The following is a 929,737-nucleotide window of genomic DNA, read 5'->3' as shown; positions in this document are numbered from 1 at the left end:
AGCGGGGTAAGTCAGAACAAGTTACATTTTATTCCATTGTGCGAAAGCTACTGCGACAATCGCGCTCAAATTTTTACCATAGGTTAAGAACCCTTATGGGAACCCACATAACAAATTTGAGCCATATTGGTTAATTAGTTCTAGAGTAAGATCTGATCAAAGTTGAAATTGTGAAAAAACGTTCTGACTTCCCCCGTGCATCTTACTTATTAGGTAAGTAATTATTAAATCATGAATGTAAATAATACCTAACACAGGCCTAACATTAATGATCCATTATACTGTTTTTCAGATATGTTGACCGTGTGAATCAACCAACAACCGTGCTCAGATTCAGTAAGAATTCAGTAAGAATCGTAGTTAAGAAAGCGCGCTTCTGTATAAGTAGTTATAATATAATTTTCATAAGCATGCTTTCAGGGGTGCTTTTGAAGAGTTTTTTTTTTTAAATTGCTTTCGGGCTTTCTGCTTCATAAATTATTATATTGGGTAGATTTTAAATTTAAATAAAGCATAATTCAATCACGGTTTGTTTCAATTTACTTACATCAATCAATATGAACAAAATCCATTTTTATTCAAGTAGGTAAATTCAATGTTTTTTCAATTTCAGCTAGACAAGTAACGATCGCTTTCCTGTAGAGTTCTAAAAAACCGTACAAAATTTGAAATTAATTTTACACTTCACAACATCAAAATTTTGAATCACACTTTCATCTATGGGTTTCCCGTATCCGGTACTTGGTGCGTTTTTCACCTCACTTCATTTCATTTTCGGACATTCCCTTGTACATAGTTGTTTCGTGAATATTTTCTATATGAAATTTTAATTTTACCGTTGAAAAAAATAAAAATAATGATTAAAGAAAGCGAAGAAATCATTGTGGACGAAGACCAGTTTTTCTTTACCTTTGTGTTGAGTTTTTTACTTTTGTGTTTTGTGTTAAGTTTTCAATTTTTCTATTGATATTGTTATTTACACTTGACAGTAGTGTTATCTCAAATACTTGCGCTCTTCACAAATTTTGTTACTTCTGTGCTGACTGTTTTATGATTAAAGTTTTCATTTTTTACACGTTTCTGCTTCATTATTTGGATTTTATTTGACTTGTGAAATGCATTAACGTCAGTGACGTGGCGAGGGGGCGAGTCGAGTCCCCCCCGTCAAAAATTCAGTCGTCCAAGTCGTCCTGTTCGTCTCAATCGTCCAAGTCGAATCCGTGTTGTCGGAATTCGTCGGCAAAACCGTTTATTTGCCGAGTAAATCAGTAATCTGTCTATTTTCAAAATTGTTATTTTTTCAAAAGCTTTTGCCCTTGCTTCGCTCGGACTAATTTGTTGTTTTCTATTTCACAAATTATTCATAATTGTGCTTGGAAAGTATTTTTGTTCCAAGTTTTAAAAATGTCAGTGGTGGAAAAGCTGACTTTTCGGCTTTCACATCGAAATTACTGCTGCTTTGCTTCTTGAAACTATAAATTTTGAAAAACTTTTGCCCTCGCTTCGCTCGGCCAATTTGATTCACTTCCTTTCACTTGAAATCTCAAGAAACCATTAATAAGAATGAGAAAAAAATCAGGTCAGAAAAACCGAATTGTTACATTAAAATTGATGTTTTTCCACTTTTCAAATCACAAATTTTCCAAAACTTTTACCAGAGCGAAGCTTTTGAAAATGTCAAGAAATATGAAAATTAAACAGAAAAATTCACTCAAAGCGTATGAAAAATGTCAATTTGGTTCGCTTCTACAGAGTTACAATATCGAGAAAATTATGATAAATTTGAAAATTGTTGAGATCCGAAAACGGAATTTTTTCATTAAAATTTTTGTTGTTTTCTACTGTTCAAATCGCAAATTTTTCAAAGCTTTTGCCCTCGTTTTGTTCGGGCCATTCATGATCCTGCTTTTACAAATGTTAAGAATATAAAAATCAAACAGAAACATTCCAAAAATACTCATAATACTCGAAGCGTATGAAAAATGAAAGTTTTTCATTTTTTCGGAACAGAACCATTGGATTTTTAATTTTTATGATACCACAGTGCTCAGCACGTTAAAATTATGATTATTGGGGCAAAATTACAATTTTTTGTCGGCAAAAAGACGATGCACCCAGCCTCTCAAATAGCATATGTATTTGTCTTTTCTTCGCCCTTCCCCCTCAGGTGACAGATTTTCTTCTGGGCAGCCCTGATTTTCCATATTTCAGTCGTCTAATTCGTGTACTCGCCCCCCCCCCACCTAGAGAACCCCATTCGCGACGTCACTGATCATAAGTTATGAACGATCCGAAAAATTGAAAAAATGCACTCAAATTTAAAAATTATTGAAGTTTTTAATGAATTTGTGATAAGGTAAAGTGGGGTAATTCCGATATGGGGTAATTCCGATAGCAAGCTCTAGCTTTGTTGCAAAACACATTTTAGCACAAATGATGAAGAAAATAGTTTTAGTGCCAACCTAGACCCATTATTGATCAGATGGTCCATCTGCTTCGTTTTGTCAAGTCTGTGCAATGTTCAAAATCTGAATGCCCAAAACCTTTGCAGCAAAAAACAGTGCATTTTTGAAACTCGTTTTTATCGTTCAAAACTTGTTGAAAAATTCTGTTTAGAAGATGAAATTTGATGGATATGTGTTAAACTGTCAGTACCTCTTTTGATTTTGCTTTTATAATTATTTGTTTGGTGGTGTTGAATTATCAAACATGTCGATCATTTTTCATGCAGTGGGGTAATTCCGATAGCTCTAGCAAAATTGCCCAGTAATGTTGTTTTCTCAGTTTTGATGTAGTATTTTCTTGGGGGGTCGAAATTATCAAAGAAAAACCTCAAAAGGAGGCTTTTTTCTCTAGTTAGTCTGGTTTTCAAAAATTATGCCTCAAAAATGCATATTTGTAAACAAAATTTAATTTTTGTTCTAATGATTCAATTTACATGAAATAAAAACCTAAGTATGCAATAAATGGTATATTTCAACATTACTGGATCGGAATTACCTCAGAAGAATTACTTTCCTTATAAACCTTCTTATCGGAATTACCCCATTTTTGGGGTAATTCCGATAGCCCAACCTACCAAAATGTTTTTTCAATTACATGTATGAAGCCTCCGCACAAATCACTCTTCAATATAGTCAATGTGCAGCTGAAGGACGTAGGAATAAAGTTGTTTTATCGTTTTTGCCTCAAAATGTACAGGAAACCCAAAAAATGAGAAATTGCTAAAATTTTGAATTTTGCCATCGGAATTACCCCACTTTACCTTAAGTAAAAAAAATGTTTTTTATAAAAATTCCATTTAAGTAGTATTATAAAAAACAAGAGAGCGTGACAAAACCCAAGAGCATGGTTTTTCTCCAACTCAATTTTTTTTTAAATTTGATAAATCTTCCAGAGAAACAAGATGAGGTGAAGGGGTGGAGGAAAAGGGTAATGTCGTCAGCTCAATCGATTATTAATGATCCAAATAAATCAAAAAAAAAAACTACTCCTACCTAATTGTAAAAAAAAACTTTTAAAATTGTCTATACGTCTTTTATAATAAAAATGCTTAGATATTTTGTCGAACTTTTGTCTTTCGGGAAAATGATGTTCGGGTATATTGATTCGGGAAAATATTTTTTGGGTGTTCGGCAGGCGGAATTTTAGTTTTTGGGTTGATGGATTTGGGGAAATGGATGATACCTAACCAGAAATTTAACTAACAAAATCTTCTTTTATAAACATAAAAGGGTTTTATTTTTAAAGTGGGTAGAGCCCAGATGCAAGCATCTGAGATGATATTGCTTAATCCCAAAATTAAAAATATCGAAAAAAAAAATAAAAGAAATAAAAGATTGAATATTTTTTGAGATAAATCTGGATCAAGATAAATATTTTTTTATTAAATCTAATTCGGAACCATGATAGGTTATTTGAGGAGCTTGGAATCAAAACTCACTTTTGCCATCGGACAAAGTTTCGAGAAAATCGACAATAACTGATTTCGCCTAGTGCGTTGATGAAAAAAACGCCGCAAAGTGTGTCGAGCTCTTAAGTAAGACTACTTAATAGGATTCCATGAGAAAATTTTTTTTTTCAAGTTGTCATATGGTTGCGGTACGGCTATCAAGTTTGGCAAAAGTGAGTTTTGATTCCAAGGTGGGGTAATTTTACTTTCTTTTGCAAATATATCGAAAAATAAGCCTCCTAGAAGAAAACTAACGACATTGTGTCGATTGGAAATTTAATTCTCTACAATTTTCCTCGATTTAATTTTTCCGTTGAATGCTTCGTTCCGCCTCCAGACAGCTTTAAAAGTTTTGAGCGCTGAATTTTTTCAAAAGTTATACTTTCTTTTGCAAATATATCGAAAACTAAGCACCCTAGAAAAAAACTAACGACATTGTGTCGATTGGAAATTTAATTCTCTACAATTTTCCTCGACTTCATTTTTCTGTAGAGTATTTTGTTCCGCTTCCAGAGAGCTTTAAAAGTTTTGAGCGCTCAATACATTCATATTTTTACCTCTTCAGTTGCATAACTTCCAAATTCAAAACGACCGTTTTCGCTATTTTCACTATCAAAAAATGCTTCCGAAGTTGCAATTGAATTATTTTGGCTTTGTAGACTACCATGCGACCTTGAAAAATGAAAATACAATCTTTTTTATAGCTTGGAGTCAAAACTCACTTTTGCCAGTGGCAAAAGTGAGTTTTGATTCCAAGGGCACTTTTTAGCACAAAATTGTGAAGAACTGGGGCCGAATTCGGAAAAATGGATTCTGTAGGGTGATAGAGAAATTGAAGAAGTATCCGAATCCGCAAAAAAACGCATAGGTATCGATTTTTGGTGTCAAAAGTGAGTTTTGATTCCAAGCTCCTCATTTCATATAGGTAAAGACATAAATTATAAATCATTATCATTATAATTATAGATTATTTACACACATGAAAAAATCTTCAATTGGAGTATGTGGAAGACAACCAGCCCTTGGCAGATAGGGATATGTACAGAGGAATCGTCTGGAGGGTAACTTCATAGGGCAAAGGGGGAGAAAACGCTGATGGATGATGCCGAAGATCGAGACGGTCGTGGCTACGAGAGAATGATTCAAATAATCAAATATGATTTATTTTTGAAAGAGTGAAATAAGTAAACTTTCATTTTATCTTTACAAAAAAAAATTATCATTGGTTAAAATTCGTTTTTTTTTCTTATGTAACCGATAGCAATTTAATGTAAAGTAATTGGCAACATTGTATTTTTTCAAATCATATTTTGTGTTTCAATTTAATCTAATTTCAACGTATGTAATTATGTTCCTGTTACATATGTATTTCTGGAATTTTGGTCAACTTTTGTAAATTAAATTAATGTGAGTAAAATATTTTGTTTTTTATCAGTTTATTTTTGATTAAATGATTAATATAAACTCGGTTTTATCTATTTATTTTTTTAATCCTTTTCTGATTATCTGATTCCAATAATTATTATTTTTTTCATCAAGTGTTATTGTGAGAAATGTGAACTGATTTTTCTCTTGATTTGTTACGAGTATAATTTGTGTGGAAGTTTCTTTGTTTTTATCAAACGCAACAACCTTGTGTTCGATAAAATTAAATTAAGTACCTATGTCGTAAAAATGTGCTTGAGTACCTAGCTACCTAGTAAGTATTTTTATTTAGGTTGATTCGGATTAGTTTCTCCCCAAATGTATTCCTCCAAAGGCAGTTTGAGCCTACCTTCACTCATAGCTGGTATCCGCCTGCATTTTGAAGATTTATTAGAATTTCCAAGTATCCAGTACATCGCTTGTAGAGTTTCTGAACTCCGAAGCAATCACCGGCAATATTACCTTTACCTAATTTATGTAGCTATGAAAAATTTGTCATCAAACAATTTTGTCGTATCATGATATTCATTGAGAAGACTGTTACCAATCAGTTAATAACATTCATCGATTATTCCAGTTGAACGTCAGTGGCTGATGAAAACCGTTTATCCAATCATCATATTGAATAAAATGAAATGAAGACGTCGTCGTAGAATAAAATCTAGCGTAAAGTAGGTATATTCTACCAATCCCAATGAAGAAAGTTCCAATCCTTCATAAGTTAATGATTCGTCTGATAATGTGAACGAGAGAATCAAATTAATCTGGCCATTGTAGCGAAATCAATCCAAACAACACTAGCTATACCTACAAGAGCTTGAGAGTGAAACAGTAACTGAAAATTGAACCTCCGAAAACTATGATCAATTAAACTGTCACTCTTCGATCCCTTAAAAAGTAAGTAATCTTCCTTTCCTGCATTGCACCATGGTTTTAGAATATTCTGACATAGAAATTGGAGATCATTTTCACGACCTTGATTTATTCTACATACTCAATTACTCATTGTTAAGAAAATTCAACTGGGAGCTCCATTTAAGGGTACCAAAGTTGGTTGAATAGACCAAGGAAGGTGAATAAAAAACCGCGAAAAAAATGTCAAAAGTAGGTATAAAATAAGAGCCACCTTGATCTACGAATGCGGACGAATTGCTCGTGAAATCCTTTAGATAGTGCCTATTGATTTGGTGGTGAATTTCGCCTCGTGTTGTGAAATAAATTCGAATTGCGAGTAAACGCAGCCAGATGAAAATAAATTAACGATTTCGTTAAATATAAAAACACCGCAGCAGCCTGCGAAACGATATATAGCGAGTTGGTTGGTTGCGGCAAATACCTACCTACTATAAATTTGTAAAAAATAAAAAAGCAATTTTAAAATCGTTAATTTCGGAGTAATTTAATAAAAAGGTGAAAAAGTTTCGAGAGAAATGCAAAGGAAAAAGCGCTTAAGCGCGGTTTTAATTTTATCATACCTTTATTTATCGCTCCTAAAGGAGAGCGAAAAGTTATTTCTTATTTATCTCTTTCGTTATCTTGTTTTAACTCTTTCAATTTACTCGGATGCGACGCTGCGCTGTAGCTAATACAAGCAGAGAGCTTTTGACGACATTCTCGTTTCGAATTGCTAAAAAGTTTTTCATATTTTATTATACTACGAGTTAGGTTAGGTACCAGTTTATACTGCAGTGAGGGAGAGAGTAGGTTTTCCCAGACCAGAAAGCAACACTTTTTTTTTACGCCGGTGCTGGTGAGGTGGTGAGGGTGAAGGCGAAGGAAATTTACAAAAATATGCTAATCGAAATTAGATGGTTTGATTTGAAAAATGAATTGTTACCGGAATAAATAAACAAGCGGATTACCCCAGCTCGTTTCTTACCCCGCCGCGCCGCGTCACCCAGCCGGGTGCCGAATACGAAAATAGGGAGTGTGCCGTGTAATCAAAATGAGGGGTGCTGAATCAAAACATTGTAAGTACTATTCACAACAATGGCACCTACAACTTTCGGTTTAACACCCTTCGTACATATTGTGCTGTGCTTTCGCATTCCGCTGTATTGCCCGAGATTAAATCTTTACTCTTAGAGTGGCGTATTTGCCCCGTCCTCTCTCTGCCCTGCACACAGCCACTGGTATACTCCCTGTAGAGTACAAGTGGTGCGGGGGTTACGAATAGATTTTTTATTAGATATTACGGCGGTGTTTTTGGTATATTGAGTGGAGTACCAATCGTCGCTTTAGAGTCTGTACCGTACATCTTTGTGGAGTTTCAAATTTCAGCTTAACCAACGATATGTTGACACAAGAATAGTTCGATGGGAGATTGGGGGTGTAATTTTCTACGAGTGAGTGGATAATGAAGTCCGTTCTTCAATGGGTGGAGTTTTCATTTTAATTGTACCTACCTAAAGGTGAAGAGCATGATGGAATTTCAGTGATCGAATAAAATAGAAGGGGTTGAAATGAATTCTAATTGACTAGATACGTCTTCTTAGTGATTGCGATTTACTGCTTATTGTATTGAAAAACATTTGCTGTAAACGATTGGCAATTGACTAATTGAAATTTTGTTTTGTTTGTTTGTTTGTTTTAGGTGAGTACATTCATGTAGTTGCTGATTTTACCTGCGTACAGTATGTAATGATTTTCAACGTCTGAAACTTGAGGTTAAAGGTAAAATATAATATTGAAGCGTGTATTATTGGGGATTGGGTGCTCCTGACAGGAATTTAGGTCAATTAAAAACCCATTGTATCATTCTGAGCGATTTCTAACTCTGTCTTTCGTTTCACTTGATTTTTCAAGTAACAAAAACGCTACTTAATAACTAACAAAACCACAATCACTATGCATTGTAAGTAGTTACTTCACTTTAGTATGTACTTGCGAAAAATATATTATGCGTAGGCCTATTATCAACAGGGCCGTGAAATTTCAGATTTTGTGTTTCGGTTTTTTGGTTTTTAAGTGTCGTTCATTCTTTTCCAAATGTTGGTTTTTTAGTTTTTTTTATTTTGTTGTTCTTTTTTGTTTTTGAGCATTTTTTTTCAGTTTCCGTTTCTCTAAATTTCGCTTTCGACATTGTTTTCCACTTTTTTTACTTTGTTTTGTAATTAAATTAAGTTTCTTGATTTTCAATTTTCATTTTGGGTTTTAGTTTTCAATTTTTATTTTTAGGATTTCCCCACCAAGGGGAACCCTATTAAAATCGCTATGGAGAATTCAATGCGCCAAGTTATTTAGAAAGGTATCTTATGTGTTGCGTATTACGCTACACATAAGACACCTTTGCGTTTGCCAAGTCATTTTCTTCAACTTCAGATTGCTAAGCATTTTCAACTTTGTTTTTATCAGCCAACAATTTTTACTGTTTATGCAATAAATTTTTCTATTAACCGCACATTCCAATTCTACATTTAAAAATTTTTTTAAATTGAAAGATAAAAGTGTTTAAAATGAGAAAAAATTTCAAAAATTTGTAAATATGTAAATGGATGAGTTGTTGTTGATAAATGACATTTTCAAGCTGACAGCTTTTCAAAATTAGTATCTAGGTCCGCTGTTGTTGCCAAAAATTTGTGATTTTTCTGTGTTGGGTATTGTGGAGAGCGAGACACCTTTTTACTTCTCATATTCAGCAAAACTGAAAATAATTTTCAGTTTTGCTGAAAATTGAGAGCGCTCAAATGAACCTAATACATAATATAATGTCCAAGTGTAATGAAAAGAATAACCAAATCGTCATTACTATACGAAGTAGAACAAACATATACCTAATCCAAGCTTACATGAACGTAATTTGTGATTCCCAAATAGTTACTTCTGTTTGATTATGAAAATTGAAAAAGAGAAATTCTTTATTCAAAGATGGGGAACCTGTTGCCAGGTCCCGAGGACCACGCTTGTTTTAAAATTTTGTTCTTATGCTACTTTATGTTTTTTTTTCAGTTTGTTTTTCTTTTTGATTTTACGTTTTGGTTTTTTGGCTTTTGTTTTACTTTTTCTGCTTTTTGTTTAGTTTTTAGGATTTTCTGTAGATGGGGGGGGGGGGGAGATTGGCTTTTCATTTTTGTTTTCAGCTTTCGATTTTCAAAAAATTCATTTTTACGTCATTTTTCATTTTTTTCATTTTGGTTTTCTAAATTTTAAATTTTGGTTTCCCCAAAACTTTGTTTTTTGTCATTTGTTTTCTGTTTTTTGTGCTGATTTTTCTGAAATTTCGTTTCCAACGTTATTTTTGATTCTGTTTTTCAGTTTTTCTTGTTCGGTTTTTGCTTTTGTTTGTTTTTTTTTCTCTATAATTCCATTTTAAACGTTTTTTCCCACTTTTTCCAATTCGCCTTCTGGTTTCCAGTTTTTGTTTCCTCCGTATTTTTTAGTTACTATTTTTCATTTTCATTTTTTTGTCAAGTTTTGTTTTCCAAAATTTATTTTCAGCATTATATTATGTATTCTGTTTTCTTGTTTTTGTTTTTCGTTTTCATATTCAACTTTTTTGATTTTCAGGTGTCATGTTTGGAGTTTTTTGGAGGAGGTTTCAATTTTTAATGTTTTCGCTTTTCATACAAACTTTATTTTTTCCAAAATGTTGATTTTTTGGTATCTACCCCTCTTTAAGGGTATGCTGTAAGTGGCTAGGTTAATTTTCGTGTTCCAAAATTACTTTTTGTTTTTTTTTTCTTTCAAAAATTGATTTATTTTTATTCTTAGTACAGGATGCGAGCTTTAATGCTATTTTTTTTTTTTTTACAAAAAACGAGACTTGGGCAATTTTAGCAAAAGGCAGGGTTTTTAAAACCGTAACGCTAAAAATGTGCTAAATCTTCAAAATGCATGAAAAAATTGAATTCACTTTTCTAGACTGGTACCTCTGCCGGATACCTCTTAAATATCGATTTTTTTTCACTACAACTTTACCTCTGGCTATCCGTAGTTGGATCCTTATTTTGGTCTTTTTGGCGTACCTAGACTAAATTTGGACACTAACATACAAGTTTTGGTCTTAGGTTTTTCAATTTTTAGTTTTATTCTTTGTTTTTCTTTCTTTTGATTTTCACATTTTCGTTTCCGATTTCGTTTTTGGTTTTCCAGTTTCAGTTTTTGATTTCATTTTCTTGCAGAGCTCGTTGTTTTCATTTTTGCTTTAACCTTGAAAAACGTGATAATGAGCGAGGAAAGAAAACATAGGTACTCGTAGATAACCTAGCTTTATTCAATATTCTTGAATGCTTATACGAATCGTTTCAGAGGTTCGAGGATCGTATGGTAGAACGAAATCAATTTTGAACACAATGCAGCAACATTTTCGAACTTTATTTTATAAACTTTACGCCATAATACAGACGTTTTAAAAAACTTATAAACTACAAACGATAGAAAATTTAGAGAGCTAAAAGCTTCGAGAAAAGGAACTTCAGTCAATTAAACGAAATTGAATCTAACCTTGTACATAATTATGTACATACATATGTCCAGAACAATTGTACTTGAAGTAAAAAATCTCGTGCACTAATATCTCTTGTAAGTGGGTACTTCACTTTATATGTACTTGCTGAAAATACGTTGGTACGCATATTAGGCCTACTATCAACAGTGTCGTGGAAACTATTAGGTATGCTTTTTCAGGTTTTCTGTTCAGGTTTCTTGGTTTTTAATTTTCATTTATTGTTTTCAAATGTTTTGTTTTTTAGTTATTGTATTTTGTTGTTTTTTAGTGTGCGTAGCACACTATTGGTTTCGCTTTGAGAATTGAAATTTCATTTGAAATGAATGTTCTCTTAAACTATCCAACCATTTTTTGTACGTATTGGACGGAATGTGAGAATCATTAAGGCGGAGGGGATAGATTAATTTTCATTCAATTCGAATGGGTAATTGCTGAGTAATTGCAATTTTAGTTCATTATTTTAATGCATTAAATCCTAAAAAAGGGTAAAGGGGACTTGTATAACACCTGCCGCTCATTGTACCCTGCTATACCCCTGTCCTATTCCAACATCACCAGCTGTGTTTCATGTACCCTGCTATACCCCCAGTCTGCCGGCTGTGTATTTCAAGTGAGAGTGGTTTGGTGGGGCGTTTACTGAACAATAGATACATATATTCTTTTAATGCCCTAACCCTCCATGTGAACTCATGGCCGAGTGGCGAGTGGTTAGGGCATTTAGGTAGGAAATAGGAATAGGAATATTGTAGTGACCCAGGTTCGAATTCCCATGAGGTAGGTAGGTAGGTAGGTAGAGGATTTTTCATTGGAAATATTGGCTAGACACATGCTTCGGAGTGAGTGCATGATGATGGTGCAAAAAAAAGAAAATTGATCCCTCTCTTACCCACTCATTTTAATTTTTTTAAATTGAGTTATGAAAATATGACAATATCATTGCCTATAATCATTTTGTGGTATCCATCTGAGTATCTACAAAGAAAACAAAGGCTATAATCGTATTCATGTGATTGAGGGTAAAATGGGCAATCAGCCGTAGTTATTATCGCATTTGAGGGTTCTACGAAATAAAGAAAGACATGCCCACCGGCTCCTACCGTACGCTCAGATCGCCGCAATACTTAAACATAAACAATTTCATTCATTCTCATGCATTGTAAGTAGGTATTTCACTCTAGTATGTACTTGCTGAAAATAAACATAAATTATTATAATGTGTAGCTCTACTATCAAATACAGCCGTGAAAACTATTATGGGTTTTCAGGTTTTCTATTCGAGTTTTTTGGTTTTCAAGTTTCGTTTATTCTTTTCAAATTTTTTGTTCTGTTCTTTTTTGTTTTTGGACATTTTTTTTTCAATTTCCGTTTCTCTAAAATTTCATTTCCAACGTTGTTTTCTACTTTTTCACTTTGTTTTGTAATTAAGTTTTTTGATTTTCAATTTACATTTTGGATTTTATATTTATGTACTTTTTAATTTTAATTTTTTCAAAATTTGATTCTCATGCTACTTTATGGTTTTTCTTCAGTTTGGTTTTTGGTTTCAAATTTTGTTGATTCTCCGTTTTGTTTTTTTTTTTGCTTTTGTTTTACTTTTCGGCTTTTTGTTTCGTTTTTAGGTTTTTTAAAGAGGAATTGGTATTTCATTTTCGTTTCCAGCTTTCGCTTTTCAAAAATTTAATTTTGAACGTCATTTTTCATTTTTTTTTTTTTGGTTTTGGTCCTATGGTTCTTGGTTTTTTAAATTTCAAATTTTGGTTTCTCCAAAACTTTGGTTTTTTTTCGTCTTTTTGTCATTTGTTCTTTGTTTTTATGTTGATTTTTCTGCAATTTCGTTTCCAACGTTATTTTTTATTCTGTTTTTCAGTTGTTTTTTTTGTGTTCACTTTTTGCTTTTGTTTTGCTTTTTGTTTATGGTTTTTTTTCAATTTTCGTTTCTCTAGAATTCCATTTTAAACGTTATTTTCCGTTTTTTTTTTCGATTCGCTTCCTGTTTTCCAGTTTTTTGTTTCCTCAGTATCTTTTAGTTACTAGTTATTTTTCATTTTTATTTTTATGTTTTACAAAGTTTTGTTTTTCAAAATTTGTTTTCAACGTTATAATTCTGTTTTCTTGTTTTCGTTTTCATATTTAAGTTTTTTGATTGTCAGGTGTCACTTTTTGAGTTTTTTTAGGGAGAATTTTCAATTTTTGATATTTTTGTGTTTTTTTTCTATTGGTCTGTGTTTTTTAGATCCCGTTTTTCATTTATACTTGAACATTGGTTTTTCCAATACATTCAATTGCTTAAAACATTATTCGTGTTTATATTTTTGCTACCCCTCTTCAAGGGTATGTTGTAGGTGGTTAGGTTAATTTATGTGAGCTAGGAAGGTCGTAACCTTTTTCTATCAGCTATTCTGAAATTATTTTTCATTTTTGTTTTTCAAAAATTGGTTCATTTTTAGTCTTAGTAAAGGATGCGAGCTTTTATGCTATTTTGGCAAAAAACGAGACTTGGATAATTTTAGCAAACGGCAAGGTTTTTTAATCGAAACGCTAAAAATGTGCCAAATCTTCAAAATGCATGAAAAAATTGAATTCATTTTTCTAGACAGGTACCTCTACCTCTATCCTCTAGTACCTACTTATTTAATATCGAATTTTTTTTACTCCAACTCTACCTCTGGCTACCTGGAGTTGGATCCTTATTTTGGTCTTTTTGGCGTAGACTAAATTTGTATGCTATCAAGTTTTGGTCGTGGGTTTTTCAATTTTTAGTTTTAGTTTTACTTTGTTGTTTTTCTTTTTTTTGATTTTCAGTTCCAGTCTTCGTTGTATGACTTTGCATTTTCTTTTCGATTTCGTTTTTGGTTTTCCAGTTTCAGTTTTCGATTTCATTTTCTTGCAGAGCTGGTTGTTTTCCGTTTTGCTGTAGCCTTGAAAGACATGAAAATTATTGAACATACATGTACCTAACCATTGCTCAACATTAAAAAAATCTCGTGCACTAATGTATCTTTTGTAAGTGGGTACTTCAATTTAGTATGTACTTGCTGAAAATACATATAGGTACATATCAACAGTGTCGTGGAAAGTACATAAGTTATTAATATGCTTTTTCAGGTTTTCTGTTCAGTTTTTTTGGTTTTTAATTTTCGTTTTTTCTTTTCAAATGTTTTGTTTTTAAGTTTTTGTAAGTATTTTTTTGTTCTTTCTTATTGTTTTGGACATTTTTATTTCAGTTTCAGTTTCCCTGACATTTCATTTTTAAAGTTGTTTTCCATCATTTTTTTACTTTGTTTTGTAACTATTTATTCAATTTTAAATTTTCATTTTGGTATTTAGTTTTTAATGTTTATTTTTCCAAAATTTCGTTCTCATGCCTAATTGTTTTTTTTTCAGTTTGTTTTTTGGTTTTGAATTTTTTTAATTCTCCGTTTTCGTTGTTTGGTTTTTGTTTTCATTGGTCTGAAACTTCGTTTCAAACCTTTTCTGTTTTTTTGTTTCGTTTTGATGTTTTTTGAATGTAGGAAGAGGGGAAGGGGAGATTTGCATTTGATTGCCGTTTTCAGCTTTCGTTTTTCAAAAATTTTATTATAAACGTCATTTTTCGTCTTTTTGTGTTGTTTTTATGGTTTTTGGTTTTTTAAATTTCTGATTTCTGTTTTTGTGTTGAATTTTCTGAAATTTCGTTTCCAACGTTAGTTTTTTTTTATTCTGTTTTTCAGTTGTTTTTTTTCAATTTTTGTTTCTCTAGAATTCCATTTTACACGTTATTTTTCGGTTTCTTCGATTCGCTTTCTGGTTTCCAGTTTCTGTTTCCTCCGTACTTTTTTAGTTTTAATTACTAATTTTCCATTTTCAATTTTTTTTAAAATTTTGTTATCCAAAATTTGTTTTTAACGTTATATTTTTTCATTTTCACTGTAAGTACGTGGGGATCACTTTGGGCATAGCATCTGCAAAGTGCGAAATGACCAACGTGCAAAATTTTTTCCGACAAAAATGAAGCGAATTGTTGATTTACCCTATATGGGAGAAAAGCTTGTTAGGTATTGAATGAATTGAAAAGGTCTACTTCTAATGTACCGACGAGAAGTCGTTTTTTTTTCATTTTGCAGTGCATACTCCAAAATCATCAGATGACACCATTTTCACAAACTTGAAAATTTAGGTACAGTCAAGTCATTTTGTGGGTACTATTTAAAAATTTGAAAAATCAAAAAATTCGAAATCTAATTTTGAAACTTTACTTATGAAATACAATATTAAAATTTTTGGAAATATTCATCTCAAATTTTTTTTTACTGCTTATTTTTTCAAAAGTTTCAAATTTTTTTTAAATTTTATATTTTGAAAATCCAATTTTATGATTTTTTAAAATACTCGTAGGTACCAATGATATTTTTAAATTGTCAATACCCTAAAATAAATATTTTAGGTAAACAAGAATTAACGGTAAAATGTTTTTTCACTGGTTATTTTTTTTAAATTGTAAAAATTTGTTTTTACAATTAGATTTGAAAAAATGTTATACTTACCAGTAAAAAAAGAATGTTCACTAGGTACACATTTCTCTAAGGATGTCCCAAAGTTTCCTTGAAAAATACATATCTACTGTTTCCAGCTCTTTCAATTATGTAGCAATTACGAAGCTATATCGCGAATAATAACACATCCTTGTTGTAAGCGAGTATTTTTGACCTCATTGGGTTGTGTATTGTATATGTATAAGTACCTACTGTTACATTTGTGGATTCGAATCCGAATCCACAAATTAATTACTTCTGTTTTTTTGGATTCGAATCGGATTCGAATAATTGGGTCTGATCTGTGGACCATGAATCCAGATTTTTTCAATAAAAAATGGTTCTAAGTACATGAATATTCAAATTAAGTATCAGATCCCAATTTTAGTCATTTTCAAACTTTCAATGATAACATTACCATTTGATGAAATATCCCAGAGATTTTGTAGATTAGAATACGGATTCGAATCCACAAATCCGGATTTTTTTTTCAATAAATAACAGTTCATTTCAATTATTTGAATTATTACTTGTAAGACACCAATTCAGCCGTTTTCATTGATTATAACGTGTTAAAATATCACGAAAATGCGATCTAAAACGAAAATTGAAAATTTTTTGGATTCATCCATCAAAGAAACTCTAATCATTTCAATTATTATTAAATGATTACGATTAATTTGTAAAAAAGTAAGTAAAATCTTTCAAATTGTGATTCATTTTCATTCAAAAATTCGCCTTTTGTTTAAAAAAAAAACAAATAAACAAACAAACCCCCGTTGCAATTTTTTTTATTTTCGGTTTTTTATAAATGAGAGGGGTTTTGCGATAAGGTCCCTTGTTGTGATATTTCCATTTTTTCAGGAGAGAGAAAACATCGAATCGCTTCGATTTTTTCGATTTTCGGGTGCAGTGTTGTCTTGCGCATAGGTTGGATGGGAAATTTTGACGAAATTCGTTCATCATCGCCTGATATTCATGATTTAAAAAAGGGACCTTGCGGTGAACAGACGAATTTACATAACGTTACAGACTACCCCGCAAAAAAATACCGAGAAATTCGGATTCGCCATGAAATTTTACATAGGCAACAACAATAAAATAATCTTTTCATCGACATTTTTAAATTTTTTTTTAAAAATCAAAAACAAAAAAAAATTTTGTTTTTGATTTCCCAAAAATGTGAGTTTTTGAGTATTCATATTCAAATAATTTTTAAAACGAGAAGTTGATGAGATAGGCGAAATCTGATTGCGCCACTCGTATTATGCTTTTTCAGGTTTTCTGTTCAGGTTTTTTGGTTTTTAATTTTCGTTTATTGTTTTTTAGTTTTTGTATTTTGTTGTTCTTTTTTATTGTTTTTGGAGATGTTTTTCAGTTTCCGTTTCTCTGAAATTTCATTTTTAACTTTGTTTTCCACTTTTTTACTTTGTTTTGTAATTAGTTTTTTAGTATTCAATTTTCATTTTGGTATTTAGTTTTCAATTTATGTTTTTTTTAGGTTCGTTTCTTGGTTTTGAATTTTTTTAATTCTCCGTTTTCGTTGTTTGGTTTTTGTTTCTATTGGTCTGAAATTTCGTTTCAAACCTTTTTTGTTTTTTGTTTCGTTTTTAGGTTTTTTGAGGGTAGCGGGAGGGGGGAGAGATTTGCATTTGATTGTCGTTTTCGGTTTTTGGCTTTCGTTTTTTAAAAATCTCATTAAACGTAATTTTTCATATTTTTGTTTTCTTTTTATTTGATCAAGTTAATCCACGGACCAGGCTTGACAATGAGAGGAAAACAATTATCAACCAAAATTGACCCATTATGAAGGGACAAATCATTTGAAAACTCGATTTTTTAGCACTTTTGAAGATCCTTTACCCATACTACATTATTCTGAAAAAAAAGTATACGTAGTGTATCTTATCTATAGAATGATATAGATGTGATAAACGTAGGTACCTATCATTTTATTTACAAGTATAATTGCACATTTTTTTCGGGTCAGAATTTTCCTATTTTCAAAGAGAACTAGAAAAAATGAATAGAAAAGGAAATCGAGAGAAAAAATATAAAATTACGCAGATTGATTTTAAAAATGGAAAAAGCCGCACTTTTGAGACAAATTCTGACAACGCTAGGACTTTTTGACAATTTTTTTCAAAAACTGTACTTTCAATCTCGTATTTTTGCTAACAACAATATTTTATTAACCATTTTGGCATAAAATAGAATTTTTTGGATAATTCATCAGAAAAAGGCCTTTGCCCACAATATTTTGTCAAAAAAGTGGAACTTGCAGACAATTTTGCCCAAAAGCACGAGTTTTGAAAATGTTGGCCAAAAGCAGAAGTTTTTTTTTAGAATACCTACGACCTGCGTATGTAATTTACCTATTTATTTTGAAATAACTAAGAAAAAATTAAATTATGACAAAGATTTGGCAAAAAACAGGACTTTTTTTCGGATAATATTGGGAACATCAAGAATTCTTGCCAATTTAGGCAACAACACTTTTTGAACATTTCGGCAAAAAGCAGGAGGTTTTTTTTGGCAATTTTTACCAAAGTTAGGAGTTTTTTTATAATTTTGAGAAAAAAGGAACTTATTTACGATTCTGACACAAACGATATTTTTTTGACAATTTTGGCAAAAACAGAACTTTGCAGACAATTCTGACAAAAAACATAACACGGACTTCTTAGGATCATTTTGGCAAAAGCAAGAAATTTTGTAATTTTCGCAACTAACAAAGTTTTTTGGTCATTTCTGCAAAAAATATTAGGACATTCTTGATAACGTCAAAAAAAAAGGTATTTTTCAACAATTTCGGCAAAAAACGAGACTTTTTTGGAAATTTTGACAAAAGTTGGGATTTTTTTAATAATTTTTTTTTTTACAATTTCGGCGAAAATGAAACATTTTTTACAATTATTCTGGCGATAAGATTTCTTGAACATTTTGGCATAAAATATTATGTGCTTTTTTGGCAATTTTTACAAAAAGTCAAGATTTTTTGATAATAATTATGGCAAAAAATGGGAATTTTTGAAATTTTGGCCAACAACAGGTTTTTTTGTTCATTTTTACAAAAAATATTAGGATTTTTTGATAATGTCATTTAGAAGAAAATGTATTTTTCGACAATTATAACCAAATTCATTCTCATGCATTGTAAGTAGGTATTTCACTTTAGTATGTACTTGCTGAAAATAAACATATTACATATTATGCGTAGCTCTACTATCAATAGAGCCGTGAAAACTATTATGCTTTTTCAGGTTTTGTATTCGAGTTTTTTAGTTTTCAAGTTTCGTTTATTCTTTTCAAATTTTTTGTTTTTTTATTATTTTTATTTTGCTGTTCTTTTTTGTTTTTGGGCAGTTTTTTTCAATTTCCGTTTCTCTAAAATTTCATTTCCAACGTTGTTTTCTACTTTTTCACTTTGTTTTGTAATTAAGTTTTTTGATTTTCAATTTTCATTTTTGGTTTTATATAGCCTATTATGTACTTTTTAATTTTTTCAAAATTTGATTCTCGTGCTACTCTATGGTTTTTCTTCAGTTTGTTTTTTGGTTTCAAAATTTGTCGATTCTCCGTTTTGGTTTTTTGGCTTTCGTTTCGTTTTTAGGTTTTTTGAAGCGGGAGGGGGAAGGAGATTTGGTTTTTCTTTTTCGTTTACAGCTTTCGCTTTTCAAAAATTTTATTTTAAACATCATTTTTCATTTTTTTTTGTTTTGTTCTTATGGTTTTTGGTTTTTTAAATTTCAAATTTCGGTTTCTCCAAAACTTTGTTTTTTGTCATTTGTTCTTTGTTTTTGTCTTGATTTTTCTGCAATTTCGTTTTCAACGTTACTTTTTATTCTGTTTTTCAGTTGTTTTTTTTGTGTGCAATTTTTGCTTTTGTTTTGATTTTTGTTTATGTTTTTTTTTCAATTTTCGTTTCTCTAGAATTCCATTTTAAACGTTATTTTCCGTTTTTTTTTCGATTCGCTTCCTGTTTTCCAGTTTTTTGTTTCCTCCGTATCTTTTAGTTACTATTTTTCATTTTTTTTTTTTTTTTTTACAAGTTTTGTTTTTCAAAATTTGTTTTCAACGTTATAATTCTGTTTTCTTGTTTTCGTTTTCATATTTATAAGTTTTTTGATTGTCAGGTGTCACTTTTATTGAGTTTTTTTTGGGGGGAATTTTCAATTTTTAATATTTTTCTTTTTTTTTATTGTTTTGTGTTTTTTAGATCCCGTTTTTCATTTATACTTGAACATTGGTTTTTCCAAAATATTCAATGTTTAATAGATCTTTCGTGTTTATATTTTTGGTACCCCTCTTCAAGGGTATGTTGTAGGTGGTTAGGTTAATTTATGTGAGCTAGGAAGCGTAACCTTTTTGTATCATATTCTGAAATTACTTTTAGTTTTTGTCTTTCAGAAATTGATTCATTTTTATTCTTTTAGTAAAGGATGCGAGCTTTAATGCTATTTTTTTGCATTAAAAGAGACTTTTGGGGCAATTTTAGCAAAAGGCAGGGTTTTTTAACCGTAACGCTAAAAATGTGCCAAATCTTCAAAATGCATGAAAAAATTGAATTCATTTTTCTAGACAGGTACCTCTACCTCTAGTACCTATTTAATATTGATTTTTTTTTTACTTCAACTCCTCTACCTATGGCTATCTGGAGTTGGATCCTTATTTTGGTCTTTTTGGGGTAAACTTAATTTGGATACTACAAGTTTTGGTCTTGGGTTTTTCGATTTTTGGTTTTATTATTTTTTATTTTGATTTTCAGTTCCACTCTTCATTGTATGGCTTCGCATTTTCGTTTCCAATTTCGTTTTTGGTTTTCCAGTTTCAGTTTTTGATTTCATTTTCTTGCAGAGCTGGTTGTTTTCATTGTTGCTTTAACCTTGAAAAACATGATAATGAATGAGGAAAGAAAACATAGATACCTACTCGTAGATTCAATATTCTTGAATGCTTTCACAAATCGTTTCAGAGGTTCGAGGATTGTATGGTAGAACGAAATCAATTTTGAACACGATGCAGCAACATTTTCGAACTTTATTTCATAAACTTTAAGCCATAATACAGACGTTTTAAAAAACTTGAAAACTAGAAACGATAGAAAATTTAGAGAGCTAAAAGCTTCAAGAAAAAGAACATTCGCTCTTGTAGGTAAGTAGGTACTTCACTTTATACTTGCTAAAAATATAGTTACGCATATTAGGCCGACTATCAACGGTTTCGTGGACGCTATTATGTTTTTTCAGGTTTTATATTCAGGTTTTTGGGTTTTTAATTTTCGTTTATTCTTTTCAAATGTTTTGTTTTTTAGTTTTTGTATTTTGTTGTTCGTTTTTATTGTTTTTGGGCATTTTTTTCAGTTTCCGTTTCGCTGAAATTTCATTTTTAAAGTTGTTTTTCACTTTTTTACTTTGTTTTGTAATTATTTATTTAATTTTCAATTTTTATTTTGGTATTTAGCTTTGAATTTATTCTTCCAAAATTTCGTTCTCGTGCTACTTTATGTTTTTTTCCGGTTTGTTTTTTGGTTTTGAATTTTTTTAATTCTTCGTTTTCGTTGTTTGGTTTTTGTTTTCATTGGTCTGAAATTTCGTTTTAAACCTTGTCTGTTTTTTTGTTTCGTTTTTAGGGTTTTTGAAGGTAGGGAGAGGGGGAGAGATTTGCATTTGATTGTCGTTTTCAGCTTTCGTTTTTTAGAAATTCTATTTTAAACGTCATTTTTTATCTTTTTGTGTTGTTTTTATGGTTTTTGTTTTTTTTTAATTTCTGCTTTGTGTTTTTGTGTTGACTTTTCTGAAATTTCGCTTCCAACGTTATTTTTTATTCTGTTTTTCAGTTGTTTTTTTGTGTTCAATTTTAGCTTTTGTTTTGTTTTTTGTTTTTTTTTCAATTTTTGTTTCTCTAGAATGTCATTTTAAATGTTATTTTTGTTTCCTCCATATTTTTTAGTTATTTACTAATTTTCATTTTCAGTTCGTTTTTTTCAATTAATTTTGTTTTCTAAAATTTGTTTTTAACGTTATATTCTGTTTTCGTATTTTTGTTTTCCGTTTTCATATTCAAGTTTTTTGATTTTCAGGGGTCACTTTTGGAGTTTTTTTTTGGGGGAAAGGGTTTTAATTTTCAATCTTTTTGTTTTGTTTTTTTTTTTTTTGTTGGTAATTTCATGTTTTTTAGATCACCTTTTTTTTCATTTCTCTGTGCGTGGTACACTTTGGGCATAGCATCTGCGAAGTGCGAAGTGATCAACGTGCAACATTTATTCCGGCAAAAATGAAGTGAATTGTTGCTTTATGGGAGAAAAGCGTGTTAGGTATTCAAATGAATTGAGAAGGTCTACTTCTAATGTACCGACGAGAAGGCGTTTTTTTTTCATTTTGCAGTGCCTAGGTACATACTCCAAAATCATTAGATGATACCATTTTCTCAAACATTGAAAATTTAAGCACAGTGAAGTTATTTTGTGAATGCACGTAATCTATCTACTAACTACTTATATAAGATAAGATAGGTACTTCAAATCTAATGTGCGTAGGTAAGCAATTCTGAGTACTGGCATAATGAGTAAATTCAGTAATAATTTGGTGTTGTTATTTTTCATTTAAACAATACTTACAATTGATGATTTATTTTAATTTGTCATTCTGATTGTTTTGAAAATAATTATTTTTAAAAAAATTCTAAACATAGCTAAAAAATTTGGTTCTTCTTCAGTTTCTACAATTCATCTTACGCTAAGGAACGAGGATTGGACGTTGAATTTGTTTTTATTTTGGTATTTATTTTTTTAACATTTCGAAAATACAATTTAAAAAATTTTCAAAATATGATTTGTTTTCAAAATTTTCTAAAAAACTTGAATGTATACCCATCTGATTTTTAACTGACGTCATGTTTAGAATTTTTCAAAGTGTAATTTTCAAAGTACATACTCATTAGAAAATTCGTCCTGGATACGCTAAATAAAGTAGAATTAACGTTAAAATTTTTTTCATTGCTCATTTTTTCAAATTTTTTAAAATCCATTTAAAATGTGATTCATTTTTGAAAATTTGAAAAAATTCGAAATCTAATTTTGAAACTTTACTTATGTAGGTGTCTTTGCAAACTCATCATTTAGAAAATTCAATATTAAAATTTTTGGAAATATCGAATATTTTTCAAAATGCTTTTTTTATTTTAAAAATTTTGAAAAAGTTTGAATTTTATTTTTCAAACTTGAGGGCATTTTGAAAATCCAATTTCACAATTTTTCAATAAGGTAGAGTGGGGTAATTGCAAAGCACTATTTGATTAGTGACACTTTGAGAGGGCACTGTGAGAAGACTATTGCACGGATGAAGCTGAAATTTGTACCACTTATACTTCAGGGGGTTCTCTATCAATGGTAAAATTTTGATACAATTTGGTCCACAAATCGTGGAGAAAATTGCAATTTGAAAATTTGAAATAGTATATTACTATACAAGAGAAAAAATTTACTGAATTGGTCAGTAAAAATGATTTTTACTGATCAATTCACTGCTTTTAAGAAGCCAAAATGTCGTGACTGCTAAGCAGTGAAATTTCACTGTTTCAAATTTAGAGAGTAGGTATCGCGAAGGCGAAATAACACCTTGTTGTAAGCGAGTATTTGTGGCCTCCATGGGTTGTGTATATTATGGTACTGTTTACAGGGTTGTAACGAATCCACGAATCACTTGTTTTTTGATTCGAATCGGATTCGAATAATTGAGTCTTATCTGTGGACCACGAATCCAGATTTTTTTCAATAAAAATTGGTTTTATATGAATATTTAAACTATCAGATCCTTATTTTAGTCATTTTCAAATTTTCAATGATAACATTACACATTTTTGATGATTTATATCCCAAAGATTTTGTACATTCGAATCCACAAATCCGGATTTTTTTCCCAATAAATAACGGTTTATTTCAATTATTCAAATTACGAAAGACACCAATTCAGCCATTTTCATTGATTAGTATAACGTGTTAAAATATCCCGAAAATGCATTCTGAAACGAAAATTGAAAATTTATGGATTCATTCATTCGTCATCAAAACAATTCTAATCATTTCACGAATTCCTCTTAATTTAACCAACTAACCACTATTAAATGATTACGATTAATTTGTAAAAAAGTAAGTAAGTAACATTTTTCAAATTGTGATTCATTTTCATTCAAAAATTCGACTTTTGTTTAAAAAATTCACGTTGCATTTTTAAATTTTTTTTTAATTTTTTGGGGTGTTTGTGATTACTTCATTATTACACCCGTCGCGTCGTGTTTTTCACATAAATATATGTTGAAAATTTGTTTTTTCAATTTAAAAATTTTTCAAAATTTGATTCGAGTTTTTTCAGAATTTTGAAAAAATTTGAAACAATTTCCAATCTAACATTGAGTATTTGATAATCTAATATTTTAATCAAAATTGTGACGTTGAAATGTTTCTTTCATCTCCTTCTCCCCCTTCAGATCCTCAATTTGCTTATTTGAATCGTTTCCAATTGCTTCTTCTTCCGTTTACGTTCGAATTGTTTGAATTTTTTATGAAATTTAGGATCAGAAATCAGAATTTCTGAAATGAAACAGATTTGTTTTGAATTTAGGTAGGTGTCCTGATTCAACAAAATTGCTCTGGAATTTGGTGGGTGGAGTTACATATGTACTTCGAAAGGTGAAAGTTTGATCTTTAATTGGCACGAAACACGTGGAAATTGTCAGATCATTGTCGCTCTTTTCTGAGCGATAAGAATCAGGGAGGTATTGATGAGCATATAAAAATGAATAGGCACATTTACATAAGAGTTGACCTGCTATCAATTGAATATCAATATATTATTAAGTCGTATATGTATATTTATGTGAAAGAGCCTGTCGTAGAGGAAGCCAGGCACACTCGTACGATATATATTAGAAAAACAAAATAGATGTCTCCGCGAACCACCATCGCCAGATGGACTGGATATAGAAAACTGAGAAAATAAATAAAATAAATAAGACATCTCGTTGCGCGTAATTATTAATGGACGCTTAATTCATTTAGCGATACGACATACGTAACTAACTATAATATAATAAATATTAAACATGTATGAAGAATGTGCTGGTAATTAAAACATCAAGTTTTTCTCGGGAAGATGGCGAAAAAAAAAATGAGAAGAAAAGAAATATTAACTAGGAACAAACACGCGAACATAATTTTTATATTTTATTGCCGGTCAGCACGACAGTACCTAACAAGAACCCAGCGATCAGTGCAAATGGAAATATTCAAAGAGATGCTAACCATAAATATAAGCCGAACTAAATGAGCCACAAAGAAGGCTAATTCTATTAAAACGATCGTATGTATACTGACAAAGGATGGATAAAAGAAACAATACCAATTACTCCAAGTAGGTACCGCGTACGGTATATAAAGATTTTTCGTTGTAAATATTATCGGTCGAGATTTATCTAAATTGAAAATCAAATAAGTATACTCGTATGTAGGAAGAATATATGGCGAGTGTGTGAGAAAAGAAGGACGTACGTTTATACTACGTATGTATGCCGATGATGAGAGGGGACGATGGGGGTGAAGTATTGCGGATTAATTAGTCACAGTATAGACTGCACTTTTTTGTGTTTTTCTTCGGCAGTTGTTTTATTATTCTAATGTGTGTAGCCTATATTATATATATAGGGGTGTATGGGAGAATGGGACTGGGAGGTTGACGACGACGACGTCGACGTCAGTATATACGAGTAGCCTTGCCATAGCTAGAGAGAGATTCGCATCGCGTAATATTTAACATTATACACGTGCTTACCGTTTACATTATAACGCGATGATCAGAAGAGTGTGCGCAATATCCATAAATATGCTTCTTAGATTCGTGTCGCATATAAATGATACATTAATAACCTTTAGATACCGCTAAGTTATCTGATGCTGGAGACACGCCTCCGGTGTCACGTGGCTTTTTTTTTCTGAGGGTACCACGTTTACCCTCCGGAGTTTAATTTAAAATCAGTTAAAAGCTGTTACGCTATCAAAATTCTATTCTTCGGGATGTCGAGTTCAGAGTACCACATACGTACATACTCGTATGCGAGAAGTAGACTGTCAGAGATACCCTTGCCCTCTGTACCAGTGCGACTGCGACGTTGGCCGGGTCGTATGTGCTGGAGCTGGATATTTAAATAAGGATGATACGCGAAATTAACACGCCTCGAACTCTTGTTTTCTTTTTTAAATAATGCGAACCTTATGGTTATTGGGGATTGGGGTGTTCCTTTTACTTGTATGTTGGTTTTTTTCGAACACTATTGAATAGAAATGAAAACTTGACCCTTTGAGACTCGAGAAGAATCTGACGGATAAAAATTGAAAAATTTCATGATATGGGAAAGAAGGTGATCTGGAAAATATGCAACAACATAATATGGCGCAAAAGAGAATGACCAGAAGATTGGTGCAAATCAGTGTTAATTCTGCTACTTACCACTGGCGACGCCAGCCTGTGTGCCCAGTGTGCACGGGCACACCTGTTTATTTTCCAAAAAGAAAAAAAAAGGTACTTTTACTTGACTTTTACAAATTATTTATAAAATTCCTTGTCAAAAACTAATTTTTGTTAAACAAAAAGTTATTCTTAAATAATTTTAAGTTTATTTTTTGATGCATCAACATCATATTTTTCTTACTTCAATTCAATTTTTAAAACGTTGTTGGATCAGAATGAGAATTTTGGAAGAAAGGGGGGGATTTTACAACTTGGTTTTATAATTTTGAAAATTGGCACACCTGTTCAAATTGTCTGGCGTCGCCACTGCTACTTACACAAGAAAGGTGATATGAAAAATTGCGCTAAGTATCGCACAATAAGGGTAAGGGTACCAAATATTGACCCTCTCCTTAAATCTGATCCCCCCTCCAACTCGCCTGATAATGCCACAAAATTTTTGAAAAGACATTTTTCATGTTTCTTTTTCACAGAAAAAGCGAATGAGACCAAAATCACCGCTGTAAAGCCAAATGGTGAGAAATGACAAGCAAAAAACAAAAATCAGAGATGAGAGAGTCAACATTAAATTTTAAATTTTGTTCGAAGTGAGCTTGTGAAAATAGTTTTTGGCGGATAAATTTTGTGTTAATTTTTATTTAAAGTTGACACTTGAACGAATAATTAGTGCTGACTACTTTTTGGATAATTTCAAAGGCGAGTTTTCAAATTTATGGTCAAAGTTACTTTAATGAAGTGCCCTAAATCCGACTTCCCATTGTTTTGGCAATTTCAAGACTTTATTTCTTGCTACAGACATGCCAAAAGATGAACCAAAATTGTAAGAAATGGGTCGAAGTTTTCGTTAAAATGTTCTAAGGTACTTTTATGTTGATATGTCAATGTCAAATATTACATATCTGTTTTAACATCTTCAGACTTTGATTTTGGTGTTTTTTGCTCATTTTAAAATTTTAACAAGTTTTTTGATGTGGTTGATAGTATGGTTAATTTTTTTTGGTAGTTGACCAATTTTCATAATTTGTAAAAGTGTAATAAATACTTTATATTCAGGTATTGAGTAATAAACATTTGTTTTAATGCCTTCAGACTTTGATTTCGGTGTTTTTTTTACTCATTTTTAACACATTCTTATAGGGGGTTGATATTTGGGTCCTTTTTTGTTGTTGAATTTTCAACTTTTTTGGAAAATGTAAAAAAAAGATAGTAAGTAAATGAAAATGTTGGGTCTTGGGGCTTTGGGATGTTGAAGTGGACATGTCAAGCTATCGTTTAAGCCATCGTGGACATTTCCAGCTCAATTTGGCTCCTAGAAATTCAAAAAATAAACTAGGGGTCGATAATTGGTACCTTTACTCTTACCCCTGATTCCACATGCCAGTAAAGCAGGGTTGCCTTCGATATTAAGTATCACGATATTGAATTGATTGATTGAATAAATGAGCTATTGTGATTATTGTGATGTCACGATACTAACAACTTGCAATCTATTCCTCAAGAATCGCTAAAGTGAATGCGAAAAATCGGGCACTGCGCATGTCAAAATTGTGGGTGGAGTTTACTTCCGAAAGTCAACAACCTTTAAGGGTAAAAGAGCGTAAATTTCTTGTTGCACACTAGCGATCCTTGCAGAAAATATTGCAAGTTGTTGGTATTGTGATATCACAATAATCACAATAATGAGGGAAAGTTAATCGATTAGCAATCGATAGTATAGTATCGGTGGCATCCCTGCAGTAAAGTGATGCTCCAAATAATCAACAACAGGATCAAGGCATACTTACATAGGCAGATTCCACCTGAACAGGCAGGTTTTATGCCTGGAAAGGCTGGAAGAGGTACAAGAGAGCAGATTTTGACCATCAGACAAATAATTGAAAAATTATGTGAATTCAACATCCCTGCGATACTATGTGAGCCTTTGACTGTGTCAATTGGACAAAGCTATATGTCGATGGCTTGGTATAAATACCACGTAAGTCCAAAATCCTAAATTTTTCAGGAGAACACAAAAAACGTTTAAAACATTCATATTTCGTTATTTGCAGTTTTAGATTGCATTATTATGTTTTAGAGGTCTTAATGGTATGGCCTGATGATATTTTATAGGTTGATAAAATATAATGGGAAATATTTAATCGAACGACAAAAAAGGTGGTCTGAACGACAGGCAAGTCTTACGACAATAAGAGGGTTATTAACGACAAATTAGGTACTGAAAACAGAAGTTTTTAAACGACTAAACAGGTCGTCATCACAACTATTTTTGTTTATGAATCACGACTAATTCTCCCAACAGATATGAGTGTTAGAACGACAAAGTATGATCTTCAGCGACAACTACATCTGTACTTGGGTATAGTGTTTGAACTGCACATACTTAATTGGTACAATGGAATATGATAAAGTTGTAATTCAAAACTGTCTACATTTGGCCAATTCTCCAGATGCTCAAAACAAAAAAGTGATTCAAATTCCAGGCGATTCCAGCGCTGCTTCCTTTTTTTTCACCACCTCCAGCACAGCCAAACACTCAATTACTCCCAAATTGATCGAAATCTTCAAATCTGCAGACAAACATTGGAGAACTTTTGACGAATTCCTCAAACTCACGCATGGAATTTGGAAAATTAGCATTGTATCGAACAATTTGGAATTATCAACTTGCTCATGACCTTATTTCATGAAAAGAACAACATGTAAACATGTACTTGGAATGCAAAGTTGTCAGAAATGGGGTCAGGCTCCCCCCCCCCGAGGCGAAATCCATTTCCTTCGGTCAAAAACGCAAGCGTGGGAGGCCATCTAAATCCAAAAGGGCACTATTGGTGCAATAAAACTTTTTTTTTCTATCAATTTGCAAATGTGTGGTCTGTGTAGTCTCTTTTTCATTGTATAAATTGTCGTTTTTTTAATCATAAAATTAGTCGTTCCTAGATACTATTGTGTCGTGAATTTCGCTTATCTGGTTGTCGTGTAAAATAATTATTTGTCGTTGAATGCATTTTTTTACCGTGCAATATAAAATGCCTGTCGTTGAAGTAATTTTTTTGTCGTGTTTTTTGTGAGCCGTGGTATTTATTTTTTCTGTCGCTTAAACCCCTTATTTTTGTCGTGCATTCCCCCTTTTTTGTCGTAACGATAAATCATACCCAAATATAATTAGTTGATTAAAGTGCTTTGGAAGGACATACGAGGTTTCTAGAGATGACATACGAGATTTTCATCGTACTTACATACAACTTACGTGGTTTTTAACAAGGACTTACGAGGTTTTCAAATTTACAGTTGTTGAAATTCATGTACTTACCTTGTAAGTCGGACTTACGTTTTTTTAATGTTGGATTTTCGTCGATTAGAGCACTAGGATGCGTTTTAGACTTACGAGGTTTTTAAATTCGGATTCCTCGTGGTTTTTTACTAAAGAAACCACAAAAAAAGCATTTTCGAAAAAATCTGGACTTACGAGGTTTTTATACCAAGCCATCGATGTGAGATTACGCAAGATGAGAAGAGTTCCAGTCTTCCAGAGCACCTAATTGAGCTGATCAAATCACTGTATGACAAGAACGAGATGATGGTGAGAGTAGGCAGAAAAGAGTTGAATCCCTTTCAGCCAGAATGGGGAGTAAGGCAGGGCTGCATACTCTCTCCTCTGCTGTTCAACATCTATGGAGAGTATATCATGCGAAAAGCCTTGGATAACTGGGAAGGCGGTGTTAAGATAGGAGGAAGAAGAATCTCCAATCTCCATTATGCTGATGATACCACCTTAATAGCCCCAAATGTAAAGGAACTGGCAGAACTGATCAGGTGGGTCAGGATGGTCAGTGAGGACATTGGACTTCTCATAAATGTGGGGAAAACCAAGGCCATGGTTGTTGATAGAGCTGGATACCAGTGTCCTGCACGATGCCGAGTAATACACTCATATTATTACTCGGCATCGCATCATTATGTTGAGATGCTAAGTATATTCGTTGATTACTCGGCATTCAGACTGGACACTCACATAGGGGCGCTAGTGAGCTGGCCAGAATGTTTACATTTTTCAGATGGGGCTTTCTTATCAGCGTATACAAAAGCATTAATTTCAAGGGTTAAAACTGAAAAATTAATTCGATGTACATTATTTTTACGATTATTATTGCATATTAATCATAACCGAATCATATTTTCATTTTTAACTCATAAATCCAATGTTTTGGTAAAATATGACTGATAAGAAAGGGTTAAGAAAAAAGCCCCGTCTGAACTCTACAACAATGGGCACACTAGCGCCATCTACATACATGAGAGTCTGGTCCGAATTGTGACAAAGCAGCAGCTGATGGGAGGATCAGCCAAGGAAATTAAAAGAAGAATAGCTCTTGGAAAAGCAGAGATTTTTCGGTTGAGAAAAGTCACCACCAACTAGAAAATCTCCATAAAACGAGGAAGAGACTAATCAGGACGCTAGTTTTTCCAGTTTTCTTATATGGAGCAGAGACCTGGACATTGAAGCAAGATGATCAAAGAAGAATTGATGCCTTTGAAATGCGGGTATGACGCAGGATGTTGAAGATACCATACACTGCGCATCGAACAAATGCATCAATTGTGGAACAACTGCAAGAACCATCCAGGCCAAATAAAATATGTGAAACTAGGATAATGAGTTATTTTGGATACGTAGCCAGAAAAGGACTGGAAAACATCAAAAAAGGGATTCTCTTTGGCAAGGTCTCTGGAACACAAGGGAGAGGAAGATCTCCACAAGGTGGACTGATACAGTCAGGAAAATAGTTGGCTCAGTTACGACTGTGGCCACACTAGCTCAAGACAGAGAGGAGTGGTGGTTGGTATTGGGGGCAAACTAGTCGCTTGCGACAACTGTGACGATGATGATTGAATGTATTATTTAAAATTTTCTGATTTTTGTGTTAGTAAGTATAACCTAGAGAAATTTTTCGTATCCGTATATCGAAAATTTATTTTCGAAATTGATGTAGAAAAAGTGCCCATTTTGAGCATTTCGTCAAATTCCAAAATGAAATTTTGAGTAAACCTCAATTTTTTTTTTAAAAATCTGCTCAACGAAGTTGTACCTACCTACTCCTTCGTATGTAATGAAAATTTTCAATTTCCATCCGTCAGATGCTTTTCCTCGGGTCTCAAGGGTTAATGTATCACCTATTGGGTAAGGATACCGCGCGATATGAGCTAATGAACTGATCTACGTACGTATGTATTAGCCTATAGTCCTAGTATAAGTTTACGAGTACATCGTACGATATTGTTGTTGTATCGATTTCGGTGTAAACATTCATGATTTTTAAAACGTGTGAAGAAAACGTGCTTAATAGATTTTGCCTTTAGTGTTTACAAACGTGGCGATGACGATGACGACGACGACTAGATGAACTGCTATGGTATTCTATGGTCAACGTAAACTGTAATTATCAACACTATAAGCCTCATTGTTATGGTTATTGCGGCGAGATGTAATACGTTTCGAGTTTTTTGTTTCGGGAATTTTTCATTTTAACCACGATTTTTCGACTAATTGCTAAGTAGGTGGAGGTTGATTGGTGAAAAATGTCCACAGTTAGGAGAGCAGTTCAGTGCGTAAGTTTCTTTCAATATTAATGTACCTGTCGATTGTTAGGGAACATTTTCAGGGTTCTAATTTTGCGACAAAATTTGGTTGAAGAGGATTCAAAAAGAATGAACACTGAACAGTTGGTTGTGTGATTAGTTACTTTGAATGGGCTTTTTAAAGGAATGAAAGCATTGATAGAAATCAGAGTTGTCTTATTAAAATCCTGTTTATTCAATTTTCTCTGCTTTTATCATGTGTTCTGTCGAAACCCCCCCCCCCCCCCCCAAAAAAAAGTAGATACTACTTTTTCGCCAAACTTCTAAAAAAGTTGTGATTTAAAAAAAATGATCTATGACAACCTTGTCAAAAAATACCGTTTTTTTATGTTGAAAAAAAGGTTTGCTTTTTTGTCAAAATTGTTAAATACTTAAAAGTCCTGCTTTTTGTCAAAATAACCAAGAAGTTCCGTTTGTCAAGAAACGTGCAAATTTTGTCTGTTTTTTCTGTCTAAATTGTTTAAAAAATTGCTATTTGCCAAAAATTTTCAGAAAGATCTACCATTTCTGGATATTTTGCAATTCGAAATAATTGTCAAAAATTTTACTGTTTTCTGAAATACTTGGGAAAATTATATTTTCTTGCTAAAATAAGAAGTATTGATATTTTATGTGGGTACAATACCTACCTAATTTTTGAAAAGTATCCGATTTTTTTTGCAAAAATTATCGAAAAATTATACTGTGTTGTCAAAATAATCAATTGTCTCGATTTTTTTCTATGATTTTATGTAAAGTGCTAATTTTTTGCCATAATTGTTACAAAATACCAATTTCTCTGCAAGAATTGTCATAAAAGTCTCAAATTTTTTGCTAATAGTCAGATAATTTTGATTCACGCCCAAAATTGTCACAAAATTCAGCTTTGTGGCTACAATTTTGAAAAAAGACATAATTTTTTCAAAAATTTTTTAGTTGTTGGAAAATTTTGATTTTCTGTTTGAATCAAAAAGAAGTGCCGAGTTTAAAAACCCCGGTTTTTTTCGTCAAAATGTTCGAAAAATTCTAATTTTTTGTTTAAATTCTCACCTATTGCCAATAAAGCCGGACTCAGAAATTTTTTAATTGAGAAAAAGGGAGTCAAAAATAATTTTTTTTAAAAAGTAACGTACCTACTCGTATTAGAAATAACTTGCTTATTTTACGAGTAAGTAGTCATCCATTCGCAATTCCACATGCTAGATTATGAACGCGATGATGTGAATTCACATCACATAAGTATCTCATATCGAAAAATCATTTCAACTAATCTTTTCTTCAAAATGTGCTTGCCCCTTCTTTTTTTAAGATAGGCAGCCTGTTCATCAACAATTCTTTGAATCGCATAATACACATGTTTTATGTTTAAGTGTCTGAATCAAATTACTCTGGTTTATAAAAAATACATCAACCAGCAATAAAAATGTTGAAAAGTTACTCATTCAGGCAGACATATCTGATTCAGATTGACACGTATAGAAAATCATAATAATTTTTCATTTGACGTCCAACTGGCTACATAACATACAACATAATAAGTATAGTAGATACTATACCTGTATCTATTTTTTTTCTCCACGCTTACGAAGCATCCCCTATAAAAACGCCACTTTCCAATTAAAGCCAAATTGACCGTAAATTCTGATCAAATTTCAAGTTAATAAATATTCAAATCACGGTTTCCGTTACGCCGCCGTTTATTTCACTGCTTGAAATTTATTTTTATGCTGGTGTAGCTTCGGGGCGAATCTCGTAAAATGGAAATTAACCGAAATGAATAAAAAAAAAAAATTCATTACTTTTGCTCTCGTAAAACAAAATTATATACGTGGGGAAATTTACAACTCGTGTAAAAAGATACCTACCTATACTTACATAATATAATAATGCTGGGTCACAATTTAGTTTATAAAAATGCAATAAATTGCATGTCTTATCCGATGAGATTGCAGAAGATACGTAACTATACCTATCGATATAAAACCAAACGGATAAAACAAGCGTTTTGTGGTCGGCGGTTTGGCGGTATGCAAAAATTCGATTTATTGGCAATTTTTTCCATCACCTTCGAACAGTAAGTTATTAATTTTTCAAACTTTGAAATGTTGCAAAACGTTGTCATGAAAATAGTTTTTGAAAATCAGTTCGTTTTCCATTGAGTTTGTTGGTAAAAATTCGTTTTACTCGTGGTCAGATGGTAAATATTCATTTTAACTTTTTTCCTATTCTCTTTCAAAGATAGGCAACCAATCACACTCTCTTATATGAACGATGTCAACCTAGATCGAAAAACCATGTACGAATACATGTAGTAAAACCCTTGTAAGTAAAATTTCAAGTGCTGAAGTTCATTTTTAGATTTTTGAAAATTTTTAAAATTCGAAAAATCTGTTTTGAAGACGATTTTTCAATGCGAGTTCAAAAGGTTCCTGCGTAGGTAATATCCGAATTTCTCGCCTCGAAGGTCCACAGACGTGCCGAACTGGTTGGGGCGCGTGGTGGGGGTGTTTCATTTCCACAGACTGAAAAATTAAGGCGGAAAGTTGGGATTTTTTGGGAAAAATTGAGTGGATCGAGTTGGAAAAAATTTGGAAATTTGGGAAAGTTGAGAAGAAAATACTTAATTAAAGTTAGAGAGTAGAAAAATTGGCTTCTCACTTTAAAAACGATGTTGTTTTACTTGAAATTTTCCACAAAAAATCTCTCCAATGCATTCTAGTCAAAACTGCCGAAAAGTCCCAACTTCTGCGAAAGTATAAAAAAATGTATTATTTTTAGCCGAAAATTCGGAAACAATAATTTTCTAATTTTTGATAATAATATGAAAATTACACCCTGAAAAAAAAAAATGAACGAGGGTAATAATCATACAATTACAAACACCAAAAAAAAAAAACAAAAACATTTCTCAGGACTTTTTTCTTTCTGACTTTGGCTTTTGCAGTTTGGATTTTTAATTTTTGAAGAAATTCAACTGGGGTTTAAAGTTTTTCTCTAATATCTACTAAAGGGTATTCTCGTGTTCAGGGGGTTCGATTCATATGAAAACGACACCCATATTGCCAACATTTTTCAGACCCAAAATTGGGTGGGGAGGTGCCCATAGGCTCAAAATGAGCTTTTTGAGGAATTGTTGCATCTTCCACAGTTTTTCAAGGTTCACGTGCAAAGCTTCAGAACTTCACTACGAGTATTTTTTCTAATTGGCGGCGCTATGACACAAAAAACATATTTTGAAGATTTTTTTGAGTTTTTAAAAATGACCCACCTGGAGAAAAAATTTGAAAAAGTAGTACTTACTAATAGGACATGTTCTCAGAAGAAAAAAAATTCTGGGTGCAAGAATTAGGTTCGGAGATACGGCGGTTTCAAATTTTCTTTTGTCAATATTTCCCCCCGAAAAATTTCGAAAAAATTTATGTGGATAGCCCCATGCTTCCTGTACTTACATATTTTGGGTAAAATCAAAACTTTTTATTCAAAACTCGTTGAAGTGCGATTTTCCCCCCGAAAAAAACGTTTTTTCGTCATTGTGGACAAGGGGGGTGGGGTGGGGGACAAATTTTTGGGTCTGTAATTTTTTTTAGTGGTACCCAACAATGTTCAATCAAAAAATCAAAAATCCGAGGGCAGGGGCATTTCACCTATCTTATCCGGGAATACCCTTTCTGAAAAATGTTGCTTTTTTTACCAAAAAAAAAAAAAGTCAAAAATTGCCAAAAAGTCTCACTTGTTTGATAATAATATGCTGAAATGTTTCATTTTTTTGCCCAAAAATACTGAAAATTGTAAATTTTTTGCGAAAAAATCCCAAAAGGCCCCAGAGACATGTCAAATGAGTAAGTACAAAAAAATTCCCAAAAATTGCTTAGAAGTCTCGCTTTTTTTGCTAAACTTGTCAAAATGTTGCTTTTCAGACAAATGATGAAATCTAGAGAATTCATGACTCATGTTTGGGTTCAACATTCTTCAGAAGTGCTCAAAAAAGGTTGTGATGAGAATTTATTTTAGTTTCTGCTGAAATTAAACCCCATTTTGATCGATTGCAAAACACCATTTTTAAAAATCCCAAAAATCAAAATGCAGTCTTAGGGTCAAAATTACATACTTAATAGTGCAAAAATAAAATGTTGATGAAAATGTCTGATTTTTGTAGCAAGTTTATTATAGAATTTGAAATATTCAAGAAACTGGAAACGTTAAAAATATCGTTTAAATGGTGCTTGAAAAAATCTTGATAGGAATTTTTGATTTTCTGTCAAAATTCCAACTGTTTTTGATAGGTGCGTAGTAGAGTGATCCTTAGCTACATGGCAGAAAAAATGTGCGATTTTTTCCGCTCCCACCCCCCTCTGGTGAGAAAATAATTCCCTATTTTTTATTTTTTCCATTTTTGAAAAATTCGGGCTGAGGTGAGCCCCTCAATTTTCAAAAGTTTGAAAAAAACCTAATTCAAAGAAAAATTTTCAAAATTTCGAGTTCCATCATCTCTAGAAGGTCCTTTTTGAGTAAAAAAGACTCTCATGGCGATTTTAGCCCCCTCCCATGAAAACCAAGCTGACCCCCCCCCCCCTCACGGCCCCCAGAACAGCTGAAATTTGTAAGTATGTGGGATGTCCTAAAATGAGTTGTTTTTGGTCTTTCCTCCTCCCAACCCACAAAGTGGTGTTCTTTGGTGAGAAAATAATTCCCTATTTTTTATTTTTTCCATTTTCGAAAAATTCGGGTTGCGGTGGGCCCCTCAATTTTTAAAATTTAAAAAAAAACAATTCAAAGAAAAATTGTTAAAATTTCAAAATTTCGAGTTCCATCATCTCTAAAAGGTCCCTTTTGAGTAAAACAGACTCTCATGACGATTTTAGCCCCCTCCCATGAAAACCAAGCTGACCCACCCAGAATAGCTAAAATACAAAATATTATCGTCGATATATTTGTAGTTCGAATTTTTTTCCCCTAAATTTCACTCATTTTTATGGGTTGCAAGGTTATTTTTGAATAGTGCTACATACATACAAAAAAGCGTTGTTAAGGCATAATTACTTATTATTGGGTCATTCCTCATCAATTGGACCAAGAAGTGGTAGGTGGGTTCGGCGATTTTTTTGAAATTTTTCCTGTGGAAAGACCTTCCGAAGGGATGACCAATGGCGCAAATCGCAGCCCTCTAGCCCATTTTTAAAGGCAGCCAGGGGGTGTCAAAGTTTTTAGTGAACCTAAAATATCATCCATTTCAGCAGCGGATTACTCGATAACCGCGATACTTACCAAAATGAAACATTTTCCCATAGTTAGGGGGTTTGAAAGGCTTTTTGGTGATATCATAAAAATCAGTGTTGCCACTTTTTTTCGTACCAAAAATTAGCTCAAAAAGTTTCAAAACGTAGTTTTCATATCGTTCCGACTCTCAAAAATTCTGAAAAAAATATATTACGGACAACTCTTCATGCTGAACAACATATTAAAAAATTGGGATGGTAACATGTTGCAAAGTTGATTTTTAATAATTTAAGGTTTGAGAAAAAATGCGATTTTTTGATTTAAAACATGAAAAAAAGTTCTGATAGGTAAAGTTGACCCATTTGACTCTTATTTTTACGTATCTGTTGAAAAAGTTGAAAAAACCCTTTCACCCGATGAAATAAACTCTTAACTCTTCACAAAAAAATCAAAATTCGAAAAGATTCAAAAAATGAACGAATTTCATTTTTTTGTTGCGAGTGTAATTTTTATCAACTTTTTCATGAAATACGTCAGAAAGAGGTCAAAATAAGACAACTGAATGAATTTGAGCTTTTTTTAATGTTTGAAATCGAAAATTGAATTTTTTCGAATTTTGATTTTTTTGTGAGGAGTTTATTTCATCGAGTGTAAGGGTGTTTAAAAACTTTTTCAACAGATACGTAAAAATAGGAGTCAAATGGGTCAATTTTACCTATCAGAACTTTTTTTCATGCTTTAAATCAAAAAATCGATTTTTTTTGCAAACTTTCAATTTTTTTAAATCGACTTTGCAACATGTTACCATCACAATTTTTTAATATGTTGTTCAGCATGAAAAGTTGTCCATAATATATTTTTTTCAGAATTTTTGAGAGTCGGAACTATATGAAAACTACGTTTTGAAACTTTTTGAGCTAATTTTTGGTACGAAAAAAAGTGGCAACACTGATTTTTATGATATCACCAAAAGGCCTTTCAAACCCCCTAACTATGGGAAAATGTTTCATTTCGGTAGGTATCGCGGTTATCGAGTAATCCACTGCTGAAATGGATGGTATTTTAGGTTCACTGAAAACTTTGGTACCCCCTGGCTGCCTTCAAAAATGGGCTAGAGGGATGCGATTTGCGCCATTGGTTAACCCTACGGAAGGTCTTTCCACAGGAAAAATTTTAAAGAAATCGCCGAACCCACCTACCACTTCTTGGTCCAATGGACGTGGAATGACCCTATTAATTTAATGGCATAATATCGTTTATTCATTCAATTTTCAATTTTTATTTTTTTTTCTGTTAAAATGCACGTGTTGACAGATTTTGAAAAAAATGAAAGCATATGTGTTAACAGATAATATAGGTATCTGTTGTGATTTTTTTTTTTTTTGTAATTGTGGTAAAAATAATTTAACTGTCGTTCAATTTTTTATTAGTTGTGAAGATGTTTGATCTGTCGTGCAAATATATATTTTGTCATTTAATTTATTTTTCTGTTGGTCAATTTCTTTTTTTGTCGAAACAATAAATCATACCTACCTTGAAAATAACCCGAAAAAATTGTGAATTTTGATTTCAATATCACCCTTTGCAATGGAACAATCCAAATTTTTTGTCAAGTATGAAAGCATCGTTTTCGAACATTTAAAATTACTCAACGTTTTTGTTTCCAACTCACCCTTTCAAAATTTGCTCGACCCACATCTGCCTAATTATCATGAAAAATAATGGAGGGAGGTGAAGGTAAGAAGGGGGGGGGTCTGGTGTAGAAATTTGGGGAAATCTGGCGAAAAAAGTTGGGAAAATTTCCCTGCGTGAGCCTCTCTTCGTACATCCTGTACAATCTAGGAGTGCAATGTACCCCTTTATGGAGGAGAATATTGTTGGTTAGAGTAACCTACGTGCTACTCAGGTTTATTACTTACAACAACAGGCCGAGGATGAAAGATGTGCGAATAATTATACTCTCGTCAGTTAACGTGTAGGTATAAGTAGGTACCATTTATACGACGTCTGTGTTGGATAGACGTCGAAGTGTATACGTACAAGTCGAGTATACATATAGAAACAAAAGCTGTTATTGGAAATATCGTCGACGATGTTGGAGGGAGGGGGATGCGAGACTGCGAGTACAGGTTACGGGGTTGGTTTACGATAGAATTAGGGGTTGATATGGTTAGTTACGACGATAACTAGTTAATTATGATAAGGGAACGATATATAGAGAATCGGGCGCTACAGGGATGAAAAATCAAGGTTGGTACAATAAATCAAACGTTGCCTGCTAGGGTGTATAGATATCCACTCAATTTGCCGCTACTGGGTACGAGTTCCCAGTGGAGCCGTTAGTTTGTTGTTTGGCCGACAGATGGCAAAGCGGTGTTGGAACACGTGACTCGCAGCTAATGAGCCGGAAGGCAAGTTTTACCGTGTGCTGGCGTGTACCCTCAGCCCCTTTTTTACTAGCCCAGTGTACGACTTTCGCCTCGCCGCCGCCCTTCTTCGCGCATTTCTAGTGCTAGGCTATACTCTATACATATACTATACGACGAGTAAGTATTATAGTTTCCATAAACTAGGCACGTAGCAAATTGTATTTAAAATACCTTCCTATTAACGCGGCTGCGGCTGCCGCCACCGACGACGCTGCTTCAGCGCCGCACCACGTCGTAATATTTTAATTTGTTTGGCATCATTTGCTGTACATATATATACGTTTCTCGTTACCAATTTTCGCGGTATACGATATGTGTCTGTGCACAGTGCACACTGCACACGCTTTAAATGCTGTCACGGTAATTGACTAACGTGTGTTGAGCACCAGAACTCCAGGAGGAAAAAAAAGACGTGCTTTACGATATCATTTGGGCATCGCTAGCGCCGACGGTGGTACCGTGGCGCGATTTATTTATACACATTTAATCGCCCTATGCAGGGCTGGTTCTCGGGTCCGTGATAAATTCATTATATTTTTTTGATTGATTTTTTCCCATAGAATTGGCGATCAGTCGAATTAGCTTCGGATCTTGAATCGATGCTTGGAAATCTATTTTTTACTTTGTTTGTAGAACGTTCCTTCTAAATAACGTACTAAAAGGTGCGCCTCCTCGATGGTAAAAGATCCTCGTTCCCTCTTTCTCCCTCGATGAACGCGATTGATATGTGAGAAAAACGATTTTCGACCATACTTATGTATTTAGGCTACCGCTATACAGAATCATGGAGGTGGAGGTGATGGCAATACGTAGAACCACATACCGCACCTCGGGAGTAATAAGGTCACATCTCAAAAAAAATCTATTTTGATGTTTTTGCATTTTTGGGGTTTGCATGACCCCCTGCAACCATAAATAACACTTTGAGTCGGGTATGCTGCTTAGATCATGTAAAAAATGCAAAGGGCCTAACTCAAAATTTCTACAACATTGCAAGTTGTTTGCAGTTATAAGGTCACATCTCAAAAAACTCCTCTTTCTTTGAGTAAAATTCACACATACAAAGTGTCAGAAAACAGTTTTGATAGTTTTGAACATTTGTAAGATGTAAAATAATCACAATGAGTGTATTTTTGGTAGGTTTGTTCCAAAACAAAAAATTTTTAAAATAGAACATTTTTCAGGAAAATTAATTTGCATATATATTGAAATTTTAGTTTTTTGAGAAAAACTCAAAAACTAAGCACTCCAGAAAAAAACTAACGACCTTATGTCGATTGGAAATTTAATTCTCTACAATTTTGTTAACATGAAATTTTGTTTGGACGCTTTTTTCCGCCTCCAGATCACTTTTTATGAAAGGTTATAACTCAAAATGTTTTCCAAACATTGAAATATTTCCTCTTTAAGAGTTTATTTTTCAAAATATTCTTATGCTAAATGAAGGTAGGATACCCAATCTTCAAAATGACATGCTATTCATTCCTCACAATTGATTATAAGTTGATGAAAATAATGAATCAAGTTTTAAAAAAAAAAGAAAATCACTCTCCTGTAAAATTTCACTTTTTTGAGATGTGACCTTATTACTCCCGAGGTGCGATACTATCTACACATTAATAAAATTGAAAAATTCAACCATCATAACAGATATTATTGGTAGCCATATATTAATAATAATCACAAATGAGAACAATTCATTTTTCAATGATGATATTTCATTGGATCTACATATGATAGTTGTCATTTAGAATTTTTCATCTGAGCTCACTATAACATATTATACTGGCGAATAGATACCAGTAAGTAATTGCTTTCTGTTCTTGCATTCCAAAATTGAAATTTTTGGAAAATTATTAGTTCAAAAAAATGTCCAAGTCCAAATCTAGCAAGGACGGAACTTGGGGTAGTATGGCGGATCATCTCCCCCCTCGCCTCCCCTCGATTCTGAGTTCAAGTTCGAAATCGCAGGATTCAAACTTTGAGAATCGGCAAAATAACTGATTAACAGATTTTTTTGGAACTTGAATCACACATTTTCAAAAGATTGAGGCCTCGTTCACTCGTGCTTCTTCATTTTTTCCAAATTGAAGTGAAAAAAAAATATTTATATTAAAATTTGAGAAATTTGATACTTAAAGCTTATAAAAATTCAAAAGTAAAGTGAAAAAATGATTTTTAAATACCTACGAACATGTCATGATTAATTGAAATTACGTAGTATTTTCTCTCATATCAATCGGTAAATTTTTTGTTTAAACTCTCGTATAGAATACCACATGGTTTCGTTCTTGAAAGCTAGAAAAGCCAAACTAAAATAATCTGCTTCTTTTCTAGAATCAAAAACTGTTGATGGTTTTTGGGCTTGGCCTCGCTTCGCTCGGGCCAATGTTGCTTCCCTATTTCGAAATCAAAACTTTTCGAGACCGAGCGAGGCCAGAAAAAAGATTTTTTCTCTCTGGAAGTGTAAATTTTCGGGAATTTTGGCCTTCGTTTTGCTCGAACCAATAGGTAAGGTATTGCTTCCCTATTCCAAGATTGATTTTTTTTTTTTGAAACAAAGACCAAAAGAAAGATTTTTGATTTTTGTAATTATAAATTTTCATTTTTCGAGAGCTTTTGCCCTCATTTCGCGCGAGTTGATTTGCTTTTTGTTTTGGAAAGTCGAGTTTTTTTTTTGGAAAATTGACAACTATAACAATTGAAGAATATCAAAGCCAGCGAAATCGATTAACTTATTTTCACGTAAAAAATAATGCTGTTCAATCCCTTGAATTATGAATTTTCGAAGGTTGTTGTCCTCGTTTTGCTCGAGCGACTGGCTCTTTTTTACTGAACTAAAATTTGAAAAGAAAATGGGGGGGAGGGTGGAAATTTAATTTCAAGGCGACTATAAGTTGACATTTTGGCCTAAAAAATATTTTTAAAATGTCAAAAGTCGGCTAATGAAATTTTCATACCTAGAAGTCGCTCGAAAGCTACTACCAAAAATCGACGTGATTTCACTGATAATAAAGTCATCACCTAGGAAATTGTAAAAAATCCTGACGTGATGGAATTTTTTCATTATTTTTCGAGTGATCAGCGTGAAAAAATTTTATAAAAATCACTCATCAATGTTAAATTTTAAACCTATCCTACGTGATTTTAAAAAAGATCGTTCAAAAAAGTACAAATTTGGTCATCGTTTTTCATTTTTTTTTTTTTTTTTTTTTCAAAGATACCTCGATGAAAGGAAAGATAACTCAAAACATTTGAAAACAGCGAGCATTCGACCCTGGTTGAACACAATAAAAAAAATGTAAACCCGATAATTATGTAGGTAGGGCCTATTTCAATCAAGTTTGAGGTCACAAGGTTTTACAATGGACTCAGAAGAAGGGAGTCGAATGCTATAAAAGTTTGAAAATGAATATTTAGGTTTGGATTTTCAAACATTTTATTACAGAGTTTAATTTTTCAACTCTCAAACTTTAAACTAGGGTTGTGTGTTCGAAATTTTTGAAATTACGAAAATTCGCCTCAATTGAAAACCTTTGAATTTAAATACCTACTCGTAGATACTCTGATTAGATGCATCAGATACTTGGAGTGGAGTAAGCATGAGAAAGAGGATTTGAACGAATAAAACGCTCTCAAAAAAGCTAAAATTTCAGGCGTTATGAAGTGAATTTTCGTAATTAAAATTCTACCAACTAGACGTAGAAAGCTGAAATTTGGTAGTAAATTTTTTTAGTTTAGTTTATTTTTTTTGTTGATTATTCTAGTTGAATTTTTATTTTATTGATTTTAAATATTTTTTATATTATTTTTTTATTTAATATCGAATATTTGAATAAAAACTATTCATTTTATTCATTTTTATGTGGCGTTCCGTTAGCACAGAGCGAATTTGGTCGATCCCAAATTAAGGCGAGAAAAACGTATTTTCAGGAAATAAAATCAAAAGTCGCCCATTTTTTTTCCTTTTTTCAACTTTTGCACAAGGTTACAGGTATACATTTTAAGGGGTGTGCAATATTGAATAATGTTTGTTTTCATTTTTTCGAATAAACCATGCATTTATTCAGTTGTAAGAAGTATGACGGTCGCATCAAGTAACACATTGTGTATGTAAGTATATTCAATTTCAAGTCTCAACAGTAGGTAATGTTTTTTTTCTTGAATTATCAAAAGTTTTTGCACGTAATTCTTGAAAGTCACTTAGAAACAATTTCACCTTCGGAGGTGCCCGATATGCCTAAAAAAAAGGGTCCTCAAAAATCGAGCATTTTTCAAAAATAAAGGGTGGGTTTTTCGCTTTGCTCTTACCCGACCCGTTGGGGGAAAATAGCCCAGTTCCAAACGATATAGTACATACTTGTACCTATCTTCTGAGCGACTGAAAATTAGAATTTGCTCACTGCTATAAATTAGGGATGAGTTTGTACTTTCAAAATATTTTCTACTCGAATACTTCGCATCATTTGTACCTTTGCAACTAACATGCAAAAAATATTTCTGAAGCTAGCGTAGGTAATACAAGCCAAAAAAATCGCTCAAGTTTTCAGTTTTTCAACACTTCGATAGCAACGCTATCTGGTGCCGCGTAAAGATAATTGGGTCATTCCATGTCAATTCAACTAAAAAAAGACGATTTTGAAAGTCAAATGTCTTTCGATTTCGCTCAAATTTTTTTTACAATATTATATACCCACCCAGTAAGTAAGAACTCCGTAATTAGTTTGGTCCCAGCCCCCTCAGGGGCGGGTGGGGGGGGCTACCATTATTTTCATATTGTCTCGAGGTACTCAACTTCAGCAGCACATTCCTCCAAAACTATTATACTTTGATCATAACTGATTTCACAGTTCGAAAGAGCATTGCATTTAGAACTTTTTAAGCATATTGGAAATTTCCAAAAGTTGAAAGTTGAACTTTCAAATTGAAAGTTGAACTTTCAAATTGAAAGTTAAAATTTCAAAATGACGCTGTAAGTGGGAGCTACCATTTAAAACTTTGAAAAAATTTCCATAGACGTACCTTTTGATGCTTTTTCGAAGTATTCAAGTTTCGAGATGGGATCTCTCAATGGAGGGGGAGCACCCCCACCCCCAATTTTGGGCGAAACTTTCGAAAGAAAATCTGGGGCATGTGATATATCGAATTCTATGTTTTTGGTGACACTGAACACGAATATGACGTCAGATTTTTGATAGGACCTCATCCACGGCCCCCAGCACCTCTCCAAAGGGGGTAAAAGTTCAAAAAAGCGTTTTGTTCGTGTGACACATGGAATAGTATGTTTTTGGTGGCCCTGAACACGAATATAACGTCAGATTTGTAATTGGACCTCATCCAAGGCCCCCAGCACCTCCCCAAAGAGGGTGACCCCCCTCAAAAAAATGGTTACATTCGTGTGACACATGAAATAGTATATGTTTTCGATATCGCTGAACACGAATATTGTCTTAGTTTTTCAAATCGACTTCACCCGTGGCCCCCAGATCCCCCCAATAGGTAAAATACGTACAAAAAATGGTTGGATAGTTTAAGAGAACATTCATGTATAATGAAATTTCAATTCTCAAAGCGAAACCAATAGTGTGCTACAAAAACTACTAATTTCAAAGTAACAATTTTAAATTTTTTTCAAAACTTTATGGGTTCATATGAAAATATGGATATTTAATTCATAAATGAGATGTTTTGATCCAAAAATATATAAAATTTTATGACATACAGTGAAAAAAATTTAGTATGAGCCCCGCTGTAATTCACATTTGGATCATTCTGTATCAAATCAGTCACGTTTTGGGTCCAATTCCTCCAATTTGGCTCGAATTCTTTTTGGTAGATTCCTTGTAACGATTAGAAAATAATTGAAATTATCATTATTGGCCACCAACCCATCACTAGTGCCAGTGACAATGTATAGGAAATTTTAATATCGATGTTATTTTGATTAATCGTTTTTTTTTGTTTAAACTCATTTTATTGTACCTTTTATTTTAATAATAATTATAGTAAGTAATCCATATTGTTATCCTTCATTTGAATAAATCTTCTAATCCTTTAGGAATAAAAAATAATTTATGTTTAAATTTTCACTGCTTAGCAATCACGACATTTTGCCTTTTTAAAAGCAGTAGTTTTTTACTGCACAATAGTAAAAAGAACTACTGCTTTTAAAAAAGCAAAATGTCGTGACTGCTAAGCAGTAAAATTTTACTGCTTCAAATTTAGAATGTACACACTAATGCTGATAATTATGTAACTTCTGCCACACTACAGATAAGTAAGTGATTGCTTTCTATTCTTGCATTCCAAAATTAAAATTGAAAAAAAATTATTGATTCAAAATAATTCGGCAAGTTCGGTAACTAGCGAGGACGAAACTCAATTCAGTAGGTAATTTTCATCTGATGTTTTGGGATGTAACATGACAAAATGCGCTGGAAAATTACCAGACAGGGTGTGCATAATGCTAACTGTAGTCGGATACAGACAGTTTGATAACTGATTATATTTTTTGTAGCCGATGTTTTGTTTCTTGGATTTACTGTTTTGATTTGCGACTGGTTTATGCGTTCAAAAGTCTTTCAGACGACATGGAGATTCACCGATTTTTGTGCCAAAAGCGTTAGACATGTGCACAGGTCAAAACTCAAAGAGCTTCACTTATACCACCATATATGGGACCACATCGCGTAATTTGTCGTAAGGACAAAGCGATTGAAGTAGAGGTCAATGGAAAAGCTGTTTTAGTATCAGTAGATTGCCTAAAACCGGCATACTTGGCGCCTGTAGCAGACATCAATAAATCAAGAAGTCAAATAGAGCATACTGTGAAGCCTGAGCCTACTCAGAGGCCTGAAGGTGAAAAGCAGCGTCCGAAGCGGAAAGTGCGTTTCAAAGGCGTTTATACGCAGTAGATGTCATCGAGTTTTGCGATTATTTATTCGAACATATATTCTAGTCATATTTTTGTAAATCGTGTTTTTTTTAATCTTTTTTTTCAATTTTTTTTACAATTTTTTTATTTTTTTACCTTTGTGTGTTTTTTTTTTAATGTACATACTTTAGCATATTAGCTTATTTTTCTCGCGAGTCCCTAGCTTAGGGGGGAGTAGTGTGGCGTAGGGGTTGCGCTTCATGTGCCTTAAATTACATAGCCACTTAGCGGTGTTATTACATACGCAACATCGCGCCGAATTCGCGGGTCGCTTGTACAGAGCACCGTATGTAGCTCTGTAGGTTATACATCTAAGTAGTTTAATTTTAATCTGTTTTTATCTCTCTCTCACTTGCGTCGAATATGTATATCTCCGTGTGAATAAATACGTTACTTTTTCATGTCAATTATTGATCATTCTTTTCCAAACTCAAACTACATAGATAGAATGGGTAAAAATCCCAAAGTAAGCAAGATTGTTTTTTTTTCAAATTTCCTCTTTTGCGATTAGAATTTTTATTTTTTGATATTTTTTTTCTGTTTTGTAACCTCAGAAGCATATGTACATTGTGACAAAAGCATGAGATTTATAACTTTGGTACTTGAGAACCTTGTCGAACTCAAAATGGTCAAGTTGAATTTTTATTCATTTATTTTATTTATATAATGAGCCATATACAGCAACTTATCGGCTAGAGGCTCGTATTTATGAGTGAAAAGCTTAAGATTAGGTTATATAGGAAATAAAGTTAAGTAAGGTAAAGTGGGGTAATTCCAATAGCAAGCCCTAGCTTTGTTGCAAAAAACATTTTGGCACAAATGATGAAGAAAGTAGGTAGTTTTAGTGCTAACCTACACCCATTAATGATCAGATGGTTCATCTGCTCTGTTTTGTCAAGTCTGTGCAGTGTTCATAATCTGAATGCCCAAATCCTTTGCCGCAAAAAACAGTGCACTTTTGAAACTCATTTTTATCGTTCAAAACTTGTTGAAAAATTCTGTTTAGAAGCTGATATTTGATGAATACGTGTTAAAGTGTCAGTACCTCTTTTGATTTTGCTTTTATAATTATTTTTTTGGTGGCATTGAATTATTAAACATGTCGATCATTTTTCATGCTGCGGGGTAATTCTGATAGCCCCAGCAAAATTGTCCTGCAATGTTTTTTTCTCTGTTTTGATGTATTATAGTTTTAGGGGGTCAAAATTATCAAAGAAAATCCTCAAAACGGGGCATTTTTCTCTAGTTGGTCTAGTTTTCAAAAATTATGCCTAAAAAATGCAAAAAAAATTCAATAAAAATGGACAAAGTGCGTTTTGGAACACTTTTTATTTTTAAAAACGCAATTCAAAAAAAATGGACTAAGGGCGTTTTGGAATATCGCTCCTCATTTGTAAAAAAAATTAAATTTTTGTTCTAATGATTTAATTTACATGAAATAAAAACCTAAATATGCAATAAATGGTATATTTCAACATTACTGGCTCGGAATTACCCTGGGAGAATTCCTTTCCTTATAAAACTCAGTATTGGAACTACCCCATTTTTAGGGTAATTCTGATAACTCAACCTTCCAAAATGTTTTTTCAATTATATGTATGAAGCCTTCACACAAATCACTCTTCAATATAGTCAATGTGTAGCTGAAGGACGCAGGAATAAAGTTGTTACATCATTTTTGCCCCAAAATGTACAGGAAATCCAAAAAATGAGAAATTGCTAAAATTTTGAATTTTGCCATCGGAATTACCCCACTTTACCTTAAGTACCTGCATACAATTTTAAATTTTTTTATTTAATTTTGTTGAGATGAGAAATTTAATAACTTTGTCTGTGTGAGAAGGATTGTCAGAAAGGAGGACCTGGAGTTAGTTAGAACTTAGGTGTCTGGAGCGTTCATTCTGGTAGGAAGGGCAGTCTATTAGTAAATGAGCAATGTTTAGCGGGATGTTGTGGCATTCTGGGCATAATGGTGGAGGCTGTTTAAGGAATATGAATTGGCGAGTGAGAAGGGAGTGGCCAGACAAAAAAGCTATCGGTGCATAAGAGGGGTGAAATGGCCGCCAAGAGCGTTCCGGTTGATACTAGCATGGAAGGTGGGTACCATCAAGAAATTACCGCGTGAAAAATTTCAGATCCACACTACCTCCCCTTTCTGGGAAACCCCCCTTTTCTGAAATTTCAATAACACTTTTCTCAGCCCCATTTCAACCGATTTTGAAAATTTTTCAGTATGTGATGTATATCCTTAGTAGGTATCCCCACAAAAATTTTCAACATTCTCCCCTCATATTTACCCCTCAAAACTGTGTAAAATGTGTCTTAGCGAGGGTTGGGGGTAAAGTGGGAATTTTGGGGAAAATAACTACGTATCATTGAGTAGGGTGTCATTTTCTTATGATTTGATACTGCTGAGCACGAATATGACGTCAGATTTTTTGCCACACTCATCTAGACCTTCCCAGAGCACTTGGGCCCCTCAATTTTCACTATTGTTAAAAAACATAAAATGAGTTGAAAAACACTATTTTGAGGGGTAAATATGAGAGGAGGGGGTTGAAAATTTTTGTGGGGATACTTACTAAGGATATACATCACATACTGAAAAATTTTCAAAATCGGTTGAAATGGGGCTGAGAAAAGTGTTGCTGAAATTTCAGAAAAGGGGGGTTCCCCAAAAAGGGGAGGTGGTGTCCTCAGAGTTGGAGATACAAGTTTTTGCAACTAAGGCGACGATATATGTGACTGTCCACAATAAAACCGACCATCCATCGCAAAAATCAAAAAATGTTTTTTCACCTATTTTTGGGCCCTAAATGGTTCAGGGGACAAAAATTCGCGAAAAAAAATTGTCGATTTCTTGTGACGGGTGGTCAGTTTTATCACTGATGGTCACATATGACTGAATTCTTCATACTTGTCAAGAAGGAGAAGAAAATGTCTTTTAAGTATGATGGAGTTGGTGTGATGTTTGTTAAATTCTGTCAAGGATAGGTCAATAATAGGGTTAAAAGATTGCCAAGGTGGGATAGGGTTTACTAAAAAGTGGTGTATTTTAATGTTATTTTCTTCAATTTGTCGGAGAAACGATTGGAATTTTACTGATAGTGAATGTATAGGAGTTATACATATATTCTAACTTTATGTTGAAGTCAGGGTTTGATTTTATGCTGAAGTAAGTTGATGTGGAAATAAACTGTCTGTGTATGTCAAGTGGATATGCAGAAGCATCATTAAGAAGGCTTATAGTGGGGGTAGTTCTAAAGGCTCCAGTGGAAATTCATACTGCTGTATTTTTAATAGTGTTTAGCCTGCAGAGGCAACTATCTGGTGCATAAGACGTATAGACAGAACATCCATAATCTAAAACTGGTCTGATGAGTGTCAGAGTGTGCAGTATAGTTTGAGTAAGGTACGACGATCAGAAACATAAGAAGTGTGTGAAAGTTTCTTGAGTAGATTTATTTTTTTGAAGCATTTGGATCTGATTTCTTCTATATGAGAGGACCAGGAAAGGTTGTTGTCAAAGATGATACCTAAGTATTTAACAAAGGGAAGGGTTGGAAATGTTGGAATTGGAGTATTGTTGAAGTATACCTATGTTTATTTCATAGGCACATTTATTTCGTTTGCAAATATGCAGGGTAGCAGATTTAGAGTGAGAAACTAGACCGGTTCATGGTGAGATATTCGGTTTTAATAAGCATACGGGTACGACGTGAATTTAACTAATATTTCGTAGTCGAAGGTTTCTTTTCTTTTGTTGTGCCAGTGAACACCGTTCACCGGGACAACTTTTGCATAAGAAAAACAATGCTTAGACACCCACTATATTCACACAACACTCGTACGCGAACGGGTCTATTTCAAACCATTTTGTTGTGACCTTGATAGCAGCTGGTCTGTGGCTTGTTGTAGTAGAGATTCTCCAAGTTCTATGTCATTACAAGATAGAGAAATGTTGAGGTCATCAGCAAATAAAGCTTTTTTGATTGGAGGGGGAATTGCTTCAGTGAGGTCATTAATTCCTACAATGAATAGAGTTGCGCTTAAAACAGCACCCTGAGGAACTCCATTGACTAGAGAATATTCATCAGAGATTTCACTTGAAATTTTAACTCTGAAGTGTCTATCTTTTAAAAAGTTGGCTATAAAGTGCAGTAGGTTACCTTGGATGTTCCATGAGTGTAAAGTTTTGATAATTTTAAAATTTCTTAGCACAGGGTACATTTGATGGACGTCACAACTTAAGGAGAAAAACGCATTTTCAGAAAATGAATCAGAAATCGCCCAATATTTTCCCTCTTTTTTCAATTCACTGTACTGTCTAACCATCACAGGTTACATGTTGTACACCAGGGGGCACATTTTAAGAGGGGGGTGCAATATTAAATCTAATGTTTTTTTCTTTTTTCTTGCAACTAATTAAATGATTGTTATTTTGTATCGGTCAGATCAAAAATAAAGTAGGTAATGTTTTTTTTCTTGAATTATCAAAAGTTTTTGCACTTGAATAATTCGCTCATGCCAACTTATTTTTTCTTCTCGGGTCGCCCAAAAAAAAATGTCGCAGGATGCTCGGTTACTTATTTGGGTGAGTTCTTGTTTTAAAAATATTTTCAACTTAAATATTTCGCATCAATTGTGCCTCAACAGTCAACTATTTCTGAAGCTAGGAAATGCAGTGGTGCCAATTTTTTGATCCATTTCCAATTTCAAAAATTAAAAAAATACTCAAAAACGTGAATTTTTTCAGTTTTTTGAGCTTTAATGACCTGAAAATTGGCATTACTGTATTTCAAAATATTTTTCCAATTTCAAAAAATTATGATTTTCAATATTTTAGTACATACCTAATCAACGCGAAATCCTGGGTAGAAAAGTGATAAGTCAGTACATATTTTCAAAATAGATACGAATGTAACACCTCCTCGAAAAAAAAAACAGCTATTTGGAAATTTTCAGTCACTCAGTGGAACTTTTGGTTGAAGTAATTCATAATCAAGAAGTAAAACCCCAAACGTGATCTTGGTTACGTCGACACAGAATCTTAAATACTGTTTCTTTTAGAACTGGGCAGTTTTTTCCAAAACGGATTGTGTAAGGGGTAAAGAGAAGATACCAGGATTTTTTTTTCGAATGTCCTCTCTGTGAGGACCTACGAGTATCATCTCCTTTTCAAGGACACCTCCTGAGGTTGAATTATCTACGAGTGACTTTCAACTCAAAATGAATGTCTCTACTGAATTTTTTTTTAGAGATTGATTTTGCAAGGGAACATATATCATTGTATCGTTGAATTTTGTATCGATCTTAGAATTAGATGCGGATAAATCGATAGATAATCGTATTCCAACGATCATGTGTGTACCGAAGACTTACCATGTACTTAGATACCTTGCCTACATGTATAAAAAGTAGCTATATAAACCTACTGTGCAGTGTACCTATATTTTGAAAAGCTCGACACGTTTGAGTTAAACTGTTAAACAAGACGACTTTTTTCCCCGTTTCGTTTCGTTTCGTTTCGTTTTAAATCCGCGAATAAAATGAATAAATCATTGGAATATTCTGCGTTTTTTTAGCAGCTTTTTCTTTCCACTTTTAAAGGCACGAGAATATAACCTTCATTTAGGTTACCACGGAAACGGTAATTCTTCATTCTTATAGGCTAGCAGCATTCGCTTATATATATACGTATACAGCGGGGGAATAAAAAGAAGAGGAAAAAAATAGAAAGAGAAAGAGAGAGAAAAAAAAGATTCAACAAAGTTTTACAAGTATTTGCTACGAAGCTTAGTATTTTTTAAACGACAACGCACAGCGCCTCCGATGAAAAGGGGAAACGTGAAATTTAAAGCGAACTGCGAACAAAGCAAGATGATAAAACTTTTTTCATTGGTGATTCAGTCGTACTTACAAATAATCCACGTGGAATTAATCAGTAAACAAGAATTTTATAGCGAAACTTTTTCGTTTTTTCTCAATTTTAAACAGGACGTTTATCGTTATTTTAAGTTCATTTTAATCTGCTTAACTTTTCTATTTTTATTTTCCTCCTTTTTCTTTTACGTATATACCCGTATGCCGACGGTACACGGTGTTTGGAAAGGCGCGTTCTGCTGGATTGTGCGATGCGAGGTGAGGTGAGGTTTGAGACTGATGATGGGGTGAGATTTTTTGGAGGAGGGTTTTATAATCTTATGTGAGCGTCGATGTTTCACTGTATGAAATCATCTATGTGATACAAATCGACATCAATTGAGGTGATGAAATTATAAATGGGTCCTTCTATGTATATGGTCAAAATGTTGAGGGTTTGGTAGGTTAATTGAGATTTGGAGTGGGTGGGAAAGGTTGGTGGATGTGGTGGATGCATTTGAGATGAAATTTGTTTGTTATGTGTGTTTTTCTAAAATCTGGGGGTAATTCTGCTGCTTCACAATAAATGCTATCTATTGGAGAGGAATAGAGGGCTCCTATACAGATCCTCAGGGCTGAATTTTGAATTGTTTTTAGGATATTTGAAGTTTTATTTGAGATATTTGCACAGCATGGGCTTCCATACTCAATTTTAATGCGAATCAGAGATTTATACAAGTGAAGTAGGAGTTTGCAAGATGGATTATACTTAGTAGGTACATATTTTTGATTATTTTCAACAGATTTAGGCGTTTCATGAGATCTGATTTTACTTTTAGGAAATGAGGAGTCCAATTTAATTTTCTATCGAAAGTTAAGCCAAGAAATTTAGTAGTGGTTTTGAATTCCAAAGAGTGTCCTTTGAAGTTGAGAATGAGATCTGGAGGAATCTTTTTTTTTTTTGGTGAAAAGTATACAGTGGGTTTTTGACTCTGAGAAGGTTAGACCATTAGAACCTGCCCATGATTCAATTTTTTCAGGGGTTTCTTGGATTACGTGAAGAGCTAGTTGAATATTATTTGAACAAAAGGAAATGTTTATTTCATCAGCAAAGATTCTCAGAGAAATGGGTCTAGAAACAACATTGGAAATGTCATCAATCAAAAGTATAATTAAGACTGTGCTAACATAAGAACTGAACCTTGGGGGACTCCATTTTCAATTTCAAAAATTCTGAGTATGTATTGTTAACTCTCACTCTAAAAGTATGGTTTGTTAAGAAATTCTGAATAAAGTAGGCCAAATGTCCTCTAATTCCAATGGAATGTAATTTTTGGAGAATTTTATAACACCAGGCTTTATCAAATGCCTTTTAAAGATCAAAAAAGACTGAAAGAACACTTTCTTTGTTCAGGAAGGCAGAACTAATTTCTTTTTGGAGACTAAAGAGGTGGTCTAAGGTAGATCTTTTCTTTCTGAAACCACACTGATAAATGCTAAGAGAGTTTGAGGAATCAATATACCAATTAAGACGTTTAATAACAATTTTCTCGAGTATTTTGCAAGGAACTGAAGTTGAAGAGAGGCGCGATAACTAGATGCCAGATTTGGGTTTTTATCAGGTTTTAATATTGGAATGATTGTTGCAGTTTTCCACAATTTTGGGAAGGAATCAGAAGTCCAAATTTTGTTATATAACTGAAGTAAATCTTCTTTGCCAGTGTCTGAAAGGTACTTTAACATGTGAGGGTGAATTTCATCAGGTCCAGGGGACGAATCTTCAATGTTGTAGTTTAGACAATGATTTAGTTCTTCAAGAGAGAAAAGAGAGTTGTATGGTTCTAGATTTTGAGATGAAAAGTCTGAGGGGGTGGATTCTATTTGTGTTTTTTGTGTTTGGAAAGCAGAGCTATAAGAGGCAGTTGCAGAAGCTTTTGTAAAGGATCTAGCTAAGGTGTTTGCAATGTCATCTATCGAGTTTATTTCAGTGTTGCCATCTACTGTAGGGTATTTCAGTAGGTATATAACTTCCTTTAGGATTTGAACTTTTTTCCACATTTCTTTTGTAGATGTGCTTTGGGTGATGCTCAACATGAAATTATTCCAACTTTCTCTTCGTTTAGATAAGTTGATTTGTCGAGCAATAGCTCTTTTTTTATTGAAATCAATGAGGTTGTCAAGAGTGCGATTTTTTGGTACTTTTTTAATGATCTTTTTCTCTCTTGGATTGCAGTTTTTAGGATTCTGTTTTTTTTTGCCAAAATTATCTAAAAAGTCCGATTTTAGCTGAAATGGCGAAAAATTTCTGCTTCTTACCTAATGCCAAAAAAGTCCAATTTTTTGTTAAAATGCTCAAAAAGTCCAAGTTTTTGTAAAAATTTGAAGAAATTTCAAGTTTTGTCAAAATTTCAAAAATTTATGTTTTTGTCAAAATTAGATATTAAAAGACGTATTTTTTTTTCGTAATGGTGAAAAAGTCTCATTTTCGAAAAAAATTATTAAAAAGTTTCAATTTTTGTCAAAATTGCCTAAAAAGACCTGCATGTTTTTTTTACCAATGTGGTGTAATTTTTTTTTCAAAATTGTCTAAAAAGTCCTATTTTAGCCAAAATTTCCAGATTGCCAAAAATTTATGTTTTTTTTTTCCAAAACGTTCGAAAGGATTGATTTTTTGTTGACTGTCTAAAAAGCCCTGTTTTTATCAGTGTTTTCCATGAGGCCTCAAAAAAAAATCCTGCTTTCTGACCACGATTTCCAAAATTGAAAAAAGTTCCAGTATTCTGCCAAAATTGACATTTTGACTTTCTCTGTTTTTATGCCAATTCCGAAAAAAATCTGGTTTTTCTCATGTAAAGAGCTCCGCTTTTCTACAGAACTCTATAAAATTGACTTTTTTGCCAAAACTGTAGAAAAAAGTCCTTTTTCATGCCAAAATTGTCAAAAAGTCTAATTTTTTGCCAAAAATTTCATAGAACATGAATTTTTTTCTGCAGTTGCTAATAAGGACTATTTTCTCCAAAATTATCATAGATTAAAATCTCATTTTTCAAACAAAACCACCGAAAAAGCCTCATTTTCCTCAAAGATGTCACAAAGCTCTAATTTTTCAGTTTTTTTTTTGTCATAATTGGCAAAAGCTTAGTTTTCTGCTTGGACTGTTCGTATTGCTTAGGAAATATTTTGAGCTAAAAAATTCTCGCTCGAATTTTGAACTTTTTTCGTTGCCTAAATTGAAACAATACGTCATTGTAAAAATATCCTGCCAATTAAGTCCTGTTTTTTTCCTGCTTGAGCATGTTACGAATTGGATGGGATAAATTTGTTTTTTCGTGTTCTTCTTATGACCTTGAAAAACGTTGGTTTACGCTTTCACCCCCCCCCCCTCCCTAATTGATTCGAAGATGTGCCTTTTGAAAGGTGGTTTGATTTTATGTCATCGTTGAAGGCTTTAAAGTTTCAAATTTACTTAGGAAAGTGAAATTTGGTATGTACATATTTGTTCATTCGGAGCATACCTTGAATGTTTTTGGGAGTTGTGACTTTATCAGCCACTCCTCGCCTTTCTACAGCTATGGCTAACGTGTTTCAATTGATCGTGGTGGAGGGAAAATTGAATGGGAGAGGGGGAGGGTTCAACCTCGTACGCCTGGACGCTCTGTAAAGTGGAGTTTTTTGTGAACATTTTCAGGGCTTCAATATTTCGTTGTTCATTTTTTGTTCTTTGAAAAAAAAAAATGATTTACCGAATGAAATTTTTTTTTGCGGTGGAAATTTTCTGCTTCAATTTAACTAATAAGAAAACTTTTTGTAAGCTTAAGCCTAAGGTATAAAATCTATTTGCCTTTTGATGACACTTCTGTGTACGTTACAATTAGGCTATATCTACATACGTATAACTTAAAAAATAAAACTCCTGCAAATCTTCAAAACGACTGCTAGGTCAATTTTAATGTTATGATCTTGATTAGTGTGTGTATTGACTACCCCTGCCATCGTTCTACGTTTCATTTCGCGGAAACGTGGGATATTTCTGATGTAGAATTTACTTCGCAATGATACGTAAAATGAAACATTATTATCAAAAATCTTGAATTTGTTCGAAAATGAGGAGAAATTGTTACCAGAATCCTCCCGATGAATTGTTTCTGCCGAAATTTGTTCAAGTGCTGGAGCTCTTTTTGGTATTTTGAAAGTAACAAGTACTTCGCAAACTATCGTTAAAATGAATCGCAATTTAATGTAAGATTTCACAGGATGGCTCGAAATATATTTTAATCGGTAGAATAGAAAGATATTACTCGACATTGGTCGTAGGTATATGCGATGTTGAGATTGAATTTCTCACGTCGAGCCAGCCATTTACAACATCTATGTATAACCACCAAAAGTGTGTAAAAAATGTACAACCTATCGTTGCTCAACTTTTGAAGCAACTCTATCTGCCTCTTCATCCAGGTGCATTTGTAACAAAGCTTCAAAGTTTTCATGATTGTTCGCTTCCGGTAGAACTATTGCTTCGGGATCTGTAGCTCCTGGGATGCAAGTTCCGTGGAATTGCATGTAATTTATAACACAGTGTTCGTTAGGTTTGCATTCGTTTTCAGCGAGGCAAATTTGACGAGTGACTGGTTGCTGCAAGATTTCGCTGGCTGGTTGACCCGATTCGATGAACGCGCAATGAGTATTGATCGTGATTAAAGTCACCATCAGTAACAGTTTGTTTGAACGCATGATACTTGGAAAAAATACCGATCGAAATTCGTCATTAAAAAATTACGAGTACCTGCTGGGTAATTATTTGACGAGTGTAAAGTAAAAATTATAAACGTTCGAATTGAAAAACATGTCACGCAAAACGGATCAAAATGTACTTATGAGATCGATACTGCTGAAGGTATTCGTACTTATATATAAGCCATATATAAGCGACTTATCGCGTTAGTAATCAGATGCATACTGTTGATCAAGTGTTGAGCTTGAGCCAGATCTGCTGTAAGCATAACTATGACAAAATCGACCAATGCTGGGAGCACATGTGTTGAACCAGGCTTTTCTTTTCACATACTCTCTGCTTGGGCCACCAGTTCTGTTAGAACATGCATCCGGTGTTACATGTCTTTATAATATACTTACTCATCCAGCTGTGTGTCGTTTGTAGATATTTTCAGTTCTTTTTCAGCTTCCACTGGTGAAGTGTAACGAAAAATAGAAATTCATGCAGCATAGATTATTTCAATACACGTGTTGCCAACTGGCGAGTAGAAAAAGTATGGAAATTGGAAATGTTCGAATATTTATTCGGTGAAATGAGAAATTAGAGGGGGGTTTCAATATCTACTCGACTTATTTATTCGAAAATGTTTATGAAATATGAAAGTTTTTTTAATCTTGGATGTTTGTGAAAAACTTCGATATAATCTCATAATACATATCTATCAATATTTTTAATTACGTAGGCAAAGATAACTATTTGGTAGATATGTACCCACGCTATATGTGCTTACACTTGTAAATACCTATACTATACCATTACAGGCCCTTACTTTCCTACTTACATCTGTGGATAGGTATAGTGTGTAGAAATAATGACAAAACTGACGCTTATGTAGTATGTACACATTACACAATTCACATGTGGCCAACTTGTCACTGAATTTGACGCTATTAACGTCCCATTCTACTACTGTTTGAATTATTATGAGATCGTTTACGATATACCAGACCATTTCTTAGGCCCATGTTGTTCCAGAATGCTGAGAAACTGTTGACATAAGCATCGTCATTGTACTCTATTCTTGGAAAATTCTCGACTGTATCAAAAAAGAAAAAAACACTCACGCATTTAGCGTGAGAAGACCGACTCTTCTTCAAAGAAAAATCTTTTACGAACGATTTTGATTCACTTTTTTTGAAACATTCGTACAGCAATAAATTGATCTGTTTCTGTATACAATCGAATCGAATAATTTATACGAACGAATGGCGATTAACTAAATTGAATGATTTCTTGGTGAATCATTTGCAAACGGATCAATTAATTTACGATTGATTCGGTTTTTGGTGAAACAATTATATTAGTCCAGCATATGACAATAGGAGTAATTGCACCCGCCCGCCCGCCCATCCTCCGGGACAACTTTTTTCTTAAAGGGGTTACATCCTAAGGAACATTTTAAAGCAAACTTGCCCAAAAAAAAGTTGGCCTGACTTACAAAATGGCGGCCATTTTGATTGACAGGTCAGCCGAAATCGCAGATTTTGCGTTTTAACATAGGACTCGCACGAAATTTTTCAAACTTTGTAAAGGTAGATCGAAAGATCATGCATAGATTTATCATTTGTCAAAATTTCAAGTGCTAAAGTGCGTTTTTCGATTTTTGGTGAATTTTTAAAAATCCAATTTAGGCCAAAAATGAGAGAAAAAATCAAAATTTTAACAAATTGACCAAGAAAGGTTAAATTTGGGATATACCCTATTTTCAACATGCTAAATCGATTGGAAACGGTTTCAACCCATTTTGAGCAGTTCTGGAGCCTCCAGCAGATCTTTGAAACTCGAAATTCTCACAAAATTCCATGAAATTGGAGTTGTAAAGCAGAAATATATTCTAAAAACTAAATTCAATACGCTACGAAGTCAACTGCAGGTGGATTTTATGTCGTTTTGGAGCCTTCAGAGATTTTTTGAAAATTACTGGAGCCTCCAGTAGATTTTTGAAACTTGAAATTTCCCCAAAATTTCATCAAACTGAGATATGGAGAGTCGATATTCATTCTGCAAACTAATTTCAATATGCTACGAAGTTGACTGCTGGTGGATTTCAAGTCGTTTTGGAGCCTCCAGCGACTTTTTGAAAATTCCTGAAGCCTCCAGCAGATTTTTGAAACATTAAATTTTCACAAAATTTCATCAAATGGAGATGGAAAGCTGAAATTCTACTCTACACTCCAATTTTAACCCCCTCTGAAGACGACTTCAGGTGGATTCAAGTCATTTTAGAGCCTCCAGCGACTTTTTTGAAAATTACTGGAGCCTCCAGTAGATTTTTGAAACTTGATGAAATTTCCCCAAAATTTCATCAAACTGAGATGGAGAGTCGAAATTTATTCTGCAAACTAATTTCAATACGCTGCGAAGTTGACTGCTGGTGAATTTCAACTCGTTTTGGAGCCTCCACCAACTTTTTGAAAGGTTGTATGGTGTTTTTTTGGAAAATCGAAATTTTCTCAAAGTATCTGGAAGCTTCAAAACCATTTGAAACCACCATGTAGATGTAGTCTGCGAAGTAAATTTCAGATTGCCAACTCCATTTGATAAATTAATGTTGCGGGAATTTCAAGTTTCAAAAATCTACTGGAGGCTCCAGTAATTTTCTAAAAAGTCGTTGGAGACTCTAAGATGACTTGAAACCACCTGAAGTCGTCTTCAGAGGGTGTTAAAATTGCAGTGTAGAGTAGAATTTCAGCTTTCCATCTCCATTTGATGAAATTTTGTGAAAATGTAAAGTTTCGAAAATCTGCTGGAGGCTTCAGGAATTTTCAAAAAGTCGCTGGAGGCTCCAAAACGACTTGAAAAGTTGAAATTCACCTGCAGTACTTCGTAGCGTATTGAAATCAGTTTTTATAGAATATATTTCTGCTTTAGAAATCCAATTTGATGGAATTTTGTGGGAATTTCAGTTTCAAAAATCTGCTAGAGGCTCCAAAACTGCTCAAAACGGGTTGAAACCGTTTCCAATCGATTTGGAATGTTAAAAATAGGGTATATCTCAAACTTCAGCTTTCTTGGTCAATTTGGTAAAATTTTGATTTTTTCCTCATTTTTGGCCTAAATTGGATTTTCAAAAATACACCAAAACCTTTTTAAAGTTTGAAAAATTTCGTGCAAGTTCTATGTTGAAACGCAAAATCTGCGATTTTGGCTGACCTGTCAATGAAAATGGCCGCCATTTTGTAAGTAAGGCCAACTTTTTTTGGGCAAGTTTGCTTTAAAATGTTCCTTAGGATGTCCCCTTTAAGAAAAAAGTCGTCCCGGAGGATCGGCCGGGGGGGGGGGGGTGCAATTACTCCTATTGTCATATGCCAGACTATATAAGAATTGATCTGTTGACTGTTTTCAAGCGAAGTGAATCAAATCGAATCGAATCATTCACAACCGATTGGCGATTGAACAAATTGATTGATTTCTAGGTGAATCATTCGCGAACGTGTCGATTTGTATAAGTGACTCGTTCGCAAGCAAATCAATTCATTTACTTAATTTTTGATGAATCATTTGCGAACGAATTGATTTGTATAAGTGACCCGTTCGTGAATGAATCGATTCGTTCAAGTGACTCGTTCGCGAACGAATAGATTCATTCACTCAATTTTTGATGAATCATTTGCGAACGAATTGATTCGTGTAAGTGACTCGTTCGCGAATGAATCGATTCATTCAAGTGACTCGTTCGTGAACGAATCGATTTATTTACTTAATTTTTGATGAATCATTCGCGAACAAATTGAATAATTTTTAGTTGATCATTCGCGAACGAATCGATTTATTTACTCAACTTTTGGTGAATCATTCACGAACGAATTGAATTATTTTTTGTGAGTCATTCGCGAACGAATTGATTCGTATAAGTGAATCGTTCGCGAACGAATCGATTCATTTACTCAATTTTTGATGAATCATTTGCGAACGAATCGATTTATTTACTCAATTTTTGGTGAATCATTCACGAACGAATTGAATCATGTTTTGTGAGTCATTCGCGAACGTATTAATTCGTATAAGTGACTCATTCGCGAACGAATTGATTCAATTATTTGTGGGGGGGGGGGAGGGATTTCAATTTGACAATTTTCATGATTTTTTCTGCAGTTTTGACAAATTATCATTTAATTTAGCGAATTTTGGATTAATTCTTGGTATTTTTCAATAATCTAAACACTTGAGCAGTCTGACTGTGCAAAATTTTACCCAAATGAGACATTTTCTGATAGTTGATCAATTTTTGATATTTGTGAGTGACTTTCACAATCAATTTTACAATTTTTACGATACTTGATTTGTGAATATTTATTTCTAGCTTTTTTATTAAACGTCGAGATTGTCAGAATTCTTATTTTGGCCTTCTACCATTACTATTTCATATTATATCATTTGTAGATTGATCAATAATTTTTCAACCAACTAATCCACCTTAATTTTTCTTTGTTTCAGGTGAGTACAAATTTCCTTTCAAAAATGATAGAATATGAACTCGCATATTATGAAAATAATTACCTAAGTAGTAAGTAATTTTGTAATCCTTATGAGAAAAGTTACGCAAGTCACTTTTACACCTGTGTCTTTTTTTTTGGATCGCGAAATTTCTATTTCAGCCACAATAATCGTTTGATTAGGAGACTTGAAAAAAACTGAAATTGAAAAGTTCAACTTTGGGGACCACTGGGAAGTTGAAGATCGCTGGATGAGAGAGTTTGGGGGTGGATATTTCAATAGTGGTTCGATATGAAAAATTTAAGACCACAACCACTTCCATACCCCTTTTCAGTCAGCACTCCTTGTCCATAACAGATGACAACCGAAGTGCTCAATTTTCACGATTTTGAGAACCTTTCTGAATCGTTTTTGTAATTCGATCTGAAAAATGTGATGATGCTAAAAAATTTGGAACATCAGAACCAAAAGGAACAGAGCTGTAGAGTCGCAAAATTGAGCCATTTTTGAAAAAAATAATAAGTAACAATTTTCGTTTGCAACATTTGGTGATATGTAAGTAGTTGACGATACAAATCAACCATCTTCATTGAAAAAAATTCAGCTGTTTTGCTCAAAAAAGCACCCACAACAAACGTCGTAGCCATTTTCGAAATATTTATTATTCAATTTCACACAATTTCACTAGCATTTGCTATCTTTGTGTATGCGATATTGTACGACTACTCCATCAAATTCAGCAGGACTGCGTTGGTATAGTTAGCATGAGTAATATTATTATTTAAAAATACTGATTTAATATGTACAAAGAAACTTCCATCAAAAATAATCTCACGTTTTTTTTTCACCACATTTTCCCATAAGCATGAATCTGTAAGGAGATCTGTAACATCGATGGTTTTCTTTTTCGCAACAAGAGTTGAAAAAACAAAGACCAACTTTTCTCGGTATACATTTTCCCACGAAGAGAAATTTATAAGGAGACCTGTAGCAAACTTGGTCAGATCTGCAGCCCAAACTAGTCATACACCAGCTGCCTTGTTTTTCTGAACTACCCATGATTGGTAACGTCGAACACGCAACGATGGAAACAATTAAAACCATACGTACTCGCAACATGGCGACCTATATAGCCTATAGGCGATAAAAATATGTACCATAAGTAATGATGAGAAGGTAAAGGTATTTTGTATGTAACAAAATAAAGTCAAATTTTAATCACATAAACATTCATTCGGTAAATCATACGAGTAATTTTGCAATCGAATACATACGCATGCCAATTCAATCAAAAATTATCTCAGTCGTATTCGATGGGTCTCGTCGCACAGATTCCGAAAATTGGCAAAATAAACGCGGGTCTGGAACAAAATTGGTTTTCTCCTTTACAACAAGCGTTCAAAATGCAAATATCGCCTCGTATTGGCGAATACTCGTACGCTTCTGGTTCTGGTTCTGGCTCTGGCTCTGGTTCTGCTGGATCTGGTTCTGGCTCTGGTTTTGAATCTGAACTGACGATTGATAACGTCGTCGAACACAGAATGATTAAGAGAATTGAAAATACCTTCACTCGCAACATTGAGATTGCGGCGAAAAAATAATTATGTACCTAACTATGAAATTGAAACAACAATATGGTCGAATTAGAATTACAAATATTCACTTGATCAACTTTGCAATCAAATGAAAATGAACACAATAATAATAATAATAAATAGACGCGTAAACTATTTTTCTTAGTACATATTTCAAGTAGGTATTTAATTAGAAAATCATCTATCGAGAACGTTCTACGGTCCGGTTAATTTTTCAAATCAGATGTTGGCTATCATTATAATTTCACGATTGAAGCAAATGTGGAGAACGGAGCTAAAGAGGGAGAATGAGGAGAGGTGAAATTTTAAGAGAAAATTGATACACGTATCGAAAACCATGATTTGATTTCTTTTTGCCCCTTTTCTATCGCTTCGCTTGGGCCACTTGGATTTTTTTTCAAATTTTTTGAAAAAATGATTCTTCAAAAAGAACGAGATGTTTTTACAAAATCTCGAGTTAGAAAAGAAATAAAAATTTGACCGGTCGGTCATTGCATCGTTTTTTTTTTTTTTTTTTTTTTTTTTAATTCAAAAAAGTAGTCCAAAAATTACAAAAAAGTCTTAATTTTGACTCACGATTTCAATAATCAACTATACAAACCTTGTTGTAGAGGTTTTGCTAGAATTTTTTTGACAGTTCTCTCCTTCTTTTGAATAAAATGATGAAAGGGGTAGAGAGAGGGGTGCAGAGAACGGGCTGAGTCTTGAAATCATATTAGTGGCATAGCCAAAGAGGGAGATTGAGGTAATTGCGGTCCCCTCTTGCGGATGAAAATTCAATATAAAACGTGCAAACATGCAAAAGTGGGTGTTTTTTCGTTTTTTGAACCAATTTTTTTGGAAAATTTTCTTGGAATAAGTAATCATACATTATGGAGAATTTTTGAAAATTTGCCCCAAATTTCGATTTTTTGTGCCTAAAAATTTGGGTTGCCCTCCCCCTCCACCGCTGGGTGAAATGCTGACTATGCCGCTGAATCTTCATGGAGAAAAATATCAAAAAAATCGTCCATTTGGAATACTTTAAAAAGTTGATGACACTTTTTCATTTTTGGGGGGGGAGGAGGGGGTGACTATGGGTTTATTTAAGGACATTGACGTGGTACGAAATTTTATCTTGGAAATACGAGAAAGGCTCGAATTTAGCTTTCTGGATTTTAGTGTAGCCTACACTCTGGCTTATATTTTTTGAATAAATTCGGGTTTTGAAAATTTTTTCTTCGCAAGTATTTTGCATTAATAATACTAAAATTTTGCCATATAAGTTCAAAAAAATGGTTAAAATATATCGATTTAGAGCGATCGACTTTACAGCTGTTACCTGTAGGTTGGTCACTGTGCCGTGTACAGCTACAAGGCTAGAGGCACGGGTCATTTTATGCTGTTACATTAATGGAAGGAGGTTGGACTTCTGGAGAAAGGAGAGTAAGACTGAAGGGTTATGAGCTATTTCAGGTAGAGTTTTAGGGAGGTTGAGTGAGTTTCTTAAACTGGTATGATCTTGACAGGTGAGTAAGATGTGGGAGATAGTGAGTTGGACTTCGCATGTAGAGCATATTGGAGGGGGTACTTTTTTGAACAGATGAGAGTGGGTGAGGAGGGTATGGCCTGTACATACATGGCATAAGGCAACGGCCTGCTTCCTGGATAAATCTTGAATGTTGGTGGTGTGGCTTTGACTGGGAATTAACCGTCCACATATGGCTTCCATCACATCAAGACACTGGAACAGGTATTTCTGGTACAGGTGAAATTCTTAGGGACTGCTTTGCTGCTAAGTCTGCTGTTTCATTTCCCAAAATTCCTGAGTGGGCTGAAATCCAGGCTATGGTAACATCCATGTAACATTGGAGAGATGAGATTTCTGAGGCAATTGGATGTTGCTTAGATTTAGATCTTTGTTGTGAGATGGAATTTAGTGAATCAGTGAAGATCACAACTTTGTTGAGTATGCTTTCAATTGCCATGTTTAAAGATGTAAGGATAGCATATATAGTTCACATGAAAGAATACTGAACAAGCGCGGAAGTGGAAATCTCGAAACCTCACAATCACGAAGGACCAAACAACCACAGTGATCCACGGATTTCGACCCATTGGTGTAAAACAAAATGAAATCATTATACTGAGCAATACAGTTATTGATGATTTGAGTATTTAGTTGAGTGTGTTTGAGCAATGATGTATCAAATGAGAGAATATTATACTTAGTTTTTATAGGATTTTCTGGATGGAATGGTGGGAGAGGATATATCGCAGCTCGGGAGTAATAAAGTCACATCTCAAAAAAAATTGATTTTGATGTTTTTGCATTTTTGGGGTTTGTATGACCCCCCTCAACCAAAAATAACACTTGGAGTTGGGTACATTATCTAGATCTTGTAAAAAATGCAAATGGCCTAACTCAAAATCTCAACAACATTGCAAATTGTTTGGAGTTATAAGGATACATCTCAAAAAACTCCACCTTTTTTGAGCAAATTTCATACATACAAAGTGTTAACAGTTTTGATTGTTTTGAATGTTTGTCAGTTAGAAATAGTCACAAGGAGTGCATTTGAAGAGCTCTATTCCAAAGTGGGTTAAGTCATCGATTTTTCAAAGTAAATTTTTCTACAAGTAATTGTTCTATGTCCAAAGAAAGGAAAGGTGCACCGACCTTTGAAAACAGAACAAATTTCAGCATCAAAAACTTTAAACGCATTTTTTGGAGGAAAAAATGACTTAACCCACTTTGGAATAGAGCTCTTCATTTTTTATTGGTTTGAACCAAATGGAAATTTTTTTTAAATTGATCATTTTTCAGAAAAATGAATTTGCACATATAATGAAATTTTAGTTTTTTGAGAAAAACTCAAAAACCAAGCACTCTAGAAAAAAACTAATAACATGTCGATTGGAAATTTAATTCTCTACAACTTTGTTGTCATGGAATTTTTTTGGACGCTTCCTTTTGCCTCCACATCAACTTTAATGAAAGGTTATAACTCAAAATGTTTTCCAAACATTGAAATATTTCCTCTTTAAGATTTTATTTTTCAAATTATTCTTATGGTAAATGAAGGTAAGATACCCAATCTTTAAAATGAGACGCTATTCATTCCTCACAATTAATTATAAGTTGATGAAAATAATGTATCAAGTTTTTTAAAAAAAGAAAATCGCTCTCCTGTGAAATTTCACTTTTTTGAGATGTGACCTTAAACCTTATTACTCCCAAGGTGCGATATCTGAATGGGGAGTTAAGAATGGAAGAAGCTTTACGGAGATATGAGTCATAAGCATATGGAAGATTGGGATCAATTTTTGAGTGTATGGTGAGAGAGAGACTGTTAATAGTTTGAAGGTGAATGAAAAATGTTGAAAGGATGAGTTTTGATCGTATAGAAGGGAGGATTTCAGATGCTTCCTGATATAATAACTGTATAGGAGTAGTTCTGAGGGCTCCAGTTGCCAGCAGAAGAGCTGTGTTGTGAATAGTGTTCAGTGATTTGAGTGTTGACTGTTTAGCTGATGAGTAAGTTGGCAACCCATAATCACATTTTGAGCGAATCAGAGCTCTATAAATTCTGAGAAGAGATCGAGTGTCTGCTCCATATGTTGTACTAGATAGTTTTCTCAATAGGTTTATTCTATTGTTACATGCTTGTTTTAGATGGTTGATGCGGTTTTTCCAGTTGAGTTTGTTGTCAAAGCATAGACCAAGATATGTGATTTGGCTTTTGCAAGGTAGTGGAGTATCCTATAATTCAATTGTGTTTTGGTGATTGCACCCTCTAACACGGTAAAAGTGAGCTACTGTAGATTTGCTCTCAGACAGCTGAAGCCCTTTGTCTATTGACCAAGTAACTATTTTATTTGTTGATTGTTAAAGAGCAGCTTCAGCCAGTGTTAGATTTTTGAGGATGCAATTATAGTAAAATCATCAGCAAATATCGAGAATTCAGCTGGGAAGTTACAGAGTTTATGCCAACACAGAATAGTGTGGGACTAATGACTTCACCTTGTGGGACTCCATTTTCAATTTCAACAATTTGTGAAACTATGTTTCCTAAACGGATATATGCAAGTCAGTGTATGAGGAAATTCTGGATGAAAGTTGTCATTTTCCCTTTTATATTCCATAAGAGGAGTTATTCAATAATATGCTGTCTTTTAATGGTGTCAAATGCCTTGGAAAAATCATAAAACACTGCTATTAGGTGTTCTCTTTTTGAAAATACTTGAAAAATTGAGTTTTGTAACTTGTAAGTGAATGAGGTTATCATTAGTTGATTTTGATGGACAAAAACCACACTGTTGTGATGTGAGTAGATTTTTATCTCGCATTTAGAGCATTTTGGAAGAAATTTTAAGTAATTTTTCTATCAAAATGGTGATTTTTTTTTGATCTTTTCGCAATTTGAAATTTTTGAATTGAATTTGTAAAAAAAGTTTCAGATTTTCAAAAATTTTCCAAAAATTGAAAAATTGACTTCGATGGGTTAAAATTTGGTTCTGAGGTGTGAGTAAATTGCTCTTATCATTGCTAAAACTGGGGAAATATTTTGGAACGCAGTGGTACCAATTTTTTAATCCTCATTGTCAATTTCAAAAAATTGAATTGGCTATTTTTCTCGATTATTTAAAGTTGGCAGTTGCAGTTTTTCAACAAAATTGTGGAAGTGCTACTTGCTCAGCGCTCTCTGTTACTTCTTTTTTGTGCTGTGAATTAATCAAAAAAAAATCCTATTGTTTAATTCGAATAAAATGAACAACAAATGCATTAGGTTTATTGAAATTTGCTTGTAAAACGTTTATTTAAATTCATCCTGTTGAGATTTGCGTATTTTTCAAGTCAATAAGTTTTGTTGTCCTGGGTACAATATTCCAATATTTTTCTTGTTGGGTGCCAAATTTTGTTTCTATAAGATATGCCCTGGTCTTGCTCATGAGGACATTGAAATCTTTTTTTCGCCATTGGGTCTGTCTCTGCACTTTGTCTATGTCGCTGAAAATTGAATGCGATTCCATTTCACTGATTTTCGCAGATTTCACTTTTCTGGTTGACTGGCGTGTCTTATTTGCAATATCCCCACCACCACAAAGTTTTGTATGATTTGACACATTTTTTACCGTAGTCGCAAACTAAATCGCAATGACAAACTTTATTGGGGTCTCTGGTAGGTCGTAAAGGGTCCACCCAAGTAATATACGGTTCTGTGTAGACTGTCTGTGTCCAACCTGTAAATTTTAAAACCGAAATTTATGATTATAAAAAATGACTGGATTGAGGAAATTTCCAATAGCTTAATTCAATATCCTCGCAAAAAGTTGAAAATTATGAATCGGTGCTTAGAAAGCTCCATGAGAACCTGGGTCAGGTGGCTGACATGTGGTTGACTTTGACTTGTGTGATCGGTGAATACTTTTTGGTTCTTTTGGTGTACTTAAACTTATCATAACTCACGTCAGATGAGGTATCAACCAACCTTCTTCATCTGGTACTGAACAAATGGCAAACGAAACGATGAAGAGTATACTCACGAAATGCATGCTAAAAAACTATAAACCACTCGAACAAAAAAAAAAAAATCGTGATACTTTATGTAGGATTAGTGTACGTACTCTGCTAAACATCAATATTGTCGAAAGGTAACTATTGCTTTGGGCGGGCAAGGAGGCTACGTAATGAAAGAAAAAAAGAGTCTGTTGATTCGGACTGAGATAATTTTTGATGGATTTTGATTTGTATCAAAACTACCTACTTTGATTTGAAATAATTATCAGTGAGATAATTATTACTACGTAGGCCTAATAATATTTGGTGGCGTGATTCGTGAAATATCACGTGGATGAAGATGAAAAAATGTTGATAAAATTGTGTGGAATTACGGAAGTATATACTTTGAAAAAGGGTTCAATAATACAGAACTCAGAGAGTCCCCCATCACTCCCCAAAATCGTACTCATCACTACCTTCGAGCTGAAATATTTCAGATTGATCTGAATTTAGGCTATTTCGTCGTAGCTGTCCCATTTTTGAACTCACTTCAAATTTAATCCCACGAGCCCAAACTGCTGGGACGATTGCGCTTAAAAATTTCGCCAAAGATTGAAAGCTCGTGGGAACATACAAAGAAAATTTGAGTCGTTTTTAGATATCTAAGGACCATTTGAAATGCTTTAATGATGCGGTATCGTACCTATGCGGAAATTCGCGAGTAAGAAGTTCACTGATCCACTGATGAATATTAATTTAATTAATTAGATGAGTCGACTTGAGATGAAAATTACAAATTCTAATACAAATTGACGAGGAAACGATTTACATGCTTAATAAATAACAATTGATCTAACAATACACATTTTTGGTCACTTAATAAATTAATAATAATCATACGTAGGAACTGAGGAAGGTACAAGTACGTATAATTGTACATATATCCGATTTTCTCGCTTGTCCAAAAAATGGGCACAACAATTGACACTATTTTATCAACGTTTTAGATCACCATCAAAGTACTATTTCAGTCAATTATACTGGCAAATTTTAGCAGACCTGAGCTGCGTAGTTGTGAATGATATTTGTAGTTCGCATACCAATATTATAATTCAAAAGTACCTATCTTCTAGTTTCAATACAAAGAAAAATCCATAAAAAATTATTTCAGTTTGCACCAACAGCAGCATCAGCAACGGCAGCATCACCAACGGCAGCATCTGTCGGAGGATCTTCTATTTCCGATCTGTCGTGACATCTTCCCATCAAAAAAAACGTTGATAAGTACCTGCGACAATATTGGTGAGGTTTACAACAAGTGTTCGTAAAGCAAGCGTGAGGCTTTTCAGGTGTAGGCGCAGGCGCGTTGTCACTGTCGACTGATAACGTAGAACACAGAACGATTGAAACGATTAAAATTACTTTTATTTGCCGCGACAACATTGCAATTTAGGCGAGAAAATAGTGGTAACTGTGTAGAAAATGAAGTTAAATTTACAATTACAAACATTCACTCTATCTACTTCGCGATCAAATGAGAGGTAAGCATATCGATATCGATACGCCAACTCTGTACTTCCTAGTTCCTAGTATTCCAAATGTATAGTTTCAATTATAGGAAACCTTGTAGAGAATGTTCCTCGTTGTGAGATGGGAAGAATATCAAATGATCTTGATAAGTGTTGTCGATATCTAAAAAAAATACTTGTATCAAAAAATGGATATCAAAAATCAGAAAATATCGATTTTTTTCTAGCAATCTTCAATGATTTTTTTGTAGTTGGTAATTTCGAATGAATATTTTTGCAATTGCATTGAATTGTGATTTCGTTAACCTTTATTTGAGATATGTGCGACAGCATTGCTGCCATTATATCACGTTGAACATTACATAGTTGGGGGAAACAAAATCTATAGAATACAAATTTCAGATTTAAATTGAATAAAAAGACATGATTAAAACATAAAAGATGAGGAGTTAAAAATATATATACCTAAAAATCTATACCGGGTTATTTCAAAAAATTTGAATGTTTATTGATCAGGGGAGGTGAGAGATATTCTTCCCTAGGGTATAATAAGCCCTAGTTATCATGCCGTTCTTTGAGGTCATTTTTGAATTTTTTTTGCAGTTGGCTAGTTTTTCACACTTCCTGGAATCTGATTGTATATTTTTGCTGCAGATGATACAGTACTACACTTGAGAAGTTTTGTGCGGTGGTGGGGAGTTCTAAGGTTACCTCAGGATCTGGTACTGTATGGATGGGTAAGGGTAATTTTTGGAAAGGTTATAAGGGCCTGAGTGTTTGTCTTAGAGGTAATTTATAAATTGTTCTTATCAGACTTTTTTGTAATGTGAGAATTTGCTTAACATAACATACATTACCTCCCCAAAAAACCACCCCATTGACCATTGTAGAGTGGAATAGTCCAAAATATGCAAGTCTGAGAGTTTTTTGATTTGTAATTTGGCGTAGCTGAAGTAGTAGAAAGTTTACCTGTAGATGACAAACGAGTGGTTAATTTATTGATGTATACATCACATTTTAAATTGCATTGAACGTCAATCCCTAAGAATTTTTGGAACACTGGAGACATTGGTAGAGTTGAGAGAGTTTCTGCTACCAGGTTTGCCTCCTTGGGGGTTACACTGAAAGGTACTGTTGATGTTTTTTCCAAGTTCAAGCTCGTGCCATTTGCATTAAACCAACAAATTAAGTTTTGGAGAACATGTTCTGTTTTTTTTTAAGCAGTGTGTCCCAAATTGTTAACATAATTATAGACATAGAGAATAAACATAACCCGCACAACAATTGTCGACGTTGACATTTGCATCGACTACGTTCTTTTCCATTATAATGATGGAAAAGTGATCAATTAATTATTTAGTAGGAATCTTCTGTCCATACAAAAGCCAGGTAAATGAAAAGTTTCAAGATTTTCTCATTATTTCTGATATCTTGACATGTAGACATAAAATTTGATGCTCGAAATTTACATCTTTACAACTGTGTCGACCAATTTTTCAGAATTAAAATTTATGTTTCAGTGTTTAAAAGTTTGGTAAACATTCAAAAATATGATCTTGTTCAATGAGGAAAACAAATTTTTTAGAGCATTGATGAAATTATTCACTTTTCTACATTTTGTAGTTGTAGATGATATGACCCGCACAACAATTATTGTCAACGTCGACATTTACATTGACTATGTTTTTTTCCAACATAATGCTGGAAAAGTGATCAATTAATTATTTAGTAGGAATCTTCTGTCCTTACAAAAGCCAGGTAAATGAAAAGTTTCGAAATTTTCTCATTATTTCTGATACCTCAACATGCCATATCGACATATAGATGTAAAATTTGATGCTCAAAATTTACATCTATAACTATGTTGACCAATTTTTTAGAATTAAAATTTCTGTTTTAGTGTTTAAAAGTTTAGTAAACATTCAAAAATATGATCTTGTTCAATGAGGAAAACAAATTTTTTAGAGCATTGATGAAATTATTCACTTTTCCACAGTTTGAAGTTGTAGATGATATGATGTTGATATTGTGGATGTATTTGCTGATGTCAAATTTCACATCAACATGTTGACATGAAAATGGATTAGTTTAGTACTCTTAGATAAAGTATTGCACCATATTTGATATAAGGAATTTCTGTTCAACTTTTTGATTATACAGACTTTTTGTCTGTACTTCTTCGGAAGTGGACTTTGCATCGATGCTATTTTCAGCATGAGCAATAGCCACATCAGAGGAAATCATTCTTGAGAAAAAAATTAAAATTTTTAAACTCAAATTTTATAACTTCACGAAGCAGGAGGTTGACATAAATTTCGATGTGAATGTTGATCCATCCACACCCGTCACTTTTGGATGCCCCATGTCGATGTGAATTTCGACCCTGTGTTGAGCCAATTGTCGACACAAATGCAGATCAACATCAGTCGACAATTACATTGACAATTAGCTCTACACAGGGTCGAAATTCACATCGACATGTGGCATCCAAAAGTGACGGATGTGGATGGGTCAACATTCACATTAAAATAGCATGGTCATTGTTGTATGGGCAATCAGCTTGTTTGATGAGGCCTACATCTAAACCACACTGTCTATCCCTTGAGTTAGAATTTTTGAGACCCTGTATGACAGCTGCAGTAGCTTCTAACACAAACATTGAGGTATCATTAGCTGGAATAAGGGATAATGGGTGCAATGTTGGAGAAGAATTAACTACAGTAAAAGCTCGTTATAACGCTCTTCAAGGGACCGGAGAAAAAGAGCGTTATAAGCCGAAGCGCGTTATAACCGAAAGTCTAGTTTTAACGCTGATTAGCGTTATACCGCGAATTCTCGTTTTAAAACAAAAAAAAACGTAATAAAAGGAAGTTCAAACGTAAATTTTATTTCAGATTTTGAATAACCAGCTGTATTATGTACTTATTTATAAGGTAAAAAAATCTGAAAGGGAACTATTGAAGTTTGATGTCAAAAAATCTATCTTTTTTTGGCCAAAATCAAAAATAATTCCAACTGTTGGAAGTTGAAAAAAAGTTTTTTTGGCAGAATGTTTCCCAAAAAGTTTTCAAACATTTTTTTCTAAATCAAAACTGTAAAAATTAAAAAAAATTGTTGCTGCGGCCAAAATTTTCTGAAAATTTTGCTTTTTTGTCGCAAAAAAGTGGTTTTTTGTTGTAAAAATTCTAAAAAAATCTGATTTTTCCTGAATTTTAGAGCGTTAAAACGCGATTTATAATCACTCATGAGCGTTATATCGCGATTAATTTTACATTGGTTTAAATGGGGTTGTCTAGGGACCAGAGGAAATCAGCGTTATAACGAAATCAGCGTTATAACGAAATCAGCGTTATAACCGAAAGCGTTATAACGAGCTTTTACTGTACCTTATTCCCAACAGTTGCAAAATGTTGGCTGAATAATTTTGCCATGTCAGCTGGGTTGGTATATTTGGTGTCTTGGAATATAACATGGAAGATATATCTTCCATATAATTTTGCAGATATTGTTTGAGACTGCAACTTTGTGAGAGTTTGATCCTATATTTGCCCAATTGATCAATTTTTTATATCCCTTTTAAAGGAGCTTGTATGCAATTTTTTCATCTTCAGACTCACCAAATTTCCAATCTGAGTAAGATTCTAATAGTCTAGTTTTTAGGGTGCGTATTTGGGTTCGAATACTACGGGGATCACATAACTGGTTAGGGTTATGATTTATGTAAGTTTGGAGTGGGAAAGATAAGTTGTAATGGTTCAAAAAAATATTTAAAAAATTAGAAAATCTTGAATTAATATCACCTGTTTTTAGTGCATCCCAATTTTCAGATTCCAGAGAGTGCAAAAAATTATCAAAATTTGTTCTAGAGAACATTGTATGTATGTTTTTTTAAAGGAGGTTGTTTTTCTGTATTCACAGGTTTTTTGACCAGTTTCAAGGATAGAAATACACAATTGTGATCTGATATATGTGGTACAGGGTGCCCAGAAATATCAAGTACCCCTAAAAAAGTTTTCTACTAAAATACTTCGGTTGGTCACAGTGAATGATAATAATGTTAGCACATGATTGGTTGTTGGACTGGAGAGATAACATTCCACCAATCATATGCATCTATTTCACGTTGCCAACCTATATTTTTAATGAAAAACTTTCTTAGGGGTACTCGATATTTCTGGGCACCCTGTATATCTATCTACCCTGGAAGAACACTCAGAATCCCTATTACAGATAGAATTATCAATAATTTTTTTTGCAGATTTAATCATTTAGGTAGAATAGAATGGGTATGATTGATTGAAAAGTATTGTAACATCATTAAGTGCTTCAAATATTTTTATGTTCATTACAATTTAATTTTTTGTAGTTACTCCAAAAATGAATTTTTCTGCAATGATTTCGAATGAATTTTTTGTGGTGGTTTAATTCTTTTCAACGGTGATCAGGCTAATTCAAAATCATATTTTTAATGGTGATTTAAAATTTGGACTTTTTTATAAAACGTTTATTTACAAGTAGATAAGTAACTATAGGTACATTTTCTCATTATCTTGTTTCAAGTAAATGAATCTTCGGCGTCAAAAGTACATACAATACTCCATTCTTAAATTTTTTTGTATAGTGTATCCAGTTTTGATTCTCTTGCTACTCGTTGATCTGAATGGACTTGAAATCATTCTTCGTTATTTTAGCTCTGTTTGACGACCTCTGTGTCCCAGTCTCTGGGTACACACTTTCCAAAAAACCATAAAGTTTTATATGATCTATCGACACATTTGAATGCGTAGCCGCAATTTTTATTACTCATGCACATCAAACCAGGTGGCGGGGTAGGTGCCGGAGGGATTATCGCACTCCACTCTGTAAATTTTAAAACTTTGGAATTATTACTTTTTTCGATTCGTTTCAAACGAAACTGACAGGTTTATTGAAAAAAGAAAACTGGTTGTGACGAGTGAGATATTAGAATGTCAGCAACCATCTGAACTACAGGGTGTTCCAGAATAACCTTTCACATTTGTTTTTTTTATTACTCTGAGAGAAAAATGTTTACAAAAATTCTTTTACAACCAAAATGAAGTAGAAATATGCCGTTTTTAGACCGTATATTTGAGTTTTCATTAAAAATGAAGTTTTAAAAATTTTCCCATCGAGATATTTTCCTTCATTTTTGACACATTCAACCGAACATTTTTTCAAATTATTGAACACTTCTCTTCCAATCAGTTGCGACTCGTGAACCTAGAAGCTGTTTCAGAGTCCTAGATTTATCTCGATACACTTTTGACTTGGAATAACTCCATAAAAAAAATCGCAGGCTGAAAAGTCAGGGGATCAAGGTGGCCATTAAATTTCTGGTTCAACACGTCGACCATAACAAAATTATTTGATGACTGAAGTGCTCACGCGCTAAACATATGTGTACATCCCTGGTAGTTCCAACATGTTGGAAGGAAGTAAGTAACTCTATTACGTCGCGTCTGTCTTTTAGTTCGGAACAAGAAACTCGTTTAACATTTTGCCTTACCCCTCACTGTTACTGTTTCATTAAACACACATGGTCCCACTATACCGAATTTAGCCACGCCCAACCAAACAGTCAACTTGGCGGAGGTTTAGATGTTTCTCAAGTATTATCAACTGATTCTTTGTACACTAGAAGCGCACATTCCAATTATTCACTTCACCATTTAGATAAAAATGAGCTTCGTTACTGATGAATAAGGAGTAAAGAGTTACAGGAACCTTTATTTTTAAAAAAGGCCTTCACAGTAAAAGCACACTGTACAGCCATCTACTTCTCCAGGGCAAAAAATAACTATTGAAACATAATTCGGCATGCTTTGGCTACCTAGAACCGCCTTTACCATTCCCCTAGCTCCACTTGAACACAGATCAGTGGTTACCAAAATGTGAAAGGTTATTCTGGAACACCCTGTACTTACTTGGATTTTTTTTCTTTTTGTTTTACTCTCACAGTATCTCAATACGTGCTTGGGTACCTCAGATTTTCTTTACAAAATTGTCGGATTCACGTGACTCAATTTCTTTGTTCATACTTAAATTGTTTAGTCTACTTTTCTCATTGTCAGCTTCGTCAAGTTTTAAAGTCAAGTATGTATTTATCACACTCAGACAATATGATGTCAACTCACCGTCTGGTACTATTTGACCGTATGTTATTTGATGTGCTGGACCCCGTGTCAATGGACGAATTTTTTGACCCCATTTTATTTTACCTGATGTTGAAGAAATGATGAACAAAACAACGATAAGTATACTCACGAAATTCATGCTGAAAAAACTATAAACCACTTCAGTGGAAAATAATCGAGATATTCCCGAGCACATTGGTGAACTTTAGACTAAGTAAATTATTCTTTTATCTTGTATATAACGATAGGCAATATCTGGCTCGAGAAATTTCTAATTAAATACTTTGAAATACTGTGTAGTGTGTATGGTACTTCCAATAATGATTTTTTTTATACCGAGTAATTTTGCTGAATTAGAATGGGATGATATCAAATTAATTTTTTTTCAATGGCGATTTGAAATAAGTTTTTTTAGGATACCTAATTAAAAATAGCAATCCCCATGTAAACCTCCTCACGAAGGGTATAAAAATCTATAGTAATTAAAAACACCAAAAAAATATATAAAATTTTTAATAATGATTTAGAATTTTTTCGTAATGATTTCGAATCGTTTTTTTTCGACTTCATTATTAATTTACTCTATTTTAAATTACTTACTCGAAAAACAATTTCATATTCTGATGAAAAAAATGGAAAACAAAATAATTTATTGTACATTTTGGTTCAGAAAAGCTTCAAAAGTCTCAAGTGAAAAAATCTAGATTTACAACATTTTCTGTTTTAATTGAAGCTTATTTATACATACAAAACGTTTATCGTTCAGATGTGTTTTCTCGTACTGTCGTTTTAAGTGAGTAAAATCTTCGTCGTCAAATGTCCATTACCTACTTATTCTAAAACTTTTTGTTCATGCTGTACCCAGTTTTGATTCTTCGATATGTATTGCTCATCGTTGGTTTCAGAAGGGCATTGAAATCTTTCTTCGTCCTTGAGTCTGTACTTTTTCCACCACTGGGGGATTCCATAAATTTAATCTTATTCATTTTGGTCGATTTTTTTCTCCAAGTTGACGGGTTGATTTTCGTCAATTTTTCTTTCCGAATTGACGGGTTCTTGGGCGATTTTTTGTTCCTGGTTGACGGGTGTGCAATGTCCCCACAAGGACATTTTTTTATACTCGACGACACATTTCTGACCTTGGTCGCAATTTCGATTAACAATACACACTCTACCTGGATCTTGGGTCGGTCCTGTAGGGCCCGGAATAGTATAACCTGCGAACTTCATAACTTTGAACATCCATTTTTTTTCGTATGGATGTGGCGTAACGGCTGGCGCAGTCCAACCTGCAAATTTTAAAACTTGACATTATTTTTTTTTTTCGTTTGGTTTCAAACGAAACTGACGGGTTTATTGAGAAAACTGATATAATAGAGAGAAGTGATATATTCAGTATCTCTACCTACATATTTTAATACTCGACTCAGTTTTTCTTCACAAAATTGTTCGGTTTACCTGGGTCAAACAAAAAATGAAAATGTGGGCTAATTTTGTGGGCAATGCGACAACATCGACGAATGACGAGCATCATTTTATGAAGGGTGGGGTCGAAGATATTACTATTAGCTGAATTCATACACTCTTACAGGAATTCAAAATTTCTTCCGAAATAATTGTTTGTCGTTCTTGCGCAGATATTTTTTACACATCGTTAATCAAATATTGAAATCTTTCGTCTTTGCTAATACATAATGCACTTTCTCCACCATTGTGAAGTTTAAAAGGAAAGGATTTATCACACTCAGACATGATGTCAACTAACCTTCTTGTGCGAGTTCTTGACCTGATGTTGAATAAATGGAAAACAAAACAATAAGAAGTGTAGTCGCGAAATGCATGCTGAAAACATGAACCACTTGAACGAGAAAAGATGGTTATCGTGAATCGAGATATCCACGAGGGTATTTATGAACTTGAGGCTTTTATTTCTTTATCTTGTGACGATAGCCAATATCAGACTTGAAAAAAGATATAGTTTTCTGATTAAATATTTGAAATAGAGTACATTCTCAGTAATCTATTCGGAAGTCAACGAGGTCTTTGATCTTTTATCCATCCCTTCTTCGATGAAATCCTGGTTAGGCTACCGACCGCACATTGGCGTATATTTGAATGATTTCTAGGTGCCCAAATTGCTTAGTCTCCGCACCTTTTGGACGAATTCAGAAATTTTGAAAAAATTTAAAATCGCGTTGGTGATTAGAAATTATGGGATTCGATTAAGATTTCGAAGTTGATATCAGATAGTTCCACGATTTTCATCATTTTCACTAAAAGAAAACCTTTGCAAAACTTGATCTACTGGAGGCTCCAGTAATTTCAAAATTTAATTTTTTTTTTCAAATGTGTACCTACTCATTGAGTAAAAATGATGAATATTAGTACTAAAATTTCGCATAATGTGAACTCCTCCGATCTAAATTTGACAATTTTTGACCATACCGCAGCATCCAAAGCAATTTTTGATTCATCCAGAATGTGTAAAGTTCTTTAGAAAGCGTAGAAATCAATTTGAATATCTGAAAATCGAAGTTGTACCTTATTCTCAGCTGATAAATGAGTTTATTCATATTTGCATCAATTTTCAGGCAAGCACCTATAAAAATGCTTTTTTTGATCAGAATTTTAAAAAAAATCAAAAATTTTCTAGAATTTGAATTTTTCCATTTCGAAGCTTTATTGAAGCCATCAGTGCGATGATTTTCGATTTCTCCAGAATTTTGAAAATTTCTGAAACCAACTTCCAAAATTCAAAGTTTTCCTTTTTTAGTAATACTGGAGCCTCCAGGATAATTTTATTTAAATTCCTTCAGAGTTTTAAATTTTTTTCCAAAAAAAGTGCAGTATGATAATTTGGGCAGCTGGAAATGGTGTTATGGCTATAGTCTGTTGAATGCATTTATTGACCAGCATAATTAATGAGGGGAAAAATTCACAAGATCGAAAATTTTCCGTTCGTTGGAGGGATTTGTAGATACGAATCACTGTAAGTACATAATTATCTTGTCGAAAATCCAGCCCTCGAATCTTACTTTTCCTATATGACTGGAAAATTCTGGATAAATCTAAAATCGCGCTAGAGGGTGAAATTCTGTTCGATGGATGGGGAGGGGGGTGAGCAGTTTTTCCAACGGCTTTGGCTATTTTTTGCGATTTTTCTAATACTCGAATGAATGAAAATTTGAACTATTGTTTCCATGGGTGGGGGAGGGGAGGGGAGAGGCGAGAGTTGATTTTTGTGCTATTTTCGTTGTATTTTAAGCAAATTTGAACCTTTGAAATACATATCGTTTCATTTCAAGATGTCTGTCATTCACTGTTGAAGATTTTTTTTGGAAAATTTTGATGTGTTATCTTTTCTGTTTGAGCTAATTAGTCCGGCATATGACAATAGGAGTAATTGCATCCCCCCCACCCCGCCGATCCACCAGGACAACTTTTTTCTTAAAGGGGACATCCCAAGGAACATTTTAAAGCAAACTTGCCAAAAAAAAAAAGTTGGCCTTACTTACAAAATGGCGGCCATTTTGATTGACAGGTCAACCGAAATCGCAGATTTTGCGTTCAACATAGGACTTGCACGAAATTTTTTAAACCTTACAAAGGTAGATCGAAAGATCATGCAAAAATTTATCACCTGTCAAAATTTCAAGTGCTAAAGTGGGTTTTTCGATTTTTGGTGAATTTTTGAAAATCCAATTCAGGCAGAAAATGAGGAAAAAAATCAAAATTTTACCGAATTGACCAAGAAAGCTGAAATTTGAGGTATCCCCTATTTTCGACATGCCAAATCGATTGGTAACGATTTCAACTCGTTTTGAGCAGTTCATGGAGCCTACAGCAGATTTTTGAAACTCGAAATTCTCACAAAATTCCTTTAAATTAGAGTTGTAAAGCTCAAATTTATTCTAAACACTAATTTCAATACGCTACGAAGTACTGCAGGTGAATTTCAAGTCGTTTTGGAGCCTCCAGCGACTTTTTGAAAAATCCTGAAGCCTCCAGCAGATTTTTGAAACTTTGAATTTTCACAACATTTCATCAAATGGAGATGGAAAGCTGAAATTTACTCTACATTCCAAATTTAACAACCTCTGAAGACGATTTCAGGTGGGTTCAAGTCATTTTAGAGCCTCCAGCGACTTTTTTGAAAATTACTGGAGCCTCCAGTAGATTTTTTAAACTTGAAATTTCTCCAAAATTTCATCAAATTGACATGGAGATTCGAAATTCATTCTGCAAACTGATTTCAATACGCTACGAAGTTGACTGCTGGTGGATTTAAAGTCATTTTAGACCCTCCAGCGGCTTTCTGAAAGGTTGTATGCTGTTTTTTTGGAAAATTGAAATTTCCTAAAAGTAGCTGGAAGCTTCAAAACCATTTGAAACCACCATGTAGTCTGCGAAGTAAATTTCAGCTTGCCAATTCCATTTGATAAATTAATGTTGCGAGAATTTCAAAATTTCAAGTTTCAAAAATCGACTGGAGGCTTCAGGAATTTTCAAAAAGTCGCTGGAGGCTCCAAAACGACTTGAAATTCACCCGCAGTACTTCGTAGCGTATTGAAATTAGTTTTTAGAATAAATTTCAGCTTTACAACTCCAATTTGATGGAATTTTGTAGAAATTTCGAGTTTCATAAATCTGCTGGAGGCTCCAGTAATTTTCAAAAAAGTCGCTGGAGGCTCTAAAATGACTTTAACCCTCCTGAAGTCGTCTTCAGAGGGTGTTAAAATTGGAATGTAGAGAAAATTTCAGGTTTCCATCTCCATTTGATAAAATGTTGTGAAAATTTAAAGCTTCAAAAATCTGCTGAAGGCTTCAGGAATTTTCAAAAAGTCACTGGAGGCTCCAAAACTACTTGAAATTCTCCTGGTACTTCGTAGCGTATTGAAATTAGTTTTTAGAATAAATTTTAGCTTTACAACTCCAATTTGATGGAATTTTGTGGGTATTTCGAGTTTCAAAAATCTGCTAGAGGCTCCAGAACTGCTCAAAACGAGTTGAAACCGTTTGCAATTGATTTGGCATGTCGAAAATAGGGTATATCTCAAATTTCAGCTTTCTTGGTCAATTTGGAAAAATTTTGATTTTTTCCCCTCATTTTTGGCCTAAATTAGATTTTCAAAAATTCACCAAAAATCGAAAAACCCACTTTAGCACTTGAAATTTTGACAGGTGATAAATTTTTGCATGATCTTTCGATCTACCTTTGTAATGTTTGAAAAATTTCGTGCAAGTCCTATGTTGAAACGCGAAATCTGCGATTTCGGCTGACCTGTCAATCAAAATGTCCGCCATTTTGTAAGTAAGGCCAACTGTTTTTAGCAAATTTGCTTTAAAATGTTCCTTAGGATGTCCTCTTTAAGAAAAAAGTTGTCCCGGTGGATCGGCCGGGGGGGGGGGGTTGCAATTACTCCTATTGTCATATGCCTGACTATGACTTGCTCTCTTTACTCGTGTAAAGTAACGAAATTTAGAAAAGCCTAAAACCTACAAAAACCTCTATATTGAAAAATTCTCTACAGCTTAAACAAAATAAAATCGCCAAATAATATTAAATATATAAAAAAAAAGAACAAAAAGAGACGTCAGGTGCGGGTGGTGGGTAGGACTTCAGCTTACGACGACGCATCTGTAATTAACAAGAAAAATGCGCATCTGAGTACCATCGTAAATCAACACGCAAAAATACCCCTTTTTCCACATTTTATTAATTAAAAAGCAGTCCATCTCGAGATCTGGATTCCCCGCGATCCCACTGCTGTTTAGGCTAGGCAGCTGACCCACCATGACAGCCAGTGTGGTTGTTGCATAGGGACACTGGACCCCGGCCCCCTGGACCAGCTACAGAGCTCCCTCGCCAGATACACGTTGTATCATCAGGCTGTGTGCCGCATCGTCGCCTGGGCCTAGGCCCTGCCTAGCGGACACACTACAACGACCCACGAGATGATAAAAGCGCACAAAATCAAGCAAATAATTACATACGTTGAAATAAACGTAAGTACACGAGGTACCCTGTGAGAAAACTTAATAACCAAGTTAAACTCACCCAATAATATTCCACAGAGGGGGCAGCTACCACAAATCGTCAGTGCACTGGTTCCGCAGATAACTTTCACAATACTGAGAAAGTTAGTATGCGAAACCAGTCACATCCCTAGCCAGCATCCCCTGTCCTTGCGGAGATGGACGGCGGATGCTGCTAGCTCGTGATTGGATAGCCAACCACCCTGCACACACGACGAAGGGGAGAGAGGGTCCATGTCTCGACGACGTCACCTTCTCTCTCACTCCAGCTCGTGTAAAAAAAAAAGAATACCTTACACACGCATGCAAATGAAGGGAGAAAGGCATCGAAAATATTTTACCTTTACACTCGTAACTTCGAGGCTAAGCAAATATGCACACATGAAGTTGTGGTGGGTTGCCTATGTTACTTGCTTGAGGAGATTATTCTGCGACGGTACACCCAGTGGCTGTATGTGTATAGCATCTATATGATGTATGATTTTGTATTTATTTGTACATATGTACATGTATTTTAAGTCACCATGTTAATAGGTTCAGCTTGGAGATTAAAATAATCATTCGTCATGCTCAGATATTTAGTGTAGTAATTAACTCGCAAGATAAACTACCACATGTACATATGTTTGTAAAATGTAATGTGTATGTCTATGTATTGTATGTAATACACTAATGTTCCTCTACCCGGCTCTCTGCCTACACCTCTACCTACTACCTGTACCTGCCACTAATGCACGTATTATCGGTGTAATCAGCATAATAGAAAGGTGACTAGAGCTGATAGTGAGCGATAAGAAGACGAATACCAAGATGAAGGGCTCATACAGATGGCAGCACAGTTCTATGTATAGTTTCTACAATAACGATGCTATGATTGAAAACACCATCGCTATCGCAGTATCGCAGCATAATACATTTACGTTGAATGAATAACGACAAACAAAGATAGAGTGAGAAAGAGTTGAATTACGCATAGATTCTCTGCATGTGTTTGCGAATGTGTATGTGTCTGTGTAGCCGGCCTGTGTATAGTGTGTGTGTGTGTGTTGTCGCATACCATATGCATATGGTTTGTTACGTTTATGTAGATATACTTTTCGTACAAATTTAAATTACAAGTACATACGAGCAGAACGTCGACGGTATCGGCACACCGGTCTTAAGTAGGTACATTCTACATGCGAGTACATAGCATGGCATAAAATAGTATTTTTATGTGTAGCTATTTCGCTAAATCGTAAACGTGTGTAAGTGTAAATTTAAACGATGACACGATTAATGTGTGTGGCACTGGCACCGGCAGTCCGAGTGCGAGGGTGTTTCGATTAGTTCGCGAAATGATGATCGTCTTCGTCTCGAACTCGAGTGTGATTTGTCGGTGATCGATGATCGCGGTATTGTGATATGTCTTCTTCGGCTTGGGATAAACTTCTGCGTTCGACCGGTGGTGCTGGGGTCGGGGGTGGCGGTGGCGGACGTATCGTCGCCGCAGTCGCGACCAAGGCAGAGTCGAGGAATTCGATCGTATCGAATTACAGCGAAAATAGCCTATCGACTGATCGACTCGCGTATCAAATTCGTCCAAAAGAAGACTCGAACGATGATAGCGATGTAGAACTAGAAGTGAATTATACGAACGGAGGTAAAATTCGGTATGCGAATGAGAACGCGAGTTTTTTCGGCACACTCAACAAGCACTTGTCTCAGCTGAGTAAATGGTCGCTGAGCAAGAACCATCATAAACCGAAAACTGTTTCAGCTCCGCCGTCGTTGTTCAGGTATATCCATATTGTCGTACCTATAATATAAGTATAGGTGTAGTGGTTCTCGAAAATACGTATTTAACCTTACTGGAATTCCCCTCGTGAATCGAGCCAGAACAAGCTACTGTAGTCTGATAGTGATGTGATTTGGGATACAGGGTGGACAGAAATATCGGGTACCCCTAAAAAAGTTTTCTGCTAAATACTTCGGTTGGTCACAGCGAATGATAATAATGGTAGCACATGATTGGTTGTTAGACTGGAGAGATAACATTTCACCAATCATATGCATCTATTTCACGTTGCCAACCTATATTTTTAATGAAAAACTTTCTTAGGGGTACCCGATATTTCTGTCCACCCTGTACATTTCAGGTTGGTAGGTGATCATTTTGGAGCAATGGTTAGAACATTGGCTGACATATTCAGTTGAGATGATCAAAATAAGTAGGTATATGTAGGTATATAGGTACCTACCTGAAACGTATTCCAAATGAAATCAGTATCCTGTTATTTTACTGCGATTATGACTACGAGTGAGCTGGGTAAACCTGCAGGTCTAGGACATTACATATCTCATGTGGGTTGATCTCGTGGATAATCTAATCATGATCAATTATTGATTTCGCGATTGCACCTAACAAGCTGCCAGCCGAGTCATTGCATTAGGTCGTTAAACTTGCTAAAAAGACTTCATCCTCGTAAGTCGTACGTGCTCATCTGTCTAAGTGATTATTAGATGAGATCATCATCATCGATGTGTATATTTTATTTGCGAACCTTATGATGTAATTCATTACGTTTAGTCCGGCATATGACAATAGGAGTAATTGCACCCCCCTCCCCCGCCGATCTTCCGAGACAAGTTTTTTCTTAAAGGGGACATCTTAAGGAACATTTTAAAGCAAACTTGTCAAAAAAAAATTGGACTTACAAAATGGCGGCCATTTTGATTGACAGGTCAGCCGAAATCGCAGATTTTGCGTTTTAACATAGGACTTGCACGAACTTTTTCAAACTTTACAAAAGTAGATCGAAAGATCATGCAAAAATTTATCACCTGTCGAAATTTCAAGTGCTAAAGTGCGTTTTTCGATTTTTGGTGAATTTTTGAAACTCGAATTTAGGCCAAAAATGAGTGAAAAAATCAAAATTTCACCAAATTGACCAAGAAAGCTGAAATTTGGGATGTACCCTATTTTCAACATGCCAAATCGATTGGAAACGGTTTCAACCCGTTTTGAGCAGTTCTGGAGCCTCCAGCAGATTTTTGAAACTCGAAATTCCCACAAAATTCCATCAAATTGGAGTTGTAAAGCTGAAATTTATTCTAAAACCTAATTTCAATACGCTACGAAGTATTGCAGGTGAATTTCAAGTCGTTTTGGAGCCTCCAGCGACTTTTTGAAAATTACTGGAGCCTCCAGCAGATTTTTGAAACTTTAAATTTTCACAAAATTTCATCAAATGGAGATGGGGAGCTGATATTCACTCTACACTCCAATTTTAACACCCTCTGAAAACGATTTCCGGTGGTTTCAAGTCATTTTAGGGCCTCCAGCGACTTTTTTTGAAAATTACTGGAGCCTCCAGTAGATTTTTGAAACTTGAAATTTCCCCACCATTAATTTATGAAATGGAGTTGGCAAGTTGAAATTTACTTATTCGCAGACTACATTTAGGAAATTTCAATTTTCCAAAAAAACGTCATACAACCTTTCAAATAGTTGCTGGAGGCGCCAAAACGACTTGAAATTCATCAGCAGCCAACTTCGTAGGGTATTGAAATTAGTTTGCAGAATGAATTTCGACTCTCCATCTTAGTTTGATGAAATTTTGTGAAAATTTAAAGTTTCAAAAATCTGCTGGAGGCTTCAGGAATTTTCAAAAAGTCGCTGGGGGATCCAAAACGACTTGAAATTCACCTGTAGTACTTCGTAGCGTATTGAAATTAGTTTTTAGAATAAATTTTAGCTTCACAACTCCAATTTGATGGAATTTTGTGGGAATTTCGAGTTTCAAAAATCTGCTGAAGTCTCCAGAACTGCTCAAAACGGGTTGAAACCGTTTCCAATCGATTTGGCATGTCGATAATAGGGTATATATCCCAAATTTCAGCTTTCTTGGTCAATTTGGTAAAATTTTGATTTTTTCCCTCATTTTTGGCCTAAATTTGACTTTCAAAAATTCACCAAAAATCGAAAAACGCACTTTAGCACTTGAAATTTTGACAGGGGATAAATTTTTGCATGATCTTTCGATCTACCTTTGTAAAGTTTGAAAAAATTCGTGCAAGTCCTATGTTAAAACGCAAAATCTGCGATTTCGGCTGAACTGTCAATCAAAATGGCCACCATTTTGTAAGTAAGGCCAATTTTTTTTTGGCAAGTTTGCTTTAAGATGTTCCTTAGGGTGTCCCCTTTAAGAAAAAAGTTGTCCCGGAGGACGGGCGGGGGGGGGGGAGTACTCCTATTGTCATGTGAGTACTTTAGAGTCAAACCCAGAATTCTCCACTTTTCACCATTTTGAGAAAAACGCAAAAAACTGATGAAAGGTGGGAATCAGTAGTAGCAGGTTTCTGATCTCGCCTATATATAGTGCTTCGGGTAACAATCGAATTCACAAAAAAAAAATTGTTTTCAAGTCTTTCTATAGCAGTAATTCACGATACCATTTCGGAGAATTCTGGTTTTGACTCCAAGTCTGTAAAAAATATCGAAAATACACGAAAATGCATGATAAAATGAGGAATAATTCTAGATTCAAGTCTGTTGAAAGTATCTCAAGGTTGTTTATAGTCGACTAGAATGAAAAAAAAATTTTTTTTGGAGTATTTTTTTCAAAGTTTGACTCGAACCCGGTACTTTGGACCCCCTAACCATCATGGTATCGAATGGGGTAAAATGTTGAATGGCAATTTATGCGTACCTACTAACTGTACCCAAAACGACCATAATCTCATTTTTGAAAATTTTGGACATTTTTCGGAATTTGACTCTGACCTGGTACTTTGGACCCCCCCTGACTGCGTCATTGTGTCAGATAGGTAAAAACGGAGAATGGCAATCGATGCGTACCTACTAACTGTACCCAAAACAATCATAACCTCATTTTTGAAAAATTTGGAGAATTCTGGGTTTGACTCTAAGGTACTCATGTGCCGGACTAAATGGGACAATATTTTTTTGAAGGAATAGACATCTGAAGGAACACTTTAAAGCAAATTTGCTAAAAAAAAAGTTGACCTCACCATCAAAATGATGGTCATTTTGATTGACAGGTCAGCCGAAATCGCAAACGCTAAAATTTTTTTAGTGGACAAAGTTAGATTGAAAGAGCATGTAAAATCTCATCTCCAGCCAAAATTTCAAATGCTAAAGTGCATTTTTCGATTTTGGGTGAATTTTTAAAAATCGAATTTAGGCCAAAAATTGAGAAAAAATCCAAATTTTACCAAACTGACCTAAAAAGCTGAAATTTTAGATATAAGTACTGTATTTTCAACCTGCCAAATCGATTGGAAACGATTCGATTTCAATTGTTTTGAGCAGTTTTGGAGCCTCCAGCGGATTTTTTGAATTTGAATTTTCCGCGGAATTTTGTCAAATGAAGTTGAGAATCCAAAATTCACGCTGAACTCCGACTTGAACACGCTATCAAATCGACCGCTGGTGGATTTAAGTCATTTTGGAGCCTCCAGAGACTTTTTGAAAATTCTGCGAGCCTCCGGTAGATTTTTGAAACTTGAAATTTCCACGAAATTTCATCAAATAATAATTCATTCTGTATACTAATTCATCAATACGCTCAAGTTCTGAATCTAGCATATTGTATGTACAATTGTACATATGTGCTTAAAATTTGATCGTGTGTGAGGTGAAGTTATATGAATGGTTCGAGATCTCATTCAGCGAATGCTGGGTTTATTTTTAAATCCAAGTTGCGTCGTCGTGCGATGTGTCGTATAAACTACATATGTACATAGACTTGATGGTCTTTTTAATAGTCTCTTCATCGTTTTACGATTTGATTATAATTATTGATTCTATGTAATATCCTCGAGGAATAAGTATGTATGATAACGTGTGTAGTGACAGACACAGAAACGTGTCTGGTCAAGATCACGACTGCGATGAAAGTTTTTTCACTTGAAAAATATGTTTCGTGTTGGTTTACTAATAACACACCCCCTACACAAATTAAACGAAGAAGAACGAGATGTTGAACACGCTTACCAACAGTCCAATTCGAGATATCTTCTGAGAATGCCTGACAGTTAATTGAAGTTCCTTACTAAAACGTAGGTAGTTTTTTTTTGTATCAATATACCTGTAAACCTGTACATGTTCATGCACAGAATTTTTGGAAGAGCAGGAGATGCCTCTATAAATACAAGTTCGTCTATTTCAAATCTATGGCCAATTGGCCAATAGGTAAACATTTGGATGATTCTTTTATACGTACGTCTTACTTGTGAATTTTTTATGCGAAAAAGCTCCAACCCCCCCCCCTTTTGGCCCCCTATTTCCATGAAAAGGATGAAAAAAATGTTAATTCATTCAATCATTTTCCATTTTTGCTTGGCATTAGGGACCTCTCTCTCTCTTTCTCTCGAGACCCTCCCAAAATTGAAAAACATTTTAAAAAATGAAAAATGAAGTCTGTAAAAATCTTTGAAAGTTTTCATTTTTAGTCTGAATGCATCTAAATGGTTCCCTTCGATGAAACGTATCTCTGGTCGAACACGTTCTGAACAACCCAATAGAATTTTTTACAGAAATGGCATTCCAAAAAAAATTGCTGAATTCAATTTTTAATTTATCTTAATTTTTTTTTAAACATTGAGGAGGTCCATGCTTCGGGGGGGGGGGGGGGTCGGGGTCATTTTAAAAATGCGATTACCCAAGAAAATTCGGATGCAGAAATAGGAAATTTTATTGGCTAAGTTGATTTTTTTTCGACTTGATTAGGAGGGGAGGGGGATTTTCGATTTCCGGCTCAACTTTTTTATGATTTTGGCGCGAATCAGAAAATTAGGGAATTATTTTCTCATGAAATCCAGGAAAATAAATAATACTTATTAAAGAAAAAATATGTAAATCTGAATTTGGTGGTACAGAAGTACGTAGACGTACACAATTATTGACGTTGAAGTTTTCATGAAAAATGGCAAACAATTTTTGAATAATATTATGGAATTGTGAAGCTGTTAATTGAAATATTGAAATTGACTAATTTATGTTGTATTTTTTATTTTTGTTTCAGGTGAGTACGATTTTCTTCCATATGATTGAGTTACGGAATTATGTAGATAGATATTATCATCGCATTTTAGAATCAGTAAGTCATTTTATGGTTTTAAGAATTGAAAAATTTTGTTTGAAAAATGTTAGGGACAATTTTAAAGCTTATTTTTCACTGGGTGGCCAATTCCTATTTTGAAAAAAAAAAAAAGAAATGTGAGAGAGTACATTTTCAGTTTTTTGTAAAAAATGTTCGAAGCTGCACAACTTGAAAAGTTGACGAGTCGATATTTTTACAATTTTTCTACTACCTCTCCTTCCCCATATCCGTATCTATCTATCAGGATCATAAATTGTACATATCACGTGTTTTTACAATTATGTGGATTCTCGTATTTTTCAAATAAAATATCGCTTTTTGGAATAAATCAATTATATGTAGTAATCTGGAATCCTGAGGAATAAAATTTCAGTCGCCCAAATTCATGGTTTAGTTGTTGAAAGTTTTGAAATCGTAGAATTCATTTTTTTAATAATGTATTTAGGTACTATAATTTGTTATCGACCTGGTATTGAAGTTCTTGAATGAAATTTTGTCATTTTTAGCCCAAGTGGAAATGTCCATTATTTTCTTTTTCCATGAAAATTGGACACGAAGGCGTAAAAATTTGATCAGAATAACGGTTTCTCCTGACCCTTCCGAATTGGGCAAGATTACTGATTCTTATTTAAAAATCGTATATATTTTGGTAGTCTCGAGCAGAATTTTTTCAAACTTGCGAGAATTCCACTTTCCAGACTCCATCGAGGGATGATTGGGAAATTTAAAAAAAAATTTCTAACGTGTCTTCATAATAAAATTTTTACAAAAAATTCAGTATAATATTATGAAAAGTCGTTTCAAATTACCTAAATACCTACGAGTTGAATTTGAACCGGTGATACGTACGTAAATTGATGTATGAAAAATTCGTTGAAATGACCTTATACAAAGTAAACATTATTACATGCGTATGTATAGATATCAGAAGTTAATAATAATTACTGTATTTTGAAAGATTACGATTTCGATTTCGTTCACGGAAGCTTACGAGAGGAAGATGAGATAAGAATGAGAACGAATGATGCTGTATGTTCAGATAGCAGATTGCTTGAACTTGTTGAGCTCCTAGCTGGTGAAATCCATCGTCCGTTCTTGTGCGATGGATTTTTTTGTAAATTAGTCACCTTGAGATTTCCGATCTTCCTCTTCGAGCAATCGAACCTATCACACATTAAAACATTCATATTAGGTTAATTATTTTAAAAAAACCATCTCACGTCAAGTACGTCAAGCTTTTACAAATTAACCATTTGACAATTCGTCAGACTTTTGAAAACTTGTAAAAATCCTTTGGGTTCGATTTTAGTACAATATTTTGTGTAAAAGCATCGAAAAAATTGCGACAAATTCTTGGTATTATGTCAAATTTATAAAAAAATATGAAAAAAATGATCAATTCACAAAATTTTTAGTTACGTTGAAAGAAAGTTTATGGATATGAAGTCTGACTTTAAAAAAAAAAAAAACTAACAAAAAAGCTGCATTGAATTCTCGACTTCTTGTCAGATTTTTGAACACTTGCAAAAAGTTCGAATATTATTGTTGTTACTAAGCCAGTAAAAAATCCAGGTAAAAAGTTAAACAATTTGGTCTGACTTTCAAGAACTTGGAAAATTAATTTCCAAGCACTAAAATGTATCTATAATTTTAAACTTTCGTTTAGGGACGGGTGAGTTTGAAAAAGTTGCCTCCCTCTCCTACCTTCATTTTATGTGTACCTAGGTATATCTAGTTGATTTTTGAAGGAAAAATTGGTCTGTAAAACCTTGGAAAGTCGGAGAATAGTTACCATTTCTCTGGATCACGACATCTCGTTCTGTGCGGTTCTTTTTCTCATGAGTCTGAACGTGGTTTTGTGGACTGTTTTTTATTAATGGAATAGTAAAGTCAGCGAACAATACGAGTATATTTGATCTCAGAGTATAACTGAAGTTCAATACATCGTACAGATGATATACCTATGTTATGCTGAGTTGTGGTACCTAGCTGCCTTTGCATCTACATATTTGCACCGATTCTTCTAGAACTGCAAATTCCAGCTGTACTTGATTTATGGGGGCTTGAGCCTAGTCGTATGGATTCCTACATACGGTAATATGGCGTATTAATTTTCAGCGAATTGTTTATTATCAATAGATGGCAACGTGAATTAGTTTTAAAAAATTGTTTATGATTTTTGAGACGTAAGTAGTAAGTATGTACTTACGGTTCGTTCGATACGCACCATCCGATCGGAGTAACCATACCGGGGAGATCGTCTCTGACACATGTTTCATCAGGATGACAGTGATAGGTGGAATAACATTGTCTGGGAGCCGCTCTCTCCCATTTACCTGTCGTTCCTTGTTCGACGTCATACCAGCTCCATTCCTTTGGATCAACCTCACCCTCAGCCCATTCTGGTTCTGGAGGAGGTGGGACTGGCGGGGGTTCCCATGGGTAGCAGTAGCAGACAAAGGTGGTAATACAAATTGAAATGAAGAATACTTCAACGCGCAGCATCGTACTTCACTGAAATCATAAAAATTATTACCAAATATTATGATAGCTAGGTAGAGGCACCTAATTTAAGTTGGAAAAAAAAATAGAGATTCAGTCGTGTTGGAATGTACGATTCTGAGCAAAGTTTGATATAAAAAATTCATCGTGTATCACGATCAGGGTTATCTATATACGGATTCGAATCACGAATATGAATCATTATCATCAACCCAAAATTCGAATCATTTACATTTTCCAATCACACCGAAATGATTCGTCTCGCGCATGGCGGCTTCTATTTCTAAGTGGAAAGATCTAGCGCGATGAATGAAGCGGCGTTGAGTAAGAAAAAATAAGGGCTTCCAAATAGTTGCGGCATATGACAATAGGAGTAATTGCACCTCTCCCTCCACCGATCATCCGGGACAACTTTTTCCTTAAAGGGGACATCCTAATGAACATTTTAAAACACAGGTCAGCCGAAATCGCAAATTTTGCGTTCCAAAATAGGACTTGCACGAAATTTTTCAAACCTTACAAAGGTAGATCGAAAGATCATGCAAAAATTTATCACCAGTCAAAATTTCAAGTGCTAAAGTGCGTTTTTCGATTTTTGGTGAATTTATGAAAATCAAATTCAGGCCAAAAATGAGGGAAAATATCAAAATTTTACCAAATTCACCAAGAAAGCTGAAACTTGGGATACCCTATTTTCGACATGTCAAATCGATTGGAAACGGTTGCAACCCGTTTTGAGCAGTTCTGGAGCCTCCAGCAGATTTTTGAAACTCGAAATACCAACAAAATTCCATCAAATTGGAGTTGTAAAGCTGAAATTTATTCTAAAAACTAATTTCAATGCGCTACGAAGTACTGCAGATGAATTTCAAGTCGTTTTAGAGCCTTCAGTGGCATTTTGAAAATTCGTGAAGCCTCCAACAGATTTTTGAAACTTAAAATTTTTACAAAAGTTCATCAAATGTAGATGGAATGCTAAAATTTACTCTACACTCCAATTTTAACCCCTTCTGAAGACGACTTCAGGTGGGTTCAAGTCATTTTAGAGCCTCCAGCAACTTTTTGGAAAATTACTGGAGCCTCCAAGAGATTTTTGAAACTTGAAATTTCCCCAAAATTTCATTGAATGTAGATGGAAACCTAAAATTTACTCTACACTCCAATTTTAACCTCTCCTGAAGACGACTTCAAGTGGGTTCAAGTCATTTTAGAGCCTCCAGCGACTTTATTAAAAATTACTGGAGCCTCCAGTAGATTTTTGGAACTTGAAATTTCCCAAAAATTTCATCAAATGTAGATGGAAAGCTAAAATTTACTCTACACTCCAATTTTAACCCCTTCTGAAGACGACTTCAGGTAGGTTCAAGTCATTTTTGAGCCTCCAGCGACTTTTTTGAAAATCACTGGAGCCTCCAGTAGATTTTTGAAACTTGAAATTTCTCCAAAATTTCATCAAACTGAGATGGAGAATCGAAATTTATTCTGCAAACTAATTTCAATACGCTACGAAGTTGACTGCTGGTGAATTTCAAGTCGTTTTGGAGCCTCCAGCGACTTTTTGAAAGGTTGTATGGCGTTTTTTTGGAAAACTGAAATTTCCTAAAAGCAGCTGGAAGCTTCAAAACCTTTTGAAACCACCATGTAGTCGGCAAAGTAGATTTCAGCTTGCCAACTCGATTTGATAAATTAATGTTGCGGAAATTTCAAGTTTCAAAAATCTACTGGAGGCTCCAGTAATTTTCAAAAAAGTCGCTGGAGGCCCTAAAATGACTTGAACCCACCTAAGTCGTCTTCAGAGGGTGTGAAAATTGGATTTTGGAGTAAATTTCAGCTTTCCATCTCCATTTGATGTAATTTTGTGAAAATTTAAAGTTTCGAAAATCTGCTGGAGGCTTCAGGAATTTTCAAAAAGTCGCTGGAGGCTCCAAAACGACCTGAAATTCACCTGCAGTACTTCGTAGCGTATTAAAATTACTTTTTAGAATAAATTTTAGCTTTACAACTCCAATTTGATGGAATTTTGTGGGTATTACGAGTTTCAAAAATCTGCTGGAGGCTCCAGAACTGCTCAAAACGGGTTGAAACCGTTTCCAATTGATTTGCCATGTCGAAAATAGGGTATATTCCAAATTCCAGCTTTCTTGGTCAATTTGGTAAAATTTTGATTTTTCCCCTCATTTTTGGCCTAAATTCGATTTTCAAAAACTCACCAAAAATCGAAAAACCCACTTTAGCACTTGAAATTTTGACAGGTGATAAATTTTTGCATGATCTTTCGATCTACCTTTGTATAGTTCGAAAAAGTTCGTGCAAGTCCTATGTTGAATCGCAAAATTTGCGATTTCGGCTGACCTGTTAATCAAAATGGCCGCCATTTTGTAAGTAAGTTCAACTTTTTTTTGGGCAAGTTTGCTTTTAAATGTTCCTTATGATGTCCCCTTTAAGAAAAAAGTTGTCCCGGAGGATCGTCGGGGGCCTTGAAAATTTCAGGCCCATGTACAGGGTGTCCACTGTCCACAAATTGAAAAACCGGTTTGGTCAAAAAATTCAAACTGGTTTTTATTCGCTCAATGTATTCTACACACTAAGGCGACAAAAACGTGATATGAATTTTTTGAAACCGGTTCATTAATTTGCAACCAGTTGACAAACAATTCCCAAAAATTGTAGATGGAGAAAAAAGCTCGGAACAGAAGTTGTAGAGCGTGAAAAATTACACAATTCTGTCTAATCACATTTTGAAACCGGTTCATTGGTTGGCATTTAGCAACCAGTTTTTGACAATCACCTGCAAATTGAAGAAAGAGAAAAAAGCTTGAAAAAAGTTTTAGAAAGTGAAAATTTGAACCAGTTTTGCTGGCAGGATTTAGAAAATAGGTTATTAATTTGCAACCAGGTAACTTTTGATGGCTTGCTGCGAATTAATTAACCGGTTTCAAAATCTGATTCAAGAAAATAGTTCAATTTTTCACACTCTACAACTTATGTTTCAAGCTTTATTTTTCTCCATCTCTAATTTTTAGGTAATTGTCAATAACACGGTGGCTAAATGCAAACCAGTGAACCGGTTTCAAAATTTGATTGAACAGAATTTTGTTATTCTTCGCACTCTACAACTTTTCTTTCGAGCTTATTTCACTATCGGCAATTTTTGGGTAATTTTCCACAACTAGCTGCGAATTAATTAACCGGTTTCAAAATCTGATTAGAGGAAAAAGTTCAATTTTTCACACTCTACAACTTTTGTTTCAAAAGCGTTTTTCTCTATCTTCAATTTTCGGGTGATTGTCAAAAACTGGTTGCGAAATGCGAACCAATGAACTGGTTTCAAAATTTGATTGAACAGAATTGTGTAATTTTTCACGCTCTACAACGTTTTTTTTATTGTTTCAAGCTTTTTTCTCCATCTCCAATTTTTAGGTGATTGTCAAAAACTGGTTGCTAAATACAAACCAATGAACCGGTTTCAAAATGTGATTAGACACAATTGTGTATTTTTTTACGCTTTACGACTTTTGTTTCGAGCTTTTTTCTCTATCTGCAATTTTTGGGTATTTTTTGTCAATTGGTTGCGAATTAATGAACCGGTTTCAAAAAATTCATATCACGTTTATGTCGTCTGTGTGTGTAGAATACATCGCGTCAATTAAAACCAGTTTCAATTTTTTGACCAACCCGGTTTTTCGATTTGTGGACACCCTGTGCATGAGCCTGAAATTTTCAAGGTCGCTTTTGGAAGCTGTTATTTTTTCTACTCAACGCCGGCGCTTCATTCGTCTCGCTAGCTTTCCATCTTGAGAATAAAAAAAGCCACCGAGCACTACTTTTGGGTCATACTGTATTATGTCTTATATGAACGCTTCGACGAAAAATCAAAATTGTATCTAATATGAAGGTATTCGTAAATATTTTCGTAGTTGGGAAAATAGAAAATTTGTGACGAAAAACATAGATTGACCAAATCTTTCCACGGATTATGTAAGTACGTAGAATATCATTTCATTATGACTTCACAAATTTCCAAGTACCTGTTCAATTTCTCGTCCCAAGATCATCATTTTATAGAATCATTAATTATCTATATCCTATATATCCAGGTAGGTATATAGCGTGTTGATTTTACCAAGATTATACTGCAAAAATGTGAAATGAAATTCTTCCAAGTGATCATCTGGTTTATAACCATTTCTCGAAAATTATGTCAGAATCGGTGACTTAATATTTCGTGGAGTTTCATTTCAGTGACGTATTCTGTAGTGAAAAATAAAAAACTGTAATCGATGATTGCGACTTTCAGAACAGTTATGAAAATTTAGTCAACACATCAGCTCATATCACGGATCAACTTTACTTTTCCTTTTTTTTGTGTGTAAATATGTGTATATAAAAACCATGTAAAATTTAAAATGTTACCTAATCGATGCCTTCAAAATTTCTCAGCATTCTGTTGGTATTGGTAAGTCGTTCAATTTTCTTACTTATTTACTTATAAACATTTTTGAATTGATCTAGCTGTAAAATTCACTCGTATTTAAACCATTTGATAGGTACCTATTAGAGCATAATTTCACTCAAAATTATCTGCCTAAAAAACACTAGGACTGTTTCAAAATGTTACTCATTTACAGAAAAAAAAAAAAAAAGGAAAACTAAAATAACAAACATTCCTACTTGTATGGTCATTTCCTAGCGGCTAGCACTTACGTTTCTGCGATACGATACGTTTATCTATGCCCTTTATTTTTTTCCCACTTTCAAGGTTTTTCAACTCGTATATCTACCAAACGAAACTTGTCAAATAGTTGCGATTAAATTGAATTTTTTTTTGTAAAACTAACCTTTTTTAGTTATTATCGTTCATTCATTTTTTTAACTGCACAGTGGGCAAATTCACAAGACGACGAATCGTTCACGTTCTCTCGGGTCTCGGGCTTATCACCGGTATTGATAACGCGTTATAATCAAAGTGGACGAATTCTTGGCAGTATTATCATTTATCAATCGACTGTGGAACTTATTGAACATCCGCGAACTCGACCGACCGCGATGATGTATGTACCTTCGAACGCGTTTTGCGATGAGCTAATGTGATTGGGATGCGAGATAAATGTGGTATTTTTTGCCTTTTAAACGACATCGGACATAAATCAAACGATTCTAATTTGTGAGGGACGGTTTTTTTTTCGCGAAAGGGTTCGTCGAATGAATAGCGTACTTATTATAGTCGCCAGTTCCTATAAATATAATTCGTATTGTGTATTTGTGGACTGTATTTCCCACGTCTATATCGGATGTGTGTATAAGTATATGGACGGAGAAAGGAACAGTTGAGGTATTTGTTGGTTAATTTGTATCAATTTGCGACGCGATCACGTGTATACGAATTTTTATCCCTGTTGTCACCAGAGTTATGATTGCAGTCGAGAGTGTATCGCAGATTTGTCGGGGTTTTGCTTTTGCACGAATTTCTTCTTGATATGGATGATGAATACGAAGATAAGTACGTGAACGTTTATGTTTTTGTTTTTATTTTTGTATCAATTTTTTGATTTATTAGCTCCGAGGAGTTGAGGTTTTAAAATAATGAACTCAGATTGCTTCTGTTTTGGTCTCAATGAATGCTACTTTACGATTACCTACCTGTTTGTAGAGTTATGGCTCAATCATTCTTCATCTCTCATTAGACCTGCAGTGGTCAATGGTCATGTGAAAAATGATTGTTTCATACGATGTAATTTACTTATAAAATTATTCGAATATTTGATTTATCCGGTTTGGTTGGATCAGGAAGATTTCAGCTTCTGAATCTCGAAGTTCAAGTTACTTATTACTAGAAACAGTGGGTGTCAGATCTGCTCGGAAAGGGAAGTTTTGAATCATGGATACCTACTTTTTTGTTCGCAAAATGTTGATGGAATTTTCGAATGTTGTTCATAAATATTTCAAATTTAGTTACTCTCGAAATAAGTTGAATTTTTTTCTATATTTTTAAAGTGTATACCTAGTTATGTATTTTATTGATTTTTTTCAATTTTTTTTTTTTTCATGTGAGACTTGAGTAGTACCTATTTGGAAATTTTTTGACAGAATACGAGTTGAAATGTGGGAAATTGATCAAAGTTGTTTTTTCGCCAAGTTTTGCAAAAATTGCTATAAAGTCTGTTATTTGTCAAAATTGCCAAGAAAGAGCTCAGCTTGACTACAAAAATTGTTGAAATGGTCCTGCTTTCCAAAAATTCTCGAAAAGTCCTTTTTTTTGCTAAAAATTTATTTGAAAAAGTCCCGAGACGTTTTTTTTTTTTTAAAAAAATAAAATTCCCAAAAGATACTGATTTTGGCCAAAATTAGGATGTCTCCCCTTTTTTTCCAAAATGACCTTTTTCAAATTTTCAATTTCTTCTCCTTTTTTCGGAATTTTGAACTTGTAGAAAAGGACTAATTTGTCGACTTTTTTAGAACTTGAATCACACATTTTTGTGAGCTTCTGCCCTCCCTTCGCTCGGGCTATTTGCTCGCCTTTTTCCAATTAAGTGACTTATTGTTTTAATTCAAGAAATGTTCAAAGTTTGAATCAGAAAAATAAACACCTCCTTTCTTACAGATTTTTTCACATGAAATTTTGAAAACTTTCAGCCTTGCTTCACTCGGGTTTGTTTGCTTTTCTTTTTCAAGTTTGAATTTTTTCTTTTCTTTTTTCTGAATTGGGGTGTTGAATCATGATTTAAATTTTAAGATTTTGTAGCAAAATATATAGGTAGCTTATTACACAAAAAAACATCGTTTTCATACCTCTCAAAATACTGAATTTCTAAAGCTTTTGCCCTCGCTTCGCTCGGGTCCATTGGCTTTTCTTTTTTCATTTTCAATAAAATCATTATTCGAATTTTAAAATTTTGAAGTAAAACTGTACACTTAGTAACTCATCACACAAGATAACATAATTTTTTATACCTCCCAAAATACCTTCTAATTTTTGAGAGCTTTCGCACTCGCTTCGCCAGGGCCAGTTTGTTTATCGTTTCCTTAATTAATAATAAATTCCGAACTTGAAGGAGAAATCTCGCCTACTCCCTCCCCCTCTTAGAAAATCCCAAGTGTTCAAAAACTGTCCTACGTTAAAAGTCCTGCTGAAATTCCTTTGGTTAAAAACTTGATTACAAATTTTGAACCTCCCACTTGGAAAAAAATGCTGATTCCCCCCTCCCCCACACCTCAAAAAATTCCATAAGTGCTCGAAAAATGACCTACTGCGAAAGTCCTTCTGAAAGTCCTTTTCAAGTCCTTTTTTTTCATTTTGAAATTTTGTTAGACACCCTGAATCAGAAAAATACTTCCTTACCTACTTACATAAAAACAAGTTTTTTTTACTTCTTGAAACATGAATGTTTGAAAGCTTTGTTGGCCTCGCTTCACTCGAGCTCGTTTTCTTTTTTTTCAAGCACGTTTTGAAATTTTGAAGCAAAAATAAGTAACAAACTTCATTCCTAACCCAAGAAAAAAACATTTTTATACCCCTCAAAATTCTAATTTTCGATAGCCCTTTCGAAAAATTGATATATTTTTTTTCAAATGTTGTTCTAATTTTCCATTAATTTTTTAAAAAATTTTCATTTTGAAAAAAGGTGTTTAATCTCCCAATTTCATAGCAGTAACAAAAACCATAAAGGTGAAAATAAAATAAAAAATTGAAATGACAAAATTATATTCTCGACATCCGCTTATTGCTTGAAAAAAATCTGGGAATGTTTGAAGACATTGTAAAAGCGAACAATTTTTATATAAAATTTCGCCTCGTCCGCCCCCTCCCCCTCTTGAAAAATCCCTAGTGTTTGAAAAATGTCCTGCTAAAGTCCTGCTTTTTCATTTTGAAATTTTGTTGGACTACACACCCTGAAAAATCACTGCTAAAAATTAAAAAAAAATCCTTCATCTTTCATATTTGAAAAAGTTTTATTCTCGAAATAGTTGATTTGTTAATTTTTTGAGTTCGCTCATTTTGTATTTTCAACGTGTACGATGAGTAGTCGAGTACCCATGTGAAATATTGTAAAAACTTGAATAAATGTAGCAATGGTTATAAAATCATTGAATTGATTTTAAATTGATGAAAACGTTTAGATACTAACTTACTCCAATGTAAAAAATTACATTGTTCAAACCAAAAAAAAAAAAAAAAAAAAAACAATGAAAAATCGTTCTTGTAGGGGGTGGGGGAGGAGGGGGGGGGGTTAAACATATTTTGGAAGGACGTGATTTTTTTTGAAAGGTAGTGAAAAAGGTAGTGATTTTCGGTCAAAAAATTCCGGTAGACACCTAAAAATCACTAAAAAGTTCTTTTTTTTACCAAAATTGCCATAAAAATATGTTTTTTTACCGACTTTGCCGTGAAACGGAAAAGTAAGGTATTGTATTTGTCATGATGGTTGAGGATTTGGGTGGGGGTGGGTTTTCTTGACGTTTTGGAGTGTGCTGATCACGATAAGACATATGGCGCAAAACGAGATAAGTTTATATATATATTTATTTATATATTTATTTATATATCAATTTATGTATAAATTTGTGTCACGCTGAACTCAAAAGCTCCGAACTTTAAGTCGAAACTGATGATGGCAAAATATTGCTTTGATACTGAACTAGAGAAATTTTTAATTTGGTCGAAATCGGTTCAGCCGTTTACGAGATATGAACGTTTAAGTGTGTTTCAACGTTATGGATAAGCAGAAATTTGTGTAAACCCTTATATCTCGCAAACGACTCACCCCCAACAAACAGATGGGGTGGTTAGGGTGTGTAAGTTGCAGGTTGGTACGCCGAAGGTCGGGTGTTCGAATCCCGCGCGAGTCAAGAGGAGAAAATTTTTTGTTGATTTTTTTGTTAATTTTTTTGTTAATTTTATCCGTCCAAAATTTTTTTGCTATAAAAAATCAAAATTTTTCAAAAATTTCTAGTGTAATTTTTGTTTTAACAAAAACCATTAAGTTTTTGGTAAATAGCCAGTAAATTTTGATTATTTTTTTTTTTTTGTTAATTAATAGTAATTTTTAGTAAATAAAATGATTAGTTATTTTTGGTGAATTACTCGTAATTAAAGTTGGTCGAAAATTTTGGTAAATTGCTTGGGTAATTTTTGGTAAATTGGTAAAAACCTTTGACAGTAAATTACTGGGGTAATTAAAATTCGGTAAAAAATTGGTAAATTAGTGAGGAAATGTCTCGTAAATTACTGAGGTGAATGTTGGTAAATTGCTGGGGTAATTTTTGGTAAAATGGAAAATTGGTAAATTAGTGGGTAATGTCTGGTAAATTACTGAGGTAAATGTTAGTAAATTGCTGGGGTAATTTTTGGTAAATTCGTAAATTTTGGTAAAGTCGTAAATTTTGGTAAATTAATAAATTTGGGTAAATTCGTAAATTTTGGTAAATCGGTAAATTTTGGTAAATTGGTAAATTTTAGTAAATTGGTAAATTTTGGTAAATTGGTAAATTTTAGTAAATTGGTAAATTTTGGTAAATTGGTAAATTTTGGTAAAATGGTAAATTTTGGTAAATTGATAAATTTTGATAAATTCTTAAATTTTAGTGAATCGGTAAATTTTGGTAAATCGGTAAATTTTGGTAAATCGGTAAATTTTGGTAAATTGGTAAATTTTGGTAGATTGATAAATTTTGGTAAATTGGTAAATTTTGGTAAATTGGTGAATTTTGGTAAATTGGTAAATGTTGGAAAATTGGCAAATTTCAGTAAATAGCTAAATTTCAATTCTGGATAAAAATTAAGCCATTAAAAACCTCTAAATTTTGGTAAATCGGTAAATTTAGGTAAATTGGTAAATTTTGGTAAATAGGTAAATTTTGGTAAATAGGTAAATTTTAGTAAATTGGTAAATTTTGGTAAATCAGTAAATTTTGGTAAATTGGTAAATTTTGGTAAATAGGTAAATTTTGGTAAATAGGTAAATTTTGGTAAATAGGTAAATTTTGGTAAATAGGTAAATTTTGGTAAATGGGTAAATTTTGGTAAATTGGTAAATTTTGGTAAATCAGTAAATTTTGGTAAATTGGTAAATTTTGGTAAATAGGTAAATTTTGGTAAATAGGTAAATTTCAGTAAATAGGTAAATTTCGGTAAATAGGTAAATTGGTAAATTTTGGTAAATTGGTAAATTTTGGTAAATAGCTAAATTTCGGTAATACGACTTCATGAGTACGCTAATTTTTATTTGAAAATCAATTTCATAAAAGTGTAATATGATGGCTACTTATGATTGACTATTTTATTTTGTCGATGTTTTCGACTTTTCGTATTCATTAAATCGGTAAATTTGGGTACTTCCGCGCATTTTGATAAATTGGTAAATTTTTAAGTAATGTCTGGTAAATTACTGAGATAAATGTTGGTAAATTACTGGTGGATATTTAGAGCAAAGTCGGTTGATCTTGCGAACTGCGCAAGATGTTTTTTTTTTGCAAAACTACAAAATATCACTATTTTGGTCCAAAAAAACTTCTTCTCTGCCAAAACTACCAAAATCTCCTAATTTTGGCCAAAAGTAATTGCAAAATAGGAGAGTCTCGCTAATCTACAAAGATTTTTGAACAGTTTCCTTTTTTTTTCAAATTTGAAAATTATCCCGTTTGTCGCTAAATTTTCCAAAATTCATTTATTCTTGGTTAAAATGTCAAAAACCCTCTTTTTTCCCAATTTGTCGAAGTCCTATAATTTTTGCTGAAATTCCCAAGATGTGTTTTTTTTTTTTTTTTTTGGTGGCATCATTGACAGCTTTAGTGTTAGTCCGGCATATGACAATAGGAGTAATTGCACCCCCCCCCCCCCCCGCCGATCATCCGGGACAACTTTTTTCTTAAAGGGGACATCCTAAGGAATATCTTAGAGCAAACTTGCGAAAAAAAAGTTGGCCTTACTTACAAAATGGCGGCCATTTTGATTAACAGGTCAGCCGAAATCGCAGATTTTGCGTTTTAACATAGGACTTGCACGAACTTTTTCAAACTTTACAAAGGTAGATCGAACGATCATGCAAAAATTCATCACCTGTCAAAATTTCAAGTGCTATAGTGGGTTTTTCGATTTTTGGTGAATTTTTGAATACCGAATTTAGACCAAAAATATGAGGGGAAAAAATCAAAATTTTACCAAATTGACCAAGAAAGCTGAAATTTGGGATATACCCTATTTTTGACATGCCAAATTGATTGGAAACGGTTTCAACCCATTTTGAGCAGTTCTGAAGCCTCCAGAAGATTTTTGAAACTCGAAATTCCACAAAATTCCATCAAATTAGAGTTGTAAAGCTGAAATTTATTCTAAAAACTAATTTCAATACGCTACAAAGTACTGCTGGTGAATTTCAAGTCGTTTGAGAGCCTTCAGTGGCATTTTGAAAATTCCTGAAGCCTCCAGCAGATTTTTGAAAGTTTAAATTTTCACAAAATTTCATCAAATGTAGATGGAAAGCTAAAATTTACTCTACACTCCAATTTTAACCCCTTTTGAAGACGACTTCAGGTGGGTTCAAGTCATTTTAGAGCCTCCAGCGACTTTTTTGAAAATTACTGTAGCCTCCAGTAGATTTTTGAAACTCGAAATACCCACAAAATTCCATCAAATTGGAGTTGTAAAGCTGAAATTTATTCTAAAAACTAATTTCAATACGCTACGAAGTACTGCAGGTGAATTTCAAGTCGTTTTGGAGCCACCAGCGACTTTTTGAAAATTCCTGAAGCCTCCAGAAGATGTTTGAAAATCTAAATTTTCACAAAATTTCATGAAATGGAGATGGAAAGCTGAAATTTACTATACATTCCTATTTTAACCCCTTCTGAAGACGACTTCAGGTGGGTTCAATCATCACCTGTCAAAATTTCAAGCGCTACAGTGGGTTTTTCGATTTTTGGTGAATTTTTGAAAATCGAATTTTGGCCAAAAATGAGGGAAAAATCAAAATTTTATCAAATTGACCAAGAAAGCTGAAATTTGGGATATACCCTATTTTCGACATGCCAAATCGATTGAAAACGGTTTCAACCCGTTTTGAGCAGTTCTGGAGCCTCCAGCAGATTTTTGAAGCTTTAAATTTTCACAAAATTTTATTAAACCAAGATGGAGAGTCGAAATTCATTCTAAAAACTAATTTCAATACGCTACGAAGGTGACTGCTGGTGAATTTCAAGTCGTTTTGGAGCCTCCACCAACTTTTTAAAAGGTTGTATGGCGTTTTTTTGAAAAATTGAAATTTTCTAAAAGTAGCTGGAAGCTTCAAAACAATTTGAAACCACCATGTAGTCTGCGAAGTAAATCTCAGCTTGCCAACTCCATTTTGATGTAAATTTATGTTGGGGAAATTTCAAGTTTCAAAAATCTACTGGAGGCTCCAGTAATTTTAAAAAAAGTCGCAGGAGGCCCTAAAATGGCTTGAACCCACCTGAAGTCGTCTTCAGAGGGTGTAAAATTGGAGTGTAGAGTAAATTTCAGCTTTCCATCTCCATTTGATGAAATTTTGTGAAAAATTAAGTTTCAATAATCTGCTGGAGGCTTCAGGAATTTTCAAAAAGTCGCTGGAGGCTCCAAAATAACTTAAAATTCACCTGCAGTACTTCGTAGCGTATTAAAATTAGTTTTTTAGAATAAATTTCAGCTTTACAACTCCAATTTGATGGAATTTTGTGGAATTTCGAGTTTCAAAAATCTGCTGGAGGCTCCAGAACTGCTCAAAACGGGTTGAAACTGTTTTCAATCGATTTGGTATGTCGAAAATAGGGTCTATTCCAAATTTCAGCTTTCTTGATCAATTTGGTAAAATTTTGATATTTTCCCTCATTTTTAGCCTGAATTTGATTTTCATAAATTCACCAAAAATCGAAAAACCCACTTTAGCATTTGAAATTTTGACAGGTGATGAATTTTTGCATGATCTTTCGACCTACCTTTGTAAAGTTTGAAAAAGTTCGTGCAAGTCCTATGTTGAAACGCAAAATCTGCGATTTCGGCTGACCTGTCAATCAAAATGGCCGCCATTTTGTAAGTAAGGGCAACTTTTTTTTTGGCAAGTTTGCTCTAAAATGTTCCTTAGGATGTCCCCTTTAAGAAAAAAGTTGTCTCGGAGGATCGGCGGGGGGAGGGGGGTGCAATTGCTCCTATTGTCATATGCCGGACTATAATATGTATTTATCTACTTTTCTGTCAAAATTGCCCAAAATCCAGCTTTTTCCAGAACTGTGAAGAGAAAATTCGTTAATTTTTTTGTCAAAATTACGATGTTCCTTTTTTTGCAAATTGTCAAAAAGTCTCGCTTTTTCCCGTTTTTTTAAACAAACTTTCTAAATTTTCCATTTGCTCTCTTCTTTCAGAATTTTGATGATTTTTTTTCAGGAATTCTGATTCTTTTTGAATAAGTTTTTTTTTGGCTTGGATGGATCCCTTGACCTCGCCTCGCCGTTCATAAAAATTTGACGACATTTTCTGCTAAAAGTCAGAGAAAACTGATTGTTGGAGAGGTTTCCTTGTTAGTTTATTTCGAAGAATATCGGTCTACCTTTGATGTTTTCTTTATTTATTTTTTTGTAACTGATAACACTGTTCTTAGCTAATTTTTTCCCCCGATTTTTTTCTTCGAAGACAACAGTTGAATAACACCATTACCGGGATTTTTATTTTTCAAGGCGAAGGCCTGAAATAAATAGACTCCCCCGTATGATTAATTTTTTTTAAAAACCACGCTGTGCCGTGTATCCCCTCCACTTCTCTGTTTCGTTTCAATATGTGCTGTTTTAAAAATTAAACGAAGACTTCCTGCGCAAAATATTCGAACTATTAAAAATAAAATAAAAATGCGTATTTTTGAAACGATGCAAAACGTAAAGGGGCTTTTCTAACGAGGTCTAATTTTTTTATTATTAGGTAAATGAAATAATTTTAGTACACATATTTTTTAGGTACATGCATTACCAATTGACAAAAATTAACGCAACGGCGTAATTCGGTATAAATTATTATCAATTTAATTCGAACTTACGAAACGATTACATATACGAGGCGTATACAAACACGTATCTATGACTATATTATGCAGTAATATTCCCTGCGGAAATATGATTATAAGTCCCGGGTATATTGTGAGGTCAGAACGGACGTATTCGTAGGTACCGGTAGAGTGAAAATAGAACTTTTGGAATTATGTATTTATTTCGAAGCGATAATTTGAGCTAGCATAGGTCACAGTCAAAAGTCTACTCCGGCGAATATATTGGACTAATTTTTATGACCCTAATCTATCTGATTATTTACCTTTTCGTTTGCACTTGTAGTTCTACATCGAATGAACAAATTCATCTTATATTATGTACGTACTACCATGTGATAAAAAAAAACCTCTTATCACAAACGCATGATACATAATACGATGATATACATACACACTTGTTAATAATAATAATCTCAAAACATCGTAATAAACCGCATCCCATAAATGAATGATGCGATGCGACCGAACAAGTTGGCCAAATGTAGTATAGACCTACACATGGGTATTTGGCTGACTCTGTGGTGGTCTCTACGTCATCACAACAACGCCACTCGCCACTTTATAGTCAAGTCCAAAATGAGAATTTGTATCAAAAATGGATAATTTTTTTTTACTTTATTCTATTCGTATATCGGCGCGACGGAGCGAGAGAGAGAGAGAGAGAGGACGAGCAAAACGTAGTAAACATATTGTAACTCTCGGAGCAGCAATTGTGTAATTGTAATAAATTATTACCTACACCTACCTCTCGCCTCTCTCGATACGGGCCAAAAAATTGGCTTGTTTGGCATTTTGCGATATAATTCGAAAATCATTTAAAATTAGATGAAACGATTGTTCGATGATATTAGTCCGACGAACGTGTACTCGTCTCATTTCGATTCGTATGTTGTATTATTTGATGACGTCACTGAAAAAATTGTAAGTATATCGGGGTTAAGCTTTTTATTCATCATAAAGGTATACGTGATGATGCGATGATTTGGTACATATTATTTTCTTTTCGCTCGTTATGTTTTCGTTTTTTTTTTTGTGCTTTCAATTGAAACGTCTGAGTTGACGTTGATTAAATGAATCGCCTTATTGAGAGCTTCCTCATGTCGTAAAATTACTATGTGCTGATATTTTACGTATACGTCTTGTCTCCGTTTCCCGGAGACGCTCGTTCTTTTTTTCGTTGTGCCTCTCGGTAATAACTATATTATGCGATGTTTCTAAGTGCAAAGTTGTAAATGACATTTTCATCTCGTCACAGGTATCGACAGACCAGATTCAGTTCGCGCAGAGTCCGCCGAAGAGTGGTTTTCAAGCATGGAGATTGTAACGTCGTGCAAGGAAATGTCGCCAAGAGAAGAAGAAGATATTTGCAGGTAAATACGAGTTTCGATATCTTTCTTAGAGTAGTTCGTGGGCTATCTGAGAATACTCCAAATTGCCGAAGCTGTGCAGAATTGCTATTGCTTGCTAGGTATTGGCTTTGCGTTGAATCATTAATGATCTGTTTTTTTTTCCTGAGTGGGTAAAAATACTTACAATTGTGATAGAATTGTACGTATTATGTGTTTTGATCGTAAATATACGAGTACTAGTCCGGCATATGACAATAGGAGTAATTGCACCCCCCCTGTCCATCTTCCGGGACAACTTTTTTCTTAAAGGAGACATCCTAAGGAACATTTTAAAGCAAACTTGCCCAAAAAAAAGTTGGCCTTACTTACAAAATAGCGGCCATTTTGATTGACAGGTCAGACGAAATCGCAGATTTTGCGTTTCAACATAGGACTTGCACGAAATTTTTCAAACCTTACAAAGGTAGATCGAAAGATCAAGCAAAAATTTATCACCTTTCAAAATTTCAAGTGCTCAAGTGCGTTTTTCGATTTTTGGTGAATTTTTGAAAATCGAATTCAGGCCAAAAATAAGGGAAAAAATCAAAATTTTACCAAATTGATCAAGAAAGCTGAAATTTTGGATATACCCTGTTTTCGACATGCCAAATCGATAGGAAACGGGTTCAACTCGTTTTGAGCAGTTCTGGAGTCTCCAGCAGATTTTTTAAACTCGAAATTCCCACAAAATTCCATCAAATTGGAGTTGTAGAGCTAAAATTTATTCTAAAAACTAATTTCAATACGCTACGAAGTACTGCAGGTGAATTTCAAGTCGTTTTCGAGCCTCCAGCGACTTTTTGAAAGGTTGTATGGCGTTTTTTTGGAAAACTGAAATTTCCTTAAAAAAGTTGGAAGCTTCAAAACCATTTGAAACCCCCATGTAGTCTGCCAAGTAAATTTCAGCTTGCCAGCTACATTTGATAAATTAATGTTGGGGAAATTTCAAGTTTCAAAAATCTACTGAAGGCTCCAGTAATTTTCAAAAAAGTCGCTGGAGGCTCTAATATGACTTGAACCCACCTGAAGTCGTCTTCAGAGGGTGTTAAAATTGGAGTGTAGAGTAAATTTCAGCTTTCCATCTCCATTTGATGAAATTTTGTGAAAATTTAAAGTTTCAAAATTCTGCTGGAGGCTCCAGTAATTTTCAAAAAAGTCGCTGAAGGATCTAAAATGACTTGAACCCAGCTGAAGTCGTCTTCAGAGGTTGTTAAAATTGGAATGTAGAGTAAATTTAAGCTTTCCATCTCCATTTGTTGAAATTTTGTGAAAATTTAAGTTTCAAAATTCTGCTGGAGGCTTTAGGAATTTTCAAAAAGTCGCTGGAGGCTCCAAAACGACTTGAAATTCACCTGCAGTACTTCGCAGCGTATTAAAATTAGTTTTTAGAATAAATTTTAGCTCTACAACTCCAATTTGATGGAATTTTGTGTTTCAAAAATCTGCTGGAGGCTCCAGAACTGCTCAAAACGGGCTGAAACCGTTTTCAATCGATTTGGCATGTCGAAAATAGGGTATATCCCGAATTTCAGCTTTCTTGGTCAATTTGGTAAAATTTTGATTTTTTCCCTCATTCTTGGCATAAAATGGAATTTCAAAAATTCACCAAAAATCGAAAAACGCACTTAAGCACTTGAAATTTTGACAGGTGATAAATTTTTGCTTGATCTTCCGATCTACCTTTGTAAGGTTTGAAAAATTTCGTGCAAGTCCTATGTTGGAACGCAAAATCTGCAATTTTGGCTGACCTGTCAATCAAAATGGCCGCCATTTTGTGAGTGAGGCCAAATTTTGTTGTTGGCAAGTTTGCTTTAAAATGTTCCTTAGGATGTCCCCTTAAAGAAAAAAGTTGTCCCGGAGGATCGGTGAGGGGGGGGGGGTTCAATTACTTCTGTTGTCATATGCCGGACTAAAAGTATAGTGCCAGTTGGCTTTTATTTCTAAGTGAAAAGAGCTAACGAGATGAATGAAGCTGCGTTGAGTAGAGAAAAATAAAGGCTTTCAAAAGTGACCTTGAAAATTTCAGGCCCATTCACAGGGTGTTCACAAATTGAAAAACCGGTTTTTATTCGCCCAATGTATTCTACACACTAAGGCGACAAAAACGTGATATGAATTTTTTGAAACCGGTTCATTAATTTGCAACCAGTTGACAAACAATACCCAATTGCAGATGGAGAAAAAAGCTTGAAACAAAAGTGTTGTAGAGCGTGAAAAATTACACAATTCTGTCTAATCACATTTTGAAACCGGTTCATTGGTTCGCATTTAGCAACCAGTTTTTGACAATCACCTAAAAATTGGGGATGGAGAAAAAAACTTGAAACAAAAGTTGTAGAGCGTGAAAAATTAAACCATTTTCGCTAATCGGATTTTGAAACCGATTCATTAATTTGCAACCAGTTATCGAAAATTATTCAAAAATTGTATCTACATAGTGAAAAAATCTTGAAACAAAAGTTGTAGAGTGTAAAAAATAACACATTTCAGTCTAATCACCTTTTGAAACCGGTTCATTGGTTTGCATTTGGCAACCAGTTATTGACAATCACCTAAAAATTGAAGATATGGAGAAAAAAGTTGAGATCGTGAAAAATTGAACCATTTTTGCTGATTGGATTTTGAAAATGGTTAATCATTTTGCAACATGGCAACTTTTGATGGCTTTCTGCGATTTAATGAACCGGTTTCAAAATCTGATCAGAAAAAAATGGTTCAATTTTTCTTACTCTACAACTTTTGTCTCAAGCTTTTTTCTCATCACCAATTTTTAGGTGATTGTCAAAAACTGGTTGCTAAATGGGAACCAACAAACCGGTGTGAAAATGTGAACCAATGAACCGGTTTCAAAATGTGATCAGGCAGAATTGTGTAATTTTTCACGCTCTACTTTTGTTTCAAGGTTTTTTTCTCTATCTACAATTTTTTGAGAATTTTTTGTAAACTGTTTGCAAATTAATAAACTGGTTTCAAAAATCCATATCACGTTTATGTCGCCCTAAAGTGTAGAATACATCGCGCCAATAAAAACCAGTTTCAATTTTTTTGACCAAACCGGTTTTTCAATTTGTGGACACCCTGTGCATGGGCCTGAAATTCTCTACTCAACGCCGCTTCATTCATCTCGCTAGCTCTTTTAACTTAGAAATAAAAACCACCGGGCACTACTTTTGTGTCATACTGTAATTATCAAATGTTGAAATCTTTTTAAAGTGAAATAGTGCGTATTTTTAGGGGCTAAACCCTCACACAAGATAGGATATGAAATTAACCTAATGACTCGATTTGGTTTCCAGGATATTTTTACGACGTTGGTAGACGCTCAGTGGCGTTGGACGTTACTCGTATTCGCGCTGAATTTCATCCTCAGTTGGCTGGCCTTCGCTGTGATCTGGTGGCTAATCGTCGTATCTCACGGTGACTTCGAGAGCCGTCCAGAAAATACCTCCAATAAAACCGAACAATCGCCTAAGCCTACTCCATGCGTCGAAGGCGTAACATCGTTCACATCGTTGTTCCTGTTTAGTGTAGAAACGCAGCATACTATTGGTCAGTACGATGAACGATGAGTATCGACATTTCAAACTGAACTGGCGAATGGCAATTTATTTTTGGGGCTATTTTGTTTTTAGTGTAAAGGATTTTTCTGTGTGTACAGGATATGGTGCTAAACATATCACCGAAGAATGTCCCGAAGCTATATTTTTACTCTGTTTGCAAAGCATTTTTGGAGTGATGATTCAAGCGTTCATGGTTGGCATCGTGTTCGCCAAATTATCCAGACCGAAAAAAAGAACCCAAACGTTGCTGTTCAGTCGGAACGCGGTCATTTGCCAGAGGAATGGTCAACTTTGTCTCATGTTCAGAGTTGGTGATATGAGGAAGTCTCATATTATCGAAGCTCACGTTAGAGCGCAGCTGATCAAGAAAAAAGTAAGATTTTTTTTGATGTGTTAATGATAGCGATTTTCCTCCTCCTGATGTGAGAGAAATAGGATGGGTCGTATTCAAACTTTTTTCAAATTTTGGTGGAGCCAGGAAAAATTGTGGCTAAAGGGCGAAGGATCTCGATAAGACGTAGGAAAAATTTTGAATTTTTTGGTCAACGTTTGATCGTTATTCGGCTCTGGCTCAAAGTTCTGAAAATTTTTCCCCTGTGTCGAAAAAATTGAATTGAGCTTACTAATAGAGAGGAAAACAATTTAAAAAAATTAAAGTATTTGCAATTTTCAACATTTTTAAAATGTTGAGCTCATAGTGGGTAAGGAGGAGGAGGAGAGGGGGGGGGTGAAACTTTGAACGAAAATGGAAAAAAAATGCGAAAAATCGGAGAGCACAAGCCCAAAATTGGTCTGATTTGACATGGAATGGTCCTCCTTCAGTTTTTTGGATCGGCAACTCAACTTGCTTCCGCACAGTTCTGGTTTCTGTACCAATAGGCAAAATATTCGACACCTGTCTCAGAATACCCCGAATCTTGAGCTGAACGATTTATTTATGGTAGAAGGAGGGAAGAGGGATTCGTTGGTCAAGGTTTCACGAAATATGCTGTTGTTTTTCGAAAATTTCCTCAGTGATAGGACGTTTCAATCGAAGGGTTTTAAATTCAATTTTTACTGTAATTTCGAAAGAGCTACTTGACAGTAATTTTTTTGAAAAGTAAAAAAGAATGAAAAAAGCATTTGTATGAAATTTTTTACTCCTTCCTGAAAAATTCATTATCTATAAAAAATCATTTTAAAAAATTCTTTAGGTATCGAAATACCTATATTAAAGTTGATAAAATTGGTCTAAAATGTTGAAATGAATTATTTTTCAAGATCCGAGCTAAAAATAAAGTTTTCCCCCCTCAATTTCAAGTCCATATTTTTAAACGAAAAATGAACAATTTTGATGAGATGAAGCTCTTATGGAAGTGCTCAGACTTGGAATTCTCGAGTTTTCATTACTCTTCTGCCTTTCAATAATGGAAACCCGAACTCGAAATGTCTCGGATCATTATTTTTTGACTACTAATTTAATCCCTTTCCTCCTCCTGAATAATGGGAACCAAAATTTTCCAAAAAAGTTCGTTTTTACTCGAAATTTCTAAAAAAAAAAAAAAAACAAGACAAATTGTTAGAGCGCCGGTGTTGAAATCCAAATCGCCAAAATAATAAATTGAAACTGAATCATTCGCGAACGAAATAATTGATTCCCCAGTAAACTGATTCGCAAATCACCGCTTGGTACTGTAAATAAATTCGAATAGTTTACGAATGATTTCTTTAATCAAAAATAAATCATTCGTGAAAGTAACAAAAGATTATCCTAAAAATTATCATTTGAATTATTTTGGATTGAAAAAATTTACAGTTGAACCGATTCGAGTAGTTCGTAAACGATTTTTTTAATTATTAAAAATGAATTATTCACGAACTAGCTAAACCACTATTTTCACAGTGATCCAAAAGTAATCACTGAGGGGAGGGAGGGGGACGAGTTTCAAAGAAAATGATGCATTCACAAAAAAGTTTTCAAGAGCCAAAAAAAGTGTACATATTTTTTCAATTATTGGAAGATATTTTTAGGTTCAAAAATTTTCAGGGTTTTCTTTTTCTTTATTTTTATTCTTGGTTTCGTTTTTTCGTTTGAAAGAAGAATTATTGAAAAAAATATTTTCATTTGTTCAATTTGTAACTTGTGTTGCATTTTTTTTTTTTTTTGGAAATTTCAAAAAGTCATTTTTTTATTGATTTTTCAATAAGTATTTTTAATTTTTTTGTTTGTAAATTGATATTTTTTAAAGCTGTTTCTTCAAATGTGTCAATTCTTTGGTTTTTTTAAAATCATTTTTTTACGTTTTTTTGCCATTTTGAACTTTTTGGCTATATTTTTTAATTTTTTCGAGCAATAAAACATGTTTGAAATCTTTGGCTTTGTTATGATCATAAATACATTTCGTATTTTTCTCGAGCTTCTTTGTTATTTTCTATGATTTTCGTCTCGTCTTCTCTCATCGATACCAGCAACAGCTTAATATTTTTTTGTACATGTAGGTTTTTTTGAGATGGTATTGCTCTGAAATTGCTCAATTTTTCTTATATTTCCATGAAATCAATATTTTCAATTTTATCTATTTATTTATTTTTTGTTTCTCAATGACTTTGTCTTTTTTTCCGAGCAATGCAAACCGAAAATTCGGTTTTTTTCCTAATTTTTTGGTTCATTTTTAAAGATATTATTTTTTTTTTGAAGTTCGGCTTTTTAAATTTTTTTGGTATGTTTTATAACGTTTCAAAATTTCAACATTTTAATAACACACGTGTCATGTTTATTTTTATGAACTTTTTTTGATATTATTTGTGTGAACTTTCCCCTCTCCCTCCCTTTTAGTCTATTTGACCTAACATTCATTCAGATCAATTTTTTGTTTTTTTTGACATTTTTTGTTTTTAAATAAAATTTTATTCTTTGTGTCTCAACAAAATATTTTGAATATTTTTGGTTTTCATTTCGATTGCTGGAAGCTTCCAAAGTCTTCATCAATTTTTAGAGAATATCAAAATATGTGAGCAATTTTTTATTCAATTTTTTCAATTTCATGTTCGAGTTTAAAATATTTTTCAGTTTAACATTTTTGGAATTGTTCTAACTTTTAAAAAAAGTGATTTTATTGTTTATTTCACGCCCTTGATGCATATTTACATATAATTTGATGCATCGACGTGAGATTGTTTGCGTATACTTACTTATCTGACAGTGAATCTTTAAAACATCCTACTGAGGAAGGGATCTGCAACTGTATAAATAATAGCGTACTCGCATAAGTCACACTCACGTGTGCGAAACCGATACCAGTTACCAGTCGTTAATCAAAACCTATGATCGATTCGCAGGTCACCAAAGAAGGAGAAATCCTTCCATTTTTCCAGCACGAAATGAAAGTAGGAGGAGACGGCGCCGAAGACCGTATATTTTTCATCTGGCCGACGACGATCGTTCATAAAATCACACCGTCATCGCCCCTATATAAATTATCGGCAGCCGATATGCTTCAAGATAGATTCGAAATAGTGGTCATTCTAGAAGGTAACGATGAGCTTATAGTATACACAGTGTATCTAAGAGTAGATGCAATTTGCGTTTTTGTTTTCTTGTTTTTTTTTTTTTTTTTTTATTTTTATTTTATTATGTACATATTAATTTATTTCGGCTAAATCAAATCCAACGGTATATTTTAATGCGGGTTTTGCGATGTCTGTCTGTCTGTCTGTGTACTCTGTAGGTGTAATCGAATCGACCGGAATGACTACTCAGGCTCGTTCATCGTACCTGCCGAATGAAATCTTGTGGGGCCATCGGTTCGCGAATCTAGTCTCATTCAAGAAAGAAACCGGTGAACATGAAGTCGACTATAGTCAGTTCAACAATACGTACGAAGTCGATACGCCATTATGCAGCGCTTACAGCCTAGATTTACTCCTCTCCGGCCAACAGTCGCTCGGTATGTATGGAATTACCTACTCGTACTCGCGTACTTTTACATATTGTGGAAATCAACTACGTCTACACCAGGCTAACTTATCAGCTGGTTATTTACAAGTAGCGGCTATTCGCTATATTTACATGTTTAATCAGCGCGTAATTTACTCATACGACTATTACGAAATCTTCGGTTCAGTTTTCTTATCACCTGTAGGTAGGTATATGAGCCATCGAGGCTCGAGGCTTGTGCAAAATATGTATATTTTTTCACGCAATGTTTACCCTTTGGTGTATTTATACGTAGCTTACAAGTATAAGTAGGTATGTATAGGTCTAGGTACGAGTATATTTTAAACATCTCGTGTGCTGCTCATATTTTGTGTATTTAATTACCAATATTATACTATACATCTACGATGCTTTGACACAAACAGATGGAAACAATTTGGACGTTCCTTCGACGGAGAGTGCTTGCTCCAACGAATGCCCCCCGCTCACTCCCAGTAACTCGGTCGAGCAGATCAAACTACCCAATGACAGTATTATTATAACGTTGCAACCAGCTTCCGAAGCTCTGATCAAGGATCCGGATATTATTCCTGGACCAGAATCGAATATTTAGTCGTAAATTGGTGAGTTTGTTTCATTTATGTACCTATCTGTGATGTGACATTGGTTGTTATTTTTTTCTCCCTACCTACATATTTCGTTATTGTGTAATATTCGTTTTTATACGTAGTTTTATCGATGACGTTTTAGAGTGAAGATACCTAGATAAATGCGTAGTTTTAATTGCTAGAAAAGTTAGGTGCGTCATTTAACATAGTACACTCTTTACATTTAAGGAATCTTATTAATGAGGGAGCCACTCGAGGTATTCGGTCACAATTTTTTTTTAATGTTGGATTTTTAGAAACAGCACGTCCCAAACGATTCAAAATTGATATTTATTCCTACTGTTAGAACGCTGAAATCTGGTCTGTACACTATTTTTTCATTACCTAAATTAACTGGGGATGGTTTCTTGCTGTTCTGGAGCCTCTATTTATGGTGGATTTGTCGAGTTCTCAGTTTTGAAAAAATTCTAATGAAAAGGGCTAAAATGAAATTCAGCACTTATAAACTCGAATACATCGTCTTTGTCACCCTTTAGACCGATTTTGATGCCTATTTCCAAAATTTTAACCAGGATTTGCAGATTTAAAAATTTTAATTTTTGAGAAAAAAAATGAAAAATTTTTTTTTTGACCGTTTAAATTGATTATCTTGGCGGTTTTTAGTTTTTCAGAAGTCTCCAGCTTATTTTTGTTTGTTCCAAAGCTGGAAAAATTTTTACAAAAATTTAAATAAGAAAAAAGTCGAGATATTCGTTGTTTACGAATGTATCAACTAGAACTACGGAAAATCTTAATCGAAAGAATTAGATGGTTTGAAGAGTGAAAAAAAAACAATTTTAATGACTGAAATTTCGATTTATCGAAGATATAAGAAGAACGGGTCAGATTGAGAGGGGGGGAGCAAACGTTTTAAAATGTTGAAAATATTGTGTTTTTTACATTTTTGATCATGTTATTAACACGTTGACTCTTGAACAACCTTAACAGGGTTACCAAGTTCTGGGCCCCATAATTTTCAAAAACTACGAAAATTCGCTCAATTTTATGAATTGAAATTGATACCAGAATTTGGGGCATGAGAGACTTGGAATGTGCTGGGGGTGGAGGGTTTGGAGAAGAGGGTTCAAGTGCTCTAGAATTTTTCTCTTTCTTGTCTCACCGTGACTTGGGTTCCAAATCTCCCTACTGTTTCTTGTAGATTATCATCTTGATTCGTTACTCGAAAAAATTTTACAATAAAAATTTAATTTGACAGAAATCTCCTTAAAAATAAAGTCTCGTGAAATCACCTTTTTTTTTTACCAAAATAGTCAATTTGTTGCCAAAACTGCGAAAAATTTTTGCTGAACCCTCCTCCTCTGGATTCGTAGCTACTGTCAAGATTCTGATCATCAGGGTGACTTTTATTTGCACTCGCGGATTTTTTTTTTGCTCCCACTCCACAAAATTGGTTAGTTCTTATGAGAAAGAAAATCCGTGAAATTTTTAGTCCCTCAACTAAAAATTTAATGAATTCCAATTTATCCAAAAATTTTACATTTTTGCAACCGAATTTCTCCGAATTTCTGTAATGATTTCCTTTTCAAGAGTAGGTAATCCTTCCTCGGTCCTTCATACAATACTTGTCCTCTTATAATAGAGGCCCTTTCTCTCCTATCTGGGAAAAAATAAAAAATAATTTGAAAAAGTGAGCTCTATGAAATCTGGACTCGAAGAGTTTCTTTCTGAAATGAAAAATTTTCAAAAATTGTTTACAGACATCAATTTTTTTTAAATTTCCAACTGGACTAGAGGCTGGAGCTTTATACTTACGAGAGATATTAAAATTGTTAGGGAAACCGAGGAAATAGTTTGAGGATTCTGATCAGAAATGATAAATTTCAAAAAACTTTAAACAGATTTCTGCTTTTCATTTTTTTTTCAAGTAAGTACCTAGATAGGAAATGAACTTTGACCGAAAAACGAAAAATGTTGCTCAAATTGTACTTTTTTAATTTTTATTGTTTTTTTTTTTTGTAACAGAGGGGTTGGCTCTTGATACGACTTTTTTCGCGGACTGAGAAGACAAATCAAAAAAATGAGTACCAGTACTTAGTTCTTTCCTCGTAAAATCTAATAACTTCAGAGAGAGTGGAAGCTTTGGGAGCGCGAAGTGGTGAAACTTCAAAGCAAGAATCACCTCAAGTCTTCACTCTTGAACATTAAATTTTTACTCGTAAATTTTTTTGAAATGAAACTATTTTACTGAAATGGGGGGGCGGGGAGGGAGTAATGGAATCCAAACTTTCCAAATTAGAGCCATCTTGACTCCCCAAATTTTACTTTCATGAGCACCTTATGTACCTCAATAATTGATTTAAATTTATGGGTTTTTCGTGTTTTGGAGGGAGGGGGGTTAAATATGCAGAGGCTTCAAAGTAGATTATCACGATGAGAAATCGATTTGGAAAGTCGAAAATAGATTTTGAACTCAGTTTTTGCGTTATAATACACTATGTTTTATCTAATTTTTGATAAATTTTTAAAAATTTGTTAGTTTTAAAAGTGAATTTGGGTATGTGCTTTCCCTTTCCGAAAATCATATATTTTTCCTTCTCTTGAAAAACCTTTCAATTAAAAGGAATGAAAAAGGAAAGAAAAAAAGAAAAGAAATGCGATTTTGAAATTATTGCAGTAGGTATTTTTTTGTAGAATTTTAAATATTTCATTGTTCGAATTGAAGGCTGCATTAATTAATTGTTTTTCACTACGAGTATGTTGAAAGGACGGGAGAGGGGGGTGGGGTTGGTTGACGATTTCGTTTTTCTGTAGCTTTTTTTCTTTCTATTTTTTTTTTTTTTTTTTTTTTTTTTCGTCTATTTGTTATCTACTACTTAATCTGAGTATTTGAGATTTTGTAGCATTGTCCATCTTATTGTTTTTTTTTGTTTTTTTTTCGTTTATTTTTTATCTACTTACTAATCTGAGTATTCGAGATTTTGTACCATTGTCCATTTTATTGCTTTTTTTATTGTTTTTTTTTTTAAATTATTTATAGGTAGCTCAAATTAAAACGTACTGCTCTCAATCCTAGAAGCTTTTTGATTTTTATAGGAGGAGTCATGAAAATATTTTTTTTTCTATTGTAAATGACATGTTAATCCAATGTACTCGTTTTAAATCTATTTTTTCAAAAATTGCTTTCAAAATTTATAAACTTCTTGTTCATTGAAGTATAAAATTTAGCATTGATACGTATAAAAAAATCGTTCGAAACATCTTTTTTTTCATCAGAATCACCTCTTGTCCCCTCTCCTTGAAATACCTACGAGATGATATAAATTCTCGAACACTCGAAAACCTACGCTTTCGTATCTAATCTCGCAGAAGTCCTCAACGAGAAGTGTATTAAACCTTCAGTCTCAGTCATATCATCGTAGGTAGGTATTCCGTTGACTATAATGAATGATTTGTAAACGTATAATTTTCACTTATTAACGAGCGGTGCGTGTATAAAGGAAATGTGTATGGCGAAACCAATTAAAAATTTCGTAGCTTCATTAGGAATTATGTATTACATACGTAGACGTACGCAGGTCAGCATCATCATCGTCGCGTTGTTGTGGTCGTACTATGTACAATATGCCTTCAGTTCTCACTGTCAGCAATACAGCGTACATTCTCGTATTCATTTTTAATATTGTATTCTTCCTATACCTCATTTGAAGATGGTCACGGTCGCGTTTGGATTTCCATAAAATTAGATACGTAAAATCGATGATGTGTGATTAGGAGATTATTTTGTTTTTTTTTTCAAAATGTGTCAAAATTTCGCGAGTATTGAGTAGGTATTCACGACGAGTGACGACGAGGTTTTTGATCGTGGTTTCGTGGTGTAAATTAGCGTCGATCGGTTAATTAATTGAGTAATGTAATTACTTACCCGAACTGCAGACCTACCTGAAACGTAATCGCAACTCGTAATACGTGTTTCTATACTGCTGAACTATATTTTAGGTTTAAAACAACTCCAACACTGGTTCAGTGATTGGTAAAGTTGGTCGATGTGGCGCCAACTGTGTGTTATACGTATACGAGTACCTTCGTAATGCCATATGCAGTGCTCGTACAGGTGGTTTTTATTTTACCTTTACTCGATTACCATAATATGGCGATTACCTACGTTAACGACCACTGATCGTTGGTCTCTCTGTCTGTCTGTCTCTGTAGTATTTATTTATGTATTCTAGGTTTAGGTATAGGTATAGGTACCTCACGTTATGTAGTATTTTCTGCTGTTTCCACCTACTTAATATGTATTCGCCGGTCATAACTCACATCCTGGCTAGTTGATGCGCATCGTAGTTAATCTTCGACGTGTGCTACGCTTACGTTCGGTTGTTGTAATACGATTGTAGTATAATGTAGTTAAATATGTGCAAGTGCATGTTTCACGTTACCTCTTTCAAGTCGCACACAGTTACCGTACCTGTGCCGCGTTTGTTATCAGTATCTTGATGAGTTGTGATAACGTGTTTATAAGTCGTTTCACCTGTGTTGGTGGGTGCTTTGTTCGCGAGTGAATCGATCATGATGATGATGATGGTGATGATGTATCTTTGAGGTGAGTTGATTGCGTCGTAGATGATAATGGTATGGTTGGATGACAATTTGTTCGATGAAATTTTGAAGGCGGTGGTCTCAGACTTTGTTTATTTCAATCAATTGTGCCCCCCCCCATCTCTTATTTATCAATTTTGATCGATGGAGAGCTTCAAATTTTTTTCTTGAAATATTGTCGAGAGTTTTTATTTTATTTTATTTTTCTGAATTGAGTGTGCTCGAATTTGTGCATACTTGATAAGGGTATACCTTAATTGCACAAATTTTGATTTTTACTAAAAATTGACATTTTGGCCATAAATTGCGAAAATTCTCACCAGGGTGTTGACCAGAAATCACTACCTTTTTACTACTTTTCAAAAAAAAATCACTCCCTTCCAACATATTTTCAACCCCCCCCCTCCCCTCCATCGCAGATCAATTTTGTGGCAAAAAGCGAATGATAATTTTAGCAAAAAACAGAACTTATTATTGACAAAAAACTGTACTTTTTCGCAATATTTGTCAGAAAAGGGAGTCAATGAGAGACTTTTTTCAATTTTTCGATTAAAAAGCGATACTTTTGGTTGTTTTTTTTAAAAATTGACTTTTTGAAATTTTTCGAGAACAACGACAATTTTAAGCAAGTAGCGAGACTACTTATTTGGCAATGGAAGTTCAAAGTTAAGCGTGTTTTGAAAGCTCAGTTTCAGAAACTTGCCAATTTTGAAGCATTAATAATTTGAAAATGGGGGGGGGGTCCAGAAAGCATACATTTTTATGCTATTGATAACTATGAACTTTTCGTGATGGAATTTGAAAAACCTTGAGGGGGGGAGGGCTCTTCCAAAACTCAAAATTTTAGTCGTGTGACAATTCGTTCGATATGTTTTCGAGAATTTCCAAATTCCAATACGAATATAGGCTCATTATTTCGATTTAACCCCTTAACATTTTTTTAGAAATTGAAAAAATCGCGTGACATAATTTTTGAGAGCTCTAAATATTCGTACAATTGTCAGCTGTTTTTCTTTTAAGCTTCCAGAAAATTTAAAAAATCGTGGGGCATGTTCTTGAGTTATTAAGATTTCAGTAAACTTACGAGAAAAAAAAATGGGTTAAATGGGAGCACTCGGCTCAAAACTAAGCTGATTTAACATGGAACTGTGGAAGGGAATTAGAGAGACTCTTAATTTAAAAGTTGGAAATTTCATCGTCCCAACAGTTAGTTAAATTGCTTCATTTTATTAGTTACCAGAATTTTTCATAGTAAGCAGATACTCCGATTGCTTCTGAAGTGTCAGGATCTCGAGACAGACTGATTGGGAGGGGTGAGGGGGAGAGAGAGGGGTGGTTCAATGGCCAAAAAACCAAAGATGTATATTTGTATTACAGTAGTTTTTGAATATTTTGACATCACACTGACTTCTTCGACAAAAGAAAACTGAAAAAAAAACTTCAATGAACAATTTTGACCTCAAAAGATCTAACAATAAGTAAGGTATTTGAGGGAAATTTGAAAGCATCAAAATTTTTAAGAACACCGAAAATTCACAATGATTCGACTATTAACCTCGACTGAAAAATAATGGAATAGATAATTTGACGACAGTGGCAACATTTGAGACTCACTGCGAGTTGAAAATTTAAGAAGCTTCCTTCGCGACAATATTGTTGAAGTGTTTTAAAAAAAAATCGGATCCGTTGGCCTTGATTTTTTTCAATTTCGTACCAAATTTCGAGTCAGTTTTATTTTATGTTTAGATTATTCTAAAAATCTAAAGAAATAGACTCCTGCAACAGAAATTTTGCCGGGCACATTTTGAGATTTGAGATTTTTTAAAAAAATATCATAAAAGTGACTCACTCAAGTCAGCACACACCATTTTTACAACGTCGATTTCTGGAATTTTTCTCCTGCAATTTCATAATTGAAAATTTGGAAAATAGACGGTTCTGAACGGCCAGAAATTGATTTTGAAACATAGGAGAGTAATTTCAGTCACATACACTGAACGCATTTCAAAGAGCTCAAGTTTATTTCGAGCGATTTTATTGAATTTTTGGAAAACTGGAATTTCCAAAATATCTGCAGGACTCAAGGACTGCCGGAGGCTCCAGAACTGCTCAAAACGGCTCGATTAATTTATAGAGTTAGAAATGGGCTTAACACCAAATTCCAATTTTTTAGGTCAATTAGATGAAATGTCGATTTTCTATCATTTTTGGTCTGAAAATATTTAATCCTTAAACATTTACTAAAAATCGAAAAATGCACACTTAAGCATTTAAAAATTTGACTGGTGATTGTATTTTTGCAAAATCTTTCGATTTAATACCTTCATCTTGGTTGAAAAAATTTTCTGAAGATTGGCTTACCCATCTTGAAAGGTCGGAAATCAATTTAAGCCTTGAATGTAAAAAAAAAATTCCTAAAATCCTCTCACTCATCAACCCCCTCCCTCCACACAGCATCCAGATCAATTTTCCAAACACGTATACTCGACATTCCGTGTATTAAATATTATAATTCCTCATTATTCATCAATTTACAGTTCACCAATTCCAATTACCGCTGTGAAATTCATTTATAATAATATGCAAATACCACGAAATCGAATCGAATCACCTTGCGTACAATGAAACCGCAGAATCGTCCGAATAGTCAACGTAAGAGGTGGGCAATCCCAACTATATACTCGTAGGTACCTACCTACGTAAGCGTATATATTTGTATGCGAAAATTTGCACGCCTTAATCATCCTCCTAGTACCCGTTTAGTTTAGTTTAGTTTAATCGGCGGCTAACTGGCTAGATTAATTCATTAACTTGCAGAATTACTAATGAAACCGAATAACTAAGGCCCTAAAAGCATATTGCAAATTAAATGATACCGACTATATACTCGTAACACGAGTACATCTAAATACGTACCAATGTAGGTATAAAATCGCCATAATAGCTCGCTTTAATTACGCGAATAAACTGAAGCTGCGTACACACAGAGACAGAGACATGAGGGAGTAGAGTGAGTAAGAGAGAGAGAGAGGAGGTGTAAGAAATTCGTATCACGAGATGAGAAACATACCTACTCGTGTATTCGCAGTTATACGTATCAATTCATCTGTAAGAAGGTAGGCTATAATTCTATAATAATAATAATTCAAGTTCCAAGAATATAGGACTTAAATCATCTCCCAGGGCTAAAATTTTTTCGCTGTTGGGTCGATGTTAGTTCGCACTTCGCACCATATGAGCTGTGTTTCGTTTCGTGATATCGACTAGTAAATCACAACACGTATCTACTCGTAGTACCATAGCTGAATATACCTACGAGTAGATAGATAGATATTTCGCTATAGGTTCCTGGTATTTGTCATTTTTATCGCATTTATTATATTCCTATGGGGCAAAATTTTCCACACTAATAAAATCGCAACTTAGGTGGTTCGCAATAGATTTACACTTGGACTACTTTATCAGTTGCGTGAACTTGGACTTATACTCGTATAATAGAAGATAAGGTAAACGACAACGTGTGATTTATGTAGGCGAAAATAATAAAAAAAAAAAAAAAGTACCAGGTGTACCTAGACCTATAATACTCAGAACTAATAAGTACATACATCGAAGTAAGTTCATAAAAAATAAGTCAGTACATTCGAACACCCAGTTGAATTCTTTTTTTTTATTTTTTTAAAAAAAGATATATCATTCGATTATATGAGGGGGGGGGGTACTCTGACATCACTAGATCGGAAGATCATGCAAAAATTTTGTTCAAAATCACTACTTTCACTACCTACATCCTGCTCACTTCTTTGCCAAAGAATTGCCCAAATGTTTTTAAGTAGTGCAACTTTTTGAAATGAGAAACAAACACATTTTCAAAAATATCTGTCTGTAATGTTTACATTTACATCCCTCCTCACCAGGACATAACAGAATATGAATTAGATCAACTTTTTGCCCAAATACCAAAACCTTATATTGTTGTAGGGGATTTTAATGCCCACTCCAAAACTTGGGGATCAAGTATCACAAATAATATAGAGGTAATGTAATTGACACATTTCTCCTGAAAAATGATACTTTCCTTCTGAATGAGTCAAAACACACTCACTTTAACATTTCTAATGGTACCTATTCAAACATTGATTTAGCTTTTTATTCCCCAAACATTTCCCATCTTTTGAACTGGAACCCTCATGATGACCTTTATTATAGTGACCACTTTCCAATTAGCATCAACATCCCTCTTCAAACTCAGAAACCCACCCATGAAAAATGTCCTAACCCGTGAGGCCTTGATACGCTGATATTACGCTGACGTACTTTACGCCTGAAATACGCCAAAATAACCATGGTAAAATTGTAGTATAATTGTCGTAAATATGAAAATTCTGCATACGCTCAAAATACTGCAATATTACAGTGGTATCTTTAGCGTAAATTTGCAGTTGGTACCATCAACGATGCATTTACCAACGTATATTCAGAGTACAAAAGCGAAATTTACGGGCAATAATACGCAGGTAAATTTGCAGTAAATTTACGTCAAATTTACCTGCGTATTATTGCCCGTAAATTTCGCTTTTGTACTCTGAATATACGTTGGTGAATGCATCGTTGATGGTAACAACTGCAAATTTACGCTAAAGATACCAATGTAATATTGCAGTATTTTGAGCGTATGCAGAATTTTCATATTTACGACAATTATACTACAATTTTACCATGGTTATTTTGGCGTATTTCAGGCGTAAAGTACATCAGCGTATTATCAGCGTATCAAGACCTCATGTGTGCCTCACGGGAAGTGGATTCTAAACAGGGTAAACTGGTCACATTTTAAAGAAAGTTCTCCCAATTGACTTTACACCAGATGATCCGGACACTAGGTATGGTTGCATATTTCACAACTTCTATTATTCAAGCAGCTGAAGAAACAATTCCAAAAACTTCTACCAAAGTCCCCAAAAAATCTGTCCCATGGTGGTGTCATGAACTAAAAACTGTAATCCAAGATAGAAAAAGATCATTAAAAAAGTACCAAAAAATTGCACTCTTGACAACCTCATTGATTTTAAGAAAAAAAGAGCTATTGCTTGTCAAATCAACTTATCTAAACCAAGAGAAAGTTGGAATAATTGAAGACGTCATAGCAAAAAGGACATATGTGTGAAAGTTGTATTTTGAGAAAAAACTGTTTGAAAGTTTGAGTGCTTAAGAAGTTAAGAAATGTGCATATTTGAACATGGTGACGATTTTATCTTATTTTGCCACTATCTAACTACAATGAAATGCTAGTAAGCGCTCAAACATTTTGAATTATATGTCCTTTTTGAAGCGAAAAATTGGCCAATTTTTTTTCGATTTAAAAATGATTTTGACCAAATTTTTGGATTTAAACCAGGTAAATAATGGTTGATAACACAAAATCGACCATGAGTAAGCCATTATCTCTGAAAAAAGATCGATATGTTGAGTGAAAAAAAAAACCACAAAAAAGACAAGTTTTTTTGGCCAATTTTTTTTTATTGATTTAAAAATGTTTTTGAGCAAATTTTTGGATTTAAACCAGGTAAATAATGGTTGACAACACAAAATCGACCATGAGTAACCCATTATCTCTGAAAAAGTAAATTTTTAATCAACTTCGCAGTTTTAACATGGCGATATCTCACTGGTTTTTCAACTTTGTGAAGTGGGGGTGGTCTCATATGAAAGAGGAAGGTCTGAAGAATAACAATATGGATTCCTCTCAAAAAGGACATATGTGTCATATATACCCCTTTTTGTTATGAGGTCTTCAATTTCATGTTGAGCATCACCCAAAGCACAACTACAAAAGAAATATGAAAAAAGTTCAAATCCTTAAAGGAAGTTATATACCTACTGAAATACCCTACTTAGGAGATGGCAACACTGAAATAAACTCAATAGATGACATTGCAAACACCTTGGCTAGATCCTTTGCAAAAGCTTCTACAACTGCCTCTTATAGCTCTGCTTTCCAAACACTAAAAACACAATTAGAATCCACCCCCCTTAGACTTTTCATCTCAAAATCTAGAACCATACAACTCTCTTTTTTCTCTTAAAGAGCTAAATCATTGTCTAAACTACAACATTAAAAAATCATCCCCTGGACCTGATGAAATTCACCCTCACATGTTAAAGTACTTGTCAGACACCAGAAAAGAAGACTTACTTCAGTTATATAACAAAAGAACTTTCGATTCCTTCTCAAAATTGTGGAAAACTGCAACAATCATTCCAATATCAAAACCTGATAAAAACCCAAATCTTGCATCTAGTTATCGCACTCTCTTAGCATTTATCAAAGTGGTTTCAGAAAGAAAAGATCTACCCTAGATCACCTCTTTAGTCTTCAAAAAGAAATTAGTTCGGCCTTCCAGAATAAAGAAAGTGTTCTTTCAGTATTTTTTGATCTTGAAAAGGCATTTGATAAAGCCTGGCATTATAAAATTCTCCAAAAATTACATTCCATTGGAATTAGAGGACTTTTGGCCTACTTTATTCAGAATTTCTTAACAAACCATACTTTTAGAATGAGAGTTAACAATACATACTCAGAATTTTTTGAAATTGAAAATAGAGTCCCTCAAGGTTCAGTTCTTAGCACAGTCATATTTATACTTTTGATTGATGACATTTCCTATGTTGTTTCTAGACCCATTTCTCTGAGAATCTTTGCTGATGATATACATACATAAACATTTCCTTTCGTTCAAATAATATTCACCTAGCTCTTCGAGTAATCCAAGAAACCCTTGAAAAAATTGAATCATGGGCAGATTCTAATGGTCTAACTTTCTCTGAGTCAAAAACCCACTGTATACTTTTCACCAAAAAAAATAAGATTCCTCCAGATCTCATTCTCAACTTCAAAGGACACTCTTTAGAATTCAAACCCACTACTAAATTTCTTGACTTGACTTTTGATAGAAAACTAAATTGGACTCCTCATTTCCTAAAAGTAAAATCAGATATCATGAAACGCCTAAATCTGTTGAAAATAATCAAAAATTCCAAGTATAATCCATCTCGCAAACTCCTACTTCACTTGTATAAATCTCTAATTCGCTGTAAAATTTAGTATGGAAGCCCATGTTTTGCAAATATCTCAAATAAAACTTCTAATATCCTAAAAACAATTCAAAATTCCGCCCTAAGGATCTGTTTAGGGAGCCCTCTATTCCTCTCCAATAGATAGCCTTTATTGTGAAGCAGCAGAATTACCCCCAGATTTTAGAAGAACTCTCATAACAAACAAATTCATCTCAAATGCATCCACCAACCCTTCCCATCCACTCCAAAACTCAATTAACCCACCCAACCCCCAACATTTTGATCATATACTAGAAGGACCCATTTCTAATTTCATCACAATGTTGAATGATCTTCAAATCAATCCTAAAACACTCATCCAACAACCAATATCATATCCCCCTTGGCTCCTCAGGCCTCCTCAAGTCAATACACAACTTATTAACTACCCAAAAAATAGCCACTCTCTACTAGTAATAAAACAAAACTATCTCGAACTCTTATCAGAATACAAAAAATTCAATCTCTGCTTTACAGATGGATCAAAAATACTAACACTTCATTCAGGGTATGCCTACTCTATTAATGATAAAATTTCAAATTTTAAAATCCATAACTGCTCTTCAATCTACACTGCCGAACTCGCAGCTATTTTCCACTGCCTCTGTGATATATTCACTTATGAATCAGAAAATGAGTCTTTCTTAATTCAGAGTGATTCCCTCAGCTCACTAACTGCTATCCAAAATCTATTTTCTGACCACCCACTAATTCAAAATATTCATAAAACTCTATTGGATTTACAAAATTTAAACTTCTCCATCCAGTTTATGTATGTACCCAGCCATGTTGGAATCACAGGAAATGAAATTGTAGATGAAAATGCAAAATCCACCACTACTCTTTCTCCTCTCACATTTTATCACAGCTGACGACCTTAAATCTATCTTCACCTAAAACACACTTGAGAAATGGCAAAACTTTTGGTCCCTCCAAACATCAAACAAGCTATTTCACCACAAAAAAACTACTCAGTCTTGGAAAAATCTATCTCAACTAAATAGACTTGAAGAAATCATTATAACCAGATTGAGAATTGGTCAAACAAAAATCACCCACAATCACTTCTATGAAAAGGCCCCAAAACCCACATGCCAGTTCTGCCTGTCAGAACTTATATCTGTCCAACACTTAGGTACTATTTCTCCCTCCGTACATCAGCACAGACTATCCCTACAAATAGATGAAAGATCCCTATTAATGTGCTTGTTTTTTTTTTGATCACTGTTAATAATAATTTTTTTTAAAGGAAAAAATTGAGTACAAAGCCTGCAATTCTTTACTGACGATGTTGAAAAAAATTATCCATCCATCCACGTTTTAACGCTGTCTTATGTGCAAAATGTACCTATTTGAATGGTCTTAAAAATTGAATAAATTGCTCCGGAAAATCTGAATGGAAGGAAATTATTTCTTTGAAGGATTAGACACCTTGAGATTGCTTTTTTGATGTTTTGATTTTGAAATATGAACTTGTCAAAATTTTATATACGTATCAATGTATCGAATTCCATTTTAATTTTTTTTCTAAATTCGATCACGCTTCCGTAACTGTAACACGATAACGTCGATCTGCCTGCGGAATTGTTGTCTGATCCATGAAAATATTTGCTGTATCACGATCACCCAGAGTAAATTGGCTACATACGATCATGTGGTTAGCGAGACGCGTCTACGTATATTAAAAGAGAGTCTCGAAGTGTATACAAATAAAACGTTATAGAATTTGGATACGTACACCTCTCTATGAATAGGTTTAATACGTAATTATGGATACTTACCTATAGGTGAAGATTTTAACCTTCATTGAGTTCATTCAAGGTCTCTTTTAAATACACTAAACATACCTGCGCCCATTTCAACTCGTACTCACCTATATTATCTCATATTTTTATATTATATTTTGTGTAAAGAATGCACTTTCGAAATTTAATATTCATATTACCTATTTGTTGTATGTACTTCTACTTACCTATAATTTTCTTCTTTATTTTTCAGATTCGATTGTTCGAACGAGAAAGCATACAGACTGTTCTTCTTTTTTTTTTGCCATAAATCATAAAGGCCTACCTATACACGTTTTATTTTATATATTTTTTTGTTATTGTTTTTTTCCTCTTTTTTTAAGCATTTCGTTTCGTTAACGCGTTATTATTGTACATAGTGAATATTGAAAAACATTTTGTATTTCTTTTTACGAAATATGCGGACGACTTTTAGTTATAATAATTATTGTTTTATCAAGTCACCGACTGGTTGACTTAGAGGTACCTATGCGTACTGTACGTATAACATTTACCTAGATATGTATGTAGAAAATGGTGCTAATGTGACAATTCGAGGTTATCGGTGATAGTTTTTATCTCACGAATAATAAAAATTGTGTACCATACTTCGCGATTCCACAATATTTCAAGCGAAAAAAAAAAAACACAACAGTGAGATACTCGGACGTATATTTTTAAATGTTTGGTTAAGTACCTAGTACATGCATACCTACCTACCTACACCTAGTACATAGTTATGTGATATTTGAAATAGTTTTAGGTATAAATGAATTGTTTAGTATGTTTTAATGTTCGCGTAAAATGACCAAGTTTAATTTATCGGCCAGCGCGCCGGATATACTCGGCGAAAACGAGTCGCAGAAGATTATCGGTAAGCGCAAAAACAGCGTTAGGATTACGTTAACTCCGACTAAAAAATCTGATGTCGCGTCCATAGCCGAAGCCGAAGATTTCGCCTTGACTGACGATTACGACGATGAAGAGCGGAATAACGAGAATGGAAGTTTTATTAATTTGGAATCGATCAAGACGCTAGTCAATTATTCGAACGATACGTCTTATTTGTCGCAGAACGAGAAAAATTCTAGGTAATTAATTTTTTTTTTCTTTTTTTCATTGTGTGGCTGATGAAGCATTTTTGAAGGAATTTTAAGACAGCGTTGCCTGCCAAGTTTTTCTAACTTCTGAAGTTCTGAGTAACTCTAGAGCATGAGCTCGGCAAGTGACTTGTAATTTTTTTTCCACCCGAGAGAAAGGTTTAAACTTGTGAAAAGGTCATCTGTGGCTCGTACACCATATTTGCCTTTCATTCGGACAAAAGCTCAGTTTTGAAAAAGCTCATATTTGCCCTTTCTAGCCATTTTAGCGTTTATTTGATGGAAAATCAGACCCATTTCATTAGGAGATTATAGAATATCAGGAGGTTCGATACCTACTCCTAATACTTGAACTTTCGAATCCATTTTTGTGAGCTTTAGAAAGCTCAAACTTTCCTGGAGAATGAAGCTTTTTTCCAAAAAGTTGAACATTCAGGCGTCAAAAAGCTCGATCAATTAAAATAGTCGAGCTTTTCGTGATCAGCGATGTTTAATTAGTGGTAATCGATCCATCGTACGCCGTATTGGTTTTTCATTGAAGCAAAAAGTTCAACTTTTAATATATGACTGTGGCGCTACCTGTAATGTAAAAAGTGAACCAACTAAAAAGAGAACAAATTTATTAAAAAATTATGCAGCGTTTCAGACGGCAGAAAATGAAACTTCTTTTGTTATCATCAGAAAGAAGTTGTGAATGAATTTTTCCATTTCTAAAATTTAATCTGAGTTGTTTTATTACAAAAAAAAGAAAAAAAATTACAAAAGAACTTCTCATTTTTGCCACCCAAAGCGCTACATCATAAATTTCAAACTTTTGAATGTATTTAGTGAGCTTTAGAAAGCTTTTCAGGATGTTCGAACTGTCGGGGGGAGGGGGAGGGGGAGGGGTTCGAACACAGAGAATCCATTTCTGGTGTCAGTTCTGCCAAAAAGCTCAAAGTTTCCTGGAAAAGAAAGCTTTTTCCAAAAAAGTTGAACTTTCAGGCACCAAAAAGCTCGATCGATAAAAATTATTGAGCTTGACGTGATCGGTGATCAGTCATGCTTAATTAGTGGTAATCGACTATTAGTACTCCCCATATGCCTTTTATTCGGGCAAAAAGCTCAATTTTGAAAAAAATGATGCAGCGCTTCAGACGGCAGAAAATGGAACTTCTTTTGTTATGGTCAAAATATGTTGTCGTGTGCAAATACATTTTTTTAAATCCAAAATCAAGATCACAAAAGAACTTCTCATTTTCACCGCCTGAAGCGCTGCATCACAAATATTGAACTTTCGAATCAATTTTGTGAGCTTTAGAGAGCTTTTTAGGTTGTAAAAACTGTCCAGGTAGTGGGGGGGGGGAGTTCTGAAACACTAAGAATCCATTTCCAGCGTTGGTTCTGCCAAAAAGCTCAAAGTTTCCTGGAAAAGGAAGCTTTCTTCCAAAAAATTTGAATTTTCAGACACAAAAAGCTCGATCGATTAAAATTGATGAGCTTGACATGATCAGTGATGCCTAATTAGTGGTAATCGACTATTAGTACACCCTATTTGCATTTCATTCGGGCATAAAGTTCAATTTCGAAAAAGCAGAGAAAAAAAATTGAAAAAAAAATCATGCAGCGCTTCAGGTGGCAGAAAATGGAACTTTTTTGTTATCGTCAAAAAGTAGTTGTCAATGCATATTTCTGTATCCCAAAATCAGGATTACAAAAGAGCTTCTCATGGTCACCGCCTGAAGCGCTGCATCATAAATTTTGAACTTTTGAATCAATTTTGTGAGCTTTAGAGAGCTTTTTAGGTTGTACAAATCGTCTGGTTGGGGGGTTCTGAAACACAAAGAATCCATTTCTAGCGTTGGTTCTGCCAAAAAGCTCAAAGCTTCTTGGAAAAGAGGGATTTTTTCAGAAAAGTTCAACTTTTAAGTTTAGAAAAGCTCGATCGATTAAAATTAACGAGATCGACGTGATCAGCGATGCTGAATTAGTAATAATCGGCTATTCGTACACGCTATTAGGCTTTCATTCGGCTAAAAAGCTCAATTCAGATGACAACAAATTTTGAAAAAAACGATGCAGCGCTTCAGGTGGCAGAAAATGGAACTTCTTTTGTTATCGTCAAAAAGTAGTTGTAAACGCATAGTATTTCAACATCCCAAAATCAGGATTACAAAAGAACTTCTCATTTTCACCACCTGGAGCGCTGCATCATAAATTTTGAACTTCCGAATCAAATTCGCGAGCTTTGGAGAGCTTTTTAGGCTGTACGAAGTGCACGAACAAGGGGGTTTTTGGGTACGGCGAATTCGTTTCCGGTGTCGGTTCTTCGAAAAAGCTCAAAGTTCCTCGCGAAACGAAGCTTTTTATCATGAAAGTTGAACTTTCAGGTTGAAAAAAGCTCGATCGACTGAAATAAACGTAATTGACGTGATCAGCGATGCTTAATTAGTGATAATCGACTATTCGTACGCCCTATTTGGCTTTCATTCGGCTAAAAAGCTTAATTTTGAAAAAACATTGATACTTCTAATACTTGAACTTTCCAATCAATTTTGCGAGCTTTAGAGAGCTTTTCTGGCTGTACGAACTGAACGAATGAGGGGGTTTTTGGGTAGGGTGAATTCTTTTCCGGTGTTGGTTCTTCCAAAAAGCTCAAAGTTCCCTCTGAAATGAAGTTTTTTTTCATAAAAGCTGAACTTTCAGGTAGAAAAAAGCTCGAACGACTGAAATAAACGAGCTTGACGTGATCAGCGATGCCGAATTAGTGATAATCGACTATTCGTACACTTTATTTGATGTTCATTCGGCTGAAAAGTTCAATTATGAAAAAGTACAAATTTTCCAATTTTGATGATTTTCGAGTATAAGAGATGCTAAATGAGACTGATTTTATTAGGAGAATATAGAGTATTAGGAGGTTCGATACTCCTAATACATGAACTTTTCAATCAATTTTCCGAGCTTTAGAGAGCTTTTTGGACTGTACGAATGGTGCGAATATGGGGGTTTTTGGGTACGGCGAATTCGTTTCCGGTGTTGGTTCTGCCAAAAAGCTCAAAGTTCCCTCTGAAATGAAGCTTTTTTTCATAAAATTTGAACTTCAAGGTAGAAGAAAGCTCGAAGGATAAAAGTAAACGAGCTTGACGTGATCAGCGATGCTGAATTAGTGATAATCGACTATTTGTACAGTTTATTTAATGTTCATTCAGCTAAAAAGCTCAACTTTGAAAAAATACAAATTCGCTAAATTTTGACATTTTTGAGTATTAGAGACGCTAAATGGGACCAATTTTATTAGGAGGATATAGAGTATTAGGAGGTTCGATACTCCTAATACTTGAACTTTCGAATCAAATTTGCGAGCTTTAGAGAGCTTTTTAGGGTGTACGAACCGTTCGAATAGGGGGGTTTTTGGGTACGGCGAATTCGTTTCCGGTGTTGGTTCTTCGAAAAAGCTCAAAGTTCCCTCTGAAATGAAGCTTTTTTTCATGAAAGTTGAATTTTCAGGTTGAAAAAAGCTCGATCGACTGAAATAAACGTAATTGACGTGATCAGCGATGCTTAATTAGTGATAATCGACTCTTCGTACGCCCTATTTGTCTTTTATTCGGCTAGAAAGCTCAATTTTGTAAAAACCTTGATACTCCTAATACTTTAACTTTCGAATCAATTTTGCTAGCTTCAGAGAGCTTTTCTGGCTGCACGAACCGAACGAATGAGGGGGTTTTTGAGTACGGCGAATTCGTTTCCGGTGTTGGTTCTTCGAAAAAGCTCAAAGTTCCCTCCGAAATGAAGCTTTTTTTCATAAAAGTTGAACTTTCAGGTAGGAAAAAGCTCGAACGATTGAAATAAACCAGCTTGACGTGATCAGCGATGCCGAATTAGTGATAATCGACTATTCGTACAGGCTATTTTGCTTTCATTCGGCTGAGAAGCTCAATTTTGAAAAAGTACAATTTTTCGAATTTTGATCATTTTTGAGTATTAGAGATGCTAAATGAGACCAATTTTATTAGGAGAATATAGAGTATTAGGAGGTTCGATACTCCTAATACTTGAACTTTCGAATCAAATTTGCGAGCTTTAGAGAGCTTTTTAGGGTGTACGAACCGTTCGAATAGGGGGGTTTTTGGGTACGGCGAATTCGTTTCCGGTGTTGGTTCTGCCAAAAAGCTCAAAGTTCCCTCTGAAATGTAGCTTTTTTTCATAAAATTTGAACTTTCCGGTAGAGAAAAGCTCGAACGATTAAAATAAACGAGCTTGACGTGATCAGCGATGCCGAATTAGTGATAATCGACTATTCGTATACTTTATTTGACGTTCATTCGGCTGAAAAGCTCAATTTTGAAAAATAGAAAATTTTCAATTTTGACAATTTTTGAATATAAAAGATGGTAAATGAGACCAATTTCATTAGGAGAATATAAAGTATTAGGTGGTTCGATACTCCTAATATTTGAACTTTCGAATTAATTTTGCGAGCTTTAGAGAGCTTTTTAGACTGTACGAACTCTACGAATAGGGGGTTTTGCGACGCGGGGAATCCGTTTCCGGTGTTGATTGATCAAAAAAGCTCAATGTTCCCAGCGAAATGAACGTTTTTTCCAAAAAAGTTGAACTTTCATGTGGAAAAAAGCTCGATCGATCAAAATAAACTGGATTGACGTGATCAGCGATGCTTAATTAGTGATTATCGACTATTCGTACATCCTATTTGGCTTTCATTTGACCAAAAAGCTCATGTTAGAAGACAACCAATTTTTGAAAAAAATGATACAGCGCTTCAGGTGGTAGAAAATGGAACTTCTTTTGCTATCGTCAAAAAGACGTTATAAATGCACTTTTCGATATCCCAAAATCAGGATTACAAAAGAACTTCCAGTTTTCACCGCCTGAAGCGCTGCATCATAAATTTTGAACTTTCGAATCAATTTTGAGAGCTTTAGAGAGCTTTTTAGACTGTACAAACAGTCGTAGTGGGGGGTTTTTGGGGACGGGGAATTCGTTTCCGGTGTTAGTTCTTCAAAAAAGTTCAAAGTTTCCTCGAAAATGAAGTTTTTTTCAAAAAAGTCGAACTTTTATGTAGAAAAAAGCTCGTTCGACAAAAATAAACGAGCTTGACGTGATCAGCGATGCTTACATAGTTAGTGACCCCTCAAAAATTTGATATAAAAATAACTCGTATTATTATCGAATATGTTTTGATTTTCAGATACCATACGCTCAGATCTGAATTAAATTCATTCCGCAAAGCTCGACGCCGAGCGATTTTACCAAACGGTGACTCGAACGTGATCCAGATACACATCTCGGAACGACGAAGACGTTACCTGCTGGATTTATTCACTACTTTGGTGGACGCTCAATGGCGATGGACTATTTTAGCCTTTGCGATGAGTTTCTTCTTAAGCTGGCTGGCGTTCGCTTTGCTGTGGTGGTTGATCGCCTACACGCACGGAGATCTGTTGCCGGAGAACCGTAATAACGCTTCTTGGACGCCTTGTGTTGGTAATGCTGACTCATTCTCGGCGATATTCTTGTTCAGTGTTGAGACCCAACACACTACCGGGTATGGATCCAGGACACCGACTGCCGAATGTACTGAGGCGATTTTATTATTGTGTATTCAGAGTATTATCGGCGTCATGATTCAGGTATGGAATACGTGTTTCAAATTTTTCATTAAAAAAAAATATATATATACTATCGGATTGTGAATAAATGATGAAATTTGATTTGTTGGTATAGGCTTTCATGGTCGGTATTGTGTTTGCAAAGATGGCTCGACCGAAACAACGCAAACAAACCATTTTGTTCAGCAAGAACTGCGTGATATGCCAAAGAGATGGTCAGCTCTGTTTGTTGTTCAGAGTAGGCGATATGAGAGAAAAGTCGCATTTAATCAATTCCAGCGTCCGATCTTACATTATTCATACCAAACATACACAAGAAGGTGAAGTTTTATCGCCTTATCTTCACGAACTTTCAGTAAGTTATGGTTTTATTTTTAAATATCTATAATAGTCCGGCATATGACAATAGGAGTAATTGCACCCCCGCCCCTCCCGCCGATCCTCTGGGACAACTTTTTTCTTAAAGGGGACATCCTAAGGAACATTTATGGCGGCCATTTTGATTGACAGGTCAGCCGAAATCGCAGATTTTGCGTTTCAACATAAGACTTGCACGAAATTTTTCAAACCTTACAAAGGTAGATCGAAAGATCATGCAAAAATTTATCACCTGTCAAAATTTCAAGTGCTAAAGTGCGTTTTTCGATTTTTGATGAATTTTTGAAAATCCAATTTAGGCCAAAAATTAAGGAAAAAATCTAAAATTTTACCAAATTGACCAAGGAAGCTGAAATTTGGGATATACCCTATATTCGACCTGCCAAATCGATTGGGAACTATTTCGAACCGTTTTGGTCAGTTCTGGAGCCTCCAGCAGATTTTTGAAACTCGAAATTCCCACAAAATTCCATCAAATTGGAGTTGTAAAGCTGAAATTTATTCTAAAAACTAATTTTAATACGCTACGAAGTACTGCAGGTGAATTTCAAGTCGTTTTGGAGCCTCCAGCGACTGTTTTGAAAATTATTGGAGCCTCCAGTACATTTTTGAAACTTTAAATTTTCACACAATTTCATCAAATGGATGGAAAGCCGAATTTTACTCTACACTCCAATTTTAACATCTTCTGAAGACGACTTCAGGTGGGTTCAAGTCATTTTAGAGCCTCCAGCGACTTTTTTGAAAATTACTGGAGCCTCCAGTAGATTATTGAAACTTGAAATTCCCGCAACATTAATCCAACAAATGGATTTGGCAAGCTGAAATTTACTTCGCAGACTACATGGTGGTTTCAAATGGTTTTGAAGCTTCCAGCTACTTTCAGGAAATTTCAATTTTCCAAAAAAACGCAGTACAACCTTTCAAAAAGTCGCTGGAGGCTCCATAACGACTTGAAATTCACCAGCAGTCAACTTCGTAGCGTATTGAAATTAGTTTGCAGAATGAATTTCGACTCTCCATCTCAGTTTGATGAAATTTTGGGAAATTTCAAGTTTCAAAAATCTACTGGAAGCTCCAGTAATTTTCAAAAAAGTCGCTGGAGGCTCTAAACTGATTTGAACCCACCTGAAGTCGTCTTTAGAGGGTGTTAAAATTGGAGTGTAGAGTAAAATTCAGCTTTCCATCTCCAATTTTGTGTAAATTTAAAGTTTCAAAAATTTGCTGGAGGCTCCAGGAATTTTTAAAAAAAGTCGCTGGAGGCTCTAAAATGACTTGAAACCACTTGAAGTCGTCTTCAGAGGCTGTTAAAATTGAAGTGTAGAGTAAAATTCAGCTTTCCATCCATTTGATGAAATTTTGTGAAAATTTAAAGTTTCAAAAATCTGCTGGAGGCTTCAGGAATTTTCAAAAAAGTCGCTGGAGGCTCTAAAACGACTTGAAATTCACCTGCAGTACTTCGTAGCGTATTGAAATTAGTTTTTAGAATAGATTTCAGCTTTACAACTCCAATTTGATGGAATTTTGTGGGAATTTCGAGTCTTAAAAATCTGCTGGAGGCTCCAGTACTGATCAAAACGGGTTGAAACCGTTTCCAATCGATTTGGCATGTCGAAAATAGCGTATATCCCTAATTTCAGCTTTCTCAGTCAATTTGGTAAAATTTTGATTTTTTCCCTCATTTTTGGCCTAAATTGGATTTTCAAAAATTCACCAAAAATCTAAAAAGGCACTTTAGCACTTGACATTTTGACAAGTGGTAATGAAAAATTTCCGTGTAAGTCCCATGTTGAAACACAAAATCTGCGATTTCGGCTGACCTGTCAATCAAAATGGCCGCCATTTTGTAAGTAAGGCCAACTTTTTTTGGGCAAGTTTGCTTTAAAATGTTCCTTAGGATGTCCCCTCTAAGAAAAAAGCTGTCCCGGAGGATCGGCGGGGGGGGTGCAATTACTCCTATTGTCATATGCCGGATTATAACCCATTTGTTATTAGACGATATTTTTTAAATTTAATTCTTTTTTTCATTTCCTTAGGTGCATATCGACGATTATAAAGACAACGTGTTGTTAATTTGGCCGATGACTATTGTCCACGTGATCGACGCCGATAGCCCGTTGTACGAAATGAGCGCAGCCGAACTGTTATACGAGAGATTCGAATTGCTCGTCGTGCTCGAAGGTACCACCGAATCTACCGGTCAGACTACTCAAGTCAGAACGTCGTATTTGTCCAGTGAAATTCTATGGGGACATAGATTCCAGCCTTTGGTTAAATATAATAAAGAAAAACTATCCTACGAAGTGGATTATAATCTGTTTCACGATACGTATCAAGTAGATACGCCCTTATGTAGCGCCGAAGAGTTGCAGCGATATTTGTTGAACCAAATAAATGCTATTTAAAATCAAGGAGTACGAATTTTTTTTGTTGCGAATTACATCTTTTTTATTATTAATTTAGACGCGTTGATTTTTTCAAAATTTGAAACAGGTATTAGTTGATTGGTAATTTGAGAAAATGGCTCGTAAATTCTTCAATAATTATGTGAAGTATTCTTGAAAACATTATTTTCCATTTCAGCTCTGAAAATTATGGAAAATTGATGCCAAATTTGAAATCAACGACATCGAAAACCTAACAATCGATATGTCATATACTTATATTGGTTTAATTTCAAATTCTCCCCTCCCCTCCACTCAAATCGAAAAATAGATGCCAAATTCGGAATCTACGACATCGAAAACCTAACAATCGATATGTCAGACACCCCTAGTTTCAAAATTCGCCCCTCGGAAAAAATATTACAGTTAAACGGACATGCAGCGCTATCTATCGAAATAAAACGGAACCTTCGTTCTGTTTTTAAAAAATCGAGGTTTAAAAAGTGGCGAAATAAGAGCTAGATATGCGCGTGGCACTATCTCTCGGAATATTACGGAACTACTTCAGAGAGAACATCGAAAACCGCGTTCTATCACTCGAATTTGAAGAAGTTCCGTAATATTCCGATAGATAGCGCCACGTGCATATCTAGCTCTTATTTCGCCAAATTTAAACCTAGTTTTTTTAAAAACAGAACGAAGCTTCTATTTTATTCCAATAGGTGGCGCTGTGTGCCCATCAAATGATTTTTTTTTCCAGGACGGTCGAATTGGTTGCCTGTTCCAATTTTTTGCAGGGGCACGATTAATTTTTCGCCCGCAATTCATCGAATACGCGTATTTTATTTTAAAAAATTAACGTATACTTACTAATTCGAGGTCGCTGATTACGATTTTGATATTATTTTTGCATTTTAATCATTGAAGTCTTATTCTGATTTGAGGACGCTAATCACGACATTTTAATGAGGCGCTTATTTGGAAAACGAACTTGCATGTTGTATGAGGTATCAACATGTATGTTTTTAGACCTCCTAAGTACGAACTTGATATTATTTCGGCGCTTAACTGAAACGAGCTTCAGGGGGAGGTGCCAAATTTTAAAAATGAGCTCAATCGTCGTGTGAGGTACCAAAATATATATGTTTCTGGGCCTCCTCAGCACGAATTTCGTATCGTTTCCGCGCTAAAATCAAAGGAGGGTCAAATTCGGAAAATGAGCCCAAAGGTTATGTGTAGTGTACCTAATTATATGTATTTGGACTACGTCAGAGCGAATTTTGATATTATTTCGGCGATAAAATCAAAATTAGCTTCAAGAGAGAGGATCCAAATTTAGAAAAATGAGCTAGATCACCCCAGTACGAATTTCCTATCATTTCGACGCTGAAATCAAAAAGAGCTTCAGAAAGAAGGGCCCAAATGCTCTAATGTTGTGTAGGAGTATCAAATTACATGTTTTTCGACTTCCTCCGTGCGAATTTGATGTTATTTCGGCGCTAAAATCAAAAAATGTCTGCTGTAAGTAAGAGGCAGGGTCCAAATTTAGAAAATGAGCTCGAACGTTGTGTGAGGTATCGAAACGCTCCTGAACACGAATTTGATTCATCATTCTGACGGATTTCGGAGGAAACCGCAAAAAGGGGCTTTTGAGGAGATGGTTCGAAATTCCAAAATTGGCCTGACTGTCAGTAGTCATTGTCATTAAATTCCAGCAATGACGAATCACGGTGGGGTTCATATCTACATGTTCATCGTGTCTTTTCAGAAAGTACGAGACAAGAACAGCGACATTTTATGAACCTCATTGGCAACGATGAAGTACTTTCATTACAATACATACATATCGGATACTATCAAACTAACATTCAGCATGTACATAGTATGTATTAGGTAACTCAGCCATAAAACTAGGTATACATATTAACGAATAAAAGAAAATATGAAATATAAAGAACACTCAAAGTAATTGTAAGAACGAAAGTTGAATAGCTGTTTTTCAAAATTCTGTTCTCTGCTGATCTGCGTAGCATTCCGCGATGTTGTTAATCATTATGAAAGTTCGATCTTCTCTTTATAGGTCAACGTGTAGGTAGCTTTGGAGTTGTGCAGCGAAATCAACTATTTTTCTTCACTGGAAGTCTTCCACATCGGTCACGCGTCAATTTTGGCCGACGAAATGAGCATGTTGTACATGAAACACAGCAAAATAAAATTATTAAAAATTTAATTCAACACGAATAAAGTACGGAATGGAAAAATTCTTCCTGCCTCATCCAAAGCAAAAAATGCTTGCTTTGGAAAACCCGTTCTCTTAGAATTATTATTTAAATCCAAAGTAGGAAATTCCCTCTAAGTATCTCAGCGAGTGTTCCTTCAAAAAATTCTTCTCTTTGAAATAATAAAAGCTCGAGTCGAAACAATAACAGTACATCGAAGTACATAAAATTTGATCCGGTTTCAAAATTACTCGTTTAATATAGGCTGAGGGGTGAGGAGGACGGAGAGGGAGAACTTGAAATTTCAAACAAAACTATGGAAACGTTATTAACAACAATAAACACTTGTGAGAGGTGAAACACAAAACCAGAAAACAATAATTTACTTCTGATCCAAATCAATTTAAAATTTCAGCTTCAAAATTATACCTACCTACTCTACAGGCGGGAAATACCGTGAGAATATTTTAATAATGCTTGCTCACATTAGGAAAGGGTATCACGATGACACGTGTTCTGAGGAATGAGCGCGAATCGAATGGGTAATTATTGAGATATGCGGGAGGGAGGATGAAAAAATTGCAAAAATTCCATATCTTGGGCTAGCATTCACCCACCATGCAATTGTAAAATAACTAATTACCCAACCTACGTATTTACTAAATAAAATCTAAATTAGGTACATATTCAACATAAAAACTGTACCGCATACCTCCAATCCCTTCCAAATATGCACTTCATAACATAACTGAAAATTGTACCCATCAATTCCAATGCAACTATAACATGATATTGTTTTGGTTAACAAATTATATAATATTCTACCTACTAATGAAAACTAAGCATCATACACCAAATCCCTTCCAAATTTGAACCTGAAAAGAATAAATTGTACCCACCAGCCCCAATCAGTTAACCTACCCTATATACCAAATTATTAACTAAATCACCTACCCATACCCCTAAGCCCCAATACTGCTACATTGTAATAGAGCATTCTGGGGAAAGTAAATAGTTGGTGGGGAAAAAATTGGACAATCCTGAGGCACAACTTCAGCAGCACTCTCCCAATGTAGGAATCTGCTGAACTACATAAATATCTAAATTAATCTGAATTACTTATATAAACACTAACCATCATATGCCAAATTCCTCTCAAATCAGCATCCTCAAATGGGAATAGTGTCCCTCCACCTCCACCACAACCATTTTATAATAACATAAATCTTGACAGAGAAGGGATTTATGGAAACAAATTTGGGCTATCTTGTAGCACCCACTTCATACCTGAAAATTGTACCCATCCATCACAATGCAACTGCAACACGATATTGTTGCAGTCATCAAATTATGTACTCTAAAGTACCTACCAATAAAAACTAACCATCATACCTCAAATCCCTTCCAAGATTGAACCTGAAAAGAAAAAATTGCACACATCTGCCCCAATCAGTTTACCCACTCTATAAGTATGTACATATACTAAATTACATCCACATAAGCTATGCATCATATCTACTACAAATCCCTTCCATATTTGAACCTAAAAACAGAAAATTGTACCCCTCAGCCCCAATGCTGCTACAATATAATAGCGCATTCTGGGGCGGAGGGGATCGTTTGGGGACAAGTTGGGCAATCTCCAGGCCAACCTCGGCAACAATCACCCAATGTACATATCTGCTAAACTACATAATATATCTAAATTAATCTAAATTACTAGTAAACACTAACCATCGTTCCCCCAAATCCCCTCCAAATTCGAACCTGAAAATGAAAAATCACACACATCAGCCCCAATCAGTTTACCCACTGTGTAATACATATACTGCATAAATTATTGACCAAATTACCCCTGTAAACTAAGCATCCTCACTCACCTGCCTGGCAAGTTGACAGATGCGACAAAACCAGGCAGCCACTGACATTTCTCTCTCACACAAAAACTCACATTTCACGCAAGCAAGTGTTGCAAAACCTAGAGTGCACCACTTACTGCATGTGGTTGGTTCGCAGGCAGATCTGGCAAACCAACCAGGCAGGTCTGATCCTCGACGGCTGAAATGGATATATCACGATTGTGATGGTGACATACACCATCCCAGCACACACCTTTGATCAACCGGAACTACGTGGGGTGTGGGAAACGCAAACGCTAATTCCTGTACCAGCCTATTACGACTACCCCTCGCTGGGGTGAGTGCCAGGTTTCCCTCGAATCGTTAGGAACGAATCTCAGCCCCTGACACCCTGTACAGTTTTCACCAGCCCTGCTGACTGATGGATCCTTGGGCGAGAGCCCATACCCACGGATGCGTTTTCCCAAGCTAACAGAAGACAAACTTTCAAGAAATTGTGAGACTCCAGGTTGTTGTGAAATTTTGGAAAATGTATGGTTGTGGGTTGATATACTACATAATAGATGACAAGGGACAAGCCACTTAACCCAAGAAGACAGCCCACAACTGTTCGATCCTATATATGTACATGCCTTAACACACTCACCACCAGCTCCACCTACACAACAGTGAAAACACAATCACAAAAAGGAAATAAAGCGTTCATCAAAATTTGAACTCGACAAATGAAAATTGTCCCACTCTAACTTACTGATGAAAACACAGCATCATACACTAAATCCCTTCCCAAATTCAACCTGAAAAGGAAATATACCGCACACATCAGCCCCAATCGGTTTTTACCCACTCTACATTATGTATACCAAATTAATAACTAAATTACCTGGATAAACTAAGCATCATTATACCACAAATTCCCTTCCAAATTTGAACCTGAAAACAGAAAATTGTACCCCTCAGCCTCCAATGCTGCTACATAATGATAGCGCATTCTGAGGGAAAGGGGATTGTTGGGGAAAAAATAGGGCAATCTCGAGGCCAACCTCGCCAGCAATCACCCAATGCAGGTATCTGCTGAACAACATAAATATCTAAATTAATCTAAATTACTCATTATAAACACTGAATCAGCATCCTCAAATGGGAATATTGTCCCTCCGCCTCCACCACAACTATTTTATAATAACATATCTTAACAGAGAAGGGATTTATGGGAACAAATTTGGGCTATCTTGTAGCACAACTTTGGCAGCAATTACCCAACCTACCTATGTACTACATAAAATCCAAACTAGGTACGTATTCACCATGAAAACTGAACCCCAGACCTCCAATCCCTTCCAAATGTGCACTTCATACCTGTAAATTGTACCCATCCATCAATCCATCCATCCATCCATCCATCCCAATGCAACTGCAACATGATATCGCTGCAGTCATCAAATTATGTAATCTAAAGTACCTACCAATAAAAACTAACCATCATACCCCAAATCCCTTCCAAGATTGAACCTGAAAAGAAAAAATTGCGCACATCTGCCCCAATCAGTTTACCCACTCTATAGGTAGATATGTACATATACTAAATTGATAACTAAATTACAACCACATAAACTACGCATCATACATTGGGCAATCTCAAGGCACGCATTCTGGGGGAAAGGGGATTGTTGAGGGAAAAATTGGGCAATCTCGAGGCACAACCTGAGCAGCAATCACCCAATGTATCTACTGAACTACATATATCTAAATTATACTAAATTACTTGTAAACACTAACCCCGCAAACCACAAATCCCCTCCAAATTTGAACAGGAAAAGGAAAAATTACACACATCAGCCCTAATCAGTTTACCCCCTCCATAAACTAAATTAATAACTAAATTACCCTCATAAACTAAGCATCATACTACAAATACCCCCAGTATGTGAACCTAAAAACAGGAAATTGTACCCCTCAGCCCCAATGCTGCTACAATATAATAGCACATTCTGGGGTGGAGGGGATCGTTTGGGGACAAGTTGGGCAATCTCGAGGCCAACCTCGGCAACAATCACCCAATGTACATCATATCTGCTAAACTACATAATATATCTAAATTAATCTAAATTACTAGTAAACACTAACCATCGTTCCCCCAAATCCCCTCCAAATTCGAACCTGAAAATGAAAAATCACACACATCAGCCCCAATCAGTTTACCCACTGTGTAATACATATACTGCATAAATTATTGACCGAATTACCCCTGTAAACTAAGCATCCTCCCTCACCTGCCTGGCAAGTTGACAGATGGGACAAAACCAGGCAGCCACTGACATTTCTCTCTCACACAAAAACTCACATTTCACGCAAGCAAGTGTTGCAAAACCTAGAGTGCACCACTTACTGCATGTGGTTGGTTCAAGGCAGATCTGGCAAACCAACCAGGCAGGTCTGATCCTCGACGGCTGAAATGGATATATCACGATTGTGATGGTGACATACACCATCCCAGCACACATCTTTGATCAACCGGAACTAGGGGCGTGCGAGACAGTCAGACCAGAAACCACTAGACGGAAACGCAAACGCTAATTCCTGCACCAGCCTATTACAACTACCCCTCGCTGGGGTGAGTGCCAGGTTTCCCTCGAATCGTTAGTAAGGAATCTCAGCCCCTGACACCCTGTACAGTTTTCACCAGCCCTGCTGACTGACGGATCCTTGGGCGAGAGCCCGTACCCGCGGATGCGTTTTCTTCAGCTAACAGAAGACAAACTATCAAGAAATTGTGAGACTCCAGGTTGTTGTGAAATTTTGGAAAATGTATGGTTGTGGGTTGATATACTACATAATAGATGACAAGGGACAAGCCACTTAACCCAAGAAGACTGCCCACAACCGTTCGATCCTATATACGAGTACATGCCTTAACACACTCACCACCAGCTCCACCTACACAACAGTGAAAATGAAAAAACCACACAATCACAAAAAGGAAATAAAGCGTTCATCAAAATTTGAACTTGACAAATGAAAAACTGTCGCACTCACTCCAATGTAACAACATAACAATGGCAGATTTCACTCAAACAGCAGATCATCTGATCAATACGTTGAGAATGATTAGGCCCGACTTTGCCAGCAATAACTCGATGCATGCATGTATCTACTAAATTATTTATCTAAATAATTACTAATAAAAACTCAGCATCATGCACTGAATCCCTTCCAAAATTGAACCTGAAAAGGAAAAATCGCACACATCGGCCCCAATCGGTTTACCCACTCTACGTTATGTGTACTGAATTGATAACTAAATTACCCGGATAAACTAAGCATATCATTATACCACAAATCCCTTCCAAATTTGAACCTGAAAACAGAAAATTGTACCCCTCAGCCCCAATGCTGCTACATAATGATAGCGCATTCTGGGGCAAAGGGGATTGTTGAGGGAAAAATTGGGCAATCTCCAGGCACAACCTGAGCAGCAATCACCCAATGTACCTACTGAACTACATATATCTAAATTATACTAAATTACTTGTAAACACTAACCCCGCATACCACAAATCCCCTCCAAATTTGAACAGAAAAAGGAAAAATTGCACACATCAGCCCCAATCAGTTTACCCACTCCATATACTAAATTAATAACTAAATTACTTCTGAAAACTAAGAATTTCACACCAAATCGCTTCCAAATTTGAACCTGAAAAGAAATAATTCCACCCATCTGCCCCAATCAGTTTACCCACTCCATATACTAAATTAATATCTAGATCATTATTAAAAACTGAGCCTCATACACTAAATCCCCTCCATGTTTGAATCTGAAACAAGATAATTGTACCCCTCAGCCCCAATGCAGCTACATAATAATAGCGCATTTTGGGGGAAGAGGGGATTGTTGGGGAAAAAATTGGGAAAACATGAGGCGTAACCTCAGCAGCAATCTCCCGATGAAAGTATCTATTAAACTATTTATCTAAATTAATCTAAATTACTCATAATCATTAACCATCATAGCCCAAATCCCTTCCAAATTTGAACATGAAATGAACAAATCACACCCATCAGCCCCAATCAGTTTACCCACTCCATATATGTACTAAATTAATAACTAAATTACTATTAAAAACTGAGCCTTATACATTAAATCCCTTCCATGTTTGAATCTGAAACAAGAAAATTGTACCCCTCAGCCCCAATGCAGCCACATAATAATAGCGCATTTTGGGGGAAGAGGGGATTGTTGGGGAAAAAATTGGGGAAAACATGAGGCATAACCTCAGCAGCAATCTCCCAATGTAAGTATCTATTGAACTATTTATCTAAATTAATCTAATTTACTCGTAATCACTAACCATCATAAACCCAATTCCCTTCTAAAATTGTGTCTGAAATGAAAAAATTTCACCCATCAGTCCCAATCTCTCTACTACATTATGTATAACTAAAATCACTCACACAAACTACACATCATGCGCTTGGATCGCAGGCAGATCTGGCGATCCTAGGGCGGCAGGTCTGATCCTCGATGGCAGGAATGGCAATGTTGCGATTCGTAGGGCTAACATTAACCACACCTGCTCCATATCTTTGATCAACCGGAACTAAGGTCGCAGAAAATAGTATTACACTATTAACTACTAGATGGAAAACGCATCCGGTACTCCATGTGCCAGCCTATCACGGCTACCCCTCTTTATGACTGAATGGGTGGTGTCGCAGGGATGAGTAGTACTCCGCACACTTTTCCCCAGCATGGCCAGGACAGAACAATCCGTGGATGCGTGTACTTGAGCTAACAGAATTCAATTTTTCAAGAAATCACAAGAATCCAGATGGTAGTAAAATTTTGATGATAGATGACGATGGACAGACACTTAACCTAACAAGGCTGCTCACAACCATTCATATCTAGTACACATGTATATGTCTACACACACACTCCTTGAAACACTCACCACCAGCCGTACAATTTGAACCTGGAAAATGAAAATTGACCCTCTCAGTCCAATGTAACAAAATATTACCATGGCACAATTCATGCAAACCGTAGATTATTGGACCAATAAGTTGAGAACGATCAGGCATGACTTTGCCAGCAATTACTCACTGTATGTAACTTATGTATCTACTAAACTATTTATCTAAATTATTCTAAATTACTCATAATCATTAACCATTATAATAGCACAAATCCCTTCCAAAATTGAACCTGAAATGGAAAAAATCACACCCATCAGCCCCAATCAGTTTACCCACTCCATATATGTACTAAATTAATAACTTAAATTACTTCTGAAAACTAAGAATCTCACACCAAATCCCTTCCAAATTTGAACCTGGAAAATGAAAATTGACCATCCCAGTCCAATGTAACAAAATATTACCATGGCACAATTCATGCAAACAGTAGATTATTGGACCAATAAGTTGAGAACGATCAGGCATGACTTTGCCAGCAATTACTCACTGTATGTATGTATGTATGTATCTACTAAACTATTTATCAAAATTAATCTAAATTACTCATAATCATTAACCATCATAGCCCAAATCCCTTCCAAATTTGAACATGAAATGAACAAATCACACCCATCAGCCCCAATCAGTTTACCCACTCCATATATGTACTAAATTAATAACTAAATTACTATTAAAAACTGAGCCTTATACATTAAATCCCTTCCATGTTTGAATCTGAAACAAGAAAATTGTACCCCTCAGCCCCAATGCAGCCACATAATAATAGCGCATTTTGGGGGAAGAGGGGATTGTTGGGGAAAAAATTGGGGAAAACATGAGGCATAACCTCAGCAGCAATCTCCCAATGTAAGTATCTATTGAACTATTTATCTAAATTAATCTAATTTACTCGTAATCACTAACCATCATAAACCCAATTCCCTTCTAAAATTGTGTCTGAAATGAAAAAATTTCACCCATCAGTCCCAATCTCTCTACTACATTATGTATAACTAAAATCACTCACACAAACTACACATCATGCGCTTGGATCGCAGGCAGATCTGGCGATCCTAGGGCGGCAGGTCTGATCCTCGATGGCAGGAATGGCAATGTTGCGATTCGTAGGGCTAACATTAACCACACCTGCTCCATATCTTTGATCAACCGGAACTAAGGTCGCAGAAAATAGTATTACACTATTAACTACTAGATGGAAAACGCATCCGGTACTCCATGTGCCAGCCTATCACGGCTACCCCTCTTTATGACTGAATGGGTGGTGTCGCAGGGATGAGTAGTACTCCGCACACTTTTCCCCAGCATGGCCAGGACAGAACAATCCGTGGATGCGTGTACTTGAGCTAACAGAATTCAATTTTTCAAGAAATCACAAGAATCCAGATGGTAGTAAAATTTTGATGATAGATGACGATGGACAGACACTTAACCTAACAAGGCTGCTCACAACCATTCATATCTAGTACACATGTATATGTCTACACACACACTCCTTGAAACACTCACCACCAGCCGTACAATTTGAACCTGGAAAATGAAAATTGACCCTCTCAGTCCAATGTAACAAAATATTACCATGGCACAATTCATGCAAACCGTAGATTATTGGACCAATAAGTTGAGAACGATCAGGCATGACTTTGCCAGCAATTACTCACTGTATGTAACTTATGTATCTACTAAACTATTTATCTAAATTATTCTAAATTACTCATAATCATTAACCATTATAATAGCACAAATCCCTTCCAAAATTGAACCTGAAATGGAAAAAATCACACCCATCAGCCCCAATCAGTTTACCCACTCCATATATGTACTAAATTAATAACTTAAATTACTTCTGAAAACTAAGAATCTCACACCAAATCCCTTCCAAATTTGAACCTGGAAAATGAAAATTGACCATCCCAGTCCAATGTAACAAAATATTACCATGGCACAATTCATGCAAACAGTAGATTATTGGACCAATAAGTTGAGAACGATCAGGCATGACTTTGCCAGCAATTACTCACTGTATGTATGTATGTATGTATCTACTAAACTATTTATCAAAATTAATCTAAATTACTCATAATCATTAACCATCATAGCCCAAATCCCTTCCAAATTTGAACATGAAATGAACAAATCACACCCATCAGCCCCAATCAGTTTACCCACTCCATATATGTACTAAATTAATAACTAAATTACTATTAAAAACTGAGCCTTATACATTAAATCCCTTCCATGTTTGAATCTGAAACAAGAAAATTGTACCCCTCAGCCCCAATGCAGCCACATAATAATAGCGCATTTTGGGGGAAGAGGGGATTGTTGGGGAAAAAATTGGGGAAAACATGAGGCATAACCTCAGCAGCAATCTCCCAATGTAAGTATCTATTGAACTATTTATCTAAATTAATCTAATTTACTCGTAATCACTAACCATCATAAACCCAATTCCCTTCTAAAATTGTGTCTGAAATGAAAAAATTTCACCCATCAGTCCCAATCTCTCTACTACATTATGTATAACTAAAATCACTCACACAAACTACACATCATGCGCTTGGATCGCAGGCAGATCTGGCGATCCTAGGGCGGCAGGTCTGATCCTCGATGGCAGGAATGGCAATGTTGCGATTCGTAGGGCTAACATTAACCACACCTGCTCCATATCTTTGATCAACCGGAACTAAGGTCGCAGAAAATAGTATTACACTATTAACTACTAGATGGAAAACGCATCCGGTACTCCATGTGCCAGCCTATCACGGCTACCCCTCTTTATGACTGAATGGGTGGTGTCGCAGGGATGAGTAGTACTCCGCACACTTTTCCCCAGCATGGCCAGGACAGAACAATCCGTGGATGCGTGTACTTGAGCTAACAGAATTCAATTTTTCAAGAAATCACAAGAATCCAGATGGTAGTAAAATTTTGATGATAGATGACGATGGACAGACACTTAACCTAACAAGGCTGCTCACAACCATTCATATCTAGTACACATGTATATGTCTACACACACACTCCTTGAAACACTCACCACCAGCCGTACAATTTGAACCTGGAAAATGAAAATTGACCCTCTCAGTCCAATGTAACAAAATATTACCATGGCACAATTCATGCAAACCGTAGATTATTGGACCAATAAGTTGAGAACGATCAGGCATGACTTTGCCAGCAATTACTCACTGTATGTAACTTATGTATCTACTAAACTATTTATCTAAATTATTCTAAATTACTCATAATCATTAACCATTATAATAGCACAAATCCCTTCCAAAATTGAACCTGAAATGGAAAAAATCACACCCATCAGCCCCAATCAGTTTACCCACTCCATATATGTACTAAATTAATAACTTAAATTACTTCTGAAAACTAAGAATCTCACACCAAATCCCTTCCAAATTTGAACCTGGAAAATGAAAATTGACCATCCCAGTCCAATGTAACAAAATATTACCATGGCACAATTCATGCAAACAGTAGATTATTGGACCAATAAGTTGAGAACGATCAGGCATGACTTTGCCAGCAATTACTCACTGTATGTATGTATGTATGTATGTATCTACTAAACTATTTATCAAAATTAATCTAAATTACTCATAATCATTAACCATCATAGCCCAAATCCCTTCCAAATTTGAACATGAAATGAACAAATCACACCCATCAGCCCCAATCAGTTTACCCACTCCATATATGTACTAAATTAATAACTAAATTACTATTAAAAACTGAGCCTTATACATTAAATCCCTTCCATGTTTGAATCTGAAACAAGAAAATTGTACCCCTCAGCCCCAATGCAGCCACATAATAATAGCGCATTTTGGGGGAAGAGGGGATTGTTGGGGAAAAAATTGGGGAAAACATGAGGCATAACCTCAGCAGCAATCTCCCAATGTAAGTATCTATTGAACTATTTATCTAAATTAATCTAATTTACTCGTAATCACTAACCATCATAAACCCAATTCCCTTCTAAAATTGTGTCTGAAATGAAAAAATTTCACCCATCAGTCCCAATCACTCTACTACATTATGTATAACTAAAATCACTCACACAAACTACACATCATGCGCTTGGATCGCAGGCAGATCTGGCGATCCTAGGGCGGCAGGTCTGATCCTCGATGGCAGGAATGGCAATGTTGCGATTCGTAGGGCTAACATTAACCACACCTGCTCCATATCTTTGATCAACCGGAACTAAGGTCGCAGAAAATAGTATTACACTATTAACTACTAGATGGAAAACGCATCCGGTACTCCATGTGCCAGCCTATCACGGCTACCCCTCTTTATGACTGAATGGGTGGTGTCGCAGGGATGAGTAGTACTCCGCACACTTTTCCCCAGCATGGCCAGGACAGAACAATCCGTGGATGCGTGTACTTGAGCTAACAGAATTCAATTTTTCAAGAAATCACAAGAATCCAGATGGTAGTAAAATTTTGATGATAGATGACGATGGACAGACACTTAACCTAACAAGGCTGCTCACAACCATTCATATCTAGTACACATGTATATGTCTACACACACACTCCTTGAAACACTCACCACCAGCCGTACAATTTGAACCTGGAAAATGAAAATTGACCCTCTCAGTCCAATGTAACAAAATATTACCATGGCACAATTCATGCAAACCGTAGATTATTGGACCAATAAGTTGAGAACGATCAGGCATGACTTTGCCAGCAATTACTCACTGTATGTAACTTATGTATCTACTAAACTATTTATCTAAATTATTCTAAATTACTCATAATCATTAACCATTATAATAGCACAAATCCCTTCCAAAATTGAACCTGAAATGGAAAAAATCACACCCATCAGCCCCAATCAGTTTACCCACTCCATATATGTACTAAATTAATAACTTAAATTACTTCTGAAAACTAAGAATCTCACACCAAATCCCTTCCAAATTTGAACCTGGAAAATGAAAATTGACCATCCCAGTCCAATGTAACAAAATATTACCATGGCACAATTCATGCAAACAGTAGATTATTGGACCAATAAGTTGAGAACGATCAGGCATGACTTTGCCAGCAATTACTCACTGTATGTATGTATGTATGTATCTACTAAACTATTTATCAAAATTAATCTAAATTACTCATAATCATTAACCATCATAGCCCAAATCCCTTCCAAATTTGAACATGAAATGAACAAATCACACCCATCAGCCCCAATCAGTTTACCCACTCCATATATGTACTAAATTAATAACTAAATTACTATTAAAAACTGAGCCTTATACATTAAATCCCTTCCATGTTTGAATCTGAAACAAGAAAATTGTACCCCTCAGCCCCAATGCAGCCACATAATAATAGCGCATTTTGGGGGAAGAGGGGATTGTTGGGGAAAAAATTGGGGAAAACATGAGGCATAACCTCAGCAGCAATCTCCCAATGTAAGTATCTATTGAACTATTTATCTAAATTAATCTAATTTACTCGTAATCACTAACCATCATAAACCCAATTCCCTTCTAAAATTGTGTCTGAAATGAAAAAATTTCACCCATCAGTCCCAATCTCTCTACTACATTATGTATAACTAAAATCACTCACACAAACTACACATCATGCGCTTGGATCGCAGGCAGATCTGGCGATCCTAGGGCGGCAGGTCTGATCCTCGATGGCAGGAATGGCAATGTTGCGATTCGTAGGGCTAACATTAACCACACCTGCTCCATATCTTTGATCAACCGGAACTAAGGTCGCAGAAAATAGTATTACACTATTAACTACTAGATGGAAAACGCATCCGGTACTCCATGTGCCAGCCTATCACGGCTACCCCTCTTTATGACTGAATGGGTGGTGTCGCAGGGATGAGTAGTACTCCGCACACTTTTCCCCAGCATGGCCAGGACAGAACAATCCGTGGATGCGTGTACTTGAGCTAACAGAATTCAATTTTTCAAGAAATCACAAGAATCCAGATGGTAGTAAAATTTTGATGATAGATGACGATGGACAGACACTTAACCTAACAAGGCTGCTCACAACCATTCATATCTAGTACACATGTATATGTCTACACACACACTCCTTGAAACACTCACCACCAGCCGTACAATTTGAACCTGGAAAATGAAAATTGACCCTCTCAGTCCAATGTAACAAAATATTACCATGGCACAATTCATGCAAACCGTAGATTATTGGACCAATAAGTTGAGAACGATCAGGCATGACTTTGCCAGCAATTACTCACTGTATGTAACTTATGTATCTACTAAACTATTTATCTAAATTATTCTAAATTACTCATAATCATTAACCATTATAATAGCACAAATCCCTTCCAAAATTGAACCTGAAATGGAAAAAATCACACCCATCAGCCCCAATCAGTTTACCCACTCCATATATGTACTAAATTAATAACTTAAATTACTTCTGAAAACTAAGAATCTCACACCAAATCCCTTCCAAATTTGAACCTGGAAAATGAAAATTGACCATCCCAGTCCAATGTAACAAAATATTACCATGGCACAATTCATGCAAACAGTAGATTATTGGACCAATAAGTTGAGAACGATCAGGCATGACTTTGCCAGCAATTACTCACTGTATGTATGTATGTATGTATGTATCTACTAAACTATTTATCAAAATTAATCTAAATTACTCATAATCATTAACCATCATAGCCCAAATCCCTTCCAAATTTGAACATGAAATGAACAAATCACACCCATCAGCCCCAATCAGTTTACCCACTCCATATATGTACTAAATTAATAACTAAATTACTATTAAAAACTGAGCCTTATACATTAAATCCCTTCCATGTTTGAATCTGAAACAAGAAAATTGTACCCCTCAGCCCCAATGCAGCCACATAATAATAGCGCATTTTGGGGGAAGAGGGGATTGTTGGGGAAAAAATTGGGGAAAACATGAGGCATAACCTCAGCAGCAATCTCCCAATGTAAGTATCTATTGAACTATTTATCTAAATTAATCTAATTTACTCGTAATCACTAACCATCATAAACCCAATTCCCTTCTAAAATTGTGTCTGAAATGAAAAAATTTCACCCATCAGTCCCAATCACTCTACTACATTATGTATAACTAAAATCACTCACACAAACTACACATCATGCGCTTGGATCGCAGGCAGATCTGGCGATCCTAGGGCGGCAGGTCTGATCCTCGATGGCAGGAATGGCAATGTTGCGATTCGTAGGGCTAACATTAACCACACCTGCTCCATATCTTTGATCAACCGGAACTAAGGTCGCAGAAAATAGTATTACACTATTAACTACTAGATGGAAAACGCATCCGGTACTCCATGTGCCAGCCTATCACGGCTACCCCTCTTTATGACTGAATGGGTGGTGTCGCAGGGATGAGTAGTACTCCGCACACTTTTCCCCAGCATGGCCAGGACAGAACAATCCGTGGATGCGTGTACTTGAGCTAACAGAATTCAATTTTTCAAGAAATCACAAGAATCCAGATGGTAGTAAAATTTTGATGATAGATGACGATGGACAGACACTTAACCTAACAAGGCTGCTCACAACCATTCATATCTAGTACACATGTATATGTCTACACACACACTCCTTGAAACACTCACCACCAGCCGTACAATTTGAACCTGGAAAATGAAAATTGACCCTCTCAGTCCAATGTAACAAAATATTACCATGGCACAATTCATGCAAACAGTAGATTATTGGACCAATAAGTTGAGAACGATCAGGCATGACTTTGCCAGCAATTACTCACTGTATGTAACTTATGTATCTACTAAACTATTTATCTAAATTATTCTAAATTACTCATAATCATTAACCATTATAATAGCACAAATCCCTTCCAAAATTGAACCTGAAATGGAAAAAATCACACCCATCAGCCCCAATCAGTTTACCCACTCCATATATGTACTAAATTAATAACTTAAATTACTTCTGAAAACTAAGAATCTCACACCAAATCCCTTCCAAATTTGAACCTGGAAAATGAAAATTGACCATCCCAGTCCAATGTAACAAAATATTACCATGGCACAATTCATGCAAACAGTAGATTATTGGACCAATAAGTTGAGAACGATCAGGCATGACTTTGCCAGCAATTACTCACTGTATGTATGTATGTATCTACTAAACTATTTATCTAAATTAATCTAAATTACTCATAATCATTAACCATCATAGCCCAAATCCCTTCCAAATTTGAACATGAAATGAACAAATCACACCCATCAGCCCCAATCAGTTTACCCACTCCATATATGTACTAAATTAATAACTAAATTACTATTAAAAACTTAGCCTTATACATTAAATCCCTTCCATGTTTGAATCTGAAACAAGAAAATTGTACCCCTCAGCCCCAATGCAGCCACATAATAATAGCGCATTTTGGGGGAAGAGGGGATTGTTGGGGAAAAAATTGGGGAAAACATGAGGCATAACCTCAGCAGCAATCTCCCAATGTAAGTATCTATTAAACTATTTATCTAAATTAATCTAATTTACTCGTAATCACTAACCATCATAAACCCAATTCCCTTCTAAAATTGTGTCTGAAATGAAAAAATTTCACCCATCAGTCCCAATCTCTCTACTACATTATGTATAACTAAAATCACTCACACAAACTACACATCATGCGCTTGGATCGCAGGCAGATCTGGCGATCCAAGGGTGGCAGGTATGATCCTCGATGGCAGGAATGGCAATGTTGCGATTCGTAGGGCTAACATTAACCACACCTGCTCCATTGAGAATGAAATGAAAAAATTGCACCCATCTGCCACAATCAGTTAATCCACTCCATAAACATATGTACTAAATTAATAACTAAATTACACCTAGAAACCAACCATATTCTAATGTGCATATAAATAAATTACTATAATTTATCCCATATAACTTATCCTAATTTCGGTACCATTTATTGTATTTAGAAATTTGCATCCCAATTCCCAAAAAATAAATATCAGACTACAAAGGATGTTGAAAAGTGAAATTCAATCAGTAGACTTGAAATGAAATGGCCGAAAACTTAATTCAGCAAAATATTTTAAATTAACTAACCATAAATACTAGCAACGTATAAAAAACCTGTGATACCAACATGTATGGGAGGAAGCATGGCCTAGCTGATGTTTGGAAAACGTTCACATTTCTTGCAAACTGGATTTTAAATAAGAATATGAACTTCAACTTGCATTTACAGACGTTCTTATAATTAAAAATAATGGAGATAGGTAGGTAAGTTCTTACGCTGAAACAACCAACAATTTGGATGATGGTTAAAAAGAAGATAGGTGGGTGTCCCATTTAAGGTCGCTGTTTACAAAAAGCAAGGAATACTGCGAGACAAAAAGGTGGGTGTCCCATTTAAGGTCGCTGTTTACAAAAAGCAAGGAATACTGCGAGACTATTCTTCAACCCATTACTCACACGGGAAAAGGAAAGGGGCAAGAAGCGCTCATTACAACTGGGCCTACTGGATTCGAATGAGAAGTGAAACAGCACTAGAACCACCTCAAATCGAATATGAGAACAGGGCTGGAGAAGCAAAGAAATTAAAAATCATCTACTTGTTAACCACCTGTAATTGTTTGTAAATTAACTCATTCAAATATAAATAAACCTAGATAGGATACTGAAACTATTTTTATTGAAAATGCAACACTTGCGAATTGTGAAGTACCTATCAGATGATATACATCAAGAGCCAATCAGTATTTTTACGAACATCGGTAAACTGGGTGGGTATGTGGGAGGGGGGGGGATGGATGGTGATGACAAAAACCGAAAAATATAATCTATAGTTATTTAACACGAACAACCACATATTTCAACTATTATATTAATATGTATGTAGGTACGAGTTGAAAAAATAAAGACATGTAGGTAGGTACTTGAAAAATGAAACAACATTACGAGGAGAACCATCATTCATTTACCTGACTACCTTTTTTCAAACCAAATTTATTTCACTACTTGTTAGATACTCGGCGCACGAAGTAATCAAATCAATTTATAGCATGTATTACATACTACCTACTTAATAAAACACAGGTTAAGCCAAGAACGATTTGAAAACTGCATGATTCGATTCTTTTTTCAAAGGGAATTAATATAATTACGAATCACTGATTCGTGAAACCTGACGAGTCGAATCACTTTTTTCACAAGCAAGTGATTCGTGATCTGCGCTTCGAATCATATTTTCGTAAGCCTAAAATTGAAAGTTTGCAACTCGAGTGTCATTTTTTGAAAAAATTGAGCATTTCAAATCACGATTTTTCCATTTTTTAGTTCTAAAAATCGAAATGATCGCACGAGATAGAATGATACACGAATAGTCTCGACTTAATATTCCATGGACTAATACTCGTACTATATTTATAAATAATAAAATGACTTACTCATTCTTATATACGCGAATACAATTATTCTAGTGTAATTATGGCGACAATTCGTACTCACCTAAAACAGAAAGAAATAAAATATTGCAGATTAGCTGATTTCAATCAAACATCTTATAAAATTAAATTCAACAGAACTTATCATTACATCTTAATAATGGAACTAATTTTTTCAGAGATTAATTTTAGATTTGAAGTCGAATGAGCATTAGAACAGAACGAGGTTCTGCTCCTTTAAAACGCCGATTTTCGTAACCCAGATTACATTTTTCAAAATTCTAGCACCAATCACTCTCAAGGGAGAGCTCAATTTCAGTTTTGGGGTTAAAAGATCATTGGAACGAGAATCAAGGTTTCTGAAAACCAGAATTTTGACAAATATTGCATTTTTGAAAATTGGGAGGGCACTTTCTTCCCCTCTGGAAGCTCAGTACAATTTACATGGTATCTAAAACGATTTTTGGTTGAAAAAAATGGCTAGTTTTTTACAACTTTGGTCACTACTGTTTTTCAACCAAATTTTCAGAAATCTCTACACTCGACCCCTCCCCTTCCTCCACACACACTAAAAAATTGATAAAATCAAATTTTTCGCAAATTTACTGGCTGAACTAACGTCACATAATCCAACACTATTTCCAATTTCATCAAAAATGAACGATGATTTGAACATTATTTTATTCTGTTGAGCGTTTAAATTTTTTCATTTTTTCACTTCCTTTTCGACAAGACTCGCTACATTTTCACTACTTTCACTACCTGTTAGATACCCCGTCATTGCTCACACACCTCGTGCAATTGAAAAAAAAAAAAAAAAAAATAGAAAAATAGGCACTTTAACAACGGTCAAAATACTTATGTGTCAACATATGTTTTCAATGATGGACTACATTAATGGTTAAAAAAAGGTAAAAAAATTGACCAACTGAAACTTTCAATTAGCTAGAATATACACTTAGATGTTGACAAAAAAACGAAACAGAATGGCGAAAATATGATTAGAAGCTCAGGAGTACAGGTAAGTCCTAAGCCGTTTACAAAAGCGCTGAAAACTCGACAAAATCGGAAAAAATATCTAGGTAGGTACATAGATCTTAATTCTGCGGATTCAGTGTCAACAAAATTACAGTAGATCCGACACCTCATTTCCACTCAGATTTGGTGGGTAAAATACTCGTAGGTATCCAACTAAACTTGAACTCAATAAATGAATAAAATCTCGTATAAAGTACCTAATATGTTCCACCTACTTGCAATGAAAATAATTTCAGCTATATTATACCTAAATCTGATAATAAAGATGGGGGAAGGACGTATTATTTCACGAAAACATTCCGGTACATAATTGGAAAGTTGGTAGATCACACGAGCACAAAAATATTGTCCTTGCAAGTGAAAATACTTCCAATATTCGCAAAAGGGTGCAATATTCAACTAATAATTATCCTTAAAGCTGCAAAAAAAGCACTCGAGGGTAGGGACACTGCTTTGTATTAACGCATACAAGGTAGCCATACCCAGTTAGCCACCTATTCAAAGTTCATCGATGTGCATTGTGCAGCTGCTATCAGAGAGGTACTCTGGCGAAGAGAAGATTTCATTGGTAAAATAATATTGATTTAAATAATAAGTCTATACCTGAACAAAATCGACATAGTTTGGGAATCACGAAGCTGCAGATACTTTCGGGAACTGGGAATTCAACGAACAACTACGAAGTTCAGCTTTCGAGCCTTTCGGCGTCACCATACAAACTCTTTATCGGTCAGCATTTCATCTACACGAAACGAAAATAACAAACAACCATTAGCAATCGAACACTGACAGTTTTTTTCTCAGAAATCAGAATACAATGTACCTAAACCATAATTTACCTAGAAACCTATAAAAAATATGCAATCGACACCAACATAATGAAGTTATAGTATAGTTACCAAAGGTCTGAATTCATCATGAATATCATCAATTAATCATCTTCATCTTCTTTTGTGTAGAAAGTATAGAAAAAAGAATCATAACGAAACTCCATTTGCATTCCAACTTCATTACAATTAAATTAAAATCAAATTGCTTACCGATTTTTCTTCCAGATGAAACAAACAGAACTTTCTAAATCAATGAAATAAACAATTAAATGGAAAAATGCTAACAGTCAAAGGAGAAGGACGCCAACTACCTACCAACGCTAAAATGGCCGCCACACAAAATGAATAAAATACAATAAATAATTCAATTCCAAATTTTCACAAATGGTCGTTTCCGTTTTCTCCCCCCACTCACCTGAAACTAAATAGCTGCAGAAAAAACATCTGTTTCACCCCGGAACGTCCAGAAAAAAATTGGTGGGGAGAATCCGAATTTGGATAACCAGCTGATTAAAATTATTATCATTAAGTAGATATATTCAATTTGCCCTTTTTTCGAAGAAATTAATTAATTCATGTTTTCAAATAGGTTTTTAATTTCTATGTACCTATTGTACAATAAGTAGATACCTATGATACAATAAATTTGCAGAGTTTCAGGATTCGTGCCCGAATATTTTTCAGTGGTAGTGTTTCAATTTTCGGAAACTGGATCTGGAAAGATTACAAACGAAGACAAAAGAGGAAAGAAGAGTATCTTAGGTAATCCGGTTCGTTTGAATGGAATTGATTTACCTATAAGTATGCGAATTTTGGATAATCTCTCTCAAAAAAGGTAAGTAATACCTATGAGTCGTGGGAATACTTTCCCTCAATGTATTTAGGTTTAGATTCCAAACTAGAATCTGTTATTCTGTTTCTCTAGATCAACTGCTGACTGAGGAGATTGTGTGATGAAACTAGATATACCTAGCTATCGTTTATATTCTGCTTCCGTTCAGCCAACGCTCTTTGCTGGTCATCGATTCACTCGCCTAGCTGTATCCTGGGCAGTTTTTTCTAAAGTAAGAACGTCGTTCTGCTGTTAAGGCAAGAAAACATCCACAAACATGGATTACAAAGTACGTTCATCTTCTACGTGAGCACTTATTTTTACTCGAAAATAGATGATAGTATTCAGCTTTGTTGAATGCTTACTCGAAGTATCTATGTACTCTAAAACCTGATTATTTATAGGTAAACCAAAGCTAGAAATACTCACCTAGGCCTACTACGACCGCCGGTATTTCGATTCAGCTTACCGGCACCGGAGGAAACTAACCATTCACTGCATTAGCCAGCTCTAGTATTAGATCAACAGAAACTTACCTACGATAACCGAACATTTTCTGCAAACAGAACAGTGAAGAAAGTCGTGTGCAAGTCGTTTCGCTGCAGCTGGGTCAACGTATTCAGTAATTTACTTTTATTCAAGTTCAGTAATCACAGATGTTCTCATAGAATTCAAAATTAGAAAGTTGTGATGTTGACTATACTGAAAATGCGGAGCTGGAGATGATAATTTTTACTCTTTTTTTTTGTGAATTTTAGTTGTAACCTAATGGTTAATCATTAATCAACTTACTGTTGTGCTTATACCTACTTTATGGCGATGTTTATAGTAAATCGTTGTTACTCTATGATCGTAATACTTTGTAACGTGTCATGGAACCTGCAGTATATTTTTTCTTTTTATAGGTAATTGTAATTACCTGTATCGATGATCACCTTTTTAAAATCCGATCTTTGAGGTAGGTGTTCTGAGCGTCATTCGTTTGCTACCGCAGATTTCGATCATTCTGCTTCTGGTAATTTTGAACTTGTTGTTTTTCGTGTTCCCTCAAGAACTTATTTATTGGTGATAATTTTTTGAACAAATAACTACTTCATGAAAGTTCTGGAGGAAAAAGATCCGCAGAGTTTTACTAGCATCAACCAGCTTGAGAAACGCTCCTCCTTTATTGCTTGCTTGTCTCCATGTTTTGCCAAAGGGTTTCATTCATTTCTAATGATTCCAAAGCTTCATGTAAACCATCGAATAATTTCCACCAACTTTTGATAGAGTGCACATTCCTTCATTAACAGTAACATACACAGAAATACACTCAGACAATTTATTTTTCTTCAAAAATGCTCAAAAAACATTTTCTTGAAAAGTATTTGGTTCTAACCTATTTTGATTGGTTGAATCACACTTTTCAAAAGGCTCAAGACAGTCAAGACTCATAACATGACCCAGTTTTAGGCTCGAAATTCTTCAAAACTTATCAAAAAAACATTTTCGTGGAAATATTTGAATTTTTTGTGAAATTTCAACTTATTTTGATCGATTGCAACATCACTTTTGAATAATTCTGCAATAGTTGCATTACTAACTCGAAATTGAAAAGAGTCCGCATTGTTTCTCTTCACTACAAATCTACGAGTAAAATTGACCGAAAAAATTATCAGTTCCTGTTTAATTCGTTATACTTTTAGAAGAAATCACAAAAGCACAGAAAATATATTGTACTTCTCAAAACAATTACGTACAAAAATATTAAAAACTTTACAATAAATTACCCAACGTAACAATGCGTATACAAAATGATAAATCTTTTTAAAAATTAAAAATTCTTCAATAACTTTACGTACACTTAAAGTCGTACACTTTCATCATTTTGCCCATGTAACGAGAAAAAACAGGAAAAACATAGGCACATCATCAAATTAAAAAATGAAAGAAAAGAAACTATGGTAACGTTATCGTCTGAAATTTTCAGATAACGTGTCGAAATCGAAAAAACCAATCGATTACATCGCACACAAAATATCATCTACGATAAAAAAAAAAAATAAGAGGTCACAACATTGAAGCATTCGAGAATGTTCATCAAATTCAATTTAGCATAATACAGAACAACGTATCACTTCTGTTCGCTTTTTTTGTTTTTTCAATACATTAAACAATAAAACATTGGAATTAGTAAATAATAATAAAGATATTATATAATCTCAAACAGTCATCAATTCGGAGGAGGCTCGATCTTCATCATCAACTATTTTCTAGTTTCTCCATCTGATCTAAATCGTACGGGTCGAGGAGTTTGATATTCACAGCTGTATAACGATAAAAAAATAACACGTAAATTCAATAATTTTTCGATTAACAGCGAGAAAAAGTAAACAAGGAAGTAACTCACAGAAATGTTCTTGTATCTGCTTCATGATTTTATAACACTCTTCACTGTCGATTAAATTAATTGATATTCCGGTCTTGCCGAATCTTCCGCATCGACCAATTCTATGCAGATAGGTTTCGCAATCAGCGTTACCAAATTTATCAACGGGTAGGTCGAAATTGACCACGAATGTCACCTGTTCGATATCAATACCTGTAACGAGAAGAAGTACGAGTTAATACGAGAAGACTCGAGAATTGAACACGTCTTTTCATCAGTTCATAGTAACTTTAAATACGAAAAATTCGACTCTCACCTCTGGCTAAAACATTGGTAGTAATTAAAACTTTATGTTTGCCTTCTCGGAAGCGATCTAAAATTGTGATTCTCTGTTCGACGGTTAAATCTCCCGTTAACAATGCAACACCGTGACCTTCTTTGGTCATTTCTTCGCACAACCAACCAGCGGTTTTTTTCGTCTAGAAAAGAAATAATTTTGAAATTAACAAAAAATTGAAAAAGGTTTATTAGGAGAAGAAAGGTCAATCATTGCGAACTCACTTGACAGAAAATCATAGCCTGATTGACGGTACAAATTCCATAGATGTTTTTCATAGCGAGATACTTTTCTTGAGGATTCTTACATTTCACGAAGTATTGTTTGATATTATCTAAAGATTCCTCTTCTCTGCGTAACTTGATGACGACAGCGTTAGGAACCATCATTTCAGCGAATTCCATTACTTCGTTATCGTAAGTGGCGGAAAACAGCATCATTTGACATTTTGGAGAAAGAAGTCTATAAACAAACACAAATTGATTGCGACATGAATTTTACAAATTACCTCATCGAAGTAAAATGAAAAAACAAAGATTAGAGCGAATAAACGTACTTTCTAATTCTTAAACTTTGATCTTGATGGCCTTGGGTGGCAATCATAACATCAGCTTCATCCAAAACGAAAACGCTCAATTTACGTAAATCTAAACACCTCATTTTCACTCCCCAATCGACCACTTTACCAGGGGTACCAATGATAATCTGTTCTTTACCAGTTGGTGCTATTCGAGAAAGAAAATCGACAAATTTCGCATTAACGAATAAATTCACAATCGCAAAACTAATTCAACGTAATACTTACGATCTTCTCCTCTGAGAGCAAATTTAATTATGATTTCCGGCAAATATGACGCCATTTTAGCAACTATTTCACCTGTTTGGACAGCTAATTCGTACGTTGGCGACAAACATAACGCCTATGGAAATAAATCAGATTTGAAATTCGAACAATGAAATTACACTCACGAAGTATACGAATAACCAACCTGAGGATGATTTAATGAAGGATTAACTCGACTCAACATGGCCAAAACGAATGCTGCGGTTTTACCGGTACCGGATTGAGACTGAGCTATCATATTTTGCGGTCTGAATCAAAATCAAACAAATTAACACATAAAAATATACAGTCGAGCGAAATACTTTGAAAAATACTAACGGATCGGCTAATAGAGTTGGTACAGCTGTTTCTTGGATTTTAGAAGGCGCATTGAATCCCATCAAATAAACACCTCTCAACAGTTCTGGTTTACTGCAATAAAAAAATTCAATCATAACGTCTGTCTATACATCACCCAGCATCGAGACAAGAAAACTTACAGGTGTAAAGCTTCGAAAGATTTCACAGAGTATAACGGAGAAGACGGATCTTTTCTCTTGATTTCCAAATCATATTTATTATTGATGAGCTTAGTTCTGATGATCTTTTGCATATACGATTTCTCAGCTACGGTAATAACGTCGTCGGATTCACCTTCCGAAGGTTGATTTACACTCGATGATGTGCTGGCCGAAGATGATGGCTGTTCGCCGCTACCACCGGCTTCGTTAGGGGTAGCGTTACTAGTCGACGCCGTCGATGTCGATGGAGTCGCTTCGCCATTCTGTTTCGATTCTGTAGAAGACTCCTTTTGCTGTTTACGTTCGTTGGCGAGTTTGATAGCGTTGACCTGAATCAGGATGAAAGAAGGCAGATTTATTACGACCGTTGCGTAGTAAATTGATGCAAATTTATGATAATCTTACTCGAGCGGTGATCTGATCGGCGTTGGCAGCAGATAATGGACGCGGTGCAGCGTTTTCCGATGCAGGAGCACTTTGAGACATATCTTATTTTACTAAACACTACATATATTCCGAAAAACTGATGATAATTAATTAATTAAAACGAAAATTAATCAGTTTTCTGATATTTATTCGTAGACAAATGAAATGAAATCGGATTTCCGAGAAAGAAAGAATGAAAAAAATTTTGAAAATATCTTTTTGGCTTACACAGCATTGTAATTTTTTGCCAGCATGGTTTTTCTCTTCATTACGGTAATTACTGAAAATTTCGCGTAATTTTCAAATGAATATTTTTATTTTTTTAAATTTTTTTTGCGAGAACTCAATTTTTCAAAAAAAATATAAATGCGAGAGCCTTTGAAAGTTTGAACTTTGAACTTGAAGGCACAATTTTAAACGTTCGTCAGTGCAGAAAAATTAAATTAAATTTGTTAGTATGATGGCATTGATGGCAAAGCAAAGCAAAACTTGCGGCTCAGTTTCAGTTTCAGTTCCATTGTTCCAACTTCCAACTTTGACAATCTTGAATCTATCAGGAGTAATTGCACGCCCCCCTCCCCGCCGACCTTCCAGCACAACTTTTTTCTTGAAGGGGACATCCTAAGTAACATTTTAAAGCAAACTTGCCAAAAAAAAGTTGGCCTTACTTACAAAATGGCGGTCATTTTGATTGACAGGTCAGCCAAAATCGCAGATTTTGCGTTTTAAATTTTAATATAGGACTTGCACGAACTTTTTTAAACTTTACAAAGGTAGATCGAAAGATCATGCAAAAATTTATCACGTGTCAGAATTTCAAGTGCTTAAGTGCGTTTTTCGATTTTTGGCGAATTTTTGAAAAATTCAATTTAGGCCAAAAATGAGGGAAAAAAATCAAAATTTTACCAAATTGACCAAGAAAGCTGAAATTTAGGATATACCCTATTTTCGACATGCCAAATCGACTGGAAACGGTTTCAACTCGTTTTGAGCAGTTCTGGAGCCTCCAGAAGATTTTTTAAACTCGAAATTCCCACAAAATTTCATCATTCTAAAAACTAATTTCAATACGCTACGAAGTACTGCAGGTGAATTTCAAGTCGTTTTGAAGTCTCCCGCGACATTTGAATATCCCTGAAGCCTCCAGCAGATTTTTGAAACTTCAAATTTTCACAAAATTTCATCAAAAATTGACATGGAAAGCTGAAATTTACTCAACACTCGAATTTTAACACCCTCTGAAGACGACTTCAGGTGGGTTCAAGTCATTTTAGGGCCTCTAGTGACTTTTTTTGAAAATTACTGGAGCCTCCAGCAGATTTTTGAAACTTTAAATTTTCACAAAATTTCATCAAATGGAGATGAAAAGCTGAAATTTATTCTACACTCGAATTTTAACACTCTCTGAAGACGACTTCAGGTGGGTGCATAATTTTAGGGCCTCCAGTGACTTTTTTTGAAAATTACTGGAGCCTCCAGCAGATTTTTGAAACTTTAAATTTTCACAAAATTTCATCAAATGAAGAGTGATATTCCAAAACTCGCTTTGTCCATTTTTATCAAAGTTGGGTTTTCAGTGGTACCTGGTAGATTAAGTATTAACTCACATTCCTACATCATCAACCTACCAAAATGAGGCGTTAAACTCACCTAAATAGCCAATTCACTAAAAATTTAAAAAAAAAATAATGTTCCAAAACGTGCTTTGTCCATTTTTATTGAAATTTTTTTCAGCAGTATTTAGTGGATGAAATGTATACCTACACTCCTACATCATAAATCCACCCAAATAAAGTGCTAAACTCGCCTAAAAAGCCAATTCACCCGTTTAAAGGGAAACTGTTTTTCCTCTCTCCTGAAAAGTTGTGAAAATGGACAAAGCGAGTTTTGGAATATCACTCTTCAAATGGAGATGAAAAGCTGAAATTTATTCTACACTCGAATTTTAACACTCTCTGAAGACGACTTCAGGTGGGTGCATCATTTTAGGGCCTCCAGCGACTTTTTTTGAAAATTACTGGAGCCTCCAGCAGATTTTTGAAACTTTAAATTTTCACAAAATTTCACGAAATGAAGATGGAAAGCTGAAATTTACTCTACACTCGAATTTTAACACCCTCTGAAGACGACTTCAGGTGGGTTCAAGTCATTTTAGGGCCTCTAGTGACTTTTTTTGAAAATTACTGGAGCCTCCAGCAGTCCAGCAGATTTTTGAAACTTTAAATTTTCACAAAATTTCATCAAATAGAGATGAAAAGCTGAAATTTATTCTACACTCGAATTTTAACACTCTCTGAAGACGACTTCAGGTGGGTGCATCATTTTAGGGCCTCCAGCGACTTTTTTTGAAAATTACTGGAGCCTCCAGCAGATTTTTGAAACTTTAAATTTTCACAAAATTTCATCAAATGAAGATGGAAAGCTGAAATTTACTCTACACTCGAATTTTAACACCCTCTGAAGACGACATCAGGCGGGTTCAAATCATTTTAGGGCCTCCAGCGACTTTTTTCGAAAATTACTGGAGCCTCCAGTAGATTTTTGTAACTTGAAATTTCCCCAACATCAATTTATCAAATGGAGTTGGCAAGCTGAAATTTACTGCGCAGACTACATGGTGGTTTGAAATGGTTTTGAATCTTGCAGCTACTTTTAGGAAATTTCAATTTTCCAAAAAAACATCATACAACCTTTCAAAAAGTTGCTGGAGGCTCCAAAACTACTTGAAATTCACTAGCTGTCAAGTTCGTAGCGTATTGAAATTAGTTTGCAGAATGAATTTCGACTCTCCATCTCAAGTGTTCAAGTTTCAAAAATCTACTGGAGGCTCCAGTAATTTTCAAAAAAGTCGTTGGAGGCTCTAAAATGACTTGAAATCCACCAGAAGTCGTCTTCAGAGGGTGTTAAAATTCGAGTGTAGGGTAAATTTCAGCTATCCATCTCCATTTGATGACATTTTGTGAAAATTTAAAGTTTCAAAAATCTGCTGGAGGCTTCAGAAATATTCAAAAAGTCGCTGGAGACTTCAAAACGACTTGGAATTCACCTGCAGTACTTCGTAGCGTATTGAAATTAGTTTTTAGAATAAATTTCAACTTTACAACTCCAATTCGATTGAATTTTGTGGGAATTTCGAGTTTCAAAAATCTGCTGGAGGCTCCAGAACTGCTCAAAACGGGTTGAAACCGATTCCAGTCGATTTGGCATGTCGAAAATAGGGTATATCCCAAATTTCAGCTTTCTTGGTCATTTTGGTAAAATTTTGATTTTTTCCCTCATTTTTGGCCTAAGTTGAATTTTCAAAAATTCACCAAAAATCGAAAAACGCACTTAAGAACTTGAAATTTTGACAGGTGATAAATTTTTGCATGATCTTTCGATCTACATTTGTAAAGTTTGAAAAAGTTCGTGCAAGCCCCATGTTAAAACGCAAAATCTGCGATTTCGGCTGACCTGTCAATTAAAATAGCCGCCATTTTGTAAGTAAGGCCAACTTTTTTTTTTGGCAAGTTTGCTTTAAAATGTTTCCTTTAAGAAAAAAGCTGTCCCGGAGGATCGGCGGGGGGGGGGGTGCAATTACTCCTATTGTCATACGCCGGACTATAAAGAAAGTTATCCATCACTGATATTCGTACTCATATTCAATGATGATAGGGGTGTTTGAGCGCTCTCCAGCAAGTTGCAGAAACCTCCAGCAATTAAAAATGTAAAAAAAATTTACAGTTTGCTGTAAAACTGCATTACAGCAGTCTGCAGTTCATTATTTATGATGTCATGATTGACTTATGAGCGCTCAAACACCCTAATTGCTGGAAAGCAACCACACATAAACACTGATAAAATTCTCAGAGAAGTTACAAGTTACAACACAAAAATACACATATTTATTAGTGAAGTATAATTTCACAATGAGAGAATATTTTTTTAAAAACAGATAAAATTGAAAATACAGCGTAGATAACAGAATCACAGTCAGAAAAAATGAACCTTTTTCGTCAAGTTTTCAATCTATACATGAAAATTATTCAGTCGCGATATTTCTACCATAATATTGTGCATCTATATATTACATAATTTTTCAGTTTTACGGTTTGAAGATGCGTAACGCATTATGAACGAAATTAATTTTCTCACCTTTGAATCCTGTTTCCGGAAATACGTCTATAACAAATATGAAACAAAAAATACAACAAATTAGAGCAGCCTGCGCATAATAATCGTATTGAAAAGATTCTTTGAAAATAGAATTAACTATTACGAGCGATGGTAATTATTTTTTTAACTACCTGTTGAAAATTAGAATAATAATTAATAGAATTCGGTAAAAAAAAAATCGACTCAACAAAATGATAACGTGAGTAATACCATAATATTAATACATTAACGATTACGGTAAAATAATATAATATAATATTTAAAATAAAGCTGTATAATAATCGTACGATGTAATATTAAATGTGTTCTAACAATATAAGAATAATCACGGAGCATTAAAAAAAGTCAACGAAATAAAAAAATAACCATACACCTTGAATAATAATGGTTTAATGCGAGATAACGTCTTTATCCATTAAAATAATATGTAATAATAATATTAGTGGAGAAAAAATAAATATACGTACGTAATGTATAAATCAGAAGTTATCCATATAATATACACATACACATAAGGCATAAATTTAAGACTGCGAATAAAATTATACATCTAAAAATTTCCTAGGTTTTTTTTTTTTTGTTAAGTGGTTATTCCGAAGTTGAACCCACTACTAACAAAATGGAGAAAAGTCGACTAAAATGGATGAAGAAATTTGTAAGAAATGTTTCATCATTCTTCTTTCCGTTGAATGAAAACGTGAGATTATTAATTATTTTAGCACCTTCAGTAATATCTTATGTACAACTCGACTGTTAAAAAAATACTATTTTTCTCACCATTTCATAAAAGAAGAACATTGTTAACGTTCTAATCGATGGTTCAGTTTAAATACGTCAACAAAGTAGTCTCTTTCAAGACAGTTGTATAAAAAGTAAACATATCTCCAACTTTTTTCCAAAAAAAAAAAAAAAAAAAAAAAAATGATGGGTAAGATTTGCCAAAAACAACTTCGCCTGAATAACTCAAATATTCAACAATAATCTAATATAAAATTAATTGCTATTATAATAACGTTAAATAAATTGTTCATGTTATAACCAAATCGTAAACCGGAGTCGAAGAAGGAAAAAAGGTAACTTTTGAAATTGACGCACGAAATTGGGGTGTGGGGATAAAAACACGCTGCATTCGAAGAGAGAAAAAAAAATTAAACTTACTGCTCAATATCACGACTTGGAAAATTTAAACGATTGAGATAATATCCGTAGGTAGGTAAAATGTATTAGTCTAAGGTTATTTTCCTATCGAATCTTGTTTCATTTTGGAATTCGTGTCGGGTATCCTTCGATCAAAGGTTTTGATTTTCGGGTCGTTCGTATTGCACACATCCGGAGGCTTGATGGTGGGTTTCATCGATACGTCTGCACCGTTCATATCGTTGATTTGGCGTTTGATAGGAAATCCGGGATTATTACCCGGCTTGAAGATAGGCAGCGGTTTCAGACCGAGTATTTCAGAATTTTCACGCCAAAACTCTTCGTTGGTCAAATCGATACATAATGGGAATACGACCTGGTGAAATTTACCGTCGCCTGGCATCGGGACTAGTTTTCTCACTAACGTGGTACCTTTACGAAACAGTATCGGCTCATTGTTATAGACTATACCGTAGTCTTTTAATATGAGTTCGTGTTTATGTGAGACGTACGCGATTGGTCGTAATTTATCTTCAGCCTGTAAATAAACGCATCAAATCAATACGACGATAAATCGATGAATAGCAGACAGAAGTGTGTCGATTTGGAGTATCAAAACTTACTTCTTTCGGAGATAATTTTCCTTTGAGGACCATCGCCCAAAATGCGCTACTGTATAAATTGTTGGCGTGTAATTCAGCTTGTCGCCAGCTTAGATAATCTTTCAAGTTCAACTCGGAAGGGAATAAATAAACGTGGCCTTCGAAAGCTGGCGGATACAGCATGTTGGCGAAACCGAAGAAATTCTTCCAATAAAATACGAACGCCGCTGCGAACAAGCTGTTGACTACGGTAAGGATTTTCTCAGTTCTTCTATTGAAAATGCTGGTATCTTTTCTGAACACAAAACTGTACTCGTCACTTTGGCCATAAGCTAATACGATTTCTCTAATTTCTTCCATCACAGCGGCCGCTGATCGGGACATTAATTCTAAGGAACGTTTGTCGTTGGGTTTCTCGAAGCCGTGCATTTCGGCGAATCTTTGAAAGCATTTACCGTCCAAGTTGACGACGATCCAACAGTTGGGCAAGCATCTGTCTTCCGATTCGAAGTTCTTCACGTATTCGTACTTGCTTTTAGCCATGGTTGTCGACGATGAGAAATACTTATAATGGTTTGTGCATATGTTAGGAAAAATACGCTTCACTGCCGTAACACATTTGTTCAACATTTAGTTCGCTTTTTTCATGGTATCTTAGATCGCAATGAGTATAGAATTATTTAAGCGTACCGCGTAACATTTTTATACTTAATTTTATATCGAATTATTTAATTAATTCTTACTCTATTTCACGTACTATTTACATGTACACGATTTTTATCAGGACGAGAAGGTTTTTTGTGGTGTTTTTGAAACGCCATCTATAAAAATTTTCAAATCAACGGAACTAAAATGTTTTCGGTTCTTTCAAGTTTCAAGTTTCAAGTTTCGGTTCAAGTTTTCGTTCAAGTTTACACCACACCACGAAATATGGCTGCTTCAAGAGTGCAAATTAGCGTTTCGTTTCATTCAAGTTTACACCTCAACACGAAATATGGCTGGATCAAGAGTTCAAATTAGCGTTTCGTTTTCGTTATGTTGTTTATGCGAATGTGGAATTTTATCAGGAGATTCGTGTCAAATCTTTGATTCTGATTCATTAGATCATAAAAATTGAATAATAATTATGAAAAAATCGTATAATTTACATCTCACCGGACCGTTTCGTTTTACGAAAATATAATGATTGAAATTTTGTAAAATGAGAAGAGATAGTTCCAAAGAAATGTTTATCGTTCGTGCATTGGAAAAAATCCTCAGTGATAAAGACATCAAAAAGTCGTATCATTCTCAACTGAAAAAAGTCTGCGAAGCTTCTCTCAGTAAGTAAATCATCAATTTGCATCGTACATCTGGGAACTCCGCCCATAAATCCGTTACATAGATAAATACTGCAATCTGCCCATACACTTTTTCGGTGTTAGGCAACAACGTATGGTTATTTCTAATATTTGCCTTTCTGCGTTAATTTTAGATGAAATTCAGAAGGAAATCAAGCAAGGTGGTCCATCCGAAGATACGTCTTCGGCACTCCCATTACCCAAGGATAGTTCCACCCTGATAGTAGCCGAAAAATATTTTCAACCTTTCGAATTAGCGTGTCAAAGTCGATCACCAAAAATTGTCATTACAGCTTTGGATTGTTTACAAGTATGACATTATCGAGCTCGGTGCTCTTCATCGTATTACTCGTAACTAATGTTGTACGATGTCATTTTCTAGAAATTAATCGCTTATGGGCACTTGACTGGTAATATCAAGGATCCGAATGGACCTCCTGGCAAATTACTTATCGATAAAATTGTCGAAACTATTTGCGATTGTTTTTCTGGCCCAACGACCGATGACGGAGTTCAACTACAAGTTATCAAGGTACTCGCAGCTACTCAGCTGTTTTGAAAAATATTTTTACCCGGTGCTTTCATCTCGTATCATGTTTCAGGCTGTTTTAACCGTCATGACGAGTCAACATGTCGAAGTACACGAAGGAACGGTATTGTTAGCCATAAAAACATGTTACAATATTTATCTGGCTAGCAAAAATCTCATCAATCAGACTACCGCCAGAGCCACCTTGACCCAAATGATAAACGTCACTTTTGCCAGGATGGAAAGCCAAGCTGTGAGTTTTTTTGTGAACTTGTACGTTTCAGAAACGATTTAAGCTCTACTTACGTGAATTTAATCATTGATTCGTAGGCCGAATCCCTAAATAGAGATCTCCCCACGACGCCTTCTAGTATAACAGAAGCAGACCGAAGCGATTCAACTTCCGATGTCGTTAGTGAAGTTTTAAACTCCATTGTTGACGCAGTGGTTCAAAGTGAGTCTTTTTGATATTTCAATTGGTAGCTTTTTAACCGAATACGATGGATAATTCGATCGATTTTACAGATACCCAAAGCGAATGCGTTTCTCCGGTCGTAGAAAACGGTTGTCCGGTTTTCATCGCCGATTCTCCTAGTAATGAAATGAATCGATCACAACAGGTTGATTTTATTTTAGAATTTATCATGTTTCGATTTCTCAAACTGACTTAGTTCTGTTTTCAGGACAATTTGCTTATCTCCAGTGAAACCGATGAGAAAGGAAGTGGTGCTCAGTTCGAACATATTTTACAGAAAGACGCTTTCTTAGTATTTAGAGCATTATGTAAATTATCAATGAAACCGTTACCAGAAGGAACACCCGATCCTAAGTAATTCCTTTTTGAAATCACGTAATAATTTTAAACTCGCTCTAAATAACAAATAGTGCTGCGAGTTCTTCAAATCGTTATTTATTTCTTCCCTCTACCATTTCAATAATTGGCTCCAAAGGGGTAAAAATACTTCGAGTTATTATTCTGCGTAATTTATATTGCGCAGTTTCTCGTTAATGAATAAAATATCGCAGTCGAGACCCAATTACAGGTCATATCAGCGTCAACTATGCATTTATCGACTGCTGAAATTAGTTTCAAATAACTTGGTCGTTTCGAGTTTCCATAACAACGAACAGCACATCCTGAAGTTGAGAAATTAATCATCAATTCATCGATTACGTCTAATCTTCTATCGACTGTTGCAGATCACACGAATTACGTTCGAAAATCCTGAGTTTACATTTACTGTTGTCAATTTTACAAAATCCTGGACCGGTGTTCCGTACAAATCCGGTGTTCGTATTGGCCATCAAGCATCACTTATGCGTCGCCTTATCCAATAACGGAGTCTCTCCAGTACCTGAAGTTTTCGAGCTTTCGCTAGCCATATTTTTAGCTTTACTTTCGCAATTCAAAGTGCATCTCAAGAAACAAATTGAGGTGGGTGTTTTTTTGCCTTTTTCACTCTCACCTCTATATCAAAGATTGGCTTTGAAAATATGTAAAAAATTACTCATTTACGAGTCTAATCGAATTAATAAAATATTGTCGTAATAATTTTAGGTATTTTTCAAAGAAATATTTCTCAACATCTTGGAAACAACTAGCTCATCATTTGAACACAAATGGATCGTTATTCAGGCACTAACTCGTATCTGTGCCGATGCTCAGAGTGTTGTAGATATGTATGTAAATTACGACTGTGATTTATCTGCTGCTAATTTATTCGAAAGGTGAACGTTTGATTTAATTTTCTGACAATGCGCAGACCAAAGCGAATATTACGAGCTAAAAAGTATTTTTTATTTTTACAGATTAGTCAACGATTTATCGAAAATTGCCCAAGGTCGACAAGCCGTCGAACTGGGCGCGACTCCGAATCAAGAGAAATGTATGAGGATCAGGGGACTCGAATGTCTAGTATCTTTATTGAAATGTATGGTAGACTGGAGTAAAGATTTATACGTAAATCCGAATTCGCAAACCAATCTCGGTAATTTATCTTCTTCGTCGTATTTTTTTTTTGTGTGAAAAATGAAGATTTCATTAAACTTGGACATATTGTACTTCTTCTCATTTAGGATCTGAAAGAAATGTACGTGAAAACGAAGCCAGTGACGTAACAGTATCGACTCCTGGAGATAGTCTGAGATCTTTCGGAGGCAGCGCCAGTAGCTTAAATTCTGCCAGCTCTGGTAATAAAGAAGCACCCGATACGCCCCATCATCTGCAAGTTTTAAAACACCAAAAAGAAGTCTGGGAGAATGGAATACTATTGTGAGTCATCGCAGTTGGACCATTTCACATAATTTCGAAGACGTGTCTTTCGATTTTGTTCTAATTTTTTTTTTTTTTTTTTTTTTTTACAAAAAATTACCATTTAAGTTGAGCCCAGCTTCTTTGGAGGAGGGAGGGCTGAAAGGCTCCATTTTTTATGAATTTTTAAAAATTCTAATTTGGCTCATATTTTGTAAAAAAAAATCAAATTTTGATCAAATTAACATGAAATGCTGAAATTTAGTTTGTATGCTATTTTCATCCTCCCAAGTCGATTGGTGATGGTTTTGAATCGTTGTGGAGCCTGCAGCGGACTTTGCGTTTCAACATAGGACTTGCACGGAATTTTTAAAACTTTACAAAGGTAGATCGAAAGATCATGCAAAAATTTATTACCTGTCAAAATTTCAAGTGCTAAAGTGCGTTTTTCGATTTTTGGTGAATTTTTGAAAATCCAATTTAGGCCAAAAATGAGGGAAAAAATCATAATTTTACCAAATTGACCAAGAAAGCTGAAATTTGGGATATACCCTATTTTCGACATGCCAAATCGATTGAAAACGGTTTCAACACGTTTTGAGCAGTTCTGGAGCCTCCAGCAGATTGTTGAAACTCGAAATTCCCACAAAATTCCATGAAATTAGAGTTGTAAAGCTGAAATTTATTCTAAAAACCAATTTCAATACGCTACGAAGTACTGCAGGTGAATTTCAAGTCGTTTTGGAGCCTCCAGCGACTTTTTGAAAATTCCTGAAGTCTCCAGCAGATTTTTGAAACTTAAAATTTTCACAAAATTTCATCAAATGGAGATGGAAAGCAGAAATTTACTCTACACTCCAATTTCAACTCCCTCTTAAAACGACATCAGGTTGGTTCAAGTTATTTTAGAGCCTCCAGCGACTTTTTTGAAAATTACTGGAGCTTCCAGTAGATTTTTGAAACTTGAAATTTCCCAAAAATTTCATCAAACTGAGGTGGAGAGTTGGAATTCATTCTTCAAACTAATTTCAATACGCTACGAAGTGGACTGCTGGTGGATTTCAAGTCGTTTTGGAGCCTCTAACGACTTTTTGAAAGGTTGTATGACGTTTTTTTTTGGAAAATTGAAATTTCTTGAAAGTAGCTGGAAGCTTCAAAACCATTTGAAACCACCATAAAGTCTGCGAAGTAAATTTCAGCTTGCCAACTCCATTTGATAAAGTGATGTTGGGATTGTTGGGGAAATTTCAAGTTTCAAAAATCTACTGGAGGCTCCAGTAATTTTCAAAAAAGTCGCTGGAGGCTCTAAAATGACTTACACCCACCTGAAGTCGTCTTCAGAAGGTGTTAAAATTGGAGTGTAGAGTAAATTGCAGCTTTCCATCTCCATTTGATGAAATTTTGTGAAAATTCAAAGTTTCAAAAATCTGCTGGAGGCTCCAGTATTTTCAAAAAAGTCGCTGAAGGCCCTGAAATGACTTGAACCCATCTGAAGTCGTCTTCAGAGGTTGTTAAAATTGGAGTGTAGAGTAAATTTCAGCTTTCCATCTACATTTGATGAAATTTTGTGACAATTCAAAGTTTCAAAAATCTACTGGAGGCTTCAGTATTTTCAAAAAAGTCGCTGGAGGCCCTAAAATGACTTGAACCCACCTGAAGTCGTCTTCAGAGGGTGTTAAGATTGGAGTGTAGAGTAAATCTCAGCTTTCCATCTCCATTTGATGAAATTTTGTGAAAATTTAAAGTTTCAAAAATCTGTTGGAGGCTTCAGGAATTTTCAAAAAGTCGCTGGAGGCTCCAAAACGACTTGAAATTTACCTGCAGTACTTCGTAGCGTATCGAAATCAGTTTTTAGAATAAATTTCAGCTTTACAACTCCAATTTGATGGAATTTTGTGGGAATCTCGAGTTTCAAAAATCTGCTGGAGGCTCCAAAACTGCTCAAAACAGGTTGAAACCGTTTTCAATCGATTTGGCATGTTGAAAATAGTGTATATCCCAAATTTCAGCTTTCTTGGTCAATTTGGTAAAATTTTGATTTTTTCCCTCATTTTTGGCCTAAATTCGATTTTCAAAAATTCACCAAAAATCGAAAAACGCACTTTAGCACTTGAAATTTTGACAGGTGATAAATTTTTGCATGATCTTTCAATCTATGTGTGTAAACGTGTAAAGTTTGAAAAATTTCGTGCAAATCCTATGTTGAAACGCAAAATCTGCGATTTCGGCTGACCTGTCAATCAAAATGGCCGCCATTTTGTAAGTAAGGCCAACTTTTTTTTGGGCAAATTTGCTTTTTGCTTTAAAATGTTCTTTAGGGTGTCCGCTTTGAGAAAAAAGTTGTCATGGAGGATCGGGGGGGGGGGTGCAATTACTCCTATTGTCATATGCCGGACTAAAAGAATGTTGTGAAAAGTATTGGAGCAAAATTGAAAGACATGAACTCGAAACGACGGAGAAAAGACCATCTAACTTTGTCATTTTCTTTTTAAATTTTCCACAGATTCAATCAGAAGCCCAAAAAAGGTATTCAGTTCTTGCAGGATCGAGAACTTCTCGGATCTACTCCTTCTGAGGTTGCCGAATGGCTACATACAGAAGAACGTTTGGATAAAACTGGTATAGGTGATTTTCTCGGAGAAAACGACGAATTTAGTCGTGAAGTAAGTTCCCTAGATACGAAAAAAATATTCGTACAATTTTTAGAAATTATTAATAAATTTTTTTTTTATAGGTTATGTACGCTTATGTGGATCAAATGGATTTCAACGGTCGCGATCTGGTTTCGGGACTGAGATTTTTCCTCGAAGGATTCCGACTTCCCGGCGAAGCTCAAAAAATTGACAGACTGATGGAAAAATTCGCCAGCAGATATTGCGAGTGTAATCCAAAGTACGAGTCAACATTCCATGAAAAACATTTCACCTTTTACCTTTTAATTTAACTTTTTATTTTTTAATTTTTCGCAGCAATGGCCTGTTCGCCAGCGCAGATTCGGCTTACGTGTTGGCGTATTCGATTATCATGTTGACTACTGATTTACATTCACCTCAAGTTAAACATAAGATGACCAAAGAACAGTATATAAAGCTAAATAGAGGCATATCGGATAATCAAGATTTGCCCGAAGAATATCTGAGTCAAATTTACGATGAAATCGCCGGCCACGAGATTAAAATAAAGGCCACCAATAAACCCGGCAAGCAAAGTAAATATTTCAGAATCGAATAATTAATAATTCACATCCGATATTTTTGCACTTCGTGTCTTTAATTTGAAATTTTTCCAGTTATATCGAATGAAAAACGACGTAAACTATTGTGGAATATGGAAATGGAGGCGATATCGGCGACAGCTAAGAACCTAATGGAGTCTGTCAGCCATGTTCAAGCACCATTCACATCAGCCAAACATTTGGAACACGTTAGACCGATGTTTAAAGTAAATACTGTTCTCCAAGTCGAATATTTTTACCAAAAGCAGCACGTTTTGTACATTAACTCATTTCAATTTTTTTCAAGATGGCATGGACACCATTTTTAGCAGCATTTAGCGTCGGATTACAAGACTGTGATGATCAAGAAGTCGCCTCTCTTTGTTTAGAGGGTATCAGATGTGCCATTAGAATCGCTTGTATATTCCATATGACGGTAAATTACCTTTTTACAAAATTAAAACATTGTTAAAAAAATTCGCTATTTCACGATTTATTTTTTTCTGTTGTTTTGCAGTTGGAAAGAGACGCGTATGTTCAGGCGTTAGCTCGATTTACTCTGTTAACAGCCAATTCGCCTATAATGGAGATGAAAGCGAAGAACATCGAAACCATTAAAACTCTAATAACGGTCGCTTATACCGATGGTAAAATTCAGTTAAAAAATAATAATATAGTCCTGAAAGATCTAGCCAATAAGATACTCGATCTATTCTAAACTCAACAACGTTTGTTTGTCAAAACAGGAAATTACTTGGGTAGCTCGTGGTTAGACATAGTAAAATGTATCTCGCAACTGGAACTAGCTCAAATGGTGGGCACCGGAGTCAGGCCGCAATTTTTATCTTTATCAAAGGCTTACCCTTCGGCTGAAACTTTATCCCTCAAGTTGAATATTTCTACTCTAGATCGTAAGTGATTTTTCTTCACATATTCTTCAATTTCGAGTATTTTTTTTTTGCTAATCCAAAATTTATGGTACGATTACAGCCAGCGTTAAAGAATCGATTGGAGAAACGAGTAGTCAAAGTGTAGTGGTGGCTGTTGATCGCATATTCACCGGATCTATCCGTTTGGATGGTGACGCAATCGTAGATTTCGTGACCGCTTTGTGTCAGGTAACGTAAAATATTCGAGCTGTTGAATATTCCTATTTATCGAAACTTTCTCCTCTTGTTTTTTTTTTTCGCTGAAATCCTTAAAAACTCTTTGCTTTGTTCCATTTTTTCCGATGGAACTTTTATTTTTTGCATTTACTTATTCTCTTCTTTTGGAATTTTTATTTTTTTAAAATTCTTTTTGAAAGTAGAACAATTTCAGTTAGAAAAAAAGTTTTTTTCTGTTTCCTTGACAGTTCTGAATTTTTGACATATTTGTTGTAGTTATTTTGAAAAATAAAATCCCTCCTCCCAAAATTGAAAAAAAATTTCAAAATTGTCTTGCTTTTTTTCATTTTTGCAGACAACCTTGGAAATTTCTCATTGGTGGGGGGGGGGGGGGGGATGAAAAAAAGTTAGCCTGAGAAAATTCGATCTGGAAAAATGTTGGTTCAACGTCCCCATTCAAACTTTTGAAATTTCCTGTCAAAAGTCTTACTTAATTTTTTTTTTTTTTATAAAACTAAAAAACTTTTGTTTTAAATAATTTTTGACCTAATTTCGCCCCTTTCCAACGAAAATTGAAGCATTTGAAAAAATTTTCTACCAAAAGTTCTGTGTTTTGCCTAAATTTTTCAAAAAATCTTTGCTTTTTCTGTCAATTTGTCCTATTTTTTTTATTTTTTTTTCAATACTTAAATCATGGAAATTTTGAGTTTTTTCAATATTTTTTTTTTGGAAATAAAAAAAGTTTTGATCCGGAAATTTCGTACTTGAATAATAAATTAGGAGTCCCCCCCCCTCCCTCATAATTTCTTAACGAATTTGAAACATTTAAACTTGCTGGAAGATTGGCTTTTCCTTTTTTTTTTTTGATAAAGTGAAATTTTGGCCCTAAATAACTTTTGATCCTCACCCCCTCAAAAAATTAAGTAACTTCCTGCCAAAAATACTGTTTTTTAAAATTAAAATTATCGAAAAAGTTTTGCTTTTTTACACATATGTCTTGTTTTTTTTATTTATAGGTACTTATTTAATCAGAAATTTTTTCTAGATTTTTTTTGCGTCAAAATTGTCAACCAACGTTTGTTTTTTTTGTCAAAATTTCTAAAAAATACAGTTTTTTTAGTTTTTAAGTCAATTTTTGAAATTTTAAATTTATTGTATTCATTAAAATGAATTTGAATTTAAAATCTTTAAAAATTCAGAATTTTCATTTTCTTTTCTTTTTGAAAATACGTATTTTGGCTCTGTAAATTTTTGACCTGACCCTTCTTTTTAGTCCTCCATCCCCTTGAAATGTTTGAAAACATTTTCTGCCGGAAGTCCTGCTTTTTTTATTTTCAAAATGAAGCTTCGAAATTTTAAATTCATCACGTCTTTTTTCAGAATTCTGCTTTCTTTAAATTCTTCTGAAGTCATTTGAAAAATTTTTTTGAATTGAATAATTTTTGATCTGGCCCTCCTTCACTTACTATTCCAAAATTTCAGGAAATTTCCTGCTTAAAGTTTTGTTTTTTGACCATTTAAGAAGTGTCCTGCTTTTTTCCATGCTCTAAAAAAATCAATACCTAATTACCTATCTATTAAAAATTTTCTATTTATTCTTTTCTTTTTTTTTGATTTTTTTTAGTACAAATTTTTACCCAAACTTATATTTTAAAACTATTTAAAAAAATTTCTAGCTTTTTCCCCTATAAAACTTTGAAATTTTCCATTTTCTTCTGTTTTTGAAGCCCCCCTCCCTTCCATCCAAACTGAAATATTTTTTGAAATTTGGGTAAAATTTCAAAATTGTCCTATTTTTATCATTTTTTCCATCCATTTTTGAATTTTTTTTCATTTTTTCCTTTCTTTGGAATTTTGAGTTGAGAAAATTTCCTGCTGAAAGCGTTGCTTTTGCTTTTTGTCTTTTTTAATACATAGATATCTTTATTTGATAGTGCTGTGCTACTTTATTAATCTTTTTTTTTTTGCTTTTTGTAAAGGTGTCTTTGGAAGAGCTCGCCAATGCCAACCACCCGCGTATGTTCAGTCTGCAAAAAATAGTCGAAATATCGTATTATAATATGGGACGTATTAGGCTACAGTGGTCTCGTATATGGCAAGTCCTCGGCGAATATTTCAATAAAGTGGGATGCAACACGAACGAAGATATCGCTATTTTTTCATTAGACTCGTTAAGACAGCTATCAATGAAATTCATCGAAAAAGGAGAATTTTCCAACTTCAAGTTCCAGAAAGATTTCCTCCGTCCGTTCGAACATATTATGAAAAAGAATAGGCGAGTGATCCATTCGCTCTTTTACGTTCAACCTAATACTGTATTCTTTTTCGAAAATGAATATTTTTTTGAAACGATTATTTTTATTAATTGTAATAGGTCACCGACGATTCGTGATATGGTTGTGAGATGTATCGCGCAGATGGTGAATTCGCAAGCTCGTAATGTTCGTTCTGGTTGGAAAAACATATTCAGTGTGTTTCATTTAGCGGCATCGGATCAAGACGAAGTCATCGTTGATTTAGCGTTTAAGACCACTCAGCATATTATCAGTGAGTTCTCGTATTCTCAAAATTGAAATCGAATTGAAATTTTACAAATAAAATCAAATTAAAACTACTTTCGTATTTTATTTGCAGATAATTTATACTCACAACATTTCCAAATCATGATCGATTCGTTCCAAGACGCTGTAAAATGTTTATCCGAATTCACGTGTAACGCTAGCTTCCCAGACACCAGCATGGAAGCGATCCGATTAATACGTACTTGCGCTCAATGCGTTCACGAGAAACCTCAGGTACTTCTTTTATACTTTCTTTCTCCATTGAACGAACATGAACCTCTCATCTCGCCTTAAATACTAAAAATTTTGAAATATTATCATCTGTTTAGCTGTTTGTCGAACATTGCGTCGATGACGTATCTGTAAACGAAGATGACAGGCCGTGGGTCCGAGGCTGGTTCCCTTTACTTTTCGAATTATCGTGTATCGTAAGCCGATGTAAATTAGACGTACGTACCAGAGCGTTGACCGTACTGTTTGAAATGATCAAAAATCACGGAGAAGCATTCAAAACTCATTGGTGGAAAGACTTATTCAACATCTTATTTAGAATATTCGATAACATGAAGTTACCAGAAATACAAACCGAGGTGAGGAATAAGCATCATAAATTGAGAAAATGCTGATATCGAGGTTCTGTGATGTTTTTTTTCATTAAAATGATGTCTGTAATGTTTTTGCAGAAAGCGGAATGGATGACCACGACTTGTAATCACGCTTTGTACGCCATCGTCGATGTGTTCACGCAGTATTTCGAAATTTTAGGACCGATGTTGTTGAAAGATTTGTATATTCAGTTGCATTGGTGTGTTTTGCAATGTAAGTGAAAGAAGATTTCAATTCTGAACAATTCATTGAAATAATGAAACGTTGAAAAATTAATTTCATTTTTTTCCCTATCAGGTAATGATCAATTGGCTCGATCTGGAACTAATTGCCTGGAAAATTTGGTCATCTCTTGCGGACATAAGTTCACTTATGAAATATGGGAAGACACGTGCCATTGTATAAGAGACATGTTCGACTGCACAATTCCTAATGAATTATTTACCAGTAATGTGATATCTCCGGTAATCATTTAGTTTCATTTTAGTCACAAAAGAGGGCCGAATCAAAAAATTCGAGTTAATATTTGTAGGGGTCAAATTTAAAAAAAAAAAATGAGTATGTATTTTGTATTCAGCGCTCTCGAAAACATATTACAGGATTATGTCACGTAATATTTGACGGTTTTTTTTGCATTTTGAACGAAATTTTTGGGCTTTGGTTTTCTCCTGCTGATTTTGCGATTCCCATCACAAAAATTGCATCTGATTCCTGGATTTTTGAATTTTTCTTTTAGGTTTTTCCTAATTAAACAAATATAACTTATTAATTTTTTATTTTCTCGGTGATTTTTGGTGGATTTTTTCATGTTTTAATTGACTTTTACATTTTGAACTTTGGCGATTTTTTTTCAAAGTAATTTTTGCGTGATTTTGTTCTGAATTTTTGATGATTTTTTTTGCCCGAATGTTTGTTGAATTTTATCACCTCGAGTTCTTGTGATTTTTTCATAAAAATTTTCCCTCAACTTTGTGTGATTTTATTGGTCGAATTTAGTCGGAATTTTTCCTTATTATAACCTTTTGAATTTTGTGAATTTTATTCCCCCCCCCCCGATTTTGGTGAGTTTTCTTTTGAATTTGTGTAGATTTTTCCCAATTTCATTTATTATTCTTTTGAATTTTCGCGAGGTCTCTTTTTTTTCGTTTTTCGATGATTTTCCCGGAATTTTCATTTTTTTCTCTTCAAATTTTAGCAAAGTTTTTTCACTTTTATCAGACTTTTTAGCTATGAATTTTCATGGTTTTAGTTTTGTTCTAAATTATGGTCATTTTTTGCCGAGTCTCGTGTTTAAAAAAAAACTATTGATTTTTTTCGCTTACATTTTTCTGGAATTGCGATTTTTCTTCGTCCAAAATTTATGATTTTCCTTTAAATTTTGACCATTTTTTTTAAGGAGGGAGGCAGTTTTTTCAAGATTTTTTGATGAGTTTGTTTTTTTCATTTACACCTTTTTTGGTGTATTTTTTTGCATTTATATGTACTTACTTCTAATTTATTCACACGAGTTCTCTGTTCTGAATTTTCAGTGATTTTTCCTGAACTGAATTTTCGAGGTTTTTTCATTTTCATCATTTTCACGATTTTGTGTTGATTTTGGAAAAATCTTTTTTCTTGAATTTTTGTGATTTTTATAAAATTTTCTTCTAATTTAGCTTCAAATTTTAGCAACTTTTCCGCTTAAATTTTTGCGGATTTTTTTGTGTTTTTGAGAGTTTGTTTTAAACTTTGAGACTTGATGGTTATATTTCGAATTTTTTTTTAGGGGTTTCTCGATTTTTTCACATTTTATTCTTTTGAATTCTCGTAGATTTTATCTTCCAATTTTTCGGCGATTTTCCCTAAATTTTCATGTTTATTTTTTTGCTTAAATTTTTGTGAAGTTTCTGCAATTTTATCGTGAATTTTCGTATTTTTTTTTTCAATTTTTATGATGTTTTTCTTACATTTTAGTGCTGCTTACTCAACTTTTTCGGAGGAAGTTTTCTACTTTCAATCGGATTTCTGGAATACTCATTTTTTTTCAACTTTTTTGAAATTTAGCAGAATTTCTTCAATTTTTGGGAAATTTTTCAGTTTGAATTTCGTTCTTGAGGTTTATTCTTAAGGACTTATGATTTTGATTTTAAAAGAAGATCGCTGGGAGGTTTTTCAACATTATTTTTTGACTATTTTAAGAAGATCGCTGGGAGGTTTTTCAACATTATTTTTTGACTATTTTTTTTCTCTCCAGATATTTTTTTTCCTCTCCAGATCTTTCTCTCAATTGCAATTATTTTGTTGCATTTTCTCCATTTTATTTTTTTCTAATGTGTGTCAATTTTTACCAAGTTTTGATGTATTTCTTGATCTGACACGTGCCACCTCGCCAATTTTTCGATTAGCCACAATTTTTCACGTTCAATTCAAAAAAATAAAAATAAAAATGTAAATTTTTACAGGAAAAAGAAAAGCAAAAAGAAAAAGACAAAGAATTAGAAAAAGAAAAAGACAGAGACGTAGAAGAAGAAACATTGAAGAATAAGCTTAAACGATCGAATAGTATTGTAAGCACCGCGAGCAATATATCTGGCACAAGTTTGGACGAATTCGGCTCCAGAGTAAGTAACCCAAAGACACGTAATAAGTCAGAATTTAGCAATTTTTTCAAAATTTCAACATTAACGAAATTTTTTCCACCCATTTCAGTGTAATTTAGCCGTGTCAGCTTTATCGATAAAAATAATCGTGCAGCTGGAACTAATCCAGACTATCGATAACATAGTGTTCTACCCAGCCACATCACGTAAAGAAGACCAAGAGAATTTAGCTCTGGCTCAAGTGAGTATTACCCAAACTAACGAGTTGAATCACTCAAAAATAAGAAATTTTAAAATTCTATCTCACTATGATTTCCTTCCAGGCTGATATATCTCAAGAACCTCCAATCCTCGATCAACAACGAGAAGAGCAAGGCATGTACAGGAATCTGAAAACCCAGCAGCTTTTCATGCTGACTGAATGCCTCATGAAATCGCACCGTTTCGCTAAATCGTTTCATTCGAACCTCGACCAAAATCCATTGCTTGGTAAATCAAGTAAGTTGGCCCCATACCCCGTATTTTTTCCCCACCGAGTAGCCCTGCTTATTTGACGATTTGCCCGCATTTAGGTATGAAAAATTCGTCTAAACCTAATCTACTGCTGCAAGAAACGCAAAGTTTGGCTTGTACGTTGAGAATATTGTTTAAAATGAGTAGCGACGAATCGCGTAGCGAAGATTGGCAGCTTATTCATCAAGAATTGGTCACCGTTTGTAAAGAAGCTTTGACTTATTTCTTGGAGTTGAAGTCGGAACTGCACAGGGAAGCTTGGACGTGTTTGCTGTTGCTGATGATTACTCGTATTTATAAAATGCCCGCAAATAAGGTAAATTCATTAATTTTTGACGAGATTAGGTTCCATAAGGATTTTAAAACTTTGACAAGTGAAGTTGTGAATTTGCAGTCTTCGATTTGAACGAAACCAAGATCGAAAGAGCACGTTCTAAAATTCGCATAATCCAAATTTGAAATGCTGAAGTAAATTTTCAAAAATTTTAAAAATTAAAAAAACTGTTTTAAAGTTTTTATTTTTGTGAAAAAGCTTTAGTCGGGGGGGGGCGCTTTATCGATTTTTGGTGAATTTTCAAAAATCATATTTTGGCCAAAATGCGAGAAAAAATCAAAATTTTACCAAATTGATCTAGAGAGCTGAAATTTGGAATAAACCCTATTTTCGACCTGCCAAATCGAATTGGAAACTGTTTCAAACCGTTTTGATCAGTTCTGGAGCCTCCAGCAGATTTTTGAAACCCGAAATTCTCACGAAATTTCATCAAATGGAGTTGGAAGCCGAAATTAATTCTGCAAACTAATTTCAATAAGCTATGAAGTCGACTGCAGGTAAATTTCAAGTCGTTTTAGAGCCTCCAGCAATTTTTTGAAAATTACTGGAGCCTCCAGTGAATTTTTGAAATTTGAAAATTCCCAGAAATTTCATCAAAATGGTGATGGAAAGCTGAAATGAACTATACACTCCAATTTTAACACCCCCTGAAGACGACTTCAGGAGGGTTCAAGTAATTTTGGAGCCTCCAGTGACTTTTTGAAAGGTTTCATGGCGTTTTCAGGAGAATAGAAATTTCCTAGAAGTAGCTGGAAGCTTCAAAACCACTTGAAACCACCATGCAGTCGATTTCATATTATTGTGTTGAAATTAGTTTGCAGAGTAAATTTCAGCTTGCTAACCCCATTTGATGAAATAAGTTTCAAAAATCTACTGGAGGGTCCAGTAATTCTCAAAAAATTGCTGGAGGCTCCAAAACAACTTGAAATTAGTTTGCAGAATTAATTCCGGCTTTCTAACCCCATTTGACGAAATTTTGTGGAAATTTCGAGTTTCGAAAATCTGCTGTAGGCTTCAGTAATTTTCAAAAAATTGCCGGAGGCTCCAGTAATTTTCAAAAAATTGCTGGAGGCTCCAAAACAACTTGAAATTAGTTTGCAGAATTAATTCCGGCTTTCTCACTCCATTTGATAAAATTTTGTGAAAATTTCGAGTTTCAAAAGTAATCTTCAAAAAATTGTTGGAAGCTCCAGTAATTTTCAAAAAATCGCTGGAGGCTCCAATACGACTTGAAATTGGTTTGCAGAAATAATTTCGGTTTTCCAACTCCATTTGATGAAATTTTGTGGAAATTTCGAGTTTCGAAAATCTGCTGGAGGCTCCAGAACTGATCAAAACGGTTTGAAACAGTTTCCAATCGATTTGGCAGGTCGAAAATAGGGTATATCTCAAATTTCAGTTTTCTAGGTTAATTTGGTAAAATTTTGATTTTTTCTCACATTTTGGCCAAGATTTGATTTTTGAAAATTCACCAAAAATCGAAAAAGTCACTTAAGCACTTGAAATTTTGACAGGTGATGAATTTTTGTCAGGTCTTTCGACCTACCTTTGTACGGTTTTAAAAATGGCATGCTAGTCCTATGTTGGAACGCAAAATCAGCGATTTATGCTGACCTGTCAATCAAAATGGCCGCCATTTTGTGAATAAGGGCCTCTAATGTCCCTTAGGACTCCTCCTTTAAGAAAAAAGTTGTCCCGGAGGTGATCCTTGTGCGGACCCCCCGACTACTTAAAATTCTTCATGGAACAGCTTTTTAAAAAAATTTTCAAAAATTCTGAATCTGATTTGAACGAAACCAAGATCGAAAGAGCACGTTCTAAACCCCTCATAATCCAAATTTGACATGCTGAAGTTCATTTTTGGATTTTTAGTAAATTTTTGAAAATTTTAAAAATTAAAAAAACTGTTTTGAAGTTTTCATTTTATGAAAAGCTTAAAAATTCTTCATGAAACAGCTTTTTCAAAAATTTTTCAAAAATTCTGAATCTGATTTGAACGAAACCAAGATCGAGAGAACACGTTTTGAAACCCTTATAATCCAAATTTGGCACGCTGGAGTTCATTTTTAGATTTTTAGTAAATTTTCAAAAATTGAAAAAAAACTCTTTTTTTAATTTTTAAAATTTTCAAAAATTCTCCAAAAATCCAAAAATGAACTTAGGATTTTAAAAATTAGGGTCACGGGAGTTTCTATCTAGTTTGGTTTCGTTTAAATCGAAGAGTGAAGGAAACAGAATGGTCTCTTCAATCTTTAATACATTATGTAGAATAGAATTCGGTTAGATTTGGATCTAATAAACATCTCATTATTTTTTTTTGTTTATGTTACAGTTCAAATCACACGCATCCAGTTTATACCCTCAGCTTTGCGAATTACTATATTTAGAACTAAAAGTCGAATTGAGATCTGTGCTACGAAGATTCTTTCAACGCATCGGAACAGTTTTCAGTATTACATAACACTAAAACAAGAACCGATAGACGAGTATCTCGTTTTATTCAAAATCAGCACTTTCGCTTCCTTGTAGTACAGTATTCAGTATTTTTTTTAAATTAGTCGATTCCAGTTTTTTTTATTCTATTAATCGTGTGGTACATTAATATGTGATATTAGAACGAATGTTTGAATATTTGTTCTACGTACTGCTCGATCGATGTTGGGTTTTCTTTTCTATTCTAATCGAATTATTTTGGACAAAAGAGGAAAATTATTTTAAAAATTTTAGTATTAATTTTCATGGTTACCATAGGTATTGTTCGAAGATGGTACAATGTGTATATGGTATGTGATGCGCTTTTAAATTATTTATTCGTGATTTTTTTTTTTTTTTTGTACGAAATTTCGAGTTATACGTTAATTTGTTTTTTTAAATTAATTTTTCGATAAATAATTATCGGCGTCGACGTTGTTGTTATTGAAGCCTTGTAAGTTATCTAGTCTGAAAAACACACACGCACGAATGTATTACATGCATCTTAAACCTAAATTTCGGCTACTTTTTACGTTAGTTGTATTATTACGGTTTTACGACGAACGCTTGACCTATATTTATGCTGAAAATTTGCATATTTTTTTCGCATTTCGTCGAGAGTTATAAGAATAAGAGTGTGCTTAAACCTACTTAATGAACATTCCGACATACTTGACCGATTACACGAACCAAATTTTTTCCCGAGAACAAAACCCACTGACGATGACGGTGCTTCTTTGTCTCTAAAAGTTGAAAAGAATTAATTATAAAATTCGTCAAAAAAATATAAATAAAAGTTTAGAAAGAAAAACATACATATGTTGGAACCGTCATCTTGGTCGCTGCTGAGGGTTCTCGAATTTGACACGATTGGCTTTTTTTTTCTTTTGATATACTTAAATCACGTTATTGTTATTTATTACTGTTATGATTATTGTTGTTGTTTTGTACGGAAAGAAAAGTATACCTATTGTACCTAATGTTTTTTTTCTCTCCTTTTCTTTTTATCACGTATCCTTTATTCGGCTGTTCTTTATTCGTTCTACGTACGTATGTTTAATTTTTAGTAACTTATGTTGCGCGTTTACCAGTCATTGTTTATTTTATTTAATTATTCATCGTGCATGTTCGCATTGTTAAATTAGTTTATTCGGGTTGTAAAATAAATATTTTTGTAGTGAGCCGATGAATTGGTGTTTTTATTATTCAAGAAGCGGTACCTATTCAATATGCATCTTTTTTTAAATCTCAGCTGCTCCACCAACAAAACATTTTTGGAACTGGACCACGCGAAAATTCATCAGGCACCTATGTAGTTCATTAGTTTGCAAAATTTCTGGCGCTAGAGTGCATTTTTTAATTTTTAGTGAATGGAAATTTTACAAATTGAAACAGTGTAGTTACAGTGAAACGTGATATTTATGCCTTACTTTCGATCCTCTGAATCGATTATTGAGCAGAGTTGTGGAGCGAAAATTTCCGCTAAATTTAAATCAATGAAAAAGGAAAGCTAAAATTTACAAACTAGGCACACATGTACTTGGAAAATTGATTGGTTAGGTAATCCAAAGCTCTCAACACATACTTTGCAGGAAAAATATAATGAAGGGCCAATTTGATTTTAAGGTCCCAGAATTTGGGAAAATGCATCCTAAGATCAGCATAAGACTTTTTTGGTAATATATTTATTGCATTTTAACCTCAAATCCGAAATGTGGACTGATTTGGTCTCATAGAGTACGAGATACGCTCCAATAACCAAATTTTCAGATTTCTGAACTCTCGCAACTTTTTTTTCAAAAACTGAAACACAACCACGACCTACTTTAGTAGATATTTTTGAGGTTAGATGTACCTAAAACGTGTAAGAATTCATGACAATTTTATTTAAAGTCAGTCAATTTTTTCCAGATTTTCAAAAGACGGGCTTGATAATAGCTAAACATCAACTTCAATGTTGGCTACCCAAAATGTCGGAGAGGTGAAATTTTTCTCAGTTTTTAACCGTCTAAAAATATCTAGACTTCATATCAATTGCTTCCGGTTCTTTCAAGTCAGAAAAAAACAAAGTTTGACATAATGCCAACATTTTCTGAAATGTTTTCCATGTTTTCAAAAGTCTGGTACATTACCAGAAATTCAGTAGGATTTTCCCAGCGTCGGATCTAAGAGAAAAGACCCACATGGTAAAACGCCTCAGAATGGCCCACTTCGGAAATTATGATTTTTATTCCCACCCTACCTGTTTGCTCTATCATTTCAAAAATTTGATTTTGAGGCAAACTATGGAAAGAAAAAAAAAACAGATCGATTTAGGGTTTGGGCGCAAAAAAAAACAGATTTTGTAGAAAATTTGACAAAACCTCGTTTTTTTTGGCAATTTGAACAAAAATGGGTCTTTTTTACAGTTTTTATAAGAGCTGTGACCCAAGTTAGCTAATCAAACTATCATCACAACTGATACCTAACGACGTGAAAAAAGTTTATCAAGTACATTACAGCGTACATAATCAAAAAATTACAAATATTAATTAACTTCATTTTCTAGCACATGCAATCGAAGAACTTTTAGGACATCTGCAAACTTTCTCTTCTAATAGGTACGGCTAATTATCACAAAATTTTGATTGAAATTCCTATTGTGATAAATGCCTAAGCATATTACTTGATACTACCTAGGTATAGGTAGGTACTTGTAGAAAATTAACCTACCGGGTGACCAAGAATAATGGATTTTGATGTTATCAAAAGGGAGAGAAAATTCCCACGATGAAAATTATAAAATTAAATAATCATGTAAGAAATGGGCGTTTCAGTGATTGTTTCAATGAAACACGAAATAATCTTTCATTTTGCATCGAAACAATAATTCGAAAGCACTTTTTCTCGATTGTTACTCCATTTTCCAATTTTTACTTAGGGAAATTTTTTTCCCTTTTTGACTTATCAGAACATTTCAAAACCCATTATTCTTGGTCACCCGGTACCTATGTCTATCAATTAGCCATGTGATAGTTCGCTGAAATACAAATAGGTGCTTATCACAACTGATAGGTAATCTAAAAAATTTCATTTTGATACTGGTAGAGAATAATCAAAAAATTTAAAGACATTATAGATTTTTATTTCTAATTATGGTCGCTGGTCAGTGGTATAAATTTTAAAAGATTGTAAGATTGGGTTATGAATTTCCCATCTTTCTAGTATTACAGTTCATCCTGCTATGAAAATGTTTGTTTTGTTTTTTTTTGGTAAGTACATACATACCTTATCAACCAATATATTGTAGTGCTGTGGGTAAAAAAATGAAGTTTGTGCGCACATGTGAAGAATTGGCCGAAAATCAATGGCCCATCTGGGCATATTGCACATTTATGCAATGCTTTCAGTTTTATTTTTTTCAGTTCAAGTTTTTAGTTTCAGTTTTCAGTTTTGATTTTTTCAGTTCAAGTTTTCATCATTTTTTTCTTGGGGTTCTGTCGTATGAAATAATAGGCTGGTTCTATCCAAAACGATGTATTCAGTATAATGTACAATATTCAACTCTTAAACTGTCTCAGTACATACTTATGGTCTAGCTGGCTATGTACTAAATTAATAAACGATATAGAATCGTCATGTTTGAGTGTCCTACTTTTCATTCTCTCACTCCTCAACCTATTCCTCGAATTCTGACTCATCCAACTAGCTCACTCTCTGTACGCACCTATTACTCATACAACATCTACCTCTTCCTTTAAAAAATAAGTGACCTCACTTATCAATACTTCTAAACATCTTATGCCAAGTTTTTACAAACAGTTTACATTTTTTTTTTTTTTTGATGCTTATGGGTAAAAAAAAATGCTTATAAAATGAAAACAAGAATATTTAAAATGAAACAGTGTTTTTCTGGTCAGTTTTTGAACATTATTGTTTACAAATAATGAGTAAATAAACTGAACTAAAAATTATAGGTTGAATAATTTCTCATGCTATTATAATTTACCAATTTATAAAATGTGACCAGTTTTTTTCCATAGAAATAACTATGTACAATGGATAGGTACTAAAAAATATAACTTAGTAACCATATGGGTATATTTACAACTTACAATCTGATTTCTGATCAGATGACCTTTGGGGATTGTGGTAATAGGGTACTCTACTTTTCCCCTAGTACCTCCCTTCTAGTTCATTCTGTCATGGTAGGGCCTCAGATAGTCCATACCATGTCCAAGTTTCTTGATAGGTATTTGTCATATTTGAGTAAATTTCTACACAAACTTATAGTAGGTATACTAAAGTTTCTAATAGGTAGGTATTCTAATTTTTTCTCTCTTTGTCATTTTTCTTTTTTCTTTTTGCTTTTTTCACCTATAAAGGTGGATAGCTTTTTCTCTCTAATTTTTTCTCTTATTTCTCTCTTTATTTCTCTCTTATTTCTCTCTTTATTTCTGTAGGCCTACATTTCTGCTGATTTTTCTTATTCTAATTTTTTATAATTTTAAAATTCTATTCCTATTGTAATTCTAGTCTACTTATTCTATCCACACTGCGCATTATGTGGAACCTTATAATAATATAAAATTAAAATTCTTAACCTATTTGTAATCCTATTCATTTCTTATCCTATTTTCTCAGCAGTTTTGATTTGGATTTCTCTGAATATATTTTTTCAATCTTCTTACATGTACTGTATCTTCTTTTCCATCAACTTCAATTTGGTAGTTTAATGGGGTTACTCTCTTCAGTACTTTATGAGGTCCTGTGTATTTTGTTTTCAATTTTCCCAAATGTTTCCATGGTTTTTCCAAGAGTACAAGATCACCAGGGTTGTATAAAACCTCCCTGTGTTTTTGGTCGTAACTCTTTTTGTATTCCTTCTGATTTTTCAAAATCAGTTCAGGAATTTCTTTTCTGATTTTTTGGATTTCATCTATCTGGGCTTGTCTGTCTTTTTTATCTTTTGTATTTAATCCAAGCTTGTTGTCAATTGGTAAATTGGGTTGTTGTCCATATAAAATGTAATATGGACTCAATCCATTAAATCTAGCTACTGGAGTGGTGTTGTAGGAAAACACAACAAATTTTATAAATTCACTCCAATTTGTACTATTTTCATTTACGTAATGTGAAAGGGAGCTACAAAGTGTGCCATTTTTCCTTTCTACTGATCCTTGGCTCTGAGCTGAATAACTAGAGCTATAAATTAACTCAATTCCTAATTTTTTGCACACTTCTTGAAATTTTGAATTTTTAAAGTGAGTTCCATTATCACAGGATATTTTTTTCGGGCATCCATAGATACTTATGAGCTCATATAAAAATTTTATCACACTCTCAGCTGAAGCACTGCATACAGGCTTTGCTATGGCAAATTTTGTAGCCTGGCAAGTACCTACTAAGATGTATTCATGACCTGAGCTTTTTGTGAGTGGGCCAACAAAGTCCAACTCCAGGTGTCCAAAAATTTCACAATTTTTCACTTCAATTGGTTTCAATAATCCTAGTTTTTTCCAGTGTTGTGCGTAACGATATTTTTTTTTGTTCCGTTATTTCGTTACGTTACAAAATTAGCATTTTTTTTGTTACGTTTTTTCGTTACAGTACTTGTAACGAAAAAAATGCTGTAACGGTATTTTTCGTTACACCGGTACTTGAACTTTTTCGTTACGTTATTTTCGTTATTTCCGTTACAATTTTTTCGTTACAGAAACGTTTTTTCAACGTAGAATTGATGATATTTTCAAAGAAAAATGCATTTGTAACGAAAAATTGTAACAGAAATGGCTAAAATAACGGAACCAAAAGGTTTAAATACCAGTGTCACGAAAAAAATACCGTTACATTTTTTCGTTACAGATATAATCATGATACAATTACGTTTATTAAAAAGGGAATTTTTGAAAAAGTCAAGCTTGGAAGGTAAAAAATCTCATTTTTTGACTCAACTTGAAAATATTGTAACTAAAAAAATAACAAAAAAGGTAACAGAATTTTTTCGTTTTTCGTTACGTTACATCAAGAAAAATATCGTTACGTTACGTTTCAGTTACACAACATCACATGATCAAAATAACGTTTTCGTTACAGTTCCGTTACCTGTAACGAAAAAAATTTTGTTATTTTCGTTTTTCGTTACAGTTACTGTTATGGGACGCCAACACTGGTTTTTCCCAGTATCTTTTTTCCTTAGCTGGCAGGAATGGCAGCTTTTGATGTAATTTTTTACATCTGATATTATTCCTGTCCAGTAGTACTTTTTCTGGATTTTTTCAACAGTTTTATTCATTCCATAATGACCTCCCCCAAATGGGTTATCATAGAGAGCCTCTAGTATTTTTGGAATTAATTTTCTTGGAATAACAATTGATTTAATTAGGCCATTTGGTGTTTTTTGGTGAAATACCAAAATTCCATCTTCATTTATGTCATATCTTCTACTGCCTCTCATGTATTTTTTGTAATCTGGATTTGAGCTTTTCAATTTCCCTAATTTGGCTTCCATTACATTTCTACAAAATTCATCATTTTCCTGCTCTGTTTTAAAATCAATTTTTTCTTGTTTTTCTTCATTTTTCACTTCCTGGATTACATTTTCTGTGGGTATTTCTTCTTCTTTCTCAGGTATTTCTACCCTACTTAGTATATCTGGGACCACATTCGTTTTTCCTGGTTTGTGTTTGATATCAAAATCAAATTCTGATAATTTGAGAATCATTCTAGCCATTCTAGCATTTGGTTCTTTGGCTTTTGTGTAGTAAATTAAAGCTGCATGGTCAGTAAACACTGTAAAATGAATTCCAAACAAATACTCTCAAAAATGTTGAATTGTCTCTGTCAGTGCTGTAAGTTCAAGGTAATAAGCACAGTATGTTTTCTGCCTAGGTTGGAGCTTTTTACTGAAGTAAGCAACTGGGTGCTTTTCTCCAGTTTTTTCATTAATTTGTGAAAGTACCCCTCCTATAGCTATGCTTGAAGCATCCAATTCTACAATCGTTTCTCTCTCTTCTTTATAAATTGCCAAAACTGGCTCACTTGTTAATAAGGTTTTCAGTTTTTGGAATGCTTCTTCATGTTCTTCTTTCCATTTGACCTTTGTGGTAGGTTTGACATCACCCTTGGTGAGTTCAGATAGGCAACTTGAAATTTTTGCAAAATTTTTGATAAACTTTCTGTAATGAGAGCACATTCCCACAAATGACATTACATTTCTCACTATGATTGGTCTGGGAAAATTCCGAATTGCTCTAGTATTTTTCTCAATAGGCTTGATTTTTTCTCCATTTACCTTATAGCCCAATAATTCAATTTCATCATAGAAAAACTTACATTTGGAAGTTTTGAGTTTAAGATTCAATTTGTCAAGTCTTTGGAGTGTCAGCTCGAGATTTTTTAAAGCCTCCTCAAAGGTTTTTCCATATGAGCAAATATCATCCATGTAAGCTACCACTCCATTATACAGTAAGTCAGCAAGCTCTGTACTTATGATTTTACTAAAGGCTGCTGGCGAATTCATAAGCCCTTGAGGTAGCCTACAATATTCAAAAATCTGGTTATCTACAATGATAGCTGTCAAATATCTGGATCCTTCTTTGATAGGTATTTGGTGAAAACCTGAATTACAATCTAAAATACAAAATTTTCTGGCTCCTTCAAGTGCCATGAAAATATTTCCCATTCTGGGAACAGAATTTCTATCTGGGATCAATTTTTTATTCAGCTCTTGAAAATTGCTGATAAATCTAAATTTCCCATTTTTCTTTACTAAGAAGGCTGGAGCACAGTAGTTGGATTTTGACCTTCTCAAAATGCCTGCTTTAACCATAGCATTTATTTGCCTCCAAATTTCTCTCCTCTCAACAGGAGCTAATTTGTATGATCTTGAGGCTACTGGCTCATCATCTCTCACTTTCAATTCATATTTGTCCACATTAGCCTTGCTAACCTCCAGTGAGTTCATAGTGAATAGGTGTTTGTATTTTTCAACTAGTTTGATTACTTTCAACCTATCTTCTGTCTTTAGATTTTTGGAAATATTGATAATATTTCCTTCATTATCTCTCACTTCATCATTTGCTGAAAATTCCTTTTCATTTGGTGTTGTTTTAATCACGTCAGTTTTCATTTCATATGCCTGCTTAATAATGTGAACTTGGCCTATTTGCTGTGTTGCATAAATTCGTTGAGGTATGTTGGTGTAATTGTGTAGTTCAAGTTTCCACTCCCCTATCTCTTCTTTGTTGGTAATTAGTCTTATTCCAGCTATGTTATGGAATGTCTGAGTTGGCAAAATTAAAATTGATTCATTTTCTGCCAGCTCAGCATTCATATCTAGATTAAATACTTTACGTTTGTTTGGTCCGATGATTATATCGTCTGTTGATATAATTTTATTGCTGACCATATTTATCAGTGGTCTATTGAAAAAATTAATCCACCTCTCGTCCATGGGTATATGAATGGCATTCCTTCCAGTTCCTATTTGTATAATCTTCTTGGAAAAATCAACTAAGTATAGCGGCATGTTCGAGTAGAAAATCTACACCTAGTATAATGTCTGAGCTTAAACCTCTCGTAACATTCATTTTTGCCGAGTATTTCTTTCTATTTAATGCAAATGTTTTCCTAATCATGCCTGTTACCACCATAGATGAGTCATTTGCACACTGTAGCTGTGTATTTGAACTGTTTAATTTTTCATGGTCACCTACTAACTTTTCATTTATCAATGTCAGGTTACTGCCAGTATCTACCACTGCTTTGTATTTTTTATTATCAATGTAGATAGGTATTTCCAAATTTGGTACTGGAATTGTGTTTGCTTTTTCAATGTGGTGAATTTTTACTCCAGAATTTTTTAGTTTTTTGTGAATAATTTTCTCCTTGTTCTGTTCTATGGTATTTTTAATTTGTTCATGTTCATCTTCGGAAAAATACCTCAATAAGGTGAATCTGTTGAAGTGTTCAGTTTTTGTAAAATGTTCAGTTGATTTTTCATTGTGTAGGTAAAATACTGGAGTTTTGGTAGGAACTGGATGCCTTTTCTTATCTAGTTTTTTGACTCATTTTTACAGTTATCTGTATCATGTCCAAGGCGATCACAAATTTCACAATATAATTTATTTCTGCAATTTTTCTCCACATGTCCCGTGCGATTACAGTATCTGCAATATGGTATATCTTTTCTTTGGTCATTTCTTTCATCATCTGAATTTTTATCATCCTGTCTATTTTGATTTCTGTAATTTTGATTTCTGTATGTCCTGTTATGGTATTTTCTATCTTGATTTCCTTGGTAATTATAGCCTCTTCTTTCACTCACCTTATTTACAGTCATTTCAATAATTTTTTCTAAACTAGTTTCTTCATTTTCGTAATTTGTTGTTTGTTTGATTTTATTCACAGTTTGATGAATTATTTTTTCTACTGGAGTATCACTTTTCTTTTCATTTTCCATGATTTTTGATTTTATTGTCTTGATTTCATTTACTAGTTTTTCAATTTTGTCTTCAGTTTCCTTTTTTTCTCCTATTAGTTGCAAGTTGGCTTCATATTTTTGGATATTTTCCCTCAATTGTTTCAAAGTTCCATTTTCTCTCATCCCAATTGCAGAAATTACCTCAGGTTTTAGGCCTTTTAGGATAAACCTACAAATTCTTCTTTCTTCCATTTTTTCTTCACAAATTTTGCACAATTTAATCACATCTGTCAAGTATTCCAAAATACTTTCATTTTCTCCTTGGCTTCTCTTCATTAATTTCATTTCAGCCAAATCTTTACTTGCACTGCCATTGAATTCTGATAAAAATTGTGCTTTTAAATTTTTCCAGTCTTTCACTTCATTTTTGTCCATGTTATAGTAAACATTTAATGCCAAATCTGTTAAATAGGCAGGAAAGTATTTGAATTTTTTCACATCATCCCAATCATTTATACTGGCATATAGTTCAAATTTTTGAATAAATTCATCTGCAGTATTTTTCAGGCCAGAAAATGAACCTGGATGGAAAATGAGTGTTTTGGTTGTAGTTGGTGTATCTCCTATCATTTTTTTAAAAAACTTGAGGTTTACTGGTCCTGGATTTTTGCTCAAAATTTCAGAAATGTCCTTGGTAGATTTCTTGAAAATTCACTTTTGGTGCTTTTTCTTCACTTATGATTTAAATAATAATAATTACGCGAATGGTGCAAATATAATCATAATACTCGATAATTAATTAATTCAACGAATTATTTACCATTATTCTCGGAGTATTTAGCTTGGTTCTTCCTTGTTGGGTGCCAATTCTGTCGTATGAAATAATAGGCTGGTTCTATCCAAAACGATGTATTCAGTATAATGTACAATATTCAACTCTTAAACTGTTTCAGTACATACTTATGGTCTAGCTGGCTATGTACTAAATTAATAAACGATATAGAATCGTCATGTTTGAGTGTCCTACTTTTCATTCTCTCACTCCTCAACCTATTCCTCGAATTCTGACTCATCCAACTAGCTCACTCTCTGTACGCACCTATTACTCATACAACAGGTTCAAAAAAATACATGAATTTTTTTTTCTTTTCTTTCATGAATTTGCATGACTAAGTTGCTATTCCTACTTGACTTGCCTTGCCAACATAAACTTCAAATTTCAAATTCAAACATTTCAAACTCAAAAATTGTGAAGAAATAATTATGCAGGGCTTGGGTTTGGGTTTCAGGGCACAGTGTCCAGGGCTTGAATGAAGCGTTCAGAGCTTTCCGGGGCGTTTTGGGGCTTGAAATTGTAATTTTATTGAAAAAAAAATTGCAGGGCAGATTCCCATTGGTTTTTTTTTCAAAATTATTTGAATGAAACTGTTTTTTTTTTCAATCAGAATTAAGTAAATTTTTTGGAATTTTTAATTACTGTCCAAATTTTTCGTATTTTCAAGTACATTTTTCAATGAACAATGAACTACGTACAGAATATAAATACCTACTGTAGGTACCTACTGTACCAAAAACCCCTTAAAATATCAAACTTTTTGCTGAAGTTCTGATTTTTTTTTTGTTGAAAATCATCTTTTTTGACTATTGAGAATTGAGATGCACTGAATGACAATTACAATAGAAATTTACAAAATTCACACAAGCCCCAAAAGCCCTGATCACAGTTTAGGTTTCGAGGCTCACATTCTGGGCTTGGGAATAAAATAATGTACCCAAAACCCCTTGAAAGTTAAAATATCAAACTTTTTGCTTACTTAAGCTGTAAATTTTTTTTGAAAATCATCTTTTTTGACTTTTGAGATGCACAGAACGGTAATTACAATAGAAATTTTCAAAATTTACAAGCCCCGAAAAGCCCCAAAAAGCCTTGATCACAGTTTGGGTTTCGGGGCTCATGTTCTGGGCTTGGTTTTCAGAGAAAAGGTTTCGAGCTTTGGGCCAGGGCTTTGTGGGTTAGGTTTCGAGTTTCGAGTCCTGGTCCTGGGCCGGGCCTCATCCCTGGCTCAGAACTAAGTACTTATTAGGTACTTATTCATTTTTCTATTTCCCCTGCCCCGCTCATGCAGCCCTCTCCAGGCATATCACATCAACATTTTGAACTGTTCCTTTCAAAATTGCTTCTCAACCTTCATTATTTTTTTAAAATCAACAAAATTATAAATGAGAAATATAGTTCTGAGAATGTCCACGTTTCTTGATTACAATTTTTTTGTAAAAACGTCAAAAACGCGATTTTGACTTTTTTTGGAAATGGTTTTTGGGAATTTGGGGCCCAAGGGCGGCGCCAAATGAAATTTTTGTTAGAACCAAAATGTAGAAAATTTTTCAAAAAACAACTTTTACTCTGTGATTTTTCTTGTTGGAACGATATTCAAGGTGGTAAGGGAGTTTTTAATGTGGGGGTGGGCACCCTCAGGAAAGGGGGGAGGGATAGAGATTGGGATACGAGCTAGATTCACATGTTTCAATGTGAAAACTAATAATCAATCATAAAATCGCGTTCGAAGTCTAAATCGACTGTATTTTCAATTAAAATGGCAAAAAAACGCTGATTCGCGACTTTTCAAACGAAATCGGGAGGGGTTAGCGGGGGTCAAATCAAAGAACCGATTACGCCATTCGATTCGTCATCTCAAATCGCATCTTTTGAGTCCTACCCGTTTCCAGAAAAAATGGGGACTGGTGCTTTAAAATCCAAAAAACAGCGTTTTTTTCCAAAATGACCCTACTTTGGGGGGCCACAGTTCCACCGCAGGGGCACGTGCGGGGCTGAAAATTTTTTGGGGTCATTTCAACTCAAAATCTCCAACATACTTCAATTTCAGCGAAATCGAAGACTATAAATTTTTTCCGCTCCACCCCAATGAGTAGTGCCCTAAATATTGTTACATGGAATGCCAATGGGTTGGCAAAGAGGAAATACGAACTGCAGACCTTCCTTGAGACTCATCGGATAGACATCGCGCTTTAATCTCCAAGACCCACTTCACTGAATGGTCATTTATGAGAATATATGGTTACTGTGTCTATACTTCAGCACACCCTAGCAATAACGCACGTGGCGGCACAGCTGTGATTATTCGTTCCAGCATTGCCCACTATGAAGCTGAAAAAACCTGTACTCCGTATATACAGGCTACCAGTGTCGTCATTGAAGACAGTCATCGGAAACTTACTGTGGCAGCTGTGTATTGCCTTCCAAGTGTAAAAACTACATATGAACATTTCACAAGGCTTTTGTCAGCTCTGGGTGATCACTTTGTCGTTGGTGGTGATTGGAATAGTAAGCACACTCTCTGGGCATCTTGACTAATGAACCCTAGAGGGCGTGAACTTTCAAAAACTGTTGATTCTCTCAATTTGAGGACCCTGGCACCAGATTCTCCAACATTCTGGCCCACTGATCCGAGCAAAATACCAGACATGCTCGATTTTTTTTGTTGTCAAGGGCATATCTCAGCTCTTCACTGATGTTAAAACAGTTGAGGACATTTCATCGGACCATCTGCCAGTTGTGCTCACAGTTAGCAATTGAGTAATTAGTAAATGTGGCAAGAGGCAGGCGCTAACTTCCAAGCAGACGGATTGGGACAGCTACAGGAGCATTATTGATGGAGAAGTTGACCTAAAAATCAGCCTAAAGAATGCGGACGACCTTGAGTGTGCAGTTGATCTCTTTACCAAGACAGTACAGTCAGCAGCTAGACAGGCAACCCCTGTGGCTTCCCACACCAGCCCAGGCACCATATATCCAGCCAAAGTTCGACAGCTGTTAAAGGAGAAGCGTGCAGCTCGGCGCAAATGGAATCCTACAAGATCCCCTACAGATAAAAAACACCTCAACTATCTGACTAGAAAACTTGACTGTATGCTATGCGAGGTTGATAATGAGTCCTTCTCTCGGTACCTGTAAAATCTGTCCCCAGGTGAGGACTCCAATTACTCATTGTGGAGGGCCACAAAGAAGCTGAAACGCCCACAAGCATCTGCACCCCCCATCAAAAGAGAGAATGGAGGTTGGGCTCGCTCTGACAAGGAAAGGGCTGAAACACTTGCGGATCATCTAGAGACGGTGTTCCAGCCACATGAAATGGACTCACCTCCCCTCCCATCACTCAACTTGGTAAGCCCAGCACAGGCACCTTTGCCTCTCTTCAGACCAATGCAGATTGCAAGCGCAATAGTTCAAGACCAAAGCTGTAGAAAAGCACCAGGTCCAGGTATTGATGGCATTAATGGTGCAATCCTGAAGGAACTACCGAAGAAGGGACTGGTGCTGTTGACGATCATTTTCAATACAATACTGAGGCTTGGCATTCTCCCTAAAATGTGGAAAAGGGCCAAAATCATAATGATATGTAAGCCTGGTAAGCCCCCTCAAAGTGCAAGCTCCTACAGGCCAATCTCGCTCCTCTCAGTGCCATCCAAATTGATCGAAAAGTTACTTCTGAGGAGATTGGCTCCAACTTTTGAGAGAGCAATACCAGAGTTCCAGTTTGGGTTCAGGTGCAAACACTCGACGGTGGACTAACTACACAGGGTGACCAATAGGGTGGTTCAAAAATCACTTTTTTTTTAATTTCAAGGCGAGCACCCCCTAATGTTGTTCCTTATGGTTAAAAAAAATACCATTTCAAGCATTTTTCGAAAAAATAATTTTTAGAGGTGGCGCATTGATGTTTTGTATTTGAAGGGCTAATTGTGAAAGTCACCTTAGTCATTTTTTTGTTCACACAACTTTAAACATTTTTTTTTCATATTTCATCAATTTTAAAGGGAAAAATGAGTATTGTAATGCATTCTGGGATAGTTGAAGATGTTTTTTTAATACTTGACCATGAAGCTTTTACATTATCACTGAAGCAGGACAACAATGTTTTCATTGATTTGTACAAAAAATCACTGCTGACTAAGGCGACTTTCACAATTAGCCCTTCATTTGTAACTCGGAGCGCGCGACGCTGGCGTTACTCCACAACTCACTCGTGGCACGGCATCTGTATTTGCCCCGGCGAACGCGTTTTGTATTTATACGTTCTTTGCATGGCGTTGGGATACAATTTTATTGAACGCAGTCATACTTTGGTGTAATCTTCTTCTCAGCAATGAATTTTAGGAATTTCGAAGTGCAAATTTTGCTTTTTGTTTGTATACAACGAAATGATGAAGCGAAACAGTGATGCATGGAAACTTACCGCGGTAACTTACCTGAGAACTTACCGGTAAGTTACCGGTAAGTTACCATGACATAAATTACCATAAGTTAGGTACCGTGGTAATTATAAATTTTCAACAAAAATGTTGACAAGGGTAATTTTTGATGTTTGCATGTACTGCTGTAGCTGTCCAGATACAACAAGTTACAATTTGTACTCTCTAAATTTTAAAAGAGTCAAATTTTACTGCATGGCACTTAACAGTAGGGTATGACAAAATTCTGGCTTCTTAAAAACCATAGTTTTTGACTGGATTTTCATTTTTCAGTGAATAAGTCAAACTACAAAAAATAACTCCTCATATCCAAATTAGTAAAATACCATAATTACCGTAAAATACCATATTTTACCGTATTTTACCGCCGTATTTTACCAGCGAATAAATTACGGTAATTTAACAGCCCTGGTCAAAACTTCAAAAGTGAATTATTTATTTACTGAACTGATCAGTCAAAAATGAATTATTTAGGTAGGTAGGTAGGTGCTGGTACTGTATTGATCAGTCAAAATTGTCAAAAACTACTGTGGTCAGCTTGGTCGGCAGTAAAAAATTTTAAATAACTGACTTTTGCAGTACTTTTTCTGTTTTCACTTTTTATTTCAGTGATGACATTTTGGATTTTGCCTTCTTAACAGGGAAATTTGACTGTTTCAAATTTAGAGAGTAGGTACATACTTCTTGTGAGAGGACCTATTATACGGCTATGAATAAATTGTGAAATCAAAAATGAATTGAATTGTGTGTAAATTTTAATTTTGTTGAACCTCTTGATACAAAGCACACTGTATTGTATTACTATCTTTGACTATATAATACTGGACTGCTAGCACCTAGTTAAATTACACGTGAATTTGATAACGTCACTAGGCCAACATGTATAACGTTATTCCGGTTTATAAGGCTCTGTTCGCACCCTCTCTTACCGCACTTCAGTGGAATCACCCAAGTGAGCGTAAACAACTAGGGCGAATTCCACTGAAGTGCGGTGAGAGAGGATGCAAACAGAGCCTTATAGAACGGACATGTTGGACCCGTCACGTTCATCACTGCTAGCAGTCCAGTATTATATAGTCAAAGATTACTATTTACTCAACTACTTTAATACGTAGATAGGTACCTAGTACCTATTACAAATCTTCGAAAGTGTTCATTTTTTTTGTGTTTGATTTGAATACTCTGTGGTTTGAACTTGAACTTGAGAAATGATTGGTGTTGAGATTGTGAAAATGTGTTTTTTTTTGCCTTAATTTCATTCTTGCAAAGTTGCAACTTGCAACTGGCTAATTCAGTTCTCTTCTCAGTTCTCTTTTTGTACTGTAATAGAAATTCATGAAAAACTGTGGATCCTTCAAAATTCAAATTTCAAGTTCTCACAGCAAGATTATTTTTATTTTTAAATTGAAAAGCAATTAAGCAAAATCAATAATCAAGTATTTTTTTACTTGTTTTTTAATAATTTTGAAGGAATTTTGAAAACATTTGAGAGATAAAAGTCCCTACCCAGTTCTGTTAGTTGTTGGATGTTTTGGATGATTTCAAGGTAACCTTCATCTCAATTCTGATGTTCAGAACAATTTTAGTGAAAATTTATAAGTTACTTAAATTACTGGTAACTTACCGGTAAGTTACTGGTAAGTTACCCAATTTTAAATTACCGGTAACTATGCATCACTGAAGCGAAACAAAAAGAATGAAATCATTTAAAGTCTCAGGTAAGCGAATCTGAGTAATGAAAGCTACTAACGAGTAGAAAGAACAGGAGTGATCTTACAATTATTCATTACCATTGTCTCTTACAAAAATACATCCCTGAATTCATTTCAAACAGAAAAATGAGCCCCACTTTCTCTCCTTTTGGAATTAAACTAACATTTGTCAAAAAAGAGCCAAACAAGTGGAAAACTATAATTTTTTTAATCTGTATAACACATTGTAAAGGAGAATACTGAACAGAAGCATGGCAGAAAACTAAGATCGTACACCAACTGCAATGCAACGAACATTTTATTGGAGTTGATTTGAAAACGCGTTCGCCGGGGCGAACACGGATGCCGCGCCACGAGTGAGTCGTGGAGTAACGCCAGCGTCGCGCGCTCCGAGTTACAAAATACAAAACATCGATGCGCCACCTCTAAAAATTAATTTTTTGAAAAATGCTTGAAATGGTATTTTTTTTAACCATAAGGAACAACATAAGGGGGTGCTCACCTTGAATTTATAAAAAAGTGATTTTTGAACCACCCTAGTGACCAATACTATCAGCTGTGCACCTGAAGAACATAAATTCTGTGCTGGTGTATTCATCGATGTTGCTCAGGCCTTTGACAGAGTTTGGCACCAGGGCCTAAAGCATAAAATTTGCAAGTGCCTGAATAACAAGTACAACATAATATGCTCGTACATCGAAGGCTGCTAGTTTAGTGTGGCTCAGGGAGATGCTCTGTCCTCCTGGAGAGACTGCAAAGCTGGGGTCCCGCAGGGAGGAGTCTTATCTCCGGTCCTTTATCTCCTCTTCATGGCAGATATTCCAGTCCCAGATGGAATAATAGCTGCACTATTTGCCGACAACAAGGCCATTCTCTCAGTAAATGAAGATTACGATGGGGCCATTACTTCATTACAAGCAGCAGTTGATAGAATTGCTGAGTGGATGAGGACGATTTACAACGCGTCAAATTCAGTTTTCGTGTAACAATTTTCACCCGTTTTCAATACCAGTAAATCCCAATTTTTTCAATGTTCTCAGTAATCAGCATTTTCTCCTCTTTACATTAATATAATCACCAGATTTTTAGCTGCAATACTCGCGGAGAAATTCGATTAAAAAGTTGTGAAATGCTGAAAGCGGGTGAAAGAAATTATCGAAATTCAATTTTTTTTACACCAAAAAATCGGAAATTAAATTCTCTGAAAATAATGTTTTATACATAATAGCAAAAAACCCTACCGTTTTTGCGTAAAAATTAAAAAACGTGATTTCTCTCTATGCTCTCTGTACAACTGGACCCGTTTTCAACTTTACGTTTCGGCGCGTAGCAGCGTGCTCTATGTATCCGTCGCACAGCCAATTGGTGATTTAGTGAAAAACGCTGATGGATGCCCAATGTGGCAGGGATCGCGGAATTTGAAAAAAAAATTGTGGCAAAATAACAATTTTTTGTCGGCAAAAGCATGATGCAATCTTTCTTGCAAGTATAGCATAACTTGTCTTTTCTTCAGCCCCCCAGGCCCGGATTTTCTCTGCACAGTCCTGCATATTTATTCAACATTTTTGAGTTTGAAATGTTTGAATTTGAAATTTGAAGTTTTTGTTGCCAAGTAGCAAATTAGATTAGTGTATGAAAAAATTCATGAAAGAAAATAATTTTCTTTTCATTTCCTTTTGAACTTCAAGTAGAGGTCTGCGCCGCCGCCGCCGATGAATTTCTGAGGGACTGACTCGCCGCCGCCGAAAAGAATTCATGATGGCGCGCCGCTGGCCGCCGCCGCCGCCGACGATTTTCCGGCGGCGTGAGTCGGCGTTGGGCTCTTTTCACGTCAATTTTAGTCCTTTTCATTGATTCTAGCCACTTTTTTGTATTTTGTAGAAAAATTAGAAATCAATATTTTCAGAAGAAGATTTCCTATCCTCAAAAAAATTCACTTTTTAGTGCTCACATAACAATAAACGAAGAAAATTCAGTGTTTTCATTTTTCAGCATGCTTTGAGGCTTGTTTCATCGGCGTAGTGGGCCACGCCGGCGCGCCGATTCACGCCGCCGCCGCCGCTGTTTTTCCGTCGGCGCAGACCTCTAACTTCAAGAAAAGTTTTGAAAACTGAAACTGAAATAGAAAACTGAAATGAAAACTTGAACTGAAAAAAGCAAAACTGAAAACTGAAACTAAAAACTTGAACTGAAAAAAGTAAAACTGAAACTACGAGTAAAAACTGAAAACTTGAACTGAAAAAAATGAAACTGAAACTAAAAACTGAAAACTTGAACTGAAAAAAATAAAACTGAAACTAAAAACTAAAAACTTGAACTGAATTTTGGTGAAACTCACAGGGTATATTTAGTACCCCCAAACAATGATTTTGGGCTCATAGCCCACCCCTCACCTCACCCCCCCCAGACAGGGGCCAAAAAAGGCGTTTATCAGGGGAAAAATTCTGCATCAACGCGTAATTGTGATAAATTTATTCTGTAAACGAATATAGTTAGAGTATACATGAGGGTACCTCCATGAATTCTTAAAGAAATTTTCATTGCACGGGGGGAGAAGGGGACAAAAGAAAACTTCGACATTACTCCGGAACGAAAAAACATACCAAAACGATTTTTTCGTCAAATATGTATCTTTAGGTCTACTTTCTACGGAGATCATCACCCGGCCATTCGGAATGGTGGGTCAAGCTCAAAAGCTCAAAAAACACTCAAGAAACCACGTTTTTTACGTTTTTCTCCAAAAATATGGACAAATGGCGGAAATCTACCGCGCCTAAAACTACATACACGCGCGGAAGTATTTTTTGCTCAAGTATCAAGGTAGCTGAAAGCGTATTCCTGGGTAAAATAGGTGAAATGTCCCTGTCCCCGGATTTCTGAAATTTTGATGAAACATTCTTGGGTACCATTAAAAAACATGTTGGAGCCAAAAAATTCCCCCACCCCACTTACCTTGCTCACAATAGCGAAAAAACGTCTTTTAATTTTCAGGGGGAAAAATCATGCTTCAAGGAGTTTTGAAAAAAAATCTGTATTGTTGAGCACCTTTAAGAGAAATGGTGGAGCCAAAAAAATTTCCCCCATCCCACCTACTTTGCTCACAATAGCGAAAAAACGTTTTCTTTTTTGGAGGAAAAAATCATGCTTCAAGGAGTTTTGAAAACAATCCATCTATATAAATCTCTCATACGCAGCAAAATTGACTATGGCAGTCCATGCTTTACAAAAATTTCCAATAAAACCGCCAATATCTTAAAAACTGTTCAAAATTCTTCTTTACGAATTTGCATTGGAGCTCTTTACTCCTCACCCATAGATAGCATCTACTGTGAAGCTGCAGAACTACCCTCAGATTTCAGAAAATCACTAGTAGCAAATAAATTCATTACATCAGCCTCAGCTAATCCATCACATCCCCTCCAAAATCTTATCTCAATATTCAGCTTACATCATTTCCAACAAAATGACAACCCACTTGCTAAGTTCATCTCTGAAATAAAAAACCTTGAAATTGATCTCAAAAATCTCATCCAAAAACCCATAACATACCCTCCTTGGCTATTAAAACCCTTACAAATTGATTTTCAACTGAGAAATTATCCAAAAAGAAACCATTCCCCATTAGAAATCAAAAGCCACTATCTTGAACTCATATCAAACTACACTGAATGCAATTTATGCTTTACTGATGGTTCCAAAATCTCTAACCTACATACAGGATATGCTTTTTCAATAAATGAAAAAATTTTCAATTTTAAAATTCATGAGGTCTCTTCAATATTTACTGCCGAACTTCTTGCAATTTACCATTGTCTTTTGAACATATCCACCACTCAGCTTGAAAACAAAAACTTTTTAATACTAAGTGACTCTCTTAGCTCCTTGATATCCATACAAAACATTTTTTCTGATCACCCTATTGTTCAAAATATTCACAAAATTCTGCTAGATCTCCAAAATTCAAACCACACCATCCACCTTATGTACACTCCTAGTCATGTCGGCATTGAAGGAAATGAAATTGTTGACACCTATGCAAAATCAGCCACTATCCCCCCTCCCTTCACCATTTTCACCCCTGACGATATAAAATCCTTCTTCAAACAAAATACTCACTCTAAATGGCAAAATTTCTGGTCATCACAGACATCAAACAAACTCTTTCAGCACAAAAAAACAATCTACCCCTGGAAAAACCTTAATCACCTAAACAGAAGAGAAGAAATAATTATAACCCGTCTAAGAATAGGTCACTCTAAAATCACACACAATCATCTCTATCAAAAAATTCCGAAACCCCCCTGTCAATTCTGTGAAAATGAACCTATATCCATCCAACATTTACTATTCACCTGTCCTAAATTACAGCAAACAAGACTATCTCTCCAAATAGACCCAAATTCAATGACCATTCCAGATAACCCTTCTGAAATCCAAAAATTTATAACCCTACTTAAAAGCACCAACCTAATAAACCAAATCTAAACCCTTCTAGCCACGGGTGTAATAATCGTGCAATTATAAACACCCAAAAAAAAAAAAAAAAAAAAAAATTCTGAATTCACTCAAAATGTATGGAGGAGGCAGTATAATGAAAGTACATATTTGAGATTCTGCGTCGATCTACTCACTAAATTTGACTGTTTTAAATTTAGAGAGTATGCTATTGCCGTCAAAATCCAAGGCCACTTTTAGGGCTCTACTGAGCGATTGAAAGTTTGCAGATTTTTTTTTTTTGGGGGGGGGGGGGGGGTGTTAGTAGTTGGTGTTTTGAAAATATTTTCTTCGCAAATGTTTCGCTACAATGACGAAAATTTTGAAAGATATATATCGGAAACTGGGAAATATTTTGGATCGCAGTGATGCTAATATTTTAGGTCTTAGAAAGGCGAGAAAAATTGCCAAACATTCCTAAATTTTTGGCGATTTTTCGAAATTGTCAATAACAATTAAAAACAATAGCATAGAATGAACGCAGAATCTCAAATAATTTCATTTGGGACTGGGTTGTCATTTTTCCAAAACAAATTTGGTACAGGGGCTACAGTGAAAAAACCTGGTTTTTAGAAAGTACCCCAACTTGGAGGGTCCATATTTTCCCTTTTGGCGCATTTCTGGAGCTAGAATTTTTCTGTACAACTATTAACTCAAAATGACAGTTTTTGCTGAAATTGGTAAAAATCCACAGTTTTTTTTCCTTTTTTCGCGATCCAACCAATCTACTACATAAAGTAGGTCTGGTAAGTACAACTATTATGTTTTCAATGTACTTGGTAACTCACATAAAAATTGAATGATCCACACCAAAAAGAAACCTTTCTGGTAGTTTTGAGTTAGATACAATGTACTTGAAAAGTACTTGTAATTCAAGAAAACCTTGCATGGCGTAAATAGTGCTCTAATGAAGCATTTAATCAAAAAATCTAATTTTTGGGCAATCCCCCCTCCCCAATATGACCGTTAGGAGGGTCCAACTGCAAATCAAACTTCATATTCGTGTTCAGCGAGTCCGATTCATATGATAACGATAGCCATATTGTCAATCTACTTTTGCCCCAAAATTGGAAGAGGGGGTGCCTATGGCCCCACAATTGGAGTTTCAAGAAGTTAGTTGGTTTTCTATTGTTTTTGGAGGCTAGCATGCAAATAAATTACAGATCACTTTTTTTGGTGGTGCTGTGACTCAAAAAACACAGTTTTGTGTGTTTTTTGAGTTGTCAAAGATGGCCCACCTGGAGGGAAAATTTGAAAAAATACAAATAGTACTCATGCAGATATATTTTTGACAACAAGAATTTCATGTGCTTGAATAAGGTTCGGAGATACGGTGGTGTCAAATTTTCTTTAGTCAATATCTCCCCCCCAGGGGCAACAATTTTTGAAAAAAATTCACGTTGCTACTTGTAGACTCATATTATTCTTCAAGTATTTTGAGTGAATACAGATTTTTTTTGCCTCCAACATTTCTCTTAAAGGTACTCAACAATACAGTTTTTTTCTCAAAACTCCTTGAAGCATGATTTTTTCTCCTGAAAAAAAAAAGTTTTTTCGCTATTGTGCGCAAAGGAGGTTGGGGGGGAGGATTTTTTGGCTCCAACATTTTTTTAAAGGTACCCAACAATGTTTCATCAAAATTTCAGAAACCGGAGGACAGGGACATTTCACCTATTTTACCCAGGAATACGCTTTCAGCTATACCTTGATAATAAGCAAAAAATGTTTCCGCGCCTGTAGTTTTAGGCGCGGTATAAATGAATTTTCAATTACACATTCTGAGGTAAAATTTCAAGCTGAACAACTTGGTTCTCTTTGATTTCCGCCATTTGTCCATGAAGGTACGATATACCTGATCTCAGAGGTGTAACGATTATAATCGATGCTGCATCAATTATTTCGTCCTAAAATAATCGGACTAATCGGAGGATAATCGATTAATCGCCTAATATTCGGCCAAAAAAATTTGCTGCTTCACGATTGGTTGGAATTGAGTGACGTCAGCCATCGCCATGAATGTTTTCTGAACCATTATCTGAACAATTTTCATTTTCATTTTTTTACTCAAAAAGCAATTGTAACGAAGGGTTTGAAGAGAAAATGAAAATATGAAACATCAATAATTAACAAATTAAAACCAAAAGGAAGACATAAAATCAAGATTTGGATCAATTAAAAAAATTAGCCAAAAGGTTCGATTAATCGGCGATTAATCGATTACGGACGATTGAAAATAATCGGCGATTATTAATCGGAGATGATCGATTATAATCGTAATCGTTATACCTCTGCCTGATCTTTAAAATGAGGTGCTATTCATTCCTCACAATTAATTATAAGTTGATGAAAATAATGAATCAAGTTTTTTTAAAAAAAAAAAAGAAAAACACTCTCCTAAAAAGTAAAAATTTCACTTTTTTGAGATGTAGGCTAACTTTATTACTCTCAAGGTGCGATTAAACAACGTTTATTTTTATAGTTTATTCACTTGCTGCCATAATAATATGCTGCCCTGTATCCAATGCAAACGCACAAATTAGCAGCGAAATCCCTGCTACCTCGTTTCCAACAAACATGGTAAGCGCATTACATTTAAAGTAGACTTTCGATTATCCGAAAGAAATCTTGATTAGGTATCCGACCATTACCCACTACAGATACAGCCTGGAAGTGCAATCTGGCAACGTTGCGCATCTAGTCCGGCTTTATCAATAATTGTTCTTTATGTAGTTATCGATGTGTAACCTTGAAATTCGGATTTTTCTCGGAACTGAAGGGGTTTAGGAGAATTTTTGTCTGAACATAAATTGAAGAGGATGACATTTCCTATTGATTGGTATATTTTTCTACGAATTTCGTACAGAAATGGCGATTTTTTAAAACATTTTTATGGACAGATTTTTTAAAATTTCAACTTGAAATTGAAATTACGCAAAATTTTAAGTGGATACATAGGTACTTTAATATACTAAAATGTTCAGAATTTCATAACCTTTCAAATGGTTTTTTATCGATAGCGCTAGTTGTTACCGTTCAAAAGTTTCTAAAGCTCAAAGCTTTGAACTTTCTCAACTTTTGATCGAAAAGCGCTAGAGCTCTGGTGGGAAAACGAGGTTGTAGAGGAGAAAGAGTAGATCATTTTTCATGTTTCAACACACCCATGTGCTCGATCAAATTTTCGATTTATTAAAGTTCAAAGTTTCAAGGTTGAAATTTTTTTGCATTTAAATTAAAATAAATCGAAATTTTGATCGATCACATAGGTGTTTGAAGAATGAAAAATGATCTATGTACTTTCTTTCCTCTACAAGCTGGTTTCTAATTCAAATCTGTAGCATTAACCATTCAAAAATTATTCAAGAAAAACTAAGAAATTGGGCAATATCCCATAAGACAATGCAGCTGTACAGGACTACATCGTATGGTTTCTGAGACGTTGCTGCTCTGCACTTCCAGGCTGTATCTGTAGTAGGTAATGACCCGACATATTCCGAGTTCAGATTAACCGACAAAAAAAAGTTGGTGATCCGACTGATGAAATCGATGTTACACTTGAGGAATTTCAGCACTTTTCAAAAATTTCTTTAATTTTTATTGAAAAGTTTTACAGTTTTGTTCATTTTCAATGATTTAAATCAGGGCTTCAAACCCTTACCCATACCTGTACCCGAATACCCGAATACCAAAATAAAAATCCATAAATTTCTGTACCCGAATCCGTACCCCTACCCGAAAAAATAAAACAAGGAATACCTGTACCCGAACCCGTACCCAATTAAACTATTTTGAACCCGAATACCCGATAGATCTTGTATCAAAAATGGCGAAAATTGAAGAAAATCCCATACCCATACCCAATACCCGTACCTGAAAAATTTTGGAATACCGTATCCGAAACTCTGAAACAATTTTCTGTACCCATACTCGAAAACGTTCGGGTTTAAAGCCCTGATTTGAATGTTTTTTACATCATTTTAACACATTTTTAACAGCCTTTTTCAGTCCTATTTTGGGGTAATTTTAGTATGTAGCTACCTGCTCAGTTTTCAGACAAGTCACAGGCATTTACTTAATTTATTTCAATTTATTATTGTTTTTTCATTATTTTTAGGAAGAAGTTCGTGTTAGAATGAGAAAATACATAAAAGAGACCTATAATGATTCATCTGAACAACTTACAGCAAGAGATGTAGCAGGAGATGTACACGAACGGTGGGGCTTTATGGCTGGAGTAGTCCAAGGTGTTCTGAATGAACAATTAGTAAGTTCCTACTATATATATTTTGTTTTTGGTGTCACTCAGTTCCATAATTATGCGAATTAGACACTCGGCCAGAGTGTGGCATGTGTTATCTTATCAGCCGCGCCTCTTATAAGTATAGACTGGCTTTCTTTTTAAAGAAATGCTGTGATCTGGAGAAATGTTAGCTATGGTCATTGTAATTAAATCAAGAGTGTTGGCTACTGTTCCAGGGTGCTCTTATACATAACTATTGTGTTAGGTTTTGCTATATAGTGACTAATCCTTATTATCTAAGGGAAAATGTTGCATCTTAGGGATGACAAAAAACTATACTAGAAAAAATATACACTAATGTTGACTCTACAGCAATTGTGGAGGGAGAAATATTTGGAAAAACCCAAAAACCATCATAGAAGAAAAAATAAAATTTTTCCTCTGAAGTTTTTGATTTTTCGCCAAGAGTCCAAAAATGGAAATTTTTGAATCTTGATTTCTTTGAAGATAAGAAAATATAGACTAATGTGACGGTAGGGGATGCGCCCACAGCTTCCACCTAGAGGGAAGATGTGTTCCTCCGGAGTGGCTGCACTGACTAAGTAGTGCACTCTGTCGGATTAGTTCGAGTATAGCCACTCCGCCATTAGAGACGTTACAAAACGTTGTGTATATTTTCACTGGTGTTCCGGTACGGATGCATTTCAGAGCTTCCACTTGCAATAGATATTGCAAGTGCCTTTTTTAATAATGTTTGTGCGTTTTATTTGTAATAATCTAAGTTGGGTTTATATCAGAGATGTTTACAATAAAACTTGTCACATCATTTGCGGTCTATGATCAATTCAGCGGTGTTTCGTCACCTTGTGCACATTGATATCTTTCGTAAGGATATCGGGCAAGACTAGGTTCCCTGGGCTTACTATATCGTGGTCTTGACTGAACTGTTCCCCTGAATACCAAGGACAGTCCCAGCCACCACATATTTGGCGCCCTAAACGTGGTAAAAACTGAACCCAGGGCTTTTAAGTACACGCATTTATTGTGTGAAAATTAGGGCAAAGTCACGAGGTATTGCGACCTGTAGCCTACTTTCTATTAGCTGCCATCGTAAGAGGCAAACTGTACCTAGTACAGCGGAATCGTGTATTCCAGCCTGGGTTTTACCTCATCAGAGTTATTACAAAATTCAGAATTCCAGTCAAAATTTGGTCAACCAGGCGACTACGGTGAAAATTGGCCAACCAGGCGACCACATTGTCCAACCATCGGTCAACTAGGCGACCGCAACGTTTATTAAAAAGGTACGTGAGATTTTATTCTCGAAAGAATCGCGAAAAAGTGCCGAAAAATCGCGTAATTAGAGCTTTCTTACCAAGTTCAACAAGCTTTGGTTTGGAAAATCCAAGCACAGTTGAACAAGCTCGTGTCAAAGCTCAAGGTCAAGCGTTGAAAGCTCGTTGCAAGCTTGTACCATACCACGTACCTAACAGAGATAACATAAAGCTGCGTTATGCCGATGCGTTTACCTGAATATTTATCAGAGGAATTTTTGGATCATTTACCTGATCGAATGCGACGATTATTTGAGATGACGGCGGATCGAAATTCTCTGAATCCTGGAATTGACACTGCACGTAGATCCAGCTTTCCATTGGTTAGTCAGGATGCATGTGTTACCAAATTGAGACCTGAAACAAATAACAGAGATTACGATAGCGATGGTTTTCAAAATCAGAGTATTTTAAAACATGAAAGCAGTAAAAATCAAGATGCTCACCATCAGCAGTTACGACGTTTGAGTAGAAATGCTGCAAAAGATGCTGATATTCGACGCCGAAACCAGTTAGGAATTCAAGCCACGCCAAAAATTAAGCCTAAAATGAAAGATCGAAAATTATTGCGCAGATTGCATGAGAATATTTTGGATCAGAGAAGAGAATGGCGCAGTGCTGAAATTAAAATTGATTCTCAAGAATATCAGGAAGCACTCGAAGAAGGCGATTTATTTTTCCTGACTAATGATCAAGATGAGATCAACACAAGCGGCGCTGATGAGGCGAAAGCCGGAAGCGGTGCACAACCATCAGGTGTAGAAATCCCTGAGGCATCGATTTTACAGTTTGAACCTGATTATGAACTTGAAGGTGAACTTTCCCGGTCGGATAAGTACATGAAAAATATAACAGAGCCCAAAATGGCCCAAATTTGCAATTTTGATCCGGTAAATTTCGATAAAAAAATTAAAATAAAAATTGAAAAAAGGCCAGAAGAATTATTTCCGAAAACTTTAACAGAGGAAGAATCGATTTTCCATAAATGGGCCTACTCATCTGCTGATAATCATGATAGCAACGATAAAGTGATTGCTCAACGCGTTATTGATTCTGAAAAAGCCATCTCAAAAACCAGAGAGGATGTAGGCAACCTATATCTTGAGCTGCGTGCTCAAATGGCGAATATGAAATCAGAGTTAAGGTGCGTTTATGATTGTCCGTAACTCTTACGGCCTGTTACAGAAAAGTAAAATTTTTTTTACTTTTCTGTAATTTTCTTTGTTCTTTTCTGTAAAACAAAAAGTTACGGTTACGGACAACGTGAACTACGCCATAAGAATTCTTGTATTTTACTTTTCCGTAACAGACCGTAACTTTTATTACGGTTAGTTACAGACAATCATGAACGCACCTTTAAAAAGGGAAAACGATAAAAAAATCGAAGATCTGAGATCAGAGATGAAATCAATTTTTAGAGCTTACAAAGAAACCACCGATAGAGTACTCACATCTCACGTCCTCATTATGAATAAAATGAAGGAAAGAAATATGTACCAAGGTGGCCTACTGTATCAGATGCAGTTGCAGTATGTTGAGTTCATTGAGAATATGGAAGAAGAACGTGCTGCATATTTTGAATGGAATGATCACGTGGATGGATTTATCGAAAATCTCCACGAACCGGATGAACCACCCTACCAGCCCCCTGTTGTGCCACCAGTTGTGCACAACGTGAACAGCAACACAGTTAGTAACACTGCCAATAGCAGCAGTGAAAATACCGGTAAAGGCGCGGGTCTCTTCCGAGGAAGGAGAGACTCAAGTGATCGATCTAGATCCCCCGCCCCCCACAGGGGCAACTCAAATTCAAACAACAACGTTAGACATCACACTCCGAGCAACGGTAATCAAAATAGATCATCATCGAGAGATTCTAGATCCTGTAGATCGCGTTCGCGAAGCAACACACCGCGACGCGACAGCTGAGGCAGCAGCAATCGACACGAAAGCAGAGACAGCCGCGATAGGCGAGGTGGCAACGGCAGCAGTAATCACGATGATCAACGCAACAGTCGTGATCAACTCGACAGCTATATTAGTCGCGATCGCGATAACAGAGATAACCGAAATAATCGAAGCAGCGATGATCGAAGAAGCAGCGATTATAACAACAACAGTAATCGCAATTACAATGCCAGTAACAACCATGGCAACAGAGAAAACCGAAACAATCGACGCAACGATGATCGAGAGCCTGAAATAGATCCAAGATGGCTTCAGGCTGAGCGCGAGCAGCAAAATCAACCCCCAGAGCGCAGGCTGAATTATCGAATTCAGTTTGGAGGTACTAATACCAACATTAGGCCAGATAGATTGCGCGAATTTGGTGTCAGTTATTCAGAAGAAAATAAGTATCAGGTGTACAATTTTATTCACCGTTTTGAGAGACGTATGCAGCCATATCAGGTATCTCAGAGTCAATACTGTGATGCTCTGATGGTGCTTATCGATGATAAGCTGATACATATGGCACCCTGGAAAGATCTTCAGGAAAACAGCACTGATTTTTACCAGCTCAGAAAGGATTTCATTGATTGCGCTTGGAGCCCTCAGAGGCAAAATGAGGCGAGAAATCACTTCAGAAATATGTCAGTGTGCAAAACGTCGTCAACCACTCAGTGTTCTGAGTTAATGATATGGTTGAAAGTTCTGAAAACCACCAACTCACCGTTCAAAGATATTATAATGATGATTTATTACAAGTTAACATCTAGTCTCAGACCTCGTTTCACCGAGATTGAATTACAAGACATCAACATCTTTGAAAAAAGGCTGAATGCGATGACTCGAGTTGAGGAGTTTGCTCAGAGACCAGCTGAACCTGAAAGACCTCCTCAGGCTCGAAATACCCAACAGAGATCTGAAAATCGTCGATCCAGTTTTGGTGGAAATGATAGGCGCTCTAATTCGTACAATTCTCTCAATAACAACAGTGAGAACAAAAATGAGCGCACAACTGATCAGCAGAAAAAATCGTATGACAAATATAAGAACCAGTCCAAATCAGAGACAACTAAAAATGGTCAGAAGGAGAAGAGAGATGAGTCTAGGTATAAAAAACCTAACAAAGAAAAGGCTCACCAAGTGAATTCAGTCACCTGAAAAGAAGAAACCCAATCAGAGACTGAAATTTCAGACGAACAGACCCCCCCTATGTCACCTGAGGGGTCTATTGATTCGACAGGACTGTCGTCGGGAAACGAGTAGCTGATGAGTGCAATTTAGCACAAGTGGAGAATTTCCATGAGCTACCCCAAGATGAATTTGAGCTAATAGGTGACTCACTCGCTGTATTTTTAGCGAACATAATACCTCGACAAAGGCCTGAGATTTCTCAGCCTTACCTCAAAGAACAGTTCAACATCAGTGATTTATTAAAAGCTGCCAAAGCTGCCAACTTTACGAAGAAAAAAGCTATTGTATCGTTGGCTCAGTATGAGCTCAATTACTCTGATATGAGTTCACAGGCAATGAAAAACTATGCGTCGCAAATATTAGAGATGTTAAAAAAGAAAGGCTTTACGAAGATCATTTTATTGTTTCCACTGGTTAAGCCAAAAGTTGCTGCGAGTCATCCAGTATCACTGGATAGATACTTTGCATACAGAAGAGCGCTGGAGTCACTAGAGGATGACATTGTGTCATTTTGGTGGACACCTGCTGCTGTATTTTTGGACTTAAAAAGAGACGAGCAAAATCAAGCTATGCATCAGTTCAGAGTGGATGATGATTCCAGTGATGCACAAATTCCATTTGAGTAAGAAAAATGGTAAATATTATCCGAGATTTGCACGCAAAACAGAGTTGATTCGGGAAATGGATAAAATGTACAATTAAGATTGGCATAAAAAGACACCTCCTGAAATCATCACTGAACAAGATGGCGATAAAACTCAGGAAAGCAGAGAAATTGTAACTGAAGAAGATGGACTGCAGTATGAAATCATCAGAAAAAAGACCCTGATAGAGAAGAAAAAAGCAGAGAATTCTAAAAACATTGAAAAAGAAGTCACTGATGCTGTTAAGAAAATAGAAAAGCTCAAAAAGTTCATCAAACCTCAGACTCTCCACAAGCTGCTCAACAGGATAGGAATCCCCTCCCCTCCTGGGGAGGAACAAAACTTATCAGAGACGCCAGAAACACCTGTAGGCCCTGCTGGGGCATCAGAGACGATTAAAATTAATATTAATTACGTGAATGGGGCAGATCATATGCCCAAAGATGCGCAGGGTGCGCAACCGACTCTCAAAAGTTCGTTGAACTCACTCAGAACACCCGTTACACCAAAACCACCACTGCGCAGAGAAGAAATCGAAGCTCGAGTCAGAGAGCAGATTCTCAGAGAAAAAGATAAGTTTGATACAGGTGTGGTGCCACTAACTGTAAATGGCACCGCTTATCCAGCTCAACTCGACACAGGTGCCACTCCCAACGTTGTATCAGAGGAAACAGCCAACATTCTACTTAGAGATCACTATGACAATGTCGAGTACATCATGCTGAAAAGACCTATAGTGTGTAACTTGGCAGATGATTCAAAAGTGGAGTCATATCGTTATGTCATTGTGTTGAAGCTCAAATTTGGAGATTGCGAGCTCAAAATCCCATTTTATATCTTGAAGGGATGTAATCAGATATTTATTATTGGCACAAAAACAATGAAAGTGCTGGGAATAAAGCCTGATGTGGAAAATCAACAAGCCACCTGCTGCCCTCTAGGAGAGGAGAAAACAGAGACGTTGAAATTTATGTCAGAGCAGGAGTACAGAGAAAAAATTACACTCAGGCGAATCAGAGTAAAGAAAAAGAATGTTGAGCAAATTGATCGCATCTCGAAAAAAGCCAACACTGCTGATAAGTACCAGGCAGAGGAGCCTGAGGATGTCGACGATGGTCCAGAAATATTTTTGGAAACACTGCGAGCAGATTTGGAGCAAGCTGTAAATGAAGAAACTATTACGAAGAAACAGGCTAAGAAAGCTTTTGATATTCTGAAAGAGTTTGCCTGTATATTCAGCAAGTACCCAGGAAAATGGGTAGGGCCACCTATGAAGCTGAGATTCAAGGATCCTAAAAACATCAAGAGATTTCACGGTCCTAAGTACACTCCTTCAAATAAACAGATGCCACTTGTGAGAGAAGCCCTCAGAGTGATGGTTGCAAAAAAGATTGTTGAACCATCTAGTTCACCATACATCAATGCATTGGTCGTCAATATAAAGAAAAATGGTGACGTGAGATTATGCCTCAATCCAATGGAATTAAATCCAATACTTGAAAATGATTACAATGAGGCTGGATTGCTTGATAGAATTATAACGACAGATGGACGTGCTAAGATCTACTGCTGTTTAGATTTCGTAGCAGGATTTTGGCAGATGGTGTTACATGAAGCATGTAGAAAGTATTGTGCTTTCATTGTAGATGGAGAAGTCCACCAATTTATCAGAGTGCCATATGGATTGAAGGTGTCATCTGCATTGTTTGTGAAAATGATGAACACAATTATGCCAGCTAAAAAAGGCAGAACTAAGTATGTTGACGATGTGCTACTTAAAGCTGCAACTTTCGAAGAGATGATGGAACTACTTGTTGATACACTCAAGATTATCAGAGATAATGGACTCAGGCTTAATCCAAGGAAGTCAAAGTTTTTCAAGAGTAAGATAAACCATCTGGGATTCCAGCTCCAACCTGGCAGAATTTTAAAGCAGAATAAAAAGATTGAAAAGCTTGAACAGTTTAAAGCCAAGCATACCAATAAGAAAGGTGAATTCAAACTCAAAAATGAAAAAGATGTTATGGCATTTTTGGGAATTGTTGGATTTTACAAACGCTTCATAGCTGATTACCAGCAGTTGGCAGTACCACTTTATGAAGTCATACAAAAAGAAAACTTCAAGTGGGGAGAAGATCAACAAATGGCATTAGAGAAGTTGGAAACTGAGTACCAAAAAAAATTTGAGCTGGCATCTCCGATCGAGGGGCAAGATTTTTATCTTGAGACCAGTTTTACACACGATGCTATGAATGCTGTAGTGTACCAAAAAGAAGAAGATGGTACAGATCGTGTAATTTTATTTGTGAGCAACACATTTAAAGACCACCAGAAGAAGTACACTATAATAGAGAAAGAAATGTACTCGCTTGCGAATGCATTAAAAAAACTCAAAATGTGGCTTCATGGTTACAAAGTGCATGTTAGAAAGGATATGTCAATCGTGCACAGATTTAACACCTTGGCACAAATACATCGCAAAGCAGCAGCATGGATTACGCATTTTAACTGCCATGGTTTGGTTTATGATTTGCCAAAAAGAGTTGGTAAATGGTGGGAAATGCAGGCACCTGAGCTGACTTTATATGAGACGAACTGGACCAGAATGGTACCACTTGGCGTTGTTTATAAAGACCTAGTAAAAGAACAGTTGGTTAATTGTCTGAAGAGGCTGGACTTGTACCAAAACAGAGATGAAAATTGGTCCAAGGTCATACGAAGACTTCAAGCTGTAGAACTGGACATGACTTCAAAGCAGAGAAAAGTGAAGAGACAGCTCGAGAAAAAATATGTCATTTTGGAAGAAGAAGAAGGTATCAGAGTACTTCATCAAATCAGAGAAGATGGCTCAAAAGTGCCATGTATGCCAGATGAGCTGTACAAAGATACCATAATATACCTACATGAGGAATATGGCCATGTAGGAGCTGCCAAAATTGATGCGATTTTTCGACGCATGTATTATTTGCCAAATGACCACAAGCGAATGCCTCGATTGTAAACATAATAAGAACTTTGGGCAGAAAAAGAAGCTGAGTATGCTCAAATTGAAGCTTATGGCATAGCAGATGTATTATCAGCTGATCTAATTGGACAAATTGCTAACAAGGCCAGTGATCCAAAATACATGTTAGTTGTGAAATGTGTATTCACTGCCAAAGTTTGGCTAAAAACCCTGATTGTGGCTACTAAAGAAGAGGGTTCTAAAGCAATGAAAGAAATACTCGAAGAAATCAAGAAACTGGGGCACAAAGTGAGCAAAGTCATTACTGATAATGGTACTCAATTTGTGAGCGATGCTTGGAACGACCTACTCAAATCCTACGGTGTAAAAGTTGGTCACACTACCAAATATAATCCACAATCAAGCTTAGTGGAAAGAACAATGAGAATAATTGGCGATAGACTGAGAGTCAAAATTAACCAGTCAGTAGAGAATTTTGACTACACTCATCATGGCTGGCATAAATATGCCAAGCAAGTTGAAAATGAGATCAACAATACGCCAACAGAGTTCGGAGTGAAGCCAAATGAAGTTTGGGGAATCAGAGATGATTTAGCTCAAGATTTGCCAGTGTCAGACGTTGGCATAAACGCCAAATTTGAGCTGAGAAAATTGAGAGAAGACTGAAGAGCAACGTGCCAACAATGTTCCATCTATAACATCAGAAGAGGCTCTTAAAATCAAAATGGACCCTAAAAAGCTCATTGTCAACAAGAAAGGATTTGTATGGGTAGCTGTGGATGGAGCTTGCTCCCAAAATGGCACCGATGAAGCGATCGCGGGTATCGGAATCAGTTGGACACCCAGTGGAGATTTCAATGTTTCCGAACAAGTCGTGCACCCTGATTATAAAAATTCCAACAATTTGGCTGAAATTATTGCGTTAATCAGAGCAATGGAAATTGCCTTAAAAAATGAAGTAGAGAAGCTCAAAATATTTTCCAATTCCAACTACTTGGTCACAGCTGTCAACCACAACTCGAAAAGATGGATTGAAAATAACTGGAAAAATTCCAACAAAAAACCAGTTCATCATAAAGCAGCTTTCCAGCAGGTCATTAAACTTTCGAAGAGATTCAAGGAGTTCGAGTTGAGACATGTCAGAGCGAGAAAATATGACCATAATAATTTTGTAGCAGACAAGCTGGCCAGAAAGGCAGTCTATACTCAAGAAGTCATTGAAGAAAATATTGACAATATGACTGACCAGCAAGCTTTGGTGAATTTTATTCGTGAAAAAAGAATGCAGCAGAGAATCAACAACGAAGTGGCATTCAATAAGTTACATGGGCCCCCCACTATTTTTGAAAATGGTGAATTGGTCATGTTGACTTCTCATCGCTTGTCATCACTCATCATATGAAAAAGGCTTGTCAAAGAAATTATTTCAAAAACGCTATGGTCCTTATACAGTTGAGCAGCACGTTGGTAGCAATTGCTACATGGTCAAAAATGTTGCTGATCCTACTGACAAGCAAATCGTCAACACTCGCCAGATGACGTCATATCTTAACAAAAACCAGCTGGAGGAGTTGAAAAATGATTTGAAGCAGAGATCGAAATTTGATAACAGAGATTTGGTGGAAAAAATCAGAGATTATTCGAGACAAAAAATCACCGAGCAAACAGAGAAGTTGGAAGAGGAAAGTGAGGATGAGGAGGAGGTCGATGACCCCAAGGATCCAGAGTATCTACCCAGAGGTTCGCGAAAACAGCCTGAAAAAACCCTGGAAAAAATTCGCCAAACTTGCCAATCAGAGATGCCTAAAAGAGAGATTTCAAAGCATGATGCAGAGTTCCGAGAAATAAAAAAGAGATTACGCAAAAAGCTCCCCCCTTCCAAAGAGCGAAAGCTCGAAGACTGCCTTGAATGAACGTTCCCTGATAAGAAAAAGTACAGGCAGAGGAGGGAAGAGGCGTGGGAGAGATACGAAACGCGTTCCAAAGCTAAGCAGGTACCTACCAACCTTAAAAGCTCAAACTTGCATACTCGGAATGCACCGGATGACCTTGGAAATCAGAGAAATAGAAAACACAAAAAGACCTTGAATTTCATACAGCTTGAAATGCTTGATGACTTCGAAAGAGCATATTTTGTTCAAGTTTTCAATAATTATCATTTCAAGGACGAAATAAATGCTATCCGAAGCGTTGAAAACTTTCAAGGCGAACCACTTTTAAATATAAGTTAGTTTAATTGTATTGTTACATCCGAGTGCAACGTTAAGAGATAAGAGTTTAATCTAGATAATATTCCTACGTAAAAGTTTATCTTTTAGTAATGCCATTTTGTTCAAAAACTTACCCATTGTTGTCGAGTGCAGTGCACAACTGTTAGAACTTTCAATTGTTGACTTGAAACTGTTGCGGTGCGTTGTTTCCTAGTGTAGCTAGCTTATGATATTAGATGGTAGTTTCTTTCGTATGAATTGTCTTTTTCGGTTAATTTATTCACTTGTTCCTGTAATAATATAAAATATTAATTAGTTCCAGAATGAGTAAGTTTAATTTAAATTTGTTTATACACGGATTATACTTAACCGAACTTTACACAGCTTAAACTTAGTCGCGAATACTAAGGGAACAGGTCCCAAATGTAGGTAAGGTTAGGTTTGGTTAACTTAACCTTTGCATGTTCAGACAAACCAAAGATCTCCAATGGTACTAGGTATCCACTGGGAGGATCGATGAGATCCCTATAAGGCTAACCAAAGATCTCAAATGGTACCGAAGCAGCCATAATGAGAATCAATGAAGTGCGGCCTACACATAAGTGAAGTTCTACACCTATGTTAAGGTAGGCCTCCCTAGCTCTTCTAGCTAAAGAAGATTAGACTTCAATAGCCAGAAGAGAACTGATTTTACCAGTGAGTTGGCTGAGTTTATATACTCTGAAAAAGGTGGTTGCACTAGCTTCTCAGCTGATGAGGAATCTATCTCAGCTGTTTGAGATTTGTATCAGCTGATTATGATTTATCTCAGCTGATTGAGTACATCATAAAAATGTATGGTTAAATAAGACCTGTCAGCTGATTGAGTATGCTCCTTGAAGGTAAAATAAAACAGCTGACTAAGCATATTGAAATTAGTTATAGTAGACTTCCCATAGGATCGCTAAGTAGATTAAATATCTGACAGTTTGTTTATTTTGATAAATCAGCTGATTGTTGTGATGAATAGTTTCATTAGATGTCCTATAGGATCGCTAATAGTATTATGAAGTGGAACAGCTGACTGTTTGAAAAATAGATTAGGTAGAATTTATATCTATAGGATCGCTAAAGTATTTATTTGGTTTTCTTCCACTACAGGGACCCACTGAATAAATACATAAAAATACAAGAAAAAAAATACAACACATTGAAATATAAAAAGAAAAAAAACATTGATAAGGTGAAAATAAAACACAAAATGCGAAGGGATGAAGAAATCGCACCTTGGGAGGAATAAGGTTACATCTCAAAAAAAATTGATTTTGATGTTTTTGCATTTTTGGGGTTCGTATGACCCCCCCCCCTCAACCAAAAATAACACTTTGAGTTGGGTACATTATCTAGATCTTGTAAAAAACGCAAACGGCCTAACTCAAAATCTCAACAACATTGCAAGTTGTTTGGAGTTATAAGGGTACATCTCAAAAAACTACCTTTTTTGACCAAATTTCATACATACAACGTGTTAACAAACAGTTTTGATTTTTTTGAATGTTTGTCAGTTAGAAATAGTCACAAGGGGTGCATTTTTTATTGGTTTGTACCAAATGGAAAAAAATTTAAATTGATCACTTTTCAGAAAAATGAATTTGCACAATTGATGAAATTTTAGTTTTTTGAGAAAAACTCAACAACTAAGTACTCTAGAAAAAAACTTATGACACTATGTCGATTGGAAATTGAATTCCCTACAACTTGATTGACATGACATTTTTTTTGGACACGTCCTTTCGCCTCCAGATCAATTTTAATGAAAGGTTATAACTCAAATTGTTTTTCAAACATTGAAATATTTCCTGTTTAAGATTTTATTTTTCAGTGTTCTTATGCTAAATGAAGGTAGGATACCGAGGTGCTATATTCATTCCTCACAATTAATTAGAAGTTGATAAAAATAATGAACCAAGTTTTAAAAAAAAAGAAAATCACTCTCCTGTAAAATTTCACTTTTTTTAGATGTAACCTCATTACTCCCTAGGTGTGATAATATGGGTACGTCTGTTTAGGCGCACATAGTGTATTTGCCGCATCGCAGATCACTTTTTTGATTTTCTTCACATACTCAGGTGCGTTTGTAATCTCCTGTGACAGTGTGAAAAAATCACCAGGTAAACAGAGCTCCGCACCATTAGTAAGCTGGGCTGTGGACACATCATTATCCTGTATGGTGGAGCGCAAACCCAGCAAAATCATTGGCAACACTTCGCTCCATCTGACTGTCTGTTGTGCCATTATTGACGCTTTCAAGCATCTGTGCCACCACTCAACTTTTCCATTTGCTTGAGGGTGATAGCGGGTTGTTCTCACTTTATGAATTCCCAGCAGATCAGAGAGCTTGCATATGAGGTCTGCCTCAAACTGACGACCTTGGTCAGTTGTGAGCGTGATTGGTGCCCCGAAACGTGGAACCCAATGGGTCGCGATTATTTCAGTGATCTTTTCTGCTGTGATTGACAGAGTTGGATATGCTTCCGGCTACCTAGACCTTCTGTCAATGTCAATTATTGTGACGACATACTAGTTGCCTTTGGATGGTGGTAGTGGGCCCACTATATCCATTTATGGATATGTTGAAAACGACCCACTGTCTCAAATTGGCCAAACCTCGATTTGGTATGTCGACAAATTCTGGCTAGGCCACAGCCGCGCTGGTGCACTCGCGAGTCCATCTCCGGCAATCTTGGTGCAGGCCTGGCCAAATGAAACGATTTGACAACTGTTTGGTTGTTGACCTCGCCCCCCCCCCCATGTGCCAACCGATGCACACTGTGAAATGCTGCTCTTGTATACTTCTGTGGTACCAATGGTCTTGGTTTACCAGTTGAAACATCACAGAATAAGGTCGCGTCGGACTGGGGCAGCTTTCTCAGTTCGATCCTTTATAGCCTTGTCTGTGGCTGCTGCAAGCTTATCAAGATCTGTAATTCCGCCTGCGGTGAGTACGACGCGAATCTGCTCAGGTAATGCGTTCAGACGATCACGGAGTGCATTGAACATACCAGCCTCCAGAGGTTCCATTATAATGTCCTGGACTTGGCTCGCTACTTCAGGTGACAATGCGCTAGCGGCCGCGTAAAAACGAGTCTCATCATTCGAATATCTGCCTAGCTTAGGCCTATACTCGACCTGCTTCCACCACAGCCGGATATTACCTGCGTTAAACGCTGGGAGCTCAATTCGCTGCACTGAGTGCATGGCCACTGGTTGCTCGGGCAGCTTGTCCTCTTTTTTATCCGTTGGTCTGGTCATAATTTCCGCCTAACGAACAAAACACACAGGTTGCGGAATGCACAAAACTTCGCCACAACCAAACTCGCCGCACTGTGCGGGTTTTTCTCGCAGTAGCCGGTGCAAGGGGCGTTGTTTAATTTGCACAGTTAGGTGATGGGTGCGTGCGTGGGTACCGCTTCCCGCTTCCCACGCCTACCTGACGTACGGATGTGCACAACATACGCCACACTTTTTTTTACAAATATTTTCAAAAAGATTTTAATTTTCCCCCAAAATTCGCTCTGTTTTTTGTATAAAATTCGTAAAACTCTCGCTTTTATTTTATTTTCAGAAAACGTACAGGAATGAAATCAAAATGCTGGAAATGAAAATTTCGTTACGAAATGCCTTAACCAATCTTTTAGATGCCACGTCACCGTATTGGCTCCGACAGTTGACGATTAAAAGAAAATTCAAATGGAACTTGGTCCTACAACTGGAGACCAATGCCTCTAGGACCTTAAAAAATATTTTAAAGGACATGGAAATATCTGTCCATGATTTTACGGAGGAGTTAGAGAAATTCTTTGAAGAGTCTTCTCGAGACATCCACCTGGCTAGATTACCTATGTTCGATGATGAAAACAAGATGAACGAAACCCTCCTGAACTTAGGATTTGAAATACCGAAGATGAGACAAACCGTTATTGCCCTTGCCTATAGACTACGCAGGGCAAATTACAATTTAGGAGGTGTGTATGTGCATACCTAAATTATTCTATTAGATAATGCAAAGATAATACATAGAGGAGAAGGTACAAATATGGACCGCCTCTAGCTTTTTGGCTTTAAAGAGTAGAAAAAATTATCAAATGTTTTTTTTTGAATATACCATTTGAAAGGCCAAAGACTCTAAGTAGTACAAATATATTGTGTAAAAAAAATTTTTTTTGTTGAAAACGCACGGAGAAATTTGAAATTTAGAAAAGTGACATAAAATGATACAAATATGGACCCCCTCAAAAAATGAATAAAAATTTCAGAAAATTGAACAAAAATTTATTTAAAGATGTTTTTTAATGCTTTGGACTTGTCTTCTTTATTAATAACACTTTTCTCGGTATTCTAAAAACCATTGAATCAATTATACCCATGAAAAAAATCGGCGCAGTTTATGAAAAATGAAAAAAATTATGAAAATCAGTTGAAGTACAGACAAATATGAAAGTATATTATTTTTGAAAGTACACATTGTAAGCTACTTACTTCGCTAATAATTTTTTTTCCAAACCTCATTTGAGTACCTTAGAGTCAAACGTACCCAGAATTCTCCACTTTTCATCATTTTGAGAAAAACGCAAAAAACTGATGAAAGGTGGGAATCAGTAGTAGCAGGTTCCTGATCTCGCCTATATATAGTGCTTCGGGTAACAATCGAATTGACAAAAAAAAAATTTTTTCAAGTCTTTACATAGCAGTAATTCACGATACCATTTTGGAGAATTCTGGTTTTGACTCCAAGTCTGTAAAAAATATCGAAAATACACGAAAATGCATGATAAAATGAGGGATAATTCTAGATTCAAGTCTGGTGAAAGTATCTCAAGGTTGTTTATAGTCGACTAGAATGAAAAAAAAATTTTTTTGAAGTATTTTTTTCAAAGTTTGACTCGAACCCGGGACTTTGGACCCCCTAACCATCATGGTATCGAATGGGGTAAAATGTTGAATGGCAATTGATGCGTACCTACTAACTGTACCCAAAACGACCATAATCTCATTTTTGAAAATTTTGGACATTTTTCGGAATTTGACTCTGACCCGGTACTTTGGACCCCCCTGACTACGTCATTGTGTCAGATAGGTAAAAACGGAGAATGGCAATCGATGCCTACCTACTAACTGTACCCAAAACGATCATAACCTCATTTTTGAAAAATTTGGAGAATTCTGGGTTTGACTCTAAGGTACTCATTTGAAGTTGATGAATTACCGAATGAAAAACTTGTAAAATTTTCCATTGGGAAGAAAATAATGCGCAAAAAAAAACAATTGCTGATGAGAGACACCCAAGTTTGCATGGATCCGAAATAAGTACATGGATCATCGATACTACACTACTAGTATAATTTTTAGTACCCAGCATGACCGTAGCGCTAGTGGTTGTACACTAACCCATGGGGGGGGGGGTCCATATTTGTACCTGGGTCCATAATTGTACCTTCTCCTCTACAAAAATTCCAACAATAAGTATTTTAGTTTCCGCGTATATCAAAGCAATCACAGCTGTTTCAAATCGTTTTGAGCAGATCTGGAACCCACTGCAAATTTTTGCAACTTGAAATTTCTAAAATTTTGCCGAATGAAATTCGAAAGCTGAAAACTTTTTTTATACTCAAATTTTAACATACCTATTATTGAGTTGACTGTAGGTAGTCTCAAGTATCTCTGGCTCCAACAAAAAAAGCACTGATAAATAGGTTGCTGACTTTTGGCCCTAAAAATAGGATTTTTGTTCAAAATATTTTTAAAAAAACACACATTTTCCGATTTTTTTTTGCAGAATTTTCTAGAAATGTTGATAATTTTAACATAAAATTCAGATTGGGAAGAATGTTGGATTATTCATGCAATTTCCAACATTTTTTACTTCAAAGGATGATGTTTTAGGTTTTTTTTTTTTTTTTGGTGTTTTCTGTGCTTGCTTGCGGGTTCTGACCGCACTGCCGAGTTCAGTGATTGTGTTGGGTATCCATTTAGTATAGAAACTTGATATGCAGGCAATTGAAATAATAGGGTATATTGTTAATTATTTTGTTACAGATTCTACTAACTTTTGTTTCCTACACTTCAAGAATTTAAAGAAAGGGGTCACGAAATACGAAGAAATTATAGCAGCTGTAAGTAAACGCAACTAATGCTTTATTTTTATTTGAAGCGTGGTTTTTTAAAACGTACATTAAGTCACAAAAGTAGGTTCCGAGAGAAAGCATAAGACATGCTCCCATTTCATTAGAGGGCTCATTTTGGGTATGCATTATGCGACCAATCCAACATTGAAGTTTAGGTATCACTTGATATGATCCAACACGCGGTGTTGAGTTGAATGTTGCACAAGCGATTACACAAGCGTTGACAAACATTGATTTAGTGCGTTTTGGAAAACCAATAGATGTTTTATGTTGAAAAACGAGCATTCATTCAGGGAAATTATGATATAATTATAAGATAGTTATAAAAATGAAAGTATGTACCATTTTGTAGAAAAATCAATTTCTAACAAAATGATTCTTACTACTTACTGTTTATTTTCAATCGCGCGAGCACAAATTGAAGAATTAAAAAAACACCACGCGAAAAGTACATTTTTTTGCCTTTCCAACTTGCATAATTATTACCATACAATTCAAAACTTCTTATCAAAAATTATCTTTTTATTTCATTTCTGAGGAATTGTGATTTTTTTGAAGGTTTTCGCCTTATATTTTCGAATTACGTTGATGATATTGATGTCGTTTTCTTATGATTCGATACCGCTGAGCGCAAAGTTCATAATGAAAAAGATTCCATATGTTGTAAAAGTACCTTGATTTTGAAAATAGTGGAAATTTAGGAGAGGGCTGAGGGCCTGGGAGGGGCTCAGTAAGTGGAGCAGAGCGGTATCGAATCATAAGAAAACGAAATCAAATTCATCAAACTAACTTTATTTCAAAATCAAAAATAGTGGAAATTCAGGAGGGGGCTGAGGGATCCGAAGGGACTGTATGAGTGTAGCAGAAAATTTGACGCCATATTCGCGCTCAGCGGTACCGAATTATAAGACAACGGACACCAATATCAAAAAATTATCTTCATTTCCAAAATAGTAAAAATTTAGGTGAGGGCTGAGGGCTCCGGAGGGGCTGTGTGAGTGTAAAACAAAATCTAACGTCATATTCGTGCTCAGCGGTATCGAATCATAAGAAAACGACACCCTACTCATTAATAGTAATTTTCCCCAAAATTCCCATTTCACCCCCCCCCCCAAACATACATTTTCCCAACTTTTCACCACGGCGCACCGTATTCTCTAGTCAATACAATGTTGAACGTGTTTCAGTTCTTGAATTTATATTTTCCGAATACGGTCCATGAAAATAATATCACGGTTATCGGCACGGAAAGAGATGAAGACGGAGGTAGGGGGCCTGATCATTGTGAAGCCTTTATTCGCTTTAAAAAAAGCCAAACTACGCTCAACATGCTGAACTTGATATGCGAAGAGTATGCCGTATTGGTAAGGATGTAATTAGTTTCTATATACCTATTGTACTCGTAGAAGACGTGCTTGTACGGTTATAATTGAACCTAATACTTACTAACTTTCAATTTTCTGAAACCGTACCGACCTTGGTGTTGGGGAATAGCTTTGTACAACTCTTTGAATCCGAGTATCTGGCTGATAGCACAAAATTATGATCGGTACCCTCCTAAAAAATGAACTTAAAGCTTCAAAGTACTACAGTTTCTTTTTATCAAGTTCTAGAAGTTGCATTTATCAACAAAATTCGTCTTGCTTAGGCTCATTAGAACCAAAATTCGAAAGCTTTTCAACGGTGTACTGGGAATCCAGTTTTCTTTGAAAAATTATGTACTTTTACATCGCTGCATTATAGCACTGATGTAGGTAAATAGGTACTTACCCATCCCCCTAATTCTTGATATGCCATGCATTCGCCTTTTCACATTTTCTCGTTTTTCCTACTGCGGATCATTAGGTAATCAACACCTTTGCCCCCTTCCCCCATTAACTTGACTCAAACATTGTTTGAGGAATAAAAATGAGAGAAAGAAGCAATTTTTTTACGTTTCTATAGAGAGATAATCCGCTGAATTATCTCTCGCTCGCTGTTTGCTCGCTGGACAAACTATAGTGATTCATTACCTGTCTATTAAATTTTGTTGGTTTGTTTTATTTTTTGTAGAAAACAAAAAAACCCACACAGCCGCCGTTAAAGACAAGCAGCTCTCCATCTTCAACAACAGCCAGATCCACTACAGATACCACAACTCATTCTTCTACTAATACTATTTATTCGTCCACGTTTGCCGAAATAGATTTCTTGCCGCCGCTTTGGGCTGGCTATTTAGAGAGGCAGTCTCAGCCGACGACAAAAAAAACGAAACACCATAAAGGAAGTTCCACACCGATTATTGCCAGTAAATCGGAGAAATCATCGTTCTTCGATAAATGTGAAAGTCCGCCTGAAATTCATGCTTAAGGTACTTAAATCACAAAACATTGACTTTTCCGGCAACTTTTTAATGATTTTCATTTTTCACAACAAAACTTTTATTAAAAAAATGGTGCAACTTTGATGACATTTTTCTTGTGGAAATATTGCTTTTTGACTTTTCCGGCAACTTTTTAATGATTTTCATTTTTCACAACAAAACTTTTATTAAAAAAATGGTGCAACTTTGATGACATTTTTCTTGTGGAAATATTGCTTTTTCTGCATACCTGAAGGTTTCTATCAATAGATTAGTGTAAACTTTCATTATAAAAAAAAAAAAAAAAAAAAAAAAAAAAAAAATAGGTGGTCCTCAGTTCTTTTTCTACAGCGCTTTGAAACAAAATTCACATCATCTGTCACAATAAAAAGGACATATACCTACAACTATCTTTTTTGCGAGCGTTGTGGTAAATACATACACAGTGTTCCGGAGTTGGTAACATTGGTTTTCGTTAGTTGAAGAGTTACTCTTTCAGTTGCAAGAAACTCCGATGGTAAAAAATTCCCTGCTTTATGGTGTAAAATAAAACTAAAACTTCAATTTAAGTTTTGAAAAAACTTTTTTTTTTATATGTGCTTTTTAATGTGACACATTCATGTAACAAGTATTTTTCAAACTGCTCTTTACCTCAGAAGAAATGATCAGTAAAAGTGATATCATAGGTGTTGGTATTCCTAATACAATAATGTAAAATTCCAAGTATTCAATTTTATTTAATTTTCAATTATTCATTATTTATAATGCTTGTTCTGACTTACCCCATTATATTAGTGCTATGGGGTAAGTCAGTACCGTGAACATTGAAGATTATAGGATTCGACCTTTTTCCTACATTATGGTGTAATATGTCGAATAATATGTTTTCGAGGTCATAGAATTCGAATCCGGAGTTTTTTTTTTTTGTAGAAGTGGCGGTGAGGCAACGAGAAAGAGGAAATTTCAAATTTTGCCTATATTATTGTGTAATAGGTGTGTTGATTGATATGTTATCAAGGCTGTAGAGTTCAAATCTCGAGTCATTTTTTGTGGTGAAGGTAGAAGGTGAGTCGTGGGTTCGTATGGGTGGGGGATTTAAAATTTTGCTTATGTTATGGTGTAATACGTCGATTGATGTTTTCGAGGTTGTAGAGTTTGAATTTGGAGTTTGTTTTTTGGTAGAATGAGGAAAGTAACAAATTCCAAATTTGGTTTTTAGGTATTTATGTCAATGTTTTCTTATACCATACCACTGATGTTCAAAGTTGACAGTTTTTTATATAAAATCAGAATTCAGAACATGTTTTTTAAAAAAATCCTATACAATCAGGCAACAATATCAGGTGTTCTTTTCTGCAGGGTGATGTCAGATGTACGTGTATTTTGGAGTGGTGTGTACTTTGATTTAGGGACTTTCGTTTTGTTTTCTCAGAAGATGATAATTAGGTATTTTTTTTTCTTACATGAGTTTTGTAATTTTTTACAAATACATTTTTGTACTCTACAATAAATTGTCAAATAAATTGTTTTTCTGAAGTTACCACAAAGACAGCAAAAATACCACTATGGAGGAATTAATAGGCAGGAGGGGGAGATTTTTACAAACCGTCATTTTCATACATATCCGTGTGTTTGAGCGGTAGGTATTTCAAGTAATCATTAGTCAGCTCATTTCATAACTGTTCCAACTTCCAAGAGGCACAGTGGGCCACAACCCCCTTTCCCCAAACGGTGATACTTAAATAGCATTCGACCCTAAAACTAACTCAAGATTCGAATTCTGGAGCCTTGAAAACATGTCGCACCTCGGGAGTAATAAGGTCACATCTCAAAAAAGTGAAATTTTACAGGAGAGTGATTTTCTTTTTTTTGAAAACTTGATTCATTATTTTATCAACTTATAATTAATTGTGAGGAATGAATAGCACCTCATTTTAAAGATCTGGTATCCTACCTTCATTTAGCATAAGAAGTTAAGAACACATTGAAAAATAAAATCTTAAAGAGGAAATATTTCAATGTTTGGAAAACATTTTGAGTTATAACCTTTCATTAAAGTTGATGTGGAGGAGAAAGGAAGCGTCCAAAAAAAATTTCATGATGACAAAGTTGTAGAGAATTAAATTTCTAATCGACAAAATGTCGTTAGTTTTTTTCTAGAGTGCTTAGTTTTTGAGTTTTTCTCAAAAAACTAAAATTTCATGATATGTGCAAATTCATTTTTCTGAAAAGTGATCAATTTAAAAAATTTTTTCCATTTGGTACAAACCAATAAAAAATGCACTCCTTGTGACTATTTCTAACTGACAAACATTCAAAACAATCAAAACTATTTGTTAATGAAGTATGTACAAAATTTGCTTAAAAAAGGTGGAGTTTTTTGAGATGTACCCTTATAACTCCAAACAACTTGCAATGTTGTTGAGATTTTGAGTTAGGCCATTTATGTTTTTACAAGATCCACATAATGTACCCAACTCAAAGTGTAATTTTTGGTTAAGGGAGGTCATACGAACCCCAAAAATGCAAAAACATCAAAATCAATTTTTTTTGAGATGTGACCTTATTACTACCGAGGTGCGATATCAATCGACATAAATTACACAATAATATAGGCAGAATTTGAAATTTCTCCTCTCCCCCTGCCTCGGCCCCCCACCCCTAGAAAAAATAACCCCAGATTCGAATTCTACGACCTCAAAAACGTATTAATCGATGTATTACACAATAATATAAGTAGGCAAAATTTGAAATTCCTTCTCTCCCCTTGCGTCACCTCCCATTCCTACAAAAAAAATAACTCCAGATTCAAATTCTACGACCTCGAAAATGGTTTTTCAACCAAAGCACGCAACCTAGCGTTTACTAAGTATTCAAAAGTTACTAAACCTCAAAGTTGTAAGAAATAGCCACGAGTGGTAAAAATCTAACTTCTTTGAAAACCTTTTCCCCACATAATTAACGTATCTGCTGATTTTTAATTAATTTTTTCTGATATCACAAGCTACGTAATTTTTTAGCCCAATTAAATTATTGAAATTTATCTCTCGAATTTTTTTCGCATTTTATTAGTCAAGGATAGAGAAGTACTCGTACATACGTATAAGTACATATGCATGTATTTAAAAGTTGACTCCAATCAAGATACTTATCACAACTGATAATGTGTAAAACTTGTATCCCATAGAGCATGGGCCTAATAAAAAATTCAAAGACATTATAACCTTTTTTTCTGTTCATGGTTGTTTGCGAGTAGCTCTACATTTGAAAAAATTTTTAAGATATTGGGTAATGAATTTCCCATCTTTCTAGTATTACAGTTCATCCTGCTGTGAAAATGTTTGTTCTGTTTTTTTTTGGTAAGTACGTATTTATCAACCAATATATTGTACTTAATGCTGTGGGTAAAAAGAAGTTTGTGCGCGTCTGTGAAAAATTGGCCGAGAATCAATGGCCCATTTGCGGACACTTGTCTAATAGTGCAAGTATTTGAATTTTCAAAAATTCGTCAAAACATCGAACAATGGAACTGAACGTCTAAAGTTTTGTGGATTGGTGTATTTTTGAACGCTCTTTCGATAAGAACCCGGCGGGCGAAAACAACAATTTCGCGAATACTTGATAGTATAGAGGTGTAAGGTCATATCGAGAACACAAAGTTGTCAAAAATTGCGAAACAACTGAATGAGTACCTAGTCCTTTTTTCTCTTACAGTTCAATTCATTCGCTTATTTTTAAATATTTTGATAGCCACTCATTCAAACTCTGAAAAATGAGGAAATGTGCGCGAGTCCCACATTTTTATAGACAGCTCATTCAGTAATCATGAAGGGGGAAAACAATGGCGGTGCGTAAACGGGTTATGGCACTTACATATGGGCCATGCTGTACCTTCCTCTAGGTACCTACTATTTTTAATAATGCGTGTTTTTATAGCTTATTCACTTGCTGCCACGTGCTGTTCTCTAGCCAATGCGAACACAGGACCTCGCAAAGAAAAAGTTGCATTTCCCGAACCAAGAAACATTGTACGTGATACATTACATTTATTTTAGATTGTAAATGAATTTATCTCACAACTTGAGCCTTCGGAGAAAGGTATTTCCGAAAGATCAGTTAAATGTTACAGCCTTGGCTACAATATTCAGAGTACAGGAATTTACTTTTTATCGATTATTATTTATTTATGAATTGCATTTAGGTATTTATTTTTTTTTTAGAATGAAGTCGAGGTACAAATGAAGAAATGCTTGGAAGAAAAGTACAATGATCCAACTGAGCATCTTATAGCAGAAGATCTTCACGCAAAATGGAGCTTTATGGCTGCACAAGCCCAAACTGCTTTGAATTCGGAATTAGTAAGTACCTACCTATAACGTAAAAAATTTAACTCTTATTCTACGTTAGGTACGGTAGGGAGTTTAATTCATTTTCCAAAGTATGAATTTGCTACCCCTCACTGCCCAAAGTTTACCCCTTAAAATTGTTTTTTCGGATGATAATAAACAGTGTTGTGGAGTTCGCAATATTTTAAGTAGGTACATATGCAATTATGCACACGTAGATACAATATACTTTGGTATACATAGACTGCTATCTAATTAATGCTTCGCCAGTGAATCCAAATTGGACAGGGTGCGAAAATCCCGAATCGAGGTTGGTAGGCTAACTAGTAGTAGGTAGCGTATGGATGCATACGTATCGGGTTATTTCAAGTTCACAGCTGTTTACCATGTTTTTTGCATAGTTTCTGGATATCGCTATTTATCATTCTAAAAGACTCTGGGATTATTCTCAAGATTTTTCGGAGCTAATACACAACTAGGATAATTTTCAATATCAAAATTCTCTCTCCCATCCCCATTTTTCCAACTCTTCCTATTTTTCATACACCCCCCTCGAGATGACTAGTCAAAGTTTGTCAAGAATTATAATAGGTACCTACTAATTTTACGTACATCAAATAAAAATGAAAATTTTCTAATAATGGGCCAACTGAAATGTTGCATCATAATTTTTGATCCTGGAAACGGAACATTTATACCGGTTTTTGTGCACATCAATACTTATGCCCATTGTTGAAAAATGGTATCTGAAAAATGCTGTAATGAATGGATCAACAAAAAAATCGTCGAGTGCTGAAATAAACTTTGAAAGCGAGGACTCGAGCATGATGCAAACATGTATCTATTTCTAGAGGCAGTAGGTACAGGCTGGAGGTGGACAAAAAAATACTTGAAAGAAAATGTGTACCTAACCTTATCGAAAACCAACCACCAGTTGAAAAAAATTTTGTTCAAAACAATAACGAACTATTTTGATGTTTGAAGTCATGATTTTTTCATCTTTTTTAAAAATCAAGTTCCTTTTGATAATGTTTAGGTCTTGTTTTTCATCTTTTTAGGATCATTATTACAACAGAAGTTGCTTATCTTTAAAATTTAAGGGGCAACCGAGCTTTGAAAAAAAAATTGAGAAAAGCGTATTTTTGACCTTGGGAATGGGTAGTAGGTACTCTAAATAAACAAATTTTGTCATTATGAATTTTTGCCTAACTTTGAAATTGAAGGGGTCAGAAATATATTAAAAGAAATTATTTTAATAGAAACAAATACCATTTCTAGCCCCATCAATTACAAAGTTAGACAAAAATTCATAATGACATTTGTTTATGTATTTTTCAAAGTACTACCCATTCCCAAGGTCAAAAATACGCTTTTCTCAATTTTCTTTCAAAGCTCGTTCGTCCCTTAAATTTTAAAGATAAGCATTTTGTCCATACAACGTTTTTTCAAGTAGTACCCTGTTATATCCAAGTCTGAAGTCTGTATAGAGGTTTTTTGAAGGGAGGCGACTGAAAATTCACCAACTGTTATGGGAGGGAGGGTGGGGTGAAATACCAATTTGGCCTATTCATATCACATGCGTAATTCTATATCGAAAGGGCTAATTTGTTCGGGTCAGGGAAGGGTAAAGATTTAATCTTACGAAAATTGAAAGAAACTTCCAAGTTCTCTAGTTAACCTCAACAGTGCGTGAACGTAAAGTTATCTTCCCTTTCTAGTATGTAACTCATTTTGTTTAAAATGTGATAAGATACTGTACTTATTTACCATCATTCACGTAAAAATTTTAATATCAGTTGAGAATCGCACCTCCCCCTGCGAGCAAAAATTTTTAGTGCAACAAAAAAATTAATTTTTTTGTGTAGGGACCCATTTTCTCAAAAAATTTTCACTCTTGCTTCGCTCGAGCAGTAACTTTGCCTTCATTCTCATTAAATCATCATGCATCACGAAAGGTTTTCATAAAATTACCTCTGATTTCGATTTTTCATGCCTAAAAATCTGGTTTTACCCCTTCTACACGTCGTCGTCGTCGTTGTTTTATTATAAGCGGTAGGCCTGTTGGTCTGTCTGCTACGGTGTGGAACCTGTTGTAGATGAGCCTGAGGTATCAGTGAGTTTCCTCCTTGGTCTCCCTCTGCTTCTCTTCCCAGGTGGTGTATATTGGAGGACCTGTTTTGGTGATCTTGTTTCCTCCATCCTTTTGACATGATTTCTCCAATCTTTCCTATAGGTACTGTTTTATCTTCTTCATGACTGGCTTCACTCCGAGATCTGCTGTTATTTTCTCAGATGGGACTCTGTCTCTGAGAGTCACCCCTGCCGTTATTCTTCTTTTATCAGATTTCTTCAGTGCCCATACCTCGCTTCCATAAGTCATCATTGGTATTGCTAGGGTATTGTACGCCTTTTCCTGTTGTTTGTGTATTTTGAGTAAGGTTGATTTTCGTCTAACTTGGTTACCAGCCATGCCAGATACATCACGGTGATAGGGCTACTATCTAGGCCTCCGCGCTTGCCTGGTCCTCTTTTAATCGCCTTTTACGACAGGCAGAGGGTACCATAAGGATATTCTTAACCCGTCCCCACACGGGGGGCCCCTTCTACACATATTATTTAAAAAACAAAATGAAAACTTTTTGAATATCTATAAAATTCTGTATGGCTAAAATGTTGTTACATTGAAGGAGCAAATCCTTAGGAGGGGGAGGTCTCTTTAGATTAGGGGGCCGTCCAAGATGAACCAGGAGAGCGCTTGTCTTAGACATTGGGGGATCACCGCACCCCTGTGAGCGTTGAAAAGCAGTTTTGATAGTTTTGAACATTTTTACTCTTATGATAGAAATAGTTACAAAACTTGTATGAATGTATTCTCTATTGGTTTGTACTAAAACAAAATGGAACACTTGAAAAAATGGAATTCGCACATATGTATCATGAAATATCAGTTTTTTGAGAAAAACTCGACTGTGCATTCTAGAAGAAAACTAACGACGTTATGGCGTTTGGAAATTTATTTCTCTATAACTTTGGTCGTATGTCAATGTCATATGTATTTTTTTTGTTGAACGCTTTGTTTTGCCTCTAGATCAATTTTCATGAAAACATACTAAGCACTCAAAATGTTTTCCAAACATTATGAAATGTTTTCCAAACATTATGAAATGTTTCCTCTCTCAGAACGTCTTATGTTCCCAAGTAAGTATTCTCATGCTAAAATGAAGGTAAGAGTAAGGGCACCAATTATGGACCAGTCCGCAATATGGACCAGTGCCTGCAGTTCTCGTCGGTAATTAGCGCAATCTGTCAGGAAAAAATGTTTTCCAATGTATTTTTCACCAAAAAAAAAAAAAAAAAAAAAACGAATGAGACAAAAATTACCTACAACAAACTGTTAAGTCAAAACTCACTGAGAAATTTACAAAAAACCATTTTGAGACACTGAAAATTTTTTTAGTGTGTTTTTCAACTTTTATTAAAATATAATTGTGGTGTAATTTTCTAAATGTTATTGACGTTTATAATATCAAAAAAAGGCGTAGTTTCTGCTGGAGTGATCAGTTTTTGCTAAAAATGAGGGTATGTACAGAAATTTCTGGAGCAAAGTTTTTTTTTATGGGGTGTGCTAATATGGACCACCTGTGATATTGAATTTTTTTACTCATTTTCATCATTTCTTACAGATGCTGAAAAGGGGAATGCTTGAAATACTTTTTTTCTTCATTTCTACAAATAAATATGACGTTTTGAAAAATGTAAAGGTATGTTTATTTTAAAATTTTATAGGTGGTCCATATTAGGCGTCCAAAATTTCGAACGGTCATTCTGACACTTGTCACTCAATAATAAAAAAAAACATACTTAAAGTTAACCTTCACCCCTGAAGTTTTGTACAGTGTTAGTGGAAGGATGGAACTTCATTTTAAGCCTTTGTAGAGGTTTCTATACACCCTATAGTTTTCAAGTGGCAATCCTCCAAAAAAAAGTGGTCCATATTTGGTGCCTCTACCCTTATGATATTCAATCTTTAATATTATAAGTCAACGAAGATAATGAATCAGTTGTTAAAAACAACCGCTCTCTTGTAAAATTTCACTTTTTTGAGATGCAACCTCAATGCTCCGAAGATGCGATATTAGATGACCTAGTATTTTTTAAATTCCAACTCACCCCCACAATAGGCACTAACTAGGGCGCTGCGCTTCCCCGGGCTGCTCTGCAGCCCCAACTCTCGGCTCACCCTCCCCCCCTAAAAAAGAATTGAAAATAGTTCCACCGAAAATTCATAATTGTTAAAGAATTCCCAATGATTTCACCAAGTGAAAATTCCCTTCATCTGAGTAGAAATCCCTGAACTTAAAAACCCTGGAATCCTGGAACTCCAGCCAAACTCACAATGGATGAATGGACAAACATGGTACCTACACATGTTCATTTGAAGCGCTTCAAAAATATCGTCTTTTTGATCTTTTGAACCTTTAATTTCAAACTCATTCAAATTTACATAAATATGTACCTACCATCAATGCTGATTTTTTTGTTATTTCAATTTATTTTTGTTATTTTAACATAATTTAAACATTTTTTAACCATTTTTATGCATTTTTGGTACATTTCATTGAAATTTTATCAATATCAATTTTGTTTCCAGAACTTTATGTTTTTATTTTTCAATTTTGTTGCAAGTTTTTGTTTGTAGAATTTTCATTGTTCATTTGGGGATTGTCAGGATGCCACTTTTTTGTGGTTTTCAATTTGAAGGTCGTTTTTGTGTACCTACCTATAGTTGGTTTCAGTTTACCTATATATGTAGGAATTGAGTTTGTTTCTAAAGTGTCAAGTACGTTTTTGTGTCTAAATTTCATTTTCCTACAATAATGTTTCCTGGTTTTGGTTTCAATATGATCTGATTTCTTTTGTTTCCATTCAATTTTTCAAGATTGATTTCATTTTTAGAATTTTAAGGTTTGTTTTTCCACCTCATTTTCTCATGTTCAATTTTGGTTCCTTTTCATTTTGAAGGTTTTTAATTTTCAATGTTTGTTTTTTTTTTTGTTGTTCTTTTGTAGTTGTTGTTGTTGTTGGTTTCTGTTTATATATATTTGATGTTTTCATTTTCAATTTTTTGTTTTAGGTTTTATTGGAGCAATTTTTCTTGCTTTTGGTTTTCGAATCAATTTCAATTTTTTTTTTACATCTTGAATTTCAATTTAGAATTTTTTCACGATTGATTTCTTTTTTAATTTCTTTTGTGCTTCAATTATTTTTTTGGTTTTCGTTTTGAGGTCTTTGAATTTTCTGTGTATGTTTTTAATATTATTTTTACTTATTTGATGATGAGGAAAATGCTTAGCAAATCGATGAGCAAATGGGAAATATTTGTCCTCAAATCCTCAAACAGAAATACCTGGCTGCAAGTTTGAATTTTTGTTTACCTACTATTTATGATAATAAGTAAAATGCTCTGCAAATGGGAAATATTTGGCCTAGAAATCAAAGCTAAAGATTATTGAACAATGCATTTTTAATTTTTTACGCTCTTAGACAATTTTTAATTTTAAATGTTTGATGGCACATCTACACGTCAAAAGAAAAAAAATTGAGCAAAATCGGTTAATATGGAAAGCCAGGGCTGGCGAGACAAACTTTTCACATGATTCTTTTAATATATATAGATAATAAATTTCCAATGAGGAATTGTGCCTTTGTTGTTAGCCTGATTTCTTCAGCAATAATTTATTGTACCCATTTGATACCTATTTAATCTTGAGAACCAGAATTTTCCACTTTTTTTCAGGAAAATGTGTTAAGAGAAACAAAGACGCTGAAGGTAAAATTATCTTTGCGGACTGAAGTATCCAAACTGTTCGAATATCTATCTCCTATATGGCTTAGGCAACTGACCTTGAAGGAAAGGTACAAATGGCGTCTGCTCCTACAGTTAGAAACAGAATCGACTGAGCTACTCAAACGTATTATCACGCAGCAAATGAATCTAACTGTGGACCAATTCTCTGAAGACATGGAAGAGTTAATGCAGATATCAGCTCGAGGTACCTACTCGGATTACCTTCCTCATTTGGAATGTGAGGAAGAGTTGGATGAAATACTTCGGTCGTTGGAATTCACGAAAGATAGTCTGAGGAAAAGCCTTATTGCAGTGATTTACCGATTCCAAAATGAAAAACACACTGTTGCCTTTGGATGTACGTGAATACTTCCTTGTTATACTACCTATGTATTTCTTCAGTATCTGTAAATGAATTGAATATTCTTGTAAGAAGGTACACACTTACTTACGAGTATATAAGTATTAAGTACCTACGTATTTTTTTTAAATTCACAGCTGGTTCTAAATACTGCTTCGTACATTTCCCGTCACTCAAACAAGAAACCACTGCAGAAGATATTGTTGATGTAAGTTGAAATACCTAATTTGTTTTTCATTTTTATTCTGCTTTCATCATGTGCTATGCAGCTCACACTCTCTGATTATTGAATGAAAACAATCTGGATCGAAAGAGTATGCTCTAAAACCGATGTAACCGAGATTTCAGTGGCTATAATTCATTTTTGAATTTTTTGGGCAACTTTTAAAAACTTAAAAAATACCTGCTTAGATAGGTACACGGAGAAAAATTTACGTAGTATAAAGTGCTATAGTTGTAGTAAATCACCTTCATTTTTGGCATCATAGTTAAAAGAACTATACTTGTAGTTCCTGAAGTACTATACATGATAGTAGGTACTCCCAAATCATTTATAGTATTATTTACTGTAAGTATATCATTTTTTACTACAAGTATAGTACTTTCAATCGCTACACTTATAGTAAGTTTGACTATAGTGTCACAAATGAAGGTAAATTGCTACAATCTGTGGTGCTTTGTACTACTTATTTTTCTCAGTGATACATAGTACATATGTACCTATGTGTATACCTTACCTAAGTACTTCAAAAGGTGACTTTAATATAGAGGCTATTTCTATTTTTCTAAACTTTACTTACCATGAAGTATGATTTTCTTGAGGTAACAAAGGAGCCTTTCGAGGTGTTCCGCCTCCGAATTAAGTGGTACCTTTATTTTCAAATAGAGCCTAAACTTCACCTAGGTGCTGAAGTTGATTTTACGATTTTTGGAGAAAATTTTAAAATCCAAATTTTGTATAATTCCGACGATTTGTGATTTTAAAAAACGAATACCTAATGTAAGTACCTATAAGATGCAACGCGGGGTAAATCTGAACAAGTTTTTCACAATTTCAACTTTGACCAGCTGTTACCTTTCCTACTAATGAACCAATGTGGATCAGATTTATTATGTAGGTTCCCATAAGAGTTCTTCACCAATGGTGAAAATTTGAGCGTGTTGTCACAGTAGCTTTCGCTCAATGGAATAAAATATAAAGCAAGTCGTTTTGAGTTACTTACCCCAATTCGGGGTAAGTTTAAACAGACCCGACTTCGCAGGGGTGTTGCTCAAAATCAGAACACCCTAGCAAAAAATTGCATTTAAACAGAATTACATGGTATGTAGAAAGACTTCAAAGCGGTAAATTTTGTACCAATACCAAAAAAGAATAACTCGCAAAAATGTTCTGAACATATAATAGAGCCACGCACTGAAGCTGCTACTCACCATCATCATAAATGTCAGAATTGAAAAGAAGGTACACACATGAAAATCTAAGGGAAACACTATATGCCTTTGTAGTGAAAAAGGGGGTAGTACCTTCGAGTCACGTCACTTGGTAACACTTCGGCACGTATAAACCTGTAGGCGCTAGAGCAGGAATTCAGACCTCCGCGCACCTCAACTCATTTATTTTACAAGAGATTAGTGAAAGTGAAATCACAGTGGTAGTTATGGGGTGGGCATTAAGGTGACTAGCGTGGCTAACGCGACTATAAACTTCAGGTTATATCTATCGCACCTTGGGAGTAATAAGGTCACATCTCAAAAAAATTGATTTTGATGTTTTTGCATTTTTGGGGTTTGTATGACCCCCCTCAACCAAAAATTACACTTTGAGTTGGGTACATTATGTGGATTTTGTAAAAAACATAAATGGCCTAACTTAAAATCTCAACAACATTGCAAGTTGTTTGGAGTTATAAGGCTACATCTCAAAAAACTCCACCTTTTTTGAGCAAATTTTGTACATACAAAGTGTTAACAAATAGTTTTGATTGTTTTGAATGTTTGTCAGTTAGAAATAGTCACAAGGAGTGCATTTTTTATTGGTTTGTACCAAATGGGAAAATTTTTTTAAATTGATCACTTTTTAGAAAAATGAATTTGCACATAATGAAATTTTAGTTTTTTGAGAAAAACTCAAAAACTAAGCACTCTAGAAAAAAACTAACAACATTATGTCGATTGGAAATTTAATTCTCTACAACTTTGTTAAAATGAATTTTTTTTTGGACGCTTCCTTTCGCCTCCACATCAACTTTAATGAAAGGTTATAACTCAAAATGTTTTCCAAACATTGAAATATTTCCTCTTTAAGATTTTATTTTTCAATGTATTCTTATGCTAAATGAAGGTAGGATACCAGATCTTTAAAATGAGGTGCTATTCATTCCTCACAAGTCACAATTAATAATTATAAGTTGATAAAAATAAAGAATCAAGTTTTCAAAAAAAAAAAATCACTCTCCTGTAAAATTTCACTTTTTTGAGATGTGACCTTATTACTCCCGAGGTGCGATATGTTTGTGTTTTCTCTAATTGCTAACCAGAAGCTACAAATTTCAAAAAATTTCCTTCAAACTGGAAATTTTTGATTTTTTCCTTTTTTATATTACGTATAGAAATTGTGGTCAAAAAACGCACCCAAAGTGTCCGTTTGGAAATCGGCCCAAATGTGGATGGAATCGTTAAAAAGATCGACAGCTCGATTTTCAGCAGCTCAAGTTCATTTTGGAGAAATGGAAAATCGCGCTGGAGGCTCCAAAATTGCTTCAAACAGTAAAATTTGAATTCTCGAAATGGATCACATTAATTTCAGCATATCTATTACAGTCAAACTTGGATAAGTGGAACTCATGTAAGTGGAATAAAATTTGTTTCCTCAGCACTTCCCTATCTAAACCTAGCCTACATAAGTAGATAATTATATTAAAGTCACCTCTATAAATGGAAACAGAACCTGTGTAAGTGGAGTTTTGTTTTGAATACCAGATGAACTTTTGGAACTGAAATGTTGCTTTCGTTTTACCTCTGTAGGTAAGTGAAATTCTTTTCCTTTTTACCTCTATAACTGAAACACTTATCATAACAGCACCTCCAGAAGTGGAATTCGTTTCAGTTATATATAGAGGTAAGAATGAAAGGAATTTCACTTATAGAGGAAAAATGAAAGCAACATTTCAGTTCCAAAAGTTCATCTGGTATTCAAAACAAAATACCACTTATGTATAGGACTTCAACATAGGTTGAGATAGGGAAGTGTTAGGGAAACGAAAAGCTCCATAACTGGAATTCCAATTTGTTCAACCTCTATACTTAACTGAAACCTACTTTAGTAGTGGAAAAAATCCGTTTCCCTTGCGATTCCACTTATCTAGGTTTGACTAAGTATTTTCATCATTTTGTCTGAATAAATAATTATGTGCAGGAAAATATATTATGATAATAAAGGTGGTTCGCATGATTGTGATTTGAACTATAAAAAGTGGTTTACTGTTAGGAACTCGATGGGTTGTGATGATTTTTTTTTGTTTTATCATTACGAAAAGCCGGTTCTCTCACGCTGTTTGCGTGAGTGTTTTTTAAATCATAAATCACACGAATTAGCCAATTTTGAAATTTGAAATTTTCACAATAGTTCTCCAAGACCCCAAAAGTAAACTTAAGTACCTATCTCTGATTAGGTACCGAGGTTATGGGAGATGCTCTCTCGATCTAGCTTAGCTTGGTTTCGTTGAAATCGGAGTGCATGATTTCAAAATATTCACTCGTAAGCAGGAACAACTTGCTCGAATTTCTGTTAAGGACAAATGCCTACTCTTATGTTTTCAGTTTTTAAATTTTTACTTTCCCAACACCGTTCACATTGATGATGTTACTATTTTTGAGGAGGAAACCGATGAAAAAGGAAGTTCTCTGAACAATGTACAGGCGTTTATACGATTAAATAAAACCATCCAAAATGATAGAAAGGAAGAAATCAACAAATTGAAAAATCTCGAACCAATGTGCGACGAAATCAAGGTAGGTACTGACAGTGAGTAGTGTAGACTGCTGAATTCTGTTTGACTTTGTGAGTGTGTGTGTGTGTGTTTTTGTTAATACGTATAAATAAGTATGCAAAACAGAGTTATCTTCTTACCTTAAACCCATTTCTTTCAGGAAATGACTCAGTCTTTTACACCGCAGATACCTGCACGGACTATAGAAGTGCCACCGAAAAAAACGCAGCTTGTGTACAAATTCTGTAATTCTAAACCACTGATTTTGGCGTGAAGGTGGAGAGCTGCAGTTGAAGTATTTTGAAAATGTAATGAAATTTTTCAATGCCAATTGATTTTTGAATTGAAAAACATTGCATATCAAGGTGATTTTTTTTTATTAGGCAAAAAAATGACGTTAAATGAGCAATACATATTTGTTAGGCTGTTAGGTAATAAGTATTTTATCCATTAAGAATCATCACAATTTCACTTAAGTATACTGAGAGGTACTCTTCTTGAATCTGATTCCACCTCCAGCGAAATTCTTTTCTCGCAACATATTAATGTACTCGCAGGTTCAAAGCATTTTTAGAACACACAACAAACTAATGTAGGTACCCATAATATAAGTGGACAGCGTGTTTTTTCGGCTGAGCATAACGCGCCTCCCAGCAAAATGGTTTTGGTGAAAATTTTATTGCATGGTCAGTTCATTTGCACCTCTACCAGGTTTTAGCAAAGTTTCAAACAAAAAGCTCCATTACATCGGCGGTAATCGAGCTTCAAAGTTGCAAAAATCGCCAAGTATCAGTTATTGTCAGTTTAAAACAGTACTGTATGTTTAAAACGTTTAAAACACTTTTTTTGCAATGAAACAATTTTTACAAAATTCAATTTAGTTCAAAAAGTTTTCAATTGTGAATGTGCAATTAGAATTGAGATTTGCGCGGTTAATTAAAACAGAAAATAAAAATGATTTTGATATAGTGACATCTAGCTGAAGTACTAATAATGATATAGTTGGGGAAAAAAACCATTGGGGGTTAAATTCAGAAATATTCCTTAGGCGGGGAATATTTGCCAATACCTACATAGATAGCTCAGAAGGGTGTAGTTTGACTAAACTCACTATACATCATTTAAAAGAATACATGTAATAAATACGAATCTGATTTACTTATGACATGTATTTACATATTTTACATAAATCCATCGAAATAGTCAATAATCTATAATTTTGACAGGTAGTAAGAAACCGATGAATTTAAACACAAGAATGACCTCTACATATTTACGAGATGTGGGTCATTAAGAAAGAGACACTAATCTAGAGCCCTGCGCCGCCGTGCCGCGCTGCCACCACCACCAAATTTTCACACATTTTTTGAGCTGCCGCCACCACTTTAAAAATTTTTGAAGCCGCCTTGCTCGGCTGAGCCGATTTAAATCACTCAAATGGCAAATTTCAGGGAAATTTTCCCCATATTTTGGATTTTTTCAAGTGGCTAAATTTTTCAATTTTGCCACGCACTACCTAGAATGATTTCTCATGCTAAATGCTTATTTGAGAAGCTGAATAATTTTCGCAAAAAATTTGTATTTTGAGGTAATTTTATGATTTACGGAAAATTACCTCAAAATTTCAACCTTTGTAGCCGGCTGAGCCGCAGCCGAGTAAAATTTTTGCCGCCGCCGAAAACGTCGGCTGGAATCGGCTACGCCGCCAGCCACAACACTACGCTCACCATAGCCGCCGCCGATCATTTTGTCGTTGGCGCAGGGCTCTACTAATATAATTACATATATTGAAATTTTAGTTTTTTGAGAAAAACTCAAAAACTAAGCACTCTAGAAAAAAACTAACGACAAGATGTCGATTGGAAATTCAATTCTCTACAATTTTGACATTATGAAATTTTTTTTGTGCGCTTTTTTTCGCCTCCAGATCACTTTTTATGAAAGGTTATAACTCAAAATGTTTTCCAAACATTGAAATATTTCCTCTTTAAGAGTTTATTTTTCAAAATAGGTATTCTTATGCTAAATGAAGTTAGGATACCCAATCTTCAAAATTCGGGCCGGGCATCCGCTTGGATCGCTAGTTGTCCTTGGACGAAAACGTGATAAAGTTGAAAACTGATGATCGGAAATAAGCACAATTTTCCGTTGTACTTGTGATTTTTCAGTTTCTTGATCGTGAAAACAACTTTAAAAATCAAAATCATCACTTCATTTCGATATTTCAGCATTTATTCAGTAATTCACCATTGCACCAAATTTCAAATCATCACGTTTTCGTCCAGCGATACTAGCGCTGCCCGGCCCGAATGACATGCTATTCATTCCTCACAATTGATTATAAGTTGATGAAAATAATGAATCAAGTTTTAAAAAAACAGAAAATCACTCTCCTGTAAAATTTCACTTTTTTGAGATGTGACCTTATTACTCCCGAGGTGCGAAATGTCAAAGGCTTGCGAACCCTTTATTTTAAGAAGGGTGCGCGGCCTTATATGCGCGAGCACATCGCAACTATATTTCTACTTAGCCTATTTCTAAAGTATTTCAAACGTTACCAATATTCTCAATATAAGGGGTTCATAATACATATCGCACCTTGGGAGTAATAAGCCCGGGGAAAAAAGTTCAAACTTGGCCATACATGATCATGTATGACGACTTCATACATGATCATACTAAAAAATTGTCCCCCACATGCTCATGTATGGATCATTTGTATGAAATTGCATGTTTTTGTATCATACATTTTATTCTATAATCTAGAAAAGTGTCTATAATCTGGAAAAATGTCTGAAATTCATTTATCCACATTTGTCTTGCATTCTTAGCACATCTTATGTACTTATACCATTCAGCAAATCATCCCATATATTTTATACTGACAATATTTTTATTAAAAAAATTCATACATTCTCGAATTTTAAGTATGATCATACATGTTCATGTTAAAAAAAATCCCCGCATTTACACATGATCATGGTTACACTAAATCATACTTGATCATACATGATCATATATGACATGTATGATCATGTGGGGGACAATTTTGTAACATGAGCATGTATGGAAACTTCGGTTTATGTATGATCATGTATGCTCGAGTTCATCCACCATACATGATCATGTATGGCCAAGTTTGAACTTTTTTCCCCGGGAAGGTCACATCTCAAAAAAAATTGATTTTGATGTTTTTGCATTTTTGGGGTTTGTATGAACCCCCTCAACCAAAAATTACACTTTGAGTTGGGTACATTATCTAGATCTTGTAAAAAACGCAAATCGCCTAACTCAAAATCTCAACAACATTGCAAGTTGTTTGGAGTTATAAGGGTACATCTCTAAAAACTCCACCTTTTTTGAGCAAATTTCGAACATACAAAGTGTTAACAAACAGTTTTGACTGTTTTGAATGTTTGTCAGTTAGAAATAGTCACAAGGAGTGCATTTTTTTATCGGTTTGTACCAAATGGAAAAATTTTTTTAAATTGATCACTTTTCAGAAAAATGAATTTGCACATATCATGAAATTTTAGTTTTTTGAGAAAAACTCAAAAACTAAGCACTCTAGAAAAAAACTAATGGCATTATGTCGATTGGAAATTTAATTCTCTACAACTTTGCTATGATGAAATTTTTTTTGCACGCTTCCTTTCGCCTCCACATCAACTTTAATGAAAGGTTATAACTCAAAATGTTTTCCAAACATTGAAATATTTCCTGTTTAAGATTTTATTTTTCAAAGTGTTCTTACCTATGCTAAACAAACGTAGGATACCAGATCTTTAAAATGAGGTGCTATTCATTCCTCACAATTAATTATAAGTTGATAAAAATAATGAATCAAGTTTTTTAAAAAAAGAAAATCACTCTCCTGTAAAATTTCACTTTTTTGAGATGTGACCTTATTACTCCCGAGGTGCGATATAAGCAGAAGCACTACCTTCGGTAGTGGGGCCGATCTGCCCTCTGTCAATTTTCAATATTTCAAAATTTTCTAAAATTTGCTCATAAATGCCTGTTGCAATGCCTATATATATAGATTTAAACTTAGCCATTGTGGTGCCCGTCTCAAGTACCTATATGAGAGGCGTTTTGCGATAAGGGCCCTTGTGGTGATATTTCGATTTTTTCAGGAGAGAGAAGACATCGAATCGCTTCAATTTTTTCGATTTTATTTTTTTTTTTGATTTTCGGGTGCAGTGTTGTCTTGCGCATAGGTTGGATGGGAAATTTTGATGAAATTCGTTCAACATCGCCTGATATCCGTGATTTAGAAAAGGGACCTTGTGGTGAACAGTCGAATTTACACAATGTTACAGACTACCCCGCAAAAAAATACCGAGAAATTCGGATTCCCCATGAAATTTTACATAGGTAACAACAATAAAATAATTTTTCCATCGACCTTTTTTTATTTTAAAAAAAAAAATCAAAAACAAACAAAAACTTTGTTTTTCAATTTCTCAAAAATGTGAGTTTTTGAGTATTCATGTTCAAGTAATTTTAAAACGAAAAGTTGATGAGATAGGCGAAATCTGATTGCACCATTCGATTTCTCGTGAAAAAGTAAGTTGGAATCGCCAATAAAAAAAAAAAACATCGAATCACCACAGGGACCCATATCGCAAAACGCCTCTCATATGTAGTCATTGTGGTGCCTGGTTTTGGGCCTGTGGTGCCCAACAAGGTATTTTTATATAAAACGATACAGAATCGAGTGAAATGCACTCTAAGGTGAAAAAAAATTTCGAGGCGGGCACCACAAGTACCTACCAAGTTTATATATTGGGCACCACTAGACTAACTATGATGAAAAATCCAAACTGCAGCAAAACACCTTTATCATACATTATGTGATCCTCTATGTACGCGAGCCCACAATAGACCCGTTCGCGTACGAGTGTTGTGTGAATATAGTGGGTGTCTAAGCATTGTTTTTCTATGCAAAAGTTGTCCTGGTGAACCGGGTGAACCCTCACACAACGAAAGAAAAAACGCTTCGACTACAAAATATTAGTTAAATTCACGCTGTACCCGTACGCTTATTAAAACCGAATATCTCACCATGAACCGGTCTATTACCATAAAAGACCCGGGCACCACAAGGTACTAGGTACGTGTATTCATATACAGTCGGCCCCGCTTATTATGGATCCGCTTAATAAAATCACCCGTTTAATGCAATCAAATGGCTTGGTCCCGATTTTTTGTACCTAATTACACAGAAAATCACTCGTTTAATGTAATCAAACTCCCCGCTTAGCAGAATCATTTTGGGAAAATATTGAGGTATTTTTGGGAAAATGGCTTGTTTTTTCATACTTTAAATGAAAAATTTTGGAATTTTTCACTTATTATTCGCTTATTTTTAAATTTTGATTTCTAACAAATTTCTCTCATAGTGATGATGAAGGGAAAAAGGTCTAAACATTTGAAAATTTGAAAAATAGATATGTTATGTACCTAAATTGCGAATTCGGGAGTTTCATCGTAATTTTAATCCATCTTTTTAGTATGCATGTACATTGTGAAGTTGTAGTAAATTTTTTTATGTGAAAATTGTGTTTTTTCAAAAGTTCGTTTTATAAAGTCACCCACTTAATAAAATCAATTTGCCTCGGACAAATGCGACCATAATAAGCGGGGCCGACTGTACATATAAAAACTGTCACACCAGGAATCGTCTAGTTTGAGCTCAAAACTTTGAGAACTATGAAAATTTTTGACCCTCAACCTTTTTATCCAAACTTGGGCCTACCGCAATAGCCATCTTTTTTTACAAAAATTTGGCTAAAAATGAGTTGATATTCGTATTCAGCGCTCCCAAAAACCTAAAAAGCATACCTATATGTCACATAATTTTTTTCAATGTTTTTGAAATTTGAGGGACCTCTGAGGGGCGCTCGAAGGGCACAATCAAAAAAATAAGTCGATATTCGTATTCAGCGCCCTCAAAAACATATGAAAACACATGCCACACAATATTTGCGATTTTTTTACATTTTGACCAAAATTTTGGAGAACCCTTTTTGAACTTTTGAAAGTTTTGATTAATATTTTTGAAACTACTCTTAAGCACCTTTAAAATACAGCAAACAAATTTTCTCCAAGTGCCAGCAGTCTCCAGCAACTACATCGCTCAGATGCTGAGCCGAAAACACAAATATTTTGATTTTGCCGCTGAGCCGTAAGCGGTTATGATTCCGTTCACCGCTCAGTGTCAGCAGTATGACCACTGCTATAAGAATGTGTATAGGTTCATTTTTCTGCACACCGCTTACCGCTCGTTGCGTGTCTCCAGCCTCAAACAAGGCTAATTATGCGTTTAATAACAAGTACAGTGGAAATCGCTTATAATGAGTTCAGTTAGTGCGAGATTTCGGATACAACGAGCAAAATGCTCGGTCCGGAGCACATTGGCGTTGTGCCCCTTATAACGAGGAATCCGGATAGTACGAGCTTTCATTCGTGAAAGGTTCATTTTGTTGATTTTTCTTTTCCTTATAACGAGTGTTCATGCAGAAAACATTCATTAAACCCTATAAATTTCAGCTTTATAATTTGATTTTGGTAAAATTTTGAAATTTGTACAGATTTTATGGAATTTTTTGAATAACAGAACTTTCTAAAAATCTGCTGGAGGCTCTAGAACTGCTCAGAACAGTTTCCAATCAATTTGACAAGTTGCAAATGATGATAAAATTTATGCACATATAGTGCATGTAGGTATGTAGCTAATGTACCATCCCGTTGACATTTTTTTGTTTGTTTTTTGCAACACTTATTACGAGTATCATTTATAACGAGAAGCTCTTCATATCCGGTTATTTCAAGATACTCGTTATGAATGCAATAATTTAGTACGAAAGATTGGATACGACGAGCAAAATGTCCGGTCTCTTCAATCTCGCTGTGAGCGATTTCTACTGTATAACAAATCGAAAGAAATGGACAATTTTTTTGAGTGCACAATCTTCAGCATCAAGCGCACAAACTATCTGTATGGTTTTCATTCCTCTCAAGCCCTTCCCATGAGCTCCCCTTATTAGCGTGTCCCCAGCCCCGACCATTTTAACTTTGTAGGGGAGCATGCACAAACGAAACCACGATTGACGCTAATTTCCACCCCTCCCCCTCGTGGTCGAAACTGCGCGTGTCCCCAGCCATGACCGAGGCCCCCTTCAAATACGCCATGAAGGGGATGAGCACCAACAAAAGCGCTGGCCATACAGAGCCGCTTATTAGAACAAGATTTGAATTTACATAGTGCACAAACGAAGCACAAACGATTGGCACTATTATCGACCTCCTCCCTCTCCGATGTTTGGGGCTGGCCAGACATAGAGCGAGATTTGAATTTCTTCCCTTTTGGTATTTGTTCATTCGAGACTTGTGCTCGGGAATCAACCATTTCAAGGTAGAATGAATAATTATGGAGATTTAAAATATTTGAAAGGAGTAATAACAAAAGCGAGAATGGAATGGAAGTTCGATTATAAATACGAGTATAACAAGCAGCATCAACAGCAAGGCCTCACATATTAGCGGGAAAATCAGCTTCAAATAAGAGAGCCGAGCTCGCACTTGAGTAGTCCGATTAAGACGTTCGACTAAACCATTATGCTCATGGCAGTTCTTGAATAGCTGGCATATCATTGCGTGGGACAATGATTCACTCTGTCCTCGATCTTCTTATTATGGTACATAATAAACCGTCTCGTCTTGTTCATTTACTAGTTTGCAGAATATATTAACGTGACCAAATATTCTCTTTAGCATCCTTTTTCACCCAAAACGCTTGCACTTAGTTACGTTACAGTTCAAAACTTGTTGATGCTCAAAGCCCTGAAAAGGTATCGCCCGCGGAGAAAATTCAACTTTGAAATGAAGTTACTCGAGATTTTTGGTGAATTCACCGGAATATTCGTAGCTATGGGTTCCCATAGCTACGAGTATTCTAAGTAAACCAAAATGTGTAGGTACGATTTCATCATCTTGAAAATGGTCTTTATTTCAAAGCTCCTAGGCCTATATACCTTTGCCATTCAAATGTTACTAAACCCCAAAAATTGTGAAAAATAGCCACACGTGGTAAAAATCAAACTTCTTCGAAAGTAGAATTACCTGTTAAACCTTTTTCCACGTACGTGTTTACTGGGTTTTAATTAATTTTTTCCAGATATCACAAGCTATAGGTAAGTAATTTTTTTAGCCCAATTAAATTTTTGATATTTATCTGTCTAATTTTTTCTACATTTTATCAATTAAGTGTAGATACGTAAGTAGGTAGGTACACACGTATAAGTACATATTTACTCTAATTAAACTACTTATCGCAACTGATAGTGTGTAAAAATTTCATCCCTGTAGATTAGGCATAGTAAAAAAATTTAAAGACATTATTGCATTTTTTTTCTGTTCATGGTTGTTTGCGAGTAGCTCTATATTTGAAAAAAAATTTAAGATATTGAGTAATGAATTTCCCATCTTTCTAGTATTACAGTTCATCCTGCTATGAAAATGTTTGTTCTGTTTGTTTTTGGTAAGTACCTATTTACCAACCAATATATTGTAGTGCTGTGGGTAAAAAGAAGTTTGTCCGCGTCTGTAAAAAATTAGCCGAGAATCAATGGCCCATTTGCAGACACTTGTCTAACAGTGTAAGTATTTGAATTTTCAAAAATTCGTCAAAACATCGAACAATGGAACTGAACGTCTAAAGTTTTGTGGGTTGGTGTATTTTTGAACGCCATTTCAATAAGAACTCGGCGCGGCGGGCGAAAACAGCAATTTCGCGAATAGGTACCTGATGGCATAGATGATGCAAGGTCATATCGAGAGCATAAAGTTGTCAAAAATTGCAAAACAATTAACTGAATAATTACCTTATTCTTTTTTTCTGTTCCGTGTTCAATTCATTTGATTTTTTTACCTATTTTGATAGCCACTCATATAAACTCTGAAAAATGAGGAAATGTGCGCAAACATCCCACATTTTTGGATAGCTCATATAGTCCAGTCAATAAGGAGTTTGACCCAAACAAAATTGCGACAAAAGATTTGTTTGCTTTAAAAGGTCTAGGATGATGTCCTAAACAACATATCCGGAGCCGCCCCCGATCCACCTGGTGCGTCCCCCCCCCACAGTGGATTTTAGCCCCCCAAAACACGTTTTTCGCCTTTTTCTCCCCCGCATTGCATTTTAGCGAAAAATGTGTGGTCAGATAAAAAAATCTACGTCAAATTCCCGATCTAACGATGTATCAACTTCCCTTGTAGGTAGAAGGGGGGTGGGACTATAACCATTTAAAGAAGGGGGTTTTCTGAAAAATGCATAAAGGCTATATAGCCGCCTAAGAGGGGTGAAATGGTCTCCGAGAGCGTTTGGATTGATATTATCATGGATGGTGGGTACCATTGAGAAACTTCCGCGTGGAAAATTTCAGATCCACAGTCCCTCCCCTTTTTGGGGAACCCCCTTTTTCTAAAATTTCAATACCATTTTTCTCAGCCCCATGTGAACCGATTTTTAAAATTTTTTAGTATGTTGTAGACATCATTAAGAGGTACACCCACAAAAGTTTTCAGCCCCCTCCCTTCATATTTACCCCTCAAAACGAGGTAAAATGTGTTGAAAGGGGGGTTGGGGTAAAATGGGAATTTTGTGGAAAATAACCAAGTATTACAGAATAGGGTGTCGTTTTCTTATGATTCGATACCGCTGAGCACGAATATGACGTCAGATTTTTTCCTCCCCTCATCTAGACCTCTCCAGAGCACTTAACCCCTTCAAATTTGACTATTGTTCTAAAGCATAAAATAAATTTAAAACACCATTTTGAGGGGTAAATATGAAGGGAGGGGGCTGAAAACTTTTGTGGGGGTACCTCTTAATGATGTCTACAACATACTAAAAAACATCTTGCGCAGTTCGCAGGATCAACCGACTTTGCTCTAAATAACCCCCAGCAATTTACCAACATTCACCTCAGTAATTTACCAGACATTACCTCAAAATTTACAAATTTACCAAAATTTACCAATTTACCAAAATTTACCAATTTACCAAAATTTACCAATTTACCAAAATTTACCAATTTACCAAAATTCACCAATTTACCAAAATTTACCAATTTACCTAAATTTACCAAAATTTACCAATTTACCAAAATTTACCAAAATTTACCAATTTACCAAAATTTACCAATTTACCGAAATTTACCAATTTACCAATTTACCAAAATTTATCAATTTACCAAAAATAACCCCCAGCAATTTACCAACATTTACCTCAGTAATTTACCAGACATTACCCCACTAATTTACCAATTTTTTATCACCCCAGTAATTTACTTCCAAAGGTTGACACAAATTCAACAAAATAAATTACCCCACTAATTTAATAATACTAAAAAATTACCACAGCAATTTACTAAAATTTACCAATTTACCAAAAATTACCCCAGTAATTTACCAAAATTTTCAACCAACTTTATTGAAAAACTGGAAATTACCCCAGCAATTTACGAAAATTTACCAATTGGAATACCAATTTACCAAAAATTACGCCATTAATTTACCAAAACAAAATTTACCCAAGCAATTTACCAAAATTTTCGACCAACTTTAATTACGAGTAATTCACCAAAAATAACTAATCATTTTATTTATCAAAAATTAATATTAATTCACCAAAAAAAAATTATCAAAAGTTACTGGATTATTTACCAAAAACTTGTTTTTTGTTAAAACAAAAATTACACTAAAAATTTTTGAAAAATTTTGATTTTTTGTGGCAAAAAAATTTTGGACGAATAAAATTAACAAAAAAATTGACAAAAAAATTTCACCTCTTGACTCGCGCGGGATTCGAACACCCGACCTCCGGCGCACCAATCCGCAACCTACACACCCTAACCACCCCGTCTGTTCGTTAGGGGTGAGCCGTTTGCGAGATATAAGGGTTTACACAAATTTCAGCTTATCCATAACGTTGAAACACACTTAAACGTTCATATCTCGTAAACGGCTGAATCGATTTCGACCAAATTAAAAATTTCTCTAGTTCAGTATCAAAGCAATATTTTGCCATCATCAGTTTCGACTTAAAGTTCGGAGCTTTTGAGTTCAGCGTGACACAAATTTATACATAAATTAATATATAAATACACGTACCTAGTACCTTGTGGTGCCCGGGTCTTTTATGGTAATTGTGGTGCCCGCGTACATAGAGGATCTTATATATATGTATGATAAAGGTGTTTTGAAGCAGTTTATTTTTTTGGGGGTTTTTAGTCATAGTGGTGCCCGTTATATAAACTTGGTACTTGTGGTGCCTGCCTCAAAAATTTTTTTTTCACCTTAGAGTGCATTTCATCAAATTCTACATCGTTTTATATAAAAAGACCTTGTGGTGCCCGATTTGGGCGCCACAAGCCCAAAACCGGGCACCTCAATGACTACGTATACTTAAAACGGGCACCACAATGACTAAGTTTAAATCTAGGTATATGTATGTATAGATTTAAACTTAGTCATTGTGGTGCCCGTTTTAAGTATACGTAGTCATTGAGGTGCCCGGTTTTGGGCTTGTGGCGCCCAAATCGGGCACCACAAGGTCTTTTTATATAAAACGATGTAGAATTTGATGAAATGCACTCTAAGGTGAAAAAAAAATTTTTGAGGCAGGCACCACAAGTACCAAGTTTATATAACGGGCACCACTATGACTAAAAACCCCCAAAAAAATAAACTGCTCTAAAACACCTTTATCATACATATATATATGATCCTCTATGTACGCGGGCACCACAATTACCATAAAAGACCCGGGCACCACAAGGTACTAGGTACGTGTATTCATATACATGTAAAAACCATACATTACGAGATCCATTTTATATGAGGAGCTCATTGCAAAAGTAGCCCTTGTCACATGAACTTTTAGACACGTTTTACTCGATTGCACCTATTGCCAACTGCGGAGATCATGTTGTAATGATGAAATGACCGTCAAGTTAGTCTACCCTGAGTAGCCCTGAGAGGAATTGCTTTATAGAGTTTACATTCATGATACTGGGTACGCTCAAGAGAGAGCTTTGGAGATTGCATAGGTTCATGTGACAAGGGCTACTTTTGCAATGAGCTCCTCATATAAAATCGGGCATTGCGAGATCCTGAGATCCTTTTGCCGGATCTCGCAAGTTCTCTCATATGCCATAGTACTCGTGAGATCCGGGGGACCCTGTACACACATTTTCAGCCGGATCTCGTTTTGCCTACTATTCATATACTTATATACAATTTTTGAAAATAGATAAACGACGCATCTTGCGAGATCCACCCCCAAATCAGGTTTAGGCCATTGGTGGATCTCGGTTTATGCGGATCGCGAAATTGATGGCGGCAATGCATAGAAAGGCACTGTTTACACACTGGAACATGCGTTCGAACGAAGTTGTAGGGTTATTATTTGAGTTTTTACTCTCTAAATTTAAAGCAGTCAAATTTTACTGCTTAGCAGTCACGACATTTTGCCTTTTTAAAGCAGTAGTTTTTTTTACTGCAAAACAGTGAAAAATTACTGAATTGGTCAGTCAAAATGATTTTTTACTGACCAATTCAGTAATTTTTCACTGTTTTGCAGTAAAAAAAACTACTGCTTTAAAAAGGCAAAATGTCGTGACTGCTAAGCAGTGAAATTGACTGTTTCAAATTTAGAGAGTAGCATTTTTCGAAATTTTTTGGGGTGGATCTCGCAATGCCTGTGTATACTTATGTCGGATCTCGCAATGTACTATAAGACAGTATATATATATATAAACTTATCTCGTTTTGCGCCATACGTCTTATCGTGATCAGCACACTCCAAAACGTCAAGAAAACCCACCCCCACCAAATTCTTGAACCATCATGACAAATACAATACCTTGACTTTCCGTTTCACGGCAAAGTCGGTAAAATTTTAAAAATCTGTTCACATGGGGCTGAGAAAAATGGTATTGAAATTTTAGAAAAGGGGGGTTCCCCAAAAAGGGGAGGGACTGTGGATCTGAAATTTTCCACGCGGAAGTTTCTCAATGGTACCCACCATCCATGATAATATCAATCCAAACGCTCTCGGAGACCATTTCACCCCTCTTAGGCGGCTATATAGCCTTTATGCATTTTTCAGAAAACCCCCTTCTTTAAATGGTTATAGTCCCACCCCCCTTTTACCTACAAGGGAAGTTGATACATCGTTAGATCGGGAATTTGACGTAGATTTTTTTATCTGACCACACATTTTTCGCTAAAATGCAATGCGGGGGAGAAAAAGGCGAAAAACGTGTTTTGGGGGGCTAAAATCCACTGTGGGGGGGACGCACCAGGTGGATCGGGGGCGGCTCCGGATATGTTGTTTAGGACATCATCCTAGACCTTTTAAAGCAAAAAAATCTTTTGTCGCAATTTTGTTTGGGTTTACCTCCAAAAAGTGCTTTATTGACTGGACTAATAAGGTAATCATGAAGGGGGGAGGCAATGGCTGTGCGCAAACGGGCAATGGCCTTCCCGTATCTATCTACCTACCTACCTACAGGGTGCCCAGAAATATCGGGTACCCCTACAAAAGTTTTCTGCTAAAATACTTTGGTTGGTCACAGTGAATGATAATAATGATAGGTAGCACATGATTGGTTGTTGGACTGGAGAGATAACATTCCACCAATCATATGCATCTATTTCACGTTGCCAACCTATATTTTTAATGAAAAACTTTCTTAGGGGTACCCGATATTTCTGGGCACCCTGTACCTACCTATCTACCTACCTACCTACCTACCTACCTGCCTAACTGCCTGCCTGCCTGCTTACTCTAGTGCCCCAGCTTACTCTACTTAACAACGCGTATTTTTACAGCTTATTCATTTGCAACTACCTGCAGCTCTCTCCCCAATACGAAAGTAGGAACTAGCAAAGAAAACCTTACAATTCTCGGACCAAGAAACATGGTAAGTGCATTACATTTACTTTAGATTGTAAATGAATTTCTCTCGCAGCTTGATCCTTCCGAGGAAGGTGAGTGTGTAGACCTATTTCAGAAATATCAGTTTAATGTTACATCTTTGGGTGCAATTGAAACTACAGGCATTTACTTACAGGGTGCCCAGAAATATCGAGTACCCCAAAGAAAGTTTTTCATTAAAAATATAAGTTGGCAACGTGAAATAGATTCATATGTACGTTAACAACGCGCATAAATGCGCTACGTTTGAACGGATTCAATGTTAGAATGGGGGAAGATACATAGAATTGGAAGGAACGATGTAAGAATATGGAGATGGTTGGTGACGGTATAGTTGTATCACAGCTTTTGGTTCATTCAATTTAATGATGAATGATTCAGGGCTCACCACGTAAAGGTAGCTGTGTTTTGAGCCCCAGAATTTCCTGTTTGCATTAGATTTAGTTGTAGTAGAATTTCCTGAGAAAGGAAGATTAGGTGTTGATTTTATTCAAGAATTATTATTTTAATCATACCTACCTTATTTTTCATCTCCCCTCCCCCCCAAAAAAAGTTCCATGTCGAATGAAACTACAATCAATCGATTTCAAAGGTTGAAAATGTCTACCAACGTCAGCTTTTTATGATGGAGATTGAAAATACATATAATCATTGATCAATTTCAAACTTTAACCATACCCTCCTTATTTTTCACCCCCCCCCCCAAAAAAAAGAAAGTTCATGTCGAATGAAAATAAAATCGATCGATTTCAAAGGTTGAAAATACTTATTTTTCATCCCAATCAAAAGAAAGTTCCAAACTACAATTTGTAAATTACATACTTTTTAGAATTACTTTAATCATACCTACGTCAGCTTTTTACAATGAGATTGAAAATACATATAATTGATCAATTTTGAACTCTAACCATACCCTCCTTATTTTTCACTCCCCCCCAAAAAAGTTCCATATCGAATTCAGAGGTTGGAAATCCTTATTTTTGATTTGATCCACCCCCCCCCCCTCCAAAGAAAGTTCCAAACTACAATTGTAAATTACACGATTTTAAAATTAATTCTGTCAAAAAAGAAATTTCAATTCTTAGCGAAGCATACGCCAAACAATTGTATAAACACCCCAACTCTCTTATGTTAGAAACGGTGAACTCTGTAGATACATATAGACTTAGCAGATATCATTGATCTAAAATTTAGATTTATATAATTTATTTAGTTTTTAGAGGTTTAAAGCCCTCTTCACCTGTGTTTTCTGAATGTTACTTAAGTAACAGATTGAATAAATATTACTACCACTACTACTTTAATCATTACCTTATTTTTCACTCTTCTCCCCCACTAAAGAAAAGTTCCATCTACAATTGACTGATTTCAAAGGTTGAAAAAGAGTGTACCAACGTCAGCTTTATACGATGGAGATTGAAACTACATACAATCGATTGATTTCAAAGGTTACCTTATTTTTCACCACCACCACCTCCCCCCCCCCACACACACAAAAGAAAAGTTCCATGTCGAATAAAACTGCAATCAATCGATTTCAAAGGTTGAAAAAGTGTACCAACGTCAGCTTTTTAAGCTTTTTACGATGGTGATTGAAACTAGGTACATAAAATCGATTGATATAAAAGGTTGAAGAGGTGTAGGTACAAATGTTTAGACTCAAAGCTTCCTTCAAAACTTGAACGGAAATCAATTAGTGAGCTTTTTGACGAATGTTGAGCTTTTTTGAGCTTTACAGCACAATTATTTTTGTCAACTTTTTTCTTCAACATTCCATTTCTTGTGATGCTCTTTCAAGATAATATACCTACTTCTTTGTGTACATGTCGAATGCGCTGTATATAGGTTGAAATCAATTATTGAGCTTTTTTGAGCTTATGGCGCAACTTTTTTGTAAACTTTTTTCTTCGACATTTGACTTCTTTCGGTGCTCTTCCAAGGTATAATATGTGTACTTCACTGTATATGTCAAATGCGCTACGTATAGGCAAAAACAATTATTGAGCTTTTTTGAGCCTTTACAGTGCAACTTTTAGAACTTTTATTAAAAACCTGCACATCTACGATCCAAAAGCAATTTTTTGAGAGGTCACTGAGCAAAATCGGTTCAGCCGTTGCTGAGATCTCAGAGTCAAAAGAATTTAGTCATGACAAATATTGAGCTTTTTTGAGCTTTACAGCTCAACTATTTTTGCTAAGTTTTTTGTTCAACATTCCACTTCTTTTGATGCTCTCTTAAGGTACGAGATAATATACGTACTTCTCTGTATACGAGGCACGGCTGATAAATAACGCACGCAGCACTCTGACGGAGAGCCTAATTCGCGTATGGAACTGAGTGAGCGCTCATTTTGTAGCCTAAAGTCTGAGGAACACGATGGTGTATTCATTTTTTCGATAGGACTCATAGAAAAATTTTGACGAAGCAGAAGTGATGGAGAAGAAACTTGCTTTGTCAATGAGGAGACAAACCAAACAACACAAGTATACTGCAAAGAGCGCCCCAGTGGCGGCATCAATCATTAAATTACATCGCAAATATACTCAATTTATAGCTTTAAGTCTCAGGAACACGGTGGTGTGCTTAGTTTTTCTGTATGATTCATAGAAAATTTTTCAGGAGGAATTTGAGTGGACCAAGAGGAATCCTTCATGGCCTGCTGGATAGGCTAGTGCAATTTACGCTCTGGCGGAGAGCCTAATTCACATATTGAACTGAGTGAGCACTTATTTTGTAGCCTGAAGTCTGAGGAACACGATCGTGTATTCAGTTTTCTTGTAAAACATGTTAGAAAAATTTTAGATGAACATGAAGTGACTGAGGAGCTTTTTGAGCGAAAATTCAACCTTCTTAAGCCACGCCATGATCACTTCGAATTCGTTTAAAACTTTTTGTACCAGTCAAACAAAAAAAGTGAATACACCACCGTGTTCCTCAGACTTTGGACTATAAAATGAGCGCAAATGTGGGTTGATACAAGAATTAGTCTTGCTACTAGACCCCAATGTACGAGCTCTATCCAGCGTTGACAGATAAAAAAATCACCTGACGCTTTGGATTCGTTCAAATTTTTTCTATGAGTCGTATCGAAAAACTGAATACAGCATCGTGTTCCTCAGACTTAAGGCTACAAAATGAGCGCTCACTCAGTTCCACACGCGAATTAGGCTCTCCGCCAGAGTGCCGCGTGCGTTATTTATCAGCCGTGCCTCGTACATCAAATGCGCTAGGTATAGGCAAAAATCAATTATTGAGCTTTTTTGAGCTTTATGGTGCAACTTTTAGAACTTTTGATAAAAACCTGCAAAGTTATTTTTTGAGAGGTCACTGAGCAAAATCGGGTTAGCCGTTGTTAAGATCTCGCAGTCAAAATAATTTGGTCTTACTATAAGCTTTTTGATGAATATTGAGCTTTTTTGAGCTTTACACCACAACTATTTTTGTTGACTTTTTTTTCAGCATCCCCCCCCCAATCAAAAAAAGTTCCATTTAGAATGAAACTACCATCCCTATTGACAAAAATTATGCGATAGCATGCTAAAACGCATGCTTTTATGCATAGCACAAGCATGCGTGAATTTGGACTTTTTTCAAAAAAAGCATGCGATTCTGCCTGCGATTATCATGCATAAAAGCAATGTTATAGCATGTCAAGTGAAATAAAAATTGTAAAAATTTTTTTACCCTGGGCGGGAATCAAACCCGGGACCCGCAGTATTATTTTATCCGCGTCGCCTAACCCACTCAGCCACTTCGCTGCTTGCAAAGAGTGGAGTTATTTCCCCATAAACGTTTGCACTTTTTGGACTTGAGAAAAATTTTAAAATTTATCAAGTTCACAATGCAGAAGCATTTATGTGGAAATAACTCGTCACTTCGCAAGCGGCGAAGTGGCCGAGTGGGTTAGGTAACGCGGAAAGTCGGAAACCATAGGTCCCAGATTCGATTCCCACCCAGGGCAGAGATTTTTTTCAATTTTTTTCAATTTTCCTGTTATTTTACATGCTGTAACATTACTTTTACGCATGCTATTTGCTTACTTTTACGCATGCTATTCGCAGGCTGAATTAGCTGAATTGCATGCGTTTTTTTTGGACTTTCACACATTACTCATCTACACGCCTGTTTTTATGCATAATTTTGTCAATAGGACATTGATTGATTTCAAAGTTTGAAAAAAATGTACCGTCAGCTTTTTACGATTGAGATTGAAACTACATACAATCAAAAATTAATTAATTGAGCTTTTTGATAAATATTGAGCTGTTTTGAGATTTACAGCACAACTATTTTTGTTAACTTTTTTCTTCAGCATTTCATTTCTTTTGATGCTCTTTCAAGATATAATTTATGTACTTCTTTGTACATGTCGAATGCGCTGTGTATAGGTTAAAATCAATTATTGAGCTTTTTTGAGCTTTACAGTGCAACTTTTAGAACTTTTCATTCCACTTCTTTTGATGCTCTATCAAGGTATAATATATGTACTTCTCTGTATACATTAAATGCGCTAGGTATAGGCAAAAATCAATCATTGAGCTTTTTTGAGCTTTACAGCTCAACTTTTTTGTAAACTTTTTTCTTCAACATTTGACTTCTTTTGGTGCTCTTTCAAGGCATAATATACGTACTTCTATGTATATATCAAATGCGCTAAGTATAGGTGAAAATCAATTGTTGAGCTTCTTTGAGCTTTATGGTGCAACTTTTAGAACTTTTGATAAAAACCTGCATATGTATGGTTCAGAAGTTGTTTTTTGAGAGGTCACTGAGCGAAATCGGTTCAGCCATTGTTACGATCTCGCAGTCAAAAGAATTCGGTCTGACTATAAGCTTTTTGATGAATATTGAGCTTTTTTGAGCTTTACGGCGCAACTTTTTTGTGAACTTTCTTCTTCAACATTTGACTTCTTTTGATGCTCTTTCAAGGTGTAATAAACGTACTACTGCATATACATCGAATGCGTTAGGTATAGGCTAAAATCAATTAATGAGCTTTTTCTGAGCTTTACGGCGCAACTTTTTTGTAAACTTTTTTCTTCAACATTTGACTTCTTTCAATGCTCTTTCAAGGTATAATATACGTATGTACTACTGTGTATACATCGAATCCGTTAGGTATAGGCTAAAATCAATTATTGAGCTTTTTTAAGCTTTACGGCGCAACTTTTTTAAAACTTTTTTCTTCAACATTTGACTTTTTTCAATGCTCTTTCAAGGTGTAATATATGTACTACTATGTATACATCGAATGTGCTACGTATAGGCTAAAATCAATTTTTGAGCTTTTTTGAGCTTTTTGGTGCAATTTTTCAAACTTTTGATCAAAACCTGCACATCTACGGGTCAAAACCTTTTTTTTGAGAGGTCACCGAGCAAAATCGGTTCAGCCGTTGCTGAGATCTCAGCGTCATAAGAATCCGGTCAACCAACCAAAGTATTTTAGTAGAAAACTTTTTTAGGGGTACTCGATATTTCTGGGCACCCTGCATACTTTATGTCAATTATTAGGTACGTACTACTTATTTATTTATTTACATATTTATTTTTTTTAGAATGAAGCAAGGGAACGAATAATAAAATACTTGAAAGAAAAGTACAATGATTCATCCGAGCAACTTATCGCAAGAGATTTTCATGCAGAATGGGGCTTTATGGCTGCACAAGTCCAAGGTGCTCTGAATGTAAAATTAGTAAGTAGGTACTTACCGTGAGAAATTGAAAAGTTATTATAAGGTACAGTATGCGGCTTACTTAGGGCTCATGCTATTTTGCAAAGTGTGAATTTCCTATTCCCTGTCGCGAATGCGAGAAATAGAATCATTTTGATATGATTCAGTTTATTTTGTATACTCGAAAGTAAAACATTAAAATGTACTTGCTATGAATCAAAGCTCATTTATACAGACATTTTAAACCCCCGAGCCGACCGACCAATGTTCACCCTCTAATGTTGTTACCTACTTCGAATGAGAGAATTGTTGTGTTGTTAGTGGACTGTATGAAAAATATGCAGTGTTGAGACATTTGCAATATTTTCGAACGCTGCCTTTGGTGGTCATACTTATTTTTATATCTTTGCGTTCGTTGAGTTAACTTTTGTTCAAAGGGTACCCCCCATTAAGATAGGCAAAATGCCCTCAACCTCGGATTTTGATAATGTTCAGTACCTCAAAAAATAATTCTGAGCCCAAAGCCCACCCCCCTCAGACAAGAGGGGCCAGTAATTTTTTTCAAGGGGAAAATTCTGCATCAGCGCGTGCTTGAGATATTTTTTTTTGTGAACGAATATAGTTAGAGGATACATGGGGGTACCTGCCTGAATTTTTTCAGAATTTTTCATAGTATGGTGGAAGAAGGGGAAACAAAAGAAAACTTTGAATCGACATTACCTACTCCGGAACGTAAAAACATACTTACCAAACGATTTTTTTCGTCAAATATGTAGCTTCAGATCTACTTTCTATAGAAATCATCACCCGGCCATTTGGAGTGGTGGGTCAAGCTCAAAAGCTCAAAATACTCTCAAACAACCACCTTTTTTATGTTTTTCTCCAAAATTATGGACAAATGGCGAAAATCGAGGGGAACTAAAATTGTTCAGCGTAAAATTTTACCTCAGAATGTGAAATTAAAAATTAATTTATACCGCGCGATCGTAAAACTATGCGTGCAGAATTTTTTTTACTTATATGTATCAAGGTAGTTGAAAAGGTGTTCCTCGGTAAAATAGGCGAAGTGCCCCAGTCCTCAGATTTTTGAAATTCTGATGAAACATTGTTGGGTACCTTTAAAGAAATGTTGGAGCAAAAAAATTTCTACCATCCCACCACCCTTGCTCACAATATCAAAAAAAAAAGTTTTTTTTTTCGGGGAAAAAATTATGCTTCAACGAGTTTTGAATCGCGAGTATAAAAATACTAGGAGGCTCCGCCCCCCGGCCGCTTCGCGGCCTCACCCCTGTACTCGTTCCTCGGGCTTCGCCCTCGGAACTCGCTCTTGGGGACTGCGCCCCCAAACCCCCCATCTCTCTCCCTTTTCTCTCTTAGAGCTCGCTTTTTCAAGGTTGCCCCCAAGCATCGACCTTTTATTCCCTATCTGGACAGCGATTCCAATCGGAATTCAAGCAAATATCTGCTGCAAACCTCCCAAATCGAGTTTGTAAAGAATGCCTCTGCGCATTGCGCGAACTCGTCTCTTACCTTACCCCACTCACCGCACGTACAGAGATGGAACGATTACCGATTATAATCGATTATAGTCGATTATAATCGGTCCGATTAAATAATCGGACAGCATCGATTAATCGGCCGATTAATCGAGTCTTGGCGCTACCTATATTGTACTAATATTTTAGGCTTTTTCATTGGTCAATGGTTAAGTTGCAGTGGGCCAAGGTACCGATCGTTCCGCATGACGTCATGTTTTGCTGTGTTTGGCCGTCGATTAATCGATTATTTCCGATTATTTTGAAGAAAATCATCGATGTAGCATCGATTATAATCGATTCTATCTCTGCGCACGTATGATCCTAATCCATCATGATCGCGTGTGGAAGGAGATAACCACCTTCCACACGCGATTATGATCGTACGCTAGGTAAGTGGGGTAAGGTAAGAGACGAGTTCGCGCAATGCGCAGAGGCATTCTTTACAAACTCGATTTGGGAGGTTTGCATCAAAATGAACTCTCCGAATCGCGGTCCAGATGAGGAGAATAAAAGGTCGATGCCCCCAAGTCCCTTTCCTTACAACAAACTAAGCAAAATGAGTAATTGAAAAGAGAAATACTCAGCTGAGAAGTATAAGTTGGATTTTTTGTTTACTATTATTTTGATGATAAATAAAATGCTTAGCAAATTGGAAATATTCGGCTGAGAAATTAAAGTTCAAAGTTATGATTATTCAAAATAATGCTTTTTTGATTTTTAATTTTTCATTTGAATTACAAATGTTTTATAACATATCTACACGTCATAAGGAATATTTTGAAAAAAAAAATGAGCAAAATCGGTTCAGTTTTCATAAATTTAGAGGAGGGGGCCCAAAAATTAGTTTTTGGGCCATTTCTCCCTCTGTATGGGACCAAATTGGTTCAAATTTTGGAATTGGTTTATAATGCAATTTGGAAGAAAACATACTTCCAAAATTTTTTTATGTTGAATTTAGCCCTCTTTTTCTTGAATTTGGGGCCCTAAAAATCAAAATTTGGGCTTCGCTATATTTTTCGCATCAAGTACTCATCGAGAGCTTTCTATTGAAAAAAAAATTAGCTTCCTAGGTATAATTGGAGCCAAATGAGAGCCTGCTGAACTTTTTTTGCTTGTAGCTGTATACTATAGATTACAAAGTCATCTTCGATGTTTATTGACTTAAAGAATACAATGTATCTCAATATTCAATGAATTACCAGTAAAAACGCCATGATAAATAATTATTGATAATGACGCGATTTTACATCATTTTTAACATTTGAGATTCAGGGTTGATCTAGGTTATTGTCATCAACATCAAAGGCCACTTTTAGGGTTCTATGTACTGAGTAATTATAAATCATTTTTTACAAAAATTTGGCTAAAAATATTTTGACATTTTTGCATTTTTAGAATTTGTATATGTGTGGCCCCAGCTCGGCCCTCCGCAACCCAAAATAACGTTTTGAGAAAAATAGTCACAAAAGTGTATTTTCTAGGTTTGTACCAAAACAATGTTCTCAATAATGTACATCAGCAAACTCATAAACTTTTTAGAAAATGACTTTTTGAAGAGGTGTCATATGAATCTACAAGGTGTGGGGAGTCTACTGACAAATGTTTAAGCAGTTAGCAGGGACGTGAGATTGCTGGATATGTATACTTTTATTTTTTCGTCAATACTCAAATAAGTTCATAGGCTATCCAGGGCATCCCAAAATTCAAGTCAAAGAATATAAGAAGGCCTAATTTAGTAAATGGATATTTATTCGGAATTCGCATCCGGGGTCCAACTTGAACTTGGAAACTCTGCAAACAGTGGCGGACTGGGTAGGTTAGGGGACCACTGGTGGGTGCATTGAATAGGATCCTTAAAAACCCCAGGATTGTGCCTTCCTAGTCCAGGAGAATTAGCTCAACAAATAGGGTCACAGGGAAAAGTTTGATAACAAGCTGGATTTTGGTATAGGGGGTTTTTTGATACGCTGAACACGAATTTTGGGTGTCCGGGTGAATCCGGTGTACGCTTCTTCCTTTTTTGTGGACTTTAAGCCCCCCAAATTTGGTTTTTGGCGTATTACTCCGAAAATATATTTCCAAAATATGTAATTGGGATGGTCCGTATTCCATTTTTTATGCATGAAAAATGTATTCCATAACGTCACGATCCTTAACACGGGTCAGTAGATACTCAACAAATTCCCCTCCCCGCCCCTGCCACCTCCTAGTCCAGCTTAATGAGTTTAACGGATAAGATTAAGATCATAAGAAAACATTTCACTTGAAGCTGAATTTTGGTATATGTTTTTTTTTTTGATACGCTGAACACGAATTTGAGGTGTCCGGATAAATCCAATGTACGCTCCCCCCTTTTTGTGGACCCTAAGTCCCCCAAATTTGGTTTTTTGCGTATTACTCCGAAAGTATGCATTTTTACGTAGAAATGCTTCGTATCGATTTTGTTCTCCTCTAAATTCCCCGTCGAATGAGGGGGTCAGCGAAGTTTTCAATCCCAAGGGGGGTGAACCCATGGTCACTCAAAGAAGTGTTTGGAGAAATTTCCAAAATACTTAAGTGAGATATTCCACTTTTCTTCAAAAAAAAAAAGATATTTTATTGTGTTGAGGAACCTTTTCAAGGGTCAGTAGGTACGTCTTCAGCGAGCACATTTCTCTTCCCACCCTTCCTCCCTCTTTATCGAAGTGGCTGAAAGTTCTGTTTTTTCTTTATAAATTACTACACTTTTCATAACAAAATCGAAATAAAGATGCTTTATTTACACGGTCATACAATAAAAATTTTATAGATTTATAGATTTTTTACTTGAATTATGTACTTATTTACATCATAACAATTAAACTTTATTCATTCTACCTCTATCATTCTTTCTTCATCATCTGAGGAGGAATCAATAGAACGGCAGTACTCCTCCTCACTCAAGTCCTCGTCATCACTCTCATACTCGTACGTTTCGTCTATGGATTCATTGTCAGTTAAGTCATTGTCAGTGGAGTCTTCCTCGTTTTCAGATATTAAGTGTTCCCTCAGTCGAGTCATACTCATTAGGTTCTTCAAGTAGGAAGCCGTTCTCACAATTGGTACATGAAAAATTACGAAAAGAACAAAATATATAAACGGATTTTTTCGTAAAAATGCATATTTTCGGAGTAATACTCCAAAAACCAAATTTGGGGGGCTTAAAGCCCACAGAAAAGGGAGAAGCGTACACCGGATTCACCCGGACACCGAAAATTCGCGTTCAGCGTATCAAAAAACTCCCGCAATACCAAAGTTCAACTTGTTATCAAACTTTTCCCTATGGAATGCTAATTCTCCTGGACTATCGTTGTTAGTTTGATAATTTCTTCAACATTTATTGCATGTACTTGATACCTATTCAATTTTGAGAACCAGAATTTTCCACTTTTTTTCAGGAAAATGTGTTAAGAGAAACAAAGACGCTGAAGGTAAAATTATCTTTGCGGACTGAAGTATCCAAACTGTTCGAATATCTATCTCCTATATGGCTTAGGCAACTGACCTTGAAGGAAAGGTACAAATGGCGTCTGCTCCTACAGTTAGAAACAGAATCGACTGAGCTACTCAAACGCATTATCACGCAGCAAATGAATCTAACTGTGGACCAATTCTCTGAAGACATGGAAGAGTTAATGCAGATATCAGCTCGAGGTACCTACTCGGATCACCTTCCTCATTTGGAATGTGAGGAAGAGTTGGATGAAATACTTCGGTCGTTGAAATTCACGAAAGATAGTCTGAGGAAAAGCCTTATTGCAGTGATTTACCGATTTCAAAATGAAAAACACACTGATGTCTGTGCCTGTACGTGAATGCTTATTTCTTGTTACCTACAGGGTGCCCAGAAATTTCGTGAACCCCTAAGAAAGTTTTTTTTTTTATCAAAAATATAGGTTGGCAATGCGAAATAGATGCATATGATTGGTGGAATGTTATCACCTCAGTCTAACAACCGATCATGCGCTATCATTATTTTTATTATCATTCACTGTGATCAACCGAAACATTTAGCAGAAAACTTTTTTAGGGGGTCACGATATTTCTGGGCACCCTGTATGTTATTTCTTTAGTACCATACTTACCTATGCATAAATGAGTTGAATATTTCAGTAAGCAGGTATATTTATGAGTACCTACGAACGTAATTTTTTTTATTATTCACAGCAGATTCTAAATACTGCTTCTTACATTTCCCATCACTCAAACGAGAAACCAGTGCACAAGATATTGTTGACGTAAGTTGAAATAATTTATTCTTCATTTTGATTCTGCTTTTGACAGGTGATATCGCACCTCGGGAGTAATAAGTTCACATCTCAAAAAAAAAAATCGATTTTGATGTTTTTGCATTTTTGGGGTTTGCATGACTCCCTGCAACCAAAAATAACACTTTGAGTCGGGTATGCTGCTTAGATCATGTAAAAAATGCAAAGGGCCTAACTCAAAATTTCTACAACATTGCAAGTTGTTTGGAGTTATAAGGTCACATCTCAAAAAACTCCACCTTTTTTGAGCAAATTTCGTACATACAAAGTGTCAGAAAACAGTTTCGATAGTTTTGAACGTTTTTAAGATGTAAAATAATCACAAGGAGTGTATTTTTTGTAGGTTTGTTCCAAAACAGAAAATTTTAAAAATGCTTAGAACATTTTTCAGAAAAATTAATTTGCATATATATTGAAATTTTAGTTTTTTGAGAAAAACTCAAAAACTAAGCACTCTAGAAAAAAACTAACGACATTATGTCGATTGGAAATTCAATTCTCTACAATTTTGACGTTATGAACTTTTTTTTGGGCGCTTCCGTTAGGATTGCTAGCATGTATACGCGCACGTACACACGTACGCGTATACAGAATACTTCCGTACAGTCGGCATTCCGCTTCCATTCACCTCCACGTCAACTTTAATCAAAGGTTATACTTAACTCAAAATGTTTTCCAAACATTGAAATATTTCCTCTTTAAGATTTTATTTTTCAAAGTATTCTTACGCTAAATGAAGGTAGGATACTCAATCTTCAAAATGAAATGCTATTCATTCCTCACAATTGATTATAGGTACAATAGGCGAATTCGTAGATGCGAATTAAAATATCTATTAAGTAGGTAGGCGAGAATATGGGCAAGACTGGATAGCTGGACAATTGAACTTCAGTAGTCTGGACCTGTAACAAAAATTACAGGTGCGTTTGAGTACAGCAGCTCAAAATACAAGCACAACAAAATACTCAGAACAAATACTCAAAACGAAATAATAAAACATAAAAAACATGCCATTCTCAGGTCCAGTATCTGACTGATACCTACTTACTAGAGTACCCAATCTAGTCCGCATATTAGCCTTTAGATTGTCTAGTAAGTGCTGGTCTGGAAAATGAGTCTGAGCACATCCCAGGGTACAACTGGGTGCTCTCTCTCCGATGGGCCCACATTTTAGTATGAGGTAGGGTAACGTCTACCATGCCTAGTAGGTAGCCATCCGGTACCTGAACTAGGTACCAACCAACAAGAATGCAAACAGCATTAAGCATAATAAGCACATATCAAAAATATATCAGAATAAAGATATCTAAAAGCACACGAAATAATAAAGCAGAATTAAAAGCTGTACTCACTCAGTGAAACACTCACCAATATAACAAATCTCCGGAGGCACAAATCAAAGCACAAGCAGCACAACGTTTACGTAATATTTAGGTACGTGAAATAAAAAGCCAATGTGCGGAGATGCGCGTCCGATGCCCAGCAACAAGCATAGGGGGTCGGGCCGCATGTACAGGCAACCAGTTCCAAAATAGAGAAGGTGTGAGAAAGAAAACAAGTAGCCAGCGAGAGAGAGAAAGAGTATGCGAGCGAGATTGAGAAAGACCAGGTGTGACAGTAAGTAAAATGTAACATCAAAGGGGGGGGGGGTATAGGGTATTCTATTCTTACTCATTGACGATGACAGTGACCTAGAAACAGAGTGAGAGAGACGATGGAGACACAAGACAGGCGAGCAAGACAGATGAGAGCAGGCACATGCATAAGTATTCGATTCATTCTCTATTTAAAATAAATTTTCCTTACAAATGCATAATTTTTGCAAGAAGTCATTTAGCACCTTTAATTTTCAATTTTGGGGGAAAATGTATCTATATGACCTTTCTTGTACATCTTTTCATAATGCCCAACAAGCAAGGTTCTGCGAATTTAAAAAATTCTAAGAATGCGTGACTCATGACGTGACTTTAGGGCCGTTGCGGCACGGGTTATAACTTGCTCCGATCGGGTTGGGAAAAGGTTTAAAATTCTTTTGGAGGTAAAACGAAAAAATTTAAAGGGTATGCGTTTCCGAATTTAAACTTTTGTTTTTCTTGGGACACCCTACCTCATAACTCCAAACAACTTGCAATGTTGTTGAGATTTTGAGTTAGGCCATTTGCGTTTTTTACAGGATCTAGATAATGTACCCAACTCAAAGTGTAATTTTTGGTTGAGGGGGGGGGGGGGTCATACAAACCCCAAAAGGCCAAAAACGCAAAAACATCAAAATCAATATTTTTTGAGATGTGACCTTATTACTCCCGACTTCCCGAGGTGCGACTTTAGGTATACTGTCCAACCTTGTACTTTTTTCAGTTTTTGCTTTTTTTTCAGAGAAACCCCTTAGTTGGGCATTTTTGTGCTATAATGAAAAACGAAACGAAATAACCGAAAAACAAAATGATGAAATAACGTTAAACGAAAAACATAACGTAACGGAATTATCAATGCAACGAAATAACGGAAAAATAACATAACGAAAAATTTCATTGAATCTGAAACGAAACAATAATATGTATAATGTAATGAAAAACAAATTGTGTTATGACAACACTGGTAGGCATTTGTCTTTAACAGAAATTCGAGCAAGTTGTTTCTACTTACGAGTGCACATTTTGAAATCATGCACTCCGATTTCAACGAAACCAAGCCAAGCTAGATCGAGAGAGCATCTCCCATAACCTCGGTACCTAATCAGAGATACTGAAGTTTACGTTTGGGGTCTTGGAGAACTACCTATTGCAAATTACACCCACAACGCCATGGACATATATACAAGAACGGAGTCCACGCTCCGAGGATAATGTAAAGGTTAGGAAGAGCGCCAATGTAATGGGATAGAGGATGATAAGTGTTTGTTACCAAACTCTGATGATAATGAATATGTACCTAGGGGGATGAAATGCCTTGATTGAGATAGCACCTAAAGACACTACCTCCGGATAGCTTTATTACTTGACAATTCCTAACGTTTAACAGCCTAAGGGTTATTTGTTCATACAAATGAAACAAATAACCTAATCTACACGATATAGGGGTTGACGATCGGAATAATTTTCCTATGGCGTTCGGACTGGTATAAATAAATTAAGACGACACAACACCTATTTCTATACTCCAGGGGTACATGATATTGACGCGTTCGCGACGAATACGAATCTTTACGGGTAGTATTGGCAATTAATCGAATTAAGACACACAAATAATCCTTTTTTAAGGGATTATTCGACAAGATACATCAAGCACACAATTTAAGACACGACCGGCGCTGGGTTTCCGCGAGTTGATCAGGCTCGACAAAGGTAATTAGTTATATTCGCCTAATTACACCCACGACGACATGGACATACACAAGTCCCCTAGCTTACGTTATGCTGCGGCGGTATTTGTTGACTTGTGTAGTGAAGTCAACCCATGACTTCTCAACTGTAGTTTGACGAGTCGGTCAGTCTAGTTACTTGTACCTATAGTAAAATTAACCCATTCATTAGTTGATAAGTCGAAATACGTATGCTAAGGTACCTACTTTTTAAATCATAAATCACACGAATTACCCAAATTTGAAATTTGAATTTTTTGCGATAGTTCTCCAAGACCCCAAACGTAAACTTCAGTATCTCTGATTAGGTACCGAGGTTATTGGAGATGCTCTCTCGATCTAGCTTGGCTTGGTTTCGTTGAAATCGGAGTGCAGAAACAACTTGCTCGAATTTCTGTTAAAGACAAATGCCTACCACGTGTTGTCATGATGAAATTTGTTTTTTGTTACGTTATATTGTTTCGTTTCAGATTCAATGAAATTTTTCGTTATGTTATTTTTCCGTTATTTCGTTGCATTGATAATTCCGTTACGTTATGTTTTTCGTTTAACGTTATTTCATCATTTTGTTTTTCGGTTATTTCGTTTCGTTTTTCATTATAGCACAAAAATGCCCAACAGGGGGTTTCTCTGAAAAAAGTAAAAACTGAAAAAAGTACAAGGTTGGACGCACAGTATACCTAAAGTCGCACCTCGGGAGTAATAAGGTCACATCTCAAAAAAAATTGATTTTGATGTTTTTGCATTTTTGGGGTTTGTATGACCCCCCTCAACCAAAAATTACACTTTGAGTTGGGTACATTATCTAGATCTTGTGAAAAACGCAAATGGCTTAACTCAAAATCTCAACAACATTGCAAGTTGGTTGGAGTTATAAGGATACATCTCAAAAAACTCCACCTTTTTTGAGCAAATTTCGTACATACAAAGTGTTAACAAATAGTTTTGATTGTTTTGAATGTTTGTCAGTTAGAAATAGTCACAAATGAATTCGCACATATCATGAAATTTTAGTTTTTTTAGAAAAACTCCAAAACTAAGCACTCTAGAAAAAACATCTTGCGCAGTTCGCAAGATCAACCGACTTTGCACTAAATAACCCCCAGCAATTTACCAACATTTACCTCAGTAATTTACCAGACATTACCTCAAAATTTACCAATTTACCAAAATTTACCAATTTACCAAAATTTACCAATTTACCAAAATTTACCAAAATTTACCAATTTACCAAAATTTACAAATTTACCCAAATTTACAAATTTACCCAAATTTACCAATTTACCCAAATTTACCCAAATTTACCAATTTACCAAAAATAACCCCAGCAATTTACCAACATTTACCTCCGTAATTTACCAGACATTACCTCAAAATTTACCAATTTACCAAAATTTACCAATTTACCAAAATTTACCAATTTACCAAAATTTACCAATTTACCAAAATTTACCAATTTACCAAAATTTACCAATTTACCAAAATTTACAAATTTACCCAAATTTACCAATTTACCCAAATTTACCCAAATTTACCAATTTACCAAAAATAACCCCAGCAATTTACCAACATTTACCTCCGTAATTTACCAGACATTACCTCAAAATTTACCAATTTACCAAAATTTACCAATTTACCAAAATTTACCAATTTACCAAAATTTACCAATTTACCAAAATTTACCAATTTACCAAAATTTACCAATTTACCAAAATTTACCAATTTACCCAAATTTACCCAAATTTACCAATTTACCAAAAATAACCCCAGCAATTTACCAACATTTACCTCCGTAATTTACCAGACATTACCTCAAAATTTACCAATTTACCAAAATTTACCAATTTACCAAAATTTACCAAAATTTACGGAACTACTGGAATTTGTACGGATATACGCTTGACACACGAACATATATATCCTGACTACGCGTACTAAACTTTAACTGACTTTAAACTTCAAATAAAAACTCAAACATGACAAACAAATAAATAGAAATTTATTTATAAGCTGCGGTTGTTGACCTAGGGTACAACGAACCATATACGTAAATAGAAACAAGCTTTAAAAGCTTAGACAACTTGATAGTTTAAAGGTTACATTCGTAATAACGCGTCGAACTTATGTACATAACGATTATACTTTGAAAAAACTCGAAAAAACAATAGCCATATATTTCCCATAACGTTTTGGGCTCCTGGCGCATTAACCATGTATTTCTTATATAACCGATCGACGAAATAAATAAAAACAAAAATTTAGATTTATAGTCTGTTCACCAAAAGAAGGGACCGAGTCTAAACAGAAAGTTCTGTATTTTCAGCCAAATATTCGCGTTGCAATTTTTAATGAAAACTGAGGGTACGCTTACTTTAAAGTACAAACAGTGGCGCCCAGAGGTTGCAAAAGTGCTATTGCAGAAATTTCATGAGGGCCCCAAAATTTTTTTCAGGAGGGCCTCCATTTTTTCAAAAAAAGCCTAATGATTGCCATGGGTATACTTAATTGTGCAATTTTTTTATGGGAAATTTGGATGAGTTGTATCTTGTCTAAAACTATCCCCTAAATGCAAATTTCTCAATTTCCATTCTTTTTTAGAGCCCTGTATTGATTTGGTTATATTTATTAAATTTTTGAAGTTGAATTTCCATTCTTGAAAATTTTTGAAAAGTTGTGTATGTAGGTACATAGCAGAACTTGAATTTGCGAGAGCAAAATGATGAGAAAATTGATTATTCAGAAAGTAAAATAACTGATGCAAAAAGTTGATTTTTGTAGCTTCAACATTTAAAAATTTCAACAATAGTTTTCAGGAAATTACAATATGTTCAAAAATAGAAATAAGTAAAGGCCCGAGCGAAGCGAGGGCAAAAGCTTTCGAAAATTGATAATTTTTAAAGTAAAACAACATCATTTTCGACGTGAGAAGTTAGGTTTTATACCCCCAACTTTTGTCGGGAGAAAAGAACAGGAAAATGTTGATTCGAAACGTGAATACCTAACATCATTCTTGAATATTCTTGATAATGCAAAAAAACTGGTTTTCATGACTTAGGCATTTTTAGTTTTCAGGAAATTATAATATTCTTAAAAATATGAATAAGACTCGAGCGAGGTGAGGACAAAAGCTATCGAAAATTCACAATTTTTTTTTCTGAGGACATAATTTTTACATGTTTATAAAGAATAAATTTTTAATTTTCGGCGAAAAATAGGACATTTTTTGACATTTTATCGAAATTTGGGACTTTCTGGAAGTTCTGATTGAAATACATTAGATTTTTTTTTGGAAAATTCCAAGTAAAACAACATTACTTTTGATGTGAGAAGTGAATATTTTCTTCTCTCAAACTTTGGTCAAAGAAAGGGAAAAAACGATCTGGCCCGAGTGAAGCGAGGCAAATGCCTTCGAAAATTAATAATTCAGGAAGTAAAAACCTATGGTTTTTGGTAATTCTTAGAACATCTGTGTTTCGAGATGAGGGTATAGGACAAGTCATGCTATTTGGGAGGGTGAGGGTGCATCGTTCTTTTGCCAACATAAAATTGTAATTTTGACGCAATATTCAAAATTTTAAAGTGCTGAGCACTGTGATATCAAACATTTTTGAAATGAAAAATTTGCATATGCTTTGAGTATTATGAGTATTTCTGGAATTTTTCCGTTTAATTTTCATAGGTATTCCTTAGGGTGTCCCAAGAAAAACAAAAGTTGAAATTCGGAAACGCATACCCTCTAAATTTTTTCGTTTTACCCCCAAAAGAATTTTAAGCCTTTTCCCAACCTGATCGGAGCACGTTAACCCATGCCGCAACGGCCTTGAAGTCACGTCATGAGTCACGTATTTTTAAGATTTTTTAAATTCGTTCAATTTTTGATTTAGGTGAAAAATGTATAGAACCTTTCTTGTTGGGCATTATAAGATGTACAACAAAGGTTATATAGGTACATTTCCCCCCAAAATTGAAAATTAAAGGCGCTAAATGACTTTGAAATCTTGCAAAAATCATGCATTTTTATGATTTTTTTTAGAGCGCTCCAACTCACTCAATTTTTGATTTAGCCGAAAAATGTATAGGACCTTCTTGTTGGGCGTTGAAAGATCTACAAGAAAGGTCATATACATTTCCCCCCCAAAATCGAAAATTAAAAGCCCAAAATCACTTTGAAATATTTGGAATATTGCAAAATCTTATAAATTTTTAAAGTATTAATTTAAATAATTGAAATGTAAAAATTACCTGTTTTGCTTCAAGATCCTGAAAAGAGTATAAAAATATTAATAAGTGAACCTCGAACAATACCTACCTAATACGAAAATTTTGATTTTCCTTTTTAATGTTTCCTTGTTGAGAGGGCGCGATGTTCTTTCGCACATTCTAACAAGTATTGTTCGTTGTTGGTAATTTTCCTGTGAAAATCAGACATCAATTTCACTGCAAAAGATGGACGAATATTTTTTTAGAATGCCCTTGTTCAATGAAGGAAACCAATCAGTCCTATATTTCCGCCAAAAACTTTGTGCATCATCTTCTAGCTGTAAATAATGTTGCAGAACGCGCAGTGAAATTACCTTATGTCTGATTTTCACAGAAAAATTACCAAAGTTGAAGAACAAAAACAATACTTGTTACAGGTGTGAATGAACATTGCACCCTCTTTGAAAACACTACGCAACAGTAAATTTGTGTTTTTGTTGAAAATTGGCTTAATCGATAGTTTACAACCCTAAAACAAAAATCGCAGTCTGGTTTTTCAATTTGTCTTGCTTTTGTGGTCATGAGAGGGGGGTAAAGTTGCAAAAATGTCCATATTTTTGCCCTACTTCAAGAATTCAAGCGACATCCGTATGGTTTTGCAACAAAAGCAAGGTCATTTTCAGATTCTATGCAAAGTTTTTAAAGTATAAACTAAGTAATTTCTCCGATTTAAAAAAAGTTCCAAAATTGTTCCCGGGGCGGGTGTTACTGCACTGCAGCTTATTTTTTCCCCACATTTACATAAAATATACTAGACATTAACAAGAATTGTCTGTATGTGTGTGAAACTTTGAAAATCAAAAATTAGGGAGATAAGTTCTCATAAAAAAGTTCATAGAATCCGAAAATGACCTTGTTTAATTTGCAAAACAATATATGGATGTCGCTTTAAAATTTTGAAATAAGACAAAATCGGACATTTTTGCAAATTTGGCGATCTATCCTGACCACAAAAACAGCTCACATTGAAAACCCCAACTCTGTTTTTTCTTTCCAGTGTCTAAGCTGTCAATTACGTCCATTTTCAACCCAAACACAAACGAATGTTCCAAATAGTTGCCCAGTGAAAGGCACCATCAAGAACATTTTCATCTTAGGTGTATTGTTCGAGGTTCACTTATTAATATTTTTATACTCTTTTCAGGATCTTGAAGCAAAACAGGTAATTTTTACATTTCAATTATTTAAATTAATACTTTAAAAATTTATAAGATTTTGCAATATTCCAAATATTTCAAAGTGATTTTGGGCTTTTAATTTTCGATTTTGGGGGGAAATGTATATGACCTTTCTTGTAGATCTTTCAACGCCCAACAAGAAGATCCTATACATTTTTCGGCTAAATCAAAAATTGAGTGAGTTGGAGCGCTCTAAAAAAATCATAAAAATGCATGATTTTTGCAAGATTTCAAAGTCATTTAGCGCCTTTAATTTTCAATTTTGGGGGGAAATGTACCTATATGACCTTTGTTGTACATCTTTTAATGCCCAACAAGAAAGGTTCTATACATTTTTCACCTAAATCGAAAATTGAGCGAATTTAAAAAATCTTAAAAATACGTGACTCATGACGTGACTTCAAGGCCGTTGCGGCATGGGTTAACGTGCTCCGATCAGGTTGGGAAAAGGCTTAAAATTCTTTTGGGGGTAAAACGAAAAAATTTAGAGGGTATGCGTTTCCGAATTTCAACTTTTGTTTTTCTTGGGACACCCTAGATTCCTACTATTATTGAAAGCAGTATCATAAATGACCCATTTTGGAACGTTTGTGATTTGAAAAGTAAAACATCATCAATTTTAATAAAAAAATTCGGTTTTTCTGATTTCAACATTTTTCAAATTCATTCATATAGGTTTCTTGAAATTGTAATTTTGCAGAAAAGAACTAAATTCGCCCGAGCGAAGCGAGGGCAAATGCTTTGGAGAATTTGTAGTTCAAAAAGTAGAACAACATCAATTTTGATGCAAGCATTCAGTTTTTTTGATCTCTTCTTTTTCTAAATTTTATCAATGATTTCTTGAAATTTTAAACGTAAAATGGAGAATCAAATTGACCCGAGTGAAACGATGGCAAAAGCTTTTCAAAATTTTATACTTTCAAGAAGCAAAACAGCAGTATAATTTTGAAGTGAAAAGTCAGTTTTTCCATTACTGGAATTTTTGAAAGTTTGAACAAAAATACATTCCGCAAGCACAATAATGAACAATTTCAAAAATAGAAAAAACAAATGAGCCCGAGCAAAGCGAGGGCAAAAGCTTTTGAAAAAAATTAGAATTTTGAGGATAGATTGCCTGGTGATTTATGTCGGTAAATCAACGATTTTGCCGGCAAATTCCAAATTTCCACAGATTATCAAAAGTGGTCAATTTTAAATTTTCAAAAAATCACAAAATCAGTATCAAACGCGTTACCGACGATATGCCTGCTTGGTTCACAAAAATTTACAGAGAAATCGGAAAAATTAGGGCCTGAAGGATCCATTTTTCTAATCTTGATTTACTATGTATTAAAAATTCATAGCTCAAAAGGGGGCCTCTTTTCACTAGAGGGCGCATTATCCACCCAGAGAACTTATTTATTTTGGGGCTCACTTGAGCATATAGCATCAGCAAACTCTGTTGAACGCATAGGCAAATACTCAACGAATAAAATATGTAGGTGTGTAGATGTACATATGAATAGTGTTGTAGTGTTGTATTAATTATGATACTCTACGACACTCATTGTGTTGTGGTTATTTCTTTTTTTTTTGCTCTAAATAGATTTTTTGTCTACCAAACTTTAACTTGAGGGGCCTCAAATTCTACTGGGGGCCCCAACATTGCAAGGGCCCCTATTGCGGCCGCAACAGCGCAATACCTACGTGGGCGCCACTGAGTACAAAACACATTATCATGCTACATAAATCGAAAAAGTATGTAGAATGAAGTACAAATTCTGATCTGGAATGAAATGAAATATTGAATAGAGGTATTTAGTTGAAATTAAATAGGAAAATTAACGTGGAAATGAAATTCAGTATTGAAAATTTGAATACTCTCTTGCTGTTTATTCTAAGCGTACCTCGAATTCTCAATGATGGCCTCAACCGCAGCGCAAATATTTGGCCGCAAACAGAAACTTTTTTGTTCAGCTCGGTCCCTTCTTTCGGTGAACAGACTATAGAATCTAAATAACACGTAGAGAAAAGTTACGCGTAGCGTTATACTGCAATTTTGCCAACAAAATTTACCAATTTACCAAAATTTACCAATTTACCAAGAATAACCCCAGCAATTAACAACATTTACCTCAGTAATTTACCAGACTACCAGACATTACCCATTAATTTACCAATTTTCCAATTTTCCAAAAATTACCCCAGCAATTTACCAACAATTACCTCAATAATTTACCAGACATTACCCCACTAATTTACCAATTTTTTACTACCCCAGTAATTTACTTCCAAAGGTTGACACAAATTCAACAAAATAAATTACCCCACTAATTTACAATACCAAAAATTACCACACCAATTTACTAAAATTTACCAATTAACCAAAAATTACCCCAGTAAGTAATTTAACAAAAATGACCTCAGTAATTTACCAAAATTTTCAACCAACTTTATTGAAAAACTGAAAATTACCCCAGCAATTTATGAAAATTTACCAATTGGAATACCAATTTACCAAAAATCACGCCATTAATTTACCAAAACAAATAAAATTACCCAAGCAATTTACCAAAATTTTCGACCAACTTTAATTACGAGTAATTCACCGAAAATAACTAATCATTTTATTTACTAAAAATTAATATTAATTCGCCAAAAACAAAATTATCAAAAGTCACTGGCTATTTACCAAAAACTTAATGTTTTTTGTTAAAACAAAAATTACACTAGAAATTTTTGAAAAATTTTGATTTTTTGTGACAAAAAAATTTTGGAAGAATAAAATTAACAAAAAAATCGACAAAAAATTTCGCCTCTTGACTCTGCGGGATTCGAACACCCGACCTCCGGCGCACCGATCCGCAACCTACACACCCTAACCACCCCGTCTGTTTGTTGGAGGTGAGCCGTTTGCGAGATATAAGGGTTTACACAAATTTCTGCTTATCCATAACGTTGAAACACACTTAAACGTTCATATCTCGTAAACGGCTGAATCGATTTCGACCAAATTTAAAATTTCTCTAGTTCAGTATCAAAGCAATATTTTGCCATCATCAGTTTCGACTTAAAGTTCGGAGCTTTTGAGTTCAGCGTGACACAAATTTATACATAAATTGATATATACATACATACATACATCAATACATACATACATACATACATACATACATACATATATATAGGCATCGCGGTAGGCTTATGAGCCAATTTTTCAAAATTTCAAAATTTTTAAAATCATTTTCAATTTCTGTTCTAATTAACTAATCGAAATTCTAATTGCACAGTCATTGAAATATATAATTTATCTGTATCAAGAAACAGAATAAAAAATTTAAAAATTTTTTGAACTATATTGAATTTTGTGAAAATTGCTTGGTTGTCAAAAAGTCTGAACCACATCAAAATTTTTGGTATCAACAGTATTCCCATAGAGCAATAAAATGCAGAAAAATCATTAGTCAAATTTATCATCGTGCATACCCAATTTCAACAGGGCTTTGGGTATGCCGACCAGTACTTCCTATTCTATAGGCCTCATGTTAGTACTACATCTAGCGAACATCTCTGAGAAACATATGGTACGCGCAGCTAACTTTGACAAAACTAGTTTGAAACAGGTGGCTCACTTGTTATGTAACTTTAGCCTTTACGAAGTGAGCCAGGCTGGTAAACCTACTGGTTCACTTCTTATGCAAGATTAACCCATACATTGGTTCATAAGTGTGCTGTTGTGAACATATATATATAAACTTATCTCGTTTTGCGTCATACGTCTTATCGTGATCAGCACACTTCAATTCGTCAAGAAAACCCACCGCCACCCAAATCCTCAACCATCATGACAAATACAATACCTCACTTTTCCGTTTCACGGCAAAGTCGGTAAAAAACTAACGACATCATGTCGATTGGAAATTTAATTCTCTGCAACTTTGAAAACATGAAATTTTTTTTGGACTCTTCCTTTCGCCTCCACATCAACTTTAATGAAAGGTTATAACTCAAAATGTTTCCCAAACATTGAAATATTTCCTCTTCAAGATTTTATTTTTCAATGTGTTGTTATGCTAAATGAAGGTAGGATACCAATCTTTAAAATGAGGTGCTATTCATTCCTCACAATTAATTATAAGTTGATAAAAATAATGAATCAAGTTTTTTAAAAAAAGAAAATCACTCTCCTGTAAAATTTCACTTTTTTGAGATGTGACCTTACCTACTCCGGAGGTAGGTGCGAAGTGTACCTATTTTTGCGCAATTTTTTTTAAATAGGTGAACTTTTATGTCAATTGAGCAACTTTATGCAGTTATTTTTATGAAATTTTTCCAATTGTCAGTACTTCTATTTTTTAGGGTATCTCACAAAATTATTTAAAAATGAAAGAATAGGACTTTAGTACGGCTTTCAGGCTTCAGCAGGTCATTTTTGAGCACTTGAGGAATTTTTTAAAGGGGGGGGGGGTGTCGAAATTTACGTTCAAGTTCTTAGCCACATTTTTGCTAAAAATGTGAAATTCAAATTTTATTCCAATTTTTCAATTTTAACAAAAAAAAAAAACAAAACATGAAGTTATTAGAGATGAATTTTTAAAAATTAACGATCAATTTTAAAATTGATGAATGAATATTACATCATGTTTGCTTAAAATCAAATTTAAGTCGAATTCTTCAATTTCGATTATAAATATTTCAAATTACTATTAGCTTTAAAATTTTGAAATTTGAATAGTCTTTTCTTGTTGAAAAAATGAAAATGGAAAAAGAAAGGCAAATAGGATCAAGTAAAGCGAGGGCAAAAGCTCTCATTAATGTGTGATTCAAAATCTAAAAAAGTCGAAAAATGAGCCCTTTTCTACAAAGTTTGTTCAAAATTCCGTTGAAAGGGAGAAAAATTTAAAATTTGAAAAAAAGTAGGTTTTTAGTAGGACTAATGGGACGAGTAGGACCTGTTAGACACCTTGCTCAATACATGCGTATTTATCTGCTCATAAACTTTAAAATCAATTTAATTTTCAATTTCAAGTACAGTATTTTTCAATTTTCGAACAAACTTTTTCAATTTTTTATTGATTAATGATTTTTTAATCATTTTGCCAAGAAAATGGAAAAAAAGCAAAAAAAAAAACGAAAAAATAACGGAATTTTTTTCGTTTTTCGTTTCGTTAGAGCATACAGATTTTTTGTAACGTTATAATTTCGTTATGGTTTCTTTTGTAGGAAATTCCGTTTTTGTTTATCGTTTCGTTATTGTAACGGAAAAACTTCCGGTTTTTTCGTTTTTCGTTACGTTATGAATAATAACCTTATGACAACACTGGTCTACTCTTATATTTTCAGTTTCTAAATATTTACATTCCCAACACCGTTCACATTGATGATGTTACTATTTTTGAGGAGGAAACCGATGAAGAAGGAAGTTCTCTGAACAATGTACAGGCGTTTATACGATTAAATAAAACCATCCAAAATGATAGAAAGGAAGAAATCAACAAATTGAAAAATCTCGAACCAATGTGCGACGAAATCAAGGTAGGTACTGACAGTGAGTAGTGTAGACTGCTGAATTCTGTTTGACTTTATGAGTGTGTGTGTGTGTGTGTTTTTTTTTTTCAGTTATAACGTGTATGCAAAACAGAGTTATCTTCTTACCTTAAACCCATTTCTTTCAGGAAATGACTCAGTCTTTCACACCGCAGATACCTACACGGACTATTGAAGTGCCACCGAAAAAAACGCAGCTTGTGTACAAATTCTGCAATTCTAAACCACTGATTTTGGCGTGAAGGTGGAGAGCTGCAGTTGAAGTATTTTGAAAATGTAATGAATTTTTTAATGCCAATTGATTTTTAAATTGAAAAACATTGCATACCAAGGTGATTTCTCTTTTTATTAGAAAAAAAATGACGTTAAATAAACAATACATATTTGTTAGGTTGTTAGGTAATATTTTATCAATTAAGAATCATCACAATTTTACTTATTCTGAGAGGCACTCTTCTTGAATCTGATTCCACCTCCAGCGACATTCTTTTCTCGCAACATATTAATGTATCCACTCGTAGGTTCAATGCATTTTTAGGACACACTACAAAGTAATGCACCCATAATATAGATGGACAGCGTGTTTTTTCGGCTGAGCAAAACGCGCCTCCCAGGAAAGTGGTTTTTGTGAAAATTGCATGGTCAGTTCATTTGCACCTCGACCAGGTTTTAGCAAAGTTTCAAACAAGAAGCTCCATTACTTCGGCGGTAATCGAGCTTCAAAAGTGCAAAAATCACTACATAGGCGTTGTGAGGTAATTTGTTTTGCAGACGCGGAGCAGCGAAGTACGTTTTCCTTTACATCCTGTTCGTGGAGTTCTTGACGTTTCGTTTATGGGGTTACCACCAATTGCCGCCTTTGAATGCTTGATACTTTTTTTTTTTACTTGATGATATCGCGGCAATAATGCATTTCTCTACTGCACAAGTAAATGTAGAATGCACCGACGTTGCAAGTGAAATTCAAATGTTTATACATATGTACATTTCAAATTCACAGCCAAAACAAAACAATCGCACTGCAATCTGTTCCACCTGCAAAATGAAAATCGAGAAGCTCGTATTACTCATGATCATGATCTAACAGACGATCGAATGGTCTGAAATGAAGAAGTAGGTATAGCGGTCGAAAATTCAATTTTAAAGGCAAATCCATAAAATTTTGGATATGGTTTTTTATTAGGTTGCTGAAGTCGATTTTGACATTTATATTCCCCCTTAATAACCTCGAAATAAGCTCCTGAGGGAGGAGGGCCTGCAAAACATGAAATTTTGAAAAAATCAACATTGTGTCGACGCATACGGAAAGGGGACACGCGCCCAAAAACAAGTTTTTGAGAAAAACGTGTTTAAAGTTTTTGAAGTTGTTTTTGAATTTTCCCGTTGTAATTTTAGAAGTATTAGGATGGTTACCGCTGGGTATGTTTAAGACACACTCTTGGTATTCTCTTTGTGGATTTTTCGGGATTATTCAGTTGATATTATCATCGATGATGGGGGAGGGTTCTCGAGTCGCTTAGTCGATTTTAGCATTCATATTCCCCTTAACCTCGAAATGAGTCCACAAGTAAAGGAAAAGGAGGGGGGGTGCAAAAACAGAGATTTTGAAAAATTCAACATGGGTACCCAAATAGAGGTTTTTAGGGTCGATGAAGTTGATTTTAGAATTCATATTCAGTGAAAATTCACTGTTTCAAATTTAGAGAGTGGTGACATGACGATAGAGAAATCTTTACATTCAACAACTTTATCATTCCAGAATGAGAAAATTAGTACATGCTGATATTTGAAAAAAAAACATCAATTTGAGTCATCACTCACACTAGAAATCACGCGAGGATTCCCTCAAGATGAGCAGGCATGTAATGAATTTCTAAAGCTGAATGGAAATGAAACAGGGCCAAAACGTAGTAGAGGTTTTCAATTTTGAAAAATTTCATTTTGGAATTTTCGGGAATCCAATTTAAATAAAATTTGGACTTGATCGCATGCGGCAAACAATGGAAGTACTCCAATCGATACAGAAATTTATGCAACGGAAAAATAGAAATAGAAAAAATACCCCAAAATACATCACCAGCCAAAATTTCAGGCACTGAAATTCATTTTTTGAACATTTCTGATGAATTATAATTGATACATGTAAGCCTCCTCCCTCCCCTCCGTTGACCTTATCACGAGATGTTGATCCTGAGTTTGATTTGATAATTAAGTATCTACCTACGCTAATTTCGTGTGAATAATAAATACAATTTCTTATGAAAAAATCTCCTATTTTCAGAATTTTTGAAAAAGTATCGAGTTTCAAATTAGGTATTTCGACGAAAATGTTTTTTGAGCATTTTTGAAGAATTTTTGTAACTGAAATTGGGTCTATTTTTGAAAACGGATCGCGTAACTTTTCAAAAAAATATTGAAAATTTGGAAGAAAATCAAAAGATGGTGAAGGGAATGAGGTCGGTCGCCTGAAGAGTTTTTTGATTATGATTTTCCATCGAAACTAACCTTTCGCCCACCCCTGATAATTAATGTGTTGAAATATCCGGATTCAGCTCACTATACGTAGGTTTACCTCATAAAGTGATGAAATTCAACATGAGGGTTACGAGATTTTTCATTTCAAAAATTAAATTCGAATGAAAATAATGTAATCGAGTTACAAATTTTTAAGATTCTTAGTTTTAAAAATGTATTTAGGTCGATTGAAATTTTCATAAGTTGAATTTCGTAGCTTCGTGTTTAATTTAAAAATTTGGTTTAACGGCGCTGATATCAGTAGATAACGCAGAAATGAAGATAATTTGTGAAAATTGATTATGATTATGTGGTAAGTATCTTGGTATAAATTGGATGTTCTGCCAGTCATCTTTTTGATATTCGACATTTGCGCAATTTGTTGGTGATCTGTTCTCTGTTCTGTGAGTAGAAATAATACTTACCTATCTATATGTAGGTATAGTCATTCTCATTGAATTGCATTACCCATAGCTTGCTTTTTACAGTCTGTAAATTTTTGTTGCAGAATGCAGAAAAGAACTACAGCAATGGATTGAAAATGAAATTATTGTATAGACAAAAGCGAAAGGAACCTCGCAAGCAAAATCAAAGGAAATTATTTTCTGGTAATACATATAAGAAGAACTCTGGAGGCGAATGCGACTGAGCAGGCCATCTGAAACATAATTGACTGAAAAAATAAATCCAACTATAGGTAGGTAGGTCACTCTCTCAAGAATCCTCCAAACGATTTAATGAAGCATATAATTATGTAAACGATGAACTAATTGCAACTTGACTTTCCACAGAAGGATTCGCTGTTGGAGCAGTGGAAGCTTGACATACAAACTAGATTCAACTATAGGTAAGCCTAAATTAAGTTTCACAGACTTGAAGGAATTTGTGTAGAAATCTGTCCTACTTTACCAAAAAAAAAAAAATTTGGTGATGATCGATTGTATTACCATCACTTTAAAAGCGAAATACATTTTTTTTGCAATGTTCTCACCTTTTTAAAGGTTTAAAAGTGTATCTACCTGGAATCTTTGAGAAAACTGTAAAATTTTAAAAACTGTTATAAGATCATAATCAATTAATAGATTATGACCATGCAAAAGCATTTCATTAAAAAATTCGACTTACTCATGACGAATCTTATACTGGGTTTCACGTCAGGAGCTCCAACTTTTTCCCACTGATTTTCGACATCATCCTACAATTTATTTTTATCCCAAATGGCAAAGATTTTACTGAAGCAGATGAAACTAAATTAAAAGATCATGCAAAAATACATCACCAGCCAAAATTTCAGAGGCTCGAGTGTATTTTTAGATTTTCAGTGAATTTTTGAAAAATCAAAGAACGAAAATGGGGGAAACAATCAAAATTTTACTCATTAAATTTAAAAAGATGAAATTTTGCACGTGCATTATTTTCGAGCCATCAAATAAATTGAAATTGATTTCGAACCTTTTTGAGCAGTTCTGAAGCCTCGAGGTAGATTTTTGAAAGTTGAAATTTCCACACAATTTTTCCAAAAAAAATTTTTTTCTGGGTGTTTTTAATTACAAGATTATTACACCCGTAAGGGGGGGGGGGTCAGATTTGGTTGTGAGGTTGATGTTTTTTATTAGGGAGATTAATTTTTGTATTTCAGGAGGTTCATCAGGGATGATAGGTGGGTTTTCTTTTATCTGTAGAGTAAGTCTGTTTTGTTTTAGTTGGGGACAGTTGAATGAGTATGTGTTGAATGGATGAGGGTTCGTTTCTGCAAAATTGACATGGGGGTTTTGGTTCTTTTTGGTATAAGCGGTTGTGAGTAATTTTTGTGTGGCCTATTCTTAGTCTAGTAATAAGGATTTCTTCTTTTCTGTTCAGGTGGCCAAGATTTTTCCAGGGGAGGGTTGTTTTTTTATTTTGGAAGAGTTTGTTTGAAGTTTGTTATGACCAAAAGTTCTACCAGTTGGTAAATGTGTTGCGGGTGATTAGAGATTTAATATCATCAGGAGTGAGAGAGGTAAGAGGGGAGGGGGCAGCGGCTGTTTTTGCTAATCTATCAACAGTTTCGTTTCCGGTGATACCTATGTGGCTGGGTACATACATGAAGCTAATTGAGTAATCATAATTTTGGAGGTTGAAAAGGAACTTATGTATGTCTTGGACTATGGGATGGTCAGAAAAAATGTTTTGAATGGATAGCAGTGAACTTCGTGAGTCGCTTTGGATTAAGAATTTTTTAATTTCTGATTGAATGGAAATTATATCTATTAGGCAATGTCTTATGGCAGTGAGTTCAGCAGTAAAAATTGAGGCACAGTTGTGAATTTTGAAACTGAGAACTTGGTCATTAATTGAGTAAGCATAACCAGTATGAATGTTAGAAATTTTTGAATCATTTGTGAAGCATAAGTTATATTCTGTATAGTTTGATAACAGTTCTAAGTAATGAATCTTGATTAATAGTGGGAAGTGATCATGTTTTGGGTAGTTTCTTAAGTAGAATTCCATCTGTATAGGTTTGAGAGACCAAGGGGGATGAGATATTGGTTTATGAATTAGGTTTTCTAGGTTAATTTGTAGGTTGTTCATATTTTTGATAAATTCTGGTATTGGACCTGAAATACTAGTATGGAGGTGTAGTGCATCGTCTATATGCGTTGCATGAGAGTAGTAAAAGCATTGTTTTACTACTTGTAGATAACTTGTGTACCCAGATACTACATAACCCAAAGGCCAAGACAATCCGAATCGAAGCTAACCATGTACTGTAAATACTTTTGCGTATAATACAGAACACATGAAACAACTCTGGTGTTTTTGTTGGCTAAAGTCTTCCCTCTTGATGCTTGGTTGATTGCGCCTTGCTCAGAGGGTTCTAGGTAGGCAAATAGAGCTGTACCACTCAGCTAATAGGGTTCAGTACGAGTCAGTACACATTAGTACACGTCCTCATAAGGTACACCACCATTACCTACAGAGGGAATGCTGAGAGCTGTAGACATTGAGTGATTTTCGAAGAGGGTGAGATGGATTATTTGCAACAGTTGCTGAGATTGAGAATTTGTTTGTCATGAGAATTTTCCTAAAATCAAAAGGAAGCTCTGCAGCTTCACAATATAAATGCTATTAATTGGAGACAAATAGAGAGCACCTATGCAGATGCGCAAGGAGGAATTTTGAACAGTTTTCAGAATGTTAGTATTGTTAGTACATAGTTTTATTTGAGAGGTTTGTAAAGAATGGACTTCCATATTCAATTTTACTACGTATCAGAGCTTTATACAAGTGGAGTAATAGTTGGCGAAATGGGTTATACTTTGGATTTTTAACAATTTTTAGTAAATTTAGACATTTGTCAAGTTGAGCTTTTATGTTGAGAAAATGAGGAGTCCAAGTAAGTTTTTTATTAAAAAGTAAGTCAGAGGAATTTGGTAGTTGGTTTAAAAACTAAAGGATGTCCTTTGAATTCAAGGATAGGTTCTGAGTAAGTTTTATTTCTCTTAGTTATAGACACTGGACCTGCATATAAGACAACCAACCGCAGGCAGAGGGGAATGGAAACGGTAAGGAAATCTTGAGTAACGCCAATTTATCCCACTGGGTGATCTTAGCAGCGCTGTACTTCAATTTTGCAGGCAACAGGGAAGAGGGAGGGTTGTGTAGTTCGCGAGGTACTCCTGACTGCGCGCGCAGCCAGGAGTTCCTTCCGGACTACACAACCCTCCCTCTTCCCTGTTGCCTGCAAAATTGAAGTACAGCGCTGCCAAGATCACCCAGCGGGATAAATTGGCGTTACTCAGGTTTTTTTGCCAAGATGGCTGCCAGTTGGTTGTCTTATACGCAGGTCCAGTGTCTATACTCTTAGTAAATAGTATACAGTGAGTTTTAGATTCAGAAAATGTTAGTCCATTTGATTCAGCCCATTTTTCAATACAATTGAGAGTTTTTTGGATCATTTCTGAGGCTAGTTTGATGTTATTTGAGCGTATTGAAATGTTTATATCATCTGCAAAAATTCTTAAGGAAACAGGTTGGGGAATAATTCTACAGATACAATTAGGAGTAAAAATAGGATGGTGCTAAGCACAGAGCCTTGATGGACTCCATTTTCAATATCAAAAAGTTCAGAGTATGTATTTTCAATTCTGACTGTAAAGGTATAATTTGATAAAAAGTTTTGAATAAAGTAAGCTAAATGCCCTCGAATTCCCATAGAATGTATTTTTTGAAGTATTCTGATTTCCATGCTTTGTCAAAAGCTTTTTCAACATCAAAGAAGACTGAGAGTACAAATTCTTTATTTTGAAAGGCAGTATTGATTTCCTGTGCAAGACTGAAAAGATGGTCCAGAGTAGATCTTTTTTTCTGAACGCCACTTTGAAAAGAACTGAGGGAATTTGTAGAGTCGATATACCAAGTGAGACGTTTCATAACCATTTTTTCTAGAATTTTACATGGGACACAAGTTAAGGAAATAGGCCTGTAATTGGAGGAAAGGTGAGCGTTTTTCTCAGGTTTAAGTATGGGAATGATCCAATAAAGTTAGGAAGCTAAAATTTTCTTTATACCCTAATTTTGGCGTGCAAAGTCGAATGGGCGTGGTCTCAAGCAGTTCTAAAGCTTATACATATAGTCATATTTCGGAAATTTTATATTTTCAGTGGAATGTGCTACATAAACCGCTCAAATCAACTTTGGAACATATTATATATGCCCAAATTCTTGGCATACGAAGTTAACTAAAACTGACTTTAGGGCATTTGGGATCCATTTTAGAAATTTAAGTAGATACATATGTATTTGAAAAGAGACTTTGAAAGGGTATTCGCAGGTAAAATAGTTGAAATGCCCCTGTCCTCGGATTTAGGTATGAAATTTTGATGGAACATTATCGTTAGGTACCTTTGAAGAAAATTTTGGAGCTGGAAAATTTTGTCCCACCCCACCTCTAAGTGGAAAGAGCTAGTGAGATGAATGAAGCGGCGTTGAGTAGGGAAAAATAAGGGCTTTCAAAAGCGATCTTGAAAATTTCAAGCCCATGCACAGGGTGTCCACAAATTGCATAACTGGTTTGGCTAAAAAATTCAAACTGGTTTTTACTGGCGCAATGTATTCTACACACTAACCTTATGGACAATTTCAAGTGGCAGAATGCTAGCAACAGTGCTATCGCTAGCATAATGCTAGAAAAATGCTGCTAGCGTGAGTCATGCTAGCATATTTCTAGCATATGCTGGCATACAATTGGCATAATTCTAGCAGGGGGACTAGCATTATGCTAGCGTCAGTTTGCCAGCAGATATGCTAGTGCAGGTGTTCAAAATGGTGCTACTGGTGCTAGCATGATCTTGCTAGTTTTTTGCTAGCATATGCTAGAATGTGTATAATATGCATAATGCTAGAAGTGCATTAATTTCCTTATAAAAGAATAGGGTATTTTTAATTATGGTACGTTTCCCAAAAATATCCAAAGATGGGCAATTGCCCTACAATGTTAGTTTGGAACTAGCATTGCACTAGCATCTTGTGGTAGTATAAACTGAGTGATTAGTTTGCCAACTTCACTCTTCTTAATTTAAACAGGAAACTGTATTGAGCTTATATTCGACTTGACTACATACTTCATCTAAGAGAAGTTAAGTGTATCATGATAAAGAACAACGCTAGTAATTTGCTAGCATTATGCTAGCACTTGACTGCTAGCACCTGGATAACAAGTCTTTTAACAAAAATCCAGCACCATGCTAGTACTTTGACTGCTAGCTTTACCAAGGTTAGAATAGCGCTAGCAGTAGACTAGTGCAAGTTTACCTGTGATTGTATTTCTAGCATGTAACTAGCAGATTGCTAGCATGTGTTTTGCTAGTTCACTTCATGCTAGCACCATTACAGGGTGCTAGCAATGCACTAGCAATATGCTAGTAGTGACTGCTAGCTTTACTCGGTGGTTATGCTGCTAGCATGTAACCAGCAAATTGCTGGCCTGTCGTTTGCTAGTTCACCCCATGCTAGCATTATACCAGTTCTATGCTAGGATGAATTTTCCAATAAAATGTCTGCTGGCAAAGTGCTAAGTACTAACACCATTCTAAGTGGCAATCTGCTAGTTGATTCCATGCTAGCACCATGCTAGTATTCTGCTACTAATGCTAGCATTCTGCTAGTGAAATTGTTGATAAAATAATATTCTGCTAGGATTAACTAGTGAATGGCTAGTGTACTTTTTACTAGCTCATATCATGCTAGCAACATGGTAGCTTTATGCTAGGAGAAAGTGCCAGCATCGCTTGGTAATTATGATGCTAGGATGTAACTAGCATGTTGCTAGCATACATTGTGCTAGCTCATCTCAGGCTAGTATTATGGTAGAATTTTGCTAGCAGGAGCTGCTGGGATCACTCGATAATTATGGTGCTGGGTTTTAACTAGCATATCCCTTGCATGCATTTTGCTAGATAATCTCACATTAGCAATATGATAGCATCATGCTAGCAGGGACAACTGGCATTACTAGGCAAATATGAGGCAAGGGTTTGACTAGCACATTGCTGGCATACATTTTGCTAGCTCACCCCATGCTAGTGATATGATAGCATTTTCTTCGTAATTAAGGGGCAAGGGTTTAACTAGCATATTGCTAGCATGCATTGTGCTAGCTCATCTCATACTAGATATATGATAGCATTTTGCTAGCGGGAAATGCTAGCTTCATTCGGTAGTTATGTTGCTAGCATGTAGCTAGCTCATTGCTAACATACTTCTTGCTAGTTTGTAACATGCTAGTAATAAGCTGGCATTTTGCTAGCATGTTATGCTAGTTCATTTCATGCTAGCATATAACGCTAGTATCATGCTAGTTTCCTGCTACTCATGCTAGGTGGGTGCTACTAATGCTAGCATTCTGCTAGTAAAATTGTCAATAGGGAAGGTGACAAAAACGTGATATGAATTTTTGACACCGGTTCATTAATTTGAAACCAGTTAACAAAAAATACCCAAAAATTGTTAATAAGTAGGGCTAGGATTTTTAAGCGCTATCAAACACGTTTTAAGCGCTATAAAAAAGCAATAAAAATGTAAGAAAAAAGCAAAAATAAGCGCTATCAAATCCTACCATGTTACGTATCAAAATGGTTTTTTCAAACCCAGCAAGATACCTCCCTTAAATATATGTACAACTTGAACCAAAATGAACGAAAAGAAGAAAATGAAAAAAAAAAGGAAAAAACTGAAACTAAAAATTAGAAAAAAAATAAATAAAATAAAAATTTAAAAATGAAAACTGAATCAGTTATTTTTTAGTTTTTCCTCCCTTTTTTTTGAACTGATCTTTTTTCAACAATTGTTATTTTTTTTCAAAAATGTGCAAAAAGTTGATAATTTTTTGTATTTTTGGAACTAATTTCTTCAATTTTACCAATTTTTTACCAAAAAAAGGGCTAACAACGAAAAAAAGCCCCAAAAAAGCAAAATTTCCGCCTTTTTGCCCAAAATAAGCATTTTAAAGCATTTACACCCAAAAAAAGCAAAAAAAAGCACTATCAACTTTCACCATTCGCCTCAGAATGGAATGAAACGCAAGGAAAATATATTCATGCCGTATAGGGTGTTGCTACAAAAAAAAAAGCATTATCATAAAAATCCTAGCCCTATTAATAAGGAAAAAAGCTTGGAACAGAAGTTGTAGAGCGGAAAAAATTACACAATTCTGTCTAATCACTTTCTGAAACCGGTTCATTGGTTCGCATTTAGCAACAAGTTTTTGACAATCGCCTAAAAATTGGAGATAGGTGTGGAAAATTGAACTATTTTCGCTAATCAGATTTTGAAACCGGTTCATTATGGCGGCTAGCCATCAAAAGGTACCTCGTTGCAACATAATGAGTCATTTTTAAAATCCGATCAGCAAAAATGGTTCCATTTTTCACGCTCTACAACTTTTGTTTCAAGCTTTTTTCTCTATCTTCGATTTTTAGGTACTTAATTGTTAAAAACTGGTTGCTAAAATGCGAACCAATGAACCGGTTTTAAAATGTGATAATTTTTCAAGCCCTACAACTCTTATTTCAAGCTTTTTTTTCGACCTCTAATTTTAGGTAATTTTTGATAACTGGTTGCAAATTAATGAACCGGTTTTAAAAAATGCATATCACGTACTTGTTGCCTATAAATACCAGTTTGAATTTTTTTGACCAAACCGGTTTTTCAATTTGTGGACACCCGGTGCATGGGCCTGAAATTCTCAAGGTCGCTTTTGAAACCCCTTATTTTTCCCTACTCAACGCCGCGCCGCTTCATCCATCTCGCTAGCTCTTTCCAAAAAAGTCACCGAGCATTACTTTTGTGTCATACTGTATAATAGTTACCTAGGTATATGTACTTACCACACTTATCATCTTACGTGTATTATTTGTTTCAGAACATGTATCGCAGTAGCGGCTGACTCTCTGCTCTCTGGCTTGCGAAATAAACGCCCATGGTATCGTAAGAGTATATCGGATTACGAATGACCACGTCTTAGGAATTTCGATCACCAAAATCAAGGAAGCCCTGAATAAAAGAATGAAGACAGTTGCACAATGTGCAATCAATTTCCGTATCCTGTACACCGAATTGACAAGTCAAAAAAAAATTGGATTTCAGCACAACGAGTCTGGGTAGGCAATGTCACATCTATATATAAACGTCTGCTTACAATAGACATTAATGCGTTGTGGAAAATCCAAACATGCGTTTTCTGATTAAGAGCCAAATCTGACAAAACTCCAGACAATATTCTCGAAATAACTTGGTTTGATGACAATGCAGAAATTGAAAAATTAGCACGGTCGTTGTTTCCCGAATTAAAGAAGAACAATTTCCGAATGATATGAACTGAAGAAAAACTGGACTGAAGTTACATTTGAGACGCGAGTGCAGAAGTTTTGCGACGCATTTTCTGCCTATGTATAACCTTATCAGTAAATAACGAATACATTCGTGCGCCGTGAAATATTGAGGGGGTCGATTGTAACCCAGACCCAACCCATTTGAGAAAACATTTTAAGCGGTTAAAAGCTCCCGAACACCACGTAGACGATTTTTTGTTCTATTGGTCATCAGTTAAACTCATCTTATAATACTTTTGTTTCGCGTCTTTTACTTCCTGTTCGGCAAACATCTAAAGGATTAGTAAGTATCAAGAGAAAATGAAAGTTTCGTGAAGGAAAATGGCGTAATAATATCTAGAGCTCATCACACTGATTATTGCGTATACAACTGACAATAAAAAGAATAAGATCTAAATGGACATTGGTATTCCAAATGGAGACAAATGCTACGGAGCATCTGAAAAATATTCTCAGAAAAACGGAGATTTCCTTTGGACAATTTTCGCAGTTCAAAAAGATAATTTTATCGAAGAATGTGCTCGTGACATGCACAAAATAGTTGATCAGTGTATTTTATTTACCGGAGTCAATTTAAAGATATCTCTTCGTACCATTCCGTTGCGTTGATGGTTGCAACGGAACTGTACAAAGTCTAAAACAGATATGAAGAATGTTTATGTGCCCGTGGCATACACAAAACTAAATTGTCCATTCTTCAAAATTAAGATGAAATGAATAATATTCTTATTAACTTAGGATTTGATATCGAGAAGATGAGAATGAGTGTAATTGCCCTAGCACACCTACAGATTCTTCACAAAAAACTACCATTTGGAACTTATATAGAAGGTATGTAAATGATTCCTTAGTTTTTCAGAATACCTACCATCAATTCAATATTATAGACCTATCCTAAAAATAGATCTCCCGAGTAAGAAATCTATAAAGCAAAACTCACTTTTGCTACCAAAATCAATTTCGTTTCATTTTTTTTTTCATAATCCATAACCAACTCTATGATAGGTACTCATTTCTTTGTTAATGCTTAGATTCCGGGTGAAAACGATTTTTTCTTTGTACGATTTTTATACATCTGACCGCGTATAAAAAAATGAGTGTACGTATCTAAATTTTGTTTTTGCAAAACTTGCAAGAAATAAGCACCTACATATGTAGTTAACTTATCCATTGGTTTACTTGCGTAATATATTTTATTTTCAATTAAGTATAGGTTTCTTACAGTAGGTAAATTTTTGTTGCAGCAAAGCATATTAGAACAACAAAGACTGAAAGTGAAAGATTGGAAGAACAATCCAAACGAATTAATGAACCATATAAACGACGAAGTATAATTGCAAATGGACTTCCCACAGAAGAATTCGCTGTTGGAGTTGCGAAAGCTCGTAGAATCCTGTCCTATACCTAAACACTTCACGAAGAAGAAGTGGATAGATACTTCACAAATCTGAGACTCACAAAAATTAAATTCAACTATAGGTGCGGCTACACATATTAAATTGTATATACTACTTGGAAGGAATTCACGGAAAAGGTTGGCCAGTTTTAACAACAAAAAAAAAACTTTTTGGTGATGGTCGATTAGATTCTACGTCACTTGTAAACCATTAAAAAAATTAGAAAATTGTAAAAATTGTTTTTTTGTTTTTACTTTTATTTCACTATAAGAATAAAAACAAAAAAACAATTTTTGCAATTTTCTAATTTTTTTAATGGTTTAGACGTGACGTAGAATCTATGAGAAAACTGTAAAATTGTAAAACTGTAATACTGATCATAATCAATTTAATAAATATAATTATGACCAATTGTTCATGAATTGATGCGAATCTTAGGAGCTCAGACCTTTTTCCTACTGATTTTCTACATCATCCTACAATTTATTTTATCCCAAATGGCAGACATTTTTTTGACGCAGATGAAACTATACCTACTTAAATTAAAAGAGCTTGCAAAAATACATCACCAGCCAAAATGTCATAGGCTCGAGTGTATTTTTAGATTTTTGGTGAATTTTTAAAAATCAAAGAGCGAAAATGAGGGAAAAAATCAAAATTTTACCAATTAAATTTAGAAAGATGAAGTATTAGCATGCGTACTAATTTCGACCCCTCAAATCAATTATTGAAAACTCTTTCGAACTTTCTTCAGCAGTTCTGAAGCCTCGAGTAGATTTTTGAAAAATGAAATTTTCACAAAATATTATCCTATGAAGTTGTTGAGAAGCTAAAATTTTCTTCATACCTAGGTACCGTAATTTTATCATGTAAAGTCGAGTGGTGGTGATTTATAGCTAATCAGAAGCGTATAGTCATATTTTGAAAATTCCAGATTTTCAGAATGTGCCAAAAAAACTCAATTAACTTTGCGTATAAACGGGATTATAACATTATAGTGTTTGTTAGCGATTCACTTGATTATGATACTTAGGTATAGAGGTGTAAGTAGTAAGTAAGTACGTACTTTTAAAATCGGTTTCTGTCGTTTCAGAACTGAATATTTCTCCACAGATTCCCTATTGACAATTTTACTAGCATAATGCTAGCATAACTAACATAAGAGCTGTTTGGTAGCACCTGTTCAAAATGGTGCAACCAATGTTAGCATTAATATGCTAGCATGTTGCTACAATAATTCTAGCAAGTGGGTGGTCATGAAAGTCATGAAAAGTCGTGAAAAAGTCAATGTCCTGAAGAATAGGTCATTTCCAAGTTCAACTTTAGAGAGGTCGAACTTAAATTTTTGGGCATTTCAATGCTAGAAAACGCTAGCATAATTCTAGTGACAAGCTAGCATAATACTAACAAAGAATGCTAGCATTATGCTAGCTTTGATTTGCTAGCACATTTGCTAGTAAGGTGTTCAAAATGGTGCTAGAGATGCTAGTAAAAATGCTAGAAACACTGCTAGCAAAATTCTACAAAATTTTGTCAATAGGGTTAGGTCTATACATAGCTGACATTTTGAAAAATTCATCGCATCCCTACAGTTAAAAAAAAAATGACATATCAAGTAACTGTAGACGATTTTAGGTCATTTTGAATCTTTCAGCAATATTTTGGAAATTCCAGTGTTTGAAAAAATACTTTGAAAAGGACAGGTGAAATAGGTGAAATGTCCCTGTCCTCGAATTTCTGAAGTTTCGATGTAACATTATTGTTGAGTATAGGTACCTTTAAAAAAAATGTTTATTGAGATGGTAATTTTCCCCATCCCACCTCCCTTGCCCACAATGGAGAAAAAATGTGTTTTTCGTGAAAAAAATCATACTATTCAACTGATTTTGAATAAAACATTTTGAAATTACCCAAATATACTATAAAAGAGACATGAGTCTAGCAACGCGAATTTTTCAAAAAATGTTTACCTCCCTCTAGGGGAAGATATTGACGAAAGAAAAGGAGGCGCGGCGTCCCGATAAGGCCATTTTTTGGCCCCACCTAATTTTCCACTCAATCACTCTAAAAATGTTGTAATAAATGTCCGAAATACGAATCGGTGGTTGGTTAACCCAAAATGACCATTTTTTGGGCTCCAGGGGTTCCCAAAGTTGTGATTACAAGAAGAATTTTAGGAACCACTGAATATTATTTTCAAAACCTTTTTTAGGGTAAAATATGTGTTTAAACTCGATAAACGAGATGATTTTCCTATTTTCGACCCTCGCGGGGTCAGAAATTGCATGGGGGGTTTTGATTTTTGGAAAATTTTGGAACTATACCATTTTGAACCTACCCCTTCGAGCCCCCCAAAAAGCTTTCTACAGTTTATTAGTATTTGAAAGACCTCCATCCTACCAAATTTTGAGCTCAATAAAATTTTCCGCTGGTACTCAAAAATCCAGTTTTCCATTTTTCGCAATTTCGAAATTTTGGGAACCCCTGGAAAACTAGAAACCTACGATTTGCGCCAAACGTAACGTTTTGAGGTATAGTATATTCAATTATCTTGATGAAAAAGTGTAATTAAGCTACCTGTATATTCGTAATTTTGAACCCTTTTTTAAAGATTCTTTTTGTCTCAATTTTTTGTAAGACCACCGAAAGGAAAATTTGGAGCTTCAAAACATAACATTTTATGGCTTTTTAAAAAGTAACTTCGACTGCTCACAAGAAAATGTTTTCACGTCATGAAATGGAAACGAAACATGGTCAAAATGTCGTAGAGGTTTTCGATTTTGAAAAAATATTTTGCTCGTTCGAGGCAAACAAAAAAAAAATATCCCAACCGATACCAAAATTTTTGCACAGGACACAGAGAAATCGAAAGAAGACTCCAAAATACACCACCAGTCAAAATTTCACATCCTGAAATTCATTTTTCAAATTTTTAAAAATTCAGATTTGTCCCATTTCTAATAAAAAATTTTTTTAAACCTGATCAAATTGACATATAATGTTGAAATTAGGTTTGCAACCTTTTTTTGGCTTCTCGAATTGATTGCTGATGGTTTTGAATAGTTCTGGAGCCTCCCCCCCACAATTTCACTGAAATCTGTTCATTAATTTTCCAATGTTAGTGTCAAAATAGGCGCACACATTTTTTCAACAATAGCCAAAAAATGTGCGCATGTATTTATTCTGATCAATTATTTTAAAGAGTTCGTCAATATGAAAAAACTAGGTATCATTTTTGCATTTTTGATCAGAAAGATGATAAATATGGATGGATAATACATATGTCTATATCATGGTATCATTGATGAATGAATATCACATCATGTTTGCTTAAAATCAAATTTATTAAAATCAAATTTAAGTCGAATTCTTCAATTTTGATTGTAAATATTTCATATTACTTTACCTAGCTTTAAAATTTTGAAATTTGAATAGTCTTTTTTTGTTGAAAAATTGAAAATGGAAAAAGAAAGGCAAATAGGACCGAGTAAAACAAGGGCAAAAGCTCTCAAAAATTAGTATTCCAAGAGGCATAAAAGCAATAGAATTTGATTGATTTTTTTTTTGAAAAATCCAAAATGAAAAGAGAAAAGCAAACAGCCCTGAGCGAACCATAGTGCAAAAGCTCTCAAAAATCAGTATTTTGAGAGGCATAAAAAAGACGTTTTTTTGTGTGAGCAGTTACTTATGAAAAGTTTATTATTTTGCTTCAAAATTTTAAAATTTGAATGATGATTTTTTTTAAAAAATTCGGACTCGAAAAAGAAAAGCAAACAAGCCCGAGTGAAGCGAGGCCAAAAGCTTTCAAAAATTTAATAATATTTTGAGAATTAAAAAAAAAAGGTTTCTATATGAAGGGAGGAGTTTATTTTTTCTGATTCAAACTCAAACTTTAAACATTTTTTGAATGTATAAACAATAAGTTTAAAACCAACTTTTTCAATTTTTTATTGATTAATGATTTTTTAATCATTTTTCCCAAAAAATTGAAGAAAAAAAGTAAAAAAAAAAAAACGAAAAAATAACGGAATTTTTTCCGTTTTCCGTTTCGTTATAGCATACCGATTTTTTGTAACGTTATAATTTCGTTATTGTTTCTTTTGTAGGAAATTCCGTTATCGTTTATCGTTTCGTTATTGTAACGGAAAAAATTCCGGTTTTTCCGTTTTTCGTTACGTTATGAATAACGTTATGACAACACTGCAGTCGCTCCGCCATTTGATGCGTTGGTTACTGGCCAATGCCGCGGCTCTTTCCAGCACGTTTCCGTGTATTTTTTATTGTTAGTAGTTTTGTAGCTGCTCTAGTTAGTAGTAGTAGTGTGTTTAGAATTATTACGATGCAAGCGGATGCAAGATGTAATTATCTGAATTATGTCGCGAATTTATACATATGATTAAAAGGTAAAAAATCGATCGTTTTGCGTTTTTTAATGCGTTTTCATACTTTCGGGGATTTCATACTCTTGAATTTAACACTTTAAAGGAATTCTATTCTCTTCACTGTTTGATACCTTCGTCGATACCTTCAAAGCAATCACCTCGTTGGACCGATTCGTTCGTGATTTAGTATTTAACATTGAAAGTACTGTTTTACTACACAGTTCTAATCATGGCGTTTAAAAAATTTATGATTGTTATTATTGCGTTTTCGTTATTGGTGACAACGGGAACAGAGGCCGGTCCAGCTGCTTCTGGAATATGTTATGCGGGATGCGCTGGCGTCGTTGTAGCATGTTTTGCGGCTGCTGGATTTACTTTTGGAACTGTACCCGGAGCGCAAATTGCAGCAGTACCAGCATTAGCCACCTGTAATACAGCATTCGGAGCTTGCGAAGCGGCGTGTATGGCTGCATTCTTTCTTCCTACTCCTTAGGTTCAGTTAGATGACACACAACATTATGTACCTACTCTCTAAATTTAACGTAATTTTTAATTTAAAATTGTGAACTCTACATATGTATATGGAATTTATCAATTAATGCCTACTCAATAAGCTGGCGGAGGAACCACCTGGTTGCATTCTTTATTCATATTTCTTAGGTTCAGTTAGATGGCACACAACATAGGTATGTCGAAAACAATTTAACGTAATTTTTTAATTTTGTAAATTCTACATGAAATTTATAAATTATATTTAATAAACTGGTGGAGGAACCATCTTTGTGAATTATTGCGTCGAATAGTTAAATAAATTAGGTAAATGCGTTCATTCGATATACGACGAAAACTTGTCTGATTCTTGTGCCATACACTCCTACAAACTAGAAACTAGACACACTGGTAATTCTGTTTTCGAAAAAATAAAAAGTTCACATGAGATAATCGTATTACTGCATTTTGCACATTTCAGAAATTTGTGTGACTTTGAGCGAACGAAATTAAATCATCGCTCATTTGAAGTTTCCAAAATCTCATAAGGTACCTAACAAATTAAACGATACTGGATCGTTTTCATAAATTTCGCAAAATTTTAGCTAGGCAATACTATCTATCGACAAATTGTGAATTTTAAGACATTCTTAGGTGGATAATTTTTTTTTTAATTTGAAAAAAAAATGAAAATTTTCCGCAGGCGGTGATCGATCCCTCGACTGTTGCGTTATTCGTGGTTCTATGTTCGCCGCTCAACTCACTCGGCCACCTCTCTGCTTATTAGATACGCCCTCATAGAAAATCACTACTAGCGACTTCAAAAAATTACTAACGTTTCTGAAAAAGTTACTAGTGATACCGAAAACGTTACTAACGCTTGTACTGACGCTACTAGCGACCAACTTGACGCTACTAGCGACTGACTGGGTGCTACTAGCGATCAGCTGGGCGCTACTAACGACTGTCTCAACATTACTAGTGAATGATTTAACGCTACTAATGACCAAGCCGACACTAGTAACGATTAAACTGACGCTACCAACAGCTAGGCACGTACCTACAATTGGTGAAAAATGAAAATTAAAGAATTCCCAAAAATCATGTTTTTTTTTGGAATTATGAATTATTGAAAAGTTTCCGCTTGGGCCAGATCATTTTCCTTTTTCTTTCTCCGACAAAAATTAGATAGTAGCAAAATTGACTTCTCACATCACAAATGCGACTTTTTTACTTGAAAATTTTTTGCATATAGAAATCATATCCTGAAGAAAATGAAGAATTGTCAATTGTCAAGAGCTTTTGTCATGGCTTGCTCAGTTGCTCGGCCCCATTTATATTTTTAAAATTCAGAGAGGGAGGGGAGGGGAGAGAAACGGAAAAAAGTCCATTTTTGCGAGTAAAGCCTAAATTCCAGTCAAAAAATGAAAAAAAATTCGAGGTACCAGCCCCCTCGGGTGGGGGAGAGGAACGGAAAAAAGTCCATTTTTGCGAATAAAGCCTAAATTCCAGTTGAAAAATGAAAAAACTGAGGTACCAGCCCCCTCGGAGGGGGGAACGAGGGTAAGGGGACGAGGAAGGGTCCATTTTCGCAAATAAATATCGAATACGAGTGTATGCTATCCATTTAATTTTTATCTAGAAAATATTAACACACCAAACACTCAGTTTTAATTTTGTAAAAAATCATCAAACTTGAAATTTTTTTAAAATCCAGAGTGCTAAAAAGTGCATATACCTAAATGTTTCAAACACCACATCTTCCAACTTCCTCAGTGGCCTAGTTGGTTAGGTAGGTGACTAGAGAGTGAGTAATTGCTGGTTCGAACCCCACCCCAGGCGTGAAATTTTTTTTGATTTTCAAAATTTTTTGGGGAGAATTTGTTGTTCTAAGAGGGTCTACGAGTAAATGGCTGCCATTAACATGTTTTTGTCATGATTTTCAGTGCAAAATGCGCAAATTTGCGCGTGTCACTACTATTGACAAACGTCACTAGTCATTAGTAACGTCTGTCAGTAGTAGTGACGCTACTTGTCGAAAAAGTTACTAGTGTTTTTTTTTTTTTTTTTTTTTTTAGTAATGACGCTAGTAGTGATTTTCTATGAGGGCGGGGTCAGGGTTGGACGAACTTTTGGAGCGGCCCGCGCGATTTTCAGTTTGACGGCTCACCCAAACAAAACAGAAAAAGAAAAAAGCTCAGTGAGAGATGACTTTAAAAATGTACCCGAATATAACATACTTTTTCAACAGTAACGATTTTTTTTAAAGCGGGGGGCAGAGATGAACTTGGCAGAAATCTCTCACTATAGGGGGCAAAAGGTGATAAATTCCTAACTGACTCGTCAAAAAATATCCATTACTGAAGTATCTACGTATCACAAAAAGTTTTCAAATGTTAGTATTTTTCTTGCGTCAATACCTAGATATTTTTCAGATTAGCATTTTCAAAATTGAAATTTTAGAAAAGAAAAGCAAATTTGGAGTCAAATGAAGCGAGGGCTTGCTCTTGAAAATTATAAAAATGAAACGACACATTATTTATTTAAAGTCTAAGTAAACAGTAAGTACATACAAGTGCATACATGCAGAAATTCTAGAAGTATGTGAGACAGTGCGTTAGTCATGGAGAAGACGTATCGAAGTGGAATTAACGAAAACAAAATAGATAAGTATAAAATTAATGCCAAAATTCGAGTAAGGAAAAGGTTTTTGTAAACTTTTCAGTTTTTAGGCACTTGTGTTAATAGAAATAAAACTTTTGAAATCATCGTTTCAATTTAAAAAAAAAAAAAAAATGTAAGGTACGTACTCGAATGTTGAATTACAAAATAGAAAATGTTTTTTTGGGTCAATTTCATTCGAAAAATTTTCGTACTTGACTGTTACTCAGATTTTAAATAAATATGTTGAATTTTTTGCTCAGTTTCATTCAGAAGCAGGTATGACTTATCAAAAAAGGTTTTGTGTTTTCAAGATATGTTATTCTGAATTGAATTTTTGAAAATTAAAAAAAAAACAATACTTATCTAACTATTAATACACAAAAGTTGGAGCCGTTTGGTACCTTTTGCGCCGTTTGTACGGCCGTTTTTGGTTTTTGCGAATTAATTTTGACGTTTAGAAACCTCCTTACCTGAGCGAATGCCTTCGAATGTTTTTGAAAATTTACATTTTCCAAAAAAAATGTGATTAAAAAATGTTTGGATTTTGGAAATATGAGAATGTTTTGGTTTTCGATCACGAAAATAGATCCGCACAACCTTAATTATTTTAAAACCTTGGTGACCAGTCATTGGTTTGCATTTTTTTTTTTTTTTTTGTAAACACAAGACAAGATGAAAATTGATAATGACAGATATGTGAAAAAATTGTAAATATAATTAAAGAATTTGTTCTACTATGAAACTATAAAATTAAAAATGAGAATATGATGAAGTTTCTTTTCATCATTATCGTTGTATTTAGTTTTAGTCAAACAATGCCTCGCCGGAGGTTGCTAACTATTCCAGGTCAGCGAGTGCGTCGTCAGAATGATGATTTTTCTCAATTAGCTTCTTCAGGTTTATACATTTTTATACATAATTTCAATTGTAAAATTAAATTGATTATATTGTAAATACATAATTGTTGTATTTGCGCTTTGTTTTGTTTTTAACATACTCTTCGAACCATAGATTCTGATACTGATACGGAAGTTGAAGAAATTGAGATACAGTTGAGTGATGAATGGGAGGATACTGTAGATGGAATGATAACAGGTTGTGAATTCATTCTTTGATCTTAAACATGAAAACATGAATAAAATGATTGGAAATATTTAATTATGTTTATTTGCTATCATCATAGATACTACCGAAGTTGATACAGGCCCGATAGCAGGGAGATTTTCAGGTGAAGATAATGTAATAAAATTGAACATCGGTAAGCTTAATATTCTTTGTCCCTATTGCGGCGCGAAGCATTTTAAAGGTGAAAATTTTAAGAACTGCTGTCACAATGGCAAGATAGACGCGAATGTTTGTCCAGATATTCGAGTTCCGGATTTTTTGAAAACTTTAATAACTACAGACAATGCTTTACAAAAGCATTATTTGGATTTCATCCGCCAGTATAATAATGCATTTGCGTTCGCGTCTATTGCCGTCAATAGACAAATTTTCAGTGGAAAAGGACCTTTTATTTTCAAAGTTCAGGGTCAGCTTTATCATTACGTAGGACCGTTGCATTCATCGAACGATGAAGGAGTAGCTCCGTCATTTGCAGCTTTATTTATGCTGGATATGAATACAGCTCACGAATATCGTTCGAATAATGAGAATTTAAATCGGGAGCTTTTATTACTTTTAGAAACTAATTTGAGATCTATAAACCCGTATTGTGAGCTGTTTCATACTATGCGAGAAGTTGAACAGCAGTTTGATGTTAGTGATTATAAGTTATTATTTACAACCGAGAATACATTTAATGATGTAAGACGTTATGCTTCTGCAACGAGTGACGAAATTGCTGCTGCGTTTGTTACAGACGCCGACGGATGTCCGTCACCTCAGTTTGATTTTTTCATTTATTCAAAAAAACAGAGCTTTGCAATTCATCGAATTCCTCACCTCAATCCTCATGTGGACCCTTTATCATATCCGCTTTTATTTCCTTATGGGGATCCAGGTTGGAAGCCAGGGATGAGTCATAATATGATATTTGCTAGTGACAAACGCGTTGTCACTACACAATTACAATTCTACTGCTATAGGTTTGCTATCAGAGATAAGTTCAGTTTACTCCATAGCAGTGGAAAATTGTTTCAGCAATATGTTGTCGACGCATATGTTAAGGTGGAAGGCAGTCGTTTGGCGTTCATTAGATCGCACCAAAAAGAGTTACGCAGCGAAAAATACAACGTTTTAATGGATTTTGCTATAACTACAACTAACGTATTAGGGATACCTGTAATATTGCCATCTACCTTTTTAGGGAGTCCTCGGTATATGAGTCAATGTTACCAAGATGCAATGAGTATTGTTGCAAAATTTGGAAAGCCGGATTTCTTTGTGACGTTTACAGCGAATCCTCATTGGATTGAAATTACTGAAAATATAAATTCTTGGGAAGTCGTTGCTAATCGTCCTGACATCGTTGCTAGGGTATTTCATTTGAAGCTTAAAGAATTATTAGATGATATTACAAAAAAAGAAATTTTTGGTAAAGTGCTCGCATATTTTTATGTTATCGAATTTCAAAAGCGTGGTTTACCGCATTCGCATATTTTAGTAATTTTGCATGAGGATTTTAAAATTCGAAATCCTCAAGAAATTGATAATTTTGTATCAGCTGAAATACCAAACAAGCAAGAAACGCCTACTTTGTACGATGTAGTAACAAAGTATATGTTACATTCACCATGTGGTGAACTTAACCAGAAAGCTCCCTGTATGGTTGATGGTGCGTGCATTCGAAATTTTCCTAAAGACTTTTGTGAGGAAACAACTGAATGTAATGGATTTCCATTGTATCGCAGACGTGAAAATGAGCCCGTATTAGTAAATAATCGTTTAATGGACAATCGTTGGGTTGTTCCTTACAATCCTTATTTAAGTGTACGTTATGACGCGCATATAAATGTTGAAGTTTGTGCTTCTATCAAGAGTGTGAAATATTTATTTAAATATGTGTATAAGGGGTATGATTGTGCTGCATTCTCAGTGACTTCTAAAGAAAGTGACGAAGTGAAAGCGTATTTAGATACACGGTATGTAAGTCCTCCCGAAGCGATATGGAGATTGTATGAATTTCCCTTGCAAGAAAGATCGCATTCTATCGATCGGTTGCCGATTCATTTGCCTGATGAACAATTTGTTTATTTTCAACAGGGTAGTGAGCAAGAAGCTTTACAGAATGCGAGTAAAAAAACAACAAAATTGGAAGCATGGTTTCTATTGAATAAGAGTGATGAGAGCGCGCGAAAATATAAATATGTTAACATTCCGGAACATTATTGGTTCCACAATAGTAAATGGATAAAACGTAAAAAAAAATCTAAAACTTTTGGTAGGATGTATATGGTTAGTATTCGTGATAGAGAAAGGTATTTTCTTCGAGTGTTGTTATTGCATTTAAATGGTGTGCAGTCTTATATTGATTTATTAACTGTCGATGGACAGCAATGTAATTCGTTTGAAGAAGCTGTAATTAAACGTAATTTATTAGCTACTGACCAGGAGTGGTATAATTGTATTCAGGAAGCAATGCTGTTTCAAATGCCACGCCAATTGCGGGCATTATTTGCTTTTATTTGTCTGTTTTCAGAAATTTTAAATCCGATCAATTTATGGGACACATTTAAAAATTCGTTTTGTGAAGATTATCTTCGTAATTTTGACGAAAATGTAGCCATTAATATGGCTCTATTCGATATTGAAAATATTTTTCTAACTCACGGTAAAACCTGTATTGATTTTCAATTGCCTACCCCAGAAATGATGGTTGAAACTGCTGTCGATATTGTTGATGATTCGATCCTTCATGATTATTATAATTCTATGAATAACGACCAAAAAAAAATTATTGATGAAATTATTTCCCGTATAGAATGTAATCGAGGTGGATTGATTTTTGTTGATGGACCAGGAGGAACAGGAAAAACCTTTTTATACACTTATTTGTGTTTATATTTTGCTGCTAAAAAAAAAATTGGTGCTACCAGTAGCATGGACAGGAATTGCTGCGACATTGCTTCCAAATGGTACTACTTCTCATTCGATTTTTAAATTTCCTGTTCCTTTGTTAAATGATAGTGTATGTAATGTTCGGTCGCATACTGCTTTGGCAAAGAAAATTATAGATACTGTGCTTATTATATGGGATGAGATTTCAATGGCACCTGCGTATGCTTTAGATGCCGTTGATAGATTGCTACAAGATTTAATGAATAGCAAAGAACCGTTCGGCAATAAATTAATTCTTTGTGGTGGTGATTTTCGTCAAATTTTACCTATTGTTGTTCGAGGTAGTCGAGTGGATATCGTTTTGCGTTGTGTAAAAAATTCCAAAGTTTGGAAATATTGTCAAACTCGTAAATTGTCCCAAAACATGCGGACAGGTACAGATGAAATTGAATTTGCCAATTGGTTAAAAAAGTTGGGTGATGGTGAATTGGAAATAAATTCTGATATTTCTCAATATGCTGTTCAAATTCCATCAGAATGTGTGCTTGGTGAAAATGACGATATTGTGAGTTTTGTTTATGGTAATGAAGCGTTGTCAACTGATAATATTAAAAAATTTATTAATTCTGTGATATTGTGTCCCAAGAATGATAGTTGTGCTGTAATTAATGGAAAAGTATTAGATAAGTTAGCAGGACAACTTAAATCATATTGTAGCGCAGATAGTATTATTCTGGAAGGTGATGAAAAAATTGAAGAATATTCTTTAGAATTTATCAATAGTTTAACTCCATCAGGTTTACCTCCTCATAATTTACTATTGAAGGAAGGTACGATTGTCATGTTAATACGTAACCTAAATGCAAGTCGCGGTTTAGTAAACGGTACTCGATTGATGATCAAACGAATGCACAATAATAGTTTATATTGCGAAGTGTTAACAGGGCAGCTGAGAGGAGAAACTTTATTGATACCTCGAATGGATTTGACCAGTTCAGATTCGAGTTTGCCTTTCATAATAAAAAGACGTCAGTTTCCTGTGAAAGTTGCCTTCGCCATTACTATTAATAAATGTCAAGGCCAAACCTTTGACAAAGTAGGGTTATATTTGCCTGACGTGGTGTTTTCACATGGACAACTGTACGTTGCATTTTCTCGAGTTCGTCGTAAGTGTGATATAAAAGTTAAAATATGTAAAACTAGAGTACAAGGAATATTTTCTGTTGATGATCAACCGAAGATATATACTTCTAACGTCGTTTTTAAAGAAGTATTGAATTAATCAAATGATCAATATTCGTTTCTTTTCTTTTCTTTTTTCAATTCTTTCCTTATTGAACCATTTTTTTATTTTGATTCTGATATACCAAAGTAACATGTTCAAACATCTCTTGCATATGATTTCAGTTCAGCATATTTCATTCGAGAAATTCATTACACCTTAAAATGATTTTTTTTAGCAAAAATTTGAAAACAGCAACTTTCTGTTCATAACCACGGCTGTTGAAACGAAAGAAATGAAATGATTACTTTCAGAGATGTTGAAACTTGAAACTGAAACGAAATTAATAAAAAAAAAAAATTGAACAAAACAAAACAAATCATTTTTGAATTTTTTTTGTTTCTTCAATTTTGGCTTTTTGTGGTAAGGTTTTTAGTAAATTTTGGCAAAATTTTGACAAATTTCACCCATCTGCAGTTTTTTTTCGGTATTTTTTAATAAAAAATGAAAACTCTGAAATCCAATTTGATTTCATTCAGAATGGAGAAGACACACAGAAGGTATAATCCTGAAATTGAAATCAATTAAAACCACTTTTCTCATAATTTTTTTGTTTTTTTCACTGCAATGAAATGCAATGAAATGAAACAAAACAAAACAACTTTTTCACAATGGAACAAAGTGGTATAACGAAACAGCTCAGTTCAAAGAACAAAATTAAACAGAACGTTTTTGCATCATTGCAAACAGCCCTGTTCATAACACATAAATACAACATAATCACGATGTTTTCAATTTTTTAATATCATGTCATTTCATTTTTATAAAAATTTCATTTACATCATACAAAATTACAAAAAAAAACCATAAAATTGAAAATTTGAAACTTTTGTATTTCAATTTTTTCTGAAAAGTTATGTTTATGATAAATTTTTCAGCAACATTGCAAAAATTTTTTTTTTAAAAACTGAATTTCATTATTGTTCAGTTATGTTTCGTTTATTCTTTCATTCACGGCTGTGCAAACAAAATGAAACGATTATTTTCAGGGATGTTCAAATGAAACCAAACCAAATGAAATGAATAAAAAAATTGAACGGAAGTTAATGTTATAACAAAACGAATCATTTACAATTTAAAGTTTAAAATTTTTTCAATTTTCTGATTTGCAATTTTCATGACACTTTCTTTGTAAATTTTTACCACATTTTCTCAAGTTTACTAAAATTTCATCCATATACACTATCTACAGGTTTTCTCTTTTGCATTTCTACAAGTTTTAATTTTAAATGATTCGTTTCATCATATTAACGTTTTAGTTCCTTCCGTTCAATTTTTTTATTCATTTTGTTTGGTTTAGTTTGGTTTCAACATTCCTGAAAATAATCGTTTCGTTTCGTTTCCACGCCTCTGAACCAAACAAACAATAAAACATAACTCAACAAAAATAAAATTCAATTTCTCCAAAAAAAAAAAATACACTTTTGCAATGTTGCTAAAAAATTTAATATTACACAATTTTTCAACAAAAATTAAAATACAAAAGTTTTATTTTTTTTTATCTTTTGTATGATGTAAATAGAATAATTCTTCTAAAAATGAAATAACATGATATTAAAAAATTGAAAACATTTGATCATGCTGCATTTATGTGTTATGAACAGTATGAACACAAACTTAAAATTTTTGCTGCTAAAAAAAAAAAAAAAAAAAAAAACATTTTGTGGGATAATGAATTTCACAGATGAAATATGCTGATCTGAAATCTTATGCATAATCCCAACAAACAAAAACAAAAAATATCATTTCCCATTTCCTTTTTTTTCAGCAGCCTTTTGTTCAACAAATTTAGCAAATCATATCAAATTTACATTTTTCCTCATAAATGGTGTACATTTTTATTTTCAAACTATAAAGTATAAATACGTTATTTTTTATTCAACTAAATATGGCGGTTGTTGTACAAATTTCAGAATTAAAAAAGAATTCAGTTGCGTGGAGTGTGACCGGCAAAGTTTCCGATTTCAAAGATACCACATATGGTACTGATGCTAAAAAGAAAATGTTTGCTTTCAAACTATACGATGCTGATAAAAATTATATTCGTGTGGTGGCCTTTGACTACATATATAAAAAATTTCGTCCGCTGGTATCGCAAGATGAAACTGTAACTGTAAAAGGAGGTAAGATCAGTGAAAGTAAATATTCCGCTGAATTGGAGATCTTACTTAATGGAACGGCAACCATTACTAAAGCGTCCGTCGAAATAAACATCCCTGATTATAAATTAGTGAACATTGAAGATATTCCGAAATCGATCAACAGTGTCATTGATGTGTTAGGGGTATGTATTTATGTGTCGGATATTTCTCAAACGAAGAAAGAAATAGACTATCAACTAATTACCATTTGCAATTCTATTGCACGGATCGATTGTAAGATATGGTACGCTGAGTTTTTTGCAAGTATTGATGTAGGAGATGTTCTGCTCATCAAAAATGTGAGCAGACACTCCTACGAAGGAAGCTTCGAGTTGAACATTAATCAAAACAGCATTATTGACTCAACTGCTGATTTACAACCTGTTACTGACCTTCGTGAATGGTATGTTTCAAATTTCACACAATCTGAAAGTACTTTGATTAATTTGAGTGAAGTTATAATGCAGTCTTCCTCTTCGTCTATGTCTCAGCCTATGTCTCAGTCTCAGCCTCAGTTCAATTCCTCGCATGTTGATGACGTTTTTTCTCCTTCAAATTTCGTTCATACTGAAATTTCAGTCTCAGAAATGTTGAGGCATGCTGAGACTGAGTACATGACGGTTTGTAGGGACGAATTCGACATCAAAATAAAAAAGGCTCGTCTATCCTCTGAGATAAGTGAACTAAAAAAAAAATTACAGCAATAATGCTTATTGCTTTCCTTCGTTTCTTTTGTTTTTCTATTTCTTTATTTTCATTTATTTCCTGATATTTCATATTCGTCCTGTGAAATTGATTCGTTGACATATTTTCAAGAAGCTCGTTTTTATTTTATTTGTATTTTAAACTTTACTTATTTGTGATATTTTTTGTGAAATTGATTCCTTGACAGTTGACATATTTTTTAAAAAATTCCTTTATATTTTATTTTTATTTTAAACTTCACTTATTTGTGATATTTTTGTGATTCATTGATTTTTTTTTTCAAGAAGCTCGTTTTTTTATTTTATTTGTATTTTAAACTTCACTTATTGTGATATTTTTTGTGAAATTGATTCGTTGACATATTTTTAAAAAGCTCGTTTTTATTTTATTTGTATTTTAAACGTCACTTATTTCTGATATTTTTGTGATTCATTGATTTTTTTTTAAAACTTCACTTATTTGTGATATTTTTGTGATTCACTGATTTTTTTTTTAAACTTCACTTATTTGTGATATTTTTTGTGATTCACTGACTCTCTGGTCTTTGTCTATGTTTAAATATTCTTATTATTTTTACTTCAATTCTTATTATAATGAAAATTACATTTCATTTCATCGATTTTAATTACTCTACCGTTTATTTTTGTATGGAAATGTTATTCAATTTTAAAATATATTATTCATTTTTTTATTTTCTTCTGTTTTCTTTTCATTTTGTTCAACGTTTTGCTGTAATTTTTTCATATTGTACATCAAATAACAGCATTTTGTTGCGGAATTTTCCGCAACTGGTCACCTTGTAGTTAGAAATGATCTAATGTTATTTTGAAATAGATTAATTTTCCTAAAATCAAGTACAAAACTCGAATCATGTACATTATCAGTGATCTATGGGCACACTGATGATTCTAAATTTAACCCTCCGAGTACACGTACAATATGTACTTCGGCATGTCCCCCTGAAAACACCATTCGCGCATAAAATCGCGGAAACGTTTTCATGACACCTAAAAATCGGCAATTTGCATACTTTCTAGGACTTGTAGGAGACGTAAGCGAACCTCGAAAAAAATATTCAACTCCACAGGGAGATTCAGTATCTCAAACTATACCGATTGAGTGCTAAGGCTAAAAATAAAAAATCGATTTTGGAGCTGTTAACCTAAAAAATGTGAATTTTTAGCTACTCGTAAAGTTACCCTACTTTGAGGCACCTCAACTCGAAAGGAACCACGCGTGAATTTCAGAAAATTCGTTGACCTACGTTTTTTTCCCTACCCGCCCTATATTGTATGTAGGTACTTGTACATATATTCTGCTTGTAAAAACGTCGGTCGTCGGTAGTCAGCGAGCATACCCTGTTTTCGCCTCTGTACATTAATATGGTACTCACAAATGAAATTATCAACTTTTATCACAAAACCTACCTATATTTAGTACCATTAAGTACATATTTGCAAACATACTTATCATATCTGTACGATAGGTAGGTACTTGAGTAACGTTTTCCGATACAAACCTATCTATCTGGTGCTTATTTCGTAGCCTCATAACAATCACGTTTATTGCATGCTTTGATCGTTCTTGAAGTGCTCCGATACAAATCGTGTTTCCACGAAAATAAATCGAAACTCGATGGTACCTACCTATGAATTTCAAAATACATATCAGAAATACCTACCAATAAAATTTCACACTTTTTACTTCTCTATATTAGAATTGAAAAAAAAAAGTCTTTAATCATACATGTCTGACTCTGGACAAAAGCCTTCAGCGAGGGTATTAATTTGATTTTTTTTCGCCATTTCAACTCAATGCCTCCCCCCCACCCAAAAAAAAGAAGCCAAGAGGAAATTTATGTTTTTTTTTTTTGCAGATTTTGAATTTTTGGCACTCACAGACCAACCTGGTAATTGGAACAGATAATCCAACTAATTGAGATCAATTTTAAAATTTCACGCCAATTTTCAGAAGTTCAAAAGTTGAGCTTTTTTGAAAATTGCGAAACTTCGGAGCTAAAATTAAAACATTTGAAAAATATTCTAAGAATTGTACAGGGTGGGTGGGTCATGGGACCCTGACACATTCATTTTGTCCAGAGCGTCAAGAGGAATGGTAGGAGGGACTTCCGCGACCCCGCGTCTGAAGCCGAGGTACACAAGGTCTAAACTAGGTGTACACTAGGGTGGAGCGGAAAAAATTCATAGTCTTCGATTTCGCTGAAATTGAAGTAAATATGTTGGAGATTTTGAGTTGAAATGACCACAAAAAATCTTAAGCCCTCCAGGTGCCCCTGCGGTGGAACTGTTGGCCCCCCAAAGTGGAGTTATTTTGGAAAAAACGCTGTATTTTAAATTTAAAAATACCAATACCCATTCTTTTCGAGAATGGGTAGCACTCAAAAGATGCGATTTGAGATGACGAATCGAAGGGCGTAATTCGGTTTTTCGATTTGACCCCGACCCCCCCCCCCCCTAACTTCACCAACAAGCGCTTGAAAGTCATGAATCAGCATTTTTTTGCCATTTTAATTGAATATACGGTTGATTTAGACGTCAAACGCAATTTTATGACTGATTATTACACTTTACATTGATACAAGTAAATTTAGTTCGTATTTCGATCCCTACTCCTATCCCTTTCTCGAGCTCTCCCCCCCACGATTGAAAACTCCCCTACCATCTTGAACATTGTTCCTACAAGAAAACTCATGAGATGAAAGTTGTTCCTTAAAAAATTTACTACATTTTGTTTCTTACAAAAAGTTTACTTGGTGCCCCCGCCCCCCCCCTAGGCCCCAAAATTCCCAAAAACTATTTCCTAAAAAGTCAAAATTGCATTTTCAACATTTTTACAAAAAATTTGCGACCAGGAAATGTGTTTAAAATTAATTATCATTCATTTTTCTTCCGTTCCTCTCCTGTGCTCATAGGAGTAGGGGTGGGTGGTACACAGTGAGACAATGGATATAACTTCTGGAGAAATTGATATTTCGGAATGGTGGTTACACTAGTAGGACTATCTTGTCATGGAGCTCCTATACATGACGAACAAAAAAGTTCTGAGTTGAGCAGAACTACCTTGAATTTTTGGTCTGTAGAGGAGGGTGGAGCAAAAGTTCGTGACGAGGCAAAAGTACTATCGCAGATAAAACCTGTGCAAAACAATTTTCATCGGAAACTTTTGCGTTTTAGTGTGTGGCAACACAGTCCACACTTCCAGAAAAAAATCAGCCTTCTTGCTATAGATGCAGCTGAGAAATTCAAAAAAAAGTAAAAATGTTGATGTTTTCAAAAAAACTTGTGCATAATGAAATTTCAATTACCGGCATAAATACCTAGGTACTTGATGAATTTCAAGTATCAAGAACTGATTTTGAATCATTGTTCAATAAGTAACAACTTCTGACATTTTGTTTTAGCCTAAATTCAATATATTTTCTTCAATTACGAGATTTCTACATCATATTTATCCGGGGCAAATGTCCTATGAGAGTGTGAGGCAAAAGTACCATCAAAATTACCACATAAGATGATATAAAACAATGATTCTAACACTTGATGCTGTTGTTCAATACTATTTTAGCAAAATTACATGACAAAAACAGTGTTAAGCTCATTGTTACCTCTAAGTATATCTTATTTTAATTACCTGTGTGATAAATTTGATAGTACTTTTGCCTCACATTCTGCATTGGGCGCAAATAAAATGTACAGATTTTAATTCTAAGGCCGAATTTTATGTTTATGATGATTGTAAATGTTGAAAACGATTTGTAGATCACGATTTTCATGCTAATAATTTACCTAGATACATTTTTTAATGATTTTTTGATCGTAGTATCTTTGCCTCACAAGAATAGTACTTTTGCCCCACCTAGTGAGGCAAAAGTACTACCTACATATTTGAAACTTTTTGTTAAAATCAATTTTCAGCAAAATTAAGAACTCAAAATGACGAATGAATAGTGATGTTAAAATGCGCGCATACGTATTCATTTGCCTGAGCGCAAGGTAGGCATTTGCGCGCATATGCGCGCATTTGCGCGCAAATTCCACAAATGAACGTTATTCTGCTTCTATTTGTGATTTTCAACATGAAAAGTTGTCCAAAAAACGAAAAAACATGTAAAATAGGACAATAAAAGCAAGACAATTTCTCATATTTTATTTTAAAGGAAGGGGGAGATATTCAACATTATTAGGTACATTCGATTTTTTTCACTACATACTTTAGAAAACATTTCGATTTTTTTTTTTCAATTCAAATTTTAAAATTTTAGATTTTTCCTTCGTAATTTATCAGTAAGTACTAGAGTGAAAATTCAAAATTTTTAGAAATTGAAATTTCCAAAATAAGGGAAGAATAAGTGGGAAATTGAAAAATTTTTTATTCAAAATATGAAAATACGGGCCATTTTTTCAAAACTACTTACCTCAATATTTTTCAGAAAGGGGAGGGGCCCCAAATTTTTGTTTTATGATTAAAAATAGTAAAAAAGACAAAGCAAGACAACTTCTCGAATTTTATTTGAATGGAAGGAGGAGGGATTCAATATTATTTTTTCACTACTTCAAAAAGCATTTCGATTTTTTTTTCAATTCAAAATTTTCAGATGCTTTGATGTCTTCTCCCCCCCCCCCCCCCCGAAATTTATTATCACTTGGTAGAAAATTTTTAGACATTCATATTTTCAACAAAAAAAAAAAAAAAGAAGAAGAAGAAAGAATAAATGGAAATAGCAAAAAAATTTCGTTATAATATGAAAATACAAGCCATTTTCTCCCAAAAATACTTCAATATTTTTCAGAAGGAAGAGTCTCAAAAGTTTTGTGTCATGATTTGAAAATGGAACAAGTGAGTACTGAGTAGGCTACAAAGTGTCAAACAAACAGAACATCATGAAAAAAAGAGGAAAACAGAAGAACTTTCTGAAGGACACGTTTTTCAAATATTTTAACCGTTGAGAATCAAATAAAACCAAAATTCATCACTCTTTACCGAGAAGTTGTTATGGAATCAAAGTAAAAACTGCTCAAATCATTTCATTTTTTGACTTAGGGGGACGAGAGTTAATTTCATAGCGTTTTTATTAGTTTATTCATTAATTAGTGACCTCTGGAGTGTATCTTGATATGTCACATGCTTTTTTCATCGCGCATATTTCACGCATTTGCTCAAAATTTTTGGGCGCAAATGCGCGCATATGCTCATAACATCACTACGAATGAAGCAGTTGAACATGTAGGAGATAGATGAAATTAGGTGTGTGCATAAAAAAAAATCGCTCAAAATCACTTCAGTAGGCGTTGATGTGACAGTTTTCAATGAGTGCGAACTGTTGCCCCTCCCTCCACCAAAAATTTTTATCAAAAGTAAATTTGTGTAATTTTTTCGTTTTTGTGTTGTGAGATTTTTTTCAACCCGTGTTGGGCTAAAATGCAAGTATGAAGCATGTACTTTCATAATACCTATGATGACATTTCCAAAAAATCTCACGTTCAAAGATTTTCACATCGCCTTGAAAATATTTACTAAATTGGTACACAGTGAGACACCAATTTAGTCTCTTTTTTATTGGTTTAGATGGTTCAAAAAAAAAAAGATCGAAAAATCTGAACTATTTCGGCAAAAGTCGTGTTCGAAATGTTAGATAAGGTAATAAAAAGTGAATTGCGAGTCTCCGGAAAGCAGCTCACACATATGGTACCTATACTCGTTTGCAGAGTTTCATTCAATTTCCCTTCAATTTTGACGATATAGATGTACAATACAATCATATTTTTAATGCACTAATTATGTATCTAAGGGTACAATAAATATTTTTCAAATGTATTTAATCATTTTACATTTAGAAAAGAAAGAAAAGTTCGCGTCTCAGTGTGTACCACGCCGAGTACACAGTGAGACATTTAAAAAAAAAAAAAATTATTTTGGCCATGGAAAAAAATTTTCAAGTCGATTTTTTAAAAAATCTTATCCCACTGGACCGATTTCGCCAATTTTTTTTTTAATGTTCCTTATGATGCATAGATAAGCCACCAAACATTTAGAATTCAAATTTTTTTAGTTTTAGCCCAAAAAATTAAAAATGCACAATTTTGGACAATTGTAACTTTAAGCTTTCATTTCGCGGCCGAATATATTTCATTTGCTAGGCATTTTCCTTATCATCAAATAGTAAACAAAACATCCAGCTTATACTTCGCAGCTGACTATTTCTCCTGTTAATCATACTAACTCACAAAAATTTATGATTTTTGAAGAAGTGAGGAAATCCTAATGAAATGAAACACCCAGTAAGCATTGCAATGTCACTATAACATCATGCAATATCACTGAGGAGATATGTAACATTGCATTGTGATGTTCTGTGACTTACAGGTGATATAAAATGTACCCAGCAAAATGGTCACCAAGACATCACTCACACCATCATAGGGACATTTTTGTGATTTTTTGCAATGTCACATACTTAAATATTACACTGAAATATTTGAAAAAAAAAAATTAAAATCATGAAGATGATAGGGTACCTTTTAGTTCAGCAAATTTAAAGTGATGTAATAGAGCTGTGTAAAAATGTTACAAATAGTATTCGCTGCGCCGTATGTCCATGTCAAATAAACATCAACAAACCACTTTGCCCTGCGCTGATTGAGTGGCAACAGTAGCACTCCAAGCGGGGCCGGACATCCGCTTGGAGTGCTACTAGCTGTCCTTTAGCCTCATGGTTTTGCAGGTTGAACGAACAGGTTTCTGTCTTAGATGGATTTGGGCTGAGGTGGTTGGCTTTATAGTATACATCAAGTTCTTCTATTACCTGATTCAATGAATCTTCCACCTCTAGAAATTTGTCACACTATGCTGTGAGCACCAAGTCATCTGTATAAAGGAAGCAACTTGCAGGACTTCCAATTGGTTGGTCATTGGTGTAGATATTGAAAAGGATGGGTGACAGGACACTTCCCTGCGGCAATCCGTCATTTTGCCTTGTCCAAGCGCTATTTTTTCCATCTAAAGTCACATAGAACCTCCAGTCTTTAAGCAGTGTCATGATGATTTATGTAAATTTGTGGACTCTGGTCAGTTCATAAATCTTGTACCACAGTATCCGATGACACACTGTGTCAAACGCTGCAGTGAGGTCCACAAACACAGCACCAGTGACCTTGCGCTGTTCAAAACCATCCTCTATGTGCTGTGTTAAACTCAGGACCTGACCAGTACAAGATTTCCTAGGTCTGAAACCTGCCTGCTAACTGATTAGGTTCTTGTCAATATGCTCAGCTACTTGATTTAGGACCACCAGCTCAAATATCTTATACAGATGGCATAGTAACAATATAGGGTGGTAACCTTGAGGGTCATCTGGGTCTTTGCCTGGCCTGTGGATAGCAATGACGTGGGCCTGCCTCCATGATCGTGGTATTTTTGATGTTTCTACACAGGTATTGTACAGTTCCTAGATCCATGTAACAGTTTTTGGCCCAAAGTGTTTTATCTGCTCCACATACATTTTATCAACACCTGATAGTTCTTCAACTGTTTATTATGACCAAAAGATCTCAATAAGGCCCCCAAGTCATAGGAAATATAGTTCAAAAGTTTTTTTCAAAACTATCACTTACTTAGGGTAAGGTTGCCAAAATCATATTGGTGTCCAAATCATACCACCCCCTCTATCACAGAAACTATCCGCAAATAGCACTTTCTGCTAATAAAATATGTTACTAGCTAGCATTCCAAAGTCCCTGATACCAATATGCCTATTATTGGGCAAATTAAATCATTGGTGTTTCTTTTATCACATTTTTTCAGAAAAATTGCATCTTCTGTGAAAAAAACTGACCTGTTAGGTATGTAACGTAATTGCGACAGAACAATTTTGAAAAGCTAAATTACGTAGGTATTATCCTCACAAAAGTAGGTATGTAATATTACCTACATTTAGAGATATTTATGAAAAAATTTCATCAACATCAACCTGAGTGAGAGAAGATTGATGTTTAAAAATGCGAGTTGCTCAAATCATGCTTGTTGATGGTTGCTCAAATCATACCATGATTTCAATACAGATGTGTAATGTCACAAACGTTGAGAAGAAAAAATATGGAATATGGTGGGCTCTTTGGAGGAATATGGTGAAAATGAAATTGGTTTGAACGAGTGCTGCTGTCAATATGAAATACCCAACCCCTCCTTTCTTTGACATTTTAGAGGCATTGTAAAAAGTCGATCAGATGAAGGAATGAAGGTCAAAGGGCGAGGGGAAACATTGTACAGCCACATAGGGAAAATAAAAATCTGATTTTGATGTGGTGGGAGGTCACAGAGCTTTATTTCTATCAATTTTATTCATGAGTACGATTTGAGCAACTACGTAGGTCCCAAAATCATACTTTTTTGAGACCTTTGCGCGGATTCAAATAGCGCCTTTGCCATTTGAGATGGAATTTTTGCTTTTGCCGTTTGCGCTCAAAGGTAGGCAAAAGACCAAGGTACAATTTGGTTCATGAATGGTTTCCAAAAAATAATTAGAGTGCAGTCCAGGTTGGAAAAACTAAAAAGTGGTACTATTTGGGCAACCTTACCCTACTGATATTTCATAAAATAATGAATCGGAGTCATCACGCATAGATATTAGGAATAATCCAAGGATTTCCTCAAAATGAGCAAGCATGCAATGAATTTTCAAAGCTGAATTCACAGTAAAATGTAGAGGAAAATAATACCTCAAATTGGTAGGTAAAAATTTACCAAAGAATTTCATCAGTAAAAAATGGTTTAGGTAGATTCTTCTTGTCTCAATTTTTTGTAAGACCCCTGAAAGGAAAATTTGGAGCACCAAAACATAACATTTTATGACTTTTTAAGAAGTACCTCACTTCGACTGCTCACAAGAAAAAGTTTTCACGTCAAGATGAAATGGAAACGAAACAGGGTCAAAATGTCGTTGAGGTTTTCGATTTTGAAAAAATATTTTGCTCGTTCGTGGCAAACAAAAAAAATATCCCAACCGATACCAAAATTTTTGCACAGGACACAGAGAAATCGAAAGAAGACTCCAAAATACACCACCAGACAAAATTTCATATTTAATTTTCAAATTTTTAAAAATTCAGATTTGTTCCATTCCTACCTAATAAAAAAATTTTAAACTTGATCAAATTGGCATAAAATGTTGAAATTTGGTTTGCAACCTTTTTTTGGCTTCCCGAATTGATTGCTGATGGTTTTGAATAGTTCTGGAGCCCCCAATTTCACTGAAATCTGCTCATTAATTTTCCAATGTTAGTGTCAAAATAGGCGCATACATTTTTTCAAAAATAGCCAAAAAATGTGAGCATGTATTTATTCTGATCAATTATTTTAAAGAGCTCGTCAATATGAAAAAACTAGGTATCATTTTTGCATTTTTGATCAGAAAGATAATAAATATGGATGGATAATATGTCTATATCATGGTATCAGTTCTTTAAATCAACATTATGATAAGATATGTAGACCTATCTACACTATGTGAACTTTTCTTGCGCATCTTAAATACTTAATTATAAAAACCTAAAACAAAAATGTATTGCGGAATAGGTAATCTGAAGACACTGACGTGAAATCCTGGCTACTGCTTCTCCATTACAGTGTTGCGAAAGTTACATGCAGATACGAGATTTAATGAAGAATGTTGAAAATTATAATGGATTTTTTAATGAGCTGTATACTTTTCAGTTTTCTTATACAGTGTTCTGATGAAAACACTGTCACTACTACTCCGTCACCTTTCGACCAGGTAAATACCAAACTTCAGTATGTTACATACATACCTACATAAGTAGGTATCAATTAAGTTAATCATTAACATCGGCCTAAAAAGGTACCTACCTGCTTAATTTCAAGGAGGCCGTCAAGCTTAACGAAGAGCTGGAATACATACGAAAACCAAACCTAACTCATCACTTATTTAAAAAGTTGTGTCGGGAACGCTTGGAGCATAAACAAGAATTGAAAACACTTCACGCGAAATATGAAGATGAATTACGAAAAGAACGTACGAAATATGAAGATGAACGTAGGCGAGCACAATTCCCAGAAAATGATATTATAAGTGTAAGTTCCTATTCAGAATAATTATTGAATACATGCAGGGAAGGAGTAAATGTGCCACATGGCCAACTGGGCCCAGGGCCGTACCAAAGTGGTTCTGGGTAGGGGGCGGGCGGGGGGCTTGAAAATGCCAACTGGTAAAATTCTTTTCCTTGAAATTTCCAAATCAAATTTTCTAAGACAGACTTTCAGCAGGACATTTTTTTAACAATTGGGGGATTTTTAAGGGGGGGCGGGAGTGGACGCGGAGAAATTTTCATATTCAACTTTTTCACTTTTCAATGTCTTCAAACATCCCCAGACTTTTTTCAAGAAAGCGGATGTCGAAAAGACATATGATTTTTAGCCCTGGCGAAGTCCGCAGCTAATACGTAATTTTGATTGTTTCAGTTGCTGTACCGAAATATATCGATGGATGCAATATGTGGTAGAAAATTCCTTTCTAGTTTAGAGGTATTTCCACTTTTTTATGCAGGAAATTCTGCTGTTCCGCCATTATCTGAAAATGCTAGGAATATTATCAAGTTATTAAAAAGAACAATAAACGATCGAGCGAACGAACTTTATTCAGTGGCCATTGCGTTAACATCGCTGTACGAGGAATACGCTATCATTAACGACACTCTAGCCTGGAATGCGAGAGTAGGAACTCAATATCAAACTCTGAAACGGGTATCTCTCATTACCATCTCTCAACAAGAGAGAGAGTTCCTATCGACTAATATAACGGAACACATGTTGGAATTTCGAAGTGCCTCTAGTGAACCTGAGGCGATAGAATTATTCAAGAAACAATGTCGTGGACGCTATTGGTGGAATGTTGAAATCAATTTGTTTGGCGACAACACCGAAATCGGAAGATTAGCGCTGTTATTTCCTGAAGAAGAAAAAATTAAATTAACCCAAGAACAACCGGGATGGGAGAAATTAGACTATCGTGAAATGGAATATGTCAATACTGTATTCGTGAAAAGTATGCACATGCTGACTGGCACATATCGGTATGAGAAATGTGTCCAAACATTTTACTTCGGCAACGGTTTACGATTAAAATATCCGCTCGATCAAATGAAGCTGAAGTGGCCGGAACACTCGCCTGAGACGCGAGTGCGATTGTTTTGTGATGCCTATTCTACATTACACAAACTATTCAGTAGTTTTGACATCCATGTGCCATTGTATATGGGAGTAGATTGCAAAATGGATTCAACCTATTTAGAAAACTATTTGAAGCGTATAAGTGCTCCCAAACACCGCATAAATGCTCCCGAACACAACATTGAAGATTTTTTGTTTGTAGGTAAGCTCATCTTACCTTAATTTGAGCCTACTTTGTGTAGTGAGAATTTGTGGGATTTGCGTGAGACGCTCTCTTTTGAGCAATTTTCAAACTCCTTATATTTCCGCTTTTCTTCTAGAATAAATTAATCATCTCGATTGCCTATTCGTTAACTTTCTAGCTTTTCTGCGATGGTCTTTGTAAATACTTTTTATTTTTGTATCTTCAGTTCGTGTTTAATAAAGGTGTAAATAATATAAGTATGTAGTCTTTTCTTTGAGTTTTATTACATGGTAGCGGCGCGGAGTTGTTGAGTTTTGAGATGTGCAGGGATGAAAAGTTGGCCGACAGCTTAAAGCCGAAAGCTAAAAGCCAGGCAGATTTTTGCACTGAGCCAAAATCTAAAAGTTTGCAAGTTTCATTTTTTCCAAGCCAAAAGTTTCATTTTTTTTGGCTCTTTCAAAGGCTTTTTTGCAGAATTAAATTCTCTAAATTCAGAATAAACAAAAAAATGAAAAAAATTTCATTCAATTTTATTTTAATGCGATTTAATGAAATGAAGAAATGTTTTACACTATCACAAATTTTGAAAGAAGGAGGGTCATTATGGGCATTTTCGTGCCCCTCGCTACTTCGAGACTTGAATGGCCTCTTCTTATAGGGGATGGTCCCTAGTATTAATATTAGGCGGTATTTTCCCAGAAAAGCCCATAGGGGGGGCTGTGGGGTGGCCCCAAGTCGAAAATTTCAAAAATTTTTAGAACCACTGCTCGAAAATGTAAAAAATTAAAAGTAGCGAATATATGTTGCTTTAAGGGTAGGCAATGCAGAACATAACGCTTTTTTCATTTTTGACCTTTTTGGGGGTTGTGGTGGGGGTATTTCTATTTTTGAAAATTTTGAAACCCCCTTTTTTGACCCTTCCCGTCGAGCCCCGCTAATGCCCTTTTCATGGTTTATTGCTACTAGTAGTAAGTTCAATTGATATCATTTGCAACCCCCTCACCAACTTGGCTCATATCGAAAAATTCAATTTTTGACTTTTTTTTGAGGTCCATATTTTGGGAAACCATGAAAAGCTATCGAGGTCCGGTTTGCGGCAAATATGTTGAATTTTACTTCTTAATCGACTGGCATGCTTGAATTTTTATTTCAAGTCAATTTTTGACCTCATTGTTGCAGATCACTTTTGGGGGTGGCGAACTTTGAGAACCCCTGAAAAAAGTTGTAAAGTGAATTTTTTCAAACTTTGAGCTGAAATGGTCTTAAATACATGTGTTTAACCAATATAATATGCGAATGCGATATTTTAATACAATTTAGTCATTTTGGGTGATTTTATCAAAAAAAGTAGTGTTTTAACAACAGGCATAGCTTTTCCGACAAAAGTTCTGAAATTTCAATAACACTTTTCTCAGCCCCATTCCAACCGATTTTGAAAATTTTTCAGTATGTTATGTATATCCTTATTAGGTATCCCCACAAAAATTTTCAACCCCCTCCCCTTATATTTACCCTTCAAAATGGCGTATTTCAACTAATATTATGCTTTTTCACAATAATAAAAATAAAAATTGAGGCGGCCAAGTGTTCTGTAGAGGGCTAGATGAGTGTAGCAAAAAATCTGACGTCATATTCGTGCTCAGTGGTATCGAATCATAAGAAAACTATACCCTACTCATTAATTCTTAGTTTTTTTCCCTAAAATACCAATTTTACTCCCAACCCTCCCTATGACACATTTTTACACCTGAATGGTAAATATGAGGGGAGGGGGTTAAAAATTTTTGTGGGGATACCTAATAAGGATATACATAACATACTGAAAAATTTTCAAAATCGGTTGGAATGGGGCTGAGAAAAGTGTTATTGAAGTTTCAGAAAAGGGGGGCTCTCCAAAAAGGGGAGGGGGTGTGGATCTGAAACTTTCCACGCGGAAGTTTCTCAATGGTACCTACCTCCCATGCTAATATCAACTCGAACGATTTCGATGACCATTTCACCCCTCTTAGGAGCCTATAGCGGCTATAGCCTTTATGTATTTTTCAGAGAACCCCTTCATTTGAATGGTTGCAGTTTCGCCCCTTTTGAACATACAAGGGAAGTTGATACATCATTACATCGGAAATTCGACATAGATTCTTTTATCTAGCCACATATTTTTCGCTAAAATGCAATGCGGGAGAGAAAATGGCGAAAAACTGATTTCGGGCGAGGTTCCACCCCCTTTGAGGGGGTTCCGGACCCCGTAGGGGCCAGGACTTTTAGTAGGTTGTTGAGGGGACCTCTGTGAACAATATCTGCGAAAGATCGGTTTGATATTAATTTTTCCTGCAAAAATGTCTTTAATGACTGGACTACCACGAATACATGTAGCTTAACTTTTGCCGGAAAGCTATGCCTGTTGTTAAAACACTACTTTTTTTGATAAAATCACCCAAAATGACTAAATTGTATTAAAATATCGCATTCGCATATTATATTGGTTAAACACATGTATTTAAGACCATTTCAGCTCAAAGTTTGAAAAAATTCACTTTACAACTTTTTTCAGGGGTTCTCAAAGTTCGCCACCCCCAAAAGTGATCTGCAACAATGAGGTCAAAAATTGACTTGAAATAAAAATTCAAGCATGCCAGTCGATTAAGAAGTAAAATTCAACATATTTGCCGCAAACCGGACCTCGATAGCTTTTCATGGTTTCCCAAAATATGGACCTCAAAAAAAAGTCAAAAATTGAATTTTTCGATATGAGCCAAGTTGGTGAGGGGGTTGCAAATGATATCAATTGAACTTACTACTAGTAGCAATAAACCATGAAAAGGGCATTAGCGGGGCTCGACGGGAAGGGTCAAAAAAGGGGGTTTCAAAATTTTCAAAAATAGAAATACCCCCACCACAACCCCCAAAAAGGTCAAAAATGAAAAAAGCGTTACGTTCTGCATTGCCTACCCTTAAAGCAACATATATTCGCTACTTTTAATTTTTTACATTTTCGAGCAGTGGTTCTAAAAATTTTTGAAATTTTCGACTTGGGGCCACCCCACAGCCCCCCCTATGGGCTTTTCTGGGAAAATACCGCCTAATATTAATACTAGGGACCATCCCCTATAAGAAGAGGTCATTCAAGTCTCGAAGTAGCGAGGGGCACGAAAATGCCCATAATGACCCTCCTTCTTTTTGTAAAATGATGAAGTTTCAGCTAAAAGTTTAAAGTCAAAAGCTCAAAGCCAAAAAAGCTTAATGAAATATAGCTGAAAGCTGTTAAATTGAAAATACATATTAAGGGAAAGCCATTGGAAGCCGAAAGTTCAGCTTAAGCAAGCCGTAAAAATCGAGATAGCTGAAAGCTAAAGCTAAAAGTTCTAATTTTGAAATTTCAAGCTAAAATCCAAAAGCTGAAGTTTCATTTTAAGGCTTTTCATCCCTGATTAAGTAGGTATGTGAAGTTTTTTTTTTTAAATGTCGTTTTCTAATTTGAGGATGGAATTTGGCCAAGACGAGTTTTCAAAATAATATTATCAACTAGTTTGACAGGAATAACTTCCAACAATGGAAGGTAAGAATTCTGGCTCTCTTAGAAGCAGTGCTGTGAGAACGAACGAAAACAGGAACGGGAACGCCTGAAGAACGCGATTTTTGAAAGGGTACCCCCGGATAAGATAGGCAAAATGCCCTTAACCTCAGATTTCGATAAAACTCACAGGGTATGTTAAGTACCCCCAAAAAATAATTTTGGGCCCATAACCCGCTCCCCACCCCACCCCCCTCAGAAAGGGGGGCCAAAAAACGCGTTTTTCAGGGGAAAAATTCTGCATCAGCGAGTAATTTAGATAAATTTATTCTGTAAACGAATATAGTTAGAGGATACATGGGGGTACCTCCCTGAATTTTTTCAGAATTTTTCATCGCATGGGGGGAGAAGGAGGGACAAAAGAAAACTTTAAATCGACATTACTCCGGAACGAAAAAACATACCAAAACGATTTTTTCGTCAAATATGTATTTTTAGGTCTACTTTCTATAGAAATAATCACCCGGCCATTTGGAGTGGTGGGTCAAGCTCAAAAGTTCAAAAAACTCTCAAAAAACCACGTTTTTTACGTTTTTCTCCAAAAATATGGACAAATGGCCGAAATCGAAGAGAACCAAGTTGTTCAGCGTGAAATTTTACCTCAGAATCTGTAATTGAAAATTCATTTATACCGCGCGATCGTACGGTAAAACTACACGCGCAGAAGTATTTTTGCTCATATGTATGTATCAAGGTAGCTGAAAGGGTATTCCTGAGTAAAATAGGTGAAATGCCCCTGTCCTCAGATTTCTGAAACTTTGATGAAACATCGTTGGGTACCTTTCAAAAAAATGTTGGAGCCAAAAAAATTCCCCCACCCCACTTCCCTTGCTCACAATAGCGAAAAAACGTTTTTTTTTGGGGGGGGAAGGATCATGCTTCAACGAGTTATGAAAAAAAAAAAGTTTTAAATTCACTCAAAATATATAGAGGAGACAGTATGATGAAAGACGAAAGTACATACATATTTGAGATTCTGCGTCGATCTATGCGATTGCCGTCAAAATCTAAGTGCACTTTTAGAGTTCTAGTGAGTGATTGAAAATTTCCAAATCGTTTTTTTGGGGGGGGGGGTAATAATAGTTGGTTTTGAAAATATTTTCTTCGCAAATGTTTCGCTATAATGAAGAAAAAACATTGAAAGATATATTTCTGAAACTGAGGAAATATTTTGGGACGTAGTGACGCCAATATTTTAGGTTTCAAAAAATCGAGAAAAATTGCAAAAAATTCCTAAATTGTGGGTAATTTTTCGAAATCAGCAATAACAAATTAAAAACAATAGCATAGAATGGACGCAGAATCTCAAATAATTTCATTTGAGACTGGGTCGTCATAAAACAAATTGGGTACAGGGGCTTCAGTGAAAAAACACGGTTTTTTTGAAAATACCCCCAACTTTGAGGGCCCATGTTTTCCTTTTAGGGGCACTTCTAGAGCTAGAATTTTTCTGTGCAACTTTCAACTCAAAATGACGGTTTTTGCTGTAATTGATAAAAATTCACAGTATTTTCCCCATTATTTCGTGATCCACCTATCTACTAGGTAGGTATACTTATTGTGTTTTCGATGTACTTGGTAGGTAACTCACATAAAAATTTAATGGTCGACACCAAAAAGAAACCTTTCTGATAGTTTTGAGTTAGATACTATGTACTTGAAAAATACTTGTGATTCAAGAAAATCTTGATTAAGAACTTGCATGGCGTTAATTGCGCTATAATGAAGCATTTTTCACAAAAAATCTAATTTTTGGGCAACCCCTTTCCCCAATGTGACCGTTAGAAGGATCCAACTGCAAATAAAATTTCATATTCGTGTTCAGCGAGTTCGATTCATATGATAACGATACCCATATTGTCAATCTACTTTCGCGCCAAAATTTGTGAGAGGGGGTGCCTATGGCCCCAAAATTGGAGTTTCAAGAAGTTGGTTGGTTTTCTATTGTTTTTGGAGGCCAGAAGGCAAAATTACAGATCGCTTTTTTTTGTGGTGCCGTGACCCAAGAAACACAATTTTGAGTGTTTTTTGAGTTTTTGAAGATGGCCCACCTGGGGGGAAAATTTGAAAAAAAATACCAATTATAGTACTCATGCTGATATGTTCCTGAAAAAAATTCATGTGTTTGAATTAGGTTTGAAGATACGGCAGCTTCAAAATTTTCTTTTGTCAATATCTTCCCCCTTGGGAGCCAACAATTTTTGAAAAAATTTAAGTTGCTAGAATCATTTCTTCTTCAAGTACATATTTTGAGTGAATACAGATTTTTTTTCAAAACTCGTTGAGGCATGATCCCTCCCCCCCCCCAAAAAAAAAAACGTTTTTTCGCTATTGTGAGCAAGGGAAGTGGGGTGGGGGAATTTTTTTGGCTCCAACATTTTTTTGAAAGGTACCCAACGATGTTTCATCAAAGTTTCAGAAATCTGAGGACAGGGGCATTTCACCTATTTTACTCAGGAATACCCTTTCAGCTACCTTGATACATACATATGAGCAAAAATACTTCTGCGCGTGTAGTTTTACCGTACGATCGCGCGGTATAAATGAATTTTCAATTACAGATTCTGAGGTAAAATTTCACGCTGAACAACTTGGTTCTCTTCGATTTCGGCCATTTGTCCATATTTTTGGAGAAAAACGTAAAAAACGTGGTTTTTTGAGAGTTTTTTGAACTTTTGAGCTTGACCCACCACTCCAAATGGCCGGGTGATTATTTCTATAGAAAGTAGACCTAAAAATACATATTTGACGAAAAAATCGTTTTGGTATGTTTTTTCGTTCCGGAGTAATGTCGATTTAAAGTTTTCTTTTGTCCCTCCTTCTCCCCCCATGCGATGAAAAATTCTGAAAAAATTCAGGGAGGTACCCCCATGTATCCTCTAACTATATTCGTTTACAGAATAAATTTATCTAAATTACTCGCTGATGCAGAATTTTTCCCCTGAAAAACGCGTTTTTTGGCCCCCCTGCCTGAGGGGGGTGGGGTGGGGAGCGGGTTATGGGCCCAAAATTATTTTTTGGGGGTACTAAACATACCCTGTGAGTTTTATCGAAATCTGAGGTTAAGGGCATTTTGCCTATCTTATCCGGGGGTACCCTTTCCTTCAAAGAACAAAGAACAAACCACACAAATCCGCTTGAAGAACGTTCTTACTCAAGAACAGGAACATTAAAATTGCGAGAATGAGAACGGGAACAAGAACGGGAATGGGAATGGGAACTGGAACGGAGTGCTAATTTGGCGTTCTCAGATCTTCTTTCGGGAAGTTCTTGGGTACAATTGAAAAAGTTCAGTGTATTTTTGCCAAAATTGTGGAAAATCCATCTTTTTTTTGGTCAAAGTTTCTAAAAAGTTTTGTATCTTTGCCAAAATTGCATAAAAAAATGTTGGCCAAACTTTCAAAATGACCAAAAAACAGTTGCTTTTTTGTACCAAATTACTTCGGGGGAAAAAAAATTCAACCCATATTTATGATTCTGCGTCCACCTAGGCCAATTCCATCAAATTTCAAGACTTCTTAGGCTCTTTTAAGGTTCTACTGAGCTGTTAAAAGTTTGCAAATTACTTCATTTTGGGAAAATTTGTGTTGAAAAAAAAAATCTTGTCAAATATTTCACATTAGTTATGCCAAAACATGGAAGAAACATATTGTATCTGACACCAATGAAATATTTTGGAATGCAGTGATGTAAACTTTTTACATATAGTCATTATTCCGAATTTCAAAAATCTGAAATTTTTTTCACGAAATCATATACAAATCGTTCGTGAATAATTCGCCGGATTCGCGAACGACTCGCTAGCGACCCGCAGGCGACTCGCTTATAATTATTTTTAAGGCATTTGCTGTACAATTTGCTACAAATGATTCAAATCAACTCGCAAATAAATCAATTGAATTCGTGATCGATTCACCAAAAATTACTCAAATGAGTCGAAATAGACTCGAACCAGTCTCTCATACGGATCAATTCGTTCGTGAATGATTCACCAAAAATTGATCAAACCAATCGACTCGTTCGCAAATGATGCACTTATATAAAATATAGTGTACAATTCGTTCGTGAATAATTCACCGAAAACTATTCGAATGAATCGCGAACGACTCGCTATATTCCGGCATATGACAATAGGAGTAATTGCACCCCCCCTCCACTCCGATCCTACGGAACAACTTTTTTCTTAAAGTGGACATCCTAAGGTACATTTTAAGGCAAACTTGCCAAAAAAAAGTTGGCCTCACTTACAAAATGGTGGCCATTTTGATTGACAGGTCAGCCGAACTTGCAGATTTTGCGTTTGAACATAGGACTTGCACGAAATTTTTCAAACCTTACAAAGGTAGATTGAAAGATCATGCGAAAATTTATCACCTGTCGAAATTTCAAGTGCTTAAGTGCGTTTTTCGATTTTTGGTGAATTTTTGAAAATCCCATTTAGGCCAAAAATGAGGAAAAAAATCAAAATTTTACCAAATTGACCAAGAAAGCTGAAATTTGGGATAGGCCCTATTTTCGACATGCCAAATCGATTGGAAACAGTTTCAACCCGTTTTGAGCAGTTCTGGAGCCTCCAGCAGATTTTTGAAACTCGAAATTCCCACAAAATTCCATCAAATTAGAGTTGTAAAGCTGAAATTTATTCTAAAAAATAATTTCAATACGCTACGAAGTACTGCAGGTGAATTTCAAGTCGTTTTGGAGCCTTCAGCGACTTTTTGAAAATTCCTGAAGTCTCCAGAAGGTTTTTGAACTTGAAATTTCAACAAAACTTCACCAAATGGGGATGGAAAGCTGAAATTTACTCTACACTCCAATTTTAACCCCCTCTGAAGACGACTTCAGGTGGTTTTGAGTTATTTTAGAGCCTCCAACTACTTTTTTGAAAATTACTGGAGCCTCCAGTAGATTTTTGAAACTTTAAATTTTAAAAAAAATTCATTAAATGGAGATGGAAAGCTGAAATTTACTCTACACCCTCTGAAGACGACTTCAGGTGGGTTCAAGTCATTTTAGAGCCTCCAGTGACTTTTTTGAAAATTACTGCAGCCTCCAATAGATTTTTGAAACTTTAAATTTTTACAAAATTTCATCAAACTGAGATGGAGAGTCGAAATTCATTCTGCAAACTAATTTCAATACGCTACGAAGTTTACTGCAGGTGGATTTCAAGTCGCTTCGGAGCCCCCAGCGACTTTTTGAAAGGTTGCATGGCGTTTTTTTGGAAAATTGAAATTTCCTAAAAGTAGCTGGAAGCTTTAAAACCATTTGAAACCACCATGTAGTCTGCGCAGTAATTTTCAGCTTGCCAACTCCATTTGATAAATTAATGTTGTGGGAATTTCAAGTATCAAAAATCTACTGGAGGCTCCAGTAATTTTCAAAAAAGTCACTGGAGGCTCTAAAATGACTTGAACCCACCTGAAGTCGTCTTCAGAGGGGGTTAAACTTAGAGTGTAGAGTAAATTTCAGCTTTTAATCTCCATTTGGTGATATTTCGTAAAAATTTAAAGTTTCAAAAATCTTGTGGAGGCTTCAGGAATTTTCGAAAAGTCGCTGAAGGCTCCAAAACGACTTGAAATTCACCTGCAGTACTTCGTAGCGTATTGAAATTTGTTTTTAGAATAAATTGCAGCTTTACAACAAACTCTAATTTGCTGGAATTTTGTGGGAATTTCGAGTTTCAAAAATCTGCTGGAGGCTCCAGAACTGCTCAAAACGAGTTGAAACCGTTTCCAATTGATTTGGATGTCAAAAATAGGGTATATCCCAAATTTTAATCTACCTTTGTAAGGTTTGAAAAATTTCATGCAAGTCCTGTGTTGAAACGCAAAATCTGCAATTTCGGCTGACCTGTCAATCAAAATGGCCACCATTTTGTAAGTAAGGCCAACTTCTTGCAAATACTTTTTTGTTGGTAATGAAGTCCTTCCATGAGATCTGTAGTAGTCTTTGATAGCACCACATCTCAAAAGCGGATACTTTATTCTCACATTCTGCACTCATGGTCCATGTTTTGCAAGAATACTTCAGAATGGTCCATACGTAGCATCGCATAATTCTCTTCCTCTGATCCATACTCATCGTTCAATGGTTGTTGAAAGCAGTTTAGCTGTTGATTTCCACTGTACTGCTTTCCGCTGTTGGCGCATAAACTTTAATTAAAACAATTGGTTTTGGCTTGACCTCCATCTCACGAGTAGTATCCTCTCTGATTTTGGAATTATGGCACTGATTTTATCGCTGATTATAGTGTATATTAATATATCCACACCTTGTTCGTGTGTGTCTTTCCCAGTGTTGATCATTTCATAGTCTTTATCTACCCGATTTCTACCATTTCCAGTCCGTCGGGTTTCGCTTATTCCTAATAAGTACGTCGATTTGCAATCTCCTGGCTTCTTTAATTACATTAGCAAGTTGTCCAATTTTATACAAAGTTCTTACATTCCAGGTTGTGACGTTGATGTTGTTCACCTTGTTTTGACTCCGCTTATTCTTAGCACCCTATCCAGCTGCCTTGGCGGATGAGGATCAGCCTGATGAAGACTTAGGGCCGTTGCTAAATTGATGTCTATATAATTCTAGGGAAATATAATGGTGTTGGTTTCCCGTTGCCTTCCACCATGATTTTCTGTTGGGGTTTACTCCCTTTGTCGAATTTGCCAGTTTTTAAGCGCTATTATTCGCCTACTCACCCTGAAGCTCTTGCGCTTCCTGGGGCTGGAACGAGTGAGTTGTTGGTGTTCTGCAGCTCTTATGCATTCTTGTTTGTAGTCCGTATTCATGTAGAGGCTTGGCCTTCGACTTGCCACTCCTCCCTAATGTTCCACCAACTGGGGAATTCTGCTTTAGCCATGTTTATCGATTCTGAGTCCATCGAACAGCAACATGTTACCACCCCGCACAACGTGGATGCGCAGAATACCCCTGGTGTAAATTTGAGCTGTGGTGGGCCCCTCAATTTTCCAAAATTAAAAAAAACCTAATTCAAAGAAAAATTTTTGAAATTTCAAAATTTTGAGTTCCATTATGTCTAGAAGGTCCTTTTTGAGTAAAAAAGCCTCTCATGGTGCCCAGAAAAGCAAAAACACAAATTTCAGCTATTCTGGTGGGGTCAGCTTGGTTTTCATGGGAGGGGGCTAAAATCGCCATGAGAGGCTTTTTTACTCAAAAAGGACCTTCTAGACATAATGGAACTCAAAATTTTGAAATTTCAAAAATTTTTCTTTGAATTATAGGCTATTTTTTTTCAAATTTTGGAAAATTGAGGGGCCCACCGCAGCCCGAATTTTTCGAAAATGGAAAAAATAAAAAATAGGGAATTATTTTCTCACCAAAGGACACCACTTTGTGGGGTTGGAAGGAGGAAAGACCAAAAGCAACCAATTTTAGGACATCTCACATAATATGTATACAAATTTCAGCCAATCTTGGGGGGGTCAGCTTGGTTTTCATGGGAGGGGGCTAAAATCGCCATGAGAGGCTTTTTTACTCAAAAAGGACCTTCTAGACATAATGGAACTCAAAATTTTGAAATTTCAAAAATTTTTCTTTGAATTATAGGCTATTTTTTTTCAAATTTTGGAAAATTGAGGGGCCCACCGCAGCCCGAATTTTTCGAAAATGGAAAAAATAAAAAATAGGGAATTATTTTCTCACCCGAGGTCGCCACTTTAGGGGGTGAGAGCGGAAAAAATCCTAACTTCAAAAATAAGGATCACCCTAATGCGGGTGTCTTATAAATTCATTGATTATAAATACGCCACTCTCTCTAAATTTGAAACAGTCAATTTCACTGCTTAGCAGTCACGACATTTTACCTTTTTAAAGCAGTAGTTTTTTTTTACTGCAAAACAGTGAAAAATTACTGAATTGGTCAGTAAAAAATCATTTTGACTGACCAATTCAGTAATTTTTCACTGTTTTGCAGTAAAAAAAAACTACTGCTTTAAAAAGGCAAAATGTCGTGACTGCTAAGCAGTGAAATTGACTGTTTCAAATTTAGAGAGCTAGTCCACGAATGAAGAAAAATAATCCGATAAAGACATTCCCTTTCGAAAAATACCCCATTACACGTTGCTGGTAAATATCACGACGACGTAATAATTCGTATCCGAATATTAGTTTATTCAAATTAAACGAGACTGTCTTTCGATATAAAAATGAACCCAGCAGTCGAGGCAATTAACGATGAGGATGCAGAACGAAAACGAATGCGCAAACCACCCCCTTAAACAATTAAATTTTCGTTCGTCTCGTCGTCAATTATCGGTGCCCATCGTCTGATTTCGGTCGTTGTATATAGAATTACCACCCCTAATTGTACCTACCCACTTACCCAGCCCAGTCGAGCCTTTGGGCAAAAGATAAAATCACACTCTCTGCGTGTGTCTCCGTCGCTGGTCGACGAGTTAAATTTCGCGTATAAAATAACTAAAGAGCTAGATGAAGAGACAGATACAATAAAGGAATCGGCTGATGCTGTTTAACGTTTCGCAATTCGTAAGGTTTCAAGTTTGGCGGGTACCAAAGGGAAGTGTAACGAGACGTTTGCAGGCGCAGTAACACCGTTCTAGCTGACACCTACACCACGCCACGCCACACCACGCCGACCTAGTTATAACGTCTTTTCCACCGAGCTGAATTTATTTTTCTTTTTCAGTATCAGTACGACTCACCGTACCGTGGTCTTTTCCATGCAATACCATAGTATTTTCCTACCATTCGTCCTTCGTATGATTTTCGTTTCGTCTTCTTCGTGTTCGTATTTTTTACATACGTGATTTTTTTATTTTTATAATTTATCTTTACGCGTCTTCGTCGATCTTGTGGTGGGAAATTTTTTGGGTTTTCTTTGCTTCTTTGTGCTGTTATTCAGGTTCACGTTAGGGGAACCGGACATCAGATTTGTATTACGAGAAGGTGGTAAGTTGATAATTTTTTTTCGAAAAATTTTTCGCTTTTTATGGAGACCATAATAAGTAGATGTTTTAGATGACGTGTTTACGACGTTAATTATAATTTCGCGTATATTTTATCGCCTCTTGGACGAATTTCGGCGCCGTTGTTTGAATATTTTAACAGGTCTGAAAAACGCTGCTGGCGGAATTACCGAACACGCGGTTTCCATTTTATATGGTTGTTAATGTTAATATCTTTTTTGACATTGTTTCGGCGATGTCAAATTAAACCGTGATTTATTAACGATCCCTTCCGTCTTCGACGCCGCGTTCTATCAAATTTTCAGCCGCGTTTGTCGACACATTTCGCACATTTTATATAAATCAACATCATCGTATACGTACCTACACCTATCGTCGTGCAGCAATTTTCCAAGTATTTCATTTACGTATCTATATCGAAGATGAGCTTACGTACGAATATTTAAACGAATTCGATCACATACACGATATGGAACTGGGAGAATTTCTTATTCGAATCTCACAAAGGAAAAAATGCCAAACGAGTGTTTTTTTTTGTCACATGTACCAAAGTTTGCATCATCGAAACATACAACGTGACAAATTTACAACGCCCTTTGCCTCTTTTATTATACGATGTAGTTCGGGGAAACCAGCGAAGAATTTATAAAATGTGTCAGAACTTCAAACTATCACCATTTACCTAGGAAAATATGGCGAAAACGACGTTGATTTGACACATCGCTCGTACCTATACTCTTGCTTATAAAACTCGATAGGCCGAAGATCATTTTTTATCTTTTTGTTTTTTTTTTTGCAAACGTGTTTATCTAGTGTAATTTTTCATGCCTCCTTTTTTTTTTGGAAGAGATTTTCATCTCGATAAATTAGCGTGTAACATTGGGTATAAACGAGACACCGGCGCTGTGCCATTTGTTGTCTGGGGCATGAGGCATGTGAAATTATGCGACCAAGATAATATCTTTACGGCGAGTAAAACGGTGGAAAATCTAAAATTTACAATTTAATTAGCTCGCAGTCGAGCGTTTACCACTCTATGAGTATACAACCAAAAGCCCCTTTTAATTTAAATAACATCCAAATCGTGATGAATTATTTACTTTGTGACTTATTTGGCCAGACGGCACAACGACGACGAGTGTTCTTTCTCTCTGCACCTATGAGGAAAACCTATACCTATACCTTTGTGTGTAGGTAGACTTACGTATGTGTAGTTGAGGCTGCAGGCAACCGCAATGTTCAACTCGACTATAGAAATGACCATTACAGATGACCTGTTTTCAAAACACAGACCTTTAAATTTTACTGCTCGTGTGAAGTAGCTTATATTATTGGGAAAGAGGTGCTCGAAATTATCGTATGGTCTGAATAAACATACGCACATGTTTACGAGCAAAAACGAAGAGCGATGAAAATATACTCCCTTTTTTATGCAATTATATTATTCGTGGCAGATCAATTTTTGGGCGATAATTTAAAATTTATTGAAAATAGAATGGAATTGGATTCGAGGATACTCGTTGATCAGGTATTGTGAAATGGAGTTTTCGAGTTCATTTAAATAAGGCTATTGTCAGCGATTTTTTCTTTTAGGTGTCTATCCACAATTTTTTAAAGTTTTCTGTGTGCTACAACTTTCGTATTCAGAACGTTTCTTGGAATATTAAAGGCGATTTCAAACTGCATACGAAATACTGGTATCTGGTTAGGCAGCTGTTCAGGAATCTCTTTTACGAACGGTTTGAATGGTTGATGGAAGACCTTGTAGATGTGACATTTTTGGATTTAAAATTTGTACCATCTCTATTTCATCAAATGAGAAGTTGACAGTAGAGAAATTGATCATGTTTTGAATGCGTGTAAATCCGTGTTTGGGAGTAGAGAATCTAAGAAAATGGTGAAAATCGTCGAAAATCACTAGTACTCCCTGGTTGAATAATTATATTTTTCGTTATGAGGGAAAAATCAGAAGCGAGAGCAAAAGTACATAGCACTTTTTCTCCCTAAATAACGAAAACATTGTTTAAACTCACAAGTGAACCTCTTGAGGTGTCACACTCCGATTTGAACGAGACCGCGATTTTCGGAAAGAGCATAGTCTAAAACCCCCAAAACCAAATTTTCAGCTGCCCAAGTTCATTTTTCGATTTTTGGCGAATTTTTGAAAATTCAAAATTGACTGTTTTTGGCAATTTATGTTTTTTTTTTTTTTTAAAAAGTACGTACTTGATCAATAAAAATGGTCAAAATGAGTCCCAAAATTAATATTAATTACCCAAATCAAAATTTCACAACTTCCAGCCATTCTGGAGCCTCCAGCGAGATTTTCCAATTTCTCCAGAACTTTGAATTTGCTCCAGAAGGCGTGAATATGAAGTTAGGCAGCTAAAAATCGAGTTGTATATTACACTCGACCTGTTTAACGAGTTTATCTACATTTGAGCCGATTTTGAGAGTGACACCTCAAAAGTGGATTTTTGAGGTGTCACTCTCGTTCCAAAACGGCTGGAAATGGTAGAATTTGCGCTCAGAGGGGGGGAGGGGTTAGTTCTTGAAGAAAAACAGTGATTTGCGTGAATTTCAAAAATTTCCTCACAAACGGTTATCTTTCGATTTTTAGGATTTTTTAATTTTGAAAAAAGCTGGTCAAAAAACCACTTTTGAGGTGTCACTCTCAGAATCGGTTCAAATGTGGATAAACTCGTTAAACAGGTCGAGTGTAATATACAACTCGATTTTTAGCTGCCTAACTTGATATTCACGCCATCTAGAGCAAATTCAAAATTCTGGAGAAATTGAAAAATCGCGCTGGAGGCTCCAGAATGGATGGAAATTGTGAAATTTAGATTTGGGGGGTTAGTTTTGGACAAAATACAGCGATTTACGTGAATTTCAAAAATTTCCACACAAACGGGAAACTTTTGATTTTTTAATTTTTTGAAAAAAGCTGGTCAAAAAACCATTTTTGAGGTGTCACTCTCAAAATCGGCTCAAATGCGGATAAATTCGTTAAACAGGGAGAGTATAACACACAACTCGATTTTTAGCTGCCCAACTTCATATTCACGCCTTCTGGAGCAAATTCAAAATTCTGGAGAAATTGAAAAATCGCGCTGGAGGCTCCAGAATGGTTGGAAATGGTGAAATTTGGATTTGGGTAATTAATATTAGTGTTGGGACTTATTTTGACCATTTTTATTGATCAAGTACGTACTTTTTAAAAAAAACAGCATAAACCGCCCAAAACAGTCAATTTTGAATTTTCAAAAATTCGCCAAAAATTGAAAAATTAAGTTGAGCATCTGAAAATTTGGTTTTGGGGGATTTATACTATGCTCTTTGCGAAAATCGCGGTCCCGTTCAAATCGGAGTATGACACCTCCAGAGGTTCCCTTGTTAGAAACTAACCGAGTACAATCCCTGCTCAACCATCAACTTCAAAAACTTGAAACTGGAAATTGAGAGTTTTCATGGTTTTTCAAATTTCACAGCTTTTCTTCTGGGCGCTTCTAAGTAATGAAAGGACTATTTGAACTGACACAATCAGATTTGATCGAACAAGCATGCTCAAAAATCCGAGGATCCAAAATTTCAAGTTCCAAAGTCATATTTCAATTTGTGACAAATTTTTGAAAAAGGCAATTAAGTATTAGGGTCGATTACGAGAAAAAAAGTCGACGGATTTTGACCAAATTCAGCAGAGAATTTTATTCTGAGGTGAAAGCAGCTCAAAACATTTTTTAGCGTCGGAGGTGCCTATAGAGGGGAGAAATGGGCTCTCAAGGAGGAGACATTTTCGAAAAGATCGTAGTTTCTTCACTGCTGTCACTATACCCAACTTGTTTCATTGGGAAAAATGGCTCAATTCCAAATGAAATTTCCGTCAAAATCCATAACCACTTTTGGGGTTTTATTGAGCGTTTGAAAATTTGTAGGTAAATCGTTTATTATTTTTGGATTAGGTAATTTGTATTTTGAAAATTTTTTCTTCGCAGATATTTCGCATTAATCACGTCGAAATATTGAAAGATATCATGGGAAAAATTTTGGAACAGAGTGATACCAATTTTTTGCTCATTATTGCTAAAAAATCCGATAAAAATTGCCAAAAATTTATGAATTTTTTTCAACTTTTTTCAATCGGCAAAAATTATTAAAAAATTGGCATCATTGGGTTCCAAAATATTTCCCTAGCTTTTGTAATGATATCTTTCAATATTTTAGCATATCAATGCGAAAATTTTGCAATGAAAATATTTTCAAAGCACGAATTTATTCAATAATAAGCGATTTGAAAATTTTCAACCACTCAGTAGAACCCTAAAAGATGTCTTGGATATTGGAGGAAATAGCATACTATGGATCGACGCAAATCTGAAATATTTTCATTAAGGACTCGAGTTGTTGTTTCCAAAACAGGTTGGATAAGTTTAGGAGCGAAACAACCACAATTTATGGAAAATGTTTTCTCTTTCAGAGCCTACTTCTTCCCTCCAGGAGCTTCCGCGATGCTAAAATTTTTCCCGAGTAATTTTCAACTCAAAATGAAGGTTTCTGGTGAATTTGGTAAAAATCTGACGACTTTTTTTTTGGTTGGGAGGAAGGGGGAATTTTCCATAGTAAATGTTCCTGCTCTCAAGATGATCGATTTGGCATTTTTCAGCTTTTAAAACGAAACTGAGCCCGGAGGGTCGAATAGAATAGGATAAAAACATGTCAAAATGATGACAAAACACGTACCTGAAAAAATATTAAAATCAATGAAATCTTACTTGATAAAAAAATGATATTTCAGAAAAATTTTAAAAAAATTGCATTGAAAAAAACATTTAAATAGGTATCTTAAAATTATACAAAACACACAAAAAACATTAAAACTTTGAAAATTGATGAAAATTATCAACAACAAAAAAAAAAATGACGAAGTTACAACAAAATTTACATGAGAATAAAGTGTTGAAAACAAGTGTTAAAAAACTATTAAAATTGATAAATATTATTGATGAAATTTCAGTGAAATTTGGCAAAAATTGCATGAAAAAGTATTGAAAATATGATACGAAGAAGCGAGGCACAGTTTGAAGACATTTTCATGCGCAGTGACCTCATTTTGGCTCAATTTTCCATTTCAAAATGAGTCATTTTAAACAGCAGAAAGGAGTACATAACTACATACCTACTGTGAAGGAAATCTGGCCCTGGAATTATAAAAACCTTTTATTTGAAATTTCCACTCAATTCGCAATCAAAAGTTTTTTCTCAAAAAAAAAAAAATCGTAAACCTACCTAAACGTTTTTAAATTTTTTGGATTTTTCTAATTTTCAACAAAAATAAAAAAAATACCCAGTAAAACCGAGTACAACGTGTTTTCCTAATAATTTCAAGTCTCTGAGTCTGAATCTGGTGTCTATTTGGGAACACTAGCTGCAATGGTCTTCTTTGAGAAAATTTCCATTTTTTTAAAAACTATGATTTCTGATCCCATATTTTAAAATTTTTTCTGAATTGCCACCCAAAAAATTCATTCGAAATCACCATGAAATGTCATTTAAAATCATTCGCAGAAACATTCATTTGGAATCAAGTATTTGGCAGGTACCTATATTCATTCAAAATCATCACGAAAAAATTCTAAACTGAGTGCAATGAAATTAAATTTTAAATCACCAGCACTCAACAAAAGTTAATTCAAAATTATTTAGGTATGTACCTACAAAAAAATTCGTTTGAAATCGTCACCAAAAAAATCACTTGAAATTACTAAGAAAAATTACTAATTTTGAAATTCATCGCGAAAAAACGTCAGTCACTTGGAATTACCACGAGAAGGTTTATTTTAAATCATCGCAAAATTCTGAACTAGGTACATAAATTAAAAAGAATCACCACCAAAAAATTTACTTATAGTCTAAATCAGACTGAAAAAAAATCACTGGAAATCCCCTGAAGAAAAAATGCATTTTGAAACATGCGTGAATGGTGAGGGTGGGAAGGTGGGGAGGGGGGTTGTTGGGTTATTAGTTAAATTCATAGGATCTCACAAGTAAGTAATTAGGAGTTCAGTTTTTCATTTTCTATTGCGATGAGGTATTACTCGTGTAAATTAATTACTTAGACTAAGTATAATATATTTCTAGTAGGTATAAATAAAACTGGCTGAAATTCATTATAAGACCTTTCTGAACCAATCAAAGTGGACTGAAGAAAGGTAACTTTCATGCTGGAAGCGTCAGGTGGGTTCGAAAATGATTGCATCGATTTGAAAAGTCCAAAGAATAGATACCAATTTTTATCTCTAGATTCACTGTCGTTAAAAAAATTTGATGTCAGTGAGTTATTTCTGTCATTCTTAAAAATTCACCAAAAATCAGAAAATCATCTCAGGCAGATCAAAAATTGGTTCTGAAGCTTGGATAACTTTTTAACTCGAAAGAATCAATCAGTTTTCAACTTTGATCTATCAAAATCTGCAATAAACTTTGGCAATAAATTTCGGTTATATTGCTCGTGTATTCAGGTATCTATCCCAAGAAGTTGTAAAAAATAGGAATGTAAAAAATTCATTTATGGCATCGACAAAAGCATTATTAGGTACCTACTCGTTACAAACATGTATTTTCTTTTTGTAAAACGCACACGACATCGTTTTCGCATTCACACATCTTATAGGCTTTATAATAATATGTATAGACAAAATTTCACGTGCTTTTAACGTACAGGGTGTGTCATAAGTAACGCAACCCATTTTTAAAAACGCAATTCTAATTCTACTAAAATCATTTAAATACATCGAAACATCAAAGTAAATGTTGGAAATGGCCTCCATCAGCTTGGATGCAACAGCATCATGAACTTGTTCAACGGCCTCATCCGTTGTTGCAGATTTTCTCCTTCCACTTCTTTGCACATCTTGAACATCTCCAATACCGTTGAATTTATTCACTAACCTCCGCATAGTCGAGTTAGCTGGCTCATCAACATCTGTAAACTGTGCTCTGAAACCTTCTTTTACAGTTTTGAATGATGTTGTGGAGAAATATTCGCGTAAAATAAAAATACGTTGCTCTAAAGTGAGTCGCGCCATGTTTTTGTTCAAAAGTAAAATTTGTCCGCTTGATAAACAAAATGCTACAGGTAGCCAACAATTAGTGGGAGGAGGAAAGTAACAAATGCTGGCGACTGTGTATGGATAAGTGTCGCCAGTGCCAGCGGAGTTAAATGTGCCGTGTCAGATAGGTTGCCTAAGTTGTGCCTCAAAATTAGGGTTGCGTTACTTATGAGACACTCTGTAGATACCCTATACACTAGGAGGCTCAGAAGCGAGGAGTTCATCTATGCATAGAAAATCAGATTTTCACTCAGCCAATTATCCAGTCGAGTTGATAAAATTGCGCACACTGAAACGCCGAAAGCGCGTCAAAAACAAATGATCGTTTGAAAGCGCAGGGTAGGTTCTTCGTAATTAAGATTAGCAACAGTAATTGATTCTTGCCACAATGTTAGACGCCAGATTATACCCTGATAATGAATAGGAGCACGAGTTTGTTGTCCTACATTATCTAATACTCAGTTACTTACTTATACCTACCTTTCTGCATACACCACTCGGTACATGCAGCTCTAAAATTATTCACCCATTTACACTTTACAGCCCTCGTTCCGATGCCATTTAAATTTACTAACAAGCGATGCTTCGAACAAAAGAAAGCTCGAACGATACGCCACTGTATGATAAATTGAATTCGGCTATATTAAATTTTCGTATTTTCTACCAACACCGGCGCGATGGTCGACGTGATTGATATTCACGTTGATTTTTTTTTTTTTTACTTATTATTTCTTTCATATTTCGCCAATTTATCATACGCAACGCCGCCTCATCATTGCCATAAAATAGTCGGTATTTTCGAAATATAATTTTTAATTAAGAAAAATCCGCTTAGATATACCCGAACCCAAGTCGAATACAACCGTAAAAATGTTTGTATAATAATCGAACAAATTATTCTCTCAATACACGAACTTGTCCGCGTACAACAGTTTTTAAGAATAGAGATGCAGAGAAAATAACAAGTTGAAATTAGAATTGTTTTTTTAAATCGAGACACGCGTACCCGGTTTGATTGGATATTCCGACTACCGGCCGTCGAACGCAATTTCCATTATCGAGTTTAACTAAATTAAGATTTGTGAAAGAAAGAAGTCGGTTTGTACGAAAGCCGAGACAAGGCTTTCGTTTCGTAAGATAAAATTCCGCCACGAAAAAACAATGAAGTCGTCGAGGCTTAAGACTCGAAACATAATTCGTCGGAACATTAATTGAGATAAAAGATATTTCGACGAGCTTCGCGTCGCCTCGCCTCTCCTCGCCTGCCCTTCAGCTTTATATAACGTTAAACCGTTCATGGAACTGCTCGTTCTTTATCCTTTTACGTTTACGCCGAGTTTGCAGTAAGTAACTATAAAATGAGAAACCAAAGTAAAATATCGTTCACGAGAATCGAATTTTAACGACAATGAAAAATCAGATGTCTTTGAAGCTATGATGTGAGCGAAGAGGAGGAGATAGGATGGTTTTGTCACGTTTTGAGAGGTTTAGGTAGGCTACCAATATTCCATAAGCTGTTTAATCGAAGTCGCACTTTTTTAGACTTTTACGAGAAGGGGGATTTCATCAAGAATAGTCCAACATGTGACAATAAGAATAGGTAGTTGCATACCCCACCCCCCTCATTTCCCAATAGGACCACTTTTTTCTGAAATGAGACAACCTAAGGAACATTTTAAACCAACTTTACTAAAAAAAAAAGTTGGCCTTATACCAACAAAATGGCGGCCATTTGATTGACAGGTAAACCGAAATCGCAAATTTTGCTTTCCAATATAGGACTCGCACGAAATTTGTTGAACTGGATTAAGCTAGATCGAAAGAGCATGCAAAATTTCATCACAAGCCAAAATTTCAAGTGCTCAAGCGTATTTTTTGATTTTTGGCAAATTTTTGAAAATCAGGCCAAAAATGAAAAAAAAAAATAAAAATTTTACCAAACTCACCTGGAAAGCTGAAATTATGGTTTTACCCTATTTTGGGCATGTCGAATCGATTGAAAACGGGTTCAAACCGTTTTGAGCAGTTCTGGAGCCTCCAGCAAATTTTTGAATGAAATCTCCACAAAACTTCATCAAATGCTGTTGGAATGCGAAAATTTTCTCTGTAAACTAATTTAAATACTCTTTGAATTCGACTTCAGGTAAATTTCAAGTAGTTTTGGAGCCTCCGGCAACTTTTTGGAAATTACTGGAGCCTCCAGCAACTTTTTGGAAATTACTAGAGCCTCCAGTGGATTTTTGAAACTTGAAATTTCTACAAAGTTTCATCAAATGGAGTCAAGACCCGGTGAAGTTAATTTGTACAGATTTCGTTGAATTTTTTTGTGAAACAGAAGTTTCTAAAAAACTACTGGAGACTCCAAAACCGATTGAGACTACCTGTAATCCACCTTGAAATCATGTAAAAAATGGAGACTCCAGTAATTTCCAAAAAGTCACTGCCGGCTCCATTTGATGAAGTTTTGCGGAAATTTGAATTTTCAAAAATCTACTGGAGGCTCCATGAATTTTCAAAGTCGCTGGAGGCTCCAAAACAACTTGAAACCCATTTGAAGTCGAATTCAAAGATTATTGAAATCATTTAACAGAATAAATTTCTGCATTTCAACAGCATTTGATGACATTTTCATGAAATTTGAAGTTTCAAAAATGTACTGGAGGCTTCAAGAATTTTCAAAAAGTTGCTGGAGGCTTCAAAACGACTTGAAATCCACCTTAAATCGAATTCAAAGGGTGTTGAAATTACAGTTTACAGTATATTTTTGCTTTGATGAAGTTTTGTGGAAATTTCAAATTACAAAAATATACTGGAGGCTCCAGTAATTTTCAAAAAGTCACTGGAGGCTTTAAAACGACTTGAAACCGCTTGTAGTCGAATTCGAAATGTGTTGAAATTAGTTTACAGAATCAATTTTCGTTTTGATGAAGTTTTGTGGAAATTTCTAGTTTCAAAACATTTACTGGAGGCACCAAGAATTTTCGAAAAGTCGCTGGAGCCTCCAGAACTGCTCAAAACGCTTTAAAACCGTTACCAATCGATTTGGCAGGTCAAAAATAGGGTATTTCTCAAATTTCAGGTTTCTAGTGTCAATTTGGAAAAATTTTGTTTTTTTCTCTCATTTTTGGCTAAAATTTGATTTTCAAAAATTTACAAAAAATCGAAAAATGTACTTAGCACTTGAAATTTTTGCTGGTGACGAATTTTTGCACACTTTTTCACGATCTAGTGTTGTCCAGTGGAAAAAATTTCCTGCGAGTTCTATGTTGGATTGGAAAGCAATATCTGCGATTTTGGCTGACCTGTCAATCAAAATGGCTACCATTTTGTTGGTGGGCCCAAATGTTTTTTCGACAAGATTGCTCCAAAGTGTTTTTGAGGATGTCCTCTTCAATAAAAAAAAAACGTGTGCCACAGGATCGGGGGGGGGGGGGGGGGGTTGCAATAATTCCTATTTCCATATTATGCCGGACTAACTGAAAACATACAAATTGAAAGAGCCTTCAAAAACTCACCCCAACAAATCAAAGGTGCTAAAAATCATTTTTTGATTTCCAAAGCGCTTTTAAAAACGCAAATGTTCAATTATTCATTAGAATAAAAATCAAAATTTCGTCAAATTACAATTCGTATAAAAAATTAAAAAGTAAATCCGGGTATAGCTGAGATTTGGGTCACGGGGTCTTTGAAATTTGAATATACGCTCCTTCTATTCCTTGATTAATGAGGTATTCAAGTTTTTGCTAAATTCATGCCACACTAATGCAAAAACATAACCGAGATCTTTCGTACTGCTCTGATACTCGTATTTAAAGCAAGAGGTTATATTTTCCAACTTTTCGCGTTCTGTACGTTGCTTCCTTCGAGAGGAAAATCTTCAGTAACGAGCTGGGTAAATCTTAAGCAAGCGTGAAATGCGGCGCGCCGAAAAATTTATGCCAAAGTTAAAGTCGACGACGTAAAGCAAGTAGGTATAATATTAAGTATATGCATATGCACCCTATACCATTATGTACCTAACACAGTACCTAGCTGTATAAAGGTGTAGGAATTTACTCGTACTTGGAGCATATACCTTCTCGTACGAACATTTCGTACACATACGTGTAAGAAATAAGCAGAGCATAACTCACGATACCCTTAATAAGTGCACAGCAAGAAAGAGAAATTAGCATGAAATATCATATTTACAGTCTTCTCTCGCTAATACGAGTACGAGAGAGAAAAACAGGTACACCTATAGGATGAAAATCTGATTATCTGGAGTCGGGAGTAATATCTACGTATACTAAATAAACTGAGTACCTATATAACTATATCTACGAATACATCTACATAATACGCAATACGGATTTTATAATAATATTTTCAAATCTCGACTTATGTACGCTACGAGTACCTACATTCTGACCTATTTTATATTATACGTCGTCGAAACAAACTCTATTAGCGAAGCGTTCGTTGCCAATGCACAGAGATGATAATTTCCAATATTGCCAATAAATACGGCACACGGAACAAGTTTCGCTTTAAGCTGCTGCACCATACTCGTATACCCTGCTCTTACGATTCCAGTAAAGAAGAAGAAAAACATCGAATCTAAATTCGATCTCGATGTATTTCTACCTACTACTACTCGAAGACGTCCGCGTTTGTTCGACTTCGAAGCAAAAAATTCGTTATTTATGAGTGTTGCGACCTTATACTTATTGATGAATTAAACGAATCGTTTATATACTAATAGAAAAGCCATTCGACGCGAGAAAGTTGTTTGAAAGTACGAATTGGCAATGTTGGCGAATTTTTTGAAAATCTTTCACAGTTCGAATAAGAATTTATAATGAAATCTGAGCCGCATTGCTTCAAAACCTCGAGTTGATTTCTGCGCCAGGAGCAAATTACTCGAATGAAATTTGTCACATTAGTGCTTCGATTTCTGTACTTTAATTCTGAATAAATTTTGTCAGCTTATTTCATCAAAATGTAACAGAATTTGGCAAAAATTACATTAAAACATCTTCAAAAATTATGTCAATTGAAATTTCTAAAATCCCCCTGTAGGGATGGGTTAAGAATATCCTTATGGTACCCTCTGCCTGTTGTAAAAGGCGACTAAGAGAGGACCGGGCAAGCGCTGTGGCCTAGATAGCAGCACTATCACCGTGATATATCTGGCATGGCTGGTAACCAAGTCAGACAAAAATCAATCTGACTCAAAATACACAAATAACAGGAAACGGATGGAACTATAGGATCCCAGGCGAAGGTGAACCCCTAGTTAAAATAAAAACACATGCTAATGAAAGGAAATGCAAATTTGGAAACTGGAATGTAAGAGGATATGCAGCTAAGGAAGCAGAAATAAACGGAATTCTAAGCAGCAGAAATATAGACTTTACCGTGATGTCTGAAACAAAGAAGAAAGGAAGTGGAACAATCGAATCTGGAAATTACATCGTTATCTACAGCGGAGTTGACAAGAAAACTAGAGCTGCAGGCGGAGTGATGTTACACATACATAATAAACACCGCGAAAACATTGACTCATACAACATATGGCATGAAAGAATTGTATCAGCAAGGATGAGATTGAAAAAAGACTTTCTTACTGTTACAATAATCGGAGTATATGCACCAGAAGAGGGAGGAGAGGAGCAAAGCGAAGAGTTCTACAAGCAACTGCAGAGGGCAGTACAAGAGGTAAATCCAGAAGATAAATGTTAATAGCAGGAGACTTGAATGCTCATGTAGGAGATAAGCGTTTAAAGACAGTAACTGGTATGTATGGAACAGAAGGAATGAACACAAATAGGAAGAGACTGATAGATTTTTGCACTTTCAATGGACTAAGAATCATGAATACATTCCACCAACCAGGGCTTCAAACCCGTACCCATACCCAAATACCCGAACGAAAATCCAACAATTTCTGTACCTGAACCCATACCCGTACCCAAAAAATGAAATGAGGAATACCCGAACCTGTACCCGAACCCGATAGAGACTATTTTGAACCCAAACACCCGAAAATACCCGATAGATCGGGTACAGTTTGGGTATTTCACCTAAAATACCCGAACCCGTACCTGTACCCAAACGTTTAAAATTTTCATACCCGTACCTGATACCCGTACCCGATTCTCTGAGAAATAAATCTGTACCCGTACCTGATACCCGTACCTGAAAACGTTCGGGTTTGAAGCCCTGCTACCAACACAAAAAAGATCACAAGGTGACACAGAGCAATACAAGAGGACAAAGCTCAATGATTGACCATTTTATAGCCAATGAAAACGCCGCAAAGAAATTCTTGGATGTAAGAACATACAGAGGTCTAGAAATAAGCACTGACCATCATTTTGTTCAAGGAGTAATGAGAATGGAAACAACAAGACGTTACCTTAATGCCAAATCCTTGTATGTCCATACAAAAAAAGTACGATTTTACGCATCACTAATAAGGTTCAGATATGCTCGGAAGGGTTTGTTGAGTTCTGATTGAACATCAGTCAGCTTCGTGCATCTTTGGTGGTGCATTTTAACTGTACTCAGATGCAAATTTTTCAATTCAGGGCTTCCCAGAGTCTTATCAGTGACGCAAAATGACGATGTTTTTTTGGAGCAAAATGATGATGTTTTTTTGGATGGACATACCCGGATTTGGCATTAAGGTAACGAAGAATACCAGCCAGGAAAATGAAAAGAAAATCAACACACGAGCCCTGGATGACCCAACCAACCAATGGCGGTACCAAAGACTGATGTACATCACAAGTGAAGAGATACCAAAAAGCCAGGACATAGAAGAAGAATGGAAAAATATCAAATCCATTGTGAAAAAGCGGCAAAAGAAAGCTTAGGAATGGTTCCATGCAGAATCGGGGCAAAGCAAATCGTTACCTTAATGCCAAATCCGAGTATGTCCATTCAAAAAACATCGTCATTTTGCGTCACTGATAAGACTCTAGGAAGCCCTGAATTGAAAAATTTGCATCTGAGTACAGTTAAAATGCACCACTGAAGATGCATGAAGCTGACCGATGTTTAATCAGAACTCAACGAACCCTTCCGAGCATATCCGAACCTTATCAGTGATGCGTAAAATCATACTTTTTTTGTATGGACATACTCGGATTTGGCATTAAGGTAACAAAATAAAGAATTGGGACAATGAAATCCAAGAACTCATACAAAAGAAAAGACAGACATTTAGAAAATCTATGAGTACAAAAAGTGAGGTTGATGGTGAAAAATATTGAAAACAGTCGGCAAAAGTCAAGAGAAAGTCTAGGAAATTACAGAGAGAGAGCTGGGAAAATTTCATCACATTCCTGGAACATGACACACACAAGTTACAGTCAAAGGTGTATAAGATTATAAGGAGAATTGACACAAATTTTAACGAAAGAGTAGGTTTACCAAAAATTAAAATAAATGATGCAAAGGAATACTTTGAGGAACTCTGGAGTGATGAAAATGCACAAGATACAAATGAAGAGTGATATTCCAAAACTCGCTTTGTCCATTTTTATCAAAGTTGGGTTTTCAGTGGTACTTGGTAGATGAAGTATTAACTCACATTCCTACATCATCAACTTACCAAAATGAGGTGTTAAACTCACCTAAATAGCCAATTCACTAAAAATTTTTTAAAAAATGACGTTCCAAAACGCGTTTTGTCCATTTTTATTGAAATTTTTTTCAGCAGTATTTAGTGGATGAAATGTATACCTACACTCCTACATCATAAATCCACCCAAATAAGGTGCTAAACTCGCCTAAAAAGCCAATTTACCCGTTTAAAGGGAAACTGTTTTTCCTCTCTCCTGAAAAGTTGTGAAAATGGACAAAGCGAGTTTTGGAATAGGTATCACTCTTCAAATATAGAAGATGACGCTTGCCTGTGCATAGGGGTGTCGTCAAATTGTGTAGTACCTAAGATGTATTGTACCAATAATGTTGAATAAATTATTATTATTATTATTATTATTATTTAAAAAAAAAAGAAAAAAAAAAAAAAAATTGGAGAAACAGAAGACAGAATTTCATTTAAAGAGCTACAAGAAGCTTTGAAAACAGCAAAAAAATGCAAAAGCTCTAGGAGAAGATGGCATACCAACAGAATTGTACAAATATGCAAGTGGTGAATTGAAAAGAAGACTGCTGGAATTCCTAAATAGGATGTACCAAGAAAAAAAGGTACCTGAAGAATTCAAAACAGCAATTCCCGTACGGAAAAATACTATGGTCAACTATAGTATTTTTGCGAACTATAGTTAACTATAGTAACCATGAATTTTTTTCAATATTTTGGACAATTTATTGCCTTATAATTCCTGAAAACACACAATTTATCATTGGACTGATAAATTGTGTGTTTTCAGGCATTGTAAACCAATAAATTGCCCAAAATATTGAAAAAAAAATTCATGGTTACTATAGTTGACTATAGTTCGCGAAAATACTATGGTTGACCATAGTATTTTTCCGTACGGGGTAATACCACTGTTCAAGAAAGGTGATATGTCAAACCTGAAAAACTACCGAGGAATAAGTCTGCTCAACACCGGCTACAAGATATATGCATAAATACTGGCGAAACAACAGGTAGATCATGCAGAAGAAAAGTTGTCAGAAAGTCAAAACGGATTTGGAAAAGGAAGATCATGCACTGACACTAGTTACACAGTAAAACTACTGATGGAAAAAAGGATTGAATACCACCTAGAAACACACATGTGCTTTATAGACCTGGAAAAGGCATATGATAGGGTCAATAGAAAAAAACTGTTTGAAGTCCTAAAAGAAGAAGAGATAATATATAAAATGTGATAGGTAATAAACAGCATATATAAGAACACTAGAATAAGAGTACAATTGGAAATAAACTCTCAGAACAAGCTGAAATAAAAATGGAGGAGTTTGCCAGGGATGCCCTCTGTCATGTGTTTTATTCAACATGTACATAGATCACATGGTAAAAGAATGGCAGAAAATGAAGCCAAAAGGAATCAAAACAGACAGAAGGCAGGAAATATCAACAGTGCTATTCGCGGATGATCAAGGAGTACTAGCCGAAGCAAAAGATTACCTACAGAGATCAATGTACAATCTAACAAAGACATCAGAAAAGTATGATATGAGAATATCATCAGAGAAAACAAAAACAATGGCCTTCAAAGGAAAGGAATCAGTAAGAAGCAAGATTGTAATTAATGTAAAAATCATCGAACAGGTCAATAATTTCAAATACCTGGGAAACAGGATATCATACCAGGGAGAAGTAGATGTTGGTGGAAAGATTGCAAAGTTCCTGAGAGTCACAGGACTGATAAATAGGACCTTGAGAAGCAGTAAGGTGTGAAAAGAAACAAGATTGAAGGTGTACAATACTCTAGCAATACCAATGATGACTTATGGAAGCGAGGTATGGGCACTGAAGAAATCTGATAAAAGAAGAATAACAGCAGCAGAGATGAAGTTCATGAGGAGAACGGCAGGGGTGACTCTCAGAGACAGAGTCCCATCTGAGAAAATAACAGCAGATCTCGGAGTGAAGCCAGTCATGAAGAAGATAAAACAGTATAGGAAAGATTGGAGAAATCATGTCAAAAGGATGGAGGAAACAAGATCACCAAAACAGGTCCTCCAATATACACCAACGGGGAGGAGAAGCAGAGGGAGACCAAGGAGGAAATTCGCTGATACCTCAGGCTCATCCTAAACAGGTTCCACACCATAGCAGACAGGCCAACAGGCTTACCGCTTATAAGGAAACGACGACGATGAAATTTCTGAAAACTGGTAAAAAAACATTACTGAAATGTTACAACAACTGCTAGTACAAGTAGTTAAAATAAACGGATTTGCGAAGAAATGTGTTGAAAGTGATTCGAATCACGTCTGAAAAAATTACCTATTTCGATTGCAGAAAATCCAAAGAAAAAAATCGTAAGTGGAAATCAGGTATTCCACACTACTCCAACCCCTTACTCATACTTTGATAAACGAACTTTCGAGCTTTCGCAAAATCGACCCAAAGTGGCGAATTCGTTTCAAATGACGTGACAGATATCACGTATGAATTAATGCGAACACATCCTCCTGCCATGCCGTCGATATACGACTGTAAGGTACTACGAGTAGGTAGGTATATAAGATTCGTATAGCAGCACGGTTACCTGGTTACATCGTAAACCAAATTTTACTACGTGTACACAGGCTACATACACACACACCACAAAATTACACGTACGAGTACACCCAGAAACATTTCCCAACAAACTCTAAAGCGTACCTATGAGATTTCGAGCAGTTTTCACTTATGCAAATTATCAATTCAGTAGTCGCTTTGTTCGAGGACTCGTAATTCGTATAGTCGTATAGGTAAGGTACTATATACGAGTACATCTGTAAATGCGATGGCGCGTGCGGTGTGACGCGACGCTGACGCTTGGCGTGATTTGAAAGCTGATGTCGTGTTTTTCGTACAAGTTACGAAAAGTTTGCAATCGCATCCTAACGATTTACTTGATCTGTTACCCATAAATTATTCTCCGGATTGCGCTTTTGCCTTTGTGCAGTGTCACTGAGTACCTAATATACTACGTACATATTTTCAAAGCGAAACCCCATCATATCGTAGGTAAGGTACGAAAGTGGTACAAGTACATTTCATAATATGTACTTTTGAACTTGGTTTAATGCAATGATGAGGTGAAATGCGATGCTCGCGAGCTTAGCAAATAAATATTTGGGGTTGGCATGGATTCGATCTCTCGGTGTCTTTTCAGCCATCCACATATTTTGAAAACAGTGTCTACGAGCTTGAAGCAATGATAGTTATCGAATCAAAAAAAATTCCCTTCTTTTCCTTGAAGCTGGTGGGATGGTCTTTTCAGCAGTTGAAATTTCTTGTCAAAACACACCCTTTTGGAGTTTCATTGCTCAGAACTGTTGAAACTCGAAGAAGGTCTGCTGGTGACATTACAAAAATAATAGACAGCAGTTCCAAAAATATTATCCAAAAGTTTCAAAAGTTCAAAGTCGAGCTTTTTTGAAATCTCAATTTTCAAAAGCTTGCACAATTTTAAAGCTTCTTACTTACCTATCGTAATTTGGAAATTCAAAAAAAAAATCCAGCAAACAAACATTTTTATGGTATTTACCTACGACCATGAATTCTTCGTGATGGGATTTTCAAAACCATGAGGGTACAAATGCCCTAAAATTTTGGTCATAACGTTTGAAAAAATATCAAATTTTTTTGTGATATATCATTTCATCTTACGTTTTTGAGAGCACCAAACATGAATTTTGACTCATTTCTTTGATTTGGCCTTTCCAACGACTCTCCTCATTGGTCTCGTAATTTCTAGAATCTTGGAAAAATCGTGTAACATTACCTTTAGTTGGTGGGCCCGCTTAAGGATAAATTGCACCCCCTCCCAATCCTCGGGGACAACTTTTTCTTAAAAGGCGAGTCCTAAGGAACGTTTCTAGCTCATCTGCTAAAAAAAAAATGGTCCTATATACACACAAAATGGCGGCCAAAATCGCAGACTTGGCGTTCCAACATAGGATTTGCACAAAATTTTTAAACCTTACAAAGGTAGATCGAAAGAGCAGGCCAAAATTCATCATCTGACGAAATTTCAAGTGCTAATGTGTCTTTTTCGATTTTTGGTGAATTTTTGAAAATCAAATAAGGGCCAAAAAATGAGACAAAAAATCAAAATCTTACCAAATTGATCTAGAAAGCTGAAATTTGGAATATACCCTGTTTTCGACCTGCCAAATTGATTGGAAACTGTTTCAGACCGTTTAGAGCAGTTCTGGAGCCCCATCAGAATTTTGAAACTTGGAATTCCTACAAAATTTCATCAAATTGAGTTGGAAAGACAAAATTCAGTCTGCAAACTAATTTCAGTAGGCTACGAAGCCGACTGCAGGTGGATTTCAAGTCGTTTTGGAGTCTCCAGCGACTTTTCAAAAATTCCTGGAGTCTCCAGCAGATTTTTGAAACTTGAAATTTCAACAAAATTTCATCAAATTGAGTTGGAAAGACAAAATTCAGTCTGCAAACTAATTTCAGTAGGCTACGAAGCCGACTGCAGGTGGATTTAAAGTCGTTTTGGAGTCTCCAGCGACTTTTCAAAAATTCCCGGAGTCTCCAGCAGATTTTTGAAACTTGAAATTTCAACAAAATTTCATCAAATTGAGTTGGAAAGACAAAATTCAGTCTGCAAACTAATTTCAGTAGGCTACGAAGCCGACTGCAGGTGGATTTAAAGTCGTTTTGGAGTCTCCAGCGACTTTTCAAAAATTCCCGGAGTCTCCAGCAGATTTTTGAAACTTGAAATTTCAACAAAATTTCATCAAATGAAGTTAGAAAACCGTTTACAGTGCATTTCAATTTTAAAACCTACCATTTCCTAAGACGGTGCATTTGATCTTATTTACAATTCTTGCGATTAAGGCAAGAGTTGAAACCAAATGGTCTAAAACTTTGGTGGTAAGTAGTAGATAGTCTGTATGACCTTCCATCAAATTTTTGTCCATTTTGGATGGACAGATTAGAAGTATCAGGCTCCGGAAAAAAGTGCAGCGTTTTAGGACAGGGTCCCCTAGTCCAGTTCGAAACATACTTATATTTTTTGTGCATCGATTTCATATCTACTTATTTGAAATTTAAAAAAATTCACCGTTTCGCCTACATTTTAGGTGGAAGGATAAGATTCAGTTGACACCCTATTTTCGGATTTTGAAGCCTCCTGCGCCTTTTTTGAAACTTGGTTTTTTTAAAAAAAATGCCAAAATCTTTTCGAATTAACTCTAGCACGTAATGTGCAGAGTGAATTTCAGCTTTCCAACTCCATCTGATGAAATTTTGTTGAAATTTTAAGTTCCAAAAATCTGCTGGAGACTCCTGAAATTTTCAAAAAAGTCGCTGGAGACTCGAAAACGACTTGAAATCCACCTACAGGTGACTTCGTAGCGTATTGAAATTAATTTGCAGAATGAATTTCGTCTTTCCAACTCCATTTGATGAAATTTTATGGGAATTTCAAGTTTCAGATATCTACTGGAGTCTCCAATAATTTTCAAAAAGTCGCTGGAGACTTCAGAACGGCTTGAAATCCATCCGTAGTCGACTTCGTAGGGTATTGAAATTAGTTTGCAGAATGAATTTTGTCTTTCCAACTCAATTTGATGTTTTATGGGAATTTCAAGTTTCAAAATTCTGCTGGAGGCTCCAGAACTACTCTAAACGGTCTGAAACAGTTTCCAATCGCTTTGGCAGGTCGAAAATAGGGTATCTTTCAAATCTCAGCTTTCTAGAACAATTTGATAAGATTTTGATGTTTTGCCTCATTTTTTGGCCTTAATTTGATTTTCAAAAATTCACCAAAAATCGAAAAAGACACTTTAGAACTTGAAATTTTGTTAGATGATAAATTTTTGTTTGCTCATTTGATCTACTTTCGTAAGGTTTAAAAATTTCGTGCAAGTCCTATGTTGGAACGCAAAATCTGCCATTTCGGATGAACTGTCAATCAAAATGGCCGCCATTTTGTGAATGCGACTATGTTTTTTTTTTAGGAATAGGACTATAAATGTTCATTAGCACTCCTCCTTCAAGAAAAAAGTTGTCCCAGAGGATCGGAAGGGGGTGCAATTGATCCTCATGCGCCCCCTCTACCTTACATATATGAGAACTTCATTGCAAATGAATTCCTCTCCAGACCGAAACTCTAATCACCATTTCTGTTGCGAAAAACCGAGTAGGTGTTCCTCTAACATAGATTTCCTCTATTTAGGATACATATTTACGCTGGTATATTTTGCGGAAAAATTACAACTCTACAAAGAAAGATCCTTAACTTAAAAACTTTTGTTTCTATGTTCCGGGCCATTAAATTGTATTTCTAATCGTTGCCAACTTCGAAACCCAACCATTTCCTGGACTGGTGTATTCCTTACCCGAGACTTTCCTTTATTAAAATATTATTCGCAACCCGCCTCGAAAGCTTCGAAAAAATCAATACCGCGGCATATGGCGCTGCCAAAAAAAAAAAAAAAATGAAACAGAAAAAAACATTTCCATATTTAACAAAGGTATAGTATAAAACACAAAAATAACACCAAAGAGGGAAGGAAAACACATCGAAACAATGATTTCAACTTACGATAATATTTCTGTACTTTTCTTTGTTTGTAAAAATAAATAACAACGGCGGAAAGAGCGCATTCCTTTGTAATGAAAAAAGATCCGACACCCCGAACAAGGCGCCGCAGAGATCGCGGAGAATGCAAAGAAAAATTCCAATGCACTGGTTAGGCTGGCGCGCTTGCTTAAAAATTTCATCATGAAAGCGACAACATGTCATAAGTAACAATGAAAGGATAAAATGATGATATCTCATTTCCTTATGAGACCTTTTCTCTTTTTTTCTGTCTCTCTCTCACTCACTCGACTCTCGGTGACACATACTTACGTTATGTTCCCCTCTGGTATAATGCCTACTCGTTGTGTGTACTTAGTTACCACTATTTTTTCTGCTAAAATGGGTAAGAATTCACTTTGATGTTTTGGAAGCTTTCATTTAGTACTGTAATGAACCACCTACGATCCTATGTACAATGTACATATTTCGTTGGTATTTGTATAAGTACTGTAGAAGGCAAAAAAGATTCTTTTTTTACTCTTTTGCTCGGAAGAAAGAAATATCCGAAGCGGAAAAATTTAAATTTATAACGCAATTTATTCGTATTTCGCGAGGCTTCGATTATTCGCTATGAATTTTTTTCACCTGCTCTGCGAATATTTAGTAGGTATAGGACTATAAGACGTAGGGGTATGTTGTAAACGATAAAGTTGGCAGAGAATTTGTAAAAAGCGTTGAAATTCTACGGATTCATTAATTTTAATAAAAACTTAGGTTGCTTTTTAAACCATTTCGTCTTCATCAATCAAGTAATTAAACGCCTAAAGAAACTCCGCTGTTCAACTCGGATGCTCATTTACATGGTATAATTTATTTTGTCAGCCTACTTTTTGTTTCCAGTATAGCTAAGTTTTTTCCCCCTTCTATAATCAGTTATTTTGGCGTAAAATTACTACCTTTTGAGTTCTCCATTCAAAATTCCATCGTCATGTTGCTAATTAATCTACTACGATCAAAAGTGAATTAAATGTAAAGAAATCCTATATTACGTAGGAATGAACTACGATTGGGAGGTTTAATAGATGCCCAAACTAATTTCCACGCTTTCTGAAGACATTTTAAAAGTATGGAGCGATCGAAAATTGTGCTGGAGGCTCCAGTAGGACTAAAAGGAATGAAATTCGGTTCGAGAGAGTTGATATTAGTTTTAAAGAGCAGGATTTTTTTCACTCTAGCCCTTACCCAACCTGTTTAGTGAAGATTCTGCGTTGATAGATTTTTTTTCAGACTCTACTATGAACTCTCATTCCAATTTACTTTAAAAAAATATCCCTATTTAGAAATTTTCCGACCACATTGATTATTGAACTGAAATAGTGAGTAATAAAAAATATAAATAAATTCCATTGAAAATACCTCATCCCCCTAAAAGTGAAACCGCTCATCAGATACCTTGGTAGGAACAGAGTAGATATAGGTATAGGTACCTACATCTTGCATTACGACACGACTCCACTCCAGCTCCACCCTGCAACAGAACGCGGATTTTTCGCCGTGACAATGAGAAATATCGTCATGCACTGGGTCAAGAATCGATTTTACGTGCGCCTTTGGAGCGTTTACCTACCCATTTTCGTACTACACGTAACCCAGCTTTTTCCCCCCAGCCACGCTTATCACTCCCCGACATACCCCTTCTCTACGACCACATTTACATAACGTTGTTTTAAAACAAAAGAATCCCTCTCGAATAGAGTTTCTTCCGAAGCTTAATTCGTTTAATCTGCGAAATTGGTTTCACATCCTGCCAAGCATGTAGAAGAGATTTTTAAACGAGAAAAACGTCGCTGTATTCGTCAAATATTGGTGAAAACGAAACCACACTAGCTTCTTTTTGCGCTTCAGCCTAATCGCGTTATTATATTTTAAATCCTTTAATGTGAAAAAAAACATGTACCTATAGGTTAGGTAAACATTTTGGCCTCTTTGCGAAGTCTCCAAAATACAAAAAAAAAAAAAAAATAATAATCAAGAAAATGGAGTGAAATTCGTTCAACTTTTTAAAAAAAATTTCACTTACGTTTTCAACTTTAAAATATTTTGAATTTTTAGCAAAAAATCGTGACATTTTTGAATTTTTGGCCAAAGTAAAAAATTGAGACTTTTAAAATTTCTGGCAAAAATCAAGATTTTATTGTACCCTACTTCTGAAAAAATCTGCATTTTTTTTGAATTTCTAAAAAAAAATTAGGGCTGGTCTACTATTTAAAAAAAAAAACAGTTTGCCTGTACAAAAGCCAGGTAAATGAAAATTTTCGAAATTTTCTCATTATTTCTGATACCTTGACATGCCATCTCGACATGTAGATGTAAAATTTGATGCTCGAAATTTACATCTACAACTATATCAACCAATTTTTCAGAATTAAAAGTTTTATTTTACTGTTTAAAAGTTTAGTAAACATTCAAAAATGTGATCTTGTTCAATGAGGAAAACAAATTTTTTAGGGAATTGATGAAATTATTCACTTTTCCACAGTTTGGAGTTGTAGATGATATGGTGTTGATATTGTGGATATATTTGTTGATGTTGAATTTCACATCAACATTAACATCGACATGTCGACATGAAAATGGATTAGTTTAGTACTCTTAGATAAAGTATTGCACCATCTTTGATATAAGGAATTTCTGTTCAACTTTTTGATTATACAGACTTTTTGTCTGTTCTTCTTTGGGAGTGGACTTTGCATTGATGCTGTTTTCAGCACGAGCAATAGCCACATCAAAGAAAATCATTTTTGGGAAAAAAATTTAAAATTTTTAAACTTAAATTTTATAACTTTAAGAAGCAAGAGGTCGACATAAATTTTGATGTGAATGTCGATCCATCCACATCCGTCACTTTTGGATGCCCCATGTCGATGTGAATTTTGACCCTGTGTTGAGCCAATTGTCGACACGAATGCAGATCAACATCAGTTGACAATTACACTGACAATTAGCTCGACACAGGGTCAAAATTCACATCGACATGTGGCATCCAAAAGTGACGGATGTGGATGGGTTGACATTCACATCGAAATTAGCATGGTCATTGTTGTACAGGTACTATTTTATTCAAGTTTCAACAGCATTCAGTGTATACATAATATACCAATATATAATTTGGGGAAAACTTTAATTGAATGACAGATTAAGGGAATTGCATGACAGGAGAATCCCATGACAAAATCATGTTTTTGAACGACAGCGATTCAACGACAGTTTTGGTCATTAGAACTACAGCATTGAACGACAGACCTCGAATGACAAGCATAGAAAATTCACGCCGCAAAAAAGGAAATGCACAACGAACATGGGAAAGCCCGACAAAATTATTTCAATTGCCCGACAACACAAATAATTCGAAAATGGGGCTCAACAGTAACGAAAATAAAATTTTTTCACACCTTTCAAGTTTGGATTCTCCAAAATTTTGGCCTTCACTCCGCTCTGACAAAATTGTCACTTTTTCCACAAGTATTTTATTCAACTTATTTGGCTAAATTTAGTGTAGGAGTAAGTACATTATTTTTCAGTTATAAAACTTGAACTTTTTCAAAATTTTGTTTATCCTCAGCATACAAATTCTAATTTAATTATTCAATTTCGTCAAATTGTTCAATTTTTAAAAAAATCGGCAACTTTTTGCTTTTTTTTTCTTTAAAAGTTGTCAAATTTGTAATTTTTATACCGCCCCCTGCCCCCTAATAATCAAATGACAACATTGGCTAAAATTGAAAGTAAAAACATTTTTTTTAAAAGTCGGTAAAAAGCACACATGATTTTTTCCTTCATTACCCTGTAAGGTGGCATTATGGCCTCGCTGTCCTCTCAGTGCATATTGTAATGATTCTTAAGTTGGTGAAGATCCTATAGGACTTGGTTAATTCCATCCTTTAGGTCTTGACAACTTAGGGATCGTTTGATTTATTAAGGTAAGATGTAGGTACTTGTGAATTCAAAGTATTATCGAATCCCAGCAGGGGGTCCGCGCTAATATTTATATGGGTGGGGAGTTCGCATTTACGTCATCGTAATATTATTGGTTATTATATTTCCCCCATTGTTTGGTAAAAGTAGCGCGAGCCTATCAGCTTTTGAGATCGATTTAAGAACTTTTAAGTGCTTTAGGTATAGCTTTAGCTAGGTTCGATCTCGAAATCACTTCTTGTTCGTTCATTGTGGTACTTAGATGTGTGAGTTTAGTACAGACCCATACTTAGGTGATCTATGAATTGGAGGACTTGAGCATTTAGTCTGTTTTCCTTCGACTTCATCGTTTAAAAACGTATTTTAAACCCTTCTTACTAGAGCCCTGCGCCGCCGCGCCGCGCCGCCGCCGCCACCGATTTTTCAAACATTTTTCAAGCCACCGCCGCCGTTTCAAAAATTACTTCAGCCGCCGCAGCCGCCGCCGAGTAATCTGCTCGGCTGAGCCGGCTCAACTCACTCAATCAGCAAATTTCAGGAGGATTTTTCGAATATTTTGACTTTTTCAAAAACAAAAATCAAAACTTTTCGTCATTAAAAACAGCCAATCTTTTCAGCTCGGAAAAAATTGGTATTTTCATTTGAGAAGTTGAATTTGATTTTGCTTTCCAATTTTTATTTTGGGGTAATTTTAAAATTTACGAAAAATTACCCCAAAATTTCAACTTTGTAGCCGGCTGAGCCGCCGCCGAGCAAAATTTTGGCAGCCGCCAAGACCTTCGGCTGGAATCGGCTCCGCCGCCAGCCACAGTGCTGCGCGTACTGTAGCCGCCGCCGATCATTTCGCTGTCGGCGCAGGGCTCTACTTCTTACCCTTTATAGGGATTGGTGAATTTGTATTTTCATTGGTGAATTTGAAGGTGATTAGGTGGTCGAGCATAGTGTCTCTGTTCTGATTACGCTATTTGGTGAATTTGTATATTGGTGAAATGTGTATATTTGAAGAAAACCTTATATTTAAGAGAATGTAATTTAATACAATGATTACATTGGAGGAACTAAGGAGTGTGTTATTATTTCACAAAAGTGAGCCTAATTGATACATTGGTTGGTTTTTATGTTGACGTATCCGACACTATAGTAGTAGCTGCAGAGCTAGCAAGGGGTAAGTGTAAATAGTTCCTTCTTGATATTACAAAGAGCTGTATAAGGCTACTGGTAATCTTTCACCTGCTGAGGAATATTTCTCATCCTCTATCCTATTACCATACGTGCTTGTATACAGTCTAACAACCCCCATCCCCCCACACACAATCATATCCACAAAAAAAAAACAAATCCCAGTAACTTTGAAAGTGCCCCATTCGCTCCTGTGTGCCAGTAGAAGCAAAACATGTGCCTCTAGTGCAGAAAAGGAAGAGGGGTAGGCCAAACAAGGCTAAAATGGCACTTCTCATATAATGATTTATACTGTTCTTATGTTACGTTAATATCTTTAATAATTAATTGTTTTTGGAAATTTTAATTTGGCAAAAAAATTTGTCGCTTTTATCATTATGTCGTCGTTCATTTACTAAAGTCGTCGATGCATTTGATTCAATTTGTGGGGCATACACTGGCGTTCACTTAATTTTTTTGGCATGCACTTGAATTTTTGTAGTTGTGCAATGGTTGAAAACTGTTTCTGTCCTTGAAAAAGTGGTTTTGGGACATTAGCATCTGTCGTGCAAAACACTTTTTTTTAACATTCAAATCATTTAATCTATTGTGTAGTGGTGTTAAGTATCGTCGAAAAAAGGTATCGATTAGTATCGAATGATTCTGCAAAAGTATCGATAAGTATCGATACTATCGATACCCCCAATTTTTCACATCTTTGCCGGTGTTTTTTTTTTACCATGGGCCATGGCCCAGAGGAAAAAACGAAAAATACAGTGACAATTTGACAACAGCTGGAATTTCACAAAAATTTGAACAGTTTTTGGTATTTTTGTTTTTTTCATGCTTTTACTCGCATTTTGAGGAAGTTTTAACCATATTTTGCACCATTTTTGCTAAATTTTAACAAAATTTTGTATTCGATACTCGCTCAAAAAGTATCGATAAGTATCGAATACAGCCAAGTATCGATACTATTGATACTATCGATATTTTTTGACACCACTATATAGCTGATAAATGGCACTCTATAATTTGTAACAAATGCTATCTGATTTATTAAATAAGATAGGTACCGAAGAAGGTACAAATCTCTGCAGATCATGGCAATTAACTGACATTGAAATCTTATCACAATATTATATTCCATTATATTTTCGATAAGTGAAATAGGTAATTACATTCAATCATAGAGGACTGTTGACCAATAATCAAGATAAAATGACATCATAAATTAACTATGATTAGGTTATAATTAATTAAGTGGAGACACCACCGTGTAAGCAACTACTTACTGAACACTGCTGACCATCTCACCATCTCTGTCCTTAGCCTACCCCAATAATAAGGGCTGTTGGTGGCTGCTTTACTTTGAAGAGGACTTGTAAACACACACACCAATTTGTGGATACCATGGATTATCCCAAATTAGCTGCAAAAGGTAAAATAATAACCAAACGTTGGATCATTCTTTTTCTTGATAATTCCAACTTAATAAGTAAATAAAACATGTCAGCACCAAGTGAGTAAGTATTGGGCCACTATGAAAAACAATGTGACTTGAGATAAATCCTTGTAGCATATCAATAAATAGAATTACCACCTAGTTGCATACTTTGACTAGGGAACTGTAACCCAGGTATGTCAGACGGCCATTTTGTTCCTGGTTTGACGAACTTAGCATTGCAGTATATGGGAATTCGGCAAACTTTAACCGCGTATATCTTCAAAACCGTGCACTTTTACAACTTTTTCATAATAACATTTTTGAAAGAGAATTGAACGAGCTTTCCAATGGTATGCTACATGTATCAATTGAAATACATTTAATTGTTGTGAATTTCTGTAATTTTTCAACACTTCATTTTTGGGTTAAAAATAGTTTGAAATTGTGTGAAATTCACAGCATGTGCTCTAATTCAATGATTACTTTCATTCTATGCCAGAAATTCCGTCATAAAAACCTTGAATCGAAAAATAACAATTTTTTTTCGTGAGGAACAAAATGGGAGTCTGACATACCCAGGTTACAGTACCTTACTTTGACGAGACTCCTGCCACCATGAATAGCTGAAATCAAGTGATCATACATACTTCTGGTCTTTGGCATGTAGCGTGGTAACCTTCAAGTACGTCTTCTATCACGCCCTATATAATTCCCCACCTTACCATGCATCTTCAGGTTATGGGATATAAATAGAATGACATAAGGATGCATTATTAGAATAACCACCTAAGCAGTGAAGGCCAGGTCTGTTAAATTACTGTAATTTATTCGCTGGTAAAATACGGTAAAATATGGTATTTTACGGTATTTATGGTATTTTACTAATTTGGATATGAAGAGTTATTTTTTGTAGTTTGACTTCAAAGTTCTGAACTTCTGACCTACCTCTGAAGTAAATTTTCATCTGTTTTAGGTGTTATTGAAGATTATAGAAAATTTTCCATGGACATTTTTTGGAAATTTATGGGGAAAATTTTTGGTAACTTTCAAATCATAAATTTCCATGGAAATTTGGAAATTTATGAAGGAAAGATGGAAAAAAAAGTGTTAATTTGGCTTTTTGGTAAATTATGGTAAAATACGGTAGTAAACTTTTGGTAAAATACTGTAAAATACCGCCGTAATTTACCAACATAAATTAGCTTACAGCCCTGGTGAAGGCATATTGCACCATACCAAACTATCAAATTTCTGACAATATTTGGAATTTTTTGAATTTTAGGAAGAAATTAAACCCTTTCCAACATCTTGATAAAAATTGAGACTCTTAAAAAAATGTTGGCAAAAAATCTGGATGGTTGGAAAATCGAGGCATTTTCGGATTACGGAATTTTTGATAAAAATTTGTAACTTGGATATTTTATTAAAATCTTGAAAAAAAATCAAAAGTTTTCGAACCTGTTGCTTATAAATTGAACTTTTTTTCAAATTGGCAAACATTGGGGACCTTTTTTTGTTGGAATTTTCTTTAAAAAAATCGGAATTCTTTTCAAATTTTGATAAAAATTAGACTAGATTGTTTCAAACCTCTGAGAAAAAACCAGGTTGATTTCAGAATCGAGACTTTTTTTAAATTCCTATTTAAAAAATAAGGACATTTTTTTAATATCTGACATGAACAAGGAACTTTTTAAAATTTCTGGCAAAAAATCGAGCCATTTTAGAATTTCTCGATTAAAAAGCAATATTTTTTCAAATTTTTGGCAAAAATTGAAATTAAAAAAAAAAATTTCTCGGCTGGAGTCAAGACTTCTATCAATTTCCAACAAAAAATTATGTTTTTTGGAAATTTCTGGTTAAAAAATCGAGACTTTCGCATTTCTGATAAAAATCAGTTTTTTTTTTTTGAAATCACGAGTTCATGACGTGAAAAAATTAAACCCCAGTGAAAAAATAATACCAAAATTAACTCGCGTTCACTTTTTTAAACAACGTACAAAAGGTTATCATAATTTTTGCATTTTTATTAAAAGTAAAATAATGTAAAAAAAAAAAAAAAAAGGTTAGCACAGTCGAGGCTCACATTATACACTCGCAATAGGTACGAATTATATAATGAATATAAATCTAACGAGTAATATGTATGACGCGTCAGTAACCGAGCTTTTACACCTTTTCGACGTACTGGAAGAAGAGGGTGGCAAAAAAATACAGCGATATAGACTCGTAGGTATACATGTACTTTGATGGTGGCGATGAAAAAGTAAAAAAAAAAAAAAATTGTTGCGTAGATAATTAAACAAGCTGCGCGAAAGCGAGATTTGAACCGAGGTGAATTTTTTATAAAGGTTTGAGGGATCGACATGGGCATGGCATGGCGTGTTGACGATGGCTCGCCTTCGGGGGAAAAACGAAACAGCAATTAAAATTCCATATCTAATAGCTTTATCAAAAGTGTATACTTTCAATTAAAAGTTATACAGGCGAGAATATGCGGTGGTAACGTAGGATAAATCTTCCCATCGAGTAATTAATTATTAATCAGTATTTACCGCAACAAAGCTATACGCTTTATATACGAGTAGCGTACAGTTTACAGTGTACATGTCGATGGGATGCCGTATGCGACCAGAAACGAATCGTTAATTCCTTCCAAACAACGGGTATGTTTTGCTGTTCTACGTACGTATATAAGTTGGTTGCGGTTGAAATTATATATTCTCATTTCTCACACGCGAATATTTTCTAGATTGTGTCTCGATAAAACAATCGTACCTAACTTTAATTGTGTCCTGAGTGTAGGAAAATGGATTTTTTCAACATTTTTTTGTAACTCAATCTTTTTTTTTTCAAACTGTTTCAAGTTCAACTAGTTTACAGAGTTTTGACTAGGGATGTCAAAGGCGTGGAAATTTTAAGCCCTCCTTCGTCTGGAGGATTAAGACGAACACTCTGGGAGACCACGAGTAGGAATTCGTAATTCCAGTTTATGTGGAATATCCATTTTGGAGACGAATTGATCTGGGTGTTAATAAAATTGCATACTCAGTTTGCCGTAAATATAGTGCAGTGCACCGTATTTACGGCAAACTGAGTATGCAATACATTTGACACTTATTGTACCTACATGTAGTTCGACCTTTTTTGACATATGGCATATATGGAGTAATTTCGCCCCCTCCCGGTCCTCCGGGACAACTTTTTTCTTAAAGGGGAAATTTTAAGGAACATTTTGAAGCAAACTTGCCCAAAAAAAAGTTGGCCCTACTAACAAAATGGCGACTATTTTGATTGACAGTTCAGCCGAAATCGCAGAATTTGCTTTTCAACATAGGACTCGCATAAATTTTTTTGAACTGGACAAAGCTGGATCGAAATAGCTTGCATTAGTTTATCACCAGCCCAAATTTCAAATGCTAAGGCGTATTTTTCGATTTTTGGAGAATTTTTAAAAATCAAATTTAAGCCAAAAATGAGAAAAAAAATCAAAATTTTACCAAATTGATCTAGAAAGCAGTTCGACCAACCAAATCGATTGGAAACGATTTCTCAAGCCATTTTGAGCAGTTCTGGAGCCTCCAGCAGATTTTCAAAACTTTAAAATGCAGTTGGAAAGCGGAAATTCATTCTGTAAGCTAATTTCAATACGCTATTACGTCGACTGCAGGTAAACTTCAGGTTTTTTTAGAGCCTCCAGCGACATTTTGGAAATGGGTATGATTTATCGTTACGACAAAAAAGGGGGAATGCACGACAAAAATAAGGGGTTTAAGCGACAGAAAAAATAAATACCACGGCCCACAAAAAACACGACAAAAAAAGTACTTCAACGACAGGCATTTTATACTGCACGGTAAAAAAATGCATTCAACGACAAATAATTATTCTACACGACAACCGGATAAGCGAAATTCACGACACAATAGTATCTAGGAACGACTAATTTTATGATCAAAAAACGGCAATTTATACAATTAAAAAGAGACTACAAAGACTACACATTTGCAACTTGATAGGAAAAAAAAGTTTCATTGCACCAATAGTGCCCTTTTGGATTTAGCTGGCCTCCCAAGTTTGCGTTTTTGGCCGAAGGAAATGGATTTCACCTCGGGGGGGGGGGGGGTCCCGAACCCATTTCTGACAACTTTGCATTCCAAGTACATGTTTACATGTTGTTCTTTTCATGAAATAAGGGCATGAGCAAGTTGATAATTTCAAATTGTTCGGTACAATGCTGATTTTCCAAATTACATGTGTGAGTTTGAGGAATTTGTCAAAAGTTTTCCAATGTTTGTCTGCAGATTTGAAGGTTTTGATCAATTTGGGAGTAATTGAGTGTTTGGCTATGCTGGAGATGGTGAAAAAAAAGGAAGCAGCGCTGGAATCGCCTGGAATTTGAATCACTTTTTTGTTTTGAGCAGCCCATTGATACCCAGAGATCCACTCCTTTAAAGACACATCTGGAGAAGTGGCAAAATGCAGACAGTTATGAATTACAACTTTAACATATTCCATTGAACCAATTATGTGCAGTTCAAACACTACACCCAAGTACAGAATGATGTAGTTGTCGCTGAAAATCATACTTTGTCGTTCTAACGCTCATATCTGTCGGGAGAAGTAGTCGTGATTCATAAACAAAAATAGTCGTGATGACTACCTGTTTAGTCGTTTAAAAGCTTCTGTTTTTAGCACCTAATTTGTCGTTAATACCCCTCTTATTGTCGTAAGACTTGCCTGTCGTTCAAACCACCTTTTTTGTCGTTCAATTAAATATTTCCCTTTGGAAATTACTGGAGCCTCTAGCAGGGGTTTCTATGCTCGAAATTTCCATAAAATTTTACCAAACACAGCTGACAATCACAGAATTCACTCTGCACCACAATTTTAACACGCTATCAAGTCAAAAGTGGACTTGACCACCTTTTTTCCGCGGACCCTTCATTGACCAAGAAAGCTGAAATTTGAGATATACTCTATTTTCGACCAGCCAAATCGGTTGGAAACCGTTTCAAACTGTTTTGAGCAGTTCTGGAGGCTCCAGCAGATTTTAGAAACTCGAAATTCCCACAAAATTTCATCAAATGCTGATGGAAAGCCGAAATTTACTCTGCAACTAATGTCTTTTGAAACTTCTCCAAAATTTCGTCAAACGGAGATGGAAAGCTGAAATTTCCTCTGCACTCGAATTTTAACACCATCTGAAAACGACTTCATGTGCGTTCAAGTGATTTTGAAGCCTCCAGCAATTTTTTGAAAATTCTTGGAGCCTCCAGTAAATGTTTGAAACTAGAAATTTCCACAAAACTTCGTCAAAACAAAAATGATTCTGTAAACTAATTTCAACACACTTTGAATTCGACTTCCAGCGGTTTCAAGTCGTTTTGGAGCCTCCAGCAACTTTTTGAAAATTTAAATTTTCAAAAAACTTCATCAAGTAAGACTTCTAGCAAATTTTTGGAAATTACTGAAGCCTCCAGTAGGTTCTTGAAAATTAAAATTTTCACAAAACTTCATCAAATGGAACCTCCAGCGAATTTTTGAAAATTACTGGAGCCTCCAGTATACTTTGTGATTTGAAATTTCCATAAAACTTCATCAAAGCGAAAATTTAATCTGTAAATTTTAATTTCAACACCCTTTGAATTCGATTTAAGGTGGATTTCAAGTCGTTTTGGAGCCTCCAGCAACTCTTTGAAAATTCTTGAAGCCTCCAGCAGATTTTTGAAAATTTAAATTTTCACAAAACTTCATCAAGTGAAAACTCTAGCAAATTTTTGGAAATTACTGAAGCCTCCAGTAGGTTTTTGAAAATCAAAATTTCCACAAAACTTCATTAAATGGAACCTCCAGCGAATTTTTGAAAAATTACTGGAGTCTCCAGTATATTTTTGTAATTTGAAATTTCCACAAAACTTCATCAAAGCGAAAATTTATTCTGTAAACTGTAATTTCAACACCCTTTGAATTCGATTAAAGGTGGATTTCAAGTCGTTTTGAAGCCTCCAGTAGAATTTTGAAAGTTCAAATTTCATGAAAATCTCATCAAATGCTGTTAAAAAGCAGAAATTTATTCTGTTAACTAATTTCAATATTCTTTGAATTCGACTTCAGATGTGTTTCAAGTCGTTTTGGAGCCTCCGGCGACTTTTTGAAAATTCTTGGAGCCTCCAGTAGATTTTTGAAAATTCAAATTTCTACAAAATTTCATCAAATGGAGCCGGCAGTGACGTCTTCATTTTTGACATGATTCCAAGTTCGATTACAGGTAGTCTCAATCCGTTTTGGAGTCTCCAGCAGATTTTTGAAACTTGAAATTTCAACAAAATTTCATCAAATGGAGTTGTAAAGCTGAAATTGAAAGTTTCAGAAATCTACTGGAGGCTCCAGTAATTTTCAAAAAGTCACTGGAGACTCCAAAACGACTTGAAATCCACCTGCAGTCGACTTCGTAGCGTATTGAAATTAGTTTGTAGAATGAATTTCGTCTTTCCAACTCCATTTGATGAAATTTTGTGGGAATTTCAAGTTTCAAAAATCTGCCGGAGGCTCCATGAACTATGTACTATAGACGGTCTGGAATGGATGGTTTTCAATCGATTTGGCTGGTCGACAATAGGGTTATTTCTTGAATTTCAGCTTTCGGAGTCAATTTGGTAAGATTTTGATATTTTCCCTCATTTTTGGCCTGAATTAGATTTTCAAAAATTCACCAAAAATCGAAAAACGCACTTTAGCACTTGAAATCTTGACAGGTAATAAATTTTTACACGATCTTTCGATCTACCTTTGTAAAGTTTGAAAAATTTCGTGCAAGTGCCATGTTGGAACGCAAAATCTGCGATTTCTGCTGAACTGTCAATCAAAATGGCCGCCATTTTGTATGTAGGGCTGCTGTATTATTTTTAGGACAAGAGCTGGAAATGTTCCTTAGGACTGCCCCTCCCCTTTAAGAAAAAAGTCGTCCCGGTGGATCGATGAGAGGGGAAAGGGTGTGCAATAGATCATTATACGGACTCTCCGACTAATATTCACATTATTTCAAACATTTTTATTATAAATATTTTAAAACACTAAAAATGTAGGCTACGTTCTATTCTATGTACTTGATAACCTAAGAGCATAAAAACTCCCGCAGCTGTAAATTTAATAACGTGGATACTTAAGGACTCGTCGAGCTGAGCAGGCAACTCGTGATAACAACCTCTCTACTAATAAAATTGGTAATTTTTTTTCTTTTTATGAATTCGACAAGACGAAATACGCGTTAATAAATCAATTTAACGACCTGGTAGAGAGCGTCACAGCGAGCACCACTTCGGGGAAAAAAATTGCCTACATCGATTAACCCGCATATCACACCGGAAACGTTTACACCATTCAGTTCACACATGACACGTGCTCCGCCCGATCATTGAATCCGGCATCGGCATCGAGGAAATACTTTCACACACTCGACGAGGTGCGGATGAGCGAAATGGAAAACAATAAAAGTTTTTCATCTTAATCGACGACCGCACACCGGGCCCGGGCGTTTTTCCGGCCTAAAAAGCATCTCGTACCTACTCGTATTAAGTTCAAAGGAAAAAGCCATCATGACCGATGAAATGGCTGATGAGAATTCTCTACAGTCGTGCATTTCAATTCGGCAACTATAAAATAACCGACGTGAAATGAATTTTGATTTGAAAACCGTTCAATTTTCACTCTCAACCGTAAAATGGAAACTTTACATTAGAAAAAATACTTAATTACCGCCGCGATTTCTCTTTCAGCGTGCCTTTTATGTCGTTATACGAGTAGAAGTAGGTAGGTATTCAGATAGGAGCAGATTTTGCCGCAAATTCGATATAATTGAGTCCACGACTAAATAATTGGATCGTAAATTGCGAAGAATAAACATTTAATTAAATGTTCCGCAATACGTACCTAATGCGGAAACGGTGGAAAAAAAATTATTACAACGAGTTCTCCAATTCTATTACCCCCGAAAAGAGAGGCAAAAAAGAAAGAAAACAACAAAAGAATACACTGGATTGAACTAACATTTACAAGGGCTAAAAAAAAAGCTTCCATTAACATTGTTCCTTTTATTACTATAGATGCGTACACGATTTTTTACACTCCGCTAAGCTCCTTTACAAAGTCTAATCTACTATAGTCTCTTTTCTGTGTTATTAAAAAGCTTTTTTTTTCCTACTGTACATGAATTACCTTTTGTATTCTGGCAAAGACTTTCAAATGCTTACAAATTCGAAACTTGATTTTTTAACGGGAAATTTAGTTTTGAAATTAATTTCCAATATGAAAGTATATTATCTTGAGGTTTTAAAAAATTTTTTACAACAAGGATTAGCTTGCGGAAGATGTTTTTTCTTGTATTTTATGTATTACCTAATAGAAAGACTTTCTGGTATCTATCTTTGTAAGTTCTTCTCATGAGGGAATATTTCTACGTTATAAGATTTCTTCTGCTTCATTTATATTATACTCTAATACCTACTTACGTACCAGTATTTCTTTGTATTTTATCCGATTAATGACGCAAGATCTTCTTTTTCAAAGGTTCATCTTTTTTTCTTTTTTTTTTAACGAGTTACGAAAATATGTTAGAAAACAAAGAAAGAAAAAATAATGATAGGTACCTGCCAACCTTATAAATTGAAAAAAGTTTTTTTTTTTTTTTGGAAATAGGTATTAGTACATTAACGTAATGTAACTCTGCAAGTAGCTATAGATAAGATGGTACCAGAGTAAGCGACTATAAACTATAAGAACGATTTTATCATTACGTTGTTGACGAACAATCTGCGCCTTCTAATAAAATTAATTTCGCAAAGACAAATCCTAACGGTTTAGTTTACACAGCTCGTAAGATAAACGTTCGCCGCGTACACGACTACTCATCCCCTCGTCGTAGCATTTTTCGACAATAATTTAGGGTTCCGAATTAACAAGAATTTAGTTGTTAAATCACTTGTTGGAGAATTATTTCGTATCATTTGTTTAACCCCTTCAATCAGCAGCCAAATCTTGGAAATTGGTTTTGCACTGTTTCAACTGAAACTTTAGGGGTTAATTTCAGTTGTTTGAAATGATTCGAGGACGAGTTTACAAGTTTCAATTAAAATATTGCTTCTACAAATAAATCGGTGCGAATTTTTTTCAAATCGGGGAGTTGAATAAAGATATATCATACCTATGGTGATAAACATGCAAAACTTGTTAGATCAGATTCAGACGTTTCACAAAAGAGATTTTTTCATGACCAGGTATAGTTATAAGTAGATCAGAGTTTTGATAGGATTAAATCTGTTTATCACAGATCCAATTGAGAATCCAATGGGATATATGGTGAGATGTTTTGAAACAAGGATTAGATTTGCTCGGACTTGAACAAGTCTTCCAATAAGAGAAATCTGAGAGCTGAGTCGATCTGCCAAAACATCAAATAATATCATCTTAGAAACTGAAGACATATTTTGGAATACAATAATACCAATTTTTAGTTCATTACTGATTTGAAAAAAAAAATCGAGCAAAATAGCCAAGAGCTAAATTCAAATCAATGTGAAAAAATGCATTTAAAATCGTCGCAAAAATACCTATTAGTGAAAATAGTCACTGAACATTTGAAGGGCTAATGGTGAAAACCGCCTTATAGTCATTTTTTGTTCACACAACTTTAAACATTTTTTTTTCATATTTCATCAATTTTAAAGGGAAAAACGAGTATTGCAATGCATTCTGGTATAGTTGAAGATGTTTTTTTAATACTTGACCATAAAGTTGTTACATTACCATTGAAGTAGTACAACAATGTTTTCATTGATTTGTACAAAAATCACTTCTGACTAAGGCGACTTTCCCCATTAGCCCTTCATTTATTTACAAGTACCTATTTCTCAAATATTTCATGAAACCCGCACTAAATTTATATAAGAGTATGGGTTTAAGAAAAAATAAACATAACACATATTTAAGGAAGGTATGCATATGTTTTGAAAAATATAACTATAATTATTTACAACTGGTAATAACTAATAAGTACATCTTCACGGATTATTTACAGGGCTTCTTCAGGTCAATGTTGGGTTGTTGTCTTGATCAGGATTGAAGCTGTGCCTCCTTCAGGGTGCATACTCTGACAGTAACTGAGTGGTCTTTGAAGCATTCAATGATGGATTGTTTCACTATTGGCCACTCTAGTTTATCCACACCACACCCTAGTCTCAGTAATACTGCTAGTGCTAGATTTGTGATCTTACATTTGGTTGCATTTGGCAGCGGATGCTTTCATTGTTGTTACAAAATCTTTGATTGTTGGCTTATCGTTGTACTATTCTTTGGTGATGGCATAAAGGATGTAATTTCCATCTGTTTTGAGCTTGACTACTTCACCAACCTTTGCCCCCGTCAACCCCAGAGTGTCCTGGTTGCCAAAGGCTTGTCTGAACAGGAGCTCAATGCCCCTGGACATCCTGAAGTCTCTGCTGACACGATGGGCTAAGGTGAACTGCTGGTATTGTCTCATCAGATCATCCTCTATTTCCTCCTGGGTGAAGATCCCATTTTATTGGGTATCTATTTTTCTTCAGTTGGAGTGTTGGATTCTTTGATTATATATACATGTACTGCTATCTTCCATTTCCCTGATGAAGCCGAAGTAATAGAGGTACTTAATCAGGAGCATTGGGAATTTTCATGCGCACGCAGCAATCTGAACCACCCTCACACCTCCCAATCACCATAATCATGAACTGCGACAAACACCCTCCTATGTTTCAACAACCATAACACTTCTTGCAACAAAATCTCCCGCATGATCAGAGCTCATGTTCTGATTAAGTACCTCTATTGCTTTGGCTTTGCTTATCCCTGAAATCTCAGCATGAGATAGCAGTCCATGTATATGTTACTGTTAATGTGTGAAATTGAATTTTTTCTACACTTTACCTAGTTATTTTATACATACACGAGGAGTGTATTGTTAAAGTGTGAAGTTAATGAATGAACTTCGATAAAGTAAGAAATTAAGGTTAATTCAAAGCTGAAACAGGGTGTCCAGCCACAGAATAACCTCCAAGCCCCAGGGGCAGATTTTTGACCACTCAAAAAAAAAGTTTTTTTCATTTTGTACTTTACTTTCAACATTACACCATTGGGTGACTGTGATAGGCAGAGTGTTGAGGTTTGTGGGGCTCGATAGCGAATTCAATGTAGAGTTTTTTGATATGGCTGATAACTGCGCCAGATGAACAGGAAGAGTTGTACCAAGCAAAATAATTGGAAAAATGTGATCAAAAATTGACATTTTTTTTGTTTTTGTAAAAAAAAACTGAAAAATTTTTCCTCATGACATATCCTGTTTATCAGTTGCCTTGAATTGAGAAAGTGTGACTTTTTTGGTACCACAAACCTGAGCCTCTCTATTTCAATTTGTAAAAAAGCTTCACCACTTTCAATCCTGTACAAAAACTTGGAAAAATTCAAAAATTTTATTTTTTTACTCTCAATTAAAGATCTGTTGCAGTTATTAGTCTTATCAAAAAATTCTACGTAAAATTTGCTATCTAGCCCAGCAAAATTCAATTTTTAACAGTTGATTTCATGATTTAACTGATCCCACCTCGCTATTTCATAGAATAACTAGATTCTTCATACAATACCTAGATGAACTATGAACAATTTACTTGTGTTAAGCACTTTTTCGTTAATGTTACCTGGAGTAACACATTAACGGTAACATACATATATATAGTCAAAGGTTATATTCTCTTTTCTAGTTCCTCCTCAGCTAGTTTAAGGACTTTCCTCATCCCCACCCAGGTTATTTGGCCCATCTGTAGGTAATCACTGTAGGGCAATAGCTGACCCAGAGAGGCTAACCCAACTTGGCAGTTAAATTTTTCTTTTATCCCTATTAGTAAGTACATACCAGAGCTCAAACCAGGACAGAGTAGTACCCAGGTAGGCAGGTATGTATACTCGTATTCATATTTGGTTGAAGCGAATACCGAGTACTTCCAGGTACCTGGTTTGATGAAGACGAACCTGGGACCAGGACTATCCTGTCCCAGGTTGGCCTTTGACTACGTTTGCATCAGCTATGACTCATTTCGATTTAGAATTGAATGATGAGAATTTGTATGCATGTGTGTGTTGTGTGATGTACATGATAAGAGATGAATGAATGAATGCATTGAGTGGCATAATACACTAGCGAGTTGACACTTGACAATTGTACTCAGTTAAAGCTGATACCTGGGTAGTACTCGATCCTGGTTTTGCCTGACTCAGGACCAATTATATTTGGTATTCGGACCAGTTCGAGCTCTGGTACACACAAGGCATTGCATTATGGGTTGGTATGCACGATATGAAAATATCAGAGAGTAGATAAGGAATGGCCCAGTTCACTATCAGTGATCAACTGATCCATCGCCTTGTCAACTACCTATGTTATTGTTACATGCCACATTTTGGTTTTCTATATGTATAGGCAAAGTGTTTACCAAGAATTATTGATTGTGGACTAATAGGATTGTCCAACCTTGGTTTTTGTGCGTGTTTGAAAGTTGTTCTAACAAGTAAGACTGAATTGGTTGACGTCTTCGAGTGTTGGTCCATTTTTGTACAGTCCCAGAGGTGTGTTGTTCACACCAAGCTTCCAGATTTTCTCAGGCTGCCATACATGAAGCTGTGTGCTTTTGGGCATACTGCAACATGCTGGCTGCTTTGGCACCTTCAGCTTCTAGGCTGGTTTGTTTCTGGTTAACTACAGAGACCCTGGCCATATCTTTGTAAGTTGATTGTGTACCTACTCAGTATTCCAATATCATTATATTGCTGATGTTGAATGAGTTATTAGCCTGCTGAGGTTTGTTTAAGTCTGTTGTCTTTCTGAGGTTGAATTGGGTATTTAAGAACACTTCATCATGGATGGATTGCTCTTGTGATGATTGTTGGTTTTTTGCTGTTGATTGGATTCTAACTGGTCAACATCACCTTCGCTCTGGCTCCCACTGAATGTGTCAAACATTAGCTTTCTTTCAGCTTCAGTTATTTGTATCATTTTCCTTTTGGGTGATGTTGTTAACGTTTCATTTTTACTGCCACTATACCATTTGGGAAGAAATTTATCATTTCTAAAGTAGGGAGGGGAGGCAAACTGGTTGCGGATTTCTTACTTACCGGGTGGGTAGAATGTTGTAAAAAAAAATTTAGCAAAACCGAAAGTCATGAATTTTGATCATGCATTTTTGGTTGAATTGAAATTGTTATGGAATGACCCAGTCGCCAAATATTTGATCATTATTACAAGTCCCAGAAAATCGAGAAAAATTTAGCCAAGACCGTATTTTTTCGGCATTTTTTAAATTCTAGAAAGAAAATGAAAAAACTCAAATATTCAAGATGTAATGAAAACGATCAAGAGGCTGCACACACTAAGCAAACATCAAAGTTGTGAGTGCTCAAGTTGATTTTCGTACCTTCATGAGCAAAAACCTGGCTGGAGGCTATAAAAAGGTCAACCTGAAGATTTTTTCGAATCAAGTGAGCTTGTTTTTTTTTTCAATTTTGGTTTTCTCCCAACTCTAAAAAAAGTTAGACCCCCTTCAAGTTTTAATTTTTTGTTTGAATTTTATGTTTCCGGAATTTCCTATTTCTGGGACAGAATTCTTTTGAATTCCTTTATTACCAAAAAAATCTCCCTAGAGCCAAAACTATCTTGGACACTTACCTAAAATTAATAGGAATCGATATGTGATTCCTATCATAATTTCATTATGATTCAAGCTTTTATTCGAAAAGGGGCAGAGGAGCTGGAGAGGCTCTCTGAGAAGTTATTTTTACTTTCGAATTTTTCAATACAGCTACATATCTCAGGATGATTACAGATAAGTAGGCGAGGACATTTTCACAACGTTTTACAACCTACACAGATTTCTCTCTATACTCAAAACTTGGACGCAAGTCCACTTTAACTATACATACACCTTTATCGAATTATCCGATGAGAAATTAGAAGCTAATTCTCTCTCTCGGTATGCAAATTTAAACATCTGCTTCGCTAGGTTAGCATATTTAATCTTTAAATGGGATTATTTACGCGACCCCTGAAACACTGCTTGCTGGTAAGTAGGTACGAGTAAAAATGCAACGTCAACCGCGAGTTCATTTGTTAAAACAATTGCCGAGCCTTGTACCCTGTAATAGGATTTCGGGATTAAGATTTTTGCACGAATTATTCGTCGTGGAATAGACTCGTCGAGACAAAAAGTCAAATTTGACGCGTATCGTCGCTCGTGAGCAAACATTTTATGAAGAGACTGTTACTACGTTATGTATATGGCTCAAATTGGAGCTCTCAAGTACCACATAAGAACCCTCGAGAAGATTTTTTCTTCGCCATTAGCCATTATTTGACAAAGCTCTCCGCTTCCTTTACATATGTAGGTATACGGTGTACCTATTCATTTCATTACATTTTCTAAAAGACTCGAGTTTTTTTTCTTTCAAAACCAATGTTTTCTTTTTAAGAGGAAAAAAAAGAAAAATAAATGAGCGGATGAGAGGAAAGATAAGTATAGGTATAAAAAGAAAGAGGATATTCGCGAAGAAATACATAATTGCCATATTTAATCGACTACTCGCGGTAAATAAAATTCACTCTCGCTGGCGTAGGTTTTAGGTAGTATCTATAGCTGGTAGGTAGGTACATTTAGTTTGAAAATTATACCCGACCTAGAAAAAAAAAGGATGAAAAAAAAATTCCCAAGAAATAAGATAAGTTTACAGTGTTAAGGGTTTGCGCTTTCTTTATATATATTTGCTCGGAATAAGTTTTTCCTTATTAAGTTCACAGGGGTGGAAAAATAGGGCGTAAAAATAAAAGTTCATAGAAGCACGCTACGCTTGAAGATGTATATCCCCAGCCCTGTTGTAACGCTACGTTAGCGGATACAATATTTAAAGTGTGTTTTTAAGTGGCGGGGAGGTATCTGCTGCTTTCATCCAAAACTCCCTTTAGGCTTGTAACTTCTACATTCTACAATACGAGTATAACCTCAGAGCTTTTATAAAAACGATCACATTCGTTAAAGCTTTACAAAAGCAATGCAACGAATTATTGCCGTTCTGTTTGCTTAATATTTTTTTCCAAGGTGATGGTCGATTGTGTGGCTTTTAATGCGGCTTTTCACGTGCCTGTGCCTTTTCAGCCATCGAAATGTGTTTTAGTTGTGTTTTTTTTTCTCCCATCGTCCGATAATTCAGCGAGACCACTTTTCAAAGAATGGAAGAATTTTATCAGCATCGAGTACCTCTATTAGAGCTACATTGTAGGTTTTACTTTTTTTCGTCTCGAGTTGTTCGAACATTTTATCAACAGTCATAAAAGTTTTTATTTCTGTCGAATTCCGTCTATATTGAAAATATTGATAAGGTGGAAGAAATTTTTCGCGAAACGTGCCAAGATCGTTTACAATTTTTTCGACTTTTTGAACGCTCAATTTACACTCAAAATGTGTCCAATTGAAATTGTACTTATTCGAGAAAATTACTCAGACAGGGTCTCATATCTACTTGTAAAATGAGTTCGTCGCAGTATATTAATTAAAGTAGGTATCTAGTTGCCATGTTTTTGAGTTTCATAACCCTATCAATCTCGCTCGATTAAATAATTGTTCCATCTCAGAACAATTTATCATGTCATCTGTAAAAAAAATACCCACCACAAAACATCTGTTTCCTCTCACACAGTCTTGTTTTGCAAAAATACATAAGTAATTTCCAAAAGCTGCATATTTTCTCTTCGCACATAATTTATTACTTATAAACGAACTGTAGCTGTAAAATAGTACATACTTGCCCATTTCAATTACGTATACGAGTTTAAATTAAAGTACATCGAGCGCATTGATTACGAAAATTGATTTTATTCATAACAGAATGAAAATGTTTTGAAAAATAAACGAGTAGGTACCTACTCGCATACTTCTGGAACACTGGATGAAATTATATCGCAATATTTTCATTTAATCAAACATCGAACAGTTTTTTGCTCGTCAAAAGGCCAAAGAGCCGAAGGCATCAACCATTCAACAGAAGGGAAATTGGTTCATCGACGAAGCCGACTACGTAATCTTTCACGGTATTCGTTGAAGAGAGCAAATTTCATTATTGCAAATTAATTTCGTAGAAATATACGGAACAGAACAAAGGCTGAAATTTCCCGATGTTTATTCAAAGCTACCTTTTCCGCTTTGTGAGGTAATTTTCTTATATTTTTCTTGCCTGTTTCGCGGCTAAATAACTCCGATTGTCAATATCAATGGTGGTTATTAAAAATCAAAAATTAGTAAGTACATATTTCGCGCGATGTGGCGCTGAAAAAGAGCTGTCGAAAAACAGATGTCTGTTTTATCTGACGCTTATTTTCAGTTTTTAGGGTAAGATGATTATATTTTCAGCAGCTGAAGTTGATTGCAACGCTTTCAGAAGCGAGTTGAAGTTGGGTATATTTTTGGTGAAGGTTCCAGATTGGTTTGGAAACGGTCGAAAATGAGTCGAAGGGTCGACTCAAGCGCCGGGTCGAACCAGTTTTTATGTTTTCATTTCGAGATTTTTACTCTTTTTGAAGCAAAATAATAATCCGTGTACTATTTTTTTAATTTTCAAAAATTCACCAAAGATCGAAAAATTAACTTCGTCAGCTCAAAATTTGGTTCTGTAGAATGGGTGAAATTAAAAATCCTCTTTCAGTGGTCCAAATTTCAGCCCAAGTTCAGCTCGTATGTTCCTTCATTCTCTCGTTCATTCAGAAAGTATCGACTAAAACAATATGGATTTTGGGCGAATTTTTGAATACTTACTTACCCACTCGAACGTGATAATTTCTTCCTTACGAAGAATATTACAGATACCAAATGTTTGAAAAGAAAATTTCTCAATCTCAGATTCAAAAATTGTGAAAAAATTACAAAAATCCAATTTAAATACAATTGTAATTTTTTTAATGGACTCCTTTTCAAAGAAAATCTTCCATTTTATTCCAAAATATTTTACGTTAATTATGCCAAAAAATCGAAAGGTATTGCCTATGTTTGAATCTAACATTTTGAAATATAGTGGTGCCAATATTTTGGCCATTGATTCCAATTTCAAACAATTTGAGAAAAATAGCAAAAACTTGCAGCACTTAAATATCAAATTTTTCGTTTTTTTAAATTTTTTTTTTGGAAATTGGAGTAACGATTTGGCACTACTCCATCTCAAAATATTTCACTACTTTTACGAGTAGAAACAGTATCACTCGATGTTTTGGCACAATTAATTTTTGTCACAAAAGTGAGACTAGTTCGTATAGTTTTTTGGCAATAAAACAAGACTTTTTGGCAATGTTTGACATGAAAGTGAGAATTTCTACCAATTTTGGCAAAAAAGCAAACTTTTGACAATTTTATGAGAAAACAGAACTTTTTTGGAATTTTTTTTTGGTAAAATAACGAGACTTGAGCAATTTTTGGAAAAAAATGTACTTAGACTTTTTCGAATAGGTACTTATACAGGGTGCCCAGAAATATCGAGTACCCCTATGAAAGTTTATCATTAAAAATATAGGTTGGCAACGTGAAATAGATGCATATGATTGGTGGAATGTTATCTCTCCAGTCCAACAACCAATCATGTGCTATCATTATTATCATTCACTGTGACCAACCGAAGTATTTTAGTATGTAGAAAACTTTTTTAGGGGTACTCGATATTTCTGGGCACCCTGTATGTATGTACTTACCTATTTTGCAAAAGAGCGAAAATTTTTATCTTGTAATGAGGAAATATGTCCTGCCTAAGGTAGTCCATATTGTACTCATCGCCTGAGGTGATGATGCGAAGATGGACCTTGTGAAGGTCATCAAGTATAGATCGTTCTAGACGATTCTATGGGCTTAACCCCCTGGGTACCTCTCAACCTACAGTAATTGGCAATGTGTGAACTCTATGACGTCACAGATGATTCGCGAACTCGAGGTATCTCTTGCAGATACTTGAGCTAGCCTCTTTACTCAGTTTTTGCTACTTGCGATGGCAAGGTCTGGGTTATGACCCATATACCATTTAACATAGGATGTGTCGTGCCAGTGCCTTATATATTTTATCCCACCTTAGGTGGTTAATGTAATCTTTTATTATTTCAATGTGTTAACGTACCCCCCTTTTGGGGGGTTTATTAAATATCTCAGACCTTTTACCAGAATCTGGACTGGGAAAAAGGCAACCTATATGAATGTGCTTCTTCTAACTAGAACATACGATCGAGCCTAGTATTAAGGGTCTCACAGGTGAGTAGGTGTAACGCGTACAGTGTTTGGGATTTTACCCTGATCAGACTCTCATATGATTAACTTTTTTAATGCTTATGTTAATCAAAATCCTGCCTGTGGACATGGGGATTTAGTGTGAACCATGGACATAGCCAGAAAGGCGAAAGGCATGATTTTATCAGATGTCCTTATAGTTTTTAAGTAACGTAATTTTGCTTTATCGTTCACCGTTGACAAACTTTTTATTTCGTAACTTTAGAATTATGCTTATGCAACCCAACTGGCATAGACGCAGGTGTTTTGTCTATGTCAGTTTCTATTTGTAATTTTATTTTGATTTACTCTAACCCTTTTGCTCCCGACAGCTGAGATCGAAAAGCTTCCTGTGGCCTAACCCAGTTTTTTACGTTTTTTGCCCTATAATGGTGTATAGAGATAGGATAATGCGAAATTTGGTCAAAGCGATGCTCCCCACTCCTTTTTTGACCCATGTCACACATGTGTGACACTGGGCAACCATAACCTAAAATTGAGTCACAATATACGTTTTCATAAAAATAATAATTAATTTCAAGTTGAAACAATTTTATTTATGAATATTTTAGTACTGCAAATTCAATTTTTGCAAAACGCTTTCTTTTTTTTTTCAACACGTATGCATGAGAAAATAATACGTTCCCAGCTGTTATTATCAAATGAATAAACGAAGTTGTTACTTTCAGCGTTTGACATTATAAATAGATGAAATACAGTGTTTTGTGTACAAGTTATTTTTCTTCTATTTGTTATTATCAACTCGAAAATCATTCTAAAATCACTAACAGCTGTCTTGAAACATAAAAAGTAGGTACCATTCGAATCGAAATTGTAACAAAAAAAAAAACAAAAAAAAAATCTGCAAGAAAAACTTTTTTTTACTGGATGTTGGTAACACTGCGTCGACCCAAAGCACATGAAGTCTTGTCTGGGTATACAGTGCCCGATGGTGTACAACTTGAAACGTTTTGATAGCCCACTACAGAGAAAATCGTCCTAGAAGAGAATGAAAAAGATGTCACATATATGTGCTGACGTCGGGCAATTGAAAGATTTCTAGATGTCACACATGTGTGACTTCGGAAGCGACAGGGCTAATTATAGTTCTCGAATCAAATTTTTAAATTACATCGATTAAATTAAATAGGATATAAATTGATTCAAATCGGTGTTTTTATTTAATAATTATACTCTTCTGATTTAAATGAATAATGAAGGTAGGAATGGAGATGTCGCTCCGTTATTTTGAGCTAGTTCGGATGAAGGGAAATATTCCTTCTCTAAGGAATATTTCTTGACGTGATTTCCTAACAATGTAATTATCATTCACGAACGGATTGATTTTTTTTGTGAATCATTCGCGAACGAATTGATTTGTATAAATGAATCATTCGCGAACGAATTGATTCGTATAAGTGACTCGTTCGCGAACGAATCGATTCGTTCAAGTGACTCGTTTGCGATCAGATAGATTCATTTACTCAAGTTTTGATGAATCATTCGCGAACGAATTGATTCGTATTAGTGACTCATTTGCGAACGAATCGATTCATTTACTCAATTTTTGGTGAATCATTCGCGAACGAATTGATTTGTATAAGTGAATCATTCGCGAACGAATTGATTCGAATAAGTGACTCGTTCGCAAACGAATCGATCCGTATAAGTGACTCTTTTGCGAACAAATCGATTCGTTGAAGTGACTCGTTTGCGATCAAGTCGATTCATTTACTCAAGTTTTGATAAATCATTCGCGAACGAATTGATTCGTATTAGTGATTCATTCGCGAACGAATTGATTCGTATCAGTGACTCATTTGCGAACGAATCGATTCATTAGCTCAATTTTTGGTGAATCATTCATAAACGGGTTGAATTATTTTTTGTGAATCATTCGCGAACGAATCGATCCACATAAGTTACTCATTGGCGAACGAATTTACTTATTTTTCTCTTGTTTGATTCATAATAGGTAAAACGATTTGAATTATGTAAATACCTAAAATGTACCTTAATAAAATAAAATTTGAACCGAATGAAATAAAAAACTAATTTCACAGAGGAAGTCATCATTTTTTATTATTCTACGGACGCTTCTGACTCAGAGGTCAGAACCCTCACATTTTTTTTTTTGTAAAAATTTATAAGATTTTAGCAAAACTTAAATTTTGATAAAAAAACATAACCTTTATTTTTTTGTAGCAAAAATCATCTTTTCCGATCAAAAATTGACATTTTGAGCAAGAGTGGAAATTTCTTCCAAGAAAAGCAGTCATTTTTCAAAACGATTTTCTCTCCTAATGTGAAGAACCTACGAAAAAAAATTGAGCTCAGCTAAAGAACTCAAACTCAAAACTGGACTGATTCGATATAGAAAACCCTCTCTTCACTTTAAAGTTGTGCAATAAAGGACACATTATAATAATTTTTAATCTTTCTTAGATCTTGATTCTTTGTCCTTCCGTGAATTAATTTATTTCATCGCGTGATCTCCTTATCACAAACTTATTTTTGATAGCAATATTGTGACGCTCTTATTTCGCTCGACTTGATCTCGCACTGAAAAGTATACCTATAAGGCTTAAATATTCACGATACGGAAAAGTTGCCTAGGTATTTTCGCAAGTCTGCGAACAAATAACAATGCGGCGCGTGAAGTTTATTTTGCGTATTGGTGTAAAAGAAAGGAATAAATCAACGGTTCGCGCTTTCGAATACTTATTAAATTATTGGATTGGCGCGTTTTGAATATCGCTCGACGTCCAAATCAACTTTTGCCTCGAAATTCCATCGCATATAAAATATGTTTCAGTATAGTAAAAAATCAAGCATTTCATACGTGATGGGCGAAGAAAATACATATATGAGAAAAAGAAGAGCAAAATATTATCTTTTTCGTTTTGTAAAAAAAAAAAAATGTAAAACGACAACATCCTTCGTTTTTACGTATTCGTGCGAGAGATTTGAAATCATGTATGAGGAATGGAGCTCCGACGAAGATGCTTTTTAGCTTTCGCCGCATCTCTTTCTTATACTCTTACGTTGGTTATGTACAATCGTCAATCCAGAAAATAACGTGGAATATTTTCACTAACGCACGTTACTTCACTTCATGCTTTTTACTTGTATGTAGTAAAGTACGCCTTGTGCTTTTTTTTCTCTTTTTATTTCATTTTATTTTTTCGAATGGAAACAAAACACAAACAAATATAAATAACGTGGTATAAAGCAACGGATGTGTTGTAGTTTTGCCAGCTTTTCGTGAAATTTTCAATATTTTCACCAATAAAAAATTATTCCTGTTTGATACAACAATAAACATTCATTTTTTTCTCGAATACTCGTCGCTCCCGATGATGTGTTTTGTTGCGTCTTCCCCGCTATGAGAAATTTATGCGCACGAATATCTATAAGCTTTCAATTCTATTGAGAGAATCGCACCTAAATGTGTAATTTTTGTTTGGTGATTGTTTTCTTTTACAATGTAGATATTGTAGATGAAAGGTAGGTATGTGATGAAAAGGATACTATAAATACTTGGTTGTGTAAATGAAATGAAATTCAAGTGTTCACGAGAATTCAAACGTAATGTTTGAATTTTTATTCATTCATTGATTATAATCAATAAATGAGTAAAAAATTAAAGAATGTGGTCTTTCTAAAAGAATTTTGAGTCATAACCTAATTTCAAAAGTTTTGTGACATTTTTAGGAAAACTGAAATTCCCAAAAAGTAGCTGGAAACTTCAAAACCAGTTGAAAACACTATGCAGTCGACTTCATATTGTATTGAAATTAGTTTGCAGATAGTAAATTTCGGCTTTCCATCTCCGTTTGATGATATTTTGGGGAAATTTCCAGTTTCAAAAATCTACTGGAGGCTCCAGTAATTTTCAAAAAATCACTGGAGACTCCAAAACGACTTGAAATCCACCTGCAGTCGACTTCGTAGCGTATTGAAAGTAGTTTGCAGAATGAATTTCAGTTTTCCAACTTTATTTGATGAAATTTTGTGGGAATTTCGAATTTCAAAAATCTGATGGAGGCTCCAGAACTGCTCAAAACGATTTGTAATAGTTTCCAATCGATTTGGCAGGTTGAAAATAGGGTATATCCCAAATTTCAGCTTTTCAAGTCAATTTGGTAAAATTTTGATTTTCTCCTACATTTTTGGCCAAAATTTGATTTTCAAAGATTCACCAAAAAATCGAAAAAGGCACTAAAACACTTGAAATTTTGACAGGTGATGATGAATTTTGTCAACATTTTCCAGAAAAAGTTACTTTTTTACCAAACAGTTGCAAACGGTCTCATTTTTTCGTAAAAAAAAAGACCTTCTTTTTGTAAAAAATAAAAGAAAACCATCTCCTTTTTTTGCAGAAAATTGCTTTAAAAAATTTCACTCATGCCAAGAATTACTAACTAGATTGTAATAGTGAAAGCGGGAATTATTGGTTAAAGGTGATAATTGTGATTCACCAAAAATTGAGCAAATGAATCGATTTGTTCGCAAATGAGTCATCAATATGAATCGATTCGTTCGCGAATGATTTATCAAAACTTGAGTAAATGAATCGATTTGATCACGAACTAGTCACTTGTACGAATCGATTCGTTCGCGAACGAGTCACTTATACGAATCAATTCGTTCACGAATGATTCACTCATACAAATCAATTCGTTCGCGAATGATTCACAAAAAATTTCAATCCGTTCGTGAATGATTCACCAAAAATTGAGCAAATGAATCGATTTGTTCGCAAATGAGTCATCAATATGAATCGATTTGATCGCAAACGAGTCACTTGAACGAATCGATTCGTTCGCGAATGATTTATCAAAACTTGAGTAAATGAATCGATTCGTTCGCGAACGAGTCACTTGTACAAATCGATTCGTTCGTGGACGAGTCACTTATACGAATCGATTCGTTCGCGAACGAGTCACTTGTACGAATCGATTCGTTCGCGAACGAGTCACTTGTACGAATCAATTCGTTAGCGAATGATTTAGTAACTATTGATTAACTCGTTCGCGAATGATTCACTTACAAATCAATCGAATGATTCACCAAGAAATCAATCAATTTATTTACTTAATCGCCATTTGTTCGTAAATGATTCGATTCTTCGGAAATCCAAAAATTCATAACCCTACTAAAAAACATCAACCAAACAAACCAAATCTAAAACCCTTCGTTCATGGATGTAATAGGTAATCCTGCAATTATAAATACCAAAAAAAAAAAAAAGTTGTTGGAAACCACCCTCATATCTTTGAAACGTTGTAAACCCCACTTCACCAACCTCAAGTGGGACTTAAAAGGGCTAATGATTACGCGGTTTTTTTCTTCTTATTCCTAATGTGAAGAACCTAGAAAAAATATTGAACAAAATCGAGGGACCCAAAATTAAAGCCGGCTGATTTGGTATCGAATGACTCGTCAGGGCGATCAATCTAAATTTTCAGAGTGCTTGAAGCCTACATTGATAGACCATTAAACGCGTTGAACTAATTCAAGAAAACATCTTACGTCCCTTACATTAAGAAATACACACAAAAATGACGATGTATTTTTCAGAGTAGGTACCTACTTACATACATTAAATAAAAAGGAAGAGGTTGGAGGAGGAGAAGGTCATTGAAATAGGCAAGTATTCGATTTTGAAACATTATGAAAACATGAAGAACGTATTTCGAAAGCTCGTTTTTCACTCAAACGACACCCAACCGATGTCAATTGCTCTAAACCATACCCGAATAGATTGTCTACTTAGGTACCTTATGAAATGATGGAAAATTCGCGATCTCAACTAAACATACGTACAGCGATGGTAACACTTGGGGAAGTAGTCCTCGATGCACGTATATAGATATAAACGCGGCTATTAAGCGAAGGTGAACCCTCATCGTCGGGGTAATATTTTCACGTAATAAAATTGGCCCTAATGCGTTACACGTCTACGAGGAGAAAAAAATTCATTATCTCGTGAGAGAACGTCTCGTTTCCTGCGCAAAGTACCGGTCATAATTAACGAGACGAAACATTTGGGGGTTGAAAAAAAAGTACCTAGCTGTTAGGTATAGGACTGGAGTATAGGCAAGAAGTATCAAGAAGTACAAGAATCATTATCAGACACCGTCCAACAACAACAACAACAGCAGCAGAAAAAGCGATAGCGAAAGAAAAATAGCTATGTACAAAGTAGGCCAGTACATGGAGAAAGAATGTAGTATAAGAGAGATGACGGCGATGAAATGGCTCGGCGCCCGAGTGAAATTGGGTCAACAAACGTCGCAGCCACACCCCGCTAAGTAATTCGAAATTTTCATCACTTCGTTATCCAACCCCCGACGGACCCTTTTTTTTCGGTCGCATTCGCGACCTTTGCTTTGCCAGCATTGTGCAGCAAATTGCAACGATGCGGGCTACGGCTACAGCACCGATTTCCTGCACTTTGTACGAATCGCGAGATCTTTCGAATTCGAGTAGACAAACCAACAGCCGTGTACGTGTATTTTCACTTTTAATTCGACGACGGGTTGTTTGCCCTTGCCCTAATGTAATTTTAAGTATAAATTGCATGCTCTTTTGTAAACATGGCGTATATTTTATGGTAATCGTCTTTGTGTAACATTTCGTCGGTTCACGTTCCATCATATATTGTCAGTTTTACGATATATTCGTTACATAATTCATAACAGCTCGAAGAAATCAATTTTTATATCTCGAAACAACCCCCTTATACTCGTAACCGCTGCCCATCTCTCTCGAGACATGAATGCCTTTTTCATAATACCTTACGTTTGAAAAAAAAAAAGAAGAAAAAAATACCGCAAAAGTTTAAAAATAGGTACGCTTATATTTTTATGTAACCTAAAGGAAAAAAAATTTAAAGCTTACGCGGTACTTTTGCAAAATATTCATCGAGTGTAACGAACCGTCCTTAAAATTTTTGTCAGCCATAACGAATTAAAATACGGAAACCAAAAATTATTTATTCTTTTCCTCCAACTTTTTCTAACTAAGTATAATTCTGCGAAATAAAATTTTACACTTTATGGATTACATCGCGAAAAAAAAGATATTCATTTCGTAATTTATTTCGGATCGATTTTCTTCGTTTTCTTTTTTTTATAATTTTCACATTTTTAGAGAGATTTTTCCTGTGCAAAATATATTGCAATAAAATATCGAGCACTCATTATGAAAGCGAATTTTGAAATAGGTATAACTAATGTGAAAGGGAAAACTTTCAGAGAAGGTTGTTTACATTTCATCACCTTTGACTTGGCTGGAAAAGTATCAAGTTTCGCTCAAAGTGCCTCGAGTGCCAAAATTTACTGACAGCCTAAAAAGGGGTGAATACCTTTAGTGGTACCTATGCACAAAATGATTCGTATAGACAGGTTAATGCTTTAATCGTGCAAACAGTGTCACATCGGATTATTTGAGAGGTTTTTTTTTTTTTTTAGCAAGTAAAAATAAAGAGTTGAGTTACACTACCACTTCCTGTGTTTTTTTTAGAAGGGTGAATGAAAAAAAATATTCGTGAAATTTCAGATGATCAATCGACTCGAGGATCCTTCGAGTTAATTAGATCAAATTTCATCTCCCCCCCCTCCCCTAAGAAATGGACCTTTGGAATCTTAAAAATTCGCCAAACATAGAGAGATGAATTTCAGTTGCTGAAATTCAAGCTGTTGATGTATTTTGGGGACACCTTTCGATTCTTTTCCGTACAATCTAAAATTTCGTGCCTGTTGGGATACCTCTCTATACTGTTAGATGCTTTACGAGGGTGGATCGCCCAATAAGAAGTGGACAGATTTTGACAAAATTCAGCAAAGACGTTCATGTTGAGTTGAAAGTTACTGGGAAAAAATTGTAGCTTTGGAAGTGGCCCTCGAGAGGAGATGTGGGCCCTCAATGAGAGGATATTATTGAAAAAATCTTGGTTTTTTGGCTCAAGCCTCCACCCACTATATTTTGGGGAAAATGTATTTGAGATTATGCGTCGATCTACGCTATTTCCGTCAAATTAAAAGACCATGGGGGGGGGAGATTGTTTATTTTTGAATAAATTAGTGTTTTAAATATCTATTATTTCTTTGCAGATACTTATTTCGCATTAATTATGCCAACATTTCGAAAGATATGATTCCCAAGACTGAGGAATATATTGGAATGCAGTGGGGCCAATTTTTTAGTGATTATTGCAAATTTCAAAAAATTAAAATAATTTCATCAATTTAGTTTTTTGTTATTTTTCTCAAATTTTTGAAATTGGCAATAATCAGCACGAAATTGGCACCACTGCGTTCCAAAATGTTCTCCAGTTTCAGGAATTATTTTATACTTTCATTTGGGACTGGTCCATTTCTCCCAAAACAGGTTAGGTAGCAACAGAAGCGAAAAAACCACAAGTATTTCAAAAATGCGTCTTTTTTGAGAGCACTTTTCCTCTTTCATGGACACCTCAGGGCCTAAAAAAAATTTCTGAGCAACTTTCAACCCAAAATGAAGGTCTCTGCAGGATTTGGTCAAAATTGGTTGTTTTTTCGCAATCCATCCCAAAGTACATATTAGTAACTACCATAAAATATAAATTGTAAGTACCCTTTTAGAGTTTTGAATTGACTCACTCAGATTTTAATGAAACTAAATAAATGTGTAGATCGAAAAATCATGTTCTAAGACCCTCATAACCAAAACCATCTAAAACTTTTTCTATAAAAAATTCTGATGAAAAATCGAAAATGAAAAACCAATTAAGCTAAACTGTTGCAAAATTTGAGATTTATAAGTCGACTAGAACAAAAGAGATTTCACAACAGGCAGCAAAATTTTCGAACTGAACACAGCTAAATAGGAAGAGCATGAAAAAATATATCGTCGCCTAAAATTTCAATTTCCAAAGTCCATCCTTCGATTTTTGATGAATTTTTGCAAATCAAATTTAGGTCAAAAATGGGGAAAAAATCGAAATTTCCCCAAATTGACCTAGAAAACTGAAATTTGGTACGTGGCCCATTTTTGACCTCCCGAGTTCATTTAAAACGGTTACGAATTGTTTTGAGCGATTCGGGAGCCTCCAGCAGATTTTTCAAAAGTTCTAATTTTCACAATATTTTGCCTAGTCAAATTGTATAGGTACCTATGTACCTAAAATTTACTTACAAGAGAACCTTTACAACTCATCACTTCCAATCGAACTGAAATTCAGCTCACTGAAAGATCATGTCATCAAGATCTCAGAACCAAATTTTCAGTGACCAATAGTCTGTTGGCTTAGTTTATATGCTAAAGTCAACCACACAAATTGATTGCTTCCATTTCTCAGCCCATCTGGAGCATTCAGCAAAACTTGATTTTTCCTCAGAAATTTCATATCGCTGCAGAAGAGGCGGTAATCAATTTTGGCAACTGAAAATTCAATCCTGTGTTAAGTTCGACACTTCGAACCGATTAAGGGAGGTGAATCACAAATTTGAGGAGACGAGTTGAAAAGTGCATTTTTTTACTAGTTATAAAAACTCAAAAAAAAAATCAGGAATTGTCAATTTTTGCATCTTACTCAATGTTTTTTTTACTCTCTGACGTCGTCCCCCCCCTCTCTCCAAACTAATTTATAACATTTTCGGGCCGATTTGAAGCCTCTGGCAAAATTTTTCTTTTCTCCAGCAATTTCAAATCATTCATAATAAATGCACTGACCCAAAACCGATAAAGTAATTTTATCTGATCAACGTTCATTTTTTTTATCCTGTAAAAATGTACCCTATTGAGGGTATATCGACTAGGAGGATTGAAGATGTTTTGAGAAATTTGTTGCAAAATTGACGATTGGATTTTTTTCCAAAGAGATTTTTTAATTTGTAAAAAATACACTTTTTAACACGTCGCTCCTAATTTTTCAATCCATCCACCTTAATTATTGATTCAAAATGTCGAACTTATGACAGGGTTATATTTTCAGCACCTGGAATTGATTACAATCCCTTCTGGAGCGATTTGAAATTGCTGGAGAAACTCTAACCTTTTTTTGGAGGCTCCAAATGATGTAAAAAATAGTGGCAATCGAGTTTGAAGGGAGGGTGACTTTAGCATATGAACCAAGTTTCAGATTTTTATTTAAATGTTCGCTCTTTTTGTAAAAAATAAGTTGGAATGTTTCCGCCATTTCCAAAAATTTACCAAAAATCAGAAAATTAACTTCGGCAGCCGAAAATTTGGTTCTGAGGTCAGGGTGACATGCTCTTTCAGTAAGCCAAATTTCAGCTCGATCAGAGTAAACTAGTTGTACAAGTATTTTCATTAATAGGTACCTAACTTATGAATTTGAGAACTAATGAAGTTTTGAAATGCGGGAGCTTTTATAGGTAACTCTTCCCTTTTTCGGAAGACAAAAATTGAAATCAGCGTTCTCTATTTAGTTTTTTTTTCTCGCCTTTAGTGCATTGGAATGGATATTAGAGTATAAAACTGTGAACGGTTCCTTTATTTTATGACGTATAAAAAGAGGCATATAGATAAGTAGAGGTACTGCAGTATGCAAACATGAACGAATAGGTAGAGAGAAGGCCAACGAACCAAAACAAGGCATACGTAAAACGATGCCTTGCTAGGTTCGTGACTAGAGGCGAGAAAATAAAAATCATAACAATCAACCAACATGTTAATTGTCAAGCCTAAAGTAGCCATATAAATATAAGCTATTTGCTAGCTTAAGATATCATTTTGTATACCAAGTTTAGTTGTGAATATACCTATCCAAACTGTACACTTGTGTTTCAAATATTTGGTAGAAGAACTCACTCAACCTACACCTAATCTCATACAACAAATTGGCGCTCGAACGGACCTACCAAGAACGAAGTGTACCTACTTATACTATGATCAAGGTAAATGAATGAAAATTCAATCAATAACCAAAGTGAAATTAATTTTAAAAGTGATTCAAGTGAACTAACCTCTAGTATAGAATCAGAATTAAATAGTAGTATTTTATTAGAAATATCAAGTGATAATTTATTTACTTCATCTCCTCAAGACCTAGAAGTACCTACTAGATTTTTTCAAAATGACAATAGGAGGTTCAGGAACGAATACAACTATAATAAAACCACTTACATTCCATCCTGAAAAATTCTCAGGAATCAACAGTGACGTGACTACATTTATGAAAAATTACGAATTATATGCCAAAATTAATGGATGGGATGATGATAAAAAATTCCAATATTTTCCTGCCTATCTAACTGACCTAGCTATACAAGTTTATTATCAAATAGAAAAAAATGCCAAAGACTGGAAAACATTAGAAAAGAATGAGCTCGCGATCATAGATTTACCTATTAAAAAATATACTTATGAATTTTACAATGTAAGCTAAAATTATGAAATAATAGGTAGAAAAATCACAGAAATCAGCAAATTATATGGGCCCAGCATACAAAGAAGGCAAGGAACATGTACTATGTATGTGTAATAATTTGCCAAAATAGAAATAAAAATAAATATTCCAGAAAACCACTGAAAAATGTACTCAATTTTGACAAAAATACCCCTAATTAGACATAGTTTAGCTGTAAAGATCAATAAAGTAGGGAGCCTGCAAGAACATCTGAGGGCTTGCAGGGTTGGAGAGAAAATTCTGAGGAAGGATAAGGAAATAGTAGTACCTTATCCATCGTGTCCTCAGAACCTCTCCTGATTGTAATTCGGCCTGATATAGGTATAAGTAACCCAAACTAGACCTATTGGGGCTTCAAGTGCCCAAAATGTAAATAATGTTCATATAAGATTATAAATATCAATGAAAACATACTTACTGTAAATGAATGAAAAAAAAAAAAAATGTAGGTACCTATCTATCTACCTACCTAGTTAAAACTAAGAATTAATCTAAGTATAGGAAGGGAAAATATATCGCAAATACATCGCGATCACAATGTACATAATTATTTAAAACTGCCAATTCAGCAGAAATCATTTTATAGAAAAATTAATACTTCATATAAATTATTCCTACAGTTGAATGAATAGGCTATTTATATGAAATAGATGTACATTGAATAGCAATATCATAGGAAAAAATGGAAAACAAACTCAGAACCAAAATCACCTGCCACAGAAGCCATTTCAAATCCTATCCAAGGGTCAATGATTGAAAATAGACACAGTCACATAAACATAACAGAAATCAGAAAAATTTCAAAACATTTCGAATGGAAACACCAGATACCACATGAAGAAACCAAAACCAAGGGGAAAGAATTGGAAGAAAAACTTTCAAAATTGGAAATCACAAAACCACAGCATCATTTTTGAGAAGGAATACCCAGAAGAGTATAACTGCAGCCATTCAATGGATTTTACATTTTATTTATAAGATAAATAATAGAATTTTTGAAAATAATGCAAAATTAGACTTACTAGAGGAGAGAAGAAAAAGTTAGAAAGAAATTGAGATAGAGTTGAAAAAGAAAAAGAAAGTATAGAGTAAAAATGAGGACATTTTTTTCCGAGAGGAGGAAAATTTGCAGTATGCAAACATGAACGAATAGGTAGAGAGAAGGCCAACGAACCAAAACAAGGCATACGTAAAACGATGCCTTGCTAGGTTCGTGACTAGAGGCGAGAAAATAAAAATCATAACAATCAACCAACATGTTAATTGTTAAGCCTAAAGTAGCCATATAAATATAAGCTATTTGCTAGCTTAAGATATCATTTTGTATACCAAGTTTAGTTGTGAATATACCTATCCAAACTGTACACTTGTGTTTCAAATATTTGGTAGAAGAACTCACTCAACCTACACCTAATCACATACAACAGGTACATATAATTAGGTACGATATTTTACTTTGAAATTTTTACAATCTCTTTCACCACCCTTCATCATATCTCATTCTGGGTAAAAGACTTTCAACGCTCAGATTTTACGAGGTAGCTTGGTAAGTAAGCCTACACAAAAACTAAGAACGAATATTTTCCAGTAGATATACAGCTCATAAAGCATTCTCATCTAGACATAAACATTTTTTCTAAAATCGATAAAATTTCAACCCGAATTCAACGAATCCATCTTAAATGCCTGGTTAGTATTAATCATAAAACTCACGTTGAATTGAGAGATAGGAAGAGCAATAGCATCGATGTTTACAAACAATTGAAATATTACCACATCTCGTCGTAAATTAAATCATCGATGACCTGGATAATTACGCTGATGTATAAAATTCAGCAAACTAACACCACCGATTGCACAAAACCTAAAGCACCTATTTAAAATGAATGCGTGGTCTCTCGTCGCGAAGTTTTCAAAACACCTATTCTAAAAAACTGGGATGAACGTATTAATTAAATCCCTCGATCGGCTCCGAAGTGTTCTGGCGTTAAAAAAATAATCTTCGTTAACGATGTGAAGAATTCTTTTAATTAGAGACCAAACTTATCGTTTAATTTTTAATCATTTCGTACCTACAGTTATTGTTTTTATAACCGAGCTCGAATATCCACTGGAAAGAATTGAAGACGAGCTCGAGCTTTAAAAGTGGTTTATCGAAGCATTCGAGAGAAAATAAGGCTCCTATATATACCCAACCCACGTGTTGGGTCTTTTTGAAAACTTTTTCCCCTCTTTATAAATTGCCACAAAGATTAATAATTACGAAACGAGCAACGAGCAACAACGCAGCTTTATCAAAACTCAGATTCTCTACTACTAACCGAGAGTAATTAAGAAAAATTCAAAATTTAAAACATTAGCTTCGGTTTTATTTTTTTATTTTCTTGAAACGACCACGAGTTGAAATACGATACGATACAATAAAATAGAATGGACCACAGCAACGGTATACAAATCTGGGTTGGAAAAGAAAAACTTAGTTACCTATTCTTGTTATCTTCGCGTTGCCCGAACTGCAAATTCGACTCGTCAGTTTCTTAAGCAAACCTTTCGCTTTAAATATTTAATGTCGATTTTCCAGCCAAATTACCGCGTATAAAAATTTCACACAGATGTTTGAAAGTATTTCGTTTAAGACGGATACGTATCTGGGGATTTTTGCCACTACGTTTCACGCGGAATAAAAAATAAATAAATAAATGGGAAAAATCGACTCGATTTTATGCCAAAGTGTTGACGAGTTGGTCTGCTCTAGGAAAAGAAAAATCTCAGCGAATTTTGGCGAATATTTTTTGCCATCAGCGACGAACATGTGAAATGTCTAGTATATTTTTAACGTTGATAAATTACCACGAATATACGTATATCTTCGGACGATAAATGAGCTCGAAACGTGTACTACAGGATGTAGTGTTTAAAATAAAACGCCATTTTCGGACTAACGAATAATTTGTGGCGTTGATTTCTCAAGCTGTGCTGAATGTTGATGCTCTATATAGGATAAAAACAATTTTGGCTAATTGCAACGTACCTACTATAAAGTAGGTAATCGATGAAAATGAGAACAACAATAACCATGGCAGAGTTTACGATTAAAGATCATTTTGACGAGTATTAGTCCAGTGGCAAAATGTATATTTTAAGCAATAAACGGCAAATCATGATAAAGCTATGAAATTTGGTATGATGAACAAGGACACCAAAAGGAAATTTTTGAGCCCGGGAGCCCATCGCCAAGTCCCATAGGAAGGGAAGGAGGGTGATTTGGGGGGGGGGGGGGTGGGTTCAACCCCCATTTTTCAAAATGGGGCTATCGGCGCGATATTGGTATCAATTCCATATGACTGAACCCTGCTGAGTTCGAAAATACCATTACTTTCAAAATCTGAGGAAGAGGCATGCCTCAAATTTGAGATTTTCTGAGTAAAGTTTTTGCATTTTTCTCAGGAATACCCCAAAATTACAGTTTTTTAACCCTAGACGACACGCTGACCTTCCATCGGCATTTTTATGATCATTTTCGGATTCTACAGGTCAATTACAATGCGAATCGACCATCAATACTTTCGCATACCTCTACCGCGAGTGCACAGAGGGGTCAAAAGGGGTTAAAAATTGGCAGTTTTTCGGCATTTTCTTACAAAAATCACGGTTTTTGAACTGTGCACCGGATATAATTGGCGGAAGAAGGTTCTAATGGTGATTTTCGAATTCTACAGATCAAATACTATCGAATAAGGCTCAGAGCCACTTTTTACACCCCTCCAGGGAGGGAAGAGAGGGGGTCAAATTTGACTCTCATCTTGCTTATGTTGAATCAATTTTAGAAATGTAATTAATATAAGTATACATTTACTTACCATCGTGATAATAATATTTGTATCGATGTTTTTCGTACCGCCAGAACCCAAATTTTCACTTATTTTTCTGATTCCAGCCACCGGGGGGGGGGGGGGGGGACACCATATGAGGGGTGGGTCCATTTTTCACGAAAAATCGACATGTATATCAAAATGTAGGTTTTTGAGGGCGCTAATTTCAAAAATGCTATCGATTTTTCATTTTGGCGCAACCCAAGGGGATGATACTGCGTTCAAGGGGTGGGGGATGAAATTTTTCACAAAAAATCGACTTGTATATCAAAATATAAGTTTTGGAGGACGCTGATTTCAAAAATGCTATCGATTTTTCATTTGGGTCCAACCCAAGGGGATGATACTGCATTCAAGGGGTGGGGGATGAAATTTTTTACAAAAAATAAATTTGTATATCAAAATGTAGGTTTTCGAAGACGCTGATTTCAAAAATGCTATTGATTTTTTATTTGGTTTCGAGCCAAGGAAGATTCTGAACAATCACCTTCAAAAACTTACCATAAAGATCTACCCTGTCTTACATTTTTTTATGATAGTCGGCACCTTACAAAGAAATATATAAAATTTATTTTTCTCAAGTAACAACAGTTTTACAAAAAATAAAAGAAAAAACGATTAAACAGGGTGACTTCCAAAATGTAATTTTCAAAAATAGCGAAGATGGAAAGTGTTGAAAAAAAAATTTTACTTGCCAAAGACATTACTTTTTAATTTACAAAAGGGCCATTCCACGTCAATTTTTTTGAAATTTTTCGAGTGGAAAGACCTCCCGAAGGGATGACCAATTTTTTTAAAGGCTACTGAGGGGTGTCAAAGTTTTCAGTGAACAATATCATCCATTTCAGTAGTGGATTAATCGATAACCGCGTCCCGATAGTTAAAAAATTAAGATTGCACTATGTCGTAAGGTCGATTTAAAAAAATTGAAATTTTGCAAAAAAATGCGATTTTTTGATTTGAATCATGAATAAAAGTTTTGACTGGTGAAGTTGACCCATTTGACGACTATTTTTACGTATCCGTTGAAAAAGTTGAAAACCCCCCTTCACTCCATGAAATAAACTTATCCCAAAAAAAATAAAATTCTGAGTGAATTGAAAAAATAAACGAATTTTAATTTTTTGCTATGAGTGTGATTTTTATCAATTTTTTCACGGAATACGTAGAAATAGAGGTAAAATAGGTCAACTTCACCAGTCGAGACTTTTTTTTATGCTTCAAATCAAAAAATCGCATTTTTCACAAACTTTTAATTTTTTTAAATCGACTTACGACATAATGCCATCCCAATTCTTTAATATGTTCGTTCTCGAAAACCTACATTTTGATATACAAGTCGATTTTTTGTGAAAAATTTCATCCCCACCCCTTGAACGCAGTATCATCCCCTTGGGTTGCACCAAAATGAAAAATCGATAGCATTTTTGAAATTAGCGCCCTCAAAAACCTACATTTTGATATACATGTCGATTTTTCGTGAAAAATGGACCCACCCCTCATATGGTGTCCCCCCCCCCCCGGTGGCTGGAATCAGAAAAATAAGTGAAAATTTGGGTTCTGGCGGTACGAAAAACATCGATACAAATATTATTATCACGATGGTAAGTAAATGTATACTTATATTAATTACATTTCTAAAATTGATTCAACATAAGCAAGATGAGAGTCAAATTTGACCCCCTCTCTTCCCTCCCTGGAGGGGTGTAAAAAGTGGCTCTGAGCCTTATTCGATAGTATTTGATCTGTAGAATTCGAAAATCACCATTAGAACCTTCTTCCGCCAATTATATCCGGTGCACAGTTCAAAAACCGTGATTTTTGTAAGAAAATGCCGAAAAACTGCCAATTTTTAACCCCTTTTGACCCCTCTGTGCACTCGCGGTAGAGGTATGCGAAAGTATTGATGGTCGATTCGCATTGTAATTGACCTGTAGAATCCGAAAATGATCATAAAAATGCCGATGGAAGGTCAGCGTGTCGTCTAGGGTTAAAAAACTGTAATTTTGGGGTATTCCTGAGAAAAATGCAAAAACTTTACTCAGAAAATCTCAAATTTGAGGCATGCCTCTTCCTCAGATTTTGAAAGTAATGGTATTTTCGAACTCAGCAGGGTTCAGTCATATGGAATTGATACCAATATCGCGCCGATAGCCCCATTTTGAAAAATGGGGGTTGAACCCACCCCCCAAATCACCCTCCTTCCCTTCCTATGGGACTTGGCGATTGGCTCCCGGGCTCAAAAATTTCCTTTTGGTGTCCTTGTTCATCATACCAAATTTCATAGCTTTATCATGATTTGCCGCTTACTTACAGTTTGCCACTGGACTATATGTAGTTCGTTAATGACTCATTTTCGAATCGTGAGCCAAACTCTGAAGAACAGATTGGTCAAAAAGTTTCAAATTTCGGTATTCGGGAAGAGGATATTTTTTTAATGGAATGACCCCGAACCGAAGTTAAATTAGAAAGGACTCCGGTTTTCTTTTTATTAAACGTTATTTTGCACGATCCTATATCTGCCGATTGCGTATCTATGTATAATTCGTAATATGTAGATTTTAGATGTAGTATAAGTACATGCTGTAAGCCTATAGATATATACACGATATACGAAGCAAGGTCTCACGAAATGAAAATACGTACCCTAACAACCAGAAACAGAAACCTAGTGTAGGGTTAACTCAACGAAGAATTCCCTTTTGCACGATAAAAGCATACGATAACAACGTATGGGATAGAAAGAGAGAAACTTTGACCGGAATTAGGACGAGATTTGGAATTATTCGCTTCGGCTTTCGTATTAATTTTATTAGCGATGGTCGATTGTTAAATTATAACTCGTCCTAGCTAGAATAGGTACTCGTAGGTTACACGGTTCGTTTGTCGTGACACATTTAAGGATCTGCTACGTGGTGTTTCACGTTTGTTTGCCCAGCACTGTTGTCGGTACCCATACCTTGCTTGTGTATCTTGAAAATTCGATTTACACGATGTACCATACCTATAGTATAGGAACCCAGATAAACCAATACGTTGAATACCCAATATACTTGGACTTTTCGTAAGTGTACAATATGTGCTGCTGGGTTTGTAAATACGTGGAATATCTACGGTGTTTTGGTATAAATTGTATCTCCTAACTATTTGGACGTTCGAATTTTTAATTATGATCCCTCATATTGAACATTGGCTTATGGCTTATTCGATCAAACAATAGCTAAAGCCTTTCGAGAGACAAGAAATTAATTGGGTAGCTAATATTACGCGGATTTAGCTGCACAATACATATTATCAGAGGTTGAATGGGTATCTATGTACTATGGTTATTCCATCACTTGCACTAATCCCCACGATGCATTGGAACTGTGTACGTTGAGCTAAATTCATCTTAAAAATCAATTTTGTCGTTCGTCATAAAAATAAATCGGTACCAGATACCTCCCGAAAATTTAATTTTCATTTTTGACGATTTTTTTGAAAATCTCTCACGCTAATAAAAATATGAAAGAAATCAAAATTTTACCAAATTGACTTGAAATGCTGAAATTTGGTAGGTACGTAGGTAGCCATATCATTTTGGCCCCTCAAAATCGATTAAAAATGGTTTCAAACCATTTTGAGCAGCTAAAAACCAAAATTTTGGGAAAATTGAAACTGATTCTCAAAATTTCTCTTAAAAAATGGCAATCTTTGCTTTAAAAAAAAAGGCAATTTTCGCGTTCATTTTTGTTTTAGAAATGTCAATTTTCTCCTTTGGAAAAAGTTTCAGTTTTTCCTTGAAAAAATGACTTTTTTTCAGGAGAAATGTCCATTTTTGTCTAGAAAGTTGACTTTTTGCTAAAAAAATGTATACTTTTGGTCAACGGTTAAAATTTTGATAAAGCATTTCAATTTTTTCAAAAAAAGTATGTAATTTTTTTTGCTCGAAAAAAAAATTACAACCTTCATAATTATTATGCTTCAAAAAAAGATTCCATTTTTTTATTATTTTTTTTTTCAAAAAGAGAAATTTATTACTCCAGAAATAGGAACTTAGGGCCTACTAAATTTCTCTTTTATAAACATGTTCTTATTTTAAAAGAAATAAGTATGCAATCTCTTTAATAATGTCAATTATTGGTTGAAAAAGTGAATTTTGCTTGAGCTAAACGTTCTGAAAAAGCTGAGGCATATGTCGTGCCTAATCATGTAGTGGAGGAAGCTGCATTATCATACAGAAATTATACTATACTAATTAATTACGAATGTTATGTAAAAGTTATACAGATGTGCTTTAGAGGTATACATATGATATGAGTAGCTGACAGCTTGAAGTTGTGAAAAAACTCTGGCATTCTTGTAAATACAGTTATTATTTTTTGTAACTAATCATGATTCCCTTTCGATTGGCCCAATGTCTTCGACGAATAATACATAGAAAAAAATGTTCACATTCTAAAGCAAAAATTGACTTTAAAGTTAGGAATATCATTTTTTCAAACCAAAAAAGGGATTTTCCAAACAAAAATTGAAAAATTTGAGCAAAATTTTTTTTGACAAAAATCAAGCAGGAATTTAAGCAAAAATTGACATTTTTAGCAAGAATGAAAATTTTTTTAAAGAAAAATATGTATAGCCAGAAAAAATTCACATTGTAAAGAAAAAATTGACCTTTGACGCTAAGATGACCATTTTTGCAATCCAAAGGGACTTTTTCAAACAAAAATTTATGATTTCAGCGAAAGTTGACAAGTTTGAATAAAAAATAGATACAAAGTTATAGCAAAAGTCGTTAATTATTTTGAGAAAAATGGACATCATTAAAGCAAAAGTGACATTTTCAGAACGATTGCACATTTCTTTTGAGAAAAAGGCATTTATTTAAAAGCGAAATCTATTTGTAGGTTTCTTCCTATATTTTTGTATAGAACAAAAATTTACGTTTTCTAAAAACACAAAAATAGAACCCTTCTTCAAAGCAAAAGTTGTAACTTTGTAATTTTTTTTTCAAGCAAAAATAATTACACATTTATATTTGGTAATAATTGACAAGATTTCAGCAAAAAATTGAAATGGTTTAGTAAAATTTTAAATTTTGATCAAAAATATACCTTTTTTTAAAAGCAAAAAGTCAATTTTTCCGATCAAAATTGACATTTTGAGCAAAGAATGGTCATTTACTCTGAAAATAGTCATTTTTTCAAGGAAAAACTGAAACGTTTTGAAAAGAGAAAACTGACATTTCTAAAACAAAATTTACTAATGCGAAAATTGGCCTTTTTTGAACGCAAAATTTGCCATTACAAAAAAACAATTTTATGAATCAGTTTCAATTTTCTCAAAATTTGGTTTTTTATAAATGGCGTTCAAAAATGCACCAATTACCAACATTTTAAATGTTGAGATTCATTTTTCGATGTTTTTAACGAATTTTTTAAAATTGAAATCAATTTTTGGAGTCTTTTTCAGCACATTTTTAAATTATCCAGTTTTGAAAAAATTATGAAAAGTGATAATTAAGTAAACGCCGATTTCATTTTCTGACATTTATTCAATTTTAATATCGCGTAATAAAAATGAGGAACGAAAACAAATGATGATTCAAAGCTGATCATTACGAGGTTTTGCAGCTTACAAAGCTGCTTGATGGTGCATTTATTCGCCATGGTACTGGAGAATAACGTTACTGAAGAGTACCCACAGTACGTGGATATTAACGAACGGATATGATATCTGGATTACCCACGGTATGTGGATATTAACGAACGAATATGATGTCTGGATTACCCACAGTACGTGGATATTAACGAACAGATGCGATTTACGATTTCTGGAGTACCCACGGATTGTGGATATTACGAACTGGTGCGATTTTCGAATTCCAACGAACGAAACGAACGATGAAACGATTACGATTGCGAGGTAAATGAATGCGAAACGAACTAATGATTATCCAACATAGATATTACCGAAGCAACGAATTACGAATTCGAAACGAACTGAAAAAGCCTACCCAAGATGTGGATATTACCGAAGTACTCAAAACGAAAGGATTATCTCACTTGAGATATTGCTGAATTTCTATCACGTCCTAGGGTCACCATAATGATAATTAAATAAACGCCGATTTCATTTTCTGACATTTATTCAATTTTAATATCGCGTAATAAAAATGAGGAACGAAAACGAATGATGATTCAAAGCTAACTGACATTTTAAAGCTTACAAAACGAAGAGAAAAATATCAAAAACCTCTAGATAAACGATAGCCGCGTATATATGATAACAAACGTAAACAGAGGCGTAATTACGAGTAATTACGCAATCTAAACGCGACGTAAATTTTACTTATTTTTATCTGGTGTAAAATACTTGAAGCATACGTTTCCAAAACGCACTAAGTCCATTTTCAAAGATTCTGAGGTTGCAAGGCCATCTAGCATAAAGTTGCGGTCCAAAATGGCTGATTTTTTGATATGTTGTGCTCAAGGGTCTTGGCTACAACATATCAAAAAATCACCCAATTTGGACCATTTCTACGTTTCCAAATTGTACTAAGTACCATGAATTTCATATCAATATTTTTTTGGACTTAGTGCGTTTTGGAAATGTATGCTTCACTTGTAAACAAAAAGGACCAAAATGAAATTTAGCATAATTATTTTCATCACAAGAAAACACAAAAATATGCTGGAGGCTCTAGAAGGGTTCAAAACCACCATCAATCGATTTGAAAGGAAAAAATAAAATTTGAACCAGATTTCAGCCTTTTATCTCAATTTGACCAAATTTCAAGTTTTCAATAAAAACCCGAGCAATTTTGAAACTTTCTCAAATTTATTGAAAATTAAGAAATGAAATTCAGTGATTGAAATTTTCAACTTATTGGTGTATTTTTGCGTGCTTTTTCGACTCCGTTTTGTTTGATGCGAAAATTATCCGCTATTTGGACGGGGTGGGGTGGGGAGGGGTGGGGTGGGGGAGGGGTGGGGTGGGGGAGGGGGTTATATCAAAAAAAGAGTTCGTTTGAGTCATTATTTTTGATTATTCAACAGACACTTCTGACTCAAAAAAAGATAAATCTATATGGAATGGTCATTATCAAAAAACCTCGATTTCTTTTAACCACTTCTTCCCTTATTCGCTATAGGGAAAGTGTAAAAAAGTGTTTCATTCTAGACACATTGTCGACTGTCATATACCTATTCGTAATTTTTCACCTAAGGGAATAAAATTACAGCACAGAAAGGGAAGTGACCAAAAGTTCACGCCACACATTCGATCCTTCATCCCTTTTTTTCCTCTCTCGTACCGAGACATACACTCACGTAGTAGATACCATTCAACTGATGAATTTTTCATCGCCATAGCGCCATATTATAGTCACATCCATTTAGGCATAAAAAAAACGTCTGTCCGAAGCGCCGCCAAAGCCAACTCGTTTCATTCGCAATTCGTTGGGATTAGGAAAAAAATGATTACGATAAAATACGATACCGAAGGGTGCCATTAATTTACGCAACATTTCACGCTGTCAAAGCGCCAATAAAGTAAGGTAAATAATTGTTACCTTATGCGGTTTACTCGTTTGTAGATGCGGCAAGAGTAACTGCCTACGATATGGATACGGTGGTCGGTAGAGGGACGAAGGAGGAGGGTAGTGTATTGTTTATAATAATCGTCAACCTCGTGCACATTATACGAGTATCTATCTACTCGTATGTAGGATACACTTTCGCTCATAAACTGCGATAGGTGTAGGTATAGGTGCTATCAATTTTATCAACTCGACGAATTATTGTCTCTGTATATATATCGTACATACATACTATGCATCGAATTCCCTCAAAGCTCGGTTGATTGCGAACTTGACAAAAAATTTATCGATAATTTTCCAGCATATTAGACGATTCGCGCCAAGTAAACATTTCGGCGGACTGAAATGGTTGGAAATTTGTATAATTCAAACAGCGTTAAAAAATAAATGACGCCGAGAGAGACGAAGGATGAAATTTTGAACATAGTTTTTAAAAAGTTTTTGTCTTAGAATGTCGCAAGTCGTTACCATAGTTACCAATTAAAATGTGAACATCAGTACCAAGCGCGGTTAAATTCAATTCTTTTCTCTTGCAACTCGGTCACAAATACCTTAAACTGATAGAGAATAGAGATATACCTACGAGTTCGACTTTTGACACAGCCACAGCCCACCTACTCGTTGGAAATCTACATCGAAATGAATTTTTTTTCTCTTATTTTCACGCGAAACATTTCTTCCCATCTTATTTTTATTTTTCTACTGCCGACGACGACGACGTAGGTAGACGTGTGTAATGTACCTACCTATACGAAAGCAAATAAAATACGCGTGATTAATTTCAGCTAGGTAGGTATATTTCTTGGTCGTGAAAAATGATTATTCGTATTCGAGTAGGAGGCAAGTATACCTATTCGCTGCGTTGTCTGAAAATCTCGAGTAGGCCTTTGTATAAAAGAGATTTCATCGAAAAGTATTTACTTTTTTATCCCTATCCTATCTACCTTGTTGCTTAACCGGTAAGGCACGTTTTGTCGAGTACTTGTTCACTCAACTTTTCTCCCTCGAGTGTTTGTAATGCGAAATTCGTCATTTTCCAAGTGCTTCCTCTTTTTTTTTTTTCGAGAGACCACATATTTTAATTTTTTACCCAAGATTTTTGCAACTTTCGTTTAGGAGCTCGCGTCGACTTTTTCGATCATTTAATTAAATCAGCGTTGTAGAGAGAGTTTTTGGCATGACTTTTTGACACGAGGTCAACAGAGGAATAAAATAGGAGAGTATTTTGAAAAAAGTTTCAACTTTTCGTCTTGTTTTTTCTTTTATTGAATAGATGTTTGGGTACCTATACCCAACCAAATGTTTCTAGAATCGTGATATCAAGTCCGTTGATTATTATTCGTTGAAAATTTTTCGAAACCGATCTGAAGTCACGAATGGTTTGAGAAAATATTTATGGAATTCATTAGTGTTCTATTCACACGAGCATACTTTGTCAACTCAAGAAAGACACCGACGAAAAATCCGAACATGACGCAGAGCAAATGTAACTAGATACTCGTATTTTCGAAAATAACTAACTAGTACATAACTACGAAACTTTTAAAATTTTTCTATTCCTAATTATTGTAGAGGAAACACGAAGATGATCATTGAACTGAACTGAACTGAAAAAATATTTATTTCTGTTTAGAGATTTTTGAAACATACAATTTTACAATCAACTCATAAAAAATGTAATTTTTTTGCCAAGTGCAAATTTTTGCTTCAAAATGTCAATTTCTGCCTAAAAATAAGTACCTATGGTTATTTTTTTGCTTTTAAAATGACTTTTTTCAAAAAAAGTTACTTTTTTGCTGAAAATATCAATTCTTGCCAGAAATTGCGTTTTCACAATAGGTATTAATGAAATGATACTTTGGTAAGTTCCTACATTGATGATGTTATCTTTTTGCTTGAAATATTCAAGTTTTTTTCAATGTTCATTTTTAAAAGAATTTTATTTTTGCTCATTTATGTACCTAAGTACTCAAAATTTTCAACTTTTGCTCAAAAAATGTCAAATTTCTTTTCTAGAAATATTGGATTTTTATGTTAAAAAGATGTCAAAATTTATGCCAAGTATTTCGAAAAAATTTCCAATTTTTATTTTAAAACGCTTACGTCTCGATTATCGCCAAATAATGCCAATTTTTGCACGAAAATGTCAATTTATGTTTCTTAAAGATGTGAAATTCTGCTAGAAAAACTCAAATTTTGCTTTAAAAAAAGTGCCTGATTTTTCAAAAATGCAGGTAACTTATTTCTAAAAAATTCAATTTCAATTTTTTTTGACATTTGAGTCTTGAAAAACTCATTCTTGCTCTAGTGAGTTGAGATGATCATCAGAAACTATTCCTCCTGGTGCAGAACTCGGTGAATCAAAATTCACTTGTTTGGGTATCTTGAAAATTTAATTTCAACATTTCTTGGCAATTGAGCCGTTGATCACTTATCCGCAGGCTCAAGAAAACTTTAGATGATGATCCTAAATTACTGCTCCTGGCGCAGAACTCGACCGGTCAGAATTCACTTATTTGAGCATCGTGAACATTTACTTTCAATTTTTTAGGCATTGTAGTCTTTGAAAACTCGTCTTAATTCATGTGTACTTGAAATTATGGTTACAAACTATTCCTCCTGGCGCAGAACTCGATCAATCAAAGTTCACTTGGTGGGGCAGGCATCTTGATAATTTGAATTGAAATTTTTGGCATTGGCATCTTTGACTACTTATCTAGGTTCGAGCGAACTTGAAATAATGGGCGTGAACTATTCCTCCTGGCGCAGAACTCAGCTCGTGAAAATTCATGCTGAAACATCTTGAAAATTTAATTTCAACTTTTTTTTTGGTAATTGAGTCGTTCGCCTCTTATCCGAGTTCAAAAGAACTTTGAATCACGGTCCCAAACTATTCCTCCTGGCGCAGAACTCGACCTGTCAAAATCAACTCATTTGGGCATCTTGGAAATTCAATTCCAACTTTGTTTGGCATTAGAGTCTTGAACTACTTATATCGAGGTTCATGTGTGATCTTGAAATGATGATCGCGAACACGTGTTTCTCCTGGCGTAGAACTCCACTTGTCAAAATTCACTTGTTTGGGCATCCTGAAAACATAATTTAAATATTATCAGGTAATTAAGTCGTTAACCACTTGTCCAGGTTTAAAAGAACTTTCAATCACAGTCTTAAACTACTCCTCCTGGCACAGAACTCGACAGGTTGAAAATTCGAAATTCAACAATTTGGGCATCTTGATAATTTTATTTCAACTTTTTTTGGTATTGCAGTTCTTGACAACTTATCTTGATTCAAGTATATAGGAAATTGAAGCCGTAAACCATTCCTCCTGGCGCAGAACTCGATAAATCAAAATTCACTTGTTTTGGCATCTTGGTAATTTAAATTGAAATTTTTTGGCATTGTAGTCTTTGACTACTGATCTAGGTTCATGTGATCTTGAAATGATGATCGCAGAGTGTTCCTCCTGGCGCAGAACTTCACTTGTCAAAATTCGCTTGTTTGGGCATCCTAAAAATATTATTGCAATTTTTTTTGGTATTAGCGTCTGACTACTCATCCAAGTTCAGATATGGGTACTTGAAAGTGAAATAGTTGAGGTGAACCATCCCTCCTGGCGCAGAACTCGACTTATTAGAACTAATTTGTTTGGGCATCCTGAAATTTTAACTACTTATGCACAACATTTTTTTTTTGGCACTAGTTTCTTTGACCATTTATCCAAGTTTGAGGGAACTTAAAATATCGACCATGAACTATTCCTCCTGGCGCAGAACTCAACTCGTAAAAATTCACCGGTCTGGGCATCATGAAAATTTATTTTCAGTTTTTCTGGAATTTGAGTTGTTGACCACTTATCCAGGATCGAGAAAGTTTTAAATGATGGTTGCAAACTACTCCTCCTGGCGCAGAACTCGATCAATAGAAATTCACGTCTTAAAAATTAAATTCAAACTTTTTTTGGGTTTTGGAGTCTTCAACCACTTATCTTGGGAAAACTCAAAAATTTCTTTCAATTGTTCTTTTAAGCAGTTTATGTAGAAGAATTTTGAGCGTAAAATTAGTTCATGATTTTCGGGATTTTTGAAAAAAGTGTCGCACAACCAATCAAAGTGCTTAAAAATTTCTATCAATTTTTTTTAGAACAATTTTGAAGTATTTGAAGCCCAATGTCGCGTCATGATGTTCGGGATTTCCGAGAAAAAAAAATTATTCAAGTAAACAATTCAGTACATAAATAGAAAATCAAAAATACGCACAAGTAAGCGCCCGAACGTTAACATTAAGAAATAATATACACTCGAGTGATTTAATAGGTAGGTACACAAAATACATTCGAAGATTTTCTTCGAATTTTACTAGCAGTGTGGTGAGTTTCTGAGAGAGAAACGAACGAATTTATGTGTTGTATTTTAGCAAAAGTATAAATATTAGTATGTACACATAAGATGTGCACTTATACGACAAAACTATCACTGATACAGAAAATTGAATCCGATCCAACTCGGCGTGAAGTAGATGTAGGCACTACAAAGGCGGTGAATCGTTTACGAGATCCTTTGTAAACCAGCACGAGTCCTTTTTCATGGTAAAATCAAAGTGATAATGTATGCGGCTCGTCGCGACAGGACGCCCGCGATGCCAATGGTATTTCACCGAGCAAAAAATCTCATACTGAATACGACTAAAACAGGACGTACGCCTTGCGAACGTGTTCAATTTGAAAATAATTTTGCAAATTGAACTCGTAAAACGACAAGTGATAAGAATGAGCTAGTTGAAATAAGTCAAATGTGAATATTGTACAAGCAGTTATACGACGTAGCCAAGTTTATAAAAACGTTAATACAAACATAATAATTGTAATATAAACGAAAAATATTTATTTTGTGAAACGTCTAGACCTGATAGCATAAGTAATCCGTATGAAATAAGCCACGAGGAAGAGCTATATCTTGTACTCTTATCAAAGACCATCCTCGTTTCGTAGTCATCTTAAATTCGTATAAATAAAATTATCTTTTCGTAGAACAGCCTCACAGCCCCTCCTTGAAACCCCTAAAACGAAAACTTAGCTACACGAAAGTGGTTGTATACCTACCTACGTAATAAGAATACAAGCAATACTAAAAGTTGAAAAATTTACACATCTTGCCAGGCCGCTTGAATTATCTTTGTAATTAAAACTATTTAGTTTCTTAATGTTTTCTTCTTCGTATACATTTCGCCTTAAGCGGCACAAAGGTGCACAGTTTTAGGCCTCTGCCTCTTTAGAAACAACGTTGTTGGTAAATGAGAATTTACTATAGTAGAAACTCCACCGCCACCGCGCCCACCGAGAATACGTATTTTATCAATTTTACCGCTTTTCCGTGGTCATTTCGCTCCTTAAAAGCTTCTCTTTTCTTTTTTTAATACCTGCGTATGTTATTTTTATACTTATATATATTTTGCGACAACCTCGTACTGTGTTCCAGTGGCTTCATACCGAGATGAGTTATTTTCCAATGCGTGGGATAATGGCCAACACGATGTAATGTATGGATTCGTCCATCCCCCCCACTTCGGTACCTATTCTATCTAACTCGTAATACCGATGTGGGTCTATTCGGTGTATTATTTTACCAAATAGATAGATGATGTGTTTGAGAAAAACCATTTTATCCGAATACGTGTTCGGTTCTCTTTTCACCACATATAGGTACCAGATGTATAAAAATGTGTGAAAATAAACTCGATACATACGCTTAAATTATACATAAGTGGATTCAGTTTGCGGTAATTTTTCCTTTTCGTTGAACATTTTAGTATGAAAATGATGGCAAAAAATTACGTTTCATGTGATTTTGAAAATGAAAAAAAATCCATCAAAAAACTCATTGCAGATACCCCACAAAAACACGAAAAAAAAAACTAAAAATTTAATAATGTCAACTAATCCAGAATCACTCATTTTAATAATAATTTGGAAATTAATGGGTATGAGAGATGAAATCTTGACAAACCTCAAATATGCCTCATAAAGCCGAGGAAAATTTTAATTACCTACTTTCGAACCATTTTCATTTCACCTTGATATGTACTTACGAATACTATTACTTGAAGTTGGACCCTTCTGAATGAAGGGAACCCTGCTAGTATCATGCAACGAAAAACATTCTGTTTCATTCTAAGCCGATACCTATATTGAAAAGGATCCCTTTTATAAAGAATAGGTGTTTGTAATTAACAAAATTCCATTTTGTTTGTGCCGATTTCGACACGTGTTGCGACTCGCACTAGAACATTTCTCTGACACGTCCAATGTCCATTCAATTTCCACATCTCGTTCTTTTATTAAAAATCGTCCGAATACATTCGTGCCTGAGACAGAATTCGACATAAACATCGATATAGGGCCTATCGATGTCCAGCTCTAATTGAAAAACATTTTTTTATATATATATGTGCATAGGTGAGGTACCTTTGTATCTCATCCAAGTACCTATATTCGAATTCACTCCTAGTCGCACCTAACAGTCCTACAGTTGGTTTTATTTATTTTTTCAAATGAGTCGTACAAGATACTTGGCTATGATACGAATGAAAGTCGAACGTATTCTAGGCACGTTGTTGTCGTCGCGTCGCAGCAACGTGTGTAAAACAAGCGAAAAATTTGTACTTATGTGCGAGTTTTGAAATTTCAAATAATTCCAAAGCACGTTTAATATCCTCCCTGCTCATCGCGCCCTTTCGTGTTCACTGTACACCTTTTATTATTCGAATCAAAATGCAAACTACGTTCTGAATACACAAAATTTCAACGAATCTCTTCCCTTTCGTAGGTATGATACCCGTTTAAACGTAAGCTCGCTTGGTAATTCGCTTCCGTGATTTTGGCCCATGATAATTTTACGTAATAAACGTATGTACGAGTACACTATACCGATTCGTAAATGTGTATGCATTACGAGATATGTATTCGCGTACATTATTACGTACGTATACCTTATGTAAATATTTTCTTATGCACGAGTGAGCCTGAGCTCTTTGATTTTTATTTTTGCACAAATTATTCGTAATTTTCAAAATAAAACGAGAGTAATGTAGATATATCTACTCGATAGATGGACGGATACAGAATATTGCGATGAAATAAAGTACATAGATCAACAATGTTTGAGAGATCAGGGGAGGTTTTTCCTATTTCTCTATCAAAGACTCTCACTCCAAAAATTAGATATTGAAATTCAATTTTCAAGATGTACAGACCCAAACGGATGAATTTTGATTGATCGAGTTCTGCGACAGCAGAAATTGTTGGCACTCATCACTTCAAGTTCACTTGAACCAGATAAGCAGTCAAAGACTTCAATGCAAAAAAAATTGAAATTCATATGACAAACAACTGAATTTTGACGAGTGGAGTTCTGCGCCAGGAGGAACACTTCACGATCATCATTTCAAGTTCACTCGAACCAAGATAAGTGGTTGAAGACTCTAAAACCAAAAAAAGTTTGAATTAAATTTTTAAGACCCCGGCCCAAACAGGTGACTTTTGATTGATCGAGTTCTGCGCCAGGAGGAGTAGTTTGCAACCATCATTTAAAACTTTCTCGATCCTGGATAAGTGGTCAACAACTCAAATTCCAGAAAAACTTAAAATAAATTTTCATGACGTCCAAACTCGTGAACTTTCACGAGTTGAGTTCTGCGCCAGGAGGAATAGTTCATGGTTATTATTTCAAGTTCACTCAAACTTGGATGAATGGTCAAAGAAAGTAATGCCAAAAAAAATGTTGCACTTAAGTGATTAAAATTTCAGGATGCCTAAACAAAATGAATTTTAATAAGTCGAGTTCTGCGCCAGGAGGGATAGTTCACGACGACTATTTCAGTTTCAAGTATATCTGAACTTGGGATTGGTAATCAGACGCCAATACCAAAAAGAATTGTAATAATATTTTCAGGATGGCCAAACAAGTGAATTTTGACTAGTTGAGTTCTGCGCCAGGAGGAACACTTCTCGATCATCATTTCAAGATCACATGAACCTAGATCAGTAGTCAAAGACTCCAATGCCAAAAAATTTCAATTTAAATTACCAAGATACCCATACAAGTGAATTTTGATTTATTGAGTTCTGCGCCAGGAGGAATAGTTCACGGCTTTAATTTCCAATACACTTGAACCAAGATAAGTTGCCAAGAACTGCAATACCAAAAAAAGTTGAAATAAAATTACATATCAAGATGTCCAAATCGGTGAATTTCGAATTTTTGACCTGTCGAGTTCTGCGCCAGGAGGAGTAGTTTGAGACCGTGATTGAAAGTTTCTATAAACCTGGATAAATGGTTAACGATTCAATTGCCTAAAAATGTTTAAATTAAATTTTCAGGATGCCCAAACAAGTGAATTTTGACAAGTGGAGTTCTGCGCCAGGAGAAACACTTTGCAATCCATCATTTTAAGATCACATGAACCTCGATAAGTTGTCCAGGACTTCAATGCCAAAAAATGTCCATTTAAATTCTCAAAATGCTCAAATAAGTGAATTTTGACAGGTCAAGTTTTGCCCCAGGAGGAGTGGTTCGGAATAATGATTGAAAGTTCTTTTGAACCCGGATAAGTGGTCAACGATTCAATTGCAAAAAAAAGTTGAAATTAGATTTTCAAGATGTTTTAACAAGTGAATTTTGACAAGTGGATTTCTGCGCCAGGAGGAGTGACGATCATCATTTCAAGCTCACATGAACCTAGATAAATAATCAAAGACTCAAATTCCAAAAAATTTCAATTTAAATTATCGAGATGCCCCAACAAGGGAATTTTGATTGATCGAGTTCTGCGCCAGGAGGAATAGTTCGTGACCATAATTTCATGTACTTCTGAACTAAGTCGAGTTTTCAAAGACTGCAACGCAAAAAATTTTTTAATTAAATTTCCATGATGCCCAAAAAAATGAATTTTCAGCGGCCGAGTTCTGCGTCAGTCAGAAGGAGTAGGTACTTTGAGATCAGTAATTATTATGCAAATCGTTTTTCGTGAACTTTGGTTCGATGGGACTGGAACGATTTTGTTGCAAACTCTACTTTATGTTGTTGAGGTGATTTTTTTATTCAAAATCTAAGGTCATTGCCCTCCAGTACATCTACACCCTCATATGGGATCGGTTAAAAACTTTCTTTGATTAAAAAGGATTAATTTTATGGTTCAAAGTATTGGAAACTAAAAATATATCGGATAAAAAAAAATTCCAAAAGAAACTTTTATGGAAATATTTCTGAATGAAGTAGATGTACCATCGAGAACGTGGGTTTTTAAATTTATTAACACACGTATAGGTATTCTGACGAGTCAAAATAAATATTCCCATCTTCTTTTCGTTCCCAAATTTTGAAAAAAAAATTGAGACATGTTTTAGGGAAATTTTTACAAATACTCGCTGTACAGATGGCATAATATGGTAGGTGGAAGTACATAAATGTGCAAGTACAAATACATCTACAATCTACATCCAATCCACATATAAAAGCAAGAAACTACACGCGATAAAAATTGATTTTCTTTAGAGTTTTCAGTGGCCTCGTATATATAAAAGGCAAACAAACATATACACAAAAAAAGATAACAATAATGTCACGCACCTGTGCTTTAAATATTTTCATTAAAGTGTTATTATCTGGCGTGCGAGCACATTAAACAAACTTATGCGGCATCTGTGCAACCGCACCTCACCCTCTGCTCACCTGTTCCCATTCGTCGAGCGCGTTTCACCACCCTCAACCCTGCGGCCGCCGAACCAATAACATGAAATATAAATGAACGACTATCAAAGCAACAAGTTTTTTCGATTACGTATAGCGAAATTCGCCTTCTCTAAGCTTTTAAAATTCGCATATTTTCCAATTTATATATTTCCAGGTTTCGGGTCGAGTTTTTTTTCTTTTCATATTTCTTCATTTCGGGTGGGCGATGAAATGCGAAACGAAGAGAAGAAAAATATCGGCCAAGCTACCCCCCCCCCACCCCCGCTCAACCACCGCAACGTGCGCAACTGTCAATTTAAATAAAGTTTTCTTTCATTTTACTCTGTTTCAGGCGGAATATTAACGAGGAATGAAATATTTGTTTGGAATATTTTTCTCGATGCTATTTTTCACACCTATCACAATGTACACCTGTCGTATATCTCAATTCGTATGCCGTAACAGTAATTGCATTTCTCCTGATAAATATTGCGACGGAAACGACGATTGCGGTGATAGTTCGGATGAACCTAGATTTTGTACTGGTGGGTATTTTACTCGTACCTATATTAATTATTATGGTAATCTGATTTTCTCAGCGAAATTCAATTTCAAATTGTGTATTGTTTTATTATAAATTTTCAGTTTGTAATAGAACTTATTACGGTGACGTGAAAAATACTTATTACATGGTGCTGCAAAAACCAATCGAAAGCAAACTGCCATTTCTGTGTCATCTCACATTTACAGCCAACGGACACGACTTTGGCGATATTATACAGGTAAATTTTTACATCCCAGTTTGCTGAAAAAAAAAAAATGCAAATCGCAATTAAATCTGTGCAGCGAGCGAGCTAATAATCCCATTTTACGAAAACACTCGCAATTGTGTGGACGATTTCATGTACTGTATATCGTGCTAGTTTGCCGTAAATAATTACGCCAGCCAACGAGATTGTAAATTTATGTGTCTATTGTCGAGTACCATCGGTCGTATATTAAAATTATTTATTAATTGCCAATGGAAAATTTAAACGCACCACTCGCATTCCATTAAAATATTGTTTCGAACAGCTAACACTTATACGAATATACCCAACGTTTTTCGCATGAATTTCGATATTAATTTATTGTAAATGAAATAGACCTACGTATACGGTAAACACGAAATTGTAATGGGAGTCGGAAATTAAATGTTTAATAAATTAGGTCTACATGGGTATGACTTTTTAACATCTAATTATAGTGTTGAGATAGTTTAAATATGGCTGTGATGCAATGCAATTCGTTATGAATTTCGATAAATCAGGCCCATGCAAAGATTTTTAAAATGTTGGACAAAGGTGTAAAAATACCACCGTGCATTTTCTTTTGTTATACCACCCTTGATTTCTAATGAAATACGATTTTGAAATATTATTTCTTCAATTCCGAATTGTATTCGAATGGTTTTTTGCAAATTAAATTTCATATGATTGGGATCATTTTTTTAAATGGAAGAATTAAAATTTAATCAAATATATATGTACTTGATAATGTAAGAGTGAACATTTTTTATTTTCATTCTATTTTAGACGTCTCTAGTTGATTGGTCATGATTTCGAGTAGTTTTGGAACCTTCAGCGGATTTCAGGATTCTCCAGTTTTAGAAAAAAAAAAGGTCTGAATAGAGTCAAAATGATGTTCAACGTCCATACGAGTACATCTGAATTTATAATGCTCATTGTCAGTTCAAAGTTAAAGCACGTCTTCTTTTTCCCTCTCACTCCAGAACAACCTGTTCAAGTGTTCAGCCTCTTAAAATTGTTTATATGTTTATCCTCTTCAGGTCGTTGACCTGTCTGTCTGGCTTCCCGAAGTCGTCAGTTAGTCTGCCTGTCTCGCTTCTTAAGGTCATTGACCGGTCTGTCTGATTTATTAAAGTCGCTGATCTTCCTATCTGCCCTACAAAAGTCATTGCCATGGCTGTCTGGCTTCTCAAGGTCACTGACCCACCTGTCTGTCTGCTCAGTCTGTCTGTTTGATTGTTCTCTTGAGGTCATTGACCTGTCTGTCTCACCTCTCAAGGACATTGACCGATTTGTCTGACTTCTTAATATATCATATCGTTCTGTCTGCTGTCCAAAAGTCATTGACACACCTGTCTGGCGTCCCAAGGTCATTGACCCATCATTCTGTCTGCTCAGTCTGTCTTTTTGATTGTTCTTCTGAGGTCATTGACCTATCTATCTCACCTCTCAATATCATTGACTGATTTGTCTGACTTATTAAGATATCATATTGTCCTGTCTGCTGTCCAAAAGTCATTGACACACATGCCTGGCTTCCCAAGGTGATTGACCCATCAGTCTGTCTGCTCAGTCTGTCTTTTTGAATGTTCTCCTGAGGTCATTGGCCTGTCTGTCTCACCTCGCAAGGTCATTGACTGATTTGTCTGACTTCTTAAGATATCATATTGTCCTGTCTGCTGTCCAAACGTCATTGACACATCTGTCTGGCTTCCCAAGGTCATTGTCCCATCAGTCTGTCTTTTTGATTGTTCTCCTGAGGTCATTGACCTGCATGTATCACCTCTTAAGGTCATTGACCAATCTGTCTGACTTTTCAGGATCGCATGTCGTCCTGTCTGCCATCCAAAGGTGATTGAAACACATGTCTGACTTCTCAAGGTAATTGTCTCATCATCCTGTCTTTTTGATTGTTCTTGTGAGGTCATTGACCTGCCTGTCTCACCTCTTAAGATCATTGACCGGTCTGTCTGGCTTCTCAAGATCGCCTGTTGTCCTATCTGCCCTACAATGATCATTGACACATTTGTCTGACTTCTCAAGGTCATTTACTCATCAGTTTGACTGCTCAAGGTCATTGACTCATCAGTTTGTCTTCTCAAGGTCGCCTGTCTTTCTTTTTGTCTTTCTGAGGGCATTAATTGACTTGCCTGTCTCACTTTCCAAGATTGGCTGCCTTCTGGTGTTGCCTGCAAAGGTCATTGACCTGGCTGTCTCACCTCTGAAGGTCATTGACCGATTTGTATGACCTCTTAAGATATCATATTGTCCTGTCTGCTGTCCAAAAGTCATTGACACACCTGTCTGGCTTCCCAATGTCATTGTCCCATCAGTCTGTCTTTTTGATTGTTCTCCTGAGATCACTGACCTGCATGTATCACATCTTAAGGTCATTGACCAATCTGTCTGACTTTTCAAGATCGCATGTCGTCCTGTCTGCCGTCCAAAGGTGATTGACACACATGTCTGACTTCTCAAAGTCGTTTGACCCATCATCCTGTCTTTTTGATTGTTCTAGTGAGGTCATTGACCTGCCTGTTTCACCTCTTAAGATCATTGACCAGTCTGTCTGGCTTCTCAAGATCGCCTGTTGTCCTATCTGCTCTACAAAGATCATTGGTACATTTGTCTGACTTCTCAAGGTCATTAAGTCATCAGTTTGACTTCTCAAGGTCGCCTGTCTTTCTTTTTGTCCTTCTGAGGGCATTAATTGACTTACCTGTCTCACTTTTCAAGATTGGCTGCCTTCCGGTGTTGCCTGCAAAGGTCATTGACATGTCTGGCTCGTCTATTTAGGTCATTGACCCATCTCCTGGGTTTTCAAGGTAATCTGCTCACTTGTCTGGCTTTATAAGGTCATTGACCCGTCTTTATGGCCTCTCAAGGTTGTCTATAAGTGCCTACATGTCTTGCTTCTTATAAAGTCATTGTCCCAACTGACCTATCTATTTGCTCAAGGTTGTCTGCGTATGTGTCTGGTTTCAGAAGACCGTATGTCTGTCTGTTTGTTTGTCTAGCCACTGAAGGTCACTGACCGGTCAGTATGATTTTCCAAGGTCATCTGTCTGTTTGACCTCTCAATGTCATTGACCCATCTGTTTGGCTCCAGAGGTCACTGACCTTCTTTTCGAGCCTCTCAAAGTTGTCTGCGTGCCTGTTCAGTCTTAAGGTCTTTAACCCGTCAGTCTGGCACCCCAAAGTCATGTGTCTGGCTTTTCAAGGTCATTGACCCGTGTTCCTGACCTATCAAGGCCTCTGACCTACTCGTTGCCACCGACGATTGAGGGTAGTGAACTTCATGTTTTTTGCAGAGAAAGTGTAGATACCTACCTGATCGTCATATTCTTTGCAAATTAAATGACAACTTCAATTTTGGAACAGAAGTAAGAACTTCATTTCGTTTTTGAAGAGATTAGGATACAAACTTTATTTTTAGAGAGAAAATGCAAACTTAATTTTGACAAGAAAACGCATCCTTCATCTTTGAAAAAAAATAAAAACTTCTAGAATTTTCTTTAAAGTTTTTTCGTGGCGATCTGGCGAATTACAAATGGATCTCCTGTCATGAATTCAAATTGATTCTTCGTGGTCATTTTGAATGATTTTTTTTGTGGTACTCAAGTTTGAATGAATTTTTGTTGTCGTGATTTTACACGAATTTCTTTATCCTGATTGAGAGTGAATTTTTCAAATCAGATTTAAAAAATATTTTTCTGCGGTGATTTTTAAATTTAATTTAGATTACAATTTTTGAAATGATTTCGAATGAATTTTTTCGAGGGGGGATTTAGTAGTATGAAGTTTTCAGTGGCAATTTGGGTTTTGAAAATAGTTTTTCGGGGGCAGTTTGGAGTACATTTTTTTAGCGTCGATTTGAATTTTTATTTTTTATTTGGTGTAGAATTTGTCTGCTACTTAATATGTAATTTTTTGTGTTGATTTCAAATGAATTTTTTGTGACAATTTTTGATGAATTTCTTAATGTGGATTTGAAATACGTTTTTGGCTATTTTTTTTTTATTTTTTGAAATTAGAAATTGTGAATAAAAAATTGTTACTACTGTATTTCAAATTATTCCCCCAGATTCAAAAATGAAATCTTGTGATGTTTTGTCATAATTAATGCTAAATAAGTATGTGAGAAGGAAATATTTTCAAGACGAAAATTTTACGTATACGTAAGTTTCCTGCTAATTTTCAACCGCTCTGCGGAACTTTGAAAATGACCTTGGAGTTTGATGGAAATGATCTAACAAACTTGCAAATAAGTGTACCATTCACACAAGTTGACCACGTACCCCACTCCAACTCTACGATATCCTCGTTTTCGTCAAAACTTTGAGCACCCCTTTCTCGATCCTTCCCCTGCGAAGCGTTTCACATAATACGTAAGATGGATTTATTTTACCACCTTTAACCACTAGGTACAAATAAAAAGCACTGATAATAAGCCCAATTGAACGTGTCGTAAGTCGTACGTCGTTAAGTTCAGTATCTTGATCAAAGTTGTCTTGAACCCTACAGAGTGCAAGCTTATTACCAAATATCTCGATGTGTCCATTCTTATTACGTAGACTTTGCCATTATAATGAATTTATTGGATGGAGCTTTAAATAGATAAAGTGGTAAAAGAATCTAAATCAGAGCTGACGTTAGAGAAGATATTTTTAAATGTGTACTGACTGGTGGGTTTTATAAAGAAAAAACCAAACATACCCGAGGTTTTGAATTTTTTACTACGTGACGTGAAAATTTCATTAGGGGCGGTTTTATTTTCAGAGGGTTTAGACTTGTTATCTTGAATAAGACGTATCGACGAGTGCCTAACCATGTCCTATTATAGGTACTGGTATTTCCTGAAATAAATCGAAATCGAAGTATTAAAATAAAAAATAAATATTTTTCTGCAGGAAACGAACGAAGCAATATACCTATTATGTTTCTCCTGCGAGTACCACAAATTTAAAAAAAAAATACTTTTGAATTAGGAAAAAAAATCATTTCAAATTCAGTTTCTGATAGGCAGGTATCAAATAAACGCGATTTATTATGTCGTTGCACTTCTTAGGTGTATCGTTAAGTATTTATGTCAAATGAACTCAACGTCAACATGTTTGAGACGTGTCCCCAAGAGGATTTATCATACTTATAGTTTCACTTTAATCCGTTACTGATTGGAAAATCGAAGAAAAATTCCATATTTCATTTTGTACGGCTCAGTTAATCTTTATTAAAAAACTGAAGAAAGTAAAGAAACATCGCATCGTGCTAGAAATGTTGCTGACCGTTTCTCAATATATATAGCGATAATTTTTTTTCTCCTTTCTTGTTCTCTTCTAACGAAATTTCAAATACTCTTTTCTCGAGTCGTAGATAAAAGAAGGTTCAATATTTTGTAACTTCATCGTGATAAAGCTCACTTTTAGAGCTGTAAGTATTTTTCAATGTGTAGAATCGAGCCGAACGAAATCTATTCTTTTCAACGTACTATACATATAATACTCGTACGATGGTGTTTCTTTTCTTTCATTTTCTTTTTTTTTTTTTCTTTCTCGTACGAAATACTGTCGAGAAATTTTATGAGTTCGTACCTGTTGCTGGAAAGGATATCTATAGGGTAAAAAATACACAAAGATGGGGATGACTGCAGCCAACGACAAACTAACGATTTTTTTGGAGTATCTTTTAGATTTTTAATGAATAAATAAACTACACGATAGGCTACCTATGCATAAAGAATGCTGTGCATTGATCTTTTTTCAAGCTTCGGTTTGGGAATTCATCGTAGATTTTATCGTGTTCATTTCACAAGAGAACATTTCTAATCCTCGGGGTATAATTTGAATGAACGAAAGAATAATGTTTGAAAACGACAAATTGTTCGAATTGATTTCTCAACCTTGAATGATTTCTTGAATATATTTCAAATCAACAGGAGAAGAAAAATGACTATATTTGAGCTTTACTTACCTAAGTATATTTTTTGAAATATTGGCTAAAAAAAACAATACTCAAACTTGAAGTACGTTGGGTCGGTGGATACTATAAAAAGAAAAATCATATCCATCCACGATGACGACCGACGATCCGTTGATATTATGAATCGTAAATAAGCGCGTGCTCCGAATGCCTAATGACGCACGTCTTAATAAGACACGCTTATATGAAGTTTATACTTCATACGAGATGTGGGCAAAGACCTTTCTCTCGTATATAAGACGATGAGCATTCGTATTCGTAAAAATAAAGACACGCTTTTGCCGTTTAACGAGTAATAAAGGTCTGTAAATGACGCGCATTGTTAACAATGCTCCGGTGTAATGTATTTTTCTATCTACGGTTGTGCATCATTTTATAACGAAGCATGCTACGAGAATTTATAAAATGTTCTAATCTTTAATACCATTTTATACTCTTTTTCTACATGTACAGAATGCTGACGTAAAGAAGTACACGAGTAAAAATCTCTCCTTTTGCGTCTGTCTCTGTACTTTTAACCCGGTTTCATAAACAGGCGTTTCGCAGATTTATACAAATACCTACAGTACTACAATTCAAAATAAGTATAAAAACTTTTTCGCTATACCCAGCTAAAAAAAAAAAAAAATTACCACTAGAAATTATAACTCGTAGCGGAGTTTCTCGTTGTAGAGTTTGAAAAAAAAAAACGCCACCTACTATTTTTAAATTGTTTGTTAGCTCGATGAAATTTCCCGCCTCTTTATGATTTACCGTCTGCGTCATTCTTTCACTACATTTTAGAATTTTTTGCGCAATTTTTAATAATATTTCAAATAATGAACCTGACGTGGTTCTCGTTTCACATCATAATGTGTTGGTATTTTTTTTCTATATCGTTATTGTAGCTCTTTTTTTTTACCTACCTCTTTCGGTTGATTTTTCCCACTTTTTCTCTCGTGTTTGGTGCTCTGATTGTGCAAACGCTGCGTTTGTACGAGTAAAATTTCCAATTTAATTTTTTTTTCGTCAAAAGCGCGATATTAATGAATTTGACATTTTATGAGCTCGGAAAGAGTAAAGTAACAGATGTGGGTGCAATGTGCGACGTAGAAATTGAAGTATATATAGTTTTAAATCTCGGTTGGTGCAAGTTTCAAACCAAAGTGGAAGGCAAATTTTTGATTCTAAAAAAATATATTCGGAGGATGGATGGAGGAGGGAAGGTAAAAATGAGATAGGTACGTAGTAAATTTTATATTTTGAGGCCAATTTAGTAAACTGTTGATTTTTTGTCCATTTTTGGCTGAAATGAGCATAACCGTGTAAAATAGACAATTTTGCCTTGTGTCTTCGGATTTTGATGAGAAAAAATTGACAAATTCAGTACAAATTCTGCTGGTTGATTGCACGGCCTCCAAATCACGAAAATTGATTTTTGGAGCTTGCATGGCTTAAAATTTATGAAATTTCAATTTGCGTTTTGAAGCTTTGGGGAGCCAGACAAGTAGACAGACAACTTTGGAAGAGCCAAGAAGCAATCAGATGATGACTTATTTGAAGAGAACAAGAGAAGAAGAAGAAATATGTACTTATTCGGCTCAGCGTCTAAACGCTATACATGAAGTGATCAATTTTTATACAATAATAACGCGATACTTAAGAGGGTAGGCAAAAAATGTTATAAAAACCTACGAATATAACGACTTGAAAGAATTATTATTTTATTGCATCAGAAAAGATCTTGAGGATTTTTATGTGTTTTAAGACAATTCATAAGATTTTTGCTAAGTAGGAATTCGAAGTCATCAAGCGACTCCAGCATGAATAGGTATTTTTCAGTAAGTCTTTCAGGGAAGGCATCGATTGATTCTATTTGCAGTTCATTATGTAACTGATTGTTTAGGAGGAACCATATGGTGCGTTTGTAATGATTCGCAGAACTCTGTTTTGTATAATTTGTAGTTTATGTTTGTTAGTTTTTGAAGCTGTTATCCATATTAGCGCTGCATATGTGAATGAGCAACATATTAGACTTTTGTAAAGAAGTAGACTACAAGATGTACACAATCTGGAACAACGCTTCAATAAGGGGTAAAGTTTACGTAGTTTGATGTAGGCATCATGTGATTTGAAAACTAAGTATATGGTTTTTGAGAGATAGTTTCTGGTCCAAGTGTACGCCGAGATATTTAACTGTTGATGTATTACATGGTACCACAGTGTAATGGATTGAGATTTCTGGAGTTAGTGAGATTTTGTGAAGTGTTGAGATTTTTGTTTCACTTTTAAGAGGATTTAGCTTAAGTTTCCAGCATTCAAACCATGGTTCCAATTCATTGATACCAGCTTGAAGTTGATTACGAGCAATTAGAAGATCATTATTTTGGCTGAGCAAACACGTATCATCAGCAAACATTGCTATTTCATTATCAGCTGGTTTAGGAATATCATAGCAGTATAAGATGAACAATGTTGGACTCAATACAGCGCCTTGCAGTACACCTTGGCTGATTTCTCGAAGCAAAGAACTTTCATCGTCGATTTGAACCTAAAATTTCCTATTTCGAAGGAAGGAAGAAATGATTTTACGTAGAATGGTGGGTGTTTCGATTGTAACTAATTTGTGAATTAAACCGTAATGCCATATAGAGTCGCAGGCCTTTTTAATGTCTATAAAAGCTGCAGTCCTGAATTGCTTCTTTTTGTAGTCATTGTTAATAAGTTGTACCATTTGATGCAACTGATGAACTGTGCTCATTTTACTCGTATTATGAAAACCATACAGAAAAGATGACAAAATCTGTTCTTTTTTCAGAAAGTGCAAAAGACGCTCACAAATTATTTTTTCAAGGATTCTGTATAGAGAAGAGATAAGACTGATAGGTCTATAATTATTAGGAGATGAAGAAGGAGATTCTTTTTTGGATAACGCAATTACTTTGGCAATTTTCCAGGCGTTAGGAAAGTAACCAATTTGAAGGCAAGAGTTGAAAAGTGTTTTGAAGCTCATTAGGATATTTGTTGGAAGGTTTTTAAGCATAATGTTACTGATGTTATCCGAGCTTGGTGATTTCTGGGTTTTGATTGTTTTGATAATGTAGTGAATTTCTTCAACTGAGGTTCGACGACGCATTTTGCAAAGACGATGATTGCTAGGTTCAGTCAAAATATCAAGAGTGTCTGTATTTCTATTGTAGAAATGATGACTTAAAGATGCGATAGAGATGTGTCAATGACCTCAACAGGCCACACAAAAAGACAGACGACCTAGAAAACCAGCCAGATGAGTCAAAGACTTTCAGAAGTCAAGCAGGCAGGCTTTAAGAGAGTAGACATGGCAGAGTGATAACATTGGGAGGCTAGACAGTTACGTCAATCACCTTTAGAGCCTGGACACACGAGTCAATAACTGTAAGAGACCAGTGACAGACAGACGGACAGGTCAATGACATTAAGAGGCCAGACAGAAAGAACAATGACCTTAGAAGGTCAGTAATGAACACAGACGAACTTGAGAAGCCAGCCAGACGGGTCAATGACCTCAAGAGGCCAAAGGACTAGACAGGTGACTGTGAGAATCCAGGTATGCGGGTCAATAACCTCATACAAGGTATTTTTTTCTTTATTTTTCGAGGGAGGAGACCACTTCCATTTTTTTTTTATCGTGGAGAGGAGTGGACGTCAAAGGTTCAAAGATGTTTATCAGTATTTTATAATAATAAAAGTGAACCAAATCCCAATAAAATTTGATTTTTCAAATTTAATATGTAATAGTGGAGGATAGAATTACTGGTAATAGTGATATAGGTGATAATGATTCGTATTAGCAAAATGATGGAAAATAACTCCTCAGGGGGTGAGAATTGTCCAATGCCTAATGTGGTTAAATAGGCAACTCAGTAACCCTGTTACACTATACATACTAGATTTTTCTGAACTCCATAACCAATAAATTAGTTATGAGACAACAATACTATAGAGATTTATTGATGAAATAAATATCAATGCACTGTATAATACGTCGTGAAAATCATAAGGTATTAATTATAAAATACACAAAGTTAATTAATACGGTATCATAAAATAGATGATTAGCTCTAGATTACATTATGCAGGGGACGAATTTACTCAGGATGATTAATCCTGGCAGACATGAGAATAAATTAAAGATTCAGGCCAGATTAAAGTTATCTAATCATAAACTCTAATCCTTACTCTGCTCGTAAGTAGGTAATATATCTAAAATATATGAAAAGGTTCTCTACTTACGAGACGCTTCTACATTATTAGCAATAAAAGCATCGATAATGTGATTGGTGGAGAGTGTTCCAACTCATACCCAACTATTCGCGTTAATTGTCTCCAATTAAGGGGTCCATGCACCTACGACGATTCTGTATTCTATATCGTAATACATTTTGATACTGGGTACATACTCTCATGGTCGACAAATGAGAGATGATCCAAAATGCCATAAATTGCGCTAATTCATTGAATCTTAATCAGGTTTACGTTAATTGACACATATTCACACCGAACAAGCGGGTAATAATTAGGATTAAAATGCAAAGAGGCCGAAGCCTGAGATAGTCAAGAGAGTTGACCACTGTACTGAGAGCTCGAGATCTTGCACAGGTAGTGAAGAAGGTGTTTTTCGCCATCCTGGTCCAGACCCAGGATCGCAGTAATTTACGTACGTAACCTTTCCCCGCTACCTCTAAACCAGTTATTCTAAGAAATACTATCATAATGATAGTTACAATAGTGACCACCTACAGCAGTCAGGGCATATCTGCTCATCACAAATATTTATATTTTGAGAACTTGGGGGGGGAGGGTCCATGCAGGGACGACTTATTTTCACTAACATGGCTGGAGAAATTTTTCTTATGAAATTCAACAAATTTAGGGCCTTGACAAATATTTTTTTCTTAAGTAGGTATATAAATAGGAGCCTTCCTGTTAGTCAGATCGAAAGTGTAGACAAAAATTCATCATCTGACAAAATTTCAAGTGCTAAAGTGGGTTTTTCGATTTTTGGTGAATTTTTGAAAATCAAATTAGGGCCAAAAATGAGGGAAAAATCAAAAACTTACCAAATTGATCTAGAAAGCTGAAATTTGATATATACCCTATTTTCCACCTGCCAAATCGATTGGAAACGGTTTCAGACCGTTTAGAGTAGTTCTGGAGCTTCCATCATATTTGTGAAATTTGAAATCCCCACAAAATTTCATCAAAAATGAGTTGGGAAAACAAAATTCATTCTGCACACTAATTTCAATATGCTACGAAGTCGACTGCAGGTGGATTTCAAGTCGTTTTGGAGTCTTTAGTGACTTTTTGAAAATAACTGGAGCCTCCAGTAGATTTCTGAAACTTGAAATTTTCACAAAATTTCATAAAATGGAGGTGGAAAGCCGAAATTAACTCTGCACTACAATTTTAGCATTAGTAGTTAGCACTGTCTGAAGACGACTTCAAGTGGGTTCATGTCACTTTGGAGCCTCCAGCAACTTTTTGAAAATTCCTGGATTCTCCAGCAGTTTTTTGAAACTCGAAATTTCAACAAAATTTCATCAAATGGGTTCAAAAATCTGCTGGAAGCTCCCGAACTACTCCAAACGGTCTGAAACAGTTTCCAATCGATTTGGCAGGTCGAAAATAGGGTATATCTCAAATTCCAGCTTTCTACATCAATTTGTTAAGATTTTGATTTTTTCCCCCATTTTTGGCCCTAATTCGGTTTTCAAAACTTCACTAAAAATCGAAAAAGACACTTTAACACTTGAAATTTCGTCAGATAATAAATTTTTAAAAATTCTGTCCAATTCTTTGATTTTCCATATTATGTAAAATGGGGAGGGGCGGGCTCACCGACATCACTTACTTTTCATTGAGCGGGCAGAATATTTCATTGCATGATTTCTCATCCGAGATAACAACTTTAGGGGTGAGAGTGGAAAAAAACGAAAAAAAGTTTTCCATCATATAGGTATAAATATGGTAACACCCTACTCAACATGCCTATGGTAAATTTCAGAATAATAAACCATTATCTACCTGCCCATTTTTGATGCTTCTAAAGAATAATCGAATAATATGCTTTAAACCACAAATGTGGGTTTACCAATTCCTCGATGAATTGGTGGTATACACTTTCCGATCCTTTTACCTTTTGAATCGTGTTATAAAAAACCTCTTGCACGAACGAACAAGTTTTACGATGCTTAATCATTACATTAAGGTGCAGGATATATTTAACTAGGTAGGTATATAGAAAATTATATTCTCCAGGAAATAAACCAAATAATAATAATAATAATACCTATACATAGGTAAAGGTAGGTATATTATATATGTACATAGCCACGCTCGAGGGAATCTTCAATCAGCTTGATAGTACTAGTATTATGCTCCAAGCGCGAAAACTTGATTAAAAATTTAGGGGCTCTACCTACTCTAATATTGCTGGGAAATCCGCAAAAACGCGAATGCTAAATTATAACTATATTTCTACCTATTGGAATGCTGGAATTTGCGAAAATAAATATTCCAAATGACGAACTCGGAACGTTATGGTATAAAGAAAATGTGCGTTAGATCTTTTCTTTTTTTAATACGTAATAAGTACGTTGAGTTGGCCTGCCTTAAAAAATTGAATTAGACGCGGACCTTTCGTTAAATAAAGCTTCTTTTTTTCTTCATACCTAGAAGCATTTTGCGAGCTGGCAAGAGATGAAAAAAAATAATAACCGTCGCTTTATTGGCGAATAAAACGGAAATAAAATATTTATTTCGTCATAAACCGAGACCGTAAAACAAACTGCGTACCTGCTACCACAAATATTCCATATATTTTATATCAGCACACAAACTTGAATGCATTATCGTTTGTAATACGAGCTCTTAATAAAGTACGTATATCGTATACGAGTATATCTCATCATATGGATACGGTTTGAAATAACTGACATTTTTTTCAATACTCGTGATGATATTCTTTAATTTATTGTTTTTACGATTTCGCCATTCTAAGTTATACGAGAAAAGTTTTAATCCATAGCTAGTTACATAGAGTTGGAGTTTTTGTCGAAGATAGATCATTTGAGGAAAATTTTTCTTCATCGTGATGGATATAAATTAATTTATAGGTAGGTACTTATTTGAATAAATTTTTCCATTACGAAGAAAACAGAAATTTCATTAGAGCTCCAGATGAACTTTAAATGGTAGAATTCGGAATTTTATATTTTTCATATTAAGTATGTGAAAATTATTCCGAAAAAAATGAACCAAAAAAAAAACTCACTCATCTAGCGTGAGAAGGCCGACTTTTCTTCAAATAAAATCTCTTACGAACGAATTGATTCACTTTTTTTGAAACATAATTTTGTACAAGAACGATTGTTGATTAAATAAATTGATTGATTTCTTGGTGAATCATTTGCAAACGGATCAATTAATTTACGATTGATTCGGTTTTTGTGAATTTATTGTATAGAAATTGATGTTTTCAAGCGAAGTGAATCGAATTGAATCGAATCGAATCACTTACAATCAATCGGCGATTGAACAAATTGATTGATTTCTAGGCGAATCATTCGCGAACGAATTGAATTTTCTAGTGTATCATTCGCGAACGAATTGATTCGTATAAGTGACTCATTCACGAACGAATCGATTCATTTACTCAATTTTTGGTGAATCATTCGCGAACAAATTGATTCGTATAAGTTACTCGTTCGCGAACGAATCGATTCATTTACTCAATTCTTGGTGAATCATTCACGAACGAATTGAATGACTCTTGGTGAATCATTCGCGAGCGAATTGATTCGTACGAGTGACTCGTTCGCGAACGAATTGATTCGTATAAGTTACTCGTTCGCGAACGAATCGATTCATTTACTCAATTCTTGGTGAATCATTCACGAACAAATTGAATGACTCTTGGTGAATCATTCGCGAGCGAATTGATTCGTACGAGTGACTCGTTCGCGAACGAATCGATTAATTTACTCAATTCTTGGTGAATCATTCGCAAACGAATTCATTTGTATAAGTGACTCGTTCGCGAACGAATCGATTAATTTACTCAATTTATGGTGAATTATTCACGAATGAATTGAATCATTTTCGGTGAATCATTCGTGATTGAATTGATTTGTACAAGTGACTCGTTCGCGAACGAATCGATTCATTTACTCAACTTATGGTGAAACATTCACGAATGAATTGAATTATTTTTGGTGAATCATTCGCGAACGAATTGATTCGTACGAGTGACTCGTTCGCGAACGAATCGATTCATTCACTCAATTCTTGGTGAATCATTCGCAAACGAATTGATTTGTATAAGTGACTCCTTCGCGAACGAATCGAATAATTTACTCAATTTATTGTGAATCATTCACGAATGAACTAAATTATTTTTGGTGAATCATTCGCGAACGAATTGATTCGTATAAGTGACTCGTTCGCGAACGAATCGATTCATTTACTCAATTTAATATGGTTAATCATTCACGAACGAATTGAATAATTCTTGGTGAATCATTCGCGATTGAATTGATTTGTATGAGTGGCTCGTTCGCGAATGAATCGATTCGTTTACTCAATTCTTGGTGAATCATTCGCGAACGAATTGATTCGCGTAAGTGACTCGTTCACGAACCAACCAACTTTGCTTAATTTTTGATGAATCACACGAACGAATTGATTCATTTACTCAATTTTCGGTGAATCATTCACGAACGAATTGAATAATTTTTTGTGAATCATTCGCGAACAAATTGATTTGTATAAGTGACTGGTTTGCGAACGAATCGATTTGTATAAGTGACTCGTTCGCGAACGAATCGATTCATTCACTCAATTTTTGACGAATCATTCGCAAACGAATTGATTCATTTACTCAATTCTCGGTGAACCATTCACGAACGAATTGCATAATTTTTTGTGAATCATTCGCGAACAAATTCATTCGTATAAGTGACTCGTTCGCGAACGAATTGATTCGTATAAGTGACTCGTTCGCGAACAAATCGATTCATTCACTCAATTTTTGATGAATCATTCGCGAACGAATTGATTTGTATAAGTGACTCGTTCGTGAACGAATTGATTCATTTACTCAATTTCTGGTGAACCATTTACGAACGAGTTGAACAATTTTTGGTGAATCATTCGCGAACGAATTGATTGATTTAATCAATTTATGGTGAATCATTCACGAACAAATTGAATAATTTTTGGTAAATTATCCGCGAACAAATTGATTTGTATAAGTGACTCGTTCGCGAACGAATCGATTTGTATAAGTGACTCGTTCGCGAACGAATCGATTTGTATAAGTGACTCGTTCGCGAACGAATCGATTTGTATAAGTGACTCGTTCGCGAACGAATCGATTTGTATAAGTGACTCGTTCGCGAACGAATCGATTTGTATAAGTGACTCGTTCGCGAACGAATCGATTTGTATAAGTGACTCGTTCGCGAACGAATCGATTTGTATAAGTGACTCGTTCGCGAACGAATCGATTTGTATAAGTGACTCGTTCGCGAACGAATCGATTTGTATAAGTGACTCGTTCGCGAACGAATCGATTTGTATAAGTGACTCGTTCGCGAACGAATCGATTCATTCACTCAACTTTCGACGAATCATTCGCGAACGAATTGATTCATTTACTCAATTCTCGGTGAATCATTCACGAATGAATTGAATAATTTTTTGTGAATCATTCGCGAACAAATTCATTCGTATGAGTGATTCATTCGCGAACGAATTGATTCGTATAAGTGACTCGTTCGCGAACAAATCGATTCATTCACTCAATTTTTGATGAATCATTCGCGAACGAATTGATTTGTATAAGTGACTCGTTCGTGAACGAATTGATTCATTTACTCAATTTCTGGTGAACCATTCACGAACAAATTGAATAATTTTTGGTAAATCATCCGCGAACAAATTGATTTGTATAAGTCACTCGTTCGCGAACGAATCGATTCATTCACTAAATTTTTGACCAATCATTCGCGAACGAATCGATTCGTATAAGTGACTCGTTCGCGAACGAATCGATTCATTTACTCAATTTTCGGTGAATCATTCACGAATAAATTGAATAATTTTTTGTGAATCAATTTTTTGCAGATGGAGAAAAATAAAAATACAAAATAGGTAATTATTTTCTCACCCGAGGTAACTTACTTGGACGGGGCAGAGGTGGAAAATTCCGGTATTTCATTCCGAACCAAAGAACGAGACTTTTTTTCTGATTCTGAGCAACTTTCCTACAAAATAACAATTTCACGACGGTATAGATAAGAATTTTCGAAATCGTATTTTGCTATGGAGACTTGACGATGGTACATTAAATTAAAGAATTCTGAAAGCTGAAAATCTTTGCACATGCCTGATCATCGCAGAAATCAACACGGTCTAATTCTTCATGACAAAGACATTGTGGTACTCGTACTTCTAAAGACACAGCCGATCAAAATTTCAGCTAGGTACCTATTAAATCAAAGCACGACAATGCATTTTTTCGTCCCACTAAAATATGTAGTCGCTTAATTACGAAAGTTTTATGTACGAACATTGCAAACCGTAAACGTATAAACAGCTAGCAGACGAGTTAAAATATTTGCCAACTTGTTTCAGTTAGGATTTGAAAACTTTCACGTGGGACGTTTGGAAACATCGTCGTTGGAAGGTTGTCCAGACGGTTACATGCAAATTCTAGAACTGGGACGACCGTTCACGGGCGGCTCGTGGTGTGGAAAATCATCAAGCTTGGCGTTATACTACAGCGAGTCGAGTACAATAACATTAACCATAAGACTGTTTTATACTGGTCGATATTCGGCTACACCGTTCGAATTCAAATTGCGATATAAATTTATAAAAAAAGAAGAAGCGGTTACCCGTTTCGGTAGCATTAGTGCGCCGATCGAGCGAGGCGAAATCGTACCGGGCACATACTGCAGTAGAAATTTCTACGAGTGTTATCGTAAAAAATGTCAAATACAGTCGCCCAATTATCCGGGCATTTATCCTCGTAACGTCACTTGTTTGTATCAGATTCGCCAGAAAACCGTGCCCAAATGTAAGCACGGTATGATCCTCGTGCGTCAAACCAATCGCCATAAAATTAAATTAAAACGATCCGTCGAAGATGTGAAAAACACCACCGAGACTGGTTTGAAAGTTTGGGACACGTGTGACGATACCAAGGATCATCTTATATTTTACGATGGCCTGACGACCGAAGATGCCGTGTTGTTGAAGTATTGCGGAGGCGAATGGCTGCCACCTGTGTTGTCCAGAGGTCCGCAGATGCTCGTTATATTCAGATCGGCGCCTTTTAATATTCCGCTGCAGAGTAAAGAAACGTCTTCGTTGATCAAGGGGTTTGAACTCGATATGGATACCGTTTTCACCGATTCCGATTCGTATGATTTTTCAAGACATCGATTTAGGTATGTACGAATCATACTTAATATAAATTCAATGTGAAAGTTTTATATTTTTGATTAACTTAGTTTATCGCTCATCATTAAAATAATTGCTCTGGAGCAAAACTGGGTGGGTTTACAAACTTTTTTTGTTAGCATTGTAGTCTGTATCGCCATGATTTTTCTCCAGGGAATCTGTGCTGTATTCGTGAAGTAAGGCCTCTTTTTCTGTCCCCCTGCCGATCCTCCGGGACAATTTTTTTCTTAAAGGGAGAGTCCTAAGGAACATTTCTAGCCCTTGTCCTGAAAACGTGGCCCTACTCACAAAATGGTGGCCATTTTGATTGACAGGTCATTTTGTGTTCGAACATAGGACTTGCACGAAATTTTTTAAACCTTACAATAGTCCGGCATATGACACTAGGTTGGCCTTACTTACAAAATGGCGGCCATTTTGATTGACAGGTCAACATAGGACTTGCACGAAATTTTACAAACTTTACAAAGGTAGATCGAAAGATCATGCAAAAATTTATCACCTGTTAAAATTTCAAGTGCTAAAGTGCGTTTTTCGATTTTTGGTGAATTCTTGAAAATCGAATTTAGGCCAAAAATGAGGGAAAAAATCAAAATTTTACCAAATTGACCAAGAAAGCTGAAATTTGGAATATACCCTATTTTCGACATGCCAAATCGATTGGAAACGGTTTCAACCCGTTTTAAGCAGTTTTGAAGCCTCCTGCAGATTTTTGAAACTCGAAATTCCCACAAAATTCCATCAAATACTTATTGGAGTTGTAAAGCTAAAGTTTATTCTAAAAACTAATTTCAATACGCTACGAAGTACTGCAGGTGAATTTGAAGTCATTTTGGAGCCTCCAGCGACTTTTTGAAAACTTCTGAAGCCTCCAGCAGATTTTTGAAACTTTAAATTTTCACAAAATTTCATCAAACGAAGATGGAAACCTGAAATTTACTTTACACTCCAATTTTAGCACCCTCTGAAGACGACTTCAGGTGGGCTCAAGCCATTTTAGGGCCTCCAGCGACTTTTTTGAAAATTACTGGAGCCTCCAGCAGATTTTTGAAACTTTAAATTTCCCAAAATTTCATCAAACTGAGATGGAGAGTCGAAATTTATTCTGCAAACTAATTTCAATATGCTACGAAGTTGACTGCTGGTGGATGTCAAGTCGTTTTGGAGCCTCCAGCGACTTTTTGAAAGGTTTTATGGCTTTTTTTTTGGAAAATTGAAATTTCTTAAAAGTAGCTGAAAGCTTCAAAACCATTTGAAACCACCATGTAGTCTGCGAAGTGAATTTCAGCTTGCCAACACTCCATTTGATGAAATTTTGTGAAAATTTAAAGTTTCAAAAATCTGCTGGAGGCTCCAGTAATTTTCAAAAAAAGTTGCAGAAGGCCTTAAAATTACTTGAACCCGCCAGAAGTTGTCTTCACAGGGTGTTAAAATTGGAGTGTAGAGTAAATTTCAGCTTTCCTTCTCCATTTGATGAAATTTTGTGAAAATTTAAATTTTCAAAAATCTGCTGGAGGCTTTAGGAATTTTCAAAAAGTCGCTGGAGGATCCAAAACGACTTGAAATTCACCTGCCGTACTTCGTAGCGTATTGAAATTAGTTTTTAGAATAAATTTTAGCGTTACAACTCCAATTTGATGGAATTTTGTGGGAATTTCGAGTTTCAAAAATCTGCTGGAGGCTCCAGAACTGCTCAAAACGGATTGAAACCATTTCCAATCGATTTGGCATGTCGAAAATAGGGTATATTCCCAATTTCAGCTTTCTTGGTCAATTTGGTAAAATTTTGATTTTTCCCCTCATTTTTGGCCTAAATTCGATTTTCAAAAATTCACCAGAAATCGAAAAACGCACTTTAGCACTTGAAATTTTGACAGGTGATAAATTTTTGCATGATCTTTCGATCTACCTTTGTAAAGTTTGAAAAATTTCGTGCAAGTCCTATGTCGACCTGTCAATCAAAATGGCCGCCATTTTGTAAGTAAAGCCAACTTTTTTTTGGACACGTTTGCTTTAAAATGTTCTTTAGGATGTCCCTTTAAGAAAAAAGTTGTCCCGAAGGATCGGCGGGGGGGGGGTGCAATTACTCCTATTGTCATATGCCGGACTATTGTAGATCAAAAGAGCAGGCAAAAATTTATCATCAGACAAAATTTCAAGTCTAAAGTGTTTTTTTTCGTTTCTGGTGAATTTTAGAAAATCAAATTGAGGCCAAAAACGAGCGAAAAAATAAAAATCTGACCAAATTGACCTATAATGCTCAAATTTGGGGTATACCCTATTTTTGACCTGCCAAATCGATTGGAAACTGTTTCAACCCGTTTTGGGCAGTTCTGGAACTTCTGGAGCCTCCAGCAGATTTTTGAAACTTGAAATTCCTACAAAATTTCATCAAATGGAGTTGGAAAAATGAAAATCATTCTACAAACTAATTTAAATACGCTACGAAGTCGACTTCAGGTGGATTTCAAGTCGTTCTGGAGTCTCCAGCGACGTTTTGAAAATTACTGGAGCCTCCAGTAGATTTCTGAATCTTGAAATTTTCACATAATTTCATCAAATGGAGATAAGCGGAAATTTACTCTGCACTCCAATTTTAGCACTCTCTGAAGACGACTTCAGTTGGGTTCAAGTCATTCTAGAGCCTCCAGCGACTTTTTGAAAATTCTTGAAGTCTCCAGCAGGTTTTTGAAACTTGAAATTTCAACAAAATTTCATCAAATGGAGTTCGGGATTTGAAAATTTGCAAAATGACTGCCGAATGAAAATTTCAAATGTCTGTGGGGGTGGTTCTAATCAACTTTGTGTTTCAAACTTTTTTCCCCCATTTTATTCTACGTACATTCCAAGGGCTATTTCCTGACGGTGCCAAAATCAATGTTGCCGCTTTTGATGATATAAAAATATCAGTTAGGACGGATTGACAATTCTGAAAAAATTCTCAAAAATATAAGCCCTTTTTATATGTAGAACGACATGTCAAGAAACTGCGATGATGTTTTTTGATATTTTTGGGGAAATAATTTATGAAAATTAAAATAATAGTTTCAAAATAATTTTAGCGATAAAAATTTTTGTGACACTTTCCGTTGTATCTCGATTTTGATAAAGTTGAAAAAATGATGCAAAATCGCTCGATTTTTGGCAAATTTCTAAATGTTTAAAGGGCAAAAATTATAAAAAAATCAAAATTATAGCAAATTAACCTAGAAAGCTGAAATGTAGTTTATACTATATTTTTGACCTCCTAAGTCGATTGGTAACGGTTTTAAAACGTTCTGGAGCCGCCAGCGGATTTTAGGTTTCTGCAGTTTTCGAAAACACGCTGTAAATAGAGTGAAAATTACGATTTTGGCACGTATCATCAGAATCTTTTTGTGCTGGTTCAAATTCAAAATATTCTCCGGTGATAATTTTTGAAAAAAAAAAAAATGGAAAATTCAAAATCCACTTGAGGCCCCAAAACAGTTTGAAATCGTCGTCAATCGACTACGAACGTCAGAAATGTAGGATACAAACCGAATTTCAGCTTTTTCTGTTCAAGCCTTAGAAAACGACGATTTTTTCATTTTTTTTTGTTCAAAAATAATTTTGAGAGAAAATTTTGGATGATTTGAATTCCGATAATACGGCTAAATCGATCAAAAGGGTCGCAAGGATGGTAAATCCGAGTTTGTAAGTGCTGAATTTCATACCTATTCACCCTGTTTACAGTTTTTTTTTTTCGAAAATTGAAGAGACCTAAAATCTGATGGAGGCTCCAGAACAGTTCGAAACCGTTACCAATCCACTCGGAAAGTCGATAATAGAAAGTCAATCTGCTACAACTTTGATTTTTTTTTAAAATTTTGCCCCAAAGAATTTTTAGAAATTCGTCAAAAATTGAAAAATGAATTTCAGCACCTGAGATTTTGGCTGACGGCAATTGACATATTTTAGGCCCTCTATCGGCTCGTCCTTTTCCAGTTCAAGAATGTTTATGCCAGGTGGAATACTTCCCTCGTGAGTGCGATATGTACTACTTTCAATGTTATTGATAGCATCTTCGAAGAAAAATACTTACTTACAGATACAACGTCCAAAATAAAATGCAGAGTTTTTTCGTATTTCAGTTTGTAAGCTTCTTACCAGAGTATCAAATTTCTCGCAGTTAAATCGAATTTTATTCATATCGCCTCGGTTCTTATTTCAGCACTCATTCGGGATTAAAAATTTTTATACTTTTTCAAACGTTGGTAAACTTTTACACTCTGATGTTTCCCAAAGGTCCGAAAAAACGTAGCTCAGAAACATCCCTTACAATAAATCCTTTTTCAGACTCGCTATCGAGTTAGGAGAGAAAAAGGAAGAAAAACACGCACACACAAAGAGTTAATTAAAAAAATAATTCGCTACACGTAGAATTATAATGGTATTTTTTGTCCACGGTTGTGTGAGGGGAAAAATTCCAAAATTCCATACCGAAGGTTGTATAAAGAATAACGAACTCATTTCGACTTCATTCCCAATAGAGCCCGGCGAACGAATTGTTTAGCCGGAGATTAATCTGTTTTTCTTCTCAGCGGGATAGAAAGGCTATTTGCAAACGGAATTGAATTTTTTTTCGCCGAAAAAAGATACGAAACAATACCGCCGAGTCGTGGATTTTATCCATAAACTCAAAGGTCGTAAAAAAAGATTTAATATTTCATCGCCTCGGTGAATGATATTAATTAGCGACGACGAACGAGTACGAACGCACCTGCTTATAGCGATACCTACATCGACAAACTATTCCATTTTTTTCCCTCTACAGCTGACTGAATTTTTTGGAACTCGTATCGTATTCGGGTAGATATCGAATCAATACCTTATGGAAATAATCTTCGGATAACCTGTACAGCCGCAAACACTGGTATGCCTAATCTGAATAGTGAATACGTAGACGTTGCCTCAGTTTCACATTTACCTACTTCTTTTCCCTTCTCAAATCATCATTTCTTTTTCGCTCAAATGAACGAACTGCTCCGCGTGTGTAAGGTAATTTATAAACGTGGAAAATTTTTAATATTTCTTACGCCTCGAGGCACCAATACCTCCGTATGTACTTTGTAAATGTGCTCGTATTCGAATTCGTAATAGGATACGACATCGACACACAAGACGCTGCTACGAATACGAGTATGTGGGTTCTCGTATGTGTTTTAAAATGCTGCAGGGCTAGCGAGAGTTATCAAAATCATTATTTTTATAGATAAAGTTCCCCTTTTTCCCAATTCGCCCTTATATTTAAGGAAAGAAGGGGTGAAAAAACACTCTCGCACGAACACGTGGAAAACCTATTGCTGGAAAAGTACATCTACTAATTTAATACGAGGTTAGAGCAGTAATTGGGAATAGCATTGCGCGTCGCTCGTATCCATCTGTGAAAACCTACAGAACATGTAAGAGGCTATGTTCAGGGCGAAAATGGTGCTTCAACGCGTGCCCAAACTTTATAAGGCTATAAATCACGCGAGTTATGTTCAAACGTTAATTAGTTTCCGTTAATTATAAAGTACACATAACTTGGCACGCTTCTGGAACCAAGATTTACGATACCTTATACGCGAGAAAATTCAACTTCTTGGCGCAAATAGTATACCTTTTGGGGTTTATTTTTTTTTCCTACCGTCTTAAATTTAATGTCAAAAATTTCGCTAAAAAATTTGATTAAGTAACTTTGTCCCGTAGGAACGCAAATTTTTCATTTTGAAGATTTTCGTGGTTTGTTTTTTCACGAAGGTACCTACCTATTCAGGAAAATTATAGTCGAGAGTAGATGATGGAAAAGTGGGGGGAAATAACGACCATGAAAAGAAATGAATAATTTCACGGGAGAATTTTTCGATCATCTGGCTTTGAATCAACGATGATGCTTGAGAATTTTCTCTTGCTTGAATATAGAGAAAAAATTGATTTTTTTTTTTTGTTAATGTACTCGTAAAGCTAGTCCGGCACCTGAATCCCAAGGAACATTTTAAAGCAAACTTGCCAAAAAAAAAGTTGACCTAAATTGCAACTTTCGTTTTTCAACATATGTACTTGGACTCGTACAAAATTTTTTGAGCTGGACAAAGCAAGATCAAAAGAGCATACAAAAATGTACATCACCCGCGAAAAATGCATTTTTCGATTTTTGGTGATTTTTTGAAAATAAAATGTAAGCCAAAAATGAGAAAAAAAATCAAAATTTCACCAAATTGACCTAGAAATCTGTTTTCCATACACCCTGTTTTCGACCCACCAAATCGATGAGAAATGGTTTCAACCCATTTTTAGCAGTTCTGGAGCCTCCAGCAGATTTTTCAATGTGCAGATAGATTTCAAGTCATTTTGGAGCCTACAGAAACTTTTTGAAAATTACTGGGGAGGGAAATAATTTTGAACTGGAGAAAGAAGAGAGGACCCCAAAATATACCACCATCCAAAATTTCAAGAGCTGAAATTAATTTTTCAATTTTTGGGTAATTTTTGAAAATTGCAATTTGGGCCAAAATTGGAGAAAAATCCAAATTTCAGTAAGTAAATTGACCTAGAAAACTGAAATTTGATTTCTAATTGCGACCTCCTCGCGAATCGATTGGTGACGGTATTGAAACGCTTTGGACACTTCAGCCGAATTTTGGTTTCTCCAGTTGCTGAAAATGCGCAGTAAACAGGGTAAAAACGAAATTCACCACCTTTGCGAACCTTTCGATAGATTTAATTTAGACACTTATATGAAAATCGTTCTGTGTTTGTTCAAATCCAAAATTATCTCCCCTGATTTCTGGAGGATCCAGAGAACAGTTTGGAACAGTCAACAATCGACTTGGAAGGTCGAAAATAGGGTAAAAACCATATCTTTAGCTTTTTCCGGATTAATTTGCTGAAATTTTGTTTTTCTCTCATTTTGACTCAAACTTGAATTTTCAAAAATTCGTCAAAAATTGAAAAATGAATTTCACCACCTGAAATTTAGGTTGTCGATATATTTTGAGGTCTTCTACCGATTCCTTTTGTCCAGTCCAAAAATGTTTGTGCCAATTGGCACACTTCCTTTGTTAGGATCATCTCTTCTAGTCGTAAGTCGAGTTTCCTGGAATTTTTGCACGATTTCGAGTCTACGCTCATCCGATTAAGTATGTACTTCTGGGCCTGAAAATCTTCAAAAAATTACACAAGAATGGTCGAAAAACGTGATTGGTCAGCTGCAGCCTTTGGAATTATCTGAAACTAAACTTATGACTTGAAAAGAAAAAAAAACGAAGCCCAGTGAATCACAAAGTTGTAACTGCCCATTCTCAGGGCCCATAGGGTATTTTTTGAACCTCGAAATTTAGAAAAATGGACAAAAAATGTGATTGAATGGTTACGACTTAGGAAATCATCTTTTCTAATGACAAATCGAGTTTCCTAGGATTCGAGTACGATTTTGAATCTGCGCATCCGAAAAGGTGGGTACTTTTTTAGGTCCAAAATTTTCAAAAAATGGGTTCAAAATGATCGAAAAATATGAATGGGCTGCTACGATTTTTGGAAACGTCTGAAATTCGATTAATGACCGAAAAAGACGACTGTCAAAGTTGCAGCTGCTCGATCACATTTTTCGACCATTTTTGTGCAAATTTTCAAAAATTTGGGGCTTGAAGAATTCCTCATGGGCATTACGAATTTTTTAATGCTGTAGACACATTTTTTCATTTTTAACTGGCAGATTTGCCCAAAATCAAAATGTTGAGACCTTTGGACCCCGTGTGGGTTCCGTAGTGGATCAATGAAAGCCCCGAATATGATCAGATTTAAACGTTCGCTGACCTTTCCAAGTTCTCCAGGGTTTTCATATGGGTTATACCCCTGAACAGTATCCGACATACTTTTAAATACAGTTAGAACTATTCTCAAGATTTTATTTTTTCAAATTTTGAGTCAATTCCGTATAATTTCTGTTCACAGATGTGATTTCTTGATCAACGCCACCGAATCAGAAATGGAAAACGGAGTAGCGATCAAATCAAAAAACCGTTCAGGAAGCATATCGAGCCCGCGTCACACACTGCCACCAAATACCACCTGCACTTACAGATTCCAAGGTCGAGCCGCCGATCACGTCTGGCTATCGATCGCCAGCTACTGGCACGAGCCATTACTCTCCGGCCAAAGGGAAAACTGCCCAACCCGATTACGAATTTGGGACGGGGGTGGTGGCGGCGGCGGCAGCAGTATGCTGGGGGATCACTGCAGTCGGCCTAAAATCTGCGATCATTCGGCTCTACGTAATCACAGCCGTATTACTCGACCATGCACTGCCGAAGAGAGCTACATCTCGTCGACCAACAGTATCATCATGCAATACTATTCGAAACCGGGCACTGCCATTCATCCGTCGAAATTTTTAATCCATTACGAATTCGTAGACACCGCGCTAGGCGGTAGACCTTGGCTAAATTTAGAGAAAGAAGACCGTTCGCGGTTCCGGTCGTGTTCGAGGCTGTTCAAAGGCGCCCAATCGGGTACCATTTCGTCTCCTAAGAATGTCTTCATGTATGCTCGAGGGGGTGCCAAGAGTATCGCTTGTTTGTATAGGATCGAAGCGGAACCGGGCGAAAAAATAAGTTTCACTTTATACAACGTGTCTTTCGGTTCAAACGCAAACTGCCAAAACACCCTGCACTCGTACACCGATCAATACGTTTGCACGCATAATGACCAAAGAGTGTCCAGACAATCAGAACTAGAGATATCCGAATTGCCTTGGAAAGACGTCAAAATACAAAGGTCTTGCTTCTGTGATAATTCAACCGTAAGTAAAATACCGTCCGGCGTTTATACGCTCGAAACCGTCGCCCGAGTCTTAGAAATACGATTCAAAGTGTACTACGTCAATTCGAGCGAAGATTTTTTCGATATTTACTTCCACGCTAAATTCCGCATGTTCAGAAAGCCCGATTGCCCGAGAAGGCAACGTTTGCGCGGATCCGGCGGCGAAATTCAGATGGTCCATCCGCCTCAAAAGAGGATTGATAGTTTTTGCGATGGATTGCCTTGGATGGTCGAAGCTAGAGAAAATCGAAGTTTATTCATACTCACGTGGGGCCATTTTTTATCCCTCAAACCTGTACCAGAAGAACCGATACGCTGCAATACTCGTAATCGTATTTTACTGTATTCGGGAACGCCTTTAAGGTAAATATTACGATCTTATTTGCGATTGAAATTCATATTTTACAAATGTAGGATTTCTTTCCTGCGGAAAATGATTGGATTTGATTAGATCAGTTTCCGGACATGCCTCCAAAATAAATACGTTTTTAGGGATGGAACCCTCTCCCCATCCACCATTTTTTCGAATAATCAAGTTCCCGAATTCTTTTTTCGTCTCGAGCTCAATCAACCCAAATTCACAAAAGTAGGCAAAATTTCAGTTCATTATTGCCAAAATTGCGGAAAATCCATCTTTTGAGGTAAAAATTTCTAAAATGTCTTGCATCCTTGCCAAAATTGCAAAAAAAAATTTATGGTCAAACTTTCAAAATGACCAAAAAACAGTTGCTTTTTTTGGACCAAAATAGGTACTTTGAAAAAAAAGATTTTACTCGCATGTTCGAGATTCTGCATTCCCCTAGGCCATTTCCATCAAATTTCAAGACTTCTTAGGCTCTTTTAAAGTTCTATTGAGTGGTTAAAAATTTGCAAATAATTTTATTTTGGACAAATTTGTCATGAAAAAAAAAATCCTGTCAAATATTTCACATTGGTTATGCCAAAACATAGAAACGTATAGTTTCTGAAACTAAAGAAATATTTTGGAATGCAGTGATGTCAATTTGGTACCTAGTAATTACTCCCAATTTCAAAAAACTGAAAATTTTCAGATCGCACAACTTTTAGAAATTGGCAATAAATGGCCAAAAAATCAGAGCCATCCATTGCCTTCCAACATATTTACGTAATTATAGAAACACAAAAAAAATTAAGAAAAACATACTCCCAGTCAGGGAATTAAATTCCATTCTCCCACATGACAGATTGGGATACTTACCACTATACTACCAAGAACTCAAACAAACAATCAAAAACAAACAAACAAACAAAAATGAACAAACGAACATAAATGGCCAAATGAACAAACAAACATACAAACAAACAAAACTGTCCAAACAAACAAAAACGACTAAACAAACAAATACAAATAAACAAATAAACAAGCAAACAAACAAAAACAACCGAGCGAAAATATGTGCATACAAACAAACAAAGCCGAATACAAACAAACATAGGACCAAACAAACAAAAAATGTCCAACCAAACAAAAAAAATGTCCAACCAAACAAAAAATGTTCAAGTAAACAAACAAACAAAATCAAGCAAACAAAGGTGCAAACAAATAAAACTAAATGAATGTACAAACAAACAAGTGAACAAACAAACAACACGAATAAATGAACAAACAAACAAGAAAAAATGCCCAAACACACAAACAAAAATGTCCAAATAAACAAACAAACAAAACTGACAAAACATACAAACAAATAAAACCAAACAAATGATGTACAAACAAACAAAACCAACCAGCCACACATATGTACAAACAAACAAAACTAAATGAACAAACAAACAAAAATATCCAAGTGAACAAACAAACAAAAACGAGCAAAAGAATGTACAAACAAACAAAACGAACAAACATACAAATAAAACTGAGTGAACATACAAATAAACAAAACCAAGCACAAACAAACAAACAAACAAATGAATGAGCAAACAAACAAAGTGTTCAAACAAAAAACACACAAATTACAAATGCCCAAACAAACAAACCTGTCCAAATGAAAAAACAAACAAAACTAAACAAATGAACAAACGAATGAACAAACAAACGAACAAAAGAATGAACAAATGAACAAACAAATGAACGAACAAACAACTAAACAAAAATGACCAAACAAATGTACAAACAATATTGAATGCAAACAAAAGAGCAACCAAAGGAACACACAAACGAACAAACAAACAAAAAAAGTTCAAAGAAACAAAAACGAACAAACAAATGTACAAACAAACAAAACTGAATGAACAATTGAACAATCAAACAAACAAACAAACTGATGAACGAACAAACAAAGATGTAAAGACAAAAAGATGAAACAATTGCAATTTCAGTATTGAAATAAAATTATTCCATAACCACTTGTACACCAAAGCACCTAAACCCACCTGTCAATTCTGTAACTCTGAAATAACCTCCAATCAAGATCTTCTTTTTTATTGCCCCTCCCTCAAAACAAAACGCCAATCCTTAAACATTTCAGACCTTGACCCTACAATTCGTGACAACTTCAAACAGATGGAAAATATTCTTAAACTCATCAAAGAAATCAATCTTTCAAACCAAATCTAGACTGACCCCTCGAAACTGCGCATAAAAACCCTGGCAATTATACTTAAGTATCTACATGCCTAGTATAAAAAACATGTTTTTAAAAAAATACAAAAATATAACAACAAAATAAACTAAACAAATGTATGGCAAAATTGACAAAAATATAACAAGGTCAACAAAAATATATCAAAATTTAACAACAAAGCAAAGCATAAGTGTTATAACAAATCAGCAGTTGCTGTTGAAAGCTATCAAAATGTCTTGTTTTTTGCCAAAATTGCAGAAATAATATTTTGAACAAACTTTCAAAATGAACAGATAAATTTACCTTTTTGGACCAAAATTGCTAAAAAAAAATATTTTTAAACCAAAATTTCCAAAAAAATCATACTTTTTTGGTAAGTAAAAATGCAAAATTTTAAATTTTTTGTGAGAAAGGTCACTTTTTGTCAGAATTGCTTTTGAAAATGCAGTTTTAAAAAAAAATTAGGTAGGCACCAAAAAATATTTTTTTCTATTGCCAAATGACTGCGGAAAAATGTTTTGTGAAACTTACAGAAATACCAAAAAAAAAAAAATTGGGCCAAAATTGCAAATAATAGGTACTAACTACTAACTGGTTTTTCGTGAAAAATCTAAAAAAGATTCATTACCTATGTCCAAATCACCAGATATCTAAATCTATTTTTTTATTAGAAAATCTTAAAAACGACCTGCCCAGGAAATGTTCGGGCTTGATTAGTGATCAGCTCTGATCTGATCTGGTCAATCTGGTCTGATCAGATCCGATTAGGTGTCTCTTGTTGGATTTTTTCTATTTATTACTACGATAACTTTGATTTGACCATGATGTGGTCAGGTCTGCGATGATCAGATCGAAGTGGATACAGGAAATTTCGGAATCTGATCTTATCTAATCATTTTCCACTGTGTAGATCTGATCAGGTCTTGGATCTGGGAAATACTCAATATCCCATGTGGCTAGACCTGATCAGATCCGATCATTTTTCCCAGGTTTACACTTAAGTAATCATCATATTTCAACAACCTATTTACGTATAGGTACTACATTTTTTTCAAAAATGTTGAAGGTTCTTGTGCAATATTAACGATTTTTTGTTCTCATTCGCAGACTTTTCCACGTAGTTTGTCCATCAATACCAAACGATAACCGACAAGAGATTCACATATTTTCCGAAGAATGGCATTCGAGCACACGAGCAGACAAAGACAAAGGCATTTCTCAAAACCCTCCCAGTTTTCTGCTACGATTCATCGGAAAAGAATCTGGCACCGCGTTACTCAACTGGTTGGAAATCTCTCGATCCAGAACATCGTTATTACTCCAATCGGACACAGCTTCCAGTAATCTAAGCCATAGTGCAGCATCGTTAGAAAACCAAACCGCCTTGTCAGCGTTCGATTGCCCGTTCCATTGTCCAGAGTTGAACGCTTGCATAAGTGATAATTTGTGGTGCGATGGGCATCGTAATTGTCCGTCGGGGTACGACGAACTAGAAAGTCATTGCGATTTGAAATATAAAGCTTTAAGAAATTACGCTATATTAACTAGTATTCTAGTGTTGATATTTATGTTGACTATTTTTGTATTGGTGGCTACCATTAGGAGGTTTAGGTTTAGTAATAAATACGCTCACGAAGATATGGGGCCTAGGAGAATTACCACCGAAGAGACCCTTTATGATCAGTCTAGCTCTACCATGTCTTCCTGACAGAGGCTAAATTCTGGCGAATTGATCGAAATCGATAGGGAAACTACGGTTTGATAAGGGTTTCATCGCTCCTGTGGATGGGAGAAGGATGCTGTTAAGGTTTTATAGGATTTTTCTGCAGGGTTTATATGCTGTATACTTACCTATGTATAATTATTAGGTATAGGTATCTTTATACCTACTCGTATATTAGGTAGGTGTGTATAGAGGAAGTGAACTATTAATTCAAATTTTGAAGTAGGATCAATTACTTATTAAAGAACAGAAGTTAGGTCTTCGATTGTTAGAAAGATCCAATCACATTATCTCCTATTGAATCGAATTCAAGTTTAAACAGATCTAGTTAATCTGACTAAAACTTTGATCTCGTCAAGTCTGATTAGATCAGGTCAGGTCGATTTGGATTCATGAAATGTCCGGATCTGATTTGATACCGATTCCCTATGGATTCTAACTTCTGTTTTTGATCATTTTTATTCAGTGAATTATTATTTAGGTAGGGTCTACAAATTCATTTTCTGATTCACCAAACATTTTGTAAATATTTTTAATTTTTCAGTCTTTCTATAATTTCACCTTTCTCATTTCTAGAATTACTTAAATTATTTTTAAGAAGTGCACTTGAAAAAAAGTAATAATACTGCAAATATTTTTAATCAGCACTCGATTATTTTGAACACTTTTCAATATGTGAACTGTAATTTAAACATTTCTATATGCTATATAAACTCATACAGAGCTCTCTACACAATCAAAGCTTGTACAGAATCATCATCAAAATGTACAAACACCTGCCTAGTTACTTATGTACTTCATCGTTATTAATTTTTGTTACCTATAGTAAATATCATCTTATAGTTAATACTTAAGCTGTTCATCTGTGTGATAAAATGAAAATTTATTACACTCTAAATGCATCCTCTGCAAAATACTACCTAGTTTATTTTACCAGGGTTTCTGGCACCTGAGCAATTTCATCACATCTTACCATAACATGGGGTTACCATATTATACTTCGCTTCTTTACTTATGTACTTATTACATAATTATGAATAAAAATTATAATATATTGTAAATTCTTGAGAAACATACTTACCATTTAGGCGTGTTTAACAAGATGGGGGGAAATTTAAAAAAAAACCTACCAAATGGTACAGTACAGGGTGTTCCACAAAACAATAAAGTCTGTTCACCATTACGAGTAACATAGGCAACCCATTCTGAATTTATGTATGGATGTTTGCCTAGTCTCAGAGTTGAAGAGGTCATGAAGATTTTTTTGACAATTCCCAAAAAATTTTTAATAATTTATTGTGGGTAATTTAAAAGAAAACTTGAGTGTATTCTGACTTTTTCAACAGTATAAAAAAATGTAAAAAAAATTCTGAGACTGGGCAAACATCAACACATGAACTTGAAAAGAATTGCCTACGTTACTCGTGGAAGGGACGTCATCTGTGACAGGACACCCTGTATAAATTTCCTGACCTAGTAGATAAAATTGATTGAAAAAGTTAAACTAATAATTTTCCACCACGTTGAACACGCCTATCGTTGATAAAAATTAAATAAATCTGTGATGTAAAAAGAAATTAAATTGTAACGTTAATCGGTAGTGACATTTTCCCCTTTCTTCCTGCCCTTTTTGTAATAATTCTCATTTTTTTTTTCAGTTTCATATTTCATTAAGTATATTCTTTAGTTGTTGTTGTTGTTATACTATTGTTCTGAATTTAATTTCTAGTTACCTGTATTGTACTTGTGTATCTTTATAATTTGGTTAGATCAACTTATATAATTTGTCGTGTACTTACCTACCTACTATATCTATTTTTATGATTTTTTACGTGATTGCGTCCATTTTAGATATTTTGCATACCGAATAGTTCAATGATGTAGACAATTTTCGAATAAAATTCGTGAAAAATTTTATCGCGAGCGAATTTGGTGTGATTTTTTTTACGTATTAAGATTGGGTACTTGTTATTTGAGGAGAAGTGCAACTTTTTTATATATTTTTTTATTGCTCTGTGTATTTTCAACATGAAAAAAAAATTACCAAAAAAACTGTAGTCTTAAGCCTTTTGAAAATTTTATTTGAAAAAAAATTTCGATAATTTTTTTCACCCATTAAAGCCAAAAAACAAAAAGGCTCCTTAGTTGTACGACTTACTCTACTATTTGATATGTAATACCGAATTCAGATTTAAATTTTATCAACATGTTCAAATTTTTCAAAGCCAAAGTATACCTGACTATATTGTTTTTATTTTTTTATTTCAATGTAAGAGCCTAAAATAGTTTTTTTTTTTTTTTTTTTTAGTTTGAATAGCTTTAAGACAAAAGAAAATTGCACGTAAACGTGAAATCGAAATTCAAACGATCGAGTAAATATCCAATTCATTCATCTCTTCAAATAATTCGCCAGGTCAAAAAAAAAGTACATAATTTATGAAATACCTACGGATGAGAAAATTTATAGCTTGTGTTCGGAATCAAACTATAGGTACATGGAAATAACGTCGCTGCAATTTAAATTTTCAGATAGGTATAGGTAGGTAGTAGGTAGGATAATTTATGCATTCGAATACTGAAAATGTCGGGCAACGTTATTGAGAGCACACCGATAATTAATTATTTTGTAAATTGATTTGAAATTGGGAACAAAGGTCGGTAATGATCGCATTTTAATTTTATACCTGTGCCCGAACCCTACTCGTATATTTTGCAACCGTTTTCGGTAAACCTAATATCTAAACCGCGCTATCGTGATATTTAATTTTGAACATCGAATACAAGCATTTTGACCTATATAAATACTAAAACATGGTTTACATAAATAAAGAAAATAATATATGAAACAAACCGATGTAGCAAAACAATCGAGGAAATTGTGGCGAGTGGTGCCATCTTCTAAAAACAGAAGTAATCACGAGGAAAATTTATAACGATGTTGAAGTTAAAAACAGAACGATTTTATAAGTGAAATTTCACAAATGAAATAATTGCGTTTTTTTTGTGTTCGTAGTTCTTTCAGAATTTATTTTAATTAACCTTGGATATTGTATAATTATTATTCTACGATATCGAGAAAAACACGTCAGTATATACGTATAGTGTGCGTTTGTTTATAAGGGAGTCAAAAGTAGCCTATACACCTACCGCGGTACACGCGAATTACATTGAACCACATTGCTAGTACGAGTATATATAACCTTTAGTTTTGATGAATTATGAAGAAAAGTAATTTCCTGCGCAAGGAAAATTTAACGCAGTTCCAGATGCTATGATTAATTACTAAATACACCAAAGATGGGGCGAGAAAGGCAGGGCTAGAACGCAAGCAACAAACCGCTGTAACAATTCATCTTTAAGGAAAATGCTGGCTCGCTAGCTTCGTTCTCGCGTGACATAATTCGCCGAGCGAGTAATCGAATAAAAAATAATTAACGTTGGCGAAATTCTTACTTAATTATACTTGCGACGAAGACGAAAATTGATCAAATCTAGACTCGACTCGGATATCAAATTATTTTAATTACTTTTTTAAGGCTGAATCAGAAGGTAATTACGTGGTCCAGCATTTGCGAATTGAATCTATACATTGGTAGGTGATTGATAATTTCGTAAGAATCGCTAATAAATATGCATATGGGTAATTCTCAGAAAAAAGGTCAATTTTGATGTGCATAATTTTGAAAAATAAAAATCATTTTTTTGGAAAATTTCAAGTGGGAATCATTTGTATAGGTGTCCCAGATCCCTGTTCTAGTGTTGGCCTCAATTCAATCCCCCCACTGTGGACCCCGGCCCCCCTAAAACAGCGATAATTAGGATTCGACCCTCATCGATGTGTAATATGTCGATTGATATGTTTTCGAGGTCGTAGAATTCGAATCTGGAGTTATTTTTTAATGTAGAGATGGAGGGTGAGGCGTGGGGAGGGGGAAAATGTCAAATGTTGCTTATATTATCGTGTAATATGTCGATTTATGTTTTTCAGGCCGCAAAGTTCGAATCTGGACTTATTTTTTTGGTAGGGGTAGAGGTGAGGTGTGGGGAGGGAGAAAATGTCAAATTTTGCTTGTATTATCGTGTAATATGTCGACTAGCGCGATAAAAGTACAGCTGTCTGAAATTTGGCCAAGTCGAAGGACAATCTCAACGTTTTTTCGTTTCTAGCCTTACCTACTGGACATTATTCGATTTTTAACACGTAATAAATGTGTACTTATCATGTAGAATAACTTCCCTTTCTCAATTATCGTTTTTGGCGGGTTTATCAGGGTAAATAAAAAGGCAAGCCGAAGGACACCAATTTTGCGAAATATCATATTTTCAGAGACAAGTACGATCAGAACGAGCCATTGCGTAGGTTATGAGAATAACATTGCGGGGTAACATTTTTATGAAGACAGTGAACCAGTGCAGCCACTCACCAGAAAAAAATATTGGATTGGGAAGCTACCAAAAATAATTGAAAATTGCTCTAAAATTTGCGCAAAAAGTGTGTGACAGTTTTCAAATGTGAAATGTCAGCTTCCTATGGACTTATTGCAATTGCCATTTGCACAATAATGGACCTTCGTGTTCTAAGATAATGAGAATGTGTCAATTTTTCCAAAAAAAAATGAAGTTCATGACACTTTATAACATTCATTTTCAAAAACATGGTGTGTGACAGCCAAGTCGAAGGACATTTGAGGTATAAAATCGAATGTACACCAATGAAAGGAGGGGCTAAAAATTTCAATACCACATGTGAAACGTGTGGGGGATGATCCTTGAACGGACCAAAAAAAAAAAAAAAATTCATGCTAAAACCTTTGAGAAATTTGCCATGTACACGATTTTTACCTTTTTCTGAGAATTACCCATTTATATTTCACGGTGATCAATGATAATGGTCCGGCATATAACAAGGAGTAATTGCACCCCCCCCCCCCCGCCGATCCTCCGGGACAACTTTTTTTCTTAAAGGGGACATCCTAAGGAGTATTTTAAAGAAAACTTGCCAAAAAAAAAAGTTGGTCTTACTTACAAAATGGCGGCCATTTTGATTGACAGGTTAGCCGAAATCGCAGATTTTGCGTTTCAACGTAAGACTTGCACGAAATTTTTCAAACTTTACAAAGGTAAGTCGAAAGATCATGCAAAGATTTATCACCTGTCAAAATTTCAAGTGCTAAAGTGCGTTTTTCGTTTTTTGGTGAATTTTTGAAAATCAAATTTAGGCCAAAAATGAGGGAAAAAATCAAAATTTTACCAAATTGACCAAGAAAGCTGAAATTTGGGATATACCCTATTTCCGACATGGCAAATCGATTGGAAACGGTTTCAACCAGTTTTGAGCAGTTCCGGAGCCTCCAGCCGATTTTTGAAACTCGAAATTCCCACAAAATTCCATCAAATTAGACTTGTAAAGCTAAAATTTATTCTAAAAAATAATTTCAATACGCTACGAAGTACTGCAGGTGAATTGCCAGTCGTTTTGGAGCCTACAGCGACTTTTTTGAAAATTACTGGAGCCCCCGGTAGATTTTTGAAACTTGAAATTTCCCCAAAATTTCATCAAACTAAGATGTAAAGTCGAAATTTACTCCCCACACTGCAAGATTGACACCCCCTGAAGACGACTTCCGGTGGGTTTAAGTCATTTCGGAGCCTCCAGCGACTTTTTGAAAATTACCAGATTTTTGAAACTTGAAATCCCCACAACATTTTATGAAATGGAGTTGGGAAGCTGAAATTTAATCTGAAAACTAATTTCAATGTGCTACGAAGTTGACTGCTGGTGGATTTCAAATCGTTTTGGAGCCACCAGCGACTTTTTGAAAATTACTGGGGCCTCCATCAGATTTTTGAAACTTGAAATCTCACAAAATCTCATCAAATGGAGATGGAGAGCCGAAATTCATTCTACAAACTAATTTTAATACGCTACGAAGTTGACTGCTGGTGGATTTCAAGTCGTTTTGGAGCCTCCAGGGACTTTTTGAAAGGTTGTATGGCGTTTTTTGGAAAATTGAAACTTAAAAAGTAGCTAAAAGCTTCAAAACTATTTGAAACCACCTGTGCGAAGTAAATATCGGCTTTCCATCTCCGTTTGATGAAATTTTGGAAAAATTTCAAGTTTTAAAAATCTACTGGAGGCTCCAGTAATTTTCAAAAAAGTCGCTTGAGGCCCTAAAATGACTTGACCCCACCTGAAATCGTCTTCAGAGGGTGTTAAAATTGGAGTGTAGAGTAAATTTCAGCCATTTGATGAAATTTTGTAAAAATGAAAAGTTTCAAAAATCTGCTGGAGGCTTCCGGAGTTTTCAAAAAGTCGCTGGAGGCTCCAAAACCACTGGAAATTCACCTGCAGTCAACTTCGTAGCATATTGAAATTAGTTTTTAGAATAAATTTTAGCTTTCCAACTCCAATTTGATGAAATTTTGTGGGAATTTCGAGTTTCAAAAATCTGGTGGAGGCTCCAGAACTGCTCAAAACGGGTTGAAAGCGTTTCCAATCGATTTGGAAAGTCGAAAATAGGGTATATCCCAAATTTCAGCTTTCTTGGTCAATTTGGTAAAATTTTGATTTTTTCCCTCATTTTTGGCCTAAATTTGATTTTCAAAAATTCACCAAAAAAACGAAAAACGCACTTTAGTACTTGAAATTTTGACAGGTGTTGAATGTTTGCATGATCTTTCGATCTACCTTTGTAAAGTTTGAAAAAGTTCGTGCAAGTCCTATGTTAAAACGCAAAATCTGCAATTTCGGCTGACCTGTCAATCAAAATGGCCGCCATTTAGTAAGTAAGGCCAACTTTTTTTTGGCAAATTTGCTTTAAAATGTTCTTTAGGATGTCTTCTTTAAGAAAAAAGTTGTCCCGGAGGATCGGCGGGGGGGGTGGCTGCAATTACTCCTATTGTCATATGCCGGACCAGGATTTTTATAGCTTGGTATTCTTCAGCTTCCAGGTCCTGAAGAAAGTGTTTTTTGTAACATTTCATTGTTTTTTTTTAAATTTTGGGTCAGTGATGTTTTTTAGGAATTTTTTTAGAGCAGCGTCAGCAAATTTCTCATTTCCCCCCTTTTTGTTGCCAATTTTTCATTCCGATTCGCGCGGAATATTTTGATGAAAAATAGCTGAACAGGTGAGTAGGTACCCATGTGCTGCTAAAACTACAAAAAAAAAATCATTGAAATTTTAGCAAAATTTGTGAAAGTTCTGTGAAAATAGCGTAAAACATCGTTTAAAAATCTAAAAAACGACACAAAAAAACTCTTAAAACCGATAAAATCATCGCAAAAGTACCGTTATTAGCCCATGTAGACCCAGAGCAAAAAATGAAGGTCTCATGAAAATTGTTCACTCCCCCCCACCCCCACAACTAAAACAAGTATGCATTTTCCCCCAAAATTATGATCGAAAATGTGTTGTTCACAAAACAAAATTTCTCCGCAAGTTTTCTTCTGTAAAAAAATTCCCAAAAAAACAAAATTGATGGTTTCATTTCAAAAAAAAAGTTTATTTTAGATAATTTTCTTCCAAATAAGCTTCTAAAAATGAGTTTTCTCAAATAAGAAGTCAACTTCAAAAATAAAAACTTCATTTTTGAAAGTTTCGTTCAAGAACAAAATTTTTTGTTTCGAGAAAAACAATTTTTGGAGAGAAAGTTTTTTTTCTCCAAGTATAGAGAAGTTCTTTTCAGAGAGTAGATATGTTTTTCACTAGGTAAGTATAGCTATGGACTTTTTTTCACAAGCACAAAAAGTTGTTTAATAGCTTTTCTTCTACGAAGTTTCCATTTTAACCTAAAAACATGAAGATGGTTTTCGTTTTTATTCTTCAAAAATCAAGGTTGTGCAGTTTTCTTTTTAAAATGAAGTTTGCATTTTCTTTCTAAAAATACGATCTGCGTACTTTCTTCAAATATGTATGTACTTACGAAATGAAATATTTCATTTCAATTTCAAAAATATTGGCCCACTTGCCCTTTGTTGAGGGCAACACTGGTCATAAAGATACAAACAACTAATAAAATTCCAAATAAATTTGGCAAAACTTGATGAAATTTCATCAAAATTGTTGAAAATTGGCAAAAATTGCATAAAACGAGATCAATACTTCATAAAAATACATACAAACGTATTCAAGCGATTGAAAATTTAAAAAAAATCAATATAAGAAAAGTTTTACAAAATTAATGAAAATTGCATTAAACAGTTAGGTACCTACATAGGTAGGTATTAAAACATGAAAAATATTCCAAAAGCATTGAAATCATTAAAAATCATCAAAAACTGACGAAATTTCAGAACAAAAGTCATTAAAATATGGAAAAAATTACGTGAAAATATTTGAGATAAGTAGGTACCTACTTACATTAAATTTATTAAAAATATTGCAGAAAAACTGAAACAATTTCGAAAAAGTTTACCATGAAAATCAATTTTTTAAAGTGTTTAAATCACTGAAACCACCAAAACCTGCTGAAATTCCAATAATGTTTTTTGAAACCCAAAGAAAAATGCATGAAAAATGGTTTTAAGACTCAAGTGTATGCAATAATACATATTATTCCAATCACTAAAAATCGCGAAATTCTGACAAATTTTTATTAAAATTCGCATAAAATTACATATAAAGTTGTCAAAGCAAGTTCAAATGACGTAAGCACATTTTCAAAAATATTTACATCAATTTAAAAGCCATCAGAAATCTATGAAATTGAATAAAAATTTTGACAAAATTCACAAAAACTGAATGAAACATGTTAAAATGGCCCAAAAGTGCTTAAAGAGCATTAAAAATGCTGAATAAATTACCAGAAAATAATGAAATTCAAAGCAACTTTGATGAAATTTATTGAAAATTGCATTAAAAATTTGTTAAAACATAAAAATGAAACAAAAACACTTGAAAATTTCGAATCATTAAAAAGTACCAAAAGCTGGGGATATTTTGAAAAAATTTACCTACCTATAATATGTAAAATAAATTGTTTAAATCGTCAAAATTTGCATAAAATTTCTTGAATATACGTTGTTAGTTAAAACTATAGTAAAATAGCATGAAACATTTAAGAAGCATTAAAATTTAAAATATTGAAAATTTGTGGAATTGTTGAAAATAACTATAAACTTGTGAAACTTTGAGAAAATTCATGCTAAATTGCATAAAATTTCATTAAAACGTGTTGATACTTGTCAAAAAAAAAAATAATAAGGACAGAAAAGTCATTTTTTGAGAAATTCTGTAAATTGAACCCAAATAATTTAATGCTTCTAATTTTAGGCACCAACCACAATTGTTTCAAAATTTTTCTAAATTTCAAAATTTTTGTTCAAACTTTTCGTTTTAGACTCCTCTTTTTAAAATAAAATTGTTCGAATCCACTTCAGCATGCGATTTTCAAGTGGGACTTTCGAATTCTCCGCCAAATTTCAGCTGTGCTATCGCTGTTGCCTTTTAAGAGAAATTTTGAAATAATTATAAGGCTATCGAAATCTCGTTGAAAGCTTCAGATTGGTTGAAAATGGCAGAATGTGGCTTCAAGAGGTCGATTTTGTGTGGGAAGCAATAATTTTTCCCATAAGAAAGACAACTATCAATTTCATCATTTTTATTCCAAATTTTGAAATCAATAGGTGCTCAATTGCTCAATTTAGAAAACAATTCTGATTTGCTCAACTGGAATTCACAGCAGTGATGGATTTTCAGAAATCAATTTCCAAAAACTCCTTCCAATTTTTATGCTTTTAAGGAGCAATTTCAATAAAAAATGTTTATTAAAAAAAACTGATTTATTAATGTGGCTTATCTTTAAAAAGACATTCGTAGCCTTTTCAAATCGTGAGTCCTTGACAAGACGCCGAAAAGATGGATGGAGGTGGGTGGAGGTGGTAAAAGTTTAAGAATTACGAGAATAACGTGGGTTGATTTTTTTTTAGGTATTGAATTTGCGGGCAGCTTCAAAACAAGCTTAATTTAGTATATGCCCTGAAAAACTCGTGTTTTTTTTCCCAAGAAATTTGATAAAGTACCCTCAGTTGATCAAACACTCGTCTGTCATCGTAATTTTTTTCCCAATGGTCAAGTCAAACGTAGGTATTCATAATTCATATTCAAATTCAACTTGCATATTTCTCTACGCGCTGTTCGGTCAATGATACAGTACGATATTATTGCGAGAATAGGGTCTAAACGCCAAGTTTAGTCACCCCTTGAAAGTCACTTTAGGATATGCACTTTTTCATAGTTCAACAACTTGAAAATAATTTTAAAAGATAAGAACGTGATTTTCTTTATAGACGTAGTATTTGCTACCCTTTCCAGCGAGCATGCGCATTTACGAGTAATTCCGCATTTCACGTTAACCGTGCGACCATTCTAAGCAAGTTATCTCTCGTTCCTCGTTCGTAAAATATTTCCGAGTACATTCCATTCACATTGTTCGTTAGTCGCCGCTATAAGCGTTCGTGTTGTGGTGCTTTTGTGTCGAAGTCGAACCCTTATTTTGTCGAGCACGTGACGATAAATCGTAAATTTTTTCGCGTTTCTTCTACACGATTTCGTTTTCTGGTCAAAAAGATCATCAGTTGTGTTGATTATTTATTTGGAAATTTTATTATTTTTCGAATTGAATCCGTACTTATCTTGTTGGTTAATTCAACGTGTGATATTTCGATTCGTAAACATTATCTAGTCATTATCTGCTTCGTTGTTGGTGACTCATTTTACTGAAAATAGTGTGTTGTATCTTGCTGAAAGCGGCGTCAAAACGATAGTTTGGATTCGTGTTACACAATGGATACTAAGGTATGTTGTACATATTATTATTGAATTCCTAATACGTTTATTTTGTAAGGAGGTTATTTGTAAATTGATGTATTGGTGCCTCATAATGAATGTACCTAGTACCTACAGCAACTGGGTATCAAGTTTTCACTATTAGAAAGGTATTGTAAGGATGATGTCAACTTAAGCGATTCCTATATCTACCAATTAAGTATAAGTATAGGTACCTATGTAAATCGAGAAGATCTGAGGTTTTCTAATCAGCATGGTTCCTTGAAAGAACTATGGAAGAAAGCAAAAATGGTGGCTACCTGTGCCTTATTTCTGAGATAGTCGATAGGTATATGTATTTTCAGACTTGAACTCGAGTTGCAGAAGTCAAAATACCATGTAGTTTTCTTCAATAATGAGAAACAATGGCTTCTAGTTTGGAAATAATTCACAATTTTTCAAAATTTGTTACTCTCTTGGTCGTCATCTGCTATGCTTGTACCGGATGATGCACATTTTAAAATACTTAGTAAAATGTATGTATAACTTTCTAAAATGAGAACTCTGTTCGACCAATTAAGATCTCAAGAACCTGCAATGAAACCCTCGTAACTATTTTAGATGCGAATGCTACCTATACCTACATTCTTGGATCTCAGGCGAATTTTTCCAAACTCGAAGATGGTGCTATAGTATGGCAGAATCTTAACTTGGAAGATCCCATGTAAAATTGATCACTTAATGAAAAAATAGGGTCGATCACACTTACTTATAATGATTTTTGAAATAAAATTTAAGTCGATTTTGCAGTATTAAAAGTATTGAAATAGCCCCAGAATTGACGTAAAAATTTAAAATCATCAACAGTTATAGGTACAATAAAATCGTTGAAAAAATGACAATAATTGTGTGATACTTTGCAAAAATTGTTTGAAAAATTAATCGAAAATCATAAACATGAAATGAAATTTTCCAAAAATTACATTAATTCTGACAAAATGAGCAGAAGTTTACGAGAATTGCTTCAGAATTAGTTGAAAATAGAGTTTAATTGACACAAGCACTGGTTTGAAAGTTGATGTAGTATTTTGCTAAATTTGAGCAAATTATATGTAGGTACCTAGGTAAGTATAACCAAAGTTTATGAAAATTTCTGAAACAATTTTGGAACCGGACAAAAGGGAATTAAAAGAATATCTCAAAATGTACCACAAAACAAAATTTCAAATGCTGAAATACATTTTCAGATTTTTGGCGAGTTTTTGAAAATTTGAGTTTGGGCCAAGATTTAAAAAAATCAAAATTTCATCAAATTGAACTAGAAAACTGAAATGATTCCGGAGCTTCCAGCGGATTTTTGGGTTCTCCAGTTTTTGAAAAATACGTTCTAAATAGGGTCAAAATGAAATTCACCATCTTTAAAATCGAATTCACCACCATTATCATCAAAATCTTTTGTGTTGATCGGTTCAAATTCAAAATTTTTTTTCAGTGATTATTTTTGTGAAAAAAAATAATCGAAGCTGAAATTTGGTTCGAGTTAGAACGTTATTTTCGATCTGAAGAGTCGATAACGATTCCAACCGTTCTGGACCCTCTAGCAAATTTTCGGATTCTCCAACGATAATTTTTTTCATTTTTCAAAGAAATAATCACTGGAGTTGATTTTGAATTTAAACATAGGCACAAAAAGATTCATATAATACGTGTCCAAATCAATCGAAAATATTGCAAAGGTGATGAATTTCATTTTCAATATGTTTACAGCGTTTTTTCAAAAACTGGAGAAACCGAAAATCCGCTAGAGGCTGCAGAACGGTTCGAAACCCTCACAAATCGACTCGGGAGGTCAAAAATAGGGTATGAACTAAATTTCAGTTTTCTACATGCATCGATTTGCTAAAATTTTGATTTTTTTCTAATTTTGGCTCAAATTGGAATTTTCAAAAATTAGTCAAAAATCGAGAAATGAATTCCAGCACCTGAGATTTTGGAAGTTAGTATATTTTGGCATCCTCTTTCGATTCTCCTTTGTCAGGTTCAAAAATTTTTTTGATGCAGTTGGGATACTTTCTTTGTGAGTTTAAACATATGGCGTATCAAAGTACTTGCATTTGCATTTAAATCACAAAAAATTACCACAAATTTGATGAAATAATGGCAAACTTGTGCAAAGTTTTGCGAAAACAGCTTAAAAATGCTGTGAGAATGTCACATAAACTGTAAAAAATTAGCAAAAGTTTACGAAATATCGCAAAAACCAGGATATAAACCTTTGCAAGAAATGCTTCAAATGAAAAAAAAAAATTGATGAAAATATTCGTTGGAAACACTTTAAACATCGAGTAAAATTTTCCGAAAAATCTAACTGCGACGAATTCGAATATAAATCGACTTTGAAGTTGACAGAAAATTGTTGGTCAAAAATTAACAAGAACTGAAAAAAAAATGGTTAAAACATAAATTGAAATACCATAACAACTTTTAAAACTGCTCAAAGATTTGTAAAATATGTAGTGCATAGGACTTGTATTTTGTAAAAAAAAAAAAATTAGCAAAACTGTAGATTCTTACCTTTTTGCCGGACTTGTTATAATTTTTGCAGAATTTTATTTTGCGTTGATAATATGTACCTACTTATCTGATAAATTTTTCATTATTTCCAGCACTTTTTCTGCTACTTGAATTTTTTTTGTGCAGGTTTTCGCAAAATCTTGTTTGATTTTGACATTTTTTTCACCTGCACTCAGATGGTCAAATTCAATGGTTTTTGTTTTTCAAAATTTTTGATAAGATGATTTTTCGGTATTTTTGCGATAGGTAGGTACTTTGCTAGGATTTTGCTTTGTTTCATCAATTTTCAACAATTTTTATCGGTGGTCATTATTATGTTAGTCCGGCATATGACAACAGGAGTAATTGCAACCCCCCCCCCCACCGATCCTCCGGGACAACTTTTTTCTTAAAGGGGACATCCTAAGGAATATATTAAAGCAAACTTCCCCAAACAAAAGTTTGCCTTACTTACAAAATAGCGGTCATTTTGATTGACAGGTCAGCCGAAATCGCAGATTTTGCGTTTCAACATAGGACTTGCACGAAATTTTTCAAACTTTACAAAGGTAGATCGAAAGATCATGTAAAAATTCATCACCTGTCAAAATTTCAAGTGCTGAAGTAGGTTTTTCGATTTTTGGTGAATTTTTGAAAATCGAATTTAGGCCAAAAATGAGGGAAAAAATAAAAATTTTACCAAATTGACCAAGAAAGCTGAAATTTGGGATATACCCTATTTTCGACATGCCCAATCAATTGGAAATGGCTTCAACCCGTTTTGAGCAGTTCTGGAGCCTCCAGCAGATTTTTGAAACTCGAAATTCCCACAAAATTCCATCAAATTGGAGTTGTAATGCTACAATTTATTCTATAAACTAATTTCAATACGCTACGAAGTACTGCAGGTGAACTTCCAGGCATTTTGGAGCCTCCAGCAACATTTTGAAAATTCCTGAAGCCCCCAGCAGAGTTTTGAAACTTTAAATTTTCACAAAATTTAATCAAATGGAAATGGAAAGCTGAAATTTCTCTGAAGACGACGTCAGGTGGGTTTAAGTCATTTTAGGGCCTCCAGCGACTTTTTTTGAAAATTACTGGAGCCTCCAGCAGATTTCTGAAACTTGAATTAATTTATCAAATGGAGTTGGCAAGCTGAAATTTACTTCGCAGACTACATGGTGGTTTCAAATGGTTTTGAAGCTTCCAGCTACTTTTAGGAAATTTCAATTTTCCAAAAAAAACATCATAAAACCGTTCAAAAAGTTGCTGGAGACTCCAAAACGAATTGAAATTCACCAGCAGTCAACTTCGTAGCGTATTGAAATTAGTTTGCAGAATGAATTTTCACAAAATGCCTGGAAATTCACCTGCAGTACTTCGTAGCGTATTGAAATTAGTTTTTAGAATAAATTTTAGCTTTACAACTCCAATTTGATGGAATTTTGTGGGAATTTTGAGTTTCAAAAATCGGCTGGAGGCTACAGAACTGCTCAAAACGGGTTGAAACCATTTCCAATCGATTTGGCATGTCGAAAATATGATATCCGGGAAAAAAAGTTGTATCAAATTTGATCAAAACTATCAAATAATTTATTTCTATTAAATTTGATCCAAATTTTGACCAGATCAAAACTGATTGAAATTATATATAATTGATGAAATTATATTTGATCAATTTTATCAACTTTATATACAATTTATCCAAAATTTGTTACTAATGAGCTCTCATAAACTCATAAAAATGCTGAAATAGCTGACTTAAATATTTTTTTTGAACAATTGGCGTTGCAAAAAATTTTTTTTACAAAAAAAAGTGAAAAAAAATTTGCAATTTTTGCCCCAGCAAGGGTTTGAACTTGCGTTTCTCTACTTCGCTCCAATTTTAACACCCTCTGAAGACGACTTCTGGTGGCTTCAAGTCATTTTAGGGCCTCCAGCGACTTTTTTGAGAATTCCTAAAGCCTTCAGTAGATTTTTGAAACTTGAAATTTTTTCAAAATTAATTTATCAAATGGAGTTAGCAAGCTGAAATTTATTTGCAGACTACATGGGGGTTTCAAATGGTTTTGAAGCTTCCAGCTACTTTTAGGAAATTTTCAATTTTCGAAAAAAAAAACGTCATACAACCTTTCAAAAAGTCGCTGGAGGCTCCAAAACGACTTGAAATCAAATCCAAAATATTCTCCAGTGATAGGTATAATTTTTGGAGGGAAAATGGAAAAATGGAAAAATCAAAATCCACTTCGAGGTTCCAAAACGGAATCGACTTATGAACGTCAAAAATATGGGATTCAAAAAACCGAATTTGAATTTTCATAAATTTATTCAAAATTTAAAAATGATTTTGGCGATGAAAATTATGTCAGAATCACTCAAATATTTGGTCAATCGCATTTACACGATCTGAGGTCAATTTCAACAGTTTTAATGGCACATATTCAAAATCAGGGGTTCTCAATTCCCAAAGTACGATTGGATGCTCAAGAACGGTTTTGAACCAGCTCTAGATGACTCATCCAGTTGAAATTATAGCAATTGGGTAAATTTCTGCGTTTTAAGCTCATTTGGTGAAATTTTATGGAAAATTCAATTTTCCAAAATCTGCTGTGCAGGCTGCAGAACTATTCAAAGCGGTTCGAAACCGCCTTCCATCAATTCGGGGAAGGGAGTCGAAAACACAGTACTGAGACTGACCAAATTTTAGCTTTATAGGTCGATTTTGGTGAACTTTTTTTTTCATTTTTAGCCCTAATTTTATTTTTAGAAATTCATCAAAAATAGATGTATACTTTTTGGTATCCAAAATTTTTAAAATGTACTTACCATCTAAAATTTTGGGTGGTGATGTATCTATTTATTACATGATCTTTTGATTTAGATTTATCAAGTTGGAGTATTTTGCTGCGGGTTGGGACCTCCCTGTGGGTAGAAAAACTTTCCTGGATGTTCCATGTACCTACTTTTGAAATGAAGGTCTCTAGTCTATGCTCAGAGAAACCACACTGAAATGAATAAACGATAAAATTAGCTCATTGAAAGGTGTTTCATGTTGGCTGAAGGCTTTTGTAACAAATTTTTCTGTTGACACCACGAAATTTCATCGTTAGCACACTTCTGGTGTACCTACCTAAGATGCAAAGTACCTCTCCTTCTTCTATGAATTTTCCTTATAATACTACAATTTAGTGGCAATAACTTGCCCTCTTCATTTTCATACCCAATCAACATCGTGTTTAATGCGTTACAAGCGCTTAAAACGTTAATTATTTTCTTTTCGAACAACATTACCTTCATACCTCGAAAGATGAGGTAGGTACACGGATAGGTACGGAACGTATGGTTGTTAAAAGTACTATACCTATCTATATGCCGGCTCAGGAGCATACTGCGAAATAAAAGCGCTAAGTAAAAATAAGAAGAAAAAAAAATAAGAAGGAGACTAAAATTGCGCCACTAAATATGGCCGTTATCCAAAGCTACGGTAACTTTACACCGCTAAAATTACCTCGCAGGGAAAATTTTTACGATCTCTATATTTGTAAATGACTTCTGCAAATGGTACTTCGCAGCGTGCTGAACCCGGTTTTACCTGCGAGAATGGAAACTTTTCGCCTCGATATTGTTCTCTTTACGCCCAAGTCATAATTTGTTTTATTGTCATCAGTATGCTCGTCGAGTAATGCGAACCCGTATAATTCTTCATTTTACCCACCCTGTTTCGCCAAATCGTCCGTAAGCTCGCGACTCGGCCTCATAAAAATAACACCAACTCCATCCCCCGGCCATGATGATGCCGATACACGCACATATACTCGTTGCCCTATACCCTTTACCATCGGTACCATCACTCTCGCGCAGCCTATTGCAAAATTTATGAGCCTTAACTTTTTGCACGCTTCAACCATCAGTTTCCCACGCTAAAGCTATCGCCTTTTTGGTATACTACCGAGACCTATAAGTTCCAACAGGCGTTGCTGGAGTCTCGAGATGGCGAAAGAGGAACGTCTCAAAAATATACTCGAGTTGGTATTTTTCTTTCAGCGTTAAAGTTAATGAGATATAACTTTATAATATGTATAAGGTGTATGAATGGCAATTAGCATGGCTCATGAAGAGGAAAACTCTCGTTGCTGGAATTAAAATTCGAGCTCATTCGATGTAGCGGGTCTTTTTCTGACAGTTTACGAGACTTTTCGATGTTATTATAAGTGGTATTTTTTTCAACGCGAACAATCCGCATGAAATAACTTCTTTGTGTAGAAAATCAGCTGGCGAAAAATTTATTGCAGTTGACATCTGTAAATAAAAATTTTTATCTTCAATTAAATCATTTTCGAAATAGCCGCTCGTTTCGTTCTGTAAACGACAGCACGTTTCTATAGTGAAGTAGGGGGTAGGAGGAGGGGGAAAAAAAGAAGTCGCGAGTTCGAATTTTTTTTTAATAATATGCAAATTTTATACAGCAATCGAATTACACTGGAAATTTAAAAAGCAACGAGAAGAAAAATTAGATGCTTTTGGAATTATTGTGTCGTTTCGTTGCGTTCGCGTTCGTATTGTTGTTGGTGGAAAAGGAAACGCAACGGAAAGTTCATTTACAAACTTTCAAACAAACGACTAGTTAAAAAGTTAATAGGTGTTCCACTTTCGAAGGGGCATTTTGTTCTGCCTGCTCCATTGTTTCTGGAATAATCGTTCTTTGTTTGGTGTTTAAGTCGGGATGTATTTATAAGAATAAGAGTGGGTACTGGGGTACTATGGTGCTGGTACTGTAAAGTTTAAATTATACGAATAAGTATATATAGTGGTGTCTTACGTAGACAGATTAACGCTGAGCTGGAGTTTTATTCTTTGAATATTAATTTATTTTTCGAGTTCTCATGTACCACTCGTAGATCATCGTTTTCTTGTCTAGGTTCATTGTTCGAATGTTCAACGCAGTTGTGAAGTATACCAGTAAGTACCTGGTGTTTGTTTTAGTTTTTTTGTTGGAGATAGTATTTCAGTCACAGTACAAAATTTTACTCTGTTAAGCTTCCTCCTCCTCTTGTTCAACTTGGTTCATAATTTGTAAGTTCCAAAAAAGTGAAAAAAAATTTAATTTTTAAGAAAAATCAAAAATTGCCTAAAATTCTTTAAATGTTCAAAAATTCGGCTTGAATCCAAAAATTGAACTCATGCTTTTGAAATTTTGGTTACCAGGGATTTTACGTCATACTATTTCGATCTAGTTTGCTTTCGTTCAAAGGGTCCCTTGTCGATGTCGTTTCGGTAATCACGAAAACCTTCATTTCAAAAGCTGTAACACTCGAGGAAATTTTTGCCTAATGAGGTAGGTTTTCACCCGGTTCGAAAATTTTTGAATCATGCGAAGCTGAATTAAAAGGGCATGCAAAAATACATCACTAGCCAAAATTGTTGAAAATCAAAGGCCAATAATACACAGAAAAAATAAAAATTTCACCAAATTGACCTGAAAAGCTGAAATTTGATCTGAACTGACTTGATTTAGGTAATCAAATTTGATTGAACAATTACTTGAAGAATTTTAACGAATTCTGATCTAATTCCATCACTTCTTCTGACATAGGAACCTCTCGTCGAGGTGTCCGGCTCCGACCAAAATTTCAGCTGCCTAAATTGATTTTACGATTTTGGGCAAATTTTAATAAAGTTCAAAATTGATCATTTTCGGTTAGGTATTTTTCTTTTTTCAAAAAAATGTAATATAAACTCATTCGAAGCGAATTTCATTACTTCCGGTCGTTTTAGAACCGGTTGTTAGTGCGATTTTCAACTTCTCCAAAATTTTAAGATTTGTTCAGAAAGTGTAGAAATTAAATTTATAGGAGCTTAAATACGGACTTGCCGCTTATTCTTGATCTATTTCACGAGTTAATCGCTATTTGGCTTAATTTTCAGGAAACCACATTGAGTAAGTTTATTCAATCGGTATTTTTGTTAAGAAAATTTTGAGAAATCACTGGATTTACATCTGAATTTTACCTTTTTCAGTCATTCTGGACTCTGGAGCCTCATATGTATGTGGTTTATGATTTCTCCAGAATTTTATAATTTCTGAGCGTTGGCACATAAATTTTTTCTTTGGGAATGTGTTCAGTTCAGATGGACCCTCTGAGCTACCATGAAAAAAGCCGACCCTCCTACCCCTGGATCTAATTTCTGTAGGAGGCTAAAACGGCTTAATATGATTCACGTTTTTTACAATTTACTCCGCAAATATTACCTATATTTATGAGAAAAACTACCTGGACTTGAAATGTTTCCCTTCAAATTCCCGACGATGTGATACTACGCTCAATACTCATCCCTCAAGGGGGGTGTCTAAAAAAAAGGGGGTATAAAGAGTAGGTGTTTCAAAAAATGCCATAAGGCTTTTGACGTATTGCGGGTTGCATATAGGTTTGCCTGAACTTTATCGGTTTGGTGGGCATTCTTATCAGTGAGTATCAAAATTTCATATTTTGAGCAATTTTCACAAGGTGTTTTTGAAATTTACAGCTTTTATTTAGTTTTTCCTTCAATTTTAAACACTGTTTAATCCTGTGATAGAAAAAGATCCGCTCTTTGTCGAGGTTCAAAGACGTTTTGTCAAGTTCTTTAAAACTCGACGAAGAGAGGATCTTTTTACATTACAGGGTTTAACAGTGTTTAAAATTGAAGAAAAAACTAAATAAAAGCTGTAAATTTCAAAAACACCTTGTGAAAATTGCTCAAAATATGAAATTTTGATACTCACTGATAAGAATGCCCACCAAACCGATAAAGTTCAGGCAAACCAATATGCAACCCGCAATAAGTCAAAAGCCTTATTCCAAAAGATGAAAAGATGAGAAGACAAAACAATGAAACGACAAAACGATGAAAAGATGGAAAGGCGAAAAGACAAAAAGACGAAAAGATGAAACTACGAAAAGATGACAAAACAACAAAATCACAAAAAGATGAAACAATGAAAAGACAAAACAATGAAAAGACGAAACAATGAAATGACAAAACAACAAAAAGACTAAACGACGAAACGACAAAACAACAAAGCGATGAAAAGACGAATTGACAAAAAGATGAAAAGGCAAAATGACAAAAAGACAGAAAAATACAAAGGCTGCTGAACCAAACCAATGAATGAATGAGACGAAAAGACGAGAAGACAAAATAATGAAACGACCAAACGACGTAAAGACAAAAAGACAAAACAACAGGGCTTCAAACCCAAACGTTTTCGGGTACGGGTACGGGTATCGGGTACGGTATATATTTATTTCTCAGAGAATCGGGTACAGGTATGAAAATTTTAAACGTTCGGGTACAGGTACGGGTTCGGGTATTTTAGGTGAAATACCCGAACTGTACCTGATCTATTGGGTATTTTCGGGTATTTGGATTCAAAATAGTCTATTGGGTACGGGTATAGGTTTGGGTATTCCTCATTTCATTTTTCGGGTATGGGTAAGGGTTTGGGTACAGAAATTATTGGATTTTTGTTCGGGTATTCGGGTACCAGGGTTGTCAGTGTAGAATGTAAAACGTAGAATAACATGTAGAATAAATGTAGAATATGTAAAGTAGAATAAATTTTTATTCTACGTAGAATATGTAGAATAAGTAGAATAAGTAGAATAAATTGAAAAAATGCAAAAAATGTTCTAATTTGCTGGAAAATTGTACTTTGCTAAGCTTTTGGATGATTAATTAATTATGTTTTCACCATTGTAATGCTGAAATTCTTCAAAAATGCTGAAAAAAGTTTAGTAGAAGCTGAATTTCTCATGTAATTTCACCTCATTTTGATAGGTCACCTGACACTTTTTCAATTATCCCAAAATCATGATTCATGAGCTCAAAATTTTCCAAATATGTTCAAATTCAATCAAAACATATTTTCGCCATAATATTCAAATTCAAATTCCTCATGTAATTTTGATCCATTTCAATAGGTTGTACCTACCTATGACTGTTTAAGTTTTTTTCAATTACCTATCTCTTAAAATCAGGACTCAATTTTGAACTCAAAATTCTCTAAAAATTAAAAAATTTCAAAACATATTTTAATAGAATTCAAAATATTTAAAATAATTGAAAAACTCCTCGCATAATTTCAACCCATTGCAGCCAACAGGTTGCATTGCATTACTTTTTTTCAATTATGAATTATTATCTCACATTTATAACTCAATTTTGAGCTCAAAATTCTTCAGAAATGCTAAAAAAAATACATTAAATTTGTTGAAAAATTGGAATTTCTCGTTAATGGTAAAATTTTAACACATTTTGATAGGTTTCAACTTTCAAGGTTACTTTATTCGTTTGTTCATTTTTTCTCATGCATTCAGCTTTCAAGCTCACCAAAAAAAATTGATGAACTTTTGGTCAATTTGTTAAATTTTATTGTAAGTTGTTGTAAGCTCAAAGCTGTAGATTGTAAGCATTATCACGTTTCGTCATTTCTTATCAGGTAAACAGCCAATCAGAACTTTTTCTACATTCTACATTCTACATTCTACGTATAGTCTACGTCGATATTCTACTTATTCTACTTATTTTACACGTAGACGTAGAATAACTTATTCTACATGTAAAATGACAACCCTGTCGGGTACAGGTACGGATACGGGTACGGGTTTGAAGCCCTGCAAAACAATGAAACGACAAAATGATGAAACGACAAAACAATAAAATGACAAAAAGATGAAACAATGAAAAGATGAAACAATGAAACGACAAAACAACAAAAAGACTAAACAACAAAACGACAAAACAACAAAGCGATGAAAAGACAAATTGACAAAACGACAAAAAGACAAATCGATGAAACAACAAAATGATGAAAACACAAAAAGGTGTAATGGCGAGAAGGCGAAAAGGCAAAAAGACAAAAAGACAGAAAAATAGAAGGCTGCTGAACCAAACCAATGAATTAATGAATGAATGAATGAATGAATGAATGAATGAATGAATGATTGAATGAATGAGTGTATTGATAAAAAAAATAAAATGAAATAAATTTCAGTATTGAAATAAAATAAATTCAGTATTCTGTCCAGTTCAGCATTCAGTTCAGTTCAGCTCAGTACTCAGTTCAGTAGTCTGTCCAGTTCAGCATTCATTTCATGTTCCAATGAAAGATGTTTTAGGGTTCAATTATTTTCCTGCTCTATGTAATGGGCAACTAAAAATATCGAATTGTGGCTAATTCTCGACTCTCTGGAAATAAGTTTAGTTCAAATGAGAATAAATGCTTCAAGCTGGTTGAGAATGCACTACCACTCGATTTTTAGCTGTCCAGATTAATTTCAATGTCTTCCAGAGGAATTTTTGAAAAAATCGAAAATTGCGCTGGAGCCTCTTGCAGAGAAATTGGAAATGGTGAAAATTGGTTCGAAGGAGTTGATATATTTTCATTTTTTTTGAATTTTCAAAAAATCAATTTGGGTAGCTGAAATTTTGGTTTTGAAGGTTTCAGACCATCCTCTTTCCAAAAATTACTGTCTCGTTCAAGTCGGAGACAGACAAAAGACACCTCGAGAGGTTCCTTTTTTGAAGTAATGACCCTCGTCTTGAACCTTGCAAGAATTTTGGAATACCTACTCTCTTATGAAAATGCGGTTCTGTGCCCCATTCCGCAAGTTCCTTCAATATTCCTTCGTTCATGCGGATGATTCCTAAAACTCTTCGAAAATGTTTTATTATAAGCTCAGATCGACTTTTCATTTTTATCACAAATGAAAAACACTATCGAGTCTCGATAACCTTTTCATTACACCATCTTCTTTGCCTCGCAGCAGGATGAAAATTTTTTCCCTAGGTAGATAGGTAAAATTTTGACGACGATGCGACTTTTTTACGTTGACATCAATTACTCGAGTCGTTTGTCTGTTATAGCAGAGGCAGATTTACGTTATAGGGTACCTTATACGATTGGAACCAAGTTAAGGGTATAAGGCAGCAGTAGCAGCGCCGCTATAATCAATTATACCGTAGACGCGTGAAATTCCCTCGAGACAGAACTGACACAATTTTCGGTAGGAAGCGAAGAAAGTAGTAGGTACTATAGGTACACATTTAGGCTTATGAAGAGTGAGTATCTACGTGGCTGAGGTGACTATATTTTTGGTAGGTGAGTTCTATGTAGCTTGATAGGTACCTAGTAGAAGTGTACCTATAAAGGTAGGATGCGTGCGTTTTAGGTTTTTTTCTTTCTCGCACGATGTTCTTTTTAGCGGTAAAGTTTAAAAGCTTGTCAGATTTTTCGCAGCAATTAGATTTCCGGCGTGGTTTTTTTTCTTGTTTTACTTTCTGTTTTAGCGCGGCGCGGCGCGTGCTCGTCGATTAATCTGTGCGAGAGCCAAGCCAAGGCAACTTGGTGGTTGGCCGAGATGCTTTCAAAAGTTTTTAATTTGTATTAGGAATTTGGTGGAAATATTTCTTCGTTTTTCTTAAGCAGGTTTATCAAATTATAAAACTTTTCAACGTTCTAGAGGCTGTGGCCGGTTAGCTCGCCTAATGATTACGCTGGTTTGGTGCGTTTTTTTTCTCTCGGTCACCGCGCCATCCGCTCCCAGTCCAACCCAATTCTTTAGAGGTTCTATATACTTACTACCTAATCCTCGTTAATGCGATGAAAATTTTTAAATATTTTTTGAAAAATGAGAAAAAACAAATAACAAGCGGAAATAAGGAAGGCGTCGTAATGAAGGGAAAAAAACAGAAGAAGCTCAATACCCCGTGAACGTACTTTATCGGTACCTCTACCTATTAATTTTGATTAAATCTATCGAACCGTATACGTTGAGAATTTTCGAAATTCGTACTAAAATTTTCATGCAACAAATACTTACCTAGTTGAAATTAAAACCCATGTACAAGGCCCGGATGTTCGCATAATTTTAACGATATCGATGTTCTGAAGATTATTTCTACCGTTAATGATGGAAATTTTGTTACAAGAATCAAGAATATGAGCGAGAAGAGAGAACTAGTGGGAAGCAACGATTGTAAATACAACGGACGGGACGTTAAGCTGAACTTTTACTTTCAGTTTCAATGCGTTTATGTGACTGGTGGTTGCTTCGATTTCCTTCAAGAAACCTTTTTCCTTTCTGTAGTGAGTACATTAAAAGTAACCGAAGATTTTATTTTTCCGATGTTCTCAATTATTTCAACAGTCTTAAACTTTAATCAGTCACTTAAGCAGAACTTGACTATACAAGGTGTGCGAAAACTAGAAAATAATATATAAAACCAATGCCTGAAAATTAAATTGAAAATTCAGAAAATTGGACCGGCGCAGTCGCTGAAAATAAATTCTGAAACAATGAAGGAAAATTGAATTGATCTCATTGATTCCATTGTACTCGTACTAACTATGATTTCTGTTTTAACGATGATTCTATTTGTGTTCTTGGATATATATGTACTTAGTAGCCGAAAATTAGTTCTTCGTATTTTTGTTCGTGTATTTTCTGCTCACTCGTTTTGTTTCCGCGTTCATCCTTTCTATATGGTCTCATTATCCTTAACGTATAATCGCAAATAGTCTGCGGTAGGTATAGATGAAAATTTTCCGTATTTATCTGTAGGTACCTACATAAGTATGCTCAAGTTCTTCAAAATCCACGTATGCGTATTCAGATTACAAAATCGGCTTGATAAATACCTGCTAAAAAACAATACCTGCCTGCTTTTGAAATAACTTTGAAAAAGTTCACTGTGCCGAGAAAATATTTGTGCGTAGGGCCGATTTGCTCAACTCCATTAAGTATTCGTTCAGTCAACCATTTAATCGGAAAATTAAATTACGAAAAATATCTCATAAATTTGTAAATAGGTATCTACTTATTTATGCCACTTTGGGTGAAATTCTTTTTTCAACGTACATATATTACCTATCTTAGCGTTTGCTGTTGAATCAAATGATAGGTAAGTACCTCAGGTTTCTGAAAGTTTAAATTTCCACAAAATGTTACCAAGTAAATTTGATAGGCTGAAATTTATTCTATATCTCGATTTCAACATTCTGAGTCCACTAGAAATGGTTTCAAAGCGTTATGGAGCGTCTAACAACATTTTAAAAATTCCAATTTTCCAAAAAAAAAAAACGCCAATTCTGTCCAAATTGACCTCAGTTCCTTTAAACGCGATGGGTGCTCGTTTACTTCCAACGTTTCCAGCAATTTCATAATTGAAAATTTGACAACCTGTCTGTTTTCGAGCTGTTTTGAAAGAGTTTTTAGACCAACAGAAGCAGTTCACGTCGAGATTGAGACTTTGAAACACCTACAAGTGTTGCAAGACCTCGATATTTATCTTGGAGATGGTAAGATTTTTCATTTTTTTTTCTCAAAAATATTCCAAGATCTCAAAAAATGCATTAATTCCTTCCTCATCATCATCAACGTCATAGTTGCAAGTGACTAGTGTGCTCCCAATAATGACTGCCACTCCTTTCTGTCTTGAGCTAGTGTGACTGCAGTCGCAACTGAGCCAACTATTTTCTGGACTGTATCAGTCCACTTTGTTGGAGATCTTTCTCTCCCTTGTGTTCCCAGGACCTTGCCAAAGAGAATTCCTTTGTTGATGTCTTCCAGTCCTCTTCTGGCTATGTGTCCAAAATAACTCATTATCCTGGTTTCACATATTTTATTTAGCCTAGTTGGTTCTTGCAGTTGTTCCATAATTGATGCATTTAATTTGTTTGGTATGCAGCGTATGGTATCTTCAACACCCTGCGCCATACCCACATTTCAAAGGCATCAAAATTCTTCTTCAATCATCTTGCTTCAATGTCCAGGTTCAGGGCTTCAGATTCTGGTAAGTATCCAGCTCTATCCACAACTATGACCTTGGTTTTTCCTACATTTATGAGGAGTTCCATGTTTGCACTGACCATCGTGACCCACCTGATCAGTTCTGCCAGTTCCTCTTAATTTGCGGCTATCAAGGTGGTATCATCAACATACCTAACAGAAATTGGAGATTCTTCTTCCTCCTTTCTTGATGCTGTCTTCCCAGTTCTCCAAGGCTTTTTGCATGATGTACTCGCCATAGATGTTAAACAGCAGAGGTGAGAGTATGCAGTCCTGCCTTACTTCCCATTCTGACTCAAACGGATTCGACTCTTCTCCACCTACTCTCACCGTCATCTTGTTCTTGTCATACAGCAATTTGATCAGCTCATTTAGTTGCTCTGGAACTACCATTTCCCATAGTATCTCATATATGTAGTTGACACTGTCAAATGCCTTTGCATAGTTAACAAAGCAGAGTACCACAGGGATGTTGAATTCACAGAATTTTTCAATTATTTGTCCGATGTTCAAAATCTGCTCTCTTGTACCTCTCTTGGGCATAAAACCTGCCTGTTCAGGTGGAATCTACCTATGCAAGTATGCCTTGATCCTGTTGTTGATTATTTGGAGCATCACTTTACTGGCATGTGGAATCAGGGCTATTGTGCAATAGTTCCCATACAACAATGTGAATATTGACCCATCCACATCTGTCACTTTTGGATGCCACACGTTGATGTGAATTTCGACCCTGTTTTGAGCTAATTGTTGATGTAATTGTCGACTGATGTTGATCTGCATTCGTGTTGACAATAGGCTCGACACAGGGTCAAATTTCACATCAACCAATACATCCACAATATCAACCCCATATCATCTACAACTCCAAACTGTGGAAAAGTTAATAATTTCATCAATGCCCCAAAAAATTTGTTTTCATCATTGAACAAGATCATATTTTTGAATGTTTACTAAACTTTTAAACACTAAAACAGAAATTTTAATTCTGTAAAATTGGTTGACATAGTTGTAGATGTAAATTTCAAGCATCAAATTTTACATGTACATGTCGATCTGGCATGTCAAGGTAAGGTGCACCGGGGCAAGTCAGAATGATTTTTCGCAATTTCAACTTTGACCAGCTGTTACTCCCCTTTTAATGAAGCAATATGGATCAAATTTATTATGTAGATTCCCATAAGGGTTCTTAACCTATGGTAAAAATTTGAGCCCGATTGACACAGTAGCTTTTGCTCAGTGGAATAAAATATAAACTGTCCTGACTTACCCCAATTGGGGGAAGTCAGAGCAGGCTAAACTTTGCAGAGGCGTAGATCACAAACCAAGCATCCTAGAAAAATTGCATAAAAACAAAATTGTAGAGAATTTAATTCTCTTTGAGATCACTCTCATCAGATCTTCACTAGGACGCACGGTTCGTCCGCTATATGCGAAAAACTAAGAAATAGAAAGTCTGTATTTTAGACCAAATTCAAAATAAGTTCAAAATAACAACAAAATACATTGAACCAAAGACATCTAAAATGAAACTGAATCACGAAAATTTTTATACCGTGATGAAGTAGGGGTAGTACCCTCAAGTCACCTTTAGTGGCACTTCGCCAGATATAAACCTCTAGGCGCTAGAGCAAGTTTTCTAACTTACCCCGAATTCCAACTTCCCCCGTGCACCTTATCAGAAATAATGAGAAAATTTTGAAAATTTTCATTTGTCTGGCTTTGTATGGACAGAAGATTTCTACTAAATAATTAATTAATCACTTTTCCATCATTATGTCATAAAAAAAACATAGTTGATGTAAATGTTGACATGGATAATTGTTATGTGGGTTGATGCAATTTTTTGAATCGCCCAATGTCTTTCTTGTGTAGTGGAATGAACAAACACTGATTTGCACCATATGTTGTTGCATATTTTCCACATCATCTTCTCTGCTTTCTTATCCATGGACTGTAGTATCTCAGTCTTGATACCATCACATCCAGGCACTTCTCATTTTATCAACACCTTGATGGCATCTCTTACTTTGTCAAGTAAGACTTCCAGCTCTTCTATGCTGTCCACTTCAATTTCTGGTACTTCATTGTTGTTTGGGTTCTGTGGTTCACCCCAATATATAGCTTGCTGCAATACAATCCTGAATTCTCTAGAATCTTATTCGAGTCCCATGAGACTATACCATCCTCTGCTGTGATTTCATGTGATTGTGATTTAAAATCTCTGGTGATCTGGTTCATCTTCTTGAATAATATGCTTAATTTGTTGTGATCAGCATATTCTTGAATTTCTTCACACATCTGTTCAGGTAGGCTTCTCTATCTTTCCTACAATTTCTCTGCACACATCTATTCAAGGCTTTGTACTTGTTATCATTTCCTTCCAGTTTTACTTTTCTATGTTCTTCTATAAGCTTCAATCTTTCTTCAGACATCCATGGTTGATGTTTTCTCAGTTCTTCCTTCCTATTCTTGATCACCAAATTATGTTTCTTTTGGATTTCTGCTCTCATATTTTTCCTATAAGGTATTTGGGTCCTCTTCATCCGTGTTATCAATATTTAGCAAGTCTTTTCCTTTTTTGGTCAGTAAGGTGTATGGGATTTTTCTTTGTTGGTTTCTTCCTACTGTGAAGATGCAATTTAAACAAAGTCACCAGCAATTGGTGATCTGATGCTACATCTGCTCCAGGATAAGACTTGGATTGTGTTATCATCAATTTCCACCTCTTCTGTACTAAGATGTAATCAATTTGGTTTTTGACACCACTACCAGATTTCCATGTGTACAGTTGTCGATCATGATTTTCAAAGAGCGTATTTGTAATGACCATTTCTTGTTCAGAGCATGACATTTTTTTTTGGAAAACTGAAAATAAAAATTTTGCCAGGGGTTACAAAACGGCTTAAAACTATTTACAGTCGACTTGAAATGTTGAAATTGAGGCATAGAGTGAATTCCTGCTAGCCAAATTTATTTGGTAAAATATAGAGGAAATTTGAGCTTTCAAAAATCTGCTGGAGACTCCAAAAAAACTCAAAATTGTTTGAAGCGATTGCAGTGAGTTGGATCCGAATCACCTTGAAATGATTGAAAACGTTTTTTTTTTTTTTTTTTGGTGGAGGGAGGGAAGGGAGATACTTATTGACGAAATTTTGAGATTTGTAAAAGTATTAGTAAACAAGAAGATGCAGAAATTAGTACCTTTATACTAGTACATTTGCGTATTTTTCAAACCATCGAATTGTTCAATTCTGCAGTTTGTAACTTTTTTTAATCTCAACGTAAGTACGTACCTATAAATTTCCTTCCTCATTCTTTTTTTTTTGGCCAATGTTTTTGGACTCTGATTAAAGTTACTCGTGGCGCATTATACTCGTAAACTAACCCAACCGCGTGTAAAGATAATTAAAAATTCACACTCGGATAAATACTTACTTGAGCTAGCGAATTTTTCACACTTTCGCCACCAACTCGACGACCGACCGTTGCAGGCGTGATGAAATTCGAAGGGGTGAATGCTGTTTTTTTTACTAGTTTATTTTATAAACCGCGTGTACCTAAATACGAAAAAACTGAATCGTCTACAAGAAAATTCCACCTCCGCGCGCATTACCTCGTCTTTAATTTAATCGCGTCGACCTGCAAAATTTTTCCTTCGGGTTTAGTTATTCGCAGAATTTTGTTCGGTACGCGATACGCGCTGGATTATATTCATCGAATAAGGTAAATTTGCTCGCTTGGTATCGCGGTGAAGGTGTTGGTGTTGGTGCTGCTACTGCTACTGCTATGTTAAATCGTGCATGCGATTCGATAAGCGTTAAAACGCCTCACTGGTGAATAACATCGTCGTCCTCCCCTTATACTTATACAATTTTAAATATACCCCCCAGCCCACAATGGCGTACTTCCTCGCAGTAGTTTTTACGTGTCTGGAAATTCAATTCAAAGATGGAAAGTAAAATTAGCCGAATGATTAATGAGTTCTTACGTGGTCGCACGAACGCCTTTTGTATGAATGTTTGTAAAAGTTCTCGTGCAATAATTGTGACCATATGATTTGCGATTAGTCTAACACGTCTTGAATCGTAGTCTTGCCCTGGCTCGTGATGGACGAAGTAGAAATTTAGGGTAATTGAATATTTTCATCATTCGATGTTAGCTATAGTTTTTCGAAGGTAATTAGGTACTTAAATGAATTATATCAAAATAATTTTGAAAAAAACCATTTAGAAAAAATCAAGTTTCAAATTTTAGGGTACAATAAATGAATTATAAATGTAGGTTAAACTTATCAAAAAGGAGGCATCAGAATATTAACAGAAAAATTTTCGGTCCAAATAAAACTAAATATAGATGAAAATATCTTGCAAACTATCTCACCAGCCGGCCAGACAGAATTCCAGAGGTTCTCAAGTATAGGTAGGTATATTTCTCAAAATTTGGAAGATGAGACCACAATTTTTGTAAAGAGCATGATCTGAAACCTTTAAAACTGAAATTTCTGCTACTTACCCAAACTAATTTTATGATTTTTGGTGTATTTTTGAAAATTCAAAATTGACTATTTCTGAGAAAATTTAAAAAGTTTGGAAAAACTGAAAATCACACTGGAAATTCTCCAACGAACCGAACTTTACAATTTCTGGTCATTCTAGAGACTCCAGCAAGATTTTAGATTTCTTTAGATTTAAGATTCCTCTAGAAGATGTGGACATTAATTGGTCATCTAAAAATCGAGTAGCAGCTTATTCAAAGGTTTAATTTACAATTGAGACAATTTTCAGGCGTACACCTTGGATAGGCTTGCAAATAAGTACAAATATGTATTAATTTCGTATACCAAAGACACTAGTCGGGGATCCTCCATAAGGATCTATTTCACCTCCCCCGCCTGGTAGATCCTCTGGGACAACTTTTTTCTCAAAGCGGGAATCCTGAGGAACACTTTTAGCCCTTATCTTGAAAAAAGTGGCCCTACTTACAAAATGGCGGCCATTTTGATTGTTGATTAAGATTTTTGAAACTCGCAATTCCCACAAAATTTCATCAAATTGGAGTTGGAAAGCCAAAATTGATTCTGCAAATCTAATTTCAATACGCTGTGAAGTCGATTGCAGGTGAATTTCAAGTCGTTTTGGAGCCTCCAGCGGTTTTTGAAAATTACTGGAGCCTCCAGTAGATTTTTGAAAATTGAAATTTCCCAACAATTTCATCAAATGGAGTTGGAAAGCCGAAATTAATTCTGCAAACTAATTTCAAGTCGTTTTGGAGCCTCCAGCAATTTTTTGAAAATTACTGGAGCCTCCAGCAGATTTTTGAAACTTGAAATTCCCACAAAATTTCATCAAATGGAGTTGAAAAGCCGAAATTGATTCTGCAAACTGATTTCAATACGTTGTGAAGTCGATTGCAGATAAATTTCAAGTCGTTTTGGAGCCTCCGGCGATTTTTTGAAAATTACTGGAGCCTCCAGTAGATTTTTGAGAATTGAAATTTCCCAACAATTTCATCAAATGGAGTTGGAAAGCCGAGCAAACTAATTTCAAGTCGTTTTGGAGCCTCCAGCGATTTTTTGAAAATTACTGGAGCCTCCAGCAGATTTTTGAAACTCGAAAGACCCACAAAATTTCATCAAAGGCAGTTGGAAACCAGAAAGTGTTTCTGCAAACTAATTTCTATACGCTGTGAAGTCGACTGCAGGTAAATTTCCAGTCGTTTTGGAGCATCCGGCGATTTTTTGAAAATTACTGGGACCTCCAGTAGATTTTTGAAAATTAAAATTTCCCAACAATTTCATCAAATGGAGTTGGAAAGCCGAAATTGATTCAGCAAACTAATTTCAAGTCGTTTTAGAGCCTCCAGCGATTTTTTCAAAATCACTGGAGCCTCCAGTAAATTTTGGAACTTGAAAATTCTCCAATATCTCATCGAATGGGGTTGGAAAGCCGAAACTGATTCTGCAAACTAATTTCAATACGCTGTGGAGTCGACTGCAGGTAAATTTCAAGTCGTTTTGGAGCCTCCAACGATTTTTTGAAAATTACTGGAGCCTCCAGTAGATTTTTGAAAATTGAAATTTCCCATAAACTTCATGAAATGGAGTTGGAAATCCGAAATTAATTCTGCAAACTAATTTCAAGTTGTTTTGGAGCCTCCAGCGATTTTTTGAAAATTACTGGAGCCTTTAGCAGATTTTTGAAACTTGAAATTCCCACAAAATTTCATCAAATGGAGTTGGAAAGCCGAAATTGATTCTGCAAACTAATTTAAATACGCTGTGAAGTTGACTGCATGTAAATTTTAAGTCGTTTTGGAGCCTCCGGCAATTTTTTGAAAATTACCAGAGCCTCCAGTAGATTTTTGAAAATTTAAATTTCCCAAAAATTTCATTAAATGGAGTTGGAAAGCCGAAATTAACTCTGCAAACTAATGTCAAGTCGTTTTAGAGCCTCCAGCGATTTTTTGAAAATTACTGGAGCCTCCAGTAGATTTTTGAAACTTGAAATTTCCCCAAAATTTCATCGAATGGGGTTAGCAAGCCGAAATTTACTCTGCAAATTACATAATTTCAATACAATAATATGAAGTCGACTGCATGGTGGTTTCAAGTGGTTTAATTGAAGCTTCCAGCTACTGCTTGGAAATTTAAATTCTCCTAAAAACGCAATGAAACCTTTCAAAAAGTCACTGGAGGCTCCAAACCCACCTGAAGTCTTCTTCAGAGGGTGTTAATATTGGAGTGCATGGTTCATTTCATCTTTCAATCTCTACTTTGATAAAATTTTGGGTAAATTTCAAGTTTCAAAAATTTACTGGACGCTTCAGTAATTTTCAAAAAATTTCTGCAGCCTCCAGAACTGCTCAAAATGGTTTTAAACAGTTTCCAATCGATTTGGCTGGTCGAAAATAGGGTATATACTTATACTAAATTTCAGCTTTGTAGGTAAATTTGGTAAAATTTTGATTTTTTCTCACATTTTTGCCAAAATTTGATTTTTGAAAATTCACCAAAAATCGAAAAAGGCACTTGAACACTTGAAATTTTGACAGGTGATGAATTTTTGCCTGCTCTTTCGATCCACCTTTGTACGGTTGAAAAAATGTTGTGCTAGTATGTTGAAACGCAAAATCTGCGATTTCGGCTGACCTGTCAATCAAAATGGCCGCCATTTTGTAAATAGGGACACTTTTTTTTTGGAAAACTGTTAGAAATGTTACTTAGGACTCTCCCTTTAAGAAAAAAGTTGTCCCGGACGATCGGCAGGGAATGCAAGTGATGATCCTCATGTGGGCTCCTCGAATACACGAATTTCTTGTACCTTCGTACCTATCTCGAAGTTGGTATAAATAGTTCTTGCGTGAATATTCGAATCACTGCACTTTCACCGTTCAAAATAACAACATAATGTATTACTTTGAATTTTTTCTTCACTGACCATAAAAATCTGTAAATCAAAGAGACTTATAACCTTACAACATGGAGAAATTCAAAGTACCTACTAAATTACATGAAGAATCCAATCATTTTTATTCATTTTTCACGCTGACATTTCATATGTGTGCCTATCGACGTAGGTACTATGGAGTGTGAAAATTCGGTCTCATATCATATAATCAAAAATATCCTCACAGTGAATCCATCTCAAAGACAATTTTCCCTACTGCAAAAAAACCAATTCTATGTTTAAAAAAAAGAAGCTAAGTCAGGTGAAAAGGTATTTAAAAATGAAAAAAAAAACTACACACAATCTGAAATAGAAAAGTATAGACGTAAGAACAGCGATGAAATATATTATGTATCTCGTCATGTCGTCGATGTTGATCGTCGTCCTTGTCGTAGAATTAGATTCCAGCTTCATTTCTTTATTTCCTTTTGAAAATTCGATAAGTTACTTTGACATACTTACATTAAGACACCTTCCAGTTCTCTTACACGCGCTAACTCGATTTTTTACTTTTTATTTATTTTTTAAAGAATTTGTCATGTTTTTTTTTCTTCTTCTTCATTCATCTCTCGCTGCATACACATAATATATCGTATTTCAATCAGATTTGAACTTACTTCGAGAAAATCAAGAGATGATACGAAATGTAATTATACGCGCACGACCGAAAACTTCGATTTATTTTCAAATCTTAGCGTATATGTACAGAAAAATAAAACACTAACATACTCGTATATAAAGATACACGAGCAGTTATCTTAGCAAATGCCAATCTCGTTTCGCTCTTCTAAATTTTTTCTTTTTTTTTTTCTTTCGTGGCAGGTAAAAAAAAAAAGGTAAAAGTAAGAACTTACCGTACCGCAGACATGAAACTGAGCTATAGAAGAGCTAGGCTATAGTACCAAATCCTAATCAATTTAGTTCATCTTGGCAATTAAAAAGTTGAAGCGTATTCTTCTATTTATTTCTGTTTTATTTTTCCTACTTGTTCCTTTTTCTTTTATCGTTTTAAATGAAAATCGCGTAAAAACTTTGGTGAAATAAAAAAGAACGTCGGAAAGAAATAAGGAAAACGAAATGTAAAAAGGATCATTTACTTAATCGATTAAATTTTCGCATTGAAATAATTAGAATTATACAGGTAAATAAGAAACGAGCTTTACGATTTTATTAATTAGGACTTTCTTACGAAGGATTAAGAAAATGAGAAAGGAGGCTCGATAAAAGGTCACGATGAAAAAGATGAGATTCGAATGGGCACCTCCTTTCTTTCGGAACAGTCTTTGAAAAGAAAATGATTGCAGTTTTCTACCTACTCGTAAAAAAAAAAAAAAACAGATTCTTGAAGTTTTCAACAAAGATTGCAGAAGGATAAAATATCTTAATAATTTGGCGCCATTTTTGATAATACAATAGGCTCCTCAAAAATGACCTATAACGTGATACAAGCAGAAAATATGTAGGACTACGTAATATACGTACTGAACTCGCCATTACTCAAGGGACGTATAAATAATCTCGCCGAGTTAATTCGCATATGTGTACAACAGGGTGTTTCATAATGGATGCAAAAAGGACCCATTTTGAAGATTTTTGATTTAAGGATGGGTTATTTTGATCAGGGGCAGACTGGTTTATGATATCGCACCTCGGGAGTAATAAGGTCACATCTCAAAAAAGTGAAATTTTACAGGAGAGTGATTTTCTTTTTTTTAAAAACTTGATTCATTATTTTCATCAACTTATTATCAATTGTGAGGAATGAATAGCATGTCATTTTGAAGATTGGGTATCCTACCTTCATTTAGCATAAGAATATTTTGAAAAATAAACTCTTAAAGAGGAAATATTTCAATGTTTGGAAAACATTTTGAGTTATAACCTTTCATAAAAAGTGATCTGGAGGCGGAAAAAAGCGTCCAAAAGAAATTTCATGATAACAAAATTGTTGAAAATTAAATTTCCAATCGACATAATGTCGTTAGTTTTTTTCTAGGGTGCTTAGTTTTTGAGTTTTTCTCAAAAAACAAAAATTTCAATATATATGCAAATTAATTTTCCTGAAAAATGTTCTATTTTAAAATTTTTTTGTTTTGGAACAAACCTACCAAAAATACACTCCTTGTGATTATTTTACATCTTAAAAACGTTCAAAACTATCGAAACTATTTTCTGACACTTTGTATGTGCGAATTTTACTCAAAGAAAGAGGAGTTTTTTGAGATGTGACCTTATAACTCCAAACAACTTGCAATGTTGTAGAAATTTTGAGTTAGGCCCTTTGCATTTTTTACATGATCTAAGCAGCATACCCAAATCAAAGTGTTATTTTTGGTTCCAGGGGGTCATGCAAACCCCAAAAATGCAAAAACATCAAAATCAATTTTTTTTGAGATGTGACCTTATTACTCCCGAGGTGCGATATTATCTGGCGATCTTCAGGAGGTCCGAGACACCGAGGGGTGCTCGGGGTCGTTTTTAAACCAAAAAAATATACTATTTTCACTTTTTATGAGCATGAATTTTCGCAAGCTGTTCAAGTGCTCATTTCAAAATCAAAAGTTTAATTAGGTACATTCAAATTCTAAAATTTTAATTGTCAAAAAAATGAACTCATTACAAAAAACATTGTTTTTACTTCTCAAAATACGAATTTTTGAAACTTTTTGTTGCTGCTTTGCTTGGATCTCTGTGATTTTTTCCCAATTCCGCTCGTGTCTATTTACTTTTCAATTTCAAAATTGATGTATTTTTAAGAACCCATAATTAAAATTCTAAAATTTTGATCTGAAAAAGTTACAATTTTAAAAAAAATACTGTTTTTCCCCACTCGAAATACAAATTTTTATAAGCTTTTGCCCACATCAATTTTCATCTTTTTTTTAAACAAAAAAAAACAGTTTTTGAATTTTCCATAAATTTAAAAGGAAAAAAAAGGAAAATTTTTTATATGCCTTATTTCAAATCACATCTATTGGCAAAATTGTCATTTCATCCTTTATTACACTTCAGAAACTTGTCATTTTATACGGAAAAATTGGGTTTTTCTTCCCATGGGAAATTTTTAGTCACCCTCCCCCCTTCCCCAAACAACCCACTAGTTTTTTCTGTCAAGTTGGCTGATTTTTGCGAAATCGAATAAAAAGACAAAAACAAAAATCAATGGCACAACTTGCATTTAAATATCCGAACCTAAGAAAAAATCAGGACGAGAACGATTTTTAGGGGGAGGGAGGAATAAAATTTTGACACCCCGTACGACGCATTCACCAAGGACCCCCAACCAATCCAGTCCACGTCTGATTTTAATTATTGAATCATCAGCATAGGGATTCCTCAGAAGTCAGAAATTTTTGAACCGAGAGCTTCAAAATACATCGCCAGAGAAAATTTCAGGTTCTAAAATTCATTTTTCGATCTCTGGCACAAATTTTTTCTAAAATATTTGGCCCATTTCTCATAAAAAAAATTCAAATTTGATGAAAGTTGACATAGAAAACTAACATTATTAGTTTGTGTTTTATTTTTGACCTCTGAATCAACTGAAGATTGCTTTGAATCGTTCTGGAGCCTCCAGCAGATTAAAAAATTTTTTTAAATAATCGCTGGAAAAAATTTTGGACTTGAACTGTAGCAAAAAAGATGTTGAAGATGTGTGTGTAAATCGATAGAAAAGGTCACAATGATGGCAAATCAGAGTTTAGAGATGCTGAATTTTATCTTCGTCATATTTACAGATCTTTTTCGAAAACTGGAATATCAGAAAATCCGCCGCAGGTTCCAGAACGGTTCGAAACTGCCTCCAGTTGACTTCGGGGATCAAAAATATACGATATAAATCAAATTTTCAGATTTTCACTTCAATTTAATCGAATTTGGATTTTTTAATAAGAAATTGGCCAAAGAATTTTTTTAAATTTGTCAAAACTCGAAATATTATGAATTTCAGCACCTGAAAAAAAATATTGTAGGATCTTGATCAAATTCAGCGAAGACTTTCATTTTGAATTTAAAATCACTTGGAAATTTTTTTAGTTTCGGAGCTTCCCTGGAGAGAAGTGTGGATCTTCAATGGGGGAGCACCTTCGAAAAAATCATGGTTCTTTCGCTCTAGCTTTTACTTAACTTGTGTTGAAAAAATGGACCAGTTCCAAAACGTACTACTTATTTAAAATTCTGCTTCGACTTAGGTCATGAACATCGAAATCCAAGACCATTTTTAGGGTTCCACAGAGTGGTGAAAATTTGCAAGTCGCTTACTTCGGCGTAAATTGGTACTTTGACAATTTTTTCGTCTCAAATATTTCGCATTAATTGAGCCAAACCATCGAAAAATATAATTTCCATATTGATAGGTATAATCTGAATTTTTATTTTTTTAAGGTAGATGTGCCAATTTTTTGGTCATTACTGCCAATTTCATTGTTTTTTTTTAATTTGGTAATAATGACCAAAAAAATTGGCACCCCTAGGTTCTAAAATATTCCCCCAGTTTTGGAAATGATATCTTTCGACGTTTTGGCTCAATTAATGCGAAATATCTGAAGAGTAAAAAATTTCAAAGCACGAATTTATCCCAAAAAAAAGCGATTTGAAAATTTTCAACCACCCAAATTACCCCTCCCCTGCACTTCATAGAGCTCTATAAGAGAGAGAACAGCATGAGATATGCTTGAAAGGAAGGACGTGTGCATCTTTACGAAATACCCTATGCATTATACGTATACGTGCGGCACATATACACGAGTGTTCATTCGCACCAGCCAAGCACTTCCAGTACCTACCAAACCCCTTCATCGTGTGAGGGATGACGACGACGACGACGACTACGTAAAACCCTATGAATTTTTAAGCCTTTTCCCCAATAAGATCTTTGTCAACCAGTCGATTTCGCGTGTACCCTTCGCCAAATTCCTAAAATACCTTTGACGGCTGCTGCGGTGCGAGCGACGTAGTCGTCGCCTTCATCCCCTCTCATCTTCTCGTAGCACTTTCGCGCCGAGTATACGAATTTCATGTAAAATGCGCCCCCTTCTGCTCCTCAACGCCATCTCTTTGGCGCGTTTGTAATGCATTTTGCTATAATATGTACTCGTAGATTATATATATATATATATATATATATATATATATATATATATATATATTATCCTCTATCCTACATGTAATCGCAACCGTATCTGCTGGAGGAACTGCCTATATAACTTATAGAATACAAGTAGATAGCTTCGTACGAGTATATCGTATACACATTGTCGGGTTTTAAAATGGTTATTTAATGCGACGAATATTTTCAACCCCTTGTACGTACGAGTAAGACACGAGCATATTAAGGTGTTGTCATCATCGTTCTACAAAGGGGTACATATGATATTATACGTAGGTACCGCAAAATGTACGATTGACATGATTTTTAAAAGGAACTTCGTCTTTATGAATTGAAAACTCCGACAGTATTTTTTTTAATGGTTTGTAAAACAATGAACAGACTAACATGTGTTTTGGGGTGCAATTTGAGAAAAGAAAACAGAGACTTTTGACTAAATTCAGGAGAGACTTTCATTTTTAGTTGAAAGCCCCGCAGAAAATTTCTCAGCTCCGAAGCTACCCCTGAAGGGGACACGTGGGTCTTCAAAGAAAGCGAATTTCTGAGAAAAAAATTATGGTTCTTTTCGCTTCAACTCTACCCAACCTGTTTTGGAAAAAAAAAACAGCCAAAATGGAGGTTTTTCGAATTTTTTGGAAGCATTCAAAATCAAAAATTTCAGGTTTTTAGCAATGAATTTAGACAATTTTTATTACCTATCTTTGAGTTTTTGCTCTCTACACTAATTTGATGTTTATTCAGAATGGAGATTTTTCAAAGTCGAGAGCATTTTAAATTTAATTTTTGATCAAAAATTTCAGTTTTTTACCATTTTTTTTTTCGGAATTGTGAAATGAAATTTTGACAAATTTTCTCGCTTTCTGCACGCATATTTAACCTTTATCCAGACTGTAAATTTTTTCAAATTTGGGAATGTTTCCTAATTAATAATCTCAAAACGCAACAAAATATTTCAAATTTTTGCAAATAAAATTTGTTTTATTTTAATAGGGAAATATTCCCAAAGTTGGAAAAGTATCCAGTCTGGATAAAAATGAAACTCTTCTGAAATTTGATCTAATCAAAAAACGCAATTTAACCAATAACTCGATTCAATTCTCACACGAAGGGTGCAACAATCACACAATTACAAATACCCTTCTCCCTCTCACAAGAAAATTTTGCTCGTTGCACAAATTTGATGTTTATCTAAAATTGAGATTTTTTCGAGGTAAGGAACATAATTTTAAAGAAATTCAGTTTTTCATCAAATTTTTCCCAAGTTTTGAAGTGAAATTTATCCAAACTGGAGTATTTCTTTGGATTCGAGGACATCAAAACTTTGTTTATTTTTCATTTTTTTTGTTAAAACTTTCAGTTTTTCACCCACCCATTTTTCTTTAAAATTCGAAAGCATTAAACATAATTTAGGGAAAGCGAACGAACATCTGTTTTTTCTGTTCGTTCCAAGGCATTAGGAGCCTATTTTGCTCCTGGCGCAGAACCCGCTCACTGGTGTAGGTAAAAATTCTCATCACTGTTCTTCAGACGCTCGTAAATGAAGACAATTAACATCCATTTTTAATACTTTATTCAGATTTATTATTTCATCTAGTCAATTCAATACACACGAGTAAAAAAACTGTTGCTAGGGGAATGGGAGGAAATAAAGCAGCAAAAAAAAGTCAACCCAAAAACTATAATTTCAAGATTACTTTTTCATCAAATACAATGTGGAGAAAGCGAGTGGTTCTCTTCATTTTCCTGTTCGTTTTGATTCTAAGACATCGAAAGTCAATTTTTATTCCTGGCGCAGAACCCGCCTCCTACCTCTCCAATCAAAACTTCTCCCATCACTTGTCTCTTTAGTCAATGATAGACTGTGACTAAATATTCATTATTTGTTACTTTTCCACCTTCTAATCGATATTTTAAGGTTTCTTTTCATGTTTTATTTTTATTTTTTGAGAGTTTTTACTATTTTTCGCCAATGTTAAGTTTTAAGAATGAATAAAATGATAAAATGGAAGAATAAAGAGAGAATGAAAGAAAGAAGACAGAATGACAAAAACACACAAAAACAAAAAGACAAAGAGACGAAAAGATGAAAAGACAGAAACATGAAAAACTATCATTTCCCAAATTATCAATTCCCGAAATATCCCTTCCCAAAATATCGATTCCCAAATTATCATTTCCCAACATTTCATTTCTGAAATTCTTCTACTTTTCAATTCCCAAAATCAATTCCCAAATCAACTATTCCGGAATTATCAATTCCCAAATTACTACGGTGATTCCCAAAATATCAATCCGAATTTTCGTCTTTTCGTCTTTTTGGATTGATACTTTGGGAATCGATAATTCGGGAATCAATAATTTGGGAATTGATTTTAGGAACTGAAAAGTGTGAGAAATTCTGAAATGAAATGTCGGGAGATGATAATTTGGGAATTTATATTTTGGGAAGGGATACTTCGGGAGTAGATAAATTGGGAATCGATAATTTTGGAATTAAAATATCAGGAATTGATCATTTGAGAAATTAAATGTTGGGAAATGATAGTTTGGGTATTGATGATTTGGGAATTGATATTTTGGGAATGGATATTTCGGGAATTGATAAATCGAGAATTGAAATTAAATGTTGGGGACTAACGTTTTTGTCTTTTAGTCAAAAAGTTGCACCGAGAGCTCCTAACAAGGGAAGCTCTTGAGGTGTCCGCCTCCGATTTGAACAGGATCGCGATTTTTGGAAAGAGCATATTCTAAAACCCTCAAATCCAAATTTTCAGCTGGCCAAGTTCATTTTTCGATTTTTGGCGAATTTTTGAAAATCCAAAAATTGACTAGCTATTTTGGTGATTTATGCTTTTTTTTTAAAAAGTACGTACTTGATCAATAAAAATGTTCAAAATAAGTCCTAAAACTGATATTAACCCCCCAAATCCAAATTTCGCACATTTCCAGCCATTCTGGAGCCTCCAGCGCGATTTTTCAATTTCTCCAGAATTTTGAATTTGCTCCAGAAGGCGTGAATATGAAGTTGGGGAGCTACAAATCGAGTTGTGTGTTATACTCGACCTGTTTAACGAATTTATCCACATTTGAGCCGATTCTGGAGCGGACACCTCAAGAGTGCTTTTTGACCAGCTTTTTTTCAAAATAAAAATATTCAAAAATCAAAAATTTCCCGTTTGCGAAAAAATTTTCGAAATTTGCGCGAATCGCTGTATTTTGAACATAACAAACCCCCTGAGGTGGAGTTCCGCCATTTCCAGCCATTCTGGAGGCTCCAGCGGGATTTTTCAATCTCTCCAGAATCTTCAATTTGCTCCAGAAGGCGTGAATATGAAGTTGGACAGCTAAAAGTTGAGTTGTGTGATTCATATTTGAGTCGATTCTGGAGAAGACACCTCAAGTGGGTTTTTGACCAGCTTTTTTCATAATAAAAATATCCAAAAATTGAAGGGAAGCCCAAGAAAGGCTGGAAATGGCTGAATTCGCTCTCGTGCGGTTAATTAATGACGAAATACAGCGATTCGCGCAAATTTCAAGAATTTTCTCACAAACGAGAAATTTTTGATTTTTGAATATTTTTATTTTGAAAAAAAGCTGGTCAAAAAACCACTCTTGAGGTGTCCCCTCCAGAATCGACTCAAATGTTGATAAACACGTTAAACAGATCGAGTTTAACACACAACTCGACTTTTAGCTGTCCAACTACATATTCACGCCTTCTGGAGCAAATTGCAAATTCTGGAAAAATTGAAAAGTAGCGCTGGAGGCTCCGAAATGGCTGGAAATGGCGGAACTCGGCCTCGGGGGGCTTGATGCGGACTAAATACAGAGATTCGCGCAAATTTCGCAAATTTTCTCGCAAACGGGAAATTTTTGATTTTTGAATATTTTATTTTGAAAAAAAGCTGGTCAAAAAACCACTCTTGAGGTGTCCGCTCCAGAATCGGCTCAAATGTGGATAAATTCGTTAAACAGGTCGAGTATAACACACAACTCGATGTTTAGCTGCCCAACTTCATATTCACACCTTCTGGAGCAAATTCAAAATTCTGGAGAAATTGAAAAATCGCGCTGGAGGCTCCAGAATGGCTGGAAATGGCGAAATTTGGATCTGTGGCGTTAAAAACAGTTTTAGGACTTATTTTGAACATTTTTATTGATCAAGTACGTACTTTTTTCAAAAAAGCATAAATCACCAAATTAGTCAATTTTGGTTTTTCAAAAATTCGCTAAAAATCGAAAAATGAACTTGGGCAGCTAAAAATTAGGATTTGAGTGTTTTAGAACATGCTCTTTCCAAAAATCGTGGTCCCGTTCAAATCGGAGGCGGACACCTCAAGAGGTTCCCTTGTAAGTTGCAAAAACTTTATGGGGTAAAAGAGCAAAATACGAAACTTTGAAATGACAGTCACCCAAGTACCTGTATCAATTGAATTGATTAACAGTATGGAAGCGTTAAAGGCTGGAAAGACTCGTCATCTTTCTTGCTTCTGGGTTCTGTTCGAAGTATTCGTAGTAGGTACCTATTTATATTCATATTCGAGCAAAAAATACCTACGATAAGTCGATAACAGATATTGCGGATGTATTAGCGGCGCGACGGATGAGACAGAGGCTTGGGATTGAGGTAGATTGAGGCATCCATGGAGAAAATGACAGCGAGCGCAACGAACGCTCAACATTGACAGGGGGTGCGATTATAGCGTTAAGCGTTGCGGGATTAATATGTTTATCTTTACTGCATTGTAGGTCACATTACTTACGTACAAAAGCACGCCTTCATCCGAATAGAGAAATGATAAAATCATCGTATATATAGTCGTATCTACGCCGAGCTCTATCTATCTGCTTTGCTTTTGCTCACTGTTTGGTTGGCAATCAGTCATTGAATGTAAATTCAACCCTACGTGCCCGTCGCCGTCGCTGTCGCCGTCGCCGTCGTCGCCTGTACGCGACATGGTGTATATTTCGCTTTCGCCATACTGCTGGTGAGATATTATAAGGGGTGAGGAAGAACACCAACACACGGCTGAACGGCTTTATTTAATAAATCTTTTTAAATTGCGTATCGAGATTATATGTCGGAAAGCTTTATCTCTATATGCTCGGCTTAAGCAGATTCAACGTTTCTTACCTCTTGCTAGTAGCTTTTTCGTTCTTCGCTATTTACCGTTCTCGGTTCTACTCGTATTCTGCGAGCCTTCTTCTTCGTTTTTGCCGCAGCAACGTCTTCTTGTGTATGTATATACGAGTAGTACGAATACGGTGACGGAACTCGAGCGCTTTTTTATGCGTTTTTTTCCTTCTTTTTCTGCAGATGGAATAAAAAGAAGAGGAGGAAAAAAAAAGTTTAAAACGTACTGAAGTTTTTCTGCAAATGATGTTCGAGTTGGATCTGTACTGTTCGATGGCGATGGCAATGGCGGCGGTGGTGGTGTGCTTTTTTGTACCATTTTTCCTCTCTGTTTCTCATTCGGTATCCTATGCGAACGCTGATACGGCTCTGCGAATGATATTTCTCCTTTTTTTCGCTCGAGAAATTTTTATTTCATCGCAAAAAGTCAACCTACAAGTGGAATAAATTTCGCGGGAAATGAGATAATAGAATTCCGCTTTTTGCCTTTTTTTTCCATCTCACTCTCTCTCGCGCGCGTCGTCGTCGTCGTCGTCGTAGTCTTCGAAAGCGTGCGAAATGGCAGTTGAAGGTCGGCAACGTGGGGTGGGTTTTTCTCGCGTTCAATGTGCAAGTAGGTCTCTTCTCAATTCGCTTTTCTTTTTCCCCGACCGGACGTCTTCTTCTTAAAAAGATGAAATTTCATTCGACTATGATCCGATGATATTAGGATGGAGTTTCTTCCTTCAATTCTTTGGCGCGCGTACAAAAGAAACTTAAACGTGTAGTTTAAGTACGAGTATCGCAGATAAACCGAGTGCCGTCGTCGTTTTCATTCTTATATACGAGTATATTTTACTTTGCTTCCTTTTCTGCGCAGATAATTTCTTTGAGAAAGTCATCGCGACGAGTGAGAAAAGTGTTCGAAAGAAGATCTGATCATTTTCTCTTTTTTTTTTTTGTTGCTGGGAAATTTCTCTGTTTCTAAATAGATTTCAGTTGTAGGGAGAAAAAGGTGTGCTATTATACGTTTGTGCTGAAAACTCGGTCGTTCATGCTGTTCTTCTTTTCGAGATATTTAGGAGAGTCTTTCACTTTCACCAGGAGGTTCGAAAATGGGATCCATTTGTGGTAAGTTTGCACTGATTTGTGCTGAGAATCCGTCGTTTGAGCTGTCCCTTTCTCCGGGTCTTCAAGAAGGTTTTTTTTTGGAGAAGGGAGGGCTGGAGAAAATAATTATTTGAAACAGTTGACGTGAAAGACTGAAGAGGCGAACTTTTGCCTAATATTTCAATTGTATTTGAGATACGACGTACTTGGGACAGACATGGAAAAAGAAGGTTGAATAGGGAGTAGATCATGAAGTTTTCCACACTAATATTTTGGAATTCAGAAACAAAATTCGATAAGAAAACTTGATTTCTTGACAATCAATGAAAATCTAATCTTCCGGAATTCGAAAAAATGTATGTATTACGTTTTAGATAAAAATACTTGTAGGGTCATTCCATGCCAAATCGGCGGATTTTTGCACGAGGGGTCTTCGATTTTTTTTCAAAATCAGATCATTTGTAGAGGTCATCAAACGATGACGAATGACGCAAACCGGACATTTTTTCGATTTTTTTTGACGGAGCTGTGGCGCTTCAAAGTTCTCCAAAATGGCCGAAAATGGAAAATTTCAGTTGCAAATTGCTCCGGTTGTACGTGGTATAGAATTTTGAACTTTTTTTCAAATTGTAGTACTTTGAGAGGGTAATCGACGAGTGATGTCAAAATCAGTGTTGCCACTCAAAAACCTAAAAAAATCGATTTTAAAACTTATAATTTAAATATAACCACGATCTCGGCGAGTAAAAATTCTGAAAAAATTCTCAGTTTTAGTCCTTTTTATGTAGAATAACATATCAAAAAATTAGACTGGCATCTTTTTTCATTTTCGAGAAAAAAAAATTACAAGTTTTACAATTGCTGCAAAAGTACCATCCGAAACCTAAAATATGAAAATTGTTGCATTTTTGAAATATTTTACCAATGTGTAGACGATAATGTGAAAAAAATCCCCCTCCCCCCATTTGTCAACGAATTGACATTTTTCGTGCTATAAATTTTTATTTCAAGAGTGAAATTAATGCATTTTTCCTCAATTTGTCGACAAATTGGGGGGAGGGGGATTTTTTTCACATTATCGTCTACACATTGGTAAAATATTTCAAAAATGCAACAATTTTCATTTTTTAGGTTTCGGATGGTACTTTTGCAGCAATTGTAAAACTTGTAATTTTTTTTTCTCGAAAATGAAAAAAGATGCCAGTCTAACTTTTTGATATGTTATTCTACATAAAAAGGACTAAAACTGAGAATTTTTTCAGAATTTTTACTCGCCGAGATCGTGGTTATATTTAAATTATAAGTTTTAAAATCGATTTTTTTAGGTTTTTGAAAGTGGCAATACTGATTTTGACATCACTTGTCGATTACCCTCTCAAAGTACTACAATTTGAAAAAAAGTTCAAAATTCTATACCACGTACAACCGGAGCAAGCAACTGAAATTTTCCATTTTCGGCCATTTTGGAGAACTTTGAAGCGCCACAGCTCCGTCAAAAAAAATCGAAAAAATGTCCGGTTTGCGTCATTCGTCATCGTTTGATGACCTCTACAAATGATCTGATTTTGAAAAAAATCGAAGACCCCTCGTGCAAAAATCCGCCGATTTGGCATGGAATGACCCTGTACAGAAAATGAAAATTTCAAAAATTTTGAAAAACTTGAAAAACTGAAAATTTTGGCAACCAACATTTTAATGTTGTCAAATTTGAAAAAATCTCTCGTCTGAATAAAATTCAAACGCTTGTAGAGATGCTAAAACTCGAAAATTTCAAAAATTTGTCAACATTTAATTTTGGAATTTGGAAAAAATGTGATGAAATACTGAAATTTTTTGACATAAAACAAAATTATAAAGTATCACAAAATGAATGTTTAGTCGTTGCCTACAAACGTCTGAAGAATTACGCTGAGAATTTTTGGATGGAGCAGTGGGCGGATTCTGCGCCAGGAGTGAACAAATCTGGCTAATTTTTGCATTGAGGAAATGTTTTTGAACCGAATAAAGCTGGATTTTAAAGAACAGATGAAAATGCATCGCCAACCAAAACGCCATGGTGCTGAAATAATTTTTTTTTCGATTTTTGGTGAATTTTTGAAAATCAAAGTCGGTTTACACTTCACTATAATAACCTAGACATTTGAAATTCGACGTGTGTACTGTTTTTGACACCTCAAATTGATTAGATACGGTTTCGAGGCACTTTAAGCCACTTTCAGCAGCTCTGGAGCCTCCAGCGAAAATTTTTGAAAGCTGAAATTTCCTCAAAATGTTGCCAAATTTAGTTGATAATCCAAAATTTGCTTTACTCCCCAATTTTAACATACTGAGTCGATTGAAGGTAATTTCAACCAGTTCTGGGGCATCCAGCCGCACTTCGGTATTCCAACTTTGCCCGAAGCCCATAAAAGAAAGACATTCTAAAATTGAATTTAACGCGCGTGTAAACGCAGTTGATAAGGTACGAAACCGATTCTTCAAAATAGGTTTATATTCATCTAGGAATTTGAAAATTGAAACTTTGAAGAATATATGAGGTGAGCGGGTTCTGCATCAGGAGCAAAAATTGACCTTTCAATGCCTGAAAACGACCAGGAAAGAAAGAGGACCGTTCGCTTTCTCTGATTTATACCTGGAAAATCAATCTTCAAGATATGATCTCGAGGTTGGAAATGTCTTTCTGCTTCTCTTTCTCTCCTCCCCCTCGCAACAAAATTTCATTGCTCAAATAGTGACCAGATACGCTCGTAAATTGAAAACATTATCACGAAATGGATATTTGGTTATCGTTCACGAGCTTTTGAAGAATTGTGATGAGAAATTTCGCCTAGAGCAGTAGGCGGGTTCTGCGCCAGGAGTAAAAAAATCAACTGAGTTTTGCATCGAGGAAAATTTTTTCCAACTGAACAAAGCTGGATAGAAAGAGGATGTAAAAAAGCATCACCAGCTAAAACTTTGAGTGCGAGTTTTTTTTCAGTTTTTTTGCAACTTCAAGTATTAAAAATTAAATTAGGAACAAACATTTCAAAAAAATTGAAACTTTATCTACTAAATTCACCCAGAAATCTAGAACGTGATCAGAAGCTCAACTAGATGAGCCGTCTGGAGCTGGTTTCAAGCCATTCTGGAGCCTCCAGTCGTATTTTGGAAAACCCTAATTTTCAATCAGTGGCATGTTGTAATAATCTAGTACCTATAAACACCCCCCCCCCCCCCAAGTTCTTAAATTATAATTTCTTTAAAAATTTTAAATCAATCATGAAATGTTCTATTTCGTTCACTCGAATCATAAATATGATGAAAACATCGACAAAACCTAGAATCACGCCAACTCACACGTAGGTAGGTAGGTAGGTACTCAACCTGTGATATTTATCGCTTTCCTAAATTCAAACAAATGAGGAGCGAAAGACCAGGTCACATTCAAAGCAGCTAATTTTCTCATATTTTACGTTGCTTGATTGACGTTGACGACGCGAAAGCCTCTCATTAATCATAAAACATTTCGCATTCGTCGTTCGCTACTCGTGAAGTAGACCTACACGTACCGTACTCGTATGACACGTGTAAACGTTTTATAAACGTGTGTCATTTCAAATAAACTACTCGTCAAAAGCTGCATCTAACCGCCTTTATCCAAAAAAAAGAAGAAAGGAAAAAAAATGCCCTAAATACGCTCTAGGTATACTTATGTTCGAAATATGGCCTAGTTTTTTTTTTTTCATCATTTTCTCAACGTACATAAAAGCGATTTATATACAAGGTAGGAAGAAAAGAAAAACAGAGTATTCATAGCGAAGAATATCAACTATAGTGATGGGTCGAATAATATCAAGATCAAGTATGTAAATTGTAGGTAAGGTACATAAGATTCTTTTCTATTGAAAACTAAAATTCCATGTGGTCAATTTTCAAAAAAAAAATACGTCAAAAGTTTTGAATTAAGTATACATTTGAAGCATGGTAAATGATCAATCTTGAACTACATCATTTGAAAATTGAAATATGTACTTAGCAAATCCAAGATTACAGGTACATGAAAAGGGTAAGGGGGTTAAGGATGATCTTATTATTCTTATTTCAATTCCACTACTTCCTTCACATATACCTATTTTGAAAACAACAGTATAGAAAGTCACGACGAAGCATAAAAATACGACGTTAAAAGTCACTTTCCAACCAAGTTCCCGCACTCGCCCATATTCAGTAAAATTTTTACGATCAATTTTTTTTTTACAAATACTCCGGAGAACCTCTTAAAAAAAAAAAGTTTACCAAACCGTCACTCAAGTTGAACAAAAAAAATCCTTATCAATCTCGGACCATTTTCGTCACATTATTGACACGCTGGGCGAACAAATTAACCATCTACGGTGCTTTTCCGACGGAAATCTCGACACCATGGGGAAAACTCTGTAATCTACTACGGCTGAAAAAATCTCCTTAACGCCTTTGCGAGCATTCTCCGGCGAATAATTCTCGTGAAATGAGAGGCACTCGTCTTTTTAGCCGAACGAAGCGATAACGTCACCGACCACCACCGCTGCTCCGCTGCTCGTCGCCTTCGCCATTCAAACTCAAACGAATCAAACGCCAAAATCTCATCGCATTAAAACTAAAAACTGCCCGGAGGATACTCTGGCGCAAAATCCGAGTATAACTTGGCTGTCATAAAGCAGCGCGTTGGTAAACTTACACGTCCCCCCTCACGTAATAAATTTAGAAAACTTTTCCGCAGCACCAAGACCAGAGCCACGATGGGATGGTTTTCGCCCCCGCGCCATTTCCGACGAACCAGACGAAGACGAGTTAAGAAAAAATACACGGAATATACCGCAAGCCGCTTTAGATTTTCGTCGTCGTCTTCGTCGCCCTTTCTATACGCTCTTTTGTTTTCTATCCACTTCGCTCTTAATGAAGAAAATTTTAATTAATTATACGCAACGCGTTTTTCAGCACCGACGTTGGTTTTTCAAATGCCGTATACTTTCACATGCATACAATTTTAGTATAAAAACAGTGTTCCGTTCGAGAGATGAAAGAAAACCCCAAGTAGATAGTGTTTTGGTTTATACAAAAATATTTGTCTCATAAATCAACGAAATATCTTCAAACTTGATATATGAATTGTATACAAATCATCAAACTTACCAATATTGACTCTCAAATTTTCGAACTCGACATCGAAGTGGCTACTTTAGGTGGATTAGCCACATTTGCAGGGCATTTTACTCGTACATGATTTAGCTGCATAGCAAGGGAAGTATCCTAAACCAGCTTTTGAACCGAGCAAAATGTAATCGAAAGAGAACCCCAAAATATACCACTAGCCAAAATTTTGGGTAGTTCATTTTTCAATTTTTGGCGAATTTTTAAAAATTCAAATAAGCTCGGATCACTTGGATGTATGTACCATTTTCGCGACTCTGCTGTCACTCATTTTTTTTGATTTTTTTGATATTAAAGAATTCCAAAACGAAATAAATTTTCAAAATTTGCACGTTTTTGTTCCCTCCAGAAATTTGATTTTCATCTAAAATGGAAATTTTTTCGATTTAAGAAACAACACATGTGTTCCAAAATACCCATTTCCTCAGTTTAAGAAATTATCTTTCGATGATTTGACGCAATTTCGAGATACTTACATCAGAATGTAAGAGGGTAAAATGACTTAAAGCATGAATATGGTAAGGGTACCTATAATTCGTTGCTAGTGTGTTGTTTCCTGGAAATATCCCTTAGAGTATTTCTTCTAAATACTCACCAGAATACCTCACATGCTCGGCTAGGGCGTGAGTAGGAAAAGTTGCTTTTACACTCTTAACAGATGTTCACACACACCATAAATAACTACAAGAAATACATGAAGAAATATATAATGAGTGTGATATTAACAACACTGTTACATGAGCTATCTAATTACATACTTGGATGTATTCGGATAGGTTAACATGACACTATACTTAAGGCTAATCATACACTCATCGGTGCGGGGGTGGCAATAAGGTACCTCTCAACGGAGATTCCCGATAATGTTCTATGACATATTCTAACCATGATGGCGACGAGTAGATCACTAATCCTTCTCGCCTACTCACCTCAAACCTAATCTCAGTGCATCGATCCTTAATAATACTAAAACTAATTAAAACTAACTGAATGATTAACACTAACACTTAACACTCGAGAGTAAAACTTATATACTAAATGACTGCATTAACCGATTAACTGTGAATAACATACCCGCGTGCACTCGAATATGTTACTGCCGTTCTGTACTCTCGTCGCTTGGCTCGTGTGGCTAGCTGACGAGAATACGACGCAGTGTTGCCTTAGTGCAACGCAGTGTTACCATGTGGGTGCGCCCTAAACATACCACATACGGCATAGTAGTATATCACAAGAAAAACCTCCTTCAGGTCTTCCAATGCTATTTTGAATCCATTTTATTTACCTCCACTACCCATTTGAGAATAATTTCGTTAAAAATGGAATAAGTATACTCGTATCGAAGTAAGTAGATAAGTAGAAATATTTTGGAAATTTTACATTTCTCTATCAAAACTTTTCTGAAAAATCTTGTTTTAATTTCTAGAAAAATTGTTTCCTCCTCTTACCAAAAAATGTTGGCCTCTTTTCATGAAACTTTCCAAAATTAGAAAAAAAATCAAAAATTTTGTTTGAAGGGACCGAGGGTGGTTTTTTCCTGATCAGCCATCAGCCATCAGCCATCAGTCAACTGAAGTATGAAAATCTGAAATCAGAAAATCAGAAATCTAAAACTATTAAAATCAGAATTGAGAAATCTGAAATCTGAAAATTTTAAATCTAAAAATTTGAAAATCTGAAATCAGAGAATCTGAAATCTAAAAATCTGAAATTCTGAAATCCGAAATCTAAAATCCGAAATCTAAAAATCTGAATTCTGAAAATCTAAAATCTGAGTTCAGAAAATCAGAAATCAGAAATCAGAAATCTGAAATCTGAAATCTAAAATCAGAAACAAGCTAGGTATCAGCCATTAGCCATCTCAAGATCTAAAAATCTGAAATCTGAAATTAGAAACAAGCCATCAACCATCAGCCATTAGCTACCTATCTGAAAATCTGAAATCAGAAAATCTGATTTCAGGAAATATGAAAATATGAAACTGGAAAATCTGAAATCCAAAATCTGAAAATGTAAAATCTGAATTCTGAAAATCTGAAATCAGAAATGTATAGAAATCTGAAAATCAGAATTCAGAAATCTGGAGTCTAAAAATTTGAAATCGAAAAATTTTGAAATCTGAAATCCAAAAATCTGATACTTATCAGGAAATCTGAAAATCAGAAATCTTAAACTCTTGAAATCAGAATTCAGAAATCTGAGATCATGAATCTGAGATCAGAGAATCCGGAATCTGAAAATCTAAAATTTTGAGATCTAAAATCTGAATTTTGAAAATCTGAAATCTGAAATCTAAAAATCTGAATTCTGAAATCTAAAAATCTGAATTCTGAAAATCAGAAATCAGAAAATCTGAAATCTCAAAATCTGAAATCATAAAATCTGAGGCCTGAAAATTTGAAATTAGAAACCTTGAAATCTAAAAATGTCAAAATCTGAAATCAGAATTCTAGCTGAAAATCTGAAATCCGAAATCTAAAAATCTGAATTCTGAAAATCTGAATTCTGAAATCAAAAATTAGAAACAAGCCATCAACCATCAGCCATTAGCTACCTATCTGAAAATTGGAAATCGGAAAATCAGAAATCTAAAAATTTGAAAATCGGAATTCAGAAATCTGAAATCTAAAATTGCGAAATCCGAAATCTAAAATGTGAAAATTGAAATGTGAAAATCTGAAATCCAAAATCTGAAAATCTGAAATCTGAATTCTGAAAATCTGAAATCAGAAATGTAAAAATCTGAAAATCAGAACTCAGAAATCTGAAATCTGAAAATTTGAAATCTAAAAATTTGAAAATCTGAAATCCGAATTCTGAAAATCTGAAATCAGAGAATCAGAAATCTAAAAATCTGAAATTAGTGAGATTTTGAGATCTAAAATCTAAATTCTGAAAATCTGAAATCCAAAATCTAAAAATCTGAATTCTGAAAATCAGAAATCCGAAAATCTGAGATCTGAAAATCTGAAAATCTGAAATCTGAAATCAAAAATTAGAAACAAGCAATCAGCCATCAGCCATTAGCTACCTATCTGAAAATTGGAAATCTGAAAATCAGAAATCTGAAAATTTGAAAATCTGAAAATCTGAAATCCGAATTCTGAAAATGTGAAATCAGAGAATCAGAATCTAAAAATCTGAAATTAGTGAGATTTTGAGATCTAAAATCTGAATTCTGATAATCTGAAATCCAAAATCTAAAAATCTGAATTCTGAAAATCAGAAATCAGAAAATCTGAATTCTGAAAATCAGAAATCAGAAAATCTGAGATCTGAAAATCTGAAATCTGAAATCGAAAATTAGAAACAAGCTAGGTATCAGCTATTAGCCATCTCAAGATCTAAAAATCTGAAATCAGAAATTAGAAACAAGCCATCAACCATCAGCCATTAGCTACCTATCTGAAAATCTGATATCAGGAAACCTGAATATCTGAAATCTGAAAATCTGAAATCTGAAATCAAAAATTAGAAACAAGCTAGGTATCAGCTATTAGCCATCTCAAGATCTAAAAATCTGAAATCAGAAATTAGAAACAAGCCATCAACCATCAGCCATTAGCTAAGTACCTATTTGAAAAGTGGAAATAGGAAAATCAGAAATCTAAAAATTTGAAAATCAGAATTCAGAAATCTGAAACCTGAAAATTTGAAATCCGAAATCTGAAATCTGAAAATCTAAAATCTGAATTCTGAAAAGCTGAAATCAGAAATGTAAAAATCTGAAAATCAGAAATCTGAAAATTTGAAATCTAAGAATTTAGACAATCTGAAAATCTGAAATCTGAAAATCTGAAATCTGAATATCTGAATTCAGAAAATCAGAAACCAGAAATCTGAAATGAAAAATTAAGAACAAGCTAGGTATCAACCATCAGCTATTAGCCATTTCAAGATCTGAAAATCTGATAGGTATCAGAAATTGGAAACAAGCCATCAACCATCAGCCATTAGCTACCTATCTGAAAATCTGAAATATTGAAATCTGAATACTGAGTATCTAAATATCTGAAAATCTGAAATCTGAAAATATGGAATCTGAGAATCTGAATTCAGAAAATCTGGAATCTGAAAATTTGGAATCTAAATATCTGAAATCTGAAAATCAGAAACTTAAAAATCTGAAATCTGAAACCCGAAAATCTGATATTCGAAAATCGTAAAGCTCAAAATCTGAAACCTGAAATCCGAAATCATAAATTAGAAACAAGCCATCAGCCATATGAAAATCTGAAATCTCAAAATCTTGAATAAAAAAAAATCTAACCACAAATTACAAATTTCAAGTGAATTTTTAATTTTTTAATTTTTCCGATTGAAGTGGGATCTATACAAAGAGACCAACACTGGGGGGGAGGCGAGGATCAATTTTTTGAAAAAGAAGTTATTCAGAGAAATTCTAGCCCCAAAATTGGAATTTTTCATTTTTTACAAATTTTAATTTACTTATTCAATGTTCTTACATTTTTCAACTTTGGAGGCTCCATGAAATGGAACCAAAATATCTTGAGGAATCGTGAGAGGTTTTTCTAGGTAGTATTTAGGAAAGTTCAGATTCAAAAACGGAAATTTTTTAAATAAGTACCCAAATTGCATATTAATTTTTTTTTTCAACTACTCGTGCGAACAGTTTTGAGAACGGTAGCAAAATTAAGTAGGTACTTATCTATTTGTACTTTAAAACCTGACACGCTGAGACCAGTTTTTGAATCAAGTTCAACTCCCAAAAAATAAATATTCACTCAACCTGATAAAATAATATTCCTAAAACAGTAATCTTTCGACCAAAGAAACGACCCATGCGGCGAAATGCGAACAAGATGTCCATCGTGGAACACAAATGGCGGCGCATTACACCATCTGTATGTACCGTTTTCTTCGCTTCAGCTATGTACCTTACGCGAGTATATACCTATCTACACGAGTACCTACGATTGCGTTAAAGGTCGAATTTCCATTTCATGCTTCGATAAAACCCGGTGTATGAGTATAACACTGACAAACGGCACGCGAAATACTGACCAAATGAAAAAAAAATCCCTCTAGGTATTTATGCTCCGGTAGGTATAATTGCGCGAGAAAGAAACATAGGGTACGGGTATACGTATACCGATATGAGGGTAAATTTTCATTGGTCGCGCGTTATTGCACCCATGACCTAGATTCTTATTGCGTAAAAGTAATTTTTTTCATTAATTTTCACTTACTTACTTATATATTTCGCGACGACGATTAAACATTCGTAGACCTAGCGAATACCTTACTTCGTCGTGGTGGGTTCGAGAACGTGTAATTATTATCGAATTAGGCGTGTGCTTTCGGCTTTCGCCTCTTTTGGTGCCATTCTCTCCGATACGTGGTGTAAAGTCTGCATATTTTCGTATACTTACCCTTTGTAGATACCTACTAAATTACGTAGGTTGTTTTCTTATGTAGTTTTTCTCCCGTCGAGCTTTTCTTTTAGCTCGTAATTAATTGGAAACCGAGCTCGTAAAACCAAAAATTTTTCACAAAAAGATGAGATTTTGCATAGACATAGTTAGGCGCGATGTACGAGTATACGATGTACCAAGGTGTAGGTGTACGCGAAAGGTACCTATCGTTTTACATGTTTGCCATTGTGGGCGTATTTTTTAATTATTCCGACTATTTACCCCTTTATTCTGGCATCTAAACGAATATTTATTACAGTCGAGGAAACCGGCACGCTTTTCTTATCCGATCATCCCTATTTTTCGTACCTCATCGTCGTCGTCGTCTTGCTTGGTAAAGAAACCTCGCGCTATATTAAAATATACCGTGGCATAAAGAAGTACTATACGATGTATACCTACTATTTATACGATAGCTGGATAGAGCAAAAAGAGCGAGCAACGAGGGGAGGGGGGAGGAGGGCGAGGGCAAGGAAAGGAAACCTTTTTACTAAGCGATTACTGTAACGGATTTAATAAAATATGTGAAAAGGTTACTCTCGTCGGATATCGAGAAGTAATTTCGATGCCCGAAGAAGAAAGCAGGAAAAAAGATACGCGATTTATTTACTTTTTGAAAATCTCCGGCTCGGCTCATCGACTCGACTTTTCGATGTGGATGTACACTCTTGTGTTTTGCGAGAGAAGTATACGAGTACGAGGCGGTGAAGTGTATAGCCGACGATAAAAAATCGCGCAAGATTCTTGGTCGGCTACACAGATACCATCCGAACGGCCTGTTTTTTTCTTCTCCAAGACTGCTTCGGTAATCATCTCACGCACCAAATAATATCGGTAAAATATAAAGAATCGAGGGAATATTAGTCGGTTAGAAGGGCTCGCGGCGGAGAAGTCCGGCGTGATACGGCTCGAAGACCGGATCGTGCCAGCCTACGCTGTTTTTTTCGGCTGAAATAACGGTATTGGTTTCTCGATCAGAACGCTATTTATATACCCTTATAAAAATCCAAATTGTTTGCAATTTGTGCGACGAAATAGGTCGGTAATTATGGCCGGATATTCAGACACGTACCTAAGTAGAGTATGCAAAGACTATTCGTGGTTTGTATTAAAAATCATAATATAATTACGCAGAATGCATTGTGCTGAGTCGTTGTCGTCTGCTATGTGTAGTCTGAACCTTATGCATTATTATACTGAAATACACGATACGAGTATTATAGTTGAAAGCAGAACACACACGTCAAATACAGAACGAGCTTTTCGGTTAAAGCTGATTTAGTATATTGCCATACGAAGTGGTGTAATGGTGAACTTTTCTCCTGTACTGGTTTCCGCCTGCCTTCTTTTCTGCACACTTAGCAGAGAGTACGCAGATAACTATACATATTTTCACCATTACGCCCTCGTCATTTGTGGCGAAATTTCCTACCTAAAGGTTTTTACGAGTGGAAAGATATTGTTGTATTATGGTTCTTGGAAGACGGCTGAAAAATTCTGAAAAATTATATCCTACGTGAAAAAAAAATGTTGATTTTTTAATGAATGTTTTTTTTTTTTTTTTTGTTACAGGTAAGCGAAAGAATTGAGAAGCGTTCTTTGTATGATACAGAATATTTGAATGAATAATTCGATCAATAAATTCTGGAGAAAGTTGTTCTATCAAGACAAGTCGAGGTAATTTTAGTTGAAAATATGTGACTATTAGTCCGGCATATGACAATAGGAGTAATTGCACCCCCCCCCCGCAGATCCACCGGGACAACTTTTTTCTTTAAGGGGACATCCTAAGGAACATTTTAAAGCAAACTTGCCCAGCAAAAAATTTGGCCTTACTCACAAAATGGCGGCCATTTTGATTGACAGGTCAGCCAAAATCGCAGACTTTGCGTTCCAACATAAGACTAGCATAAAAATTTTTCAACCGTACAAAGGTGGATCGAAAGAGCAGGTAAAAATTCATCACCTGTCAAAATTTCAAGTGCTCAAGTGTCTTTTTCGATTTTTGGTGAATTTTCAAAAATCAAATTTTGGCCAAAATGTGAGAAAAAATCAAAATTTTACCAAATTTACCTACAACGTCGAAATTTAGGGTATACCCTATTTTCGACCTGCCAAATCGATTGGAAACTGTTTAAAACCGTTTTGAGCAGTTCTGGAGCCTCCAGAAAGTTTTTGAAAATTACTGGAGCCTCCAGTAAATTTTTGAAACTTGAAATTTACCCAAAATTTTATCAAAGTAGAGATGGAAAGATGAAATGAACTATGTACTCCAATTTTAACACCCTCTGAAGAAGACTTCAGGTGGGTTTGGAGCCTCCAGTGACTTTTTGAAGAGTTTCACTGCGTTTTTAGGAGAATTGAAATTTCCAAGCAGTACCTGGAAGCTTCAAAACCACTTGAAACCACCATGCAGTCGACTTCATATTATTGTATTGAAATTATGCAGTTTGCAGAGTAAATTTCGGCTTGCTAACTCCATTTGGTGAAATTTTTGGGAAATTTCAATTTTCAAAAATCTACTGGAGGCTCCAGTAATTTTCAAAAAATCGTTGGAGGCTCCAAAACGACTTGAAATTCACCTGCAGTCGACTTCACAGCGTATTGAAATTAGATTTGCAGAATCGATTTTGGCTTTCCAACTCCAATTTGATGAAATTTTGTCTCAATCAACAATCAAAATGGCCGCCATTTTGTAAGGGCCACTTTTTTCAGGATAAGAGCTGGAAGTGTTCCTCAGGACTCCCTCTTTGAGAAAAAAGTTGTCCCAGAGGATCTACCAGACGGGGGAGGCGGAATAGATCCTTATGCGGGGTCCCCGACTAGTGTCTTTGGTATACAAAATGAATAATGTTATTTGCAAGCCTATCGAAGGTATACCTACGCCTGAAAATTGTCTCAGTTGTAAATAAAACCTTTGAATAGGTTGAGAATACTAGCTGCAACTCGATTTTTAGATGACCAAATCAATGTCCACCTCTTCTAGAGGACTCTTGAATCTAAAGAAATCTAATTTCAACTCGTGTTGAGCTGTTCTGGAGTCTCCAGCAGATTTTTGAAACTCGAAATTCCCACAAAATTCGATCAAATAGGAGTTGTAAAGCTGAAATTTATTCTAAAAACTAAATTCAATACGCTACGCAGTACTGCAGGTAAATTTCTAGTCGTTTTGGAGCCTCCAGAACTTTTTTAAAACTCCTGAAGCCTACAGCAGATTTTTGAAACTTTAAATTTTCACAAAATTTCATCAAATGGAGATGTAAAGCTGAAATTTACTCTACACTCCAAATTTAACATCCTCTGAAGACAACTTTAGGTGTTTCAAGTCATTTTAGAGCCCCCAGCGACTTTTTTGAAAATTACTGGAGCCTCCAGTAGATTTTTGAACATTGAAATTCCCGCAACATTAATTTATCAAATGGAGTTGACAAGCTGAAATTTACATCGCAGACTGCATGGTGGTTTCAAATGGTTTTGAAGCTTCCAGCTACTTTTAAGAAATTTCAATTTTCCAAAAAAACGTCATACAACCTTTCAAAAAGTCTCTGGAGGCTCCAAAACGACTTGAAATCCACCAGCAGCCAACTTCGTAGTCCTAGCGTATTGAAATTTGTTTGCAGAATGAATTTCGACTCTCCATCTCAGTTTGATGACATTTTGGTGAAATTTAAAGTTTCAAAAATCTACTGGAGGCCCCAGTAATTTTAATAAAAGTCGCTGGAGGCTGCAAAACGATTTGAAACTTACCTGCAGTACTTCGTAGCGTACTAAATTTAGTTTTTAGAATGAATTTCAGCTTTACAACTCCAATTCGATGGAATTTTGTGGGTATTTCGAGTTTAAAAAATCTGCTGGAGGCTCCAGAACAGCTCAAAACGGGTTGAAACCTATTACAATCGATTTGGCATGTCAAAAGTAGGGTATATATCAAATTTCAGCTTTCTTGGTCGATTTGGTAAAATTTTGATTTTTTCCCCTCATTTTTGGCCTAAACTAGATTTTCAAAAATTCACCAAAAATCGAAAAACGCACTATTTACGAATACCACCTATTAAACAGCATACACATAACCAGGACACAAAATTTATTAAATGTCCTAGTTCAACATTATCAGCCAGCCCAATATAGTCGCTTTGGACCTAATGACAAATTACCTCTCGTTAATTTCGCAGACGCTGACGCTGCCTTTGTTCATATAATGTATAGAAAAGTCGACTAACTATGTGTACAGCTCGTCGAATAATTAGCTCGTCTAGTTGATTATTTGTGGTGTTTATTTGACACCTAACTCACCCTTTTTTCTTGCTCATTTAGCCGTTATCGTCATACCACCCTTCGTGCGACTAGGTCATGGATAGCGTGTAGTATTATGTCATGGTTCTAAATTCTAAAATACGCGCTACATATATGTATAATATGTATACGCCATACGGAGGGACGTCGCGTCAAGTTACTCTGCGGGCGATAATACATATTATGTCTATTCATTAAGTGCTGGGCATGTACATGTACAATGTACACGATAGTAGTGATGGTAGTGGTGCGAGAAACGCTGTAAACGACACAGATCGCGTATACCGATAATGGGATAAAGTTTTGCCCAAATTACTGCCACCTTTTCCAAGTTTTGCAAAATATTTTTGGCGAACTTGTGTGTATTCTCTAAACACGCCGCGCCGGGTATTAACGTGGTAAATTTACTGTTTGCTTTCGCTTTCACGACCATCTGCGTGTTTGAGAAAATTTCTTCGTCGAAATTTTCCAAATCAAACATACACCAGCGCCAAATGTCAACGAAATTTGCTATTTGAGATGGCCTCCGGTCGTTGCGACCGAGTTTCTTTTTTCTGTAAATAATGAAAAACGTAATCGCCATCGAGCACATGTTGCCACGTGTGCTTGCTATTTTATTGCTACGTGAAGTAAGTTTTCGTCTCATTTGTTCGATATTTCGAGTGTGATGATACCATAAAGAAGTGTGATACTTTCCCCATCTTGAAACCATGCCTCGAAGCATTGTCGATAACGATATGTAATTAAAACCTATACAGTCAGGGCCCCGCATAAGGATCTATTGTCCCCCCCCCCGACTACCGATCTTCCGGGACAACTTTTTTCTGAAAGAGAGAGTCCTAAGGACATTTCCAGCCCTTGTCCTCAAAAAAAAGTGGTCTTACTTACAAAATGGCGGCCATTTTGATAGACAGGTCAGCCGAAATCGCAGATTTTGCGTTCCAACATAAGACTTGCACGAAATTTTTCAAATCGTACAAAGATAGATCGGAAGAGCAGGCAAAAATTCATCACCTGTCAAAATTTCAAGTGCTAAAGTGCGTTTTTCGGTTTTTGGTGAATTTTTGAAATTCAAATTTAAGCCAAAAATGAGGGAAATTCAAAATTTTACCAAATTGACCTAGAAAGCTGAAATTTGGGATATACTCTATTTTCAACGTGCCAAATCGATTGGAAGCCGTTTCAAACCGTTTCGATCAGTCCTGGAGCCCCCAACAGATTTTTGAAACTCGAAATTCCTACAAAATTTCATCAAATGGAGTTGGAAAGCCGAAATTCATTCTGCAAACTAATTTCAATACGCTATGAAGTCGACTTCAGGTGAATTTCAAGTCGTTTTGGAGTCTCCAGCTATTTTTTGAAAATTACTGGAGCCTCCAGTAGATTTCTGAAACTTGAAATTTTCACAAAATTTCATCAAAATGGAAACGAAAAGCGAAAATTTACTCTGCACTCCAATTTTAGCACACTCCGAAGACGACTTCAGGTGCGTTCAAGTGATTTTGGAGCCTCCAGCGACTTTTTGCGAACTCCTGGAGTCTCCAGCAGATTTTTGAAACTTGAAATTTCAACAAAATTTCATCGAATGGAGTTGGATAGCTGAAATTGAAATTTTGTGAAACTTGAACTTTTCCCAAAATTTCATCAAATGGAAAAGGAAAGCCGACATTTACTCTGCACTCCAATTTGAACACCCTCTGAAGACGACTTCAGGTGAGTTCAAGACATTTTGGAGCCTCTAGCGACTTTTATTACCAGATTTCTGAAACTTGAAATTTTCACAACATTTCATCAAATGGGGTTAGCATACGTAAATTTACCCTGCAAACTGATTTCAATACAATATGAAGTCGACTGCGTGGTGGTTTCAAGATATTTTGAAGCTTCGCGCTACTTTTTGGAAATTTCAATTTTCCAAAAAAAACGTCATGAAACCTTTCAAAAAGTCACTTAAGGCTCCAAAATGGTTTGAACCCACCTGAAGTTGTCCCCATTTGATGAAATTTTGGGAAAACTTCAAGTTTCAAAAATCTACTTGAGGCTCCAAAACGACGTATTGAAATTAGTTTGCAAAATGAATTTTGGCTTTCCAACTCCATTTTTGATGAAATTTTGGGGGAATTTCGAGTTTAAAAAATCTGCTGGAGACCCCAGAGCTGCTCAAAACTTTTTGAAACAGTTTCCAATTGATTTGGCAGGTCGAAAATAGGGTAGGTATATCCCAAATTTCAGTTTTCTAGGTCAATTTGGCAAGATTTTGATTTTTCCCTAATTTTTGGCCTTTTGATTTTCAAAAATTCACCAAAATCGAAAAAGGCACTTTAGCACTTGAAATTTTGACAGATAATAAATTTTTGCCTGAGCTTTTGATCTACTTTTGTGCGTTTTAAAAAAATGTTGTGCAAGTCCTATGTTGAAACGCAGAATCTGCGATTTCGGCTGACCTGTCTATCAAAGTAGCCGGCATTTTGTAAACAGGGTCACCTTTTTTTTTTTAGGACAAGGGCTAGAAATGTTCCTTAGGACTCCCCCTTTAAGAAAAAAGTTGTTCCGGAGGATAGGGGGTGCAATTGATCCTTATGCGGTCCCCCGACTAATAAATACATCCAACATTCCAAAAAAAATTATTTGCTCTGTTATTGTAAGGGGGAAATGTCTAGACTTCAAGTGCTGAAATGCATTTTTCAATTTTCATAAATCTTTGCCCCAAACATAGGGATATATTAAAATGCTATCACGCTGATTTAAAGAAAATTTTAGCCTTCAAACTTGATTGGATAAACAGTTTCGTGCAACTTTCAAAAATGTTCTGGTGGCTCAAGAACTGCTTAAATTGAAAAAAGTATCACAAAATGGATGTTAAGTCTCCGTTTACGAGCGTTTGAAGAATTGCGATGAGAAATTTCGTTTAGAGCAGTAAGCGGGTTCTGCGCCAGGAGTGAAAACATCCAGCTTATTTTTTGCGTAGAGAACATTTTTTGGAGCTGAATAAAGTTGGATCGAAAGAGCAAATAAAAATGCATTATCGGCCAAATATCAGGTGATAAAATGATCACCTGTCAAAATTTCAAGTGCTAAAGTGCATTTTTCAATTTTTGGTGAATTTTTGAAAATCCAATTTAGGTCAAAAATGAGGGAAAAAATCAAAATTTTACCAAATCGACCAAGAAAGCTAAGATTTGGGATATACCCTATTTTCGACATGCCAAACCGATTGGAAACTGTTTCAACCCGTTTTGAGCTGTTCTGGAGCCTCCAGAAAATTTTTGAAACTCGAAATTCCCACACAATTTCATCAAATTGGAGTTGTAAAGCTGAAATTCATTCTAAAAACTAAATTTAATACGCTACGAAGTACTGCAGGTAAGTTTCAAATCGTTTTGCAGCCTCCAGCGACTTTTATAAAAATTACTGGAACCTCCAGTAGATTTTTGAAACTTTAAATTTCCCCAAAATGTCATCAAACTGAGATGGAGAGTCGAAATTCATTCTGCAAACAAATTTGTTGACTGCTGGTGGATTTCAAGTCGTTTTGGAGCCTCCAGCGACTTTTTGAAAGGTCGTATGGCGTTTTTTTGGAAAATTGAAATTTCATAAAAGTAGCTGGAAGCTTCAAAACCATTTGAAACCACCATGCAGTCTGCGAAGTAAATTTCAGCTTGCCAACTTCATTTGATAAATCAATTTGCGGGAATTTCAAGGTTCAAAAATCTACTGGAGGCACCAGTAATTTTCAAAAAAGTCGCTGGAGGCTCTAAAATGACTTGAACCCACCTGAAGTTGTCTTCAGAGGATGTTAAAATTGGAGTGTAGAGTAAATTTCAACTTTCCATCTCCATTGGATGAAATTTTGTGAAAATTTAAAGTTTCAAAAATCTGGTGGAGGACTCAAGAATTTTCAAAAAGTCGCTGGAGGCTCCAAAACGACTTGAAATTCACCTGCAGGACTGCGCAGCGTATTGAATTAAGTTTTTAGAATAAATTTCAGCTTTACAACTCCAATTTCATGGAATTTTGTGGGAATTTCGAGTTTCAAAAATCTTCTGGAGGCTCCAGAATTGCTCAAAACGGGTTGAAACCGTTTCCAATCGATTGGACATGTCGAAAATAAAGGGTATTTTCCAAATTTCAGCTTTCTTGGTCAATTTGGTAAAATTTTGATTTTTTTCCCCTCATTGTTGGCCTAAATTGGATTTTCAAATATTCGCCAAAAATCGAAAAACGCACTTTAGCACTTGAAATTTTGACAAGTGATAAATTTTTGAATGATCTTTCGATCTACTTTTGTAAGGTTTGAAAAATTTCGTGCAAGTCGTATGTTGAAACGATAAATCCGCGATTTCGACTGACCTGTCAATCAAAATGGCCGCCATTTTGTAAGTAAGGGCACATTTTTTTCGGGCAAGGTTGCTTTAAAATATTCCTTAGGATGTCCCCTTTAAGAAAAAAGTTGTCCTGGACAATCGGTGGGGGGGGGGAGTGTAATTACTCCTATTGTCATATTCCGGACTATTTGAAATGTGGCATTTCAGGCCTCTTCTCTTCTCCTAACAATTCCAAATTCACTCATTCTTGTACGAAAATATGTAGTATATTTTTCAATCGGTAAACTGATCATTTCGAGACGACGCGACAAAGTATAGGCCTCGAGATTAAAGGATTCAAATTCTCGTATCCTTTCTTCTCACATTACAAAAGAGAATCTACCTCGAATACTGTCAGTGGCACAAATGTTTTTCCCATATTAAAACAGTGACGAATTTTTACTCCTATGCGGCACATTTTCGCGAGACATTTTCCTCCTAAGGTGTCCGCTCTATTTCCCCTTGTTTATTCCGTCTTCAAAACAATTTGTCTTGCGTCTCGAGTGCGAAGTAGTCTGGCGTATAATGCGAAAATGTAGAAGGTGCATGGAGCACGCAAACCGGCACAATGCTAGGGGTGGCGTCGAAAGTAATTTCGAGGACCGAGGTTTTGATTTCTGCTTCACGATGACACGACAGTTACATTAGATAGGTGTCAGTGGTTGTGTTACTTTGTCGTCTTGTCGTCTGCCGCGTCTCTTGGTGCGGCTGTCATAGTACCTACACCTGCCTACCTACCTACCTACCTATAGCGACTTGTAAAATAAATTAAATTCATCGCTGATGCTACTATACATATATGTAGCATTTAAAAGAAAAGCAAAAAGAGGACACAGGACGAACAAACGAACAGAGAAAAAGACGCATAGCATAGCACAGCAGTATGTACCGTTTTGCTTTTGATGTTTTTCGTTAATTTGCACCAGGCAAAGAAATTCCTCGTCGCGTAATAAATGTTGGCTAAACGTGCGATAACAGCTCGCAACAAAATTAAAATTTTTCTCCGCTTAAAAAAATATTTACTCGTACCTACGGAGAATGTTGTGGAAAAAACCTATTCTGTACATCTATTTACAGTGTATAGAAAGTAGGTATCAAACGAACCTGCGTGAATTAATGGGCCCTACCGTATTTTATACACGAATAAAAGGAGACTCCGTCATTGTAGAAAGCGTGTATTTAAACGTTTTCAGCGCAAAACAAGGTATTAAAGAGACAATGGCAGATGGTGTTTTGTTTCAATAATTCGTCGCGATGCTCCTTCAAAGACGTTAATTAACGCGAAAATCAAAACCATTCGACGACAGATACCCACTCATAGTTGGGTAAGCTGTGCAGAGTGGTACATCACTTTAAACGTTTGAAGCTGGGTATGCTTATTGAGCGAAAACGACCCAGTGAAAAAAAATATGTGGAAAGAGAGTTTTTGTGCAAGTTGGATATTTTTTTTCAGAAATTGAATGTTGCCTATTCGAATATTCTGACGTGAAATTTGTGTGTTTGTTTAGTCTCGCAATGTTTCCGAATAGAAACTGACTTAGAAGGGAGCTAGATTCTCAATTGGCAGAAAAATCTCGATTCTGGAAAGAAGAAATCTTTTTAGAATAAGGCATTAGGGTGTACTTTATTTTACAAAGTTGAAATTTTCCACCTCCCAACCCCAAAGTTGTTACCTTGGATGAGAAAGCAATAATTTCTTTATTGTATTTTCCCCCTATCTGCAAAAAAAAGGGGTACTGGTAGCGCCCCCACCAAGTTGAAAAAAAAGAAAAAAAATCAATTTATCAGAATTCTTTGTTTCTGTGTCAGAATTTTTTTTAAACAATCCCTTTTCAAGAAAAAGCTTTTTCCAGCATTTCAAACCATATCGAATCCTTTTCTAGTAAGGAGCCCCCCCCCCCAAAAAAAAACTGAAAAAAATGAGAATGAAATCAAAATCAGGGAAAATTTTTTGAAATATGTATCTCATTTCCACGTTATTTGCTCTTCATAGTCTCCTTTTCAAAAAAAAACTTTCGTTGGACCCCCAAATGATGTTGACTCTCCTGTTGGAGCCCCCCTCCCATTTGGGAAAAATAAAAAAAAAATGAAAAATTGATGCCTGTGGAAATCTTTTGAAAATTTTTCATTATTGGACAGATCGAATCTATCTAAATGTGCCTATTTTGAAGAAAAACCTTCCCCAGTTCCTCAATTATAAAGCTCCTCGAAGTTGAAAAATCAATAAAAAATGTTATAAATTGATATCTGTGAAAAATGTTTGAAAATATTTCGTTTCTTGACAAAATACTTTCAAATAATCACATTTTCAAGAAAAATCCTCCTTTGATCCTTCAAATGACGTTGGCTCCTTTTATAAGACCCCCAAAATTGAAAAATATTGAAAAATATGAGAAATTGATATCTGTAGGTAGCTAGATACAAATTATAGGTATGTATTTGAAAATTTTCTATCTCCAAGCAAAATACTTCCAGATGATTCTTTTTTCAAGAATAACCTTTCCTCAATCTTCCAAAAATGTTGGCCACCTACATAGAGAAGTCTAAAGTTGAAAAAATGAAAAACAGAAACATAAAACTATTCTTTTCTTTATTTTTTGAGGAAGGAGACAAAATCCGTTTTTTCATCATGTAAAGGAATCAAAAATATTTAAGAGAATTTTTCGGATTTTTTACGACAAACCTCCTTTAGCGAATTTCTGAATTCTCCAACTTTTGAAAAATAAATTCCACGATGGATGTTCTAGGTATTTCAAGATGTTGGAGAATGTGTTTCTTGGATTCGAAACTTGACTGAAAGCTTCAGATGATTAAAAACCACCTTCGATTTTTGGTTTCAAGTCAGATTTCATCTTTCTAACTTCATTGGATATAAAGGAGGAAATTTCTACATTCAAATATCTGATGTAGGCTCCAGAATTTATCATTATTTTTAATCGATTTGAATGGTCGAAAATATAAAGTATGTACTCTCCAATGACGATTGTTTTTTTGCATTTTTAGATCGAATTCTATTTTCAAAAATTCATCAAAAATTGAAAAATACATTTTTGCTCCTAAAATTTTGGTTGTTCATGTATTGTTGCATACTCTTCTTACTTCATAAGACCTTATGGCTCAAAAAAATTCTTGTGGAATGGGATGCTTACTTTGCCAGATGAATGCTCAACAAATTCCCACGAACAAAAACTCGCAGCAGTATAGAATCTAACTCATCGTGGGTGTCAAAAGTTTGCATACGCCCACTTTGGCTTTAAGGCGACTCACAATGCTCCAAGTTACTTCGTATTCAAAAAATACACACGACAAACATTAGCATTTATCAGCAAAATGAAGTTTTAAAGTACCACGATGGATTTGTTAACAATAGAAATGTTTTGACTGTACATTTCTGCCAGTTCTACGAGTAGGCACACTGGCCAAAACGAAGTTGTTTTACAAATAAAACGGACAAAATAGCGGTTAAAGCTCACTACCAGATAGTTAATCTGGTATTGCGTGAAAGTTTGAGGTTTGGTTCTTTCACACAAGCCTTCTAAGTTGATTTTAAATTTAAACCCTTTCACTGGCGCGACGTCCGTTGGTGTGGTTTCCGAAATTGTACCTACATAGACTGTACACGATGAAGGCTACCTTTGAAAATCATTCTCGAAACAAACAAGCGTAGTATTGTCTGAATTAGCAGATACAGACACCTTTATACCTGTGTAATACGATTATACATATGTATGTATGTACTTACACTTGTTGATGCTCATCATCAGCATGTATTATGGAGTGTAGCATGTGTATGTCAAATTGGAAACCGCAAATTAAATTCCAACGAATCGATTCGACTCGAGTATAAGTCAAATGTCTAAACTCCGTCATTTAAGTGAGCGTACCTCGAGAACTTTCTAATTTCGTGAAAAATTCAAATATTACTTCGATAAAAACTTTTTTTTAAAGGAATTTTTACAGCGTTTCAAATTGGATCATAATTTTTTGGATTTTGGAAAAACTACAGTGTGACATAAACATGGGTTAAATTTCGCGGAAAATTTGAAAAATATTTCAACGAAAATGTATTTTGAGCATTTCAAAAGAATTTTAAGCTTGAAATTGGGCTTTGATTTTTGAGATTTATTGAAAAGAGTAATGAGTACCAACTAGAAATTTACCTACTATTTATAGATTATATAAAATCCTTTGATTCTCTAGAACTGAAGCACTAATTAACCAATGGTGTGCCTATCATGTATGTGAAAATGATTATAGAACTTTACTCAGAACTGAAGGCAAGGATAATTACAGAAATGGAAGGGGAATATTTTGATGTGGGAAAAATGTTAAAACAAGGGGATCCTCTCTCGGCACTGTTATTTATCTCCTCTTTGGAAGAAATTTTTCGCAAATTAAACTGGGGGAAAAAAAGGAATTGTCATAGATGGGTCCTACCTGAGCAAGTTGAGATTTGCAGATGATGTTGTTCTTTTTGCAAGTAGCATATCCCAATTACAATGTATGGTTGAAGAACTCAATAGTGAGGGGAAAAAAGCTGGTCTACATATAAATTTTGGCAAAACAAAACTATTAACCAATTCAAAAAATAACACTACCTTACAGATTGATGGTCAAAAAATAGAAGGTGAAAAAGAAACTATTTATCTAGGACAACAGGTAAACATAGGAGGATTTAATGAAGGGAGGGAGATTCAAAGAAGAATAGCACTATCATGGAATAAAGTTTGGTCATTAAAACAGATCTTCAAGGGACCCTTTACAGAAAACCAAAAAAGTATAATCTTTAACTCATGTATTGAACCAGTTATGACCTATGGAGCACAAACGTGGGCAGTTGATAAAAAATCTTTAAACAGAATTCGGACCACACAAAATCGAATGGAACGATCTATTTTGAACTTAAAATTGAGGGATAGGGTAAAGTTGAAATTTATTAAATCCAGACTAAAATACAATAAAGATTTGGCCAAAGAGGTCAGAAAGAAAAAATGGAAATGGGAGGGCCATGTTGCAAGGAGCAGCTCACTGAGATGGACCCATCGGGTGACCTTTTGGCAGATGTATGGGAAAAGAAATCAGGGCAGGCAGAAAATGAAATGGAGAGACGACATATGTAAACTTCTTCAACACAGCCACTTCCACAGAATAGCTGAGAACAGAAGAGAATGGATACGGTTGGAGGAGGCCTAGGCTCTTACTTAGGACCATGGCAGTGTTATAATTTAAGATTGTTAATACTGCTGTAAAATAAAGGCTATTATTTTTACTATTATTATTATTGATCATGAATTTAAGTGTTTTTAATTGAAAAAGATATCATGCGACCAAACAAAATGGGTTGAAAGTTCTAATGAAATATATGTACAATTTCCTCAATTTTGAAAAAGATGTCATGGGTAACAGGTTGACTGGTTGAGCAATGACCAAAGTCTTGAAGCATTTTAAAGAATAAACAATGTTAGTTGCGTCCAGTTTATAGGAATGCGTCCACTTACACATGCGTCCACTTTATTGCGTCCACTTTGTTTGGACAGTGTATCCACTTCTTATGGTTGCATCAATCTACTTTGATGAGCATCCACTTCTCTGCCACAAAGCGCAATTTTTGAGTCCACGTTAAAGGGAAATTGCGTCCACTATATTGCGTCCACTTTATTGCGCTCACTTTGTATGTTTGCCCAGAAGTTTTGCATCCACTTTATTGCATCCACTTTAATGTGTCCTAAGGAACATTTCTAGCCCTTGTACTCAAAAAAAAATTGGCCCTAGACACAAAATGGCCGCCATTTTGTAAGTAGGGCCAACTTTTTTTTGACAAGTTTGCTTTAAAATGTTTCTTAGGATGTACCCTCTAAGAAAAAAGTTGTCCCGGAGGATCGGCGGGGGGGGGTGCAATTTATCCTTAAGCGGGCTCCCCGACTATTACTGGCACAAATTTGAATCTGTGCCACAAAGTGCAATTTCTGCGTCCACTTTAAAGGGGAGTTGCGTCCACTTTGTATGTTTGCCCAGAAGTTTTGCGTCCACTTTATTGTGTCCACTTTGTTTGGACATTGCATCCACTTCTTATCGTCGCGTCCACTTTGATGAACATCCACTTTACTTACTGGATCAAATTTGAATCTGTGCCACAAAGCGCAATTTTTGCGTCCACTTTAAAGGGGAGTTGCGTCCACTTTGTTTGGACATTGCGTCCACTCCTTATGGTCGCGTCCACTTTGATGAGCATCTACTATACTTACTGGCACAAATTTGAATCTGTGCCATGATGCGCAATGAATTTGAGTATTGTGTTTCTGTTACAAAAATCAATACTTATGTGATCAGCTCTGACAAAACCAAAATGAAAAAAAAATTCCAAGTTAGATAAAAAAAATAAATAAATAAATTTCAATTTGGAAAAATTCCAAGTGAGATGGGAAAAAAATTCCAATTGTAAGAAAAAAACAAAAATTCCTGTCAAAATTTTTTCGAGCAGTTTTGAAATATTTTGAGACCAAAATTTGTCATAATTTTTAGGGTTTTTGAAAATGGCGCCATGGTTTAATTAAAATTTCAGCAGAAAAACAAAAAATTTCCATCAAACCTTTTTTGAATTCTTTTGAGGAATTGTAGCTTGAAATTTGGTCAATTTTTGAAAACTCGATCATCGTCGATCCCTTCCAAAAATGTTCATATAATCCATCGCATGGCAAGTTTTCAAAAATCTCGGATATCATGGTCCAAAATAGAATTTCAGACTCAAAATTATTTAAAAAAGCACAAGAAAAGATTTTATGGAAATTTTTGATTTTCTGTTGAAATTTCATCTAATTTTGACAGATCACTGAGCCACGTGACACCTTTTTCAAAAATAGGGCTATCAAAAATCGTAATCCAATTTTGGGCTTAAAATTCTTTAAAAATGATCAAAAATACGTTTAGTTTCTTGCAAAATTTCAACTTATTTCAATAACTGCCCAGCTTGAGCCGTCATGAAGAGTAAAGTTTTTTTTAGGTTTCGCTGTCTTATTGTGCAACTATGTGCCTATATTTCATTATTTCTAAAAAAACAGCCATATTTGACCTTTTTCTTCTTCAGACCTACCCACTCCACATTCATCTCGTAGAAAATATTCCAATACCGTGCAGTAGGAATTAATTTACTGCAATTTTCCGCTTCTTACAACGTGTGCGTCTGTTTTCGAGATAATATTTCAATTAAAATTCTTCTCGAAACGTTTACGTAGGTATACTACGGTACGTAAAACGCCGCGCCGCACCGGACTAAAAATGCGAAAAGGATAAAAAATTACGACGAATCTATGCGCGAGATTCTTCGGTTACATCAGCTTGGAAAATAATCTAACGCATTTCTCGGCGTTAATGATTTACTTCCGTTAATTAAACTAAAAGATTGAATAATTTTCGCATAAAAAACCACACGTTTTCGCTCTCGCTTCGATACCTTTACCTACATATAACACCGGAGCATACTGTATAAAGATGACGAAGAGCTGGGAATAAGGTGGGTCGGGGTCGGGGTGTTATTTAAAATTGAAATTTAAAAACAACATGGCGAAAAAGCTCTCGTTATGTGTACGTTTTTCGGCGAGTGCTTTTCCAGTAGGTAAACACGTCGTAGTCTTAACACCTCTTTCGCCGAGAAAACAATTTAAATTATCTTTTCCTCGTCGTTTTATCGTCCTTTTCGTCTCACATCGCTGCTGTGAGACGACGAAGAGAAGATGAACGACGACAGTATAGCAAATTACTCTTCTCATCGTCGCGTCGTTGTGGAAGAAGAACTGAATTATAGATACGAGTATACCTATGTAAAATTTATATAGCTTTAATTATAATCGATAGTTAGTAGGCTAGGTATGTTCTATATATGGCAAGGTACAAAGGGACCCTGATTGATTAAAATTTTCCGAATATTTTTCAGTCCTAAATTTTCAAGTTTGATTAAACCTGATTCGAACTCCAAAATCACAGAAAACCATCTCCAATCAATACTCAAGTTCTCATTATTCCTTTGTGCTTACGATCTACATCAGATTAAAATGTCCAAAAATTCATTCGTGAACTTTGGTGACTGGAATTTTCAATGGTGGTCATTTTTTGCACGTACTCTTGATTTTCTCCCAGGTCAACCCGAAAATGGTTCCGCCATTTTTGATATCCCATGTACGAGTACGTATACCTAGTTTTAAAAAGCGGAAAAATAAAACTTGCAGCATGGTGAATTAATGAACGCGGTAGAGACAACCATCGAAGCAATAGAGAAAAGAGAAACTAGGCTAGAGGAAAGAAGGGGCAAGTGAAAAATCACGCTCGTGTGTATACGAGTATAAAATTTAACACTTTTATACGACGACGACGCTTATCGAAGCGCGAACACGTATTTATTTTAAGTAAATTAAATCCGGCAAAAACCGTTTACCACGACAAAGCGTCGAATTATTCGAATACCGAGGTACTTGCTACTTGGCCGTTATATTGTACATAGCTGGTGCTGGTGTATGTTATTGCGGTGTAGAGGTTGCCATTATATATGTGTGTTGTGTTTAGATGGCAATGGCGGAGGAGACGACGGAAGCCGACCCACCCAGCCGAGTCTATATACTCTTTAATAAAAGGCAAAATAATAACATTGATTTTACGTTTGTGTGCGGCGATGTGCTGTGAGCATGCATCGAAAAAAGCCTGCCCAACTTTCACGGTGTTTATTTTGAATTTGACGAAGCTAGCAACACGATCGCTATATTATAGCCGCGTATACTATCAAATTGTGTTTATTTATAATTATTTCGCCGAAAAAGAGCCGCGCTCAGTTGTGTTGTCGATGATGCCCGATGAGTTGAAAGAATATAGAAATGAGGACATAGCGAAGGGGGCTGTACAGAGTTGATTTTTGGGTTGAGATTTTCGCAGTGGTAATTGCCAAGGTCGTTTGCCGGATCAGTATGGATGTTGGTGGCTTGGTCGTTTTAGAGATGACGCGATAATATTTTCGAAAGAATGTTGCAAATTTAAATTACTGTTTTTTATTATCAAAGGCAGCATAAGTATGTTGAGAATTTTTTCCATTCTTTAATCACATTATTGAGTAGAATTTCACTTTTTGAACACAATTTTGTGGAATTCCTCAAAAATAGACAGAATTTGTTCATATTAGATCAAAACCAGGCATTGCCTGCGTCAAATTTAATCTGGCCAAATTCAATTACTTTGAACAGTTGATGTGACCAAACCTAATCAGTCACAATCATCTTCGCTTAAGAAGCTACGAGGAATTATTTCCATATCGTACCACAGAAAAAAGATGGCATCTAATCAAATCAGAAAAGTGACCATAGATGCACCGATATGATTCTATTTTATCAGACCTGTGCTTATCTGAAGTGATCAGATCTTTTCAGATTTTTATTCACATCATTGTGATCAGTTCTGAGATTAAACCATATCTGATCAGATCAGGTTTGAACATTCTCTAGATCCAGATTCAGTGAACTTCCCTTGGGAAGCAGATTTCATCTCGACCATGAAAGGCTAGACATGGTATATATCAGGCAGACGACTATGAGAAGCCAGGAAGATTAGTCGATGACCTAAAGAGGCCCGACATCTAGACAGGCGATCTTGAGACGGACAGACCCGTAGGAAGGGGGAGGGGTTCAATATTATCAATATTAGTATTTTCACTACTTAATAAGAAAGCATTTCGATTTTTTTTTCAAATTCAAAATTTTCAAATACTCAGACCCCCCTCCAAAATTTTTAGAAATTATAATTTCCAAAATAAGGGAAGAATAATTTTGGAAATTCAAAACTTTTTGATTTAAATTACAAAAAAAAACAAGTGATTTTCCCAAAAATACCCCAATATTTTTCAGGGGGGGGAGTCGCAAAATTTTTGTTTCATTCTTGTTCTTTTTATCGTGACTGGAACATTTCGGACTTCATCATATTCTTCCCTTCTTTATCTGCAAAAAGTCTCTGGTGACTGGTAGTGCATTTTCACCTGCTCTTTCAATCCAGCTTTGTTCGGTTCAAAAAGTTTTTTGCAGGGCAAAAAATGAGCCAGATTTTTTCACTCCTGGCGCAGAACCCGCTTACTGCTTTGGGCTAAATTTCTCATTGTAATTCTTCAAACGCTCGTAATCGAAGACTAAAAATCCATTTTGTGATACTTTTTTTCGATTTAAGAGCGCATCTAGTCACTATAATTATACTAGTAAAAAAAAATTGTTGCTAGGTGAAGTAGAGGAGGAGGAGGAGGAGGAGGAAAACATTTTCAACCTAAATCATAATTTGAAGATTGATTTTTCAGGTATATAGTTTAATGAAAGCGAACAGTCCTCTTCTTTTCCTGTTCGTTTTCAAACATAGAAATTCAAATTTTGCTTCTGGCGCAGAACCCCTTACCTCATATTCTTCGAAGTTTCAATTTTGGACTCGTACGATTCCGAACAGGCAGAAACCAATTCTGGAGAATCGTTCACGTGTTAAATTCATTTTAGTCCGGCATATGACAATAGGAGTAATTGCACCCCCCCCCCCCCCCGCCGATCCTCCGGGACAACTTTTTTCTTAAAGGGAACATCCTAAGGAACATTTTAAAGCAAACTTGCCCAAAAAAAAGTTGGCCTTACTTACAAAATGGCGGCCATTTCGATTGACAGGTCAGCCGAAATCGCAGATTTTGCGTTTCAGCATAGGACTTGCCCGAAATTTTTCAAACTTTACAAAAGTAGATCGAAAGATCATACAAAAATTTATCACCTCTCAAAATTTCAAGTGCTAAAGTGCGTTTTTCGATTTTTGGTGAATTTTTGAAAATCTTTAGGCCAAAAATGAGGGAAAAAATCGAAATTTTACCAAATTGACCAAGAAAGCTGAAATTTGGGATATACCCTATTTTCGACATGCCAAATCGATTGGAAACGGTTTCAACTCGTTTTGAGCAGTTCTGGAGCCTCCAGCGGATTTCTGAAACCCGAAATTCCCACAAAATTTCATCAAAATGGAGTTGTATTTGTAAAGCTGAAATTTATTCTAAAAACTAATTTCAATACGCTACAATGTACTGCAGGTGAATTTCTCAAGTCGTTTTGGAGCCTCCAGCGACTTTTTTGAAAATTACTGGAGCCTCCATCAGATTTTTGAAACTTGAAATTTCCACAAAATTTCATCAAACTGAGATGGAGAGTCGAAATTCATTCTGCAAACTAATTTCAATACGCTACGAAGTTGACTGCTGGTGTATTTCAAGACGTTTTGGAGCCTCCAGCGACCTTTTGAAGGGTTGAATGTCGTTTTTTTTTTAAATATTGAAATTACCTAAAAGTCTAAAAGTAGCTGGAAGCTTCAAAACCATTTGAAACCACTATGTAGTCTGTGAAGTAAATTTCAGCTTGCCATCTCCATTTGAAGAGCTCTATTCCAAAGTGGGTCAAGTCATTTTTTCCTCCAAAAAATGCGTTTAAAGTTTTTGATGCTGAAATTTGTTCTGTTTCCAAAGGTCGGTGCACCTTTCCTTTCTTTGGACATAGAACAATTACTTGTAGAAAAATTTACTTAGAAAAATCGATGACTTAACCCACTTTTGAAGTAAAAATCCCCGCAAAACGTGCCTTTTTTTAAAATGACTTAACCCACTTTGGAATAGAGCTCTTCATTTGATAAATTAATTTTGGGGAGCTTTCAAGTTTCAAAAATCTACTGGAGGCTCCAGTAATTTTCAAAAAAGTTGCTGGAGGCCCTAAAATGACTTCAACCCACCTGAAGTCGTCTTCAGAGGGTGTTAAAATTGGAGTGTAGAATAAATTTCAGCTTTCCATCTCCATTTGATGAAATTTTGTGAAAATTTAAAGTTTCAAACATCTGCTGGAGGCTTCTGGAATTTTTAAAAAGTCGCTGGCTCCAAAACGACTTGAAATTCACCTGCAGTACTTCGTAGCGTATTGAAATTGGTTTATAGAACAAATTTCAGCTTCACAACTCCAATTTGATGGAATTTCGTGGGAATTTCGGGTTTCAGAAATCCGCTGGAGGCTCCAGAACTGCTCAAAACGAGTTGAAACCGTTTCCAATCGATTTGGCATGTCGAAAATAGGGTATATCCCAAATTTCAGCTTTCTTGGTCAATTTGATAAAATTTTGATTTTTCCCTCATTTTTGGCCTAAATTTGATTTTTAAAAATTCACCAAAAATTGAAAAACGTACCTTAGCATTTGAAATTTTGAGAGGTGATAAATTTTTGCATGATATTTCGATCTACCTTTGTAAAGCTTGAAAAATTTCGTGCAAGTGCTATGTTGAAACACAAAATCTGCGATTTCGGCTGACCTGTTAATCAAAATGGCCGCCATTTTGTAAGTAAGGCCAACTTTTTTTGGGGAAAGTTTGCTTTAAAATGTTCCTTAGGATGTACCCTTCAAGAAAAAAGTTGTCCCGGAGGATCGGTGGGGGGGTGCAATTACTCCTATTGTCATATGCCGGACTATTTCGGAAAGTTTTTCTTTTTACGGACCTTTGGAAAAATCTGGAATTCCGAAGTCTGATTGGTTGCTTCCGAACAGTTTTGAAATTACTTTCAATGTACTTGGTATGTTAAAATTAAGGATGAAGGCAATTTTGGATTTTCAACTAAATTTTGTGATTTGTACCTAACATTTTGAGGAAATTTCAGCTTTCAAAAATTTACTGGAGGCTCAAGAACTGCTCAAAGTGATTGGAAAAGGCTCAAAACATATTCTAATCGATTTGTGGCGTCAAAAACAGAGCACATATCGCATTTCAAATTTCTGGGTTAATTTGGTGAACTTTCAATTTTAACCATTTTTTGTCCAAATCTTATTTTCAAAGTCACCAAAAATAAAAAATAAAAAAATCATCTCAGCACCAGATGTTTTGGCTGCTAAGGCATTTTCACCTGCTCCATCGATACAGTTTTATTCGGCTCAAAACAATTTCCTTAATGCAAAAAATTAGCCCAATTTTTTTACTCTTGGCGCAGAATCCGCTTACTGCTCTGGGCAAAGTTTCTCATCGCAAAAATCTTCAAACGCTCGTAAAATTGATAGGTGATTCTTATTCCTGGCGCAGAACCCGCCTACCCTTCCAATCAAAACTTTTCATCACTCGTCTTCAGTAACTCATAAACGGTGACTAAATATCCATTTTTTATTACTTTTCCAATTTGTAAACCACACTTTAAGATTTCTTTGCGTTTATTATTTTCATTTTTCGATTTTTTTACGAGTATTTTCACTCATATTCAATCGAAAAATTTGTTTTAGCACATGAAATTTCAACTGTTTATGTATTTTGCATGCACTTTCGATCTAACTTTGCCTAATTCGAATTTTTTTTGTCGGTGGGAATCCGCCCAACTCAATTTTTTTCAAAATTCCGTCCAATATTGCAACCAAACACGTAAGTACTCCTGCAAAAGGCACGCAAGTACTCAAATACCTACTTATACTGCGAAAAATAATAATAAAAATGAAAGAAAGAAAAACTGAAACAAAAGCTACACATACGTGAAAATTTTCAAAACCAAAATTGGATGGAGCGGGTAACACTCGGTAATTGGTAGAAGTGTTAAGCGCATCTTGCGTATTCGCAACATCTGCCCGTATTCCCAAGGAAGCTTATAAAGTGTTAATGTGCGCCATAATGCGTGGTAACATATGTGACCATATAGTACAAATATCTACGGTACACCTACCTACCTATACCAACATTTTAACCTTCGCAGTCACCGCATCCTCCGGCCTTGCCTTTCCATTCCTCTTGCAGCTTTCTCAACCATCGCCTTATTAAAATATTAGTACGCTTGCCAAGTAGGTATAGTACCAAGTATCGTCTTTATATATAGTCGAGTGTATTTTATCACCAAAGAGGTACCTAAGAATATGTTTTCTAACAGCCTTAAAGTGAGTTTGAAAGCCTCGTGTCTTGTAATACGTAATGTTGCGAAGAATTCCTCAAACGAATTGAGATGCGTCGAAATAAGGGAGATCAAAATACGAAGAATTTGATATTCCTTTAGTTATAGGAACTCTTCTAAAGTTGAACTATTAATCAATATAAAAACAAAAAATTTTCGATTTTGAATCATCTGAAATAATTTTTAATACAGGATTGGAATAAAAAAAAAAAGAGTTCGATTCAACTTCACAATGAAATAAAATCGAGTAAAAAAATTATATTCATTTATCCTTCCGTCGTAAAAAAAAAACGGTGTAAAATTCCAAATCATCGAACAAAGCTTCACTCGCAGGATATTTTTTTCAAACAAAAAACTAGGATAAAAAAAGAAACCGGCTGCAACACCGCACACTTCGCTAAGTTATGCAAAACAATTAACACAACGACGTGAAAACACCGCATCGTCGAGCAAATAAAATTCCAGCATTCGAATTTTTCTGTTCTGTTCATTCGTCCAAACACAACGAATAATTTTTTCTCATTTTCACGTGAAAATAACCAAACCCCCTTCCTCGACTCTCCAAACGTCGAAAAAATGCCACCTCGAATGACAAAGAGGGAGGAGGGAGGAACACTCGTTACCTAGTAATGTTCAATTACACTCCTAATGACAAGCACGTTAGTGCATATCGACTCTAAACGAACGATTTAGATTATTTGCCGAAGAAAAAGAAGAAGAAGGAGAAAAAAGAAAAGAAAAACGTAAGCGAATAAAAAAAACGAACGAGTGCCATTAATATTTCGCAAAAGATTTCATATTTCCTTTAAATTTTCACCGTTACAGCCATTAGACTGGAAGAAAAGCATTTTCCGAACGTATTATTTTTTTTCTCAACTGTAGCTTGCTGTAATAATACGAATACAACGCAGATAGGTAAAGGTAATAGGTACCGAGGTATAGGTGTATTACACGTTTAGCCATTTTCCTTATTTTTAACGTCTTAAGAACACGCTGCGTTGAGCGAATTTCTAGCGAATATTCAGCGCGCATACTGATCCAATTTTTGAAAACTTGGTTACCTATAAGCAAGCTCATTACCAACGACGAACCATTTTCGTTATTTGCTTTTATTGAAAATTCAATTAAACACTTCGAAAGGATTTTGGAAGCACACGTCGTCGAATACCTACCTTTCGAAATAAAACTTGGAAAATCTGATAACACAAGGCTCGAATAGGTCAACGTTTGTTCAAACCTTAATTTTCTCGTTAGACTTCGGTAACGCGTCATAAATTCATCGATTTATAATTCATCGCATTCCTAACCATTAAAGAAAGGAAAAAAAACAAAGTAGGTAAACGAAGAAAACCCGCAACCTTATATAACGTAAAAAAATTAACGTACCTACTCGTAAAAGAATGGGGGAAAAAAGGCAGGTATTCGCGACAAAGCTCGTAAATTTCAAACGACTGGTTTCGCGAATAAATTTCCAATAATATCTTCGCTTTTGGCTTGCACTCGTATCTGAGCTTCGTCGGCATATAAGAACGACCGACAGACCACGAAACTCGAATTACGTCCGCAGAAAGTTCAATTTGTTCGTGGATGAATTCAAAAAATGTGTACAAGGACGAGGAAATTCAATTGGTACGCGCAGCAACACGCTTTTCCAACCAAGTCTATCTATATACACGTGGAATTTATAGGTTATAAATTTCCTTTTTTCGCTACACGAGCCGAGAGCCGCCTACAAGATGGAGATCTTTGAAAAATGACTCGAGGGTCGTACTTCGAACATACTGTTTGCCAAATCGTTCGCCAGTCAACTGGTATTTTCCACATAATTTACCGATGAGCCGACGAGAACGGACGCGCGAATGTGGAACCGCGAGACGCAGGTGTTTGTAACAAATAAGGTCAGATAACGAGGAACAATGCGGAAAAAAGACAGGCATTTCGAATCGAAATATTTCACATTATATAACGACAAATGATGTAACATTCAATCAAGTATAATACTCGTAGATATACCTAGTATACTTGTACATTGGTTATCAATTTAACCCCAGAAGGAAATGATTGATTTGATCACAGGTCGATACAAATCTGACAGGCGAAGGTCTAATCAGAAGGGCCAAGATAAGATAATTTTCCAGATCTAATCAAGATCCTAGCTTACGGTATAAAATGTCTGATCAGATGAAATTGGATCTAGAGAATTTTTCGATCTGATCTAATCTATGTAATTAGAACTGATCAAACTGGTCCGAGCAAGTCTGATCTCAAAATACACGCCAGAGGTCGCTACTAACGAATAAATTATTGAAAATATCAACTCAACTCTCCCTCCCTAAAGTCAGAAAATGAAATGATTTGACAGACCAAACAGTGGTTAACTTTCCCATCTTTGATTCACAAATTTCCACTTCCAGTGCCAAAAATTTCAAATTCTTGAAGTTTCAAACATTTTCTATTTTTGAGCCAAATTGCTCAAGTCAAGAACGAAAACTGAACAATTTTGAGCCAGAACTTGATGATTTTTGTGTGAAAATTTTCCAGTTTTTAGACCCCAAGTGTAAAAACTTCTTAGTCAAAATTTTCCCATTTTCAAACCAAAACGAACTCCCATTTTGAGCTGGAAAGTTTTCATTTTCAAGTAAGTTTTCCGGTTTTTCTGCCAAAATGTGTCAATTTTTGAGCCAAAGTTTTCAATTTAAAAGCCAAAATTCTTCAACTTTTGAGGCAAAATTTTCAAGTTTTTGACAAGAGTATACAGAATAAATGAAAATGAGTTATCTCCAGTTTTTGGACGTTTCTACACTAGTTTGGATACCCATTGCAATTCAAATTTGAAATTTTTGTGGTTTTTTTTTCTCATATCCGGTTGACATGCCTAAATTAACATGAAAAACTCAATCTAAATCTAAATCTAAATACCCTTCTCCTGCCAGTACCCAAGGAATCTAACTGCTTCATCGTCAAGTGTCTCATTTAATTTCCCAGGATTGATTTTTCCTGATAATTCACACTCAAATAAGTGTTTGTCAGTCTAAACATTGCCGCATTCACACAGATCATCATCAGCCGTCTGACTGCTGGGGCAATTCCACTCAACTCATATAGGTTATTCAATGGTTTGGGCCTAAGCTGCACCCTGTCACCAATCTACATGCATCGTTTAAGGGTATATCAACTTTACTTGCATGTGCTGAACAATTCCAAACAGGGCAGGCATACTCCCCCACTGAATAACATAGTGCCAGTGCAGACTGCAGATGCTCTCATAACGTGAGGCTTAGCTCCCCAACTGCTGCCTGCTAGTTTGCAAATTATATTAGTTCTGGCTGCAACTTTCATTTTAGTTGCCCCACAGTGCCTTTTGTAGGTCAATGACCTATCTAGGGTTACACCCAGGTATTTGAGGTTATCTGCATGTTCCAGATCTGTTCCTCCCCATCGGATATTCAATTGTCGCTTCGCTTCATGATTTCTGAGATGAAAGGAGCATGTCTCTGTCTTTGTTGGATTTGGTTTGAGGTGGTTAACTGTATAGTATGTGTCCAGTTCTTCTATAGCCTGGTTTAGTGTGTCCTCCACCTCCTCAAACGTATCAATTTGGGCAGTTAGTGCAAGATCATCTGCATCCAGAAAGTGGTTAGTATCTGGTCCAACTGGTTGGTCATTGGTGTAAATGTTGTAGAGAATTGGTGACAAAACACTGCCCTGGGGCAATCCTTTCTTTTGCCACCTCCAGGTGCTGTTTTTACCATTGAGTGCCGCATAGAATCTCCTGTCTTTCATCAACATAGTGACTATCCGTGTAAATTCAAAATCCTTTGTAAGTTGGTACACCTTATACTGGAGTAGCCGGTGGCACACTGTGTCAAATGCTGCTGTTAGGTCTACAAACACTACTCCAGTGACTTTCTTCTTTTAAAAGCCATCTTCAAGGTGCTCAGCTGTTAAGTGTAATATCTGGCCAGTGCATGATTTTCCTGGTCTAAATCCAGCCTGCTGTCTGATCAGCCCCTCATCTATACAGTCAGCCATGTGATTTAAAATGACTCTTTCAAAAATCTTGTAAAGGTGACACAACATGGAGATAGGCCTGTAACTCTTTGGGTCACATTTGCATCTTTGCCTGGTTTCTGTAATGCAATAACATGTGCCTGTCGCCATAGTCTTGGCATTTTTGAAGTTTCTATACAGGCATTAAACACTTTTTGGATCCAATTTATTGCCTTTGGTCCGAAGTGTTTGATCTGTTCAGTATTCATGTTATCCACACCAGTAGCCTTCCTGTTTTTGGACAATTTGATTGCAGACTTCACTTCTTTTTGTTAGTAATTGGTGTGGCAAAGTTATTCACTTCCACATCCATGCATCTTTTCACTTTTGTTCAGCTACTTTTGCTGTCAGTCTTGCCATTCAGGAGTAGATGATGGGCTACTTGGGTTAGCTGTAACCTGAGTGAAATTGCTCTGTTGGGTTTTGCCTCCATCGAGTCTCTTCAACAGTTGCCAGGCTCTTTGGCTATCTTTGCAGAAATCTGGATTTTCTACTAATTCCTGCTATTTTTTCTGTCTAGATTCTGCTATATCACTTGCTAATTGATTTCCTAGTTCAATGGTTTCCTCACTGAAAGGATTTTCATTAAATTTTTCAACATACTCCTTATGTTGTGTCATGAGGTGCAGCTCCACTCCAGAGATTTACTCCTTTCTTGCTCCCCTTGGAATTATGATCTTTTGAGGCTTTCTTAACGATTTCATTGAAGAGTTCATAATTTTCTGGTATTGGCAGTAGGTCGTCTATCTTTTCTTCAATTGCCTGTTTAAAAGATTCCCATTGGCCTTTTTGAAATTGAATCATTGGAGGTGGGTTTTCAAATTTAATTGGGCTGATGACCGCCTTAATTTCACATATAATTGGCCTGTGTTGGGTTTGGGGAATTGTATCTGCTACTCGTTTGTGACATAGACTAGAGATTTGCTCCAAAACAAAAATGTTATCTGGGTTATATCCGCGTTTCCATCTACCACTATTGAAGGATGCTGGCAGTTTTGCATCAAACACCAAGCTCAGCTGCTGCTCTTCAGCCCATTTCTCCACTAGGTCACCATCTGTATCATTTTCAGCATATCCCTAGCTTACACTATGGTGGTTGAAGTCTCCAACTATTATTCTTGTTTCGGTGGGTGGAACATGGCTGTTTTCTTTCCATGTAAATTCTACATTTGGTGGTTTGTAAACTGATGAGATTAAGCAATCTCCCATGTTGATTGTTAGAATCTCAACATTATTTTCATTTGACTGATTTGACAGTGAAGTACTTTTGACCTCCATGTTTGGCTTAACTAATATGGCACTTCCATATTTCTCATGGGGTCTATCAATAATGAGTTTCATTCCTTCAATTTTTGGCTTCCGGCTTTCTCTGCGCCTGTGGGTTTCTTGAATGGCAATCACATCTACCCAGTTGGGTGAAAATCTGCTCTTACGCGACATAAAAACGTGGGCAGGAGATTTAACACTTTACGCCAATGCCTTTTCTGCCCATAAATCGGCGCGTATTTTATTTACGCGTAAAAATCTGCCATTGATCAATATTCTCGAAAAATTTTTCGGCACTAGCGGGGATCGAACTCGGGTCCCCAGGATCTGAAAGCGAACTCCTTACTACCTACTCCACCAGGGAACTTGGTAGAAGAGAACAAATATTTATATACTAACCTATAACACACACGCAAAATACCACATTTACGCGCGTTTTTCAGCAAATACGCGATTAAATACGCTACGAAATATTTGCGTAGCGTATTTTGTGGCTGGTTTTTTCAACGTGCAAAAATACGCCACATAATTTAGAAGCGTAGCGACTTTACGCGATAAAAATACGCTACGAAATATTCTTGTGGCGTGTTTATCAGCAGAAATTTTATTCTGCTGTGCAGAAAATGTAACAACCTAAAAAGTCGCTTCAAATTACGTCCGTGAATTGAAGCGCAATTTTGAAAACTGTAAAATCTGCTGCATGGCAGCAGTTTAAAGTCGCGTTGAAGTATAAAACGCCAATTAAACTGCTCTTTATCGCGTATTTATTGGCAGAAGAGCGGATTTTCACCCAACTGGGTATGTTCAGGTTCTTGACAATTTCAGCTAGTATAACTTCCTTCGGCCCTGATAGGCCCTCTATGTTTATAGACATGATCCTTAAGGGAGGTGTCCTAGTTGGTGCATGATCGACCAGTGATGAGATTATTGGCTAGTAGTTGAACTACTGTTTCCAGGGGACACGAGCTTATCGAGAAAATTTATTCACAGTTCTTAAAAAAAACCATTCGCGGTTTGTTGTGGTACCTTATTGTTATTTTATGTACATATGAAAACACACCAGAATTAGTAATTGAATTAGATGAATAAAATTTTGTAAAAATTATTTTTAAAAAAAGATGCTGTGCCCTCCAAAAAATGTAATCTATATTTTTTTTGCATTTTCTCTGTTTCAGGTGAGTACAAATTTTAATCCAGAGCTATACGAGCAGACAAAATACTTGACCACGTATTAGAATAAGTAGGTAAGTCATTGTACGAATAATAACTTTCAACCCCATTCAGCTTCAACTTACTAAAAAAAAGGCTCAAAAAACACCAATTCTGTGATTAAACATCTGATTTCCATATTTCTTAATCATATTTGAATCCATTTCAAACCTCGATAAAAAATTTCCCCGAAAGGGTTATACGAAAGAAAATTCATCATAAACGTTGATTAATGATGATTAGTAAAACCATATACAAGTATGTGGAAGGTACCTACGTAAATCTGGGCTCTGATTTAAATATTTTCTCGCGGCTTTAGAAACAGAAAGAGCGTGAGCTTGTTTACCTACTTCGTTTTTAATGCTTTAATGATTAGTTTCGAACAGCGAAATTTATTCGGTTTAATCACGATATTTACCTAAAATTAGTCGTACAAGTGGGAAAAAAATGTTACGACAGCGCAACGACTCGAATTGTTTACTTTGTTCCTGCGTACGGTATAGGTACGTTTTATACAAATATCCACCTATCGAGAGGACCGATATACCGACGACGAATCTGTATAATTGGATATACCCTACCTATATCGTTCGTTCATCCAAATCAATCGGCGATTTTAATTCAATTAGGCAAAAAACGTCCTTTAAAATAGCAAAAAGATTCGAATTAAAAGGACAAAAACACTAACAGTGTAGGTAGGTACGAATAAAAAATGGTGAAGATAAAATACCCGTGTAGTAGTATAAAATGGTGATCGTTCATTCGGATTATTTTTTTAACATGTTTAAACGTTTGTAGGTGTAATAGCTGGTATAAAATATTAATAATAATAAATAAAACGAAAAGGTGATAAAAAGAATTTGACGACGAGATGCGGGTAGATTTATTCGAACGAGCGAGGAGCGACGCGGCAACGATGACGATACGACTACGACGACCGACATTAATTATAATTAACCGGGCCCAGGTTTTGCAACTTTTTATCCCGGCTACCTACCCAGCTAATTAGTATTCGGCGAAAATCTGTCAAGTATGGCTACACCAGACGACTGCAGGACTGTATATATAGTGTATACCTACAGCAACGAACGATAGGAAAGCGAGCGCGAGTCAGAGCCACAGCAAGGCGAAGGGGGTTGATATCACGTATTATATTAAAATAGCGTGTAGGTAAAGGTGTACCTACTCTGTGCCAGTGCATAGTACACTGCGAAGTATGTATTTCCGCAATCGCGTCCCCCTCGTGCCTTTTCCCACCATTCGGGCTTCCCATCCCTGTGTATAGTATACTACAGCTATAGGTATACACTAAGGCTAGATATTAAGGGTTGGAAAAGGGTGGAAGAGATGTTCGTGTGACACGGTCAAGCGTACCAACTTGTATCGTTTACTTGTTTACGGAAAAAGTAATTTTTTTCGGGGCCGTGTTAATTAGATTTTTTTCCACCTTGGTCCGGCGCGCCTCCGCCACCGCTGCCGCTGCCGACCTCCCTCTGGACTCGGCAGCTCGTTAGCTCGAAGCGCGAAGCTTTGTGAAGTCGATTCGCGTGTGTCCTTTGCCCTGTGTGTTGGCTTTGGCTTTGTACGCGCCATACGGTCGCTGAATATTAATATTTCTTGGTAAAATTGATTAAAACTGATGCGGAATGTGGCGAGAGAGAAATTTTTTCGTGGCAAATGAAATTTCTCGGTGTAGAGAGATATAGCGATACGTTGATTTGTTGTATTTATCCGAGTGTTGTGGGACGAGATGTATGGATATTTTATTGCTCGAGAACCGCTGAGGTATTCACTGCTCGTGTAATTTTGTCGTACATTAGCCTATGTTTAGCTCAAAATGAGAATTCGTTTTGGTTAGAAAATGGGAAAATTTTGATTAAAAAATTATTACATTTGGGGTCAAAAACTAGAACATTTTGTCTTGAAAATTGGGGAAAGTTTTGAATCAAAAATTGTCAAATTTTGGCTCTTGAATTGAAACAATTTTGTTCGATAATTTGGCATTTTTGGCACATGAAGTGGAAATTTGTGGATCAGAAATAGGAAAGTTTCGTTTCAAAAATGAGAAAACTATAGCCAAGGAATTCTGAGGTTTTGGTTAGCTCAAAAACTAAAACATTTTGGCATAAAAATTGGAAAGTTGTAGCTCAAAAATGGGAAAGTTTTGGCTCAGAAATTGGAAAACTTCATCTTTTGGGAAAAATTTGGAATTCTGAAGTCCAGCTGGATGCTCCAGGACGGTTTGAAACTACCGTCAGTCGACTTAGTATATGTTAAAATTAAGGAATAAAGCACCTTTTACATTTTCAACTAAATTTGGTGACATTTTGCAGAGGAAAATTTCAGATTTCAAAAATTTGCTGCAGGTTCCAGAACTTCTCAAAATATATCTCAAAATGGTGTGAAATCTATTCTAAACGATTTGGAACCATCTAAAATAGTGCACATACCTACCAAATTTCAGATTTCTGAGTTAATTTGGCAAAGTTTCAATTTTTTTTTTGCATTTTTGCATTTTTGGTCCGAATTCAATTTTTTGAAAAGTCACCAAAAATTGAAAATAATCATTTCTGCGCCTGATGCTTTGACTGGTAATGTATTTTTGTTTGTTCCTTCGATCCAGCTTTGTTCGGTTCAAAAAATTTTTCTCAGGGTAAAAAATGAGTCAGATTTTCTTACTCCTGGCGCAGAACCCGCTTACTGCTTTGGGCAAAATTTCTCATTGTAATTCTTCAAACGCTCGTAATCGAAGACTAAACATCGATTTTGTGATATTTATTTTCAATTTACGAGCGCATCTAGTCACTTTTTATAGTGGTAAAAAAATTTCTTGCTAGGGGAGGAGGAGGAGGAGGAGGAGGAGAAAAACATTTTCAGCATAGGTCATAATTTGAAGATTAATTTTTTAGATACCTGTAATTTAGAAAAAGTGAACAGTCCTCTTCCTTTCCTGTTCGTTTTCGAACATTGAAAGTTAAATTTTGCTCCTGGCGCAGAACCCGCTTACCTTATATTCTTCAATGTTTCAAGTTTGGAATTCCTGGATAAAAATACGATTCCGAACTGGGAAAATTACATTACATTACATTACATTTTATTTATTTCTTTCATACAGTACAATCTTATTAATAGATACATATTCGCGAATTCACGAATCGCTTGGATCGCTGTTGTTATTGTCTGAAAAGGGGGAACTGGAGACTATTGACCAATCAGATTACAATTCACAACGCAAAAATTAATAATTTAGTGGCCAACAATTTTTTTTCTTTACTCAAAGACATCAAACGACTCTTTTGCTGATATACAATTTTCTCATTTTTGTTTAAAATACGTTTGCAAATGAGTTCTGGTGTCATGAATTTTTTTAATTACTCAAATCCGAATCATTCAGTTGCAAATTTGAGTTGAAAAATATTCCACAATACAAAAATGTCTTATCACAATTTTGCACAGTTCCCCCTTTTCAGCATTTACGCAAAAATCCGCCAGATGTCAGCCACTTAGTGTGAATTTGCGAATTACGACCCCACCAGTACCTTTTGGTGAGCGGGGGATCGGCTCTCTCCTCATTACACAGACAGAAACAAAAATAAGAAAATAAGAAAATAAATGAAATAAAGAAACAAATAGATAGATAAGTAGATAAATAGATAATTAATCAACACTCAGCCACTAGAAAATAGAAAAACCAGAGAGCGAACAATGCCCTACAATTAATAATTTCAAACAACTTGCTGTAATAGCTCGGTACACCACACTAACATTCATTCATCTAGGATGGATAACACATATTCCTCAATCATTCTTTTGAAACCATTTACACTCGCATTTTTACATTCCACTGGCAAACTGTTATACAGATGGGCAGCAAAGTATCAAAAAACTGACCTAGACATTGACTTTCTCCAGCCAGGAAGCGGAACAACACCCGACGCAGCACGTCTAGTACATCCCACCCCCACAGCATAGCCAAATGTGTCTCTATACCTGTGCATCAGAGATAACACAGTGACGTAATAAATTTGACTCACCTTAAAGATACCCAAAGAACGGAAAACTGGCTGAGAGGGAGCGTCCCAGCGTTCACCAGCAACTAACCGAGCGGCTCGCTTTTGAAGCATCAGTAGTGGCCGGATCCAGCATGTAGCCGCACCCCCCCCCCCACACTGTGATCCCATACCTCAAGGTACCCTCAAACACAGCCACATATGTAGAACCTCCGAAGCTGAACACCAGACACCAAACCAGTCAAGTAGCGAATCAGATATACAATTTTAGATAATTTTGCCCTCAAAACCAAAAAGTGTTCCCTCCACATCAAGCACTGATCTACCCACACGCCCAAGTACCTGTGTTTCTCCACCTGTACCAGAGCTGGACAGGAGCAGAGAGCACCGCACTCCATCTCATGGAGGAAAACCTTACCTCTTAAGTCGCGCACATATCGATTTTGAAAGCCAAAAACAACAAGCTCTGACTTCACAGCATTCACCCTAAGCCTGTGCTGAGAAAACCAAAGACTGATCCTATGTAGGTCACTATTCAGTGCACTTATCAGTTCATCCTCGGAGTCAGCAGATACAATGAGTACCGTATCATCCGCAAAAGCACTTGCAATACCTCTCAAGGGCAATTTAAGCAACTCATTGATATAAATCAAGAAGAGGTAAGGACCTAAGATACTACCCTGTGGAACTCCACGAACAACCGGTACCTCCACACTCAATGAATCTCCTACTCGCACACTCTGAGCTCTCCCCAACAGATAAGAGTGAAACCACTCCACAGCTAAGTTATCAAATCCACATTTTTTCAATTTTTCAAGAAGAATTACATAGTCCACTGTATCGAAAGCCTTTGCAATATCAATATACACAGCTGCTACACACTTCCCAGCCTCCATCTCGCACACAACCAAATCTACATGAAACAGCAGCGCCTTCTCTGTGCTTCTGCCTGGGAGAAACCCAAACTGTAGGTCTGCAAAAAACTCCCTATCCATGAGATAATTTACCAGTCGCTGCTTTACCACAGTCTGAAAATTTTCCAACTGACGACAAAATTGAAATAGGTCGATACGGAGAAACTGCCAAAGAATCACCCCCTTTAAACAAAGGAAGAATGACAGCCTTTTTCAAATCCCTAGGATAGACCCCATCCAAGAATGAACGACTAATCAATGCAACTAATGGGCCCAGAATATGTAAAGAAACTTTTTTCAAAACTTTTCCAGAAATCCCAGAATTTCGAAGTCGAGTTGGGATTTTTTTGATATACTTAGATATAGAAATTGGCCAGAACGAAGAAAGGGCAATAGCTTTCAAAAATTCGGGTTTTGAGAAATACGTAAAAAGCAATGTTTTAAAAATTTGTGCATTCCTTTTGATTCTAAATTTCAAAATTTGAATGATGAGTTTTTAAAAATTGAAAATTTGAACATGAAAAGCAAACAGACCACTGAGGGCAAAAGCTTGTTTTCAGGAGCAAAACAACAATGTTTCTTCAGGTTAAAAAGGCGTTTTCTGGTTTAAACATTTCTTAAAATTTGAATGATATATTTTTTTGAAAAGTTCAATTGGAAAAAAAACCACAGGAGCCCAAACGAAGCAACGGCAAAAATCTTTTAAAAATTTGTATTTTGAGAGAAAAAAAAACTTTTGTTTTTTTATGATGAGTCTATTTTTTTGGCTCATTTTGAATTGAAAGAAAGGCAAAAAGTCTTGAGTGAAGCTAGGGCTAAAGCTTGCAAAAATTCATGTTTGGAGAAAGTGCAAATAGTGTACTTTTGGTTTAAACATGATGCCTTGGGGGCCCCTTGGGGTCTCAACGTCCCTGGTGATCGCCAGTCAACATCGTATAGGTATGTATAGGTCAGTCCGCCACTGTTTGAATCGGAAAATGACAGTTAAACTGGTACCCTTGTAAGGAAATATGTTAGCATGTTCAAAAAAATGTCCATAAATGACCGTTAGTGGTGTAGTATTTCTGATTACAAACAAAAACATGCAATACGTACACAAAGTAACACAAACGATTGACACTATTTCGTCGCTCTTTTTCTAAATTGTGATTCAGGAAAATTGGACACATTACGATTTTTTTGCAAGTAGGGATAATGAGCAACTAACCGACGATGGGAATGAAAAAATCGTAAATACTTACAAGTATTAAATCTGTACGGAAAATTTTCTTGGCTTAATACCTAAGGATCGTAATAACCCTATAAATACGAACTATATTCGCCTATAATGTGCCCTTTTGTGACACGGAGAGCTTTACAGCTATGATTAAGCTTTCAGCGGGTAGGCTATACCTAGATCAGCAGCACGAACGGATATAGGTACAGCCAAACGAATGCATATAAAAATAAAAATACACCCATTAAAGACTCACTCGTACCTACTGAAATAACACGAGCGACGCAAAGTTACAACATGCGATATTTAATAATGAATTTATATCTCTCTAGCGAGCTGCTCCCGTTCTTAATACACTACTCGTACCTCTAGCGCAAAAAATCTCACCACATGATATTCCCTCAACCTGAAAGTAAAATACATACTTCTATACCCACACCTTTTACCCATACGACGATGTATCTATCTATCGGCATTCGCTTATGCTTTTTCGATAATACGTATGGTACACAATACACATAAAAACGACACAATGGAAATCACCTCGTCGAATATGACGACGACGACGACGACGAGCTTTAAGCTATAGGTTTTGTAGTACAAAAAAAAAAGAACCTTTGCGCCGCAAAAAAAAAACCTACCTACCATTTCTACCTCTACCCCGTCGGCAAGGTCGTCGTCGTTTCCCACAAATGGGAATATTTTCGCTAAACGCGCACCTGATTTAACAGATTGCTTTGTACGCCGTATATACCGAAGTATTTAGCATATCAGTCGACCATTTCGCGATCCCCGAAGGCGTAAAATTTATGAAACTTACGTATGTAATGGCAGAACTAGCATTCGCACTATTCGAGCCATGTTCACTCTGTTTTGTCGCTTCGGAAGAAGCCGAACCAATGCTGCGATTGTAGGCCAGGGCTGGGAAAAAGGTGAACGAAAACTCGCTGCTGTAGGTCGTCTTTTTGCATCAGTATGAAATTTTATTGTGATTTTAATAAGGCTTAAAAGTTGGTAAGGTACCGACGACGACGTTACGCTGTTACAGTACCACAGTTTCTCACCGGTCTTCTTCACTTTCCGACTTGGGTTCTTATACTCGGGCCAAGCTGAATTGTAATTACTTTTTATCTTTTTCACGTTCCGACGTCGTCGCCGCTCGCCGTGCTGTGCTTTCATCTGCATCTCATATAAATGCAGAAGAATAAATTCCGGCGTAATTACATTTTCAACGAGTCGATGCCGTAAAAAGATTTATATGCTATAGTCTACCCAGTCGACGCTTACGTTGCGTTTCTTGGCTTAGAGCACCCTTCGCCCTGCCTCCTCCCTTCCCCGCGAGTACCTCAACCGAAACCTTTATTCTATCGTATACACCTTCAGCTTGTAGCAGCTTCTTTGCCGTATATCTATAAAGAATTCGAACGAACGCCTTAACACGGTATTAAAATTAATTCGCCGAATGAATTTACCGCATCGGCATCGAGTATTTCTGTAAACGTGAAAAAAATCCTCTACTCGAGTATTTAAACATTAATTTTTCCTTTTCATTGAATAATTACTGTGTTTTTTTTCTCTCTCTCTCTCATCTTTATAGGTACACTCCTCTGTTGGAAAAACGATATATATATGTATAAGGTAGCGGGAGAGGGGAGAGAAAAACACGGCGGCGTTCGGAACGATAATCGCGAAGGAATGGAGAAAATAAATCGTCGATTAGGAACGAAATAATTATACGAGAATCGTTATTATACGAATTGGTCGTAACGACAGAACGAGCTCTCTCGCCGAGAGTTTCGTATACACATTGTGTTAATTGCTGCAATCTAATTCGACGAAAAAAAGAATAGCGGAAATCACTGGCGCAGCGAACGTAATCGTCGTTAATGTGATCCGAATTCTTTTCGTATTTCCGTCTTTTCTTTTCCTTTCTGTACCAAAATAACATCGTTATTTTTGCCCCGAGCGAATAATACTACCGTGTGTTCATCAAAGTTGTACCTATATAATTCCAGCGCTAGAGTGGCTGAGATTCCCAGTTACCCTTTGGAAAGCTGGATAAGGGCCTATTCGATACTGGTTCAGTTTTGGGTTTCAGTGTATCGTTTTTGTTGACATCTTTTTGCGTAGGGTCTATTTATGAAGAAAAAATTGAAATTGCCATCATTGACACCCCCCCGCCCCTCTCCCATGAACAGATCGAATCAAAGAAATAAGTTGACATTCGTTTTCAGCGTGTAAGACGATACCAATATTATACGATATCTTACATTTTGACCAAAAATGTGAGCCTCGTACCCCCTCCTCTCCATGATTCATTCTTTCTGGATTTGTTGAAAAATTTTAAATTATGACTTAGAAATTTCCTAAGCCTTAGAAAATTAGAATTCTTCAAAAAACTCTATTTTGAATTTTGGAAATTTTTGGCAAATATTTTTCAAATTACCATCTATCAATTATTTTTGAAACCCTGCAAACTGATTTTCTAAAAATTTCAACCTTCTAGAGCAATTGAACTCCGAAGTTGGACATTACGGCAGTAAATTTCAATTTCTGAAAAAAAAACTCCCCCCGCACACTTCTGAAGGAGCCTTTACAAAATTTTTTCCAAGTCTTCAAAAGTGTGATATTGAAACTCAGTTCAGTCCAGCATAGTGAAGAGAATTCATCCCGTACCTATTTTTTCCGAGTTTTTAAGTCAGACATCATTTTTTTTCTCGTATCTGGTCGACATGCCTAAATTAAGATGAAAAACTCAATCTAAATCTTAATCTAAATCTAAATCTAAATACCCTTCTTCTGCCAATACCCAAGGAATCTAACTGCTTCATCATCAAGTGTCCCATTCAGTTTTCTAGGATTGATTTTTCCTGATAATTCACACTAGAATAAGTGTTTGTCAGCCTGAACATAGCCGCATTCACACAGATCATCATCAGCCAACTTCCATCTATGAAGGTTGTACTTAGATCGTGTGACTCCGCTCCTCAATCTGTTAAGTGTTTTCCATAGTCCATATTTCAAATATTCTCGGCTTGGTAGGGCTTCCTGCGTAGTTCTTCCCTCAACACCTGCATTCCATATGCAACATCTAGCTGTGCTGGGGGTATCTTTTAGTTCTTCAACTGTTTTCATAAAACTGTGTCTAGATCTGAGGCGGGTTTCTGCCAGTTCTTCATATCCATACATAGGATGCAGCGGATTTTTTAGCATCTTTGTCTTCTCTACCATGGATGCAACTTCACATCTGACTGCTGGGGCAATTCCACTCAACTCATATAGGTTATTCAATGGTGTTGGGTGTAAGCACCCTGTCACCAATCTACATGATTCGTTTAAGGGTATATCAACTTTACTTGCATGTGCTGAACGACTCCCAACAGGGCAAGCATACTCCCCCACTGAATAGCACAGTGCCAGTGCAGATGCTTCATAACTTGGGACACTGCTAGTTTGCGAATTATATTTGTTCTGGCTGCAACTTTCTTTTAGTTTGCCTCACAGTGTCTTTTGTAGGTCAATGACCTATCCAGGGTCACACCCAGGTATTTGGGGTTATCTGCATGTTTCAGATCTGTTTCACCCCATCAAATATTCAATTGTCACTTTGCTTCACGATTTCTCAGATGAAAACAGCATGTCTCTGTCTTTGTTGGATTTGGTTTGAGGTGGTTATCTTTATAGTAAGTGTCCAGTTCTTCTATAGCCTGGTTTAGTGTGTCCTCGACTTCCCCAAACATGTTATGTTGGGCAGTTAGTGCAAGATCATCCGCATACAGAAAGTGGTTAGTAGCTGGTCCAATTGGTTGGTCATTGGTGTAAATGTTGAAGAGAATACGCTCAGCAAGCATTAGCACAACACAGTGGAGCTATTCTCGTGAAAATGATTGCAAGGAAATACAATGAACTGAATTGTACAAGCTAAGTACTTACAGACGGATTTTATGATTGTGTAGTGTCTCTGAGAGGTCAAAATTTGGTAAAAACTCACCAAATAACTGTGCAAATGCTTTCATTTCTTGTGATATTGAATCCTTTCATTTCGGAAAACATTATTTTAAAACACAAGTTCACAAAAGTCGATCAATTGCAAAAGTTACGCTCAAATTCACTCGTAAAATACAAGCTCCCATTTGCTTGTTATAACTTTCACGAGAATAGCTCCAAAACATGGGAGTCACGTAATCAAACTTACTGAGTGTATTGGTGACAAAACACCACCCCGGAGCAATCGGTTCATTTGCTGCCTCCAGGTGCTGTTTTTACCATTGAGTATCACATAGAATCTTCTGTATTTCATCAACATAGTGAGCTGCTGTGAGGTCAACAAATACTACTCTAGTGATGTTCTTCTTTTCAAAGCCATCTTCAATGTGCTGTGTTAGGTGTAATATCTGGCCAGTGCATGATTTTCCTGGTCTAAATCCAGCCTGCTGTCTGATTAGCCCCTCATCTATACAGTCAGCCATGTGATTTAAAATGACTCTTTTAAAAATCTTGTAAAGGTGACACAACAGGAAGATAGGCCTGTAACTCTTTGGGTCATTTGCATCTTTGCCTAGTTTCTGTAATGCAATAACATGTGCCTGTCGCCATAGTCTTGGCATTCTTGAAGTTTCTATACAGGCATTAAACACTTTTTGGATCAAATTTATTGCCTTTGGTCCGAAGTGTTTGATCTGTTCAGTATACATGTTATCCACACCAGCAGCCTTCCTATTTTTGGACAATTTGATTGCAGACTTCACTTCTTTATTAGTAACTGGTGCAGCAAAGTTATTCACTTCCTCATCCATGCATCTTTCCACTTTTGTTCAGCTACTTTTGCTGTCAGTCTTGCCATTCAGGAGTACTTGATGGGCTACTTGGGTTAGCTGTAACCTGAGTGAAATTGCTCTGTTGGGTTTTGCCTCCATCAAGTCTCTTCAACAGTTGCCAGGCTCTTCAGCTATCTTTGCAGAAATTCAGATTTTTTCCTCCATTTTTTCTGTCTAGATTCTACTATATCACTTGCTAATTGATTTCCTAGTTCAATGGTTTCCTCACTGAAAGGATTTTCATTAAATTTTTTAACATACCCCTTATATTGTGTCATGAGGTGCAGCTCCATTCCAGAGATATACCTATGTACTCCTTTCTTGCTCTCCTTGGAATTATGATCTTTTGAGGCTTTCTTAACGATTTCATTGAAGAGTTCATAATTTTCTGGTATTGGCAGTAGGTTGTCTATCTTTTCTTCAATTGCCCGTTTAAAAGATTCCTAATTGGCCTTTTTGAAATTGAATCTTGGAGGTGGGTTTTCACATTTAATTGGGCTGATAACTGCCTTAATTTCGCATATAATTGGCCTATGTTGGGTTCGGGGAATCGGATCTGCTACTCGTTTGTGACATAGACTTGAGATTCGCTCGGAAACATAAATGTTATCTGGGTTATCCGCATTTCCATCTCCCACTACTGAAGGATGCTGGCAGTTTTGCATCAAAGACCAAGCTCAGCTGCTGCTCTTCAGCCCATTTCTCCACTAGGTCACCATCTGCATCATTTTCAACATATCCCCAGCTTACACTATGGCTGTTGATAATAAGCTGAACAATTGAACAATTTTTTTCAAAGTTTTCTAAAGTCAGCGTCGAATGGATCAAGATGACAAAAATTCTGGACAAACCCTTCCACCTCAAAATGGAGCTAAATCAGAATGTTTAGCTAAACCCAAAACCGGACAGATTTGACATGGAGTATGTAGGTAATCCAGTAAGCCAGCAGAAAAACTCTGAGAGAAAAATAAGCCTGTATTGAAAATCGTGTCAAATTTTTTCAAACCATCATACAAAATGAAATATTCGGTGAAAAACAACAAATTTTTAGTTCAGAGAGAGAATCCTATCGAATATAAATTTTGAAATTTTCAAAAGAAACGTTGCCCATTACTTTAAAATTCTTGAAGGCCACTTTTCTTCGAGTCGAACTTCAAAAGTTCACTTTTCTGACGCAATTGAAGTTTTTTCAAACCCCACCCTAAGGGTTATAAGAGCAGAGCGATTCATCCACTTTCTCGCTACATTCATCTAATTAGAAACTGATAATAACACAGGTAAGTAAGAACTTAAAGAACATACAGTACAACGAACAAAACCCTCATAGTGAGCCGGCACTGATTCCATTTACGGAGTAATTAAACTATAGAACACTTTTAGAGAGGCCACGAAATCCACCGTTTTTATTACTTATTTGAACTCTCGATGACCTCAATGAGGATTTTTTCGTTACTACGCCCGCGTAAGCACGTCTTAATGAGACTTTCGAGTTTTCTCTTACTACTTTTTTTCTCTCTCTCTTTGCGAATTTGCAAAAAAAAAAAAACGAAAACAAAAATCCAGCGAGTTTAAATCTATACGCGAACGGCTTAAAAAAAAGTTGGCCAAGTTTTTCACTCGCGTCAGCTTTCACATCGTTGCTGGATTCGTTCTGCATGCTGCCATCTACTTGTACTGTTGTCTTCATCTTTAATTCAACCCTTTTTACATTATTTACCAAGTTTTTTTTTTTTTTTACTGCCACTGCTGCTACGAGCACCACTTTTCTTTATACATAATCCGATACACTGTTTCGGCGTCGTCGTGTGCGTTCGCTCAAAATGGACGAAAACAGAGAATGCTGCGAGAGCAGCAGCGACGACAGTGAAGCTCGTGAACTTGGATAGCTTTCTCTTAACTTTGCTGCGACGGATTTGATGCTAGTGTACAATATTTCACTCGTGTGCTCTACTTCACGTCGTCGTAGGTCTCGCAATATGTTGCGTATGAATTTTCGAATAAAATAATGTAATTTTTTATCTAGATACTGTATGACTCGGAAGTTTAAGACAGATCTCAGATTTTGCCTCACCTTTTTTAAAGATTTACTTCTACAATAGGTACTTGATGGATGAAAAAAATCGAATACTATCACGTAATCATTAAAAAGGACCCACGTTACGAAGTGAAGCCTTTATTCGTCGGAGTCCTACCGACTAACTGTCCTTTTTGTCGTGTTGTTAAATCCATCTTTGACTGGACTAAAGGTACACAGCACAGAGTGCAGATTACAATACAGTCGCAAGAAAAGCGTCCAATAAAAAATAGAAATTTTTGAAAACGTTTCTCGAAAACTGTAGTACGTGTACCTATGAAATTGAACACTTTTTTTTTTCGTTGATACTCGAAAAAAGAAAGATCCAGAGCAATAAGCACGAGCCATCAAATAGTGAACCGAAGAAGACGGGCAGCAGCCATCGCACGTTATGAAATGCAGGCTTAACACGTTACACGTGCAGAATAAGTCGTTATCGAGCAGAAAAAACAATAGATAACAAGAGCTGGCGCGCGCGAAAAATACAAAATACAAGTTGAATTAGCCTTACGCGATGCAGCGATAGAATATCGGTGGGGGGGGGGGGGTTGGAGGGAGGGCGACGATGGCATAGGCATACGAGGCGCGCGACCGTGCAAATGCCAAATAATAACCTTTTTAACCGACGAAGAATCAAGCGAAATGTCGGTTCTTGTATTTCACGAGGTTTTCTTTTTCTCTCTCTCTCTCTCTTATTCTCTATTTTTTTTTCACTTTTTATCACTACATTCGCTATTCCGCCTTCCTCATCAGTGTGTATATCTCTGTCTCTCTATTTACAGCTTTTATCTGCGAGAGAGAAAGGGGTTTGGAAAAAAAAGAAGGAAGGAACACATCGTACCTGGCATCTTGTTCGGAGGCACTTTTCATATTTCATACGAAATGTAACATCAACTTGATGTGCACAATAAGCAAAAGCCCACTTGATAAATTGTTCCACATCTTTCAAAATGGAGCTACCGGGCAATATATTATGTATCCGAGCTTTTTGTTCAAGCAGCGAGCATCTCTTTCAAATTCATTATTTTCAAAGTACAACAACACGAGTCATCCTCCTATAGTAGTAGTACACAACACACGCTACGATACTATGACTGAAGACCACTTCGGGCATTCCACCATCTCCGCGCTAAGCTCTACATCATCCGGCCGCGCCGCTTTCTTCTCTCTTTTTTAACGCTATTTTCGTGTTGGGCTATATATGCTGTTTTGCTGCTGCTGTTGCTCCAGTTGCTGTTTTAATAATGCAAAACTTTCGAGTTCGTGTGTGCATTGTGATGAAAGTTGGGTTTTTGCATTTTTGAAATCGTTTCTCATAGTGAATTACATCGTTGTGTTGATTTTACTGATTTTTTTTTTTTATTATTTGCCAAAAATAGAAAAAAAGAACTTCAGCACCTGATGTTTTGGCTGGCGATTCATTTTCACCTGGTTTTTCGATACAGCTTTGTTCAGTTCGAAAAAGTTTCCAACATTTGAGATAAGTACCTACTTCCCTTGTAGGTACTTAATGCGAGAATGAGCTTGATTTTTTTGCTCCTGGCGCAGAACCCGCCCACTGATCCAACCAACAATTCTCATCGCAGATCTTCAGACGTTCATAAGTAAAAAATAAACATCCATTTTTTGATATATTTTTCAATTTAGCAATTCATTCAGTCACTAACATACACGAGTGAAAAAAATTGTGTTACTAGGCGAAGGGAAGAGGAGAGGAAGCAGCAAAAAACGTCCAACCTGAGATTATAACTTGAAGAGTACTTTTTCGAATATATGTACTTCATTTAGAGAAAGCGAACCGTCGCGTCCTCTTACTTTCCTGTTCGTTTCAATTCTAAGGCATTTAGATTCAATTTTTACTCCTGGCGCAGAACCCGCTTACTGCTCTTGGCGAAAATTCTCATCGCAATCCTTCAGACGATCGTGAACAAAATACTATAAACAAATAAACATTGATTTTTAATCTGAAATGGAAAAATTTATTACTCTAATTACAAAAACTTAACCTAGAAAATGCAATATAAACCTTCTCATCACGTAGGGTGTACTATTGTACAAGTGGTGCTCCTTTTGCTTTTTGGGGAATAAGAGGAGATGGGAGCAATTTGGAGGGTCAAAAATTTTACGAGAGAGTTTTTAAACGCACTTTTGGGCAGTTTTAACAAAAAGTAAGATTTTTTGACTGTTCTTTTTCAAATCCAAACCAAAATTCAATTTTGTCAAGCAGAAGTTTTTTTACAATAATTTATGTATTTTGGCAAAAAAACATGTTTTTTTTTAATAATTACCAAAAAAATATACTTATTTTGGCAATGATTTGACAAAAAGCAAAACTTTTTAGGATATTTTTGGCAAAATAAAGAATTTTTGCTAATTTTGACAGCGAGATTTTTTGAACATTTCGGCAAAAAGCAGGAGTTTTCTTTGGCAATTTTCACAATAGTTGGGAGTTTTTTTTACAATTTTGACATGAACGAGGTTTTTTGAAAATGTATGCAAAAACAGAACCTGTAGACAATTCAGGCACAAAAACATATCTAACAAGGACTTCTTAGGATAATTTTAGCAAAAGCAGGAATTTTCAAAATTTTGACTACTAACAAAGTTTTTTGGTCATTTCTGCAAAAAATATTAAGACTTTTTTGAAAACTTGAAAAAAAAGTTATTTTTCGAGAATTTGGGTCGAACAGTGCACATGTGGCTAATTTTAGACGACTCCTTTAGTTCTTGCGCTGATTTTGTAATGAAAATAGCCGAATTGTGTAAAATAGAATTCCCATTTATCAAAATACTTGGTGAAAAAAATCTTCCAAAATGAAAATATCGCAGAAAATACAAAGGAGGAGTCCCGATAAGGCCATTTTTTGGCCCCACAACACTTATCGACTGGACCACTCTTAAAATATTGTAATAAATATCAAAAATACGAATCGGTGGTTGGTTAACCCAAAATAACCATTTTTTGGGCTCCAGGGGTTCCTAAAGTTGTGATTACAAAAAAATTTAGGAACCACTGAGTATTATTTTCAAAAACTTTTTTAGCATAAAATATTTGTTCGAACTTAATGAACGTTATGCGAGGTGATTTTCCTATTTTCGACCCTCGTGGGCAGAAATTGGAGGGGGTGATTTTTGGAAAAATTTGGAACCACAATTTTGAACCTACTCCTTTGAGCCCTACTGAAAAGCTTTCCACAGTTTAGTAGTACCTGAAAGACCTTCATCCTACCAAATTTTGAGCTCAATAAAATTTTCCGCTGGTACTCAAAAATCCAGTTTTCCATTTTTTCGCAATTTCGAAATTTTGGGAACCCCTGGAAAACTAGAAATCTACAATTTGCGCCAAACGTAACGATATGAGGTATATATTCAGTTATCATGATGAAAAAGTTTAATTAAGCTCCCTGTATTTTCGTAATTTTGAAACTTTTTTTTAGAGCCCCCCACTTTAGGCACCCCTAAAAAAGGTGTTTAAGCAATTTTTTTCTAATGAATTGAAGAATTTACGTTTGAACCACACTAGCAAGAGCTCGATAATTTTTCATTTGATTTTTCCTGTAACTTTCAAAATTAGGCTTTTTTGGGCCAAATTCTGAGATTTTACTCTTTAAAAAACCGCCAAAATCACGTTTTCACGATTTCAACGAAGTAAAATCTCAGAATTTATCCTAAAAAAGCTTAATTTTGAAAGTTACAGGAAAACTCAAATTAGTGAAAGGAAAATGTAGCAGTAGAAATGATCACTTTTTCCACTATAGGTGGTAGAAAATGAACGTTTCTACGTAATCTTACAAGATATTTGTGACATCAGACGCATTTTATTTAAGACATTCGTGACGTCAGCCGCTGGAAATATTCGCGACTCATCAACCCTACCGCGATACCACCACCTATTTGCTGCCAATGGGACCTACGCGACGCGCGCCGTTATGTCCCTACTTTTACACCAAATATCCGTCATCCGTGCTACTTTTACGTTGAACTTTCCCCCTTATAAGCTCCTGCACAAGCGTTTTTTCCTCAGTTGTTAGTTCCAACAACTCATCACGCTAGCTGTTCCAGTTGTTGTACGCATTCCTCCTCACGCTTTCGACTTCTTGCTGCCCAGTGGAATACCTCGGTGACCAAGACTTCGAAATACCAATTTATGCTGCGGATACGCTTTCTAAGGACGCTTGGAACTTATCCCATTCATCATGGACCAACATATTGAGTCACGCCTTACACGTTCTTATATTTCCACCGTATTGTGGGATATATAAGTCATGAAGGATCATAAATGAGGAACCTTTGAATGTAACTAGCACTCGGGTGTCGGGGTTGAAAGCTCGTTAGTAGACACGGCACTCCAGAGAACGCGATGTCCTTAACCAAGGCCCCAATAGGGGGTTGTATATGAGCTTTTCGGTTTTGGGCTTAATATGCAACTAAAAACGTTGAAAGCCTGCCATCACAATTACGCATTCGATTTATTACGTTTTCTATTAGAAGTATATAATTATCACTTAATTATAAAAGTCTCATTCATGTATATGATTTGAGCAACCTGTGATATTATGTGTTTACAGTATCAATAGGGGAAAGTCTCCCAATAGTGCGCACTTAGTACCAAAATCGCTGTCATTCCGCCGCAAAGTTACCTAGGATCGTGATTTTTTGATATGTTGTAGCTGTATGATTCAGCTACATAATTCCAGAGTTTCAAAATTTTTCATTGATAACTGACTGAGAAATCCTACCTTGAGTAAAAAATGTCAAATGCGCACTATTAGGAGCCATGGGCTCCTTCAAAGTGCGCAGGAGGGTTCCTAATAGTGCGCGATGTGTAAATTTACTTCAAAAAAATTAATTCTTGACAAAAATCGCAATAATACGTTTCATTATCACGAGAACACTGAGAACAGATATAAAAAACATTAGTACTTGACAAAAATTGTGAAAATATGTTTTACTATGAGTAGGGGTTATGTGTGAGCTTATTTCTGCAAAGAAAGCCCATTGTTCAAGTATTCTTTCACTCTTAGGAATGTTTCTTCACTGAAAACTAACACCCTTCAGCCTTTTACAGGTATTTAACACTCCATTCTATCAAAACAAAAGTCAGGTAGTGAAAAACACGAGCGTATTTACAGATTTTCTAGGATGCGCACTATTGGGAATCCATGGTTCAAAAATATCCTCTATTTCTTTAAAAATTATTTTCAAGAAAACGAAAGGATGAATTTTCAAAGTTTTACAGCAATATTAAAGAGGATAAAATTCCCTACAAAATGATATAATATAGGTTATCTCATAAATTTTTGCAATTCAAGGAGAGCAATAAGAATTGTCAACTTTTCACAAAAAAAAATTACATCAGAAATTGAAAATTCACATTTTTTGACTTTGCACGCGTAAAATTTAGCCAAATGGCTTGTATGATACATCAAAATAATCGTCACGACACGCTCTTTCAAATGAGCTACCTCACGGATTTTTCAGTGGAGCCAATCGCGAGATATGGCGCTGCGCACTATTAGGAGACTGCGCACTTTTAGGGGACTTTCCCCTACATGAATTTATCATTTGGCTAATTGAGATGTCATAATTTCCTTTGTACGCTTTAACCCTGAGAAGTTCTACCATCAAGGCTTCCTACCTGAACAACTTATGACGTTTTCTACTTATTTATGACTTCACGCTTCACGATATTAAGTTCCCCGTTAAATCGTGTATCTGTTTCGGTTCACGAGGCTCCTTAGGAAACAGTCAGAGGACATAATGTTGGTGGATAATTGCGTTTATGCGAAGAAATGCAATTATATCGAGAATCAACAAAAGTAATGTGTTCGATTTTGAGATGTGCCCCTCACATTTTGGACGCGGACCGGCGGACGTGTGCATTTTTCAAGTATAACCATAGACAACGAGAGAAAATGCGCATAATTACTTTCTCCCCCTACAAAAATTTTTTCAAAAAATAGAAAACTTGGAAAAAAGCAAGAGATTTTTGGCAGTTTGTAAAAAGCGAAATTTATTTGGTAATTCTGGAAAAAAGAAGACTTTGACAATTTTTGAAAATTTTGATCAAAAAAACAAAACTCTTCACAATTGTAACGACTAAAAAAAACTACAAGTTTTTCACAATTTTTAGCAATTATTTCTACAAGAAATCAAATTTTTTTGAAAAGCTATACTTTTTCGAATTCAATTCAACTTGAAAAAGGAATTTTTTCAATAAATTAAGGATCTCCCATTCATAAACTTTTTTGTAATTATGTTTATTTTTACAAACATTTTTTTTATTACAAAATGAGTTATTTTTCTGGCGGGGAATTATTTATTTTTTCAGGCAATAATTTTTTAGGGTGGAGGGGGGTGTCTATGAAATCGAATTGTCGTTCATATCACCTAAATTGTCGTGCTGAAACGTCGTTAACAATATTGTCGTTGAAATACCCCATTTTGTCGTTCGAATCACTTTTTCGGTCGTGCCAATATACCTAAATATTTCCCCAAAACAATTTCCAACCAAAAAATTACAACTCGAAGATTACTTTTTAAACATCACGTGGAGAAAGCGAACGCTTCTCTTCCTTTCCTGTTCGTTCAAATTCCGAGGCATTGAAAGTCAATTTTATTCCTGGCGCAGAACCCGCCTACCCCTCCAATCAAAACTTTTCATCATTTGTCATTAGTCACTCGTGTTTTTTTTAATCAATTGGGATAAATTCACTCTTTGCATGGTTAAAAATCTAATTGTAAGATTGGTATTTTCTCTGAAATTGCAACACGTATAAAATGATTTATATTTGGTGTTGATATTAGTCTAGACACGAATTTAGATTCGCAGAGATCTCCTGTCAGCATCATTTGTCATCGTTCGGTGACCTCTACCAACTTACAAAATATGGGGGGGGGATGAAGAACCGGGCGCACAAAATTTGGCTGATTTGGCATCGAATGACTCTTCTAATAATTTAAGTACCTCGCAGTTCGACTTATTTTTTTCCTTTTTTCAAATAAAGGATTTAACCGAGCACAGAAACGTTTCTTACGCGAGACTGTCGTCATAAGTCGATAACTCACTTTGATCCGCGTATACAAAACGGCAACTATAATACATCGAAGAGCGGAACTCGTATTGAAATAGAGAGGAAAAAAATTCCGCGTCATAAACTATAAATCATACACACACATACAGCATGGCGCGACGGTTACAGAGAGAGGCTGTTAAGCAGAGCAAACGAACAGCAGCATAAAAGGGGAAACAGCAGGATAGCAAGAAACCCTATACATACATATAATACAAATACGCGAGGTTTATACTCGTTAAACTCCTATAAATATATCGGCCTTTGTACACGCAGCCGTTTACACAATTGCGAGAGTCGGTATTATTAGTCGCCGTTTATACGTTATTAATTTTGCCTTTTTCAAGCGCACGAATCGCGAAACATTAACGTCAGTTTTGTGGAAAGCAAAGGCGCGGCGGTGGCGTGGCAGTGTTTTGATGATACGTGAACTCTTTCGCTGACATTGTCGCTGGTTTTGCCGAAGAACGATGAAGAAGCAAAAGCTCGCAAATTTGTAGCTCCACTATAGGTAGGTATACCGCCGCAATCTGTACAATTGCGCAATTTTTACCCCTGTTTCGATGTTTCTGGCCCTGCGACCAGATGATCTATCGCGTACGGGTGTAATTTTTCAAAATCGATCCGTACTTATATTATATGTGTACTGAAATGAGAAATCTGGTAACGAGAATGTAGAGTCGTTAAACAGACCATAATTCGAAAGTATGCGTGTTTTCTAGCGTTATTTATGTCTCCATCTGGTGCCTTATACGTATACCTACATATTACATACGAAGAACAAAAGCGTCAATATTTCAACTGATTTATTACGCTCACTTATGCAGTTATGTTCGAAATACGAACTACGAATGTATCATCGAAAGTTCCGCTCGTTCCTTCGGTTACGCTCCGAATCGAATTGAAAAAGCGAAATGAACAACAATTCACGGTCATTGCAAAGATCCTCTGGATAATTTTTCATACTTACGAGCAAAATCTAAAATTTTTCTTGAAACATATTTCCCCCTCCCTTCCTTTGCAGACCAAATTAATCTTAAGAATAAAATACATAACGCTGAAGGAAAGATACAGTTTCTTTGCTCTATAAGTGCAGATAATTCGAAACCAACAAACTTCACATTTTCGCGAAGCTGCGCTTAGAAATAACATCCCTCTCTTCTCTCTCCTCCTCGTAACTACTCAATCGTTCATTTTATTTTGCATATTTGATTGGAAAAGTTTAATAGTCGTCGCGTTGGCACAAAAATATCCCATCTTCAGCGCCTTTATACGTATATCTCTTATAGCCACACTTGATTATACCTACACCCTTCCACCGGTCAGGTAATCAACGTTACGAAGAAGCGACATAATTAATCTGTTATTTGGCGCAACTTGGAACAAATTGCCAAACTTTCTATTCTTAATCAGTTCGACAAAGTGCGGTTGTTATGGCGCGTCGATCCGCTCGAAATTGTTTGCCGCATCACAGCCAGTGAGATTAGGTTTGTTCATTTTGCGTACAATCGTCGACTGCACTGAACAGAGAACATTTTCAAAAGTTTGGAAAAAGCTCGATAGTTATGCAATACTTGGTAATTTTAAACTTCTTTGTGTTTTTTGGCCATACTGCCCAAGGGAGGGGGGTGAGTTGAGGGGCGGAAATTCCGCTCAAACAATTTTTTTTGGAGGTACCCAACAATGATCCATCATAATTTTCCAAATATGGGAATTGGGCCATTTCGCCTATTTTACCTGGAAATAACTACTCTTTAAGTTTTATTTTGATTTCACACCCACAGGCAAAAATCGATATCCACGAGTAGTGAGGAGACAATTCTGGTAGCACGCAGAAGGTGTAGAGGAAGCATGGGCTTTTCAATACGATTTTTTGCAACATTTTCTTCTGTAGAGCAGGCAAACAGCGGTTTTAAAAAGGAAAAAATTCGCACATAAATTTTTCCTTCGGGAATGTGTTCAGATGAACCCCCTGAACTACCAAAAAAAACCGAACCTCCTCACCCTGGAGCTAATTTTTTTAGGGGGCTAAAACCGGTTCCGATTTACGTTTTTTTGCGATTTACTCCGAAAATATTAGGTTTACGAGAAAAACAATCATGGCTAAAAACGTTCCCTTTCAAATTCTCGACAATTTGATACTAGGCTCGATACCCACCCCTCAAGAGGGGTGTCTGAAAAAAGAGGTGGAAAGAGTATAGGTGTTTGAAAAAAAGTCAGTCCAATGAATTGATCCAAGTTACCACTTAATATCATTCGTTTTCGCTCAAATTTTTTTTACAAAGTCTACTCACCCAACTATATTAATCACAACACCATTGATTGGTCTTCAGCCCTCCCAAGGGGTTGGTGGGGGATGCTTGGTTTTTCAAGTAACACACAACTGAATCATATATTTGAAAAACGAATCTTGAAATGCAATACATATATCGAATGGTATGTTTTCGAGGTCGCTGAATACGAATATCAACTTATTTTCTGGGTCCCATCCCCCAATATCCCTCTGGGCCGCAACAAGGGGGCCAAAATTTCAAAAAAATCATCAAAAAGTCGAGTGATATATCGAATGGTATGTTTTCGAGGTCGCTGAGTACGAATATGAACTTATTTTTTGTGTTCCACCCCCCCCCCCCCAATGTCCCTCTGGGCCGCAACAAGGAGGCCAAAATTTCGAAAAAATCATCAAAAAGTCGAGTGATATGTCGAATGGTATGTTTTCGAGGTCGCTGAGTACGAATATGAACTTATTTTTCGTGTCCAACCACACAATGTCCCTGTTCGCTCCAAAAAAGGGGCCAAACTTTGAAAAATCATGAAAAGTCTGGTGATAAATATATCAAATGGTATGTTTTCGAGGTCGCTGAATACGAGTATGAACTTGATTTCTGGGTCCAACTCCTCAAAGCTGGCCCCTTTTTTGGAGCGAAGAGGGACATTGTGAGGTTGGACACGAAAAATAAGTTCATATTCGTACATAGTGACCTCGAAAACATACCATTCGATATATCACTCGACTTTTTGGCGATTTTTTTGAAATTTTGGCCCCATTGTTGCGGCCCAGAGGGACATTGGGGGGTGGGGCACAAAAAATAAGTTCATATTCGTACTCAGCGACCTCGAAAACATACCATTCGACATATCACTCGACTTTTCACGATTTTTCAAAATTTTCACCCCCTTTTTGGGGCACAGAGGAGCTTTGAGGAGTTGGACCCAGAAAATAAGTTGGTATTCGTATTCAGCGACCTCGAAAACATACCATTCGATATATTATGTATTGCATTTCAAGATTCGTTTTTCAAATATAATTGAATTATGATTCAGTTGTATGTTACTTGAAAAACCAAGCATCCCCCACCAACCCTTTGGGAGGGCTGAAGACCAATCAATGGTGTTGTGATTAATACAGTTGGGTGAGTGAACTTTGTAAAAAAAAATTCGAGCGAAAACGAATTATATTAAGTGGTAACTTTGATCAATTTATTGGACTGACTTTTTTTCAAACACCTATACTCTTTACACCCCATTTTTTAGACACCCCTCTTGAGGGGTGGGTATCGAGCCTAGTATCAAATTGTCGAGAATTTGAAGGGGAACATTTTTAGCCATGATTGTTTTTCTCGTAAACCCAATATTTTCAGAGTAAATCGCAAAAAAACGTAAATCGGAACCGGTTTTAGCCCCCTAAAAAATTAGCTCCAGGGTTAAGAGGTTCGGTTTTTTTTTTTTGGTAGTTCAGGGGGTTCATCTGAACACATTCCCGAAGAAAAAATTTATGTGTCAATTTTTTCCTTTTTGCCCTCGCTTTTTTACGTTATTTTCCTGTTCTATAACTCATTTTGTAATAAAAAAAAAAAATGTTTGTAAAAATACACAATAAATTTATAAAAAGTTTACGAATCGGAAATCCTTCATTTATCTATTGAAAAATTTCTTTTTTAAAGTGAATTAAATTCGAAAAAGTTTTGCTTTTCAAAAAAAGTTGATTTCTTGTAGAAATAATTGCTAAAAATTGTTAAAAAGTTGTAGTTTTTTTTAGTCGTTACAATTTATGAAAAAGTTTTGTTTGTTTGATCAAAATTTTCAAAAATCGTCCAAGTCTTTTTTTCCAGAATCACCAAATAAATTTTGCTTCTTACAAAACTGCCAAAAATCTCTTGCTTTTTTCCAAAAATTGCTACCTACTTAGAAGTTTTTTATTTTTTGAAAAAATTTTCCTTTCATTGAATTTTTTTTTTTTTTTGGGGGGGGGGGTGTTTATAATTACAAGATTATTACACCCGTAAGGGGGGGGCTAGATTTGGTTTGTGAGGCCGATGTTCTCTACTAGGGTGATGAAATTGAAATAGAAATTCGTATTTTCTGCAATCAACGATTTTGAGTTGAAAATCTGAGCAATTTTTGGGTAATTCATCGCTCATTCTTGGTAACTTTTTGTAAGTTTGATTTGCGATATTTTCATTTTGGAAGATTTTTTTTCACCAAGCATTTTGATAACTAAATGGGAATTTTATTTTAAGTTACATTATTCGGCAACTTTCATTACAAAATCAGCACAAGAACTAAACGAATCACCTAAAGTTGGCCAAATGTGCTTTTTTCAACCCTACAAACAACAACAAGAAAGATTATTAAAAAGAAGAAAAATAGAAAAGCAGCTTCGTACTGAATTCAAATTACGTTTTGTGGAGTAGGTAGTAGGTACGATTGCATACCATATGGCGTATCTATACTCGTATTTTAACCTATCTTCGCGTGCGTTACATTGTGGTATGATTTTAGTGGACTGGAAATATACGTATACGATGTGTTTGTATGTAATATGACGATGCAATTGCATCCCGTGAGGAAACGTGCCACAAACGTACGCCAGCGATCACTTTTACGTATACAGCCAGCCTTTCACTTGTCAGTAGGTACAATAAATACAGGCGCAAACAAACAAACACACACGCAGGCACATCAAATGCGATTTGAAAATCCGACATTTTGCGCTCAGCTGAAAAAATACTACCGTTACGTCGAATATATGTACGAGTATACGTAAGTTATTGGTATGTACGAGTACGAATACGTGTCTGTTGCGAGTATGGTGTGCTGTTGTAGTATGGTACGAGTACTCGTTTGACAGCGTTCGCGAAATCACTTCTATCTTTTGCGAAATAAGTATACGAATACAACCACAAAACCACACTCGTGCACTGGCGTTGCTACACTAACACTTACAGATTTAGAAAAAAGGCAAGAAAAAATTCCACTCCGTACATTAAAATAATTGAATCTGAAAAGCGCTCTTCCAAGTGTATAGTACTTCGATATTGGATTCTTATTGCTGTCGATTCGCACCGCGCAGACAGACATGAACGTTGAACATTGAACAGAGACAGAAGTGAGGCACACAGTCAGCGTATATCTAAATCGAACTGTATACCAGATCTTTCGCCTTTTTACCAACAATTTGCGGACTTCTTTTGATATTTTCACGTTGTCAATAAAGTAACTATGTACCTATTTTTATAACGAAAGAAAAAGAGCAGCATGAAGCGTATATTGAGGTTCCTTTTTTCGACAGTGGTAAAGCGTTTATTTCGATACTTGTTTTAGACATTGGTATTGGCATTCTTGTTCAATAAACGTACATAAATACAGGTATGGTATATATGGTACTTTCAAGCAAGCCTTACATTTTTTTTCTTCAATTTTTGGTAGATTTATGTGGAGAGGAAAGAAAAGAAAAGTAAGCTGGATAAACATTAAGCTAACACCGTCATCAACCTACGCAAATTTACGCATTACCTAGTTTTGAAACCAACTATAAATTTTTCTCATATTTAGTTCGGCCATCTTCCGCATAGTAGAATTTTCATTTCTTCTTTTTTGTCTGTTCAAACAGAACATACAAACGCGATAACGTTATGTTTATTAAATTAGAACCCCCTTTACGTAGAATAAATACCCGTTTACTCCTTCTCCATTATTTTCTGCGGCCATTTCGCTATAAATTGGCTGTACTTTTTTTAGTATAATTTTTCTCGTTAAATCCGAAAGGTTTTCTTGCTTACATTTAGGCTTTCTCACGTTTATTTTACGATAAGCCGAAACGACGACGTGGTCTGGAAAAAACCACTACTGAAGACAAAGGTTTACCCATTAGCGAGTGAACCACTGGCCAGTGCGTCTTGAACAGTGCCACAAAAATGGAAAATTTAAAATGACGTGTGAAGCGTGATATTTTATTTGGTGACCTTCAAATGCCACATATTGAAAACAAAAGTTTGAAAAATTATAATAACGAAAGCGTGACTCTGTTGAATGTGAATACCAACCCCTTTGACTTTCTCAGACTCTCACTTTTTTCAAACTGAGGAGCTGAAGAAATTACTGAAAAGTTGAATTCAAGTACGAGTCTCTCATGATACAGCAGCAACAGCAGCCTATATGTGCACGAAACAAAAAAGCATCTCAAAATAACCTCTCCAGTGTGCGTTTAGATCGTAAAACGGTGTTTTTCCAAGTAGGTATTTTGTAGAATACAACAGCCTCATTATGTGAGTAGGTAAAAGGTAACTGGAAATCTATCGTACTCTTTCGGCTAAATTATGGGCAACTTATTGTACATCTTGTTACAGTTGTACAAAATTAATGAGACTGAAAGGCATTGGTACATTATGCCATCACGTACCAACAAGAATCATAAAAAATTCAAATATTCGTTCTATCGCTTTATCCATAAAGTTTAATTGTGATGGTTGCAGCGTTATATGCGATAGATACGGCTCGAAATTTTTACCAAGGACTAGAATTACACGTAAATGTACCTATCTGAAAAACATCTCAAATCCATACTCCGTCATACCTATATATGTATATAGTATTAGGGAAATGATACGAGGGGCAATAAATGATCGATCAACCTTGAAGATGAATTACTCCATCTTTGAAAGTAAATATATGCCTAAATCCGAAGTGCCCCTATCTAGAGCTACAAACTCGATCGTATTCACAGCGAACCAGTTAAGCAATTCATTCAACATGTATTTCATATAATTTACTGCGAACTGAATAGGCAACTTATTCAATGTACCTGCAGGAATTTTAAATTATAGCCTAGATTTCAAATTTTACTTTCAAAGTTAAACTTTGTTCGTGTAAGATTGTTCAACTTTTTAAAACTTGGTGGAATTTTTGAATGTAAATTTAATTATTTTCGAAACCGTGAAACTTCTGGTAATTTAATTAGGTAGGTATCGTTTTTCGCGAACCATATTTCCTTACGTTACTGAAGTTATTCTCAATAAGGTACAGTGTGAGATATCTCAAAAATTAACAAAGACTGTCAAAGACTCGTTCTCCATCCCTCGATTTCTTCTTCCAAATCCAAACTAACAAATGACTCCTTCCTTTTACTTACATTACCTATAGTTGTAGAGTGGTCGATTTGGCCAAAAAAAATATATGGGTAAGCAAGTGTATAATTTTATTCTGAATTGGAAGAATATTAGGTCAAAAATGCTCAAAATACATAATAGGCTATGAAATGATCCCACAACTTTCGAAAACTTTTCGCAATAAATCAACTACTTGCATTATTATATCTACATAATGTAGAAAAACGTATATGTTTCAATAGTTTAATACGTACTCGGAAGACGTGATCATGAGTTATAGTATAGGTAGGTACCTATTGTTGTTTGGTAAATATTTTCAAGATAGGTAATTAGGTACATAAATATATCACTGCTTCTCAAAATCTAGCTTTAATTAGTATCTTATGAATGTCATAATTGCTGAGAAAATGAATCAGTGTAGGTACGTGTACATTAGTTGTTTGTCTCTATAGAAAAAAACAAACACGAGATAGAATTTTTTTTCAATTCCACTATAAGTTATCTACGTATCATCAGGATAAGATAGTGAATCGGCATTTTCTACAGTTTTGAGAAAACTTAGGACTTGCACGAACCTTTTCAAACTTTACAAAGGTAGATCGAAAGATCATGCAAAAATTTATCACCTGTCAAAATTTCAAGTGCTAAAGTGCGTTTTTCGAATTTTTGGTGAATTTTTAAATTGAATTTAGGCCAAAAAACACTCACGCATTAAGCGTGAGAATACCGACTTTTCTCTAAATAAAAATATTTTACAAACGAATTGATTCGTTTTTTTTTTAAACACTTGTACAGCAATTGATTTGTTTACAATCGAATAGAATCATTTACAAACGATCGGGGATTGAACAAATTGATTCATTTCTAGGTGAATCACTCGCGAACGAGTTAATCAATAGTTACTGAATCATTCGCGAACGAATTGATTCGTATAAGTGACTCGTTCGCGAACGAATCGAATCATTTACTCAATTTTTGATGAATCATTCGCGAACGAATTGATTCGTATGAGTGACTCGTTCACGAACGAATCGATTCATTCACTCAATTTTTAATATATCATTCGCGAACGAATAGATTCGTATAAGTGACTCGTTCGCGAACGAATCGATTCATTCACTCCATTTTTGGTGAATCATTCACGAACGAATTGAATTATTTTTTGTGAATTATTCGCGAACGAATCAATTCATATGATTAATTTTTGGTAAATCATTCACGAACGAATTTATCAATTGTTAGTAAATCATTCGCGAACGAATATAGTTGATAAATTAGTCGCGAATGACTCGATTCATTGAATTATTTTTCGTGAATCATTCGCGAACGACTCGATTTATTCAATTTATTTTCGTTGAATTGTTCACGAACGAATTGACGGGTCTGTTAATCAATTGCCAATGAATCATTCATGTATTAATTTTTCATGAATCATTCGCGAACGAATCGAATTATTCGATTGATTTTTGGTAAATTATACAGGAACGAATTCGAAATAAGAAAATCGATAAATTTCAACATTTTCTGTCAAAAATCCATTTAATTAATTTTTGGTTAATTATTCGCGAATATATCGAGTAATTATCGAGTCCAAAATTGATCCGCGTACATTCGAAATAAAAAAATCGATAAATTCCAACATTTTCTGTCAAAAATCGTTAAAAAAATTTTTAAAAAAATTTGCTCCTGGGGTAAGATTTGAACCGTGTACCACCCGCTCACCAAGCCAACTCCTTCGCCACAGGTCCACCGTTGTACTTTTCCAAAATGCAATTTTAAAAGGTATACATGTTGACTACCTATTTGAAATAAGAAATTCGATAAATTTTCATTTCTATTTTCGTGAAATTGTTCGATAAACGTATCGTTTAAACGTACATTGTATCAATAAAAATATCCTCGATTTTTTGTCGAACTCAAATTTCCAAAAATTCATCCGCGAATATTCGAATTTCGAAATAATACGAAAATCGATAATTTTATTTGATAAAATGGCACATTGAAAAAATCATCAACTTTAAAAATTAATTACTCAAGAACAGCTTAACCGATTTTGATGAAATTTAAATTTTCACCCGTTGGATACTTGCCTAACATTTTGTCATCATCAGCATGTTTCAAAAGTTTGCAGCTTCAGCGTTTATCGAGCGACAAAATTTGCGGGGTGACTTTGCACAAAATTCATTAAAAATGAAATTTCTCAGGAACGGCTGAACCGATTTTGATCAAATTTATAATCTTATAACTAGGTTACAAGCCCGATTTTTTGACATAACCATCATGCTCCAAAAGTTCAAAGTTTTCGAAATTATTGAACTTTAAACTTTTTTTTCACAATTTTTCAAAATTCAATATCTAGAAAACGGCTGAACCAATTTTGATGAAACTTTGCATACAACTAGGCCTTTACCGTCCCTACAAACCAAAATTATCACCACGATCCAAAAGTTTACAGCTTTTGAGTTATATCGAAAAAACCAAAAAAAACTTATATATATATATAAATATTCTAGGGGGTAAACTCGTAACTTTTTTATAGATTAACCAGCAAACTCATAACGTTTTGACAAACTCGTAACCTTTTTAGGACGTGACTTTTCGATGAGGTGCCATATGAATCTACAAGGTGTGGGGAGTCTACTGCCAAAGTTTGAGCAGGGACGTGAGATTGCTGTTTATACAATTTCACTTTTGACTCAATTTTCAAATGAGTACATAGCCTAATTAACAGGTATGAGGATATGAGGAAAAGGTTTTTATTGCCAAGAATCATTTTTTACGTTTTTTACGTTCTTTTTGGTGATTTTGGTGGTTGAAGATGTCCTCTTTCACATGGCGTGGTCAAAAATCGTCTAAAATAACTTTTTGACTGCTGAATTTTAATTTTAAGTTGATTGTACAGGTCCAAATTTTCGTGTTTTTCAATCTAAACATTGATTTTATGGGAAAAGGTTGCACCCTAGGAATAAAATGCAATGAAGGAAATTGTAGAGAATTAAATTTCCTTTCTGCTCAGAGCTGGTTATTTTTCTGTAGGATGCTTTGTTAAAAAAGCATTCGCGAAAAACAGAGACGTATGAGACTTTTAAAATAAAGCTTTTCTGAAAAATTGATGTTCTGGCAATGAAATACCTTTCCACAGGTGACCCAAAAATCAGGTTAACGAATATAACGCGGCCTAACATCGAGTACTATCAGGCCTATGGGGTGACGCGTCGAGCGTATGCACACCAACGAAGTTACAGAGGGGTCTTGAGATTGCTGTTTATACAAAACGTTATGAGTTTACCTGTATGCGGCTATATATATATATCTATATATAAACCTTATATAAGGAAACCTGAATTTTCGGGAATGGTCGTATCGTGATCCCAGACCCTCAAAACGTAAAGAAAAGTCACTCCCCGACCCAACTTCCACCATCGCAACAAATACAGTACTCCACTTTTCTTAAGAAAAGTCGGTAAAATGAGGAAAAAAATCAAAATTTTACCAAATTGACCAAGAAAGCTGAAATTTAGGATATACCCTATTTTCGACATGCCAAATCGATTGGAAACGGTTTCAACCCGTTTTGAGCAGTTCTGGAGCCTCCAGCAGATTTTTGAAACTCGAAATTCCTATTTCAATACGCTATGAAGTACTGCAGATGAATTTTAAGTCGTTTTGAGCCTCCAGCGACTTTTTGAAAATTCCTGAAACCTCCAGCAGATTTTTGAAACTTTAAATTTTCACAAAATTTCATCAAATGGAGATGGAAAGCTGAAATTTACTCTACACTCCAATTTTAACACCCTCTGAAAATGACTTCTGGTGGATTTCAAGTCATTTTAGAGCCTCCAGCGACTTTTTTGAAAATTACTGGAGCCTCTAGTAGATTTTTGAAACTTGAAATTTCTCCAAAATTTCATCAAATTGAGATGGAGAGTCGAAATTCATTCTGCATTCTGCAAACTAATTTCAATGGGCTACGAAGTTGACTGCTGGTGGATTTAAAGTCGTTTTGGAGCCTCCAGCGACTTTTTGAAAGGTTGTTTGGTGTTTTTTTGGAAAATTAAAATTTCCTAAAAGTAGCTGGAAGCTTCAAAACCATTTGAAACCACCATGTAGTCTGCGAAGTAAATTTCAGCTTGCCAACTCCATTTGATAAATTAATGTTGGGGAAATTTCAAGTTTCAAAAATCTGCTGAAGGATCCAGGAATTTTCAAAAAGTCGCTGGAGGCTCCAAAACGACTTGAAATTCATCTGCAGTACTTCATAGCGTATTGAAATTAGTTTTTAGAATAAATTTTAGCTTTACAACTCCAATTTGATGGAATTTTGTAGGAATTGCGAGTTTCAAAATCTGCTGGAGGCTCCAGAACTACTTAAAACGGGTTGAAACCGTTTCCAATCGATTTGGCATGTCGAAAATAGGGTATATCCTAAATTTCAGCTTTCTTGGTCAATTTGGTAAAATTTTGATTTTTTTCCTCATTTTTGGCCTAATAAATTCGATTTTCAAAAATTCACCAAAAATCGAAAAACCCACTTTAGCACTTGAAATTTTGACAGGTGATAAATTTTTGCATGATCTTTCGGTCTACCTTTATAAAGTTTGAAAAGGTTTGTGCAAGTCCTATGTTAAAACGCAGAATCTGCGATTTCGGCTGACCTGTCAATCAAAATGGCCGCCATTTTGTAAGTAAGGCCAACTTTTTTTTGGCAAGTTTGCTTTAAAAGAAAAAAGTTGTCCCGGAGGATCGGCGGGGGGGGTGCAATTACTTCTATTGTCATATGCCGGACTAAAACAATAAATGGTATATTTCAACATAACTGGCTCGGAACTACCCCAGGAGAATAATTACTTTCCTTATAAAACTCGTTATCGGAATTACCCCAAAAATGGTGTACCAAGAAACCCAAATGATAAATTGCTAAAATTTCGAATTTTGCTATCGGAATTACCCCACTCTACCTTATAAACGATTTCCCTCTGTATTTAGATTTATATCGAGTGTTTTTTCATGCTGAGTTAGGCAAGTTGACCGGATACAAGATAAAAAATTGAAGAAAGTGCCATATTTCAGTATATTTTCCTGAAAGATTCTGTTGGCTTTGTAGCTCAGTCCGGTAATATTTTGATTTTTTCGTATTTATGGTCCAAAAATTTCTTCAGGCTTTTTAAATTTTTGTTCGTGATAAATTTTCGCGTGTTTTTTCGATTCAGCTTTGTCCGATTCAAAAATATTTCTGTCAGTCAAGATACCTTCCTTGTCAGAAGTTCGTAGCTACACATTTCTGATGATTTCACGTTAAATATTTCTTCTTTCGTCAAAAATGTTTTCTTTTTTCCTTCTTAATGCTTGCTCTAAAAGCCGAGTCGTAGCTTACATTACGCATACATTTCGTAGGAACTGCCGATCGACCACTCGAAAAAAATGTAAATTTCGTGAGCACATCCGAAAGATAGTATATGTAGGAAATTCGAAAGCCAAATAGAAACATTCGGCCGAATACACCTTACCGCTGTACGAATTTCCTACTGCGACAATGTTGATTCAAGGTGACGTTATAAAACATAAAAAAATTCGACTTTTATAAGTACCCATTCGAATTTATATATACGAAAGCATACGCATCGTTGAAAAAACGATAAACAAATTTATCGTTTTTGAGACAAGACGAAATATGGCTTTCGCTCGTAGATATACTTCGCAGCAGTCAAATATCGTGTCGAGTGATCACCTTATAGTGTAAGTTACCGACACAATGCATCTTTAATGAACCAGGAGTGTCTGGAAAACGCATTCCGTTCGATTCGCGCCGAAAACCAATCTGTGTACCATTTACGAGAAAAATTTGTTTCGAATTTTGCTTCGAAAATGTGACTTTATTTTCTCGGTCGTCTTTTCGTTATCTTTATTCGTTCGTCATTTGCGTACTTGTGTTTGTTATTATTACTATGTGTTTGTGTATAGATAGAGATACACAGTGCGGCGTATATCTATTCTTAAATTCACCCCCTGTACCCTACACCGTGTACCCTGAGCTCTGTGAGCCTAGTAAATTGGCGGAAAAATGATTCGTTATACGAAAATGATATATTTTACGCGAGGTAGTACCTATACAACGAAAGCCCGAAGAGCTAATTTTCTGTGTACTTGCCCTCGTCTACTCGTCTAGCAACCTTTTCTACGCCTACTCGTCTCGTCTCGTCCTGTATTTTCGTAAAAAATCATTTCACTCGTGTATAAAAAATTATATCGATATAGTTTTAGAATTCCATCTGCGCTTTGGCCGACACCCTCTTCGCTTCTACACTTGATGGTAATTTATTTACGTACGTGAAGTTGATGAATTTGTGAGCATTCGATATGCCTCCAAGGTTGCCTTCATCGTCTGTACCGATTTCTCTGCCATTTTCGCCAGTTGCCTACGTACAATTTTAGTATTACAGTATTTTTCGCAGCAATCTTACTCTTAGACTCGTTTCGTCGTTAATAAAATTCTTCGTTTTGCCGCCAAGAATTCCAATAATGCTCGAGTACGTCGTGTCATGTTCAGCGTAACTTACCCGAGAGAGAAAAAAACTGGGACGCGATATTTTTCAATTTTTTTCCCTCTTGTATTGTCTCCCAATTTAGGATGATAATATTGCTTCTTTATAATTTATACGAGTTAAATAATAAACTCTCTTTGGTGAATTTTTTTCCCTGTGGGGTGTACTTTGGATGAAATATGTTTTTCATTTCAACTGGAGCTGGATTCATTTTTACGAAGCTCTGAAAATAAAATTTATTCGCCTAGTTTAAAATATACGAATTTAGGTTAGAACGTTTTTCTATTGTTCAGTCTTACTTTAATAAGGGATTTTTATTATTTTTATACAAATTCATATTAAATCAATCGACTAATCCACAATTTATGTTTATCTATGTTTCAGGTGAGAACATGGTTTTTGCTGTAAAAATATCAATCGAATGTGGAATGAAAAATTGAGTGAGTTTTTTCATCATACCTACTCTAATTTTCAAACTACTTTCTTCCTAAACATACAATCGCAGAATATCCATCCTAGTATCAATAGGATATCTGGAAACCCATTATTTCAATTTCTGAAACGATTAGAACATCCTTCATCCTGCCTCTACTCCAACAACACCACACCAACTTAGGAAGCGACGACCGACGGAAAAAGAAATAAAATGAAATAATACGCTGGAAAATAAAATCAGAATTAGATTCGCATTAGACGCGAAATACAAAACCGCATTTTTTCCAGCTTCGGGATAAAAAATAAAAGAAACAGAACAAAACAAAATAAATATAATGACTTAGCTTGTAGTAGAATTTTTTCGCGCCGCAATAAACCGGAAGCGAGTTTCGATAAAAGCTTCAACTTTATCCGGCATTAGTCGTCGAAAGTGAAGCTCGTTCGCTATTCTTCTCGTTCTTCTCTGCCTTCTTTTCCCTTCCCTTCTACAGTACACCTCTTGTCGTAGCCGAGAATTGCTTTCAGACATCCTTATACTCTACCAAGTAAACGCTCCCGTATATTATTATACTTATATTTGATGCGGTTTTTAACAAAATGAAAACTATTCTGGTGTGCTGTGTAGAAAGAGATTTTTTTCATCTTTTTGGTACAGGTGATGATGGTGGTGGTGGTGGTGGAAATAACAAAAAATGAATTATGATTCAATCTTATGTAATTTTTGCACGTTTTTTGTCGTGAAATTATTAATATTTGTGCCGATAAACTAAAAGTTGTCGTGACTTGAGAAAAAGTGCTTTGCGTTTTTGAAAATTTTCGAATTTTTATATGTATGTGCTAAATTGCATTTTTACACTATTTACCGTATTTTTTCAAAAACTGGAGAATCCAAAAATTCTCAATAGGCTCCAGAATCGACCTGGGTGGTCGAAAGTAAGACCAAATTGCAGGCTGTTGCAGTGATGCCATGAAATTTTGATTTTTTCGTGGGAAATGGACAAAATTTCGAATTTTAAAATTTTGTCAAAAATCGAGAAATAAAAATTTTAGTGGCTGAAATTTTGGGGTACTCGTATGAATTTTCTGTATACAGTCTAAGAATGTTTGTGCTGGTTAGAATACCTTCCTTTTCAAGGTGCCAAGATTCCATTTTAAAAATTGGTTTATTGAAAAGAGGGTAGAAAAGAATTTTACTTCGATTTTTTCAATTCGCTGATGACTTCCTCGAATTTTCGAGCTTGATTATAAGAAGTTTGACCTTTAAAAATTATATTTTGAGTTCTTTAAAACCCCACAATTGAATTTAAATTTTTTTTGTGTTATCTTCAAACTCTCATAAACAGATTTGCTTCAAGTTGAATCCACCTTCAGAAATCTTGAAAGTTTTGCAGTCTGATATTTGTGAAGGGAAAAGGCGTGCGGAGTGGAGGGATGTGTTTGGGGGGGGTGTCCCCCTCCCCCGACAGAAAAATGTAGGCTAAAAGTTGGGACATTTTGAGGAAACTTGGGTGAGTTTGGAAAAAGTTTGGAAATTTGAGAAAGTTGGAAAGAAGTTATGTAAGCAGGGGAAATCAAAGTATTGCCAAAAACCATGGGTTTTTACTTCTTGAATTATAAATTTTCAAAAGGGTACCCCCCGATAAGATAGGCAAAATGCCCTTAACCTCGGATTTCGATGAAACTCACAGGGTATGTTTAGTACCCCCAAAAAATAATTTTGGGCCCATAACCCGCTCCCCACCACACCCCCCTCAGGCAGAGGGGCCAAAAAACGCGTTTTTCAGGGGAAAAATTCTGCATTAGCGAGTAATCTATATAAATTTATTCTGTAAACGAATATAGTTAGAGGATACATGGGGGTACCTCCCTGAATTTTTTCAGAATTTTTCATCGCATGGGGGGAGAAGGAGGGATAAAAGAAAACTTCAAATCGACATTACTCCGGAACTAAAAAACATACCAAAACGATTTTTTCGTCAAATATGTATTTTTAGGTCTACTTTCTGTAGAAATCATCACCCGGCCATTTGGAGTGGTGGGTCAAGCTCAAAAGGTCAAAAAACTCTCAAAAAACCACGTTTCTTACGTTTTTTCCCAAAAATACGGACAAATGGCCAAAATCGAAGAAAACCAAGTTGTTCAGCGTGAAATTTTACCTCTGAATGTGTAATTGAAAATTCATTTATACCGCGCGATCGTGGTAAAACTACACGCACAGAAGTATTTTTGCTTATATATGTAGGTAAGTATGTATCAAGATAGCTGAAAGGGTATTCCTGAGTAAAATAGGTGAAATGCCCCTGTCCTCAGATTTCTGAAACTTTGATGAAACATCGTTGGGTACCTTTAAAAAAAATGTTGGAGCCAAAAAAAATTCCCCCGCCCCACCTCCCTTGCTCTCAATAGCGAAAAAACGTTTTTTTGGGGGGAGGGATCATGCTTCAACGAGTTTTGAAAAAAAATCTGTTTTCACTCAAAATATGTACTTGAAGAAGATATGATTCTAGCAACGTAAGTATATTTTTTCAAAAATTGTTGGCTCCCCAGGGGGAAGATTGACAAAAGAAAATTTGAAACTGCCGTATCTTCAAACCTAATTCAAGCATATGAATTTTTTTTCAAAAATATATCAGCATGAATACTATAATTGGTATTTCTTTTTCAAATTTTCCCTCCAGGTGGGCCATCTTCAAAAACTCAAAAAAGACTCAAAATTGCGTTTTTTGGGTCACGGCAACACCAAAAAAAAGCGATCTGTAATTTTGCATTCTGGCCTCCAAAAACAATAGAAAACCAACTAACTTCTTGAAACTCCAATTTTGGGGCCATAGGCACCCCCTCTCACAAATTTTGGGGCGAGAGTAGATTGACAATATGGGTATCGTTATCATATGAATCGAACTCGCTGAACACGAATGTGAAGTTTTATTTGCAGTTGGATCCTCCTAACGGTCACCTTGTGGAAAGGGGTTGCCCAAAAATTAGATTTTTTGTGAAAAATGCTTCATTATAGCGCAATTAACGCCATGCAAGTTCTTAATTAAAATTTTCTTGAATTACAAGTATTTTTCAAGTACATCGTATCTAACTCAAAACTATCAGAAAGGTTTCTTTTTGGTGTCGACCATTAAATTTTATGTGAGTTACCTACCAAGTACATTGAAAACACAATAAGTATAAATGTACCTACCTAGTAGATTGGGTGGATCGCGAAATAATGGGGAAAAAACTGTGAATTTTTATCAATTACAGCAAAAGCCGTCATTTTGAGTTCAAAGTTGCACAGAAAAATTCTAGCTCTAGAAGTGCCCCTAAAAGGAAAACATGGGCCCTCAAAGTTGGAAGTATTTTCGAAAAAACCGTGTTTTTTCACTGAAGCCCCTGTACCCAATTTGTTTTGAGAAAAATGACGACCCAGTCCCAAATGAAATTATTTGAGATTCTGCGTCCATTCTATGCTATTATTTTTAATTGTTATTGCCAATTTCAACAAATTACCCACAATTTAGGAATTTTTTGCAATTTTTCTCGATTTTTTGAAACCTAAAATATTGGCGTCACTGCGACCCAAAATATTTCCTCAGTTTCAGAAATATATCTTTCAATGTTTCTTCTTCATTATAGCGAAACATTTGCGAAGAAAATATTTTCAAAACACCAACTACTAATACCCCCCTTTAAAAAAAACGATTTGCAAATTTTCAATCGCTCAGTAGAACTCTAAAAGTGAACTTGCATTTTGACGGCAATAGCATAGATCGACGCAGAATCTCAAATATGTATGTACTTTCATTAATAGTCCAAGAGCTATACCACTGTGATTGGGCCGAAATAACTGAAAGCTGAGACTGGTCTCAAAAGTTAGTATACATACCCCTATTTTAAAAGCACTTGGTCTGCCAATCCGCAGCTGCTGCTTTAAAGCTCAGCGAAAGCTTGAAAGTTCGAAATTTTTCTGAACTTTTGCCCGAGAAAACTGATGGCTGAAATTGGTGCATACTTATAGCATTTTTCGCGCTGAATCCGAATATATTGGTCTGCCGACCCATAAGTGCCGCCAAAGCCCCGCCAGACTGGTTCAAAAGGGGAGCAATTTTGACAAATTTCATGTTTTTGGGCTAAATTCTCAAAAAAAGCTACAAAATCGGGTTAAAAATTATTTTCAAGCAGTTTAACGGAATGCTCTATGACTAAGATGATTTTTAGGCACCAAAATTTTTCAAAATTTTCATTTTTTGGGGGGTGGGGCGTGAGGGGAGTATTGATGAATTCAGCAAATATGGTCTTGTGAAGTTGTGATGTATCAAAATATATGTTTTTTGGGCCTCAGAATTCAATTATGGCAATATTTTTCACATTGGAGGACAATACGGTCAAAAAACATACATTTTGATGTATCACAAAGCCATATTTGCTGAATTCGTCAATACTCCCCTCACGCCCCACCCCCCAAAAAATGAAAATTTTGAAAAATGTTGGTGCCTAAAAATCATCTTAGCCAAAGAGCATTCCGTTAAACTGCTTGAAAATAATTTTTAACCCAATTTTGTAGCTTTTTCGGAGAATTTAGCCCAAAAACATGAAATTTATCAAAATTGCTCCCCTTTTGAACCAGTCTGGCGGGGCTTTGGCGGCACTTATGGGTCGGCAGACCGATATATTCGGATTCAGCGCGAAAAATGCTATAAGTAGGCACCAATTTTAGCCATCAGTTTTCTCAGCTGAAAGTTCAGAAAAATTTTGAACTTTCGAGCTTTCACTGAGCTTTAAAGCAGCAGCTGCGGATCGGCAGACCAAGTGTTTTCAAAATAGGGGTATGTATACTAACTTTTGAGACCACCCCCAGCTTTCAGTTATTTCGGCCTAATCGCAGTGGTATAGCTCTTGGACTATAACTATACTGTCTCTTCTATATATTTTGAGTGAATTTAAAACTTTTTTTTTTCAAAACTCGTTGAAGCATGATCCCTCCCCCCAAAAAAACGTTTTTTCGCTATTGAGAGCAAGGGAGGTGGGGCGGGGGAATTTTTTTTGGCTCCAACATTTTTTTTAAAGGTACCCAACGATGTTTCATCAAAGTTTCAGAAATCTGAGGACAGGGGCATTTCACCTATTTTACTCAGGAATACCCTTTCAGCTATCTTGATACATACTTACCTACATATATAAGCAAAAATACTTCTGTGCGTGTAGTTTTACCACGATCGCGCGGTATAAATGAATTTTCAATTACACATTCAGAGGTAAAATTTCACGCTGAACAACTTGGTTTTCTTCGATTTTGGCCATTTGTCCGTATTTTTGGGAAAAAACGTAAGAAACGTGGTTTTTTGAGAGTTTTTTGACCTTTTGAGCTTGACCCACCACTCCAAATGGCCGGGTGATGATTTCTATAGAAAGTAGACCTAAAAATACATATTTGACGAAAAAATCGTTTTGGTATGTTTTTTAGTTCCGGAGTAATGTCGATTTGAAGTTTTCTTTTATCCCTCCTTCTCCCCCCATGCGATGAAAAATTCTGAAAAAATTCAGGGAGGTACCCCCATGTATTCTCTAACTATATTCGTTTACAGAATAAATTTATATAAATTACTCGCTAATGCAGAATTTTTTCCCTGAAAAACGCGTTTTTTGGCCCCCCTGCCTGAGGGGGGTGGGGTGGGGAGCGGGTTATGGGCCCAAAATTATTTTTTGGGGGTACTAAACATACCCTGTGAGTTTCATCGAAATCCGAGGTTAAGGGCATTTTGCCTATCTTATCGGGGGGTACCCTTTCTGCCCTCGTTTTGCTCATGCCAGATCATTTTCCTATTCTTTTCTCCGATCAAATTTGGATCGAGAATAGAAAAATTGAGTTCTCACATCAAAAATAATGTTATTACCTACTTAAAATTTTTCAAAAAAATAAAAGTCTATCCAATGCATTCTAATCAAAACTGGCAGAAAGTTCAATCTTCTGCAGAAATATCAAAAAATGCCCTCTTTTTCGCCGACCAATTTTTACCAAAATTGGATGTTTTTAAAAATATAAAAATCATACCCTGAAAACTACGAAGAATTGTGATGGGCCCCATTCATATTTTTCAAAATATTGCAACTTCCTGAAAAATGAAAATTCTGAAGTCATGAACTGCATCATCAAAAACTCAAAAATGATGTTTTACGTTTGGAATTATCAATTTTTCACACCTTTCGCTCGGTCTAAATCATTTTCTCTTCCTTTACTCTGACAAAGGTTGCAGGGTTGAAAAATTGACTTCTCTCATCAAAAACAATAGATTATTTTTCATTTTTGAAAAATTATCAATTTTCAAAAGCTATTGCCCTTCGCTTTGTTCGGACCTTTATTCCTATTCTTGAAAATATTACAATTTCCTAAAAACTATCGTTAAAATCGACTTTTTGCATCTGTTATTTCACTTTTCAAATTATCAATTTTTTCAAAGAAATTCTACTGTGCAATTTTTCAAAAAGTTACAATTCTTGAAAATTATAAATTCAAAAATTCAAGAATCAAAAAGCACAAAATTTTTGCGTTGAAACTTCTTATATTTAAAATGATTTTTTTGTACCTCACATTTTCTGAAGTTTTCATTCTCGCTTGTTCTGTTGTCTTTTTGAATTTTATTTTCAAAATCCAAAAGGCTAGAAAAAAGACAAAAAAATTGCAAATTTTGGATTTTGGATTTCAGTACCAACCTCGCTATAAGAATCAGTTCAAATTCTTGTCAAGTATAAAAGCACTGTATTTTTCATGTTTGATTCGTAAATTAATGAATTAATAAATTCGTTGGCGAATGATTCGCTAAAAATGAATCTATTCGTACCTACCAGAATGGTTCTTTCAAAAAATTAATCAATTCGTTCATGAATGATTCCCTCAAATGAATTGATACTCTTGCGAACAACTCACTGAGAAATGAATCAATTTATAAGTAAACAATTCGTTTAATAACAGATCAGCTTGTTGATGAACGCAATGCTTCATTTCGACGCAAAACAAGATGAATCAAAGTCACATAAAACAGCATTAATTGCATTTTTCATTACCTATTTTTACAGAATGCAAACAAAGCTAAAGTGTTTCCGGTTCTTTTTTGTGCATAGCGAGACATTTTCTTCAATTAGTAAACTTATTTCATCATTTTCTCGCAATAAGCAAATAGCAACTCTTTTCCGAGATCTGCATTCACCTAATTTTTACGTCAACTCTCACCAAGATGGAGTAGTTGGAAGGTAGGTATGCACCGAAACGTATATAATTTTGTATTCGCAATATCGAAAACGATTCGGTACACGAATCATCGTCGCATCGTTTAACATTTCACTCATACCGCCAACTGAGAGAGAAACGACGAAGACAATTTTCGGGTAGCGCTGAGGCGAAACTCAACGCTCAACTCGTACCTTCTTTAATATCGTTGATTTAATTATCATTAAAACGAAACGAACGAGAACGCAGATGAAATTTGTACACTTAGGAAGTACAGTCGTACACATACACACACACCGTACACTGAGTTGCTTCGGTATATATGTATAGTCGCAGGTAGGTGTATGAAAATATAGGGTACACTGAACGTAAACGTAAACGTAGCAGCAGTCGTAAATCAAAAGGCGGAAAATCGTCTCATTATTACGAATTGTCATTTACCTTGCTGCGCGCTGCTTTGAATGAGACGAGAATCTGTTTGATTTTCGCGTTTCGCGTTTCGTTCCTCTTTCTCGCGTGTAGAAAAGTTGACGTGTTTTTCCAAGATAAAAGCGACTAAAAGTTTTTCCCGAATCGCGAGAGAATTTAAATCTGTCGTCTGTCATTCGCACATTTCAACATTTTATAAAAAAAAAAACTGGCTCGATTAAAGAATAATATTCACCGAGGGTGGATAGGTACCTACCTACGTATTACAGATATACCAATCAAACCTATAGCACACGCCGTTAGTCAGCAAACAGGATGAAATTTTAATTAAACGAATAAATCTACTTCGATATCTACGTTTAAACGATTAGTTGATAACAAGCTCGTAAAATGGTCGTCTCAATTCAATTATACATTCGCTCGAATGTTCGAGATAGAAATCTCTGAAAATGTAGATTGAAAAATAGCTGATTAACCAGACTGGATTGGACCAGATCAGCCCCGAGCCCTGATCAGATACAATACGAGTATGAGAGACCTGATGGGATCTGAAAATATTTGAATACTCACATCTGATTCAACCTGATCAAATTTAATACGAAAGAAGTGATTATATTTGTCGTCGTCGTCGTTTCCTTGTAAGCGGTAGGCCTGTTGACCAGTCTGCTACGGTGTGGAACCTGTTGAGGATGAGCCTGAGGTATCAGTGAGTTTCCTCCTTGGTCTCCCTCTGCTTCTCGTCCCAGTTGGTGTATATATAGGAGGAACTATTTTTGTGATCTTGTTTCCTCCATCCTTTTGACATGATTTCTCCAATCTTTCCTATACTGTTTTATCTTCTTCATGACATGGCTTTACTCCGAGATCTGCTGTTATATTCTCAGATGGGACTCTGTCTCTGAGAGTCACCCCTGCCGTTCTCCTCATGAACTTCATCTCTGCTGCTGTTATTCTCCTTTTATCAGGTTTCTTCAGTGCCCATACCTCGCTTCCATAAGTCATCATTGGTATTGCTAGGATATTGTACACCTTCAATCTTGTTTCTTTTCGCACCTTACTGCTTCTCAGGGTCCTATTTATCAGTCCTGTGACTCTCAGGAACTTTGCAATCTTTCCACCAACATCTACTTCTCCCTGGTATGATAAGTATTGTGTTTCCCAGGTAAGTATTTGAAATTATTGACCTGTTCGGTGATTTTTTCATTAATTACAATCTTGCTTCTTACTGGTTCCTTTCCTTTGAAGGCCATTGTCTTTGTTTTCTCTGATGATATTCTCATATCATATTTTTCTGATGTCTTTGTTAGATTGTACATTGATCTCTGTAGGTCATCTTCTGTTTTGACTAGTACTGCTTGATCATCTGCGAGTAACACTGTTGATATTTCCTGCCTTCTGTCGGTTTTGATTCCTTTTGGCTTCATTTTCTGCCATTCTTTTACCATGTGATCCATGTACATGTTGAATAAAACACATGACAGTGGGAATTCCTGGCAAACTCCTCTGTTTATTTCTGCTTGTTCTAAGAGTTTATTTCCAATTCATACTCTTATTCTAAAGTTCTCATATTATGCTGTTTATTACCTTTCACATTTTATATGTTATTTCTTCATCTTTTAGGACTTCAAACAGTTTTTTTTCTATTGACCCTGTCACATGATTTTTCCAGGTCTATAAAGCACAATATTATGTGTGTTTCTAGGCTGTATTCGATCCTTTATTCCATCAGTAGTTTTACTGTATAACTTGCATCACTGCATGATCTTCCTTTTCTAAATCCGTTTTGACTCTCTGACAATTTTTCTTCTGCACCCAGTTGGGTGAAAATCTGCCCTTCTGACAATAAATACGTGGTAAAGAGCAGTTTAATTGGCGTTTTATACCTCAACGCAACTTTCAACTGCTGCCATGCAGCAGAGTTTACAGTTTTCAAAATCTAGTTTCAATTCACGGGCGTAATTTGAAGCAACTTTTTAGGTTGTCACATTTTCTGCACAGCAGAAAAAAATTTCTGCTGATAAACATGCCACAAGAATATTTCGTAGCGTATTTTTATTGCGTAAAGCCGCTACGCTTCTAAATTATGTGGCGTATTTTTGCACATCGAAAAAACCAGCCACAAAAATACGCTACGCAAATATTTCGTAGTGTATTTATTTGCATATTTGCTGAAAAACGCGCGTATAAATGTGGTATTTTGTGGGTGTGTTTCAGCTTAGTATATGAATCTTTAGTCATTTCTACCAAGTGCTCTGGTGGCGTAGGTAGCAAGGATTCCGCTCACAGATCCGGGGACTTGAGTTCGATCCCCGCTGGTGCCAAAAAAATTTTCAAGAATATTGATCAATGGCAGATTTTTATGCGTACATAAAATACGCGCCGATTAATGGGCAGAAAAAGCATTGGCGTAAAGTGTTAAATCTCCTGCCCACGTTTTTATGTCGCGTAAGAGCAGATTTTCACCCAACTGGGCATGATCTTCCAGTCGTTTTGCCAGTATTTTTGCATACCTACCTATATCTTGTAGCAGGTGTTGAGTAGACTTATTCCTCGGTAGATTTTCAGGTTTGACATATCGCCTTTCTTGAATAGTAGTATTACAATTGCTGTTTTGAATTCTTCAGGTACCTTTTCTTCTTGGCACATCCTATTTAGGAATTGCAGCGGTCTTCTTTTAAATTCACCACTTGCATATTTGTACAATTCTGTTGGTATGCCATCTTCTCCTGGAGCTTTTGCATTTTTTGCTGTTTTCAAAGCTTCTTGTAACTCTTTAAATGAAATTCTGTCTTCTGTTTCTCCAATTTCATCTTCTATCATTGTATCTTGTGCATTTTCATCACTCCAGAGTTCTTTAAAATATTCCTTTGCATTGTTGATTTTAATTTTTGGCAAACCTACTCTTTCGATAAAATTTGTGTCAATTCTCCTTATTATCTTATACACCTTTGGCCATAACTTGTATGTGTCATGCTCCAGGAATGTGATGAAATTTTCCCAGCTCTCTCTCTCTCTCTCTCTATAATTTCCTAGCCTTTCTCTTGACTTTTGCCTACTGTTTTAGATATTCTTCACCATCAACCTCACTTTTTGTGCTCATGAATTTTCTAAATGCCTGTCTTTTCTTTTGTATGAGTTCTTGGATTTCACTGTCCCAATTCTTTATTCGCTTTGCCCCACAGTGGATTTGATATTTTTCCATTCTTCTTCTATGTCCTGGCTTTTTGGTATCTCTTCACTTATGATGTTCATCCATCTTTGGTACAGCCATTGGTTGGTTGGGTCATCCAGGGCTCTTGTGTTGATTTTCTTTTCATTTTTCCTGGCTGGTATTCTTGTTGTTTCTATTCGCATTGCTCCTTGAACAAAATGATGGTCAGTGCTTATTTCTAGACCTCTGTATGTTCTTACATCCAAGAATTTCCTTGCGGCGTTTTCATTGGCTATAAAATGGTCAATCATTGAGCTTTGTACTCTTGTATTGCTCCATGTCATCTTGTGATCTTTTTTGTGTTGGTAGAATGTATTCATGATTCTTAGTTCATTGAAAGTGCAAAAATCTATCAGTCTCTTCCCATTTGTATTCATTCCTTCTGTTCCATACTTACCAGTTACTGTATTTACACGCTTATCTCCTACCTGAGCATTCAAGTCTCCTGTTATTATCAATTTATCTTCTGGATTTACTGCTGATCATATTTGTACAGATCTAAATGGATCTGATCAGATTGATTGATCACACAAGATCAGACCTGATCAGATTCGTACATTCGCCATGGATCTAATCTTACCCACTCCGATTTTAATAAGACGTATGTACCTACCTAGATCTAATCAGACAAAATCGGATCCTGCTTTCTCTGGATCCAATCGAGAAACATCTGAGATCAATCTGGTCAGCGTTCTGATTGAATTACATAGATCTAATCAGATCATTTATCTCGGGTCAAATATAATAAAAATTGCAAAGTTGGTACCTACTCAAAATTTGTTCGAACCACATCTAGCTAATTGACCTAAAAAATCCTTGGAAGGAGGGGGGTCTGGGGTAAAAGTTGTGGAAATCTGGCGAAAAAAGTTGGGAAGATTTTAGTCTCACCCTCCCACACCCCCCCCCCCCCGTCAACGACACATTCCTTCATCACACTTCTGGAGAGGGGATTCATCTATTGAATTTACTGCACTTCAATAATAATTTTTTCTATATTTTATTAACGCGTTCTGTGGTTTGCGTGTCACTTTTTTTTTATCTGTAATCTTCATCCATTTTAATAATACCCATTTGTACGAGTTTTTATCGTGTTTGTATTAATTTTTACAAATACAGTGTATGATTCGAACTGAACCATGAAATAGTGAGCTCGTGCTTGAAATCGTAGAATAATGAGCGACAAAGCGACACAAAAGGGTTGCTCTAATGTTTGTTTTATTTTTTGTTTTATTTTTTTCAAAAAATGATAGGTACTCGTACTCGTACATATTCGATTTCTCAAAGCTCTCGAATAGTTGCGGATAAAGCGGAATTTTCTTTCATTTTTGAAACGATTACAATGCGGTTGAGTTAGTCGATGCGATTAAGAAGGAAATAGGAACGAAATAAATAAAGTAATTGGATCACGATTTACGGCGCGTTAAAGGCTTGCAAAATATACGTCGTCGGTACTTTTGTCGTTAGAACGGTCTCGGTACTAAAACGCAGGATAAAGCTGTACCTACCTACTTCTAATCGAATAAATTATCTCAGAGAACGAATGACGGAAACGATATAGGTACTCTTAGTGTATCTCAAGTATGCGGAAGATCTTATTCAGCAGTGTGCTATTGACGAGTAAAGACACTAGAGAACCGATGAGGCAGTTTAGCTGACTGTGAGCTGAGGTGAGTGGTACAATGCAGTGCAAATAGCTCTAGGAATAGCACAGGGTAGTCGAGAATCGTTATACGAGGATTAAAATAGAGAAAGAGATGAAGACAGAGAGAGCAAGGGGGAGAAAAAAATTGAATTGCTCCGAAGCAGAGAGGCAGACCACAACCAAAGTTTAGGCTTTCGTATTCGTCACCTAAGGCGCGGTGGCGGTGCACCGCCAATCGATAAGGCGTAATTAAACGGAGCTACTCGTACTACTCGTATACTATTCAAAAGCGAATGTATACGCTAAAGTTTGCTTCTTAATAGTGAAGGCTAAAGCCTCTCTCGGCGCGGAGAATATTATCCGAAAATATGGGTTATATGGGTCTGTTTAAAAACAGGTATCCCGCAGCAAGACAAGTAACCGCTTCGTCCAAAGTGGTGCTTTTATACTCGAAATGACGTCATTTAACAGATATCTCCGCGTAGCTACAGCTTCTGGTAGCTAGTACTTGTACGTGATTAATCATTTCGCCGAGCCGCCGGTCCCCCCGGTACCCGCGTATATACAAGCTTTTGAAAAAAATCAGCGAAAAATTTCAAACTTTGCGGGCCGCGAAACCAAATTTATCAACATCATAAATTTTAAAACGATTCCAAGCCACAGAGATTTGTCTTACGTATATTATATTTCGTAGGTACGAGTGTGTCTTGGTCCGCGGTTATATTTTCTTTCATTTTCTTGCTCGCCGAGCGTTAAATTTAAAATATGCTCGTATCTTCGGGTGCTTTTCAAGTCGCATCGAGCATCGAAAAAACCCTACTTACGTTTTTAGTTTGTAGAAATTTCAATTTGGAAACCTGCGAGTACGATTTTGGCAGAGTTAAATTTTCAAATTTTTCCGTTATTCAGTCTTCAGAAATTCATTTTGTTTCCTTCGGTAGACATTTTTGATTCAGATCATCGTGAGATATAAAATTATAACGCCAAAAAATCCATTTTTGTCGCCAATTGCATTTTTCGAAATTTTTACGAACATCTATTTCAGATTCTTGGCTTAAATGGTCTTCAGAAATGAAATTAGCATCCTCAAAAACCCCACAGACCAAAGTTTCAACTTGCATCTTCAAAATTCATGGTTCACGAAATGCGCGAGAAGTTTTATCGCGTATTTACGGCAAACTGGTTAGGCAATTTTATTAACATCAACCGGGGCGCGTAATTACGACGTTTCTCCATCATCGTATCTTCACTTCAGCCGTAATGAAACAAGTAAAAGGGATGTAGGGGCCCGTTTTTTTAGCCAAATTTATGTAAAAAATGGGGCTATTTGCGGTGGGCCAGACATTTTGATTTACAAGTTTCAGCACGATGGTGATTTTTACATTTTATGACCTGGAGCCTGTTCTAATTGATCAAATAAAGTCAAACTTGGGGAATGGGGTTTTCTTGGGAGCTAGAATTGACCCCTACAGTTGGAAGGGTCAAAATTGAAAAGTACAGAGAGGTCATTTTTTTGGAGAAGCATAATTTAGCCCCAAATTGATGAAAAGGGTCCAAATTCATACCATTGGTGAGTACCGCCATTGTGAACACCATATCCAAATTTCAGATTCCTATAGGTCATCCCCACCCAATTTAAGGTTGGAAAAACCACATTTTACCCCTATTTTTGACCCCCTCACCCCTCAAATTGATGAAGGGGGTCCAAATTTTCAGCATACAATGGGAGGGTGCCCCATAGGCCATAAGTACTTATTGCAGGTTTCAACCTTCCAACCCTATTTGACCTCTCTCCAGGGTCAAAAAAGTGGATTAATTTGGGCTACGAGTATTTTACTTGTTTTTCGATGTTTAGGAAGGTCTACAGCCCCTCCAAATTGACTTACAGGGTCCAAATTTACACAATACAATAGGAGGATGTACGCGAAGTGCCTTTTGCATGTTTCATTTTTCCAAACCCATTTGACCCCTCATCAGGGTCAAAAAAAGTGAAATTTTTGGCTATTTTACATGTTTTTCGACTTTTGGTGGACATTTAGGAATGCCTACAGTCTCTCCAAATTGACCTAAAGGGTCCAAATTTTCACAGTACAATGGCAGGATGTACCCCCGAAGTGCCTTTTGCAGGTTTCAACCTTCCAACCCTATTTGACCCCTCTCCAGGATCAAAAAAGTGGATTTTTTGGCTATTTTACATGTTTTTTGACCATTAAGAAAGCCTACAGCCTTCCCAAATTGACCTAGAACGTCCAAATTTTCACAGTTCATTGGGAGGATGTACCCGAAGTGCTTTTTACATGTTTAAACATTCTAACCCTATTTGATCCCTCTCCAGAACGAAATAAGTGGATTTTTCATGCTATTCTCAAGTTTTTTTTCAACTTTTAGAACACCATGTAGCTCCTTCAAATTGACCTTGAGGGTCCAAATTTTCACAGTACATTGGGAGGGTGTACCCCAAGTGCTTTTTGCATGTTTCAGCCTTCCAAACCCATTTGACTTACTTCCAGAGTCAAAAAAAACTGAATTTTCAGCCAAATTTTAGCCTTGTAAAAAAAATGGGCCTATAGACGTTTTTATTTATTATAAATTTCAGCACGATTGTAATTTTTACATTTTTTTTTTTCAATCTTCATTTTTGTTACGACATAGTTAATTTTTAAAAAGAACCATTTTTGGCAAAAATCAGAAATTGTTTCGTGTGAAAAATAGGAAATTTTTTGGTAGGTATTTTAGCAAAAATTAAGACTTTTTGACAGTTTTGATCGGAATGCATTGTGTTTTTTTTTGGAAAATTTCAAGTAAATTCTCCATGTTTTGAAAATTTATAATTCAAGAAGTAAGAATACCAGCTTTTTATTCAAGTTCTTTGATTTTCCCAGCTTACATAACTTCTTCCCAAATTGATCTAAATTTCCCAACTTTTTGGCCAACATTTTCCTGGATGGGGGAGGGAGGGGAGAGACACCCCTCCCACATCCCCTTGTTCGACATCACATCCGGAGGGCTCTCAGAATTTACCTTCGCTGTCCACTGTTACCTTTTGTCGGGGAACCCGCATAAGGATCTATTGCACCCCCTGTCGATCCTCCGGGACAACTTTTTTTTGAAGGGGGAGTTCTAAGGAACATTTCTAGCCCTTGTCCTCAAAAAAAAAATGGCCCTATTTACAAAATGGCGGCCATTTTGATTGTCAGGGCAGCCGAAATTGCACGACATTTTTTAAACCGTACAAAGGTAGACCGAAAAATCAGGCAAAAATCTATCATCTGTCAAAATTTCAAGTCCTAAAATGACTTTTTCAATTTTTGGTGAATTTTTTTAATGCAGCTAGGTCAAAAATGAGGGGAAAAATCAAAATTTTACCACATCAGCTACGAAAGCTGAAATTTGGGATATATCCTATTTTCAACATGCCAAATCGATTGGAAACTGTTTCAAACCATTTTGAGTAGTTCTGGAGCCTCCAGCAGAGTTTTGAAACTTGAAATTCCCACAAAATTTCATCAAATGGAGTAGGAAAGCCGAAATTAATTCTGCAAACTAATTTCAAGTCGTTTTGGAGCCATCAGCAATTTTTTGAAAATTACTGGAGCCTCCAGTAGATTTTAGAGACCTGAAATTTCCGAACATTTCATCAAAGGAGTTGGAAAGCCGAAATTCATTCTGCAAATTAGTTTCAATACGCCAAGAAGACGACTGCTGGTAAATTTCAAATCATTTTGGGGCCCGCGGCGACTTTTTGAAAATTACAGGAGCCTCCAGCAGGTTCTTGAAACTTGAAATTTCCCCAAAATTTCACCAAATGGAGACGGAAAGCCAAAATTAATTCTGCAAACTAATTTCAAGTCATTTTGGAGCCATCAGCGATTTTTTGAAAATTACTGGAGCCTCCAGCAGGTGTTTGAAACTTGAAATTTCCCAAAAATTTTATCAAATGGAGACGGAAAGCCGAAATTAATTCTGCAAACTAATTTCAAGTCATTTCGGAGCCATCAGCGATTTTTTGAAAAATACTGGAGCCTCCAGTAGATTTTTGAGACCTAAAATTTCCGAACACTTCATCAAATGGAGTTGGAAAGCCAAATACATTCAAATTAGTTTCAATACGCTAAAAAGATGACTGTTGGTAAATTTCAAATCATTTTGGAGCCTCCGGCGACTTTTTGAAAATTACTGGAGCCTCCAGCACCCCAAAATTTCATCAAATGGAGACGGAAAGCCGAAATTAATTCTGCAAAATAATTTCAAGTCGTTTTGGAGCCTCCAGCGACTTTTTGAAAGGTTGTACGGCATGTTTTGGAGAATTAAAGTTGCCAAAAAATAGCTGAAAACTTCAAAACCATTTAAAACAACCATGCAGTCGACTTCGTATCGCGTATTGAAATTAGTTTGCGAAGTAAATTTCAGCTTGCTAACTCCATTTGATAAATTGTTATGGGAATTTCAAGGTTCAAAAATCTACTGGAGGCTCCAGTAATTTTCAAAAAGTCGCTGGAGGCTCCAAAATGATTTAAAATCCACCTGCAGTCGACTTCGTAGCGTATTGAAATTAGTTTGCAGAATGAATTTTGGCTTTCCAACTCGACATTTAATGAAATTTTGTGGGAATTTTGAGTTTCTAAAATCTGCTGGGGGCCCCAGAATTTCTCAAAACGGTTTGAAACAGTTTCCATTCGATTTGGCATGTCGAAAATAAGATATATCCCAAATTTCAGCTTTCTTGGTCAATTTGGTAAAATTTTGGTCTAAATTTGATTTTCAAAAATTCACCAAAAATCGAAAAAGGCACTTTAGGACATGAAATTTTGACAGGTGATAAATTTTTGTCTGATCTTTCGATCTACTTTTGTGTGGTTTAAAAAATTTCGTGCAAGTCCTATATTGGAACGCAAAAAGTTGTCCCGAAGGATCGACGGGAGGGGGGCATGGGGCAATAGATCCTTATGCTGGCTCCTGACTGCTTTCTTATTTCTGTTCGTTTCTTGGCCACATTTTTTGAATTTTTCAAACTGTGAGAACGAGTCGAATCGCTTTTTGAGCACAGATATTGTTCGTGATCTATGATTCGAATCAACATTTTTCATGAGAAAGAACCAACCAGCTCGTTTACCTAACCGCAGCGACTGCTGGAACATACCTATCTATAGGACATAGAGACGAAGAAAGGAGCATATATTATGATACTTAACCCTCGAACGAACATAGAATGAAATTTGAATCTGTGTTTTCTGACGCGTAACATATTGATTGTTATATTATGCGAAATATGACGACACGACTCTGTAGTTTGTACTCGTATATGTACGGGTGTAGGTACATACAAAACCAATACTATGCACATTAAATTAGAAATGCAGTTTACAATAATGAGAGAGGGATCCGATGAGATGAGGACGATAGTGTTTGTGTACATTGGTATATGGTATTCGATATCGTATATAATTATTCGTCGGTTTGTTGTATAAAATTTCATATTATGGAAAACGTTAATTGCTACGACGGTTAGATAACTGAGTAGATATATATGTATAGTGGGAAACGAGCGTAGAACGTGCGGTATAATTGGAATGGTGGGTGTAGGTACTACACTGACGCTGGTAATATCAGCGCCATCGGCAGCTGAAACAATCGAAAATAACACGTAGTGAAGCTTTTCAGTTTTCATAGAGCACTTTAACAATGTGTGTGCGCGAATCTTGTAGATGAATTTGATAGTGTATTAAAAAGAAATATGAGCGAGGAAGGTGGACGAATAAAGCGATATATTGAATTTTTTTCATGTGCGAGGTATCTATACTTTTTAAGACCAGGTACGATAAAGTTAATTTCCCTCGAGCTGAAGATTAATACATACATAGGTATTAGAAGAGCATCGGTGACGGTTGAAAGTTTTACAAAAATTCAATTATCGAGAGAAATTGTGTCGTAGGAATTCAATTACACGATGTCACGGATTTGTTAAAAATCTCGCGAGGATTTGGTCTTATAAATGTGGTGTGATGTGAAGTGACTTTTAAATGAAATCAGTTTGCTGGTTAATCATTGAAGTTAATCAAGCATGAGTTACCAAAAAAGGTGCAGTGAATCAGTTTGAAGGGATACGTGTACTTTGAGGTCGTTGAGCCTGGAAAATGTGATAAATGATAGGTAATAGAATTTTTTTAAATTTACATAAAATCCAAAAATTATGAAATTTTGATTTCGGTGGTTTTAAGGCGTTGGTTTTTTTAAATCAGTGAGCGTAAGTTCAAAAAATTCGCAAAATCAAAACCAAAAAAAAAAAAAAAAAAAAATGGAAAACCTATTCTAAATTTTTTATTTTAAAGATCACCTTGAATTAGAGAATTTAATTGCCCGTTCGTTCCACATTGCCCATTCTTTCCGGTCGAAAGGAGAAAAAGCTTTTAATTAATCGCAAATTCTGTATCGATATTTAATCTAAAACAATAAAGCTGCTGGGTTTTATACTCGTATTTCTGTCTGGAAATGTATACTCGCGCGTCGCGTCGTCGCTCGTTGCTTGGTGGATGTGAGTTGAATATTGAATGTGCTAAATGATGTGCGAATTTTAAGCCATTATAGCTGCCGATTACGTGGCAAATTGAATATTAAATTTGTGAAAATTATTATACGATCTTCGATGACCTTCCTCTTTATTAATATTTTAGCGGCGGTTTACAAAATTTAATAAATTTTTTATACATAAAAACACTGCCACGTAAGATTTTGTTTTATGATAAATACCTAGTATAATTCGGAGGTTACGGATAAGCGATGAAAATATTTCTGTTCGTAGGATTTTTTCCGTATTTTGGAATTTTTTTTTCACGATGAAAAAATTAATTGCATTTTTTCTTTCATTTTCAAATTATTTCGGGTCATGTAAGATGAAAAAATTTTACATTTCGTGACCATAATTTGAAATCAGAATTTCCTACTTTACTTGGATTTATTGTACAGTTTTTTTCGACGTAGGTACGTCAAATGAAGTAATTTTTTCATTCAACTTCTTTTTTGTTTAGGCTTCGTATCTAAAAAAAGGATAAACGAAATTGTAGAAATAAAGGTCGCTACGCGCTCTAGTAAACAGTATTCGCAACTTTGTAAGCTTTTCAATTTTTCCAAGTGCCTTAAACTAACAGTAGGTTTCGTTCGTGTGTTGAAAAACTCGATCTTTCATTTTCATTTCTGCAAGTAAGTTATTCGTCGTCACGAGAAAAACAATTTTTTTCGCCAAATAGCAAATTTCGCAAAGTTTTTTTTTCTGGTTGTTGTCGAACATTGAGTGAGTAAAAGCTATCGTGGGGTTACATTAATTTTCTGAAAAAAAAGTTGTAAAATGAAAAATAATCTGAGATTTTATTTTAATAAAAGTCCCATATGTAAAAACGTTTGTGTTTCAGTGTTGTTTTTTTTTGGGGGGGGAGGGGTTGCGTTGGCTGATTGAAATTGGAAAATGAGATGATCGATAAATTTATATTTTTTTATAAACAGCAATTTTGATCAAAAATTGAAAACTTTCAGAAATGTTCTTAAGGCGTATTAGTGAGAGTACCTACCTACAAATTTTTACCTTTTTTTGAAAGATACTCGTATTTCAGCTCAAAATCAGCAACACTGCACAATTTCGAAAAAATGTTGATAAAATTATTGGTAATAAGATAAAAAAAAAAGTCGTTACCAACGTGTAGGACTTATTCATAAGAAAAATCAAGAAAACATCATTAAAATTGCTGAAAATCAGCAAGAAGTTAGGAACTTTCTGCGAGAAGCAGCAAAAATTCCATCGAACGTCGTTAAAAACCTGTTGAACTTTCAAGCCTTACTAATAGGTAATGGTCAGCCGAAATCGCAGATTCTGCTTTCCAACATAGGGCTTGAACAAAATTTTTCAAACTGTACAAAAGTAGATCGAAAGATCAAGCAAAAATTCATCACCTGTCAAAATTTCAAGTGCTAAAGTGCGTTTTTCGATTTTTGGTGAATTTTTGAAAATCGTATTTAGGCCAAAAATGAGGAAAAAATCAAAATTTTACCAAATTAACCAAGAAAGTTGAAATTTGGGATATACCCTATTTTCGACATGCCAAATCGATTGGAAACTGGTTCAACCCGTTTTGAGCGGTTCTGCACCCTCCAGAAGATTTTTGAAACTCGAAATTCCCACAAAATTCCATCAAATTGGAGTTGTAAAGCTGAAATTTATTCTAAAAACTAATTTCAATACGCTACGAAGTACTGCAGGTGAATTTCGAGTCGTTTTGGAGCCTCCAGCGACTTTTTAAAAATTCCTGAAGCCTCCAGCAGATATTTGAAACTTTAAATTTTCACAAAATTTTATCAAAATGGAGATGGAAAGCTGAAATTTACTCTACACTCTAATTTTAACACGCTCTAAAGACGACTTCAGGTGGGTTCAAGTCATTTTAGAGCCTCCAGTGACTTTTTTGAAAATTACTGGAGCCTCCAGTAGATTTTTGAAACTTGAAATTTCCCCAATATTAATTTATCTAATGGAGTTGGCAAGCTGAAATTTACTTCGCAAACTGCATGGTGATTTCAAATGGTTTTGAAGCTTCAAGCTACTTTTAGGAAATTTTAATTTTCCAAAATAATGCCATACAACCTTTCAAAAAGTCGCTGGAGGCTCCAAAACCACTTGAAATCCACCAGCAGTCAACTTCGTAGCGTATTGAAATTAGTTTGCAGAATGAATTTCGACTCTCCATGTCAGTTTTATGAAATTTTGGGGAAATTTCAAGTTTCAAAAACATACTGGAGGCTCCAGTAATTTTCAAAAAAGTCGCTGGAGGCTCTAAAATGACTTGAACCAACCTGAAGTGTCTTCAGAGGGTGTTAAAATTGGAGTGTAGAGTAAATTTCAGCTTTCCATCTCCATTTGATGAAATTTTGTGAACATTTAAAGTTTCAAAAATCTGCTGGAGGCTTCAGGAATTTTTAAAAAGTCGCTGGAGGCTCCAAAACGACTCGAAATTTACCTGCAGTACTTCGTAGCGTATTGAAATTAGTTTTTAGAATAAATTTCAGCTTTACAACTCCAATTTGATGGAATTTCGAGTTTCAAAAATCTGCTGGAGGGTCCATTTGGCATGTCGAAAATAGAGTACATGTATCCCAAATTTCAGCTTTCTTGGTCAATTTGGTAAAATTTTGATTTTTCTCCTCATTTTTGGCCTAAATTCGATTTTCAAAAATTCACCAAAAATCGAAAAACGCACTTTAGCACTTGAAATTTTGACAGGTGATGAATTTTTGCATGATCTTTCGATCTACCTTTGTAAAATTTGAAAAATTTTGTGCAAGTTTTCGAGTTTTGGTGAGTTTTTGAAAATCAATTTCAGGCCAAAAATGAGGGAAAAAATCAACATTTTACCAAATCAACCAAGAAAGCTGAAGTTTTAGATATCTATACCCTTTTTTCGACATGCAAAATCGATTGGAAACTACATATTTCAAACCGTTTTGAGCAGTTTTGGAGCCTCCAGCAGATATTTGAAACAAATAGAGTTGGAAAGCTGAAATTTATTCTGCAAACTAATTCAATGCGCTACGAAGTACTGCAGGTAAATTTCAAGTCGTTTTGGAGTCTCCAGTCCAGCGATTTTTTGAAAGTTACTGGAGCCTGCACCAGAAATTTTTACAAAATTTCATCAAACGGAGATGGAAAGGTAAAATTTACTCTACACTTCAATTTTACCACCCTCTGAAGACGACTTCACGTTGGTTCAAGTCATTTTGGAGCCTCCAGCGACTTTTTGAAAATTACAGGAGCCTCTAGTAGATTTTTGAAAATTGAAAATCCTGCAACATTTTACCAAATGGAGTTGGCAAGCTGAAATTTACTTCGCAAACTAATGTCAATGTGATATGAAGTCGACTTTTTGGAAATTTCAATTTCCCAAAAAACGCCATACGAGCTTTCAAAAAGTCGCTGGAGGCTCCAAACGACTTGAAATCCACCAGCAGTCAACTTGGGAAGCGTATTGAAATTAGTTTGCAGAATGAACTTCGACTTTCCATCTCCGTTTGATGAAATTTTGGGGAAATTTTGGGGAAATTCAAAGTTTAAAAAATCTGCTGGAGGCTCCAAAACGACTTGAAATTTACCTGCAGTACTTCGTAGCGCATTGAAATTAGTTTGCAGAAAAAATTTCAGCTTTACAACTCCATTTTGATGAAATTTTGTGGGAATTTCGAGTTTCAAAACTCTGCTGGAGGCTCCAGAACTGCTCAAAACGGTTTGAAACAGTTTCCAATCGATTTGGCATGTAGAAAATAGGGTATATCCCAAATTTCAGTTTTCTTGGTCAATTTGGTAAAATTTTGATTTTTTCCCCTCATTTTTGGAATTCGATTTTCAAAAATTCACCAAAAATCAAAAAACGTACTTTAGCACTTGAAATTTTGACAGGTGATGAATTTTTGTCTGATCTTTCGATCTACCTTTGTACGGTTTGAAAAATTTTGTGCAAGTCCTATGTTGGAACGCAAAATCTGCGATTTCGGCTGACCTGTCAATCAAAAATGGCCGTTATTTTGTAAGTAGGGCCACTTTTCCTTTTGAGTACAAGGGCTAGAAAAGTTCCTTAGGACTCCCCCTTTAAGAAAAAAGTTGTCCCAGAGGATCGACGAGGGGGGTGCAATAGATTCTTAAGCGGGCTCCCTGACTATAGTAGGCTAAATCACAAACAAAAAAATTCGTAAAAATAACTTTGAAACTTTGAAACATGCATAAAACAATACCTAAGATTACTGCAAATCAACAAAAAATTATGAATTTTTTGTGAAATTTGACAATTTTGCAAAACTTTATAAGACATTGATGGTATTATACGAGTAGATATGGATATTAAACTGGATCGGACACTTACATTTAAAATGTACAGGAAAAAATGAAGCAAAAAAATCAACCAATCCCGAATCCCGTAGACCACGTGTTTCTCCGGGGGTGAAGGCTCTGATTAGTGATTGGTCAGTTGCCCGGAGGTGAAAACTCTGATTGGTCGAATTTCTCCGGAGGTGAAGAATTTTTGTTTCACGAGTTTCCTATCCTGTTTAATATTTATATCTATGGATGGTATCATTTTTATGCACACACTGCAAGTAAATCATCAAAAGCAAAAAAAATAAAAATCAACAATAAAAATAATTAAAAATTGAAATTAGACACTTTTTTCAAGCACAGTTCTTTTAGAATAGAATTTAAAATGACTTACAAATAAATAACAAAACGTAGGTAAACGTAAACCACATTAAAAATTACTAGGACTCAACAAAAAACGACGAAATTTCCAATTGCAAAATTTGGCAAAAATCATATCATAGGTAGTAAAAAAGCCAAAAGGTCTTTGACATTTTGTTGAACTGAAATGCCCTCAAACTGAGTGAAAGACTTACCAGATTTGATTGATTTGAGTTGACAGTTGAGACCATTCAAAAGAACATTTTTAATACTAGAATTAATTTAATACTACCTAATTTCTTTCTAGTTTCTGGCTTCTACGTATTTAATGATGTAATGTAATATGCCAACTTTTCAGTTTTCTTCGAAGTGGAAGTATTGCCCTAAAATAAAAAGAGACTGAGGGACGGACTTACCAGAAAAAAACAACAACAAAAAACACTACTGACCAAACCATAAATATAAAACATAAAAGATAACCAAAAATCAAAATCCAAAAACGTTTGACGAACGGTAATTCTCCGGTAATTACGGCGGAGCGCATTCACGGTGCCTCCGCGTTTCGTCGTCGAACCGTCGAGGCATCGGTGTTTTGTTGTCAAGCGTTCAAAACTTTGTGCATCTTCTGCGCTTGCATTAATGCATTTTGTTGATAGTTGGTTCGATTTATGGTAAAACAATGTAAAATATAAGAAAAACACCGAATTATAATCGCGTTTATCGTTAATTATTCGCTTAATACCAAAGAAAATAGTCGAACAAAGTTACATTCCAATTTAGCCGCTCCTAAATACCGTAGTTCGCGTTCTATCTTTCGACTCGGTTTCCAAATGACTGAAATTTTCTAAAGTTTCGCACAAGACTTTAATCGTTCCTATTCTACCTCATATCGTAATTAATCACTGCCTTTTTTCATTTATTTTTATACTAATTCGTATCGTATCGGTTTGTATTACATTCAGACTCCAGTTCGCGTTACCGGAAGACCATATTCGTCATCTTTCAGAAGTAAGTTTACGAACAAGTTATCAATGCAGGTGGTCGCTATTTCAGTTCGTTGTACCTGTAAATGTATCTTTTACCACCCTTTCTGGATTTTTAATGAATATGTGAAGGTGAATTTTCGTGTTGGTCGAGTTTGTTTGGATTTTAACAATTATACGTACTAATTATTACGTACTCTCAAAGTGCCGATACCGATAACAATTGGTATGTGATAACCTTTAGGGTGTTTCATCGTAAAACACATGTTAAAACAAATCGTATGTTATCATTTCTCTTTTTTCACTATCTGTAAAATATTCATTCGGATAAGAATATAATTGGATTACACGAATGTTTTCCTGATTCGAATGTTATCTTTAATTTGAATACAATCTGCGTACAATACGTACTACTCGTGAAATTAATCAGCTATTATGTTCCTCGAAGCTCGTAGTACGAGTATTTTATAGGTAGCACCTTAAGTGTACATCTGTGTGTTTTTTTGAAGCACATATGTTCATTTTTGATAAGATAAGATTCTAATGCAATATAATTATGAATTATTGACTAATCGAAGTTTGTTATCGTGTTACAGAACATGGACCTGAGGAGAAATTGAGAAGAAATAGATCGGTGAGTTTATTCACTTTCGTTTATTGGTATTATTTATATTTGTAGACGAATGAGAAGATCTTCAGGTTGCAAAATGAAACAAAATAATATTCATTCCACTTCGAGTACTGTACATTTACTTCGTTTAACGATGACTGCTGAGCTGCTTCATTTTGTACGACTTCTCTCGAAGAAAATTTCTATAGAGTGAGGATGGAGAGAATTTTGTCGGGAGAAATCATCCGAGCTGATTGCACCTGCATTGTGTGGACCAGAGCTGTGAATTTTTTCTGAATAGAAGGCACTGAAAGCGTGTATAATTCATATGTAAATATGTGTCATAATATTCGTCTAACAATAATAGTGAGCATATCAATGTAAAATTATGGGAAAAAAGTCACAAGGGCCCGGAAGTGTAATTTTAAATACGTTTTCTATTTCGAAAACTTCCGAATTTGTTATTTTTGAGAGAAGTACGTAGCAATCGTGTGTTCTATGATTCATTTTGTGATATTTGTTGATTTTGGTTTGAGAGCTTCGAGGACTTACCCATATAAAGAATACTGACTCACTGTGGTGGAATGTTTTATGAAAATTCGTGTTTCATTCACTTCTCTTCCTCATTTTATAATCATAAATTGAATATTTCAACGCCGAGATCCCGATTGAAATATTTTTTAATCGAACAGTCTCAATTTTAAGTGATAAAGGAAGCAGACTGGTTATTTTCGTAAGATAAAAATAATACGAGTACGATAGAGCACGAAGTCGTGTTTTTTGACTTCGGTAAACATCTCGTTATACCATATTTAAAATTATTATGACGACTAGTGCGAAAATTTCCGATTTGGTGTAGGGCTACAGGGTGTTGAAAAATTCGTGAAACATTTTCTCAAAAAATTATAGAAATGGAGAACTCGTGTGAAATTTTGGTCACGAAAAGTCCAAAACCCACGAAAATATGTATTTTTTGCCCAAAAGCCACGTCTTGATGAATGCTGAACTCACGAGTCTGAACGGGACATTTTCGGTCTTTTTTCTACCCTTAATTCGTATTTCAGCCTGTTTCATGTAGATGGCGCCACTTTTCGGAATAAAACGTATTGTTCGGAAAATTGGAAAATGAAAACTTAGCGTCTGAAAATATGTTTGCTCCTTGTCATCTAACTGAAAAATTGGTCTTTATGGCTATAAATTCCAAAATCTCTAATAATTTGCTAAAATACTTGCTTTTTTGTTCGCCAGAAATGGTTAAATAATCTTGCTTTTTACCAGAAATTATGCTAAAATTTTTTTGTTGAAATCAAGTCTTATACTTACTTTCTGTTGAAAATTTCAAAAAAACTTACTTTTTCAAAATTGCCAATAGGGTAATCTTATTTTTTGCCAAAATCTCACTTTTTGTAAAAATGTCCAAAAAATCTCGTTTTTTTTTTTACCAAAAAGTAGTGGCTAAAAAGTCTGTTTTTATCCAAAAATTGTAAACTTTCTGCCAAGAATGGCAAAAAAAAACAATCTTTTGTCAAAATTGGTAAATGATTTCATTTCTTTTCCAAAACTTTCACTTTTTGGTCAAAAAATTGCAAATAAAGGAGGAGTCCCGATAAGGCCACTTTTTGGGCCCCTCGCAGTTATCGACTCGACTACTCTTAAAATGTTGTAATAAATGTCCCAAATACGAATCCGTGGTTAGTTAACCCAAAATGACCATTTTTTGGGCTCCAGGGGTTCCCAAAGTTGTGAATAAAAAAAGAATTTTAGGAACCACTGAGTATCATTTTCAAAAACTTTTTAAGCGTAAAATATCTGTTTGAACTCGATAAACGTTATGCGGGGTGATTTTCTTATTTTCGACCCTTAGGGGCAGAAATTGGGGGGTTTCAATTTTTGGAAAATTTTGGAATCGCCATTTTGACCTTACCCCTTTGAACCCCGCTAAAAAGCTTTCTACAGTACATTAGTATTCGAAACACCTTCATCCTTCCAAATTTTGAGCTCAATAAAATTTTCCGCTGGTACTCAAAAATCCAATTTTTCAATTTTTCGTAATTTCTATATTTTGGGAACCCCTGGCAAACTGAAAACCTGCGATTTGCGCCAAACGTAACGTTTTGAGGTATATATTCAATAATTTAGATGAAAAAGTTAAATTAAGCTCCCTGTATATTCGTAATTTTGAACCCTTTTTTTAGAGCCCCCCACTTTGGGCACCCCTGAAAATTGCGTTTATGCATATTTTTAAAAAAAATTGAAGATTTTACATTTGAAGCTCACTAGCAAATGCTCGATAATTTTTCATTTGATTTTTCCTGTAACTTTCAAAATTATTGAGCTATTTTGGGTCAAATTCTGAGATTTAACTCTTTGAAAAGATGTTAAATTCACGTTTTCAGGATTTCAACGAAGTATAAATCTCATAATTTGACCCAAAATAGCTCAATTTTGGGATTTTTGAGTACCAGCGGAAAATTTTATTGAGCTCAAAATTTGGAAGGATGAAGGTGTTTTGAATACTAATGTACTATAGAAAGCTTTTTAGCGGGGTTCAAAGGGGTAAGGTCAAAATGGCGATTCCAAAATTTTCCAAAAATTGAAACCCCCCCATTTCTGCCCCTAAGGGTCGAAAATAAGAAAATCACCCCGCATAACGTTTATCGAGTTCAAACAGATATTTTACGCTTAAAAAGTTTTTGAAAATGATACTCAGTGGTTCCTAAAATTCTTTTTTTATTCACAACTTTGGGAACCCCTGGAGCCCAAAAAATGGTCATTTTGGGTTAACTAACCACGGATTCGTATTTGGGACATTTATTACAACATTTTAAGAGTAGTCGAGTCGATAACTGCGAGGGGCCCAAAAAGTGGCCTTATCGGGACTCCTTTTTTCATTTTTTTTGCTAAAACTGCAGTTCTAAAATTTGCTGAATATTGCTGAAAAGCTCTGCTTTCTGCTAAAATTGCTTTTTATCCACATTGCTAAAAAATCTTTTTGTGTAAAATTAATCTTTGAAAAAATTGACGCTTTTTCGCAAAAAATTTCAGAAGTCTCACTTTTTTCTAAAAGTTTTCAATATATTTAGTGTTTTTTGACAGAAATTGCTGATAATTCTTACTTTTTTGCCAAAAATTAACCGAAGTTCGTACTTTTTGACAAAACTGTCTCACTTTTTTTCAAAAATTGATCAAAAATCTCATTTTTTGCCAAAAATTGCTAAAAAGCTCCATTTTTTTGTAAAAATTGTCAGAGCAGCTCGATTGAATTCAGCTCTTGAATTTTAGAGTGTTTTGTTTAGTACATCTACATACTCGTACGTAGGTAATAAAAGTCTGTTTTATATTGAATTTGATTGAAATAATTTTTTTTGCATCAAAATGTTTTGCTCACGTTTTGTAACTTTTTTTGTTACTTTTTCGAAGTTTTTTTTTGGTGATCAAAGGTTCTTTTTTGGAAAGAATTGAGCACGATCCAATTTATTTATTCACTTTCAAGCAAAACACACATCCTTGATCCAAAACTTTATTTTCAGAGGAGATTACATCCATTTTTTATTTTTATGTACTTGCTTTTTAGATTGCTTAAAATTAGGCACTAGACGAAACAATTTGCAAACAGTGTATTTTTCAAAGGTCTTCACTTTCAATTTTAAGAATATGTTTTATTGGCAGCATATAGTAAATCGGCGTGGGGTATTAAATAACCATCGCAATCAGTTAGATAATTCATCACGTGATTTGGTCGGTAACCCTTACCGTACACGTAAATGACTCCAGATTTCCATGAACAAAGAAGTACTACTACTCCTTTGTGAAATGTTCCTCCGCATTTCTTTTGTAATTTAATATATGCAGAAAGGCATCCTGGATACCCTTTAAGAAAAGGTATTTTTCCATCGGTGGCTTTTGACCTTTTACCAAGCATATTGCATATGAACGTGTCACTTCAAGAGGGGCATAAGTTCACTTATGTCCTTTTTGGTGCGACAACGGATTCGTGTTCCCTGAAGCCTTGGCAACATAATGAGATCCCGCCCACTTTCCAAAATGATTTTCTCGTAGAGTAATGACGTTTTAAAACCACGACGTCCCTAAAAATCACGATGTTCGACCATTTTGACATCACCACATCGGCACCGTAGGTATTTTTCTTAATTTTTAAGAAAAAAATTTTGTCATTTTTTGGCGTGTGATTTTTTCGTCACAAGGCGGGTATCGAAAAAAATAACCATGACGAAAATTGTAGAGGATGAAACAACGAACATTTTCGTATAAAAATTTTCAAATTTACCTTCTATACACAGAAGTTCTGACGTCATTAATGCGAACATGTCAAAAATACAGAAAGTCACTTCAAAAAGGACATATAACTTTGAGTTTTAAAATTGCTCTGGAGAAAAGAGAAATTTATTTTGTGTGATGAGCGAGGTGTTTTCTTGTAGCGAAGACATGAAATTTTTAGAATACAAAACGTTTCCGGCTGAATTCCCAACGTAAATACGAAATAAATTGCACTTAAAACTTCAAACGGGATTTCCCAAAATCGCCATTTTTCTCTTATGTCCTTTTTGAAGTGACACGTTCATATGTTTTGTAAATAGTCTTTATTGCAGCAATGTTTTATGATATCTTCTCTGGAAAAAAAATCATGAAAGTTTATTAATTTTTCATCACTTGGCATTAAGAATTGGGGTAATGGTCTGTATACCTATGTATTGTGTTACGAATGGCATTTTACATTACACTTTTTTTCAGTCAGTTTATTTTATTCAGATTACTTTTAATTAGGTTGAATAAATTGAGAGATCTTTGATTAATCGGGTTTCGAAGTTTCATTTTGATTGCCCGATTGCAAGATCGAGCCCTTGGAAAAACTTTCGATTCTCAAAATTGACATCTTTTCGTAATTTTCAAACTCTGGAACTCGAAATTTTCGCAGAAAAAATGGAAAAATTGTGAAAATACGTTTTACTAATTTGAGGTCACTGAATTTGAACACCTGTTGATTTATGTATTTACCTTCTTTTTATTTTTTGATTCTTTGAAAATTGAACGTATCAGACGATCTTACAAATGACATGGAATAACCTCCATGCTAAAAAAATCAATGAACTTTATTTATGTAGAAAGGGAAATTTTTCACTGTAATACTGCACAATTTTACACCATAGGGTACGTATGTATCTTACCCGTTATAAGAATTGAAATCCTCTTCAGTAATTGTCAATTGATCTTCCGATTCAGAAAGAGAAACGTACAAGAGCATCACACAAACGCTGAGGATTTTCATCGGAATCTTGAACTTGTGTAATTAAATGAAACGTAGGCTTCACTTTGATATGGTACTCAACGAATACGATCACTCGTAGATGTATGATTTTCACAGCTAAAATGCTTTCACCAAACTATAGTCTGTTCACCAAAAGAAGGTACCGAGCTGAACAGAAAATTTTCTGTTTGCGGCCAAATATTTGCGCTGCGATTGAGGCCATCATTGAGAATTCGAGGTACGCTTACAATAAACAGCAAGAGATTATTCAAATTTTCAATACTACATTTCATTTTCACGTCAATTTTCCTATTTCATTTCAACTAAATACCCCTATTCAATATTTCATTTCATTCCAGATCAGAATTTGTACTTCATTCCACATACTTTTTCAATTTATGTAACATGATAATGTGTTTTGTACTTTACTGTAAACGCACCCTCAGCTTTCAGTGAATTTGCAACGCAAATATTTGGCTGAAAATACAAAACTTTTCGTTTAGACTCGGTACCTTCTTTTGGTGAACAGACTATACGTGTAAGCTGTACGTTTATTTCATTTTATAAACATTTTTCATCATACTCGTACCTATATACGAGTACGTTGACATTTTTTTTTCTTTAAATACTGATCTGTTTCGCAGTAATTTGTTAAACGAATCGAAATCTAAAACATATGTAGAATCGAATAATGATGACAAAGTTCAGGATATTTTTTTCCAATTTCTTTTTTTGTAAAAGTGTGCAAATAGTGAATCACCAAGCGTTTGTTTGATGAGCAATTTGAAAATTTTCTTTTATTGTTTCGCTGCGGTGATGCAAATGCAGAAATTATTGCGGTTGAGTGAATTTGACTTTCAGAATTTTTACAAGGTCGTCATTGATACGCGGATGGGGAATTGCTTTCAAGCTGAGTAATCAATAGAGCAGATTTTTCATCGATGGTTAATGGAAACTTCAATTGAATAAAATTTCGAAAACGTTCAAATCTTCGAGTACCTACCTATTCTGATTGAGCATTTTCATACATTTTTCTCGTCTTTCCCTCCTCCCTTCCCCTCCTTGAGCTTCAGAGATTCGTGAGGCAGCTGCCAAAAAAAATGTTCAGCTGACCAATCGAAAAATTGGGGTACAAATTATCTTTGAAGAAAGTTTTAAATCATGGACTTTTATTTCTGCTGGTAACACGATTATATGTACGATAAAAAACTGTTTACATTTTCATGGTAGAATGCTAGAAAATTTTGGTACAGGATCTCCGGATTTTTTTTTTGTTTTGTTATACATATTACCTACTTAGTGGGGCAGCCCGCATAAGGATGTATTGCACCCCCCTCCCTCGCTGATCCTTCGGGACAACCTTTTTTTAAAGGTGGAGTCCTAAGGAACATTTCTAGCTCTTGTCGTCAAAAAAAAGTGGCCCTACTTACAAAATGGTGGCCATTTTGATTGACAGGTCAGCCGAAATCGCGGATTTTGCGTTCAAACATAGGACTTGCACGAAATTTTTTAAACCGTACAAAGGTAGATCGAAAAATCAAGAAAAAATTCATCATTTATGACAAAATTTCAAGTGCTAAAGTGCTTTTTTTGATTTTTGGTGAATTTCTGAAAATCCAATTTAGGAATAAAATGAGGGAAAAAATCAAAATTTTACCAAATTGTCCAAGAAAGCTGAAATTTGAGATATACCCTATTTTCGACATGCCAAATCGATTGGAAACGGTTTCAACCCGTTTTGAGCTGTTCATGGAGCCTCCAGCAGATTTTTGAAACTCGAAATTCCCACAAAATTCCATCAAATTGGAGTTGTAAAGCTGAAATTTATTCTAAAAACTAAATTCAATACGCTACGAAGTACTGCAGGGAGATTTCAAGTCGTTTTGGAGCCTCCAGCGATTTTTGGAAAATTACTGGAGCCTCCAGTAGATTTTTAAAACTTGAAATTTCCTCAGAATTTCATCAAACGGAGATGAAAATTCGAAATTGACAATACGTTACGAAGTCGACTGCTGGTAGATTTTGAGTCGTTTTGGAGCCTCCAGTGACTTTTTGAAAATTACTGGAGCTTCCAGTACATTTTTGAAACTTGGAATTTCCTAAAATTTCAGCAAATGAAGATGAAAAGCCGAAATTCATTTTGCAAACTAATTTCAATACGCTACGAAGTCGACTGTTGGTGGGTTTAAAATTGTTTCGGAGCCTCCTGCGACTTTTTGAAAGATTGTATGGCGTTTTTTGGAAAATTGAAATTTCCAAAGAGTAGCTGAAGCTTCAAAACCATTTTTTTTTTTTTTATTTTTTTTTTGACATCTATACTATACATTTTTTTATACTGAGCGTGTATAATTGCCAGGATTTTTACGCCCAGTTTCCAGGGGTTAGTTTAGATTTGGTTTGAAAGATTGATTTCTTTGATGTATTTAAGAATGTTTTCCATCTGTTTGATGTTGTCAGGAATTGTAGGTCTGAAATGTTTAAGGATTAGCGTTTTGTTTTGAGGGAGGGGCAGTAGAATAGAAGGTGTTGAGTGGAGATTATTTCAGAATTACAGAATTGACAGGTGGGTTTAGGAGCTTTGGTGTACAAATGGCTGTGGGTTAATTTGGTATGACCAATTCGGAGGCGGGTGATTATAATTTCTTCTGATCTGTTTAGGTGGCTAAGGTGCTTCCAAGGGAGGATTGATTTTTTGTGGGTAAATAGTTTGTGATTTGTTTTTGAGTTTCATAGGTTTTGCCAATTGCAGTTTTGGATGATTTTTAGAATGTTAATAACATCATCATGGGTCACAGAGAAAATTTTAGAGGGGGTAACAGCTGATTTAGCTGATTCATCTACTGCCTGATTTCCTTCAATGCCTACATGACTAGGGACAAACATAAATTTAATAATTTTGTCAGTAGTCTGAAGTTTATAGATGATTTGATGGATCTTATGGACAAGTTGATGTTCAGAAAATTTGTTTTGAATTGATAAAAGAGCAGAGAGTGAGTCTGACTGAATCAGGAATTTTTTGTTAGGGCTTTTTGAAGTAGAGATCTTTTGTAGGAAATGGAGTATAGCAGAAACTTCTAAATTGAAAATTGAAGAATATTTATGAGCTGTGAAGTTGGTAATTTTACCATCAATAAAAAAAGCATAGCCTGCATAATCAAAACTGCGTAAAAGTTCAATATATTGCAGAAATTAATATCAAAAAATGGCTTATTTTTCGCCGGCAATTCGGAAATAACTATTTCCAATTTGCGCCAAAATTGGTTGTTTTTGAAAATATAAAAATCATGCACTGAAAACAATAAAGAATTGTGAATTTTCAAGAGCTTTTGTACTCGCTTGCTCGGGCCCCATTCAAATTTTTAAAAACATTGTATCTTCCTGAAAAATGGAAATAACTGCGGGGAGATTTCAAGTCGTTTTGGAGCCTCCAGTAATTTTTTGAAAATTACTGGAGCCTCCAGTAGATTTTTGAAACTTGAAGTTTCCTCAGAATTTCATCAAATGGAGATAGAAATTCGAAATTGACTCTGCAAACTAATTTCAATACGTTACGAAGTCGACTGCTGCATGGTGGATTTTGAGTCGTTTTGAAGCCTCCAGCGACTTTTTGAAAATTGCTGAAGCTTCCAGTACATTTTTGAAACTTGGAATTTCCTAAAATTTCATCAAATGGACATGGAAAGCCGAAATTCATTTTGCAAACTAATTTTAATACGTTACGACGCGACGTCGACTGTTGGTGGGTTTAAAATTGTTTTGGAGCCTCCTGCGACTTTTTGGAAGTTTGTATGGCGTTTTTTGAAACATTGCAATTTCCAAAAAATAGCTGGAAGCTACAAAACCATTTGAAACCACCATGCAATCGACTTCATATCGTATTGAAATTAGTTTGTGAAGTAAATTTCAGCTTGCTAACTCCATTTGATGACATTTTAGGAAATTTCAAGTTTCAAAAATCCACTGGAAGCTCCAGTAATTTTCAAAAAACCGCTGGAGGCTCTAAAACGACTTGAAATCCACTTGCAGTTGACTTCATGTCCTATTGAAATTAGTTTGCAGAATGAATTTCGGCTTTCTAACTCCATTAGATGAAATTTTAGGAAATTTCCAGTTTCAAAAATGTGCTGGAGGCTCCAGAACTGCTCAAAACGGTTTGAAACAGTTTCCAATCGATTTGACATGTCGAAAATGGGGTGTATACCAAAGTTCAGCTTTCTTGGTCAATTCGGTAAAATTTTGATGTTTTCCCTCATTTTTGGGCTAAATTTGATTTTCAAAAATTCGTCAAAAATCGAAAAAGGCACTTTGGCACTTGAAATTTTGACAGGTGATAAATTTTTGCCTGATCTTTCGATCTATCTTTGTAAGGTGTAAAAATGTCGTGCAAGTCCTGTGTTGGAAAGCCAAATCTGCGATTTGGGCTGACCTGTCAAGTAGGGCCCCTTTTTTAGGAGGGAGGACAAGGGCTAGAAATGTTCCTTAGAACTCTACCTTTAAAAAGAAGTTGTCCCGGAGGATCGAGGGGGGTGGGGGTGTAATAGATCTTTATGCGGCCTCGCCGACTAAACAGGTAGTTAACAAAAAAACAAAAAATCCGGAGATCCTTACTAACTGGAAATCATTTCTCGTTCGTTGTGTCGTCGTCGTCGTCGTCGTTCCCTAATATAAAAATTGAAAATATATATTATGTACAAAATATGTGTGTATGAAAACCCTTCTGTCGGACTTATTTTAAGTAGCCTAGGTATCTGTTTTTACCCCAATTTTAGGAAGTTTTGAAAATCTTCGAAAGTGTCGTCCGATTTAGAATTTCACATCACGATAGCGATAGCGAGCTATGTAACGCTTTGCGGGATGAACATATCGTAGAAGGCATTTATTATGCAAATTAGCCGATAGTTTTTACATTCGGCGTACACGGTGAGTTGAGTAAGGTACCTTTCACGATAAAGATGCGCGTTGCTCCATCCCATACCCGTATAGCAATATACGAGTAGGTACACGATGTTGGTATACTAAACGACGACCACCTCCATCTTCACCACGCGCGCTCCAAACGAGAGAAGCGGAGAGATACGAGAATTACACCAAAGATGCGAGTAAAAAGGTTGGAGAAAAAAGGTGTATAACCCTTGCGAAGGTAATTTTATGTAGCGAAAGATAGCGACGGCTACGTACAATTGTCGTCGTCGTCTGCTGTCCAACGGCGAAAAACCCTTTGCTAGGAGCGGTGGTGGCGGAAAATACCTCGTATTATACGGTGGTAGCAGAGCTCGAAACATTTTCCGAGCACGTTTCACCCTCATGACATCACGATCTCCTTAAGCTAGGGTTGTTTTTACCGATGTCACCGCGACGCCGACGAGATTCGAGTGAATCTGCTAAATGGAGGCTGAGGTGAGGTTACAAAACGCTTAGTATATTGTACGGTGTGCTGCTCCAGTTGACCAATGAACGTAAAGAGCGTACAGAAAATAGCTAACACGTTTTGAATAATTGTTGGTCGGTTTGAATTTTTGTGTGCCGATATTGCTACACGAATACATATTATACAGCAGATTTCGAGGTATTGCTACGAGTAGATGAGGATCTATCGCTTCTGGAACTAGAAATGTTCGACTCAGATACATGTAAAATTTTCAAGTATCGAGCACTTCGTGTTTTTTGATTCTCAAAGGTCAAAATTGAAAAATAATTTCTACACATTCGACATTTGCGAGTTTAGCATGCAAATGTCGCCCTCATATTTTAAAATTTCTGCGCGAATGTAAGAAATGAGAGCTATGTATAGACAGGAGGAGAGGAAATAATTTATCGGCACCATTCTGTATCTGTTCAATTTCAGCCATTCCATTGTGTGGGAATAAGAAACTTACTATCTGCCCTTGTAATTTTTCATTTCCTTTCGACGAACTCAAATACCTACTTATTGTTTTTCGTCTCATGGATAGTATTTTTACTAAAAAGTAGGTACACTACTTTTTTTCCTCTAGATAAATTGATTTTTCACTTTTTTACGATTGAAACGAGCATACTAAGGTATACAATGTTACCTATATGTACGCGTGAAAAAATGATGACCAAATGTAGGCGAGAAAAAATCTCATCGTCAGACCTGGTACCTACATGGTGATCCCCCTCTAGTCGCACCAGGCTTCGCTGAAGAATGAAGTGAAATAATTTTATCTTCGAGTTGGTCTTTGGAGAGATGAATTTAATGGAAAACGTGTGTTTTTCGCCGAGTGACCCGTATCGGTGAATGCGTATCAGTGTTAAAGGCTTTTTCCAACAACTCGAGGAGGCTGGTAAACTCAGTTTTTTGTTGCACGAAGTGAGGCCAGTTGGGTAATTTTGGACGAGAAGCATTTTTTCGTGAGCAACGTACCTATTCGAAGAATTGTTATTCTATACGCTGAGAAATCGGGGGAAAAATTGTTGATTGGTGTTTTTGAATTTCGAATATTATTTTCTAGGTGGATATGAAAGAAGTATTTTTTCCAGCAACGTGAACTAGTGTGAAGATTTAATTTAGTTTATCCCCCCCACCCACCTCTCCTCCTCACCTCTCACCCTTTGAATACTATACCATTTTCAAGTCATCCTTTTGCCTTCTGAGTCGTCCCGTGTCAAATCAGCCTGGTTTTGGGTTTAGTTGTTCCGATTGCAGTGTTTGCCAGCTCGAAAAATGCACAAAGGCACGAAAAAGGCGAGAACTTGACTTAGGTGGTACAAAAGCACAAAAGTAGCATAAAATATGTACATATATAGAAAGAGCCTTTCAGGATAAGATAGTTGAATCTGCACTTTCTCCAATGTTGACGAAACCAACCCACAATGATGGTCAAACAATCAAAAACAAATTTTGAGTCGACCACCCCCCCCCCCACTCCAACTCGAGAAACGTGCCCATATGTGCTAAAGATTCAAAATTCTTGTACCTATAGAAAATTGTCACTGGGAAGGGCGTGTGTGAGATTTTAAAAAAAATCATGTGTTTTTTTTTGGGGGGGGGGTGAAATTTTTAGAAATGTGTAAAAAAAAACGGGGATTGGCCCTTATGAAATTCTCTCAAAAAGTTAGACTCTGAGGTATATAACATGAATATTTTTTGAAAGAAAGACTCCAAATCCTAATTTTCGAGGACTCGTCTAATCTCTGGTGAGGTTGAATTACATGAAAATGACGCCAAAACAGGCAGATAACAAAATTTTGAAAATTGAAGAGCAGACCCTCCCACCCCTTTGACCCCTCATGGCCCTCACCCACCAGACTTCTCCTATGGGGTTAAGCAAGTATGTAATACGTATCTCCAGTGCTTTCGAAAAAAGCACACACACAACGCAATTTTGAAAAACCACAGCACCATTTTGAAGAAAAGCACAACGCGATTTTCAAAAAAAAAAACAACGCAATTTTGAAAAAGAAGCACAATGCAAATTCAAAAAAAAAACAACGCAATTTTGGCAAAAAAAGGCGGTTTCAAAAAAATAGCACAACGCGATTTTGAAAAAAAAGCACAACACGATTTTGAAAAAAAATTACAGCTCATCAATATTGAAAAAAAAGCACAATGCGATTTCAAATAAAAATCACAACGCAATTTTGAAAAAATAAGCACAACGCAATTTCAAAAAATGCACAACGCGGTTTTGGTAAAAAAAAAGCACAACACGATTTCAGAAAAAATCATAGCACGATTTTGAAAAAAAATCACAGCACAATTTTTAAAAAAAGCACAACGCGATTTTGAAAAAAAAGCACAACACTGTTTTGAAAAAAAACAACGGGATTTTGAAAAAAAAAACAACAGGATTTTGAAAAAAAGCACAATGCGATTCCGAATTTACTATGCTATTCTGAAAGCTCCAAAGCACAACGCAATATATCTCGAAAGCATAATGCGACTTCAAAAGCACTACAGTTCTGAATGAACCTCTTGGGAGCACTGCAAAATCACAAATGACTGGTGGGATTTGATTCAGAAAGAGTAACCACCTGCTTTTGTTGTCTAGGTACTGCATTTGTGTAAATGAAAAACCTGCAGAAGTACTAAAAACCTTTCTCAAAGAGAAAATTTTATAACCCCTGTGGTGTTACATTTAGGTACCTATAAGCGAGACAGATAAGCGAATACAATGGCTCATTGAAAATCAATAGGCGGCAAATCACTTTGATTTATAAATTTTAGAAAACAACCAAATTTGAAATTTTTGAAAAAGGTTTCTATGGCCTATTATGGTTGCCGATCGGCATCTTTTATAAATATAACACCACAGGGGTCATAAAGATTTTACAACCCCTGTGGTGTTACATAAATTTTGAAATTTAACTGACGTCGGCTTCGCTTTTGATATGGCCCTTCTCCTCTTTTTTATTGTTTTTTTAGTACAAATTTTCGTAATTAATTGCAATTACTCAATTACATTTATAATTACGACATTCCCTGCCTGAAGTTAAGCCTCACCTACATATGAAAGATTCAAAAAAATCGGCCCATTCCTCTAAGAGAACATTTGAGTCAAAAAATTATTCAACTTTCAGAACGAAAGTAATAGTGTGCTAGGCAGACTAAAAATTTTATACCTTAGGGTATAACAAAATTTCTGAAAAAATTAAATTTTCACCCCCCCCCCCCCGCCGCGCTCACCCCCATTTTATTTCACTATTATGGCATAAAATATGAGAAAATTATTGGAAAATTTGCGATTTTAAATGAACTGTGCATTTTTTTTTCAGTATTTTTTTAGCAACCAACTTTCGAAATTCAAATTTTTTTACAAATTCAATCGGTGGTTGCTAAAGTTGTAAATAAAAGATGCCCAATTCATCCAAAATTGCAAACTTTTCCCTAGGTTTTCTCATTTGTTGCCATAATGATTCAATTGAATACAGAAAAAACTTTTTCAAATTTCAAGTTTTGTTTTGCCCTCGCTTCGCTTGGGCCACTTGATTTTTTTTCAAATTTTCTGAAAAGTGATTGTTCAGAAACAACGAGATGGTTTTACAAAATCTTGAGTGGCCCTAAGTAAAATAATGAGAATTTTTCTGACCATTGCGTAGAATTTTTTGAAATTTGAAAACGTTGTCCAAAAATCACAAAAATGTTCTGACTCAGGATTTCAATGAACTGTTCAAACCATGTTGGAATTTGTCTGAATTTTTCTGATAGTTCTCTCATTCTTTTAAATAAAATGATGAAAGGGGCAGAAAGGGGCGAACGAAAAGGCTGAATCTTTGAATCTTATCAGTGGCGTAGCCAAAGGAGCAGGTTGAAGCTATGCCCCTCTTGTGGTTGAAAATTTAAAATGGAAAAATGCAAAAATAGGTGTTTTTTTGTATTTTGAATCAATTTTTTCGAGAAATTTTCCTTTGCATTCATTTTTGCGGAAAAATCATAGGTAATACTCTTTCAAGCTAAATGAACTAGTGTGAAGATTTTATTCATTTCACTCTCCCCCTCACTTGAAAACTTCCAGTTTCAGGCCACTTTTCTCCTTTCTGGGTCATTCGCTGTCAAATCAGTCTAATTTTGGGTTCCAGTGTTCCGAAATTTGTTTGTGAGAGGCGGATAATCTCCATGATTGACTCTACAACCAGGAATCTTTTTCAAAAAGTTTGCTGGTGAGGTTATCTAACAGTACAGTTGTAGTTTTGAGATGGTTTTTGTGTCAGAATTGAATATTTTCCTTTCAAAGTGAACATTTCGCGATCGACTTTTGTTTATATGTACTTTGTTGAGAAAAAGGGTTTAGCTGGATATAAGAAGGTGAAAAGACACGGAACTTGTAATTGGTGGGCGTTGATTCGGCTTATTTTGCAGCCTTTAACGAGCGACGGTCTGTTTAAAGCCGTAAATTCAGCTTTGCCGGCCAACAAGAAGGGTGCCATTTGCACCGTGGTCATCGCGAAATGGATCGAGTAAGGGGTACGAGTTATTTGACGATCGCATGATAAATTCGCGTATAAATAAAATTCGTATCTGAGAAGGCGGAAGAGGAGGAAGAAGGCTAGTTTAGTAGCCAGGTCGCTAGCTGGTGGCTACTGCATACTGTACGCTGTACGAGTACGAGTATCGTGCCAACGAGCATTTATTCAATTCTTTGATTATTCAACGAGCTTGGCCAGAATTATTATAGGCGAAACTAGTATAGACGTGGACCGAGTTGGGGTAAGATGGGAGGACGAAATTTACCGCCGCTATATTATCGAATTTTAAAAGAAAATTAATCGACATCGCGTTATTGCAAATGCTAGACGTTGGTGGTATTTAGCTGGTATAATGAAGGCAAGTACACCATGCGCCATTCCTCTTCCTCTATTACGCACATAGGTACAATACATATATAATATAACAGTGTGTAATTTCATGTTGGTCGTATATTGGAATATTATAGGTAGTACGAAAATGCGGCGTGCGTAGGTTTTTTTTTACCTACCGTGCGAAACAATTTGGGTTATGAAATTGAAATTAAGAATATAGATTTTCAAATTATCACGCACATTGGACGACTCCCGGGTTGTTGAATTGGATTTGGCAGGGAGGAGGGAAGGGTTATCGGCTGTGTGTATATAGTGTACACGTGGGTCGTGGGGGGTCTCCTCGTTGCGAACGTGTGTGTTTCGATAACACTTGTTTGGAAAAGTAGAAATTCGCGTGGTTGGTTTCGTGTTTTGTAATCTTTTTTTCTGTTTCGATGTGTTTTTCATAGGTATACGTCGAGTACGAGAAACGTTTTAAGCTATTTCGAAAACAGCGTGAGGTTATATGTGCCCTCTAGTTTTTGATACTGGCCGTTCGAGTATTTATATGCTCTGAAATTGATTTTTTTTCGTTAGGTTTTTTGTTTTATATGTGCGAGTTTGTGAGATACTTTTTTTGGTTCGGGTTCAGAAAAATGCATTATTCGGTGCGAAAAAATTTTCAATCGTCGTTTAGCCTATACTAGTCATTAGACTGTCAGGTACTGAGAAAGTGGTGCACAAATACAATTTCTTTCGTATTAAAAGAGTGCGAGGATCACTGAAGAAGTCCAGGCATATTCTCCACAAATTGCCCCAATTTTTCTTTGATTCTTACAACTCCAAAGAAGTTATGCCAAAAATCCTCAGTAATTCCCTCCCTCTCCCCCAAAAAATGGTTTTCTAGATAATTGAATGTGCTGAACTTGATCAATTTTTAATTTTTTGCCTGCTCATTTTAACTCTTTTACACCCGGGAGAAGGTCAATAGACGAATTAAAAAAATTTTCCTTTGAAAAGTTGGACTGAAAAATCAGATTTTTGATTATATTTGAGAAAAATTGAATTTCGGTGTGTCTAACAGGTAGTGAAAGTAGTAAAAAAGTAGAATTTAGTCAAAAAGGCAGTAAAAAAAAATGTGAAAATTCAAACGTGCAACAAAAACCTTCAAATTATTGAAAAAAAAAGTTCATTTTTGATTGTCTTCCACTTTTAATTTTTTTTTGAAAATTTTCCTGTGAAAGACTTCGTTAATTTTTTGTGTGTAGGAAGGGAGAGGGGTCAAGTGGAGAGATTTCTGAAAAGTGAGTTGAAAAAAGTAATGAAGAAGTAGTGAATTTTTCAAAAAAAATTACTGCGTGTCTTACAAAAATGAGGTATCCCAATGGGCAGAAAATTTTTTGAATTGGACCAACCAAGCTGATCATTCGATAGTAAGCAAAAATACACACCAGCTTCAATTTCATGAGCGAGAGAACATTTTTCGAATTTTTGGTAAATTTGTGAAAAATCTTTGGGTTGAAATCGAAAAAAAATCAAAATTTCGCCTGTGTAATTGACCGAGAAAGTTACATTAGTTTTGACCACACTTATCGATTGGAAAAGGATTTCAATATTTTTTGAAAAGTTCTGAAACCTCAGAAAAATTTTTAAAACTTGGAATTTTTACCAAATTTCGCTCAAAAAAATTGGAGAGCTACAATAACTCATTTTGAACCCTAACTTCAACATGCTGAGTTGATTGGAGGTGGTTTTCAGCCGTTCTGTAGTCTCCAGCCACATTTTAAAAATTCAAGTTACCGAAAAAATGCCTTGAAATTCTACTTTGGCATCGATTTCTGCAATTTTGCTACCATATACGATTCCCTCAGCGATTTAATCATATGCATTGAGAATTTCAAAAATGTACGGTTCTGAATCGATAGGGATAGATTTTGGAAAATTGGTGTAATTAGTCAAGTTGGTCATTTACCTGTGCTATTAACCCGTTCAAGTTGCTAAAATTAATTTGTGCAGATTTTGAGTTATTTTTTGGGAGTCTGAAATTTTCAAAAAATTGTCAAGAGCTTTAAAATGCTCAAAACCATCCTTACATCGACTCGTATGAAGCATGAACTGAATTCCACCCTTTTTCATCAACCTCCCCTCCCCCTCCTCAAAGACACGGTGAATTTTTCAATTATGAAATCGCCGGAGAAATACACTTTTTGAATCGTCAGAAACTGCAGATTTTGGAAAAATGACGTGTAATCACTAATCAGTCGAATAGGTCACTCACAAGCACTCGCCACATTTATTTAGACTCAAATTAAATTGCATAGATTTCAAGGCGTCCCCCCACCCCCCCCCCCCCCGAAAACTATGTAGAATTTTCAAGATACAGCGTTCTCGAAATTGAGGTATTTCATTTTAAAATCTGCTAGAGGTTCCGGAACAGTTTAAAACCATTTTCAATCGATTTGATATTCATTTTCCCCCACATTTGGCCCAAATTTTAGTTTTGGAAATTCGCCGAAAATCGAAAAGTAAATGTTAGCACCTGAAATTTTGGATGGTGATGTATTTTATGTTCAAAATAAGTCCTAAAACTGATATTAACCCCCCAAATCCAAATTTTGCCATTTCCAGCCATTCTGGAGCCTCCAGCGCGATTTTCAATTTCTCCAGAATTTTGTGACTTTGCTCCAGAAGGCGTGAATATGAAGTTAGACAGCTAAAAATCGAGTCGTGTATTACACTCGACCTGTTTAACGAGTTTATCTAGATTTGAGCCGATTTCGAGGGGGACACCTCTAGAGTGGTTTTTTGAGGTGTAACTCTCGCTCCAACACGGCTGGAAATGGTAGAATTTGCGCTCCGGGGGTTAGTTCTTGACAAAATACAGCTATTCCCGCAAATTTTAAAAATTTCCTCACAAACGGTCATCTTTTGATTTTTTGGAATTTTTAATTTTGGAAAAAGCTGGTCAAAAAACCACTCTTGAGGTGTCACTCTCAAAATCGGCTCAAATGTAGATAAATTCGTTAAACAGGTCGAGTGTAATACACGACTCGATTTTTAGCTGCCCAACTGCATATTCACGCCTTCTGGAGCAAATTCAAAATTCTGAAGAAATTGAAAAGTCGCGCTGGAGGCTCCAGAATGGCTGGAAATGGTGAAATTTGGATTTGAGTAATTAATATTAGTTGTGGGAATTATTTTGACCATTTTTATTGATCAAGTACGTACTTTTAAAAAAAAAAAGCATAGGTAAATCGCCAAAAACAGTCAATTTTGAATTTTCAAAACTTGGGCAGCTGAAAATTTGGCTTTGGGGATTTTAGACTATTCTCTTTCCAAAAATCGCGGTCCCGTTCAAATCGGAGTGTGACACCTCAAGAGGTTCCCTTGTGAGTATGTCGTGGATAACTAATTAAGATCGTATTTTCGTATTTACGGCAAACCGAGTATGCAATTTTATTAACATCATCGGTCATCGCATTTTGTCTTTGAACTCATTCCATATGAACTGGAACCAAAAGTAAAGCTGGGGTAGGTATCTGATTTTACGAGTTTCTTTCGATGGTCTGGCCGAATTTCCATAATTATACTAACCTTCAAATTGGTGGTGTGAGGCGGGAGGTTGAATTTAGTGTGTTTTACGGATTCAGGTTATTTCTTTTGGAAACAGCCAAAATTTAAAGGATCATTTCTCGAGACTGATTCAATATCTCTGTGGGGTTTGGATGAAACTAAATGAGAAGCTTAAAATTGGCGATTCAAATTTAAAGAATTGAAATTTGAACTTTCAGATGAAAGTTGAACTTTTCAAGATAAACTTTACCATTTATAATTTTTTTTCGCATTCTTTTTAACAAACTGTTTTTTTTTTTAAAAATGAAACCTTCATTTCTTTTGTGGGTGGAAGCCCTTATCTCCTTCCCTCCAATTTTATCCAGAATTCAAAAAATTGGGGAAAAAATCAAAAGTTAAATATCATATTGTATCAATTGATTTTGATTACTCAAAGCTCCTGTTTGGTTCATTATAATTAAAACTTGATGGTGGGATTTGATGTGAATTGAAATTCCACCGAGATGAGATGATGATAACACGAGAAAAGTAAGAAATTGAATGAAAAATTCCAGCCTTCTTGAAACCGATTACGAGTGCAGAACAAAGTGGTTAAATTAAAAGAGAGTAGATGTGTGATCTTGATACGTTATTGTACTTAACATTACGTTATCTCGTCGAGCATTTCAGAAGAATAAAGGCGTATAAATACGTACAATTTGTCGGCAAAGAGAGTAAAATTTTATCTTTTCGCTTTCAGCGTATTTCTTGGGCAAGGTAAGGTAAGGTAAGGTAAGTTTGGAGAAGGAAAGCTCTTCATCTCAACCTTTTCATTGCTTTATCATTGAAATAAAAAAAGAGACCATATTGTGTCCGTACGTACGTACGCATTTATGTGTAGTTTTTCATTTCGTATTGTTTTTGTTTATATAAGTGATTAAAAGAGGGTTTTTGAGTTACTATAGAGAGACGCTGTGAAGCGGTAAAGAGAGGAGGAGCGACGTTGAACGCGAACAAATGAAGGTTTTGACATGTGCGAGGAACTGAGTCGCGCTGCTTTTACAGAGCGGCGGCGTTTTCTCAACAGTATCAAGGTATTCTTGTTCGACAATAGGTATTCGCCGGATCGTCGAGAGTGTGAGCACTTGTTCGAGCGCGATGCTGTGATTTTTTTCGCGTATTTACGTAAATTTTGTTTTCTGTGTGGCCAAGATGTGCGAATTGTTTAGATAACGAGTAGACTTTTTTTTTGGTTGAGAATTTGATATTTTTCGAGAGTAATTTTCAACTTTAAATGTGTTCGGTTTTTTTTCTTTTTTTCGTTATTGTTGAGCCGGTGATGATGTGATCATGTGTCTAAAAGGTTATTAATGTTGAGATACTTGGTTTTCTCGAACGTGTAAAATAATTTCGCAACGAAATTAAAAACTTGAAAATTTTTCGATTTTTGTTGTGAATTTTAACGTATTTTATACATTATTCGTCATGTGACAATACGTTAAAAATATGTGTCGAATTATTTGTGTAATTTAAGAGATCTTATTATGTCAGGTAGTATGGTATATTATTACTTTTTACTAGATTTTTTTTGTTTGTTTTTTTAATCCATTATAGGTCCGAAATTAGAGATAATCAGTAAAACAGAAGAATGGGGTGCACTGTGGTGGGTAACGAGATCCATCGACGATTCGATCTCACCATGATGCCCGCCATATTCGCGTTGTTTTTTGTATCCTTGGTTCTCGGCGGAAGTAAGTAATCAGTTTTTTCAATTTTAAATTACTCGTATCCGAGTTTAGATGATAAGATCAATGCGAAGGATCATTTTCTTTGAGCTGATCGACGATGATCGTCGTCATAAAATAGTCATGTAATATACTCGTATTTTCAATTATTTTCTCGTGCTGGTCGTTGTCCTACCAATGATATTAGTATTTTGTGAAGGTTTGAAATTGATGTATCCGTTTCGAAATCATCGAGCTCTTGATTTTTTGTATTTTTTTGAAGGGGGTGAATTTTCTTCGTGAATTTCTAATTTCATAGAACAGCTATAGTTGGGTTTCATAAACCGAATGAATTTATGAAATTCTTGTTTTTAAATTTTTCTGTAGCCGCGTTCGTCCTTTTTCGTTCATTATTCAGATGGATCGGGTCAAGTGGTTGAAAATTCATGAATCATAAACGATCTTCCCATGTACCCAGTTATGTTAAATTAGGTACCTCATAAGCGAAGGATTTTTTTTGTCGAAAATTTTCAACATGTAAAACTTTTGGAAAAGTGTATTTTAACCCTCCTCTAAATTTCATTCTTCAAAAACTTTATCTTCGCTTCGTTCGTTTTTCTCGTGTTTTCCGTCTGATGTGAAATATTAATTAGCAAGTTTGGTGTTCGGTTTTATACAATCGAAGATATTGTGTTTGTATTTCCAAAAATGGTGTGTTTTTTGCTAAAAATATCCAATGAAGCAATTAACCATAGTTTTTTTTTTTAGTAAGTAATGCTGTAAAAAGTACTATAAAGTAAACCCAGGTTTCGTATCTAGCGAGTTAGAATTCCCTAAACGCATTTTTTTAGCAATTTTTTTGTGCAAATTTTCAAGTTTTATTTTAGATTTTTCATGCAAAATTGCAGACTATGAAGGAAAACGAACCGTTGCAAGGCGAGTTATATTGTTTGCTTTTGAACTTCTATCTTTAAATCTTCAAGGTTTTAGCTTTCGTTAAATGTTCGATGTTTGATTTTTCTTCTCATTGATATTAAATTCGAAAAATTGCAATTTGAAAAAAAAATCAAAATTCGCCATAAATTTGTATGATTGTAATTTTTTGTCATTGTTACTTCGCTGAAGTTGTTCGATTTTATGAAAATTTATTCCTTTTTTTAAAATTATTTTTCTCAAATCCAAAAAAAATTCGTGGCAGCCTTCTTTTGATAGGCATTGAAAAAAATTTAGTAGAAAAGGGGGAAAAATCAAATTACTAAAAAAAATCTATTTCTGTATCCGGACACTTCTGAATTACTCCAGCTCGACGTTCCTCGATCCTCCAATCAACATTGAACCACTCGTATGACGCCCCCTGAAGTCGAAAAAAAAATGTAGATACCTTTGTACAAAGTTTGAAGTTTATTAGTATTTTTTGAAAATCTTTCTTTCGTGGTCGGAATCTTTTTGAATATTCCCTCGTTCAAAAAAAAAAAAAACAACCTTCTTCAATCACCAAAACAATGTTAGTCTCTTTATTTGCACAGGTTTCCCAATTTGGAACAAAATTTAAAAAAAAATGGAAAATTGACTCTATGAGAATTTCTTGAGAATTTCCAATTCTGGTCAAAACCTTTCTGAATAAGCATATTTTTCAAGAAAAAGACCTCCTGGTCACCCGAAAAAATTTAGCTGCCCTTGAAGTTGAGGAAATTCAAAAGAATTGAATGCAATAAAGGAGGAGGCTTTGAAAAAAAAATAGAATTCTAGTGTCAGGAATTCGTTTCATAAATCTTACGAGGAAACCTCTCGAGGCCTCTTCTTCCGATTTAAACAGGAGCGCGATTTTTGGAAGGAGCATGATCTGAGAACCCGCATAAGTAAAATTTTAGCAGCCCAAATTGATAATTTTCGATTTTTAAGCAAATTTTTGAAAATTCAAAATCGGCGATGAAAAAATTATGAGATGTTTATTCGCTGAAAATGATTGCAATTAGTTCTGAAACCAATATCAACTCCCTCGAATTTGAATTTCCCCATTTTCGGTCATTCGGGAGACTCCAGCGTGATTTTTAATTCCTCCAGGAGCTGTGAAAATTGGTTTATGCTGTTGAAAATCGAATTGTGGCTTAATTCTGGGCTTATTTTACGAATTTATCCACATTTGGCCTGATTTCCACACGGAGATCTCGAATTCGTTTTCTTGACCAGTATCGTATTTTTAATAATAACTGGAGAATTTTGGTCAAAAAATCTCAAGTTTTCGTCTGGAAATTTACTCTAATATGAATAAACTTTTTGAACACGTTGAGAATAAGCCACACGTTTCGGTTTTGAGCTGCCCCAATTAATTTCCACTTCTATTGGAGGGAGTTTGAATTTCTGGAGACATTGAAAATCGTGCTGGAGGTTCCAGAATAGTCGCAAACAATGAAATTCGATTCGAGGTAGTTGATATTAGTTTCATGACCAAGTTCCATCATTTTTACTGAGTAAATATTTTATATTTTTTAAAAACATACCTAAATCGCCGAAAACGGTCATTTTTGAATTTTCAAAAATTTTCCAAGCATAAAAAAATAAAATTAGAAGATCAAGTTCCGATTCTTGACATTCGAAAAAAAGTGAAAACTACTTAATAGCGCTTTCCTACTAAAAATCGACCTAAATGATTCAAAAATCAAAAAATATAAGCAGGAAAATTTTAATTTTTAAACATTTTTATTATTTTTTTGAGAGGGGAGGGGGTCGAAGTTCACTCAATTTTTCGTAATTTTTTGGAAATAAGCTGGAAAGCTAAAATTGTTAAGGATTTTCTTCCATAAAACTAACATTATTCTGAAACGAAAATGAAGAAAATTCCAAAAAAAATTTTAAGGTCTCATAGGAGCGGTGGTGGATTGATGTTGGGTAGAAATTGAGCACAATTTCTGGGAAATAGGATAGTCGATCGTTGGTTCTGGATAATTTAATATTTTGACATTTTTTCCACCAACTGTGATTTTGAAGATTCCGAAATTTGTTGTGAATCAAAAAATCGATATATTCAATAGGTTACAAATTCAGATTGTGAAGCCATGTTACATTTCTACATTTCCTACCTAAAAACTAGGTACGTGTTTCTTCGATTCGATGAAGCTGGTGTTTCATCAAAAAAAAATATTTAAAAAAATTAACGAAAGACATCTTTATTATTAAATCGCATCTTACGTAGCCTACGTGTAATTTCTTTGTAAAATGTTGATTTTCGAAAAAACAAAAAGAATCAAATCAGATTTTACGATAGGCGAGGTTTGGCGAAGCGCATGCATATTTTAAACAAAATTACGCCTTTATAGATTGTTTGATGCTCGCATTAAGTACCTGCGCTCGGTAATAAAACCCAAGCATTGGAAATGATGAGAGAGAATGAGCACGAAGCCGTAACACGGTGTGAGAAAAAAGATGAGGAAAATACGGGCGGCAGGAAGAGGTGGAAAAAAAAAGGGAAAAAAGAAAAACGAAGGCGAAATAACACTCGTCAAATCATCAACAAGTGGATTGAATAACGTTGGATGGACGAAGGCGGCGGTTGCGGAGGCAACGACGGCAACGACGACTACGACGACGACGACGGCGTCGGAAAGCCATAAAATTTCAACTCACGAGTAAAAACTTTCTAGCTTTATGCGTGTGCTTAAAAGATTACTCGTTCAGAAAATATTTTTCGCTGTAAGATTACTCGTTTTCGTATGTGTACTCTCTTCTTTCGTGATGCGAAAAAGAAGAAGAAGCAAAAGCAAAAAGTTGCTCAGCGGTGGTACCTCACCTTATGTACGTTTTCTTTCGGTACTCCATAAGTGCTCGTGCAGCGGTAACTTTGCTTCAATCGCATAACCATCATCTTTGCTTGCAAATTGATAAGAATATTGTATCACGCGTTTTTCCATCGATATATACACGATGAGTAAAGTACCCGAGTAATTAATGCGCTGGAGTTGAAAACCTTTTATCTTCTTTGATCCAGTTTTTGAAGATGTTTGTTTATGGTTTTACTTTATTGACGATGGAACCTTTTTCAACTCGCACTTTCCGAATTGAACGAATAAGCGAACTTGGAAACGGTACCTCTCTTCTGGGGGTGCCAAAAAATTTTGAAAAATTCAGGTGGCTAGACTAGTGTTTTCTTTATATATTTTTGGTGAGTTCAAAATTTTGTTTTTAAAACTCGTTAAAGTATGATTTTTCCCCCAAAAGGGTGTTTTTTTCGCCATTGTGCAGAGCAGGGGGGGGGAATTTTTCCATCCATCATTTTTTGAAAAGCCAAGTATCCAACAATGTATTTTGGGTTACTGACGTTTTAGGACATGCTCTTTCGATGTAGTTTGATTTCATTCAAATTGGAGAATAGATCCAAAATTTTTCTTGTGAGTTATCTCATTAAATTGATGGCCTTGGTTTCAAATTTTAAGAAAATAGGTATGATTAGTCAACTTGGTCTATTTTGCAAATATGTACAGCATTATAATACAAGAAATAATACAGGAAAGAAACCCACACTAAATTCATTTAAGCTTATAGTTTTGAGAAAGAAAAAAAACAATAATATAATAAATTATTTGTAAGTAGGGCATGCATTAGTCTTGAGTTATTTACAGGGCTTCTTCGGTTGATGTTTGGTTAATAGATCAGGATTGAAGCTGTTCCTCCTTCTGGGTGCATACTCTGACTGTAACTGGGTGGTCCCTGAAGCATTCGATGATGGATTGTTTCACTGTTGGCCACTCCAGTTTATCCAGACCACACCCTAGTCTTGGTACTGCTATCTTTTTGATCTTGAGTTGGTTACATTTGGTAGCAAGTGCTTTCATCGTTGTTACAAAGTCCTTGATTGATGGCTAATCATTGTGATGTTCTTTGGTGATGGCATAAAGGATGTAATTTCCATCTTTTTTGAGCTCAACTACTTCACCAACCTTAACACCACTTGACCTCAGAGTGTCCTGGTTGCCAAAGGCTCGTTTGAACAAGAGCGCAATGCCCCTGGACATCCTGAACTCTCTGCTGATGCAATGGGCCAGGGCAAATTATGGGTGTTGTCTAAACAGATCATCCTCCAGTTCCTCCAGGGTGAACCTGCACAACAATTGTCGATGTCAACATTTACATCGACTACATTTTTTTCCAACATAATGATGGAAAAGTGATCAATTAATTATTTGGTGGGAATCTTCCGTGAGTACAAAAGCCAGGTAAATGAAAAGTTTTGAAATTTTCTCTTTATTTCTGATACCTTGACATGCCATCTCGACATGTAGATATAAAATTCGATGCTCGAAATTTACATCTACAACTATGTCGACCAATTTTTCAGAATTAAAATTTCTGTTTTAGTGTTTAAAAGTTTAGTAAACATTCAAAAATATGATCTTGTTCAAGGAGGAAAACAAATTTTTTAGGGCATTGATGAAAATATTCATTTTCCACAGTTTCAAGTTGTAGATGATAGGTATGATGTTGATATTATGGAAATGTGGATGTACTGTATTTGTTGATGTCGAATTTCACATCAACACTAACATTAACATGTCGACATGAAAAATGGATTAGTTTAGTACTCTTAGATAAAGTATTGCACCATCTTTGATATAAGGAATTTCTATTCAACTATTTGATTGTACAGACTTTTCATCTGTACTTCTTCAGAAGTGGACTTTGCATCGATGCTGTTCTCAGCACGAGCAATAGCCACATCATCAGAAGAAATAATTTTTGGAAAAAAAATTATTAACTTTTAAACTCAAATTTTATAACTTTACAAAGCAGGAGGTCGACATAAATTTTGATATTTATGTCGATCCATCCAAATCAGCCACTTTTGGATGCCCCATGTTGATGTGAATTTCGACCCCATGTTGAGCCAATTGTCAACACAAATAATGCAGATGAACATCAGTCGACAATTACATCGACAATTAGCTCGACACAGGGACGAAATTCACATCGACATGTGGCATCCAAAAGTGACGGATGTGGATGGGTCGACATTCACATCCAAATTAGCATGGTAATTGTTGTATGGGAAGATCCCATTTGATTTGGTCTCTATCTTTCCCTAGTTGGAGTGTTGGAATTTCTGTTCTAGTACCTTCTCAGCTCATTTGAGAACTTTCTCCACACCAGCCGGTGTTATTTGGCCCATCTGTAGGTAATCGCTGTAGGGCAGTAGACAACCCACAGTGGCCAGCCTGACTAGGCGGTAGAATCTCTCTTTTATCCCTCTCAGTACCTAGTACTGCATTGAGGGTTGGTATATGTGATATGAAAATATCAGAGGGTAGGGATGGCCCAGTTCACCATCAGTGATCAACTAATCCATCGCCTTGTCGACTATGTTACAAGCCACATCAAAAACTAAAATGTGGCATGTAACATAGTCGACAAGGCGATGGATTAGTTGATCACTGATGGTGAACTGGGCCATCCCTACCCTCTGATATTTTCATATCACATATACCAACCCTCAATGCAGTACTAGGTACTGAGAGGGATAAAAGAGAGATTCTACCGCCTAGTCAGGCTGGCCACTGTGGGTTGTCTACTGCCCTACAGCGATTACCTACAGATGGGCCAAATAACACCGGCTGGTGTGGAGAAAGTTCTCAAATGAGCTGAGAAGGTACTAGAACAGAAATTCCAACACTCCAACTAGGGAAAGATAGAGACCAAATCAAATGGAGGATCGTCCAACCTTGGTTTTCATGTGTGTCTAAAAGTTGTTCTAACAAATAAGACGCGTTGCCGTTAGTTGACAATTTCAAGAGTTAATCCATTTTCATACGGTCCCAGCGGTGTGTAGTTTCCACCAGGAACCCGCCCCCCTGAGGTACCTCCCTTCTGGGGGGGGGCAAAAATTTTTGAAAAAATTCACGTGGCTAGACTCGTGTTTTCTTTATATATTTTTGGGTGAGTTCCAAATTTTGTTTTCAAAACTCGGTAAAGTATGATTTTTCCCTCAAAAAAGTGTTTTTTCGCCAGGGGATTTTTTCAATTCATCATTTTTCGAAAAGCCAAATATCCAACAATGTTTTTTGGGTTACTGACGTCTTAGGACATGCTCTTTTGATGTAGTTTGATTTCATTCAAATTGGAGAATAGATCCAAAATTTTTCTTGCGAGTTATCTCATTGAATTGATGGCCTTGGTTTCAAATTTGGATACCCTTCTTCGTCGCATCTGTTCCTTGCGCAATTTCTAGAAAGTATTGACGTTTAATTGCAATTACTACATAATTAATACCTTGTCCAAATTACATTGCATGTAGTAGGCGGGGAAGGGAAGTACAATTTCATCGTTGTTAGCTGACTTTTATTACAGCGTTATTTTCGTTCGAAATAAACCGAGGACAAGAGAGAGGATACTGAAGGTAAAAGAATCGATACGTGTAATTCCCCATCACGATGGAAAAACTCCATTCCGACGACAAGGTAAAAAGAAATATATATCGAAAAAATAAATATCTGAAATTGAAAAAAAAAAGCTAATAAAACCATCCGCATGACTATATACTCTCGCTGACCATGCTTTTGTGTATTCTACGTATATGTAGCCTACATTCGTACATACAGTTCGATGACGAGCAGAAGATATACCTTGTAATGGAGAAGGAAAACAGTTCCATAATGAAATATAATTAATACGGTCGCTTTATAGGAAGTTTATTAGCCCCGCTGCCGTTCATCTCGCCAGGGAACCACCGACCGGATGAATCGTTTTCAATTTTTACCCTCGCCACTCCTCGATAGGTATATTTTCCATAGAGTAGTCGACTTTTTAATTAATGTTTTTACGTATTTGATATTTCGTCGAATATAATATACTGATTAATTTATGTACTAGGCCTATTTCGGTTCGTTTGTAATCGTTTGAAAAGACTCGTATTTAGCAAGGTTTACCAGATGAATTTATTTTATAGCTTTTAGATGTATGCGTTTTTTTCCTTTTTTGGTTTTATCGTTTTATTGCGAGTTTTCATTTTGGTTGAAATTTTCGAGAAAATGAGTTCGTGAGTTGAGGGACATGATCATAAAGAATTCAATTGCGAAAATGAATAATGGGGACGATTTTCTCGTCTAATTTTTCTTTTCACTGCCAACTCTAAATTTGCATGCTTCGTTTAAATACGATTGCTAAATAAGACTCGAAAACTAAAATAATTTCACATTTTACGAATCACTCGATGTTGTACCTTATTTTACGTAGGTACCTACCAAAAAATCCAAGATTCGACAACAAGCAACGTGGTAGTGAATACCGAAGTATATAACCAGCTGCAACACCGTATTTTTAGGCTTATACTATCTCTCCTTGCCGAGTCGCAGAGTGTACGCGAGAATGAGAAATACGATCGGCGAAATTATATTCTTTGAAATATAACACCAGACTCTGGCAGAGAGGAGAGTCACTACACAGCCTTCTGATAAGTTGAGCTTGTCAACAAGCCGAGCTGTCCCTCTCTCTCTCCTTACCTCTTACACACTCACACCAGGCAATCTGAAACGAGATTCTGTCATCATCTCAGACTCTCGTAACGTCATTCACAGGATGAAAGATGAAGGAGAACGTTGAAAAATACGTAAATCATGTTTTCGTTTGATGCGAGTGTATTCATTTTGACTTCTTCGATCGGTATTAAATATTTGTACGAATAATCTGTTTCTGTATGTGCTTCCTCGGCCCCTTTTTTTTTGTGTGGGTGAAAAGGCGAATATGGAGGGAAAAACTCGTTCCTGTGTAAAATGGTGTTTTATTTTATGTTTTTTTTAAACGTTTCATTTGGTATTTTGGTTTTTCCATGCCTAGATATTACCTATTTTACTAGGGTGGGGGTATCAACGAGGGGGGGTGTTGAAACTGATTGAATACAAGTTTAGTTTTTAGTTTCGGTTGAACGTTTTCTCTATATCAGTTCAGTTTTCAGTTTGAGTTTAGGTTTTCAGTTTTTACTTTTTAGTTATTTTTTTTTTTTTACTTTCAATTTGGACTGCAGACATGAGCACAGAACAAAACGATTTTCAAAGATGTTTTTCGCGGTTTATGTAATTTCTACACATTTTTACAGTCTTGGCAAGCTTTTTTGAATTTTCATTACTTTTTGATAATTTTTCGAGATTTCAATGCTTTTTAATTGTCCAAATTTTCATGGAGAAATAAAAATTTGATGAAATTGAGGTATTTATGAGAGCTGAAATTCGATTTAAATATCACTTCTGACATTTTAAATCGATTGGTGGTGGTTTTGAGTCCTTTTAAGAGTCGCCAGCAGATTTTTATGTTTTCAGATGCCGATTTTTCATTTTGGTTACTCTCAACAACAATTTTTTCAAAACTGGGCAATTTGAAAATGTGCTGGAAGAGGCTTCCCGAAGGCTTAACTGTCACCAATCGATTCGAGAGATTTGAAAATATAACATTCCATCTTCATTTATCGAGGTTTTTACCTTTGGTTCTGAGGTTTCCCTCAATTTCATTGTCCTGTGCTCTACTATAACTTGGAAAACCTCCATAATTCCTAGAGCTCTACCTGGCCGTCTGCTGAGTGTCGCAAAGGGAGATTCGATTTTAATGTGATATATTTCGAAGTCGACTTGGTACTTGGTTGTCGTCGAAGTTCTCAGTGATTCTGGAATATCTCAAATATTTGGTCAAATTATCGAAGAGAAGTCGATTCGAATCGACTGGAAATTCTTTTTGGCTACGCGTCGTTTTTATGCTGCGCATTTCGAACCAATAACGCGTGTAATGCGAACGTCTGTTGTAAGCCGGAGCTGAGCCGGAATAAAATCTACTTTTGCTCTTTTTCTTCATTTTCACGCTTCATCTTTCGCCATATTTGTGTATTCGATGCGGATGTGGAAAGGATGCGGGGGGGGGATATAGGCCAGATACCAACAAGGGGTATACTATATATGGAAACGATGATCCGTGAAAACAACACAAATTGCCGCGCGGAATAAAATACGCTTCCCCCACCTACGTCACCTCGCAGCATAAGTATGCAAATGATACGACTAGCTACTCGAATTTCACTGTAGAACCGATGCTGCTGGCGAAGCAGCCGTTGTTATGGAGGAATGAAAAAAATATTATTTTACGTATAACAAAAGAATTTTTGGCGTTTCGTTTTTTTCGGTTTTAATCCACGTTGTAAGCGGATGCTGGTGTTGGCTGCTGCTTGCTTCAGTTCAGTGGTTCCAAAGAAGGTCACGTAGAAGAAATATTCTACATATTGTTGAATCATTATTGTTTCATCATTAGGTACCTATAAACGTTTCCATGAAAAAGTGAATTAGAACATAGCTTCTGTGTTGGGATGCCCATATTTTTTTTCTCCTGTCTGGCCGACTGTCTAAATTCCCTTCTTGTCCCTGTATTCGAGGAACTTCAGCCCCTCGTCATCAATTCTCTGGTCTGGTTTGTCCGCATTAAAGTCACCATATAGTCGACACTTGAAAAGGTGTCTGTCGTTTTGTATCTCACCACATTCGCATAGATCGTCATCAGCCAAGTGCCATCTGTACAAGTTGGATTTTGAGCATGTTGTTCCACTTCTCAATCTATTCAGCATTTTCCAGAGGTTGTATTTCAGTTGGCTGCCCTGTGGCAAGTGCAGTGTTTCCCCATTGTATGTTGAGCTATCTCTTGTCCTCACAGTTTCACAGCTGGAACAAACCAGTTTCTGTCTTTGATGGGTTTGGCCTCTGGTGGATGGCTCTATAGTATTCATGGAGTTCTTCTATTGCCTGATTCAGCGTGTCTTCCACCTCTACAAATGTGTCACACGGTGCTGTGAGCGCCAAGTGGTCTGCATAAAGGAAGCAACGTGTAGGACCCCTGACTGGTTGGTCATTGGTATAGATACAAGGGTCATCTCAAAAGTAAGTTTCCCTATTTTTTTTCTCTGGAATTACAAGTATGGAAATAGATTATGCTCTTAAGATAGTTTTAGCATTTTGCTTGAGTTTTACCTACTGCGCAAGTGCGCACGCATCAAATCTGTTCACATTGTGCAACGTCGCTCACCATTGGTTGCTCCAATGCATGACAACACCAACCTGCCATGCGCAGTACGTAACACATATGTAAAATGCTATGACTATCTTAAGAGCATAATCTATTTCCATACTTGAAATTACTGGACCAAACTGGATGAAATTTTGAGGTATCTAAGTTCTGAGTTTCTGGCAGCACTGTAATTTTTTCAAGTGCCTATGTTGAAGTGATTGCATGCAGTTGCATCTCAAACATTGAGTGAGGATGTGTCGCATACCCTACTGGTCTCATAATATCTTACATGATACAATTATTTAACATCTACTACCAAAAATTTGGTTCAAATTCACGTGGAAATGTGTCGAGTACGTGGACCAAACATTGTGAGTGTCCAAATGGTGCGTTGATGGAGGAAATCTTTGGAAAAATTTGCCAGAATGAACTTATGCCTCAGAAAATTTGCAATTTGACATGAGAAGATTGCCTCAACGACAGTCTCACGTCATTTGACAACATTCAAGGCATGAGTGATACACTCGATAAATATTTCCACCATCAACGCACTGTTTGGACACTCACGACGTTTGGTCCATTCACTCGACACATTTCCACGTGAGTTTGAACCAAATTTTTGCCTGTGGATGTTGAATAATTGTATCATGTATGACATTTTGAGACCGGTATGCCACAAATCCTTGCTCAATGTTTGAGAAGCAACTGCATGCCATCACTTCAACATAGGGACTTGAAAAAATTATAGTGTTACCAGAAACTCAGAACTTGGATATTCCCATAATTTCATCCAGTTTGCTCCAGTAGTTCCATAGGAAAAAAATAGGGAAACTTACTTTTGAGACAACCCTGGTATTAAACAGAATGGGTGACTGGACTGCGGCAAGCCGTACTTTTGCTTTCTCCAAGTGCTATTCTTTCCATTTAAAGTCACATAGAACCTCCAGTCTTTAAGCAGTGTTGTGATGATTTCTATAAATTTTGTTACTTACTTTTGAGACAACCCTGGTATTAAACAGAATGGGTGACTGGACTGCGGCAAGCCGTACTTTTGCTTTCTCCAAGTGCTATTCTTTCCATTTAAAGTCACATAGAACCTCCAGTCTTTAAGCAGTGTTGTGATGATTTCTATAAATTTTGTTGTCCTTGGTCAGTTTGTTGATCTTATACCGAAGTATCCAATGACACCTGTATTAAACACCTCAGTGAGGTCCACTAACACATCACCAGTGACCTTGCCATGTTCAAAACCATCCTTCATGTGCTGTGTCAGACTCAGGACCTGGCCAGTGCAGTGCAAGATTTCCCAGGTCTGAAACTGGCTTGATGACTGATTAAATTCTTGTCAATATTCTTAGCTATTTGATTTAGGACCACTCGCTCAAATATCTTGTATAGATGACACAGTAACAATATAGGGCGGTAACTTTTAGGGTCATCTGGGTCTTTGCCTGACTTCTAGATAGCAATGACGTGGGCATGCCACTATAATTGAGGTATGTAGTCTTTTTGCATGGGAGATTGCCAATTTCTTGATGATTTCTTCAGCTGTCAACATTTGTCAGTCCCAATGCGGTGTTTTGTTGCTCACATACCATGACACATTGCCCATTGTCCCCAAGGTTTTATTTTGAAAACGCAGAATGAGTATTTATTTTTGCTTTTTTTGTACACCCCCAAAGAGGTGTTCCATACTGCCAAACTGGCCGATGTATTGAGTTGTACATTGGCATGTCAGCAGTGAACAGTACATTTATAATCATGGGATCTAATTTATTGCTGCCTTGTGGGACGCCAGCTTCGGCTGTCTGTTCATATGATGTTATACCATTATAGTACGCAGCAAATCTGCATTAGAGTATCTCGAGAGAACAAGTTTATAACAATATCGTTGCAGAATAAGGCTGCTGAGAGATTCACTCGTCGCATTGTGAACATACTGCCATGTTACGAAAGGATTAAAATTGCTTATGCAGGCGTAATTCCACGTATATAGAATCGCAATATTGCGCTCTGCTGCAAAGGCTGCAAGAGAAACAAGTAGCATAACGACGAGAGTCAAATACCCAGAACGAATTTTCAACGCGCCTTATTAAACGGTCGTTGTTGTCGAAAAAAGAAGAAGCTTTAGTTAGAATGGCACCAGTTGAAGGGAGAAGTGAATCGCGCAGAGAACTCGAAGGAAAGGACAAAAGCAAAGGGTTAGTGTAAGCGACGATGGTCTAATTTAATTAAAAACTGAGCTGTATACACAGGTCATCGATGTAATGGTGCATGATGCGGTCGACCGAATGGCGAAGCAATGTCTTACTACATATTCGCGTATGCTTGTGTGTGTGTATAATAATGAGCAGGGCTGAATTAAGCTTTAGTACGGTTTATGCGAGTGTAACGTGCATGTCCACTGGACCACGATGAGCTAGTGTATTTATCTAATATTCGTATTCGAGATTCGAGAAGAAAGACGGAAGTAGAATATGTGTTTTTATTCTTTTAATTTCCCCGGAGACTGGAAAAGAGAATGCAGATGACGATTCACGTATTGCACGAGTGTGGCAATATGGACTAATTGTTCGGTAATTGAAAAAAAATTAAAGAAGGAGGCTTGGTAGGGTTGATTTGCAGTGTTGGGTGAGTGGAAGAGGTCAGATGTTTTGATTTGGTAGCAGAGCATGGTTATAATCCACAGACCTCTGGGTTATGGGCCCAGAATGCTTCCATTTTCGTTGCAGTTTTTTTTACCGACTTTGCCGTGAAACGGAAAGTCAAGGTATTGTATTTGTCATGATGGTTCAAGAATTGGGTGGGGGTGGATTTTCTTGACGTTTCGGAGTGTGCTGATCACGATAAGACGTATGGCGCAAAACGAGATAAGTTTATATATATACATATTTATATATTTATTTATTTATTTATGTATTTATTTATATATCAATTTATGTATAAATTTGTGCCGGGCTGAACTCAAAAGCTCCGAACTTTAAGTCGAAACTGATGATGGCAAAATATTGCTTTGATACTGAACTAGAGAAATTTTTAATTTGGTCGAAATCGATTCAGCCGTTTACGAGATATGAACGTTTAAGTGTGTTTCAACGTTATGGATAAGCAGAAATTTGTGTAAACCCTTATATCTCGCAAACGGCTCACCCCCAACAAACAAATGGGGTGGTTAGGGTGTGTAGGTTGAAGATTGGTGCGCCGGAGGTCGGGTGTTCGAATCCCGCGCGAGTCAAGAGGAGAAAATTTTTTGTTGATTTTTTTGTTAATTTTTTTGTTAATTTTATCCGTCTAACATTTTTTTGCCATAAAAAATCAAAATTTTTCAAAAATTTCTAGTGTAATTTTTGTTTCAACAAAAAACATTGAGTTTTTGGTAAAAAATAGCCAGTAAATTTTGTTATATTTTTTTTTTGGCGAATTAATAGTAATTTTTAGTAAATAAAATGATTAGTTATTTTTTTGGTAAATTACTAGTAATTAAAGTTGGTTGAAAATTTTGGTAAATTGCTTGGGTAATTTTTGGTAAATTGGTAAAGTTTGGTAAATTGGTAAAAACTTTTGGCAGTAAATTACTGGGGTGATTAAAATTCGGTAAAAAATTGGTAAATCAGTGAGGAAATTTCTGGTAAATTACTGAGGTGAATGTTGGTAAATTGCTGGGGTAATTCTTGGTGAAATTGAAAATTGGTAAATTAGTGGGTAATGTCTGGTAAATTACTGAGGTAAATGTTAGTAAATTGCTGGGGTAATTTTTGGTAAATTGGTAAATTTTGGTAAATCGGTAAATTTTGTTAAATTGGTAAATCGGTAAATTTTGGTAAATCGGTAAATTTTGGTAAATTGGTAATTTTTGGTAAATTTTGGTAAATTGGAAAATTTTGGTAAATCGGTAAATTTAGGTAAATCGGTAAATTTTGGTAAATTGGTAAATTTTGGTAAATTGGTAAATTTTGGTAAATTGGTAATTTTTGGTAAATTGGTAATTTTTGGTAAATTTTGGTAAATTGGTAATTTTTGGTAAATTGGTAAATTTTGGTAAATTGGTAAATTTTGGTAAATTAGTAAATTTTGGTAAATCCGTAAATTTTGGTAAATTTGTTTATTTTCCTGTATAACAGAGCAAAGTCGGTTAATCTTGCCTACTGCGCAAGATGTTTTTTTTTTTTTTTTGTTTGGAATTGAATGATTTTGAAGCAGTGTTTCCAACCTTCGTTTATGTTTAGTTTGTTCGGCGTCAGCCAGACTCAAAATTTCTTTCCTGCGTATTATCTAAAGGCTTAACAGGTTGTAAAATGGAGAAGTACGCCGTATTACGAACGCGCACGTGTGCCAAAGGATAAAAACGCGAATTGACGTATATGTTTTCTTTCTCGGAGAATTTTTTTTAGCAGTGTTTTTTTTTCTTTTCTATTCGGATAATCCTTTTTTGCATTAAAGGCAAAAGAGAGAAAAAGAATTCGAAGCAAATGATGTTTTTTTTTGTGTGCGCGCCGTTAATGGAAAGATTTAAATTTTTCTACAACGTAATATTATTCGAAGGGAATTAGTTGGCGTTTGAAAGGTATACGGGTGGAATTAGCGCAAATTTTTTCGGGCTCGTGTTTGTATTGGTGCTGATGGTATCAGTGTTGTGCGAGTATCTGCGGAATAATGCACTACGAGATGAGGCGGTTTCGGTTCGTCGAATATGCTGGTTTTTTTTTCTGCCTCTCTTTCTTCCTCAGCTGTGTGTGACGCTGACGATGTTGTTCAGTTCGCGAATCAGTCGTGTTTTTACTTCGCTATTAAAGCGAGCAACGTCGAAAGCTAATCAAATTGTATCGGAAAAGTTCCGGAGGCGAGTTTGAATGAAAAGTTTTCAATGTACTAAGTCGTTCGCTACGTATTACGTACAAATAAGACGATTTAATGTCTTTCTACGTTATGTTTGCCTTGCCTGAGTATATACTCGTATACGTATAGGTACGTTTATTAATGCTGTTCCTCGGTGTGTTTTTTCTTTTCGCAAGTTTGATTCGGAAGTTGTATCTTCCCGGTAGAGATGAGCTGATGAGAGTGTAATAGCAAGTTTTGTCCTTTTAATGGACTGTGCTATAGTTTTAAAAGACTCGAATTCAATTTACTGGGAGATATTTATTTTCTCGATCATTTTTTCAAATTACCAGGCACAGGAATGATCGGCGAGTACGTAAATAATCGAATCGATTCTCAACTGAGTTGAATGAAAGCTTCTTTTAAAGCCTAATTTTTTAAAAAAAATTGTCAAATTGTAATTCGAATTTGAATGATATTGGTATTTAGCGCTACCAAAAACCTAATTCATACGATTTTCTCGTTTTACACGAAATTTGGTCGATGTAGAGAGTGTCGGTGAGGTCAAATCGAAAAAATAAGTTGATATTCGTATTCAGCGCTCTCGAAAATGTAGGAAACGATATGTCACACGACATTCGACTTTTTTCACATTTTGACCAAAATATGGGGGGGTGTAAAACCCCCAAATTTTGGTCTAAATGTAAAAAAATGTCAAATATCGTGTGACATATCGTTTCCTACATTTTCGAGAGCGCTGAATACGAATTTGGACCCAGTTTTGTGATACGACCCCTCCAACGCCCCCTTGCCCCCTCCAGATTTGGCCATTTTATAAAAATCGAAAAAAATCGTGTGACATATCGTTTCATATGTTTTCGAGGGTGCTAAATACGAATTTTGACTCATTTTTGTGATAGAACTCTTCCAGCGCCCCCTTACTCCCTCCCACCATTTCATTAAAATCGAAAAAATCGTGTGACGTGTGTTTAATTAGGTTTTTGGTAGCGCTGAATACGAATATCAGTTTGCTTTTTTGATTCAACCCCTCCAACACCCCCAATGGCCGCCTACAATACTCTAAAAATTGAAGAAATCGTCTGGCGCATGGTTTTTCAGCTTGTTTTTATGATTCGTTCTTCTCAAAGTCATTCTACACATTGCTACCATTGTACCTATCTAATTTATCGAGTACCTTGTCGGTACAGGCAATGCGTGGTTGCACGAAACCTCGATTTGAACGCCTTCCAAAGTTCTACCGCCACACATTCGAGCAGTATTTTCTGCCTAATCTTATAGCTCGTTCGCCGAATAAATTACCGCCGGGAAAGCTCTCCGGCATAGAGCTGTACGGCAACAGCAACGAACTAAAAAAATATTCTTCAAAGCTATCGACCTCTCGCGGTACAGTTTTGGTTTACTTTGTATTTACGAAGAGAGGTTGTATAAGAGTATATATGCGAGACATTCGTATTTGCGAGTCAAAGATAGGGCAGGTTCGAGGTCTAGAACAAAGGTAGGTATAAAGAGCTATGCGACGATGTTCCTCCTTGCTGGCATGAAAGCAGCCTTTTTCCCTATTTTTTTTTTTCAACTCGCGCGTAAGCGTAGGTACGTAAACGTATTAGGTATATATGTAGTATATATACGTCGACGTACGAATGGCCACGTTTTGCCGAAGCTGGCACAAACGGACGAGGATTAAATTGTCAGCTTTTACTACTTACAATAGACGCGCCGGTGTCGCCTCGTAAACTTTACCTAAAACACTTCCAAAAAATTCCAATTTACCCTTTTTTTTTCTCGATGCTTTTCCACTTCTCCATCGTGTATTGTGTGGATCGGAAAAGAAATATTATTCGGATCTTTTACCACGCACGGGGTCGAATTAGTGCCAATTTGGTGGGTTAAAAAAAAACTAGTCCACGCTGCCATACCTACAGCTTCACTTGGCAACGTATAAAAGCGTCGTCGTCGAGCGCAACTGGAAAAAACTCTTTTCGAAGTGGCGAACGAGAGTATAAAAATCGACTGAACGAAAATAAGCTAAACTCGGCGAACACCTTGGTGCGGTCTCAGGTGTCTCAACATTCGGGCTGTGAGGGCTATATAAGGTTATGCCGAAATGCAAAAGAAATGCCTACACCATCATCGCCGAAGGCGTAAAATATACAAGGCGCGATGTACTTGGTACTACATCGTCGACTTGGGCGTTTAGAATGGCGCCAGATGAACCTAAGCATCGTTTAATAGCTCTTTCTTTCTCTTACTTTTGCGCACCTCCCTGCCTTTTGCTGGAATAATTTACGGATACCTTAAAAACTCTCGACTAATGGTTCTTACCGCCTTCTCGTCTTGGCCAGCCAGTGTGAACCTCGTCCTTCTCGCGGATCCCCCCGACCCGCGTTCGGAAAAAGGCGTAATAATTTTAATAACTCGGTATAGTATACTTATATAGTTGTGTCTGGCCACATTAGCGATGATGTGGAGGGTGAGGTATGCAGCAGCGTCGTCGTCGTATCGTATCTCAATGACCGAAAAGTTGGCCGCTCAGATCGCTCCGATCCGATGTCCTTTTATCCTGCAACTTTGCCGATGGTACGGAGCAGAGATGGCAATTGGCGAAGCAGAGCTGCAAAGTGGAAAACTTTGCTACGAGAGAATTTTCTCCATTGTGTTGCGAGTGGAGTGCACGAGTAATACTTATCGAAAAGCTATTCCAAAGGGCTAAACTTTTTCTACGGACTCGTCCTCTTCTTCTTCGTCTTCTTCTTCTTGGTCGTCGTTATAATTAATATTTTAATTTATTCTCGATCCGTTTTCCGCGCTCGCGTTTCCCTTTTATTTTTTTTCTTCGCCTGTACTTGTACGAGCACTTCGTCTCTGGCGATATTTTTCAAACTCTGTTGCCTTCGCTGAGCCCGATATTGCCTACTTAGTCTGTTTCGGACGCGAACGCGAACGCGGATGCGGACGCGGCGAATTCAAATTAAAAGTTTCCATTTCGAGCCTGCCCGCCTTTTTTTTGCCTTTTGGTCGCCGCCGCCGCCTCCGAAGTCGGATATCTTTTCTCAACTTAGTTACACCTTCGCTGTGTGCTCGGTTACAACTTCAAAGCTAACTTTTTTTTACGCGCCGGTTCTCATCATCTGCTCGTGTTGGCGCAATTCGATAATTCAATTTTAACTCGGAGGTAATAAAGGGGGAAAAATGACGAAATTAAATTATACGACTACGAGTATCGCTAACTCGCTATCTCCCATTTCACTTTTGGCCTTCACTCTTACGCCTTAATACCTACCTGTACTCTCGGTGTGCGAGTGTGTTTGTGTTCGAGTATCCGACCCGATCCGGCCTACTGGCGGAGTCAGGCGAAAGTTGAATTAATTTTTATACCTTTTTTTAGGGGTTTGGAAGGGAGGATGGAGGAGAGGTTAAGGTTTATGGTACAGATAGGTATAGTATTCTTCTGCTGCGAGCTGAATTGGTTTGTTGACTCAGCACACTATTTTTCTCCTTCCATCACTCGATGGCGGAATTTTTCCATAAATGCGGCAGGAATAGGTAAAATTACATTACCAATAATTATATCGCGGCCGCATCCTTCGTATACGAGGTACTGGTAGAACGGTTTTGCGATGCTGTCGCCGCATTGTCGTCATCATATTACAAAGGTGCTGCGGTTTTCATGACGCTGACTCGAGAGCAGGCAATGCAGCAGGGTCGACGAGCGTAGCCTTTAACACCGCTTTATAATAGCCCCCGAGGAGTAATTTTTGGCAACGTGTTGAACCGCCATCACGGGCGTAGATACACGCCAACCTCGTAAACCGCTACCCGTTTCGCGTTTGTTGTCCTTATCATCCGCTCAGTCGTGCCGTTTATATCAATTTAGCCCATAACACGGCGCTGCCGCGGTCGCGGCTGCCACCATTTTCGTGCTCGAGCTCTTCTACTTCTTGCTTTTGCTGGTTCGTTTCTGGAGAAATATCGTACTTGCTAAGTTTTGCCGATTTTGAAGGGAATTTTTTTACTTGGCAGGAATTTTATTCGTATTGGCGTGCTGTAAAGATCATTTTTTAAGCCTTCCTGTTTAGAAAATAATGTGCTGAATTGAGGTGTTTAGACGAAACCTCCTAAAAAAAATCACAATTTTTTTTTTTGTAGCAATATTACGTAGAACACCCAAAATGATTCGTAGAGTCGCTTTTATTTTGAAGTTTTTAGATTTCATCAAAACATTAGCCCTCAGTTTTTTTATTTCAAAAAAAGTTGAAAGAAATTTGATGAAAAACGATCATAACCTGATAAAATACGGTGCACACTTTGAAATAAAACGATGTATTTAACATATTTACAAACAAACAAATATGTACATTAAAATAAAATGATAGAAAATCGCCATAATACGAACGTTAGCGTGATCGGAACATTACTTAGAATATTCGAAAAAACAGAATCCCCAGTATAAAAATATTACAAAGCCATCTTCAATGTTTGTTGACTTCTTGAATATAATGTATCATAATAATACAAAGAATTACCAGTAAAAATGCTGTAATAAATAATTACTGGTAAATACCTGATTTTTACATTATTTTTAACACTTTCCCTAATTTGAGAATTATCAAGCAATAAATTGACAGCAAAACTGCTCCATATAAACATGAAGAATGTTGATCATGCTTCCTCAAATTCGGTCAATGTTAAAGATGCTTTGCTAGTGGCGATCAACTCAGATAAGCAACTTGATCAGCTACCTGGATCCACGATATCGCCATGTCAGCATTTTCAATAGGTATGCAATTGTTAAGTAAAACGTACTCAGGCATCCGGCAAAATCAGCATAGCTGGAACATTTGAGCTGTCTTCAATTCGCATTTCAGACTGCTGATGTCTTTGGTGGTAAAATTCTTCAGAAATCTTGATAACATGCTGGCTAAGTTGATGTGTGTGTCTGTAGCGACATACAGCAGCTTGTTTGCTGCTGATCGGCAATTGATAGGAAATATCAGATGTAACAATGTCTGATTGCTTTCCCTAAGGTCTAAAACCTAGATTCGACGCGTCTTTAGAGGCTATGGATTTCTTCAAAGTATTCATAGTATCTTTCAATTTGGAACAGTTTTGGCTTCAAACAGCTTCTGTGTACAATTTTGGTGAAGCTTCTAATTTAGTCACAAAAATCTTGATCTCAACACAATTAGCTAGATCGTTGGGAATCAGAGATTTCAAACGATTTAGGCCGAGTAATAATCGCCATTTTGTCAAGTCTATACCTAGCACAGAATTGTCTTGACACTCGTCGATGGAATTATCGTTAGCGTCATCAAACTTGTCATTCCCAAACAAGGAACTATCCAATGTAGAAGGTGCACTTATCTTCGGCGTTGACTTAGTGCGTTTAATTTCCTTTGCATCGCTGATTTAGGTATTGGTTTTGGTATTGTTCTGATCTAACAAATCTCGATTGATTGGTATGGTAACTCGTTGGTCACAATTTCAAAGTTTCTTGTTGAAAGTGACATCTTTTGAAATAACAACGTGTCAAATTTCTCCAGAATGTAAACCATTGTATCGTACAAGGTAACCCTTGAGTACCTTTTTATCCAGGTTTTGAAATAACTGGATCTGAATGTTGATGTAACACTTCAAACTCACAATTCAAAGGTGTTTTATTCGCAGTGGTTGGCCAAACCACAACTTGTAAGGAGTGGAACCGTTGATCGATGATTTGCCTACTCAATTTAGCAAATAAGTATGTAGCAGTGGTAACAAGTTCAGCCCAGATTTCAACTGGGTATGTAATATCTTGATTGGAATTTTGAGTGTTTGCACCATCTCAACAATCAATAAGCTATAGCGTTCAACAGCTCCATTTTGTGGTGTTAACCATTGACCAATACCAAATTCTCATAAAACAGAATGTACCACTTTGTTATCAAACTAGCCTTGGGAAGGGCACAAGCTGTGGATAATACCTCTCAAACGCAATGAGATACTACAGAGGCGGATTTTTCCTTCTTGATGAACATATGATGATAATTCGAATAATTATCTTTAGTCACAATGAGATATTTGCAACCACTGAAGGAGCAATCAAATGGCCCGCAAATATCACCAGATATCAGCTCACCAACTGCTCTTGTTAATAAACATTTTCCGAACATTTTGAGATGAGCTTTCTCAAACTGACAGGGTCAACTGGAATTGGTTTTAGTTTCCTTCAATCATCTCATCAGGCCCAATTCTGCAAGTTTAACTCGATTGTGATTTTTATCAATATAGCCCCATTATTTGTGATAAAGTGGTACAATTTTGCTGCTTTCAACAGCATTCACCTGCGGTTCAGGCAAGATACCAGTGAACATTATGTGATTATCTGCTTTGAATTTGCAGAATGTTGGATTCAAATGAAACTTGCTCTCAGGCTTTCAATCATGCATGACTATGACTGAGAACAAATTCTTTGAAATACCAGGAATGTGCCATACGTCAGTCAAATCAAACTTGACAAGTTGACCATTTACAAAGCTAGCAACTTCGATTGATGCATGACCAACTGCTGTGACACGACTGCCAGCAGCTTTGACTTATTGGTTCTTTAGAAATGGCTCGTAAATTACAAAAATTCAATTTATCCGGAAATTAGTAATTTCTGCGTCAGATTTTTTCCAGATAATCCTTTTTTTGAAAATGAAGTCTCCATTGACCCTCGCAGATTTGTGTGGATCCCCTGACCATTGAAAAAAAAATTAGGAAAAAAAATTAACGTTTTGAGAATAATTTCCCATTTTTTCCTACGTGTCAAAATTTTTCTAAATAACTCCTTTTTAAGATAGAATTTTTCTCGGTCTCGCCAGCAATGTCAGTTTCCTTCGTCGACCGTATATAATGGACGAATAATTCAACGGTGAAAAAATGACAAAATGTGACGGCTAGATTTTGGATGCAGAATCCAGGAAACCTTCTGCTCATGCGCCAAACATGACGCTGACGTTGGTGGAGAGAGAGACGGTTTACTGGTTGAACAGGGGTTGAAGCAGTGAACCGTCTCTCTCTCCACCAGCACCGTAAGCATTATGTTTGGCGCATGTGCAGAAGGTTTCCTGGATTCTGCATCCAAAATGTGGCCGTCATTTCCTGCGATTTGAATTATTTGTCCATTATATACGGTCAACGGTTTCCTTGATAGAACGCCCTCCTCCCCCCCCCCCCCCCCTAAAAAATGGAATAGGTTTCTCGATTCCCCAAACAATAGTAGGTTCATTTCACATCACATAATAAGCTCATTTTTTTTTATGATGTTCATAAAATCATGTGGAGGAAAGGTGTTTTTGGAGCCTCAGTGCAAAAAGTGTCTGAAATTTGAAGTCAATGAAAAGTGACCCCCGCAAACTGTAGTAGGCAAAAATCATCCCCACCTTAAACCCAACGTACAACACTGCAAGGAGCAGAATAGATGGCTGGTTTGGTACAGTAAGTTATATAGGCAGAAGTAAACAGGATCTATCTTTATATTACCAAGTAAATTCAAAAGTATAGCGAGAGCATAGAAGATAGGGTGCAATAGTATATAGGTAGGTACAGTACAAGAGTATACGATGGGGAGGTACATGTTGAAAGTTGGTTTCGCGTAATTCCGGCACAGCACCGCAATGTACCATACTGCAGACGAGCAGGCAAGCTGAACGTTGATCCCATTTAAACGCTTTTCCATGGGAACTAGGTGTCAGCTAATCCTACCTATTTCATGGACGTTTGGTTTAAGCCTGCGAAATCCCATTTTACGAGACATTTCTTTATTCTTTAGGTGTATAATGTCGGTAGCTAGCATGGTTGGTAGTCGTCGTCGTCGAGTCGTTTATGTGTTACGGCGTTGGCTTCTCTCTCTTTTTGCGCTTTTTTCCCTGTTGTTTTAGTCTTCGCCTTCAGCTTCCCAGCGCCGATACCACCACCGCATTAGTTGTCCTCACTCGGTGCGAGAGCTTTGCCTGGGACACGTGCGTCTTCATTATGCTTTTAGCTGAGATTAAACTGCGGCTTCTGTTTTAATTCGAGGCCGGCACAAGGGGAAAAATTTTACCCTGTGTAATCGTTGGTATATACTGTGTTTTGTGTCCGGTCTTTTTCGCTGGCAGCAATCTGATAAAGGCATTGCTGCCACCATTTAACATACGTAATTAGCTCGCATCTAGACACGAAACGAGTTAGCGTATACGACGATGACGTCAAGTGTACACAATTTTTTCCTCGTACGTAATATTTGAGAGAGAAAAAAGTAGGTGATAAGCAAACAGAGGGATGGCAGTAGGTTATAATCGTAATATGTGCTCCGATATACCTACTTGTACGTACACGTAATACGTATAGACGAGTTTTGGAATTTTTCTAGCGAAAAACTTTTTTGTGCGGTGAAATTGGTGGTGTATTCGTATCGCGTTAAAACGAGAATACTTTTTCAATGTTTGATACTCGTATTAGAGAGGGAAGTGGAGCAAGCAGGATGGGAAACACCGATTAACGACGAAACAGTTGCTGTTAGTTCGCGAGTTTCGAGATTTTCTTTTATACAAAATCACTCCTCGCTCGTACAGAAAAGGTATAGAACGGGGCATATTATATTGTACTTTTGCTGGTTTAAATTTACGCTGCGCTGCTACATATTTTCTGTATGGGCAAAAATGAACTTGTTTCGTTGTTTTTTCCAGCTGATCCGGGTAATTTTATGCTATTTTCTGTGTATCATTTAACTTACATTGTATTGTCGTTGAGTGGGGTGGCAGAATTGGTAGTCTCGTCTCAGGAATGAGGTATTGAAAGTTGTAATTCTTTCCTGTAAATAATCTTTTCGTATGTTTGTTAATGAAGTTGAGTTTCGTCAATGGCAGCTTCATCTGAGTGATTTGATTCATCAGTGAATCATTCATTAGCGAACGATTTTTTCCTCCTTGGGCAAACCACTCACCAACAAATCATCTTCAAGTCTTGGAGATTTGAATAGGTAGAATTTTTCAACGTTCTTTTTAGCTGGATTTGATTTACGAGTAGTTATGATCGAATAGTTCTCGGTTGATTTGTCAACTTTGAGCGAATCGTTCGCGAAAGAATTAAATCCAATTTTTGAATGTTGAATTCAAAATTGCCGAATTTTGTAATTTCATCTATCCCTAATTTGATTTTTCAGTGATTCATTCGTTCACGAACGATTTCCCTCCCCTGAGCAAATCGTTCGCGAACGAATTAAATCCAATTTTGAATGTTGAATTCAAAACTGCCGATCGAAGAATGTTTAGTTTTGTCTTGTCGTGCATTAGGTGAATTCGTTTCAAAGTGATTCATGGTTTTTGAACGGTGCCACGCCGCTTTATCTGACCTTTTCTTATTGCTTCAAAGCATATTTCATTTTGTACAATATTGATAGTCTTATGGAGAAATAATCCGCAGTTCCTACGACAAATCGATAAGTTGACCAAATTACTAGCAAAAGCGACCTCAGGTCAAAGTATTCGTCCGCGTCGTTATTTTTATTATTTTCAATTCGTAGAAATACCTAAAGTACGTTCTACTCTGACGCGGAAATCATATATGTAATGTTATTATCGAAATCGGCAGCAGCGACAATAACACGCGTGTATTGATTGATACATATGAAATTAGCTCTACGTGAGGTTTGTTTCGGGGTGATTGGTTGATGGTATAAGCACTAAGCAGCATTTGAACGACACAATGACGACAAAAAAGCTGAGCTGACGCTTCATGCAGACCAGAACACGCGTTCCCGAAAACGTTTATTATTAAATATTCCACTATATTTTTAATCGTCGATTTAACACGATCGCCGAACTGGTAATTACGGTTGATAAAATTTTTATATGTATTTGATTTTATCAACGTCAGAAGTTCGCGTGCTACGAGTTGGCAGGTGCGGGGTGGGCCAGGACGAAAGAGAAATTGAAAACGAGGTGCAGGTCGTGTCGCCCAGCGCAGTCATAAAATAAGCTTGCTGCGAACATTTGCACGAATTTTGAGCCAAACAAAAAAAACATATGGAAGAAAACGTAAAAACGGACACGGTGCGAAAATTGCGCCCTTTTGTACGGTTCATTTCACCAAAGCGGGGTGTTAATAACGACGCGCAAATTAAGATATAATCTGAACGGTTAGGTTAGGTACACATATGGATATGGAAGCGACAGAGCATAAGGGAAAAAAATCGCCAATAAATAGATTACTCGTACCCATCGCCGATGAATGGGAAGGCAAGGTACGCCAATTTAGCCAATAAATATCGCCAACGTAGCGGAAAATATAACCGAAAGAAAATGCTAAAGTGGTAAAATGAAAGAAGAAATTACAAACTTAGCGAAAAACAAGAAACGATTAGCGATTATATTTTCGCAATTATTAAACGTCGCTGCAAGTTACACCCTTTCGCTGCGGCGTGGCTGGGCGGCGAGGTAAACTGGAGCGGAGTACTCGCGGTTAACGCGTATTCGCGAATCAGGGTCGAAGCGATATTAAAATATTTCCCCAAAATCAACTTTTTTATGGCTCGCGGTTCGAGTTTTTTCCCCTGCGCGGCCCCCTCTCAACCTTTTAAATTGATAATCGTCCGAAACTTTCTATCTCTGTCTCTGTTTTTCTCTCTCTCGAAGCTTCGGTATCTTAAATTTACGAGCGAACTTTTTGAAAATTTTGCACCACAGCTTCAGATTCGTTCGCCAGTGCCGTGTGTTCCTTCGACGTTCGCCTATCTGGCAATGTCTTCTTGTAAAACTGTAATTCGCAGGCAAAATGGACGCGAGATGAGATGGGAAAACCACTTAGTAACTACTGTATGTTCCGGTACGACGCGAACCAGCGCAAGAAATGGAACAGAAAAAAAGAGGTAAAATGTACCGTTACCAAGTTTTCTACTCCGGAAGATGAAGGAAAAAGTTTGCCGCTTCTTTTCGCACAAAATATTTGACGAACTGATTCCGGGAATTTTGAATTTTTTTCGTCTGCGTGTTCCGCTCTCGACTCTCTATACTTATCTTCCACTTGTGGAATAAACCGTTATAGGGTGGCGATTTTCCAATTTTCAGAAAATGCTAGGAGTTAATGAGGACTTCGGAGAGGCAGAATCGGAAAATTGAGTTGATATTCGTGTTCGGTGCTCCGAAAAACCTAACAAACCATATGTCACACGATTTTTTTCAGTTTTTAGGAAATTTGGACGATGTAGAGAGTGTTGGTGAGGTCAAAGCAAAAAAATAAGTTGATATTCGTATTCAGCGATCTCGAAAACGTAGAAAACGATATGTCACTCGATATTTGACTATTTTCAAATTTTGACCAAAATATGTGGTGGGGGGGGGGTTGCTAAGCCCCAAAATTTTGGTCTAAATGTAAAAAAATATCAAATATCGTGTGACATATCGTTTTATATGTTTTCCAGAGCGCTAACTACGAATTTTGACTCATTTTTGTGATACAACCCATCCAGCGCCCCCTGCCCCCACCCCACTTTCTTAAAATCAACAAAATCGTGTGACATATGGTTTATTAGGTTTTTTGGAGCGCTGAATACGATTATCAACTTGCTTTTTCGATTCGACCCCTCCAGCACACTATACCCCCCCCCAATGACCGCCTACAATACTCTGAAAATTGAAGAAATCGTGTGACACGTGGTTTATCAGGGTTTTGGGACGCTGAATGCGAATTTAGGCTGGTTTTTTGATTCGTTCTTTTCAAAGTTATTGTGCACATTGCCACTTGTACGTGGTGCTCCCGAAAACCATAGGTATCAAACTTTCAGAAAATTTAAACAATACATATAGAGGGTGTTGGTGGGGACAAATCAAAAAAATGAGTTGATATTCGTATTCAGCGCCCTCGAAATTGTAGGAAACGATATGTCACACGATACTTGTATTTCTATGACATTTTGACCGAAATTGGGGGGGGGGGGGCTCGAAGCCCGAAATTTTGACCTAGATGTGAAAAAATGTCAATTGTCGTGTGACATATCGTTTCCTTGGTTTTCGAGAACGCTGAATACGAATTTTGACTCATTTTCGTGATACGACCCCTCCAACACCCCTTGCCCCCACCCCATTTCATTAAAATCAAAAAAATCGTGTGACATATGGTTTATTAGGTTTTTTGAAGCCCTGAATACGAATATCAACTTACTTTTTGATTTGGTCCCTCCTACGCTCTGATTGGTTCCCAAAATATCCTATCTCGTCAGTAAAATTGCAAAATTGCGCTAGTTATTGGACGATAGTACTCGATTAAATGATTGAATAAATTCTCTCCATATTTTATCGCACGCGCAGCAGAAAGTTGATTCGATTTCTACTTTGCTTTGATTTTTTTTTTTTTTTTGTTTTTCGTTTTCGAGGATATTTGTGTTCATGCATAGCACAGCTCTAGTGACAAAAAGACAGTCATGTAGGTGTAATAAGACGAAAAAAGTTGATATTATGTTTCGTCGACTGTTCGACATGCTTGTTTTAGGCGTAAAAAAATATATCATCGCTGGAATACAAAATAGTAATACATACAAGCCTCTATATATAATGGCGAAAAAAAGCTCAAAGGGGCGACATAAGGGGACAGGGGAAAGAGGGTGAGGAAAAAATAGGATAAAACAACATATCACGAACGATGATCGCGTAATTGCGCCGGTTTGCGAGTGCATGGTAGCTGTACTATATTGGCGACAACAGCCATCATGCTTTTGTATGGTTTGGTAGAGAAATCGCCGACGCGACGTGTATTTGTTTTTGACCGTTTTGGCGTGTTCGTTTGGTATTTTTGGAGAAAACGGAAGGGACGCGCAGTGATGAAAAAAAAACAAGGAACGCCGGATCGATTCATTAAATAATAGCTTTCATATTTGGCTGGTTCGTTTAGCCGGGCTAAGGGACGAAAAAATATTTCTCAATGTTTACACAATGCGAAAGGTGGTTTTAAATTTTTAACAAGACATTGGACGATGCTCAGTTTCGAGCTTCACTCGTACCGATGATGGTCGTTTGTGTGGCATGAGGTGCCTCTCACCTTGGGGCAATTTGTTTCAATGGACTCAGCGTTGCGAAGAAATTAGCGCGATTTAAAAATTAAACGATAGATCTTGGTTTAATTTTGCAGGCACCGTGATTTGTTAGACGAAGGGAAAAGGTGCGGAGTGGGAAGTTATGCGTGTCGAATTGATAAAGAAAAAAATCGCGCGACGAGGTAGCTGCTTTTTTTTGCATTCTCACATACATTTATAAATAAATGTGCCTCGTAGAATAACAATACGACGCGAAGAAATAGAGTAAAAAAATACAGAACCTCTTATTGATTCGGATCAGTGAGTAGTTGAGCGTGTAAATAACACGAGTGTACAAGACTTAGCGTATTAATGTATTATCGTCACGCGAATACGTACGAGTATAGCATTTCTCTACGTATACTTTTCAAAGGTTCGCTGTGCTGGTATAACTTGTAGGTAGTTCGCATTCCCGCTGCGTTTTCCCCCTTTCTTTCCTGATTTTTTTTCTTTCTTTTACTACGAGATTTGGTCAGCGTTTTTGCCCTTTCTGCGACCATGTGGTCGGTGTGGGTTTTTTTCTCCTTTGCAGAGAATCGTAAAGGTAGGTGTAGCGAGTCTGCTGGATTTCTTAATCGGTCATTTGGAATATAGGTAAGGTCGGCGGAGAAAAAAAGAATGTATTTTTTGCGGCGGCGGTGAGTTTTAATTGATTGCCGACGATGGTGTGCGCTAGTTGGCTGGCTCTGGCTGCAAAAGTACCGTAGAGATTTAGCAATAAGGAGACGTGTTTAATTGGAAATTATACGATATGCCGGGCTACGAGAGAGTATACGTATGTATGGCAATGTACCACGAGTATATATCGGAGGAAATGTGTAGCACGGGGGTAATTAATAGGCAGGTTTTTTTCGCCGTTAACCCTCGTAAAAGCTCCGATAAATGCCCTCCTTCGGTGTAATAAATTTAATCGAGGAAATGTTGAGGCATTTTCCATCGAATTAATGCCTCGGTTTTTGGGTCGCCGTATAACAACATAAGCGCGCTGCGAAGCTTTCTCTACCTATATTTTTACGCGCGAGTTTATGCCTGTGCGCTCGTGTACGTTTGTAAATATAGAGAAATGTACCTATGCGACGGTGACTAGGTGACCCGACCCTTAAGCGATCGGCTGCAGTGAGCAGGGGTATGTGGTATGGCTGGTCGTAAGTACATATATGACGTGAACGAAATTTTTTTATTGTATCGTTATTTTGAGAAAATATTTTCATTCGTTGTAGAGAGATTTTTTTTCCCTCGTCGTCGCGTATCGTCTACGATGTTTTTATCTTTTGGAAAAATAAACGCGGGTAAAGGGAGACTTTCTCCGAGTCGGAGAATGTTGTTGCTTCGAATGTGCCCCGAGCTGAAAACCTTCTAAATTGTATTTCTGAATTTGAAACAATGTTTGTAAAATTCGAGAACACTCTTTCGGATAATTTTAATAGAAAGAAAAAATATACAAATTTTGAAAACAAGCTCGATATCTCGACGGTTTTCGCTGTCTTACGTCTCTTGTACTTTGGCCCCGGGAAAGAAAAATTGAATCAATGGTTACAAAAGACATATTAGCTTATAAATTTTAAATTTCTTTTTTACCGAGTCTGACTTTTGATATTCGAGTAAAACAGTGTGACTGAAAAGTCCTATACCGTATGATGTGTTTCATTTTATTCGACTATAGAACCATAATACGTCAGCTTTGATCACACTAAATTTTGACTCACAAAAAAAATACTTACCTACAGAGTGTTTGTCATTCGGTTTTCTACTTTTGTTAAAAAATATAATTTTTACCCAAATTGCCCAAAAAAAATTTACTTTTTTACCGACATATTCTAAATAATGAAGTTATTTTATCAAAACTGTCAAAAATATTCTTTATTAAAAATTTTGATGATGAGTCGTGTTTGGAAGCCATTATCCCTCCTCCCATGAAGTTCTAAAAAAATTAAAACAATGAAATCTTTACGTTACTACATTGTAATTTTTTAGATTTGCTCCATTTTTATCAGAAAAGCACCATTGATTTTGATTTTACAAGTTTGACACCATTTGTTTATTGCGTTTAAGTTGTTTTGTAATTTGTCCATTGCAACATCTGGATCAAAATTTTATGTGCTAATTGCAGTGTTGTCAGCAAATGTTGCCATATTGATGTAGCTTGTCAAAGGGATGTCACCCATGTAGAGAAGATATAATAATATTGGGCTCAATACGCTTTTTTGTGGTACTCCTGCTTAGATTGTTCTGAAGTCAGAGAAAGCATCATTGTAGGAAGGGTGTTTCATAAGTCATAGCCTCGCTCTGTGGTTCAGCTCCTATGAAAGCTACAGAAATGAACGACCGCTCGTTGGATTCAGCAACATTTTCTGAGTTGGAGGGCTCAGTCTTTTGGCTCGGTTTTCGTCGAGTATTCGCTCTCTTCCCGCTTTAAATCATTCTACACAGGCTCTAACTGTTTGAAATGGCATGGCAAGCTCTCCATCTACATTTTTCAATTGATCGGAGATTTTTTGTCCTCAAAATTTTTTCCTCGACGTGAAAATGGTTGACTGCACGTCGTTTACCAAATTTGGACGGATACACCAAAGGACTTTCCATTTCAAATGAAAGTAAAACACACAAAAATGTACCTAGTGATCCTAAATTTTGTATTCCAACTCAGAAAATCTTGCTGAATCTAACGAGCGGTCGTTCGTTTCTGTAGCTTTCATAGGAGCTGAGCCACCGAGCGTGGCTATGACTTATGAAACACCCCTCGTATTTGACTCTGAATTTTCCATCACTTAGATAGTGAGCCAGAAGATTGTATAGTACATCTGGAAGATGGTTTTCAAATTTCATCAAGTGACCAGCATCAGCTTCCTCTTTTCCAGAATTTGGCCATAGCCTTTGTAAAATTAGTTTTTCAAAGATTTTAGATGGGATTAGCAAAAACTGATAGGTCTGTATGATGAGGTCTCATGTTCTGGTTTTCCTGGTTTATGGATGAGAGTAACTTTGGCATTTACTTCCAATGGTTGGGATAGAATCCAGTCTTAAGTATCATGTTGAAAATTTGTGTGATATACCAAATCAGCCGAGGTGGAAATTCTTTGATGATTTTTCCATCAATTTTGTCGTATCTAGATGATTTCTTGTTTTTAATTTGTTTAACAAATTGTCCAACTTAGTTGATTGTGATTTTTGGCAGTTGAGTATTGTTTCATTCTGCCCATACAACAATGACCATGCTAATTTCAATGCGAATGTTGACCCATCCACATCTGTTACTTTTGGATGCCACATGTCTATGTGAATTTCGACTCTGTGTTGAGCCAATTGTTGATGTAATTGTCGACCAATGTTGATTGGCATTTATGTCGACAATTGGGTTGAAATTTACATCAACATGTGGGATCCAAATGTGACGGATGTGGATGGATCGACATTGGCATTGAAATTTACGTCGACCTCTAGCTACGCAAAATTGTTAAATTTTAATTTTTTTCCAAAAATCATTTTCTCTTACACAATTAGGTGGCCATTGCTCATGCTGAAAGCGAAAGCAGCATCAACGCGGAGGCTCCCTCCGAGAAGTACTGACAGAAAGCCCGTATTCAGTAGTTGAACATTAAACTCTTTATATTTAAAGGTGCAATAGGTTATCTAAGAGTACTAAACTAATACATTTTCATGTCGACAACATGTCGATGGTAATGTTGATGTGAAATTCGACATCAACAATTAATACATCCACAATATCAACTTGATTTTTCAAATTTGAGAAATCTTTGAAAATTTGATCGATGTTAGTGTCGATGTATTTGTGGACGATCGACTTTGACATTGACATAACATCGACAACTCCAAACTATGGAAAAGTGAATAATTTTATCAAGACCATTAAGCTTTTTTCTGTCTTCAAACAAAGATCATATTTTTAAATGTTTACCGAACTTTTAAACACTAAAACAGAAATTTTAATTCTGAAAAATTGGTTGACATAGTGTTGTGGATGTCAGAAATAATGAGAAAATTTCAAAAATTTTCATTAACCTGGCTTCTTTACAGACAGAAGATTCCCATTAAATAACTTATTGGTCACTTTTCCATCATTATGTTGAAAAAAAACGTAGTTGATGTAAATGTCGACGTCAACAATTGTTGTATGGGTGTAGCTGATACAATTGGTGCTGATGTACATGGTAGATAAAGTTTCAATTTATTTTTTAAAGTGGTCAGCAATGATTTCAGCTTTTTCAGATGCACTGCATGCCCATTCACTATTTTCTTGTCTTAAAAGTGGTATGTACTGATTGTTTTGGTAGTTTTTATCTAAAGCTTTAGCCTATTGTGTGGGAGACCATATGGGGAATGGTGTTTCTTTGAAAATGGAGTTATTTGGAAACAAACCTTTTTTTTGTCACTTTTGAAAGGGCATTCTAATTCTTGAAAGTTGACAGCCCATATTTTTTGTACCTCCTCCCCCCCCAACACCCCAAAAATAATTCATTTTTGCCTCACATGTTTAAAATGCCCTCTTTTTGTGAATTGTCAAACAAAAGTCCTGTTTTTTGCCAAACTTTTTTTTCCCACTGCATTTTCAATTTCAAAATTCCTTCTTCAGAAAACCTGCACACGCTTATTTTTGAAGAAATTTTTCACTCAAACTTGGAAAATTTTTTGTCAGTGAACTTTTCACCACCAAAATGTTGTTTTAGAAGTCCAAAGAAGTGAAAATTAAATGTTTCCACATCCAGGCTGGATAGGAAGGGTGCATAACTATCCATTTCACTTTGTCTAATCTAACCTTTGTTTTTCTGGCCATGTGAAAAGTCGTGTTGTCACAAAATAGGCACATTGATCGTGCTTGGAGGTATCCTCAATGATTTTCACCGAACCTAATATTGTTCCACAGCTTCTTCAACGTCTCAAAGATATTAATTGTTTCTCCACATGGGAGAAATTTATCCAAAACGACATACTGAATGTCTCAAAACACTCTGCCTATCCATCTTACGGCATATCATTCACACACATCTTACTGATATCAAATTTTGGGCTCTAAACTGACCTTTGTCTTCTAGAAACCACACTCGAACCATATATCCCTCTAATCTTGTGATTAATCTTCAAAAGTGTCCTTTATTTTGCCTGAAAAAATAACGTATCATGGAAGGCACCTCTGCAGGCGTGTAAGTACACATATACAGAGATCGTCATGTTCAAAAAGACCGTAAAACCATACTACTGCATGAATTTAAACACAGTTTGCGGCAAATGCTTTCAAAACCATCCCTCTAAAACATATCCATAAATTAGGTTCCTAGGTACAACCCTTCCCACCAAAAAAAATTGTGTACCTGACTTTACAAACACCCCTCATAAGGTTCTGCTTTTTTTACGTCGATTTTAAGTAGGTAAATTGGTTAAAAAGTGCCCATTTTTTCCAAAATTGTCAAAAGTTGTACATTTTTGGTGAAATTGTCAAACAATCCTGTTCTTGCCAAAATTGTTAGAAAAATTCCCACTTTTTGTAAAAATTGTCTTAGAATGTCAAAGATTTTAGCGTCGCACGACTTCCCCTGCGAAGTTGCTGAACGTTTTTCTGCGCTGATTTTTTGCTACTCAGCAAAGTAGGTATCTACAAGCATCGTCGACTTCTATGCACTGAAAAAAAATCTAGTTCGGGTATAGGCTGAAAATTTACGACCATTATTACTCGGCAATTTGGTAGGCTATGCCGGTTTAAGAGGCGCGAGACGCCGCGCTGCTTCGAGCCGTTTAAAAAATACCTTTAAATACGGCCGTGATTTCTTATTCATATTACCCAGTTCCGGAAGCTTGTTACGACCATTTGCAGAATTTCCTCGATACCTTCTCGGCGTTGAAAAGCCTTTCACTCGAGTACCTACGATACCAGCACATAAATGTCGTCGTTTTTTGTTATTGTTGTAGCGGCAGCAATAGTAGTGTAATTTTTCGCCATACTTACCGCATTCTCAGAATTTGTACGAGTATTTTTGCAGCGGGCGAGAGAAGCGAGGAACGGGGAGAAATACGTTAAGAGAGCGATTGTGTTTTTTTTTGTTCGCCGGTAACACCCCTTTTTATTTTTTATTTTATTTAACGACAACAATCGTGTGCGCGAAATTAATTGTTGAATTTGAATGAACTTGAACGAGCCAACAGGGATATTAGATCTAGTCACGCGAGGCCTCTTATCGCTTCGAAACTCGCTCTTTTAAAACTCGCTTCGGGGTTTATTTTTCTCGATATTTTTACATCGCCGCGTACCCCCTCGCGGCTCTTGTGTTGGAGTCGACAATGCCGAATGAATTTTTCGCCAATTGCAACCAATTGCGATAGATACGGGGACATTGTACGTCACATCGAGGTATTTGTTGATTGATGGAAAGTCAGATCACAACGACTAAAATAGTTATTTATTTTGAAAATGGTCAAACTATGATTTAGTAGTGGGCTATTGTCGAATTGATTAAGAAATATATCGAATATTGATCGATGGCTGAGTATTTCTAAATGCAACCTGGGATTCGATGAGAATATTTGGCCAGAGAAAAATCATTTTCCAATTCGATACTTTTGTGGCACCTACGCTAAAAATTCAAAATCTCAACAGCTGACACTTCCATATTAACTTTCGAATCGATGGATGGGAAGAGACAGAGTCAGGACCATTGGGAGATTATTTTTAGCGATCGAAAAATAATACCGGTCAAACATACGACAAAATATTGACACATTTGAGCTACTAATTCACCTCTAACGCAGTATACAATATGTTTTTACGTGTATTCATTCCAACATCACATATACGCTTGATTACCTTAACTAGCAGCCGCTTGCTCCTCCCCCACCGTTTCATTAAAGTTACAAAAGTCAGCTAAATTTGAGAACGAGCACCTACCTCCGCAATTCACGCACGAAATACGCGTTTTTCGATATCCCGTTAAATCGATATTTTCGCCATTTCTGAAAAACAATTTCAAAATTAAAACGTAGCATACTGCCGACGGCTACGGCCGGTGCTGTTGTCGGCGAAAAGTATAAATAAATACAGAATGACTATCGTTGTACCTACCTACCTACGACTATACGTATACGTTCATCCAGACACGAGGTATTATAAAATATAGCCGTATCACGATCATACTCTCTCTGTGCTTGGTCGGCTATTCGGGCTATTTCCAATAAATGCACATTTCATCCGTCACCGTGCACCCTGCACTCGACCTTCGCTCTATTCTATTCTTTCTAAATGGGCCCCCCGAAGATAGGACAAATACCTCGCGCGCTAATCTGTTCTCTTCTGCTTTTTTTCCTTCGCTGCTCCGCTTTGTCCGACGTGTACGTAATGAAAAAAGCGATAAAATACGACCGCCGACGCCGTCGACTTTTGCCGATATAAGCTAAAAACTGCAGAAAAGAAATAAAAGCCTAAAATGCAATACCTTAACGCGTTTATCTATCTTTTCACCGACCTAGTCGACGTCCTCTTCCCCTTTCTCCATTCCTTTTTCTTCTAATCCACGCCACTGCCACCTCATATTATAGCGTCTTCTTTCTACGAAATATCGTCTTTCGTCTTCGCTGTTTGCCTCAAATGCAAGCTTTTTCATATAAAATATTATGGAAAAATATAATATACCTTTACGCCATTCACACGCGAGTTTTTACGACGATAGGTACGCTTCTCTGATACATTTACTTATGGCGTCTTTTGCTTCTTTCGTCATCGGCTCATTCCATTCGTCGCAGCTTAATTTTTACGCTACATTTATTTCAAATTTCTCGACCTCCATCGCATCGTGTACCACAGTAACGAATTACCAGCATCGATTGAATGCTGTAAGAACAATAATTGGGAGAAAAATCAAAAAAATCAGACCTCGTTAGGAAATTCTTCCTGATCCTGATGCTCGAGAACCACCGATAATAGGATTAGGAGGATTTATTTAACGTAATAAGGGCTCAGATTTCTAAAAAAAAATATGATGGACCGCAAGGGAGGGGAAGGTCGATTGCTTATCTAATATGTAATTTTGCTTATAGCAGCTCTGGGTCTATTTGAATGTAGGCACAATCCATTGGAGGGGTTGAATTCAAGGGATAGAGGAAGTTTTGAATGGTTTTCTGGTAAAACGGAAGATTCTACAATTTTTTTCAATTTTGAGGTTTTCAACTTGCAAAAAAAACATCTTGGATTTGTGATTCATTTACCTTTGATAGACAAAAAAGATGAGCGGGTTCTGCGCCAGGAATAAAAAAATCAGACGTTCCATTACCCTAGCTGTGAAGAATCTTTCGAAGTGTCCGTCTCTGATTTAAACGGGACCCTGATTTTTAGAAAGAGCATGGTCTGAACCCCCATGGCCATAACTGAGGATTTCAACTGCTTAAATTCAGTTTTTGATTTTGACGAGTTTCTAAAAAATATTCAAAATAAACCAATTCAACGATTCGTGCTTTTTTAAAAATATGTTCGGTAAAAATGGTGAAAATGAGTTCTGAATGAGATATCACCCCCCTACCCCCACCACACTTCATCTGAATTTCATTCTTGCGAAATTTGGGAGCTTCTGGTTCGACTTTCGATTTTTGCAGACAGTGTGGTAGTTAAACGAAATTTACAAATAGGATACTTTAAAAAAACTTGAGAAAGAAAAGAGTTAGGACTAAGAAACCTAAAAGAAATTTTGAGGAAGTTTTGGTTTGAGTCTTGAAGAGTGATTTTGCCCGATATCGAAGCAGCAAGCGAGGGTGTTTTCAGATAATTTGTTCAGGTATTTTTCAGTTACACTTTCAGAAAGTCGTCGATCGTTTCAATTTTGAGCTCATGTTATTTAACGGCATCATCACTCCATTCTATTGTAGTGTTTTTGATATTAATGTTTCAGGCAGGGTTATAGTGATGTCTCAGTATGAAGATTTGTGTAACTATTTTGTTTGGATTGAGTTCAAGTTTCCAGGGTCTTGGCCAGGAGTTAGTAGTGTTGATACTTTGTTCGAGTTTGTCGATTGCACTTGAGAGATTATCGTTACAATAATGCCAAATCCGAGTATGTCCATCCAAAAAAAAATCGTCTTTTTGAGTCACTGATAAGACTCTGGGAAGCCCTGAATTGAAAAATTTGCATCTGAGTGCAGTTAAAATGCACCACCAAAGATGCACAAAGCTGACCAATGTTCAATCAGACCTCAACAAACCCTTCCGAGCATATCCAAACCTTATCAGTGATGCGTAAAATCGTACTTTTTTTGTATGGACATACTCGGATTTGGCATTAAGGTAACGTTATTACTGTGGGTGCATAAGCAGGTATCATCTGCAAATTGAAGAATTTTAGCATTTGATGAAGTTGTGATGTCATTGCAGAAGATGTTGAAAAGCATAGGGCTTAAAACAGCTCCTTGAGGTACGCCTCTGAAGATAGGTTTAGGGTCCGAAAGTGAATCGTTGATGCTAATCTGGAAGTAACGGTCTGATAAGAACGATTTGATAATATTAAATAAGTAACGAGGTACCTACTAAAGTATTCTGCAATTTTTGTAGGAGACCAGAATGCCATATGTGACGTGACGGGACAAAATCAACCTTTGGACCTAAAAAATTATTTTTCACTTTTTGACGGATTTTTGGTACTCGGACATTCAAAAATCATTTAAAACCACCGAGAAGTTCCTATGATTTGCATAGCTCCATATACAGGGTAATCCAGTCAGAAGTGAGCTCATTTTTTGGATTTTTTCATTATTTTAACTTTTAAATTGATCTGGAGGCGAAACAAAGCGTTCTACGAGAAAAATACATCGAGCAAAGTTGTAGAGAATTAAATTTCCAAAAACCTATAAGAGGTTTATTTTTCTCAAAAATGCATAGTTTTTCCGTTTTTCTCAAAAAACAAAAACCTCAGATGATTACCATAAAATTTCTGTTTTTTGAGAAAAACGGGAAAACTATGCATTTTTGAGAAAAATAAACCTCTTGTAGGTTTTTGGAAATTTAATTCTCTACAACTTTGCTTGATATATATTTCTTGTAGAACGCTTTTTTTCGCCTCCAGATCAATTTCAAAATTGAAATAATGAACAAAATTTTAAAAAATTTGAAAAAATGAGCTCAATCACGACTGAGCCTCCTGTTTCAATGTAAATAACCATTTTACCCAATGATGTTCACACAAAACAGACAAGAAACATTATCCAAGACTATGTTTAGCTCAGTTTAGCCGGAGAACGTGATTAGAACGCAAGCGCTTCCGCTAAATGAGCAGAACTGGACTGAAAACTTTAACCCCCCCCCCCTCAATAATTCAAAAACTTGTTTTCGGCTCGAAGGTCGATTTTGTCGCGTCGCGTCACATATAGAGTGGTAAGCTTGTTTAATGTCAAGAAACGATGTGGCAGTGTACTACTGTTTATTTTCAAAACCTTGGTGGATAATTTCAGTAAGACAATGGAGTTGATGTGTTGTTGCTGTATGTTTTCAAAAGCCAAACTGAAACTGTGGCAATATTTCATGTCTGTTGGTGTGATCAGTTAAGCGCTTCAAGATGATACATTCTAGTAATTTGGAAAGTGAAGTCAGTAGGCTGATTGGTCTATAGCTGGCAGGAGAGGTTGGATCAGGAATTTTCTTTGGGATTAAAACGACGATTGCTTTTTTCCATTCTTGTGGGAAATATCCTTGTTTTAGGTAAGCGTTGAAGATATCTCGGGTTATTCAAATGCAACAGATTGGCATCTTCTTGAGAAGTTGATTATTAATGTTATCCAGGCCAGGTGATTTTTTAGTTTTTAGTTTTTTAATTAGAAACACAAGTTTGGAGGCATTGGTGAATTTGTAATGTAAACGCGCGCTGTGATGTTGCTGATTGGTTCACATGGTTGATGTCTTGAGTATGAGGTTTAAAGCAGTTTTCAAAATAGTCAGAAAATAGTTTGCATTTTTATATGGTTAGAAAATACACTCAAATTGCCCTCTTGAAAAATGGCTCAAAGTATGTAAGTACTTGGAGAGTCTCGTTTGTCTAATTTTTTTTACCAAAAAATGGCCAAAAAAAGTAATGGTTTTTTTTTGAAAAAAATTCCAAAAAGTGTCACTTTTTATCCAAAAATTGTTTTAAAAAACGTTTACCTACTGTTTTATTGGTTGAAAACTTTTCAAAAATGATCTTTCTCAAAGGTCATTTGCACATCAGTTCTGCTGATAAGAAATTCTTGCGCTCGCCCAGCGTAATATTTTGATAATCCTCGAGTATATTTCAATATTTTGAATCTCTGCATTACACGCCAAGTACCGGGGGACTACCAGTTTAGCCGAGCTAACAGATGATGCACGCCATCTGTTAGCAGAATCAAAAAGCTGAAACTGGTTCGAGCGTCTATAGAGGTCAACACTGAGGAGCTCAGGGTCTCTAAACTACCCGGCTAGCTCCAAGGTGCTTGTGTAGATGTCACTAGAAAGCAACGGGAAACTGCTAGTGGAAGCTCGAAACAACGTCGATTCCCCAGAATAATCGCAGTGGCAATAGGCATTCGCCTCACTCTGTTAGGGTACCACAAAAATGCGATTTCCAATGTCCTGTAAAGGACAAGGAACCACGACGACGACGACGACGAATCTCTGTGACTTACATCATTCACCTAGCACCCTGTAGGGAGGGCATCCGTGTTTGTCTAAACAGAATTGCATGATTCTACTACTATGTACTCGTATTTAGTTAATATACGCCCCATTCTCTTTTAATATTATAAGGATTTGCCTTATGTTTAGGTATATTCCGACAAAGATTTAATTTTGAGGATAAGATTTCAGGTGGAATGTTCGGAGTACACATTCCTACGGTGATATCATATTATTACTTCAATGATGAATTTTGCTCGGTATACGAGACATGATTATACATCTTGCTGAAAGCGATTCCAACTGTAAGACCGCTATTTATATATGTAGATACGAGTACATAGGAAGAAATCCGGCTCGATTTCAGTGGCTCGGCTCGGATATTAAAAATGATATTTAAAACCATCGCATCGTTTCTGAGTTTCGCAGATATTGCTGCGTTTTTTTTTCCTACCCCTTCTCTTCTACAATAAACTTATATCATCAGTTTATGAAAGACTGGGTCTCGCTTCGGCTTCGCGCGTGAAATACGAGGTATATTACGGCATGGCTGGAGTATTAAACGTAACATCTCGGGCTCGCGATGCGATCCAAAAATAACAGTATCTTTTCGCTTTTCCTCTCATCCTACCCTGTCGCTCGCTCGCTCGCTCGCTGCCAGAATGCTGGAAGTATCACAACGACGACTACGACGATGCGATACACGTTAAATTGAAGTGTTGCCTGTCTCGAAACGGTTCACCTTCCCTGCTCGCCATCGTGTGCTGGCGAAATTCGCTTCATAAATATTTTATTGGAATATTCGAGAAGTTCTAGTGGGCTATTCGACGCGAAGTTCTTACGATAATGGGTCCGATTACCGGAGTTATTTTCATATTTTCGAAAGAGCCGCGGTGTTGAAGGGTTCGCTGCCTTTAGTGGTGGCAAAAGTATCCTCGATAAGGAGTGCTATTCGGTTTATTGTTACGCCATATACCTATATATATATACTCGTACTCGTACCTACCCTACCTAGTACCGTGGAAATAGATCGCGATGGTTTTTCGTACGGTAGCGTAATTTTTTTTATTTCTTTTGCCAGTAGGAAAATCTCAATTTATTGAAATGTTGCGCAGATAATTCCGTATCGAATGAGGTGACCATAATGGGTCTTTTACGGGCTCTAAAAGGAATAAAAAAAAGTGATAGCGTTTAAACGACGATGCATCGTGAATCGAGGATGTGTGGTGTTTACGTTTTGTTAAACGAATGCGCGTGTGGAAGATGAGTTTGAATCGTTTTGTTTCGTTTAACGAATAAGTTTCGCTGAGGATGGCTTGGAATTACTTTTATTTAGTCTCTCATCATTTAGTATAGAGTGGATCGCTCAAAAGAAAGTCGACGGAGTTTGACTTCCATCTGCTTGATGGTTTCGTTCAAATCGAAAAACGTAACTTGGAAAATACCGAATTATTCTCCCAAAAAAATTAATTTTCAGCTCACCTTCTCCCACTTCAAGGAAATCACCACCAAAAAAAAAAAAAATCCGGTGAAAAAATTAGGTCAATCAAATTCACTTTCGTGTTCCCCCTTTGCATAAGTGTTGCATTGTACATTACATACGTAGTATCTTGGTGTGTCGAAAAAAATCCTCACAAAAATTTAACCTAACGAGTTTTAAAGCACGAATTTCTTCAATGACTTGGTAATTGCGTATACGTTGAATAATTCGGCTATAATTTCCAACTCGTTTCGACGCGAAGCAGGGAATAAATCGAAGCTCGATACAATTTGTGTGTGATATGTTCAATACGTTTTACAGTTTAAGTGGGCAGGTTAGAAAACCACGCTGAAGAGTAGATGGTAGTATAGGTTGCGCATCAGGTGTCCAAAATTACAGCAGAAAATATGTTACTTCTGCCATAATGGTTATTGTTTCTACGTAAAGTTGACTATGTAATATACGTAGTAAGGTACAAAAGGAGATATGAACTGCAGTGCACCTTTTTCGTCCATTCTTCTCTTCTTATATACTTACGTCATCGGATGAAGCATTTTGAACGGTTTTATTTGCAAAATCTGTCATTTGAACTTAGGATCTAATCTCTAGAAACTCTAATTTCTCGTGTATTTTTTTTTTTTTTTTAATCAGTTCTTGAAAAATAATTTGAAAAAATTGAAACTACTGCTTTTGTCAATAAACAAAATTGGAGCAATGCCATGCCCAGTACTTGGTCGCTATAAATTTGTATAATAATATGGTAAAATATGTTGATTGAAAATTCACGTTTGAGATTCAGCATTTTAAAATAATCGTTCGAAGAACGAATGTAGGTAAATTAAATTATTTGCTGAGGAATTTGTGCGATGTATTTGTACACTTACTCTTCGAGCTCGATATTTATGTATTTTTTAAAAACATTATTTACCGAGAGGTATATTGGACAAATTATCGTGTTGCAGAATATAAATTAAAAGTAAAAACTAAACAATGATCTCGTCTGTGTGTACTTTATCGATATCGTTCGGCGAAGGTCCCTTTCTTTCGCTCATTTTTTTCATCGTTTTCTTAAGCTGCGCAGCGTACATTCGATATTATATCAATATCGAAGTAAGCTTTCTCGGTATTTTTTAATTATTACCTGAGGGCAAATACACGATGGTAAATGCATCTGTATTCGTGCTCGAATCGTGGAAATATTTGTTGAAAATGCTGAAATTCTCTCTAATGTACATTAAAAATTCATTGGAAAAAATTCTTCTCTGGAAGAAAAGCTCGAATTTATTTCCGCAATGGAAGAATAATTCTCAGAAGTGAATTTTGAAGAAAAAAAATGAGAAAGAATTTGATGAAGTTTGCTATTAGGTAATGCAAATTGTACGAAGATGTTTTGAGTGGAGATGAAGGTATCACATCGAATTGTGTTTTTCAGTAAAAATACGAATATTAGGAATGTCTATTTTACTACCGTTCTTCTTTCCAAACATTGTTGGGTAAAATTTTGTGAAAATTTCTATTTTAAAAAACGTGTTGGAAATTCCAGAACTGCTCCAAACTGTTCGAAAACGTTTTCACTCGATTGGTGGGGAGCTCAAAAATTTGATAAGTCAACTTCGTGAAATTTTGATTTTTTTTCTGATTTTTGGCTCAAATTTGATATTTAAAAATTCACCGAAAACCGAAAAATTAACTCGTCTGAGTGAGTAATTTTGGAAAAAAGCTACTTATGGTAGATTTCTCGTGTTGGCAAGATTTATGAAAATACTCTCAAGTACGAGTAGATATTTAATGCTTTCAGCTACATAGATAATCGTTGTCGTGACAAATGCTTCATGAGACATGTTCATCGCGACACCGCGCCGTTGTACTACGTATAGTGTTATCGAAGAGATGTAAATTTGTATAAACGCAACGACGAGTGGAGGAAGGTGGACGAACAAATGAACCGCAACGCCCGGCCTCATTTCGAAGAAAATCCGTTATGCCCTTCGCTCATGTCTCGGCTCGGTTTGGCGATGAAAATTTAAAGTAAAACTAATCTCGTTAATGGAGGAATATTACACGCGGAAATATATACCTATACCGACGCAACCGTCAGCCTCACTTTATCCATGGTCGTACGTCGTCGAACCAAGACACCCCCTCCCCCCTCCCCTCTTGCCGCTCCAGCGGATACTTATTGCTCGCTATCTCGCTTAGCTTTAAAAATTAGCCCTTTAAGAAGCTAAATATAGAAATTATCTCGCTACCTTATCGTTGCTCATTAACGTTACAAGAGCCGTATACTTTCTCTTTCGACGAACGAAAAGAAAAAGAGGTAAAGCCAAGAGGAAATTAATACCATCGAATACGTGGAATCAATTTATAGGTTTTGGCGATATATTTATCGTTCTTCGATAGTCGAATCGTCGACTCGTACGAGACGGGGATGATGATGTGACAGTGCTGCTCGAAAAAATCGTTCGAACGGAAAAAGGAAAGTTTTTCTTGTGCGTCTTTATTTTGGTTCGAGTTATTTAACTTTTGATTTTAGACGCAGGAAGGCCGACTTCTCGTCAAATAGAAATCTTTTAGGAACGAATTGATTCACTTTTCGTGAAACTTTTGTATAAAAATTGGTCCGTTTACAAGCGAAGTACGAGTAAATGGAATCGAATCATTACGAACGATTAGTGATTGAGTAAATCGGTTGACTTCTGGTGAATTATGCGCAAACAGATCAATCAATTTTTAGTGAATCGTTCACGAACGTATTGAATAATTCTTAGTGAATCCTTCACGAACGATTTGAATTATTTTTAGTGAATCATTCGCGAACGAATTGATTCATATAAGTGACTCGTTCGCACACGAATCTATTCATCTGATTAATTCTTGGTAAATCATTGACAAACAAATTGTATCATTTTTAGTGAATCATTTGCGAAAGAATTGATTCATTTAATAATTTTTTTGTGAATCATTGACGAACGAATTGCTTTGTACAAGTGACTCGTTCGCGAACGAATCGATTCATTTTAATAATTTTTCGTGAATTATTGACAAACAAATTGAATCATTTTTAATGAATCATTCGCGAACGCATCGAGTTATTTGATGAATTTTTTGTGAATCATTGATGAACGAATTGAATCATTTTTGGTGAATCATTCGTGAACGAATTGATTCGTATAAGTGACTCGTTCGAGAACGAATCGATTCATTTTTTCAACTTTTCGTGAATCATTGATGAACGAATTAAATAATTTTTAGTGAATCATTCGCGAACGAATCGATTTATTTAGTGAATTTTTTTATGTTTATGAATCATTGACGAACAAATCGAATCATTTTTGGTGAATCATTCGCGAACGAAGTGATTCATTTAATTAATTTTTCGTAAATCATTGCATTGACAAACAAATTGAATCATTTTTCGTGAATCATTCGCGAACGCATCGAGTTATTTGATGATTTTTTTGTGAATCACTGACGAACAAATTGAATTATATTTTTGATGAGTCATTCCCAAACGAATTGATTCATTTATAAATTTTTTGTGAATCATTGACGAACGAATTGAATCGTATTTGGTGAATCATTCGCAAACGAATTGATTCGTATAAGTGATTCGTTCGCGAACGGATCGATTCATTTTATTAATTTTTCGTGAATCATTGACAAACAAATAGGGACATGATAAAAGATGGCCGCGCTCTGGCTCCCTTATCAATTTGGAGGTAAGAAACCAAAAGCAAACGTTTGATTGGCTGAATGAAGCTGACGTCATGTGAACGCTTAAATATCATTGGCGACAAGTTACCTCCAAATTGATAATAATAAAGTGGCAGGCTCGCAGCCATCTTTTGCCATGTCCCTATTGAATCATTTTTAGTGAATCATTAGCGAACCCATCGAGTTATTTGATGAATTTTTTGTGAATCATTGACGAACGATTTGAATCGTATTTGGCGAATCATTCGCGAACGAATCGATTCATTTAATTAATTTTTGTTGAATCATTTTTCGTGAATCATTCGCGAACGCATCGAGTTATTTGATAAATTTTTTGTGAATCATTGACGAACGAATTGAATCATTTTTGGTGAATCATTCGTGAACGAATTTACTCGTATAAGTGACTCGTTCGCGAACGAATCGATTTATTTAATCAATTTTTTGTGAATCATTGACGAACGAATCAAATTATTTTTAGTGAATCATTCGCGAACGAATCGATTTATTTAGTGAATTTTTTCATGTTTATGAACCATTGACGAACAAATGAATCATTTTTGGTGAATCATTCGCGAACGAATTGATTCATATAAGTGATTCGTTCGCGAACGAATCGATTCATTTAATTAATTTTTGTTGAAATTTTTGTTGACCATTGACAAACAAATTGAATCATTTTTAATGAATCATTCGCGAACGCATCGAGTTATTTGATGAATTTTTTGTGAATCATTGACGAACAAAATCGTTTATTTTTGGAAAAATTCATGTTTTGAATTTTTTTTTTTTGTATGCTATATTTTTCGCATCAATTTAGCGAAAACATTGAAAGCTATCATTCGTAAAACTGGGGGGGGGGAGGGTAGTTTGGAACTTGGAACGCAGTAGTGTCAATTTCTTAGTCATTACTGCCGATTTCAAAAAATTAAGAAAGATAGCTGATTATCTAAAGAATGGCCAAACTCATTATCAGTAAGTCTGTTTATTTGGTGCCGCATCTCACATGCAGGGATATGGTTTGAAATTCCGAATAACGGTATTTTTGCCAGTTTGAGCCGTAAAAAAGACAATTTTGGCAGTCGAGCCCTTCTCATTTGAACACGTTCAATTACTCTCGCTGGTCTGTTAGTCGTTCGTCAAAGTATAGAACGTGACGAGACGACGAGAGAAAGATGTTTTGTAGCTTTTAATAGGGATCAGCGGCGTGAACATTTAATGTGTAATACGATACTCGTACACCACCACGTCCTCATCGTCGCCCTTCGAACACCCTCGCCCTTTTTACCCTTATTTTAAGACGGGGCGAGGATCGCAACGGTCGACGGACAGGCAACGCTTACCAACCTACTACTACGTGTGTATCATCGTGCAACTTACCTTAGTCGTAATTTCCCAAACTGAGCATCTCGAATCAACTGCTGCTCCATCTTCATTTCGGTGACAGCGGCCAGGCCACTGCAGCAACTTGCCAGCTCACCTTTTTCACCATCACCGTGGCTATTCTCGTCCCTCGGCCGTCCGTTCGTCCTTACTATAGTATTACCTATATAATTTGCACACGAACCACGACGCGACCGCTAATCGAACCTAGTACCCTGTGAGATCGTTGCTTGTCGACCTTTAAACTTGTCCATGTTTAGACACGAACACACACGCAGTTTCATGAAAACGTCAAGGGTTAGTGTACCAGATCAAGGCAGAAAGGCACCGTGAACGATATTGCCATTGCGTATACTATGTATTCATTACATATACCTACCTACTCGTACTATCCCGTTATCCTACTGACACGAGCGTGTGTCCGTCAATTGTATTTACCTTTCTGGCTGTCCTACCTTACCTATATCGCGGTCCATCGAAATTAACTTTAAACTTAAGTGGCTCGGTCTCGGTTTCGATTAATCTGCGGAAAATTTAACCGGCTGCGGTTTCGAATTATACTGTCGCAAATTTCACCCCGTTCTAATCTAATTTTTCTTCGTCGTCGTGACCCGCGCTAATTATGCGGATGTAGGGCGGTTTGCGAAAAGCGCCAGGATTAATGAGTTCGTTTTGTAGGGCTGTAGGATGGTTTGCTCGATGGGTTTTCTTGTTCGATGATGTAAGTTTGTATTGTTTAAATCTGATACTACTACTCGAAAGAAAGTATCATGATTTAGCTTTGTATCTTTGAAAACACTCGAACCTGTGAATAAATTTTTCTCAACTAAAAGTCCTGATTTGAGCTATTTCTGAAAGTTGTTCGGGTTTTTTGACACCTTATCTGGTCAAAGGTTGCTTTTAGCGTGTCTGTCTGATCAGAATTCTCTGGATTGGAAGATCTTCAGATCAAGTACCTCAAAATTATGCGGAGACGATATTCTTAATAGGGAGGTAGGTATATTCCAACTGACATCGAAATTTTTCAAGTGGACAAAACTAAATCAAAAAGTGCTTGAAAAAGTACATCATCTGCCAAAATTTCAGGTGCAATATGGCACTTTTCGATTTTTTGTCAATTTTTAAACATCTTTGAGCTGAAAAAAATGTGAAAAAATCAAAATATCATCGAATTGACCTTAGAATGTTCAATTTTGTTATGTAATATGCCCCCTTCCCCTCAAAAGAGTCGATTGGAAACGGGTCACGAAGCTTTTAAATCAGTCCTAGAGCCTTCAGCAGATTTTTGAAAGCTGAAAGATAGATTTTTGTGGACATCTCAATTTTTGAAAATCTGCTGGAGGTGCCAGACCTGCTCAAAGCGGTTCGAAATCGTCTTCGATCGATTCAGAAGGTCAAAAATAGAGCATTACACCAAATTTTGGTGATTTTTACACCTTATTTACGATATAAAGTGTTTTTCAATCTATTGAAGGGAAATTTGGTGGAGTTGAGGGGGGTGGCATGGTGGATAGGCAATTTTTCGATTTTTCTCACTTTGGAAAATTCTCAAAACGTCTTTTGAAAATTTTGGAAGACTTTGAAAAAAAAATGCTGAAGGAAAACTTTTAAACAGGACAAAGCTAAAATGAAGAAACATGTAAAAATACACTATCAGTCAAAATTTCAGGTTCTGAAGTTCACTTTTTGATTTTTAATGATTTTTTACTTATCTTTGGGCCAAAAAAATTTGTAAAAATCGAAATTTCACCAAATTGACCTAGAAAACTGAAATTTGGTATGTACCTACCCTGTTTTTAACGTCTGGAATTGATTGAAAACTATTTTCTATACATTTTGAGCAGTTCAGGAGCCTCCAGCAGATTTTTCAAGGTTGAAGAACAAAATTTCATGAGAATTTCAACTCTTAAAAATTTTCTGGAGGCTTCTGAACTGCTTAAAACTGCTTTATTCTCGGTTCAAAAATAGGGTACATACTAAATTTTAAATTTCGGGTCAGTCAACGTGAATTTGATTTTTTCGAATTTTTGGCCCAAATTAGATTTTTAAAATTTGAAAAAATGCGCTCAAGTCCCTGGAATTTGGACCGATGATGTATTTAATTCACGTACTACATTTTGATTTACTTTTGTCACGATTCAGAAAATGTTTTGTCAGTTGGATTGGATACGTTCTTTTAAGTTTTTTTCACCATCTTAGTGCTCAGCCCAGATGCCCTGGTTTTAATATTATTGGTAAATAACGCATTTTCCGACTCAATTTACAGAATAAACTCGAGTAAAGCTTCGAATTTCACGGTGCGAATGATTATTCCCAAATGAATCGTTCAAGGGTGTTGTCAATTTATCGAATTTCGTCGTCAATTAAGTTATTTTGAATTAACCTCTTTATTTTGTTTGTATAGCAAGTTCTGTCACGCAACAAGTTCACTGACCCATACAAAGTTTATGATTACTTATTTCAAGTAAATACCGAATAAAGGTACCGATTTCGTTATTCAAATTACATGTCTCAATCTTTAAACCAATAATATCTGGATTGTTGTACTTTAAAAGGAGGGATCGGTATCCAACAGTAAAAGGGAAAGCCCATTGCTTCAATTGAAAGTGGAAAAAAAAGCTTTGAGTATGCTGAGTTTATTCTCAGCTTTTTAAAAATGCTATCTTAAGCATGAGGTAGAAAGAAATGTGAACTCTTCAAATCGGTATTTTCCTTTTACCATCTTTTTTTTTCTTTTTGCGAAAAACCTGGATTCTACTCGTAAATCTAATAAAAGTCCATCGGAGATTTTTTTTTAAATATCTCGTTTAGAAAATTTGTTAAGCTTGATTCCATCAAGACAAAAAAATGAAATTTCATCAGATCATCACATTACAACAAAAAAGACACTGAAAATCCAGCTCCTGCGTTATCCGCACAAGTCATATTCGCCAATCAAACACGCAGCAAATAAATTTTCGGTGAAAAGCTATCCAAAAAATCAGGCGTTATTCGCCCTTCTTACCCATTTCATACGTATCTTCTTCGGGCTCCATTAAGGGCTGGAGAAAAAAAATCCGTACGTATCTCTGCAAGTAACACGTTTTCAAAATGATTTCATACAGCTCCGAAATTGCTTAATATTCGGACACCGACCAGAAAAAATACGACTATTTTGTTTCGTCGACAGGGCGAACGAAGCGAGCGGGCACAGGGAGAAACACGAAGAAAAGATTTTTTCATTTTTAAAGTCCTTTTAAAATACTATTTACGGTGCACCAGATGGGCTCGAAAAGATGGCACTGCCGAAGAAGTCGATGCCGGAGCATTATTATTTGCCGCCGCTGCGACTTGACATCTTAACGTGAGGCCCTTCTACGTCTCCTTTCATCTTCTATCCGAATGGTGTATATTTTTCTCTAAATTAAAATTTCCTATAATATACACCGAAATCGTTATATTAAAAAGTAATATTTTAAATGGGCGCATTTCACGCAACTTCCTATACCGCCGAGAATCAATTTTTTCATCGTCGAAAGTTCTCCAATTCGTTCTCTTCTCTTCTCCTCTCTTCTCTCGATGGTTTCCTTATCCTAGATTTTTTTTCTCGTGCTCAGCAACAGCCCGTATGTCGAAATCGAATTTCGCCTCGGCGTAGAATTTAATTCACGCCTCGCTGCAGTCTCGTCGTTTACTTTTTTTTTCTCTTTGCCCTGCAACCAAACCTATTCTGAGCAGCCTTTTTTCTCGTTTTCTTTAATCATTCAAATATCGTTGTAGATGTTTTAAATTATTTACTCGAAGCGATCGTTATTTCAGGAAATTTACAATTAAATAACCCAATTATCATATTTTTCTGTTGCTGGAGGTCATACGATGATACCTCCTGCTCTGTAGTATGCGTGTGGTGTGTCACAAATTGCCATTTTCCAAAATGTGTTCACAGACTGGTTCAATTTTTTCACGATTTGAAAATCGAGTTTGAAATGCATCTTACTAGGGAATATTTCAAACAGGAACTTCCCAACTCGAACAATACCAAAATACTAGTAGATTGAAAAAGCGTGTTCTGAAACATTTTTAGCTAAAATTTCATGTCGTGAAGTCCATTTTTGGAAAATTTTTGAAAACTTGAAATGAATCAATGACTGTGAATCGTCGTTGTTGTAGTCGCACTCGCACTCCTTTACAGGAGATAGCGTATTCCTCCATCTATATTAGCCGGTATCTAGCATATCTGATCGTTTTCTCCCTCTCATCAATCTTCCTTGGATTTTCCCCTGTACCACTAGCATGAATATACCGGTTTCTCGTATTTTATGAGCTATATACTTTAGCTTTCTGGTTTTGATATCTTCAACCATCATAGTTTATCAGCGCTCCAAGGTATCTGAATTGGTTTACATTTTCAATTTCTTGTGATCCGATGTTGATTTTGATCTCTTTATCATCTCCTTTTGTAAATCTCATCACCTTGGTCTTGCCTGCATTTATTTTCATTCCATATTTTAATCCTGCACTGTTGATTCGTTCAATCATTTTCTGCATCTGCGATTCTGTCCCAGCAAGGATCACTTTGTCATCTGCATAGCTTATTTTGTTTATTCTCTTGCCATTGATCTTGAATCCCATTTGTTTGATTCACGCTTCCCTCATTATTTCTTCTGCATACACATTGAACAACCTGGGTGAGAGGGGGCATCCTTGTCTCACACCTATGTTTTTTCTACATCCGTTCTCCAAGTACTCAGTTCTAATCTTGATGTTAGTGCTTTGCTCCCAGTACAGGTTCTTGATTATTTGCAGGTCTTTGTCATCTATACATATTGTATTTTTCCAGGATCTCCAACATCTTCTCATGGTTGACACGATCAAATGCTTTTTCATAATCGACGAAGCAAGCAATGATTTTCCTATTTGCATTCAGTGCTCTTTGAATGATCACTTTCAGCAGGGCAATTGCATCTCTCGTCCCTTTTTTCGCTACAAAGCCATATTGTGTTTCACTTAGATTTTCATCTATCCTCTTTTCAATTCTGGCATTTATGATGGAGAGTAGCAGCTTCAGTGTGTGGCTCATCAGTGCGATAGTTCTATATTCAGAGCATTTTTGCGAGTTGTTCTTTTTTGGTATTGGTACAAAATTTACTGCTTAGAAGTCCTTAGGCAGCGTGCCTTCATTGTATATTTTGTTTATTATCTTCAGCAGCTCCTTTTCATACTCTGGTGTTAGATGTTTAATCAAGTCTGCTGGTATGAGATCTTCCCCCACTGCTTTGTGGTTTCTGGCTCGCTTCACCGCATTCCTCAGCTCCCACATTTCAATTTGTGATGCCTCTTCTGTGGATGAAACTTCAATTTGAGCCGGATGTGTGTCACCTCCATACAATTCTTGTATGTAGCTGATCCAGACCTCTTTTGTTTCTTGATTGTTAACACAGTACTTTCCATCTTTTCCTCGCAGATATGCTATTCCGCTTCTCCTTTTCTTGTGGGTGGCCATCATCTGCTTCACTTTGGTATGCATTTCTCTAGAGTTGTGCCTTTTCTACAGCTCTTCTATTTCTTGGCACTTCTACTCATACCACATCAGCTTTACATGGGAAAATTTTTTTCCACTTTTTCGAAGTCTTACCCCCTAAAAACGTTCATTTATGTCTAAAAAGACATCATATAAAATTTCAGCAAAAAAAAATAATATTTACTGGTGGCGCAGATGAGTTGAATGTTGAGAAGGTAGGAGCGCATCGCGCGAAAACTTCCCATGGTTGCGAGCCAGGGAATGTAGCGTTGCGTTCCCTCGCTGGATTGAAGCAGACTTACAAAATGTTATCCCCTCTACGGTGCATGATAAGTAAGTCTAGTCCTTGGTGGGGTTCTTAAGATGTTATTAATGGAGATTCAATAACAATTTTTCAATTACAAAGCTGATTTAAGGTGAAAATACAAAAAATTTGAAAAGTAAAGAAAAAAGTATGAATTTGAGGCTGTAATATTCTATTCTACTCAGCAACTGTAGGAAAAAATGTGTGTAATGTAGATATAAGATGCATTTACATTGAAAGATGACTGTTTTATAAGATTCAGCACTTTCAGTTTATGTTTTATAACTATTATTCATTTTAAAGCCGTTAATTAGTGAAAATGGAATGTTTTGATTTCTGAATTCCACAATTTGGGTTCAAATGAATTCTAAAGCCGAAAAATCATAATCAATACTTTGTTGTGGTTGATTTAAAAATCCAAGAAAGATTGGAATCACTTGATGAGTTGTAGTGGGGATGCCACTCTCATTATAGTTGCGCCGAATGAACCCCGTCAAGCTTCGTTGCATTTCCCGTGGCACCATTGTGGGAAGTATTGTGCTTGCACGCGCTCGTATCTCTCAACATTCAACACGTTTGCGCCACCACTAAATATTAATATTTTTCAACAAAAATTTAAGGGGTTCCATTTGAACCAAAAATTAACATTTTAAGCGGGTAAGACATCAACATTTCAAAAAAAATGCAACCTGACTCACCCTATCTGCACATTCCCATAATCTGATTAATTATCACTATGTATTCGTTACTTGGTCTGTTTGCTTTTCTTCGTTCTTCCATCAGATCTAGTATCTCTTGAGTCATCCATGGTTTGTGTTTTCTTCTTCCTTTGAATGGAATAGACTTTTCTGCTGCTGTTTGCCTTTTTTCTTCGATACCCTGTTCTTCTTCCAACCTGTCTTCCTTTTACTTTTCCAGTTCTTCTCGGAATTTCTTTTGCACGTCTTTTGATTTGATTTCGTATTAATTAATGCTCCCTAAACGACCGTTCCCTCGAATGAATTTCCCTCAAAATCAACTTTGCAAAAAACTAGTTCTCCCTGCAATTTTGATAACAAAGCAAGGTTTTTTTGCAATTTTTGCAAACATAAAATGTATCTGAGACTTTTTGAAAAATGGTGACTAGTTGTGTAGTGATGGGGGGGGGGTCGAGTGGAGAGCTTTCTGAAAATTTAGTTTGAAAAACGCAGTGAAAAAGTAGTGATTTAAAAAAAAAAAAATTATAAGATTTTTCACAATTTTGTCAAAAAAAGACGAGACTTCCTAGCAGCCTGAACTTTTGAACTTTTTACACTTGATATGTATTTTGATTACAGTGGTTTTAGGACATGCTCTTTCGATCTTGCTCAGCTTCGTTCAAAGAACTGCCCTCGAATAAACCTTGAGTAAACCCAAATGCAGATCGTAAAAAATGACAACCAGGTAACTCTGGCATTACTCGACCATCGTTTTCGAAATAATACAGATGAATTCTCTCCACCTCTGGAGCGTGGTTCGCGTCAAGTGCGTGTAAAATAATAAAGGCCATTTCGGCTCGTTTAATAGCGAGCTTTTTAAATTAATCGCGTTATAAACGTCGTAATTTTCGGCTACGTTTCTTGTTATGTATATTGGACCAATTCCAAAACAACCGCCACTGCATAAAAGAGAGGCGCGGTGCAATTGGCTCGTAACGCTGGTCCGCACTTCGCTGTCTTTCCACAGAACGACTTGTTAAACTCTATCAAACATCACAACGAAGAAGGGGCACTTCTGCGCATATCTTTTCAGCTCATACAGCACCGAGAGCGTGCTCTTTTTTACACATTCACTCGTATACTATTTTTCTTCTCACATCATCCTCTCTTTTCTGCCTCTTGCTATTGTTTCCCTCTTTCCCACCTCTACTCCTACTCCTATATCGTTGTATTGTTTTAAAAGGCTGATTTTTCGCACGACCGAAACGTACGAGGCTGCTAGCAAAGTATACCTTCCTCGCCGATGCAATTTTCGCCAATTAACCCGTCCCTCTTCTTTATGTCTACCGAGCCGATAAAAATGATCGGCTGAAATTTTCATCTCTCTCGTTTTCGTCTCTCTATACCCTTCGCCGAGTCACTGGTTGCGCTGCGCTGAGCTGCGTGTTGTTGTATGGCAGCGACTATAATTAAAATAAATGAGGATAAAAATGCTCATCTTTATAATCCCTGATCGTCGACCCGCGTTACTCTTCGATCTGGTCGGGCTCCGACTGCTCCGCGTTCGCTTCGTACTCGTACAAAAGAATTAGCCGCCAGCGTACCGCCAATTCTGCAACTCTTGCTCTTCCATCATCAACTTCAGCAGCATCCAGTTCATATCGTCAAAACGGAAAAATTCACCTTTGCCGTTCATTGTAGAAAACCGAGCTCGATCGATAAAAATTTTCTCCGCTGTTTCGACAGTCAAAATACGAGGAAAAAAGCGAGCCTTCACTCGTATACCATACTCCTACATACACTTTGTAGGTACACGGCGTTATATTACAATTTAAATTCTCTTTTAAGCTCTCGCACTCGCACATACGTAATTTTCAAAATCTAATAAAACGAGAACAACAGAGACACGCAGATAGAGAGAGAGTGTAGCAGTGGAAAAAAGAACACAACTACAGTAAAACGCTCTTTCTCTCGAATTGGGTGAGGTACACGTACTGTATGTGTATGTTGTGGTAGTGATATTAACACCTTATAATGGAAATGAAAATTGTGTACCGTCGTTAAACGGTCGTGTAAAAATCAACGTGTAATATACCACTTTTTTTGCTGTTTTTTTTCTCTCTTTCTTCTAAACGAAGCTCTATTTAATACGCTGTATACCGTGTGCAGAAAAACTAAACCATGTTGAAGTTGAACTCGGTAATTGGCCGGCGGTAAAAGTACACTTACCGAGAATTACATTTTACTTATACGTTGTATCATACATTTTGTAAACTGCCAACAATTTTCTTCAGCAAATTGCTACTTAATTTTTGTATCTCGTATTTTCCTAATCGAGCCAGACAATGAAAAAAATAATTTCAAACGCTCGGGTCAATTTAAAGGAGCTGCAGGGTGATCTGAAGGTCAAAATGCGAGAATCATAGCTCAGGGATGGATTCATCATTCGATCTAGAGAGATTAAATACGAATGTTGGAAGGTTAAGACCTGGGAAAGGCTCATATTTGACTCATTCTCATTGTATGTATGTGCCGAATTTGCTCCTTAGAGATTGAGTCTTAAGGTCGAAAAACGCGAAAAAATGGTTCAAATTTGATTTTCTCAATCTTGGAGAGGGATCCAATTAATGAGGCTCAAAATGTGACTTTTTCTACTCAGACCTCGAATTATCTCTAGGTAATAAGTTGGATCGATTTTATAATACATTCTTATGTAGGTACAAAACATACGTTCGAAATAAGAAAAATAATTCGGACGTTCGTTCAACTCCACAAAGGTATCATCGTTATAAAAATAAGGATCACATCTAAGACCTACAGAAACACTTTAATTATCGAGATTATTACCGTTGCCTTGGAACGCATTTGGCATTATAAAAGCTAAAAAAGGTGAGATCTTTAATTGAATACATGTTGTCTAGCGAATGAAAATCTTATCTGTAGTCTCGGCAAAACGAATAAGGAACGAAATGATAATTTTGCAGAAGAAGTCATAATGGAACACAAAAAGCTAGGATAAGTGCGAGAGGCTGCTGCGAGCTTTGCGAGTACCTACCGATGGAATAGAAATTACGAATACGTACAAGTTTTCCTTCTTCTTTTTATTTATTTATTTTTTGAATCGGAGTAGTTTTCTTTTACTTTTTTTAGGTAGATATTTTGTTTGCTTCCTCATTTTTGTAATGATCCCTATTAGTGTTGTAATCCTTGTGTGATATGGAAAACAAAACAAAGTCAATTTTTAATGCAAAATTGAGTCGATTGCAAATAAATAGGTGTTTCCTATCTGCTTTGTTTTGGATTTTTAGCAGGACTCGTACTGATTATTAAAATTTTTAAAAGTAGCTTTTGATTACTTTTTCAAACTTCTTGGTTCCTTTCCAAGTTTATCGAGTTAGAAAATTTTTTTTCAACATTTTTTAAAACTCATTACCTGGAAAATGGCTGAACCGATTTCGATGAAATTTAAAATCTCACTAAGCCGCCAAGATTCCTACAAAGTGCATATGTACTAATACAACCCTCAATTTTTGGTGAATTATTCATGAACGAATTGATAAATTTTTTGATGAACCATTCGCCAACGAATCGATCAATTCTTTAATTTATGAATCAATTCGTTCGCGAATGAGTCACTTATACGAATCGATTCGTTCGCGAACGAGTCACTAAAAATTATTCAATTCGTTCGTGATGATTCACCAAAAATTGAGTAAGTGAATCGATTCGTTCGCGAACGAGTCACTTACACGGATCAATTCGTTTGCAAATGATTCATTAAAAATTGAGTAAATGAGTCGATTTGTTCGCGAACGAGTCACTTATACGAATCAATTCGTTCGCAGATGATTCATCAAAAATTGAGTAAATGAATCGATTCGTTCGCGAACGAGTCTTTTATACGAATCGATTCGTTCGCGAACGAGTCACTTAAACGGACCAATTCGTTCGTGATGATTCACCAAAAATTGAGTAAGTGAATCGATTCGTTCGCGAACGAGTCACTTACACGGATTAATTCGTTCGCAGATGATTCATCAAGAAAAATTGAGTAAATGAATCGATTCGTTCGCGAACGAGTCATTTATGTACGGATCAATTCGTTCGTGAATGATTCTGTAACTATTGATCAACTTGTTCGCGAATGATCCACCTGGAAATCAATCGGTTGTGAATGATTCGATTCGATTTGATTCATTTCGCTTGAAAACAGATCAATTCCTATGCAATAGTTTTACAAAAACCGAATCAATCGTGAACTAATTGATCCGTTTGCGAATGATTCGTCAAGTTCGTAAATGATTCGATTCGATTGTAAACAGATCAATTGCTGTGTAAATGTTTCAAAAAAAGTGAATCAATTCGTTCGTCAAAGATTTTTATTAATTTGAAGAAAAGTCGGTCTTATCACGCTACACGCGTGAGTGTTTTTTTTTTAATTTTGGAAAACTATATTTTCCACTCAGTCCTTTTTTACGAGTAACTATTAAAAAAAAAAATTGAAAATGATCAACTGTGAATAAAATGTGCAGGGCATTTTTATGGCCCGAAGAAATTTCAAAAATATCGAAAATTGCCCTAGAAAGTGAGAAAAAAATGAAATAATTTGGAGGGAAAAATGAAATTTGACAAAAAAAGAATCTTTCAAGCAATTTAGTAGAAAACAGGACTTTTGTTTGGCAAACTTAGAAATAAAAAGATAGTTTTTTAGCTAGGTAATGCAAAACCTGATGCTTTTTGGACATTTTGACAAAAAAAAAAACACATTTCATCAACTCGCCAACTGGCCAAAAATCCATCCTACTCTTGGCAAAAAATTGGATTTTTTCGACAATTTTGGCAAAAACAAAATGTTTTTGGGCAATTTTGGAAAAAACAGGATGTTTTTGGGCAATTTTGGCAAAAACAGGATGTTTTTGGGCAATTTTGGAAAAAACAGGATGTTTTTGGGCAATTTTGAAAAATTACAGGATGTTTTTGGGCAATTTTGGCAAAAACAAGGATGTTTGTCAATTTTAGCAAAAAAATGTTTTTTTCGACAATTCTACCTAAAATGGTCATTTTTTGACATATTTTGTCAAAAATGGAAATTTTTCGAATATTTTATCCAAACCTTCGAGAATATTAGCGTTTGCCAAAAGAAGTGGGATTATTCACATTGGATATTTCATGAAAAATTTCGAAAATTTTCCTAAATTAAAACAGCTTCTTTGAATTCCTCGCATTTTTTTTTTTTTTTGGAATTCGCGAAAAATCCAAAAGTGAACTGGAGCACGTGAAATTTCGGTTATGTAGGTTTTAGCTCATGCTTTTTCGATCTACATAGCTTGAATTTGTTCAAATCGGAGAGTTTTGTTGGTCGAATATCTTCTTCATCTGTTCTAAAATGTTTTGAGAATTTTTTTTTTTTTATTAATGGCTTCGGTTTGTGGAAGTTGATGCTCTTAAAGATTCTGTAAAACGTTATATTTAAATCTAAATAGGTTTAATAACCGGAAAGATCGCGTTAAAAATTGCATTTCTCGCGAATTTATCTCGCAACAGTATTTTTTTAGTACCGTTTCTACTGTTTTCGCTGGTTCGTTGTGAAAAAAGCTAGGTAATTTCTAAATGACTATTTTATCGCAATTGCTACCACAAAAATAACACGTAGGTAGGTAAGGTATCTAGCTAGGTACTCGGTAGTAATTGCGGACACGAGATCATCGTCGAATACCTATGTCGGGTGTTGTTTTCGCCTGCGAGATAGGACGCTTATAATGAACTCCTTCTCATTTTGGAAGCCGAGGAGAAACGGGCTGACGCACACGTTGTAATGGCGTCGTGTATTAGTACGTGACTCGGCATTAATGTGTACGTGCGGTGTATTATGTTGATGATGTGATTTACAGGACGTTTGTTTATAAGTTGTCACGTTCCAGTCTTAAATTCCACTAGTGGTCCTTTCATTCAGTATTTAACACGTAAGTATACATTTCGACGACGGCGATAAAGTCGAGCATGTGTGGTAATTCCCCATTCCCCCACCCCTTCCCCCATTTCCCCTCGCCCTCGCTCACCCTTAACCCAGCCATTTCTCGCAATATTCACTCCACATGTGTGTTGTACCTGCTCTAAAGTTGGGTGTTGAGCGACCAAAACACCTCTATACCTATCGGTTAATGTTACTCGCGATGGAATATGGCTCGATGACAATAGAATGAGAGAGTGAGAGAGGGCGGATGGGGAGGAGGAGGAGGCATTCTTTATTGAGTTGATATCTGAAAAGTCGCTGATAAATTACCTGTCAGAATGTGATACAAGTGGAAAAAGTTTAAGGCGAAAGCGAAACGAGCGTGTTTCGAGTGAGACGCAGAATAAACGAGAATTTCATGTCGGGGTATTTTCAAAGTATAGTAGGATAGGATGTGAGACAAACGAAAAGAAAAGGACACAGGGAGCAGGGACAGCGGTAGAATTAATGTGCCGAGTATAATGCGAGTAGAAAAACTTTGCAGCGAGAGGAGTACCGTAGTAGGCTTTGTTGCCAATGCGAAGATAATGTTGCCATTTTTTTATCACCGAGAGAATGGAGGCGAGGTAACGAGGAAGAGGGTGTATCGTCGGACGGAGATTTGTTACTTTTCGAAATGAAATCGGTATAGAGAGAGAGAGAGCTCGAGCAAGAGCAAGATAGTTATGTCAATGTAACATGTGCGCGATTATTGTAACGTTGAACTAACTACTCGTATACCGAGATTATTGGTATGAGAGAATAACGATGAGGATGGAAACGGAGAGTTTCGATACCGTTTTGACTTTTTCTCTCGCGTGTTGCGTTTAAATCTGGCCACGTCGGTGTTTTCTTTTCTAATTGCTGGTTTTTCTTTTGATTGCAGATCCACCCGAAATAACGCTCAAGCCGAATAGCCAACAGGTGCGCAATGGCGCCTCCGTTTCGTTTTACTGCGCTGCTCGAGGTGATCCTAGTCCGACGTTGTATTGGAAAAAGAATGGCAAAAGGATTTCAGAAAACATATCTAGATATCAGATGACCAATTTTACCGGAAATGGGTTATCGTTATTGAGGATAGATCCGACGAGAGCGGTTCGCGATAACGCCACGTACGAATGCGTCGCCGAAAATGGAGTTGGAGATGCTGTCAGTGCGGAGGCCAAGTTGACTGTGTTCGAAGGTGAGTTTATTTTTTTCGATATTTTCATTTTGCAGGTGATTTGTGTGCTGGTTTGTGGTTGGATACGTTTGTTGGAGGGAGTATTGATGGGATCTTGAGGGTTGTAAAATTTTGAATTTGGATGATGGTCTGAAGATACGAGTATAAACGGTGATCTCTGATCTCGATTATTCCTAATGAACCCGAACCAAAAGGGAATCCGATCCCTTGAACCTAAAACTTGTTAATCCCAGGCATTATTTGAGATCGTTTGAGTTTCAAAGTCAGAGTCTGTGCGAATCAATGTGTTCAAATAATTTCCAGAAAGATTTGAAATCTATGCTTTAGGTGTCCAAAGATCTCAACTCTCAAATTCTTCAGAATTTGACGTCGTGAGGTACCAGAAATTTTGGACGACTCGTGCATATTTGTTCACAAAAATTTTAAAAATCATGTCGATTTCATTTTTATTGCAATTATTTCTGAAAATTATAGCTCAATTATGTGCTCAAAATCTTCAAAAACATTTTGGACAGAATATTTGAATTTCGTGAAAAATTTTGACGCTTTTCGATTGGTCGCATGATTTTTCTCGAAAAATCTCAAAATTCATGATCCAATTTTGGGCACCAGATTCTTTGAAAATCCTCAGAAAACATTTTCGATGCAATACTGGATTTTCTCGCGAAATTTTAACTACATAATTTTGATAAGTTTCATGGCACTTTCTCAGAAATCTCGACAAACGTCACCCAATTTTGAGATCTAAATAATTCGAAGTTTCTCGAGAAAAATTTTTACCAAAATATTTGGATTTCATGAGAAATTCCAACCCATTATGATGGGCTGAATGACATTTTCGAAATCCTAAAAAATCATGACCCAACGCCGGGCTGAAAATTTTTCAAATTGTTCTAAAACTTATTAAAATGGATTAAAACTTCGGGAGTTTAAACAAATATTTCGTTGAAAATATTTTTTGAGTTTTTTCAAAGAATTTTGAACTCAAAATTAGGCCATATTTTTTAGATTTCTGAAGAATGAGTGTCATGCAATCTCAATCCAAACTGAGTCAAAATTTTCGGTGTCGTGTTACCTATAAAAATGAGCTATAATTTCGGCAGGAAACCAGAAATTTCTATCTCAACTTTTTTGAACACTTCAATCATTTCGAGCTCAAAATTAAATTAATTCATCAGGTTGTCAACTGTTTCAAAATTCTGAAAAAAATTTGATGAAAATTCTGGATTTTCTTACAAAATTTTAACACATTTTGATTGCGATTACATGATAATTTTTCAAAATTTTGGAAATCATCACTCAATTATTACGAGTTACTAGGTGTAAGCTTGAAATTCATCTTCAAAAACAGTCTTGTCAAAAATTTTGATTTTCTCGCGAAATTTTAACTAATTTTTGAAAGCACTTCCTCAGAAATACCGATAATCGTGACCCATTTAGGGATCTGAATAATTCAAAAATGCTCCAAAAACATTTTTATTGAAATACTTATTTGATTTTCTTGCAAAATTTCAAACTTATTATGATGGGTTACGCGACACTTTCAAAATCCTGTAAAATCATACCTACTTTGGGCTCAAAATTTTCCAAATTGTTCTAAAACCTATCAAAGTGTGTTGAAATTTTTCGAGAAAATCAAATGCATACTTTGTTACAAAATATTTTTTGAGTATTTTCGAAGAATTTTGAGCTCAAAATTGAGGCGGCGTGCGTGCTTTTTGAGATTTCTGAAGGATAAGTTTCACGCAATCCATTGAAATGGGTCGAAATTTTACGAAAAGTTTTGAGTAACTACGTATTATAGTCCGGCATATGACAATAGGAGTAATTGCACCCCCCCCCCCGCTGATCCACCGGGACAACTTTTTTCTTAAAGGAGACATCCTAAGGAACATTTTAAAGCAAACTTGCTCAAAAAAAAGTTGGCCTTACTTACAAAATGGCGGCCATTTTGAATGACAGGTCATCCGAAATCGCAGATTTTGCGTTTCAACATAGGACTTGCACGACATTTTTCAAACCTTACAAAGGTAGATCTAAAGATCATGCAAACATTTATCACCTGTCAAAATTTCAAGTGCTAAAGTGCGTTTTTCATTTTTTGGTGAATTTTTGAAAATCCAATTTAGGCCAAAAATGAGGGAAAAAATCAAAATTTTACCAAATTGACCAAGAAAGCTGAAATTTGGGATATACCCTATTTTTGACATGCCAAATCGATTGGAAACGATTTCAACCCGTTTTGAGCAGTTCTGGAGTCTCCAGCAGATTTTTGAAACTCGAAATTCCTACAAAATTCCATCAAATTGGAGTTGTAAAGCTGAAATTTATTCTAAAAATTAATTTAAACACGCTACGGAGTACTGCAGGTCAATTTCAAGTCGTTTTGGAGCCTCCAGCGTCTTTTTGAAAATTCCTGAAGCCTCCAGCAAGTTTTTGAAACTTTAAATTTTCACAAAGTTTCAACAAATGGAAGTGGAAATCTGAAATTTACTCTACACTCCAATTTTAACAACCTCTGAAGACGACTTCAGGTGGGTTCAAGTCATTTTAGAGCCTCCAGCGACTTTTTTGAAAATTTACTGGAGCCTCCAGTAGATTTTTGAAACTTGAAATTTCTCCAAAATCTCATCAAACTGAGATGGAGAGTCGAGATTCATTCTGCAAACTTATTTCAATACGCTACGAAGTTGACTGCTGGTGGATTTCAAGTCGTTTTGGAGCGTCCAGCGACTTTTTGAAAGGTTGTATGGCGTTTTTTGGAAAATTGAAATGTCCTAAAAGTAGCTGGAAGCTTCAAAACTATTTGAAACCACTATGTAGTCTGCAAAGTAAATTTCAAGTTGCCAACTCCACTCGATAAATTAATGTTGCGGGAATTTCAAGTTTCAAAAATCTACTGGAGGCTCCAGTACTTTTCAAAAAAGTCGCTGGAGGCTCTAAAATGACTTGAACCCACCTGAAGTCGTCTTCAGAGGGTGTTAAAATTGGAGTGTAGAGTAAATTTCAGATTTCCATCTACATTTGATGAAATTTTGAGAAAATTTATACTTTCAAAAATCTACTGGAGGCTTCAGGAATATTCGAATAGTCGCTGGAGGCTCCAAAACGACTTGAAATTCACCTGCAGTACTCCGTAGCGTGTTGAAATTAATTTTTGGAATATTACAACTCCAATTTGATGGAATTTTGTGGGAATTTCGAGTTTCAAAAATCTGTACAATAGAGCAAATTGTGTTGCTGCCAAATCAATCGTAAACGACTGCTGAACCCAAACCTCTGAACCGCGAACTCAAACTTTTGATCCTTGATTCCCTCCCCCCAAAGGCAAACAATCGGGATCACCAACACCAATTTTAGTGAAATTTTCTCTTCATCTACGAAACAGTTTATCAAACTTTCATATTTGTTTCGGCAACCGTGTTTGACTCGATGCTTCCGTCATCATATTGTACTGACAACATCTGTTTCACGACTTGTATGCTCTCCGAGGACATTAAACTTTATTCGTATCTAGAGAACAAGATGAAAGAGGAAACTCCTCGATAGAAAATTGACGAGGTCACAGCTCACAAAGAGTTGCCAGTGCATATACGTACATTCGTATAAAATGCAAAAGACACGTTCGCTGAACCGTAGACGCGTCATATTGTCCAGCATTTGTGCGAATAGTCCGCCAGCGTACTCGTACATAGATGCTTCGGCAGACAGAGACACGGACAACCGCCACCCTTAGCTTATTCCGGGTCGTTTTTGCCGTCGGGTTTTTGCGGTTTGAACTCGCAGCGACGAGAGCGGAAAAGCCGCAAATGATTTAGCGTAATCGTTTTCTTAACAGCTTCATCGGCGCGGGCGGCGGCCGCCGCGCGGCAGTGCACGCAAATTAGTCAACGAAAATGGTAATGCGGTACGGTACTCGAAATGGTATCTCTCTGGTTGCTGTTGTGAGGGAACTGAACTGAACTGATGCTACGATGAATGAGAGTAGAGAGATGGCAAGGCGGCGTGCTGAGCAAATAGTTGGAGCACACTTTGGCGGAATTATTGGTTGTTAGTAGATGGCGAGAGGAGCGCGAGCGGCTAGAGAGCGAACGATGTGACAGTTCGGTATGTTCTTCATCGCTGTAATGGAATATAATTACGTGTAACTCACATCGTCAGCGCGACAAATTTGTTGAAATTTTTGCCCGCTTAATCGACCGTCATTATTACTCGAAGCTTTTCGAGTACGAGTTTTTAAAATATGCCTAATTTCGAAAGCTTTGTTCCACCATCCTCGCCGCCATCTTTGCCCTTATCTTTTACCACAATGTACGTACATAATTTAGTGCCTAGATGAAGGAGGTGAACGCGCGTAGGTGGCATGGCGGAATTCCACGGTCGCATAAGTTTTTGATACATTGCGGTTAGGAAAAAGTTTCAAGAGGTCGAAGCAGTTTCGCGTATACCATGCGTATTCCATTGATTAATTACCAAGTCGGATCGGATCGGTTGCCCGAAGCTCTAACGCTACAAAAGGGGAAGAACCGAACGTAAACTCAAACTACTCTTACCTCGTCGTTTTATCGCCGAGATTTTTTCTTCATTTTGTAATAATAATACGAGTCGATGCTGTCGATGAAGTTGCCTAAACGGGACGCCGTAAATAGCGCTCGTCTTCGTGTTAATAGAATTGCCTAACTAGTTTGCCGTAAATACGAGAGTTGAAAGGTGTTTACGTTGAGTCGCGTTGTTGCATGCCAAGTCCGAATGGAAAATTCATTTCATCAAATTAGAGATTTTATTGTGAAGGAATGAAGTGTAATTTTCGTGTTGAGAAATGTCAAGGGTAAATATTCACGATGTTCATCGTGATGACATGGGGGGGTTCAAGTTCGAAAATTTCTAAATACGCAATATTGGTGTAAAGTGATGGTTTAGCAGGTAGCATATGACAATAGGAGTAATTGCACCCCCCCCCCCCGCTGATCCGCCGGGACAACTTTTTTCTTAAAGGAGACATCCTAAGGAACATTTTAAAGCAAACTTGCTCAAAAAAAAGTTAGCCTTACTTACAAAATGGCGGCCATTTTGATTGACAGGTCAGCCGAAATCGCAGATTTTGCGTTTCAACATACGACTTGCACGACATTTTTCAAACCTTACAAAGGTAGATCGAAAGATCATGCAAAAATTTATCACCTGTCAAAATTTAAAGTGCTAAAGTGCGTTTTTCGATTTTTGGAGAATTTTTGAAAATCCAATTTAAGCCAAAAATGAGGGAAAAAATCAAAATTTTACCAAATTGACCAAGAAAGCTGAAATTTGGGATATACCCTATTTTCGACATGCCAAATCGATTGGAAACTGTTTCAAACCGTTTTGATCAGTTCTGGAGCCTCCAGCAGATTTTTGAAACTCGAAATTCCCACAAAATTTCATCAAATTGGAGTTGTAAAGCTGAAATATATTCTAATAACTAATTTCAATACGCTACGAAGTGAACTGCTGGTGGATTTCAAGTCGTTTTGGAGCTGCCAGCAACTTTTTGAAAATTTCTAAAGCCTCCAGCAGATTTTTGAAACTTTAAATTTTCACAAAATTTCATCAAATGGAGATAGTAATATGAAATTTACTCTACATTCCAATTTTAACACCCTCTGAAGACGATTTCAGGTGGGTTCAAGTCATTTTAGAGCCTCCAGCGACCTTTTTGAAACTTACTGGAGCCTCCAGTAGATTTTTGAAACTTTAAATTTCTCCAAAATTTCATCAAACTGAGATGGAGAGTCGAAATTCATTCTGCAAACTAATTTCAATACGCTACAAAGTAGACTGCTGGTGGATTTCAAGCCGTTTTGGAACCTTCAGCGACTTTTTGATAGGTTGTATGGCTTTTTTTTTTGGAAAATCGGGATTTCTCTCTCTTTGAACAATTTTTTTTCCAAATTGAAATTATTTTTTTCTCTCGAATCGTACTCTTGAGTTTTGCTTGAAATTTGTCGATGATTTTCTTCAAAATTTCGTCGATTTTTTTTTTCGAATTCGTATACACTTTTAATTCTCGCGAGTTCAATTTGTCCTCAATTTTCAGTGATTTTTTTTTCCTGAACTGAATTTTCGAGAGTTTTACATTTTCATTCCTCCCATGATTTTGTTTTGTATTTTATTGATTCGTTTTTCTGACTTTTTTGTTCTTAATTTCGACAAAACCTTTTTTTCTTAAATTTTCGCGATTTCTATGAAATTTTCTTTCAAATTTTCCCCAAATTTTAGTAATTTTTTGTCCTTTTTACAGTTTTTTTGAGTTTTTGAGAGTTTTTTTTTTTTGTTTTTTTTTTGATTCTGAGGCTCAATGTTTTTATTTTGAATTCTTTGGAGCTTTCTTGATTTTTTTCGCATTTTATTCTTTTAAATTCTCGTAGATTTTAATTCCTGATTTTTCGACGATTTTCCCGAATTTTCGTGTTTTTTCTTTTGCCTGAATTTTTGTGAAATTTCCGCAATTTTAGCATGAGTTTTCATGAGTTTTTTTTTAAATTTTTAATAATTATGTTTTTTCTTTTTTAGTGCTTTTATGTTGAATTTCGCTCTTGGGTTTTATTCCCGGGGACTTATGATTTTGATGTTTTTCCACATTATTCTTTGACCAATTTTTTTTCTCTCCAGATCTTGATCATTCCTCTGCTTCCTGTTTTGGTCATTTTCTCCCAATTTCAATATTTTTGTTGCCTTTTTTTTTGGAAATTCATTGTGTCAAGTTTTTCCAAGTTTTGATGTCTTTTTCTCATAAATTTGGGATTTTTGTAGATTTTTGAAGCACAGTATACATTTTTTCGTATTCGAATTTTTAAAATGAAATTGGTAGATATTTTTTTTTGTTTGATTTTTCGAAATGATTTTGGATAAGATTAAATTTTAGTTCCTTCCTATATCGGTGGACTCCCCCTCCCCCAATTTCGAAATTTTTTCATTAGTTCGACTGTTTCCAGAATCCAATATTTTTTTCATGCTTCCTTTTCGCATTTTTACCCAGTTTACTTTCGAAGTGTTGATACATGGCTCGTATTATGTTTGTATTTTGAATTTTGATGATTTTTCTGGTTACTTTTTCCAGCAGTTTTGGTTACCAAAGTTCCTTTTTTTGAGAAAAATTCGAGTATGTACAATCCCTGGATTGGGAAGGAGGAGAGGGGTGAGGTGGTGGGTGGTTGGGTGGTTGAGGGAGGGGGGCAGAGTTCTAGAATTTTGGTCCAAGCATAAAAAATTGTCAAATATCGTGTAACATGTCGTCTTTGTAGTGTAAATTTTGAAATTAAAGATATGAAATAAGATACATGAGGAGAAAATGCTATAATTTTCGGATGCAAAAAAAGTTGAGTAACCTAAATTTCTGAACGAAATGAAAAATTCGACTTCTTTCGATACTTTACAATCAATTCAAAGATGAAAATGACCATAAGAAATCAATGAAGTCATCTTGCAAACTCCACATCCAATTAACAATCAACTGCAGCTATTGTTAGGTTTAAAAATTTGTTAGGGAAAAATCGCTTTGTTTATTACGCCCCGTTCAGTTCGAATACAAACAATAAAATAATATCACGATGACCGCGGAAGCTTCGGGTGCTGGGTTTCATTAACTCTACGTTAAAGAACCTTTTGCCGGACGGTTCGGCGCGGCGCACCGCCGCCGATAATGGTTTAACTATTTCACAGCAGCAGCAGCAGGAGCAACAACAACAACAACAGAAACAAAACGCTGCAACGACGTTAACGTTCAACAAACAACTGTAAAATACGAAACGCGTATGGTCAATAGACGACCAAGAGAGGCCACAGTATCGCCGACCCGGTTACCTCTTTAATTAAGACAAGGTCTTTAGAATTTCTTCGGGCACACGCAAGCCAGCGTTCCGCGCACCGTCCAGCTGGCCGGTAGTAAATGAATAATTATCATAATTACCTATACAGATAAGGGTTGTGTACGGGGCTACAGCAACGGAAATCCCTGACGTGGGACCCATGCAACCTAAAAGCTCTCTTTGCCGCTTAGTATACCTACTACTACGCTGCTCCATTCAAAGGCAAAAGGCTCGCTTGATGTATTATTCTTATTAATAATAACCCGTCGTGGTCTCCATATTATACCTTTATTACTCGCATAGTACGTCGCCTTCTATCTTACCAGCCACTTTATTCGGCTGCCGCCGCGCCGCGTCGTCTTCGTCTCGCCATATCGTACGTAGTCGAAAAAAAATATACCTACGTTGAAGGAAAAAAAAAGAGCCACAACCGAGCAGGAATGTGAGGCTCTGTATACGTACGAGCCGAATTAAACAGCCGAGTCAGCTCGATATACCTACTTTACTCATTGGGCTCTCTCCTGCCTTCGCACCGCGACCTTTTTCGCCACCGCCACCGTGAATAGCGAAACAAAAAAATATATACCGACGTATTTCGCTGATCAAATGAGAAATAACACGTGTGCCAAATAAACCGCCGACGAATTTTTTTCCACCTCGTCTACCCTTCTTCGTACATTGTTTTTTTTCCCTGGTCGTATATACGACGATACAGAACCCCGACCGCGTCCAGTGTGTTGTACATACGTGCTCATAGATCGAAACTCTTCGAATCAACATGAAAAAGAAATTCCAACAAATACCTTTAAAAATACGTGCCTTATTTGCAACGTTCCGTCTCGCGGTCTCGACCTGCTAAAACACAAGTGCTTTGCCACTTTGTCAATACTCCCCCTCCACCCCTTCTGCAATGCCAGCTTCAAAATACTCGTACATGAAAACTTGGCCCTCGCCGCAACGTCGTCTTCTTCGTCGTCGCTTGTGCACTGCTTATGCCGCCTGTGGCAATGTATTTATGAGAAGAAGAAGAAGAAGAAGGAAAAAAAACCACACGAAGAAAAAACTTTCATCTCGAAATTACTCCGTCGACGAACAAATACGATACGAATATTGATACGGAAAACACGATATTAATTCTTGGCATCGGTATATACATACGCCAGCACCATCGCCATACCATGGCATACCAATACACATACTACTCGTACCCTCTTGTTCTATCTGCATTTTCTTCATTTATGTGACCAAACTCCTCAATCCCATATTCTTTACGGCGTCCATCTCTCCGCTTCTTCGCCGCAGCACTTCGTCCTTCTCGTTTTCCTCGCTTACACGTTTTGAGAAAATTCAACTTCTTGGCTTTCTCGCATGGAGCGAGAAAGAAAACGAATCTGCTTTTTAAAAACACCGAAAAACGTTGTTGGCGTTTTTTTTTCTTCGCGCTCCGCGTGACCTAAACAGACTTGACGTACTTACTCGTAAAAAACGAAAAATCCTATTTTCACATCAAAAGCGACGTAAAAATTTCAACCAACAAAAACACGATCCGACCCGACCACCCCGACGGTTTCTTTACTCTTTTTCTACAATCGTTTTTAATTTCTTCTCCATATTTTTTCGAGCGGAAAATTACCCAAGCTCGGCTTCAAAGAGACCGCGAGCACGAGGTGTCATTAACAACATCGTGTAACAATAGCATAAACGTCGTTTCCGCGCCCCAGTCTAAGCGGAATATTCTATTTTCGCTCGATTTTCAAATATTTTCCATTAAAACTGTTGCTTGGTTACGTAGGTAGTCTTCTCAATGGTGTGGATTTTGACGAATCGGATCGTGGCTCGATCATTAATTGAGGAATCATTGAGCCCTCACCCAAACATTACTCTTCGAAGCAATCCTCCTCCTGTGCCTCAAGCTATTTTTGGCTCGTAGTATAGAGTTTCCCAAACTTGGAAAAAAATAAAAATTGAAATCTATCAACATTTTTTCATTTTTGAAACCGTTTTACTCGGACAATTATTAGTTTGTTAGAGCTTTGGAGACCAAGTGGTTGGGGGACCCGCATGAGGATCTATTGCACCCCCTGTCGATCATCCGGGACAATTTTTTTCTTAAAGGGGGAGTCCTAAGGAATATTTCTAGCCCTTGTTCTCCAAAAAAAACATGGCCTTACTCAAAAAAAGGTGGCAATTTTGATTGACATGTCAGCCGAAATCGCAGATTTTGCGTTAAAATGAGGGAAAAAATCAAAATCTGACCAAATTAACCTAGATAGCTGAAATTTCGAACATACGCTAATTTCGACCTGCCAAATTGATTAGAAACGGTTTCAAACCGTTTAGAGTAGTTCTGGAGCCTTCAGCAGATTTTTGAACGCTGAAATTCCCACAAAATAAGTCGTTTTGGAGTCTCCAGCGACTTTTTGAAAATTACTGGAGCCTCCAGTAGATTTTTGAAACTTGAGATTTTCACGAAATTTCATCAAACGGGGATGGAAAGCCGAAATTCACTCTGCACTTCAATTTTAACACTCTATGAAAACGACTTCAGGTGGGTTCAGGTCATTTTGGAGTCTCCGGCGATTTTTTGAAGATTCCTAGAGTCTAGCAGATTTTTGAAACTTGAATTTCCACGACGTTTCATCAAATGCAGTTAAAAATGAAATTTTGTCGAAATTTCAAGTTTCAAAAATCTACTGGAGACTCCAGTAATTTCTAAAAAGTTGCTGTAGGCTCCAGTAATTTCTAAAAAGTTGCTGGAGGCTCCAGTAATTTCTAAAAAGTCGCTGGAAGCTCCAAAACTACTTGAAATCCACCGGCAGTCGTCCTCATAGCATATTAAAAGTAGTTTGCAGAATAAAGCTCGGCCTTCCAACTGCATTTGATGAAATTTCGTGGAAATTAAGATTCAAAAATCTGTTGGAGACTCCAGGAATTTTCAAAAAGTTGCTGAACAATGCTCCAAAATGACTTGAATCCACCTCAAGTAGTGTTCAGCGAGTGCTAAAATTGGAGTGCAGAGTAAATTTCGACTATCCATCTCCGTTTGATGAAATTTTAATTATCAAATTTCAAAAATCTGCTGGAGGCTCCAGGTCTGAAACAGTTTCCAATCGATTTGGCATTTGAAAATAAAGTATACTCCACATTTCAGCTTTCTAGGTCAATTTGGTAAGATTTTGATTTTTTTCTCTCATTTTTCATTACTGACTCTTTATTAAACGTCGAGATGGTCAGAATTTTTACTTTGGCCCAAGACCATTATTATTTCATCGTATATCTGTTGATTAACCAATAATTGTATAACATGACTAATCCACCTTAATTTTTTTTTGTTTCAGGTGAGTACGAATTTCCTTACAAAAATGATACTAGAATATGAACTCGCGTATGAGAATGAGTAAGTAATTTTATAATCCTTATGAGAAAAGTTACGTAAGTCATTTCTACACAGTGACCTTTCATTTTCGATGGTAAATCAAAAAAAAATAACAGAATTTGAAAATCAGCCGAAATAATTGTCCATCAGGTTTTAATCGAGGTGATCTGATTTTCCACATACGAATTTGGAAACAGCAGATCAGATTTTCGAGTTCATAAACAATTTTGATTTTTAATAGATTTTTCAAAAACTAAACTTTGGTCAAGAATGGATAAAAATCAATATTTTACCAAATAGACCAGGAGTGCTGAAATTTGATTTGGGTTCAGTTTTCGACCCTCCAAATCGATCGGATACGGTTTCGAACCATTTTTAGGGGTAGTTTTGGAGCCCTCTAGCAGATTTTTGAGTAGTGAAATTTCCACAACATTTCACCCAATTGAGTTGTTGAAATGAAATTTCCTTACTTAGTAGATACCCCATTTTTAATAATGCTTGTCAAAAAGGCAGTGAAAAAATGAAAAAATTCGAATGCGCAACCAAAAGCTTCAAATAATTATTTAAAAAATTGATTGAAATTAAGAAATACTCTGTGTACAAATTTTCTTTCAAGTTCAATTTTTTTGAAAAGTTTTCCCGTGAAAATTTGATTTTGTTAATATGTTTTGTGCGTGTGTGTGTGTGTGTGTGTGTGTGTGTGTGTGTGGGGGGGGGGGGTCGAGTGGAGAGCTTTCGAAAAATTCTGTTGAAGACAGGTAGTCTTTTGGTGACGTTTTGCCAATCCAATCTCAGTAATTTTTCAATCGAGACTGGTCTATTTACCAACAATCCAACATAGAGCCAATTTCTGTATAGGAATAAAATTTCGACCAAGCAGAATATCTGTGTTACACACTATTGCGAGTCATGTCTCAGCTGAGGGTCCTCCGATACATCTCAATACACATAATTCAAAAACACTCGGCGTAATTTACATCACCTAACAGACACCATGGGAAATCTAACGCGAAACTACCCAGATCTACTCGCCATTTTGAGTAAAGCCTTTTCAACCATGCACGAAGACTCGGCTAAAAAGTGCGGTTCAAACGATCCGCTAGGTACATACATAGATTCGCGTAGATACTTTACTCTACCCAATACCCATATACTCGTAGAGTAATAAGCCAAAGCACAGCACGAAGCATGCACAGTAATACCAACGAAATAGCGTCGTGCCGCTTATACGTAGATTTACGACGTTAGAAAATTAAAACGCCAATGGCGACTGCATTGTAATTATAATTATTAACGAAATGGTTGCTCGGTGGAGAAGAGACGACACAAACGAGGAGCCACGTTTACGTCGTTTCAACGGCACCGCATCGCGGCCTGCGTATTTACGATCGAATCGGGAACATGCTTCAATGAACGCACACCTGAACCGTGTGTGAGTTTCTCTATCTCTACTACATTTTGGTACGCGTTTTCCCTTCTCGTTCTACGAAAATGTACCTACGCCTAACGTGTCTTTACTCGTATTATACTATATAGAAGAGTCGGTCGACACGCTGCGCTGGCTACCGTTTCCAAAATCTACCCTACCAGTCAATCGGGTTAACGGACCCAATAATCCGCGGATAAAATGCCGCCATTCATGTCCAGCAGCAAATACGTACCTACGTCGCAGGACCGACATGCTTCGTGTGCTGGTAATTATCGCCGATGTGATGCGGATACCATAAAGATTTTATTTACGATGCGATGCGACAAATTCCATCATTTTATTGCAATGAAAAATATCCCATTTATAACTGATTAAATCCATACTTTCCACGGATCAAATGCTCCTAGAACAGTGCCAATTTACCCATTAGTTCCAGGGGTTCTGGAACTAGGGCCCACGAAGGTTTAGGGGTCCACGAAGCTGATGAGCTTTTTTTTTGCTCTCTCTCTAAAAAAAATGAAAAAAGAAGAAAACAGACGCTAAGTATATTTTCATTTTCAAATCTTAATATAGGTACGGTAACAAGTAACGCTCATGTAACAGGCACCGAAAGTCAGTAAAAACATAAAAGGAACAAAATTATTAGCAAATGGGTGCCATTTATCGGCACGACAGATTAAATGATTTGAACGACAAAAAAAAAAGTGTTTTGCACGACAGATGCTAACGTCCCAAAAACCACTTTTCTAACGACGGAAACAGTTTTCAACCATTGCACGACAACAAAAATTCAAGTGCACGCCAAAAAAATCAAGTGAACGCCAGCATATGCCGGACAAATTGAATGAAATGCATCGACGACTTTAGGAAATGAACGACGACATAATGATAAAAGCGACGAATTTATTCACAAAATAAAATTTCCAAAAACAATTAATTATTAAAGATATCAATGTAACATAAGAACAGTATGAATAATTATATGAGAAGTGTCTTTTTTGCCTTATTTCTCCTACCCCTCTTCCTCTTCTGCCCTACAGGCACATTTTTTGCTTCTACTGCAAGGTGTCCACTCATTTCTGGAAATGATTTTCCCTGACTTTTCCAGGTTTTCCAGACAGATCCAGACCAATTTTTCCATTTTTCCAGACCATTTTTTTCAATTTTCTATGCTTACCCCATACTTTAATTAAAGAAGTTTTTTTGGAGGGGAGGTGTAATTTTTTTCACAAGATTCTCTTCGAACGGGATACTTCCTCAGATATAATATAAACAATAGCTAAACTTTCAAAACTTTGATTATCAACCTTTTAAATTAAAAATAAATAAAACATGCATCAAGTTTGGCCAATTGATACAATATTCATGTGACTTATGAACATTTTTGTTTTCTTTTTCGGATTTTTGGAGGCCTCAAAATGTGAAATTTGTCTATTTTAAAATGAGAAACAAATTGGGCCGAGCGAAACTAAGGCGAGAACTTCTGAAAATATTTATTTTGAGATGCCTAAAGATGAGTTTTTTTTTTTTTTTAATGCGAAGAGTTTACTTTATTTTATTTTTTTAAATTTTAATATTGGAATGATGTTTTTTTGAAGAAAGTTACTTTTGAAAAAGAAAAGGGAATAAGCGAGGGCAAAAGCTTCCGAAAATTTGCATTTTGAGAGGCATAAAAACGAGTTTTTTATGTGAGGACAAGAAGAGTTGACCTTTAGAAGAACAGGAATCTTCTACATCGCTAACAGTCCATTGATATGACTTCGTCCAAATTGGTAGTGAGATGGCCACCTCACTCAAAAAAGGGACACAATTCAACCGGGCAATTGAAATAATTTCGTCAGGCTTTCCCATGTTTGTCGTGCATTCCCTTTCTCGCGGCGTGAATTTTCTATGCTTGTCGTTCGAGGTCTGTCGTTCAATGCTGTCGTTTTAATGACCAAAACTGTCGTTAAATCGATGTCGTTCAAAAACACGATTTCGTTGTGGGATTTTTCTGTCGTGCAATTCACTTAATCTGTCGTTCAATTAAAGTTTTCCCTTAGCAAATAAGCAACGAATGCTAAAAAAATTGGGTTAAAATTTGTTTATTGGATCAATTCTTTTGGAAGGGGTGGGGGGTGGGGGCAGGGCACAAAATTTTTGGAGTTAGGGGTTACGGCATAGGGCCCACAAAACCCTTAATGCGGCACTGTCCTTGAAAATGAAACTGCTGATTCCAAAAGCTCACCCTTTTACACCAACGTTGAATTTTGAAGAATTATGAAATTCCCTCCTCTCCAGTCAGGAGTATAATTTGGATAATTGGATTTTTAGGAGACAAAGCAGCTCCCATGAAAACCCATTTGTTGATTTTTGTCACACAATTTCAAAAAATCAAGCTGAAATTTGTATTCAGCGTTCCCAAAAACATAACTAAACATAATATGTCACACAATTTTTTTGATTTTAATTAAATAGGTGAGAAGGCGAGGGAACGCTACAGAGATCCTATCACAAAAGCAAATCAAAATTTGTCTTCTACACTCTGAAAACCATATGTGTAAAAGATACTCCGAAAAGTACCTAGTTTGAAAATATAGCCATTCGAAAAGACGTCAGTAAATAGCTATTACAAACCACACGACTATTTATTAATTATCAAACACAGGTGTCAGGAAAAATATATATCGAAATATGCAAATTAGCTAATTATCTAAATCAAATCATAAATATCATTCAACTGAGGTTGTCAGGTCTGTAGTTCTGGCTTGGCTGGAACTAAGATGAATGATAAGCGATCTGTAATAAAAATAATCGCTTTTGAGTACACACATGTACTACTCATAGATCATGCAAGGCTCGTAAATAACTTGTAGATAACTCATAAATATCTCAATCATTTCTAAAATACCTCTGTCTCAGGCCGTGCATTCTCAGCCACTGCCAACTGTGGAGATGCTTCGGACTAGAGTACCAATTCTACCCGTGGTTCACCCATCAGTGTCAGTACAACGGAATGATCTTCAATGGCTAACTAGCAGCGCTGTTCAGCAACACCCTAGGCACCAACACAGATTTATCCGAGAGGACACATCGTTGCCTGTATGGCTCTTCACATATACTGCATAGTGATACCTCTATGAGTCCCCTGTAGGGTCCTGACTCACTGACAAGACATACAATGCGCGTATCAAAAGGCGACCACTGCACTAATCACAATCACTGTCTCAATTAAAATCATATCTAGTTACATTGCATGCTCAATGCACCATGATATCATTCAAATAACTAAAGCAAAACATATTCTAACAAGTATTCATGTATCTTTGTACTCAGTAAGATAACTTACATCACTTACATATTCGCGTAATACTGATATCAAAATCGTAATTGTCAATACTATGTCAATGGAGCAAGTAAGGTAAGTGCAGGTAATTACGCCACCCTAAGGTTTGAGGTCATTTAGTGAGGTTAAAATGCATCTTTGGCAAAAATGTGTATGAACCACCTCAAAGTACATCTTATTAGCTACCTTTCACGAAAAAATTTTTGTTCTCACCCCTCCCCCAATACCGCCAATCTCCTCCTGAAAATTTTTTACAAAAGTGGCGTAATTATCAACAGGTGCAGGTAATTATGCCACCACCCCAAAAAACTATTTAAAATCTATGAAAACATCAGTAAAAATCATTTGGCATTTTGGGCATCTTATTGGCTACCTGTCCCTAAAAAAATGTTTTCCATTACCCCTCCCCTTATCCCACCCCTCCATTTCTGAAAATTATTCATCAAAGTGGTGTATTCATCAACATTTATGCAGGTAATTCTGCCACTCTCCCCCCACCACCAAAAAAAATTATTTACAATTATTGATAAAAACGTCGCTAAAAATTATTTCTTAGGATTTTGGTCAAATATGTGAAAGTCCTGAAAGAGTTTTGTTAAAGTGGCGTAATTTTCAACATTTCGATACTTACATTGAGAAATGACAAAAAACTGTTTATCGCATTGAAATCATCATTAAATTTACTACAGGAAACATCTCTTCAACATTTTTTTTCGCCCTTATTACAAATTACAGCACATTTCCAAACTGTGGTCAATTTAACATGACGTTTTTTTTTTTGCATCAAATTTACGAAAAAGTGAGCCACAGTTCAGAAAATTATCCAGTCTGGTGATATTTTTGGTTTTCTTACCTTGGCTTTAACAGTACAATCACCTAAAAATCGTCACACGGGCGCCATCTACCAGTTTACTATGAGAACTGCGGTAGTGGCGTAATTGCCAATGTGGCATAATTAGCTGCACTTACCTTATCTCTTGGCAACCAGGGAAAAATAGCAGCAGCAAGCACAGGCACTTTACTTCAACAAAGTCTTATAACGACTGAGATCTCTGTGCTCAGCCTAACTCTTTGCTGGTATATTTGTACTCAAATAAGTGGGAGAACCCTTGCCTCCGTCACCCATGGTCGCTAAGATAACCCCTCATAATAAACGCAACTCAATGCAGCTGCCAATAATGCATATTTGTGCATCATAAAAATCTATATGCGTATTTTGCTCCACGAGCCGACACCCCAGGAGGTATCGGAAACACCAAATGCACCAAGACGACGAAAATAGCGTGAGAAACACACAAAATATACTTGTATTAAAAATGACTTCTTACATATGAAATTGCATTTTTTGGTGATAGTCCTATTTGCCAAAACTGTCAAAACAGTTCTGTTTTTCCAAAATTTTCAAAATTCTTGCTCTTTTGCCAAAATTGCAGGTAAAGTCTCCTTTTTGTCTTTTTTTATCCTGTTTTTTTAAAATCAAGCTTTAAAATTTTTTAAATTAGGTTTTTTTTATGTGGAAGTTTAAAGAGATTAGGTACTTTTCAAAAGCATCTGTCCTCATTTTGCTCGTTCCAGTTTGATTTCCTTCTAAAAATTTTAAATCTTTAGAGAACTCGTCATTCAAATCTGAAAAATGTCAAAACTTGATTCATTTCCCATCTCCAAAAAGTTGAAAATTTGTTGAACAAAATATTGAAATGACGAATTTTAACCCCTCCCCCACGAAAATTTTGTAAACTTGGTCAAAAAGTCCTGCTGAAATCTTTCTAAAGCAATTTGAAATGACTGGAGAGTGGTCGACTTTTGTTGGAGGCTCCAAGTCTGAAAATGGTCACAATAGATTCAGTGTTATCATTACTTCCAAAAAAAAAAAAAAAAAAAAAAACATTCGAAAGAAAATCAGCTTCAAATAACTGCACGTATTTATCACAACGACACTTCGAACGAAAACCGATAGATCTATATCGCTTCTGCAATCACTTCTGTTAACTTTTCCACCGTTTATGGGATGATGGAACGAGTATGGAGAAGAAGTAGATTTGTACAACAACTCGTATAGACAAACCATCACTTCGGCAGCTTGGGCTGGTCTATTTTTTTTTCTTCCTCGCAACCTCGTTAATCACTGGAGCGAGAGAAGACGCGCGAAACAAGAGAATAAAACCACCACTATTCATATACATACAGCTAGAGTAATGTGATCTACGCAACAGCAGTGCCCCCCTCCTAACCGCGCCCATGCGACGTTATCGCGAAAAGGATACACTTTGGTGACAGTTTTACAACGACGACGACGACCACGACGACGACGAAGAGAAAGAAAAAATATCGAATGTATATTTACAACTCGCCCGCTCGCTCGGTCGCTTCTGCGCTGCTAATGTTACTGCGGGAAAAAAGGAGAGAAAAAATAGCTGACTTTGCGGAAATGAGGGGTGAATGGGGGGAGGGGGAGAGGGGCGTGATATCGAGCATAAGAAAAACTCTTCGGCAAAAAATAACGAAGCGAAGAGACGCTACTATATAGAAAAGCCATTATTAGAAGCGAGAAGTAAGGAGAGGTGAAAATAGCATTACCGTCTCATCCGACTACGTACTATATAAACATGGATACGACAAATGCGCCGTGACAATGTGTCCGTTGAATGGAGCTATTTTACCGTATTTAGTTGGCGTAGACGTGCTGTACGAGGTACGAGGTACGTACTACGTATAGGTCCTACTGGAAGAGCGTAGTGGATGCTGGAGTATAGTGGAGTCGGATTAACGTTCTGACAAATGTATACGTACGATACGACTTGTTCGCACAGCCATAGCCAGACTCACACGTCCAGAACAAGAATCTAATTCGACTCGATAGCGTGTGCCTTGCTTACTACCTACATTATGTTATTACACGTTTTACGTAGGTACATGACAAAATGAGGGCAATCGTTCTCGCCGCTAGAGCTAACCCTCTCGGCAAAGGCTGCAACTGGTGGCTTGTCTCGAAAAGCGAGCATGTAGTTTACATGGACTTATTCGTGCCCACAGATCTCATGAAGTTATTCATCCTCGTATCGAAGTATTCAAAAATTGTTGTTTCATTTTTTTTTTTTTTTCATGATTTGATTAGCTCATCTGCACCTAATTTGATTCATCAGTGATTCATTCGTTCGTGAACGATTTTTTCATCACTTCAATCTTTATGCTCATTGCTGATGAATTTTAAAAAGTCAAATTTTGTCATGGCCTCTTTCACTGAATTTGATTTAGTATCGTAGCAAATTGTTCTCGAATGATCTGTAGATTCTGAGCGAATCATTCGCGAACGAATTGAGAATACAGTTTTGAATAATGGGTTAAAACTGTCAACGTTTCTTCATTTGTCATCTACCTGATTCAATTTTTCAGTGGTTCATTCGTTCGCGAACGATTCTTCTCGTCTGACCGAATCGTTCGCGAACGAATCATGCGCAATTTTTTTGTTTGATTGAAAATGTTTCGTGTAGTCTTGTCGTGTCTGTTATCATTTCCAAGTAATTCAGTCGTTCTCGAATGATTCATCGTTTTCTCAGCGAATCGTTCTCAAACGAATCAGTTTCAATTTTTGTTGACATAATGAAATGTGGATTTGTAGTGACAAGTATTATGATAAAATCGTTCATCTGGTTTCACAAACCACAATCGGTCTTTCATCTTTCATCGAGTCGTTCGCGAACGAATCATCTTCGATTTACTCATGGATTTGAATTCGAATGATTTATCGATCCTGAACAAATCGTTCGCGAACGAATCAAGTCCAGTTTTTGATAATAGGATTAAAATGGTTGCGTTTCGTCATTTCATCCAGCCGTAATTTGATTTTGAATAATTCATTCGTTCGAGAACGTTTTTCCTGTTCCGAGCGAATCGTTCGTCAACGAATCATTCACAGGTTTCATTGATAGGTTAAAAAGTGTTTCATTTTGTCGTGTAGTATGTATTATCTGATTTGATTTCCAAGTGATTTAGTTGTATTCAAATAATTCGTCGTGTTTAAACGAATGATTTAGTTGCGTTTTCAAATGATTCGTCGTGTTTAAACGAATCGTTCGCGAACGAATTCCCTTGTTTTTTAAAAAATAGATTTGTAATGTGACCTATCGTATTGACGATTCATTCATTCCTAAGCAATTTTTGGGCTTCGATTGAGTCGTTCGCGAATGAATCATATTCGGTTCTTACAGATGGATTGGAAAGAGTCAAATTTTGCCACGTCCTCTTTCACAATAAGTATTTGATTTAGGTAGTTTTATGATTCAATTGTTTTCGAATATTTTTTTTGATCCCGAACGAATCGTTCGCGAACGAACGATGTGGAGTTTTTTTTTTTTTTTTTTTTCAATAATGAGATTGAAATTGACTTTTGTGTCATTTAAACATATCTTGGTTTTCAGTGATTCATTTGTTCGTGAACGGGTTTTCTCCTCTGAGAAAATGATTCACAAACGAATCAAATAAATTTTTTTAAAAGATTTTGTATATAAAGGTTTATGGTTAATTTATGGCTCAATTTTTTATCTGGTTTGATTTACTTGTCGGTGATTCGTTCATTCGCAATCGATTTTTCGTCTTTGCAACTCGTTCGCGAATGAATCATATTCAAATTCTCACTGATGGATTCAAAAAAGTCAAATTTTGCCGAACCCTCTCTCAGTGTATTTATTTTTGTTGTGATTCAGTCGTTTTCGAATGATTTATATGTTATGATCTGATCGTTCGCGATCGAATCATCTTCAGTGGTCAATAATGAGCTTGGAAATGTCACGATTCATCATAAAAACGGAGACACGATTCGTCAAATTTGTTTTAAAATTAAAATCACAATGGCTGTAAAATCGTAATGATGAAAATTTTGTGAAATTTATAAAAATTGAGCTAAAATAGAAAATCTGTTGAATGAAAATGAAGTAGAAGTTGATGAAATATCATAAAATGAAAATGATCAAAAATCAAAAAAAATTGGCATAATCTGTATAAAAATTGATGAAGGCCTCTTGGGCCAGCTTGAGGTAAGTACAATCTACGCTACAACTGCCAGTCCGTGGAGTAGAGAAGACAAACCTTAAGAGAGGTTTGGAGCATCCATGTCGCAGAGGCCAGTAACTCATCTTTGGCGGGCTGGAAGCTGAGGACGAGGCTAAGACCAAACCTAACACCTTGGTGTGTGCCCAGCGTCAAAGCTGCAACCTGAATGGGCTATAACATCAAGCTGTCTCAGGAAGTAGGGGAGAGGAGAAAACAATTGGAAAATATCCCTGAAGCAACGACAGGAAGAGAAGCGAAGCATGCAAACCCCAATACTCAAGAGTCATAAATACTGCTAGTGCTAGACATGGGAAAGTCGGCTTGAAGGCACAGAGGGCAGCCCCCTCATCAAGCTATACTTCCTTGGGCTAGAAACCCATAGGAGTGAAAAAAACAATTTCTTGAGAAAACAAAAATAAGGAAACACTGGCTGGAAAATCAGAGAACCTTGTTGGGCAACAGGCAAAAAAGCACACGCTATGGAAGAAACAGAACAGGCTGAAGATTGCTACCTGGAATGTGCGAGGAATAAATGAAAAAGAAGAGGAGCTGGAATACATCTTGATTCAGAGAAACATAGACATAGCTGTTATCACAGAAACCAAGAAAAAGGGCAGCGGGCACCGATGAACAAGGAGAATTTACCCGAGTATATGCTGAAGTAGGAAAAGCTGAATGTGCTAAAGCAGGGATTATGATTTATACCCAGATGAACAGACTCAAAGACAACATCCAGGCATATAGAATATGGAGTGAAAGACAAATCAAGATAAATCTGAAATTTGGGAACACAGATATTTCAGTGATTGGCGTATATGCTCCAGAGGAAGGCAAAGAGGAGGAAAGTGACGAGTTCTACAATCAGCTCCAAAAGACCATCGACAAGATGAGCCAATACGCAGTAAAATCGTTGTAAATGGACTGCCAGTGGAACAAGTTAAAAGCTTTAAATATCTCGGATGTGAGCTGTCATATGAAGGAGAAGTTGACTCACAACTTGAAATCAGTAAATTCCTGAGAGTAAGCGGAGCTATAAACCTAGCCATACCTCCAAGGAAAGTCAGAGCCCAAACTCGAATAAGAATCTACAATATGCTGGCAAGACCAATGCTGCTATATGGAAGTGAAACATGGACAATGAGAAAGGATATAAAAAGCAGAGTAACCGCAGCGGAAATGAGATTCATGCGAGCCACAGCAGGGTATACTAGACGAGATAGGAAAAGGGACGAAGACATCCTGAAGGAGCTGGGAGCAGAGCCAATCATTAAACGAGTGAAAGATTACAGAAAGAAATGGCGAAAACATGTTGACAGAATGCCTGATGAACGGTCCCCTCGAAAAGTCAAAGAGTACACTTCAACTGGCAGGAGGAGTAAAGGAAGACTAAAGAAAAGACTTGATGATACATACATCGGCGAGCAATTCTTCTACATTTTCCCAGATGGGCTGAACAGCTCACCGGGTCAAAGTTCAATGATGATGATGAAAATTGATGAAAAGGTCGTTGCTGTTGCTGGAATTTCAGATTGTTTCACTTAATTTTGAAGCATTTTCTCAACTTTTTCTTAATTTTCTATAATTTTTACGTCTATTTGACTGAGTTTCTGATGAATCCAGCCATTTTCTTTTTTGCATCAAAAATCTCTAGTCTGATTTTCGCCAATTCTTAGAGTAAACTGTGCTGTGTAATTTGTCGATTTTCTGTCATTGTAATAATTTTTTTTGTGGCAATTTCATATCAAAATTTTTTTTTAAATGTGACTTCATTTCCAATTACTTTGGTGTAAGTTTGGTTATTTTTTGTGAATTTTAGGGGGTTTCTTTGTGTTGTTTTATGCGTTCAATTTTGATAACTAATTAGTTTACTTCACCAATTTTCGTGATTTGTTACCATTTTTGGATCAATTTTGATATTTTGTTGCATTTTTCTCAAGATTCAACATCGGATTAATTGTACCAATTTTTTTCGACTATTTCAAAATATTTTACTGACTTTTTTTCCAATTTTCACTTCATCTTATAAAACTTTTTCCAGTATTTCGCCATGCTTTCTCATTTTGAACGATTTTTGGATGAATTTTGGTATTTGATTAATGTTTTAAAATATTTGAATTATTTTCATATGGATTGTACATACGAAGTTTCAAGTGCTGAATTCTGATTGGTCGAAATTGATGCAACTTACACTGCTCTCGTGGCAAGTTTTTACGCTTTCGACGAGTGGAAAAGTTTTTCTTAAGAGCGTTGTTTTCAATAATGCGCCAATCATTTGCATTTGTTGCACCGGTCTGACGTGATGGCGTTATGAGGATTTGGTACTTTAGCTTATAATATTATGAATAGAGATGCATACGTATTTTATAACTTTGCGAGGAACTTCAACAGTGAAAGGAGAGGATAAAGGAGAACCGAAATGGGTGGTATTTTCTCCATAGGTACATATTAAATCGACGCGATGCATTAGCAAAGGCAAGAACAAGAACACATAGAGAGTAATGAAGAGAGAGGAAAAGAAAGGAAAAGCTTTCAGAGCTCAGACGACGACGACGACGCTGGTTGGGGGTTTTGGTGCGCGCGTGAATAACGTTTTGACAGGTATATTAAAATGTTTGCAGCCGTAAGGTTTATAATATAGGATGACTGGGATTAAAGAAGTAGTTGGTTAGTGCGGCGGTGGATACGTGTGTGAACAAATACCCGATCTCCCGCCGGTATTTCTAATCCTTGGTAGGCCGTTTGAAGACAACGTGCCAAAAGATAAAGAACACGATTGGGAGACGAGTCGAGAAAATGAAAAAGAAAGCCGATACTGCTGCACTATGTATGGTTGTTGTGACTACAAGAGTATGCCACTGCTGCCTTTATTATAAATTATGTATTACTCGTTCACGTACGCGTGTCGAGTCTCGTCTTTGGGGGGTTTTTATAGGCCAAAGGCAACATGGCATGTGGTTGTAGGTCCCCCATGCTAAGCTGCTGTGAAATTGAAGATGCACGAGGTTTAGCTTCCGCCATCGTGTAGTTTTATATGAAAATGTTGAGAGTTGGTGCTAAGTTTCGTTTTTAATTACTTGTGTCGAAGCGGAGCAGATATCGTGTTGGGTTTTGTTTTATCAAATGGCTCTCGCTGTTGTCGACTTCAGCGATGTTTCGACTTTTACTAACGAGGGAAAATTTTGGACTTGAAGGTGTTAGTCCGGCATATGACAATAGGAGTACTTGCACCCCCCCCCCCCGCCGATCCTCCGGGACAACTTTTTTCTCAAAGGGGACATCCTAAGGAACATTTTAAAACAAACTTGCCAAAAAAAAAGTTGGCCCTACTTACAAAATGGCGGCCATTAGGTCAGCTGAAATCGCAGATTTTGCGTTTCAACATATTTTTCAAACCTTACAAAGGTAGATCGAAAGATCATGCAAAAATTCATCACCTGTCAAAATCTTAAGTGCTAAAGTGCGTTTTTCGATTTTTGGTGAATTTTTGAAAATCCCATTTAGGCCAAAAATGAGGGAAAAATCAAAATTTTACCAAATTGACCAAGAAAGCTGAAATTTGGAATATATCCTATTATCGACATGCCAAATCGATTGGAAACGGTTCCAACCCGTTTTGAGCAGTTCTGGAGCCTCTAGCCAGGGTATCTAACAGGTAGTGAAAGTAGTGAATTTTGTCAAAAAGGTAGTGAAAAAATGAAAAAATTAAAATTCGTTCCTTTTTCTCGATCTTTATTCCGTAGAAAAGAGCTGATTCATTTGTCGACTTTTTTAGAGCTTGAATTACACATTTTTCAGAGCTTTTGCCCTTCTTCAAATTCAAGAAATGTTCAAAGTTTGAATCAGAAAAGTAAACTCCTCCCTACACGAAGAATTTTTTTTCACTTCTCGAAACATGAATTTTTGAAAGCGTCTTCCCTCGCTTCGCTCGGGCTCGTTTGCTTTTTTTTCAATTTTGAATTTTCCAAAAAAAAATTATTTGAATTTCAAAATTTTGTAGCGAAGTAATAAACTTCTTATAACTAACCAATAATTCATCACACTAAAAATCATCGTTTTTTACATATAAATGAGCCTCCCTCTCGAAATTAAAAATTTGGTTTGTTAAAAAAAAGTTTTTTATTCGTCCAATTTCATTAGATGAGCAAGAACCTTTAACGTGAAAAAAAAATCAAAAATTGAAATGATAAAATTATATTTTCGACATCCGCTTGCTTGAAAAAAATCTTGGGATGTTGAAGACATTGGAAAACTAAAAGCGAAAAATTCTAATGTAAAATTCTGCCTCCCCTCGCTCTTTTTTTTTTATTAATCTCTAGTGTTTAAAAAATGTCCTGCTAAAGTGTAATAAGCTCGTTTATTTGTATTGTTGTTTCAATAATTTTAATTGAAATTACAAATTTTCATGTGCAAAATTTGACTTTGTTAATTTTTTTATATGGGGGGGGGGGTAGTCGAGTGGATGGAATTCTGAAAATTTGGTTGAAAAAAAGATAGTGAAAAAGTAGTGATTTTTTCAAAAATAAATCCGTTAGATACCCTGCCAGCAGATTTTTGAAACTCGAAATTCCCTCAAAATTCCATCAAATTGGAGTTGTAAAGCTGAAATTTATTCTAAAAACTAATTTCAATACCCTACGAAGTACTGCAGGTGAATTTCAAGTCGTTTCGGAGCCTCCAGCGGCTTTTTGAAAATTCCTGAAGCCTCCAGCCGATTTTTGAAACCTTAAATTTTTACAAAACTTCATCAAATGGAGATTGAAAGCTGACATTTACTCTACACTCCAATTTTAACACCCTCTGAAGGACGACTTCGGGTGGGTTCAAGTAATTTTAGAGCCTCCAGCGACTTTTTTGAAAATTACTGGAGCCTCCAGTAGATTTTTGAAACTTGAAATTCCCGCAACATTAATTTATCGAGTGGAGTTGGCAACCTGAAATTCACTTCGCAGACTACATAGTGGTTTCAAATAGTTTTGAAGCTTCCAGCTACTTTTAGGACATTTCAATTTTCCAAAAAACGCCATACAACCTTTCAAAAAGTCGCTGGAGGCTCCAAAACGACTTGAAAATCTACAAGCAGTCAACTTCGTAGCGTATTGAAATTAGTTTGCAGAATGAATTTCGACTCTCCATCTCAGTTTTCAAGTATCAAAAATCTGCTGGAGGCTCCAGCAATCTTCAAAAAGTCGCTGGAGGCTTCAAAACGACTTGAAATTCACCAGCAGTACTTCGTAGGGTATTGAAATTAGTTTTTAGAATAAATTTCAGCTTTACAACTCCAATTTGATGGAATTTTGAGGGAATGTCGAGTTTCAAAAATCTACTGGAGGCTCCAGAACTGCTCAAAACGGGTTGAAAGCGTTTCCAATCGATTGGCATGTCGAAAATAGGGTATATCCCAAATTTCAGCTTTCTTGGTCAATTTGGTAAAATTTTGATTTTTCCCTCATTTTTGGCCTAAATGGGATTTTCAAAAATTCACCAAAAATCGAAAAACGCACTTTAGCACTTGAAATTTTGACAGGTGATGAATTTTTGCATGATGTTTCGATCTACCTTTGTAAAGTTTGAAAAATTTCGTGCAAGTCCTATGTTGAAACGCAAAATCTGCGATTTCAGCTGACCTGTCAATCAAAATGGCCGTCATTTTGTGAGTAAGGTCAACTTTTTTTTGGGCAAGTTTGCTTTAAAATGTTCCTTAGGATGTCCCCTTTAAGAAAAAAGGTGTCCCGGAGGATCGCCGGGGGGGGGGGGGGTGCAATTACTCCTATTGTCATACGCCGGACTATGTAGAGAAAAAAAAATCATTTTTGGAATTTTGGCAAATCTTTGCAAATCTTGAAAATGTAAAAAAGCTTGTTTCAAGAGCAATTTTAAACTTTTTTGTGGCTCACATTTTCAATAATAAAGTGAAGAAATAATTTTATCAACTTCGGATCTGAAACTCTACATTTTCATTTTACGTTAACCCTTACCTACAATTGCTCCGCTTGATAATGATTATTTGGTATCTTTGTAATAGATACACGAAGGTACGACGTCTATAATTTAAACCAGATTGATTCAAACTACCGCCTTGAAACTATATTCGTGAAAACTTACGCCGGTATTCGTCGATTGTTTCTGCGTTATCTTGCGAGTTGCGATATATATTATTCATAGAGTTTCATTACGTTAATGGGGCCTAGCGGCGGCGCGATTTTTGACATATTAGCTTCGGACGTGAAATTTTTTTTTTTCGGTTGTAAAAAGACCATCGAGAGACGTCTCCGAACAGTCATAAATCTGCGTGTGTCGATCGCGCAAAACGTTTCGCGCTTCGAAACTTTTTTGACGATACAAGATTGATGAGCTTTTAATTTTATAAGCGAACTCGGATTTTGGAATCTGGGAGCTGTAGCAACGACGACGACGACGCTCCTAAATGGGATTAAGTTGAAAAGTATACAACTATTTTTATAAATGTTACCGCTGACTCGAAAACCTTCTCTGTTTGATTAATCAAACTGTGTTTTTTTTTCTCCCGTTCTGCCTGTTTTTCTCTCTTTTTCTCGCTTATTAAAGGAGTGAATTTACCGCGACTGAGGTCGTAAACTGTAAGCGTATGGAGAACGATGTGTCCGTTGTGGTCGATCTTGTTCGCCTTGTTACACTCGTTCGATTTCGTTTCAGAAATATTTTTCAATCTTGTTGAATGAGCGAGGATGATTCATTTGGGGCGAGCTGTTTTAAAATTCTCGCCTTGTACGGAGCTCTGCTTATGGAATGAAAAGTAGCAGCAGCGATTTTGTTTGTTCTCTTTTTCTCGACGCTGCCTTGTTGCCTACCTGTGCGATGTACTGTACTGTTCAGATGGCATATCGGTCGAGAAGAATGAGTTGTTTTTTTTTCTTCTTCTTCAATGGAAGATATCCCTTCTACCTACGGTCATTTGGAAGATGCTATCGGTAGCGAAAAAATCGATTGCAAAGTGTGCTACAATGATGAAGAAAAGGTCAGAGGTGATCGAATTTTTGGGAATATGTTTTGACAAGGTCGAATTAGGTGGAAAAAGTTGCCTTCTTGCATCTCAGCTGTTCTTACTAAAGTTACTATTGGTTACTTTCTAAAAATTTTCGTTACTAAAAGTTATTTTTTCCTAGTTTTTTCACAAATTCCTTTTTTTTCTTCAAAATTTATAACCAAAATTCTTAAGAAAAAAATGCTCTTACTACTTTTTCAACGTTTTGAATTTTATGTTTCCAAATTTGGTAGTTTTTCTTTTGAAATTTTTCTAATTTTTTCCTAATTTTAGCAAATATTATACTCATTCATTATTTTTGAATTCATCGTTAATTTTTAGTGGATTTTTCTCTATTAAATACCCGAAATAAGTTAGAAAAGAAAAGGTACCCAAAGTCGTCGTGTTGTTTCCCCCCGCTTGCGCTTCCACTACCATTCCGCTTGCTACTACCCAATCGATGTTCTTCTGTTCTTTCCTGTTAGTTATGTCAAATTCACAATAAAATTAGTTGTATACCATTAGAAAACACTTGTTACATATCTTCCTTGGTGGCTAGATGCCTGGAGAGCGGACCAATGGACCATCATGCCGGAGGTCGTGGGTTCAAGTGCTTCTCCCGGCAAACATTTTTTTATAATTTTTTTCACTTATTTCTTTTTAAAGTCGTGAGTTTCTGTAAAATTTTCATTTTTTACGCATTTTAATGTTTTTTTTTCAAATTTTCTGTACAAAAAATGTGTTTCCCTCAACATGATTCAACAAATAGTCAACAAATATGTTGACACAATTTTTAAAATTTGATTGTCTATAATTTTGAAGTATCATATCAAAATTTCAGCCAATTTAGTGCAGTAGAAGTCGAGAAAATAATTTTTTTTCAAAATTTTGAAGGAAAAACTTTAAACTTTGATTTTCTCAAAATTTTCTTTTTTTAAGCAGAAACTTCAACTGTTCATTGCTCAGCCGCAAAAAGGGCTAGACTTAATATCTTTTTTTAAAAAAAAAGCTGACATTTTAAGCTTTCAAATGACAAAAAAAAAACGAAAAAAAAATTTCCGACTTTGGGTACCCTATCCCAGATCGCATCACATATACTTTTAAACTTAGAATTTTCACGATTCAAGTTTTGCTCTAAATTATGGTCATTTTTTGCCTTAATTTTGACTGAATTTTTTTTTTTTAATTTTGACAGTTTTTTTTCTAGTCTCGTGCTTTAAAAAAAAACTGGTAATTTTTTTATGGCATGATCGTTGAACAGTGCCCCGTCCATTTTTGTCAAAATTGTCAAAAGAGGCTAATTTTTGTCAAAATCAAACAGTCCTGTTCTTACCAAGATTGATAAAAAAAATCCTGTTTGTGCTAAAATTGTCCAAAACATCCATTTCTTATCAAAATTAATAGTACAGTCATTTTAAGTTTTTTATTCGGACTAATTCCTACAAAAGGTTTTTTTGCGGGATACTGTAGTGGAAGGGGTCCTATTCAACATACTAAAAGTCCCACCCCGTACCCCGCGTGCGTCGCGTGCTAGAGCGTAAAAAGTGTCCCGCCGCGGCGTTTTTTGCGATTTTCTCGCGAGGAGTTGATTTTACGTCGAAAATAGTTTTATTTTTGTGTTCTACGTCAAATTTCCGATCTAGTGATATATCAACTGTCTTTCTACCCCCAAGGGGGGTGGAGCTAGAACTATTCAAAAAAGAGGGGTTTCCTGAAAAATACATAAAGGTTATAGGCGCCTAAGAGGGGTGAAATGGTCCCCGAAAGCGTTCGAGTTGATATTAGCATGGAAGATGGGTACCATTGAGAAACTTCCGCGTGAAAAATTTCAGATCCACATCCCCTCCCCTTTTTGAGGAACCCCCCTTTTCTGAAATTTCAATACCACTTTTCTCAGCCCCATTTTAACCGATTTTGAAAATTTTTCAGTATGTTATGTATATCCCTAGTAGGTATCCCCACAAAAATTTTCAACCCCCTCCCCTCATATTTACCCCTCAAAATAGCGTTTTTCAACTTATTCTATGCTTTTCAACAATAGTAAAACTTGAGAGGGCCAAGTGCTCTGGAGAGGTCTAGATGAGTGTAGCAAAAAATCTGATGTCATATTCGTGCTCAGCGGTATCGAATCATAAGAAAACGACACCCTGTTCATTAATATTTAGTTATTTTCCCCAAAATTCCCATTTTACCCCAACCCTCCCTCAGACACATTTTTACACCATTTTGAGGGGTAAATATGAGGGGAGGGGGTTGAAAATTTTTGTGGGGATACCTACTAGGGATATACATAACATACTGAAAAATTTTCAAAATCGGTTAAAATGGGGCTGAGAAAAGTGGTATTGAAATTTCAGAAAAGGGGGGTTCCTCAAAAAGGGGAGGGGATGTGGATCTGAAATTTTTCACGCGGAAGTTTCTCAATGGTACCCATCTTCCATGCTAATATCAACTCGAACGCTTTCGGGGACCATTTCACCCCTCTTAGGCGCCTATAACCTTTATGTATTTTTCAGGAAACCCCTCTTTTTTGAATAGTTCTAGCTCCACCCCCCTTGGGGGTAGAAAGACAGTTGATATATCACTAGATCGGAAATTTGACGTAGAACACAAAAATAAAACTATTTTCGACGTAAAATCAACTCCTCGCGAGAAAATCGCAAAAAACGCCGCGGCGGGACACTTTTTACGCTCTAGCACGCGACGCACGCGGGGTACGGGGTGGGACTTTTAGTATGTTGAATAGGACCCCTTCCACTACAGTATCCCGCAAAAAAACCTTTTGTAGGAATTAGTCCGAATAAATCCTCTCATTTCATCTAAAATGACTGAACTATAACAGAGAATGTCAATTTTTGGCGAGTTGACGAAAAATTACAATGTTTTTTCGTCGTAATTTGAAGTGTTGGAACCAATATCAAATCAAATCATCAACAATAAATACTTTTTATTATCTCTTCAACGAATTCATAACAACTAAAAACTAAACAAGACAAAATTCTCATCATTAAGGCGGCTGACCTGCGGCCAACTATATCTTATATTTTAGCGCTTTCACGCGGCCAATTATATCTACCTATTCTTATCATCACCACATAGAAGTTGTTGATAAAACTGTCAAAATATCGGCTGCGGATTTCGGTAATTGATCTAGAAACATTTCTCAAAGAACATCATTGGTTACTTTATCTTTAGCTAACGATTTCATTTCTCTAAAATATTCAGATGGTTTACGATCACCTCGAGAAATACCTTTCAATAACTTTTTAACTCGTTGAGCATCACTTGGCTCGAATTCTTTTATTATTTTATGTTTCAATGTATATAAGGACTTATGGCAGGCGGATTGTTTATGATATCAAATACATGACTCGTTATTTCGTGTGGTAGTGACACAACCATATCCTCCTCAGATGTAATTTTCGCCAGGTTAAATCGAGTTTCTACCTGTTTTACCCATGTTGTAATGCCACTAGGAGCTTTGACTTTATAATGTGGAATGAGAATGTTGTAGTAACGGTTTTGATCTCCGGAACCATGATTTTCTGCAGCAGTTTCAGGCATGACGTTAGAAATGAATTAACAATAATATTAAATTCATAAAAAATATCATTTGTATCGGGGTTACCAAATGTCGGAACCAATATCAAATCAAATCATCAACAATAACAAATACTTTTTATTATCTCTTCAACGAATTCATAACAACTAAAAACTAAACAACACAAAATTCTCGTCATTAAGGCAGCCGACCTGCGGCCAACTATATCTTATATTTTAGCGCTTTCACGCGGCCAATTATATCTATTCTTATCATCGCCACACTAAGGAAGTAGTTTTTTGATAAAACGGTCAAATAGTTGTAAAATTTGCCAAAATTGCTAAGAAATTTGTGCTTTTTTCTGCCAAAGCGTCCAAAAAGCACCGATTTTTGCTGCTTGCCTTTCATGCCTAAAAAGACGTCTTCTTGTTTTGTTTCGAAATTTGCCGAACAACAAGTAGTTTAAAATTTGAACTTCCCAAAACGTGAAATAATCTCTTTCATTTCTGGTTTCTGTAATCGAGCCTTTCGCAATTAGTTCTCATTTCTTGAGAAAATAATTCTACCACAAATAAAACTGCAGATCAAGTAAGCAAAAAGTACCAAAGTTGAGCATTGTAGAGATGAGCTATTCGCCGTTTTGCCTCCTGGGATCAAATACCTAGGTAGTGGTGGTAGCTAGCGGAGAAAGAAAGTCGAGAAGTTATAGCCAGCGAGTGGGATAAAAATGAATAAATAAAATACGATAAAAAGAAGCCGCCAAGTGCCAAGCGGGAGCTAGAACAGTGCAAGGCATCGCGCATCAACCAACGTAGGTAACACGAGACGAAATTAATAGTTGAAAGCTGCGCGTGAAGCGCCAAGTACGAGTACACTAGGTATATACGCGAGTATGGTAAAAAAGACGGCCAACTAAGAAAATTAAAATTAATGGCGTAAAGTTTTTTCGGCCGAGTTGAGGCGAGGCGACGAGGCGGCGCGGATGATGGAGAATTCGGGGGCTCGACGTGCGAAAAACACACGTTGGAAAAGGTACAGAGAACCCCGTACTATTACAAAACGTGCCTGATTCTCGCCGGCGGCGTGGCAAAGGCAGGGTGACGAGCGAGCGAGGCAACCGACGACAAAGAAGAAGAAAAAGCGAACATCTACATTTTTATGACGAAAAAGGTGTCTACGTGTGGCATAGCATGGTATGGCGGATGGCGTATGGCACTACGAGTATATAGAGGCATATTCCCTACGTTGTCGTTGCCTTTGCGCTGTGTGTGTTTATTGTTACCTAATGAAAAAGTTGGTTATATCCCTTTTTATGTGTACGACGCGAAGGCAGCTTTAGAGCGACTGTATAAGGTTATAGGGGTACCCCTGGATTACTCTCTCTCTCGTCGTCGCAAAACTTGTGTACTCTCGGTGAGGAGGCCTCTCCACGACGACGACGACGACAGCAACAGCAACGTTGCTGTTGTTGTGTGTAAATAGGACGTGTAATGACGGCTTTTTGTTTAATACAGGCCGGCGAACGACGACGTCGGCGACACGGTCCCAGGTGTCTGTGTCAAGGCGTAGCAGCTTTTTCGCTATTTTTTCCGCCATTTCGCGAGTGATTATGTCAAAACAATCTGACGGCTGCGTGCTTGTTAGCTATATCACGGATGGGTTGACGTAGCCGACAGGCAAACAACCTGGCCCACGCACCAGGGGCGAGAAGCCGAGCAACGAGTGTTGAAATATTTTATTCTTAGTGTGTTGCTCTTTTTTTACAATTTTTTTTTTTGGCGTGCTATATGTTGCATTTTGAATATGTAACGCTACCTAACGTGTAATCCATCTGTGTGAACGGGTTTCAGAGTGATGTTCATTATTTTGTACCTGCAGAGTATAAGAATTCTGAGCTACCGTTTTCAACGACAGGATTTTTGAAAAGAGCACGTTTCACTTTCTCTCTATACGTTGGGATTTAAACTTGCCAAAATGATTTTCTCGATTTTTGTTGCCTTTTTTCCGAATCTACTGTAGTGGATTTTGAGAACCCGTTTCGACTTTCCAAAAAACCAAATCTCATTTTTGAACTCGGACAAGTTCGTCTTCAATCGGTAAAGTTCATTATGTTCCAACGATGTACAATACAACTTTTCTTAGGGGTCGCTGGTCAAATTTTTTTGAAAAAAATCTTACACGCATCAAAACCTCAGGCATTGTACTCGAATTTTTCTCAAAAAAAGTAACTGTAGTAACCGAAACAACTGGAAAAAGTAACCAGAAAAATCATCAAAATTCAAATAAAAACCATTTATCAACACTTCGAAAGTAAACTGGGTGAAAATGCAAAAAGGAAGCATGAAAAAAATATCGAATTCAGGAAACAACCGAACTAATGAAAAAAATTGCAAAATTGAGAGGAATTGGGGGGGGATCCACCGAAAATGGGAGGAACTAAATTTAATCTTATCCAAAATCCTTTGTAAAAATCAAACACAAAAATACCAATTTCATTTCGAAATTCGAAAACGAAAAAATGTACATACTGTGCTTCAGAAATTAAAAAAACATCCTCAAATTCGTGAGAAAAAAACTTCAAAAAACTTGGAAAAAATTGTCACAATAAATTTCAAAAAAATAAAGAAAAAAAATTCAACAAAAATATTGAAATCGAGAGAAAATGACCAAAACAGGAAGCAGAGGAATGATCAAGGTCTGGGGAGAAAAAAAATAGTCAAAGAGTAATGTGGTAAAACATCAAAATCATAAGTCCCTAATAAGAATAAAATTCAACATAAAAGCACTACAGGGTGTCTACTAAATCCAAAAAACAAAATTTCGTACCTTTTTCGTACTTTTATCGTATTTTTTTCGTACACTATATTTTTAATAGTTTGTTATACTTTGTGGGTAGTAGGTACATTGGAGGGAGGAGGTGTATCATGTCATTTCGGCTACAAAAATCAAAATTTTAACGTTCTGAGCAGTGTGGTCTGGGTCGTCGAGAGCCGATACGAGCCCAGAACGAATACGTATAATTTGGCCCATAGAGGTTTTTTGAGAGGGGGAGGGGGTTTGACTGAAAATTTGTCAACAGAAGTAGGGAAAAACTGCCCATTTTGCTGATAGATATCATATTTAATAAGACTTACAAAAATGTTCATTTTCTGTTTTGAATTTTTGGGGGCCCAAAAGTGATTTTTCTCCAATTTTAAAAGAAGAAAAAAGTTGGCCCGAGCAAAGCAAGGGGTGAAAGTTTTTGAAAATTTGATTTCAAAAGACTTGAAAACGAGACTTTGAAAAAAAAAGAGGGAGGCGAGGGCAAAAACTTTGGAAAATTCGTATTTCGAGAGATAGAAAACAATAAATGCGAGGGCAAAAGCTTTTGAAATGAATAAACATTTTTATGGATACATTATGGTAATTTTGTCGGCAAATAACATTTAAATCCTTTCAAAATTTCGTACAAATTTCGTAAATTTCGTACGTTTTTGACGTTTTTTATTTTCCAATTTTGTACCTTTTTCGTAAATTTGTACTTTTTTCGACCTGTAGGCACCCTGCACTAAAATTTAAGAAAAAACATATTTAAAATTTGAAAAAAAAAATATAAAAAACTCACGAAAAATCATGATAAAATTGTGGAAACTTCACAAAAATTTAGGCACAAGAGAAAACACGAAAATGATTGTCGAAAAATTGGGGAATAGAATCTACGAGAATTTAAAAGAATAATACGTGAAAAAAAATCAAGAAAGCCCCAAAAAATTCAAAAAAAAACATCGAGTCTTAAAATCCAAAAAACCCTCTCAAAAACTCAAAAAAAAAACTGTAAAAAGGAGAATATGAATCTAAAAATAAAACTCGATAGAAACTTGAACCATTTTATTTCAGCAAAAGCAGAATTTTTAGCAAATTATCACCAAAAAAGTTGACCTGCTTTGCAACTATTTTGATTAAAAGAGATGTTCTGGCAACTTTGGGTAGCAAAGAGAGAATTTTGCAATTTGTGGCAAAAAAGCGATACACTGGGACAATTTTTGAAAACAAGCGAGACTTTTAGAAACTTTTTTCAAAAAAAAAAAAACAATTTTCCGCCATTTTTGGCCAAAGAACAAGATTTTTTGACAATTTAGGCAAACAGCGAGACTTTTTGCTATTTTTGGCAAAAAAATGAGACTCTGACAATAATGGAAAAAAGCAGGGCTTCTCAACAATTTGACAAAAAAGCACACCTTATTAGCAATTGTGCTATAAAAAGCAGAAATTTTCAACAAAAAGATTAGTAAATTGCAAGACTTGACAATTTTTGTAAAAAGCAGGACTTTTTTAAAATTATTACTGGTTGAATGAGTGATTTTTTGTTTTAAAAAAAAAGTGAGACTCAGTGGCCATTTTGCTAAAAAGCGAGAATTTTTGTTTAAAAGAAAGGCAAAGAAAGGCTTCGACAATTTCAGCATAATGCAAGACTGTTTGGTACGTAATTACATATTGGCAAAAAAGTTATATTTTTTCACTATTTTTGTCAAACAAGTTGGGTTACATCACAACTTTTTGGTAAAAAGCGGTGTAGAGCCCTTTAATTTTCGTCAAAATGCAAAAAAAAATGTCAAATATCAAGTCACATAATATCGTTTTTGAAAGCGTCGAATTCAAATGTCAACTAATTTTTTCGATTCGATCCTTTCAATGCCTTCCAATGGTCCGACAAAATTTGCTGAAAATTGAAAAAATCGTCCCCCCACCACGAACACAAAATTGTGAAACGATTTCTCCAAAACGCTCGTGTATCACCTTCGACGTCTAGTTTATGCAAAATGATTATATTATGTACAAGCTCACGAAAGATGTTTTTCACTCGGCGAAAAGTTATGAATACTGCGACGAAATGCTCGACTTTGAAAATTGCAAAACTTTTTCAATTGTCGTATCTTGCGTAGGTACCTGGATGATGGGATGGGAAAAAATGAACAATAGTGCATGACGAGTTGGTTGGTACTTATAAATCACTCGAAGAAATTTCAAAAAAAAAAAAAAGTGTAAACCGTGAGGGGGGACTTCATCAACGTGGATCAATAATACGAAGACTAGCATTTGGCACAAGGGGGCAATGGACATGGACGAAGCTGAGAAATAAAAATGAAAAACCCAGATATCAATTAACGGAATGGAAAATTAGCGTGAAGAGTAAGAACGGCGTGGCGGAGACGGCGGAAATAGTCACGATGTGTCAAAGATGAGAAAGTTTTCGCTCGTTACGTTAAAAAGTATATTGATAGAGGACGAGTAGTACTGGGGTGGCATGGCAGGTGGAAAAAGCGAATGAAAATTAATTTTAAAATAACGACAATACGAATTGACAAAGTGGAGCGAGTAAAGAAGAGAAGTGGAGACTAGAAAATAATCGAGGACGAGATATCGAGTAAGATTTAATAGGGTTCGCGAGGCCAAATCGTTTCACCGTCGCACCGCTCGCGCTCTTTTGCCAATGCCACGGTCTGCCAACGACGCCGTTCTTCGTTTATCGCGCCATGAATTATTAAAACGACGTATCGTACGTAGAAATACGTATACCTTACCTACGTTACGTTACGTTTACGTTGCTATAGTGTACCAGTATGCTATACACAATCGTACTTCGTGTGTATTATAGTATGTACTTAAAAGCCTACTCTTTGATACGTACGTATTACTTTTGCTCACACACACAGACGTGCAGAGTAGTTGTTCTACTCGCAGAAACAGTCTATAAGGCTCAAATTCGACACCTGCAGCTTCGTCGCGGCAGCTTTTATACACATACGTAAGATTGCTATACACTATACCTACGGTGGATTATGAAGCGTTCGCGAGACTGCGATGGGAAATGTGTAAATTGTATAAATTTGCATGTAGGTAAAGGTAGAAAGTATAGGTATACTCGTGGATATGCGCGCGAGTACTGTATACACTGCATATATAGTCGTATATTTTGTAGACGTGATGGGGTGCCTTTTAATAGAGAAGGTGGCGCTTATATGAGTTGCAAAATGGTACGGCAGAACAGAACGAACTGTGCGGAGGTTAATTCCACGTATTATATAGGACGAGTAAATTGAAAACGTGCTGTTTAAGCTTCATTAGAGAGTGCGAACGAGGTAGAGGAGGCCTAAACGAACGATGCTTTATGTATGTGCCCTATAGTGCAGCGTATAATTCGTGATATACAACATATACCACCTTAGGCCCAATACAAATTTTTTGGAGCGGGGGGGGGGCTGACAAAGGGCCAGTTTGCTTTAGGTCCGCGCTTTGTGAAGGGTCTGGAAAAATAAGAGTCTGCGATAAAATCGAAAACATTATTTTTTACATCTTGAAACACAAATTTTGAAAGATTTTGCCCTCGCTTCACTCCTTCCTGTTTTCTTTTCATTTTTAATCATTTTTGCAGAAGTTATTGGTAAAAGAAATGTTTGTCGAAATTAAAGAAAAACCTGTTTTTTATTTTTTGAGAGAAATATGTGTTTATTCGGCTCAGCACCTAAACACTATACACGAAGTGATCAATATTTATACAATAACGCGATACTTAAGAAAGTAGGCAAAAATTTTTATAAAAACCTACGAATATAACGATTTGAAAGAATTATTGTTTTATTGCATCAAAAAAGATCTTGAGAATTTTTATGTGTTTTAAGACAATTCATAAGATTTTTGTTAAGTAGGAATTTGAAGTCATCAAGCGATTCCAGCGTGAATAGGTATTTTTCAGTAAGTCTTTCAGAGAAGGCGTCGATTGATTCTATTAATTTGCAGTTCATTATGTACCTAACTGATTGTTTCGGAGGAACCATGGTGCGTTTGTAATGATTCGCAGAACTTTGTTTTGTATAATTTGTAGCTTATGTTTGTTAGTTTTTGAAGCTGTTATCCATATTGGCGCTGCATATGTGAATGAGCTATGGATGAGACTTTTGTAAAGAAGTAGACTACAAGATGTAGACAATCTGGAATGACGATTCAGTAAGAGGTAAAGTTTATGTAGTTTGAGGTAGGCATCACGTGATTTGAGAATGATATGGTTCTTGAGAGATAGTTTCTGGTCCAAGTGTACGCCGAGATATTGAACTGTTGATGTATTCAATAGTACCATAGTGTTATTTATTAAGATTTCTGGACTCTGTGAGATTTTGCAAAGTGTGAAGATTTTCATTTCACTTTTAAGAGGATTCAGCTCAAGTTTCCAGCGTTCAAACCATGGTTCCAATTCATTGATACCAGCTTGAAGTTGATTACAAGCAATTAGAAGATCCTTATTTTGGCTGAGTAAACACGTATCATCAGCAAACATTGCTATTTGAATATCAGCTGGTTTAGGAGTATCATAGCAGTATCAGATGAACAATGTTGGACTCAATACAGCGCCTTGGGTTACACCTTGGCTGATTCCTCAAAGTAAAGAGCTTTCATCGTCAATTTGAACATAAAATTTCCTATTTTGAAGGAAGGAAGAAATGATTTTATGTAGAATGGTGGGTGTTTCGATTGTAACTAATTTGTGAATTAAACACAATGCCATACAGAGTCAAAGACCTTTTTGATGTCTATGAAAGCTGCAGTTGTGAATTGCTTCTTTTTGTAGCCATTGTTAATAAGTAGTTCCAATCGATGCAACTGATGAACTGTGCTCATTTTATTGTGAAAACCATACTGAAAAGATGACAAAGTCTGTTTCTTTTTCAGAAAGTCCAAAATACGTTTACAAATGATTTTTCAAGGATTTTGGATAGAGAAGAGAGAAGACTAATAGGTCTATAATCATTGAGATGAAGAAGGAGATTCTTTTTTGGATAGTACAATTACTTTAGCAATGATCCAGGAGTTAGGAAAGTAACCAATTGGAAGGCAAGAGTTGAAAAGTGTTTTGAAGCTCGTCAGGATATTTGTTGGATGGTTTTTAAGCATACTGTTACTGATGTTATCCGAGCCTGGTGATTTCCAGATTTTGATTTTTTTGATAATATAGTGAATTTCTTCAACTGAGGTTTGATGAAGCATTTTGCAAAGATGATGATTGCTGGGTTCAGTCGAAATATCAAGAGTGTCTGTATTCCTATTGCTGAAAATATCTTCGTAAAAATCAGCAAATAATTCACATTTTTTGTGGTTTGTACTTTGTAGTTGCCGAGTTCTTATTATGAGTTAGTGGAGGTAATATCGTTGGTTTGTTGAGAAGACTTCTAGTATGATTCCATAAAGAAGAACTGAGCAATAGGCTCTCAAGATATTTTTGGTAGTTGGCATGTCGATATTCATCCAATCTTTTCCGTACATTATAGGTCAGATGATTCAAGCGATTTTTCAAGGAATAGTCTCTTGTTCTTTGCCATTGTCTTCTCAGGCGATTTTTTTTGAGGATGAGTCAAACAATAGGAAAAGGAAGATTAGAATTTGTTACACTGATTTTAGAGATTTCTTTTTGAGCGTTGGAGGCAGCACAAAGAATTGTTTTAGACAGAGAGTCAAGGTGAGAGTCAATTTCAGTGCTCTGTAAAATCTCTTCAGTAATAGGTGGAAGCTCTTCCAGCTCTGTTTTGAAAATAGACCAGTCAGTGGTTGTATGAGAGGAAGTACGACAAAGAATTCCATCATTAAGTGTAATTTTGGTGATTACAGGGAGATGATCAGAATCAAGGTCTGTGATGATTTTTAGAAGTGCAATATCTAAAATATCAGCTTCATAAGAAGATTGATAAGGGTAGAAAGTTGGAACATTAGGAGTGCTGATCACCAAACCAAGATTGGAACAATTATATCTAGAAGCTTTGAACTGTTAAAGTTGGTTGATTGGCAACCCCTTAGTGTGTTTTTTGAATTGAGATCGCCAAGAATTAATGTGGGCGAAGAGGATTGCAATAATGAATTGAAGTCTTGGAGTGATAATGCAGAAGATGATGGTGCACAATAGACACAGAATATATCTAAAGAATTATTGTGAAGTCGTCAATATTTCTATTACAGAAAATATCTTCATAAAAAACAGCAAATAATTCACATTTTTCATGGTTTGTAGTTGCCGATTAGTTATTATGAGTTAGTGGAGGTAATATTGTTGGTTTGTTGAGAAGACTTCTAGTGTGATTCCGTAAAGAAGAATTGGGTGATAGGCTCTCAAGATGTCTTTGGTAGTTGGCATGTCGATATTCTGCCAATCTTTTTCAAACATTATGGGTTAGATGATTCAAGCGATTTTTCAAGGAATAGTCTCTTGTTCTTTGCCATTGTCTTCTCAGGCAATTTTTTTTTAGGATGAGTCGAACAATAGGAAATGGAAGATTAGAATTTGTTACACTGACTTTAGAGATTGCTTTTTGAGTTTTGGAGGCAGCACAAAGAATTGTTCTAGACAGAGAGTCAAGGTGAGAGTCAATTTCAGTTAGAGTTGTGTCGCATGCTTTTTTTGATCAACTCAAAACTTTTGAAAAAAGTTCAACATAGTGCTAAAATTCCTGTGTTTTTGTTTCTGCAAAATTGCCGAAAATCCTGGTTTTTCCCCATATGCAGTTGTCAAAAAACTTCTGCTTTAAAAAATGTCAGTTCGTCTAAATTTCCAAAAAAGTTTTGTTTTTGCTAAAATTGCTGAAAAAAACCTCAATTTAGAAAAATTGTCAAAAAAATCAATTGTTTCCAAAATGTTCCAAACAGGGCTTGTTCTTTTCTAAAATTCTCATAAGTCCTAGCTTGTGTCAAAATTGCAAAAAAAGAAAACTTTTATTTTGCAAGGTGCCAAAAAAGAATAATTTTTGCCAAAATTGTTAGAAAAATCCTACTTTAGCCAAAATTGTGAAGAATTCCTGTTTTTGCAAAATTAACAACAATAAGAAGTTCTTGCTCATATCAAGATTGCCCAATTTTTTTGTTGGAAAAATTGTCAAAAAAGTTATGTTTTATCAAAGTTGTCTTCTCGTGTCAAAACTGCCAAAAAATTATTTTTCGCAAAGTGGCAAAAATATAATGGTTCATTTTTGTCAGAATTGTATAAAAGAGTCCCGTTTTTTGTCAAAATTGTCAAAAAGTTTTTTTTTTCTTTTTCAAAAATCAAATTGTTACAATTTTTTAAAACTGTCCTGAAATTTTTGTTTTTTTTTGCCTAAATTACTAAAAATCCCATTTTTTCATAAGTATACAGTTGTCAAAAAAGTTCTGCTTGAAAAAAAAAAAATCGTCAAAATTTCTAAAAAAAGGCTCGTTTTAGAATAATTGTCAGAAAATTCGGTTAATGCCGAAATTGTCCAAAAAGAGCCTGTTCTTTTCTAAAATTCTCTTAAGTCCATAACTTTAGTTGAAATTTCCCAAAAAGGCCATTTTTTTTGTAAAAATTGTCAACAGAGCCTCGCTTTTGCCAAAATCTGCCAAGAAGGTCCTATGTTCCAAATTACGATACGTTTGCCTTAAATCGTCATCTTTGAGCAAAAAAAAAACGAAAAACCTGTGTATAAGGAAAGAGTATAGCTCTCTGCGGATAAGATGATTTTATGGCAAAACGCTTTGGAGATACCATGTTCGTAATAAAAATCTGGAATTCCAAGACGAGACTTAAAAATTATAGTAAGCCGGACTCTTAACGTGTAGCTTAGCAGCACCTACTCTATTCGTCAGACCACCAACGCATTGATAAAGTTGATGAAGTCTTTATATACTTTTGCTGTTCTCGATCTCGTCGTCGTAAATGACGAGATTTAAACAAAACACCCTTGCGAAATTCTAAAGACATTTTAACGCTATTGACACGGCAGCTTTTTTCATTTTTAATAAGCAACGAGCTTTTTTTTTAAAGTCGACTCGAGCTATCTAATAATTTCCGCGCGGATTCACACTTGTTCGAAGCAATTAGCGGACGTGACACGAAGACTTCATCGCTTTGCCCGGTGTTGTGAGAAATAGGTGGATTTCGAGAAAGAAGTGACGAGAGACTTGAATATAAGAGCAGAAAGCCTGTCGAGTAATTGTTCTCATTTTCAGTGATGCGCAATCCGCATACGATGACAGTGACGATGGCGATGGTGGTGACGGGAGGCGAAGTAGGGGGCGACGAAAAGGCTATATAATTCATTAACCGACTCGGGCAAGACGAAAGGAGTTGTAAATTATCTTTACTTTTCGTTTTATTTCTATTTTTTTTTTCTTTTTTCATTTGAGCGAATTTTAATAATTATTTTTTTTTTCGTATTTTCACGTTGGTTTTCGTACCTACTTACGTACTACCTTCGAAGCTCGTCGTCGGTGTATTAGTTTGACGTTTGCGTAAATGTTGCTATAAGGCAGAGAACAACTAACGGAGAAATTGACGACGTTTGCGAAATACTAAAGGCTCGCCCCGAGTTGCTGTTTACCGAGGAAATTATTCTAACGAGGGATATTAGTTCGGCTTGTTAATTACGACGCCGACGACGCCGAAGCTGCGTCGTGAAATGCAAATTTTGCAGTATTTGAGTTTGACGGTGATTTTTTTTTTGTTCGCCTTGTAAGCCCCCGAGTTGGGTTTTGTTCGCGTTTCGAGTGTCGTTTCGAAGGCGAAATTGTACTGTTTAGGTGGTGATGACCTGGTGTGCAGGGGGATGGCGGGTTATAACTAGCGCGGGAAGATGAAAGCTGAAAAAAATAACGTGGATTTGGGTTAACCGCGTTGGAAAACGTTTCGTGAGCGTAATTATTGTTGTATTTTTAGATTAGTGTGTCTGTGTACCCCGAACTAAGTTATTTTCTCTGATTCTACGATGAAAACAGGGAAAGTATGTACCTTGTGGGAGTGTAAACAAATTGAGGTGGTGGTGTTGCATATATGGCTGTGAAGTAAAATATTGTGTGCAATTGGTTGAATTTTAATAATGATAGTATGTAATCAACTAATCCATGATGTTTTTTTTTTGTCTTTTTGTTGCAGGTTAGTATCAAAATTGTTTCCATAAAATGAAAAGTACAAGTACGAGTAAGTTAGCCTGTGTATTTTTCTGAAAATTTCCCAGTGTTTTAAACCGCCAACTTTGTGTTGGTAAAAATTGATTAAATTATCGAAAAATTAAAAAAAATTGAAAAAATTGATCAATGGAGGTACCCCAACTGACGATAATGTGTAAAAATACATCAGTAGCCTCCATTTGAGGTGAAGTGCTTTTTTCGATTTTTGATGAATTTTTGAAAAAATCAAATTCGAGCCAAAAATGGGAACAACTAAAATTTTTCCAAACGGCTTCAACCGTTTTGGGCAGTTTTGGAGCCTTTAGCAGATTTTTAAAAGGTAAATTTTCAACAAAGTATAAAGTTCAAATTTACTTTATACCTCAATCTTGACACACTTAGTCGATTGAAGGTTGTCTCAAGTCGTTCTGGGTCATTCCATGCCAACTCGGCGGATTTTTGCACGAGGGGTCTTCGATTTTTCCGATGACGAATGACGCAAACCGGACATTTTTTCGATTTTTTTGGCGGAGCTGTGGGGCTTCAAAGTTCTCCATAATGGCCGAAAATGGAAAATTTCAGTTGAAAATTGCTCCGATTGTACGTGGTATATAATTTTGAACTTTTTTTCAAATTGTAGTACTTTGAGAGGATAAAATCAACGAATGATGTCAAAATCAGTATGGCCACTTTCAAAAACCTAAAAAAAAATCGATTTAAAAAGTTATAATCTAAATAAGTATGTACTTAACCATGATCTTGGTGAGTAAAAATTCTGAAAAAATTCTCAGTTTTAGTCCTTTTTGAGTAGAATAACATATCAAACAATTAGATTGGCATTTTTTTTCCATTTTCGAGAAAAAAAAATCACAAGTTTGGCACTTATCACAAAAATGCCATCAGGAATTTAAAAAATGAAAATTGTTGTATTTTTTAAGATATTTTACCAATGTGTAGACGAACATGTGAAAAAAATCCCCCTTCTCCCCCCCCCCCCAATTTGTCAACTAATTGAAAGTAGGAACCTAAAAAATGATTATTTTTGCAATTTTGAAATATTTTACGAATAATGTGGACTGTCATGTGAGTCCAAATTTAGCAAAAATTGCATGAAAAGTACATATTCTTAAAATGAGTCGAGATTTTTCATAAATTGTCAATTGAAAAAAATCTATCGAAAATTGCATAAAACAACGTTAAAACTTGTTGAATTTAAAATGTAAGGAACTGAAAATTGCCAAAAATTGACAACATTTTCGTGAAATATAAAATTTTTGATTCGAATCGTGACTCGAATCGAACCATGATTTAAATCATCCCCAACCTTGATCTCATCTGATTAATACTTGCTAAAGTTAATTTGGTCAGTTTTTATGGCAAATTTTTGTAAGATTTGATTTTTCAAAAATCTGCTGAAAGCTTCAGAACTGCTCAAAATGGATTGAAACTATTTCCAATCGATTTTGGGGTCTGAAAATAGGGCACATATTATTTAAATTTCAGCTTTCTAGCCCGATTAGGTAAAATTTAGATTTTTTTTCATTTTGGAACGAAATTTGATTTTTTTAAATTCACTAAAAATCGTAAAATGCACCTTAACCCCTGAAATTTTGGCTGTGGATGTATTCTTGCACGTTCTTTTGATTTAGCTTTGTCCGATTCAAAAATTTCTCTGTTAGTTGGGATGCCTCTTTGGTAATGGTAAAATATAAAAGGGTGGGGAGCTGAAGCTGTTGAAAAATAACGCTAGAAGTAGGTATTTCATGTTCGTGCTCCGAGAATTTAATGCGTGGATACGAAATGACACCATGGTGTTCAAGGGGGGGGGGAGAAGGAAATTGACCTCAAAAAAAGTTCTATGAATGTAGCAGTTTTTTTTTTTTACGTTATTCTCGAGTTTTCGAAGAAATTTGATTCATTCACATGCAGTAGAGTCTGACTTTGATTTTCAAGCGATTCCAAGTTCGCGAACGATTCGTTCGAAATTCTTGTCATTCTTGTTAGATTCGTCTGTAGTACCTAATACCTATAGGGTAACATTTGAGATTTTTGTTCGCGTAGGAAAAGGTCTGGAAAAGAACACAAAGTATGGAACGTATTATAATGCGAACGTTTTCGAATGAAGAAAGATAATCATAACCTGAGGTTATTTGAATTTTCGAAAGAATGCGGATGCTCGACGTTGGCGTTGTGTAGACTGTAGAGCATGTATTTACTTGTATAGTATATTCGCATTACGTCGGGATACCGCATAGTAGCACAGTATTGTACATAGAAGTTACGAGGACAAGAAGGCACGATGCCTAAATCCGTGGCCGAATTACGGTTTTCAACTCGACTCAACCCTGTAGGAGTGAACGTATAGCGCGGATTTACGTAGGCGTATTATCGGTTAGAACCTAAGTATAAGATCTTATTTGCAATGGCGATAGTATGCCCCGGAGCTTTGAGCCTTTTGCCTATAAAAATACGCCAAAAAATAATAAGAAAAAAATTAATTTTCCACAAAAGGAGCAAAAAACTAGCCTGAGTAGTGTATTTGCGCGGAACGATGATGTTTGATGTTATTTGTTGAAATAAGGTTTTTCGTTGTTCGTTTTTCTTCCTCGCGGAGGTTTTTGTTGCTTTTTACTACGGTATTATTGCTTCGTTTATTATTTTTCATTATTAAGCGTTATTATTATGATTTTTTTTTTGTTTTTTGGCGTTGACTGGTTGGATAAGTTGGTATATTCGTGTGTTCTGGAAGTAGAGTACAAATTTCGAGTCTGCGACGAAGGTTCGAGTGCAAATTTCGAGAAGAGAAGAGAAAAAGGTCAAAAGCTATCTGACATGGTTTTGATTTTGAAAGCTGCGAATTTTAGGTGCGGCGGGCGTGTCGTGTCGGATGTAAATGTGAGAGCATTTATACGAATCCATTGTGAGTTGTTTTTTGCGGCACTTCGATAAATGAAATCCATTAAGTTGACCACGACGACGTCGACGGTTATTACGTATAGAAGAAAAGAAACGAATACGCATGCTGATGACATTTTTCGTCGTCGAGACGTATATGTTTTTACGCTCCAGCTGTAAAATACACATACCCTGATGCCTTCGCAGTTCTCGAGTCCTTTAGACTAATGTGTACTGGTACTCGCAGGTACCCAGCTACCCTCTACTATTTGATTAAGTGTGGAAAAAAAGACCAAAGGTGCAGGTTCGAATTATGATGTAAATTTCTCGTCGATGCGATGATAAAGCGAATAAAGATTGGATGTACTTTGAAGTTTCGGTTTTTTGCGCTCCCCACCTTTTTCACTTTTAAAATTTTATGAGAAAATGATTTTTCGTTATTTCTTCAAGTTTTTTACAAAGTTACCTCGGTAGCCCTTCCCCCTTCTCAAATTCGAATTCAAATTCTGCGAAAAGATGGGAGTATAGTGGGGAACCGCATAAGGATCTATTGCAACCCCCTGCTGATCCTTTGGGAACACTTTTTTCTTAAGGAGGGAGTCTGAAGGAACATTTCTAGACCATGTCCTCAAAAAAAACATGGCCCTACTGACAAAATGACGGCCATTTTGATTGACAGGTCAGCCGAAATAGCAGATTTTGCGTTCCAACACAGGACTTGCATGCAATTTTTTAATCCTCACAGAGGTAGATCGAAAGAGCAAGCAAAAATTTATCATCTGACAAAATTACAAGTGCTAAAGTGCCTTTTTCGATTTTTGGTGAATTTTTGAAAATAAAATTTGGGTCAAAAATGAGGAAAAATACAAAATTTTACCAAATTGACCTAGAAAGCTGAAATTTGTGATATATCCGATTTTCGACCTGTGAAATCGATTGGAAACTGTTTCAGACCGTTTAGAGCAATTCTGGAGCCTCCAGCCGATTTTTGAAACTCGAAATTCCCACAAAATTTCATCAAATGGAGTAGGACAATGAAATTCATTCTGTAAACTAATTTCAGTACGCTACGAAGTCCACTTCAGGTGAATTTCAAATCATTTTGGAGCCTCCAGCGACTTTTTTAAAATTCCCGGGGGCTCCAGAATAATTTTAACCCACCTGAATTTGTCTTCAGAGAGTGCTAAAATTATAGTGCAGAGTAAATTTCCGCCTTTCATTTCCATTTGATGAAATTTTGTTGAAGTTTTTCAAATTTCTAAAATCTGCTGGAGACTCCAGGAATTTTCAAAAAGTCGCTGGAGGCTCCAAAGCGATTTGAAATCCACCTGTAGTTGACTTCGTAGCGCACCGAAATTAGTTTACGGAATGTATTTCATCTTTCCAACTCCATTTTGATGAAATTTTGTGGGAATTTCGAGTTTCAAAAATCTGCTGGAGGCTCCAGAACTGCTCTAAATGGTCTGAAACAGTTTCCAATCGATTGGACAGGTCGAAAATAGGGTATATCACAAATTTCAGCTTTCTAGGTCAATTTGGTAAAATTTTGTATTTTTCCTCATTTTTGACCTAAATATTTTCAAAAATTCATCAAAAATCGTAAAAGGCACTTAGCACTTGAAATTTCGTCAGATGATAAATTTTTGCCTGCTCTTTCGATCTACCTCTGTGACAGGCATGAAACAAGGTCACTTAAATAGTTACTTTGTCACTATTTCACTTTGCAAGTCACTTTTTGTATCTATTTTCGGCGAAAATGGCCAAAAAAAAGTGACTTTGGTCACTTTTTTAAAGATTTGTCCTGTAAAACATTTTTTTTTACATCATATACCTTGGATTTGGTCCATTTTCATTAGAAATACTGTTGAATATTTTATGACCTGTCTACATGATGAAAAGGTGGAACTTGTCTCCTTCCCCAGAAAATGAAAAAAGATGAATATTATTACATTTTTTTCTTCCATGTTTTAATCATTGGATTTGGTCGATTTTCATCAGAAAAGCACTAGGTACCTATAATGTCACACTTTTAAAAACTTGTAGAAAAAGGAAGAATTTCTGAACTTTGACTTTGCGAAACATTGAAGCGGACGTTTTGTAATAAAATTACCCATGTCAAATTTTCACAGAAGATTTATTGACGTTCTGATATGTATTTTATAATGTAAGACTTGAAAACTTGGAAAAAATCGTCAAGAATCCCTATCAATGAGATTTCATTTTCAAGTTTAAAGCAAAAAAACATATCCATGACTTGAAACTATCTTTGCAGAGGAGACTTCACCTCCATTCCAAAAAAAAAAAAAATCATTTTATGGGTCTCTATCATCTATGTAGGTGGTGAGCATTGTAGAAGGGACTGAGAAAAGGTTTTTCTGGAAAAAAGAATCATCTAGAAGCATTCTGCGCACAGAGATGAAAAATGTTCTCCTAATTACGAGTACCTGTAGACATCAATTTTCATCTTTCTCGATATTCTTCAATTTTGGGGGTCTCATAAAATAGGACCACCATCATTTGGAGGACAAAAGGGTGCTTTTCTTGAAAAAGTGATTATCTAAAAGTACTCTGCTCAGAAATGAAACATTATCAAAAAAATTGTATTGATATGGATTTTTCATTTTTTTTTTGTTGATTTTTGTCAACTTTGAGGAGCTTTATAGGTTACCAACATGATTTGGGAGACCGGGGGGAAGGTTTTTCTTGAAAAACTGAAAAAGTGCTTATTCAGAAAGATTCTGCACATGAATAAAAAATTGCAAAAAATTTCTACAAACATCGATTTTTAATATTTTTTCATTTTTCTCAAATTTGAGGGGCTCCATGGAAGTGAGCCAAAATCATTTGGGGGTCCAACAATGGTTTTTTTCTTGAAAAGGGGGTTATATAGAACAATATTCTAATGTGCAAATGAAATATTTTCATCAAATTTTTCACTTTGATTTATTATCATTTTTTGTGATTTTTTCAACTTTGAGGGATTCTTTACTAAGGGGCCAATATGGTTTGAAGGGCCGTGGAAATTTTTTTCTTGAAAAGCAGATTATTTAGAAACATTCTGGTGCAGAAACAAACAATTTTCATAAATAAAACTTTTTTTTGATTTTTTCCCCACTTAGGGGGCTACCGGTAGCACCTTCTTTTTAGATAGGGGGAAAATAAAAAATAGGGAATTATTTTCTCACTTGAGGTCATGTTTTTGGGGGTTGGAAGCTACAAAATTCGAACTTTTCAAAATGAGATACACCCTAGTATACATCAAATATAAACACTTTGCTACGCTCATGCAGGGTGGGGGGGGGGAGTATTAAAAAATTCTCCGACGATTGCTACATAGTATATCCTTTGTTCACATTTCTCAAAAATTTGGTCACTTTTTTCAAATTTTTGGTCACTTTTTTGCTATTTTTCAGTCATTAAAGTCACTAAAAAAAAAAAATTGTGAGTTTCATGCCTGCTGTGAGGATTAAAAAATTTCATGCAAATCCTGTGTTGGAACGCAAAATCTGCGATTTCGGCTGACCTGTCAATCAAAATAGCCGGCATTTTATCAGTAGGGCCATGTTTTTTTTTAGGACAAAGTCTAGACATGTTCCTTCGGACTCCCTCCTTAAGAAAAAAGTGTTCCCAAAGGATCGACAGGGGGTACAATAGATCCTTATTCAGACCTCTCGAATGCTCGACAGGGGGGGGGGGGGTCTGAACAAAATTTCTACGAACAGAGGTCGGATTGAAAATCTAATTTTTTCGGGAGTATCTGAATCGATGCAAAATGACCGGAGTATCTCACTGCCTGACACATTAGCTCCATCTCGCAACTTTTGAGAGAGAAACGTATTTATAACGAAACGAAGAAAGAACGATAAGTATTTTTTTTCACATTTACACTAACTGAAGCATGTAGCGAATACGGTTATTTTAAACGAAACGACCACACATGGCCAAAAGAAAGGGTTGGTACTAAATTGAAATGTCGGCTATGTAAATTTTACTCCTTCTACCTACCTTTTTGGGTATACCGTACGTGTATGTATACGTAGATTCGTGCGAGTGAATACGGTTTTGAAGAGTTTAAATTGTTGTTGGCATCGCGATTGTGATGACCGCATTCTCTCTGCTATAGTTTCTCGTATACCCTGGCCAGCCATCTTATTCACCGCGGATGGACGAAAGAGTAAAAGAGAGAAGGATACTTAATCGCGTACGTGTGTGCGTATCGTATTCTACGATGTAGTGTGTATATCCTTTTATAACTATCCGCTAAATTTCGCAGATATCATCCTTTTGCCGGCTCGGCTCCGCTCGGTGCGGCGCGGCGGTCTTATATATTACGGTATGATTATTGCGGTGAACTGTTTTACATAATATGTGAGGGATACGAGAGACGAGAGACGTACCACGGCGTAGGCTGCGGCTCGACGTGATGAGCTACTGCACGGTACATATTTCGAATTCGAGCGTATCTTTCGAGTAGATTGAGATAAACTGGGGTGAAAAATTATAAGTTTCCGGCTGTACGATGAAGGATTTTAGTTGTCGAGTTAGATTCGTTTGTACAAAAGAGCGTATTGTACGACTGTGCGAGAAACGAGCTATTTACGTAGGTGCTCGTAATCTGCGGACAACATGGGACGATTTTTGAAGCTTTTTGAATGTACCGTAATGGTATGTACATGAAATTGGAAATGGAGAGAGATGATGAGTTGTTGAGCAGGATTTTTTAGACAATTTTTAACATAAAATTAAATTTTGTTTTCAATTTCTGACAAGAAATCATATAATTTTGACAATTTTTTTTTGCAATAAAGCGAGACTTGAGAAATTTTTGGAAAAAATGAGGCTTTTTGGGATTTTTTGCAAAAAATGGACAATTTTTAATAGCCTAATTTTTGGCAAGAAATGAAACTTTTTAGCAATTTTTATGAATAAAATTGTTATAAACTAGATGAGAATGATTGGTTGATCAAAGTTGGTATTAATAAACTCTATGTGGACGCGGCGAAGAAATATTCCTTTAGTGGGGAATATTTGCCTTGTTTCCCAGACTAGCTCAATGTGGGAGAGTTCAATCATTCAAACCTGCTACAATGTTATTTCTTGATACCATTTTAAATAAAAACACAGCTCTACACCTTTCGATGATGTTTTTATTAGAAAATAGTTCAAGTCTAGAGATATTTATGTACAGTGTAATAATCTATGTTTTACATACAAGTGAAGGGTGGTTTTCCAAAACGCATTAAGTCCCAAAAGTAAGTTCCGAGAAAAAGCATAAAACATACTCCCATTTCATTAGAGGGCTTATTTTGAGTATGCAACCAACCTAACATTGAAGTTTAGGTATAGCTTGATATGATCCAACACGCGGTGTTGAGTTGAATGTTGCACAAGAGATTCAACAAGTGTTGAAAAACATGGACTTAATGCGTTTTGGAAAACCACTAGACGTTTTATGTTGAAAAATGAGCATTCATTCAGGAAAATTATGAGGTAACTATAAGATAATTATAAAATGAAAGTACCATCTTGTAGGAAAATCAATTTCCAACAAAATGGTTCCTACTACTTACTGTTTATTTTCAATCGCGAGTGCACAAATTGAAGAATTAAAAAAAACACCACGCTAAAAGTACATTTTTCTGCCTTTTCTCCTTTCCAGCTTGCATATTACCATTCAATTCAAAACCTCTTATCAAAAATTATGTTTGTATTTCACTTCTGAGGAATTGTGATTTTTTGAAAGTTTTTGCCTTATATTTTCGAATTACGTTGATATTGATGTCGTTTTCTTGTGATTCGATACTGCTGAGCGCGAAATTCGTATGAAAAAGATTCCATGTTGTAAAAGCAGCTTAATTTTGAAAATGGTGGAAATTTAGGAGAGGGCTGAGTGAGTATCGAATCATAAGAAAACAACGAAAACGACACCAAATTCATCAAAGTACATAACTTTATTTCAAAAATGAATAGAAATTCAGGAGGGGGCTGAGGGCTCCGGAGGGGCAGTTTCAGTGTAGGAGAAAATTTGACGCCATATTCATGCTCAGTGGTATCGAATTATAAGACAACGATACCAACGTCATCAAAGTAACTTCATTCCCAAAATAGTGAAAATTGAGGTGGGGGCTGAGGGCTCCGGAGGGGCTGTGGGGGTGTAAAACAAAATCTAACGTCATATTCGTGCTCAGCGATATCGAATCATAAGAAAACGACACCGTACTCGTTGATAGTCATTTCCCCCAAAATTCCCATTTCACCCCCCCCCCCCCCACACACACACACACACACACACATTTCCCAATTTTCTAACATGGCTCACCACCGCAAAAATTTCGAAAAAGGTATTGGGTCAAAAATACGTCCAAAAAAGGTGTTTCTAAAATGTACCTCGCAATCGTCATTGTTAAATACCATAAAATAAGTTAAAAAACTGAAAACGTCATTTTTGAGGGGTAAATATGGGGGGGAGGGGGTTGAAAATTTCTGTGGCGATACTTCCTAAGGATGCACATATACAACATACTATAAAATTTTAAAAATCAGTTCGTATGGGAACAAGCGATTCTACAAGCGTTAAAAAACATGGACTTAATGCGTTTTGGAAAATCAAGCGCATTTCAACAATTTCACAAAAAGCTGGAAAGAACATGGATAAAATAGGTATTTTAGGTAGGTATGCGTCTCAGATGATATGTCCTGACGTCACTAACCAAATGGCGCGAAAAAATCAATTTCGAAAAAAACGGACTTAATGCGTTTTGGAAAACCACCCTTCAAGTATATGCTCGCTAGTACATACATTAGATGGAAATTTCAACGAGTTATTAAACACGCGACGCGAGTTTCTTAGGGATGAAAAACTATTTACACTTCGTAAAAATGCGATACAGTTACAATTTTACACTTATTAAAAATAATTTTGTTAAAAGCGACATTAATCTGGATGGGTGAACGCAGTCCAGGGAATAAATTGTAAATTACTTACATAACAATGCAATATTTCTGTCTCTCCTTTTCCTCACTAATACTAGAGACTACAACAGAATCGGGATTAAGAGTTATTTGATCAAAATGATTTTTAGTTTCGTTTAGCAGAGAAATTCAGATGAAGATTATTTATCTAGTTTTGTTTATAAAGAAATTCACGAGTTATTTAGAAAATCACGAGTAATTTAGCGGATTACCCTCGAAGTGGCCGGAATCAAGAGAATAATCCTAAGATGACGCCAATAAGAGATAATTTAATTAGCTCTTGTCATGGCTGCATTTCCACGCTGAGAGTGGTACAAACAGAAAGGTAAGATGACATGAGCAAGAGCTCATGCGATCATGCGTTTAGGTGCAACGAGCAAGCTCGCTGCACCACCTGGGTAGTGACTAAGAACCAACTATCGCGAAATCGTAAGAACATTAGCGATTTTATGCACTCGTGCATTCGTATTTATACTAAGGGTTGTAGACAGGGTGTACAGAGGGACCACCCTCTTTAGGTGAGAAGCGCGAGCTATAATATTCGATATAATATTCCCCTATGTTTCACATTGTTTTATACAAAATACACGCAATGATCGTGCATGTGTGTGTACGATCACCTAGCTCAGGTAGCAGTTAACACATTACCATAACTTCCAGTATACGGGAGTAGAATAAGTGTACTAAGGTACACATCGCTAGTGTACGTATTTCGAGACATCGTCTAAGAAAGACTGATACAAATCACTAGCAGAGTGTGTAGGGCAATCCTTCCCATATCAAAATGATAGGTTACGCTTACGTTTTCCTCAGATTTCACTCTTCATCCGATCTTGAGACATTTATTTCCAAAAAAAGAAAAATCCTCCCCTATTTTATCGGTTTCTTTCGACGGGAGAGATTTGCCACGTCAAGTAATTAGAAAAAATTTCAAAGTTTGCGCGAGTCGTTTCCGCTTATACCCTATAATAAGATTGAATTAATTGCAACGTACGACTTCTTTACATTCTCACGGGCTACATTAAATACAATTTCCAATGTTAACGTTACGCCATCGCCACGCTGCTATGCCCTGAACCCTCCTCGCTGTCTTCGCAGTTCCATTTCAACGCGGCAGTTTCTTCATTGCTCGTAAACATCAATTATCTAGTTAGCTAAGCCGTCGACTCCCGATGATGCGTAGGTATAGTACTGAAGACTACGGTTGTTTTTTTTTCTTTTGTGAAAACACTGTCTTCCCTAAAGTATATGAGCGCTGAGAGCAGCTCCTTATTGTCCACAGGTGTGCTCGAGTCGTTTGCAGTACCTATTTCAATTGTCAGAATAACAGTTGGAAGGAGATTATATCCTATGGCAGGTTAAAATTGCAACTCCAAGAGCAAAAAGCTTGGCAATTTGACGTGGAATGATCCAAATTCAATCCGGCTCGGGGTTTTAGGTCATAGATGATTTTTTTAGGTTTCTCACATCAGAAGATAAGGAAAATCGCTACCGTCGTTGGCCCTCTACCTCTTTCCAACAGGGCAGGTATGGCAGAAATTTCATTTTCCAGTGGTTGCAATTTCTTTTGATGATGCTCAACATTGGAATATAATTTGTTGTGGGAACTGCCGCAACATGGAGAAAATCAGTTCGCTGGGTATTCGAGGTTTCAAAAGTATTTGTCAATTTTCAAAAGCTTTTCAAATTTCGAGTGCTGTGACTTGAAAATTAAAAAAAAAATTCAGGAAACGCGTATTTTTATGAAATTTTCACAATGATGAATTGCTCGTGATTGGTTTTGCAAACCCGTGGAAAGTGGGGGGGGGGATTCTAGTCAGCACGCAAAACATGTTGTCGTGTGACATATGGTTTCACAGGTTTTTGTGGGCTCTGAATGTGAATTTAAACTCGTTTTTTCGATTACTCTCTTCCAAGATCCCCTCCCCCTCCCCCGAGAGTTCCCTACAATTTCTTGAAAATTGAAAAAAATTGAGTGACATATGGTTTGTTAGGTTTTTAGGAGTGCTGATTATGAATATCAATTTTTCTTTGAAATTGGAAGGCATGAAATTCGGTCACTTGAAAAATGACTTGATCACTAATTTCACTTGCAAGTCATTTTTGTCACTATTTCGGCGGAAATGGCCAAAAAAAGTGACTTTGGTCGCTTTTTTAAACGATTTGTCGTGTAAAAAAGAAAAAGTGCAAAATTTTAGGAAATGATCAATATTTGTCATGAAAATCCTTCGGAATCATCATTTTAAAACACAAAATTAAAAATCAACTGTTCAACATTAAAAATGTAAGACAACGTGATTGGATAGAACCGATATTTTCTAAACCGTACAAAGGTAGATCGAATGATCAAGTAAAAATTTATCACCTGTCAGAAATTCAAGTGCCAAAGTGCCTTTTTCGATTTTTGGTGAATTTTTGAAAATCAAATTTAGGCCAAAAATGACGAAAAAAATCAAAATTTTACCAAATCGACTAAGAAAGCTGAAATTTAGGATATACCCTATTTTCGACACGCCAAATTGATTGGAAACTGTTTCAGCCCGTTTTGAGCAGTTCTGGAGCCTCCAGCAGATTTTTGAAACTCGAAATTTCCCAAAATTTCATCAAATATATGGAGATGGAAAGCCGAAATTCATTCCGCGAACTAATTTCAATACGCTACGAAGTCGACTGTAGGTGGATTTCAAATCGTTTTGGAGCCTCCAGCTACTTTTTGAAAATTACTGGAGTCACCAGAGTTTTGAAATTTGAAATTCCCACAACATTTTATCAAATGGAGTTAGCAAGTTGAAATTTACTTCGTAAACTAATTTCAATACGATATGAAGTCGACTGCATAGTGGTTTCAAATGGTTTTGAAGCTTTCAGCCACTTTTTGGAAATTTCAATTTTCCAAAAAACGCCATTCAACCTTTTAAAAAGTCGCTGCAGGCTCCAATACGACTTGAAATCCACCTTCAGTCGACTTCGTGACATATTGAAATTAATTTGCGGAATGAATTTCGGCTTTCTATATCCATTTGATAACTACTGGAGGCTCCAGTAATTTTCAAAGAGTCGCTGTAGACTCAAAACGACTTGAAATCCACCTGCAGTCGACTTTGTAGCTTATATTGAAATTAGTTTGCAGAATGAATTTCGGTTTTCCAACTCCATTTAAGAGTTTAAAAATCAGCTGGAGGCTCCAGATCTGCTCAATACGGGTTGGAACAGTTTCCAATCGATTTGGCGTTTCGAAAATAGGATATATCCCAAATTTCAGCTTTCTTGGTCAATTTGGTAAAATTTTGATTTTTTCCCTCATTTTTGGCCTAAATTTAATTTTCAAAATTACACCAAAAATCGAAAAAGGCACTTTAGGTAGCACTTGGAATTTTGACAGATGAAATTTTTGCCTGATCTTTCGATCTACCTTAAGTTGTTCCGGACGAGGATCGAGAGGGGGGTGGTTGCAATAGATCCTTATGCGGGCTCCCCGACTAATATAATATGTACTTTGTCCCCATTTCTCAAAACTTTGGACACTTTTACTCAAATTTTTGGTCACTTTTTTGCTAGTCACTGAAGTCACAAAAAAAAATTAAATAGTGGATTTCATGCCTGGGTCCATCAAAAATCTGGTCATATTCGTGTTTAGCATCACCAAAAACACACAATTCGATGTATCACATGCCCTAGATTTTTTTTGAAAGTTTTTCCCAAATTTGGGGGAGGGGATGCTACCCTTCCATTAAAAGATCTCATCTCGAGAATTGAATGTTTCGATAAAGAATCAAGAGGTACATCTATGGAGATTTTTTCAGAAACTCCTTTCCAGTCATGTGTTCTGAAAACTGTAGATGGAAGTGCTCTTTGCTCCTGGCGCAGAACCTGTATCTTATATATTATCTCCTTATCCTCATTCAATTTTTTTTTTTTTTCAAAAACAAAAAGTGGAAAGCCAGCATGAAAAATCACTTCCAAATTTTTTCTGTCCATTAACATTTTTCAAAATTTGTTTTGTTTTTTCGATTTGGAAAATTTCAAAATGTTAACATTCCAAACGATTAACCGAAGTAGGAGGCCACGTCATACCAGCACAGTTTCGGGATGAGGTGTTATGATTTTGCTCAAAAATTTTCTGTAGCTTCCCCACTTTGACAATGTGGTAGAATCATTGTTGTTCGTGCGTATATGTTTTCAAAAAATATTATTTTTGTTTACAAAATGCGTCGAAATTTTGAGAATGTGGAAACCCTCTCCCGCCCCTTTACTCCTGTTCCCTTTATTTCTCAAACTGATATGATCGTCGCGTCAAAAAAAAAGTCTCGTTAAGTAGCAAAAATTTAATCTGCGACGGTGGTGGCGGCGTTTCCTTTCCCATGTTTTTATTTTTTCCGTCTACTTTTTCGTACACGAGTTATGCAACAACCTCATAATAAGAAAGAATATGCGTAGCATTGAAAGACGATGTGAGGTTAGCTCGCGGTATTTTTGATATTAAAGATTCATATAGAAGAAGCGCGAGCGTGTAGAGTGTGCGAGCGGAGAAATAGAAGACGTTGCCATATTACTGGTAAAAATTCATGTATACAGTATACGGTATGAGCGAAAGCGGGTTTCGAATTTCATTGGTGTTGGTTGATGGTATAAACGATATTGAAATTTAATCGGCTCGAACAAGAATGAAAGACTCGAGAAACAATATGCCATGCCAGTGCGAGTGTATACAGTTTCTTAGTTTTTTCTTTCTTTCTTTTTTCTTATGTTAGTTATTTATTTATTTATTTTTCATTATTTTTTTTATTCGAATTCCTTTGGCGATTATTTTCATCAAAATCATGTCGACATCGTGACGGCTGAAATTAATACTGGCGAGAGATGGCAGCTGGAACACGAGAGCGTATCGTTGTCAGTATTGTGTAGTTTCGCATTACGTCGTCGAACAGTGATAAGATAATCACAGGTAGTTGAAGAGAAAAAGAAAATGAAATAGAATTGAGAAGCTACTACGATGTGTAAAGGTGTGATTGGAGTCAGGGGGTTCCTCTTTACCCCCACAAATGAGTAACAAACTTTGAAAATTCATGTTTTATAGGAATTGAAATTTGAGAGCTTTCGTAGTCGAGAAACACCTGAGAAGACACCTCGTCGTAAGCATTGCCAAGGCGATTCCGCGTATACCTGAGTGTGTATTTTATTCTCGTAGGAAAGAAAAAGAAAATTACGTTAGCGTTTCTCAGTAGGCTGGAATGTAATTAATGAAAAAGGAAAAGGGGGGCTAAGAGGAATGAGGACGAGAAGAACGCAAGCAGCCTGGGAAGAAGCGAAGTAAATCATAAATGATATCATTTGGAAGCTGCTGAGGCCACACCACGGGTCTGGACGGCGATGGCGATGGCGAGGCGGCTTTGACTGGTTAAATAAATACGGCGTAATTTGTTTCTAAATGTGGCACACTTTACGCGGTAATTCCGTTGGCGATTTACAGCGCAGAAAGCGCTAATGGCTGGCTGTAAAAACGGATTGTTCCGGTATAGAAAACGGGGGCGACGAAGAATAATGTTGGCTTTTTAAGATTTACCCCTCCGCTTGATGGATCTCATCTCGCCTTCGCTGTTGCCTTGCCATGCCGTTGAAATTCCGTTTCCCAACGGCATGGCATGGCAGCCTCGTTCGTGTCAGATGAGCGGTGTGCTGCGAGTATATCTTTCGGACGCGTCGGCTCGACCTTTCTAATAGACCTATGGTGTACGACTACGCGTATACAAGATGTGTTTTTCCAAGTCGTCTTTATATCGGTACCCATTGTGGGCGGCTGGAAAATTACCAAGATGGAAGAGCGAACATGATGCGAACAGAGTGCGAGTTTGTAAAGGATTATATCACTGTGGAATGACACGTGAAGTAAATGCGTCAAGTGGGCTTGAGGGATACGTGACGAATGTTGTTTGTTGTTTGGTTTATATGGTCATACGCTGCTGGTGTGTGTTGATTCAACATTGCTTGCTTCAGAGATATTGAAATTTAAATTTCAAACGACAGAAAAGTCGTTCTATTTGTAAACGATCGACTGTTTCTTTTTTATTTTCAAAAAGTGTAATGGTCTAGATAGTGTCGGATCATTCCATGTCACATAAGCCTTGAGTTCAAGGCTCTCTGATTTTGGTCATGGGGTGGGGAGGGTGAGGGGGGTAAGTTCCTCGCGTTAGATTTAAGAGCCAGAATGGGAGTGACCAAATCCACAAAAAAATTGATATTCATAATCAGCACTCCTAAAAACCTAACAAGCCATGTCACACTCAATTTTTTCAATTTTCAGGAAATTCAAGGGAACTGCTGGGAAGGAGGCGCGGTCGTTGGAAGAGTGTAATAATTGATAAAATGAGTTGATATTCACATTCAAAGCTTTCAAAAACCTGTGAAATGATATGTCACACGATATTCGACATTTTTTGCGTGTTGACCAAAATTTTACCCCCCCCCCCCCTCCTCCTCCGCCTCCTCCTCCTCGGATTTGCAAAACCAATCATGAGCAGTTCATCATTGTAAAAATATCATGAAAATAATTAGATATGTGTTTCCTGGATTTTTTTTCAAATTTTTAAATCACAGCACCCCAAATTTGGAAAGCTTTTGATGATTGAAAAATACTTTTGAAACCACTTTCAATTACCTCGAACACCCTGTAAACTGATTTTATCCAAGTTGTAGTAGTCTCCAGAAATTATATTCCAAAGTTGAGCATCATCAATGAATTTCATACCTATCGTTCCGTAAATTCTGAAAAAAAATATACCCAATTATTATGGACAACTTTTCATGCTGAACAAAATAAAAAATTTGGATAAGTCGATTCAAAAAAATTGAAAGTTTGCAAAAAATGCGATTTTTTGATTTGAAACATGAAAAAATGTTTTGACTGGTGAAGTTGACTCATTTGACCTCTATTTTTACGTATCCGTTGAAAAAAATTGAAAAAACTCTTTCACTTTGATGAATTGAACTCATTATAAAAAAAATCATCATCATCATCATTAAACTTTGACCCAGTGAGCTGTTCAGCCTGTCTGGGAAAACGTAGAAAAATTGCTCGCCGATGTATCATCAAGTCTTTTCTTCGGTCTTCCTCTACTCCTCCTGCCTCATCAGGCATTCTGTCAGTTTGTTTTCGCAATTTCTTTCTGTAATCTTTCACTTGTCTAATGATTGGCTCTGCTCCTAGTTCCTTCAGGATGTCTTCGTTCCTTTTCCTATCTTGTCTAGTATATCCTGCTGTGGCTCGCATGAATCTCATTTCCGCTGCGGTTACTCTGCTTTTTATGTCCTTTCTCATTGTCCATGTTTCACTTCCATGCAGCAGCATTGGTCTTGCTAGCATATTGTAGATTCTTATTTGAGTTTTGGCTCTGACTTTTCTTGGAGGTATGGCTCGGTTTATCGCTCCGCTTACTCTCAGGAATTTACTGATCTTAAGTTGTGCGTCAACTTCTCCTTCTTATGACAGCTCACATCCAAGATATTTAAAGCTTTTAACTTGTTCCACTGGCAGTCCATTTACATACAACGATTTTACTATGTATTGGCTCTTTCTCCTCGAAGGCCATCATGCACCTTTGTTTTTGACGACGAGATTCTCATTCCGTACTTATCAGCTACTTTCTGAAGGTTACACATTGCTCTCTGCAAGTCATCTTCATTGTCAGCAAAGACCACCTGATCATCGTTTTCACTTGACCCTGTTCTTGCATTGAGGTCTCCTATTACAAAAATGCTGCGTTTTGGGTTCATCTTGTCAATGGTCTTTTGGAGCTGTTTGTAGAACTCATCACTTTCCTCCTCTTTGCCTTCCTCTGGAACATATACGCCAATCACTGAAATATCTTGGTTCCCAAATTTCATATTTATCTTGATTTGTCTTTCACTCCATATTCTATATGCCTGGATGTTGTCTTTGAGTCTGTTCCGGGTATAAATCATAATCCCTGCTCTGGCACGTTCAGCTTTTCCTACTCCATCATATACTCGGGTGAATTCTCCTCGCTCATCGGTGCTGCTGCCTTTCTTCTTGGTTTCCATGATAACAGCTATGTCGATGTTTCTCTGCATCGAGATTTATTCCAGCTCTTCTTCTTTTCCATTTATTCCTCCCACAGTCCAGGTAGCGATCTTCAGCCTGTTTTGTTTCTTCCATAGCATGGGCTTTTTTGCCTGCTGCCCAACAGGGTTCCCTGATTTTCCAGTCGGTTTCTTCTTATTTTTGTTTTCTCGAGAAATTGTTTTTTTCCCCGCTTCTATGGGTTTCTAGCCCAAGGAAGTATAGCTTAATGAGGTGGCTGCACTCTGCACCATTAGGCCGACTTTCCCAAAGTTTGGTTGTAGCGCCGAATTCTCACTTTTGTACAGGGTTCGTGTCTAGCACCAGCAGTATTTATGACTCTTGAGTATCGGGGTTCGCAAGCTTCCCTGCTCTTCCTGTTGCTGCTTCAGGGATATTTTCCGATTGTTTTCTCCTCTCCCCTACTTCCTGAGACGGCTTGATGTTGTAGCCCATTCAGCTTTGACGCTAGGCACACACCAAGGTGTTAGGTTTGGTCTTAGCCTCATCCTCAGCTTCCAGCCTGCTGAAGATGAGTTACCAGCCTCTGCGACGTGAACGCTCCAAACCTCTCTTAAGGTTTGTCTTCTCTACTCCTGGGACTGGCAGTTGTAGTGTAGATTGTACTTACCTCGAGCTGGTCCAAAAGGCCAAAAAAAAATCAAAATTCAAAAAATAAATGAATTTCAATTTTTCTGTTATGAGACTGATTTTTATCAACTTTTTCGTGAAATAACGTCAGAAAAAGGTCAAAATAAGACAACAGAATAAATTTAAACTTTTTTTGATGTTTGGAATTGAAAATTGAATTTTTTGAATTTTGATTTTTTTTGTGTTGAGTTTATTTCATCGATTGAAGGAGTTTTTTCAACTTTTTCAACGGATACGTAAAAATAGGGGTCAAATGGGTCAATTTCACCTGTCAAAACTGTTTTTCTTGTTTTAAATCAAAATTTTGGATTCTTTTTTTTGCAAACTTTCAATTTTTTTAAAAAATTGACTATACGACATACATAATGTCATCCTACTTTTTAAATATTTTGTTCAGCATGAAAAGTTGTCCATAATATATTTTTTCAGCATTTTTGAGAGTCCAAACGATATGAAAACTACGTTTTGAAACTTTTCGAGCTAATTTTTCGTACGGAAAAAAGTGGCAACACTGATTTTTATGATTATAACTAAACAGCTATTCAAAACCTCCAACTATTGGAAAAAGTCCCATTTTAGTAGGTACCTATCGCGGTTATCGAGTAATCCACTGCTAAATATGGATGATATTTCAAGTTCATAGAAAATTTTGACACCCCTAGCAGCATTTAAGAAAGGGCTACAGAGCTGCGATTTGCGCCATTGGTCTCCCTTTAAAAGGTCTTCCCACAGCAAAAGTTTCAAAAAAATTGCCGAACCCCCTACCACTTCTTGGTCGAATTGACGTGGATTTTGGTGACGCATGAACACGAATATGACGTCACATTTCTGATTGGACCCCATCCACGGCTCCCAGAACCTCCCCAAAGGAGATAAAAGTAGAAAAAAAATGGTTTCATTTGTGTGACATAACACATATGTTTTCGATATCGCTTAACACGAATATAGCCTTAGTTTTTCAAATTTACCTCACCCCCAGAACCTCTCCCAATCGTGTTAAAATACTTGAGAGGTGAATTGAATTTTAACTTTTCATTCATTCGGACAGTTTTGTGGAAAGTTGAGCCTTCAAAAATCTTCTGAAGGTTTCAGAACTGATCAAAACGGTTCGAACTTTTTTCCAGTTGATGTTTGGCTTTGAAAATAGTTTACATACCAAATTTTAGCTTCCTTGGTCAACTAGGTGAAATTTTGATTTTTTTTATTACCCAGCTTTTGGTTCATGAATTTCAAAAAATTCGCCAAAAATCAAAGAATGCACTTCAACGACTGAAATTTTAGCTGGTGATGTACATATTTTAATGGGCCTTTTCAATTTAGCTTTGTCTCGTTCAAAGATTTTTCTGTCAATTAAAATACTTTCCTCGTGGGCGTAAATGCTCCATTTTACAATACAACTACATACAAGCACCTCGCATCCTGCTTCCCCTGTAGCTACATACATATATAGTGGTAAGTGGAGAGCATATTTTGAATTTTTAACACACGCTCGTAAACCATCATTCGAATTAATGCCGGTAAATCTATCCGGACGCTTATTTTAATTCGCTGGCGCGGCTAAAAACGTAATTCACACCAACGTCCGTATCTATATACATCGGCATCGGCTACCTACAATGTAGCAGACCAATACATAAAATGTATCCTGATATAGCTTACACATACTCGTAGGCAGGTATCGTATACTAGAAAACCTCAAATACACACCTAGGAATCGATTACGTATTATACTATAGTACATATAATAATTCTCAATCGCCTAGTTTAGCTGGTTGCCTTTCTGTGTGTACTGTACGTGTATGGCTTTTTGCATATACGCGCGATCACTTTTTCCTCTTCGTCTTTCTCGATTCGCCAACAACATAAAGCGCGAATTAATGATCCAAAACTAACCCATTATAAATTACGAAAATTGGATAATTTCGCGTAATGCAACCGTACCCAAATGTATACGTTAGCTAGTCGTACAGTATAGAGCTACCTAAAAACTACCTAAACTATACACCTACCATACTACACGTCGTACTATAGGTATATACTCTCTATTTCTCGATAAATGAATGTACTGTAGCCCTCTATCGCGAGCATCCCTTCACTGCCCTTGCACCCTATAGCAACTCGCGATACACGCTATAGGTACGTAGCATACGTAGAGGTACGTGTCCGCGATAACGATATACCTACGTATACCAAAGGTACACAGACAAACTATAGACAGAAAATGGCCAAATTGGATTTAGGCTCATCTATACGTATTGGTACCTCTACCTACCCACGTTAGGTAATCGTACTATATACGTGGATACTCGTATTATTACTGCACAGTCGACGCTGATATTATCCGGCATCCGTACACAGGGACAAATAAAATTGTCCCTGTTAGCCCCTGCCTAACTCCTATAGTCGAGGCTTTTCCTCCGCTACAGCGTTAAATATTGCACCAACAACGTTCGGTAAACACTAAACAGACACATATGTACCAACCGGATATTACACAGTGAAAGCTGAAGGATTTTTCGCCCCATCAGGATGTGTTATTCTCATTATTTCTGTTCTTTATTCATTTTCACTCGCGGGTTTCGCGACTCCTACGCCCAGACGCACCCTTCCCTGAATACATTTTTCGCTCGTTGTTTGTAATCTGTCATCTGAGTTGAATGGACAAAAAATCGTCGAGCAAGATTTAGCGATTCTATTAACTAAATGCATGATTCGGAATAATAGGTTCTCATGTTGGGAAACAAATCATTTTTAAGAGTGTTTAATAGGGTACCCTGCCTAATTCACCGAATCACAAAATTGAGCTTCAGAGCTCCCCCTCCCTCTACACCTTGGTTTTGCGAATCCAATCATGTAAAGTTTATGGTTGTAAATATAAAATTAATGCTTACTTACTGGATTTTTTCCAACTTTTTTGATCGCAGCTCTAAAATTAACAACTTTTTGTCAACTCGCAAAACAATCACACCCTCTTACAATGTCGTCAAAAAATTCTCATTTTTTGACAATTTTGGCAGATATTTGTCCTCTTTTATAATTTTGCCAAAAATGGATACCTTTTGACAATTTTGACAAAAATGGGCCCTTTTTGACAATTTATTGCACCTACCAAAAATGGTCATTTTTTAAAAATTGTACCAAAAATGAACAGTTTTTGACAATAGTGCAAAAAATGGACAATTTTTTAAAATAAAAATAGTGCCAAAAATTAAACATTTTTAAACAATAGTGCCAAAAATGGACATTTTAAAACAATAGTGCCAAAAATGGACATTTTAAAACAATAGTGCCAAAAATGGTCATTTTTGAAGAATCGTGCCAAAAATGGACATTTTAAAACAATAGTGCCAAAAATGGACATTTTAAAACAATAGTGCCAAAAATGGACATTTTAAAACAATAGTGCCAAAAATGGTCATTTTTGAAGAATCGTGCCAAAAATGGACATGTTTAAAGAATTGTGCCAAAAATGAACGTTTTTAAAGAATTGTGCCGAAAATGTGCAATTTTTGACAATAGTGCCAAAAATGGACATTTCCTGACTAATGTGTCAAAAATTGCCCATTTGTGACACTAGTGCCAAAATGGACAAATCAATAGAGCCGAAAATGGACATTTTAAAACAATAGTGCCAAAAATGGGCAATTTTTAACAATTGTGCCAAAAATGAGCACTTTAGGAGTATTTTTCAAAAAATTGGCGCTTTTTGACTTGGTTATTATATTTGACTAAAAAAAATGAAAACTTTAGTGAGTAAATTTGGCAAAAAAAACCAGAACATTTGTTCGGCAATTTTGAAACAAAAAGAGAACTTTTATTAAACAGATGAAGCGAAAATCAATTATTTTTAGATGCTTGGAGTGGGGAAAAAGTACAAAAAATTATGGATTACAGCTCTTAACGATTAGTGTACCTTACAAAAAGAAGTGAAAAAAAGGCTCGATCATGCTCAATTTTAACGAAAAAATTTGATAATTTTTCGACTGTTTTCCTCAATTTTTGGTCACAGGGTTCTTAGTGCACACCCTTTCACGGAGCTTAGTTTTTTTTTCCTCAAATGTTTCTAATACAATATAAAAATTATACCAAAACATCGATAAGTATAATTTCTGAAACTAAGGAACTATTTGAGAACGCGAAGGTGTCAATTTTTTAATCACGATTGCGAATTTCAAAAAATTCTTCCTGTGGGGACAGGGACACATTCCTCATCAGTTTGGTGGTGGGATGAGGTTGCAGAGGCATAGATAATACAGTCGTGTAAAAAGGTGGCTAATAATGCCCGATGGACTATGCCATAATATGTACAATACAATGTGATAGGCTGGAGGATGAGTAGGGAGGGAAACACCACCACGAGACTAAAAGAAAGGTAGGTGCCCGGTCTACACCTATACGTTCGAGGTAGTATAGGCGCACGTAGTAAATATTAATATAACGTACTCGAGGCTTTAAAGCTGTCCGATTGCTAATCTTTAGCGCTTTGTTTTTAGCCTTTGCGAATTTTTTTCACCAAACCTACGACAAGAGAGCCGCAGCCCAGTCTCGAACGGAGACGAAGCAGGGGGTTCCAGCTGATCTTGCTAGGCGACTTTAGGTTACGAAGAGCGGATTAAGTGTGTGGCACAAATCACGCGTGATGACTGTTCGAAAAAACGGACATTTAAACCTTTTGTAATGAGATTTATGACTGTAGCGTATCGTCCAAGACGACCGTGTGGCTTTATAAATTGCCTACAAGGTGGACTATTCCGTTGTAACGAAAGGTATTTTGTTATTATTTCGCGAGCTGGTTGCGGGCATTCTTTTTTTTTTTACCTCCGCGCCTTGATAGGATTTAGTTTTCCCCTATCCGCATTCTTTTAGTCGTTCGCTTCTGTGCCGCGTTGTGATTGTTCGATCTCTTGGCGAAATTCTTCGCTTTGAGAAGGTACGACCTACGACGAGTATATCCTATGCACCCACTCTACGGTACATATTTACGGCTGCTGCTGTTTCCCGTACCTACGTAGAAAATTTCCAGATATTTGTACCCACTTTTGGACTATAAGAGGTATGTGAGCCTATTTATATAAGGTGAAAGTGTATAGGAAAGGTTTTGTTCGAGAACGCAAGTAGTTTTGATAGATCCGGTGCCAAAAACGTGAACCTTTGCGGTGCGTTGCGTTGTTCTATGCTACTCGATTGTCTCGAGGGCGTCTTTTATTTTGAATAGATAATCATTATGTACGCGAAAATTCGCATTTTAACGTCTTCTCGCCTGTAAAGAATGTAGAAATGTGATGAAAAACGCTGCCAAGTATATTGAATCGGAGAACAATGCTTTTTTTGGTATGCTGAGCTATACAGAGTAGTGTGAACTGCGAAGTCTCAAATGATCACTTATTGTGTTAATAATGACGAATGCGATATAAATAGTGAAAACTAAAGAAAAGTACCCGCTCGAATTTGTATTCTTGGAGGAAAATTGGCTACCTTCTCATCTTCATTACCTATAGGTACTTACTGGAAGTTCTAAATTTGTGAATTACCCTCGTCGAAGTCCAGAAGAGTCTTACAAGAGCAGAGTCTATGCTTCAAAATGAGATGTTAGGTTATTATTGCCAAGTAGGATGAGAATCTGCGAATTTTAAGAAATTGAAAATATAAATTATTTTCAAAAATTTTAGTTATTTTTTATTTTTGGGTGTTTGTAATTACTTGATTACTACACCCGTCGTCGTGTGAGATTCAAATCGAGTTGTTAAGGTCAAGTTTTTTAATGTGGTCTAAGAATTTTTCAATTTCGGAAGGGTCGTCTGGTATGAATAGGGATCTTTCATCTATTTGTAGGGATAGTCTGTGCTGATGTAAAGAGGGACAGTGAAAATAGTAAGTGTTGGACAGATATAAGTTCTGACAGGCGGCCTTTTCATAGAGGTAATTGTGGGTGATTTTTGTGTGGCCAAGTCTCAATCTGGTTAAATAATGATTTCTTCAAGTCTGTTCAAGTGGGAGAGGTTTTTCCAAGGACGGACTGATTTTTTATGTTGAAAGAGCTTGTTTGTGGTTTGGAAGGACCAAAAGTTTTGCCATTTCTCAAGTGTGCTTTGGGTGAAGATAGACTCGAGGTCGTCAGCTGTGATAAATGTGAGAGGAGAAAGAGTAGTGGCGGATTTATCCACAAGTTCATTTCTTGTGATTCCAACATGGCTGGGTAGGGGTACATCTACATTACACATATAAACTGGATGGAGAAGTTTGAATTTTGTAAATCAAATAGAGTTTTATGGATATTTTGAATTAGGGGGTCGTCAGAAAATAGATTTTGGATAGCAGGTAGCGAGCTGAGGGAATCACTCTGATTTAAGATAGACTTATTTTCTGATTCATGAGTGAATATATCACAGAGTCAGTGGAAAATAGCTGCGAGTTCGGCAGTGTAGATTGAAGAGCAGTTATGGGTTATGGATTTTAAAATTTGAAATTTTATCATTAATAGAGTAGGCATACCCCGAATGAAGTGTTGGTATTTTTGATCCATCTGTAAAGCAGAGATTGAATTTTTTGTATTCTGATAAGAGTTCGAGATAGTTTTGTTTTATTACTAGTGGAGAGTGGCTATTCTTTGGGTAGTTAATAAGTTGTGTATTGACTTGAGGAGGCCCGAGGAGCCAAGGAGGATATAATATTGGTTTTTGGATGAGTGTTTTATGATTGATTTAAAGATCATTCAACATTGTGGTGAAATTAGAAATGGGTCCTTCTATATGATCAAAATGTTGGGGGTTGGGTGGGTTAATTGAGTTTTGGAGTGGATGGGAAGGGTTGGAGGATGCATTTGAGATGAATTTGTTTGTTATGAGAGTTCTTCTAAAATCTGGGGGTAATTCTGCTGCTTCACAATAAAGGCTATCTATTGGAGATGAATAGAGGGCTCCTAAACAGATCCTTAGGGCTGAGTTTTGAATTGTTTCTAGGATATTTGAAGTTTTATTTGAGATATTTGCAGAACACGGGCTTCCATACTCAATTTTACTACGAATTAGAGATTTATACGAGTGAAGTAGGAGTTTGCGAGATGGATTATACTTGGTGATTTTGATTATTTTCAACAGATTTAGGCGTTTCATGATATCTGATTTTACTTTTAGAAAATGAGGAGTCCAATTTAGTTTTCTATCAAAAGTTAAACCAAGAAATTTAGTAGTGGTTTTGAATTTTAAAGTGTGTTCTTTTGAAGTTGAGAATGAGATCTGGAGGAATCTTATTTTTTTTGGTGAAAAGTATACAGTGGGTTTTTGACTCAGAGAAGGTTAGACCATTAGAATCTGCCCATGATTCAATTTTTTCAAGGGTTTCTTGGATTACTTGAAGAGCTAGTTAAATATTATTTGAACGAAAGGAAATGTTTATAATCATCAGCAAAGTTTCTCAGAGAAATGGGTCTAGAAACAACATTTGAAATGTCATCAATCAAAAGTATAAATAAGACGGTGCTAAGAACTGAACCTTGGCATAACGCCAGGCTTCATCAAATGCCTTTTCAAGATCAAAAAAGACTGAAAGAACACTTTCTTTATTCTGGAAGGCCGAACTAATTTTCTTTTTGGAGACTAAAGAGGTGGTCTAGGGAACTTTTCTTTCTGAAACCACTTTGATAAATGCTAAGAGAGTTTGAGGAATCAATAAGTATACCAATTAAGACGTTTAATAACTATTTTTTCAAGTATTTTGCAAGGAACTGAAGTTAAGGAGATGGGGCAATAACTAGATGCCAGATTTGGGTTTTCATCGGGTTTTAATATCGGAATGATTGTTGCAGTTTTCCACAATTTTGGGAAGGAATGAGAAGTCCAAATTTTGTTGTATAACTGAAGTAAGTCTTCTTTTCCAGTGTCTGAAAGGTATTTTAACATGTGAGGGTGAATTTCATCAGGTCCAGGGGATGAATCTTCAATGTTGTAGTTTAGACAATGATTTTAGCTCTTCAAGAGAAAAAAGAGAGTTGTATGGTTCTAGATTTTGAAATGAAAAGTCTAAGGTGGTGGATTCTATTTGTGTTTTTACTGTTTGGAAAGCAGAGCTACCCTTACAACAATGACCATGCTAATTTTGATGTGAATGTCGACCCATCCACATCCGTCACTTTTGGATGCCACATGTCGATGTGAATCTCAACCCTGTGTTGAGCTAATTGTCAATGTAATTGTGGACTGATGTTGATCTGCGTTTGTGTCGACAATTACATCGACAATTTGCTCGACACAGGGTCAAAATTCACATTGACATGTGACATCCAAAAGTGACGGTTGTGGATGGATCAACATTCACATCAAAATTTATGTTGACCTCCTGCTTTGTAAAGTTATAAAATTTGAGTTTAAAAATTTAAATTTTTTCCCAAAAATGATTTCCTCAGATGTGGCTATTATTTGTGCTGAAAAGAGCATCAATGCAAAGTCCACTTCTGAAGAAGTACAGATGAAAAGTCTGTATAATCAATACATTGAACAGAAATTCCTTATATCAAAGATGGTGCAATACTTTATCTAAGAGTAAGTACTAAACTAATCCATTTTCATGTCGACATGTTGATGTTAATGTTGATGTGGAATTCGACATCAACAAATACATTCACAATGTTCACTAAACTTTTAAAGACTAAAACAGAAATTTTAATTCTGAAAAATTGGTCAACATAGTTGTAGATGTAAATTTTGAGCATTGAATTTTACATCTACATGTAGAGATGGCATGTTGAGGTATCAGAAATGATGAGAAAATTTTGAAAATTTTCATTTACCTGGCTTTTGTACAGACAGAAGATTTCTACTAAATAATTAATTGATCACTTTTCCATCATTATGTTGGAAAAAAACGTAGTAGATGTAAATGTTTGATGTCGACAATTGCTGTGTGGGTATAAGAGGCAGTTGCAGAAGCTTTTGCAAAGGATCTAGCTAAGGTGTTTGCAATGCCATCTATTGAGTTTATTTCAGTGTTGCCATCTACTAAGTAGGGTATTTCAGTAGGTATATAACTTCCTTTAAAGATTTGAACTTTTTTCCACATTTCTTTTGTAGATATGCTTTGGGCGATGCTCAACATGAAATTATTACAACTTTCTCTTTGTTTAGATAAGTTGATTTGGCAAGCAATAGCTCTCTTTTTCTTGAAATCAATGAGGTTGTCAAGAGTGTGATTTTTTTGGTACTTTTTTAATGATCTTTTTCTATCTTGGATTGCAGTTTTTAGTTCATAACACCACCATGGGACAGATTTTTTGGGAACTTTGGTGGAAGTTTTCAGAATGGTTTCTTCAGCTGCTTGGACAATAGAAGTTGTGAAATATGCAACTATAGTGTCCAGATCATCTCTTTGAAAGTACTTGGATTTTTTCTGAAAAATTTAATCTCTTGTTTTGTTAATAGGATTAAAAGAGTATTTTTTTTATTTTTATTTTTTATGTAGGTATACCTACTAGAAAAAAATGGAAGAAATCAATTTAGATTATACTGATAAAAATGGCCACATTTCTGTCTGCAAAAATAGTCAGTGCCGAACGTACACAAAGAACACAAATGAACTAATTCGATATTAATTAGGCAACTTTGTGGAAAATCATGAAAGAAAAAGAAATACCGACTGCTAAACCATCTCGCGAATTTCTATAGTCGCGAAACGTTTTGGTTGATGAAGAGGCAGGGTGTATAGATCGAGGAAGATGAGAGTAGAGAACCTCGGCAAATCATCGCTTATTCTGTCAACTTAATTAGCGGCAATTTATCAAACCAGTATCATTTTTTAACGGTAAAATTAAATTAAAACCAGACGTTGGGAATTTTTTATCATTAATGAAACGAAAATTAATGAACACGATGAAACGGCTAAAAAATAAAGAAAGCAAAATAAAAAAAAATATGAAAACGCCGCATCGGGTTCGTTTCGTTCCCTTGTTGCGTTTGCGGCACCATCTCTCAAGGTAACCTAATTCTTTGGCGAGTATGATGCGATGCAATGCGTTACGATGCGGTCGTAAAAATATGAAAATTCGCATAAATTATAGGTCATAATTTAATATCCACCATAATATAGGTATTTATATACTTTGGACCGTATGGAAGTACTTGGAAGCACATACGTACTTGTAGGTACGTTCAACGTGCCCATTGATGCAGTTGCATAAAAGCGAAACGACCTATTATAGGTCGAAGTTGAACCAAAGTTGCACTTAATGTGCTTAAAGCCCAACTGCCCACTCCGAGTAAGGGCTATTTTGTCGGCCACCGCTCCGTAGTCCGTACCACCAACACGACCGAAATTAGCTGCAACATTTTTGCCGATACGATAACTTTTCGTGCGGCCTACGCGCGTAAAAATTACTCGGCAACGTAGTTTTTGCCAAACGTGAAATGAAAATTAATGAAGAATATTTGTTTTACAAATTCGCCCGGTACCTGTTATAATTAAGCTCGCCTCGAAATCGTGCGCTCGGCAACACAGTCTTGCCTTCCAGGCCCCTCCGCATCGCCTAACTGGCGCGTGAAATAGATTTGAAAAGCTCGTTCGAGGAAAAAAAAAATACTTATTCCTGCTTTTTCGGCGGCGTCGTCGACTGCGTTTCGACACATTTTTCGAATATTAAAGCAGCGTCGTGGTCGTTATCGTCGCGTCTCGCCGTTCCTACAGCTCCTAGATGAGTTGCACGTGCGTTTTTCAACGTGTCTCTTCTACTTGTTACGATGCCTACGTTTGTTTGTTATATGCCCGCATTCTGCACCTTCTTCGACAGGATTTTTCATCGTTGTATTTGTAATTATGTGATTTTTAGGCAAGATGTCTAGTTGTAAGGACAATTCTCAGATTTAATTCGCTTCCTTATTGTTGCATCTTTTCGTAGATCAGTGTGCCGAAAGTTGGTAAAATTCTTTCTTAAATAAAATGCCAATGTACGAGGGTAGCAAAAAGCATGTTCCCTTAGATTTTCTTGAAATAAAGACCGAGTGATTTTTTTTTTACAATTTATGGATTTTCTTATGAAAATAGAGAGCGAGAAAGATAATGGCCCCGTGGGGGGGGGGGGGTTGGTGGTAGAAAAATCGAATAAAAATAAATGAACTTTTTGATCGATAAAAAAGAAATATTGTCATGAAGTTTTATTCATGGTCACTATAAATTCAGATATGTATCTGTATTTATGTTTAAATTCAATCTCTGAGCATCTTCTTTGTTTCTTGTTTCGAAATAAATGAGAGACTTGAGGATTACCTAAGAATTGTATCCAAAAACTGAATACAAAATTACTTGTGTTCTGAATTATTGATCAACGTTAATAGGAAGTTTTTGTACATCTCTCCCAAAAATACGATAGAAACCTCTTTTCAAAATTTCCCCGATAATTTTTCCGAATATCGTCTTTGTAACTCCTTTAAAAGAATTTGTTACAAGCTCCTAAATTAACCAGTCGCCAGATTTGAGCCTTCTTAGTTCGGCAAATTTTCCACAGAAATAGATGTCGAAAGAATTGCATACTTAGTTTGCCGGCGTATTTACGGCAAACTGAGTATGCAATTCTATTAACACCATCGAGTGGTCTCCAAAACCAGTCCGCTTACGGTCAAGATCTGATAAACATGTTATACATATTTACCTATTTCTAAGCAATTTTATAAAATGGTGTATATATACGCATTAGGTAGTTACTCTGTATTCTTATAAAATAAAGCATAGTATACAGTCCACAAAGTTATCACTATTTTCATGGTCCTCCGAGCCGGATGTCGCGTGAAGCGCCTCGACGTTTGCTTGTTTAACTGCGGCGTTGGAGCAGCAAGGAATAGGTTTCTCATACTCCCGCGGATCTCTACGGGCTCTCCGTGAACTACCTGCTCTTGTGGTTGTGGTATTCCAGCTGCAGCAGCACCAGTTGAGTCGGCTTCAGACTGAGGAGGGGCTGATTGGTCCTCGACACCACATTCTACACTGACTGGCATGGCTCCTGAAGGACCAGATTGTTCGACGATAGAAGCTCCCGTCGAATCTTGATGTGGTGGCGGGGTGCCGATCGGTCATCAACGGAATCTCTTTGAGCGGCTTGCGCGACAGGTGCTTGTGCAGCATCGGAAAATCCCGCGGCTGCGGCGTCAGGAGTATTTACTGATGGTATCGGCATGGGCTTCGACACGACATTGTACAGCGGCTGGCACGGCTCCTGAAGAACCAGACACAGCCGGCATGTTCTAAGCAATTTTATGAAATGATGTATATAGACGCATTAGGTAGTTACTCTGTATTCTTATAAAATAAAGCATAGTATACAGTCCACAAAGTTATCACTATTTTCATGGTCCTTTGGGCCCAGATACATATAATCAGTTGCAATGTCTGAATATGCTGAAAGAGACAGCAATCCTCTTTATGACAACAACGACGACATTTTTCTCGACGATGACATTTTAACCGACGATGATGGGACAAGACGTAGTTCCTCGACCTCGACTTCAACAAATATTAATTGAACGGCGAACTACCTGCTCTTGTGGTTGTGGTATTCCAGCTGCAGCAGCTTATTTAGGTTCAGATGATTCGATTTTACTTGATTTTTTTCGTAGATTTCTCAAAGCGATGTACTAGGAAGAATGAAAAATCACTGTCATTGGCTCCTTAACCCCAATAGGGTGTGGTGGTTTGGTTTTTTATTTTCAGCGATTGGAATTTTTTGCCGAAATGCACAATTTTGGACTGCTGAATCTGGGAAAAAATCAATTTGGGATGTTTTAACAGTTATTGAAGGTGATTTTTAAAATATTCGTTGAAGATTTCAAAAGTTTCAATTATACATAGCTTTTTATGAAAGCTCAATTTTCCAAAGTTGGCAAATTTTGGAGCCGTGATTATGATTAAGAAGTTTGAAAAGAAAATCTAGTAAGCGTAGCCACCTTTTTACACGACTTAATTTTTTGATCTTGTTATTTCCAATATTTATGAAACGAGCAAAAAATGATACGTTTTTGGCTATTTTTCTCTATTTTTTTGACGTTGGTAATCATGATTAAAAAGTTGACACCATCACGTTCTGAAATATTTCCTTATTAGTTTCAGTTTGGCATAATTATTATGAAATATTTGAGGGAAAAACAACTAAGCTCCTTGAAAGGGTGTGCACTAAGACCCTGTGACCTCACTTCTTTTTTAAAAGTACGCTAATTCTTGAGAGTTGTAATCCATAATTTTCTGAACCCTCTCCTCACTCCAAACATCCAAAAATAATTGATTTTCGGCTCATCTGTTTAATAAAAGTCCTCTTTTTGTTTCAAAATTGTCGAACAAAAGTTCTGTTTTTTGCCAAACTTTCTCACTAATGTTTTTTTTTCATTTTTTTTGCCATGTTTGCCCTAGTCAAAAAGGGTACATTTTTTGCAAAATACCTCAAAAAGTGCTCATTTTTGGCATAATTGTTAAAAATTGTCCATTTTTTGCACAATTGTCCAAAAATTTACCCATTTTTTGCATAATTGCCAAAAAAGTGCCTATTGTTGTCTATATTGTTAGAAAGTGTCCCTTTCTAGGCACAATTGTCAAATAGTGCCCATTTTTGGTATTATTGTCAAAACGTGCCCATTTTTGGCATAATTGTTGAAAATTGTCCACTTTTGGCACATCTGTCAAAAAGTGACAATTTCTGTCTAAATTGTCAAAAAGTGTCCCTTTTTGGCACAGTTGTCAAAAAGTGCCCATTTTTGGTACAATTGTTAAAACGGGCCCATTTTTGGCATCGTCGTTGAAAATTGCCCATTTTTGGGCCAATTGTCAAAAAGTTTCCATTTTTGTCACAATTGTCAAAAATTGTCCATTTTTGGCACAATTGTCAAAAAATGTCCACTTTTGGCACATCTGTCAAAAAGTGACAATTTCTGTCTAAATTGTCAAAAAGTGTCTCTTTTGGCACAATTGTCAAAAAGTGCCCATTTTTGATACAATTGTTAAAACGTGCCCATTTTTGGCATCATCGTTGAAAATTGTCCATTTTTGGGCCAATTGTCAAAAAGTGCCCATTTTTGTCATAATTTTGTCAAAAGTGGCCATTTTTGTCACAATTGTCAAAAACTGTCCATTTTTGGCACAATTGTCAAAAAAATGTCCACTTTTGGCACATCTGTCAAAAAGTGACAATTTTTGTCTAAATTTTCAAAAAAGTGTCTTTGGCACAATTGTCAAAAAGTGCCCATTTTTAGTACAATTGTTAAAACATGCCCATTTTTGGCATCATTGTTGAAAATTGTCCATTTTTGGGCAAATTGTCAAAAAGCACCCATTTTTGTCACAATTGTCGGTAAATGTCTCTTTTTGGCATTATTGTCAAAATGTGCTCATTTTTGACATTGTCAAAATGTGCTCATTTTTGACATTGTCAAAATGTGCTCTTTTTGGCACAAATTGTCAAAAATTGGCCAAGTTATTTTTTTATCTTGCCTGCATGAAAAATGTTTTTTTTTGGGGGTTTTCTAAGTTATTCAAACAAATTCCTGTTTTCCACTAGAGCTTGTTTTTTTTTTGTCAAAAAGTTTTTCCCTCAAATTCTTTCAATTTTTTAAAAATTTGTATAGCTATTTTTCAAAGTTTTTGGAATTTTTTTTTGAGGGCCAAATGCTCCGCTTACCCCCCCCCCTCCACCCACCAATAAAAAAAACTTTGGTCGTAGTGACTTTTATAAATTGGCGCCGCTGTTTTCCAAAATGTTTCCTCAGTTTCAAAAATGATCGAATTTACTCAAAAATAAACGAATTTGCAAATTTTCAACCGCTCAGTAAAACCCTAAAAATGGTCGTGGACTTTGGATACTACATACATAGCAATGGCTGAAGTCGACGCAGAACCTCAATTACTATCTTCTGGAACTGGGTCATTTTTCCTTGAAGAGGTAGGGTATGGGCTAGGTCGAAAACCCATATTTTTTTTCGAAAATGTCCTCTCCTTGAAGATCCACATCTCTCATCGAGGTACTACTTTTCAGCTAAAAAATTTTTTAAACATATTTTAGCTGAAAATTAAAGTTTACTTTGAATTTGGTGAAAATCTTCTGACTTTTTTCTTCGCGATTCATCCTACAGCATTGTATCTCTATATGCAATACGAGTGTAGAACCTTTGGGAGGTGTCCTTTTCCTCATTTTGATCAAAACTCAGTACATTTTTTTTTTTTTACATTAATTAGAATGTCGATTGTACCTAAACCAATTTGAAAGTACTTTCTGAGTCCGAATATTGGCTCGTTTTTTTTTTCAATTCAATCACTCTAAACCGCTCCTTTCTTCCTCACTGCTGTTCTGAAATTACCTATTTTCAGCTCGAGTGAAGGGTTCTACCCGCACTAGTTGCACTTGTAGAGAACTCCAAAAAAATATGTAAATAATTTTCAAAATCCGAGCATTATTTTAATCTAATTCATTTGTATTTTATTCTATTTTCAGAAAAGAAACTACCTCTGGGCTTTCCGAACATCACGTCGCCGCCAGCGTCGAAAGCTGTCGAAGTAGGCCATACCGCAGTCCTCCAATGCACAGCTATTGGAGACCCGATGCCAACCATTACGTGGATACGCGACCAAAACCCTTTGGATATTAATAACAACGACAGATACTCGGTACTCGACAAAGGTTCACCAGGTAAGTGTGCAAAACAGCGAAACGTCGAGTTTCGAATTGTTTGCCTTTTTGTTTATTTTTCGCGGTATTTTTATTTTCGTATTTTTATACTGTCGTATCTACGGTTACATCGGTTGTGCCACTTGTCGACCATGAGATAACGATGTTAGATATCCGAAGAAGCGTAGAGGTACCTACATTGAGAGGAAGGCAAACCGAGTACTTATACAGAAGAGGTACGAGAGGCATAAGTTGGGAAAAAGTTTCTGCATGACTTACGTGTACGTGTGGTGTAGCAGCGGTTTAGCTCTGGAAGAAGATAGTCGTCGTAGGTACAGTACGAAAATACGAGTATGAAAAATGAAGGAGAAAAAAAAAGAATGAATAACAAGTGCTACACGTTGCCGCGCGGATGGTAGAGAGACTATAGAGAGGAAGCGATGCGATGTGTATATTTTTATCTAGGTTTTTATACGCGGGTATGTGGAAAGTGGAAAGTTTGCTGAGATGCTCTCAAATCGGCCTGCTCGTAAGTTTTTGCAAGTCTCGTAATATCTTAACGTGTACTCGGCGGCTATTGGAGTGTACTTCAAGTACCTATGTTCGTATATAAGTATATATGGAAGTGGAAGTAGCTACATAGGTACGAGAAGCGGAGAATGTTGAAGTATACAACGAAGACTTTCGCAAGAAGTGAAGACTACAGAGAAGAGTCGTACCATACCTACAAGATGTCGGTACATAGTTTTTTTTCTTTTCTGCGTGCCATTTTTCTTCTCTTGGTCGTCGTCGTACGAAATGAAATTGCCAGCAAGAAATGGCGAACAAATTACAAAATCATCGTCTTCGCGTCGCGTATTTTCCTACATCTCGGTGCAAACAATGCGAAGGTAGAATTGCAGAAAGGAAGAGGAACGCAGTGCACTGTCAGAGAGACGCTCTTTTATAAATTCGCGTTCGTCTGCGTACTTTACAGAGTTACCTAGTTGTTGGCGAAACGTAAATTATATTTCAAACTTAGATACGTAATTTTTTACGTATTGTTAAGAACAAAGTGCTGATTCGGTATCTGGGCTGTATTTTCGTATATACGAAAAGGTGAGCTGAATTATGTCGTGCGGTTGTGGCGAGCTAAGCGGAATTACCGGTCTTGTGTGAGGCGGAGTCTTATGCCGAGAGTTGAGGATGGATGAATTATGATACACATTTGCACCCGCAGCGCGCCAACGTAATTTATTCGTCGACGATGGGCTGAGTTGCTGTTGTCGGATGAACAAGGTACCAGAAAACGATGCGATGATTGCGAAAAAATTGTAATCTAGGTGATACCTACCTACCTACTGGAAATATTGTATCTTGGATGAGGAAAGCAGTCGTTTTATTCTACGTGGAAATGCTTAATGGTGAAAGTTTTCCTCGTTTTTGAGACTAAACGTGAAAAAACAAACCCAAGAATCAAGTTTTTTAAAACTCGAATGAAATATGTTCATGAAATTTGCGGTTGTTAGGAGATTTTAATATTTGTACGTTTAACATTTTAAAATGGTACTTGGAAAATGGGAAGTGTTTCTTGAAATCAAGTTTTTCGCAGAAATGAGTTTTTAGAAATACCCCTACGGTGCCTCGTCTTCTCTGATGACCATTGAATCGTGTTCATTTGTATGTATTTATGAAGGAAGAGCCAATTAACCTGACAAGAGAATGGCTGGAAGTGCCAGTCTCCGATTCGAACAGGAGTATGATTTTTGATTTTTAGATGGCGGTTGTGAAACCTCCATTAACAAAATTTTAGCAGCACGATTTTTAAAAAATCAAACGTGGCGATTTTCGAAAATATAATTATGTTTTTTTAAAAAAACTTTCGATAGAAACTACCCTTATATACTATTTTAGAAAAAAAATTGTAAAAATCAATTCTGAAGCTGATATCGACTCCTTCGAATTGAATTTCACCATTTTAGTCATTCAATTCTTCCAGAATTTTTGAATTATTTGAAGAGGCACAAAAGTTAATTTAAACAGCTAAAAATTAAATTCTGGTTTATTCTCGACCTACAAGCTGTTACTCAAATTTTTCTCCTTGGAAAAATTCTATGTTATCCCAAGGTTATCGTCGAGTTCTGGAAAAAAATTCAATTTTGAAAACGTTGTAAGTCATCCAAAGCTGTTTGAATTTCAGTAAAATTTTCCAAAAATGACATGAAAATTGTCAATAGATATAATACATATAAAAACATTAAAATTGCTGTAAATCATTAAAAATCTATTTCAGAAAAATTGGCACTTCATCTTGCTCCAAAATTGTCAACCTACAAAAATATGTGATAGTTTTAGATCACAGTCATACTCATTCAACCTCACAACTTCACAAGGTGGTGTTATTTTGCATTTAGACCTACACTGTAATGTAACCCTTCGTATTTTTACAAAGATGTTAATAGAATTGCATAACCAGTTTGCCGTAAATATGCAAATTTATTCTTTGCGTCTTGTTAAGAGTTCTAATAACTACCGACCGCATTGTAAGATCATATTTGAGAGAGTAAAGAAGATTGAATCTGATAACGAACCCCTCTCAGAACTTCCAGAGATCGCCAATAAAAAATTAAAAGAATTGCAGAATTCAAAGGAAAAATTTCAAGCAAAGTCAATTGACTGTGAATTAGATAACAATGTTGATCTTGAAGAACAAAACAAATTTCAGCAAATTTACAAATACCTTCACAATTCATTAATTAAGTAGATCTAATACTCCTCAAACATCTTTAAAAGGAGTCAAGACCAACAAAACAGGATCAAGTTTTCACCTACTGATCTGCCAAAGTTTAACGTCCATCCAGGCAACTGGATTAATTTCAGAAACATCTTCACTACAATGGTTCATAAAAATGAAAATATAACAAACCTCAACAAGAACATTTGTCTGCACAATTGTCTCGAAGGTGCTGCTAAAGATCTTATACAATATCCAACAACTGATCTCAGCCTTCAAACAAAACTACACAGTGTGGATAATGCCCTCAGACCAAATCTATCCAAAATTCAAGTGTGTAGCTGCCATCTGAAGAATTTGAGGGCAAAGTGCACATTGAAGCTGGTTTGGAGAGAAGTGCAGCTGGAGAATTGTGAAAATCCTAGGTACCTTGGTATCATGCTAGATCAGGGTTGGGTATCTATGCGTAGAATAACCTATTCTACATTTTGGTGTAGAATGTGTAGAGCGTGTAAAACACTATGTAAAATGCGTAGAATGCAACAAAATCACCCATCTGAAAGCCAAAAAAATTGTTTATTTATCAAAAATGCGCTTTGAAAATGAAAGTTCAACTTTTTTGTTCAGCACATGAAATGAGAAAATGTGAATTTGGAATTTCTGCTTTTTGATTATGTAACCTGATTATAAAATAAATGATGGATAAAATGAAGAAATAAGGTTTTAAAAAAACTTGTCTGCACATTCATTCTATGCATTCTACACATTCTACTCATTCTACGCATTTTACATTTTTTCCGGCTATTCTACATGTGCTATTCTACATGTAGAATACCCATGTATTATACATGGTGTATTCTACCACATAGCACAAGCGATGCCAAAGTTAATTGAAATGACGAGATCTCTAATCTGTCACTTGTCAACACGACATTTGTTGACACCACAGTTGATAAATGACAAGTGAGAAGTTGATATCAAAATCGACTGTAGTCTCCCTTCATTTTTTGTCTCGACAAGGTCTCAACATTGGTGTCACTTTTTTGAGTCTAAAATTTAAGAAGCAAATTTTGATAAAAAATGTGCATAATGTACCCAAAACTCTTTTTTTGATGAAAGTAAAATTATTCTCAAAAATATTTCACCCTAAAAACTTTTTTTTGAAAAAAATAAATCTGCCCTGGGTAGGGATCGAACCAAGGTTGCCACTCACTTCTATCATGTTCTCTAACCACTAGACCATTGCCGCTGATGAGTGGAGAGGCCTTAAAAGAATATTCAGTCCATCTTTTTCTGGACTTGGAAAATTTTTCTTATTGTATTGTCGACTCAGACATTGACAAATGAGTCGGCAACACTTCAAAATTTCTAAAAATATTTTATAGATCTTGTAATCAACATCAACTTCCTCATCAATATTAACCAGATGGTTGATGTTGATTTCAACCCGTACAACAATGACCATGCTAATTTCGATGTGAATGTCGACCCATCCACATCCATCACTTTTGGATGCCACATGTCGTTGTGAATTTCAACCCTGTGTCGAGCTAATTGTCGATGTAATTGTCGACTGATGTTCATCTGCATTTGTGTCAACAATTGGCTCAACACAGGGTCGAAATTCACATCGACTTGAGGCATCCAAAAGTGACTGATGTGGATGGATCGACATTACATCGAAATTTATGTCGACCTCCTGCTTCGTAAAATTATAAAATTTGAGTTAAAAAATTTTAAATTTTATTCCAAAAATGATTTCCTCTGATGTGGCTATTGCTCGTGCTGAAAATAGCATCGACGCGAAGTTCACTTCCAAAGAAGTACAGACAAAAAGTCTGTACAATCAAATAGTTGAACAGAAATTTCTTATATCAAAGATGGTGCAATACTTTATCTAAGAGTACTAAACTAATCCATTTTTCTTGTCGACATGTTGATGTTAATGTTGATGTGAAATTCGACATCAAGAAATACATCCACAATATCATCATATCATTTACAACTCCACACTGTGGAAATGGAAAATGAATATTTTCATCAATGCCCCAAAAAATTTGTTTTCCTCATAGAACAAGATCATATTTTTGAATGTTTACTAAACTTTTAAACACTAAAACAGAAATTTTAATTCTGAAAAATTGGTTGACATAGTTGTAGATGTATATTTCAAGCATCGAATTTTACATCTACATGTCGAGATGGCATGTCGAGGTGTCAGAAATAATGAGAAAATTTCAAAACTTTTCATTTACCTGGCTTTTGTACGGACAGAAGATTCCCACTAAATAATTAATTGATCACTTTTCCATCATTATGTTGGAAAAAAACATAGTCGATGTAAATGTCGACGTCGACAATTGTTGTGCGGGAAGATCTACAGAAGTATCTACTCAATGACAACATTTTGTAGATACTTTTGTAGACCCTATAATTGATATCAAAATTCAGGTCATCTTGCTGATGCCAAAGTTGATGACAATTATTAGATCGTCAAAAGTAACTATACAAGATTAAAATTTTGTAGATGCTTTTATCAATCTTATAGTCAACATCAACTTCAGATTGACAAGACGACCTGAATTTCGATATCGACCATGGGTCTACAAAGGTATCTACAATATATCAAAAAATCTTGCAGATGCCTGTAGATACAAATGTAGACAGCAATGACAACCATCGGCATTTTCATCATAGTTTTTGAAAATAGTGTCAATTTTTAATTAATCATCTTAAATGTAGTTAGATTAACCCCTTTGTGGATAATGTTCCAACTTTTTTCAATCAACAATCATGTAAAATCATGTCGATACTTTTGTCGAGGCCACTGATGATCTCATCAGTGCTACGTGGGCTATGGCACAACCCTGTGCTAGATGCTAGACCCAACGCCCAAATATACTTAAGAGGCATTGTGAGAACACAAAAATGAAGGTGGAAGCAAGAAACAACTTGCTGCCGAAACTGGTATCAACTTGATGGGAAGCAAAGCCCAAGACATTGAGGACAGAAGCCATGGCACTGTGCTCCTACTCTGCAGTAGAGTATAGATGTGCTGCCTGTGGCCAATCAGCACACAAATAAGAAGATCAACGTCACTCTCAACAACACCATAAGAATTGTGTCTGGCTGCCTCACACCAACCAGGTAAGATGGTGTGTAGTGGCTGATGTAGAGAGGACAAAAAAAGAACAAGACCCCCCACCCGCCATGTTATGTTCAACCAAAAAGAGGTGACCTTAAGGCTGAAGTCCAGGAGGAGTTTTATGAGGGAGACACATGTCGAAAGTAGACCCGGTGAAGGGGAGAGAGAAAACATGGTCGGATATGGAGAAGGTCACATGTAGTGAGAACTTGGCAAATGGACACGAGCTGCCCTACGTTGAGTGGCTCACGCTAAACCAGATCCGAGCTGGATGCGCCCGGATGGCAGTAAACCTTACTAGATGTGGCATTCAGGATTATGTGAAGTGTCCGGATTGCGGGCAAAGACAGAATGACAACCACCTTTTCGTATGTGGCACAAGCACTGCATACACTAGAGAGAGGGGCTGTGGGGAGAAATGAACAACCGCACTGAAGACCTGACGCACGGATGGAATGGAAGAATTTGAGGAAGCCCGATTGTCCCAAACACGAGGAGAAGAAGAAAAGAAGTCTTTTAAAGCATTGCCCAGACCTTTCTTTGTGAAATTTTGATATATTACTCACGATACGAGACGAGTTAGGTGTACACACTTTTCTAGGGTCAGAAAATATAGCATCCTAATCGCAGATAAAATATCATAAAATCAGGAACGTAATGAGTTAATTTCCGTTGTAGTACAGGGTGTTCCAGAATAACCTTTCACATTTTGGTAACCACTGATCTGTGTTCAAGAGGAGCTAGGGGAATGGTAAAGGCGGTTCTAGGTAGCCAAAGCATGCCGAATTATGTTTCAATAGTTATTTTTTGCCCTGGAGAAGTAGATGGCTGCACAGTGTACTTTTACTGTGAGGTCCTTTTTTAAAAATAAAGACTCCCGGACCCCTTTACTTTACTCATCAGTAACAAAGCTCATTTTTAACTAAACAGTGAAGTGAATATACAGAATGTGCGCTTCAAGTGTACAGAGAATCAGTTGATAATACTCGAGAAACCTCTACACTCCGCCAAGTTGACTGTTTGGTTGGGCGTGGCTAAGTTTGGTGTAGTGGGACCATGTGTGTTTAATGAAACAGTAACGGTGAGGGGTAAGGCAAAATGTTGAACGAGTTTCTTGTTCCTGAACTGAAAGGCAGACGATTATATAGTGTATGTATAGTTACTTACTTGGTTACAACATGTTGGAGCTACCTATCATTCAGAGACCAACACAATATGTTTAGCGCGTGAGCACTTCGGTCATTGAATAATTTCGTTGAACACAGAAATTTAATGGCTACCTCGATCCCCTGATTTTTCCGCCTATGATTTTTTTTATGGAGTTACCTCAAGTTAAAAGTGTATCAGGATGAATCTAGGACTCTAAAACATCTTCTAGGTGATATTAATCGTGAGTTGAGACTGATTGGAAGAGAAGTGTTCAATAATTCGAAAAAATGTTTGGTTGAATGTGTCAAAAATGATGGAAAATATCTCGATGGAAAAATTTTTAAAACTTTATTTTTAATGGAAACTCAAATATATGGTCTAAAAACGGCATGTTTCTACTTCATTTTGGTTGTAAAAGAATTTTTGTAAACATTTTTCTCTCAGAGTAATAAGAAAAACAAATGTGAAAGGTTATTCTGGAACACCCTGTACAACAAATTACCGCGACGCTACAGAAGTAAAATTTACGATACATTTTGGACGTTTTAAAACAACGTTCATCTCGTCAACGTTAAAATAATTATTACGAGATGAAATAGAGAAGTTGATGAAAAAGATATGTAAATTGAAAACTTTTTCGCGATAGAGTCATCGAAGCAGAGGGGAAAATCGCCTGACAGAAAATTCACCTCGTTTTTTTTTCCTCCTGTCGCGCTTTTTGTTGGTATAAACTAAAGCGAATATGGTAGACAGGTAGGTAGGTACGCAAGATGACGAGATGTGTACAAAACTTAGGTTCGTCGGCGAATTACAAGAAAAGTTACAGCTGATACGCAGGAGTTGTGAAGAGAGAAGTCGACGAAGACGTAGGTAAAGATGAAAAAGAGGATGGGCGCGGCGCGGCGGAGAGGCGGAGAGGATGAAGAAGCAAAATTTAATTATAATTTACACTTGTATTACGGGCAAAAGTTTACGCGCAGTTTGCTAAGTGACGCGTTCGTGTTGAAAGTTGCATTTAACGATGAGCAAGCTAAAAACAGTGGTAGTATTTGCTTAATTATTTATATTTAATAAAGTTGGCGAGTAGGAATTTTTGGCTTGCTACGACGGTACCTCTACCTACCAGACCAAGTACAGGGTGATGAAGAAGGTGAAGAAGAAGAAGCTGGAAAATACGAATGCCAACTGAGTTACTACTACGGGCGCTGCTGTATCGCCGAGTATAATACGCTCGGCAGCCGGTACACCGGTTTAATTGAGAAAATCTAATTAAATTTAAAAGAAAGTTTTCTTTGGCCGAGTTCCCGTCTGGTCTCGTTTCGTTGAGGTGATCCCCACCCCCTCTTCCTCTAACCACCCTTTTGACTGTTCTTCCAGCCGTGTTTTGCGATTGACGCGGAATTTTTATATCGCGCCTTTTCAGCGTTTTTTTTTTGAGAAAAATGTACCTACCAGTAAGCTATAATTTGTGATAGTATTTCCTTTGGAGTGGAAACGCGCTGTTTTTCGGTTGACGCGACGAGTTCGGTGATAGAGAAGAGTAGACGAGAATGCTGCGAGATCTGATTGTAGGTTAAATTTCTCGTAATTCGAACACCAGAACCTATTAGCCTGAAAATTGAAAACACCACGTAATCTGAGAAAGTTTCCTGAGCATTGCGACTGCTACTAAGATTTATGGAATTAGTATATAGAAGTAGGCGACCAACCGCGAATCGGTGGATGGGGCGAAATCAACTTACTCGTTTGGCGTTTGCTGCGATATTCGAGATGTTGCGGCGAGTGTATTGCGAAATGAACCTGGCTTGTTTAATATTTGGAGATGACATCCTTTTCACACCCTATTGCCGACTGCCGAGTGTTTATTTAACGTAGCTGAATAAGGGATGGTAGTTTGGCGAAGACAGAGGATTGGAGGAAGAAGTGCGGGTATTGTAAGAAACTTCATTTTGAAGTTGCTTTGCGGTGAAACTGCTTTGTATAGTGAGATTTGTGTGGTTCGAGGGATTTTTTTTTGAAAATTATTCGACGCGATGTAGAGAGCAGATTAACGAAAGGTGTGAAGAAAAATAAATGTGGATAGTTTCACGATCAGATTCTCAAGAAACTTGAATATTCTATTATTAATTATTTAGATATTTGATTGATGTATTTTCTTTTTGTTTTATGTTGCAGGAGCTTTACAAATCATCAACAGTTTGGAAAGCGATCAAGGCAAATACGAATGCGTTGCCGAAAACAGCGTCGGTAGCGAATATTCTGAACCAGTATCGTTGTATGTGAAAGGTGAGTCGAATTGTTTGTCAATTTTTTACTTCGATATTTTTAAAGTAATTCTGTCAGTTGAATAGAAAAAATTGACAACTATTTTTCCCCCTTCTTAACGAAAATTTTATATCAGGGGAGGTTGAGCGTTTTAAGGGATGGTTTTTTGAGAAAGATGAGTCATTTTTTGGAGTGGATAATTCAAGCACGTACCTTAACCAATCGAAAGATGAGAAAAGTTTATGCGAATTTGTGAATGTTAAATTTCATGATGAGGGTTTGTATGGAATTTTTTTGAAAATTAGACAATCCGGAAATGGGTTAAAGACTCCGGAACGATTAGAAAGTGGCAATTGGCATTAATTCATATTAGATAATCGACTGTGTAGACTGTGAACGAACTGAAAATCGAATCAAAAACTATAATAAAACCGAAACTATGCAAATAAAATCGAAAACTGCGTGTTGATGTTGAAGTGATATTAAAACGTTCGAAATAAACATTAAAATCACTAAAATATTACGAAAAAGCCACAATTTTTATATAATATGGCAAAATAAAATTCAAAATTCAGGAAATGTAATCAATAACTAAAAATTAAACTGGAAATTCTGTCACGACGTTGAAAATTCAAAAAATTAGATCAAACCTTGAAATCCAACTTCAATAAGTTTGTTTTTTTTACACGGATTATGGCAGATTTTCGAGAATCTGGATTTTGGCAGATTTAAAATCCACCAGAATCTGTTAGGATAGTAGCTTTTGAAAATGGATTATGGATTTTACTTAAAGAGAGAAGACTTCTGATGTTTTGAAAGTTTGTGGTGGGGATCTAAAAAGTGTTTAAAAAAGAGATTCAAAAAACGTCCAAAAACCAGATTTTCGAGAATCCGTGTAAAAAAAACATACTTATTATACCTAGAAGTGAAACTGAGAACTCTAAATATGAAATCAATTCCGCTCTAAAAATAGACCAAAAATCAAAAATTACATCGAAATAAATTGTATCACAAATTCTACAAATAAGATCAAACATAAAAATAATGTATTAGCATAAAAGTGAAATTGAGAGTTCTGAATATGAAATCAAAATCTGAAAATAATATAAAATGCTCTAAAAATTGACCAAAAATTAAGTAAGTAGGTACATCGAAAAAAAAAATGTTATCAAAAACTGATGTTGACGTCGAAACCTTAAAATAAAGTGATACTCTCCCAAAAAATTTCAACTCGAAAAATAAATGAGAAACTGAAAATAGATTGCAAAACTAAAGAACCAGTAATCCTCAGAAAATTAAAGATGAAAAAGAGAATTAATGAATTGCGAAGTGAAAATGTTGTAAGTAAACTCATGATATTGAAAATGAAGATGAAATCCGAAAACGATAATTACGTAAATATTTAAAACTCTGAACATTAAATCAAAAACGAAAAATAAAATAGAATTGCAAAATGAAAGTAAAACTGAAAACTCTGAAGGTGAATTTAAAAACCGAGCCCGGTACCTAAAGCTCTGAAAATGAGATCAGAAATTCTGCGAATCAGATGAATTGACCTAATAAACCAAATCTAAACCCTTCTTTCCACGGGTGTAATAATCCTGCAATTATAAACACCCCCCTCCCAAAAAAAAAAAAAAAAAATGAGCTCAAAATGAAACAAAATCAAAAACTCTGATAATATCAAAAATTTTAAAAATTAGATCAAAAATTTAAAATGAAATTAAAAACTGAGAAAAAAACATAAAACTCTAAAAATGAAATCAAAAACTTTGAAATCTAAGCACCTAATTAAAAATGGAGAGTAAATCGAAAAATACAAAAAACAAAAAAAAAAAAAAACTGAAAATGACATTGAAAATTCTATAAATGAATTCAATAATTGAAAGCTCAATAAAATTGAAATCGATGTTGATATTTTTGTAGATATAATCAAAAATTGACCAAGAAAAATAGGTATAGATAAATAAAATTAAAATTAAATCAATAACTTTATTTAATTCTGGAAAAAAACTCAGAAAATGAAATCTATAACTTTGAAAATAGAATCGAAAATTGAAAAATCAAAAACTCGAAAAGAAATTGTAAATTTGGAAACTAACCTAGATATTCTATTCTTGTTCTACTCACATGTTCACGAAAAATAGTTAGCTCAGAAGCTGGACTCAACCTTAAGCAATAATTTTCGAATCTTATATGTAGTCCGCCATATGACAATAGGAGTAATTGCACCCCCACCCCCCGATCCTCCGGGACAACATTTTTCTTAAAGGAGACATCGCAAGGAATATTTTAAAGCAAACTTGCCCAAAAAAAAGTTGGCCTTACTTACAAAATGGCGGCCATTTTGATTGACAGGTCAGCCGAAATCGCAGATTTTGAGTTTCAACATAGGACTTGCACGAAATTTTTCAAACATTACAAAAGTAGATCGAAAGATCATGCAAAAATTTATCACCTGTCGAAATTTCAAGTGCTTAAGTGCGTTTTTCGATTTTTGGTGAATTTTTTAAAATCGAATTTAGGCCGAAAATGAGGAAAAAAATCAAAATTTTACCAAATTGACCAAGAAAGCTGAAATTTGGAATATACCCTATTTTCGACATGCGAAATCGATTGCAAACGGTTTCAACCCGTTTTGAGCTGTTCTAGAGCCTCCAGCAGATTTTTGAAACTCGAAATTCCCACAAAATTCCATCAAATTGGAGTTGTAAAGCTGAAATTTATTCTAAAAACTAATTTCAATACGCTACGAAGTACTGCAGGTGAATTTCAAGTCGTTTTGGAGCCTCCAGCGGCTTTTTGAAAATTCCTGAAGCCTCCAGCAGATGTTTGAAACTTTAAATTTTCACAAAATTTCATCAAATGGAGATGGAAAGCTGAAATTTACTCTACACTCCAATTTTAACACCCTCTGAAGACGACTCAGGTGGCTTCAAGTCATTTTAGAGCCTCCATCGACTTTTTTGAAAGTTACTGGATCCTACAGTGGATTTTTGAAACTTGAAATTTCCCCAAAATTTCATCAAACTGATTTGGAGAGTCGAAATTCTTTCTGCAAACTAATTTCATTACGCTACGAAGTTGACTGCTGGTGGATTTCAAGTCATTTTGGAGCCTCCGGCGACTTTTTGAAAGGTTGTATGGCTTTTTTTTTTTGGAAAATTGAAATTTCCTAAAAGTCGCTGGAGGCTTCAAAACCATTTGAAACCACCATGTAGTCTGCGAAGTAAATTTCAGCTTGCCAACTCCATTTGATAAATTAATGATGGGGAAATTTCAAGTTTCAAAAATCTACTGGAGGCTCCAGTAATTTTCAAAAAAGTCGCTGGAGGCTCCAAAATGACTTGAACCCACCTGAGGTCGTCTTCAGAGGGTTGTTAAATTAGATTGTACAGTAAATTTCAGCTTTCCATCTCCATTTGATGAAATTTTGTGAAAATTTAAAGTTTCAAAAATCTGCTGGAGGCTCTAGTAATTTTTAAAATAGTCGCTAGAGGCTCTAAAATGACTTGAACCCACATGAAATCGTCTTCAGAGGGTGTTACAATTAGTTTGCAGAATGAATTTCGACTCTCCATCTCAGTTTGATGAATTTTTATGAAAATTTAAAGTTTCAAACATCTGCTGGAGGCTTCAGGAATTTTCAAAAAGTCGCTGGAGGCTCCAAAACGACTTGAAATTCACCTGCAGTACTTCGTAGCGTATTGAAATTAGTTTTTAGAATAAATTTCAGCTTTACAACTCCAATTTGATGGAATTTTGTGGGAATTTCGAGTTTCAAAAATCTGCTGGAGGCTCCAGAACAGCTCAAAACGGGTTGAACCCGTTTGCAATCGATTTAGCATGTCGAAAATAGAGTATATCCCAAATTTCAGCTTTCTTGGTCGATTTGGTAAAATTTTGACTTTTCACTCATTTTTGGCCTAAATTTGATTTTCAAAAATTCACCAAAAATCGAAAAACGCACTTTAGCACTTGAAATTTCGACAGGTGATAAATTTTTGCATGATCTTTCGATCTACCTTTGTAACGTTTGAAAAATGTCGTTCAAGTCCTATGTTGAAACGCAAAATCTGCGATTTCGGCTGACTTGTCAATCAAAATGGCCGCCATTTTGTAAGCAAGGCCAACTTTTTTTTGGGCAAGTTTGCTTTAAAATGTTCCTTGCAATGTTCCCTTTAAGAAAAAAGTTGTCCCGGAGGATCGGCGGGGGGGGGTGCAATTACTCCTATTGTCATATGCCGGACTATTGAGAGCTATACGTAAAAGGAATTTGCCCCTGCAGAATACATTCTTAAAATCGGGGCAGGGGGAAGGGGTTTGAAAAGGGAATGAAGATGAAAAAGTGTACTTACGTATATTTTTATACGTTATGTTGAGAAATTTTTGTCCCTTTTTAAAATTATTCTGTTCGTTATTGAATGTGAAAGAAGGGAAAATTCATATCAGTGTGAAAAGCATACCTATCACCATTAGATATCGTTCTCTTCGACCTTAGATTCTCCATTTCAGTTGGGATAATTAATAAGACCTTGGCCAAGACCTTTTAAAATCCTAGAATCTACCAAAAAAAAAAAAACGATTTGAGGAATATTTTTTGAAACGTTGTTGCTACGAAGGTTGTTGAAAAAAAAAAGTGAAAAAAGGATACAAGGAAAATAAAAAAGATCTTTTTCATATAGTATAATGTGTAGAATACGGGCATATACGTTACGTACGAGTATACTTACTAGTGCAAGGTGCGTTGCTGTACAGTGTACGGGTACGCGTATATGAGGTTTCCATGACGACATACGTCGGATGATGCAGTAGTTGGGGTTTTCGGCATAAACCGCAAAACCAATTCGCTTTATTACTCGAAGTGAAAAATGAAAATCATAACTTTTTCATAAAATAATCTAACGCATACGCGTACGTCTACCTATCTACCTACCTACATCGCGAAGAAGAGTGAGTGTATGCGAATGCACGACTCCAACTCCGGCTCAGGCTACGCCACGCCATGCCATGCCAGTTCGTCTCGTGTATACGATATTCGAAGAAAACGTCGACATTGCCTTCACGGCGCCATCCTCATCGTCCTCCTATCTCGACTTCTCAGCTTATACTCGTATGTTTGTGTAGGCAATTCAACAGGCTTTTCTCGTAGACCTGGCTAGGGCTCGGGGGTGTACGTTTCGTATGTAGGTATTTTACGCGCACCAACAATGTCAAACGTATGAATAAATCAAAGCCATCCCTCTTTTCAAATATTAAACGTACAATACCCAATTAAAATGAAATGTTTCGGATTTCGTACGAGTACGTAAACGTAATATCGCGAGCCCCATCAAAGCGTGTAATATTACATTTGTTTTATTACCGAATATAGAATAGAAACGATACGATACACATGTTGGATGTTATTACGGTGTGTTTTTTTCCCCATCGCGTCGCGAAAATTTACAAAGTTGGCGTGACAATATTTTGTTCCATTTTTGTTTTTCCGTTTCCGGTTTTGTTTTATTTTTTTCGGATTTAATTAAAACCTCATAGAATTGAAGGTGATTTGTTGCGAGCGTATCGGATTGGATATTTTACTCGTATACTCGTATGTATGTGTTTCCGCATTTGAAAGAGATTTTCAATGATATGTGTGCGAGTGTTTTATTTATTTTGTCTCCTGTACCTTTTTTCTATACCCCGATTGTGATACTTGCACACAATTTCCTTAGTGACAATGGATAAAAGCGTACAGTTATCTGTGGAAATTTCAGTTAATTTCTGTTAATGGAACTACGTATTCTTTGTTATATGTACCTATACCTATGAGTTTTGTTTTTTGTTTGTCCAAGTGCTCGTGATTGAAGACTTGAATAAAAGGGTTCAGTTGAATGAGGTACTACATATGGTGGAGATTATTACAGTAAAAAGCTTCAACAAAACCTGTAGACTTTTGAAAGATCTATGAAAAAGTTCATGCTCATATTTTACCCTCTGCAATATACGGGGTGTTTCATAGGTGACCCAACTCCTTCCACCTGGTAAGTAGGCAAGTTACGTTGAGCATAATTGTGTATGTTTGCCGACCTTTTGGGTTGAAGGGGCAAACTTACGCTCGCTTGAAAACATTTTTTTTTTTCAAAGTTGGTTGGAAACTTCAACCTTCTGTAAGTCAAGAGCCATCATAGGTAGAAACTTGCACTTTACGCTACAGAAGAGCAAATTTTGTGTAGAATTTCCCCATATGGGTGATCTTTGTTGTAGTTTGGGTTTTGACGTGATCAAAAAATAGAGAAAATTTCCTGCTAGAAAATTAAAAAAATTGAATATGTAATCATTTGAAAAATGGGTGTTTGGGTTATGTTTCAATGGAATAGGAGAGAATATTTCATTTTGCAGCCATTGAAACAGTAACTCAATAGCACATTTTTTCGATTTTTGTTCAATTTTTCAATTTTGAATTGGGGACTTTTCCCCCCATTTTGGCTTATTAAAACCCCTTATTTTTAGACACCCGGTATTTACGAACGATTGCCGAGATTAAATGAATAGATTGATTTCTTGGTGCATCATTCGCAAAAGGATCAATGAATATTCACGATAGATACAGTTTTTGTAAAACTATTGTGTGGAAATTGATCTGTTTTCAAGAAAAGTGACTCGAATCATTCACAACTGATTGAGGATTGAACAAATTCGTTGATTTCTAGGCGAATCATTCGCGAACGAAGTATTCAATTTTTGATGAATCATTCGCGAACGAATTGAATCATTTTTAATGAATCATTCGTGAACGAATTGAATAATTCTTTAGTGAATCGTTCGCGAACAAATTTAATAATTTTCTCATGAATCATTTGCAAACGAATTGAATAATTTTTTAGTGAATGAAGTGAATTATTCGCGAACAAATTGAATAATTTTTTAGTGAATCATTCACGAACGAATTGAATAATGTTTAGTGAATCATTCGTGAACGAATTGATTGATTCTTTAGTGAATCATTCGCGAACAAATTGAATAATTTTTTAGTGAATGAAGCGAATCATTCGCGAACAAATAGAATGATTTTTTAGTGAATCATTCGTGAGCGAATTGAATGATCCTTGAGTAAATCATTCGCGAATGAATTGAATAAATTTTTTAGTGAATCATTCGTGAACGAATAGAATGATCCTTGAGTGAATAATTCGCGAACGAATTGAATAATTCATTTGTGAATCATTCGCGACTGAATTGAATAATTTTTTCATGAATTGTTTGCGAACAAATTGAATAATTTTCTCATGAATCATTTGCAAACAAATTGAATAATTTTCTCATGAATCATTCGCAAACGAATTGAATAATTTTTTAGTGAATGAAGCGAATCATTCGCGAACGAATAGAATGATTTTTTAGTGAATCATTCGTGAGCGAATTGAATGATCCTTGAGTAAATCATGCGCGAACGAATTGAATAATTCTTTAATGAATCATTCGCGAACGAATTGAATAACTTTCTCATGAATCATTCGCAAACGAATTGAATAATTCTTTAGTGAAACATTCGCGAACGAATTAAATAAGTTTTTAGTGAATCATTCGCGACCAAATTGAATAATTTTTTAGTGAATGAAGTGAATTATTCGCGAACAAATTGAATAATTTTTTAGTGAATCATTCACGAACGAATTGAATAATGTTTAGTGAATCATTCGTGAACGAATTGATTGATTCTTTAGTGAATCATTCGCGAACGAATTGAATAATTTTCTCATGAATCATTCGTAAATGAATTGAATAATTCTTTAGTGAATCATTCGCGAACGAATTAAATATAAGTTTTTAGTGAATCATTCGCGACCAAATTGAATAATTTTTTCATGAATCGTTCGCGAACGAATTAAATAATTTTCTCATGAATCATTCACGAACGAATTGAATAATTTTTTAGTAAATGAAGTGAATTATTCGCGACGAATTGAATAATTTTTTTTGTGAATCATTCCTGAAAGAGTTGAATGATCCTTGAGTAAATCATTCGCGAATGAATTGAATAATTTTTTAGGGAATAATTGGCGACCAAATTGAAAAATTTTTAGTGAATCGTTCGCGAACGAATTGATTAATTTTCTCATGAATCATTCGCAAATGAATTGAATAAGTTTTTAGTGAATCATTCGCGACCGAATTGAATAATTTTAAGTGAATCGTTCGCGACCGAATTAAATAATTTTCTCATGAATAATTCGCAAACAAATTGAATAATTTTTTAGCGAATCATTCGTGTGCGAATTGAATGATCCTTGAGTAAATCATTTGCGAACGAATTGAATGATCTTTGAATAAATCATTCGCGACCGAATTGAATAATTTTCTCATGAATCATTCGCAAACAAATTGAATAATTCTTTAGTGAATCATTCGCGAACGAATTAAATAAGTTTTTAGTGAATCATTCGCGAACGAATTAAATAAGTTTTTAGTGAATCATTCGCGACCAAATTGAATAATTTTTTCATGAATCGTTCGCGAACGAATTGAATAATTTTTTCATGAATCATTCACAAACGAATTGAATAATTTTTTAGTGAATGAAGTGAATCATTCGCGAACGAATTGAATAATTTTTTTGTGAATCATTCGTGAGAGAATTGAATGATCCTTGAATAAATCATTCGCGAACGAATTGAATAATTTTTTTGGGAATAATTGGCGACCAAATTGAAAAATTTTTAGTGAATCGTTCGCGAACGAATTGAATAATTTTCTCATGCATCATTCGAAAATGAATTGGATAATTTTTAGTGAATAATTTGCGACCGAATTGAATAATTTTTAGTGAATCGTTCGCGACCGAATTGAATAATTTTCTCATGAATAATTCGCAAACAAGTTGAATAATTTTTTAGTGAATGAAGTGAATCATTCGCGAACGAATTGAATGATCCTTGAGTAAATCATTCGCGAACGAACTGTTTTATAAATCGAAGAATCGATCAATTCGTTCATGAATATCTCCCTTGAATGAATTAATACTCTCAGAACGATTCTTTAGGAATGGTGGAGGCTTTGTGAGATTTCAAGTTTCATCGAAATCGGTTCAGCCGTTTTTGTCGCTCGATAAACTTGGAAGCTTTGAGCTTTTGGTACATGTTGGTGATGGCAAAAAGTCAGACTATAAAGCCTGGTACACACGTATCCAATATATTTGACAAAACAGGCTTGTCAAATTGGATGAAATTTATCACATATATTTGGTTTCATGGAAAGTCAAATATATTAGATCATATGTAAACGCTCTGATAATCTCATTTTTTTTCCAAATTTTCAACGTTTTGTTGATTGGTGACACCAATTCTGAAAATAGAAATTATTTATATTCTCAGAATTATCTTCAGAGTTGGTGTCTATGGTGTCTCCGATCAACAAAACGTTAAAAATTTGAGAAGGACATCATCAGAGCGTCCACAAAACCAAATATGTTTGATAAATTCAATTTGATTTGACAAATCGAGTTTGTCAAATATATTGGATCGTCTGTACCAGGCTTAAGTAACCTAGTGGTGAAATTTTAAATTTGATCAAAATCGATTCAAAGGTTCCTGAGAAATTGAATTTTAAATTAATTTTTGTGCCACTTCACCCCATGCGGATTTTTCTTGTACCTACGTGATTTTGTCGGCGATTAAACAAGCTGTAATGTTTTAGATTAAGGGTGATGATCGTCGATTTTACAATACATACATACGGGTAATTACTACAAGGTGCACCCAAAAATTAATTTCTACCCTGTTTCTGACTTCGATTTACAAAAATTTTGGTAGGATAAAATTTTTTCATCATTCCATGACAATCTAATACGCATTTAATCATGTTCGAAAAGTCGAAAAAATTCTCGACCGAATCGAAGTGAAAAAGATTACGCGTATGAGATTAAAATGAATAATCTATGAGAAATGAATTCACTCGAGTAAGTAGAGCTACAAGTTTCATTTGAGCGGCTGTATATATATACGTATACGTATAGGTATTTGTATCAAAATGAAGAGAGAGAAAGAAGTATAAGAAACTTGGAAAGGAGAGGCGTAAAAAAACATCATTTTTAGTAACCGTATTGCGTAGGTATACAGTACACTATAGAGCTAGTGTACTTGCGGATTGAATGGTTTTTGCCTTTGCATGCAGTCTGCAAAAAAATAACAAAGTAGGTTTATTTAAAATTCATTGGAATACCGACAGAAAAATAATATAAACGGCAATACAATGAGAAACGTTTGCACTCATCATATAGGCGGAAAGGGAGAAAATTGTAACAGGCGTTTTCTTTTTCTTTCTTTCTTTTTTTTTTATCCCCGTAAGTAAACAAGGAACCGTAGAACCGTATAACAATATCTTTTATTCAGTTTTTTTTTCGTACGATTTTTCTTATTCGCGATTTTTTAAAATGGAAAAATGTGTAGAAAATTTTTCCGTTCATATTCGACGAACGCGGGAAAAGAAATTCGAGTATTTTAATACGATGGCTAAAACGAATCATTATCGGAATTAGAAGAGGGAAAAAAACGCAGAAAAATTACTCGGTTGTATGAATTTTGAAAATAGTCGTACAATGGACTCGAGGTCGCCTCGACTACAAATACCACCACGCTTCGTTGTTGGAAATATCGCAAAGTGGAAAGATTCGAAGGTTTTAGGGTTTTTTTTTCTGGTCGACAATTCACACCTAGTTTACAATGCGTGGAATAAAAAAACACAAGCGATAGGAATTATGCTGATTTGCAACGTGTTCATTATAATCAGATCAAAAGCACGAAATTATTTGGTAACGTGGTTAAATAATTCATGAATTTATCCGTCCAAGACCGCGACTGCGACTGCGACTCGGCAAATATGTAATATTTATGAATAACGCGGATAAAAGCATCGAGAATCCTCGTTTTACTTTTCTCCACCTTTCTTTTTGCGTAAAAATCGTATTTTTACCGTGTTTTGATTTGTTCATCGCCCGTTATAGCGCAGGAGGAGAGAAAGAACCTTTATTAATGATAACGCGCATTTACAATGGAAATAGTCAATTTTGAATTTCTCGTCGTCGTCGTCGTTGAATTTTCAATCGCGAATGGGAAAACTTTCAACCATACCTACTCTCTTTATCGCTGGCTTTTCTCGCGACGTGGGCGTGGTGGCAAGATTAATTTTTTTTTCTTCGTCGTCATTTACATGGTTGTTGCTCGAGTACTGCTGGTAATTGATTATGGGGTATATTAGAAGGCTGTGCGAGTAGAAGAGAGGATGTGTAATGACGTATCTACGCAACATATAAGGCTTTTCAGTCAATTGTTTGTTGAGGGTCAGGGTAGGTAAGGTACCGAGGTAGTATTTCAACGTACGTGTAACGAGAGTAATCCATCATTGGTATAATTTTACGTAGTTTCACGTATATTCTTTCACCTGTACCATACGGTGTAACTTATGATGTTCGATACAAAAATCTACCTGTCGAATTAAAAAATAAGTAATCTCATTATATCGAAGGCATTTCCCCCCTCTCGCCCCCACTTTCTTTGAAAAAACGTTTCCAACTTTCCACGTTGCATGGAAATTAATTTTCAGACAGGTATTGAATTTGGGAAAACAGGGGAGAAGGTTGTTGATGCGAGGTGTATGTGGAACATAGATTTACAAACTTTGTCGATTTTGAATGAAAAATGATCGACTTAATTAAAAATTGAAATATTTTGAAGTTTTGCGCAGCTCGCGTTTCGAATTTTTTTATACAATTCGGTTAATTATGCGAAAGAATCGATTAACAGTGCACAGGATATGTTGCGTAAGAACATGCACGTCACATGAAGAAAAATTGAACAAGATTATTTTTTAAAAACGGTACTTATCTCAAAAATGCCTCTTCTATTGGAAAGGAGGAGGATGTAAAAACCAATTTGATCAGTTGTATGGAAAAAGGGCGTTAAAACGTTGATGAAATCATGCAATAAATGATTCGGAAAGACTGCCTGCAAAGTTTTAAGAATCCAATCGATTATTTTGATTTTTTTCTCTGAAATTTCAATTTTTGGAACATCAAAAAAATAAATTCCCTGTTTTAGAAAAGAAGGAAAATTTTCATCATTGATCCTTCAAACACCATTGGAGCAGTTGGATTCTTCATTCATATTTAGCCCCGCTCAATTTCAACCCCTAGCGGACCTTTGAGGGGGGGTGTCCAAATTTTTGGTGCCCCCGATGGAGGGGTAGAATTTAATTTTTGAAGTCGAAAAAAATCGAGCCGTCTGCTCAAACCCTCAAGAACAGCTGTGCAAAATTTCAGCTCTCTAGAGAGCGTAGATCAAATTCATGTTTTTTCAAATTTTCAAAAAACTCGAGTCTGAGTTGAAGAAATTTTAGTCTTTGTTTGACTATGTACAAAATTTCGAAAAATTGTCGAAAAAATCTGAAAATTGGTAGAAGTATCCCTCGGGGTTTAAATAGAATATTTCTTCAATATGGACCTGGGGGGGGGGCATCAGTAAGGTATCTGTAGGGGGGTCCAAAACAATGGGGAGTCCATTGGGGGGGGGGCTAAATTTGAATTTTGAGGTAAAAAAAAATCGAGTCGTCTACTCAGACCCTCAAGAACAGCTGTGCAAAATTTCAGCCCTGTGGGGTAGGGTGCGGCCCAATTGTATGAAAAAATAATTGTTTTTAAATTTTCAACGGCACTACCTCAAAAAAGTTTCATTAGACTGTAAAAATACAGAATCCAAAATTTGAGCAATTTCCACAAATATTTAGAGGTCGCTCAATGCCCATTTGTGAGGAACGGGGGTCGCGCGCCCGAGCCTACAACATTTCCACCATAGTACCGTGGACAACGCGACGTGTTCTGCCTCACGCAGTCGCGCTCAATGTTACAACTCCTTTCAATTACTTTATACAACGAATGATACGTTAGCTCATCTTTTCCTAACGTCAGGGTTGTACAAAAAAATATTAAAAAAAGAAAAAAATTGTTTGAAACGTTTTTACCTGCTAAAAATAAAACGTATTAAAAACGCGTTTTAAATGACTTTTAAACAAGATTTGGTGTTGTTTTTTCCCCCAATTTCTTTTGTGCTTAGTGATTTCTATGCTACGAGTTTTAATGTACATGGTATATTGTGTAATTCTTCCAATAAAGTATTAAGTTGCACATATCCTACAAGTTAGGTACTATTCTGTGTAAGTATCTTATACCTCAAATCCGCACAAAACAAAAAACCATTATAAAAATTCCTGGCTGTAATTTATTCTTCACAAAGTATCAGAAATTCATATTGTGCTTAGAAAATTGAAAAATATACATGATGCGCTAGTATTTCCTTCAGTACTTAGGTAATCTTGTTGAGAGAAGTTCGTAACATTGAGCGCGAGGGGATACGTCGCGTTGTCCACGGTACTGTGGTGGAACGTAGTGTGCTCGTGCGCGCGACTCTCGTTCCGCACAAATGGGCTTTGAGCGACCTCTAAATATCAATTTTTCGAAAAACTGTTCAAATGGTATTTTTTTTTTATAGAATTGAACAAAATTACGGGTAGTCCAATTTATTTTTTCAAACTTTTGTTTTGGGCCGCACCCTACTGTGGGGGGCGTAGATCAAATTTCGATTTTTTTAAAAATCTTGATAAATTGCGAAAAGCCCTATTTCAGGGGGGGAGGGGGTGGAGTTATAGGGTTATGGGTGGCAGCACAAACGAAGCACAATAGATACATCTGTTTTTCTCTTTTCAAACTTTCGTCTAACCCCTTTTTCAAAATTCATGTCTACGGCCCCCCACAAATAACCCCTCGATACCACAGGAAGGGGAGCAGCACAAACGAAAAGCTTTTCAGCACAAACCAGCACAAACGTAGCACAAACGATTGACACCATTTCGGACCTCCTAGCTGAAAGTGGGGGGGCTCCCATGTCTACAGCCCCCCCCCCCCAAAAGTTGTCTCAATTATCTCGGGAAGGGGGGCAGCACAAACCAGCACAAACGTAGCACAAACGAATGGCATGTGTTTGAAGTCAATCGGCGGAGGTGGGGGGCGTGGACATGCACCTCTTCGCTTGGGTCTGTTTGCTTTTCTTTTTTCAATTTTCAATTTTCCAAAAAAAAATCATCATTTTAATTTTAAAATTTTGAAGCAAAATAATAAATATTTTTATAAGTAACTCATTTCACAAAAAAACGTTGTTTTTATACCTCTCTACGAGGTGTGATCAAAATGTTCTTGGACAATCGCTATATATCGGGTTAGAATAATGTTAGAGAGTTCGGTGACATACCATTGTAAAGAGCAAACCTTCCTCTACAAAACAAGCGTACACCGGAGTTTCTAAGTAAAGGGGTTCCCGAACCACAGCGGTTTAAAGGGGGGTACCTCAAGTGCCTTCTGCGAATTTTTGATTTCGTGAAAAAAATCACACAAAAAACGCTCAAAAATTTTATTTAACAAAAATTCACCTGGTGGGTCCAAATTTTCAGCATACAATGAGAGGGTGCCCCTTGAGTGCTTTTTGCAGGATTCAACCTTCCAACCCCATTTGACCCCTCTCCAGTGTCAAAAAAGTGGATTTTTGCGTGTTTTTTGACGTTTAGCCAAATCTACAGCCCCTCCAAATTGACCTAGGGGGTCCAAATTTTCACAGTACATTGGGAGGATGTACCCGAAGTGCATTTTGCAGGTTTCAACCTTCCAACCCCATTTGACCCCTCTCCAGGGTCAAAAAAGTGGAGTTTTTCATCCATTTTACGTGTTTTTTTTTTGAAAATTTCTACGTCTAGCCAGCCTACAGCCCCTCCAAATTGACCTAGAGGGTCCAAATTTTCACAGTACAATGGGAAGAGGTACCTGAAGTGCCTTTTGCATGTTTCAACCTTCCTGAGCGTTTTTTGTGTGATTTTTTTCACGAAATCAATAATTCGCAGAAGGCACCTGAGGTACCCCCCTTTAAACCGCTGTGGTTCGGGAACCCCTTTACCTAGAAACTCCGGTGTACGCTTGTTTTGTAGAGGAAGGTTTGCTCTTTACAATAGTATGTCACCGAACTCTCTAACATTATTCTAACCCAATATATAGCGATTGTCCAAGAACATTTTGATCAGACCTCGTATACCTCTTGAAATACTGATTTTCGAGAAATTTTGCCCTGGCGTTTGCTTTTTGCTTTCAATTTTGTTTTTGTTTTTTTTCAAAAAAAATCATCAAGTATTCGAATTTCAAAATTTTGAAACAAAATGATGAACTTTTCATAAGTAACTCATTACTCAGAGAACATCGTTTTTTACCTCTCGAAATACTGATTTTCGACAGCTTTTGCCCTCGTTTCGACCGTGTTCGTTTGCTTTTCTTTTTCAATTTTGGGTTTTTCAAAAAAAAAAAAATATCATTCGAATTATTCTATCGTTTTTATACCTCATGTAATACTAATTTTCGAGAGATTTTACCCTCGCTTTGCTCGGGCCCATTTGCTTTTTTGTTTCCATTTTCAATTGTTCCACAAAAAAACTATTCGAATTTCCAAATCTTGGAGCAAATAATAATATGAAATGTTTAAAATCGAAGTACATAGAAGAATTCGAGTTTTTTGATTTTAAGCGAACATGATTGTGATATTCATCAATTTTCAAAATTGATAAGGAGAAAATAAAACGAAAAAATGGAGAGAAACGTTTTATTTTTGGCGTCTAGTTGTTTAAATAAATATCATAAACTGTTTCAAATCATCAGTAAAACAAAAATTTTTGCAAAAACTTGTCTAAAAACTTTAATGTGAATTTTGCCTCCCCCTCCCCCGCCCAATCTTGAAAAATTTTATAAGTGCTTGAAAAATGACCTGCTGATAGTCTTGCTAAAAGTCCTACTTGAGTCCTACGTTTTCATTTTGAAATTTTGTTAGACACCCTTGTGACCGGGGGTTGGGTTTTCTCGAAACTGAGTTTTTAGAAAGATTTTGCCCATGAATAAGCAATTTTCAAAAAAATTCCACAGATACCTATCAATTTTTTTATTTTTTTTTTATTTTTCGAAAACTTTGGCGGCTCAATACAAGAAAGCCAACATCATTCTTTAAAATGGGGTTATATATAGAACAATTTATTCTAACGTGGAAATGAGATATTTCCAAAAAATGTTATCTGATTTTGATTCAGGTTTTTCAATTTTTTCTGATTTTTTTTTTAACTTTTATGTAGGGCTCTTTTCTAGAAGGACAATACGGTTTAAAGGGGCGGGGAAAATTTTTCTTGAAAAGGGGATCGTTTTAAAAAATTCTGATTCAAAAACAAAAAAATGTAATGAATTGATTTTTTTACTTTTTTTATTTTTTAAACTTTTTTTTGCAGATCAATAAAAAATAAAAAATTGGGAATTCATTTTCTCACCAGTGTGTATCAACTTTGAGGGGTGGGAAGTGAAAAATTCCAACTTTGCACAATACGGTACACCCTATTGGTCATTTCATGTCAAATCGGTCCGATTTTGGGTTTGGATCCTCCAACTTTATTAGAACTTTTCTTCCAAGGTTGCTCAATGCTCACATTAGGAAAGAAAGTAAATTCCAGGATAAAATGGGGTTTGTTTTTTTTTTTAGAATTTTGAAAGGTTTCATACAGAACTGGGCCCTAAAATCCGACAAGGATGGGGAAAATTTTGATAAAAAATGTGGGCCTCCTGGTACAAATTATAGATAGAGAGTTGGAAATGAGCTTGATGTGCCAACTATACCTACCTACACTATTATAAAATCGGCTCCGATCGAATTTTAGTTCTTGCCATTTCGGTTTTCGATTTGATGGCACGTGTTTAATGCATAATCCTGTGTTCTTAAGTACTTTTAGATAGATAGGTATACGAAAATATTCTGTCAGATGGCATTAACACTGAAAAATATGCGAGTACATGAAGTTGCCACCTTAATGATCAACCCTTCCCACTGTCGCACAAATTTAATAATACTTTATATTATGATTTTCATTTTCAACCTGCATACTCACAGAGTAATTTAATTTACCTGGACTGAAAATTACGAAGAAAACGTTATTTACCCACCACGTTAATCACTTGGCTGTTGGGTCACATTAAATTAGTGTTTTGAATACATATTATCATGTGAGGGTATTTTTTGCAAGTTGTTTCGGATCGAGTTAGCTTTTCTAGACGTGTTGGAGTTGTAATAATATGGAACGAGGTGCTCGTAGAATTTTCGTATGAGTGTAAACCGTCACTTATTCAGGTGAAATTTCTACCTACTCGTAGTACAGTCATACATCCGACAAAGCTGAACCTATATTAGATATAGTTCATTATGAGGGGAAAAATAGTGGTAGGTAACGAGGAAAAACGGACTTGTTTCAGTTCGGATGAGGCGAGGAGCTGCTGGTGGCTACTCTGCTCTTTTGCTAAGCCAACGGAAAGTTTTGCTCAAACCGTGACACTTTTTGAAATGAAAGATGAACCGAACTACTTATTTACTTTTTTGTTTGGGCTCTCGATTGTGTCGTTGTGTATGTGTACAAAGTACCGTGTGTATAAGTATTGAGTTGGTTGGGAAGAGAAGCGAAAAGTTAAATACTGATGTTTGTTCAAAGCATCAGAGAGGCGAAACATTTGCTAGTAAATATTGTTTAGTTTTCTTTTGTGTACCGCGCCGGGCCGGGCGTATAGCGTATAGAAGAACGTATAGCGAGCGGCTTTTATTTTTACCGAACCGATATTTCGCTGCTCTTCGTCCTCTCGTACAAAGTACATCGATTCGTTTGGTTTGGATTTTTTCGTTTATTTGCGCGGCAGCGCGGCGTGGCGGGGCGGAGGTAAGACGCTAGCGAGCCAGCCTAAAGCTACAGAATCGTTTGGAAAAATTAAATTGGTTGCGTTTTCCAACAGCGAGATGCGGCTTTTGTAAGAAAATAACTATACGGTGTATGAATGTATCGTATGTTTTTCATTTTTCGTTTGGGCGAATTTCCCGACGTGAGAATTTAGGCTATTGGGAGAGGGGTGAGCTTGTGGAACTGATTGCGGGAATCATTTTTTACGATTTGAAAACGGTGAAAGTGATTATTTTGAGGCGTTTGACCCAGTTGGTGGGGGTATTTCGGGTCAAATACATCAATTTGAAGATTTTTCTCATTTCGAATTATTCAATGAAAATTCTACCAAATTGACTTTTGAGAAGCTGAAATTTACTGTGTTGCTATATTTTTGTCACCTCCCACCTTGTCGATTAAAAACTAAATTGCGAGCCATTCTGGAGCTTCCAGCCGATTTTTAAAAGTTGAAATTTTCACAAAATTTTATCGAGTAAAGTAGTCCGGCATATGACAATAGGAGTAATTGCACCCCCCCCCCCCGATCCTCCGGGACAACTTTTTTCTTAAAGGGAACATTGCAATGAACATTTTAAAGCAAACTTGCCAAAAAAAAGTTGGCCTTACTAACAAAATGGCGGCCATTTTGATTGACAGGTCAGCCGAAATCGCAGATTTTGCGTTTTAGAATAGGATTTGCACGAACTTTTTCCAACTTTAGAAAGATCATGCAAAACTTTATCACCTGTCGAAATTTCAAGTGCTAAAGTGCGTTTTTCGATTTTTGGTGAATTTTTGAAAATCGAAGTTAGGCCAAAAATGAAGGAAAAAATCAAAATTCCACCAAAATAGCCAAGAAAGCTGAAATTTGAGATATACCCTATTTTCGACATGCTAAGTCGATTGAAAACGGTTTCAACACGTTTTCAGCAGTTCTAGAGCCTACAGCAAATTTTTGAAACTTTAAATTTTCACAAAATTTCATCAAATGGAGATGGGAAAGCTGAAATTTACTCTACACTCCAATTTTAACACCCTCTAAAGACGACTTCAGTTGAGTTCAAGTCATTTTAGGGCCTCCAGCGACTTTTTTAAAAATTACTGGAGCATCCAGTAGATTTTTGAAACTTGAAATTTTCATAACATTAATTTATCAAATGGAGTTGGCAAGCTGAAATTTACTTCGCAGACTACATGGTGGTTTCAAAGGGTTTTGAAGCTTCCAGCTACTTTTAGGAAATTTCAATTATCCAAAAAAACGTCCTATAACCTTTCAAAAAGTTGCTGGAGACTCCAAAACGACTTGAAATTCACCAGCTGTCAACTTCGTAGCGTATTGAAATTAGTTTGCAGAATGAATTTCGACCCTCCATCTTGGTTTGATGAAATTTTGAGGAAATTTCAAGTTTGAAAAATCTACTGGAGGCTCCAGTAATGTTCAAAAAAGTCGTTGGAGGCTCTAAAATGACTTGAAATCCACTAGAAGCCGTTTTCAGATGGTGTTAAAATTGGAGTGTAGAATAAATTTCAGCTTTCCATCTCCATTTGATGAAACTTTGGGGAAATTTCAAGTTTCAAAAATCTGCTGGAGGCTCCAGTAACTTTCAAAAAAAGTCGCTGTAGGCCCTAAAATTACTTGAACCCACCTGAAGTCGTCTTCAGAGGGTGTTAAAATTGGAGTGTAGAGTAAATTTCAGCGTTCCATCTCCATTTGATGAAATTTTGTGAAAATTTAAAGTGCGTTTTTTGATTTTTGGTGAATTTTTAAAAATCGAATTTAGGCCAAAAATGAGGGAAAAAATCAAAATTTTACCAAATTGACCAAGAAAGCTGAAATTTGGGATATACCCTATTTTCGACATGCCAAAACGATTGGAAATGGTTTCAAACCCGTTTTGAGCAGTTCTGGAGCCTCCAGCAGATTTTTGAAACTCGAAATTCCCACAAAATTCCATCAAATTGGAGTTGTAAAGCTGAAATTCATTCTAAAAACTAATTTCAATACGCTACGAAGTACTGCGGGTGAATTTCAAGTCGTTTTGGATCCTCCAGCGACTTTTTGAAAATTCCTGAAGCCTCCAGCAGATGTTTCAAACTTTAAATTTTCACAAAATTTGATCAAACTGAGATGGAGAGTCGAAATTCATTCTGCAAACTAATTTTAACGTTCTCTGAAGACGATTTCAGGTGGGTTCAAGTCATTTTGGAGCCTCCAGCGACTATTTTGAAAATTACTGGAGCCTCGAGCAGATTTTCGAAACTTTTGGGGAGTCGACATTCATTCTGCAAACTAATTTCATGACGCTACGAAGTTGACTGCTGGTGGATTTCAAGTTATTTTGGAGCCTCCAGCGACTTATTAAAAGGTTATATGGCGTGTTTTTTTTTTGGAAAATTGAAATTTCCTAAAAGTAGCTGGAGGGTTCAAAACCATTTGAAACCACCATGTAGTCTGCGAAGTAAATTTCAGCTTGTCAACTCCATTTGATAAATTAATTTTGGGAGAATTTCAAGTTTCAAAAATCTACTGGAGGCTCCAGTCATTTTCAAAAAATTCGCTGGAGGCTCTAAAATGACTTGAACCCACCTGAAGTCGTCTTCAGAGGGTGTTAAAATTAGTTTGCAGAATGTGAAAATTTAAAGTTTCAAACATCTGCTGGGGGCTTCAGGAATTTTCAAAAAGTCGCTGGAGGATCCAAAACGACTTGAAATTCACCTGCAGTACTTCGTAGCGTATTGAAATTAGTTTTTAGAATAAATTTTAGCTTTACAACTCCAATTTGATGGAATTTTGTGGGAATTTCGAGTTTCAAAAATCTACTGGAGGCTCCAGAACTGCTCAAAACGGGTTGAAACCGTTTCCAATCGATTTGGCATGTCGAAAATAGGGTATATCCCAAATTTCAGCTTTCTTGGTCAATTTGGTGGAATTTTGATTTTTTCCCTCATTTTTGGCCTAACTTCGATTTTCAAAAATTCACCAAAAATCGAAAAACGCACTTTAGCACTTGAAATTTTGACAGGTGATAAATTTTCGCATGATCTTTCGATCTACCTTTGTAAAGTTTGAAAAAGTTCGTGCAAGTCCCATATTAAAACGCAAAATCTGCGATTTTGGCTGACTTGTCAATCAAAATGGCCGCCATTTTGTAAGTAAGGCCAACTTCTTTTTGGCAAGTTTGCTTTAAAATGTTCCTTAGGATGTCCCCTTTAAGAAAAAAGTTGTCCCGGAGTATTGGCGAGGGGGTGGGGTGAAATTACTCCTATTGTCATATGCCGGAATAAAGCTGGAAAGCCGTGTTACTTGTGCTCGAATTTCAACATACTGATTGTGATTAGGTCATGGTTTCAAGCCATTCTGGAGCCTCCGGACCTATTTTGTGGAAATTTCAACTTTTAAAAATGTACCGGAGGATTCAGATTTGCCCTAAATGATATGAAATTATAGAAAAATTCAGTTTCAGAGAATACTGATTTTTTTTCATGCTCTGTCGAAATTTGATTTTAAAAAAAAAGTTTTCGAAATTTTTTTTGCTAGTTGAATATCTGGCGTTTGAAAACTTGATAAAAATGAAAAAATGAATAAATTGTTGTATCTAACGATAGGGACAAATTTTCAAAAAAAATTATGTTTTTACAGACTTTGAAAAAAAAATGATGATAAAAAATCAAAAAGATTCAATCAATTTCCAATATTTATTGGCCAAGTATTCTGCCTGATTTCGGAATATTTTGTCTGACTTTTGGAATTTCACGATGGATTTTTATTATCATGCAAGACTTTTGAAAACTGAAAAAAATGACCCAATTTCTGACATTTTGAGTGATATTGAAGTGAACCTTTAAATCTCAAAAATTAATAAATCCGATGTATGACTCTCAAAAAAAAATTTCTGACCTTTTATCAAACTTCTGAAAACTTGGAAAAAATCCTATAGAGTTCCTATATTAACGAAATTTAATTATTTTTTTTGCAAAAAACGTGTTTATTATTCTACTGCGTAGAGTTGAAAGTATATTTCGAGAAGTATGAGGTAGAAAAAAGTTTAAAAGAGAACGTCCCTCCGTTTGGGAGAAATACCCGAGCCGATATTGGTTCGTAAAAATTTAACGAAAACAAAACCACAGCAAAATTAAAAAGTCGTCGAGCGATAATTTAGTTTTTAAAAAGCTCAGAGCATTTTTCGAATATATCGGTGTAGATAAATTTGTTTTACACGCTTATTACAAAGTAAACTAAACGTCGCGTCGGGTTGATAATTGGCGTGCAATACTCGTTTTGTATCGTCTAAAAAGAGTTTAATTATTTATGCGGATCCGCCTTTTCAGGTTAACGTGTATCGCCTTAGTCGTTGTCGTCAAGTCAGTGTTGTGGGACGAGGGCGAGGACGAAGACGAAGGCGATGTCAAGAATAATTCGACGGATTCGGTGTAACTTACATGTTAAATGAACAGGACGCTCAGTATGAGAGGACTGGGAAGGGGGGTGGTTAGGGTGCGGCCCAATTGTATGAAAAAATAATTGTTTTTAAATTTTCAACGGCACTACCTCAAAAAAGTTTCATTAGACTGTAAAAATACAGAATCCAAAATTTGAGCAATTTCCACAAATATTTAGAGGTCGCTCAATGCCCATTTGTGAGGAACGGGGGTCGCGCGCCCGAGCCTACAACATTTCCACCATAGTACCGTGGACAACGCGACGTGTTCTGCCTCACGCAGTCGCGCTCAATGTTACAACTCCTTTCAATTACTTTATACAACGAATGATACGTTAGCTCATCTTTTCCTAACGTCAGGGTTGTACAAAAAAATATTAAAAAAAGAAAAAAATTGTTTGAAACGTTTTTACCTGCTAAAAATAAAACGTATTAAAAACGCGTTTTAAATGACTTTTAAACAAGATTTGGTGTTGTTTTTTCCCCCAATTTCTTTTGTGCTTAGTGATTTCTATGCTACGAGTTTTAATGTACATGGTATATTGTGTAATTCTTCCAATAAAGTATTAAGTTGCACATATCCTACAAGTTAGGTACTATTCTGTGTAAGTATCTTATACCTCAAATCCGCACAAAACAAAAAACCATTATAAAAATTCCTGGCTGTAATTTATTCTTCACAAAGTATCAGAAATTCATATTGTGCTTAGAAAATTGAAAAATATACATGATGCGCTAGTATTTCCTTCAGTACTTAGGTAATCTTGTTGAGAGAAGTTCGTAACATTGAGCGCGAGGGGATACGTCGCGTTGTCCACGGTACTGTGGTGGAACGTAGTGTGCTCGTGCGCGCGACTCTCGTTCCGCACAAATGGGCTTTGAGCGACCTCTAAATATCAATTTTTCGAAAAACTGTTCAAATGGTATTTTTTTTTTATAGAATTGAACAAAATTACGGGTAGTCCAATTTATTTTTTCAAACTTTTGTTTTGGGCCGCACCCTAGGGGTGGTGCTCGAGGGGGTAGATGGGTGCTAGCAATGGTGTATCTGGGACGGTTAATACGGTTCCCATTCCCAATACGGTTATCGAGTTTTAACATAACTGTTGAAGCAAAGCTTTGTATGTGCGAACGCTATGCTCAGGCAGCTTTTAATTATGCACGAAACTTACTCTACACAACTACACGCTGAAATTCATTTAATTATTTCGTTGCCTCGAGTTTAGAATGTATACAGAGAGCGAGAAGGAGGTGGCGTGGCGCGGCAGATGGATATGCTGAAAGCGACCACGCCACTGTCGCTTCGAAACTTTTCCAAACTCAACCAACTATAAGTTTTAGTATTTGGTACGGTGAGTAGTCGAATCGCCTCTGTGCTGATAGGTTTGCGTACTTGTCGTTTAATAGTAAACCGACTCGACTCGACTCGACTCTGCTTCTCCGACCCGATGCCGACGTACTGTGCTCCTTTCTTCATCGTATGTGTGTGTCTGTGTGTCCCTGTCTGCAGAGTAGGTTAGCAGAGTATCGTGTGAAACAGAAATACTTACTCGTAGACTATGTGTGTAAATGGAGATTTTCAAGTTGAGAAGCAGTTTTTTCTCCCTGCTTTCTATCTAATCGGGTTTACCGCCGAAGAGTTTTCCAACTAATGGATCGACATGGACTATTTTCTGTCTCAGCCCATATATCGTTGTATAACGGTACGAATCGACTAAATTGTCGCGAACGAATTTTCCCATAATATGGTGAAAGAGATGTCAAGAACTGGTTGATGTGACCGCACCTTGAACGTTTTATAATATGAATAAAACGAAGAAAATAGCGTATCTTGAGAACGAATATTGCCCATCAGATGGTTTTATTTCGCAGTGAATAAAGGTTCGCCAATGATCCCCTCTGGCCATTATTGTGAATTTATGAAAGTAGGTACATGTACCATTTTAGCAATGGGAACGAATCTAGTTGGAAACAGAATGACCTAATTTATTTTTTACAACTTCTTTTTGAGGAGCTTCACGTACACGGAGAGACCACAATTGTGAGGGGCGGGGGAGAGGAAGATATTTTCTTGATAAGGGGATCACCCAAAATAATTCTAATCTAAAATGGAAAATTTTTGGATGACCCGAATTTTCATTTTTTTTCTCTCAAGGGAGGGGGGGGGACTTTTAACACAACTTGAGAAAAATTATGAAAAATTGGAATAGTTTCAAAATATAGTGGAAGTATGGAAAGAATCGTGTGATTACGAACCCCCCCCCCCAAAAAAAAAATACCACAGATTGAGATTTTCAAACAGTTGTTAAATTTCACTTAGTTGAAAATTGAGGAAAATATGATGGAAATGGCGAAATTAAAAAGCAAAGAGGGGTGTGAAAATTGCAAAAAAAAAACATCCGTAAAATTCATGAAGATTTTTTTGACGATTTTTTTTCGAGCATTTTTACGATTTTTTATCAACTTTCACTTTATTTTCAGCATATGTACTCATTTTCTATAAACTTAGTTCTGCACTACTTCATCCAATTTTCGAATTTTCCCCTAATTTTTCGTAGATTTTCAATTTTTATCCATTTTTATGCCAATTTTGTTGATTTTTTAATCATTTCACGTTTCTCTGGCCCATTTTAGAAAATTTTGTCGATATGGTGTGGAAATTTCCGTAAAACGACCCTTTCATTAATTTTTCATTGTTTTTATGACGATTCGTGAAGTTTTAAAATTCATCATCGGAAATTGAAAATGACTCGTTAGCGAACGATGTGCTCAAAGGGGAAGAATCGATCGCGAATGAATGAATCAGCAGAAGTTGAATCGACCCAAATGAAAGATTAAATCATTGAAGTTGACATTACAAAATACACGTACAAAAATTTGAATTGATTCGTTCGCGAACGATTCGCTGGGAAACGAGAAATTATTCATAAGGACTAGAAAAAAACTTGGAAATCAAATCAGATGATGAGACAAAACGATATTATTAATTTTATTCTATCAATAAAACTTGTGCAGAATGATTCATTCGCAAACGATTTCCTCAAAGAAGAATCGTTTGCGAACGAATGAATCATCAATGCATCAGAGCGGTTAAAAAATTATTCTTGATAAGGTTACCTTCCTTTCAACTCAACATTAGGTAAGTACGGGTTTGTTAACGAAAAGAAAAAGGTAATAATGAATCACTCGAGAACGACTGAATCACTTGGAAATCTGATCAGAAAATATGAAAGACAAAATGGAACCAAAAATCGCGGATGATTCGTTTGCGAACGATTTGCTCAGATGGGAAATCCCGTTCGCGAACGAATGAATCACTAATGAATCAACCAGATGAATGTTAATATGTACCACCCTCTTTCAACAGCTGATATCTCAAAACTATCAATAAAAATGAGAGTTGATTCATTAAGCGAACGATTCGCTCAAAAATAATGACTCATTCGTGAACGACTGAATCTCTTGAAAATCAAATAAAAAAAAATCATGAGATAACAATAACAAAATTGAACGTTCTTTATTGTTTCATAAAAATTGTGAATGATTCGTTCGCGAACGACTTGCTCAGATGAGAAAAATCGTTCGCGAACGAATGAATCCCCAAACAACCGAATGAAGTACAGATGACGAAACTTGAGAGTTGAGACTTTTAATCCTATTATCAAAAACGTGACTCAACTCATTCGCGAACCAGTTGCTCAGATGGAAGAAATCATTCGCGAACGAATTGAATCATCAGTGAATCAAACTAGATGAAAGGTAATATAGGTGCCTAGACCCACTCACCTTTCAACTTGATTGATATCACAGATGAACTATCAATAAAAATTGGAGTTGATTCATTATGCGAACGAATCGCTCAAAAATTATGAATCATTCGAGAACGACTGAATCACTTGAAAATCCGATCAAAAAAATCATGAGAAAATCATAACAAACAAAATTGAACGTTCTTTATTGTTTGATAAAAATTGTAAATGATTCGTTCGCGAACGACTTGCTCGTAATGGAAAAAATCGTTCGCAAACGATTTGCTCAAAATTGAAAAATCATTCAAGAGGGACTGAATCTCTTCTAAATAAGAACCATTGAAAGAAGAAAGAAAACGTTGTAAAATTCGACTTTTTGAAAAGGTGTCAATAAAAATTCAAAATAATTCGTTCGCGAACGACTTGATCGAAAGTGAAGAATCGATTGAGAGTTGATAAACCTAATGTAGTGGGAGAAAAATACATGCAGTTCTTCCACTTATGTGGGAGAAAAATATTTTTATCCATCACCTACACTGGGAGAAATTTACATACGAAAAGTTCAGTCACCTTAATGGGAGAAAATTTTCCTGTCGCCATAGCAGCAGAATATTTTTCTACCCCCTAAGCGACAGATTTTCGATCATTTTAGTGACCAATTATGATGTCAGTGACCAAGCCGCGACAATTTAAACTTCCTACTCAGTGATGGTGGCGCTTACATGCAATTATAATCAAGAAATTATCGAACATAGTCGATTATACTCGATTACATCATCATTTATTAGGTGGTGGCGCCAAGCTGTCCACCACTCTCGCGATAACAACCAATAGAAAACCAGTTCAGCACAAATATCGCTGAGTATAATCGAACATGACGTAATTCTAGCGCCAGCTGCGAAAGATAGCGCCGCTAGAAGCGTTGAGCGCGTGCGCCACTGACTGCATACGTTCCCCCGCCCGATTTCTCGTAAAAAGCGCAGTTATAAAAGCTCTGATCCGAGACAATTTAGGTAGGACTGCAGACATCGACGCCGCCAAGTATAGTTCCAACTTTACTTCCATCTCCGCAAATCGGCTGGATCCCATTCGCCAGAAGAGACCAATAAATCCATCTTTAGCTCGATATTTCCAACTGTAGTTCCTACTGTTTCCAGCTTTAGCTTCCTTCAGTTCATGATTTATTGGACTTTGATGAATTTTGGCGTCTGCAGCCTCGGACTTTGTCATCATCTGCGATGACATTGTTTCTCAAGTTAAGTCCCTATGGGTCAATTAGTGAATCTTCAGCTGTCTCTGATCACTCTTTGAAATGCACAGAGATAGGTTTTAATAACAAGTTGCCTTGGTTCACATTCCAACTTTAGATTTAAGTTTCAAGACCTTGGTTCGCATTGTCTTTCTTTATTTTCTTTTTTGTTTGAAAATGACGTATCGCTCAGGACGTGCATTTTAGTTTTAAGTACAGACGCATCGCTCAGGGTGTCTTCCTTTCTTTCTTCTTTTTTTAATATTTATTTTCCTTTTTGTTGCTCCTAGTTTAAGTATTCCCCAAAATTCCCCAGGGTTGCGATCCTTTTTATTTGTCTTTGTTTTATCCCTTAAGTATAAGAATAAATGTCCTAAATGTGAATTTGTCTTGGACTTTTATTCAACTTTCGTGACTTTGAGAATTCAATGAATATTTCCAACTTTACCATAAATATATCATTCTGTTGAAAGTTCAATCATATCTTAGCTCAAGCTTCAATTAATCCAACTTTAACCCCACGTCTTATAAATATGTAAATATTGGGGAGGGAACCCATTTTACATCCGCGATTCATCCGATCCTGAGATCTCGATGAGCTAGTCATAGAATCGCGAGAGATATCAATTTTGACATCACCAATATTTCCATCATTATTTTTCAAACAGAACGAGAGTGCATGAATCCGATATCCAGATGGCCAAAGAGGATTTGAATTAGTCTATATTTTCTTATCTTCAAAGAAATCAAGATTCAAAAATTTCCATTTTTAAACTCCGATCTTGGTGAAAAATCAAAAACTTCAAAATAAAAAATTTAATTTTTTATTTTATGGTAGTTTTTGGGTTTTTCCGAATATTTCTCCCTCCACACTAAAAAAAAAATTAGAGTAAATAAAAAAGTTCGTACTTTGAAGCTTGAAATTATTAGTAATCTGTCTTGAAAAATTGGAGTAGATTTTGTTTGTGTACGATTGGTATTTCGTTCTGAAATGAATTACGAATCATTCGAGAACGACTGAATCATTTTTATATCAAGTCTGATAATAAACGACAGGAAAACACAAAATATCCCTTTATCGGCTTCAGGTGATGAGTAGGGAGCTCAAAAAAGCAAAATACGATCCACCCTAAGTTCCCTTCGAATCTTTTCACTGGCATTGGCGAACAAATTCACACATTTGGTTTGAATTTCCGAACCGGTTAGTCAAATTATTCGTAATCTTCCTCCGAACGTGTTTTAAAAAAAAATCCTTAAAATCTTCCGCCTTCTTCGAGATATATGTACTACATATAGATCCTTTACGAATCGAAATGAAGCATCTATTTTTCAAAACATTAGTTCATTATGAGGAGGAAAAACCGTAATGAAAAATAGAAAGAGGTATAGAAAAAAACAGCGAAAAAAGGTTGAAAGTATTAGAAAGAAAGCAAAAAAAGTACAACCCGAGAGTATAAGTATAGTAAAGGGAAATAATGATAGAATATGTCGCGATGAGCATCTAGTAAATGGTAAAAACGACGCGTTATTTGTCTGTGTCGGTTTATTTTGGCGTATGATTCGATTTATGGAAAGGCAGGTGAAAAAAAAAATCGAATTATTACACCATTACTGGGTGAATAAAGGTTAAGAAAACGGGTTAGGTGTGGTAGGTATACATCCTTTGTTCGTTTCGCTGCCTTCTGTTGGTACGTACTACATAGCTATATAGGAGTACAGATGGTCCGGGGTTGGTAGTTGGTACGACGCTGTTTCTTCGAGCAAACATGGTCGTTTTTTTTTTATTTAACGGAATGCGGTTGGGGTTACGGCGTACGGCGATACTTTATAGTGGCGATTGCTCCAGTGAAAAGGGAAAAAAATGAAGGCAAATTCTCAGTACTTAACCAGTGTGAAAGAAGAATTAAGAAGGAATTGTGAAAGAACTAACGTGCACCCTTCTTTTGTCGAGTACTACGAATTGAGAATCGGGTATTACCTAGTCTGGTACCTCGGTGAGGCTGTTTCCGTTACCCTGCTCGTAGTTCAGTCCGCTTTCATGTTAGTGGCCAATTTGTGTGGTGTAGGCAACTAGCCAGATGTGTCGCGCGAATTATTACTCGTAAGTTGCATGTTTAATTATTGTTGTGCTGGTGAATCGGATCGGATTCGACGACAGCGTAGGAAAATTTGCATCTCTTTCGCGATTATTCGAAAAGGGACGAACATAAGAGGAATCGAATCGAATCTCGATGACAGAATTGGCAAAGATTACTCGTATCTTGGTCGAACGATGTTCTCGCGTTATCAACTTATTTTATGTGTCTTATGTTTTGTTTTATTCTTGTTGTTCGCAGTTCGTCGCGTTGCTCCTCAATTCTCGATCGCGCCTCCTCAATACAAAGAGGTGAAATTAGGAGATGACTTCAACATCACGTGCGTGGCGATCGGATCGCCGATGCCTTATGTCAAATGGCAGAAGTTTCCGAATATCGATATCACCTCCGAGGATCAGTTACCAGTTGGGAAAAACGTGCTCGAGATCAAGAACGCTCAAACATCGGAGAATTACACGTGCATAGCCGCCAGCTCCTTAGGAACAGTCAACGCTACCACTTACGTCAAGGTTCAATGTAAGTATCCTATCTACACTGCACATGTGTGCTTTTTAATTTTCGATAACGCGATGGCGATAATTTTCCAACTACCAGAGTTGTTGTTTTTTTTTGGTTTTACTACCGAGTCGTTATTTTACGTTAACGACGTCTATGAAAATTTACGCCTCTATTAGAACGAAGTGTTAAAATTTTGCTCAATTTTTACAACGTAGGTACCAAATTTTAACAATGCTATGAAGTTGTTGGAAAGTAAGCAAAAAAAAACTCCAAGTTTTTTTTTTCAAGTTCAGTTGATTTAAGTTATAGAGTCGAAGACGTGGAGTGGAGAGGGTAGGTAGTTGCAATGTAAATGCGAATTGATAAACTTGCTTCATCGTCGAGTGTTTTAAGAGGTGTTTTTTCGGCGTGTTTTTCTTTTTTTTTCACCTCTCTCTCTCTCTTTCTCATTCTCTCGCTACCTATTATGAAAAGTTAACAAAGTACACTCTTAATGGATTCAATAAAATACAAAACTATGCGAATATAAAAAAATAAAAGCCAAGTGCAGGGCAGGTGGTTATAAGAGGAAACCAACGCTGATCTGGAGGGATTGTCGTGTATACAAGATGAAGTTAAGAAGAAGAAGAAAAAAAAAAGTCGAAAAGGCGGCATCAAGTTACGCCATAGTTTACGAGTACCGTAAAAAATATTTTTCAAAGTTTTCGTCAAAATTACTATATTTAAAAAAAAATGAGAGAGAGAGAGAAGAAATAGAAGAAGAAGAAGAAAACGCTAGGCGTAAAGAGATGAAGAAAATGCGTTCTTTATTATGGACAAGGACGATGTCGTAAAAAAAAACCTCTCTTGTGTAAAGGCAAGAGGGCACGGTGAGTTTATACTCGAAGCGTTTTAGAAAATAGTGGTTCGCGACCGTTTTTGCAGCTTTTCTTTTGTGTAACGTTTATCGGAGTTGTGAGGCGAGAAATTAGTATTTAGGTATTTTAAAGCTTTTCGAGTTGCAAATGCTGCGAATTTGGCACGAATCTGAGAGAAACGAACGTTGTTAAGGAATATGTTTAGTGCTGAGCCGAGTTTATGTGGAATTTTCTGACTTAATCTATTAGCTGCTTAAGGGCTGGATACTCAATTTGCAGTACACGTTGGAATGCGAGGCAGGTCGAATGACTTATTCTGCTGAATTAGTTACTTTGGAGATTCTATTATTATTTCAAGTCATGAATTGAAAAAAAAAATGTGAATGGATAAGGTTGTGAGTGAAGCATTGCACTGAAATGATACAAAAAAGTGAGACCAGGAACACATTCAGAAAAATTAAAAAATGATTTTATTTGGTAAAAATTTGAAATATTTATGGAATTTTTGAAAAATTGTAATCTCGGCCACTTCCCGAAAGATTTCTGTATACGAGTTTATGAGTGCTCAAAATTTTGAGCAATTTTGAAAGGCTTTACTTTGAAACTTTTATTTTTAAGCTTTTAAAATTTCACAAGTATTTATTGATGCTAGGGCTTTAGAGTGGAAAACCAGACTGTGGGGAAAGAAACATAGATCATCAGTCATGAACGATAGTATTCCAAAGAGGAAACGCCCAATACGTACTTTGAGCACCTTTGAAGTTGACAAAAAATGAGCATTTAGTTACTCTAACAGCTAAAGAAATTTCCATCTTTGAAAACTTGGAACTTTTAGGGGGGAGAGAGAGGGAAAGGAGGTTGCTCGTTGACTCTAAAATTTCCGTTTTTTTTCTATCGTCTTCTTGAGATTATTTGGCAAAAAATTTATAATGGGCTCTGTGAAATTTAAAAAAAAAAAGAGAGAGAAAAGACTATATCGTTCTAAAATAAATCCCTAGACAATTTTCATGTGCCAAAGTGATTTTTTTAAATTTTTGGTGAATTTTTAAAAATCAAAATTGGGTCGAAAATTCCAAAAAATCAAAATTTTACCAAATTGCCCCAAAAAGCTGAGATTTAAAGTGTACCCGATTTTTAGTCTCTCAAAAGGATTGGAAAAGATGTCAAACCGTTTTGGGCAGTTCTGGAGCCGCCAGTAGATTTCTAAAGATCGTATTTTCTTCAAAATTTTACCAAATAAAGTTAGAAAGTTGAACGTTACTTTATGCTCTAATTTCAACATCCTGACGAGTCGACTAGAGATGATTTCAAGCCTGTCTGGAGCCGCCAGCCAAATTTTAAAAATTGCAGATTTCGAAAAAACAACCTGAAATTCTTTGAAATTTGACTTATTAGCACGTGTAAAATGAGATTGATGCAGCATATTTTATCGCAGTAGGCTTCAGAACGGCTTGAAACCGTTTTCAGTCGACTTCGCATGCCAAAAATAAAGCCTAAACTTAATTTTGTTTTTGTTGTTTTTTTTGTCACATGACGCGGACGTGAGGTCATTATTTTCGAAATTTTTTATTTTCAAAAATACCTGAAGACTCCAGAAAGGCTTAAAAATTTGGGTCACTGAAAGTTCATGTCACCCACACCTTAGAACCAAATTTTCAGCTGCCAAATATCATTTTTCGAATTTTGGCGAATTTTTGAAAATCAAATTTAGGCCAACAATGAGGGGTAAAAATCAAAATTTCACTAAATTGGCCAAGAAAGCTGAAATTTGGGATATACCCTATTTTCGACATGCCAAATCGATTGGAAAAGGTTTCAACTCGTTTTAAGCAGTTCTGGAGCCTCCAGCAGATTTTTGAAACTCAAAATTCCCACAAAATTCTATCAAATTGTAGTTGTAAAGCTAAAATTTATTCTAAAAACTAATTTCAATACGCTACAAAGTACTGCAGGTGAATTTCAAGTCGTTTTGGAGCCTCCAGCGATTTTTTGAAAATTACTAAAGCCTCCAGTAAATTTTTGAAACTTGAAATTTCCTAAAAATTTTATCAAATTGAGATGGAAAGCTGAAATTAACTATGCACTCCAATTATAACACCCTCTGAAGACAACTTTAGATGGGTTCAAGTCGATTTGGAGCCTCCAGTGATTTTTTTGAAAATTCTTAAAACCTCTAGCAGATTTTTGAAACTTTAATTTCCACAAAATTTCATTAAATGGAGATGGAAAGCTGAAATTTATGCTCTACACTCCAATTTTAACACCCTCTGAAAACGACTTCTGGTGGATTTCAAGTCATTTTAGAGCATCCAACGACTTTTTTGAAAATTACTGGAGCCTCCAGTAGATTTTTGAAACTTGAAATTTATCCAAAATATCATCAAACTAAGATGGAGAGTCGAAATTCATTCTGCAAACTAATTTCAATGCGCTACAAAGTTGACTGCTGGTGAATTTCAAGTCGTTTTGGAGCCTCCAGCAACTTTTTGAAAGGTTGTATGACGTTTTTTTGGAAAATTGAAATTTCCTAAAAGTAGCTGGAAGCTTCAAAACCATTTGAAACCACCATGTAGTCTGCGAAGTAAATTTCAGCTTGCCAACTCAATTTGATAAATTAATGTTGGAGAAATTTCAAGTTTCAAATATCTACTGGAGGCTCCAGTAAGTTTTAAAAAAGTCGCTGGAGGCCCTGAAATGACTTGAACCCACCTGAAGTCGTCTTCAAAGGGGGTTAAAATTTGAGTGTAGAGTAAACTTCAGCTTTCCATCTCCATTTGATGGAATCTTGTGGAAATTTCGAGTTTCAAAAATCTGCTGGAAGCTTCAGGAATTTTCAAAAAGTTGCTGGAGGCTCCAAAACGACTTGAAATTCACCTGCAGTACTTCGTAGCGTATTGAAATTAGTTTTTAGAATGAATTTTTGCTTTACAACTCCAATTTGATGGAATTTTGTGGGAATTTCGAGTTTCCAAAATCTGCTGGAGGCTCCAGAACTGCTCAAAACGGTTTGAAACCGTTTCCAGTCGATTTGGCATGTCGAAAATATGGTATTTCCCAAATTTCAGCGTTCTTGGTCAATTTGGTAAAATTTTGATTTTTTCCCCTCATTTTTGGCCTAAATTGGATTTTCAAAAATTCACCAAAAATCGAAAAACCCACTTTAGCACTAGAAATTTCGACAGGTGATAAATTTTTGCATGATCTTTCGATCTACCTTTGTAAAGTTTGAAAAAGTTAGTGCATGTCCTATGTTTAAACACAAAATCTGCGATTTCGGCTGACCTGTCAATCAAAATGGCCGCCATTTCGGAAGTAAGGCCAACTTTTTTATGGCAAGTTTGCTTTAAAATGTTCCTCAGGATGTCCCCTTTAAGAAAAAAGTTGTACCGGTGGATCGGCGGGGGGGGTGCAAATACTCCTATTATCATATGTTGGAACGCAAAATCTGCGATTTCAGCTGTCCTCAATCAAAATGACTGCCATTTTGTAAGTAGGGTCACTTTTGTTTCTTAGGACAAAGGCTAGAAATGATCCTTAGGCCTCTCCCTTAAAAAAAAGGTGCTCCTGGAGGATCGGCCCGGGGGGGAGGGTGTTGATAAATTCTTATGCGGGCACCCGACTATTAGAAACATTTTTTGAAAAAATTCAGCATCAAGAAACCTTAATATTTCTATAAAATTGGCCCTCATTGCAAGTTGATAATTTTGGGATATGATTTAGAACAAAATATATTTCCAGAGTTGTAGCTATCCAGTAATTACATTGAGGATTTTGAGAGTTTTTTTTTTTTTGTTGAAAAAACTGGATGTTTGAAAAATTTCAAGTACCCATGTCAAAATAAGGCGTAGGTAATTTAAATACAATCAGAAATGTATTCTTCTCGAGAAGACTGGAAAAATTGGCGTTGAAAATCGAAAAAAACGAGGGAAATCATTTCCCAAGAAAAATGAACACCTGCAGATTAGAATCAGAATTCTGAAAACTTCATAATTTTGATAACCATTCTCTGATTATTATGTTTTTGTGCTTTGTTTCGACTTGACATAGCATCGAATTCCACCCTTCACCGTACGATTAATTAATTTGAAAACCTTGATTTTTGCAGCTCTGCCCGGTCCACCAATCGACATCAAAGTTACCGAAGTTACCGCCACATCAGTACGCCTCTCATGGACCCATTCGAATCCGGCCGACTTGCAGTACTACGTTATCCACTATAAACCACGCCATGCAAACCAAGCATTCGCCGAAATCAGCGGTGTGATCACGTTGTACTACACGATCCGAAATCTTAGCCCTTACACGGAGTACGAATTTTACGTGATCGCTGTGAATAATTTGGGACGAGGGCCTCCTTCAGCTCCGACCATTATAACCACCGGTGAAACAGGTACCGTACTCATAATGCTAATGCTAAAAATTACTCTTAAATCTTATATTTTTTCCTATATGTAGTGCCAAACTGTCTATGTATACAGCTGTATACATTACACACTTCTATATATAGGAGCAGATAATGCTGTGTGTACACAGGAAGAGAAAACATTTAAAAAATCACGCGTGAGCATTTATTTTTAGCCGGGGAAAAAAATTGTTGTTGAGGTGGATAAAAAAGCAGATATAAAATGAGATAAAGTGGGAGGTGGAAAAAAAATTGAAAGTACACATAGAGATCGAAACATACACGCGTGTTATGAAAGACGTCGATATAAGGAGGTAAAAAAGTACACACAGAACCACGAGGCTTAAAAGCTTTTTGGCGCGAAAGGTATTAAAAGCTTGATAGAAACGCCTTTTCAGATAATGTCTGCATTTGAAAAAGACTACGAGCGTCTTAGGGTTGGTAGGTGTATATATATAGAAGAGATGAAAGTTAGGTTTTTTTTTGTACTAGCGCGCTACACAGGCGCTAGCTCGTGTGTGTATAGTTTACATTTTCTTCTCTTTATTTTTCACCTTTTTTTTTTTCGTCTTTTTCTTCATTTTCTTTTTTCGTATAATGTATACGATATTTATTTTTCAATCTTACGACAATACGAGATTGTATTTTTACACATACTCTCGCTGAGCAATATGCGATGTGTTACCGCTTGTAAATCCAATAAGCAGAAATCACGCGAAATTTAGGTTTTAGATCTCATTTGCGAATGCGAGAGTATCGATTTCCATAATAGATGTATGGATGGATGAAGGTGTCTTTCTTGTACTCACCTTTCTTAACTCTTCAAACCTCTTCTATATTTTTTTTTTGCGACAAATTCAGCAACGTATAAGTTTTTTTGTGTGTTTACACGCGTACGATGATTTTTTAACATTTTTGGAAGTGCTAATTTAAGTAAGTTGATTTTTACGGTACTTTTTTGATGTTTTGTGCACCTGGTAATTCGGCCAGATTAGAGAGCAATGGCGAGGTGAGACATTGAAACGGTCTGCTTGAAATTCAAAGGTTTAGTCCAGATACGTAGAAGTATAAGTTTGTTGTCTACGATTTTCTTGATGAATTTTTTTTTTAGAAATGATGACGAGTATTTGATCATAATTCACGTTGAAGTGGAAAATTTTTCTTTTGGGTTTATGTTTTTGGTCTTCGAGAAATTGGTAACCGATTAAATTCGTGTTCACGAGGTGGGAAGAGCAGGGTACGTAGTAGTCTCTCTTTCGGACAATATTCAGGATCCTTCTTTCGTGAGAAATTTTAGAAATAGAATGGAATATTATTCCTAATTTTACGAAATTTTAAATCTTTAAATTGTGTGGCAAAAAAACTCGAGCATGGTAGATTTTTTGGTCCGAATAATATCAAACATATAATGAAAATTTCGACGAGCAACTTTGGGTTCTCTTTTGTCTGCGCACGTGCTTCAGAAGATACTTGTACAGCTTTTGAAATCACGTCGAGAGATCGTCACCTGGAGTTTTCTCACATTGCTAATCTTATTCGTATCAGATATAAGATATTTTTTCCGTTGGCACAGCAACACTGCAGATAGTGAGTACTCGTCATTATAAAAACAATGCTGTGAAAGAAGTCAGGTCAAGTGATCCTTTTGGAGGTTTCTTCCTATTTCAGTCGACTACATTTCGCTTTACGGAAATGAACGAATAGTTTTCGAAATGTCAACGTAAATTTCCCGCTCTGATTTCTCCCAGTGGTCAAGTTAGACTCTCTAATCTGTACGAATTGCACTTTTTTATTTTTGAGCACTTTTTTGAGTTTTTTTTTGTATTTTTTTAATTTTGTTTTTTGGTGGTGTTGTTTTTGTTTTTTTTTTTCGACATGAACTGAAAATATGTCGAATGCCAATGGTATGGATGTTGTGATAAGATTATGAGGAGAGTGGTTGGAAAAACTAGGTAATGGGAGGTAGATGATACGATGATAAGATGATAAATAGAGAGATTTGCTGTATGAAAAATGCCTTCAATTGTAAAGGCCTGTTGCAAAACAGTTACGATTTTAGATGATTTGATCATTCTATTGGCCATTTTATTGCCATTTTTGCGGCCAGAATTTTTTTTTTCAAGTTGAAGAATTTGTGTGGGAATATTTTTTAGTTGAAAGAATTCCGAGTTTTCAAAGTGTATTTTTTTGTCTCCATTGCTGGCATAAAAATTACAGCTAATTTTGAAAAAAAAAATTGTTTTGATTTCTGTCTAGGAGAAAAGTGGGTGTGAAGTCCTTTCTGAAAAAGGCGAACCCGACGAAACCGGTTTAGATACAATCAAATCACACATAACTTTTAAAATCCTGATCAAACCTGTTTGGAAATAATCTAAAGCGTTTAGATCCGTTCAAACCTTTTTGAGTCTAGGTATTTTGGTTGTTTACTTAATCGAACCTGTAGAATGGATTAAATCTTTACAGACCTATTTGAACCTGTTTGGGATAAAATCAGCTCGGGCTTATTGATAAATATTATTTGGATTTAGGTACTCGAATTTTTTTTAGACATGATTGAGTACGTGATACAACATGTTTGAAGATACTTAATCAAATCTTTGAACCTGATCAAACCTGTTGTTAGAGTTTCCAATTCGAGACTGATTTGGAATTAAATTTTTTTACACATAAAATATCTAAAATAAAAAATGAAATTATTGCAAAAACTATCTTGGAATCAGCGGTTTGTATTTTCATAATAACTCTTTTTAAGAAGAATCAAATTCATTTGAATCTAATAAAACCAGTTTAGATCTGACCAAACTTGTTTTTTCCTGATCAAACATGTTCAGATTTTATCTACTTACTGTTTTAGACTGGATCAACTTTGTTCGAACATATTATAGAAATGTAATCAAATTTTTCAAGACTGATTAGACATAATGTTTAAATTTGTTTCAACTTTGTAGCCTTGATCAGACCGGTTTGGACATTACCAAACCTGTTCATATCTAATAAAAACTGTTTGGGGTCAATGAAGTCTGCTCAGTTCTGATCAGACTGGTTCACTTGATAAAACCAGTTGATCAAACATGTTTTTCTCTGATCAAACATGTTTGAACATGATTAAACCTTTTTACACCTGAGCAAGCCAGTTCGGATTTGATTAACTAGGTACCTATTTGAAATCTGATCAAACTTTTTTGGCCTTGATTAGGGCGTCTACTGGCCAAAAAACTACAAATTGGCAAAAAAAAGTATAAAAAAATAGAAAATCACATTTAAAAAAAATATAAATATAAAAACCTGTCAAAAATGTAAAAGATTTTGGAAGAATTTTTAAAATGTAAAAAAACAAAGAGAACCTTGGTTGAAAAATATTTGCACATTGATTGTTTTCTACCACGGCTTCAAACCGGATGACTTTTTTTAGTCTGAATGGTTTGATCAAACCTGTTTAGACATGAAACCTGCTTGGACATCTGATCAAACCAGGGGTTTCCTGATTCAATCTGTTTAGATTTGATTCACGTTTTAAAACCTGATCAACACTGTCATTAAACCTACTTACCTACTTCTGAATAAAACTTTCAAGTTTTTAATTCAACTTACCTACCAATTTTTTCCTGGCCAAATATGTTTTGTGATAATTCAACCATTTCAAACCTGATCAAACCGGTTCAGATTTGACCAACTTCTTTAATTATAATCAAATCTGTTTGGGTCCAATAAAACGCATTAAACTGATTGATCAAACCTGTTCAAATCTGATCAAACTTTTTGGCCATGATCAAATTTGTTTGAACCAGTTCAAACCTAATCTACTTTTTTTATGTAATGAAACTGGTTTAGCTGTTATATATTAAAACTGGTTTTCACCTAATCAAACCTGTTTGGGTTTGATCAAACTTTTTGACCATGATCAAACTTGTTTGAACTTGTTTAAATCCAATCAACTTTTCTTTAGTGTAATGAAACCAGTTTAGCTCTGCTCTGATATAATGAAACCGGTTTTTACCTGATCAAACCTGTTTGGATTTGTTTAAACTTTTTGGCCATGATCAAACTTGTTTGAACCTGTTCAAACCTAATCAACTTTTTTGGGGGGTGGGGGGGGGGTAATGAAACCAGTTTTGCTCTGATGTAATGAAACCTGTTTTCATCACTGATCAAACCGGTTTGGATTTGATAAAGTTTGTAAACACAATCAAACATCTTTAGACTTCATCTTGTGAAAACTTTGTATACTTGATCAAAACAGTATGGATTTGATCAATTTACATCTGTTTGGATTTTGATCAAAACTTTTTTTGGCTTTGATGAAACCTGTTTCGACCTAATCGAAATCCGTTTAAGCCTGATAAAATCTACTTGTGCTTGATCGAGCTGTTTGAACCGGATCAAACATATTGTTTGTTATTGTTTGATTAAAAATTAATAGATCTACTAGAACTGATCTAATCCAATTGTTTACTCTTATGCTAAATTGGAATCTAATTGATGGCTTCAAAAGCTTCATTATCGAATCTTGAATTAGCTGTGCAAACCAAAACCAATGAGAGTTTAAAAGGCAAAAAAGCTAATTCACACCTTGAAAATTTTACTGTTCCCAATCACCACTCGTATCATTTTAAATGCACACAATTTTGTCAATATTATGTAGGTAGACTTACTCACTTATGAGTTTTTTTTATATAATACCTATACTTATGTGTTGATGTCTAATTAACTTATGGCTTGTTTTTTCTTTTCCCTTCTTTTTCTTCGAATCGAACGTTGTGTTTGGAAACTAATTGACTTATCAGCTCTTGACGCTGTATATCCAGGATCCAGTAAGTAATCTTTATAATGTTGCGTGTTCCGCTTATGTGTGCGTCTATATCTGCAATCTACCCTCGTATATGATCGTTTGCAGTACTATACTACTTATACGAGTACATTGGGCTTAATTTTACGTCACATTAGTGAATTTGCATCTCGCGCTTATCGCGGTGGTATAAATTGCTCGTTATGAATTGTCAGCATATTTGGTATATTTACGCGTACTATGGGTACGGGTAGTCCTGTTTCAAAAATTCGTATGATTAGTTGAGAATTCGAACGATGAGATGGGTCATTGAATCAGTCTCGAAGAAGTGTACCTCATTTTTGAAACCGGACTGCTCGGATTAGATGTATATGGTCATCATTTTTTTTCAAACATTCATCATTATTTTATGTACCTAATGTCGTACGAGTATATTTTCCTGAGGGAAAAAACTTGCGAGCAAATCCGAATACCTAATCGGATCGAATGAGACTGGAAGTAATTGCATACTTAGGTATACCTTACCAATGCTTGAAAGACTGCAAGGAGATTTATTCGACGTATGAATGCATGTTGTCTGAGAATTACGTATAATAATATTTACTCGAATCTGTGGTAAAATTTCAAACTCACAATGGATTATTAAATTTTCATTTATTTGCTCGCAGCATTATACACTGGTATGTTATGTAGTGTATAGTATACGTACGTCTACGTGCACACTTACTTACTTTCGTGTAATATTAAAAAGTAAAGGGAAGTAGATCCATGTACAAGTAGTCAATGTATCATTTATCGTGTCGATGCTTTGTATTATACAAAATTGTACAATTTGTATGCGCGTATTTTACATGTAGTATTGTGCTATATAGTTTGTCTTTGTATACGATACTACAACATACGAGTACATATGTATACGTCTCCCCAATTGTCGGTATACTAGTTATACATATTGGTTGCTGAAAGCATGATGGGGGGGGGAGGTATATGAATAACGAAAACGTACATCTATATACAATGGTAGTGAATTTAGATTATTCGGGTTAATTTATCGGTGAATGTAAGACGTCGTCGCAGTACGTTGCACATTGCTGTACAGTGTACATTAATACTTGGGTGTATGATTGCATTTTCACGATATCGTTGTATACATTACATAATAACATAACTTACCTACATCATATGTATAATACAAATACATTTTAGGTGCTTAATTTAGGGTGTTTCGAGTTTACCCAAGTTTCAATACAATTCGATTGCTGAATAATGAAGAGGTGTATTTGATTGAAAAACGATCTCCCTACATGAGTAGAGATGGTTTTAGTTGAATGAATCGAGAGGTCTCCTTTGTACTAGTATACCCACTAGGAAACCACTTGAAGTGTCTGGTTTTGATTTTTACTTCAGAACGACTTGAAACAGTTTGATATGTATCTCTCCAAACCGTAAAAATAAGCCTCCGACTGTAAATTTTTTTACTCTGATGTCAAAGAATGCTGAATTTTTTGAAAAGAGCGTAGGTATGCCTGTCCCTCCTCTGGCATATTCAAAATTTCAATTCCCCCAATTTATTTTTGATAAATTTTTGAAAATGTCAGTACAATTCATGAACATTCATTCTTCGATTGATATCGCCCCCTCCCCTCCCCTCTTCTCAGCATATTTTTTGGTAGAGCTAGCGAGATGAATGAAGCGGCGTTGAGTAGGGAAACATATATAAGGGCTTTCAAAATCGACCTTTAAAATTTCAGGACAATGCACAGAGTGTCCACAATTTGAAAAACCGGTTTGGTCAAAAAATTCAAACTGGTTTTTATTAGCACAATGTATTCTACACACCAAGGCGACAAAAACGTGGTATGAATGTTTTGAAACAGGTTCATTAATTTGCAAACAATTGACAAAAAATACCCCAAAATAATTGTAGATAGAGAAAAAAGCTTGAACAAGTGAAAAATTACACAATTCTGTCTGATCACATTTTGAACCCGGTTCATTGGTTCGAATTTAGCAACCAGTTCTTGACAATCACCTGAAAGTTGAAGATCGAGAAAAAAGTTTGAGACAAAAGTTGTAGAGTGTGAAAAATTTTACAATTCTGTTCAATCACATTTTGAAACCGGTTCATTGGTTTGCATTTGGCAACCAGTTTTTGACAATCACCTAAAACTTGAAGATAGAGAAAAAACTTGAAAAAAAAGTTGAAAGCTTGAAAAATTACTCAATTCTGTTCAATCACATTTTGAAACTGGTTCATCGGTTTGCATTTGGCAACCAGTTTTTGACAATCACCTAAAAATTGAAGATAGAGAAGAAAGCTTGAAACAAAAGTTGAGAGCGTGAAAAATTGAACCATTTTTTCTGATCGGATTTTGAAAATGGCTAATCAACTTGCAACCAGGTAACTTTTGATGGCTTGCTGCAATTTAATGAACCGGTTTCAAAATCTGATCAGCAAAAAGTGGTTCAATTTTTCACGCTCTACAACTTTTGTTTCAAGCTTTTTTCTCTATCTCCAATTTTTTGGGTATTGTCAAAAACTGGTTGCTAAATGCAAACCAATGAACCAGTTTCAAAATGTGATCAGACATAATTGCAGTGTAATTTTCCACGCTCTACAACTTTTGTTTCAAGCTTTTTTTCTCTACTGCAATTTTTGGGAGTTTTTTGTTAACTGTTTGCAAATTAATGAACAGGTTTCAAAAAATTTGTAATATCACGTTTGTCGCCTTAGTGTGTAGAATATGTACATTGCGCCGATAAAAACCAGTTTGAATTTTTCGACCAAACTGGTTGTCCAATTTATGTGACACCCTGTGCATTGACCTGTAATTTACATGGTTGATTTTGAACGCTCTTCTTCTTCTTCTTCTCCTCCTTGTGTCCGGGACATTCGGATCTCTTTAAATTCTCCCCTTCCATCTCTACACCAGGCCTTCTGTGCGATTGTTCATTTCTCCCCACAGCTCCTCTCTAGTGTATGCAGTGCCTGTGCCACATACGAGGAGGTGCTCGTCAGTCTGTTTTTGTCCGCAATCCGGACACTTCACGTCATCTTGAACGCCCCATTTAGTAAGGTTTACTGCCATCCGGGTGCATCCAGCTCGGATCTGGTTTAGCGTGAGCCACTCAACGTAGGGCAGTTTGTGTCCATTTGCCAGGTTCTCACTACATGTGGCCTTCTCCAGATCCGACCATCTTTTCTCTCTCTCCTTCACTGGATCCACTTTCATCACATGGGTCTCCTTCAGAAAACTCCTCCTGGACTTCAGCCTTGGGGTCACCTCTTTCTGGTTTAACATAACATGGGGGGGGGGGTCTTGTTCTTTTTTTGCCCTCTCTACATCAGCCACCACACACCATCTTATCCCAGGGGGTGCAATGCTGCATATTCTTGGTAGGTGTTTAACACTGGTTGGTCTTAGGCAGCCAGACACAATTCTCATGGTGTTGTTGAGAGCAATGTCAATCTTCTTAACATGTGCTGATTGCCTGGGGGCAGCACATCCATACTCTGCTGTAGAGTAGCACAGTGCCATGGCTGTTGTCCTCAGTGTCTTTGGCTTTGCTCCCCATCTAGTTGATACCAGTTTCCGCAGTAAGTTGTTTCTTGCTTCCACCTTCATTTTTGTGTTCTCATAGTGTCTCTTATAATGTGAGGGTTTGATCTAGTGTGATTCCTAGGTACTTGGGATTTTCACAGTTCTCCAGCTGCACTCCTCCCCACACCAGCTTCAATGTACCTTTGCATTCTTCAGGTATAATTGATTATGCGGGTCAAATTAAATAATCGGGACATCGTCGATTAATTGGACAATTAATCGGATTTTTTATTTCGGGCTTTTTGATTGGTCAATGGTACCGAATGCCCCGCATGATGTCTTGTTTTTTTGGCTGATTCAATTGGCCTATTATTCAGCGATTATGCTCCAATTATTTTGAAAAAAATAATCAATGTAGGTACATCGACTAATAATCGATTCCATCTCTGTCCACATAGTAGGTCTGTAGACTGTTCAGGGTTTCCTGCAACATTTCTTATACCTCTATGTGTGTATCTCCCTGAGCTGTTGCTGCTAGGTCATCTGCATATACACTCCCCTGTGGTTGTCCATTTTTTTTGCCTTCTCCATCTACTGGACTTTCCCATATGGGTTACATAGAACATCCTGTTACTGAGCATAGATTTAATGATGGTGGTGAAATTGTGATCCTGGGTGACTTCATATACTTTCTTGCTCAGTAAGTGGTGGTTCACAGTATCATGTAGCAGTTAGGTCAACAAACACTGCACCTGTGATTTTCTTCTTCTCAAAACCATCTTCAATGTGTTGTATGAGGTTGGTAGCCTGGCTTGTACAGCTTTTCCTCTGGCAGAAACCAGCTTGTTGAGGAATAAGTCTGTCATCAATTGTGTCCTGTACTCTATTAAGAAGCAGTCGCTCGAATAGCTTATATAGCAATGGCACAGAAGTGAGATGGGTCTGTAGCTTTTCATATCATCAGGGTCTTTCCCAGATTTAAGAATTGCTACTACCTTTGACTTCTGCCAGAGCTTCGGCATCCTTGCAGTCATTGCCACATTATTGAAAAGGTCAGTCCGCCACTTGACACCTATTGGCCCAATTCTCTTGATCTGCTCAGTGTGTATGCCACGTTGATCTTTGTAAAACTTTATGTTGTCAATTCATTTTTTTTTACGAGATGCGTCTAGTCCTTACAAAAATAAAAAAGTGGATAAAGTCAGAAAAATTTTGACGTTCTAGGGCACTTTTAAATTGAATCATTGTGACCAAGAAGTAAATTTTTCGACCATAAAAGTTAAAAATTGAACATCGGAAAATACGTAACATCGGTCTCATGTAGACTGTAACCTGGAGGGTTGAGAGAGTTGTATATGAAAATTCGGTCAATTCAAGTACATAAATACTCCGATTTGGAATTTATTCGAGATTTGGAATAAGCTGGATGGATAGGATGGAAGGTTCAAATCCTCTTAAATTTTTTCAAGGTATTGGATAAGAAATTATTTCACAAAAGAAAAAAAAGGTTGGATGTATTGTATGAAAATTTTAGGCAGACTTAGATAACAAAACGTTGAAACACTATGTAATTTACCCTACTGCATGGTTAAATATCATAGGTATATAACATATTGAGCCAACCTAATTCCGAAACGCTGCCTTTTAACAGTTCATTACGAACGGATTGTCGTTCTGTAATATATTCAACCGCATAATTTAGGCTACCTACTAGATATAGTTCGATATTATAAAGTCGTGAACGAGGTGCTTATTTATTCCTGTGTAGATAGATATTTATTACAAAGGTTCTTCGTGTACGAGTACAGGTGTTTAGGTGGTCTGGGTTTTGTAGTGATTATGGTATCAAAGCCGCTGTACTATAATCGCCATTGATATTACTACCTACGGAATTCGAATTCATTTGTCTGTTTCAGTTCAGGGATGAGGGTTGCTAACAATATCTTAATATCTTTAGGGAAGTCCCTTTGAAAAAAGACCTCTTAATGTTTAAAAGTGCATAGGTTCAAAAAAAAAAAATTAATTGTCATCAATGGTGCTTGTCTTCCTAGCTGTAAAGTAGTTTGAAGCGTAAATTATCGTTAATTCGTGAAATTTTCTAAATTATGCACTAAATACCTACTTATTTTACTACAGGGTGCCCAGAAATATCGTGAACCCCTAACAAAGTTTTCTGCTAAATATTTCGGTTGGTCAAAGTGGATGATTATAATGATGGAACATGATTGGTTGTTAGACTGAGATAACATTCCACCAATCATATGCATCTATTTCACTTTGCCAACGTATATTTTTAATAAAAAACTTTCTTTGTGGTTCACGATATTTCTGGGCACCCTGTATAGGTCTTATATACTTACTCGTAATGTGCGGATTAGTTACTCGTATAAGAATATCGATATGACGCCGCTTTATTCTCTGACGCATTGAAATAATTAGAATCGAATCGATTGACGCTTTTATTTTATTCGTACATTAACTAATAAACGGGTTCATCGCATTGCATTCTTATTTAATGAGCTTTGAAAACGATGATGTATGTGATGATTAGTAATGGTCTAGGAAACGCTACTGGCGTTCGTTTTGATTATTGCGAGCGAAGTAAAGCACACAATTGAAGTTTGAAGCTAGAGGAAGAAAAATAAACTGTCATCGTTTTTGAAACTCATTTCTATCCGTCATTTTCATGTAGATGTATTATAGATACTTACCCACCTACCCAATATAATCGAGGTGGAATATGAGAAATGCTCGTAGAGATATGTACATACTTTCTGCTCCTGAATTATTGTTAGTTTTAACGACGAGGGTTAAATTTTACGTTTTGTTTCTGTTCATCTAGCACCCGGAACAGCTCCTAGAAATGTTCAAGTCAGACCTCTCAGCTCCAGTACGATGGTTATCCAATGGGATGAACCCGAATCTCCCAATGGGCAAGTTACCGTAAGTATTCTTTTGTGAAATTGTTCGATATGTTTGTGACCTGCAACTCAACGTGTAAACTGAGGTTGTAATTTTGGTATGATTTTTGAATTACAGGCGTACAAAGTATACTACACGACGAATCCAGACGCATCTATGTCTTCGTGGAGTTCTCAGTTCGTTGACACCAATTTACTAACGACGATCGGCGATTTGACACCTTTGACCATGTACACGATCAGAGTGCAAGCTTTTACCAGCGTCGGACCTGGACCACTGTCGGCTCCTGTGCAAATCAAAACGCAACAAGGGGGTAAGTTAGAGATTCAGATGGACCTGCAGCTGCAGTGTTTCTTGAAAGGATTATCAGGGAAGTTATTTTGACCGGTGGAAAAATTGTCGAATCGAGTAAAGCTAAATCAAATAAAATTCGGGTACTGAAGGGTGTTTTTTGATTTTTGAAAATCTAACTGTTTTCAACTCCCCGAATCGATTGGAAATGGTTTCGAGTTGTTTCGAGTTGTTCACGGAGCCTGTAGCAGATTTTTAAAACTTGAAATTTTCACAAAACATTTTGGGAAATTTAATTCATGATCAAGAAATTCATTTTTAAGGCTAAAATTTATTTTTCATTTTTAAAATGATCGATCATTATAGAATCGAAAATCGGAAATAAATCGACTTTTGAGTATCGATTTTCAATCATGATCAATTTTTGATCAAAAATATATTTTAGAAGCTAAAATTAATTCTTCATTTTGAAAATAATCAATCATCATAGAAACGAAAATCACAAACAAATCGACTTTTGAGTATCGATTTATCGATTCTCATTCAAGATCGATTTTTGATCAAAAAATCTATTTTCAAAGCTATTTATTTTTCATTCTGAAAACGATCGATCATCAATTCATCATAGAATCGAAAATCACAAATAAATAGAATTTCAAGCATCGATTTATCGATTTTTATTCATGATCAATTTTTGATCGAAAAATCTATTTCTGAAGCTGAAATTCATGTTTCATTTAGAATAAAATCGATTGTTACAAAATCGAAAATCGCAAATAAATCGACTTTTTTGAGTATCGACTCTTCGATTCTCATTCACGATCAATTTTTCATCAAAAAATTCATTTTCAAGTCTCAAATTAATTTTTTCATTTGAAAATGATTGATCATTACAAAATCGAAAATCGCAAATAAATCGACTTTTGAGTATCGATTTATCGATTTTTATTCATGATCAATTTTCTATCAAAAAATTCATTTTCAAGTCTAAAATTCATTTTTCATTTAGAAAATAATCGATCATTACAAAATCGAAAATCGCAAATAAATCGACTTTTGAGTATCGATTTATCGATTTTTTTTTTCACGATCAATTTTTCATCAAAAAATTCGTTTTCAAGTCTAAAATTTATTTTTTCATTTGAAAATGATCGATCATTATAGAATCGAAAATCGCAAATAAATCGACTTTTGACTATCGATTTATCGATTCGCACATGATCCATCATACAGAATCGAAAATCGTGAATAACTCGATTTTTGAGGTTCGATTTTAATCAATTCTGTCAAATTTTTAATCGCGATGTCTATTTTTGAAGCTAAAATTCATTTTTCATTTCCAACATGATCGATTGCACAGAATTGAGAATGGAAAATGAATCGATTTTCGATCGGAAAGCTTCATTTGAAACTTCTTTAATCAAGTGTTGAGATATCGACGTCATTTTTGAATTTTAAAATTAGCATTTTGCACATATTATGTATTTTGGTAAAGTTTTACTTGAATCCAAGTAAAACATTTGAAATTATTGAAAGAAATGTCAATCGATTCAGAGGGTAAAAAAAATGGAGTTTTACAGAATTTCGACTTTCTGGGTGAATTCAGCGAAATTTCGATTTTTTTCCTTTTATGGATTTTTGGCTCAAGTCTGATTTTTAAGAATTCATCCAAAAATCGAAAAATGTCCTTCAGCACCCGAAATGTTTGCTGGATATGTAAGTACATATTTTTGCCTGCTCTTTCAATTTATTTTTCTTCAAATAAGTCAGAGCTGATATCCTTTTAGAAATTGAGTTGTAGAATTTTCCCCTCGAGTTACCAAAATTTTGAACTAATGTTTCATAATGTGTTTTATTTTTCCAGTTCCTAGTCAGCCAAGGGATCTACGTGCTACAGAAATCGGTGAAGCGTCCATAACGTTAGAATGGACGAAACCAGCTCACTCGGGAGAAAACATCCTCGGTTACGATCTGATGTGGAACGATACGTATTCGAAGGTAAGTGACTGCATGATTTTTTCACATCGCATACTTACCTCAGAAAATGCATCGTGTTCATCCGATGAAATAAAAAAATGAAGAAACAAAAAAAAATCAATCGGGTCTAAATTACATTCGCTTATACGTAGGAGAGAAATCACCGACGGATCCCGGTAGCCGAACGTTATACTTTGGAAGACTTGTACCCGAACACCCTTTATTATATTTGGCTGTCGGCGCGATCTCAACGTGGCGAAGGAGCCACCACGTCTCCGATTCCAGTTCGTACAAAGCAATATGGTGAGTTAGCCAAGTCCCTGGGTATCAGGTTTGTCCGCATACTAACACTGTAAGTTTCCTCATCGCCTCGGTATGCGTTCTCGTTCTCTCTCTCTGTCTCTTTTCTCTTTCTAACGATTCGTCGTCGGCCCGACTCGAAACTTTCGCCAAGACGCCCAACATTTGTTTAAGTTTGGGTGTGTTGTGTTTTCTCGTATGTCACAAACATTCATTTCTGGGTGGGAAGGACACGCTCGAGCTCCAGCCCGTAGTTGTACAACTAATTCGAAAATTACTTACTTATATCGCATTTTGCTCGGCAAAGTTTACCCAAGACGTGAATTTGTAAATAGAAACGTTACGTATCGTCGTCGTTGTGTCGGTTGAAAGAAACCTTCGTTCAGTTTGAACATTTTCATTATTGGAACACCCAGCTATGTGTTTTTTTGTCGAGTGGAAATGTGCTAAAAGACTAGTACGTATATGTATAGGGTGTTCCTGCGAAGGTTCCTGAATTTGCGTTGCAATTTGGTACCTTGAAGTACACGATGTGTTGATCAGAGTTCTGCTGCGTATTCTGTTTGAGATGTGTAATACTCCCCCCCCCCCAACAATTGGCGCAGTGAACTTTCTGACACGCTGAGGATCGGTTGGTGACCCTGCAAGCGTGTAAGAATTAAAACGAGTTTGTCTCATGAAGTCTAAAAGTAAAGTAGGTACACTTTTCTGGTCGCCCGGTAGTATTTTCAAGATGTTAATAGAATTGCATAACCAGTTTGCCGTAAATACAAGAATTCAATCCTTTGTCAACTTTGATCGAAAATCAAACCTGGTATTCTAATTGCGCTCAATTTTTTAAACGATTTGTCGAGGGCAACAACTGCCATATTTTTCGGCCCCATACTTCAAGAAGTTGGGAGGGGGGGCGTCGTAATTTTCAGAGGCCCTTCAATTTTTATACACCCATAGGTGGTAGGTTAAAAACAACATCGTATTGTTGATCTTCCGAATCGATTCGTTCGTCGTAGTTTCAGCAGATCTTTGCATTTATAGTCCTGAGAAAATTTCTAGGTATAAAAATTTATAAAAAAAGATTCGAAATGAAATTCAGTATTTTTAAACTTTGATTATTTACTATTTTTGGGACATTCTCGGTCGATTTAAATACAATTTCTCAAAACCTGTCCCAGCAAGTTCAAATCTGAAGTTTTCCTCTGAGCCAATGGGGGTGGGGAGAGGGGTCCGAGACTTCAAACACACCCCCTGGCTACGCCTGTGGTAATTTTCAGGAATTTTTTGAAAGTTTCTATCTTTAGACTAGTTAATCTTGTAATTAATTTGTCTGCAGAATTTCAAAGAGAATTCACAATAGGTAGATTCAAAAATCAATAATTGAGATTTGAAGAGCTTGGAACTGAACTTTCTCTGTGAAAGCTCCACTTTTTATGATTTTGAAAATTGAAAGCTCGTCCTTAGATTGAAATTAGCTTTTCTTATTCTGCTTTCAAAAAAAACTTACAGGGATTGTACTCGGTTACTTTTTAAGTAACCAAGTTACTAAAGTTACTAATAGTAACTTTTGGTTACTTTTTAAAAATTTTGGTTACTAAAAGTTACTTTTTCCGAGTTTTTTTCACAAATTTCCTTTTTTTTTTCTTCAAAATTTGATCCAGAACTCTTTTCTTTTCATCAAAAATAATGCTGTTTTACCTTTCAGGAATTGTGAATTTTCAAAAGCTTTTGCTCTCGCTTCGCTCGGGCTTTTAATCATATTTCTATGAACATAATATTTTCCTGAAAACTAAAAATTTTGAAGCCAAGAAAATTAACCTCTATGACGTTGTTTTACGTCTCATATCATCAATTTTCGCCCTCGCTTCGCTCGGGCTTTTACTCATACTTTTACAAATACATATCAAATACCCAGGTATACAGGGTGTTCCAGAATAACCTTTCACATTTGTTTTTCTTATTACTCTGAGAGAAAAATGTTTACAAAAATTCTTTTACAACCAAAATGAAGTAGAAACATGCCGTTTTTAGACCGTATATTTGAGTTTCCATTAAAAATTAAGTTTTAGAAATTTTTCCATCGAGATATTTTCCATCATTTTTGACACATTCAACCAAACATTTTTTCGAATTATTGAACACTTCTCTTCCAATCAGTCTCGACTCACGATTAATATTACCTAGAAGATGTTTTAGAGTCCTAGATTCATCCTGATACACTTTTGACTTGAGGTAACTCCATAAAAAAAATCATAGGCGGAAAAATCAGGGGATCGAGGTGGCCTTTAAATTTCTGTGTTCAACAAAATTATTCAATGACCAAAGTGCTCACGCGCTAAACATATTGTGATGGTCTCTGAATGATAGGTAGCTCCAACATGTTGAAACCAAGTAAGTAACTCTATATTATCGTCTGCCTTTCAGTTCAGGAACAACAAACTTGTTCAACATTTTGCCTTACCCCTCACCGTTACTGTTTCATTAAACACACATGGTCCCACTACACCAACTTTAGCCACGCCCAACCAAACAGTCAACTTGACGGAGTGTAGAGGTTTCTCGAGTAGTAACAACTGATTCTCTGTACACTTGAAGCGCACATTCTGTATATTCACTTCACTGTTTAGATAAAAATGAGCTTTGTTACTGATGAGTAAAGAGTAAAGGGGTCCAGGAGTCTTTATTTTTAAAAAAGACCTTCACAGTAAAAGTATACTGTACAGCCATCTACTTCTCCAGGGCAAAAAATAACTTTTGAAACATAATTCGGCATGCTTTGGCTACCTAGAACCGCCTTTACCATTCCCCTAGCTCCACTTGAACACAGATCAGTGGTTACCAAAATGTGAAAGGTTATTCTGGAACACCCTGTATGTAATTTTCTGAAAACTTTTGAAAATTTGAAAAATTTGAAGCTACGAAAATCAATGTCTTGCATAAAAAATGAGGTTGTTTTATGTTTCGAATCATAAATTTAAATTTTTCGCAGCTTTCGCCCTCGCTTCGCTCGGGCAGATTTGAATTCTACTGCTACTCTTTTCAAACATTTCCTAAAATACATAGAAAAATCAACTTGACAAATTCCAAAAACATAATACAATCAATAAAAAATTAAAATTTATTTTTTATTCGGAATTTTTGTTTCTAACTTTTGTTTGAAAAATGGTTCGAACCATATCTGACCAATTATTTGGAAAAATCTTGTTTGGGGAGGGGGGTGAGTCTAGAGTAAAAATTTGGGAGAATCTAGCGTGAACTGTTGGAAGAATTTTGGTCCCCCCTTCTCCACTACGCATCGCTTTATCACAGTTCTGAAAATAAAGTGTAATATTTTGTATGGATTAAAGTTTTTCGGTCACCTCACCTCTTTTTACATTGAAAATTTTTTGGTCACTTTTTTGGTTACTTTTTGGTTACTTTTTCCAGCTTTTTTGGTTACTAAAGTTACTTTTTTTGAGAAAAATTCGAGTACAATCCCTGAACTTATTTCGAATTGGGATTTTTGGGATGTTGACTCAGATTCTGATTTTTGTGCCATTTTTCGTATGATTCTTGAACACATTATCGAGTTTATATTCAGTTGCTTATATGTTTTTTCAAATTTTTTTGACCTCAACAACGATCATAAAATTTATTTTGAAACGTTTAAACCCCTTTCAAATGATTACCATCAACTTAGAACTATTTGAAAACACCCTTTTTTGACGTATGGATGCATTTTCATCCAGTAGACCTATAATTAGTGAGCACCACACAGAGCTGGGCGGGAATAAGAGTACGTCTTGATCATGTGAACAAAATATTAGGTGCAGAAGTTGATTTTTGGTGAAATTTGTATGAAAATTTTGTCAAAAATATGCTCTAAAATGCATTGAAATTAAATACAATAATTTGGCAAAAATTACATGGAAAAAAAACAACTTGAAAATTAGGAAAATTATTAAAATCTGAAGAAATCATCATAGTCCGGCATATGACAATAGGAGTAATTGCGCCCCCCCCCCCCCGCCGCTCCTCCGGGACAACTTTTTCTTAAAGGGGACATCCTAAGGAACATTTTAAAGCAAACTTGCCCAAAAAAAAGATGGCCCTACTCACAAAATGGCGGCCATTTTGATTGTCAGGCGAGCCGAAATCGCAGATTTTGCGTTCCAACAGGATTTGCACGAATTCAAACCTTACAAAGGTAGATCGAAAGATCATGCAAAAATTCATCACCTGTCAAAATTTCAAGCGCTAAAGTGCGTTTTTCGATTTTTGGTGAATTTTTGAAAATCGAATTTAGGCCAAAAATGAGGGAAAAAATCAAAATTTCACCAAATTGAACAAGAAAGCTGAAATTTGGGATATACCCTATTTTCGACATAGCAAATCGATTGGAAACGGTTTCAACCCGTTTTCAGCAGGTTATGGAGCCTCCAGCAGATTTTTGAATCTCGAAATTCCCACAAAATTCCATCAAATGGGAATTGTAAAGCTAAAATTTATTCGAAAAACTAATTCAATACCCAACGAGTACTGCAGGTTAATTTCAAGTCGTTTTGGAGCCTCCAGCGACTTTTTAAAAATTCCTGAAGCCTCCAGCTGATTTTTGAAACTTTAAATTTTCACAACATTTCATCATATGGCAATGGAAAGCTGAAATTTACTCTACATTCCAATTTTAACAACATCTGAAGACGACTTCAGGTGGGTTGAAGTCATTTTAGAGCTTCCAGCGACTTTTTTGAAAATTACTGGAGCCTCCAGTAGATTTTTGAATCTTGAAATTCCCATAAAATTCCATCAAATTGGAGTTGGAAAGCTAAAATTTATTCAAAAAACTAATTTCAATACGCTACGAAGTACTGCAGGTGAATTTCAAGTCGTTTTGGAGCCTCCAGCGACTTTTTGAAAATTCCTGAAGTCTCCAGCAGATTTTTGAAACTTTAAATTTTCACAAAATTTCATTAAATGGAGCTGGAAAGCTGAAATTTACTCTACACATCAATTTTAACACCCTCTGAAAACGACTTCTGGTGGATTTCAAGTCATTTTAGAGCCTCCAACGACTTTTTTGAAAATTACTGGAGCCTCCAGTAGATTTTTGAAACTTGAAATTTCCCCATAATTTCATGAAACTAAGATGGAGAGTCAAAATTCATTCCGCAAACTAATTTCAATACGCTACGAAGTACTGCAGGTAAATTTCAAGTCGTTTCGGAGCCTCCAGCGACATTTTGAAAATTCCTAAAGCCTCCAACAGATTTTTAAAACTTTAAATTTTCACAAAATTTCATCGAATGGAGATGAAAAGCTGAAATTTACTCTACTTACATTCCAATTTTAACAACCTCTGAAGACGACTTCAGGTGGGTTCAAGTCATTTTGGAGCCTCCAGTGACTTTTTTGAAACTGGAGCCTCCAGTAGATTTATGGAGCTGGAAAGCTGAAATTTACTCTACACATCAATTTTAACACCCTCTGAAAACGACTTCTGGTGGATTTCAAGTCATTTTAGAGCCTCCAACGACTTTTTTGAAAATTACTGGAGCCTCCAGTAGATTTTTGAAACTTGAAATTTCCCCATAATTTCATGAAACTAAGATGGAGAGTCAAAATTCATTCCGCAAACTAATTTCAATACGCTACGAAGTACTGCAGGTAAATTTCAAGTCGTTTCGGAGCCTCCAGCGACATTTTGAAAATTCCTAAAGCCTCCAACAGATTTTTGAAACTTTAAATTTTCACAAAATTTCATCGAATGGAGATGAAAAGCTGAAATTTACTCTACTTACATTCCAATTTTAACAACCTCTGAAGACGACTTCAGGTGGGTTCAAGTCATTTTGGAGCCTCCAGTGACTTTTTTGAAACTGGAGCCTCCAGTAGATTTTTGAAACTTGAAATTTCTCCAAAATTTCATCAAATTGAGATGGAGAGTCGAAATTCATTCTGCAAAACTAATTTTAATACGCTACGAAGTTGGCTGCTGGTGGATTTCAAGTCGTTTTGGAGCCTCCAGCGACTTTTTGAAAGGTTGTATGGTGTTTTTAGGAAAATTAAAATTTCCATAAAGTAGCTGGAATCTTCAAAACCATTTGAAACCACCATGTATGTAGTCTGCAAAGTAAATTTCAGCTTGCCAACTCCATTTGATAAATTAATGTTGCGGGAATTTCAAGTTTCAAAAATCTGCAGGAGGCTTCAGGAATTTTCAAAAAGTCGCTGCAGGCTCCAAACCGACTTGAAATTTACCTGCAGTACTTCGTAGCGTATTGAAATTGGTTTTAATTTCAGCTTTACAAAAAATCTTCTGGAGGCTCCAGAACTGCTCAAAACGGGTTGAAACTGTTTTCAATCGATTTGGCACGTCGAAAATAGGGTATACCCCAAATTTCAGCTTTCTTGGTCAATTTGGTAAAATTTTGATTTTTTCCCTCATTTTTGGCCTAAATTCGATTTTTAAAAATTCACCAAAAATCGAAAAACGCAGCAATTTAAAAAAAAAAATGAAAAATGAGATAGCATCAAACTGCTGAGTACAAATACTCGTATTTTCGATCCAATTACATTCGCTCTCTAGAAAACGTTCTAAAGGTGGCCCAAACACCAAAAAATTATAAATGATATGAATATCGAGTTGTCTGTCAGGTTTTCAAAGACACTACCCTCGAGCTCAAATTATATAACAATTTTTTGGATTCCACCCATAACTTTCCCAACTTCTGCAACTAAAAAAAAAAAAAATGAAAAGCTTCTCAAAATTGTGTAACGCATAAAAAAAGACGAAGAAAAGATTAATTAAATTTCATCTTTCGTTGTATATTTAATGAACTGCATAACATTAGTGGAATGACATTTGATGGTGTATAAGTTTACTGCTTAAAATTCCAGCGTGTTGGCGAGCTAATTTACACGCGTGTACTTCAACTTGGGTAGGTAAGGTACTCTATTGTTAGATAAAATTCTCGTAACGTACAACGGAATATAATAGGTAGAGGTACTGCTAGGTAGATAGAGCAGAGCTATAAGTGTACGATTATATCGAAGCAAAAGCAAGACGGGCGAATCGTTTATCGCGAATAAAAGAGACAGAGAGATGCGGATGCTGGGGCTGGGGCGATGGAAGATTCGATGTTGTTTGTGCATAATTAAAACCGTTAGTATACGGAAAATAAAAAAGTAATCGTCATCGGTGGAAAGGTAGGAGAAAAGGTATTTTTAACCGTATTTCTTTCACGTTGTTTTTTTTTTCCTTCTTCTTCTACTTCACCGTCACTCACTACTACACGTATAGTTAGCAGAATAGCACCATCGCTCACTTATTTTGTTACACCGTTAAGTAATGTTTCAATTTTATTATTCACGAAGCACACCGCGTAGTTGGATTTTTTTTAAATACTCGTATAGAAGCAAATCTCGCGCGAATTGTGCTGGACGCGCGGCAACGGTATATTTTCGCTTCTTTTAATCAGCGAAATGTATATGGGCGAATTTTAACTCGAAGGATTACGAGAAGGTGGGGTTTGCCTCTTCCTCTTCGGTTCTTGTGTGTGGTTTTTTTTTACTGGGCTGTTTGAAAGAATGGCAGGTTGTCTTAATTAAAATCGCACGACACGATTTAGGGATGTATGAAGTATGAACGCGTACGTATAGGGGAAGATATTGAGGCGAGTAGGGGGGGTTAAAAAAAAAGAGTTCTTAATGAAAGCTTACACTAATAATTTGAAAATACTTAGTACATATATATCGTTGCCGCGGTTTTTCAAAACTCGTAAGTACATTTGTGAAATTTTTTTACTCGAAGTGATTTTAGCGAGATTGCACCTTGCACCGTATAATATTGACGATTTTACACTCACACGTTATGTTATGTTTTTATTTTTATTTTGCTCTTACTCCCCATTAATATGAATAGTCTAGTGGCAAGTGGCAATTTTTGAGTAGAAAATTTTTCATGATGAAAACTGCAAAGCCAGGAATTTTTTTGAGGTACTTCTCCACTTCTTCGGATCTTGAGCAATGGCAATGACCCATCGAGAACAGTCAGGTAACTAAATTTCTGAAAAATGGGGAGCTGACTTCTCTGAACTTCCCCCTGGAGTCCTCATAAGAAGGTTTGGCCAATGCCTTCCGTTTTTGAAAAATTCTTCCCCTGAGATCTTTTTGTTCATCATTCCAATTGCCACTGGACTAATCAATGAGACGCGAATTTGTAAGTAAATAACGCGTATTTTTCCCCCGCCCAACGCACAGCTGCGTTATTATTTTGTTTTTTTATTTGTTATGTACTTACCTCTTATAGATTAATTTTGTTTTGAGTTGGTTTTTTTGCACTGTGATTTTTTTTTCGTTTTGTTTTCCATACGCGATTTTAGTACCCGGAGCTCCACCGCAAAATGTAACCGGCGAAGCGGTGGGTCCGACTTCGATATATTTGCGATGGGAACCACCTCCTCCTAACAGGACGAACGGACAGATAACCTATTACAAGGTATTTAAGGTGGAAGCCACCCGCAACGATTCGGAAGCCGATGTCATAACCGTAACGAATGACACTTTCGTTCGGTTGGACGAATTGAAACGATGGACCGAGTACAGGCTATGGATTTTGGCGGGTACGGCCGTCGGAGACGGGCCCACCTCCAATCCGTTACTCGTAAAAACCCACGAAGATGGTACGCTAGATGTTTGTTTTTCTTTAAAAAATCGTATTATCACTACCTATCGCGTTTCAGGCGCGAAATCTCTTCTTGATACTCTTTTATGATTGTATTTTATTGGGTTCGTGGTACGATTTCGATTTTGAGTGAGAAGATTTTGTAAGAAATTACTCGTAATCGGGTGAGAGAGGAAAAAGAAGCCCTCAAGTTAGGGAAAATTCATTTGCTGATAACGAGAAGAGATGTCAGGGTAGCTCTTGGTATTTATGGGTCTACTTTTTTGTGAATTAATTTGCGATGTTGTTGCTCACCCCCCCCCCCCCCGTTGCTAGTTTTTACGAGGAAACATCTCTGAAAATTAGACCTCTCCAACTTGTAATAAAGTCCTGCCCGAACCCCCTCCCCCTTGGATAATCCAGTTTACTCGCAATTTTATCGACTTTGATCATTTGTGGGGTTCCATGGAAAAAAGGCCTTAGTTAATTTTTTTTTTTTTTTTTTTGAGTTCTACAATTCTGAATGTAGGTATTTAACATTTTTTAAAAATAATTCGACGATATTCAGTGATATTGAAGGGTCATTCCACGTCAATTAGCCCAAGAAGTGGTAGGGGGGTTCGGCGATTTTTTTGAAATTTTTCCTGTGGAGAAGATATCTGTTGAAAAAGTTGAAAAACCCCTTTCACTCGATGAAATAAACTCCTCACAAAAAAATCAAAATTCGAAAAAATTCAATTTTCGATTTCAGACATCAAAAAAAGTTCAAATTTATTCAGTTGTCTTATTTTGACCTCTTTCTGACGTATTTCATGAAAAAGTTGATAAAAATTACACTCACAACAAAAAAATAAAAATTTGTTCATTTTTTAAATCTTTTCGAATTTTGATTTTTTTTTTGTGAGGAGTTCATTTCATCGATTGAAATGCGTTTTTCAACTTTTTCAACAGATACGTAAAAATAGGGGTCAAATGGGTCAATTTCACCAATCAAAACTTTTTTTCATGTTTTAAATCAAAAAATCGCATTTTTTCGCAAACTTAAAATTTATTTAAATTGACTCCGCAACATGTTAACATCCCAATTTTTTAATATGTTGTTCAGCATGAAAAGTTGTCCATAATACGTATATTTTTTTAAGAATTTTTGAGGGTCGGAACGATATGAAAACTACGTTTTGAAACTTTTCGAGCTAATTTTTTGTACGAAAAAAAGTGGCAACACTGATTTTTATGATATCACCAAAAAGCCTTTCGAACTCCCTAACTATGGGAAAAAGTTCCATTTTGGTAGGTATCGCGGTTATCGAGTAATCCACTGCTGAAATGGATGATATTTTAGGTTCACTGAAAACTTTGACACCCTCTGGCTGCCTTTAAAAATGGGCTAGACGGCTGCGATTTACGCCCTTGGTCATCCCTTCGGAAGGTCTCTCCACAGGAAAAATTTCAAAAAAATCGTCGAACCCCCCCCCCACTGCCACTTCTTGGTCCAATTGACGTGGAATGGCCCAGAAGTGTTTTTCCATGAAAAAAAAAAAAAACGAATTAGAAAATGTTTGCTCATAGAAAAAATTGTTACGTCTGTTTGAAGTTGTAAAAATCAGTGAAAAAAAAAATTGATCAAGGCCCCTGTTCCATGAAGCCCCTCATTTGATTTTTAAAAAATTTTCCGAATTTGGGAGGGTCTGTATAAACAGATCAACATCGCCGCGGAGGCCGAGGCAGTTTTTTTTTCTGGAGTACAAGGTTATAGGTATTATGAGAATTTTGATGGAAGATGAAGAATTTTCAAAAAATATTTTACAAACTTGATTTTTAAAATGTTGTCAATTTTAGGGCACTTTTTAAAAAATGGGCCAACATTGTTGAGGGACCGAGGAAGATGTTTATGGAAGAGGGGGGGGGGAGTCATTTGGAAAAATTCGGGCTCGGAAATGAGAAGTTTTCAAAAAAAAATGACCGACTTTGATGTATTTCATTTTTCTGTCCAATTTCAGGGGCTCTATACAGTATGACACAAAATTAGTGCCCGGTGGCGTTTATTTCTGAAACGAAAGAGCTACAGAGATGAATGAAGCGGCGTAGAGTAAGGAAAAATAAGGGCTTTCAAAAGCGACCTTGAAAATTTCCGACCCATGTACAAGGTGTCTACAATTAATTGAAAAACCGGTTTGGTCGAAAAATTCAAACTGGTTTTTATCGGCGCAATGTATTCTACACACCAAGGCGACAAAAACGTGATATGAATTTTTTGAAACCGGTTCATTAATTTGCAACCAATTAACAAAAATTACCCAAAAACTGTAGATAGAGAAAAAAGCTTGAAACAAGCTATACACATAGAACGTAAAAAGTTGATGATAGAGAAGAAAGCTTGAAACAAAAGTTGTGGAGCATGAAAAATTGAACCATTTCCGCTGATTGGATTTTGAAACCGGTTCATTAATTCGCAGCCAGTTATCAAAAACAACCCAAAAATTGTAGATAGTGAAAAAAGTTTGAACAAAGTTGTGGGGCACGAATAATGACTCAATTCTGTTCAATCACATTTTGAAACCGGTTCATTGGTTTGCATTTTGCAACCAGTTTTTGGCAATCTTTTAGGCAATCACCAAAAAATTGGAAAAATAGAGAAAAAAGTTGTAGAGTGTGAAAAATTGAACCATTTTTTGCTGATCAGATTTTGAAACCGGTTCATCAAATCGCAGCAAGCCATCAAAAGTTACCTGGTTGCAAGTTGATTAGCCATTTTTAAAATCCGATTAGCAAAACTGGTTCAATTTTTCACGCTCTCAACTTTTGTTTCAAGCTTTTTTCTCTATCTCCAACTTTTAGGTGATTGTCAAAAACTGGTTGCTAAATACCAACCAATGAACCGGTTTCAAAATGTGATTGAACAGAATTGTGAAATCTTTCATGCACCACAAATTTTGTTTCAAACTTTTTTCTCGATCTCGAATTTTTAGGTGATTTTTGGTAACTGGTTGCAAATAAATGAACTGGTTTCAAAATCCGATCAGTGAAAATGGTTCACTTTTTCACGCTCTAGAACTTTTGATTCAAGCTTTTTTCTCTATTTCCAACTTTTGAGTGATTGTCAAAAACTGGTTGCCAAATATGAACCAATGAACCGGTTTCAAAATGTGATTAGACAGAAGTGGGTAATTTTTCACGCTCTACAACTTTTGTTTTAAGCTTTTTTCTCTATATATACAATTTTTGGGTATTTTGTTGTTAACTGGTTGCAAATTAATGAACCGGTTTCAAAAAATTTACATCACGTTTTTGTCGCCTTAGGGTGTAGAATACATTTCGCCAATAAAAACCAGTTTGAATTTTTTGACCAAACCGGTTTTTCAATTTGTGGACACCCTGTACATTGGCCGAAAATTTTCAAGGTCGCTTTTGAAAGCTCTTATTTTTCCCTACTCAACGCCGCTTCATTCATCTCTCCAGTTCTCTCCCCTCAGAAATAAAAGCCACCGGGCACTATACTTTTGTGTCATACTTTATACAAAGAGATTAAATTAATTTTAGGGACCGCGAGAAGCTTTTTTTCTTGGAGAAAATATATTATTCAGAATAATTCTGGCGCAGAACGAGGAAGTTTTTGGATAAATTCAATTTTTTCATTATTTTGATTTCATTTTGGGGAGAGGAAGACTTGAAGGAGGTCCTCCCGTTACAACTTTTTCATCGAATCAAACCACTTACGGATACATGGGATCTCAAAAAAAAAAAAAAAAAAAATTAAAATAAGAGCTACCCTGGCGAGATGTCTTTTACAAGATTTTTTTCCATGTTCATGACACGCTGCTTTGGCGTGCCCATCGTGTGATTCGAGCAACACCAAGGCTTTTATGAATTTTTGAGTGTTTGAGTGCAAAAAATGATTGTAGTGGTTACTAAACGTCCAAAAATTATTGAAATATCTCCTATATGCTCATTTTGAAGATTTTTAGAGCATTTTACCTCTCCCCTCACCTCTTCCCTCCCTTTCTTTCCACCGTATAATATGTTCTTATTGTTTCCATTCCCCTTACAAGTTGTTGGATTTTATAAAAAAGATACCTAATATCTTTTTTTTCTTTCTCCGGTCCGGAAAAGTGGCATCGGAGCCCCCCCCCTCATGTGTCTCATTTTGCTTCAACATTTTTCTAAATTATTTTTTCAAAAGCCTTTTCTGTCCCTTAAATTCTTATAAATTTCTCTCGTATTTTTATTACCTAGTTTATTTAAGGGGTCTGAATTGAAGAAGGTTTTTTTCCCCCAAAAATGACTATTCAAGGCAATTTTGACGCAGAATAAAGCGTCTCAAAAAATTTCAATTAAATATTCCATATTTCGGTTTTTTTTTTTTTTTTTTTTTTGAATTTTTTGTACCTTTAGAGAGAGATCAGCATAAACTTGAGGAACCGGTAAAGATGTTTTCTTGAGAAGGGGGTCATTTGCTCTGAAGTGATCAGAAAATTCAAAGGAAATTCTCATCGAATTTGGACTTTATTTTTCTGATTTTCTGGAGAGGTTTTAATTTTTGCCCCCCTCCCCGTATATAAATCAACATGGGGGGGGGTTGAAATGAACAAAGCCCTCTCTAGTCTCAAGGTCGTGAACTTGATCCATAAAAGGCCAGGAAAAATCACTTCTCGGGAAGACTTGTCACCTTGAGATATGAAATAAAAATTTGATCGAACATCCCTCCTCCTCCCCCCCCCCATTCTATCTATAATTAAGCCATGCCGAACGTATTCCAAATATTTTTTCGTGAACTTTGATGATATTTCAAGTTGGAATTTACGTATTTCTGGCGAAGCCATTCTTTTTATTTATTTTAATTGCTAGTGGAGAAAAAATATACCTAAACGCGAAGGGTTTGTCCTTATACCCCAATTAAGTACGGTAAACGTATCGAAAGACAATGAACGACGAAATGAACAAGCGGAACCTGATCATTGAAGTCCTTTCGTGCGTGCAAAAAAATTACTGTAAATTTGACGAAAATCGATGACCTGGATTTGATTTTTTTTTTTTCATTGAAGACATAAAAACCTATTCTTTTTGGTGGTATTAATGAAATTGTCGAAATTAAAATTATTTTTGTCAAGCCACCAAACATTCGGTGAGTTATTTTTTTTTTTTTACAAAACGATATTAATAAATCCGAGTCAATACTTACCTGCCTATTTCTATGGCTCGATTCCTTGTTTTATCTTCTACTACCGTCCATTTCCAACGAGTTTTTTTTTTTAAAGAACAGTAGAACACATGTCTTCTATCGAGTTTTGTGATGAAAATTGTGCGGAGGTTGAAATTATTATTGAGAGAAATGAGAGAATTTTGCGTTGGTGTTTTTCGAATCATTTTCAGGTGTACTTATATAAGGTATTCTATTCTTCTTATAATCTGTCCTTAAATTAATCTTTTGACAGGTGTTGAAATTACTTTTTAATCTTCACCGAATAAGTATTTTTGATATTTTTGCATTAGTTGTGTTTTAAACCTATATTCTGCGCGTGATGAAGTTTTCAAAGTATTGTTGCGGTTTAAGCAACTTTTAATCAAGTTTTTTTCCAACACGATAATTTTTATTTTTGAAAGTTGGTGATTTACATTTAATTTTTGCACACTCGAAGGAGTGTTTTTTTTCAACAACACGCACATCTACTTACGGAGATCATGTTTTTCTAACGAAATAGTTTTTTTTTTGAATATTTTTTTTGACGATTAATGATTTTTTTTTGCTCATTAGAGACAGATTTTTTTTGACCTGCTCAATTTTTTTCCCAGCATATTTAACCAATGAATAATTTTTTTGGGCTCTTTAGAGACATGGTTTTGACCTGATCAATTTTTTTTTATCAACTAACTCTCGAATAATTTTTTTGTGCTCGTTAGAGACAGATTTTTTGACCCACTCTAATTTTTTTTTACCCAATCAAAGATTTTTTTTGTGCTCATTTGAGACAGATTTTTTCGAAACGATTTTTTTTTTGACCCGATCAATTTTTTTTACCCCCATATATTTTTGTGTTTTGAATATTGAAATTAAAAAATTTTTGTTTTTGATTTTTTTTTGTATTATCCGACTCGCGTTACACGCGAATATTAATGTCCGGTTCGGCTCTCTACGCAGCTGCATGTGAGTATATCAATGGTATATTGTAAAGAGTGAATTAATTCTTTCAATTTTTTTGATTTTTGATAATTTTTTTTTTTTTTTAATGTAAGTAGTGCGTCTTTTTTACGTTTTTTTTTCTTTTTTTCATAGATTGATATTTTTGATGATTTTTTTTTTTTGGTTCATTTTTGACGTAACAATTTATAGTAGTTTTTGATTCGAATGGGTAACGAACGGGTGTTTGTTGATAAGCTGGTTTTTTTTTCGTTGGACGGGTGGTTGTAGGTAGTTTAAGGGGATGGGAGGGAGGGTGGATTATGGTAATGAATTGAAACCAGGCACCTGTAACACGGATGTGAGTAATTTTAGTACATTTATTTATTATTTCAATGTAGTTCTTAGAGTATTTGGCTTTGAAATTTAGCGCGAAATTTGGTAAAACACTATTGAACGTTGTTGGTTGTTGCCTGCGATGGCAATATCGCGATGTATTGTTTAAGTTTGCTCACTTTCTTCGATACTATTCGGTATGTAAATTCTAAGTATAGTAGATATTATGTAAGCCGATTGTTGATGGTTTTTCTTTTTTGGAATTTTTCTTTTCCTAATGATTTGCATTTTGTTATGTCGTGCTGCGAGTTTTTGCGGAAGCGAGATTTTTAATATATTTATTTGGATTTTAGTTCCTGGTCCTCCGACGGACGTGAAAGCGGCGCCGGTTAATTCGACGACCATTTTCGTGGAGTGGAAGCCGCCAGCTGAGAACGAACGTAATGGCATCATCCGGCAGTATCATATTCACGTGCAGGAGACTAAACACGAGGTAGTTTATCAGCATAATTTTAGGATGCGTTTTGGAATTTTGAATTTTTAAATATTGTTTCGTGTATTTTCGCAGGGTACGAGTTTGTTGAACGAACCGATGAGGGTAGTGGTGCAAAATTCGCTCGAGTACAATGTGACTGATCTGCAGCCGGATACGTTTTATTTGATTCAAGTTGCGGCGTTGACCCGTAAAGGAGATGGTGCCAGGAGCCCGCTGGTTTCGGTGAGGACTCCGGGTGGTGTGCCGATCCGACCTACGATTAATTTGAAGTACGTGTGATATTGTAAAGAGTATTAATTGGGGTCATAGTTCTCGCTTAATGAAAGAATATTGGCCTTTTTTGTACGACTGGTGAAATGTGTTCGGTTAGCTGGTATTCGGGGATCGGGGCACAAAAAATTCGTCGTTAGCTTCTGAATAAATGGGTTTAAAATATGAGGAAATTCAAAATTTGACAAAAATGTTTTTTTAGAGCAATTTTGAAGAATTTTGAGCGATAAATTAGGTCAACATTGTCGAAATTCCAGTTAAAATGATCATGATACTTTATCAAAATGGGTTAAAATTTGGTAGTATGTACCTAATTCAAAATTTTCTATCAAAAATTTTTTTGGCACTTTTGAACATTTTTGAGCCTAAACTAGGAAGCATGATTTTCGAATATTTTGAAAAAGTGTCATACATGCCATACAATCTTCCAAGATGGGTTAAAATTTTGCGAAAAATTCAAATGTTTTGACTGAAACGTTATTTGAGGGATTTTGACCAATTTGAACGCAAAATTGAGTCAAGAATTTTTTGGAATCTGAAAAAGTGTCATTAGACTTACTAAAATGGGTTGAAATTGTGGAAAGGATTCTAATAATTTGATGAGAATATATTTTTTTTTTGAGCAAAGAAGATTTTTGAGCTCAAAGTTGGGTCAAGATTTTCAGAATTTCTGAAAAATTATGAAATAACTTGAAATTTTGGTTGAAAATGAAACATTTTTAAACACTTTTTCAGAGCACTTTTGAAGAGTTTTGAGCTCAAAATTGAGTGAAAATTTTTGGGAATTTGAAAAAAAATCAAGTCACAAAACCTGTGAAAATTAGTTGAAATTTTGCCAAAAATTGAAAACTTTGAACAAAAATGCTTACTTTATGAAAAATATTGGAGAATTTTCTGCTCAAAATTAGGTCAAGATTTTTAATAATATTTTACTTATGAGTATTAGATGAAATGAATGAATATTTTGCAAAAATTCAAATATTTCAAGAAAATGGTCCAATGAAAATTTTGAAACAAAATGAAAATACGTATTTCCAAGAAAATATTTTTTGAGCGATTTTAAAGAATTTTCATGGGTCAACATTTTGAAAAAGTATCATTGGACTTATTAAAATGTGTTGACATTGTTCAAAAAATAATTCAAATATCTCTACAAAAATGTTTTCTGAGTAATTTTGAAGAATTTTTGAGCTCAGAATACAGCCAAAGATTCTTGAGGACTTTTCTTCTTCTTTTAGGTAAAATAAATGGAAATTTTGAAGAAAAAAAATGATATTTTCTGAGCGATTTTGAAGGGTTTTGAGATTTTAATTGGGTCAAAAATATTGAAAATGTGAAAAAGTACTAGGGATTTACTAAAAGAAGTCGAAATAGTTCAAAAAATCCAAATATCTCTACAAAAATGTTTTCTGAGCAATTTTGAAGAATTTTTGATCTCAGAATGCAGCCAAGATTCTTGAAGACTTTTCTTCTTCTTTTAGGTAAAATAAAATATGGAAATTTTGAAGGAAAAAAATGATGATATTTTCTGAGCGATTTTGAAGAGTTTTGAGATTTTAATTAGGTCAAAAATGTTGAAAATGTGAAAAAGTAATTAGGGATTTATCAAAATGAGTCGAAATAAAAAATTCAAATATCTCGACGAAAATGTTTTCTGAAGAATTTTGAAGAATTTTTGAGCCTGAAATTGGATCAAGATTTTTGTGAATCTGAGAAAGTGGCATTCCCATTTTAACAAATGTATTTTTTCTCGCGATTTTGAGGATTTTTCAGCCCTAATGAAAAACAAGTTAGGATTTTTGTAATTTGAAAAAAAAAGTCGCCATTTGTTGAAATTTTGTCACGAAAGCGAAAGTTTCTGTCAAAATTTTTTGGACCATTTTTGAAGTAAAGGCCAAAATTGGGTCAAGTTTTGGGAGGGATTTGAAGAAATATCATAAAATAACTTATCTAACGTTTTTTAAGCAATTTTGAGGGATTTTAAGTACCAAATTAGGTCATAATTTTTGGAATTTTTGAAAAAACTGACATGCTACTAATCGAGTTTTGACAGAAAATCAAAAATATCCATCGAAACTACTTTGAACCCGAAATTGAGTGAAATTTTGATGAATTTTTTCAAATCAACCAAATTTTAAGCTGCAATTTTTCAAAAATGCTCAAGAAAATGTTGATCAAAATTCCTGGTTTTTTTTATCGAGTTTCCAAACCAAATTTCGGTACATATATATATATGGCACTTTTTCAAAAATGCTTTAAATCATGACTCGATTAAAAAATGCTGAAATTCTCGACTCTACTTTGGATTTGGAATTTTTCGGAATAGCTCAACGAACATTTTCGAAACAACACTCGAATTTCTATGGGATCTTCGGGAATTGCACAAAAAATATTTTCGTTAATATTTTTGAATTTCTGAAGAACTATTAAGTCATTTTGATAAGCTGCATCTCACTTTTTCAAATTTCTGAAAATGTAATTGGTCAAAATATTTGGATTTGTGGCAAAATCTGAACCCATTTTGAGGCTAATAGTCTTGAAAAAGGTTTAAGAAAGTTAAAATCTTGATCGAAATTCAATATGATGATATTTCAATATTCGCAAAGAAAAGTTAACATTCGTAAATTTTGTGATTGCAGAATGAATAGCAGAGACGCAGATATCACGTTAGACGTAGAATGGACGAAACCTACACAAACGTACGGTGAATTAAAAGGATACAAGTTACGATACGGTATCAAAGATCAGACTCTGATCGACGTTATTCTAAAATCAACCGTTAATCAGTATCGATTGACTAATCTGGGTACGTACATATAATAAATTGTATCAAGTAAGACAAAAAAAACATGTCATATACTCGTTTTTTGTACTTGACGCGAGAGAATTCTTTTTACAGAACGTGGCGTCGAATACGAGTTCAGAGTAGCCGGTCAAAATCAAATCGGTTTCGGGCAAGAAGCGATATCGTACCTGGAAACACCAGAAGGCACCCCAACGGGTCCGCCAACTGCTCTTTCGCACTATTTCCAAACTCCGGATGTGGTGTGTATTAAATGGGAGACCCCTACGCGAGAACATCGTAACGGTAAAATCGTCAGATACGATATAGAATTCCATAAAAAGGTCGACCAGCCTGTGATCACGCATAGAAACACTACGCAACAGAGAGTAAGAATTAATACTCGATGGTTATTTGATCATTAAAATTACTAAAATAAGAAAACTGATGCATATTAATTGAGTATTTTTTTCACTCTTTCAACCAGGCGGTATTCTCAGCTTTGGAAGAAGGCACCGAGTACGTGTATTCGGTTAGAGCTGCCACCAGACAAGGTTCGGGGCCGTGGAGTGGTAAAGAAGTGTTTTCCACTACTAAAGAAATGGTTCGAGCTCCGATGGGATTGAAAGCAATGGCTACCTCTGATCAGAGTGTCGAAGTGTGGTGGGAACCGATACCTTCGGTCAGGCATAAACTGTACGGATATATGGTAAGTTATCGTTGATCTTTCAGCTCACTAGGAATTGATAATTTGATATCGATTTATAATTTGTCGTTTTTTTTCGTTTGCGTAGCTCTTCTATACGATGACTGCAGTTGAAGATTTAGACGCTTGGCAAAAGAAATCCATCGGATTGACGGAATCTGCCGAGCTTGTTAGTCTGGAGAAGAATGCTCAATACGCTGTCGCTGTCGCTGCCAATACCAGTGTGGTGAGTTTTTGATCGAACTCGAAAGTTTTTTTTTGGAAAAATTGCAGGAAAATGTTGTATGGATTGCTCATGGTATTCATGATGTTTTTTATGCAGGGACTGGGTCGGTTATCGGAGAAAATCGCTGTGAAAGTGAAACCTGAAGATGTGCCGTTGGATTTACGAGCTAAAGAAGTCACCACTCATAGTATGACTCTTACGTGGAGTCGTCCTATCAAATTAAATCCTATTAGTTACCAAGTGAGTTGTGTAATTGCTTATTTGGACATCATTTTTGTACCCATGATGCTGAAAAAAATCAAATGAATGAAATGACGAAACAAAAGTTGTTCAAAAATTTTAAATTTATCGAGCATTATTCTGGATAACATCTGTCGAAAAAAAGATTGTACTCGGTTACTTTCCAAATAACCCAATTACTGAAGTTATACTAATAATAACTTTTGGTTACTTTCTGAAAATTTTCGTTACTAAAAGTTACTTTTTCCTAGTTTTTCGAAATTTATAACCAAAATTCTTGAAGAAACAGATGCTTTTACTGTTTTCTCAGCGTTTTGATTTTTTTTCAACTTTGGTGGTTTTTCTTTTGAAATTTTTTAAATTTTTTCTTGATTTTAACAAGTATTACTCATTCATGGTTTTTGAATATCTCGTTAGTTTTTAGTGGATTTTTCCTGTTTTGATCGATTTTTACATCTTGAATTGTACCTAGTGGTTTTTTTCCAAAATAATTTTTCCATAATTTTGTTTTGAATTTTGATGTTTTTTTTTCGTTTGAATTTTTGCTGAATTTTATCACCTCGTGTTCTTGTGGTTTTTTCATTTAAATTTTCCCTTAAGCTTGTATGATTTTATTGCTCAAATCCCCGATTTGGTGTTTTTTTTTTTTGGTTGTGAATTTTTGTAGTTTTTTCTCAATTTTGACGGATATTATTTTTTTTGGGGGTTTTCGATGATTTTTCTGGAATTCCTTTTTTTTTCTTTTCGAATTTTGGCGAATTTTCTCAAGTTTTGATGTACTTTTCAACTTTGAATTTTCACGTATTTAGAGTTTTGCTCTAAATTATGGTAATTTTTTTTTTGTCTTAATTTTAGACTGAATTTTTTAAAATTGCGATAGTTGTTTTTCGAGTCTCGTGCTTTAAAAAAAGTTTTTGTGGAATTGTGATTTTTCTGCTTCCAAAAGTTACGATTTCCTATAAATTTTGATCATTTTTTTTAGGGAAAGGGGAGGAAGGAACTTCTTTAAGATGTTTGTTTTTTTTTTATTTTCACTTTTTAAGGTGGATTTTTTTTCTGAGTTGTGGAATTTTTTTTTCATAGTTTTTTTTTAGTTATTTCTTTATTTTTAATTTTTTGGGGGCTTTCTCGATTTTTTCATGTTTTATTCTTTTAAATATTCTATTTCCCAATTTTTCGATGATTTTCCCCGAATTTTCGTGTTTTCTCTTGTGTTTAAATTTTTATGAAGTTTCTGCAATTTTATTATGAGTTTTGATGAGTTTTTTTTTTTCAAATTTATAATATGTTTTTTCTTAAGTTTTAGTGCTTTTATACTTATGTACTGAATTTCGCTCTTGAGTTTTATTCTTAGGGACTTACGATTTTGATGTTTTTCCACATTATTCTTCGACTATTTTTTTTCTCCAGATCTCGATAATTCTTCTGCTTCCTGTTTTGGCCATTTTCTCTCAACTTCAAAATCTGGAGGCTCCAATAATTTTCAAAAAAGTCACTGGAGGCTCTGAAATGACTTGAATCCACCTGAAGTCGTCTTCAGAGGGTGTTAAAATTAGAGTGTAGAGTAAATTTTAGGTTTTCATCTCCATTTGATAAAATTTTGTGAAAATTTAATGTTTCAAAAATCTGCTGGAGGCTCCAGTAATTTTCAAAAAAGTCGCTGGAGGTCCTAAAATGACTTGAACCCACCTGAAGTCGTCTTCAGAGGGTGTTAAAATTAGAGTGTAGAGTAATTTCAGCTTTCTATCTCCAGTGACCCCGCCTGACAAAATCGACCATTTCGACAAAATTTCAAAAACTGTTTTTTTTTTTCAAAAATCTGATCTTTCAACCCTCAAGATTCATTTTAAACGTCATTATTTTGGACACTTTTTTTGTCGAAATGGTCGATTTTGTCAGGTCGGGTCACTTGATGAAAATTTGGGAAAATTTAAAGTTTCAAACATCTGCTGGAGGCTTCAGGAATTTTCAAAAACGTCGCTAGAGGCTCCAAAACGACTTGAAATTCACCTGCAATACTTTGTAGCGTATTGAAATTAGTTTTTAGAATAAATTTCAGCTTTACAACTCTAATTTAATGGAATTTTGTGGGAATTTCGAGTTTCAAAAATCTGCTGGAGGCTCCAGAACTGCTCAAAACGGGTTGAAACCGTTTCCAATCGATTTGGCATGTCGAAAATAGAGTATATCCCAAATTTCAGCTTTCTTGGTCAATTTGGTAAAATTTTGATTTTTTCGCCTCATTTTTGGCCTAAATTTGATTTTCAAAAATTCACCAAAAAACGAAAAACGCACTTTAGCACTTGAAATTTTGACAGGTGATGAATTTTTGCATGATCTTTCGATCTACCTTTGTAAAGTTTGAAAAAGTTCTTGCAAGTTCTATGTTAAAACGCAAAATCTGCGATTTCGGCTGACCTGTCAATCAAAATGGCCGCCATTTTGTAAGTATGCCCAACTTTTTTTTGGGCAAGTTTGCTTTAAAATGTTCCTTCGGATGTCCACTTTAAGAAAAAAGTTGTCCCGGAGGATCGGGGGGGGGGGGTGCAATTACTCCTATTGTCATATGCCGGACTATACTACCTAATAATATTTTGCTTAATTTTGTTTTTCTGTTTTTTTTGTGTTTTTTTTTGAAAAAAATCTTTTCTTTGTACTTCTGTTATCTCAAAAATTCAAAAAATAAAATATACACAGCATACCTATTTACCTACTAACAGAAGAAATCTTTCAATTTCCGCGTCGGAATTCCTCAAACATTTTTTTTAAAGGCACCCTTTCCTCCACAAGCCCTAAATAAATTAAAAGGGCTAAACAAGTTGAGTTTTGATTTTTTTTTTGAAAATTCTCCCAGTCTAAACATTTACTCCGGCTAGCTAAAAACCGAATTTCAGTTTGTTTCAACTTGTTCTTTCAAACCCCTGAAGTCGGAAGGTTCGAAGAATTCTTTGTCTGAAGTTCATCTTCAGGCCATTTCGTCATATTTCAAAATTTTTTACTATACAATTTATTTTAATTTGCGCAGGTATCTTACGACGCTTTCAAAGAATTCGTCGACTCTCAAGGTGTCACCCAATCACAGCCGGTGCCTCGTAAAACCATTCAGCTAGCTCCGAACGTGGAAACAACCCATATCGAGAATCTGTCACCGTTCACCACGTACAATATTAACGTAACAGCGAAAGCTGCCGATAGCGAATACCGTCCACCTACTCGGATCACCGTCACTACCCAAATGGCCGCACCTTTGCCAATGGTGAAACCGGATTTCTACGGTGTCAATAACGATGAAGAGATGATAACGGTTATATTGCCCCAAGCGTCGGAAGAATACGGTCCCATAAGTCATTATTACCTTGTAGTGGTACCAGAAAATATGGAAACGAAAGAAATCACCAATCCTGATCAGTTTTTGACGAACGAGGTGAGTACGCAGATTTCCGTAGATAGGTACATACATATGTACTACTATAATAAGGAACCTTCTAACGGTTGATTTTTCTCCCCCGCAGTTATTAAATTATACGAAAGAGACGGCCGAAGGTAAACCGTACATCGCAGCTCGATTTGCTCAACGTAATATTCCTTATACGTATCATTTGGGTGCTGGAGAAACTTCGGACGAATTTGTTAATCGTAAATTGCAAAAGGGTAGAAGATACAGAATCTTTGTTCGAGCTGTCGTCGATACCCAAAAGGTAACTGACTCGGGCTTCTAGTAATGTATAGAAATAAAACTTGATATTAATATTTCATTTTTTTGCAGAATTTATACACTTCAAGTCCGTTCTCGGAACCTTTATCGTTAGAAATGCGTACCGTTCCTCCTGGCGATATACCTCGTCGACCCGATATCAAAAACGCCATCGAAAGCGATATCGCCGAAGTTAGCAAAATTAATAAAGTCACTCATCAGAGTATGTTGTGGTACATTGCTCCAATTCTGGCTGTAGCCGTCTTGTGCGTGCTAATCGTCATGTTCTTTATCATGAAAAGGTATTTTTTATTGTTTTTTACGTAGGTAATTAGTTACCTATTTAGTTTATTCAGTTTGCACTTTGTAAACGTTGGTTTTCAAACGGTCATAAAAGGACCGTTGCATGTTGAAAATATTGCACCGATTTCAAACTAATGTATTGTCCCCATTAACGAAAAGCTTTTATAGACGAAGGCTACCCACAAAGTATCGCGAACCTTGCGCCGTTACAAGACCTCTAATGAGCGAAGAAGTGACCGCCAGTCACGCTCCGTCCGATCCGGTAGAAATGCGAAGACTAATGTATCAAACGCCCGCTATGGTTTCACATCCCCCCATTCCGGTTTCTATGCTAGCTCAACATATCGAAATGCTGAAAGCGAACGATAATTTAAAGTTTTCGCAAGAATACGAAGTAAGTGACTGATACAAAAATTTAAATTGCTAATCTAGGTACATCGTGAGCATGAGCAACCGAGTAACATGTGCGATGTTTTTGTAGTCGATCGAACCGGGTCAGCAGTTCACATGGGATCATTCCAGTATGGAAATCAATAAACGAAAGAATAGATATGCGAATGTAATCGCGTATGATCATTCGAGAGTAGTGTTACAAGATACCGAAGCAATTCCCGGAGGAGATTATATTAACGCTAATTACTGCGACGGATACCGTAAACATAACGCTTATATAGCGACTCAAGTTAGTATTTTGTCCGAAGTACCTACCTAGACATAGTGAGTATTTTTTTATTCGTAATTTTGATCTGTTTTTCGTTCGATTAATTCAGGGACCTCTTCAAGAGACGTTCGGTGATTTCTGGAAGATGTGTTGGGAGGTCAAGACGTCCACTATTGTAATGATGACTAAATTGGAAGAACGTACGAGAATCAAATGCGATCAATATTGGCCTTCCAGAGGAACCGAGACTTTTGGTACCATTACGGTTACATTATCGGATATTCAAGAATTGGCCACGTATTGCATTCGAACGTTTCATATAAACAAGGTGAGGATATTGACAGGATAATTTAGTGATCCAATTTAAATTTCTCTTTTGTCATTGGAGAAAAAAAAAATTGGAAAAGGGATGTCACGGACATTCTGTAAGAAAAAATACGAGTAGGCACCGAAACGTGGGATCATTTCATGATAAATAAGTGCTCATAGGTCCTGTTTTGTGTTTAGGTTTTCCGTTTTTGCTCGGGTTGTTTTTGTGTGTTCTCTGTATCAAAAAATATTTTGAAAATCGCCATCATTTGCTCCCTAACCTCCCTCCCCCCCCCCACTTTCTTAGGACAACTCTCGTCGATTAAAAGAAAATGGGTTCACAATAACACAATTTTGAAATTGATAGGGAGCTACAAACTAGAGCTACAACAAGCATTTTGAAGGCTTTATATAGATTTTTTATTATCAGGGCATTCAACAAATTCTGCTTATTTTATCCTACATTTTTCTCATGCTGCCATATTCTAGTTTCATCCTGATTTTTCATCAAAATTGTCAAGAAAGTCAAAGTCGTGCTATTTTGGCTTAAGCTTGAAAAATGTATTGTTTTTTTTTTTTTTGCCAGAAAGAGCCCAGTTTTGTCAAAATAGTCAGAAAGTCTCACTTCATGCGTTCCAACATAGGACTTGCACGAAATTTTTCAAATCTTACAAAGGTAGATCGAAAGATCATGCAAAAATTCATCACCTGTCAAAATTTCAAGTGCTAAAGTGCGTTTTTCGATTTTTGGTGAATTTTTGAAAGTCAAATTTAGGCCAAAAATGAGGTGAAAAATCAAAATTTAACCAAATTGACCAAGAAAGCTGAAATTTGGGATATACAATATTTTCGACATGCCAAATCGATTGGAAACGGTTTCAACTCGTTTTGAGCAGTTCTGGAGCCTCCAGCAGATTTTTGAAACTCGAAATTCCCACAAAATTCCATCAAATTGGAGTTGTAAAGCTGAAATTTATTCTAAAAACTAATTTCAATACCCCACGAAGTACTGCTGGTGAATTTCAAGTCGTTTTGGAGGCTCCAGCGACTTTTTTGAAAATTACTGGAGCCTCCAGCAGATTTTTGAAACTTGAAATTCTCGCAACATTAATTTATCAAATGAAGTTGGCAAGCTGAAATTTACTTCACAGACTACATGGTGGTCTCAAATGGTTTTGAAGCTTCCAGCTTCTTTTAGAAAATTTCAATTTTCCAAAAAAATGCCATACAACCTTTCAAAAAGTCGCTGGAGGCTCCAAAATGACATGAAATCCACCAGCAGTCAACTTCGTAGCGTATTGAAATTAGTTTGCAGAATGAATTTCTCCTCTCCATCTCAGTTTGATGAAATTTTGGGGAAGTTTCAAGTTTCAAAAATGTACTGAAGGCTCCAGTAATTTTCAAAAAAGTCGCTGGAGGCTCTGAAATGACTTGAACCCACCTGAAGTCGTCTTCAGAAAGTTTTAAAATTGGAGTGTAGAGTAAATTTCAGCTTTCCATCTCCAGTTAATGAAATTTTGTAAAAATTTGAAGTTTCAAAAATCTTCTGGAGGCTTTAGGAATTTTCAAAAAGGTCGCTGGAGGCTCCAAAACGACTTGAAATTTACCTGCAGTACTTCGTAGCGTATTGACATTAGTTTTTAGAACAAATTTCAGCTTTACAACTCCAATTTGATGGAATTTTGTGGGAATTTCGATTTTCAAAAATTTGCTGGAGGCTCCAGAACTGCTCAAAAAGGGTTGAAACCATTTCCAGTCAATTTGGCATATCGAAAATAGGGTATATCCCAAATTTCAGCTTTCTTGGTCAATTTGGTAAAATTTTGATTTCTTCCCTCATTTTTGGCCTAAATTGGATATTCAAAAATTCACCAAAAATCGAAAAACGCACTTTAGCACTTGAAATTTTGACAGGTGATGAATTTTTGCATGATCTTTCGATCTACCTTTGTAAGGTTTGAAAAATTTTGTGCAAGTCCTATGTTGAAACGCAAAATCTGCGATTTCGGCTGACCTGTTAATCAAAATGGCCGTCATTTTGTAAGTAAGGCCAACTTTTTTTTGGGCAAGTTTGCATTAAAATGTTCCTTAGGATGTCCCCTTTAAGAAAATAGTTGTCCCGGAGGATCGGTGGGGGGGGGCTGGTGCAATTACTCCTATTGTCATATGCCGAACTATATTGTCTAATGTCTTTTGAAAAATTTTCAACAACTCCTACTTTTTTGCTAGATTCTGAATTTCCAATAATTTACTACATATGTATTTATTTTGGCGCAATTGCAAAAAAAAAAAAAAACTTTTTTTCGGGACAATTTCCGGGAAAACTACCACAATTTTTCACCTAATTTGACAGAAAAAGTCCCAGTTAGGCAAAAAATTGTAGAATCTACCAAAAAGTAGTACTTTCCCAAAAAAAAAATGGTAGAAAAAGTCCCATATTTCGTAGAAATTGTCGACAAGAGACAGAATAGATTTTCAAAAGTCTTATTTTTTCCAATATCTTCAACGACTCCTACTTTCTGCAAAAATTGCGATTCATGAGATCCTACCTTCTTTATCGAACTTGCTCAAAAATTCCAATTTTTTGCGTAAATTGGCAAAAATCTCACTTCTTTGTCAACATTGTCTGGGAAAGTTCAGTTTTTCTGTGAAATTTGGAGGAAGTGGTCCAACTTTTTCCAACATTGGTAAAAAATTGTACTTTTTGCGAAAATTTTCACTTTTCGGTGAAACTAACCAAAAGTTTCACTTTTCCCCAAAATGGTCAAAAAAAAGTCCTATTTTTTGTAGCAATCGTCTAAAAAATTCGCATTCGGAATTCGGAAAGAAGAGTCCCATTTTTTGCCAATGTCATCGTCAAAAAGTCCTACTTTTTTCGAGGATAAATTGTTATAGCGATGCACTTTTTTTTTCAATCTTGTCCAAACAGATTCCTTTTTTTTAATGAACGCCAAAAAACCACAATTTTATAGAAATTGACAAAAAATCCCATTTTTTGACAAATTTTCAGAAAATCCAACATTTTTGGCAAAATTGCATGTGGATGAAGTTTTGCTTTTTGAAACTTTTTTTTAGTAAATTTTTGTAATTTTCCATTGTTTATCCTTTTTAGGTTTTCTTGTTTTATCTAAAAATAGAGGAATTATGCCACGAAAGAAAAACTTGTCTCGAATAAATTTAGAGCTCTTTTTCCCTCGAATTGAAATATTTGAAAAAAAATGAAATGTTGAATCAAAATTCTTGCCTTGGAATGTTTTTCTATTTACGTATTGTGCACCTCGATGCGTGTATTTTTATATTTCGTTAAATTTTTTCCAAAAATTTTCAAATTTTTCTTGTTTTTGACTTTGGCAAATCTCTTCATAAAAAATCCATACCTATTTAATTTGCTTCCTGAATTTTTTTTAAATTCTAAATTAGAGCTCCAAAATTTGGCAAGCATTTAAAAATTGAGTTTTGAAAAAAAAAACGATTCAAGGTTGAACTTTTGGAGTAAAACTGGACCGACTTGACATGGAATGACCCATTTTCCATTAGGGAAAAAAATATTTTGTGTAGGGATTTTACTTTTTTGGGCATTTTGAAGAAACGAAGAAACTTCAAAACTTGTAACTGTAGTAAATAAGCGCTGAAAAGAACTTTTGGAGCGTATTGTACATTTATTCAGAAACTTTTTTCTGTCGATTTAGTTACTATTAAATTTTATGCACTCATTTCAGGGCATGGACAGCGAACGTCGTGAAATCAAACAACTGCAATTCACCGCATGGCCGGATCACGGAGTACCGGACCATTCGGCGCCATTTTTACAATTCCTCAGACGCGTCAAGAACGTGAACCCTGTGGAAGCCGGACCGGTAATCGTACATTGCAGCGCGGGCGTTGGACGTACAGGGTGTTACATCGTTATAGACGCCATGATTGAAAGATTGAAATACGAAAAATCAGTCGACATCTACGGTCATGTTACTTGTTTGCGAGCTCAAAGAAATTATATGGTGCAAGTGAGTATTTTTTGTTCGTGTTGCGGTATTGTTTTTTATTCGAGTGTACGAATTAACTGCAACGGCGATGTACTTTTTATTCTAGACTGAAGATCAGTATATTTTTATTCACGACGCTGTTGTGGAACATGTGATCTGCGGCGTTACTGAAATACCAGCTAGAAATTTACACGCTCATATACAAAAACTGATGCAAATGCCCGAAGGCGAAACTGTGACCGGATTAGCTTTAGAGTTTAAAGTAAGTAACTCGAGCACAGGGATCTCTAAATAATGAAAATGTGTGCTTAATTTTATTTTATCATGTACCTACTTTTTTTCTTTGCGCAGAAATTATCGAACATGAAGTGCGACTCGAATCGATTTATATCAGCTAGTTTACCTTGTAATAAGCATAAAAATCGTTTAGTCCATATTTTACCAATAGAAAACACCAGAGTATGTTTAGCGCCTATTAGAGGCGTCGAAGGTTCAGATTACATAAACGCCAGCATGATCGATGGGTACAGGCAACGAGTCGCCTATATTGCCACCCAAGGTCCTCTACAAGATACCACAGATGATTTCTGGAGAATGTTGTGGGAGCATAATTCCACCATCGTTGTTATGCTGACCAAGCTTAAAGAAATGGGAAGGGTATGTATCTCGCCATAATGCTAAAAAATACTACAACTCTCTAATTACTGGATCAATGTGAATGAAAATATCGCTTCGTTATGTAGGAAAAATGCTACCAATACTGGCCATCGGAGAGATCCGTACGATACCAGTGCTTGGTTGTCGAACCAATCGCCGAATACAATATGCCATTGTATGTTTTACGTGAATTTAAAATTACCGATGCTCGTGACGGTAGTTCGCGTACTCTGAGGCAATTCCAGTTCAATGATTGGCCCGAACAAGGTATACCTAAAACCGGAGACGGTTTCATCGATTTCATCGGTCAAGTGCACAAGACCAAAGAACAATTTGGCCAAGAAGGTCCTATTACGGTGCATTGCAGGTATGTTAACGTTTCCAAATCCAAATACACTCTATCGCTTGTTTCATTTTATTGTTGAAAATTGCCAATGTGTAAAAGAGAAATTTGATACTTATACCTACTTATGTGACTTTTCAATTTTTGTTTTTTCAGTGCCGGGGTAGGTCGCACAGGAGTGTTCATTACGTTGAGTATTGTGTTGGAGAGAATGCAATACGAAGGTGTCGTTGACCTGTTCCAGACAGTTAGGATATTAAGGACGCAAAGGCCGGCTATGGTGCAGACTGAAGTAAGTGCTTTACTTATACTCCACTTATCATTATTAATAATAGGTATTATAGATTGTTTCTGCAAGGTTGTGATGATTCAAGTCTTCACAATTGATACTATGGACTGTTTCTGCAGGATGGAGTTTTATATGTACTAGGTCTTAGGTCTGTTTGAGTTTTAACCCGAAAGTGTAACTTGAAATAAGATTACCTGTAAATAGAGAATGTGACAATAGAAATAGGCTAGCACGGAATGGGAGTCACAAGTTAGCCATCCTTTGTAATTTTGGGCTTTGTACAAAACCCATACAAAGTTGAAGACTTTGCACAAAAATTATGAGCATTTCGCAATTTGGGCATTTTTTACTAGGGCTTCAAACCTAAAAATATTTTTTGAAAATTTGGGCAGCTGTTGTCCCTCATCAATTTAATTTTGGTGGGTTCAGCTGCATTCCGCTCTGAACTTCAACCTTTTCTCAAAAATAGGGTCAGCTGCTCAAGTACTGAACCCTTTGACCATTATTTACTCTCTATATGGACAGCTATTCCTATATAGGACAGTTTTGAAGCAAACCTTCCAAATGATGTTTTTTAAGAATGCAAGCAGCTGAAAGGGGAAAGCTAAAAGAAAGCTAAGCTTTATAAATTTGAAAGCCAAACTGCCAAAGTCAGCCAAAGCTTTATAATTTTTATCAGGAGCTAAAAGCAAGAAGATACTTAAGCTTTATTTTTCAGCTTACAGTTTCTGGTTCTCACACATGCGCAGATGCATTCTTTAAAAAACTCATTTGGAAGGTTTGCTTCATATGTTCACATTATTTCCCATTAGAATAGGGGGCTATATTAAAGAGTAGGTAATTATTTTTCATTTTCCCCCTCCTCTTCTCTCAATTACTTTCCATTATCAAACACACAGTTCTCACAAGAGAAGTTCTCAAAATTTTTTTTTTTAGTTTTTGAAATTTGAAGATCACTTACACTAGGTGTTATTTGGTAGAGGTCTGCATGGACCTGAGGACCTGTCCCTAAAGCCCACGGGTCGAGCCCCATATGAAACTAGTGAGGTCAGGCTCATCTGGTCTATCAAACTTTTACAGGCTCAGTACACAATGGAATCCAATGCAACAAAACGCATCTCTACACTATGAGTCGTTGCATTCATGTCTGGTTGAGCTCGGACTTGTTGGGCTCATTCTGGGCTTTCTGGCCGGCAGAGACCCCACCAAAATTATTGATTGCTAATTGATTAATTTTTTCCAATTATCACGATTATCATGATATCACAATACCAACAACTTGCAATTTTTCCATAATGATTGTTGGATTGTTGTGTTTTGGAAGTAAGCTCCACCCACAGTTTATTCCATTATTGTGATACAGTGGAATCGCAATAACTCGAAGCTGAAGGGAGACAGAGTTGACTTTGAGTTATTCGAGTTATCTCAGTTATCTGAGTTGAGTATGAGTTATGGAGGTTCCTTTTTGGTATATTTTGAGTTGGCGAAGTTTGAATTGGATGGATGTTTTTTAACAGAATGAAGAGAAAACATGTATGGCTACGTACCTATCACAAACCTACAAGATGCCCAGAAATATCGAGTACCCCTAAGAAAGTTTTCCATTGAAAATATAGGTTGGCAACATGAAATAGATGCATATGATTGGTGGAATGTTATCTCTCCAGTCCAACAACCAATCATCTGCTATTAATTATTATCATTCACTGTGACCAACCAAAGTATTTTAATAGAAAACTTTTTTAGGGGTACTCGATATTTCTGGACACCCTGTATCTGATTGGGTAGAAAAGATAAAAGTATAGAATGAGATCATACAATGCCATTGCAGATAACCAATACGTGTATTTAAAAGAGGTTTGCATCAATGAGATTCGAAGTTTCAAGTTTTTTCTACAAGAAATTTGAGTTATAGTATAGAGGCAAAACATTGACAACGTTTGACTTACAGAGGCTTTTTCTATATTTTTCAACAAATTTTACTTTGAGTTATCAACTGTATTAGAAATTAGAATAGAATTGACTTTTTAGTTTTTATTTGGTTGGAGAAAAAGAAGTGAATTTTACATCAAGTTTTATCTGGAGTTGGGAGATGGAGTTGAAGGAAAACAGACTTTGCTTTGAGTAATTAGAGTTTGAGTTATCACGATTCCACTGTATTTAACATCATCAGCATCCCTGTTGGCTAAGCCAACTGCCAAGCTTTTTACCCAAGAATCTTGGGTCAAGTCAGCTTACCCCCACCAGTGCAGACCTCTATTATTTAGTACTTGCCTAGCATGTGCTCAGTGCCACATCCCTATCAGCCCTCACAACAATTGTCGACGTTGACATTTGCATCAACCATGGTATTTTTCCAATAAGTATAATGATAGAAAAGTGATCAGTTAGCTATTTAGTAGGAATTTTCTGTCTGTAAATAAGCCAGGTTAGTAAACATTTTTGAAATTTTCTCATTATTTCTGATACCTCAACATGCAATGTTGACATGTTGATGTAAAATTTGATGCTCATAATTACATCCACAACTATGTCGACCAATTTTTCAGAATTACAATTCTGTTTTAGCGTTTAAAAGTTCAGTAAACATTTTAAAATATCATCTTGTTTGAAGAAGAGAACAAATTTTTGATGGCATTTACAAAATTATTCATTCTGTCATAGTTTGGAGTTGTCATTGATATGTTGAATTGTTGATGTGAAAGTTGATGGGTCCACAAATGCATCAACACCAACCATGACCAAATTTTCAAAGATTTCTCAAATTTTGAAAATGATGTTGATATCGTGGATGTGTTTGTCGATGTCAAATTTCACATTGATATGTTGTCAAAATGTCGACATGAAAATGCATTAGTTCAGTACTCTTAGATAAAGTATTGCACCTTCTCAATATAAGGAGTTTATGTTCAACTTCTTATTTTGTACAGGCTTTCCGTCTGTACCTCTCGGAGGTGGTTTCCGCATCGATGCTGCTTTCAGCATGAGCAATGGCCAGGTTGGCCACCTTTAAGAAGATCATTTTTGGAAAAAATTTCCATTTTTGAAATTAATTTTTCAAATTTTTTATACCTAGCAGGATATCGATGAACATGTCGATGCAAATGTTAATCCATCCACATTAGGGTGGTTCAAAGAACAATAGGAAAAACTTTTGTTTTAATTTTTTGAGCTTACCCCCTAGAAGTGTTCCATTTGGTTAGAAAACACTTCACTAAAAATTTCAGGGCAAAAAAATAATATTTAGAGGTCACGCACAAGAGTTGAAGGTTGAGAAGGTATGAGTGGGTCCTGTGGGTCAAGCGAAAACTTCCCAGGGTTGTGCGCCAGGGAATGCAGCGTTGCGTTCCCTTATTGGATCAAAGTAGTATTAAGCTGCGTCCAGACTGTCCAATATATTTGACAAATCTGAAATCTGATTTGTCAAATATTTCCATCAAATCTGTAATCTGTATTTTGATGATTCAAATGCCTGTGGCTGTCAGAGCGCCCACACGTTCAAATCTCTGAATGACAAGACTTCCAATCGTCTGCTGAGATAACGTGATAAGAGAGTGATATTGTTGCAATTTTGAGTAATTTTCTTAATTTCCCATTCAAATTGCTATTGTTTTTCATTTTTTCTGACGAATAATACACTTTAATGATGTTAGGGATCTTTCTAATGTAATTTAAACACTCCGCAGTTATGGGAATCAACTGAATCAAGAAATTCGTGAGGAAAGTTGTCTGACAAAAGTTGAATTATTTCAGTATTCATTATCAATTATTTCTTATTCAAAAAAAAAGAAGCTACGTTAGCTATTCTGGAAAACGATTTTACTCATAAAATGATATAATTCCAATCTCAAACCACACTTCAACTGATTTTCTCATCAAACGAAAATTATCAAGTGATAATGTTCTGCGCCGACGCAATTCGACCCATTTGATGGAAATATTGGATGATTTTCAGAATGGACTTGAAAATCATCAAAATGAAGTTAATTGGTTTTCAAATCACTTCAAATTTATTTGATGAGTAATCAGTGTGTCCACATGATCCAATATATTTGACAAATCAGAGATTTGTCAAATATATTGGACCGTCTGAACGCAGCTTAAAAGTTGTATCATTTCATTTTGTGTCATTTCATTCGAGCCAAAAAAGTGAAAAACTAAAAAATTGAGAAAAAAGGACATGTTCTGATTGATTTGAGGATACCTTCTCTCTACTTTCTCCATTCTTAATAAAATCAAATCAAATTCCAGAAGTTTTCATTTTTTATTAAAAAATACAGAGAAAAAGAACTCTGGATGGATGAGCTTTCTCAAAATTTGGCCAAATTAATACAAAAAACTTGCTGTAAAAAGCCAAAAATTGAAGAAATGGAAAAACGTTCAAAATGATGTATTTTGTAATTTGTTATAACGTTGCGTTTTGTGTAACTTTTTCTAATTCTCATTGAAAATTAAAAATTGGAATAATAAAATAAAACAACAAAAAATGAAAAAACAACAAAAAAGCATTGAAAATGAAAAATTGAAAAAATGAACAAAAAATAACAAAGAATGGCCATAAAATAATGAAAAATGAAAAAACTATAAAAAAGAAAAAAAAAACATTAAAAATAAAAAATTGGAAAAATTGAAAAATTAAAAAAATAATAAATTCTCATTGAAAATTAAATATTGGAATAATAAAGTAAAACAACAAAAAATGAAAAAACAAAAAAAAACATGCAAAAAAGAATTGAAAATGAACAAAATAACAAAAAATACCATTAAAGTACCTAATGAAAAATGAAAAAAACTAGAAAAAAACCATTGAAAATAAAAAATTAAAAAAATAACAAAAAAAACAAAAAATGAACAAGCAAACAATTGATAAATTGATAAAAAAATAATAAAAAATGTAAAAAAATGGGGAAAATATAAAACAAAAAAAACAAATCAAAAAATTAGAAACAAATGAAAAATTTTTCAAAATTAATTTTAAAAATGGAAAAAAATGAAAAAATTGTTCAAAAAATTAGAAAAAATGAATCAATGAAAAGACTTTGATCACTTAACCCGGACGAAACCAAAGTGATAGCCTTTGCCTGAGTGTTGGAGGATGAGAACAGAAGTCAATGGGGTTGTAGATGTCTGTCTGTGTGTCTGTGTGTGCTTCTCTCTAATACAAGGTACTCGTAGTAGTCTCATGTCTGTGCTGACGTGTGCAGGAATCAAGGGAAGTTATTGTTATGTGTCTCTCTCGGCTCCTTTTATTCCTTTGGGAGTGGGACAGGGCTGCTGCACTGAGCAGAAAATTTGTGAAAGTAGGCGCAGTTGTGTTCTGGATTTGACAAGTTAATATTGTACAATGTGAAGGCATCTTCAATTAGATTAAATATCCAGATTAATAAAATAGGTATACCTACATGTTATCAAAGGAATTTAATCTGCCACTTTTTAACGAATAATTTTTATTTTTTAGGAACAATACCAGTTCTGTTACCAATCAGCTTTGGAGTATCTGGGTTCATTCGATCACTACACCAACTGAGACGAACTTTCCGGCGCGTTTCGAGACTTCGTGAACGCGCCGCCCATTGAGCTTGCGCTCTGAAATACGCGTATGTTTTGTACTTAATTATTACGACCTGTGTAAATTTTTGTTGAATTTTTTCATCGGTAAAATGAAAAATGCATTTTTATTCTAAGTTGAACTAGCTTTTGCGCGCTTTCATATCATTTACCTACGTATCGACTTTCGTCTCGTGTACTGATCCAGTAAATAATCAAGGGGATTTACTCGAGAGAAACGACTATATTTTTTTTTGTACCTATGTTAAAAATGTAATGTACTTTTACAACGAATTTAATCCAACGAACAATACTATCGCGTTAATTGTAATTAATTTTATAAATCAGTGACAAACTTTCTTTATCGTTTTCTAGTCCTGTGCGTAATATTTTTTATACCCTACCATCTTTTATTTCTTGTTTTAAATTTACTTACCTACAATCATCGATCGTTCTATTATGATTTCCTAGTGAATTGAGTTATGCATTTTGTATTTGGTAGACGTTGACGATATACCAGCGTGTATGAGTCTTATATTTTTTTCTCGATCGAATTTTTTTTCTTTGCCATTGCCATTGTTATATTTGTATGTATTATTCGTGTGTAATTTGTATTTTGTACTTACGTGCTATTATTGTTGATTATTTTAATTTGTGTACTTGTATTTAGGAAAATGATAATTTTTAAAAAATGATGTACGCAGTCGTCGCTATATGAAGAAGCTTTTATACGGTTGCGTATACTATTGTGATAATTGATCAAGTTTTATCACGACAGCGACAAAGAAGGAAAAAAAATTAGCGAATGATGTTTACTTTTTTTTTTCAGCTGTGATACTCCATTTATACTTATTATACTTTACGTACTACGCTGTTTCTGAAAAAATGTTTCGGTTTATCGGTTTTTATTTCCGCGATATTTACAAATTTTTGAAATTTCTCATCTTGCCGAGCAAGATAGTTTTCCCTTTTTATCGATTTTCTTACATATCGAGTATCGAATGTTGATAGCTTTACATTCCAAATCACTTTCAAATATCATATTACAAGTATTGTATAGCATTTTTTATGTTTTATTTTAAAAAGCATTTACGTAAGATTTCACACTCTGCCCAGTTTTTTTTTTCAAATTTTTACTCAACGCTTTGTATTTTTGTATTTTTATTTCGTTAGGTTAATTATTTTTCGTTTGATTATTTCGTCCAAAGTTAGAATACGAGTTTTTAGTGATTTTATTTTTCGAATGTTTTTCATTTTGAATTTTTGAAACCGCGCTGTCCCGATGATTTTAATTTACTATGTATAAACATATCTTCTATCAAAGTGTACTGCTCCTCGCTGTGTATTCGAAATGTTCCTGACAAGTTTTTATTTTATTCGTTTGTGACCAATCACGTATTATTTAGGCCGGGTGTTTTTCGTTTTCAATATTGCAATTTATAACTACATAGTGATAGAGACGAGGAAGTATCGCTTAAGCTGTGTATAAATCATGGTGCCATATGTAATTACCGTTGTATTTGTAATTGTAATAAACCGTAAGCTAATTCCTTTTTTGAATATTTCTGGTTAACAGTGTTATTTACTCGCTCCGCCAGATGTATTTTGACATTTTATGAATGTGTACAGAATGTTAATATACTGTATGTGTTTTTTTTTTCATTTGTTTGTCAAAAAAAAAAAAAGTAAATGAATAAAATGTTTTACGTAATACACACTCGTAATCTCATCATTACACCTCTGTCGCTAGATGCAAAATGTACGTCATTATGAGCGACCTAATGCCGGGTCAAACACGTACATAATAGCCGTATTATGTACGTGGTGTTATGTGGCAACACCGCGAAACTCCTCATTACGTACGCGTTTCGTTTGGACATAATTTAACAAATTTAACCGGTGAAGTTTGGTCACTCATAGACGCACATTTTTTGCATCTAAACAACAGAAGTGTAAAATGGTGAGGTTACGAGTGTTTATTATGTAAAGCACCTTACATTACGCGATTAATAAAGTGTGTGATTATGAACTCGAGCAAAGTTACAGCGCTCGTCTTCGACTCGCGCAGTAACTTTGCACTCATTCATAATCACCCACATTATTAATCTAGTAATGTAATGTACTATTAGATAATTGTTGAAGTTTTGCGTTAATTTTTCCCTTGTATTCGACTATCTATTATGCGTAATATGTTATGATAGTTATTATCATTATAACATGAATTTTATCATTTTGTAGACTGATTTAATTGTGTAAGAAGAATAAAGTTTTTGAAGTATTTAATCTTGAACTTACTGTTGTTTTTACTTGTTGAATTTTTTCAGCGTTTGTTAATTGAAAAATAAACGACGAAATTGAAATCCACCGCATCTAAAACGTAGGTACGCATATTACGGTCAAATGTCAAATTCTTCGTAGTAGTACATTTTTTTTTATAAAAGTCGAACTTTAACAGGTAAAAAGTCCGATACCTACCTTTGGAGTAAAATGGATTACTCGAAATCAGCGATGCCTAACTAGTGACAATCGATTAATCGACACAGCGTCGGTGGAGTTTCAAACACGGCGAATTCGTTTCTGGTGCTGGATCTTCCAAAAAGCTCAGAGTTTCTTCGAGACTGAAGCTTTTTTCCCAAAAGTTGGACTTTCAAGTAGAAAAAAGCCCGATTGACTGAAATAAACGTGATCGACGTGATCAGCGACGTTCAATTAGTGATAATCGACTATTCGTACAAGCTACTTGGCTTTCATTCGGCTAAAAAGCTCAATTTTGAAAAGCTATAAATTTTCCAATTTTTGTCATTTTAGAGTATAAAAGATGCAAAATTAGACCAATTTCATTAGGAGAATATGGGATATTAGGAGGTTCGATACTCCTAATACTTGAACTTTCGAATCAATTTTGCGAGCTTTAGAGAGCTTTTTAGGCTATACGAAGTGCACGTTTAAAGGGGTTTTTGGGTACGGCGAATTCGTTTCCGGTGTTGGTTCTTGCAAAAAGCTCAAAGTTCTCCGCCAAATGAAGCTTTTTTTCATAAAAATTGAACTTTCAATTAGAAAAAAGCTCGATCGCCTAAAACTGACGATCTTGACGTGATCAGCGATGCCGAATTACTGATGATCGACTAATCGTATACCCTAATTGACGTTCATTCGGCTGAAAAGCTCAATTTTGAAAAAGTACAAATTTTCCTATTTTGATCATGTTCGAGTATGAAAGATGCTAAATGAGACCAATTTCATTAGGAGAATATAGAGTATTGGGAGGTTCGATGCTCCTAATACTTGAACTTTTTAATCAATTTTGCGAGCTTTAGAGAGCTTTTTAGGCTGTACGAACAGGACGAATAAGGGGGTTTTTGGGTACGGCGAATTCGTTTCCGGTGTTGGTTCTGCCGAAAAGCTCGAAGTTCCCACCTAAATGAAGCTTTTTTTCATAAAATTTGAACTTTAAGGTAGAAGAAAGCTCGATCGACTGAAATAAACGTAATTGACGTGATCAGCGATGCCGAATTAGTGATAATCGACTATTCGTATACCCTAATTGACGTTCATTCGGCTGAAAAGCTCAATTTTGAAAAAGTAGAAATTTTCCTATTTTGATCACTTTTGAGTATTGAAGATGCTAAATGAGACCAATTTTATGAGGAGAATATAGAATATTAGGAGGTTCGATACTCCTAATACTTGAACTTTCAAATCAATTTTCCAAGCTTTAGAGAGCTTTTTAGGCTGTACGAAGTGCACGTATAAGGGGGTTTTTGGGTACGGCGAATTCGTTTCCGGTGTTGGTTTTTCGAAAAAGCTCAAAGTTCCCTCTGAAATTAGGCTTTTTTTCATAAAATTTGAACTTTAAGGTAGGAGAAAGCTCGATCGACTGAAATAAACGTAATTGACGTGATCAGCGATGCTGAATTGGTGATAATCGACTATTCGTATAGGCTATTTTGCTTTCATTCGATTGAAAAGCTCAATTTTGAAAAAGTACAAATTTTCCTATTTTCATCATTTTTGAGTAGGTATAAGAGAAGCTAAAATGAGAGCAATTTCATTAGGAGAATATAGAGTATTAGGAGGTTCGATACTCCTAATATTTGAACTTTCGAGTCCATTTTGTGAGCTTTAGAGAGCTTTTTAGGCTGTACGAACTGAACGTATTAGGAGGTTTTTGTGTACGGCGAATTCGTTTCCGGTGTTGGTTCTGCCAAAAAGCTCAAAGTTCTCTTTGAAAAGAAGCTTTTTTTCATAAAATTTGAACTTTAAGGTAGAAGAAAGCTCGAACGATTAAAATAAACGAGCTTGACGTGATCAGTGATGCTGAATTAGTGATAATCGACTATTCGTACACTTTATTTGATGTTCATTCGGCTGAAAAGCTCAATTTTGAAAAAGTACAAATTTTCCTATTTTGATCATGTTCGAGTATGAAAGATGCTAAATGAGACCAATTTCATTAGGAGAATATAGAGTATTGGGAGGTTCGATGCTCCTAATACTTGAACTTTTTAATCAATTTTACGAGCTTTAGAGAGCTTTTTAGGCTGTACGAACTGGACGAATAAGGGGGTTTTTGGGTACGGCGATTTCGTTTCCGGTGTTGGTTCTGCCGAAAAGCTCGAAGTTCCCACCTAAATGAAGCTTTTTTTCATAAAATTTGAACTTTAAGGTAGAAGAAAGCTCGATCGACTGAAATAAACGTAATTGACGTGATCAGCGATGCCGAATTAGTGATAATCGACTATTCGTATACCCTGATTGACGTTCATTCGGCTGAAAAGCTCAATTTTGAAAAAGTAGAAATTTTCCAATTTTGATCACTTTTGAGTATTGAAGATGCTAAATGAGACCAATTTTATGAGGAGAATATAGAGTATTAGGAGGTTCGATACTCCTAATACCTGAACTTTCGAATCAATTTTGCGAGATTTAGAGAGCTTTTTAGGCTGTACGAACTGAACGAATGAGGGGGTTTTTGGGTACGGCGAATTCGATTCCGGTGTTGGTTCTTTGAAAAAGCTCAATGTTTCTCGCGAAACAAAGCTTTTTTTCATGAATGTTGAACTTTCCGGTTGAAAAAAGCTCGATTGACTGAAATAAACGTAATTGACGTGATCAGCGATGCCGAATTAGTGATAATCGACTATTCGTACAGGCTATTTGGCTTTCATTTAGCTGAAAAGCTCAAGTTTGAAAATGTACAAATTTTCCAATTTTTATCATTTTTGAATATAAAAAAGATGCGAAATGAGACCAATTTCATTAGGAGAATATAGAGTATTAGGAGGTTCGATACTCCTAATACTCGAACTTTCGAATCAATTTTGCGAGCTTTAGAGAGCTTTTTAGACTGTACAAACTGCACGAATGAGGGGGTTTTTGGGTACGGCGAATTCGTTTCTGGTGTTTGTTCTTCCAAAATGGTCAAAGTTGCTCGCGAAACGAAGCTGTTTTTCATAAAAGTTGAACTTTCAGATTGAGAAAAGCTCGATCGACTGAAATAAACGTGATTCACATGATCACCGATGCCTATTTAGTGGATATCTACTCTTCGTACACCCTATTTAGCTTTCATTCGGCTGAAAAGCTCAATTTTGAAAAAACACCAGTACTCCTAATACTTGAACTTTCGAATCAATTTTGTGAGCTTTAGAGAGCTTTTTAGGCAGTACAAACTGGACGAACGAGGGGATTTTTGGGTACGCTGAATTCGATTCCGGTGTTGGTTCTTCGTAAAAGCTCAAAGTTCCTCGCGAAACGAAGCTTTTTTTCATAAAAACTGAACTTTCCGGTTGAAAAAAGCTCGATCGACTGAAATAAACGTAATTGACGTGATCAGCGATGCCGAATTAGTGATAATCGACTATTCGTACAGGCTATTTGGCTTTCATTTGGCTGAAAAGCTCATTCTTGAAAAAGTACAAATTTTCCAATTTTTATCATCTTTGAATATAAAAGATGCGAAATGAGACCAATTTCTTTAGGAGAATATAGGATATTAGGAGGTTTGATACTCCTAATACTTAAACTTTCGAGTCCATTTTGCGAGCTTTAGAGAGCTTTTTAGGCTGTACGAACTGGACGAATAAGGGGGTTTTTGGGTACGGCGAATTCGTTTCCGGTGTTGGTTCTTCGAAAAAGCTCAAAGTTCCCTCAGAAATGAAGCTTTTTTTCATAAAATTTGAACTTTAAGGTAGGAGAAAGCTCGATCGACTGAAATAAACGTAATTGACGTGATCAGCGATGCTGAATTGGTGATAATCGACTATTCGTATAGGTTATTTCGCTTTCATTCGATTGAATAGCTCAATTTTGAAAAAAAAAACAAATTTTCCTATTTTCATCATTTTTGAGTATTAAGAGAAGCTAAAATGAGACCAATTTCATTAGGAAAATATAGAGTATTAGGAGGTTCAATACTCCTAATACTTGAATTTTCGAATCAATTTTGCGAGCTTTAGAGAGCTTTTCAGGCTGTACGAACTGGACAAATGAGGGGGTTTTTGGGTACGGCGAATTCGTTTCCGGCGTTGGTTCTTCAAAAAAGCTCAAAGTTCCCTCCGAGATGAAGCTTTTTTTCATAAAATTTGAACTTTAAGGTTGAAAAAAGCTCGATCGACTGAAATAAACATGATTGACGTGATCAGCGATGCCTAATTGGTGCTATTCGACTATTCGTACATGCCATTTGGCTTTCATTTGGCTAAAAAGCTCAACTTTGAAAAAATACAAATTTGCTAAATTTTCACATTTTGAGTATTAGAGATGCTAAATAAGACCAATATCATCAGGAGAATATAGAGTATTAGGAGGTTCGATGCTCCTAATACTTAAACTTTCGAATCAATTTTGCGAGCTTTAGAGAGCTTTTTAGACTGTACAAACTGCACGAATGACGGGGTTTTTGGGTACGGCGAATTCATTTCTGGTGTTGGTTCTGCCAAAAAACTCAAAGTTCCTTGCGAAACGAAGCTTTTTCTCATAAAAGTATAACTTTCGGGGTGAAAAAAGCTCGTTCGATAAAAATAAACGAGCTTGACGTGATCAGCGATGCTAAATTAGTAATAATCGACACTTCGTACACTTCATTTGATGATCATTCGGCAGAAAAGCTCAATTTTGAAAAAGTAGGTACATGTTTTTCAATTTTGTTCATTTTCGAGTATAAAAGATGCTAAAAAAGACCAATATCATTAGGAGAATATAGAGTATTAGGAGGTTCGATACTCCTAATACTTGAACTTTCAAATCAATTTTCCAAGCTTTAGTGAGCTTTTTAGGCTGTACGAACAGAACAAAAAAGGGGGTTTTCGGGTACGGAGAATTCGTTTCCGCGGTTGGTTCATGCAAAAAGCTCAAAGTTTCTAGCGAAACGAAGCTTTTTTCCATAAAAGTTGAACTTTCAGGTTGAAAAAAGCTCGATCGACTGAAATAAATGTAATTGACGTGATCAGCGATGCCGAATTAGTGATAATCGACTATTCGTACAGGCTATTCTACATTCATTCAACCGAAAAGCTCAATTTTGAAAAAGTACAAATCTTCCTATTTTCATCATATTTGAGTATATTTGATGCTAAATGAGACCATTTTCATTAGGAGAATATAGAGTATTAGGAGGTTCGATACTCCTAATACATGAAATTTCGAATCTATTTTGCGAACTTTAGAGAGCTTTTTAGGCTATACGAAGAGCACGAATATGGGGGTTTTCGCACTCGGAGAATTCGATTCCGGTGTTGTTTCAGCCAAAAAGCTCAAAGTTCCCTCTGAAACGAAGCTTTTTTCCATAAAATACGAACTTTAAGGTAGAAGAAAGCTCAATCGACTGAAATAAACGAGCTTGACGTGATCAGCGATGCAGAATTAGTGATAGTCAACTATTCGTACACTTTATTTGATGTTCATTTGGCTGAAAAGCTCAATTTTGAAAAAGTACAAATTTTCCAATTTTCATCATTTTTGAATATATTTGATGCTAAATGAGACCAATTTCATTAGGAGAATATATAGTATTAGGAGGTTCGATACTCCTAATGCATGAACTTTCGAATCTATTTTTCGAACTTTAGAGAGCTTTTTAGGCTATACGAAGAGCACGAATATGGGGGTTTTCGCACTCGGAGAATTCGATTCCGGTGTTGGTTCAGCCAAAAAGCTCAAAGTTCCCTCTGAAATGAAGTATTTTTTCATAAAATTTGAACTTTAAGGTAGAAAAAAGCTCGACCGACAGAAATAAAGGTGATTGACGTGATCAGCGATGCTGAATTAGTGATAATCGACTATTCGTACACTTTATTTGATGATCATCCGGCTGAAAAGCTCAATTTTGAAAAACGGAAAATTTTCAATTTTGACAATTTTTGAATATAAAAGTTGCTAAATGAGACCAATTTCATTAGGAGAATATAGAGTATTAGGAGGTTCGATACTCCTAATACTTGAACTTTCAAATCAATTTTTCGAGCTTTAGAGAGCTTTCTAGGCTGTACGAACGGGACGAAGAAGGAGGTTTTTGGGTACGGCGAATTCGTTTCCGGTGTTGGTTCTTGCAAAAAGCTCAAAGTTTCCTCTCAAATGAAGCTTTTTTCATTAAAGTTGAGCTTTCAGTTGGAAAAAAGCTCGATCGAGTAAAACTGACGAGCTTGACGTGATCAGCGCTGCCGAATTAGTGATGTTCGACTATTCGTATACCCTAATTCGACGTTCATTCGGCTGAAAAGCTCAATTTTGAAAAAGTGCAAATTTTTCAATTTTGATCATTTTCGAGTATAAGAGATGCTAAATCAGACCAATTTCATTAGGAGAATATAGAATATTAGGAGGTTCGATACTCCTAATACTTGAACTTTCGAGTCCATTTTGCGAGCTTTAGAGAGCTTTTTAGGCTGTACGAAGTGCACGTATAAGGGGGTTTTTGGGTACGGCGAATTCATTTCCGGTGTTGGTTCTTCGAAAAAGCTCAAAGTTTCCTCTGAAGTGAAGCTTTTTTTCATAAAATTCGAACTTTAAGGTAGAAAAAAGCTCGACCGACAGAAATAAAGGTGATTGACGTGATCAGCGATGCTGAATTAGTGCTAATCGACTATTCGTACACTTTATTTGATGATCATCCGGCTGAAAAGCTCAATTTTGAAAAACAGAAAATTTTCAATTTTGACAATTTTTGAATATAAAAGATGCTAAATGAGACCAATTTCAATAGGAGAATATAGAGCATTAGAGAGCTTTTTAGGCTGTACGAAGTGCACAAATAAGGGGGTTTTTTGGTACGGCGAATTCATTTCCGGTGTTGGTTCTTCGAAAAAGCTCAAAGTTTCCTCTGAAGTGAAGCTTTTTTTCATAAAATTCGAACTTTAAGGTAGAAAAAAGCTCGATCGACTGAAATAAACGTGATCAGCGATGTTGAATTATTGATAATCGACTATTCATACAGGCTACTTGGCTTTGATTCTGCTGAAAAGCTCAATTTTGAAAAAGTGCATATTTTCCAATTTTGATCAATTTCGAATTCGAGTATAAGAGATGCTAAATGAGACTGATTTTATTAGGAGAATATAGAGTATTAGGAGGTTCGATACTCCTAATACATGAACTTTCGAATCAATTTTGCGAGCTTTTGAGAGCTTTTTAGTCTATACGGAGTGCACGAATAAAGGGGTTTTTGGGTACGGGGAATTCGTTTCCGGTGTTGGTTTTTCGAAAAAGCTCAAAGTTCTCCACAAAATGAAAGCTTTTTTCATTAATGTTGAACTTTTGGGGTGACAAAAGCCCGATCGACAAAAATAAACGAGCTTGGCGTTATCAGCGACGTTTAATTAGTGATAATCGACTATTCGTACAGGCTATTTGGCTTTCATTCGGCTGAAAAGCTCAATTTTGAAAAAGTACAAATTTTCCAATTTTGATCATCTTCGAGTATAAAAGATGCTAAATGAGACCAATTTCATTAGGAGAATAGATAGTATTTGGCGGTTCGATACTCCTAATACTTGAACTTTCGAATCAATTTTGCGAGCTTCAGAGAGCTTTTTAGGCTGTACGAACTGAACGAATGAGGGGGTTTTAGGGTATGGCGAATTCGTTTCCAGTGTTGGTTCTGCCGAAAAGCTCAAATAGCTTTTTTCATAAAATTTGAACCTAAAGGTAGAAGAAAGCTCGAACGATTAAAATAAACGAGCTTGACGTGATCAGCGATGCTCATGTAGTAATAATCGTATCCTTATACTCTGTAGTCTGTACAGCCTAAAATTTGTGTGAAAAGCTCATTATTAAAAGTTTATGTTTGCTCCTTAAAGTCCACATCTGCAACGAGCTTTAATGAGCTTATGGGAATGTACGAGATGTCGTTGGTGGTGTCTTTCAAAATGGTGAATCCATTTGTGGTATTGGTTTCGCCAAAAAGTTCAATGTTTCCCTGACAATGAAGCTTTAGACAATAAAGTTGAGCTTTCAGGGTTAGAAATGCGACGTGGAATGAAACAAATGAGGTATTCAACTCAGCGATATCTATTTAGTAAAAATCGACTCCTCATATGTATTAGCAATTTAGTAGCTCTCAATTGAGGCAATCTTCCACTTTTCAATAAAAAGCTTCAAGCTTTGTTGCTAAAGTAATGCTGGAAATGTATTCTCTGTGTCTGAAATGAAATGAAATCAAAATAAATGAATTCTTAGTCATAACTCCCATTTTATTATTTCCAGCAATCATCGATTAATTATGAAATGACAAGTGCTAAAGAATATCTTAAGTTTCTTTCAAGTGTTCAATAAATTAAAAAAATGGACAATACAAGAAACAAATCAATTATTATTACAAAGCCTAAAAGAGCATGAGATGCATAAATTAATTCCTGCATGTAGATATGATTTAATGGAGAAAAATGATGAATTTAATTCAGAAGTTACACATCTTTAAGAGATCACATTCCTTACTCTAATTTTAAAAACAAAATCATCGAGTAAGTACATAGTAAACATAGGTACATAGTACATACACCATAAACTCATAACCAGGTTTAAAAAATTCTCCCTCAATCATTTTACAAATTGGGAAAACATTACAAGCAAAATGAGCCACATACAATAATACGTATTTTGCTTTGTATTTTTAACAAAAACAATCTTCTGCAGTTGAAAAACGAGGGAAGCCCATTTTTTGGAATTGTGGAGCACAAGAAACGTAATTGATTTTTAAAAAATATGATCAACAATGAGTATTACATAGGTAAGAAAAATGTAAACAGAAAAATTGATTATGTGCATGTTACAGTGCTACAGTGAATACAAAGGAGGCCATTCAGAAATGAAAGAAGTTTATATCACCAAAATAAGAAATTTTTCAAGAATGCCAAAACTAAAATCTTTTGCAAATCAAGCCATTATTCATCCTTATTTCAACAAATTTTCAACAATTCTTCATCTCAAGACCAATACTCTGCAGTTACTCAGAATTCAAAGAAAATTTCCATGGACATTCTTCAGAACTGCACATCTGGACAGATGCCTACTCTGACAGGATCTGGAATCACATTGCATCACAATCCTGAAACATTCAGGTCAATTACTAAAATTAAAAACATACATAAACAACATGAAATACCTATAAACTTAGGTATCACAATCCTGAAACATTCAAATAATTATCAGAATTTAGAAACAAGTACTTAAGGCTTCACAAGACATCCCAACATTTCACTGACCACAACTTCTACAGTGCCTGTGTTGCACTAGGTGTAGAGTTTTTCTATGAAGTTGATCACTGCATTTCCTTTTACATTTCCTAAGTATCTAGTTGTACATATGAGTAAAAACCCAACCAATGAGATGATCAGTCGTAAATATCCATAGGTAAATGCTAAAAAATTCTAAATAGCTCTGAATTCCGTGCAAATACCCAACAGTCATTGATGAGAAGTATTTCATGCAGTTGACCCTAGATGAAGGTGCATGTAATAATCTACCTACTACCAACTGTGGAGAACTAATTTATCCTAATTTACTTTTATCATCATTCGTGACTGTCAAATCACATTCAACATATTCTTCGTAATTTGAAATGGTCTGATATAGTTCTGGTTCAATCTTCACAATAATACCAGACTATTGCTAAAATTTCATGCTCACTAATCTAGAACTTACCATTTGAACCAAACTGTACCATCAACTTTAGAATTGCTAGAATGGCAATTTCCCACTAGCTGCCACAGCCTTCAAAATGAGCCGACCTGAACCAGCACTTCAAAACATAAGTGAGGTTGTGATGCCTGATGGCCCAGCATATACTTCAGTACTCATACCATTTAGTTAATAATTCAATACAAGAAAAAAAAACATGAACAGTATAGTTCCCATATGTAAAATTTATTTCCAAATAGACAAGATGAGGTGTTTGGATATTAATTTGAATGATCACATCTGTATACACCATAGGATAAAATGATTAACTTCATAATTATCATATTTCTTATATTAACTAGAAACGCGATTGGAAAAAGGTGCTATGATAAACAAGCTTACTCAAAGTAGTGTAACTCTAATGAACAATCTTAAACTATATATTGTCAACAATCACTAAAAATTCACAATCAACTTTCAGATGAATGCATAATACAAACATCACCAATACAAATACCTACATTGATACAAATTTAGTGAAGTGGCATAATGGATGCTTTGAAACATTAAAAATTTTCATATGCGATTTCAAGTACTGCAACCATTGATATCATTGATTTAAATTTTTTGATAAGAATGATCATTCTATTTTGTATTCACTTTTGTTTCAACTTATGTGATGAATACTTCAGAGCAATTGCTTTATTTAAATTTGAAACAAGTTTTTGGGGATTAAGAGACTTGAGAACTGAGGTTTATTTTTTCAGAGCAGAGTTTGAACAACTTAATCACCAAGTTCACCTGCCAAACAATGGAAATTTTCAATATATGTACAATGATGTAATTAATATTTTTGTAAGAAGTATACTGTTATGAATTAATAGTTAAGATTCAAATTTCCCGAAGATGGAAAAATCAGAATTAAGATCAATCGCATTTTAAGAATAATACTGAAGTGCCCGTATAATGTGCACCTAAACACAAGTCTGAAATGTTTGATTTCTGCTACTCTTAGATCAAGTGTCACACATATCCTTTGTAAGGTTTCATGTAGGAAACTACTTCCATAGGGTACAACAAAATTAGCTTGTACATATCCCCCCATGCTCTAGTAAAAAATTCAACTCAGTATCTAGTGTCTTTGTGCTATATCTTGGCTCTTGGCTTCATCAACAAATTTATAAATTATATGCAAATTTGATTGGGACTATTTTGAACAAGGTGTCAACACCATTGCTTCAGAAACAGTCATGTTTACCTATATTTTCAACTGTGGTAATGTGGTTTTTATCGATATTAATTGATGCACACAAAGACAGAAAACAGATTAGGTTCCGTTTATTTTTGCAATAATTCAGATTAATTCACACCAGCTACATGGCAGAAAACCTTAAACACCAACCAGATCTGATAATAAGATTGCAGGCACAGGTCATAGTGCTATGTGGAGACCTAGCTCAGAGAAATGCAGATTTAGTGCAAGAGAATGGATGTTTGCAGCAAGAGAATGGACGTTTGCAGCGAGAGAATGTTGATTCTTATTCAAACAGTGAGCTTATGATTTCATTGTTTATATAATTCATATTTTGTTTTATTGACAGGACTTCACCTCGTTTTATAATATAACTGGATGGCCACAGGCAACACTCATGCGCTAGGATGAGGACCTAGCTACACTGCCCCCTTGTGAAAGGGCAAGTGAGTTGTTTACAGTTTAAACTCAGACCAGTGAGGGAAAACTGAAACTGATCAAACATAAAGGATCCTTGAAAAAAAGTTGATATAACTGCACAATGTTTCAAAAATATCAGTCAAGGTAACCTGACTAGTATATGATCAGCAGCCTGTAGTTGATCACACTGAATTAAAATGTGTGTTGGGTGTACTTGGAAATTAGCTCTACAAGATGTTGAAAGATTTATTCTAATTCCGCTCAGAGGATTCCAACTATGATGTTAAATTAAAATTTAAAACAATTATAAAATAAAAATAGTTTTAAGATTATATGCTGCATTAATCCTGCTTATCATTATGTTTAATTACTTTGAAATTTCTAATATGACTTGATTTATTTATTTTTTTTTATATAATTACGTTTCAATTAAAGTTGATTTTTTTTGTATAGTCTCATTTATTCCTATCACTATAACAAAAACATTTTTTGTAGTGTAGTAACCTGATTACATAATCAAACCACTTGAAAGTACATTAACAATCCCAACAAACATATTGTAGTCAGTGTTATATTTCACATAGATTGATTATTGCATTAATTTATTTGTGTTACCCTGTAGAATGCCAATAAAGTGGCTTGACAACATAATTGACAATATAAAAGCTAGGACTATTATTGACATCAAATCTTCAATTAGAAGCAATGGCTTCCTTAACCCTTTTGCTCCTGACAACACAGCATATGTGACGCGCTCAGGGTTAGTAATCAGACCAGCGTCACACATGGTGTGACAGCAAGCACTTGGTCATTTATGTTGGTTTTATCAGTGGTGTTCTGTTCGAACGGTTTAGAAACGATACTGATGGTCGACCAACACCAAACAAAGATACTTCTGCCGTGGGCTCACCCAGTGTTAGGTAAAGGATGAACCAAAACTAAGGAGTCCAATTACTTCTTATTCATAGTATTCAAAAATCAAAATCATGACAGAATTCAATTTTATTGACTATTTTCAAGAAGGTATGAATACCTTATTTTATAAAGTTTGTTTTTGTATCCTATATTGGCTATATTTTTATGTAACGGATGAAGAAAACACAAACACTGCAACTGAAAATGATGTAAGTTTTTGTAATTTGTAATGTAATTAATTAAAATTAATGTAATATTAATAATTCGTGAGTGATTTCTTTGCTTTTATTTTGTTTTCTCTACAAGAGTACTTCAATGTAATCGACAATACAAATGCCAGAACCGTTATTATCATTATCACACAGTTGAATGGCTTGGAGGAAAGGATGTGAGAGGATGAGGACCTAGCTACACTGCCCCCTTGTGAAAGGGCAAGTAAGGTAAGTTGTTCAAAGTTTAAACTCAGTGAGGGAAAACTGAAACTAATCAAACATAAGGGATCCTTGGAAAAAAGTTGATTCAACTTCACAATGTTTCGAAAATATTAGTCAAGGTAACCTGACTAGTGTATGATCAGCAGCCAGTAGTTGATCACACTGAATTAAAATGTGTGTGTTGAGTGTATGTACTTGGAAACTAGCTCTACACAATGTTGAAAGATTTATTCTAAATCATGTTCTTACAAAGTACACCAACTTATTTGATTGTTTTTCACTTTTTGTGCAGTGTGATCAACCACTGGCTGCTGATCATACACTGGCCAGGTTACCTTCTTTTTTCTTTTCAGGAATGGACTATGAGTTGAAAGAATTTTTCAAGCCACGCAAATGGTCATAGTTTTTCATTCAGAATCAGAGGATTTTAACTATGATGTTTGATTAAAATTTTAAAAAATTATAAAATAAAAATAGTTTCAAGATTGTATGCTGCATTAATCCTGCTTATCATTATGTTTAATTACTTTGACATTTCTAATATGACTTGAATTGTGTTTTTTTAATATATATATAAAAAAATTATGTTTTAATTAAAGTTGTTTTTTTTTTGTGTTGTCTCATTTATTCCTATCACTACAACAAAAATATTTTTAGTTGAGTAGTAACCAGATTACATAATCAAACCACTTGGAAATACATTTACAATCCCAACAAACATATTGTTGTCAGTGTAATATTGTTGTTGTATATTTTATCAGACGTTTTTAAATTAAATTACATCAATCACAACATATAAAAACTTTATTAAATATTCAATTTTAAAACATTGAATTAGCTTACTAATTTCAGTTAATTAAATCTTCGATTTAAGACGACAACATTCACTCTTGCAGATTGGTATCTTTCACACCAAATGGGGTAAAAAGGATCGTAGGAGGAGATGTGATTTAATTGGGTAAAGGAAAAGAGAGAAAAGAGAAATCAGACATTAGAACTCGAGGCAGGATACAACGACATTGTGAGTGAAAGATAACAAGCGGCAAGGGGGGAAGGGAAAAAGATCATTACCCAAGAGCATTCATATATAAAAAATCTAAATCTCAAATACATGGTTACAATATTTCACATAGATTGATTATTGCATTAAATTATTTGTGTTACCCTGTAGAATGCTGATAAAGTGACTTGACAACATAATTCAAAATTCAAAAGATAGGACTGTTATTGACAATCATATGACAGTAAGTTTTTTTTTTGTGCTCTCCACTGGATTATCTTCCATATTATACTTAACATTGAGAAGGTGTTTGAGTATAATGTGATATGAAAATTTAAAATAATGCAGGTTTTTTTTTAGTTTTTGGCATAATATTTTACATAGATAAGATTGATTATTGAATTAATTTATCTGTGTTACACTATAGAATGCGGATAAAGTGATTTCACAAATCTGATTGAAAATTCACAAACCAGGACTGTTACTGACAATTTTATAAAACCATTCCAATCTTCAAGTTAGGGCTGCTGTCAAACAAGTGGTGGAAGCAATGGCTTCCTCAAGAAATGGTAATACAGTGGAATCTCGATAACTCAAAGCTGAAGGGAAAGGAGTTAACTTTGAGTTATTGTAGTTTTCAAGATAATAAAATGAATTTCGCATTAAGTCTTATGGGGAGTTGAAGAAACATACCTTCAAGTTACAGGGGTTTTTGAGTTAACAGAGTTCTAGTTATCGCGATTCCACTGTACAACATCTCTGTGAATTGAGACTGAAAAAATTTTAGTTACTTAGTTTGTAGGACAAGAATATTTCATATTCCAGAAAATTAGTACCAGGATGCATATTATTCAAATCTTAATTTCATTCACTTCTACTGATTTAGATCTGTAATTATAGACAGGAAAAGGGGGCAAGTTCATTTCTATTATATTGCCAACCTTCACATAATTATGCACTGTAACTTTGAAGTTTCCATACATGCCTAAAAAGGTATCTTTTCCCTCTAGTGGAAAAAATTGCTTAGTTTTGACAGTTATGATGGAGAGAACAGAGATATCTGATGGAATTGTAGTGCTCTCCACTGGAGTATCCTCTATGCACCACTGAGAAGATGTATAAGTATAATGTGACATAGAAATTTAAAATAGTGTAATTTTTTTTTACTTCTCAGTGTAATATTTTACATAGATTGATTATTACAGTAATTTAGGGGAAAGGCGGGTAAGTTGACGACCTTAAGGTTTGGATGACTGCATCTCATTTTCTACAACACGTACGACAAATTTTTCGACAGCAAATGGTAGCCCCAACCTTTAGCTATCTCAATCCCACCAAAATAAGGTCAAAAATTTTTTTTTTCATATCAAAATTTTCAAAATTGTAAAAGAACTCAAATTCGCCAACTTACCTGCGATGTCGGATAAGTTGGCGAATGTTCGAAGGCAAGTTGGCGAATGTTGAAAAAAAGTGCCTAAAAGTCATGAAAAGGAATGATAACACATTAAAAGGATTAAAACATTAAGTGTACATGCGAGATGAATCATGCATACAAATTTGTCAACGCTATCAAAATTTTTTTGGGAGATATTTGTAATTCGCCAACTTACCCTCCACCAAATCAATCAACTCACTCCTAGATCACACAATTTTTGAGATTTTGTCAAAATTTAAGGGTCAATTGCGGAGATATTACTGTCATATTTATTAGTGGTCATTTGTTTATAACTAGCGACATAATGAAACTGTAGAACTTACAGAAAAAATTCACTAATACAAATTCGCCAACTTACCCGATACGCAAAAAAAAAAATTGAATTTTTTTTTCTCATTCAAATTTGCATGTAATTACATGGAATTTGCAGCAAACTGAACGTAATGCTTGCCTATTTGATTTGATCACCTAAGAATAACTTTTTTTAAATAAATGTTTTCATGAAACCTTATTTTGTATCCCTTGAAAATTACATCAACACATATGAAAACACGTTTTTCCGCATTTACTTTTTTTAGCGTGGATTTTTTCAAAAATATACTTCACCAAGGTCTGTGTACATACAAGGTGCATCACATATAAAAATTTGGTGCCGCTATCTACATTTTTGTGGCAGATATTTGCAATTCGTCAACTTAGCCCAGTCGCCAACTTACCCGACTTTCCCCTATCTGTGTTACCCTGTAGAATGCGGATAAAGTGACTCAAAAAATGAGATGGAAAATTCATAAACTAGGACTGTTACTGACAATCTTATGAAACTATTCTGAGGCGGGTCAGGATACGGTAAGTTTTTTTTTGGTAAACTTGCAAAATTAAACATATCCTGAGCATGGGGTGCATGATCAACCAGTGCTGGATAATTAGCCAGTAGTTGACCTTCTCATTTATTCCTATCACTTTAACAAAAACATTTCTTGTAGAGTAGTAACCTGATTACATAATCAAACCACTTGGACATACATTTACAATCCCAACAAACATATTGTTGTCAGTGCAATATTTCACATAGATTGATTATTGCATTAATTTATTAGTGTTACCCTATAGAATGCCAATAAAGTGACTTGACAACTTAATTGAAAATTCACAAGCTGGGACTGTTATCAACGATCATATGACACTATTCGAATCTTCAATTAGGGGCTGATGCCAAACTACAGGTAGAGTAGAAGCAATAGCTTCCTCAAGGATGCTGTTTACAAAAATTGTAATACAACTTATTCTCTGTGAATTAAGACTGAAAAAGTATTTGTTACTTAGTTAGTAGGACAAGAATATTTTCATATTCTAGAAAATTGGTACTAAGACGTATATTATTCAAATCTCAAAAATATACTTCTACACATTTACATTTTGTAATCATACGTAGACATGAAAAGGCACAGTTAATTTCTTTAATATTGTCAACCTTCACATAATGATGCACTGTAACTTTGAAGTTTCCATACGTGCCTAAAAAGGTATCTTTCCCCTCTGGTAGAAAAAATTAGAACACAGTTGCAGATACATTGATACAACCGTGCACATGACAATTCACAAGCTGGGACTGTTACTGACAATCGTATAAGTGGCAGACCCAATAAGAGGAGTCAGGATACGGTAAGTTTTTTTTTTTGTTTTTGTTTTGGTGCTCTCCACTGGATTATCTTCCTTGTAACATGGAGAAGGTGTTTAAGTATAATGTGATATGGAAATTTAAAATAATGTAAGTTTTTTTTTTTAGTTTTCAGTATAATATTTTACATAGATAGATTATTGCATTAATTCATCTGTTTTACCCTGTAGAATGGGGATAAAGTGACTACACAAATAAGCTTGAAAATTCACAAACCAGGACTGTTACTGACTATCTTATGAAACTACATATTCTAAGGTGGGTTAGGATATGGTAAGTTTTTTTGGGGGGGGGGGAGGGGTAAACTTGCAAAATAAAACATAACCTCAGCATGGGGTGCATGGTCAACCAGTCAGGGGGTGCCAGCTTATCTAAAAATATAATTCACAGCATTTGAAAAACACGTTTGTGCAGTCTCATCCTTCACCCCCTATACTTATGTTCTATTTACTTAATGTGTTTCATTAGTATAATAAATGTTGAAATGTTATTTTGTATATATGAACATACCAATTTTAAAATTTTGTTCACTTTTCTGCATATATGCCAAGCATAGTTGACATGTCTGGTTGCGAGCAAATATACAGGGTGTTCCGGCTCGACAGTACCACCTTATAACCAGTAACTGTACTACCCATTGTGAGTTGATGTATGTATGTGTTACCGTTAATGTGTTTACTCCAGGTAATGTATGAAATAACTAGTTATTTCATACAGTACCTGAGAAAGTGTGAAATTGAATTTTTTCTAAACTTTACCTAGTTATTTCATACATACACGAGGTGTGTATCGTTAAAGTGTGAAACCAATGAATGAACTGCGATAAAGTGAAAAATTAAGGTTAATTCAAGGCTAGAACAGGGTGTCCGGCCACAGAACACCCTCCAAGCCCCAGGGGCACATTTTTGGCCACTAAAATTTTTTTTTTTTCATTTTGTACTTTACTTTCAACATTTTACCATTGAGCGACTGTAATAGATACAGTGTTGAGGTTTGCGGGGCTCGATAGCAAATTCACTGTAGAATTTTTTGATATGGCTAATAGCTGCGCCAGATGAACAGGAAGAGTTGTACCAAACGAAATAATTGGAAAAACGTGTTCAAAAATTGACATTTTTTTTTGTTTTTGTGAAAAACCTAAAAAAATTTTCCTCATGACATATCCTTTTTATCAGTTGCCTTGAATTGAAAAAGTGTGAAATTTTTGGTACTGCAAACCCGCCCCTCTCTATCTCAATTTGTAAAAAAGCTTCACCACTTTCAATGCTGAACAAAGACTTTGGAAAAATTCAAAAATTTCATTTTTTTTACCCTCATTTAAAGATCTGGTGCAGTTATTAGCCACATCAAAAAATACTACGTGAAATTTGCTATCGAGTCTGGCAAACTTTAATTTTTAATCGTTCATTTCATGATTTAACTGATCACACCTCGCTATTTCATACAATAACTAGATTCTTCATACATTACCTAGATGAACTATGCACAATTTACTTGTATTAAGTACTTTTTCGTTAATGTATGAAATAACTAGTTATTTCATATATTACCTGAAGTATACACATTAACGGTAACATATGTTTGCCTACCCTCCAGGCCGCAGGGGCAAAGTTATGGACTTTGAAAAAAAAACTTTTTTCGATTTTGTTCAAAATTTTTCGTCATGCATCACTCGAAACCCGTTCTAGATAGAAAGTTGCACTCGGCGGCGTTGGATCGCAAATTTTGTGTAGAATTTTTTAATGTGGTCGATGACCTTTGTGGAAGTGAAGGGGAGTCTGTACGAGTCAATATAATTGAAAAAACATGACCAAAAGTGGTCAAATTTTTTAGTTTTTGTTAAATATCACAAAATTTTTTCCTCTTAAGCTATGATTTTTATTAACAACATAGGACGAGAAAAGTCCGAGCTTTTCAACGCCGCAAACCACAGCCTTCTATCTCAATTAGTTACGGAGTCATGATGATTTAAAAGCAGCAAAAAAATCAAGTTAAAAAAATCAAATGTTTTGATTTTTTTTTATTTGATTTTTTTTGCAATCAGTGTCAGCAGCCGTTAAAATTCAATTGAGCAACTGTGGCCTAGTCTCGGGCCTTCCTCTACGTTAAAACGAATTTATAATGATTTTTTTATATTAAAAAATGATTGCAAAAAAAATCAAAAAATTTGATTTTTTTGCTTGATTTTTTTGCTGCTTTAAATCATCATGACTCCGTAACTAATTGAGATAGAAGGCTGTGGTTTGCGGCGTTGAAAAGCTCGGACTTTTCTCGTCCTATGTTGTTAATAAAAATCATAGCTTAATTAAGAGGAAAAAATTTTGTGATATTTAACAAAAACTAAAAAATCTGACCACTTTTGGTCATGTTTTTTCAATTATATTGACTCGTACAGACTCCCTCCCCTTCGCTTCCACAAAGGTCATCGACCACATTAAAAAATTCTACACAAAATTTGCGATCCAACGCCGCCGAGTGCAACTTTCTATCTAGAACGGGTTTCGAGTGACGCATGACGAAAAATTTTGAACGAAATCGAAAAAAGTTTTTTTTTCAAAGTTCATAACTTTGCCCCTGCGGCCTGGAGGGTAGGCAAACATACATACATCAACTCACAATGGGTAGTACAGTTACTGGTTATAAGGGGGTACTGTCGAGCCGGAACACCCTGTATATATAGATTGCCCCCATACATTACGCAGCCCATGACATTACACTGACTTTTTGCGGACCAATGTTTGGTTTGCACTAGCAAGGACGCGCTTGAATTTTTCATGTGTTCTCAAAGCAGCTCACTGCTGGGCTATGAAAAGAAGGTATATACTCGATCGGGTTGGAGAAAGACTCATATTTAAGCTTGTAATTCAATTTTTAAGGAGGGCTCCCCACTCAAGTGTATGTTTTTTAGATATTCCCCAGACTTTTTCCGCCATCAAAAAAATGTTTTCATTCGCTTCCAGAGAGGTGAGGAACTCGAATAGCTCGTGCATGTAACGCCAAGTTCATAAAATCTGCAAAAAGTCCAGATGGGCCGCAAAAAGTCTGAGGTTTATCTAGTATGGGCTGCGTAATACCACTTTTCATGTGTATATATAGGTATTGGTATCCAGACATGTCAACTATTGAATGGGTTAATTTTACTATACAAGTGGACTGACCAACTTCTCAACTATAGTTGACAAGTCATGGGTTAATTATACTATACAAGTCAACTATGAGTTTCCAGAAACTTCCACCAGAGGGCGCATGGCTTAGAAATCAACGCGCGAGGACGAACGCAGGGTCTATAGTCAATTTGTAGTGAGTAGAATGCGATGTGCTGGTGTAGATGTATGCAAATACATCGATCCTGAGTGTACACGACAACAAATTTGACTTGAAATTTTTCAGTATTTTATTGGCCTATGGAAAATTTAAAAACATCAAAAATTTTTATGCTGTTTAAGCTTTCTTTTGGTGTCTTAACTTTCTCAAAATTCAAATTACTTTAACTCCATTTTCAAAAATTTTCTTCAAAATTAAGCCTAAAAATCTGATTACTTTTTTCAAAACATAGATTTTTTTAATATTAGACTGAATCTGCAAATAAAATTTTAATAAATGATTTAGAACAGAAATTATACCAATTTTAAAGTTTTGTTCACTTTTCTGCATATATGCCAAGCATAGTTGACATGTCTGGTCGCTAGCAAATATATATATATATATATACAATTTTTTTTTTGAATTTTTGATTTAATTTGAAAGCTACAAACTTATGGATCATGGTGAATATGCGAAATTATAGAGATCGTAGAGGCCTACTTGGATTTCAAGTTTCATCAAAATCGATTCAGCTGTTTTCTAGGTAATGAGTTTTAAAAAATTTTGAAAAAAAATTTTGTCGCTCGATAAACTTGGAAGCTGCGTTCTTTTGGAACTTGATGATGATGCCAAAATGTTCGGCTAGTAGCCTAGTTGTGACATTTAAAATTTGATCAAAATCGGTTCAGCCGTTGCTGAGAAATTAAATTTTTAATAAATTTTGTGCAAAGTCACCCCCCAAAAATTTGAAAAAGCTCAATTTTGTTTTCGATTACATAAGAAAGCTACGAACTTTTGGATCATGGTGCAAGTGCGAAATCATAGGAATGGTGATGGACTTGTGATACTTCAAGTTTCATAAAAATTGGTTCAGTCGTTACTCAATGTAATGATTTTTAAGTGAAAAATGTCAAAAAAAAATTTTGTCACTCGATAAACTTGGAAGCTTTGAACTTTTGAAACTCTCTGATGGTGACAAATTGTCCGGCTAGTATCCAAGGGCTGACATTTTGAGTTTGATTAAAATCGGTTCAAAGGTTCCTGAGAAATGAATTTTTAAATGAGTTTTTGTGCAATTTCATGCAATGCGGATTTTTATCATAAGGTAAAGTGGGGTAATTCCGATATGGGGTAATTCCGATAGCAAGCCCTAGCTTTGTTGCAAAAACCATTTTGGCACAAATGATGAAGAAAGTAGATAGTTTTAGTGCTAACCTACACCCATTAATGATCAGATGGTTCATCTGCTCTGTTTTGGCAAGTCTGTGCAGTGTTCAAAATCTGAATGCCCAAATCCTTTGCCGCAAAAAACAGTGCACTTTTGAAACTCGTTTTTATCGTTCAAAACTTGTTGAAAAATTCTGTTTAGAAGCTGATATTTGATGAATACGTGTTAAAGTGTCAGTACCTCTTTTGATTTTGCTTTTATAATTATTTGTTTGGTGGCATTGAATTATTAAACATGTCGATCATTTTTCATGCTGCGGGGTAATTCCGATAGCCCCAGCAAAATTGTCCTGCAATGTTTTTTTCTCTGTTTTCATGTATTATAGTTTTAGGGGGTCGAAATTATCAAAGAAAATCCTCAAAACGGGGCATTTTTCTCTAGTTGGTCTAGTTTTCAAAAATTATGCCTCAAAAATGCATATTTGTAAAAAAAATTCAATTTTTGTTCTAATGATTCAATTTACATGAAATAAAAACCTAAATATGCAATAAATGGTATATTTCAACATTACTGGCTCGGAATTACCCTGAGAGAATTCCTTTCCTTATAAAACTCATTATCGGAATTACCCATTTTTAGGGCAATTCTGATAACTCAACCTTCCAAAATGTTTTTTCAATTATGTGTATGAAGCCTTCACACAAATCACTCTTCAATATAGTCAATGTGTAGCTGAAGGATGCAGGAATAAAGTTGTTACAACATTTTTGCCCCAAAATGTATAGGAAATCCAAAAAATGAGAAATTGCTAAAATTTTGAATTTTGCCATCGGAATTACCCCAGGGGTGCTAACCGTAACCGCAAAAAACCGAAAACCGTAACCGAAACCCAAACAAGAACCTAATTTTAGCCATTTTCAAACCCTAACTGAAAACAAAAACCGAAATTTCATAAGTTTTTTAAAAACCCTAAAAAACCATAACAATAATAATGAAGCAGAGTGAGTGAAACCGAAACCTAAACTGATATAATTTATTTCGGTTTTTTTCGGTTTTCGGTTTGGGTTTTTTCAGTTTTTTCAATTGTTTTGGGGGGATTTTTTCACATTTTTGACTTTTGAGACTCGAAATCCGGGGAAATTGATAAATTTAATGAACCTATCAAATTGGGTCCTTGGCTGTTGTTGTTGACTTGTTGCTTTTTGGGTTGTTAAATCGCTTTGTGTTTTGAGATTGAGAAATTTTGAAGAAATTTTTAAAAAATACGTAAACCGAAAAAAACCGAAAACTGAAACCAAAACCGAAATTTTTGTAAATAAAACCTAAACCCAAACCGAAACTGAAATTTTGAATTTTAAAACCAAAACCGAAACAAAAACCAAAAAATGTCAACGAAAAAATTGGAGTGAAACCGTAACCTTAATAAAAATAATTAAGGTTAGCACCCCTGAATTACCCCACTTTACCTTACCTAAATTTGTCGACGCTTTAACTCGAAAACTGTTACGTTTTGGATTACGGCGATGGTCGTCGATTGCAGAAACGGTAGAGAACTTATGAGATTTCAAGTTTTGTCAAAACTGGTGCAGTCGTTTTCTAGGTAATGATAATTATTTATCGACTTTTTTTTTCTTTAAATTTTGTCGCTCGATAAACTCGAAAGCTTCGAACTTTTGGAACATGGTGGTGATGGTGAAATGTCAGTCTAATAGCCTAGTTGTGAAATTTCAAGTTTCATCAAAATCGGTTCAGCCATTCCTGAGAAATAATTTTTTTAAAAGTTCAATTTTAAATGAATTTGTGTGTCAAGTCTTTACTTAAATAGTTAAGTACTCGTATGTGATGAGGTGAATTTACACATAAAATTTAATTTCTCAGCAACGGCTGAAAGGCTGAATCGATTTTGATCAAATTTGAAATTTCAGAACTACACTACTTAGCGGAGATTTCGCCATCATCATCAAGTTCCAAAAGTTCAAAGCTTCCAAGTTTATCGAGCGACAAAATTTTTTTTCGACATTTTTCACTTAAAAATCATTACCTTGAGTAACGACTGAACTAATTTTTCTGAAACTTGAAGTATCACAAGTCCATCACCATTCCTATGATTCCAGACTTGTACCATGATCCAAAAGTTCGTAGCTTTCGCGCGTAATCGAAAACAAAATTTTCAAAAGCTCAAAGCTTTCAAATTTGTCGAGCGACAAAAATTTTTTTCAGAATTTTTCAAAACTCATTACCTAGAACATGGCTGAACTGATTTCGATGAAACTTGAAATCTCACTAGGTTTGCTCGATTCCTATTAAGTATACGACCCTCGATTTTTTGTGAATCATTCATGAACGAATTGATCAATTTTTTGAAAGAACCATTCGCCAACGAATCTTTAATTTATGAATAAATTCGTTCGCGAATGATTCACAAAGAAATGTCAATTCGTTCGCGAATGATTCAGAAAAAATAATTCAATTCGTTCGTGAATGATTCATGAAAAATTGAGTAAATGAATCAATTCGTTCGCGAACGAATCATTTGTATGAATCGATTCGTTCGCGAACGATTCACTTGTATGAATTAATTTGTTCACGAATGATTCACTTGTACAAATCGATTCGTTCACGAACGATTCACTTGTACGAATCGAATTCGTTCGCGAACGATTCACTTGTATGATTCGATTCGTTCGCGAACGAGTCACTTGTACAAATCGATTCGTTCACGACCGAGTCACTTGTGCAAATCGATTCATTCACGAACGAGTCACTTGTACAAATCGATTCGTTCACGAACGAGTCAGTTATACGAATCGATTCATTCACGAACGAGTCACTTGTACGAATCAGTTCGTTCGCGAATGAATGTTTAAATAAAAGTGGATCAATTCGTTCGTAAAAGATTTTTATTTTACGAAAAGTCGGTCTTCTCACGCTCAATGCGTGAGTTTTTTTATTCTGTAGATATAGAAGTTTGTTATCCAAGTTTGAACTAGTACAAAAAGCTAACAAGCAAAATTAGCAAATGTCATTTCATCATTAACTGCAGGTGTTTCTTCAAAGCAAGTAGTAAATGAGGCTGGTCAGGATACAGTAAGTTTTTTTCTTTAGTAAACTTGCAAAATAAAACATAACCAGAGCATGGGGTGCATGATCAACCAGTGCTGGGATGATTACCCATTAGTTGACCTACTACCAGAGTACTGCACGGTTAAGTTAAAATAGCCGGATAACCGCCGGAGCTATCGGCTAATTTAACTACAGGTTACAAACTGCAGTTACTTTTGTCGGCGCGCGCAACCAGCGGTAAGTTAGGTTAATAACCATACGTTAACCGCATTCGGTTCTCTGGTGTCTCAACAATACATTTTGGTGACTCATCAAACAGATAAGACAGAATCGAACATTACATTTCCGATAAGAGCGCGGTATAATCGCAGGTAGTTTAGTCATTTTAACTACAAAATTATCCGCATAGGCTAACGCTAATATAACTGCTTTTGGATGAGTTATATTTGGTAGCTTACCGCACACGACACGCGACTAACGCAGATAACTTTTAACTATACCGTGCAGGACTCTGCCTACTACCTCCAGTAGGGCAAAAGCATTCAAAAGACGAAAATTTACAATTCTTCGAAAGTGAAAAAACGTATCATTTTGATGTAAGAAGTCAATTTTCCTACCCTCAAGACTCAAACTTTGGTCAAAAAAGATGAAATAATATGCCCGAGCAAAGCGAGGGCGAAAGCTTATTTATCAAAATTTTGCATTTTTATGATTATTCAAAATGCTAATCAACTCTCTACTCTACCCGTCCGAAGGACGAGTAATTTCTGCTAGTTCCAAATAAATTGCACACTTTTTTCATTTTTTAAAAATATACGTCAAATACAAGACCTAAATCAATAACTCACTTTTCAGAAAAAATGAGAAAGGTACTTTGATCATTCACAATCACCATTAATTTTTTTTATCTCATCTATAAATTATGACCGAACACGTTCAATGTTTAGGATTTTATTGTTCACTCAATATCAATAGGGAGCGAATCGTGAAGAAGTTTCCAAACATTAAGAATATTGCCATCGCAACTACATAAACTTTACATTCACCTTTAGCTATTTGGAAAAATTACCATAACAACAACGACACCAATTCTCGCCATGAAAACTTGAATGAAACGCAATTCTCAATGAATCACATTGTAATCCTCAGCTAGGTAATCAACGCACAGAGGAATATTTCGCTAAAATGAAGGTAAAAACTCTCAAATAATTCAAAACGTAGTTTTTTCCTACACATTATAAACTGATATCTTGTGCGATTTCAGGATCGAAAAAGAGCACTTCGCAAAAAACACATTCTACACTTGATGGAAACTTTCTTAATAGATAATGGGTTAAGGATCTGATTTTCTTCATATTTCATCAGCTCGGAACACGTTCTGCAGTTTTTTTTTCCGCCAACTTGCTCAGTAAAGAAAATAATTATTGTATTTCAGGTATAAAGAAACTGCCCAATGTTTACGATCCGAAGCCAGACTAGCTAAAGATTACATTGTCTGCGACAATATCAATTTGGAAACTATTGTGATCGAATTCGAGACCTTTTACTATCACAGATTTCAAACATATCCACAGCTGTGTAAAAGAACAGAGCCCAAAGAGGTGAATTCATCGCCTGCGAATCAGTCACCAGTTAAAAAACAGCTAAGAAAAACACATCAATTAAAACAACGCCACGGAGCAGAATTAGATTTCATGATATGCAACACTTTTCCTCCACCATCTACGATGAATTCTTTGGAAAAAGTGGCGTATTTCCAGCGAGAAGGCGATGATTTTAGGGTACTTGATGAAACATGCGAATTCAGCGATATCGTTAAAGTAAGTAAAAAATTTCAACATCCCTAAACATGGACGCAAAAAATCTCGATTTTTTAAAAAAAATTCAAGGACATCTGTATCGAGCCCGCAGCTACCCGCTGGGATGAAATTATTGGACTGGATGATGTTAAAGAGGTACTGAAGGAAGCCATAATCTACCCCATTAAATACCCGCATTTATTTACCGGTATTATAGAACCTTGGAAAGGAGTCTTGCTCTATGGACCTCCAGGAACAGGTACTAACACATAAAAACCCCCTAAACTCGACATGTACGTAATTCGAGTCATTTTAACATCATTATGCCAATTCAAAGGTAAAACATCATTAGCTCGAGCTGTAGCCACTGAAAGTTCAGCCTCATTTTACAACATATCTGCAAGCTCGATAGTAAATAAATGGCGAGGCGATACGGAAAAGATAATCAAGGTTGATATTTACAATTTTGAAAAAAAAAAATCGATGTTCACCTACATGATCTTAAATATATCAGGTACTGTTCGAAACGGCTCAAAATTTTGCTCCCAGTATCATCTTCATCGATGAGATAGACGCATTAACGATGCGTCGCAACAGTCACGAGCACGAAGCATCGAGACGAATGAAATCCGAATTATTTACTGGTTTGGACTCGCTGAGCAGATGCAAACGAAATGTATTTTTTTTAGCCACGACGAACACGCCCTGGTAAGTCAATCGTACCTTTTCAGATACTAAGTCATCCAATATACGTACAACTCTTAATTTGTCGTAGGGATTTGGATGAAGCAATGCTCCGTCGATTTGAAAAACACGTTTTGATTCCAGTACCTGATTTACAAACTAGAAAATCGCTTATACGTTATTATCTGCCTAAGATAATCAGTCACGATCCCGCGATCGAATGCGATATTAATTACGATACTTCGGCTCAGGTACGCATTAAATAATTCTTCCAAACGTAATCCGCTAATGGAGATAACGGTGTACTTACGGTTTGGTAGATGGTGGAGTATTTTTCATGTTGCGATGTCAAACATTTATGCAAAAATTTAACGATGAACACGATGCGAGAGGTGTTCTATGAACTGGAACGTAATAAAAGTAGGTGTAATGTCGCTAAAGTGCGATAGTCGAACATATTAACAGATTGCTTCTTTTCACGCGCAGCGAATACGACGAACACTCGAACGAAGAAGTTGATAAAAGATGTTGATTTTCAAGAAGTCCTGCGTAGTTTTCGGTCCACGGTTCGACACGTTTTGGATAAATACCGCAAATGGGAGTCTGAACGAAAACATTCGTAGATAAGAAATGCGATAAGTTGTAGAAAAAAAGCTGTATTTGCAGAAGAAAATTTAACAATACCTCTTATTTTTTCAAATTCTGTAACTTCTTCAAACAATCGAAATAACCTAAGGAGTAATAATAATGAAATTAGCGCTTGTGGAATTTCAGATAGAATAAAAACGGAAATAAAAATATTAAAAAGTACCGGCGTAATAACCGCTCAAATAGTTGGACGAAAGTAAACAAGCTAACGCATCGTTTTCGTTTTCAGGCTGCACCATACCTTGGCAATTAGCCACGTTACAGGACATACCGGGTAAGCTCGATCTAGCTTCTATATTTGGAACAGAACTCGTCAACGGATCTGGAATATTGGATGAAACGATCTACGAATGATCAAATTATTACTCCACGATCTAATTTATTATATTATAGGTTTAAATGAAATACAAGTACCTCATCCGCTGAAGGCATTTTCGAAGCTAAATGTGTCCTAGCAGTTCGTTCTTGTTTAATACGTAGTTCGGGGATCGTTTCGTACATATTATCGAAGCTCACTTCGTAAGGGATACCGTAACCGGACATGATAACTACAGCTTTTCGTTCTTTTGAGTTTACTTCTTGAATGACAGCTTCGTAAACTACTTCGTTCGGTTGATACAAAGCTCGACATTGCATGCCAACTTTCCATTCGTCCTGAAATAACGATTCAATTAGTTAGTTGCATTGACACAGACGTCACACAGTAAAGATTACGAAGTACTTACATCTTCCGGTTCGAAATCAACGGCATCTTCATCTTCTTCTTCTTCCTCATCATCAAGAAATAGTTTAGAATTTCCAATTTGTTCGGTAATCGATTCTTCGCCTAAACTCGGTCGTAAATCCTTCAACTTCACTGCTTCTTCGTTCTCATAACCTGATGGCACATAATTCTGACGTGGTTACTGATATACAGACAAATATGTCATATAACTAAACAAATACTATACCTAAATATCTAACGATAGCGTACTCGTCGAAAATTTTCTCGATAATGGCTTCATAAAGTTCACCATCCTCAGAATATGGTGCTCGAACGTTCGTACCGCATTGCCACTGTTCTTCCTGTTAAAACATCAATCAGAACACACATTGTTTCATTTTGAATTAACAATACGAAGATAGGGAAAGTTTTATTTGCAACAAGTTTTACAACAATTGTAGAAATGAAACTTACTTCTGATAGGTTCGTACTGCAAGACGTTGGTTCTAATGAATCCGTTTTGTCGTATTTGTTTTCCATACTTTCTTTAGATTCTGTATTACCGAATATTTTATTGAACTTGTCTATAATTATCGCGTTATGCACGTTGTTTGAACTCTGTAATAAAGATGTATGCATTCAAACACATGACTAACATGATTGAAAAATATCAAAATGCGAGACTCACCTTTGGTCTGCAATATACGCCAGAATTCATAGTTTCTTCGACAAAAATTGAAAACCGAAGAGTTGCGTCGAAATTTATATGACATCCACGAAAAAAGCTGGGTTGATGGGCACTTTTTAATCAAAATTTGTACCGGTTCAATGTCCAAATTTGGGTTGAAATTGGTCAACCGCCAAAAAAAACTAAAAAAGCCGTCGACCGTATATAATGGACGAATAATTCAAATCGCAGGAAATGACGGCCACATTTTGGATGCAGAATCCTGGAAACGTTCTGCACATGCGCCAAACATGATGCTTGCGGTGCTGGTGGAGAGAGAGACGGTTCCCTGGTTCAGCCCATGTTCAACCAGTAAACCGTCTCTCTCTCCACCAGCACCGTAAGCGTCATGTTTGGCGCATGAGCAGAACGTTTCCAGGATTCTGCATCCAAAATCTAGCCGTCACATTTTGTCATTTTTTCACCGTTGAATTATTCGTCCATTATATACGGTCGACGAAAAAAGCTGATGGTACTGACAAGCACAGAAAAAAAATTAAAAACAGAACAGAACTTGAAAATGAAACCTTGAACGGCGACAGCAGCGTTTTTAACGGTGACTTATGAAACTATGAAAAATAACGTGACCTGTCTCCCAGTTGATCTGTGATCACGGATCACGTTTTGAAGTTTCTAACCATTTTTTTTAAATCAAAAAAATACGTTGGTAACACTGAAAATTATCAGAAATGGTCCAAGATCAGATAAAATTCGATTTTGATTTTCAATTTCAATTCAAATTCGTGTTTTATGAGAAGGTTCTTCGATTTTCTCATTGATAATCTTTTCGTTTTGTGCTTTAAAATAACAAAGTAGCTACCGCAGAAGTGAATATACGTTTCCTTTCGTCATGCTCTTGATCAGCATGCATTCAAAATGATATTTGAAGTCAAAATATACTCAATATGAGACTGAAAACTCTTGTTCACTCGGTCGAAAATAAATAATAAAATAAAGATCTTCAGGCAGGAGTCTGCATACAGCTTACAGCTGTATTCTCTCGTTTCTTCTTACTTACTTTGTTAGTAAGTTATCAAGTTTCCTTTGGCATCCCATTATTCACTATCACGATGGCGACAGGTGAACGTGAGCAGGGTTTAGATGATGGATTGACACATTTATCCAATCAATTATCAATAGCTAGAAAAGAATTGCAGAATATAAGGTAATTAACTACAATTTCCGTACACCTGGCATGCTATTTCTGTACTTTATTAGCAGAATTCTACAAAAAATCGTTCTTATTTACAGAAAAGATTTGCGGCGACTGAACAGCTGCTATCAGAAAGACATAGATAACGTGATAACTTCTCTAAAAAGCTGGAAATGCGAATCGTGCTCGGCTTCCGGTGTTGCCGAAAGTTCTACATCTACGACGAAGCAAGAAGACGAAGATAATGCACTGGTATTTCAGCCGATCGGTTTGATTACGTCGTCGTTCCAAGAAAAAAGAGGAACTCCTCGACAACCTGGAATATGTATCAATAGCTCTGGCAGAATAACTTTATTCAATAGTATTTTCACTAATCCTAGTCACGCTTTGGAAGGATTAGATCAATTTTCTCATATGTGGTCAGTTAATATGTTACGACAAACGGTTAGAAAACATTTACCAGCGAGTTATTTTTTTTTCCTAAATGAACTTATGATTACAGGATTTTATTTCATTTTCATAAAAATGACACTACCCACGTACGAGCGAAAGTTGCACCTCCTCGTTTGAATGGATTGCGGACTGGTGTATTTGGAACTAGATCTCCTCATAGACCATCACCTGTAGGTCTCTCTTTGGTTCGAATCGATCGCGTCGAAGGTATTAAAAAAATACTCGAAAGAAATAGAACCGTAGTTAGATTCATTTTTGATAATAACACTTAATTCTGTGTACAGGTTCCTCGGTGTATTTCTCTGGCGTTGATATGTTGGATGGTACTCCAGTATTGGATATCAAACCTTACATTCCTCAATACGATAATCCTTTGAATTTGGGCCACACTTGCAATTCAACGGATACGTTACGGGATAGGCTTTCTGTAGGTGAACCGTTAGATGATTGCGTTCGTATGCCTAGAGAAGCTCCAGATGGCGAAGAATGTGGTTCTGCAGATGACGGAGCTAAGCCACCTGCACATTCTGCGTTTACGGAAGAACAGGTTTCGTGAATTTCGCTCTTGAGGTATTTAATTTAGATGGCTTTTTAGATCTACTCAATTAATCTTTTTTCAGATTCGAGTTCCTCAGTGGATATCAGAACCGATCAATAGCCAATTGACGGTTACGTTCAAGGAAAGAGCAAACTCGTATTTAGATTCTCCCGAGTGTACAGACGAAACTGGCAGCAGTGAAAATTTACGTAATACTATTACACGTATTTTAGAAGAAGATCCGCGTTCGGTTTACGTGCGCGAAAGATATAGCAATCAATTTTACACATTCCTAATCGATGACCATCATGTTAGTTGTAAATTTGATGACACTAATCATTCCGTTCAAGTGTATAAAATTGTAAAAGCCAGTTCGGTAACTGAATGGAAAGGATCGTTCGATAAGTCTGAACACGATCATTAATTAATTGATCATTTTTTTTTAGATGCTTAGTTATTCTTTTAACGATCTCAGTCGAAAATGTTTTCTTTTTGTTTTTTATTGTTTTACAAAATAAGTATGTATGTTGTACGAGACGATGAATTTTGATGTGATCTAAACGAAAATGTATTCAAGACGTCTAGTTATTACCGGTATAAGTAATTATAGTAACAAAAGGTTGATGTAAAAGTAAAATTCGACTCCCGATGTGATTATTGTTAATTTAAAAATCAATACTGATGAAAAATAAGTTTCGGTGACGTTACTCTGACTTTAAAAATCTGTATCCTTCACAGCCTCCTGCAACTACACAATTTCCGTAGGGTTTAGATCAAAAAATCGAAGTTTTGTAATTTACACGAAATCGCACGAATACTTTTTTATCACGATTTTAAGCTTCCAAGTCTCAGTAACGTCGACCCAGATAATTTAGATTTTATTCGTTACTCTGTAAGATTATTTTAGAAGTGAAAGACAGCGAAATATCATTCATCGTATCACTGAGATGAAAAAAAATATGTATCTCGAAAAGAAAATCTCATAATTAATAAACCAATTCCCAAAATTTTAGTTCATTATTTCTCCAAGGTAGGTACAGAAAAAAACGAAAATGGCAATGGCTTGCAAATCTCACAAGGGAACCTCTTCAGGTGTCCGCCTCCGATTTGAACAGGACCGCGATTTTTGGAAAGAGCATGTTCTAAAACCCCCAAATCCAAATTTTCAGCTGCCCAAGTTCATTTTTCGATTTTTGGCGAATTTTTGAAAATCCAAAATTGACTATTTTGGTGATTTATGCTTTTTTTAAAAAAGTACGTACCTGATCAGTAAAAATGTTCAAAATAATTCCTAAAACTGATATTAACCACCCAAATCCAAATTTCGCCATTTCCAGCCATTCTGGAGCCTCCAGCGCTATTTTTCAATTTCTCCAGAATTTTCAATTTGCTCCAGAAGACGTGAATATGAAGTTGGGCAGCTAAAAATCGAGTTGTGTGTTATACTCGACCTGTTTAACGAATTTATCAACATTTGAGCCGATTCTGGAGCGGACACCTCAAGAGTGGTTTTTTGACCAGCTTTTTTCATAATATGAAATCCAAAAAAATCAAAATGTTACCGTTTGCGAGGAAATTTTCGAAATTTGCGCGAATGGTTGAATTTCGAACACATCAAACCCCCTGAGGTCGAGTTCCGCCATTTCCAGCCATTCTGGAGCCTCCAGTGTGATTTTTCAATTTCTCCAGAATTTTCAATTTGCTCCAGAAGGCGTGAATATAAAGTTGGGCAGCTAAAAATCGAGTTGTGTGTTATACTCGACCTGTTTAACGAATTTATCCATTATAGGGCCGATTCTGGAGCGGACACCTCAAGAGTGGTTTTTTGACCAGTTTTTTTTCAAAATAAAAATATTCAAAAATCAAAAATTTCTCGTTTGCGAGAAAGTTTTCGAAATTTGCGCGAATCGCAGTATTTTGTCATGAACTAACCCTACGAGGGCGAATTTCGCCATTTCCAGCGATTCTGGGGCCTCCAGCGCTATTTTTCAATTTCTCCAGAATTTTCAATTTGCTCCAGAAGGCGTGAATATGAAGTTGGGCAGCTAAAAATCGAGTTGTGTGTTATACTCGACCTGTTTAACGAATTTATCCACATTTGAGCCGATTCTGGAGCGGACACCTCAAGAGTGGTTTTTTGACCAGCTTTTTTTCAAAATAAAAATATCAAAAAACCAAAAATTCCTCGTTTGTGAGAAAATTTTTGAAATTTGCGCGAATCGCTGTATTTCGTCATTAATTAACCACACGAGAGGTAATTTCGCCATTTCCAGCCTTTCTTGGGCCTCTCTTTAATTTTTGGATATTTTTATTATGAAAAAAGCTGGTCAATAACCCACTTGAGGTGTCTCCTCCAGAATCGGCTCAAATGTGGATAAATTCGTTAAATAGGTCGAGTACAACACACAACTCGATTTTTAGCTGCCCAACTTCATGCTCACGCCTTCTGGAGCAAATTGAAAATTCTGGAGCAATTGAAAAATCGCGCTGGAGCCTCCAGAATAGCTGGAAATGGCGGAATTCACCCTCGTGGGCTTGTTTCATGACAAATACTGCGATTCGCGCAAATTTCGAAAATTTCCTCGCAAACGGTAAAATTTTGATTGTTTTGGATTTCTTATTGCCGAAGTATGAAAAAAGCTGGTCAAAAAACCACTCTTGAGGTGTCCGCTCCGGAATCGGCTCAAATGTGGATAAATTCGTTAAACAGGTCGAGTATAACACACAACTCGATTTTTAACTGCCCAACTTCATATTCACGCCTTCTGGAGCAAATTGAAAATTCTGGAAAAATTAAAAAATAGCGCTGGGGGCTCCAGAATGGCTGGAAATGGCGAAATTTGGATTTGGGGGGTTAATATCAGTTTTAGGACTCATTTTGAACATTTTTACTGATCAAGTACGTACTTTTTTTTAAAAAGCATAAATCATCAAAATAGTCAATTTTGGATTTTCAAAAATTCGCCAAAAATCGAAAAATGAACTTGGGCAGCTGAAAATTTTGGATTTGGGGGTTTTAGAACATGCTCTTTCCAAAAATCGCGGTCCCGTTCAAATCGGAGGCGGACATCTCAAGAGGTTTCCTTGTCAGCTTTACAGAACGAAAGTTTCAAAATCGAAACGAAATTATTATAACTCATTTGTCGACAGCTGCGCTTGAGGAAAAAAACGATCAACTTACATATGTAGATGAAAAGAATAATGCTTGTTTTAAATTCAAATTGTTATTAAAATGAGAATATTCTTCTCGTGATTTTAGAAAACACATTTTTACAAGCCATTACAGGCAACAAAAGTAAAATACGACTTAAAAATATTTAAATCAAGGTTTAAATTAATAAAGTAATACTTTAAAAATAATCTGCCGAAACAACAGCAACGTAAAATGGAATCCTCAGTGGTAAACTAATTGGTTCTCAATTGGTAGTCTCCGTTTTGTGTGATATATCGCACCCAAGGTAACGCTTGATAACCACTTTTTTCGATAATTTTCAAATATCTTACCTAGAAAAGAAAAAAATCAACCATTTCAGTTCGGAACATCTGTAGAAATGAGTAAGCAGTTCAAAACAGTGCATCGTATATACCTGAATACCGGACGTAGTGAAGTATGGAATTTCAAATTTAACTTGAATAGGAGGTTTGCCTTCAGTTTCTTCACATTCGACACTGGGTAAACCGAAATGAGCCCGCATTAAGTACTCTTTACCACCCTGGAAATGAATACTAATTAGATAACTGTTCTATCAACCTACGTAGGTAATGACATTTAAAAAAGCATTATCGTACCGGAAAAGATTTAATCGTCCACGTGATGGCATTTTGTTCGGGAGCATATTTGACCGAACCGACGGTAGTTTTGAATTTAGGCGAATCTGCGTCCATAGGTACAGGAATGATGACTTCGACGTTGTTTGCGGTAGATCTTCGCTTAAATTGCGACTTGGCTTTAATCATGTATTCTACGCGACTGTGTGCGTGACGTTCGATTACGCTTTCTATCCAAATCAATGGTTTAACCTGTTGGAAAAAATCACAACGATAAACAAAGCGTAATACTCGACAGCAGAGTCGATTGTTTAAAAAATTTACATGGGTATTCAATCGATAAGACATCAACTCGAATTCTCCATCGGGTGGAATGAAAGAAATGGTACGATCATTTTCAAATCTAAACAAGAAGAAAAACACATCGGTCAACATACAAAAGGGAATAGAAAGAAATCCTTCCACGAATGTTCGAATTTACCTCGATAAACGAACACATTGATGAAATTTAACATCTTCCAGTTCGACTGATTTTGATTTACCACGTCCTGTGCTTTCGAATAAGACTTTATCATTCAATCCTAATCTCAATTCAGGCATACCGGATAAATAAACTCGCATTTTAATCGCTCCAACGATTTCACTTCGTAAAACGTTTCCGTTGGCATTGGCCTGAAATCGAGAAAAACTGTCAGCTCACCACGACTTCGTAATATTGCGATAGGTAACTCGACACTACACTAACCAATAGATTAACTGATTCGATCACGTCGAGAAAAACTTCATTTTTCCTGTATTTAATACCTTCCGAACGCCACGAAACGGCGTTAGTGACAGCCATAGGTATACGAGGTTGAATTTCCAATTTATGGCCTTCTTGCGTAATATATCTGCGAAAAAAAACTCTCTCGTTGAATCCAACATTCAATAGAGCTCACGATTCAACAGTAACGTAACTTACTCTTGTAGTATTTTACTGTCAGTCGTTTGAGGATAACCAAAATCCAACAGTTCGTCCATTAGTTCGTAAATAACGACGAAATTATCTCGAATACTTTCTTCTTCGATTTCTTTGAAATATTCGTTCATTACCTAGATTAAAAATCATTGCCAATACTCAACAGTGAACGAATAGAAAACAAATCGATTGAATTTCAAAACCAACTTGAACAAGTTTATGCAGAAATACGAAAACCAAGGCGATGTTAGCATTCTTCTTGGTTGTGGCAACGATATACAAGTTGTTGTATTTAATGTACGCGAACGTACATTCGGCGGTTTGGACTAAAGGTGTGATCATGCTGTCTTCTTCCTTCTCCATCAATAACGGCATGAATTTCTCGATCACTGCCATGTCAATATCACCTCGATAGTTACGAGATATCAACATCTGCAATAAATCCATAACCGTAAGTACAGGTGATGAAAAACGGAGGTGATTTCCGAGTGTTTGTAATCTACTTACTTTGCCTTTTACGTCCAAAATATAAATTGCTGACGCCGACATTTTTATTATTGAATGTACACAATTTATCGAAGAGATGATTATGGGACTAAATCATTCTAAACTCGAATAATATGGTTTATGGGAGTCGAATTCAGTAGCTTTCTACGATGGCTTACATTCCAGATGCTGAAAACAAAAAAGTATTCTCATATTTATATTATGTTAATAAGCGTGTTACTTACATAAATGATAACACAGGTGTTCATTATTTATAGTCTTACCGAATGCCAGTTATAAAATATACCGAATACACCTTAATTTTTGTAAAATAATTAGTACATTACTCACCGAAAGTATTCTGTACACGAATAATTACAAGATAACGTAATCATGATAATGAGAAACTGAAAAATTCTCTCAAAATGAGAAAATAACGTTTCTTCGGTTTCGGTTTCAGTTATCGCGTAACACGGTCCGCAAAGCACGCTTTCTTATAAGTTACGGGCGTCACGTTTTTTACTGAGCGTTTCCGTTCGAGCACGTTTCCTTTCGAGTTACGGTTACGGGCATCACATTTTTCACTGAACGACCGTCACGGAATGATGAGAGGATTCAGATTCCCACGAATGAATCATTTTGAATCATCTTCCGCCTATATTTCGTCGTCATTATTTTTTTATTCATTTCTCTATCAATCAAAATAATTTTTGCAGTAATAAAATGGATGCTTGTAAAAATAGTATATTAGTCCTGCTGTGGTGAATTCGTTAGGTGACTTGATAACAAATTTGATATCATCGGAGCATCGAACGATCTCAATTTCTGTATTCAGTTCCATGGATGTGAGTTTGAATAATTCAACATGACATCTGGGACGACTTTAGAAGTAAGCAATTACCTTCGGTTATTTTCATTTTATTCGTTTTTACAATGGAATTAATTCCGTTGCCTATATGCTTCGTAACAAGCGTATCAATAATGACTCATGTACATGATATGGTAAAACACCTTGCGACAAAGTTCGTATTGAAAGCACGGCTTGAATTTTGCTTTGGTACATTTTGAAGTAAGTGATAAGTATCATTTACTGAGTGTAGGTGTTTTCTTTGTACATTTCTCAATTAGATTCGTATCGTTACTTTTCAATTATCGTATTCTCTTACTAATAACGTACGCTGGAAAATGTTTGTTTCTTAGAAAGCAATCGATTTAGTGACTAAGGCCACAGAACAAGATCGTGAAAAGAACTACGAGGAAGCTTTACGTTTATACGAACATGCGGTGGAATACTTTTTGCACGCTATAAAATGTGAGTAAAAGTTGATCTCGACCTAATGCGTTGATTTCATCGTTTAATTCGAACTTTTGTTTCGTACAGATGAAGCTCAAGGAGATAAGGCTAAGGAAAGCATTCGAGCGAAATGCCTACAGTACTTGGATAGAGCCGAGAAGTTGAAAGCGTATTTGAAGAAAAACAAGAAAAAGACTCCGGTTAGCGACGGAGAACCGAAGTAATTAGCGTTCAGTTGGAATTACCTTCTAATTCGAAAACACTCGTATTAATCACCTTTAATAATTATTGTAGAAATGGCGAAAAGAAAAACGGAGAAAGCGACAGCGACGAACAAGACGACGACCCGGAGAAAAAGAAATTACAGTCGCGTTTGGAAGGCGCCATTGTTATGGAGAAACCCGATGTTAAATGGTCAGATATCGCAGGCTTAGAGGCGGCAAAAGAAGCTCTAAAAGAAGCTGTCATTTTGCCAATCAAATTCCCTCATTTGTTTACCGGAAAAAGGATACCGTGGAAAGGGATTTTACTATTCGGGGTACGGTATTTGGTTCACCGATCGTTTTTTTCATCGATAGATGGATAACTTGTAATTACATAATGTTTTACTGCATCTGCAGCCTCCTGGTACTGGTAAATCGTATTTAGCCAAAGCTGTCGCTACTGAAGCCAACAATTCGACGTTTTTCTCGGTCTCTTCATCGGATCTGGTATCCAAATGGCTCGGCGAATCGGAAAAATTGGTTAAAAATTTATTCGAATTGGCTCGCCAACATAAACCTAGTATCATCTTTATCGACGAAGTCGATTCGTTATGTTCGTCGCGATCGGATAACGAATCTGAATCTGCGAGGCGAATTAAAACCGAATTTCTCGTACAAATGCAAGGTACGTTACGTAGCTGTGAAAATTCTTCAAATTAGTGCTGTTGTTTTTCTTTGGCTTAAGAAATGGCGTTATTATTGATCTGCATTTCAGGCGTGGGAAATGACAACGACGGAATATTGGTTTTGGGCGCAACCAACATACCTTGGGTATTAGACGCGGCTATCCGAAGACGTTTCGAAAAACGTATTTATATTTCATTACCGGAAGAACATGCTAGATTGATGATGATCAAATTACATTTGGGTAACACTTCTCACGAATTGACTGAAGATAATTTCAAAGAGTTAGCCGCCAAAACCCATAGGTACGTTAAGTTTATCGTATTTTATCGTTTCGTAAAATGCGGAAATAATCTTACAATGTTTTTATGTTCCGGTAGATATTCCGGTGCCGATATCAGTATCGTAGTTCGTGACGCATTAATGCAACCAGTTCGTAAGGTACAAACTGCTACCCATTTCGTGAAGAGGAGAGGACCGAGTAGATCAAATCCGGCCGTAGACGTTGACGATCTTCTAACACCTTGTTCTCCAGGCACTCCTGGTGCCATTGAAATGTCATGGGTCGATGTACCAAGTGATAAATTGTTCGAACCTCCTGTTACGATGGTATTTGACTTTTTTTTTTTTTTTTTTGATTCAATTGACTTTTTTTCTCGAGCAATCTTCTAAAATATTATTATCATTTTTCAGAATGATATGCTGCGTTCTTTAGCCACCCAGAAACCTACCGTTAACGACGAAGATATGGCGAGGTTAAATAAATTCACAGAAGATTTCGGTCAAGAAGGATGAACACGTCGATCGATATACCGCGAATGGTTTCCTCTTTTTTTTTTTTTTGAAAATAAAATGTATATCTATGCATCTTCTTTATATAAATTTATTATTTAAAATTATTTCCTGCTCTCCCGCTTCGGTGTATTTTCAGTCTCTCACCTTTCAACTCAACATATTATCAACACTATGTTTTTGGCTCGTTGATGTAATTCTAATCGTATTCATTAAGAGTATAAGACGTAATGTAACGCAAGACGAATAAGGTGTAAAGAGAACTTAGGCATTATAAGAGTAAGTTACAAGGTACTTGAGTTTATTTTTCGTATTTTGTTTCTTATTGTTCTTTGTTATACTTTGAACGTGTACGATTACGCTGAACGAACCGAATACCTATATTAAATTTTTTTTACTGGTACCAACTTACGTACCTCTAGACTTACTTACGATATTATCGAGTTCTACCAAAATGTAAGTGTGAGTGTGTGTGTGTAAGTAGTACCTATAAACCTAATGCATGTTATTATCTAAAACGAAATTTTATATACTGAATATACCAATAATTTATGTGTAATGCTGTTGTTTATTGACAATTGGTTGTTTGAGATTTCACTGAAGCTGATTTTCGAGACATCGCTTTCTGACAATGAGAACCTCGATTTTCAAGACACTCGTGATATTCACACCATAATTTCAAGATGTTATTTTTGATTTCCGAAATTCTGACTTTTTTCAACTTTTAAAGAATCTTGAATATTTTTCATTTTCAAGACCCTTATGTTGAGAACATAAGTTTTAAGATATTAATTTTCATGACTCTGATTTTAAAAACTTTCGATTTTCAAAGTTACTAATTATTTTCAAAATCCTGATTTCGCAGAACCTTGATTTTCATTTTTCAAAACTCAGATTTTTTCAACTTTCAAGAATCTTGATCATTTTAAATTTCCAAGACCCTGATATTGAAAACTTTATTTCGAGATCTTGATTTTTAAGACCTCAATTTTCATTTCAAGACCTCAATATCGAGACCATGATTTTCAAGAAACTTGATCTCTCATTACACTAATTTTCAAGACCTCAATTTTGAGAACTCTGATGGCTGATTTTAAAATCTTGACTTCCTAAATCATAATTTCCAAGACTTCGATTTTTTAAAATCCTGATTTTTTTACCCAGATTTCAAAAAAATTTATTTTTCAGTCTTGTTTTTCAAGGCCAAAAAATTTTTGATTTTCAACTTTTACCCAAGTACATACCAGATTCTTTATTTTTAATTGCTTTCCAGAGGCTTCTCGGGCATAGCAGTAAAAAATCGCGCAACTTAAATGATATCAACCTCTCAGGAAAATGGCGATAGTACGCGGACATAAATTACATAGAAAATATACAAAAATGAAGTGGTCCTGCAAAAGTAGGAACAACGAGCCTGAGAATAAGAAAGAACATGAACCCACTCTAAGAACTTATCATCGAACATAATCAATAGTTTCTCTCTCGCTGGAGGGTTCAACGATTGGGTTTCATTTTCAATTGGAATCGTGATTTGCCAGTTTGGAAAAACAGAAACTATCTTTTTCGAGGCTTTTTGCCTCCAATCATTGAACCTAGGTGTTAGGACCCAGCACTTCAAAAGCCGATTCTCCGCATTTAACCTGAGGTCATTTAATACACTTAAACTTTGTATGCAGCTTCTGGCCAAATTCTGAAAACAATAATTCTCTAAGAAGACATTTCTAATGAAATTTAAGTAAAGGCTACACTACCTACATCAACCATTGGTCAACTAATTACTAAATTCGGTAAGCTTTTTAAATGAGGAGCTCATTGCAAAAGTAGCCCTTGTCACATGAACCTATGCAATCTCCAAAGCTCTCCCTTGAGCGTACCCAGTATCATGAATGTAAACTCATAAAGCAATTCCTCTCAGGGCTACTCAGGGTAGACCAACTTGACGGTCATTTCATCATTACAACATGATCTCCGCAGTTGGCAATAGGTGCAATCGAGTGAAAAGGGTCTAAAAGTTCATGTGACAAGGCACGACAAGGGCTACTTTTGCAATGAGCTCCTCAAATAATAAAACCATTGACTAATAATGCTCATGGACTGAGTAGTGAATATTCATCCGAAAGAACTAAATTTAATGTTGAGTTTGTCTCTTCATGGCAATTTTGGGACAGTATGAAAGTGAAGGGCCATTATAGTTAGCAAATCTTATATAGATTTTTTTTAGAGCATAACAAAATTAAACAAATCCAATTTTTTATAACGAAAAGGATTTCATTCTTTTTAGAATCAAAAACAGTTTTAATGAATAATTGTATAGTTATTTTGAAAACAAAAAAATCCTGGTACCTACCTATGAAAATTTTCTGATTGTTTTATAATACAATTTTTTTGGAGCAAGAAAATTTCTATTCTATTTTAATTGCACCTATTTTAGAAGTGAGAAGTATACCTCTCAATTTGTTGACGTGGAGGTTTGGAAGTAGTAGAGTTGGTAGAGTAATTACTCTGAATTTTAATCCAAAGCCAGAGGTCTCGGTATTAATTTGATGGCTGCCAATCTTGTAATTATTTTCAATGCGTCGTAGAATCCTTCCTACCCGTGTTACATTTACAGATTTCTCTCTCAAGTAAATATTCGATACAATATTATGTATCGTAAATTTTTTAAAAATTAATTTCTATATTGTATACAGATGCGAAAATGAATACTATTTTACCAGTTGAGCTTTCAATTCGCTAATTTCTTCCATCGCTTCTATGTGCATCTTCATTGGTACCTGAAAAGAAGAAAAAAAAACTGAAAAAATCGTTAGGACGGAAGGAAGTGAAAAACTCATGAGAAAATGAGTACTTAGTATAAGTGTGATTAAATAGAATATAATTTACACAAGCAGCTAGCAAACGATGGTTTCGCTGAAGATTACTGAAGATGGTCGTGAGATGGGTGCATAAGGTAGTGTTATTTACACTAAGAATAAATTCAATTTCGAGCATAAAAAGTATTTCAACTTTTAAGTAGGTACGTTACGTTCCAGTATTATAAATGCTCTATACTCCCGAAGCATTGAATGATATCATTTCCAATTTACTAGTGTTTTACATATTTGTTGAAAGTCTACTTCTGGTCAAAGTTCAAGTGCTCATATATGAGCAGTTATAAAAAGGAGAAAATAATGAACTAAAAATGTTTAAAATGAAATATGATAAATTCTACTGTATGCCTAGCTTGGTAAAAATGATTTATGTTCTTGATTTGTGATTTCTGTCTGAGAAAAGAACTAAAATAGGTAAATATTTGATTTTAAAAATTATTCTCTTGGCTGAACGCTTTTAACCCTATAAAATAGTAGGAAAAAAACTATGAGAATTGGTGCTTTTTGGTAGATAAAATGAAGGATATTTCTGTTTAGAAATTTATGAAAATTTCAGAATTGTGATTTTATTAATGATTTAGGGTGTACTTTAATGAATTGTCCTGATACCTTTGACTCGCCCTTATACTACTGGTATGCTTTTTAAACCGCTGAGGCGCTGGTTATGAGATACTGATTTTCAGGACCCTAAATTTTAAGACCCCGATTTGCAAGACTCTTGATTTTTATAAAATTTCCAGAATTTTGAGATCATGATTTCAAAGAAATTGATTTTCGAAACCCCTCGAGCTCGTTCTTCAAAATAATGCTAATAAAGTTTCTATTTTAGTATTTTTTTCATTTTTTTTTCTTCAAATCAACGTAAGTAAATAAAATATTACTACTACTACTACTACTGTAAGATAATGAAAATTAAATTTCCTACCAAAAAGGCCCAATGTGGCAAAAATTGTATCTTCAAATGTGAAATAGACATACCTTTAAATTTGAATTAAAACGAAGCTGGAAAATAATATATTCAAAACCACCGAACAACTTTTCGTTTATAGTAAACCAAATTCACAGAGAACTAATCAGAAATGCAATCGAAATCGTCCATTGGAAAAACAAGAGAGTCGATAAAACAAAGGCAGTAAAACATTTAATTATTTCGATGTTTCGGCAAATATAGGTACTTGATATTAGCACGAAAATTATACAATACCTAATGTAAAATGATAAAAGGTTACATATAACAATGAAAATACGTAATTAAAACATTGGAAGCCCGGGTCTTGAACTACTCGAAGCAAGCGAAATAACTTGAGAATAGATTCAAGATATAAAACATATAATAAGTAAATATAATCAATTGAAAAAGATGTAGAAAAAATACGTCAACGTAACGAAAATACACTAAAAATTGAACCTAACAAGGTATCACTTTTAAGTACTCGAGAAAGTAACATTAAAACGTAATATCATCGCGTATTCGATAAAAATCTAAGAAAAAAACAAATGTTTCCAAAAAAAAAAAAAATTAAGTACTAGGGAACGACATAATAATTAAGAATGATGAAGATACTGTTTGACTTATGAAAAAATACTTATTCGTAAGCGTTTTAAAAATCGAATACCGTAATCATTTTTCATTACGATAAGACTGAATATTATTAATGCGTATGCCTCAGCAGATATAATATACAACCGCGATTGACTAGTTAACCTCTTCGTCAGCTGGCAAAGGAAAGAGAAAAAAAATTGAATATCGAACCGTCTCGATAGTAAATCTTCAAGTATTCTCTTCCATAGTATCCCAGCTTAGCAATTCGTCTATTAACGAAATCATTAATGGGTTGTCTCCTAATTTAGCTACTTCGGCACGTACTTCTTTGTCGATATCCAATAGAATATTCCTCGTATATTGGAACGAGCCAAACTTTTCCAGTAATTTGACGCAGTAACGTTTTACTTCTATGTCACTGGTTCGTTGACGAAGAATATCTGTAAAAAAAATAGTCGAGTATTAGACTATTAAAACTTTAAGACGAGTTGAAAAAAATTGGAATTCCAGACTGCGATACTCACTGAAAATCTGACGATCTTCGGGATGGCTTTGAATACCATGGATGATGGGGAAACTGAATTTTCCTTCGGTTAAATCTTCGCAAAAACTCTTATTCGAAGTATACTGTGTATCAAGAAATGAAATCAATCGATAAATTAACGTAAGGGTAAAATCCGAATATAATCTAGCAACGTTGCAATATTACCTCAGCCGATCTTAAATTACAATAGTCGTCTCTGATTTGTAAATATAACCCTAGAAGTTCGGTAAGTTTCTTAAAATTCGATTTATTATCGCTAAACAGCTGCATAAGTCTGATTGCCAACATGAATAATCCTCCAGTTTCTGTGCGAAAAAGTAACGAATACTTAAGACACAACAATTCAGATAAAATAAAAGATCGCAATTCGAAACACATTTCGTCGAGTACTTACTTCGAATAGTCATAGTTTTATATTCATCTTCGGAAGGGCAAGTGAAATTATCTCTCCAATAAATTTCCATTCCTTGACCTCGATGAAGCTCCAACAGCTGTTCTGTATACACGTTGATCGCCTGAAAACGGAAGACCATTTTGAAGAAAAATCATCAAAAAACACATCGAAGGAGCGAAAAATTGCAAACCTCGTGATGATTCAAACTGATAACTTTTTCTAAAGCGATAAACATGACGTAATTAGCAGCATTGATCGTACTGGCAACTCCATAGATGGAATGAGCAACCGGTATTCCGCGTCGCAGAATCGAGTTATCTTGAATATCGTCGATTCTAGAAATACACAGAGTTGCAAATCAGCTCGCTGTACAGTTATATGTCACTTTCAGCCAGGGTACGATGGAAAATAGAGACCACTTACAGCAGACTAGCGTTATGCAACATCTGAACAATTTCGCTAACCAAGATTAATTTATCGGCTGGTATTTTCAACCAGTAATCGAAAGCTCGGGCTAATTTAGCTCGGATCAGCTTCCCCGGAACTTGTAGAATGTAGAAATAGGGTTGAAGCAGTTTCTGAAAATTAAAAGCAATATAAATCAGGCTACGACGATTAAGTTTGGAAATACTTATGCAATATTTAGCGTAGATTACACCTCCTTTTTCTACGACAACGTCAAAAACTATCGGTAGAATACCAACCTCGTCTTCTTCTCTATTTCCAGAGTTGCTGAATACTGATTCCATCTTTCCACTTTCCATATTCATTCCTCAAAACAGTACTTCTCGAGACGAACTACCGAAAGTTGGGAAATACAACCGGGAATGTTTGTAGAAATCCAAGCACTGTGGTCCTTCAATTTATGCTCGAAATCATTACTTCGAAAGACTGCCACTTATGTACGAGGAATAGGGCAAACCGCTACGGCTTCTGTAAAAATTCTAGCAATAATGCGAAGTCATCGAGAAAATGGAAAATCCAAGAAAATCGAAAATCTAATTAGACTTGACCATGCGCGACGGGATTCCGAGGAATTCGCACTTACCTTACTTCGTGTCCTGTAAACAAACAGCTTATCTAAATTCTAACAACTCCCGCACCCCCCTCCGCCAGTAGCAGTGTTACCAATTCACAAAATTATCTTCGCGTTTTTTGTACAAAACTTTTAAATTATACTTTTTTTCAAGAAATAAAGCACCGTGTACAATATTTTTTACATTATTACTTCGTAACTTTCATGACGAATGTATTTTCACGCTTTAATCAACTAATATTCAATAAACTCGAAAATTGTTGATGGGATTTTGTTGAAGGATTGTCTGCATTGAAGACTGCATGATGACATGATAACACGTAAGGCAGGGGGCAAGCATTTCAAGAGGAGGGCTAAAGAAAAAGGATCGAAATTGTTTCAAAATCACAATTTATTTGCATTTCAATTTTATTTTTGGTTCTATTATGGAATTTTAGAGATCCCACTTTATGCTCAAAGTTATTCTGCGCTGTGTTCAGTGTGCTGTGCGTTCATCGTCGTCTGTCTATTTGGTAGGTATTGCGGTTCGCGTCGTTGCATCGACAAAATCGCATCGCGACCAAAGTGGCTATAAGGTGCCCGTACGATTGTTGGTAATTTTTAAACAACCTTGTTGTGGTATTTTGATTTTCGGTCCGTTTGGTAAATTGAAGCAGCCATTATTGAAGCCGAACGAAAAGCTCGTAGGCGCGGTTTTAAAAGCCGTCGTAGAAAACATATGGTGCTACGTGAAATACGTAAGTACAGTACACGTAGTATTCCTCCGGACGTATCGTACGAGTGAGCTTTTTGGCACAATGAGGTCTAGAAAATTGTGCATTTTTGGGCATTCCAAGTGCCAAAGGGATGAATTCGCGATACTATGTGATTGGTAAATGCGAGTATATGTAGGTATAGGTGAACCGTATCCAAAATGTTTTTTCGGTGTAGCCAAGGGCGCTCCGGTTATCGATTTATTAATGTTTTTTTTAACCGTTTCTGTTGTCTGTTTCACTAGGTATCGCATTCGAAGTACTTAGTCGAGGTTATTGTGACAGAAAAAGCAAAATTTCATTGATCCTACTCCGAGCTGTACAGGGTGCTCAGAAATATCGTGAACCCCTAAAAAAGTTTTCTGCCTAATGTTTCGGTTGGTCACAATGAATGATAATAATGATAGCGCATGATTGGTTGTTAGACTGAGGTGATAACATTCCACTAATCATATGCATCTATTTCACGTTGCCAACCTATATTTTTAATAAAATACTTTCTTTGGGGTTCGTGATATTTTTGGGCACCCTGTATTTCACCGATCGAACTTTAATGCTCGTATTTACAGGGTGCGCAAAAATATCGTGAACCCCAAAGAAAGTATTAAGTATTTTATTAAAAATATAGGTTGGCAACGTGAACTAGGTGCATATGATTGGTGGAATGTTATCACCTCAGTCAAACAACCAATCCTGTGCTACCATTATTATTATTCACTGTGACCAACCAAAACATTTAGTAGAAAACTTCAGATGTACACGATATTTCTGCGCACCCTGTAGCTCGAATACAGAACTCGAAAACCTCTGTATTGATAGAGTTTCGTTGATATTTAGCTCTGAAGAGAGATTTGTTTCCTCAATTATTATTCCGATTGTAAAGGAATTTGACTTCTAAAATCATTCTATCAACGTGTATCAGAAATTCAGAATGATATTCATATTTTTTTCCTTGATATTTCTATTGATTTTTTTTCTACAGCTGTCCGGCTGCTTTGAGAATACCTTTTAGGCCTACGTTTGTACAATCGTTGAGTATTGGAAATCATATTTAGTTGTATTTCATTGGTGACCTTTCTCAATATGTCAAATAGACTAATTAAAATGATAGAATATATATCAAGCTTCAAAAGCTGAAGTTGTAGTCCTCAAAATCATGTGACCAGTTCTCAGTACGTCGGAATTTTTACTTTGAAAGTCTCAATCTCCCTTGGATTTCGTTTCATCATTAAAAGTAGATGATTGAAAATGAAAATTGAATAAATCTTGTCTAATGAGCGCCCTCAGTTCACTATCATTTACTGCGGTTCGTTTTTCGTGTATTTTATGGGTGTTCGATCAGTGCAATACTAATGTAATAGTTTAACTCCATTTGAAACAATATAGTTTTAAACTTATGCAGCTTATTATGTTACATAGGTAGTTGGTAAAAAATTTTCGTCGTATGGTGTGGAATTTTTGATAAATAAATTCATGTTTTTTTTGTTACAGAACCACTATTACTGTCCAGAACAAATTGGAGTTTGCACGAGAGTGCGATATCATTTAGTTTACAAGCCGCAAGGTGTATGACTTCCTTCGGGTATCATTTTCCTGTTGTTTATAGGTTAGTATTGGTGTATTTGGATTATTTACTATAGGAATAGTACTTCGTTATTGTCTGCAACTTGCTCGATGACTCGATATTTTCAATTTTTTGTTTTTTTTTTGTATCCTCAGGACTTCAAAATTTTCCAGTACCCGACATAGAAAATCTCTGCCGTTTAGGGAAACGTGAAAAAGTAGAGCAGTTTAATTTCACCAATTTTTATGAGTTAAATGAGGAGGAAAAAATCTTCCACTATCGTTGTTTCGCGGCGCTAGGAATTTTTCAAGATAGATAACAATCATGGGAAGCTTAAACGTGAACCGAAATGTCAGCGATCCTTTCTACCGGTACAAGATGCCGAGGATTATTGCAAAAGTCGAAGGAAAAGGGAACGGTATTAAAACCGTCATGGTTAATATGATCGAAGTTGCCAAAGCTATCGGACGTCCGCCTACGTGTAAGTTTTTACTCGTCAATTTACTCGAGAGCTTTTCGTTATCTGGACGAAGGATTCTGAGATTAATTTTTTGACAATTTTGAATTTGTCATTCTTCTTTTCGCAGATCCGACGAAATACTTCGGCTGCGAACTCGGAGCTCAAACGCAATTCGATTTCAAGCACGATCGTTTTATAGTAAACGGTTCGCACGAGGCGAGTAAATTGCAAGATCTGTTGGACGGATTCATTCGCAAATTTGTACTGTGCCCGGATTGCGATAATCCGGAAACGGATCTTATTGTCAGCGCTAAAAAGCAAACCATCACCGTCGGATGCAAGGCTTGCGGACATCACGGTCTTTTGGAGTATAGACATAAATTGAACACGTTTATTTTGAAAAATCCGCCGAGTAAGTGTACACAACACGTGGTGGTCCTCTTCTTTCATATCTTCCGGCACCTTTAGATGGTGACTCGAGTTAATTCAACGTGTTTTTTTTTCATACGTAGACTTGAATCCGGCAGTTCAAGGATCTTCATTAACGGAAGGTAAACGCGCCAAGCGTTCGAAAAAGCAAAACGACTCGGTGAACGGAGACCGTTCGAATTCTCCGAACGGCGACGAGGAAGGTGATCTCATTGTACAAGCTCCTGAGAAAAAACCTGACCATAACGAGGTATTAAAAAATTTATAAAACATCGAATAAGATTTCCCCTTTTTACAAGTATTATGTAGTTGGTTCTCGATTTAATGCGAATTCTTCGTGATTGTCGTAGGACGACGATTGGGCATTGGATGTATCCGAAGAAGCAGTCAAGACCAGACGTCAAGGACTCACTGATGGCGTCAAAGGATTGACCATCACTGAAGATTTGGAGAAATCTGAAAAGGAAAGGGTTGATATCTTTTACGCCAAGGTCAAGGCTGATCGGGATGCTGGAACATTGAATGCGAAGGAAACCGTCGCCGAGGCCGATCGTTTGGAAATCAAGCAAAAAGCTCCGCTCATTTTGGCCGAATTGTTGTTCGACGAAAAGATCCATGTTCAGGTGAGGCTCCAGTGTACGATTACCTACTGGAATTCTGAGTTCTAATTTTAGAAAAAATTTATTTACAATGTTCTTTATTTATTTTTTAGGTTAAGAAACATCGTGCTTTGTTGCTGTATTTCACTCACGACGACGAAAAAGCCCAGAAGTATTTGTTGGGAGGTATCGAGCAAGTTATCAATCTGCACAAAGAAACGCTGTTACCAAAGACTTCTCCCATCTTGAAGGTACACAAACATACTTACGATATTATGTACCTATTTATGTACATAGATTCAGTTCTTAAGTGAATTTTACTCAACTACGATCTCGAAAAAGAACCCATAAAAACTAACGGAGTTGTTCGTCGTAATTTTTTGCCCCCAGCTATTCTACGACGCAGATATCTTGGAAGAGAAAGTGCTGCTGGATTGGGCTAGTAAGGTCAGAAAGAAGTACGTGTCCGCCGAAGTTGGTCAGAAGATTCACAAAGCCGCCGAACCGTTTATTAAATGGCTCAAAGAAGCCGAAGAGGAAGAAGAATCGGACGAAGATAGCGAAGATGATGTAGAAGTACGTATTTCCCCTCGAGTATTTTTCAATTCTTACTTTTTATGTACTGTATATCGATTCGAAGTGATCTAATTCACGCTGGTTTGATTGCTCAGATCGAGTATAACGACAGACCGAACGCTACTACTTTGAAAGCACAACCGGCAATATCGAAAAACAACGCGAGCAAAGCTGATGATAGCGAAGATGATGTCGATATAGATGCTATTTAAGATACAATACCTTTATGTTTCCATATTTTTCTTTTCCTTAAGCCAGCTCCTTTTTCCTTCTATCTACAATTTTTTTCTCTCTCTTAGCAATCCACACAAAATTAGGTCCTACTTTTTCTACCTTTATTTTTCCGTTGGATTTTTTTTTTTTTTTTGGTATAAAATTAAGATTAACTCGCGTATTTATAGATTCCCGTGTATTCACTTTAAATAGTTTTGTGTTTATATTATTTTTTCGATGTTTTTATACATGGGAAATGACATAACACGAAAATTATTCAATTTATTGTAGTTCTCTTTTTCTTTCTATATTTCTTTTTTTTAATTCTGTCTGTAATTTTTTTTCTCTCTTTCTTAGACATAATATTGAGCGTATCTCTGATGTTTAATGGGGTTTGTCATCTTTAAATAAATTGCTTTCAAATTAATGAGAAGTTTTTTTTTTCGCAATTAGTCCGGCATATGACAATAGGAGTAATTGCACCACCCCCCCCCCCCCCCCCCGCTGATCCTCCGGAACAACTTTTTTCTTAAAGGGGACATCCTAAGGAACATTTTAAAGCAAACTTGCCCAAAAAAAAGTTGGCCTTACTTACAAAATGGCGGCCATTTTGATTGACAGGTCAGCCGAAATCGCAGATTTTGCGTTTCAACCAAGACTTGCACGAAATTTTTCAAACCTTACCAAGGTAGATCGAAAGATCACGCAAAAATTTATCACCTGTCAAAATTTCAAGTGCTAAAGTGCGTTTTTCGATTTTTGGTGAATTTTTGAAAATCCAATTTAGCCCAAAAATGAGGGAAAAAATCAAAATTTTACCAAATTGACCAAGAAAGCTGAATTTTGGGATATACCCTATTTTCGACATGCCAAATCGATTGGAAACAGTTTCAACCCGTTTTGAGCAGTTCTGGAGCCTCCAGTAGATTTTTGAAACTCGAAATTCCCACAAAATTCCATCAAATTGGAGTTGTAAAGCTGAAATTTATTCTAAAAACTAAATTCAATACGCTACGAAGTAATGCAGGTGAATTTCAAGGCGTTTTGGAGCCTCCAGCGACTTTTTAAAAATTCCTGAAGCCTCCAGCAGATTTTTGAAACTTGAAATTTCCCCAAAATTTCATCAAACTGAGATGGAGAGTCAAAATTCATTCTGAAAACTAATTTCAATACGCTACGAAGTTGACTGCTGGTGTATTTCAAGTCGTTTTGGAGCCTCCAGCGACTTTTTTGAAAATTCCTGAAGGCTCCAGCAGATTTTTGAAACTTTAAATTTTCACAAAATCTCATCAAATGGAGATGGAAAGCTGAAATTTACTCTACACTCCAATTATAACACCCTCTGAAGACGACTTCAGGTGGGTTCAAGTCATTTTAGAGCCTCCAGCGACTTTTTTGAAAATTACTGGAGCCTCCAGTAGATTTTTGAAACTTGAAATTTCCCCACAATTTCATCAAACTGAGATGAAGAGTCGAAATTCATTCTGCAAACTAATTTCAATACGCTATGAAGTTGACTGCTGGTGTATTTCAAGTCGTTTTGGAGCCTCCAGCAACTTTTTGAAAGGTTGTGTGACGTTTTTTGGGAAAATTGAAATTTCCTAAAAGGAGCTGGAAGTGGAAGCTTCAAAACCATTTGAAACCACCATGTAGTCTGCGAAGTAATTTCAGCTTGCCAACTCCATTTGATAAATTAATGTTGCGGGAATTTCAAGTTTCAAAAATCTACTGGAGGCTCCAGTAATTTTCAAAAAAGTCGCTGGAGGCTCCAAAACGACTTGAAATTCACCAGCACTCAGCAGTCAACTTCGTAGCGTATTGAAATTAGTTTGCACTTTACAGAATGAATTTCGACTCTCCATCTCAGTTTGATGAAATTTTGGGGAAATTTCAAGTTTCAAAAAAATTTCTTGAAAATTGAATTGATTGAAATGTCAAAGCCACGAAAATTTGAAAACGCAACTTTTTAGTTTTTGCTTCATTAAAAATTGAAGAATGATGTTTTATAACGTAGCTGAAGTTACCCACATCCACATCCACATCCACAGTGAAATGCACACAGCTAAGCAGAGCCGAGCAGCACTATGAAAACCTGGTTGCATAGTTCCAGAATCCAGACACAAATAAATAATACTCCACTCAGCCACTGTCCACCTTGGTCTTGGGTGATGGATGGATGAGGAAGGGGGGGGAGGGGTGAGGACTGTGATTTTTTTTTTGAATTCCAATCCTTTAATTAAAGCTATTTCTTACCAAATTTATTCATTTCCTTTACAACTGTAGCTGATAGTACATCGTTAGCCAACTTTGAAATTGCCCTCAAACCCACAGTGCCCTTTACCCCCACTGACCCCCAAAAAGGGCACTGTGGGGCCCCATCCACACTTTTTTGGAATTTTCAAAATTGAGGTACCAGCAAACAAACTTCATATTCCGGTTCTGGTTGTTGGCCAAGGGCGATCACCAATCTCAAAACCCCAGTGACCTTCATAGGGGAGGTGCTGGGGCGTTTTCAAAATTCAAAATTTTTTCATTCATCTTCCAAAATGAGGTACCAAAATTTTGACAAGTGTGCATGGTTGGTGAGTATGATGAAGTGCCAAAATGGGTTACAAAACCCCAGTGACCCCCAAAAAAGGGCACTGTGGGTGGGTTTCAAAATTTTCAAAATTTTCAAATTTCATCAACAAAATGAGGTACCACCAAACAAACTTCATATTCGGGTTCTGGATGTTGGCCAAGGGCGATCGCCAATCTCAAAACCCCAGTGACCCCCATAGGGGAGGTGCTGGGGCGTTTTCAAAATTCAAAATTTTTTCATTCATCTTCCAAAATGAGGTACCAAAATTTTGACAAGTGTGCATGGTTGGTGAGTATGATGAAGTGCCAAAATGGGTTACAAAACCCCAGTGACCCCCAAAAAAGGGCACTGTGGGTGGGTTTCAAAATTTTCAAAATTTTCAAATTTCATCAACAAAATGAGGTACCACCAAACAAACTTCATATTCGGGTTCTGGATGTTGGCCAAGGGCGATCGCCAATCTCAAAACCCCAGTGACCCCATTAGGGGAGGTGCTGGGGCGTTTTCAAAATTCAAAATTTTTTCATTCATCTTCCAAAATGAGGTACCAAAATTTTGACAAGTGTGCATGGTTGGTGAGTATGATGAAGTGCCAAAATGGGTTACAAAACCCCAGTGACCCCCAAAAAAGGGCACTGTGGGTGGGTTTCAAAATTTTCAAAATTTTCAAATTTCATCAACAAAATGAGGTACCACCAAACAAACTTCATATTCGGGTTCTGGATGTTGGCCAAGGGCGATCGCCAATCTCAAAACCCCAGTGACCCCCATAGGGGAGGTGCTGGGGCGTTTTCAAAATTCAAAATTTTTTCATTCATCTTCCAAAATGAGGTACCAAAATTTTGACAAGTGTGCATGGTTGGTGAGTATGATGAAGTGCCAAAATGGGTTACAAAACCCCAGTGACCCCCAAAAAAGGGCACTGTGGGTGGGTTTCAAAATTTTCAAAATTTTCAAACCCACCCACAGTGCCCTTTTTTGGGGGTCACTGGGGTTTTGTAACCCATTTTGGCACTTCATCATACTCACCAATCATGCACACTAGTCAAAATTTTGGTACCTCATTTTGGAAGATGAATGAAAAAATTTTGAATTTTGAAAACGCCCAGCACCTCCCCTATGGGGGTCACTGGGGTTTTGAGATTGGTGATCGCCCTTGGCCAACATCCAGAACCCAAATATGAAGTTTGTTTGCTGGTACCTCGTTTTGTTGATGAAATTTGAAAATTTTGAAAATTTTGAAACCCACCCACAGTGCCCTTTTTTGGGGGTCACTGGGGTTTTGTAACCCATTTTGGCACTTCATCATACTCACCAACCATGCACACTTGTCAAAATTTTGGTACCTCATTTTGGAAGATGAATGAAAAAATTTTGAATTTTGAAAACGCCCCAGCACCTCCCCTATGGGCAGGGGTTGAAACTGTTAAAAACCCCAAAACCAAAAATGAAGGAAAAACCAAATATAAATCTGTTTTGTGCAAAACTCAAAACCAAAAATAAAAAATATTTGATCAAAACTACTTGACCAAAAACCAAAAATAAAAATATTTGATCAAAACCACTTAACCAAAAACCAAATATAAAAAATTTGAAATTTAAATCATCAGAAATGTCAAAATATGTGTAATGTTTTGACATTTTATGCATTAATTGACTAGTAGAAATGAATACAATAATTAATAATACTAATACTACCTAGAATTAGGCGGCATAATGCAATAATTGGCAGGAAAAAAAACTTGAAAACTGAAACCAAAAACCCAATACCAAATAAAAGTAGCAAAAAACTGTAACCAAAAACCAAAAAACCAAATACAGGTAGCAAACAACTGAAACCAAAAACCAAAAAACCAATTATCAAAAGGTGAAAATTGAAACCAAACCAAAAACCAAAAATCAATTTTCAATCAGTTTCAACCCCTGCCTATGGGGGTCACTGGGGTTTTGAGATTGGTGATCGCCCTTGGCCAACAACCAGAACCGACTAATTACTAGAGACTAAGGATACTTTTCGGCATCGTGTGCTGTCGAGTGCTTTCGGCTACGCTCGTTTGACTTGTCTCCATGAAAATGAAATATTCTCCTTATCAAAGATGAAACTCCTGTTTCCTTTTTGTTCAAATCTTTCTTTTTCATAATCATATTATTTCATAAGAATATTGTACGTATTTTAATGATAAAACTCGTGTTAGTCCTGTTTCTTTTGAATTTTAATCTGTTTCATAATTTCGTTGACACGTCGACAGTCTTGTACTCTAGTTAGACAACTTGGTTTCCGATCTGAACATTTCCAAATGGCAATAATATAAATAAAAAACAGCTGTGATGATACTAGTCTTTCGAATTCAATTTGAAGAAAATGTAAAACTTTAACAGAATGAGAAGTGACGTTGTTGTACAAACATTTGGAACTTGGAAGTTTTTCAAAAGAAGATTGATATCACATCAGTCAAAGTCAAAATCGAAAAAATCTTATCAGATTTCCAACTGCTCACATAAGGCATTTAACCCAAAGTATATTATTAAGCAACAAAAAATTGCATTCTACAAGAAATACAATGAAGAATACGTAAGAGACAATATAATATTCGAATATTATAATTAATTTTTAATTAAAATTAAAAAATCTCATCAACAGGAACAGGGAACTTGAATCATTACAATATTACAAAGAATAAAGTCAAACGAGCGTAGCCGAAAGCACTCGACAGCACACGATGCCGAAAAGTATCCTTAGTCTCTAGTAATTAGTCATCCACATCCACATCCACAGTGAAATGCACACAGCTAAGCAGAGCCGAGCAGCACTATGAAAACCTGGTTGCATAGTTCCAGAATCCAGACACAAATAAATAATACTCCACTCAGCCACTGTCCACCTTGGTCTTGGGTGATGGATGGATGAGGAAGGGGGGGGAGGGGTGAGGACTGTGATTTTTTTTTTGAATTCCAATCCTTTAATTAAAGCTATTTCTTACCAAATTTATTCATTTCCTTTACAACTGTAGCTGATAGTACATCGTTAGCCAACTTTGAAATTGCCCTCAAACCCACAGTGCCCTTTACCCCCACTGACCCCCAAAAAGGGCACTGTGGGGCCCCATCCACACTTTTTTGGAATTTTCAAAATTGAGGTACCAGCAAACAAACTTCATATTCCGGTTCTGGACTAATTACTAGAGACTAAGGATACTTTTCGGCATCGTGTGCTGTCGAGTGCTTTCGGCTACGCTCGTTTGACTTTATTCTTTGTAATATTGTAATGATTCAAGTTCCCTGTTCCTGTTGATGAGATTTTTTAATTTTAATTAAAAATTAATTATAATATTCGAATATTATATTGTCTCTTACGTATTCTTCATTGTATTTCTTGTAGAATGCAATTTTTTGTTGCTTAATAATATACTTTGGGTTAAATGCCTTATGTGAGCAGTTGGAAATCTGATAAGATTTTTTCGATTTTGACTTTGACTGATGTGATATCAATCTTCTTTTGAAAAACTTCCAAGTTCCAAATGTTTGTACAACAACGTCACTTCTCATTCTGTTAAAGTTTTACATTTTCTTCAAATTGAATTCGAAAGACTAGTATCATCACAGCTGTTTTTTATTTATATTATTGCCATTTGGAAATGTTCAGATCGGAAACCAAGTTGTCTAACTAGAGTACAAGACTGTCGACGTGTCAACGAAATTATGAAACAGATTAAAATTCAAAAGAAACAGGACTAACACGAGTTTTATCATTAAAATACGTACAATATTCGTATGAAATAATATGATTATGAAAAAGAAAGATTTGAACAAAAAGGAAACAGGAGTTTCATCTTTGATAAGGAGAATATTTCATTTTCATGGAGACAAGTCAAACGAGCGTAGCCGAAAGCACTCGACAGCACACGATGCCGAAAAGTATCCTTAGTCTCTAGTAATTAGTATGTGGATGTGGGTAACTTCAGCTACGTTGTTTTATATTGTTTCGAATTAATGAATTATCAATTTTTCGCCCTCGATTCGCTAAGGAAATGAAAAAACTAAAAAGTAACAACACACGAAAAAAATCAAAAAAAATTGCGAATTTTTGAATAATTTTGATTTTTGATTTCAGTAAGTACCAACCTTACAATAGAAAAATTCAAAAATTTTTGTCGAAGTGTTTGGCACTTTCAGGTTTGTCATGTTGGCATCACTGTATTCTTATCACTTTTTTCGGACTTGGAAAAAAATTCGACGTAGAGAAATAATGAAATGAATGCAATGCTCGACTTGTGATTTAAAATTTGGCGACTATTTTGCTCTAAAATGGATTAATTTTGCAAAAGTGATTAGCTTCGAAGCATTTTCCGTATCCAATGATGATTGAAATCTTATGAAAGTGCAAACATTTCACATTCCTGTACATGTACGTATAGGTATAACATTCTCAACTCAACCGAGTACACCTCTTTTAATAGATAATCATTAATCAACGGGATTGATTTTCATATATATGTCCAGTTCCAGTGATATTCGAGTTAATATCGACGATTCGAGATGTCATCGAGAGTTCTCAAGAAACTGGGACTTCACAAAGAATCAGATATACCCGCTTTGGAAGGAACGACGAGTGATCAGGAATCAGAAGTGTCGGAAAAATACGTCAACAAAGAAAAACACAACAAATATAATTTGGTTTGTACATATTTCGCTCGAGTTTTTGAAAACTCATTCGTGATGTAGTAAATTTCTACATCGAAATGTATTTACTTACTGCAGTTGAACGCAGACTTACAATCTGAATCCGATGTGAAAGAAGACGACGATCACGAAACTCCCGAATCGTTGAATAATTCCGAAGACATTATTCGAGAAATCAAAGATACAAAACGTAAAAAGAAGAAGAGAAAAAAGAAATCTCACAAGCAGTACAATAATACTAAAAGCAGCGAAGATGTCGAAGTATAAATCTCGCCTCACTTTGCTCAAATCAACGTTGTAAAATTTCAAAATGCGGATGTTAATTTTATTGTTTTTTGTTTGAAGGATGAATTTGAACGGTCGATTCGCGAAGTTAACGAATTATTCGGCCATCCGAGTGATACAGTAGTTGAGAATATTACCGGCGGTGTTGAGAATTGCCAAATCGAAGAAATACCCGTTCTCAACATTCAGCAACGTTATTTGAATCCGAATAACGAATTGAAGCGTATGTTCGGTTCAAAAGTTGTGAATATTACGAATGATTTCAAGTAATTTGAGTTTTAGATTTTTTCCACTCTTTTAATCATTAAAAAAAAAGTTGGAGTAAGGAGTAAGAATCTATTATGAATTTTTCAGGAAAAAAAGTAGAGGTAGATCGATCAAAGCGAGTGTCATTGTTTTACCTAAAGATACTTGGATGCCGATCACAAAACAAGGTAACAAAAACCAAGTTTTATTCAACTTTACTTTTGCTGTCGGCGAATTTCAAATTGTATTTACGATTTTATTTTTCAGGTGTTTCGATGAAATTGGTAGAAAAAAAGAATAACTGTACGTATTTCACATTCGAACACAGTCACAGTTACCAAAACATACAAAAAGAATTTTTATCCGCTGTTTCTTCATCCACACCTGACGATATAGTTGTAAGAATCAAACAACGAATACTAATCTGCTCGATGCTCGTTTATTCTCCGAGTTTAATTTATCGATTTGTTTTTTCTTTTTTGGCAGCGAATAATTAACGATTATCCGTATCACGTGGACGCTTTGATCCAACTATCGGAATTATGTAAGGTCGGCGAAGACCACGCGATCGCAGCTGAACTCATCGAACGTGCTATTTACGCGATGGAATCAGCTTTTCATCCTTCATTTAGCGTATGTCGAGGCGACTGTAGATTAAATTTTTTACGACAAGAGAACCGGTTCGTAATAATCTATTTTTCAACGTACGTAACCGAATCGTATTAATTTTACTTTTGTCGTGTAGATCTTTTTATGTAGCTGTACTGAAGCATATTCAGTTCGTAGGACAAAGAGCTTGTTATCGTACAGCTCTAGAGCTGAGTAAAATGTTATTATCCCTGAATCCTGTCGAAGATCCTCTAGCTATTGTTCTAAGTATCGATTATTACGCTCTAAGAGCCAAAGAATTTAAATGGTTGATTGATTTCACCGATACGTGGAATTCAACTCGTCATTTAGTCAAGGTATTTCTTTTTTTGTAAATTAACTATACTAACGTCAATTTGGAATACTCCACGAGAATAATGCGTTGAATTTTTTTTTTTTTTTGTCATTTTAGTTGCCGAATTTCAAGTATTCGGTGGCGTTAGCCCATTGGTCTTTGAATAATTTCGAAGAAGCCGATAAATGTTTGAAAGAAGCTATCGCACTGTTTCCTAGTTTACTCGTACCTTTGGTTGCTAAATGTAGCATGCAGTTGGACTCGTCCATATCTTCGCATACATTTTTCACCGTTTTCGCCGAAGCAACGTACGTCGATTTCTTGATTTTTTCTTTTTTCAAACGTGGATATTTTATTTATAAGATAAAACTTTAAGTATTAATATTCTTGGTTTAATTTACAGCGAAACTAAGCCTTTGAAATGTCTCACCTCGTTGTACGTGGAACGTTGTTATCACGTTTGGAAAGACAGCGCTATTTTACCGTGGTTAGAGAAAAATATAAAACAGGTGCTAGAGATGGTAGAAAGTCAAGATGCAGAAATCAGTAATTGTCAAGCTAAACGTATGAACTGGTTTAAGCCTACATTACCAGTGAACATCAAGAGGCATCTCATGATATACGATCTAACTGATATTTTACTTTTAGCCGGAGAGGTGAGCTCGCACTTGAACGATTATTGATTATCGTTTCTACGTTAATACGGTAAAATGAAATTAATATTTCGTAATTCGCTCTCGCAGGGTTTACCAAACGTTACATTACATTTTGATCCATATCCGCCCACGAACTCGGTTAATTTGTATTCTGTGCCTCGGCGAGCAGTAGCTGGCACATCGAGACGAAACGGTATACTCGCTTCATTTTTCCAAGCCCTAAATCCAAATATGCATTACGAAGGCCCGGACGAGTGAGTTAATATTTCCCTAGCTTGACTTGTTTTCCCCTTATTACATATTATGAGGTATGTATTAATAATTTGATGAAATATTGCGTACCTACGTAGGAACGAATTGGACGACTTGGCTGAAGAAATAGGCGAAGTGAATCAAGAATTGAGACGTAGTCTGAGAAGCATTGTGAATTCGATACGAGACTTATTAACTAGCTTCGATAGCGATGGCAATAGAAGAAGCAATTCTACCGGCGAAACGTCCAGAGAAACCGAAGCAAATCTGGAAGGAGACGCCGAAGATTCGGAAACATCCGACGCGGATGATAATAATTTTTGATGAATATTCGATCGTTAGCGCAGATTTCGCGTGGTTGTAAGAATTTTATAATCGTAATTTAGTTAATAAAATATTGGGTACTTTTGAAAAATGATTACTTTTCATGCGACGTTTGATATTTTCTTTTTTGGCATCTTTGGAATATTGGAAGAAATGCGTAGGAGCCTCTCAGAAAATTTTGAAAATATCCTTTTTTCGAATGAATATTGAATATAAAATGTTCCCAATTTCGTGAGGAAATTACTATTATACGGCACGCATCACCCTGCAAGAAAATGAATTCCGAATTCAATTTCCCATACTTGGGATTTTTTTTTCAAAAAAAGTTAGTAGGTATTTTTGGAATGAGGATAATCTGGAATCCTCGGAATCAACACTTCAGTTAGGCGTACAAATTATTTTTTTTTATACTCTCAAAATTACTCTCAAAATGCTCAATGTAAGTCTCCGTTCCAGAAATGAAATTAATTTTTTTCGAGAACATCAATCGTTTCCAAATTTGGGATTCTTGAAAAAGTGGTCCTATCAAATTCGAAATGGGTCAAAATTTCCTGAAAAATTCAAATATTTCGAAGAAATGTTTTTTAAAGTACTTTTTACGAATTTTAAAAGCGAAAACTTGGATTCATTATTTTTGGAATTTTTTGAAAAAAAAGTGTAATGCAATCGTATTCTTATTAAAATAAAGTAAAATTTTGGGAGAAATTAAAATATTTCGACAAAAATGTTTTAAAATCAATTTTGAAGAATTTTGAGCACAAAATTGAGTCATGATTATTGGAATTCTTGAAAAAGTGGACCTATAAAAATTAAAACTGGTTAGAATTTTGAGACAAGTTCAAATACCAGAGTAAAATAAGTACATAGAAACTTGTATCATCATTTTTGGAATTCTTCAAAAAAAAATTCTCATCTTACCTATCAAAATGGCTTATTTCGCGATAAATTTAAATATTTCCGTATCAAACTATTGTAAAACTTCACAGGAAACTCACTTCTTTCGACCAAAATTTTCTCAAAGCATTTTTGAAGAATTTTAAGAGCCAATTTGAGTCATTATTTTAAAAATTTTTGAAAAATTCTATCCTTATTTGAACACTTGTCAAAGAATTTCAATTACACGTCTTTTTAGAATTATTTCAAATGTTGGGAACTTGTTCAACAAATCGAAAATTGTTATCAAAACTTTTTTTTTTGGTTCCTATTGAAAAATTACGAGCTCATAAAAGTGGGCACCGATTTTCACGATTTTTCAAAAAGGTGCCATGTAACTTATTAAAATAGCTGGTTGAATTTCGATAGAAAATCAAGAATTTCTACAAGATATTTTTTTAAGTATATATTACTTTTTTCAAGATTTTTTTCTATTTTTGGATGGGCAAGTACCTATGTTTTAAAATACTTGCCTACTTTTTCACAGGATCCCAAAACTTATGAATAATTGATTTTCTCCCATTTTGACCCTATACTGTAATGATAATGAAACACCCATTCCTTCTTCTCTATTGTTTCCAAAAATCAACCTTTAAAAAGCTGCTATTTTCCAAAATAAAAAAAAGTTTTAATGAATCTTGACACATTTTAAATCTTAAAAAACTGATACTTAAATAATGAAACAAAATACGTTGAAAATGATCCATTTTGAAAGCCTTTGCGGGAGAAAAATTGAAAAATCCAAATGTAGATTTCTTCGGGAAATTTTTCCAATGGGCAGGAGTTTGTGGATGTTTTAGAGATTCTTTAATTTTTTTTTAATTTATAAAACATCAAATTCATGAATTTGATTACCTACCTATTTACTTTCAAAAAAATGCTGATTCCTCATTTTTTTTTTAAATAATAATTTTCTGAATTAAACCATTCACTTTTTCCTGCGTTTGACGTATAAATTTTTTATTAGCAAATTCACTTTACTTATACAAGGGAACCTCTTGAGGTGCCTGCCACCGATTTGAACGGGACCGCGATTTTTGGAAAGAGCGTGTTCTAAAAACCCCAAATCCAAATTTTCAGCTGCTCAAGTTCATTTTTCGATTTTTGGCGAATTTTTGAAAATCCAAAATTGACTATTTTGGTGATTTATACTTTTTTTTAAAAAGTACGTACTTGATCAGTAAAAATGTTCAAAATAAGTCCTAAAACTGATATTAACCCCTCTAATCCAAATTTTGCCATTTTCAGCCATTCTGGAGCCTCCATCGCTATTTTTCAATTTCTCCAGAATTTTAAATTTGCTCCAGAAGGCGTGAATATGAAATTGGGCAGCTAAAAATCAAGTCGTGTGTTATACTCGACCTGTTTAACGAATTTATCCACATTTGAACCGATTCTGGAGCGGACACCTCAAGAGTGGTTTTTTGACCAGCTTTTTTTCAGAATAAAAAAATTCAAAAATCAAAAATTCCTCGTTTGTGAGAAAATTTTTGAAATTTGCGCGAATCGCAGTATTTTGTCTTGAACTAACCCTACGAGGGCGAATTTCGCCATTTCCAGCTATTCTGGAGGCTCCAGCGCGATTTTTCAATTTCTACAGAATTTTCAATTTGCTCCAGAAAGCGTAAATATGAAGTTGGGCAGCTAAAAATCGAGTTGTGTGTTATACTCGAACTGTTTAACGAATTTATTCTTATTTGAGCCGATTCTGTAGGAGACACCTCAAGTGGGTTTTTGACCAGCTTTTTTCATAATAAAAATATCCAAAAATTAAAGGGAGGCCCAAGAAAGGCTGGAAATGGCGAAATTCGCTCTCGTGTGGTTAATTAATGACGAGATACAGCGATTCGCGCAAATTTCAAAAATTTTCTCACAAACGAGGAATTTTTGGTTTTTGGATACTTTTATTTTGAAAAAAAGCTGGTCAATAAACCACTCTTGAGGTGTCATCAGCTCCAGAATCGGCTCAAATGTGGATAAATTCGTTTAAGAGGTCGAGTATAGCACACAACTCGGTTTTTATCTGCCCAACTTCATATTCACGCCTTCTGGAGCAAATTCAAAATTCTGGAGAAATTGAAAAATAGCGCTGGAGGCTCCGGAATGGCTGGAAATGGCAAAATTTGGATTTGGGTGGGTTAATATCAGTTTTAGGACTTATTTTGAACATTTTTACTGATCAAGTACGTACTTTATAAAAAAAAGCATAAATCACCAAAATACTCAATTTTGGATTTTCAAAAATTCGCCAAAAATCGAAAAATGAACTTGGGCAGCTGAAAATTTGGATTTGGGGGTATTAGAACATGCTCTTTCCAAAAATCGCGGTCCCGTTCAAATCGGAGGCGGGCACCTCAAGAGGTTCCCTTCTTAGATGACCAAAAGTCACCTCTGGATGCCCATTTGGCCAATTTTTCACAGCTCTTGTTTGATGACGACGATCATGTCAGCGTAACTGACACCAGTAGTAATTTTCCTCGGCGATAGTTCCTTTTTTTATTCAAAATTTTTTGAATCGATAATCGATCAATTAGCTTTCATGGAATGATTGAACAGAAAAAAAAAACTTTTCGACTCGTTGAAATGAAGAAAAAAATTCAGGTGACACGTTAATGGACATTTGGCTGCTGCAACCGAGACTTCAAAAGGAACTATTTTGCCATCCGAAGAAATACATTTTAAAAAGCATCGGAATCGGAACACTTCAATAGTATAGCCCGAATGCTTTTTACGGATGCGTTGATTGACTATTCACATTGTAGAACGAGAGTAAAGAATTAAAAAAAAAAAAAAAAGAAAGAAAGAAAGAAAGAAAGAAAGAAAGAAGATATGTTACCGAACGCTTACATTAAACACGTGTTGAATACGAAGCCGCGCAACGAAACAACGATACCGCAATAAAAATTCGTTCGAAGATTTTTTTTTAAAAAGGGGAAAAGGATTAAAATTTTCGTTCGTCAATACTGACAGATGTATAGCTTCTCTTTTAATTTACCGAAATCCTGTCATTTGACGGAAGTACCAGATCGGTTTCGACTTAATTACGCTTCATCGTTAAATGTTTACACACACAAAAAAAAAAGGTTTTCGATAGTTAGGGTATTTGGTTTTTTTTTTTGTCGGTAATTTTATTCATCGATATGAATGAAAGTTAACAATGAAAGTAGGTATCACGATGCATTCATTCGTAGGTTACAACTGCGTAAATATTAATTAATTTAATGTTCATCGCACAAAATTCTTTTCCTTTTTTTGCCAATCTTGAATCTAGCAACAGTAAGTTAGTAAAAGAAGCACCTGTTAAAAGATACAAGATACCTACAGCATCCAATATGCGGGTGGTGGTTCTTTCTCACACCACCTCCTACCTAATTTCTGTTTCATGTTCGACGATGTTATTCGACTATTCGACACGTGTTTATTTTTTACTTAACAACCGAAGCAATCGGCAGTATTATGTTGTAGTTGAGAGCTGAGCTCGCCAATCAGATCGAATGTGTGAAGTGATTATGGACATATGCACACGAGCCAGCGAACCACAGCGGTATACTTACATACGAACATGAATACTCTTGGAGCAATGCTCTAGAATCGTTTAGCTAAGAAAAAAAAACTGTTCGATGTGTGTCAACAAGTTTTAAAATTAGGCATAACGAGAATTACTATTTTACGAGTAAGGCTAACTTCAGAAACAGAGTGAATGTTAAAAAGTCAAAATTTGATGGTTTATAAAGACCGAATGTGTGATGCATCTTCTACATAATGATATGAAGGGAATTCAGTATTAACGTATTTACCTATTTTGAAAAAAATAAAATAGGTAGGTACCCAATAAAAGTTTAGGGATTGCGCTGCATCTTTTTTTTTTTTTTTTTTTTGAAAATTTATGTTTTTGGCAAATGATTTATTTTCATTCCATGTCCAGCGATCAGAGCGATTGAGCAAAACATTCACATTTTTGACCCAATCTGACCCCAGGGTATTCCCCAACTGACCTCAAAATCCGACTGTATGTATTCAATTAAATATTGAAAAGTTATTTTTTTTTCAATGAGATGTAAAGAGAATAAGTAAAAATATATATTTTAGAGTTGAAACAAAAATTGCTAGGTTGGTAGGTACCTAAAATATAGATAGGTACAAATGATGAATCATATAACATATGCAAATAAAATGACCAAAGTAGATAGGTAGTTAAATTAATAATTTGCAACGTCAATATTACTTCAGTATTATCCATAATTCAAATAAACACAGAACACAAACACAAATAACAAAAATTTTTAAAATAATAAGTATACCAGTATACCTATAATATTGATAGGTACAGAAAGAACTAAATGGACCACACGGATATAGGTAAAAATATGGTAGATGTACTTGGAACCATTCAGTCAAACTCGAAAATACTCCCCGAATTTTAACGATTTTTCAGACACGAGATGTAACTAGAAGAAGAAGGAAGAGAAAGGAGTCAAAGTTTTCAAACGTTAGTGGTAAATTTTATCAATTAGTTTACTTTGGCATTGCACTAACCACCGACTTCTTCGATCCAAAAAACCAAAAAAATACATAAAAATCAAACCACGAAAATAATCTTGACCCTACGATGAGACTCGTTTGAGTGGATTTATACGCATAAACGGTAAAAATTCGCCTAATTTGACTAAAAAATAGAAATGTAGGTATACGTAATACACGTCTTATGAGACAGAAGGAGCGTTTGCAGCACACGACGATCGGTAGTGAGAGAGGAGAGGGGTTTGAAATGTTTTAAAAATTTAAAAAATATGCACCACTTTCAAATGCTCTAGTTCTGGGGCAGATGAGCGGTGTTTCTGAGGCATGGAGAAAAACTACAGAACCCCTGGTAACTAGATATTAGGTAAATGTGTTGAAGTGACGGTTCGAGTAATGAAAGAGGGAGATGAGATTGGCCATTCGTGCAAATTCCAAATAAATATAGGTGAGCTTTTTTGTTTACCTAAATATTTCCTTCTGTTCATTTTCCAAAATATTGACAATCGAAGGTTTATGAGTCAAAAAATGCACGAGTTTCCAAATTTAAAAAAATAAATAAATTATAGGTATTCTGAAATTTTAAAAATAAAATTCGTAAAACTTTTTTTCACGTTCAAAAATGTATGTATCGGAATAAGAATATTGAATGCTCGAGCCAAACCAGGATGAAATTGTGAAAAATTGCTATTTTTAATTATATGCAAATGCAATACATTTTTCACATTTTTAATCGAAAAAAATTCAATATTCTAAATTAAACTTAATTGAGGGAGAAGAATGAGAACCAAGGAAAATTAACGACATGTAGGCTCTTGACTTTTTCCTCGACTAAACCCCCCTCCCCCCCCACAAGAAATAATTTGCATTTCTTTTCAAATTTAAAAAATAACGAAAATTATTTTTGTTGAACAAGGAAACCTCGTGGAAGTCCCCGCTTTCAATTTGAACGGTACCAGGATTTTTGGATAGGGTATGGTCTGAAACCCTCACCATCAACATTTTTGCATCCCAAGTTTATTTTTCGATTTTTTGGAACATTTTTTCCGGAGATAGGTACTACATTGCTTTTAAAAAAGTAAAAATACGTGATGAAAATTATATCTGAAAATAATATGTAGGTATCAACTCTATACGAAGGTAAATTTCACCATTTCCGGATTTTCTGGAATCTCCAGCAGGTTTATTGACAAGAAACTTTATTTGTGCAGAAAAAATTGAGTTTTCGCCTACTCTGAACATTTTCAACATATTTAGATAGGTACCTACAAATACACCTCCTAGGTAAAAGAAAAGAAAAGGAAAAAACACTCGAGGAGTCTACCTGTAAATTGGCTCAAATGAGGATCAACTTGATCGTTGTACAGGTCGAGAGTAGGTAGATCCGAAAATCGGTAGGCTAGTCAATTTTGGATTTTCAAAAATTGGCCAAAAATTGTGAAAAATCAATTTAGGCAGTTAAAATTTTGGTTAACCATGCTCTCGAGACCAGCGATTTAAGTATTTTTTGCCCTTCTCCCTCCCACCCAAATCACAGCACGAAAGTATCCCAAACAGAGGGAAATATTCGGATCAAACCAAAAAAAAAAAAAAAAATTGAAAAAGCACACAAAAATACACCACCGAGACGAATTTCAGTCATTGAATTTTATTTTTCAATTTCCGTCGAATTTTTAAAAATTTAAAACTGCATAAATTTTTCATGGAGAAATCAAAGTTTAATGAAATCGAGATACCAACCTCTCATACATATCGTTTTCAATTTTTCAAATCTTTTGATATTTCTCTCGCTGATATTTGTAGGTATTTTTCGGTGCTAAAAAAAAATGTTAATTTTTATTTTTTTATTTTTTAAAATCAAAATTAGAGAAATATTTTGAAAATTCGATTCAAAATTACCTACATATCTAATAAAATTACAGGGCCATCGAAGGGCCTTAGGGCCTGTTTTCTTTTCCTCTTCAAAATTAACATCCTAGAGAAAAATCTTTCAAATTCTGAACTTTTAAAAGCCAAAAAATAAACTCATCGCATAAAGTTCTCCGGAAATACAAATTTTGAAAAGTTCGTGTCTTCGCTTCGTTCGGGCCTGTCAGCTTTCTTTTTCAAAATCAACTTCCCAAAAAAGCATCATTTTTAGACCTTTCAAAATCAAATTTTTGTCAACTTTCGCCCCTGCTTCGCTCGAGAGCCAATTTATTTCTGGTTTTAAAATTAAAAAATTCACATTTAGGACCCCAAAAATCCGAAACAGAAAATGATAATTTTTATAAGTCATAGGTATAATATGAATGTGATATAAATAGGTAAAATTGACATTTTTTCGCTATATCAGTCAGTAAATTTTCAGTCAACCCCCCCCCCCCCCCCCCCACAAAAACCTCTATACAATTTCGTTCTAAGAAATTCGGTCAAATTATGCTTGCCTCCCTCGGGTCCACATTGGCACTATTGGCAGTCTTGTAAAATTGACTTTTTGATTTAATTCATCTTTTTTAAAAAAGTCATCTACTTTTTTTTATATCCAACACCTGTCTGCGGAAGTTTATGAATTTTCCCATTATGTGAAGATTTTAATGATGCAAAGTAGTCCAAGTGGTTTCAAATATGCTGAATAGAAATATGACTTGACCATTTTATACATTTTCAAAAATTCAGCAAAAATCAAAAAAAGAAAATTGAACCTCTGAAATAGTCTGGGTAATGTATTCTTGGAGATTGGATGCTTTTTTCATCATGAGAGAAGTCACGAATACTTACTCGAATTTATCATGATTGAATTTTTGTGATGATTTTTCCAATTTTAAAATATGCAGAACAAATCATAAAAGGGAAAATCACAAACTTTTTTATCGCCACAAGCAAGAGTCAAAAACGTTCTTTTCTATAGGCTTAGCCAAGAAGGGGGCTGGGATTTTCACCCCCTCCTCCACCCATGGCTGACGGAAAAACTTTGAATTCAAGTTTGTGGGAACAGATTTTAAGAAATGATGCTTAGATCGACCGAGGAAGTCACAAAGACAGTATAAATAATTGAAGTTTATAGTCCGGCATATGACAATAGGAGTAATTGCACGCCCCCCGCCGATCCTCCGGGACAATTTTCTTCTTAAAGGGGACATCCTAAGGAACATTTTAAAGCAAACTTGCCCAAAAAAAAGTTGGCCTTACTTACAAAATGGCGGCCATTTTGATTGACAGGTCAGCCGAAATCGCAGATTTTGCCTTTCAACATATGACTTGAATGAAATTTTTCAAACTTCACAAAGGTAGATCGAAAGATTATGCAAAAATTTATCACCTGTCAAAATTTCAAGTGCTAAAGTGCGTTTTTCGATTTTTGGTGAATTTTTGAAAATCGAAGTTAGGCCAAAAATGAGGGAAAAAATCAAAATTTTACCAAATTGACCCAGAAAACTGAAATTTAGAATATACCCTATTTTCGACATGCCAAATCGATTGGAAACGGTTTCAACCCGTTTTGAGCCGTCCTGGAGCCTCCAGCTGATTTTTGAAACTCGAAATTCTCACAAAATTCCATCAAATTGGAGTAGTGAAGCTAAAATTTATTCTAAAAACAAATTTCAATACGCTACGAAGTACTGCAGGTGGGTTCAAGTCATTTTAGGGCCTCCAGCGACTTTTTGAAAATTCCTGAAGCCTCCAGCAGATTTTTGAAACTCGAAATTCCCACAAAATTCCATCAAATTGGAGTTGTAAAGCTAAAATTTACTCTACACTTCAATTTTAACACCCTCTGAAGACGACTTCAGGTGGGTTCAAGTCATTTTAGAGCCTCCAGCGACTTTTTTGAAAATTACTGAAGCCTCCAGTGGATTTTTGAAACTTGAAATTTCCCCAACATTAATTTTTCAAATGGAGTTTGCAAGCTGAAATTTACTTTGCAAACTACATGGTGGTTTCAAATGGTTTTGAAGCTTCCAGTTACTTTTGGTAAATTTCAATTTTCCAAAAAAAGTTATACAACCTATCAAAAAGTCGCTGGAGGCTCCAAAACGACTTGAAATCCACCAGTAGTCAACTTCGTAGCGTATTGAAATTAGTTTGCACTTTGCAGAATGAATTTTGACTCACCACCTCAGTTTGATGAAATTTTGGGGAAATTTCAAGTTTCAAAAATCTACTGGAGGCTCCAGTAATTTTCAAAAAAGTCGCTGGAGGCTCTAAAATGATTTGAACCCACCTGAAGTCGTCTTCAGAAAGTGTTATAATTGGAGTGTAGACTAAATTATTTCAGCTTTCCATCTCCATTTGATGAAATTTTGTGAAAATTTACAATTTCAAAAATCTGCTGGAGACTCCAGTAATTTTCAAAAAGTCGCTGAAGGCTCCAAAACGATTTCGAGTTTCAAAAATCTGCTGGAGGCTCCAGAACTGCTCAAAACGGGTTGAAACCGTTTCCAATCGATTTGGCATGTCGAAAATAGGATATATCCCAAATTTCAGCTTTCTTGGTCAATTTGGTAAAATTTTGATTTTTTCCCTCATTTTTGGCCTAAATTCGATTTTCAAAAATTCACCAAAAATCGGAAAATGCACTTTAGCACTTGAAATTTTGACAGGTGATAAATTTTTGCATGATCTTTCGATCTACCTTTGTAAAGTTTGAAAAAGTTCGTGCATGTCTTATGTTAAAACGCAAAATCTGCAATTTCGGCTGACCTGTCAATCAAAATGTCCGCCATTTTGTAAGTAACGCCAACCTTTTTTTTGGGCAAGTTTGCTTTAAAATTTTCCTTGGATGTCCCCTTTAAGAGAGAAATTGTCCTGGAGGATCGGATGGGGGGGGGTGCAATTACTCTTATTGTCATATGCCGGACTATTAAAAATGCTGAATTTCATTTTGAACTTTTTCTCATAAATTTTTGCACCCAGAAATTTTTTCAAAACTGTAAATACGAACGAATCGATTCGAGAGATCAACAATAGCTAGGATGTTTTTTTCAACATACCACCTATGGGCTTATAAAAATAAAAAATTGAAAAAAGATGGACTTTTTCAAAACACTACCCCCTCCCCCGCTCCCTCCTCCTTACATGTTCTCAAAATTATGAATACTGGTTTTACGAGTAATTTTTTTCCTCGTAATTTTTCCGCGCCATAATTCTGTCCCTTCAGGCGACCACCTAGTTTTGGGATCCGGCCTCGCAATGTTCTTTCCAAAAATTGAAATCTTGTTCAAAATTTACGAATATTTTTGAAATTCTGAATTTTTAATTCTTTTTGAAAGAAAGTTTTGAAATGTGTTTTTCAAATTTTGAAAAAGTTTCTGTGCTTTTGACGATCGCGACGTTTATTTGGATTAGCTGGGTACTGTAAAATACCTCAATACTCGTACATAATTCATACACAATTAACACATATTAATACCTCGTAATCCGAATAATGCACGTATTTATACATTCGAAAAATTACTCAACGTTTTACCATCATCCGGATGCGGATGCAAACTGGTCGAAATAGTCGACGTGACCGGAGCAGCAGCCGCATAATGATAAGCGTAACCATTAGTCGACGAATTCGGAGCCGGAACTGGAACAGTGACCGCTGATGCGGCAGCTGCGGACGAAGCGTTGGCCGGACTAATACTGCATTTGTAGCCGGACGGACAATCCCAATAATTCTGTATATCAGTCGGCGGCACATTTTGCGAATAAAACGAAGACTCGTATCCGAAAGGGTAATGACTTTGGTAATTCTCGAACTGTTGCTGTACAATGGCATTTTGGGCACACGACATATCGAAATTTTGAGGCGTCTGAGGGGCGACGTAATAATGAGAGGCGGTAGGAGGCGTATAAGGAGTCTTGAGATTCTGACATTTTCTACGAAATCCTCTGGGTCTACGTCGATACGATCCTTCTTCGAACATACATTCGGAGTCAGGGTCGATCGTCCAGTAATGCCCTTTACCTGGCCTACCACCTAAGCCTTTGGGTAATTTGACGAAACACTCGTTCAGTGAAAGGTTATGGCGTACTGAGTTCTTCCAGCCTTGGTAAGGGCCTCGGAAAAATGGAAAGTTTTGTTGCAAATAAGTATAGATTTCACTGAGCGTTAGTCGTTTAATGGGCGAGTTTTTGATAGCCATTACGATCAACGCGATATACGAGTAGGGAGGTTTTTCTTGACGTCGAATAGCCGGAGATGATTTTCTCAGTGATTGGCCACTGCCACCACTGTTGCCACTCGAGATGGATTTCAGGCAATTCGAAGACGAGGTCGAGTTGGAAATTGCGCGTAATTTATCGTTGTTATCCGAAGAGAGGGTTGTCGAGTCGCCGAAATAATGATGACCGAAGGGCACATTTGGATTTTCGCTGATGGCACCGCCACTGCTGTACGTATCCGAAGATGATATGATACTTTGTAGGGATTCGTTTTTAATCATGCTGCCCTTTGGCGGAGGATTTTTATTTATTTACCTGACGACGTTTGATTTTTTCACACTTCGTTCATCATCTGAGCTGCAGTCGATAATTGGACTACGCGTATAAATATTTGTTCTCGAAGCGAGATGATTCGTTGCTCCGAGATTCTTTACCACTTTACATTATTTATTCATAAACAATCAACCGAAGAAACTCAAATACAAATATGTAAACGCGTATATACGAAATAAAAAAAAAAAACCTTTACGAAATAAATATTTATGTTTTTAAAAAACAAACAATTTACGGTATTGTATATACTCTCGAACGAGCTTAAGACTATATACGTGTAATTGTCTACTCTATACGCAAATCATTTTATTATACACACTCGCGATGGTGATTACATTAAAAAAAAAAAGAAAGCGAAAAAAGGGTGAAAAATTAAGCAAACAAATCGGAAAAATCTTCGGCTAGCACTAACACCGTTGAAAAATTCGTTTAAACTCGTAAAAAATTAACGTATACTCGAGTACGTTAATGCGATCTCTCAATTAAAAAACGATCCCCCAAACATTCTACTATTTTTTTCCATATGTGTGCGTAAGTGTAGGTACGTACGTACGTATAATCTTTCCTCCTTTTTTTTTTTATTGGTTTGTTTTGGTTAACACGCCGAATTACGTGCGTTGGTTTTTTACTTTTTACCTATTTCTTTCTCCGTCGCTCTTTCATCTTTAGTTTTTTTTTCTCAAGATGTAGGAGGATCTTGCGTTTCGACTAAAATATCCGAGATTAAGTTGGAGGGGACTGATCAGCCAATCTTCATGCCACAGACGTCCATATTTTTTTATGGACGAGGTTAATTCGGTACGTGGCCAGTTTTTTAGTCGCCTAACCGAGATTTATTCGTCGACCAATTGGAAAATACATACGTATAGGGAGAACGCTAATAGTCAAAAATAACCGCAATTAATGACTATTTTACCGACGAGTTTCGCCTACATAAATAGTCTTTGTACTTGAAAAATTCGTGTAAATCAAAGAGCTTGAGAATGCGAGTAGTGATCACCAACGTTGGTTGATACGTTTGTCTAGGATACCTGCCACTACACCTACGACTTGGAGAAAAAAATGGACGAGGAGTGGCTTAACCTTTATTTCTTACAAGTTTGGCTTATTGGGCTTGCTTTCCGATTTGGGAGGTACCCTAATTGGCAGCAAATTTTTTGAAGTAGACAAATCTCAACTTAATAGTCCGGCATATGACAATAGGAGTAATTGCACCCCCCTCCCCCCGATCCTCCGGGACAACTTTTTTCTTAAAGGGGACATCCTAAGGAACATTTTAAAGCAAAGTTGCCAAAAAAAAGTTGGCCTTACTTACAAAATAGCGGCCATTTTGATTGACAGGTCAGCCGAAATTGCAGATTTTGCGTTTTAACATAGGACTTGCACGAACTTTTTCAAACTTTACAAAGGTAGATCGAAAGATCATGCAAAAATTTATCACCTGTCAAAATTTCAAGTGCTAAAGTGCGTTTTTCGATTTTTGGTGAGTTTTAGAAAATCGAATTTAGGCCAAAAATGAGGGAAAAAATCAAAATTTCACCAAATTGACCAAGAAAGCTGAAATTTGGGATACACCCTATTTTCGTCATGCCAAATCGATTGGAAACGGTTTCGACTCGTTTTGAGCAGCTCTGGAGCCTCCAGCAAATTTTTGAAACTTTAAATTTTGACAAAATTTCATCAAATGGAGATGGAATGCTGAAATTTACTCTACACTCCAATTTTAACACCCTCTGAAAACGACTTCTGGTTGATTTCAAGTCATTTTAGAGCCTCCAACGACTTTTTTGAACATTACTGGAGCCTCTAGTAGATTTTTGAAACTTGAAATTTCCCCAAAATTTTATCAAACCAAGATGGAGAGTTGAAATTCATTCTGCAAACTAATTTCAATACGCTACGAAGTTGACTGCTGGTGAATTTCAAGTCGTATTGGTCCCTCCAGCAAATTTTTGAAAGGTTGCATGACTTTTTTTGGAAAATTCAAATTTCCTAAAAGTAGCTGGAAGCTTCAAAAGGCTCCAGTAATTTTCAAAAAAGTCGCTGGAGGCCATAAAATGACTTGAACCCAGGTGAAGTCGTCTTCAGAGGGTGTTAAAATTAGAGTGTAGAGTAAATTTCAGCTTTCCATCTCCATTTGATGAAATTTTGTCAAAATTTAAAGTTTCAAAAATCTGCTGGAGGCTCCAGTAATTTTCAAAAAAAGTCGCCGAAGGCCCTAAAATTACTTGAACTCACCTGAAGTCGTCTTCAGAGGGTGTTAAAATTGGAGTGTAGAGTAAATTTCAGCTTTCCATATCCATTTGATGAAATTTTGTGAAAATTTAAAGCTTCAAAAATCTGCTGGAGGCTCCAGTAATTTTCAAAAAAAGTCGCTGGAGGCCCTAAAATTACTTGAACTCACCTGAAGTCGTCTTCAGAGGGTGTTAAAATTGGAGTGTAGAGTAAATTTCAGCTTTCCATATCCATTTGATGAAATTTTGTGAAAATTTAAAGCTTCAAAAATCTGCTGGAGGCTCCAGTAATTTTCAAAAAAAGTCGCTGGAGGCCCTAAAATTACTTGAACTCACCTGAAGTCGTCTTCAGAGGGTGTTGAAATTGAATTGTAGAGTAAATTTCAGCTTTCCGTTTCCATTTGATGAAATTTCGTGAAAATTTAAAGTTTCAAAAATTTGCTGGAGGCTCCAGAACTGCTCAAAACGAGTTGAAACCGTTTCCAATCGATTTGTCATGACGAAAATAGGGTGTATCCCAAATTTCAGCTTTCTTGGTCAATTTGGTGAAATTTTGATTTTTTCCCTCATTTTTGGGCTAAATTCGATTTTCAAAAATTCACCAAAAATCGAAAAACGCACTTAAGCACTTGAAATTTTGACAGGTGATAAATTTTTGCATAATCTTTCGATCTATCTCTGTAAAGTTTGAAAAATTTCATGCAAGTCCCAAAATCTGCGATTTTGGCTGACCTGTCAATCAAAATGGCCGCCATTTTGTAAGTAGGGGCACTTTTTTCTGAGGATAAAGGCTCTCCCCCTTTAAGAAAAAAAGTTGTCCCGGAGGATCGGCGGTAGGGTGCAATTACTTCTATTGTCATATGCCGGACTATTTAAAATGCTGAATTTCATTTTGATCTTTTTCTCTTAAATTTTTGCATGATCTTTCGACCTACCTTTGTAAAGTTTGAAAAAGTTCGTGCAAGTCCTATGTTAAAACGCAAAATCTGCGATTTCTCGGCTGACCTGTCAATCAAAATGGCCGCCATTTTGTAAGTAAGGCCAACTTTTTTTTGGCAACTTTGCTTTAAAATGTTCCTTAGGATGTCCCCTTTAAGAAAAAAGTTGTCTCGGAGGATCGGCGGGGGGAGGGGGTGCAATTACTTCTATTGTCATATGCCGGACTATAAAGATCAAGCAAAAATACTTCATCAGCCAGAATTTCAAGCATTGACGTGAGTTTTTCGATTTTTGGTGAGAATGATTAAAAAATTATTGTTTCATCAAATTGACCTAGAACGCTAAAATTTGGCATATTTCTAATTTTGCCCCCCCCCCTCTTAATCGATTGGAAGCGATTTCGAACCGTTTTGTGAAGCTCTGAAGCCTTCATCAAAGTTTTGAAAATTGAAATTCCCACTTACAAGGGAACCTCTTGAGGTGGCACACGCCGATTTGAACGGGACCACGATTTTTGGAAAGAGCATAGTCTAAAACCCCCCGAAACCAAATTTTCAGCTGCCCAAGTTCATTTTACGATTTTTGGCGAATTTTTGAAAAATCAAAATTGACTGTTTTTGGAGATTTATGCTTTTTTTTTTAAAAGTACGTACTTGATCAATAAAAATGGTCAAAATAAGTCCCAAAACTAATATTAATTACCTAAATCCAAATTTCATCATTTCCAGCGATTCTGGAGCCTTCAGCGCGATTTTTCAATTTCTCCAGAATTTTCAATTTGCTCCAGAAGGCGAGAATATGCAGTTGGACAGCTAAAAATCGAGTTGTGTGTTATACTCGACCTGTTTAACGAGCTTATCTACATTTGAGCAGATTTTGCGAGTGACACCTCAAGAGTGGTTTTTTGACCAGCTTTTTTCAAAATTAAAAACTCCAAAAAATCAAAATATAACCGTTTGTGAGGAAATTTTTGGCGGGAATCGCTGTATTTCTTCAAGAACTAACCCCCGGAGCAAAAATTCTACCGTTTCCAGCCGTTTTGGAGCGAGAGTGACACCTCAAAAAACCACTCTTGAGGTGTCACTTTCAACATCGGCTCAAATGTGGATAAACTCGTTAAACAGGTCGAGTGTAATATAAAACTCGATTTATAGCTGCCCAACTTCATATTCACGCCTTCTGGAGCAAATCCAAAATTCTGGAGAAATTGAAAATCGCGATGGAGGCTCCAGAATGGCTTGAAATTGTGAAATCTTGATTTGGGGAGTTCGTTACAGCAATTCGCGCAAATTTCAAAAATTTCCTCACAAACGGTTCTTTTGATTTTTTGGATTTTTTAATTTTGAAAAAAGCTGGTCAAAAAACCATTCTTGAGGTGTCAGTCCCAAAATCGTCTAAAATGTGTATAAACTCGTTAAACAGGTCGGGTATAATACACAACTCGATTTTCAGCTGCCCAACTGCATATTCACGCCTTCTGGAGCAAATTCAAAGCTCTGGAGAAATTGAAAAATCACGCTGGAGGCTCCAGAATGGCTAGAAATTGTGAAATTAGGATTTGAGGTGTTAGTTTTGGACAAAATACAGCGATTCGCGAGAATTTCGAAAATTTCCATGCAAACAGGAAACTTTTGATTTCTTGGATTTTTTAATTTTGAAAAAAGCTGGTCAAAGTGCCACTTTTGAGGTGTCACTCTCAAAATCGGCTCAAATGTGAATAAACTCGTTAAACAGGTCGAGTGTAATATACAAATATGTACAACTCGATTTTTAGCTGACCAACTTCATATTCACGCCTTCTGGAGCAAATTGAAAATTCTGCATGGAGAAATTGAAAAATCGCGCTGGAGGCTCCAGAATGGCTGGAAACGGTAAAATTTGGATTTGGGTAATTAATATTAGTTTTGGGACTTATTTTAACCATTTTTACTGATCAAGTACGTACTTTTTAAAAAGAAAGCAGAAATCGCCAAAAACAGTCAATTTTGAATTTTCAAAAATTCGCCAAAAATCGAAAAATGAACTTGGGCAGCTGAAAATTTGGTTTTGGGGGTTTTAGACTATGCTCTTTCCAAAAATCGCGGTCACGTCCAAATCGGAGTGTGACACCTCAAGAAGTTCCCATGTTAGCCTTACCTACTGGATGAAGTTTAAAAAGCTAAAATTTACTTTATACTGATTTAAACACCAGACTCGATTGGATGTGATTTACTCGTATTCAAGTCGTTTGGAGCCTTCATCTAGCTACGTATTTTAGAAATTTTAATTTGATTTTGTCCGGTTCAAAAAATTTTACCGCTTGAGATGTCTTCTTTGTCGGGAGTGAATTTAATCGAATCGGATTTGTCTAACTTCTGCCTCAATGTATTTCTAATTTCAACTTTTCATGAAAATTGAGAGATCACAATATATTTGTTCAAAACTGGTCACTTTCATATTTCATTCAAATTCAAAACCTTTTTGTTTGTTTATAAGTACCAGAAGGTAGGTACATACTGGGCCGTACCGAAGGGGTGATAGGGGGAGGAGCTTCTCCCGTAGGCGTCTGAAATGGAAAAGTTGGCAAATTGGCAATTCTCACTCGTCAGTTGGCAAAAAGGTCCTAATCGAAGAAATGAAAATTTTGACAATTTCAACTTGAAACTCCAACACCAAAAAACATCTTATTTACACCTCTTGAAATGAAACACTGATTTTCAAGATTGCTTCGTCAGGGCTAAAAATTATACATATTTTCGACATCTGCTTACTCAAAAAAAGTCTTAGGATGTTAGAAGACATTGGAAAAGTGAGAAAGTTGAATATGTTCTGCTAAAAGTCCTTCTTGAAAAAATTTGAGTAGGAAATTCCAAGGCAAAAAACGTTACCAGTTGGCATTTTTATGCCCCCCTCCCTCCCCGAAGAACTTCTTCGGTACAGTCCTGGGTACATACCTTAAATTAGCTAGGTAGATAATTCAATAAATTAATCTCACCTGTTCTGAAGCAGGAACAGCAAGCAACGTTTTGAAAACTTCGTTTGAATAGATCCTAGGTCAAGCCTGAAAACACAAAACATTAGTACATTAACACTTAGGTAGGTATAAATATCAAAATATCTACCACGAAAAAATGTCACAATCAATTTTAACCATTTTCAATAAGTTCTTTAGTCAAAAATCACGCTTGAATTTGAGATGTTTTGTTGGAATTTCCTTTAAGCTTAGCAGACTCATACTCAAAATTTAAAGCAATCGAATTTTCATTAGCTGATAAGCTCAATAAATCTGGAATCTGCACAGAAAATCGAAAAACTAGTCTCCAAAGAGGCAAGATTTCGAGAAAATTATCGAAATTCGTTGAGAAATGACGACCTGCCAGCCATCGTTTTAAAAATGTTTTCACTGTAGATGGTGGTCCTTACTGGGAACCTCATAAAGTGTCCTCCAGGGATTTGGATGGAAAGGTGCTTCAGTGGTAGTCCTTGGCCCAAAGTACACACCATATTGAAATAGTTTCCAGTTTAGAGTTTAGCTCCCACAGTAAAATTTCGAGTAAGTATAACAATTTTCGAAAACCGTTACCCCGACGCTCAGGTTTTTCCCACGGCGCTGTCGTGGGAAAATTTTGCCCTACGCGCTTGACCAAGGGACATGATTTCAATTTCCCGTTCAATTGAAATTTTTCATAATATATTTTTCGAAGATTATTCAATTATTTATTTTGATGAAAATTTGAATAATCCTTGAAAGATGTAACATGAAAAATTTAATTGAAGAATGAAAAAAGTCTCTAGTGTAAGCGCGTGAATCAGAATTTTTCCACGACAACACGGTGGAAAAAACCTGAGCGTCGGGGTAGCGATTTTTGAAAATTTCAAAATTTCAAATCTTATACCGTCACCGTGGGAGCTAAATTCAAAACCGACAGCTAAAATTTTAATTACGTGTGATACTTGGGCCTAGGGCTACTACCGGGACCACTTTCCATTCAAATCCCAAGGGGATACTTCATGAGGTTCCCAAAAGTTTCGCTATTCTGTGCTCCCATTGTGTGGACTTTCAAAATGAAATAATTCTCCAAGTGTTGCTTTTGCAATAGGTCCAAAAAGAGAGCTCCGAGAACCTCCCCTTTTTGAGAAAAATCGGAAAAAAATTTTAAAATCGAATACTCTTTTTTCCGCCAGAATTATTCAAAATGACCCGCGTACCCTTTTTGAGAAAGGACCTGCTTCACTTTCCCAAGCATGTGTGAATCTGTGCATCTCCTTCACCAAAATTGAATAAAATACCTATATGATGTAGATGAACATTCTACGAAAATTTTCAAATTGATATGCGCCATAATTCCTCTAAATGACCTCAGATAAAGAAAAAAACTCGTCAACCTTCCAAGTCTTTCTGCACACAAAGCTCCAAAAAGTTGAAAAAAAAGCGAAGAAATGAATCGCAGTTTCAAAATACAGTATCACAATTTTGTGTCAGAATTCTTTCAAATACTCCCTCCCACCGCTCTTCAATGAGTCAAAAAATAAAGAAAAAATGGGGAGGGGAGATGAAATATGAGTGGACATTTTTCAAAAATTGTCGTAAGTAATTTGGCAGAATTAAAATCTTTGAAAACTCTCAAAAATCAAAAAAAAAATCAGATAGTTGAAATTTTGATGATGAAAAATTTGAATCATTCTTCACCCCCGACCCCACCTCTCGCATCTCTCTATTTTTTTTTGAAAACAAAAGGTTTTGTCCAAAAAGTCTTGAGAGAAAAGAGAGAATAAACCTTCATTTATCCAGGTAGGTACTTGAATATTTTATCACTTCTTTTTTCAAATTTTACACATTTTTTCCCTTCAGATTGTATGTAGTACTTTACCATTTTTTTCACTCCGTTATTTTCTTTTACTCGATTCCGACTGAATGATTGTTTCCCTTCATTCTCGGATCGAACGTTGTTAAGAGATGATGTACCTAACCTACCTATCTAGTAAAAGCTATATAAAGAGAAAAGTATTTTTTTAAAACTTGTAGGTACCTAATCTATATTATATCAACGATATAGTGGTAAACTTCAATTTTAGTGTAGGTACTGCAAATTCAGTCTCATCACGTCATCCCGAGTTTTTCATTTTTATTTTTCATTTCGCCGATATTATAGAAATAGATATCTACTCATTACACGATAACTCTTCTATTGCTTTATAAAATCTCATTGCGTTTTGCTTGACTATATAGAGATGAGAAATACTGACCAACAAGCAACAACGCAGAGCTATCGGTTCGTGAAACCATTAAACATTTTTTATTACTTTATCGCTATTCAATTCGTTTCTGTTTATTGAGAGTTTTTTTTTTTTTTTTTTTTTTTATTCGCGCTTGTGATGTTTTTTTTCTTTACCGTGTTTTATACACGCGTTTTAGAAAAGATGTAGAAAAAGTGAATCATTAAAACGAGCGAAGACGAAAAAGAAAGAATCTAAAACATAAACAATTGGCCAACATTAATGCCGGAAAACAGTCCACATGTTTCTAAAAAATCATCCGCTTTTGTAGGCAGCAGTTTAATTTATTGATCTGTATGATACGTATGGTTCGAGAAAGTCAAAGAGTAGAGAGGAGGGGGGAAACGGGACTGTTTCATCTACGAGTAAATATCTACACA

At 35.5% G+C, this 929,737-nt stretch overlaps 22 protein-coding genes and 5 long non-coding RNA genes across 56 annotated transcripts; 18 read left to right on the top strand and 9 right to left on the bottom strand.

Moving 5' to 3' along the window:
• Positions 1–61,766: 61,766 nt before the first annotated feature.
• Positions 61,767–63,090, bottom strand: LOC135841024 (uncharacterized). Its single transcript, XR_010557828.1, has 2 exons — positions 62,401–63,090; positions 61,767–62,260 (listed from the first exon to the last, which is right to left on the bottom strand). It is a non-coding gene; the product is annotated as an uncharacterized LOC135841024 (long non-coding RNA).
• Positions 63,091–67,466: 4,376 nt separating this feature from the next.
• Positions 67,467–78,241, bottom strand: LOC135839302 (uncharacterized). Its single transcript, XR_010557572.1, has 4 exons — positions 77,653–78,241; positions 75,888–77,176; positions 68,193–74,592; positions 67,467–67,944 (listed from the first exon to the last, which is right to left on the bottom strand). It is a non-coding gene; the product is annotated as an uncharacterized LOC135839302 (long non-coding RNA).
• Positions 78,242–83,149: 4,908 nt separating this feature from the next.
• On the top strand, positions 83,150–129,331 carry LOC135841258 (G protein-activated inward rectifier potassium channel 3-like). Of its 5 annotated transcripts, XM_065358135.1 has the most exons (9): positions 96,621–96,863; positions 96,938–97,031; positions 106,832–106,946; positions 110,261–110,513; positions 110,623–110,897; positions 113,843–114,035; positions 114,232–114,450; positions 114,866–115,063; positions 128,762–129,331. In XM_065358135.1, exons 2-8 carry the CDS (start codon positions 97,009–97,011, stop codon positions 115,051–115,053), a joined length of 1,266 nt encoding a protein of 421 aa, XP_065214207.1. In that variant the 5' UTR covers positions 96,621–96,863; positions 96,938–97,008; the 3' UTR covers positions 115,054–115,063; positions 128,762–129,331. The 5 variants fall into 5 exon arrangements, with proteins under 5 accessions (XP_065214202.1, XP_065214204.1, XP_065214207.1 ...); XM_065358130.1 differs by lacking the exons at positions 96,621–96,863; positions 96,938–97,031 and adding an exon at positions 83,150–83,701; XM_065358132.1 differs by lacking the exons at positions 96,621–96,863; positions 96,938–97,031 and adding an exon at positions 95,923–95,987.
• Positions 89,774–96,384, bottom strand: LOC135841260 (uncharacterized). 5 transcript variants are annotated; one of them, XR_010557867.1, is made up of 6 exons: positions 96,370–96,384; positions 96,203–96,308; positions 95,945–96,082; positions 91,239–91,543; positions 90,822–91,114; positions 89,774–90,193 (listed from the first exon to the last, which is right to left on the bottom strand). It is a non-coding gene; the product is annotated as an uncharacterized LOC135841260 (long non-coding RNA). The 5 variants fall into 5 exon arrangements; XR_010557868.1 differs by lacking the exons at positions 96,203–96,308; positions 96,370–96,384 and adding an exon at positions 95,560–95,782 and having other exon boundaries at positions 95,945–95,959; XR_010557869.1 differs by lacking the exons at positions 96,203–96,308; positions 96,370–96,384 and adding an exon at positions 95,655–95,782 and having other exon boundaries at positions 95,945–95,959.
• LOC135841259 (G protein-activated inward rectifier potassium channel 3-like) lies at positions 129,280–138,051 on the top strand. Of its 2 annotated transcripts, XM_065358137.1 has the most exons (5): positions 129,280–129,421; positions 129,488–129,638; positions 134,842–135,283; positions 135,378–135,617; positions 137,677–138,051. In XM_065358137.1, the coding sequence occupies exons 1-5, from the start codon at positions 129,352–129,354 to the stop codon at positions 138,043–138,045; spliced, it is 1,272 nt and encodes a 423-aa protein (XP_065214209.1). In that variant the 5' UTR covers positions 129,280–129,351; the 3' UTR covers positions 138,046–138,051. The 2 variants fall into 2 exon arrangements, with proteins under 2 accessions (XP_065214209.1, XP_065214208.1); XM_065358136.1 differs by having other exon boundaries at positions 129,352–129,638.
• A 21,691-nt stretch (positions 138,052–159,742) lies between these two features.
• On the top strand, positions 159,743–161,185 carry LOC135839741 (uncharacterized). The gene is made up of 3 exons (XR_010557642.1): positions 159,743–160,234; positions 160,325–160,520; positions 160,636–161,185. It is a non-coding gene; the product is annotated as an uncharacterized LOC135839741 (long non-coding RNA).
• A 737-nt stretch (positions 161,186–161,922) lies between these two features.
• Dbp80 (putative ATP-dependent RNA helicase Dbp80) lies at positions 161,923–164,898 on the bottom strand. The gene is made up of 10 exons (XM_065355912.1): positions 164,686–164,898; positions 164,260–164,609; positions 164,099–164,191; positions 163,926–164,028; positions 163,742–163,856; positions 163,493–163,661; positions 163,161–163,398; positions 162,916–163,078; positions 162,621–162,812; positions 161,923–162,537 (listed from the first exon to the last, which is right to left on the bottom strand). The coding sequence occupies exons 1-10, from the start codon at positions 164,764–164,766 to the stop codon at positions 162,473–162,475; spliced, it is 1,569 nt and encodes a 522-aa protein (XP_065211984.1). The 5' UTR covers positions 164,767–164,898; the 3' UTR covers positions 161,923–162,472.
• Positions 164,899–168,567: 3,669 nt separating this feature from the next.
• Positions 168,568–171,402, bottom strand: LOC135841711 (probable tRNA(His) guanylyltransferase). Of its 2 annotated transcripts, none has more exons than XM_065358840.1 (3): positions 170,622–171,402; positions 169,329–170,536; positions 168,568–168,867 (listed from the first exon to the last, which is right to left on the bottom strand). In XM_065358840.1, exons 1-2 carry the CDS (start codon positions 171,228–171,230, stop codon positions 170,096–170,098), a joined length of 1,050 nt encoding a protein of 349 aa, XP_065214912.1. In that variant the 5' UTR covers positions 171,231–171,402; the 3' UTR covers positions 168,568–168,867; positions 169,329–170,095. The 2 variants fall into 2 exon arrangements, with proteins under 2 accessions (XP_065214912.1, XP_065214911.1); XM_065358839.1 differs by having other exon boundaries at positions 170,020–170,536.
• Positions 171,403–171,643: 241 nt separating this feature from the next.
• Sec71 (ADP ribosylation factor guanine nucleotide exchange factor Sec71) lies at positions 171,644–189,295 on the top strand. Its single transcript, XM_065358838.1, has 30 exons — positions 171,644–171,922; positions 172,075–172,250; positions 172,323–172,472; positions 172,543–172,722; positions 172,800–172,923; positions 172,995–173,089; positions 173,153–173,298; positions 173,670–173,904; positions 174,028–174,197; positions 174,279–174,457; positions 174,546–174,741; positions 177,224–177,383; positions 177,455–177,612; positions 177,690–177,928; positions 178,010–178,161; positions 178,242–178,370; positions 178,452–178,581; positions 178,681–178,845; positions 178,925–179,052; positions 181,020–181,315; positions 181,415–181,587; positions 181,675–181,835; positions 181,931–182,191; positions 182,285–182,420; positions 182,505–182,671; positions 184,649–184,807; positions 184,896–185,027; positions 185,110–185,284; positions 185,359–185,615; positions 187,966–189,295. The coding sequence occupies exons 1-30, from the start codon at positions 171,802–171,804 to the stop codon at positions 188,092–188,094; spliced, it is 5,079 nt and encodes a 1,692-aa protein (XP_065214910.1). The 5' UTR covers positions 171,644–171,801; the 3' UTR covers positions 188,095–189,295.
• A 1,927-nt stretch (positions 189,296–191,222) lies between these two features.
• On the top strand, positions 191,223–232,343 carry LOC135841769 (uncharacterized). 2 transcript variants are annotated; one of them, XM_065358937.1, is made up of 7 exons: positions 191,223–191,356; positions 211,465–211,562; positions 213,097–213,246; positions 227,118–227,517; positions 229,589–229,665; positions 230,865–231,041; positions 231,730–232,343. In XM_065358937.1, the coding sequence occupies exons 1-7, from the start codon at positions 191,329–191,331 to the stop codon at positions 232,024–232,026; spliced, it is 1,227 nt and encodes a 408-aa protein (XP_065215009.1). In that variant the 5' UTR covers positions 191,223–191,328; the 3' UTR covers positions 232,027–232,343. The 2 variants fall into 2 exon arrangements, with proteins under 2 accessions (XP_065215009.1, XP_065215010.1); XM_065358938.1 differs by lacking the exon at positions 211,465–211,562 and having other exon boundaries at positions 191,225–191,356.
• On the top strand, positions 207,633–209,046 carry LOC135838685 (uncharacterized). Its single transcript, XM_065354417.1, has one exon. It carries the CDS (start codon positions 207,633–207,635, stop codon positions 208,974–208,976), a length of 1,344 nt encoding a protein of 447 aa, XP_065210489.1. The 3' UTR covers positions 208,977–209,046.
• Positions 232,344–234,287: 1,944 nt separating the features above from the next.
• LOC135841768 (uncharacterized) lies at positions 234,288–286,782 on the top strand. Of its 3 annotated transcripts, none has more exons than XM_065358935.1 (9): positions 234,288–235,377; positions 235,955–236,046; positions 236,239–236,376; positions 242,162–242,570; positions 242,711–242,781; positions 271,198–271,606; positions 271,970–272,037; positions 286,189–286,380; positions 286,521–286,782. In XM_065358935.1, the coding sequence occupies exons 1-9, from the start codon at positions 235,356–235,358 to the stop codon at positions 286,632–286,634; spliced, it is 1,515 nt and encodes a 504-aa protein (XP_065215007.1). In that variant the 5' UTR covers positions 234,288–235,355; the 3' UTR covers positions 286,635–286,782. The 3 variants fall into 3 exon arrangements, with proteins under 3 accessions (XP_065215007.1, XP_065215006.1, XP_065215008.1); XM_065358934.1 differs by having other exon boundaries at positions 234,289–235,377; positions 271,967–272,037; XM_065358936.1 differs by having other exon boundaries at positions 234,290–235,377; positions 271,967–272,037; positions 286,465–286,782.
• A 2,368-nt stretch (positions 286,783–289,150) lies between these two features.
• On the top strand, positions 289,151–299,402 carry LOC135840458 (uncharacterized). 3 transcript variants are annotated; one of them, XR_010557744.1, is made up of 5 exons: positions 289,151–289,310; positions 289,415–289,603; positions 289,698–289,753; positions 297,308–298,607; positions 299,021–299,402. It is a non-coding gene; the product is annotated as an uncharacterized LOC135840458 (long non-coding RNA). The 3 variants fall into 3 exon arrangements; XR_010557745.1 differs by having other exon boundaries at positions 289,185–289,341; positions 289,415–289,607; XR_010557743.1 differs by having other exon boundaries at positions 289,243–289,341.
• A 4,641-nt stretch (positions 299,403–304,043) lies between these two features.
• On the top strand, positions 304,044–310,809 carry LOC135842058 (uncharacterized). The gene is made up of 2 exons (XM_065359391.1): positions 304,044–307,803; positions 307,892–310,809. The coding sequence occupies exons 1-2, from the start codon at positions 307,794–307,796 to the stop codon at positions 310,807–310,809; spliced, it is 2,928 nt and encodes a 975-aa protein (XP_065215463.1). The 5' UTR covers positions 304,044–307,793.
• A 106-nt stretch (positions 310,810–310,915) lies between these two features.
• Positions 310,916–313,523, top strand: LOC135842059 (ATP-dependent DNA helicase PIF1-like). The gene has a single exon (XM_065359392.1). It carries the CDS (start codon positions 310,916–310,918, stop codon positions 311,987–311,989), a length of 1,074 nt encoding a protein of 357 aa, XP_065215464.1. The 3' UTR covers positions 311,990–313,523.
• A 10,857-nt stretch (positions 313,524–324,380) lies between these two features.
• Positions 324,381–326,481, top strand: LOC135840561 (uncharacterized). Its single transcript, XM_065357169.1, has 3 exons — positions 324,381–324,625; positions 324,733–324,942; positions 325,330–326,481. Exons 1-3 carry the CDS (start codon positions 324,518–324,520, stop codon positions 326,257–326,259), a joined length of 1,248 nt encoding a protein of 415 aa, XP_065213241.1. The 5' UTR covers positions 324,381–324,517; the 3' UTR covers positions 326,260–326,481.
• An 11,783-nt stretch (positions 326,482–338,264) lies between these two features.
• Positions 338,265–450,870, top strand: LOC135839758 (uncharacterized). 2 transcript variants are annotated; one of them, XM_065355949.1, is made up of 6 exons: positions 338,265–338,720; positions 417,910–418,102; positions 418,203–418,339; positions 434,985–435,798; positions 443,768–444,997; positions 448,327–450,870. In XM_065355949.1, the coding sequence occupies exons 4-6, from the start codon at positions 435,050–435,052 to the stop codon at positions 448,925–448,927; spliced, it is 2,580 nt and encodes an 859-aa protein (XP_065212021.1). In that variant the 5' UTR covers positions 338,265–338,720; positions 417,910–418,102; positions 418,203–418,339; positions 434,985–435,049; the 3' UTR covers positions 448,928–450,870. The 2 variants fall into 2 exon arrangements, with proteins under 2 accessions (XP_065212021.1, XP_065212019.1); XM_065355947.1 differs by having other exon boundaries at positions 338,266–338,720; positions 434,981–435,798.
• An 8,486-nt stretch (positions 450,871–459,356) lies between these two features.
• Positions 459,357–848,683, top strand: Lar (tyrosine-protein phosphatase Lar). 11 transcript variants are annotated; one of them, XR_010557786.1, is made up of 35 exons: positions 592,398–592,776; positions 593,348–593,385; positions 614,033–614,169; positions 673,633–673,704; positions 674,620–674,916; positions 752,446–752,640; positions 761,802–761,912; positions 791,467–791,742; positions 796,687–796,971; positions 801,768–801,794; positions 808,154–808,254; positions 808,351–808,546; positions 810,389–810,522; positions 810,654–810,804; positions 819,156–819,455; positions 826,241–826,380; positions 826,456–826,652; positions 829,293–829,459; positions 829,553–829,824; positions 829,923–830,144; positions 830,230–830,367; positions 830,464–830,607; positions 833,633–834,031; positions 834,120–834,305; positions 834,374–834,603; positions 834,764–834,998; positions 835,086–835,286; positions 835,375–835,593; positions 839,294–839,578; positions 839,664–839,819; positions 839,909–840,214; positions 840,301–840,581; positions 840,714–840,849; positions 846,305–848,100; positions 848,523–848,683. XR_010557786.1 is itself a non-coding variant. In XM_065357492.1 (34 exons), exons 3-34 carry the CDS (start codon positions 614,067–614,069, stop codon positions 846,371–846,373), a joined length of 6,231 nt encoding a protein of 2,076 aa, XP_065213564.1. In that variant the 5' UTR covers positions 459,357–459,738; positions 593,348–593,385; positions 614,033–614,066; the 3' UTR covers positions 846,374–848,683. The 11 variants fall into 11 exon arrangements, 10 of the variants coding, with proteins under 10 accessions (XP_065213564.1, XP_065213566.1, XP_065213563.1 ...); XM_065357492.1 differs by lacking the exon at positions 592,398–592,776 and adding an exon at positions 459,357–459,738 and having other exon boundaries at positions 846,305–848,683; XM_065357494.1 differs by having other exon boundaries at positions 834,773–834,998; positions 846,305–848,683.
• Positions 848,684–857,060: 8,377 nt separating this feature from the next.
• On the bottom strand, positions 857,061–877,908 carry LOC135840921 (survival motor neuron protein-like). 2 transcript variants are annotated; one of them, XR_010557807.1, is made up of 9 exons: positions 877,698–877,908; positions 877,484–877,627; positions 877,257–877,371; positions 877,032–877,183; positions 876,721–876,960; positions 876,470–876,650; positions 876,343–876,389; positions 875,969–876,261; positions 857,061–857,935 (listed from the first exon to the last, which is right to left on the bottom strand). XR_010557807.1 is itself a non-coding variant. In XM_065357677.1 (8 exons), exons 1-7 carry the CDS (start codon positions 877,725–877,727, stop codon positions 876,346–876,348), a joined length of 906 nt encoding a protein of 301 aa, XP_065213749.1. In that variant the 5' UTR covers positions 877,728–877,839; the 3' UTR covers positions 873,895–876,261; positions 876,343–876,345. The 2 variants fall into 2 exon arrangements, 1 of the variants encoding a protein (XP_065213749.1); XM_065357677.1 differs by lacking the exon at positions 857,061–857,935 and having other exon boundaries at positions 873,895–876,261; positions 877,698–877,839.
• On the top strand, positions 874,229–876,348 carry LOC135840920 (katanin p60 ATPase-containing subunit A-like 2). Its single transcript, XM_065357676.1, has 7 exons — positions 874,229–874,366; positions 874,440–874,507; positions 874,611–874,995; positions 875,065–875,233; positions 875,312–875,424; positions 875,489–875,682; positions 875,750–876,348. The coding sequence occupies exons 1-7, from the start codon at positions 874,361–874,363 to the stop codon at positions 875,922–875,924; spliced, it is 1,110 nt and encodes a 369-aa protein (XP_065213748.1). The 5' UTR covers positions 874,229–874,360; the 3' UTR covers positions 875,925–876,348.
• Positions 877,909–878,476: 568 nt separating the features above from the next.
• Positions 878,477–880,887, top strand: LOC135840919 (tRNA (adenine(37)-N6)-methyltransferase). Its single transcript, XM_065357675.1, has 5 exons — positions 878,477–878,901; positions 878,988–879,308; positions 879,392–879,549; positions 879,627–879,889; positions 879,963–880,887. The coding sequence occupies exons 1-5, from the start codon at positions 878,807–878,809 to the stop codon at positions 880,302–880,304; spliced, it is 1,179 nt and encodes a 392-aa protein (XP_065213747.1). The 5' UTR covers positions 878,477–878,806; the 3' UTR covers positions 880,305–880,887.
• Positions 880,888–883,085: 2,198 nt separating this feature from the next.
• Positions 883,086–885,582, bottom strand: AP-1mu (adaptor protein complex 1, mu subunit). 2 transcript variants are annotated; one of them, XM_065357674.1, is made up of 10 exons: positions 885,444–885,582; positions 885,114–885,281; positions 884,814–885,038; positions 884,610–884,740; positions 884,394–884,538; positions 884,130–884,320; positions 883,973–884,051; positions 883,670–883,900; positions 883,468–883,593; positions 883,086–883,384 (listed from the first exon to the last, which is right to left on the bottom strand). In XM_065357674.1, exons 2-10 carry the CDS (start codon positions 885,153–885,155, stop codon positions 883,286–883,288), a joined length of 1,269 nt encoding a protein of 422 aa, XP_065213746.1. In that variant the 5' UTR covers positions 885,156–885,281; positions 885,444–885,582; the 3' UTR covers positions 883,086–883,285. The 2 variants fall into 2 exon arrangements, with proteins under 2 accessions (XP_065213746.1, XP_065213745.1); XM_065357673.1 differs by having other exon boundaries at positions 885,377–885,520.
• Positions 885,583–885,756: 174 nt separating this feature from the next.
• Positions 885,757–888,624, top strand: Vps4 (vacuolar protein sorting 4). The gene is made up of 8 exons (XM_065357672.1): positions 885,757–885,981; positions 886,293–886,404; positions 886,474–886,606; positions 886,681–886,924; positions 887,007–887,274; positions 887,365–887,578; positions 887,654–887,882; positions 887,967–888,624. The coding sequence occupies exons 1-8, from the start codon at positions 885,958–885,960 to the stop codon at positions 888,066–888,068; spliced, it is 1,326 nt and encodes a 441-aa protein (XP_065213744.1). The 5' UTR covers positions 885,757–885,957; the 3' UTR covers positions 888,069–888,624.
• Positions 888,625–892,054: 3,430 nt separating this feature from the next.
• Positions 892,055–894,479, bottom strand: qm (quemao). Its single transcript, XM_065356619.1, has 7 exons — positions 894,121–894,479; positions 893,840–893,994; positions 893,607–893,751; positions 893,417–893,537; positions 893,188–893,327; positions 893,003–893,105; positions 892,055–892,918 (listed from the first exon to the last, which is right to left on the bottom strand). Exons 1-7 carry the CDS (start codon positions 894,184–894,186, stop codon positions 892,707–892,709), a joined length of 942 nt encoding a protein of 313 aa, XP_065212691.1. The 5' UTR covers positions 894,187–894,479; the 3' UTR covers positions 892,055–892,706.
• Positions 894,480–894,780: 301 nt separating this feature from the next.
• Positions 894,781–899,472, top strand: LOC135839363 (eukaryotic translation initiation factor 5-like). Its single transcript, XM_065355354.1, has 10 exons — positions 894,781–894,964; positions 895,106–895,189; positions 896,696–896,810; positions 896,924–897,249; positions 897,356–897,640; positions 897,741–897,907; positions 898,008–898,280; positions 898,370–898,507; positions 898,647–898,832; positions 898,928–899,472. The coding sequence occupies exons 4-10, from the start codon at positions 897,093–897,095 to the stop codon at positions 899,042–899,044; spliced, it is 1,323 nt and encodes a 440-aa protein (XP_065211426.1). The 5' UTR covers positions 894,781–894,964; positions 895,106–895,189; positions 896,696–896,810; positions 896,924–897,092; the 3' UTR covers positions 899,045–899,472.
• Positions 899,473–905,841: 6,369 nt separating this feature from the next.
• On the top strand, positions 905,842–909,103 carry Nulp1 (Nuclear localized protein 1). 2 transcript variants are annotated; one of them, XM_065355883.1, is made up of 12 exons: positions 905,842–906,031; positions 906,127–906,300; positions 906,385–906,567; positions 906,652–906,857; positions 906,946–907,025; positions 907,105–907,235; positions 907,324–907,517; positions 907,583–907,802; positions 907,898–908,088; positions 908,184–908,436; positions 908,524–908,690; positions 908,787–909,103. In XM_065355883.1, exons 2-12 carry the CDS (start codon positions 906,163–906,165, stop codon positions 909,010–909,012), a joined length of 1,989 nt encoding a protein of 662 aa, XP_065211955.1. In that variant the 5' UTR covers positions 905,842–906,031; positions 906,127–906,162; the 3' UTR covers positions 909,013–909,103. The 2 variants fall into 2 exon arrangements, with proteins under 2 accessions (XP_065211955.1, XP_065211956.1); XM_065355884.1 differs by having other exon boundaries at positions 905,842–906,041.
• A 9,984-nt stretch (positions 909,104–919,087) lies between these two features.
• Positions 919,088–921,764, bottom strand: LOC135840321 (forkhead box protein F2-like). Its single transcript, XM_065356782.1, has one exon. It carries the CDS (start codon positions 920,874–920,876, stop codon positions 919,881–919,883), a length of 996 nt encoding a protein of 331 aa, XP_065212854.1. The 5' UTR covers positions 920,877–921,764; the 3' UTR covers positions 919,088–919,880.
• Positions 921,765–929,737: the final 7,973 nt, after the last annotated feature.

This window comes from Planococcus citri, chromosome 3, assembly GCF_950023065.1.
Source record: "Planococcus citri chromosome 3, ihPlaCitr1.1, whole genome shotgun sequence".
NCBI lineage: Eukaryota > Metazoa > Arthropoda > Insecta > Hemiptera > Pseudococcidae > Planococcus > Planococcus citri.
The sequence above is the reverse complement of the archived record's forward strand: the minus strand, read 5'-3'. Positions and strand labels throughout refer to the sequence as shown.

Excerpts from the sequence above, each read along its gene's own strand:
- LOC135839363 (XM_065355354.1), top strand. The coding sequence starts at position 897,093 with ATGGGAAGCTTAAACGTGAACCGAAATGTCAGCGATCCTTTCTACCGG. Across the intron at positions 897,250-897,355 it reads TATCGGACGTCCGCCTACGT|ATCCGACGAAATACTTCGGC; the intron begins GTAAGTTTTTAC and ends TTCTTTTCGCAG. Across the intron at positions 898,508-898,646 it reads AGACTTCTCCCATCTTGAAG|CTATTCTACGACGCAGATAT; the intron begins GTACACAAACAT and ends TTTTGCCCCCAG.
- LOC135840321 (XM_065356782.1), bottom strand. The coding sequence starts at position 920,876 with ATGATTAAAAACGAATCCCTACAAAGTATCATATCATCTTCGGATACG.
- LOC135841769 (XM_065358937.1), top strand. The coding sequence starts at position 191,329 with ATGAAAATGTTTGTTTTGTTTTTTTTTG. Across the intron at positions 191,357-211,464 it reads GTTTGTTTTGTTTTTTTTTG|TTTATTCACTTGCTGCCATA; the intron begins GTAAGTACATAC and ends TTATTTTTATAG. Across the intron at positions 213,247-227,117 it reads GTGTTCTGAATGAACAATTA|AAAACGTACAGGAATGAAAT; the intron begins GTAAGTTCCTAC and ends TTTTATTTTCAG.
- LOC135840920 (XM_065357676.1), top strand. Across the intron at positions 874,996-875,064 it reads AATTCAGCGATATCGTTAAA|GACATCTGTATCGAGCCCGC; the intron begins GTAAGTAAAAAA and ends AAAAAATTCAAG. Across the intron at positions 875,425-875,488 it reads ATACGGAAAAGATAATCAAG|GTACTGTTCGAAACGGCTCA; the intron begins GTTGATATTTAC and ends TAAATATATCAG.
- Dbp80 (XM_065355912.1), bottom strand. The coding sequence starts at position 164,766 with ATGTCTCAAAGTGCTCCTGCATCGGAAAACGCTGCACCGCGTCCATTA. Across the intron at positions 164,610-164,685 it reads CCGATCAGATCACCGCTCGA|GTCAACGCTATCAAACTCGC; the intron begins GTAAGATTATCA and ends ATCCTGATTCAG. Across the intron at positions 163,857-163,925 it reads CTTCATTAAATCATCCTCAG|GCGTTATGTTTGTCGCCAAC; the intron begins GTTGGTTATTCG and ends TTATTTCCATAG.
- Vps4 (XM_065357672.1), top strand. The coding sequence starts at position 885,958 with ATGACATCTGGGACGACTTTAGAA. Across the intron at positions 886,607-886,680 it reads GTTAGCGACGGAGAACCGAA|AAATGGCGAAAAGAAAAACG; the intron begins GTAATTAGCGTT and ends TAATTATTGTAG. Across the intron at positions 887,275-887,364 it reads ATTTCTCGTACAAATGCAAG|GCGTGGGAAATGACAACGAC; the intron begins GTACGTTACGTA and ends TCTGCATTTCAG.
- LOC135840561 (XM_065357169.1), top strand. The coding sequence starts at position 324,518 with ATGTTGAAAATTATAATGGATTTTTTAATGAGCTGTATACTTTTCAGT. Across the intron at positions 324,626-324,732 it reads CTCCGTCACCTTTCGACCAG|GAGGCCGTCAAGCTTAACGA; the intron begins GTAAATACCAAA and ends CTTAATTTCAAG. Across the intron at positions 324,943-325,329 it reads CAGAAAATGATATTATAAGT|TTGCTGTACCGAAATATATC; the intron begins GTAAGTTCCTAT and ends TGATTGTTTCAG.
- Lar (XM_065357492.1), top strand. The coding sequence starts at position 614,067 with ATGGGGTGCACTGTGGTGGGTAACGAGATCCATCGACGATTCGATCTC. Across the intron at positions 796,972-801,767 it reads TATAACCACCGGTGAAACAG|CTCTTGACGCTGTATATCCA; the intron begins GTACCGTACTCA and ends TTGACTTATCAG. Across the intron at positions 834,999-835,085 it reads AGTTTTCGCAAGAATACGAA|TCGATCGAACCGGGTCAGCA; the intron begins GTAAGTGACTGA and ends ATGTTTTTGTAG.
- LOC135841259 (XM_065358136.1), top strand. The coding sequence starts at position 129,352 with ATGACCAAGTTTAATTTATCGGCCAGCGCGCCGGATATACTCGGCGAA. Across the intron at positions 129,639-134,841 it reads CAGAACGAGAAAAATTCTAG|ATACCATACGCTCAGATCTG; the intron begins GTAATTAATTTT and ends TTTGATTTTCAG. Across the intron at positions 135,284-135,377 it reads TTATCGGCGTCATGATTCAG|GCTTTCATGGTCGGTATTGT; the intron begins GTATGGAATACG and ends TTGTTGGTATAG.
- LOC135838685 (XM_065354417.1), top strand. The coding sequence starts at position 207,633 with ATGCTTCAAGGAGTTTTGAAAACAATCCATCTATATAAATCTCTCATA.
- LOC135842059 (XM_065359392.1), top strand. The coding sequence starts at position 310,916 with ATGGCACCTGCGTATGCTTTAGATGCCGTTGATAGATTGCTACAAGAT.
- Nulp1 (XM_065355883.1), top strand. The coding sequence starts at position 906,163 with ATGTCATCGAGAGTTCTCAAGAAACTGGGACTTCACAAAGAATCAGAT. Across the intron at positions 907,236-907,323 it reads CCACACCTGACGATATAGTT|CGAATAATTAACGATTATCC; the intron begins GTAAGAATCAAA and ends CTTTTTTGGCAG. Across the intron at positions 907,803-907,897 it reads CAACTCGTCATTTAGTCAAG|TTGCCGAATTTCAAGTATTC; the intron begins GTATTTCTTTTT and ends TTGTCATTTTAG.
- AP-1mu (XM_065357674.1), bottom strand. The coding sequence starts at position 885,155 with ATGTCGGCGTCAGCAATTTATATTTTGGACGTAAAAGGCAAA. Across the intron at positions 885,039-885,113 it reads TTTTGGACGTAAAAGGCAAA|ATGTTGATATCTCGTAACTA; the intron begins GTAAGTAGATTA and ends GATTTATTGCAG. Across the intron at positions 884,741-884,813 it reads TTCTGCATAAACTTGTTCAA|GTAATGAACGAATATTTCAA; the intron begins GTTGGTTTTGAA and ends TTTTTAATCTAG.
- LOC135839758 (XM_065355947.1), top strand. The coding sequence starts at position 417,928 with ATGAAATATTTGTTTGGAATATTTTTCTCGATGCTATTTTTCACACCT. Across the intron at positions 435,799-443,767 it reads TTTTCAAGACATCGATTTAG|ATGTGATTTCTTGATCAACG; the intron begins GTATGTACGAAT and ends TTCTGTTCACAG. Across the intron at positions 444,998-448,326 it reads TATTCGGGAACGCCTTTAAG|ACTTTTCCACGTAGTTTGTC; the intron begins GTAAATATTACG and ends TCTCATTCGCAG.
- LOC135841258 (XM_065358130.1), top strand. The coding sequence starts at position 83,328 with ATGTCTTCTTCGGCTTGGGATAAACTTCTGCGTTCGACCGGTGGTGCT. Across the intron at positions 106,947-110,260 it reads GAAGAAGAAGATATTTGCAG|GATATTTTTACGACGTTGGT; the intron begins GTAAATACGAGT and ends TTTGGTTTCCAG. Across the intron at positions 114,451-114,865 it reads CTCCGGCCAACAGTCGCTCG|ATGGAAACAATTTGGACGTT; the intron begins GTATGTATGGAA and ends TGACACAAACAG.
- LOC135840919 (XM_065357675.1), top strand. The coding sequence starts at position 878,807 with ATGGCGACAGGTGAACGTGAGCAGGGTTTAGATGATGGATTGACACAT. Across the intron at positions 879,550-879,626 it reads TCGAATCGATCGCGTCGAAG|GTTCCTCGGTGTATTTCTCT; the intron begins GTATTAAAAAAA and ends TTCTGTGTACAG. Across the intron at positions 879,890-879,962 it reads CTGCGTTTACGGAAGAACAG|ATTCGAGTTCCTCAGTGGAT; the intron begins GTTTCGTGAATT and ends ATCTTTTTTCAG.
- LOC135841768 (XM_065358934.1), top strand. The coding sequence starts at position 235,356 with ATGTTTGTTCTGTTTTTTTTTG. Across the intron at positions 235,378-235,954 it reads GTTTGTTCTGTTTTTTTTTG|CTTATTCACTTGCTGCCACG; the intron begins GTAAGTACGTAT and ends GTGTTTTTATAG. Across the intron at positions 236,047-236,238 it reads TTCCCGAACCAAGAAACATT|AATGAAGTCGAGGTACAAAT; the intron begins GTACGTGATACA and ends TTTTTTTTTTAG.
- Sec71 (XM_065358838.1), top strand. The coding sequence starts at position 171,802 with ATGAGAAGAGATAGTTCCAAAGAAATGTTTATCGTTCGTGCATTGGAA. Across the intron at positions 177,384-177,454 it reads ACGACGAATTTAGTCGTGAA|GTTATGTACGCTTATGTGGA; the intron begins GTAAGTTCCCTA and ends TTTTTTTTATAG. Across the intron at positions 178,162-178,241 it reads ACGTTAGACCGATGTTTAAA|ATGGCATGGACACCATTTTT; the intron begins GTAAATACTGTT and ends ATTTTTTTCAAG.
- qm (XM_065356619.1), bottom strand. The coding sequence starts at position 894,186 with ATGAATATGGAAAGTGGAAAGATGGAATCAGTATTCAGCAACTCTGGA. Across the intron at positions 893,328-893,416 it reads TAAAACTATGACTATTCGAA|AAACTGGAGGATTATTCATG; the intron begins GTAAGTACTCGA and ends TTTTTCGCACAG. Across the intron at positions 892,919-893,002 it reads CGAAGATCGTCAGATTTTCA|ATATTCTTCGTCAACGAACC; the intron begins GTGAGTATCGCA and ends TTTTTTTTACAG.
- LOC135840921 (XM_065357677.1), bottom strand. The coding sequence starts at position 877,727 with ATGAATTCTGGCGTATATTGCAGACCAAAG. Across the intron at positions 877,372-877,483 it reads GCAGTACGAACCTATCAGAA|GAAGAACAGTGGCAATGCGG; the intron begins GTAAGTTTCATT and ends ATGTTTTAACAG. Across the intron at positions 877,184-877,256 it reads CGCTATCGTTAGATATTTAG|GTTATGAGAACGAAGAAGCA; the intron begins GTATAGTATTTG and ends ATGTGCCATCAG.
- LOC135841711 (XM_065358840.1), bottom strand. The coding sequence starts at position 171,230 with ATGTTGAACAAATGTGTTACGGCAGTGAAGCGTATTTTTCCTAACATA. Across the intron at positions 170,537-170,621 it reads GAAAATTATCTCCGAAAGAA|GCTGAAGATAAATTACGACC; the intron begins GTAAGTTTTGAT and ends GTTTATTTACAG.